The 896,320-nt window shown below is 38.3% G+C and overlaps 4 protein-coding genes and 7 pseudogenes across 21 annotated transcripts; 5 read left to right on the plus strand and 6 right to left on the minus strand.

The window, feature by feature from the left end:
• Nucleotides 1-11,537: 11,537 nt before the first annotated feature.
• Nucleotides 11,538-14,212, minus strand: LOC135964420 (bifunctional phosphoribosylaminoimidazole carboxylase/phosphoribosylaminoimidazole succinocarboxamide synthetase pseudogene; annotated as a pseudogene).
• LOC141410242 (bifunctional phosphoribosylaminoimidazole carboxylase/phosphoribosylaminoimidazole succinocarboxamide synthetase pseudogene) lies at nt 11,538-15,621 on the minus strand (annotated as a pseudogene).
• Nucleotides 15,622-24,215: 8,594 nt separating this feature from the next.
• KHDC1 (KH domain containing 1) lies at nt 24,216-90,997 on the plus strand. 8 transcript variants are annotated; one of them, XM_074037667.1, is made up of 7 exons: nt 24,216-24,487; nt 25,087-25,263; nt 31,432-31,519; nt 43,430-43,472; nt 89,781-89,905; nt 90,074-90,256; nt 90,581-90,997. In XM_074037667.1, exons 5-7 carry the CDS (start codon nt 89,794-89,796, stop codon nt 90,778-90,780), a joined length of 495 nt encoding a protein of 164 aa, XP_073893768.1. In that variant the 5' UTR covers nt 24,216-24,487; nt 25,087-25,263; nt 31,432-31,519; nt 43,430-43,472; nt 89,781-89,793; the 3' UTR covers nt 90,781-90,997. The 8 variants fall into 8 exon arrangements, with proteins under 8 accessions (XP_073893768.1, XP_073893770.1, XP_015304674.1 ...); XM_074037669.1 differs by lacking the exon at nt 31,432-31,519 and adding an exon at nt 72,192-72,213; XM_015449188.3 differs by lacking the exon at nt 31,432-31,519.
• On the minus strand, nt 42,237-69,534 carry LOC135970592 (eukaryotic translation initiation factor 3 subunit E pseudogene; annotated as a pseudogene).
• An 18,818-nt stretch (nt 90,998-109,815) lies between the features above and the next one.
• On the plus strand, nt 109,816-111,759 carry KHDC1L (KH domain containing 1 like). The gene is made up of 3 exons (XM_005552562.4): nt 109,816-110,016; nt 110,955-111,137; nt 111,464-111,759. Exons 1-3 carry the CDS (start codon nt 109,905-109,907, stop codon nt 111,553-111,555), a joined length of 387 nt encoding a protein of 128 aa, XP_005552619.1. The 5' UTR covers nt 109,816-109,904; the 3' UTR covers nt 111,556-111,759.
• Nucleotides 111,760-120,502: 8,743 nt separating this feature from the next.
• Nucleotides 120,503-128,552, plus strand: LOC102123923 (KH homology domain-containing protein 1-like). Its single transcript, XM_015448923.3, has 4 exons — nt 120,503-120,624; nt 127,335-127,459; nt 127,628-127,810; nt 128,135-128,552. Exons 2-4 carry the CDS (start codon nt 127,354-127,356, stop codon nt 128,332-128,334), a joined length of 489 nt encoding a protein of 162 aa, XP_015304409.3. The 5' UTR covers nt 120,503-120,624; nt 127,335-127,353; the 3' UTR covers nt 128,335-128,552.
• An 8,800-nt stretch (nt 128,553-137,352) lies between these two features.
• Nucleotides 137,353-705,053, minus strand: KCNQ5 (potassium voltage-gated channel subfamily Q member 5). Of its 11 annotated transcripts, XM_065543829.1 has the most exons (15): nt 704,530-704,658; nt 401,803-401,920; nt 343,833-343,923; nt 300,846-300,972; nt 265,651-265,826; nt 265,262-265,387; nt 236,057-236,167; nt 229,912-230,007; nt 220,558-220,652; nt 210,772-210,828; nt 207,004-207,224; nt 166,554-166,662; nt 145,721-145,852; nt 143,736-143,862; nt 137,353-141,724 (listed from the first exon to the last, which is right to left on the minus strand). In XM_065543829.1, the coding sequence occupies exons 4-15, from the start codon at nt 300,961-300,963 to the stop codon at nt 140,762-140,764; spliced, it is 2,331 nt and encodes a 776-aa protein (XP_065399901.1). In that variant the 5' UTR covers nt 300,964-300,972; nt 343,833-343,923; nt 401,803-401,920; nt 704,530-704,658; the 3' UTR covers nt 137,353-140,761. The 11 variants fall into 11 exon arrangements, with proteins under 11 accessions (XP_065399901.1, XP_065399899.1, XP_015304676.3 ...); XM_065543827.1 differs by lacking the exon at nt 401,803-401,920 and having other exon boundaries at nt 704,530-705,053; XM_015449190.3 differs by lacking the exons at nt 210,772-210,828; nt 401,803-401,920 and adding an exon at nt 216,267-216,293 and having other exon boundaries at nt 704,530-705,053.
• On the plus strand, nt 171,853-179,004 carry LOC123572857 (RNA-binding protein with multiple splicing 2 pseudogene; annotated as a pseudogene).
• On the minus strand, nt 286,739-287,778 carry LOC141410098 (phosphoglycerate mutase 1-like; annotated as a pseudogene).
• On the minus strand, nt 353,519-355,180 carry LOC102137475 (lysine-rich nucleolar protein 1 pseudogene; annotated as a pseudogene).
• Nucleotides 705,054-724,608: 19,555 nt separating the features above from the next.
• On the plus strand, nt 724,609-725,332 carry LOC102124321 (HORMA domain-containing protein 1-like; annotated as a pseudogene).
• Nucleotides 725,333-896,320: the final 170,988 nt, after the last annotated feature.

The raw sequence follows: 896,320 nt of genomic DNA on the forward strand, positions 1-896,320 counted from the left end.
GTAGCTGAGACAACAGGCACACACCACTACACCCAACTAATTTTTGTATTTTTAGTAGAGACAGAGTTTCACCATGCTGGGCAGGCTGGTCTCAAATTCCTGACTTCAAGTGATCTGCCCATGTTGGCCCCCCAAAGTGTTGGGATTACAGGTGTGAGTCACCACGCCCATTCTCAGTAAGTATATCGTAACAGAACAATCAGCAAATGAAGAAATGCAAATAACCCACATGCTTCTGAGAGAAAGTATTCAGCCTCTAGCTTAGAAATGTACATCGACACAATTAAATGCATTTTTTCACCTGTGAGTTTGGCAGACATTTAAACCGATGCTATTTGGGAAAAGTTCCTGATATTCTGCATCTCAACACTACAATTCAAGATAACTTCTAGGAGACCAAGCACCGTGGTTCACGCCTGTAAACTCAGCACCTTGGGAGGCCAGGGAGAGTGGGTCACTTGAGGTCTCGAGTTCGAGACCAGCCTGGCCAATATGGTGAAACCCTGTCTCTACTAAAAATGCGAAAATTAGCCAGGTGTGGTGGCGTGTGCCTGTAGTCCCAGCTACTCAGGAGCCTGAGGCAGAAGAATCATTTAAACCCAGGAGATGGGGAGGTTGCAGTGAGCTGAGATAATGCAAAAAATAAACAACAACAAAACAAAACAAAACAAAACCTTCTAGGAATTGTTTTATAAAGAATGTCCTTTGCAGCCTTATTGGTAATGGCTATCATATTTTGGTTTGAACATTTGGAGGCCAAGGGCTAAAGCTAGGGCTGGTTCTCAGTCCACATGGTTCTGAAGGTCCCATTTCTAATCTCTGAAGTGGTTCCTTTTTGTTCAAATACTTGTTGCCTGGCCTAGGGGTGCTGGGTGTGAAAGAAAAAATGTGTAGTTCGCAGATCTCTGGGTTAGACAGAAGGGCTAGGAGTGTGGGGGAACTTTTTGAGGTAATTCTTGTTTAATTTTTACTCCAAGGAGAAACTTGTTAGTCTTTTGAATTCAGATACGGTTATCTACCAGCAAGTCATCATTTGGTAATGTAAATAGGATTGAGAGGTCATGTCCTTCATGCAAAACTTCAGTATTTCTTGAAGAAGGGAAATTAGTTGTTTTATTTAACTAAAAGCAAGCTTACTAATTTTGAATTATTTTCTTTAACAGTAAGCATAATTTTTAAAGATAATGTCGTAAGATGAATGAAGGAGGATTAGGGTGCAGTGAGAGAAGGCATCTATCTAACCTCTTGAAGTCTTTGTCATCAACAAAAGATGACTGTGAACTACTCTGTGATATTTTAGAAGCCAAAATAAGTTCTAGTGTTTGGAAGCTTGTGGAAGCAGATTCTGGCTCAATGTGGAGAGCTTTCTGACACAGCAGTTTAACAAATGTAATCTCGTGTGCAGGACGTAAAGGGAGATACCACGTTCTTGCATTTTTAAGGGGCTTTAGCTTAATGGTGCCAAACATAATGAGTATAAAAATCAGTGCAGAAATACAGTGAATAAAACATTCCTCATGATTACTCATAGCTAGATATTTCTCTAAAAGTTGAACATGATGTGAATTCATCTGCCTGCATTTAATGCCTAGGTTTTGGAATAATATATATCTCCGACAGTCAGCTGTAGTGCCTATTAACTTCAGTAGGGATGGCAGCAGGTTCAAGAAGTCAAAGAAGAGACCTGGAGCCAGTGGAGGAGACAGAGGGTTTTATTAGGGGGAGCTTACATACAGGGACAGCCCAGTGACAGTGGACTGGACAGGAGAACCACAACCATTTGCAAAAAGCATGCAGTTTATATAGCATCTTCACTTAGCACACTCCTGGCAGCAAGCGCCACGTGGCAACTTTCATTTCTTAAGTTACTGCTCTCAGGTTTATCTGCCATAGAACATACATCCCAGTTATTACTTTCAGGTGCATCTATCCTATATCAGGCCAGTGGGATATTCACACTTCGGGTAGCTGAAGGGAATTCTTGCTGATCTTTGGATCAGTTAAATTTATATACAGTGGGCTGGGCGCCGTGGCTCACACCTATAATCTCAGCACTTTGGGAGGCTAAGGCAGGCGGATCACCTGAGGTCAGGAGTTCGAGACCAGCCTGCCTAACATGGCGAAACCCCATCTCTACTAAAAATACAAAAAATTAGCCAGGCATGGTGGCGGGTGCCTGTAATCCCAGCTACTCAGGAGGCGGAGGTTGCAGTGAGCTGAGATCATGCCATTGCACTCCAGCCTGAGTGATAAGAGCAAAACTCCGTCTCAACAACAACAACAACAATTTGTATACAGTGAAACTCCAGTGTGTGTATGTATGTGTGGGAAACATTCTTATTCTTGGCAGGATACAGAAGAAAATTTATTGTATTGGCAGATTGGATGAGAAGTTAACACGTGAAGATGGTCTTCCCTTCATTCCATTTGATATTGAGTCCCTCGTCATGCCCACATATTTGAACATGGATTGCTATGGTAAGTTCTGAAAGATCAAACATCTACACTTACCATAGTGCAGCATTAGCATTCAATCTTGTCTTGTCTTGTCTTTCTTTCTTTCTTCTCTCTTCCTCTTTCTTTTTCTCTCTCTCTTTCTTTCTTTTTTTTTTGATGGAGTTTTGCCCTTTTGCCCAGGCTGGAGTCAAGTGGTAAGATCTTGTCTCACTGCAACCTCCGCCCCCTGGGTTCAAACAATTCTCCTGCCTCAGTCTCCTGAGTGACTGGGATTATAGGCACCCGCCACCACGCCTGACTAACTTTTGTATTTTTAGTAGAGATGGGGTTGTACCATGTTGGTCAGGCTGGTCTCAAACTCCTGACCTCAGGTGATACACCCACCTCAGCCTCCCAAAGTGCTAGGATTACAGGTGTGAGCCACCGCACTGGGCTTTTTTTTTTTTTTTTTTTTTTTTTTTTTGTGAGACGGAGTCTCACTCTGTCCCCAGGCTGGAGTGCAGTGGCAGGATCTCAGCTCACCACAACCTCTGCCTCCTGAGTTCAAGTGATTCTCCTGCTTTAGTCTCCTGAATAGCTGGGATTACAGACACCCGCCACCATGCCTGGCTAATATTTGTATTTTTAGTAGAGATGGGGTTTCACCATGTTTGTCAGGCTGGTCTGGAACTCCTGACCCCGAGTGATCCACCTGCCTCAGCCTCCCAAAGTGCAGGGATTATAGGCATGAGCCACCATGACCGGCCAAAAATGACAGCCTTTCTAATAGATATGTACGTGTGAATAACAGATATGTAAGTGTGAATAGTTGTTTATTTATTTTGTTTTGCTTTGGAGCATTTTCAACAGATTTACTGAGGTATAATTGATGAAATAAAGCACACATATTTAAAGTGTACAATTTGATGAATTTTGACTATCTATCTATATATATACCCATGAAACCATTACCACGATCAAGAGAATGTGCCCTGGGGCTGGGCGCCATGGCTCATGTCTGTAATCTCAGCACTTTGGGAGGCCGAGGCGGGTAGATCGCCTGAAGTCGGGAGTTTGAGACCAGCCTGACCAACATGGAGAAACCCTGTTTCTATTAAAAATACAAAAAATTAGCCAGGCGTGGTAGTGCATGCCGTAATCCCAGCTACACAGGAGGCTGAGGCAGGAGAATCACTTGAACCCAGGAGGTAGAGGTTGCAGTGAGCTGAGATTGTGCCACAGCACTCCAGCCTGGGCAAGAAGAGTGAAACTCCGTCTCAAAAAAAAAAAAAAAAAAAGCAAATTCAGTAGCTTTGGAGAAGCCTAGAGGAGACTTTATTAGTCTCCCTCAAGGACAAGCCAAAAACTCCTGCCACCATATTGACAAGGACGCCACCTATCTGGAGAATCACATTTTGGTTTAGGGATTGTTTTTTTTTTTTTGAGATGGAGTTTTTGTTCTTGTTGCCCAGGCTGTAGCGCAATGGCACAATCTTGGCTCACTGCAACATCCGCCTCCTGGGTTCAAGTGGTTCTCCTGCCTCAGCCTCCTTCCTGAGTAGTTGGGATTACAGGCGCCCACCACCACACCCATCTAACTTGTTTGTATTTTTAGTAGAGACGGGGTTTCACCATGTTGGCCGGGGTGGTCTGGAACTCCTTACCTTAGATGATTCGCCTGCCTCAGCCTCCCAAAGTGCTGGGATTACAGGCGTGAGCCACTGTGCCGGGCCTGGTCTAGGGGATATTGACTGGGAGGAAAGAGCCATATATGACACTTGTTTCTTGTTCAAAGCACCATTTTGATGCCTTCCTATCTTTTTTTGAAAATAAAACACACACAACACACATACACACACACGCACTCACACACCGCTAGTTATGAAGATCATCCCCATCATCAGAAATCAACAACTTTAAAAACCTGATGCACTTACATATTTGCTTTCCTGTTTAACGGGATGATCATTTAATTATTCTTGTAAAGTTGAGTTAATGCAGTATAGCACATTTCAAGCAGAACAGAAAAGTATGAAGATGAAAGTAGAGCCGGGCGTGGTGGCTCACCCCTGTAATCTCAGCACTTTGGGAGGCAGAGGCGGGCGGATCACGAGGTCAGGAGATTGAGAACATCCTGGATAACATGGTGAAACTCCGTCTCCACTAAAAGAAAAAAATACAAAAAATTAGCTGGGCATGGTGGTGGGTGCCTGTAGTCCCAGCTACTCGGGAGGCTGAGGCAGGAGAATGGTGTGAACCCAGGAGGCGGAGCTTGCAGTGAGCCGAGATGGTGCCACTGCATTCCAGCCTGGGCGACAGAGCGAGACTCCATCTCAAAAAAAAAAAAAAAAAAAGAAAGAAAGTAGAAACAGCACCCATCCCATTACTACTAGAAATTGTTATCACTAACATGTGAACATTATTGAAATTAATTTTGCTTGAATTTTATAGATGAAAGACAAACTGGGGTGAAATTGAAGAAAATATTGAAATTTAAATAAGCATTTTTCATCATAAATGGTATTATTTCTTTTTTTTTTTTTTTTTTTTTTTGATACGGAGTCTGGCTCTGTCGCCCAGGTTGGAGTGCAGTGACCGGATCTCAGCTCGCTGCAAGCTCCACCTCCCGGGTTCACGCCATTCTCCTGCCTCAGCCTCCCAAGTAGCTGGGACTACAGGCGCCCGCCACCACGCCCAGCTAGTTTTTTGTATTTTTTAGTAGAGATGGGGTTTCACTGTGTTAGCCAGGATGGTCTCGATCACCTGACCTCGTGATCCGCCCATCTTTGGCCTCCCAAAGTGCTGGGATTACAGGCTTGAGCCACCGCGCCCGGCCGGTATTATTTCTTTAAGGTTAAAAAAAGTTTGTAAGAAAGACTAAGCGACTGGTGAGGCAGCTCATGCCTGTAATCCCAGCATTTTGGGAGGCTGAGCTGGGAGGATCACTTGAGTTCCTCCTCATTATTTTTTTTTTGAGATGGAGGAGTCTCACTCTGTTGCCCAGGATGGAGTGCAGTGGCATGATCTCCTCTCACTGCAGCCTCTGCCTCCCGGGTTCAAGTGATTTCTCTGCCTCAGCCTGCCAAGTAGCTGGGATTACAGGCGCCTGCCACCATGCCCCGCTAATTTTTGTATTTTTAGTCGATACGGGGTTTCACCATCTTAGCTAGGCTGGTCTTGAACTTCTGACCTTGTGATCCACCTGACTTGGCCTCCCAAAGTGCTAGGATTACAGGTGTGAGCCACCACTCTCGGCGAGTTCCTCCTCATTTTGAACTCCTGGGCTCAAGCCATCCTCCCACCTTGGCCTCCCAAAGTGCTGGGATTATAGGCGTGAGCCACCATGCCTGGCCACATTCCATATTTTGATGAATTTCTTAGTTTGTTGTGTTTTGATGTCAAAACAATTCAACTTTTTATTTGGAAATAATTCCAAACGCACAGATAAAATAATACAAAATCTTCCATATACCCTTATAAACATTTCACGACATGTATTTTCTCACTCATATTTCTCTTCCTTTCTCTCATACACACACATATGTATATGTAACATATTATTATTTTTCAGAACCATCTGAGAGCAGGTTGACTATATTATGTCCATTTATCCCTCAATACTTAAGTATGTATTTCTTTTTTTTTTTTTTTTTTTTGAGATGGAGTCTCGCTGTGTTGCCCGGGCTGGAGTGCAGTGGCCAGATCTCAGCTCACTGCAAGCTCCGCCTCCTGGGTTTACGCCATTCTCCTGTCTCAGCCTCCCGAGTAGCTGGGACTACAGGCGCCCGCCACCTCGCCGGGCTAGTTTTTTGTATTTTTAGTAGAGACGGGGTTTCACCGTATTAGCCAGGATGGTTTCGATCTCCTGACCTTGTGATCCGCCCGTCTCGGCCTCCCAAAGTACTGGGATTACAGGCTTGAAGTATGTATTTCTTAAGAACAAGGATCTTCTCTTACATAAGTATAGCACAGTTACTAAATTCAGGACACTTATTTATTTTTTTATTTATTTTTTGCGACGGAGTCTCACTCTGTCACCCAGGCGGGAGTGCAGTGGCGTGACCTCGGCTCACTGCAACATCTGCCTCCCAGGTTCAAGCGATTCTCCTGCCTCAGCCTCCTGACTAGCTGGGACTACAGGCACGTGCAACCATGCCTAGCTAATTTTTGTAGTTTTAGTAGAGACGGGGTTTTGCCATGTTGACCAGGCTGGTCTTGAACTCCTGACCTCAGGTAATCCACCCGCCTCAGCCTCCCAAAGTGCTGGGATTACAGATGTGAGCCACCGTGCCCGACCAAGAATACAGTTTTTTGTTGCTTTTTTAAAAATAATGTTTGTCAATGTTTCATCCTTCTCAGGACATCACATCTAGAGGTACATGATGTCCTTTTGCCCCTCATTGGTGATGTGAAATTTGATGATCTAATTAAGGCCTTTTCTAGCTTCTTTTCTTTTCTTTTTTTTTTTTTTGAGACGAAATCTCACTCTGTCACCCAGGTTGGAGTGCAGTGGTGTGATCTTGGTTCACTGTAAGCTCTGCCTCCTGGGTTCACGCCATTCTCCTGCCTCAAATAGCTGGCACTACTGGCGCATGCTGCCAAGTCTGGCTAACTTTTTGTATTTTTTTTTAAGTAGTGACGGGGTTTCACTGTGTTAGCCAGGATGGTCTCGATCTCCTGACCTCGTGATCCGCCCGCCTCGGCCTCCCAAAGTGTTGGGATTACAGGCGTGAGCCATGGCACCCGGCTGGCCTTGTCTAGTTTCTTCACTGTCTAGTTATCTTTTTTTTTTTCTTTTTGATACAAGGTCTTGCTATGTCACCCAGGCTGGATGCAGTGGTGCGATCCATGGCTCACTGCAACGTTGACCTGCTGGGCTCAAGCAATCCCCTCCTATCTCAGCCTCCTGAGTAGCTGGGACTACAGGTGTGCACCACCACACCTGACTAAAAAAATTTTTTTTGCAGAGACACGGTCTCACTGTGTTGCCCCAGCTGGTCTCAAACTCCTGAGCTCAGGTGATCTGCCCACCTCAGCTCCCCAAAGTTCTGGGATTACAGGCGTGAGCCACTGTGCCTGGCCCTATTAAAATATTGTATGGCTCTGTGTATGTATATGATTAAAATTTACACAAATGTTACTGTGTTATATATTTAATTTTTTTTTTTTTTTTTTTTTTTTTGAGATGGATTCTCGCTCTGTTGCCCAGACTGGAGTGCAGTGGCACGATCTCAGCTCATTGCAGCCTCAATCTCCCAGGCTCAAGTGATTCTTCCATCTCAGCCTCCTGAGTGGCTGGGATTACAGGTGTGCGCCACCATACCCAGCACATTTTTGTTATTTTGTAGAGAGGAGATTTCACCATGTTGGCCAGGCTTATCTCAGATGCCTGGGCTCAAATGGTGCTCCAGATTTGGCCTCTCAAAGTGCTAGGATTACAGGGTGAGTCTCCATGCCTGGCTGATTTAATTATTTCTTACTTTTAAAATATAATACTTCCTCCTTAAGCCCTCTCTATATTTCTGTGCATATCTTTATTTCTTCTAATAGCTGCTTTGTGTTCCAAAGCACACATTACATTATTTCTTTCTTTCTTTCTTTCTTTTTTTTTTTTTTGAGACGAATCTTGCACTGTTGCCCAGGCTGGAGTGCAGTGGCACGATCTCGGCTCACTGCAAGCTCCGCCTCCCAGGTTCACGCCATTCTCCTGCCTCATCCTCCCAAGTTGCTAGGACTACAGGTGCCTGCCACCACGCCTGGCTAATTTTTTGTATTTTTAGTAGAGATGGGGTTTCACCATGTTAGCCAGGATGGTCTTGATCTCCTGACCTCGTGATCTGCCCGCCTTGGTCTCCCAAAGTGCTGGGATTACAGGTGTGAGCCACTGCGCCCAGCAATTTATTTCTTTATTCTATCTATCTATCTATCTATCTATCTATCTATCTATCTATCTGGAGACAGAGTCTCACTGTGTCGCCCAGGCTGGAGTGCAGTTGTGTGATCTCGGCTCAGTGCAACCTCTGCCTCCCTGGTTCAAGCGATTCTCCTGGCTCAGCTTCCTGAGTAGCTGGGACTACAGGCATGCGCCACCCCGCCCGGCTAATTTTTGTATTTTTTAGTAAAGATGGGGTTTCACCATATTGGCCAGGTTGGTCTCGAACTCCTGACCTTGTGATCCACCCGGCTTGGCCTCGCAAAGTGCTGGGATTACAGGCGTGAGCCACTGGGCCCGGACTATGTATTTTTTTGAGACAGTCTTGCTCTATTATCCAGGCTGGAGTGCAGTGGTGCGATCTTGGCTCACTGCAACATCCAACACCCAGGTTCAAGCGATTCTCTTGCCTCAGCCTCCCAGGTAGCTGGGACTATAGGCACACACCAGCAAGCCTGGCTAATTTTTGTATTTTTTACTAGAGACAGGGTTTCACCATGTGGACCAGGCAGGTCTTGAATGCCTAACCTCAAGTGATCTACCACTGTTGGCCTCCCAAAGTGCTGGGACTACAGGTGTGAGCCATCATGCCTGGCCAACGTTAGATATTTTACTGATCCTTCACCCTCATGTTAGATATTTAGATTGCTTTTAGTTCCCTACTTCTACAAACTGCTGTGATGAGTATCCTCTATGGGCATATGGGGAAATTTCTCAGATAATTTTCTCGGAGTGTGCTTTCTGTGATGTAGGGTATGTTTATGGTTTTCATACCCAATTTTATTAAATATGAGTACATTGAGTACCAGAATGTCTGTACCAGTCTTCATTTCTGCCAAAAGTGCATTGTGTCAGTTTCTTCCCATTCTCAAAATTTTCATATACCCAGTTTTTTTGGTCAGTCTGTATGAATAAAATACTATCTTATTTTGTCATTTTTCACTCTTTTCCTCACCCCCATTTCCTAAATCAAATCAGTTTTCAGGCATTGCCAGGGTTTTGGCTCTTGCACAGACTTTTCTTGAATTGCCTTTTCTTTTCCATACCTACTATCACTTTCTTAGGTCAGGCTCTTAACACTCATTTTGAATTTAGCAATTGATGTTTTGATCTAACTGTTTTCTCTGCCTCCATATTTAGCCCCATCATAGCTCTATTTCACATTGCCACCAACTCTGATTGTGAAATCCCCTTAAATCATTCAGTGGCACTGACATCCAAGCCTTACAGGATAAAATCTAACCTCTTCAGCATCATGCTATATTGAAATTATTTAAATACCCACTTACCTACCAATGGCTTGAAAGCACAGTGACAGGAACCCTGTCTAATCATTTTTGCAGCCTGCCATGTAACATGATTTCTCTCAAAAGCACTCTATCTCTTGAACTGAATCCTTGCTCTTTTTCTTCTTGGTTGCTTTGTGCTTCCACCACATCCACTCTGCGGGCCTGGGCCATCTTGCTGGTGTCCTTTTCAAGACGACAAAGGATGGCTCCAATCTGGTCCACAGGAAGCAGCTGTCTTTGCTCCTCTTTTCATGTACAAGCAACCTCTTCTCACTGAAGACAGTTCTTGCCTGTGGGGGCTAGGGTAGCTAGCCAGCCTCTTGCCTCAGGACTAGTTAGGCATGGGTCACATACCAGCCTCTCCATTCCCAAATTCTAGAGGACACAGGGCAAGCTCTCTGAGTGGTACTTCTGAAGCTCTCTACACTTGTCTTTATCAAATCTCTAGCAGTGATCAAACTTCCCTTTTATACCCACAAGGTGAGCAATGGGCTGAAGCTTGTCTTACCTACTATCATTTTTTAAAAAATAGATTTTTTTTTTATTATTTATTTTTATTGAGACTGAGTCTCGCTCCATCACCCAGGCTGGAGTGCAGTGGTGCGATCTTGGCTCACTGCAATCTCCGCCTCCTGGGTTCAAGTGATTCTCCTGCCTCAGCCTCTTGAGTAGCTGGGATTACAGGCACCTGCCACCATGCCTGGCTAATTTTTGTATTTTTAGTAGAGACACACCTGTCCAAGCTTTCATACTATGTCTTGAAGTGAGATATTGTCAGTCCTCTGACTTTGATTTTTCTGTGCCTTGTTGTTGTAACCTGCATTTCCTAGCAGTTAGGTATATTATCTGATATATTTGTAAGTCATTTATTTTCCCTTTCTGCGAATTGCCTAATCATATTCTTTGGCCATTTTTCTATGGGGATCCAGATCCTGTTTTTGTTTATTTGCAAGGATTCCTTACATGGTTTACATATCAATGTCTTTTAGTTTAGTTGTGTGTGTGTGTGTGTGTTACAAGTATCTTCTTCAAATCTGTCACCCATTTGTTAACTTTGTGATGTCAATTGTTGAAAAGAAATCCTTAAATATTAGGTATTCAGGAGATACTTATACAATTTAACTGAGCATATTATATTTTACCTGGCAACCTTAACCATGAGGTTTTCCTTCCATTCCAGATCCTTTTATTTTCATGGGCTAGCTATGAAGGATTGTTTCTGTTGATGTGCTTTTCTACATGTTGTAAATAGCCAATTTTCTTCATTTTTAGTTAGGGACTAAGTCCATGGTACAGAGATAATCAGCCAATTCTTTTTGGTCATCTTTTTTCTTTTCTTTCTTCTTTTTCTTTTTCAAGATGGGGTCTCACTCTGTCACCCAGGCTGGAGTGCAGTGGCACAGTCAGAGCTCACTGTAACTTTGAACTCCTGAGCAGAAGATATTCTCCTCCCTCTGCCTCCCAGTTAGCTGGAACTATAGGCACATGCCATCTCACTTGACTAATTTTTTATTTTATTTTTATTTTTTTGAGAAGGAGTTTCAGTCTCTCAACCAGGTTGGAGTGCAGTGGTGCAATCTCAGCTCACTGCAGACTCCACTTCCTGGGTTCAAATGATTCTCTGTCTCAGCCTCCTGAATAGCAGGGAGGCGTGTGCCACCTTGTCCAGCGAATTGTTTTTTTTTTTTTTTTTTTTTTGTATTTTTAGTAGAGATGAAGTTTTGCCATGTTAGTCAGGCTGGTCTTGAATTCCTGGCCTCAAGTGATCTGCCTGCCTCAGCCTGCCAAAGTGTTGGGATTACAGGTGTGAACCACCGCTCCCAGCCAAAGATTGAACATCTGACCATAGAGTTTTTTTTTTTTTTTAATTTTCTAAATCCTTTTAGTTGTTCTGACAAACCAGTATAAGATAGAAACTTAAGTAGTACACATGAGTTTTATAATTTATCCATCTCTGGCAGATAGCTAAACTTAGCACATCAGAGCATAACACAATGTGAGGGTAATACAGTGTACAATGACATTTTCTTCTATTCTGAAGCTTACAGTCCAACAGAGAAAGAATTACTTGTAGTCATTGTGGTCACAAAAGGTTTCATGGAGGCAGTGAAGATAAAGCTCTACTAATACATAGGTTTTAATGTTAAAAATGTAAGCCTTCAAAGAACTAAAGGTAGCAATGTGTGGTGGTCCAAAAATTATCAGGAAAATGAGTTCCCTTCATGGGTCATATCAGCAATTCTTTTTTTTTTTTTTTTCTGAGATGGAGTCTCACTCTGTTGCCCGGGCTGGAGTACAGTGGCATGACCTCGGCTCCCTGCAACCTCCGCCTCCCAGATTCAAGCGATTCTCCTACCTCGGCCTCCCAAGTAGCTGGGATTACAGGCACGTGCCACCACGCTTGGCTGATTTTTGTATTTTCTTTTCTTTTCTTTTCTTTTTTGAGATGGAGTCTCTCTGTTGCTCAGGCTGGAGTACAGTGGAGTGATCTCAGCTCACTGCAATCTCCGCCTCCCAGGTTCAAGTGATTCTCCTGCCTCAGCCTCCCGAGTAGCTGGGACTACAGGTGCCCACCATCACATCTGGCTAATTTTTTTTTTTTTTTGTATTTTTAATAGAGACAGGGTTTTACCATATTGGCCAGGATGGTCTTGATCTCTTGACCTTGTGATCTGCCCGGCTCGACCTCCCAAAGTGCTGGGATTATAGGCGTGAGCCACCATGCCCGGCCTCTTTTTGTATATTCAGTAGAGTTGGGGTTTCACCATGTTGGCCAGGCTGGTCTTGAACTCCTGACCTCAGATGATCCACCCAGCTCGGCCTCCCAAAGTGCTGAGATTACAGGTGTGAGCTACTATGCCCCGCCCACATCAGCAATTCTTAATTTACAAACCATGGATTGGCTTCAGGAGAACCTAAGAACCAATGCAATCTGTTGGTAAATTTTATGTGTGCAATTTTCTCCAGAGAGGGTCAACAGCATATATATTTTCAAAGATGTCTGTGGTGCAAAATAGGTAAGAGTGTATTATGTTAGAAGTCCTTGGGCGATCAACTTCACTGGATTGAGCACTGGATTGAGGCTGGATTGAGAATGGGGACTGGTATAGATCAGGATAATGTTGAATTTGAACCTCACTTGAGGCTTTTGTACAGAGGATGAGAAGACAGGGTAAATTCAAGGGATAATCAGAAATTAAAATCAGTATGATTTGGTGATGAGTGAGATGTGAAAGGTCAGAGAAAAACATCAAGGATGAAATCAAGCTTCTGACTTGCAACAGTGAGTATACCGAGAGTTACAGGCTAGATGGAAGATTAATAAAATTGGGAGCATTCTGGTTTTCATGAAGAATGGCCATGCGATGTTCAGGGAGAAATGGACAGTTGAAAATGAGAGTCTAGCCAGGCACAGTGGCTCACTCCTGTAATCCCAGCACTTTGGGAGGCTAAGGTGGGAGAACTGCTTGAGCCCAGGAGCAGGAGGCAACAGTGAGCCAGAATTATGCCACTGCACTCCAGCCCGAGCGACAGTGAGATCCTGACTCCAAACAAACAAACAAACAAAGAAACACACACCACCAAAAATCAAAAAAGAAACCCAAGTCTAGAGGCACATAGCTGGGAGTCAGTTTTAGCTGAGAGAGTTAAGATTATCCAATCAGTATTAAGGAAGGAAGTCACTACTGGAGACCACCAATACTTAAGAAAAATGGGTAAAATCAGAGGAATTGATAAAGGCCGGCTGAAAAATGTTGGTGTCTAGCTCAAGAAAGGACGGGTTAGGTGGTATATATTTATTAATATGGATCTAGAGAAGCATTTGTTCACTAATACATTTTACTTGTGTTCTCTAATTTAAAATCACCTTTTCATCTTGATTTTCCTGCAGCTAAATTAGAAATTTATAGTTTTCCCCTTAAAAAATGCAGTGACGTTCTTTCTTATAAATTACATTATCTGATTTTCTTGTCAGCCAGCTTCAAGGAAATCCATGTGTTCAAAATGTCTGCTTGCAGTTTGCCCCATACCAAATGGTTGTTTAATCCAAATACTGAGCCGCAAACTGAGCTAATCCTTCTGGAGAAAGGATGGTTGAACAGCTGAGACCACTGGGTACTCAAAGAGAAGACCACACATCCTGAGCTCCCCAGTCTGGTTTGAGGGGAGGACAGCTGATAACTGGATATGCAGTATTCCCAGACATCACTGGTCCCAAACCATTGCTTCTGCCTGCCACTGCCACTGCCACAAGTACAATAGCAATGCCATCCCCTTGACACACAGCTTTAATCTTCAGGGTTTCATTTGGTCCTCTATGTGTGGATGTTACTCAAAGTTTACATGGAGTGCCAACATTTCCACAGGTCTTGGTGTTTTCACAGTGACCAAGAACAGAAGTAGAGCTCATCAATATTACAACCCTGCACTAACTTTCTGATTTCAAAAGCAACTTGACTCTCTCTGCAACCCACTCAAAACTTTTCTGTCTTTGTTTTTTTTTTTTTTTGAGATGGAGTCTCGCTCTGTCACCCAGGCTGGAGTGCAGTGGCATGATCTTGGCTCACTGCAAGCTCTGCCTCCCGGGTTCAAGCAATTCTCCTGCCTCAGCCTCCCAAGTGGCTGGGACTACAGGCATGTACCACCATGCCCGACTAATTTTTGTATTTTTAGTAGAGACAGGGTTTCACCATGTTGGCCAGGCTGCTCTCGAGCTCCTGACCTCGGGTGATCCGCCCGCCTCAGCCTGCCAAAGTGCTGGGATTATAGGCGTGAGCCACCATGCCCAGCCTCAAAGCTTTTCTTTACCGTTTGGAGCCCTTCAGGAGTTACTTCTTTGAGCTCCCAATAAGACTGTCTTTCTGTTGGCTTCAATCTCATAATGGCCAGAGTCTCCAGGAATCATCACCAAGAACAATTTCTTTGGTGGTTATATCAACACCAAATTCAATCTTCATATCAACTAATGTACTGTTCTGGGGTAACCAGGATTTCTCCAGTATTTCAATAACCTGTGTAGCATGACTCATGATATACCTTCAGTTTGGCCTATAACAAGTCCAACAAAACGAAATGTTGCAGCAGTCAACTGTTCCTCAATCACCGTGGGTCATTATTGGCATCATCCTTGGAAAACATCTCCACTTTAGATGGATAAAACTTATATCCTTCCTTGACACTGGGATTTATTTCTTTTGAGAAATAAACAAGTTGCTATTCTGCAAACCCATTCCATTGGAACCACATCACGCTGGGGTGCAATGAAAGCTGTCTCCCCACATTTTCTGGTGAAAGCAGTTTTAATACCTGCTTCCTGTAACAACTGAAAACTACCCCTCCAGGTGATTCTTTCTAGCTGCATTTCCCACTGTAATTGGATCCTTGGACTGCAGGAGGACTTTTCCTGGAACATCTAACAATCCGTAGACTTCTTTTGTTTTACCTTCATACAGTTTTTGTTTTGTTTTGAGACGGAGTATTGCTCTTGTCACCCAGGCTGGAGTGCAATGCCACAATCTCGGCTCACTGCAACTTCTGCCTCCCGGGTTCCAGTGATTCTCCTGTCTCAGCCTCCCGAGTAGCTGGGACTACAGGTGCCTGCCATCATGCCCAGCTAATTTTTATTTATTTATTTTTTTGAGACAGAGTTTTGCTCTTGTTGTGCAGGCTGGAGTGCAATGGCATGATCTTGGCTCACTGAAACCTCCGCCTTTCAGGTTCAAGTGATTCTCCTGCCTCAGCTTCCTGAGTAGCTGGAATTACAGGCGTCTGCCACCATGCCCGGCTAATTTTTGTATTTTTAGTAGAGACAGGGTTTCGCCATGTTGGCCAGGCTGGTCTTGAACTCCTGACCTCAGGTAATCCACCTGCCTCGGCCTCCCAAAGTGCTGGGATTACAGGTGTGAGGCACCACGCCCGACCTCATACAGTTTTTTTCAAGTTCAGTACCTCAGGTGTTGCCATTATCCTGAGTGGGCTGAGGGCTGCAACTGCGCTGGGAAGAGAGCAACCACACATATTTTAACCTAGTGCCTGTCCTTTTAACTTAACATTTAGGTCCCCCTCTACCTCCCTATTTTCTGTTAAGATTCCTCACATTTTTGCAAATTTGGTAAAATTCCTCATTTCAGGGGGGGTTAATCCCATTGTTGGCCACTAGGTAGAGCTAGAATCTTATTTATGGTGATTCTTACGCTTGCTATTTTTCAGTGTCCTATTTAGGAGGCAAAGAAGCCTTTGTCTTAGAATTTTAGGACAGTTTTTCAGAGCAGTCTTCATCATAAATTCCTCCAGAGATCATCAAATACATAAAAGGAAAAGAGGAAAAGGAAGAACTTCCAAGTTCATTTACCAATCATCTTTCAGCATAATAACCATCATCTACATGAGGACAAACCTCATTAACTGTGGGAGTCTGGGTACAGTCAACCTCCTTCTGTAGTTGGTCTAAGATCCTTTAAGGTACTTTGTAGCCAAAGTCGAGAACACTTCATTTTCTTTACCAGGGCTAAACTGATTGATTGCATCCTTATTTTGTTTTGTTTTGTTTTGTTTTGTTTTATTTTATTTTGAGATGGAGTCTCGCTGTGTCACCCAGGCTGGAGAGCAATGGCATGATCTCGGTTCATTACAACATCTGCTTCCCAGGTTCAAGTGATTCTCCCATCTCAGCCTCCTGAATAGCTGGGACTACACATCCAGCTAATTTTTGTATTTTTAGCAGAGACGGGATTTTACCATGTTGGCCAGGCTGGTCTCGAACTCCTGACCTCAAGTGATCCGCCCGCCTCGGCTTCCCAAAGTGCTGGGATTACAGGTGTGAGCTACCACACTTGGCTGATTGCATCTTTTAAAAATTGCAATGAGTGTAAGATTAGAAGTTTATAAACAGATATTTCCAATTGAGTTCTTTTGGTGAAGGTCCTTTTTTTGCTACTCAAGATGTTATTAAGTAATAATCAGATGTTACATTGGTTTCTCAGTCATCTGCCTTTTGCTAATGTGGCTTTAAAAATTAATTTGAATTGTTTGAGAACTTAAAAAGTTGAAGACCCTGTCCCTTCTTTGGAGAAGTAGCTCTGTAGAAAGAGAGGCTGGCTGATGATCAGGTTTTAAGGACACAGCCTGGTCGTAGGTCTTTTGAGGATGAGCAGATTGCTTCCCTTTTTCATACCCGAGCTAGTGATAACAAGTTATCTCTTGTTCAGGACATTAATATACTGCTTTTCTTCATGCTTCAATAAAACATAAAGTGGTCAGTAGTATAATGATATAGAACAAGATAAAGTTTGTTTGTGGTTTTTTTTTTTTTTTGGAGAGGGAGTCTTGCTCTGTCACCCAGGCTGGAGTGCAGAGGCATGAACTTGGCTCACTGCAACCTCTGCCTCCCGGGTTCAAGTGATTCTCCTGCCTCAGCCTCCTGAGTAGCTGGGATTACAGGTGTGCACCACTGTGCCCTGCTAATTTTTGTATTTTTAGTAGAGACGGGGTTTCACCATGTTGGTCAGGCTGGTCTTGAACTCCTGACCTCGTGATTAGCCCGCCTCAGCCTCCCAAAGTGCTGGGATTACAGGCGTAAGCCACTGCGCCTGGCCAGAAGATAAAGATTTTGAAGAACATTTAATTTCCTCATTTCTCCTCTCCTCTACCCTGTGGATTGTAAGCTATAAAAGTTCTTTTCTGGAAGGGAATGGCTCAATACTTGAGTGCCATGCTCTCCTAGTTGTCATTTATCAAATTATTATTCTCATATATAGGAAGAATTGTCACATTTTTCTCATGTATAGGAAGAACAGCCATGAGTCAGCTTGCTGAGTCTGATTGGTCCAAGGGCTTCCTGGCACACTGAACCCCAGTCATGTAGAACCCCAGCTCTGTAGAAGAGGAGCAGCTATCACAGCAGTTTGAGTAATTGCAGACAAAGGTGAAGCAAGAAGAGAACAATATCAACAACAACTAGCAATGATAAAAAACAACCTACATTTACCTGGCACTTTTTTTTTTTCTTTTTCTTTTTTTTTTTTTGATGGAGTTTCGCTCTTGTTGTCCAGGCTGGAGTGCAATGGCACTATCTTGGCTCATTGCAACCTCCGCCTCCCGGGTTCAAGCGATTCTCTTGCCTCAGCCTCCTGAGTAGCTGGGATTACAGCTGCCCACCACCACGCCCGACTAATTTTTGTATTTTTAGTAGAGATGGATTTTCGTCATGTTGGCCAGGCTGGTCTCGAACTCCTGACCTCAGGGGATCTGCCCACCTCAGCCTCCCAAAGTGCTGGGATTACAGGCATGAGTCACTGCGCCTAACCTATCTGGCACCTTTATGACCTGGGAAGTTTTGCAGTTTTATTCTCTGTTAAATGCGTATCTGTTGAGCTTTTTCTGTTAGTAAAATGTACTCCAAGATTTCTTTCTTTCTTTCTTTCTTTTTTTTTTTTGAGATGAAGTCTTACTCTGTCACCCAGGCTGGAGTGCAGTGGCGTGATCTCGGCTTACTGCAACCTCTGCCTCCCAGTTCAAGCAATTCTCCTGCCTCAACCTCCTGGGTAAGTGGGATTACAGGTTACCACCACCATGCCTGGCTAATTTTTTGTATTTTTAGTAGAGACGGGATTTCATCATGTCGGCCAGGCTGGCCTCAAACTCCTGATCTCAGGTAATCCACCCACCTCGGCCTCTCAAAGTGCTTGGATTATAGGCATGAGTCACGGTGCCCAGGCTTAATGCTGTATTTTTTAATACACACACGGTACAGAAAGATATAAGATGGCAAGTAAAATACCCCTTCTTAACCTACTTTCAAACTTTTTTCCTTTCCATATCTGGGCATAGAATTTGAACTCATTCTTTTTTTAAAAAAATTAATTTTTTTTTTTTACTTTCTATAACAAAATATTTCAAACAAAGATAGAGGGACCAGTGTAATGAACTTAATTTACCTATTATCTAGCTTCACCTATTATCAATAATCTTGTTTTTATCATATTTCCCATATCCAGATTGAAGCAAATTCTAGACATCACATCATTTTAAAAAAATTAAAATAATTATTATTGCTGTTTTTATAGAGATGGGGGTCTCACTATATTGCCCAGGCTGGTCCTGAACTCCTGGGCTCAAGTAATCCTCCTATCTTTGCCACCCAAAGTGCTGGGATTATAGGCATGAGCCACTGCATCTGGCCCACATAATTTCATTTGTAAGTATTTTATAATTATTCAGTTTTTATTAATAGATTTTAGGTTTTAGAAGTTCTTTTTAAGTTTGTTTACAATAAAATCTTTATTCAAAAGACTGTAAAAAGTTATAACTATTACAGTCTGGCAAAGAGCAAATAAAGGCAAATAAAAAGTTCTCAGAATGTAGTTTCCTTCTTTTAAAATATGTAACTGTTGGCCGGGCGTGGTGGCTCAAGCCTGTAATCCCAGCACTTTGGGAGGCCGAGGCGGGTGGATCACGAGGTCAGGAGATCGAGACCATCCTGGCTAACACGGTGAAACCCCGTCTCTACTAAAAATACAAAAAACTAGCAGGGCGTGGTGGCGGGCGCCTGTAGTCTCAGCTACGCGGGAGGCTGAGGCGGGAGAATGGCATGAAACCCGGGAGGCGGAGCTTGCAGTGAGCCGAGATCACGCCACTGCACTCCAGCCTGGGAGACACAGCGAGACTCCGTCTCAAAAAAAAAAAAAAAAAAAAAAAAAAAAAAAAAAAGTAACTGTTTTCTTGGTAGAGGCAAAATCTTAAAAGGGATTCAGTTGCACATTTAAGTGTTTAGCCAGCCTTCTTCCATGCCCAGCAGTTAAGCCAGCACAGAAGGTCAAGCGTGAGCATGGTGGTTCATGCCTGTAATCCCAGCACTGTGGGAGGCTGAGGTGGCAGGATTGCTCGAGTCCAGGAGTTTGAGACCAGCCTGGGCAACATAGTGGGACCCTGTTTCTACAAAAACTAAAACTACAAAAAAAAAAAAAAAAAAAAAAAAAGCACAGTGTTATAGCATGCACCTATAATCCCAGCTACTTGGGAGGACTGCTTGAGCCCTGAAATGAAAGGCTGCAGTGAGCTATGATCCTACCACTGCACTGAAGCTTGGGTGACAGAGCAAGACTGTCTCTAAAAAAAACAACAACAAAAAACTAAACCAGCATAGAGAATCAGTTGCCTGTGGGCCCTGCCCAAGCCTCAGCCCAGCTAGGAGTCTGAGGCTTTAAGGAGTCCTGTATGTACAAATGACAGACTCACACCATAGTCCACCCATCTGGAATATATACCCTCAACAAAGCCTTGTCCTGGGGCAGCAGGCAGGCTGCAACCTGACATTCAAGAGTGGCTGGCCTTTTCTGCAGGAGGGTGGGAGGGCCTGAGCTGCCCTCCTGTGGCTTCAGGCATCTGGGATGAAGTGGTCCATGATATGGTGAGGATGGGTGGGGGAAAACTTTTTGACTGTGTGCTCATAGTTCACAGTGGGGATGATGGTCAGGGTGACAGTGTTCCTGGCTGTGGCCAGAATCTCTGAGATCTCTTTCAGCCCAATGACATTCTGCATAGTGCTTGTTAAATGTTCTTGAACCTGGCACACATGGTGGTTGGTGAAGAGTCCATGAGGACCACAGAGCTCCCTTTGACCACAGGGAAGACCTTTTCCTTCTTGATGATGAAGCCACCATGGCCTGTGCTGTCCTTGTGCATGGTGACAATCCACTGGACTGTCCTGTCCTGAATGACCATAACAATCTTCTTGGCCAATTACCTCTCATCTCTGCCAGATGGGCTTTTCCCATGTTCCACTTGGCACAGTCACGCCCATCAATCTGTAGGATTTGGTTCCCAAAGCACAGCAGCATGAGGGATGCAGTGGTGTTGGCCTGCACCACCTGCACAAAAGAGCCCCTTGTTGGTGGTCTGCAGCTGCAGCCCAGTCTTGCCATGTTTGTCTTTGCACAGGTGGATGTTGTGCATCTGGGGCTTGATCTCTCACCATGTGCCCGGGCTGTTCCTTGACCCCCTGGGCTGGTTAGGAACCTGAGACAGCAGTCTGCAGACAACAAGGCTCAGGGGGTCAGTCTGGCCTATGGGACCTAGTGCTTCAGAGGTTATTGGGAAGCAGGGGTAAGGATGGGGAAAGGAGGACGGAGAGGTCCCTGGGCCCAATTTCATCCCCAGACCACACACTTCATTTAAAAGTTTTAAATTTATAGAAAAATTGAGCAGACAGTACCATTCCATACTACATAATTCCAGTTTCCTCTGTTAATAACATCCCATATTATTTATTTATTTTTTGTCACTCAGGCTGGAGTGCAGTGGTGTGATCTTCACTCACTACAACCTCCACCTCCTGGGTTCAAGCGATTCTCCCACCTCAGCCTCCTGAGTAGCTGGGACTACAGGTACATGCCACCACACCTGGCTAATTTTTGTATTTTTAGTAGAGATGGGGTTTCACTATGTTGGCCAGGCTGGTCTTGAATTCCTGACCTCGTGATCCGCCCACCTCAGCCTCCCAAAGTGCTGGGATTACAGGTGTGAGCCACCATGCCCGGCCTAATAACATCCTATATTATTAAGTGTATCATATACATAGTTAACAAATACATTTCTTACAATTAATAACCAATAGTGATAAAGTTCATACTTACTCAGATTTTCTTTTTTTCTTTTCTTTTTTTTTTTTTTTGAGATGGAGTTTTGCTCTTGTTGCCCAGGCCGGAGAGCAATGGTGCGATCTTGGCTCACTGCAAACTCTGGCTTCCAGGTTCAAGCGATTTTCCTGCCTCAGCCTCCCGAGTAGCTGGGATTACAGGCATGTGTCACCACGCCCGGCTAATTTTTGTATTTTTAGTAGAGACCAGCTTTCTCCATGTTGGTCAGGCTGGTCTTGAACTCCCGACCTCAGGTGATCTGCCTACCTCGGCCTCCCAGAGTGCTGGGATTACAAACGTGAGCCACCAAGCCCAGCCCATACTTACTTGGATTTTCTACATTTTTACCTAATGTCTTTTTTTCTGTCCTAAGATCCCATTCAGATTACCACTTTAAATTGTCATTTTTCTCCTTAAGGTTTTCTTGCCTATGACATTTTCTCATTCTTTGTCTTTAATGACCTTGGCAGTTTTGAAGACTACTGGTTAGGTACATTTTAGGATGCCTTTCTATTGGAATTTGTTTGATTTTTTTTCTTTTTCTTTTTTCTTTTCTTTTTCTTTTATTTATTTATTTATTTTTTGAGATGGAGTTTCGCTCTTGTTGATCACGCTGGTGCACAATGGCGCTATCTTAGCTCACTGCAACTTCTGCCTCCTGGGTTCAAGCGATTCTCCTGTCTCAGCCTCCTGAGTAGCTGGGATCATAGGCACCCGCCACTTCGCCTGGCTAATTTTTGGTATATTTAATAGAGATGGGGTTTCACCATGTTGGCCAGGCTGACCTCGAACTTCTGACCTCAGGTGATCCACCTGCCTCAGCCTCCCAAAGTGCTGGGATTGCAGGTGTGAGCCACCAGGCCCAGCCTGATTATTTTCTTATGATTAGGCTCGGATTTTAGATTTTTGGAGAGGAAGATCACAGAGATAAAGTACTGTTTTTCTTTTTTTGAGACAGTCTTGCTGTGTCATCCAAGCTGGAGTGCAGTGGCATGATCTTGCTCACTGTAACCTTCACCTCCTGGGTTCAAGAGATTCTTGTGCCTCAGCATCTGAGTAGCTGGGACTACAGGTGTGCACCACCATGCTGGGCTAATTTTTGTATTTTTGGTAGAGATGTGGTTTTACCATGTTGGCCAGGTTGGTCTCAAACTCCTGGCCTCAAGCAATCTGCCCGTCTCAGGTTTTACAAAGTGCCAAGATTACATGTGTGAGTCACTGCACCCGGCCTAAAGTACCGTTTTCATCACATCATATCAAGGGTACACACTATCAGCATGTTGCATGACTGTTCACATTGATCACCTGGCTAAAGTAGCGTTTGTCAGGATTCTCCACTGTAAAGTTACTCTTCCCCACCCCTTCTTCTTTCTGTACTCTTTTGAAGAAAATCAACAGGCACAGCCTACACTTCAGGAGTGAGGAGTTATGCTCTTCCTCTCTTAGGATGAAGTATCTACATGATTTATTTAAAATTTTTCTGCACAGGAGATTCATCTTTTCTTCATATATTAATTTATGGATTTATTTATACTGATATGAACTCGTGGATATTCTTTTTTTTTTTTTTTGAGACGGAGTCTCGCTCTGTCGCCCAGGCTGGAGTGCAGTGGCCAGATCTCAGCTCGCTGCAAGCTCCGCCTCCCGGGTTTAGGCCATTCTCCTGCCTCAGCCTCCCGAGTAGCTGGGACTATAGGCGCCGGCCACCATGCCCAGCTAGTTTTTTGTATTTTTTAGTAGAGACTAAAAAATTTCACCGTGTTAGCCAAGATGGTCTTAATCTCCTGACCTCGTGTTTCGCCCGTGTCGGCCTCCCAAAGTGCTGGGATTACAGGCTTGAGCCACCGCGCCCGACCGTGGATATTCTTTTTTAAAAATGCACCTTCATTCTCAGATCGTTGATATTCATTTTACATTGTCGGTATAATCCAATACTTTGTCTTTAAAATTATTCCCAGCACGGTGGCTCACGCCTATAATCCCAGCACTTTGGGAGGCTGAGGCAGGAGGATCCCAAAGTCAGCAGTTCGAAACCAGCCTGGCCAACATGGCAAAACTCCGTCTCTCCTAAAACTACAAAAATTAGCCGGGCATGCTGGCAGGCACCTGTAGTCCCAGCTACTCAAGAGGCTGAGGCAGGAGAATCGCTTGAACCTGGGAGGTGGAGGTTGCAGTAAGCCGAGATCACACCACTGCACTCCAGCCTGGGTGACAGAGTGAGGCTCTATCTCAAAAAAAAAAAAAAAAAAAAAAAAAAAAAAATTATTCCAGTTTTGGCTATTGAGAGCTTTTTCAGCCGCTTCTTTTGTTCCTTTGGCATACCCCCATCACTCTTTTTTTTTTTTTTTTTTTTTTTTTTGAGACAGAGTATTGCTCTGCTGCCCAGACTGGAGTGCAATGGCACAATCTTGGCTCACTGCAGCCTCCGCCTCCGGTCCAAGTGATTCTCCGCCTCAGCCTCCAGAGTAGCTAGAGTTACAGGCGTGGACCACCATGCCTGGCTAATTTTTGTATTTTTAGTAGAGATGAGATTTCATCATGATGGCCAGGCTGGTCTTGAACTCCTGGCCTCAAGCGACCCACCCGCCTTGGCCGCCCAAGGTGCTGGGATTACAGGCATGAGCCACCGTACCCAGCCATCCCATCACTTTTTTTTTTTTTTTTGAGCACTTTATTTTCTGGCACTATAATGTGCTCCAGGCTTATCTTGTATATTTCTTGCCCAGTCCTCAAGCCATTTCTGTTCGGGAGTCTCAGTTTTCTCGTAGGGGGTCACGAGCTAAGCCAACAGCCAGCTGAAGGCGCCCAGCCCACAAGGGTCTGAGTTCCGCCGCCCGGCCCAGTGCCTGTTCGCAGGTTCCCCAGAAGGGCGGGGGAGCGCGCCGGAGGCAGGGAGAGGCGGCGCGGGAGCACCGGGGCTTTGAGGATGGATCATGGCTTCCTCAGAGGAGGCGGGGGTTCCATTTTCCGTCGCCCACACCCCAGCCCCATTTTCGACGCCCTCTACTTGGCAGCCGGTGAGCCCCTAGCCCCGGCGTTTCTGGCTCCAGCTCCAGAAACCGTCTGCTAGACGCGCCGTCTGCTAGAGCCCCTGGAAAACGCCGGCCTGGCAGTCCTGGGTAGTGTTCCAGGCCCTTGAACTGCAGCGAGGGCAACCAAATGACAGGGGCGGTGACGGAGAGCATCCCTGAAAGGTAAAAAGTCGTCTAAAGGATCGAAGAAATGGAGGGCGAGCGAGTCCGTGGGCGGGACAGCACCTTCGGGTGCGGGTCGGAGGAGCGAGCCGCGGAAGAGGCGGGTAGGGCGGTGTAAATAGGCGGTGTAATTAGGTCGCAGAGCCGAGACCCTTCTGCTCCAGTGCCTCGGGCTTTCCTGGAGGCGGGCTGCGGGAGGCTGCTCCGTTCTCTGGGTCCTCTCCGCCGGTTCTTGTCGTTTGGTCACGTCCTCAGTTGCAGTCGGTTATTGGAGAATGATCAGGGCCCAAAGATGGTTTACGTCGAGTCGTGGATGTTATCGCCGTTGTTTGGTGACCGAGCCCGGAGCTTGAGCCCTGGGAGGTCTTGCCAGCCGCATGTGGTCCCGTGCCCACCTCTCGCGGTGGGCACCTAGACTGTGTTAATCCACCTAGACTGTGCATTGGTCCAGTCTGGGTTGACCCCGACCCGAAGTAGCCCTTTCCTTCGCGTCCTAAACCTCGCTTCTCCGGTGGCGTCTGGTCCCTTCCCGCGGGCGGGCCCTGAGGTGCCGGGAGATGCTGTACTACTCGTGCCTTAGCGCGCACTTCCTTTCCCAGGCGAGAATCGCGAAATGCTGTCGGCCTTCCAGAGGCTGTTCCGAGTTTTATTTGTGATTGGAACGGTCTCAGAATGCGGAGTCCTGATCTTCATTTATGGATGGCCCTTTCTCCAGACCCTTGCGATGCACCTGATCGGGACAGTGTCTTTCCAGCTTCGGATCCGCAGAAATCGAGGTGAGTGTCTTCAGGGGTCCTGGTAGGGAGAGCTTCCTTCACCCAGGTGCCAGGAAAGGTGAGTTTCGCTTCCGGGATCTTTCAGGATCACTCCAGCTCCTTAGTCTGAAGGCCTAGGACAGTTCTGCAAATCACCAAGTTAAAAAAAACCCTGGGTGTGCCTCCTGGTTTGTGAGTAGAAAGAGCAAGATGTGGTTGGAAAGGAAGATTGTGGCTAGAAGCAACCAAAGGCTGAAAATCTAGGACATTTGTGAACTGTAGGTTTAGAAGTCCCGGGAATCCCAGGGCAGCTCCTCTAGGGGACCATCTTCCACTAAATCTCTTTTGCGGGTCTGCCCCATGGCTTAGATATTCTAGGAGAGCTGATCTCAAAGCGGAGTCCCGCGATCAGCAAAATCAGCATCACCTGAGAACTCCTTAAAAACACAAACTGCCAGGCGCGTTGGCTCACGCCTGTAATCCCAGCACTTTCGGAGGCCGAGGCGGGCGGATCACTTGAGATCAGGAGTTTGAGACCAGCCTGGCCAACATGGTGAAACCCGTCTCTACTAAAAATACAAAAATTAGCCTGGTGCGCGCGCCTGTAATCCCAGCTACTAGGGAGGTGGAGGCAGGAGAATCGCTTGATCCTGGGAGGTGGAGGTTGCAGTGAGCTGAGATCCACCACTGCTCTCCAGCCTGGGTGACAGAGTCAAGACTCCGTCTCAAAAAAAAAAAAAAAATTAGCTGAGCTACTTGGGAGGCTGAGGCAGGAGAATCGCTTGAGCCCAGGAGGTGGAGGTTGCAGTGAGCAGAGATTGCTCCATTATTGCACTCCAGCCTGGGCGACAGAGCAAGACTCTGTCTCAAAAACAAACAAACAAACAACAAAAACTCTGTCACCCACCCCACATCCACAGAATCAGAAACTCTGGGGGTGAGGCACAGAAACTCGGGTTTTAAGAAGACCTCCAGGTGATGTGGATGCATGCTGTTGAAAATCCAGCTCTAGGGTCAGCTCCACAAGGCATGCACCTGATCAGCTGCTCTCTTTTTTAGCCAGAGCAGGAGCCAGGTGGTTGCACAGTTCTTCGTGGGCCTCTGGGCATTCCGTTTAAGGCTGGGGCCTGAGGGAATCTCAGGCAGGGATGGCATTGCTTGTGGAAAGCCTGCTGGCCTGGGGATCAAGAGGCCAAGACCCCAGTTCTGTTTGTGCTATGAAAGACGGGGACAGGGAAATGGATGTGTGTGGGCAAGTGTTCTTAAATCTGTAATGGTTTAAGTAACCGAAAACTCCAGCTTTTAAATAATGCTCTAATGGTTTTATTTATTTATTTATTTAATTTGAGGGAGTCTTGCTCTGTTGCCAGACTGGAGTGCAGTGACCCGATCTCGGCTCATTGCAGCCTCCGCCTACCAGGTTCAAGCAATTCTCTGCCTCATCCTCCCGAGTAGCTGGGATTACAGGCACCCGGCATCGCGCCCGGCATCGCTCTCTGCTAATTTTTGTATTTTTAATAGAGATGGGGTTTCACCATCTTGGCCAGGCTGGTCTTGAACTCCTGACCTCATGATCCACCCGCCTCGGCCTCCCAAAATGCTGGGATTACAGGCATGAGCCACCTTGCCCGGCCATTCTAATGGTTATATAATAAATAATTTACGTTAGTTTAGTGTTGTTCAGTGTTCTTTACAAGGCAAAAGGAAAAACATTTTCAAAAGGTAATTGTGTCTTCTCACAGTGTTCGGGGGTTCAAGTGAAAATTTTCTTTTCTTTCTTGCTTTTTTTTTTTTTTTTGAAATGAAGTCTCGCTCTGTCACCCAGGTTGGAGTGCAGTGGCGCAATCTCAACTCACTGCAACCTCTACCTCCTGGGTTCAAGCGATTCTCCTGCCTCAGCCTCCCAAGTAGCTGGGACTTACAGGCGTGCGCCACCACGCACCGCTAATTTTTTGTTTTTTTAGTAGAGACGGGGTTTTACCATGTTGGCCAGGATGGTCTCAATCTCTTGACCTCGTGATCCACCCGCTTCGGCTTCCCAGAGTGCTGGGATTACAGGCGTGAGCCACTGCGCCCGGCTAAGTGAAAATTTTCTAAAGGAGTCTTCAACTCACACCCCCACCACCCTGGGCACCAATCCTCACCCCAAGCTACAAGGAGGGTATTATCTATTATGGGGAATTCTGTCCAGCAGTCCAGACAGATGAGGGCAAAAAATAGTTCCTTGGTTTGTGAACCACAGGGCTCACTGCTAGCTTTAGCACAAGCAGTTCAGTTGCAGGAGTGAGATTCTTAGAAACCAGGTTGGAGTGAGTTGAGAAATTTAAATGGGATGCCTGTGGAATATGTTTAGTGGATGTTTTTAGAAAGCATAACTGATGCTCCTGGATGGGAAAACCTGGACAATTTTTGTTGAGATGGGGAACAAAGAAATAGCTGGAAACAGAGAGGCTGGGGGAAGAGGGAGCTTATTACTCAGGGTGTTGGGTGAGGGAGGACAGGGTTGATGCACGGGGAGGGAGAGTCTAGAAGTAGCAGCCTCCAAGCCCCAGTGAAAGCAGAGGGGGTTGTGATTTAGAGCTCTGGTGGAGGGGAGCAGCTTCTGGTAGAAGGAGGAGCATAAGTAGGAGCAGGAGGCAGGAAGGGTGAGGATTCAGGGAGCTGTATGGAAAGATTCATTCTGGTTGAAGAGAAAGAATACTCGTTTCTACCTTGTTTGATCCCTGATTACTTCATCTATCAATACTAATTAACATTTCTGCAATAAAAGCACTAAGTGCGTATGTACCTGCTTTCATAACTAATAACGCAAAACTTACAGACTTAAAAATATAATTTGCTCAATTTAAAAATAATCAGAGGCCGGGCACGGTGGCTCACACCTATAATCTCAGCGCTTTGGGAGGCTGAGGCAAGTGGATCACGAGGTCAGGAGTTCCAGACCAGCTTGGCCAACATGGTGAAACCCCATCTCTACTAAAAATACAAAAAATTTGCCGGGCGTGGTGGCAGGTGCATGCCTGTAATCTCAGCTATTTGGGAGGCTGAGGCAGGAGAATCTCTTGAACCCAGGAGGCGGAAGTTGCAGTGAGCTGAGACCGTGCCATAGCACTCCAGCCTGGGCAACAGAGCGAGACTCCATCTCAAAATAATAATAATAGTAGTAATAATAATAATAATAATAATAGGATATATTGAATGAAACATGTAAATTTTAATTAAATTGGCTGTGTGCGGTGGCTCATGCTTGTCATCCCAGCACTTTGGGAGGCTGAGGTGGGCGGATCACCTGACGTCAGGTGGAGTTTGAGACCAGCCTGGCCAACATGGTGAAACCCCGTCTCCGCTAAAAATACAAAAAAATTAACCAAGTGTGGTGGTGGGCGTCTGTAATCCCAGCTACTTAGGAGGCTGAGGCAGGAGAATTGCTTGAACCTGGGAGGCAGAGAGGTTGCAGTGAGCCAAGATTGTGCTATTGCACTCCAACCTGGGCAACAAGACTGAGACTCCGTCACACAGACACACACACACAGACACACACACATACACAAAAATTAAATTGGCTGGGTGTGGTGGCTCACGCCTGTAATTCCAGCACTTTGGGAGGCTAAGGCAGTCTGATCACTTGAGGTCAGGAGTCCAAGACCATCCTGGCCAACATGGTAAACCCCATCTCTACTAAAAATACAAAAATTAGCCGGGTGTGGTGGTGGGCTCCTGTAATCCCAGCTACTTGGAAGGCTGAGGCAGGAGAATCACTTGAACCTGGGAGGTGGAGGTTGCAGTGAGCCAAGATCATGCCACTGCACTCCAGCCTGGGTGACAGAGTGAGACTATGTCTGAAAAAATATAAATAATTAAATCAAAAATCCAATATATTATATTCTCTTAAATGCTAAAAACTTTTAAAAGTAGCTAGAATATCTTAAAAATGTATTTGTTAACCTTTGAGGGCTTGCTGAAGTGCCAGGTCCTTTCTGTTTTGGATGTGTGCTCTTCTTCAATATTCAAAGAAGCCCATGAGATTGGTTCTCTGATTACTGCCTTGCAATTCAGACACAGAGAAACTAAGAAACTTATCTACAGTCACTCAACCAGTGAATGTAAAAGTTGAGATTTGAATCTTGGCTCGTATGCTCTGTTGTCTCCTTGTTATTGTAATGAATACAAAATAGATAACGGTTTCATTGAAACCAGTTCAAGAAATGCGGATTCTATGACTTCAAATTTGTTTCTTTATTATCTCTATACTTATTTTATTTTATATTATATATATTTTTTTGAGATGGAGTCTTGCTCTGTCACTCAGGCAGACTGGAATGCAGTAGCACAATCTTGACTCACTGCAACCTCTGCTTCCCAGGTTCAAGTGATTTTCGTGCCTCAGCCTCCTGAGAAGCTGAGATTACAGGAGTCTGCCACCATGCCCAGCTAATTTTTGTATTTTTAGTAGAGATGAGGTTTCACCATATTGGCCAGGCTGGTCTTGAACTCCTTACCTCAGGTGATACGCCCACCTCGGCCTCCCAAAGTGCTTGGATTACAAGTGTGAGGCACTGCGTCCGGCCTCTATACTTATTTTAATACTGAAGTGGGATGCAATTTGTTATATATGTTCCCAGAATTGCAAAAATATTACCAGGAAATATCTTGATACCTTCTTTGGGTTTTAGTAGTTTTCTAAGACCCCCAAAGAAAAAGCATCCCAGACCAGCCATGTTGGTGACTGATAGATACAGAAAGGAAACTGGACCTTGTTTCACACTCCAGTTCTGTGAAACCTGAGCCAATTATTAGGCTAAGTCTAGCAATCCAGTCATTATGTTGCCAACCTTTTCTTTGATTTTACTTAAATTTTGTTCTAAAATACATAATATATGTCATTGAGCAAGTTCAGGGTATGTGATATAGATATAAAAGGGTGTGTGAACAAAAGTGGCTGGTGCAGTGGCTCACGCCTGTCATCCTAGTACTTTGTGAGACCAAGGTGGGAGAGATCCCTGGAGCCCAGAAGTTCAAGACCAGCCTGGGCAACATAGTGAGACCCTTTTATAAATATATTACATATATTTATAAAAATAAAACATGAAAATCCTCTCCCATTCATGGCTCTCAGTCTACCAGCTCTACCCAAATAAATTTTATGTGATATATGCATATTTTACATGTATATGTAGGTATTTTAATGTGTGACAGGATATTTTATACATTGTACCTTTACTTTTTTCATTTTTAATTTTGAGATAATTTTAGACTTTCAAAAGAATTTCAAAAATCATAGTGTTTCAATATACCCGTTACCCAGCTTCTACTTATGTTAGCATCTTACATAACCGTAGGACAATTGTTTTTCCTTTTTTTTTGAGACAGAGTGTTGCTCTATTGCCTAGGCTGGTGTGCAGTGGCATGATCTTGGCTCACTGCAACCTCCGCCTCCCGGGTTCAAGTGATTCTCATGTGTCAGGCTCCTGAGCAGCTGGGATTACAGGCGCCTGCCACCATGCCTGGCTAAGTTTCGTACTTTTAGTAGAGAAGGGGCCAGGCTGGTTTCTAGCTCTTGACCTCAGGTGATCCACCCACCTTGGCCTCCCAAAGTTTTGGGATTACAGGCGTGAGCCACCGTGCCAGGCCCATAGAATAATTTTCAAAACTAAGAAATTATTTGCATTCCACCATTTTTTTCATGAATTTAGTTTTTCTGCTCTAGGATACAATTCAGAATCTCACATCATGTAGAGTTGTCCTATCTCCTTGGTCTTGTCTCATCTTGCACAGTTTCTTAGTCTATCCTGTCTTTCATGACCTTGACACTTCTGAAGAATACCAGTTATTTTCTGGAATGCATCTTGGCCGGGCGCAGTGGTTCACGCCTGTAATCCCAGCACTTTGGGAGGCCGAGGTGGGCGGATCACGAGGTCAGGAGTTCAGGACTATCCTGGCTAACACGGTGAAACCCCATCTCTACTAAAAATACAAAAAATTAGCTGGGCATGGTGGCGGGCGCCCGTAGTCCCAGCTACTTGGGAGGCTGAGGCAGGAGAATGGCGTGAACCCGGAGGCGGAGCTTGCAGTGAGCGGAGATCCCGCCACTGCACTCCAGCCTGGGCAACAGAGCCAGACTCCGTCTCAAAAAAAAAAAAAAAAAAAAAAGAATGCATCTCAGTTTGGGTCTGTCTGATGTTTTCTCAGGATTAGACTGAAGCTACACATTATCGAGAAGGACGCTACAAAATGATGTGATCATGTGCCCGTCTCAGTGCATCGTATTTCAGGACAGGTGATGTTAATTTTGATCACTTGGCTAGGAAATCACTTGCTTGTGTTCTTTACTGAAAGCTCATGGTTCTTTCATTTGTATTACTAAATATTGTGGAGGAGATACTTCAGACTATGCAAATATCTTGTTTCTGCTTAAACCATCACCCACGAATTTTAGCATTGGGATAAATTTTGCCTGAGGCAATGATTACTGTGGTCAGGTGGTGATTTTCTCTCTCTCTCTCATTCCTTCTACATTTATCAATGGATAAATGGATAAATTTATCATGGAATAGCTGTTGTTTCTTCACTAACAGCTCCTGAAACCCCCCACCCCCAAACTCTTGTAACCACCATTTTATTCTCTATGAGTTCAACTTCTATACATTCCACATATAGGTGAGAGCATGAGATATTTTTCTTTCTGTGCCTGGTTTATTTCACTTAACCTAATATCTTCCAAGTTTATCCATGTCATTGAAAATGACAGGATTTCCATCTTTTTATTTTTATTTTTTTTGAGGCAGAGTCTCACTCTGTTGCCCAGGCTGGAGTGCAGTGGCATGATGTTGACTCACTGCAACTTCTGCCTCTTGGGTTCAAGCAATTCTTGTGCTTCAGGCTCCAGAGTAGCTGGGATTACAGGCGTGCGCCATCACACCCAGCTGATTTTTGTATTTTTAGTGGAGACCTGGTTTCACTACGTTGACCAGTCTGGTCTCAAACTCCTGACCTCATGTGATCGGCCCAACTCAGCCTCCCAAAGCGCTGGGATTACAGGTGTGAGCCACCGTGCCCGGCCAGATTTCCATCTTTTTAGGCTGAATAGTATCTCATATATATATATATGTGTGTGTTTATATATATATAAAAAACATAATGACATTTCAGTCAATGATGAGCCTCATACAATAGTGGTCCCATCAGACTATAATAGAACTGAAAAATTCCTATAACCTAGTGGTGTCGTAACCGTCAGAATGGTGACAGCACAACACATGAAGTGTTTGGCATGATGCTTGTGTAAACAAACCTATTGCACTGCCAGTCCTTTAAAAAGTACAGTACTACCCATTGTATTACAGTTGCCCACGGGATTCAGTAGAATAATATGCCATACAGGTTTGTAGCCTGGGGGTAATAAGCTTTTACCATATAGCTTGGGTGTATAGTAGGCTATACAATCTAGGTTTGTGTAAGTACACTCTACAATGTTTGCACTACTATGAAATCTCCTAACAGTGCATTTTTTGGAATGAATCCCTGTTAAATGATGCGTGACTGTATTTTGATTAATTCCAGAATTCTTTTCTTTCTTTCCTTTTCTTTTTTTTTTTTTTTTTTGAGACAGAGTCTTGCTTTGTTGTCCAGGCTGGAGTGCAATGGCACAATCTTGGCTCATTGCAACCTCTGCCTCCCAGCTTCAAGTGATTCTTCTGCCCCAGCATCCCAAGTAGCTGGGATTACAGGTGTGCACCACCACACTCGGCTAATTTTTGTATTTTTTAGTAGAGACGGGGTTTCACCACTACTTGGTCAAGATGGTCTCGAACTCCTGACCTTGTGATCCACCCACCTTGGCCTCCCAAAGTGCTGGGATTATAGACGTGAGCCACTGTGCCCAGCCCATTCCAGAATTTTTTTCTAAACATATACATAAATGAATCTATACAGAGTTCTTAAAATGTACATTATCTATACCAGCAGGCGGGGTACAGTGGCTCGTGCCTGTAGTGCCAGCACTTTGGGAGGCTGAGGCGGGATTGCTTGGAGCCCTGGAGTTCAAGACTAACCTGGGCAACATAGTGAGGTCCCTGTCTTTTAAAAAAAAAAGTTAGCTGGACATGGTGGCACATGCCTGTAGTCCCAGCTACTTGGGAGGTCAGGTGGGAGTATCACTTGAGCCCAGAAGGTTGAGGCTGCAGTGATCTGTGATTGTGCCACTGCACTCCAGACCAGGCAAGAGAGTGAGACACTGCTTCTAAGAAAAAAAAAATTTTTTTAATTCCAAGAAACCATTATACATGTAGCACAGAATTAAGTATCATATAGTTTTTATAACTTGCTCTAAATTTAACAGAATGTTGGTTCACTTTTACAATACCCAGGATGGTATATTATATGGTGTTTCCACACTGTAGACACAATTCCATCGCTAGGAATTCTGTTTACTTATGAAAGGTCCAGACACCTGTGTCGCGGAATGCTCTCAAAATCATTAGTGAAAAATTGGAGCATATGCAAGTGTCATTTAATGGATATAAAGACAGGCAATTTTTAACAGTGAAGTAGAGTTATGTATACTAACCAAGAAAATTGTAAAGAATATATTGTTGATTGTAAAATGCCTGTTCAAAACTCTGTGTAGAGTATGATAGAAATGGGGAATGAAGGGCAAGGTTTGTGTCATCTCAAGATTTTGTTTGAATTCATTGGATATGTGTGACCCATGCTGAGGAGCAGTGAGACACGCATGGTAAAGTGGCAAGTCTGGGGGCACTGGCTTGATTCTAAGGAAACCTGGGTTTCCATTGGCCTAAAGGTCCTAGACAACTGCAAACCAAAGAGGTGAATTTTTTTCCACTTCCAATATTTAGTCAACCCACTGACATTTTACCTGCATACAGGGCTTATGGATGCCACATGGGGGAGTGAATCCTAAGTTGTGCCTAGTCTTTCATTCAACAAATATTTATGGAACACGTATGTGCCCAGCAGGTTCTAGCTGAAGCGGGTACAACAGTGGTGGAAGGAAGGAGTCCTTAGGAGTTCATAATCTAGTGATGGTGATTGGGGAAACAGGCATTAATAATGTCTGCTAATTAATTAAGCAAGATTAATGAGAATAATACATAATTGGTTGGGTGAGGATATAATTTGGAGAAAAAAGCAGAGGAGGATGATATTGTAATTTTAAATTGGGAACCCAGGGAAGGTGTCAGTGGAAACCAGGTAATATTTAATTAACAGACCAGAAGGTGGTGTGGAAAGTGGAAGGGGGAATGAGCTACAAAGGCTACGAAGGAAAAGAGAACCGCAAGTGCAAAGGAGACAAAAGGATAAGGAAGGAGAGAGAAATCTGGAGGAGGACTCCAAGGTTAGAGCCTGAACATCCTGAAGGGTGACATTGCCTTGAACTGATGTGGAGAACACCTTCCATGTAGCAGGTGTGTGGGTCGGAAGTCAGGGCTCTGGTGGTGTCCTTCAAGGTTAGTTCATGGTAAGCATGAGGGGATGAGGAGGGGAGGCTGAGATTATGGATATGAATCCAGAGACTCCAGCAAAGGGATGCTATTTAACACCGGGAGACTGCAGAGTGTACCAGGAAGTAAGTGGTTCTGATCCTGAGAAGGTGGGGAACCAGCCTAGGACCTCACATGCTCACTCAGCTACCCCTGTGTTCTTTGTCCCTGCGTTCTGGTCAGCCCAGGAAAAGAATCCCCTCCTTACCCCGCCCCCACTTACCCCAGCAGAGTCCCCTCCTCTCATCCCTCCACCTAGACCACACCACGTTCTCATGCATTGAAAACCTGAACTGTGTCAAACTGGGCCATTCAGGCCAGGTTGGCAGGATCCTTGTCCCGTAGGACCCAGAGGGTCGGGAGGCTGGCGCATCCAACAGCGCGAGGGGTCCTGGCAGGGAGTCTGAGCTGGGCTTGCAAACCCAAGCGCCCTCTGCCCCTGCATCCTTCCTCGCTTTTAGGAGGCTCCGGCGGCCACACAGGGTCCGTGTGCAGGGCGTGGGGGAGGGTCGTGGCCCAGAGGGGCAACTCCTTGACCCACCCAGCGCAGCCTAGGAGCAGCCCGAGGTCCCAGCTGGTGAGGGATGGGGGACCTTGGATGACTGGGTTCTGTCACGTCCCCTCCTGTGGGGAAAAGAGAGATCAGATTGTTACTGTGTCTATATAGAAAGAAGTGGGCATAAGAGACTCCATTTTGTTCTGTATTTGAGATGCTGTTAATCTGTAACCCTACCCCCAACCCCGTCCTTGGGAGAGACCTGCTGTGTTGACTCAAGGTTTAATGGATTTGGGACTGTACAGGATGTGCTTTGTTAAACAAGTGCCTGAAGGCAGCATGCTTGTTAAAAGTCATCACCATTCTCTTAATCTCAGGTACCCAGGAACACATACACTGCGGAATGTCGCAGGGACCTCTGCCTAGGAAAGCTAGGTATTGTCCAAGGTTTCTCCCCATGTGATAGTCTGAAATATGGCCTCCTGGGAAGGGAAAGACTTGATCATCCCCCAGTCTGACACCCATCAAGGGTCTGTGCTGAGGAGGATTAGTGTAAGAGGATATAGAGGAAAGAAGGCCTCTGGGCAGTTGAGAGAAAGGCATCTGTCTCCTGCCCGTCCCTGGGCAGTGGACTAAAACCCGATTGTGTGTTCTATTTACTGAGATAGGAGAAAACCGCCTTAGGGCGGAAGGTGGGACTTGCTAGCGGCAATGCTGCTCTTTAGGCACTAAAAATGTTTAAGGAGATGTTTGCATATGCATATCAAGGCACAGAACTTTTCCTTAAACTTATTCATATAACAGAGATCTTTATTCATGTGTCTTTCTGCTGACCTTCTCCCTACTATGATCCTATTGTCCTGCCACTTCCCTTTTTCCAAGATGGTAAAGATAATGATCATAAATACTGAGGGAACTCAGAGACCAGTGCAGCAGGGGTCCTCTGTACGCTGAGCGCCGGTCCCCTGGGCCCACTGTTTCTTTCTCTGTACTTGGTCGCTGTGTCTCATGTCTTTTCTCAAGTCTCTCGTTCCACCTAACGAGAAACGTCCACAGGTGTGGAGGGGCAGGCCACCCCTTCACCCTCCCAGCTCCGCAGTCAGCGGCTCGGTTGGAAAAGAATGTGAACCACGCTCTCCCCAACACAGCTGCTCACAGAACAGCGCGTTTAACTGGGCTGCTGGTCTGAGGCGTCAGTCCCTTCAGCAGGGGCGGCTGCTGTGCCCACCACCCTAGGGGCTGTGCGCGAAAGAACCGGTCAGACTCCGCCAGGGATTCTTCTGAAAGAAAATCTCCAACTATCTCCCAAGCGGGCTCTGGACCCAGGAAGGCCCTCCCTCCTGCTGGTCCAGCTGCGTGCTGTCCGTGGCATCCGGTGGCTATAGTCTTGGAAGTTTCTGCGTGCTCCCATTTCTTGCCGTTTTTCTCACTAATGAAGAGGGACTCCCAATAGGTCTGAGACCAGCCTCCTGGACCCTGAAAGGTGAAGTTAGCCTCAAGTCGGCAATTCCTTGCCGGAATTTCCCCTTCATTCACTTACTCTCCACAAGTTGCATCCTCTCTCTTCAACATCCCACCCTCCCCCTCTTCCTCCTCCTAAGGAGTGTAATAGTATATGTTTACTTAGAAATTTACCAGGCTGTGGCTCCTCCATATAATCCTAGCCACTTGAGAGGCTGAGGCGGGAGGATGGCTTGAGCTCAGCAGTTGGAGGCTGCAGTGAGCTATGATTGTACCACTGCACTCCAGACTGGGTGACAGAGAGGAATCCTGTCTCTAATAACATCTTGAAAGTTTGCAGGCCGGGCGTGGTGGCTCACGCCTGTAATCCCAGCACTTTGCAAGGCCGAGGCAGGTGGATCACCTGAGGTCAGGTGATCCTGACCGACATGGTGAAACCCCGTCTGTACTAAAAATACAAAAATTAGCCGAGTGTAGTGGCGGGTGCCTGTAATCCCAGCTGCTTGGAAGGCTGAGGTGGAAGAATCGCTTGAACCCGGGAGGCGGAGGTTGCAGTGAGCCAAGATGGCACCACTGCACTCCAGCCTGGGTGACAGAGCGAGACTCTGTCTCAAAAAAAAAAAAAAAAAAAAAAAAAAAATTGCAAAGTACAGAGTTCTTCCAGGGCAACAGCTTAGTCTGTATTGGAAGATCCCAGTAACGGGATGAACTCTTTCCAAGGGCAATGGGATTGAGAAATGCTTCATGTGGGAAACTTGGGCCTGTCCTTGCATTTATTCCACATGATCATGGGTAAAACCCACTTTCCCTTCTCCACAGCATGTTGAATGTGTCATCTTCCTCTCCAGTTGGGTTCTATCTGGTCCCTAGGAATGCCTGCCTTGACTCTCTCTCTCTCTCTCTCTTTTTTTTTTTTTTTTTTAGACAAAGCCTCGTTCTGTTGCCTTCACTGCAACCTCTGCTTCCCAGGTTCAAGGATCCTTCTGCCTCAGCCTCCTGAGTAGCTGGGATTACAGACGTGCCCCGTCATGCCCGGCTAATTTTAGTATTTTTAGTAGAGACAGGATTTCACCATGTTGGCCAGGCTGGTCTCAAACTCCTGGAGTCATGTGATCCATGGTTTCGCCAATATACCTCAGCATCTTGCAAAGGGGGATTTTTGCTAGGATACTGTAGGCCAGAATTTCAGTGCAGGCTTGAGCGAACATTTGGAAAATTAAACCTTGAAGACTCAAGCTATTTCAACAAATCACTTGGAGAAAATCTTTATAAACAAATGTTAAAGTCATTTCTGCTGTAGGAATTCTGGCCATTGCATGGGCTCTGCTTGCCATGTATTCTTGCTTGCATTTTCCAATAATGATTTTTTAAAAAGAAATAACTCTTAAGAGCGTATCCATTGATTTTGTTCAAAAATCAATTTTAATGCTTCTCGTGTTATAATGTTAGCAACAAGGCTAGTAAGTATATAAATTGGTTCAACCTCAATGGGAAGACATTTGGCAATACCTTATCAACTGGAAAGGTGCATACCCCTTGACAGAGCAAATCTGTGTTTGGAATTTCATCCTGTATTTATACTCCTGCTTGTAAGAATTGACATGTAGGCCGGGCGCGGTGGCTCACGCCTGTAATCCCAGCACTTTGGGAGGCCGAGGCGGGCGGATCACAAGGTCAGGAGATCGAGACCACGGTGAAACCCCGTCTCTACTAAAAATACAAAAAATTAGCCGGGCGCGGTTGTGGGCGCCTGTAGTCCCAGCCACTTGGGAGGCTGAGGCAGGAGAATGGCATGAACCCGGGAGGCGGAGCTTGCAGTGAGCCGAGATCCACCACTGCACTCCAGCCTGGGAGACAGAGCGAGACTCCGTCTCAAAAAAAAAAAAAAAAAAAAAAAAATTGACATGTACAAGGATGTAGATTGCAATAGCATTACTGACAAAGGCAAAAGATAGCATATAAGCTAAATATTCATGAAAAAACAGAAAAACACATTTAAAAATAAAAAGCAGTGAAAAGATAAGTGCTCTGAAACTAGGTCTCATAAAACTTAGAAACTAGGCCTCATATAGAAAAAAAAATTAACACCAGGTGGCTCTGGATAGGGTCCCACCCTGCCTCGATAAGAACCCACCCTGATAGGGTCCCACCCTGCCAATTCTGGGAAACAACCTCATGGGGTCCCACCCTGCCAATTCCGGGGGTCCCACCCTGCCTCGAAGTTCCCGGAATCAACAACTCCAGGAAAAAACCTCATAAGGTCCTGCTCTAACCAATTAGCAGAAGACACCTTGCTCAGGCCATAGCTAGACTCAATCATTTTGCGCCTTAAGCTTTGTTTGAATTTCGCGCCATAAGCTGTGTTTGAACTTGTGTTTGCCTATATAAACAACCTGTAACAAGCAGTCGGGGTCCCAGGGCCAACTTAGAGCTTGGGACCCTAGCGCGCTAGTAATAAATAACTCTCTGCTGTGAATCTCGTGTCGGTGATCCTTTGCGGCGACCCCTGCCCAGGAGGGAATCGACAGTTCGGTTCCAACATGCTCATCACTATGAAATCTATATTTTAGTGGGAGAAAAAATAATGTGTACTTAGATGAAGTAAGTGCCCAAATGGAACGATCCTCAAGATACATTATTAAATGAAGAAAAAAGGGGCAAACTGTGTGTATTGTGTACAATGTTAAAAATATATATAGTAGGCTGGTAGTGATGGCCCATGACTGTAATCCTAGCACTTTGGGAGGCCGAGGTGGGCCTATCACCTGAGGTCAGGGGTTTGACACCAGTCTTGCCAATGTGGCAAAACCTCGTCTCTACTAAAAATACAAAATTTAGTCAGGCATGGTAGCACATGCCTGTAATCTCAGCTACTTGGGAGGTTGAGGCAGGAGAATTGCTTGAACTCAGGAGGCAGAGGTTGCAGTAAGCTGAGATCGCACCACCGCACTCTAGCCTAGGTGACAGAGTGAGACTCTGTCTCAAAACAAAAACAAAAACAAAAACATATATGTATGTCTTTGTGTTTGCATAGAATAGCTTTGAGAAGATATAATTAACTGAGATTATTTGAGGTTGAAAGAGACTTCACTGTATAGTGTTTTTTTTGTGTTTTTTTTTTTTTTTTTTTTTGAGACGGAGTCTCGCTCTGTCGCCCAGGCTGGAGTGCAGTGGCCGGATCTCAGCTCACTGCAAGCTCTGCCTCCCGGGTTTACGCCATTCTCCTGCCTCAGCCTCCCGAGTAGCTGGGACTACAGGCGCCTGCCACCTCGCCCGGCTAATTTTTTGTATTTTTTAGTAGAGACGGGGTTTCACCGTGTTAGCCAGGATGGTCTTGATCTCCTGACCTCGTGATCCGCCCGTCTCGGCCTCCCAAAGTGCTGGGATTACAGGCTTGAGCCACTGCGCCCGGCTAACTGTATAGTGTTTGTGTAATGCATTTTACCTATTCAAAATAATTTGTAAAGGCATATGGGATATGGATTTGCAAACTGGATAGTCTGAAATTAAGTCCTCCTCCCCAACTGTTGGGATCTGATGAGATTATCATAGTGCTAGAAAGAGAACTATTTGAATGTTACATACGCCAGGAGTGTATAACAAAAAAAGTTTGAATCCAAATGTAAATCAAAAAGTATACGTGCATAATAAAATCAGTTTTTGTAACCCACTTATGTATAACGTGATAACCATTCTAATTTGTGATATTTGTCTCATTTTCAGTGTTAGAAGCATTTAAGGATATCTGATACATTAGATTTGTGTATGTGTGTGTTTAATTTTTTTTTTTCTTTGACGGAGTCTCACTCTGTCACCCAGACCACAGTGCAGTGGCGTGATCTCGGCTCACTGCAACCTCTGCCTCCTAGGTTCAAGTGATTCTCCTGCCTCAGCCTCTTGAGTAGCTGGGACTACAGATATGTGCCATTATACCTGGCTAATTTTTATATTTTTAGAGGAGACAGGGTTTTGCCATATTGCCCAGGCTGGTCTCGAACTCTTGGCCTCAAGTTTTAGAACAGGGAAAGAGACAATAGATCCATAAATGTAGTATGTTAACGTAAAAGTGGGCAGAAGAGTGAGGGATTACTAATTTATACTGTGTTCTAAGAATGCATTATAAAGATGCTGATTTTTTGTTTTGTTTTGAGACAGTCTTGCTCTATTGCCCAGGCAACCTTGAACTTCTGGTTGGTCTCAAGCAATCCTGCCTTGACTTCCCAAATGGCTATTTTTTTGTTTGTTTTTGTTTTTTTGAGGTGGAGTCTCGCTCTGTTGCCCAGGCTGGAGTGCAATGGCATGATCTTGCCTCACTGAAACCTCTGCCTCCTGGGTTCATTCGATTCTCCTGCCTCAGCCTCTTGAGTAGCTGGGATTACAGGCATGCACCATCATGCCCGGCTAATTTTTGTGTTTTTGTAGAGACCAGGTTTCACCATGTTGGCCAGGCTGGTCTTGAACTCTTGACCTCAGATGATCCACCCACCTCGGCCTCCCAAAGTGCTGGTATTACAGGCGTGAGCCACTGCGCCCAGCCTATGGCTGGGATTACATTTATAATCCCAGGTCAAGTGATTCTCATGCCTCAGCCTCCCAAGTAGCTGTAACTACAGGTGTATGCCACCATGCTCTGCTAATTTGTAGAGATGGGGTTTTGCCATGTTGGCCAGGCTAGTCTCAAACTCCTGGCCTCAAGAGATCTGCCTGCCTCAGACTCCCAAAGTGCTGGGATCACAGGCGTCAGCCACTGCACCTAGCCTCTTTGTAACTTCTTACAACTGCATGTGAATCTACAATTAGCTCAAAAGGATTACAATTTTTTTGTGAATTAAATTGTTTTTGAATCATAGTCAATTTTATTCCAATTTTTCAAAATTTATACTCAATATATTGTTTCTAAAATGTAAGTCACCCTTTATATAACAGTTTTATCATTTCATCTTTCTTTTATAGTTTTTAAAAAATCTTTTCCTCATGTTTCTTCAGTAGAAGCCAGAATCTTGAGATTTGGGCAGGTACACGTATCCAAACTATACCAGTTACTTTAATGAAAAGTTTATAAAATTAGATACATTTATCACTGTTAATGGATGAGTGGCATGTTGCTAGGTTCCTAAATTTTATTTTATTTTATTTTATTTTTTGAGACAGAGTCTCGCTCTGTCGCCCAGGCTGGAGTGCAGTGGCCGGATCTCAGTTCACTGCAAGCTCTGCCTCCCGGGTTTACACCATTCTCCTGCCTCAGCCTCCCGAGTAGCTGGGACTACAGGCGTCGGCCACCACGCCTGGCTAGTTTTTTGTATTTTTTAGTAGAGACGGGGTTTCACTGTGTTAGCCAGGATGGTCTCGATCTCCTGACCTCGTGATCCACCCGTCTCGGCCTCCCAAAGTGCTGGGATTACAGGCTTGAGCCACTGTGCCCGGCTCCTAAATTCTATTTTAAGAGCTGTGGAAATAATTATTTAGTTTCAAAGGAATATTAAGAGTTATGATTAATATAAATACATTTGGCATATAACAAAGAATAAATAGATGTCCACTCCATTCACAAGTCTTGTTAATACGGGATGCTACACATCAAATTAGGAAGTATCTGCTAGTTATGGTAGAAATTATTCCACAAATATGTATCAAGTGCTTAACATGTGCAGAAGTGCTGTTCTTGTTAAGTCTTCATCTAGTAAGTCTAAAGCAGATGCTGTTCTAGGTGCTGTGAATATACTGGTGAATAGAAAACAACAATTTCTATCTTATGGCACTTCTTTATGCTGTTTACACTGGGGACATAGCAGGAAACAAGACAGCAAAATCTTCATTCTTGTGAAATTTAAAGTTTTAGAACAGGAAATTCTTAAGCCACCAAGAAAAAGTCATTCACAAGCACTGATTCACATTCTCTCAGCTTCTTCCCCATCAAAGTTAACATATAAGCATTCAACAGATTCTGTAATTGGGTCTTTATATGTGTAAGACTCCTGTTGAGTAACTTTAACTAGATCTTTTAGCACCTGCCAATGTTTTTGAACATCCTTGTTTGTTATGACTGCTGTAGTCAAATAGTGAAGAATGTGTGGACACATTATCTAAATTGCATTAAGATACTGTGATTGGTAAAGGAAGAGATCAATAATATCACACCTTTGGGGTGATTGAAGAAAAAACGAGACCAGTGAACGAGCCATGCTCTCTGCTGAAGAGACTGAAGTGGAGAACTCACAGAACTATTATCTATGGTCTCTTTTAACCATGTAAGGTCTTCCATGTCTGCATCACAATTCTGCTGTAAGATTTCAGAGGCCAGCTTTCCCCAGTGTGAACTTACAGCATTTCTATCTGTTGCTGGAACCAACACTCTGAAAAAATATAGTCTGCTGCTCCTGAGTAATTCCCACATTCATATTGGAATTTTGCGTATCTGTAGAGTGTATGTAAATATTCCTGCCTAAAACCATGCTTGTCCACCAGGCAGTCAAAGAGCATCCTACCATCCTTGGTTGACTGCATTTGCCTTGTTGTTTCTGGATCTTCATTTTCACAATTAGTTTTGTTTCTGCCTGAAGCTGTTTCAGTTGTGCAACAACTGTGGTTCTTTTCTCTCTCAAAGCATGAGGAATATCATCACAATAAAGGTCTTTGTATACATCCATAGCAAAACCTACCATGTTGGTATCACTAAGAAGGTCCAATTTACCTTGTAATAATTCCTTTTCATTATATATCTCTTTTACAGAGAGAAACTCAAGGAGCGGAAAGACTAGATGCTGATCCAAAAGGTGCGTGATTCAAGTAGTTAAGTCGTACCCGCCATCTTACCAAAAAAAGGGAGTCTGTACTCGAGAATTAAATTTTTAAAAATAGATTCAGGAGGTACATGTGCAGGCTTGTTACATGAATGTATTGTTTAATAGTGAGGTTTGGGCTTCCAGTGTGCCCATCACACAAATATTAAACATTGTACCCAACAGGTACTTCTTCAACCCTCACCCCGCTCCCAACCTTTCCCCAAAGATTAATTAAAAATAAAACAGGCCGGGTGTGGTGGCTCAAGCCTGTAATCCCAGCACTTTGGGAGGCCGAGACGGGTGGATCACAAGGTCAGGAGATCGAGACCATCCTGGCTAACATGGTGAAACCCCGTCTCTACTAAAAAATACAAAAAACTAGCCGGGCGAAGTGGCGGGCCCCTGTAGTCCCAGCTACTCGGGAGGCTGAGGCAGGAGAATGGCGTGAACCTGGGAGGTGGAGCTTGCAGTGAGCTGAGATCCGGCCACTGCACTCCAGCCTGGGCAACAGAGCGAGACTCCGTCTCAAAAAAATAAAATAAAATAAAATAAAATAAAACAAACTCAGAATTTTAAACATTTCAAAATCTACCTTAATGTAGGTCCTAATCTTGGGACTCTTCTTTAGCAACCATACACCACTGTGTTCTGTTGATAACAGAAACTGGGTACACCAGGCACGGTGGCACATGCCTGTAATCCCAGCACTCTGGGAGGCCAAGGCAGGAGGATTGCCTGAAGTTAGGAAGTCAAGAACAGCCTGGGCAACAAAGTGAAACCTCTATCTCTACAAAGAATTAAAAAAAAAAAAGTGGATAATTTAGACTTAAAGAGATATTTTGGTGCAAAAGGATTAACATTACATGTTCCAACTTAAAAGATCATAATTTCCTGCTTAATGACATCCATGTTAAAGTCTACTAGATATTATTTAAACATTGCCACTTCAGCTGTTCCTTTTTTTCTTGGAAACTGTTGTTTATTTCCATCAGCCTTATTTCCATCTTGTTTAAGAGCTTGTGGAAGAACAGCTTAAGGCCACTCATTGGTTATTCTTACCCATTCACTGGTCTGAGCAGTGGGAGTTGCGGACCAGTCATTCATGGTAGGCTGAGTGCTCCAATCTTCAGTAGGGAACTGCTGAATAGGCACAGAGGGCACCTGCATGCCTTTAAACCAGTCTGCAACCTCAGACTGAGTAGCAGTAAACTTCCACTGGAGCAGTCCATTCACTTTGAAATTCCTTTTTCAGCTGCAGCCTACTCTTCCTTTTCAATCTCTTCAGAATCTCTATAGAAGTAGAGATCAGGCATGATCATGGGAGATGGTGCAACACATGCACAGAGCTTCCTGGGCCAGCATCCACTACATTAGACTCAGTGATTGAGTTTCCTTGTTGTTCCATGGGATGACAATGTCCGCATGGCTCAGAGAGAATCTGTGATGTACAGCAGTGGTAGGTAGGTTACCATAAGAAGCCTCTGAGAGAGGCTGATAGCCCTAGAATCAGTAACCATCCAGAAGATGTGGGTAGCAGAAGATGACTGGATCTGGTTAGCAAAGGTTCCAGAAGTGAAGTGAGCAGCAATACATGTGGCTCCAATGGTAGCAGCAAACTTCAGCACAGCCCACTAGCCAGTATTCCTGCAGGATATGACACATCAGCAGGGTTTTCAATGGCAACAATGGCATGAGCTGCCAGCAGAAGCTTCTCCCAGGTCCTCTTCAGATTTATGATATTTGTGGACTTTGGATCCTGTTAGAAAAAAAAAAAAAAGATTTATGATATAGATGCCATCACTTTCATTTTTAGATGTACTATCATTCCATTTGGAAATCAAGGTTAGTGTCACCTAAGTGAGTTCCTGCTGTAAGAAATTTGAGGACATCAAGGGCTCTGGACATTGTGAAAGTTTCTCTTTAAGTTGCAACAGGAATCCAGAACAACATTGTATGGACCCCTCTCTAGGTAGCACAGAAGTCTAGATTTTTTTCTTTTTCTTTTCTTTTTTTTTTTTTGGATGAAGTCTTGCTCTGTCGCCAGGTTGGAGTGCAGTGGCATGATCTCGGCTCACTGCAACCTCTGCCTCCTGGATTCAAGTGATTTCACTGCCTCAGCCTCCTGAGTAGCTGGGACTACAGGCATGCACCACCATGCCTGGCTAATTTTTTGTATTTTAGTAGAGACGTGGTTTCACCATGTTGGCCAGGATGGTCTCCATCTCTTGACCTCGTGATCCGTCCCACTTGGCGTCCCAAAGTGCTGGAATTACAGCTGTGAGTCACAGTGCCTGGGCGCTTTTTTACTTTTTTTTTGTTTGTTATGAGACAGGGTCTTGCTCTGTCACCCAGGCTGGAGTGCAGTGCCATGATCATGGCTCAATGCAACCTCTGCCTCCTTTTTCAAGTGATTCTCATGTCTCAGCCTCTGGAGTAGCTGGGATTACAGGCATGAGCCACCATGGCCTGGCTAATTTTTTTATTTTCAATAGAGACAAGGTTTTGCCATGTTGGACAGGCTGGTCTTGAACTCCTGCCCTCTGGTGATCCTCTGCCTTGGCCTCCCAAAGTGCTGGGATTACAGGAGCCACTGTACCTGGCCCAGATTGTATTCTTTTTTTGTTTGTTTGAGATGGAGTCTCACTCTGTCGCCCAGGCTGGAGTTCAGTGGTACAATCTTCGCTTACTGCAACTACCGCCTCCTGGGTTCAAGTGATTCTCCCACCTCAGCCTCCTGAGTAGCTGGGACTACAGGCACATGTCACCATGCCTGGCTAAGTTTTGTATTTTTAGCAGAGGTGGGGTTTTGCCATGTTGGCCAGGCTAATCTAGAACTCCTGGTCTCAAGTGATATGCCCACCTCGCCTCCCAAAGCACTGATATTACAGGTATGAGCCACTGTGCCTGACTTAGATTTTATTCTTATGCCTAATCCATTTGTCTGTCTTTGGTTGAAAAAGGATTATGTCCTTTTCTACTGAGTATGTCTCTGATATGCAACAAATGATTGGATATTTTAATCTATTCAGGTTTAATTGGGGCTGAAAACTTTAAGACCATCTACTAGGCTGTGTTATTAGGCTAGGCTTTTCTATTATCTAAACACTTCCTACCCCTACCACCTGTCAGTAATTACCTTTTTTTTTTTTGAGATGGGGGTCTTAATATACTATGTTGTTCAGGCTGGTGTGCAGTGGCTAATTCACATATGCCATCATACCCTTCTACAACCTTAAACTCCTGGCTTCAAGTGATCCTCTGCCTCTGCCTCCTGAGTGGCTAGGAAAACAGGTGTGTGCCACTGCACCCAGCTAAAAGAAAACTTTTTTTTTTTAAGATGAAATCTCACTCTGTTGCCCAGGCTGGAGTGCAGTGGCATGATCTCAGCTCACTGCAACCTCCACCTCCCAGGTTCAAGTGATTCTCCTGCCTCAGCCTCCTGAGAAGCTGGGACTATGGGCATGCATCACTGTGCTCAGCTAATGTTTGTATTTTTAGTAGAGATGGGGTTTAACCATGTTGCCCAGGCTGGTCTTGAACTCCTGACCTCAAGTGATTCACCCACCTTTGCCTCCCAAAGTGCTGGGATTACAGGCATGAACCACCATGTCTGGCCCAAGAAAACTGTTTCTGATAGGGATGGAAGAGAATACTTACTTCTCCAGATCAGTGAATGCATATCTCATATCTAAGGTTGTGTTAATCAGTTTCTAATAAAAAATACCGCACCTGGCACAGCAACTGCAATTAGTGCCACCACTTGGTTGAGTCTGCAGCAGTTCACTGCCACCTTCTCGGATCCATCTGGTTTTTGCAGGCACCAGAGTGGTGAATTAAATGGAGATATGATGAAACTAACCCTATCCTTTAGGTCTTTAAGGGTGCCACTAGTTTCTGCCATTCCCCCAGGGATGTAATATTGGATTTGATTTGGTCTTGATCAGGAAGAAGGTGGTGGCAATTTCAGAGGGCTTCATCAGCCCTTCTCCACTCTATTTTCACCCCAGAGGAGTAGAATCGATATTAGGGTTGTGCCAGCTGCCAAGAATCTCCATTCCAAGTATACATTTGGAAGCTGAAAAAATGATCACTAGGTGGTTATGGACCCAGTGGGCCCACCGTGAGCTAGATCTTAGGACTCCATTTATTACTTGACCCCATATGTCCTCCCTGTAAGAGGAGTGGCAGATGATGCTGGTCTACATGTATCATTGTTAACCGGGATCTTGTGTTCAAGAGTCTATGATGTTTGGGTATTTCTGTTTTCCTAGTGTATATTACCTGAAGTAAATGACTGTAGTTTCCTTTCTGGAAAGGAATAGGGAACCATTACTATGTACTGCCATAGCATTGCCAGGTCCTTCCTCCTGGGGATCTGTCCTCTCCTTTAGTCATTGAGTTTCAGATCTGGAAACTGGCATATGTCTGGAAACTGAGCAAGGGAGCATGAGACTACTGCTTCCAGCCTAATCATCTAGCCTTGATTTCTTTGATGTACAGATTGAATAGCACCCTTGTTGGCTGCCCAGATATTTTTCCTCAATCATTTCATAACCCTCTAGTAGTCAGGTCCCTCTGTGAAACTGACTTGCCACTTGTTACGATGATTGTGTCTTTCTGACATCTGAGGGTCAAGTGGCCTTGACTGGCCTTTGGGGGATAGTGGCTATCATCGCAATTGCTATTAGAGACCAGTTTTATCATAGCATCTCCTACTGTAAGTCCTGGCTCTCAGAGAAGAGCCCCTACTGAACTTAGCGGTGTTGGTGACATTCTCACTAGAATATTTCTTATTGCTTTGATAAGTAATGTATTTTCTGGGTCCTCTTGTGGATTTTCCAACTATTTGCAGTATATAGTCTATAGCATACTCACATCTCCGAGCCTTTTCATTCATCTACCTTTTGCTACAATTTTGGCATTTCTACCTCACTTAGTGTGGGCCATTGGTTTTTCCATGCTTCTGGGAGCCATCCTGGTAGTAGGATTGCATCATCTTTCAGGATCCTTGTCAGGGCATTAAATCCTGAGACCAATATCTGGTTCTTTTTTTTGAGACAGAGTCTCACTCTGTTGCCCAGGCTGGAGTGCAGTGGCGTGAACTCGGCTTGCTGGAACCTCTGCCTCCCAGGTTCAAGTGATTCTCCTGCCTTGGCCTCCCGAGTAACTGAGATTACAGGTGCAAGCTACCATGCCCAGCTAATTTTCACTATTTTTAGTAGAGATAGGGTTTCACCATGTTTGTCAGGCTGGTCTCAAACTCCTGATCTCAAATGATCCTCCTGCCTCAGCCTCCCAAAGTGCTGGGATTATAGACGTGAGCCACCATGCCCTGCCCCATCTGGTTCTTTAAAAGTATATATTGCTCTCTGTCATAACACATTCTGCATGCTCATCTTTGTAATTATTTTTAGAGAATAGAAGAGGTGTGGCTCTCAGTGCTTAGTTGATCAATGAAAAGTTGATTTGTTAGTATCACCATCCATTATCTCAGGTATAAATGAGGGAATCAGTTCTCTTTATCATCAGGTCCCTCTTTTTCTTCATAGTTCTGAATTTTCATATAGTTCAAGAAAAGAAGTCCTCAAGAGCAGAGAATCTGAGAAATTAATGTGATTAGTATCTAATTACCACCAATATCATCTTACATAAACTATATAGAGACTTTTTTGGAGTTCTGAGTTTTTCCTTTACTGACTTAAAAAAAACCCCACACAAACGAGTGAATTCATTTAGGACCAAGCAACGAAAAGTAGCTGTTATTCCCTGACACACTGTGGTATGGTTTGGCAGCAGGATAAGGCTGGGAATGGGTGTAGCTCTCTCACTGGCTACACAGATGGGTTCTAAGTCTTGCCTTGTTGAGTGGACAGTTTTGCTGAATCATGTGGATAGATAAGCTTAATAGTTTTCCCCTTTGCCCTTTGCCTTTCTAAATGTGATTATTTATAGGAAATGTGCTTTGGAAACTAGCATAAAGGAGAAAAAAGGCCTTTCCAGTTTGTCTTTTAAAGAACAAGCTGGGGATGGAGTTAAGCTAAGATTGAGCTCCATCTGGTGGCTAACTTTGATCAGTTCTTGGAACTAGGAACTGACCAAAATCTGGAAAGCCATGATTCTTCTAAAAATAGAAAATGGGCCGGGTGCGGTGACCACGCCTGTAATCCCAGCACTTTGGGAGGCTAAGGCAGGCAGATCACTTGACGTCAGGAGTTTGAGACCAGCCTGGCCAACATGGCGAAACCCTGTCTCTACTAAAACATACAAAAATTAGTGGGGCATGGTGGCAGGTGCCTGTAATCTCAGCTACTCAGGAGGCTGAGGCAGGAGAATTGCTTGAACCCAGGAGACAGAGGTTGCAGTGAGCTGAGATTGTGCCACTGCACTCCAGGCTGGGCTACTGAGCTAGATTCCATCTCAAAAAAAAAAAAAAAAAAAAAAAGAATCATGATAAGCATGAATAAGGCATAGAGGCCAGATCAGCAGAGTCAATGTGTGGTCTCTGGTAGGACTGGTGGGATTTTTGCCAAGACTTTAACAAACTCTATGGAAATTTAAACAGTGGGATATTTATAATGCAAAGTAACAGACACGCCGAGCGCGGTGGCTCACACTTGTAATCCCAACACTATGGGAGGCCGAGGCGGGCGGATCACCTAAGGTCAGCAGTTTGAGACTAGTCTGGCCAACATGGTGAAACCCCATCTCTACTAAAAATACAAAAATTAGCCGAGTGTGGTGGCGCGTGCCTGTAATCCCAGCTACTCAGGAGGCTGAGGCAGGAAAATCACTTGAACCCAGGAGGCAGAGGTTGCAGTGAGCCGAGATTGCGCCACTGTATTTCAGCCTGGGTGACAAGAGCGAAACTCCGTCTAAAAAAAAAAAAAAGGCAAAGTAACAGACACAAAACTTCACAGGCAATCCTTGAATCTTTTCAAGATTCAAAGAAGGTCAGGAAGGGTGGATAAGCCTGATATCCCAAGAGAAAGGGCAGCTTTAAGAGCATACCTGGATTTTGAGCCTGGCAGATGAGGCTGCTATCAATCCAGCAATGTTGTAATCACCCAACAGGTTCGTCTTGCCTGCTGCACAGGGAAATCCAATTCACTGAGGGAAATCCAATTCACTGAGACAGTGTTGTGGTAGTAAAGAAATAGTCTTATTAATGCAAGGCCAGCCAAGCAGAGAGACAGGAGTTTAAGATTACTAAAATCTGCCTCCCTGAGAGCTCAGAGGCCAGAGTTTTTATAGATTATTTGGTGGGCAGGGAACTAGGGAATAGTTGAAGATGAAATCTTAGGGGTGTGGAAAATGGCCCTTGTGCACTAAGCGCACCTCTGGGTGGGGACCACAGGACTGGTTGAGTCAGGAGTCATGCGCCCTGGTAGGGTATGTCAGTTGCCAGAATGCAAAAATGTGAAAAACAATTCAATAGATCAATCTGAGGTTCTACACTAGTGATCTTATCTATAAGAGAAACTGGGGAAGTCACAAATCTTATAACCTAAGGCCACATAACTTCTGAGCAGTAAGGGATTACAAAAACTACACCTACATTTTGGCAGAAGTCAGGCACTCCATAATCCTAATATTGTGGGTTTTCATTAGTCTTACAAAAGCTATTTCAGTCCCTGAACAAGGAGGGGATCCATTTTAGAGAGGGACTATTATCATCCTTGCCTTAAAGTTAAACTAGAAATTAAATTCCTCCCAAGGTTAGTTTGGCCTATGCCCAGGAAGGAATGAGGACAGCCAGCCTGTGAGGCTAGAAGCAAGATGGAGTCAGTCATGCTAGACTTCTCCCATTGTCATAATCTTTGCATTATTAGGTGGTTTCAATGTGCTGGAGAGATGAAGGGTGGAGTGGGAAAGTACTGCAGGAATCAAAGAGGAAAGAATGGGGCCAGCATGGTGGCTCACGCCTGTAATCCCAGCATTGTGGGAGGCGGAGGCAGGAGGATCACCTGAGGGTCAGGAGTTCAAGACCAGCCTGGCCAACATGGTGAAACCCTTTCCCTACTAAAAATACAAAAATTTGAACCTGGGAGGCAGAGGTTGCAGTGAGCCAAGATCGCACCACTGTACTCCAGCCTGGGTGACAGAGCAAGACTCTGTCTCCAAAAAAAAAAAAAAGGGAAAACCAGTGAGGTAAAGATTCAACTCCAAAAATTACAGAAAACAGAATGATCCTAAAGAAACAAAAACTAAGGGCCAGGCGCTCACACCTGTAATCCCAGCACTTTGGGAGGCCTGGGAAGGAGGATCACTTGAGGTCAGGAGTTGAGACTTGCGTGGATCACTTGAGACCAGCCTGGGCAACAAAGTGAGACCCTGTCTCTATAAAACAAAACAGCTAAGGAAATAAAAGATTAAAGCAAAAGCCGATGGAATAAGAAACAAAATCGGATAAACAAAACCAAAAGCTGCTTCTTTAAAAAAAAAAAAAAAAGCTACACTTGAGTTCATACAGTTAAAAATGAATAATTAAATAAATGAGGTAGAACAGACAAATCTCCCATGCAGAATTTCAAATAATTTATGTAGGTACTCTGTCTTCATGGAGGTGGAGCATAACTCCCGGTACCTTCATTAAATGTGAGCTATTCGTAACGACTTCCTGCAAAAGATTAAGGAAAAGGAAGGGATGAGTAACTTTACAGTGGAGAGGACTGACAGACTACTTCAGCCTGATGATCAAGGTCAACATAAAAAGTGAAATCATGTTAATAGCACGTACCTCCGGTGTGTAACTGCCCGGTGGGTTCACCTTGCCCATTTCCTAGACAGAGCCAATTTATAAAGACAGGTGAATTGTAATAGAGAAAGAGTAATTCACGTAGAGCCGCCTGTGCACGAGACCAGAGTTTTATTATTACTCAAATCTGTCTCCTGAAGCATTCAGGGATCAGAGTTTTGTTTTGTTTTTTTTTGTTTGTTTGTTTGTTTTTTTTTTTGAGACGGAGTCTCGCTCTGCCGCCCAGGCTGGAGTGCAGTGGCCAGATCTCAGCTCACTGCAAGCTCCGCCTCCCGGGTTCACGCCATTCTCCTGCCTCAGCCTCCCCAGTAGTTGGGACTACAGGCGCCCGCCACCGCGCCCGGCTAGTTTTCTGTATTTTTTAGTAGAGACGGGGTTTCACCGTGTTAGCCAGGATGGTCTCGATCTCCTGACCTCGTGATCCGCCCGTCTCGGCCTCCCAAAGTGCTGGGATTACAGGCTTGAGCCACCGCGCCCGGCCTTTTTTTTTTTTTTTTGAGACGGAGTCTCACTGTGTCACCCAGGCTGGAGTGCAGTGGCGCGATCTCGGCTCACTGCAAGCTCCGCCTCCCGGGTTCACGCCATTCTCCCGCCTCAGCCTCCAAGTAGCTGGGACTACAGGCGCCCGCCACCACGCCCGGCTAGTTTTTTGTATTTTTAGTAGAGACGGGGTTTCACCGTGTTAGCCAGGATGGTCTCGATCTCCTGACCTCGTGATCCACCCGCCTCGGCCTCCCGAAGTGCTGGGATTACAGGCTTGAGCCACCCCGCCCGGCCAGGGATCAGAGTTTTTAAGGATAATACTGTGGGTGGGGGAAGGACAGTGTGTTGTGTTGATTGGTTAAGTCAGAGATGAAATAATAGGGAATTAAAGCCTCTTGCACTGAGTCAGTTCCTGGGTGAGGGCCACAAGATCAGATGAGCCAGTTTATTGATCTGGGTGGTGGTGCCAGCTGATCTATCAAGTGCAGGGTCTGTAAAGTATTTCAAGCACTGATCTTAAGAGCAGTCTAGGGAGGGTCAGAATCTTGTAGCCTCCAGCTGCATGACTCCTAAACCATAATATCTAACCTTGTGGCTCATTTGTTAGTCCTGCAAAGGGAGTCCCCAGGCAAGAAGAAGGTTTGTTTTGGGAAAGGGCTGTCGTCATCTTTGTTTTAACCTATAAACTAAGTTCCTCCCAAAGTTAGTTCAGCCTAAGCCCAGGACTGAACAAGGACAGTTTGGAGGGTGAAAGGGTGGCCTGCCCCTCCACACCTGTGGGCGTTTCTCGTCAGGTGGAACAAAAGATTTGAGAAAAGAAAGAGACACAGAGACAAAGTATAGAGAAATAAAAGTGGGCCCAGGGAACCGATGCTCAGCATTGATCATTATCTTTACCATCTCCGAGAGGGGGATGTGGCAGGACAATAGGGTAATAGTGGGGAGAGGGTCAGCAGGAAAACGTGAACAAAGATCTCTGTGTCATAAATAAGTTTAAGGAAAGGTGCTGTGCCTTGATGTGCATGTATACAAACATCTCCACAAACATTTCTGTGCATTACAGAGCAGCATTGCCGCTAGCACGTCTCACCTCTAGCCCTAAGGTGGTTTTCTCCTATCCCAGTAAATAGAACACACAATCGGGTTTTACACTGAGACATTCCATTGCCTAGGGATGAGCAGGAGACAGATGCCTTCCTCTATCTCAACTGCAAAGAGGCCTTCCTCTTTTACTAATCCTCCTCAGCACAGACGCTTTATGGGTGTTGGGCAGGGGGGCGCTGGGAGACGGCCAGGTCAGGTCTTTCCCTTTCCACGACTATCACATGGGGAGAAACCTTGGACAATACCTGGCTTTCCTAGGCAGAGGTCCCTGGGGCCTTCCGCAGTGTTTGTCTCTGGATACTTGAGATTAGAGAATGGTGAGGACTTTTAACAAGCATACTGCCTTCAGGCACTTGTTTAACAAAGCACATCCTGCCTAGCCCTAAATCCATTAAACCTTGAGTAAACACAGCACATGTCTCTGCAAGCACAGGGCTGGGGGCAGGGTTACAGATTAAGAGCATCTCTTCAAACAGAAGAATTTTTCTTAGTACAGAACAAAATGGAGTCATAATCTTATGTCTACTTCTCTCTACATAGACACAGTAACAGTCTGATCTCTTTTTTTTCCTCACAGAAGTTAGAAGCAAGATGGAGTTGGTTAGATCAGCTGTCTTTCACTGTCTTAGTTATAATTTTGCAATGGCAGGTATAATGTGATAAAATTGGCGCTTACCTCTATGGTCTTCCTTCTCAAAACCCCTAATCCCAGTCTAATCATGAGACTTCAAACTCCACTAGAGTGGAATTTTTTTTTTTTTTTTTTAAAGGCAGAGTCTCACTCTGTCACTCAGGCTGGAGTGCAGTGGTGTAATCTTGGCTCACTACAACCTCCACCTTCCACGTACAAGCAATTCTCATGCCTCAGCCTCCTGAGTAGCTGGGACTACAGGCGCGTGCCACCATGCCCGGCTAATTTTTGTATTTTTACTGGAGATGGGGTTTCACCATGTTGGCCAGGCTGGGCTAGAACTCCCAGCCTCAAGCGATCCACCCACCTTGGCCTCCCAAAGTGCAGGGATTACAGGCGTGAGCCACCGCACCCAGCCTAGAGTGGCATCTTAAAATATACTTGACCAGTATGCCTCAAAACAGTCAAGGTCATCAAAAACAAAAAAAGTCTGAGAATCTGTCACAGCCAAGAGGAGCCTAAGGACACATGATGACTAAATGTAATGTGGTATACTGTTTGGGCTCCTGGGGCAGAAAAAGGACCTTAGGAAATCAGAATAAAGTATGGGCTTTAATAAGATGTTAATAATAGGAAAAACTGGGTGTGGGGTAAATGGGCACTCTGTACTATCCTCACAATTCTTCTGTAAATCTAAAACCATTTTTTTTTTTGTTTTTTTGAGACGAAGTTTCACTCTTATTGTCCAGGCTGGAGTGCAATGGCGCAATCTCGGCTCGCTGGAATCTCTGCCTCCCGGGTTCAAGCGATTCTCCTGCCTCAGCCTCCCAAGTAGCTGGGATTACACGCGCCTGCCACCACGCCTGGCTGATTTTTCTATTTTTAGTAGAGACGGGGTTTACACCGTCCTCATCTGTAAAATTGGTGTACAGTAGTGCCCCCTTATCCTTGGGAGATACGGTCCAAGACCTCCAGTGGATGCCTGAAACCACGAATATAACTGAACTCCATATGTACTGTGATTTTTCCTATGCATACATACCTATGATAAGTAGAGACAAGGTTTCTCCATGTTAGGCTGGTCTTGAACTCCTGACCTCAGGTGATCCGCTTGCCTTGGCTCCCAAAGTGCTGGGATTACAGACAGGCACCACCACACCAGGCTAATTTTTTGTATTTTTAGTAGAAACAGGATTTCCCCATGTTGGCCAGGCTGATCTCAAACTCCTGACCTCAAGTGATCTGCCCTACTTGGCCTCCCAAAGTGTTGGGATTACAGGCATGAGTCACCATGCCCAGCCAAAACTTTTAAAGGATGTCCTTTAGGAAGAAGATACATGATCACAGAAGGGAGTTCTGGGGAAAATGCAGACAGACAAGATTTAAAAAGCTATTAAAAAAGAAATTAGGTTGGGCATGGTGGCTCACACCTGTAATCCCAGCACTTTGGGAGGCCAAAACTACTTGGGAGGCTAAGATGGGAGGATCACCTGATCCTGGGTAGGTAGAGGCTGTAGTGAGTTGTGATTGTGTCACTGCACTCCAGCCTGGGTGACAGTGAGACTGTCTCCTCAAAAATAAATAAAACAAAAAAAGGATATGTTTAACCTTTATTAATTTTAATTTGAAGGAGGGTAAGCATCTGGGTATTATTTCTTCTATTAAGCGTAGGACTGGCTATCATATTTCTCTAACTATAAAAGTAGAGAAGGGTGGATGTAGTAAACTGTGAATAGGCCAAAGGAACACAGAAAAAGTAGGAACTACACCAAAAACAGGAATGATGAGGAACAATGATGATCACATAGAAAATAACAAAATAGAAAGAGGGCCCAACGGTACCTCACAATAATGATCAATAATACCCCATCTTGGCTGGGCAAGGTGGCTCGCTTTGGGAGACCAAGGTGAGGGGATTGCATAAGCTCAGGAGTTGGAGATCAGCCTGGGCAACACGGCAAAACTCTGTCTCTATGAAGAATACAAACATTAGCCGGGTGTGGTGGTGTGTGCCTATAGCAATAGTTACTCGGGGGACTGAGGCAGGAGGATTGCTCGAGCCCAAGACGTCAAGGCTGCAGTGAGCCATGTTTGCCACTGCACTCCAGCCTAGGTGACAGCAACACCACATCTCTTAAAAAAAAAAAAAAAATTCCGTGGTCCCATGTTATCATTGAGGCAAATGGAGAAAAGAATTTCAATAAATTTTCCCAATTATTAATATGCAATTTTAGCAGAGACTTTTCTTGATACTGTAGAGCATATACAGAGATTTATATACAGTCAAATGGCCATATAGTTGACTTCGTTTTTTATTTTCATTTTTATTTTTTGAGACACAGTCTCACTCTGTCACCTAGGCTGGAGTGCAATCTCAGCTCACTGCAGCCTCCACCTCCCAGGTTCAAGCAATTCTCCTGCCTCAGCCTCCCGAGTAGCTGGATTACAGGCGTGCACCACTCTGCCTGGCTAAGTTTTTTGTATTTTTAGTAGAGACGGGGTTTCGCCATGTTGGCCAGGCTGGTCTCGAACTCCTGACTGCAAGTGATCTAAGAGCCTTGGCCTCCCAAAGTGCTGGGATTATAGGCATGAGCCACCGTGCCAGATTGACCTGGTTTTTATTCATTAATACCACATTGCATTAATGAAGGCTAACTGGTTGATAAATATGCAGTCACTGTAACAGTCAATCATCTAGTGTTTAACTGTGTACCTAGGGTCTCAGTAGTAGAATAGAGATTTATCATCCATGCCAAAAAGGAGTTTGTAGCCAAGTGTGAGAGAATGTATTCACATGAAAAGTGACAAAGAGGCAGGAAAAACGTTATTTGATGTTCTCACACCGTCCTCATCTGTAAAATTGGTGTACAGTAGTGCCCCCTTATCCTTGGGAGATATGGTCCAAGACCTCCAGTGGATGCCTGAAACCACGAATATAACTGAACTCCATATGTACTGTGATTTTTCCTGTGCATACATACCTATGATAAAGTTTAATTTGTGTTAGGCACAGTAAGAAATTAACAACAATAAAACTTACAATATACTGTAATAAAACAAAAATCATAATGCAAAAATTCATAATGAAAAAGTTGAATGGATTTAGTCACATAAAAACATCAACATTTGTGATACTGAAAAAGTACTATAAATAAAAGTAAAACCAAATGAAAACTGAAATTAAAAATAAAGAGCTAGGGCCAGCCTATGGTGGTTCATGCCTGTAATCCCAGTATTCTGGGAGGCCAAAGCAGGAGAATTGTTTGAGGCCAGGAGTTCAAGACCAGCCTGAGCAACATAGCGAGACCCTGTCTCTAAAAATAAAAAAATAAAAAGCTGTTGTAGACTAGTAAGAAAAATAAACACATCAATAGAAATATAGGCAAAGGACATGAGAAGGCATTCTGGCCAAGCGCAGTGGCTCACGCCTGTAATCCCAGCACTTTGGGAGGCCGAGGCAGGCGGATCACTTGAGGTCAGGAGTTTGAGACCAGCCTGGCCAATGTGGCAGTGAAGCCCCGTTTCTACTAAAAATACAAAAAAAAAAAAAAAAAAAAAAAAGCCAGGCGTGGTGGCTTGTGCCTGTAATCCTAGCTACTTGGGAGGCTGAGGCAGAATTGCTTGAACCCGGGAGGCAGAGGTTGCAGTGAGCCAAGATCGCACCAGATCGCACTTCACTCCAGCCTGGGTGACAGAGTAAGACCCCATCTCAAAAAAACAAAACAAAAAACCCAAGAGAGAGAGAAGGCATCCACAAAAGAAACACAAATGTTTCACAAAGGTATAAAAAGATACTTAACTTCACAAACAATAAAACCATAAAACCTGGCCTATACTAAAACCTAATTCAGTGATTTTTTATTTTATTATGTTTTTTGAGACATGGTCTCCATCATACAGACTATAGTACAGTGGCTGGTGTGACCACGGCTCACTGCAGCCTGAACCTTCCAGGCCCAAGCAATCCTCCTGCCTCTGTCCCACCTACTGCTACCTTGTAGCTGGGACTACAGTTACATGCCAACATGCCTGGCTAATTTTAAAGTTTTTTTATAGAGACAAGGTCTGACTATATTGCCCAGGCTGGTTTTGAACTCCTGGGCTCAATGAATCTTCCTGCCTCGGTCTCCCAAAGTGCTGGGGTTACAGATATAAGCCATTGCGCTTGGCCCAAGCGATATTTTAAAGTTTTATACTAACTGATAATGTGTTTTGGCATTTAAGCTACTGAAAATCATGATAAAGAAATATGACAGACTTGTTCTTTTTTTTTTTTTGAGACAGAGTCTTGCTCTATCGCCCAGGCTGGAGTGCAATGGCACAATCTTGGCTCACTGCAACCTTTGCCTCCTGGGTTCAGGCGAATCTCCTGCCTCAGCCTCCTGAGTAGCTGGGATTACAGGCGCATGCCAACATGCCTGGCTAATTTTTGTATTTTTAGTAGAGATGGGGTTTCACCATGTTGGGCAGGCTGGTCTGGAACTCCTGACCTCAGGTGTTCCACCCACCTCCGCCTCCCAGTCTTGAATTACAGGCGTGAGCCACCGCACCCGGCCAGACTTTTTCTTTTTTAACTAACAGTTAAGGAGAATAGAATCAGTTTGTCAATGTTTCAACACATAAAAATTTAATTTATAGAGCTTGTTTATTTTTTCAAAACTAGCATTAATAAAAGAATAAACAGGAATGTTCTTCCTTATTTACAAAAGTTCCTTGGGACATTATCCTAGCTACATCCACTTAATACAAAAAAATTGAAAAGCTGAACCAACCTTTTGTAATTCTTCACCTTTTTTCTTCATGTAGGAGCAAGCAAAGAAAGCTTTCTTGGCAATCGATACCAATCCCTAGATATATTTTACATTTACTATTATAACTCATTTGTAATCTTTAAACAAGTCTCTAAAAGTGACTTGTCTAAAAGTGAATACAGACTACAGAAAACACTTGCTGCCTTTTAGCTACAGGGGCAAAAAAGGATTCAGACAGGGCCTCGGAGGCCAAGGCTACTGGACAGCTTTATCCCACTGCACTGAGGTGTGGATCACAGTTTACAAAGTTGTTTTTTTTTGAGATAAGGTCGCCTTCTGACCCCAGGTTGGAGCGATGTGGTGCAACCACTGCTCAAGGCAGCCTCAACCTCCCAAGCTCAAGCCATCTTCCCACCTCAGCTTTCCAAGTAGCAGGGACTACAGGCACATGCCACCAAGCCTGGCTGGTTTTTTTTTTTTACTTTTCTTTTGTTTTGAGACGAAGTTTTGCTCTTTCGCCCAGGCTGGAGTGAAGTGGCATGATCTCGGTTCACTGCAACTTCCGCCCCCCAGGTTCAAGCGATTTTTTTTTTTTTTTGAGACGGAGTCTCGCTCTGTCGCCCAGGCTGGAGTGCAGTGGCGCGATCTCGGCTCACTGCAAGTTCCGCCTCCCAGGTTCACGCCATTCTCCGGCCTCAGCTTCCCGAGTAGCTGGGACTACAGGCGCCCGCCACTGCGCCCGGCTAATTTTTTTCTATTTTTAGTAGAGACGGGGTTTCACCATGGTCTCGATCTGCTGACCTTGTGATCCGCCCGCCTCGGCCTTCCAAAGTGCTGGGATTACAGGCGTGAGCCACCGCGCCCGGCCTCAAGCGATTATCCTGCCTCAGCCTCCCAAGTAGCTGGGATTACAGGCATGTGCCACCACGTCCGGCTAATTTTTGCAGTTTTAGTAGAGATGGAGTTTCACCATGTTGGACAGGCTGGTCCCGACCTCTTGACCTCAGCCTCCCAAAAGTGCTAGGATTACAGGCCTGAGCCACCACACCTGGCCTCTTTTTTTTTTTTAGATGGAATCTCACTCACTCTGCCACCCAGGCTGGAAAGCAGTGGCACAATCTCTGCTCACTGCAACTTCTACCTTCCAGGTTCAAGCAGTTCTCTTGCCTCATCATCCCGAGTAGCTGGGATTACAGGCGTGCACCACCACGCCCAGCTAATTTTTGTATTTTTTTTGTGGAGACGGGGTTTCACCATGTTGGCCAGGCTGGTCTTGAACTCCTGGACTCAAGTGATCTGCCCACCTCGGCCTCCCAAAGTGCTGGGATTACACGTGTGAGCCACTTTGCCTTGCCTAAGGCTAATTAAAAAAAATTTTTGTTTTTTGAGATGGAGTTTCGCTCTTGTTGTCCAGGCTGGAATGCAATGGTGTGATCTTGGCTCACTGCAACCTCTGCCTCCTGGGTTCAAGTGATTCTCCTGCCTCAGCCTCACGAGTAGCTGGGATTACAGGTGCCCACCACCATGCCTGGCTAATTTTTGTATTTTTAGTAGAGACGGGGTTTCTCCATGTTGGCCAGGCTGGTCTCGAACTCCTGGGCTCAAGTGATCCTCCTGCCTCGGTGTCCTAATATGCTGGGATTACAGGTGTCAGCCACGATTCCTGGCCCATAGTTTTGTTAACAGCTTCCTGGGCAGTCTCCCGACCTATTTCCAGTGACACCAGGCTTCATTCAGTCTGTTCATCACTGTGACTGAGAGGAAAGCACTGGAATGAGTATTCATTCTGTTTTAAGCAAATTCATGGTTTCCAGGCTGAGCATCACTATTCCTAGAAGTAAAGCATGGAAGTGAGTAGGCACACTGTACAGGAACACATACACGATATACAGAGAAAGTGACCCTACAGAAAACACTGCTGAGGCTACCCTACTGGTCACTCTAGAGCAGACCACCTGCAACAGAATCACCCAGAACATCCAAAAAATAAAGAAAAATAATGATAACTAATATTTATTAAGTACTTCCCATGTGTTCTAAGTGCTTTACCATATTCATTCATTCCTTTAATCCTTGGGGAAAAACCTGTAAGTAGGCTCCTGTCACTAGCCCCATTTTACAGGCGAGGAGACTGAAGAACAGGAAGGTGAAGTCATTTGCCAGTATGCTTGACTGCTGGAAGGGAGGGAGGCTGTGCAAGGAGAGCTGCATGTTTATAGTGCTCCTGGGTTCGTTCTAAGTCTGAGAATCACGGAGTACAAGACTTTCAGGGCTAGAGTTTTTATTTTTTACTTTTTTATGGGATGCACAAACTGCAGAGAAATGGAGTCTATGCACCGAGGCAGCAGTTTGTCACAGAAAGTGGAAGCCAGCTAGAATCCTTTTCAATCCCTTAAAAGAGAGGTTCGCAGGGGCAGACTGGAGGGAAGGGTCTGGGCTAGGAGATCTTCAAACCTCTTCTTTGGATTTCCCAGTGGCCTCCGACAGTACCTCATTCCAGGACTTCCATGATTACTCTGAAAAGCAAGGAATCCTAGCTTCCCAGGATGTGAGAGGGAGTCCCAGTCCTGTGGGAGGGAAGTTGTGCAAGTGAAAGAGGATGGATCCCATAGCACAGATGGCCTAGGTTTCTACCACCGAGGGCCTGGGCACATGAAGTTCCTTACCCGCAGCCTGTTTCTTTCAGGATCTCCCTGCCAAGATGTGAATCAGCCTTTTTTTTTTTTTTTGAGACGGAGTCTCGCTCTGTCACCAGGCTGGAGTGCAGTGGCACCATCTCGACTCACTGCAACCTCCTCCTCCCGGTTCAAGCAATTCTCCTGCCTCAGCCTCCTGAGTAGCTGGGACTACAGGCATGTGCCACCACGCCCGGCTAATTTTTTGTATTTTTAGTAGAGACGGGGTTTCACCGTGTTAGCCAGGATGGTCTCAATCTCCTGACCTCGTGATCTCTCACCTCGGCCTCCCAAAGTGCTGGGACTACAGGCGTGAGCCATTGCGCCCAGCCTGTGCCTGGCTTATTACTATTATTTTAAAATTAATTAATAAAATAATATTTACAAATGTCAATTTTAGACTCGGAGTGGTAGCTCATGCCTATAATTCCAGTACTTTGGGAGGCCGAGGTAGGGGGCTCACTTCAGGTCAGGAGTTCGAGACCAGCCTGGCCAACATGGTGAAACCCTATTTCTACTGAAAATACAAAAACTAGCTGGGTGTTGTGGCATGTGTCTGTAATCCCAGCTACTTGGGAGGCTGAGACAGGAGAATTGCTTGAACCCAGGAGGTGAAGGTTGCAGTGAGCCGAGATCACGCCACTGTACTCCAGCCTGGGCAAGAGAGAGAGACTCCGTCTCAAACAAACAAACAAACAAACAAAAAAAGCTGGGTGCGGGGACTCACATCTGTAATCCCAGCATTTTGGGAGGCCGAGGTGGGCGGATCACGGGGTCAGGAGTCCGAGACCAGCCTGGCCAAGATGGTGAAACCCTGTCTCTACTAAAAATATAAAAATTAGCTTGGCGTGGTGGCGGGCGCCTGTAATCCCAGCTACTTAGGAGGCTGAGGCAGAGAATACCTTGGACCTGGGAGGCGGAGGTTGCCGTGAGCCGAGATCGTGCCACTGCACTCCAGCCTGGGCATCAGAGTGAGATTCTGTCCCAAAAAAAACCACAAAAAACAAAAAACTTTTTACATCATGTCTATATATTTCAAAAAGAAATTAATAGACTCTGCTTCATTCTTTTTTATATTATAAAGGGTATTGATTGTGACCAACTAAGCTAATTTCACCATCCTCTAATGGGTGACAACCTGCAGTTTGAAAAACACTGCCATCATTTACTAATTAATGACTAAAATATTGACAGAATGTACAAAGAAAGAGAACAGGCTGGGAGCGGTGGCTCACACTTGTAATCCCAGCACTTTGAGAGGGTGACGTGGGTGGATCATGAGGTCAGGAGATCGAGACCAGCCTGGCCAAGATGGTGAAACCCCGTCTCTACTAAAAATACAAACAATTAGCCAGCAGTAGTGGCATGTGCCTATAGTCCCAGCTACTCGGGAGGCTGAGGCAGGAGAATCACTTGAACCTGGGAGGCGGAGGTTGCCGTGAGCCGAGATCGCGCCACAGCACTCCAGCCTGGGCAACGAGCAAAACTCCATCTCAGAAAAAAAAAAAAAAGAAAACAAAGAAAAAATAGAAACAAAAACTTTTGCACTATAGGATCATTTCCTTCAGGACACTAAGTGAAGAGGGTCTTGCTATATATTGTCAACTGGATGTAGTGGGTTAAATTGTATACCTCAAAAAGATATGTCCAAGTTCTAATTCCTGATACTTGTGAATGTGGACTTACCTGGAAATAAGGTCTTTGCAGATGTAATTATCATTTTTCTGTTTTTCTTTTTCTTTTTTTTTGGAATGTAGTCTCGCTCTGTTGCCGAGGTTGAAGTGTAGTGGCACAATCTCAGCTCACTGCAACCTCTGCCTCCCAGGTTAAGCCATATAAAAATTTTAAAATGATTCCTAAACTACAAGTTCTACAAAAAACAGGCATGAAAAAGGCTTAGTCCTATCCATGTACTAAATAGTACAATAGTACAATACTTCAATAAATAAAAGGCTGTAGTTGTATTAATGCATGAAAAGGCCAATCAATGTAATAGAACAGAAAACCAAAAATACACCCATATATATGCATAGAAATTTAATATTTAATAAAGGGGACAATTCAGATTACTGTGGAAAAGGCGGATTACTCAATCAAGGATTTAATTATCATTGGAATAAACAGGTTAACCTATTAAAAATCCATCTGAGGCCAGGTACAGTGGGTCACACCTGTAATCCCAGCACTTTGGGAGGCCAAGGAGGGTGGATCACTTGAGCCAAGGAGCTTGAGATCAGCCTGGGCAAGACAGTGAGACCTTGTCTCCACAAAAATAAAAACAATTTAAAAACTAGCCAGGCATAGTGGTCCATGCCTGTAGTCCCAGCTGCTCAGAAGGTTGAGCTAGGAAGGTAACTGGAGCCCAGGAATTTGAGGCTGCAGTGAGCTATGATCACACCCACCACTGCACTCCAGCCTGGGTAGCAGAGTGAGGCTCTGTCTCCAGCAGCAACAACAACAATAACAACAAGAACAACAAAAAACAGTAAAATTAGATTTAAATATATATGTAAAACAATAAAAATTCATTTGAATTATACCTAACAACCTAAATCAAATCACACCTCAGGAACATCAGACATTTAAATGTAAAAAAGAAAACTCAAACCATACCAGAGGAAGCCATTAGCAAATATTTTATAGTCATGGAATAAGGAGGGCATTCCTAAGAATGAAACAAAATCCACAGACAATAAACATAAAAAGATTCAGGCTGGGCACAGTGGCTCATGCCTGTAATCCCAGCACTTTGGGAGGCTGAGGCGGGGCAGATCATGTGAGGTCAGGAGTTTGAGACCAGCCTGACCAACAGGGAGAAATCCCGTCTCTACTAAAAATACAAAATTAGCCAGGCATGGTGGCGTGTGCCTGTAATCCCAGCTACTCAGGAGGTTGAGGCAGGAGAATCGCTTGAACCTGGGAGGTGGAGGTTGCGGTGAGCCGAGATCGTGCCATTGCACTCCAGCCTGGGCAACAAGAGTGAAACTCCGTCTCAAAATAAACAAAAACAAAAACAAAAAAAGGCTGAATATATTTTGTTGTATGTCTAAATCACATTTGGTTTATCCATTCATCTGCTCATGGATTCTTGGGTTGGTTCCACCTTTTGGCCACTGTGAATAATGCTATTATAAATACTGGCATCCGTACTTATTTCAGTCTCTGCTTTCAATTCTTTTGAATATAAACCTAAAAATTGAATTGCTGGGTCATAAGGTAATTCTCTATCTTTCTGAGGACACATCAAACTGTTTTTCACAGTGGCTACACCATTTTATATCACCAGTAATAACAAGGGTTCAAATTTCTCAATATCTTTGCCAACAATTTTGTCTTTTCCATCTTTTCTTTTCTCTCTCTTCTCTTTCTTTCTCTTTTTTTTTGATGGAGTCTTGCTCTGTTCAGTCTGGAGTGCAGTGGCATGATCTCGGCTTACTGCAACCTCCATCTCCCAGGTTCAAGCAATTCTCGTGCCTCAGCCTCCTGAGTGGCTGGGACTACAGGCACCCGCCACCACAACCAGCTAATTTTTGCATCTTTTAGTAGAGACAGGATTTTGCCATGTTGGCCAGGCTGGTCTTGAACTCCTGACGTTAGGTGATCCACCTGCCTTGGCCTCCTAGAATGCTGGGATTACAGGTGTGAGCCACCGTGCTTGGCCCCATTTTTTTGATAATAGCCATTCTAATGGGTATGAATTGGTATCTCATTGTGGTTTTGATCTGCATTTCCCTAATGACTAGTGATGTTGAACCTCTTTTCACGTTCTTATTGGCCATTTGTATATCATCTTTGGAGAAATGTCTATTTAAGTCCTTTGCTTATAATTTATTGTTTGAGATAGGGTCTTGCTATGTTGCCCAGGCTGGTCTCAAACTTCTGGGCTCAGTAATCCTCCTGCCTCAGCCTCCTGAATAGTAGGGAGTATAAGTGTGTGCCAATGCACTTGGCTACTTTATGTTTCAATTGGGTTGTTTGTTATCCTGTATATTAATCTCTTATCAGATATATAATTTGCAAATTTTTTTTCTCGTTCTGTGGGTTGTCTTTTCATTGTTCTTCATGTTCTTTGATGTACAAAAGTTTATAATTTTGATGAAATCCAATTCATCTTTTTTGTTGTTGTTGCCTGTGCTTTTGGAGTCATATCTGAGAAATAATTGCCAAATCTAACATCATGAAGCTTTTGCCCTGTGTTTTCTTCTAACAGTTTTACATTTAGGTATTTGATCCACTTTAAGTTCTGTATATGGTAGGTATAAGGTAAGGAGTCCAGCAACATTCTTTTGTATGTGGATATCCAGCTTTCTAAGTACTATTTTTTGAAAACACTGTCCCTCCTCCACTGAATGGTCTTGGCACCCTTGTTGAAACACAGGAGGACTTTAAAGTCAGCTCAGATTTCTCAGCTTATTGTCTGGGCTCTTGATAACTGCTCCCTCGGTAAATGACAACATATATCAATGCAATAGTGCCTATCATATGATAAGGCAAGGACTATTGAGCTAATGAAAGTAAAAAGCTTAGAAGAACACCTGTGGTATGTAGTAAAAGCTCAACAAATGTTGGCTATTTCATTATTAAGAGTGACACTAGAGTCCAACATCTCACTTGTTTTCATTAAAGGTTTTAACATTTTGCAGAGTCTGTTATGTAAGTCAGGCCAAAAAGTACTATACCCTGATCACAACTAATCTTTGGATTTTCCCCCAAGACATATCCTCATCCACTCCTTTGCTTCTAAGTTTATTTTGCTTCTTATAACAAGTGTTGCACTCAATACCCAAAGATAAATCTTGATCTTAACATATGGCATGCTTTTTGTCAATGCTTTTTCTATGGATACTACTAAGACCCTTAGGTTGGGTGAGTGTTAGAGTGCCACTGCACTGCACTTTAGCCTGGGTAACAAAGCCAGACCTTGTCTCCCCACAAAAAAAAGAAAAAGAAAAGGGGTCTTGCCATGTTGCCCAGACTGGTCTCAAATTCCTGGTCTCAAGCAATCCTCCCACCTTTGCCTCCCAAAATGTTAGGATTACAGGTATGAACCACTGCACCCAACCAACATTTCCACTTACACTTCACCAAAAGTTTCTTTCACTTCAGACTGATTTTCCAAGTGTACGCTAAGAGGCTTTTAGTTGTGTTGATGCCACAACTGCCAGTCTACTTATTAAGTCCAGGATTTAAATGCTAAAGACACAAGAACCTGAAAAAGGCTTACACAAACTCCTCTCAGCAAGAGCCCTTAGTCTCCATTCCCACCTTCCCCAGATCCAGCTCACAGTGACCAGTCACCAGGTACCTCTTTTTTTTTTTTTTTTTGAGACGGAGTCTCGCTCAGTTGCCCAGGCTAGAGTGCAATGGCACGATCTTGGCTCACTGCAACCTCCACCTCCCAAGTTCTAACAATTTTCCTGCCTCAGCCTGCCAAGTAGCTGGGATTACAGGAACCCACCATCATGCCCGGCTAACTTTTGTATTTTTGTAGAGATGGGGTTTCACCATGTTGGCCAGGCTGGTCTTGAACTCCTCACCTCATGCAGTCATCTCTTTTCTGTCCACCCAATTCCTTCTTCAGTACAGACAGAGTTCCTACTTTATTCTTCTCTCAACATTATAATTATTTTGGGGTTTCTGGGAAAAATTTATCTTACTTATTTCCATATATCAAAGGCCTATGCAGAAAAGCTAAATAGATACTGATGAGAAATATACTACTAGACAAACTCTAACACTCACTTAACCTAAAGGTCTTAGAAATTTGTTCTGTAACACATTTTATTCAAACTACACTCGAGTCCTGCCTCTAACCAAGAGTAAGGGCTGAATGACTCCTTTTACCCTAGAGTGCACTAGTCTCTGAGATATACAGGGACTCCTCAATCAGTTCTCAGATGATTCTGCCTCTAGGAGCAGCAGAAACTAGAGGAAATCATGTCTGGGCTTACTTGAAGTTGTGTGCTTATCCAAAATCTGCCTTGCTCACTCAAGAGTCCAGGTATCACTGGTCTTTGAGGTCACTAGGCAGCATCCAGTCTTTGAAGCAAACCATTCCAGGTTTTTGACTCTGCTTTCCTGTCAATGTCAGCTAGAGGAACTCTTCTCCCTGCCTTGGCCCTGGCTGGTCCTGGTTCCACTCTGGCTCATTTGCTTCTGCACCTGGCCTAGGATACCACATGATTAATTCCTTCCTGTGTGCCTCTGGCCCAGGTTTGCCAAGGGAATGCACTCAAAGCAGCTCTACCTATTCCTGTCCATCAGTTGCTGGTTGAGCACTGGCACTGCACATCCCTGCTCTACAGAATCTTAAACCTTCAGGAGTCTACCTGCTCACAGGTCCTGTGTTCCTACAGGCCTTCTTCATCAAGGGTGGGGTCACAGTTTTGCCCCAAGAAGGCAACCTGCCTCCTTGTTCCTGTACTGGCTTGAGACTCCTAGGCTGTGTGTGAACTAGCTGATAGGCCAGAAGCTTTAGGATGAAAAGAATACTGGAGAAGTCCTCAAAGTTAGAACTTTTATTGGTGTCTGTGTCCCCTCACTCCTGTTACCTATCTTGACCCTTCCCTACTTACCTTAGTGATTTTGTGATTTCAGTGAAAAAGACGCAACCTAGAGAAGACTGCGAGGTCCCATACCTTCCAGGTGGCAGAGTCGACCTTAGACAGGGTCTTGCTTTGTTGCCCGGGCTGGAATGCAGTGGTGCGATCTCAGCTCACAGCACCCTCGAACTTTCGGGCTCAAGCAATCCTCCCACCTCAGCTTCCCGTATAGCTGGGGCTACAGGCATGCACCACCATGCCCAGCTAATTTTTAAATTTTTTGTAGAGACAAGATCTCCCTCTGTTGCCCAAGCTGGTCTCGAACTCCTGGGCTCAAGCGATCCTTGCGATTTGGCCTCCCAAAGTGTTGGGATTACAGGTGTGAGCCACCGTTTCCGGCCTGACCTTTTGTAAATACTCCCAACTAATTGTTCAAATGGACTTGAACAAAAGAATCTTCTTCCCAATACTGCCAGAGAAGGCAAAATTCTTCAAATTCATGTTTGAGGCCATAAACCAACAGGATTAAAATGGAATCGGCAGCAAGCAATGACAAGAAACCCAAGACCACTCATTTCCCTCCAGCCCAAGTGGCAGATGGGATCTCAAATACACCACGGTGTGATGCGTGACAGGCTGTTCACTGGGGATGTGGAGCATTCAAAGTGCCCTGCAGAGGGTGGGCCTGGATCACCCCCCCCCCCCCCCCCCACTGCAGACACCCCGCCCTAGGCAACATTCCTGGGGAGTCTGGACCTCCCTTGGTGGACGGACTCCCGAGGGTCTCTAGGGTTTTTCACCCCACGTCGGGGTGAACTGAAGGCATGGGAAGAGGCGGCCCCACAGCCTGGGTCCCCCAAACCCCCTCCGGGCTGAGAGCAAGAGATGCCGCCTGGAGGCCACTCACCAAGCAGCTCCGCTGGCTCGGCACTGGGGGTCGTCCAGGTCTGGGTCCTTGCCACCGGCTCCTCCCTCCGCCCACCCTTGCTTCCCGGACTCAAGAGCTGCTGGGCTCTCGACGCGCCGGCAGTGGGCTCCGCAAGCTGTCTCCTGCACAGAGCAGGCGGGAGGAGGGCTCTCGGTTGCTTCCCCTGCCGCAGCCGCGCGCTTCCGGCGGGGTCGCCGCCACTTCCGCTCGAGCGCGCCTCGCGCGGCGCGAGCCGGGACCCCAGGAATGGTCGGGCGCGCGGCCCAGGAGGCACCGCTGTCTCCTCACAATCGACCGGGCCTGCAGCCGCCGCCGCCGCCACCGCCGCCCTACTCAGGGAGTGGCCCAGGCCGGCGGCGCGCCACCCTCACCTCCTTCATTCCTACCAAGCCCAGCCTTGGCTACCTGACCCCCGTGTGGTCTCGAACTCGGTTAGTCTGGTGAAGGGACAGAGAAGCCTGGGTTCCCGGCGGCATCACTGAGATGCTCAGTCCTGAATTCTGCCCTCCATTAGGATTATCTGCTTTGTGGGATAATTTCCTCATTGGTTGAGTCAGTGAGTTGCGTGTCTGCAAGAGAGCATCCTATCTGGTGGGTCTTCATCTAGTTCTTGCACATTTCTTACTAAGTTCATCCTAAGAATATCTTACAGATAAGGAAACTGAGCTGCAAAGAAGTGTAAAAACAGTGGAACAGGAGATAACAGTATAAAGAGAAAAAAACATAGCCTGACTTTCCTTTATCGTTAATTGATTTGGGGACATTTTAAACTTATAGAAAGAAAAGAAACACGGGTTTTGTTGACACTTCTCAAAACAAAATTGGTGTAACACCTTTAAAATGTAAATTGTTATGCTGGATATATTTGTATTATTTTGAAGTCATTTAAAGTAATGGCATGAGGTGTTGCCTGCTGTTGGACCAGTAGTTTCTTTTTAGTATTCCAGCAAAGGCATAGTGAGGAAATAGGAAAAAAGAAGGAAAGCTGTAACAGGAAAAAAGGAAAAGGAGGAGCAGATGAAAAGGGCAGGAAAGGTTTAACATTTACGTAGCACTTGCTATGCACCAGACACTTCTAAGCTCTTTAAATTTATTAACTCATCTAGTTCTCACCACAGCCCTATGAAATGGGTATACTGTTGTCACCTCTGGTTTACAAAAAAGGCGAGGGAGGTTCAGAGAGGTTAAGCAAGTGGCCCAAGGTCATATAGTAAGTGGCAAAACTTTTGCATGAGCGCATCAGTTTGGCCCCAGAGACTGTGCTTTTTTTTTTTATTTTTTTATTTTAAAAGGGCCTCTTTCCTGTTGCGCAGGCTGGAGTGCAGTGGCACCATCATGGCTCGCTGCAGCCCCAACCTGCCAGGCTCAATGAATTCTCTCACCTCAGCCTCCTGAGTAGCTGGGACCACAGGCACATACATACCACCTTCCCCAGCTAAGCTATTTTTTTTTTTTTTTTTTTTTTTGAGATGCAGTCTTACTCTGTCACCCAGGCTGGAGGGCAGTGGTGCCATCTTGGCTCACTGCAGTGTCCACTTCCTGGGTTCAAGCGATTCTCCTGCCTCATCCTCCCGAGTAGCTGGGATTACAGGTGCCTGCCACCACGCCCAGCTAATTTTTGTATTTTTAGTAGAGATGGGGTTTCACCAGTAGTTGGCCAGTCTGGTTTCAAACTCCTGACCTCGTGACCCACCTGCCTTGGCCTCCCAAAGTGCTGGGATTACAGGTGTGAGCCACTGCTCCCGGCCTATTCTTTTTTTTTTTTTTTTTTGTATTTATTTATTTATTTATTTGTAGTGACAGGGTTTCACCACATTGCCGAGGCTGGTCTCAAATTCTTGGGCTCAAGGGGTCCGCCCACCTCAACCTCCCAAAGTGTTGGGATTATAGGCATGAGCCACTGTGCCTGGTCCTAGAGTTTATGCTTATTTTTTATTGATTGATTGATTGATTGATTGAGACAGAGACTAGCTCTGTCGCCCAGGCAGTGGTGTGATCTTGGCTTACTGCAATCCCTGCCTTCTGGGTTCAAGCCATTCCCGTGCTTCAGCCTCTCAAGTAGCTGGGATTACAGGCATGCGCCACCATGCCCAGCTAAGTTTTGTATTTTTAGCAGAGACGGGGTTTCACCATGTTGGCCAGGCGGTGTCAAACTCCTTACCTCAGGTGATCCGCCCACCTCGGCCTCCCAAAGTGCTGGGATTACAGGTGTGAGCCACCATGCCCAGCCTGTGCTTCTAATCACCACACTATATTTCCTCTGAATAGAGGTTAAGACTTGAATCAACTGGATTTGATGCTACTGAGTAGGAGTAGACAAGAGAGGTTTGCAAGGAAATTACTCTTCCATGATGTGAGAGTATGGGCTAAAATGTTTCATAGAACAAAAATACCATGAATAAAGTTTAAAAAGAGGAAACATACAGTGCACAAAGAATTAATATCTGGAATAGATAGTGAAAACAAATGTATATAAGAAAAAGACAACCCTATAGAGAAATGGACAAATGTGTAAATAGACAATAGATGAAGAAGAATGAAATAAAACTGACCACATAAAGAAGATGCTTAACTGCGCTAGTGACGCTGGCATGCAAAGGAAAATAATAGAGAGATCCATTTTATCCCACACTGGCTAAAACTGAAATTTGAAAATATCAATTTTGTGGAAAAGTGAATATTCTTGGTAGAAGTATAAACCAGGATAGCCACTGCCAGGGGTGGGGGTAGATTTGGCAGTATTAATTGTAAAATATTAAAATTAAGTAATCTTTGAAGTAATATTGATTATAATGAAAAACACTGCTTCAGACATTCTAATTTAACTTTTTTATTCTACAGATAAACAGGAGTTCAAACAGAGGTATGCAAAATATTTAACTGGAAACATTTTTTGCATAATAGTTTAAAATTAGAAAAATGTAATTTCAGCAGGTAAATAAACTATGGTAATCATTTACTCATTCTCTAAACACATATTTGTTGATTTTTTACTAGGTATTAGGCATTATTCTGAACATTGAGGATAAATTGACAGTTATCTTTGTGAACTAGAGAAAGATGATAGGGTGGGTCAGGGGCTAATTAATATTCTCGAGCCCAGACCCTTCCCCTTAATTCTTTGTTACGTCTTGATAGAATGATTTCAGTTTGTTCTGTAAATCACACTGGACTCCCCTGTAATGACTACAGAAACAAAAAGGTTTTTTATATGGATATATGGGTATACCCCAATTTCAAGGTATAAAGGCACAATAGCAGACTCTAGGAATGAGGAAAGCTGGAAAGGAAGGGGCCATGCTGATACTGACCATCAAGAAAAGCTTGAAGAGATGTCTCAAATACCCTGATGACTTACTTTTCACTGAAATGCAAAGAAATTGGCATCTTAGATATGCTTCCAAAGATTGTGCCCTCCCCCCTGGACAGCTTTTAATGAAGGCAGGACTACAGCAAGAGAAACAGCCAGATAATTGGTTAAAAAGAAAGACTTGCAGGGGCTTGTTTCTTATTATGTTTATATGGTAAATGCCTAGTTAGGACAAAGACAAAGAGCTTGATCATGGTTTGCTCACACTATCCCTGGTGAATAGATTCAATTACAAAAGAGATTGATGCCTCAACCATAGCAAAAACCTTGTCAAGCTCTCAACTTAGACCACAACATGCTTGTTTAAAAGTGTGGAGAAGGGGCCAAGAGAGGAAACAACATGACAAGGAGTTTATAAATCTAAAGGATGACTTTCTCTCTGCATCTAACTAGTATGTGACTGCTTCTGCATTCCCTTTGATCTGTTCTTGGCTTTCTGAATGTAAATATTTTTGTCCTAAAAATTGGGGACCAGATCTGGTCCTCTCAAGGGGAAGTAAGAAGAACCCCAATGTCTTTTTTCTTCCAGCTAATTTAAAATAATTGGATTTAGCCAGTTGTGGTAGTGCATGGCTGTAGTCCTAGTTATTCAGGAAGCTAGGGCAGGAGGATGGCTTGAGCCCAGGAACTCCAGGCTAGTGCGCTATAACTGCCGCTATGAATAGCTACTGCACTCCAGCCTGGGTGACAGAGCGAGACTCCGTCTCAAAAAAAAAAAAAAAAAAAAAAAAAAAAAAGCATATTGGATTTGTCAGGAGAAAGCCTTCCAAAATGAGGAAAGATGGGACCTGGACTCAGTAAAAATCCCAGCCTCCCAGAGTGCTGGGAGTACAGGTGTGAGCTACCATGCCTGGCCTAGGTATTTCATATATATGAAATCATACTGTATTTGTCTGAGGGTCAAAGAGTTTTACTTGGCCATGAATATCAGACAGCACAAGTTGCTCTTAACTATTTAAAGATGAATTATAATCAAGAACCAGAAAGGGCCAGGCCTGGTGACTCACACCTGTAATCCCAGCACTTTTGGAGGCTGAGGCAAGTGGATCACGAGGTCAGGAGATCGAGACCGTCCTGGCCAACATGGTGAAACCCTATGTCTACTAAAAATGCAAAAATTAGCTGGGTGTGGTAGTGTGCGCCTGTAGTCCCAGCTACTTGGGAGGCTGAGGCAGAAGAATCTCTTGAACCTGGGAGGCAGAGGTTGCAGTGAGTCAAGATCATGCCACTGCACTCTAGTCTGGCGACAGAGTGAAACTTCGTCTCAAAAAAAAAAAAAAAAAAAAATTCCCAACAAGACCCCAGACATCCCCAGTTGGTTACTATTGTTAGAGAATCCCCAAACCAAATTCCTAGGGAAGGCTATGCCTTGCTCTTTGTTTTTGTTTATTCTTTTGAGACGAACTCTGTCACCCAGGCTGGATTGGAGTGGTACGATGAAAGCTCACTGAAGTCTTGACCTCCTGGGCTCAAGCAGTCTTCCTACCTCAGCCTCTCAAGTAGCTGGGACTATAGGTCCATGCCACCATGCCCAGCTAATTTTAGTATTTTTTGTAGAGATGGAGTTTCGCCATGTTGCCCAGGCTGGTCTCAAGCTCTTGGGCTCAAGCAAGCTGTCTGCCTGCCTCAGCCTCCTAAAGTATTAGGATTACAGGCTTGAGCCACTGTGCCCCACTGGCCATGCCTTTTAATATATATTAGTCAGAACCTTCTTTGAGAAATTTTTGGTAAGGATCTGCTGGTAATTTTAATTATGTTAACTCAGGTGCACCTCTAGATAATTTACTTAAAGCATTTTATTTTATAAACATTAAGCCCATGCCTTAGTAGAAAGAATATAAACCTTAACATAAGGAGAGTTGGGTTCCAGTTCGAACTCCACCATTTACTGGTTAGACACCTGTTGAAACTTATCTTAAAATCAGTTTCCTGATAGTAAAATGGGGATAACAGGAGTGTGGATTATATAAGATGAGACACGTGGAAATGTCTTACCAACTGACAGGCACCCTTCTCCTACCATGGTAAACTGTCTGTTAATAGTTTTAAGAACTTTCTATCCTGCTGCTTTTTGATGACTAAATATCATTTGTAACGCCAGACTCCCTGACTGGCTTATATCTAAAACGAGTCTATAAAGCAAATGTTGAAAGAGTTCAGATTGTTCACAGACTGCCAATAAAAATTGTCTACACATAATGGCCATTTTTTAATGAGAATAATATTTTCTATAAGTTTATAAATAATATACTCAACAGTTGTTCAATGAAGCTATTTTCTAGAAATGAATTGTTCAATGTTATAATGCTCCTGAGGCCTAGCAGAGCACCTGCCAAATAGTAGGCACTAAATAATTATTTGTTGAATAAATGAATGAAAGTCTTCTTAATGGCTAGGAATTTATTCTAATACTGAATAAAAAAGGACCTGTAAAGGAGTGAAGCACATTCTAAATTACTAAGCCTAAGGAGATAAATGTATATGCCTGACCTTTGGAAAGTAATCCACTTTGATTTTACTAAAACATTCCTAGGGAAGAATCTCATGATTGTCTAAGGTACCACAGTATTTCTAACTCCATTCAAACTTCAGGCTCGACAATCATGGCTCTGTGCTAGTTTTTATTACACAAATTTCTAGAAAATACTTCTTCTCATAAAGGTCTGTATAAACTTAGTACTTAGTGTAGTTTAAGGAGTTTGACCTATCACCTTTTTTTTTTTTTTTTTTTTGAAACAGGGTCTCACTCTGTTACCCAGGCTGGAGTGCAGTGGCGCGATCTTGGCTCACTGCAACCTCCACCTCCCAGGTTCAAGCGATTCTCCAGCCTCAGCCTCCTGAGTAGCTGGGATGAAAGGCACCTGCCACCGCACCCAGTTAATTTTTGTATTTTTAGTAGAGATGGAGTTTCACTATGTTGGCCAGGCTGGTCTTGAACTCCCGACCTCAGGTGATCTGCCTGCCTCGGCCTCCTAAAGTGCTGGGATTGCAGGCATGAGCCAACGTGCCTGGTGTGACCTGTCACTTTCTAATGACCGCAAGCAATAATCCCACTAAAGGATGCTTGCCTGAAGCATTTTCTTGAGGAAACTGGTAAAAAAAAAAAAAAAAAAAAAAAAAAAAATAGCCAGGAGTTGTGGCTAATGCCTGTAATCCCAGCACTTTGGGAGGCCAAGAAGTGGTGGTGGGGGGGTGGATCACTTGAAGTCAGGAGTTCAAGACCAGCCTGGCCAACATGATGAAACCTTGTCTCTATTAAAAACGCAAAAATTATCTGGACGTAATGGCATGCCCCTATAATCCCAGCTACTCAGGAGGCTGAGGTGGGAGAATTGCTTGAACCTAGGAGGCAGAGGCTGCAGTGAGCCAAGCATCTGACTACTGCACTCCAGCCTGGGTGACAGAGTGAGAGACCCTGTCTCCAAAAAAAAAAAAAAACCTTATTATTATTATTTTTTTTAGTAAACCAATAATTGAAAAAAATTCAGATAAGTCATTTTCATTTGAATTTAAAATTTTGTTTTTTGAATATATAATATCTTTATTGCGTTCAAAATTCAAAAAGTGCTTTTAATGAAAAAGATACTCGCCAAATCCTGTCTGTCAGTTATACAGTATCATTTCTTGTAAGAAACCTGTTTCTTTTTTTTTTTTTTGCTTTTTTCTTTTTGAGACGGACTCTCGCTCTTGTTCCTCAAGCTGGAGTGCAGTGGGGCAATCTCGGCTCACTGCAAACTCCGCCTCCCAGGTCATTCTCTTGCCTCAGCCTCCCTAGTAGCTGGGACTACAGGCACCTGACACCATGCCTGGCTAATTTTTTGTATTTTTAGTAGAGATGGGGTTTCACTGTGTTAGCCAGGATGGTCTCGATCTCCTGACCTTGTGATCCGCCTGCCTTGGCCTCCCAAAGTGCTGGGATTATAGGCTTGAGCCACCGCGCCCGGCTGTAAAAAACCTGTTTCTAATTTATTGTGTACCCTTAGTTCTCAGATAAATACACATACACAATTTCTTTTCTTCCTTTTTGTGTATAGATGGCATCATACAGTACACTCTTTAGCACCTGGCCATTTTTTAACTTAATATATCTTGTGGGTGGTTGCATTTTAGAGCAGAAACACTTTCTTGTAATTTCTTATAGCTATGTAGTCTTTCATTTATTTATTTATTTATTTTTAAATTTTAAGACAGAGTCTTATTCTGTTGCCCAGGCTGCAGTGCAGTGGCCCAATCTCAGCTCACTGCAACCTCTGCCCCCCTGGCTCAAGTGATTCTCCTGCCTCAGCCTCCCTAGGAGCTGGGATTACAGGCACGCACCACCACGCCTAGCTAATTTTTGTATTTTTAGTAGAGATGGGGTTTCTCCATGTTGGCCAGGCTGGTCTCAAACTCCTGACCTCAAGTGATCCACCCGCCTTGGCCTCCCAAAGTGCTGGGATTACAGGCATGAGTCACTGTGCCCAGCCTGAATCTTTTTATGTTTATTGTCTGTGGATTTTGTTTCATTCTTAGGAATGCCCTCCTTATTCCATGACTATAAAATATTTGCTAATGGTTTCCTCTGGTATGGTTTGAGTTTTCTTTTTTACATTTAAATGTTTGATGTTCCTGAGGTGTGATTCGATTTAGGTTGTTAGGTATAGTTCAAATGAATTTTTATTATTTTTATTATTTTACATATATATGTAAATCTAATTTTATTGTTTGTTGTTGTTGTTGTTGTTGTTGGAGACAGAGCCTCACTCTGTCACCCAGGCTGGAGTGCAGTGGTGTGATCATAGCTCACTGCAGCCTCAAATTCCTGGGCAGCCTCAAATTCCTGGGCTCCAGTTATCTTCCCACCTCAATCTCCTGAGCAGCTGGGACTACAGGCATGGACCACTATGCCTGGCCAATTTTTCAATTATTTTTATTTTTGTGGAGACAAGGTTTCACCGTCTTGCCCAGGCTCATCTCAAGCTCCTCCTTCAAGTGATCTCAAGTGATCCTCCCTCCTTTACCTTCCAGAGTGCTGAGATTACAGGTGTGCCCCACTGCACCTGGCCTCAAATGGATTTTTAATAGGTTAACCTGTTTATTCCTATGATAATTCAATCCTTGATTGAATAGTCTGCCTTTTCCACAGTAATTTGAATTGTCTCCTTTATTAAATTTCTATGCATATATATGGGTGTATTTTTGGTTTTCTGTTCTATTTCATTGATTGGTCTTTTCATGCATTAATAAAATTATAGCCTTTTATTTATTGAAGTATTGTACTATTTAGTACATGGATAGGACTAAGCCTTTTTCATGCCTGTTTTTTGTAGAACTTGTAGTTTAGGATTTACTTTAAAATTTTTACATGGTTTAAAAAATCAAAAGGATGATCTTTTATGACATAAAATTATATAAAATTCAGTTTGTGTTTATAAATAAAGGTTTTTTTTTTTTTAAACTTATTTTTTGAGACGGAGTCTCGCTGTGTCGCCCAGGCTGGAGTGCAGTGGCGCGATCTCGGCTCACTGCAAGCTCCGCCTTCCGGGTTCACGCCATTCTCCTGCCTCAGCCTCCCGAGTAGCTGGGACTACAGGCGCCCGCCACCACGCCCGGCTTTTTTGTATTTTTAGTAGAGACGGGGTTTCACCCTGTTAGCCAGGATGGTCTCGATCTGCTGACCTTGTGATCCGCCCGCCTCGGCTTCCCAGAGTGCTGGGATTACAGGCGTGAGCCACCGCGCCCGGCCTAAATAAAGTTTTATTGGGACAGAGCAGTACCCATCATTTATGTATTGCCTCTGACCCCTTTTGCACTGCATTCGATGAGTGGATAATTTATTTTTTTTTTTTTCGAGGTAGGATCTCAGTCTGTTGCCCAGGCTGCAGTGCAGTTGCATGATCTCAGCTCACTGCAATCTTCGCTTACCTGTCTCAAGCCGTTCTCCAGCCTCAGACTCCTGAGTAGCTGTGACTATAGTCATGAGCCACCATGGTTGGCTAATTTTTTTTTTTTTATTTTTAAAATTCTATTTATTTATTTATTTATTTATTTTTTGTCTTTTGAAGAAATGGGGTTTTGCTATGTTGCCCAGGCTGGTCTCCAGCTGCTGAGTTCAAAGTGAACCACCTGCCTTGGCCTCCCAAAGTGCTGGGATTACAGGTGTGAGCCATTGAACCCAGCCTGAGTGAGGCTGGTTTTGACACAGACTTCATGCCACAGAGTATAAAATATTTACTGTCTGGCCCTTTATAGAAAATGTTTGTCTGACAATTGCTCTAAATTACCAGAAGAGCTAATTTACTCTAAATACATTGTGATATCTGTAGAAAAATTTTCAACGAAATAATTATTAGGATATGATTTAGGGCCAGCGCAGTGGCTCACACCTGTAATCCCTCCAGTTTGGGAGGCTGAGGAAGGCAGATTGCTTGAGCCTACAAGTTAGAGATCAGCCTGGGCAACATAGGGAGACCCCCATCTCTACAAAAAATAGGAAAATTAGCTGGGCGTGGTGGCTCAGGCCTGTAGTGCCAGCTACTCAGGAGGCTGAGGCATAAGAATTGTTTGAGCCTGGGAGGTGGAGGTTGCAGTGAACCCGGATTCCACCACTGCAGTCCAGCCTGCGTGACAGGGTGAGACCGTGTTGGAAAAAAATAAAAAATTTTAAAAAAGGATGATTTAGGCCAAGGCCTGGGCCCTGTGGCTTATGCCTATAATCCCTCTACTTTGGGAGGCTGAAATGGGCCAATCTCTTGACCCCAGTAGTTCAAGATCAGCCTGGGCTACTCAGGAGGCTGAGATGGGAGGATTGAATGAGTCTGGAAGGCTAAGGGTGCAGTGAGCTGTGATCTTGCTACTGTACTCCAGCATGGAGGACAGAATGAGACCCTGTCTCAGAAAAAAAAAAAGAAAAGAAAAAGAAAAAGAACATTTTTTTAAAAAAGGATAAGATTTAATTTAAATTATTTTTGTCATCGAACTGTGTACTTCCTTGAGTGCGAAATAGCTGAATCTATGGTTTTAGTACAGTTGCAATTATGTGAGTTTTCTCATGTCCAAAATAGAAGACATTGAAACATTTCTTTTTATGTTTATATTTTCCGGTATACATTCAGTGATACTTAAAAATTAAGATGGGAGTGAAACTTTTTATGCATTAGATGTAAATATTTTTCTGGTACATGTTTAGGTTAGAGGGCCGATGATTGGCTTTCTATAGTATTTTTGTTTGCTATAGGTTCTTTGATTCAACATTAAGTCTAGTGTCCTTGAGAATAATTTTTTGACTTTTATTAAATTTATTGGAGCTATTCCCAGTGTATTTTCTCAGGTTTGATAGAAATATCACTGCAGACTTTCTCATACTAGTTGTATTAATAGGATTTCTCTCCAGCAAGCTACATAGTAAGAGAATTCCAACTGAATGACTTTGATTTTTAATGTATAAATAGGACTTTTTCTCTCATTTATTTATTTTTTGCTACACGATAAAGTGGTAAGGATTTTTCTATAATATTAGTTTTTTGGTACTCAATAAGGCCAGAACTACTGCATATACATTTTAATTATAAATTATTTGATGCTAGGGTGGGCACAGTGGCTCAGCCTGTAATCCCAGAACTTTGGGAGGCCGAGGTGGGTGGATCGCTTGAGGTGAGGAGTTTGATGACACCAGTCTGGCCGACATAGCAAAACCTGTTTCTACTAAAAATACAAAAAGTAGCACGCTTGTAATCCCAGCTACTCAGGAGGCTGAGACAGGAGAATTCCTTGAACCGGGGAGGTGGAGGTTGCAGTGAGCCAAGATTGTGCCACTGCACTGCAGCCTGGGCAACAGAGTGAGACTCCATATCAAAAAAAAAAATTATTTGATGCTTAATATTATATAACTTGGAAAGTGCTTATGAATGAAAATAATCAAGATATACTTTGTGCTTTTCACTCTTGAGGTTTTATGTGATAAAACATTGCTACCGGCCGGGCGCGGTGGCTCAAGCCTGTAATCCCAGCACTTTGGGAGGCCGAGACGGGCGGATCACGAGGTCAGGAGATCGAGACCATCCTGGCTAACACAATGAAACCCCGTCTCCACTAAAAATACAAAAAAATTAGCCGGGCGTGGTGGCGGCGCCTGTAGTCCCAGCTACTCGGGAGGCTGAGGCAGGAGAATGGCGGGAACCCGGGAGGCGGAGCTTGCAGTGAGCCGAGATCGCGCCACTGCACTCCAGCCTGGGCGACAGAGCGAGACTCCGTCTCAAAAAAAAAAAAAAAAAAAAAAAAAACATTGCTACCTACAGTTCATTCTCCCTCCTTGGAAAGTGGAACATTGCTGATCTCAATCAAAATGAGAGAAGTATGTAAAAGGGACCAGAATTATGTAGCATGCTTTGAACAGCAAGTAACAGGAAACACTGGTCCAGTTGGATGCTAATAAAGCACTGTATTATTGCCAATAGTAGGCATTCCAGGCATATTATGCCAAGGGCTCAAATTCAGTTTCTTGGTTTGCCTCCCTTTCCGCTTTGTGTTGGCTTCCTCTTCAGGTTGGTAGCAAAATACTTGTAGCTGATTCCAAAATCATATCCTGCTATAAACACTGTGAGAAGGAAAGAAGAGACAAGTTCTTTTTTGTGTCTCTCTTCAGAAATGAGACAACCTCTGCTGGAAGCCTCCTTTAGGTTTTACTTCATTTCAAAACTGGGACATGTGCCATTTCCTAAAGCAATCACTGGCAAGGGGAATTAGATTATCATGATTAGTCTAATCACCTGGAATTAAATTGATGTTAGGAGTTAGTGTCCATCAGCACTAAGCAGAGTTCTCTTTTTCTATGTTTTGACATCATGTGGGAGTTGAAAAACTGCAACTGTCAGCCAGAGATTGACAGAGTGATGGAGCCACTGAATAAGAAATGGATTTTATGACCTGGGAACATGAGAAGCTATGCTAAATGAAACTCATACATTTGAAGCTGCCAATTTCTCATAGATTATCTATTTGTTCAAGTGTAAGGAATCTTGAGAACTCATGTAGGATGCAATAGAAACTATATTTTATTTGAGTGCATATTTGTTAACATATTCCTGCTTTTTAAATACTCTACAATCAGGCTGGGTGCAGTGTCTCATGCCTATAATCCCAGTGCTTTGGGCGGCTGAGTCGGGAGGATCACTTGAGCCCAGGAGTTTGAGACTGCAATGAGCTATGATCATGACACTATTCTCTGGCCTGGGCAATAGGGCAAGACCCTGTCTCTGAAAACAAAACAAAATAATAAAAACAAAAATAGGCCGGGCGCGGTGGCTCATGCCTGTAATCCCACCACTTTGGGAGGTCGAGGTGGGCGGATCACGAGGTCAGGAGATCGAGACCATCCTGGCTAACACGGTGAAACCCCAACTCTACTAAAAATACAAAAAATTAGCTGGGCGCAGTGGCGAGCGCCAATAGTCCAGTTACTCAGGAGGCTGAGGCAGGAGAATGGCGTGAACCTGGGAGGTGGAGTTTGCAGTGAGCCGAGATTGTGCCACTGCACTCCAGCCTGGGCAATGTCTCAAATAAATAAATAAATAAATAAAATGAAAACAAAAATAAAAACCCCTTTACCATCAGAAAGTTATCGACACTTTTGGTTTCAGATGTGTCCGTCTTGCTGTGAGTCCACATCCAGCAGGGACAGGCAAAGCCAAGAGCACCAGGGCTCCTCTCCTTCCTGTGTGTATGCACCTTCCCATGAATATACAAAATAAAGATGATTACTTACTCCATGTGTTACACTTGCAAATCTTGCCTTTTTTTATTGCTCTAAAATGTGAGGTAACCAAGATTGTGCATAAGTAGCAATAGACAACTTACTGCACACTATCTCTGACTCTGTTTCTGGTCCTAGATGGTACTTTGGATAATATTATTTTGATAATTATGCATGAATAATTTTTCCAGTAGCACCAGCTGGCCCTAGCTGGCAGCCACCCCTTCCCAGTACATAAGTGCTTTGTTGTTTTTGAAAGATAATTTTTAAATGTTGAATATAATTTTTTTTTTCCAAGAGACTGGGTTTCACTCTCACCTCGGCTGGAGTGCAATGGCATGATCATAACACACCTTGAACTCCTGAGTTCAAGCAATCCTCCTGCCTCAGCTTCCTGGTAGCCACCACATTGGTGAGCTGGATTTTTTTATTTTTTAAGCTTTAACACAAAAGTGAAATGGTTTCTTTATTTCACCAAAGGGTTAATAATTGAGAAAGTGATTATCAACATGTACACAAAGCTAATTAGAAGATTAGCTTTCTCAATAGAAATCCAAGTGTCCTGTTAACACTGATGTCACTTATAAATAAATGTTTTAAACCTTTACCTTTTATTTTTTTATTTTTTTATTTTTGCCTCCCAACATAAAGGCCATACCAGAAAACCTCAGGAATGTAATAATTTATTTATAAGTTTTTTCTTCAAAAAAATCCCTTAAAGTTCAGACATTAACACTGATATGCAATACCAAATAGCGCCACAGGACAGATGGAAACAGGAAAAGTCAGATGGTTGGCACTTAAAAGGACCAGTAATTAAGCAATTAAAAGTGGATTGGATTGTTGGTTAATATTTGTTCATTTGAAAGAATCAAGTGGCAGAGGTAGCCTCTTGGAAGAGGGAGATTAAGTCACACCTAATGCTTCCCCTCACTGACCAAGGGGCTGGGATATCTTGTTAACTACCTCTTTTCTGTTTAATTGCATTCTGTACTCTAATTTTCTCAGATCGTATATTCTATCTTATTTTTCCCTCTGGACAGAAAGAAATCTTTGTTTACTTCATCCTACGTCTTTTCTCTGAGAAAAGGCAGTCTCCTCTCATAGGGGAAAGAAAACCAGGAGGAGGGAGAGAGGAAGGAAGGGGAAGAAGGGAAGATGAGAGAGAAAAGAGAGAGGAGACAGAGACGGAGAGAGAGAGGAGAGACAGAGCAGAGAGAGAGAAAGAGAAAAATGGAACATCAGATTAAAGTAGAAGACGTGGGAGAGAGGGGAAGGAAAGAGGGAGCAGGAAGGGGGATGCACCAAGCTCTCAATTTCAGGACTGTGCAAAATGATTTTCCAGGAGATGCACATGTGGTCTCGTATTTCTCACAATAGTCCACCCAGGCTCCCTCCTCAGGTCTGTCTCCCACTACCAAAACCCAATATAGCCAGTCTCGCTGCCTTACCTGGAGGGAGGACCAGGACCTGGTGCCAGGTCTGGGACTCCACTGCTGTCCCTGAACAGACTTGTTGGAGGCATTCACATTTCTCTCCACTCTTGGGGAAACAGCCTGCAACAGGAAAGGAGTGCGTGTTAGTGTTTTCTCAGGGCCACCTGGTGGTCGTAGCTTGCTGCACCCCGTTTTCTGACTGAGAGGAAGCAGCAAGTGTGACTTAATCTCCTTCTTGCAAGGGGCTACCTCTTCCACTTGATTTTTTTTTTTTTTGAGATGGATTCTTGCTCTGTTGCCCAAGCTGGAGTACAGTGGTGCAATCTCCACTCACTGCAACCTCCACCTCCCAGGTCAAGTGATTCTCCTACCGCAACCTCCCGAGTAGCTGAGATTACAGATGCACACCACTATGCCCAGCTAATTTTTGTATTTTTAGTAGAGATGGGGTTTCACCATGCTGGCCGGGCTGGTCTCGAACTTCTGACCTCAGGTGATCTGCCTGCCTCAGCCTCCCAAAGTACTGGGATTACAGGCGTGAGCCACTGCGCCCGGCCGTCCATTTGATTCTTTCAGATGGATGTCTGTGGGGCACAGAAAGGGGCTCAGCTGAGGGGGCTTATGGGTATTACCCAGGGTGCAGCCTCAGGTTAGGGTAACTGCTGTCGCTGCTGCCACAGCTGCAGGATGAAGAGGTGGAAAGACACTGGGGGAAATATGGAATCAAATTTTAAAAAATGTTTTATTTTGGAGCTACTTGCCCCAAATCTTGAAATCAGAAAGTCCTGAGGGCTCTATCTCAGAATTCATCCCAAATGCATACATTTCATACATGTGCTCTATTCTAAAACATGTTGGGCTGGGTGCTGTGGCTCATGCCTGTAATTCCAGCACTTTGGGAGGCTCAGGTGGGTGGATCATCTGAGGTCAGGAGTTCTAGACAAGCCTGGCCGACATGGTGAAACCCCGTCTCTATTAAAAATACAAAAATTAGCTGGGCGTGGTGGTGCATGCCTGTCATCCCAGCTACTCAGGAGGCTGAGGCAGAAGAATTGCTTGAACCCAGGAGGCAGAGGTTACAGTGAGCCGAGATCGTGCCATTGCACTCCAGCCTGGGCGAAAAGACCAAAAGTGTGTCTCAAACAAAAAGAAAAAAAAAGTTGACTTTTTTTTTTTTTCTGAAATTCAAACCCAATGTGCAAAATAACCAAACTATTAGGATGCCTTTTATTTTGGTTTCTTGGAATGACCACTGTTAATAAAAATGTTTGCTCTTAATTTATATATAAAAAGGAATATTCAGGTTTGCTTGATGTTCTGCAAATTTTGAATGACTCAAACATATTATGAGTGTTCTTTTGGTTACCAAGCTTAGAATAACATAAAAAACTGACAAGTCAAAAGAAAAAAATTTTTTTTAGGTTATTTGTAATAAAATGATGTGTACTTCTAAAATTAAAAAATCTTGTTTATTTTATAGACTGGCATATAACTGTTAAGACCTTGATTATAAAAAAGAAAATGTCTTTGTCATTTATCAGTTGGTGACATTCATAATATACTTTATGGGGTAAATTAAAGTTCCTGGGGATTTGTTAGTGCCCTCCTTAACTCTCATGACAATTCTCCTTCTCTTACTTGAGAAGGGAGTGTTTGTGATCATCTGACCTGTTCTAGGGAACTGTCCATGCGTTTTATAGATATTTTGGAAAATTCTTTTTAAAATATTGATGTTTCGGCTGGGCGCGGTGGCTCAAGCCTGTAATCCCAGCACTTTGGGAGGCCGAGATGGGCGGATCACGAGGTCAGGAGATCGAGACCATCCTGGCTAACATGGTGAAACCCTGTCTCTACTAAAAAATACAAAAAACTAGCCGGGTGAGCTGGCGGGCGCCTGTAGTCCCAGCTACTCAGGAGGCTGAGGCAGGAGAATGGCGTAAACCCGGGAGGCGGAGCTTGCAGTGAGCTGAGATCCGGCCACTGCACCCCAGCCTTGGCGACAGAGCGAGACTCCGTCTCAAAAGAAAAATATATATATATATATAGAGAGAGAGAGAGAGAGAGAGATAGATTTTCTTGTTAATAATTAATGTTTAGAAATGTAAACTAGAATTTTTCAAGTATTCTATGCTATCACGATTCTAAATTTACTGTTGGTGTATGACCTTCTCCCATAAGTTAAATTAGCTCAAGTGGCTGAATAGTTCTCCTTCATTCAGCGAAGGAGAGATTAAAAGAGGTAATATTTCTGAGTGGTGGAGGGACCTGCTTAAAAAAAAAAAAAAAGCAAATATTTATATAGGCAGTAGATATGTAATGAGTTGCTCCATATCAGAAAACTTTGGAAATTAAGAGGTTTTTCTGACCTCTTGTGGAAGTCTCATTAAAAATGGCAAGAAATTAAAGAACTTTTAGAAGCTTTGCTGTTACCTAAGGGGGTAGCCATATAATAAAATGGAGATTCATTCAAAGTCTGATAACCCGGAATCCTGAGGAAATAATTTACCACCATGCTAAACAAGTAGCACTAACCAAAGCAGTTGCCATACTGATGGTTTGTAAATACATTCTAGTCATTGTCTGCTTATCTCCAGAATGGATTGAGGATATTCCTGATAGACAGCCAAGGTTTTGCTGATAAAATTGCCTGACTGTTATTCTGGACTTAAGGAATTCCAACGTGTTCTTCAGTGATTGGGTGGTGGGGGTGTGTGTGGCACACGTTTCCCGTGACTGTTATAAAAAAAGCTCCAAAATGCCTTTTAACAATAATAAACACACTTGCTGTACCAAATGAATATTTAGAACAATTAGAAAGAAAAAAAAATGAATTCTAACACTAAATTTGAGAATGCTCTGCAAGACTTGAACTTCCATGGCTTGGGAATTGCTAATTAGCCTCAATGGCAATATCAACTCCTTCTGGGATCCATAGGCTACTCCATGCAGTTAGGAATTCACTTCTTGAACCTGTACTCTGCCATATCACAAGCTCACATTTCTAAATACTACAAAGGATTCATTTGATGCATCTAGCTTTTAATAGGTAACAACAATCTTCCCCAAATATCCATCTAATTAGTCTCTGTATGACTAGAAATCTGAAGATTTAGTCTTTTGGAAAAGACTTCTAAAAATCAGAGGAAAAACTACCCTTGTCCTCAATGGAAAGGAATTCACTGAGGAACCATAAACTGAGGATTCTTAAGTATCTTCCAGAAGAATGATCTTCGGAAGAAGACGACCAAACCAATATCTTCAGATCAAGCTGTTGATGATACCAAGTAGACACTTTCACCCAAGACAATAAAACAAGATACATGTTCTGGTATCTTTGCCTTCCTTTAAAAATTTTGCTCTGGTTATCAAAGTGCCTAGTTGTCCCCTAGAGGCCAACCAACAGTTTTTAAGATTCTTTCACAAATTATATTTTATCTTAATCTTCTGTAGTACAGAATTTCCATGCCACCTAAGGAAAGGCAAAACTTTCTTGTGCTTTTTTTGCAGACTATAGCTATTGTTTTTAAATTTTTATCATTATATTTTAAGAGACAGGGTCTTGCTCTGTCACCCAGGCTGTAGTGCTGTGATACTAACTCACTGCAGGCTCAAGCAATTTTCCCACCTCAGCCTCCCGAATAGCTGGGACTACAGTTGTACAGCACCTCACCTGGCTATTTTTTTTAGTTTTTAGTAAAGACGAAGTCTTGCTTTGTTGCCCGATCTGGTCTCAAAATCTTGGCTTATCCCCCACCCCCAACCCCCTGCCCTGGCCTCCCAAAGTGCTAGGATTACAGGCATGAGTCGCCACTCCCCGATTTATTGTTTTAAATCTAACTGACTAATGCAGTTTTTATCCTCTACCTGATTCTACTAACAAAAATTTAATAGGTATTCAACACTTCAAAAGGTAGATTTTCTTCTATACGTTTCTTCTGGAATTTGAATTTTCTTGACAGTATTAATTTTTACCTTCAGCTTTATCAGTATTGAACACTGACCTGAAACAACAAAGGATGTCTGCTGACATTATTGCAATAATGTATTGAGTCTCTCCTTGCAGTGCTAGTCCTTAATCTTCAGTGACTCCCCAGCCTCCACTCAAGCTATGTTCACATGTTGAAGAATTAATTGTCCTGCTCTCACTGTGATAAATGACACTTACACACCCCATACCCCTTTCAGTTTGTGCAGCACTAAGGCACTACTTTTTATGTGGATATCAGGTCACCTGATCATTATACAAACTTATCTAGTGTAATATGGAGTGAGCTTTAGACTATTATATTAATAATATTTTTCAATATTTTAAACATCTACTCCTATAGGAAATGATGTTTCTCTGAGAAAGGTACCCAGACCTAAAATGAGGCAAGTATGGACTATTCAGGAGACCTTCCAGGAGAGATGACCGACTCCCTCTTCATCTATACTCTGGGAGCTCCAATTCCAGTAATAGGAATAATATGACTAGAAAAGGTGATCCAAAATCTGTCTCTGGTCCCAGCAGAAATCAATAGATGACACTACTTCTTTTCTGGAGGTCCAGCAACCTAGCTTAAAGTTTCATGGTGGTTTTGAATGATTTCATAGTTTTTGGTTTCTTCTTGGCTAGCCAAGGACAGCTTTTGTTTGATAGCAAATGCTGTTTGCAGCACCCACCTAAAACATTACTGTTCAGGCAGAACAGTTTTATGGCAAAGTTAAAAGACTACCTGTCTCTCTAGAACAGATTCAGATGGAGTTGGGACATGATTTCGTGGTCTGGTTTTGAAATCTAGTTATTTGTTTTTGCAACCTATTGCTAGGATTAATAGCTATTTTGTTTCCATTACTTACCTGAACTTCACTAGTACATCTTGTTCAGCCTTAAATGCTACTGTGCAGTCATTATACATTCACTATGTATCTTTTGCAAAAAATGTACATGAGGGACCAACTGTATGCAGATGCAGAGAACGTTCTCCGGATAAACTTGTGACAAGTGGATTCTGACAGTGGTGTAGATCTGAACCCCCAGATGAAAGTCCTGATGGCTGACTTTGTCTTTGGTCAAAAGGGGAGGCTGAAGAGTGAAAAAGCACCTAGGAACTTGTAGTTGGGAGCTGAGAGGCATAGTTGAATCTTCCCTTCCAAACATAAACATCTCCTGCTAAATATTTTAACCAGTCAAGGTTGCTCAGTGATTGTCACGCAACAAGATGTAGAAAGTCCATCTGTAACTATATTTGGAACCAGAGAGAGAGAACATTCTGCAATGAAGACCACATTAATCTCTTTACTTCCCTTCCTAGATAAATTTACCAGGATCATCACCAAATTGCCCCATTTTAGAAAACTGGCCCCTACTCCCTAAACACTTCTTAGATTCACCTATTCAACTTCTACAATCAGCTCCCTACAACACTCTTCTGTTTGTGTAAAGTTTATTTTCCTATGTTGTTTGCTCTCCCTTGATGCAGCACACCAAACTCCGTCTTGTTGGAATACACCATGTGGTCATTGGGTGACTGCCAGCACCTGTGCAAATCTAGGGAGCCCATTTGGAGACTTCCTGCACCTCTATCTTTCAACCCCTGCCCTGGTTCATACCCAGTAGATCTGCTCCCAAATCCTTTGGATTTAGAGTGAAGAAATATTTTGATTCTGGGGCATTAGAAAGGCAAGCACTAATCAAATAAGATTAAGTTTGGCATGAAAGGATTAAGCTCAGAACAGATAATTACTTGGAATGAATTATCTTGGGAAGAGCTACCGGGATTGTACACTCACCCTAAGGTAGTTCAAGGGGCAGGTTGTTGGGTTCCTATGTTAAGGACAGAGCCTAGGCCCTCCCTCACTTTTCCAAGTCTTTTGCTAACCAATTTCTTGGACTTGTCCTTATTCTGTATCAGGTCGGAGCAGAGCATGGACATGGGAACTAGTGCTCTCAGCAAGAAGCCGTGGTGGACCCTGCCTGAAAACTTTCATGCTCCAATGGTGTTCCACATGGAAGAGGACCAGGAGGAGCTCATCTTTGGTGAGAGGCCCTTGCTAACGTCCCCGCCTTAATCCTTGTCTTCTCAGTTTTCAATCTTTTCCTCCTTTTCCACCTTCATCAGTCACACGTCCGTTCCCCCAAGGCCACCTCCCGACTCCCCAAGGGCTGGTGCTTGACAGACCCTCCTCTCACCTCTTATGCTCACAGGGCACGGTGACACATACCTTCGCTGCATTGAGGTGCACAGCCACACCCTTATTCAGCTGGAGAGTTGGTTCACAGCTACAGGCCAGACTCGTGTGACTGTAGTCGGACCACATAGGGCAAGGCAGTGGCTGCTGCACATGTTCTGTTGCGTGGGGAGCCAGGACTCCTACCATCATGCTCGAGGTAGGTATTCTTGGCTGAACTGTGGTTTTGGACTTGGTGGTGGAGTTCTGGCTAAGTTGTGTGTTATCTTGGATTCTTGAAGAATCCCTTTGTGGCTGGGCAATCCAGGTACTTCCCAGAGTCCATTGGGAAGAAAAGTGCTCATTTGTTTGTGGCATGAGATTGCTTAAGGTGGAGAAGGTAGCTGGGAGGTGTAAATGGGTTACCTTGGAAGACCTGGGCTGGGGTGACATCCTCCCTGCAGCCTCCCTGATGGAGTCCAGGCCCGCCAATGGGCCCTAGTTATGGGCCCTGGTTCATTAGCCCTGGGCACATCTTTTGCAGGCCTGGAGATGCTGGAACAAGTCCGAAGCCAGCCCCTGACCAATGATGACCTGGTCACTTCCATTAGCGTGCCACCGTACACTGGAGACCTGTCTTTGGCTCCCAGGATAAGTGGAACCATCTGTCTTAGCGTTCCTCAGCCTTCCCCTTACCAAGTGATTGGTTGTTCGGGATTCCATTTGAGTTCACTGTATCCGTAATTAAGGACTGATCTCCTCTGGGAAGCGGGGATGAGAGGAGAAGTCTTGGCTTCGCTTTTGGTGAGAAAGACATGAAAGACACTGAAGAAAGTTTGAATTTGTGGCTGGGACCTGTCCCTCTCAGGTCTTGTAGACATGTGTCTGAGGGAAGTCTCCCGAATGTAAGAAAGTGTTATTGGCAAAGCAATCCAATAAAATAAGCTACCTATGATGCAAAGCCTTCGATGTGCTGTCCTCTTTCCTTAGGATGAACTTATTCACCCCAGGATTTTCCTGGACCTTCAAGTGCACACAAATGGGGAGAACGGAAAGGTGGGAGGAAGGGTCCAGATAGAGATGGAAAGTGTTCCCACCCCAACTACCTGGTGAAGTGGGCAACCAGGGAATCTGGTGAACATGAGGTAGCCAGCATTGTCCCTGATTGCCCAAGTTTGTGGGTGGGGGTGGAGGGGGTGGTTTTCAGGGAGCAATGGGTTTTGAAGTCCCTCATGCCATGAATTAAATACGAAGGATTCCTGAAACTCCATTGAAGAACGTTTTCTGATTGCCAAGTCTATATATGGATCTCTCTAGGCAAGATTATGGCAAGATAAACCTGTCCTCAGTAGAACTCTTCCTCTTCAAATTTGCCCCTTCTCCAGCAGCCTGTATCTTAATAATGAGGCAATTGCAGTACCCTAGGAGAGTGACGATGGTGACTTGGACCAGAGTGGAGTGGCTGAAGTGTTAGGAAGTGGTTGAATTTGGAACATAATTTGAAGCCAGCAAGATTTACTAATTACATGGTTTTCACAAGGCCAATTGCCAAATAAAAGTTAAAATATCATATTCACAGTAGAAAAACACTTAGAGAAAATGTTGAAAGAATTCAGGTTATAGTAGTCGAACACTATGGCTCATGCTTGTAATCCTAGCACTTTGGGAGGCCAAGAAGGGCTCAGGTGTTGGAGGCCAGCCTGGGTAACATGGTGAAACCCTGTCTCACCCAAGAACACAAAAAATTAACCTGGTGTGGTGGCACACACCTGTCATCCCAGCTGCTTAAAGTGGGCACTGGGGTTGTAGCATTGCTTGAGCCTGGGAGGCGGAGGTTGCAGTAAGCCAAGATCATGCCACCACACTCCAGCATAGGCGACAGAGTGAGACTCTGTCTCAAAAAAAAAAAAAAAAAAAATTCAGGTTTATAGACTGTCATACAGACTGCCAAAATAAATTGTCTACACATAATGGCCACTTTTTTCTTTCTAGAAGTGAATTGTTCAGTTAGTCCTGAGGCCTAGCCCAGTGCCTTAATAATTATTTGTTGAAAAATGAATGAAAGTCTTTTTAATGGCTAGGAATGTGTTCTAATATTGAAATAAAAAGAACCTGTAAAGGAGTGAAGCACATTCTAACTTGCTAGGCATAAAAAGATAAATGTATATCTCTGACCTTTGGACAATAATCAACATTGCTTTTACTAAAAATTTCCTAGGGAAAAATCTCATGATTGTCAAGGGTACCATAGTATTTCTAACTCCAATCAAACTTCTGGCAAAAGATCTGTGTATACTTTAGTACAGTTTTTAAGGAGTCTGAGCCGACGTTTTCTTTCTTTCTCTTTCTTTCTTTCTCCTTCCTTCCTTCCTTCCTTCCTTCCTTCCTTCCTTCCTTCCTTCCTTCCTTCCTCTTTCTCTCTTTCTCTCTTTCTCCTTCCTTCCTTCCTTCCTTCCTTCCTTCCTTCCTTCCTTCCTTCCTTCCTTCCTTCCTTCCTTCCTTCCTTCCTTCCTTCCTTCCTTCTTTCCTTCTTTCTTTCTTCTTTCTCTCTCTCTCTCTTTCTCTCTCTCTCTCTCTCTTTCTTCTTTAGATGGAATCTTGCTCTGTCGCCCAGGCTGGAGTGCAGTGGCATGATCTCAGCTCACTGCAACCCCTGTCTCCCAGGTTCAAGCGAGTCTCATGCCTCAGTCTCCCAGGGATTACAGTGGGATTACAAGCATGCCATCACGCCCAGCTAATATGTTGTAGTTTTAGTACAGATGAGGTTTTGCCATGTTGGCCAGGCTGGTCTCGGGCTATTGGCCTCAAGTGATCCACCTGCCTCAACCTCCCAAAGTGCTGGGATTACAGGTGTGAGCCACTGCGCCCAGCCGAGCTGTCATTTTCTAATGACCTATAAGCAATGATCCCACTGAAGGATCCCTGTCTGAAGCATTTTCTTGGGGAAACTGGAGAAAAAAAAAAAGAGCGAAAACAACCACAACAGGCTGGGTGCGATGGCTCACACCTGTAATCCTAGCACTTTGGGAGGCCGACGCAGGCAGATCACTTGAGGTCAGGAGTTCGAGACCACCTGGCCAACATGACAAAAACCTGTCTCTATGAAAAATACAAAAATTAGCTGGGTGTGGCAGTGGATGCCTGTAATTTCAGCTACTCAGGAGGCTGAGGCATGAGAAACACTTAAACCTGGGAGGCAGAGGTTGCCGTGAGCCAAGATCATGCTACTGCACTTCAGCCTGGGAGACAGTGAGACTCCATCTCAAAAACAAACAAAACAAAGCAAAAAACACCAAAAAACCAAGAATGATGCTAAATGGATTTGTGTGTGTGTGTACGTGTGTGTTTTGCTACCATATTTTCTGTTCAATAGGGTCAATATTTATTTTCTCATAGAGAATGTCCTCTGAAGCCTTAAGATATGTTCTCTATGTGGAACTACTTTTTATTATACTGAACCAATAATTGAATATCAGCTGTGTCATTTTCATTTAAATGTAAAATTTTGTTTTTTGAATATATAATTTCTTTATTGGGTTAAAAATTTGAAAAATGCTTTTAGTGAGAAAGATACCCTCCAAATCCTGTCCTTCAGCTATACAGTATCATTTCTTGTAGGAAATCTGTTTCGAATTCCTTATATACCCTTGGTTCTCAGATAAATACACATATACAATTTTTCTTTTTTATATACAGATTGCATCATACAATATACTCTTTAGCACCTTGCCTTTTTAAAAACTTAACAATAGGTCTTGCAGATGGTTGCATTTTAGAGCAGAAACACTTTCTCATAATTTCTTATAGCTATATAGTCTTCCATTGTATGGATATAGCATTCAACCCATTCCATATGGATTGGCTTTTAGGTCATTTCCAACCTTATGTTGTAACAAACTATACTGCAGCACTGCAGTGTGTATATGTCATTTTGCACATGTGTGAATATATCTGTGGGATAAATTATTAAAAGTACATTAAGGGATATAGCCAAGTTTCCTTCCTAATTGTTGACAATTTATACTTCTACCACATGTGTATGAGCATCTTATTTCCTTACACTCTCACCAATAATATCAAATATTTTTAATTTTTTCAGTCTTATCAATAGATGAAAAATGGTTTCTTAGTGCTGTTTTAACTTGCATTTATCTTATTACGAGTGGCACTGAATATCTTCTTATTGGATTCCCATATGTGCTTCCCAATGCCTTTTCATTCATATGTATAGACAATTTATATTGTACTTTCTGTGACCTATTTAGGCTGTTGTCCATCAAGTTGTTATTGATTTGTAGTACCTCTTGATATATTATAAACATTAGTGCTTTGTTTGTAAAATAAGCCACAAATACTTCTTTCCAGTATGTCCTTTGTTTTTTACATTGTTTGGGTGGTACTTGCTATGTAGATTTTTAATGTCTATGAGGTGAATTCATGAATCTTTTTAAGTTTATTGCCTCTGGATTTTGTTTAGTTCTTAGGAATGTCCTCCTTATCCCAAATATAAAATATTTGGTAATAGTTTCCTCTGGCATGGTTTGGGTTTTCTTTTTTACATTTAAATAGTATTATTTAAATGTATTCTTGAGATGTGATTTGATTTAGGTCATTAAGTATGGATCAAATGGATTTCTGTTATTTTTATTTTTTATATATATATATATATATTTTTATTATACTTTAAGTTCTAGGGTACATGTGCACAACACGCAGGTTTGTTACATATGTATACATGTGTCATGTTGGTGTGCTGCACCCATCAACTCGTCAGCACCCTTCAACTCGTCATTTACATCAGGTGTAACTCTCAGGGTATATATGTATTTTTAATGTAATTTTATTATTTTCTGGAGACAGAGCCTCTGTCACCCAGGCTGGAGTGCGGTAGTATGATCATAGTTCACAGCAGCCTCAAACTCTTGGGCTGCAGTTATGTTCCCACCTCAGCCTCCTGAGTAGCTGGGATTACAGTTGCACACCACCAAGGCTGCATAATTGTTATAGTTTTTGTAGACAAGGGATTTCACCAGTTAGCCAGGCTGGTCTTGGACTCCTGAGCTCAAGTGATCTGCCCACCTTGGCCTCCCAAAATGCTGGGATTACATTTGTGAACCTCTGTGCCTGGCCTGCAGTGATATTTCTGTCAAACCTGAGAAATACACTGGGGATAAATCCAATAAATATAATAAAATAAAAAATTATGATCAAGGACACTTAGACTTAATGTTGAATCAGAGAACCTATAGTAGAGAAAAATACTATAGGTAATATATAAGGCCAATCATTGGCCCACTAGATGGAAAACGTTTATAGCTAACCCATGGGAAGTTTCAGTCCTGTCTTAATTTATTAAGTATTACTGAATGTACACTGGAAAATATAAACATAATTAATCAGAAATATTTTAATGTCTTTTCATTCTGTTTTGGACATGAGGAAATCACGTTTTAATGAGTTGCAACTATGGTAAAGTCATAGATTCAGCTATTTTGCACTGAAGGATGTACACAGTTCTACGACAAAAAAAATTTAAATTAAATCATATCCTCCAAGCATGGTGGCTCATGCCTGTAATCCCAGCACTTTGGGAGGCCAAGGTGGGTGGATCACCTGAGGTCTGGAGTTTGAGACCAGCCTGGCCAACATGGTGAAACCTCGTCTGTACTAAAAATACAAAAGTTAGCTGGGCGTGGTGTAATCCCAGCTACTTGAGAGGCTGAGGCAGGAGAATTGCTTGATCCCAGGAGGTGGAGGTTGCAGTGAGCCGAGATGGCGCCATTGCACTCCAGCCTGTGCAACAGAGCAAAACTATTCTTTCTCCAAAAAAAAAAAAAAAAAATTGTATCCTTAAGTAATGATTTTGTTGGAAATTTTTTTTTATAGATATCAGAGTATTCAAAGTAAATTAGCTCTTCCTGGTGATTCAGAGCAATAGTCAGGCAAGCTTTTTCTATAAACGGCCAGATAGTAAATATTTTATGTTCTGTGTCATGCAGTCTCTGTCAAAACTACTCACACAATGATTACAGTGCAAAATTAGTCAGAGGTAATACATAAATGATGGATACTGCTCTGTCCCAATAAAACTTTATAAACACAAAATGAATTTTACATAATTTTATGTGTAAGAAAATATAATTTTTTTTTGATATTTTAGAGCCATGTAAAAATGATTCCTGGCTGGGCGAAGTAGCTCACACCTATAATACCAGCATTGTGGGAGGTGGAGGTGGTTAGGTCATCTGAGGTGAGGAGTTTGAGACCAGCCTGGCCAACATGGTGAAACCCCATTTCTACTAAAAATGCAAAAATTAGCTGGGCGTGGTGATGCATGCCTGTAATCCCAGCTACTGGGGAGGCTGAGGCAAGAGAATTGCTTGAACCCGGGAGGCAGAGGTTGCCGTGAGCCGAGATCACGACAGTGTACTCCAGCCTGGTCAACAAGAGCAAAAATCCGTCTCAAAAAAAAAAAAAAAAAAGATTTCTAAACCACGACCTATACAAAAAACAGGCATGAGAAATTGTGGAAGACAGGGTGGCAATTCCTCAAGGATCTAGAACCAGAAATACCATTTGACCCAGTAATCCCATTACTGGGTATATACCCAAAGGATTATAAATCATTCTATTATAAAGACACATGTACACATATATTTATTGCAGCACTATTTACAATAGCAAAGACTTGGAACTAACCCAAATGCCCATCAGTGAGAGACTGGATAAAGAAAATGTGGTACATAGACACCATGGAATACTATGCAGCCATAAAAAAGAAGGAATTCATGTCCTTTGCAGGGACATGGATGCAGCTGGGAGCCATCATTCTCAGCAAACTAACATGGGAACAGAACCAAACACTGCATGTTCTCACTGATAAGTGGGAGTTGAACAGTGAGAACACATGGACACACATCTGGGCCTGTCGGGGTGATGAGCAAGGGGAGGGAGAGCATCAGCACAAATACTGAATGTATGCAGGGCTTAAAACCTAGATAAGGGGTTTATGGGTGCAGCAAAACACCAGGGCACAGGTATACCTATGTAACAAACCTGCACATTCTGCACGTGTATCCCAGAACTTAAAGTAAAATTAAAAAAAAGAAAAAGAGTTAGTCCTATCCATGTTCTAAATAGTACAAAACTTTAGCAAATAAAAGACTGTGTTTTATTAGTGCATGGATGGAAAGACAAATCAATGGAATAGAATAGAAAACCAAATATTCACCCACATATATGCATAAAAATTTAATATTTGATAAAGAAGATGATTCAGATTAATGTGGAAAAGGCAGATTACTCAATCAGTGAATGAGCAATCATTGTGATAAACAAGCAAACCGTTTAAAAATCCATTTGAGGTCAGGCAAAGTGGCTCACACGTGTAATCCCAGCACTTTGGGAGGCACAGGAAGGAAGATTGCTTGAGCCTAGGAGTTTGAGATCAGCCTGACAAGATGGTGAGACCTTGTCTCTACAAAAACAAAAAATAAGAAATTAGCTGAATGTGGTGGTGTGCACCTATAGTCCTGGCTACTCGGGAGGCTGAGGTGGGAGAATAACTTGAGCCCAGGAGTTTGAGGCTGCTGTGAGCTATGATCACACCATTGCACTCCAGCCTGAGAGCAAGATACACAGCAAGAGAGTTCCAACTGAAGGGCTTTGATCTTTAACTTATAAAAGGAATTTTTCTCAATTAATTAATTATTGGCTGCCAGATAGAGTGGTAAGGATTATTCTATAGTATTAGTTTTTTGGTACTCAATAGGGCCAGAATTACTGCATATACATTTTGATTATAAATTATTTGATGCTTAATATTATATGACTTGGGAAGTGCTATAAATGAAAATAATCAAGATATACTTTGTGCTTTTCACTCTTGAGATTTTATGTGATAAAACATTGGTTACCTACAGTTCATTCTCCCTCCTTTGAAAGTGGAACATTGCTGATCTCAATCAAAATGAGAGAAGTATGTAAAAGGGACCAGAATCATGTAGCATGCTTTGAACAGCAAATAACAGGAAACACTGGTCCAGTTGGATGTTAGGAAAGCACTGTATTATTGCCAATAGCAGGCATTTCAGGCATATTATGCCAAGGGCTCCCTTTCCACCTTGTGTTGGCTTCCTCTTCAGGTTGGTAGCAAAATACTTGTAGCCATTTCCAAAATCATATCCCATCATAAACACCAGGAGAAGGAAAGAAGATATGAGTCCTTTTGTGTGTCTCTCTTCAGAAATGAGACAACCTATGCTGGAAGCCTCCTTTAGGTTTTACTTCATTTCAAAACTGGGACATGTGCAATTTCCTAAAGCAATCACTGGCAAGGGGAATGGGATTATCACGATTAGTCTAAACTAATCACCTGGAGTTAAATTGATGTTAGAAGTTAGTGTCCATCAACACTAAACAGGATTCTATTTTCCTATGTTTTGACGTCACGTGGGAGTTGAAAAAGTGCAACTGACAGCCAGAGATTGACAGAGTGATGGAGCCACTGAATAAGAAATGGATTTATGACCTGGGAACATGAGAAGGCATGCTAAATGAAACCCATACATTTGAAGCTGTCAATTTCTCATAGATTATCTATTTGTTCACATATAAGGAATCTTGAGAAACTCATGTAGGATGCAATAGAAACTATATTTCATTCGAGTGCATATTCGTTAACATTTTTGTATTTTTCTGCTTTTTAAAAACTCTACAGTCAGGCCGGGCGCAGTGCCTCATGCCTACAGTCCCAGTGCTTTGGAGGCTGAGCCAGGAGGATCTCTTGAGCCCAGGAGTTTGAGACCTACCTGGGCAACATAGCGAACCCTGTCTCGACAAAAAAATAAAATTAAAAATAAAAATAAAATAAATAAAAAATTAGTTGGTTGGGTTGTGCAGTTCTGTAGTCCTAGCTACCTGGGAGGCTGTGGCAGGAGGGTCGTTTGAGTTCAGCAGTTTGAGACAGAAGTGATGAGACAGATGGCATTATCATGCCACCACTCTCTGGCCTGGGCAATAGGGCAAGACTCTGTCTCTAAAAACAAACCAAATAAGAAAAACAAAACCAAAAAATCCTCTATCATCAGAAAATTATCAACACTTTTGGTTTCAGATGGGTCCATCTTGCTGTGAGTCCACATCCAGCAGGCACAAAGCCAAGAGCACCATGGCTCCTCTCCTTGCTGTGTGTGTGCACCTTTCCATGAATATACGAAATAAAGATGATTACTTACTCCATGTGTTACACTTGCAAACCTTGCCCTTTTTATTGCTCTAAAATATGAGGTAACCAAGATTGTGCACAAGTAGCATTAGACAACTCGCTGCACACTATTTCTCACTGTGTTTGTTGTCCTATGTGGTACTTTGGATAATGTTATTTTCATAATTATGCATGAATAATTTTTCCAGGGCCACCAGCTGGTCCTAGCTGGCTGCCTTCTCCTCCACCCCTGCTGACTACATAAGTGATTTGTTATTTTCCAAAGATAGTTTTTTAAAACGTTTATATTCGGGGGTAAGCGTGAAAGTTGGTTACATAGGTAAACTAGTGTCACGGGAATTTGTAGTACAGATTATTTCATCACCCAGGTATTAAGCCTATTATTCACTATTTGTCTTTTCTGCTCCTCTCCCTTTTCTTACCCTCCACCCTCAAGTAGACCGCAGTGTCTATTGTTTCCTTCTTTGCATTAATAAATTCTCATCATTTAGCTCCCACTTGTAAGTGAGAACAAGTGATATTTGGTTTTCTCTTCCTGCATTAGTTTGCTAATGGCCTCCAACTCCATTCATGTTCCCACGAAATACATGATCTCATTCTTTTTGTTATGACTGCATAGTATTCCATGATGTATATGTACCACATTTTCTTCATCCAGTCTGTCATTGATGGATATTTAGGTTGATCCTGTGTGCTTGCTATTGAGAGTCGTGCTGCAATGAACATTCATGTGCATGTGTCATTATGGTAGAATGATTTATATTCTTCTGGGTATACACCCAGCAAGGGGATTCCTGGGTCAAATGGTACTTCTGCTTTTAGCAGCTTGAGGAATCACCATACTGCTTTCCACAATGGCTGAACTAATTTACACTCCCACCAACAGTGTATGTGTTCCCTTTTTTCTGCAACCTTGCCAGCATCTGTTATTTTTTGACTTTTTTAAACATAGCCATTCTAACTTGTGTGAGTTCGCATCTCATTGTGGTTTTGATTTGCATTTCTCTAATGATCAGTGAAATTGAGCTTTTATTCATATGCTTGTTGGCGCATGTATGTCTTTTGAAATTGTTTGCTCATACCGTTTGCCCACATTTTAAGGAGTTGTTGTTCTCTTGTAAATTTGTTTAAGTTCATTATAGATACTGGATATTAGACCTTTGTCAGATGTATAGTTTGCAAATATTTTCTTTAGGCTGTCTGTTTATTCCGTTGATAGTTTCTTTTGCTGTGCAGAAGCTCTTAAGTTTAATTAGATCCCATGTGTCAATTTTTGGTTTTGTTGCCATTGCCTTGATGTCTTTGTCAAGAAATCTTTGCCCTTTCCTTTTTTTTTTTTTTTTTGAGACAGAGTCTCGCTCTGTCGCCCAGGCTGGAGTGCAGTGGCGCAATCTCGGCTCACTGCAAGCTCCGCCTCCCGGGTTCACGCCATTCTCCTGCCTCAGCCTCCTGAGTAGCTGGGACTACAGGCGCCCGCCACCGCGCCCGGCTAATTTTTTGTATTTTTAGTAGAAACGGGGTTTCACCGTGGTCTCGATCTCCTGACCTTGTGATCCGCCCGCCTCGGCCTCCCAAAGTGCTGGGATTACAGGCGTGAGCCACCGCGCCCGGCTTCTTTGCCCTTTCCTATGTCCAGGATGGTATTTGCTTAGATTGTCTTCCAGGGTTTTTATAATTTTGGGTTTTACATTTAAGTCTTTGACCCATCAAAGATAATTTTCAATGTTGAATCTGATTTTTCTCTTTAAGAGACTGGGTGTCCCTCTGTTGCCCAGGCTGGAGTCCAGTGGCATGATCATAGCCCACTGCAACCTTGAACTCCTGCGTTCGAGCAATCCTCCTTAACCATCCTCCTTATCTGGAATTACAGAGCCACTAAGTCGGTGAATCTGATTTTTTTAAAGCTTTAACATAAAAGTTAAATGGTTGCTTAATTTTACCAAAGAGGTAGCATTTGAGAAAGTGACTATCAACATGTACACAAAGCTATGTAAAAAATGAGCTTTGTCAGTAGAAATCCAAGCATCTCGATCACACTGGTGTTACTTATAAATAAATGTTTTGAAACTTAACATTTTTTGTTGGACCTGGTGGCTCACGCTTGTAATCCCAGCACTTTGGGAGGCCGAAGGAGCCGTATCACCAGAGGTCAGGAGTTTGAGACCAGCCTGACCAACATGGTGAAACCCCATCTCTCCTAAACACACAAAAATTAGCCAGGCATGGTGATGCATGCCTGTAGTCCCAGCTACGAGGGAGGCTGGGGTGGGAGGATAGCTTGAACCTGGATGGCGGAGGTTGCAGTGAGCTGAGATTGCGCCACTGTACTCCAGCCTGGGCAACAGAGTGAGACTATATCTCAAAAAGAAAAAAAAAAAAAAGAAACAACTTTTTTTTTTTTTTCCTCCCAACATAAAGCCAATACAAGGAAATCTCCTGAAATTAATTATTTATTTATAATTTTTTTTCCTCAACAAAACCCCTCAAAGTTCAGACATTAACACAGACATGTAATACCAAACAGCTACAAAGGAGAGATGGAAACAGGAAAAGTCAGATGAATGGCGCTCAAAAGCAACAGTAACTAAGCACTTGAAAGTGGATTGGATTGTTGGTTAATATTTTTCCATTTGAAAGAATCACATGGGATTCTAGCTTCTTGCAAGAAGGAGTTTAAGTTACACCTGATGCTTCCCCTCATTGACCAAGGGGCTGGGATGTCTTGTTAACTCTCTCCTTTCGGTTTAATTGCATTCCATACTCTAATTTTCTCAGATCATATATTCTATCTTATTTTTCCCCCTGAGCAGAAAGAATTCTTTCTGTTTACTTCACCCCACTTCTTTCCTCTGAGAAAAGGCACTCTTCTCCAACAGGAGAAAGAAAACCAGGAGGAGAGGAGAGAAGAAGAGAGAATATGAGAGAGAGAGAGGGAGAGGTGTGATGGAGTGTTGGACTGGATGATAGAGGGGAGCCAGAAGGGGGATGCTCCAGGCTCTCAATCTCAGGACTGTGCAAAATGATTTTCCAGGAGATGCACATGTGGTCTCATATTTCTCACAATAGTCCACCCAGGCTCCCTCCTCAGGTCTGTCTCCCACTACCAAAACCCAATATAGGCAGTCTCGCTGCCTTACCTGGAGGGAGGACCAGGACCTGGGTCTCTACTCCTGTCCCTGCACAGATTCATTTGAGGCATTTACATTTGTGACCACTCTTGGGGGAACAGCCTGCAACAGGAAAGGAGTGAGTGGATGTTGGTGTCTTTCCAGGGCCACCAGTTGGTCCTAGCTGACTGCACCCCCCTCCCCAACTACATACACTTCTTTGGGGGCAGAAAGTTCCTCTCTCAGCTGAGGGGCCTATGGGTATTACTCAGGGAGCAGCCTCAGGTTGGGGTAACTGCTCTTGTTGCTGCAGGAGGAAGAGGTGGAAAGACACTAGGGGGAAAGACACTAGAGGTGGAAAGACAATCAGTCTGGAATCTGATTTTTAAAAACATTTTTTGGGAGCCACTTACCCAAAGTCTTGAAATCAGAAAATCCTGATGGCGCTGTCTTCAAAATACATCCCAAATGCATACATTTCAACCACTAATACTCTATTCTAAAACATGTTGACTTATTTTTTTCTCTAAAATTCAAGCCCAGTGCCCAAAATAATCAAACGATTAGGATGCCTTTTATTTTGGTTTCTTGAAATGACCACTGTTAATAAAAATATTTGTCTTTGGGAGGCAGAGTCTGGCGGATCACCTGAGGTCAGGAGTTCGAGACCAGCCTGACCGACTTGGAGAAACACCACCTCTACTAAAAATACAAAATTAGCTGGGCATGGTGGCGCATGCCTGTAATCCCAGCTACTTGGGAGGCTGAGGCAGGAGTATTGCTTGAACCCGGGAGGCAGAGGTTGCAGTGTGCTAAGATTATGTCATTGCGCTCCAGCCTGGGCAACAAGAGTGAAACTTGTTCTCAAAAAAAAAAAAAAAAAAAAAAGAGAAAAATTTGCACTTTTAATTAATACATAAAAAGGAATATTCAGGTTTGCTTGATCTGCAAATTTTGAGTGACTCAAACAGAATATGAGTGTTCTTTTGGTTACCAAACTTAGAATAACATAAAAAACCATAGGAAGAAAAGTTGTTTTTTTAAAGGTTATTTCTAATAAAATGATGTGTACTTCTAAAGTTAAAAAGCTTTGTTTATTATATAGACTGACATATAACTGTTAAAACTTGATTATAAAGATGAAATTGTCTTTGTCAATTATGAATTAGTGATATTCATAATATACTTTTTGGGGTAAATTTCGGCGAAGGAGAGAGTAAAAGAGGAAAAATTTCTGAGTGATGGAGAGTCCTGCTAAAAATAAATAAATAAATAAATAAATGAAAGCAAAATATTTATATAGACAGTAGATATGTGATTGAGTTGGTCCATATCAGAAAACTTTAGAAATTGAGAGGTTTTCTGATCTCTTGTGGAAGTCTCATAAAAAATGGCAAGCAATTGGCTGAGCACAGCGGCTCATGCCTGTAATCCTTGCACTTTGGGAGGCTGAGGCAGGTGGATCACTTGAGGTCAGGAGTTGGAGACCAGCATGGCGACATGGTGAAACCCCATCTCTGCCAAAAATACAAAAATAAACTGGGCACGGTGGTGTGCGCATGTAATTCCAGTTACTTGAGAGGCTGAGGCAGGAGAATGGCTTGCACCCAATGGAGGTTGTAGCAAGCCGAGATCGCACCATGCATTCCAGCGAGGGTGACAGAGCGAGACTCTGTCTTAAATAAACAAAACAAAACAAACAATACCCCAAAGGCAAGAAATTAGAGAACTTTTAAAAGCTTTGCTATTACCTAAGGGGGTAGTCATGTAATAAAATGGAGACTAATTTAAAGGGCAATAACCCAGAATCCTGAGGAAATAATTCGCCACTATGCTAAACAAGTAGCATTAACCAAAGCAGTTGCCGTACTGATGGTTTGTAAATACGTTCTAGCCATTGTCTGCTTGTCTCCAGAACGGATTGAGGATATTCCTGATAGACAGCCAAGGTTCTGTTGATAAAATTGCGTGAATGTTATTCTGGACTTAAGGAGTTCCACTGTATTCTTCAGTGATTGGGGGGAGGGGTTGTGGTACACAAAAGAACTTTTTTTTTTTTTTAATATGAATAAACAATCTTGCTGTACCAAATGAATATTGAGAACAATTAGAAAGAAGTCCAGGCTCGGTGGCTCACACCTGTAATCTCAGCACTTTGAGGGGCCGAGGCGGGTGGATCACCTGAGGTCAGGAGTTTGAGACCAGCCTGGTCAACATGGTGAAACCCCATCTCTACTAAAAATACAAAAAAATTAGCCAGGTGTAGTGGCTTCTGCCTGTAATCCCAGCTACTCAGGAGGCTGAGGCTGGAGAATTGCTTGAACCTGGGGGGTGGAGGTTGCAGCGAGCTGAGACCACCTCACCATGGCAATCCTGCCTGGGTAACAAGAACTAAACTTAGCCTCAGGAAAAAAAAAAAAAAAAAAAAAAAAAAAAGAACAATTAGAGAGAAAGAAAATGAATTCTATAAAACTAAATTTGAGAATGCTGTCTAAGACTTAAACTTCCATGGCTGGGTGGCTTGGGAATTGCTGTTAGCCTTGAAGACAATGACATCAACTCCTCCGGGAATCCATAGGCTACTCCATACATTAAGGAATTCACTTCTGTTTTTTTTGTTTGTTTGTTTTTCGTTTTTTTTTGAGATGCAGTTTTGCCCTTGTTGCCCAGGCTGGAGTGCAATGGCGCGATCTCAGCTCAACGCAACCTCTGCCTCCTGGGTTCAAGCAATTCTCCTGCCTCAGCCTCCCAAGTAGCTGGGATTACAGGCATGCGGTTCCATGCCCAGCTAATTTTGTATTTTTAGTAGAGATAGTGTTTCCCCATGTTAGTCGGGCTGGTCTTGAACTCCTGATCTCAGGTGATCTGCCCGCCTCGGCCTCCAAAAGTGCTGGGATTACAGGCGTGAGCCACCGCACCCGGCCAGGAATTCACTTCTGAACCTGTATTCTGCCATATTGCAAGCTCACATGTCTAAATACTACAAAGGATTCATTTGATGTGTCTAGCTTTTAATAGATAACAATAATCTTCCCCAAATATCCACCTAATAGTTTTGCATGACTAGAAATCTGAAGATTGCGTCTTTTGGAAAAGACTAAACATCTCAAAATCAGAGGAAAAACTACTGTTGGCCTTAATAAAAAGGAGATCATCAAGAAACTGTAAACTGAGAATTCTTAAGTATCTTCCAGAACAACGATTTTTGGAAGAAGATGACCAAACCAATGTCTTCAGATCAAGCTTTGATGACTCCAAGTAGATACGTCCATCCAAGACAGTAAAATAGGATACAGGTTCTGATATCTTTGCCCTCTTTTTAAACTTTTGCTGTACTTAGCATTGTGCTTAAGCATTGCCTAGAGGGCAACCAAAAGTTTTTAAGATTCTTTCACAAACTTGGCCTGGTGAGATGGCTCATGCCTGTAATCCTAGCACTTTGGGAGGACCAGGCAGGCAGAATACTTGAAGCCTTGAGTCTGAGACCAGCCTGGTCATCATGGTGAAACTCTGTCTCTACTAAAAATACAAAAATGCAGAAATTAGCTGGGCGTGGTGTCACCCACCTGTAATCTCAACTACTTAGCAGGCTGAGGCAGTGAGATGAGATCGGACGAATGCACTCCAGCCTGGGCAACAGAGTGAGACTCTGTCTCAAAGAAAAGGATTCTTTCACAAATGACGAATGACAGTTTATCTTGATCTTCTTTTTTTGTTTTTTGAGGCAAAGTTTTTTTGCTCTTGTCACCCAAACTGGAGTGCAGTGGCGCAACCTCAGCTCACTGCAATCTCTGTGTCTCCCTGGTTCAAGTGATTCTCCTGCCTCAGTCCCTCAAGTAGCTGGGATTACAGGCTTATGTCACCATGCCTGGCTAATTTTTGTATTTTTAGTGGAGACAGGGTGTCACCATGTTGGCCAGGCTGGTCTCAAACTCCTGACCTCAAGTCATCCACCTGCCTTGGCATCCAAAGTGCTGGGATTACAGGCATGAGCCATCATGTCTGGCCTCAATTTTCTATAGTAGAGCATTTTCCCTGCCACCTAAGGAAAGGGAAAACTTTCTTATTTTTTTCTCAACTATAGCTATTGTTTTTTTCAATTTTTATTTAGCTTAAAATTTTTCTTTTAAGAGACAGAATCTTGCTATGTCACCCAGCCTGGAGTGTGGTGGTGTGATTCTAGCTCAAACTCCTGGGCTCAGGTGGTCCACCCACCTTAGTCTCTGGATAAGCTAGGACTACAGGTGCGCATCACCTCACCCAGTTATTGCTTTCAGGTTTTAGTAAAGATGAAGTCTCACTTTGTTGCCTGGGCTGGTAGCAAAATCCTGGCTCACAGGATGACCTCAAACAACAAAATATGTCTGCTGACATTATTGCAATAATGTACTGAGTCTCTCCTTGCAGTGTTAGTCCTTAATCTTCAGTGACTCCTCAGCCTCCACTCAAGCAATGTTCACATGTTGAAGAATTAGTTGTCCTGCTCTCACTGTGATAAATGACACTTATACACCCCATACCCCTTTCAGTTTGTGCAGCACTAAATCACTACTTTTTATGTGAATATCAGGTCCCCGATCATTATACAAACTTATCTAGTGTAATGTGGAGTGAGTTTTAGACTATTACATTAATAATATTTTTCAATATTTTAAACATCTACTCCTATAGGAAATGATGTTTCTCTGAGAAAGGTACCCAAACCTAAAATGAGGCAAGTATGGACTATTCAGGAGACCTTCCAGGAGAGATGACCGACTCCCTCTTCATCTATACTCTGGGAGCTCCAATTCTAGTAATAGGAATAATATGACTAGAAAAAAGTGATCCAAAATGTGTCTCTGGTCCCAGCAGAAATCAATAGATGACACTACTTCTTTTCTGGAGGTCCAGTAACCTAGTTTAAATTAAAGTTTCATGGTGGTTTTGAATGATTTCATAGTTTTTGGTTTCTTCCTGGCCAGCCAAGGACAGCTTTTGTTTGATAGCAAATGCTGTTTGCAGCACCGTCCTAAAACATTACTGTTCAGGCAGAACAGTTTTGTGGCAAGGTTAAAAGACTATCTGTCTCTCTAGAACAGATTCAGATGGAGTTGGGACATGATTTCATGGTCTGGTTTTGAAATCGTCCTTTGTCTTTGCAACGTATTACTAGGATTAATAATCATTTTGTTTCAGTAAATACCTGTATTTGACTAGTACATTCTGTTCAGTCTTTTTTTTTTGAGACGGAATTTTGCTCTTGCCCTCTAGGCTGGAGTGCTATGGTGTGATCTCAGCTCACTGCAACCTGTGCCTCCTGGGTTCAAGCGATTCTCTTGCCTCAGCCTCCTGAGTAGCTAGGATTACAGGTGCCCGCCACCATGCCAAGGTAATTTTTGTATTTTTAGTAGAGATGGGGTTTCACCATGTTGACTATCAGGCTGGCCTTGAACTCCTGACCTCAGGTGATCCACCCGCCTTGGCCTCCCAAAGTGTGGGATTACAGGCGTGAGCCTCCTCTTCAGTCTTTTTTTTTTTTGAGGCAGAGTCTTCACTCTGTCGCCCAGGCTGGAGTGCAGTGGCACCATCTCCGCTCACTGCAAGCTCCGCCTCCCGGGTTCGCGCCATTCTCCTGCCTCAGCCTCCGGAGTAGCTGGGACTACAGGCGCCCGCCACCGCGCCCGGCTAACTTTTTGTATTTTAGTAGAGACGGGGTTTCACCGTGTTAGCCAGGATGGTCTCGATCTACTGACCTCGTGATCCGCCCGCCTCGGCCTCCCAAAGTGCAGGGATTACAGGCGTGAGCCACCGCGCCCGGCCTCCTCTTCAGTCTTAAATGCTACTTAAATGCTACTGTGCAGTCATTATATTTTCACTATGTATATTTTGTAACAAAATGTATATGAAAGACCAAATGTTTGCGGATGCAGAGAACATTCTCCCGAAAACCTTGTGATCTGTGGATTCTGATAGTGGTATAGATCTGAATCTCATAGATGAAACTCCTAATGGCTGACTTTGTCTTTGGTAAAAGGGGAGGCTGAAAACTGAAAAATCACCCAAAAACTTGCAGTGGGAAGCTGACAGGCCAAGCTGAATCTTCCCTACCAAACATGAACATCTCCTGCAATTTTATTTTTTTTATTTTTTAAATTTATTTTATTTTTATTTTTTTATTTTATTTTTTTTTTGAGACAGAGTCATGCTCTGTCGCCCGGGCTGGAGTGCAGTGGCGTGATCTCAGCTCACTGCAACCTCCCCCGCTGGGTTCAAGTGATTCTCCTGCCTCAGCCTCCGGAGTACCTGGGGTTACAGGCGTGTGCCACCATGCCCCGGCTAATTTTTTGTATTTTTAGTAGAGACAGGGTTTCAGCATGTTGGTCAGGCTGGTCTGGAACTCCTGCCCTCCTGATCTGCCCACCTCAATCTCCCAAACTCCTGGGATTACAGGCATGAGCCACCGCACCCGGCCGCAAAATATGTTAAATACTCAAGATTGCTCAGTGATTGTCACTCAACGAGATGTAGAAAGTCTATTCTGGCATTCTACGACAGCTCGGCCGGGCATGGTGACTCATGCCTGTAATCCCAGCACTTAGGGAGGCCGAGGCGGGGAGATCACGAAGTCAGGAGATCGACACCATCCTGGCTGACATGGTGAAACCCAGTCTCTACCAAAAAAGTTACAAAAGATTAGCCGGGCGTGGTGGTGGGCGCCTGTAGTCCCAGCTACTTGGGAGGCTGAGGCAGGAGAATGTCATGAACCCGGGAGGCGGAGCTTGCAGGGAGCCGAGATTGCGCCACTGCACTCCTGCCTGGGCGACAGAGTGAGACTCCCTTTAAAAAAGAAAGAAAGAAAGAAAAAAAAGTACATTCTGTAACTATATTTGAAACCAGAGATAACATTCAGCAATGAAGACCACATTAGTCTCTCAACTTCCTAGATAAATTTACCAGCATAATTACCAAATTGCCCCATTTTAGAGAACTAGCTCCTACTCCTTAAACGCGCCTTAGACTGCCCTAGTCAACTCCTACAATGGGCTCCTATGACACCATCCTATCAAGTTTATTTTCCTGTGTTGTTTGCTCTCCCTTGATGCAACACACCAAATAAACCCAGTCGTATTGGAATACACTGTGTGGTCATTGGGTGGCTGCCGACACCTGTGCAAATCTACGGAGCCCATTTGGAGGCTTCCTGCACCTCCATACCCTCAGCCCCTGCCCTGGTTCATGCCAGTAGGCATGCTCCAAAATCGTTAGAATTTAGAGTGAAGAAAAACTCCTGATTCCAGGGCATCAGAAAGCCAAGCACTTATCAGATGATTAAGTCTGACTTGAAAGGATTAAGCTCAGAGCAGATAATTACTTGGAATGAATTATCTTGGGAAGACCTGCGGGGATTGGACAGCCACCCTAAGGTGGATCAAGGGGCGGGTTGTTTGAATTCCTTATTAAGCATAGAGCCTAGGCCCTTCCTCGCTTTTCCAAGTCTTTTGCCAACCAGTTTCTTAGACTTTCTCCTATTCTGAATCAGGTGGGAGCAGAGCATGGACATGGGAACAGGTGCTCTCAGCAAGGAGCCGTGGTGGACCCTACCCGAAAACTTTCATGCTCCAATTGTGTTCCACATGGAAGAGGACCAGGAGGAGCTCATCTTCGGTGAGTGGCCTTTGCCGACGTCCCCTCCTTCATCTGTTTGTTTTTATTTTTTTGAGACAGATTCTCGCTCGTGATCTTGGCTCACTGCAACGTCTGCCTTTTGGGTTGAAGTGATTCTCATGCTTCAGCCTGCAGAGTACCTGGGACTACAGGCTCCTGCCACCATGCCTAACTAGTTTTTGTATTTTTTGTTTGTTTTGAGACAGTCTCGCTCTGTCGCCCAGGCTGTAGTGCAGTGGCGCCATGACGGCTCACTGCAAGCTCCGCCTCCCGGGTTCTCGCCATTCTCCCGCCTCAGCCTTCCGAGTAGTTGGGACTACAGGCGCCACCACCTCACCTGGCTAATTTTTTGTATTTTTAGTAGAGATGGGGTTTCACCATGTTAGCCAGGATGGTCTCGGTCTCCTGACCTCGTGATCTGCCCGCCTTGGCCTCCCAAAGTGCTGGGATTACAAGCGTGAGCCACGGCTCCCGGCCTAGTATTTTTTTTTTTTTTTTTTTTTTTTTGAGATGAGATGGAGTCTCGCTCTGTCGCCCAGGCTGGAATGCAATGGCGCCCTCTCGGCTCACTGCAAGCTCCGCCTCCCGGGTTCACGCCATTCTCCTGCCTCAGCCTCCCGAGTAGCTGGGACTACAGGCGCCCGACAGCACGCCTGGCTAATTTTTTGTATTTTTAGTAGAGACGGGTTTCGCCGTGTCAGCCAGGCGTGTGTGGAACTCCTGACCTCAAGTGATCTACCTGCCTCCACCTCCCAAAGTGCTGGGATTACAGGCATGAGTCACTGCGCCAGGCCGGCCTCCTTCATCCCCTTCTCGGTTTTCTATCTTCCCCTCTCCTCCCACCTTCATGAGTCACACATCCCTACCCTCAAGGCCACTTCCCCATTCCCCAAGGACTGGTGGCTGACAGTTCCTCTTCTCACCTCTTGTGCTTCCAGGACTTGATGACACATACCTTCGCTGCATTGAGCTGCACAGCCACACCCTTATTCAGCTGGAGAGTTGTTTTACAGCTACAGGCCAGACTCGTGTGACCGTAGTCGGACCACCAATGGCAAAGCAGTGGCTGCTGCTCATGTTCCGTTCCGTGGGGAGCCACTACTCCAAGTGTCACGCTCAAGGTAGGTATCCTTGGCTGAACTGTGGAGGGGAGGGCTTGATGGTGGAGTTCTGGCTGTGTTGTGTGGCATCTTGGATTCGTGAAGAATCCCTTGTGTGGCCGGGGAATCCAGGTGCTCTTCCCAGAATCCATTGGGAAGGGAAGGGCTCATTTTTGTGGCATGCGATTGCTCAGAGAGGAAAGGGTAGCAGGAAATAGTAAATGGATTACCTTGGAAGACCTGGGCTGGGGTGACATCCTCCCTGGAACCTTCCTGGTGGAGTCCGGGCCTACCAAGAGCCCCAGTAATGGACTGTGGTTCATCAGCCCCAGGCAATTCTTTTGCAGGTCTGAAGATGCTCGAGCGTGTCCGAAGCCAGCCCCTGACCAACGACGACCTGGTCGCCTCCATTAGCCTGCCACCCTACACCGGAGACTGATCTCCCCTGGGAAGCGGGGATGAGAGGAGAAGTCTTGGCTTCACTTTTGCTGAGAAAGACATGAAAAACAATGAAGAAAGTTTGAATCTGTGGCCAGACCTGCCCCTCTCAGGCCTTCTAGGCATGTGTCTGAGGCAAATCTCCTGAATGCAAGAAGTGTTATTGGTAAAGCAATCCAATAAAATAAGCTACCTATGATGCAAAGCCTTCTATGTGCTGTCCTCTTTCCTTAGGATGAACTATTCAGTCCTGAAGGGGATTCTCTGGACAAGTGCTGAGGTCTGGGCAGGCCCAGCCCAGGGAAGGAGCCGGGTACGAAAGTCAGGGCTTTCAGGAACTGCTCCTCTCAGGCCTGGAGCCTGGTTAGGCTTCTCTGAGTTGAGTGAAAACGGAGGCTGCTGAAAAGGGACCCTCCTAGGATCCCCAGGGTTTTCCTGGACCTTGAAGTGCAGACAAATGGGGAGAACGGAAAGGTGGGAGGAAGGGTCCAGATAGAGATGGAAAGTGTTCCCACCCCAACTACCTGGTGAAGTAGACAACCAGGGAAGCTGGTGAATATGAGGTAGCCAGCATTGTCCCTGATTGCCCAAGTTTGTGGGTGGGGTGAGAGTGGACGGGGTGATTTTCAGGGAGCTAAGGATTCCGAAGTCCCTCAAGCCATGAATTAAATTGACTAGGAAGGCTTCCTGAATTTCCATTGAAGAACTTTATCCGATTGCGGAATCTACATCTTTCTGTAGCCAGAATTATGGCATGCTAAAACTGTCCTCAGTAGAACTCTTCCTCTTCAAATTTGCCGTTTCTCCAGCAGTCTGTATCTTATAATGAGGCAATTGCAGTACTCTAGGAGAGTGACGATGGTGACTTGGACCCCAGAGTGGAGTGGTAGAGTTAGGAAATGGTTGAATTTGGAATCTATTTTGAAGCCCACAAGATTTGCTAATTACATGGTTTTTAGAAGGCCAGTTACCAAATACAAGTTAGAAAGGTTGGCCGGGCGGGGTGGCTCAGGCCTGTAATCCCAGCACTTTGGGAGGCCGAGGCGGGTGGATCACGAGGTCAGGAGATCGAGACCATCCTGGCTGACACGGTGAAACCCCGTCTCTAGTAAAAATTCAAAAAATTAGCCAGGCCTGGTGGCGGGTGCCCGTAGTCCCAGCTACTTGGGAGGCTGAGGCAGGAGAATGGCATGAACCCTGGAGGCAGAGCTTGCAGTGAGCCAAGATGTGCCACTGCACTCCAGCCTGGGCAACAGAGCCAGACTCCGTCTCAAAAAAAAAAATAGAATGGCTGGGCGCTGTGGCTCATGCCAGTAATTCTGGCACTTTGGGAGGCCAAGGTGGGTGGATTACCTAGGTTAAGTGTTTGACACCAACCTGGCCAACATAGTCAAACCCCGTCTCTACTAAAAATACAAAAATTAGGCAGGTGTGGTGGCACATGACTGTAATCCCAGCTACTCGGGAGGCTGAGGCAGTAGAATGGTTGGAACCCGGGAGGCGGAGATTGCAGTGAGCTGAGTTCCCATAGCGCACTCCAGGCTGGGTGACAGAGTGAGACTCCATCTCAAAAAGAAAAAAAAGACGATAAACATATGTGCCTGACCTTTGAACAATAATCAACATCAATTTTACCAAAACATTCCTAGGGAAGAATCTCATGATTGTTAAAAGTACCACAGTATTTCTAACTCCATTTAAACTTCAGGCTTGACAATCACGGCTCTGTGCTAGTTGTTTTTATTACACAAATTTCTAGAAAATATTTTTTCTCATAAAGATCTGTATATACTTCAGTTTAATTTAAGGAATCTGAGCTGTCGCTTTCTAATGACTGAAAGCAGTGAATGATCTTAATGAAGGATGTGGGCCTGAAGCATTTTCTTGAGCAAACTGTTAAAAAAAAAACACACAAAAGGCTGGGCGCGGTGGCTCACGCCTGCAATCACAGCACTTTGGGAGGCCAAGGCGGGCGGATCACGAGGTCAGGAGATCAAGACCATCCTGGCTAACACAGTGAAACCCTGTCTCTACTAAAAATACAAAAAATTAGCCGGACGTGGTGGCGGGTGCCTATAGTCCCAGCTACTTGGGAGGCTGAGGCAGGAGAATGGCGTGAACCTGGGAGGCGGAGCTTGTAGTGAGCCGAGATCGTGCCACTGCACTCCAGCCTGGGGACAGAGCGAGACTCTGTCTCAAAAACAAAACAAACAAGCAAAAACAAACAAACAAAAAAGCTTTTTTTTTTTTTTTAGTAAACCAATAATTGAAAATCAGCTAGGTCATTTTCATTTGAATTTAAAATTGTGTTTTTTGAGTATATAATATTTTTATTGGGTTCAAAATTCAAAAAGTGCTTTTAGTGAGAAAGATACCCTCCAAATCCTGTCCTTCAGCTATACAGTATCATTTCTTGTAGGAAATCTGTTTCTAATTTCTTCTGTACCCTTAATTCTCAGATAAATAAATATACACAATTTATTTTCTTTTTTTCTATAAAGATGGCATCATACAATATACTCTTAGCACCTTGAGTTTTTTTTAACTTAATAATATATCTTGGTTTGGGGCAGTGGTGTGATCCCAGCACTTTGGGAGCCCGAGGAGGGTGGATCACTTGAGGTCAGGGGTTTGAAATCAGCCTGGCCAACATAGTGAAACCCCTTCTCTACTAAAAATAAAAAAATTAAATGGGCATGGTGGTGGGCACCTGTAATCCCAATTACTTGGGAGGCTGAAGCAAGAGAATCGCTTGAACCCGGGAGACAGAGGTTGCAGTAAGCTGAGATTGCAGCCAGGATGGTCTCGATCTCCTGACCTCGTGATCCACCCGCCTCGGCCTCCCAAAGTGCTGGGATTACAGGCCTGAGCTACCGCGCCTGGCCGCGCCCAGCCATTCTTATGCCTAGTATTGTAGAATTTGCTTCACTCCTCTATAGGTTTTTGTTTGTTTTATTTTGTTTTTTGAGACAGGGTCTCCCTCTGTCACCTAGGCTGGAGTGCAGCGGTGCGAGCTCCACTCACTGCAACCTGCGCCTCCCCTGCTCAAGCGATCCTCCCACCCCAACCCCGTCTCCCAGCACCTGCGATGACAGTTGCCCGCCACGAAACCTGACTGATTTTTTTGTATTTTTGGGAGAAACGGGGTTTCGCCAAGTTGTCCGTGCTGGTTTTAAACTCCTGAGCCCCCCTTGGCCTCCCAAAGTGCTGGAATTACAATCAGGCTGCACTCCAGCCTGACTGACAAGAGCAAATCTGTCTCAAAACAAGAACAAAATCCAGATATTTTAAATTTTTGTCAGTCTGATAGATGAAAAATGTTTCTTAGTGATGTTTAAAATTGCATTTATCTTATTCCAAGTGGTACTGAATATTTCCTTGTTGGATTCTCATATGTCTTTCCCAATGCCTTTTCATTCATATGTATAAAGACAATTGATATTGTACTTTCCGTGACCTGTCTATTTAGGCTGTTGTCCATTAGGTTGTTATTGATTTGTAGCACCTCTTGATATATTATGAAAATTAGTGCTTTGTTTGTCAAATGAGCCACAAATACTTCTTTCCAGTGTGTCCTTTGTTTTTTACATTGTTTTGGTGGAATTTGCCATGTAGAGTTTTTAATATCTATGAGATGAATTCATGAATCTTTTTATATTTATTGTTTCTGGATTTTGTTTCATTCTTAGAAATGCCCTCCTCATTCTATGACTATAAAGTATTTGGTAATGGTTTCCTCTGGTATGGTTTGGGCTTGTTTTTTAACATTTAAATATTTGATATTCTTGAGATGTCTTTTGATTTTGGTTGTTAGGTCTGGTTCACATGGATTTTTAATATTTTATACATATATATTTTTACATCTATTCTTACTGTTTTATTTTTTGGAGACAGGGTCTCACTCTGTCACCCAGGTTGGAGTGCAGTGGTGTGATCATAGCTCACAGCAGCCTCAAACTTCTGGGCTCAAGTTATTTTCCCACCTCAGCCTCCCAAGTAGCTGGGACTACAGGTGCACGTAACTTCTCCTGTCTAGTTTTTTAATTTATTTCATTTTTGTAGAGAAAAGATCTCACCATCTTTCCCAGACTGATCTCAATCTCCTAGGCTCAAGTGATCCTTGTTCCTCAGCCTCCCAAAGTGTTGGGATTACATGTGTGAACCACTGAGCCTGGTCTCAAATGCATTTTTAATAGGTGAACCTGTTTATCCCAATGATTACTCAATCATTGAATGAGTAATCCACCTTTTCCACACTAATCTGAATTGTCTCCTTTATCAAATATTAAATTTCTATGCATGTATGTGGGTGTTTTTTCGTTTTCTATTCTATTTCATTAATTCGCCTTTCTGTTCATGCATCAGTAAAACACAGCCTTGTATTTACTGAAGTTTTATACTATTTAGTACCTGGTAGAACTAATCCATTTTTGTGTCTGCTTTTTGTATAGCTTGTGGTTTAGGAATCATGGTTCACATGACTTACATGATTTAAAAAATTAAAAGAAGGTTAATATTTGATTGTGCATAAAATTACATAAAATTCAATGTGTGCTTTTAGAGTTTTTTGAGATAGATTGGTACCTATCATTTATTTATGTATTGCTTCTGACCACTTTTGCACTGCAATTGCTGAGTGACTAGTTTTGACAGAGACTGCATGACACAAAACACAAAATATTTACTCTCCGGCCCTTTATAGAAAAAGTTTGCCTGACAATTGCTCTAAATCACTAGGAAGAGCTAATTTACTTTGAATACATTGTACTACTTGTAAAAAACTTTCCAACAAAATCATTACTTAGGGATATGATTTAGGTGGGGCTGGGTGGCTCATGCATGTAAGCCCAGAACTTTGGGAGGCTCAGTTGGGATGATTGCTTGACCTCAGGAGATCAACACCAGCCAGGACTACATGAAGAAACTCCATCTCTGCAAAAACTACAAAAAAGCTAGCTGAGCCTGGTGGAGCATGCCTGTAGTAGTCCCAGCTACTCAGGAGGCTGAGATGGAAGGATCGAATGAGCCTGAGAGGTTAAGGGTACGGTAAGCTGTGTTGGTACCACTGCCCTCCAGCCTGGATGAGTGAAGGAGACTCTGTCTAAAAAAAAAAAAAAAAAAAAAAAGGATATGACTTACTTTACATTATTTTTGTTATTGAATTGTGTACTTCCTTGAGGGCAAAATAGCTGAATCTATGGCATTAGTATAGTTACAATTCATTAAAATGTGAGTTTTCCTATGTCCAAAATAAGATGAAAAGACATTGAAACATTTCTCATTGATTATGTTATTTTCCAGTGTACATTCAGTGATACTTAAAAATTAAGATGGGACTGAAACTTTCTATGGGTTAGATGTAAATTTTTTTCTGGTACATGTTTAGGTTAGCAGGCCAATGATTGGCTTTCTATATTATCGATAATATTTTTCTCCACCTAAAGGTTCTCTGATTCAACATTAAGTCTGGTATCTTTGAGAATAACTTTTGACTTTTACATTTATTGGACTTGTCCCAGTGTATTTCTTCAGGTTTGATAGAAATATCACCGCAGACTTTCTCATACTAGTTGTATCAATGGGATTTCCCTCCAGCAAGATACACAGTAAGAGAATTCCAAATGACAGGCTTTGACATTTAATGTACAAATAGGATTTTTCTTTTTTATCTATTTATTTATATATTTTTGGCTACAAGATGAAGTGGTAAGGATTTTTCTATAGTATTAGTTTTTTGGTACTCAATAGGGCCAGAATTACTGCATATACATTTTGATTATAAATTATTTGATGCTTAATATTATATGACTTGGGAAGTGCTTATTAATGAAAATAATGAAGACATACTTTGCACTTTTCACACTTGAAGTTTTATGTGATAAAACATTGGTTACCTACAGTTCATTCTCCCTCCTTGGAAAGTGGAACATTGCTGATCTCAATCAAAATGAGAGAAGTATGTAAAAGGGACCAGAATCATGTAGCATGCTTTGAACAGCAAATAACAGGAAACACTGGTCCAGTTGGATGTTAGGAAAGCACTGTATTATTGCCAATAGCAGGCATTCCAGGCATATTAAGCCAAGGGCTCCCTTTCCACCTTGTGTTGGCTTCCTCTTCAGGTTGGTAGCAAAATACTTGTAGCCATTTCCAAAATCATATCCCGTCATAAACACCAGGAGAAGGAAAGAAGATATGAGTCATTTTTTGTGTCTCTTTTCAGAAATAAGACAACCCTTCTGCTGGAAGCCTCCTTTAGGTTTCACTCCATTTCAAAACTGAGACATGTGCCATTTCCTAAAGCAATCACTGGCAAGGGGAATGGGATTATCATGATTAGTCTAATCACCTGGAGTTAAACTGATGTTAGGAGTTAGTGTCCCTCAGCACTAAACAGGATTCTATTTTTCTATGTTTTGACATCATCTGGCAGTTGAAAAACTGCAACTGTCAGCCAGAGATTGACAGAGTGATAGAGCTACTGAATAAGAAATGGATTTATGACCTGGGAACATGGGCAGCCATGCTAAATGAAACCCATGAAATCAAAACTGCCAAATTCTCATAGATATCAATTTGAAGTTGAAGTATAAGGAATCCTGAGAAACTCATGTAGGATGCAATAGAAACTATATTTCATTTGAGTGCATATTTGTTAGCGTAGTCCTGTTTTTTAAATGCTCTATTGCCAGGCATGGTGTCTCACGCCTGTAATCTCAGCACTTTGAGAGGCTGTGGATCACTTGAGGCCAAGAGTTCGAGACCCCAGAGTAGACAACATGGTGGATCTAGTATCTACTAAAAATGCAAGAGTTAGTTGGGCATGATGGTGCGTGCCTGTAGTCCCAGCTACTCGGGAGGCTGAGGCAGGAGAATCACTTGAACCTGGGAGGTGCAGAATGCAGTGAGCTGAGATCGCGCCACTGCACTCCAACCTGGGCGACAGAGTAAGACCCTGTTTCAAATAAATAAATAAATAAATAAATACTGTACAATGAGGCTGGGTGCAGTGCCTCATGCTGTAATCCTGGTGATTTGGGAGGCTGAGGCAGGAGGGTCACTTGAGTACAGGAGTTTGAGACGTCAGTGAGCTATGATTGCGCCACTACTCTCTGGCCTGGGCAATAGGACAAGACCCTGTCTCTAACCTCAGAACAAAACAAGAAAAACAAAACCAAAAACCTCTCTACCATCAGAAAATTATTGACACTTTTGGTTTCAGATGTGCGTGTCTTGCTGTGAGTCCACATCCAGCAGGGACAGGTAAAGCTAAGAGAACCAGGGCTCCTCTCCTTCCTGTGTGTATGCACCTTCCCATGAATACACGAAATAAAGATGATTACTTACTCTATGTGTTACACTTGCAAATCTTGCCTTTTTTATTGCTCTACAATATGAGGTAACCAAGATTGTACATAAGTAGTATTAGACAACTCGCTGCACACTATCTCTGACTCTGTGTTGTCCTATGTGGTACTTAGGATAATATTATTTTCATAATTATGCATGAATAATTTTTCTAGGGCCACCAGCTGGTCCTAGCTGGCTGCCTTCTCCTCCACCCCTGCTGCCTACATAAGTGGTTTGTTATTTTTCAAAGATAAGTTTTGTAAAACTTGTATTTTAGATTTTGGGGCACATGTGAAGGTTTGCTACATAGCTAAGCTTGTATCACGGAGTTTGTTGTACAGATTATTTCATCACCCAGGTATTAAGCCCATTACCCACTATTTATCTTTTCTGCTTCTTTCCCTTTTCTTACCCTTCACCCTCAAGTAGAACTCAGTGTCTGTTGTTTACTTCTTTGCATTTATGAGTTCTCATCATTTGGCTCCCACTTGTGAGAACACACAATATTTGGTTTTCTCTTCCTGTGTTAGTTTGCTAAGGATAATGGCCTTCAGCCCCATCCATGTTCCTGCAAAATATATTATCCTGTTCTTTCTTATGGCTGCATAGTATTCCATGGTGTATATGTACCAAATTTTCTTTATCCAGTCTGTCACTGATGGGCATTTAGGTTGATTCTATGTCTTTGCTATCATGAATAGAGCTGTAATGAACATTCATGTGCATATATTTTTATGGTAGAATGATTTATATTCTTCTGGATATATACCCATTAATGGGATTGCTGGGTCAAATGGTACTTCTGCTTTTAGCGGTTTGAGGAATCACCATACTGCTTTCCCAATGGTTGAACTAATTTACACTCCCACCAACAGTGTATAAGTGTTCCCTTTTTTTCTGCAATCTCGCTGGCATTGTTTTTTTTTTTTTTTTTTTTGAGTTTTTTTTTTTTTTTGAGATGGAGTCTCGCTCTGTTGCCCAGACTGGAGTACAAAGGTGCGAACTCAGCTCCCCGCTACCTCTGCCTCCTGGGTTCAAGCAATTCTCTGCCTCAGCCTACCAAGTAGCTGGGATTATAGGTGCCCGCCACTATGCCCAGTTTATTTTTGCATTTTTGTTAGAGACAGACTTTCACCATGTTGGCCGGCCCTGTCTCAAACTCCTGACCTCAGGTGATCTGCCCGCCTTGGCCTCCCTAAGTGTTGCCATTATAGGTGTGAACTACCATGCCAGGCCACATGTATGTCTTTTGAAAAGTGTCTACTTACGTCCTTTGTTCACGTTTTAATGGAGTTGTTTTTCTCTTGTAAATTCGTTTAAGTTCCTTATCCGTGCTGAATATTAGACCTTTGTCAGGTACTGTGATAGTTAATATTAAGTGTCAACTTGATTGGATTTAAGGACGCAAAGTATTGTTTCTAGGTGTGTTTGTGAGGGTGTTGCCGAAGGAGATAACATTTGAGTCAGTGTACTGGGAAAGGCAGACCCACCCTCAATCTGGGTGGACACCATCTAATCAGCTGCCAGTGCGGCCAGAATAAAAGCAGGCAGGAGAATGTCGAAAGAGTAGATTAGTCTTCTGGCCTACAATTTTCTCCCGTGCTGGATGCTTCCTGCCCGCGAACATCAGACTCCAAGTTCTTCAGCTTAGGGACTCGGACTGGCTTCCTTGCTCCTCAGTTTGCAGACAGCCTATTGTGGGACCTCACTTTGTGATCGTGTGAGTCACTACTCCTTAATAAACTCTTTATATATTCATCTATCCTATAGTTCTGTCCCTCCAGAGAACCCTGATGAATATGGATGCATAGTTTGCAAATATTTTCTGTAGGTTGTCTTGACAGTTTCTTTTCTTTTTTTGTTTTTTTTTGAGACGGAGTCTCGCTCAGTCGCCCAGGCTGGAGTGCAGTGGCACTATCTTGGCTCACTGCAAGCTCCGCCTCCCAGGTTCATGCCACTCTCCTGCCTCAGTCTCCCGAGTAGCTGGGACTACAGGCGCCACCACACCCGACTAATATTTTGTATTTTCAGTAGAGACGCGGTTTCACCGTGTTAGCCAGGATGGTCTCCATCTCCTGACCTTGTGATCCACCCGCCTTGACCTCCCAAAGTGCTGGGATTACAGGTGTGAGCCACCGTACCCATCCTCTGTTGACAGTTTCTTTTGCTGTGCAGAAGCTCTTAAGTTTAATTAGATCCCACTTGTTAATTTTTGCTTTTGTTGCCATTACTTTGGTGTCTTGGTCAAGAATTCTTTGCTCTTTCCTATGTCCAGGATGGTATTGCTTAGGTTGTCTTCCAGGGTTTATATAGTTTTGAGTTTTATGTTTAAGTCTTTGACCCATCAAAGATAATTTTCTTTTTCTTTTTTCTTTCTTTTTTGAGATGGAGTTTCGCCCTTGTTGCCCAGGCTGGAGTGCAATGGCACGATCTTGGCTCACCGAAACCTCTGCCTCCTGGGTTCAAGCAATTCTCCCATCTCAGCCTCCTAAGTAGCTGGGATTATAGGCATGTGCCATCACGCCAGGCTAATTTTGTATTTTTTTTAGTAGGGACGGAATTTCTCCTTGCTAGTCAGGCTAGTCTCCAACTCCCAACCTCAGGTGATCCATCTGCCTTGGCCTCCCAAAGTGCTGGGATTACAGGTGTGAGCCACCGTGCCCAGCCAAAGGTAATTTTTGATGTTGAATCTGATTTTTCTCTTTAAGAAACTGGGTCTCCCTCTGTCACCCAGGCAGAAGTGCAGTGGCATGATTATAGCCTACTGTAACCTTGAACTTCTAGGTTCAAGCAATCCTCCTGCCCTAGCTCCTGAGTAGCTGGAATTACAGGTGAGAGCCACCAAGTTGGTGAATATGATTTTTCCTTAGTGCAAGTCGACGAATCTGATTTTTCCTTAACGTTTTAGCACAGAAGTTAAATGGTTGCTTAATTTTACCAAAAAGGTAATATTTGAGAATATTTTTATCAACATGTACACAAAGCTACCTAGATAATTAGCTTTCTCAGTAGAAATCCAAGCACCCTGATAATACTGGTGTCACTTAGGAATAAATGTTTTGAAACTTAGCTTTTTTTTTTTTTTTTGGCCTCCCAACATAAAGCCATACAAGGAAACTTCAGGAAATTAATAATTTATTTATAATTTTTTTTCTTCAAAAAACCTTTCAAAGTTCAGACACTAACACTGATGTGAAATATCAAATAGCTCTACAGGACAGATGGAAACAGGAAAAGTCAGATGATTGGCACCCAAAAGCAACAGCAATTAAGCAGTTGAAAGAGGATTGGATTGTTGGTTAATATTTGTCTATTTGAAAGAATCAAGTTGGAGATGTAACTTCTTGCGAGAAGGAGATTAAGTCACACTTGATGTTTCCCCTCACTGACCAACGGACTGGGCTATCTTGTTAACTCTCTTTTCTGTTTAATTGCATTCTGTACTCTAATTTTCTCAGAGTGTGAACACACACACACATATATATAATATATACATATATAGATATACAAACATTATATATATATATATAATTTTTTTTTTTTTTTTTGGTTTTGAGACAAAGTCTCACTTTGTTGCCCAGGCTGGAGTGCAGTGGCATGATCTTAGGTCACTGCAACCTCCGCCTCCTGGGTCCCAGCAATTCTCCTGCCTCAGCCTCCAGAGTAGCTGAGATTATAGGCATGTGCCACCACTCCTGGCTACTTTTTCGTATTTTTTTTTTTTTTTTTTTTTTTTTTGAGACGGAGTCTCGCGCTGTCACCCAGGCTGGAGTGCAGTGGCCGGATCTCAGCTCACTGCAAGCTCCGCCTCCCGGGTTCACGCCATTCTCCTGCCTCAGCCTCCCGAGTAGCTGGGACTACAGGCGCCCGCCACCTCACCCGGCTAATTTTTTGTATTTTTTAGTAGAGACGGGGTTTCACCGTGTTAACCAGCATGGTCTCGATCTCCTGACCTCGTGATCCGCCCGTCTCAGCCTCCCAAAGTGCTGGGATTACAGGCTTGAGCCACCGCGCCTGGCCACTTTTTTGTATTTTTAGTAGAGACAGGGTTTCACCATGTTGGCCAGGCTGGTCTCGAACTCCTGACCTCAGGTGATCCGCCCAGCTCGGCCTCTCAAAGTGCTGGGATTACACGCGTGAGCCACCATGCTCGGTCTCAGAGTGTATATTCTGTCTTATTTTCACCCCTGGACAGAAGAAAATCTGTTTATTTCACCCCACTTCTTTAAGAAAAGGCAGTTCTCTCTAGGAGGAAAAAGAAAACCAGGAAGAAGGAGAGAGGAAGGAGGGGGAATAAGGGATGATGAGAGAGAGAGAGAGAGAGAGCGAGAGAGAGAAAAGTAGAACATCAGATTAAAGTAGAAGACAGGAAAGAGGGGAAGGAAAGAGGGAGCAGGAAGGGGGATGCTCTAAGCTCTCAATTTCAGGACTGTGCAAAATGATTTTCCAGGAGATGCACATGTGGTCTCGTATTTCTCACAATAGTCTACCTGGGGTTCCCTCCTCAGGTCTGTCTCCCACTACCAAAACCCAGTATAGCCAGTCTCGCTGCCTTACCTGGAGGGAGGACCAGGACCTGGTGCCAGGTCTGGGACTCCACTGCTGTCCCTGAACAGACTCATTTGAGGCATTCACATTTCCCTCCACTCTTGGGGGAACAGCCTGCAACAGGAAAGGAGTGTGTGGTGTGAGTGTTTTTCCAGGGTCACCAGCTGGTCCTGGCTGACTGCACCCCCCTCCCCGACTACAAACACTTCTTTGAGGCACAGATCTCCTCTGTCGGTTGAGGGGCCTATGGGTGTTACTCGGGGAGCAGGCTCGGGGGTGGGTAACTGCTGTTGCTGCTGCCGCAGCTGCAGGAAGAAGGTGGAAAGACGCTGTGGGGCGTACTCAGTCTGGAATCTGATTTTTTTGTTTGTTTTTTGCTTTTTGTTTTTTTGGACAGGGTCTTACTCCATTACCCAGGCTGGCCCACAGTAGTGCAATCTCAGCTCACTGCAACGTCTGCTTCCTTGGTTCAAGCGATTCTCACCTCAGCCTCCAGAGTAGGTGGGACGACAGGCCACCACACCGGGCTACTTTTTGTAGTTTTGGTAGAGATGAGGATTTGTCATGCTGCCCAGGGTGGTCTCAAACTCCTCAGCTCAAGGAGGTCAGCTGCCATGGCCTTCCTAAGTGCTGGGATTACAGGTGTGAACCACCTTGCCTGGTTAGAATTTGATTTTTAAAAACTTTTTTTTGAGGCTGGGCACCATGGCTCACACCTATATTCCCAGAAATTTGGGAGGCCGAGGTGGGCGGATCACCTGAGGTCGGGAATTTGAGACCAGCCGGTCCAACATGATGAAACCCTGTCTCTACTAAAAATAGAAAATTAGCCGGGCTTGGTGGTACACACCTGTAATCTCAGCTGCTGGGGAGGCTGAGGCAGAATTGCTTGAACCTGGGAGGCAGAAGTTGTGGTGAGCCGAGATCGTGCCATTGCACTCCAGCCTGGGTAACAAGAGCAAAACTCCATCTCAAAAAAAACAAAAAAACAAACAAAAAAAAACCCCACAACCCACCAAAAAAACCTTTTTTTTTTTGGAGCCACTTGCCCAAAATCTTAAAATAAAAAATCCTGATGACTCTGTCTTCAAAACAAATCCCAAATTCATACATTTCAATTGCTAGTACTCTAGTCTAAAACCTATTTTCTTAATTCTTTTTTCAAAAATTCAGGCCCAGTCTAGGTGTGTTGGCTGGTGTATGTAATCCCAATGCTTTGGGAGTCCGAGGTGGGTGTACCACGTGATGTCAGGAGTTCGAGACCAGCCTGGCCATCATGGTAAAACCCCATCTTTACTAAAAATACAAAAATTGGCCGGGCACAGTGGCTCATACCTGTAATCCCAGCACTTTGGGAGGCCGAAGTGGGTGGATAACCTGGAGTTCAAGACCAGCCTGACCAACATGGCGAGACCCTGTCTCTACTGAAAATACAAAAATTAGCTGGGCATGGTGGCCTGTGCCAGCTACTTGGAGGCTGAGGCAGGAGAATCGCTTGACCCTGGGAGGTGGAGGTTGCAGTGAGCCGAGATCACGACATTGCACACCAGCCTGGGCGACAGGAGTGAAACTCCATCTCAAAAAAAAAAAAAGAAGAAAAAAGAAAAAATACAAAAAGTAGCCAAGTGTATGCACCTGTAGTTCCAGCTACTTGGAAGGCTGAGGTGCAAGAACTGCTTGAGCCCAGGCAGTTGAGGGTACTGTGAGCCAAGATCTTGCACTCCAGCTTGGGCAACAGAATGACTCTGTCTCCAAAAAAATAAATAAATAAATAAAATAAATAAATAAAATAAGTAAATAATTAAATGAAATTCAGGCCCAAAGTCCAAAATGTTCAAACTATTAAGATGTCTTTTACTGAATTTCTTGCAATGACCACTGTTAATAAAAATATTTGCACTTTTAATTTTACTAAAGGAAAAATTAAAGGAATATTCAATTTTGCTTGACATTCTCTAAATTTTGAGTACTCAAATATACTATGAGTTTCTTTTTTTTTTTTTTTTTTTTTTTTTGAGATGGAGTCTTGCTCTGTCCCCTAGGCTGGAGTGTAGTGGCGTGATCTCGGCTCACTGCAAGCTCCGCCTGCCGGCTTCAGGCCATTCTCCTGCCTCAGCCTCCTGAGTAGCTGGGACTACAGGTGCCTGCCACCGCGCCAGGCTAATTTTTTGTATTTTTAGTAGAGACGGGGTTTCACCGTGGTCTCCATCTCCTGACCTTGTGATCTGCCGGCCTCGGCCTCCCAAAGTGCTGGGATTACAGGTGTGAGCCACCGCGCCCGGCCGAGTTTTCTTTTGGTTACCAAACTAAGAATAACATAAAAAAACTGATAAGTCAAAATCAAAGTTAGGTTTTCCTAGGTTAATTATAATAAAATGTGTACTTTTTTTTCGATGAAGTCTCACTCTGTCACCCAGGCTGGAGTACAGTGGCACGATCCCTGCTCACTGCAACCTCTGCCTCCTGGGTTCAAGCGATTCTCCTGCCTCAGTTCAAGTGATTCTCTTGCCTCAGTCTCCGGAGTGGCTGGGATTACAGGCATGCGCCACGTGCCTGCCTAATTTTTGTATTTTTGTATTTTTAGTGGAGACGGGGTTTCACCACGTTGGCCAGGATGGTCTTGAACTCCTGACCTCAAGTGATCCACCCACCTTGGTCTCTCAAAGTGTTGGGATTATAGGCATGAGACACCACACCTGGCAAATGACATATACTTCTAAAGTTAAAATATCCTCTTGTTTATTATACAGTAACATATAACTGTTAACGTGTTGATTTTAAAAAACAAAATTAACCAGCTGGCTCACTGCAACCTCCACCTCCCAGGTTTAACCAGCCGGGTCATTATATTTTCACTATTATATTTTGCAACACAATGTACATGAGAGACCACCTGTACGCAGATGCAAACAATGTTGTCCCGATAAACTTGTGATCAGTGGATTCTGGCAGTGGTGTAGATCTGAACCCCACAGTTAAAAGTCCTGATGGCTGAGTTTGACTTTGGTCAAAAGGGGAGGATGATAAGTGAAAAAGCACCTAGGAACTTGCAGTTGGGAACTGACAGGCAAGTTCAAGTCTTCCCTACCAAACATAAACATCTCTTGTAAAATATTTTAACCAGTAAAGGTTGCTCAGTGATTGTCATGCAACAAGATGTAGAGAGTTCACTCTGTGTTTGAAACCAGAGAGATTCGACACTCTGCAATCAAGACCACATTAATCCCCCTACCTCCCAGATAAAGTTACCAGGATAATCACCCAATTGCCCCATTTTCAAAAACTGGTCCCTACTCCCTAAGCACTCTCCTCTAGTCAACTCCTATAATCGACTCCCTATGACATGCTTATTTTCCTGTGTTGTCTACTCTCCCTTGATGCAGCACACCAAACAAACCTAGTCTTGTTGGAATATACTATGTGGTCACTGGGTGGCTGCCAGCACCTGTGCAAATCTAGGGAGCCCATTTGGAGCCTTCCTGCACCTCCATCCCTCAACCCTTGCCCTGCCTCCTTCTCATTTGTCTCAGCATCCCTTGATGATCCCTGCGTGAATCAGTTCTTACACTGCTGATTGCAAAATAGTGACTTCACTCCAAAATTCTTTGAATTTAGAGTGAAGAAAATTTTTGATTCTGGGGCATCAGAAAAGCAAGCACTAGTCAGATGATTAAGTTTGGCATGAAAGGATTTACCTCAGAGCAGATAATTACTTGGAATGAATTATCTTGGGAAGAGCTATGGGGATTGGACACCCACCCTAAGGTGGTTCAAGGGGCGGGTTGTTTTGTGTACCTATAAGGATAGAGCCTAGACCCTTCCCTCACTTTTTCTAAGTCCTTTGCCAACCAGTTGCTTGGACGTGACCCTCTTCTGAATCAGGTCAAAGCAGAGCATAGGCATGGGAACAAGTGCTCTCAGCAAGAAGCCGTGGTGGACCCTGCCTGAGAACTTTCATGCTCCAATGGTGTTCCACATGGAAGAGGACCAGGAGGAGCTCATCTTTGGTGAGTGGTCTTTGCCCACGTCCCCTCCTTCATCCTTGTCTTCTCAGTTTTCAATCTTTTACTCCTTTTCCACCTTCATCAGTCACACGTCCGTTCCCCCAAGGCCACCTCCCGACTCCCCAAGGGCTTGTGCTTGACAGACCCTCCTCTCACCTCTTATGCTCACAGGGCACGGTGACACATACCTTCGCTGCATTGAGGTGCACAGCCACACCCTTATTCAGCTGGAGAGTTGGTTCACAGCTACAGGCCAGACTCGTGTGACTGTAGTCGGACCACATAGGGCAAGGCAGTGGCTGCTGCACATGTTCTGTTGCGTGGGGAGTCAGGACTCCTGTCGTCATGATCAAGGTAGGTATCCTTGGCTGAACTGTGGTAGTGGAGGGCTTGATGGTGGAGTTCTGGCTGAGTTGTGTGGCACCTTGGATTATTGAAGGATCCCTTGTGTGGCCCGGGAATCCAGGTGGTTCCTAGAGTTCACTGGGAAGGGAAGGGCTCACTCTTGTGGCATCCAAATGCTCAGGGAGTAGAGGGTAGTGGGGAGATATAAATGGGTTACCTTGGAAAGCCTGAATGGGGTGACATCCTCCCTGCAATGTCCCTGGTGGAGTCCAGGCCTGCCAAGGGCCCCAGTAATGGGCTCTGCTTCACCAGCCCCGGGCACTTCTTTTGCAGGCCTCGAGATGCTGGAGCGTGTCCGGAGCCAGCCCCTGACCAACCATGACCTGGTCGCCTCCATTAGTGTGCCACCATACACTGGAGATCTGTCTTTCGCCTCCAGGATAAGTGGAAACATCTGTCTTAGCGTTCCTCAGCCTTCCCCTTATCAAGTGATTGGTTGTTCGGGATTCCATTTGAGTTCACTCTATTTGTAATTAAGGACTGATCTCCCCTGGAAAAGTGGGGATGAAGGGAGAAGTCTTGGCTTTGCTTTTGGTGAGAAAGACATGAAAGACACTGAAGAAAGTTTGAATTTGTGGCTGGGACCTGTCCCTCTCGGATCTTGTAGACATGTGTCTGAGGGAAGTCTCCTGAACGTAAGAAAGTGTTATTGCAAAGCAATCCAATAATAAGCTACCTATGATGCAAAGCCTTCGATGTGCTGTTCTCTTTCCTTAGGATGAACTTATTCAGCCCTGAAGGGGATTCTCTGGACAAGTGCTGAGGTCTGGGGAGGCCCAGCCCAGGGAAGGAGCCGGGTACGAAAGTTGGCACTTTCAGGAACTGCTCTTTTCAGGTCTGGAGCCTGGTTAGGCTGCTCTGAGTTGAGTGAAAACGGGGGCTTCTGAAAAGGGACCCTCCTAGGATCCCCAGGGTTTTCCGGGACCTTGAAGTGCAGACAAATGGGGAGAATGGAAAGGTGGGAGGAAGGGTCCAGATGGAGATTCTGAAGTCCCTCAAGCTGTGAATTAATCCATTCCAGAACACTCTCCGAATGCCAAATCTACATTTGGATCTCTCTAGCCAAGATTACGGCAAGCTAAACCTGTCCTCAGTTGAACTCTTCCCACTCAAATTTCTTCTTTCTCCAGCAGTCTGTATATCTCATAATGAGGCAATTGCAGTCATCTAGCATAGAGCGACGATGGTGACTTGGACTAGAGTAGAATGGTAGAAGTGTTAGGAAATGGTTGAATTTGCAATCTATTTTGAAGCCAACACGATTTGTTAATTACATGGTTTTTACATGGCCAGTTACCAAATAAGTCAGAAAGATCATATTCAAAGTATAAAAACACTTATGAATTTGCTTGAGGAAGAATATAACTAAGCTACACTATTCTCAAGGAGAATATCATGTTTACTTTTAAATCTATAATTTAATAAGTGATGGCTCATAAACTAGAGGAAAAACTTATTTTGTAAAAGACATGTGCAAAAAGAGTATTTTCTCTCTCAAGTTTCATACCACAAATGATGAAATCAATATTTTGTATTTTAAGGCCATAATTCTCATCTCTAAATCCCAGTCACCAGAGGTTTCTATGTGGGTACAGCCTAGGTATCATAATGGAGGAGTGAATATCTCAAACACTGGCGTGAGATTACGAGCACTTAAATAGTAGCTCTACCAATAGATAGCTTTATGATCTTCAGCAAGTCACTGATTTCTTAGTGCGCTGGTTTTCCCATATAAAATTGAGATAATACTGACTACCTCAGGTGAGAAACTTTCTTTTGCCTGGATTCTTTCACCGTTTTTCTTCTAACAGAACTATTGTTTCGTAAAGGCGTACGCTACCTCCCTAGCTCCAAAAGGGGAATGGTGATTGACATAAGCCAATCAGGCCATACACATTGTAATTCACTGGTCCAGGAATGAGCATGTGACCTGTATTAACCTAACCAGGTTAGGATTTATATTCTGCACTTGGGTGGAGGGTTTCCTGCCTCCTCCTGTCTCTGGTTAGATGTGATTTTTTTTTTTTTTTTTTTTTTTTTTTTGAGACGGAGTCTCGCTCTGTCACCCAGGCTGGAGTGCAGTGGCCGGATCTCAGCTCACTGCAAGCTCCGCCTCCGGGGTTCACGCCATTCTCCTGCCTCAGCCTCCCGAGTAGCTGGGACTACAGGCGCCTGCCACCTCGCCCGGCTAAGTTTTTGTATTTTTAGTAGAGACGGGGTTTCACTGTGTTAGCCAGGATGGTCTCGATCTCCTGACCTCATGATCCGCCCGTCTCGGCCTCCCAAAGTGCTGGGATTACAGGCTTGAGCCACCGCGCCCGGCCTTAGATGTGATTAAGGAGGTGTGTGGCATTAGTTGCCATTGTTGTTATCTTGCAGACAATAAGAGGAGCACCAATAATATACAGCTGAAAAGGAGGGCAGCAGAGACAGAAATAAACTGGAACTTTGATGATGTCAAATTGTGTTCTGCCTGGAGTTAGTCCTACCTCTGTTCTTCCAGTTAGATAAAAATGTCCTTCTATTGAAGGTTGTTTCTTGTGGTAATGTGGTAAGGATTATATTTTATGGTAACTAGGAAGCATTTTTTGACACAATCTTGGGCAGTCACTAAGCCTGGGTTGTTATTCTAAGGCTTGGGATCCAAAGACTCTGTAGGCTGGGCTCTGGGTGTGACATTGGTAGGAAAAAGTAAAGAGAAGTGGGGAGCAGAAGTATGGTGTTACAGGGCACAAGGATGGGGAACAGTAGATAGTCCCCCTTTTTTCTTTGGGGTCTACAGTGAAGTTTGACAGAAGGCAGTCTTTCTGATGAGTGGTCAAAGTCTAGGCATGGGTGTCATCTATGGGGTCTGAGTCAGTTGTTTTGGGGCATGGGGAGGAGTAGAGACCAACAATGTGAGGTCTAAGTGGGATGGGAGTGGGGCTCTTTAGGTCCTAGTCTTGTAGAAACATGATTACTGGTTATGTGGCATTAATTTCTTCCCAGGCCCCTTTGGAAAAGTAACAGATTACTTTATACAGTAAAGACCTTTGGGAAAAGTAACAGATTAAATTTGTGACACAGTGCGAATGAGGCTTAATGATTGCACTTTCCTCTTGACTGCAGAGCCTCTGAAATTAGGGGTTGGAAGTTGTTGAAAGCCAAATAAAAGTCCTGGGGTGAACAAAACACCTGTTCATTAACATATTGAGTCTCTACTACATAGTATTGTGTGAGAAGCTAGAGGTATAATGTGAGTGAGATATCCCTGCCCTTAAGTTGTTTTAATCTGGGACATTTGTGGTGACTTTGGGCCCTAGGGAAGAATCTAGAGGTGATGTTCAGGAGGGACATCTGGGCTGGTGATTGGGCGGGATCATTCTGCATTAGTAGTTGAAATCATAAGCGAGACCACCTGGGGAGAGCATGGAGTCCGAGGGAGAAAAGGGAAGAGGCTGATGGAATCCATGGGAACACCTACAGTTAAGAAATGTGAAACAGTCCAGGCATGGTGGCTCACACCCGTAATCCTAGCACTTTGGGAGGCCAAGGCTGACAGATCATAAGGTCAGGAGTTTAAGACCAGCCTGGCCAACATGATGAAACCCCGTCTCTACTAAAAATACAAAAATTACCTGGGCATGGTGGCATATGCCTGTAATCCTAGCTACTCAGGAGGCTGAGGCAAGAATTGCTTGAACCTGGGAGGCGGAGGTTGCAGTTAGCCGAGATCATGCCACTGCACTCCAGCCTGGGTGACAGAGTGAGACTCTGTCTCAAAAAAAAAAAAAAAAAAGTTAAATCAGCTCAAGTCACTGAATTGATTGTTCTCCTTCACTCAGCAAATAGAAGATTAAAAAATGAAATATTGGGCCGGGCGCGGTGGCTCAAGCCTGTAATCCCAGCACTTTGGGAGGCCGAGGCGGGTGGATCACGAGGTCAGGAGATAGAGACTATCCTGGCTAACATGGTGAAACCCCGTCTCTACTAAAAATACAAAAAACTAGCCGGGCGTGGTGGCGGGCGCCTGTAGTCTCAGCTACTTGGGAGGCTGAGGCGGGAGAATGGCGTGAACCCGGGAGGCGGAGCTTGCAGTGAGCCGAGATCACGCCACTGCACTCCAGCCTGGGAGACACAGCGAGACTCCGTCTCAAAAAAAAAAAAAAAAAAAAAAAAAAAAATGAAATATTTCCGTGTGATGGAGGGGCCTGGCAAAAATAAAAAACAAATTAAAAAAAAAATAAATGAGAAACAATAGGAGCTTGGAGAAGTCTATAAAGATGACCAAGCCAGAGAGGTAGGACTGTGGCAGTGTGAAATATGTACAGTATTTGGTCTTAGTCCTGTTTCCTGACATACAGCTCCTAAAACCTTTGGAATCTGCAAATTGATGAGTGTCTTTAGTATGCTAATGAGATGACTGGTGGCTGAGAACCCTTGGGTAGCTTCAGGATGGGGACTGGTCACAGGGAAGGTCAAGATGTGATTAGAGGGTTGGAACTTTTCAGCCCCACCTCTAAATCTGGGAAGGGGAGAGGGGCTGAAAGTTGAGCTAATCACCAATGGCCAGTGATTTAATCCATCCTGTCTATGTAATGAAGCTCCATGAAACCATAAAAGGACTGGGTTTGTGGAGATCCTGGATACTTTAACACTCGGAGCTTCCTGGAGGGTGGCATGCCTGGGGAGGGGGTAGAAGCTCTGCACTCTTTCCCTCATAACCTTGCCCTATGCATGTCTTCATCCATATCCTTTGAAACATTCTTTATAATAAACCAGTAAATGTGTTTCCCTAAGTTCTGTGAGCTGCTCTAGCAAATGAGTCCAATCCCAGGAGTAGGAATCCTGATTTATCCCTAGTTGGCCAGAAGCCGAGGTAAAACAACCTGGGGCTTGTGATTGGCATCTGAAGTGGAGGGCAGTCTGGTGGGACTGAGCCATCAGTCTGTGGGATCTAATGGTACTTCCAGGTAGATAATTCAAAATTAATTTTTTTTTCTTTTTTCTTTTTTTTTGAGATGGGGCCCAGCTCTGTAGCCCAGGCTGGAGTGCAGTGGCATGATCTCAGCTCACTGCAACCTCTGCCTCCTGGGCTCAGGTGATTCTCCTGCCTCAGTCTCCCGAGAAGCTGGGACTACAGGCGCCTGCCACCACGCCCAGCTAATTTTTGTATTTTTAGTAGAGGTGGGGTTTCATCATGTCGTCCAGGCTGGTTTCGAATGCCTGAGCTCAAGGGATCTGCCCACGTCCACCTCCCAAAGTGCTGGGATTATAGGATTACAGGTGTTAGCCACCAAGCCCAGCCCAGAATTGAATTTAATTAGAAGACACCCAGCTGTGTCCACTGCAAAACTGATTGATTGGCTGTTGGTGGTGTTAAAGGAAATTTAAAGGAGCCCATTGATTTGGATTGAACTACTACTGCCAGGCCCAACAGACAAAACCACAACGGAATCACTCATGCTAAACTTAGACATCGCCAAGCCAAAACTAAGTTGTTTGACCTTTCGAGAAATCAAGAGAGATAGAGACAATAACTAAATTTCCAAACAGGCCAGTTTTAGCCAACATGCTAAAGAAGTTCCCTTTGCTTTTAGGAGGAAATTAACTGAAACTAATCTGCATTTTGTTTACTGTTTCTGCTCTTCTCAGCTCTTTTCAGTTTATAAAACCAGCCTCCTCTGCTTGACTCACTGTAACATTCATTCAATTGTATAGAAGGAGGTGTTGTCCAATTTTAGAACTGCAAACAAAAACCAATTAAGATCTTCAGACTGAATGTGTTGTAATCTTGTCTTTTGACAGTGGGGAGAAATCCCCATACACGTCTTGGCGACCAGAGGTCACAGAAGTCTTCTGTGTTGATTGTTGAGTGAGAGTTCAGGAAAAATCCTTTTTTATTTTTTCTCCATAACTTACAGAGACAAACTGGAAAGGGGTGGCGTTCTGAAAGATGAGACATTTTAAGAGAAAGAAAGAGTGATTGCAGTGTCCACTATTACACAAAAGCCAAAAGGCATGCCGGTTGAAGGTGTCCCTTGAATTAGCCTTTAAGAGGTCATGGATGCATTTCTAGTGCAGCTTTTCTGTGGTGTTGGGTGGGCGTGATTCTGACTGTCATGTGCTGGTTAGTGGGTGGATGCTGTGGAAATGGAAGTACTTTATATAATTTATTTTATAAGATGCAGTTTGTTTCTAAAGTCAAGATGATGTATAGAGTAAAATAAAGAGGAAGGGAGGGTACTGGAAAGTTGTTGGTAACATGGGAGAGAGGCTTAAGCATATTTATGAGGGGAAAGGGTGAGATGCTGCAGATATGGGGAAGCAGAGGGCAGCAGGTGACAACCCAAGGGCTTGGGAACCCAGAGTGGAAGAATTAGTTTACCCTAAAGGCAAGGAGTGGCCAGGTGTGGTGGCTCACGCCTGTAATCCCAGCACTTTGGGAGGCTGAGATGGGTGGATCACCTGAGGTCAGGAGTTCAAGACCAGTCTTACCAACATGGTAAAACCCATCTCTATTGAAAATACAAAAATTAGGCTGGGTGTGGTGGCTTACACCTGTAATCTCAACACTTTGGGAGGCCGGGAGGGTGGATGACCTGAGATCAGGAGTTTGAGACCAACCTGGCCAACATGGTGAAACCCTGTCTCTACTAAAAATGCAAAAATTAGATGGGCATGGTGTTGCATGCCTGTAATACCAGCTACTCAGGAGGTTGAGGCAGGACAATCGCTTGAACCCAAGAGGTGGAAGTTGCAGTGAGCTGAGATCGCATCATTGTACTCCAGCCTGGGCAACAAGAGCAAAACTCTATCTCGGAAAAATAAAACAACAAAAACGACAAAAAATAAAACCCCAAAATTAGCCAGGCATGGTGGCACACACCTGTCATCCCAGCTACTAGGGAGGCTGAGGCAGGATAATTGCTTGAACCCAAAAGGTTGAGGTTGCAGTGAGCCGGGATCGCGCCACTGCACCCCAGCCTGTCTCAAAAAAAAAAAAAAAAAAAAAAAAAAAAAGAGCAAGGAGTTCCCATCCTGGAGTGGGGTTTGCCTCCTCTCCCACCAAGCAAGCAGAGGGATTTCTGGTAAGGGGGGGTGGAACGGGGCATTGCAGCATTGGCCAAGGACTCAGATGAGGAGCGCCAGCACTTCTGAAAAGCATCTGTGTATTGGGGGTGTGCATGGTGTGATGTCATCATGGCTTATGTGAGGGTGAGTGGCACCCTGAGCTGCAGCAAGGGTAGGGTGTGAGTACCTAGTTGCTTGGGGGGCACAGGAATGGATAGGGATTGGTGATACAGGAAGTAAGTCACAGTGATGCAGGCAAAGGAACAGAGAAGGAAGAAGCAGCAAGTAATGGAAACGGATGAGTGTCACCAAAGATAAAAAAAAGCAGCTGGGTACGGTGGCTCATGCCTGTAAATCTTAGCACTTTTAGAGGCCAAGGCGGGTGGATCCTCTGAACTCAGGAGTTTGAGACCAGCCTGGGCAACATGGTGAAACCTCATCTCTGCTAAAACACAAAAATTTAGCCCGGCATGGTGGTGTACATCTGTAATCCCAGTTACTCAGGAAGCCGAGGCATGAGAATTGCTTGAACCTGGGAGGTAGAGGTTGCAGTGAACTGAGATTGCACCACCACACTCCAGCCTGGGTGACAGAGAGAGACTGTCTCCAAAAACAATCAAACAAAACAAACAAACAAAACAAAAACAAACCTAAAAAAGCATACAGGTGAAAAGTTCTAAAAGTAGGTGCAGGTGTTGTGACACTGTATGGAAACCCTAGAACCCTGATATCTATCCTAGAGCATACTGGACTTAAAATAGTCGCCAACATGGTAACAGAAATGAAGTAAATCATGTGACTAGGCAAAGCGTAATATATCATTTCAATGTACCTTTGACCTTCCTATTTATTTGAACAGGAAAGTTTTGCCATTCACCAGTTTTGTGGTGCTGTGGTTCCAGGGCAGTGCCTAAATCGATAGTTTGCATGTAATGTATCTGCTACATTTCAAAACAGAAATGCCTGTAGTCAGTATTATCTCAATTTTACATGGGAAAACCAGTGCACTAAGAAATCAGTGACTTGCTGAAGATCATAAAGCTATCTACTGGTAGAGCTACTATTTAAGTGCTCGTAATCTCACGCCAGTGTTTGAGATATTCACTCCTCCATTATGATACCTAGGCTGTACCTACACAGAAATATAGCAGATTTCTGCTACATTTCAAAAACAAATCACGCAGTGGCATGATCTCTGCAGTCTTGGCTCACTGCAACCTCTGCCTCTTGGGTTCAAGCAATTCTCATGTCCAGCCTCTTGAGTAGTTGGGACTATAGGCACACACCACCATGCCTGGCTAATTTTTGTGTTTTTAGTAGAGGCAAGGTTTCACCATATTGGTCAGGCTAGTCTCGAACTCCTGACCTCACGGGATCCAACTACCTTGTCCTCCCAAAGTGCTGGGATTACAGGCATGAGCCACTGTGCTCGGCCTATTTTTGCTTTAAAAACATTTTTAGATTTCTATTTTGTTTTCAAATCTCAAAGCTGTGTAAGATAAAATTTAAATTTTTTCAAAGAAACACTTTTTACTTGTACCAGATTCTCGAAGCAGTTGAATCTAGACTGATAAAAGTTGTTACTTCAAGATCTGGCAGCCCATTTTCATGAATGGTTAGGACAGAATGACTGTTGTAAGTATATTTTGTTTTAAATGGTGGGAGTGGGAAGTACTGCTAAAGTATTTCCAAAAATGTTTGGAAGCGGTTTAACATTTTTAAGTTGGTCAAGCAAGCATATACTATACACAATTTTCTTTTCCCTCATCTAGAAGTTGATAGAACAGGCACATACCTATTTGATCTCTTTACAGCCATAGTGGGAAGCCTCTTCCTCCCTCCAGGATAACGCTCCCTAATTCTTCCTCCTGTCTAAAACATCTCTGTTGGGCTTTGTTGCTTTGTATTCCAGAGTTTTATCTCTTGAAAATTTATCTCCTTGAAAGTAATTCCACTGGGATTAACCCTTGGAACTTAGTGCAAAATTGGTAATGAAATTGAAAAAATGGGATTTTTTTTTTAGGGAAGAAGAAAAAAAGGTCCTTTGGGAGCAGAAGCCCTTCCCTGGTGAGGCAGAGCTGGGTAGGTGCTTAAAATGGTAGTTCTGAGTAGCCAGAGGCTGCAGCATTTGGGCATCCACCTGGTCCCCATTTCTTAACGTTGTTTAGCAAATCCCTTTATTATAGTTAAAACGAAACTCACGTGAATATGTGGTATGTGAGTTACAATCAATTTCGAATTAATATTTCTCACAAAAACCCCAGGAGCATATGCAAATCTCCCCCCTTCCCAAAATACCAAAGACTTCTTCAGTAACACTGCAAAAAGATAATTTTTGTATTTCAGTCCAAAATCTGTATACAGTCAGTTTGGTAGACTTGGTCCAGTCAGTTCAGAACCATCTAGTTAGTTCCAGATAAAAATAGTCACACTAGCTGTTTATAGACATCTTTTTAATGTTTTACTTTAAAACAAATAATCCCAGTAGAAGAGAGCAAAGGAAATTACACTTTAATGGTAGCTTGAAATGGATATGGTGTTCCTGATTTATTTGTTTTCAGGAAACAGACAATTGCATTGTCATACATGACTTAGAACTGCTCACTTAAATGCACATAATTATATTAGATTAAGTTTCTTTTACAAAAACACAACCATGTCATTTAAGGCGAAAAATATCAGCTTCTAGGGAGACAAGTTAATATTGATGATATTTCCTCAATCTGATTTAGTGAAATGATCCATTAATTTAGTTACCCAGGTTTCATCATCCTTATAGTTTTGCTTTGCAAATGGGCATGAGAATTGGTCACTTTGTGCCTGATTTCCTCCTCTCTAGTAGACTTATTTTACTTGCAAATTAAGAACTTCAGAATCACTGAATCAATGGGAGGTGAGAAAGGCACCTTAGAACAGATCAGGACTTAAAAACTCAATAAAGTTATTTTAAACAAAACTTGCAATCTACAAATATTTAGTTGAACAAAATGCAAACATTTAGATCAGACATAGCAAAATTTTTTTAGTTAATCTCATACAAGGGATATTTGCAATTAAGTAATAGCTTGATCAACCCTACATGTTGAAGGCAGACACACTTGTACTGAGAAAGCATATGGCTACTCAGTGCTCAGCTAAATTGTGCTTCAAGACATCATTAAAACTGACCAATGGAACTTTGCTTAGTGTAAATGGGAGACCCCTCTCATTTCCACAGAGAGTAACGCGACAGACAGAACCTTACAGTTTCCACACAACTATCTTTTAACATCCCCCAATTTTTGTGCTAGAGTAAGATAGACACAAAATGGTCATGGCTTCAATGTATAAAAGTTTTTCACAACATGGTTTATCACATTTTGCTAGGATTAAGACCTCAGTGTTGTGTGTAGGTTTTCTTTCTGAATCTTCGGTCTTCAGCAATGCTGGGTGAGCTGTACTGTGTTTGAGGCTTAACGAAGCCTAAGGAGGGGTCCCCAATACATTCAGAATTCCTGCTGCCAGTGGGGTTCGACCCAGGACAGAGTATGTCCAAGAATCAGTGCTACCTGAAAGTTGCTGCCTCCCTCCTCTTCCTCTGTTAATACTGGGAGACAGCCTGCCCAGTCATGGCAGGTGTGTGGCTTTAGGTCAGTGGAGCGGTGTGTGTGTGTATGTGTGTGTATGCAATGTTCTTGGGAAGGGGGAATCTTGGGAGGGGGAATCATCACTTCAGGTTGAATGAAGATGAAAAATTGATTTTCATAATTTACTAACATTCTGTATTTTGAAAATGAAAACAATTGCTTAAAAGGATTGACAAAGTCTTAACTGAAGTGTAAAATTTAGCCTTTATCTTCTATGTGTTTCCAGCAGCCAAAAAGATTCTAAATGATTCCAACTGTCTCAGAATCCAAGTGGGATGAGAAGAGGAAGCTTTAAAAATTTCCATGTTTATCAAAAGGGACAAGGTTCTAAAAGGTTGAGAAGCACATTTTAGGTAAAGCGGAGAGCTGGTTGACTTGGGGATGGAGGCTGGTTAAGGCCTGGTGAAGTTCAGAAGCAACATTCTGGCAGGGAATGAATAAGGAGTTAATGAAGAAAAGCAGGGGAGAGTCAATGATGGAGAAAACCTGTTGGGGAGGGCTGGGGAGGACTGGGGAGGATTGGTGGAGTTCAGGGCCTCCTTCTTCCTTTGAACATCCACTTGATAACCCTGATCATCTGCTTGGCTGCTGGAGAAGTACTTCTGGGGGCAGCATTAATGTCTGCCAAGGAAACAACTTCCTTTCTTGAATCCTCCTGTGGCTAGGGTTTAATTGAATTGATGCTATCTCTTATGTTCTTTTCTTTTGAATGTCATTATGTTGGCTGAAGTTCTGACGACCTAAGATAGCTAGACGGGTTTCTAACAAGCAGTCAGCATTGCTTGCTTTCTGATAAATACATTTGTCGTTTTGTTTCCCTTGGTCTTTTTGCTGCTGTGATATATTTAAGTTCTGATGTGCAGACCCTGCCAGTACTATCTAGCTTCTAATTGTAAATGTTTATATCAGGAAATTGAACCAGTAATTTCAGATTTGGGACAATATTCTTGGGAAGAATAGAAAATTTTCACTACAGTATAAAAAGTAAAGGAAGTTTCGTCTTAGACTTTCATATGCAAAATGTACACATAATAGCAAAAGACATTCAGGGCATATTAAAAAATAAATACCTTGCAAAAATTCTCTGCTTATATATAAGAATAAGGGAAGATTAGGTAGTTGAATTCCCTAGCAATACTCATTTTCTAAAAAGTCTAGTTCTTCTATTTTGGTTTGTTTCTCTCCCTCTCATGCCCTTTGAGGGGGAAGTCATTTTCTTTTACTTTGCCAACTTCCTGGTGGTGTTTCTGGATTCTTTTCAAGCCTTTCCTATCTCAGTCCCACTCAAATGTCCTGTCCCCCAGGGTCCTACCTGTATGTCAGCAAAATGAGAATAGCTTCTCACACTTGCCCTTTACATGGGCAGTACTGGCAAGCCTGGGGTTGGCGCCACTGCAGAGAAACCAGTCCAATCACAATGGCTGTTCTACTGACCAGTATTTCATACGCTTGTGTAGAAGTTGACCACTTATAAAGTTGATTCTGCCATTAGGGAATACGTTTTCATAAAGTCAAATATGTCGGATAGTCTATTTGCCCCACTGGCCCTGAATTTCGTTATTTGCACATTTTCTAATTGAAGAACATTCTTGTCATAAAGAACAACATGAAAATGATGTGCAAAATTGCTTGCCACAGCGCTAAATCACCAAAAGCACACAAATTGACATTCAAATTACATTAATAATAAAATGACTGAATAGGAACGGGTTGGCAAATATATCTTGAAATAAGCAGCCATTTCTATTGTTCCCCAATTCTGCTTTAGTTGATACCTTATTAGCAGCTGTTGATAGCCATTGTGTTTAAATATACATTATGGCCTAATCTTGAAAATGTAGTTTGTATTTAGTCACAAAGCAGAAATGCCTGAAATTTGAAGGTGTTTACTCCCATAATTTCAAAATACAGTGTCAAATCTTCTAAATGACCTAAACTTGACATATTCATACACCCTATAGCATTAGCTGTGTTTGGTTTCTCAGGCTTTTTAACTCAAGGTACATTACTAAATGAGTGGGTTAATGTTGATGCACCTTGGAATTTTAGCCATCCCTAAACATGCATTTTCATGCAATTAAAAGATAACGGGCTTATAAACTGCCTTTCATGTTCTTCCTGATTCTTGCAATTTCAACTTTTTAGAAGGGCTTTCGAAATAGTTCATGCAATGATATGTATGGCTAAAGGAACTGCTATGCCTGGAAAGAAAATGAAGAACTTATTTCAGTTTGACATGAGGCAAGCTGAGGGCATCTGTACTTTCTCCTGCCTTACAAATGCTCTGAGATGATCGTGACCTTCCAGTCCTTAGAGAGTCTGATGCGAAGGCAGCTTCCCTGGCAGGCTGCGGTGCGGCATCAAAAGTGTCTGTCTCTGTCTCTTCAGGACCCACCTCTTCATCAGTTATAAACAATTTGGATTCCCTCCATTTGGGGTAAAAATCTTGGCTGCCTCTGGAGCCACTTGACTCACTCCCTGAAAGTTGTATATTCAGTTCCTCGGTCGACCTGATCAGGTTTTGCACAGACAAAGATTTGCCCAAGTCCTTTGGCACCATGGGACAGACAGACAACAGAGTTTCTCCTCCCATGTCAAAGCTTTTCCTCATAGAACGGTCCTTGGCGAGATTTGACTGTGCAACCTGAACATTTTCCTTGGAGGCAACAAGGCAGGTGGTGACGTCAGAAATGCTTTCCTGTAAGCCTGCAGGGTTTGGGTGCAGAGTTTCTGGCCTGGGCAGATGCTTGATGGCTGGGAGAGGAGGTGGGATCTGTAAAGTTGTTGGGGCTGCTGGCTTGGGTGCCGTGTTTATTTGGTTTGCAACGGTATTGGTGGCTGCCACTGCTGAGCCATCGCTTTGACTCATTGGCACCTGTGTTGCTTGACTGTGCATAGTAGGGCTAAGCGCGTAGAAAGTCTGGGCACTGAACTCATTTGGCGTCAGAATGAACTGCAGGCCTCTTGAGATGTTGGCACTAGTTGATCTGGATAAGCAGCCACTATTTTGTGTAGAACCCGAAAGATCTTTGCTATCCACGGGGCTTTGATAGTCAGATGTCTGTTCACATTCAAAAGGTGGGATCTGGAATGAAGCCAAAGCGAGGGCTGAGGCAGAGCCTTTCCGAAGGACCTGTTGATAGATGTCTAGTAGGCAGTCCAGCTTGGACTCTATGGACTGTACCTAGAAGTGAGGAAAATGGTTACACATGAGTATAATCTGTTATTAGGAATGGACTTCATTTTTAAATTCTAAATGTGCCAACACATTTAAAGAAATATTGAACATAAAGTACGATGCAGTCTTGACCTTTAGTGAATGTAGCATTTAGCAATGATGGGGTCAGAGGAGGACTTAGGAAGATAGGGACACTTTGGCTTCTATATAGTCTTTATTAGCATCTCTCCCTCCGCCACTTCTTTAAATAGTGCCTCTCAAAAGTCATTATAAGCACTATAAAAATACAACTTTAAGACCTTCCATTCCAGGCTGGGTGCAGTGGCTCACGCCTGTAATGCCAGCACTTTGGGAGACTGAGGCAGGAGAATCACTTGAGCCCAGGAGTTTGAGACCAGCCTGGGCAACATGGCGAGACCTCGTCTCTACCAAAAATAATACAAAAATCAGCCAGGTGTGGTGGTGCTTGCCCGTAGTCCCAGCTACTAGGAAGACTGAATTGGGAGGATTGACTGAGCCCAGGAGGTAGAGGCTGCAGTAAGCCATGATTGTGCCACTGCACTCCAGCCTGGGTGACAGAGAAGTCCCTGTCTGGAAAAAGAAAAAAAAAAGACTTCCCATTCACGCCAGATTGTCTTTCCTAAGTCTCCTCTATGAAGACATTCTGAAACTACAGAAGTCTAGTAAGGAACTTATTCTATAATGAAATCAAGACGTTAAGTATCACTCTAGGTGATTCTGAATTTAAAGGTATATATAAAAAAAGGTACAAAATGCTCCAGAATTAATACATGAAGTATTTTCGATTAAATTGGGGGAGCCATTTGATTTCTGGAAAATTGTCTTTTTATATGAAGATACAACAGACTTCATTCAATGTGTCATCAGAGTTATAATAAGGTTTTATTTATTTTATTTTATTTTTAGTAGAGATGGGGTTTCACCATGTTGGTCAGGTTGGTCTTGAACTCCTGACCTTGTGATCTGCCTGCCTCGGCCTCCAAAAGTGCTGGGATTACAGGCGTGAGCCACCACACCTGGCCTTGTTTTATTGTTAAAAGGAGTGACCTGATGAGTGCTGTGGCCCTTGCCTGTAATCCCAGCACTTTGGGAGGCCGAGGCAAGTGGATCACCTGAGGTCAGGAGTTTGAGACAAGCCTGGCCAACATGGTGAAATCTGTCTCTACTAAAAATACAAAAATTAGCCGGGTGTGGTGGCACATGCCTGTAATCCCATCTACTTGGGAGGCTGAGGCACAAGAATCACTTGAACCTGGGAGGCAAAGGTTGCAGTGAGCCGGGAACATGCCACTACACTCCAGCCTGGGCAATAGAGTGAGACTCTCTCAAAAAAAAAAAAAAAAAAAAAAAAAGAGAAAAGTAGTGACCCAAAAAAAGAAACAATAAAAACAACCAAAACACAAATGAAGAATAGATCTTTGTTATTTTTAAACAATTTTCAACTATTGGAAATCTACAGTTGGTTCCAATTAACTATTAATTGATGAGATGAAATTTTCTATTCCTTAAATGGAAATCCAAAGTATTTCAGAGAGCACTATCTACACACAAAGAACATTTAATTTTATTCACTATTTTGTGATTTTATTTATTTTAAAATAATCACTGTAATACATACAATTGCCTATAATAAAATTTATTTATTTTTATTTTTTTTTGAGACAGAGTCTCGCTTTGTCGCCCAGGCTGGAATGCAGTGGCACCATCTCGGCTCACTGCAAGCTCCGCCTCTCGGGTTCACGCCATTCTCCTGCTTCAGCCTCCCAGTAGTTGGGAATACAGGCATGCACCACCACGCCCAGCTAATTTTTTGTATTTTTAGTAGAGATGGGGTTTCACTGTGTTAGCCAGGATGGTCTTGATCTCCTGACCTCGTGATCTGCCCGCCTCGGCCTCCCAAAGTGCTGGGATTACAGGCGTGAGCCACTGCGCCCGGCAATACATTTTGATTTAAAAAATTCTGGCTAAAAAGTTACCCAGTGTAGTTGAGTTGTACCTGTTTTTCAACCTTGACCACCCGACCGAGCATACTGAGATCATCTGTGGTCTCATGTTCTGCTGTTATTTTCTCTCGGCTCTTCTTATCTGATGTGATTTGCCCTTTTCCAAGAATTTGATCAACACTATCAGAGAAAGAGGAGATCTGATTATGAGGGCTGAAGGTGGAGATTGCCCTAGGCCAGAATGAAGAGTTTTGGAAAAAAAAATTAAAAACAGTTATCTTCAATTTATGTAAGATGAAATAAGAAAGAACTTCTTCCAGTTGATATGCTTGTTTTAACATGAGATTACACATGAGATTAATTTTCTCATTATTCTGGTCCAAGATAAAATCACTTACGGGTGATCTTCTGAAGTAAAAGTGTCCTAAACTACAAAGTAATATGTTTCTATCTCTGATCAGGCAGTTCCTGAATTTAACCATTTCAAAATATGACAAAAATCATAATTATAGTTATCTTACATTAATAGAACAGATTAGTCTCTGAGCATTTATTATACTTATGTGAAAGATAAGCAGATAAGAAAGCTATGGTCTTTTTCTTTTGGAATTCAAGTTGGAGAAAATACATGAGCTAGAAACCCAAGATTGGTTCTATAAATTCTGTAGCAGTTCAACTTTATAAAACCTTGGGAGTCATAGACAGTTTTATTAAAGAACTTAGAAGGCCATGGCCATCTAGGCAGAGATTGTAATATGACCACAATCTCTGGTCATGTTACAGATGTTACAGAATGAATTAAAGCAGTTTCCAAGAAAACTTGATCAGCCTAAATGAGAATCACTTTCTTCTTTTTTTGTTTGTGTTTAGAATTGAATTATCAAGAGTATTGACAATTTTCCAGTTTACTTTGTCTGCAGAGAAACATAGGCAGTACTCACTTCCTGCCATGACATCTAATCTACTAAACTGCAAACTACAAAGTCTGGGTCATTATTTTATCAGTCTCTGGATGTCCACAGGTCCTGGCACACACGATGGGCTCAATAATTACCTGCTGAATGAATTAACAAATTGTTATTTCTATAGCAATTGATGAACAGGTATTTTACTAAGGGCCCATTCTATGCCTCACACTGGGCTAAGTGTGCTGTGGGGACATAAAAAAAGTTCAAGACTCAGTCCTTGCATTTTGGGCACTATACAATCACAAATGCTGGTGATTTGTGCTGATAATAAAGCAAGGCTCTTCAAAAACTGAACTTACTAAATATTTTGGCTTTGAGATAATCACAATCAACTATATGTGGTTGGAATTAATATATGGAATTCATTTCTTTTAATCACTCAATAAGATGCTACTAGAAGGATACTATATATCTAGAGCCATACAGGACATGAATGAAGGAAAGAGCTCAATCTTAGCCCACAGCAAGGTGAACACACTTGTGACCGGGAAACAACACAAGGGCCAAGTCTCAACTTTGGCCCAGCACACCAAGATTCTGAGTGCTCTTGTGCTCTGCAGTAGACTCTACTACTGTATAAAGGTCAGAGAAAGGCCTATCTTCACAGGTTGGATGGTTGGATGAAACTTAATGAAGGACACATACTACGTTATTCCCAAAGGACGATTAGAATTTAGATAATAAATGGAATTTAGATAATTTAGGAGCAGCAGTAATAATTCAAACATCAGTAACAACCATTGATGTTTATTAGACACAGTGCCAGGTCTGTTACATGTTATGAATTACATGCATTAACTCATTCAATCCTCATGACAACCCTATGAGGCAAGAACTAACTTTCTTTCCATTTTTACAGATGAGGAAAATGAGACAGTTGGATGCTTTGAATGCCTGAGTTATATCTATGTTAAAAGCAAAATAAAATCAATGTTAAAAGCAAATTCCATTTGCCCACTAAAAATGAACTAAAAATATGGAGTTCAGAGGTTTACTCTACTAAAGAGAAGTTCTTCCTAGATAGTTTCTATGCCCATTCCTTTACAAGGAATGACATTTTCTTTGCTTACCGTGTTTGAAGGCTTTTGATTCTACACAACATGTCCAGATGACCAGCAGAATATTGTTCAATGACATCTTTTACATCATATGGACGTAATGTTTCCTTAAACTTCCGTTTTGCAACATGAAATTTCATAATTCTGTATGAGAACATATTACATATTAATCTTTATAACTATTAATATAAGTTACCAAAATAATTTACCAGTAAATATAATAAGAAACTCTGGGGGGAAAAGTCATGCGTCAAATTATTTTTGGCTTCTGCAGATGTGTAATATAAAAGACTGAGATTACAGTGGACAATTTAAGAACATCTCATGTGAGACACACCTTAAGAATAGAAAAATGCACTAAAAAAGAGGCTGAACACTAAGTGTTTTTCCTTTTTAATGTCCATTGAAACCCTGAATGAAAGTTAAAGTCACAATGCAATTCTAACTTTTCCATGTGATCTCCAGAAGTCCAAGATATAATACCTAGTAATAACATCCCTTACAAAATATAAAGGCTGTTAAAATGGTCTTTTATGGAACTACATGCATTTTTGAGATACAAATGTGTTTGCGAAACACTCTATTCTCTCTAGGGAAATGTACATTAATATGGAAATTTGCGTTTTTTTCCCTCATAAATTATTCCTGCAGAATACTGCTGGATTAACTAGCCAAGTTCTTTTTGTTTTCAACATAATACACTTTTTTTTTGTTTTTGTTTTCATTTTGAGATGAGGTCTCACTATGCTGCCCAGGCTCTAACTCTTGGGCTCAAGCAGTCCTCCTGCGTCAGCGTTCCCAAGTACTGGGGCTACAGGCATGAGCCACCAGTCCCCGCCATAACATATTTCTTAACTAAACTAGGGAGCCTAAGCTTTTCAGAACCAGAGACCTCTTATTACAATACCTCCCGCAACATGGGCCCCATCTTTTAAAACGATATTTCATCAACAAATTCCATGATGCCATCAATAGCTAATCTGCCTAAGATAACTAGTTCCTGCAATAACTTGATGCAATTTCTCATGAAAGCAGAAAAACATAACATTTGAATTAGTTTGTGTAGCCTTATTGCAGGTAAATTTAAACCTGTTGGTGTTTTTCAACTATTAAATGGCCTACAGACTTCCATTACCACATTTGTAGATCCCAGGCTGGGAATCAGTCACTGAGACAAAATTTGTTGTCACTTGGTGGAAAGTGGGAAGATTAGGAACAAACGCAAAGTTTAAAAAGAAAACGTCCATTGCCTATCTTAGGTGACAGCTGATTTCAGGAATCCAAATTGTTTTATAGGTTAAAAAGCCCAAACCCTACCTTGCAATTGTATTATTAACTTTCAATTAATTATATCCTAATTATTCCTGAATCACTTATCTGTAATATTCTTACTCCCTTTCTCTAACCACATATTTTTCACCAATCTCTTCTTTATTCAGTATAGGTTTTGTATTTTGCCCCCAAAAACATTTAAGCAAAATTATTCAGCAGAAAGTAAAGAATAATTTTAATTTAACTTCTTAGTATTGAGCTTTGGTTCCAAATTGGTTTACCAGCATTTAGGTTTCGTACAGCCTTAGTGTCCTGTATCAAAAAAACTGAGAAAAATATGTTACATGCGAAATTTCTGGTCTTGAGCGATTATGTAAATATGTTTCCCTATACCAGACTGTCAATTAGGTAAAGGCAGACATGGATGGCTTTTTTTTTTTTTTTTTTTTTTGAGTTGGAGTCTCACCCTGTCATCCAGGCGGGAGTGCATGGCGTGATCTCGGCTCACTGCAATTTCCACCTCCCAGGTTCAAGCAATTCTCCTGCCTCAGCCTCCTGAGTAGCTGGGATTACAGGTACATGCCACCACACCTGGCTAATTTTTTGTATCTTTAGTGGAGACAGGGTTTCACCACATTGGCCTGGCTGGTCTCGAACTTATGACCTCATGATCTGCCCGCGTTGGCCTCCCAAAATGCTGGGATTACAGGCGTGAACCACTGCGCCTGGCCTAGATGTCTTTTATTCAATAGTTAGTGCTTGATAAAAGTTAGCTATTGTTGTTACCACTTCTACTATGCCTGTTACTATTCTTCCTGAACATTGTGTGCTTAGAGCTTAGCACAGTTTCTGACATAGTAAAAAATATTTGTTGAATAAGAGGAGGAAGGAAAGAAAGAGATAAAGAGAAGATTCTCTAACCTGAGTCATATTAAGAATAAAACCAGAAGAGCTAATCTAACAGCCTAGAAACCTTCTTTGCTATCTTCAAAGCAGCTAATGATGCCTGGGTGGGCAGGAAAAAAGGAAAACCATCTTCATACATCCCAAGGTGGTTTTATTGTTGTTGTGTGATTGTGTTTTCATAACATCTGTCTACCACTTGTTATGTGAAGTACTTTGTATGTCTTCAATAGCACTTGATAAGATATTCCCTTCTCCTATTTATATTTTGGGAAACTGAGGTTCAAAGAACTTAAGTGACTTGCCCCCCAAAACAAGCAACTGGTATGAGGCAAAACCAGGATTCCACCCAGCTCTGTCTGGTTCCCACTCCCACATTACCTCCTGGTTTTCCCATGGCATCAATTCTGGAGAACTGAGAAGTCTGAGTGGGATCTTTGGCAGTTTTTTTTTTCCTATGGTGGTAGAAGAGGGACAAGCTACAGCATATGTCAGTGTGTTCTCTCTGGCTGTAGCTCAGACATTTGTGGTTTGGGACGCATCTGCTCAGATGTGAACCCACATACTTCCAACTGCCTTTTTTGCCCTAATGGGGATCTGCCGTTGTTTCTTGGTGGGCTGTTATGTGCACTCTTTCAGATAATTCATCAAAAGTTGCTTGTTGCTTTTCTGTTTTCCTTTCAGAGATGTTTTAACAGAAAGTACATTTTGAAGGCATTTGATAGATAATATTGCACTCTAGCACTCACACAGTCATAGTTTATGCAGGTCTTAAATAATTTCATTTTTTACTTACATAATTTGCTATTTATGAGCTAGCTAGCTAAAGTTAAAATTAAAATCATGGCTTATAATTTTGATCAATACTAAAAATGAAACTGATTATCTTTTACGTTATTTCAATATACTCACATAATGATAAGTATGCAAAACAGAGTAGATTTTAAAACCCTTAATGGGTTTGTCATTTATTTTTATACATCATACCACTCCTCAGGTGGTATTACCTTTTCTCCAGTGCTTTGCCTACAGATTTTTCTACTTTATGTATGAGAATTAAATAGTGAAAATTGGATTAATAAATATCATTTCAATTATTTAGAAAAGAGGAGTATGTGCAGTGATGCCTTGAGCAAGCTTGCATTGACTCCCAAGCACTGACTACTTTTAAGAATTTTGGTGGTTATTAAACACCACATGTTCTCACTCATAGGTGGGAATTGAACAATGAGAACACTTGGACACAGGGCGGGGAACATCGCACCCCGGAGCCTGTGGTAGGGTGGCCGGGAGGGGGAGGGATAACATTAGGAGAAATACCTAATGTAAATGATGAGTTAATGGGTGCAGCAAACCAACATGGCACATGTATACCTATGTAACAAACCTGTATGTTGTGTACATGTACCCTAGAACTAGTATTTTAAAAAAAAGAATTTTGGTGGTTATTAAATACAGCTATTACTAAAAATTAGATTATATAGACTTACAGTCAAGTACATTATATTAAAAACAAAGGTAATATGTACTCAAACCTCACCATTTCCTAATTATTTTACTGTATATATTACTGTCTATGCTCTTGAGTTGTTCACCTCTATTGTGTCTGTAACATGGGAATTCTATCTAATAATGTAATATTGCTCGTCTTCTCAACTCCTGCTCAGTGATGTCACACTAGTAGCTTGAAAACAGTTATGACAGGAGTATTTACACTACAGAAACTGGAAAACAATACCAATCAGGGTTTCCTCCTCCAGAAGAGCTGGTTGTTCAGCATTTGCCAGTGTATTACTGAGGCTAAAAAAATCTTACTTATTAGAATTAAGTTTTTGAAGATGGAGATCAAATAGATCTTCTCAACTGGCTGTGTTGTGGGTTGAAAACAAAAACATTAAAGAGATTCGAAGTGAGATATGAAAGTTCTAAATCAGGTTCTATGGTTTATAAGTGTGGAGGGAATGTTTAAAAGCATAGACTTTCTTTTTTTCTTCTTCTATTTTTTTGAGACAAGGTCTTATTCTGTCATGCCGGGTGGAGTGCAGTGGCACAATCATGGCTCACTTCAGCCTTGACCTCCCAGATCTGCCAATCCTCCCATCTCAGCCTCCTGAGTAGCTGGGCCTACAAGGATATACCCCTACACCGGTTAATTTTTATATTTTTTGTAGAGATGGGGGTCTCCCTATGTTGCCCAAGCTGGTCTCAAACTCCTAAGCTCAAGTGATCCGTCTGCCTTGGCCTCCCAAAGGACTGGGATTACAAGCATGAGCCACTGCACCTGGCCTGTAGAAATTTTTGAAATCAATGATTTATATAAAGAATGATGACCCTGTCATTTTACTTTTGTTAAAAGAAGACCAGGCATGTCCTGATAGCTCTCAAAGCTGTCCCCTTATTTGTATCTCCGCTGCTATAGCCTTAGAAAGAACAAACCTTTCAAAATGCAAGTAAGGGCATATTACCTCCCTTCTAAAGTCCTTCATTAGTTTTTCATGGCCTATAGGATAAATATCAAACTCCCTAGAAGCACATCCTATATGGCTGTTTATAAACTGGCCTCTGTCTATCTCTCTTGCCTTATCACCTTCCACTTCCTCCTTGGAACTTTAGGTTCCAGCAACAATAAAGTATGTATAGGTCCACAAAAACACTAGCCAATCAATTATAAACTTCAATTACTTCCATTTGCTATTTATTTTTCCTGAAATCCTGCTGTGTTTTCAAGACTCTGCTTTAAAGTCACTTCTTTTGGCCAGGTGCAGTGGCTTACACGTGTAATCACAGCACTTTGGGAGGCTGAGGAGGGAGGATTGCTTGAGCCTAGGAGTTTGAGACCAGCCTGGGCAACATAGTGAGACCCCTGTCTCTACAAAAAATAAAAAATTAACCATGCATGATGGCACATGCCTATGCTCCCAGCTACTTGGGAGGCTGAGGCGGGAGGATCACTTGAGTCCAGGAGGTCGAGGCTGCAGTGAGCCTCCACAGTCTTGCCACTGCACTCCAGCCTGGGTAACAGAGTGAGACCTTGTTTCAAAAAAAGCTCACTTCTTTCATGGAAATTTTTATGATTCCAACAAAACAGTTGATCTCTTCTCTATTAACCTCTAGCTTAGTATGTAACACACCACACTATAATTATTTGCTCATATACTAGCTTCCTCCACCAGACTGTGTAAGACCCTTGAATGCAGGGATTATGTCTTCTACTCTTGATATTCCAACACTTGGCCCCGAGTTTAATGAACGTGGGAGGCTTATTTGTTTAGAAGCCCTACTGGAGACTTCGGGCAGCTCTAGAGGGAAGAGAGTAGTGAATGGTGAGAGCTCCCTGCTTCTCTCTCCAAATGCTCATCTCTAGTTATTCCTCTGCATGCTGCCCGCTCTCCAGCCCATCTGGATTTTTCTGTCACCAATGTGCCCATTCATCAGGATTCTATCTCTCTGCACTCTACCTAAAATGCTAATTGTTCCAGATTCAGCTCAAGCACCAAGTGCTCTAGGAAATCTTTCCTAACCACCCCCCACTGGGGTAGATGGTCCTTCTCTGTGCTTTCAAATGCACTGTGATGTAGCTAAATCTGTGGCAGTGTGTCTCACCCACTGGAATTTATTCATGCCAGGAACTGTGCTTTTTACTTTAGCATCTGCATAATCCCTGGCAAGTATTAGGGGGTTTATTAAATGCTAGTTGAAGAAATAAATGACGATTTGCTATTCCATAGTTCAAAGATGTTTGTGTTTCTGTTACAAGGCGGACTCTTGTATGGATCTTCTAAAAAAGAAAGCCTTAGAATAGATTTAAGTTCTTCAGGTACATTTCAGAAAGAGCATAAGCCTCTGAGTTTCCTCCATGAATAAAAAAACTTTCTAAAGTAAAAGAAATGTTCATTCATTCAATAGTTAGGACGATGTGTGGTTCAGAAAAGTCATTTAAATAGAACTGCTACTGAAAATCATGAAAACATAATATTCTTTTCCCTTAGATTGCTAATGTAATTAGGATCACACAAAGAAACTGCATTGCAAGCAACAAGATACCATTATGAGGAAATAAGAAGAAAGGCGAGAACAGTGGAAGTCAAGGAATACATAATACTGCAACGTGATAAGCAGCAAATGTAAAGAAAGACCTAATAGCAAAACAAAACTGTCCAGGGAAAAGAGAGGGAAGAGCTTGTTGGGATGTAATCATATTGGTTGAATGAAATTTATAGTATTAAAAGACCATCAAGAAAACAATAGAAAACATGTGGCTGGAGTCTAAAAAGAATACAATCTCAGTTTTTCATTCCTAGGAGATTGCTATCAGTGCTTCCAAAAATCATGTGTGCCCGGCTTGCTCTAAGCAGGACCAGGTGTGAGGGATGCTCTCTGGGGCTCCTAACTGTTTTAGCCATCATACTGTGTGAATGAAGATGCCTGGTCAGCGGGGTCACGTAACTTGACATGTTTACATTATTCAATTATCTCAGCCTCCCTCTTTCTACCCAATCCCCTCTCACTTCTTCCAGGACAGTACATGATTTTCATGATCAAAATAGAAGGTAGAGAGGGGAAAATTTGTGTCTAAGCTAAGTTTGAGAGAAAGCATCTCTGAGTATTTAGTATTGTCCTCCTTGACCCCTGCAGCATTTTCTTATTTCTCTGGTCATCATTGGAATGCCTGGAACTGCCTCTGTCTTTATGATGCAATGAACGTAACCTGGGCACCCACTATCCATCTGCTGGACACAGAGCTGGATGGCGGGGACACAAAGTTGAGCAAGACATAGATCTTGCTCTCTTCAACTTAATGTTGAGTGGGTCTTCAGGAGTTGTGCCTGGCTGGATGGCTGGTGCTGTGCTAAGCACTTTACCTGCATTCTGTCAACTTAAAACTCTAAGAATTTTCCACTTTTGACATCTGGGTCAAGTAAAGATCAGGAGGTTGAGTTACCTGTTCAAGGTCACAGAACTAGTAAGAACAAGGTTACTGCAGATGCCGAGGTCCACATTTTTACCATTCCACTCATGGTGCTGCATCACAGAGTGAATCCCAGGCAGGCAATCTCGTAAACATTAAGGAGAATGTTTAGGCTGTCTATGGGTCTGACCTCCTACCGTGCCTTGTATGCTCTGACAGTCTCACGCAAATGAATCCAAAGCCACGTTAGTCATTTATTCATCTCTGTCCTTGTCTTTCCCGAGGGGATCCCATGCTTGGAATACATCTGCCTTTCAACCCAGCCATCTGCATTCTTTCATAGGGTCCCTTCTGGGAATCAGTCCATGGCTAAAATGGGTTACCCACCTCTAATAATTGTAATGTTTTACCTTTTATCACAAATTTTAAGGGCTGTCTGCTTACTTTACCTCATTTTGTAGGATATATACATCAGTCTCATTGGAGTCTGTTAGTTTTGCTTTACAAGGCATATTTTCCAGCTATATATATATATATATAATATATTCCCAAGGTATATCATGAGCAAAAAGCTACCCAATTAGCCTTTGAGAAGAGGAGAGAGTAAGCCATTATCTAGTTATTTACAGGGAGCAAGGAAGCTCAGAGTTCAATAATTCTAGACACCAGGAAAATGTGGGTGCTGAAAACTGAGGAAAATGTCTCAAAGTAGCTATCGAACTATGAATTCCAAAGGTCTTTCAATTCTTCAATTTTTTTTCCATAAGACTTGCATTTCATATACTAAGGGCTTTAACTACAGGATGATGGGGTGGTGGGGAGACCAGGGGAGTAGGGGAGTCCTTGTTGGCAGGTAGAATAGTGAAATCTGGTTTCATGCTTAGTTCTCACATAGGCTAGCCCAAATCTTCGGTGTCTTAATCTCTAAACACAGCTGGGAGCAAGTCCAGAGCAACTCAGAGTCTAGACAAGGGCCCGAAAGCTTCTGCTATAAAGGGTCAGGTGTAAATATTTTATGCTTTGTGGGTTGTATGGTCTCCGCTGAAACTACTCAAGTCAGCCACTGTAGCATGCGAGCAGCCATAGGACAATAAATAAATGAATGAGTGTAACTACATTTCAATAAAACTTTATTTATAAAAACAAGCCCCTTGGGTTAGATTTTGATCCCCTGGCTATAGTTTGCTGACCCCTGGTTTAGATAAGAAGAGCCAAGAGAAAATGCCCTGAAGCCAGGAATAAATGAAAGTCCATGAACTGGCCTGGAGAAGCAGCAGAAGACCTTGGTGGCTTCTTACATGCTTACAAGAAAAGTTTGGTATGACTTGTGTATTTCCTACTAGAAAGAATGTCTGGGCAAATCATTCTAGAGTTAAATTAGGAACTTTAAGATATATTTAATGATTAAAATGATAATCATATTAGACAGCACTTTATAGTATAATTCTATGATAAGGGTACTATTGCCATCTCCATTTTGCAGATCAAGAAACTGAGGCACAGAGGGGTTAAGTAACTTCCCTGATGTTAAACATCCAGTAATTGTGGAATTAGCATGTGAACCAGTTTGGCTCCAGCTTTGAGCTCTTAATCATAAGGTTCCTCTATTATCTTAACATTAAGATCTTAATACTGTAACACGAAATAACAACAATGAAAAGACACTTTGATACCGTATGGTTCTTTTTACTCACATGTGCCTGGCACATAGTAAGTGTTCAATAAACTTTTGCTAAGTGAATGTCCTGTTTTTACTATGTCTCACCTTCCTTGAGAGAGGTCTGAAGTTTCATGCAAGAAGTAGTTAAGAAGTTCCACTAATTTTTCAAAGGATTACCTTAGAAGGGAAAGGGAGTGCTGAAGTGACTGATTCATCCATTCTTTCACTGAATATTCATTAAGCACCTATGACCAGCCTTTTGGAGGACCAGCAAAAGGCTGAGGAATAAGTCACATACTCACCTGCTTCTTTTCTTCATGAGGGTAAACTGCATCACTGGGACTAATACAGCAGCAAAGAGCAAAAGACCCCTAAGGTTTGTCTCCCTTGATGCTGTTGGTTATGAACAGACTAGGAGCCCAATAAACCTATCGCACAAAACTGACATGTCCCAGCAGTACCACTAGAGGGTGCAAAAGATTCATCACAAACCTAAACTGGTACATCCTCTTGAAACTGAACTCCGCTCATACAATTTTCTGAGCATGAAGAAATAACTAAAGCAAAGTGAAACTCTGGGTAGACGACATCTATATATACACACGAACACATGTGCACTTATAAGGAAATGTAGGTGCATTTGTTGTGCTGCCATGAGTTCTAAAATCTTACAAAAGTCTTATTCCAATCCTCTAAATTTGGGTAAAAATATTGCATATGAATATGCAGCGATAAGAACGATGAGAAAACAGAAGCAGCAGTGACTGCTGCCACCACCAAACAGATGGATGGACCCAGCCAGCAGCCAAACCATGTGCAGGGCGGAGAGGGCTCAGCCAACTGTGAACTGAAGAGGCAGTTTGATTGACTGTCAAGACAGCAGTACTTCCCAAGCTTGGCTGCTCTTTGGAATCACCTAGGGAGCTTTAAAAAATGCTTGGGTCCTGCCTCCAGAAATTCTGTCTTAATTGTTCCAGGGCGTGGTCCAAAGATTTTACAAAACTTTTCAGGTAATGCTAATGTGCGGCCAAGGTTGAAAGCCACTGGAGTAGAGACAGGATTGGGGTGGCGGTGGCGTGTGGTGGTGGAGTGTGTTGGGGGTGGAACAATCCCTGCTGTCATGCAAAGAAGTGATCATGATTCATGCCGGCTTGCAAAATCTTCTAAGTCGCACATGTCAGACCCATAGGCATGGCGTCAGGGTGCCTTGGTGTCAGATCTCTAATCAGAACCCAAATGCCTCTCCTTCCTTGAGTGAGGTCTGAAGTTTCATGAAAGAAGTAGTTAAGAAGTTCCATTAATTTTTCAAAGGATAACCTTGGAAGGGAAAGGAAGTGCTAAAGTGACTGATTCATTCATTCTTTCAATGAATATTCATTGAGTATCTATGACGTTGTGCTGAGTATTGTGTTAGGCTCCAAACTTTTAACTGCTGGGAGCTGGCAGAGTTAAAGAAGCCTCCTACGTGATGACAACGATCATTTGGTCCCCAGTCTCTTCCTCTTTACAATCATGGTGCAAGACAATGGTTGCTGCAACTGTGAGCTCTGATAGGATTTGAGAGTCTCATTTGTCCAGAGCTTGGAGCTCTCTAGATAAGCTTCATGTGACTGCCTCCCCCAGTGAGGCCTGATGAGTGGGACTCGAGAATTTGTCCATTCATTCATTCATCAAACATATATTGAGTGCCTACTATATGCCAGCTTCTGTGCTAGATGCCAGGGATACAGCGATGAAGAAACAAATCCTATTGCTGGGGCACTTGCAGTCTAGTAAGGCACACAGACAAGTAGGCAGACAGTTAAAATTCACTTTGTGATGTGCAAGGTGCTGGGAAGCCCAGGGTGATATGGGAATGCAGAAGAGGGGTGTTTAACCCAGACTGGTAGAGGTGATCAGAAATGATTTCTGGAGGAGATGACAGTCCTTTACCTACTTCGCACCCTCATCTCTGGGGATATTATTAAGTTTCTGAAGGTTGCTGAATGGCCCCCGTGTGATTGCAGATCTTATGTTTATGGGGTGGATGTGGGTTTCTCTCCTTTAATCCCTCACTTTATAGTGGTTATTTGGGTTAACTTACACTACTGACATGCATTTCACATCCCTCTGTTATGGTTTGAATGTCCCCTCCAAAATTCATGTTGAAATTTTATGCTCAAAGTGGCAGTATTGAGGGGTGGAACTTACAAGAGGTGATTGGATCGTGAGGGCTCTGTCTGTATGAATGAATTATGGATTAATGGATTAATGAGCTATCATGAGAGGGGAACTGGTGGCTTTATAAGAAGTGGAAGAGAGACCTAAGCTAGCACATAGCATGCTCAGTCCCCTTGCTATGTGATGCCCTGTGCTGACTCAGGATGCCACAGAGAGTCCCCACAAACAAGAAGGCCCTCACCAGGTGCACCTCCCACCTTAAGATCTCCCAACCTCCATAACTGTAAGAAATAAATTCATTTTCCTTATACTACTCAGTTTCAGATACTGTTATAAACATCAGAAAACAGACTGAAATACTCCCTCTTCCAGTTTGGAAAATTCTATCTTCTGATTTCTGACCCTCCATGAGAAATACAGCATCTATCTGTCTTAAAAGCACGGACCCCAGGGCTCATCCTTCAGGTGACCCAGAGCCTTTTGATCACAGAATTTCCCCTGAGGCAGTCCTCACTCGAAATTGATCATGGAACAAATCCAGCAGACAACTAGGGCTGCAGGGCTTGATAATTTGGGTCACTATTGAAAGCATATGTGTTAGTTATTTAGAATAGTTTTTAATGCTGTTTTCCTATTAATACGTAAACATAATTCAACAATATAGATTTGTATTTGTGTTTACAGTATTTAAACTCTGACAGTTTCATAACCTGCAAAGCAAGTTATAAAATTATATACCTAGGATTCCTCCACTCTTCTTTCATCTTAGATTGGGTTACTAGACAAGACCAAGGAACCCCAGGAGTCCCTGGATGCACTGATTTGTCTCATTTTCTTGGTTTTAACTCTTAATAGAGAAATGTAAATTAGTTCCACGTGTGTACAGTCTGTCTGATGTTCTCACTGTAGGGGCAAGCAGATATTCCATCTGGCTCACTTAGGACATTCAGACATTCTCTGGCCACACTGTTTCCACCACTGAAAGTAGACTTGTTCTCCTAATGCTTGCCATTATTGTCCTTTATATGCAGGATCTAGTAGGCTCTCCTGCAGAGCTTTTTTTTAAAAAAATGTTTGTAGAGATGGGTCTCGCTATGTTTCCCAGGCTGGTTTCAAACTCCTGGGCTCAAGCCATCCTCCCAGCTCAGCCTCCCCAAGTATTGAAATTTTATAGGCCTGAGCCACTGCACCTGACCCCTCCTGCAGATTTTGTTGGATTTTCTTTTAAGAGTGTAAGAGTAGTAAAACCCAAGCACGAACTTCCAGATCCGAGGAAGTCCTTCCTGCCAGGAATTTGTAAGCATTGATATGGCGACTAAATTTAGGGATTTTGTTTTCTTAGGAGTGTAAAATCTTGCATACATTTTAAAGTGTGAAATGAATAAGTAAATAAATAAATTGACTATACATGTTGACTACTTTGAAATATTTTTAGCATGGAATAGGAGATTCTATATTTTTAGCAAATAATAGAAAACTCAGTTTAAATTATAGTCAAATAAAAGGTTGAATATCTCACATGCTACAAAGTAAGTGCATCTTCAGTGAAAACACTACTTTAACAGAGCCTCAGAGCAAATGTAGCCACAAGTAATTACCTTCAAAACAAAAACAAGCAAAAAGAACATTCCAGGGAGTATATTAGCTGATTTTAAAGATATGTGCTAAATGATCCATAAAATGTTCTTTTAGCAGCATCCTTTACTGTAACATGTCATAGATTGACTGTCAAGAATGTCTTAATAGTGACTTGCAAACAAAGACTCATCACCTCTGCTAAAATAGCAGAGATGCCATCAGCAAAATTAAGAACTGGTGATGATTAAACAGCCTGTAGATTTAACAAAACCCACAATGGCAAACATGTGCCTCTTCTTTACTTACGGAGTATTCTTGCCTGAAATATGAAGTGAGATGTAAGAAGGATTCACAGCTGAGACTGCATTTTAGGGATGGTGAAGATAATGGTCCCATACATGCCTTTCAGAACAGGAAGAACACAGGGGCAAGAAAACTGAAAAACTTTATCGCCCAACCCAGGGTAACAGCGAGGCCTGATTTGCATACCCACTTCAGGAACTCTGAAATGTCATTAGTGGTTCTTCAGTTCGCTGATCAGATCTGAGCTATTTTAGAAGAGTTGATGAGCCTTTGCTAGTTACAAAGAAATTCTTGACACTTCATCTATGTTCATATTAGAGTGAAAGATTCTGGTAATTTAAGAAAGTGTTCTATTTACCATCTGGCTTCAAACCCTTTTCCTTCTACTGAATTTTTCTCCGAAGTCACGGATGACCTCCTTGTTGTCACTTTCAAAGGACCTTCTCATTTTTTATCTTCTTTGACCTCTTAGCGGCATTTAACAGCGTTAACATCTGCCTCCTGCTTGAAACACTTTCCTCCTCTGGCTCCTCTTCTGTCACACTCTCCTGGTTTTCCATCTGTCTGACTGCTTTGAATCTGTCTCCTTCAGAGCATTCTTACTTTTGCAGCTCCTGTTTGTGAACCTTAGACTTCTGTGTTGACCATCTTCTCTTTTTACTCCCTGGGGTGAGACTTCTGCAAACCATTTATCTCTGTGCTGACAGCTACCAAATTTGTCCATATTCCAGATTGCTCTCCTGGATGTCAGATCCAGAGATCCACCTACCTGTTGGGCCCTGCTGTGACTGCTTGAACTCAACACTCGCAATAATGCACCATCTCCCCTCAAGCCAGCCTGTCTCACCATCCTTCAGATGTGCCATCCTTGATTCCTCCTGTTCTTTCCCTCCATCCTCTCCAATCAGTAAATATTCAAATCCTGTCTGAAATCCATCCTTCACTCTTCTCCATCATGACTGCCCAGCTCAGGCCCCAGCAGATCCAGGTATTGTAATAATAGTTCTCTCTTTCCAATACATTCCTTACATTGCAATCAGAGTCATCTTTCCAAGTTTTCAAATGAAACACTGTATTAGTCTGTTCTTGCACTGCTATAAAGAAATACCTGAGACTGAAAAATTTATAAATAAAAGAGGTTTCTTTGGCTCATGGTTCTGCAGGCTCTGCAGGAAGCATGACTGGGGAGGCCTCAGGAAACCTACAACCATGGCGGAAGGCAAAAGGGAAGCAGGCTTCTTATGTGGCCGGAGCAGCAGGAAGAGAGAGAGAAGCGGGAGGGAGGTGCTACCCACTTTTAAACCACCAATCTCATGAAAACTCACTTACTATTATGAGAAGAGCAAGGGGGAAATCCGCCCCCATGATCCAATCACCTCCCACCAGGCTCCTCCTTCGACACTGGGGATTACAGTTTGACACGAGATTTGGGCAAGGACACAGATCCAAACCATATCATGCACGGATCTGATAAATTCATTTCTGTACTTAGAATCCTCCACATTCCTGTTCATTCTTAGGGTTCCTCCTCCTCCCTTCAGCCATACTCTCCTCATCCTTGTCCTCCACCTTCAACTGTCACCCATACTTTCTAATGCCACCTTCACTTCTGCTTCTTTGCAATTGCAGTGTTCTCTGCCCATCCTCTATCACCCTCCTTAGTAACCTGGCTAGTTCCTACATATCTACCAGATTTCTTCTTTTCCTTCTTTTAGAGTCTTCCCAAATGCTACCTTCCCCAAAAGTGCCCATATAGGTTGGCCTAAACCGTCCTGGACTTCTGTCATTGTAGTAATATACTGCTCTGCATTGTAATCGACTCTACTTTTCTGGTAGCTCCTCACAACTCTCAGCAGGGATCCATCTTTCTTGTTAACGTTTATCTCTGTGCCTGGTGCACAGTTGAAACTCAAGAGCTATTTTTCAGATGCATGCACTGAACCCCTGGGAAGAGCTTTAAGAGTCTCTAATCAGGCTTCGACAAGGGTCAGGGAGGGAGAGGGAAGAGCTAACTTCTTCCTTTCATTGTCCTGTTGCTTCTTCAGAGGGTGCCTGGGAAGGCTGCAAGCTCACCTTGAGGAGAAAAGAGGTGAGATTTACTTGGAACATTGATTCATGGTTGTTCTTCATGGGTGAAAAAATTGCTCTTCCAGGCCAGGCACAGTGATTCATGCCTGTAATTCCAGCACTTTGGGAAGCCGAAGTGGCGGGTCACCTGAGGTCGAGAGTTCGAGACCAGCCTGACCAACATGGAGAAACCCTGTTTACAGCCTGACCAACATGGAGAAACCCTGTCTACTAAAAATACAAAATTAGCTGGGCATGGTGGCGCATGTCTGCAATCCCAGCTACTCGAGAGGCTAAGGCAGGAGAATTGCTTGAACCTGGAAGGTGGAGGTTGTGGTGAGCCAAGATCGTGCCACAGCCTGGGCAACAAGAGCGAAACTCTGTCTAAAAAAAAAAAATTGCTCTTCCAGCTCTGAGTAATTTCTCAGCCCAGGTGGTGGGAAGGTAACTTCAAAGGGAAAATGGCAAGTGCTTCCAGGTGAAGGAGATGCAAGCAGGTGAGGCTGTATATGTTTTGGAAGATGGGAGTATCCTTCAGAAGAGGCAACAAAGTGCTCCTCTCATGTGACTCATCATGGAAGCGGGTGGAGCTCAGAAAGGAAAAGGCTGACCCAGAGCAGAGGATGGGCAGTGGAGGCAGCATGCTGGAAGGCATAAGGAGTCCAGACAACTCAAGGGTAATAATATTAGCATCTACATAGTGCTGACCGTGTATACTGTTCTAAGTGCTTTGCAAATGTTTATTCATTTATTAATTCCTTACTACAACCCTATGAAGTCAATACCATTACCATCCCCAGTTTGCCAATGAGGAAACAGAAGCTTGAAGAGGGAGTGTGAGTTGCTCAAGGGTGTAGAGAGGCTGTCCTGTTTCTTGGACTACTTCTCCCTAGCAGCTTCAGGGAGGGTGGGAGGAGGGTATAGAATTAGCCAATGGTACCAGTATAAAGTCGGGCTTCAGCTTCAACTAAAGACTTCTTTGAGTTTTCACCCTGGACCTTATTCATGTATTTATTTGATTCTCTAAAAGGCTAGTCTGGCCTGGGAAAGAAAAGGATGCATAAAGTGAAACATAGCAGGCATGACCATTATTGCATGGAGATAGTAAGAGACGGAAAGAGCAAGACACAATCGATAGTTTCTTGGTCATTTCTCTTCAAAATAATGAGTAATCTGCATCAGTGGTTTTGTTGATATTCACAAAAAGAACAGGTTGTACGGTATTTTGATTCAGTTCTTGACAACTGACAGAAAACATGGTTGTATAAAACAAACTGACAGGAAAACAACTGTCACTGAGGTTCTTATTAAGAGTGGCCTTAAAAGTGTGGTCTGAGGACCAGAGCAGCTTCACCAACCATTGGGTACCAATCCGTGAAGAGATTAGTGCTTAGAAACTTTTATTTTTTTTTGTATTTTTTTTTTTTTTTGAGACGGAGTCTCGCTGTGTCTCCCAGGCTGGAGTGCAGTGGCGTGATCTCGGCTCACTGCAAGCTCCGCCTCCCGGGTTCACGCCATTCTCCCGCCTCAGCCTCCCAAGTAGCTGAGACTACAGGCGCCCGCCACCACGCCCGGCTAGTTTTTTGTATTTTTAGTAGAGACGGGGTTTCACCATGTTAGCCAGGATAGTCTCGATCTCCTGACCTCGTGATCCACCCGCCTCGGCCTCCCAAAGTGCTGGGATTACAGGCTTGAGCCACCGCGCCCGGCCAGAAACTTTTAATAGCAATTTGACAGGGTAATTTTATATCTGTTGAAATAGTTTTAAAAATTGAAAAAAAAAGAGTAACTTTGATTCTAGATGTAGTAATTCTATGAAAACAATACTGGTAAGAAGCAGGTAAGCTTTGCACTGCACTGTTTTAACAAAGCTCTTTCCCCCAAATGGTGAATCCTTTACACAGTACTTATATGTTGCGTTGGTGTGCATATCTGATAAATTACCTGCCAGTTCAGTACATAAATACAATTTCTGTTATATTTCAAAAAGTTATTATTCTGGGGCTCTTCCATAAATATGCAGGTGTATATGACTTTCAAATATTTGTTATTTTAGTATCATTCATTTTTTTTTTTTTTTTTTTTCCTTTAGAGACAGGTTTTTACCGTGTTGCCCAGACTGGTCTTGAATTCCTGAGCTAAAGTGATCTGCCCAACTCAGCCTCCCAAATTGCTGGGTTTATAGGTATGAGTCACCATGCCTGGCCTGTTATTTAAAATTTAAAAAGATATATTAATTTTTGTGTAAAATTTTGCCCAAGATTCATATATTTGTATGTAATGACTACAAAGCCAAGTACTAGCATGAAAGGGAATAGTCCGTTACCTTCAGATAGTCCCAGTTAGCCAGATGCTTGACACTGTGAAGGAACATATCTAGGTAATTTATGGGCTATAGTTTTAAGACAGTGATAGAAAAACAGGTGATCTACTATGAAATAGGTATAAGTGAGTGTGTAGAATCCTCTAGAGCCTATCCATTTGTTTGTTTACTTTCCTGCTAATTTTATCTTTCCATTTAGGAACTAATTTCTATGAGTGGATAAAAAGAAACTTAACATTGAACTGAATCACTACAATATGGGGCTTTTGTTAAAAATAAGTACAATCTTCACTCCTAGAGGTGAGTTTCAAAACACATTTCCAGCAAATTTTTGCATTTCCCTGAAATGATATTTTGAGAAAAATCTATGATAATTCTGGAAGAAATATACAAAACTAAGTTTTCTTCTGAGTAAAAGACATAGTTTGGAAATAGTCTAAGAATAGTCATTCTTTACTATGTACCATAAACAGTGACATTATTTATTTTTTAAAAAGTGTCAGAGTGCATTTGGATAATAGAATTCAGACAAGTTCAAAGAGTGTCCTTAATCATCTCTAAAAAATGGCAGATGTTTAATAAATACTGATAACTGAAAATAAGAACTCTTACTTTGCTCTTTGTGAAGATAGTAATATTATTTTCCATATTGTCATCCTTGCAGTGGAATACAGAGTTTTTGTTACACATTTTAATTTGGCTGTTAGGAAAAACTACTATTGCAAGAGTTACTGAAATACAAAAGGCATATTTAAATATTCATATTAAACATTCTAACAATTAAAAAATGACAAGAAAAATGCCCAAAGTTCCTATTTTAGGGGTGAATAATAGATGTTTCGCACTCGCAGTCAGTCATATACGTATACATACTGCTTCAGGGGAGCTGCAAGAGGCGGGCAGGTTCCGGCAAAAAACCCTCCGGCAACTGCTGTTGAACTTATTAACATAATTAAACTCCTTAGGAAAAGGACCCCTGTGCATAAGATTTAGGACTTACACCTGCAAACTTCTTTTTAGAACTGCTCATTGTATTGGTTGGTTTTTAAATTAAGTATCTTTAGAAATTAAGTACACCATGAATAAAAAATTTTCAATTAGGTTATTGAGCTATTGAGCGTAGCTATTAGGTTTTTACAGAATCTGTTAATTTAATTGTATTTTCTTTATTTTATTTTTATTTTTCAGACAGAGTCTTGTTCTGTCTTCTAGGGTGAAGTGCAGTGGCGCGATCTCGGCTCACTGCAGCCTCCGCCTCCTGGGTTCAAGCGACATAATCTGTTAATTTGAAATGGAATTTAGAAGTGATGAAAAACCACTAAGCAGAATCAGGATATGGAGGAGAAAAACATCTCCCTCAGGTATCACAACGCAGCAAGCAGAAAACATCAGGAATCCACAAAAAGATAGACATGTAAATAGTAAAGTTCCATTAAAAATAAGAACCAAGAAAGAATTCTGAAAAGCAAAGGAATTCTGCAAAGGACGTCACAAAAATCAGTCGAGTTTCAAGAAGAATAACAAAGTAAATCTTAAGCCATTGCTAAAGTGCTTAGCTAGCAGAATAAACCTATTTCATTTTCTTTCTTGCAGCTCACAATCCATTTTATAGGTTGTAAAGCAAAAGCAGAAAGCTTCAGAAGGTCTTGGGAAATGACATAAACTGGGTTAAGTATGACTTTTAGGAAGCCTAATCTGCTCTCACTAGATAAGATTTTCCATACTTGCTGCAAGTCAGATTAATTCCTGGACTGAATTGCCCCACCTTCACTTTAGGGTCTTTTATGGATATACTCAACACATGAAAAATTTCAAGGTGACTTCTAGACCAGTAATGTTCAATAGAATTTTCTGTGACAAGGGAAATGTTTTGTTTCTTTGTCTAATGAAGTAGCCACTGGCCACCTGTGGCTATTGACCAGTTGAAATATGAATGGTGCGACTGATCAACTGAATTTTAAAATGTATTTCATTTTAATTAATTCAAATTTAAATAGCCTCAGTAGCCTCAAGTAGCCAGTGGCTATCATATTGGACAGTGCAGTTCTAAATCCTCTCTATCCCTTTAACTGAAGGCTTCAGACAACATTTCACTACATATTCTCAGTTATCCGGGCGTATACATCACCCGAGGCTTCTAGGTTCACCAGAGATAGGGGGACTGTATAATTGGTTGTCCAAACAGGGATACTTTGAGAAAGATGGGAGCATTATTAACACTAATGATGAGACTAGAGGCACAATCTGGGACTGTCCAGGCCAAATAGGAAGGTGTAATCTCTTCACCCATAGGGTTTGTGACTTGAGGGTTCCATTGAGAAGTAATTGGACTTCACTTTTTTTTTTAGTCTCCTGCTACAGATAGTGTTTAAACATGTTCTGGAGTTTCATCACACCATGATTTTCTTTGCCCCCACAAACATTTATGAAAATCTTTAGAACTCATTTCTGCTTTCCCAGTGACTCTCAACTATAGAGTAAATAAATGTCTAACATGATGCCAAATGACCAACTAAAAACAGAAATAAGTAATCAATCATACTAATATTCAAGATTAGACCAAACATGTGAATAGCTAAATTGGTTTGGATATTTTATTTTATTTTTTGGAGACAGAATCCTGTTCTGTTGCCCAGGCTGGAGTGCACTGGCATGATTTCAGCTCACTGCAACCTCCACCTCCCGGGTTCAAGCAATTCTCCTGCCTCAGCCTCCCAAGTATGTGGGATTACAGGTGCCCGCCACCACACCCAGCTAATTTTTGTATTTTTAGTAGAGATGGGGTTTCGCCATGTTGGCTAGGCTTATCTCAAACTCCTGACCTCAAGTGATCTGCCCCCCTCAGCCTCCCATAGTGCTGGGATTACAGGCATGAGGCACCGCACCTGGCCTGGTTTGGATATTTTGAACTTTCTTCTAGTTTTTCACCAACAGGCAGAGGTATTTCTTTTTTTTGCAATATAGTTACTCAGCATTCCCTGACATATACAAATTCTCCCAAAAGGATTAAACTGGGCCAGCTGAGCATGCAGCAGTTAATATAGTCCAGATCTTGATTGCGTGTGTGTGTGCGCACATGCACGCGCCTGTCTGTGTGTGTGTGTGGTGGGAAAGGTCATGGAAAATGTAAATTTAAGTTGCTAGGTATACTCTCTTAGCTCTCTACCACCAGTAGAGGAAGCAAATTAAGATCAGCCTTTAACAATTACATTTCGGGTAATAAGACTAAGTCACTGCAAAATACTTTTGGGTTTCCCATTTTCAGAACTCAACCCATTTTGAAATAACCTACAAGGCCTTTTCTTTGATATACAATTCTGTACAGAATATAGATTGGAGCAAGTCATAAAAATAATTTAAAAATCCAATTGCATCAACAAACTATATGTCCTTAAAGCAGTAAATACACATGACAAGCCAAGACTCGTGTAATCTCTCAAACATGACCTGGCTTTTCAAATCCCACCCATGTTTTATAACTCTGTGTTGAACACAGCAGAGTTTTCTATTAAGAAACAAATATTTCACAATTCAATAGGCATATGGATGAATAGGAAAAGGGAAAGTGTTTATTCCAGGACATTTACCTGCAGAAAAAGAATTTAGCAACATCGTAATTCAATTAATCATAAGTATGTCTCTGAATCACTTTGTTCAGGATTTCACCAACCTGATAGCTCGAATGACAGTTTTAAGTGGTGGGGTGAGGTCTTCCACTGATACATCACACTGGCATCCTTTTTCATCATATACATCATCAGTGCCAAGGGCTGTGTCAGCTGCAAGAGAATATTGCCAGTTAAATACCACCACCATCCGCAATTTGAAACGTGTTGCTGAATTTTTCTCACGTGGAAATGGCAGGATAGTCACACACTAAGCTGATAAGCCAAGATATGTATAAGGTCAGCCAATTGTCTTGCCAATATTATTCTTTCTTGTTTTTCCACAGCCTCCCCAGTTTTAAATATGAATACTTTTCTGAACTGTTTTCTATGGGCAAGATGAAGCTATTGACACATTATCTTTCCAGTACTGGTGATGGATTTGTGTGGATCTACCTATGCTCTTTTGCCCAGTTCCTTGGAAACTAACAGCCAGTTTTTAAATGACAGCTGTCTGGAGTTACAGAAATAGTCTTTGGACTTGTAACTAACTGGCCTGTATATAGCAAGCTCACATCCCATGACATTGACCCCATTAGCCTTATGACCTGAACAAGTAAGCTAAGTAGCCAGAGCCAAGAATGCTGACTACTTATTAGTTACTGGATACAGGCGGCCAGGAAAGAGCTTGCTTCAGATCATACAGCCAAAGCGGAGAGCAGATTTTCAGACTGGATAAAAAATCAGTTTTTCATAAACGAAGGAAATTTACTTTTGGGTTAATTGCAAGTGTTTGGGGAAGGGAGCAGGGTTATATTAAATGCCAAATTATTATGAATTTGTGAAACAAATAAGGAATAAACTCATTTCATTGCATTTCTGTTTACAGTAACAAAACATTGGAATGAAGTTAAAATTCCTCTGATGGGGGATAGGTTAAGTGAATATTGGTAGGTTTATATAATGGAATATTAGACAACTTTAAAAAATGATGTTGAAGTCTAATGATTGGGAAAGTGTCACAATATATTGTTAAAGAAAAAAACTCTACATATCTGAAATTAAGAATGATTTTATTGTTTTTGCTTGCCTGTATTTTCTAACATTTCTCCAGTGAACATGTGTTATTGTGGTAATACAAAGTAAATAAAGTAATAAAAATGCTCTCATGAAAGAGGAGTTATGTGGCCTCCAAATACCCCCCTTTTTTTTTTTTTTTGAGACAAAGTCTTGTTTTGTCGCCCAGGCTGGAGTGCAGTGGTACGATCTTGGCTCATTGTACCCTCCACCTATTGGGTTGAAGCAATTCTCATGCCTCAGCCCCCAAGCAACTGGGATTACAGGCCCACACCACCACACTCAGCCAATTTTTGTGTTTTTAGTAGAGACAGGGTTTCACCATGTTGACCAGGCTAGTCTCAAACTACTGGCCTCAAGTGATCCATCTGCCTTAGCCTCCCTAATTGCTGGGATTACAGGGGTGAGCCATCGTGCCTGGCCTACAAATACCATTTTTATATGGTCCAATCCTCTCTAAATGTTGACATACACTAGAGGATGAATACTACTTTGTGTTGCCTTTGCTCTGTGCAGTGTTCATTTGCTAAGTCATGAAAGGGAAAGACTTTGCCATGGGCTGTCCTGGTTGGGCTCCAAATTTTGAAAGGCTATTGGAGGTTCATTCATTGAGGCAGTGCTTATATTTGTAATGCCGTTTGTGTGTCATTTACATCAATGAATATTTACAGTGTGTTTATGCAGTTTACTTTTGTGCTGTAATGCCGGTGGTGGTGGGGGAAGAGATGATGAGATACATGTAGACACATGGATCTTCACAGCTCTTCTTCAAGGTCCCTTTGGCTTTCTTGCCCTCAAGCCTAGTAGGGGAGAGATGAAATTACTACCTCACAATAATGATACTAATAGTGTTATTTTTCTAAATTTGTCTTCCTGTATTCATATGTTGAAACTTAATCACCAGTGTGATAGTATTAAGATGTGGGAACTTTAGGAGGTGATTCATTTATGAGGGTGGAGCCCTCATGAATGGGATTAGTGACCTTATAGAAGGGCTGGAGTGAACTAGGTAGGCCCTCCTGCCCTCTGGTCTTCCTACCATGTGAGGACATAACGTTTGTCCCTTATGGGAGACTCAGTAGAAAGGTGCCATTTTGAACTTCCAACCTCCAGAACTGTGAGAAATAAATTTCTAGTCTTTGTAAGTTAACCAGTCTTAGGCATTTTGTTATAGCAGTGCAAATAGACTAAGACAAAAGCAATCACTCATTGAAATTTACACCAGGTACTTAGGTGCAGCTTCTGCATATATTAGTTTTCATACGTAGAGCAACTTTACAAGTTGTTAGTGGTATTATGACCAATTTTCAGATGCAGAAATTAAGGCTTGGAGAGGGTAAGTACCTCATCTGAGGCCATGAAGGTGGCAAGTGGAGCTAGTAAGTTGCAAAGGATGACATTAGAATTCAGTTCCCTGAGGCTCCAAAGCCCATGCCCTTTGCATTGCATTACTCAGTGTCAGAATGAGTTTGGGGTTAAATGGTGACTACAACATGTCAGGAGAGACAGGGCAAAGAGCTCACTACACGTGCGTGTTACCTGATGTGCATAGCTTGCTCCCATCAGATACGTGTTTTCTCCAGAGAAGTTTGCCCCAGTTGGAATGAGAGTACATTGATTAACTCTGTGTTTGACAGTTGGTTCGGACTCAGTGATGACCTTCAGGGTAGTCCAGTTTGCTGGATTGACCACCCACACAACACAGTCTTGTTAGCCCATAAACATCATGACCATGGTTTGACGACATTCTTTCCAGGAATTGTTCGTGGTTTCTTCTGATTTTATTTAACCTGCTCTTAGTTGCTGTAGTAGGATGAATAGAGTTACCCCAAGATTTATGTCCACGTGGAACATTGGAATATGACCTTAGTTGGAATAAAGGTCTTGCACATGTAATTAATGTAAGGTTCAAAATGAGATGACACTGGATTGGGGGTACTCTAAATGCAGCAAAAATGTCTTTATGAAACAGAAAAGGAAAAGACACAGGGACACAGAGAAGATGGAAGCAGAGACTGGAGTGATGCATCTACAAGCCAAGGAATACCAGGGATTGTTGGCCACCACCAGTCATTAGGAGAGAGGCAGGGGATGGTTTCTCCTGCAGAGCTTCCAGAAGGAAGCAACCATAATGATCCCATGATTTCATAGACTTCTGGACTCCTGTACTGTGAGATAATACATTTCTGTGCTTTCAAGTCACCTGATTTGTGGTAATTGGGGATGGCAGCCCAAGGAAATGAATACAGCTGGGGAAACTTTCCTTCATGGCCTCCAATTCTTTACTCCAGGACAATAATGATGATGATAGTAATAAGAGTTTTTTTTTTTTTTTTTTTTAGAGAAATCTAATTATGTGCCAAGAACTTTAATTAATTGTATCAAAACCCCATGAAGTGTGTTTTACTATTACCTCTTGTTTTATAGATTATGAAAGTGAAGAACAGAAGGCTAAGGAACTTGCTGAAGGACACTTGGAGAATAAATGACAGAATGAGAACTTAAACCCCAGCAGTTGGGTTCTGGAGCTGTCTGACCCTGAACCTCACCTCTGACTGCTTCCAGATTTGCCCTTCTTGTATCTCTGTCTCTTTTTTTTTTTTTGAGATGGCGTCTTGCTCTGTCGCCCAGACTGGAGTGTAGTGGCACAATCTCGGCTCCGTGCAACCTCTGCCTACTGGGTTCAAGCAATTATCCTGCCTCCTGAGTAGCTGGGATTACAGGTGCCCACCACCATACCTGGCTTATTTTTAAATATTTAGTAGAAACGGGGTTTTACCATGTTGGCTAGTCTGGTCTCAAACTCCTGACCTCAGGTGATCTGCCGGCCTTGGCCTCCTAAAGTGCTGGGATTACAGGTGTGAACCACCACACCCAGCTGCCCTTCTTGTATCTCTTATTGGTATCTGGGTTCCCATCTCCCCTCGCATCACATTTTCTTTCACATGGCTGGTGCACTTGGCATGGTGTGGACCCCATAACATCCAGAGATTTGATTTTGAGCAATGTGGTCACCATGGCCATGTGCTGGGCCAGGCCACACCCAAAGGAGCCTTGGAAATATACAGACTCTGGAACTTCAAGGGGTGTGTGTAAGGGATGAGGAGAGGTCAGGTGGAATAGAGGACTCATATACAGACTGGGTGGCTGACAAAACTGAAGCCACCAGCCATCATTACGGAGCCCTGGGAGATGCCCAGATGTTAGCTCCCCAAAAGAAATATTGAATAACAAACTTTATCAAGAGTCCCAGTACATCTGAGCATGGTGGCTCATTCCTTTAATCCCAGCACTTTGGGAGGCTGGGGCAGGAGGATTGCTTAAGGCCAGGAGTTTGATACCAGCCTGGGCAACCCCGTCTCTACAGATAATAATATTAATAAAAATAAAAAAAGCTAGGCATGGTGGTGTGTGTGCCTGTAGTCATTCAAGCTACTCAGGAGGCTGAAGAGGGAGAATAGCTTCAGACCAGGAGTTCAAGGGTGCAGTTAGCTATGATTGTACTACTTCACTCCAGCCTGGGCAACAGAGTGAGACCCAGTCTCTTTAAAAAAAAAAAAAAAAAGATTGTCAGTACAGAATTCACAAGAGTATTTTATGCTGTCCTTCAAAATAGAGGCATATGACTGCTTTCCCTCATCTGAATCTGAATGAGAGGTACTTCTATCTTAGTCTCTTCCCATATCTCAGGAAGCTGGGGAACACTGGAGTGGTTACAAGACAGATCCTGCAAGCCTATATTATAACTTCCGTATTTGAAAACACAATATAACCAGCCATAACATGATAATGCAGGTCCAAATAATGAAATAGCATAAAATACAGAGTCCTTTAATTTTGAAGTTAATGGAAAACTTTCTTTCAGCAGATGTGTACAGTCACAATAAGCACAAAAGTAAAGATAGTGAAACTATATTGTTCACACATAAATGAACCTAAGAACATCCCAAATGATTACAAGACATTACCTCCCAGCCTAATGTTGCACTCCCCATCAACATCCTGTACCCCAGTAAGAGACTCATCCTGTTTAGGAACAGGGCTGGACAGAGGATGAAAGTCAGTCATCAATTACATTATAGTCAAATGCATCTGATTGTGCAGTTTTATATAGCACTTTATAATTTGATTGCTTAAGCCGTAAATTAAACACTCAATCCTGCTTTTTTTTTGGGTAGGTGTAGTCAGAGCAAATGAATAGGAAATATATCTTTGCTGGCATGTGTTGAGGCAGGAGTGAATTAGGGAATTTTTTTTTCTTGCTTCAAAGCTACAAAGATGAGCAAGATGCCGTCTTTCTGCTTCATAAGTACACCAAGTCCTCACTTAATGCCTTCGGTAGGTTCTTGGAAATTGTGACTTTAAGTGAAATCATGTATAATGAAAACGATTTTACCATAGCTATGTGATCTAAACAAGAGTTAAAGTCCTATGGCATATTTCTGGTCACAAAAACATCACCAATTTCTACATAAAGACACAAAACACAATATTAAACACTGAAACAAATGTGAGCTACATATACATTTAAGAAATATTAATAAAAACAAGTAAGATAATTATTTACCTAATTTTTGGTGAATCTGAGTGACAGTGGTCATGGTGGGGGAGGTTAAATCAAAGAATAAATGATTGCCAAGCGAAAATTAGAAGGGGCACCTCCTACCACTATACAGTTAAAAAACAAGAGCGAATATTGGTGGGCTTGCTGGGTGCTTTCCTACTGCATCAGTTGTTGTGTATTTGTAGGATTATTGTATGCTATTTATTTACTTATTTATTTATTTTATTTTTGAGACAGATTCTTGCTCTTTAGCCCAGGCTGGAGTGAAGTGGTGCGATCTTGGCTCACTGCAACCTTTGCCCCTCCGGGTTCAAGCGATTCTCCTGCCTCAGCTTCCCGAGTAGCTGGGATTACGGGTGCCTGCAACCATGCCCAGCTAATTTTTTGTATTTTTAGTACAGATGGGGTTTCATCATGTTGGCCAGGCTGGTCTTGAACTCCTGACCTCATGTGATCCACCCGGCCTCCCAAAGTGTTAGGATTACAGGTGCGAGCCACCATGCCTGGCCTATTTAGTTATTTTTAACCAAACTCATTTTACTGCCAGAAGTATGGTTATTTATTATTATTATTATTATTTTTGAGGCAGCATCTCCCTCTGTTGCCTAGGCTGGAGTGCAGTGGTGTGATCATAGGTAACTGTAACTTCAACCACCTGGGCTCAAGTTATCCTCCCTCCTTAGCCTCCCTTTAGCTAGGACTACAGGCACATGTCACTATGTCTGGCTAGTTTTTATTTTCATTTTTTAATTCTTTGCAGAGATGGAGAGGTCTTGTTATGTTGCCAAGGCTGGTCTTGAACTCCTGACCTCAAATGATCCTCCCGCTTTGACCTCCCAAAGTGTGGAATTCCAGGTGTGAGCCACTGAGTCTGCTCTGACAAATTTTGATTTTACAATAATTTGTATTCATTCATTCATTTATTTTCCAACCCACTTATTCCAGTTCAGGGTTGAGGGTGGCTGGAGCCCATCCTGGCAGTGGAGGGCACAAGGCAGCTAACAGCCATGGACAGGAAGCACCACATAGCAGAGCATGCTCACACACCCCCCCGCACTCACTCAGATGAGGATGATTTAGACACGCCAATGAACTTCAGTGCACAGCTTTGGGATATGGGAGGAAACCAGAGAACCTGCAGAAAACCCATACAGGCCTGAGGAGGATGTGCCAACTCCACACAGACAGTGGTCCAGCCAAGAATCATTTTTTTTTTTTTTTCTCATCCATCTAACAAAACGATGTTGAAGGAAACAATTTTATTTGTGGACCTGCTGTATCTTGAGTTGTCAATTTTCTTTCCAGTGACGTTAATAACACATTAAATGTCTTTCTTATTACTCCTAGGGGCTTAAACCCCTCTGAATGCTAAAGTGCTTAGGAGGGGCTAAATTTCCAGCTGAGGTTGGCCCTCTGTTCTCCAACTACACGTTTGCCTCTCTGTTCTGGTATTTTGGGAGATGTAGGTTATGGGACCGTGAACTCATGTGACCACTTAATCAAAACCTACTCAGAAAAGGGCAAAATGCCCATGGAACAAGGTCCTCCCCAAAGTCTTGCTCTCTGTGAGGGATCCCCTTGGGATCCTCTCTGGCAGAGTTAGCCCCATGAATGGTCCATGCTTGGCATTAGGGAGAAAAATAAATATAAAATGCAACTATTTGTCTTCCCCAAGCCTTTCCTGTTTCCTATTAATTAGCAGTGTTCAGGATTTGCTTTCAAGTACTCTGTTCCTCAACATTTAAAAAGATCTAAGCTGGCTGGGCGCGGTGGCTCATGCCTGTAATCCCAGCACTTTGAGAGGCCGAGGCAGGTGGATCACCTGAGGTCAGAAGTTCAAGACCAGCCTGACCAACATGATGAAACCCCATCTCTACTAAAAATACAACCACAAAAAAATTAGCTGAGCATGGTGGTAGGCACCTGTAATCCCAGCTATTTGGGAGGCTGAGGCAGGAGAATTGCTTGAACCTGAGAAGAGGAGGTTGCAGTGAGCCAAGGTCGCACCATTGCACTCCAGTGTAGGCAACAAGAGTGAAACTCCATCTCTAAATAAAATAAATAAATAAATAAATAAAAATAAAATAAAAAGATCTAAGCCAAATTTTGAATTTTGAAAAACTACTAATTGCTACTTTCCATACTGTCTGGAAAGGACCACTTGGACATTAGATGATGAAGAGAGAGGATGGTAAAGAAGAACATTTTGGAAACTTCTGCTATGTCCAAAGACCATATTTCTATTTCCACTATGAAATTTTACCAGTAAGATGAAGGTATTTATGGAAGAAGGACAGGCAGTTTCTAGTTCTTTTTCTTAGTTACCTCCTTTTACAGATTAGATTCTTTCTGCATTTCTTTTTAAAAATAATTCTATTTTTCATTGATACATAGATGTACATATTTTTGGAGTACATGTGATAATTTATTACATTCATAAAACTTGTAAAGATCAAATCAGTATACTTGGGCTATCCATCATCTTAAATATCTGTCTTTTCTTTATGCTAGAAATATTTGAATTATTCTTTTCTAGCTATTTCAAATATACAACAGCTTGTTGTAACCTATAGTCACCCTACTGACCTATCAAACACTAGGACTTACTTCTTCTAGCAAACTGTAGCCATTAATTAACCTCTCTTCATTCTCATTCTTCCAATTCCCAACTTCTCTTCCCAGCCTCTTGTAATCACCAGTCTAAGCTCTGTCTTCATGAGATCCACTTTTTTTTTTTTTTTTTTTTTTTTTTTGAGACAGAGTCTTGCTCTGTCGCCCAGGCTGGAGTGCAGTGGCCTGATCTCAGCTCACTGCAAGCTCCGCCTCCCGGGTTCACGCCATTCTCCTGCCTCAGCCTCCCGAGTAGCTGGGACTACAGGCGCCCGCCACCTCGCCTGGCTAGTTTTTTGTAGTTTTAGTAGAGACGGGGTTTCACTGTGTTCACCAGGATGGTCTCGATCTCCTGACCTCGTGATCCACCCGTCTCGGCCTCCCAAAGTGCTGGGATTACAGGCTTGAGCCACCGCGCCCGGCCGAGATCCACTTTTTTAGGTCCCACATATGAATGAGCACATATGATCTATTTCTTTCTGTGCCTGGCCTATTTCACTTAACATAATGGCCTCCAGTCCTATCCATGTTGCTGCTAATGACAGGATTTCATTCTTTTTAATGGATGAATAATATTTCATTGTGTATCTATGCCACATTTTCCTTATCTATTCATTCACTGACGGGCACTTAGGTTAAGTCCATATTTCAGATATTGTGAATAGTGCTGCAATAAACATGGGAGTACAGCTATCTCTTCGATACATTGATTTCTTTTATTTTGGATATCTTTTTTGCATTTCTTGATGAAATGATTACAGTGGGTTTCAAATTCGGCTGCACATTAAAATCATTTGGGGAGTGTTAAAAAAATCCCAAAACCCAGGATGCTCTCAAGACCAACAACATTAGAAACCAAAGGCTAGGACCCAGGCATTGGAGTTCCCAGCTCTCTGAAGGAATCCAATGTATAGCCAAGGGCAAAGACCACCGGCTGTAGGTAGAAAAATGACGTCTCCTGGTTTCTCTCAGCCAGAGCTGAGCAGTGTGTTTGGCTAACCCGCCATCCTGTGTTCCTTGGTGCTGCTGATATATTTTGCAGAGCAGCCATTTGAGACAACATACATGCCTCACAAGACGGCAGTAAATGACTACGTCATAAAAAACAGAAAAGCAATTTAAAAATCCTTTGATAAATTGGTGATATAGGAACAAGGTTTTGTCCTATCACAACATTCTAGTCATCTTTAATTGAGCTTGAAGGCCTCAGCCTTCTGAATTCCAGTCATTGTCTTCCACCCGCAGCCATCAAAACACCTCCTCTTCTCAGGCTTTGGCCCTCTTTCTCTTTTAAAGAAATCGCTACTGCTTTTACACACAAGTAGCTTACACAGTCACCGACAAAAATAAAACCCAATTGTCAAAGACATAGCAGAAACACTTGTTTTGCCTGTGAGGAATAATAACGTCCTCACATTTGGGGCAATAGGAGAAATTATAAAGGAGAGAGCTGGCAGCTTTGATAATGAAGACAGAACATGTTACTTCCCACAATAACTAAATTACGATGCCAAAAATTCTTGATTATGGAAGAATTCCAAAATATAAAAAAGGCTTAATATCTATAATGTATAAGGAACTTATTTGAATGAATCACAATCCAAAATATATATGTACAAATAAGTCAGTCAGGAAAGACTAGTAAAAAATGACTGAAAATTATTCAGTCTTACTAGAAATTTAAATATTGTAAATTAAAAGCATGAACTTATACCTATTTAATTTTCATAAGAATAATAACTAATACAAAATTGAGATAAATTTGGCACACTTTGACATTGCTGGTGACAATATAAATTAGATTAAATTTTTATGGCAATAAAAGACAATGTATAATCAGCAATCTTTTTATTTTTATTTTTGATTTTTAAACTTTTAAGTTCAGGGGGACATGAGAAGGTTTATTACATCGGTAAAATCATGTTTGTTGTACAGATTATTTAATCACCCAGGAACTATCCAACAGTTATTTTTTCTGATCCTCTCTCTCCTCCCACCATCCACCCTCAAGTAGGCCTCAGTGTGTGTTGTTCCCCTCTTTGTATCCATGTGCTCTCCTCATTTAGCTCCCACTTATAAGTGAGAACATGTGGTATTTGGTTTTTTGTTCCTGTGTTAGTTTGGTGAGGATAATGGCCTCCAGCTCCATTCGTGTTCCTGCAAAGGACATGATCTCATTCTGTTTTATGGCTGCATAGTATCCATGGTGTGTATATACTACAATTTCTTTATCAAATCTGTCACTGATGGGCACTTAGATTGATTCCATGCCTTTGCTATATAATCAGCAATCTTACAATTTTATACCAGAGAAGTTTCCTTCGGAAAGTAAGTTCAAAAAGAATAGAAATGTAGCTTAATGCAATAATGTTTATCACCTACCATTGAAAAATAGTTATATAAGTTTCAATGCCCTAAAATAGAAAACTGTAAATTATAGTAAATTATAGCATTTGATCATGCAGGTGTACTACACAGTTATGAAAAATACAATTATGAATAGTATGTAATAACATGAAAATATTTTAAAATGTGCAATGAAATTAAAATATGAAACTACTTATGTTGATTATAACTATGTACAATAGTATGTGAAAAGAAAAGTAGCTAGAAGAGAATATGTAAAAATAAAATTAGCTGTACTAGTGCATGAGATTATAAATTATTTATATTTTATTTAAAGTTTCCTAAGGAATTTAAGAATTTTTTCATCACAAAAATAATGTATACTTTTTGATATGAAGTATTTGAAAAATAGGAAAACAGAATGAAGAAAAAAAACATCTTCCGGGCCGGGTGTGGCGGCTCATGCCTGTAATCCTAGCATTTTGGGAGGCTGAGGCGCGCGGATCACCTGAGGTCAGGTTCGAGACCAGCCTGACCAAGATGGTGAAACCCCCGTCTCTACTAAAAACACAAAAATTAGCCGGGCGTGGTGGCGGGCGCCTGTAGTCTCAGCTACTCGGGAGGTTGAGGCAGGAGAATCGCTTGAACTCGGGAGGTGGAGGTTGCAGTGAGCCGAGATCGCGCCATTGCACCCCAGCCTGGCGACAGAGGAAGACTCCGTTTCCCTGCACCCCCTCCCCCCCAAAAAAAATCTTCCAAAGTTCCAAGTCTTTTTTTTTTTTTTTTTTTTTTTTGAGACGGAGTCTCGCTCTGTCGCCCAGGCTGGAGTGCAGTGGCGCGATCTCGGCTCACTGCAAGCTCCGCCTCCCGGGTTCACGCCATTCTCCTGCCTCAGCCTCCCGAGTAGCTGGGACTACAGGCGCCCACAACCGCGCCCGGCTAATTTTTTGTATTTTTAGTAGAGACGGGGTTTCACCGTGGTCTCGATCTCCTGACCTTGTGATCCGCCCGCCTCGGCCTCCCAAAGTGCTGGGATTACAGGCGTGAGCCACCGCGCCCGGCCCAAAGTTCCAAGTCTTAAAGGTAACCATGCCCACTCCCTGCTGGGGCCGGCGCCGCGCTTGCCTTGACGTTCACTTCCCACCGCCCCGCCCCGTCCCCCGCACCAGGAGCAACCAGAGGGCGAGCGAGGTGGCGGCACCTGCACTGGCTCCAGCGCGAGCTCCTGCGGCGTCCTGGAGGAGGAGGCCCGGACACTATCAGCGGCCTCCCCATGGACATTAAACCCAGAGAACTCTACTTGTTCTTCTGGCCTTTCAAGGGGGTATGAAGAGTCCGTGATCAAGCTCACCGCGAGACAGCTTGTTTGTTTTGTGATCTTTGAGAGCTGGGCAGGAGCAGAAGCGGCCAATAATGCGCTGAACCGTATTCGCTTAGATCCCGAGAACCCACAGGCCCTGAGACTAGAGTTTGCCAAAGCCAACACCAAGATGGCCAAGAGCAAGCTAACGGCAACTCCAAATCCCACCAAAGTGCACCCCGCCCTAGGAGCACACTTACTTCATCTCTCGGGACCCCTATGAGCTGAAGGGGGCTGCTCTGATCCCTGCATCCCCAGAGGCCTGGGCTCCTACCCTTTGTACACTACAGAGCTGACCCCACCCATCACCCATGCTTCATTCACCTACCCAGCTGCCACTGCAGCTGCCGCCCCCCTCCATGCCAGGTGCGCTGGTACCCATCCTCTGACACCACTCAGCAAGGATGGAAGTATCATCATTTCTGTTAGTTCTTCCGTCTGGTCGCCGGGGAGTTGGTTCTGGGAATCTGTGGTGGTGCTGGGATCACCAGCAGTGGTGGCCCCTGAGCTCCCACCGCCCCCGGGCGGCCAGTATACTCCTTCCTGTTCCCCTTCCTCCTTCCCCTTCCTACTCTTCTTCAGCCCTTTTCTGCACCCTCAAGCCTTTCTCCAACGCCTCTCAGGAGGATTTGGGGACCTTCTCGCTGGGGTGCCCAGATTCAGCTTCGAGGGTCACTGGGACCCTGCAAGGCCTGACCTCCCACCCAAACTTGCTTCTGTAGCTCCCCTCGAGGAAACGAGGCGTTTAATTTTGCATGTTTTGTCGCACGAATGAAGACGCTTACACTTGTGTATATGTCAGCGTACAGTTTGTCTTCACGCTGTCACCATAGCAACAGGTCCTGGCCCCCGGCGGTTCATCCTGCCTGGCCCCTCTCTGCTCGCCTCGCTCCTGCACCCACCACGCTCCCGCGGCCCCACACGCTTCCAGACTCAGCGTCCGCCTCCACCCAACAGATAGATGGGGTTTGCCTTTTCCTTTCAAATTGGGCTTCTCTGCTCCCATCTTCTCGGATGGGCCAGCAGTCATAGGAACGCCCTCTATGCCGTTCTGTTCACCTCTCCACAGTCACCCTGCCTGCCGCTGCTCCTCATTCTTTCCAAACCTTGAAATCAACCAAAAAGTGAAAAGTATTTTTGTACCCTGTAACAAAATATTTATGCATCATCATAAAAAAGCAACCATTATTGTGATATGTTACTTGCAGTGAAAGTGTGAGGGCTAGAAGTTCACAATTCATTTTTGTTTTTGTTTTGGTTTTTTTTTTTTTTTTTTTTTTTTTTTTTTTTTTTTTGAGATGGAGTCTCATTCCGCTGCCCAGCTGGAGTGCAATGTGCCTCTCGGCTCACTCCAATCTCTGCCTCCCGGGTTCAAGCTATTCTCTTGCCTCAGCTTCCAGAGTAGCTGGGACTACAGGTGCACACCACGCCTGGCTATTTTTAGTAGAGATGGGGTTTCACCATGTTGGCCAGACTGGTCTCCATCTCCTGACCTCAGGTGATCTGTGCACCTCAGCCTCCCACAATGCTGGGATTACAGGCATGAGCCACTGTGCCCAGCCTCACAATTCATTTTTATTTTAGGAATTTAAATAAAGTATGTGATGATTCTATTTCATTATGCTATGGGGAACACACATTAAAATGGCTACTATTAATGGTGGTGATAACTAATTTATTATATCTTGTAAAGAATTATAATTTATTTTCCAAGGGTTCCTTCCTTCTGTTGCTGGTTGTATTTCAATTACTCACCCCCTGCCACCCTCTGCTATCATTTCTCAAAACCTGAAATATCATCCTAAATTTAGAGTTACAATTTTAGACATGTGCTAGTCCAAAGACAATTCCTTTAATCCAACTAGAGTTTAGAGTAACTGCTTGGGCCCTGATGCAGTAGCACAATTTCGTTTCACTAAGTCCTTGGCTAGGGACTTTTCTTTCTGTTCTACACTGGATGCTGCTAAGTAACCAAGAGCCAAACTAGGTCCTCAAGGCATGAATAAAGAACCCAGAAAAATACTCCTGATAATGTATTCTTTACTCTAGCTGTTTTTCCTTTCAAATAGTTTTTATTTCCACCTTGTTTTTCTCTCATTATAATAGTAACACATGTGCATTATAGAAACCTTGAAAATTTGAATTTTAAATTAAATCACAGACAAAGAAAAAAAAATCACCTGTGGTTTTAACACTCTAAGACAAATCATATCAAATTTTGATATATTCCCTTCCAGTCTCTTCCTGTACATCAATTGACGTTTAATGTCAAAGTCAATTTCTCAACATAGATGGAAAGTTAAACATTTCTGGTTGCCTTGGGAAGGAAGTTGGTTCTGATGTCCCAGAAGTTCCCATTCAGCCTCATCTTATGATGGCCTTCCAATCCCACGCTCCAGCCACACCAAATTCCAACTGCTTCTCTAGGTGCTGTTCAAGCGCCATCACCATTGGACACTCTCCCAAGGGGTATCGTCTACACACTCTCATCCATCCTCTTTGCTTTTCTTATTTGTTTGACTGGTAATTTCTAGGTGCTGAATTTGTGGTGGACAGATTATAATATGCACGGGGCACCAACAATAGCAAGGGACACTCACAATGTGGAGAACATCAGAATAATTAGAATACACCATTTTAATTTCAGCCTACATGTAACTTTTGTGGCACTTTGAAAACCATAATTTTATTTTGCAGTCTAGCAACTTCTTTTATTTTGAGAGGTCCTAAGCACAGAGGATGAAGTGTGGAGGGTGGCATGATGGAGTTTAGAGCCTCAGGCTTAGCTCTGCAGTGACAAGACTTTCAAGATTCTACCACCTCTTTGAAGGAAGACTGATGCGGCCCTTCCTTTACTGCGTATGCCTGTGTCTTCTCAGTTATTACACTGTATTATATTTCATTGTTTACAAGCCCCTTTCCTTGTTAGACAGTGAGCTCCATGAGGGCAGGACTGTGCCTTGTCATTCATGTAGCTAACCTCTGGATTTTGGCCTTATTGTTTTCTGTTGTACTATGGATAAATTTTCGTTTTGTTTTTGTGATCATTCATGACTAGGTATACTTCAAAATGCTACTGTGAAAAAACCCCAAATTTCCACATAATGTTTACTTTTTATAAACATTTTAAATAGAATCTTCCCCTATTAGCTCATGAAAATATTTAAGAGGCAGAAGAAGTTTAAAGTAAAAGAACAAATACCTTTTAGAGTAGAACTCAGGAAATATTTGTTGAATAAATATGGTATGCTGCATGTTTATTTTTAGGTGGAAACGCAACCTGTAAGCCCACTTTAAACTCTTGGATCTATACATTTATAATTAGTAAATAATAGAAGAGTGTTCACATTGGTACAAAAGGAAGAGGGATTTCTCTCTCTCTCTCACTAGTTATCGGTATCATCCACATTAATACAAAAAAGAAGGCAATCCAGACTTATTTTTTCTCTTCAGGAACAATGTAACACTAATGGAAATCTGAATACTTTACAGCAAGATAGCATTACTTCACATGTCACTTTTGGATATTTCACACCTATCACCTTTTCCAAACTGACATTTATCTCAATACCTTATATTGCTGGTACTGTAGCAACAAATTGTAAAATCTTAATCATGTGACCATTGTTTACTCAATTCTGAATCTTAGGAGATTTGAAGTAATAGCTTACAAGTGAGTTTTTTAAAATTAAGAGTTAGAAAATCACCTCACTGAGTTCCCATAGAAATAAAAGATAATGCTCTAATAAAAATTCTGATACATCTGTGAACATACTCTCATTACATTTTTTTCTAGGCTGTAGAAATGATACAATATTTGAAAAAAATTCTGAAAATTTGTTTTTATTGAAAAAAAAAGCCTCTAGGTATCCATATCTGCAGCACGTATTGGCTTAAAAGCTAAATATCCTTTTGAGCTTTTAAAGCAATATTCTAGTTAAAGAGCTAATTTTAATATTTTGAACAGGTAATTGCATTTTCCATGCATTTTTGCCAAAGTAGATGCAACCTGGAGAGCAAGCGTTTTTTTTCTTTCTTTTTTCTTTTTTTAGCAGAATTAGAGATTACAGATTGATACAGATTGTATAACTTAGTGCTGGGATTACTTGTTATTTTTATTGTTTTTTATTTTACTTATTTAGTATTATGACTTTCTTGACGTGAAAATTTGGGACCCAGAATAAATAATCCTAGTACTCAAAACAGAAATGGAGGACACATTTAAATGCACTATTAGAGGAAGTGTAGCTTACCTTTTTGTTTTTTTTCTAAAGAGATAGACTTAGAGCTTCCTATGAATACCACATTCTGAAAAAATGTCTTCAAAACTCTCTCAGCTCTATGGGAGGCTTTCATAGCAAAGAGAAAATATGACTAGCCTTTGACTGAACTTGATGACTTTTTGTTGGCCTGGACTAACTGACTTCTTTGACTTTCATCCAAAATAAGGATTATAGTTTATGCTGTGATTCAGCACACACACATACAAAGATGCACACATACATATATAAATAAGACAGAAGTTTCTTTCTGGGTTAAGATGGTAGATTGAACATATACATCTAATCTTGTTCCTTTTGAAAAACCCACTAAAACTATAGTGATGAAATACTTTAAAAAAAGACATAAACCCATAAAAGAAGAGAAAAGGAAAGGAGATGACAACAACATAATTTTGGAAGTGGGAAAGCAGATGGACAAGTTAGGTAACTGACTAGCTGATACCAGAAAGAAAACCCTATGCCAACACTGAGAAAAGCTAGGAACAACAAGATTTACACTTTAGAAAACTCAAAAGGCTCAGGAATTGGCAACATTAGGTACTTCTTGATCCAAGCATAAAGGGGGGATAACTAAGATATGGAAGGTTGCGTGCAATCTCCCCCAGACTCCTGGGCATATGGTCCTCTTCTATTCCAGCAGAAGATGGAAATCTTTAGATGAGAGGTCACCCCCTCATCCAAAGATACATCCAACACAGTCAAAGGACAGGTATTCAACCAAAAGCTGGGGTATTAAGTGATCATAAACAGATTGAATGTTGAGGACCCAGTGCAACCTGCTCACTATCATAATAATGGTAGTAAGACTTTTTCCCTCCAGGAGTAACTACTCTCTGGGGAATCTGATCAGTGCAAGAAAAAAGAGCTAAAGATACTGTTGCCAGGAATTCCCCCAAAATTGGTATGGTGAAGATCAAAGTTAATCAGCTGTAATACACTCAGAAACTCCAGTCACCCTTCTAGTCTTCAACATTTTATTATGAGAAAACATTCCAGTTTACTAAGTATCTAAGGAAATCTTCCAATACAAAAATGGAGATCAAAAGCAACTAGAAGGTAACAGAAACTAAGGAAATGAAAATTTCAAAACATTGTCAATATCTTCACAGATATAAGGCAAAATACTCTATCCATGCAACAAAAATAGGATACTAAAATAAAAGAACCCTTAGGCAACAACAACAAAAACAAAGAACCTTAGAAATGATAGCAGAAATGAAAATCTTAGTAAGAGATTTGGAAGATAAAATTGGCCAAAACTCCTAGAAAGTAGAACAAAAAGACAAAGAGGTAGAAAATGAAAGAGGAAGGATAAGAAAATCAGGGCCAGTATGCAAGTCCAACTTTCAAATAACAGATTTTCATAAAGCAATAACAGAGAAAATGAAGGGAGAAAAAAAAAAAACCCAATAAGATATTCTAGAATGGATACTAACTATTTCCAGACATACAAGCTCTTAAAAATTTTGCCTTCCAGACACTCTTCTCAGGAATGTATGATAGGATGTACTTCATCAAAATGGCAAAGTAAACAAAGAGAGAGGGAGACACAGCCACAGAGCAGGGTGACACAGAGAGACACAACAAGAGTCAGCAGGGTGACAGTGAAGGAAAATTCCCGTGTGAAGGCAGTGTGCCAGGTGGAGAGGGAAATTGGTCCAGACAGGACTAGTGTGAATTGAGGGACAGACACACTGACAGCTGTCATCATCATGCCTTCTGTCATCATATCATCTTTTTTACCTAAAAAAACCTGGATTTTTACTCTCTGAAATAATGGAGTGAATCAAGAAAGACAAAAACACGAGATCCTGAAAACTGAGAATCCAATCTAGAAGAAAATAAAAAGGAATTCAAAAGATAATGGCTGTGCAGCAGGCTTAGAGAGCGGCCAGCTCAGGTAAAAGAAGAATGGAGGTCTCCAGAATGTGTTCTCAAAGAAAAGTCACAATGGGACCGATTGGTCACCTGACGCAATTTACCTTGTGGAAAATATTACTGAGAGATTATTGGAAGATGTGGGAAGAATTATGAAAACAGCAACAATCAACAAGCTATTTAATTTACTACAGGAAAAGCAAAAGGTAAGAAACAACCATAGTGTAATGTAATATGTATACATAATGTAGACACTGAATTTTGACTTCTCAAAAAACTATAGTGACTTATGTTGAAAGGTTGGGAGGGTCTGCAGAAGGAAGAGTGAAATCTTCATTTACCAGAATAGAAAGTAAACGGTATTCAAAATGAATTAGTCAGAAGTCAGCAGTACACTCATATTATTGGAAAAATATGGAGATACGTAAATATCAAGAGAAATAGCTAAAATAAATAGAAAATGGCTGCTCCTGGAAAGGGGCCTAGGGATAGAGTGGGAGAGTTGAGGAAGAAAATCATTATAATCTGTAACAAAGGGCTTATATCATTTGCCTTTTATTATTTTAAGTTGAACTTTCAATTTTGAGACAATTGTAGATTCACATGCAATTTGTAAGACACAACACAGAGATTCTGTGTACCCTCTCTTCAGTTTCCTACAATGGGAGCATCTTGCAAAACTATAGTGAAATATCACAGCCAGAATATTAACATTGATCCAGTCAAGATATAGACATTTCCATCACCACAAGGAGTCCTCATGTTGTGTCCTTTTAGAGCCATACCCCCTTCCTCCCAGGTCCCACCATGATTACTGGCAACCACTCATGATATGCATTTCTATAATTTCAAGAATGTTACATAAATGGAGATACACACACACACACACACATATATATATATATACACACTTCCCACACTACACTAATGTATGATACATCAGTAATACTTAATAATTAATGATATGTGATCTTTTGGGATTGGTATATTTTCACTCAGCATAATTCTCTCAAGATTCAACCACATTGTTGTGTGTATCAATACTTCATTCACCTTTACTGCTGAGTAGTTTTCCATAGCATGTATGTGCCACAATTTCTTTAACCTTTTGTCTATTGAAAAGTTTGACCAATAGGCAAAAGGTTAAACAAATTGTGGCACATACATGCTATGGAAAACTACTCAGTTGTATTTTAAATATTTATAGTACATACATAATATCATCATATGCAATATATTAATATATCATATGTAATATACTAATATATGTAATATATTATATAATAAATATTAATATTACTCTGGATTGTTTCCAGTTTTGGGTCATTACAAAGAAAGCTACTATGACCATGCATATATAGGATTTATGGGAACATAACAATTTCTCTGGGTTAAATGCCCAAGAATAAAATTACTTGGTCGGATAGTAACTAACTAAATAGTTTTAAGAAACTACTAAACTGTTTTCCCACCAGCAATGTGTAAGTGATCCGGCTTCTCTACATCTCCCCCAGCATTTTGTGTCATTCCTATTTTTTGTTTTAGCCATTCTGGCAGGTGTGTAGTGATATCTCCTGTAGTTTTAACTGGCCTTTCCCCATGGGGCTGATGATATTAAACATCTTTTCTTGCACTTATTTGCCATGTTTATATGCTCTTCGGTGAAATGTCCTTCATGTTTTCTGCCTATTGTCTAATTCAACTGGTGTTTTTTTTTTACCCCCCTCGTGGAATTTTGAGAGTTCTTTATATATTCTAGTCAGATACGTCATTTGCACATATTTTCTCTCAGTTTGCAGCTTTTTTTTTCATCCCCTTAGTGTCACTTGCAGAGCAAAAGTTTTTAATTCAGTGAGGTCCACTTTATCTCCTTCCTTCCTCTCTCCCTCCCTCCCTCCATCCTTCCCTCCCTCCCTCCTTCCTTCCCTCCCTCCTTCCTTCCCTCCCTCCCTCCTTCCTTCCCTCCCTCCTTCCCTTCCTTCCCTCCCTCCTTCCCTTCCTTCCTTCCTTTTTATTTGTTTATTTATTTATTTATTTCAGACGGAGTCTCGCTCTGTTGCCCAGGCTGGAGTGTAGTAGCGCGATCTTGGCTCACTGCAAGCTCCACCTCCCGAGTTCATGCCATTCTCCTGCCTCAGCCTCCCGAGTTGCTGGGATTACAGGCACCCGCCAGCACGCCCGGCTAATTTTTTGTATTTTTAGTAGAAGCGGGGTTTCACCATGTTAGCCAGGATGGTCTTGATCTCCTGACCCTGTGATTTGCCCGCCTCAGCCTCCCAAAGTGCTGGGATTACAGGCAGGAGCCACTGCACCCGGCCTCTTTCTTTCTTTTTTGATGGAGTCTGGCACTGTGGCCTGGGCTGGAGTGCGTGGTGCAATCTTGGCTCACTGCAACCTCCACCTGCCAGGTTTAAACGATTCTTCTGCCTCAGCCTCCTGAGTAGCAGGGATTACAGGCACCCGCCACAATGCCCAGCTAATTTTTTGTATTTTTAGTAGAGACAGGGTTTCACCATGTTGGCCAGGCTGGTCTTGAACTCCTGACCTCGTGATTCGCCTGCCTCGGCCTCCCAAAGTGCTGGATTATAGGCGTGAGCCACCACACCCAGCCTATCTGTTTTCTTTTTAAGCATAGTGCTTTTGTTGTCAAGCCTAAGAACTTTCTGCTGAGTTCTAGATCCCAAAGATCTTCTCTTACTTTTTTTCTAAAAGTTTTATGCTCTATATTTAAGTCTGTGATTCATTTTGTGTTACTCTTTATTACTTGACCTTTAAAACCAGGTATACGGCCGGGCGCGGTGGCTCAAGCCTGTAATCCCAGCACTTTGGGAGGCCGAGACGGGCGGAACATGAGGTCAGGAGATCGAGACCATCCTGGCTGACACGGTGAAACCCTGTCTCTACTAAAAAATACAAAAAACTAGCCGGGTGAGGTGGCGGGCGCCTGTAGTCCCAGATACTCGGGAGGCTGAGGCAGGAGAATGGCGTGAACCCGGGATGTGGAGCTTGCAGTGAGCCGAGATCTGGCCACTGCACTCCAGCCTGGGCGGCAGAGCGAGACTCCGTCTCAAAAAAAACAAAAACAAAAACAAAAACAAAACAAAAAACCAGGTATACATATACTACTTTGGTAAAACCAAAAATCTTTGAATAAAACCTAAAAGGCTCAAGAAATGACACTGGCTCTTATTACTTGTGATACATTCTATAATATGTATTTCCTATTCTGTCCTATCCTATCCTATCTTACAACAGACCCTCCCATCTCATTCTATAACTTCTCTTCCCATCTTGTTTCATTTCACTAAAAGAATGCTGTTCATAACCCACTCATTTGATTTCACGACACTCTACCATAGCTTGAAAAGCACGGTAGATACAGTGTTTTCTACCTGCTTCGCATCCCTCAGTTTTACTTTTCAGTATGTCTTCTTTTCTAACTTTTCTTTATCGCCAATTCTATCTCAGATGTTGAAAAAAATCACCCACTGCTCTTTGACCCAAAAGAAAAAACTACTTTTTCCTGAGGTTTATTACTTGCTCCCTTCTCAGTGCTTCCCTAGGAGGTGACCAGAACTGCACACAGTCTGCATTTCTACTTAACTTGAGTCCTAAGAGAGCAAGGGCAGGCTCAACAGCCAGTTGAAATAAATTCTGGGAAAATGAGAGACACTGTTGTTATTTTCTCTCTTAAGTTCTATGCCTTTTTACGGTCACATCAGAAATAGAACATCATCTCCTTATTCCTCACAAAACTATATTCTCAGTGACTTTCTGAAACACTTTTTTATTTCAACAGTCATTACAAACTTTTGGTATATGATTGATTATTCCTATGGCAGGTAAAACATACTGTGCACAGGGCCTGCTACCACAGTAAACTAGGTTGCTGGGAGATTCAATCAAAATAGTTATCGACCCATGTTTACCAAATATGCTAACCAGTACTTTTTTGTGATTTGGTGAACTTGATTTTTTATTGTGTTTGTTCCCAGGCTTGCTAATTAACAACATTCAGAAATACTAATTCACACTAATGAGGGAATCTATTATGTAAGATACCACTGCACTTGAGTATTTCTCTTCACAATCAAAGACCCCATTTACACTGAGTAGATAATTCATGCATCCTCAGCATCTTAAATTACATTAATTATGATATGAATGTCTCTAAGATTCTCTGTTAAAGATTGTCAATTAACCTTACTTACTGGCTAGCAGAAATGCTGGCAAAATTTCACGAAATAGTTCCTGACACTTAATTAAAACAAATTTCTCTGTTTTGAGTGATGGTGCGAAGCACTAGAGAATTTTCAAAAACAATTAATATGGTCTCTACTGCTAAAACTGCTGATCATACATCTAGTAACTGCCCATAAGGTGAAAAGAAAAACACAATAAAATTTGTTATCTTTCTTCTTTTTAATTGCATATGTTATATATACTATCTTTATTCAAATGGAAACACTAGGATATGTTTTTATATATTCCTTAAAAATTATTGCAACTGTAAAATACTGGAGGAGTTTCATTATCTTCTTAGAGTCACTCAAATACTCACTGATTTGAGTACCTCAAACACTTACTTACTGCTGAACTGTGATTCAGCAATAACAGTTTTAATAATATCATACTCTTTGCCTCTGTGATGCATCTCATTTGTGTGTGGGCTTTTTAAAACCCCAAAACAATTTTTATTAATAAAGTTTAATTGATTCCTGAATAATTAAATAGTAAACAATTTATTTGTTCACAATGTGTTCATTATTAATTCATTTAAAATAAATATTTTCCAAACTTCTATTATGTGCCATGCACTGTGCTGTCATATAGTAAACCAATGTCTCCCTCTCAGAGTAACTGAAGTATTTCTGGCAAAGGCGGTATTTTCACTGCCTTTATCTTTAATAAAGGAAGTGGTCCCTGATACATAGTATTATTTCTGTGATTACATGAATTATTCAACATGAGGACTCTTAAAACTCACTCCAAGGAATAAAGGACTAAAGTTTGTATGAGAATATAACTTTTAACCTTCCATTTACCACAGGTAGAAATTGTCATCAAGTACTGGAAGAAAGGAAGACAAATACATGCAAATTAATCAAGTCCAGGATTTCAATTCGTCAAAATTAATGCAGAAATCAGCATTAATTAATAAATAATAATATATTTAATATATTGAGCAGCTATTCTGTGCTGGGCATTGTACAAGAATTTTACACACATTATATCTTATTACTCACATAACCCTATAAGGTAGATATCATTTCTACCACCCTAAAAAGAGAGAGAACAAATTAAAGTGGCAGTGAGGTTAAGTCATTTGTCTCATCTCACCCAACCTAGTGGGGGAACTAGGATTTGAAACAAGTTCTGTTTTACTCCAACACTAAGCACTCTGTCTGATTAATTCAATTTTCATAAAAATTTCCTTGAGAATATACTATAGTCATAGCACTATCAGTTTCCCAACAGCAAATAAAGACAGAAAACTCACAGCCTGGTGAAAACATTTTTTTTTTAAACTCACATACAAAAACCAATTTTTATAGATTTTTATAGTTTCAATAGTATATCATTGAAGTGTGCGTAGCAAAAGCAAGGTAAATTCATAGACTAGAATGACTGCCTTTATTAGAACCAAACAGTGAGATAATCCTGGTAAAGCCAAGTGGTCAATCACATTCAGATCACTGGGATAGTCACTGCTCCATACCTGACATCATCTCAGATAGCCTTCTCAATGTATAACTGAACTAGTCAAATTAGATGAGATCAATGAATTGCTTTTTTTTTTTGTTGTTGAGACAGGGTTTTTTTGCGTTGCCCAGGCTGGAGTGCAGTGATGTGATCATGGCTCACTGCAGCCTCAACCTCCTGGGCTCAAAAGATCCCCTCACTTCTTAGCCCTGCAACTGGCTGGGGCTACAGGCATGTGCCACCATGCCCAATTAATTTTTATATCTTTTGTAGAGATGGGGTTTCGTCATGCTGCCCAGGCTAGTCTCTAACTCCTGGGCTCAAGTGATCCACCGGCCTGGGCCTCCCAAAGTGTGGGGATCACAGGTGTCAGCCACTGTGCCTGGTGATGAATTGCTCTTACCATTCTAAGCTAAAACACTACTTCATCTTAGGGGGAAACATTCTGAATCAATGGCAAAATGAGTGAAAGGGAGTTATGTAATCCTATCTCCACAAGGACGAGATCTGTTTCCTTCGAACCATATTCAGAGATATCTGATTGCAATCAAAGCAGCCATGTTTTATAATGACACTACAAATTACAGAATCACAAATCTATATTATTAATCAAATCTGCTGGAGAATTCTAAATAGATCTTGATATGGTTTGGCTCTGTATCCCCACCCAAATCTCATGTTGAGTTGTTATTCCCAATGTTGGGAGAGGGACCGGGTGGGAGGTGAATGGATCATGGGGGTAGATTATGGTTTAAAAGTGTGGCACTTCACCCTTTACTCTCACTCTCTCACTCTCTCTGTCTCTCTTTCTCTTCTGACACCATGTAAAGACACGCTTCCTTCCCCTTCGCCCTTCTGACATGACTGTAAGTTTCCTGAGGCCACTCAGGCATGCTTCCTATACAGGGTGTGGAACTGTGAGTCAATTAAACTTTTCTTCATAAATCACCCAGTCTCAGGCAGTTCTTTATAGCAGTGTGCGAACAAACTAATACAGATCTGGTAAATTTTCCCCCAACTTTCCACTCTTATTCAGCTAGCAGTAATAGTGCTAGGAAATGTCAACATGTTAACCCCAAAATCATCTGGACTAACTTGTCTAGAGATGGTAACATAAGCATTGTTAAAAAAAATGGAAATTACTCACTCAAAACCATTCAACCACATGGAAATTGAACAACCTGCTCCTGAAAGACTACTGGGGTACATAACGAAATGAAGGCAGAAATAAAGATGTTCTTTGAAAACAATCAGAACAAAGACACAATACACCAGAATCTCTGGGGCACATTTAAATCAGTGTATAGAGGGAAATTTATAACACTAAATGCCCACAAGAGAAAGCAGGAAAGATCTAAAATTGACACCCAACATCACAATTAAAAGAACTAGAGAAGCAAGAGCAAACACATTCAAAAGCTAGCAGAAGGCAAGAAACAACTAAGATCAGAGCAGAACTGAAGGGGATAGAGACACAAAAAACCCTTCAAAAAATCAATGAATCCAGGAGTTGGTTTTTTGAAAAGATTAACAAAATTCATAGACCACTAGCAAGACTAATAAAGAAGAAAAGAGAGAAGAATCAAATAGACACAATAAAAAATGATAAAGGGGATATCACCACTGATCCCACAGAAATACAAACTACCATCAGAGAATACTATAAACATCTCTACACAAATAAACTAGAAAATCTAGAAGAAATGGAGAAATTCCTGGACACATACACCCACCCAAGACTAAACCAGGAAGAAGTTTAATCCCTGAATAGACCGATAACAGGCTCTGAAATTGAGGCAATAATGAATAGCCTACCAACCAGAAAAAGTCCAGGACCAGATGGATTCACAGCCAAATTCTACCAGAGGTACAAAGAGGAGCTGGTACCATTCCTTCTGAAACTATTCCTATCAATAGAAAAAGAGGGAATCCTCCCTAACTCATTTTATGAGGCCAGCATCATTCTGATACCAAAGCTTGGCAGAGACACAACAAAAAAAGAGAATTTTAGACCAATATCCCTGATAAACGTCGATGCAAAAAACCTCAATAAGATACTGGCAAACCGAATCCAGCAGCACATCAAAAAGCTTATCCACCATAATTAAGTGGAGTTCAACCCTGGAATGCAAGGCTGGTTCAACATACACAAATCAACAAACATAATCCATCACATAAACAGAACCAAAGACAAAAACCACATGATTATCTCAATAGACACAGAAAATACCTTTGACAAAATTCAACAGCCCTTCATGCTAAAAACTCTCAATAAATTAGGTATTGATGGGACATATCTCAAAATAATAAGAGCTATTTATGACAAACCCACAGCCAACATCATACTGAATGGGCAAAAACTGAAAGCTTTCCCTTTGAAAACTGGCACAAAATAGGGATGCCCTCTCTCACTACTCCTATTCAACATAGTATTGGAACTTCTGGCCAGGGCAATCAGGCAGGAGAAAGAAATAAAGCGTATTCAATTAGGAAAAGAGGAAGTCAAATTGTCCTTGTTTGCAGATGACATGATTGCAGATGACATATTTAGAAGACCCCATCATCTCAGCCCAAAATCTCCTTAAGCTGATAAGCAACTTCAGCAAACTCTCAGGATACAAAATCAATGTGCAAAAATCACAAGCATTCTTATACACCAAAAACAGACAGAGAGCCAAATCATGAGTGAACTCCCATTCACAATTGCTTCAAAGAGAATAAAATACCTAGGAATCCAACTTATAAGGGACGTGAAGGACCTCTTCAAGGAGAACTACAAACCACACTGCTCAATGAAATAAAAGAGGACACAAGCAAATGGAAGAACATTCCATGCTCATGGATAGGAAGAATCAATATTGTGAAAATGGCCATACTGCCCAAGGTAATTTATAGATTCAATGCCATCCCCATCAAGCTACCAATGAGTTTCTTCACAGAATTGGAAAAAAGTACTTTAAAGCTCATATGAAACCCAAAAAGAGCCCTCATTGCCAAGACAATCCTAAGCCAAAAGAACAAAGCTGGAGGCATCATGCTACCTGACTTCAAACTATACTACAAGGCTACAGTAACCAAAACAGCTTGGTACTGGTACCAAAACAGAGATATAGACCAATGGAACAGAACAAAGGCTTCAGAAATAATACCACACATCTACAACTATCTGATCTTTGACAAACCTGACAAAAACAAGAAATGGGGAAAGGATTCCCTATTTAATAAATGGTGCTGGGAAAACTGGCTAGCCATATGCAGAAAACTGAAACTGGATCCCTTTCTTACGCCTTATACAAAAATTAATTCAATATGGATTAAAGACTTAAATGTTAGACCTAAAACCATAAAAACCCTAGAAGAAAACCTAGGCAATACCATTTAGGACATAGGCATGGGCAAGGACTTCATGTCTAAAACACCAAAAGCAATGGCAACAAAAGCTAAAATAGACAAATGGGATCTAATTAAACTAAAGAGCTTCTGCACAGCAAAATAAACTATCAGAGTGAATAGGCAATCTACAGAATGGGAGAAAATTTTTGCAATCTACTCATTTGACAAAGGGCTAATATCCAGAATCTACAAAGAACTCAAACAAATTTACAAGAAAAAAACGAACAACCCCATCAAAAAGTGGGCAAAGATATGAACAGACACTTGTCAAAAGAAGACATTTATGCAGCCAACAGACACATGAAAAAGTGCTCATCATCACTTGGCCATCAAAGAAATGCAAGTCAAAACCACAATGAGATACCATCTCACATCAGTTAGAATGGTGATCATTAAAAAGTCAGGAACCACCAGGTGCTGGAGAGAATGTTCAGAAATAGAAACACTTTTACACTGTTGGTGGGACTGTAAACTAGTTCAACCATTGTGGAAGACAGTGTAGCGATTCCTCAAGGATCTAGAACTAGAAATACCATTTGACCCAGCAATCCCATTAGTGGGTATATACCCAAGGGATTATAAATCATGCTACTAAAAAGACACATGCACACGTATGTTTATTGCGGCACTATTCACAATAGCAAAGACTTGGAACCAACCCAAATGTCCATCAATGATAGACTGGATTAAGAAAATGTGGCACATACATACCATGGAATACTATGCAGCCATGAAAAATGATGAGTTCATGTCCTTGGTAGGGACATGGATGAAGCTGGAAACCATCATTCTCAGCAAACTATTGCAAGAACAGAAAATCAAACACCTCATGTTCTCATTCATAGGTGAGAACTGAACAATGAGAACAGTTGGACACAGGAAGGGGAACATCACACACCAGGGCCTGTTGTGGGGTTGGAGGAGGGGGGAGGGATAGCATTAGGAGATATACCTAATGTAAATGACGAGTTAATGGGTATAGCACACCAACATGGCACATGTATACATATGTAACAAACCTGCAAGTTGTGCACATGTACCCTAGAACTTAAAGTAAAATTAAAAAAAAAAAAAAACAAGGAAATTACTGTTGTATACCTTAATTGACAGGTGAAGGTATAGCAAGAGAATATTTGTAGTGTATGCAATGATAAAGGGAATAAATTGAGCAGACTTGCCATATTTACTGAAAAAGAAGACAAATCATTTCACATTTCACTAACAGTAAACATACAGCTGGCTTACACTGTTTCATTAGCAGCATGAATTATACAAAAGAAAACATGCTAAGCAGCAAGCATGGTATAACACAGAAAGCTTTGAACTTAGACCTAAGTGCAACTTCAAATCCCAACTTTGGCATTCAGACTGAATTATGTGGGCAAGTGATTTACATTTTCTGAGTCTCAGTTTCCTTATCTGCAAAATGGCTATGTGTGTATTAAATGAACCAATTCATAGAAAAGGTCTAGCCAATGCCTCAATACATTAGGTGCTAACAATGCTATTTTCCTTTTCTTTCTTAGGCTCTATGAGTGAAGGATACTACAGGGAGAAATAGAAAAGTCCATCAGACACTGACACTGTCTTCACAGAACCCACAGGATGTTGAAAATAAGCTTTAAATGTCTGGGATGGTAGATTGCAACACTAGCCACAATGCTTCTCACATGAAGAGGTGGAATCTCTTTCTCCATCTCTTGCATTTGGGCTGTCCCTGTCATTTGCTTTGACCAACAGGACATAGTGAACATTAAGCTGTGATAGGTTGAGCCTGAACTTCAAGAGGCCTTTCAGATATCAATGTACTGCTCTTGGGAGCCCACCACTACCATGTGAACCAGCCCAGCCTGCTGGAGGATGAAAGACCATATGAGTAGAGAGGAGTAATCCTAACTGAGGCCCCCTTAGTCTGGTCAGCACCAGTTAATACAGCAGCTGAACACAGAGTATGAGTCGGTTCATTTAAGACCAGAAGAACTGCCTAACAGAATTGTGGGCTAAACAAATGGTTGCTGTTTTAAGCCACTAAATCTGAGGGAGAGGGATTAGCTATGCAACAGATAACATACAAATGTAAGAAGATATGGGGTCATGACATTTTTCAATCAAAAGACAAAATTATGGGAACAATAGTTTCAAAACAATAGTTTCAAAAGAGTTTTGGGAATGATTAGTCATCAATTCCAATAGAATGATGTGGTATAAGAATTGCTATTGCATTAGATTAATGAAAGTTGCAAATCTCAGGGTTTCACGTGCAAATGATTCTTGGTAGCTGGAGGTACAGAGATTAATTTTTCCCAGGCAATATTATTCTGAGGTTTCTATGTTTTTGGAGTTCAGAAACTGTTGTTATGCATTATACATGGCAAAAGAAGAAAAAGATGGCAAGGGAAGAAAAGCTGAACAAAACTAGATGTTGAAAATAAAATACCTGTAAAAGGAATTTGGGACAATGTCAGGGAGTTTTATACTGCAGGTAGCAAAAAACAAAGCCTGGGTAACTCATCTGTTTCCCACGTCAGTCATGCATTGCAGAAAAAGGATCCTGGCCTTTACTTAACCTTTTTTTCCCCCCTTCTTTACCAAGTAGAGCACACCACGAAAGCGATTAAATATAATTTTAAAATTGTGTCATATTGGTTTATCTTTGTGCAGCAGACAACTAAGTGTGCCTTTGAAGGACATAATTGGAGATATATGAAGGAAAAATCACCATGCAGCTGAAAAGTGCTTCTCTTAAATATGGGCTAAATTCTGTGATTTGTGTAATGGGTAACTTTGTGCTTATTTTGTGCGAATTTCGGATGTCACCCACAGATTTTTTCTGAAAACTGTGAAGTCTGAAGAACGAGGAAGATGCCTTTTGTTCCCCTCAGTGTCAATCAATACTGTAACTGGGGTGGGCTGGGGTGGTAAAACTTACAGACAAACAGCAAGTTCTTTGAGGTGACAGTTGTCACGCCTCCTCCCTGCCTTCTAAATGCCCAGAAACATGCTAGCTCTGAGTAGCAGCCCTCAAATACTTTCTGATTTGAATTGAAATCCACTGGAGGGCTTATCCAAGTTTTAAGAATGAGCCACTATGGAGCACACACATAAACTTCACAATGGTGGGTGGCATACACCTGATGCACTTCTTAGGACAGAAAGGACTATGGCTGGCAGTGAAAAGGGAAGAGAAAGAGTGGGAAGAATGAGAGGCAAGAAGCAGCGGGTAGCACTTTTCTCTGTATCAAAGAGTCGTGAAACGAGGGTAAGGACAGAAAATTCACTCCAGACATTCCTCAGCCAATCCTTGCTTTCCTCTTCCATTTCTTAGTTTGGAATTGCTAGTGAGGATACGAGTTAATGGCTAAGGAAGTTACTTTGCATTGGTCCAGAAGAGCAGGTTATAGAAACTCAAGTTTAGAAGAAAATTTCTTAGAGGTTGTCTGGTTTGATCTCTTTAAGCTTCCAGAAATTCCTGACTGTTGATCATCCAACTTTGATTTGAATGTTTCCAATTATGGAATCCACTCGATTGCTGTGGAGTCTCTAATTGCTAAGCTGTCATTATTATTGAACTAAATATTGGTATCACACACCTTTTAGTTCTGTTTCTGTCCTTTGAAGCAACCAAGAACATATCTTCAACCTCTTGAAAAGCTGAAGAGGGGCCATACTTTGTACAAGAAAGAGAGCTGGGTTAGAAGTTAGGACACTTTGGTTTTGCAACTGACTAGTTGGTGTCCTGCTCCCTCAATTTATTTATTTATCTGTTTATTTTTGAGATGGAGTCTTGCTCTTGTCACCCAGGCTGGAGTGCGAGGGCATGATCTCAGCTCACTGCAACCTTCTGTTCCTGGCTTCAAGCGATTCTCCTGCCTCAGCCTCCTGAGTAGCTGGGATTACAGGTACCCACCACCACGCCTGGCTAATTTTTGTATTTTTAGTAGAGATGGGGTTTCACTATGTTGATCAGGCTGGTCTCGAACTACTGACCTCAGGTGATCCATCCCCCTCGGCCTCCCAAAGTGCTAGGATTACAGGCGTAAACCACCGCACCCGGCCTCCTCATTTTATGTAACTTGTTACTGCAGTAATCACATACTCAATATTTTGTTAATATTACTTTTGAAAGTCTGCACTAACAGTGGAATATAATTGCATAGCTATAGGTTGAGGCCAGGAATTTTTTTTTTTTTTTGAGATATAATACAAAGGATACTGGGCATGAAATGGTTAGACTAGAAGTTATAAACCCATGTCGTTCAAGGCAGGTAGGTAACGGAGAGGTTGAAAGGAATGGGGGATTGGTGGTTTGGGTTCCTGGAAAGACAATAGGGACTGGTTGAAATCTGCAATTTAAAAGACATAATCTATTTAAAGGCATTTGTGGTAGCCAGCCTCTAACATGGTCCCCAGTGGTCCTCATCCCCTGGTATTACCCCCCTGTATAGTTCCCACCTACACTGTACAGGGTTGGTCTGTGTGACCACTTGCACATGAAAGAAGCGATGGCATAATACTTCTGAGCTTAGATCATAAAAGACTGCAGCTTCTGTCTGCGTACTCTCTCTGTTCTCTCTGGGGGAGGTCAGCTGCATGTCATGCGGTCATTCAGGCAACCTAGGGTGTGAATGATGTGGCAAGGAAATAAGGCCTGCTAGCAAATGCTCGGTTGAGCTTGGAAATGGGTCCTCTTCCAGCATCTCCAGCCAAGAGCTTGACTGCAACCTCATAAGAGACTTTGAGTCATAACCATTCAGCTAAACTGCCTCTGGATACCTGACCATAGAAACTGTGAGATTATATGTTATTTCAAACCACTAAATTGAGGGTAATTTGCTATATAACAATAGATAACTAATATAGCATTTGGATTCATTTTAAAGTATCAATGTGCACGTGCACACACACTTTGTTGATGAAACAACATATATAGCTCCAGTTTATAACCCTGGGTTTCTCAATGAAACCTGGATCTACGGAAGCCAAAAGGTATGGTTAACGCGGCACTTGAAGGTCATTTGGCAGCTCAGTTTCTGCTGGAAGGGAGGAGATGAAATCCACTCAGAGCTCAAGCAGGGAGCTATTTTATCCACCAATGGAAACAGAATATAATTTTTCTTAACACTGTAGAGTAACAACAAACATTGGGACAGAACCTAGAGAAATCTGACAGAAATCCTGTTTTATAATACAAAGAGCACTTGGGTTAGAGTAGAAAGCCAGGCGGAACTTCAGTCAAATCAAAATAGAAAAGTATTTCCCCGTCACTAAAAACTAAGAACAAGCATTTCACAAAAAGTAATGGAAGAAGCAACCTGCTATGGTCTGAATGTTTGTGTCCCCCCAGAATTGATATGTTAAATCCCTAACCCTCAAAGTGATGGTATTAAGAGGTGGGGTCTCGGGAGACGGTTAGGCTATGAGGGCAGGGCCCTATGAATGGGATTAGTGCTCTCATAAAAGAGACCCAAGAGGTTCCTCGCCCTTTCCTTCATGTGGAAGTGGGCCCTCTCCAGACACGGAATCTGCCAGCACCATCATCTTGGACTTCCAGCCTCCAGAACTGTGTGAAGTAAATTTATAGGCCACCTAGTTTATGGTATGTTTTTTATAGAAGCCCAAACAAACTAAGACACAACTATTCTCAGAAATCCTAGAAATAACGTAGTCACTTGGGGTCTGAAACCAGAGATTGAGAGGTCACTCTCCACCCAATAGGAGAAGCAGATCTTAGGGGGACAAGAGTACATATGACGTTGCATAGCTATAGGTTGAGGCCAGGATTTTTTTTTTTTTTTTTTTTTTTTTGAGATACAATACAAAGGTTACTGGGCATGAAATGGTTAGACTAGAAGTTATAAACCCATGCCGTTAAAGGCAGGTAGGTAACAGAGAGGTTGAAAGGAATGGGGGATTGGTGGTTTGGGTTTCTGGAAAGACAATAGGGACTGGTTGAAATCTGCAATTTAAAAGACATAATCTATTTAAAGGCATTTGTGGTAGCCAGCCTCTAACATGGTCCCCAGTGGTCCTAGCAGAGGACTAGGATATGTCTTTGAATGAAGATGCCTGAGGGACTGAATAAAGAACCCGGACAACTAAAGAAAAAAGCCACCTATGGATCAGAATTGAGACAATTTCTTCAGGTAATGGTTTTTACTAATAAGTTAAGGAAGAACTGAAAGTGCGTTTTAGAATTCTACTGAATACCCTTTGTAGGCTTTTGCATAGAATTACTCCAGCAACTACGCTGAATATAGAGTTAAATACGGAGAATAAATTTCTAGAGTTTAGATCCAATCATTTTCAATAAATCCTTTTGTTCTTAACATTAAAGAAAACCCTCAGGTTTTGTTACAAATAGAGGCTGACAGGAATGGGTGCCCTACTCAGTCAGAATCCCAGGCCAGAAATCTGCACAAACAGGTTAAGTGGAAGCCTTAATAGGATACTGCTTTAACAAGAATTATTTCTGTCAACACAATGCAGAGTCATTATCAGGCAATTTCAGAAAGTGCCAGGAAGCATCATGTGGAAAATTATAATCAAGGCCTGGCTGAAGTTGGGCCATCATTATGGAAAGTCAGGAAAAATGCTAAGTGCGGCGTGGTGCTTGGCATTTTGTGGAAACACCAAAAATGTCAACTGGGGAGACTGAGAAAAACATGAGGGAGGAAGATGCCATTGGAAAATAAGCATAAAAGAGGATTAGTGTAAGATGAAAGCCCGTGTGCATAAATTAGTCAAATATAAAATACTGATAGTCTGTGATTTATACTGCTTGGAAGAAAATAGGCCATTATAGATACAAGAGACTGTTAGTTCAGGATAGTTGTCAAAACCATTGCATTAAAATGCTGCCTTTTTCTCACTGTTTTCACTGATCTTGACATTCTCAAACAAGGGTTGTGGTAGACTGGTGGGCCTAGAACCTAGGTAGAGGTTAAAAGAAGACAGGATGAGCTAACTATCTTTAAGAAGACTTGAGGGTTCTGGCACCCCACATGGTGTATTTCTACTTTTTTGCTATTTTTAGGTGAGACTGGGTTAGTTATTAACTTCAGAAGGAAGAAGGAGTCACCAAGAGAAACAGCTTGAGGAGCGAGGTGTCAGGAAGCTGCTGAGGAGGTGGAGAGGAAGAGAACTGTACCGGTTTTCCCTCAGTGGTGGTGGTGATAGAACATTTATGGGCTGACTGTATGTGAGGAAGGATTATATGATTGAAATACGAATTTATTTATTTTTGCTAGTTGTTCCTTTACCCACTTTGCCTTTCATTTGAAATTCAAGGGGACACTCTAGGCTATGCTTGCTGTCTCATGGAAATGATGTGATGAGAGAAAAGTGAAAAAAAAAAAGTATAAATCTGGCTTTTATGTTTTTAAAAGCCCAGACATTTAGAGGAACAGAAATGACATATAGACAGAATATTTGAAAGAAAGCACCATGGTTAAGGACATGCTGCCTCCTTACCCTCAACCCAAAGTGTAAGAGGTTTCTTGGCTATATCAAATATTACACTATGGGAAGCTGCTTTCCCCAAATCCAGTCTCCAAAACTAAATCCTTAAATTTATCCAGTTACTTCCCCCTACACTTGATCATGTGCTTTAGGAGAGTCTGGCCGAGATCCAGCTGCTGGGTCCTGACAGGTGACAGCCAATGATGGTGGCCCCATCCTCCATGCTAGTGATTGTTTTAGGCATGAGGATTCTGCAAAATATATGTGAATGGACAGTTTTCCTCAATTTTAAGAAGAGATGCAAACATAAGATGGCCTCTTTCTGCCTCTGAAAGTGTTGCATCTAGAGAAGATGTTGCAACTGCTGTAGCCATTTTGCTTCCAGCCTGAGGAGGAGGCAGGCAGACAGATGGAAAAAGTCAAAAGAAGACTCAGAGAATCAGAGAAATGAAGCCAGAGCCCTGAGGCTTGTGGAGAGCTGTCTTATCTCCGAGCCTCTTTCTATGTATTATAAATTGCATTATAGTTTAAGGTAGTTGAATCTGCTTCTTTCGTGCCCTGCTGCTAAATGCATCCTAATTGGTACAGTGGCTGAGAGGAGAAAGGAACATGAAGGGTAGTGAAGAGAGAGGAATTACCATCAGTGCCTGGAACAAAGGGACTAGCCTTGAGGGACCCCCACAACCGGAAGATATTCCACATCTTCATCTCACCCAGATCCCCCCGGTGAACCCTAAACATCTCCCGGACCCAGGCTGTGCCAGTCTTTCCCATAAACACCTGATGAGGATGTACCTTCCATGGCAGCTAATGTGAGCACTGAAGATTGCTCAGCAGGAATGGCAATTTCTCCTTAAGCAGAAACAATGTTAAATTTGTTAAAACATGCACGGTTATACAAGTATGTGAGACAGATTTTTAAATCTATTACAACTTCTGGAAGGAACATGCTAATTACTACTGGATGTTGTGTTTAGCTAATATCAAGCACTGTAAGGTGGAGCTCCCTAAAGCTACATCCTTCTCCTTCACTGTCCAGGTTATTGTACTCTTTGATTGCAATTCTGCAAGGCACTCCCAAATGCAGTGGGGTTCAGTAAGTGTAGGACTCCCTCGTAGCAAACTAGTCACCAGAAATCCGAAGATTTTCTCCTAGCTCTACCTTTGTATCATTCTTGTGGATTTTGGCTGCTTGCTACATTTCTTACTTGCAATCTGCCACCTTCCACTTGCTTGTCTCTTGGCAACACCTGTGCATCTTCTGACACTATCTTTTGCATCTTGAAACAGGCCTCAGATGACCCTACCATTGGCCTCCCTCCCATGGAAAATAGACACAGATCAGTATGGCTGTCATCCTGAGTCTCTTCCCAGATACCTGATCAAAACAGAGAACAGTCATTGAAAGGCCATTTCCCCAATTTGCCTAATCTTCTAGCTCTGGCTGCCTTGAGATGATGTAGTTGAGAGGTTTGGCAGCTGAGGCTGGGAGGAAGATGGGATAGTGGCATGGTCAAGTGGCTGATATGGGAAGGGGAATCTGACTGATTGAAGTTGGAAGAGCAAAGGCAAGAAGTGGGTAGTGGGGATTGGGGGAGGAGAAGAAATGAAAGATGCTTAAAGGGAAATTGGTATAACATCTAGGAGAACATCTTAGAATACGTTTGTAGGAGGACGGTGAAATTCAATTGCCTGCATGTGCATTGTGGCTCCTTTACTCATACCTGCTAGACCTTGGGCAAGTTACATAGCTTCAACTCTTAGTTTCCTCATCCATAAAATGGGGATAACACCACAACTACTCCACAGGGATATTGACAGAATTAAATAAGATAATAGAGGTAAAGAATTTAGAATAACACATGCCACTGGGAAGAATTCAATACATGTTAGTTTTATCATTATTATTACTCATATACTTGACAAAAATATTTCTATATTACCTAATTTCTAAAATTGTATGAAGAGGGTTACATACTATCGATGAATAGAGTATTTCTATCTTTTATTATAGAATTTTTCAGCTAAAAATATGATTCATATCATAGAGGTCAAAATAAATTTGGTATGACAACACCACATCAGTTCTTTAGAGTTTACTTTCTTTGTCATTTGTGGCTTCAGCATCTGCCTGCTACTTTCTACTTTTCTGGTACACACAAGTATGGGATAGTGAGAGACAACTGTGCCCTTTTTAAGTGTAACATGTTAATCTTATTAAAAATAATAGCAAGAGAAAAATGCCATGGATATTTAATAACCTTTTTAAAGAGTCATTAAATTATGAAAACACTACCATCTGCAGAAAAGGGTATCAGATTTGTCAGGAATTATTAAAATTTACAGATTAATCCTAAATATTTTTTGTTTCTCTATTATACTGTCTTTCAATTGCAGGCCTATTATTTTCCAAATGTAACTTTTAGTTATTAATTTAAAGGTTGATCTGAGTTTTCATTATTCTTTCTTTTATTTATCTATTCTCCCGAGCATGTTAATGGGCAATGGAATGCCTAAAACATGTGAGGAGAGCAGAGGAGAAAGAAACAGTCCCAGAAGTGAATGGGCAAATAGACATGGAATAATTGAAAGCTGGCTGCAAGTGTTATATATTATTTTCTATGGTAGTAAGTAGATTTCAGAAATACTTAAAACTAAAGATTTGTTAGGCACTATAAAGAGGCACTATAAGTAAAGATGTATAACTGAAGCCTACATTTATTTGACAGCTACTTAATTTTTTTTCCTGTAAAAAAGAACTTCCAGTTTCCCAAGACCCAACATTGAATTCCATCAGAGGTAAAGGTTCTGGACTATTGGATTAAATGAGGAGGCAGGAGCTCCTATCTCTTGCAGGTGGGCAGCCAACAAAGCAACTTCAACAGAACAGCAATGGGTCCTCTGGTCACTTGGGAAACTCAGAATTAATTGAGATGGGCATCAACAAGGGAGAAGCAATTCTTTTGTAAACAAACAAAACTGTAATCGTATGAAATAACCTAGAAAATAGATGACAGGAGACCTTTCCAATTTGTGATTTGGTAGAGAATAGTACTTCTGTTTCTGTCTGACCTCTGAAACATCTTTGCAGATACTGAAAATATTGTGATAGATAGTGGTGACTCTAGAGTCTTTAAAAAATTCTTTTCCTCTGGCCAAACAGTACAAGGAGATTTTGTTTTCCAAATTAAAAATCCAGATTCTATGAATTTTATATTTAAATATACTCAAACAGTAAGGACCTTACATTACAAAGCTGAATGCTTTTTGAAGCCCATGTTAGAAGAATATGGATCTGTTGCAATATGTAATGTGTGATTTCTAATACAGTGTGAAAACAGGGCCAGTGATGAAGATAGGGACACATCTCAGTTTGCCAGGGATGCTGTGATGTGGGTGAGCATGAGAATTGTCTATGGACTGAATTGTGTCCCTCCAAAATTCATATGTTACGGTCCTAACCCCTAGTACCTCTGAATGTGACTGTTTGGAGAGAGGGTCTTTAGAGATGTGATTAAACTAAAATGAGGTTATTAGAGTGGTTCCTAATCTAATATGACTGGTATCCTTATAAGTAGAGAAAATGTGCACATGGCTGGGTACAGAGAAAAGTCTATGTAAAGACTCAGGGAGAAGACCATCTACAAGCCCAGAAGAAAGCCTTCAGAAGGAACCAACCCTGCTGACACCTTAAACTTGGGCTTCTAGCCTCCAGACTGTGAGAAAATAAATTTTTGTTGTATAAGGCATGGCATCTAGTACTTTGTTATAGCAGCTTGAGCAAACTAATACAAGTTCCATTTGTAGTAGAATATGTTAAGCATTATTACATAGTCCATGCCTGCACTCAACGAAGACTGGTTCCCACCATTAAGACAAGTTGCTCCTTCTACCACTTGGACAGAAATCAGCTTAAGGAGAGATGTTAGGTGAGTAACAGTGCAAGGGCCCCTACAGTAGGGGCAGGGGAGAGGGCAGTGTGTGAAAGGAAGGGCTAATTTTTTTTTTTTTAAGGGCTAGTTTTTTTTCTTTTCTTTTCCCCTATCATTTTGTTTTTATAAACTCAGGGCTTTATTTTTTTTTTTAAAGAAAATTCTCTATTGCTTTCTTATTACAAGAGCTTTACTTGTTCATTGTAGAAAAATTAGGAAATACAGATTAAAAAAATGAAGAAACAAAATATAACTGTGATCTCACCACTCAAAGGTAACTAACTGTTCATACATTCTTGTAAATCTTTCCATACTTTTTTCTATAGATATATGAATTTATATAATATATATAAATGGAATGATTTATTTTTTGTTATCTTTCTGTGTCAATAATTTCTAATTTAGGGCATCATTTCTAATGTCTGATATTGTTTCATTGTATCTATTATATCCTAGAAATAGAATTGGTAGGTGGGATGTGTCTAGACTTAGACATATGTAAAGACTTTTAAGATATTTTGCCAAATTGCCCTCCAGAAAGGATGTAGCCATTTATATTCAGCAAGTCTATTTTGAGTGCAACATAAAGCCCTGTCACTGGTAACTCTTGACTCAGCTGCTCAAGGGCTTTCAGCCAAAATCCTAGGAGGGGAGTGAGGAAACTAGAGGACACTGAAAAGCTGTGCCACAAGTGACTCAGATCCTGCAAGTGGCTCGATGGAGGAGTGTCCCGTGTTGGTGGCCGAGGTTTTTCCTGCCTTAGCACAGGACAGGCTGCGAGGAAGCACGGCAGGATCAGCGGTCCTGCGCCCACGTGGGACCTGCAAGCTCTGCCAGGAGGAGCCACGTCAGTGCAGCCACTAGGGGTCGCCCTGAAGAGCATGGGACCCACAAGGGTGTGGAGTGAAGCGTGAAGTGGGGGCTTGTGTTGCTCACTTGAGCGTGGAAGAGATATCCCTGAGGACCTCTGAGTAAGCTGAGAGGGACCCGTGGAATGAGGTTCCAGGGATTTCACTGCAGGGAGCCTGAGATCATTGTGATTATGACCCCTGGTTGTTAATTTTATTCCTCGAGCTTTCAGGGCCTGGGAAAATACACGTTATTTTAGGGAAAGAGAACAGAAGGACTGATAGCCTTTGCAGTTTTTATGCATTAATGGGAGATGGTATTTGATTTTGGTTCCTTGCCCAGTATAAGAGATCCCAGGGGGCCTAGTTAAAAGGAAAGCCAAGCTTATCTTAAATGAAAAATAAAATATTTTATTTTATAAACATGAAAATTATGTGGCACTCAATAAAATGTGTTGGCAAGTGAATGTCTGCTACATAATATGATAAATAAAATAGGTTAACTCCTCTTGGGAGAAGAACTTGAATTTTACTTATCATTGGAAGACTTTGAAATAACTTTCAGCAGGAGCCTCTCTAAGGAAGATAAGCAGTGGTCTGATTTGCTGGTAGATGGAGTGTGTGAGAGAGGGAAAGAGCACCTTCATTGTTGACCAGAAGTGATCACCCTTCTCATTGTGTTTCAATGTATTCACAGAGCACCTGGTGGTTCCTGGGTCTTGGACCTTTGCTGGCCAGACGTCACATATACATCAGAATGACAGTCCCATTGATCTTAATGTGGCCCTTGTCTGATAAATACATTTGTAGATACAAGTGAAGAATTAACAACATTTTGTCGGCTTCTTTGAAATGTAAATTTAGCTGCCAAAGTGGTTTCCAAAAGTAAACTTATGTTCTGTACATTTGCCCAAGGCAACGAATAAATTTCCAATAAAACAAACAAACAATTCTTTCCCTGGGGTTGTTTTCTTCTATCTTCAAGTGGCACTATGGAGAATTAATTACTTCATAATCTCACTCACTATCGAATTAAAAATGGTTACAGAAAAACAGGGCTTACCATCTATCACTGGTTTTGGCTGAGAACTTTTGAGGCGCAGCGAGGGCCGGAAGCGAGTGCGGTCGTTGAAGCTCCAGCTCTTCTGCACTTTGGTGGGGCTGCCCTCAGCTGTGATGTCGGTGCTTGGGGACCTCCTGTCACCTACTGAGGCTTGTCGGCTCTTAATGCTCTGGCCCCTGGGGCTAGCCATGCGCACTCGCTCCTTAAAACTCAGCTTCTGACTGTGGAGAACAGAGGCATGATTATTCCATTTTAAGCAATTTCTACCACTTTGCTTGGGTAAATAATTTGATGAAGCTCATGTGGTCATATATTTCAATAGACGATGTTTTCAGCATGTAGGAGCATAGCAATTATATTTCCCTTATTTAAGATTTGAGCTTTATCTAATCTCTATATTTGCATTCATTTGAGATCAATCTCATTCTACAGGTACATACATCCTTTTTGGATTCATTGTAGAAAGGACTGAGGTCATACAGCAGTTTGTACACAATTACACTGTAGATAACCAAGAACTGTTTTGGAATTCACTTGAAAAACAGTTGGGTAATTTTAGCTTTAACCTCAACTTCTGAGATTAAAAAAATTATATTTTATTTGGGAGCATATCTCTTTGTAATTTCTAGACATTTCTACAGGTAAACAGGGATGACAGTTACATATATACTTACATTTGGCATGCATTTTATATTCCAGGCAAGATTATGATATCCATAAATTCATGCAATCTCATAGCAGTTGGTAGCACCACATACATAATATTAAACATACAACACTTAACATTAGATTTCTTTTTTACATTCATTCTTGTGAGATGAAAACCACACAAGATAGAACAGCCCCAACATATAATGAATGTGATGACTGATGAACAGAATGAGATGTTATGTTCACTAACACAATTTCCTGCTAGTTAACAGGTTATTGATTTGCTGTGGCAGCTACTGGTAAATTATATTTGTTCAGGCATTCAGTTCTCTGATGCTGGCTAAGATTGAATTGTTGTGGGCTGATAAAAGAAGCATTAACAACAATCATAAAATCCAAAGTGCATCTTCACACATTCCTAATCAAGAGATATGCTGTGATGTGCTAGGAAGGGCAGGTTGGGATTAGAGACATGGGGGCTAGGGTCCTCATCTCTAACATGGAGATAAACATAGCAACACAGCTGAGGGATTCTTATGGAAATCAAATGAACTGTAAGAAGCTTTGTGTACCCATTCTCGTTTTTTTTTTTTTCTTGTTTCCTTTGTAGTGTAATTATGCCATTCATTAGAAGGTGATACTGTCATCAATGTGAGAGGCCCAGGACTCTGCAGGGCCTGAAGAAATCATGGGCAACGGGTCTGAGGGAAGTCTCTCAGAGCAGCTACTCTGAGTCATGCCGCGGCCTTTGTGGGGTATGAAAGCAGCGTTCTCATGGATAAGGCTTATTTGAGACGAAGTGGAGGCCTTGTTTTTTCCACTTACCGCAATGTCCACTGTCCCCAACTGCAGCATGCCAACAGCAAATGTGTTTAGTGGATATGTGTTTTGTAGCTAACAAGAAACAGTAACATTTATTTTTCCATGCCTAGTTGCTTAACAAACGATATTCTAAAAGGGCACCACGTTTTATGTGTGTTTACATGAAAACAAATCAAATCATGATCTGGTGGTCAGGGAGTTCTGGAAACAATAAACAAGTTGACCATGCAACTGACAGCTCCCCTCTGAAATGCAGACACAGCTAAGTCCAGCATGACTTGCTGAAGGCACATGCAAAGAACAGGCGGGGCAGTCTGGTGATGAGGTTAGGTGGGTTCAAGAGTTCTTTACGACAATCCCAACAGTGGAAGGGTTTATCTGTACTTGACACATGTGTGATTAAATGATAGATTACATTAAACAAGAGCAACAATAACATCATAAAACCGCATCTTTTCATTCTCAGGCTAGGTTTTCCATGTCATCCCAAAGCCTTCAATTATTTCAACAAATCTGTCAAAGGGATAGTGCCCAAAAATGTCTACTTTTCTCAAGCTTTTTTTTTTTTTAAATTGTAAAAGTTTCAAATCTCTTTTTAGTTTCAACACATCTGTTCCATAATTTAAATTTACAATGATCTAGTTCAGGAAGCATATGCTCACTTCTGCACCTTAATTTAGATTAATGAATAGCTCAAGTTGACATAGGTATCATTACAACTGGTCCTCACTGTATTCGATTTTATCTATTACCTTTTCTGGAACTAACAGATGCTAATTACCATAAAAGGTTGGCTTTTGAGAAAAATTATTTTCTCAGACTTTCAAGATATATCTCTTTTCTATGCCAACTAAATAAAGAAATGGATAAGACATCATAAAAACATTTAATATGAAAAATTAAAAAAATTCAATTATTAAAAAAGTAAAAACATCCAAAACGAAAGTATTAGCGTTAAATCCACCATGGTTTATTTATAATAAACATATTTTAAAAATCATTCTTATAAAAATATTTTAAAAAATTGCCTCTATGAAACATTTTGACATTACCTTATGAATAAATTGGAAAGTGGGAATAATATTCTCTAAATCTTAGTACCATTTAAAACATTTAAAGTTGATAAAAATAAACTCTAAGTAACATTTCCCTTTCGTTCTTCTCAACTACATGGATATTTGCTAATGTCTATTATTTTAAAGATTTCCGAGGATTATTTAAAAATAAACTCGGCATATTACATGCTAAATTAGAAAAAATGTAATGTTTTCACTTTCTCTTTTGACATAATTATGTGAAAGTTAAGAATAAGATTCTAATCAAGAACTTTTTAACCAGGCAAAATTTTCTTTTCCAAGGCAAAGATCGGTTCTTGTGTCCTCCTACAAAAAGCTCACTTTATTATTTTTCTACTTTGTTTCCCTTTGAAAATCAACAGAGCATCTTGATTACATGAGTATTAAGCTGATTAGGTGACTGTTACTGAAAACACACATTGAATTGATTAAAAATATAGACTCTTCACTAGTACACTGAAGTTTTCATTATTTTCCTGTTTTTTTGGGTGACATCTATGAATATGATTTTGAAGAAGATTTATGTAACAGTACTTTTAGGAAGAATGCCAAGGATTATCTCCAGGAGACTAACAAGGAGATCTTGTTTTGCAGAAAGTAACAAAAAATTGCTGTGGTCACTGATTGGAGCATCTCTCTTAGTGTACAGTCCCACATTTACAGTTGAGGACCATGCTCAGCAGAGCCTGCACTGTCACCCTGCAATAGAGAATTCTCCCGTCTCTGGGAATCAGATGTACAGGTTATTCAAATGGCCTAGCATGCAGTCTACTACCGGCTGTTCCCTGCCAGGGAACTGTGTGGCATCATCATAACCCCACAGTAATCTTCTGGGACTTAGAAGGCTGTAGTTATTGTTATACTTAATTAGGGTTTTAGCCCTTCATGGGATAAGCATTCTACAAATTCTCGCCTCAGGCACAATATGGCAACTGAGCCATAACAATTCAGTGCGTGCAGCAGCTCAGCAGTTGTCCAACCACAAGGAGGCGCCAAAGGGCTGACTGCCAGTTCTACGCGGGACGCCGACTATTTGTCCCAGCGGTGGAGAGTATCAAAGCAGGCAACAGGCAAGCGGGTTGAAAACCTCATTCAAGAAGTCCCTAGAACGAGTGAGTCTCTGAACAGGGCTCAGGTGGGGTGGCGGTGTAACCTGGTCATGCACCTGAGGTTAGTTGGCATTCTCAAATCTCATGTCAATAGCCCGGATGCTGGGTACCTCTGCTTCCGTGAGGTGTACATTCTGAAGAGCTTCTGCTTATTACTACAGAACTTACTAGGAGTGAGGGAAATAGAGCAGCACATTACTAAGCATTTCACGAATAGGAAAGTGCTTAGGGATTCTTTCTTTTATAAAAACAAAGCCATTTGGCTTTATTGTTTTTAATATAAAAGTACACAGACTAAGCAGAGAGTACTATATGGTTTAATTGTGCTGCTTGAAAGATATCCAGTGATCTTAACAGCTAGGTTGATAAATTGGATTTGAACTAGGCATTACATACAAATGATGATAGTCTCTGTGTTAGCATGTAAGAATACATTCTTTAGGATATAGCTACCCCTGTAATAAATATCAATAAAACATAGTATACATGATTGAGTAATAACATATTTTAGAACTTCAAAGAATAAATATTTACAGAAATCAATAAATTCATAACATTAATTGTTGAAATTTAAAAATGTAAGTTCTTGGTTTGTGTGAAACATCTGCATTTATAGTTGATATAGGTAACCAATTGTCAGATAGAATATATGTTCAACAAAACAGAAGAAAAGATTCTAGATTGCTGGTTTGTAAGAAAGAAAGAAAAGTACGTTTCTTATTTTAAGTCCTATGATGTGTTGTTAGAAGACTAAATCCATTTCCTCTATCAATAAATGTGAACAGAAGGAGAGACCATTTTGGAAAGATTGTTTTTGAAACAATGGAACATTTTGCCAATAATGATACAAGTTGACTATGTTGGAAAAAAAACAAAGTCTAGTCTTACTGAGTTTAGTTTAACAACACATGCAGATCATTCATTGCACACAGAAGAAAGAAAATTGAAATAATGGAAAATAAACGCAGAAGAAATATAAGAGCACACAGTCTTCCACCAGGGTTCTAGAGTTCTCTCCAAGAGCCACATACAGCCTCAGAACCCGCCCCCAAAAGCCAACCACACAAGAGTGGTTCAGGAAAAGCGCTCAGTGGCTCACAGCACAAGAGTGTAATGTAATACAAAAATATCATTTGTGCCTTAATGTTTAAGACACGCATCTTTACAACAGTCTCACAGGTACCTGGTAAAGCAACTTTTGTTTACTGTCTAAGAAATCTGAAAGGGTTCTAGTAATGCTTTTAAAATTGCCATTAAGGAAGCTTAAGTATCAAGCAGGCATATAGCCAACCATTGTTGATTAAGAAGACAGAGTAAATAGAGGCAGCAAGATGTATAGATAATCTCGAAACCTCAGATAGTATAATCTGTTTTTGTAGCAATAAAACTTAGATAGATAGAAGGAAAAGCCTTCTTGTATCAATGTGATGACTAAGCAACTACTATTTGATAATCTGGTCAAGGAGGAAGGGAGAACAACAGAAAACCTCAAGGTGAGAATATTGGCTTATTCTGGCCAGATGGGTTCACAGGTAAATTCAGTTCTCTGAAAAATGACAATTTATGTCAAAACAGAAAAAAAACCTATCCCATTAAAAAAAATAACTCTTCCAACTAATTTTTTAATAGAATGAAATCAATAAACACATTTACCACCACATATATGAGATTAGTACTGTTTTAGTGGGAATTCAGAGGAAAAGAAATGAGTGATTAAATGATGCTAAAGAAGTATTTTATGATTGGAGTAGAGGAAAAAACAGCAGGCTCAGTTGAGACTAACAGTAATTTGTACCTGACTGTACCAAAGAGAACTGATGAAACAGTATTTTCACTATTGCTCAGTTGAGCTATATTTAAAAAGCTCTTCTTCAGAATGATGGCTTGTATTTTTTATTTTTTTATTTTTTATTTTTTGAGATGGAGTCTTGCTCTGTCGTCCAGGCTGGAGTGCAGTGGTGTGATCTCAGCTCACTGAAACCTCTGCCTCCCAGGTTCAATTGATTCTCCTGCCTCAGCTTCCCAAGTAGCTGGGACTATAGACATGTGGTACCACACCCAACTAATTTTTGCATTTAAAAAATAGAGACAGGGTTTCACAACATGTTGGCCAGGCTGGTCTCAACTCCTGACCTCAGGTGATCCACTCTCCTTGGCCTTCCAAAGTGCTGGGATTATAGGTGTGAGCCACTGTGCCTGGCCATTGTGTTTCTGAAGAAAATTTTTGGATCTGTCACAAACAATGTGATATTTTTCCTTAGCCCAAGACATCGTAGGCAAATTTTGTTTAAACATACCCTAACCTCAGTGTAGAAAGACAAAATCCCTTTTTAACAAGAACATTCCAAAGCCGGGAATATAGTTAACTAAGGGTTCTATAAATGTGTTTGACATCTTAATCAATTTTGCAGAAAGAAAAGCCTCTCCGTGTATGGCCCAGTCTACAGTCAAGGTGAGAGTGTCAGGCACCCAGAGGCGGATGTTGGCTGCTGTGTTGAACTCATCTACACCTGGGTTACTCTCAGTTTGTAACACAAAGAAAAGCCCCATGAGGAAGGACTTAGGAGATTCTAAGCTCTGAGCTAAAAGATGAAAACGTTAGCTCCTGCTTGAGCCAAAGCTTGTCTACTCTGCCTATCTGAACCACCATCAATAACTCCGTGGTCCCAAAGGCAGTAAATGACTCTGCAGTTGGATGGTGTCAATTAGTTCCTTTGAAATGGGGTCAATGCATATAAAATGCATTATATATGCATTTTACTTTGTGCATATTTTGCTTGGGTAAAGACAACTTTGTTACTTTCTAAGACAGTACTGTTGCTATTGTTATTACAATAGCCTTTCTGCATTCATTATGCAGGATTATAAATTCTGTGTATGGAGCACAACAAGGTGAAAGTTTACATAATATTAAATGGGACTTTAACTTACTTTCCTCAGATTATTGCAATGTTTTAAATTTTTTATTTTTCTTTTTATATTTCTCCTCTCTTCCCATTTTTTTTTTTTTTTGAGACGGAGTCTCGCTGTGTCGCCCAGGCTGGAGTGCAGTGGCTGGATCTCAGCTCACTGCAAGCTCCGCCTCCCAGGTTCACGCCATTCTCCTGCCTCAGCCTCCGGAGTAGCTGGCACTACAGGCGCCGCCACCTTGCCTGGCTAGTTTTTCGTATTTTTTTTTTCAGTAGAGACGGGGTTTCACTGTGTTAGCCAGGATGGTCTCGATCTCCTGACCTCGGGATCCGCCCGTCTTGGCCTCCCAAAGTGCTGGGATTACAGGCTTGAGCCACCGCGCCCGGCCCTCTTCCCATTTTTTGTTGGTGTTTTATCTCTTCCCACAAACTACTTGAAGTCAGGGCCATTTTATCACTCTATCCAAGAATTATTTCTTGAGCACATTCTGTCATAGCTTTACACAGGGTGGTATGACAGCTAGTTGGAAGATAAGAGACCTAAGTGTATCAAATATAAGACATTAAGTAAGGAATCTAGCTTAAGTAATAGTACAGGACTTATTTCAAGGTTGTTTTTGCCAAATGTTCAATGACCACAGAGAAGCAAGAAATTTCCATGTGTGATTCTCTAAGTCATCAACCGACTTCAGTGGTTTTGTACATATTTAAACCTATGGGTGAGTTTTCTTTGACAATCTCAGTCTGCTGTATGCAGACAGTAAATGTTGTAGGTATATGCGAACATCATAAATGTGGAAAATTTGGTTGGTAGTTTTTTTGAATTGTGACAACTGAGTAGGAAGCTCGTTTTTGGACTGGTGAGCAGAAGCTCAAAAGTGACACTTTAATTTTGTCTTTGTTTTCTGCTATGCTAACATTGAAAAACAGTACAATATCATTGTACCCTCACTGAGAATTGCCATAGAGTTTACACTTGTTCAAGCACCTCCATGTCATTTACAAACTTCTCTTTTAGTTGTTAACAGCTCCGTTTTGGAGGATGAAACTAAGATGGGTGATTGCACCCCCAGGAAGCTCTGGAATTTGTGTCAAAGATGGTCTCTGTCCTTTGGATTTGGGACAGATGACCCTTTGAGATAATTAGTAAATGGATAGCTCCTGAGACAATGAAAGCTTTAAAAATATCACCAAAGCAGCTATAAACTAGCTTAAAAGGCTATGATTTATTTTGTGTAACTTTTTTCAAGTAAAATTGTCACAACAGAAGGATGGTGAGCTCTGTATGGAATCTAGAAGATGGACTAAAGGTCTAGAATTGGTCAGCTTGTCTCTTCCAGTGTCTAGGCAAAGACTATTCTGAATCTAGTGACTAGAACCTCTCTTTGGTCAAAAACATTTCTTAGGTGGGGAAGAACTACTTTTTTTTCCTGGAAATATCACCAAGGAATATCCAATGCCCTTGGCTCTAACTCTATGCTACCAAATAAGACAAGGGACTTGAATGCCATCCCTTGGGTAGGTTACCTACCCAGAACATGTGCCTGATGTTGTATATCCTATTGTACCTATCTCTCATCATAGACGAATGCATTTATGTTTTGATTTGTGTATCTTTACATATAAATATAATGCAAAAATGGATAGTCCAGAGCCTTAACACACCAAGTGAACTTTCAAAACTGGCTTTGGTATTGCATAGATATATTATGATTAATGTAATTATTTATAATAGTACAAAGCTAAAAGAACAATCCCTGGGCCCACACTGGCTTCCACTTAGGGACTAACTCTGGGTAGGTGGATGCCTTCATTTCTTTACGGAAACAAAGTGACAATGATAGGAAAAAAAAATGTATCTCTTCTTGCTTTCCAGGCACCTGGGATTCTCATTGCTGGTTCTGCCTCTGACACTCTTCACATCATTAATGCTGGGTTCCACCTGGCTCTGTTTTTCAGGGCTTTGCTCTCAAATCTAGTTACTTCCTGGTACTCATTAACACGGACCAAGAAATTTTTCTTTCACCTCCTATTCCCTCTAGGTTTAGTTCTCTGCTGCAATCTGATGAAGCATTCCACCTATGTCATGGGAAACTGATCGTAAATTATTTGGGGAATTTTTGGGAGGGCTGTCTTCTTCCTAAAAGATGGGGGTGGGGCTCTTTTTGAGTCACTTGAGTAGACCGCAGCACTCAATGGGCTGGAGATCTTGAGCTGTCACAGCAAGATGGTTTCATCTTACCAAAAAAATGATTATATGTATATATATATATCTCACTCCAAAAGAAGCACCCTAGTGAAGGGGAGTGTATCCTAGACTGCTGCCTGGACTTACAACATTCAGAAAAAAATTCATTTCCTTCATTCTCTAGATTACCATATTTGAATACTATGATAATACTTCTGTCTGGGAAAATGACAGCAAGGTCTAATCCAAGATCAATTTCCCTCCTCCCCCACTCCAAATGTTCTATGCCCTACAGATTTTGAAAAAGCAGGGAGTGAGTTAGGGAAAGACACTTTGATACTAAGGGGGGAAAATCAATAAAATAGCAACCTTTGCAGGCAGTCTTGTGAAAGGTCACTTTTAATCATCTTGTATTTGTTGATCGATTTTACTCACATGAGACACATTTAAAACATCTGGTAGGTATCAGATTTATAAACAAACATGTAGCAAAAGAGAAATCACAAACCTGCTTGATGCTTCCCCTTGTTCTTTCCTTCAGGTGCGTGCAGGCAGAAGAGAAATGATGATAAACCAGTGAATATATTTATAGCACTTGATAATGGCCAAATTGGAGATTGGGGAATCAAGTACCTTAAGTAACTCTTTTCATGCAAGATCCACAAAAGCAATGTTCTTTATAATAAATGTACTCAACTTGCTAACATATGTTCTTTATGATACAGACCTGAGCTAGCACAACATTTACTTGGCGAAGTCAAGACTGCCCACATAGAACCAAAAACAATAGACTTTTCATTAGCTAAAGCTATCCATGGCTAAGAAACAGTGGTTCTGATCTAACCAGCATTAGCAAGGGCTCTTAGAATGTTGCTAGTTACAACATAACTGTTCTCTGTGCTTCTGGCAGACTTAGGTTTCTAAATCTGCATTCATTAACGAATTGTATCTCAGTCACTTGCTGAGGCAGATTTTTTTTTTGTATTGTATAAAATCTAAATTTCCTTGGATTAAATAAGGTACATAGAATATTTATCAAAACTCTTTTAGCCTATACTGTTGGGTGGCATTTGTAATAACTCATTTTAGCAAATTTAGGTCTAAGCACCATGGTGTAGGGTCTGTACTCTTTGCAAATGAGCTGTGTGCCTTTGGGCAGGCACTTTGCTTGCCGGTTTTGGTTTTCTTATGAGTAAATCAAAGGCACTGGGTTAGCTAACCTACAAATCCCCACTTCTTAAGGTACTACAAGGTGTTCTTGGAGCTTGATAATTCCCCATAGCCTCATAAAATATCTGACTCATTCCCTAAACAGCGTATTTACTTGTGTTTTGCCCTTTGCATAGGCTTCACTCTCTTTGAGGAGAAAATCAAGAAAAGTACTTGCTTCTATACACCCTTCTGTTATTAAAACAAAACTTTGAAATAGAACTGCTAAGACCTCTAGAGTGTATGTAAGAGACAAACCAGACCTGAAAAGAGAGAGTAAGGAACTGCTGGTTGTATCCCTGGCAGGTTTGAGTGTCCCTCCTCCTATTTATCTCTGCCCTGCACAGCTATTTCTAAGACCTCTCTCTCATCCTGTTTAGTGGAATCAAAGCATCCCACCACATCTCTAAAATTATGGGGAACAAGAGCATGGGGCTGGTGTTTTTTTTTTTTTTTTTTTTTTTGAGACGGAGTCTCGCTCTGTCGCCCAGGCTGGAGTGCAGTGGCCGGATCTCAGCTCACTGCAAGCTCTGCCTCCCGGGTTTACGCCATTCTCCTGCCTCAGCCTCCCGAGTAGCTGGGACTACAGGCGCCCACCACATCGCCTGGCTAGTTTTTTGTATTTTTTAGTAGAGACGGGGTTTCACTGTGTTAGCCAGGATGGTCTCGATCTCCTGACCTCGTGATCCGCCCGTCTCGGCCTCCCAAAGTGCTGGGATTACAGGCTTGAGCCACCGCGCCCGGCGGGGCTGGTGGTTTTAATGATAACAATAACATTGTTGAGGGTGATGATATTGTTGATAAATTGATCTTCTCCCTGGCCACCTGTTTGAAATTATAGCCTCTGGTGCTCCCTAAATTCCTTCTTTTACTTTTCTCCTTAGCACTTAATGCCATCTAACATATCCTTTATTTATTTATTTATTTATTTATTTATTTATTTATTTATATTGTCTATCCCAGCATCCCTTGAATACATACTTCCCAAGGCCAGAGATTCTAACTTTTTTTTTTTTTTTACTCCAACTGCTGTATTCTCAGTGCCTAGAACTGTGCCTTGCACATCATAGGTGCTCAATGAGTAATTGTTGAACGCATACATGACTGAATAAATGATCTTTCCCATCAGAAGTTCTTAGGCTGAATGCTAAAGGAAAATACACAATGTAAATAAAATAGCAATCGTAGTCTGTTTCTTACTACAACACTCTCCATTTGGTAAGCCACTTAAATGTAAAAAGATCCCTCTAAGTCACTGAAATTTATTGTCACTTGATTAAAGCAAGTTTGCTTTGTAAAGCAAAAGTTTGAACTTGGCTTCAGGGACTCTGTTAATACATTAAAATTGTAGGCAAAGTATTGATTTTCTTGTGCATTGAATATCTTTCTTGGGAAAGACCCCATAATTTCCATCATATTCTCACTGGTTTAACAAAACAACAAAAACGATTAAGAACCTCTGCAATTTGAAGCAATGAAGCATTACTGGAGGGAGAGATGTTAGGACATCCAGTTTCCCATGAACTTTACCAGTGACTGCTGTGTCATTCTGGACAAATAACTGTTCTTCATTCAATGGAGCTGAGCCCCATGGTTCATGAGGTTGCAGGAAAAGGAAAGTGAGGGGAAGATTGACAGGCACAGTGGGATATAATGAACACAGGTGTTTGCATAAATCCTCCTCCACCTCCACCCCCACTTAAGACAGGGAAAATATCAGAGGAATAGAAAGAACTTATGTGAATAAAATAATAGTTGATTTACTGGGGGAATTTGACTCATTATTAAACAGTTTTTCCAGGCTTCAGAATGGCTTTTAATCCAAAAACTGCAGTAAGTGGGAAGCCAAATAATCACATATGATAATAGACCACTCTCCTCTGTCACTTGAGAATTCTCTATCGGTTTTGCTACTCAGATTCCCTTTTTACATTTACCTAGCAAACTGCATGAAGACAAGAAATACAATTTCCATATAATTCTTGTTTTTGGTTCATACTCCCAAGGAATAAGTGGCACAGGAGTTATGTTCTATTTTTGGTTTTTTAATATCAAAATGTTGAAAGGGTCTTAAACTCAATAAAAAGTTCAATGAAACTTCAAGATCTAAATGAAAGGAGGATTTTAATCCACACATGCATTCAACAGCATCCATGCTTCTATCCATGCTAAGGTTCCATCCTCTCTAAAATCCCTGGATTACTATGACTATCTCTGTCCCAGGTGCTGACAAGAATTTTAGACACCACCCACCAGGAGGCATGTACCATTAGAGCTTACAAATCATCTTGCCCAACTCTTGTCCTTCTCTTTGTGGGTGGAAAAACTGAGGCCAAGGGCAGAACAGGGAAGTAATGTAGTTAATGATGGATCTGGTGCCTCCCAATGGTACACATTCTGCTGCATCGCAAACCTCCACGAAGACGGCACTGCCAGGGAATGTCATGGAGGTTTCCTCAGCTGATATCCCCCCAGATCAGTAAGAACAGGTGGTTTTTTTTCTGAGTCACAGTAGTTAGGTGTCCTGAATCCCATGAAGCCACTAGGATTAAGGTTTTGTTGGGCTATGAAGAAAAACAGCCAGTGCTCTCAAATGCTAAGTCGGATGAGGAATTTAATAACTTTTGAACAACCTGAGGAACAGACTATGCTAATCAAGCTGAGTGACTCACAGAAAGCCTTTCTCATGACTTACGACTTTGGTATTTCAATGAGGGCTTCTTTAATTAGGTGGTGAATACGATTTAACATTTTCTGTGATAGTTGAACTGGAGTCCAGGGTTCCAAGACTCCAAGACTAAGGCCTTTTTTCTTTTCTTTTCTTTTCTTTTTTCTTTAAATTACAGGTCTCTGTGGTAATCATTAGGACTGTTCATAATGTCCTTGGTTCTTGCCTCCTTCTTAGGCACATGGTAAAATTGTACTTCCCCATTTTCTTTGAGTTTAGGCATGGCTGGGTGATTTACTTTGGCCAGTGAAATGTGAAGAAAAGTAATCTTACTTTAAAATTGTGAATGCTAATTCCAAATTTTAATCTGCTGGATCCCATTGCCTCATTGTAAACTATAATCCTATCAGGACTCCTATTTTTCTTTTCTTTCGTCACTGACATGAGTTTGATCTGCAAGTGAAAGCTTGAGGACCATCCAGAGGGGATCCAGATAAGAAATGGCTTTGAGAGATTTAAACATACAAAGATGATTACTCTCTAAGCACTCATCTCTTGGGGTCAGACGATGGGTGCAAAATAAATAATCCTTGTTTTTCAAGAACTGTGGTGCTTACCTTTAGGATGCTGGTGGGTTTTATGAAATGAGACATTAGAAAATAAGCATGAAATAGTAGAAATAAATCTCTATAAAAGTTTACATTCTTTTAATCTTTAACCCCAATCTGTGGATTGTGAGGAATGATACTGATTCCATTTAGTTTTGTGCCAGAATTGCTACTAAATAGGTTTGAATCTCTCTAGGAGCAACAGAGAATAAGACAAGCCAAACATTAACACTTTTTTTGTGCGTGTGGGTATGGTTTGTTTAACACACTTGAAAAGACTCAACTACAGCGGCAGCTGTCACACTGATACCTACTTGGTAGGGCTGCAGGTGTGCAAGGCCTTCAAGTGTGGCTTCCAGGTTGCAATGGAAACAGATTTCTCATCAGCTGCGTAACTACGCCAAACACACTGCATGTGGCATAGATGGGGACATGAAAAAGAAAAAAGAGAGCAGGAGATAGAATAAAATAAAAAGAGAAATTATTAAGTTACTACACGTTAAGATCTTTTGCCTCTCATACTTAGCCCTGATAAATGCCCAAAGGAGAAAGAAGGCTACTTTGGCATTTTCAGCTGACTGTTAAACATATTGCACTACATCAGAACTGCTTTTATTTTATTTTATATTTTATTTTATTATTTATTTATTTTGAGACAGACTCTCACTCTGTTGCCCAGGCTGGAGTGCAGTGGTGCAATCTCAGTTCATTGCAATCTCTGGTTCAAGCGATTCTTGTGCCTCAGCCTCTAGAGTAGCTGGGACTACAGGTGCCCACCACCATGCCTGGCTAATTTCTTTTTTTTTTCTTTTTTGTATTTTTAGTAGAGATGGAGTTTCACCATGCTGGCCAGGCTGGTCTCAAATTCCTGACCTCAAGTGATCCGCCCGCCTTGGCCTCCCAAAGTGCTGGGATTACAGGTATGAACCACTGCGCCTGGACAGAACGGCTTTTCAAAACAACAAACCAAGAAGCAAAAGGCCCCAAAAGTGTAATATAATGTAATTTTTGAATTGGTAAGGGAAAGATACTATATTATCCAAAACAAAAAGTGACGATTGACTGGCTAAATGCTAAAATCCAAGATAGTAGTTAGGTAAGCGACTTGAGCATGAGCATACATTCCAGAGATTGATCTTTAATCAATATTTGATAAGGGAGAAACAAAGGACTAATGAAAATCCACTATGCAACTAGTAAGCTAACTAGTTAACTAATGAATGCCAGGGTATGCTAATGATTTAGTTAATGAAATCCTTGAACTATGCAATACTTCTAATGCTAAAAATGAAGATAGTGATAACAAGAAGCAGAACTAAAATGAGATGGGGAAAATGTACTCTAGGTGTATAGCTGGAAAACACCTAAGGATTTATGCCATGACCTAAGAACATGTTTATAGCTCTTTGACGTAAAACATAAACTCTCTCCATTTCATGTAATTATACCTGGCACACATAAGACAAAGTATTTTTATGGGATCCTCACAATCAAAGTGTGAATTAAGATTCCTGTTTTGTAGGTGAGAAAAAAAGGGCTCAGATAAATGAGGAGGTTTATACAAGGTTGGTGGAGTCGAGACAGTATCTCAAATTGCCTGGCTCTTGGTCATAGAATCCCTCCACGGAGACTTGCTGACTGCTTGAAGACTGTTTTTGGAAAAGCTTCCATCTGAACTGCTCATTTGAGAGACTGCCTGACCTTACTTTCCCACATAGATTTTGGTAAATTTCTTTCTTTGTAATGAGCCTGCAAACATCTCTGATGGCCAGGTATTTACTCCAGTCTCCTCAGAGAAAACTTTTTTATTACAGTAGATTAATCAAAACATTCTATTTTATGTGACAAACGTATTTATTTATTATTTATTTATTTGAGATAGGGTCTCCCTGTGTCCCCCAGGCTGGAGTGCAGTGGCATAATCTTGGCTCTCTACCATCTCTGCCTTCTGGATTCAAGCGATGCTCGTGCCTTAGCCTCCTGAGTAGCTGGGACTACAGGCACGCACCACCACACCCAGCTAATTTTTGTATTTTTAGTAGAGACAGGGTTTCACCATGTTGGCCAGGCTGATCTTGAACTCCTGACCTCAAGTGATCTGCCGTCTCGGCCTCCCAAAGTACTGGGATTACAGGCGTGAACCACCATGCCTGGCGGACCAATTCATTTAAATGGGCCATATCCCTACTATATAACCATCAGTCATGATTGTGAAATCTACAATGAATAAAATGTGATCTAACAATATTCCTCTTCCTGAGAATATCATTGAATAAAAGTTAATGTATAAATGTATGCTGAATAAAAGTTAAAAATGGACACAACTACTTGGGAAAACTGGAAGTTTCTATGAAAGCTGAACATTTATGTATACTATTATACAACTACACACTCCTAGGTATATTTTCAACATATATGCTTATATATGTTCATTAAAAGATATGCACTATATGTTGGTTTCTAATAAACTAAAGCTGGAAATGCCCAAATACCCAGCAACAGTAGAATAAACAGAATATTTGTGATATATTTACATAGTACAATATTACATGGCAATAGTACATATAACTACGCTCAACAATATGGATGAACTTCATGTGAATAATGTTGAGTGAGAAAAAGAAGACACCAAGGAGTACATTTCCATAACGTACAAAAACCAGGTAAAACTATTCTATGCTGTTAGAAGGTAGCACAGTGTTTATCCTCATGGGATAGTGATTGTGAAGGGGTACACAGGAAGTCATGCTCTGTTTATTTGAGTGCTGGTTATGCAGGTGTGCTCAGTTCTCCTAGGATATGTGCTTTTTTCCGCATGCACATTGTACTTCAATGAAATTTCAGAAAGTGATATAAAAAAATAGAAAAATGCAGTAGTAGAACTTGAGGGACTTTTTCATATTTTTAAGGAAGGTTTAAATGAGATTTTTTACATGGCTCATGCTGATTTAATCTACAAATCTGTGGAAATTTGTGCTAAGTGTCCTGACATCGTATATAAAGCAACTATTGTTGTATCATCTTGAAATGTTAATTTTAGCAAATATTATACACACACAATTTATAGAGTGATCCAGAATAATTAAGGAAAACACATGGATTTATCATTGCAGCTTCTTCTGTAGTAGTGATGCCCAGAGATCCTCTAATGCTGTGATGATACAGAAGGCTGCTTTAATTAAACAATTTCCATAGAAGACATCACATATATATATATGAGTTCTGATACATTGAAAGCAAGACTCCTGTAGAACTAGAAGCATACAGCAGGTCTGTACATTATTGGATACCAGTGAAAAAATCCAAAACAACAGAACAACAAAAGAATGGGACCGAGGCATTGCCTGTGAATGTTATAAAGAACTGGGGGCAAAAGAGGCCGCTCTGAGAAAATTAAAGATTTTTTTTTTTTACAATGAAACCTGATGTCTTGCTATTTTTCTATCAAATTGATCCCAACAGCTAAGCTCTTGTTCCTTTCATTACTCATTTCCCAAAAATGCCTTTTAAATGAGAGGTACGGAAGGTGCAGGTGGCGTCTGTCACATGTCTGATATTAGTTAACAGTCAAAATGAAGGTGGAAAGTGGAACTCTATGCCCCTTACACTATAATAACATTGTTTTCTCCTTGGCTCTCTCTCAGCAAATTGCTTCTAGTAGCTGAACTTTGAACCCACATCCCTGTGATCCAGTGGCTCATGTTCCTATATTTAAAGCCAAAATCACACAGTAGTTGGCAAGAGAAAAATAACATTTAGAGGGATTTCCTATGGTTAATTTACATGGTGTATACAATTCAAAGGACAAATCAACAAGAAGCAAAATGAGAGCCAAATTTACCATTTACCAGGTGATGCTGGTGCTCTAGGCAGCCAAACAGATTTGAACTTTGCTCATTAAGTACAAGGCCAGCATAATTCAGTTTTTTGGGAGTATTTTATTTGTCTTGCAAGTATTATCGTTATGACATGTTTGATACTTACTGGAAATGGTCTAGAACGTTTCAGCTGACCATCCAAAGGAATAATGAACACGCAGCTTATTTATTCAAGGTACAGAGTTTAAAATGTAAAAGTTCTGAAAGTTTTAGGCTATTAACCAGCAATCCTTTTCCACATCTCTCTTGACACTACTTTCTGTTCCTCAGAGGCAACTCCTTCAGTTATTATAGTTGTTGCTTCTATTTTTAAGAATCCTTATTTATTATTATTGTTATTTTTGAGACAGAGTCATACTCTGTCACCCAGGCTGGAGTGCAGTGGTACAATCATAGCTCACAGCAGCCTCAAACTCCCAGGCTCAACCAATCCTCTGGCTTTGGCCTCCTGAGTACCTAGGACTACAGGTGTGTGCCATTGCACTTGACTTATTTTAGTTTTTTGCAGAGGTGTGGTCTCGCTATGTTGCACAGGTTGGTCTTCAACTCCTGGCCTCAAGTAATCCTCCCACCTTAGCCTCTCAAAGTACAGAGATTACAGGCATGAGCCACTTGCACCCAGCCAAGAATGCTTATTTTCAAGGATTATGCTTATAGTTATATTTCTTGGTTTTTCAATTTTAGACATTATCAATTAAATTCCTATCCTGAAAGATAATGATATTGCCCACTTACATGCCCTCTTCCCCTCCTTTCATCTTACCAACATTTTAATATCACAATTCTTAGCTAAGTTACTATTTAATATTATTATGACAATGTAACTGTTGTTCCCAGTTCAGCAGTGTGATGTACTATGGCTACTCTTTCTTTCCTATAGAAGTTTTTGTTTTTTTGGGAGTTATAATTGCCCTATTTTAATTTCTTGATTTGCGTAGATGTACCTATTATGAATACAGTCCAGAGCTTTCCTACAGAACTATAAAATTCCTCTGGTCAAATGCATCATGAAATCTGAGAATTCCATTCTTTCGCCTCCTTGAAGATCTTTCTCCTGGAGCTCTCAGCCTCCTTCTCATTCTGTTCTCAAGGCCTGCATGGCTGTTGTCTTGGGACTTCCCTTCCCTATCATCATAGAAATCCCCTTTGCTCTTTCCTGTGTGGAATCTCTTGTTTCTTGATTCCATGTCTCTTTCTCTCTTGGCTTATCCCCTTGTTTTGGAAGAGAAATTCTATTTACAAAGTTTCTTGGGTAAAGGTAAATGGTACATTAATTTTTGAGATCTTGCATGCCTAAAAGTGCCTTGGTGCTGCTCTTACACTTGATGGTGGTTTGGCTAGACATAGAGTTCTAGGTTGAAAATAATTTCGATAATTTTGAAAGTATTGTTTCATTGTCTTCTAATTTTTGGGTTACTAATGAGAAATCCAATGTCATCCTTATTTTTGATCCTTTGGCTCTGTCCTGCTCAGAAAGCATTTAGGATCCCCTTTTTGTAAGTTTTCTGATATTTCACTATGATAATCTTGGTGTGAAGTTTTTGGTTCACAGTGCTGGGTACTTGGTGAGTTCTTCTACTGTGGCCACTCCCGTCCTCCTGTTCTGGAGAATCATAATGTCGTATTTCATTGATAAAATCCTCCTCTTAGTTTCCATGCACTTGAGCTGAGATATCTTTATTAGCGGGATATTGGAACGCCTGGATGGGCCCTTCATGTTTCTTATCGTTTTTGCTTTATTTTCAATCATTTTTTATTCTTTCAGGGAAAATTTCACAACTTTATCTTACCTTCTGTTTTTTTTTTTTCCTGCCTTCATGTTTTTCACATCTAAGATTTTTTTTTTTCTGATTCTGTTCTTATTTATTTATTAAACAAATGTGGTCTCACTATATTGTCCAGGCTGATCTTGAACTCAAGTGATCCTCCCACCTTGGCCTCTCAAAATGCTGGGATTATAGGTATGAGTCACCACACCTTGCACTGTTTTTATTTATGACTGGAGCACTAAAAAGATGTAAAATCTCTATATAAGTGGCCTGAGCTTAATGACTAGTGGCTTCGTTTTAGGGTAATTGGGTGGAGACTAAGTCATTTTACTGGGGGAAGCCAAAGTTTCAATGCAAATTATGTATTTTTCTTTTGGATCAGTTGGCATCAAAGCAACATTTTCTAATCTATCCCTACCAGCCTTTATTTCACAAACTTTTACTTAATTCCCTGTTTCTGTTTCTAATAAAGCATCTTGGTTCCACAAAAAACTAGTCCAATCTCTCCAGAAGTAAACCTCTAACATGAAACTGTTGAAGAATTTTTAAGTGTTAAATCCCAAGGCATCCCATACATCCTCATACATTTATGAGGATGTAAATGCTGCTTTTTGAAAGGGGCAATGGATTCAGATTCAGACAGCAGAGATTTGAGTCCTAGCTCTTCCTAGGCTTGTCTTGAGGATCAAGTGACATAATGTATTAGAAGCACCCTGCAAACTAAAAAGCACTTCATGAGTCTTAAGCATTATTAATAAAAGTTGTGACATTTGGGCAGGTATTCAAAACATTACTGAGAGCTAATTTCTTTTTCCAGACTGCTCCAGCTTGAAATGAAAAGTAAATTTAAATGAATCATGGAAAGATATTGACACAGCTAAATTTGCTGTAAGCTTCTGGGGTTTTAAATTTTTTCCTAAAACGCTGAAATGTTGGTTAATTTAGTTCTCTCACCAACCAAATGATGAAGTAATTTGGGCATCTCAGTTGTACTTTTTAGAAGATAGTGACTCTGGCCTAAAATAAATGAGATGCTTTTGGGCTTGATGGTTTATGTGTTCAGTAAACCAAGTCAGGTTTATTGGGTAAGAAAGTGAATGGATGGGTAAATGAAGTTTGCTTTTCAATCTACTGTATCCTGAAATATAAATTTCTACAATATATAATCAAGGCTTAAAGCCTTGAATTCTGTCTAAAGACTATAACAAGGAAGAACAATGAACAAATTTAATAATTATATTATTATTTCTATGTCTAATAAATAAATTAATTGCATTTAAATGAAGGAGCAATTGCTTTTAAAATTAGTAGATTCTACTTTGATTAATGAAACTATGATTAGATTTTAAAAGTACTCTTGAATGCTTCAAGCCTTCCATTTTGCATTATTTTTGTTAAGAACAACATATAAGTTGGAGTTTTAAGTAAAATAAAAACTCATGATTTTACTTCATTGTTACCTGCACTTGTACAAGTTCAATTACTGATTACAATATGTATTACATAACCCAGTTCCATAAAATAAAATTCTAGGCCTCTAAGTAAAACTGTTCAATTAGCCTCTCCCCCACAGGGTTACCTGTGAGGGAGGCCTTGCCTCATTTTGACTGTAGACATATAAATGCCTCTGCTCCAATGATTTGCTGTAGAAATAGCAATTTATTTTCAAGTTCAATTGGAAATTGTTCTTGCACAGTCTAGTAGTCAATAATGATAAGTTAGATCAGGAGATTTCCTACAGTTATTCTCTATATTTCTCTTGTACAGTATGGTAGTCGATAGCCACTTGTAGCTATTGAACACTTGAGAAGTGGCTAGTACCATTGGCAAACTTGGTTTTTAATTTTAATTAATTTAAATGTAAAAAGCTACATGTAGCTAGTGGTGACTGTATCGAGCAGCACAGCTTTGTATCATCACAACTGATATGTGCATGAGAAATTCCTCAAAGAAAAACAAAACAGCTGATAGTCCAAGAGGTTTTATTGTGTCGAATGTATTATTGGTTCCATATGTAGACAGAGCTTGGTGCTCAGATGGATGGAAGGAACCTATGCAATAACTTCTGCACTCACAGGTTGGAAAACATTGTTCTAGAGTGAAGGGAAATTAAAGGATAAGAACAGTAAAGAGAAAAACTTATTAGAAGTATCGGAACATGTGTAACCAGTTAAGGAGTGCTAAGGGATGAAAGGCTATGAATTCTGGACCTTGGGGTATCTTGCGTGTGTCCTAAAGTGTGTGACTCCTCTTTTCATTCTGCTGATTATTGTTTGGCATCAGATCTTAAACTCCAACTTCATATGGGTCTTTTTGTTTAAGAAAATAGAGTTCACTTTCTCTTTAGTGCCCTTTTAAAACCTGTAAAGAATATGTAAAAAAAATTGTAAAAAATAATGTAAAAAAATAGAGATTCTCAGTGATTTGCATTGGAAGTCATGCCCGATGGTCTACTTTCTTGTCAACAGTTGCAGAATAGCTTGATTTAAAAATTAATATCCTCATTTAATGATGAGATATGAACAGATCTCCTTCATGATATAACTGAGCCATACTGCCCCCTCCTTTCCCCAGCTCCATTTCTGTGGGAGGCCCTGCATGTATCACAGCCACAGATAAACACTAAAGGTATGGGGTGCAGTGGTTATCTCCCACTAGCCCACCCACCCAAAGGTACAATCTAAATTAAAACAGTGTGCTTGTGGCTGGGTGCGGTGGCTCACGTCTGTAATCCCAGCACTTTGGGAGGCCTATCTCCCACTAACCCACCCACCCAAAGGTACAATCTAAATTAAAACAGTGTGCTTGTGGCTGGGTGCGGTGGCTCACGTCTGTAATCCCAGCACTTTGGGAGGCCGAGGCAGGCAGATCACGAGGTTAAGAGATCGAGGCCATCCTGACTAACACGGTGAAACTCTGTCTCTACTAAAAATACAAAAAAATTAGCCAAGCATGGTGGCGGGCGCCTGTAGTTCCAGCTACTTGGGAGGCTGAGGCAGGAGAATGGCGTGAATCCAGGAGCTTGCAGTGAGCTGAGATCGCGCCACTGCACTCCAGCCTGGGCGACAGAGCGAGACTCTTCTCAAAAAACAAAGCAAAACAAACAAAAAAACAAAACAAAACAAAACAAAAAACAGTGTGCCTGTTACTGCAGCGTTAAGGCAAGTTTCCTAGGGCCTTGGAGCACCACTTCAAGCCCCTCCAGTTTAGAAATTCTGTAGCTTCCAGTTCCCTAGCAGGAAGGGAGAAACTTTAGATGGTAGAATTATTTTGTCCATGACTAAATGTCAACTCTACATTATGAATCTAACAAAAAATATATTCTGTAATTCTTAACCTGCATCTAGGATGGAAAATATATGGATGGTGAAAGGAGAAGCATTCCTTTTAGTGCTGAAGCTAATCCTGAGTTACTGAAAAGAAAATGAAATGCTGAATAACAGCCTATGTATTAGGAGCTAGCTTCAAATTATATACTTATTGTTTAATATTCTCAAACACCGATGTATTCCATAGTTCCATCAGCTCTCAAAATAGGATAACTGTTTCCACTAACTGCCCTAGATGGCACTAAAAGCAATTTCAAAGGTATTAAACCTTGACATTCTAAACAAATATGTTGTTCTTTAAAACAGCAACATACATCTGGCTGGAGAAAGTAATTGTAATGCCCTGTTCTGCTCCATCACTTAATGATCAATTATGTTTCATCAAGTAATTCATAAGACATATTAGATAATTCCAGGAGCAACACAACTGCTAACCTTTGCATGGCCTTGCTGACATGGTTACTTAGTCTAAACAATACATGGATCGTTTGCTAAAAATACATGTGTTTCAGTTTGGGAGAGGAGAAACACCTGTCCAAATCCAAGACTGTACATTAAGTTCTGACTTCATTTTTTTTTTAAAAGGAACAAAGTAGTAGTTCTATCAAGCAATGAAGCACAGAGATCGGAAAATGACCCATCAAGCACTATGGACATAGATGTTGCCATCTACCTATTACATTGACATTTACCTGAATGAGGTTGGCAGCTGGGTTCCTTCTTTTCTCAAAGTGTTTCTGGCGGTGTTGTTCTTGTACTTTTAATGCAAAACCTGAGCCAAGAATGCCCTGGAACAAAATACAAAAATGGCACTCAAAAATTTCAAAAGCACTGTTAAATAATACAAATATTAAAAAGTCACTAAAATGAGTCTGAGAGAAGACAAATGGTATGTAGCCTGTCCATAAACATAAAATAAGCAGTATTTCTCTCCATTATAATACCATCAGCCAACAGCAAATTGTTGGGCAATATTGCCAGGAGATACAACTTCTGTTCTTTAGTAAATCAATTAGGCATTGTCATTTATTATCTTTTGTGGTATAGCATAGGCACCATGATTATAAATAAAATCACAATATTTTTGTGTGTGTGTGTGTGTGTGTGTGTGTGTGTGTGTGGCCTTCTCTGTGACATTTCTTTTTGCCTAAGTTAGAGCGAATGGTCTCATCCAGTGATGGAATGTAGAGAACACGAATTTCAGCTTGGGACAGAGCTGGATTTTAAATCTGGGGGAGTTCAAGTCTCACTGCTGTGAACATGGGAATACTTCTAGCACTTTGATGAGACTCTGAAAGTTAGATTCTCTATCCATGAAATGGAGGAGAGAGGACTGTATAAAATCTATCCCAGCTGTAGTTCTTTACAATGGTGTAACTCTAAACTTACTAAAAGAAAAGTAAAATGGAGGGTGGGGATACTCAGTTTTGAAGATATACAGTAGAAGGTCTTCTATTTTGCCCATTTGTACAGTAAAGACTAGAACGTAGATCACTGCAAAGCACATTCCCATTTTAATTCACACTTTTACCATTCCTTGCCTTTTTTATTTTGGTTCACCTATTCCGTTTTTGGGATTAGTAAGATTAGTATTCCTTTCTAGGTTTACATTAGTTTTTGGCCACTTTGCTTTCCTTCTGCTTATCATCTTCATCTGCCAAAATTCTGGTTCTTTGATGTCCCCCACTCTTTCCAGTTTGCTCTGGTCTACTAACATTTGTGAAAACAAGATGCTTTGTCTCAGCCTTGGGTTGGCTTTTGGAGCTTGCTAAATTCAGTCTCTGGGCTTTGTCTTTAACTCTTGAGTTTATTGGCATGGGACTGGGAACTCTGCTGCCTTCAAGTTTGTGGATTTTACTTGCTAGCTATAAATTATTAGCTTTTTATTAAACTTCAAGCAGTCTAACCCTTAGGTTAGAGATGGACATTTTATAAGCACTAAGTCAGTATTTGCCACAGGTAAGGAATGGTTGTTTTTCTTTTCTTTTTATTTTTAGAGTAGTTCAAAGATGGTTCAAAGATGCTATAGGCTGCCTAGAGAGGTGGTGGGTTTTTCATCTCTAGAAGGTGTTAAGTCTCAGCTGAATAACAACTTGGCTGAGATATATTTGGGCTCTAGATAGCCTTTAACCTTCCTTCTTATCTTGAGATTCCACAATTCTGAGTACATCTGTGACAATAAACAGACAATAAGTAATGCAATCATGTTTAAAATACGCATTGGTCTAATAATACTATTTGCTATTCATGAGCAATGATCTACTCCATTATTAATTAGTACAAATGACTGTACTATGAAATTAGAAATTACATCATAGGTTCTGTTTTCCATCTCTCTTTTTCAGCGACTGTCTTACACTAAGATCTCTATCTCTTACAGGTTGTGATTGTACAAACTAAACTTTATAGAAACCTGGTCTCTGTGATCTGGTTTATAGATTTAAACAATGTTTCCCTCCTTTTGGGGGTTATAAAAATGCCCCTCCATTTCTAAATCCAGAACAACTTAAGTCATTAGTAACTTCCAGTTTTTTTCTGCTGTTTAAGATCATTTAGGAAAGATTCCTTTACTTTCCCTTTAATACTACTTTTCATAAAGTGTAGACATGTTAGGAATATGAAATACCAAACTTTCTAGCATCTATTTATAACATGTATTATATATACATGCATTTATGTGCATATATGTGTATAATTCGCTTGTATGGAGCATAATTCAGATTTTGCAGATGCTGAATTAACAGCACTAGCTACCATTTTGAGCACTTATGATGTGGATATGAGGTTTGGAGTTTAATCCCCTTTGGAAAATAAAGACAGGCACTACATAGCACAAATTTATCATCTGCCAAACAATTAAAAATGCACTGAAAATCACATTGGCATTGCTCGGAAATATATATTGGTGAATGGCAAATGTTTGCTACATATCTCTTGTGCCAGATTGTACATTATAGCATTTATTAAACCAGGTCTGCTTATTGTCTCATCATGGCTCCTTTCCAATTTTTTTCCACATCTCTCTTAGTACACAGCGTGGTGCACCTAAATAGAAGTCTGTGAAAATAAAGTCTATTGTATATGTATATACACACATAAAACATGGCTTAAGCTTTGAACATGTGTCATCCCTTCAAATATTGACACCAATAGATGTAAATTCTTAGAAATTGAATTTTAATTCATTTTCTAAGGCAACAAGACTCAATTTTTAGGTTTTAAGATTTAACACTTTGCTGAGAACTGCTACATAAACAACAACTAGAGAGGAAATATGTTTTGGTAAACATTTAAAATATTCAACCTTCATTATCTTCCAGATTAAATGAACCTAATTTGTAACCCACAATCAGCAAATAGGCTATGCTGAAAGATACCCAATGTGCTTTTGTTTTGTTTTGTTTTTGAGACGGAGTCTCGCTCTGTCGCCCAGGCTGGAGTGCAGTGGCGTGATCTCTGTTCACTGCAAGCTCCGCCTCCCGGGTTTACACCATTCTCCTGCCTCAGCCTCCCAAGTAGCTGTGACTACAGGCACTCGCCACCACGCCCGGCTAATTTTTTGTATTTTTTAATAGAGACGGAGTTTAACCGTGTTAGCCAGGATGGTCTCGATCTCCTGACCTTGTGATCCACCCACCTCGGCCTCCCGAAGTACTGGGAGCCACTGTGCCTGGCAAGATATCCTATTTTTTTAAACTGTTGTTAACATTTTATTAAATGCAATAATTACATTTAATTAATATTGTTAATGATTACAGTGGCCAATATTTTTAATTGAATGGTTAATATCTTGAGTCAAACAGAGTTCTTGCACTGAATTTACTAGCTGGATGTCTCAAGGAATTCAGTCTCTATAAAACTCAATTTCTTCATCAATGAAAATACTCTTAGCAGGAATATCTAGCAGAAAACAAGGAAGAACCCTAAAGAGGAGAAAGACCTGCCTATCAGGGTAACACAAGGGAGCTGGGGCTTCTTCTGTGAGCTCATTAGCCCAGAGATGGAGTGGGCACCGAGAGAAGTGACCCTACAGTGGAGATTTGGAAGGGTGGCTTGTATGACTCTGTGATGTGCCGGACAGCCCTTCTGCATTGAGGGTAAGATGGAGAAAGGCTCATTTCTTTCTTGGTTCTCAGGCGTCCTGGGTGGGAGGAACCCTACATAGGGGCAGCCTCTAGCTTTCTCAGCAAAATGTCAATGTATCTTCCTAAATTTCAGTCAGACAACACTATTGGTTGGCAGGTACACAGGATATAATCAAATCTCTGGCCACTTTGTTTTTTTCTAAAGGTATATATGGACCATTTAGTCTTTCATTTAATAAATAAGGACTCAGAAAATATTGTGAGGTTTCAGTAAAAGATCCATAGTAGAGGTTACTTTTCTTGGCATTGTTAAGAAATGTTCTTTTCAGTGAAAGCAAAATTTTCAGATTTCCAACATGTATTAATTTAATTTGCATATAAAAATTTCATACTTACTTTATTGGAAACATTTCCAAGAATGACTACTTAGTCTCTGTCCTTTAACTTAACCTAGCGACATATTTAACCTCCCTGTGATAGTTCAGAGTTTCATTATGGGAACTGCCTTTTTGCTGTGCTGAGTGCAGCCCACTTCCAGCGGTGTGTTGACTGCAACACTAATTGGTCCTAGATCTTTACACATTTTGTTTTACCTTTTTATTTTATTTTATTTTTACTGACCACCTTAAGGACAGGATACACATTTTGAACATTGATGTCTGCTTGCTATTCACAGATTTCCTTTTCCCTCCTTTGCTGTTAGTCTTTCACCATTTCTTTCTGTTGCAGTGTCTGTTCTATCAGCTTCCTCTATATTTGTTGTTTATAATCTTCAAAGAATTATGAAAACATAAGGTGAGTTTATCAGAATTTTCTCTGAATGAAGACTAGGTTATGAATTAGATCTCAAGTGGCTCTCCTATGAAGGAAGACAGAACATAGACTGCTGTCTATTTCAACAGCCCAGAGGTTGCCTACCTCCTTGTTCATAGTTTTTCACTGAATCATAGAGGTTGCTATACATGTGGCCTCAGGATAAATATAAACACAAAAGCTGCAATTATTTTGTGCCGTTATAATGGGAAAAAACCCAAGACTGTTGTATTGTTTTTAAAGGTATTTTCCTGTAGGGAATCTGATTATTGAGTGAATCTCTTCTCTGTTCTGAATTGTTGAGATTGCCAGATGAAGTTGCCTTGGATATGTAAGAGTTTTTTTTTGATTCTCCTTGATTTCATCATTTTGTTCCAGGAAACATGTATTTCTAGATTCATACAGGCAAAGGGAAGTAACATTTATTGAGAGTTCTCTTCATGACAAGAACTTGACTTACATTATTACATCGATCTGCACAAAATTTCTCTGGGCTCAATAATTCTTCCTCTATTCTATTAAAAAATAAACTTATTCAGGGTCACTGTTCAGGCTGAATTGTGTCCTTCCAAAATTCGTATGTTGAAGTCCTAATCCCCATGACCTCAGAATGTGACCTTGTTTGAAAATAGGTCCTTACAGAAGTAATCAAGTTAAAACGAGGTCATTAGGATGGACCCTAATCCAATATGACTGGTGGTGTTCTAGGAAGTAGAAATTTGGACACAGATGACATGAAGACACAGGAAGAAGAGCCATCTATAAGCCAAGAAAAGAGGCCTGGAACAGATCTTTCTCTCATGGCTCTCGTGGCTTCTCAATGCTTTGATTTTGGATGTTCAGCCTTGGGAACTGTGAGACAATACATTTCTATCGTTTAAGCTACCTAGTCTGTGGTACTTGTTAAGGCAGCCCTAGTAAACTAAAGCAGTCACATAGTTAGTACATGACAAAGATGTATTCAAACTGAGTTCTAGTACCCAAGCATATGCATGGCCTTTTCAGTCTCTTTTCTGTGCTTTTGAGTGTTCTGGGGCAGAACCATCTGGTGAATCTCGAGTTGGGCACTGGTGGGACAAGGGTGTCCTCTGCCCTCATCAATAGGCAGAAGAGAAGCTCTATGAGCTAAAAGAGTTTTGGAGAGGTGCTCTGGGGTCTCTGGTTGGCACAGCTTGAGCTGTGTCTGGAGCAAGACTGGAGCTATTTTCCTTAAGCACTCTTGCTGCCACTGCCTTAACCCTCCTTTTTGTTGGCTCCCCCTTCCCGACCCCAGGTGGAGTGAACGAAAGCAAGAACTTGGAAATGGGGACAAACTGTAATATTTTGAACAGCTGCCTTTAAAGACACAAGAGAATAAAATGATCAGAAAGGCAGGCTTCATTCACTAAGGAGAAAATAATCAGAAGCTCGGGGGCAGATAAATGTGCCCTTTATTCTGATAAGATACAGAAACTGCTCATTTAAAAAATCAATGATGATGACACAGTGAATAAATCATCTGACATGTTTAACACCCTTTAAGGTCGTATGCGTTTCACTCAAATGGATCTGAAGAGAAAAATACTCCACTGTGCACATCCATAAGTAGCACACACTATAAACCAAATTGGAAGGATCAGTTTTAAAAGAAGATAGCTTTAAATCTTTGCAAATATTTTAAATGTCTTAGTAGCATGTTGCCTAAAAAGTGAACCATCAGAGTTATTATTTGGTCACAAAGTATGAGCCTATATTAAATAAAGTCTCAGGTTAAGTGTCTCCAAGGAAGGACTATATTTTATAAATTGTCCAGATAATTTAGAAAAGTCAACATTATATCAGAAAAATTATATTTGTAAATGATATAGATGTGTTCCCAAGCATACCAATTTGTGAGAGCTCACTCTAATAAGTCTCTAAGACCTAATTTAAACTGCTTTATTGGTGCAAAGATACTCACGGCAGGAAGTGCAAAGAAAGAAATGCCAAGGAGTGCAAAGCCTGCAGAAAGCAATCTTCCCAGCCAAGTTAGGGGAGTTTTGTCTCCATAGCCAATAGTTGTCAATGTAATCTAGAAACAAAATAAATAGAACGTGCAGCTTAAGTACTTGAGAGGAAAGTTAGGACCTATGAACAGGAGGCAAGCAACGTTTCCACTAAATCATTATTCAACAAATCTTGTTGGTGCTTTTTATTACTGTGCTTTAATTTTCCATGACGCATGACAGAACTTCTCTTTGTTTAAGGAAAAGAATAACCTACATACTTGTTCCTCCCTTATAACACAGTTTTCTGTCTTTTCTAAGTGTATTCAAAGAAAGGTTATTTAAGTAAGTGGATAACCATCAGTGATTCAGAAATGATAGCACCATGGATTTAGTACCGGATCAGTACATAGAATAATAATTTATGTTAATTTAGGCAGTCCCTTCATTACCTTGGCAGGCATTTCCTGAAGGTCTGGTGTGTGCAAGGTATGTGTTAAGATTTGTAGTGGAACAAAAATGAGGGCATAGTTCTTGTCCTAAGATATTTATGGCCTAATAAGAGAAACATGCCACACATGAATAATTAAAATACACATAGAATGAGAGAGGTATTATAATGGAGGTACAAATAACCTGCTATGGGAATTCAAGGAAGAGATTAGTTATTATAAGCTTGAGGTGTTGAGGGAACTTTACTAGGGAGATGTCATCACACCTGGGCTTTGAAAGAGGGGTAACATTTTGAGAAGCAGAAATGGTAAAGAAGGTGATCTAGGGAGGGTGAAAGAGGTGGCTAGCTGCAGAGCAGTGAGAACACATAGAGTAGATTCTGAAAAGTACAAGTTGTTCAGCTGGACTGGGGCATGGTGGATTTAAAAAGGATTAGTGACTTCTTTAATTTATTTTATTAATATTTTATAGACAACAGTGTACAGGTCTTTCAGCTCTTTGGTTAAATCTATTCCTAAGTATTTTAATCTTTGTAGCTACTGTAAGTGGGATTGTTCTCTTGATTTCTTTTTTGGAAAGTTTGTTGTTAGTGTATAGAAATGCTAGTGATTTTTGTGGTGTTGATTTTGTATCCTGCAACCGTACAGAATTTATTAGTTCTAGCAGCTTTTTTTCTGGAATCTTTAGGGTTTTCTATATATAAGATTATGTTGTCAGCAAACAGCAACAATTTCCTTTCTTCCTTTCTTATTTGGATGTCTTTTCTTTCTTTCTCTTGTCTAACTGCTCTGGGAAGGACTTCCACTACTATATCGCATAGACGTGGCAAAAGTGGGCATCCCTGTTTTTTTAAAATCAAACAAATAATTCATTAATAATTTTTAATTTTTGTGGGCACATAGTAGGTATATGTATTTACGAGTTATATGGGATATTTTGATACAGGCATGCTATATGTAATAATGATATCAGGGTGAATGAGGTATCCATCACCTCAAGCCTTTATCCTTTGTGTTACAAATAATCCGGTTATACTCTTAATTATTTTAAAATGTAAAACTAAATTATTATTGACTATAGTCACACTGTTGTACTTTCAAATACTAGATGTTATTCCCTCTTTCAGTTTTTTTTTTTTTTTTGTATCCATTAGCCATCTCCGCTTCCCTCCCTGCTCACTCTCTCCACTACCCTTCTCATACTCTGGTAACCATCATTCTACTCTCTATCTCTGTGAGTTCAACTGTTAATTTTTAGCTTCCACAAATAAATGAGACCGTGTGAAGTTTGTCTTTCTGTGCCTGGCTTATTTCACTTAACAAAATGAGCTCCACTTGCATACACTTGCTACAAATGACAGGTTCTCGTTCTTTTTAATGGCTGAATAGTACTCCATTGTGTATATATGCCACATTTTCTTTATCTGTCTGTCGATGGATGCTTGGGTTACTTCCAAATCTTGGCCATTGTGAATAGTGCTGCAATAAACATGAGAGTGCAGATGTCTCCTTGATATACTGATTTCCTTTCTTTTGGCTATGTACCTAGCAGTGGGATTGCTGGATCATATGGTAGCTCTATTTTTAGCTTTATGAGAAACCTCCAAGCTCTTCTCCATAGTGGCTAATTTATACTAATTTACATTCCCGCCAACAGTGTACAATGGTTCCTTTTTCTCCACATCCTTGCCAGCATTTGATATTGCCTGTCTTTTGGATAAAAGCCATTTTTACTGGAGTTAGATGATATATCATTGCAGTTTGATTTGCATATCTCTGATGAGTAATTATATTGAGCACCTTTTGATATACCTGTTTGTAGTTTGTAATGTCGTCTTTTGAGAAATATCTATTTAGATTTTTTTTGCTCATTTTAAAATTGTATTATTTTATTTTTTCCTATACAGTCGTTAGAGCTCCTTATATATTCTGGTTATTAATCCTTTGTCAGATGGATACTTTGCAAATATTTCACCCCATTCTGTAGGTTGTCTCTTCATTTTTTTGATTGTTTCCTTTGCTGTGCAGAAGCTTTTTCATGTGATGTGATCCCATTTGTTCATTTTTGCCTTGGTTGCCTGTGCTTGTGGGATATTACTCAAGAAATCCTTGCCCTGAAGAATTTCCCTCATGTTTTCTTTTAGTAGTTTCATAGTTTGAGGTCTTAGATTTAAGTCTTTAATCCCATTTTGATTTGATTTTTTTCCATATGGCAAGGGATAGGGGTCTAATTACATTCTTCTGCATATGGATATCCAGTTTTTCCAGCACCTTTTATTGGAGACACTGTCCTTTCCTCATTGCATGTTCTTGGTACTTTTGTAAAAAATGAGTTCACTGTGGATGTATGGATTTATTTCTGGTTTCTCTCTTCTGTTCCATTGGTCTATATGTGTTTTTATGCCAGTACCGTTTTGTTTCGGTTACTATATCTCTGTAGTATAATTTGAAGTCAGGTAATGTAGTTTCTCCAGTTTTTCTCTTTTTGCTTAGGATAGCTTTGGCTATTCTGGGTATTTTCTGATTCCATATACACTTTAGAACTGTTTTTTCTATTTATGTGTTGAATGTCATTGGTATTTTTGATAGGAATTGCTCTGAATTTGTAGATTGCTTTGAGAAATATGGACATTTTAACAATAATGATTATTCTAATCAATGAACATGAAATATCTTTCCATGTTTTTGTATGCTCTTTAATATCTTTCATCAGTGTTTCATAGTTTTCATTGTAGAGATCTTTCACGTCTTTGGTTAATTCCTAGGTATTTAATTTTATATGTAGCTATTGTAAATGGGATTATTTTCTCAATTTCTTTTTCAGATTATTTGCAGTTGGCATATAGAAATGCTACTGATTTTTGTATTTGATTTTGTATTCTGCAACTTGACTGAATTTGTTTATCAGTTCTAATAGTTTTTTGATGGGAACTTTAGGTTTTTCCAAATATAAGATCATATCATCTGCAAACAAGGATAACTTGACTTCTTCCTTCCCAATTTGGATGCTCTTTATTTCTCTCTTCTCTAATTGCTCTAGCTAGGACTTTCAGTACTATGTTGAACAGCAGTGGTGAAAATGAGCATCTTTGTTTTGTTCTAAATATAGGAGGAAACATCCTTGCATCCCTTGGATAAATCTCACTTGGTCATGATGGATGATCTTTTTAATGTGTTGTTGATTTTGGTTTGCTAGTATTTTGTCGAGGATTTTTGCATCAATGTTCATGAGGGATGGTGACCTGTAGTTTTCTTTTTTAAATGCATTTTTGTCTGGTTTTGGTATTAGGGTAACACTGGCCTCGTAGAATAAGTTTAGAAGTATTGGTTCCTCCTCTGCTTTTTGGAATAGTTTGAGCAGGATTGGTATTAGTTCTTCTTTCGTTGTTTGGTAGAATTCAACAGTAAAGCCATCAGGTCCCAGGTTTTTCTTTGCTGGGAGAATTTTTATTATGGCTTCAATCTCATTACTTGTTATTGGTCTGTTCAGGTTTTGGATTTCTTCATGGTTCAATGTTGGTAGGTTGTATGTATATAGGAATTTATCAATTTCTTCTAAGTTTTCTCATTTATTGGTATATAGTTTGTCACAGTAGCCTCTAATGATCCTTTGAATTTCTGTAGTATCAGTTTTAATGTCTCCTTTTTCATCTCTGATTTTATTTATTTGGGTCTTCTCTTTTTTTTCTTAGTCTGGCTAAGTTTGCCATTTTTGTTTATCTTTTCAAAAAACAACTTTTTGTTTTGTTTATCTTTTTTTTTTTCTTTTTAAACGGAGTCTCACTCTGTCGTCCAGGCTGGAGTGCAATAGCACAATCTCAGCTCACTGCAAGCTCCGCCTCCCAGGTTCACGCCATTCTCCTGCTTCAGCTTCCTGAGTAGCTGAGACTACAGGTGCCCGCCACCACACCCAGCTATTTTTTTGTATTTTTTTTTTTAGCAGAGACAAGGTTTCACCATGTTAGCCAGGATGGTCTCAATCTTCTGACCTCGTGATCTGCCCGTCTCGGCCTCCCAAAATGCTGGGATTACAGGTGTGAGCCACCGTGCCTGGCCTTGTTTATCTTTCATATTTTCTTTGTTTCAATTTCATTTATTTCTGCTCTGATCTTTATTTCCTTTCTCCTATTAACTTTGGGTTTGATTTGCTTTTGTAGGTTGCATAATAGGTTGTTTATCTGAAGGTTTTCTTCTTTTTTGGTGTAAGCACTTATAGTTATAAACTTCCCTTTTAGTACTTCTTTTGCTGTATCCCATTGGTCTTGATAGGTTGTGTTTCCACTATCATTTGTTTCAAGAAATTTTTCAGTTTGCTTCTTAATCTCTTCATTAACCCATTGGTCACTCAGGAGCATATTGTTTAATTTACATGGGTTTGTATAGTTTCCAAATTTTCTCTTGGTACTGATTTTTAGTTTCATTCAATTGTGATCAGAGAAGATACTTGATATTATTTCAATTTTCTGAATGTCTTAAGACTTGTTTTGTGGCCTAACATATGGCCTATCCTGATCTATACTTGAGAATAATCCATGTGCTTAGGAGAAGTGTGTGGAGTATTCTGCAGCTGTTGGATGAAATGTTCTATAAATATTTATTACGTCCATTTGGTCTATCGGGCAGATTAAGTTTGATGTTTCTTTGTTGATTTTCTGTCTGGATGATCTGTCCAATGCTGAAAGTTGGGTGTTGATGTTTCCCGCTATTATTGTCTTGGGATATGTCTCTCTCAAGCTCTAATAATATTTTCTTTGTATATCTGGGTGCTCCAGTGTTGGGTGCATATATATTTATAGTTGTTATATCCTCTTGCTGAATTGATTCCTTTATCATTATATAATGACTTTCCTTGCCTCTTTTGATAGCTTTTGTCTTGAAACCTAGTCTGTCTGATATAAGTGTAGCTACTCCTGCTCTTTTTTGGTTTCCATTTGCATGGGATATCTTTTTTTATCCTTTTATTTTCAGTCTTTGTGTGTCTTTATAGACGAAGTATGTTTCTGGTTGTCAACAGATCATTGGGTCTTGCTTTTTAAAATTTAATTTTAATCCATTGAATCCATTCAATTCTGCGTCTTTTGATTGGAGAGTTTAATCCATTTATATTCAGTGTTATTATGGATAAGTAAAGACTTACTCCTGCCATTTTGTTATTTGTTTTCTAGTTGTTTTGTGGTCTTCTCTTCCTTCTTTCTTTCCTTCTTGTCTTCCTTTCAGTGAAAGTGATTTTCTCTGGTTGTATGATTTAGTTTCTTGCTTTTTATTTTTTTTGCGTATCCATTGTATGCTTTTTAATTTTAGGTTACTATGAGGCTTGCAAATAATACCTTATAATCCATTATTTTAAACTGATGACAACTTAACTCTGATTGCATAAACAAATAAGCAAAAAGAAAATTAATGCAAATGCTACATTTTAACTTTGTCATCCCACTTTTAAACTTTTTGTTGTTTCTACTTTATCTTATTATACTGTGTATATCTTGAAAAGTTGTTGTAGTTATTATTTTTGATAAGTTCATCTTTTTGTCTTTCTACTTAAAATATAAGTAATTAGCACAATTATAGTGCTATAATTTTCTGTTTTTCTGTGTACTTACTATTACCAGTGAGTTTTCTACCTTCAGATGGTTTCTTATTGCTCCTTAATGCCTTTTTTCTTTCAAACAAAAGAAATCCCTTTAGCATTTCTTGTAGGACAGTTCTGGTGTTGATGAAAGGCCTCAGTTTTTGTTTGTCTGGGAAAGTCTTTATTTCTCCTTTATGAAGGCTATTTTTGCCAGATACGCTATTCTAGGATAAAATATATTTTCCCTTCAGCACTTTAAATATGCCATGCCACTCTTTCCTGGCCTGTAAGGTTTCCACTGAAAAGTCTGCTGCCAGATGTATTGGAACTCCATTGTATGTTATTTATTTCTCTTCTTTTGCTGATTTTAAAATCTTTTCTTTATCCTTGATCTTTGCAAGTTTATTAGTAAATGCTTTGAGGTTAAATCTGTTTGGTATTCTATAGCCTTCTTTTACTTGAATATTGCTATCTTTCTCTAGATTTGGGAAGTTCTGTTATTATCCCTTTGAACACACTTTCTCTCTCTCTCTCTCTCCCCCTACCTACTCTTTAAGGTCAATAACTTAGATTTGCCCCTTTGAAGCTATTTTATAGATATTTTGGGCATTTCCTTCTTTTTTATTCTTTTTTCCTTTGTCTCTGCTGACCATGTATTTTCAAATAGCCTGTCTTCATGCTCACTAGTTCTTTCTTCTGCTTGATCAATTCTGCTATTAAGGGACTCTGATGATTCTTCAGTATGTCAGTTGCATTTTTGACCTCCAGATTTTCTGCTTGATTCTTTTTAATTATTTCAATTTATTTGTTAAATGTATTTGATAAAATTCTGAATTCTTTCTTTGTGTTATGTTGAGTGTCTTTGAACGTTCTCAGCACAGCTATATTGGATTCTCTGTCTGAAAGGTCACACATCTCTGTCTCTATAGGATTGGTCCCTGGTGCCTTATTTAGTTTGTTTAATGAGGTCATGTTTTCCTGGATGATCTTGAAGTTGTGGTGTTTGTCAGTGTCTGGGCATTGAAGAGTTAGGTATTTATTGTAGTCTTTGTAATCTGGGCTTGTTTTTGCCATCCTCCTTGGGAAGGCTTTCCTGGCATTTGAAGGGATTTCAGTATTATGATCTAAGTTTTTGGTAACTGCAGCCTTTTCTGCATTAAGGGGTACCCCAAGCCCAGTAATGCTATGGTTCTTATAGACTTGTAGAGGCATCACCTTGGTGCTCTTGAATGAGATCTGAAAGAATTCTCTGGATTACTGGGCAGAGACTCTTGTTCTCTTCCTTTACATTCTCCCAAACAAATGGAGCCTCTCTTTCTCTGTGCTGAGGTGCCTGGAGATTGGTGAGGGTTGACACAAGCAGCCTTGTGGCCACCATCACTATTAGACCTGAGGCCAGCACAGCACTGGATCTTGCTCAAGTGGGCATCCTTATTTTGTTCTGGATCTTAGAGGAAAGAATTTCCATTTTTCACTGTGGAGTATAATGTTAGCTATTGGCTTATAATATATGGTTTTTATTGTGTTGAGGTACATTCCTTCTGTACCTAATTTGTTGAGGATTTTTTTTTTTTTTTTTTTTTTTTTTGAGACGGAGTCTCACACTGTTGCCCAGGCTGGAGTGCAGTGGCGCGATCTCGGCTCACTGCAAGCTCCGCCTCCTGGGTTCCCGCCATTCTCCTGCCTCAGCCTCCTGAGTAGCTAGGACTACAGGCGCCCGCCACCGCGCCCGGCTAATTTTTTTTTTTGTATTTTTAGTAGAGACGGGGTTTCACTGTGGTCTCGATCTCCTGACCTTGTGATCCGCCCGCCTCGGCCTGTTGAGGATTTTTATTATGAAATAAAATTTGGTCAAATGATGTTTCTGTGTCTAATGAGATGATCTGCAATAAGCCAGGCACAGAAAGGTAAATACTGCATGTTTTCACTTACATGTGGAATCTGAAACAATGAAACCCATGGTAGAAGAGGGTAGTATGCTGGTTACCAGAGGCTGGGGGTTGGGGGAATGGGGAGATGATGGTCAAAGGACACAAAGCCTCAGTTAGACAGGAACAATATGTGTATGTGTATGTGTGTATATATATGTATATATATGTAATATATATATGAGATCTATTGTACAGTGTGGTGAATACAGTTAGTAATAAGTGTATTGTGCATTTCGAAATTACTAAGACTAAATTTCAAATGTTCTTACCACAATTTTTTTTTTTGAGACTGACTCACTCTGTCACCCAGACTGGAGTGCAGTAGCACGATCTCAGCTTACCGCAACCTCCGCCTCGCAGGTTCAAGTGATTCTCCTGTTTCAGCTTCTTGAGTAGCTAGGATTACAGGCATGCACCATCACACCCAGCTAATTTTTTGTATTTTTAGTAGAGACGGGGTTTCACCATGTTGGCCAGGCTGATCTAAAACTCTTGACCTCAAATGATCCCCCTGCCTTGGCCTCCCAAAATGCTGGGATTATAGGAGTGAGTCACTGCACCCAGCCACACCACAAAAATTGATATGTATTTGAGGTGGTGGATATGTTAATTAGCATGATGTAATGATTCCACATTGTATTCATAAATCATAGCATCACTTTCTACCCCATAAACATATAACTATAATTTCTCAATTTACAATGAAAGAAAAGTAAAGGATTAGTAAAGAGAAGATTAACTAGATATGCTAAAGCTAGGCCAGGGAATGTCTTTGAATATCATGTCTCTCCTATGATCAAACTGCTTCAGGGGTCCCCCAAATCTCTTAGAACAAAGTCTCAGCTTCTCTCCATGACCTGCAGGGTTCTTCATGATTGACCTCAGCTAACTTCTCAGACATGGTCTTCTACCATGCTCTCTCTCATTCTGCTTCTTCCTCTTCTGCCTTGCTATTCATCAATTCATCAGCACACCAAGCTCTTTTTTTTTTTTTTTTTTTTTTTTTGCCTCAGGATCTTTGCCCTTGCTTCTCTCTTTCTGAATTTCTCTTACTTCCAGGTCTGAATTCAGGTACCTGCTGAAATGTCAGCTCCACAGAAAACCATCCCAGATCACCAAATTTAAGCCACTTCCTGAGACTGGCTTAGTCTCCCAGCCTACATCTTTCTGCCATCCTGGAAGCCTCCTGTCCTTGCACATTGGACTCCAAGTTCTTCAGTTTTGGGACTCTTGGATCTTTGACCACAGACTGAAGGCTGCACTGTTGGCTTCCCTACTTTTAGGGTTTTGGGACTCAGATTGGCTTCCTTGCTCCTCAGCTTGCAGACGACCTATTATGGGACCTCACCTTGTGATTATATGAGGAAACTTGGATTCAAATAATTTAAACAATTTCCTTATCAGTATACAACTATAACTTGCCCACTAGTGTGTCCTATTACAAAGTCTGCCTTTAAAACGAAAATAGAGAGGACCCACAGACCCCCTGATGGAGGCAGATTGCTCCTGAGGGAGCTGGGAGACACCCTAAATACTGTGCTAGTATCCATGGCTGAGAGACCCACAGACAGTTCACATCACAGGACTCTGTGCAGACAACCCCCGGTACCAACCCGGAGTCTGGAAGACTAGATCCACAAGATAGATAACAATCACTACAGCTCAGCTCTCAGAAAGCCACATCCATAGGAATAGGGGGAGAGAACTACATCAAGAGAACACACTGTGGGACAAAAGAATCTGAACAACAGCCTTCAGTCCTAGACCTTCCCTCTGACAGAGCCTACCCAAATGACAAGGAACTGGAAACCAAAACTGGTAATATGACAAAACAAAGTTCTTTATAAGTCCCAAAAAAATCACACTAACTCACCAGCAATGGACCCAAACCAAGAAGAAATTCCTGATTTGCCTGAAAAAGAATTCAAGAAGTTAATTATTAAGCTAATCAGGGAGACACCAGAGACATGGGAAGCCCAATTTAAGGAAATCCAAAAAATGATACAAGAAGTGAAGGGAGAAATATTCAAGGAAATAGATAGCATAAATAAAAAACAATAAAAACTTCAGGAAACAATGGGCACACTTATAGAAATGCAAAATGCTCTGGAAAGTCTCAGCAATAGCATTGAACAAGTAGAAGAAAGAAATTCAGAGGTCTAAGACAAGGTCTTTTAGTTAACTCACTCCACAAAGACAAAGAAAAAAGAATAAGAAAATACGAACACAGCCTCCAAGAAGTCTGGGATTAGGATAGATGACCAAAGCTAAGAATAATCGGTGTTCTTGAGGAAGAAGAGAAATCTAAAAGTTTGGAAAACTTATTTCAGGGAATAACAGAGGAAAACTTCCCCAGCATTGCTAGAGAGCTAGACATCCAAATACAAGAAGCACAAAGAACACCTGGGAAATTCATGGCAAAAAGATCGTCACCTAGGCACATTGTCATCAGCTAATCTAAAGTTAAGACGAAGGAAAGAATTTTAAGAGCAGTGAGACAAAAGTACCAGGTAACCTACAAATAAAAACCTATTAGATTAACAGCAGATTTCTCAGCAGAAACCCTAGAAGCTAGAAGGGATTGGGGCCCTATCTTCAACCTCATCAAACAAAACAATTACCAGTCAAGAATTTTGTATTCAGCAAAACTATGCTTCATATATGAAGGAAAGACACAGTCTTTTTCAGACAAACAAATTCTGAGAGAATTCACCACTACCAAGCCACCACTGCAAGAACTGCTAAAAGGAGCTCTAAATCTTGAAACAAATCCTGGAAACACATCAAAACAAAACCTCTTTAAAGCATAAATCTCACAGGACCTATAAAACAAAAATACAATTTAAAAAACAAAAACAAAAACAAAAAAACCAAGGTATACAGGCAACAAATAGCATAATGAATGGAATGGTACCTCACATCTCAATACTCATGTTGAATGTAAATGGCTTAAATATTCCACTTAAAAGATATAGAATTGTAGAATGGATAAGAATTCACCAACCAAATACCTGCTGCCTTCAAGAGACTCACCTAACACATAAGGAGTCGCACAAACTTAAGGTAAATGGGTGGAAAAAGACATTTTTGGAATATGGACACCAAAAGCAAGTGGGAGTAGCTATTCTCATAACAGACAAAACAAACTTTAAAGCAACAGCAGTTAAAAAAGACAAAGAGAGCATTATATAATGATAAAAGGCTTAGTCCAACAGGAAAATATCACAATCCTAAACATATATGCACCTAACACTGGAGCTATCAAATTTATAAAACAATTACTAATAGACCTCAGAAATGAGACAGGCAGCAACACAATAATAGTGGGAGACTTCAGTACTCCACTGACAGCACTAGACAGGTAATCAAGACTGCAGGTCAACAAAGAAACAATGGATTTAAACTATACCTTGGAACAAATAGATATATACAGAACATTCCATCCAACAACCACAGAATATACATTCTCTTCAACAGTGCATGGAACTTTCTCGAAGACAGACCATATGATAGGCCACAAAATGAGCCTCAATAAATTTAAGAAAATTCAAATTATATCAAGCACTCTGTCAGACCACAGTGGAATAAAACTGAAAATCAACTCCAGAATGAACCTTCAAAACCACGCAAATACACGGAAATTAAATAACCTGCTCTTGAATGATCATTGGGTCAAAAATCAAATCAAGATGGAAATTAAAAAATTCTTTGAACTGAATGGCAACAGTGACACAACATATCAAAATCTCTGGGACACAGCAAAGGCGATGCTAAAAGGAAAGTTTACAGCCATAAATGCCTACATCAAAAAGTCTGAAAGAGCACAAACAGACAATCTAAGGTCACACTTCAAGGAACTAGAGAAACAAGAACAAACCAAACCCAAACCCAGCAGAAGAAAGGAAATAACCATGATCAGAGCAGAACTAAATGAATTTGAAACAAACAAACAAAATACAAAAGATAAGTGAAACAAAAAGCTGGTTATTTGAAAAGATGAATAAAATTGATAGAACGCTAGCAAGATTAACCATGAAAAGAAGAGAGAAAATCCAAATTAGCTCAAGAAGAAATGAAATAGGAGATATTACAACTGACACCACATAAATACACAAGATAATTCAAGGCTACTATGAATACCATTACACACATAAACTGGAAAATCTAGAAGAGATGGATAAATTTCTGGAAAAATACAACCCTCCTAGTTTAAATCAGGGAGAATTAGATACCTTGAACAGACCAATAACAAGCAAAGAGATTGAAATGGTAGTTAAAAAATTACCAAAAAAAAAAAAAAAAAAAAAAAAAAAAAAGTCTAGGACCAGACGGATTCACAGCAGAATTCTACTAGACATTCAAAGAAGAATTGGTACCAGTCCTATTGACACTATTCCACAAGATAAAGAGGGAACCCTCCCTAATTCATTCTATGAAGCCAGTATCACCCTCATACCAAAACCAGGAAAGGACATAATCAAAAAAGAAAACTGCAGACCAATATTCCTGATGAACATAGATACCAAAATCATTAACAAACTAGTAGCTAACTGAATCTAACAATGTATCAAAAAGATAATCCACCATGATCAAATGGGTTTCATACCAGGGATGCAGGGATAGTTTAACATATGCAAGTCAATAAATGTGATACAGCACATAAACAGAATTAAGAACCAAAATCACATGATCATCTCAATAGATGCAGAAAAAGCATTCAACAAAATCTAGCATCCCTTTATCATTAAAACTCTCAACAAAACTGGTACGCAAAGGACATCTATGACAATAAAATGTCATAATGTAACAATGTAATAAAAGTAATAAAAGTCATCTATGACAAACCTACAGCCAACATAATATGGAATGGGGAAAAGTTGAAAGTATTCCCTCTGAGAACTGGAACAAGATAAGGATGCCCGCTCTCATCACTCCTCTTCAGCATAATACTGGAAGTCCTTGCCAGAGCAATCAGACAAGAGGAAGAAATAAAGGGCATCCAAATCATGAAAGAGGAAGTCAAACGGTTGCTGTTTGCTGATGATACGAACGTTTACCTAGAAAACCCTAAAGACTCCTCCAGAAAGCTCTTAGAACTCATAAAAGAATTCAGCAAACTTTCTGGATACAAAATTCATGTGCACAAATCAGTACTTCTTCTATACACCGACAGTGACCAAACTGAGAATCAAATCAAGAACTCAATCCCTTTGACAATAGCTGCAAAAACAACAAAACAAAACAAAACAAACAAAAAATATCCACAAAACTCAGGAATATACCTAACCAAGGAAGTGACATACCTCTAAAAGGAAAACTACAAAACACTGCTGAAAGAAACCATAGATGACACAAACAAATGGAAACACATCCAATGCTCATGGATGGGTAGAATCAATATTGTAAAAATGACCATACTTCCAAAAGCAATCTACAAATTCAATGCAATTTCCATCAAAATACTACCATCATTCTTCACAGAATTAGGAAAAACAATGATAAAATTCATATGGAACCAGAAAAGAGCCCACATAGCCAAAGCAGGACTAAGCCAAAACAAACAAACAAAAATAAACAAAACAACCAACCAACCAAACAACAACAACAACAAAAACAAAAAAACCTAACAAATCAGGAGGCATCACATTACCTGATTTCAAACTACAAGGCCATAGTCACCAAGACAGCATGGTACTGGTATAAAAATAGGCACAGAGACCAATGGAACAGAATAGAGAATCCGGAAATAAACCCAAGTACTTACAGCCAACTGATCTTCGACAAGCAAACAAAAACATAAAATGGGGAAAGGACACCCTTTTCTTTTTCTTTTTTTTGAAACTGAATTTTATTTTTTTAAACTATATTTTAAGTTCCGGGGTACATGTGCACAAAGTGCAGGTTTGTTACATAGGTATACATTTGCCATGTTGGTTTGCTGCACCCATCAACTTGTCATTTACATTAGGTATTTCTCCTAATGCTATCCCTCCCCCAGCCCCCTACCCCCCAACAGGCCCTGGTGTGTGATGTTTCCCTCCCGTGTCCATGTGTTCTCATTGTTCAACTCCCACTTACGAGTGAGAAAATGTGGTGTTTGATTTTTGTCTTCTTGTGTTACTTTGCTGAGAATGATGTTTTCCAGTTTCATCCATGTCCCTGCAAAGGACATGAACTCATCCTTTTTTATGGCTGCATAGTATTCCTTGGTGCATATGTGCCACATTTTCTTTATCCAGTCTATCATTGATGGGCATTTGGGTTGGTTCCAAGACTTTACTATTGTGAACAGTGCTGCAATAACACATACATGTGCATGTGTCTTTATAGTAGAATGATTTATAATCCTTTGGGTATATACCCAGTAATGGGATTGCTGGGTCAAATGGTATTTCTAGTTCTAGATCCTTGAGGAGTTGCCACACCATCTTCCACAATGGTTGAACTAATTTACACTCCAACCAACTGTGTAAAAGTGTTCCTATTTCTCCACATCTTCTCCAGCATCTGTTGTTTCCTGACTCTTTAATGATCGACATTCTAACTGGCTTTAGATGGTATCTCATTGTGGTTTTGATTTGCATTTCTCTGATGACCAGTGACGATGAGCATTTTTTCATAATTTTGTTGGCTGTATAAATGTCTTCTTTTGAGAAGTGAAGGACACCCTTTTCAACAAATGGTGCTGGGATAATTGGTTAGCCACATGTAGGAGAATGAAACTAGATCCTCATCTCTCACCATATACAAGAATCAATTGCAGGTGGATTAAGGACTTAAATATAAAGCCTGAAACTATAACAACTCTAGAAGATAACATTGGAGAAACCCTTCTATACATTGAGTAAGGCAAGGATTTCAACACTAAGAACCCAAAAGCAAATGCAATAAAAACAAAGATAAATTGCTGGTACTTAATTAAGCTAAAGAGCTTTTGCATGGCACAAGAAACAGTCAGCAGAGTAAACAGACAACTTACAGAGTGGGAGAAAATCTTCACAATCTATACATTTGACAAAGGATGAATATCCAGAATCTACAATGAACTCAAACAAATCAACAAGAACAAACAATTCCATCAAAAAGTGGGCTAAGGACATGAATAGCCAATTCTCAAAAAATGATATACGAATGACCAAGACACATGAAAAAATGCTCAACATCACTAATGATCAGGGAAATGCAAATCAAAACCACTATGTGATACCACCTTAGTCCTGCAAAAATGGCCATAATAAAAAAGTGGAAAAACAGTAGATGTTGGTGGAGATGCGGTGAACAGGGAACACATCTACACTGCTGGTGGGAATGTAAACTAGCACAACCACTATAGAAAACAGTGTGGAGATTCCTTAAAGAACTAAAAGTAGAACTACCATTTGATCCAGCAATCTCACTATTGAGTATCTACCCAGAGGAAAAGAAGTCATTATATGAAAAAGACACTTGCACATTCATGTTTATAGCAGCACAATTCACAACTGCAAAAACATGTAACCAACCCAAATGCCCATCAATCAATGAGTGGATAAAAAAACTGTATAAATATATATATTTATACACACATGATGGAATACTACTCAGTCATAAAGAGGAATGAATTAATGGCATTTGCAGCCACCTGGATGAGATTGGAGACTATTATTCTAAGCAAAGTAACTCAGGAATGGAAAACCAAACATCCTATGTTCTCACTCATAGGTGGAAACTAAGCTATGAGGATGCAAAGGCATAAGAATGTCACAATGAACTTTGGAGACTCAGGGTGAAAGGATGAGAAGGAGGCGAGGGATAAAAGACTACCAATAGGGTGCAGTGTATACTGCTTGGGTGATGGGTGCACCAAAATCTCACAAATCACCACAAAAGAACTTACTCATGTAACCAAAAACCACCTGTTCCCCAATAACTTACAGAAAAATAATCACTGGGGAACACTGTATAATAATAACAGTCATTTTCTCATAAAGACAAAACAAAACCCCACGGAAATCAACAACAACAAAAAAGGCTACTTCCCAACCAACTGTTTCCTAAATCCTTATTCTGTTCATCTTTATTCACAGAATGTATCAATACCTGAAATGATATTGTATATTGATTAAATTGTTTATTGTTTGCCTTCCCAACTAGAAAGTAAATTACACGTGGGTTGGGACTTTATCTTACTGCTGAATCCAAGCACCTTGTACGGTGATTGGCATACAGTAGTCACTCAATATACATTTACCGAATAAAGGAATGAAAGCCCTATGGGTGGGATAAGGATTCTGCTCTCTTGTTTTGCAGCCCAGAAATACTGATGGAAGGTTTTTGTAAGCAAAGTACATAATGTGGTCAGAGTGGTGCTTTTAGAAACTGAAATTATGGCAGCAAATGTACAGGAGAGATTGAAATAGGAAGAAATGAGAGGTGCAGAGACCAGTTAAGACACTGTGAGAGTGGAGAGTAAAGAGAAATGTTTAGGAAGTTCAATAGGAATAAATTTATTGATTGAGGTAAAAGGAGAGACTAAGTCAACAGTGACTTGAAAATTTCAAGTGGGAAGATGGTTGCATCATAAATAAAAGTATTATAATGAAAAAGAGAAGGTTTTGGAGCAAAGGTGAAGAGTTTAGTTTTGCAAATAATGGTTTTTCAAATATCAGTATGACTAATGCAGAAATGTCTAGCAGGAAACTGAGAATGAGAGCTTGAGTACTGAGAGAGAAATTTGGTTTGGCATGAAATTTGGGTTTTAGAATCAGTAACAGGGTGATTGTTAAAGCTATGTGCATAACTGAGATTACAAAAGGTACACAGAAGGGGTCCAGGGACACCTCAAGAAACACAGACATTTAAGGAATGGAAGGAAAAGGAAAGTCAGAGAAGAATTTCTTTGGATATCATGGTTTTCAAGTTTTTCAAAAGTAGAACAATTGGGAAAGGGTTATATAAATGGAAACTCAACAGAGAATGGGGAGTTTCACAAAAGAACAGGTAATCCCTGATGTCACAGCCTAATAGAAAACAAGGACAATGAGGCTGGGCACGGTGGCTCATGCCCGTAGTCTCAGCACTTTGGGAGGCTGAGGCAGGTGGATCACCTGAGGCCAGGAGTTTGAGACCAGCCTGGCCAACATGGTGAAACTCCATCTCCACTAAAAATATAAAACTAGCCGGGTGTGGTGGTGCATGCCTGTAATCCCAGCTACTCAGGAGGGTGAGGCAGGAGAACTGATTGAACCTAGGAGGTGGAGGTTGCAGTGAGCCAAGATCACACCACTGCACTCCAGCCTGGACAACAAGAGCAAAACTCCATCTGGAAAAAAAAAAAAAGAAAAAAAAAAAAAAAAAAAAAAAAAAAAAAAGAAAAAGAAAACAAGGACAATGAGCATTGGGAAAAGAGACTGAATATGGTGGAGACAGGTGGTCACTGGCAATCACTGAGAAAGTGTTTGCTCTGGTCATGCCACCTTACCTGAGCTTTGAAAGAGGGGGAAGAATTCGGAAGCAGAAATAATAAAGAAGGAGACAAACTCTATGATGCCAGACCTCTCAGAAGCATTCAGCTCAGCTGGCCACCCCTTTCTGGAAGCACTCTTCTCTTCACTTTCAGGGTTTTCTCTTTATATCCTTGGTGGCTCTTTTTCTGTGGCTCCTCTTACCCTTTTCAACCTTTGGACACTGGATTTTTAAGGTTTTGTTCTAGGTCTTTTTCTTCTTTTAAAGATTGTATTCTTCTTAGACTTTCCTTTCTTTTCTATCCCCTCTTTTTTCTCTCTTTCCAGGTGATCTTAAATGTTCTCATAGATTTAAATGCCACTTTTATGCTAAATATGCCAAATTTATACCTCTAGGCCAGGACACTTTTCTGAGTTCCCAATTCACATATCTGCAGTTGACAGTTCCATTTAGATGTCACATAGTCATTTAAACTTAATGTATCTAAAACAGAACTCTTATTTCTACCACATATATTCCTTCCTGTCTTAACCAAGAGCTCCACAAATTTATCCACTTGCTCATGTCAGAAGCCTCAGAATCATCCTAATTATTCATTTTCCCTCACTCCCCCAACAGAATCTATCAGCAAGTCCTGTTGATTCCATCTCCTTAAGTTTTTGCAAATTCACCCCCCTTACTCTGTCTTTGCTGCCACCATGGTAGACCAGGCTGCTACAGTAGCCTCTTAATTGCTCTGTCTGCTTTCGCTTTTGCTTTCCTCTAGTTCCTTCTTCATATACCTGCAAGGGGTATCATTTTCTTATTTCCATCTAAAAATCCTTCAATGGCTAGCTGTTGAATTCCAAATAAATTCTAAGCTACTAATTAAGCTGTCTCCGCCTACCTAAGATCATCTTGATTTTACCCTTGCTCACTGCACTTTAATGACAGTGGCCTTTCGGCTCCTCAAACAAGCCAGGATCTTTCTACCTCAGGGCCTTTGCGCAAGCTGTTCCCTCAGCTGGAATTGCCATTTTCCTCACTCTTCCAAGGGCTCCTTTTCATCCTTCAGGTCTTATCCAAAATAGTTCCTCACTGAAGAGGCCTTCTCTACCTATCTTCAGTAGGGTCTCTGATTACTCTTTATTTCAGCTCCTTGTTTCTTAATAACATTAACATGAGTGATAGTGTGTTGTATTTTTCTTTGGGTAGGGATTCTTATTTCCTTAACTAGAAAGTGGAACCTCAGCTTACTTTTTATTTCCCTAACATCTAGCATAATGCTTGCCACAAAGTGAGAGAAACTCACTAAATATTTAGTAAATAAATGAATAATACTTTCAAAACATTGGCAACAACTGGAGTGAGATGCAGAGGGCAAGAACTCCCAGGAATCTCTGACTTGAGAGGAGGCTTTCCAGGATGTACTTGTGCATGTTTGCAGAGAGGGTGAGACCGAAGAGGGAAGGGGGGGCGGCTTCCTGATGAGGTAAAGTACCCAAAAAGGAATCGGGTTAAGGGCACAGTTGGAGGGGTTAGCCCAGGCAGTGTGAAAGGACAGTGCTTCCACGGTGGGGGTATGATGTGGCCTCAGTATGAGTGGAGGGAAGGATTAGGAATGCTTACGTCCGTCCTTTCAATTATAGACAAGGAGAAGGTGCGATCATGTGTGGGGAGTCAGAGGCTTGGAATAGGCAAAAAGACATGGGCTGTGAAGGTCTGAGAAGGGGTCAAGGACAGGTTAATAAGAGGTCTGCTGGTTAGAAGAGCTCATCCAATGTCAGAGAGAGGGAATTTGTAGTAGGACTTTACAGGAGCCAAATTAATCTAATGTTACCAGCAGTATTAATATGGGATTCTCAAAAGAATTCCTTGAGAATGCAGAAAAAAATTCCCAGGTCAATTTTATTCTTAATCTTTATATATGTGGGACAGATATTAATCTACTATACTTTTTCCAAAAAATAGCTTAATCTTTTTACATTGGTTTATTAATAACAATAGACTGAAGAACTTTCATGGTTTGGTTACAGCAAAAATGTTACATTTCATGGTTTGCTTTGCTTTTCATTCCAATAATACATTTGCTTGGCCCAGTGCTCTCAGAGTGGGTTTTAAACCACTGACTCTGACTCTAAAGAATGGGACACGGCCAAGTGACAATGTGCTCAGTGTTTCATCCTGAGTAGAAAAGAGTGCCTACTTTCTTTCATTCTGAATTTAGGGTTGCCCCTTTCTCCTACAGGGGTGGTTTGTGGGGGTGAATAGAAGGTTGTGAAATCTGAGAACAGCACTCTGGAGTTCCTCTGGGGGTGAGCGAAGACTCTGCCCACTTTCTCCCTACACTCTGGTTCAGGCTTCCAGGATGATCACATTTCACTGAGTGCAAGGGATCTCAATAGCCAGCAACTGAACCCCCAGCCTCAATAACTTTCTCCACTCTGATTTCAAAGGAGCTAGGGATGTTTCCTGGTTGAAAGCCTAGGGGCCTTTTGTTGCCAGCTTAGGTTTGGGAAGGATCTGGCAACAGGGTGGCAGTTTTGTCCCCCTCTATGCCAGAGAGGGAGTTGGTGTGGGTTTTCTTTGTTTCTTGCCTGGAGAGTGCATGCATCATTTCCCTTCTGTGGAGGCAAAGAGGATACCTGGGCTTCATGATGTGAACAGAAAGGTAGCACCAGACATAAAATTATGAATCCTTTAAGGTGTGCTTACAATAAAACGATGTGAATCTTCTCCAGGTATTTACCCTGACCCATCTGCTTACTCTGGCTTTGACATTCTAAGTCAAGGACCAGCTACATTTGATAAAACCATCTTTAGATGAGCACTGCATAGACACTCATTGATTTTTTTTGACTTTCAGGTCAAGCTGCCCTTGAAGTACCGGTGAGTCTCCTTGGAACTGTACAACTACATTATGTTTCTTTTCTTTTCCTAGCACTTGGGAGGCCCTGCTAATGTTTATCAGCTGATCCTTTGTACATGAACTGAGTAGCAGAAGCCCTCTTGGTGCTTATTCTCCCATGCATGTGCTAAATAACAAACCTCTTTCTGCCTTCCAAAATGTTGTGACTCTTTTCACTGGTAGAACCCAGTAACGATTAGTTTCAGTTAGGTTCAGGGTCAGAGAAAGGTAGGCCCACACAAGAACCCAAAAGCACCAGTTCTTCAGAATAACTGGGGAGATTCTGGAATAGCAGCATATTTCAGAGAACCTGGAGAGGCTGCCTATGTGATCTTTAGGGGCTTGGCGGAAATCACACCTAGACTTCACAATTGAATTGGGTGATGAGGCAGTCAGTCCGTGTTCTAGAAACACTCCTCACAGATCTTCAAGAACCCAGCAGCATCCTGATGGCATGGCATGGAAAGATGACTTATTTGATTGTATCTCATCATCTCTGTATTGCAGATGCTTACAAACTGCGTACCTCAGTGACTCCCAGGCAGAAGGGCAGGTGGCTGTTATTACTTACGGTATACAGTTAACACAGTAATGTGGGCCAAATGAACTTAAGGAGCCAGAGCTGATTTTGGAAAAAACGGATTACTGCTATAATGGAAAACAAATAAGTAAGACACTCTTTTTATACTGTCTTTAGACTGGGAATCCAACATTAAATAAATAATTTAGTTGCTCCTTTGAAGATACTTCCATCACACTCCACTCCCTTTGTTGTGTAATTCTCTGCCAGTTCTACATGTGCATATGGCATTAGGGTGCAAGGGTTGAGCCCCATAGGTGATGGTGCTGGAATCAAACCCAGTGACTCTGTTCATCTTGGGTGAACCATGAGGATGCTTCACGACTACATATGGGCTGGGTGGGTGGGGATGACAGGGATTGGGTGGGTTTGGGATGACAGAAAGAACTAAAGTGTGGTCGGTTAATGGGTTCTTTTTGTACTAATATATTTTTGATACTTCCTGAGTCAAAGCATTTAATTCTCTTCTAATATATACAGTGTTAAAAGTGAATCACAATACATCAGACTTTTACTCTGCATAGCAAATGTGTTGCAAGGGAATTAGTAGAACCATAAAGCAGTTGAATCAATGTAAAATAAATGTTCTTATGAGAGAGTCTTGTTATTCTCTGTGGGTGAGATAATTTTTTGATATTATATATTAATGCATGAGAATACACAGAAGTCTTCTTAATTGGAACGTCTATGATGGCTACTTGGTTGCTTAGTCAGAAATTTGACTAATGCAGATAATCACAAAGAGACTTACGTGTTGCATATTTTATTTTAGCCTAAAGCACATAAATGTAATATTCTTGATGAAGAATGTGTTCTGCAATTGGGGTTCTGCCTTATCTTTTTTTGCATAAATCTCACTCATAATGCATCATTTACTTTCCTTAATTTTAGTATTTTTTAAAATTACATTTTTTTTTTTTTAGTGGTGCATAAACTCAACTTTTGTGGGAGCTATCTGAGGACAGAGTCCTAGATATTTAAGATTTTTTCCCCCACATAGTTGTGTGTTCACCCCTGATTTTAAAGTATTTTTAGTATTTTAGTATATTTATATTTTGCATTTATCAAGCTTTTCTAAAGCATTCTATTTTCATAAACCATCCATCTTTCTTTCTGTACCATATGTCATCAGTTTATGCAATAATATAAAATTAAACCATGCCATTATAATTACAAATACAACTGGCATAAAAAGGTTTGGGAATGGAATGGGTGCAGTGGCTCATGCTTGTAATCCCAGCACTTTGGAAGGCCAAGGCAGACAGACTGCTTGAACCCAGGAGTTTGAGACCAGCCTGGGCAACATGGTGAGACCCCCTTTCTTCAAAAAATTAGTAAAAAATTAGCTGGGCATGGTGGTACGTGCCTGGGGTCCCAGATACTCAGGAGGCTGAGGCGGGAGGGCTGCTTGAACCTGGGAGGTTGAGGCTTCAGTGAGCCATAATTGCACCACTGCACTGCAACCTATGTGACAGAGTGAGACCCTGTCTCAAAAAAAAAAAAAAAAAAAAAAAAAAAAAAAAAAAAGTTTGGTAATGAACATGCTGACTCTTTGCAAGCATTCAAACAATGTTAAGAACAGAATTCTGTGGATACTAAAGATCATTTCGTGCTCTGCAAGCCTCAGTATGTTTTGTGGGAGTTAGGAGTGTTGGTTAATCTGGCCAGTCAGTGAAGAGGAAATAAGTTCTGAGAGCTTCTACTCTATTCTAAAACAAATACAATATTTACATAAGTGGGCAAGTAAACTAAATAGTGTTTTGTGAGCTTTGATTTCCCACACACGTAAGCGTGACATTTTGCTTACATATACGTGTGTGTAAGAGATAAGAAGCAGGAGAATAGGAGAGATGGACCTTTACGTCGCCGTATTGGACATAATTCCATTTTTTGCCTCATTCCAGAGCTTGTAAGAGATGTGCTGGTGAACATGCACTGGATAGATTACATTTTTATTACAAAAATCTGTGACTCATACTCATGACTTTTGAGTATAATCTTTATAATATCATAGGTAAGGTCATGAAGTTTTGAATTTACTTTTTAAAATTAAAAAATAAATTATAAGTGACAAAAATGCCCACCGTCTCTTTCAGTAAAGTTCTAGGCAGAGTAGTCTTCTTCTTAAGTGATAAGCTGCCATTTCTTGCCACAATTCTTGACCTGAGGTAGAAGCTGGCAGCTGCCTTTTCAGGCTGCAGGGTAACAAGATGGATGAGGCTCTGGGCAGGGATGGCCTGCTTTGCCCTGCTACCTCCCCGCAGCTGGCCTCAGGAATCCCTGGTATTTTGTGCCATCTCTTCAGTTGGACCATTTACTTGAACGTGTCTTGCAGATAGAAACAGCTTAGATATATTTTGGCCCTTATGTTTCCTATGCTCAAATACAGTCACACAGGTGAAAGAAAATACGTTCTGAAAATCTGTGGGTTGGAAATGTTGGCATAAAGTTGTAATTATGTTAGCAAAATCTGAGGTGGAGTGGGGGCACCTTTCTGTGTTTAGCATTCAAGAATTCTTCCTCAGAAATAATACTGAAAAACAAATGAAAACTCTGGTCCAGACTTTCTTGATTTTTTTTTTTTTTAATGAGATGGCTGAGGCTATGGTCAAATTATAATTTAAGACACTGGTTAGGCTAAAGTGTTTTTTCTTTTCAATAGCACAATGAATTCCAAATCAGGAGATTTAAATCCTTCTTTCTTTCAGGCAACAAATCAACAAATGTTTATTGACCTGATTTTGAAGATACAATTATGTTTCTAGTATACCTATGTACATTAGTTTATAGCTAATGTGTTCATGTGAACAATATACTGTTGGTAGATTTCCATGGCACGGTATAATTCTCTATAAGGGAATTTTTTTTTTTTTTGAGGCAAGGTCTCACTCTATCACCCAGGCTGGAGTGCAGTGGCATGATCTTGGCTCACTGCAACCTCCGCCTCCCCGATTCAAGCAATTCTCCTGCCTCAGCCTCCCAAGTAGCTGGAACTACTTACTTGAAACTTCTGTGATGGCTACTTGGTTGCTTTGCCATAATGCATTGGCAGTAAGAATTAATTATTAACTTTAATATGCCAGCATTAATTCAGGAAACATCAGCTTAGATGATGTTGTAGAAACATTTTGTAATGGTAAACCCAATGTAAGGCATGTATACTATATACGTGCCACCATGCCCAACTAATTTTTGTATTTTTAGTAGAGATGGGGTTTCACCACCCTGGCCAGGTTGGCCTCCAACTCTTGACCTCAAGTGATCCACTCGCCTCAGCCTCCCAAAGTGCTGGGATTACTGGCGTGAGCCACAGTGCCCAGCCCATAAAGGAGTCTTTTAAGGAAAGGTGATTCACCTAGTATCAGATAGTAGGTGGTCATAGAAATTGTGCAGTCAATTTTGAAATTTAGTTGCCTTGAACTAGTAGGTCAGAACTAGTAGGTACATCTTCAAACAGAATCTCCTGCGGTGATGGCATCATAAAATTTGGGTTCTGCTGTGGCAGGTAGCTCGGCACTAGCATTCCATCTTGCTTTTTTGGACAGTGGTGTAACAACAGTAATGACTACCATTTACCTAGTGCTTGATAAAGCACATCTACATGTCCTAGTCTCATTTTATACAGATTGCAACTTTGTGTTTGGGGGATATCTCAATTTTACAGAGCTGTTAATGACTGCTTAATAACACACCTCCATGAAATCATAATGTTAGGGCCAGAACCCAGGTCTCTTGACTCCAATTTTTCTATTCTTTACAAAACAGCATGTGCTCAATGCTGATAGAATAATAATAACTGATAAAAAGTGCCCAGAGGCATGTGTGAGATAACATCATTGAAGAAATACTCTGTCATCAATGCTACTTTAGATTCTCATTAAGAAAGAGTTCCCCCAAAGAGGCGTATGATAATCTACTTCACAAATCCATGCCAATAGGTTGGCATGGAACTTGTAGATGCTCATATTAGTTTGAATGTTTTGGTGGGTAGAGGCTGGGGTATGTGTGTCTCCATTTTTGCTTGGTAACTGACAATAATCTTGAATAGTTAGGAGCTAGTGTGTTGTTCCTTTCACCGCCAAGTAAAGTTTTGATACCATCAGATAATGCATTGGTAGCAAGAAGTAATTTTAACTTTAACATACCAGCATTCATTCAGGAAACATCAGCTTAGATGATGTTGTAGAAACGTTTGGTAATGGTAAGCCCAATGTAAGAAGAGTTGATTCTCTGAAGGGTCCTGGTACTATCAGGACAAGAGTATCCGTGTTTATTCCAAAAATTTACACAATTTCTTACTCTTAGATTTTACAGGAGGATGAAACTCAAGGCATATATTTGGGATGTACATGTTGAGTGCACAGTATACTATATACATAGAACCATCCATATGGTTTGCTTCTAGAAAGACTGTAAGATTTTTCTGCATGAATTCTCAGACTAACTCTGGCTGACATAAAATTCTTCTACATCCCTGAAATACTCACTTCAAGCACAGGGTCTTAGGTGAAGTCTGTATTCAGATGCTTACTCAAGAGTAGATTTATACTATCTGCTGCTGTATGCATCTTTTAAAAATAAAACCCCACAACACTATCTTCATCACAGTAACAGCAGTAAATAGAAGGAGGACAAACTGGCCTTCAAGAAGAGGTTATTATCAGGAAAAATTACTTCAGGAAAACCTGATCTGAAGTTATTTCAGGATAAATCTAAAGCAGATCAAAAGGAGAAACATAATAACAGGAAGGATTTAATAACAGAAAATAACTCCGGGGAAACCCACTCTTAAATTATTTCAGAAGAAATCTGGAACAACCAAAAATGAGAACAATAACAATAGAAAATGAAAATAAATGGAGCTCCACCAGCAATCAGAAGATCCCCTTTTCCAGTAGCTCCCAGTGCCTCAGCTACTGGAGCTACTTCCCTTTTCCATTTTCTGCCATCAATGCAACTTTAGTTGCCACATCAGAACCCAGGATATCTTTTCATCACAACCTCCAATTCCCAAGCCTGTTCTATGTTCAAACTGTGGGTCTGCATCAAAACACATAGGTCTTTTTTTCTTCCTTTTGTATTAAAGGTGCTTTCATTTAACTTCCACAGCAACGATGTCTACACAAACAGCAGCTATCATATTTGATTGGGCACTTGCTATGTTCTTGGTACCAGGTCTTTTATATCTATTTCACTTACTCAATGAGCTAGTTTCACTAATATGAAACTGCTTTCAGGGATCACAGTTCTTTGAATTGTTACTGGCTTGGAGCACCACTGATCCCACCATGATAGCCCTCCAAAAGTTGATCTAGGGGACAGATCTCACTATCTTAACCGAAGCAGTTCCATAGTGAGTATTGAAAATTCACTGGCGCAGCGTATCTGTAGAACAAAACCTATATTTTGATACTTAATGTTGATACTGTGGGTTCTTTTAATATAGGGGATTTCCTTTTTTCATCACAGTGTAACATTTAGAAATACTCTCACTTAGGATGCTGTCATTTCCTTATTTATTCTGGATACTTCCATAGTTATTAAGGTTTCCATTAAGTGCAACATGGGCAATTTTAACTCAGAAATACCCAACCATAATTTTCAAACCAAATTAATCAAAACTAAGGTCTTGATTAATGTATAAATAAAAGGTATAATAGTCTAAATTTATTTTATTTCCCACTAGGAATCTAGAATATGTTCTTCTTAAAATGAATAGAAACAATGAGCTCTCTTGTTTGCTTTTTCTGTCTTTTTAGGTTTCAGACAATTTCATTAATGAGTCCGTTAATATCAACAAACCTGCTATGGACCAATAAGGCCTTAAAAAAATTCTTCGAAGTTTGACATCTTATAAGATTTTTACTCTCATATTCAAGACTAGATTTTTTTAAAAAATAGAAACATAATTAGGTCATTCAGAAACCTGTTAAGTACGGGTTAAATGTCAGTCAAATTAGCACAACTGAAAGGGAAATCAATGAAAATGTTTCTTCCCCCGAAAGTCACAGAAATGACCTTTGAAAACCTGCTGTGTGGGTTATTCTGGCAAAAGAAACAAACTGGTGACTAACTGAGAGGTATATTAAGAGTTTCCCACACACTGTTTAACACACAATACAGCAATTCTTTTTCGTCATAAGGAGAAAAGGAAGACTAATAAAAAGAAGGATAATAAGCTGCCAGGCTAAACTCACCAACAACTGCATCTCAATGGGAAAAGGGGCACCTGGGTGCCTCAGTAAGTTAAATATATTAGAATTATCCAAGAGAAGCAAAATTAAACTTGAATTCAAACCATTGCTTTGAAGGCTGGGATGATAAACTGTCTTCCCCTTACTGGCAAGAAAAGCCTCCTGTTTTCTCAGTTTACAGTTTATCCCATCATGAGTCACAGATTTTCATTTGCTCTCTACATATAAAAAGTATTTTAAGAATGTCAGATGACTGCTCTCTTTCAAGTTTCCACTCTTCTTTCAAAATGCCCATTATTGCTTGTGAATAGCGAAGAGCAGCCGGAAACCACATTATTAAACCAACAGAATCCTTTGAAACCAATGGCATAATCTTGTAGACATTTACTCAGATAACCTAAGAAAAAAATTCAAATCTTTAGGTGAATGTATTTCTGATTTTTATTCATTTTGTTGCTGCTGTGCAATCAACAAATACAACAAGTTCTGCTTAATACAGCCCTAACAAATTTTCCTCATCTCTGACAAGTGTTCTGGGTCTTGCTGATGAGCTTTTGATGAGTAGTGGAACAATGCAAGAATTGGTAACTTAAATCTGTGCTTCACTAAACAAACAAAAAGCTTATCATTGTTTAAATCACAGCTTAAGAAAATGATATATTTTTATTCTGGCAACAATCCAGAACTCAAGAAATACTAAAGGTGGTTTAAAAGAGAACTTAAGGGTTTTTTTGGACCAAAATGTTACGGACATTCTTTAGATAAGCATTTATAATCTACCTCCCAGGTTCAAATGATCCTTTCACCTCAGCCTCCCAAGCAGCTGGGACTACAGGAGCGTGCCACCACACCTGGCTAATTTTTGTATTTTATGTAGAGATGGGGTCTTGGCATGTTGCCCAGGCTGGTCTCAAACGCCTGAGCTCAAGCAATTGGCCTGCCTTGGCCTCCCAAAGTGCTTGGATTACAGGCATGAGCCACCATGCTTGGCTATAATTATTTTCATATAACTCCCCTTTGGAATACATTAAAGGAATAAAATAAAAATAAATGTATAATTTACACATTTCTTTTTATGTCACTCCTATATCCCATGACATTCTTATTAGGGCACAAGTTCCAATGACTGTTTTATAAATTCTTTACAATGCAGGGAAAATTTTTGCTTCAGTGGAAAACTATGCGTTGTTCAGAGTACACCCTTCCAGGTTTTTGGATTCTGACTTTACGGGGCTCTGCTCTTTTCATAGTCTTTGAGCTATTTTATAACTCTGTAAGTTGTTGATAACTGGTAGCAATGCGAAATAATTCTTGCCTGTGGACATGTAAATAAATTCTGCCTAGTGGAGGTTGAACTGACTTCCCTCCCACACTGCGGAAGGAGCCAGTTTTGCCTCTATTTGCACATTGATTTCATATTCCTGATCTTTAAATGTTTCTGTTCTTTGGATAGTGCTTTGAACTGGTTTTAACATCTTACTGGTTTCTTCATTAATAATGACTTAAATTTCAAAAATGAGTTAAATGAATGTTTAGCATGTGTTCATTTTCTATCTTTGTGAGAATCATGATTTTACTTTATTTATTTGGAAAATTATCCTTTAATAACAATTTAAAGAAAAAGTAGGTTTTAAGAGGAAAGTTTTGAAATTAGGTGACTATAATCTCTGATCTCACAGATGGTTACCAGTCTTCTTTTTCATTTCTTTGTGCTGTAATTTTATTCACAGCTTTCATTCATTTTTTAACCCCGGATAAACTTTTAAAGAGTGGAAAATCAATGCAACAATTGATAATTTAAATTTGTGCTCCACAAAGTTAAAACAGATAAACTATCAATGTTTTTAATCACCATTTAAAAATGGTATATATTTATATATTTTATGTATTTTTAATTTTGGCAACAATCTAGCACTCAAGAAATATTAATGATGGTTTACAAGACAACTTAGTTGGCCCAGAAAGATGTGGAAAGCCTTTAGACAATAATAAGTAGTATGTATTTTCCATATAACTCTTTTGCAAGTGGATATTTTTATTGAGACCATCCATAGGAACCATTACATTGTATTAAAAAAAAATTTCACAACATGCAATAAATAAAAACATATTTGTATACTTACTGTGCCCCACCAGAGAGCATCTGCATATGTAGAAAACTCTTTATTGGCATCCTTTTCCACCAGATAGACAAGGAAAGATGAAAAAATAAGAACCAAAAATCCTATGTACCAAGCTGTGATTAATTCCTAGGTATAAAAGGAATGAAAGATTTTTAGAGGTGGGAAATCTTTGAAAAAGGAAAAAATAATTCTATGATGATTCTATTCACTTTACTACTTCTTGGATGTTTATGATGGCTCTTAAATAATCCATTGCACATCATGTCCCAAAATTGTTTTAACCAATTTCTGCAATGACTAAGTTTGCTTGTGATAGGTTTATTAAATATTACATCAATCAATGAAAAAGTTTCAAAAATTGTTTTTTAAACGCAGAGAGCAAATCTTACCTTGCTGTGAGCATAAACCACCGAACCCAGTAATTTCCAAGTGCCTCCCCTTCGGTCCATGCGCACCATGCGGAGGATCTGTAGGAAACGGAGACTTCTGAGTGCAGACGTGGCAAAAATATTACCCTGAGTTTTTGCAGAAACAACTGCTATTGAAGCGATAAGAACAATGGTATCTGAAAGAAACAGGTCAAAACAGCCATAATTAGCACGACCAGGAATTTTTATTTACCGAAACAATGTTTTCAAAAAGTTCACTTTGACCTATTTAAGGCACAAATAAACAGATCTTGATCCCCAGCTGCAGAGTGAAAAGGCAGAGAATGGGACCTACCTGTTGCTGTAGTTCTGACCCTTTGGCCATTCTGTGCTTTACCTATGCAATTTTGAACAACATATTATTTAACTTTCAACAGATTGGACAATGGGTTCAAAAAACCTAAGGTTTCAGGGAACCTTAAGACTTTGGGGCAACCTTTCACAATGTCTCTGGTTTCATCCTTTTTCCTGTGGCAAAAGGAGCTCCTGCCTCAGCCCCCAACACCATGGCTTCTGGGTGGTGTGACAGAGGCATCTAAATGTGTCCAGCCATAAAAGTGCCATAAGATATAATCATTTCTCTTGTTTTCCTGCCAAATAAGTTTGCATTTCCTTTTCCCCAAAATTCCCTAATGTGGCACCTGCAACTTTGCATATTAACAAAGGCCTCAACTAAGCTGAATACTCTATGCTTCCTGTATAGAATATTCTTTAGACCTGGTTCACCAATTATGTGTAAGTTTGCTGCATAATTAAATAATATTACATTTGTTATAATAGGGTATGTAAGTATAAACACTGTGCATTGCAAGGGAATGAATACTTGGTGTTTGACATACTGACATTTGACTGAAAAAATCTACCTTTTTGTAAGCAAAAAAGAGAAAAAGAGCATCTAATGAAAGCATAGAAAAGACAAAAGAGAACTTAATCATTCCACAAGTAAATATCTGAGTGTCGGGAAGTAGGCTTTGAAGTGGGATAAGTGAAGTGGCGATGAATGGCCTCCTGAGGCAATTTTAATAAAATTTAGCTTGACTTTAACATCCTCAAATACTATTTCCTTCCTGCTCCAAGTGGGTTGTGTATGACTGGGCTTCCACACTCCAAAGAGGGGTTCCATTTCAAGGGTGTCACATTTGTAATGTTTCTGTCACCCTCTGGATTAACTGCCTTATGAGTGAGTATTCCTCATTCAGCTCATCCTTCTCCCTGCACTGAGAAAGGTCTTGTCTCCTGGTGTGGACTGAGAAGATCTTCTGAGCCTCTCTGCTGGTGCCCCTTTTTGGGTCAGTGCTTTGAGAAAGAATTGGCAGTGCAACTTTCAGCTGAAGGGCTTTTTCTTTTCTTTTCTTTTTTCTTTTTTCTTTCTTTCCCTCCCTCCCTCCCTCCCTCCCTCCCTCCCTCCCTCCCTCCCTCCCTCCCTTCCTTCCTTCCTTCCTTCCTTCCTTCCTTCCTTCCTTCCTTCCTTCCTTCCTTCCTTCCTTCCTTCTTTCCTTCCTTCCTTCCTTCCCTCTTTGCTTCCTTCCTTCTTCCTATCCTTTGACAGGGTCTCACTCTGTCACCCAGGCTGGAGTGCAGTGGAATGAGCTCCGCTCACTGCAACCTCTGTGTCCCACCTCAGTCTCCCAAGGAGCTAGGACTACAGGCATGCACCAACACACCTGGCTAATTTTTGTATTTTTTGTAGAGATGGGGTTTTGCCATGTTGCCCAGGCTGGTCTCAAACTCCTGAGCTCACATCATCTGCCAGCCTTGGCCTCCCAAAGAGTTGAGATTACAGGTGTAAGCCACCGGTGCCTGCTCTGAAGGACTTCTCCCATCAGATCTAAATGCATGTGCTTTTGTGGGTAAGTACCCAGAGAGCCAAAGAGAGTAACCACTCTTGGCAGCTGTTGGAAACAAGAAGAAACTAAATGTGTTGACACTGACACCAAAGACATATTTTAAGTGAATAAAAGTCAGTTGCAAAGCGGTATGTGCAATGTGATTTTATTTTAATAGAAACATATATTAGTATGACTAGGAAAAAAATTTGAGACTAGGCTGGGCGCAGTCGCTCACACCTGTAATCCCAGCACTTTGGGAGGCCAAGGTGGGCGGATCATGAAGTCAGGAGATCGAGACCATCCTGGCCATCATGATGAAACTCTGTCTCTACTAAAAATACAAAAATTAGCTGGGTGTGGTGGCACGTGCCTGTAATCCCAGCTACTCGGAAGGCTGAGGCATGAGAATCCCTTGAACCCAGGAGGCGGAGGTTGTAGTGAGTCAAGATCATGCCACTGCACTCCAGCCTAGCGATAGAGCAAGACTGCGTCTCAAAGAAAAAAAAAAGTGAGACTATACACTGATTATTACTATTAATTATCTCTAAAGGTAGTGAGTTGGAATGAATATATGCATAAAGGGGCTTTTCACTTTCTAAATTATTAATTTCCATACATTGGAAGTTTATAAGGACTATGTCTTTGCAATTAAAAAAACTTTATATAAAGAGTTATGTGCAAACACATCTCTTGGTTTTCATCATGTGGAGGGATTTACTCCTGAGACTAGTGGTTTACAAAGAGACATTACTTATATGGCCCTATTGGATATACATTTTGCTTTTATTTCATTGTAATTCTGCTTTCTCCCAATTGTAGAAAGAAAAGAAAAAGATATACTGCCTCATTTACTGTGTTAAAATATTGGAAATACTAGAAATAAGTACACGGCTAGTAGAAGTGCAGAAAATACTACACTTAAAACTTACTATGTGCTTGGCATTTTCTTTAGTTCTAAGGTTTTTTTTTTTTTAAATCAACATTACCTTATTTAATCCTTATAATGACTTGATGTGTTAAGTATCCCACAGATCCCATTTTACATATGAAAAAAGTGAGGCAGAAAAAGCATATATTGTATTCATTTTTTTAAAAACTCAGCTATCAGTTTATTAGACTACAGCACAAAAAGTATGCCATAAAGTTAGTTCATTAGAGAAAACCTAGAAAAGTAAGAGAAAGATTGTTGATTTGAGACAATTTAAAAAATTATGCACACGGTGAATCACAATCTAAATGTTTGAAGTTCCAAAATATGCAAAGGTAACCACAGATTTGATTTAATACCCTCATTGTAATTCAGATCAGATGAGAAAGTTAGAATTCAGCAAACTGAAATCATAGATAAGCAACCAAATGGCAAACAGTGAGTGCAGTCACAAAAATGTTTCTGGTTGGGTTACAGTCATCCACTGGAATTTTGCTGTCAGTACCACTTAGAATATTTCCTAGGCTAGTATTTTACAAGTTATAAGTAATCTTTATTTTTATTTCTATTTGCGTATTTATTATTTTTGTGATCCACTATTTCATAGAATGGAGGTTCCACAGCGTTGGATCATTTTTTTGTTCATGAATGTATCCTAAGTACCTAGAACAGTGCCTGAAATATAGTAGGCACTCAATAAATATTTATATAAGATAAATGAGATTGAAAAACACTTAAAAGTTGCCTGAGCTTTGTTCTCTTACCACATCAATGGCTTATTCACTGGGATATCAGCCTAAAATACTCAAGTTAATCGAAGGATCACTTCAATTTTTAGCACAGAATTCTACTGCAACATAATTGTTATAGCTATCATCCATTAGAGTTTATTTTAAAATCTCCCTATTATTTAAAGTATAGGCATATATATTAAATTGGGGGAGTAGCTTAAGTTGTGCAGTTAGTTAATTGTCTAAAATATTTTTTGAAACATAGGAAGCTTGTTTTTGTGACGATAACACATTTTAGAATAAGGTAGAAACTATGGACAGCCCTTGAAGCTCACTGGCTTCAGGTTCATTTGTTTATCCATTTATGCATTAAGTAGTTAATTGACTGTCAAGAATTATATTAGACGCTTGTATTAAAAATGAATATTCAATCATTCTTCTGACCATCCATCCCTCACAATTATTGATCAAGTGCCTACTGCGTACCAGGCACTGTGCTAAATGTTTTGTATCTTGCAATGATTCCAAATGGGGAAAATTTTGCCTTCCTGGGACATTTAGCAATGTCTAGAGACATTTTACATTGTCATAGCTGGGAAGGGGGTTGCGATAAGCATCTAGTGGTAGAGACCAGGGTTGCTACTAACCATCCTATAATGCCCTGGACAGCCTCCAGAACAAAGAATGACTCAGCCCCATATGTCAATGGTGCCAAGGCTGAGAAACCCTGATGCATATTATTTTATTTAATTCTTCAAGCCACCCTATGTAGTAGATGGTATTATAACCTTCTCTTTCTTATAAATGAAGAAATTGAGGCTCATAGTGGTCAAGTCCCTAAGGCCCAACATGTGTAAGTGATTGAGCTGGCCCTTACTTGACTCCAAAGCTATGTCCTTAAGAATTATGGTATACCACTCCATCCAGTGTGGGATACGGGTGGAGGAGGAACAGAAAGGGGAGGCTATGAAAGCAGGTGGATAATAAATCAGGAATAAATTGTTATCGCATAAAGCATTCAGAGAAGAGAAAAGTGCAGGGAGGAGAAAGCAGAAATAAAATGATGCTGAAAAACAGATGGTACTTTTATGGCTGCTTCAAGAGAAAATGGGGCTAGAGAAAGAAATAGAACTGCTAATAAACAAGGAGGAGCTCTAAGTCGCATGAAAAAAAAAAAACAAACATGTAATCCGGAACTCTTAAAATCTACCTCTCCCAAAGGAAACAAATTAGAACAAGTTGGGAAGTAGTGAAGAAAGAGCTATTGATTATAAGCAGCCTAGTAGATATGTGAAATATAGGTTCACAAGGTATTAGGAAGTAGGTTCACAAATTTACTGAATCACTTAGAATGATTTACACATGAATTCTTGAAATTTGAGGTGACTGCAAAGATTTGAACAAAATAAATACTACAATGATATTTAAGACACATAAGGACTATGAAAGAGCTTATTTTTAGATGCCACTGGAACTTCGCTCAAGTATTATTTAGTCAGCAAAATCAATATGAATTGATCACCATGGACCCTGTCTAAAAGGTGTTAGTCACTGAAATACCAAAAAAGTCTTCATTATTCACATTCAAAGCTTCCATATTGTGAACTCAAGGATTGGGTTAAAGCAAGGCCAATTGTACATCTGAACATGATGGACTGTGTTTTGTTGCTACAATTACACTATATAATGTATGTATTAGAAAGTATAACATGGCTCGATGTAAAAACACAAAGGAAAGAACTAAATCATCTGGGTCAAACAAAGCATAGTTGAACACTTTCAAACTAGTAGTTACAGGGACACATAAATTCTCTTGAGGTAAGTAAGCCACAAAGAGGGTAGATCTTGACTTCTAGAAACTGTCTGGAGACTTCAGGCTTTTAAAATTTTTGTAAATTAAGTTATTCTAGAGTCTCAGAAAGTTTTATAACTAACTAACATAACTAACTAACTAACATAAAGGTAAATAACTAACATAAATTTACCTCTTTCCTTTAAAGTCACTTCATCTTGTTCTCTCTCATATAATCAGAAGTGCAATAAATACAATGTTCTTAATGTTCATATCCCCCTCTCCCACATTTTTTTTGTTCCAGTTCTTTGAATTATTTTAGTGGCCTCACTATAAGCTAGATTTTGAATAAGTTTAATAAAATATACGTTTTAAAGTTATAAAGTAAAATATCAAAACAATACAAATATGTATAAGGTAGGACACTAATTTATTTAATTAACCAATTACCTATGCTATAGTGTGGATATTTGACCCTCCAAATGTCATGTTGAAATGTGATCCCCAGTGTTAGAGGTGAGGCCTAATGGGAAGTGTTTGGGTCATGGGGCAGGATTGCTCATGAATGGCTTGGTATTGTCCTTGAAGTAATGACTGAGTTCTGGCTCTACTAGTTCTCTTAAGAATTGGTTGTTAAAAAGAAAATGGCACTTATGTGTTGTTAAAAAGAAAATGGCACTTCATCTCTCGACATGTGATCTCAGCACATACTGGCCCCACTTCACCTTCTGCCATGAGTGGAGGAGACAGCCTGAGATTCTCACCAGAAGCAGATGCAGGCACCATGCTTTTTGTACAGCCTGCAGAACTGTGAGCCACATAAACCTACATTCTTTATGAATACCCAGCTTCATGTATTCCTTTATTATAACACAAATAGACTAAGACACTTATTAATGAATTTTTAGGTTGCTTTTTGTTTTGCTATTAAAATGATGCTGAAATGTATAGTCCTGTACATTTATTTTTAGGATAAGGAATTTAAGGCTAAATTTCTTGAGACTGAATTGTTGGGATATTTTGATTTGTGATTGACATCAAGATGCCTTCAAAATGATGGTACCAATTCTCACTAACAATGTATGGAAACACTTATTTCTCTCTCTCCTTGCTAATAAAGAGGAATGCTAATAATGATAAAAATAGTACTAGTAAAAGCTAATGTTTACTGTTCACTATGTGACAGACATGGCTCTAAGCATGTTCATGTATTACCTTGGATATAATAAGTCTTCAATCTTTGCAAATACAGTAAGCAAAACAAAACCATCCCCCTCCTGTTTTAGACTCCTGGATTTCATGTCATTTTTAAGTCACGGAAGTTAAGTTATCTAGAATGATTTTGTCCAACCAAGATTATAAAAATATTCTTCTATATTTTATTTTGGCACACATATGCTTAGTTAATGAATTTATGTTTACTATTCAGGATAGTCTTTGTGGCAAAGGTAGCTAGCTGTCTACCACAGATATGTGCTTCCCTTCTAAGGTACAGCATTATCTCTGAGAAGTGGCTGCCTATTCAGAGGTCTCATTTCCCGGGACCCCCTTGCTTCTGGGTGAGGTGAGGTGACTAATTCTAGTTAGTGAGGATGAATGGAAATGATGTATGCCACTTTCTGGTCGAGGGCAAGCACATATGGCGTATCACTTTCTCTTTTTCTATGTCAGTTGCAGTTTGGTACTAAGAATGCCCTTAGAAGCTATACGCTGAAGATGGCAGTGCCTTTGTCAGCCTGGGTTCCTGAATGACTGCATGGAACAGAGCCTTTACCATATACGACAACCCCAAACAAAGAATACCTTTATTGAACTATTACACAGATAAGAAGTAAACTTCTATTTTATTTAGTTACTAGAATTTGGAGATTTGTATAATAACTAAGCATTACTCTAACTTATTCAATCATTAGCTTTAATGGAATTTTTGTTTGTCTCTGTGGTGAAGTAGAGAACAAATCTTACTTTTTATCCCATATGAAAGTCAATTTTCCCAATACCATCTAAGTAAAAACTCTGTCATTCTCCAAATGTTTCCACGTACTTATTGAGAAGCCTATTTTGGGATTCTATTACGTTTTATTGCCTATTCCTATATTAGTGTGACACTAATGTTATTCCTTTTCAAAGTAGTATCAATTATTGTAAACATATTAATTTTTCCCACGTGAATTTCAGAATAAATGAATCAAGTTAAACAACAAAATTCTGATACAGACCACATATTAAATTTACAGATTAACATCTCCTTCTTTATTGTCTTCCTCATCTCATATCTACTGAGTGGTTTACTTTTATTGATTCTGTGTCCATAATATGTTTCATATCTAATTTTCCCTTTCCATGTATCCTGTCTCTTCCTTAGTTCAGGCCTATGATACTTCTCTCTAGGTCATCCCTACAATGTATGGCCTGGTTTTCACTCTCCTGTTTTTCCTTTCTCTAAACCACTTTGTATTCTAATACCACGTGAAAATGTTAAGATGATTAGATTGCCTCTGTGATTTTAAAAAGGTCTTCCAATATGTAGAACAAAGATCAAATTCTGCTACCTGGCATTCAAAGTGCTCTATAAAATGCTGCTGCTCTGCCTGGAAGGCCCTTCTCCCTTCTTTGCCTGGCTAACTTCTGCTTGCTTCTGGAATTCAGCACAGATATCAACAAGTCAAGGTCACTTGTGCCCAGAGGTCTGAGGTATGCTGCTGTCATAACATTTATTACCCATGATTATACTAGTAGTCTGTTTACTTGCTGGTTTTTTCAATTCCATACATTAAAAAAAAAAAAAACTCTACACAGATTGAAATGCAAAAAACAAACCCGGAAAAAAATGGAAACATATATGATGATGAACAAAAGATTAATATCTTTAATATATAAACTTAAAACACTAAGAAAACATGCTAGTAGAAAACTGGACAGAAGGCACATACACAAATTTACCCTAGGAAGAAATAACAATGACTAATTAATGTATGGAAAGAAGTTCTTTACAATTTCTAGTTTTGAAATTTAAAACAGTAGAAAGGTACCATTTTATCCTATCAAACTGACAAAGTTTAAAAAAATGAACTGTCAATGTTGTCAAGGCAGAGAAAAAAAAGCTATTTGATGAAGATTTTCTGTAAGAATAAATTGGTATGATATTTTTTGGGGGAGCAATTTGACATTGTTTGCCAAAACCGTTAACAATGTGAATGGATATTATTTCAGGAATTTAAACTCTAGAGATGTATGATAAAATTGTAGATGTTAACAAAAGTTTGCATCAGCATACTTATTAAACTATTATTGTTTTCTCCTCCCAGCTCATACCTAACACTATTAGTAATAGTATAAAAAATGAGAACGAATCCAGATTTCTAATGAGGATGGATTAATAAAAAACAACATGGTATATCCCTTCCAGAGCATGGGCTGTGGTGCTCAGGTGCCTGAGTTCCAATCCTGGCTCTGCCGCTTAATAGATAGGTTACCTGGTTAAGTGACTGAATCTTAATAGCTGGGTTACCTGGTTAAGGGACTGCCTCAGTTTCTTTATCTGTAAAATGTAGATAATAAAGGCACCTATGTCATAGGGTTGTAAGAATTGAATAAGTTAACTGTGAAACATCTCAGTGCAATACTAACACACAATACATTTGAGCTAATTTATTGTTATTATTATTATTACCACAAATGTGATACAACCACAAAACATCATGTCTTAGAAGAATATTGTGAGATAAAATGTTTCCAAACAACATTATTTAAATAATTGATTACATAGCAGGATAGCAGGATTTCAGTTTTGCTCTCCAAAAAGATCATGTATTTTTTTTTTTTTTTTTTTGAGACGGAGTTTCCCTCTTTTTGCCCAGGCTGGAATGCAATGGCACAATCTCAGCTCACTGCAACCTCCACCTCCTGGATTCAAGCGATTCTCCTGCCTCAGTCTCCCCAGTAGGTGGGATTACAGGCACCCGCCATCATGCCCAGCTAATTTTTGTATTTTCAGTATAGACGGTGTTTCACCAAGTTGGTCAGGCTGGTCTTGAACTCCTGATCTCAAGTGATCCACCGGCCTTGGCCTCCTAAAGTGCTGGGATTACAGGTGTGAGTCACTGCACCTGGCCAGATTATATATTCTTATCGTATATAGAAAAATACATAGTATAAATACATATATTTGCGTATTAATGGTGATTATCTGTAGGTGGTAAGATATATATATAGTCCAAATGATCTTTAATATACATGCATTGCTTTTGTAATGAGAAAAAAGAGAACCATAATTTATTTAAAAAGAAGCTATGGCCTAGAAAGGTTAGTACATTGGCCAAGGTAATTTACTTAGTCAGTGGTGGGAAAACAGAAGAGAAATGGGCAACATTTATTGAGTACCTCTGATGTATGAGGCTGTGCGGGATGCTCAGTACACAGACTCTATTTCATTGTTTCTCCATAATAGCCCTTCAAGGAGGCACAGAGGTTATGAGTGTAAACTTCATGTGTAACAGCCTTGGTATTTCTAGTTCTGTCCTGTCTTAGTTGTGTGACCTTGGGCCTATTAATCTTGCTGAGTCTTGGAATCCTCACCTACAAATAGGGAATAGATCCCTTTTTTTCACAGGGCTATTGGGATGATTAAATGAGATAATACATACAAAGTCTTTAGTCTGCCTTAGTGTGCCTAGTATCATGTTAACTCTCAATCTAAAAAAAAAAATGTTTTATCGATATACCTTTCCCTTCACTTTTCTAGATCAGTAATTTGATACTAAAAAAGTTCAAGAATCTTATCCAAAGTCATTTAGTTGGTAAATGAGCCAAAAATCAAACTAATTTCTGTTTCCAGAGCACTTATATATTTTTTCCCCATGTTTCTCTTTTGGTAGCTTTTATTTTGTAGAAAGCCTAGTAAACAGGGATGTAGAAAGTCAAACAAAGGCTTACATGTGAAATTCCAAGAAGCAAAGTATTATCAAGACTATGGAATACAACTACATGCAAATGGTTGATATTCAGGTAAAATTTAGTGAAAATATTATAATTAACATGTTTTTTATATTTTAGGTTGTCCCAATGGGACAGCAGATTGAGAGAGAGAGGTCAGCCTGCCTTATCAATGTGAGCCCTTTTCTGCAGAAATTTATAATTTTCTTAGTGTCCCATGTATATCATGTGCCAGATGTTTTATTGCCAATGGAGCAGCAAGATAAATCTGAAGGAATGGAAATTTTCTGGTTCCATTATATTTGCTTATGTATACAGAAGGAACTTTCAAAAGAAACAGAGATGTAAAGTATGGAAGCATAAAGAACATTGAACTATGCCTAGTTTAATTATCTGTTCACCATTAACTAGCTTTGTCACCACTTATCTCTTAGGGCTGGTTTCCATACCTTTAAAATAGTTGGACTGAACTGGCAAGTGTCAAGGATCCTTTCTAACTTTGAATTTCTCAAATTCTAAGTGGTACATTTTTCGTTTTGGATACCGATTGAACGAGGAAGCATCAGAAGGAGTGTTTTGGATATGACTTTTCTCAAATTAAGTGTTAAGGCAATTTATTCATTCATTCATTAGTTCATTCAACAAATATTTTTTGTGGCATGTCTACTATAAGCCAAGCATGAGGCATAGAGTAGTGAATAAAACAGAAAAGTTTTCTGCCCTCATGGAGCTTATGTTCTCCTGCGGTAGGCTGATGTTAAAGCAATAAACAAATACAGAACATAATGTTACATGGTGATAAAAACCTTGGGGAAATACAGAGCAGGATGAGGGTGGAGTCACAGAGGAGCAGGTGTTCTATTTTAAAGTGAAATTCCAAGAAGTAAAATATTATTAAGAATAGGGAATATAACTAATTGCAAATGGTTGATATTCAGGTAAAATTTAGCAAACATCTTATAATTAACATGTTTTTAATATTTTAGTTTTTATTTTATTTTTGAGACGGAGTCTCTGTCACCCAGGCTGGAGTGCAATGGCATGATTTCAGCTCACTACCACCTCCACCTCTTGGGTTCAAGCAATTTTCCTGCCTCAGCTTCCCGAGTAACTGGGATTACAGGTGTGCACCACCACTCCTGGCTAATTTTGTATTTTTGGTAGAGATGGGGTTTCACCATGTTGGCCAGGCTGATCTTGAACTCCTGACCTCAAGTGATCCACCCACCTTGGCCTCCCAAAGTGCTGGGATTATAGACATGAGCCACTGTGCTGGGCTGTTTTTAGTATTTTAGGTTGTCTCAATGGGAAAGCATCTCAGAGGAGCCAAGACCCAATGAAGTGAAGGGGTGACTGTGATCATTATCTAAGGAAAAAGTGTTCCAGGCAAACAAATATAAAGACCTTGAGGTGGAAGTGTGTTCAGCGTGTTCAAGGGAAGGCAAGGAGATCAAGTTAGCTTGAGCGGAGTGAGGGAGGGCTCCATTCAGATCATGAGAGCTTTGGGAATAGCTTTAGGATGTCCTTCTAAGTATTATATGATAGCAGCAGGGGAAGGGTTTTTGGCAGAGTGCAGGATCAGATGTATATTTTACAAGATCATTTTGGTTATCTTTGGGAAACCAATCAGGAGGGGGCTGGATGCCAGAAAGGAAGCCAGATGTCAGAGAGAAAACGGGAAGGCCAGTTAAGAAGCCACTGCTGTGGTCTGGACAAAGGGTGAAAGCAGCTTTACAAGAGTTAGGTTAAAGTCAGGAGGACCTGTAAAGGAGCTGGATTTGGTGCATATTGTGAAGGTGCAGGGGCCAAGACTTGCTGAAGGACTGATTGTGGGATGTGAGACAAATGAGGGAGTCTAAGGCTGACTTCAGGGTTTTTGGTCTAAGCAATCAGGTGAATAAAGTGCCATTTACTAAGCTGGGGAAATACCACTAGGGATAGGTGAGAAAGGAGCACTATTTGAAGGACAGAACTACCTGTTCTGTTATGGCCTTGTTAATTTTGAGATGCCTAGTAGGCGTTTGGTAGATGGTGAATGGGGCTGGAGTCTGGGGGAGAGGTCAGGGATGCAGAGTCAGGCAGTAGATTTTTTTTTTTTTTCATGCTACAGGACGAATCCATTACAATATCAGTAATCTACTGAAACAAATTGCTTCAAAGTGTGATCACAAACATTTAATTTCAGATGTGGGTTACAGACTGAAGGAGGTAAGGAAGCTGTGTTTCTGTATTTATAGAACAGGAAAGAAGCATTTGTCCCCTGAGACTAATCATGAATGAGTAGGAGGTACATCCTATTTAAGGCATACTCTAGTATCTTGAGTAAATTACCTAGGTGTAATTCCATCGGTTCTCAATAAATCGAAGAGATGAAAAGTTGTGTGTATTTTCTGATGTTTTAGAACATGGTTTAGGGCAATGATACAGTCTTGCTTTATATTACGCTCTTTTATATAGAAAGTTTGAGACAAACTTTTAGAAGCAGTAATTTTGCACATTGATATCCTCAGATGTTTAAAATTTTCCTCGGTATCTATTTTCACACATACCAAATGACAAAGCTGTAGTCAGTTTTGATTATTAAACAGAACCCCATACCAATATTTGACTGCAAATTAAAAAAAAAAGATTTGGATTCCACCAATGAATAAACAAAGTTGAAACATCTGCTGGAAATCCCAACATCCTATGATGAAATTCCATGCTTGGATATCTTATTCAAGGTCATAGCTTGAATATTTAAACATCAACAGCCAAACAATGGCATTATGGGTTTAAATTTACAGAGCAAAACCACAATACCTAATTTATAATACTCCCTTTTTGCACTTACTCTAAGCAGTTAAATGATATGGACTCTCTGAAATTTTAGTAGTGTTGGGATATGTAATGTTTCTTTGAGAAACTTGATACTTATTTTCAGATGACATACAGATTATGATTAATCATCACCTACTGCTAAAAGTTTTTCAAAGGATATCTTCAGGAAGTTCTTTGAATAGACTGTGTTACTTGGATGTTACAATGGAGATGCCACTTGAGCTGAAATGTCACTCAGCAAAGGACATTTATGAATGGGAATTCATTCTAAGTATTATCTGGGAAATTTAGAATTACCTGGTTCGCCTGGCTCTCTTAATCTTTTTCAATGCACAATTTCTTATTTTTGGAAATATGAAATGGATACAGTTTAGGCACTTGGCTAATCCTTAGGGATAAACACTGGGGTGTGAAAATAGACTTTTCCTCCTGTGAAGAATAAAAAGATAGCACTTTAAAGGAGTGAATTTGAGTAAATATAAGCCAAGAGTAAATACCTGACATTCATTATAATTTTGAAAATCTTGCTTGTTGCCATGTGTAGATCTATTCTGTCTGTCTATCTATCTATCTATCTATCTATCTATCTATCTATCTATCTATCTATCTATCTATCTATCATCTATCTATATCTACCTATCAATAATCTATCTGTATTTCAGTGGGATTATTAACCAAACTGGTCACATCATCTAACTCCCATCTTTATTTATAAAATCCTTGCCAAAATTTTCCTTCTCTGGAACTAGATTAGAGCAGTTTTTGGAACTTTCTAATTTCATATTTGCTTTTATGTATTGCTGTTTATGAACGCTGCAAAGTGTATTGCTGCTCTTATCTGTGCTTAAAAGAAAAGAAGGAGTGTCCCAGAGAGGCTTGTATAAGATAATGCGATAAATTAGTTCCAGAAACAGGATCAGAATTCATGGCAACCAACTCCTGAAGCTGCAGGTCAGCTGGTGAAACACATTGTCTTATAACAAATCACAAAGCTATGAAGAAAAATCCTGCTTTGGACTCACTTTCTTTTCATTATCAATTCCTTTCCTACTGTCATGAGCTTTTTGAATAAGACACGCTCTGTTTAAAGGAGAACAAAAACAAGGTTTATTGAAAACATGTGATACTACAACTTAAGAATCCTTTATAAGGAGACTGGAGATGGCCTAATCAAGTTCAATACCATTCAGGAGCTGGATATTTTCCCATTAACTAAAAATGGAAGAGTATAAAGAAGGCATAATTCAAAAATAGTTTCAGATGTGCCCATTTTTTGACATTGTGACCAGTAAATACTCCAGAAAACCACAGAAACTTGATAAGAGATGGATTCTTAAGTCACACGATGGCAAATGTCCTAAGGATTAGCTACAGTACTTTGATCTCCAAATTCGAAGCACAGATTTGGAGTCTGTGGTAGGGGCTAAAATCAAATATTTAAAACATTTTGCAAAAGGCAGAAGTAAAATAACTGAGAACAAGTATGGGTGTAGAGAAGCCTCCTGTAAAAGAACCTACAATTCGAAGCATGTGCGCAAATTAAGCACTTTGTTAAAAATATAATCATGTTCCCATGACCAAATTAAATAATTGAAGCAATTAGATTAAAAATGCAGGCAAAAAATACCCTTTTGAGAAAACTTCTGATAACTGAGGCAAAGGAGCTATTTTTCACCTTGCATTGCCTGAATAATTGCCATTTTTTCCCCCTCTATTTGCTCATGTTGACAGCGTTGTTTTTACTTTGTGTGTGTAGGGGTTGTGATGGGGGGCCGAGGGATGACACTTCTCATGTGATTGTTTACTAGCTTGCAGTTTTCTGAATTTTTTATTCATTCAATACACATTCATTGTGGCCAGAAACTTCTAGGACCTGGGTATATAATATTAATGGGCATGGATGGGGCATGGCTGGTGTGGACCAGATAGATGCCTTCTGTCTGCACAAGGCTGAAAGGATGGTTTGCATAGAAGATGCTGAATCGAGTAACCACAATCATGAGTGATGAATGTTATGATAGAAGAAATCCAAGGAGCACATTGCAGGGAGAATTAACCTAGTTAAGAGGCCAGGGAAGCCTTCCAGGAGAAACAAGTGAAGCCATAATTAACAACCAGTCTACAAGAAAGCTTCAAAAGCCCTTCTAATTAAACCACATCCTTTAAGTACCATACATACCATTCCTGAAATTATTTATTATATCTAAGGACTCCAGACTCAAAAAGTACCTGTCTTGGTTCCTGCTCCTTCCATTTACCTTTTAAAATAAAATGTATTCTTATTTAAGATACACAGACTCTCAAATTCTAGGAATGCAGTATTGAAGATATTTTGAGGAAAAATAATAAACAAAAACATACAAAGATGGTCTGAGTTGATAATTTTTTCTGATTGTAGGTATCGATTCTAGGATTGATTAGAGGTTTCACTGAACATATCACTTTTATGATTCGGTTTGCTACCACTAAGAGTTATGGAGTATTGATTAAACACCAGGCATTAAGCTAAGCACTTTACATGTATCAGCTCATTGCATCTTCTTGGGCAATCCTTTGAAAAGGTACAACCAAAATTCTAAGTTTAAAATTAAGGAAATATATGAAGAGCAAATTAAGGCAAATAACAAAGCACCTTTTAGAATAGAGCTTTTTGTGAGTTAAAATTGCCGTTCTATGTTACTTCAGCCTAGAACTGAGGAGGTGCACATGGAAATCCTATGGCAAATTGTCTTTGGCATTGTCCCTCTTTGCAATGACAAAAGTGCCTGGAGTGTGAGGAGATTCGGAACAACTGTACATCATATGAACCCATCAACCCTCCCAATATTGCTATACAAAAATAATACCAGTCAACATCTAAACTGTACTTCATCTGTGCCACGCAATAATTCTTTTAATTTAGTTTTTGAATAGTTAACATATTTATATTTTAAACATCAAAATGACATAAAGAGGTAAATGCTGAGAAATCTTGCTCCTACCCCTGTTTCCATTCACACTGTCCCCATTCACTATCTTCAGTTAAACATTTTTATTCTCTTCTTTTTGTAAAAGTTATTTCAATGTTTCTTTATACAAACACAAGCAATATAAATGTAAACTTTTATTTTTCTCCTTTCTTACACAAAAGTAGCACACTATATATGCAGTATTACATTTTATTTCATTTTTCTTTTATTTCATAATTTGGGATTCTTCTATAGCTGTGCAGAAAGATCTTCACTATATTTTATTGTTTGGATGTATCATATTTTATTCAGCTCTAGTGAACATTTACTATAAATTGATGAAATTATTAGAAAGCAGACTTCCTGGGTCAAAGAGTAAATGCTTAAGTAATTTTGGTAGATATTGACACTCTTCCATAAGGGTGATACCCCTTTGCACTCCTGTGGCATGTGAGTGCCTATTTCCTTGCAGTCTCATCAATAAAGTGTGTGGTCAAACTGCAGATTTTTGCCAATCTGATAGGTGAGAGAATGCTTTCATTTGTGTTTCTTTTTTATGAGTGAGACTGGGTATGTTTAAGAGGTGTATATGTATTTCTTATTCTGTGACCAGTCTGTTCATATCCATTTTATTTTCTGTTAGGTTGTTGGGTTTTTCTTGATTTCTAGAGCTCCTTATAATTTAAAGTGATTAGCTTCTATTTTTTGGTAAGAGTTGTAAATATTTTTCCACATTGTCTTTTGACTTTGCTGTTTAGTTTATCATACAGTATTCTTTGATTTTATGTATTCTATCAATATTTTCTTCTATGACTTTTGTATTTTTAGTTACAATTAGAAAATCTTTCCAGATTCCAAGGTTCCAAGAGAATTTATCAATTTCTGCTGCCCAGTATTTTATGGTCTTATTTAATTTAAATCTTTGATTTATTTGGAGTTTATCTTGGAATCTGGTATGATAGATATGGATACAGCTTTATTTTTTTTTCCAAATGAGTAATTAATTATTTCAGCATTTCTTACAACCAGAATGAGAATGAAGAATTGAGATTCATATATTTGGCCACACAAGGTTGTTTCTAACTTTGAGAAAAAAATTGTTTTTGTTGGTTATGATGGAAGATCCAAGGGGAGACATTAGGCAGAGTTTTGGAGGTAGTTTTAGAGAATAGTTTTAAGAATAGGGCAATTTCCAAGAGGTGTTGAATTAAGTAAGGAGAATAAATGACTTATTTTTAGATCACATTAGAACCATGAATATCGGACCCAACTCTATAAAGCACCATTGGGTCTTGGTGGCAATTTTGAATATTTTATTCCAATAGAGTAGTACTTTAAGGCTCTAACTAATGTCATTATATGTATCTTTTAGCAGGAAAGTATAATTAGTATTGGTCTCAGTAAAGTTTGCTTGAATAAGGACTTTCTAAAAATTAAAGTTAGATTTAAATAATGGTCCTTCAGGAATTTGTACAGTATTGGCTTTTTACATTAATTGGTCTCTTTACACTTCATCTATGTAAACATAATACTTATATTCATTTATCACAGTATGAGGAACTGCTCCTTAATGGGCAATACTTTCATTTGTTTCTTGACCCAAGTGGTAAAATATAAATTTCAGCAACTTCTGCTTATCAAAATAATTTCCATAGAAAAACAGAAAAAGCAGAAACATGAGTTCTACAAAAATAAAATGTCATTTAAGACAGCATGGTGTAATTTAATGCCATGAAACATTCTAGGCATTTCAACATTTTATTTTATGATTTATTTTTAAACTTTTATTTCAGGTTCTGTGGTACCTGTGCAGGTTTGTTATATAGGTGAATTGTATAACATGGGGGTTTGATGTACAGATTATTTCATCACCCAGGTAAAAAGCATAGTACCTGACAGGTAGTTTTTTTATGCTCTCCCTCCTCCCACTTTCCATCCTCAAGCAGGCTCCTATGTCTGTTGTTCTCTTTTTTGTGACCATATAACTCAATGTTTAGCTCCCACTTATAAGTGAGAACATGTGTATTTGGTTTTCTGGTCCTGTGTTGGTTCGCTTAGGAGAATGGCCTCCAGCCTCATCCATGTTGTTGCAAAAGACATGATCTTGTTCTTTTTTATGGCTGTGTAGTATTTATGTTGTATGTGTACCATATTTTCTTTATCCAGTCCACCATCAATGGGCATGTAAGTTGATTTCATGTCTTTGCTATTGTGAATAGTGCTGTGATGAATATATGAGTGCATATGTCTTTATGGTAGAATGAGTTATATTCCTTTGAGAATAAACCCAATAGTGAGATTACTGGGTCAAATGGTAATTCTGTTTTGAGTTCTTTGAGAAATTGACAAATGGCTTTCTACAATGGCTGAACTAATTTACATTCCCACCAGCAGTATATAAGCATTCCTTTTTCTCTGTAACCTTGCCAGCATCTGTTATTTTTTGACTTTTTAGTAATAGCCATTCTGACTTTTGTGAGATGGTATCTTATTGTGGTTTTGATTTGCATTTCTCTAATGATTAGTAATGTGGAGCATTTTTTCATATGCTTATTGACCACGTGTATGTCTTCTTTTAAAAGTGTCCATTCAAGGCCTTTGCCCACTTTTTAATGGGGTTGTTTGTTTTTTTTGCTTGTAAATTTGTTTAAATTCCTTACAGATTCTGGCTAATAGACCTTGTCAGATGCATCGTTTGCAAATATTTTTTCCTATTCTGTAGGTTGTCTGTTCACTCTGTTGATAGTTTCTTTTGCTGTGCAGAAGTTGTTTAGTTTAATTAGATCCCTTGAGTTTAATTGACAAAATTAGTCAATTTTTGTTGTTGTTGCAATTGCTTTTGTCTTTGTCATAAAATCTTTGCCAGGTCCTATGTCCAGGGTGGTACTTCCCAGGTCATCTTCCAGGGTTTTTATAGTTTTGGGTTTTATATTTAAGCCTTTAACCCATCTTGAGTTGATTTTTGTATATGGTGTAAGCAAGGGGTCCAATTTCAATCTTCTGCATATGGCTAGCCAGTTATCCCAGCACCATTTGTGGAATAGGAATTCCTTTTCCCAGTGCTTGTTTTTGTTAGGTTTGTTGAAGATCAGATGGTTTGTGTGTGGCATTATTTCTGGGCTATCTCTTCTGTTCCATTGGTCTAAGTGTTTTGTACCAGTACCATGCCGTTGTGGTTACTGTAGTCTTGTAATATAGATTGAAGTCACATAATGTGACAGTTCTGGCTTTGTTGTTTTTGCTTAGAATTGCCTTGGCTATTCAGCCTCTTTTTTGGTTCCATATGAATTTTTAAGTAGTTTTTTCCTAATTCTGTGAAGAATTGGTAGTTTGATACGAAGAGCACTGAATCTAAATTGCTTTGGGCAATATGGCCATTTTAACAATATTGCTTCTTCCTATCCATGAGCATGGAATGTTTTTCCGTCTGTTTATATCATCTCTGATTATCTTGAGCAGTGTTTTGTAATGCTTGTTGTAGAGATTTTTCACCTACCTGGTTAGCTGTATTTCTTTGTATTTTATTCTTTTTATTTATTTTTAATTAATTAATTAATTAATTATTATACTTTAAGTTCTAGGGTACATGTGCACAACGTGCAGGTTTGTTGCATATGTATACATGTGCCATGTTGGTGTGCTGCACTCGTTAACTCATCATTTACATTAGGTATATCTCCTAATGCTATCCCTCCTCCCTCCCCGCCGGTGTATGATGTTCCCCACCCTGTGTCCAGGTGATCTCATTGTTCAATTCCCACCTGTGAGTGAGAACATGCGGTGTTTGGTTTTCTGTCCTTGCAATAGTTTGCTGAGAATGATGGTCTCCAGCTTCATCCATGTCCCTACCAAGGACATAAACTCATCCTTTTTTATGGCCACATAGTATTCCATGGTGTATATGTGCCACATTTTCTTAATCCAGTCTATCATTGATGGACATTTGGGTTGGTTCCAAGTCTTTGCTATTGTGAATAGTGCCGCAATAAACATACGTGTGCATGTGACTTTATAGCAGCATGATTTATAATCCTTTGGATATATATCCAGTAATGAGATGGCTGGGTCAAATGGTATTTCTAGTTCTAGATCTTTGAGGAATTGGCACACTGTCTTCCACAATGGTTGAACTAGTTTACAGTCCCACCAACTGTGTAAAAATGTTCCTATTTCTCCATATCCTCTCCAGCACCTGTTGTTTCCTGATTTTTTAATGGTCGCCATTCTAACTGGTGTGTATTTTATTCTTTTTGTGGCTACTGTGTATGGGATGGCATTCTTTTTTTATTGCACATCACCCTTTTATTATACTGATCTGGAAATAGGATTTAGTACAGTTATGCTCAAATGAACACTAGACCCATGTGGCAGGACCAAGCAACTAGAGCATGATTCAGAAATCAGTGAAAGACACACGTGGATAGGACCAAGAGGCATTCACTGCCACAAAACAAGGCAGGGAGGGATTCTAAAACACACAGCAGGAAGCACCCTTGCCCCTCAGAGGTCAAGGAGCTTATCCCATATTGGTATGAGGAATGGCTTATTTTCTGAAGACCACATGTGGGACTATTTCAACCGCCACGAGAAACCCTTAGACGGGTTATTGTTTTGTATTACTTATATACACTAAATTTTTTTTTTTTTTAATAAAAGTAAATGTAACACATTAAATTCAGGATTGATCCCAACCTTCTAGAGCCAGTTCCTCTGGGGTCAGGGAGGAAACAGTTGTCACATCACCATGCAGGTTACATTTATCTTCCGCTGGGATGACTAGAGTCCCCAGGCAGTGGCCTGACTACAGAAGAGCACAGGACTAGCTCCTGGGGGCAGACAGGCTCTCTTGCTTCTCCTCATTGGTCATGGCTTAGCGTGGTGCCTCCTCACAAGTTCTTAGTAAACAAAGCACTCGCAAAAACCCAAGTCACTACCTTTGAACTCTCTTGGATAAGGGGGGCTTTTCCACAGCTTAGACTGAGAACCTGTGCCCTAGAAGTGCTATTCTGACTAGAATGTACGAAGGGAGTGGGTACAGAAGACAAAATGGCTAAAATGAAAATGGGAGCCATCTGCAGCTGCAGCTCAAGATGTCTACAGATGTGGTCAGTGTGATGTGCAGGAGGGAGCAGCAGATGGATGCAATGGGCAGGGAGGGTGCTCCTGGGGACAGCAGCCTGTTTGCTGGCCTTCACTTCTTGGCTTTGCCCTGGGCAGCGACAGCTTCCATGGCTTTGTGCATAGCCTCTTCATCCCCCAGGAACTGCATGGGCTTGATGGGCTTCAAGTTCTTGTCTAATTCGTAGACAATGGGAATGCCAGTCGGCAGGTTCAACTCCATAATAATCTCTTCAGAGAGACCCTCCAGATGCTTGACAATGCCCCAGAGGCTGTTGCCATGGGCTGCAATCAGTACCCATTTCCCCTCCTTGATCTGAGGAACTATTTCTTCATTGTAGAAGGGCAGAGCTCTGGCAATAGTGTCCTTCAGACTCTCATAGGAGGGTAGGTGATTTTCTGTGAGGTCTACATACCCGTGATCCTTACTGATGTTGCTGTAGAAAGGATGGTAGGGCTCTGTCGGAGGTGTGGGACATCATAGGAGCGGCTGCAGATCTTCACCTGGGCCTCACCATGCTTTGCAGCAGTTTCTGCTTTAGTGAGACTGGTTAGAGCCCCATAGTGCCACTCATTGAGGCGCCAAGTCCTCACTACTGGCAGCCACATCTGATCCATGGCATCTAGCACTGTCCAGAGGATCCGGATGGCGCTTTTCTGCACTGAGGTGAAGCAAATGTCAAACTCATAGCCATCATCTGGCAGTGCCTGCTTTGCCTCTTCGTGGCCCGTCGGGCTCAGGTCGGCGCCACGCCGGCCGCTGAAGTGGTTCTTCAGGTTCCAAGCACACTCACTGGGCCGGATCTGCACCAGTTTGTAGGTGGCCATGGCGGCAGGCTTGGGGGACAGCATTCTTGATTTGGCTGTCAGCTTGGATGTTGTTGGTGCATAGGGATTCTACTGATTTTTGTCCATTGACTTTGTATCCTGAAGCTTTGCTGAAGTTGTATATCAAACCAAGGAGTTTTGGGGCAGAGATCATGGGGTTTTCTAGGCATAGAATCATACTGACTGGAATCAGGGATAGTTTGACTTCCTCTCTATTCAGATGGCTTTTATATCTTTCTCTTGCCTGATTGCTCTGGCTAGGACTTCCAGTACTATGTTGAAAAGGACTGGTGACAGAGGACATCCTTGTTTTGTTCTGGTGTTTAATAAGAATGCTTCCAGTTTTTGCCCATTCAGTATGATGTTGGCTGTGGGTTTCTCATAGATGGCTCTTATTATTTTGAAGTATGTTCCTTCAGTGCCTAGTTTGTTGAGGGTTTTTAACATTAAGGGATGTTGAACTTTATCAAAAGCCTTTTCTGCATCTATTGAGATGATCATGTGGTTTTTGCTTTTAATTCTGATTATGGGATGGATCACATTTATTCATTTGTGTATGTTGAACCAACCTTGTGTCCCAGGGACGAAGCCTCCTTGATAGTGGTGGATTAGCTTTTTGATGTGCTGCTGGATTCATTTCGGGAGTATTTTATTGAGAATTTTTGCATCTATGTTCATCAAGGATTTGGCCTGAAGTTTTGTTTTTTTGTTGTTGCTGTGTCCCTGCCAGGTTTTGGTATCAGGATGATGCTGGTTTCATAGAATGAGTTAGGGAGGAGTCCCTCCTCCTCTGTTTTTTGGAATAGTTTCAGTAGGAATGGTACCAACTCTTCTTTATACTTCTTGTAATATTCAACTGTGAATCCCTCTGGTCCTGGGCTTTTTCGGGTTGGTAGGCTTTTTATTACTGATTCAATTTTGGAACTCATTATTGGTCTCTGTCCAGGATTCAATTTCTTCCTGGTTCAATCTTGGAAGGTTGTATGTTTCAAGGAATTTATCCATTTCTTCTAGGTTTTCTAGCTTGTGTGCATTAGAGGTGTTTTTAGTAGTCTCTGAGGGTTTTTAAAATTTCTGTGGGGTAGGTGGTAACATCCCTTTGTCATTTCTGATTGTGTTTATTTTGATCTTTTCTCTTTTTTTACTTATTAGTCTAGCTAGCATTTTATCTATCTTATTTATTCTTTCAAAGAACCAAGTCCTGGATTCATTGATCTTCTGTATGTTTTTTTTTTTTTTTTTTTTTTTTAAATCTCAATTTCCTTCAGTTTAGCTCTGATTTTGATTTCTTGTGTTTTACTAGCTTTGGGGTTGATTCGCTCTTGTTTCTCTATTTCCTCTAGGTGTGATGTTCAGTTGTTAACTTAAGAGCTTTCTAACTTTTTGATGTAGGCATTCAGCACTATAAACTTCCCTCTTAATATTGCTTTAGCTGTGTCCCAGAGATTCTGGTATGTAGTATCTTTGTTCTAATTAGTTTCAAATAATTTCTGGATTTCTGCCTTAATTTCATTGTTTACCCAAAAGTCATTCAGGAGCAGGTTAATTTCCATTAATTTCTATTTTTATTGCAGTGTAGCACTGTAGTGTGGGAGTGTGGTTGGTATGATTTTTTTTATTTGCTAAGGATTGTTTTATGGCTGACAGGTCAGTTTTAGATTATGGGCCATGTGCAGATGAGAAGAATATATATGCTCTTGTTTTTGGGTGGAGATTTCTGTAGATGTCTATTTGGTCCAAGTGTCAAATTCAGGTCCTGAATTTCTTTGTTAGTTTTCTGCCTCAATGACCTGTCTAATATTGTCAGTGGGGTGTTAAAGTCTCCCACTATTATTGTGTGGTTTTCTAAATCTCTTTGTGGGTCTCTAAAAACTTGCTCTATGAATTTGGGTGCTCCTGTTTTGGATGCATATCTATTTAGGATAGTTAAGTCTGACCTTCTGAGGTGAACCCTTTACCATTATGTAATGCCTTTCTTTATCTTTTTTGATTTTTATTGGTTTAAAGTCTGTTTTGTTTGAACTTAAAATAGCAACTCCTGCTTTTTTCTGTTTTCCATTTGCTTGGTAGATTTTTCTCCATCCCTTTAGTTTGATCCTGTGTGTGTCATAGAATGCGAAATGGGTCTTTTCAAGACAGCATACAGTTGGGTCTTGCTTCTTTGTCCAACATGCCACTCTGTGCCTTTTAATTGAGCATTTAGCCCATTTCCATTTAAGGTTAATATTGATATGTGTGGATTTGAAGGATCAAATCCTGTTTTGTGTTGTTAGTTGGTTATTATGCAGATTTGTTTGTGTGGCTGCTTTTTGGCATCAATGGTGTATGTACTTAAAAGCATGTTTTGTAGTGGTCAGTAGTAATCTTTCCTTTCCATATTTAACACTCCCTTTAAGACCTCTTATAAGGCAGGTCTGATGGTAATGAATTCCCTTAGCATTTGCTTGCCTGAAAAGAATCTTATTTCTCCTTCACTTATGAAGCTTAGTTTGGCTGGATATGAAATTCTTGTTTGGAATTTCTTTTCTTTAATAATGCTGAATATAGGCTCTCAATCTCTGCTGGCTTATAGAGTTTCTGCTGAAAGGTGTGCTGTTAGCCTGATGGGGTTTCCTTGGGAGGTGGCCTGCCCCTTCTCTTTAGCTGCTGTTAACATTTTTTGTTTCATTTTGACCTTAGAGAATCTGACAAGTATCTGTCTTGGGGATGGTTGTCTGTGTAGTATCTCACAAAGGTTCTCTGCATTTTCTGAATTTGAACGTTGGCCTCTCTAGTGAAGTTGGGGGAATTTTCATGGATGATATCCTGAAATATGTTTTCCAAGTTGCTTGCTTTCTCTCCCTCTCTTTCAGGGACATCTGTGAGTCATAGATTTGGTGTCTTTACATAATCCCATACTTTGGAGATTTTGTTCATTCTTCTTTAATCTTTTTTTCTTATTTTTGTCTGACTGAGTTATTTCAGAGAAGTGATATTCAAGCTCTGAGATTCTTTCCTCAGCTTGATCGATTCTGCTGTTATATTTGTGATTGTATTCTGGAATTCTTGAAGTGAATTTTTCAGCTGTATCAGATCAGTTCCTTTCTTTCTTAAAGTGGCCATTTCGTCTTTCATCTCCTGTATCACTTTGTTGTATTCCTTAGAATCCCTGGATTAGGTTTTCACTGTCTCCTGAATCTCAATGATCTCTGTTCCTATCCATATTCTGATTTCTGTTTTTGTCATTTCAGCCTGGTTAAGAACCATTGCTGTGGAACTACTGCAGTTATTTGGAGGTAAGAAAGCACTCTGATTTTTGAGTTGCCAGAGCTCTTGCACTGGTTCTTTATCATCTGTGTGGGCTGATTTTCCTTCAGTCTTTGAAATTGCTGTCCTTTGGATGGATTTTTCTGCTTTGATCTTCTTTAATGCCCTAGAAGGTTTGAATCACATATAAGGTGGTTCAGTTGACTGGCTTCATTTCTGGAAGAATTTAGGGGGCAAGGCTCAGCTCAGAACTTTTGGGCTGCATGCTGTAACTTTGGGAGGCTGTTACTGGATCCCTGACTTTGTTCTCTGGCCCCTTGAAGTTAGGAACCTGCTACATTGGAGGGGCTGAGGCATTCCTGGACCTCTGGCCACAACACTCTGATGGGTGGTGCCAGCCAAAGCACTTCGTTGGGGTGGTGGCAACAGGATCTGTGCTCATTTGTAAGTGTCAAGAGCAGTGCCAAGAGCAAGTGGCAGTGTGGTGGGGTGAATGCTCATCAACTGGGGCAGAGTGCTGGTGGTCATGGGGCTGCCGGCCTCCATGTGCACACTCGTGCTGGTAGCAGTGTCAGCATGGGGGCAGGCTACTGGTGAGCTTGGGGCTGCCAGCCTCCATGCATATGTTCACACTGGCAGCAGTGGCAGCGTGGGGCAGGGGGTGGGGCTGCTGACCTCCATGCATGTGCTCACACTGGCATTTCTATATTTTAAAAGGAAACAGTTTGGCAGTTTCTGATAAAGATAAATCATTACCATATGACCCTAGAGAAATAAAAACTTACGTTCATACACAAACCTACACATGAATGTACATAGCTGCCTTATTTGTAATAGCAGAAGCTAGAAGCAGCCCAAATGACCTGTATTAGGTAAATGAATAAACAAATTGTGTTACATCTAGATCATGGAATTCTATTAAGCAATAAACAGGAATGCACTATTGATGCACTTGGATGGATCTCAAGAGCATCATACTGTATAAGAAAAAGCCAATTTCAAAAGATTACTACTTTACAATTTCATTTATATAACATTATAAAAATGACAAAATTGTAGTGAAACAGAACAGATATAGTGGTTCCCAGGGGTTAGGATTGAAGAGAGGGAGTACTCGTATAGGAGTAATACAAAGTATATCATTCCAAGTTTATTTAGGGTGATGGAAAAGTTCTGTATTTTGATTGTGGCAGTGGTTAAATGCATATATACATGTGAGAAAATTTAATAGGAGTGTATATAAAAGTTGAGTGCATGTAAAAACTGGTGAAATTCAAATAAGGACTATAGTTAATAGTATGTATTCATATTCTGGTTTTGATAATTGCATTATACGTAGGTAAAATATTTTGGGGAAAGTTAGGTAAAGAGTGAATTTGAACATGGAAATTCTGTACTATTTTTGCAACTTCTAAGTAAGTCTAAAGTTATTCCAAAATAAAAAATTGAACATCTTTTATAATAGTTACATCTATTTTCTTTCCTTTCCTTTCCCTCCCTCCCTCCCTTTCTTCTTTCCTTCCTCCCTCCCTCCCTCCTTTCCTTCCTTCCTTCCTTCCTTCCTTCCTTCCTTCCTTCCTTCCTTCCTTTTTTCCTTCCTTCCTTCTTCCTTCCTTCCTTCCTTCCGTCTTTCCTTCCTTCCTTCTTCCTTCCTTCGTTCCTCTCTCTCTTTCTCTCTCTTTCTCTCCCCCGCCCCCCCCCCCCCCGTCTGTCTTACTCTGTTGCCCAGGCTGTAGTACAGTTGTGCAATCAGAGCTCACTGCAGCCTTGAACTCCTGGGCTGAAGTGACCAAGTTATCTTCCCCTATCAGCCTCCTGAGCAGCTGAGACTGTCAGCGTGTTCCACCACACCCAGCTATTACTTTTTTTTTTGTAGAGATAGAGTCTCATTATGTTGCCCAGATTGATGATTTTGAACTCCTGGGCTCAAGTGATCCTCCTACCTTGGTCTCCCTTTAAAGTGCTGGGATTACAGGCATGAGCCACTGTGCCTGGTCTGTTTTCTTTTAGACTTTAGACAATGGTCCCTAGAAGGAGGCAGATTTGGAGACAGGAATCTAATCATATCACATGGCTTATTAATTTTCAAGTGGAACCCCTTTACTTATGTTTCAAAGTGAGGCAAATAAGAAGTTCTTTGCCAGTCTGGCCAGTGGAATTAGAATAATTGCTTTCATGGCATCAGACACCACCTAGTACATGCTGAAAATATGGATCTTGAAAAGACAATTGCTAATCTATGTAATATGGTTTTCCACTGATCTGTTAATAAATTCATTTTTCCTGCTCCTTCATTATTTTTCTACAAGTAGATTAAACGGATTATACTATAATTAAATTTGACTCAACAAGAGGCAGTGCTTTAGAGCAATGAACTATTGGGAGGCCAGCATGCTACTCCTAGCTTTGCTGCTGATTTATGGGCTAAGGACAAAGCACCCCCATTTCACAGTGCCTCGACTTTTCCATCTATAGAGTGAGGTAAACAATGTCTCAGAGGGACATGGTGCTGCTTTATAAGCTCTATATTCTAATTGAGCTCCAAATTCCTTTATAGAAAGGTGCTCTTTGAAGAATTAAAGATGTATTTATATTGTTGTTGTGACTCAATAGAAATGAAGCTTTAAAATCTAATTTTAAATGTCTCCTCCTGCACAGTACATTATCCACGTTCTTAAATACTGCAATCAACTATGCACCGAGTTGCTCTGTGATATTTATTAAAAATAAAAAAGGCACCACAAAGACAAACCGTAGAACATTTTCAAAGCCATGTGCAGGGGTTTAACTGCAGGACTTCCACTGAAGTTAATGGGACTCATACTGGCAAATTGCAGGCACCACTTTGAAAATTTACCCCATAGTGACAGTTTAATGCTTCTTATTGATCATACAGTTTCAGATAACATCTCAAGCCAAAAAGGGACAATTTCTCAAAAGAAATAAACAATCTTTAATGAAATAATTCTGCACTGCAATCATCATAACTAAGAGTATGGAATAGAGTCCTTTGGCAAGGAGACTCTTAGGAAATGCTTACTGGTGATACCACTGGGCTGTAAAACAGTTTCCATCACATTCTAATTCCAGTTCCTCAGAAAAATAACACTTTAAAAAAATGTAAAATTTTATGTTTTAAGGGCAGAAATATAGAAACAGAAAATTCAGAGGATTATTTCCTTATAAACTTACATTTATATTTTTCAGAATGGGTAATAATTTGTATATTGCTGATATGAGGTTCCAACAGTCATAGATGACTAAAAAACCCAGGGCATTAAACGGCCATACTTTTTGTTGCCTGATTAACGTTGCTGTTCATAACCGGAATAGTATTCATATTAGGCCTGCCAGCAACCCGTTGGACCTTTGCCTGGTGGCCTGTCTTTAGAAGGAAACTTGATTCAGGGTAGCAGAGCCTACATGGCCTTCAGCTGTGACCTCTGCCTGTCTCCTCTATCACCTTCTGCTATTCTCCCCACTGCTCATTGAGCTCCAACCACAAGACCTATGTCTCCACCTTGAACAATCCAAGCTCATCAAGTGTTAATAATCCTTGCAATTACTATTCCCTGGCCTGGAAAGATCTGTGTCTAAACCTTCTCATGGCTGTCTTCTTCGTAATATTCAGGTCAACTCAAGTGTCAACTACTTAGAAAGACTTTCTCAGACCACCCAAGCTAAGGTAGCCTCTACTCTTTCTGTTTTATTTTCTTCATTGTGCTTATCGGTAGCTGACATTATCTTGTTTTTCAAAAACATATTTGTGTATTGTTTTTATTTGTCCACACATATTATCTCTATAAGAAGGAAGACCTTGTCCATTTGGTGCCATACAGCCTCTCCAGCATCCATGAGCATGCTTGGACACGGCAGAAATTGTATAAACGTTCGGCAGATGACTCAAACATAATTTGAAAACCTGGGGGCAATCCTTTGCTTCTTTGTTTTATACAATCACTCATGATATTTCATAGCCTTCTTTCTAGGACTACTTCAATTTCCATCACCTTTGCTTTGTAACACCATAATTATAGTATACTTCCTTTCAGTTTTGCCATTCTCTAAGGGCACAGGAGAGTCTATTCTTACAGTCAGGAACCATGTTTTAGTTGCTTTTGTATCTTTTATAACTAAGATTGTGTTGGGCACATAATAAATACTTTGTCTGTGAATGAATTTTCTTATGTAACATGTGATAGTACAGAATGTTAATACAGTATATCATAGTGCTCTACTAAAGTTTATAGAAAGAATGGGAAATAATCCTTAGTTATTCATTCTCCTCTTCGGAAATAAATTTTCTTCATGTGGTCCAACCATATCAGCTAATCAAGCTACCTGGTAAGTTCAACTTTCAAGTTTGTGTACCAGGTCAACAATTACCTAAATTACCAATAGGTTATTAATGTTAAAAAACATTTGAAGGTATTCCTGCGAGTGATGCTACTTACTCTCGAGATGTCTCCAATTTGGAAATACCCAGGGAGCCTCATGATAACATCAACTCAAGAGCATATGCAAGTTTGATACAGGTCAAGTAAGTCTATTTTAGGTCCTAATTTCCCCTTCAGGTTAGAGAGCAGCAATAGGTAACATAATTTAGTTAATCTAATTAAGGCTGAGACTGCAATTAATGTTCTATAAAGTCTGGCTTTTCTTTAAAGATTTTGAATTACTAATGATAAGCATAATAGTATCATGTTCTTTTGTTTACAAGTTGATGACAATAGATAAGGTTCAATTAAATTTAATTTTAAAATGCTAATAAACAGTAAAGACACTTTTCCAGTTGGGTATGTATACTTTTCTAGAGTGAAATCATGAGAAATAAATCCAGGTTCTTTCACCTACCATTTTTTTTTTTTAACTTTGGGCATGTTTCTTAAGTCTTGTCTTACTTCCTCATCTATAAAATGGGACATTATAAAGGACAGGCATGATGTCTCACACCTGTAATACCAGCACTTTGGGAGGCTGAGGCAGGTGGATCACTTGAGGCCAGGAGTTCAAGACCAGCCTGGCCAACACAGTGAAATCCTATCTCTACTGAAAATGCAAAAATTAGCTGGGTGTGGTGGTGTGTGCCTGTAGTCCCAGCTACTCGGGAGGCTAGGGCATGAGAATGGCTTGAACCCAGGAGGTGGAGGTTGCAGTGAGCTGAGACTGTGCCACTGGACTCCAGCTTGGGTGAGAGAGGGAAACTCTGTCTCAAAAAATAAATAAAATAAAATAAAATAAAATAGAATAAAATAAAATAAAATAAATAGGGACATTACAGTACTTGCGTAGAATTAAATAAGACCATATTTATAAAGCGCTTAGAGTAGTACTTAATATAAAGTAGTTCTCAGTAAATATCAGCTATTATTAACTAGAGGGATTAAAATTGTTTTAATGTTTTTGTGATAAGTCAATCCAACAGGTTTTAATTGTCCTCAGATGGTCCAGTTAATCACATGGAAGGAATCTATGTGCACTGAGGGAGTTTGAACACTTAGAAGTAAAAAGTCACAGAAGAGTGTATGACTAACAGAAAATAAGTGAAATAATATAATTTCTACTAAAGGGGAAAAAGGAGTAGAAGGTATAGAAAATAATGTCACTCAAGAGTAAGTCTCTTGGAACAAAAGATAAAGAAGATAGAAACAGAAAAATGATGTCTCAAATCAATTTAGAACACAGTTGCAGTTTTGGGAGTCTGTGATCTAACTTTTGAACACATTAGCAACTTAAGTTGCCTTTTTTTTTTTTTTTTTTTTGAGACGGAGTCTCGCTCTGTAGCCCAGGCTGGAGTGCAGTGGCCGGATCTCAGCTCACTGCAAGCTCCGCCTCCCGGGTTCACGCCATTCTCCGGCCTCAGCCTCCCGAGTAGCTGGGACTACAGGCGCCCGCCAACGAGGTCAGGAGATCGAGACCATCCTGGCTAAGTTGCCTTTTAATAAGATGAAATCGTAGGTATTAGAGTAGCCTCAGCCATCTGGTTGATTTTAATAAAGGCTTCAATTTTATTTTATCCATGTAGGATAAAATAAAATTTTATTTTATGCCTCTTTTGTCCTCTTGTGGAAATAATTACACTGAAAATAAACTGTTAAAATAACAATAAGAAATCAACTTACACTTAGCATCAAATACAGATCCAAGACTAATAACAGGCTGGTATTTTCTCACTGAGACTCTCTGCAAGACTGAAAAATATGGCCCTGTTATATCTGCCTTTGGAAAGCGTCACCAAGGAATCTAAAAAAAGCCACTGTGAGAAGCAATTTGTTGGCTTCCTGACACATCAGGCTCATTATTGGTGATCCGAGTTTCAGCCTTTGGTCTATCTGCAATTTTTGGGTAGGTCAGTAATGAAAGCTAGAAAAAAGAATGACTATGAAATCAGTCTTAGAAGTTATTCACAAATTCTTTATGCCAATGTTATTGGGTGAGTGTTTTGTGTTTTCACATAGAGAAATCATAAAGCAGCCTGTCCAGGTAAATGAAGGGCAGCTTGGGTGGTCATCCCAAAACACAATTGACTATCCAAATCAGCAATGCAGCAATTAGTGCTCATAGCTCTAGACAAGTTATTATGACAGAAGAGTCTTAGAGGAGACATAAAAATTGAACAGATAGATATGAGGAAGAATTTTATATTCAAGATAAGATTTTACCAATTTTCAAAGCAAATGCTTAAAACCAAGCAGAGATAAATCAATGTACAGTAGTAATGAAAGAAAGTACCTAATTAAAAAGAGTTAAATAGATTAGTTTCTTCCCTTATGTTACAATTGTTTAAAATATGTTTTCCAAACACAAATATGTAATGATTTTATGATTTGTGAAATCAATGAGCTTTTGAAATGCTCTTGGCTTTGGCCAGAGTGCAGGGGTAAGGAAGGTGGGCAGTTCAGAAGGGCATATGCTAAAATCTTTAGGAATTAGTCCATAAAACCTCTATCAATTGGGCCTTTGTCAAAAGGGTGCAATACTACATGAGACTTGTTAGCTGACCACTGTAGCAGCTTCAGTCTGTTTCCAATTGGAAAGAAAAACATTGGTGTGCTTACAGAAAGCATTTCCCAGGTTGAAGGCACAGTCAGTCTACCACAATCTTTTCTATGTTCTTTTCTCGAATGCTCAAGACTTCTAAAAACATTTGGGTGTATACTTGCCATATTCAGAGTAATCAAATCTTACAAATATATGAAGTTTTGAGAGGTTTTAGCTACATTTCCAAACATCCATTCAGAACAGTTATCATGGACAGATGACAGATGCTATTCCTTTTTTCATTTTGTCACAGTAAATTAGGTTGAACAAGCGGACTACAGTGTTCACTTTAGTATTTTACCAGTTACATCAAGCATTTTTATGAACCTGTTGGACAGGCCTAGAAATAGTCTCAATAGTCATCTGGTACAGCTCGCTGCCTTTAGGAAGGTGATGTTTGATTCTTTAGTGTAGGTTAAATTTTACTGACCTCATACTGATAAGCCACATTTGGACATGCTTCACTATAACATCCATTCAGCTGGGCCATGGGTCAAACATGTACATTTAATAAAAGATTAAAAAAATTCATAGTTATCCTAACTGTAAGTACAAATGTAGACTTTGTTCTAATGGGGATTCATTATATATTTATCTGTGAAATTTTCTTCCAAAGCAATTAATTTACTAGAGGTAAAATATCTAAATAAAGAAAAGGTCTAAAGGGTTAACAAAACTGCAATTATGCCTAAACCATGTCATACTAGTACTTTTTTGAGACAGGATCTTACTCTTTTTACTCAGGCTGGAGTGTAGTGGCAAGAACGTGGCTCACTGCAGCCTCAAACTCCTGGGCTCAAGTGATCCTCCAGTCTCAGCCTTCTGAGTAACTGGGACTACAGGTTCGTGTCACCATGCCCGGCTAATTTTTAAATTTTTGTAGAGACAGGGTCTTTCCATCCCAGGCTGGTCTTAAACTCCTGGGCTCAAGTGATCTGTCTTCCTCAGCCTTCCAAAGGGCTGGAATTACAGGCAGGAGTGACTGCGCCAGGCATCATACTACATTTTTAAGGTCACTATTGATAGGTCCAAAGGCAAGTAAGATTACAGATAACATAACACCATTTTTAGAACTACATGTTATATCAAGACCTTCAAGGACCTGAGACAGGAAGACAAAGACCAAAGGACTAAGATGTGTTGATGTATCCATAGCTGAAAACAGCTATCAAAAGGCAGCAGACATCTGGGAAAAAGCTTTCTTTTTCGCATGGTGGCCAGAGATACATTGGCATTGCTTCTGGAATTGGAACAAAGCCAACTTTTAATTGGTTTTAAAATCTGGAATGAAACATTTTTCCAGTCATCCATGAACTGACCTTATCCTGTAGAAGTTGAGTGAATCTTGGCTAACCATCTGCCTTGTGAATTGTTTTGTTTGGGCCCCTTATGGGACAGAAAGTACTTGTTGTGCAGTAGTTTCACATCAAGTTACAGTCCTTTGTAATGCTGCCTGAGTAGCGAATTGAGAGAGAAAAAACCATGTCCAGGGAGAAATATCTAATGCTTTCACTAATATGCCTTGGGGCTTTATGAACCTGCAAGGCTTGGAGTTACCACCTACTTTGCTCCATACCTTAGCATGATGGCTTCCAAAAAGAAGTAAAGCTTATTATTGGAGAAGATAGACAGCTGGACAAACAGACTGCATTCATGAGGGCCAAACCAGGTATTTTAAGATAGATTTAACTTAGAATTCCACTAGATTCACTATTGTAACACCAATGCCTCACACACAGCCACATTTCCATAAATTCTGGTTTAGTAAGTGGAGACTTTTGAGATGTGCATACTATGAAAGAAGTATGGAATAAAGGATTCTTCTTAACAGTGTCCATGGATGGTGATACACTTTCTTCCTAAATCCACTCTGCCCCCACCATAGGGAACAGGAGTAAGGGAGGAAATTAAGAAGATCATTCAATAATTCCTGACTCCTAAAACAAAACAGAAAACCTATGCTAGCTGAAGAAGATAGCCTAAACTATTTTGTAAATTAAAAACCTACTTTTTCAGGTTGAAAATAGTTGAAATAAACAAGCCTCATCAAGAATTTGCAGTATTTGGGTTTGAATGGCTGCCTAAGAAGCGAGACAGACAAAAAAGCAAGAAAGCCAAATTTAGCTGCTAAATAATAATAATAATAGCTTTTATATATAGACTTTTCAATTTTATAATACTTTTAAATATTACTGAGAAATGCCAGATCTTAATTCCAGAATGCTCTATGGCATCTTCATTAGGAAGTACAATTTCAAGCTGGAACCCGGGTGAATGATGTCTCTCAGAAACCATAGCAGTTAGGGAGGTGCAGAGATGTGCTATGTATTTGGGTATTTTGGGTTGGAGGGTGGAGGACTCATATTTTAGGGTGTAGAGCACTTTGTCCAGTCTACAGTTACCAATGCATTAAGTAAACTGTACTTATAATCATTCTTGAAGAATGTTAATTGATATGCATTACCAGTATCAATGTATTGCCATCTATTCCAGCTGATCCAGAGCATAACCTGGTGTCATATTGTAGAGCAAAAAGGGTTTTTTATACTCACTGAAATCAATGTTCCCCTAAATCAGGGCAACACTGGAGCACCATGTATTTCCATATAAGTTAATTGATATAAGTGGGTATTCTAGAGCCAGATTGCCTGGCTAAAATTCCAGCTCTACCATTTAGTAGCTGTATGAATTCAGCAACTAACTTAGCCTCTCTTCACCTCAAATTCTTCAACTGTAAAATGGGGATAATAAAAATATCTACCTCATAATGCTGTGGAGTCAACATCAAATGAGTCAACATTTTCAAAACACGAGTGCCTGGTCCATGATAAATACTCCATGGATGTTAGCTTTTAATATTAATCAAATATTGCAAAACAGGAGATAGAAGAAAAGAATGTTGGTGTCATCAGTCCAGGTATCTGAGACTCTGATATTCACCTATAACACAGAAGGGCTTTCGAGCAAACCTCAGTCTTCCTTGCCATCCTCTATACCGACAACAGCAACCCGCAGACCAGATTCGAATGATGAACTCCAAACCAAAGACGACAATCATCACGAACTCCTAAAATGTCAGATAAGACATATCAGAGAGAAGCATTATGAAGCAAACCACAGTAAGAAGCTCTATGGATATTTTTGGACATTTAGGCACTTTGTCTAAAGGATCTAGTTGTTAATATCTAAAGTTAAGAACATTTCCTTTCTCCAAATCAAACTAAATCTGGAGAGCATTTGAACCTCATACTGTCTGCATTTCCTATCATGGAATGCTCTTCCTTTTCAAGTCACTAATACTTTGCAAATTTGGGAGTCAGTTTCAATACTAAATGTGCAGGTTGAATAATGGATCTCTCTCGTCTGGAATTTATAGTGTAGCTGACTTTAGCTACCCAGTAACATGTGAAATATCCGAAATAAAATAGCGAATCCTGAAATATAATGGCAAGTTTTACAGAAAATAGAGCTTCATTTTGCTGCAAGGAGTGACATAATCTCTAAATCTTCGAGAGTTGTTCTCAGAGAAAAAGAAGCAAATATTTAGAAGTATACTGAATTCTTTCGTTACAGTGTCAAAATCCCCTTAAAAAACAGTAAGTTTCAAAAGTATTACAGTGTGAGACACACATCCTTTGCCAGAAATGAGACCCTGAATCCTTCCGATCTGAAGCTTGTTAATTATTATGCTGCCCTTTGGCAAGAGCTGCCTAGAAAACAACACCTGCTCCAGGAAAATGACTGAGATTATTTAGGAAGAGTTGTGAGTTAACCCTGGGGAAAGGCCAGCTAAAGTGGCTCATTAAACAGTCAGTGATAGAATGAAAAACCAAATGGAATTTGTAAAACGAAAGCATTTCTGGAGCAAGCTTAGCACGGTCATCTTGTTGTCCCTATAGGAACAAGCACTTAATTTATCAAAATTGTTTTTCCTTTAAAAATAATTCCCTTTCTTGTTTTAAAGCAAGGGTTGATTCAACATTTATAATGTAGAACAATATTTATAGATTTTTATCATAATATCTTAATTGTAAAAGTAATATATTGTCTTTATTAAAACTTCCAAACATCACAGAAATAGAAAGCAGAGAAAGTAAACATTCTAACCTACTCCCCACTCTCCCATTCTACTCGCAGGATAAAAACTGTTACCAAATTTATAAAAGTGGCATTTTTGTTGCAAATTTCAGGCAAATGTCTGTTTCTTTAGTTAGAGCATGGGATGATATGCTGCACTTTTGAAAGGACTAGTAGAGCTATCATTCTATCCTTCTTTTATTTTGCACTAAGTAATCCACAAATATTTCTCATGATGGGAAATAAATATCCAATATCATCACTGCTTACTCACCGTTATTCAAAACTACTTATAGGATAAACCTTCAAAGATGACTTTATGCAGATAACCAAAACGAGGGTCAACATACACTCATTAATAATCCGAAGGTTTTGTCTGGTTTTGGCTTTGTTTTGGTTTTGAATGTATATCTGGCTAGTTGAGTCTGTTCCTTTATTAAGGTATATAAAGTGCCAGATCATTTGTTGTTAATCCAGCACATCTTTCCAAATACAGAAAACATACTCAAGCCCAAAATGCCCATGTAGTTGTGCCTGTGCCCAACTTAGGTTAAATGGCAGATCCACTTTTTAATCCCTGCCCCTAATTCCTACTTATGCCAGGACATTTGGAACACCAGTTGTGAGTACTCATATTATAAGGGATCCCAAGAAAATCCCAAATGTGGCCTGTGTCCCTGAACACTACTGTGTAGTAATTTTTGTTTTTCATGGAAACAGATGACATCAGTATGCCCACTGTTCTTAACAAATGACAGATGCCCATTGTTCTTAGGTATGTCAAGGTCACTGCACTATTCCTATGTTGCAGTAAGGCAGGATAAATTACATTTACAAGTTCTTTATTCAAGCCCTATTGTTCAGAAATATTGTTTGCTGCTTTTTTTTTTTTTAAGGAGGGAGGGAAAAATGACAGGAGAGTCTCAAAATTCATAAAGCGAAACTAATAGGGTTGAAAGGAAAAATAGACAAATGTTAAGTCGTATTTGGGGACTTCATTAACACACCTTATCCTTGCTCAGAACTATGGGCATAGAACTACTAGAAAGAAATTTAACAAGTATGTGAACTATCTGAACAACACATTCAACCTACAGGATCTGACGGATATGAGACATTTCACCTAACATCAGCAGAATACACATTTTTAAAAAGCATCTATGCACATTTATTAAGATAGATTATGTTCTGGGTCATAAACAAATTTCAACAAGTTTAAAAGAATAAAATCAGACAGAATGTGTTCTCAAGCCACAATGGAATAAAACTAGAAATCAATAACAGAAAGACAAGCAAATCTCTAAACATGTGGAAATTAAACAATATCCTTCTCAGTAATCCATTGGTCAAAGAGAAAGTCTCAAAAAATTAAAAAAATACATTGAACTGAGTGAAAATAAAAAATGACATAACAAAATATGTAGGATGCAGTAAAAGCAGTGCTGAGAAGAAACTTTATAGCACTAAATGCTTACATTATAGATGAAGAAAGGTCTCATATTAATAATCTTAGTTCCTACCTCAATAAATTGGAAAAAGAAGGGTAAAATAAACCCAAAGGAAGAAGACAGAAGGAAATAATATAGAAAAGAGCATAAATTAATGAAACTGAAAACAGGAAAACAATATGGAAAATCCATGTAACAAAAAAGTAGTTCCTTGAGAAAATCAACAAAGTTGATAAATCTCTTTCTTGAAAGCTGACAAAAAATCCCCAATGTCAGGAATGTAATAGGGGATATCACTACAGATTCTACAGCCACTGAAAAAATGAAGGAGTACTATGAGTAACTTTATGCACATACACTTGATAACTTAGGAGAAATGGACCAAATACTGTAAAACTACAAGCTACCAAAACTCAACAAAGAAGAAATAGACAATCTGGGTAGCCCTATAACCTCTAAAGCAATTGAATTGATAGTTAAAATCTCCCCAAACAGAAATGTCCAGGCCAAATGGTTTCACTGGAAAAATCAACCAGACATTTAAATAAGAATATATCATTTTCACACAATTTCTCCCGGAAAATAGAGGAGAAAAAACTTTCTCAATCTTTTTATGAAGTCAATATTACCCTGACACCAAAACCAGACAAAGACAATAAAACGAAGCAAAACAAAAACTACATACCAATATATATCATAAACTTAGACACAAAAATCCTCAACAAAATATTAGCAAATATTTTTGCTAGTCAATCAGTCAATATATAGGCAAGTAGGATTTATTCCAGGTATGCAAGGCTAGCTCAATGGTTAAACTCAATCAATATAATGCATTATACAATAAAGCTAAAGAAAAAAATATAACCATATAAATTGATGAAGAAATAGCATTTGACAAAATCCAACACCCATTTATGATTTAAAAAACTCTCAGCAACTTAGCAAAAGAGGTTTAACAGTTTAATTAGATAAATAGCATTTACAACAAACCTAACATCGTACTTAATAGTGAAAGACTGAATGCTTTTCCCTAATATTAAGAACAACCAAGATGTATATTTTCATCACTCTTATTCAACATAGTATTGTAAGTTATATTAATAGTTGCTGCAATAAACCAAATAAAAGAAAAAAAAAAAGGCATGCAGTTTGGAAAGGTAAACATAAAATGGTCTCTATTTACAAATGACATGACTGTCTACAGAAAAATCCAAAGGAATCTACGAAGACACCCTTGAAACGAGTGAGTTCACTAAGGCTGCACAATATATGATCAATGTAAAAAATGAATCATTTCTTTATACTAACAATGATCATATGGAAATGAAAATTAGAAACAATATTATTTATAATAATTCCAAATAAAAATAAAACTTAAATATCCACTTAGAAAAACACACACAGTTTATGTGCATTGAGATTACAAAATGCAGATAAAAGAAATCAGAGAAGACCTAAATAAGTGAGGAGAAATACCGTGTTTATGAATTGGAAGACTCAACATAGTAAAGATGTCAATTCTTCCCAAATTGATCTACAGGTCTAATAAAATTCCTGTCAAAATCTCAGCAATTTTTTTGGGGGGGTAGATACAAACTTATTTTAAAATTTATATGGAAATGCACAGGACCTGGAATAACTAAAGCAATGCTGTCAAAGAAGAATAAAACAAGATCAATCACTTTACCTGATATTAACGCCTACTATTATAGCTCCAGTAATCAAGACTGTGGATTGGTGGAGGGATAGACATATAGAACATATAGACATATAGAACAGTGAACAGAATGGAGAATTCAGAACTAGACCCACACAAATATGCTCAATTGATTTGTTTTAAAGGTGAAAAAGCATTTCAATGGAGGAAGAAGAGCCCTCAACAAGTGATGCTGGAAAAATTGAACATCTATAGGCAAAAAAGTGGAACTTAATCTATACTTCCTATCTTATGAAAATCACTTAAAAATGGACCATGGGTTTAAAAATTAAACATAAAATAATAAAACTTGTAGTAAAAAAAAATGGAGACGGCTGGGGGCGGTGGCTCACGCCTGTAATCCCAGCACTTTGGGAGGCCGAGGCGGGCGGATCACGAGGTCAGGAGATCGAGACCATCCTGGCCAACACGGTGAAACTCCGTCTCTACTAAAAATACAAAAAATTAGCCAGGTGCGGTGGTGGGCGCCTGTAGTCCCAGCTATTCGGGAGGCTGAGGCAAGAGAATGGCGTGAACCCGGGAGGCGGAGCTTGTAGTGAGATTGCACCACTGCACTCCAGTCTGGGCGACAGAGTGAGACTCCGCCTCAAAAAATAAATAAATAAATAAATAAATAAATTGGAGACATTTTTGGGATTTGGACTAAGCAAAGAGTTCTTAGTCTTGACATCAAAAGCAGAAGTTATAAAAGGAAAAAATGAGAAATCGGATTCCATCAAAAGTAAAAACTTACTCCATGAGAGCCCAGGTACTAAGGATGAAAAGACAAGCCATAGACTGGGAGAAAACGTTTGTAAACCACATATCTGACAAAGGACTAATATCTAAAATATATAAAGAAACCTTAAAACTCAACAGTAAAAAACCAAAACCTCAATTAGAAAATTGGCAAAGATATAAATAGGATATTCATAAAAGAGGACATACATAAAAGAGGTTACATATATGGCAAAGAAGCACATGAAAAGATATTTGACATAATTAGCCATGAGAAAAATGCAAATTAGATTACAATATATCACTACACAGCAAGCAGAATGTATAAAATAAAAAATAGTGGCAAAAAATAGTGACAATATAAAATGCTAGGGAGGATGCAGAGAAGCTGGCCCATTCAAACACTGCTGATGGGAATGTGAAACAGTATAGTCCCTCTGAGCATGGTAGTTTCTTATAAAATTGGACATATTGTTACCATATGACTCAGCAATTGTACTCTTGGGCATTCATGTCAGAGACGTGAAAACTTATGTTTGTACAAAAACCTGTACATGAATGTTCACAGCAGAATTATTCATAATGACCAGACCCCCAAAACAGCACAGATATTCTTCACTATGAGAATGGTTTAACAAGTTCTATTGCCTCCATACCATGGAATGCTACTCAATAATAAAAATGAATCAACTATTTTTTTTTTTTTTTTTTTTTTTTTTGAGACGGAGTCTCCCTCTGTCGCCCAGGCTGGAGTGCAGTGGCCGGATCTCAGCTCACTGCAAGCTCCGCCTCCGGGTTCGGGCCATTCTCCTGTCTCAGCCTCCTGAGTAGCTGGGACTACAGGCGCCCGCCACCTCGCCCGGCTAGTTTTTTTTGTATTTTTTAGTAGAGACGGGGTTTCACCGTGTTAGCCAGGATGGTCTCGATCTCCTGACCTAGTGATCCGCCCGTCTCGGCCTCCCAAAGTGCTGGGATTACAGGCTTGAGCCACCGCGCCCGGCCATGAATCAACTATTGATACACAGAGTAACATAAATGAATTGCCAGGGAATTATGTTGAGCACACAAAAAAAGCCATTCTTGAAAAGTTATACACTGTATTATTCCATTTATATAACATTTTTGAAATAAAAACATTTCAGATATGGAGAACAGATTAGTGGTTGCTGGCATCAGGCTGGGAAAGGGAAGAGGTGTGCAAGTGTGAAGGTGAAGGTGGATGTGATTAGAAAGGGGCAACTTGAGAGATCCTCATTACAATGGAATTGTCCAATATCTTGACTGTTGTGTTAGATATACTAATCTCTGCATGTGATAAAACTGTACAGAGCTAATACTGCCCCCTGACCACAAATGTATTCAAGTAAAACTGGAGAAATCTGAATGAGATTTGTGAGCTGTATCAATATTATTATCCTGGTTGTGATATTATACTATAGTTTTACAAAATGTTACCTTTTTGGGAAATTGGGTAAAGTATACACAGGACATGTCTACTATATCTTACAACGGCATGTGAATCTACAATTATCTCAATAACAATTTACATTAAAAAAAGCCATTACCAGCAATCTAGACAATGGGATAGATTCATAAGAGGAAATGTGTTCTTCTTCAAATCCAGATGCTGGGTCTGATCTCACTGTGTTTTGTTTAGAGGTACTCTTTAAATCGCCCTTTGGATGGGGTCTCACTGTTTTATTTTCATATCAGTTGAAAATATAAAAATTTGTTACATTCAGTTGAGATTATTTAAATTAGGGCTGGTTCTTCTGACCCTTGCTGGGTAAGCCATGAGACAAGTTCTGGTGCCTTTGCCACTGTACCTAAGGATAAAGCAGTTCATTTTCTCTTGCTTGGTTTTAGTTGAAATAAAATACTCGCTGTTTACTGAAATGGTAGCTAAAGAGATTAGTGAATAATATTCAGAATATTTGACTTATCTGGAGGAAAGCTGTAGTGGAAATTTGATGTTATTAACAATGGTCCTGTCCTTCCTTATTGAAGCCCCTAGAAGCTTGGCTTTGATAGCTCTTTACAAAAGCAAAGGCAATCAATGTTTATTATTTTTATCACTTACCTTGCAGGAGTTACAGTGTTTCCTCATTTGTCCTCATATAATTTTGGTAAAATGTAGAAGACCTTTCTTATTTTTCTTAAATGATAGGGAAATTAAGAAGCCTAAGAGGCAGTGGTGGCTGGGCGTGGTGGCTCACGCTTGTAATCCCAGCACTTTGGGAGGCCAAGCTGGGAGGATCATGAGGTTAGGAGATCGAGACCATCCTGGCTAACACAGTGAAACCCCATCTCTACTAAAAATACAAAAAATTAGCCGGGCATGGTGGCGGGCCCCTGTAGTCCCAGGTACTCGGGAGGCTGAGGCAGGAGAATGACGTGAACCCAGGAGGTGGAGCTTGCAGTGAGTCGAGATCTCACTGCTGCACTCCAGCCTGGGCAACAGAGCGAGACTCTGTTTAAAAAAAAAAAAAAAAAAAGGCAGTGGTAGAGCTAGTCCTGAATTTTATCTACAATGTGTTTTGAGACTACCAATCCATATTAACCCTCTTTTCCAGACATTAAAGAAGCCTCTTCATATGTCATACCTGAGAACTGTGATTCAATTTAATTGATATATAGAACTCTGCTGTACCATTTGAGGTTTAAATTATGTTCTTGCAGTTATTTTGTTTTTAGCTACTTAAAATTGTTTTAGGCAGATTGATTTTTTGGGTACAAATTCACAATGCTTAAAAACTCATGTTCCAGTTGTTTTCTCATTAATTAACAGCACTGTTCATTAAAACACAGTGACCTTTGTCTAATCTACAAGCTGTCTTCTGTGACCATTAGTTTTTTTCTGGTTTTATGCCATCAAATAGCATTTTCGTGAAGATGAAATGCCGACATTATAAACCCTGTGACATTTGCACCAATTCTTGAAGAGCTGTGGCTAATTAGACATACATAATTAGAACTATTGCTTTTATTCAGAATATCAACATAATCAATTCCCAGCTATTTTTGTTCCTTTTTGTGTGTGTGCATATACTTAAAGTAACATAGGGCTAGCAGATCAGCAGGCCTCTTTACATAATCCCTGCAGGGAAAGAATTTGTGACGTAAACTGCATCGTAAAACGCAAAAAAAGAAGGCATCAGTCAGAAGGGTTGCAGTTATAATTCTATGTAATGTGGAAAATTCTACTAGTATAACACATATTAGGGGAATGAAATTAAGATCCAGCGATGGCTCCAAACTTAAATCAAAATGTGGAAATATACAAAAGTAAATTATCTTCAGGAATTTTTTCTCTTTGGAGAGCAGAAAAATATCCTAAAAACATGCTTACTAGCCATAACTTACAGAATATCACATACCATCATCAATCTAGCTAGCTTTCAAACTTCTCCTTACTTTTTGGGAAGGTATATTAGTGTATTGGAAGAGAATTTGAGGGAATGAATGTTTTTACCAAAGGGACTAATTTGACCTGGAGTTGAGGACACATGGATATTTACAGAATCATTGCTGCACAGAGGTGGTTGTGAGAGCATGACAGAACTTCACTAAGTTGGCTAGTAGACACTTCGTGGGGTGGGTATGGGGAGAAGAGGGTCATAGAGGTAGGAGTGGGGTGGAGATGGGGGAAATTAGATTAAGGTGTGAAGGGGTATGGATGCTTCCTGCCTTGGAGAAAAATGACTGACGTTGTTTTGACAGACTGTCACTGCAGCTAGCCTCATTGATTGGAAGTCTTAGGAAGATATAGATTAATTTGAGTAGCTCCAGCAAAATCTAGTGTCTTAGTAGGTCTTCCCCCTTGGGATTAGTTGATTCCTGAATTTTCTTTATAAATGATTTATCCATTCAAGTTTTTCACACCTGTTAATATATAAATCTGCTCCTGAAAAGTAATTCATTTAACCATACCTAAATAACAACGTTCATTTATCCCAGAGGTTCTTCAGAAGATCATAGGGAGGGCAATAGTTTGAAAATGCTCATTTCAAATGACTGATTGACACTTTGTTACTAAGGAAGGATCAAGGCTGGTTTTCATCAGGTATTGAGGCCATGAGTTGAGACCATATGGGCTGGAGGCAGCAAGTGGATGCCCCCTTCTTGGGGAAAAGAGTTGGGAACAGCAGGACATTCCTGGTTTACCCCTAGCTGCCTACCTGGAGTGGCCCTATGCATCCCAGTTACTAGTTGGGATGCCATGATGAGAGGACTTTTGTCCTCTCTTGTAGTGATTTTAGATTCTTAGGGATGGGTTGGCTCTTAGCAGCTATAATGCCTGCCTAGCATGAGCAGCCACCCAGATGATCCCTTCTGTGTTTACGTTTTATGTTCTGTAAGTCACATCTGCATCAGGGCAGAGGATGTCTTAGGCTTTCCCCTTTACCTGCCACAGGTGAAGTCTGCCCAAGGGGCCAAGCTGAAGTGGTGCCCTTTGTGGAGGAGCCTCGCTGAGGTTTTTTTGGTTGTCCATCCTCCCCCATCCGAAACCTATTTATACCTTAATTGGTTTGAGGTTTCTATTTGGGCGTGTCTGTATGCCCAAATGATTCATGTCTGAATCATAAACACCAAGCTGGAAACATTGAAAATGGCTTGCTGCACCTTGAACTGGACCCAGATACCTATTCTGTTATGATTTTGTAAAATAATCACAAATTAACCAATTCAACTTAGAATCAAAGCTGAGTGTCCTGAATCAGATCAAAATGGAAACATCAAAAGAGTCTCCAAAATGAATGAAATCAAACCAAGTTTTCATTTGATTCAAATTGCTAATTTGTCTACTTCTCACTAATCTAGAGGCTTTTCTTCCTCTTAAGAACTACATGAGGCCGGGAGCAGTGGTTCACGCCCGTAATCTCAGCAGTTTGGGAGACCGAGGTGAGCGGATCACCTGAGGTCAGGAGTTCGAGATCAGTCTGGTTAACATGGTGAAATCTGGTCTCTACTAAAAATACAAAAATTAACCAGGCATGGTGACAGGCGCCTGTAATCCCAGCTACTCAGGAGGCTGAGGCAGAAGAATCACTTGAACCGGGGAGGTGGAGGTTGCAGTGAGCCGAGATCAAAATTAAAATTTAAGATACACAAATTTAAATAAAATTCCTTAAAACAAACAAGTATTTCTATTTAGAGAGCTATCCTGACCTTGAGAAATAACTACATGTCAGCCAAGTTGACTATAAAGCAAATCTTATCTTCTCATATTGGTGATATTTGTCCTGTGAATTGAAGTGGACCCTTGTGTCAAGACAAGAGATAGTACGGCTTCCGTGCTACTGAGAGTGAGAGGCAGGTCAGGGCTGGGCATGTTCTTAGAGAACTCTCAGAATTTTTACCTTTTCTTACTGAGGAGTTATGTCTCCGTTCTTACAGCTGCCCTTCTTTGGACCAAAGGAATTGCTCTTACACTGGGAGATCCCTTGATTTCCAGAAAATCTGCTTCTTCCTTCTTCCTTGAGGGTATTTACAGAGTTTAGCATAACTAACTGCTCTACAATGTTGACTTTATTCCTAGATATTCTGCTTTTCATGAATTCATTTTATAAATGTCTACTGAATACCATAAACATGCAGGATATAAAGATCAGCAATGTGTTCTGTCACCCTCGAGGAGTTTATAATCTATTGGGGAAGATAAGCCACACGACTAGACAACTCACAAAACCATGTGCCAGAAGTTCTGCTGAGTGGTGGTTTCTAGAGAACTGCTTTACCCATTATCATAGCTCCTCTTCCGAGAGCAGGCCCTAGCCAAATGTTTGTCGAAGTTTCCTTCAGTTCAAGGCTTCAGGCTCAGCAAAACCCAATTAGCATACTGTTTCATTAATCTATTAAAATCAAAATTCTCAAAAAGAACTAGCTGGAGGTGGAAAAATGAGAATAAGTTAATTGGCCTATGATTTTCATTTCTGACCTGTCTATTCAGCTTTATGACACTAATTACAATGAGAGGGCGAATGGCTTCTTACTGCAAGACGTCTTAGTGACAGTGTGGGCTTATTTTGATTAATGTAAGCTGGAGGACAGTAACTACCTAATTTCACTCCTATGGTTTATACCACTGAATGATTATATTTTCATTTGTGGTTACCCGATATCTCTTCTCTTTTTACATTTTACTAGCCTGAAAGGATTTTTCACTAATGGTTACACCATGGTTCTTAAGACAAGCTGCTGGGGGAAAGAAAGTGAGAGACAGGTTATCCCTTTTATTTGAGCATATGTTAGGCAGAATCTCCAAATGTCTTAGTTCTTGGAGAATACGGAACTTCAGGGTGGAGCCAGGTGGCTCCTGAAGGCTCAGCAGAAGTGGTCAGTGTGTTTTATTTACTCAGTAACTAAGAAAGCAAAGGCTGTGTTGATGAAGGGGTAGAACTCAGAGAAGCTCAATGGTTGAGCTGTCAGTGGGGAAGACATTCTGCTTGTTGGTAGAATGTGAAAAACCTGGAAGAAATGGAAACCTTTGGGATCATGGCTTTCAGAGGAGAAAAGGCTATCGGCAGGGTAGTGTTGGAGTCCTGTAGAAATCAGATACAATCTTGCTTTCTTTCCATGCCCCTAGGTTTCTTGTGGACCGACATGTGCCACTGGGAGAAATCTCCCTGCCTCCTCAGGTCATTTGGCCAATTTCCTTCTAGACTTCCTAGCAAAACAGAAAACATTTTGAATCAAAACCTAGTCTTGCCTTCCTCCTCTTCTATATATGATGATTATTTTCCTTTATAAGCACCAAAGTGCATTTTATTACCTAAGATTATTTATTTTTCCAATGACCAAAGTATATATTATTGGTGTAAATGTACTTGGTGGCAATATGAATAATATCCTTTGGTGAGCTTTGAGAGGTAGGAAAACACACCTTTCTGTGCATATTACATGCACACTAATATGCTCACTTGATTTCAGAACTTGATATTGAAACTCAGTCAGTTAGGCTCATGCAAAAGGACAGGAAAGGCAAAAATCTCAGAATAAAAACTGACAGGAGGCCCTATTAACAGAACATATCACCGCAAATAGAAACCGCATATTAGCTCTCAGTGCAATTTCTAATAAACATAAAGAAGTTAACTATCCTCAAAGTATATAAATCAATGGTATTGTAACAATATTCCATTAATCACACTTTCAAAATTAAGGAAAATTTAAAGTTTTCTGCCGCTTTGAACAACTAGATCACAAAGAAAAATCAAATATATGCAGGATCTTTTATTTTAATAATTTCAATTTTATTAACCATGTGAATCTTCACAGTGTATTCTTCATGAAATCTGTCATCATTCTGGGCTATTTATTTATATCTCTAATTGTTTCCAGTCATCCATCAAAATCATTCAAGACCATTCATGCCATAAATCAAGTATACTCTTAAATTGAGTAAGATGAAGGGCCTGATCAGAGATAATCTGGAACTAATTTAATGAGCTCTTCTGCTTGTTGTTCATTTGAACCATTCAACAATAGATTAAGAATCAATGTTTCTATACTGGCTTAAAAAAAAACTGAGTTGAGGATAAAAACAAGAGAACTACCTGGGCAATTTCCAAGTGTTTTAGAATGCATTTTTTTAATGCTCCCTAAGCATAACACATAGCACATGGCAAATATTTAGCAGTTAGATTTAATGGTGAATTATCCTGACAGCTGAATCCAGGAATTCATGGGAGCATCCTTTGTTTCTATCATAATCTGTTTCTCTGTTGTGTTATTTACCAAGCTACATTCTGATTCCCATTTGTTTTTCAAAAGTTTCCCTGCTGGAGAGAAAATGCCGTGCATGCTAAGTGTAGCCTTTATCTCTGATAGAGATGACTCCTACTGTACATAAGCCATCACTCTTATTTGCTCACAGTAGTGTTTGGAATATTATTGCTGTCATACACCTCTGCTCACATCATCAATATATCTTAATACATCACTGCCTGCTTGCCACCCATTATGCACACACACTTGCCAAACAACCTCTAATGGGTGATGGCCTCCATCCACAGCAGGATGAATTGCCATTGCTTGAATTGATTTGGAAAATCACTTAGTATAGGATGAAACTGATCTGCCACAGTAACTTGAAACCCTCCTCTACTCTTCTGCTCCTTTATTTGGTTGTAGACTTATTCCTACCTGGCAACATGACACTTGATTTGGAGACCATGGTAGTAGTTTAATGATATATGAGAGGACTGATTCACAATTTTAACTAATAAAGCATCCTGTACACAGCTAGTGACCAAAGCCATGGAAATATAGACCCATATATTGAATTTACAGGACATTAACAAGAAATAAGCTCTGGGCAAAAATAAGTGTCTGTTCAGAACTAAGAGTCTGCCCAGAAAAGAATGCATTGGAGAGAGAAAGTGCACTTCTTACTATTTCCTAAGCAGCATGGGATGCCTGAATAGATGTAAAGTGATACAGCAGTGTCAAGTTGACCTTTTGTAAAATCTAGACAAAAGAAGTCCTGGAGCAAGGTGCACAGGAAGCAAATTTACAGCCTGGCTCAGAGTGAGTGGGGTGGCTGGGCTGAAGGAAAAAGGAACAAGGAACCCACAGCAGTGGATTCTCCTCTTGAAAAAAGGAGAACTCTGAAAAATTTCCTAAGCTGAAAGGGAAACAACTCTTGCCTCTCTCTTGTTTGCATCCCGTTTTTCGTCCTTGCTTACATTCCAGGCCAGCCATGAAGCCTTGAGGGAGGAAATGCTCTCACGCCTCCCTACAGGACTGTCTTGTCATGGTGGAAGCCCCAAGCATCTCTCTGCAGTGTGGGAGCTGGGGAGACTCTGCTGCTCCATATTTTGGCAAGCAGGGAATAGAACTGTATTAAAGCAAGCATTTTTCCCCCATAATAAAGAGTTTCTAAAGTCACCGAAAGTACAGTGTCCCCCAGCCCCATATCTTGGCAGGCAGGGAATAGAATTGTATTAAGGCAAGAATTTTTTTCCCCCATAATAAAGAGTATCTAGAGTCACTGAAAGTACAGTATTCAAAGACTGGTTTATATATCCAAGATTGGTATCTCATCAGAGACTATAAATTGTTTACACTGTTGAAAATTCCCATTTTTACAACTTCTTCTGTTTTATTACGCTACTTGTTTGCATAGTAAATACGGATTCAATGGAATCTTATCTTCTTCCATAACACTAATACACTTCATCACTTCCATTCAGACTCCATTAATTCAGAATTTGTGATTATACCACTAGAGTTTGGGTGATGATTATTTTTGTATCATTTATTTAAAGAGGATTTACTAGGCAAATTCAGAACAGAAATGAGAGGACAAGGGGGAAGATTTAGCATATTTAAGAGGAAACACTTTTCAAGACCCTTAATAGCACTTATTTGCATTTAAACAATTAATGGAATAATTACAATCAAGCCATCTCATTAATTTAAGAAAACCCAACAGGATCTTTATTTGGCAACAGTTTGTTAGCAGAGATTCCCTAAGTATTGACTCAAAGGAAAATTGATAGGAGATATGCCTCCTCCCAAATGCTAATTACCCCCTTTCAATCATCTTAAATGTTTCCCAAACATTGAAGTAATCATTCCAATAAGCTACAGCTAATTGTACAAATTAGTATGCAAATATGTGTCAGTCTGTCCCACAGGTAAGCTCCAGTTTCCTGCAATCTGTGGAGGCAGCCCTTAGCCTAGCAAAGCATGGCAAGCTGGAACAGAAGGAAGGGTCTACCGCTGATCCAAGGGGTTTGAGATTCATTTCCACAGCCCAATCTTCACTAGTTCCTTGATCTGTATTTGCATATTCTGTTTTGATCCTTTTCATACTTCCATTAAAAGGTAGACCTATCCCAGTAGATAAGGCCTACTTGTCTCTTTCTCCTTGATACTGGCTTCTAAATAACTAATAAGCTACAAGTTTTGGGGAAGCAAACGGCCAGCACAGTGACTTCACTGGGTCAATGTCAAACACTGGGATCATTAATTTGATCAGAGTGGGACGCTCAGGACCAAGTGCTGAAAAACTGGTTTCCACTATATCTCATTCATTCATTTAGCAGAGCCCAGGGGATAGAAGCATGGAGGGGCTCTGCCACTTCTGGAATGTGTACAATTTAACTTAACCTCTCTGTGCCTCAGTTTTTTTCCTATAAAATTAGAATGAAAAATCCATTCTTAACAGGGTTGTTACCAGACTTTAAATGAATAAGTATTTTTACAGTGCTTAGAACAGTACCCGATACATAGAAATCACTTTAACTCTGTTAAACAAAATAAGTCCACTCATTAAATATTTGCTGAGTGCTTACTATGAGCCAGGTGCTCTTCTAAATGCTGGGATACAGAAGTGGACAGAGTAAACATATCTGTGTCCACTTGATGTTTCTAGTGGAGGCAAGCAGATAACATAATGAATAAGTACACTGGAATACAGAAAGATAGAGCATTGGAAGATAACTGCTATAGAGAGTGATAAAAGAGGATGAAGGTGCTTGGAAGAGCTGGAAGTTTTCCAGCTTTAAATAGGAGCAGGGTAGGCCTTTTGGAGCAAATTCAAAGTTAATAAGGGAGCCAAGCAGATATCTGATGAAAGAAGTTTCAAGACAGAAGGATCAGTTGGTGCAAAAACTCTGAGTGTGAATGAGGAACAAGAAGACTGGGGTGGCTGAAGTAGACTGGGTAAAAGGAGAGGGACAGGAGGTGAGGCTATCTGGGAATGGCTGACTAGACTGTGTCCCTACAGAGTTTTTAGGTCACTGTAAGAACTTTGGCTTTTACTCTGCAAGAAAAGGGGAGTACACTGCAGGACAAAGGCCTTGGGCAGAAGTTTGGATTTGTGCTCTGACCACAGCTGCTCTCATCCCTCACCAGGTTTTGGTAAACACAGAAGATCCCTCTGAAAGGAATGGGCACCTGGAGATGATCCGAGGATCAGGGCATGGAAACTGGGACAAGATTCATAAGTATGTCTATTCTAGGCAAGGGAATAGGAATGAGAATCTAAGCTAAGAACAAGGCATTCCCTGATGCGTGCTAAAAGCAGAAGCTTGAAAATATAAATATCATATCCTCATTAGATGATTTTTCATAATTATGAGAACCTTCAAGTGAATACTATTCTGCTCACTGCCAAGTGCCAACCCACAGCTACTCAGCCCTGGTCCTCAACGTGGCCATGAACGGACAAGTTTCCAAGAATGTCTTTGAGGAGATGAGAAACAATGTGATATTTAGTATTGTTTACTGGCAATAAAGGAAAGAAAAACAGCAGATATGGGAAGAACTATCTTATACTTGATTTTTATATACTTTCCAAAATACATTTAAATGGGAATTCAGAACACTTGATTTTTTTTTTTTTTTTTTTTTTGAGACGGAGTTTTGCTCTTGTCGCCCAGGCTGGAGTGCAGTGGGGTAATCTCGGCTCACTGCAACCTCTGCCTCCTGGCTCAAGTGATCCTCCTGCCTCAGCTTCCCGAGTAGCTAGGATTACAGGTGCGTGCCACCATGCCCAGCTAAGTTTTTTTTTTTTTTTTTTTTTAATTAATTATTATTATACTTTAAGTTGTAGGGTACATGTGCATAACGTGCAGGTTTGTTACATATGTATACTTGTGCCATGTTGCTGTGCTGCACCCATCAACTCGTCATTTACATCAGGTATAACTCCCAATGCAATCCCTCCCCCCTCCCCCCTCCCCATGATAGGCCCCGGTGTGTGATGTTCCCCTTCCTGAGTCCAAGTGGTCTCATTGTTCAGTTCCCACCTATGAGTGAGAACATGCGGTGTTTGGTTTTCTGTTCTTGTGATAGTTTGCTGAGAATGATGGTTTCCAGCTGCATCCATGTCCCTACAAAGGACACAAACTCATCCTTTTTGATGGCTGCATAGTATTCCATGGTTATATGTGCCACATTTTCTTAATCCAATCTGTCACTGATGGACATTTGGGTTGATTCCAAGTCTTTGCTATTGTGAATAGTGCTGCAATAAACATACGTGTGCATGTGTCTTTATAGCAGCATAATTTATAATCCTTTGGGTATATACCCAGTAATGGGATGGCTGGGTCATATGGTACATCTAGTTCTAGATCCTTGAGGAATCGCCATACTGTTTTCCATAATGGTTGAACTAGTTTACAATCCCACCAACAGTGTAAAAGCGTTCCTATTTCTCCACATCCTCTCCAGCACCTGTTGTTTCCTGACTTTTTAATGATCGCCATTCTAACTGGTGTGAGATGGTATCTCATTGTGGTTTTGATTTGCATTTCTCTGATGGCCAGTGATGATGAGCATTTTTTCATGTGTCTGTTGGCTGTATGCATGTCTTCTTTTGAGAAATGTCTGTTCATATCCTTTGCCCACTTTTTGATGGGGTTGTTTGTTTTTTTCTTGTAAATTTGTTTGAGTTCTTTGTAGGTTCTGGATATTAGCCCTTTGTCAGATGAGTAGATTGCAAAAATTTTCTCCCATTCTGTAGGTTGCCTGTTCACTCTGATGGTAGTTTCTTTTGCTGTGCAGAAGCTCTTTAGTTTAATTAGATCCCATTTGTCAATTTTGGCTTTTGCTGCTGTTGCTTTTGGTGTTTTAGACATGAAGTCTTTGCCCATGCCTATGTCCTGAATGGTACTACCTAGGTTTTCCTCTAGGATTTTTATGGTATTAGGTCTAACATTTAAGTCTCTAATCTATCTTGAATTAATTTTCGTATAAGGAGTAAGGAAAGGATCCAGTTTCAGCTTTCTACTTATGGCTAGCCAATTTTCCCAGCACCATTTATTAAATAGGGAATCCTTTCCCCATTTCTTGTTTCTCTCAGGTTTGTCAAAGATCAGATGGCTGTAGATGTGTGGTATTATTTCTGAGGCCTCTGTTCTGTTCCATTGGTCTATATCTCTGTTTTGGTACCAGTACCATGCTGTTTTGGTTACTGTAGCCTTGTAGTATAGTTTGAAGTCAGGTAGCGTGATGCCTCCAGCTTTGTTCTTTTGACTTAGGATTGTCTTGGAGATGCGGGCTCTTTTTTGGTTCCATATGAACTTTAAAGCAGTTTTTTCCAATTCTGTGAAGAAACTCCTTGGTAGCTTGATGGGGATGGTATTGAATCTATAAATTACCTTGGGCAGTATGGCCATTTTCACGATATTGATTCTTCCTATCCATGAGCATGGTATGTTCTTCCATTTGTTTGTGTCCTCTTTGATTTCACTGAGCAGTGGTTTGTAGTTCTCCTTGAAGAGGTCCTTTACATCCCTTGGAAGTTGGATTCCTAGGTATTTTATTCTCTTTGAAGCAATTGTGAATGGAAGTTCATTCCTGATTTGGCTCTCTGTTTGTCTGTTACTGGTGTATAAGAATGCTTGTGATTTTTGCACATTAATTTTGTATCCTGAGACTTTGCTGAAGTTGCTTATCAGCTTAAGGAGATTTTGGGCTGAGACAATGGGGTTTTCTAAATATACAATCATGTCGTCTGCAAAGAGGGACAATTTGACTTCTTCTTTTCCTAACTGAATACCCTTGATTTCTTTCTCTTGCCTAATTGCCCTAGCCAGAACTTCCAACACTATGTTGAATAGGAGTGGTGAGAGAGGGCATCCCTGTCTTGTGCCAGTTTTCAAAGGGAATGTTTCCAGTTTTTGCCCATTCAGTATGATATTGGCTGTGGGTTTGTCATAAATAGCTCTTATTATTTTGAGGTACGTTCCATCAATACCGAATTTATTGAGCGTTTTTAGCATGAAGGGCTGTTGAATTTTGTCAAAGGCCTTTTCTGCATCTATTGAGATAATCATGTGGTTCTTGTCTTTGGTTCTGTTTATATGCTGGATTATGTTTATTGATTTGCGAATGTTGAACCAGCCTTGCATCCCAGGGATGAAGCCCACTTGATCATGGTGGATAAGCTTTTTGATGTGTTGCTGAATCCGGTTTGCCAGTATTTTATTGAGGATTTTTGCATCGATGTTCATCAGGGATATTGGTCTAAAATTCTCTTTTTTAGTTGTGTCTCTGCCAGGCTTTGGTATCAGGATGATGTTGGCCTCATAAAATGAGTTAGGGAGGATTCCCTCTTTTTCTATTGATTGGAATAGTTTCAGAAGGAATGGTACCAACTCCTCCTTGTACCTCTGGTAGAATTCAGCTGTGAATCCATCTGGTCCTGGACTTTTTTTGGTTGGTAGGCTATTAATTATTGCCTCAATTTCAGAGCCTGCTATTGGTCTATTCAGGGATTCAACTTCTTCCTGGTTTAGTCTTGGAAGAGTGTAAGTGTCCAGGAAATTATCCATTTCTTCTAGATTTTCCAGTTTATTTGTGTAGAGGTGTTTATAGTATTCTCTGATGGTAGTTTGTATTTCTGTGGGGTCGGTGGTGATATCCAGTTTATCATTTTTAATTGCATCGATTTGATTCTCTCTTTTCTTCTTTATTAGTCTTGATAGTGGTCTGTCAATTTTGTTGATCTTTTCAAAAAACCAACTCCTGGATTCATTGATTTTTTGGAGGGTTTTTTGTGTCTCTATCTCCTTCAGTTCTGCTCTGATCTTAGTTATTTCTTGCCTTCTGCTAGCTTTCGAATGTGTTTGCTCTTGCTTCTCTAGTTCTTTTAATTGCGATGTTAGAGTGTCAATTTTAAATCTTTCCTGCTTTCTCTTGTGGGCATTTAGTGCTATAAATTTCCCTCTACACACTGCTTTAAATGTGTCCCAGAGATTCTGGTATGTTGTATCTTTGTTCTCATTGGTTTCAAAGAACATCTTTATTTCTGCCTTCATTTCGTTATGTACCCAGTAGTCATTCAGGAGCAGGTTGTTCAGTTTCCATGTAGTTGAGCGGTTTTGATTGAGTTTCTTAGTCCTGAGTTCTAGTTTGATTGCACTGTGGTCTGAGAGACAGTTTGTTATAATTTCTGTTCTTGTACATTTGCTGAGGAGTACATTTACTTCCAATTACGTGGTCAATTTTGGAGTAAGTACGATGTGGTGCTGAGAAGAATGTATATTCTGTTGATTTGGGGTGGAGAGTTCTATAGATGTCTATTAGGTCTGCTTGCTGCAGAGATGAGTTCAATTCCTGGATATCCTTGTTAACTTTCTGTCTCGTTGATCTGTCTAATGTTGACAGTGGAGTGTTGAAGTCTCCCATTATTATTGTATGGGAGTCTAAGTCTCTTTGTAAGTCTCTAAGGACTTGCTTTATGAATCTGGGTGCTCCTGTATTGGGTGCATATATATTTAGGATAGTTAGCTCTTCCTGTTTAATTGATCCCTTTACCATTATGTAATGGCCTTCTTTGTCTCTTTTGATCTTTGATGGTTTAAAGTCTGTTTTATCAGAGACTAGGATTGCGACCCCCGCTTTTTTTTGTTCTCCATTTGCTTGGTAAATCTTCCTCCATCCCTTTATTTTGAGCCTATGTATGTCTCTGCGTGTGAGATGGGTCTCCTGAATACAGCAGACTGATGGGTCTTGACTCTTTATCCAGTTTGCCAGTCTGTGTCTTTTAATTGGAGCATTTAGTCCATTTACATTTAAGGTTAAGATTGTTATGTGTGAACTTGATCCTGCCATTATGATATTAACTGGTTATTTTGCTCGTTAGTTGATGCAGTTTCTTCCTAGCCTCAATGGTCTTTACATTTTGGCATGTTTTTGCAATGGCTGGTACTGGTTGTTCCTTTCCATGTTTAGTGCTTCCTTCAGGGTCTCTTGTAAGGCAGGCCTAGTGGTGACAAAATCTCTAAGCATTTGCTTATCTGTAAAGGATTTTATTTCTCCTTCACTTATGAAACTTAGTTTGGCTGGATATGAAATTCTGGGTTTAAAATTCTTTTCTTTAAGAATGTTGAATATTGGCCCCCACTCTCTTCTGGCTTGTAGAGTTTCAGCTGAGAGATCTGCTGTTAGTCTGATGGGCTTCCCTTTGTGGGTAACCCGACCTTTCTCTCTGGCTGCCCTTAAGATTTTTTCCTTCATTTCAACTTTGGTGAATCTGGCAATTATGTGTCTTGGAGTTGCTCTTCTCGAGGAGTATCTTTGTGGCGTTCTCTGTATTTCCTGGATTTGAATGTTGGCCTGCCCTACTAGGTTGGGGAAGTTCTCCTGGATGATATCCTGAAGAGTGTTTTCCAACTTGGTTCCATTTTCCCCCTCACTTTCAGGCACCCCAATCAGACGTAGATTTCGTCTTTTTACATAATCCCATACTTCTTGCAGGCTTTGTTCATTTCTTTTTCTTCTTTTTTCTTTTGGTTTCTCTTCTTGCTTCATTTCATTCATTTGATCCTCAATCGCTGATACTCTTTCTTCCAGTTGATCGAGTCGGTTACTGAAGCTTGTGCATTTGTCACGTATTTCTCGTGTCATGGTTTTCATCTTTTTCATTTCGTTTATGACCTTCTCTGCATTAATTACTCTAGCCATCAATTCTTCCACTTTTTTTTCAAGATTTTTAGTTTCTTTGCGCTGGGTACGTAATTCCTCCTTTAGCTCTGAGAAATTTGATGGACTGAAGCCTTCTTCTCTCATCTCGTCAAAGTCATTCTCCGTCCAGCTTTGATCCGTTGCTGGCGATGAGCTGCGCTCCTTTGCCGGGGAAGATGCGCTCTTATTTTTTGAATTTCCAGCTTTTCTGCCCTGCTTTTTCCCCATCTTTGTGGTTTTATCTGCCTCTGGTCTTTGATGATGGTGATGTACTGATGGGGTTTTGGTGTAGGTGTCCTTCCTGTTTGATAGTTTTCCTTCTAACAGTCAGGACCCTCAGCTGTGGGTCTGTTGGAGATTGCTTGAGGTCCACTCCAGACCCTGTTTGCCTGGGTATCAGCAGCAGAGGCTGCAGAAGATAGAATATTTCTGAACAGCGAGTGTACCTGTCTGATTCTTGCTTTGGAAGCTTCCTCTCAGGGGTGTACTCCTCCCTGTGAGGTGTGGGGTGTCAGACTGCCCCTAGTGGGGGATGTCTCCCAGTTAGGCTACTCAGGGGTCAGGGACCCACTTGAGCAGGGAGTCTGTCCCTTCTCAGATCTCAACCTCCGTGTTGGGAGATCCACTGCTCTCTTCAAAGCTGTCAGACAGAGTCGTTTGCGTCTGCAGAGGTGTCTGCTTCGTTTGTTTAGTTTACTGTGCCCTGTCCCCAGAGGTGGAGTCTACAGAGACAGGCAGGTTTCCTTGAGCTGCTGTGAGCTCCACCCAGTTCGAGCTTCCCAGCAGCTTTGTTTACCTACTTAAGCCTCAGCAATGGCGGGCGCCCCTCCCCCAGCCTCGCTGCTGCCTTGCCGGTAGATCACAGACTGCTGTGCTAGCAATGAGGGAGGCTCCGTGGGTGTGGGACCCTCCCGGCCAGGTGTGGGATATGATCTCCTGGTGTGCCTGTTTGCTTAAAGCACAGTATTGGGGTGGGAGTTACCCGATTTTCCAGGTGTTGTGTGTCTCAGTTCCCCTGGCTAGGAAAAGGGACTCCCTTCCCCCTTGCGCTTCCCAGGTGAGGCAATGCCTCGCCCTGCTTCAGCTCTTGCTGGTCGGGCTGCAGCAGCTGACCAGCACTGATCGTCTGGCACTCCCCAGTGAGAAGAACCCAGTACCTCAGTTGAAAATGCAGAAATCACTGGTCTTCTGTGTCGCTCGCGCTGGGAGTTGGAGACTGGAGCTGCTCCTATTCGGCCATCTTGCTCTGCCCCGCCAGCTAAGTTTTTTGTATTTTTAGTAGAGATGGGTTTTCGTCATGTTGGGCACGCTGTTCTCGAACTCCTGACTTCAGGTGGTCCGCCCACCTCAGTCTCCCAAAGTTCTGGGATTACAGGCATGAGCCACCGTGCCCGGCTGAAATGTTTTTATTTTTAAGTTTGTAGAATGCTTGCTTATCTTGTTCAACTGCTCAATTTCTTCTGCTGGAAAATCTACAGTATAAATTATGTTGCCACAGTTTTGGTAAAATTGCCATCCTTTCCTCCAATTTTGACAAATGTCTGGCTCAGATGTCTTTGGAATATGACAATAGACAGAATTAGATCACTTTTCACTTTTTCTGGCATGTAAGCCAAAGCTGGGGAGAAGAGACTTTGAATTTATCTTATCTTCTGACTTTAGCACTGCGTGTAAAGGAGTGGCCATAAATTGAGAATATTACTAAGGAAGTTAGGGACATAATAGTTCTATCTTTCCCTGGCTCTCAATCAAATGTTGAGTGTTCAAAATATTAAGAAAAGCATATGGCTTATAATTGATACTATTACTTAACTGAAATCTTTGAGTATTGAGGAGAGACACTGTGCTGGCAGGAAGGTGGGCAGTGGGATGACTATTGTCATGCAGAATGCACTAAACATTTATAGGCTAGGCCTTGATTCATACCAGTCGAATGTCGTTATTTGCTTTGGTCACATTTTGTCTGTTGGAAAGAGAATCTCCTTGAATAATGTTTTTGTTCATCTGAAATGTCAGTCTTATAAAAAGCTGCTAGTCACTATAGTGGTTAGAAATTTCCATCTTATAATTAAAAAAAAAGTTGTTGGCAGTTGAAAGAAACATAAAACTGAATTATGACTCTGGCTAGAGTCAAATTATGTTAAGATTTTATTTCATTACTCTATATTTCTGAATATTACTGAGTCAAGAGAAAGAGTAATCCCTAATTTCAGATGAATTTTTTTTTCTTGGAGATTTTCCCAAGTAATTAATTTTTCTCTTTTGCTTTCCTGCCCTCATCTGCTGCAAACCCCAAACTTTGAGATCTACCTGTCTATCTATCTATTTCCTATCTATCTATCTATCTATCTATCTATCTATCTATCTATCTATCATCTCTGTTGATGGCATATCAAGGGAGGTTCAGATATGTGGGTAAGCTAAGGTTTTTTTTTTTTTTCATTTAATTACCTTGTCCTTTGAAATCATTCTGTCCTAATGATGCAGGTGCTTGTGCCAGTGGTTGAACTCCTATATTGATATTTGCTGCTCAGGTATTTGGCCAGGATTATTTAAGCCAGAGGCTGAAGGGTAAAGACTGACTGCTTACATAAGCTATTACATAATAGCTATTACATAAGCTATTACATAATAGCTTAGGTGAGTGGTTGTCAAGAGCAAGCCATTCCCTTTGATGCGTTAGGAAGCAATTTTGATTGATCCAGTAACTATTGGAAAGAGAATTGACATTTGGGGATGATGCTAGTTTCCTGCAAACAATGATATTTATGTAGATAAAAAAAAACTAAACCTTCCCAGGTGCTCCATTTCTTGGAGAATTCCATCCCTTTGTCCTTCAGGAAAATTGTCAGTAGCAGGTGATTGCAATTACCCTAAAGATTTCTGGTTTTTTTTCCTAGATAAAAAATGGTTTAAGAATGGTTCCCAGTGAGCTCTTTAAAAAAATTGATTTCAATGAGTCCTCAATGCAATGTTAATCCATAGCTCTTTCAAAGGAAGAAGACTCCATCCCCAATTTTGCTTCTGTCATCCAGGACTGCCAGGACTTTGGATGAAGACTGCTGTAAGCTAATACTCTAACCAGTTAAATGCTAGCATTGAAAACGATGCAGTTGTTAAGCCATGTCTTGGGAAGGCACCTGATGAAATGCCTCAAGTCTAAATTTTAACAGAAGCACTGCTTTAAATGAAGGTTCCTAGGGGCTTAATACCAAAATGAAGAGTGTTAATATTGGGTCTGTTTTCAGAGTGTTTTCCTCATCATAATGGTGGCTACTCTTTCCTTATCCATTTTTTTTTCACTCTCCACCTCACAAGGTCCCTTCATTTTCCCTATGTAGCCATGATCTCCAAATCCAGACTCCCTCATCTCCTGGACTATAGGTAAGTATTTCCAACACCTTCTGATGGTCCCCAAATGAATCAAATGTAATATATTTAAAACCAGCCTATCTCTCCTCTGAAATTGTTGAGCACCGTGTGTTCTTAGTCTCAGCTGATGTCATCACTATCTGACCATGCCCCCAAATCAGAAAGTGCAGAAATCCTCACCTCCAGTCTCTCACCTCAAACACCACCCCTTGATGGCTTAGCCTCAGAAATGTTCTATGAATTCAGTTTTTCTTCTCCATCTTTTCTGCCTCTATTTTGGTCCTGATGCTCATTATGTAGCTTTTGGGCAATGTAGCAGCCTCCATTCCTTCCTGCCCTCCACTATTCCTTCTCCATTCCAATTATTCCTCAAGACATAGTCAGAATTATCTTTCTCAAAACCAAATTTGATCAGGTTATTGTGCTACTTAAGGACCTCCTTTCAGTTTCCAATCACTTACAGCATAAAATTCAAATGACTGTACTCAGAAGAGTAGGTTCTTCTCGGTTTCTATCTTTCTTTGAGCTTCTGTTCATCTACCTGACCCCCATAAAATCTAGCCAGACTGACCAAGACCTTTGTGATGCTAGAACCACCTCAAATGTCTCCATCTATGGAAGCTTCCTTCAATTGCCAGTGGAAATGAGTCCCTTCCTCTCTTGTAACCAGTTAGGCTCCCATTCTACTTACTTTAGGTCCTCTTATTTAAGCGTGAATGAGGTCAGGAATGAGCTAGGACATTGAACTTAGAACCAGTGGGCACTCAAGAAATGCTTGGTTAATGCATTTTTTTTTTTTTCAGAGACAGATACTCATTCTATCACCCAGGGTGGCGTGCCGTGGCATGATCACAGCTCACTGCAGCCTTGAACTCCTGGGCTCAAGCAGTCCTCCCACTTTAGCCTTCTGAGTAGCTAGGACTATAGGCATGTGCTAGATGAGGTCTTACTGTGTTGCTCAGGCTGGTCTCGGGGTTTTGGCCTTAAGTGATCCCCTTTCCTCAGCATTCCAAGTTGCTGGGATTATAGGCATGAGCCACTTCAAAAGCAAAATATGTGTCAAAAGTGAAAAACAAAAGTATCATGTGAGGTCTGAGGAGGGACTGATAACTATGTTTTAGTTTGACTAGGCTCGGTTGATCTAAAATGTTATAGGAAGCTGTTTGAAGACACTAGTCCTTTTTTTTTTTATTTTTTATTTTTTGCCTCTAGAGATCACTAGTGAATCATTTGGTTATTACTAAATTAGTTTTTAATTAAAATATGTTAGTGTTGAATAATTGGCTAGGTCTTTGCAGTAATTCTTGTTATATGATCTTATGCATTTTTAATGTTGGCTACAGACTCATGTTATACTATTATTCTTTAATGTTAATGATTATACTGCTTTGATATTAGATTAGCATATTTGCTTTAATAACATAAATGATTGATTATCCCAGACTCAGAAGGGTAAGTGAGTCTCAGAAAAAAATGAGGAAGAGTGAAAAAAAAAGAAGCACAAAATGAGCGAATAATCACTTTATTTTAGACTTTGAAACTTGTGTTCCACATTACTTAATTACAGTTGCCTTTATAGATCTTCCAGATGAGTGAAAAATTGTTTTTGGAATTTAATATTGCGAAAATTACAAGATCAATTGAAACCAGAGTATTTTAATGTCTCCATGGAGGCACTGAACCTATATACTTATTTATTAAAAAGCTTGCTATTAGTACAGGAGAGAAAAACCTGAATCTACTCATTCAGTTCCAGCAGTTGATAGTTTTATCTTGCATCTCTTTTGCTCCAGGCACTGAATACCTATTTTGTTCTAGGTACTGTGGCTAAAGTGATGAACAAAACAATAAGCGTCCACTCTTAGGGAGCTTATGCTCTGATGTATAATAAAACCAATAATGAAAGACAATAACAAATACGCCAGCGAACATCAAATAGTGATAAATTCTATAAAGACAAAAAAACAGGAATACATGTGGAGAATCACTGCTGGCTTCCTTAGATTGAATGGTCAGGTTATTCACATAGGTATTGAGCATCTCCTGTATGCTAAGTACTGTGATACATACTAGGAAATACATAGACTACTAACAAATAGTTCGTATTCTTATGTAGTTCTCAATCTAACAGAAATAAAAGTATGTATGGAAACCAACAACTGTAGCAGAGTATGATAAACACTGTTACAGACCATCCACTGCTACAGACCATTCCCTTTGTGCTGTGTTGAACCCCAGAACACAAGGGAAGCGAATGTAACAACTCCTGGAGAGTCAGGGAAAACTTTCAAGAAGAGAGCGAGCTGAGAATTAATAAATGGATAGGAATTACTAACATGGTGAAGGGAAGTGGTAGAACTGGGTTTTTCAAATAGAAGGAACATTATTTTTAAAGGCACAGAGACAGTGTACCTGAAAAATATGAATGGTTTAGTATTGCTGGAGTGTAGCATATGACTGTGTGTGTGAGCATGTGTGCGTGTGCACACGCACTGGTGCATATGTGGGTACCTTCAAGGGAAATTGGTGCAGAAATTAGCCTAGAGATGTAGGAAAGATCAGTATGTGAGAAGCCTATGTGTAGCAAGGTGTGATACTGTGAAATACACAGTATATTTGGTCTTCCTCCTTATTTCCTGGCATATAACTCTTAAAATCCTTAGAATCTTCAAAGTGATAAGTGTCTTTTTGTATGAATTGACTGGTGGCTGGAAACCCCTAGGCAGCTTCAGGATGGAGGCTGGTCACCAGAAAGACCAAGACAGGGTTAGAGGGTTGGAACTTTTAATCCCACCATCCAACCTCCAAGGAGGGGAAAGGGGCTGAAGGTTAAGTTGATCATCAGTGGCCAATGATTTAATCAATCATGTCTATGTAATGAAGCACCCTCCATAAAAATAAAAGAGGACAAGGTTTGAAGAACTTCTGTACAGATGAACATCTGGAGATTCCTGGAGGATGGCGTGCCCAGGAAGGGCATAGAATCTTGGCACCCCTTCCTACATAACCTTGCCCTACGCATCTCTTCATCTGTATCCTTTGTAACATCCTTTATAATAAGCTGGTGAATGAAATAAGTGTTTCCCTGAGTTCTGTGAGCCATTCCAGCAAATTAATTGAGCCCAAGAGACGGTCACGAGAACTCTGATCTATAGCTGATTGGTTGGAAGCACAGGTAAGAAAACAAATCTAAAGCTTGCAATTGGCATCTGAAAGTTGGGGCAGTCTCGTGGGACTGAGCCACAAGATCTGTGGGATGTGACGCTATCTCCAGGTAGATAGTATCAGAACTGAATTGAATCAGAGAACATCCAGCTGGCAGTGTAGAACTGATCACATGCTTTGCATGTAGGGAAAACTCCCCACACATCTGGTGTAAGAAGTGTTCTGTGTTGTGAGTGGACAGATAAAAGGCTTTGTTTTTTCCTCTTTGATAAGGTAAGAATTAAACCTTTTAATTCTAAAAAATACTTGGAATTTTACTGTGGGTTAAAAATAGGAAAAGACAGAATGATCCCAATGTTATAGGTGTTATGCACTAAGAAAATGTCAACATACGTAAATAAGTGAAAAAGAAAGTTTATAATTATTAAATCAGATTGTCTTATATTTTTAATAAAATATTGTTTGTGCTATAGTAATAGCTGTAAAATGTTTCTAACTTTAACATCCTATAACATTGTTTTTCAATCTAAACTGCCTGATAGTTTCCTTTATTCAAATTTATGCCAATTTTAAAAATTTGAACTTTTGATAAATAGGTTTGTAAAGCTTAAAGATTTCTTTAATATAGCTGGATAAAGGAGAGTAGAAAAGTTTGATTGGATGAAGAATACTCCAAACCATGTACTGATGCAGGTTTTATCCTTTTGATTTATGGGACCTAAGGATGACACCCCCCAAACTTAGCTTGTGGTGTTGATGTCTTTCACTTGAAAGCCTGCATTATCCATCAGAATACAGTGTGCTTTTGAATAGGCAGAATGGGTGAACTCTATCCACTTAAATATGGGCTTTCCTGCCACAATTGCCATATATACATTGCTGGAAAACCCAGTTTGGGGCAATATTTCACACTAAAAAGAACAGGGCTTATGATAAAAATAGAATTCGACCAAACCACTCTAAACCTAGGAAACTTTGTAAACAGAGACCTAACAAAAACAATTCTAATAAGATAAAAGTACAGTTAAAAAGGCATGTCAAATTCTAATAAGGAAATGCTGGAGTAATCTTGGCCTTCACTAACACATAGGTAAAGAGAGCTTGATGGACTGGGATGTCGGTAAATATTCAGGCTGCTGCATTATGGAGATAAGGTCACCCTGTCATATGTCACAGGTAGAGAGAGGTGTTGGCTTTGCATACAATGTGGTGATGCTAATGATGGATTACTTCTGTTCATCGTCTATGTTTGTGTCTTCTGCACAAGACTGGGAAGATCTGCCTAAGTAACTTCCAAGGAAGAGCAAGTATCCAAAATAAAGAAGGCAGACATGGCAGTACTGCATTCCTTCAAGCTTGGTGCATTCAGGTAGGCCAATGTGTTGTATGCTGAGTTGCTGTTATATGAGAAAAATAATCTCTGACTTCTGTGTTACATTGACATCATTACTGTAGGCACAATTTCATAAATTGTGGATGAGGTAACTTGCATTAGGGAAACTTAAGGTAGCAGATTGACTGTATTTGCATAATACACCACATTCTCCACCTGATTTAACTAGGAAAATAATTTTAAAGAATCATCACAGACAGGGATGGGGACTATATGAGTATCTCAGTGTACAGCTGTTATATAATGTATGCCATGCCTCTGGCTCACAGCATACCTGGTAGGTCCTTAGTGAATATTTGATTAGTGAATAAATGAATTAATAAATCAATGAACAGCTCAAGATAAAAAAAAAAAAACCCTGCAAAAGTGACTCAAGGAAACGTTTGTCCTCACAGTGTTGGGGTTTCGAAGGACACAGCTCGACCTCTATCCTAGAGCTCTCCAAAGCTCTTTCTTGGACTCTACAAACTGACAAGCTTCCCAGCCTCATCACACAGTCCATTTGCCTCAGCCAGTTGTATGCACATCCCTGCCTGGCTACAGTGACCCTGGGCATCCAATTCTCCATGGCTGTAGGCTATAGGTCAAGACCAGAAAGTGACTCAGAAAGGAGCCTATGGGAGAGAAGCAGATGGGTTAACTGACAGGCAGAGAAACCTCCAGACTCACAGAGGTGTAATTAACTCACAAATTCTCCAGTCATTATTATCATTAAGTCAAAGAATGCCCCCCAGCCCTTCTTCACTTCTACATAACACTCCTCCAGCATAATATGTTGGGATTTCTCTTTCTTTTAAGGTTGCATTTGATGTTATTCGTACTTGATGTTCCCTGATTTAAAAAATAACTTTCAGGAGAATAAGGGGTGGGGAGTGAGAACCAGAGTGAGTCCTCCCTCCTGCCCTGCACTCCTAGGGGTGGTCCTCTTTTACTTTCTACCCTCCTGGTCTCCCCTGAGAGCTGTTTTGGTCTGGAGCTTCCATTTCTTTGTTAAGACTCTTCTGCAGTGTTCTTTCGTGAGGAGGGCTTTCCAGGTTTTCCCAGGATGCTGAGACCTTGCGGCACTGAATCTCCCTCAATTAGTCTTCAGTGAGCCAAGGCTGGAGGGCCTGTAACACTTGCACAGTCTCTTTTCTGTTCTCCATTTTCCAGTAATGTTCTGTGTATTCATTGTGATTTATAGCCCTGGAGGGAGCCAGGTCTGCAGCGTTTTCATTGAATCCAGCCTGTAATGTTGTTTGTCAAGCTGCCATTTACAGCTTGGAAAATTTTTCTCTAATCTACTTTGCAGAGGCATGATGTGTCTTCTCACTTTAGTTGTAACCCCTGGTGTGTATGCCTGCGTGGGGAACAGTGGGACCTACCCTATTGCTTCCAGCTTTTGGCTTTGTACAGTACCAAAACAATATTCAATATATAGGCATGATCAGTAGTAATCTATATTGAAAATAGTTTTTGATCATCTCATTTGTGATCTCCAAGATTAAAAAAATGACTTAGAGATATATCTATTTTCTTATGTGGATAGGTCTTAAAGTGGGAACTTAAAAAAATGACGAATTAACCTATTTCTCTCTCATCTTCTAATTAAGCAATTTCACCATGATTTCAAGGTTATTTTCTTCTGGAGTCAGTCAGAGGTTGTAGAAAATACTGTACTTGAATTCTTCCAGGGCAGGGCAATGCCTTATTCATTTTTGGGACTCCAGACCCCAGCACAGGGGCTAAAATGTAGGAAGCATTTAATATATATTTGAGTTAAATTGTGTGAGTTAAGGAACTGGACCTGGAGAAATTAGAAGAGGAAGTAAGTAGAACCCAGGGAAATATATGAAAATCTATAGAAATCCACCGGATCAGCGATCAAGTGGGAAATCCAGAGTTGGGATACGTAGGCCGGAGCAAGATGGCAGGTCTCAATCAGAAAGGCAGTGAGCAAATGGGAACCATAGACAAAGCAAACCACATCTGGCAGGAGGCAGGTAACCTGCAGCTATGTAGTAACCAAAGGGGGGGGAATACTTCTAATCTGCTGAGGAAAGCCCTCCCAGAAATTTCTGTGAGGCACAAACCAATTATACAGGACTTACGATTTTGGTTTAACCTGCAAGTTCTCTATACTGTTCTAGTCCATGCCCTTTCCCTATTCATGCTGCCTCTGTTTGGTTTAGGGCTCCATTGTGTTTTACTTGAATAACTTCACCTGCTTCCTAAATGTCCCCCATCCTATTACTCTCTACTCTAGTCCATCCTACAGTCAGGTCCTGCCTCTTGTCTGAATTTTGGTGCCATATCCATGATTCCAAGAACATGTCAATATTAGTGTTATATAATTAAATGGGCCATCTCCTTTCATTTACTGATGATTTGCCACCAACTATTACTGTATTAAGTGGTATCACTGTATCAGCTTTGGATTCTATTCTCAGGAAATTTACAGTTCAACTGGTGCCTAATTTTTCTCAACTTCTCCCACCCCTGGCTCACCCTCCTTCAGTTGCTCATCTTCTTGCCCTTCCTTGTCTCACCAGGTATGCTCCTGTCTAAAGCTTTTGTCCTTGAAGCTCCATCTGCCTGGCATGTTCTTTTCCCTAATCTTTACATGCCTCGTCGCCTCATTCCATTCAAGTCTCTGCCACCCATTTCAGTGGACTTCTCTAAACATACTATCTAAACACTTCTTCATTACCTATTCTTTTTCTTGCTTTCCTTTTATTTGTGATATCTAATATATTGATTTTCCTGTTTGTTTATTCTAGGTCTTCCACAAAAACATGAGCTCCATGAGAACAGAGATTTTGACTGTTTTGATCATTGTTATATCCTCAGCTCCTAAAAAGGAATGCCTCATCCATATTGGATACTGCATACATCTTCTTGAATAAATGAATAATGGAGAAGATACAATGTCAAGTAGACAGGACTGAGGAAAGTTAGAGGAAAGGAAGTTTATTTCAGGAAGGAGGAGGTATTTGGTCCAGGTTTCAAATGATGGAAATGATCAAAGCATGGAAAGGTAGTAAGGGAAGGGTATTTTTCCTTCTACTGACAAACATTTTGGCTTCTTTCATTTTCCAGTAACCCTGTAAAATTTTCTTACTACCTTGTTTCTCTTTCTCTCTCAGTTGGATATACTTTTGTGAAGCTCAAAAGGGCATAAAAGCTAAACATCAGTGTGGACCTGGTTGAGTATGGCTCATCTATAGCTGTAAGGGTGTCTGCTGGGTAGCCTGTCAAGTCTTGAAACAAAGTTGTATAGAGTTCAGTGGTATAGCCTGGACCACTTGGTTAGACATCAATGTTTGCATAGAAATATGGAAAATTCTTTCCTTCCTTAATTGTAGATAGAGGCATGGTCTTTTTCAGGCACAATCATTATCTTTAACTTCAAAAATTCTTTCCTCTAATATCTGAAATACTTTTTATGGGGCAACTTACTATGTTATTATCCCTCTGTTAAGATTCAGTGTAGGTGTTTAACTATTCCTGCTTTTTTCTTTTCAGTCATCGGCAGATTGATGAGGGTCGTTAGTCTCTGTGAATCATTTTAGAGTTTATTTGCATTTTCCTTGATGAAAGAAAAGCAAAGGAAAATAATTGCAGTTTTCAATGTTCATTGGGATATTCTGAGAGCTTTCTGCAGTAAATTATAGGGATGTGATAAATCTAAAGAAGCATCACTCATTCCTCACATCTGATTGCTTCATATCTCATATTGCGTTACTGCCTTTACAAACATAAGATTTAATATCCTCAAATGGATTCTTATCCTTACACTCTGTTATCCTCTTACAATGTTTAATACCAGAAGTTTTAAATGTAAAGACTGCTGTCATCTCATTCTATATCAAATCCATACAATTTCATGTGCAAACCTTTCTACTTTGCAAGGACTGGTAAACGTGCTTGTGGCTGATTTTTCCCTCCCTTGTTAATACTGGTATATAGGAAGTGACAACAATGTCTCTAACTCTTCAATACCATGTTATATATATAGTGAATAGTTATATAGCAATTAAAATGCATGTACCCACATTAAAAAAGAAAACATGTAACAAATTAATTATGTAGCTGTTATTACCTTTTCAAGGCGATACTTCACTTTACAAAAGAATTCCCTATGGATTTTCCTTAAATAGTAAGCTCCACTAGTGCATTTAAGATATAATTAGACCTGCCTACATTGAGTTTGTACACAATTCAGGAGCAGAGTCACTGTGCAAGGAAACAATAAACCCATGTTTACTTTGCTACCTGAAGCATAAGGAGAAAACATGCATATGTAGAAGCTGTCAAACATCTGGATGTTTGGGAAAGCCTGGATAGAGTACTCATCCAGATGCTGAGCACGATCGATTTGTAGTTTGGCGTCTTTCTAACACAGCCGGAGGGTACAGGAGCAAATATACTGAGACAGGCTCTATCTTGCTAAAATTGATAGTGGCATTCCTTTTACTGCAATTTTAGAAATGATAACCTGCAATAAGAATTTTGCAAATAATATGCATCACTTTCATCAAATGGAGTTTTCTGTTCTCAACATGATGGACAATTTTCATCTAAAAACTTAAAACAAATACTTTAAAATTAATCTGGATGGCAAGAAGTTCTTCAACAGAGAGGAAATGCACTCCTGACAGTATTGTTCTCAAAAAGGTGGGAAATACAATGCTAAAACCTACAACCTTTGGCTAATGAAATCAAAACAAACCAAACAAAACTTACCATAATAGTCTAACCTGGAAATAGGAGAACTCATTTCAACAGCATGTAACTCACCTGAGCAAAGTGAACTGGGACTAGAAGATCAACCGTTACACTTGACTATTTACCCCATGAATCCAGCTCTTCAATATTTGCAAAACAGAATTTAGAATTCTCAGTACAAAGAACTTCTAGTGGTCTGAATTAATATGCCCATTTGTGATAATTTGGTAAGTGGAACTCTTTATGAAAGCATAACATCCTAAGTAAAAGTGTTGTAAACCTCATTTGGTATATATAGAACAAAAAGGAGCCTTAGACATGAGCACTTCATTGAGTGCTGGCAAATACTTTTTGGTAGACTTGTCAGCCTTGAAAGAAGCAAGAGAATGAGAGGCAGCGGGATGCTCTGAAGACAGCCCAGTCTTTTCCTCAGCCAGGCCTAGGCTGGAATCTTGGCTGTTTTACACTTGGTGTGTTATCTTGCACAACTTATTTAGCTATTTGTGAAAATGGGAGGGGATACTTACATTGCCAGTTTTATTTTTCTAATAAGAAACCAATGAGCCTAATAAATGAAGGGTACTTAAAAAATGCTGGCTCCCTTTCATTTTTGATGGAGTCACCAAATATAGGAAATTAACACCAGCTTTTAACCGTCCTTGGAATGTGGACACAAAGTTCTTGAGTTCTTGAGTTCACAAATTTTATGTTCTTGAGTTCACAAATTTTATGTTCTTGAGTTCACAAATTTTATCACCAGGGTGATGGCACAGCAAGCAAGTCCATCAGATCTGGAGTTATTCCTGCCCAGTGTTACACTCAGTAGATGCAGGCATGGAGAGAAGAGATATAAAGCCACAAGCACTGTCATCAGACGTATTTACTAAAATGCTGCAACAATTGAAATCAGTTTCATTAGTCACCAGAAATAAGTGGCTATTGTGAACACATGCTGCATGCCGAATGTATACCACTGAGTCACTTTTAGAGAACATGTTCACGTAGCAAGCTTACATAATTAAGTGTTTGATTGTGGTGAGAAAACTCTTACACAGATACTTGTTTTCTATTATAAAATATAATATTTTCTCAAGTGTAGCATTTTCAACTATTCCACAGTTCACCTGTACTTGTGTCCCTATGAGGTCTCCATTATACATGGAGGATCCTGTGATGATCATATTTGCTAGCTTTCAAAGAGTTTTCCTTCTCTCGGTCCCAGTCCTAAGCATGTACTTGAATTTATCTAATTTTCACATCAGCCTTATGAAGTAGGCTATATCATTAACCACCTTTTTTTGAGTTTTAAATTTCATTTAATTTTTTTTTAATTTTTAGTTTTATTTTAAGTTCCAGGGTACATGTGCAGGATGTGCAGATTTGTTACATAGGTAAACGTGTGTCATGGTGGTTTGCTGCATCTATCAACCCATCACTTAGGTATTAAGCCTAGAGTGTATTAGCTATTTTTCCTAATGCTCATTTAATTTTTAAAAATATTTTTCTCAATTTTTTGTATTGTGGTAAAATATATGTACTATAAAATTTACAGCTTAACCATTTTAAAGTATGGTTCAGTGGTATTAAATACATTCATAATGTTACAGAACCATCACCACCACCCATCTCCATAACTCTTTTCTTCCTGTAATGCTGCAACTCTATCTGTTAAACAATAACTCACTATTCCCTGATCCCTATAGCCCCTGGCAACAACCATTCCACTTTGTCTCTATAATTTTTTCACTATTCTAGGTATCTCACTCATATAAGTGGAATCATACATTATTTTTTTTTTTGTGGCTGGCTTATTTCACTTGGCATAATGTCGCCAACATTAATCCATGTTGAAGCATATGTCAAAATTTCCTTCCTTTTTAAGGGTGAATAATTTTTTTTTGTATGTATATACCATATTTTGCTTATCCATTCACTTGTCAGTATACACTTGGGTCTTTTCCACATTCTGGCTATCGTGAATAATGCTGCTATGAACATGGGTGTACACATCTCTTTGAGACCTTGCCATCAATTTTTTTTTGGCGCACATCCAGAAGTGGAATTGCTGCATCGTATAATTCTATTTTTTATTTTTTTGAGGAAAAAAAGCTGTATTGTTTTCCATAGTGGCTATAGCATTTCACAGTCCCACCAATTGTGAACAAGGGTTCCATTTTCTCACATCCTCACCAACATTTGTTATTTCCTGTTTCTGTGATAGTAGCCATCCTAATGGGTGTGAGGTGGTACTCGGTGTAGTTTTGATTTGCACTTCCCTAATGATTAATAACGTTGAGCATTTTTTCAGGTGCTTATTGGCCATTTGTACCTCTTTTTCTTGAGAAATGTTTATTCAAGTCCTTTGCTCATTTTTGAATCAGGTTGTTTTTGTTGTTGAGTTTCAGAAATTCTCTACATAGTCCAGATATTAACCCCTTAACAGGTATGTTATTTGCAGATATTTTCTCTCAGTCTGTGTGTTGCCTTTTTTCTCTGTTGATACTGTCTTCTGATGCACAAAAGTTTTAAATTTTTATGAAGTTCAGTTTCTCTATTTTTTTCTTTTGTTGCCTACTCCTTTGGTGTTATGTGCAAGAATTCACTGACAAATCCAATGTCATGAAGCTTTTGCCTTATGTTTTCTTCTAACACAAATCCAATGACTTGAAGCTTTTGCCTTATGTTTTCTTCTAACAATGTTATAGTTTTAGGTCTTTAATGCATTTCAATATAATTTTTGTGATTTGTCTTAGGTAAGGGTCCAACTTCATTCTTTCACATGTGGATATCTAATATTTCCATCACCATTTGTTGAAAAGACTGCCCTTTCCCCACTGAATGGTCAAAAATCATTTGACCATATGTGTGTGGATTTATTTCTGGACTTTCTATTCTATTCCATGGGTCTAAATGTTGGTCTGTATGCCTATATATAACATAAAATTTATAGCTTAACCATTGTAAAGTATAGTTCAGTGGTATTAAATACATTCATAATGTTACAGGAGACTACCTCATGATTGATTACTGTAGCTTAAATACATTCATAATGTTATAGGAAACTACCTCATGATTAATTACTATAGCTTTGCAGTAGTAAGTTTTAAAATAAAAAATTATGAGTCCTTCAGCTTTGTTCTTTACTTTCAAAATAGTTTTGGCAATTTGGGGTCCCTTAAAATTCTGTATGAATTCTAGGATGGGTTTTTCTATTTCTGCAAAAAACATCATTGGGATTTTGATAGGAATTGCATTGAATCTGTAGATGACTTTGGACATGTTAACAATATTAAGTTCTCAAAACTATGGACATGGAATGTATTTCCATTTATTTGTGTCTTATTAATTTATTTCAGTAATGTTATTGTAGTTTTCATTGTATAAGTTCTTCATCTCTTTGGTTAAGTTAATTCCTAAGTATATTTTGATATTATTATAAATGGAATTGTTTTCATAGTTTCCTTTCTAAATTCTTCATTGTTGGTAAAATGCAACTTATTTTTGTATATTGATTTTGCATCCTGTTACTTTGTTGAATTTATTTATTATTTCTTACAGTTTTTATTTTTTTATTTTTTTAATCTTTAGGGGTTCCTACATATAAGATCACATCATCTGTATACAGGGATAATTTTACTTACTTTTTCAATTGGGATGCCTTTTGTTTCTTTTATTTAATAGTTGCCTAATTGCTGTAGCTAGCAATTAGTACAGTCGTCTAGTACTTTGTTGAATAGGGATGGCAAAAGCAGACATCTCTGCCTTCGTCCTGATCTTACAGGAAAAGTTTTAGTCTTTCACCTTATGGTATGATGTTGGCTGTGGGTTTTTCATATGTGGCTTTTATCATGTTGAGGTAGTTTTCCTCTATTCCTAGTGTGTGGAGTTTTTTTTTTTTTTTTTTTAATCATAGAAGGACATTGAATTTTTTTCAAACGTTTTCTTCTGGCATAATTGAGATAATTATGGGGCTTTTCCCTTCATTCTGTTAATGTGGCCTATATCATTGATCAATTTTTGTGTGTTGATCATTCTTTCATTGAAGGACTAAATCTCCTTTGGCCAAGGTGTATAATCCTCTTGATACGCCGTTAAATACACTAGCATTTTGTTGATGATTTTTACACTAATGTTTATAAGAAATAATGGTCTATAGTTTTCTTTTTCTTGTGTCTTTGGCATCAAAGTAATGCCTCATAGAATTAGTTAGGAAGTGTTGCTTCTTCTTTATTTTTTTGGAACAGTTTCAGAAGGATTGCTGTTAGTTCTTTAAATGTTTGTTAGAATTCACTAGTGAAGCCATCAGCTCCTGGGCTTCTTTGTTGTTGTTGAAAGATTTTTGATTACTGATTCAATCTCCTTACTAGTTATAGCTCTATTGGGTTTCTATTTCTTTGTGATTTAGTCTTGGTAGGTTTTGTGTTTCCACAAATTTGTCCATTTCATCTAGATTTCCAATGTGTTGTCATACAATTGTTCATAGTACTCTCTTATGGTCCTTTTCATTTCTGTGGAATCGGTAGCAATGTTCCCATTTTCATTTCTGATTCTATTAATTCGAGTATCCTTTTTTCTTAGTTCATCTATCTAAAGGCTTGTCTGTTTTGTCAGCCTTTACTAACAGCCAACTTTTGGTTTCATTGATTTTCTTCATGGTTTTTCTAGTCTTTTTTTCATTTATCCATGTTTATTGTTTCCTTTGTTCTGGCTAGCTTGGGTCTAGTGTATTCATTTTTTAGCTCCTTAAGTTGTAAAATGAAGTTGCTGATTTGAGATATTTGTTTTTTTTTTTTTTTTTTTTTGAGACGGAGTCTCGCTCTGTCCCCCAGGCTGGAGTGCAGTGGCCGGATCTCAGCTCACTGCAAGTTCCGCCTCCCAGGTTCACGTCATTCTCCTGCCTCAGCCTCCCGAGTAGCTGGGGCTATAGGCACCCACCACCTCGCCCGGCTAGTTTTTTGTATTTTTTAGTAGAGACGGGGTTTCACCGTGTTAGCCAGGATAGTCTCGATCTCCTGACCCAGTGATCCGCCCGTCTCGGCCTACCAAAGTGCTGGGATTACAGGCTTGAGCCACCACGCCCGGCCTTGTTTTTTTTTTAATGTAAGCATTTATAGCTATACATTTTAATCTTAGCACAACTTTCACTGTGTCCCATAAGTTTTGGCAGGTTGTGTTTTGTTTTCATTAATTTCTAAGACTTATTTTTTGACCCACTGGTTGTTTAAAAGTATGCTGTTTAGGCTGGGTCTGGTGGCTCACGACTGTAATCCCAGTACTTTGGGAGGCTGAGGCGGGTGGATCACTTGAGGTCAGGAGTTCAAGACCAGCCTGGCTAATATGGTGAAACCCTGCCTCTACTAAAAATGAAAAAAATTAGCAGGGAGTGGTGGTGTATGCCAATAGTCCCAGCTACTCAGGAGGCTGAGAGGCAGGAGAATCTCTTGAACCTAGGAGGTAGAGGTTGCAATGAGCCAAGATCCCACCACTGTACTCCAGCTTGAGTGACAAAGTGAGACTCTGCCTCAAGAAAAAAAATAAAAGGCATGCTGTTTAATTTTTGAATATTCCAGTTTTATTTCCGTTATTGACAATTAACTTCATCCCATTGTGGTTGGAAAAAAATACTTTGTGTGGTATCCATCTTTTAAAGTCATTGAGACTTAACATGGGGCTAACATAATGGCCTGTGCTGGAAAATGTCCCTGTGTGCTTGAGAAGAATGTTTATGGTATTGATATTGGGTAGAGTGTTCTGTGTAGTCTGTTAGACCTAGTTGGTTTATTGTGTTAAGTCTTCTGTTTTCTTACTTATCTTCTGTTTGGTTGTTCTATCCATTATCGAGAGTGGGGTATTGAAGCCTTCTACTATTATTGTAGAACTATCTAGTTCTCCCTTTAATTTTGTCAGTTTTTGCTTCATGTATTTTATGACCTGTTATTAGGTACATAAATGTTTATAATTATTACATCTTCTTGGTGTATTAAATCTTTTATTAATATATAATGCCCTTCTTTATCTCATAACTTTTTTGATTTAAAGTCTATTTTGTATGATATTAGTATAGCCACTTCTGCTCTCTTTTGTTTACTGTTTGCATAAAATATCTTTTCCACCCTTTTACTGTCAATGCATTTGTGTCTTTGAATCTAAAGTAAGTCTCTTGTACTAAGCATATACGTAGTTGAATCATGTATTTTTATCCATTCTGCTAATCACTGGTTTTTATTAGAAACGTTTATCCACTTACATTTAAATTAGTTACTGATAAGGAGAGGCTTTCATCATTTGGCTCTTTGTTTTGTATATACTTTATAGCTTTTTTTTGTTTCTCATTTCCTGCATTGCTACCCTCTTTTGTATTTAGTTCATTTTTTTTCATAGTGAAATGTTTGAATTGCTTTCTCATTTCTCCTTGTGTGTATTCTACAGCTATTTTCTTTGTGGTTGCCATGGGAATTAAATTAACATCCTAAAGTTATAACACTCTAATTTGAATTTATACCAGTTTAACTTTAATGGCATAGAAAAACTCTGTTCCTTTACATCTCTAGCCCTACTCCTTTCAGTTATTAATGTCAAATAATTACATCTTTACATACTGTATTCCAAAAAAGGAAAAAAGAAAAATGAAGCATGTGGGGAGGACCCTTTTAATCTCCTGGAAGTCACTTCCGTTGGCGGGGGAGGGGCTGACAGCAATGGGTGAAGGTGCAGCAACAATGGCTGCCACATTTTTTGTCTGCTCCTCCGTGATCAGAAGCAGCAATTAGTGATCCAGGGTCAGATTTCTGATATTTGGAGCAGGGTTCTTTTTGCCCATCCTGGCTCATATAAGCTGTGTTCAGGTCCCTCCTGGAACATGTGCACAGCTGCCTGCAATGGGCCTGGGTGTAGGGGATGGGTAGCTATCACTGTGCTAAGAGCTGAAATGGACCGAAATTAACTGCAATTTTACCATCTAAGCCTTCCTCTGGAAGCTGCAAACATTCCATAGATTCCAGAGTTCCATCCATTGAATTACATCAAATTCTGCCAGTGCAGAAAGATAGTAGGATTAACAAACCCTCTCCCTACAGAAAGCCTTGTTGCAATAGGTTTCTGCGAATATCTATCTGTAACACTAACCACTTGCTCAAAACAAAGGCCTCATCTGCATAGAGGAACTCATTTTTACCTTGCTAAATCTGAAAGCATTCAAGACTGACAGCCACATTTTTATTTTCTACTAAATGCACTCTACTTACTAAACTCTGATCTATTCACCCTATTCAACAGGTTTTAAAAGTCAAGATACTAATCAGTTTTAGACTTTGAAATTACATGGGTTTCTTTGGACTATTTAGAAATTCATTAGCAATGACAGAATTTACATTTCAGAGGTTTGGAGGATATAAATCTAACATGTTAGATTTTTGACCTGGCTCTGAAAGAAATCTTTTCATGAGATTCCTAATGATTGATTTATTCCTAATATTGGTCATGCAGTAGATCGTTTTTTGTTTCCAAGTTTAAAAATCAGATTTATATTTTCAGTCTAAAATTCCTGGTTGAGGTTCTATATGTGGACCTAAAAGCCAGCTATACCTTAGCCCCTGGGCTCAGATCATTTGTTGTTATCAAAAGGGTGGACAAGGTTAAAAGCCTACTTTCTACCCAAAGGGAAAGCTTGCAAATGGAACAGATCTCTGATGTGCTCTTTGGTCTATCTGTTCTCTACGCTGGGCTTTGAAACGGTAACCTTAACGTGAGCAATATGCTGCTGGAGCACAATTTGTATGCAAATGAATTGAGAGAGATTTATTACAGATTCAAAATGAGTTCTCCCTGATATTGCACTGAAAGACTTGATGATGTCTTAGCAACCTTAAGTACAAACTAGCCATCTGAAAGCAAAGGTAGGAAAAGCATCTGCCCTTCTCTCAGGTTATATGAGTTGAAATCTTTCAGTTTCTGCCTTCGTGGTAGTAACAATTTTTTCATATTCAATATTTATTGCTGTAACATAACCAATCTCTGCTTATTAGGGCACGTAAACTATCTTACCGTTTTCCTCCCCCTGCTTCTGTATACCCCTAGGCTCTACAGAAACAGTGAGCTGTTCCAGTTTGTAGTTCATTCAAATAGCTCTAAGACTGTCAAATCTGATAATTTTGGACAAAGTGAGTGGGTTAAAATAGTTGAAAATGAACCAAACTTTCAATCAGATGTGATTTGAGTGTACAGTGCTATAGTTTAGTTGTAATAGAAAGTATGAGAGCTTAAAAGGCTCAGAATAATTCAGATAAAATTATCTTGGGGTCTTTTTCCATTTTAAAGTGAATCGAGCAATTCTGTGTGCTTGAGGATTGACAGCATAATGGCAACAGAGCAAACTGCAGAATTTATCACCAGGTAACTGCATTAGCAGCAAAACTCCTAATGCAGTGTGTTGGTAGAAAAGAGCATGAAGGAGACTTCTATTTTCTTATGAGGTGCCATATGTTCATAGTTCTTAGCCAATTATATTTAGCTACTGCCGAATTACAGTTATTGGAAAATGCTCTCTACTCTATAGTCTTTCACAATGTAATGAGAGGCCTCATAGATAGTGACTCTTCTTATATAATTTGTTTATTAGCATAGATAAACATACTCAAAACTGCTTTCTAACATTGCCTTCTATTTATGATATATCTATAACACCAGATATTGCTGTGTAATAGCAATCCTGAACATTTCTATGTATTTCTAAGGATTGACTACATGTTAAATTGGTGGGCAAATGTTTCAGTAATCTTTGAAACTTTTATATTTCACAGTAACTCTTTTTTAGATAGAATTTTTTTGTAGGATAAGATGCATAGTACAAATGTTATAGGCAGTTCTTATATAACATTCAGGTACGTTCTTGTTCATGTTTCACTTACCAGGATCAAGAGGCAACTTGAGGCCAGTTTTGTGTGCTCAGGGATGGTAGAAAACACTGACAAAATCAAGCAACCAAAGACAAGGAGAAAACTGTAAAACAACAAAAAAGAGAAATCTGATAAGAACCTTGCTTTATTATCACAGACTTAATTTCTTGCTTCAAATGAATAAAGCACCAGGCCCATTAAATTAGCACACATTAAGTCATAAAAACTCTGGAAGGGACTAGCCATTTTGGATATTAAAATACAGTATGATATACAGTGCAAATGGGGCTCCTCTGCAACTTTATTGATGAAAAAAAGGTTGTGTTTGTGAGTTTGTGTGTGGCATGCTGCATTAAAATGTTAACATCTAAGAGTTTGTGAATTTCCCATACAACTTCCTTCCCAAACAATGATCCTGAGAGAGGCCCAGAAAGTATGTTTTTGCTCTCCTATCTGGGGAGCACACGCCACAGTCACTCTTCTTTTAAAGGAGCAGAGTCTGTCTCCTGTTTGGCAACTTTGCTAAACTATCAAGTGTCCTCATTGGTTGATACTGAGCCACCAGCTTATTTTCAGGGTCTGATATTGCTCATGGATTCTCATTTGCTATTCCTTTATGTTATTAATAATAAGATCATATATTAATAAAAAGAATAGAAAAGGAAGTGAATGATTTCCTCTGCTATCCATGCACTTTCCATTTCCTTTTAGTCAAACTGCTGGATAAATGACTTCTTAGCTCTGTCTATTCATATATAAGGATAAGGAACAGAAGTCAGGATCAGGTATTGTCTACCAATTAATCTACAGACATTTTTATTCCTATAAATGTGTAACTTCTAGGATCAAGGCGGGAGCTGAGTTTCCAAGGAAAATGTCTACTAAAAGGGAAGGTTCTGTTTCAAAGTTGAAGTTACTTATTTGAAAGGCAGGATTAAAAAACAAAAAACCTGAGCTACTTGCTCTAGGCTATATTTTTTACTTTTGTTCATCTCTGGGAAATTCATACAGTAAGCTGTTTTAAAATACCAAGTTTCTATGCTCCTCTGGATGATGGTAAAGTTAGTCCCTGACTCCTCCTTGCTTCCCCTGAAAAGTCTTACAAGACTTACTACCATACTTGATTGGAAGTTCCCAAAGGTCAGGGTTTGGGCAGTATAGCCAGAGTTTGGTTAATTATGCCTACAGGATAAATCTGGCTCCTAATGCCTGTTTGTGTAAATAAAGTTTTATCAGCACACAGTCACACTCATTCATTTATGTATTGTCTATGACTGCTTTCATGCTATGATTGCAGAACTGAGTAGTTACAACAGGGACAGTAAGGCCCACAGAAATGTTTGTCGACCCCACCTCATCTATTCCTTGTTTCCTTATATTTATCTCAACATGTTTTCTATGCTGATGATAATGACTAACATTCATAGAGTGGTTCCTATAAGCTGGACAATGTGCTAAGCCCCTTTTAAATGCATTCTCCTCATTCTCCTTATATTATCCATTATCTCTACGTTATCCCCAGAAATCTATGGGATACAAAATATTATAATCCCCATTTTCCAGATATGAAAACTGAGAATTAACATTTGTAGCTCATCCAAGGATGTGTAGCAGAAAGAGAATCTAAGCACTGTGTAGTCTAAGCCTCTACACAGTGCTGCTGAATAAGCATCAGAGATAATGGTGGTAACATTCTCAGCTCAGGCAGACACTTCTCTATCTCCTCAAACTGAGGGGGAAGGGGTTGCCATTCTAAATGGAAGAAGTCTCCAAGAGGAAGGAGTCGGCTAGTGGAAAAAACCTAATACGTGATGTTGGTGATTCATCATGCTTTTTTATTTCTCATTTTTATTTTTTTAGAAATAGGGTCTTTCTTTGTTGACCAGGCTAGAGTGCAGTGGTGCATTCATAGCTCATTGTAACTTTAACCTTGAACTCCTAGAGTTCAAGCCATCCTCCCACCTCAGCCTTCTGAGTAGCTGGGACTATAGGCACAGGCCAGCAGGCCTGGCTAATTTTTAAAAAAATTTTTTGTAGGGACAGGGTCTCACCATGTTACTCAGGCTGGTCTTGAACTCCTGGTCTCAAGGGATCCTCCCAACTCAGCATCCCAAAGTGTGTCTGGCATCATCCTACTTTTGATTCATGCATCTAATGATTCAGGATACTGTGGATTATATTTTAAGTTGGTCCTAATGGACTAAAATTTGTAAACTAGTGGTCAAAATCCAGTGCACCTACCTGACCCCCAAGCTACAAATGAGAAAGTGAAATACAAGGATTGCTAAGGTAGTTGGGAGGATGATGTGGCATCAGATGACAGTGATAGATGTTCTCCTCTGGCAAGTAGCCATTATCTGGATACTCTCTCCGCTTCCCCACCAAGTCCAGGTTTACCAGAAAACACTTGGAAAATGAGCAGGAGATTATTTAATCATTAAGATATTTTCCTCCTTTGAGAGCATCTCAGTGACAGTTTTATAATCTCTATGTCTGTGTTCAAAATACACCTTATTGCTAGTTTCTTCTTCGTCAATATTTGAATCCTACAAGGAGGGTACAAAATGTGAAAGGCAGCAAGTCAGAAAACGAATGAGGCAAGTTATTTGCTCTCTGTTTCATGGAACAAGAATTATCAAAGTTTGCAGAACAGGGTGAAACAGGTGGCTGAACTGGGAGTCTGGAGCCAAGTGGAGGAGAGGCTTATAGGGCAGAGTCTGCATTTAGTTCAGTAGAAAATGGGGAGCCATTGAAGATTTCTGGACAGGATAAAAGGGTCATCAGAGTTGCCTTCTGGGAAAATTAAGTTGGCAGCAGTGTGTAAAGAATGGATCTGAGTCGTGAGAGGCAGGAACAAGGGTAACAGTGAATCCAGGTTAGGCTGTAAATGAACATGGTAGAAATGAGAATGGAATAAAGAGGGAGACTAAAGGGATGCTGTAAATTGAGGAGCAGAGTCTGGAAAGTGGGTGTGGTGGCTGGAAAGTCTGAGATGACCATACAAGTTAGGAGAAGAAAAGTCAAAGTCAGAAGGAGAAACTGGTTTTGGGGAGAAGAGGATAAATCTAGTTTTAGACATCCAAGTGGAAATGTGGATTTAAATCTCAGGTACAAATTCTAGCTGGAGATATGGAAGTATTTTCCACCCCCCCAGAAGAAGTAAATGTATGGAATATGTTATCCTGACAGCGCAGACAAAGCATATAAAGTTTTGGTAAATAAGCATGGAGGATATTCTAGAACCACTTCTTTCATTTGGCAAATGACATCGTGGAGAACAATGAACACATTCTGCTCTGAATTAGCTCTTGGTACCATTGCCAGAGGCAGACTTTCTGGCTGGAGAAAACACTGAACTGACACAGAGTGACCCCTCTAAGGTGACAGTGTTCAGATGTTGGGCTCATTGGCAGTGACATAGTGGGGTTTGTGTGTAGTTCTGCTGACACCATTGCTTCTGAGGATCCCGTGCATGCTGATGACTGACCATGACCCCAGTGCACCCCTCTAGTGGTTGAATACAAGTAGAAGCAGAGGCAAGAGTCACTGGGATCAGACTATCCTAATGTGGAGTCCATGGTTCTCTAGGGGATCTGTGTGTAAAATTTAGGGGGTTGTGAACATAGGGGGGAAGAATTATGTGTTTATCTTTCACTAACCACGACAATAGATCATGATGGTATTAGCAGTACTTGTGACTTTGTTCCTCACAAAAATTACAGATTTTAAAATCCCATTTTACAGTTGTAGATGAAACCCTAATTGTTTCATCTTGCATATTGATTTTGCTCATCATTTCAAGATTATGTAGCAATTAGCCCCACTGCTAGGGGTTGTTTATAATGAAGAAGCATATGCATCGCCATATTGCAAATTTGTGTAATGTTTTAATAATAGATTTCAACATATTTTTTCCTTTTGTAGTCACATATATTTGAGGAATGGTTCATCGTTTCCACAAGATTGCCAAAGTGCCCATGACACACATAAAAATTAAGACATCTGTAATTGAGAATTGGTAAGATGGGGCTGGAAGAGGGACCATTTTTGCACCTGTCAGCTTTATGATCAGTTTAAAAAATATGAATGTTTTTCCATGTATATATTAATCCTGACGTATCAAAAGATGGATGTTCCTTCAAAATTAGTCTGGAACAGCTATTGGCCTTTATTTTGCCTGAAACCATCATTTATATTTTGTTTCTGAGGAAATTCATTTTGATCTAGATCTTTTATCCAAAACTTTTTATTTGGAAGGCACTGATTATTGTAAGACAAAAAGAAGGAAATTTATGAAAAATTTAAATATTACCAGCTCAAAGGACTCTATGTTTACTCAAGAAAACTATCATCAGCATTTCTTGTGGGTTAATTAAGAATCAATTTGTCAGATTTAATTTGACAAAAAGCTTGACTTGGGAATCTCATGGGTGCTTGTATAACAGATGATGTCCAGCTTCCAGAACTAGTGCATCGAGCACAGATTCATTTAGAAAGAATGAAAATGATGTGAAAATAAAACATTCAGAAAAGCTCTGCTGAATGAACCATAGCAAGTTACCCCATTGTCATGCACACAAATGCACAATCCCCAGGCACTCACAAACAATTGTGAATGATGCAATGAAGAAAGGAGAAATGGAACTGAGGTTTCAAGTAGACATCTCCCTGAACTTAGCGTGATACAACAGGCAAATCAACAGAGTAGGCTTTGCTGATTGAAGCAACCACACGTTTCCACCTAGAAGGTGCTCTCTGCAAGCATTTTGGCAGACTATAAGCATTCCATGGCATAATGGCCCATGTAAGTTAGTTATACTTATTAAGAAAGTTTTGAGGGAGGGGAGATCTTAAATTTTTTTTTTTTTTTGGTTTTTGAGATGGAGTCTCACTCTGTCGCCCAGACTGGAGTGCAGTGGCATGATCTCGGCTCACTGCAAGCTCCGCCTCCCGGGTTCATGCCATTCTCCTGCCTCAGCCTCCCGAGTAGCTGGGACTACAGGCGCCCGCCACCACACCTGGCTAATTTTTTGTATTTTTAGTAAAGATGGGGTTTCACCGTGTTAGCCAGGATGGTCTCGATTACCTGACCTTGTGATCTGCCTGCCTCGGCCTCCCAAAGTGCTGGGATTACAGGCGTGAGCCACTGCGCTTGGCCCTTAAATGTTTTAAATGGAATGGAACCATGGGATTAAAATAAAAGATGCTAACAGGAAGAAGATATAGAATATTTTAAGAAAACAATTCTTCAGAAATAACTTCCAAAGGAAATTCAACCCTGCTTCTGACTTTTCATAAATTTTAAAGTACTGCTTTGATGAAGTATGCTCTTCAGTGCATTTGACAGGGGACCTTGAGAGCGTTTCATGAATTATGATGACTGCAGTGTACATGCTGACATTAGAGACTATAGCTGACCCAGCACAGCACTTTGCCTGGAAGACAGGCCACCTAATGAAATCAAAACTTCATCAACAGAGAGAAGTACTAGAGTCATTTATTTCTTCCGGCATCCTAAATTTACCTTTCTTTCTAAACTTGGTACTTTGCAAAATATCCTTTATGCATAATGTTTCCACAAGAGAAGTGCATTTGGCACCTGAGATCTACTCAGAGCACACCCCAGCTTCCATTGCAAAGCAATAAAAATTAAATATGACATTTTTGGTATCTTTAGTGGTGACTTGGAATACTTGATTAGAACACTGCACGATTCTGCTTTTAAAGTGCAATGAACCTTAAATATTAACAAAGACCCTAATCAATAAATACTATCACTGAAATCTGTGAAGTTTTTTTTTTTTTTGAGACAGAGTCTTGCTCTGTCACCCAGGCTGGAGTGCAGTGGTGCCATCTCCGCTCACTGCAAGCTCCGCCCCTGGGTTCACGCCATTCTCCTGCCTCAGCCTCCCCAGTAGCTGGGACTACAGGCGCCCCCCAATACGCCTGGCTAATTTTTTTTATTTTGTTTTGTTTTGTTTTATATTTTTAGTAGAGACAGGGTTTCTCCACGTTAGCCAGGATGGTCTCGATCTCCTGACCTTGTGATCCGCCTGCCTCCTCCTCCCAAAGTGCTGGGATTACAGGCGTGAGCCCCCTTGCCCAGCCTGTGAAGTTTTAAAAATAGTGTCATCAGCAAACAGTTTTTAAAGAATGAAATGTTGCATTTTACATGTGGGTTGTTAAAAGGAAATTGGAGGATATGGTAAAGCATGGTTTCTGCTTGCTTAGTGTTTCTTTAGAGGACTATGGCTAATGTAAGCAAGCTAGGAGATGGCAACAGAACCCATAAACAGTTCAAGAGATTTCCCTCAGAGCAGTCAGTGGATTCTGCGTAGACAGAGATGGAGCATGCCTTCTCACCCCAGGATCAGAGAATTCGTGTGGCCAGAAGGATTTCTGATTCAGTCTCCCTTTGAGGACAGGGATTATTTTTGAAACATCACTGATAGACACTTGTGCAGTCTCTCTCTAAACCCCTCCAGCAATCGGGCCCCTCCCATCATTTTACGGCGGCATAGCCCTGTTGCAGACAGCTCTACTGTTGGAAAATGATTTTCTCCTGAGTTCGTTCTCCTTGTCTGGGACCTTTACTTGTCGGTCAGATTCTGGACCACAGAGGACGTGTGCGCCTTCCTCCCTAAGAGAGTTCTCCAGATGTTTGAGGCTGGTTTTATCATGACTTCCCTGTTGGTCTTCAGATTCAATATACCAAGCCCAGTTTGCTGTCTACTTTACATACGAAATTATGTCCTGATGTGTCATTCTCCTTGTCACTGTTCTTTACCTTTGCCCAGTTTGTTACTGTATCCCTCAAAGTGGGACTCAGACTCATTCTCATTCTTCAGTGTAAGCAAAAGAATTGGCATTTAATCACCAACAGTAAATATCTGCATTTTCCATTCTTGCGGGGGAATACAGATTTAAACTTGATACTGCTCAGCTACAGCAGAAGTTTTGTTTCAAAAAAGACTGTCTCAAGGATATGCAATCACTTATTTTCTTGTACTTTTCTTACCACACCACGGGGCCTGGAGCAAAGCTGACCACTGGCAATCTGTGTACTTGGACCCTACTACTTTGGTCCCTAAAGGAATTACTTTCACTAAACTGTATTGGATTTTCTGCTATTTCCTTAAGAAGGAGTAAAAAACATTTAAGCAGCTTACTGTACTTTAAGAATTTCTCCGTATTTCACATTGTATTTGCTCAGTGAGGCATCCTGTGAGAAATTTCTCTCAGGATTTTACTGCAAGAAAAATCTATTAACATGTTGCTTCTGGCAAAGAGGATGAAGTTTTAGGTTTTGGAGACTGTGATCTTTTAGCATATTTGTTTCCTTGCCAGGAGGCTCAAAGGTGAATTTGGGACCCACATTACAAATAGTAATAGTGTCTCAGATCATTCTGGCATACATTTTTACAGGTTAACTTCATTCCCAATTTCTTTGCACTGTTCTATCATTATCTTACTTTCGCTGTATTATATCAATCACAAATATTTACATTGTACCAGGAACTGGGAACTCAGGCATAGTCCGCATCCTAACCAGGACTTTCAGTTAAATGGGAAGACAAACCTTTGCTTATTTTCATCCACTTACACTACATATATTATGTAAGCAGCCACAGATGTTTTCTGCACGTTACAAGGTATTCAGGATATATTTGACCAAATAACAAAAGCCATAAAGATGCGTTTTTGTGTATTACTACTCTTTCTTTGAAATGGGAGTATTCAATCTAAAGCTGCATTCTTTTTACAGAACTAAATGACACCATTGATTCAGATTGAACTTAAATGAAAATGAGTAGATTTTGCTCACTTGGATTTCTGGAAAGCCTTTATATTTGTTACATTTACATATTACTATGGTAATCTTGATTCTTTTATTCCTAGCATGAACTACCCACTCCCTAAACAAGGACCTCCTAATGTCCTACCCTTATCTTTCAGATTTCTTTACAAACACCATGTCTTGACTTTGGAGCCCCCCCCATCAGGAACCTCTTCTCCCAAGACTATTATCATCCTACCTGAATTTCTCTTTCTTTCCCTCAAAGATATTATAAAGCACTTATCAGTACTTTGCTGAAATCAAGACATTATCTACTCTATTCTCCTGATGTAGCAATCTGGTTAACCTATCAAAATAAGAAATAAGCATTATGTAATGTAATTTTTTTGCTCTTAATGAATTTATGTTATTTTCTAGTAATGATGGTTGTTCTTTCCTTTTTTTTTGAGAGAGAGTTTCGCTCTTGTTGTCTAGGCTGGAGTGCAATAGTGCGATCTCAGCTCACTGCAACCTCCGCCTCCCAGGTTCAAGCGATTCTCCTGCCTCAGCTTCCCAAGTAGTTGGGACTCCAGGCGTGTACCACCATGACTGGCTAATTTTGTATTTTTAGTAGAGATGGGGCTTCACCGTGTTGGTCAGGCTGGTCTTGAACTCCTGACCTGAAGTGATCCACCCGCCTCGGCCTCCCAAAGTGCTGGGATTACAAGCATGAGTCACTGTGCCTGGCCCTCAAGTTTATTATAAATCATTTGCTTAATATTCTGTCTAGAATATTTCTAGGAATTCTTATTGAGCTTATCAATATACAAAGCCCAGGGCCTCCTATTTTACTCCTTTTTGACACTCAGGATATTTTTTCTCTCTCTGGTCATTTGTCATTCATTACATTTTTTCAAGATTTATTAAAATTTATCATACCCCTGAACCTAAAGTAAAAGCTAAAATATGATGAGAAATTATTAATGAAAGTTCTTCAGTTTCATCTTCGAATACTTTGATGCCTTATGATACAAATCTAGATGCAAAAATATGAACTCATTAATAGTCAACAATTTTCCAATCTCATATTTTCATTGTTTCTCTTAATCATATTTTAAAAAATCCCTTTTAGTGTAAAAAAAGAAAATCATGCTTTTTTTCCCCCAAGTTTTTAGATAGAGGGGGTACATGTACAGATTTATTACATGGGTATATTACACTCTGGTAGTCATCACAGTACCCAGTAGGTAGTTTTTTGAACCATGCCCCTCTCCTTCCCCTTCCCTTTAGTAGTCAGCAGTGTCTGTTATTCTCATGTTTATGACCATGGGTACTCAACATTTAGCATCCACGTATAAGTGAGAACATCCGGTATTTGTTTTTTTTGTTCCTATACTAATTTGCTTAGGACTTTGGCCTCCTGTTCCATCCATGCTGGGACAAAGGACATGATTTCATTCTTTTGTTTGTTTGTTTGTTTTTAGTGGTTGGGTGATCCCAGGGAATTTTATTACTTTATCCCAGAATCTCAGTTGCCTCATCTATAAGTTGGGGATAATAATGGCACCCATTTCATAATTATGAAGATTAAATACATTAAGGAAAACACTAGTATGTGCCTAGCACCTGCTAAACACTCAACAAAGGTCATCTGTACACACTGATGTCTCAAACAGGGACGGAATGTTTAACACAGAAAACAGGAGGTTTTAGCCACTCACTTGTTCTCCTGGCTCCCGAAACATAAGCTGCCTCTCCCCAATTCATCCAAGCCCATCAAGATAGTTGTCCTTGTCCTTAGTCTCCACAGGTGTTCAGTGTGAGCCAACTGCCAGATGGCTTTCATCAGCACAACTGAATAACCCATTTATGCCTAGTGTTCCATTATTGGAACGCTACGTTTATGGGAGTTATTTATATCCTACTGCTCAAGGTCATTACCAAGATCTGATTTTTCATACAAAAAATTTGTAACCTCCAGCATAAATGGGATAATCAAAGCAATTGTGGCAGTTTTGAGGGGACAAAACTCTAGAGTTTAATCTTCCAGCTTGACTAACTTGGAAGCGTTCCTGTGAATATAAAAGATCTTGTTGGGGGCGGTGGAGAAGTCGAGATTGGCTCCGCGGCTGTACTTCCAGCTCAAGGCCGGGTCATAGTCCTGCTGCAGGTTCTGCTGCAGGTTCTGCTGCAGGCTGTCGGCCGCCTTCTTGCTGAGGGCCATGTTGGGCCTTGCAATCGTGCTGGGGAGTGTGGAGAGGGGTGGCGGCTGAACGAAGGGGACAGGTTTTTGAAGCCACCCGTAAGTTTGAGAAACTTCAGTTTCTGTTCCTCGTTCTCAAAATCAGCAGTATCCCACTGGCCAAACTGGGTTCCCCTCCACTTCCTGGTTTCAGAAGCTTCCATTTTGCCTGACTCGCGATGGATCTCTCCTTGCAAGGCCTTTCGCCTCACCTGGTCTATGTGCGCCTCGTCCATGTTGCCTTTCTTTTCCAACACCACCTCTAAGTCCGTGTCTGTTTCCTCCTTCCAAGGATCTCTTGCTACTCCACTCTCTTTCCTCTTCTTCTTTTTCTTCCTTTTCAGAGCTGGCTCCTCAATGATTGGCTGCTCTACCTTCTTGGACTTCATCGTTTTCTTTGCGGGGGCCTTAGGGCCATTTCCTATGGGGGTGGATGTATTCCGGATCCTCAACTTTGGCTTCTTTTTACTTCCTTTCCTAGGGCTGCTCTCCATGGACCTGGAAGGCTTGGAGTGGCCTGGGAGGGCGTCTCCCTCCTGGTGGATTTTTTTTCTTCTTCTTCACCTTCCCACTGTGTTCCCTGGGGCTCTTCTGCTTCCCTTATCTGCCCCAAGGTTGCCTGTTCCTCACCCTTCTTCCCCACTGAGCAGGTGTTGGCAGCATCACCAGCCTTGCAGAATCAAGGATCCTGGACTGAGGGGTCCTGGGCCCCCTTTGTTTCCTTCTTGTGGTTTCCTCTTCACCCTGTCTGAGGTCTGGGGAGGTTTTCACGCCAGAGGCATGGAACATGGCTGGAGGTGACTTCTTTTTCTTTTCCCCACAGAGGAACTCCAAGCGACCAAGCACCTGCTTCCTGGGGCTGGGTGACTTCTCTGGCCGTCTGGCACGCAGCGTGTCAGGTTCTACGTGCTCCTCGCAAAGGGTGCTGACACCCTTCTTTTTCTTCTTTTCTTCACTAGAGACATCTCAGGTACCTTCCCATGGACCACACTTTTAGAGGGCGATGTGGCTTTTATAGGAGAAACATTGGCAAAGTAATCATCATTGTTTAAAATTGAGTATTGAGTCTCTGGTTCTTTGACCACTTTCTTCTTTCTCTCTCTGGGAGCCCAGGGCCCAGGTCTACTTTGTGTGTCTTGGTGATCATTCCGATGGGCCAAACTTCCCCACCTCCACGTGAGAGCCTGCTCCACTGTGACCCCAATTTCATTGTTTTTTATGGCTGTGTAGTATTCCATGGTATATGTGTTCCACATTTTCTTTCTTTCTTTCTTTTTTCTTTTGAGATGGAGTCTCACACTGTCACCTGGGCTGGAGTGCAATGGTGCGATCTTGGCTCACTGCAACCTCTGCCTGCCAGATTCAACTGATTATCCTGCCTCAGCCTCCTGCTAGGATTACAGGTGCCCATCATCAGGCCCAGCTAATATTTTGTATTTTTAGTAGAGATGGGGTTTCACCACATTGGCCAGGCTGGTCTCGAACTCCTGATCTCATGATTCAACTGCCTTGGCCTCCCAGAGTGCTGGGACTACAGGCATGAGCCACTGTACCTGGCCTCCACATTTTCTTTATCCGATCCACCATTGATGGGCAGCTAGTTGACTCCATATTTTTGCTGTTGTGAATAGTGTAGCAATGAACATAGGAGTACATGTGTCTTTTTGGTGTAATGATCAATTTTCCTTTGGGTATATACCCAGTAATGGTATTGCTGGGTCAAATGGTAGCTCTCTGTTTTAAGTTCTTTAAGAAATCTCTAAACTGCTTTCTGTAGTAGCTAAACTAATTTAGCTTCCCACTGATAGTATATAAGTGGTCCCTTTTCTCCACAGCCTCACCAGCATCTGTTGTTTTCTGACTTTTTAATACTAGCTGTTCTGACTAGTGTGAGATGAAATATCATTGTGGTTTTCATTTGCATTTTGTGGTGGAAAATCAGGCTTTTTGATGGAAAATTAAGAATAGGTTAGGATTTTAATAGCTCTGATCTCTTGGTGTTAATGTAACAATACTGACCACCAACAAGTAGGATTATTTCTTCTCTATTCCTGTAATTTTAAAAAGTCCTTTTTGGGGACAGGGGAATGTTGTGGTTTATCTGGCTTTCAGCTCATTTGAAATTACTCTTGATGACTGTGGTTTTTTAAATTGTTAAAAATATGCTGTTAGTTACATGTCTTCCATTTTCTCAATATTTAAAAACACAGAGTAAAAAATCTGAGTTCTTTGGAGAATTGCTGTGTGAACAAGATTGGTTTATTCCTATGTTCTTTCTGGCTTCTGTTTTTTTTGGTGCATGTGTCACAACATATTGCTCTGTTGCCCACACTGGTGTACAGTGGCCAGATCATATAGCTCACTGCAGCCTTGAACATCTGGGCTCATGCAATCCTCCTGCTTCAGCCTCCCAAGTATCTAGGACCACAGGCACATGCCACCATGCCCGGTTATTTAGACAAACATTTTTGTAGCAACAGAGTCTCACTGTGTTGCCCAGGCTGGTCTAACTATTGATCTAATGTGATCTTCCTGCATTGGCCTCCCAAAGTGCTGGTATTACGGGTGTGAGCCACTGTGCTTGACTTCTTGCTCTTCTTACAGGCCTTCTCTGGGGCTTCACATTTCTTGTTTTTACTGTTATTAAAAAAAATTGTTGGGATTGGTTCCAAGATGGACAGATAGCAACAGCTCTGGTCTGCAGCTCCCAGCGTGATCAACACAGAAGATGGGTGATTTCTGCATTTCCAACTGAGGTACCTGGTTCATCTCATTGGGACCGGTTGGACAGTGGGTGCAACCCATGGAGGGCGAGCTGAAGCAGGACAGGGCATCGCTTCACCCAGGAAGCACAAGGGGTTGGGAGATTTCCATTTACTAGCCAAGGGAAGCCATGACAGACTGTACCTGGAAAATCAGGACACTGCCTCCCAAATACTGGGCTTTTCCAATGGTCTTAGCAAATGGCACACCAGGAGAGTATATCCCGTGCCTGGCTTGGTGGGTCCCACACCCATGGAGCCTTGCTCACTGCTAGCGCAGCAGTCCGAGATCAAACCGTGAGGCGGCAGCCTGGCTCGGGGAGGGGCATCCACCATTGCTGAGGCTTGAGTAGGTAAACAAAGTGGCCAGGAAGCTCAAACTGGGTGAAGCCCACCGCAGCTCAACAAGGCCTGCCTGCCTCTGTAGACTCAACCTCTGGGAGCAGGACATTGCTGAACAAAGGCAACAGAAACCTCTGCAGACTTAAACGTCCCTGTCTGATGACTCTGAAGAGAGCAGTGGTTCTCCCAGCATGGTGTCTGAGATCTGAGAATGGACACACTTGCCTCCTCAAGTGGGTCCCTCACCCCCATGTAGCCTAACTGGGAAACACTTCCCAGTAGGGGCCGACTGACACCTCATACAGCCAGATGTCCCTCTGGGATGAAGCTTCCAGAGGAAGGATCAGGCAGCAATATTTACTATTCTGCAATATTGCTGTTCTGCAGCCTCTGCTGGTGATACCCAGGAAAACAGGGTCTGAAGTGGACCTCTAGCAAAATCCAATAGACCTGCAGCTGAGGGACCTGACTGTTAGAAGGAAAACTAAAAAACAGAAAGGAATAGCATCAACATCAACAAAAAGGACATCCATACCAAAACCCCATCTGTAGATCACCATCATCAAAGACCAAAAGTAGATAAAACCACAAAGGTGGAGAGAAACCAGAGCAGAAAAGCTGAAAATTCTAAAAAGCAGAGCACCTCTTCTCCTCCAAAGGATTGCAGCTCCTCACCAGCAATGGAACAAAGCTGGATGGAGATGACTTTGACGAGTTGGCAGAAGTAGGCTTCAGAAGGTCAGTAATAACAGACTTCTCTGAGCTAAAGGAAGATGTTCAAACCCATGGCAAGGAAGCTAAAAACCTTGAAAAAAGATTAGACAAATGGCTAACTAGAATAAACAGTGTAGAGAAGACCTTAAATGACCTGATGAAGCTGAAAACCTTGGCATGAGAACTACGTGAGGTATGCACAAGCTTCAACAGCCTGTTTGATCAAGTGGAAGAAAGGGTATCAGTGATTGAAGATCAAATTTAATGAAATGAAGTGAGAAGAGAAGTTTAGAGAAAAAAGAGTAAAAAGAAATGAACAAAGCCTCCAAGAAATGTGGGACTATGTGAAAAGACAAATCCACATTTGATTGGTGTACCTGAAAGTGACAGGGAGAATGGAACCAAGTTGGAAAACACTCTTCAGGATATTATCCAGGAGAACTTCCCCAACCTAGCAAGACAGGCCAACATTCAAATTCAGGAAATACAGAGAATACCACAAAGATATTCCTTGAGAAGAACAACCCCAAGACACATAATGTCAGATTCACCAAGGTTAAAATGAAGGAAAAAATATTAAGGGAAGTCAGAGAGAAAGGTCGGGTTACCCACAAAGGGAAGCCCATCAGACTAACAGCGGATCTCTCGGCAGAAACTCTACAAGCCAGGAGAGAGTGGGGCAGATATTCAACATTCTTAAAGAAAATAATTTTCAACCCAGAATTTCATATCCAGCCAAACTAAGCTTCATAAGTGAAGGAGAAATAAAATCCTTTACAGATAAGCAAATACTGAGAGATTTTGTCACCATCAGGCCTGCCTTACAAGAGACCCTGAAGGAAGCACTAAACATGGAAAGGAACAACCAACCGGTAACAGCCACTGAAAAAACATGTCAAATTGTAAAGACCATTGATGCTAGGAAGAAACTGCAGCAACTAATGGGCAAAATAACCAACTAACATCATAATGACAGGATCAAATTCACACATAACAATATTAACCTTAAATGTAAATGGGCTAAATGCCCCAGTTAAAACACACAGACTGGCAAATTGGATAAAGAGTCAAGACCCATCAGTGTGTTGTATTCAGGAGACCCATCTCAGGTGCAGAGACACACATAGGCTCAAAATAAAGGGATGGAGGAAGATCTACCAAGCAAATGGAAAGCAGAAAAAATAAAGCCAGGGTTGCATTCCTAGTCTCTGATAAAACAGACTTTAAACCATCAAAGATCAAAAGAGACAAAGAAGGCCATTACATAACGGTAAAGGGATCAATTCAACAAGAAGAGCTAATTATCCTAAATATATATGCACCCAATACAGGAACACCCAGATTCATAAAGCAAGTCCTTAGAGACCTACAAAGAGACTTAGACTCCCACACAATAATAATGGGAGACTTTAACACCCCACTGTCAATATTAGACAGATCGATGAGACAGAAGGTTAACAAGAATATCCAGGACTTGAACTCAGCTCTGCACCAAGCAGACCTAATGGACATCTACAGAACTCTCCACCCCAAATCAACAGAATATACATTTTTCTCAGCACCACATCACGCTTATTACAAAATTGACCACATAGTTGGAAGTAAAGCACTCCTCAGCAAATGTAAAAGAACAGAAATTATAACAAACTGTCTCTCAGACCACAGTGTGATCAAATTAGAACTCAGGATTAAGAAACTCACTCAAAACCACACAAGTATGTGGAAACTGAACAACCTGCTCCTGAATGACTACTGGGTAAATAATGAAATGAAGGCAGAAATAAAGATGTTCTTTGAAACCAGTCAGAACAAAGACACAATAAGAATCTCTGGGACACATTTAAAGCAGTGTGTAGAGGGAAATTTATAGCACTAAGTGCCCACAAGAGAAAGCAGGAAAGATCTAAAATCGACACCTTAACATCACAATTAAAAGAACTAGAGAAGCAAGAGCTAACAAATTCAAAATCTAGCAGAAGGCAAGAAATAACTAAGATCAGAGCAGAACTGAAAGAGATAGAGACACAAAAAACCCTTCAAAAAATCAATGAATCCAGGAACTGGTTTTTTGAAAAGATCAACAAAATTGATAGACCACTAGCAAGATTAATAAAGAAGGGAGAAGAATCAAATAGATGCAATAAAAAATGATAAGGGGGACGTCACCACTGATCTCACAGAAATACAAACTACAATCAGAGAATGCTATAAACACCTCTCCACAAATAAACTAGAAAATCTAGAAGAAATGGATAAATTCCTGGACATATATACCCACCCAAGACTAAACCAGGAAGAAGTTGAATCCCTGAATAGACCGATAACAGGCTGTGAAATTGAGGCAATAATTAATAGCCTACCAACCAAAAAAAGTCCAGGACCAGATGGATTCACAGCCGAATTCTACCAGAGGTACAAAGAGGAGCAGGTACCATTCCTTTTGAAACTATTCCAATCAATAGAAAAAGAAAAAACACCACATGTTCTCACTCATAGGTGGGAATAGAACAATGAGAACACTTGGACACAGGAAGGGGAACATCACACAGTGGGGTCTGTTGTGGGGTCGGGGGATGGGGGAGGGATAGCATTAGGAGAAATGCCTAATGTAAATGACAGTTAATGGATGCAGCAAACCAACATGGCACATGTATACATATGTAACAAACCTGCACGTTGTACACATGTACCCTAGAACTTAAAGTATAATAATAAAAATAATTGTATTCCTAACTTTTGTGTTTCTTTATCTATGTACTTATTCTGTACACTTACTTCAGTCTGGGTTTTTTAAAAGGATCACAACTGCCTTGAGAAGAGGCCTTGGAATGGGAAAGTCCAGACTCTTCTTAATTGTTGCCTCATCCCTGAGTCCCTATCAGAAGTCTGAGTTTCTTGAAGACACTCACTCAGTGTGGAAAGAACCAAATAGATATTGGCCTGTCAAAACAAATAAAAAGTCTCTACTTTTTGATGGCAGTTGAAAAGGATGTTTTTCATCCTGGTAGATGGGACATGCAGTTCATGGCTGAATGGAATTGCTGGGAATGATCTTGCTGAATGGAATATCTACAGTTTAGAAATCTATCACAGTCAGGTTCTTGCTTTTGCAAACTGTTTCTGTTTCTTTTCCAGGAAAAATAACTGTGATAAAAAACCAGTGTATATCGTTCAGGAATAATGAATTCAAAACTGGAAACAAAAACAGCCTTTTTGACTGTTAGATATTCAATGTGTGCAACAGGAGAGCATTTATTTGATATTTTATATTCTTGTTAACTCTGTTATATTTTCCTCTGAGCAAACAGCACCATTTGGAATTACAGCTCGGTTTATTTTGGTATCCTCTACTAAGATGTACCCTCCATGAGAGCAGAAAACTTTTGTCTCTTATTTACTACTTTATTTCCAGTATCAAGAATAGGTACTGGTACTAATCAATTCATTCACGCATTCAACATGTAGTATTCAGGGGCTACTATGTGCCAGGCAGTGTTCTAGGTGCTGAAGGTATAATAGTGAATAAATAGACAAAAATCCCTGCCCTTACAGAACTTACATTATAGCAGGAAAGATGGGCCATAAACAACGTTTTATTAAATAAAATGCATACTGTATTTGAAAGTGATAACTGCTAAGGAGACAAAAACAGCAGAGAAAGAGAATAGGATGCAGAAGTGGGGAGAGTTGAACTTATGGACAGAGTGGTCATGGAAGGTCTCTCTCACTGAAGAGGTGACATTTATTGAATTTGTAAGTGAAATTCCCAAATCCCTAAAGTCATCAAGCCAAAGCAATGGTGCATTTGGACTTCAGCCTGCATAGGCCTTCCGGCCCCTGCTTTCTATGGAACTGCTTTTATTATGCCAATTCCTTGTTTTAAAACTTATGGTTCCTTTACCTTGCTATCACACCCAAACTCATTCATCTGGCTTTTAAGATCCTCACTAGAACATTAATTCTTCCATTTCTCCAGAGTAGACCTTCTAGGCAGGTCCACCTGGTTTCTGTTTCCTGCACAATATCATCCTGTAACATAATAACGTGATATAATAATGAAACTTGATGCTTCTGCGTGCTACTTCCCCTGCCACAGTCTGCAAGTCAGATGTCAGCTGATCCCCAAGCTCATACTCTTTGTGTCCCAGGTACATGGCCTCCTTTCCACATCCTCACTACCTCTCCTCTAGCATTGTTTTAAGAATAAAATGAGATAGCCTCAAAATGAGAATCTATATTTTAACATAATAAATAAATAAATAAATACCAAATAGAGTTAAAAATCCCAATTGACAAATAATTGCTACATAATTTTTACAAGTTTTCACTAACATGGATAACAATTATGATAATGAATTATGTTGGTTTTTTATATAAAATCCCTGCTTAAAATGCAAAACACTTATAAATGTAAAACATGAAACAATACCCAGCAAAATTTAAGGTGTTCAAGTAATCAGGCTTGGTCTAAGCAAACCCATTTGAAGAACGAACGTAAGAGTTGGGTTTGAATGTGTACAGAGAAGTGCTCAAGGTTCACTAGTCATGGAAACTTCTTGACATACAGACGTCTGCATTCAGCCTCTTGTTACTCCAGTTCCTGGGAAACTATTTGAAGCTGCCTAAATAAATGGGTAATATTGTGAAGCTTCTTGGCTGCAGTCAGTACATGGGAATGAGTCTCAGTTAAATTGACCAGGCAGGGATTCCAAGTCATCATTAAAATGACCACTAATGACTCTGCTGACCTGGCTACCATGCTAATGAATTCACAGTGTGCCCATCCACAACCGAGAAAAGGGCTGCCTTAGAGGAAGTGCTAATTATAGCCGTGAATGAAATAAAAGTTATTTGTAAGGGTGAGGAAGAGACATTTGTAAAATCTATGTGAGTGTTCCTTTTAAAGTTATCTTCTCAAGAGATTAATGTCAATGCTGACACTGGGGAAAATAATCCAATGTAATAGTTGTGATAATATGAATCTATGTGGATTAAATTTTCCATGCTTTGTTTGGAAGGCTCTGTTTATGCAAGAAAGTGAGCTATGACAAAGGTTGAAAACACATTAAAAGATGTTTGACAACAGTTGTCTGGCCGGAATCATTTTTCCATAAAAAGGCTGTAAATTTATTAGGCAAATAATAACTTAATCACTGCAATTTTCTATGACTATATGATAATAACCATTATATTATCTGAAAATGAAAAATAGAAACTCTGGAGTACATTTATTTAAATATGATTATTGGGAACTACAGTAAGAAAGGATAAAAATAAGCTTAAACTTATTTTTCCCTGGAAACAAAAAGCTATTTTTTTTGTTAACCATGGGTAATGCAGCATAAAAATCTATTTCAAAGTACTATATTTACTAATAAAAATCAATTATGAATTTTGGTTACTTTCAACTGATTAGACCTACGTAATTCACTTGTTTTAAAAAACCTGGAAAGGCTTTCTGAGCGCATTTACATTTCATGGAAAATCTCAGTGCAGCTCTTTGTTACACATATATACAAGAGGACCCATCACTTCTTGTGTGAGAGAATGTTTTAAAGCAATCACAAAATAAGAATTTGCAACCAAACTGAGCCAGGTTATGCTATAGGGCCTATGGAGTGAGGAATTGCTACTGATTTTCTCCACTCGATTTGGCCTACAGAAATAAAGTAGTGAAGTGACTAAAACAGCAGAAAACAAAATCTTCTTGAGTAAAGTACTCTTGGCAGTAGACTTTATGATGTGGTACAACATCAGGAAAAAATAAACCCAGCAGACAGATGGTCTCCAGAGAGTAATAACCATAAACTCTGAAACTACTACACATGAAAGTACCTGCCCAAGGAATAGAGAAGATAGATGTTTCGCTAGGGATTGACCTACAATGGCACTTGTTGCTCTTGGTGACCAGAGCTAAAAGAAAGCTGAAAGCCAGCATCAGTGTGTGAAGTCACTGGAGTATTTTATAGATCAGAAAAGTTGGCAAGCGATGGACACTAGACAACACAAACTTCCTCTCTCCAAAAATATATTCACAGTTAGCTTTAAAGCTGTAGTCACTCCTCTGGGGTCTGGTAAGTAAAGAAAAAAGGTATGTTTTTTCTTGCTGCTGCTATATATAGATAAGCATCAAGCTTTTTTTTTTTTTGTGACCAAAACAATTGAAGTTGATGATTTTATGTAGATAGAAACATATTAGGATGATAAAAAGAAAGACAAAAATGTGGCTTTACCTAACATAATATTTTATTCTTCACTGAAAGTTCTAGAGATGTTTACTTAAATTTTGTTATTACTGTTTTAGGTGCATAGTTGAAACTAAAACATATTAAATGGCATTGGGAGATGTAAAGTAGAAAGTGTTAGGGTTGGGAGTGGTGGTTCACGCCTATAATCCCAGCACTTTGGGAAGCTGAGGCGAGTGGATTGCCTGAGCTCAGGAGTTTGAGAACAGCCTGGGCAACGCAGTGAAACCCTGTCTCTACTAAAATACAAAAAATTAGCTGGGTGTGCCATGCACCTGTAGTCCCAGCTACTCAGGAGGCTGAGGCAGGAGAATTGCTTGAACCCAGGAGGCCGAGGTTTCAGTGAGCCTAGATTGCACTCCAGCCTGGATGACAGAGAAAGACTCCATCTTAAAAAAAAAAAAAAAAGTAGAAAGTGTTATTAGCATAGATAGTTTGCCCTAAATTTTCAGTTTTCATGGGCACCTGTCCTATTTTTTAAAAGAGAAACATAACTCAGTTTTCTAATTAGTAAGCTGACAGGGATGCACTAAATAAACATGTCCCATATTCAGTTGTTTTAGGATACTCTGATGTCAATGCTTCTATTTAGAGGGTAGTGGGAGGAGGGCTATGCTGTCAAAGAGTCAGAAATGGCTTCCGATTCCTGGGCCCTTGAAAATGCACGAGGCTGGCAGGGTTCCAGAAGTATCACCTGCACAATCCAGAAAAAAATGCGTTATTTTCCACTTCTTGCCATAAGAGAGTCTAGACTTTCTTTCTTTCTTTCTTTTCTTTTTTTTTTTTTTGTGCCACTAGTTATTGCCATCTGTAGGAGAGGAAGGGAAGAGAGAAAGATTTATAGCAGGGGTGGACAAACTTTTTCTGTAAAGGACCAGATAGTAAATATTTTAGATTTTGTGAGCCATGTGGTCTCTCTAGCAGCTACTCAGCACTGCAGTTGTAGTGCAAAAGCAGCTATAAACTGTAAATGAATAGGTGTAATTATGTTCTAATAAAACTTCATTTACAAAAACAAGTGGAAAGCTGGATTTGGTCCACAGGTTGCTAACCCTTGGTTTAGAGTATTACGAAGGGCTAGAATGTGATTTCTCCTCTCATCTGGCAAGATAATGTTAATTCTCCCTCAGCAAGGTTTTCAGCGTATGTCTCCTCCTACTCAAGTCCTCATGATAAAGGGCCCATCATAAATGTACTTTTATGTCAGAACTTATTGTGAATTTAAAGGTTATCATTCAAAAATAAATTTAAAACGTGGGAAAAATTTTTGTACACTATTGAATGTTTTTGTCTCTTTAAATACAAAAATAACCAAAGGAAAAATAGAGGCAGATAGAGATGTTACATATTTCATAATTTCTTTGGCAGAACCAAGTTCCCAATACCAATCTGCAAGTGACAGAAAAACTGTTTCTGTTCTTCACTATTCCATTTTTGTCATTTATATTAGATAAAATGAGCATCAGTCGATCAGAAGAGTATTTGATCTTTGTCTTCCCCGTTTAATGTTGCTTGGTGGAAAACCGTAATTCAAAGAAAAGCAACAGAAAATTAACCAGGTACTATTACCCATAATGGGTGTCAGACAACTTTTACATCACTGTAAAATTCTAAGTGCTTGAAAAGTTTTCCAGAGCATTTCTTTTTTTTGCCACGAAGCTTTGGGAAACAAAGCAATTTAATGTTCTTGAAGTTCAAAATTATTTTCCATAATAATTCAGCCTTTCAAAGGATTTCTACAAAATCTTTTCCCTCCAGTAAAAGAAAAATTCAAAATGCTTGACAAAAAAATCCATGGCATCTTTAAAAAACTATTGTTGGCCCATATTTTTCTTTTGAGTGACTTAGGTTTTTTTAGAGAAGTTTTAGGTTCACAGTAAATTCAGAGGAAGATGCAAAGATTTCCCATGACTCCCAAATCTTGAAATTTTCTTTTTACTAATGGTAAAACATTTATAGGCGTATCAATGTGATATGACTATGACAACCCTATAAACTATAACCAATAAATTATTAATTGAGGGCCATTCATTACAGAAAGTGGGACTCATTTTTCAACCCATTTGGGACATCAGTGAATGTGGTTATGGTTTTCCTCTGTTAGCCAAAGTGTTTCCTTTTCAGTTTGATTTAGTGAACCAGGGAGATTTGGTAGAACTATCATTGAATTACACATTAGAAGGCCTAGAGTTTAGTTTAGTTTCACTGCTTCCTAGGTTGGAACTGTTGGACAAATCTCTGATCTACTGTTAGCTTCAATTTCTTCACTGGTAAAATGAAGTCTAGTAAATGCTGTGTGTAGATAGGATTCGATTATGTAGGTGATGAAATAAAAATGTTATATTATGAGAGGATTATAGTGCCCTTGAGATTAGGCCTTTATTTTACTTCTTTTAATTTAATGGAAGAAAAATTTATTGAACACCTACTAGACACTTGTGTTAACCTCCAGGCACTTATACAAAGAAGCAGCTCTTAAAAAGCAAACTAACACAGGAGCTGAAAATCAAACACCACATGTTCTCACTCATAAGTGGGAGTTGAACACTGAGAACACATGAACACAGAGAGGGGAACGGCACCTATCAAGGCTTGTTGAGGGGTGGGGGGTGAGGGGAGCAAACTTAGGGGATGGGTCAATAGATGCAGCAAACCACCATGGCACACGGATACCTATGTAACAAAACAGCGTGTTCTGCACATGTATTCTCTTTGTTTTTCAGAAGAAATAAAGAAAAAAAAAAAGCAGCTCAATGATTGTTGACTTGTATTGGTTAATTGCTATATTTAAGGCAAGTAAATATTCATCTATTCACCAGTAAATAGATAATGCAAGTCTTTACAAGACTATTTCCATATTAGATTTCTGAAGGATGATTCTGAAAACTGGCTTTCTGGCATGGCAGATTGCCTTCAGATTGACAGCAGTTTGCAGAGGTAGGAGCCGTGGCACTTGTTGGTTGGGGTTAGAGAATTTCTTTACCAGTAGCTAGAAAGGCAATACAGTCTTTGACACCATCAAGAAGCCATAACAAGAGATTGTCCCTGTTTCTACTTGAAAATGTCTGCCACAGAATTCACTAGATCATATTTAGTACCTCTTATAAAGTCAAATTCTTCTCAACTGGTAATTAGCTTTGGTACTACTGAAACTGCATATAGAAAATTATTGCAATTTTCTATTTATAGATTATTGTATCAGTATTGAATACTTGTGCATATGTAATACACACATGGAAGTAATGAAACTATTGGTCAGCCATATCAAGGTTTAGATACTTAATCCACTGAAGCTGGTAGTTATTTTGATCTGTAATCATAGTGAGGGGCAAGGAAGAATAAACTATAGGAATCAAAATAGTAATAAACATGTTTGAATTATGTGGGAGTAGTTTCTTTTTTGTCTTTTACTGTATTTTTAGAGATGGAGTCTTTCTCTGTCATCCAAGCTAGAGTGCGGTGGTGTGATTACAGCTCACTGCAGCCTTGAACTCCTGGGCTCAAGAGATCCTCTCACCTCAGCCTTTGGCATAACTGGAACTTCTAGTGCACACCACCATGCCCTGCTAATTTATTTTATTTTTTTAGAGATAGGGTCTTTCTATGTTGCCCAAGCTGGTCTCAAACTCCTGGCCCCAAGGAATCCTCCCACCTCAGCCTCCTGAGTGATTTGGATTAAAGGGATGAGCCACCTGCACCCAATGGGAATATTTTCTTGATAGCATTTGTGCTGGAGCCAGTCTTCTATGCAGGCCTTAGGACTCCTGCCAACAGGTTCAGAAGTTAACATCAGATAATCAGACATTATTATCCAGACAGTCCTCTTAAGTACCTGAATTGCTGGGAGTGTTTAGATACTCCCAGACAACATCAACAGTAACAGAAATAGGGATAGGTAATAGGGAAAGAGCAGCAATAGTTGACTAATTCTATATACATGATACTGAACTCAACACAGGGATTTTCTTTGACCTTTAAGGAATGATGTTTGAGAATTTGTTGACCAAGAAATGGATTAGCATATAGGGACTGCTATAAGTAAACAATCTGTCCAGTCATATCTAGGTGAAAAATGACAGAATAGAATAATATAAAAGTAGAGGAGGCAAGATGAAGGGAATTCTGATATAAGCTGGGAATGTTACAAGAGTGAAAATACCATCCCAACACAATTGGCAAACTCTACCTAAGGGAGGAGGTGTCACTAACTAATGACTGAGGCAAATCATTAGGTTCAACCATATGAAATTGCCATTATTGTAGGTCAGATACAACTGAATTTCAGCAAGTTTACCTGGCCCAACCTTACATGTTACACCTGTATTGTGCTTAGACGTTGCTATGTATATATGTGTATACATTTATATATACCCAACACAAAGTTCATGCATATCTTCTTTCAAGATTCAACAAATCTTAAGACGAGGGAAAGCTGACAATAATATTTATTATAAGACAGCTCCTTTGTCTACAGGGTTATCAGTTCAATTACTTTCAAATTTGGTTGTAAACATATCTTGTGTTTGGGCATAAGTAACTTCTTAATTATTAAGTAATACCTGAATTTACCACTTTTAAAATAAATATACTTAAAAAAATAAATACACTGAAATTGAGGAGCAACCAAACAGTTCTTACAGAAGCCAAACTGTACTTAGGAAACTCAAGTTGGCTATTTTCAGCTTATTCCTCAACTCCTTAGTTTCAGGTATAAAGTCATCACATACCAATTGGATGACTAGTCCAAAGGGAAGCTTAGTAAGAGATCACATTGTTTATTCTCATCCCTGAAGTCAGCCACACTTGAGAGACGAATAAACAACAGGTGCTGCCCAAGATTACAATGTAGGTTGACTTCGATGCTTCAATTATTTTTGGCCAAGATATTATATTTGTACATCTCTATGTTTGTAAATATTGCATATATGTATATATGGATAATTGTGGAAGTAAGGGCTATATACATCACTGGTTAATCTGATAAATAAACTTAGTTATTTTTAGGAAACTGTCTCCAGATTATAAGAATAAGCCACATTTATTGTAAAAACAAGTACATAAACAATATAGAAATGTATAACTTAGAAAGTCAAAATCCCCAGTAATCATTGTCTACACCTTTGCCTTCCTCTTTCAAATAACCAATATCATCAATTTGGGGGATATAATCTGAGCTCCCCCTCCTCATCACAATGTTCTGTTTTTTTTCCCCACTTATTTCTTTAAAAGTCTAACCTCCTTTGAGATTCTGTTCTTCACCTACCTAGATCATAATGATATTTCTCTTCTCTACACTTTCAGCACTTTGAGTTTGCATTTTAATAATAAAATGTCTCATATGGTTCTCTAATTCAGTATTTCCCAGATTGTTTTCCATAGAACATCACTATCCCAAGAGATTTTTATAGATCTGTCTCAAGAAAAAGTTGCTCTGTCAAACACATTTAGGGAGTTCTGGGTTCAATGACAATAACTGGATTTCTTTGTTGCAGAACTTCTGAGACACTGTGTGTGTGTGTGTGTTTGTGTGTGTGTAAGTTTCTATTCACATTTCATATAAATGAAAACATATCTTTTTCACATATATCAGATGTCCAATTTTGAGACTTGGTTGTGTTGGGGTCCCTAAGGAGAAGTGGCCCTGCAAAAGAGGAAGAGACAGTGAGGGTCAAGAAGGAAGGTCAGGGCAAGGCGGGGAGAATCCAAAGAACATGGTATCCTGAAATCCAAAAGAGTTTTCAGAAGGAGAAAATGGGTCAGGTGCAGTGGCTTATGCCTGTAACGTCACCACATTGGGAGGCCAAGGTGGGAGGATCTCTTGAGGCCAGAAGTGAGACCTGCCTGGATAACATAGTGAGACCCTACTGAGACACCTTTAACTTCTTAGGTGTGAATGGTGAAGTTCCAGGGGAAGATTTTAGTATGCCACATTTCTAAAATTTGCATCCAGGAACATCATCCTATTCACCTTATTGATATCTTAAGTGACTTTAATGGTTTTTAGAACCTTGTGTGAAAAACTCTACATTCTTGAGAGTAGCGACTTTGTTCTTCATTCCTTTTTGAGACCCTTGTAATGCATAGCATAGATCTGAAAACATCAAAACACTCAACAAATATCTGTTGATTGTATCATATGGTTGAAGGAAATAAAAAGAAAACAATGAAAAATATATTGAAAGATAACTAATATATGCCCAAACTTTTCACCATACATTTTCCTCATTGATTTATTTATCTTGAATTAAATAAAGGGATTTTTTTGTCTTTAAGAGGTACATCTTAAAATTACATAATGCCATTATATTTCACTATACTGATCAAAAGTCATTGCATAAGAGGGGTGTGCAGACTGATTATCAAATCACTGTAAGAACATGAAAAATTTACTGACTAAAATTTTTATAGTGCAAGAAATGTGTTTCTATCCTAAAGAGGGTCATAAAATGGGAGAATAAAACCCTAAGAGTCTTATCATTAAATTTATGGAAGTTCATTTCCTATGTATGAGGAGAGTCTAATGGAAAACTTTATAACCATGGACCTTCTCCTTTGTCACGACTGAAGGGATCCAATGCTAAAATTCTGTTCCATGTAACAAAAAGTACAGTAGAAGAATATATTGTATCTTGAGTATACCCTTGTCCTTCTATATCTTCCTCTGACTTCTATAAGATATATTTTAAAAACTCAGTCCACATTCCTTAATTCCTCCAACTCCCTCCAGAAACAACAGGTCTTCAAGGTGTAATTGGGTAACTTTTATTGAAATCAGCTGTTGGTAGTCCCTGTCCACCACCTGTGCCAGTTATTGAGTCACAGAGGAAGTGCTGGGTTTCCAAACACAGTCTGTATGGAGTAAATTCTCGAAGCATTTGGCCCTATCTCACAATGCCTCTCACTGCCCCGCTCATGATCCAGCCATAGATTTTAAGTTGAACCAGTGTTTCTGTTTCCATAATGGAAGTTAAGTTTTAGCATACATATTTGAGGGTCACCACAAATTTAAGAGGATACCTTTTAAAATGTCGCTTTTCTTTTCTTTTTTCCTTCCTTCCTTCCTTCCTTCCTTCCTTCCTTCCTTCCTTCCTTCCTTCCTTGCTTCCTTCTCTCTCTCTCTCTCTCTCTCTCTTTCTCTCTCTTTCTCTCTCTCTCTTTCTCTCTCTCTTTCTTCCTTTCTTCCTTTTTGAGATGGAGTTTCACTCTTGTCACCAAGGCTGGAGTGCAGTGATGTGATGTCACCTCACTGCAACCTCTGCCTCCCGGGTTCAAGAGATTCTCCTTCCTCAGCCTCCTGAATAGCTGGGATTATAGGCGCCTGCCACCATGCCCAACTATTTTTTTTTTTTTGTATTTTTAATAGAGACAGCGTATCACTATATTGGCCAGGGTGGTCTCGAACTCCTGACCTGAGATGATCCACCTGCCTCAGCCTCCCAAAGTTCTGGGATTACAGGCATGAGCCACCACGCGTAGCTTGCTTTTCTTTTTATAATACAAAAACAAAATAAAATTTTTGATTCGAACCTTATTGGGAATATTTGACTGCTAGTCATAAAGTGCCTAAACTAATGAATAAGAAAAGTAATGTATTTTTGAGACAGCAACAAGAAATTCTTCTTGAGCTCAGGATGATATCTCAAAGTAATAAAAATATATGCTCTCTTCTGTATTTGGCTTCAGGACCTCGTGGTGGTTGATGGTGGGAAGTGCTCTAACTTGACTGGAGGGCAGCACCTCACCCTCTACCCCAGCACATGGCCTTGGGCAGGCACTTTAACCTTCCTGGGACTGGCATCTCTCTTCTGTAAAACCAAGAGGTTGATCTGCAAAAACACAAATGGCACTTCCAGATATGTCTGAATCCATGACAATATTATTCCACGTAAAAATGTGCAGCAGATCCTGTTACATATAGACAAAGTGGGCCACTCTGTTTCACAAATAGCACTTTTCAAGCAATATGACTTTTTTGTGCTTAACCCAGTAATAAGCATTTCCTAAAAATGTAAATGCTAATAGGATAAACCTTAATAGCAGCTTGATTGTGGAAGTTTGGATTTAAAAATAAAACGGATAATAACTCTGGAGACGACAGGGCCACTTTTCGCCTGCAAATTGTTTGATGCTGTGGGTCAGTGGATGGGAAAACAATAAGAACATCTGCTCAGATGACACATTTCACATTCCCGATGAGGCCATAATGGTTCATGATGAAATGTTGAGAAAATGGCTTCTAGGAAAGGAAAAAACAGAAGGAGATACAGCCAATTCTCATTATTTGCAGTGGCAGTTATGTTCTGTAAAGTCACTACAAACACTGAATTAGTAAATACTAAGCCATTGCTCATAGGGATATACAGGAATAAGTCCCCGGGAGCCTCTGGTCTCAACAGTTTCATCAGCTGATTGATACATATTATTGCTTTATGTGTGCTTCCATTTAATGATACTATATTTAATATTGTTGATTCATTAATGTTGAACTCACAGCCAAGAGGACTATAACTCATACCGGAAAGAAGCTTATCTAACCAAGTGTGTTTTCTCCAAGAGGCTCATCACAGCCTTCATGTGCTTCGGAACAATAGACAGCACTTCAGCACTACTCTTGGGGCTAATTTTAAGTGGTGAAAGTGTCAACAAAAAGCACAAAATGCTGAGCATGCCTGTAACCCCAGCATTTTGCGAGGCCAAGGTGGGAGGATCACTTGAGGCCAGGAGTTTGAGACCAGCCTGGGAAACATAGTGAGACCCCATTTCTACAAAATAAACAAACAAACAAATAAATAAAACATAAATCAAAGAAGAATTTCTTTTTTTAAATAAAAGCACAAAAATGTGAAAAACAGCAGAAAATAGGTCTTGCAAGGGACATATGTTTACAGTGTGAGAGCTGAAACAAGAAGACAGAGTGTCAGTTTGTTCAAACTCAATTGAGAACCTGAATGTTGGGAGACTAAAATTTTTTTGTTGCTTTGTAAATGGCCACAGAGGTGCCTTGGGTGTTGATTTTCACCTCATAAATACATTTTTAGTGAGTTAGCAAATTTGTAAATATGGAATACACTAATAATATTGAGGATCAACTGTATAAATTGCATACAAATTTCAAAATAGGTAAAATTCTAAGTATCATAACTTTTTAATTTAAAAAGCAAAGAATGGTATTGCTGTTATTAAATTATATAAAAGATGATCTTAAATGAGTATTTTCTTATAATCACCGAGGATGGGAAATCAATAAGATATTTATAGTTCGTACACAAATAATGTGTTTCTGTACCTAAGGCGTATTTTCACTATGAATAAAGGTGGTTTGTTTTAGAATCAACAAATAAACAGAATTACAACATGAAAACCTGTGGAGGCTGCAAATAAAGGAATCTTGAAACTTGAGAGTAATGAGGATTGTTCCTACTATTGATTAATACAAATCATTTGACCAGATCCCTATAATAATCCACATGTAATTGCAAGGGTTATCCAGAGGAGTAAAGTGAGCAACTTAAATTATGCCATCATTTTTAATGTTTGATAACTTACATTTAAAAGTCTATCAGGGCACAATTATGTTTACTGAGTACACTGATTGAATAAATACAAAGCTGCCAAGACACTCACTGACTTGAGAACTAATGTTGTAAGTGGCCAAGACAACATTGCTATGATTCATTTAAGTAAACATTCATTTAAAAATTTTTTTCTCAAAGAAAAGAAAATTGTGAGGCCTCAAATAAGGCACTGAAACTTATCATGACTGACTTCACAAGCAATATACGAAGCTCACCATCTTAAAAATAAAATCTGTGGGCTGAGTGAGTTGGCTCATGCCTGTAATCACAGCATTTTGGGAGGCCAAGGCAGGTAGGTCACTTGAGGCCAGGAGTTCAAGACCAACCTGGTCAACATGGTGAAACCCTTCTCTACTAAAAAAAAATACTAAAAATTAGCCAGGTGTGGTGTGTGCGCCTGTGGTCCCAGCTACTCAGGAGGCTGAGGCACGAGAATTGCTTGCACCTGGGAGGCGGAGGTTGCAGTGAGCTGAAGTCGCACCACTGCACTCCAGTGTGGGCAACAGAGTGAGGTTCCATCTCAATAAATAAATAAATACATAAATAAATAAAATAAAAGATGTGATTAATAGCTGTAGCAATCTAAGTGAAGGCTTCCAATTCAGTCTTTAACATGAATGTTTTCTATTATACTATCATTTAAGCAACATATATTTATTTGCTAAACAATATGCCTTTCCAGATTTTAGGTATTTTCATGTATTAGAAATGCAGATATCAATTGATTTTCTATGGCATTTAGTAAGATAGTCATAAATTAAAATAAATAATACATTTATTTCCAGTGAGACTAAGGTTTGTTCAGTGAAAAACAGGTGCTAAAATATATTAGTCAAATCATATTTTGACTCAAGCTTTAAATAGACGATTTGCAAGTATGAATTCCATATATGTAGCCTATATATATATATATTATATATATATATATTTATGTAGAGAAACAAGGTCTCACTCTGTCACCTAGGCTAGAGTGCAGTGGCATGATCTTGGCTCACTGAAATCTCTGTCTCCCAGGCTCAAGCGATCCTCCTGCCTCAGTCTCCCAAGTAGCTGGGACTACAGGTGCACACCACTATGCCCAGTTAATTTTTTGTACTTTTTGTTGACATGGGGTTTCACCATGTTGCCCAGGCTGATCTCAAACTCCTGAACTCAAGGGATCTGCCTGTCTTGGCCTCCCAAAGTTCTGGGATTACAAGTGTGAGTCACCCCACCTGACCTTGGCTCCCACTTATAAGTGAGAACACGTGGTTTTAGGTTTTCCATTCCTGAGTTACTTCACTTACAGATATAATCTTTCTGTTCTCTTCTGTCAACCTCTTTTCTCCACATGCACAATTACCTGAATGGATTTCATCATTTTCATGCTCATTTGTTCATCCTTTCTCAAGTCCACATCTGAAATACTTTATCTTCTCATCTCAGCCCATCCAAACCCCCACCAACCCTGCCTTCCCCAGTCCACTCCACTTTAACCTGAAATCATTTCCAAAAAATGCCTGTGGACTTGCATAGTTTGACATGTGATTATAAAAGTGTATTTTGTGCCAGTATCTAATTTTTCTTTTATATCACTCTTGTTCACAGTATATAATGAGGGCCCGCATCATATTTTCTATTTACTTTTCAGTTTATTCAATTTCATCAGCTTCAGAAGTGAATAAATTATTAACCATTTAGAATAGTAACATTGGAGACAGGGTCTCACTATGTTGCCCAGGCTGGTCTCAAACTCCTGGGCTCAAGCTATCCTTCTACCTCAGGCTCACTAGTGGAAACTACAGGCACAAGCCCGCCAAGCCTGGCTCTAACTGCATTTTTTTTTTTTTTTTTTTTTAAAGAGGTGAGCTGTTGTTGCTCAGGGTGGAGTGTATTGATGTGATCACAGCTCACTGCAGCCTCGAATTCCTGGGCTTAAATGATCCTCCCACCTCAGAAGTATGGTGGCCTATACCTGTAGTTCCAGCTACTCAGAAGACAAGAGGATCCTGAGTGGTGGGAACTACAGGCACAGGCCACCATGCCTGGATAGAAGACTCTTTTATTTTTATTTCATTAGATAACAGTTCTGTATAAAAATAACTTGCCTGGGCTGGGCACAGTGGCTCACGCCTGTAATCCCAGCACTTTGGGAGACCAAGGAGGATGGATCACGAGGTCAGGAGTTCGAGACCAGCCTGGCCAACATAGTGAAACTCCATCTCTACTAAAAATACAAAAAATTAGCCAGGCATGGTGGTGGGCGCCTGTAATTCCAGCTACTCAGGAAGCTGAGGCAGGAGAATCGCTTGAACCCAGGAGGCGGAGGTTGCAGTGAGCCGAGATTGCCCCATTGCACTCCAGCCTGGGTGACAGTGTGAGACTCCATCTCAAAAAATAAAAGCAAAATGAAACAACAACCACCAAATAAAAATGTATTTGGGGGCACTGAAATAGAAATAGAATATTGAGGGAAACACTTAAATATTTATTAAAAAGTTAAGAAAATAAGGGACTGGAGACGTTTATTTCACAAATAAATATTTTTATAAATTGACATCATGGGTAGTGTAAACTTTGTCTTAATTAGTTGCCTATTGAGAGATCTTGATCATTTGTGCTAGTGATACTGTGATGGAATGGCCATGGGGTCATTTGGTCACTTTCTCCCCCTTACTTAGTTTTATGTTAGTAATTCCCATTATTTGAGGGGTTCTGATGTCATAATAATGTCAATAAGGGTGTGCTGTCAGGCTTCTTTCATTATGATCCTACTCTGTTGGAGATAAAAACTCAGCACACACAAAATAGAGTGTATCAAAGCATTCCTTTCCCTTCTGGCCTGCAACTTGGCATGTTTTCAAAAATCTTTAGCAGCATAAAATCACTCTATATTTGTTTTCAAGTCTTAGATGAAAAGAGCTATTGTTGAAAGCTTAGTTAAGAAATTAAACACACTCAAGACACTTTTCACACTTTTGTGCTTTGGGATGTAATTCCTGTAATTAGGTTTGAATTGTATTGTGAATCTTCTGGATTCTCAAGTTTATAAAATTTCATTCACCAACAATTTCAGTTTGAGTTTTCCCCAAAGCAACTTAAAAAATGATAAAAACTATCATTTTATACTGTAAACTCTAAAATGAGAAAGTGTGATTTATTTATGGGGAAGAATTCTTGTTTTCCTTAACATTTCTGAATCTCAGGGCAGCCCAGCATATTATATAACCAAAAGAATATTGCTTGCTATTCTTTCAACTCAGACATGCGGCAGTAAACTATGCCTCCTAAAATATTTTCATGGTATCCACAATTGGGAGCATTATTTCTAGAATTAAGGATGTGTGTTGAATGTCTTTGTAGATAATCAATATATACATGTTTTCTAAAAATATGGCAATCTGAAACCTTTATTAGGAGCTATGTTCCTTAGAGAGTTCCTTGGAGTTCTTTAATTCTAGCAACCTTTCTCTCTTCCTTTTCTTGCTCAAATATGAAAGTTGGTATTAGTTTGATGCATATAAACGAAATAGCAAATACAAAACAGCATAAATGAGAGCCAAAAAGGCCCTGGGCAAGATTCCCAGGCACAGCATTTAGAATTCTACCTCTGATTTGCAGGATCGTTATTGTCCAGGCCTAGCCTGAAAGCTGAAATGCATTTTATTCCGCTTATTGATGCATATTCTGCCTCATAACAAGACCCCAGATTACTAAACTTATTTTCTCCTGCAAAAGTATCTGATTTAAAGTTCATATTTTCGAGAGGGAAAGCAAAGAGTTCTGGCTGGCTGCTAACATTCTAAGTATTGAGATATAATTCAGAAGTATTCGGCAGAAAAGAGAAAGATAAACACCTCTTCTCTTCACTTTTACTGCCATAAACAGGTAGCATATATATAGGCTTCCGTAAAGTTTTGCATTCATTGGTGTTGTTAGTAAAATAGATCCTGGCTGTGGTAAAGGAACATTAACATCTCTCCCTAATGTGTTACTATGGATGGTTACCACATTTTTTCCTGTTTTCAGATAATGTATTGCACTTTGAAAATGCAAGAAATTATGTTTTCATTGTATTTACTAGGGCAATTCTTCCATTTATGCCACTGGAATTGTTACCTGATTCTTGACCTTAGTGTAAGGCCTGCTGACATTAATTGAACACATATTTATTGTGTACCTCATGTGTTAGGCCTCATATGGTTTTAATATTTTGTTTTACTTTAATATACCTGCATAAAATAATCTAAATCCCCTTACCATATCAATATAGCAGAAATGTTTGACTTTAACAGCTTACAGATAGACAAAGTGAGAGCCTTCTAGAAAGTGAGCATGTGTTTGACAGAAGGGAGTGGCTGTGATTGTGCCCACGGATATGATGGAGGGGAGTGTAGAATGGGGTGTCTGGGGCTAGACAGGCAGGATACTAAACCTTACATGAAAAACAATTGTGAAAGAGTGTTTATAAATTGAACACAACAGTAAGTTGTGCTTTTACTAACTATATGTTATGAAGAGGTTATGTGAGACAATCCCTATCAAATCAACCACTCATCTTCCCAACTGGTAACCTTGGGATGGAGGTGGGGAGGCTATTGCATTGACTGCCTCTCTACTGCCCATTTGTTTTATATCATGTTCAAACTGTTCTCTTGTAATGCGGAGTTTGAGCTTCAAAAGGGGACCCTTTCCATATAACATGAGTCGGAATTTTGAAACCGTGGATGCCTTTCATTCATTAAAAAAAAAAAAAAAAAAAAAAAGATGGCGCACCTATTATGTGCCAGGCACTCACTATATTAGGCGCTGGGGACACATCAGTTCATAAGGCACAGCACTTGCTCTAAAGAATCTAGAAAATAATGTAGTCATTCTGAAAGAGGGGTCAGAATTTTTCTTTTTTATAATTTGTAAAACTTAACATTTAAGAGTGATTTATAGAAAACATTGAAAAGACCTGGAAAAAAAGATGAGAACAAGAATGAAATCTTTCCCTGGGGAACCCCTTAAGCTATCCATCTTTTTCTCAGGTTTTCTATGAAAAAGGCCCATCATGTGATTAAATCCAGTCCATGAATAATATGGACACTAGGAGAGTGACATAAGAATGAACTTTCCTTAAGCTCCCGATGCTATGGAACAAGAGGCAGAGGCATTTAAAAACATCCTTATTAGCATGGCGATGAAAACAATCAGTGTAGACACGGAAGGAAACAGGGAGATCACCCTGACCCGTGGCTCTCCACTCTGGCTGCATATTAGCATCATCAGGGGAGTATTTTAAAAATGATCATGTTCAGGCTTCCTCAAAAGATGAAAGTAAATTGGATTCCCGGGGAATGAGACCTTGGTATTGGCATTTTTAAAAGCTTCCTACGGCTGGGCGCAGGGGCTCACACCTGTACTCCCAGCACTTTGGGAGGTCAAGGCGGATCACCTGAGGTGTCAGGAGTTTGAGACCAGCCTGGCCAACATAGTGAAACCCCGGCTCTACTAAAAACACAAAAAATTAGCTGAGTGTGGTGGTGTGTGCCTGTAATCCCAGCTACTAGGGAGGCCAAGGCAGGATAATTGCCTAAACCTGGGAGGTGGAGATTTCAGTGAGCTGAGATTACGCCACTGCACTCTAGCCTGGGCAACAGAGCAAGACCCTGTCTCAAAAAAAAAAAAAAAAAAAAAAAAAACTTCCTACAGCCAGGGTTGAGATCTACTGCTCTAGGTCCACCCTTACTCACTGTGAAGCTGAGAAAACCCAGACCCACAAGGTGAAGTGAAGCACTCAACGCCATGCTCTAAAGCAGAGGCAGAGCCCAGCTTGGCTGCTAGTGTCTGGGCACTGTAATGCAGTGGGCCTGAACTCCTGGTGCTCCAAACATCTGCTTTTATCCATGCTTACTTTTTAGGAACCTTTAAATAGTCTCTCAACAGTAACTCTATTATACATTCAGATTGCCTAACATAACTGAAATCAGGGGTCCTTCTGAGATGTCAGAAGCCCATCTTGGTGGGAGAGGGGGAAAGCCAGAGTTTCAGGAGTTCAGCTTACCTTGCTCCTTTTCTCCTCCAACAAGAGTATCTCAGTTTTAATCTGTTGAATATATAAGTTTTGCATGTAGGATTTCATGTCAAGAAAAAAGCAAAGGCTGGGTGCAGCAGCTCATGTCTGTAATCTCAACATTTTGGGAGGTGGAGGTGGGAGGATAGCTTCAGGCCAGGAGTTTGAGACCAGCCTGGGCAACATAGCAAGACCCTGTTTCTACCAAAATAAATAAATAAATAAATAAATAAATAAATAAATAAAAAGAAAGAAAGAAAGAAAAAGAAAGATCTAAAAAGAAGCTTCAAAAAAAAAAAAAAAAGAAGGAAAAGAAAAAAGAAAGAAAACAAATAACAACAAAACCAATTTAAATCTTCCCCCCAGTCCTCAGGGATATAATGGCTTGTGTTTTCGTTTAGCTATTGTTTTAATTACATCTCCTACCCTGGAAAGAGTATTTAAACACGAGAGAAGGTTAGACATTGAAGTCAATTTTTTTGAGGCTGCTAAATAATGTTGGCTCTGGTTTGGATCTTTTTTTCTTCTGATAACTGACTTCTTGTGTGGCTTTGAGCAACCTCTCTGAGTCGGTTTCTTTCATATGTAAAATAAAGATGCTGTCACTGGGTCGTTGCAGGTATTGCATGAAATGATAAACTTAGTAAAGGATTTAGCACAAAAAGCAAATGTAAAGCACTAAATGTATCCAACATGAAGCATGTGCTCAGAATTTATTAGTTTCATTCCCTTTCTTCCCTTTTAGTTGACAGCAATGGAAAAGTTTCTGTTAAATAGTGATATCAGATTACAGGCTAAATGATTTAGCACCTGGGATATTTTAAGGTTGGCCTTATTTTGAGAATTACTGGGTGTGTTTGTTTTGTTTTGTTTTGAGATGGAGTCTCACTCTATGTCACCCAGCCTGGAGTGCAGTGGTGCTATCTCAGTTCACTGCAACTTCCTCCTCCTGGGCTCAAGTGATCCTCCCACGTCTGCCTCCCGAATAGCTGGGACTACAAGCAAGAATTACTGTTTTTGAATAGTACCTTCAAAAAACATAATCTTAGAAGACCCATTTTTATGCTACTACGGGCAAGAAATATTGTTTTTGAATAGTACCTTCAAAAAACATAATCATAGAAGACCCATTTTTATGCTACTACAGGCGAGAAATATTGTTTTTGCATAGTACTTTCAAAAAACATAACCTTAGAAGACCCGTTTTTATGCTACTACAGGTGAGAATTATTGTTTCTGCATACTACCTTCAAAAACATAACCTTAGAAGACCCATTTTTATGCTACTACAGGCGAGAAACATTGTTTTTGCATAGTACCTTTAAAAAACATAACCTTAGAAGACCCATTTTTATGCTACTATAGGCGAGAATTATTGTTTTTGCATAGTACCTTTAAAAAACATAACCTTAGAAGACCCGTTTTTATGTTACTTTGGTGCATCACAATGTTTTCAAAGTACAAAATGCAAAATAATTCAGTTTCAAGATCTTTAATATCTGAGACACTATTCAAGGACCAAGTCCTAATTCCTTCCATATTAATCTGCAACACTTCCCAAGTAACTCAACCAATATAAAGTGGATTAAGTCACCTAGAATATACATCTTCTTTTTTAATTACAGACACAAAGTTCCTACTTATAGTTATAATAGATTAGGCTGAGCATGCATTTTGGCAACACTCAAAGTAATTAAAAATGATTTAAAAGGCAAAAGAACAAAATTACCAGAGATGAAATACATCAAAGTAATCTAGTTGTTCAATTTTTTATTTAATCAAAGGCCTCAATTTGACTTTTTGCATTAACTTTAAGCAGGTGAAAACTGAACAATTCAGAAGGCCTTGAATGATTTATTCATGTTTTGCCATGTTTATGTATCCAATTTAAATTTAAATTTCACGGTTATTCAGACTACACAATGATAAGAATGGACAAGCAGGTTCACTTTAGGAATGGTTGTGAGTGATTATGCTAACTGCTAAAATAAAGGGATGAAAAATTGTGGAACAATTGCTTGTGAAAATAACCTAAACTAACGTTTAGATCTGCTCTGGTACTCAACTTGCTGCCAAATTTCCATGATGCTACTGACTTAACTGCCTTTGAAGAACTCTGCCAAGAGACTTCTCCTATCTGGAGGAAGAAAACACAGGGAGACCTTTTCCATAAGCTAAGAACAAATCTCAAGTTAACAGGATCCAGATAAAAAGGTAGTAACAGCTGACAAGACTGGCGAACCGTGTGAGCTGTGAGCTTGTACATACACACGAGGGCCACGGCCCCCAGATTCCATCACGTTCAACAGTGAGGCTTGCCCTTCTTTTTCAAGCATCATGTGCTCATTTTAAACAGATGTCAGACGCAATTTTACCACACAGATGGAACCAACCATTTAAACTAACTTATTCTGCCAAGTCTGTTTGGGGAAGGGCTGCATATCTAGAAATGCACATTTTGTAGTCATATCATGCTTTCAACTTAAATTCCTGCCACCCCTGACTACAGATCAACAGTTTTCCAATAACCAATGAGATAGATTAGCAAGACATAGCCTATTATTCTAAGTTTACTAGAAGTGAGAGTTTTTATCAACACACACACACACACACACACACACACACACACACACACACACAGAAGAGTCTTGAAAGATCTTCCAAGAATGCAATTATACAGTAAGTTAATTTCTTATCCACAAAAGTATAGCTGTATTAACAACCCTTCCTTAAGTGGATACACTGGAATGCTGCCTTAGTTATCTCAAACCACTTTCCTGCAGCATTATTTTGCACTTACTTTTAGTCATTCTTCTCCATCTACCTTCACCCCTACCAAGCATCTGGCTCCTCCTCCTGCCTTCCTCCCACAGCACTCACACTTTCCTCTTGAACAGCACTGAAGGCATACAGGTCTGCATCTGACATGCTTGATTTTTCAGGTGTGGCTCTGTAACACAGACCTATCGTTGGAACCAGAAGCTTGATATGGTTTTAGTGAAACTTGTTCTGTGTCATAGATAAGAAAGCTGGATAAAGAACATGAAGATGAACTCAAAGACATAGACATATTCTTACGTGGCTGTGCTGAGGTCTGCCAAAGAAAAACTTTGAAAGATTGCCAGGAATCTGAACTTAAGTATCAAGGGCCTTTTGTTGACTCAGTTTTGCTACTGTTCTTTGTTGGTGGTTGGTTAGTTGAAATTTCATAAATCACCCCAGGGAAAATCTGGGGTCCAGAAAGATGAGATAAAGACTAATGATTGTGGGTGAAATATTGGCTGTGCTGTCTCCTCCGGTCACTTCATTTTCTCACCATACTGCCTCTCTCTATTTTCTTTACATTTTTTCTTTTAAGTTTTTGTACATTCTCAACCTTTAAAAGTCAAAATTCTGTAACGTGCATATCTTGAGGAAGTCTGATTCCACTCCTGACTCCTTTAGTTGCCTCCAAAGGCAACTAAAAATGTGAGTCCTCTTTGTGTTTCCTGAACTTGGTGCAAATAGTCCAAGATTTCTTAGTTACAGAAGGGATGGGCATGAAGGCATTTTAAAGGGGGCAGCAGGGATTGGTGGGGGCTGCCCTGAGAGAGGAGCTCTTATTCTGTGGGGAGAGAGAGGGACAGAGGTGACGGGTTAGTATGATTCATTGGATTGGAAAAGGAATTTAAGTGTAATTGTTGTTTCAGTCATTAAACATTTTACAATTTGTTGATGTCGTTTCCTACATTATGAGAAAGCAACTAAAACACACCTGGGTTCAACATAAATGGCTTTATCACATTTAGTGAAGGCTGGAAAGATCTTGTGATTCACAATTTGCCAATTTAAATTGTTATTCACAAGAAAGAAATCTTGGTTTGGAGCTAGTTGGCTGCAAGTCAGGCTGAAGTTCACCTGAAAACATATTAATTAATCACATTTTAAAAACATCTTCACTGGATAAAATGTGTGTCCAGAGAAGTTTCTTGTTATGTGGGCTTCATCACGGGGTTGTAAGGTCCTCGAGGGCAGGGACCAAGTCTGTTTCACTACATGGTGTGTATCTAGAGCCACACAGTGTGCTCAAAACACACTAGGTACTTAACAAATAATCACGGAACGGATGAATGACAGAATCAGATGGAAACAGCCTACCAGAGAGGGTGAGTAAGCATTTATTGCATTCAAGGGTACATTACTGGATCCTCAGGAAAAACAGGAAATTCAGGAAAGAGTTCAATCTCTATTTCTGGAATTTGTAATCTAGATGTAGCATATGAGTTTATTACTTTTGAGTTAAAACAACAAAATTGAGCTAATTATAGCAAAAAGTCCCAGTGAAGAAATGATTTTGGCAGGATGATAAAGAAGGGATGAATGGTAGGGAAGATTCCTGAGAAAGGTCTTCAAGAGCTTTGCTAGTTAGAAAATTACTGAGGAAAGAAGCAGTTACTATCCAACAAAGGGCACTTCAAAGAAGGTAGAATTTGATCATTTGGCTTTGAGTGTCCCGAGGTCTAAACTTTTCAGCTTAAGTTAGAAAACAATTTACAACATGAAATTAGGTTTAGAATTTAGCATTGGTGTAAAAGGCTAAAATATTTTATAGAGTTTCTGATTTTATTAAAGTAATTTTACACCGCTATAAAAATATTTTCTAAAATTTTGGGGTGCTTCCTAACAGTGGCAAGACAGATTCTAGACTATTGTGGCCTAGAAGGAGAATTTATGAGCTATCTATATTAGGAAGCGTACAAAACAAGGTCTAAACTGAATCCAGTATCGTATCTAATGAGATTTATTTTCAAGGATGCAAAACTTCAAGCATATCAAAAAGGAAAAGAAAATCCTAGACCAAGTAGAATGGAAAAGTTGTTAGCACAAAGGAAAGGGAGAAACTACCAAGTGTTTGTGTTTGCTTTGTGTGTGTGTGTGTGTGTGTGTGTGTGTGTGTACATGCACAAGTGTGTTTTCCTGGAGAGTTTTCTTTGAAGTCAGACTTTGAAGTTGGCTCTGCTGTGTGACACATCAACTATCCTTATCCAACAATACTAATCTTACTGTATCCTTCTTTGCTTCCATTTCACCATCCATCCTTCTTACCTTCAACTTTGCAAACTTACAATGGCCATTTTTTCCCCCCAAATGCACAATTGCTCTTAAGTAATGACTTTAGTGTGTCAGGGATAAACATTTCTATCTAGCCAGAGTTGTATAAGCCAAACTAATTTCAGAGAGATGACTTTCATTTTATTTAGTGAAATGTTGATGACTTTTCCACTCAGTTCCCTCAATCTTTTTTAATTTAATGGATTTGGATAGAAGATGAAGTTCTAGAAGTACATCACACTCTTCAGGAATGAGATCAGCTTTGCCATGTACTAAGAATTAAGCTTTGCCCTTGTTCTAAGTACATAATACATAATTCTAATCTCTAAGAAAGTAATTGTTCTATAGGATGTTTTGTGGAAAATAGCTGTGGATTAAAATAAAATAAAAACAGCATCACTGAATAAAAATTGAGCATAGGTATATACTTTTATAATTATTGAAAGGTTATGTATCTTAGGGGAGGACATATGTTTTTGTATTATCAATAAAAGGCTAAGGGGTTAGGCCAGGCACAGTGGCTCACACCTGTAATCCCAGCACTTTGGGAGGCTAAGGGGGTGGATCACCTGAGGTCAGGAGTTCAAGACTAACCTGGCCAACAAAGTGAAACCCCTTATCTACTAAAAAATAAAAAATTAGCTGAGTGTGGTGGTGGGTGCCTGTAATCCCAGCTACTCAGGAGGCTGAGGCAGGGAGAACTGGTTGAACCTGGGAGGCAGAGGTTGCAGTGAGCTGAGAGTGCGCCACTGCACTCCAGCCTGGTCAACAGAGCAAGACTCCATCTCAAACAAACAAACAAAAACCAAAAAACAAACAAACAAAGAAAAAATCAAACAACAACAACAAAAAGAAGGCTAAGGGGTTAATTTAATTTAACAGAATAATTTTGGCAGGGGGCAAGAGAGGATCTGAGAACAAGAAAGTCAAAAATCCTGATCATCGGGAGAATATCCACACTTGTTCCATGTTCAAATACTTCCTTTGCATGTGAAAATCCTCAAGTTGATTTAACATTGATTTTTTGGGATTTGGGAAGAGGAAGGAGGAAGTAGAAATCAGGCTTAAAGTTTTCAGAAAACAACAATCAACATTCTCAGCTCTAAGCAGCAGTAACAACAAAGGCCAGAGAAGATTACTGTGAGGGCTTGGGATCAGATATCTAATCTAATTATTAATAGAAATTTGATTTCACACGACCTTTTGTAGAGCCCAGAAAGTTATATTTGGATGATTAATTCTTATGACATCATGATAGGCAAAAAGCATCAATATTTGGGTTTCCCCCTTCCATGATATGGCCGTCCTCCGAGTTATGAAAACATATTCTTAGAATTCAAGACAGATCACACTAGATTGGAATGGTTCTACTGCTCCAGCCCTTGGAATTCACTTCCCCTCCAATGCCCTCTGACACACACACAATTGTGGAAGGACTGCTCACGCCTGTGTGCCCATCACTGCAGCAGGTGTAAGCGTCTTTGTCATCACTGTCACCAGGTGAATACAAGGTACAGCAGCAGACTCATGCCACTGGAGGAAGTGAGACAGCTGGGGGGCTCTGCTGCAACTGATGGTTCCTGTGATTCACGCATGGAGACCATACGGTTAGAATTCTACCAACAAGTTGGCATTAATCAGTGAGGATTTTCTCCTTGGTTTTCAGACGATTTTCATTTTCTATTTGTGAAGCATTAGCTTCATCAACTCCATTCAGTGACTTCAGACTGTGCCTTGATTCCAAACAAGTGAATCACTGTAGAGGATGATGAAACCCTGGGTGACAGATAATCTTTTAATCAGTTTGTTTACCAAGATTGGCTGCTAGTGGCATGTCATGAAGAAATAATACTGAATACGCTACCAGTTATTATTACAAACTGCTATCAAGACAGATTTTTTAAAAAAGCAGTAAGGGATCAAATTTCTAGCAGGCACAATTCTTAGTTTTTCTTAGCTATGCTTGATTTTTAGTGATGTGGCTTTCCAGGATCCTTGTTGAAAAATAATTCAAGAGAAATTTCTGTGATATTCTTGCACTAATTCTTCTCCTGAAGGAACAAAAGCAATTTTTTTCATCTCTTTTGAAAATTTGAAAAGGGTAGAGAGTTTTGAATGAAAAGATTGTACAAGAGAGTTTTAAATAAAAAACTATTTGAGAGGGTATAGCATTTGGAAAAAAAGGGAAGAACTTTTGTTCTTCTTACATGATTAAATATAGCATTAAATTGATAACCAAATTATTCAATTGATAATTGGGAGAGGGAAAGGGCAAGGGAAATGTTCTTCTTGCTTCCCAGTGTAGTTTTGGTGGGAGCAGCAGCTAGTTTTATTCCCATAATGATTTATGAAAAAGAACGGAAAGAGTGATTTGTTAACCATTGAAGAAATATTCATTCATATGTTCATTCAGGGCAAAATTTTGGCACTTTTGAGCAAAAATGTCAAAATTGAATATGACCAAATATTGACTTGAGGTATATGTGAAAATGAGTGTAATATGAAAATGTTTAAAGCTATACTCACGTAGTTAAAAATTTTCTCTACAGTTTATAATATTGGCACTACAATACGCATATGGAGTATAAGCTCAGAAAAATGTTGCATTTATTGATGTTGATGTTTCATAATCTACTTTAAAGAAATGGGAGAGACACAGAAGTATTACAGGGATATTTACAGCTGTCCTTGTTCACCACTTTGCATGGGAGGCTCTGTTTCAACATGGTGGATCCAAGGGTCTTGCTCCACCTAACATGGTTGGAAATGCTATTTGCCACATGTAATTCTATTTTGCACCCTTTGGCTCTAGACCATGAGAGCCAAAAGCCACAATACCTCCAAAAGAGGAAATAATTTTTCCACTATTTATATTTTCTGTGAGACAGCACAGGCAGATGATTTATATAATGCTGTAGAAAATTAATATTAGTTAATTAGCAGCCAGACTCAACTTTCCAGCCTTCAGCATCCATTTGAGAAAGTCAAAGATGTTGTGTCTGAGTTTTAATTTTAATGAGTTAAAAATAAGTGTTCTTTTCTGCTGTTTCCTGAATGAATATAAAAAAGTATGAACATTGCCAATCAAGGAACACTACTTTGATTTTGATCCAATAGCAATACTAACAAAAAAGAGTGAAAAAGTTAAAAAAAGTGTTTTTCAGAGAGAATGGGGCTCCAACAAGACAGTATATGTGCATTTGTTTGCTGTTTAAAACTTCCTTTGATCCACAAATCTGCTTCCATCCTATCCTAAGAAATTTCAAGAAGATAATATTACCATCAGTTAAAGTCATCATATGTAAAATCTTCATCTTCTCTTTATTTTATTTTATTTTATTTTATTTTTTGAGACGGAGTCTGGCTCTGCCGCCCAGGCTGGAGTGCAGTGGCCGGATCTCAGCTCACTGCAAGCTCCGCCTCCCGGGTTCACGCCATTCTCCTGCCTCAGCCTCCCGAGTAGCTGGGACTACAGGCGCCGCCACCTCGCCCGGCTAGTTTTTTGTATTTTTAAAGTAGAGACGGGGTTTCACCGTGTTAGCCAGGATGGTCTCGATCTCCTGACCTCGTGATCCGCCCGTCTCGGCCTCCCAAAGTGCTGGGATTACAGGCTTGAGCCACTGCGCCCGGCCATCTTCTCTTTATAAAATTCAAGCTCTTTCAGGCTTTCCTTTATGAATCTATTTAAAGAAAATGATAATGAACTCTTGGCATATGTTAATCCATTAGTACAACAAATAACCTAACTACTGAAATATAGATAATAACTTAAGGAAATTGTTTTTGAAAATATAAAAACATACATTACTTGGGTATAGATTTAAGTATAGAAAAATACTATAAAATCAATGTCCACTTTCTTTTTTCTTGCAATACATACCTTGAGAGGAAAAATTTACACTGACCGTAAATTCATTAAAAAGAAAAAATATTTTTTTTCCCTTTTCCTTTCTTTCTGTTCCACGAGAGAAAGGAAGCCAAAACTCAATAAAACAGTTTATATGTTAATCACAGAAGATACTCAATGCTCACTCTGCTTGGGGAGTCAGCCAGAAGATTCGGAACAAGTTGTTCTCATGATTCTTAACTGTGAAGTATGGTAACGACAGGTCAGTTGGATTTGTAAGCTAGCTGGTTTTAAAAAGATCTTGGCCATTTGTGAAGCCAATATATTTTCCTTTTCTTAGTCTTATAAGAATGACCTCAAGGAACCTTAACACATTTCCTTCAAATTTGTGCTATTGTTAATCAAAGTTCACTCCAGCAATTATTTTAAAATTAAATTTTTGACACAATGAAATTTGACCCTGAGTTGGTAGGAAAAGTTGATAAATTGCTTTTTAAACTGATGTGGTGCTACATTAATTGGTTTTCTTGTTTTTCTGGAAAACTTCAGCATGTTAGTAGCTCTCCATAACATTTTATAATTGGATCCTTAAGAGTTTCATGAAACTGTTTTTTAAAAATGTTTTCAAAAAACATTTTTACTGTATCTAAACTGTACAGAAGCCAAAGTTCTAGTTAAAGTATTCTGTAATTGTTTCTAGTAAAACAAAAATGAACTATAAACTCTCTATCTTCATGTCACTTATCTGTATGACTTTCCAAATAGATATGTCCTCTTTGGCTGCAATGATAAATCTCATTATTTAATATCTGACAGAATAAACATGGCCACTCTTGATAGACATGTTGACTGATGGACTGAGACATATAGATACATGCCATGAGATCTCTTTATAAGGTAAATCAACTTTTTTTTTCTGCCTTTTGAAATGCAGAAAGATAAACAGATAATGTTTCTGGATATGGAGCAGTTGATTATATCTATCAGAATTGAATTTCATACTAAGAGTAAGAAACCCTTCAACACTTCCATTGGTGTTTCATTAGAGATACTCTGCTGAGCTTTAGACATTTCAAACCAGCGGCTAAGAACAGACAGAACACCTCTAAAGTAGTTAAAATGGAAAATGACCTATTAAGTAAGCAATAAGTCTTGCCTGTATCTCTGTTATGTTTATCAGTCCAAACTCTGCCCTTCTTCTATAAAGTATAGTCTGAATAAATATTTTTTGACGATGATAATAACTTTAGATACTCCAAATTTAGCATGAAAAGAGTAAATTAAAAACTGCCTGACCTCAAATTTGTAGTGTGAAACAATGCCTATTTTATATTCAAAGCTCAGGAGAAATAGCATGTTAAGTGAAGCATATATATTAGTTTCAATGTTAGAAAAATTCTTTACCTTTTCCCCCTGTACATCATCATTATTAAATATTATCCATGAGAGCCTACATAGAAGGCCTTGTGAGCTCAATAATACACCTGTGGTTAATACTGAGGTTCAAAGGCTGTTATGGATGTCAGTCATCTAGGGATATGGTTAAAATAATCACTGGTGGAAAACTAAAAGTGCAAAGGCTAGGAATATGAAGAGTTGTGAGATTGCCAGACTGGAAGACCATCAGACTCAAAAGTCTGGGGACTGGTCATGATTAAACAACTCATTGTGAAACTCTCTGTATATCCCCTTGCTGGTCTTTATTATCATAGGGGGAAAATGAGAGAAAGGAATCTTCCTCTCCCATATATTGTAAATGAGATAAATATTTGAGATACTTTAAGATTTCTGAATGCAAGTTGTTCAATAACTAAGTTATAATTAACAGCAATATCAAGCACTTTACCGTTAAACAAATCCATATTTATTTCCTTGTCTCCTAGCTTTTTCAATTAGACTGAATGTTAAGGCAGAGAAGAAATAAAGGTGTCTTTGGCTTCTTAGAGGAAATAGTTAAATTGAAAGTTGTACAAAATTTTTTGTAGGCTTTCGATTTTTCTCTATTTTTTTCTACAAATTAATGCAAAGGTTTTCCTAATCATTACATAAAAATGTAACACTTCTATAGCAGTCTATGATGTATTAAATAAGTAATAAGTCTTGCTTATAACTCAGTTTTGTTTTTCAGTCCAAATCCTGCTCTCTAGGAATTACAGTGTGTAATATGATTTGATGATGATGATGTCTTTAAAAGGTATATCATAAAATGAATGGGGAAGGGTGCTAATCTCATCTATGTCAATTACATTATTTTTATTCCTTTTAATGGAATCATCAAGTAATTTGTTTAAAATGTAACACTTCATCTGAGAGGCATAATTGCTTTAACATTGTTGTGATAGTTTTTTGATGAACTATAGGAACACATATAGATGGTTTTTCATGTTAATATGAATGTGATGTATGTAGCAATTGGCTCTATAAAAGGCTGTTCGGAACTGTTTTCTCTTAAACAGCAGTGGTCTTATGGATATCTGCATGACCTCTGCCGAAGTAAAATACTGTGGTTTGTGAGAAGACATGACCTTTGGACACAGCTGGTCTAGTCCTGGCTCTGATGTGTCAGTGAAAGTGGAACAGTTACATGGCTCTCCCGAATCTCTGTTTTCACTTGGTTAAATGAGGGTTACATGTACTTACTTACAGAGTCATTATGAGAATTAAATGACATTAAATGTTAAAATTTGTGAGTGGTCAATATATGTACTTCTTTTCTCCTCCTCAGTCTCTTAAGAATATTCTACACCAGTATTGCAGAATAAAGAAACAGGGATATGTTAATTTGTTTGATATAATAATTTCACAATGTATACATATATCAGGTGGGGTGCGGTGGCTCATGCCTGTAATCCCAGAACTTTGGGAGGCCGAGGCAGGCAGATCACTTGAGGCCAGATGTTCGAGACCAGCCTGTCAACATGGCAAAACCCTGTCTCTACTGAAAAATTTAAAAATTAGCCAGGCATGGTGGCGTGTGCTTGTAGTCACAGCTGCTCAGGAGGCTGAGGCAGGAGAATCACCTGAACCCAGGAGATGGAGGTTGCAGTGAGCCGAGATTGTGCCACTGCACTCCAGCATAGGTGACAAAGCAAGATTCTATCTCAGAAAAAAAAAAAAAAAAAAGGAAAAGGAAGAAAGAAGCACATGCTTTTCCTTTAAATTTGTAGGAAATTATATTTTTTTACAAACTCATTTTGCCTTCAAATAATACAATGACTAAAAAAAGCATCTTGAATGATCATATTGTTATAATAATGAGCTTTTCCCTTGTATGTTCAAAGGATATAATCTGATATGAAAAGCCTTCACTAATATGATTATTTCACATGAGATATCGATAGTAGCAGAATATGAAATCTTTTTTGAAAGGATGAGAGCAAGAGAAAAATAACTTAAGGGAATAAGAATCAAATTCTGTCCTCAGGAATTTGAAACCCTCAGCATCTATTTTGGAACTTGTAGCTTTCACCACGCAGCAATGAGGAGAATGGGTGACTTGTGAAACATCCACTCATGTTCCAGTGGAGAAAAACATGATCAGTGCATCCTTTTTGAATGGGCTTTATTTATGGATACAGTTCTCAGAGATCCTGGAATGTCTTTGCTCTGTCCTTCAGCTGCCGGTTTGAGGTAGGCTCCTATAGATTGGTGGTAGGTTTTTCAGAGGTTTTCTCTGAAGCAGTTTTCTTAAGCCCATGAAGAAAGGCCAGTGACACAGAGGGCTGTGGGCTGTGTAAACATCTTCCTGCTAATGTCCCAAGTGTTTTAACAGTGGAAGATTTCAATTTTAGTTATAGCACTATTTCCCAGGATTAAAGGCTCAAGTTTGAATTCAGTTAATGACAAAATGATTCACTAGGAGGTAACTTCTGTGAGAGACAGGCCTTTGTCTTGTTCTCTGCTGAATGCCTTAGAATAGGTCCTGAAATAATATCGGGCATGTAGTAGGTGCTCAATAAGTATTTGTAGAAAAAATGAATGAATACTTTTTAAAAAATTGACCTTGATTTGTACAACACTCTGGTGCATGAAATTATTAGAAACAAAACATGTGTGATGCCTTTTATTATGTATTGACCCCAAGATAATCTTACCAAATCTCACAAAATGTGGCAAAAGAGGATATAAAAAAAAATCTTAGTGGAAAGTTAAGTCTTTAATGCAATAAAGAAGACAATACATAAACTAATAATAGTAACAAATGCTCATTGAATATTTACTGGAACCATGCAATGATCTAAGTGGTTTATCTATATCATCTCATTAAATAACAACCATATATTGATGTGTGAATCAGGCATTGTAGAGTAGTGGCTGAAGACAGACTTTGGAGCTCAACATTCTGGGTCTAAATTCAGGCTCTGATACTTTCTCTGATAAATTCAGGCAAGTTGCTTATCTTCTTGGTTTCCAAGTGTCTTTATCTGTAAAAGGGGGGAAATAATACTTTCTGCCTTATACAGCTGTTGTGAAGTTTAAATGAACAATTGATCCTAGAAGAGTACTAGGCATGTAATATCTATCTGTCATTTTCTCTCTTGCTCATGTAGAACAGTGCCTTGTGCAAAGTAGGAGCTAAATCTTAGCAGTCATTGTGTGTTACCAATATCATTCCCATTTTGCAGATGAGAAAACTGATGCCCAGAGAAGTAACTTGTTCAAGATCACACAGCTAGTAGCTATTGAAACTAAGGTTGGGATCTAGGTAGTCTAACTGGGTACCTTTTGCTCTTAACCACTATGCCATTGTATCTCCTCAAATGAATGTGCTGAAAAGGTATTTAACTCACTCTTAGTAATAAACTACTCCTAGAATTTATTCAATAATTTTCAAATGATAATTTCACACTTCTTGACTAGAATATCATTTCGAAGATTTCTAATGAATAAGTACAGGTGTTTCTGTAGGTTATTAATAAAAATATGCTATTATCCACCCAGTTGCCTGATTAATTTTAAGAGCCAATGCACTAGAAAATGATTGCTATTTTCTGTAATTTAGGCTTCAAGAATTGTTAGTAACTAAAAATAAGCCTCATCACAGAGAGACCAGCTTTGCATTCATTTGACATTAGCAAATTCTTTATGTTCAATTCCCCATCTGAAGTGGTAGATCCTCAACAATAGCTTGTAGTTTAGGATATATTTATGCAGATTCTCTATGGCACAAGGAAGAGCACAATCATCTGTCAGTGACAGTATAAGAGGCTGACGCTTTTGAAAAATGGTTGAACCATACATTTAATTTAAAAAAGGGTGAGAAAATAACATGTATCACTAACAGTGCAGGCTACATTTAAGTAGCAAATAAACAGAAATTGTGTTTGTTTTAATGGTGAATTGCCTTTAGTTGCATCAATGGAATGATCATGAAAAGGATAAAAAAATCAATTATTTAATTTCCAAATCTCCCCTCAGAGCAGTTCAGCTTTGTAAGTTTAAACAGTTTGTGAAATCTAGCCAAGTATGCCAAATACAGTATAAAGTGAAAGACAAACTTCAAAAAGGTGATTTTTCATTAAAAACTACAGCCATTTTTCTTCCTGAAATCAGCCAGATACGCTTATCCAGACAGATGCAGGCCAAGGTCAAAGTGATAAATTTGTGGCAAATTAAACCGGACATGTTAGGTTTAGACACTGCCCCTACTGCAGTCATTCCATATCACCTTAGAGTCCCCATAGCATCACAGTGAACACGGGAGGAAAAACTATTAAATAAACTTGTATTTCTCCTCAGAAGGCTCAGATATTTTTGAAGCTTCACTTCTGTATTCAAATTTTCCCAAAATAATCTGAAAAGTTAAAAGGCAATTAGTATACTGAAAGCAGAATTTCTCTGCCACTGAGGTTATGCTTTCTTTAATTCTTTTATCTGTCAGTCTCTTTAATTTTTTATCTGTAGCATATATTTTTGAGCCTCTTTTGGATGTCTAGTTGGCAGGTACGGAGCCAAGGTGTCAAGAATGATTCCACTTCTCAATTTTTACACAGAGTAATCATACCATTCTCGACGCATGTTTGGCTATGTATGGGGCAACTACTGATAATAATATTATCATTAATTTATGCAGAATAAGAGAAATAGGTTTAATTTGGATACTCCAGGTCAGTGAATAACAGTTACATATTTAAAATGCGCTATTCTATAAATGAAAAAGAAACTTTTATTTAGAAATAAATCATAAAATACTGTTTGGTTATATATAAGGCAAAGCAACTTTTTGCTAGATATTGTTCTATTTCTCTGAAATCTCTTCAGTAGAGAGCCTTAGCACCTCTGTTACCTGCCTCCCTGAGCTTCAGTCATATTCTTTTTTTTTTTGTTTGTTTTTTTGTTTTTTTTGAGACAGAGTCTCGCTCTGTCGCCCGGGCTGGAGTGCAGTGGCCGGATCTCAGCTCACTGCAAGCTCCGCCTCCCGGGTTCACGCCATTCTCCTGCCTCAGCCTCCCGAGTAGCTGGGACTACAGGCGCCCACCACCGCGCCCGGCTAATTTTTTGTATTTTTTAGTAGAGACGGGGTTTCACCGTGTTAACCAGGATGGTCTCGATCTCCTGACCTCGTGATCCGCCCGTCTCGGCCTCCCAAAGTGCTGGGATTACAGGCTTGAGCCACCGCGCCCGGCCTCAGTCATATTCTTAAAGCGGCAGCTCTGGTCACAGGTTCTCTGTAGGAGTTACTGCTTTAGCAGAAAATGCTCTTCTCCTCCTATGGGCTGGGTAAGCTCTCTCACAGCTTCTCATAGGCATGGTGTTTCAGACATATGCCCTTACAAAACAACATTGTGTTTGCTCAGAACACTTATCTAAAGTTGTATTTACACATTCATGAGTGAGGTAATCTAATGACTAACTTTTCCCTGCATTAGACTGTAAGAGGGTCAGAACAATGTTGGTTTGTTTCCCAGCTTTATCTCAAGGATCCACAGAGTGCCTGGCATGGAGAAGGAAACTAGCATTCAGTAGTTGAGAGAGAAAAGAAAGAAAGAAAGAAAGAGATGGGGAGGGAGGTGGGGGTGGGGAAGAGAGGAAGGAGGGGAGGAAGAAAGGAAGGAAAGGAAGGAAGGAAGGGAGGGAGGGAAAGAGGGAAGGAGGAAGGAAGGAAGGGAGGCAGGAAGGGAGGGAGGGAAGGAGGAAGAAATGAATGAAGGAAGGAAGGAAGGGAGGGAGGAAAGGTGGAAGGAAGGGAGGAAAGAAGGAAGGAAGGAAGGACAGAAGGAAGGAAGGGAGGAAAGAAGGAAGGAAGAAAATAAGGAAGGAAGGAAAGAAGGAAGGAAGGGAGGAAAGAACGAAGGAAGGAAGGAAAGAAGATGAGCAGGGCTGGGGAGTCTCTCCAGACAGATAAGATTCAGGCCAGGTTAGGCAACACCCATCCTATGCATGAAGATAGAAGGAAGCAAGGTTAAAAAATAAACAGAAAAATAAATGCAAAAAGAAGGCAAAAGAAATAAAATTGAGGATATTAGACAGGGAAAGGGAATTAATACTCACTGAGATCTATCTTAGTCTAGTTACTTTATAAACATTTCAGTTCGATGACCGTCTTATGGAACAGGGATTTCTGAATCTTTGTTCAATAAGACCCCACTAGACACTAATGTCCTTCATATTATGCTGTATTTTTTTCCACTCATCTAAATTTTTTTTTCCTTTCTGACTTTATTTTAATTTAAATTTTTTTTCCCACAGGGAGTCATAGCATACAGATAATTAACACAGATTATCTGTGCCAGCTATTTCTCTAAATACTTTGCATGTATTACCTTATTTAATCCTTAAAACAACTTTACTGTTATTCCCCCTTTACCAATAGGGAACACTAAGGCTAAGAGTTACAGAGCTAGTATGTGCGGAAGCCATGACTCAAATACAGGTAGACTCAAATTCAGAATCCTTGTGCTTAATTGCTACCTGATACTGCTTCTTTGTAGAGCAAGCAGATTATTAAGCAATTGAAGTGATTTGTCTGAGCGGTCTTTATTATTCTGACTAAAACGGTTTACTAGGACATACACATTAAAGCCATCTCTGCCCCCATCTGGTAGTGTTGACTGACAGCTGGTAGCATCCCAGAATCCTAGTCACACCTGGCCTGTCTTCCTATTGTCCCAGTGATCGCATCACCAGTGACTGGACATGACTGGCTGGGGAGACTCTCCAGTCAGATAAGATTCAGGCCAGGTTAGGCAACACCCATCCTGTGCGTGAAAACAAATATCAGAGCCAGGCAAAAAAGTTTCCTGCTGAAATGTTAATAATTTGGCTGAAATAATAACCATCTCAATAATAATGCATAATGATAATAATGCATAATGACTCAGTTTCCTTTGGTAGACATTGTCAAATTATTAAATCTTCTTTTTGGGAATAGGCAGGCCCTTTCTGATTCTGCTTCAAGTCTCTACCTCTCACTGGGAAATAAAGGGCTGAATTTTAGGTATGATTCAGAACATCAAAGAATGTTCAAGCTTAAAGTGCTTTGAGGTCATGAATACAACAACCTCATTTTATAAGAGAGAAAACTAAGGCCCAGAGAGGCATTTTAAGAAGAATGAATATTTCTTTCCGACCTTAAAATGACTCAGAGAGAAAGACACCATGGAAAATAAACATTTTTTATGTGCTGCCTTCACATTTAGTTACAAAACAGAGAAAACCAATGGGTAAATGATTGTTGCTATCAATATTTCTTCTCATTTTTACATTTCACTCATTTTCTATAGACGTGAAAAGAAAGAAATGCCTACTCTATGCTAAGGGAACACGTGCTCGTGGGGCACCCAGGGGCCAAATACCAGCCTAGTTGGGAGATGTGCAGGTAGGTTTATGTGGTCTGTACTGGAGATACTCTCTGGCTTGCATCAAGTTTGAGTAAATAATAAGGCCTGAAAAGTATTTGTTGAGTGAATGAAAGACTGCTTAAATTAATCAGTGGGGAAGCGTACATGAAGCATTTCTCCTCTGAGGTGTATGGAATAGACTGGAAGAAAACAATATACGATACATGTTCAGGGAGGCAGGTGCTTAGTGGAAAGATCTCTCTCCAAGGAGGACCTGTTTGTAAGTTGAAGAAAAAGTTTGGAACCTTAGGATTTAAACTAGGACAACTTCTGGCAAAAAAAGATGCTTGACAGAGTTGGAAATCCAATTTCAAACCCAGAGTAAGGGTGTCCTTTACATTTCCCTAAAGCAGAAAAGTGTCTCTGGAGAAAGAACGCATGGGCTGGAATTGCAGACTCACTCTGAGTGGAAGCAGAGCCCCCAGCTGTGGTGGGTTGGCAGTCTCCGCTCTGAACTACCCCTTCTGTCTTGCTTGCTTTGTGATGATCCGGGAGCCCTGCCAGCTAGTGTCCCTGAGGGACTGGGTTCAAGCAATCAAGTGTGCCAAGGCCCAGCCGCTCCTCCTCAACCCAGCTTCCACCCGCTCGCCAAAAGCACTGAGGGTTCTGTAATGCTCAACGAACATCAAATTGACAATATTGGCAACATTTCCAGACATGTCAAGGCCTTGTTTCTTAAAATACAGTCTCATATATGACAAGTGTGGTACAGGGTTAATGAGTTTTTGCAAGTTTTAGATGTTGTATGTCTTACAATAGAGCACAAAATCTGTTCTGGGTCTGAAACAGTATTACTAATGTTAGAAGTATTTAACGTTTCTTTTAAAATACTTAAATCACTTGAAGTTTCAATTATGTATAACTTGAGGCCAACAACAACATCCGTATTTCTGTAGCATACTGTAGCCTTCTTTTGTTTATATGTCAGTTTTCCCTATTTGACTATAACCTTCTTGATGGTAGGAACCATGCTTTATGTTTTTAAAAAAGCTTTCTTGAGGTATAATATACAAACCATAAAATTCATTGGTTTTAATTGTACAATTTGCCAGGTGTGGTGGCTCATGCCTATAACCCCAGCACTTTGGGAGGCCAAGGCAGGTAGATTGCTTGAGGTCAGGAGTTCGAGACCAGCCTAACCAACATTGTGAAACTCCATCTCCACTAAAAAAAAATACAAGAATTAGCCGGGTGTGGTGGTGCATGCCTGTAGTCCCAGCTACTCGGGAGGCTGAGGCAGGAAAATTGCTTGAACCTGGGAGTTGCAGGTTGCAGTGAGCCGAGATCATGCCACTGCAATCCAGCCTGGGTGACAAAGCGAGACTCCATCTCCAGAAAATAAATAAATAAATACATAAATAAATGCACAATTTTTTGATATTAGTACATTTACAGAATTGTGCAACTAGTACCACATCTTATGAAATCATTTCTATCACTCCAAATATAAGTCCCCTGATCATTTGCCTCCACTCTCATCCCTACTCCCCGGCTTAGGCAACCATGAATCTATGCTTTTGTCCTACTTATTCTTGAAGCCCCAGTGCCTCAGGAAATGCTTTAGTTTATTAAATTAATGTCTTAAGTAATGAATTAATTAGTTCCTAGGGACATAGCGCTCTCTACTCATGATTTCCAACTTTTCATTTGTACGCCAAGTATTTTAATCTGGCATCATCTCATTTCATGAGAAAAACCTTGTAAGGTGGTTAGGGCAGGGTGATACTTTTTGAAAATGATAAAACAGACTTAGAAAGAGTGAGTGATATGCTCAAATTTCCCAATTGTAAGTGATAAAGCTATGCCTTTTGACTACATAGCCAGTATTAACTCCATCATGGTCAAATTAGGGTGATAGACTATTGAGAAAACTTGGGGTCTACATAAATATATTTGGACTTTTATGTAGAAGTTAAATAAAAACTCCCATTATCTTTAACCCTGAATTGATTTGATGAAGTAAAATAAAAAAAATTTTATTTTAAAACGAGGTTGGCACATGCATAATAACAGAGAACTGAAAAGAGTAACACATTTTTTCTCTTGTTAATTGGCAAATTTGAGAGCACGCAGCTTTCTGAGGACTTCTTTGTGTGGCTGGTTGTTCAATTTTGTTCTTCATTTTGGGAGAGGATGCACAATTCACCTGCTTTTACATAGCCAAATTGATATGGGAAAGAATTATTAAAAAGCTTACAGAAGAAAAGGAAATTACTTTTTATTGAAACATACTTTAACGATCAAAATTATATTTATTTTGGTAATGTGTGCTATATTTTACAGACGTATGCTTCCGTGGTAGAGGCAAGCATAACTTTCCTTTAAATGTGGTTCTGGTGGGTGCATGCCTGTGAAGGTTTGTTATCTGTCCCTCAGGGCAGATTCTTGCTGGTTCAAGCAAAGGAAGACATAGTTCCTTGCCTGAAGTAAAATGGACTTCAGTTGGCAGCTGAATTTGTCCAGGACTTACAGAATATCATACAGGAGTAAGTCCCGCTTTCCCTGGATATCCAAAAAAATTGAGGAGAGAGTGACTATTGAAGAATTTTAAAGCATCTCTGGGTTCGTAAAGCACTAATTCCTTTTTATAGAGCATTATTTGTAAATTACTACAATAAAATTTTACTTTACTCTTTTAAATCCTCAGCTCGTATGTGTAATTTATCAATATGAATAGTTGTTTTTATAAGTTAGCTATTTTGTTTGTACTCTCAGCTCTCTGGAGACGCGTATAGCTCCAGTTACAGTTACAGCCGCAGTTCTATCTCAATTATGCAAAATACACAAATGAAAATGTGAGCAAATTACAGAGACAAGCAAATCCATGAACAAGAACACATCTGTATGATGATAATGTTAAGACAGAGTCAGAGAATTTGAAAACTGGAAGTCATCAAGCCCAAAGATGAGAAAACCAAGGCTCAGAGAAATTGAATTACGTGTGGAAATTTAAGTTGAGGAAGAGGGAGGCAAGAAAAAGATTTTGACAAAAGCCAAGAATTTGTTACAGAATTTATATTTTAATGAGTTAAGTAGATAAATTAATTTTAAAAATCAGGTAACTAAATTATAGAATACAAAATATAATATTTTCTGTGGTTATAATTTCAGTTGTAAGAGATTGGAAAAATGATAAATTTATATATTTAAAGCTTTGCATGTGATGCATTTTCATACAACATCTAATTCTATGCTACCTTCCCTTATTTTAGGAAAACCCCTCACTTAGATCTTTGAATTAAATTTAATGTTAAAGTTGAAGGGTTTAATTTTTCTTTCATTCATTTTCTAATTAATTTTATAATAAATATTTGCTGGGTGTTTGCTATGAATCAGGCATCATATTTGTGCTCTGAGACTAAAGCCAGAATAAGTCAGATGAGCTCCTTACCCCCACAGAACTTCCATTCTGGTGGGAAAGTAGAACAGGCACAAGAAAATAAAAAAGTGAGTAAAACTTTCTGATAGTGACATGAAGAAAACAAAAATGAAAATGGGGATAGAGAATAGGTGGGTAGGTTATTTCAGATGAGATGATTAGGGAAATTCTCTGATTTTTTTGGTGACATCAAGACTCTGGTTGACTCTGTTTTGGCTGTGCCAAGGTTGAGAAGACTCTCAGACAAGTAAGTGGAAATGTCAAAGAGGCTTCTAGTTGTGAGTCTGGAGATCAGAGAAGCAAATAAAAAAGGGCATTATCAGAAGAGATGGGATTTGAAGACACAGCGCTGACTGAGACAATTTAAGGGAGATTATTAAGAAGGCTGAGAAGGGTTCTCCTAGGAGAGAAGAGAAAACCTGGAGAGTGTAGAGTCTTAAAATGCAAGAGAAGAAAATTTCAAGGAGGCTGATCTGGAATGCTGGATCCAAAGCATAGAATACTGCTTTGAGGTAGAGTGAGAGGAGGGCAGATGAGATGCCATTGAATTTGGTACAGTGAGGATTTTGAATTTGGCAAAAACAGTTTCATTGAGAAGACGAGAGTGGAAACTCAGTAGGAATGAATTAGGGTGAATGGGAGATGAAGGAAGTGGAGACCATCCCTTTGAGAAGTTTGCTATGAAGCAGAACAGAGAAATAGGCATAAGCTGGAAGGGGATAAGAGAGCCAAGGTGTTTGTTTTGTCTTTAAAGGGATATATTAGATCATGTCAAAAAGCTGGTGAGAATGATGCAAGAGAAAGGAAACGCCTAATCATGCAAAGAAGAGAAGATTTGATGCAGCTGCTTCTGAGTGCTGTAAGTACACTTAGCAGGGGAATGAGGACCCATTTGAGACACATGGTCACAAATTTAAAGGGATACCAGTCAGCATGATTAGGTGATTTTCCCTATGTTTAGTTTCTCAGGCACAAGACAAAGATAGGACAAGGCTGGCCGGTGTGGTGGCTCATGCCTGTAATGCCAGCACTTTGGGAGGCTGAGGCGGGTGGATCACCTGAGGTCAGGAGTTTGATACTAGCCTGGAAAACGTGGTGAAACCCCATTTCTACTAAAAATACAAAAATTACCTGGGTGTGGTAGAGAGTGCCTGTAATCCCAGCTACTCGGGAGGCTGAGGCAAGAGAATCACTTGAACCTGGGAGGCGGAGGTTGCCGTGAGCCGAGATCACGCCATTGCACTCCAGCCTAGGTGACAAGAGCGAAACTCCGTCTCAGAAAAAAAAAAAACAAAAACCAAAAAACAACCATAGGACAAGGCCAATATATGGATTTAGTTAAAGCTGGAAGTTTTGTTGAGAAAGGGGATTCATTGCAAGGGAGTGTCATAGTGAAGGTACATGGAATTTATACTAGTTAAAAGAAGAAAGTGAGTACCTGAGTGAGGTGATGAGTATTGTCAGTGTCACTGTATTCGAGGTTTCAATGGGCCAAAGATTCAGTGGGATTGGGGACACTAAAGTGAGTGTTGCAAGAATAAGAAGTGAGATGCTTAAAACCAAGCTTTTGGAGTTGACTGACATTGTTGATCAGTGGAATGAAAAAACATAGCTGAGCTATACAGGCCATGAGAGCCCAGACAAAAGAGAAAGAGCCTCCTGTTACCAAAATGGAGTACTAGGATCCTTTAGCACAGGATTAGTCCCTACAATTTGGGAAACACTTAAAGATGAGTTTTGAAATTAGGGGATTCCTGCAAAGATATGGCAATTATCTAAAGCACTTCTGATATAACAGCCAAAGGCCAAAGTTCAGATCACCTTAGAAATCTCACTGTCACTAAGTAATTTTGTTTGGAGATCTATATAATTTACTAATTGTGTGACCATGGGCATTTTGTTTAGTTTTATTGAGCTACACTTACAAATGTAGGATATCACCACCACCACCACCACTGTTATCACACTATCACCACTGTCATCACCACCATCGTCACCATTATCATCATTACCACCACCACCATCATCAACATTATCTTCCTTCTTACCATTATCATTGTTGTCATCATCAATCATCACCATCATCATTGAGATATATAGGTTGCCATAATTAATTTAGGGCCTTTCTGTTGGCTCTGCATGGAACACTCTGTCCCTACACATATGTTCAGCAGATTATCTGCCTTCATTTCAAATGTTACCTCCTCAGAGAAACCCCGTAACTCAAACTAAAGTAGGATCTTCATGCCTCTGACATGCCTTTATTCCTTAAACACCCAGTTTTTATCGCTTATTATTATTATTATTATTTACAGATAGCATCTCCCTTTGTTGCCCAGGCTGGAGTGTAGTAGTGTGATCATAGCTCACTGCAGCCTTTAACTCCTGGGCTCAGAGATGGTATACATTTATTTGTTTACTTGTTTAATTACATTTATTTGCTTGTTTATTGTTTGTATAGCCTCTTTCAAGAAAGAGATTCTATGAGATCAGGGACCTTGCCTAAAACTAGAATAATGACTGGCTTATAGTAATGATAAGTCAGTATTTGTGAATGCAAAGGTCAACTGTAAAATCCTCTATCAAACAGCTACTATTATTATTAGGAGACACACGACCTCAATGTAATCAAATTAAAGAAAGTAGCAATTTATAATTCAAAGAAATGCAATTGATTTATACATCATATTTTTGCAGCATGATTTTTACTTACTTTTTAAAGATCTCAAGATTAAGATTTATGGAGTGGAAGATAAGTAATGGTCAACTCACTAGAGCTAATGGAAACAATCAAGTAGAATTAATTACCTGTGACAGATGACAGATCATTAATCAGTACTCACAGTGGAGACTGAGCTAACATGATGTGGTTAGAAGCAAGGTACAAATCTCCAGAAGAAAAAGGGTCCTGACTCCTAACCTCCCTCATCCCCTCCACTGCTAACAGACTGGGAAGTTCATCCTGTAAGAATTATGGATGGTATCCTGCCAGAAGCAAAGGCATAATCCTTCAACAGATGATAGAAACTAATCAGATGCAAAGAGATAAAACATTCCGGCCAGGAAAGGCTAATCTCATGGGGCTCCTTTTGCCTCTTACCTATAGTTATCATAAAATCTCTTAAGGTAAATCCTAATGTAATTAAAACTTTTAAATCCTTAACATGTTAAGTTCTGTCCAGATTTTTTTTAATCTGAGCATCTGAAGGTGATTTTAATTTATCATACTACAAAATATATTGGCTTTTAAAAAATTCAGATTTTTCTCCTGTCTTGTTTTCTTGAGGGTTATTACTCAAGAACGACATTGAATTTGTTTTTCATGTTCAAACCTGTTTTAAAGCAACATAATTAATGTTTTATAAAAGTCATAGTCAATTGGCAGATATATTCTTAGTTGAGAAAGACAATGCTAAAAGAATTTTCAAGAAACATTTTTCAGGCATTTTGAGAAACAGTTTTAGTATAAAATACAGCGCAGAAAAGCTGACAATGCTAACAAATAAGTCATAAAGTAGATGAGTTTCTTGAAGTGATAATAGTTCAAAAAGCAACATTACAAAAACTGCCTTTAATTTTATACCACATATAATTTATGCAGGATATAGATGCATTTTAAGCTACGTATATGAGATGATGTAGGATCAGGGCGTCCAAAAATGCTAATTCCTAGGCTATGTAGGTCTTAAAATAGCAGATAATCAGGACGATCTACATGAAAATAAGTCATAACATAACAAGTATGGGAAATTGATTTAAAAAAGAATAACAGCTTTCTCTTACTCTCTTTAAAGTTTGTTTTTAAAACGAAAACTATGTAAGCATCTATTATAATTTTAAATTAAGTGTTTATTTTTGTCAAAGTGATACATGCATATCATTGAGAGAGGCACATAGTTTCCTGCTCCCAAGTCAACTGCTTTCAGGTCTAACTGATTTAAAAAAGAAAATCTAAATAAGACGCATATTTGCTGCTTCTCAGTTATTCAGGGTTAGGCTTCATCTATTGTCTTCCTATTAGGAAGATGAGGATGTAGCTCCCTTTCTCCTTATTTCCCTGCCACGCTCATCACACAAATGCATACACGCGCGCACACACACACACACACATATTTTCCATGTCCCAGCTCTCACTCACCCGACAGATTTATAATTCATATTCAATGTTTCTATTATTAAGACCTTACAAACTCCATCCTCAGATAAGCCAACTAGTGAGAAGAGTAGAAGCTAATTGGAAGCTCTGTTAGCTAGATGGGCTTTAGGGCAATCTGGCTGGGTCTTTTCATGAGGAACTCCCCACATCCCCTCTGCCCCTATTTCTATGCAGTCAGGTGTTTATTCTTGGGCTGCAGATTCCTGAGAGAAGGCTCTTCCAGTGCCTGGTGGGTGTTTTTGGAGTCAAGTGAGGGAGAGCTTTACCTGTAATGTATTAACTTTCATTTTATCTGCCTGTTTTCAGTTCAGTATTCCTCCCTCAACTCTAGCCCTTGGGGACTACAATCTGGAAGCTCTCTCTGGCAGGCCTTCCAGAGAATCCTCCTCCAATTGTTGCCAAAGTGTGAGGCAAAGTGTGAGGCAATTACCTCGCATGCAGAGTTGGGAAGGGGCCCTGGGTGTCTAAATGCCTCTTAAGGAAATTTACAGGAAGGTTTTTGTTTTAGCCTCACTTCACTTCCACTTCCAGAGGTGCCTGAAGCCACTAGTTCCTCGCCTTTTGGTCTGCAATATAAATCAGGTTGTTTCTTGGCTTTCCCACCTGCTGACTTAGTATTTAACTTTCTAGGTTCTGCTAAGTCAGTTACCACTTGTCCATATGCTTTCCAGGGTTGTTTGTGTTCTCTTTTATTTCTTGTGTCCTAGTGATTTAGGATCTTTTAAAAACCTCTTTATATTCATCTTGATGTGGTTTCAGAAGGGGCTCAGAGGCTAATGTATGTGTTCAACCCACCATCTTTAACCAGATGTCTTGAAATTTGATTCTTAAAAAAGTGATTCAAATAATAGTCAAGAAAAATATAAGTTTTCATATGAGGTATTCTAGTAGTAATTTATTATCACACTATATTGGCCAACATGCTACAGATTCAGAGAGACAAATGGTGTAATAAAAAAGTAAACTTTAGTTTCAATAAAATATAGATTCTATTATTTTTTAGATGAAGTTCTTTGTCTATATAAATCATCTCTTTAAACACAAACTTTAGTATCCAGTTAAAGTGGGCAATAAAAGACATCAGGCATGACAGAGTCTGTATGCTTTTATACAAGGACCAGACAAATATCTAATTATATGAAAGTATAGCTCAATTCTGCTATAATAAAAGTAAACCATAGTCAATTATGGCCCAGTTACCTCTAGAAAGCAGAGGTTAGCCAACAAATGTAAAAGTTCAATGTCCCTATTACTTTAAGTATGACTAACAGTGATTAAAATAGGAATTACATGACCATTGATTCCCAAATGTCTTTTCTAATGTATCAAGACACGGGACAGCTTGAGATAGCAGATTTAATTTAAACAAGTAAACCGATGGTTTACTCATTCATTTATTGCCTTCAATCACTTCCACAGCTGGCGCGAACATTTTAAGTTTTAAAAGAACAGAAGCCAAAGTGCGTTGCAGTAATTAACTTATGAAAGCAATTAATGTAAGCAACATATGCATGCACATTATCACACAGTAGTGCATATGGTTAATTAAAGTTTAACATAAATTAGATCTATTTAACCTTATTTCAAGGACCATTTGCACGGGTTTTTTTTTTTTTTTTTTTTTTAAATGTCCATATGTCTTAACTAAGGTGATTAACTGCATCGTGTTAATGACCTCAAAAAATTAGCTAAAGCCTCTTGGTTTATTACTTAGTTAACAACAAACATGGCACAAATGCTCTGTTTTCAGCATGATTTAGAAAGCCAAGACTGGCTAAAATGCACAAAAGCCAAATGAAGGATCAGTCTTTCTGGAATTAAGAGGTATGTTTTACATTTAAAGAAAAACTTCCTTTGTAAGTTTTAAGATAACAAGACGTAGTTGCTCCTCTCAGATGAACTTGCTTTTAAAAAATATGTAATATGTTAGTGGATATCTTTTTTTCTAGGTTTATTTATGAAATCCTTCACCAATGAATTAATACTTAATGTGGCAAATATGTGTTAAGCTCCTACCCCACCCAAGGAACTCTGTTCAGCTCTATGATGAGACAAAGGCACACATTTTTTTTTTTTAATAAAATATGACCTCTGCAAAGATGACTTAAGAAAGCTTAAAAAATGGTCATTCATAAAGTGGGACAAATACTAAACAATAACATTAAATGTAAGAAAAGGAGGAGAGCACAAATAGTTACCAGTTACTAGGAATGAGCATCAAATCTTACATTAAACTTCCTGACAGTTATGGAATGAAGAAAAGTTAAATTACATAAGTTTCATCTAAATAAAAAATGAATAAAATGCAGTTCTTGTTCTTGATATTTCCTGTCACAAGACTATGTTTAATATTAACAAATATCTACCTAATGGGCTTTTTGATATTCTTTATTAATTTCATCAACAATTATATCTAACTGATTGTATACATTTTAAATTATCCTGGGTAAATGAGCATTTCTCATGTTCTAGATTTTGCATGTTCTTATCTTGGGCCATTTTCATCTATCCTATTAAACTTCTAGTACAAACTAGACTACTTTATATATTCCACTTGGCACGACTGCAGGCTTATAAACTGACAACTTTGCAGTTTAAAGCCACATGAAACACATGAAGTTGGTATTGCAATTCCAAAGACAAGGTTCTTAATTAATATATTTAGGATTTTAATGGATAAGAGACTGTGCCAGATATTTCCATGTGCCCAGACAACTGAGAGTGCACTTTTTGGCAGTCACTTTATGTGCCTGTGGGAGGTTTAGGGAGTGGGCAGTTCATTGTCCATTTGGTCTTATTCCACCAAACTTTAATTTTTTTCTGTTGGTTAACCGACAAGCTTTCAACTCCTCTCTTCATCCACATCAACATGGCATTCAATCAATACTCACTCTCAGCCCAATCCTACAAATAGAAAAGGGATTTTAGTTTCAGTACCACGTTTTACAAATCAAACTTCTTAATGCATTGAGAAATTAAAGGACTTGTTTATGGTTTTACAGCTAGTTATGAGGAACCTCTGTTATGGGTCAGCATTTATGAGGTTAGGATTTTAAAATATGGTTTATAGGACTGATTAATTATATAATCATAATGATTTCTCTATACTTCTATACACATGACTTAAGGAATGGGAGCTAGCCTTAGGATGTTTGTGAGTCTTTAAATACAGGGACCAAGTCTTACTTATCTTTATATCTCTAACACCCAGCAGAGTGCCTGGCACAGAATGTTTAATAAATCCTGGGTGGTTAAGTGAAGAATTAATGAATAAAAAATCAAGAGCTTATGGGCACCTGCAGAGTAGAGAACCGTGCTAGGTATATTAGCATTTATTCTAATGTCTAATTTCCATAGGAATTAGACTAAGAATTACTTTTCCTCATAGATATACAAAGAGACATATTAGAGTCTACTCCATATCTATATCTATATCTCTGTCTACTTCTATCTGTCTATGTAGCTAGCTAGCTAGAGATTTGTTTTTCTAAAATAAGGCTTATTAAAAAAAAAAAGAAAATTTCCCATGCTACCACAGATCCAAAATCTACGGGGCCTTCTGCTTACAATCTCACATACTAAAATTAATTTAAATGAATTTTCTTAAAACTTATAGAGAGGAGGTAGTTAAAAGGCTAATAGAAAATTATTTAACTCTAAGATTATTCCTATGAAGAAAGTATTTTAGTACGAATGTAACCCAGGTAGCAAATACCAAACACATTGTAAGGAATCTACAAGATTCCTCAGAGTTTTTTGCAAAGGGTCCTTCCAACTGCATATAGTTCCTACATCACTGGGCATATTTTAGAACCTTTGTTTTTCTAAATTCAAAGAGTACTCAATAAAATATCTGTCTAGTATAACTGGCTAAAAGCAAAGTCGTATTACTGATTTAGCCAGTTAAATTAAGAGTAACAGAAACCAAGAAGTCCACATCTGTTTTGTACCTAAGGACCTACCCCATATTAAAGAGATTAACATCAAGGCATGGGTTTCTTCTCAGGTAACCTCACCTGTCTGCTTTTAACAGCGATAACACTTTTGTTGCTTAAGGAGTTCTCAAGCAGTACACATTTCTCAGCATGTAATTTTTCTATTTTCCCTCCTTTTCATGTATTTATTCTCTAGACTAAGTTCTTCAAAGATCACATGTTTTTCTTCCTGTAATGTGTAGAAGGTGTTAGGTACAGAAATGGGAACCAATGTTTCTTGAATACCTGTTATGACCAGGAACAGTGCCTAGAGATCTTTGAGTCCAGAATTATCTATCTTTTGCCAAAATAAGTGAAAAAAAAATTTGTATTGGTCACCTATAAATGACTGCAAATTAATACCAATATGCTTAATTAAAACAATATAGATTGGTAAATTCAATGGAATCTTAGAACATTCAATTAATGGAAGCAATAAAGTATGTAATGTTAAAGAAAAAATACAGAGTATGGTTGAGTTGGTATTCATATTACTTATATCATGATCTTCAAATAGTTTATTTTCCAACAGTAGGAAGTTAGATTTTCTTATCTACTTACCCCATTTTCTCATTTCTCTAGATTGATAGGATTCTGTCGTGAGACACTGACTTTATTTAAAATTCTTATTGTGTTCATCTCATTGTCACTAGATTAGGCTAAAAGTCATTGTTTGTAGAAATCTCTAGGATCTCCAAAGTCACAGGAAAACACATGACAAAAACAATTCATCACAAAATAAGAGATGACTTGCTTCTCTGATTTGTAGTATAAACAAATCAAACAGTTTTCCAACGTGAGATATGAACAAGTCACATTTTCTGAAAAAAATTTGAAGCTTGTCATAGTTGAAATATTTGAGAAGCTCAGTGGGACTTAGTCCAAGGATATTTGCCACAAATTAAAACTACAGAATTCTGGTTGTAAAACTTTTAGCATTTCCATATGGCTAATAAAGAATCACTAAGTACTACTGAAATACCTATAAATCCTCCCCCTCATCCCCAGTGGGCCCAAAGCTAGCCAGTTTTGTAAAATTTAATTCCTTGTGTCAATGTTTTGTGAGGCTTTGATTTTTATTTTTTAGATGCAGACTCTAAGTGTTGACTCCGTCTAAACATCTATCAAGTATTAAGAATGATTTGTTGAACTTAAAAGAAGAGAAGTCACCATGGTAATGAGAAACTTGTTGGAGCACATCATTTGTTCTTACAGGATTTTCAGGAAAACACAATTCTTATCTTTCCCTTAGAAATATTATATAAAGAGGATTTCAAACTTTCATAATTACAAGTTTTTTTCCTTCAAAGAATTAAATGAAAAATTCTAAGGAGTATTAGTGTTGTTGGTACCCCTTAGATATTGCTCACTGTTTTTCAATATAATTTGAAGCCTAGGGAGTCATTAGGTACCACTGTTTGCATCACCAACTATATGATCAGAAATTGTGATTATAGCTAAAAAGTACACCAACTTCTAGAAATTATAATTAAGTGCCAGATAGAGAGAAGGGAAATGGGAAGAAATGAAGCTTTAGCAGACATTGTGGACAGCTGTTTTCCATAAATAATGTAAGCCTGCTAGTTTTTAATGCAGTATAGCTTTTCATGAACTGATTCCTTGTAGCAGTAATACTAATTAACCTTTTAAAGTCAGTTTTGTGTCCCAAACCAATAAAATTCGGTGGGGCAGAGCAGTTTATCATCATCTCTGGTAGTTCATGGGATGAATGAGGGTGGAGCCCTGAAGGCAAAGGGGTAAGCAAAGCAGATACTCAGATTGAGAGCCTCAGCTCTCAATCCCCTCCCTCCTGACAGCTGAGGAGAACAATTTTGGATCCACCTGATGCTGAGATGCAGCCTCTTCTGGCTCCCCGGTATTTTTCTCACATTCCTGTGTCGTTTTAACAAAGGTAGATAGAGTAATCTTTATCCAACATTAAATGGACTGCATATCTAAGTTTCTAAGTGTAAAACTCTTCGATAGCTTCTCATTACATTTCATATAAAATGCAAAACCTTCGTCTTGGCTTGCAAAATTATTGCGATTAATGACTGTCACCTTCAGCAGCAGCTGCCCTTTGCCCACAAGGCTCCCATTGCAGCACATCCCTCAGATTACTAGAACTACTAAGCAAGCTCCTCCCTCACACAAGTTGCTTTTTCTACCCAGAATCATCCTCCACTCCTGCCTGCATGGTGCCAACCTTTAGATTTCAACAAGCCCACTTTGTTTTTTACCTCTGCTGTTGAACATATTTATTTTCTCTCAAAGCTTTTATGAGTTCTGGTTACGTATTTATTGGCTTATTGTTTTCTGTTTTGTATCCCCAGTGTATTATATACTCCTTAAGCCCAGGAACTGAGGCCGTATTGCTTAGAACATGTCTAGAAGAGCAAGTGGCACATACTGGATGCTCAATTAAGAAACAGTTGAATGTATAAATGAATATTTGTGGATCTATTCTGATGATGTTGGCCTCTTAGGGACATTATTACAAGATGCAAAAGCAACTAGTTGAGATATAAAGCATTTAATTAGGTGATTCAGATGCTAGGCAGCTGTTTTGACTGATTTTAAAAACATTTTTACTGAGTTGACAGATTTGGATTGAAGAGATCCATCTGGAAACTCATCTAGATTTCCAAGGCTCCATATATATTATCTTGCCTCTGTTCACTTCTCACTCATATACAGGATGCTACATGAGAACATTCTTATCCAGAATGTTGGGTATACTTATTTCGACACATTTCTGAGAAAAAAATCACTGAAGTATTCTCTTTATTAAGAGGTGCTAATTTTCAATAGTAGGTCTATCTATTTCTGCTACATACTATCAAATAAACATAAACATTTTTATGGTTTATAAATCTTAGGACGTTTTTCAGAAAATGGTTAATAGATTAAGAAAATCATGCCCTAAAATGACATATTTTTTGAGAAGAACTAATTGAACAGTAAAAGGATCCTCTCTTCCTTGTTTATGTGAATAATTTTTTAGGAAACAAAAGAAAAAAAAGGAATAAGATGAGGTACAGCCAGAGGTCCCTCACTATCTCGTCCCTTGTCACTCCTCACCTGTGTGACCCAATGTCCTGAGTTTAGTACCAAAAATTCCATATCCCAAGATATCCTTTAGTTGTAGGCAAACCAAGACAGCAATTGCTCACCCTATAAGGGAGGTTGAAGCGATGGTGTGTGTGTGGTATGTGAGTGGAAGGAGGGTGAGAGAGGAGAAAAATGCTGCATAATTCTGGGAAGGGAAGGCGAGGGTCTTCCACCTGCTTGAGAGCTCTGAGCATGAAGAGCAGATTTAAAAATAGCACATTGAGCTAATCACAGTGCCAGAGATGTGCTGTTGCTGACAATAGGCTGTAGGGTCTGGAAGGAGAGGATGATGCCCACAACTAGGATGGGGATGGGGACCCACTTGAGAAGGCGCTTCTATCTTAGTCTTCAGTGTGAGGTGATGACCTCTAAGTGGGATTTTGGTGACCCAAGTTTTTACTTTTAAATAAAATTACTGACTTGATCATTCCAATATTAATTTCTGTTCAGAAAAATTGCTATTTCTGCTTCCCAGTTTCCTGTGATTAGTTCAATGTGTCATTTTGAAATCTGTTCTTCAATCGCAAAAAACTGAAAAAAATCTGTCATGAGTTCACATCTCAGCTGCATTGGAAGTTGTTGTAAAAATAATTGGTAGATCTCAAGTGAGCGTGTTATGGTGTATAATGATTAGAAGATGAACTATAAGAAAACTTGTTTTGACATTAATATTCTTTAGAAAAAGAAATCAAAATGAAAAATACTATAAAAATCTCCCAAGTTGAATGTTATTCATGTAACCCATAAAGTATTAGCAAAATGTTCTCATTTAGTAAACTATGATTGAATTATTTCAATACCTTTTTTTCCGAGCTCATCTTGACATGAAAAGGAAACCATTGTGTTAAAAAATTATCCCCCAAGACAAAAACTGTTTATGGTTCTCTCTCACTTAAAAATTGTATAACTCAAATGACCCACCAGCAAAAAAACAAATAAAAGTGGGCAAAAGAATAATCCTAAGTGAACTAATGCAGGAACAAAAAACCAAATACTGTGTGTTCTCACTTATAAGTGGGAGCTAAACATTGAGCACACATGAACATAAACTTGGGAACAATAGACACTACAGACTACTAGGGTGGGGAGAAAGGCAGCTTTGGATTGAGAAACTACCTATTAGGTACTATACTCATTACCTGGGCATAACATACCCATGTAACAATGTACCCTCTGTATCTAAAATTAAAGTTGAAATTTTAAAAACTGCAAGAAATGGGCAAAAGATTTAAAAAATTTCTCAAAAGAAGACACACAAATGACCAGCAGGTATATAAAGAAAGGCTCAGCATCACTAATCCTCAGGGGAATGAAAATTAAAACCGTAAGGAGACATCACCTGACACCTGTTAAGATAGCTATTACCAAAAAGATAAAAGATAATTAGTACTGGTGAGGATGTGGAGAAAAGGGAGCCCATGTACACTGTTGGTGGGAATGTTATTCCAGCCATTATGGAAAACAGAATGTTCTGTGGTTCCTCAAAAAAATAAACCTAGAACTATCACATGATCCAGCAATTCTATTTCTAAATGAAATGAAATCAGTATGTGGAAGAGATATCTGCACTCTCAAGTTTACTGAAGCATTATTCACAATCACCAAGATACAGAATCAACCTAAGTGTCCATCAACAGATAAATGGATAAAGAAATATGTCCTGGCTGGGTGCAGTGGCTCACATCTGTAATCTCAGCACTTTGGGAGGCGGAGGCAGGTGGATCACTTGAGGTCAGGAGTTTGAGACTAGCCTCGCCAACATGGTGGAACCCTGTCTCTACTAAAAATACAAAAATTAGCCAGGAGTGGTGGTGGGTGCCTGTAATCCCAGCTACTCATGGGGCTGAGGCAAGAGAATCACTTACACCCAGGAGGCAGAGGTTGCAGTTAGCCAAGATTGAGATACTGCACTCCAGCCTGGGTGACAGAGTGAGACTCCATCTCGAACAAACAAACAAACAAAAAAGAAAAAAAAAAAGAAGAAAAAGAAAGAAAGAAATGTGTCTTATATACCCAATGAAATATTATTCAGCCTTAAAAAAGAAGGAAATCTAGTCATTTGCCATAACATGGATGAAACTGGAGGACACTATGTTAAGTGAAATAAACCAGGCATAGAAAGACAAATACCGCATGATCTCACTTTTACATGGAATTTGAAAAAGTTAAAAACATAGAAGCAGAGAGTAGAATTGTGGTTACTAGGGACTGGTGAGAGGGATATGGGGAGATGTTGGTCAGAGTATACAACATTTCAGTTAGACAGGAGGAATAAGCTGAGGAGATCTATTGTGGATAACGGTAACTATGATTAACAATGTACTGCATACTTGAAAATTACTGAGAGCAGACTTTAAATATTCTTATATTTAATAAATGAGGTAAAAAAATGAGGTAAAGGATATGTTAATTATCTTGATTTAGTCATGCCACAGTGTATACATATATCAAAAATCATGTTGTAAACTGTAAGTATATACAATATTATTTCTCAATTGAAAAATAAAATTAAATAATAAAGATTGTATAAAAAGTAGAGTATTATATAACAGAGAGCTAAAGCACAGACAATAAAATTATATTCTCCTCTATCCATGAGGATTAACTGTTTGCTATATGTTTAGATTCCTTAGGACATTTATACATAAAATATGTCCACAAATATGAAGTTGGTCTTAATACAGAACTAGGGATAGTACCTCTGATATCATTGCTGATATGAATTGCTGGTTACATACCACCAAAAGCTGTAAGTAAATGTAAGTAAATGGATTTTCTTGGCCCTTTTCTCCCCCACCCACAACCTTTTTCGGAAGAACATTCATTAACTGTATCAAGAATTTCAAGTTGAGGGAGCCACACGTCTTAAATTTTCCTTTACATCCTTAACTGAAAAAGTTAATATATTCAGATCATAAAGCCAAATTGGGTTTAGGTTCAGTGATTCAATGAGTTATGAAATACTGACACCCAGCTTTGTTTTGGTCCACTGGGAAATTTTCTGTCAAAAATGTCCACTTCAAGACTCTAGAACAAAGATTAGTCAACAAATTTGGAGTACTTATTATGAGTACTTATTAATAAATACTTATTGAGTGCCTACAAAGAACTTAAAATGGTTTAGCTGAGGCAACTATTGCAATAACCTGGCAAAGTAGATTCTCTTATTTTCCCTTCCCCATTTTACTGAGGAGGAAACTGAAGCTCAGAGAGAATCTCTCATGCAAGCAAGGTCATACAACTAGTAAGTAGCAGTGCCAGGATTCAAACCCTGATACTCCTGTCTACTCCCCGAAACTCCCCAGTACACCACTATCTTGCTCTTTGCCACTCACTACATACTTGGGCTTTCCAGAAATGCACCGCTCAACTAATTCTTGCTCATCTTCTACTCACACCAAACATGCTGTTGAGCCCAATCAACCTTCACATTATTTTCTAAACTTGCCATATGTATTCTTATTTCTGTGTCTTTCTTCATATATTTGACATCTAGTTCTCCTAACTATACTTCCTGCACAGTGTCCTCTAATGAATCATTTCCTATTCATTTCTAATTGAATCTTACTGCTGTTTCCTTTCAACTCAAGCAGCATGGCTATACTGATTTTATAACACGTATATTATTCCCCATGTTATGAGGTCAATCTTAATATGGAACTTGGGGCTGCTTACTCTAACTCTTGTTTTAGTCTGTCTCCTCCTCTATCCCTTCAGCCCACTAGACAATAAGCCCCTTTCTGGCAGGGCTTTGTTTTACTTTTCTTTGAGTTCACTAGGGCAATATCACAGTGTTTTTTCATGTTTCAGGTGGTCCAATAAATGTCTGTTGGATTGAGTTTAACTAAATACATAAGGAAGAACATTTAAGGTAATTTTTGCTCCCAACTGAATGCAACTCAAATGTACAGCCTAAGATTATATCTATTGAAGCCAGGTAAGTGCTGTGGTAGCAAGCAGAACCCCTTGACTCCCTAGTTAAAGAAGATGGTTGATCCATCCACATTTTAGCGTGTGGCAAAACCACTATACTTAGAAAATGAGACAAAATACACACATAAAAAGGATTGGCTGAGATTTAGTAAAAAAAAAATTTCTAAAAGACAGACCATTAACATTATTCTGAGCAAAAATGTAGAACATAGAAAAATAAGAGCGTCAGGCTTTTTCTTCACTCAAATAAATGTCAGGAAAATGTTAAAGGTTAGAGTTTCCTGATTCTGAAATAACACCTGAGTGGCAGAAGTCTTCAGAAAAAGGCTTTAATGGCCACCTATTAATAATAGAGCAAGCTATGGGGAGTATATGTGATCTGTGTAGGGTCACGGATCATCTTAGATGTGTATTCCAACACTCTGGCTCAGAATACTCTACTATATTTAAAGGGATCAAATCATTCTTTTGGTTTACCAATAAAGCAGAGAGCTACACCTTATAACACAGATGGACAGACTGACTGGAAATGAGGAGACAGGCAGAATCCCCCTCCCCCTTTTTTTGATACAGTGTCCCGCTCTGTTGTCCAGGCTGGAGTGCAGTGGTGATCTTGGCTCACTGCAACCTCTGCCTCCCGGGTTCAAGCGATTCCCCTGCCTCAGCCTCCCGAATAGCTGGAATCAGAGGCGCCCGCTTGGCTAATTTTTGTGTTTTTAGTAGAGACGGGGTTTCACCATGCTGGCCAGGCTGGTCTCAAACTCCTGACCTCAGGTCCGCCCACCTTGGCCTCTTAAAGTGCTGGAATTTCAGGTGTGAACCACTGTGCCCGGCCCCACTCTCTTATAAAATGGAGGTAGAGGCAGTGCTGCTGCAAGACACTTTTGGTGAGCAGCCAGGCCACAGCTCTGGATTGTAGTGTACAGTTGCTGGGCTTAGGCTCTTGGCTCCAAGCAATGACAAACTCTAAGTGGAGTAAATTTCTAGTGAGCTCTCGAAGAACACATCCATCTTGGGCATGGAAAGTCAGAGACAAATGACATGATTGGTCTATAACCAAAGGCAGGCTTCCCTCAATATTGGCTGATACTTTTCCTGAAATGCAAGCCTACCCAGAACAGTTTGCCAAAATCCAGGCATCTAATTTCCTGAAGTTATATTTTTTACTTTCTGATTATTATTATTAATTTTTTTTTTTTTTCAGAAAGGGAGTTTAGCAGATTAACTAAGAGCATAGACTGTGAGCCAGATGCCTAGGTTTGAATCCTGGCTACACCATCTATCAGCTGCTTGATTTTGGGAACTGAACTTTAGTCCTCTGTTTCCTCATCTGAAAAATAGAACATATAACTATATCTAACCCACAGATTTGTTTTGAGAATAAGATGAGTGTATTACCAAAAAACATTTAGAAAAGTACCTGACATATTTGTTGTTAGCACTCAGCCACTCAATAATGCTATTATTACTGTTGTTGTTTATGTGACTACTACTGCTTAAACTATACACAGCATAGGTGGCAATAGCTATGTTTTGATGTTTCTGTCTCTCCCATGACTTCAAGAGCTGCCTTTGTCCTTACAGCCTGCTGAATGAGTAGTCGAGGTGACCCTCTAATTTATTTTGTGCCTGCCCCATCTTTCCTTGGCTTCAAATGACTGGACCAGAGGCAAACACCTGATCCAAGGCCACCTAGTCCATTGGTTGGCCATGAACGATCAAGTCATTTTGGGAAAAAGCCAGCTAGAATCAGGGCCAAAGTCAGCCCTAGAGCACAACAAAGTCACAAAGTCATGTGCTAACTGAAATTATGAGAACTGAAACCATTAGGAAGTTGGCGGGGAAGGGAAGGGGAGGGAATAGGAAGTAGGGGGGGAGGGAGAGAAAGGAGAACAAAAGGAGAGAAAAGGAAAGAAGAGGAGAGAAGACAAGGCAAGAGGGGAGAAGAGAAGGCAGCACTTCAGCTCCTGAAATTTTCTCTTTCTAGCTCTAGTCTTTATAAATGTGGACTTCATGCAACTTTCTTTTTCAATACTTGCTGCTTGTTTACTTCAGCTTGTTTGCATGACTTTCGTTCTTTCACCCTAACATATTATAGTATCATAGAAACATATACAGCTTAGGGGCCCCCAACAAGTAGATAGGACCCAAAAATTTTATTTGGTGGCTCTCTAGGCCAGGAATTGCCATTTATCTCCCTCTCATTGTATTGATTGGTTTGGCTTGATTTTCTGGAGGGGAAAGGAAGGTAAGGTCAGCCAGCCCTCAATTTCCTTTGAAGTTCTAATTAGGAACTTTTCTGTCATGTCCTTTTCTCTATCACTCTGACTTTCCCCCAAATGTTCAAGGTCCTGGAGAAATAAAATGTGCCTTTCCTCATATAAAGACCTCTCTCTCATGATCTTGAGACAGGTTCACAAAAATGATAACTTTCATGTTTGGAGACTTTTGAGCACATGAACAATAGTATAAACCGAATTGTCCATTATACTAGGCTCTCTCAGTCCAAGGCAATGTAGAGTGTTTCAAGGACAAAGAGTTCCACAAAGTACTGATTGACAGTACTGAAAAACAGGGATCCCATACTTAAATAAATTTGGTATGAGTTTAAACAAAGACAAGCTGGACTTTGAGAGATTCTAATATGCTACTGTGCAGCAGGAATCTTTAAGAGAGAGGAAAGCATGCACCAGTTCCCAAGAGGCCACATTTTTATGGGGCATAGTGACACAGGGAACTCAGTTTGGAAAGTTTCATCTAGATCAATGGTTCTCAGCTGGATACAGTTTGTTCCGCCTGGCCCTCACATCCTTCCCAGGAATATTTGGCAATATCTGGAGACATTTTTGGTTGTTACAACTAAGGGGTGCAGGGTGCTATTGCATCTAGTGGGCAGACTGTAAGGATGCTAAACATCCTACAAGGCACAGCACAGCCCCCCCAGAAAAGAATCACCTGGCCCAAATGTCAATAGTGCTGATGTTGAGAAATCTTGATCCAGGGCATAGTAACTTGAAGGGTGGAGTGGGAGGAGTGGGCAGCAGGCTTCTTGGGCATGTCCTTCCTTCCCAGGGCAAAACACGTTATGAAAAGGGAGCTCCTGGCCACGCGTGGTGACTTACGCCTGTAATCTCACCACTATGGGAAGCCGAGGCAGGCGGATCACGAGGCCAAGAGATCGAGACCATCCTGGCCAACATGGTGAAACCCTGTCTCTACTAAAAATACAAAAATTTGCTGGGCATGGTGGCATGCTCCTGTAGTCTCAGCTACTCAGGAGGTTGAGGCAGGAGAATCGTTTGAACCCGGGAGGTGGAGGTTGCAGTGAGCCAAGATCATGCCACTGCACTCCAGCCTGAGACAGAGCAAGACTCCATCTCAAAAAAAAAAAAAAAAAAAAAAAAGAAAAGAAAATGGGGGGGCTCCTAAATCCCCCAGAATCTGTTCCAGATTAAGTTCTCTGTAGGTTCTTGATGGTCTCAGTTTAACAAAAAGCTTTTTCATATCTTACAGTGTTATTACATTCATACTTTTAAAAATATTTCAAATTTGCAACAGAAAAGGAAAAGTAAGGGTGAAATAAGAATTGGTATTTTTTTCTGGTTTAATGCTTTCTCAAGATTTACTCAATCTAATTTATTTCTACCACACGCCATAGAAGATAAGCAGCAGCAGATGAAATTTTGAGGACTGTCTGCTCCCTAACTCTTCCCTGCATTAGATCTCCCTTCAGCACCCTGAGCTCCTCTCCAGTTGCCTGGCTTCTCTTCTGGGACAGAGAACTCATTCTTGTGGATGTATAAGAACACTGATGCCTTATTCCTCCATGGCCAGGGAATATGTTTATGACACAGGAAGAGGACAAGAAAATGAGCATTCATGTGGAAGTATTAGACATCTCTCTAGGCGGGTATTTCAGTACAGGGTCTACCCCAGCCACCCTCAAATCTGCCCTGCAAGTGATTGCAGAAGTTGAAACTTCCAATACTTGAGGCTACATCGTAGAGGCATCATTCCACATTTGGAAACATCATCGCCAGAGGCAGAAATGGCCCAGCAAGTAAACTTTTTTTTTTTTTTGGTAAATAAAATCAATTATTAAATAAAATATTGCAGAAGACTGCAGTTATATTGGAAAACTTTTTGAATTTACTTAACGATGAGATATGAAAGGGAAGAATTCAATTCTATCCCCATGGAACTGACAATAGGAAAAATGTTCTCTCTTTCAGACTTGAGAAGGTTTTACTGCTAAGATCCATGGATGGAATAATCAGGCTGAATACAAACATGCTTTTCTTTTCTAATAGTGCTTAGGAAGCAGAGGTACTTGCACAACTGTTTGTAAGGGGGAGTGAAGTGAGTTGGCATCTCACAGTAATCTGCTTCTCTCTATCATCATCACCGTTCCTATTTTTTATTCCCCTCTGGCTTGCTTAGATTTTCTTTTGGTCTATTCTCCTGAAAAGTCTTAGAGAGCATGAGCTAATATCAGTTAAATCTTAAATATTTCAAAGCAGGCACAGTATCTGGTAGTTACTGGGTTATGACCATGTAATGCTTGGTGTGAAACCGGAATTGTTTTTACTTTGTATGAGGAATCAATACCTATTGCTAAACCTGTGTAAATAATAAAGTGGCTGGGAAAAATACATAAAATGAGAAGTTGCTGCCATAGAAAGTACCAATGTTTCCACGCTGTCACTGTCACATAAAAGAGCTCCGTTTTTAATAATTTACCATTAAAAATGAATTTTCTCCAAAAGACCACTTCTACAGTAATGTCTCAATTCCCCGAGATTATCTATCTGAGATAAAAACCAAAGCTGCCTGATATCCACAGTCTAGGAAAGAATTCAACTAGCAATTTCATGTGTGAGGCTCTGCCTGCACTAGAAATTCTAGTTTAGGTGAGAATTTTGGTACTGATTATGATTTTTAGTAGCATCTATGTCCTTCATGAATCTTAACATTTCAAGCTGGATTCTTTTTTTTTTTTTTTTTTGAGACAGAGTCTCGCTTAGTCGCCCAGGCTGGAGTGCAATGGCGCGATCTCGGCTCACTGCAAGCTCCGCCTCCCGGGTTCACGCCATTCTCCTGCCTCAGCCTCCCGAGTAGCTGGGACTACAGGCGCCCGCCGCCTCGCCCGGCTAATTTTTTGCATTTTTAGTAGAGACGGGGTTTCACCGTGTTAGCCAGGATGGTCTCGATCTCCTGACCTCGTGATCCGCCCGCCTCGGCCTCCCAAAGTGCTGGGATTACAGGCGTGAGCCACCGCGCCCGGCCTGCTGGATTCATTTTTATGTGTTAATATTCAAGTACAAGATCTTACATAAATAACTATACAAGATTGGATGTGAAAACAGACATACAAGAAATGCACTTGTCATTTTCTATTGGATGGAGATTTTTTTTTGACAGTACTTAAAGTTTAGTCAGTGTGCCTGTGTGTGTGTGTGTGTGTGATTGTGTGTCATTATGTGTGTGTGTATAGGTGAGGCACACGTCACACAGGAAAAAGTCTGCTATGCTTTAAATCTTTAAGTTCTTAGCATAGACAAATACATTTCTCATTAAAAATAACATTTTCTAAAATTTAAATATTTAAGATGGAATCTGCTATTTTCGGGGAGATTTAAGGAATATTTATTTGGGAAAAATTCAGGAAAATTACTCACTATGGAAGCCATTTGATCAATTTTTTTGGATTCTTTGTTGTGATTTTTTTTTTTAAAAGAACAAAAAGCATGAACCTTTTTATTTGGGAGAAAAGAATCAATAGTTATTTAAGCTTTTAAAAATAAGAGGCAAAATATCCTTGCAGCCAGACTGTATAAGCAGTCAAGCTATATACCCTTTATAATTAGAATAGACATCCCTTATAACTGAGAAGTCTTTCCTCATGTCTAATCTAAATATATCTTGTTGCCAACTCTGGCTACTTCTTATTTTGCCTCAGTGGAAAAAAATAGATCTGCATTTTCACTGCAGCATTTTTTATTTTTATTTTTTACTTTTTGCTAAAAAGCCATTATTAAGATGTTCCTTTTGGCATCTCTTCTCTTGACTAAATAACCTCAATCTGTTTATCTTTTTTTAAATTAACAGGTTCTATATTCTGGTTCTTGTATTATTCTTGTAACTTTCCCTCTATATCTTTTTTGAAAGTGCAGGGCCATAGAAAAGCAACCTTCTCTACTGAGAGGTGAAGAGAGCCACAGACAGCCAGAAGTGTTTTTTTTGGTCTGGGTTTTGCATATTTCCTTTGACTAGGACACTTACTGGGCTTGCTTTCTTCTAAAGGCTCCCCCTCCACCCCAGGTATAATACATTACTGCCCGAGCCCCCCTGGCTTGAAGACCTGAATGTAAGGATCCAGCCAATGGCTCTTCCATGGCCACCAGTGGCTAGAAAGCCCCCCATCAACTTAGCCTCATAAGACAAGCTCCTCAGCAAAGAAACCAAGATCTACATTTCAGCTCTTTGAGGCCTTGAAGATTCTTTTGTCATAGCAATGGGAGTTTTCCTGTTTAATTTATTCCTTGTTTTAAATTTAAATTTATATTTTCACATCTAAAATGGGCAACAGAGAACCCTATGGCATGGTAGATGTGTCAGGGGAAGCTGGAACCTTGAAGCATGAGACCAGTCCTCCTTACTGGCACTGAAGAGGTTGAGTTCACAGGGCGGCCTGCTTGTGAAAGATAGCCCTTTGTTGAGCTTTGCTACCTAAAGTACTCCCTTCTGGTAGTTTCATAAATTAAAACATTGGCAGGCTAAAAATCATCTTTCTTCCCTTTCCCTCACCAAGAAAATAAGCCCATGTATCCTTCATAGCTTTTATCTAGTACTGTTATTATTCTCTTTTATCAAGTTCCTCATTACTTTCTTCCCCAGCTTAAACTGAGTAAGCGCTCCAGATTCTATCTGCATATGCCATGGTTTCTTTATTCAAAGTTGTTATGCCCATATGAATAAATCCAAACCTCTGACATTCAAATACAAGGACACCATTGGTGGGGGTTCAGGACATTCTACCCCAAAGCATGTCACCTTGGTATTTGACAAAACAGCCTAAGAAGCAAGGTCAGTCTTACCTTTCCCTCCCTTATATCCCCTGAAGCAGGTCATAAGATCCTCATTCCAGAGGTGCCCTCACCATACCTGGAGGAAAGGAACATCCTTATCTTTGATGACACACAGACCCAGAGAAGAATCTGAACAAATATGCCTTGCTAAGTTACCCCAGTTCGTTACCATTAGGTCATTCCCTTTTGTCCTCCAATCATATTTCTCAGGACTGTCCACTCTTTATCAAACCTAAGCATAAATACACAACTTTACCTGTTTCATTTCTTTATGAAGGCTCCCATGTCATGAAAACTTACATTAAACGGATCTGTAAGCTTTCCTTGTTAATCTATATTTTCTTACAGGGGCCTTAGCCATGACTTTAAGATGGGAAGACAAGATGTTTCCTTCCCCTACACTGTTTAAAATGTCTAAAGGTTTCACATGAGAACAGATAGACTTTACACAACTGTTGGTTAAGAAAACAAATAACAAAACACTACCGAAATGCAGTAATGCATTGGAATGAATTTGTATTTTTCTAATCACAATAGTGTCTGTATACTTTTGAGAAGCAGCTACATACACATATAGGATACATAATACTGATTTTCTTCAGTTAACAGTGGACCCACGGACTCACACACGCCTTGCCACAACTCAAAGTCTCCCATTGGTCCTCAGAATACAAACGGGAACCACTGCTCTAGGGAATAGTTACGTTGCCATGGTGCCACTTACTACCTTAAACTCTCATGACGATCTAGGGGCCTTGAAGATGTATTTTAGGTTTGAATTTCCAGAATTTTTTTCATAAGGGCTAACTTGAGAGTTCCCCAGTCTTGTTTAGCATCAACACTGCCATTGATTAAAATCTTACTGAAATCTACTTGTGGTGAAAAAATAGAAATTGGAAAGACACACCTAAAATTTCAAGCTATTATCTCAAATACTTTGAGTTTTTATTTTTATCTAAACTAAATTAGGCTTAATGTATATATCATAAGTGAGAATGCAGAAGTATGCACCATTAAAAGAACCTTTCATTTTAAGTTCAGGGGTACATACGCAGGTTTGTTACATAGGTAAACTTGTGTCATGGGGGTTTGTTGTACAGATTATTTCATAACCCAAGTATTAAGCCTAGTACCGATTAGTTATTTCTCCTGATTCTCTCCCACCTCCCACCTTCCACCCTCTGAAAGGTCCTCATGTCCTTTTAAAGGAAGTTAATGAAGTCTTCCACATAATAATATAGAATTCAAATAACACCAGCGTGATTATCTCTGAGCTTCTATTTAAAAATATTTCTAGCCTATCTAATGTTTTTAAATACAACAAAGATAGCATTGGAGAACACTTTTATTTGATACAACAGTCATGAAGATTCATTCCTTTTATGTGTCTAGCATTGTGCTAGACTTAACAGAACATAAATAATCAAATTAAACTCATCAAGCACTTCTTCGGGATTGTGATTATTATACTAGGAGAATGCCAGACTCAGAAAAATTTGACAACTTGCCCATGGTCACCAAGCTAAAATATTCCATGACTTGAATTTAAACCCAAATTAGTATGGTAACAAAGCCTGAGCATTTTGCATTACACAAGGCTAGAAACCTCTCTGATAAATCAACCGAAAAGGAAAACAGTAGTTGCCAGTGCCGGTAAATCACAAACAGCTCTGAAACTAAGCAAGGAGGACCCTGGATTAACAAGGAGGTAAAAAACTTTATTCTCTAGTGGAAGTATCTATAAATTTAGTAAACAGATCTAATCCATTGATGCTTACTATGAAAAAGTTATGAATTAATATGCCCATTAAGTTTCTTTTTGACTTGCCCATATGTCCATAGCCCCATACTGCCACCACATGTAATGCCCTCCAAGTAATTAACTATTTTCAGTGAAAGTGAGTATACTGGATCCTATCCAAGCTTGACCTGTCAACATTTGGGATGACAATGACATTGATTAAGGGAAACACTCTAAGAACTCATCAGGTATGCATCTGCTTACTCTTGTACTTGTATCCCCCAATCTCTTCATCTCTTGGTTGTTAGTAACTAGAATGCTTATATATTTGAACCTTGCAGTGAAGAATGAGAGCAGAAATGTGCACTGCCAAAGGGGAAGTCAGAAAATAAATGGGCAAGCCTCCAGACCACAGAAGCCATCAGCAAAACTGCCAGTTCAGAGGTAATGCAACTTTAGTGGTGAAAGAGTACAACATCTTTAAAGAAGAAAAACTGCTAAAAGTAAAATGCTATCTTGGCAAACAAAATAAAAAACGTTGTCTTTACTCTGCATTTGGACACACCACAAAAACATAGGATGTCCTTAGTTCTGCACACTTGCATTAGACACTTAATCCTGATGCACACTCCGTGACAGCTACCATGCTGGCCCCAGTGATGCCTTTTCCTGTCTGGATTTCTCAAGAGCATCATAATTGGTTTTTCTGCTGTCATACATACTCAGCAGTTATTCATCTGTCATCTCCTATTTGCCAGGCACTATTCTAGGCATTGGTCTTACTACTCAGTCCCTTCCCACTTGTCTTAGTCAGTTTGGGCTGCTGTAACAAAGTACCATAAACTGGTGACTTATAAATGATGGAAATTTACTTCTCTCAGTTCTAGAGGATGAAAGTCCAAGATTAGGGTGTCAGAATGGTGGGGTTCTGGTGAGGCCCCCTTCCAAGTTGCAGACTACCAACTTCTTATTGTATTCTCACATGGTGGAAAGAGAGGCTAGCTAGTTCTCTGGCTTCTTTTTGTAAGGATATTAATAACATTCATCAGGGCTTTACCTTAATGGCTTAATTACCTTCCAAAGGCCCAACCTCTCAATACCATCACATTGGGAGTTAGAATTTCAACACAAATTTGGGGGTGGGTGTCATAAACATTCTGTCCTTTGCACCACTCTTTCTCCATTCCTTACATTTAAGCCAGGAGGATTCTTCCAAAACATAAATCTCGTCTTGTCATTTTCTTGCTTTAAAGCCTTCATCGGCTTTCCATTGACCTTGGGATAAAGTTAAAAACTTTTTGGTTAGTATAGCTAACAGAGCTGTTCACAGCCTGACCTTGGCTTCATCTGGAGTCATGGGCACAGGCTCTGTGTGTGAGCTTCTTTGCTCAGGCCTCTCTCTCACTTGTCCTCCCTTGCAAGTGTCTAAGACAACATGTGTCTTCCATTTATGGCTTCTTGTGGTGGTCAGCTGACATGAAGCTGATAAATCCCTGTACCTACTTCAGTGCTGCTCATAGAGTGAGTAGGAAGTCACATTCATGCTTCCCACTTTATATATAAATTGATATTTATGTTCACTTTTATCCTCTTTCAGCTTCTTCTTTATGAAGTTATCCAGAGACACAGCAACAAAATTTAGAGTGCAAGGTATTTGAGTTCGAAGAGAAGGAGGTCCAGGTAAGAGGTGATAAAGTATGAGTAAAGAATAGTACACATAAGTCAATAATTTATCAGATACACACACACACACACACACACCCCTCTACCTTTCCATTCTGTAAGAGTTATTATATTTGAAAGGGTTTAGGTTTATGAATGTCTACACACTAATAGCTAATCAGGTAAAGAATGATAGATAAGAGAACGGTCCATAGGAAGCAGTAGTAAAAATGCAATTCTTATAATATTCAATATAAGCATATGCACTGGCAGGTGTTTCCTTTTCTACCCCTCACTGTGTTAACACTGAACAAATGTAAACGGTATCATTTTATTTCCTCAACTATAAGATAGGAAGGTTAAAAGAATTCAACTTAAAGGTCCCATCCAACTCTAAACTTAATAATTTGGCATTTTCTTGGAAATGTGTGGAAATAAAATCATAATGAATCCTAGAACTTAGTATTATAAATAATAATCAGATTATTATTATGGTTAAATAGTATTCCTGTGATTTAGGTGTATTCACAAACTGGTGGCAGTAATGTGTTTGTAGCCATGCAATACAAGTAAAAAAATATAACTGAGTTGCATTTGATAAAGGGATGCCTATATTTTGATAAAGGGATGACTTCATTTTATTAATGGCTATATAACTCCACATTAAAGAAAGTCCATCACATTCAAGAGTAAGGAACAACCTGGAACTGTTCTCACTGATTATCACATTTTGTTTTATCCAGTAAATGTGGGTTGATGTTTAAAGTTTGGCTGAGAGGATGTCCTAAATCTTTAATATCACTTAGTGTAAAATTGCCTGTGATTATCAGTTTGAAACATTTTATTTTCTGCCTTAGATACAGTCAGTCCATTAATTTAGAAATCTCCCAGATATTCCTTTAGGTATATGCTTTGAATCCTGTCTCCTATATTAGGAGGCTACGAAACCTCCCAATAGGCACACGATGAGTGAGGGTCTTATCTTTGAACATTGTTGCTTCCAGTCTTTGGCTTTCCATTAGCGTTCAAGAGTTCTGGAAAACATCCTCTTGAAATACTTAGATCTCATCATGGTTCTTAAGGTCCCAGCTCTGGACCAGAGCCTCAGTGCAGACTGTCTCCCCACCTAAACCACTACAAACATTACCTTATCCTAACCTCTATCCATGGAAACAAGCTAATGTTGGTCAAAGATCATTATTCTCACTTTGGAAGAATTTACTCTAATGCTTAATTTCTCATCATATTGATCAAGAAAATAGTTTGGGGACTCTTCACATGTTATCCTCTGATTAAATTTTCTCTTTAATTTTTGTTCTTTCTCTGCTATTACTGCTTTGTTTTCTTTATTTTTAAAACTTCACTCAGTATCACACCTCATTTCTCTTCTGTCTGCCCCAGAGCTATTTTCTCTAGAGAGCACTATCAGTTTTTGTCTATTTCTCACAGCCATTAAATCTTATTACCTATAACTTTTCCCCTTACACCTACATTTTTCTTTCAAGTGAAACAAGATCTTTTATTTGAAAACTTCCCCATTGTTTCAATTTTAAAACATCTGAGGATTTAGAATATCACAAAGATGATCATAAAGTAAGGTTTGCGTTAGGATTTTTCTATTTTAGATATTTGATTTCATAAGAATATTAAATTATATGCATATATTTTTAATTGTAGAGAATGAGGAATATTTGTAAAATTAGATGCATTTTTTGCAATTTATAAAAAGAAATTTGAACATTGGAGTAAAGCACAGGTGGCATATTCAAATTAGCAGATATCTTTAATTTTAAAAAAGAAGATAGAAATATTTATAAGAATTTTTTCAATTCATTTGATTCTCTTCCAGGCTACCAAATTAAACTATCCTGAATATCATCATATATCAATTTACAGAGCTTTGCTTCTACAGCACGAAATTACTTCCTCCATTTCTTTGATATCCTGGTTTTGAATAATTCACTATGGCTTGTTGCTTCTAGCCCTATTCAAAAGTCTTTTCAAGTTCCAAAAAGGTTTTCTTAATTTTAGAAGGTCCATATGTTTAGCTTCTGTTAATAAGTGCTCTCTGGAGGCATAGTTAGATGGATATGAAAAATCTGCCAGTGGATGAGGTATATTCTTTGACATATTTTTAAATGTCTCAGGGAAATTAAAGATCAAAATTACAAATTACAAATTTTATTGTTTATATTTGAGTTTTACAAAATGATGTTATGGGATATATATAGATAGCAAAAGGGTTACTATAGTGAAGAAGATTAACATATCTATCATCTCACATAATTACTTTTTTTGTGACAAGAGCAGCAAAATCTACTTGTTTAACCAAAATTCCAAGCATAACACAATTTTATTAACTTTAGTTCTCATGTTGTACATTGGATCTCTAGACTTGTTCATCCTACATATCTGCTATTTTCTATCCTTTGGTGTACATCTCCTTGTGTTCTCCCTCTCTCCACCTGTGGTAACCACTCTTTCATTTTCTATTTCTGTGTATTTGAGCTCTTTTGAAATGTTCCACATTTTCAAGGTATATGTCATAGAAAGACTATTAGAAAGCAATTTAGGAGATCTGTCTAAAAATAACACTGTGGCAATGTTCCTATATATTAAAATTTCAAGGGTTATGATAATTACTTGTCATGGTTCATTGTATGTGCTAATTTCTTAGGAAAGGAAAAAGCCTATATCTTCACTGGTGTCACAGCATGATAGGTGGTTAGAAATAATTAACAGAAAAAGGCACCACTAAGTTTTTATTCTCTTAACGATGTGGATTTGGAACATTACATCTTTTAAGTGACCTCCTTCTCATTAAAAAAAGTACCCAAACTCATTTTTATAAAAAGTCTTTACTAGACTGCTTAGAAACCTCAGCTAACCTATTTTGCAGATGAAGATTGGTGAGAATCTCTTCTCCAAGTAAAGTAAAATCATTTATATTGACTTGTCATAAACTGTGTTGAAAGTTTATTTTTAATAAAAATATAAGGTATAATAGTTAAGATGGTCTGTCATGTCATATGATTGATAGGAATGTCAAGGAAGAAAAGGAGATGGCCTAGGAGGAAATAAACACCAAGCTCGTTTTACTTATAGTAAAAGAAATAGCCACAATTATCATAGTAGAGAAAGGAAAGATTAATAAATTGTAGGACAAGTGGCTATTTATAAAGAGAAAATAATGTGAAGTCTTTGTATCACAGCATTAACCAAAAATAAATTCCATATATATTGGGGCTAGATGTAAATAATAAAGCTCCAAACAGTCTAAATAAAAATATAAATGATTAGTTATAGGAAATCAATTTGAAGATGGACTTTTATTATTTATTTACTTAAATTTTTACCTTAGGTTCAGGGGTGCATGTGCAGGTTTGTTATACAGGTAAACTTGTGTCATGGGGGTTTGTTGTACTGACTATTTCATCACCCAGGTACTAAGCCTAGTATCCAACAGTAATTTTTCTGATCCCCTCCCTCCTCTCAGGAGGTGGACTTTTATAAGCACGTACAAAATAACACAGTAAAAGTAATAAACATTTGAAATTCTTATATGATTCAAAGGAATACACTAAAATCTAAAAGGCACCCTATAATCTAGGTGGGAAAAAAAAGCATGGTCAAAAATATGACAGTCATTGACTACAAGATTTCTTATAATCTTTAAGAAAAACATGACCCCAACTAGTAAATAGATAATAACATAACCAGAAAACTTCAGAAAGAAAAGAATCCATCATGGCAGATGAGAGGCAGGACTAGACTGCAGCCCCAACTCTGATGGATAGAGCAGTGTGTGGAGGCTTATATCTTGAATTTTTGCCCCAGAGCAACTGCAGGAATAAATCAGGAAACTCAAACAGACCTACAGACCCTCTGAAGGAAGTGGGTTGTTCCTGCAGGACCTGGAAGACACCCCAAATAGCGTGTGTGCCCAAATGTGGAAGTGGGAAAGGGAGATCCTCCACCCCTGAACACACATCCCCACTGGGAAAACTAAAGGTCTAGTTTACAGGTGAAGATTCTGACCTTACCTGAAGCTGAGTCAATTTAGAGAGCCAAGTGAAATACAGGCTTAGAGGAAGCAGTGGGAAAGGCCCTGGGAGCTCACTGGGTCTCCAAGCAGGCCATCACTGCCTGGCACCACAGGGACCCTTCAGGAAGGTGGCTAGGGGCACGGGGAAAACACCACAGGGAAAAGGAAATCTCCAACTGAAGTTTGTAACAATTTGAACTGGTCAAGAAGCCTCCTGGCCAGAACTGAGAGGAGGGTGCAAATCCAACGTGCAGACTCCACAGGTAGGGGAAGAACTAATGTCCTACTTTCTTTTGCAGCTGAGAGGCAGGTAGCCTGGGGCAATTTCTCAGCCCTGCTTGCCCACTGCCTGGAAACAGACTCGCTGCTGCTAGCAGGGGCATGGTGGGAGTAAGACTGGCCCTTCAGATTGCACGGAAGCTGGGTGAGGCCTGTGACTGCAGGCTTTCCCCCACTTTCCTGACAACCTGCATGACTCAGCAGAGGCAGCCATAATCCTCCTACCTACATAACTGTATTAACCTGGAAACCTCACCCCCATCCCCCACAGCAGTAGCAGTAAGGCCTGCCCAAGGAGAGTCTGAACTCAGACATGCCTAGCCCTGCCCCCACCTGATGGTCCTTCCCTTTGAATTAACCCAGTCCAACAAAGACAAAGAAAAAAGAATGAGAAAATATAAACAAAGCCTCCAAGAAGTCTGAGATTATGTTAAATGACCAAACCTAAAAATAATTGACATTACTGAGGGACAAGAGAAACCTAAATGTTTGGAAAACATATTTGGGGGAATAATTGAGGAAAACTTCCCCAGCCTTGCTAGAGAACTAGACATAGAAAAAAAGAAGCACAAAGAACACCTTGGAAATTCATTGCAAAAAGATCATTGCCTAGGCACATTGTCATCAGGTTATCTAAAGTTAATTAAGATGAAGGAAAGTATCTCAAAAGCTGTGAGACAAAAGCACCAGGTAACCTATAAAGGAACATCTATTAGATTAACAGCAGATTTCTCAGCAGAAATCCTACAAACTAGAAGGGACTGGAGTGCAATCTTCAGCCTCTTCAAACAAAACAATTATCAGCCAAGAATTTTGTATCCAGTGAAACTAAGCTTCATATATGAAGGAAAGATAGTCTTTTTCAGACAAACAAATGCTGAGAGAATTCACCACTAGTAGCCACCACTACAAGAACTGCTAAAAGGAGCTCTAAATCTTGAAACAAATCCTTGAAACACATCAAAACAGAACCTCTTTAAAGCATAAATCTCGCAGGACCTATAAAACAAAAATACAATTAAAAAAACAAAACAAAAAACCAAGGTACACAGGCAACAAATAGCAGGATGAATGGAATGGCACCTCACATCTCAATACTAACATTGAATGTAAATGGCCTAAATGCTCCACTTAAAAGATACAAAACTGCAGCATGGATAAGAATTCACCAACCAACTATCTGCTGCCTTCAAGACACTCGTCTACGTAAGGACCATTAAACTTAGACTAAAGGGGTGGAAAAAAACATTTCATGAAATGGACACCAAAAGCGAGCTATTCTTACATCAGACAAAACACATTTAAAGCTATTCTTGTATTAGACAAAACAAACTTTAAAGCAACAGCAGTTAAAAAAGACAAAGAGGGACATTATATAATGGTGAAAGGCCTTGTCCAACAGGAAAATATCATAGTCCTAAACATATAAGGACTTAACACCAGAGCTTGCAAATTTATAAAACAATTACTAATAGACATAAGAAATGAGATAGACAGCAACAAAATAATAGTGAGGGATTTCAATACTCCACTGATAGCACTAGACAGGTCATCAAGAAAGAAAGTCAACAAAGAAATAATGGATTTAAAGTATACCTTGGAAGAAATGGATTTAACAGATACATACAGAACATTCCATCCAACAACCACAGAATACATATTCTATTCAACAGTGCATGGAACTGTCTCCAAGGTAGACCATATGATAGGCCACAAAACAAGCCTCAATAAATTTAAGAAAATTGAAATTATATCAAGCACTCAGCTTGATATCAAGCACTCAGTTCATGGTGGAGTAAAACTGGAAATCAACTCCAAAAGGAATCTTCAAAACCATGCAAATACATGGAAATTGAATAACCTGATCCTGAATGATCACTGGGTCAAAAATGAAAGCAAGATGGAAATTAAAAAATTCTTTGAATTGAACGACAATAGTGACACAACCTATCAAAATCTCTGGGATACAGTGAAGGCAGTGGTAATAGGAAAGTTCATAGCCCTAAACGCCTTCATCAAAAAGACTGTAAGAGCACAAACTGACAATCTAAGGTCACACCTCAAGGAACTAGAGAAACAAGAGCAAACCAAACCCAAACTTAGCAGAAGAAAGGAAATAACCAAAATCGTAGCAGAACTAAATGAATTTGAAACAAAAAAATTACAAAAGATAAATGAAACAAAAAGCTGGTTCTTTGAAAAGATAACTCAAATTATAGACCATTAGCAAGATTAACCAAGAAAAGAAGAGAGAGAATCCAAATAAGCTCAATAAGAAATGAAACGGGAGGTATTACAACTGACACCAAGGAAATACAAAAGATCATTCAAGGTTACTATAAACACCTTTATGCACATAAAATGGAAAACCTAGAAGAGAAGGAAAGATACAACCCCCCCTAGTTTAAAGCAGGAAGAATTAGCTAGCCTGAACACACCAATAACAAGCAGTGATATTGAAATAATAATTTAAAAATTACCAACATAAAAGTCCTGGACCAGACCATTATATTCACAGCAGAATTATACCCAATATTCAAAGAAGAATTGGTACCAATCCTGTTGACACTATTTCATAACATAGAGAAAGAGAAAACCCTCCCTACATCATTCTACGAAGCCAATATCACCCTAATACCCAAACCAGGAAAGGACATAACCAAAAAAGAAAACTACAGACCTAAATCCCTGATGCACATAGATGCTAAAATCCTTAACAAAATACTAGCTACTCAAATCCAACAACATATCAAAAAGATAGTCCACTATGATCAAGTGGGTTTCATACTGGGGGTGCAAGGATGGTTTAACATACAGAAGTCAATAAATGTGATTCACCACATAAACAGAATTAAAAACCAAAATCACATGATCGTCTGTTTGCTGATGGTGTGCTTGTTTACCTTGAAAACCCTAAAGACTTCTCCAGAAAGCTACTAGAACTGATAAAAGAATTCAGCAAAGTTTCCTGATACAAAATTAATGTACACAAATCAGTAGCTCTTCTGTATAGCAACAGCGACCAAGCTGAAAATCAAATCAAGAACTCAACCCCTTTTACAACAGCTGCAAAAAAAACTACTTATGAATATACCTAACCAAGGAGGTGAAAGACCTCTACAAGGAAAATTATGAAATACTGCTGAAAGAAACCATAGATGAAACACACACAAATGAAAACACATTCCGTGCTCATGGATGGGTAGAATCAATATTGTGAAAACGACCATACTGCCAAAAGCAATCCACAAATTCAATGCAATTTCCATCAAAATATCACCATCATTCTTCACAGAATTAGAAAAAACAATGATAAAATTCATATGGAACCAGATAAGAGCCCACATAGCCAAAGCAAGACTAAGCAAAAAGAACAAATCTGGAGGCATCACATTACCTCATTTCAAACTATACTATAAGGCCATAGTCACCAAGACAGCATGGTACTGGTATAAAAATAGGCACATAGACCAACGGAACAGAATAGAGAACATAGAAATAAACCCAGATACTTACAACTAACTGATCTTTGACAAAGCAAACAAAAACATGAAGTGGGGAAAGGACACCCTATTCAACAAATGGTGCTGGAGTAATTGGCTAGCCACATGTAGGAGAATGAAATTGGATCCTCGTCTCTCACCTTATACAAAAATCAATTCAAGATGGATTAAGGACTTAAATCTAGGACCTGAAACTCTAAAAATTCTAGAACATAACATTGGAAAAACTCTTCTAGACATTGGCTTAGGCAAGGATTTCATTACCAAGAAGCCAAAAGCAAATGCAATAAAAACAGAGATAAATAGCTGGGACTTAATTAAACTAAAGAGCTTTTGCACAGCAAAAGGAACAGTAAGCGGAATAAACAGATAACCCACAGAACGGAAGAAAATCTTCACAATCTATACATTGACAAAGGACTAATATCCAGAATCTGCAACAAACTCAAAGAAATCAGCAAGAAAAACAAATCCCATCAAAAAATGGGCTAAGGACATGAATAGATAATTCTCAAAAGAACATATGCAAATGGCCAACAAACATATGAACAAATGCTCAAAATCACTAATAATCAGGGGATGCAAATTAAAACTACAATGTGATACCACCTTACTCCTACAAGAATGGCCACAATAAAAAAAAATAAAAAAAACCAGTAGGTGTTGGTGTGGTTGCAGTGATGAGGGAACACTTCTATACTGCTGGTGAGAATATAAACTAGTACAACACTATGGAAAGCAGTGTGGAGATTTCTTAAAGAGCTAAAAGCAGAACCACTATTTGATTCAGCAATTCCACTACTGGGTATCTACCCAGAGGAAAAGAAGCCATTATACGAAAAGGATGCTTGCACATGCATGTTTATAGTAGCACAATTTGCAACTGCAAAATTGTGGAACCAACCCAAATGCCCATCAATCAACAGTGAATAAAGAAACTGTGAGAATATATATATGATGGAATATATATGTGATGGAATATATATGTATGATGGAATGTATGTGTATATATGATGGAATATATATATGATGGAATGTATATAATATGATGGAATATATATATACACACTCAGACATAAGAAGGAATGAATTCATGGCATTCACAGTGATCTGGATGAGATTGGAGACTATTATTCCAAGTGAAGTAACTCAGGAATGGAAAACCAGTCATCATATGTTCTCACCGATATGTGGGAGCTAAGCTATGAGGACACAAATGCATAAGAATGATACAATAGGCCGGGCACAGTGGCTCATGCCTGTAATCCCAGCAGTTTGGGAGGCTGAGGTGGGTGGATCACGAAGTCAGGAGTTTGAGACCAGCCTGACCAACATGGTGAAACCCCATCTCTACTAAAAATACAAAAGGGAGCCAGATGTGGTGGTCCATGCCTGTAATCCCAGCTACTCAGGAGGTTGAGGCAGGAGAATCACTTGAACCCGGGAGGTGGAGGTTGCAGTGAGCCGAGATCACGCCACTGTACTCCAGCCTGGGCGACAGAGTGAGACTCTGTCTCAAAAAAAAAAAGAAAAAAAAAAAAAAAGAAAAAAAAATGATACAGTGGACTTTGGGGACTTGGTGGGAAGGGTGGGAGGGGGGTGAGGGATAAAAGACTGCAAATAGGGTGAAGTGTATACTGTTCTGGTGATGGGTACACCAAAATCTCACAAATCAGCACTAAAGAACTCACTCATGTAATCAAGCACCACCTGTACCCCTATAATCTATGGAAAAATAAAAACAAAAAAAGAAAACTTCAAAGAAAACTTCAAAGAAAGAGAAAATATGGGTAAATATGTTTGACCTAATAAGTAAACCAAAGTAAATTAAGAAAAATAAATATATTTTATTATCAAAATAATTAAATTTGAGATAAAAATTTTACATAGTGCAGAATATGTGTATAAATCTATTTTCAAGTAGTTTGGAAATATGTACCATGCACCTCAAAACTACTCATATTGCTTGACTCAGTAATCATACTCTCATGATTCTATCATTAGTAAATGATCTGAGAGAAGGGAAATCCTATGCACAGCGATATTTGAGAGAAAAAGAATCTTAAACGTATCAAGAAAGGATGATGGTTGCTGGGAAATATTGGTACATGTAGAAGTTGGAACAGTATATGGTTATTAGAAATGACTTTTGAGAAAAACAGAATATCAGGAGAAAATCTTTTTGTTAAAATGTAAATGAAATATCAGACCATGAAATTATCTGTTCAATAATGTCTCAGTCTTCTGCAGAGCAGAAGGAACTATCATCAGAAGTGAATAGGCAACCTACATAATGGGAGAAAATTTTTGCAATCTACCCATCTGACAAAGGTCTAATATCCAGAATTTACAAGGAACTTCAACTAATTTACAAGAAAATAACAAAAAGCCCCATCAAAAAGTGGGCAAAGGACATGAACAGATACTTCTCAAAAAAAGGCATTTATGCAGCCAACAAACATGAAAAAAAGCTCAACATCACTGACCATTAGAGAAATGCAGATCAAAACCACATGAGATGCCATCTCACGCCAGTCAGAATAGTGATTATTAAAAAAATCAAGAAACAACAGGTGCTGGAGAGGCTGTGGAGAAACAGGAATGCTTTTACACTGTTGGTGGGAGTGTAAATTAGTTCAACCATTATGGAATACAGTGTGGCAATTCCTCAAGGATCTAGAACCAGAAATAACATTTGACCCAGCAATCCCATTACTGGGTATATACCCAAAGGATTATAAATCATTCTTTTATAAAGATACATGCATACTTATGTTTATTGCAGCACTATTCACAATAGGAAAGACACGGAACCAACCCAAATGCTCATCAATGATAGCCTGGATAAAGAAATGCGGTACTTATATACCATGGAATACTGTGCAGCCATAAAAAGGAATGAGATAATGTCCTTTGCAGGGACATGGATGAAGCTGGAAGCCATCATTCTCAGCAAACTAACACAGGAACAGAAAACCAAACACCACATGTTCTCACTCATAAGTGGGAGTTGAACAATGAGAACACAGGGACACAGAGAGGGGAATAACACACACTGGGGCCTATTGCGAGGGGGTGGGGGTGGCGAGGGGAGGAAGAACATCAGGACAAAAAGCTAATGCATGCAGGGCTTAAAACCTCATGGACAGGTTGATAGATGCAGCCAATCACCGTGGCACACATATACCTATGTAACAAACCTGATGTTCTGCACATATATCTTGGAACTTAAAAGTAAAATTAAAAAAAAAAATCTCATTACACAAACATTTCTCCCTCATGTATACAGACATTTTCCCCTCATGTGCCATTGTTCATTAACAAATAGAAAATATATTTTGCCTGAATATTAATTAAATAGCAAACTTTTAGTACCTGAACTTCTACATCTGTCATGGAAGATGAACAAAATATTCAAGAAAACCATTCCTGCCTTGGTCAGTTTTGGTAGTATGAACAGGACTGACAGGATTTGGGAAGTGTAGAGAGAATAGATACCACCTCCTTTTTTTTAGAAGAAGCACAGTGTCAATTGTAAGACAAAAATATTTTCTAGAGAGTTCACTTACTCTTAAAATTAGTTTTAGAAATATTTCCCTTCCACTGGCCCCCATTCCCAACAAAGCCATGATTTTAGGCTGTGGTCCTCCCCTTCCTCACTTCCAGGCCTGTCCTAATGGAGCCACAGCTTGCATACTTCCTATCCTCCTTTTTGCCCTTTCTTTCGCTATTTCTTCTCTTGGTTCCATTTTTTTCTTTCAGACATCCTTGACCCTGAAAATGGTTCATAAGTATTTATTGTTTACCAAGTATTTTCATATGTGTTCTCTCAGTTAACCATATGAAAATTGGTTAACTCTCAGTTAACTTTTTCTTAAGAAAAAGTTAAGAAAAGTTTCATCTCTGAGTAACCCTCATTTTTGTTTGTCTTCTTGAGACAGAGTCTCATTCTGTTGCCCATGCTGGAATGTGGGGGTACAATCTCAGCTCCCCACAACAGCTGCCTCCCAGGTTCAAGTGATCCTCCTGCTTCAGCTTCCCAAGAAGCTGGCATTACAAGTGTGTGCCACCATGCCTGGCTAATTTTTTTTTTTTTTTAGTAGAGATGGGGTTTCGCCATGTTGGCCAGGCTGGTCTCAAACTCCTGACCTCAAGTGATCTACCCGCCTCGGCCTCCCAAAGTGCTGGGATTACAGATGTAAGCCACCTTGCCCTGCTGGACCCTCATTTTTAAATAATTTTTTTCCCAATAATTTCCATCACAGGAGCCACGTAATAACAATTCCCCCCCCCCCCCCATTATCCTGTGCCCCAAAGTGGTCCAATCTGCACTTTTGCCTTCTTTCTCCTTCTATGCCTGGAGTACTCTGCTCTTCCCACCGTTACCCAAATATGTTTTGTTTTCTATGTTGGGGCTCTTATTCTTGCTTTTCATGTTTCTCAGAATGACCTCCTAAGATGACTGTAATATGAGAACATGGTAGATAAGAACTTACTAGAAGAAACAAACAAAAAACCAACCAACCAACCAACAAACAAAAAACCAGGACTCAGGATTCTCTAGTAAGAAAACACCAAAGGAGACCTCTTTTAGAGTAGTTTCAACAATACTTGCATTTTCTATGAGTTTTTGAGAGATGGCTCTGTGACCACCACACAGCAAAGTACCAGTGACTTTAGGGTGACAGGGAGTCCTAACAATTCTAGGAGCGGCGCTTTTTACAACTTGGAAGACTTTAGAGAATTCTACATACTCTAAACCTCCGTTGACCATAATTTATCATCCAAATAAGTACACTGAGACTGGGAGTGGGTGTTATTAAAAATTATACTGGGATAAGCAAAAAGCAGTACAGTTATGGAAAAATTTTTAGTGCTTCTTACTGTGTATTTGTTAGAAATATAAAATTTCCAATATCTGACCTTCTGAGTCTGAATCTCTGCAATTACAGCATGGAATCTGCATTTTACATAAACTCTTCAGTTTCTTGGTAATTGAAATTTGAGACCCACTACTTTAATTTTTTTTTTTTTTTACAAGTTGGGGTTTCTTTTTGTTTTTCTTCAATAATCTTCTTCTAAACATTTAATGGAGATCATGATTAACACAATTTACTAAGTAAATAATCCACATAGGGTACCTTTAGGGTACAGTCAACATGCAAAGTTAAAACTTGCTTTTTGTCTGCCATTTCCAACAGTGCTTTTATACCTACTATGGCTACTCAATTAAATACTTGGTTTAAATACTGTTAAATAAGTATAGAAGTATTATTTTCAAGCATTTTTCAAGGAAACTATATGACATTTCAACTACATTGTGACCTCCTTTACAAACTCTCATTGGGTACTTTATTATAATTTGTACATAACTTTGTTATAATTTAATAGACTTGCTAAGAAATAAACTTTTGGAACTCAATCCATTGTCTATTCTGAGACTATTAAGTTTTGTGACTTAGGCACATTGTTTTAAAATAAAAAAAAATCCTTCTACAATGTCCAACTCTCTTAGAACTTGTCTAATCCATCTAGTAAAGATCTCACTGAAATTTCTAGTAAGTAACTTCATTTTCTGGAATAGACACAAAGACTTTCTGACCTGTAATACTTTATAAATCCCTTGAGAATTAATATATATTACTTTGGATGTAAGAGAAAAGCCTCTAAAGTCCTTTTTCCATTCTTTAAAAAGACTAATAGTTTTAATATACATAAACATTAAATAAATGCATTAGGCCTATTATGGGTAAGTTATATATATGTTGAATATATATAGTATATATTATATATAATATATATGTTGACTCTAAATAATATACATGTTGAATATACATTATACATATTCCTCAGTGGTTAAACAACTCAGAAATTGAGTTCATTATACTGTACACGGTAATGCCTAATTCAAAGTGTTACTTAATGTTCCTGCTAACCCTGGTTCTCCTTGTTTTTTTTTTTTCTTAAAGAATCCATACGACTGCACCCTTTCTTCTTTTCCTTCAAAAGGTCCTATTTTAAAAAATCATGTTATCAATGGCATATTTTTAAATTGTTAATCAGATGTTTTGGGGAGCGTTCTTGTCATTTCACAGCCCTTCTAAAGTTGAAGTAGCATATTGGGTAGTGGTTCTTAACTGGGATGAGCACACAAATCACCTATGGAGCGTTTTTTTTTTGAGACAGAGTCTCGCTCTGTCGCCCAGGCTGGAGTGCAGTGGCACGATCTCCGCTCCGCCTCCCGAGTTCACACCATTCTCCTGCTTCAGCCTCCCAAGTAGCTGGGACTACAGGCGCCTGCCACCATGCCCGGCTAATTTTATTTTATTTTTTTATTTTTTAAATTTTTTTTAGTAGAGACAGGATTTCACTGTGTTAGCCAGGATGGTCTCTCCATCTCCTGACCTCGTGATCCACCTGTCTCGGCCTCTCAAAGTGCTGGGATTACTGGGGCTCCACCCTAAACCTACTGAATCAGAACGTGTGGAATTGAGGCTTGTGTGTGTGTTTGTGTGTGTGTGTGCACACGTGCTCATGGACACTCCCAGTTAATAATTACTGCACTCAAATCCTTGTCTGACCACATAATAGTTGTGTGGCCATGTTATTTACTCCCTCTGAGATCAATTGCTACTCTAAAATGTGGGAGTTATCATACAGGATTCAAAAAGTAATTTTTGGTAATCAAAGTAAGACAACCAACATAGAGTGCCAAATTTCCCTCTATGTAAGGCAAATTTTCTTATTTAGCCTCTAAAAGGAATAATTTTATATGAATAATGTTCATTATACAATCTTTTTATGCTAGTTTTCAGTTAATCAGGCAGAGCTGACAGTCTCCATGAGGAATCATAAAAATAATCAACCTTATCCCAGAAGAATTGTCAACCAAGACAAAAGCCAGAGGGAAATTAATTTTCTTCACCTCTTAATATTTGATCTACAAAGAAATTTGTTTTGTGACTTTTCTTGCCTTTAGAATAGAAACTTGAGACATAACCTCTTGGAAAAATTTGCATATTATTTCTAACAAAGATGTTATGACCTTCTATCAGAGCTCGATGCCACTCAAGTTGCCATACAAGAACTAAGTTCCTATAGAGGTACAGTGACAGCTGTTGGGTTGAATGCCGGCAGAGAAATGAGAAAACATCAAGGTACTGGGTAATTCTGTTATTCATGGCTGTTTTCCAGATTGCTTCCTCTTTAAATGAACCCACAAGAAGTGTAGAGGTGAGTATAAGCTATGTTTCCTAGGAAACGTTAAAGGTAAAATTTCAAGTGTCAGAATAATTACTTTGACTCATTTGAGTCAATAGAGATGACAAATGTTAAAAGGGCCCAGAAAAGTTGCTCTTGCAGAATGCTTGTTTAGATTTCAGTATTTGAGAATGTTTTAAGTTATCCTGAAGTCTACTATAAAGTTCTACACCAAATTATTTTCAATTTAATGTATAGGGCAAACAAACTCTAATCATTCTTTTAGGAGTGAAGGTTGTTCACAGTACCTAATTATATACCTAATTATATAGTATTAGAACATCAGAAAGGATGAGCATCCCTGCTAGGAGCTGTGGGTTTAGGGCCCCAGGATGACCTGGGAAAGCTAGGCCTCCCTGGTATAGTTTCAATAAGCAGGAGCTTGGAGTAGAAGCAATATTTCTATTGTGATTGTACCAAGCACTGTGCCTGGCATAGAGTAGATGCTTAATTAAAATTTATTAAATAAATGAATGTTCGTGGATTACTCACTTAAGCTTAGTGAGCTGGCTTGATAATATCTGCCTGGGCAGCAAAAATAGCTCCAAATTCATTATTATTACCGGGAGAACAAATTCATATACAAAGGATATCATTTTTTCTTACCAAGTCAGTGTTTACCAAGAGAAGAAAACAGTAACAGTACAATATTTAGTTTAGCCAGATTTTAACATGGTGCCCAGCTCTCCTAAAGCACTGTATTGCAGATTAGGTTGGGGAAGATGTGTGTCAAAATTTTCTCTCAAGCTCCCTGCAAAAGCATCTCTTCCAATCTCCTGGTGGTTCCCACTCCCTTTCTGTTGAAGCCCGCCAGGTTTCCTGCCCATTACCACACACTCACAAACTGGCGGAAACATTCTTTGCTCCTCTTTTTGATAACCTTATTTTACAAAGAAAAAAAATGTCTAGAATTGGTATTTAAAAAAAAAAGCACAATAGCCTGATGCATACATCTCAATGCAGCCTAGGACAGAGAAGTCTCCAGTCTCCAGTGTATCTATGGCCGCTCCTCAGCTTCCCGTGTGCTCTGCTGGCCCACACTGCTTGCCAGCAGTCCTTACATCAAAAAGGTTGATAATGCATCCAGCCCTACCCTACTCTTCTGCTGGCACCATGCTCACAAAGCTGTTTTATAATTCTTATTCTCATTTTTGGAGATGCGCATGCATGGAAAAATTTTACACAATATGGAATGTTCTGGGGTAGGCAAATGGAAAATGAACATGGCCGCCTCTTCCCCCAGGATGTCCATATGTCTATTTTTTCTCACTATAACTTTACAGGGACTGTATTCATATGGTTCTGCTTTATGGGCTTATATGACTGATAAACAAACCTAACTCAGGTATTTTAATTCAGAGCAGAAGAGCTTCCGAAAACTGATACTTTCTGCTATGAATGTTCTGTTTCAAAATCTGGAACATCCAGGATATAAGATACATTGTCTTTTTTTTTTTTTTTTTAAGGTAGGTTCCATTCAAAGTACAAACTCATGATAAAAATTGCTGTAGCAGGAGTGTCAGTCTGCAAATTGCTTTTCAGCTGAAGGAGCTTTGTTTCCTATTGAATAATAGCTCCCAGGCATTTCTACTTATGATTGGTGGAGGAAATCCTCCTGTCATAGCACATTAGGGTTTGATGCATTTGCTTGAAATCTCCAAATCTGCCAGAGAGGTACCTCTGTAGTAAAGCCACCGGCATAGTTTGCTACAGGGATCTGGGTGAACTTTCATCACAAATGTGAGTTAGCAATGTTCCTCCTCAAAACTAGGGAAGACCTACGTATGTCAAGGGTTCTGACCAATTGAAGCGCTACAAATTATCTGATCAAACCTGACCTATTTTAGATCTACTAGACCAGTCTAAGATAACCCAGAGCAGTAAGAACCTAAGAACAGGAACTTTCTGTTGTGCATAAAGTGTTGCTCCTGGTGGAGATGAGTTCTGACCTTCCTGAAGGAAGGTTCTATGTTTTAATTAAAGTACTTAGAGATCCTAAAATGATGCTCTTCTAGCAAGCACCCAGTAAATGCTAATGGTTTTCCTTTTTGAGGGGAGAGAGAAATCTTTGTCCATCATTCTGTGATAGTGTATATATAGCTAATGCAAATGCGAGTAGCCTCTTACATGGGGATTAGGCTCTAAATCTAATGAAAAAGACATATCATTACACACAGTAAAAATGACCCTAAGTTTCCTTTAAATTGACCGTAAAGTGTAGTATTCACGGTGTTGTTAACATAGCAATAATTACTATAACCCCAGATCTGAGAGCCTCTGAAAGCCTATATCCAAATGTGTGGACATTCAAGCCTTCCTTCCTTCTAGATTACTATCAGATTTTTGAAGTAAATGGAGAATGGATGATAAGGGATTGTAGAATAGTCTTGCCTGATCATAGCGATTATATTTTTGTTTTAAAATTAAGCATCTAAAATCAGTATATGTTTATATATTTCTTTATTTTAGAAAGGATTAAACAAGATGGTAAAGTTGCACCTTAGGTGGCACTGAATTCTAACATTGCGTAAATGATGCAACTCCATTATTTTTGAGGCATTAATTACATGACTGTAGATTATGTAACCATTTTGGGGGGCATATGGAGCAGGCAATTTTAGTTACTTAGTGTTTTCTTTAAATCACTTTAATTAGTCACCTTTTTTCTAGGCTTTTTAGCCACGGTTAATAGTGATAGTAATCAGGTAAGAGTATTAAAATCATAGATTATCTGGGTATGAAGGATCCTTTATCCACATATCTTCATTCATGTATTGATAATTCTCTAGAATATCTGAATTGACACTTTTTGAGTATGGTCATCCAACCATTTACACATACTCAATGTGTAGAATTGAATAAATGAACATTTTCTGAAGACTTTCAGGTTAGATTTTGTCAACTACTGAAATCTGGATTTCACTGTGCAATACTAGTGTTATGGACATAGTAAATCTGTCAAACAAGGAATTAAAGTAAGAGTAACGTGATTTGTTATTGGTGAGCATATACAGGATCCCAAGGACACTTGCTTTTCAAAGTACTCATATACCCACCTATTAAATCCATTCTAGAATATTGCTTTTGATCAATGTGAAGCTTGTTAGCTCTTGAAATTCCCCAACATAGTAGATTCAGCAATAAAATTTATCTGTCTCTAGTCTTCCAGCACCTTTCCCATTTCCCAAAATCCTTCCACAACAGTGGACAATGATTTGTTAATCTCATTTAGGAGTTTTGCAGATACTTGGATAGAGTTCATTCCATTCCAATTACTAGAATTCCCTTGGGAGGGCTACATGTTCTCTTTTCAAGGGCCAGATGTTTGGTGTCAATCTTGATGTTCACAATTCTTTCTACTGTCTTCTGATATGATGTGCTTATGTGATGTGGGGGTTTTGCAAAGCTTGTCACTGGGACCCCCACTTTACTTTTAGTTAAGACACAAAGGTTTTTATCTGGTAATTTATGAAATACAAATCTATTTCCATCAAGAATAAGAACCTCGGCAAGATGTTTTTGATCCTGGTGTGTCCTAGCATTCCATCATTCTCAAATGGTGCCAGTGGTGGCACAATTCATGACCACCAGGCACACAACCTCCCATAGCAGCAGCCACTGCCACACACCACAACCCCACTGCTATTCTCAATGACTTGTTTTAATGCAGTCTAATAACTTCCTCCACAAAGAGCTCTTTCATATAGAGAGTTGCCACAGAAATGAAAAACCCTATATAGGGTTTTTCATATAATGAATATAATGACACATTCATATAATGAATACATATATACATACATATAATACATTCATATAATGATCCAAGCAGAGTAATTCAGAAATCCACCAACTTAAACATTTATCTTTTCTTTATGCAGGGGGTACTTATTAAAAAATTATAGCTTACCATTTGGTAATTGACTAAAATATTTCTGTGTTCTCTTTGTGCCACTGAAACCTGATAGACTGATTTTGCTGCTGAATTGAGATAAAAGTATAGTTTCTAGCATGGCGCTTAGCACATAGTAGATACTGAGTCAAAGTGAGTTTGTTTCTCTTACCATGGCCTTGGTGGTACTGCTTCATTTTATACCTTCAATAATCAGAAATGGCAAGAAAGGAGGGTGGAAGGTGAAGGGGGAATATAAGTATTTACTTGAATACATCTCAGGCTATTCCTAACACACACTATAAATGCATCAGTTATACGCTGTTGACCAACTCCCTGATCAAAGCTTCCCAGTGGCTTCCAAGGCTCCAAGGTCCTATCTAATCTGTTTCCCCTCTGCCTCATTCTGTTCCAGCCACAGTGACCTCCTTGATGTTCTTCAACACACCAGGCACAATCACACTCCAGGGTCTTTAACTTTATTGTTGCTGCTGCCTGGAATACTGTTCATTCAATATTTGCATGGTTTATTCCTCACTACATTCAAGTCCTAGTTCAGATATTTCCTTAGCAAGGTTCCCTCATGACACCTAAAAATCATAATCTTTTCTTTGCTTAGGCACTCTCCATCTCCCTTACTCTCTTTTATTTTTCCATAGTATTTATTACTCTCTAATGTCCTATATAATTTACTTATGTGGAATGTTTATTGTCTGTATCTTCCTATACATGTACAAATACACAGAGACACAGACACACAGATGTACACACAGAATGTGGGCTCCATGAAGGAAGGGAATTTTTTCTTCTGCCCACTGCTGTATTCCCAGTGCCTACAAAAGTATGCTTGGAAGTAGTAGTTTGCACAATAAATATTAATTAACTTAAAAAATGTAAATGGGCCGGGCGCGGTGGCTCAAGCCTGTAATCCTAGCACTTTGGGAGGCCGAGACGGGCGGATCACGAGGTCAGGAGATCGAGACCATCCTGGCTAACACGGTGAAACTCCGTCTCTACTGAAAAATACAAAAAACTAGCCGGGCGCGGTGGCGGGCGCCTGTAGTCCCAACTACTCGGGAAGCTGAGGCAGGAGAATGGCGTGAACCCGGGAGGCGGAGCTTGCAGTGAGCTGAGATCCGGCCACTGCACTCCAGCCTGGGCGGCAGAGCGAGACTCCGTCTCAAAAAAAAAAAAAAAAAAAAAAAAAAGTAAATGAAGGACTATTCAGGAATGCAACCTGGCAGAAAAGTAAGACACCCCTATATTTGGCCAAGTGATCGGTATTCACTAACACTTAGTGGAACTGGAAACTTATTTTCTGGGCATTACAAAGAGCAGTAAGGCCCAGATCATGTGGACTGATGTTTGATTTTATAGTCGTTGTTGCTACTTTATGGTTCTCCAGCACTGAGACCAGAAACATGTATGGTTCATCACAAATGCAGTCTGGATCCCTTCTAAGCCATTATGCTCAGCACCACCAGAATTATTGGTCTCAAAGTAAAATTTGACTATGACTCTTGTCTGCTTAAGGTTCTTCAGTGATTTTCCACATTTTTCAAGATAAAGTCTAAGTGCATAAAACTAGTATGCTAGTTCTTCATTTACTCATTATTACCAGCCCTCTGTGCACAGAGTAATATTAAAGCACTTGCAGTTTCTCAGAAATGCTATGTTCTCTGCTTTTGTAAACTTGTTTCCTGATATTTATCAATTCTACCCTATTTATTTTGCCAACTTCCGCACCTTTGAGTTCCAATACAGGTCTCATCTTTTCTGAAAAACCTTCCTTGTACTGCCTAGGATGCATTAACTTACCTTCTACGTCTTAGCAGACGAGATCTGCCAGTTTCTTCTTGTAGTTCTGCCAACTTTTAACGTTTTACTTTATGGATTAACCCTCTTTATCTATGACAATGTTTTTCATGATCTTAAACTTTATTTCATCTGATTTTAAAGCTGTATCAACTCCCTTTGGTTTGTTTTCTTGGTAGTTATTTTCTCACAATTTTATTTTTAATATTAATGTGTTATATTTTTAAGTGGGTTGCTTATAAGCATAATATTGTTAGTTAAAATGTATTACCTGTCATTCTTTGTCTTTTAATTCAAGTATGTAGCCAATTTTCACTCACTTGGTTAACAGTATATTTGTGCTTTTAAAAAATTTCTCCTTTTCGTCTTTTTGAGCTAATTAGGTTTTTTCCCCCTCTTCTTAGTTTTTCTGTCTGCTAGTTTTGGAATTGCAGTCTTGAACTCTATAATTTTAGTGCTTACTCTAATTTCTAATATGCATACACAACTCAATACAGTTTAATCAGTATATTTACCCACTTTTGGAATAATACAAGGACCTTTGAACACAACTTCAATCACCACCACTATCAACAACTGATACGCTGTTGTCTTGCTTTTTAATTGTATTAATTATATGCAAATTAAATATTATTTTCAATTATTTGTAGTCAACATTTGTTTAGATTTATGTATTCATCATACTTTCTTGTATCTCAGATCTTCTGATATGGTTTGGCTGTGTCCTCACCCAAATCTCATCCTGAATTGTAACTCCCACAATTCCCATGTGTCATGGTAGGAGGTGACTGCATTATGGGGGTGGGTCTTTCCTGTGCTGTTCTTGTGATGGTGAATAAGTCTCATGAAATCTGATGGTTTAAAAAAAAGAGAGTTTCCCTGCACAAGTTCTCTCTTTGCCTGCTGCCATCCAAGTAAGATGTGACTTGCTCCTCCTTGCCATTCAGCATGATTGTGAGGCCTCCCCAGCCATGTGGAACTGTGAGTCCACTAAACATCTTTTTCTTCTAGTCTCAGGGATGTCTTTATCAGCAGCATAAAAATGGACTAATACATCTTCCTTTAAGAAAATTTTCCTTCTTTCTTAGAACATTTTTATTCTGATAATCCTCTTAAAATTTATTTGCAATTGTTTTCCAGTAGTTTTTAACACTATAACAATTAGCTTTTTCAATCTATTTGCTTATAATTACATAATAATGCTCATCATTCTTTTTTGTCTTTAGATAAGACAACCTTTCTGGGGCAATTTGCCCTTTCATTTAAGTAGATCTTTTAGGAAAATACATGTGTGAGCGTTTCTGGGTAATAAATTATTTAGTTTCAGTTTTTAATATTTATTTTTTGGAATGACCAAAAACAAAGTTGTTTTGCTTTTGTGCTTGAAAGACATACCATTACACTTGTCAGTAATTTATCTCTCAGAACTTTAAAATAATTATTTCAGCCTTCTATATTCCATTATTGCTAAGAATTGTCAGTCTAATTGTCATTCTATGTTATCTGTTTATTTTCTCTGGCTTCTTATGAGACTATTCTGTGTTCTACAGTTTGTCTATACTGTGTATGGATTTCGTTTTATTACTCCACTTTGGAACGAATTTGGCTGCTTGAATTGGATAACTGCTGTTTCTCTTCAATTCTGAAAATTTCTTAACAATTATGTTCTAAAATATTTCCTCTTCTCTACAATTCTGTATTCTTTCTGGAATTCTGATTAAATGTACCTTTTAACTTCTCTTTCATATTTTTCATCCTTTTCCTCTTTATACTGCATTCTGGGTAATTTCTTCATGTCTATATTTTACTTTACTAGTTCTCTCTTCAGTTGTGTCTAAGATGCTAATGTTTACTACACATGCGCACACACACATATACATAATAATTTCTATAAGTTATATTCATTCTTCTTTCAGGCATGATGCCTCTGTATCTCTAAGTTCCCTTGCTCCCCACCCATATTTATGGAATGCTCTTTTATTTATTGAAGATTTTACTTGTGTATTTTACATTCCAAAACTGCCTGACACACCATCTGTAATCTTTGATAGTCTGAGTCTGTCATTTGTTTCTTTTGCTGACCCTCACTCATGTTAGCTCATGCTCGTTGGGTATTCATTTGTTAGAATTCTTGGAGTCTTGGGGTAAGGGTTATTCTCCCAGAGAGGATTTTCTTCTGCTTATGTGAAGTGTGAACTTAGGTTTGGGGGAACACACAGATAATGTGAATTCAAATTGACACTGATGTAAGAGCTAGGAGATGTTTTTCCTTCCTTCAATGAGATCCAAGGTTGAAATAGATTAATTTTTTTAGCCTCTCACTTTCTGAGGTGGTTACCTCACCTGATTTTATTATTTATTTGCAGCAATTGTCCTTAAGCAGTTTTTGCTTTACTCGGGACCCTCTTACCAGCTAGAAGGCTCTGCTTCCTTTCCCTTGAGCATGTGTGATCTAAGCTCTCAGCCACTAGGCAATGGAAGAAGCACATGGCAGATGTCAACTATTTTCTCTCTGAATTCAAAATCCCTCCTTAATTTAGGCCTTTAAAGGGCTCCCTTATTTTTTTTGTCAGCTCAACTATGTATTTTTGTAAGTGATGTTATAAAAAGGATTTTCAGAGTACATATTCCATCATATTGTTAGAAAGGTAAGTCCTTCTCATAGTGCTTCAAATTTCTCATTTTATAATATTTAGTATATTCTTTTAAAAAATTTAAAAAGTTTTTTAGAGAGAGGGTCTCATTACGTTGCCCAAGCTGGACTTGGAATCCTGGGCTCAAGTGATCCTCCTGCTTCAGCCTACCAAAGTACATTCTTTTGTAAATGTCAAATTTTTTATCTTTTTCAGTTGATTGTGTTCACCCTGAGGTCATGAACCATTTCTTACCATGTAATAATTTATTTAGTCAAGAAATAATAAGTTTCTGTTATTTACTAATGCACTGATGTACCAACCTGGTTGTATATATAAAGGTAGTCAAAATTGAAGTGTTTCCTGCACTTACGAAGCTGACAAATTAAAAATAATACAAGCTAATTTTTGTTGAATCATTTCTTATTTAGAAAATTGCTTAGTTGTTCTGATACTCTATGTTTATTGTCTCATATTAATCTTCATAACTATCCTATGAATTTGCCATTATTAATATTTCATTTTAAAGATGGGGTAACTGAGGCTGAGAGACGTGACTTGTGTGTAGCAAGAGAGGAGTATAATAATTATTATTATTAGCTAGCCATGACCTACACTTAAACATTTTTAATTATCTTGCTGGGCAAGGTGGCTCACATCCGTAATCCCAGCAATTTGGGAGGCCGAGGTGGATGAATCACTTGAGCTCAGGAGTTCAAGACCAGCCTGGGAAACATGGTGAAACCCTGTCTCTACCTAAAATACAAAAATTAGGTGAGCATGGTAGTGTGCATCTGTGGTCCCAGCTACTCAGGAGGCTGAGGTAAGAGGATCGCATAAGCCCAGGAGGCAGAAGTTGCAGTGAGCCAAGATTGCACCACTGCTCCCCAGCCTGAGTGACAAAGCAAGACTCTGTCTCAGAAAAAGAAAAAAAAAAGTATCTCATTCTATTGAATTTTTATAATGATTTTCTATTGCTATAGACTCAACACTATACATGGTTTCAGAGATTCACTTGGACACATCAAAAGGAAAGTGAGGATGTATCTCTGAGGATGGACTCTCTATGCATACACAACGCTCTTTTTCTGATACTCTTTCTCACTGTTGCTTGCAAATGCTCTATTCTGATGACTTTTTTTTTTCCAAGTGTATTTGTTTCATATTGGACTTTTCCTTCTTTTTTCTTTATACTTCTTTCCCTAAATCCTTTAAAAGGTTTTGGCTCTGAATTTTCAAAAGGAGTCTATAAAATCCAACAATCAAGGATTTTTAATATAGCATGAGTTGTGAAAAGTAGTTTTTACCAGGATTTGTAGGCTCTGGGTTATATCTTGATTGAGGAGGGAGTATCTTCAGGCAAGAACATCATTCTAATCATGATGTAAAACTTTCAAATAATTCAAACCTCAGTTGTTTTATATGTATCAGGTTTTTAAATTGAGTTATATCTTTGAAGATCTACTTGATGTGACAGAGATTAATCTCATCATATAAATTCTGAGAAACTAAAGAAGTCTTATTGTATATGCCCTTAAGAATATTGATTCTTATAAGCAATAACCATAATGATCACTATGTCATATATAGTTGCATTTAATTAATATGCATGACATATTAATTAATGAAATATTAATGACATCCTTTCAGCAGCAACTTGTACTTATTCAGTGGTACTTGTACTTCTTTGGCATTTGAAGTACCACCTTACACTTCTTAATCTGCCTTATTTTAGGTGCCTACTTTTTGCATTCTTTGTTCTATCCATTTCCTTATATTTTGTGGCAGCCCAGGTGGCCACCTGGTCTCCTCTTATTCTCACTCCTTGGCTGCTGTGTAATGAGCTTCAGCATAAGATTTTCCTGCAGGTAGCAATGGGAACTTTTCTGTTCAGTTCTTCTGCACCCCTGGCTCCTGTGCATATACAATGCTCTCTTTCTGATGTTATCTCTTACTGTTCCTTGCAAATGCTCTATTTTTTTTACTTCTTTCTTCCTGAGTCAGCTCTATCCCAAGTGTATTTGCTTCATATTGGACTTACTCTTCTTTTTATTCCTTTTCTTAAACCTTTTAAAAGTTTTTGGCTCTGAATTTTCAAGAGGAATCTATAAAAATCCAACAATGGACGTTTCAGTGATTTTTTTTAATAGAGCATGAACTCAGCAGAAAAAGTAGTCTTATCAGGATTTTTCATGTTATAATTTCTCACTTTGTTTTACAAAGACAGCACACACACACACAAAAAAACAAAAACAAAAAAACAAAACAAAACAAAAAAACAACAAAAAAAACCTGTTCGTTTGAGAACAGGAGGCATCAACTCCTCTACAAAGTAATGGTAGTATAAATAAATAGATAGAAACAGTGTATAAGGAAAAATCACGTTGTTAAACATTTTGAGACCTGCAGAGCATGGGTGCTGTTCTTATTTTCAGTTGCTCTCATCAGACAATGATTACTTGACACTCCTTAAGAGTAAAGCAGGAAGATTGGTGAACATAAGGTTCACAACTGCTGGAAATCTCACAGAAGAGTGGGTTTCTGATGGATCTTAGGCCTGTGATTAATTACAGACCAACAAATGCATGAGTCATAACTTGTTAGTCACATTAAAATTATCTAAATCAAGTTGAAGACAAAATGGGATATAGATCTATTTTTCCCACATGAAAAAAAGTTGCTTCCAAAATTAAAGACCATAAAGCTCTTATGATGATGCAAGTATATACTGTTGTCAAACCTCCATGTATTCTTTGGAAAGTCACCTTATAATCAGCACCAACCCAGCAGAATGCAGAGACATGAGTTAAACCATTCCTAGAATGTATATGATGTGTGCTGATCAAAGGGAAGAAAATAAAAGCAATATGTCCATACATGTGCATAATTACTCCCAAACCCTCAAAAGTGAATTTTAAAATGTTGATTTTTAGAAAAATGAATACCCAAAAGTTAAAGAAAAGCCAAGTAAAAGGACCAAAATTTTGAGCATTTAAATCTGATTCTCTTAACTTTATACAATATGATGTCTTGGACTTTCCCTGAACACATCACCTGCTGATGGATTCTCTCACTCATTCCACTGCATTTAGGCGCATTTTTAGTTTTAGTTTTATGGTATCTTATGTACTCAGAGGAAGGTCCCCCAAGATTTGCTTGTGCAAGTTCAGGCCTTTTATAAAGAGTATTCCCTAGTTGATGCCTATACCCTGCTCTGCATTACTAACAATTATGCAAATAAATCTTAGAACCACCCACATCTGCTTTTAACATGATGCTCTCTTTGTATAGCAGGACTAAAATTCAGAGATTAAATATATCTGTGATAGCACAGGTCTTTTAAAATTTAAATTGGGGTATTTTGGCCTTTGAAGTGGCATCATATATTTTACAAAATTATTACTTAATGGGAAAGTATACTGTCTTTTTGTTTTCCTTATTCTATTCATTTAAAAAATTAAGTGCATGGGCAAGTGTCCAGATAAATTTACTCATTTCCATCCTTTTATTTTTTTAATCAGTGAATAGACAATCAAAAATCCTAAAAATAATGACTTAATTACAGAATCACCACGGAAAACAGTCTCAAAAGGTAATCTATGTACAGCCGGGTGTGGTGGCTCACGCTTGTAATCTCAGCACTTTGGGAGGTTGAGGCGGGCAGATCACCTGACGTCAGGAGTTTGAGACAAGCTGGCCAACATGGCGAAACCCCATCTCTACTAAAAATACAAAAATCAGTTGAGCATGGTAGTATGTGCCTGCAATCCCAGCCACCTGGGAGGCTGAGGCAGGAAAATCACTTGAACCCAGGAGGTAGAGACCATAGCGAGCCGACATTGTGCCACTGCACTCCAGCCTGGGCAACAGAGTGAGACTGTCCCAAAAATAAAATAAAATAAAAAAGGAGTATAATCTATTCCCTGGCTTTTATCCAAGGTAGCAGTTTGCTTGTACTTTTACTTGTAACACTTTTAAAATTCTGCTTGAAATTAGTTGGTCACATCCTCATTCGTCTGCTTTAGTACACTGAAATCTCTTCAAAGAAATGTTGACAGATAATATCTTTGACTATCTTATCATGCTTGTCACATGATTGGTGTGCAATAATCGTTTATTAAGTGAAATCTAAAAAACATGGGTTTCTATCTGTTTTAAAAATCTCCAGAGAAAATAATCAGAGACATACTTGAAGAAGTGAAAATGGGCTTAAAACCATTTACGTCCAAATTGAAGTCCATTAGCTCTAATTCCGTTCTTCGTAGAGCTAAAGAACTAGTTGATGGTTTACCGTTGAGGATTCTAAGGGATTGAACCTGCAGCCTGGATTAGGGCCCTGTGTCCATCCACTGATAGCTGTGTGGCCATGAGCAAGCCACTAAACTTTGCTAGGACTGATTTTCTCATCCCTAAGATGGTGATAATAAGAGTTTCCTTCCTCTGTGGCTTTCTTAAGGTTTAAGTACAATACAGATATAAAATATTTAGCCCTGTTTCTGAAATGTAGTGACAATCACTCATTAAAAGTTGGCTATGATCATCATTACCATCATCATATCAGCACTGTCCAGTTGGATACAGAATCTTGTCGACATCTTTAATCCTCTCTGCTCCATCAATCTTGGATCAATCCAACTGTTTATGCCTTTGCTCTTGGTATCGGGCCTTTAAGGGCTATGAATCCTACCATTTAACACTGTACTGGACATTCTAGTGAAAGCAATAATACAAAGAAACTGAGTTTTAGCAGGGTAGAGAAAAAAGTTGACATAATTTATATATAATATCCAAGATAATAGAAAACCTAGTAAAGCTAATTAGGTAATTCAGCAAGGTTGCCAGGATATAAGACCAAAACACAAAAATCAGTAGTGCCACTCTGCAACCACAACAGCAAAGTAGAAAATGAAATAGCATAAAAAGGCACTATTCACAGAGGCAACAAAAGCTTTAAGATTCTCAGGCATAAATATAACAGATACATGCATATGTCTGTAACCTTCATTGTGACTCGCAGAATACCAGAATTTGGCCACACAAGTGCTTGGATAGCAAGTGCTATCGTCTGAATAATTGTGTCCCCTTCAAATTCATATGTCAAAACCCTAAGTCCCAAGGTAATGATATTAGGAGGCTGAGCCTTTAGGAGGTAATTAGGTCATGGAGGTCAAGCCTCATGAATGGGACTAGTGCCATTATAAAAGAGACACAAGAGAGACCCCTCGCCCCTTCCACCATGTGAGGACACAGCTAGGTAGTTTCGTCTATGAACCAGAAAGCAGGCGTTCGCCAGACACTGAATCGGCTGGCATCTTGATCTTGGACTTCCCAGAGTTTAAAACTGTGAGAAATAAATTTCTGTTGTTTATAAGCCACTAGTTATATTATTTTGTCATAGCACCTTGAAAAGATAAAGACAATATTTTTTGGATATAAGTTCTTTCGAATTTTTCTATAAATTCTGTCATTTTCCAAACAAACCATAAACAGTTTTCCCTGGGGAAAGGGCAGACTGAAAAAGTGATTTGATCTTGAGTAAAGATCCAAGATTAGACATAACAATTAAGAAAAAGAAATCAGGAAGCAGAGAGTTGTTCTACCAGATGTTATAAATATGTAGTAATCAAGAATATTGGTGGCTACAGGGATAGAAGAAAAGCAGATCTGTGCAAAAGAATATTAAGCTCAGGAGCCTACTTGAGCATATATTGATCTTGGTATTAAAAACCAGCAAAGAAAATAGGAAAATGGACTGAACATGATATTGGAACAGTTGCCACTGGAAAGGAATACAAAATAAATTAGACTTAAAAAAAATCATACACAAAAAACCCTCCAAATGATTTAAAGACCTGAATGTGAAAAAAGAACTTGAGACATCTCAGAAATTTAGGAGACTCTCCTCATTACATTAGGGCAAGAAACTATTTTTAATATCATAAGACACAAAACACAAGATGATTAAATAAACTGTTAAATTGTCTATGTAGACACCATACATCTCTACAATAAAAGGTACCACAATGTTAGAAGTAAAGAGCCTAAGAGAAGATGTATATTAACATATATGGTAAATATTTAGAATATGAAACATCATTTAGGAAAAGAAAAAGATACAAAGACAGAAATGGGCAAGAATATGGACAAGAAATTCATTAAACAGAAATCCTACACAGGAAATAAAAATACGAAAAGATACTCAATCTCATTTGTAATGAAGGCAGTGAAAAGTAAAACAATGAAGAGGAGTAATTTCTTACAATAAGTGGCCAAAAATTAAAACATTTGGCAGTATCAAGTATTGGTAAGAATAAGGAGAAATTGGAAATCCCATATCTCCCACCACTCTTGGAGGGAGTGCAAATTGTCAGCCCAGTTTGAAAGGTGATTTGTCAATATCTAGTAAAATTAAAAGTGAGCAGAACCTATAACCTAAAAATTACACTTCTAGATTTAGACCCCAGAGAAACTGGCAGATAGTGATAGAGACATAACTAAGGATATTTGTTTACAGCATTGTCTCTTATAGTCAAAAATCATATGTAACATAGAAAGAAACATAATGTTTCATGAAAACATAATGCTTATCTAAAATATGACTATAACATTATGATTTATATAAAGAAAAAGACTCAGCGGCAGCTGAGAGGGATACACAATCTTAGCAAATCACATCTAATTATACAAAGGTTAGACATTCTCATAATTTAATCACATAATTTAATATGGCAACTAATAAAATGGCATATTCAGAATGGTGAAAGAACAATAGTCTGAAAGGGAAATAAATGAGATAAGACATTTTACATTAGAACAAAATAGTTTTTAACAAGCCTTAATAAAATTTAATTTAAAGGTAAAATGAACTTCATGAAGTTCACATGAACTTCAAAAAATATCTCTCCTAGCTCAGTCATTAAATATGCTGGGAAAATGTCACCATTTCTTTCTCATGAGTAACAATTTGACCTGCACCCCTAATGCCCAGAGTTTGGTCTCTATATTCCATAAAAGTAGCCAGCCAGGATTCCTTGAAGAGTAATTGATTCCTTGTCATGGGGTAGAGAAAATAAAGTTGTATTCCAACTATGTAATTGTTACAGGGAAGCGAGAATGCTTTCAAAGATGTCTGGGAATGGTTCTGTAAGGGGGGAAAAAAAAGCCTCCTGGGGTTATGACAATCAGAGTACCAAAAAAGAAAATGATAATCCTATCAAAGGTCATGAGCTCATAATGTTACACAAGCTAGGACAATGGTGGAAGATATATGAAAGCAAAGGCATTTATGGATTTTTCTTTCTCCTTTTCTTTCTTTTCTTTTCTTTTCTTTTTTTTTTCTGAGACGGAGTTTCACTCTTGTTGCCCAGGCTGGAGTGCAATGGCGCAATCTCGGCTCACTGCAACCTCTGCCTCCCGGATTCAAGCGATTCTCCTGCCTCAGCCTCCCAAGTAGCTGGGATTACAGGTGTATGCCACCATGCCTAGCTAACTTTTGGTATTCAGTAGAGATGGGGTTTCACCATGTTGGTCAGGCTGGTCTCGAACTCCCGACCTCAGGTCATCCGCCCACCTAGGCCTCCCAAAGTGCTGGGATCACAGGCATGTGCCACCGTACCCGGCCTATGGATTTTTAACAACATCTGTAGAAGATACTTAACTGAAACTTAAGTGTATTGTATTTTATTTGCCTCAGTTTCATTAGAAAAAGTCAGAAGGTAAACATTCAAGGAGTCTGTGGTAAAAAGTTCCGTATGAGATCTGCAGCCAATGAACGTACGAAAAAAAGCTCATCATCACTGGTCATTAGAGAAATGCAAATCAAAACCACAATGAGATACCATCTCACACCAGTTAGAATGGCAATCATTAAAAAGTCAGGAAACAACAGATGCTGGAGAGGATATGGAGAAATAGGAACACTTTTACACTGTTGGTGAGAGTGTAAATTAGTTCAACCATTGTGGAAGACAGTGTGGCAATTCCTCAAGGATCTAGAACCAGAAATGCCATTTGACCCAGCAATCCCATTACTGGGTATATACCCAAAGGATTATAAAACATTCTACTATAAAGACACATGCACATGTATGTTTATTGCAGCACTGTTCATAGTAGTAAAGTCTTGAAACCAACCCAAATGCCCATCAATGATAGACTGCATAAAGAAAATGTGGCACATATACACCAAAGAATACTACGCAGCCATAAAATGGAATGAGATCTTGTCCTTTGCAGGGACATGGATGAAGCTGGAAGCCATTATTCTCAGCAAACTAACACAGGAACAGAAAACCAAACAGTACATGTTTTCACTCATAAGTGGGAGTTGAACAATGAGAACACGTGGACACAGGGAAGGGAACAACACACACCAGGGCCTGTCAGGTGGTCAGGGCAAGGAGAGGGATAGAATTAGGACAAATGCCTAATGCATGCGGGGCTTGAAACCTAGATGACAGGTTGATAGGTGCAGCAAACCACCATGGCACATGTTTATCTATGTAACAAACCTGCACATTCTGTACATGTATCCGGGAAATTAAAGTAAAACAAAATTAAAAAAAATGGGTGAGAGTGACAATTAAGGGATGCATATGGGATAGACCATGAGAAACCATTTCTCTGCAAAAGACTACTTGACACCGCAGCAGATGGTACTGTGAGGAAGATCCCATCCCAATGATCACTGGCTCTGCCATGTAAGAAATAACACTCAGGATCATGTGTTTTAGTCTCAAATCTCTCACCATAATCCAAATCTGCAAACATACCTAGGTCCTAATTCTGTGCTCTGTAAACTTGATCTTAATTAAACAGCCAGTTTGAGATGGTTATTTTGCTTCTGTGACAAACAATTTTAACTCTTGATAGTATGACACATGATGGAGATGGAAAAAGACAGGAAACAAATGCTTAGTATAGTACTTTTGTATTAAATGCAAGTGTAGTAATGATTTATATCTTTTTTGTTAATTTTAACTTGTGCTATCTGCTTTTTAAAGAGAGGCATTTAAAGGAATCTGACATAAAAGACCCGAGATTTTAATTGAAATACAAATATTTACCTTAATTTTTAATCAATATTTAGATGCTCAAGGCAATCTGATTTATTAGAACTATCCACTTAGGCATATTGTTTACAAGCAGTGTTTGAGTGCTTAGGAATATTTTATTGTTTTTATGAGTATTTGAAAGTCTGCTTTCTGGGTGTTTGAAGTGCTAGAAACAGATATATCCAATTTGTGGTTTTCATCATTCTTTTGCAAGGACAGAAAACCAAACACCGCATATTCTCACTCATAGGTGGGAATTGAACAATGAGAACACTTGGACACAGGAAGGGGAACATCACACACCGGGGCCTATTGTGGGGTGGGGAGAGGGGGAGGGATAATATTAGGAGATATACCTAATGTAAATGATGAGTTAATGGGTGCAGCACACCAACATGGCACATGTATACATATGTAACAAACCTGCACATTGTGCACATGTACCCTAGAACTTAAAGTATAATAAAAAAAAAAAGAAAAAAAATGTTTAAGAGAGCTTGCTTAATTTTTCTTTAAATATTTTCAAATATATAGGGAATTTTAACCTATTAAATGCATAAACCAATGGAATATTAATTCAAGAACAATTAAAGCTGATATGTTAATATATTCACAAAATTACTAGTTTTAAATTTGTAAGTTTACTCTAAAATCTTATGAAAAACTAGGCTTTGTAATTAAAACTCTTTTAAACAGGATAATAATTTAGAGATAAATAACTAACTATAAATGTTGTTTTCTGTATAAAAAAGACACCTTCCCTAAGATATCAAAAAGCCAATTGATGAGGTCAAGTGAAAAAGCAATTACAGAAAATATTATATCATGTGACATAATTTCTATTAAAAAGTAACACAATCTATACATTTATATATGGGTTACCATGTAAATAATAATAAAATATAGAAATGTAAACTGAGGAAGGGAAGATAGCACATGAAATTTTATCTGAAATATTTTTCAAAACACTAAAATAATCATAACAAAAAGTTAATATTTGTTTATTGATAGCAGGTACATTGGTGGTGATAATATTATTTTATGTTAAATTTATTTCAATTAATATTTCTGATATAAAAATTCAAATAAAAATACATGAAGAACCCAAGGGACCAATAGAAATAGTGAATTGGACATAGATTTGGGCTACTAAAAGATAGATTTACTGGGAAGATGATGATTGAGTAATTAAAATTACGTAACAAAACGTTTTCATTTAAAACAAAGCAAGAATGAAAGAAGTTTCTGCCAAGATGTTTCACACATTATGACTGATTAACAAACAGTGACAACTTGACATTTGTTGTGCTCTTTTAACAAAATAATGTGCATCTGAGAAAAATGGTAACTGGTGATGAAATATGTCCAATAAAACCTGGAAATAAACAATTAAAGTCTGCCCTGGAAACTCCAACATGGAGAAAAGTTTACTTGTGAAAATCTAAGTGAAGTGAATGTTGATTTATTCCTGTGATACAAATGACATTATTGGAGAATTCATATTATTGGATAAAATGCTCAATTAAATTGATTGCTGTAGAGGAATAACGATACATCTGAGAGATTCTGCATAAAACAAAACCAAGGGATTGTGTGGCTGTGTTCTAAATGCCTTCAGGCTGCTTTTAAAAATGAAATTAATCTCCCCAGACAAATATCTTCCACCAGTTTAGACAATCGAAGGGAATATGCTGTAGGATTTTCAGGCAATTTCAGAACCACATCCCCAAAGTATTTTCATTAATGGTAACAGTATTGGAAAAAATGTGTACAATGTTATTTAAAGAAAATAATAATTGGCTACGATATAAACCCTGCTATATGTTTTTGAGAAATGTTTTTCCATTTTGTACAGATGTAATCATTTTACGCTTTTGTGCGTACTTTTAAATACAAGTATTTCAGAGAAGTGTGTAACTCAATGAAGCACGTGGGCTAGGGACTGAAATCTTGTTCTGCCCTTCAACTAGAGTGTGACGCTAAATTTCTTGTGTGCTGTGAGGAATGAGGACAACGTAAGGTACCTAGCACAGTGCCAGGTTTGTGGCAGGCACTCAGTAAAAGGTAGCTGTTATTATTATTATTTATGGTATCATTATTTATTTGACAAAAGGCCTTTTGGCTGTTTTTCTTCTCATTAATTCTTCCCATTGGATTTGAGGAAGAACAGGTTTTCCTGTTTTGGTCTTAGTTATTTCAGTGATTAAAGTGAAAATAAATCTTTCTGCAAAATCTCATTGTCTGATTGTTAAATAATTTGCAATAAATATTTACGTAGATAAACCATCCAGGTCCCAGACTCTATTTATTCCCATTTCTACAACTTTATTACCTTATCTGATCTAAGAAATTTAGTGCATATTTATCTCTTCTAGGTAGATGAATGAATTCACTTTGTAAAAGTTTTCTAAAAAATTATACATAACCATGTCTAGCATATCTAATTAGGTAAAATTATTCATAATGTATTTTCCAGAAAACTAAAACCATGGTATTCCTTTATTTTCCTACTCTGAATATAGCCAAGGACAAAACTATTTGTCCTTTCAGGTTTGAGAGAGGCATTCTCATTTAGCTTAAAAACTATGATTTTTAATGCTTAAAGGATATCATAATTAAAACATTAAATATAATATCAGCTGGATTTAGAAATATAAATATAAACAAAATATAAGTGAAGATATAACTCTTTACTTATATCTAAGTAAACTGAGAAGCTTTAATCTAAAAATACATTCCAGACTTTATATATTACTGAATATAATGATTTATATAGCCTTTTCTCAACTCATAATTATCAACGTACTTGCTGTCATTAAAGTTTTGTAAAAGATATATGTATATATGCACATAAGAGAATAATTTTAAATATAAGCATATGTATTAAATTATTATCTTAGAATGTTTCTGGTCTGAGAGACTAGCTCATCTCATTGTCTAGGAAACAAGAAAACAGTTTTTCTAGATTATTTTTAATGTACGAAAAACACTACTCCTATTGAGATGCTCTGGAAATGTAATTAAATACTAAGATTGCTACTAACATGATTAAGGAGAAAGTACAGTTAGGCTCTTCTAAGCCAGTTAAAACCATTGTGCCAGTTGCCTTACTCAGTAATAAATCACATCTGATATCTGGAAGCAGAAATATCATGTAAGCACTTCTGTTCTTTTCCTGTCCATGAAAGGTTGGATGATTGTATTAGAGTAAGATTTTTTATGGGGTCAAATAAAATCTCATGCAGATTGTACAAGTACCTGCAGAACTGCTTTACTTACTGGGATTTGAGGTTGTTTTGCAAAATTGATGGTATACTTCAGGAAGGGCACACCATATTGGTGACAGATGTAACACAGAACCTTAAACTACAATAATGGTTTTTAAATTACCCAAGGTGCATGTCTCATTCCAATAAGTAAATACAAATAAAAACATTTAACTCGGCCGGGCGCGGTGGCTCAAGCCTGTAATCCCAGCACTTTGGGAGGCCGAGACGGGCGGATCACGAGGTCAGGAGATCGAGACCATCCTGGCTAACACAGTGAAACCCCGTCTCTACTAAAAAATACAAAAAAACTAGCCGGGCGAGGTGGCGGGCGCCTGTAGTCCCAGCTACTCGGGAGGCTGAGGCAGGAGAATGGCCTGAACCCGGGAGGCGGAGCTTGCAGTGAGCTGAGATCCGGCCACTGCACTCCAGCAAGGGGGACAGAGTGAGACTCCGTCTCAAAAAAACAAAAACAAAAACAAAAACAAAAAACATTTAACTCAAATATCATGTTCAATCGGTACATTTTATTTTAGCTTCAGCAATATTAATAACAGAGAGAAAAGGTGATTAGAAAAATTATCTGAATATAAAGTATTTATAGAGAATGAAAACAAAATCTCGTTGATTGAAAAGATAGTGAAAGATATATCAATTCTAGGAAGGATTAGATTTAAAAGAAGGGAGATTCTCTAAATGTATAAAACACTTTAGTGGGCTGCTACAAAAAGGTGAGCACTCTCATTTCTGGACACTTTTAGAGCAGAAAAATCATACATATCTTTCTGATTTTTAGTAGAAGAGCTATCTGGACAGTTCACAGGGATTATATTTAGGTTCTCCAATACCTGTATGAATGAATTCTCTGTAAATTAATGTAAAATTAATGTAAATTCTCTATAATTTAATGTAAAATAGGGACATCAATTTCAAGGTTTTTTGGTTGAGAGTATTCATAATTTGAATACTCTCCAGAGATGGGAGAATATTGAATAATACTCTTCATTGAATAATGAAGTTGCTTTGAATGTAGATCCCCCTATTTTTGTACAAATTGGGAAATGAAAACTTTTCCTCACTGTAAATCTGCAAAGTGTAGGCCTGTACTGGATGGTCTGGGTTCAAATCCCGGCTCTATGAATTACCAGTTGTGTGACATTGGCTGAGTTACTTAAGCACATTAGGCTATAAAATAGGAGTAACGATACCTGCCTAAGAGAGCTTTTGAGAGGTTTAAATGAAATAATCCATGTAAAGATCTTGAAACAATTTCTGGCATATAGAAATTATTCAGAAAGTAGCAGCTCTGATTGCTATTTCAGAGCAGTAGGTCCTAACATTTTGTTTTTTGCTGCGACTCACAAGACAGACCATGTCCACACACGCAACACACTCTTGGTCCATTTTCTACAGAGTAGACCTCCTTACTCTCTTACGACAAATATACTGGAAGGCAGATTAGCAAAAGTGACATTATAACAGAGATCACTGTGATTGTTTTAACTTAAAATCAGAATTTAAAAATTTCAGCCCTTAATTTTAATAGCAGGTTAATAACAACACATATTATATTAGGTCATGACTCAGACTCACGCTGAAAGCCCTTCTTTAGGAAGTAAAGGGAAGGGAGAGAGGTACGTGTGAACATGTTTGGATAAAGCTATTAAATAAAATCATTTCCTCTTCCATCTATTCATCCATCTGTCCATTTCAAAGACTGAAGAAACTCTGTCAAGAAGCATGCATAATTTCCTGGACACTTAGGTTTGTTTATTTGTTTTGCTGTTCTTTCTTTCTTTCTTTTTGTTTCCTGTTCTTTAAGGAAGCCTCCTATCCTAGAAGAGGTAGGAAAGAGCAAAATTTTCTCCAGTTCTCCCAGTTAGAACATTCATCTTTTCAATGATCTGTCTGGGGAAAAAATATGAGGTTACAGATGAATGCCTGCTTAATCCTAGATTTTGATAGATGCAGAGATGTATCCTTGGACTAATACTCAGAGGGGTGGGAGAAAGTGGGAGAGTAACTTTATGTACAGTCAGAGTACATTACAAGGAACCTGGGGCAGTTTCTTTGATTTTAGTTTGGCTTTTATTATTCTGTATTTAGTGGATCAACATGGTGGCTTTTAGTTTACATTTAGGTTAAATATTGTTCTTTTTGGATTAACATGGCAAGAATAATTCAGAATATTTTTGTTTAAGTTTGCTTGTTACAACTACAAGGGAGTTATTATACTCAAAGTAAAATGAATATTTAACTTTAGTGAGTAGCTATTTCTTTAGTGATTGATTCCAACACACGTTTGTTTATTCAACAGATTATATGATGGAGTTGGCAGCCATATCATCACAGCATTTACTACATGAATATGTAAATGCATTACAAAGAGTAGAAAATAACAAGAGAAGGGAAAAGCTAGCAATCTACTTCATTTGTTTCCCAGAATTTCCTACTAGGTTTTGCAGAATCAAAATCAGAATATGTCACATGGTCAACCAAAAAATTAAAAGTCAAACCATAACAGTGATATATATTTAAATGATCTCTTCTTCCAAATTAAAAAAAATAATTTAATGAAGAAGACCTCTTTTGCTTCAGTCTTCTATAAAATGAGGATGCTTGTTCTTTTCTCAAAAGCTTGTGGTGATAATAACAATGCAGTGAGCAGAGTACGCAGGACTGGGGCATAGAGGATGTTCAACGGGGACTATTACAGTATGTAAAGCACCAGTCACTCCAATCCTGGACTTATGTGTGTGGATTCTCAGGGTATCTACCTGGAAGCTAAAAAACCTATTCTTTTCAAGATTTTACTCCCAAATGGTTAAAACATGAAAGGAAAAAATTAACACAAGAAAACTGAAGCAGCAGAGAAATAACCTTCATCCTCTTCTAGTGAATATTTGACTTTTTAAAAAAATTTTATTTATTTATTATTACTATACTTTAAGTTCTAGGGTACATGTGCATAACGTGCAAGTTTGTTACATATGTATACTTGTGCCATGTTGGTGTGCTGCACCCATCAACTCGTCAGCACCCAATATTTGACTTTTAAAAGCCTAGGTACCACATATAGTGTAGTATAAATTATAGTTACCATGATGATATACACAAGAAATCTGCACTACTGGATTATTAGTACACTGTATAATTAAAATTTCTACCTGGTTAGATGTTAGGTAAAGGGGCATTCAAATAAATAATATACACATTCAAAAAAGTAATTTTTCAGAACAATCAAATTATAATAAAACAGTTTAAAAAATGAGTGGCTTTAAGTATTTGGATGCTATTTAATAAAGATGACAAATTTATTGTAGTTTTTTTTAGCTAAGATTATAGGGCACATCAGTATGGAAGAGACATAAAATATGTCACCTGGCTGGGCACAGTGGCTCACACCTGTAATTCCAGCACGTTCAGAGGCAGAGGCAGGCCGATCACTTGAGCCCAGGAGTTCAAGAGCAGCCTGGACAGCATGGCAAAACCCCATGTCTACAAAAAATACAAAAATTAGCCTCAGTGACTCAGGAGGCTGAGGTGGGAGGATCATCTGAGCCTGGGAGGTTGAGGCTGCAGTGAGCTGCAGATCATGCTACGCACTCCAGCCTAGGTGACAGAGAGAGAGCTTGTCTCAAAAAACAAAAACAAAAACAAAAACAAAAAACAAAAAAACCCAAAAGCCAAAAGACAAACATATCGCCCAAGGAGCCAAGGAGCAGGGTTATTTATCCTGATGTCATTGCAGTCATGACAAAAATCCAGGTATCTGATTATACAATGTAATAATTATACCATGATTCTAAATTTTAACATTTTTAAACAGTAGTCAAACAGAATAATAATCAAAACACCAGCACTTCAGAAATAGCTGTACTTTCCAGCATGAGCATGTGCAGGTGAAATTTTGACAGGACCATTTTAATGGTGTGGACTTGATACACCTTAAAGAGCAAACCATTATATTTTTAACTTCTTTAAATACCAAGTTCTTTGCACAGAAATTATCCGAATTCTCTCTGACCCTCATTGCACCCTGGCTTTGTGGGCTGCCCTGAAGTTGTGCTGCATTCCATGTCCAGGCTTGACCTGACACTGGGCCTCGCTCCCCCTGTGGGGAATATCCTGAAGGAAGCCACAGGAGTGAAAATATCCCTTAGGCGCATTACTAGAAAACACCACCCCCATTTTTTTTTTTGGTCATTAAAAAGTACTTCTTTAACAAAGCAAAAGTTTCATCCTTTTCAGTGTAAAAACATTTTTACATCTTGACGTGACTGAATTATCAAAAAGGCTGTGTCAAAATGTTCTGTCTTTACAAAGGCTATGCTTGTGAAAGATGAGCTAGGAAGCCTACAGAGGAAAAGACACTCATGTATTTACCCAAAGAAAATGGGAAAATGGAAAAATTGAAGTGCAAAAAAGTCCATCTACTACTACAGAATCAGAATATGTAAGGGTTAGAGCATACCTAAAAGACCATTTTATCTAAATGCTAACCTAATATTTTCATTTTCCACATTGCCCGGTTCCTTGCTCTCAGGTAAGTCAATGACCCTCTCCTGCAGGGTCAGTCTGTCCCAAGCTCAGACCCCCACATGTCCAGGATAGAAGGAATTTCAGTTTGATGCTTGGGGAAACAGCCTCATCACAAATCCTGCACTATAGGTAAGCACTAATTCTTCTTGAGTGTTTTTCTCTTATCAGAGACTAAGTCTTGACCAGAAAGTGGCTCTTGATATTGTTTCTTTCTTTTCAATTTTTAAAAATTCTTATGGGTACATATAATAGGTGTATATATTTGTGAGGTACTTGTGATGTTTTGATACGGGTATACAATGTGTGATAATCAAATCAGGGTAATTGGGTATCCATTATCTCAAGCATGTATCATTTCTTTGTGTTAGGAACATTACAATTCCACTCTTTTAAAATAGTTATTTTTTAAGTTTACAGTAAATTATTGTTCTGTTGTGCTGTGAAATACTAGACCTTATTTGTTCTATCTCTATATTTTTGTACCCATTAACCATCCCCACTTTATCCCCAGTCCCTCAACCTTGTTTCTTGTACTTGAATCCCTATTTTCATTACCTTCCTTAGGAAGTGGGGGCTGCCTCACTTTCCGCAGATCTCCTCAGAACACCATCTTGTTATGGGAGCTCGGCTACCATGTAGACTGCCATCTATTTGGCTCTGTCCATAGAGCTACTGGTTCCTCTCTTTCCCATGATTGTGTTCCATCTGACTTTTACCTTTGCCTGGTTCTTGATGCCAGCTGCAACCGCAGAGTTACCAGTTGCCAATCATAACACTCACTGAATGCAATATAGCAGCTGCCTGAATCCATTTCCTTCCATTGCAGCTAGGTCCACTCTTTCAACAACCGCTGCCAGTGCCAGAATTGAGGCTCAGGTCTGGGCCACTCCCAGACTCCCTCTGGTTAATAGGCCTGTGTGTATCATGATTAGAATGAAATTTCTATTAAGTGGTCATCCAATTTATTGGGGCTTAGAGATCCAAGAGGCCACTAGTTTTTGAGGAAGCTGATTTTATCTCATGAAAAGAAATGACTAATTAGAAATGTTTTAATTCTGTGAACATGAAATCAGAGTCTACATAACACACACAGTGCTTTACAAAAAGGCATCTCTTCTAGACAGACCAATTTTTTTTTGAAAGAAACTCTACATACCACAGCCTAACCCGGGCCACAGTTCTTGGCCATAGGAGCGTGGCAAAATTTCAGCCCACATTTACCTCCTTGTCTGGAAGTCCTTGTGGAGGACTCCCATGAAGTTACATGCAGTCCATGTAACTCTATGTGACTGATGGATTGGCCCTGGTTCTGTTCCTTGGAATCTCAAATAACAGTTCTAAATTGCTTTTCCACAAAAGACTCTCCAAGTATTATTATTATTATTATTATTATTATTAGAGACAGTCTCACTCTTGCCCAGCTTGGAGTGCAGTGGCTGATCAGACCTCTCTGAAGTCTTGTGTGTTGGGGCTCAAGCAATCCTCCTGCCTCAACCTTCCGAGTAGCTAGGACCACAGGCATGTCCTACTGCACTTGGTTAGTTTTTTTTTTTTCTTTTTTTTCTTTTTCTTTTTTTTTAGAGAAGGGGTTTTGCCATGTTGCCCAGGCTGGTCTTTAACTCCTGGCCTCAAGTGATCCTCCCACCTCAGCCTCCCAAAGTGTTGGGATTACAGGCACGAGCCACCATACTCAGCCAGAATCTCCCATTATTTGGTAACAGCTGCTCTATTTCCTCTGCAAATTTCTTTTCTTTGGGTTAAACATCTTGAGTTCCTTCAACTGTTCCTCTTGGTGAAGTTTTAAAAATCCCTTCTCCTTCTTGTTGGCTCTGTTTGGAACATGCTTCTATTTATCTGTATTTTTCTTCAAGTATGCCCTAAACAAACACAGCACTAATGCAGGTTGGTTTCACCAATGTGGATTTATAATTCTCCCTGTTCCACAACATTCTGTGTTTCTTTTAAAGCACCTTAAGACCAAAGAAAGTTGTTAACTGGCTGGCAAGAGAGACTCTGGGCTTCAGGTATCAAGTATTCTAACTTAAATAATTCTCAAATGAAACAAAACCAAAGTATTTTCTTACGATTACTTTTTAAAAAAGGGGTATACAGAAAACTGTGAGAAACTCTGAGAAAGCAAATGCTAAGCCAATTTTTTGTGATATATTTAGTTAGATTACAATTTAGTAACTTATTTCCTTCCATAGAGCACATGCTGATTCCCATACATAATTTCAAACTATCTTCCTTCAATTCTATGTATACACATATATTTATCATTGAACTATTAAACTAATAGGTGAGCCTCTCAAATATCCAATCTCTGCCTGTATCAGTTGTGGCAGTGACAGAGTTTAATCAATTAAATTCATAAGGGCTTGACAGAAAAAAAAATTAAATACATTTTGTCAGCAAATAATTTGAGCTCATGCAGATAGAGAGGACATGGTTAAAATTAGGAGGTTCATGTAGCTTTCCAGATTAAGGAAGGATATTCTAATTACATCTTTAATGGTGCTGAGAATGTTGATGATAGAGATTATGAGGTTCAAGGTCCTTAGGCAATACGGTTAGGTTAGGTCACAGTCTAAATTCTGAAACTGTTTTCATGCTTTTAAATTAAGTGATTGTTGATGTGGATGTATGGCAGGGACTGAAATGAACTAAAGGGTTTGACTAAAGTGTGGTTTGGAGACAGACCTATGCATCTAACTATTAACACACAACTGTATCATCTCTTTTAGCTTGTTTGGATAAGCTATAAGATCCTTAAAAAGGAGGATAAAGATGGAGATGGCTGGGCCAGATGCAGTGGCTCATGTCCATAATCACAGCACTTTGGGAGGTTGAGGTGAGTGGATTGCTTGAGTCTAGGAGTTTCAGACCAGCCTGGGCAACATGGTGAAACCCCCATCTCTACTAAAAATACAAAAAATTAGCCAGGCATGGTGGTGTGCATCTGTAGTCCCAACTACTCAGAAGGCTGAGGTCAGAGGATCACCTGAGCCCGCGAGGTCGAGGCTGCAGTGGGCTGAGATCACACCGCTGCACTTCAGCCTAGGCAGCCAGAGTGAAACCATTTCAAAAAAAAAGAGGGGGGAGATGGCAGAGGAAAACTAGAATAAGCATGATGGGGAAATTCTGAGGGGGCATAATAAAGTTGTAAATATGAAGACTCCAGAATCAGACAAACATAATTTCAACTCTGCCTCTGTTATTTTATACTATGTGACATCAGGGCAAGTTATCTATTTTACTTGAGTCTTAGTATTCCTGTTTGTAAAATGGGTTTAATAATAGCTATTTTGAAAGTACTGTGGGATTAACTGAAATTACATAGTGTAAAGCTCTGAGGATATAGTATATGTTCAATGCAATGTTTGTCTGTCTACCAGGCAAGTTGACACAGGCAGTATGGTTCCAGGAAGTCCTCACAAGGTTTAGATCTTTAATGGAGAACCCTTCTCTATAGAAAAGCACTGCTCCACAATAAAGATTCCGAGGACTTAAAAGCACTCCATAATCAGAGAGTAAACGGCTGCTACACACTGATACAATGACTTGGAATCCTCCTGGATGAGCAGTACACGAGTAGAAGACATTATTAGTAATCTCCAGTTGTCAGTTGTAAAGTATGCAGTCAGGAACTAAGCAAATGATATGCCCTAATTTTAACACACTGTTGGCTTTGCAATTAGGGCCAAGTTTTCATGACATGTCTCCAGCTGGCATCTCAGTGGTGCTGGTTTTCTGGATGGCAAAACATCCTGTTCAGGATTTCTTATGATCAAAAGAACTCATCCTAGGGATTAGCCTGTCAAGGAGATAATGCACTGAATCTTACAGAGAGAAGAGTGGTGACAGGACCATTATATGACCTGAGATAGGTTCAATATTCAGTAGTGAATCCACTAATTCTGCTTAGTTCCTTTAATTACACTGGATAAAGGAGATTATATCTATGAGGTACTTGGCTTATGAATTTTCTGTACCTTGGCCCAGACTGTCTTTCAATATATATTTTCATGAGGACTTTTAGATATATCTACACTTGAATGAGATAGAGTCTATACGTAGAACATCAACAAGGAGAGTGATAATGCAAGAGTGTGGAAAGAACTTGAGATGCAGACGTGGAGGATTTTGGACTGAGGTCCAGAATTCCACATACAATTTCTAAGTATGATGGTAAAGTCACTTCACTCCTTTTGACTTCAAGTTCCTCATCTTCCAAGTGAGGATTATGATATCTAACTCCAAAGGTGCAGTAAGGATTAAAGGAAGAAATGTAACTGATATAATGTAGGTCTTAAAGGTAGAAAGTTCTCAGCAAGTGTTTCCTGGATGAAAGACATGAACTATATTTAAAGCAATGTTCCAATATTGACTCAGATGTGAAAAGCTGTGTAATTCTTAGGATGCTAGTTTTTCCATGTCCTTGAGATACATATCAGTTTTTCTGACTGAAAGTAGCAAATGTTTCAAACAAAAACAATCAAACCTAAAATTTAATTATTCAAAATTCACAAAAGCAAACAAATGAGAAAGAAGTCTAATTAAACTTTCAAATTATGTGGAGTTTTTTTTTTTAAATAAGTTTGTAGCACTTATATTTCTAAATTAGTTAAGCCTAAAATTGTGCTAAGACTTTTAGGACCCTGTGTGTATGTGTATGAAATTAAATTATGTAGTGATGTTATTATTGAGAGAAACTAGCGTCTCCAAATAATTCTGCATGGCTTCATAAAATCAAATTCACCCAAGCTTTGGCTACTGCTAACATTTTAATATTTAATAAAAATATCAGAGTGTTTTGCCAATAACCGGGCTAATTCCACAGTGGGGGAAATGAGATAAAGAAAAAACAAGTGGCTTAACTAAGGCCATGTACTGACCTAGATTTTCTCAGTGAACAAACATTGCTTCTGGGCAAAGAGTTTGCCATTTTGGAACTGGCATTAAGTTAGGAAGGCTAGGAGGATAGCACTTAGTAATTTATTATTTGTAAACTCCTTGGCTTTGTGTCTTGAGTAGTAATAATGGCCCATTATTACTTTAATGATAATAAAAAGAAAAATGGAAGGGTAGAGAGCCAGGCAGCGTTGGAGGTAGCATTCATGGGATATAGACATGGCCGGCATGCCTGCTGCAGTTCAGGTAGGTGTAGAGTACAAGGGAAAGGGCATAGGAATAAAAAGCATAAATAAAAGTAAAGCATATAAAAGAATGATACATTAAGATATAAGAATTTATGACATGGCCAGCAGGGTACAGACTCAGTTTTGATATTTGTTCATTGAGCTACTTGCAGTGGGGAGGCTGCAATCCCTCTGCAATGCCAATAAGAAGGGGATGGATATGGACTGAGACACAAACTGCATCTGCCACGGAGTCATTATTCCCCTGGTAGGGGAAAGGGGTGGTCAAAAGAAAGTTCATACTTTTATTGTTTACTTCCAGTACACAAGACTTACAATTATTTGTGTAACATAAATTTAAATAATTGATGTTTTCAGCAGTAACTTTTTGGTTACATTTCAAACAGTTCAAAATACATTTATTTTTTCTGATAAATAAAACACCCTACACATCTTTTAAAAAATTCTAAAAAATATCTGTTACAGAAATACCTACATCTGAAGGAAACTAATGCCTTACTTTATTGTCCAGGTAGAAACTGACCAGTCTTGTTTGAGTGTACCTACTCCCCTTACCTATCATGAGCTATTTTTAAAAACTAGTTTTTTTTTTTTTTTTTTTTTTTGAGACGGAGTCTCGCTCTGTCGCCCAGGCTGGAGTGCAGTGGCCAGATCTCAGCTTACTGCAAGCTCCACCTCCCGGGTTCACGCCATTCTCCTGCCTCAGCCTCCCGAGTAGCTGGGACTACAGGCGCCCACCACCGCGCCCGGCTAATTTTTTGTATTTTTTAGTAGAGACGGGGTTTCACCGTGTTAGCCAGGATGGTCTCGATCTCCTGACCTTGTGATCCGCCCGTCTCGGCCTCCCAAAGTGCTGGGATTACAGGCTTGAGCCACCGCGCCCGGCCAAAAACTAGTTTTTATTATGTTCAGAATGATTGGTTAGCTGACTTTCTTCGCAGCTTAGGGAAATTTTCCTTTTCCTAAGCCCTTTAGAGTCTTTTCAATAAAATGCACTGTGTGTAATGGCAAAAAATATTTCACGCAGTCGTATGCAAAAACAGGAATCTGAAAATGTAAATTTTAGGAATGAGTTATTAAGAAAAGACATTTGGATCAAAGAAAAACGTATTTCTAAAGTGAGTATGATTTATGGTGCTAGGATGGGACAGCTTGCCTTCTGAGAAACAGACTTGCTTGACCCAGTTTGTGTTCAGCTATCTGGTAACTTGTTCAAAAGGATTAACATGTAAGGGTCTGGAAAAACTCTAGTCTGTAAGTGGCTATTTAGTACGGGCAGGAAAAGGCAGTTTTTTCCCTAGAAGCCTGGGGCCATACTTTTCCTACGTTCCCATTAACGCATTTAAGGCACACCTGTTGCTGAGAAATGCATCCTCTACACTTTACAGGGTATGTTTATACACACAGTAGCGACTGAGTCATTTAGTCTGTCATAAGCTGCTTCCAGTTTTTAGCCTATTTTCTCTGGAAAATAATACAATTTCTCTTTTTTGGCAATGTTCCTATGAATAACAGTGCAAAGAGAAAAACAAATAAAGAATTATTGTATTTTTAGATATTTAAAAGACATTGGTGGCCCGGTGCAGTAGTTCATGCCTATAATCCCTGCACTTTGGGATGGTGAGGTGGAAGGATTGCTTGAGTCCAGGAGTTCAAGATGAATCTGGGCAACCTAGTGAGACCTCGTCTCTACAAAAAATTAAAAACTTAGCCAGGCATAGTGCTGAGTGCCTGTAGTCCCCGTTATTCGGGAGGCTGAGGTGGGAGGATTGCTTGAGCTCAGGAGGTTGAGGCTGCAATGAGCCAATATTGCACCACTGGACTCCAGCCTAGGTGACAGAGCGAGACCCTGTCTCATAAATAAATAAATAAATAAAATAAAAATAAAACTAGGAGGACAGTGGCTAGGTTTTTCCCCCTAGCCTAATGAACTCACTGGACAAAACTCTGGATTATAAGGGTGGTAGAATACTAGAATGAGCTTATGACATATTCTGTTAAGTAGAAAAAAATCTTTTGAAAGCAACTTACTGAGAGATTTGAAAATATACTAAAAAAAGAGACAGCAGGAAAGCAGTGGCTTCAGAACACTACGTGAATCATAATGAGAAAGCAAGTCATTTGCTACTGCCCCTCCCTGTTCAGCTATTAGTGTATCTTTGGCAGATTGAAAACACTTAGTCAACTTCCTTTTTAAATACAGTAGACATGAAATTTATGGCCTCCTCACTTACTCCTCCTTAGAGAATTTCCCCTCTCACTTTCCAAGAAGCAGTTCTGTGGGCCCATGACAGGACCCTCCCCAGTTAGCCCAGCGACAGTTGACTGGATCCAGGTGACAACTGGCTTGTGCTAGACAGACAGGTCCCTCTCCAAGGAATTTAGAATTGGGACAGAAGGACAGGAGTCAGTTAACTTGCCTGTGGGGGTTTGGTTTGAAAGTTCACATAGAGTCTGAGCCAGACTCAGAACCAGTGCCAGCCAGAACCACATGTACTAAAGATTTAGTAGGGCCGGGAAGTCACGAGTAGGCTGAGAGAACAGGCAGAGGGCAGGAAAAAGGAGCAGCCACAGTGAGAAGGGTAGAAAGAAAAAGCTGGAGACCTCAGGAGAGATGACTTAACTCTAGCTGTCTTAAAGGAGTTTTTATACTTGACAGCTGGGGGTGGATCCAGGTTTTGTGGGCCCTGAAACATATATCATTTTGTGCCTTCTCCAGAAGAAGAATTCAAAATTACAATAGACCATTTGGTACAGGGTCGCATGAAGCTCAAGTGAGGGGCCCTAAAACTCAAGCTCCATTAATTTCCTTTTCCCTCTGTTTACAATCAAGTCATTTCTGAGGAAGATATCCAGACACACACTAAGGAGGATCTTTTGCAGAAGGTCAAGAGGAATCTGGACTGAATTTCCAAGGAAACTTGTTTCTAGAGACCTTTAATTAGGGACATTCTGGTGAATTCTTTCTTTGGCCATTTCATCTCTGGAAGCCTGTGTGCTTCAGGGATTCTGAGGGCCACGCTCACAACTCATTCTCTAATTCCCTACACATCCCACTGGTCTTTCTTCTATATATTACAATTTTGTTACGGTTCCCCTAGGAATTTATTTGTGTGTTTAAATCATCCTTTAAAGGAATCTCTGAGGTTTATTTTCTGTATTTGAAATGTTGCTGGTTGGTCTGCATAGTTACAACCACCTGTTTTCTTCTTGAGTCATTATTAACAAAAAAGAAAATCCATGAGGCACATGCTGTTTCCCTGTTTGGCTGGACTTCTTCATTCTCATCACGTCCTTGAAGGGTTTCAGATTGCCTGGTGGCCACTCTTCTAATCCTATCAGCCTGGGAATATTTTAGAGGACTGGATAGAAATACTTATATTACTATCTTAAAAAATGTCAGCTCTCAACCCTAATATCCACAGAACACTTCAGATAAAGCTTCTAATACTGTATATATAATTACTAATGTCTATGAAGTGGACAAAAAATAACAATCAAAGAGAAAACTACTCAGAGTAGAGTCTGATCTCTTTTCCTTTCTCTCCCTCTATTTCCCTAACACACACACACACACACACACACACACCCCTTAAAAGGACAGTGATGAGCCAGGAATACATTAACACCAAGAATAAACAGAAATAAAGATCACAGGAGTTAAATTCATACCTCAAAGTGTATGAAATACAGTAATGTTTTAGAAGGGGGAATTATCTCTGGAACAAACAGATTTTTACAAGGAAAATAAATACTGCTTAATTAAAGTTCTTGCAGTAGAAAATGAATACATTGATTCTCTAAAAGTCAATGACCTTGATAATTAAAAGAAGAAGAAAAATAATATACACCATGCTGACTAATTTTTTGGTATTGTACTAAGTGTTTTCCATGAATTGTCTCATAGAATCCTCAGAACAGTTCTATATTATTACTCCCATTATTTTATAGATGAGGAAACTGAAGCCTAGGAAAAAGTAAGTAAGCCAAAGTCACACACTTAATAAAGGGTTAAGTCATGACCCCAATTCCTGTATTCTAGGGCTTTAAAAACTTTCCCCCACCAAGAAAGACCGAGCATGTTGAAAAGATTCTGTTGAAATAATCAAATTGGAATAGAGTTTAAGTAGCTCAGAGGGTCAGGTATTTTTACAGTCTGCTACTTTGCAGGTAAGACTTCAAAAGAAGACAAAATTAATTTAGAGTAAAAATGGAAATAGAACTGGAGAAGTGTCATCATGCTTGTGACACTTAGCATCAGGAGCCGCACATCAATTGTATTTTTATTCATTACCATTTGTATTTGTTTCATTGTACCTGTCTCTCATATCTTCAGTGGGCCTTGGCTTTTCAGGAAAGGGCATTATATTTCCTTTGGGGTCCTGCCTAGTATCTTACATAAAGACGATCAATAATCGCTTTTTGAGGATGGAGACAACAAAAGGGGAAAAAGCTTTTTTTTTTTTTTTTTTTTTTTTTGGTTAATAGGATTACATAATAATAAAGAAATAACAAAAGAAGAGGACAATCAGGTATTTAAAAATCAGGAACAGGTTAGGCATAGTGGCTCACACCTGTAATCCTAGCATTTTGGAAGGCCAAGGCAGACAGACCACTTAAACCCAGGAGTTAGAGACCAGTTGAAAGGCAGTCATGCACAGATTGTTGGCCCCTGCTTGGCCACATGAGTGCTATGGGCCTGGAGTATTTCCTTACTGGTAGTTAAGAGCCTTCACAGCCTGTGCTGGGAAACATGGCAAAACCCTGTCTCTACTGAAAATACACACACGAAAAAATTATCCGGGAGTGGTGGTGCATGCCTGTAGTCCCAGCTATCTGGGAGGCTGAAATGGAAGGATCACCTGAGCCTGGGGAGGTCGAGGCTGCCATGAGCTGTCATTGCTCCACTGCACTTCAGCCTGGGCGACAGACAGAGTGAAACCCTGGCTCCAAAAGAAAAGAAAAATCAGGAATAAGTGAGGGAGGCAGGCACAAGATACAAGAAAAAATGAATACAGAGTGAGATTTGAGAAAAATAGAGAAATGGCATTTTAGGAGAAGCAAAGATAAAATCATATACTGGGAAAAGTGATGTATGATGTAGTCAAATTGAAAAAAATATGAAAAATATGGGGAAAATGAGGGTACATTATTTGTCAACCATTTCTGCACATTGGAAGACGCTTCATTAAATAACTTTTGCCACCCATGCTTAAAAAAATATAATTTCTATGAACAGATGTGTTAAATGCCATTGATTGGAATTTTTTCCCAAGGCATTATGGAATAGGCATATATTGTTAAAAGGAAAAGTTTATTATTATAGAACCGTATTATAATAAAACTTCAAATATTACAATACAACTCTATTATAATAAAACTCTGTCATATCAGAGAGCCTTGGAGTTTTTTTAAAGAGGAAGTTATATGCTCTTTGAGTATATAAACCTTTTATATTTATATGGCATAAATAGGTCTAATCTGAATAAGGATTAAATCTAGAGAAAATATTTTTATTTTGAAATATGCACAGACTCATAAAAATTGCAAACCTAGCATCGAAAGGTTCTGTGTAGATTTCATACAGCTTCTTCCATGGCAACATCTTACATAACTATAACACTTCATCAAAACCAAGAAACTGGCATGGACACAATGAAATTAACTAAACTATAGATATTAATCAAATTTCACCAGTTTTTATGCTGTTTTGAATGTGTGTGTATAATTTTATGACATTTTATTACATGCATAGATTTATAAGTACCACCACAATCAAGATACAGAACTTGAGAATATCTTGGAATGGAAGGGTCAGACAACAGAGAGATGCTATATATAAGAAAGTTATTCTTAGAAAGACAAATAAATGGATATGAAACCAGAATGTTTAAAATAAAAAAATGGAAAAATTAAATATAAAGAAAAAATGTACTAAACTGAAAATATAAATATGAGGGTTGGAGAGCAACAATGTAAAAAAAATTCACATTTTGAAGGTTACTATTTGCAGAAAAATGTTTTCCAATATTTATATTGGAAAAATATAAATATATATAAATACATATACATGTTCCACAATAAGAAAATGGTCTAACTCTCCCAAAATTTATATGTGTCAGCAAAACAGTCTTTTTTCTTGGAAAAAAGAATATGAAGTGACAGAAACATAGGAACATCTGATCTCAGCGTGCAAATGCAAACGAACTTTTGAAATAAATTTCTATGGATGTAGAGACATGCCACACATATATTTTCTAGAAATATAGAAACAATTTTAAAGCATAGCTCAGCATCTGTGAAATTTTTCTCTATATTTATAAATGAATTTTTTCAAAGCAAAAATGTATTTTAAAGTTAAATGCCATAGGAAAAATTTAGAATAAGTTTATTCTAAGGTGTACTCCATATATAGTTCTACTAGTTATGATTCAGCTCAAATTCTGCTTTCTCCAATGACTTCTCGCAACCTCTTCAGCCCTATTTGTTCTCCTTTTTGATCTACACCATTTTTCACTCAAATATATTTTTCTTACTCACTATTGAGGAATGCAAGTTCTATGAGGCAGAGTTTTTTGTGCATTTTGTTTTCTCATGAATACCGAGTTTGCCCAATGCCTGGCACATAGTAGGCATTCAAGAAATGTTTACTGAGTAAATCAGTGAACATACTTTTATTCTTCAATTAAACTGTGAACTCTTTGAGAGTAGGGTCCATGCCATGCACTTGTGTCTCCTCTCTTGGATACGTATTGAGCTATCAGTAAATAACTGTTAATAATCAGTATGTTATGTAACATGTACTGAGATAATTTCCAGTATTTCAGGTCAAAAATCAACATGCTGGGTCAACAAAGCTGCCATTGTTTTGTCTTCTCTGACTTGTAAATATGCAAAAAACAGAAATTATTTCACTGGATAGATGCTCATTTACATTCTAAGGTCTTTTAGTTTTATGCCTAATCACAAAGACAGAATATCAAGGTCATTACTGAGGCAATTGAAAAGGCTTCATTCTGTAAACTTGTTTTGTATATAAACTGCCCTTCCTGTAGAATACACCAACATTAGAAGCATATAGTCAGTCTTTGTACAGTAGTATGAGACCATGAAAATGCCTGAAAATTGAAACTGTGCAAAGTGATCTTAATAATCAATGGAAAAAATTATGATTGATCCATGGCCTTTAAAATTTTTTAACATAAACATTAAAAATTCTCTCACTGCCAGTTATAAATGCCTAGGGAAATGAAAAAATAATAAAATGAATATTTGTTTAGTATACTGTAACTTAAAACATTAGAAACCTGGAGAATAAGTGTTTTGTTTCTTTGAAAAAAGTTTACTAAGAATAGTTTGAATAGTCCTTTTTTTCTTCTAGTCATATGTCTTTCTGTTGGGAAAGGCAGTCATGCAGACTGTTGGCTCCTGCATGGCCACATGAGTGTTATGGACCTGGGATATTTCCTTACTGGGAGTTAAGAGCCTTCACAGCCTGTGCTGGGATTGCTACTTTGTGAGGGAGTATCTTCCCCTCTTCTGGGCCTGATATATACTCCTTTGTTCTGCTTAAGCATGTGTGTCCATAACCCTCAGGCATGTCCTCAGCATTCTGCACCTCCAGCTCCACGGGGGAGGGGCAGGGTCTGGGGTTCTTCTACTGTAGCACAACCTGGGGGTATGTGCAGCTACATCATCAGAATTGGCCATGGAGAATAGATCTGCTGGCCATGGGGACCGCCACAGTGCAACGGTCTAGATCCTGGGCACTTTCATCAATCAATTTTAATTAATGCATAAATATTTCTTTGTCATTAGATTTTTTTTAAAAGAATTATTGGCTGTATTCAGTACCATGTATTCAAATTTAATGTATTTTCTTATTTTGTAACTGCTGACAAATTTCTATCACTAGTCTAATATTTTTATAAGGATTCAATGGGGCAGGGGAGTCATAAAGAAAAGAGCTCATACCATATTTCCTTTGCCTAACTTGTCTACCCTGCTGGAAAGCATCTTTATTTAAATACACACATAAGTGTGTATGTGTATATATATGTGTGTGTGTGTGTGTATACATACATATATATTGTTATCAAGGATTTGGTAAAATTATTGGCCTACTTTTATTATTAAATTCTTATTAAATTATACATTTTCCAATTATGAAAAAACCCTTATCTAAGAAACTAAAATTCATGTAGGGAATCTTTGAACCTTTTAAGGTAAGAGGCTTATGTCATTGCCAACTTCAAGATTACTGCAATGAAAAAATTGAGCAAAGAAATACATGCCAGGTAGTCTGTAATCTAAATCAGTCTTAAGTGTGTTGATTTCTTAGAAGGACTCTTTTCAGAATGCTTGAAGAAAGAGGGAAAAAGTCAATGATAGAAACAACAGAATTGCTAACAGAACAGAGCCAAAATAGAAATACCATTTGTATGCAGCTGTACCTAATAAAGATATTTTAAAATGTTCATTCAAAATTTACACAGTAAGAGTGTATACTTTCTTCAATTCATAGGAAACAAAACTTCTCATTTTTGCTACTTTTGAGAGGTATGGATGTGAATTACAATGGTTTTATACAGGATCCTATATTCAATTTCTTGGTTAATTAAGTCTTAAGATAAATTCAGATATACTGACAAATTTCAGGCAACAATTTTAGTTAAGATTTTCAGAAAACAGGCCTTTAGCTAAAATCTAATTTAAAATCTCATCTATACCAGAGGGTGAAATCTGCATGGTGAATTTTATATCTCAGCTGGTAGCACTCATTATCTCTACAGCATAATGTTTCTGACTCATAGACCATTTACTTCCAAGCCCTTGGTTTCCATAATAGTGCTTTTTCCCCCCAGTCTAATATTAGCCAAAATTTCACCAGAGTGTCTTTCCAAACTACATTAAGCCATATGAACATCATTTCCTTCGTGTCGTGTCAGTATAAATAAAAACACTTGACCAAACAATAAAATTTTTGTATTCTAGCTTTGTCTACAAATATAATGGACTGTGGTGTATAAAATTAAGATCTACTTACTTTTGCTTAAGTTATTTTTTGTGTATGTATGTATGCATACTGATATAGACAAAAACACAGATTACCTTTCTTTATTTGTATTGCCATTTATTTTAATAATTCATTCTTTTAACCTAGCCTTTTAGTAAAATAATGTATTTAGTGTAACTAGATGATGAACTTTTTTTTTTAAAGTACCTAGTTAATTTTAGTCAGGGCTTTCATGTTCCTTAAAAATAAACATTTAAATTTCAAATAATTTTAATTTATCTTGTTTAAAATGCTAGAACTGGTTTAAAAAAATTTGGTCCACTGTGGCATAATTTCTTATCTTCCCATCCAAAGCCTGAACTAAATTTGAATGTTTAATACTGGTGAGGCTTGGTGAGAACATAATAATTTATACTGGGTGAGGCTTGGTGCTGTTTCTTTTCTAATGTGTGATAATTGATGATAAAACAATGGCCATTGATGAGTGAGTGCTTGTATAGCACTTCTTGTTCCACTAAACGAAGGGAAAGTATCATTATCCATGGTACAAAATGTCAATATCAAGAGCCATTTGCTCAGTGAGGCCAGGGACACTAGAAATGATAATTATGTCTTTCCTTCCACAAGGCTATGTAATTACAATTGGAAAATTGTGAACTCATAAATGACACTTCTTAACCAGCGTTATAAAGTTAATCTGCTTGCTCTAATCTACGCACGTACACACACACACACACACACACACAAACCATGGTGTGTGTGTATAAAGAAAGAGAGAGTTTGTTACTAACTCCTTAACAAGTCATTTAGATATGATTTTTTCGTGTTTTGACATTATAAAAAAGATGAATAGGAAACACAATGCCTCAAAGGACTGAAGTATATAATAAAAGAATCCTTTAACATGTATTCACTCTTATTCTCTCTTTTAAGACTTAATGATAGACATCGTAAACTTTTTTGGATTATTTTTAAAAACTTTAGCAGGATTTTATAGTAATATTGAATTTTTTATGTAAATGAACACATATTAATAGTAAAAAGAAACATTTTTTCTAATAAAGCTGCATAATCTGTTAACAGTTTTGCCATCACAGATAATACTCTGATCATCCCATATTTAATGTTGTCTAAGTAAAGTGTGATTATAATTATTTCATATTGTACCAATAGTTGGCTAATTTGAAAGTTCAATACAACCAAATAGTAAAAAAAAATTATTTATATTCATACATCTATTTTCCCCCTTTTCTAATGTTACTACTTTTCTACTAAGCATACTAAAAGCATGCTTTTCTACTAAGTTGAAAAGATTTGTATTATATTTTCAGAGAACTCATTTAAATCTCAAAGGTAATGCTGCATGCAGATTCTTAAGCATTCTCATGGTATATCCATTTATTAGGTCATTGTAACCTCATTGCACAGATACCTCACTACAAAGTAGGGCACTGGCATGATTTGGTCTGTCATGGTCCCTGTTGGAAGTGGTTTACAAAAAATGGCATATTTATTCCATGTAGGAGGCGTACAGAAAGTCATAAATACAGCTTTAAGTTTCAGTGTGCATATTAATAATCCAACTATACATTTCTCTTAATGTTTATAAGAAACATGATAATTTGCTACAAAATAAAAATGAATGGAAATGGCACTGTAAAGACTTGGGCCATTGTTAGAAAGAGCACTACTGGTGAATTACTTTGGTGTGTTACATTTATTCTGAATCCTCCCCTTCCCCGGGGTTGCTTCACTTCCCTTCAGTGCCTGTTAAGCTTCATTCCTGCTGTTGGATGAGAACAAGCATTCAACCTGGCTGCACATCAGCTAGGGCTGCCCCACAGAAGGGTGCAAAACCAAAATTATTTGCTAGCCTACATTCAAAAAGAGGTGGGCAGATCACTTGAGGCCAGGAGTTCGAGACCGGTTTGGCCAACATGGAAAAATCCTGTCTCTTATAACAATACAAAAATTAGCCGGGCGTAGTGGCACGCGCCGGTAGTCCCATCTGCTTGGATGGTTGAGACAGGAGAATTGCTTGAACCTGGGAAGCGACAGTTTCAGTGAGCTGAGATGGTGCCACCGCCATCCAGTCTGGGCAACAGAGGGAGACACTGTCTCCCCACCAGCCTCCCAAAAGGAAAGAAATGTTCAGTATTGTCTAGGATACCACCTGAAGTTCAAATTTAGAAAGAGGGCTTAGAATCACAAAATCTCAAAGCATTTTTTACAGAATTTAAGAGAAATACATATTTCTTATCCAACTGTCTATTGGATAACTGTCTACTGGAAGATGGGAACATAAGATGTACTTTCTTCACTTTGACTAAAGTGTATCAGGAGGGAGGGATAAATTGTTACAAAGGATCAACATAATTATTTACCTAAGAATTTTGTTAGGATAAATTGGTGGTGTGCTACTCATTGTTTAATAAGCAACTCTCCAGGAAAAATAAATTCTAATGCACAGCATTTACCGTTTTCTGTGGTATAAATACTTCCACTATTGTAAGCTTTAAAAAGAGATGTCACTGACTGTGAAGTTGGGAAGAAGTCTGTACTGGTAGCTCTCTATGATATAATATTTCATCATGTAGAGATAATATATAATTCCAAGAACATAGGCAATAAATAATTAGAGAGTGATGAATTTGGAATATTTATTGTTTTTAATGTAATTTATTTACTTATGGTTATATAATTGTTTAACGTGTGTGTTTAAAAATGGGCTCATAAAATTCCTAAAAAATTATTTTATCTTGTTTTTTATTGAGGTAAAGTATACATATAAAATTTAACATCTTTACCATTAAGTGCCATTTATATATATATATATTTTCCCCTTCCTCTCCTTCTCTCCACTGCCCTCCCTGGTCTCTGGTAACCACCAATCTACTCTCTGTCTTCATACGATCCACTTTTTAGCTCTGATATATGAGTGAGAGCATGTGATATTTGTCTTTCTGTGCCTGGCTTATTTCACTTAACATAATAGCCTCCAGTTTCATCCATGTTGTTGCAAATGACAGGATTTCATTATTTTTATGGTTGAATAATATTCCATTGTGTATATATACCAAATTTAAAAAAATCCATTCCTCCATTGATGGGCGCATAGGTTGATTCTATATTTTGGCTACTGTGAATAATGCTGCAATAAACATGGGAGTGTAGAAATACCTTTGATGTATTGATTTCCTTTCTAAAATCCAGAAAATTTAACATCCAGCTCTCACAAGCTTGTATGAGCCACTTCCAGCACACCACTGGGGCAGGTAGACATTCATGTTTATATAAATATCATGAAATATGTTCCATTCACTCATACGTAAATTATTGTTTGTATTCTCTTTAATATTGCTAAAGAGTTCATTTTAAACACTATTAGGAAGGCCACAGAGAACCTTGCCATTTATTAATTAGTTTTACGGAAGAAAAATGAGAAACAGAAGGGATAATAACTACTAATAGGATGTGTATGTGTATTTATATATTCAGTGAACTACCTCCATCTCTAGCTACCTATTTTTACATTATACCTATCTAGATTAATAAGGCAAAGTTTATTGATATCAATCTACATATAATAAATTTATTGATATCATCTACGTATAAAAATCTTGTTCTGGAAAAAGTATCTCAATTATTTTCAAGAAAAACAATTCTGTAAAATATAATTTGACCAAACAAATCATAACTATTCTTAGCTTTATTAATAAGTATAGGTAATTTTTAAAAGTATTAATTTGCCCCTTCAATGTTTACAGAATAACTTAGATTTTATGTAAATGAATGTAGAGGGTGGAGAGAAGTTGATGGGACTCAAATCAGTTGAATATATATCACAGACTGAAAAAGTCTAAAATCTACTTTGGGTAAAATTTGTGTTTTGCCTTCTACATGCCTTCTTCAGAAAATGATCTTTTCAGTAAATTGCAAGCCATGACAATAATAGTTCAGGCATTTAAAAAAAAAAACAAGTGGGAATAAAGCTTTACCCAGAAAACATGACATTTAGATTGAAGGACCAATAGCTGGGCTTGCTTAGGTAATGGGAGTCTTTGTTGAGCTGGTTCCAGATTAACAGCTGGAAATGAACTCAGTTCCTGACTGATGAGTGCTAATTAATATGGATAACTGTCTACACACATTACAAGAGACACAAAATTGTATTTTGTAGAAAGTGTCATTGAACTAATTATTTCCGATGTATGTTGACAAGTTAAACTAGTAGAGATTTTCAGCAACTTACAAAATAAATTTGCAAGATGTTTGCTGAGTCCATTAAAAAACCTTCATATGAAAAGCTTTCTAACGTTTGAACTACTTGAAAAGGTTATAACGATACCATCCTTAATCTGATAATACATTGTTTTAATGTGATGATTTCTTAAATTATTTTGAAATTTGATAGAACTTGAGAAATTTCTCCCTTTTATTATATATGAACCAGCTTCTAAGCAGACAATTATTTTGAGGGTTTTAATATCTTTGCAAGAATCTTCCTGAATACAAGGAGGATCTGTTAGCCAAGAAGCAAGTTTTCTTTCTCTCTTGCTCTTTTTTTAAATGTATAATGAATCACCAAGATTTGAGTCACTCCATTCAAAAGAAATGAGAGATTAGGAGACATTTAGCCCATGTAAAATATAATTTGGTCATCATATCTTTGTCTTCCACTGGGCCAAGAGTCAAGGATACATATTAATAAAGGACACACCAGCTATCTCAAAATAACAGAGTCTCAGGCAACTAGCATCCAACCAGGAAAATCTGGTTGTTTAGAGAAGCTCCAGCTATGCCTGTGACCTAGAAAGGCAGCATCCTTCCATGTTTACATAGCAGGTTCATCTGAGGATTTCAAGTACTTCGCAAACATTTACTTGTCAATTATCACAGCATCTCCAGGAATTAAGTAAGTGTGAAAGATTATTATTCCCACAGGAGATCCGGGGACAAGAGTCATACCAGAGATGTATTTTCCAGGAGTTACAATGAAATTGACACAGTGCTGCGGCTGTGCGTGTAGTAGGCGCTCAATAAAAATCATTTAATGGATCTGAATCAGAGCAAGAGCTAAAAAGCCATAGCTCAGCCTCTCTTTTACATAGAAAACAGACTTTGAGTAATTCTGAAATGAATGCCATTGTAGATCGTGCCAGCTGTGTAAGCCATCTCAGATAAGTAAACTACTTTAGATCCAAACTCAAGTCCAGACTTTGACTCATATTTCATTTGCACTGGACAGCAACTCTGTTCTCCATGAAATTGGCTGATCTAAGACAGAGCCATCCTTATTTCTATTACCTGACAATGTACCTTCCTAGAACTCATGCAAACTTGTTCTTCTAAACAAGCATTTTTTTTTAATCGTGGGTAAAAAAAGACCCTAATGTTACAAAATTTCTTGTCTTAACAATTCATAAATTGATTAAGTGTACAAGAAGGAAACCAGCATAAGTTGACATCTTCAAAAAACATTCTCTGTAGACTCAATATATTTAGATAAGGACTATGTTAGATGCAGAAAAATGTTGTTAAATAATAGAATGTTTAAGATTTATTTTGGGGTGTGTATTATAAATTCCAAGAAGTTGGTGACTCTGGGAGCCATTTGTGAATTACCAGAAATAAATCTACCACTGAGTGGAGAGAGAAAAGGTTCATGAGTAGAGAGTCAAGACCTGATAGGACCAAGACCCGATAGGATCAATGTTTCAAAGACTTTTCCACTGTCGATGAATCCTCTTGAAGAAGACCTCTCGCCCCACAAACATAGTGGGCTATGTGGAAAGAAACACTGATACATTGTTCACGTTTTAAATTGCTGGAATTTGTTAGTTCTGTCTCCTTGCTCCCTTTTCCCTGAATCTGTCTGGTGGACATGTAATTCTTGCTGATCATCAAATTTTCACATGACAACATGAAACCACACGGCACCAGTTTATGACTCAACTGGACTTCTCAGACCTACTTAAAAACAGTGCCTTTTGAGGAATCAGAAATATCTTTCTATCATTAAAAATATAAAAAAATAACAGATGTTGGCAAGGATGCAGAGAAAAGGGAATGCTTATATACTGTTGGCAGGAATGTAAATTAGTATAACTTCTGTGGAAAACACTATGGAGATTTCTTAAAGAACTAAAAATAGAGCTACCATTCAATCCAGCAATCCCACTACATGGTATCTACCCAAAGGAAAAGAAATTGTGATATCAAAAAGATACCTGCACTTGTATGTTTATTGCAACATTATTCACAATAAAATATTTAAATTATTCACAATAAAACAATCAATTTAAATGTCCATCAAAGGATGACTGCATAAGGAAAATTTGGTGTGCGTGTGTGTGTGTACATATACTACTCAGCCATTAAAAAGAATGAAATCATTTGCCACAACACAGATGGAACTGGACGCTATAAGTGAAACAACTCGGAAACAGAAAGTCAAATATGGCATAGTATTAGTCTGTTCGCATACTGTTAATAAGACATACCTGAGAGTGGGTCATTTATAAAGGGAGCAGGCTTATTTGACTCACAGTTTAGCATGACTGGGGGGACCTTAGGAAACTTACAATTATGGCAGAAGGGGAAGCAAACATGTCCTTCTTCACATGGCAGCAGCAAGGAGAAGTGCTGAGCAAAGAGGGAGAAGCCTCTTATAAAACCATCAGATCTCGTGAGAACTCACTCACTATCACAGAACAGCATGGGGGTAATCGCCCCCATGATTCAATAACCTCCCACCACATGGCTTCATAGTGGAGTGGAGTCATGTGGATATGTTTAACCTTGTCAATCAGATGTCTGAAGGCTGAAGTGATGTTTCCATAAGTTGTCTGTCATTTTTCTTTTGGGTGAGATAGACTTTTAGGGATGGGTAATGTCATTTGAGTTACAAAACTAGGTCAGGATCCCCCTCTCTTCATTCCAAATTGCACAAGAAAACTTTAATTTTAATCTTGTTAACTAAATAGATTTGTTATTAATGAACCAGCATTAGTCAGTGTTAATGTTGATCAATGTTACATTCTTGTCAAGGGTAAACTTTATCACTATTAAGGGGAATAACACACACCTGGGCCTGTCGGGGGTGGGGAGGCGAGGGGAGGGAGAGCATCAGGACAAATAGCTAATGCATGCGGGTCTTAAAACCCAAATGATGGGTTGATAGATACAGCAAACCATCTATGTATACCTATGTATACCTATGTAACAAACCTATGTATACCTATGTAACAAACCTGCACATACTGCACGTGTATCCTGGAACTTAAAGTAAGAAAAAAAAAAGGCTGTCCTGAGAGTTTATCATAAAGATATTTACATGATGAGGCCACTGCTGGCTTTTCAAGTGCTTAGGAAATACCACAGCTCTGGTATCCTTGCCTCCTGGGGACATGAACTAGACTAGTTTCAGGTATTTCCTTTAAAATTGAATGCTTTTCATTGGGAGTTTTCTGTTCGTTTGTTTGTTTTTAGCTTTTCTGTATGGAGATACAATGCCAGAAATTCAAGGGTCTCTTCAGATATTCATGGCTTGTGATATATGATTTTGATTATACCAGTAAATTTAGTGTAATCTTCTAAGCTATTTGGTTTTCCCCATCTAAGGAAGGTGCTACACCACTCTAAGTGTCAGAGGTGGTTTGGTTTGCAAGTCTCCACGAAGAGGAGTGGGTACAGAGGATAGTGGCTTTCCTCTGTGGCTTAGTCTGCTTTTTCCTTCTCTGAAAGTTTTATTGTCTAATGCACATACAAGTGTTTGGCCATATACATAATGGCAAGCTACCATTAGCTAGTACTTTTCTGACAGCAAGCATTGAAATACAGGGGATGGGAGGATGATTGGAGGAGGAGTGAAGCTCACTGGGAGAGGAAATAGAGGCTCTGGAGATACCTAATGGGGTTTTGAAAGACAAAGTTTTGCCTTTTAAGCTTTGCCTAAGGCCAACTCTCAGTTAAAATCCTTTACTCTTCCACTTCTGGTAAATCGCTCTTGTCCACCTCCAATCACCACCACAACCATTTAAAGACTCTATTGGATGCGGTGGCTCACGCCTGTAATCCCAGCACTTTGGGAGACCAAGGTGGATGGATCACCTGATGTCGGGAGTTCAAGACCAGCCTGACCAACATGGAGAAACCCTGTCTTTACTAAAAATACAAAATTAGCTGTGCGTGGTTGTGCAAGCTACTCGGGAGGCTGAGGCTGGAGAATTGCTTGAACCCAGGAGGTGGAGGTTGCATGAGCTGAAACCGTGCCATTACACTCCAGCCTGGGCAACAAGAGTGAAACTCCATCTCAAAGAAAAAAAGAAACAATAACAACTATATTAGAGGTCAAGGAATTTGTTATTTATTTATTTATTTATTAAGAGACAACATCAACCTTACAACTTTGTAGGGTAAAAAAAGAATCAGTAACTCTCCACCTTACTTTCTATTTCATCCCACATATCCCCTAGCACAGAATGTGGAGCAAGACAGAAGTTGCACATATGACCTTTAAAGGAATGAGGCCTGTTTTGGGGGGTCTTTTTAAATAACTTATTTATCCATCAGATCTTCCAATTTAATGGACTACACATTTATAATAATGCCTTCATTACTCAAAACGTTTTTGGAATTGATTAAAATAAATTGCAATAGAACTTTTTAACTACTTTGACAATTGGCACATTTTCACCCTTTGAGGATGAATTTGACACTTTTAACAGTCAAATGTCATTCGGAGCCAAGTTTGGGGAAGGTACATAAGCAGCCAGGGCAGTCCTCCTCCTTGTTTTCTTTTTTTGTTGTTGTTTTTCTTTTTTTTTTTTTTTTTGAGAAAGAGCCTTGCTCTGTTACCCAGGCTGAAGTGCAGTGGCACAATGGTGACTCACTGCAGCCTTGACCTCCTGGGCTCAAGTGACCCTTCTGCCTCAGCCTCTCAAGTAGCTGGGACTACAGGGCATGTACTACCGTGCTTGACTAATTTTTATTTTTATTTTTCCTGTAGAGATGAGGTCTCACTATGCTTCCTAGGCTGGTCTCAAACTCCTGAGATCAAGTGATCCTCCCACCTCAATGTTGGGATTACAGGTGTGAGCCACTGTGCCAGGCCCCACCTCAGTTTTAGAAAAAGAGTGGTGAGACTATGAAGCCATTAGGCTACATTGTGTAAGACAGTGGCTTAATTAATTGATTCTAAAGTCAGTTCCCAAGGATAGTTCCACAACTCTTTGAGAAATGGTGGTGCCATTAGTATAGGATGAGAGTGTTCCAGGGGACCTATTTGAAACTATATATATATGAAACAAATGTGCTTGTTTAAAACTAAGCCTCATTTTTTGACACTATATTCTGTTGTTTGATGATTTCCTCTAAGCTGAAGTAGTTTGCATTCATTCTTGGGACTCTTAACAAGGGTTCACCCATTAACATACTACCAATGTTAATAGTCAGCCAGAGTGGCTGAGTACAAACCCAATTTATGATACTTTGTATTGTGTCACCCTGAACAGGCTTCCTAACCTCTCTGACCCTCAGTCTCCTCATCTGAGTAGAATGGCTATAACATTAGCGCTGGGGATTCAGTGAGTAAATGCATGCATTACCTGGTGCCCATGACAAGTATTCCACAAATGCAGCTGTCAAAAAAGTTTTACTGATAGCCCACTTTGTGCCTCTTACTCTGCTACCAGCATTTCTAATTTGGGATTAAACCGAATCAAAACAATAACATAAAGCAATTCAAATAAAAATACTAGTGAATTAAACACCACTTTAATATGCTTACTTATTTAAAATTACATGAATATAAAGTCCTCTAAACATCTTCACAGATTTATCAAGGTAACTGTACCAGTGACCATAACATGACTTTGTTATGACAACAGGAGCTAGATTACTGTTATTTTAAATTCATATATGCTCTGACTCTGAACATTCCCATGAACGCAACTGATGTTTTCATCTGAAAGCATTTAAAATATAATAATCATTACCTTCATATAACAATATCTGATATCTGAGCTGTATAGAAATAGTCTGCATACAACTCTGCTACTGTTCCTTTGGAAATGTATTTAACATCTATGGAGGTTAAAAGCTTTTGGATTAAGGTATATGTGAGATGGTATTCTAAAAAGACATCTTCTACTATTTCTGATAGCCGAATCTGTGGTGAGAATCCACATCTGACCCATGGGTTGGTGATGCTCTGTCTTACTGTTCACTACAACAAGACTCTGGAAGTTTATTTTCTAGTGACAAATGACCAATGCTTACAGTCATCCTTTTTGCTAGTATTTGTTTACACACTCATTGTATATATACTCTGCAAATAAACAGTGCACCTGAATTTCTCAGAATGTGGGCAATATTAGAAGTGCCCTTCTGTTAAAGAGGATGTTAAAGAATAATAAAGTCTTTTCATAAGATTTTCCAAACAATAGTTTTAGTTTAAGATTGATCCCACCCAAGGTATGATTTCCCAGTTATTTTGGCAGTTGCAATTATAGTTTCTTGGACTTAACTGCTTAATTAGGAGCCTTTGGAAAGTTTCACGTCAAGCTAAAAATATTTCTAATGTACACTTTCTGCTTACTCAAAGCTGCATGGAGCTATAATTTACGAAGGAAACTTGTTTCCTTAATTGTTGTGTCAGTCAGCAAAAGCACAGGGAGCAGGCACAGAATAATCTGTTTATATTTAGCTGTGCCAGTGGCCACGAAATGTCACAACCTTCATGTAATTTAGGGAAAGGTTAGGGATGTCATTTCTATAGGACTGATTACTTTACAATTTGTTTTACTTTTTAAAATTATGTACTTTGCAGGATTTTTACAGAGGCCTTTTGTTTTCATCGGTATAATTTTGCTTTTATGCAATACTGGAAGGTGAAGACTTGAGTCAGATTTATTAGTTGATCTTTACGTTTGGGTATACATTACAAAAAGTTAGACTGATAGAAAATAAAGGGTGATACGTACAGTTTGAATTATAGAGGTTAAGGGTTTATCTTATAGTAATTCTACTATTTTATACTGTCTTAGGTTACCGAAGAATATGTTTCATTTTAGAATGGATCTAGAGAATAGATCTAGAGAAGAGAATTGCACATTTTTAAGATGATTCTTCTATTTACCAAAGGTGACGACAGAAAAGGGGAAAAACAAAGAAAAGTAAATAAACAGGAACAATGCCTTGCATCTCTGTAGCACTCTCTGGCTTTCAAAGCTTTTTCACATCTATAACTTGAATCTTTCCAGAGAGAGCTTACTAGGTATGTCATTATTTGATGAGCTCATTCCCTCCAAAAAGCACTGTGTCATGCAGTGGTTACTAGCTTAATTTTTTTATTATTATTATACTTTAAGTTCTGGGATACATGTGCAGAACATGCAAGTTTGTTATATAGGTATACATGTGCCATGGTGGTTTGCTGCACCCATCAAAACATCATCTACATTAGGTGTTTCTCCTAATGCTATCCATCCCCTAGTCCCCCACCCCCGACAGGTCCTGGTGTGCGATGTTCCCCTCCCTGTGTCCATGTGTTCTCATTGTTCAACCCCCACTTATGAGTGAGAACATGTGGTGTTTGGTTTTCTGTTCCTGTGTTAGTTTGCTGAGAATTATGGTTTCCAGTTTCATCCATGTCCCTGAAAGGACATGAACTCATTCTTTTTTATGCTGTATAGTATTCCATGGTGTGTATGTGCCACATTTTCTTTTTCCAGTCTATCATTGATGGGCATTTGGGTTGGTTCCAAGTCTTCGCTATTATGAAGAGTGCTGCATATGTGTGGATGTGTCTTTATAGTAGATTGATTTATAATCCTTTGGGTATATATCCAGTAATGGGATTGCTGGGTCAAACGGTATTTCTGGTTCTAGATCCTTGAGGAATTGCCACACTGTCTTCCACCATTCTCATGGATAGGAAGAATCAATATTGTGAAAATGGCCATACTGCCCAAAGTAATTTATAGATTCAATGCTATCCCCGTCAAACTACCACTGACTTTCTTCACAGGATTGGAAAAAACTACATTAAATTTCACATGGAACCAAAAAAGAGCCCATATAGCCAACACAATCCTAAGCAAAAAGAACAAAGCTGGAGGCATCATACTACCTGACTTCAAACTACACTACAAGCCTACAGTAACCAAAACAGCATGGTATTGATACTAAAACAGATATATAGACCAACAGAACAGAACAGAGGCCTCAGAAATAATTCCACACATCTACAACCATCTGATCTTTGACAATCCTGACAAAAACAAGTAATGGGGAAAGGATTCCCTATTTAATAAACAGTTTTGGGAATACTGGCTAGCCATATGCAGAAAACTAAAACTGGACCCCTTCCTTACACCTTACACAAAAATTAACTCAAGATGGATTAAAGACTTAAATGTAAGACCTAATACCATAAAAACCCTAGAGGAAAACCTAGGCAATACCATTCAGAACATAGGCATGAACAAAGACTTCATGACTAAAATACCAAAAGCAATGACAACAAAAGCCAAAATTGACAAATGGGATCTAATTAAACTAAAGAGCTTCTGCACAGCAAAGAAACTGTCATCAGAGTGGACAGGCAACCTACAGAATGGGAGAAAAGTTTTGCAATCTATCCATCTGACAAAGTGCTAATATCCAGAATCTGCAAATAACTTAAACAAATTTACAAGAAAAACACAAAGAGCCCCATCAAAAAGTGGGCAAAAGATATAAACAGACACTTCTCAGAAGAAGACATTTATACTGCCAACAAACATATGAAAAAAAGCTCAGTATCACTAGTCATTAGAGAAATGCAAATCAAAACCACAATGAGATACCATCTCATGACAGTTGGAATGGCAATCATTAAAAAGTCAGGAAACAACAGATGCTGGAGAGGATGTGGAGAAATAGAAACACTTTTATTACACTGTTGGTGGGAGTGTAAATTAGTTCAGCCACTAGCTTAAATTTAAGAGTCAGATGGGTGTGAATTATAATCCCAGTTATGCCACTTCCATCAGTGTGATCTTAGATAAACTACGTTGTGACCTGAGCATCAGGTTCCTCTTCTGAAAAATGAGGATTATTATAACTGCTTTATAAATTGTCTGGCCAATACAAATGAGCACCATGTATGCACACAGTATACATTTAATGAATCATAGTTGTCAACTCTTCTTTTTATCATTCCTATTGCTGTCTAGCCCTACAGGCACAGTGAATATTTTCCAGCTATTGTAAAAAGGTAGGGGCCAAAGTGCAATGGACAGTGGAGATGTAATGATTTATTAAGAGAGAAAGATGTTTATCTCTTGTTGTGGAAGTCATTTCAATAGATGATGTTTCCACATCCCATCACCTTCCAATGTTTTCCTTAGAGTTGACCCTCCTCCACCAGAAACCTCTTTGGCCTGATCTCTCCTTAACTCTTGCTTCGTGATGTGAGTGAATATCCAGTTAATAGAACTTATTAATCCTATTATATTTCTGACTCGTTCTATTCTTGAGTTAGTTTTGATTAAAGATACTTTTATACTTTATGTGCATTAATCAAGAGACAATGTGATAGCAATTAAGTACCCCTTGACAACCAAGTTTCATAGTCTTCTAAAAGTTATTTAACATCATCATCTTTTTGGTACATGTTTTATGCTATAGTTGATTTGAATGTCAACATTCCTCAAATGTTTCTTAATAATTGCAGTAATGTGTAGAATTAAATCTGATATTGGTACAAGTAGACAGATGAGCTCCATATCTTTTAAGAAAATACCGGGACTCTGTTTAATTAGGATTATATATCCAAATGAGAGAAGGAACATTTTCATGCTTATATGATTTTAAAGGAATAATCAGGAATAACATTGGCAGAGAAAGGGATAAGAGATTATGGGGAATAAAAAGAGCATGTAAGAAATATGGTACTATACTCTTTAACAATTAGTTTTAGGAGGAATATGCAAGAGAAAGATTGTAGAAATTTAGAGGTATTTCTTTCAATATCCTAAGCATTTTTTTAAATTTATTTTTTAAATTATCCACTCCAGTTGTCATCAATATCTTAAGCATTTTGCAACAAAGGTCTGCATGGAGAGTGATATGCTATACCTATGACATAATAAGGAACGGGACAAGTCCATACTTACAGCAGTAAAACAAGTTGGAAGAATGGGATGGATGCAGTTCAAGAAGGTCTTATCAAGCTACATAGAAGTTTTCGATTCAGTATGTTAACAGGAGGCACGTGGCTTGTCTTCACCATCAAGGGTTCATAGTCAAAATAGTGTTGATACAAAACTAATAGAAATTATGATAGTTTTACAGGTAGTGAGCAATATGCAATGTGATTAGAAAGGGAGACTATGAAGAGGTGTAGGATTTAGCTTACAGTTGTGGCAGTGACTGAGGCAGTAGGTGAGATTTAAGTAGGACTTCCTTGGCAATTGTATATTGAGTATTGTAATGAATTACTCAGAACATGATGGGAAAGCTCTCTCTGTAGTTACTTGAGAGCAGAATTGATTCTTAATAGTCTGGGTGCTTTGGTGCTTTAGGTGAGCGTCTCAGTGAAGGTGAGGACTGGGGCAAAGGTAAAACATAACTGTAGATTTTATGTAAAGCAACCATCCAGAAGCTTAATAGTATCAAAATAACTGTGTGTGCTGCTGCCATAATATGCATACACTATCAGAGCTGCTGCTCACAGAAGACGGTCTGTCCACCGCCTAGCCCGTGAATCAGACTTCATACATTTCTGTATTATTGCAAGGTGTTTCTGGCAAATGGTAGTAAAATGTTTTGCTCTATAAAATCAGTTTAGGAGTTTCCATTTGTAGTCTGGAAGAGTAAGCTCCTAATTGAACCTCTTGCAAATAACAACTGTTCAAAATACAGAAAAACAACTAGCCGAGGGCCTTGGAGAGTGAACAACAGTAGGAAGATTTTGAAGGGGAGTCAATACTTGGAGTAAGTGACTGGTACGGGTTGAGTTTTAGATCTTCACAGTTTTATCCTGAGGGTAGCTGGAGCAACACAAGGAAAGAGCCACTGGAGAGTGATCTGGGGAACTTCATAAAACAGAGAGCCTGAGAAAGAGGACCCCAAGTTTTGTGTATAAATTCCACTCAAGTCTCTTGCTATTCTTATAAGTATGCAAGTGCAGGGCACAATAGAAGCACTATGAAAAACCATTATGGAGGTTCTTTAAAATACTAACAATAAAATTACCACATGAGCCAGGTATCCTAATTCTGGGTACATATCCAAAGGATTTGAAATCAGTATGTCAAAGAGAGACCTGCACTCTCATGCTCACTGCAGCATTATTCACAACTGTCAAGATATGGAATCAACCTAAGCATCCAGCAGTGAATGAATGGATAAAGAAAATGTGGTATATATACACAACAGAATACTATTCAGCCCTAAAAAAAAAAGATAATTCTGTTATTTAGATGAGTTAAACAGTCAAACTCATAAAAACAGAAAGTAGATTGGTAGTTACCAGAGGTTGGGAGGGAAGGGAAATAGAGAGATATTGGTCGAAGGGAACAAAGTTTCAGTTAGACAAGAGAAATAAATTTTTTGGCAGGTGAGAATTCTACCACTGAACCACCCATGCACTGACATGAGAAATAAGTTTTTGAGATCTATGGTACAACATAGTGACTAGAGTTAATAATGTGTTGTATTATATATTTTGAGATTACTAAAAGTGAATTTCAAGTGTTCTCACCATAAAAAATTATAAGTATGCAAGGTAATAGATATATTAATTAGCTTGACTTAATCATTCCATATATCAAAACATCACATTGTACCCCATAAATGGATACATTTGTAATTTGTCAATCAAAAACTTAAATAAAAAACAAAATAAAAGTACTCTGAATGGTGAACTGAGCTACCAATAACTGTAGGGGAGATGGTTCACAGTTGAGTCTAACCAAGATAATTGCCTTCTAAAGCAAAAATATCAACAACCTTGAGAGTAATGTAACAGAATCCAGAGTCCCCACAACATAATCCCTGCAGTGTCCAGGATAGAATTTAAAATTATTTGACAAACAGCCAGGAAAACACGACCTACTTTAAATAACCAACAGATGCCAATCCCAGGATGGCACGAATTTTGGAATTATAAGGCAAATATTTTAAAGCAGCTATTAGAATATGCTCAATATGATAAAACAAAAATGCTTGTAATGTATAAAATGATATGAAATCTCTGCAGAGAAAATAAAAATAGTATCACCAGTATACTAAGACAATTTCCAAACAAATGGAAGTAGTATCTGGAAGAAAGTGTATTTCTAAATAATTTTCACACAAGAACTGTATGTGTTGTTAGTCAAATACATAGTCCAGAAAAATACCTAAAACCTACTGCTCTTGAAAGGCCATAAAATAGTTAAAATTAACCCAGAAAAAAATCCTTTTAAATACTTGGAGTCAGTACTATAAAAAAGTGAACTAAAACATCATTTGGCAATCCTAAGTGAGAACAGAAATATGCAAATTTCACACTCAGCTCCATATTCTAACAGACTTCTAGAGAATACAATATATAATAACATTTATAAGGAGAATACCAAGTATATAAAATGGTGTGAAGTTAAATTTCTCACAAATTTGTTGTCTGTAACTATTTTTTAAGTGTTGGTGTTTCTTTAGATTATATATTACAAAATATATAAACATAATTCATGAAAATCAAAGTGATATAATTTGAGAGCAGTGTTGTTAAGCTATGTTGTTATGTTTTATATATATTAGACACAGCAAAGATGGTAGGGAATATTTGTGAGTGATTACTGAATCTCATTTACTGATTTCCTTTTACAAAATATAATTTTTTTCAGGGAGTATGGAGATCTATTTTATTCTACTTTAGGGACAACTTTCTAGCACACTGCACAAGCAGCAAAGGAAGTATTCAATCAATAGTGGTGTCCATAGGAAAAGAGCTACTGAAGTCTTGGACATTGATATCCTATTTAGAGAGTTGGTGACAGAGGGTGGTGTTTGAAGAAACCATGACAGAGCTATCAAATAACTTGGTGGCCATAACATATACTATCAGGTTTCTATTTAGCCAGATTAATTCAATGTATAGTATACTTTCCAAATATTTAAGGTAAAAAACATATAACATGTTTAAACATATATAACATGCTTCAACATATACATAACATGTTTAAACATATATATGTTAAACATATTACATCTTTAAAAAACATATAACATGACTTCTCTGATCTATTTCGCCATGATTTGTGAATGTCTTATGCTGGCAAAAGGAAGCAGCATAGCAAAGGAAACCCAGTATTACTGAGAAGAAAGTCCTTCATTTATGCCTTTTACATTTGATGATTTTTGTAGCTAAATGAATACATACTCACCTTTTCAATGTAATCATTACCATGTATATTTTCTCCAATGAGACTGAAAGCTCAATATTCATAACAGTATTACATGTTTCTCTGACATTCCACATAATACCTAGTACAGGTGTTAAATACAAAAGCAAGGTACTAGACAATGAAGAGCTCAGAACTAAGAAACAATTATCTGGATTCAGATCTGGACAAGTAACTTCAACTTTCCAAATAATAGTTTCTTCATCTTTTAAATAAGAGTAAGATTAACAGATACTTCATGATGTTGTTGTGTGTTTTGTATAGGATACAGCAAGTAAAGTATGTATATTAGAACCTGGAGCATATGAAGTGCTCAATAAATAGTAGTTGTTATGCTTATAGTATTATTTTACTTCATCAAAAATTTGTTGAATGAATGAACAAATGAATAATGATGTAATTTTATTAATTTGAAAACTTGATCTCATATTGGTCTCCAGGAGGTGCTAAGTGGTTCATTTGAAGGTTTATAAAAAAGGTGAACTAGAACATTATTTAGCAATTCTATGTGAGAATAGAAATATGCAAATTTTCCACCCAGTTCCATATTCTATCAGACTTGCAGGAAATATAATATATTACGTTAAAAAGAGAACACCAGCTACGAATCTTATCACGAGATGAATTCCAGTTATTTATAAGTATTTACAAATTGCAATGCATTATCAAAAGACAGAGGGTGGGATAGAGAATGGAAATAAAAGGATAAAAAAGGCCCAGCTCTGCTCTCAAAATCTCACCACTTTCCCTTAGAAATTGGAACAATAAATTACCTTGTGTAGACAGTGATCCCAGACATTGCAGATAGCTGGAGACTATAAAATACATCAAAGTGTTTACATAAAAAATGAATATATGTTTGAGACAAGAGGATTGCTGAAGCACAGGAGTTCAAGACCAGCCTGGGCAAAACAGTGAGACTCTGTCTCTACAGAAACAAACAAACAAACAAACGAAATTAGCAGAGTGTGGTGGCACACATGTATACTGCCAGCTACTTGGGAGGCTGAGGTGGGAGAATCGCTTGAGCTCAGAAATTTGAGCCTGCAGTGAGCTATGATCATGCCATTGTACTCCAGCCTGGGTGACTGAGTGACCCTGATATATATACACACACACACACACACACACACACACACACACACGTATGTATGTATACATGTATATATGTATGTATATGTGTGTATATGTACACACATACATACATATACATACATATACACATACACACACACACACATACACACAGAGCACCAAATATGTAAATTCTTCTCCAGTTTTGCTCTAATAAATACAATAAAAAATTTCAGATACTTATCTGAGGCTCAAATAATCATCAGTTTATTCTCAGAAACCCCATTTTCTACTTTTCTATTTGCCATCTAATAAATATTTCTGTTCTTAAAATTCAGGTTTTTTTAAATAAGTAATTTGCAGCTTGACCAGATAATCTAATAAGGCTCATCATTCTTATCACTCTCTGATTAGGTTCATCCACCAAAATCTTAACTTGTACTCAAAATTATATTATTAGTGAGGAACCCAATGAGGGCAAAACCAACTGCAAAAATAACAAACAAAAATAACAAGAACAACACCAATGTGGTCAGTGGCATTCTGGTAAATGTTTAACAACTGGGTCTCAATAAAACAAAATGAAACCCTAATTTGTAGCATTTGCCAACTTCTGTGGCATAAATTCTCTGTCTATGGCTCATTTCAAGCTACCAATGTGATGCCACTGAACGTGGAGTTGAGAAGCACAGTAATATACCATTATATAGTCATTCCATTATGAAGACACAATAGATGTAAATAAACCAAAGAGATATAATAGTAAAACGGAGTAAATCATTAGAAAGTGAGTACTGAGAGTAGGGTAATAGTTAAAGGGCATGGGAAGTATATGGATTTGAAACAGAACTGTGCCACTTTCAGGTTTTACTGGACAAATTCCTTAATCTCTCTACACCTCAGTGTTCTTATCTGTATAATTATAAAACAAACTCCATAAAGTTGTTGCAAAGATAAAATGAGGAAATACATGTATGACACTTGGCACAATTTCTGAAACATAATAATAATTCACTCCATGTATTATAATAAATAACATTGTTGATGAAATTACTCATGACAAAAATAGTGAGTGAAATTTCATTGATGAAAAAATGTATTTCTTATTTTGTGATCTAAGAATCACAAAATTTTAGTCAATTTTGCTTCCTAGACAGCTGATGGTACTCTACTATTAGAAACTGAAAGGGAAAAATGGTCTCAACCAATATAATTGATGTAATATTTAATTAGCTGGATTATGAAGCAGAAAGGAATTCCATACATTCTTGAATACATCTGCAGCAAGAGTAAATAGGTTTCTTCTTGGGTATTAATTCAGATTAATTGAGCGTGTCATATTGACAAAAATCCTGAGGTTGCTTCTAAGATTGGCAGGAAAGAACACTTTAATATATGAGCAATAGCCACTATGGTTAGTGATGGGGAGGAAAGAAACCATTATATGCATTGACCATCCTTGAGCTGGGTCTATGCTGACAGTGTCTGGAGAAAATTCATGTTGTACTCTGCTTGTAAAGAAAAAAAAGTTACCACTTGAACATATTCCTGAATTTGGGGGTTTCACATACTTGAAATGGAGGTTGACTAAGTAAAAAAATTTATATACATAATTTATGATCAAAGTTAGAGCCAGAAAACAAAACTGGCTCAATTTCAGTTTTATGGAGGAGGGGCAGCTGGAAAATGAAATAAAGTGCATGGGACCTGGAACCAAAAGAAAATAATTCCTGGCTGTTTTTCTACATTCCATCTGAGAGCCATACAACAAAAATAGCAGTGCTGGAATATTATCTGGGATATCTGTTAATGGAAGTTACACATGCATGTTAAGAAAGATTATAGGCCTTGCTTTGGTTTTCTAAGGAGTATAGGAATTCTATTTCCACATAAAAGAAGGAAGGCCAGCAGAGTCTTGCAGCAAAGGGCCAATCCAAAAGTTTCCTTGAGCAAAAAGGATAGAATTTAATTGTGCTTCAGTCTTATCAAAGCGTACCTTACATTCAATAGAACCATTTTGGGTAAAGCCTGACAGGTGTCAGACTACCTGTAATCAGGTCTTGCAAATTATAAAAATCAATTCCTATATTTTGCAAGCATCTTTCAGTGTATTCTCTTTAGAGTCTCTACTCAAAAAATAAAATCATTTATTCTATATAGGCAAGTATTTCAAAGTCAAATGAATATCCGTAATATCCAACACTGAACCTCTTACTGGAATGGGAATGAGAATTACTTTTGAACAGTACAGGTCTTGGCAAATTATCCTAATTTTAGAGTTGTTACTTTGCAGTCAATTCAATTCTTTTTTTCTATATTCAAGCCCAATTTAATGAAAGTCTTTTCTCATCTTTTTTAAGGCTTAAAAATGCAGAAAAGTACAGAGAATAATATAACAAACACTAATGTATTCAGCCCCAAAATTCACAAATGTTCACATTTGGTCATTTTGCTTCTTATGTATTCATTTGGATTTATAAAAGAAAGAAATTTTTCATAAAGTTGAGGTCTCCCTTTTCTTCCCCAGCCTATTTGTCTACTTCCTTTACCAGACACAATTGCTATCAATAGTCCATTTATAATATTGCATAATGTTTCTTATTAAATTTACACAAGTAGTATAACTTTACATATTCTTTTGTATATTGCTTCTTTCATCCAACCTTATATTTTTGAGATCTATAGATATCAACAAATATAAAAATGTCATTCCTTTTCATTGTTGTATCGTTATTCCATCATATAAATATGTCATAATTTTTCTACTTTCCTATGGATGAACTTTCAGATTTTTCTAAAGGCAAAACTGAAAAAAAACCCATGAAACTGTTATCTTTAAATATTTGTTGTTTTCTCATATTTATTTAAACATTAACTTAATTCCAATGAAAATATTTTAGAAATCAACCAAGCTAAGGAGCAGCAAAATTTCTTTGATCTCACTATTTATGAAGTTAATTAATGTTAAAACTCTATCAATATTTTTGGTATGGGGGCATTCTAAAGATACCCACACATATTTACAAAATGTCATCCCAGTAAAAATGCTACATTTTTCAGGCTAAGAAATATTTCCTGATTATTTTTGTGTCATTGACAAGGGAAGAAATCAGTATATCCATGTGGGGTAATGCACATCAGTTCAAAGTATACAATATGATAAAATATGAAGAGTTTGGTTTGGTGAAACGCTAAGCAAGCAATGCTGAATAATGTCATTGTGATAGTTCCAGACCTTTGGGGATATGGCTAATAATTTAGCTTACCCCACCTCCTGAATAACGCTATAAGATGGGCATGTTACCATCCTCACTTTATGGATGAGGAAAATGAGAAAGAGATGTTCTGGACAGAATGGCGCAGAATTTCCTCCTTTAAGCACTGTGCTAAAATGCTGTCACACAGAGAAGTTAAGTGGCCTGTTGAAGAGTTCATGAATATTTAGATTCTTTCACATCTACTTATTGTTCCAATTTTATCACAATGAATCAAGTAGACATCCCTTAAGGAATGTTGCAAAAATAAAACATTATTTCCAAGTGCAGAAACGCTTGGAAACTGCAATGAAGTACAAGCACAACATAACCCATGTAGATCAATGCTGCCCATGGCAAGCAGGAAAGAAGGTTCAAAGGCAGACCCGGGCTGCTCAAGTACATGGGCATGCTGTTTACTTAACATGTGTATCTGTGAACATCCAGAACAGATATGAGCATGTGGGAGCCCTTTTCTGGTTTTCCTCCCAGTAGTTTTTACCATATATGTGTTCAGTTGGAATTACTTGAAAAATAAGACGAGTGTTTGCTTGCTTTTATAAAAATAATCTGTTCCCAAATTGTCATTCTTGAATATTTAGTCTTTCTTCTATGGAGAAGTGTGCAGGAAGAATTAGAGACCCTTGTGGGAGAGCGTATTTCGTTCTGAAAGGATTTCTGCTTTTCATTTCTTGTAGGAGATGACCAAATTTAGGAGACAGCTTGTTTGATAAACAAGACACCGAAGGGATTTTCTTTTGGCAAACACAGAGCAGTGTTTGTAACCTTGGCACTATTGACATTTTGGGCCGGAGAATCCTTTGTTGTGGGGCTGTCCCAGGCATGACACGATGCTTAGTGGCTTCCCTGGCCTCTACCCAAGGATGCCAGTGGTATCACACCCTCTCCTTTTCATACTTTAAAAAAAATCGCCCTCAGTTGAGAATTGCTGAGGGTATAGAGAGTCATCTAAAACAGGGAGGACAGTAAAAGCTAGGGCTGGTCATTAAAATTTAGGTAAAAACAAGAAAGATGCTGCTCTCATTAATTCTCTTTCCTCTCATTCTTCCAAACATCTCATCCGTTGCCACATCTCATCAATTCTCATCTCTCCATGAGCAACTCTCAAATATGTACCTTTAGTCCAGACTCTCTCCAAAATCCCAAGTCAGTCTGCCTTTCCTGCTACCTGCTGGATATTTTCTGTGGACAACTTTTATCACCTGTAGGAAATTGATACTGCCTTCATCCTGATGTTCTGATTCCATTAAAGGCTATACTATCCTACCAGACATCTGGGATTGACACCTTGGTTACCTTTGATCCCTCCCTCTCTGTTAGCCCCCAACATCTCTGCCTTACAATTCAGGTTTCCCAGCCTTTACATACTCCCTGAAATCAGGCCCACACACCTCACTAAAGCCCCACTCCCATCTTCTCTGTACTCCAGTTTAACCCTAGTAAAGGAGCTCTGTCTCTTAGAGACATTCTTAATGGCTCTCTTTACCTATCAATACACAGCCCACATTTGGAATTACCCACAACTTGTTCACTACAAGTCTTCTTAGTCCCACTTTCTCACTACTGTCTTAGAAAAGCCTTCTCTTTTGTGTAAACTTGAGAATTTACTTTGTCTCAAACAACTATTCATTCCACCTTTTGTATGCTTGCCACCTCTTCCCTGAATGTTATTCTGATCCTTGGTCCAGAAACATTCTTTCTCCTGGAACCCCTATGATGTCTACTGAATTGTCCAAATAATGCATGTGGCAAATTAACACTGTAGCATTTTGGGCATGTGTCTTATGAGTGTAAAACATCTTCGAGAGTTCTTCACACTGTGCCTTGCACATACAACATATTAAGTATATATTAATAAATGAATGGAAGAATTGAGAGAGAGAGAGAGAGAGAGGGACCTTTAATACCATGGTAAGGTCGTTTTTAAGCAGGAGAGAGAGAGAAGAGGAGAGAGACAGAGACACTTTCAATAATATGGTAGAGTCACTTGTAAGCAGAACCCAAAATGCTCTTTTATAAGGTGTGAACAAAAATACTTTGGGCCAAAAATATTTCTCATCTGTCTAATTGCTGCATTAAATTCCACTTTAAAAATAAATTCATTTTCTGTCTTGAGGTTTTCCAGATTTCAAGAACATACAGAAATGAGCACTACCTAGTTGATAAAGAGCCTCTCCTTAAGCGATCCTGCTGCAGAACAGGACACATGTTGGGGCTCTTGGAGCAGGGTATATATGAGAGCCTCTCTGGAGAGCCACAGTACTGTGGGAGGAGAAACAGGCAAGCAAAGGTGTACGGGCCACACCACAGTCAAATTAGGTTACCATGAACATGTCATATATCTCCGCAGAGGTATTTAGGTATATATGTGTGTATATATACGCACACACACACACGTTTAATGTGTGTATATATATCTAGATATGTACATAAATTTATTTTATTTTGTAGGTTGTGTTTAAACAAAGACCACCACAGCTAACCTCTTACTGAATGGGGAAAAGCTTTCAGAATTTCCTTGAAGAACTGGAATAGGAAGGCTGCCCACTCTCACCACTTTTATTCAACACAGAACTGTAAGTACTAGCCAGAGCAATTAGACCAGACAAAATAAATAGGCATCCACATTGTAAAGGAGACAAAGTCATTTTGACAAATAGAGGTAGGTAGTAAAAAAAAATTTTTAAAGAGGAAAAGAGGAAGTCAGATTGTCTGTGTAGGTGACATGACCTTATGTAGAGAAAAATTAAAGGCTCTACCAAAAAACTCTCAGCACTGATAAACGATTCAGTAAAGTTGCAGGATACATAATGAATATACAAAAATCAGTAGCATTTCTGTACATGAATGAACTAGCAAAAAGAAATCAAGAAGGCAATCTCATTTACAATAACTACAAAAAAGTAAAATACCTGGGAATAAATTTAACCAAGAAGGTGAAAGACCTCTCTAAGGAACACTACAAAACACTAATGAAAGAACGTGAAGAGGATACAAACAAATGGAAAGACCCTATGGTCATGTTTTAGAAGAATTAATATTGTTGAAATGACAATACTACCCAGTGCAATCTACAGGTTCAATGCCATTCCTGTCAAAATACCAATAACATTATTCACAGAAATAGAAAAAAACACTTACAATTTGAATAGAACCACAAAAGACTCTGAGTAGCCAAAGCAATCCTGAGCAAAAAGAACAAAGATGGTGGTACCACACTACCAGTCCTCAATATATACTACAAACCTGCAGGAACTACAACAGCATAGTACTAACATAAAAACAGACACAGAAGAATGGAACAGAATAAAGAACCCAGCAATTAATTCACATATCTACAGCCAACTGATTTTTAATAAAGGTGCCTAGAACACTCACTGGAGAAAAGACAGTCTTGTCAATAAATGCTGCTAGGAAAACTGGATATCCACATGCAGAAGAATAAAACTAGACTTCCACCTCTTACCCTATACAAAAATCAACTCAAAATGGATCAAAGACCTAAATGTAGGACCTGAAATGATAAAATTACTAGGAGAAAACATATGAGAAACAGTTCAGGACATTGGTCTGGGAAAATATTTTATGAACAAGACCTCAAAAGCACAGGCAACAAAAGCAAAAATAAACAACTGGGATTATATAAAACTAAAAAGCTTCTGCACAGCAACGGAAACATCAACAGAGTGAAAAGACAACTTATAGAATGGAAGAAAATGTCTGTAAGTTACTCATTCAATAGGGGATTAATATCTAGAATAAACAAGGAACTGAAACATATCAACAACAAAATCCCAATCTAAGTAAAAAATGGTCAAATTATCTGAACAGACATTTATAAAAGGAAGACATACAAATGGCCAACAAATATATTTAAAAATGTTTGACATCACTAATCATCAGGAAAATGCAAATCAAAACCACAGTGTGGTATCTTCTTACCCCAGTTAGGATGGCTATTATAAAAAAAAGACAAAAAATAACAAACAGTGGTGAGGGTGTGGAGAAAAGGGAACTGTATATTATACCTGTTGCTGGGAACATAAACTAGTACAGCCACTATAGAGAAGAGTATAGAGGTTTCTCATAAAACTACAAATAGAGTGACTATATAATCCAGCAATGCCACTACTGGGAACTTATCCAAAGGAAAGAAAGTCATTGTATCAAAAAGACATCTGAACCCCCATGTTTATTGCCCCACTATTCACAATAGCCAAGATATAGCATCAACTGAGGTGTACCATAACAGACGAATAGATCAAGAAAATGTGGTATACATACACAATGGAATACTATTCAGCCATAAAAAGAATGAATTCCTATCATTCATAGCAACATGGATGGAACTGAAGGACATTATGTTATATGAAATAAGCCAGGAACAGAAAGTTCAACATCACATGCCCTCACCCATGTCAGAAGCTAAAAAAAGTTGATCTCTTGGAAGTATAAAGTAGAACAGAGGAAACTGGAGGCTGGGGAGGGTAGGGGGAAGGGAGGGATAGGGAGAGATTTGTTAAAGGATACAAAATTATGGCTAAATAGGAGGAATCAGTTATAAAGTTTTATACCACTGTAGGAGGACTACAGTTAACAATAATGTATTACATTGCTTCAAATAGCTAGAAGAAATATACTGAATGTTTCCAACACAAGGAAATTATAAATATTAGAAATGATAGATATGCAAATTACCCTGTTCTGATCGCTATACATTATATGGATTGAAACATCACTATCCCATGAAAATGTATAATTATTATTTATCAAACAAACATCTTTTTTAAAACCCAAAAACAATTTTAAAAAAAGATCGTAGCTGGAACCTATAGTAGACATTAAACATAAGAATGATTACATTTAAGCAGGTAGCCATACAAGGGAGCTGAAATAAAAGCCATTTTCCAATTAGAAATAGTACATATTTCTTTCTATTCATTATTTCTTATAATTTTCCTGTAGTTTTTGATATGAAAAGACTGAGAGAAAGACATTGACTTTCACTATTTCTAATCCACAAAAAATGACTGTTGTTTCTAAATTTAACTCATTATAATTATCTGTTTTTTCCCTAAGGCATTAACAAGGCCAATCATGGGATCTAATGACTAATCTCACAGGAAGGGTAACTGGTGACTAAAGTATCCCTCATGTCATATATGTGTATATGTATCTTTTGATGGTTAGAGTCGAATGAACTGGTATCTTTACCTTGCAAGTGTGTAGTTTCGCTTTTATACCCTGAATTGCTTTATGCAAATTACCGTCTACAGAGCTGAAGCTCCTTGCTGTGGATCTATGAAGGCAAATGTTGGAAAAAGGGCCCCAGAGTCAGAATGGCTTTTCCACCAGAGAAGTGCGACTGTTTGCAGGCATAATGCTTAAGGTTGACCCTCATGAAGGCAACTGTGATTGAACAACTGAGTTGGCTTCCTAGATCCCAAATATCCTTCCTATATTTAATCTGATTAAAGTTTTCTCTCTTCATTTAAACATAAAACATTCCATGACATTGATTTACTTCCATATACAAATGACTGGTTTCATTCACTCATCATTCATTCATTTGACAAATACAATGCCTCCCATGTGCCAGTGTGGGTAGACAAACAGGACTGACTGACAACTATTGTCAGGTGGCGGAAGAATGGGCTGGGCGACTTCCCTTCTCCAGGCAAGTGAGCCTGCTCCCAAACTCAGCTTCTCTAAGGGTCCTCCAAGTTCCACATGTTGCATAATGTAGGTCCCATTAGCTTCTAAGAAGAGGCAAACACCTAAAGCCAAACTGTTACTCTAAGTCAAGCTCTCTTCCTCTTGCAAATAAGACTTCTCACTCTCACCATGGAAAAGGAGAGAACTTTCCCTGTGGACCACCAGCTAACTGTTCCTGGTTCCAGTTCCAGCCTGCACTCAGTGACTCATTCTGGCATTTTCTTATGCTACCAGTGGCACTGTTCTCGTTGCTGGGGAGATATGTACAAAACAAACAAAAATCCTTACTTTCAAGGATCTTACATTCTAGTGGGGGAGCCAGACAACAAGTACAGTAAGTAAATAAATGAAATACAGTGCAGCACAACCAAAAGTAGTAAGTGCTGTGGAAAAAATAGAAATCAGGGAGGGGGAACAGGAAGTGTTAGGATGGTGAGTACATGTTGCTCTTTGCAAAGTAGATTTTAAGGGGTGAAGGGGGAAAAGATAGCCCAGCCTCCCACCCTGAAGGCTCGTTTTTTGTTTATTTGTTTGTTTGTTTTTCTCCCTAGCCTGCTTCTAGAGCAAAAGTCATCTGGCAGTTTCAGATGACATCATTGCCCAGAGGTCCTCAAAGACAGTGAAGCTTGAAGAGGTTTATTCATGTGTCAAAATGGGAAGATTACTGTCTCTCCTGCCCACTTCTCAGGGTTGTTGTAAAGATCAAAGGAGAGAATGGCTATAAAGGTGCTTTGAAAACAATGAAAGCTCTGCACACTGAAAAGGCATTATTATTGCAGAATTGTGTTAGAAATAAGTGGAATGACTGTTTACGTATCCAAACATTATTAACTATAGTATAAAGATGAGAGAGAGAGAGAGAGAGAGAGAGAGAGAGAGAGAGAGAGAGAGACACTAAATGTAGGGCTTGGCTTGTAGTCATATATAACAAACTGTCAGCTGGCTATATCCAGCTGGTATGACACCTTCCTTTCCTACCAAATCTCCATTGCTGGCCAGCACAGCTTCACTCTTCTGAGGTTATTTTTCTCCTTATCATTAGACTGCAAAGTACATGATCAATCCTAGGGTGAAAATATTGATTCTACCATAAGTAAATGTGCAAATTGAAAGGAAGGTTAATTTTGTAGGCTCTTAAATTACTCAGGCAATAGAAAATGTCAATAAATTCCAAGTGAAAAACAGAAAAACTGATGAGAAAAAGAAAAAAAAAAGATGAGAAAACTGATGAACATTTTGTGTTCTTTTAAGAACACATAATGAATGTTAAAATTATCAGATATTTTGATACAAGAAATAAAACCAATGATTTTCTAATTTAGGTATCATTTTTCTCTCTTTTTTTTTTTTTTTTTTTTTTTGAGACGGAGTCTCGCTCTGTCACCCAGGCTGGAGTGCAGTGGCCGGATCTCAGCTCACTGCAAGCTCCGCCTCCCGGGTTTACGCCATTCTCCTGCCTCAGCCTCCCGAGTAGCTGGGACTACAGGCGCCTGCCACCTCGCCCGGCTAAGTTTTTGTATTTTTAGTAGAGACGGGGTTTCACTGTGTTACCCAGGATGGTCTCGATCTCCTGACCTCGTGATCCGCCCGTTTCGGCCTCCCAAAGTGCTGGGATTACAGGCTTGAGCCACCGCGCCCGGCCTATCTCTCTTTTTTAAAAAAAATGTTTTTCTTAATTATTTCACAGACCCCTCCACCCTCCGAATTTAATACAGATCAAGAACTGGTAAAATTGAAGACCATTTATATTACTCAATTCTAAAATAATAGGTATGACACTTGCTATTAATTTATGACTCATAATCTTCAAATATTAGTAATTATTTAAAAAGGAGACTAATTTTCTTAAACAATATGGAAGACACACCTCTAATGTTTAATTTTCTTCTTACTGGAATCTAGAGTCCTGGATGAAAACAAGAAGTATAGGAGAAAACATACAAAATGGTACTTATTAATAGAAACAGTTTGGAAACATTAAAATGAATCTAATAAACACACATTAAAATATTTTACTTATGTGTTTACTATGAAGGAAGGGTAATCGTACACAAACGTAGTAGATGAAGTAGATCAGACTAATAGATTTGAAGTTGGCTAGACTTCACCATATGAAATGTATTTGAATGTGTTGTCTGCACAATTCCCACTATCTGTATATATTTGGTTTACAAGCATAATTCACATTTTTTTTTCACTCAATGTTCTTTATTTCTGAGCTCCTGAGCTAGCATACAGCTTGGACCATAAGTGCAACTTCGGGGGTGTCACAGAAGTAGGATGCGCAGGGAACTGTGAAGCATGTGGAAGACTCAGAAAGGCCTGGGTCAGGAACCCAAGTGAGCCCCAGAGCCTGACAACAACATGCAGGGGTCCCTTCTGCAGCTGCTATTGGCTTATAGGCTTTTATAGGGAAAAGTGTTTATGTTCAAACACTAACGCTGAAAAAACACATAGGCATAGAAAGAAATGGTGTCACTGAGTAGAATTTTTTTCGGAAATGTGACAGGTTCTTACATGTGAAAATTCTAAGAGTTTCCTAAAAATACTTGTAGTTTTGTATTGGATGGACTCTGGCATTTTTAGGTCTCATCCATTTTTAATGATACATACAATCAATGTAAAGAAGTCAGCAACCACAATTTGATATCTAACCACCAAGATGTATTAAGACTATGTGGTAAATATTCTTTCATGAAAATTCCAAGTAACTGCTTGTTGTGATCTTAAAAAACAACTTTCCTGTCTTAATAAAAATATTAACATATTTATTTTCAATGCAATATGTGAAAAGTATTACATGTAGGTTCAAATTTACAATTAAGTGGGGGTTGGGGAGGCCCCCCAAATAGAATCACATTCTAAACCCTGGAACCCATAAATATATTGCCTTATATGGCAAAGGGACTTTGGAGAAGTGATTAAGACTCTTGGGGAGGGTTGATTATCCTACATGATCAGGGTGGGCCCACTGTGATCACAATGGTCCTTGTAAAAAGGAAGCAGGAGGGTCCAAGTCAGAGGAGACAATGGAAGCAGGGGTCTAAGTGACATGGGGTCATGAGTCAAGGAATGCAGGTGGTTTGTGGAATGTGGAAAAAGAGGAAATGCATTCTCTCCTATAACCTCCAGGAGGAATATAGCTCTGCCTTCACCTTGATTTTATTCCCTATGACCCATTTTGGATTTCTGGCCTCCAGAACTGTAAGATAATACATTTGTGTTGTTTTAAGCCACTAAGTTTGTAGTAATTTGTTTCAGCAGTAGTAGGAAAACTAAAAGAGCTTATAGACTGATTTGCTGTCCTATTCTCCATAAATGCTAGACCCTCAATAATAATGGGCAAAAGATAAAACTCATTATTTAAGAAAAAAACAAAGAAACAGAAGCATCTGAAAGTTCTGAAAAGCACTAGGAAAGCATGCTTTATGGAAGCATCTTGTGGATGTCTCTACCTCTATACTGTGCGGTTTTTAATTGCTGCTGACCATGTGTAGACCAATCTTATGAACAAAGCTCAGCAGATAACACATAAGGAATAGGGAACAGAAAAAAGTTCCAAAAAATCATGCACATCATTCTGTGATTTTATCAGTTAGTAAATCCCTAAGTGTCTATTCTAAACATCTCTTGTGTCTAGAGGTAAGTTTGCAGAACTGCAGTCACCCAAATGACCATATACAGTGGCAGATGCTCACCAAGAAATAATAATATTTCCTCTGAGGAAAATTTAAATTGATGTTGCAGGATGGGGTGGCTTGGGAGTTGCATTCTTAGGCAGTCATTTCAGGGATTCGATAGCCTCTGCAGCTGGTCACAGAAGATACTAGAGATCCAGGCCCCTCCTGTTGTATGCCAGAGATATTTTCAAAGATCCCTTGAGAGAAAACAAAGGGCAGTATGGAGCATGCTATGAACCCCAGGTTATTAGGGAAAAGACTGACCAGGAAACTGACAGCCTTTCTGAGAGTCACAGAGAGGATGCATGAAGGATGAGACAGGGCCATTCAGGGGCTGTGATTAGAAGCTGATGCAGAGATTGAACTCCTTGCTCCTGATTCATTAGGCAATAAGAAGCATGGCCAGGGACCTGGAGAGAAAAACTAGAAATCACTACACAGAGTTCTATGAGGGCAGCTTTGGCAATGACACTAAGACACTGCAGTGAGAGGGTACTACAGACTCAGGCCCCAAGAAATACAACAGAAGAGGAATAAAATAGTCCAGGCAAGAAATAATTGTTTTTCAATAAAAGCAGAAGCAAAAGACATAGAGGTATGATTTGAGAGACTTGTAATATCAGAAATTACCAGATGTAGAGAAAACTCTAATACATTAAAAACAAACAAACAAACAAACAAAAAACCTTGAAACTTCATCAGCAGTTGGCCATTCTGTCACAAATACTATTCAAAAGAAGAGATAAGCGACTGTGGCATTTCAATTGTGATAGAATATTTAGCTCAAAATGTCTTCCATAGTAACAAGACCTAATACGTGAAATTCAACGAAAGACTATTTGGGAGGTAGACAAGTAAATTTGTTTCTCATTTATATGCATGCTGCAGTTGAGCTTAAGGAAAAAGATAATAACTATAAGTGTCCACATATTAGAGAAAAGAGAATTGGAACTCAGGATGGATCTCTTGTATTCCTTCTTTAGAATAACTCCTCTGGGGACAGGTTGGAGTGTGTGGAATAGGAATTGCAGTAGAAAGCTGCTTTTGTGGGGGAGAATTCAGGTTGCTTAGAACATTAATGTTGGGTGACTAGGCTGAATATTCTACCACCGTTTATAAAATACAGCTGCAACCCCCGACACACCTCTAGCATCTGTCCCTTGTGGTTTACTGCTTTTATGTCTCTTGGTCTCAACATCCCCACATCATCTTCCTCATTCCACCAGCTCTTGAAGCTACACAGTCATTGGTGAGACCTATGTCTTTTCTTTCTCTGCCCTTGCTTCCATGTCACAACATGCATTGCCATTATCCATGTATCAGCTTCTTTTCTCCAGAAGCCCGGCCAAACTCCAGTGACACAGTTTATACATGTATTCACAAAATGTTCCAGCAAGCACACGATGAACATACAAAGCACTATTTGGAAAATGACAACTCTTATAATACTTCCGTAAAATCCTGAATTCATAAACACCATATGTGTTTTTATGGCTTTGAGGCTTTACTGGTGATCAGAGGCAGGTCCTCACTACAGAGGGAAATGATACATTTCATTAATATCTTGAGGGTTGCCTGTCTTTTTCTGCGAGTCTGTCTTTGACTTGATGCCAAGAAGAGAGAGAGAGAGAGAAAAAACAAACAAACAAACAAAAACTGCTGCCATATTCTCCGAGCCTTTCACCTAGGCTTCCTCTGTCTTCCTGCTTTTACATATTTTATTCACCTCACTATAGGAAAACAAGATACTCAAATATACTGCTCATTAAAGAACATACCTACTTTTTGGAATTCATAGATAAACTCACAACCTATTAAGTCAACTTACAAAATAAAAGAAAGAAAGAAAGAAAGAAAGAAAGAAAGAAAGAAAGAAAGAAAGAAAAAGAAAGAAAGAAAGAAAGAAAGAAAGAAAAAGAATGACCCAGGTAAAGGGTGACTAGATTTGTTAGTGTCCTCAATATTTCACCCTGCCTGCTTACTGTCATATTAAGGTAAGTGTTTAAGAACACACACTTCGTCATTCTGACTCTCTGAGCTTGAATCCCAGTTCATATTCTCACCGGTTGGATGACTCATCCAAGTGACTTAACCTCTTTGTCCCTCAGTTTCCCCAAATTTACAGCTGATGATGGTAGTATTTTGGACCTCAAATTGGAACCATGAGGTCCTCTACTTGTTCAACCTACATGAACACACACTATGACAAGAGAAGTTGACATATGTCTACAGAGAAAAATATAAACTGAGACACAATTCTTATTGCAGAGTGGAAGCATCTGTCCCTAATGCACCTACACTGGTCCAACGGACTCTAATGCCCCAAATGTGAAGAGTGAGAAAATGTGAAGAGTGAGAAAAATGGAGGAGTAGAAGATGGAAGAGCCTTTAAAAGGGGATCTGTAAAGCAAAAGGTAGAGGAAGGAATGGGAGCAAAGAAGACCAGAGAGGAAGCTCAGAAAGTGTCAGGAGCAGAAACCAAATGTAGGGTTCTATTTCCAAGTCAACAGGCTGCCAAGGAAGTGGCAATAGGTGCTATTGCAATAGGCAGACAAACAGGAAGCTTAGGTTACCTTCAGAGAAGCTCAAGAGGCACTGGGACAAAGCTGAGATGGCAAAACATGATAGGTGAGAAATTACTCCAGTGAAACATACCAAGAGGCATGATGGCTCATGCTAGCCTGTCAGCCAGAGCGCCCGGGACACTGGACTGGAAGCTGGGGGACAGGAGACAGCAGTTTTTCCTGGAGCAAGGGCACATATACAGGACTCCAACAGTTATACCAACTATTCACATTGGACATTCCTGACTTGGATTGCTTTTCGAATATCAGATAATTCTTACTTTTGAATACTCTTTTGAGTATTCAAATCTTTTGAGTATTTGAATACTCTTGGAAGAAACACTAAATAGTACTGGCTTTAATAGTGATTTGTATAAAAAGAGCTTTAAACTATGAAATAATATGAATCAAGTTATATAATATGATTTCATTTTAAATTCCTGGTATTTTCATTCATCGATATGTTGATTTTTTAGTAGCTTTATTGCTGGGTGACTACAGTCAATAATAACTTAATTGTTTATTTTACAGTAAAGAATGTAGTTGGATTGTTTGTAACTCAAAGCATAAATATTTGAGGGGATGGATACCCCATTCTCCATGATATGCTTATTTCACATTGCATTCCTGTATCAAAACATCTCACATACACCATAAATCTATACATCTACTATGTACCCATACAAATTAAAAAAATTTTAAAAATTAAAATAAATAAAAATAAAATAATTGAACTGTTAAAAAAAACCCCAAATATTAATTCCCTACATCTATTATACATTTTACTTTTAAGATTTTCAAATCATGAAATAACAAGATCAATAGTAGTAAGAATTTTCTGCTTCATAATGAATGCATGCACAGTCATTAACTTTTTTCAGAGCATGTATCATGTCTAACAAAGCACATATATGTATCTAACTGAAGTATTACTGTGAAATAGAAAATAATGCAAATTTAATCTTGTTATTAAAACAACTAATTCTTTGTTAAAGAATTAAATAATTAAAGATTATTTAAACAAATACTAAAAATTATTTAAAATATGAAAATATTTTAAAAATTTAAAAATTTAAATTAAATATTTATTATTTTAAAATAATACATAATTTATAATTATTTATTAAATAATTATTAAGTAATTTTGTTATTAAAAGTTCCAAAATATCTCAAAAATAATTGTTAACACAAGCGTTAATAAAATAACTCATATAGTGTGGTATTTATACTTCTGTAAAAGATAAATCAAATATAACATCTCCATTTAGTTAATATATATATTTTAGCTAAATATTAATGGCAATGTTTATTTAAATTTCAAATTACCTGATCTTAGCTTTTATAAAACCAATAATTAAAATTGTCACATAGGTACTACAAACACAACTGAAATGTATAACACTCAGAAAAATACCCTTCCTTGCTGATTTCTCCTTGCAATATGCTTACTTTCTGTGAAAAATAGTTTTTAAAAATTCTAACAATTTCTTAACAATACACACAACTGTATTAATACAGACCCACAAAATTTATTAAATCAGAGATGTATGGTTATAATTAAGAGAGAAAACAAGTTAACCTTTTAAAACCATGATGATATTAACATATGATTTCTCAATGAAATTTCCTTTTAATTAATCAGACTTTCTTCACATTTAATACAGGTTTAAATAAGTATGTGTGAATGCTTATTCACAATTTTTTCAAATTCTTATGATGTAAAAGGGCTAATTTTATTGCTTATAAGTTAAGCATCATTCAAACTGAGCTTCGGTTTTTTAAAAAATTAACTGATCAACATAAAAATATAAAATCTATCATAGTGTTAGGTATCCTACTGATTTATGGAAGAGATTTTGCTTGATTTCTCTGTAAGCATTCATTTGATGGGGCTCTTGGACATCTTGGGCCTCAGTTTCTTTTTTTCTTTTTGTGTGTGGGCCTCAGTTTCTTTTTTTCTTTTTTTGAGTCAGAGTCTTGCTCTCTCCCCCATGCTGGAGTGCAATGGTGCGATCATGGCTCACTGCAACCTCTGCTTCCTGGGCTCAAGTGATCCTCGCACCTCAGCCTCCTGAGTAGCTGGGATTATGGGTGCGTGCTACCACACCCACCTAATTTTTGTACTTTTAGTAAAGACAGGGTTTCACCATATTGGTTAAGCTGGTCTCAACATCTTGGCCTCAAGTGACCCACCCACCTCAGCCTCCCAGAGTGCTGGGATTACAGGTGTGAGCCACTGCACTTGGCCCCCAGTTTCTACAATTAAAAAACAAGGCTATCAGGAGAACCTTCCATGTCTTGCCGAGCTTTAATTGTGGTTCCATGATTGCACTGAGTGGTACTTTCTCAAGCTCGTGTTCAATTTTAATACATTTTTCTGAATATTATTCCTACTTTGTAGTGCATTTTTGCTGCCTTTGTACTAGTGCTGTAGCATCATGTTTGTTTTATATTCTTAGAATCCAATTGTGAGTAATGTACATTAAAATATTTGGTTTAAGGCATTCAAAACAAACCAACCATGTTCAGTTTTCTCATATGAATTGAATCATTGTTGAACTAGGATAAATTTAGCCTTATCTCTACCATTTTTTAAATTCAATATATAGTAGCAAGTGTGAAGGTATGTTTTTGCCATTTCTATTAGTGTTGATAATAATATTAATAATAACTACATTAATTTGTAGCATTTTAATGTGATTTTATTTTCAAGATGAACTCTTCTATATATTCCTTCTTCGTTGCGGAAGTAGGCAAATGTTCATTTTGTCTTCCTCAATATTTTACTCTTAGACAGTTCTTACTCACGTTGACAATGAATGTAACCTAGCAGTCCCTGGACAACACCCCAAACATTGTATTTCTCAGGTCAGTGAAATAGTTGTACCTGACTCCTATCTTTCATATGCAAGGCAGGTTTTAGGAGGACTGTTTCTCCCTACTCTTTGCTGAATGTACTACTGAGAGTCTAGTTTCCTTTTCCACCGTGAGGAGTGCTCTTGTGAAAAGATTACTCAGTCTACTTCTCTGATATTATTAAGACAATGGGAATGGAAAGACAATGAATAAAGAGATAAGGTAATTAATCCATCCTTGGGAAGACAGGCCACATCCATAGGTGACCACATGACTGGATTACAAAATGGCTCATATACTGTTGGGATTCTCCTCATGGCCATCTCTGAGCTGTTTGGGAGACCATGTTAATTGTTACATTAATCTAGATATACAATGTGGATTTCATAAAATTGGAACATGTCAATTATATCCTCGATCCTGTACTTTCCCACTTGCTTTGTGGTCTTGACCACCCACTGGTTATTTTTCAATTTTATTCCCTTATGGGGCATTGGAACCTTTCTTTCAGTTTATAGCCTATTGTAGTCTCCCTGTTCTTACAAAATTACTTCAGTTTTACTATTCCCTTAAGTTGTCAAGTGAAGTTGGTGACTTTTAAGCAAATAATAAAATTTAGATAATTCTAGGATATCTTTGCTTTTACTACCAAGCACCCTGAGAAAATATTCTATGCTCATTGATTCTACTTGCTCACCACCTATTCCCTCCTTAATCTTTCACAGCATGCCTTTGACCCTTACTACTCTTCTACTCTCCTGAAAGGTCACCAGTTTTCTCTTAGTCATCAAATTCAGCATCTCTTCTCAGGTTCCATATTTATTTGTGACAATAAAATTCTTGCCCAGACTTTCCTTTCTGACACCTTCTCCCCCTATGACTTCTGCAACTCTCCAAAGTGTTCACCTCATTTCTTGCCATTCACTCTTGGTGTGCTCTTGCTCTGCAAGTGGGGGTGTTCCTTAAGGAAATGGCCTTAAGCCTCTGTTCTCAGGCACTTTCTCCTTTGGTAATCCCAAGGCTTCAATTATTTTCTGTACATGAATGATCTCTCCACTGAAAATCTCTCTCATGAGTTTTGGTGTTGAATGTCCTGCCAGCACCAACAGCCTAATGTGTCCCAAGTTAAACTTGTCATCTTTCCATCAAGCCAGATCTTCTTTGGGGGCTTTCTGGCTCTGCTGATGGCACCATCATCTGTCACTTAGAGGTGCAAAATGAGTCATATCAATTTTATCTTCTAAATAAATCCCTCTTGCACCAGTCTCATTTCTAAACTAACTGCCCAGTGGTTAAGCTGTTGATCTATTTTAATGATGTGACTTCCTGACACTTAAATCTGATCATGCTACTACTCTGATATAAAGTTTTCCTTGGATCCTCATTGCCTGTAGAATCATGTTCAAATATCTAAGCTTAGCTTTGAAAGTCCTGATTGGTTTGGAACCAATCTACGTTTCAACTTCATTTCTCACCACTTCCCTTTCATCAAACTAAACTGCTCACAATGTTTCCTGAATCTTCTCACCTTGTGCCTTTGCTCATGTCTTCTCCACCCACAGAGCCACGTATTCTGCACATCTTGGAAGACCAAGTCAAGTGCTTGGTCTTCCACATCTTTCCTTCATCTCTCCTCGTTTATACCACATAGAACTTTACACCTCTCTTATGATACTTATAAAAATCTGATTTTAACCTTTTATTACATCTTCTCATTTGCTGTGTTCTAAGGATAAAAAGTGAGTGATTTGCAGTTTCTATGTGCCAGGCGTGTGTTAGGTTCTGAGGCTGTAAAGTCCCCATCTACATGTTATGTATCACCCACCTGACTCTATAGGCTCTTGAGAGTAAAAGTTGATTCTCCTTTGCATCTTCTAAAACTCCAAGCACTAGAACTCCATACATTCATATAGGACTTCAAATAAATTATCCCAAACTGAATCCCATATTTCCTGCCATGGTCCACTTCTCCACTCCCTTCCCATGCCTCCCCTTGCCTGATATTTGCTCATTGTTTTCTGAATTCAGCTGATAAGATTCTATGTACAAATTCATATAAAATTATGAATATTACGCCAAACTGTTTCCTACTTAAAACTCCAAATAAGCATTATCTTCTGACAAATTGTCTCCTACTTAAAACTCTATGTGAGGGTATTCTGCTTTAAAGGAAATGCATACAAAAATAACCAAGAGACTAATTAATTCTTCTTATGTCACTGTGGCCTGGATCGGTAGTGTCCTCATCAGCTTTGACAATTAACAGGAAGATAAAGGGAAAGACTGAGACTATGCCTCTATTCATAGGTGCTTGACATAAGTAAACCACCGGATTTGAATTAAAAATTAATTTACTGCCAAGGATTTGACACAGAAACAAAGACCAAAGACCATAGCAAATACTAGTGGTAGAAGTAAGCCATACAGAATTTAAAGAGTTTGATGGTGTGCAGTTGGAGTTGTAAAAGACATATGATGCAAAAATGCTTAATTTCCTGTGTCAGGCATTGCTCTTTACAGGAGTGAGCTAGAGTATTTTATATTTTCTAAGTAATCTTCACAGGAATCTATGAGGTTGATAATGATTTTATAACCCTCATTTTACAGATGAAGAAACAAGTGCTTGTAGAGCTCGAGTAATTTCCCTAAGGTTACACAATTAGTAAGTACCAGAGTGAGGACTTGAAGCCAGGCAGCCTGGCTGCAGGTTGGACAGTGAGCCGTTACATTGCACTGCAGTGGAAGAGCACCACTGAGCATGGCTAATTCATCCTATTCTCAGAGGCAGACACTCATTTTCCAGGGTGGACAGGACCACAACCTTGTCTTCTGCCTTCTATCCTTCCCTTTCCTTCTGTTCCTAGATCCAAAATGTTGTGCATCAGTGGCTTTGGGCCTGGCTTTGGGCCTGGCTCTGTGCTGGGCCATCTTCTTGCTTTGGTAGCAGTCCTGCCTGCCCTCTTTTCTCCTCTGATCCTGCCTGGCTCCATAGGCTCTGGGTGACAGTGACATGAATCAAATCTTTATGCAGTCAGCAAGCCCAGAATAACCCACTCATAGCCCAGCCACTGCTCCTAAACGCCTGATCCAAGGAGTACAACAGGTACAGTCGACTCTCCATATCCACAGACTCAACCAACAACAGAACAAGAATATTTGAAAAAATAAACAATAACATTACAACAAAAAAGTAATACAAATAAAAAATATAGTAAAACAACTATTTACATAGCAATTACATTATATTAGGTATTATAAGTAATCTACAGATGACTTAAAGTATATGAGAGAATGTGCTTGGGCCATATGCAATACTACATTATATCGAGGACTTGAGCACCTGCAGATTTTGGTATCCACAGGGGTCCTGAAACCAATCCCTGGGGGTCCTGGAATCAATACCTCTTGGATACCTAGGGACAACTGTTTTAAAACTTTCACTTTAAAAGGTGGTACAGGAGGTGGGTGTGAGAGACAGTAATGTCTATTAATTGTGGATAGCAAAGGAAGAGGCCCATTTGGATTAAAAACAGTTAAGTTTCTATTCCCAGATATATGCAACACGCTAACAAACAGATGAAAAGCTCTGTAAACTCAAATTACTCTTACCAAGCAATAAACTATACCTGAGTAGGCTTCAAAAATAAATGTTTCCATTTAACAAAGAATACAGACTTTACGGAAAAAAATAAAAAAAATGTTTCCCCCGGTGGCCTAACATATTCTTAGGGTGCGACTTTCACTCTGGGAGAATTCTGGAAATAAGCCTCTGAAAAAAAGCTATTTTAAAAGTTTTGTTTGGTTTAAATACATATTTCTCATTGTTCACTTTAGTCATAGGTAAATGATAATACCAGACAAAATGAACACAAAATCAAATAGATTAAACATCATAGTTCCTTATGAGTGAATAAACAGCATTTCTAGGTGGGGTATAACAAAGAAAAATCAAAACCAATGCACGTTCACCAGGAAAGCAATCTCGCTTGGAATGTTTTCAAGGCAGTGTATACCACATTGTAATAGTATCTTATAAATTAATTATCAATAGATTATAAATCACTCAGGGAAATATGCATTTTTAATCCACTTAAATTAGAAAAATAGTGTTTCCATTTTAAAATGCCCCTCACTTGACCCAGTAATTGTTATGACAGTAGGTTCTAGGGTAAATCCTGGCTTGCTGCTTGTTTTGTAATTTGCTCTCGCTTGTTCCTAAAGCTTTTGCAATGTTCCTTTACAGTTAGAAATTTAGCCTGGGTGCACTTAATGTGCCACTTACTATGGCTTCTAAGTGGAGCTAGCCTTTGGAGCCAGTCTAATCAACCTAGCTCCATTCTACACAAAGTTAATAAGCCTCTCTGACTCCATTTCTGGCCAGGAGTGACGTTCCTCATACAAAAGTGGGTCTTAGCTCTTTTTCACTGATTTTTTATCATGTCAGTTCCAAGATCCCCTGTGTACACAATTTTAGCAGTAATTCCCATGTCAGTACACAGAGGTTTTGCCATTAAATCCATCCTAAAATTAAATGCTTTTTAGCAGAGTATAAATGATATTCCCTATGGGCTCCCTGTACAATATGATTTCATTCAATAAACATGATTGGAGCACCTACTACGGGTAGAGTGCTGGCCCATGCATTGTAGTGTCAGAGGCATTCAAACCAGAGAGACTCCCTCTTGAATACGGGCTGCATAAAATGAGGATAAGATTTGCTGGGCTGCATTCCAAGGAGGTCAGGCATTCTTAGTCACATGATGAGACAGGAGGTCAGCAGGACTGGTATCATAAGATACAGGTCAGAAAGACCCTGTGGATAAAACAGGATGCAATAAAGAAGCCGGCCAAAACCCACCAAAACAAAGATGGCAATGAAAGTGACCTTTGGTCCTCTTACTGCTCATTATAAGCTAATTGTAATGCATTGGCATGCTAAAAGACAATCCAGCCCCACGACCGTTTACAAATGCCATGGCAACGTCAGGAAGTCACCCTATATGGTCTAAAAAGGGGAGGAACCCTCAGTTCTGGGAATTGCCCACCTCTTTCCCCCAGAAATCTCATGACTACTCCACCCCTCGTTTAGCAGATAATCAAGAAATAACCCTATAAATAGCCAAACAGCAGCCCTTGGGACTGCTCTGCCTATGGAGTAGTCATTCTTTTGTTTCTTTATTTCTCAAAGAAACTTGCTTTCCTTTTACTCTATGGACTCGTCCCGAATTCTTTCTTGTGTGAGATCCAAGAACGCTCTTTAGGGGTCTGAACTGGGACCCCTTTCCGGTAACAGTAGGAGTCCAAGGATGAGAGACACCTGGAACTCGGCCTCCACAGGCTCCTAATCTACTGGGACAGAAAGAATCATCCTTAAATAATTCAATACATGCCAGTTGTGACACATGCTGTTGCTGTGACAGAACTATAGGAGTATAGAGGATTCATTCTGAGAGGAGTCTCTTTTACTCTTTTACGAAAACTACTGGTAGAATATAGCATTCTTTTTCAGTAGGAAAGAGATGCTTGTGTATATCATTTATGGTATACTTATCCACAAACATAGAAAAATAATTATAATCAATTATGATTCTTTCCTAAGAGGGGATGTGTAGAACTTGGGTAGCAGATGACATTCAGATGAACCTTTATCATTTACTCTCTAGAATTCATAATTTATTAGACTTCCTTAGATTCAGGAAGTCTGAGCAGAGTAGTCTGGGAGGAGGAAGAAAGAATAAAAACTCTCTCTACTATTTTTCTTTTCTATCAGAAATATGCTTTCAGAACTGACCATCAACAAAATTTTCCTTCACTGCAAACCCAGCACAGGGAGTTATGGAAGTTCAATGCCAATTAGTGGCAGCTTATTTTGCACGAAGGCTCTGACCCTGGCAACTCTCCACTCTCCTTCCATTTTGGAGCCACCAGGTGAGATCCGTGCTTCGGCAATGCCATGTGCAATGATGCCATGCATAAGTTTTAGGCAAGAAGACATTTTCCTGTCTTTTTACAAACACATGGAAATGAACCTCATCAGTTTATACAGCGAATATGCTGTACCAAGGAGAACCAGACATAGGGTATTCTTTGCACCTCCAGGTTAACCGAAATAAAATGTTACCATGTTGTTTTAGAAAACAGATTAAAAGATACTAACCCTCCATAGTTGTAGCTGTGGAAAATTGTTAATTCTTTACGTCAGAATGAAAACCACATGTCTATGTTTCAGAGAGTTTTTTTTTCTGACTTCAACTTTAACCCCAAAGTAATGACTAAGCATGCCCAAAGAGGCACTTTATTTTTATAGCCATGCTCATGGAAAGCCAAAATGGCACCTGAATGACTTTTCCCCTCCTCTTACTCACAGTCATAATTTCTAGTATTAGCATTATAGTAGCTGGAAGTGTTTTTAAAAGCAAGCATTTCCTTTTTCATTTCCAATCACAGTAGAAAAAATAGAAAGTTTCCCTGCTAATGCCGGAGGGTGAGAAATTCTTATACTCTCATTACGCTGACAATGAGAAAGGAAAATAGATTTCTACTCTGGTCAGATAGCAGAAATCCTGGTTCTCCAATCCTCACAGGAAAGCTAGTCCCAGCAACATACCACATGCAGTCTGTGCAATAAAGTGTCCTATTAGCTCTGATGTTTAGATCTATATTTGTGTCCTTTGCTTCGCACTTCTTCTCTCAATAGAATTCCTTTACTCAACAGGTAAGAGAAAATTATTGGAAACAGGTATAGTCTCCTAGAGTGAGTAATAAAGTTTACCAAATAATTCATAAAATTAACCAACATATTTTCCTGAGGAAGCATGCATAAATAACATGACATCATTGTCAAGGAGCATTTAAGGAAATGACAAACATGTTCAAGGGAGTAAAAGCTATTCTCTGGGCGCTGATGTAACTGGAACACGGTTTAATAACACGTTAGCTTGAGCCCACTGTGTAGTAAACATTTACTACCCATAGTATATAATGAAGCAGTCGGGCGATGCCTTTTATCAGAGGCTGTTTCTTAATCATTCGGGGCCCATTAAAAGTCACAACAGAAGCAAACAGAAACTGTGACATGTGCCTCTAAAAATACTGCTTATTGGCAACTGCTCTCTGGAAGAGGTATTTTGTGTTCATTGGATCCACTGGTGTGTGAGTGAAATTTTCCAGCAGTTCACAAAAATACACAGACCACATCGAGCGAGGGCACATCTGTGAACTTAGAAAAATGTGGAAGTAAGGGGAAGCATTAGAAAGCAGTGCATCTTTGTTATCCAGGATGATTGTCACTAAATGCTCCTCTGTCTTGACATTTTTAGGACTGAATTGTAGAGAAATGCACTGTGTGCAAATTTCCATCCAACATGGTCAGCATTCAGCCCCATGGATTATAGTTTTTACATGTGTTCTTCTGTGTGCAAGGTTTTACCTAGTCAACATCGACATGACTCAAAAAATGTGCTGTCACTTTTTTTTTTTTTTTTTGAGATGGAGCCTCACTCAGTCACCCAGGCTAGAGTGCAGTGGCGCGATCTCAGCTCACTGCAACCTCCACCTCCCTGATTCAAACAATTCCCCTGTCTCACTCTCCTGAGTAGCTGGGATTACAGGCATACGCCACCTGGCTATTTTTTTGTGTGTGTATTTTTAATAGAGACGGGGTTTCACCATGTTGGCCAGACTGGTCTCGAACTCCTGGCCTCAGGCAATCCACCCACCTCGGCCTCCCAAGTGCTAGGATTACAGGCATGAGCCATCGCGCCCGGTGGTGGTATCACTTTTATAGTTATTCTTCATTCACCACCTGACTTGGGAAAGGCTCCTTGAAAGTGCCGGAGCACTAGACCCACAAATAAAAAGTAAAAAGGGCCTTTCCATTTATTTTAAATAGATGCAGTGGATTATCAGGATGAGTAACATAAGAAATAGGAGAAAATTAATGGCTAATAAAAACATGATGGGTTTTGATAATGGGTACCCTCATACAGTGCTCTGTGCACCCTCTTGCACAGAACAACTCCTTGTATTTTGGTTTGGTTGATGTAGACACTTTAACTAAATATTCCAGACCACACAAAAATAAATCAACTTAGTCTCTGTTTTTTTTATATTGCATCGCTCCATTTTTGCCATTCCCAAAGTGAATACTCCTTTTGTGTAACCTCTCTTAAGTGTGTGTTTGATTGTTTGCAAAATATTCAAAATTCTAACAACTTTTTATTTTTTAGATATTACTAAGTATCACTCAAATCAGTCCACTTCTCTCCATTTCCTTTGCCACTAGCCCAGAGAAGGCCACCATTGACTCTCTCTTTCAATTTCTGTCCCCATCCTGCCCCTAGTGAACTCCTCATGCTGCTGCCAATAAAACACATTTGATCACATCTGTCTCCTCCTAACTCTTCTTTGGCAAGTTAATACTGTCAGGATGAAGTCCAAGTTATCTAACACTACCTACTTTCTTCTCATTTCCCTTTCTGTAAAATAGCCATAATGGACTTCCAGTTACCCCAAAGACCATGTATTTTGCTCTGTAGGGATTTGCGCTTGCAGCTTCCTCTGCTTGGAACACTTTTCCACATCGTGTGTCAACCTCTTGCACAGAGCAACTCCTTATTATTTATTCTTTAAGTCTAGGCCAGGTGTGGAGGCTCACACTTCAGGAGGCTTAGGTGGGAGGATCGCTTGAGGTCAGGAGTTTAAGATCAGCCTCAGCAACATATTGAGACCCTGTCTCTACAAAATATTAAAAAAAAAAAAAAATCAGCCAGGTATAGTAGTGCATGCCTTTGGTCCTAGCTACTTAGGACGCTGAGGCAAAAGGATCCCTCCAGGGGTTTGAGCTGCAGTGAGCTATGATTGGATCACTGCACTCCAGTCTGGGTGATGGAGCAAAACTCCGTAGGTAAAAAAAATAATAATGATAATAATCTTCAGGACATGAGAGATCCTGATATTAAATAGAGAAATAATTTCTAAATACTAAAAGATGCTGTTGATTATAGATAATAATTAAATTTATCATTTATAATTTAATAGATTTTAACCCTCTTGACAGTAAAGATAATTATTGTGTAAATTAATCAATTACTTTTGAAATAACTATTATATTGTTCTTTTCATAATAAATACTAAGTAAACATGGTGAGGTTAAAAATAAAAATTTGTTGAGTATTTACAATTAACTAAGCCCTATGGTATGAGTATTATACAGATTAGCAAGATGTAGTTAATAATTGAACCCAGACATGCTGCTATCAAAATTCACTGTTTCAATACTATTCTCTTAAATGATTAAATAAGTCAACTAAATTGTAGGACTCCCTGACATCAAAATAAACAAATGCATAAATAAATAAAGAAATAAAGGGAAGAAATCACCTTACCACAGAGATTAAAAATTCTCATTGACAAATGTCCGTGAGAAATGCAACATATATATAATAAATAGGAACAGAGACAAAGGCTGCTTATCAAACTGAATGTTTATTGCTTCTAGAAAGAAGTTTTTCAACCTGTAAAACTGTTGCTCTTGTTCTCATATAGGAGAAAAATGAAACTGAAAATTAATAAATAAAATTTAAAAGGAAGGCTTAATGAGCTTCAGGCCAGTGGTTAACCATGCAGGGAGCAAAAATGGGCTTGGCTTGAGGAAGTAGGAATGTGAACTCTGTACTGCAGTTCTAAGCCAAATTAAAATATGGGAAATGCAGAAGACACATTTAATTCCTTAATAATAGGAACATTGGGCCAATGTCTTGGAGTCTTGCAATTTTCAGATAATATTTTATTTCTCAGCAGGTCATATTAAGAGAACCTCTTGAGGTTGTGTAAGCATTATGATTCTCTGCTTATTGCCTTACTTCGTCTGTTGCTATTTTTTGTCTCTTCAGGTTTGGTCCTTAAGGATTTTGTTGAACTGACCCTAAGCACTTTATGTTATCTTTTTGAAGAAATATATCTTCTAGATTTCTCATATTTTGATTTGGCTTATAACTTCAGTACTGGGTTCCCATTCCTACTTTCTCAAGCCAATCCCATTTTTGCATTACTTAGATGGGGACTGACCCCTCATTGGGTAGAGCTTTTGCCACTTTTTGCATTTTTGCTTGTCTTATTTCTTGTGCCAACTGGCTTTAAAAATATTGTCTGGAATGATGCCTCTATTGTCTTCTATGATTATAAATGTAGTTAAGAAATTAATGCTGTATAGTGAGGATCCCAATTCACCCCAAGTAAAAGAGAAAACATTCTCACAGGCTTCAATTTCTATCTAAGCACACAGGACTTGTTTAGCATCATGAAAGACCATCAAAGAAAGAGATAAAGTCAAAATCCAAGACATTTCTGGGCTCCACTTTCTTCAGGTCTCTGTCACCAGTTGCCTCTCAGCAGATTTCAGGCACCAGAAAGTAAAGTATACTATGAAGCATTTCTATATGCCAACAGTGAACAATCTGAAAAAGAAATCAAGGAAGTGATCCCATTTCCAATAGCTACAAATAAAATGAAATACCTAGAAATTAACCAGAGAATTGAAAGAGTTCTATGATGAAAATTATAAAACACTGATAAAGGAAATTAAAGAGGAAACAGTAAAACAGAAAGATATTCCATGTTCATGGGTGGGGAATCAATATTGTTAAAATATTCATACCACTTAAAGCAGTCTACAGATTCAGTGCAATCCCCATCAAAATACCAAATACATTCTTCATGGAAATAGAAAGAACATCTGTAAAGTGTATATGGAATCACAAAAGACCTAGAATAGCCAAAGTTATCCTGGGCAAAAAGAACAAAACTGGAGGAATCACATTACCTGGCTTCATATTGTACCACAGAGGTATAGTAACCAAAACAGCATTGTAATGGCATAAAAACAGACACATAGATCAATGGAACAGAATAGAGAACCCAGAAACAAATCCATATATCTATATATCTACAGTGAACTCATTTTTCAATAGAAGTGCCAAGAAGATATGTTAGGGAAAGGATAGCCTCTTCAACAAATGGTGCTGGGAAACTTCCATATGCAGAAGAATGAAAATAGATCCCTATCTCCTGCTATATATGAAAATCAAAACAGAATCAATTAAAGGCTTAAGTCTAAGAACCCAAACTATGAAACTACTACAAGAAAACATTGGAGAGAATCTCCAGGACATTGGAGTGGGTAAAGATTTCTTCAGTAATACCTTACAAGTACAGGCAACCAAGGCAAAAATGGACAAATGGGATCACATCAAGTTAAAAAGCTTCTGCACAGCAAGGGAAACAATCAACAAAGTGAAGAGACAACCTACAGAATGGGAGAAAATATTTTCAAACTATCCATCTGACAAAGGATTAATAATCAGAATATGTAAGAAGCTCAGACAACTCTATAGAAAAAATCCAATAATTTGATTTTAAAATGGGCAAAAATCTGAATAGACATTTCTCAAAAGAAGACATACAAATTGCAAACAGGTATATGAAAAGGATTCAACATCACTGGTTATCAGAGAAATGCAAATCAAAATTCTAATGAGATATTAACTCACTCCAGTTAAAATGGCTTTTATCCAAAAGACAGGCAATAGCAAATGCTGCTGAGAATGTGGAATAAAGGGAAAAACCCTTGTATACTATTAGTGGGAATATAAATCGGTACAATCACTATGGAGAACAGTTGGAGGTTCCTCAAAAAACTACAAATAGAGCTACTATATGATTCAGCAATCCCACTGCTGATATGTACCCAAAAGAAAGGAAATCAGTATCTTGAAGAGATATCTGCGCTCCCATGTTTATTGTAGCACTATTCATAACAGCCAAGATTTGGAAGCAACCTGTGTCCATTGACAGATGAGTGGATACATAAAACATGGTACACTATAGAGTACTACTGGGCTATAAAGAAGAATGAGATTCTGTCATTTGCAACAACAGAGATGGAAGTAGAGTCATTATGTTAAATGAAACGAGCCAGGCACATAAAGACAAACATCACATGTTCTCACTTATTTGTGGGATCTAAAAATCAAAACAATTGAACTCATGGAGATAGAGAGTGGAATGATGGTTACTAGAGGCTGGGGAAGGGCAGTGGAGGGGTGGGGGTAGAGGGGATGATTAATGGGTAGAAACATATAGTGAGATAGAATAAATAAAACCTATTATCTGATAGCACAACAGGGTGACTACAGTCAATAATAATTTATTGCATACTTAAAAATAATGAAAGGAATATAAATGGATTATTTTAACACAATGAATACATGCCTGAGGTGATGTGATTATTATGCCTTATATGCCCTATAAACATAGGCACCTACTATGCACCCACAAAAATTTAACATTAAAAAGTATACTCTAAAGCATTTCTCAAAAAAGTCAGAACAGTGACATGTAAGTTTATACAAATGCACAAGTTTATATTAATCTATATTTATATATTCAAGCTTATATTAAAGAGTCTATGTTTTATAATTTGCTATGCTTTATTTTATCTCCTGAAATGCATCTATTTATAGCTACTAAAGTCATTCAAGGGAAGATTATTGGGCTTATATTACTCACAAACAAAAGCATTATTTATAAGAGTTTAGAAGAACCTATCTTAGGGGAACCTATCTTATCTCTGAAAAGCCACTTCAGGAAAATTAAAAAGATGAGGAAGATCATGATATTAAGTGTTTAGTCAAAGAACCAACAAACTAAAAAGTATCTGATAGCAACAAGTAGGTCTAATACTTCCTAAGGTGATGATTTGTGAACATATTAGGAGCATTTTTTTCTTTTTCTCAAAACTACATAAAACAGTTAAAGTATTTATACAATGTCACCAAAACTCCAGAGTTCTGAGAAGAAATCTTATAAAGACTAATTTATAGGACAGATCCAGTGCCTGTAGGGAATATTCTGGTGTGGACACATTGTGCAGAACTAGCTGGTATAAGCCCTACTTTTGGAAATGAAAACCATTAAGCATAAACTTTCAGAAAAGCCCATGAGAGCTAAGGTCCTTGGAGAAATTTATACATTTGGCAATTCTCATACAAGACTTTGAGAGGCAGGGCTCTTAGTAGTTAGCAATGAGGCAGTGGGGTGACTTTTCTCCCATTAACTGTCTGTTCGCAGCCCAGATTTTTCTTGAGTCTATTATATAGATTTTTATATGCAAAAATTAAAATGTTGAGAATGAACGTGTATCTGGCATTGCATGCCCCTCTTCACTTCTAAAATTGCTTCTTTTAAAACAAGGAGAATCAGTGGGAATAAAGGACAAAGATTGTGTGTAAGACAATTATTGATTTTGGTTGGTCTGAGACTGAACTCCATGGTTGCCTCAAGAAACAAGTAAGGTTCTGCTATTAGAGGCCTGAACAAATGTCTTGGTGCAATTTCTTAGAAATTCTTCCTGATTATCTCAGGAAACTTTAACAGTGGTGCAGCCTAGGGATTGATAGGGCTGTGGAAGAATCATAAGGAAACGGGCATTCACTGCAATACAAGGATCGTATTACAATTCCTTAAGTACAATGCAGACATGCATGTTTGTATGAGCACAGAGTTTACAAGAACAAGTTTTATGAGACTGAGCTCTAGTAAGGTCAGAATGCAGTGTAATTGACTGGGCTGCAATCGGGGTCAGGGCTGGGGTTTCTGAATTCAGGCTTCTGCTCTATTTTCAACTGGTGGTGAGACATGAGTTCTTGGGCCTTAAGAGGAGTACTCTATGCAGACTACAGGGCTCTCTCTAAACCAACTACTTTGATTCAGAAGTGTGCAAAAAGTTCATCTTCAGAATTATGTCTTATGATCTATGTTACTGAAATGAGACTGTAACTAACACAAACAGAATTCTTTCTAAATTAAAGTAATGATATGAGGTTGGGGGTTGCTTTGCCCACATGAGGGACAAAGCTGAGTCAATGGTTAATTTTATCTGCAGATTAAGTAAAAAGAGTATTGTTTATTTTGTTGTAAAAATATTTGAGTGACCTAAAATTGCTACCATTGTTTTGCTGCATAAAGAATGAGAGGTCAAATAAGACTTCATTAAAAAGTGTGTGGCATTACCCTTGAAATTCAAATTGCAACTCAGAGATTCTGATATAGGGGTGGGGATAAAGGTAGGCTTTCTCTTATGATTCTTAGTCTGGTTATCAAGAGTCAGATTTAAAGTACACAATAAGGTACTAGTAATCAAAGTAAATTTTTTTCCTCTGTTTTAATCTGAATTATTCTAAATGGCCTTAAAATGTAGTAAATAGGACATATGATATAATAAATAAAATTTAAAATATTTTTTTTTTCAAAGTAGCTTGATGCTTCTTCAGTATCATCTGGAGGGCTACACATTTAATTCTGTTACACTATTTGGGAGAGTTTTATGAGGTTGCTGTGAGAAGTAAATAAAGTACATAAAAAGCTCTTGGCCCAAGGTCCGGCATGTAGAATGTGCTAAAGGAAGGCTGGTTGTCATTCTCATTCAAGAATAGGACTGCAGGTGGTCACACAGTTAAGCACTATGATGCCAAGAACCAGTTTCAGTGCCTCCAGCATATTCAGAGCCTCTACTGTATTCATTTCACATTCCAACTCTGGAACCTCCATGTTTGATCTCAAAGAAATGTTACCAGACTGGACTGTAGAAAATACAGATTCTTTTTCTTGAGTTGAAATGGGGATATACAACCTAAGTCCACAAGTGTATTCTGTTGTTGAAGCTAGGCATATAGTTTTAAATTAAAATAAAGTTACTTGATGAAGTAGGGGGAAATCTTACGCAGAATAGGAAACCAGGAGCCACGTATGAGGACAAGTTTTACATGTCAGTTTGGCTAAATGATAGTACCCAGTAATCAAATAATACTAGAGTTGCAGTGAAGGCATTTTGTAGACGTGGTTAACATCTACAATCAGTTGACTTTAAGTAAAGGAGATTACCTTGACAGTGTGGATGGGCCTCATTCAATTGGCCAAAAGGACTAAACAGCAAAACTAAGAGTTTCTTTAGAAATCGGTAGCAGGACTATAGCATCAGCTCCTGCCTGAGTTTCCGGTCTGCTGGCCTGCCTTATAGATTTCAGACTTCCCAGTCCCCATAGTTGTGTAAGCAAGCAAATTCCTTGAAAGCAGTCTGTCTCTCTGTCTCTCTTCTCTATCTCTCTTTGTCTCTCTCTATAAATAAAATATCCTACTGGTTATTTCTCTGGAGAACCCTGGCTGATATACCATTCTTTGCCATTTATATAACTAAATGTTTATAAATTTAAAAACATAATTATATGTTTTTTATATATGTGTATATATACATATATATGGATTCATAAAAACTTAAAAATGAAGTGAACAGTCCTACATTAAATATACACAATAGGGAAAGTGGGATTGAAAATAGGAGATAGGGTAGACAAATACAATTTTTTAAATGAAGTATTATATAAAAAGGAAGCCAATCTCTGGACTATTAACGTCTGTGTGCCATGAACTGGGGGCTTGATCAATCCCCTTCTGTGCACCTATCTGAGAATATTCATATTTATAAATTATATTATATATTACAATGGGCCTAAGTGAAACCTAATGCTTGAAATGGAAATAACAGCTTAGTCTATTTTGTGCTTCTGTAACAAAATACCAGAGACTGGGTGGTTTATAAAAAATGGAGATGTATTTCTTACAGTTCTGGAAGCTGGGAAGTCCAAGGGGCCTGCATCTTGTGAGTGCTTTCTTGCTGCATTGTCCCATGGCAGAAGGCGGAAGAGCAGGAGAGCACATGCAAGTGAGAGAACCAAACTCGCTTGAATAACAAACCCACTCTTCTGATGACTAAGTCACTTCTGTCATAGCAACTTTAAACCATTGAAGGGCAGAGCCTTCATGACCGAATCACCTCATATTAGGCCCTCCCTCCCAACACCGTTGCATTGGGAATTAACTTTCCACCACATAAACTTTGCGGGATACGTTTAAACCATAACACCAGCTTAAAAGATATTTCAAGGAAGTAGAGTAATTACATCCAAGGAAATATTGAGATAAGAAGTATCTGGACATACTCATGAACTTTCAAGCACATGCTACTAATATGAAGTATACTCATCTCTGAAGACCTAGCTAAAATCTCATAGTGACTGTGTTCTGTTTTTTAACTATTAGAGGATTTACACCGCAATTCACTCATGGGTATCACAGAGTGCTTTATATTGCTTCTTGTTTAGTATTTTATATCTTGCATACATTCTAGGCCATAAATTCCTTAAAAAGGTCAACAATTTTCACATTTATTTGTTTTTCCTCAGTGACTGGTTTAGCATCTTACACATGGTGATATTCATAGTTGAGGCACTTGAGAATTAATTCATAACTAATAATGAATATAGAAGGTATAATTCTAATAAAGAATTAATGAGTATTTATAATTATAAATAATATCCTAATGATTTAAGATGTTGATCTTTTTCCTGCTCAAAATACTGGCCAAAATTTGATCCTTATTTTGTTGCTTATTCACACCATAAATCTATGTTATAACTCATGCACTAAGCCACTATTCTATAGAAATCTAATAAAGTTTCTTAATTTGTAATGTATCCTACTTACACAATTAAAACCTCAATTGGCTAAACAGTATCACTATAATAACCTATTAAATATAACATTAACTTAATGTCTGAGCTCTGATAGCATGTTAGGGGTACTTGTCAATGTAGCTATAACAAGCAGTATTTACACTGAACACTTGTTTTTTTGTTTTATTTGGCAGGGTCTCATTCCGTTGCCCAGCCTGGGTTGCAGTGGAGTGATCACTGCTCACTGCAACCTTGACCTCCTGGGCTCAGGCCACCTCAGCCTCCTGAGTAGCTGGGATGATAGGTGCATGCCAACATTCCCAGCTAATTTTTTCATATGTTTTGTAGAGATGGGTTTTTGCCATGTTGTCCAGGCTGGGCTCAAGCAGTCTGCCTACCTCGGCCTCCCAAAGTGCTGGGATTACAGGCGTGAGCCATCACACCTGGCCTATACTTAATATTTTGATAAATCAAAGAATTGTATAGTTCATGGGCATTATGAGTTTTTATTGGATATGCTGTTTTAACTGGAATAGTGAATAAATTAGCTAGTTCAGATAAATTTAGGATTAAATAAAAATTTATTTACGTTCATGCCATTTGCTGATACTTGTAATAGTAATTCTGTTTTTCTAAAAGAAATCAGAATTAACGCATATTGACAAAACATAAAGGCAGTGAGTTCATAGAAGTTGCAATATTATATCTCTGCTCTGCATAGCTCATTTTCTTGTTTAAGCTAGGGATTCATCTGCTTGAGAATAATCTCATTATATTCATTGAACAGATTCACCATTAGATGTTCTTGCCCTTTAATTCCATTACAGTATCTATTTGTATTTCAATTTTGACCTTTGGAATTTTTAAAATCAGTATTTCTTGCAAAACTTAATATTACTGTCTTAATATCACAAAGACAGCTAATTATGTTGAAACCTTAAGTCAGTTTTCATGGGTCAGCAAAGATTCCCATCATTTTATAATTCCCACTTATGATGTGAATGACTCAGGAATGAAGAGTCTGGCCACTAGCACTGGACAGCATGCTATGTAGATGGCTTTATAATGTTGGAGAGTGTTTTGCATTACTATGGCCATATCCTTCAAATCTTATTCTCCTTAAGGACAGAGACAGTGCTATGGTCTGTGGCCTCATATCCAGGGAGCTTAGGACATTCCCAGAGGTCATAGCCCAGGCCTTGGCCTCATTATCAGCTCTAGTGAATTGAGGTAACCAGTTGCAGGCAAAAAAGAGCTCCTTTAGCTCTCTGTGGTCCTGGCTAGTTTTGAAACACAACACCCACATCATTGTCCGGGCTCGGGAGTGGGATTACAGGCAGTCACAACATTTTCAAATGTAAACTCAAACTGACAATGACAAAATCTCAAATAATGGGAGATTATTAGTTTGGGTCAAATTTCTCTTCCTTTGTACAAAGGACTTGGCAATTACTTCAAAATATATTTAATATTTTGTAACTTCTTCCATAAATTATATTTAATAATGACTTGCCTATAATAGGCAAATATGAATATTCATATACTCATTGGTTATTAGAAGCACAAATACATTTCTATTATAAATACTTCTCTATTTAGTGTGAGCTATTGGAATTTGGATTTAAGTGTCTGACTGTAAATTTGGGTTCACTTTGGATTTCTTTTAAAGTTGGACATTTTCTGAAAGGTGTATATTTATGAAATAATTGTTTTTTGCTAGTAAACAGGGCATACCAATTGTTGTTGTCTGTAATAGGAGAAATAGTGAGCAGAGGAACTAATATATATATATATATATACAAAAAGAAGTTAGAATTACTTTTCAATGAACATTTTAAACTGCGTAAAAAGTCATTATAATAATAGAGACTTTAGAAATGATAACATACCTGGGATGGGGAAAACCTCAGATTAAAATAATTTTTGTGTAAACTTTTGGTAATAGTCCCTGTAGTTCACATCAATAAGTGAATCCTAAAATATCTTTGGGATATACAACAAATGCTTTTAATATAATTCTGATTCATATGTTATATTCCTCCAATCTAGTATTTTGCACTGCTATACAATAACCAGTTTTTGCAATTAGCAAGACTCAATTTAAAGATGACTGAATTCTCAAAAGATATTTAAATTGATGATGTTCAATTATATAACTTACAAGATCTTTCTCAGTTTTGAAATTCAGTTATTCTCTATGCCTTCTGGCATCTCAAGAGGGATATGTATAAAATTAAAATTTATGTTACTATAATATATGCAATACAAATTTTTGCAATATCTGACTGCTCCCTCTTGGGTTGGGCCACTAGCAATTGGAGGGTATAGAATCTCATTTCCTGTGGTATCAGTGCATTTGGTTCAGGTTCTGGTGGGGCTGACATCTCCCTGCTCCTATCTTGGAGACACATAATCTTGGCCTGGCAATCAGCATAATTCATTCCCCAGCCTACAGTATTTGCTTCATGGGCATGTGACCCAAGTTGGTTCAATAAGACACCCTCTTTCTTTAACTTTTGGAAAAAGAAAGTTTTGTTTTGCTTGGATTAGAATGATTTAGATATTATGCTTCTGTCCACCAACGTGTTGGAAGTGTCTACCTAGAGAGAAGTCAATTCAGATGAGGCAGAGCAGAGTCAAGAGATGACAAGAGAGAGAGACAACTTAACAAAATTCAATTCCTTGTATCTAGCTATGCCTGAAGCAAGTAATACCCTAGACCTACTTAGTCAGGTGACCTAACATTTTGTTTTTTGCTTAAATCAGTTTTACTTGGGTTTCTGCAACTTGCAACCAAATGAAACGTAAGAAAAAGGTTTTCGAAATTCTAGTCATTTTCACTTCATTGCAGTGGTTGCAAAACGCCATCTTTTCAGCACAGTACACTCTCCTCTGAACTTGGTCTCTTTTGCCTTGTTTTATTTCTTCTTACAGCAATATTTGGGTCAATAGAAAAAGAGATGAACAGACACACACCCCTCATTAAGTACTAACATTTAGCTTTACCTGGGCATTTTTAAAAGAAAGCAATCTGTCCCTTATCTGAAATTATAATGTTTACATTTACAGCCCTGAAATGTTATATACAGCAAAATTATCCTCAAGGCTTAAAAATGCCATGGTGATGTCTATGTAACAGAAAGGTCCTCTTTTATCAGTCTTTAAAAATGACAATTAGCCAACAAAGAAGTATTAGTAACCAATTCTGATACATTTCATTTTTCATATAGTACTTTAAAAAGTAATTTGGTGCCAGGTTTATGATTGCCATATCTCTCAGTTTTAGTTTTTTTTTTTTTTTTCTCTCCTCTTTGGTTCACTTTAAAGTTTTAAATTTTTTGTACTTTCTAAATGCCTGGGATTTGGCTCAGTGGAGATACCACATTTTGAGACAACCCCATAGCTAAAAGTGGATATAAACATATGTGTAGCATTTCAATGTTCATTTATCACTTTCGGATGTGTCCCGAAAGCTATAAATAGGAAGCACGAATGCACCAACGTGCACTGACATTCATATGCATGTGAATTTGTGTGCTCAGCTACTATGATTTTTTTCGAATTTTATGATAATACTTATTTGTGAAAATTTCATTAACTACCATAAATCAGACTCTGAGACTGTCACTTGTTTAATAGAACTTTTAAATAATTCTAACACTCCAACAATATCAAGAATATTCATCTACTCATTTCCTCTCATTCTCTGATCTCCAAATGTCAAGCAGTCAGCTCCCAATGTGGCACTCTGGGGCTACAGGATTCAAAGCACACATGGCATTTCTCGGCATTGTGCACAAAAAATGAGATCATGCATTTGAAAGGCTGGGCACGGGGCCTGACACTCAATAGGAGCTGAAATCAAGGCCAATTCTCCCATCTCCGTTTCCTGCTTCGTTCTTTGCACTGAAGGGCACATGTGTGCACGTGCACCACATCCCCCTTTTCCTTGGAGGAGTGATATATTTCAGAATTGTTCTTGATCTTATCTCACCTAACTCTCCTTTGATAATGTAATTAAATGTCCTTGTAATATTCTGAAAAGAAATTAATAAATAAAATAATTTGCCTAAACACATAATGCCAACTCCCCCATAATATAAGGGGAAAAATAAGAAAAGTAATTCATGACAAAAATGTATTTCTATAGGTAAATGTTTGGGCACGATATACTTGATTAGAAAATATAATTAAATTGTTAGATGGTGGCACCTAAACGCAGAATTCTCGCAATTGCAACTGCTGCAAATGTATAATAATATGGGCATGTTTCACTGGCAACTCAAATGCCACAAGCTGTGCTGCCATCAATGGTGTGATTTTTTTTTTTTTTGAAATGGTGACCAATTCTTGGTAAAGTTCCGAACAAAACTAACCACAATATTCTCTTCATGTATACGGTAGCTGCATTCCTGCAAAATTCAGAGTATTACGATTGTGCAAAATACTTTGTGTTTATTTGCAAAATGGAGAGAAGCTTAAGTTCAGATGATTATAAATAGACTTTTTACCTACATAACTGTCCAGCAGGATACTCAAGGTGCAAATGTCCCATGCACTGTAGACAGATATTTATCTCCTATGTGCTCTCTTGCCATATAATGCCTGTTCAGACGTTGTAACGATCTGAAAATGTCTCACCCATAAAAAACTCTCCTAGGAGGTGGGTAATTCTATTATATTCTATTTCCATGGAGACTTTTTAGAACAACATGTTTAATTTCAAACTACAACTTTCATTATAACAAAATATTTGCAACCCATGATAAAGTATTCCATATTCTTCCAAAAATTCCTCTGGTATTACTGTCTGCTGCAATGAAGATATCACAAGTGTTCCCATGCATCCCTAAATATGTATGGATAGATTCTGGGTTTTGAATTTGCTGAAATAGCCTTGAAATAGAGACATTAATTACATGCTTAGTTGGAGACAATGTAATAAGGTTCCTTTGCCAAAGTAATTGGAACCCTACAGCTATGCTCTCCCGGTTATTATACAGGAGCAACAAGTTTTAAGGCATATAAAACACCAGAGGCAGGTTGAATTGTAACAGCAACTCAAAGTTAGTTGAAAAAAATTCTAAATTAAGACTGAAAAAACATGACCCATCATCACTGAAATGCTCTGTTTTATGACTTTGTGATTACCAGAATATAGTTACTTTAAGTGCCAGACTTTCTTAAAGCTCCACTTCATCCAATAGCTGATTTACCTGTAAAACACCTATGAAAATATTGATTTCAAAATGCCGATACAAGAGGATGTCTCTACTATTGGCTTTATTGTGCTTTGAAGGGCAAAAGAATGGTATGGAAAGATCTCACCAAAGCAGAAAAAACAAGAAGCTTGAATTTAAAACCATGTTGGGAAGGTTCATGAATGGTGATGTCAAGAAATAAATGGGCATGGTAAAAGAGACAGACTGTGAGACACTGAAAAAAGAAGAAAACAAACAAATATTTAAATATTTTTGGAATATATTATGAGACAATGACTTTCTCCATAATTACAGACTCACAAATACATTTAACAATTTGATTTGCACCATGGCTATGAAATGAAGATCAAATCAAGATTTTTATACTCATGGCATCCAAAGAAGTTTACTTTGTGGGAGTCTCAATACATTTTCTTTCCATGAAAATATAGTGGCCGGCTGCTATGGTTTGACTGTGTCCCCCAAAGTTCATGTGTTAAAAACATAATCTCCAATGCAATAGTGCTGACAGCAGCACCTTAGGAGTTGATTAGGTCATAGAGGCTCTGCCCTAACATGGATTAATGCTGTTATCAGAGAAGTGGCACCCTCATGAAGGATGAGTTTGGCCCCTTCCATCTCTCCTGTGGGCTCTCTTGGTATGTGATGCCTTCCAACATATTATGACAGAGAATGAAAGCCCTCACTAGACATGGTCCTTCAATCTTGGGCTTCACAGTTTTGAAAACTGTGAAACAATAAATTTCTGTTCTTTATACATCACCCAGTCTCAAGTATTCTGTGACAGCAGCACGAAACAGGCTTAGACATTTTCTTTTGCTGTACATTAGTCCTTTGAAAACTAGTGTTTTCCAAATAGTTGAATTTATAAAAGTTATCCACCAACCAAGCATAGGCAGGAGTCATTTGATGACATCCTGAACTAGAGATAAAGATGTAATGTACCTTTCTGGAAGTCAATATTTTTAATGTTTTTCCAAGTTCCATGTGTGTGCTTGGGGTGAGGGGAGGGCATTTGGTAAGAGAAAAGGGAGTTAGAACACTTCAAAATTTGATGTCAAGGGAATTTACCTATCCTGATTTCTGGATACCAGTCTAGCTGATGTTCACATTTTGTCATTCAGTGTGTGTATGTGTGTGCGCATATGCACACACATGTGTGGATATGCATGTGTGAGTACATAGACATACATTACAGCACACTTTGGCCTCCTTTCTATTGCTCTCATATGCAAAGCTGCTATCTCAGGCATTTAGCTCATTCTGTGGCTGGCTCTTTCTCAGCCTTCAGATCTCACCTCAAATGCTGTCTCTCCTGAGAGGCCCTCGCTGCTTCTCTATGGAAGAAGCCATTCTCATCCACTTTCCAAGACCACATCCTGTTTATTTTCTTCAGAGCACTTACAAGGCTGCAACGATCTTGTTTATTGACTTGACTGTTTATTGATGATTTCCCCCCATGTTTGCCATTCTTACCTCCAGACCCAGGACAATTTCTGGCACATAGAGGATGCCAAAAACAAAACAAAACAAAACAAAACAACAAACAAACAAACAAAAACCCTTTGTTGAATAAACAAACACTGAATATAATTCTTTGGACCTAAAAACTCTGCTTTTTATCTTCAAGTTTAATACTGTGTACTTTATTCTTTTAATATTCTTAATGTTCTAAATGACTTTATTTTTCCCTAATAGAAACATTTATCCAAGTTTTTTTCTATATTTATTTATTTAGGGGATATCCATCCCCTTAAGCATTTATCCTCTGTGTTACAAACAATCTGATCATGTTCTTTTAGTTATTTTTAAATGTACAATTAAATTATTTTTTACTAGTCACCCTGTTGCGCTAACAAACACTAAGTGTTATTCATTATTTCTAATGATTTTTTGTATCCGTTAAGCGTTCCCACTTCTTTGTGAAAAACTGCACCCCTCACTACCCTTTCCAGCCTCTGGTAACTATCCTTTTATGTTCTATCTCCATGAGTACAATTGTTTTAATTTTTAGTCCCTACAAATAAGTGAGAACATGTGAAGTTTGTCTTTCTGTGCCTGGCTATTTTTCTATGTTTAATCTGTAGCTCAACTTGATGCCAAATTGAATTAGCTACTAAATTCATCTTCATTGCATTATAGCTCATGTGATGTTGGATATGGCTTCTCCGGGCTTTACTGACTTTATCATTTATATTGAGAAACTTTCACTACTTTGGGAGATTATTTTGTGATTACAGTCATTCTGTAGAGCACAAAAGAACTAGACCAAGGAAGAATAAAGAAAAACTTGTTAGTATGATGTGTTAAACATCAACAGCATTGCTTTAAGAAATTGTTAATATTTCAAACAACATTTTAATGAATTCTGGAGAGACATGCCGGTTTTGTCAAACATTTATCTTGACAAGTTGAGTCTAGTTCTAATTCTATTTGGACACTGCAGGATCCCCTCATCTCAATACTATTCTTCTGTTCTCTCGCACTGGGCCCCATCCAAGTTAATTATAAAATGGTCCTTTGTGAAACGTAAGTGCATTTTGTTCACCACTACTATCCAGGAGGTCCTTTCCATTCGGCCTCCAAATGGAAAACAAAACAAAAATTATATTGTACAAATATAGGGTTCTATTTTTAGGAAGGGAAAAGAAAGATGGGACTAAGTGTCCTATGTTTTGAGTTCCTTTCCTGACTTTGCCACTCACCAGCCGTGTGACCTAATGCAAGTCTATTGATCTCCTTGTGTATCAGTTTCCTCATTTAAAATATATGAAATTTATGAATGATAATGTCTACCTCACAAAACAGACCTAATAATGAATAAGTCACCACATCTAATACATGAAGTATACTTAATTGAACTTAAAAATGAATTTAGCATACACTTTAATTCTTCTATCACTGATAACTCTCTCTATAATGTTGTATTTCCTTTCTCTATATAATAAGTTATACTTAAATTAACTTAAAAAATATTCCTTACAGTGACATTTTTGTATGCATCAAGAAAACTGTATGTCCTAAAATTTTTGGTTTAGGATTAACCTGAAACACTGGTCTGTGGTAGAACACCTGAGTTTCAGTTTCAGTTAAGCTGAAGGGCTTTGGGCCAATTGTTTCACCTCTGGACATCATTTCTCCTCATATGTTAAATATAGAGGGTGGATTAGCCAGGTGTGGTGGTGGGCACCTGTGATCCCAGCTACTGAGGAGGCTGAGACACAAGAATCCCTTGAACCTAGAGGCGGAGGTTGCAGTGAGCCAAGATTGCATCACTGCACTCCAGCCTAGGCGACAGAGCAAGACTGTCTCAACACACACACACACACACACACACACACACACACACACACCACAGAGGGTGGGTTTAGATTCATAGCTCCCAACTGTGGCTGCACATTGGTATCATCTGGAAGACTGAAAACAGATAATGCCCTGGCTCCACCATCAGAAAGGATGGTTTGGACTGGGGCTTGGCATTGGTATTTAAAGATTAAAAGTATCTCCTCTGGGATTTCTAATGTGAAGCTAGGGTCGAAAACTTTCAATCCTTCAATATCTATAGCTATTCAGAAACCAGAAAATAAGAAAGGACAAGTTTTTTCGGATGGCCCGTATTTTTCCTAAGGGTATAAAATATAAGACGTGGGTTCAAATGAAGTCATAGCCTACTCTAAAACTTAAAAAGTCTTTGAAGAAAAAATAAAATTTCATCTCATACAAAAAAAGATATGGACTACAAATGAATAGGTATATGGTGCTATTATTGTAAAAATTCCATTATTAGAACCATGGCATCAAACTATAAGGTTAATATAGAATTATATAATCTAGAATTATTTGAAAATTTGTTATAAATTATTTGTTCAAACGATAAAATATTTTTTACCAAGTTCTCTTTAATAATACTGCTATCCGCTGTATAGTTTAATAAATAAGGCAGCAAACTATTTTTAACTATAAACAATTCAGGTCCTTTTAAGTGCAAAAGGATGCCTTAGCTAAATAGAAGGAAGAAGAAGGAGACTATTTAGAAGCTATTATGAGTCAGGCATCACAGTAGGTGCTACTGTATTTGATAAGTCATCCCCATACTATTCTGTGAAGTGTGTGTTACTCTTCCCACCTTACAGATATCCACAGTCTTATTAATAAAGGCAAAGGGATCTTCCCATGGGGCTTTCCAGAGAAAATAGCAGAGTCAGGATTTGAATCTGGACATTCTGATTTGTTAGCACGTTTTATAATAAATCATTATTTATAGTCTGTAAGCTCTAGAGCATTAAAATTCACTGTACTCACAATACATAGTCTACAAAATTCCTCCTGTATTTTTTTTTCCAACTTTTCTTCCCCACTCATTCATCCGTTCACTTATTCAGCTACCAATGAGCCCATCCACCAAACACTTAACTGACTAGTTGATGTCAGGCTGGAGATGCAAAGATACCCAAGAAAAGCAGCAATTGGAATGTAAGCTGTCTAAGGCACGGGCACTGAGGCAACTAGGAAACATTTTGGAAAACAACAAAACAGAAAAATCAGATTGGTCTTAAGAAACCTATTAAAGCAGCACATAGTGACTCAGAACAGACATAAACAAAATCATGTTAGAGAGACAGAATGGGCCTCAGGCTGATAAGGCAGGATTAACTGGTGAATGCACAGGAAGAATGTGCCAATCAACAGAGTAGCTGGTTAAGTTTGGAAACGTAGGAACATCAAGGTCACAGAGGTGAATAGGAACAGGGATGAGCGCTGACTCAGAAGAATGTGCCTTGGCATGCTGACTCAAGTGGCCTGTATGCTGACAGGCATGGACTGGGAGGACGGGTACTCAAGTTACTTTCTTGATTCTCTTTGTTCTGCATCCATGATTTCCTCACAACCTTCTGGTTACTTTGGCTTCCTACATAGATTGGCTGCAGCATTAGAATTTTTTTTTTTTTTAAATACTGATATTTAGGCCTCACCAGAGACTAATTAAGTCTGAATTACTTAAGGGTAGTGTTGAATATTTGTACATCTCTAAAGCTCAAGTGATTCACATACACAACATGGGTTTGGCAAACATTTTCTGTAACGGGCAAGATAGTAAATATTTTAGGCTTTGTGGGCCATCTGGTCTCCGTTGTAACTATTCAACTTTGCTATCGTAGCACAAAAGCAGTTATAGATAATATTTAAATGAATGAGTATGGCTGTGTTCCAGTAAAACTTTATTTATAGACAATGACAATTAAATTTTGTACAATTTTCATCTATCAAAAAATTGTATTTTTCTTTTGTCTTCTTTCATTTTAAATGTAAAAATGCAAAAACCACTGTGAGTTTGTGGCTGTACAAGAACAGGTGGGGGGCTGCATTTGTTTCACAGGTCAGGGTAGCCAAATCCTGGTCTGTGGAGATGATACAAATGCACAGACATGTTTCATCACAAATGAACCAGGATTCTCATTTCTAATACACCGGTCTCTCAGAATTCTCTTGTGAGAAACCAGCATTCTGAAGTAAGTAAACTTTAGGACTTTGATAAATCAAGTTTTTCTAAACCCATGTGGCTGAGATCTAGACTCTGGGTAATGGAGACATCACTGAGACAAATGACTTCATTTGGAGAACTGACTAGAGAAGCCACTGCCTTTCCTCAAGTAAGACTGATTCCCCATTACTACATGATGTGAGCTGTATAAATTAGACATCTATTAGGCCTAGTTAGCACGTTTATTTATTTATTTATTTTATTTTAAGTTCTGGGGTACATGTGCAGAACGTGCAGTTTTGTTACACATTTTTGCAATCGATCCACCTGACAAAGGGCTAATACCCAGAATCTACAAAGAATTTAAGCATGTTTTATAATAAATTATTATTTATAGTCTGTAAGCTCTAGAGCAACGTCATCTGACATAACAGTCACTCACCCATGTGGCTACTGACCACTTGAAATGTGGTTGGTTCAAATTGAGGTGTGCTGTGTTAAAATACACACTGGATTTTGGAGGCAGTATGAAAAAAGAGTATAACATCTCACTAATAATTTTTATATGTCATAACAATTGTGTCAAAATAATAATATTTTGCATATACTGGTTTACATCAAATATATTATTAAAATTAATTTTACCTGTTTCTTCTTAAATGTAAATAACAGAAAACTTTAAATTACCTATGGGGCTCCTATTATATGTCTCTTGGGTAGTGCTATTCTAGAGAGCAGAGGTTGAACTGTCCTAAACTCAGGGTTTATGGCAGAATTTGGAACATGGTGGGTTCTAAGTAATCGTTTGTTGCGAGAATGGATGTAACTCTGTGATGTGTGCACCCAGGAGGTACAACAGATTCCAAGCAAGAGGTGATGATTCAGCTTCAACTTGAAGGCTAAACGTTAATCAGGTGCCAGAGAGGAATGACAAATGAGAAAAATACACAAATTCTGCCCTGCTACTGTCCTTTTTTTGTTTTGTTTTGTGTTTGTTTGTTTGTTTGTTTTTGATTTTTTTGAGGCGGAGTTTTGCTCTTGTTGCCCAGGCTGGAGTGCAATGGTGCGATCTTGGTTCACTGTAACCTCCACCTTCCAGGTTCAAGCAATTCTCCTGACTCAGCCTCCCGAGTATCTGGGATTACAGGTGCCCACCACTACGCCCAGCTAATTTTTTTGTATTTTCAGTAGAGACAGGGTATCACTATGTTAGCCAGGTTCTCCTGACCTCAGGTGATCCACCCGTCTCGGCCTCCCAAAGTGCTGGGATTACAGGTATGAGCCACCATGCCTGACCCCTGTTCCTGTTCTTGACTAACTCCCTATCCTTGTCATGTTTTCTAGTCACAATCCCAGGTCCATGATGTCCCCAACCTTTGCTATTAGAAGCTTTGCCCAAGACCAAAGGAGCATAGTCACAGTGCCAGGGAGACTCAGGCGGGCATGTGTTCCTCTAACATCCCAGGAGAAAAAAATGCTCTGTGTTAATTCTAAACTATTCCTTTTCTATTTGTCTTCAATGATATAAGAGAAGAAATACTTCATGAGATGTTAAATGAAAGCCAAGCAAGTCTAAAGCACTTTAGCGTTCGTCAATTGTTTTTGGTTGGTGTTATCTTTATTGGCTGATGTTGTTGCCTCTGGCTGCCTAATCTTTTCTCATTTTTTAACTGCTGTTTAGCTTTTCGTAATTTGGTGCTTAGATGTATTCTTTTCCTTTGATTATGCGATAATTTGGGCTTGACGCATAATGGTTAATTCAGAATCCACTACCATCACTTTCTCTCTTCTGGGATAATCTCTACCATGGAGGCTAGAATAGTGAATTCCCAAGCTCTGAGTCTCTCCTGCACATAAGGGTTCCCACACGACTCAGTTTTGGCCAAAGGGACATGGGTAGGAATTCCTCGAAGAAGATCTCTTCCCATAAAAAGGAAAAGCCTTGCTAGTAGCCTCTTGGTCACTTTGCCACTTAACTGGAATGCAGGTTGGAGGTGGAGCAACCATCTTGTGACCATGAGAGGATGAACATGAGGATGGTACGTTGATGGCACATTGAGGAGAGTAGGCCAGACAGAGCTCCAGTCCTGCATGACACTGTGGAGGCCTGACTTCCTTTAGATTTTATATTGTGTGGGGAAAATAAATCCTGAACTCATTAAGCTACTGTTAGTCCAATTTTCTATTACCTGCCACGAATACATTACCTCATAGAGTAACTATAATTTATAATATTATTATAATAAAAGTCTTCTCCCCTCCACAGCAGAAATCTCCCAATGACTGTGTCTCTCTTACATCTTTCATCCACTTATCTTGTTCTCTCTGCTGTCTCCCTTCTCTTCTCTCTATCAGGTCTTGACTCATCAAGTTTGGAATCTAGGGAAGGTTGTATATAGGAGAAATGCAATGCCCTGAACAGCAGTGGTAGTTTGGAAGCACAGTCAGTAACACGTGCAGTCCCTTCACATCTTGATTGTGTTCTCTCCAAAGGAAAGAGTGTCCATCAGACGACTTGGCTGAATGTGTGCCCAGACCCTTGGCCAGAAGAGTTGAGGATTCGAGGAAGGGTGAAAATGCCACCAGAGGCTTAGAGCCAGGAGAGATGGTGTGGCAGCTCCTCATGTTGGAATGTGAATGTTACCTCCACATTTGGTAAGCCCTTGGGTATTAGAGAACATATTTCAGTTCTTTTTGGGCTACACGGCCTTTTGTGTTCTGTGGTAAACCCACACAAGCCTTGTCATCTCAGCAAAATCATCAGGCTCTAGTTAGAAAAGCATTCCTCCCCACAGATAAGAAAAAGAAGCCTCCAATCCAAAAACAGCCAAGTCAACAAAGGAAAATTGAAAAGATGCCCAGACTACAGCACAGAGACATATTAACTCAGAAAGGAAAATGTCTTTTTCCCCTCGAGCTGTTTATTCAGAACTTTTTAATGTAACCAGGTGACATTGGGTAATGTTGATATAACTACAGTTCCTTACTTTTCTTTCAACACAACGATATGCTCTGCCTTCTTTCTATAATTTCTTTATCTGGTAATACCGAGGATAAAAAACATACCTAGGATATTTTGGGTGAAATAAGCCTCTCTTGTTTCCTATATAAAGCCATGTGGAATCACAGGTAGAGAGAACAGGCAAAGACACATCCCACTGACAGGTAACTTTATCCGAATATTTGCTTGAATCTGTCTTGCATATTGTGATTTAGTTACTTTATTTCAAAGTCTACACTATTTTTTTTTCTGGCATGTTACTGCATTGCACATCACTACTATATTATAAGGCCATTTTCCATGGAGTGTGTATATACACGCAAACGTAGGATTTCAGAATGAATACTCTTACTGTGAAGCCTCTGAAAATGCTGCTTAGGAATTGGGCAATTTCCTTTACTGAGAGTCCAATTTACCTTGTATATTTTCTTTGTATATAGGTTACCTTTGAGAATGTTCAGCTTACATAACCCCCTCCACCATCTCTCTCTACAGCTGCCTGAAGGACATACCTCTAGGAAATGCCCTTTCATCCTCTCCCACTCATAGCTGTTTTGTGTCCATCCTCTGAATGCCTCCTTCCTTTGTCTCTGAAGACTTGAAGCTAACCCCTTCCCAACATTACCAAAGATTTTTGCTCTAGGTCCCCTACCAGAGTCCCTGCTTCTACTGCTCTGCTAAAAAAACCTGTCTTCAGTTACCTACAGCTTCCACTACTCCTTCTTTCTCTGAATTCTTACTCCTTATAGTTCCTGGGATATCTAGCTGCAGTTATTGATTCATCCATTGAAAAAACATTTGATTAGCAACAGGAACCATTCTAGGCTCTGTAGATAATGCAGTGATAAGGCAGGTAAGAGTCTATGAGTCTAGACAGACAAGAGTCCAATGAACACATTAATAAATAAGAAAACCAGGTATTATGATAAAACCTGGTGTTATGATACAATAAAATGGGGGTTAGGAGACACAGAGGAACAAGGGGGCTTTCTAGCAGGAAACATTTCCATTGAAACTTGAATGTTACGAGTTTCTTCATCACTGACCTTATGATCTGCGTTCTGTGTCCTAATATGATTAATTCATCAAAACAACAACCACTAACACTTTTCAGGAAGGAATTTTAAAAGGAAAATGGTACATGCTTTGTGATACTGCATTTGTGTTTTTGGAGAATGGGATAATCATTTATTTCTTCATGCACATACAACTTACAATACTCTCATTCATGGGGAAGCATGAAATGAACTGCGCTGTGTGGGACCATGGTATAGGATGTGGAGAAGATGCTCTGCATAGAACTGCTCAAGTTATCATGTCTCTGTCTTTATCATCAGGATGTACCTGAAAGCTCTTGTGGGGGAGGGAGAGAGAAAGAGAGAAAGAGAGAGAGAGAGAGAGAAAGCATAAGATTATCTCTGTGACTGAAGAGTCTGAATAGGTAACCCTGGAAAACCTCAAATGCGTTTATGTCCAGCTTTCCTCTATGAAAAATGAATTGGAAGGAGAACCAATCCCAGGAGCATTTGTGAAGTAGGTAACAAATGTAAGTGACATGTAACAAGAAAATGGTTGGCAGCAAAACAGACAAATGATGTAGGGTTAGAGTTAAGTCAATACCATTGTTTTGGTCAAAATTAAAATGATTTTAACTCCTATTCATTGCATGTCAATTTTATTTGGCTAGCTTTAAAATTTTACCGTCCTATGGTATCAAAACTCAGGGTTTCAAATAAGATGTAAAAAACTCTCTTTGTGTTCAACTGCTTTACTAGCTTATCATGTACTTTGCAAACATCTCCTGATATTTCCAGTCTTGAATAAAAGCGGACTTTGTCAACCCCTAGGTCAGTGCAAAAGTCCAGTTGAAAGCAGGCTTGAGTACTTTTATATAACACATTTTTTCAAACATAGAAATTGTTTTGGTTGTAAAGTAGGTCTTCATGTTACTGCCAGGCTAGGGTTAAAAGACAATTCCGCTTTTGTAACCCAAAATACTTAAGAGTAGGGGCAGCAATATCAACATGAAGATAAAACAAGATTTGCCCCAGGGAATCCAAATGAGATTAATCTATCAGGCAAATGACAGTGAAATGCAATAAAGACAAAGATGGCAGGCACATGAGATCATCAACTGTGAGTGATTTTTCCCTCAAAACTCATGCAGTTATAAATATATGAGAATATCTCCCTAGCTGGAAATATAATAAGAAAGGTGTATTAGTTTCCTAGGGCTGCCATAACCACCACAAAGTTGGTGGCTTAAGACAACAACAAATCTATTATCTCAAAATTGTGGAGGCTAAAAGCCCCAAATTATGGTGTCACCAAAGCCATGCTCCCTCTGAAGACTCTAGGGACAAATTCTTCCTTGCCCCTTCCTAGCCTCTGGTGGGTCCTGGCAATCCTTGGCATTCCCTGGCTTGTGGCTGCATCATCCCAATCTCTGCCTTGGCCTTCACATTCCCTTCCGTGTGTCCCTTCTTCTCACAAGGATACCAGTCATGGGATTTAGGGCCCACTCTCTTAGCAACCTCACATTAACAGCTAATTACATCCACAAAGACTCATTTCCAAATAAGATCACGTTCTGAGATTCTGCATAGACATGAATTTGGGTAGGGACAGTATTCGAACGATTATTAGTGTCAGAAGATTCATGTTCAGATATAAACAAGAAACGTATGAAAAATAAGAAAACAGTGGAAAGAACACTGGCCTCAGAGCTAGAAACCTGGGGCTGGTTCTGTTTTTTCTATGATTAAATTGCTGAATCTGCGAAAATCACTTACGTAGTGCCTGATCCAGAGTAAGTGACAGCTTATAATTATTATAATTATTGATCTCCCTGTTCTATAATCCACCCTGCCTGTTAGCAACACAATCATGTTTGCAAAACTCAAATCTAATATCATTCTTATTTAAAACCTTACATGTTATCCAGTTGATTACCAGATAAAGTTCTCAGTAGATACAATACCCCTTATTATCTGATCTCATATCTCCCCCTAAGTCTTCCACTCCTCACCCAACAGTCGCTCTATGTCCCAGATGCATTGAGCAAAACTGGGATACATTCTCACACCTCCTTGTCCTTGCTCATACAGTCCCCAAGTCTGGGATGCTCCAGACTCCTTGTCCACCTGGTGAATATAAACTCAGACCTAGTCAGTGCTCAGGTGCCAGCCCCCTGAGGCTTCCCTGAAGCTTTCATCAGAATGATGGGCTCCTGTTCTCTGCTCTTTGAGCATAGCAATCCCTCACATTTGCTTGTGATTATTTATTAGCATATCTTCTCTTGTGCATTAGGAGTTTCCCCGGGCTAGGCAAAATGCCTTATCAATTCTTAAAGCTCCAACTCCCTGGGAGGAAGTATAACATACGGAAAATAACATATGGTTTGGAGTCAAACAGGCCTCTGCTCTGCTTTTTCACTAGTTGTACAAACTTGGAGAAGTTACTTAACCTGTAAATTGGGGTAATAAATGTACCTACCTACTGTGGTTTGTGGTAATGTTTGCAATGCATAATGCCAAGAACATAGTAAAGAATACTTAATAAATTCCTTTAACTTAATAGTGGTAGTTGAGTACAACTGAAAACTTAGGCAAGCCTATAGATTATTGCTGCTCCCAATTAAGAATCTCCTGATTTTGGCTCAGCATGGTGGCTCATGCCTGTAATCCCAGCAGTTTGGGATGCCCAGCTGGGAGGACAGCTTGAACCTAGGAGTTTGAGACCAGTCTGGGCAATAGAGGGAGACCTCGTCTCTACACACAGACACACACACATACACACACACACAATTAAATTAGCTGGGCATGGTGGCACATGCCTTTGGTCCCAGCTACTAGGGAAGAGGTGGCAGTATCCCTTGAGCCTGGGAGGTCCAAGCTGTAGTGAGCCATTCTTGTGTCACTGCACTCCAGCCTGGGTAACAGAATCACACCCCATCTCAAAACAAAAAACAAAATACCAGAAAATCCTTCCACTTAATCTTATTTGTTTTCCTCAGTAATTCCTTTGCCTACTCTCCTCAGTCTTCATCCAAATACTCACTGCTCTCCTAGAACTCCACCTAACCTTATTCTCAGCAGATTATCTTACCTCTTACTAGGAAAAAAAATGAGTAAGTAAATAAATAACAGTCAAGTATGATCTCTTTCAACTCCCTTCTGTCCCACCACTCTCTCTGAGAGACACACACACATTCTCACAAACTTGTCTACGTATTCATTTTTGATGGCTTGCTTTCTTCCCTTCTGGGTCTGAAAAAGAAATATTCCTATCATCCTTTGACTGTTGAATGCCAGCCCCCATTCTGTGTGCCTATGACTCTGGCCTGGGCCTCCCCTTCTTCCTCTAGGACACCGCCTCATAATGTCCTCTTTTGTCAGCACCAGCTTTCTAGGGGGCATCCTTCCCTGTAGCCTACAAATATACTGAGCATTTCATCCCAGATCAAACAGACAAGATCAAGAGTCTCCCATTGCTCTGCTCCTAGATGTTTTCTTGCCTTTCTCCTTCCAATTTCATCCACACTTTCAAAGAACAGTCTGGAAAAGCAGTCTCAATTTCTTCACTCACGTACTCATCAATCTACCTCACTGCAACTAAAAAGAAGCACTACAGTGAAATCACTTCATTACCAAATTTAATGAATACATTTACAAAAGCTATTTATAGTGGCACTTCTTCTATATTCAATACAATTGATCACTTTGTTTTGAAAACTATTTGAACTTCTGTGCTCTGGGATACAACTCTCTTCTAGTTTCTCTGATACAGAGAAACTGTATCAACTGACTGTGCTGTTGATTTTTTTTAAATTTTTTTTGTCCAGTTTTATTGAGGTTGAATTGACAAATATAAATTGTATTTATTTACACTGTGCAACGTGATGTTTTCATATGTATACACATTGTGAAATTATTACCACACTCAAGCTAATTAACAGACCTATGACCTCACATCGTTATCTTTCTTGGGGGGCGGTGAAGATATTTAAAATCTATTCTTTTAGCAGTTTTCAAGTATACATATTTTTTTCTGTGACAGGGTCTTGCTCTGTCGCCTAGGCTGGAGTGCATTGGCGTGATCTCTGCTCACTGCAGTTTTCTCTTCTGGGGGTCAGGTAACCCTCCCACCTCAGCTTCCTGAGTAGCTGGAACTACAGGTAAGTGACACCACGCCCAGCTAATTTTTGTATTTTTTGGTAGAGATGGGGTTTTATCATGTTACTCAGACTGGTCTCAAACTCCTGCACTCAAGTGATCTGCCTGTCTCCACTTCCCAAAGTACTGGGATTAGAGGCGTGAGCCACTGTGCCTGGCCTGTATACAATATATGCTTATGTTACTGTAGTCATCATATTACGCAGTAGATTTCTAAAACCTATTAATTCTTCATTGAATTTTCTACTGGAGAGCTGTACTTCAAGTGCCGGTGACCCTGTGACCTTCATCTTTGGCCTGCCGTTCTTTCCACTTTTCCACTTATGCTAGAGACTCTCCTTGAAAAATGGCATCTCCTTTCATGTTTTTCTCTTACCATGACCTTTGACTTTCAAATTGTATGCCTTCCTTTAGTTTCAGAGTTGATTATCCTACTGCCAATTGATTTTCTCTAACTGAATATTCTACAGGCATTTGAAGTTTAGCTTTTTCAAAGTTGAACTCATTATATTTTCTCTTGATCCTCTTCATACATTCTCTTTTATAGGCAGCACAGTCACCCACAGTCAAAGCCTAATGGAGGGTGTGTTGGGGCAGAGATTCAAGGTGATGCCCTCTATGGGGTATACCTGAAATTTAGGGCAGGCTCTGTAGCCTAGGAGTAAAGACAAAAGCCTTGGAAGCAAATTCTCTTGGCTTTTCAAAGAATCACCTCTGTGGTTTCTCTTGATTATATGTGTGTAGGGCAAGAAGGTACCTTTCATCCTAGGATGAGATCAAAAGGATATGAGTTTTGTTGTTGTTGTTTAAATGCTTATCAAAAACTGTTTCACTTGTTGATATTCAGAGCTGCTTCCTAGGGTGGAGGTGGAAAAATGTGTAAATGTAGCTCGGGGCTAATGTGGGCTTCTTGTGATTTGAAGTTCCAAAGATCTGTGGTATAGACTAGGAGTCTAGCTCAAGAGTCCTCGGCCAATACCTTCATCCACCCACCCCACTTACCCCACCCTCATCCAACTAATCACAAATCATTTTTCTTAAATATTTATTGACTCCACTTCCCCTGCTCCATATTTGCCACCACTTTTCTAAACTGTTTACCATCTGTCCTTTGAATGCTATAGTAACCTCTTTGATAGGGTTCCCAGTAATGTCTTGTCCTTCTTGAATCTAACTTCCACTAAGCCATCTGAGTGGCCAAACTAAAATTCAAAACCTTGCAGTAACTTTCTATTTCTTACAGGATAAAGACTCAGCTCGTTAAATGGTACAAAATCCTCTCCAGGATCTAGCATTTTCAGTCCCATCCATCCCAGCTCCCTGCTTACACTATTCTGCAGTTCGTGGAAGCTGGTTGGAGCTCTTCACAACACATTATTTCCCTTCCACTCTTTTACTTCTGGCTCATGTAATCTGCTTTGCTTGGAATGTCTGTTCCCAGCCTCCTCACCGGTGTAAATCTCACCCATCTTCCAAAGGCTCACGTGATGCCTGAGTTGTATCAAATGAACCTGTTGCTTCATTTCATGGCACCCTGTCCTCATGTCTGCTGGCTTGTTTCCACATTGTACTGCATTCATCTATTTATTTTTCTGCCTGTCCCTGTCCCTGCCTCCTCCACCTGAAGGATAAATTCTCACTAATTTTTATATCTCTTGCACCTATCACAGTGCTTGAAACATAATAAATACTCTGCAATGCTCACTCAACTGAATAAGTGAATTCCAGCTCTCCCACAAATTTATTATGACCTTGGGCAAGTTTCAAATTCTCTGGCATTCAGTTATTTCATGTGAAGTTAAGGAGCTGAACTAATCTTTTAAATGTCCCTTTCAGTTCCAACATTCTATGATGCTTCTATTATATTTGTTGAAAGAGTGTAATGGAGTGAAAGTTAATTTTTAATAGTCCATAATTACTAACAAAAACATTCCCTATTTCATCATTCATCTCTTCTGCATGAAGTTTGATATGTAAAGAGTTTAACTTAAAATATCTCTAAGTAATTGTTCAAAAAGCTCCTACCTTAATGTGTTGGAGTAAACAGAAGTAATTCACATTCATAAAGTGTAATGACTAGCAATCTATTTAAACTTGCAGAAAAAAACGAAGAATAATTACTACATTATAAATGGCTATTGGGTTATGAAACTATTCCTTGTTTTCTACTTATATATTCTCTTATTGTTAATAACTCAATGTTGGAGAGCACGCTTCCCAGTTGCAGTGTAACACAGTGCCTATGTGAATTGTTTATTATTTTAAATACATTTTTAATTTTGGAATAATTTTAGATTTGGAGAAAACCTGCAAAAATAGTACAGGAAGTTCTAGTATATCCTGTACCGAGTTTCCCCTATTGTTAACATATTACATTAGTAGGGTACCTGTGTCATAATTAATGAATCAATAGTGATACATTATTAAAGTCCATACTTTATTCCGATTTCCTTAGTTTTTACCTCATATCATTTTTTCTGTTCTAGGATCCCCTCCAGCATACTGCACTACATTTAGATCTCATATTCTTGGCTCTGACAAGTTCTCAGGCTTTCCTTGTTTTGGATGACCTTGACAGTTTTGAGGAGCACAGACGAGCTGTTTTGTGGAATGTCCCTCAATGTGGGCATGTTTGATGTTATCATGATGAGACTGGGGTTATGGGTTTTGGGGGGGAAGACAACAGATGTAAAGTGCCATTTTCATCACATCATGCCAAGGCTGCATATTGTCAACATGACTTATGAGTGATGATGTCGACCACAATCACCTGGCTGAGGTAACGTTTGCCAGCCTTCTTCACTATAAAGTTAATTTTCTCCCTTCCTGTCCATATTGTGGAAGTCACTATGTGCAGCCTGCCCTTAAAAGGCAGAGGTATGTTCCAGCTTCATGGGGGTTATCTACATAAATTATTTGGAGTTCTTCTGCATGGCAAATGTGTCTCTTCTCCCTCATTGATTAATTTATTCAATCACTTCTTTGTATCAGTGTAGGCTTATGAATTGTGGGTTAATTTTGAAACACCAAATTTACATTAAATAGAAGTAAAAAGAGAACAAAATAAACATAAAGCAGGGACAGGGACAAAGTGTGTTCATTTGCTTCTGGCTTCTTTCACTCAATACTTTTTGAGGGAGGTGGAGGTGAGGTGACATTCATCCATGTTGGTGCATTTAGTTTTAGATTATTCTTATTGCTGTGTAATATGAATGCATATTATGTAAATATATCACAGTGTTTTTCCATATGTATAGCTGTAGATCATTCCCACTGCTGTACGCTATTCCTAGTGTGAATATAACACATGTATTTACATTTCTTTCTGTTGCTATGTGTTGGACAGTTTCCAGGTTGTGACAATATGGATAGTGCCACTATGGACATTCAGGTATATGTCTTTTTGTGAACATATGGACACATTTGTGTTGCTACCAAAGAATGAAGTTGTTAGATCATAGGACACACCTATGATCACCTCAAGTAGATAACACAGTCACAAGCAGGGTACAAGTCCCATTTGTTCTGCATCCTTGACAACATTTGGAATTGCCAATCTTTTTCATCTGTGGATACATAGAAGTATGTCATCGACATTTTATTTTTATTTTACTGATAACTAATGAAGCCAGGAACCTTTTCATGTTTATTGGCCATTTAATATTATTTTTTGTGAAACTTTCATAATTTCCTGTTCTTTTTTGCTATTGGATTGTCTTTGTTCTTATTAATCTGTAGGGTGTGTGTGTGTGTGTTTATACACTGGATATAAATTCTTTGTTGAATATATTTATTTTGAATATCTTCTTCCACTGTGTGGATTGCCTTTTCATAATCTTAACAGTGTCTTTTGATAAACACATTTTTAAATGTTAATGTAATCTAACATAGCACATTTGATTTTTTGGTTACTACCCTTTGTTTTAGTTTAAGAAATCTTTGCTTACTTGAGATTCAGAAAGATGTTCTAGAAAAGGGATTGGAAAACTATAGCTTGTAATCCAAATCCAGCCTGTCACTTGTTTTTATAAATAAAGTTTTACTGGAGCTCAGACAGGCTCATCTGCTTATATATTGTTTACGACTTATTTTGTGCTACCATGGCAGAGAGTTGAACAAGTGCAACAGAGACTGTAGGATCTGCAAAGCCTGAAACATTCAGTATTGGGCACTTCAAGAAAAGTTTGCCAACCCCTGTTTTAGAAGGTTTTGTTTTTAACCTTTACACCTAGATTTGCAATTCATCTAGAATTGATTTTCGTGTATGTTGTGATGAAAGAGTCAAGATTCATTTTTTTTCCCATAGGGCTATCCAATTGACCTTGCAGTTCTTGCTGGGGAAAAAAAAATCCTTTTCTCACTGCACCACAGTGTCATCTTTGTCATAAATAAGGTGACCAGTAAGCATGGGTCTGCTTCGGGGCTCTCTATTCTGTTCCATTGATTTATTGCTATCTAACCTCTCACCAATACTATACTGTCTTAAATGCTACAGTTCTATAATAGATCTTACATTTTGTAATATAAATCCATCTGAAGACATTAGGTGTCTTTTACGTTTCCACACATTTTAGAAAGCTTGACATTGATTTTGCCAAATATTTCAATTGTTCGGGAAGTAAAAAAAAGGTTTCCATTTTAAAAAATAATTTTTTCAGGTATGAAAAGAATGCTTCAAACTAAATATAAATTTAACTTTTAAAAACATTTAGACCAGTGAATAGCATCTATATAATATTACCTTTGTTTATTTATTTATTTTTTATTGTACTTTAAGTTCTGGGATACATGTGCAGAATGTGCAGGTTTGTTACATAGGTATACGCATGCCATGGTGGTTTGCTGCATCCATCAACTCGTCATCTACATTAAGTATTTCTCCTAATATTATCCCTCCCCTAGATTCCCACCCCCTCACAGGCCCTGGTGTGTGATGTTCCTCTTCCTGCGTCCATGTGTTCTCATTGTTCAACTCCCACTTATGAGTGAGAACATGTGGTGTTTGATTTTTCTGTTCCTGTGTTAGTTTGCTGACAATGATGGTTTCCAGCTTCATCCATGTCCCTGCAAAGGAAATGAACTCATCCTTTTTTTATGGCTGCATAGTGTTCCATGGTGTATATGTGCCACATTTTCTTTATCCAGTCTATCACTGATGTTCATTTGGGTTGGTTCCATGTCTTTGCTATTGTAAATAGTGCTGCAATAAACATATGTGTGCATATGTCTTTATAGTACAATGATTTATAATCCTTTGGGTATATACCCAGTAATGGGATTCCTGGGTCAAATGGCATTTCTAGTTCTAGATCCTTTTGTTTATTGATATATTCAATATAGTGTTTTATAAAGGGCAACACTGATAAGCTAAAATCTAGATTATCCATGACATGGAAACAAAAGATGTCCTTAGCAATTTAGTTTAAATTTAAATTTCCTGTTAGAGATCTATAAAGAACTATTGTGATTCAGGTGTGGTAGGTGTGCAGACATTTCAATTAAAGCTCTTTGGTAGCTTCAGAGTTCTTAGGAAAAAGCTGTACTTGAACATTTCTCAATGTTTGCAAGTGAGAAAGGGTGGTGCTGTTATTTTCTCTGAACATTGCAGTTCAGTGATATGTTTTAAAAGTAGTGTTTTCTTATCCAACAAGCAACAATTGACAGGTTGAACAAGTAGGAATGCTGCACAACCCTTCAATATGTCTTGTGGGATTTAGTGGATTTTGAGTTAGCTTTGGCTAACATGTTAGATGCATAGCACTTTCCCTACATTATCTCATTAAAACAACCCCAGATGGAGGCTGGTAAAGGATGGCCATTTCACGAGGTTAACATGTGTTAATGTTGTCAAAATACCCATTTTTATTTTTACTTCTCTGAAGCTATTTATTTTACCAGAATAAAAAATAAATTTCTCTTCTTAGTGTATAAAGCCACTTGACAATTTATAATGAGTTATATATAAATATTATAACCTGCTGTCCACTCTCTAAAACTTGTTCATTATCATTCTTTTCAACAATTACCTTTAAGAGTTTCCTCATTGCACTTTGTCATAAAATAGGCTATTAGAGGCTATTGCAATGGTTGATTATAAGTTCAGGTCTACATTGAATTTTTGTATGTGATCTTTTGCATCGACGTATTCTCTGTGTAAGTATTTTAAAAGATATATAATATCCTTAAAATTGTGAGTGCACTAGAGAAAATGTAAGTCAAAATAGAGAATTTGCTAATTTAGGGCTAAATTTCATAGTGCAATATTTTTCACAAACTCAAAATAATAAAGATACTCAGTGAAAAGTCTGTATCATAAAATATATAAAGTAAGTTCTTAAGGCAAAAAGTCAACTTTTTTAGGGTTATGAATCATGTTAGAATTTGCTGAAAACTATAGACTATCTCCCCAGAGAAATAAATAAAAGTATGCTTTTTGCATATAATAGTCTAAGGCTTCGCGAGGAGGTCCTTGTTCCCCACACATAAATACCCCAACCATAGATCCCATCTCTAGTTCCTTGTGTCTATCTCCCTAGGTTTTCAACTCACAAGAGCTACTACATAAATCTGTTATCAAAATTACAAAAGTCCTGTTTTAATGAGGCCTGAAAAAAAGTTCCTACTTACAAATTACATTACCATCAAAAGTCATTTTTATTGCATATATTTAAGGTATAGAACATGATGTTTTGATACACACACACACACACACACACACACACACATAGTGGAATGGTTACTATATTCAAATGTTTTAACATATCCATCATCTCACGTAGTTACCCTTTATTGTGTGTGTGGGAAGAGCACCTAAATATGAAAAGGTGCTCGACATCACTAATCAGCAGGGAAATGCAAATCAAAACCACAATGAACTATAACTTCACACCTGCTGGGATGGCTATTATCAAAAAGACAAGAAATAACAAGTGTTGGTGTGGAGAAAAGGGAATCCTTGTACACTATTGGCTTTTAATTGCTTAAAAATACTTTGGTTGCCTAATAGGTTGAACATCCTCCCATTCTTTGAGTCCTTTATTCAAAACATTAAGTTTAATTTAAGTCAAAATACATTTATTGTTATTTTTATAAGTTGGAATAAATGGATACCCTTCCATCTTGTCTGAGCCTTAAATGCCTACTCACTTTTTGAGATCCGCTGTTGTCACTGTCTGCCCCACACCCACCCATTCCCCTCTGCCTGGCCACAGTTAAATCTGCATGCACACAGAAAACCTGTTTCTCACAGTTTCATCCCCACTCGCCCTCCAGAAGGCTGCCCACTCCTTTATCTGCTCCTTCACTGTATGTGCAACAACTTTTTTCAGTGCACCAAATTTCCTGGCATTCTTTGGTTATAATTCCCCGCCCCCTTCCCCCTTCTAGATTGAGGGTCCCTTGAGGGCTGAGAGAATTTCATATTTATCTCTAAATAGGAAAGCTGACAGAGAGTTTGACACATTAGTGAGCAGTAAAAGTTTGTGGATGAATAAATAAATGAAGGAATCTTTTCTGTAGTGGTATATTTACTTTGATAAAGCTTTTAGGGGCTAATATTACTAATTTATGATTGTATACACAATGGAGTCCTTAAGTACTTAGTTTCAGCTTTTTGGCTAAACTGAAAATGATAAAACTAAAATGATATTTGCATGCAACTACTAAATTGGTCTTAATAACAGACTTAAAGTCCACATGCAATACAGCACTCAAAGTATGGAAAATAAAATCAGTACACATATGTGAACAATGTCTCCTTTCTCCTTGAAATAATTATTGATTTCATACTAAATATTTTTGATTTATAAATGTATGATTCAGGTCATCTTACAGACTCTGTTTTTAAAAACAAAACTGATTGTTCTGCAGATTATAATATTTACTGTCATTGTATTTTGTATCTTTCAAAGATTATAATATTTTGTTCCATTATATTTTATTCTTGTCAAACCCCTGAAATAAATTTACTTGTCAAGCCATCACTGAAACATCTCACAATCATCTACCAATGCTTTATCATCTTTAACACAAAAGCAGAATATGTGAGATGTTTCCCAATGCTTACTGAGGTACCACGTCCATCATCTCAAGAGTTAGACCTACTTGTCCTTTGTCTCTTTCCTCTCTTCCCATTGCTTTCATTTTTGGATTATTGACAACAAAATAATTTCACTGATATAACTGCCAACATGTTCTAGAATTCATTTCTCCTTAAAATAAATTTCAGTCAAATGAGCCATTAAAATCCACTTTAAAACCGTATCTCCCATTTAAGCTTTCTCAACCTGTTGCTTGAGATGGTGTGGAGAGGGCTTACACGCTGTGGATTCTGTTTTTACAGGCTTCTGTTTCTTTTATTGAAAGTTTTAAATCTCCGATCTACTCTAGGCAAGCCCTGTCCAGGAGGGTGTGAGACAAGGTAAAACACCTGTCAACACACTGCCTAAAAATAGTTCTTAGTCTGGCTGACTTCCCACTTCAACCAAATTAACAGCTGTTGAGTTATTTGCATCTCCAAAGCCTGATGAACTTTTTATACTGTTTCCCCATCTTGGAACAAACCAAGAGAAAAGCCCAACATTTTAACTTCTTATCCTTTATACAAAGCTTTGTTTTCAGATAAAGCTATGAAATAAGAAGTTTCAGAAGGTCTCCACTAAAATTATTGCATTTTAGTGTTTTTTTTTTCCCCTTCCGCATGTCAGTACCAGGCAGTCTGCAATGTCCAGAACTCAAGCTTATGAGGCAGTTCTGTGCATTTCTACAGGAAATTGTCAATAATCAGCCCAAAGCTTCTCAACTCCGGCTGCACATGGAATCAGCTACAGAGCTTTTAAAAAAAGAATCTCTGCTCAGGTACCCCTCCAGAGATTCTGATTTAATTGATCTGGAGTGGAGCTTAGACATTGACATTTTATTTTAAAAATTCCACCAGATGATTCTAAGGATTGAAAAATACAGATAGCCCTTGTATTTTATGATGTATCTATGATTTTGTATTTGATCATACTTAAGATTTGTTTTGATTCTTTATTCTATCAAACAATCCAAAACATAGCTGTTACCTTAAAAGTATGTATTTTTATTATGTATTGAACATTGAACATTATATCACTGATTTTATTCCCACGTTACTTTCAAAAATTCAAAATTCCTTTTGAAAAGATGAACAAAACAATATATATGCATTTGTTCTCTATTCATGTATTGGCATGGCATGATATTTCTGTTTTACTTCAAAATTATTTAACTGTTCTCTTCTGGAGGCTTATCCTTTTCTGATCATTGCATATGTGGAAATAGGAAAAACAAAGTATTTGAGGAAAGGAGAGTATTTGGGGACTTCCAGGCTAGGTCAAAGATTGGGAGACTCACTATTTGCAGAGTGACTATTTTCCACATGATGAAATGCTTCCCTCTCCTCCATTGCAAGAATTGTTGGCTAAAGCCTTACAGATAGCTCCAGTTGTGAAGTGGGCAGTGAAATATTTATAAAGGTACACCATGTTGGATGATCCCAGATTGGGACATGATGAAATGGAAACAGAAACTGGGTTCTACAATGAAAATAAATTTAATACATTAATGCGCGCGCGCACACACACACACACACACACACACACACACAATGGTTTTAAAAATAAGGTAACTATAAAGAAGCTCATTAATTCTTATGAAGTAAACTGTGATATGGTAACTGGGGCCACTTATTTGTACCCACTCAATCTGCCACTCAATCCTTTCCTCCAATTATGTTGAATGAAGGGCCCCATCTCTATCTAAGGTTCCTCCCTTTTCCATGTGGACTTCAGTAATTATCGTCTATCGCCCATTTGTACCATCAGTTTCTCTTTCTGTGCTACAACAGTCACATCAAAAAGCAAAGCTGCTCTAAAACAAAGAAAACAAATAACAAAAGGCAACTCTAACCCATCTCCTGTTCCATCTTCTGTTTGCCTTCAAAGCAAAATTTCTTGAAGAAGCTATCCGAAGTTATCTTCCCTTCATCACCTTTTCTCTCCTCCACCCATTCCAGTTGGACTTCCCTCCTCAACTCCACCAAGAAGGCTCTCCACCAATTGTTTTCAGCCACCAAACTCAAAAGTCAATCATCTGGTCTCCTTGTATTCAACCTCTTTTTAGGTTTCAGCTGACGATTCCCTCTAAAAGAAATCCTGTACCTTTTAGTAGTTACTGCCCAATTCCTCTTAACTATCTCCGACACATCCCCGCCTCTCACACCACATTTTATTTATGCATTCATTAGTTGATGGACATTTGGGGGCATTTCCACTTTTAGGCCATTATGAATAATGCTTCTATGAACATTAATGTTCAAGTTTTTGTGCGGACATATGTTTTCATTTCTCTTGGATATATATACCTATGAGTGGAATCGCTGGGTCATATGGTAACATTAAATTTAAGCCTCTGAGAAGCTGCCAGACTGTTTGACTGTTTTCCAGAATTACTGCACCATTTTACATTCCTAGCAGCATGTATGAGGGTTCCAGTATTTCCATATTCTCCTCCACATGTCATTATCTGCCTTTTTTATTATAGCCATCCTAGTTGGGGTGAAGTGGTATCTCATTGTGCTTTTGTCTTGCATTTCACTAATGGCTAACAGTATAAACATCTTTTCAGAAGTATTACTTCCCATTTGCGTATCTTTTTTGGAGAAATGTCTGCTTAGATCCTTTACTCATTTGTTAAAATGAAATGTCTTTATACTATTGAGTTGTAAGATTTTTTAATATATTCTGGTTATTACATTCTTATCGGATATGCAATTTGCAAATATTTTCTCCCATTCTGTGGGTTCTCTTTTCACTTTCTTTATGGTGTCTTTTGAAGCACAAAAGTGTTTTAACTTTGATGAAATCAAATTTATCTAAATTTTTCTTCTATTGTTGGGCTTTTGATGTCATATTTAATAATTCTTTTTCAAAACCAAGATTATAATGATTTACCCCTGTGTTTTCTTCTAAGAGTTTTAAAGTTTCAGCTCTTACATTTAGGTCTTGATCCATTTTGACTTAATTTTTACATATAATGTGAGGTAAGGTTCCAATTTCGTTCTTTTTCATGTGGCTATCCAGTTACCCTAACACCATTAACTGATTTCACTCTTGATTTTAAATGTCTATTATGGATTAGCAAGTTCATTTGCATTTCTAACAGGTACATGAAATTTAACATACCAAAAGGCAACTCTTCATTCCTTTCCCACAAACTTATTGTTTCTCCTTCTCCAGTCTCTCCCAACTCAGTGAATTGTACCTATCCACTCAGCTGTTAAAAACAAATTTATCTATGATTGTTCCTTAAGCTGACCCATCAGCAAGTTCTCTTATTTCTATCTTCAAAGCACATTTTAAAATTCATTCTCTTCGTCTCCTCTTTTCTACCTACCTTCATTTTCTAGGTGATTTCATTTAGTTACATAGCTTAAATACTGTCTTTATGCTGTGATGACAGACATACATATCTCTAAGTTCATCTTCTACTCTAAACTCTAGCCTTATATATACAACTTTCTACTAGCAAACTCCACAATATGCCCAAATGCAAACATTTGATCTCCAACTTTCTCTTACTCCCCCCTCATACCATATTTTTCCCCTCTCATCTCCAGCAAATGGTGCCACCATTTGCTCAATTGTTAAGGACAAAAGCCTTAGAAATTTTTTGGCTCCTTACTTTCACACCCAACATAGAAAATGTTAGAAAATCCTGCAGACTATACCTTCAAATTGTATCTCGAAAATGACCACTTCTTACTACTTCCACTGCTACCAACCTAGGCCAGTTCACCATCATCTTTTGCCTGGTTTAGTCCAACAGTCTCCAAATAGGTTCTTCTGCTTCCTTTCTAGTACCCCCACAACCATTATCTATTTTTTCCCAGAGCAGCCAGAGTGATTATTTTAAATATAGATCAGATCAAGTCACTTCCCTGTTCAAAGCCTTTTGATGACCTTCAATGAATTTAGAACAAAATTCAAAGGCCTTGCTATGGTCTAGCCAGCCTTGCATGATCTAGTTTTTAGCCAGTCTCCAGATCTCAACTCTTGCCATTTGCCTCCTACCCAACTGTGCTCCAGTCATAGTGCTGTTATTCTAACTCCTCAAGCACATTCCCCTCCTAGAGTCTTCTTGCTGTCTCTCTGTCTGAGTTCCTTTTGTCCCAGACAACTGCAATGCTTGCTCCCTCTCTTCGTTTAGGTATGAGCAGAAGTATTCCCTGACCATATTATCTAAAAGTAGACCCATCACTCTTCATTCCCCTTGATTGTCTATGTCCTCTACTGAATATAAACCACATGAGGGAAGTTTCTTTGCTTTTGATCCTTGGTGCATACCTAATGTCTAGAGAGGACTTGGCACACAGTAGATCATTAGTGAACATTTGTTGAAAGCATAAATAGATGAATGAATTAATGTCTTTGTTACTACCATCCTAGTTGAAGCCACTAGGTCTCTTTTCTAATAATCTCCCAGCAGGTCTCCCAGTTTCCACTCTTATTTCCTACATACAGTCTAATCTCCATACAGCATTATGTTTTGTATACATAGAAATCAGATCAAGTCATTCTCCTGCCTAAACCACCACAGTGGTAACTCATCATGCATATAATACAATCTAAACGGTTTACCTGTGATATAGGAAGGTTGATATGAGCTGCCTCCTGCCTATTTCTCAGTACATGAGTCACACTTCTGCCTTATTGGTATGCTCCAGCCATATTGATCCTCAAGAACCTCTACATCACTTCTGTCTTAGGATTTTTATTGATAATATCTGATCCCTCTTCACAGAACTCTCTTATTTCAGTCTTCAAAGTGTTGGCTTGTTTTTGATCATTAAGATTTCTGCTTAAATATCACCATGGACTTTCCTGAGCACCCAGTGTAAAGTAGACATTGGTCATTTTGGCTCATTGCTGTGTTTTAGCTTTCTGCATAGCCCTTATCTTGATCTGAGATTCTTATTTATTGATTATTGATTGTATTTCTTCTCCTTCCACCCTGCCCACTGTTCCCCCACAACCAGAATATAAACTCAACAGATCACGCTGGCAAGAATGTGCAGAAAAGGGAACCCTTGCACACTGTTGGTGGGAATGTAAATTAGTAGAATCACTAATGGAGAACAGTTCGAAGGATTCTCAAAAAACTAAAAATTGAGCTACCATATGATCCAGCACTGGGTGTATGCCCAAGAGAAATGAAATCAGTATATTGAGGAGATATCGGCATTCCTATGTTGTTGCAGCACTGTTTACAACAGCTAAGATGTGTAAGCAACCTAACTGTCCAACAACAGAAAAATGAATAAAGAAAAAGTTGTACATATACACAATAGAGTATTACTCAGCCATAAAAATGAATGAGATCCAGTCATTTGCAACAATATGGACAGAATTGGAGATCCTTAGGTGAAGTGATATAAGCCAGGCACAGAAAGACAAACATTGCATGTTCTCACTCACTTGTTTGGGATCTAAAAATCAAAATAATTGAACTCATGGACATGGAGACTAGAAGGATGGTTAGTAGATGCTTACAAGGGTAGTGGGGCACTGGGGTGGGGGTAAGTAGGAATGGTTAATGGGTACAAAAAATAGAGAGAATGAATAAGCCTACTATTTGATAGCACAAAAGGGTGACTATAGTCAATAATAACTGTACATTTTAAAATAACTTTTTAAAGAGTATAACTGGATTGTTTGCAACTCAATGTATAAATACTCGAGGTGATGGATGTCCCATTCTTCATGATGTGCTTATTTAATATTGCATGCTTGTATCAAACATCTCATGTACCCCCTAAATATATACACATACTACTTACCCACAAAAATTAAAAAGAGAAAAAAAAATAAAAAAGGGATCAGAGATTGTGCTTTCCTTGTTCAAAACAGTATCCCTAGCACTTCCCATAGCAGTCAGCACATAGTAGATGCTTAATATTTATTTGTCACACCAAATAGTTTATATTCTTTTGTCTTATCACCAGTTTCTACGTACTGGGTTAAGGGAATATATTTTGATAACGTCTCATACAGTTTGTTCGTTGGCTGGTTGGTTTTTATTTTTGTTTTTGCTGTTCCAAATAAGTACAATTTAGAATTGAGCCTAATTTCACAATTAAACTAGCAGAGTGTTTTTTTTTTTCATTATTAGATGTCACATATGAACATTTCCCAGTGTTCTAAGAATGACCTTGGCAAATGCAGCCTTTCTAGTGACTTGCCTACTTAAGATTTTCTTTCTTCATTCTTGGTAGCTATTATCAAAATAACAATTATAAAACCTTATACTTGCACAGTAACTTAGAGTTACGGAGTCATTTTACAAAAGAGAACACTGGATCTGCTCAGAAAAAGTTGTTTTCATTAGTGTTCTATATTGAAATGGAGACAAAAGTGAAAAGGGATTACATACTTTCTCAAGGATACAGGACAACAAAATGGTGGAGTCAGAATTCAACCCAGGGTTTTTTCTCCCCAAAAAGTCCTCTTTCTTTCCACAACAGCTCATGTTTACCCCTCAAGGGACTACTTGGAAAACATGAAGCATTAACTTTGTTCTTTCATGTATCTTCCTCTTTAGGCTTTCCCACTCCTTACTTGCCAAACCCTTAACTAGAATATTATGGAATTCAGAGAAAGCACTGGCTGGAGGCTTCCTTTAGGACAGAAATTACAATAGAAGCTTCAGTCTTCAAATGAACACCTTTGTACTCATAATGTTTTCAAATACTAAGGTATTAGAATTATAAGAATTTACATTCTACGCATTCAGATATTAAGAATCTTAAGACAATAAAGGGCACTGAGCATGACTTGTAATTGACATTTTATACACTTATTTAAAAGAAGGATTTATGGAGAAACACTGGAAATTTGCAAACTTTTGGGAAAGAATATGATGGGAGATGAGTATATGTGTGGGAGAAAGACGAAAAATAGGTTCTTGAACCTGTAATTTTAACTCCCACACTGTTTCTTTCAAATGTCTACACAGATAGTGTTTATAATAACTCAGCCCTTTAAGGCCAACACATCCTGCCTGTGGGGCTATTATGTCTGTTTAAAAAATAATTAACGTGAGGCTTGTTAATAGCGTTCAGTGTGCTATGGAAGTGACATACCCAGGGCCCAGAGTGCTAGCCCTTTTTCAGAAAAATAAATATAAAGATATATCTTTATATGAAAGTGAATTTTTATGTTTGTAATAAATTAGTGATGCATTACATGATTCACAGTTTACCCCCAGGTAAACTAAAATCTACCATTTATGCAACAAATTTTTATTTGTGAAAACAGATCTGATTCTGGATAACAGTTTATCAATATAATTGTATAGGTTTCAGTGTGCATGTGTGTGCTTACTACAAGCATTACTAAAATGGCTCAGTGCTGCCCAATTACTATTGTATCTTGGGAAGATGAGACTAAATATTTAAATAAGATTTAAGTGACAATGATAGGCCAAATTTGTAAATAAAGAGAAAATCTAACTAAAATTGATGAAGGTAATATACTTAAGTAATTCATGAGACACAGCAGTAAATGTTAGTTATTCAAACAGTAGCAAACAATGTATAAGTATTACTTATTTAATCACAACACAGTGTCATCCTCTTCTCATCTGGACAATAGGTTGTATTTATTCTGGTACCTAGGAAACACTGCCCAAGCTAAATCAGCTTTCTGGCAGATTACAACAGTATCAAATTTTTGGCCATACTACACCACCTTTTTGTCTCGATGTTTTCAAAATCCTTCAGTGTCAAGCATTGTTTAACCATTATGAAAGCTGATGCCTGGTTAAAATGATACATGATCCATCTCATATAATAAACTCTGCTGTCTTCCATCAAAAAGTGTGTAAGATCTAAACTTAAAAGTATTTTTTTTTTAAGTATTCTAAAGTCATTGGCTAGTTGGGTGGCAAAGCTCTGTTTGAAACCCAGGCCTGAGTAATTCTAAAACCTATGCTTTTTACACTGGGACCTCCCTTCTCCCTTTTTAACTCCCTTTAGTCTAACAAAACTAAAACCAACAATTTAAAATCTGTAAAGTTAACTACAAAAACGTTATTTCCTGATTGTGATACCCTTTCCTTTCCCTCCCCCCAGACACTTGACGTGATGTTTTGAAGTTTTGCTATATGGAATGGCAGTACGTATTTCAGATTTACCTGGCACTTCTACTGGAGTTCCCTCTGGGTACAGTGAATGTCTCTTGCAGGTGGGGCTGAGAAGAAGGAAAATGCCTCCTGGATATGTCCCTAACCCAGCTCTAGTGATAAGACCACTGTCTGTGAGACCCACAAGTTTTTCTATACAGGCCTCTTAGCCACTACGACAGAAGAAAACCAGATCCTTTCAGCACCAGGCCCTGGATGCTTCCAGATACTATCTAGGAACCTGGGGGACTTCTACTTATCAAAGGTTTGTTTCTAGCCAGTACTACTGCTATTTGGGACTAAGAATATCCTAAAATATAACTCCATGATATGTTTGGTGAGCTACAACAGTTTAGGGTATTACATTTCCTCCTCAATCTTTACTTAAAGATGTCAAATACTAAGCAAAAACAATGCATATTGTAGCTACTGCAAAAACATTTTCTAGAACTATAGGTTAAATGACATTAACCACATGAGGAAATAAAATGAAATGACATGTAAAGAATATTTATATTATTTCATAATTATGGAATAATTATAAAAATGGTGACTTTATAAACCTTTATGTTTATATTTATTATGATTAAATATGATTTACATGGAAGTGTTTAGTAGGTTATTAAGAACCATGTACATATGTTAATTATTACTTATAATACGGTTTAGAAAATGCATTATTAGAAAGAAAAAGAATAAAATGAAAGAATAAAGCTATCAAAGTTTTTAAAATAACTGTCAATTAATCATTTAGTCATAATCTGAATCTACTGAAACATATGGAAAATACTTTTATAATTCTATTGTATTATTGTTTTTTGTAATCTTTAAAAACATTTAAGTTCTTCTTATCTCTGTATTTGTAAACTGACAGTGATAACAGCTAATTATTTTGTTAAAATACTTTCCCCAAAGATGTTATAATTCAAAAGAAAAGAAATAAATTGATTATTCTTAGCTCTTAATATTTTTCAAAATTTTAATCTTCCATCTGAAAGTGAAGAAAATGAAAATTCATAAGGGTTAACTTCACGATGTCAAAGTCTAGGCTGATCATACATCCTTTAATTCTTGATTCCTCGGAATTGACACGTACATCCAAATAAGGCACCACCCAAAATAAGAAAATGTAAAAAAAGATGACTGTTATCACAGATAAATATATGGGTAAAAGTATTATGAAATCTGGCTGTGACCATGGACTCAAAGCAGGAATTAAAAAACTAGCTACAGAAAATATAAGCACAGAATGTGAAAGAAGGTGGCACTTTTTTTTTCTTAACTAAAGCACTCCTTGTGAAAATTTTTTATTAAGTACAGACACTGCTGTACTTTCTCCCCTTCAGATAAATAGAACAGATAAGCAGGTGCCTTTAAGATTTGGTTCATCAGTTTTGACAGTAAACATACTCCTACATTATAGAAAATGGGTAGGAGTCTTTTAACCAATAACCAGTGAAAAAATAATACCCGCCCCTTCTAGCCCAGAGGGTTTCCATGGGAATCCTGTCTATATTAGCTTTGGCAGAGACTTGTGGCTATTTTTAGAGGATTTGAAAGCAACTAAAAATGCCTTTCACTTTTATTCCAAAGCTGAACTGTATCTATGTTTATGAACCCCCTCACCCCACCCACAAGCTACACACAAACAAGTGCACACGTGCACACACACACACACAAACATACACACACACACACACACTCCTGAAAAAAACAATTGTATTAGCTTTAACTTGGGTGCAGTTCAAAATCAAAAGCCAAGCCACTGGCTCTCCTTTTCCACATTGTTCAGGTGTTGACAAGCCTGTCTTTTTATTAGCTGTAATTGCTCTTAAAACTTTACTCAGGAGACCTTGTACACTGTCTGTTAGACCAAAATCTAAAATGCTAATGCCACTCTTCCAACTAGAGCCTTTCTTGGTACAGCATGAATTACCAGACTTGGTTTATTTATAAAAGTTACCAAGTATAGACAAAGTCCAGTAGTTGCACACCCTCGTTTTGAAGAGAAAGCCTGTCATCTGGAAAGGGGACCCTTCTCCTTCGTATGAAATTATTCCTTCAGAGGAGCGTGCCATCCTGGGAAGAAATGCTGAGTGTTTCAGTACATTCTGCTCAGGATTGGCTGTACTTCTGCTTGTCCCTTCACTCTTTTAGTAAGGGTTGTCTCATTTGCACATCTTATCTATTTTCTTCCTTTTTCTTCTTACCATACTTTTAAGCCTCACAGGCACTTCCATTTGAAAAATAGGCCAGAGTGTGTGTGTGAATGTGTGTGTGTGCACGCATGTGTATGTGAAGCATTATCCCTTTACTGATATTTGCACTTCTTTTACTTTAGTTATTTTAATGTGACTAGAAAATATTTAAAGTTTACTTTTCATTAATATTTAATACCCTCTGAGGGTACATTTAGTTAGGTAGCTTTCCTTCTGGGAGGGAGCCATCTCTAAAACAGTGGCGCATTAACAGGGTGGCCATTTATATTTTCATCCAAATCATGGTATTTTGAGAAGAAAGGGGCACAACCTAGGACAGTGCCAGGTAAATTGGGAGGCATGGTTATCTACTCACAAGGAAACAGTCCTCCATTTACATACAGGTAAAACCTGAGTGATGCCTCTGCCAGAAATAATTATTCCAAAATATTCCACAGCATGATCATTATTCTATTGGGAAGCTAAATAAAAAATGGAAAGAGGCAGACTATTATTGTATGGCCCTCCTTTAACCTTAGCCAAGATCGGCTTGCACTGACCATTTTTTCTTCTACTGTAATAATTTTTTTCCCTTATAACTGGACAGGGAAAGAGACAGGAAGCCCTGGAGAAAAGGAAATTTGTTTCCTAAGATTCATGTCTTTTGACCTCAGACTTACAGCTCCAAAAATTTATGGATCAGAGTCTTTGAGTTTAGATCCCATCTCTTCACATTCCCAGAGAGGAATCTTAATGAAGTCATTCATCTCCAAAGCTTTTGGATTTAATGCCAGCTCTGGATGCTGTGCAGTGGTGGTTCTGTGATAGACAGCCAGCTGTATCTGAAACAAGAAGTATCGCGTGGCACCTTTGACCAGCTTTTGGCTTTAAGGTTTTTTGTCCAGTAGTAAGTTCTCAAAAGCCAAAGATCTTGTTTCCCTTGACTAAATGTGTAGTTTCAATGGACTCTCTCTCTCATAAATACTTCTGCTGAAATTTCTGGCCATTCTGGGTGATGTTAATGGCCACTTCTTTCTAACATGGCTTTATTGCTTTAATCATATCTTTAGGTCAGCCAAGTTAGTAAGACCTCCGGACAGGGCCTAGCGGGACATGTCTCCTTCTTACAGACACATAACTTACTATTTTTGTTTCTACAATGGTAAACTAATGAAAATGTTAACGAATACGCAACACAGAATGCACACTCTAAATAAGGGAGTACATTCAAAGATGATTATAGGCACTGAATAAATGTATTACAATTGCTGTAAATCTCATTTCTACCCCTTTGCTCATTTGTGTGCCTGTTCTCACCCATTTCCTAGTTAGCAGCTGAGAATATCAAAGGCTTCTTGCTATATTCTGGCTCTTAGCACAGGCTTTACCTCTCTACTCTCTTGGATTCTAGTTTGACCTAAGCTCTTAATTAGGAGAACATTTACTCCTGGTCCCCCAGTTCTAGCATGAACTCTCCCTTGGATTATCTGCTGCTACAGACTGGTAAATTTATGCTTTTTCACATGAATTACTAAAATTGTCTAATAAAAATTTCTTAAAAGCATGAAAATAAACAGAATAGAAATAATAGTTCTAACATAGCATAGTGTTAAAGCACCTTAGATGAATAGCAAAATAGAAAGGTATTTAGTGAAGGGAGAACAGAGGGCTGGGAAGATTTAAATTAATTGCATGTGAAAATCCATATTCTTAAGGAAAATAAGAAGAGCTATGATTTTGAGGCCATATAATCTCATGATATGTGTCATGTGGATGAGAAGAAGGGATTCTTTCTTATCTTCTGCTTGCAATGCCATCCTCCTCCAATGATCCCCTTCCCTGGCTGCCTGGGGGACCTCTGGGCATTCTGAATCCTATCCATGCCTCCTGCAGCACTTAGACTGAGGCTCTGTATATCCCTTTACCAGACTGGAAACCACTTGGGAGCAGATACTATGCTACTGCAGCCACTGAAGTATCTGCTCGATGCTTGGCAAATAAATATCTCTCACATCACTCTGACTCAAATACTAAACTCAAATTCCAAAAAGAGCTCATTGATAAGTTTTGTGACTTCATAATTAATATCTTTAATTTTCTTTTGTTCTTAGAAATGAATTTAAATCCAGTATTATTTTCCTAACTACATTAATTTCATCACAGTGAGAAACTCTGAAAAGTAAAATAATAAAATCTTGTATATGAAGGACATACAGATGGTCCCTGACTTAACCAGGGTTAGGCTATGATTTTTTGACTTTATGACACCATGAAAATAATAAGCACACAGTAAAAACCATGCCTCAAGTACCCATACGGCCATTCTGCTTTTACTTTCAGCACAGCATTCAATAAATTCCATGAGATATTTAACATTTTATTGTAAAATAGGCTTTGTGTTAGATAATTTTTCCCAACTGTAGGCTAATGTTAAGTGTCTGAGCACTTTTAAGGTAGGCTAGGCTAAGCTATGATGTTTGGGAAGTTAAGTGTTTTAAATTTATTTTTGACTAATATTATTTTCAACTTACAATGAGTTTATCTGGACATAACCCCATCATAAATGCAGGAGCATCTGTATACATTTTCCTTTAAAGATACCGTAGATATACACTGATTAGGCAATGTTATATGAATAGCATTTTCCTAGGGTGCCTTGCCTTAGCTGGCAAACTGCATTATCACTCACTGCTGCTATGATTAGATCTGATTCACATTTTTTAAAGGTCTAACATATGAGCACACTGTATGAAAAACTTAATTTGAATGCTCAATTACAGCCCATCCCGTTTCTCTTTATATTAATCCATAGATAATGTTAAATTTTCTTTACAATATTTGATCCTAGATAAGTGAAGGTGAAATTATTTCATGGGCATCAACATTTCCTTTTATATTTGAAATGTTACATTACATTTCATTCATTTGGAAGGTAGCTTTCAGTATGTAGATGATCATCTTAATTCTGATTTAATTATACTTAAGAATTTGTAGAGAATCCTAAAAATATGTCTTTTGTATGCAGTCCAGATTCAAAGGAATTAAAGATAATGATTATTTTTAATGCATTTACTTTGATTAAGTATGTTTATTTCATTTGCATATATATAAACAGGGAATGACAAATATGTTCCAGTGACAAATGTTCCATAAGTTGACTGTTAATCTTATATATAATATTTATAGGAATAAAAACAAGTAAAAATGTAATAAATAGGAATTTAGGCTGATCACAAGGTTAATATTACCAGATACCATCACTCCTAAATACCTCCCAAGTTTTAGCCATGAAATTTATAGCAGCTTTTGCTATTGCTGCTTTTTGAAAAATGATTTCAATACTTATGTAGAAGTAGACCCTTTGGGGTTATGACAAATAATCTCTAAAAACAAAAACCCTACAAGTTACTAATAGATGACACATATCCTTCTAAGTAATTAACAATTAAGATCATATAAGATACCACATCTTTATAGAAACTTCATTTTAAAATATATGTAAAATAGAGTTCCCAAATGCTTTGAGCCATTTCGAATCCAAAATTTGTTTAAGATGCCGAAAGAGGAGTTCCACTTTGATAAATGTTGTAGAGAGACACAAGAGAAGGTTGCTCCTGCTAACAATGAACAAAAGCCAGAAGATGTACAAAATTACTACTTTCCTTGAGCCCATTAGAGAGTTGAGGTGCAAGGCAACCAAGTAAACGGAAGGCCAAAGAGTGATATGCCCCTCAAGAGGGACATACAAAGTATTTCATCTTTGGCAAAGCGTGGGAAAAATAGGGGGCCTCCCTACAAATGTGAATAGAAAAAAATTAGCTAAAATTTTCACAGATTTCTAAAAGACAAGTATGAACTATTATTAGTTTGAAATACCTAGGAACTCCATAGACAGGGGAGCCCACACTTATTTATAAACTTTTGCACAGGCCTCTGTCAGGTGCTTATGAGAAAGACTGGGAGCAGGAAATGAGAGAGAGGTCCCTGCTGTGGCAGAGGCATGCGGGAGGTAACTGCCTGCTGCTGGAGGACAGGCATGAAGCCAGCTGACCTATGCTGTAAGAAAAGTTAAAGGAAGTTGTTAAGACAGAATGCATATGATACCAGATGGAAATTGTGGGCTATGTAAAGAAATAAATAGCACTGAAAATGCTAGAAATAAAGGTACATATAAAGGATGTTTTTTGAATTATTAATCACTTTTAAAGATAATTGACTATCTAAATCAAGCATAGTAACAATGTATTGTGAGGCTTATAAGTAGAAGTAAAATGTATGATAATACAAAGAATGGGAAGGAGTAAATGGAATATGTGCTGGGAGGTCCTTATACTACAAGTGAAATTATATAAATTACTTGAAGATAGACTGTGATAGTTTAAAGATATTTACTGTAAATTTCAGAACAACTACTAAAATACTACTAAAAATATTTGAAAAGAGGAACAACTTATAGGTCAGTAATGTAGATAAAAATGGAATCATAAAAATATTTAGGTAATCCACAGGGAGAAAAAAGGGAAAAGGAACAAATAACATATTAAATCAATAGTAAACAACTAAGTTTGCCATATTAATAATCACATTAAATGCAAATGCTCTAAAATATCAATAGACAGAAACTGTCAAATTAAATTAAAGAAAGTCCCAACTCTGTAAATAAATGCACTTTATGTGTTATATGTGTTATAAATAAGCACACTTTAAATATAAAGGCATAGGTTAAAAATTAAATGATGAAAAAATATACCACACAAACGCTAATAAAAAGAAAGCTGGAGTGACTATATTACTATCAAAAAAAGTAGACTTCAGAACAAGAAATATTACTAGGAATAGAGAGACATTACATAATAATAAAGAAGTCAATTCTTTAATACTATATAAAAACCTGAATATATTTAATAACATAACTTCATAATACATGAAGCAAAAACTAATAGACATGAATAAAATAAAATGTAAAAAAACAGTAAAAAGCTGATAGAACTAAAAAAAAGTGATAAACTCACAATTATAGTTGGAAATTTCAACACTTTTCTTCCAGTAATCTATAGAATAAGTAGATATAAAATTCAGTAAGGATATAAAAAATTTGAACAACACTGTCAACCAACTTGACCTAATTGACATTTATACAACATTCTTCCTTATATTAAAAGGATAAACATTGTTTTCAAGTGTACATTGAACATTCACCAAGATAGTCATATTCTGGGTCATAAAATAATAAATCTGAACAAATTTAAAATATTTGAGATCCCATACAGTAACATTTCTTGAACTTGCACTATCAACACTGGGGCCAGATAATTCTTTGTTGTGTGGTGCTTTCCTATGCAATTTAGGATATTTGGCAGCATCCTTGGTCCCTATCTGCTAGATGCCAGTAGAAAATCCTCTCCCTTCCCTCAAATGTGGCAACTAAATATGCCTCCAGACACTTCTCAATGTCGTTTGGGGAGCAAAACTGTCCCTAGTTGAGAAGCACTGACATAAATTATGCTCTCAAACAACAACAAAATTTAAGTAAATCAAATCTAATGATACGGATAAAAGATAACACATCATGACCAAGTGAGCTTATCCCAGAAATGCAAGTTTGGGTCAATATTCAGCACATTAACAACAATTATTACACAAATAAAAATCAACATCTCAATAGATATAAAAATAGCATTTGACAAAATTTAGCATCCATTAATGATAAAAACCGTCATCAAACTTGGAATAGAAAGGAACTTCCTCAACCTGAAAAAGGGCACCTAAAGTTAACCTATAAGTAACATCACACTTAATGGTGAAAGAATGAGTGTTTTTACCTAAGACCAGGAATACGGCAAGAATGCTCTCATTATTCCTATTTAACATCATAATGAAGGTTCTAGCCAATGTAATATAGTACAAAAAAGAAATCAAAATTATACATATTAGAAAGGAATAAATGAAACTGTCTTTTATTTGCAGACCACGTGATTGTCTATGTAGAAAATGTCAAAGAATCTACACAAGTTTAAAAGGTACTACATACTAACAAAATTAAAAGGCAAGTCATAGACTTAGAGAAAATATATGTAAAACACCTATCTCATCAAAAATAACTTCCATCGTGAATTCATAAAGAGCTCTTACAATTCAACAATGAAAAACAACCCATTTTTCTTTTAGAATTGGTCAAAATATTTTAAAAGGTACATCACTTGAGATACGAGCGGCAAACATCATGTGAAAAGATGTTCACCATCACTAAGTATTAGAAAAATGCAAATTAGATTAAAACTATAAGATACTATTAGATGCCAAACAGAATGGCTAAAATTTATAAACAATCACTACCAAGTATTGGTTTAGATGTTGAACTGAAACTCACATATTACTGAAGAGAATGTAAAATGGTACAGCAACTTTGGAAAACATTTGGCATTTTCTTACAAAGTTAAATATGGATCTACTATACAATCAAGGACTCCCTCTCTTATATATTTATCCAAGTAAAGTCCCCACACAAAGACCTATCTGAGACAGTTTTTCATAATCACCAAACCAAATATCCAACAATTAATGAAAGAATAAACAAATTATCCTTTTATGGGATACCTGTAAAATGGTATCCAACTCAAAAATATAAGAAATAAGGGAATCATACACATAACAAAATGGATTCATCTTAAAAGCATTATGCCAAGTGAAAAAAGCCGATCATAAAAAGCTACATACTGTATGATTCCTGTTTTGTGACATTCTGGAAAAGGCCAAACTGTAGAGCCAGAAATCAGATCAGTGACTGTCAGAAACTAGTACCAAGGGAAGAGAAATGGAGAAATTTTGGGGGTTATGGAAGCATTCTATAGCGTCATCAAGGTGTTTGTTACATGACTGCACAGGCCTTCTTGGCAAGTAAAAATTTGCATTAAAATTTAATTATTAATTCATTAATAATATTCAAACATTGACAATGGGTATACAATATTTCCTGTCTCTTGGAAGTACTCTTTTAGAGTCTATGTAGAAGAACCTCTATCAATTCATTGTTCAATTCCTGTCCTTTGTCACTGTACATATCCACTACGCCCTGTTTCTAATAAAACCAAATATTTAATTTTATAGTATTAATACTTGTAGAAAATCAGAAACACAACATGATAGGTTATTTGGACAGAAATACAGTTTCAGAATAACTTAGTCTAGTCCGCTATTTTACATGGACTGGCTGTTCTCGTTTGTCAGCCTAAACTGGACACACTTTAGAATTTAGGCAATTCAGGAGAATGTGAGGATCCAAATTGTTTAATGGACTGTGGTTGTGAACATGTATGAATACAACCTGGAGACTCACAGAAATAACTGAAGATGATTGATTGTACATATCAATGGGTGGGGCAGAGCCAGAGTGAAATTATATTCTTTAGGACCCTGCTTTTTATTACAAGCTTGTTTACCTTGAGATATAGTTGATACCTAAAGAAAGCAGAAATCTGTACCTAGTCTATTTTCTTTACCTAAAGTTCTCTCATTTCCATTAACTCATTAACTTCTACTTACCTTCAGGTATTAGCTTACATGTCTGAGGTCATTTTTCCTGCTTTAGGGATTAACGTCCTCCTCTTATACAACCTCAACTCATCTGTACTTTATCTCCTTGCACATAGCACGCCTTTAGTGGGGAAATTAGTTTGTAACTAATGTTTTGTATCTGTCTCCCAACTCAAATATAAACTCCATAAGAAAAAGGACAATGTCTTTCATGCTGACTGCCCTTACACCCAGCACCTGATTTGGGATCTCCTTCAAGACAGGTGCTCAACAAATGTTTGACTTTTCACTGGGGGATTGCTGGTCATGATATGGAGATAACTTACCCCCAACGTGAAGCAATGTATGGTATATAGCAAAAACCAAATCCAAACCCCAAACAAACAAAAAGCAAAAGATGTACATTTGAATCCCATCACCACCGTTTACTTGCTAACTACTTGGTGAAATTTATATAAATTCATGTAAATATCCTGAGCATCTCTTTCCTATCTTTAAAAATCATTTACTTGCAGATGATTTGGGAAAATCGATATAAATATTTTCTGACCATCATTTATCATTAAAATGATTCGAGTAATAATGAATGAATATATTTTGTTGGGTTTGTATGTTAGCTTGTTTTTTTAAAAATCTTTCTTTGGTGGTGAAGACCATGGCAGGTTAATGTTGCGCAGGTGTGGACTTACTTAATGTGAATGTGCTATGTTCGATGAACGATGTAATGTGCTATGTACTGTAAAGGATTTAAAGTACTGGTAGATATCCCTGGGGAAGGAAGTTGACTTTTGGGAGTTTAAGTTACAATTCTATAGTTGATTGAGTAATTAGGATACTTGCTTGTAAGCATGTTTTTGAGCATGGGTTGTTCATGGTAGGTAATGCACCTTATAGTATGCTCAGAACACAGTAGGTGGTCAAAAATTGTAGAATTGATCCATTGCTTTTTGTACTAAATAAGAGTAATGCCTATATTCATTCTAATTATGCTGCTTTTTAAGAATTTATTTTCATAAAACAAGTCATGGTGAAATGCACATTTCTAATTCCAGAATCAATTATTAAGGTGAGCTATATTAAAGTGATGATATTTGACTGCTGCTGACTTTTGAAAATGGCAGTTTCAAGTGGTTCAAAGTATTTGATGATTTTTGTATTCTAAATATGTATATTTACTTTACATTTCTCCTTTTTAATAATCAACATGAATTTTGCCTAATGACGAAAAAAATACTTTTTTTTCTTGGTTCCTCATGATCTAAAAGACTCATCTCAATGCCATAGCACATCGTTTAAGCTTTCTCAAATCTGACTTCGACTTATGTTGTCATCTTTTATTTTCTAATACTTTTTTTTTTTCATTTTGAGTCCAAATCACAAAGATGATTCATTACCTAAATTCACCCTGTACTTTCTTGAGTCCATGCCTTGGCTCACACTGCACCCTTTTCCTGAAATTGCCTTTCAATATTTCAACCAAAAAACATTGCCTATCCCCTAAAACCCAATTCAAATGCTACTTCTTACTCTCCTATGTTTCTCCCTCCTTACCAGCACTCTGGATAACCATTCTTGCATTAAACCTAGTTTTGGATAGATTTTCCTCTTCAGCCAAATCATAGGCTACTTAATGGTAGGAACCATATCTTAGCCAATTTTTTTTCATCCCAGTACCAGCTCTGTCTGAGCAAACATCCAAAATAATAGATTTGGTCAACTGGCATACACAGAAGATGTATCTTTTTGAACGACATAAATTGATGAAACTCACTAAGTAAGTCAAAGGAATGGAAGTGGAAGGCTTGAGCAATAAAAATCCTTTTTAAGGCTACTATCATCTGGTATAAAAATTTATTTTGAACAAATTACACCCTGTTAGTACCACTGTAGCTTTGCTTATAAGGTACAAAGATCAGTATGCATGACACATAAATTCAACATTTTTATTATATATCTATTTAATTCGAAGCATTTTAAACTTCAAATTAAGATATTTTAATGTATCAAATAGAACCATATTTGATCATATAGAATAACTTAAATTTTGAAATGTTCGTATTGTTACCTTTTTAATCAAGTGAACTTAAAAAGTATCATACTGCGGCCATGTGAAAAATCAACTATCTTTTTAAAAGATCATTAATTTTCTACAGCTCAGTCTGTAACCGAAATCTAGCAACATCTAGTTTTATTGTTTATAAAATTAATAAACCCCAAAGTACATTGATAGTTTATTAAGGGTTATCTTATCCGAGTAAACTTTAAGTAGTCCTGCATTTCCAAACCTATTAAAACAGGGTATTTTCCTTTCTGAAAACCAAATCTCAAAATGACACTGAAATTGGTTGCTAGTAAATATTACTCCCAAATAATGAACACTTAATCCTATCAGATTGTGCAGAATATTCATTCCTAGGCATTCTTTCACTCTGGATAGAGTTAGTACATTTGAACACACAAAGTAGTCTTTTAGGAAATGCACTTGGGAGTTCCCTTCCAAGCTTTGCCAAAGACTCACATTGTGGCCAGATTCTTTGCTTCATTGTCTCATAAGTTCCCCCATTTATATAAAAAAATTACATTTTGCCATGTGCTATTTGGATAGTATTTTGATAACAAGATATACAGACCATAGTTTTATGAAATTTGAATTCTCTGTTACTTGTATTCCAATTAAAAATTATAAACAATGAAGTAATTACAGGTTTTTAAAAAGGTTTTTGCTTTTTCTTTTTGACATTGTTGTCATTGTAATTATAGTTTAACTCATGACTGGTTTATACTTCCTTGACAGGCCATGTTAATTTAAATGTTTGTTTTTAATTAGATAATGCTCCTGAAGAAATAAATGAAAAAGATCCTATGAAAAGAAAACCAAATGCCTCAGTGGTAGGTCAAAACAACTCTAAGTTGATTACATAAATGGAAATAAAAATATATTTTTTTAAATGTTGTCAGTGACTGTTTAAGGTATGATTATTCTCTATGTGGGCTATTTGTGCCTTGTATTTTTCCATCCACCTACCTATGATTGGGCTATTTCCCTGTCCCTTTTCTGTGGAGTGGAAGGCAGAGCATGGCCGGAGAGAGAAAATGTAATGAAGTTCAAATCCTTCCTTTTGGCTACTCATGAGCAGCTGGAGGAAGTAGTTCACAGTAACATTTAACAGCAGGTATTGCCTGAACTAAAGTTTGAGAGAGATTATTTTTTTTAATTTCTCCACAATATTCCAATAAACAGAGGTAGCTGAAAATTAAGTGACTAACCAATGGCATCAAAAGCATATTTCTGACTGGTAATAATTCCTATCCTCAACCAACAAAATAGGCAGTAAATAAAGATACCTCATAACCAGGTGGCTTTAAAATATAAACAAAAAATCACTCTAACTGGCTGGATAAATTGGTATTCTATTTGAACTTTTAACAGAATCTCAATCTAAATATCAGAACAAGGATTCACCTTTAGCAAGGATTCAACTTTAAATGAAAATGTTTTGGAGTGTTGAGAATTCAAATTTCTCTGAATTGTAAAGTTCTGTCATGGCAATGAGTGGTGAAAAGAAGTATGAGGAGGAAGAAAATAAATATGTAATTTAGAGTTTGTTCAGGATCCAACAGTTAACTCCCCTTATTCAAGAAAGTTGAGTCATGGGCAAACCACAGGTGGTCAGGGAGTGGGTGAACCATGACACATCTGTTTCTCATAAAACCAGACTGTGCCATTCTAGAGCCTTTACTTTTTCTGAATGAAATACATTCATGTGTGAACGTGTCAGAGCCAGTGCAGGAAAAACATTTGTTTTCTCTGGCACGCTATGCACTTATGATTTGCTTAAATGCAATACTTGGGCCTTCTTGTTCTCCCTAAACATTTGCCACTTACATTCACCGAGTTCGCCTGGTACAGCACCAACACGGGCAGGTTTCTCTCATGATGCTCTCTCACCATGCTCTCTATGATGAAAATCTGTTTAAAGCCTCTTTAGGAACAACTGCCTGATTTAGTGAGATTTTTCACTCAAAGTAGTTATTAAATGCATTTTTCTTATTATGGGCCTCATATCTCTTAATGAAGGTAGAAATGACAACAAGAAACTCCTTAAATTATGGAAGAACAAGGTGTAGGAATTTACAGTCTTTTCTTAGTTATTATGGGTGAATTAAAAGTCATCTGTGGTTCTCAAACTTTAGTGTGTATTGAAGTCACTTGAGAATTTTGTTAACATGCAGATTCTGATTCATTAAATCTGGGGTGGGACTCAAGATTCTCATTTATAACAGGCTGTGAAGTAATGCACCAATAGGCGGGTTGTTTGACAGAATACTTTTTGAGTAAAAAGAACCTGGGGCACAGTTCTTTGACAGAAAGGCTACATACAACCAACCAGTTGATACTGAAGTCACTTTGAGTTTAATCTTAGCTTGATTTCGTCTCTTTCTCTAGTTTTTGTGTTTGCATTTAAGAACAGGTTGGAATAAAAACAAAACAAAAAAACAAACAAACAAAAACAACTATCGCACATCAACTGTATAAAAGATCACAGACAGCAACTACTCTCCCAATCTCAACATCATTCCTCTTCTCTTTCCCCTTTCTGGTTGGTCGCACACAACCAAACCACACTTTATTCTTAACAAGCCATCTTACACTTTTAGGAAATATATAGATTATACAAAGAAGAAGACTGGAGATTTTCTGATGTAGGATTTTTCTAAGGAAATGATGTGAAATGAAAGTCCCACTGAACTACAATTTGGAAGAGCTGAGTGTTTTCTTGCTTCATCTCTCACTACTTAAGGGAAAGCCTTTTCTTTATTTATAAACATAGCAGGATCTTACTTTACCAATTTAACAACCCTGTTGATGGTGTTCAATGAGTTCTTATGGAGGACAGCCTTTTGAGTACATTTTTTAAAGCATTATAAAAATACAATATAAGAATTATTTTAAGGTACGATATAGACAATGGCAATTCATATGCTATGTAACTAACTAGACTAAATATCATTGAGGACAGGAATGTATGCTATACTTCTATTTTTACAACCCTGTTTTTTTTTCAGTCATTTAGCCCCATGTTAGGTAGAGTATTATAAAAAATATCAGATGATTAATTAATTGTCTGACTGAAAAAGAAATAAAATTGTAGTATATAATGCTGACATTTGAACCTCTCTTTTAATCTGCCATAATGAAACAGAAGGTACTAAAACTAGCATAGAAATTTTTATCCGATTTTGTGGCATGGGCCACTTTGGCAGTCCCATGAAACCCGAGGAACCCTTTTTAACAAAATTGTTTTAAAATGCATAAGATAAAAATATTACAAGTAAAAATGATTATATAGAAAGAGTTATCAAAATATTAAAAGAATTCGTTATTAATGCATTAAATAAGGTATCACAGCAGGTCTAAGTAGCTAACATAATTTTGAAGAAGTGCTAAGGATAAATTATATTTGAGATATATTCAATACCTGTGATGTAATTTAAAATTAATCTAGGATTTCTATTGATGCCAAAACCACTGGGGTTTGTGGCTTACATTAATAATTGAGGGAGATATCAAATATCAATTAGAGTTAGGAAAAGTAAATACATTTTTTTCTATCCAAATTCTGGATCTTAGGTTATCAACCCCTGAACTAGAACATAAATATAAGGATTATAGTATAATCCTTAAAATAACTCAAAATCCCTATCTTTGTATCATTCTAGGCAAGACTTAGAGTGTAACATATAATCTTTTGTTCTCATAATTAAGAGTTTGCAGTTCTGCTAGGTAGAATCAAAGAGCTTCATGATTTTCCACAGCTACTACATTAGTATCCATAATGTATGGTACACATTAATTTAACACAATAATGTACCATAACATAAAAGGATGTTGTTAATGTTAATGTTCTTGATTTATTATCTGGTAGTGCTTGGTCTCAATTTATTATCCTTAATGAAATTTTCTAACTTTTTTCCTTATTCTTGTACTCAAAATTACATTAATGGTACTTTGAAAGAAAAGATGTTGCTATGAGATTTTGCTTAGAGTCGAAATAAAGCATTCAGCTAAATATATCCAACGTAGTTGTAGAAGCAAGAGGAAGAAAAGAGTTCTAAGTATCTTCTTTAGGAGTGATGCAAACCTTGTTTTGTTTCACCATTGCTTCAGGTTTAGTTCAATGACTGCTCCCATTAGTACCTGTCAGCAAATCCCTGACTCGCCCTTGATCACTAGCGTGTCTACCCTGGTACATCTGAACTGCCTCCCAGTGCTTTCTGAAAGAAAGTAAAAGTTTAACAAGTCACACGGAGAAAATCACGAGCAAGAGAAGACTGGATATTAAGAAACCAGGTCTTGGGCAGGTGAACAATAATGCAGACTTTTAAATAAGGTGGCAATTGGTAGCAAGGGGAATAATCTTGATGAAATTAGTAACTGGCATATATTTCTGGGCTGGGAGGGGAAGTATCCCACAGAATCCTGCCAATAGAATGCTGGAAAATTACAAAAAAAGGTTTCAATATTGCCGTTGTTGTGAGTTGATGTGTGTCTCTTATAAAGATATGTTGAAGTCCTAACCTCTGGTATTTATGAATGTAACCCTTTTTTTTGCAAATAGAGTCTTTGCAGATGTAATTAAGATGTGATCACACTGGATTACAGTGGACCTTAATTTCAACCACTGGTGTCCTTATAGGGAGAGAGAAATTTGGAGTTAGAGATACAGGAGAGACAGAGGGAAAACAGCCGTGTGATGCAGAGGCAGAGACCAGAATGAGGCGGCTAACGCCAACACATGTCAAGGATTGCTAGGGACCACGAGATGCCAGGAAGAGGCAAGGAAGGCTTCCTCCCTAGAGCCTTCAGAAAGAATACCACCTTTGGGCACACCTTGACTTCAAGCTTCTGGCATCACGTACTGTGAGAGAATACATTTCTGTTATTTTAAACCACTTAGTTTGTGGTAATTTGATACAGCAGCCCAAGGAAACAAATACAACTATCTCCTTTAAGAAGGGTTAGAAGGGTTAGAAATTCACTTCGACTAGCATCAGGGCAACAATCTTAATTCCTGTCTCAAAAATCTGCTTTCATTTCAAACATAAACTGAGTTTGAGGAAAGCATGACTGCATTATTAATCCCATAAATGTAGGCTGAAGTTTAGGAAAAAGAATGAAAAGTTGCAAGTACTCTGATTCTAGCCTTGATTGCTGCCGTTACTGACTGACAACCCTGAATGACTGGAGGTGGCTCCTAGAAATTGCAAGGAGTGTGAAAGTTACATGTGCTCACTTAATTTAACCATTTAATCTTTTAATGATCTGATATTAAAGAGCTAAACCTGGAGAAGCCAATTCGATCAATTAATAAATAGAGGTGGTAAAAGAAGTATGAAGGAGTCAATAATTTCCTAATTGATCTTTTCAGTTTTAAGGAGTAATTACATACATGGAAAAGAACACAATTTCCAAAATTTCCTTCATGGCTGAATTTTTAAACGGCAAAGCAATAAGGCAAAGTGCAAGAAAAACAGAGACACAAAGAGCTGAGTCATTAGATTAAAAGGTCTTGATATTTTAGCAAAAATAGCATAAATGTAGTCATTAATAGCCTGGAAATACTGTAGTCCAGTAATAGCCTGAAAATCAGAATTTCTGTGTTGAATTATACTTCTCTGTATTATAGATCATCCTTTCCTTTCCATAAATTTATATCCCTTCCAAGCTTCAATATCCAGTCCTCAACTCATGTTTCCCAAAAAACCTTCCCCATTCTAACTATAGGATTTCTCAGCAAGTCTGTTGTATCTCTGCTGCCTGCCTTTCTTACCATTTCTTCTTTTTCTGTCTTTTTTTTTTTTTTTTTTTGAGACAGTCTTGCTCTGTCACTAGGCTGGAGTACAGTGGCGTGATCTTGGCTCACTGCAACCTCCGTCTTCTGGGTTCAAGTGATTCTCCTGCCTCAGCCTCCCAAGTAGCTGGGACTACAGGCTCCCGCCACCACACCCAGTTAATTTTTGTATTTATAGTAGAGACAGGGTTTCACCATGTTGGCCAGGCTGGTCTCGAACTCCTGACCTCAGGTGATCTGCCCACCTCGGCCTTCCAAAGTACTGGGATTACAGGCATGAGCCACTGTTCCCGGCCCTCTTACCATTTTTTTCTATTTCACTTTTGTATAGCTGTCTGTTCCTACTGATAGAAACATAATAGTGCATATATTGTGAAAAAAGTATTCTGATGTTTATTTATTTCATATCAGAACATCTCCCCTTCTCAAGTCTTGGCAGTACACATCTATAATTCATAGTAGAAAGTTACATAACAGTCTTCCTTACTATTGCAAGGCAGAAATAATTTCTCCACTAAATTCACCAGGATAAATAGATTACGGTTTTACATTTAAATACCTGTGATAATCATTAGATTTCATTGTAGATATGTCTGTTCCCCTCTCCCTCTAGGCTCATGATAGAAATGCACTTCCCCACCTACTCTGAGCTTACCTGTGTGTCCATATGGCTTACATTGGCCAACACAGTGTGAGCAGAGGTGTCATTTCTGGAAGAACGTTTTAAGTGCCAGTGCATGATTTACCAGTATCTTTTCCCTGACCTGGTGATTATGAAAACACATGCTAACATGGGGTTTCTGTGAGGCCGGGTCTCAAAGGGATTATAAGCTGAGCTCCTGCAGACATGAAGCATGAGGGAGAAATGAACTTCTGCCTATGGGCTAAGATTATATTCACTGAGACTTGGGGCTTTGTTTTTCTTATGTTACTGTGGCAAAACCTAGTCAGTCTACCATGAAAGATACAATAAAAAAATTCATGTCACATCTAATACTTTATTTTCACCTCAGTTAATACTACAAAAAATAGGCAAGGTTCAGGTTAGAGTCCCCAGTTCATCAAAGAGAAAGCTAAGGCTCAGAGTCAACAGACCTGATAAGAATACAAACCAGAGGTTGAATCCAGTTCCAGCATTCTTTCCTTGTAAGTTGTTTGTAATAGATAGAAAGTGAATATAAGCATGGACCTAATAGTAGGGAGAGGATTTAGGTTTTAAAAGGGTTTACTGCAGCGTAATCTTGTTATGGTCACTCCTAGGGACACTAATAAACTGGATTTGAAAAATTGCCATTGCATTCTGTTGTCATCTGTTATATTGTATAATATAAAATAAAAATAAAATGGATTTGTATTTACTACAAATTCATTTTAAAATTTAATTTATGAAGCTGCTTGGTAATGTTAGCTTAAATCTATTAAAATTCTATTAAAATCATTAAATTGTTTTGATGACTAAAATGAAAAATATTTAAAACACATAATGTATATTATAAAAGATTTCATTAATTATATTTAATAATATTTTGACTCATTACCAGTGAAGGAAAACTAAAGCCTATTTATTAATGCTGTTATTTATATAGTTAAAACTTCTACTTCTGTTCTATAGTTTGACCTTTAAATCTTCTAAGTATTTAATGGCTGCTGTTACATTATCGGAAGTCAAGAGTGCACTTTAGCTCAAAATACACCTAAAATGGTTAAAATGATCAAAGGTTTTTGAAGAATTTTTTGCAGAAGCTAGACTGACTAGCCTTTCACATGAACAATTTTAAACTAAAAACAATATTCACCCCTAAAAAGAGAGTTTTGTATTCCAGTTTTTATTATCTGTAATATTTTCAAAGAAGCAAGAATATTTCTGGTTTCTTTTAGTTACAGTATAAGGAACATGAAAATAAGCAGAAGCCCCACTCCTTCGGTCTGAAAGATATTGAACAGGCTTGGGGCAAATCAGCTGCATTCCACTGGGTACATTATGTTCATTTCTGCATTTGGAGTTGAGTCTCAGGGAAAATTTCAACTCAAGGGCATGGCCTAAAGGAATATCAATTCTGCTTGTTTCTGAATGACCCTGCAGTATCCAAACTCATCTTACCTGTCCATTAAAAATAGCAGAGTTTTTAATAAAAGTATAATTGAGATCAGGTGCAACTGTTATTGCATTTTTATATAAAGAGTATTAATAGATATTAATAACAAATGCATATCACTGCCACATCATGAATACAGTTAACCAGATATCAGTGCATGAACTACCTGGAAATTTTGAGCAGACCATGCTTAGAGAACTGTGGTTATTTATATCAGATACTGAGAAGAAAACTGATCTCCTGGAGGACAGCAGATATAAATAGCAGTAGAAAGAGGAGCAGGGAAAGGAACAATTGTATATGTGAACAGATCAAGTAGAATGTTTGCAACCCTTATGAACTTTGAAAACTATTTCCAAGATTGCATTACAAAAGCATCTATTACACAGGAAAGTTTCACTGCATTAAGTTTAAGAGAAATACAAATTATTTGGCAATCCTTGAATTGCATGACAATAAAAATTCAAATGACCTATTTACAATAAAGAATACTGAAGCTATCTTCTAACCAGGGCTCCACTGTGACTCCACTCCTAGAGAGATTCTCTACCCCTCCCCCCACCACAAGTCACTCTAGAATACTTGATAACCAAGTCTAGAATTCATCCCCAAGCCAATAAACCTTCAGTTGCTTCCAGTATTACTGTATGAAGACAGTTGAGAGCCAGTGGGAGATACAGGCTCATCGGCAGGACATGAAGTGGGTAGGTTGTAGGTAGTAGCATGAACAAGTTACTTAACCATCTGATATTAAGTGACCCCTAAAACTTAAAACAGAAGATTATGTCCTTCAGACTTAGGGGACAATTCAGTTAGATTTATCTGCTTTTCCAGCAACCACCAGATTTCCTGTTCTTTCATAACATATTCTTAAGAAAAGACAGAAACTACCACCAGGAAGTGTATTTGTTTGCTTGGGTTTTGTTTTTTTCTCGTAGATCTGTAAGTGATCCTGAATCATTCCTTTATTAGTTCATACATCAGCTAATGGGGTAAGCTATGTTTCCTCTCATTTTGTGGCTTTACAGTACATCAAGACCACAATAACATAATCTAAGGTATGTCTTTCCTATTCTAATGCTCCAAAATTTTATTACTTAAAATGAAGATTATAGACCAGAAGCACTTGCGTAACTTGGAAGCTTGTTTGAAATGCAAATTTTTATTTTCACCTCCTCCACCTCTGTAACCTACTACATCAGACCCTGCATCTTAATAAGAATCCCAGGTGATTCATAAGCTCACGTAAATTTGAGAAACACTGCCCTAAGAGACACTAGGACCCTTACTTTCCCAGGTGAGAGAGAATCTCTTCATCTTTGGGACTCTTTCTTACAGGCTGGCTCCCAAAGGTGATAGAAAGTCATGGGGTGCCATCTCTGCAAGTAAACCACAAAATCTTCCTGGCTATTCATTATTATTAGAAAAGCCACAGAAAAGGAAATATTGTGTTCTCTGATGTGACACTTTGACACCTTAACCATGGAGCTTCTTTTCAGAACACTTTCACTGGGCAATCTGACATTCAAGCTCATGCCAATCAAAGTTCAACTCATTGCCTATTCAGCTTTTCTAAACATCCCAACTCCTGTATTTCACCCCCAGGAAAAGGGCAAGACATCATTGACTTCACCTAAATTCTCATCTGCACTCTCTTCCCTAATTTCTAGGTGACCAATGTTATCCTGACACTTTTAAGTTTTTCCCCAGGAAAAAGCCCTCTAATGGTGTTACTTTGGCACCAAGGGTCATTACACTGCAAACACACTGAACAACTCAGAACAATTCCCAGGTCTCCCTCCCAAAAGATGCTCAATCAGCATCAATAAAGTTATAATTAGAGGGCAGGTAAAGGAGACTGGAGAAGGAGACAAACGCTAACAGGACTTAAGGGCTTAGCAGCTGAAATCCTTAGGGATCTACCTATAGGGTTCAGGGTATAAAATGGCACCAGCAGCTCGCTGACATTTTCAGCACACAATCCAACTTTCTAGAATCTTTTCATTCATCTGCATAACTCTGCTTGGAGAAGTCTTCATTCACCCTATGATACTCTTGTCAGAATTTCATCTCCCTTATGGGCTGGGTGAATATAACTCTATCACTCAACTATATCCATTGCCTGCGATCTCTCCCCAGATCCTCCACAAATCCTGCCATAAAATTGCTATTTGGACTTAATCTTTCTTTGAGAATCTCATTTTAGCTTTCAATTCAGATAACCTACGCAGACTTCTTCAGTCTCCAAATGTAACAGGTACTCAAGGCAAATGTAACATCTGCAGAGAATTTCAGTTACTCACTAGTAGGGAAGTTTCTCTCAAGACAAATTGAACCTGACAGCCACTCTGAATTCCCATCTTCTTCTCAGAATGACTCAAACTTGGTCTGCCTTCACGTCGTTCCCCCAATTGCTTTGCTAGTAGATCATATGTTCCCTGAGAACAGGTCCTCTGATTTGTCTCTTACTTCCAGTGCTTTAAACTGGCAAATAAGAAGTACTTAGCAAATATTTTTGAAGTGAAGATAGTTGGAAAAATGACAGTAGCTCTCCGCAATGTCACTATCCAGGGAAGACACTGAAATTTATTGAGAAGGCTATGGGATTACTGTAATAAACACTTGGAAAAACAATTTCTCTGGCACCTCAGTTTGTTAGTAGCCAACACCTTGATTTCAACCAAGTGAGACCCTGAGCACATAATCCAAATAAGTCTTGCCTACACTCCAGACCCCAAGAATCTGGGAAATAATAAATTTACATGGTTCTGAGGCACCAAGTTTATAGTATCTTGTTACCCAGAGCTAGATAATTAATATAATAGCCTACACTTACAGTGCTATAAATATTCTGAAAATACAATAATTAACTTTATTTTCTCATTTTATAGATTTACAGTGCATGAAGTAGACTCTGAAAGACTTCAGGTCCTGGGACTATCGAATAGTCAGTAGAGCTGCTGTGGGAATTAACAGTTCCTCAGTCCTAAATCCTCAGCTGACTGAACAGACCGTCTGCAGCCCCACTGCCTTCTCTGATACAGAAACAAATTATTTAGGTGACTGTGATTTTCTTTAAGTGTTGTATTTGTAAAAGTGGTTTCTGTATTATCATTTCTAAGAAAGAATAGGTTTTAAAATGAAATTTAGTGAAGCGGCAAAGGCTCAGACTTTCTATTATGAAATGAAGGAAGTTCAGAAGCAATAGAGATGAAGCACAGTAAAAGTAAAATAAGCAGTGAGTGGAAAGGTCATTGAGAGAACACGATGTGGTAAAATTTAAGATTTTTTTTCCTTGTCTTTTGTGTTGGCCCCATAACACACCACAGATGGTTGCTTCAGTCCTTTGGACATAGCACTATTGTTAGACTTTCAGCAGAGCTACTCCAAGGAATTATGTAGCTGATTTCTATAATTCCCCCACAATTATATCCTTTTTGCAATTCTCACATTAATTCATAATTCCTTTTTTTTGATTTAAAATAAGCTTTATTTCCAAGAGCACTTTTAGGTCCACAGCAAAATTGAGCGGAAGTACAGCGCTCCCATATACCCCCTGGCTCCACACAAGGTAGAGCTTTCTCCACTGTTGAGATCCCCCACCAAACTGGAACATCGGTTACAATCAACGAACCTACCCTGACCCATCATTATCACCCAAAGTCCACGGTTTACAGTAGGGTTCAATCTTGGTGTTGTACATTATATGGGTTTTGACAAATGTATAACATATTTACATAATAGTATCACATGGAGTAGTTTCATTGCCTTAAAAATCCTCTGGGTTCTGCCTCATCATCCCTCCTTCTCCCTAACCCCTGGCAACCACTAATCTTTTAACTGTCCCTATAGTTTTGCCGTTTCCAGAATGTCATATAGTTGGAATCATACAGCACACAGCCTTTTCAGATTGGCTTCTTTCACTTAGTAATATGCATTGAACATTCCTTCATGTCTTTTGATGACGCAATACCTTATTTTTTTGCCCTGAATAATATCCCATTGCCTGAATGTGCCACAGTTTATTAACCCATTCACCTACTGAAGGACATCTTGGTTGCCCTAATTTCTTAATTTTTTTTTCTATGTTACCATGCAAATTATTGTAATTGACCATGGAAAATAATGTCATAAATCAACACAACAGCAGAAAGAAATAAAGAAACATAAGATATTATAAAGAATATGTGAACTTACATATGTAACAAACCTGCACGTTGTGCACATGTACCCTAGAACATAAAGTATAATAATAATAAAAAAAAAGCAAACAAAAAAGATTATGTGAACTGAAAGTCTTACCAGTTTATTAACATACTGTTTCAGATATACTAAAAAATAGTAAATGGACAAAGTTGAGAACCTAAAGTGTAATATAATATTTCAATATATTTATAGTAATTTAGAGAATAATTTTTTTTTACACACCAGAATATCTGGATTCTATAATGAAGTCTCTGGGAATTGAAAGCAGCCCAAGAAATTCTCCTGGTGAATGATGTCACAAGGGCCTGAGGCTGTTTTGAATCTGAGAAACCTGGAAAGTCAACATTTTGAGTCCTCTCTTGTCAACAGATTATTTTTGCCCTGTAAGGTAGTATTTTTCAAACTTTTTTCACCCAATCCATAAGTAACAAATTTTGTATTCTTGCTCTCCTTTCCTCTCCTCTGCCCCTCTACCTCTCTACCTTGCACCTTCCCTGCAGAGAAAACTGAGACAAGTTTCACGAAACAATACTTACCCATAAGTATTATGAAAAGCACAAATATAAGAAAGTCAATAGGGAATGTGATTTCATTAGCATTTAAATGTAAAAGGAAATGTTTCCAAAATAAATGATACAAAAGTAAACAAACAAAAACCAATATATAGTTCTCTATCCATTAAATTGATATCAAACCCTACTAATGAGCCAAAATTCACAGGTAGAACACCACCCTCCAATGTCCACCCAAGCCTTCTCTCAGACACTCTCAGGAAATGCTTCTAACTGCACCAGGCTGGTGGCTTTCCAAGAGAAAAAAAAATCCCCTGTGTTTTCTGGATAGGAGTCACATACCTTTATCCTTGGTATGCTGTTGTCCCATCAGAGGCAGTGCTAGCTTTGTTTGATTGCTGATTAGACATATCATAACAATTACATATTTTTTCTCCTTTTATTATAAATATTCTACTAACATTAAATAATATATATGATGAAAGTTATGATCAAATGTTACTACTAAAAATGAAACCTGACTGAGCTTGGTGGCTAATACCTATAATCCTAGAAATTTGGGAGGCCAAGGCAGGCAGATTACTTGAAACCAGGAGTTCAAGACCAGCTTGGTCAACATGGTGAAATCCCGCCTCTACTAAAAATATAAAAATTAGCTGGACGTGATGGCGGATGCCTGTAATCCCAGCTACTCGGGAGGCAGAGGCAGGAGAATCGCTTGAACCCGGGAGGAGGAGGTTGCAGTGAGCTGAGATGGTGCCACTGTTCTCCAGCCTGGGCAACACAGTGAGTGAGACTCCATCTCAAAAAAAAAGAAACCATGGTGGGAGGGATGGCATTGGGAGTTATACCTGATGTAAATGATGAGTTGATGGGTACTGACGAGTTGATGGGTGCAGCACACCAACATGGCACAAGTATACATATGTAACAAACCTGCATGTTGTGCACATGTACCCTAGAACTTAAAGTATAATAAAAAAAAAAAAAAAAGAAAAAAGAAAAAAAAAAAAGAAACTTTGTTTATTCATCATACAGTTGACATTCTTTAAAAGCTCTGTATTACAAATATCACAAATAGTGTCACATCAAATTGAAAGTATTTTTTAAAAGAAAATGATAATACTTTCACGTTTATACATTGCCTATGTAAATTTTTTCCTTTGAAATCTTTTTTACATGTAAGCATAATTTATATTGTTAATTCTACACTTTCTCATTTTACATTACTTCATAAGCAGATGATCATATCTTTTCTTAGCAATTTATATTCATCATTTTTTTGTCAATGTAAAGCACACTACTATTGAACCATAATTTACTTAATTATGCCCCCTATTATTGGACACTGAGATTGCTGCCACTTTTTAATATCATACATAACACTGCTAACATTCTTTGTACAGAAACATTTTTCTTGTTTTCTTGGGTTATACTCCTGGGAATAGAATTCAAGGGTCAAAGGGATGATATATTTTGGAGCTTTTGATATATTCTGACAAAAATTGTCAGTGTCACAAATCTTATGTTAAAAATTTGAATTGGGGAAATCCGTGTGTGTGTGTGTGTGTATGCACATATGTGTGTGAATCTTAAATTGTGAGTTTCATGTTTCTTAAAAAAGACTATTAACAAAAGAAGAAAGAAAAATAAAAGAAATATCCATTTTTGAAGTTGCTATGCTAGTTATACACATTCTGCCATAAAAATTTGTTTTTAAATTATTTAGCTTAAAAAAATAAATATTGTCTAAGTAGTTTTTCAAATTTATTTAAAAATGCCAGAAAAATGTTAAATTTCTACTTGTTATATAAACAAAGCTTTTATACAAATTACAAGAGAAATGAAAGCTTCTTCATTTTTCAAAGCATCTAAAAAACTACATTTATAAAATTCTTAAAAATAAAAACAATCCAATTTGCTTAATAGAAGACTCTTCTAATAGTCACCAATAACAATCTGAATTCTAAATCTAGAGGAATGACAAGTTGTATTGTGCTTGAAACTCACTAATTCAAAACTTTAAGTTTTAAAAATAAATGAAAAATAGTTCCTAAAAATTAAGATTTTTCTTTGATTATTGAAAGATATATAGTCATTTTTATGAAGATAGTTTAAAGACACTGTATTTAGTGCATTATTAAGACATTAAAAATATCAGTAGTTCTCTATTTTATATAAAAAGAATAACTCTTTTAAGAGAAACATTGGAAGTTGTTTATTATAATAATGGCTTCAACCTAATCTTCAAAATATGCCATTTGAAAACACCTAAAATGCAAATAATGTCTTCAACACTCTTCTTGAAAGAAACGGTAATTCTCATATTGGATTCTGCTGAAATAAAATAATTATGAAGGTGCAGCTTTGTCCATACATGTCCTGAATTATATAATTCTTTCGGGAGATCCATCCTACAAATACCGCTGATTTTAAGTTTAAATATAGGTTATAATAATCAATTATCATTAGCTGTTTAGTCTAAGAAAAGAGTTTTTTGATCACCAAGTTATCCAACAGCAAATCTTGCATCTTGAATTTTTTTCCATTATGTTAGATATTTGTTAAACTATCCACAAGTAGTCATTTGACTTCTTTTCTGACCAATGGCCTTCCTCTTGTGCCAATGTAGAAGGCTTAGGGGCTGAGTTACAGAATTTGTAACTGTGCACAGTTAATTAATTGATACTAGAATTATCATGAGGTTGAAGTGAAATTGAAAATAAGATTAAAATAAAGAATCATAGAATTAGAGTCCCTTGATTTTACAGCTAAGAATACTGATCTGGGAAGAAGTTATTCTGTTACTACAGAGCCTAAACTGGCAATCTTAAATTTTAAATTAAATTACTAAAATTATATGACAGAACCTAAAATTATTGCAGTTTGTGATGTATAAATTGCAATATCATCCACCAGTTTTTCTGGGCTTTACTGCAATAAAAGGTTATATGCCTATGAAGTAGAATAATAGCTTGTGAGTAAAAAATATCAATCTTAACTGGGTATCAAAAGGGGGATTTGAAACCACAGCACAACTAAAAGTCTCAAACATCAAATGAAATCAGCTATAACTTCAATGCTACATTAAAAAAATACTAGTTATTGAACATGATTTAAAAAATTTGTGTTAAGCACTTGATACCATATTTTAAATATGAATATATTATGATAATATTTGATTATTCATGAGACTACCTCATTTTAGATCAAGCAATAACAATTTAACATTCAATTAAATAACATATTTCAGTCTTGAACTTAAGAGGGAAATCACAGTATTACGAAGCTCCTCTGAAATCAAACTTACAGCTCACTTCTCACTTTGACTTTAATTAATTTTTAAATATCAAGATCTAATCTCAAGCCCATCCCACAGAATTACCCAGGTTGGTCTTTTGTCTTCATTCTCTTTCCAATGTAGCCACTTTATTGCCCAAACCAACAAGTCTCTTGTCCTTCCTTGTCCCCTTGTCCTCCCTTCACACCCATTTGGGAGAACTTCAACCCTGTGTAAATTAAACTGTCCTCCTCAGCTACCTTATACCTGAAGTGATGAGCAGAGCACTAATGGAGAAAATGACATAGCCATGTGGATTGGAGGAAGTACAAATTGGAAATCTTCAACCTCATGGGGCTGCAGGGCTGATGCAGGATCTGTTCCTAGGCAACTCATTCCTCAATTACCCATTAGAAACCATTAAGACGTACAGTTGCTGTCCTTGTTGTCCTCCTCAGCACTTAGGAGCCTCTTAGCCACACTTACCCAGGTTTTCTTTCTTCCTCTTACACTGGAGATTCAAGGTTAATACTTTCACATATTCTCCAAATTCCTCTTGCTGCTGACTTCTCAGAAGCTTGCTTCAGCATCTCCTCTCTTTCTTATACTGTCTGTCTCTTACCTTTGTATGGCTTTAAACTTGCTCATGACTCTTCCATTTTTAAAAAGATAGACATAAAGTCTAACTTCTCCCTAACTCAATGAGCATCACTGCTTGAAAGTATTTTACGTTTATCTTCCTTGGTGCTCATACACTCCTCATCCTTATCTTTCCACTAAAGCTACCTCGTGTTATTCCTCAATGACCTTTATATGGCTAAATCCAGTAAGTATGGCGGCTCTTACTTTACTTGACATCTATAGCCTTTGAAGTGTTTTTCTTTACTTCTACAGTGCTGCTATCGCCTAGTTTCACTTCTCCTTGTTTTTGGTTCCTTCTCTTGTCTCCTTTATTCACTCATCCTCCTGTTCCTAAATGTTGTATTATTCATAGTTCTGTCCTCTTTTCACCCTACACAACTCACCGTGGCTTAGTCACAGCATGGCTTAAGGCTACCCTTAAACTTATTTCTCCAGCTCAGTTCTTTTCCTAAGTTCAAACCCTCTCTAGTCTCATGTGAATGTCCAACTAGCATCTTAACCCCATTTCACAGAAAACTGAACACACCTTATTTTTGCTACAAAATCTACTTTCCTTCCTGTTTTCACATCTTAGTGAAGGGTAATACTTTTCCCATAGTTGTCCAGGACAGAAACTAGAGCATCCTCCTCCTTTCTTTCCCCCATTTTCCCTACCTCCTGATTCAGTCCATGCCAAATACTGTAGTTTCTTCCCCCTTCTCCCACCTCAAGGACTTGCAAGTCACTTGCCACGCTTTACTTTGTTTAAGCCCTCATCATTTCTTGTCTAATGTGCCTCTTTAGTACTCTTTTCTTTGAATCTTGCTGACCTCCAATCCATTCTCACTGTGACTCTATAATCATTTTTCTGAAATGCAAGTCTGAGCACATCACATCCCTGCTTCAAGTCCTCCAGTGATTTCTGCACTCAAGCATAATGGAAAAACCAATTAGTTTGACCCAAAGGCCCTTTATGATCTAGTCACAGTGGTTTCCTCTCCACTTTCATCTCTTCAGTCATTCCCAACTGAAGATAGACATAAGAGCAGGCAAAGTCCTTAAATAAACAGTGCTCTCTTTCACTTGCTAGACTTCACATACTCTGTTCTTGTTGGGCAAGTTCTCTGCCTATTGGCACTTCTCTTGAGCTAACTAATTCTATCCTCCCACCACCTCCTCCCCTCCCCACATATACAACCACACCCTCCCCTGCAACTGATCCTTTGGGACTAAGCCCAATTTCCACTTCCCCTCCCCTTCCTAATGCTACTCCCCCACTCAGGCTTCCTCAGGTTCCTGTAGTATGTGGTCCCTCTTACCCTGAGCCCACCTCTGTCAGATCACTCTTCACTCTGCACTAGAAGTATCTCTGTATCTATTTGCCTTCCACACTAGATTTCATATTACTTAAGGCAGGGACTATGTCTTAATCATCTTTGTGACCCCTATACCAACTGTAGTTGTTGGGGATTGTATTTTAACCCCTTACTGAGGTTCCAATTCCAAAGAAAAAAAGGGAACATGTGATTCAATTACTCTTGAAAACATCTTCAAGTTCAAAAACTACAAAATCAAAGCAGCAATATCTAGCTTAGCTTTTTCTGAGCCCTAGTTTGTTTTAAATTATTCTAAAACATGATAACTAATTGAACTGTACTCATTTACTCACTTTCCTATTTTCTTCTTAGTATTTTCCTTCTCACTTCTCAACACGTTTGGAGGATATAGTTTTTTAAAAGTTTGTTCCTTGTGGAAGGACTGGAAGTTGTCTCCCCAAAATCCATTCTCTCCTTGTTCCTTAGTAACAGAATTTCTATATTGTTGGGAGCAACCTCTTGTACACTTAAGGAGGAGACGAGTGACAGAGTGGGGCTTCTTGAAAAGTACTAGAAGAGAACCGGCTTCACTTGAAGGCACACACATTTTTCCTTACTCCTCTTTTCTTTGTCCTCATGCCTGAAATGTGCATGTTGGTGAGAGCTTAAGCAGCCATCATGACCCATGAGGCAAACTTGAGGATGGAAATCACACACTAAAGATAGTAAAGAGGGGGAAAAAAGCAGCCTGAATCACAGATGTGTAAGTTATTCCCATAACAGTGTTGGAATACCTATACCCATAACTCATTTACATGAGAGAAAAATAAACCTTTATTGTATTGAAAGACACTGTTATTTGGGATAGCTTTCATATGGAGCCAAGTCTAATAAAAATTCTTGGATCCACTGCTTTTCTGCTTCTAAATGACAACTGCTCTGCCTTCTGAGACCTTTCCATCTCCATTGTGCTTTGCCCGTGTTGTGTGTGCCAGACAAATCTTGTGGCTTTCCTTGAATAGGATGAGAAAAACTAGTTAGCACCCAATATGCTATCTCTACCCACCTGAACCCTCATTTTCACTAAAACTTTTATCTGCTTACTTATAACATCTATCTGTTTCTTCTAATCTGTGGGAATTTGGAGGTAGAGCCATGGTTAAAACAGCTGGAGTCCCTCCTTTTCAGTATCACATATGTTAAGCCATAAATAGAATCAGAAAGAGAAAAACACTTAATGAGAAATATGCAAGAACGATATGAAGAAAGCTTTTAAGATGCTTCTAAGGGACATAAAATACATAAATAAAAATGCATACTATGTTCTTGGATAAGAAAATGTACCATAAAAACATTCGTCCTTTCAGCTAATTTGTAAATGTAATAGCACACTGAAAGTTAATACCTTTTTTTTTTCTCAGAACAAAATAAACTCATTCTAAAGTTTATATGGAAAAAGAAACAAACAAGAGAAGCCAAGAATATTCTGAAAAAAAGTGTAATGAGGAATGAGTAACTCTACCACATAAAAACACTATAAAGCCTCAGTAATTAAAATGAGATGAAGCTACCGCATGAATAGAGATGTAAATTTAAGAAGCAAAATATAAAGTTACAGACACAAAAAATACATGAAATTTTGGTGTATGATAAAAGTGGCATTTCATATCTGTACAGAAAAGATGAGCTATACAATAAATGATGCTAAGAAAACTGGGTGACCATACAGAAAAAAGTTGAATCCCTGTCTTACATCACACCAGAGCAAATTCTAAAAGGATCAGATAGTAATGTAACAAAACAAAAAAACAAAAGTACTAGAATAAATGTACAGGAAAATTCTTTTTATAACCTCAAAGTGGTGGAAGGCCTTTCTATTACCTAAAATTTAAGTGCCATAATAGAAAAACTAATAAATTAATCCATATTAAAGAAAAACAAAAAAATTCTAAATAGTTGTTTAAAATATAAGTAAAGTCAATAATATGAAAAATATTTACAATTCAATTAACCTAAAAAGGACTAATTTCCTTGGCATATATGCAGCTCCCACAAAATATTCACTTATCTTTTATTTATTTATTATTTCTTTCTTTATATAGTGACAGGGTCTTGCTCTGTCACCCAGGCTACAGTGCAGTGGTGTGTTCATAGCTCACTGCAGCCTTGAACTACTGGGCTCAAGTGATCGTTCCACTCAGCCTCCTGAGTAGCTAGGAGTACAGGTTCACATCACCATGCATGGCTAACTCTTTAATTGTAGAGATGGGATTTTACTATGTTGCCCAGGCTGGTCTCAAACTCCTGGTCTCAAATGTTTCTCCCACCTCAGCCTCCCAAAATGCTGGGATTACAAGTGTGAGCCACTGTGCCTGGCCCTAATATCTACTGAAGGCAGTAAAAGCCAACAACCCAATAAAATATAGGTCCAGTATAAGAAAGTAAATTTGTTTAGAAAAATACAAAAACTTCTTTAATACCTGAAATAAGTTCTCTCTCATGCATAAAAAGGAAAAGCAACTTCATTTTCACTTCATTGAGCAAATTCCAAAATTTATTAACACAGAGTTGACAAGATTGTAGATGAAGAAACCCTCTTTATATTATTGGTGGAAGTAAGTACTGCTAGAAATTCTATTGAAGGCAATTCAGTAGTTTCTTTTAAAATTAAAAACTCATAAACCAGGCCAGGCATGGTGGCTTACGCCTGTAATCCCAGCACTTTGGGAGGCCAAGGCAGGAGGATCACCTGAGGTCAGGAGTTTGAGACCAGTCTGGCCAACATGGAGAAACCCTATTTCCACTAAAAATGCAAAAATTAGCTGGGTGTGGTGGTATGCCCCTGTAGTCCCACCTACTCGGGAGGCTGAGGTAGGAGAATCACTTGAACCCAGGAGGCAGAGGTTGCCATGAGCCGAGATCATGCTACTGCACTCCACCTTGGTGACAGAAAACAAAACAAAACAAAACAAAACAAAACTCCTAAATGCTTTGACTTTACATTTCCACTTTTATAATTTTTTCTTACAAATATATTAACCCATGTATAAAAAGACACACCTACAAAATTAGTCATTGCAACAATTATCTATAATAGAAAAACACTGGAAATACCTTAATTGCCCTTTAACAAATAATGGATATTCATTAAATGGAATAATATATAGCTCTAAAAAATGAGGGAGCTCTTAATGCACTGATATGGAAAAATCTATGATATATATTAAGTGAAAAAAAGAACATTGCACAGTACTTATACTACTATTGTGTGTATAAAAAAAGATAAGAAAAATAAAAATATATTGGGAAGTACATGTTCACTTTATACATTTGCGTACTTTTTGATGCTTGGATCCTTAAAATATGCTACCTACGCAAAAACCTAAATAAGTATTTATTAGTAAGATAAAGAAAGAAAATATATCACTGAGAACTTTAGAAATCTCAAGACCTGTGTAATTATGTACCAGGAGATGTCATATTAATGAAGTACAGAAAATGTCAAAAATAAAAGGAAATGTCTTTCTTTGCTTATCTTGAAGGCCCTGATGACTTCTGAATACATTCACCAAGGCAAGTGTTGATACAATCTTTTTTTCTCTCTAGCTAATTTCCAGGGAACAGAAGTAATACCTAATCAAAGAACATTACATAACTTCCTCCAGAGTAGGAAGACCTGGCAATTTTCAGAATTGCTATGGACCAATGACTTCTGTGTACCTCTCATTGTCCCCCTTTTTGAATGGAGTGTTCACAGGATAATCACAATGAACATTCTATTCAAAAGGTGGACAATGAGAGGCACACAGACCAAAGTACTCCACTATTACATGTTGGCAGTGTGTGTTGGGGGGCATTAGATAACTTGTCTTTTAAACTAACAAGCCTCCAGATCAAGAAGAACTGCATCTGGAACAGGTATAAATAACAAGATCCTGGAGTTTGAACTTGATTTCATACTTATTATTAAAAGTATGAGAATTTCCCAAAATTATATTTATATATAAAATGAGACGGAAGTAAGCTATTTTGTGTGTGGGTGGCATGTGAATAATTGTGATCTAGAAGGTGGAACATGGTATATTGCATTATTGTTTCTAATACTCTTTCCCATAACTATACCATATGCTATATGACTTTGCATAACCTAGCACTAGAATCAAAGGATATTTTCCTTCCTAACTGATATTAGGCTTGGCCATGTGACTTTTGCTGACAAGTAGTATGTTAGCAGAAGTATACTAGCAGAGGATTAAAATGTTATTGCCAGGTTGGGCTTTGGTGTAGTTACTCTGCCTTTTGCCATGAGAAGACCCTGCCTCATATAGCTCCTGGTCCAAGAAGAATGAAAGAAAGGTGCAGTGGACATAGACCCAACCTGCAACTTAAGGCCATGAGAAGACTCTGCCTTATAGAGCTCTTGGTCCGAGAAGAACGAAATCAAGTTGCAGCAGATCTACACCCAACCTGCAACTTATGGCCATGCCCAGCTGAAGGCAGCCTAGATAAGCCAAACCTCAGCTGACACCAGCCAAACTAAGAGGAAGAAATAAATACTTCCTGAATACCTCTCAGGTTTAGGTAATATATTATGCAGTATTATTGTGGCAACAGCTAACTAACATACCAATCCAGAAACCTGAGGCATTATTGAAGGAATACCAGTTGCTAGCTATTGATTCTAAATTATTTTAGAAGCAATCATGGTAAATCACTGCTATATGTCTACAAAGTAAAAAAGAAATCCAGAAAAATTGTGAAATCAAAGTAGCTGCCCTCAGAAAACAACAGGGATATTCTCTGAGAGAGATGGACACTGAGTACATAAATGCCATCACTGAATTTTCATGTGAAAACATTTTTAACTTAATATGAAGAATAATGTTTAGATATTATGAGATGACAATCTTACACAAACTGGTAATCATACTTCAGAGATGGGCTTGACATTTTCTGCATTTTTAATTTCCCCATAAATCTTGATCAAGATGTAAAGTAGGAATCTCCAGCCCAGGAGCTAAAAGTGACGATGCGAGAAGTTACTGCTCAGAACACCTCTCACTTTTTGTCCCTCTTGCCCCAGTGGCAGGTCATATTGAGACCCTGCTGTGCTACATGGGGTATATGGTTCATCACAGTTTAAAATTAATGGTTACATTTACTCAGTTTCAAGAAAGTGTTTTCATATTTAAGGACTGAAGTATTATAGTAGTAAACCAACTGACTTGTATTCCAACAACAAAAAAAATCACTTCTCTGCATGTCACAACTGAGAGTGATGTGAATGGTTTATCTTTAATAAGTAAGCCTCAAGATTGCTTGAGCCCAGGAGGTTAAGGCTGCAGTGAGATTTGATCACACCACTGTGCTCCAACCTGGGTGACACAGTGAGACCCCATCTGTAAAACAATTTGAAAATATTTAAAAAGCATTAGAACTAAGGGTTTCATCTTTTTTTGCTCCTGCTTTTTGTATCCTCTCTATTTTATTCCTCACTGTTCTTTCTTTCCTTTAACTATGAAAGAGAATTAAAGATAATATTAAATTTTCTTTGCATTTATTCAGCAACATTCATAATCTGTTCTCCATTCTTTTTTAATCATCTGATCATCTCCCCTATTTGCCGTGCCTGCACCGGCAGTCACCTTTTACAAGATTTTTTAAAGGTGCCCTGTTTACCTTGAACTTTAAAATTTATGAAAAGAAGCTGTTTGTTGTGAGAATATGGCAATATTAAAAAACAGATTTTTATCTATACTTTGTAAATACCTAGGTTTTTCTGGTAAGTGTAAGGGCTCGTGTTATTATTGTGAATTAATTTTTTTTTAACCAAACATCAATTTTTTTCTTAGACAATGTGAGATGAGGATTTTTATACATAAGAAATCCATTTATTCTGCCTGTAAATTACTTTGTGATTAAGTCATTTTAGAAAACTGTGCTAAGAAAGCTATGACTGTGATGTGTCCATTTTTGTCATAAACTATCTGATAAATGTATAACTGATTTTGTAGATGATTTTCACTATAAAATTCAAATATTCTAATCCAAAATGGAGGTTGTTACTAAGAATAAAAGACACATACTATCTTTGGTGATTAAACACAATCATTTTAAAAATGTTTAATTGACAAATAATAACTGTGTATATTTATGGGAGATGATGTGATGTTTTGATATATGTTTACACTGTGGAATGATTATATCAAGCTAATGAACAAAACGGCTACCTTACATACTGGCCACTTTTTTGCGGTAAAAACATTTAAAATCTCATCTTTTAGCAAGTTTGAAACATACAATGCATTATTATTATAGTCACCATTCTGCACAACTGCCCACTAAAGCTTATTCCTCTTGCCTAATTGAAATTGTGTACTCTTTGATCAACATCTCCTCCTTCCCTTTCCATCTCCCTCCCTCAGCCTCTGGTAACCACCATTCTACTCTCTACTTCTGTGAGTTCAACTTTAAAAATAATTCTTATACAAATTCTCTTTTTCTACTATGCTTCTTCAAAACAAGCCATGTCCTCCACATATACTACTTTTAAATTAATCTGTGGAATTCCCCCCAAAACAACAACTAATATGATTAATCAGTTTTGAGGAAACTTGTACACGCATAGGAAAAATAATTAAATGATTACTACTTGATCTTCATTAAAGATATTAATAGTTTACAGATTTGGGGAACAGATGTATTAATAATTAATATAACTCAATGTAATGTTGCCATCAACTAGATTATAATATAATTTCATACTGCATTAAAAAGTCTATTTGAAAGGATACCAAATTCTCTATTAAGTTTTTTTCTTAATAGAAACCACATTTTGGGGAAAAACAGAGAAAAAATTCTAAGTAATAAATACATCCTCACTTTAGTACATAAGAAATAAATTTTTAACGTAGTGTATTCTTTAATATAGGTGGTTAATTTTATCATGGGTGAACCAATACATTACTAGAATTATGTTGAATTGTTTATATGGTTTCCCTTCTCTAATGCAACCATGTTATGAATATATAACTTGTATTTCTGCACTGAAGCCTATGGTAAGTTAAACAATATATTTTCTATTTGATTTAAAATACCTCTTTTTAACTGAGAGAGACCCAGACAGACAGGCATTTTGTACAAGCATGAGCTGTTGCTTATTCATAAGTAAAACCACAGGTCCTCAAGTCTATAAAGTAATGTGGGCTTCATTCAGCTTTGACTTTTACTTCTCAGCCATGGCACTCGTGTATGGTGGCCAAGGAGGGACACAAGGGGCATAAATCTCTCAACAGAGCACATGTTTTATAGCTTTTCAAAGGAATCCTCTATTTCTCATATTAAATTCACACGTGGTGTGTGTGTGTAAGTCCATGGACAATTTCCAAGCACTGGGCTACTAGAAAAAGTTTCCAGGGGGCACTTACAACTGCTGCAATTACCCCTTTTGTATTCTAGGAAGAATACACAAAGAACTGACTATCCTACAGGTCAGAGGGGAAACTCCCCATTGCCTTTCAAGTAAGTTTAATCCTGCAAGTTATTTATAAAATTATGTCTTTCTTTGAATAAAAGAAGCAAAAGAAAAAAGAAGAGGAAATTTTTCTTTGCTTTAAAAATATTAGAATGACAAGAAGCATCTATTTAGTATATTCAAGTATACTTTTTTCTTCTTACAGGAATTGGCTTGATTTTCCTTTCCTTGCCTTTAACCACAAAAGTAGTATTACTACCAAGTTTTCCTAGCATTTTTGTATCACATTTCCTTGGTCATATGGAGCTATTTTATATGTCTTACATAAAAATGAGTAATTCCAAGTCTCTCTAAAATAATTAGGGAGAAAACCACAGAGAAAACATCTATATAAAATACATAAACATCTATAGAGATAACCGACTTGCAAATAAACCTGAGTTTCTAAATAAGAAAGCATGTCAAAAGAAAGTTAATTACTTAAAAATCACATTACAACATTAGCAGACAATGGAAGTGCAGAAGATGTAATAGACCTTAATTTTAGCATAGTAGCTCATGAATTCTCATTTGAAAAACGAATTCAAATTAGCTACGATGGAAGAGTTCTCATCTGCACTAAAATAGCCAGAAAGGTTGTAAAGGGAAGGTAATGATGAATGGCAATGTATTGAATCATAGACTTTTTTTGAAAAATTGCTCCAAAATCCAATGGATTTTAAAGTACTTAAGATACCAAACTATTTATATGATCACCTGTGATGAAAAAAAGAAAGGAAGGAAAAAAGAAAAGAAAGAAGTAAAAAAAAGTGAAGGGAGAAGAGAGGTTCCTAGGCAGGATTTATGTGTTCCTTGCATGCATTCATAGCATGAGCATTGCTCCAACAGCAAACCCTAACTATCTGTGAGATTTATACCCTATATTACATATCATAGCAAAGCATAACATTAAATATTAGATGTTTATCCAGTATTCTTCCTCCTCTTTCTCATATTATTGCCATATATAAAGTAAAAGGTATATCAAGATTCATGGTATAGAATAGAAACAAAAAAGAAAATTAAATACCAATTACTGTTAATAAGTTAACACATACTCAATTTTTACTATGTGTTAGGTGCTCTAAGACTTTAATCCTGAAATCTTACTTCATCCTAAAATAATTTTTAAGGGTAAGTACCATTATTATTTCCATTTTAAATATAAATAAAACATGTTCTTTTATTTTCACATTCCAGTAAATTGCAAAGCTAGAACAGAAACAAAAGTCTACCAAAATCGGGCTGGGTGTGGTGGCTCATGCCTGTAATCCCAGCACTTTGGGAGGTTGAAGTGTGAAGAATCCTTGAGCCCAGGGAGGATTGCTTGAGTTCAGTCTGGGCAGCAGGGTGAAACCCCATCTCTACAAAAGATACAGAAATTAGCCGGCTGTAGTAGCACACAACTGTAGTCCCAGCTACTTGGAAAGCTGGGGCGAGAGGATCACCTGAATCCAGGAGGTCAAGGATGCAGTGAGCTGTGATCACGCCACTACACTCCAGCCTGGGTGACAGAAAGAGACCCTGTCTCAAAAAAAAAAAAAAAAAAAGTCTACCAAAACCTAATACTCCTTTCACTGTACTACTTTGCTATTATTATTATTGTTATTATAATTATTATCATGCTTAATTTCATGGGATTAACAGGGAAACAAACATGAACATATTAATAAAATGTCAACAACATGGTCTGAATAGTCATGTTTACGACAATAATCTGAGCTACGCCGAAGGAACAATGCCTCCTATGATTGCCACAGGTGTGAAGTCCTGACTCTGATTCAGCCACCATATCAGTTCACTTCTAGGTGGAGCATCTCCAAACTTCACCATCTGATGAGATTGATACAAATGAAGACAATGAGATTTAGAGAGTCTAAGAAACTTCTCCAAGGTAGTTGTGGCAGAATCAGGATTTAAACCTAGGTGTTCTGATTTGAAAGCTCTTGCACACAACCACTCCTAGACAGAGCTTTTCATAACTGGATGCACAATAAATTGCAGATTATGATTGGCTTAGAACTTCAGAGAAGGGGAAATAACTCTTGGCTGGAAGGGTCAAGGATGGCTTTTAGACAGGAGAAAGGTTTTATTCAGAACTTTGAAAAATTCATAGAACTAGTGGACAGAGGTGGAGCAAAGGGATAGTATGCCTTGCATTATCTTATAGTTCTGGAGATCAGAAGTCCAAAATCAGTCTCCCTGGGCTAAAGTCAAGATACCAGCAGGGCTGGTTCCTTCTGAAGATTCTGAAAGGACAATCGGTTTCCTTTCCTTTTTCAGCTTTCTTGGCTCAGGACCCCTTCCTTGTATCACTCCAGTCTCTTGCTTCTGTCATCATGTATTAACTCTGATTCTCCTTCCTTCTCTTTTGAAGTCCCTTGTGATGACGCTTGGCCCACCTGGATAATCCAGAATAATCTTCGCATCTCAAGATCTTTAATTTAGACACATCTGCAAAGTTCCTTTGCCAAATAAAGTACCCTATTCCCAGACGCTGAGGACAAACGTACAGCCATCTTTGGGGGCATATTTTCAGCCTACCATAAGGTAGGACAGCCATAAGGTTCACAGAGCCTGATAGCCCTCCTTGCCCAATTGAAGACAAGTGAGAAAACAGGGAATTAGCATGATTGAAGTAATATTTTTGGTCAAGTAATCTGGGGTTTAACTGGCGATTCATCTACAGCAGTGATTCTCAAAAATTAGTGTATAAAAATACATTTTGTGTTTGTTATAACACAGAGGTTCCTGGGCCTCTTCATCACTGAATCTGTGATGAAGATACAGTATTTATGGGTCTGTGGTGGAGTCCAGGAATCTTCTTCTTGAAACAATCCCTACAGATGATTCTGATGCAGGTGGTCAAAGATCATTGTTTGGAAAATGCTGGACTATGACATGTAAATGTCTTCATAAACCTACATTCACTCTTTCCCCAGTCCATGAGGGGAATGAGATCAGGACTTAAAAAAACAAAAAGTGAAAATCAGATGTGTATTTTAAGCTTATTTACACATTAGTTTGTCTGTAAGATTTATCACCAATCTAAAATAACAATGCAACAAAATTCACTCTTTTAGGCATAAAGGGAAAAAAAAGTTACCTGTTTCTAGAAGATAAAGGGGAAGAAGACATCCGAGAATTACATGTCTCACTGACTGAATATTTACTATGTGCTGGGTACTGTTCCAAGCACTATATAATATTAATTTTTTAAATCCTCACAGTAACCCTACATGTTGATGTTACAATCGCTGTTTTTATGGATCAGAAAGCTGAGGTGTAGAGGGATTAAATAGCTTTTCCATTATCACATAGGTAGAAAATGATAGAACTTCTTTTGGTTATTGTCTGTCTGGCTTCTAAATTCTTACACTTTTGACTTCGCTGCTTTGTCTTCCAAAGAATGCTCATCTACAGGAGACTAACTACTCAAAAACTTAAATATAAAATCTACAATCATTTAATAGATATTCCTGATTCTTTTAAGAAGCAGCAGCAATGGGTATTGAGAGAGGGAAAAGCAATGGACTTAGAACTAGAAGTTGGGATTTTCTTCTGATTTGGAGCCCACTATCCCTGGGACCTTGAACAAATCCCTTAATCTCCATGATCTGCATTTTCTCAGTCTGAACATAAGAAGACGAGACAAACTAATCCTTAAAATATCTTATCATTCTACATTTCTAGGAGTTTTATGAGTATAGTAATTATGACTCACATATCACTCCGCACTGATGATAGCATGGATTCCTCATAGAAGGAATTCTACATGTTAGCAGAAACCTCTTTGGCTGAAAAATGGCTAAGTAGGAAAGAAACTGCAGAAAATCTAGGTCAAACCCCCTCTAGAATCTGTGGGAACAAGGGAAAAGAAAATAGCCTTTGCAATCACTTTTTCCAAGGACTCAGCAACACAAATAACATGATATAGGTGAGAACCACGGAGGAATCAAAAATGCCCTTAGAACCGGCAACAATTAATTTGGTAGATTCAAAACTGAAACAAATGCACTAATTCATAGAGAAGTCCTTTTCTGGGAGTTTTGTCATCTGTCTTTTTATATATAATGTAAAAAAAAGCTTTGTAATACTTGAGTATCCATCCATTCCATGGCAGGTTAAAAGCAGCTAACTTGCCAGAAGGTTAAGTGGACTGTGCACTTAGAGCAATAAAAAGCAATGGAGATGATACTACAACTACAAAAAGTTGAGACACTGTGCACAGTGTCTGCAGTTTCTCAGTATGGGACAAAGGACACTGCCAGAGGCCACATGGTGGCGTGATGATGAGCACTGCCTTGTGCATGCCTAACAGATATGGCGGCGGGTCACGTCTCTAACATTGACTCAAATGTTTGCTGAGTCCCCACCAAAGTTTAGTGTACATATTAGGCATAGAAAGGATGGGGATGAAGTGAAATATGAGATTTTGCCAAATTATTCGATGACCTGAGACACTGGTGATAGACTCCAGCTCTGTGGTCTCAAGACAGAGGGCCCCAAGTCTGGGGTGTCAGTCCCTGAGTAAGTGCCTCGGGAGCGGTCTAGAGAACTGCCTGCACTAGAGGGTTCTGGAGCTGGTGCTGAGAGAGCGAAACTGCACTGTCCAATCCCTGAGGAGTTGTTTGAGGAAGCAAAGGAGTTATCAGAGAGTCAAGAGAGGAACATATGGGAGCTACCCACAAGGGGCTCATTGGGCCACCACTGCCAAGAATAGGTGCCACCTTCACAGAGAAAGAACCCTAAGCAAGAGGCTCCAAAATTAGGACTTTAAAAGTGCAAGGCTATGGAGTCACATAGACCTGGCTTTGAATCCTGGCTTGGCTTGGCCATTTAGTATCCAAGTTTTTCATTAGCCAAATATCTGTATCATCTCATTGTTAAGAGAATTAAATGGAATATTGCTGGTATGCAGCTGAACTTTGGTTATTAAATTTTTTTTCCTGTTACTTCATCATTATTTAAGAATATTGGGATGTACTCAGAGAAACCCATGAGAGAAGGGTTTCTGAGTGTAGTTATCTTTGGAAACAGCAGGTAGAATGGAAACAGCAAGGAATGCCTAATGCAGAGAGATCTCTGCCTCAGTCTTCCACCTCAATGAGCATTGTCAGTCTTTCAAAATAAGCTTCACAGTGAAGACAGAACACTTTTCCATCAGAAAAGTTGGTCTAAATATCCGAACGGGCATTCAGATTCTTGCTGGTTCAGGGCAAGATTAGAATTTTCCAATTTAGACTGCAGGTTCTAAGGAAATAGAATTATATCTTATCTATTTATGCCCCACAGATCCCAACAAATAGGAGATTCTCAGTAAACAGTTATTGAATGAATAAATAAATAAATGCTAAATATAAATACCTCTACCTCTCTCCGTTTTTTCCATTGACAGCATTTTACATCCATGTTTCAACAATTTCTTAGGAGTTATTTTTATAAAACAAATTTAAACTATCTTTACATTTCAATACAAAAAGAGCAATTGATATACAATAGCAGGCTTAAAATGGAACCTATAATGGAAACTGAGGAGAAACTATCATTTGTTTAGTCTCTCCTTGTCTAGGTACCCCAAATGCGTGAAAATATTTCAAATAAGACCGTAAGATGGAGCAGAGGCTGGGTGCGGTGGCTCACGCCTGTAATCCCAGCACTTTGGGAGGCTGAGGTGGGCAGATCATGACGTCAAGAGATCGAGACCACCCTGGCCAACATGGTGAAACCCCATCTCTACTAAAAATACAAAAATTAGCCAGGCATGGTGGCATATACCTGTAGTCCCAGCTACTTGGGAGGCCGAGGCAGGAGAATCGCTTGAACCTGGGAGGCAGAGGTTGCAGTGAGCAGAGATCACACCACTGCACTCCAGCATGGCAACAGAGTTAGACTCTGTCAAAAAAAGAAAACAAACAAACAAAAAAGAGCAGAAAGGAAGAATCTCAAGACCTGGCTTAGTTCCTGAATCTCCAATTGAAAACCAAGATAAAAGGAATGCAGCTGCTGCTTAATGCCACCAACTGCAGATGGAAAACTGGCAAGCAGAACATGCAGACCAGCAAAGGGAGAGGCATACATTGTAACATAATTAACTATTCATACCTTCTTAGGATCAGCTTGGAGGAACTTTCTTAGAAGATCATGGATTTCTAAAGGAATTTAGAATCAGTAAATACTGACTGCCAGGGGAACCTCAGTTTCTCAGGAAAGTCATTCAAGGCAAATGTTTAGCAATACAGGGTAAAGAAGAGAAGGCTTTTCAAAACTCTTCACCCAAAGTCAATTTGTAAGAATGTAAATGAACTTCATGCATGAGGTATGTATGCTTTGGGGTGGCCATAGAGGGTGGGGATCCTTGCCCTCTTAGACATATGCAGGTAATGACTGGCATATGATGTTTGGAAGAAAGAGCTGTGTGAGGTCATACTGTGCAAGACTCTAAGGCAGAAATCTAGCTACTCTTGGTACTACTGTACTGTAAAAGCTGAGTGAACATTCCACTAAACAAATGATCCTTAATAAATAAATTTTTCAAACACCTCCTTAGCGCTAGGAATATTTTTCATGCTTTTGGGAAATGGATTCATAAAGAAAAGTATTCACTCAATTTTTATTTCTGTGGTTTAGATGGATGAGAAAAAAAAATCTACAGGCAGCCTCATGGAGAGCGATTCTAAACTAATGACTTAATTTATGTTGTGCCTATCACCCCTTATTTATGTGGTTAATGCTAAGATTGAGAGCCCCAAAGCCCCAAATAAGTGAATAAAGGCTTTATTAAAGACTGTACTAAAAATAAGTGTTTTGACAATACATGTGTTATTTTCTAAAATAACATCCAAGAATGTTCTGTCATGATATGTTATTTGGTAATTAATTCCTGTGAAATCTAGAGTGGTCAACCATTTCCCTCTCATTTTAAAACATTTAAAAAATTTTTGACACATAATAATTGTACATATTTATGAAATACAGTATGTTTCAATGCATGTATATGTTGTATAATAATCAAATCAGGGTAATTAGCATATCTATCACCTTAAACATTTATCATTTCTTTATGGTGGGAACATAAAAAGTCCCTTCTTCTAGCAGTTTTGAGATATACAATACCTTACTGATGATTGGCTCAACCATTCCTCTTAAGCAGGCCATTTACAACCTGGGTGAAAGAAGACTAGGTGTTAGATATTCAAATTGTCTAGATCTGCTCAAACTAAATAATTGGCACTTTCTGCTGTGACACAGTTTATGAAGTTCATCAGATTATGCCAGTGAGATTCCACCACATGGGGACTCATATTTTGTCGAGAATCAGAAACATGCTCACAAATGAATTTCAACATCTTTGGGAATTATTATCACTCCCTCCATTAGAATGCAAACTCCATAGGAGCTGTTTTTCCCATCCCTGGAAGACTCTGGCGTGCAATAGGTGTTTAATAAACATTGTGTTGATCAAACGCATGATTGAATTTAAGTTGCTGCTTTGAGATAGCATTGAGGAAAGTGGTTAAAGCTGAGCAAAAAGTTCATACGTCATTTTATGAATACACATCCCTGCAATCTGTTCTCTAAAGGATGCTTTTGCGAAAACACAATCTTCTCTCTTGTCTCACCAAAGTTGAATGCTTCTCTCAAATGTCAGAAAACCTAAATATGACAGTTCATGTCTGACATCCAACATCCACTTAATAGATAGTAATTAAACACCTACTATACACGGCCATAAGTCACTAATCCAGTCTTTCCTATGTAAAAAAAAAAAAAAAAAAAAAAAAATTCAATCTTCTATACAAAATATGGTACCCAGGATTAATTGATAAATAGTAAAGCTTCTCCTGAAACAATTAAAGGCCATGAAGAAGCCCCTAGAGCCACATTTCACCCACTGCTTTTGGTACTATAAAAGCCAAATGAATATTCAACTAAGCAAATGCACTTAAAACCAGGAATTAAAACAAAAGCCTCCTTGATGCTAAGGATAGCTTTTCATGCTAATATGGTAATTCACTCACAAGTAAATAGATAAAAAATATGACCACACATACTATGCCTTACACATCCAAATAATTGCTTTCCTGTATGAAATAGTCACTTTGTGAAGTTATGCATTTATTCTTGTGAACAGTCATTTAAATATTTCAGAATCAATTTTTACTTTTTTCAGAAGTACGTACTATTCTTTTAAATAAACTTAAAAGATAAATTTTATTTTGAGGGGCTGTGAAAAATCAGTTGGAATTCCTTATGATAAACAACATAAATAATCAAGATGAGCAATGACATTTGAGTTAAGAACAAGATGCAACTATAACATATTAGGAATTTTTATGTGGCTCATAACCTGATTACAAAGGCAAATCTAGAAGAGGAACTCTGTAATATAGTCACTGACTTAAGTAGAAAGCTTATTAGATTATTGTTAAGATCAACAGTAAAAAGTATAACATAAATATCACAAATATTTGAATTTTGATATATATAACAAAGGAAAATTATTATATTTAGATATAATATTTCTTAAAAATGAAAAATGGAGATTATATTAATATATTCAGATTTTATAAAATAATTATCCTAGTTAATATTGGAATATCATTAGAATTTCATAGCACTGAATTTCTCTACCATTAAAATACCATAGTATAAAACCAAATATTATTTTAAGATACTTTATAAATGTCATGTTTTAAATGATTTTCCTTTTTAAAATTTAGAGGCATCCATATTTCTAGGTAAATTACATGTCCATCTTTTTTGTTTGAGTGACAGACTAAGGAGGCTCACTGTTATATGAAGGCATGAGCTGACTTCAGAAAACTTTAGAATTGGCTCCTTCTACTCATTCCTGTATTTTCACCCTATGCTTCCGGATCTTGTCTGAATTTCTGTACCAAGAAAGCCTTTGTAATACTCCAGGGCAAACATTTTTATTGAGAGCCTACAGCATAACAAGGCTCTGTAACTGTGCCTAGCAGCCAAAGTTTGCAAGGTAAAACCCAGATTCCCTTAGAGATTTGGCTGAGGATTTGGGCTTGGTTATACTGTGAATGCACTCAGGTATGTAAACGTGGCCACTCTGTGTGCTACAAACACTGAGTTCTTCAGTGATCTCACCGCAGATACAGGGACTGGAGTTACTCCTCATCCTGCAATTACTTGCCTAAAATTGGCCATGCTAAGGATAAATAACACTCTCACTTACTTCTGTCCAATTAAATAAATATTCACTAGTAAATAATTTGCATGTACTTCTTTATAATACAACATTTAAACACCAATTTTGGTCCCAATTGAAAGTCAATTAATGACAGGAGCAAATACTATGTTATTTAGCTTAACTGTATAATTTTAGAATTCTTGCCCACTTTAAAAAAATCTCATCCAGTTTACAGAAAACAATTGGCTCACAGAGACTGTATTTATTTTTGTTTGCCCATTTCCTTTATTATCTCCTGTTAGAAACAATTTCTAGCATTGATTTGTTTATTCTAAATATGATGACAAAAATCCATTAGATTTATTGTCCAGACTCCCGGTGCCCATGAATATGATCCTCAGGATATTAAGGGGAAATCAAGTTTTTGCTATTTTTGAACCGCCTTGACATTAGCAGTCATCATTTATAAACTGGCGGAAATTAGCCAGTATATGAAGGAGTTCTAACATGTATCAGCTGACAATTAAACTGAGTTGGATGGTCATCAGAGAAAGCACTTTAGCTATCAAACAATACCCAAGGTAACTATCTATACTCATGATAAAAAGATATTTTCATGTCCTTTTGTAACCCACACAATATTAAGCATCAATTATACAAGCAACTGTTCCTGAGCCATATCAGAGAGCGAAGGAAAAACAAAATATTTAACAATATTGCATGGGATGTGTTATAAAGGCTTTTACTTTTTTTTTTTTTCAGTTTAGTAGAGGATCCATTTCCATCTTTAACTCCAAAGACGGCATGAGCCTTTCTACCAAAGGGGTTCTGAAAAGCTCCTCCATTGCTACAGATCAGAGACAAGAACTTTACACATAAAGAACACAGCAGCTATTGCAGCATTGCACAATGATGAGTAATGCTTTAGAGAGCATAAACTATGGAACCTAGGAAATTCTTACAAACATAGTAGTTGATATGAACTTAATACTGAAAATAGTGAATTAGGTAGAGATTAAGACTTAGTAATAAGAGGCCTTCAACAATAAATGGACTCACTAGGAACATATGTTTCTGTGTTGCTCAGAATCTGCTCCACAGCGGTTGTCTTTGTTCTTACAGAGAAATAAATGAAGTCTGTGTAATGGGTAAGGACACATAGGTGAGCTAACGTTTGAGCTGAGATTCGAAGAATGAATGGCATTTTATCTTGTGTGTAGGGGAAAGGGAAACTCATTCCAGTTAGGGAAATGAGATGAAAAGGCATAACTCAGGATGGAAGTGCATAACTCTCTCGACACAATACAGGATCCAGGTAGACTGTGTTTAGGGTTTTGGAAATGATATGGGATGAAGCTAGAAAGGCAAGAGAGTCTGCACTTAAAGGTCTGGGAATATCATCTTAAGCGGTTAAGTTTTACTCTACTGTGAAGGAGAAGTCTGAGAAGGGCAGGGACATAAGCCTATCTAGTCTCTATGCCCCTCTATAAGACAAAGAACCCTCTGTGGGCTTCAAGCACGTATTCCTTAAGCCTAGAATAGAGGCAGAAAAGGAACTTCGCTCATGTTCTCTTGTTGGTTAATGAGGATTTGTATCAATTGCTTCTTTTAGCAAATCTTGGCTGACAATATGGAATACTGAATGAAGAAGAGAGAGGCTAGAGGCACCAGAATTCCTAGGAGGTCACTGCAACTGCTGGGAAAATGCAAGTCATTCTATGAACGAAGATGATTTGGAAGGTGGATATGAAAGAAATTGTAGAAGTCGAATTAATAGAATTTGGTGATTGGCTGGACTTCTGATGAAGGTAGAAAATTTTTATAACTCAGATGAACAGGTTGAGGATGATGCTTCTCTCAAAGATAAGAAAAGCCTTGAAGAGGCGAAGGGGTTTTCTTCGGCTGGGGAAGGGTGGTGCAGGAAGAAAAGGAATCATGCTTGGGACACCTAGAGTTCAAAAAGCCTGTTTGACTTTAACATGGAAACATCCGAAATGGGGCTGGGGCTTAAAAGGCAGCTAGAGATGTTAGCAAGTCAAGATGTTTGCCTGGATTTCAAATGCGTAACTTGATATTAGGAACTGCATCTCTGACTAAACTGCAAACCCAACCAACATTTTTATATCTACCTCCTGCCATGCGACTTTAAGCATGTATTCATTTATTTATTATGTACATATTACTGAGCACCTACAATATGTCAAGCACAGTTTTGGGTTTGGGAATGCAGCAAATAGGAGATTAACTTCCCTATTGTTCCCAGGTAGATTATCTTCCAAGGGAATACTGACCAAAACTAAGTAACTAATAAACATCTATTTTTAGAAGGTATATACAGGTGGTAGTATAAAATTGTTTTATTGCTCCTCTGAATCTTAATTATGATTCATTATGTGGTTATGCATGAAATTAATAAAGTTTTTCTTATGCAGAAGTATATGGGAGTACAGAGTGAAGTAACAGGAAGAAGTAGTAAAGCAAAAAATTATTGAGCTTTCATCCAGAGAAGATTCTCCAAGTGAGCTTTTCAAGAAAACCTATTGGTGTTCTATTAGCTGCTTACATTTTTTCCCAATTGTCATTATGGTCATAATTTAATACAAAGAATGATGATGTCGTATATCCACCCATGCTGAGAATGTGTCAGATGTGCTTTCAAAGGTAGTTCCAAGCGGCTATTACCTGAAGTAAATATTACACAAAATAAATTAAATCTTATTAGATTCAAAGATTGACAACAGTGACAAACAGATTAGAGTATTTTAAAGCTGGTCTTGCTTTTAGGATTCAGAAGTGTTCATTCGTATGCTAGGCTTGCTGCTCTATGCTACTCACTTCAGAGGATATATTCTCTTTCTTTCTTGAAGCGCCTTCTTCACTGGCTTCTTAAACCTGGGACTCTATGAATTTCTCTGTGACTATTCCTTTGCTATTTCTTTGTAAGCTCATTCCCTTCTTCCAAGTCTATAAATGTAGGTGTTCCCCAGGGTTTTATTGTAGATCTGTTTCTCTTTTTATGTCAAACTCTTTCCTAGGTAATCTATCCATCATTCATTCATTTCTAAAACAAACATGTATTCAGTACCTCCTGTATACCAGCACTGTTCCATGCATTTGAGATACACCAGTGAACAAAACAGATAAAATCCCTGTCTACAGAGAACTGAAACTGTAGCATATTTTGATCACTATACATATGCTTTTGACCCCCAAGTTTATATTTCCAGTCCATCTGTTCTCTGAGCTCCAGATTCATTCACTGACTGATTCTTCACTTGGATGTTTCAGAAGCATCTCAAATTCAGCATGGCCAGAATGGAACTGTCAAGTTGGGGATAAAATTATGAGTCCAATGTTTTCCACTTCTAAAATGGAACCAACTTCCTTCCATCTGAAAAACCCAGAAATGTAGAAGTAATCCTTGTCCTATCAACTTCATTCTTAAAGATCAATCTGCTTCTCTCCAACTCCACTGTCACCATCCCAAATTTAGCATACTTTATCATCTGGGACCTTTGGATAGGTCTCCCTGCACCTATACTTTCCCTACTCCAATTCTCCACAGTCAGATGATGTTTAAAAACGCAGATGAAATCATGTCAGCCCTTTAGAATAAAAGCAAAAATCCTTCACAGAGTACGCCAGACCTTGTATGATTTGGCTTCCCTCTACCTCTCTCATCTCTCCAGGCACCACTCTCATGTGTCATCTCTAGCTTCGGCTTTCTTTCAGATTCTCAAATGCACCAAGTGCTTTGCACATGTTTTTCCTTTATGCTTCTTTTCAAGGGGTTAACTCTTTTTTTTTTTTTTTTTTTTTTTTTTTTGAGACGGAGTCTTGCTCTGTCACCCAGGCTGGAGTGCAGTGGCCGGATCTCAGCTCACTGCAAGCTCCGCCTCCCGGGTTTACGCCATTCTCCTGCCTCAGCCTCCCGAGTAGCTGGGACTACAGGCGCCCGCCACCTCGCCCGGCTATTTTTTTTGTATTTTTTAGTAGAGACGGGGTTTCACCGTGTTAGCCGGGATCGTCTCTCGATCTCCTGACCTCGTGATCCGCCCGTCTCGGCCTCCCAAAGTGCTGGGATTACAGGCTTGAGCCACCGCGCCCGGCCAACTCTTTTTTTTTTTTTCATCAGTCTGTTATTGCTGCCATAACAAAATGCCACAGACTAGGTAGCTTAAACAACAGAAATTTATTTTCTCACAGTTCTGGAGGCTGGAAGTCCAAGATCATGGTGTTGGCAGGGTTGGTTTCTCCTGAGGCCTCTCTGTTTGGTTTGTAAATGCCTACTTCTTGCTGTGTCCTCACATGGTCTTTTCTCTGTGTACATTTATTCTTAATGTCTCTTCTTCTGACAAAGAGGACACCAGTCCTATTGGATTAAGGCCCCACTCTTATAACCTAAGTTTACCTTAGTTACTTCTTGAAAGTCCCTATTTCCAAATACAGTCACATGGGGAATTAATTTCCACATATTTGCTAATTGTCCATGATTCTTCCTGTTATTGATTTCTAGTTTTCTATTACTATGGTCAGAAAATATATTCAATATGATTTGGATCTTAATTTTGATCTTGTTTTGTGGCCTAACCTACTATCTATTCTGCAGAATTTTCTGTGTATACTTCAGAAGAATGTATATTCTGTTGCTATTGGGTAGAACGTTCTGTATATATCTGTTAGGTCCATTTGGCCCAAAGTGTAATTCAAGTCCAATGTTTCTTTATTGATTTTATGTCTGAATGATATGTCCAATGCTAAAAGTGGGGTATTGATGTCCCCCACTATTATTTTGTTGCAGTCTACGTTTCTCTTCAAATCTCTTCATGTCTGCTTTATACATTTAGATGCTCCAATGTTGCATGCATATGTATTTACAATTGCTATATTCTCTTAATCAACTGATCCTTTTATCACCACATAATAACCTCCTTTGTACCTTTTTGCAGTTTTTGACCAAAAGTCCATTTTGTCTGAAATAAGTATAACTACCCCTCTTCTCTTTTTATTTCCACGGCAATATAGTAATTTATCCCATTCCTGCACTTTCAGTCTGAGTGTATTTTAAGGTGAAATTAGTCTCTTGCAGGCAGCATACAGTTGGGTCTTGTTTTGTTTTGCTTTTTAAATTTTTTTAATCCATTCATCCATTCTATGCCTTTTGATTGGATAATTTAATCCATTTACATTCAAAGTAATTACTGAAGGTTAAGAACTTACCAGTGCCAGCTTAATTGATTTCTGATTGTTACATTGAGAGTTAAATAAATTTTGAATTTTGGGGGGGACACAATTCAGTTCTTAATAGAAACTTTCCCTGATTCCCTTGGGTGGTAGGCTCCCAGTTATCCATTCTCTTAACATCTTGTATTTGTTACAATGCACTTTTGCCATTTGTAATAACAAGCACTGCTTGCCATGTAGAAGACCAGGCCTTTTCCTATCTCATTGACCTTATCTGTTACTATTCTTTCCCTCACTCACTCCATTCCTCTCTAAACATGTTATCCCAACCCCTCAAAATTTCTATGCCCTTATACAGCTTTATTTTTCTTCATAGCACCACCCGCCATATAGTATTTACTTATTTGTTTATTTGCTTACTGTTTAATTTGTGCACCAGAATGTAAGATTCATGGGTTCAGGTACTATATTCCACAAATCTAGTATAGATTCACAACATGGGGAGCACTCAATACATATTTTTTGAATAATGGGTGTATTTACTTGTATAGTTATTTGATTCTTACTGTTTTCTCCACCAGAGGGTAATCTCTGTAGTACAGGAAGAATGTCTGTTATGCTCACCAGTGACTTGGCACTTAAGATCTAGTGGCTAGCACATGGTATGTTCTGAGTGAATATTTTTTAAACGAAAGAAAAAAAAAAGCAAAAGTAGTGAAAGTTTATAGAAAACATCTTGAAACAATTTGCAGAACATGACGAGAAGTTGTAGCCATTTCTAGTGATTTCACAATTCATTTTGACTTAGCTGGGTATACCCTCAGTTTAAGCATGTCTTTTCTGGGCCAAATCTCTGTTGGGGCCATAAAACCGCCATCAGAGTGTTATGTATGTTATAGGAGAAAAGAGAATGACAGAACTTATATTTCTAGAATCATTTACTCTCCAAGGATCAAGTGTAACCCCAGATTGTTATTTTTTTGGATGGTCCTTTAGTTTACTAATGAATGGGATTCCAAGACCAAATTATTTGGATGTTTTGTATGGATTGAAATAAATGTCCTAAAAACAAGGCAATAAAAGCATACTTTGAGACTAATTTCTACTTCAAACCAAGTGTTATTAAGAAAGTGGCTCTATTTTCTATGCATGTTTCATTTTTTAGAGATTCTTAAAAGGAAGGAAAACTGATCACTGGGCATGGTGGCTCATGCTTGTAATCTCAGGACCTTTGCAAGGCCAAGGTGGGTGGATCACTTGAGGATAGGAGTTCAACAAAACTGGTCAACATTATAGTTAGATTATTTTGGAATTTGTCAAAAAGTAGAAGGAACTTAATAAAAACTATATATATCATATTTGCAAATTCTTAGAGAATTGTGATCTTTCTCTTCCAAAATATCATGGTAGGAACCTGAATGCTTCCTGAGGAGTACTTGTGCCAAAAGAGTACTTATACCTATTGTCATTTTGATTTGTTTTTCAACCTAGGGAAAAGTTTGAAAAAAAAATATTTGTGGGCTGGGTGCAGTGGCTCACTTTTATAATTCCAGCACTTCAGAAGGCCAGGGGAAGTGGATCACTTGAGCTCAGGAGACCAAGCGGGGCAACATGGCCAGACCCTGTCTCTACAAAAAATACAAAAATTAGCTGGGCAGGGTGGTGTGGGCTTATAGTCCCAGCTAGTCAGGAGGCTGATGTGGGAGGGTTGCTTGAGCCCATGAGGCAGAGGTTGCAGTGAGGCGTGGACTGCAGCAGTGCACTCTAGCCTGGGCAATAGAGTGAGACCCTGTCCCCCCCCAGCGACAAAAATTATATGTTTAATAAGCTCAAATGTAGCTTTTTCTTCTCTTTGCAATAGGGTAAATTTTGAAGTCATTTCATGTCTTTAAGAACATCTAAAAGAAGTTTCCCTTTTATACTTCAAAATTTTTTTCCAAAATTTTCTCCACCCTCTTTTCCATTTCACATCCTAATACATATAATCACATTTTTCCAAATATTTCTCCACCCTCTTTTCATTTCATGTCTTAATACATATAAAATATGTCTTCATGTGAAAAATTATTTGAAATAATAAAACTCATGAAGTTTTGCCATTTTGTTGTAATTAAAATTTAAATATCAACAAATACATTGGCAAAAACCCAAATAAAACAAAAACCTTATTGTAGGAGGTCGTATGATTAAGAAAGTAAAGACTATTGAGAAGCACAGATCAAAGAGTAAATCTAGGAAGAGTAAAGAGAGCTACTAACAAGGATTACTGTATTCCTCCTCTGTTTTGCCCTGGATAGCTGGTGGAAACAAAATCTTTTTAATTCAGATTTCATCAAGACATTCTGGCTTGAGGCAGTGGCTCATGCCTGTAATCCCAACACTTTGAAAGCCAAGGTGGGAGGACTGCTTGAAGCCAGGAGTTTGAGACCAGCCTGCAAAATAAAAAAATTAGCCGGTTGTGGTGGCACATGTGGTCCCAGCTACTCAGAAGGCTGATGTTGGAGGGTCTTTTGAACCTAAGATTTCGAGGTTGCAGGGAGCTACGATTGTACCACTGCACTCCAGCCTGGGTGGCAGAGTAAGACTGTCTCAAAAAAAAAAAAAAAAAAAAAAAAGTTCTGTGTCTGATGAATGGTTAAACATGTACACATAAAATTTATAATTTATAATTGGGATCTAGTTCACATTCTGTCCTAAGTTAACTATTATCAGGTTAATGTATAATTTAAGTTCCAGGAGATTCAAGGATCATGAAATAAATTGAACACTTAAGCATTTTATCTTGGCTATAATTTTTCTCAAGGCATTTTTTGGATAGTTTTCAATATTATGCATTTCAATTAACAAATATAAACTTTGTTTCATTCCCTACTGAATCCAGATATAAAGTATAACAACGTTATTTTTAAATTTCTGAAACAAACATATACGTACACACATATAAGGATAATGCCTGTAGGTGAGGACACAGGACACAATGATCACATACAGAACAGTCCTATTATCAATACAAATTAATACTGATTTATGTTAATTATACTATTATTAATTTGGGCTTTCTGCCTTGATATTTAGAAGAGTATTAGTCAACACTGGTCTCCAGTAGGATAGGCAACATTCGTAAAATCCAGATTTGCAATTTAGTAATGAAAATGTTCAATACTTTTAAAAAGCGGGTGACTTTGTGAATATGCATGCATAGCCAAAAGCATTTATGAAGTAGCTAATTGTAATTTCCAGTTGAAAACCTTGATTGGTGCACATGCCTAAATGGGTGTACACACATACATGCACACTCGTAGTTTGTATGATCATGTTAGCTAAACATCTTTGTCCCTGATATAAAAACCAAGAAACAATTAAGTTAATAAATTTTCCGTAAAAGTAAATACTGGTAGAATGATTATGTTAGTATACATGTCTTCATGTTTATGAATATGAATGAGCATGAAAAATTATTACATGTGGTTCTAAGTATTGTTCTTTTGACAAGAGGGAATAGATAAAGATGACATTTTATAATTACAGATGGTGTAGATTACTATAGAAAACTATTCTGTTCTTTTTATGAACGTTTGCAGTAGTCACAGTCTCCTTTTTGGTTAAATTAGGCTTTTGTTTTCATTCAGGTATGTAAAAGGCACCTTGATGCTTTCAAGGCCTCTATGATATCAATTTAGGTTGCCATATTAGGAACTGACTAAGGTAAAGAACCTATCGCTTAAGGTAGTTAATATTTTGTCATTCACTTAAGCCAATACCGAGAAGTGATTTGAGCATGGGAATAATAAGAAACAAATAGTTACAGATTGATACTCTTAAGCTGATTAAAAATATGTAAATATATACATTCTCATATGGACTCAGATTCTTCAGTTATAAAATTATGCATATATATGAACATATTATTCACATAATAAATACTTTAGTACCCACCACAGGGCCATGAGCAAAGTAAGCCATCTTTTAAATTTTAATTGTAACAAGATATTTTATAAAATATTAAATTTATTAGAATCCCTCATCTTACAGAAAACATCCTTTCCACTTCAGAATTTGTACTCAAAACATGTTAATGCTCCTGCTTTAATAAAATAAGAAATAATAATGGCTAAATTTACAGTGGTAGATAAGATGCTTCTGTTTTGATCCATTCAATAATTCATGATAAAAAGAAAAAACACAACTGTACTTTAAGTGACATTTTAATCAAATTTGATTTTTATAGTGCTTAATATTTCTGATTTTTGCTGCCTCATTTAATCAAAATTCCGAAATAAATTAACCAGCTCTTCGTGCAGCAAAGATTTGTCCAATGTTTAGTGCAAAATCAATGTATGCAAACATAATACTTCATTTTAATAGTTTGTTATTTTTTCTTTTGTTTAAATGTTCACACACACACACATACACATACACACACAAAAACCTCATTTCTTTTTGGTAAGAAGCAATACCAAAAAGAATAGATTTTTCTATCTTATACTACATTTCTTATTTTGATAATTTATTTCAGGGAATTTGAGCCTGTCAACATTATAACAATGTAACAAATTACCTCCCAGATTAAAGTAATAAGGGTATAAAATCTGACAGCTCTTTTGTGTTAAAAATTAGGTCTGATAATTGCTTTGAAATTTTCTTCTCTATCTTATTTTTTAAAGGGACCACAAAATCCTACAGGGGAAGAGATTACATTTTATGAATTTTGATTTGTCTTATTAGCTGTGTTTTAGCAAAAAAAAAACCCAAAAACAAAAACAAAAGCAAAAAAACTTGGACAGTAAAAGCTCTAGGCATTTTTAAGAATAGTTACACCAAAATGCTTCAACATGTCAATCTGCACCTACTTAAAGTTTCCTATTTTAAGAAAGCACAAAGCTTCCACAAAGAAGCAACTTGCATTTCTTTTAGTCTATAGAGACAATTCTAACATCTATATCTTGGCAAAGGATATCTGTATTATTTATACATGTCAAACATTGAGAAAAGAGTAAATGGATTCAATACAAAGACATATTCTAGCTTTATTTTCTGCGGTTTAGCCTATTGATAACTGACAGACACGCAGTGAATTCTAATGATCCAGGATATCAGTTCTCACAACTTGACAATATAGACTGAAGTGAATAAGCAGTTATTTAGTACGCCCCATGGTGGAAGTAGCGAGAATGTCACCACCTCCCTATATGGTTAAGGGGAATGATGTGTTTGGGATTTGGACTGAACACCAAGGAAAGAATACCAGGTGGAAAAATAGATTGAGCAAAGTCAGAGAGGCAGAAAAGAATAAAAATTACTGGAGAAACACTGACTAGTTCAGTTTTTTTGGAGCAAAGACACCATGAAAGAGTCATATTAGAAATAACTTGAAAAGTGGGCCTAAGCTATTGTGTAGTCAGTGATGTGCCTCCACATTTCTGAACTGAGGAGGGCATAATAAAATTTACAAAGGTAACATTTTCTCTGTAAACAACTTATACATTTAATGCAATAGCATTATAATTATCTTTTAAATGTAATAAACTTAGTGGGGTAGGGAAAGACATAGCATGTTCTTTGCTGTATCATCAAATCAAAAGATTTGCAATAGGATTAAGATACACAAAGATCAGATAGTAACACTCCATATTTTAAAAGGTAATTCTAAGCAAAGAGGAAATTTTATATTTTACATGAATGGAAGTAAATTTTTTATCATTTATAATAATTAATATCCCCTTTTCCTTAGGAAGGAACCCATCAAATTATAGAATTTCTATAGGCATATGTCATTCTACATGTAATTTTATTTTTTGCAAAATATTTAATATATCGTGCTAAGCAAAGAAAGCCATTACTGCAGTTGCCTAAATTAACTTACTGAGTACCTCTGCATGCAGTCCTGCAGAATTCTCACTGGATAATTTCTGAGAAATTGGGAAAAAAAACAGAGTAATTTATAAAGACAAAAAGAGCATGCATATTGTGAATGTATTATTTAAAGATTTAAATAATAAACCTGCAAATATTTCAGCTTGCTTTTAGAGGTTTTAGAAAACAATTTTAAAGAATGAATTTAACATGATTTTACTGTTACTCCATAAACATAGGGAGTAATATTTCTCTAAAGATTTATAATTACATACATAAAGGAGAGGAAAATAGGAAATGACCTTCCCCAAAGCCTGATTTTTGATCATAAAATCATATCTGAAAATGTGAAGTTCAACCCTAGAATAGAAACTGTTGTTAAAAATTCCAAAACAAAATTAACACCTATGTTAGGTGCAATTATCAGTATTAAGAAAGAACTAAGCTAGGACTCATTTTTATTTTCATAGAAAAGTATGGTTTGCCAAATTTGTAAGGCACACAAATTATCACACAAAATGTTAGTATTTAAAAGCAGCCACAAGTAAACTATTTAATGAATTTTCCCTTTCTAAAAATCTTATTTTAAGAGAAAATCTCTTAGAATGAGTAGTTTTAAAATTTCACAGGAACAGCAAATATATCAACTGTATTCATCCTAGGTAATTACTTTCTTTGCAGGGCCATATACATTCTTGCAATCTAGCTGAAAATTGAAGCACACATCACAAACAGAATTGGATTAACAGAAAATGTTTTTTAAAAACCAGACCATATGAAGGAATACTTAAAAATACTGACATACATCTAAACCACCTAAACTTGCTGCTTTATGGACTGAACTGGGTTCTTTGCAAGTGCTTCTTTACAGGAATTTATGTCTGTGTACCTTGGTTCTGGCCAAATAAAATATTTTTTAAGAAATGGTTTAACTAACTATTTTCAGCCCTTCTGGTTTTGTTGGATTAATATGACATTGTTCCAATCCTTCAGAAATTAACACTTTACTGGAGGAGGTAGACGCTTAACTATTAAAAAAAAAAACAAAAACAAAAACCACACACACAAAAAAAACATAGAAGTGCAGTAATTCAGATATGCCCAGGATGTGGGCTCATTGACAAAGGTCATTCAACCAATGTCTGGAGGAGGTGATATGGGAGCTGAGTCTAAAAGAAGAAGTTAGAGTAAGAGCAAAGAGGATGAACGTTAAGGAGCAGCATAAGATGCTGGGAAGGGCAGGACACTGCAAGAAGTTCAGAGTTGCTGGAGTGGAGTTGAGAGTCTCAAGGGCAGAGTAAATGACAAACAACCACCACTTTTGCCCACAAGGAATATAGTCTGCTCTAATAAAAGCTTGTCTGCTATAGACTAGTTGTGAGGAGCCACTGCAGGGGTCTAGCAGCAGGGTGACAGAAACAGATATGCATCCTTAATAGACTGCCTTGTGGCTGTGCAGAGGACAGAAAGCAGGGGAACAATCCACATAGGAGACTGAATAAGAGAGAGTTGAACAGGGATTGAGGCAGGTCAGTGATGGCAGGATGGAGAGGAAGATAAAGATTAGTAAAGTCCCCTTAAAAGTAATCAAGACTGATTCTAAGGAAGGAAAAAGGCTGAACACGCAGAATGATAATAAATATGAATGATTTCTTTTTACCTGAATCTGCCAAAAGTGTACCTTCATGAAGTGAAATCATACTGTAAAGTTGCCATTTTTCTTTTAATCAACTGCAACGAAGTCTAGGGAAATGTATACTACTTGGCAATTAGAACCCATATTTGTATCTGAATATTCTGTGTGAATGGGTCACATGCTGAGGACGTGGGAGAACATCACAACTTATCTGATGCTTCACAGTCCTCAGGGCTAAGTCTTAAAGCATTTCCACAGAAAGTGGAACAAAACAAAGGGAGCTTTTGTTCCTTAAAAACACATCTTTCTCTACTTCGATCATAGCGATTTATTCCAACATTCCAGGCATTTAATAGTTTTTTTATCACTTGCAAAAAATTACCTGTTTCCTAAACCTTTTCATACTCCTTAAGGAAAAAAAAAAAAAAAAAACTTGTATTTCCTTGATCTTGGCCAATAACTCAAGAATGCTCATATTTATTTCCCTCGAGCCACATGAATTCGTGATTGTGTATTTGTTTCCTACCGTTATCTAAGCAGCCCTTCACATTGCTACATAAATGTTAGTATTTTATCTTTGCTCAGCCTCACACTCATAATGTATCCTTATTGAAAACTCATTTGTTTGTAAATGTTAATTTATTCTGAAAGGGTATTCTGGGACAACATTACAAATTAAGAAGATGGGCTAAGAAAATAATTTGTATTTGCTTTGAATTATTCTGTAATTTTATTGTGCTGTGGAAAGAATATAACAATTTAGTTGAGCATTCTCTCTAATAATGATGTATGAAGATGTAACATGGAGTTTATTTAAATACATCAAAAACCATCCCACAAAAATTAAAAAATATTAGCTGGGCATGGTGACTCACACCTGTAATGCCAGCACTTTGGGAGGCGAGGCTGGCGGATCGCTTGATCCCAGGAGCTGGAGACCAGCCTGGGCAACATGGCAAAACTTTGTCTCTTCAAAAAATACAAAAATTAGCCAGGCGTCATGGTGCACACCAAGCTACTTGGGAGGATCACTTGAGTCCCAGAGGTGGGGGTTGCAGTGAGCCGAGATCGCAGCATTGCACTGCAGCCTTGGTGACAGAGTGAGACTCTGTCTCAAAAAATTAAAAATAAAAATAAATTAGCCAGGCCCGGTGGAGGTGGGAGAATTGCTTGAGATCAGGAGTTTGAGGCAGTGAGTCATGATAGTGCCACTGCACTCCAGCCTGGGCAACAGAATGAGACCCCCAACTCTAAACAAAACAAAACAAAAGTCAAAAAAAGAACCGGCCCCACAAATCTCTATTTCTTTTCTTCATATGCATGGAGTACAAAATAATTCTTAGCTATAGAATTTGTAATACTATCTATTTACAAAATTAACAAATTTTTTATTCATTCTTTATTTTATTTGCAAAACTGATACCATAAAATTTGCTTCTTGCTCTTCAGAAGTTAAAAAAATTGTCTAAAGCAGTGTTTTTGAGGTTAAACCAGCAGAGTTTATTTCAGAGGGTCTGAAGTTGGGGTAAAAAGCCTTAAACATTATGTGAGTTTCAGTTAACTGTGGCACAACTACAGTAAAACAATTTGGCTGATTTTGTTAAATTTTCATGAATATGAAGCTTTAATTAAACATCTTTTTACTGTGAGCTGGTATTTAACAAATAGCCTTCTATACAAAGTACACCAAAATACAATTTGTTAATCGCTCAGAGAGTCATTTTAGTAATTCAAGCTACTAGAAATTTCCCCTCCTATCTCTGGTACTAAAGTCCCATCTAGAAATTGTGTTGCTGTTGTTGTTGCTGTTGCATGTCTATAATGAACTTAGTAAACAGCAATGTAGTCGCATGACAGAAGAGTGAAAACTATATGATTTGCTCTTAAAATTACAGGGTATCTGATGATTCTAGATAATATTAATACTTCTTTTTCACCTGGTCAATTAAGGTAGAAAGAAAACCTCCACAGAGGCTTAGCCAAAGGATGGGTTTGCTCAGCCATTCTGGGCCTTTCACCTGGCCTCCATGATGGAATGAAAGAGCCTGTACTGGGAATGTGCCAGTGCTTGGTCTCTGCCTTGTGTAAGGTTGCTGGAGGACTGGCTGCAGCGCCACCGTTGCTTTCCCCCTCAAGAAAGTGTATAGGATCATGGTGGAGTGAATGGGTCGCTATTTTAGGAATAATTTTGTATCTGCTAGAATTTAGGTTTAAAAAGTAATTTCTAAACTTTAGATTTTTATTGCACTATGTTACTGGTTTGAAAAAAGTTACTTGTGACACATCAAGCAATTTTCACTGTGGTTCAGAACCACAGAACTGGATATTGTGTTTTAAGAGTAGACACTCCACCAAAACCTAATCAATCTTAAAAAAATAAAAAAGAATGGAAAAAAGTTGAATGGTCCTGAGCCAGAACAGTGATGGTAGGGATGGAATTATTCATGGCAGAAATTGTTTGAAGAATTCAGAATACCTTAAACTAGGATAGATAGATAGATAGATAGATAGATAGATAGATAGATAGACAGACAGACAGATAGATAGACAGATAGATGTAGATGTAGATATACAGATTGGCCATTTATCTCTTTGAATGCAGATAAAAGACTGGACCCTAAAACCAAACAGAACCGAATTTGTATCCCAGCTTTGTTAATTATTAGTTATGTGAGCTTCCTGCCCATTTAAGAGTTGGGATAACAATAATGCCTAAACATAATAATAACGTGACAAAACATACGACTGTTTTGATGGCCAAAGCAGCTGATTTTAATATTTTACATTTATTGAGTGCTTACTCTATAATGTTTTAAGTGCTTTCTATAAATTTCATTTAATCCTCAAACAAGCCTTTGAAATGGGTCTAGTTCTTATCCTTATTTTACAGATGAAGAAGGAACAACAAGGAACAATTAATTATGCATGAAAAGTAAGGTGTGTTGCATGGAAAGCTTGATACCCGAAACATAGACTCAATAAATGTTAACTGCTTTGCTCACAGAAGCTTAATTTAATGTCTAAGTAATGAACAGTACTCCAAAATAAGAGTACTTAAGTCTAAACTGTATTATGCTACATTTTCAAATTAATCAAAATCCAAATTGGCCATTTCATCCCAACATGAACTAAACTAAGTGGCTAAGAACAAAAATTTATGCTGTTAAAGTATTCTTATATTAAATAAACCTTCAGATCATCAAATTATAAATTCTTGAGATTAACAGAGCCATCATTTGTCCTTTAGTTGTGATATTTATATAACTTCTAATAGAGTGGGGAAATTGGCAATCTTCTAATTAACTTGATATAAGCAGCCAAGTAGGATAGCGTAACTCTCACGGTAAGAAAAAACATTAAACTTAAATTATTCATTCTAGAGGTCAAGAGAAGAGCCAAGAAAGGTCTTACTCAGCTGATAAAAATAAAAAAAATATTTAAATTCCTTTTTGGTCATTGGAGCAATTTGTGAATCTCTAAATGCATTTAACCACTGATCTCATCTTTAGTTACTGTTAATTTGAACCTGAGCAGTTATCTGATCAACGGTATTTCATACCACAAAGCAGACTAGAGAAAAATATTTTCACTTCCCTTTCCATAAAAGCTATTCCTTAAAAGAGAATCTGAATCTAAAATTTAGAAAGTCCCACCTGATTTCAGCTCTAATAGCTGATTCAGATTTTTAACCATTCATGTACCATCTTACCCTTAGTTTTTCCGAAGTGCCATCCTTATCTATAAGATTCAGCCAAAACAGTGTTAGAATGGGTACCTTCTGGGACTTCCAACAAGAAATCAATATAATCTCTAATTATGAGACTGTGTTACTGTTAACTCTATTCTGCCTTTTAAAGTATAATAAATCCTTAAGAAAACTTAAGTCAGCTGGGCATGGTGACTTACACCTGTAACCCCAGCACTGTCGGAGGCCAAGGCAGGATGACGGTTTGAGGCAATAAGTTTGAAACCAGCCTGGGCAACATGGCAAGACCCCATCTCTACAACAATAAAAATTTAAAAAAAAATTAGCCAGGCATGGAAGTGCATGCCTGCAGTCCTAGCTACTCAGGATGCTGAGACAGGAGGATTGCCTGAGCCCAGGTTGCAGTGAGTTATGATCATGCCACTGCACTCCGGCACTACTGCCTGGGCAACAGAGTGATATCTTATCTCTAAAAGAAGAAGAAGAAGAAGAAGAAAACATAGATCTATTTCCAAATTATCACGGAACATTTATTCTCTTTTCTCTTTTCCCTACTTAAACACCTTCAACATGTTCATATAATGCCCAGAAAATCCCCCCATAATTGCAACATTAAAAAAACAAACAAAACAAGCCAGATGCGGTGGCTCATGCCTACAATCCCAGCATTTTGGGAGGCTGAAGCGGGTGGATCATCTGAGGTCAGGAGTTTGACACCAGCCTGAACAATATGGAGAAACCCTATCTTTACTCAAAACACAAAATTATCCAGGCGTGGTGGCACATGCCCGTAATCCCACCTACTCAGGAGGCTGAGGCAGGAGAATCGCTTGAAACCGGGAGGCGGAGGTTGTGGGGTGAGCCGAGATCACCTCATTGCACTCCAACCTAGGCAACAAGAGTGAAACTCTGCCTCAAAAAGAAAAAAAGTCTAAATACATTCATTTTTACTGTTGCTTTACATATTTGGGTTTTAAAATAAAGAATAACTTTATTCTGAAACTCTGACTTGATTACTTGAGTGGAAATCAATTACAAACATCAATGAACACACTTTTATTATTTATTTGTTTATTTTTGTAGAGACGGAGTCTCACTATGCTGCCCAGGCTCGTATTGAACTCCTGGCCTCAAGTAATCCTCCCACCTCAGCCTCCCAAAGTACTGGGATTACAGGCATGTGCAACCGTCCCCAGCTGATACACTTTGAAAATGTATTTTGTTTTACCAAGAACTTCTTTAGTAAAAATTGTATATGTTTAAGGTATACAACTTGATATTTAGATCTATGTATACATTGTGAAATAATTGCCATAATCAAGCTAATTAATATATCCATTTACCAATTACACCTCAGTAAAGCTGAAAAAAGGAACCCTTTCAATAAAACAACATAACAGGTAAAATAGTTAAAAATGTAAACATCAACATAAAACTGCAGTAACTAAACTCATGTCCTAAGTAATTTATTTTATTGTAATTCTCTTGACTTTCATTATCAAATATTTGTTCATCACTCCTGCCTTGCTTATTTTTCACAGAAGCCTAAGGAATTGTATCCTAATTTCTTCTAAGTTTTCTCATTCTGAAATTCATCTTAGATTACAGTTTGTCTTACCACCGTCAGCTGCTTTCACCATATATAGTTTAAGGTTTAAATCTAGGAATAAATCTAGAATTTGTATACCATATTTCAGAGAAGAAGCTGCTGAAATAAATAAAGTTGTGACCCACCATGAGTTATTGTGTCCTTTAACTTCTATATGGCCCTTTCCTCTTCCCTGGCATCCCATTTGCTCCTTCCACAGTTCAGATGGTACCCAGAAGTGCATAACTGGTAAAATCTAGGATAAATGAACATGGTGAATGGCCAGTAAAAATAACCATCCTATTTGAGCTGCAAAATCAATCCTCATTGAAGTACTTGTTTCACAGGGAAAAGATTACTCAATGATTCTTGAGGAGAATGAAATCATAAGACTGAACTCTACTTGACTTTAACGAACATCTGATTTATAGCTTAACAGTTTTACAGAATGAGTTAAAAGAATTTTACCTCAACTTCACAGTGATGAACATGACAAGATATGAAATTAAAGAATGATACCACGATTAACCTCAAATAAATATCAGACTTTGGAAGCGGGAGCAGTAAACTGATTGATTATCTTCATCTTTGATAGAGTTTTATCACTAGAGCTACTAATATGTGGCATTGAAGTGTCAATCATTATTTAGTGCTAAAATTACTACTATGAATATATTTTTCTTCTTTATGAAACAGATGTATTCTTGAAGCTTTGAAAAAATAAATTTCATATAGTAAGCCATATTTAAGATGCTGGGAGTGTTCCTATGCAAAGGTGTTTCCAATTATAAATCCAAGTATACCTCTATTTTTAAAAATCCCCAGCTTACTATATATTTTTAAGTCTATGTTTTAATATGCCAGATTTTCTTAAAGCAGATAACCCATAAATAACACTAATTTATGCAGTTCTTTGATTGTGGCCCACTAAGAGATAATATAAAGAGTTGCCACTCAGCATCACACAAACATGTTGGAGAAAAATTGCAAAATAGATCTTGCCCATTTATTAACCTGCATATTTTTTGAAAATGTCTTATTATTCTTCTGTAATTATCTCATGCGAGCCCAACATATTAATTTAAAAAGGAAATAGATTATGTAAAAATTATGATGAATAGGGTATAAGAGAAAACATCTTGCTCATAAAATGCCTAATATTAAAAATATTTTTTGCACCCATATTTTATCAAGTATTGTTTGTAGATTTATATGTGGTTAATAGTTTGACAATTTTTCTCATTACTATAATTCATTTTATTAAAATGTTATTTTCACTGCTGTATAATATTCCACTGTTTGCCCATGTTACTAATGAGGGCCACTTAAATTACTTCCAGGTTTTCACTATTAAAGCCATTGCTGCGAACAACCTTGTAGATATTTTTGTGCACATGTGTAAGAGTTTCTCATGCAGAGAAGTGAAATTGCTGGGCCATAGGATATACATTCTCCCAAATTTATTTGTTTCTTCCAAATTGGTCTACTAGATATTTGTACCTTCTTACCAGCAATTTAATAGCCACATTCTCTTCTCAAGTTAAAATAAACTAAAACTGCAAGCATCAATATGGTTGAATCTCTCAAAACATTACTTTTGGCTCACTTTTTAAAAAATTGTTAACCTTTCTTTATTTTTTAGTTTTTTAGAGACAGAAACTTGCTATGTTGCCCAGGCTGGCCTTGAACTTCTGGGCTCAAGCTATCCTCCCACCTTAGCTTCGTGAATAGCTGGGATCAGATGCATGAGGCACCTCACCCAGCTCTTGAAAACCTTATTTTTGAATGAAACAATTTAAGTACAAGTTTAAATCTTCCCAAAACAAGTGTATATGTGTATATGTGTATGTGTACACATATATATTTATATAAAATCATACATAATACTGATAATCCAATATAAGTAATAGTATACATTATAAACACAGTCATGCTCAGCTAACTGGCATGTATATGTTCTGAGAAGTGTTGTTAGATGATTTTTGTCATTGTGTGAACATTTTAAGATAGAAACATTCAGAGAGGAAAAGAGGTGAATGGGATGGACAGGTGGGGTTTCAGCAACCTCTGTAAGCTTTGTTCTGTTGTAAGAAAATCTGAAGGAAATGTGACAGGATGGTGGCACCATTTTATATAAGAGGGAAGTACGAGAATATTTATTGTTTTCTGTACTTTTCAGTAAGCTTAAAAAATCATAAAGCAAAAATAGAAATAAAAATGTTTTGAGTTTAGGTAAAAACTAAGGTCCTTTTGAAATAGCATTTAAGTCATGAAATACAGACACATGATGCTATGTTTTACAACAATGGTCATTTATGTGTACAAATATCTTGACGGCAAGTTGTCCTAGAATATAGAAGTATATGTACAATGCAGCACTAATCACAATAGCAAAGACATAGAATCGACCTAGGTGCCCACCATCAGTGGATTGGATAAAAAGAAATGTGGTACATATATGTCATGGAATACTACACAGCCATAAAAATGAATGAAACCATATCCTTTGCAGCAATACAGATGCAGCTGGAGGCTATTTTCCTAAGTGAATTAACTCAGAAATAAAAAAACCAGTACCACAAGTTCTCAGTGAGATTTATAAGTGGGAGCTAAACATTGGGTACTGATGGTCATAAAGATGGCATCAACAGACATGGGGAACTAATAGAGCAGGGAAAGGTTTTAAAACTGTTGGGTACTATGCTCAGTACCTGGGTGGTGGAATTATTTGCATCCCAAACTTCAGCATCATGCAATATACTCATGTAACAAACCCACATATGTATGCCCTGCATCTAAAATAAAAGTTGAAATTATTTTTAAAAAGGTGTAGTTCCAGTATCATGACAATATCACATTTCTTGAGGTAGTCTGTCCAGGTATTCTTGCCTTGGTCCTCACTGCCATTCTATGAAGTAGTCAGGGTGGCACAACCACCTTTATCTTATATATGAGGAAATTCAGCCTCAGTGAGCTTCATCGACTTGCCCACTATCAGCTGTAGAGTTAATTTGGGCCCAGGTCAACACTAGAGCCCAGAACTCCTCCCCAGGCCAATGCTTTTTCTCCTAACTCTGCCACACAACCCCTCTGCATCTCTCAATCCATGAGAAGAAAGGACAGGCACAAAGTAAGGATGCATCTGTTACATATCAAGCCTTCAGACCAAAATAACAGAAACCATCCATTATGCAGCTAGTTTATCTGCAGACCAAGTCTTCCTGCCCAGCCAGAGGGGAGCACAACCCTAGGCAAGGCCTCTCTGAGGGCCCCTTCTAAGGGACACAGATGTTGCATATTTCTTGTGCTACTATTCCTCATAGAAATGATAAATTGTGAAATATGGAAGAGAGTAATTACTAGGAAAAAAGGATGCATTTACTTGATCAAAAAATGTATAATTTCTTACTACATCCTCAGTGACCCTGTAGCTTAAAACAGGGTAGGCTGGAATGGGACTGTCCTAGTTTTTACTCGGCAGAAGACAGCTGGCATTCATGTGTAATGACCCATAAGAAAAATTAAATCTAAAACTTCAAGTTAATCAGTGTTCTCCAAAATTCAGCGAAAAATAAATAAAAGAGAAACATGGGATTCTGACACCTTCAGAAACTAAACATCTGAAGCTGTAAATTTCTCTCTTTACTCTAGCAGTTCTACTTTCAAAACTGTGAACCAACTGTGAAATAACTGATTTTGGGAAGAATTAAAAGATAAGTCTTAGAAACAGCTAATATAAATGTCCCTCTCCAAATTAAATCAGTGGGGTGCTAGTTTTAATGTCTCTTCTTATTAGCTCATAATTAGGATTCTGTATAAGCAATTACAATATTCACGTCTCTGGAATAGTTTAGGTGGAGTTTTGACCTATGGTGGTACAATTTAAACAACCAGTAATAGCCAGTCCTACAATTCTATGATTAGGGCTTCCTTTACTGGGCCCTAACATTTATTTCATTTTCCTGCAATCTTCCCCCCTTTTTTTTCCTCCAGAGAAAAACTTTTACTCCCTTGCTCTGCTAAAGAATCCTGTATCCTATTACTAACAGCTTTGTTATGTTTTGTTTTCTAACAAAGGAGACCTTATGAAGTGAACCTACCAGCACTAAGGTTCAAATGGCCTAATTGCCAAATCCACTTTTTCAAGTCTCATCCTACAGCCCTAGCAGGATTTGGCAGTCCTTATCAACTCTTCTATCTTAAAATCTCTCCACATTTTCCTCCCAAACACACTCCCCTGATTCTCTTCTAACTCTCTAAACACTCCTTCCAAGTCTCGTGTGCATATTTCTCCTCTTTTTCATATTCATGTATGCTTTTAATAATTCCTTCCTTCTTCTTGCTTGTTTTCTTATTCCACATGCTTCCTTTGGGTTCTCCTACCCATTTCCTATGGCTTTAATTATTATCTATAAGTTAGTACCACATAAATCTATACTTCACAGTTAGTCTCTTTTTTGAAAACTTAAGCCCAATCCATTCTCTGTATTGCTATTAGAAATATTCTTTTTTAAAAATAATCCCTTTCCAGTCAATTTATCTACAGAAAATAAATTATAAAAATAATTCCACCTCCTCATTCTTTTTTGAAAAATGTGATGGCTCCTTTGCCTGAAGGACAAAGTCCAAATTTCTTAGTGTTGCATACAAAACATTCTACAGTATGTCTTTGCATACTTTTCCAGTCTCATAATTCCTGCACCATATTACAGCCAGGCCTCACCAGCCCTCCTTCATTCCTTTGTGTCTTTGCTACATTGACCAAATTTCTACGATCAAGAGCATCAGGACATAAGGTCTGATAAGCAAACTTCTACGAGGGTAAAAGGACTCACTTGGAGTCTAGACTGTCCTGAGAAACCTGGAACATTAAGTTGACATTTTCCTGCAGAGGCCATTCCTAGCTGTGCCTACAGAGTTTCATTTTGTTCTTCATCATCGTAGAAAATTTCAAAATGTTCACACTTACATGTAATGTATTTGCAGAATCTCATATTAAAAAAAAACCCACGGTAAGAAGAAAAATACTCCTCTAGCTGAGTTAACCAACAAATTAATTCTAGAAGTGTAGAGGAAGGAAAGAGACATTCAAATACGTGCAATGAAACAGATCAGTTGCATGAACATTGATAATCAAGGAAGGAATGCTGCTGCAGGCAGATGTTTCTCGCACAACCTGCAAACTCCAAACCATCCTGCAAGCTAAATGTGACTTACTCAGTGAATATGTTTCTCACTCTGTGCTCCTATAACATCAAATTTATGCCTTGATTATAGCCCACAGTATACTTATCTGTAATGACTTGATTTTATGTCCATCTTCCCAGTCTGTGAGCTCCTTGTAGATAGGCAAAACACCTGGCATCGAGCAGATGCTCATAAAGGAGTAATGAACTCACCCTTTAGAAACAGCATTGCCTCGGACACTATAAAGTTTTTAAAAACCTTTCTGAAATCATAGCAATGAATACATTAAGTGCAATTTGGTCAAAGAAATTATGAACACTGTTATAACACATTCTATATGAAGACTCTCTCATTAAACCAACATGTTCATAAAACAATCTGTACTGACATGGAGTTAGAGATAACTGACCCAGGACACTACAAGTTCTCCAAATAGCATAAAGTAATTCTACTGACACAAAATATTTATGCTTGAAAATCCAAGCTTAAAAAGCTGACAAATATTTCTATCACAGTCTCACTTCCATTTTGTCAAAATCCACTAAGAACTAATTACATGAATTCATATTACAAAAGAAAGTCTTGCCCCAGTGAACAGTGTTAATTTTCTAGCTATGAAAGGTGGAAATGCAGAGTGCCCAGGAGATAAGGACATCTGTCCAAAATGCCAGGCAGTTACCAAAAAAGTTATTATAGTAATTCTTTTTCTTATTTTCCCATCTCTAATATTCCTGTTTCTGTTCCTTTCTTGATATTTCACATTTGTACAACTTCCTTCTCTACAATTTAGCTCTTTATTTAGCTCACAAAGTAGGCATTATACTAAGGAGGTAGAGTATTCGTCTTTGGTGTCAGTACCAGTTGCCCTTAGCAACCACTACTTGAAGGGAAACCTTATTTTCATCTGCTAACTCCAAATAGGACTAAAGGGTCAACTGCAGAGCAATTGTAAAGGGCAGGTATTAAACTGGAAAATTGCTCAATGTAGGACCCTCTTTCATTTGAATTATTCCAGTGGCATTGGGTGTTTTGTTCACAAATATTTCATAAGTCACAGGATTTATAAATCGGTTTTTAAATGATACTTATGAAAAGTAGAACTACACATTCCAACTTGAGATCTCTTTATTATTGGAGCTATGGAGAGGAATCACATAATTAACACAAGTCTAATGCAAACAAAGATAAGTGAAGGGAATATTCTTTTCAAATATATTATGCCAAATACTCTGAAACTATAACTCCTTTTGAATTTACTGATTTCTGAGTTCAAGTTTCCAAAAACCTATGCTAAGAAGCAAAGCCAGTTTGCTCTCTATTATTAGTTTAAGCTAATAAACACAGTGGTTAAGAGGCTAATAATTCTGAATATTTTGAATCATTTTCTGATACATAACAATTCTTTAGGAAATATTAAGGAAAACATAAGAGATAAAGGATGCATATAATTTTCATTATTTTTATAATTCTTAAAGGACATCTATATATAATTTATATACGGTATTCTAAATGAAATTATACTTTAGCATCTTTCCTATGAAGAATGGAAAAAAAACTGCAAAAGAACACATACAGTTTCACTATTGCTGTGGCTTAAGAAATAAAAAGTATTGCACTATTAGGCTTTTTTTTTTTTTTTTTCTTAATAACAGATTTCAGGAGGCATGGGCTGTCCCATATGAGAGTTCTGCATGTGGTTGGGGGAACAGATGTTGACAGCAGCAGCAGCAACCTTTATGTTGACACTTCACAGGCTTTGCCTCTTCTGTAAATCTTTTGTAGATTTACAAGTAACTGGGAACATCAATGTTTTACATTAAGTAAACTTGATTCAATAGTAGGTGACAAGAAATTTTACTAGTCCTCTGTCCACAACTGTAAATAGGGAACAAACTTTCCTTTCATGAAACACACAATTCAGTGAGGGAGATGAGGTAAAGAGAAGAGCGGGAACCAAAGAACAGAGATTCAAAAGAAGGTAAAAAAAAATTTAGGAAGAGTAACTTGAAAATATGATGATGATGATGATGAAATTGTATTAATAAACATAGGACAGAAACTATGTTTGACTGTAACAAATTAATTCTGTGGAAACAGCATGTTTTCTTTTTCTTTTCTTTTCTTTTTTGTTTTTTTGAAAATGGGATCTCGGCTCGCTGCAACCTCTGCCTCCTGGGTTCAGGTGATTCTCTTGCCTCAGCCTCCTGAGTAGCTGAGACTACAGCACCCGCCACCATACCCAGCTAATTTTGATATTTTTAGTAGAGACGGGGTTTCACCATGTTAGCCAGGCTGGTGTCAAACTCCTGGTCTCAAGTGATCCGCTCACCTCAGCCTCCCAAAGTGCTGGGATTATAGATGTGAGCAACCGTGCCTGGCCATTTTCATGCTTTTGTAAGCCACTCCAGCTAAATCTGGAAATTCAAGTTACAAGTTTAATCTTGTACTCTTTAAGTAACTCTGAAATAACTAAATAACCCTTGAAACAGAAGAAAAATCAGTTACCCAATCAGATTACCATCAACTTACTATGGGTTTTTGTTTTGTTTTTCACTTTCCTGTTGCACTGAGGTTGAAAACACACACACACACACACACACTTGTTTTTGACTAGAAAAACTAAATATAGCTAAGTTATTTTTAAACTGCATGCAATGTCACTGAATTATAACGTATTTCAAGTATGTAAATTTTACTACAGTACCAATAATTTTAAAACTTTTACCATTTGCCTAATACTTTGTGAGTATAAGTATATATAATACTCCAATTTTTAGTTAAACACAAATTCTCAGCTACTACAAAGTCTGCCACCTCTGAAACTTTCTAAAGGGACTGAAATGCTCCAGTGTGGGTCTCTCACAAATGTGTTTTACTCTGTTAGCCAGGCTGCTGCTTGGGATTCCCCATCTGCCAGATGCTCCTTAACTTTTCTGGGTCGATGCTCCCTCATCCAGTCCTCCTTGGACAAATGACCACTTTGGATGAGTTAGGGCTGTTGCTTGAGATCAAAGAATGCTTCTTTTTGGTGGAGATTTTGTTTTGTTTTTTCTGTGTGAAGGCCAGCTATGTACCAGAAGAATTAGACTCATGACTTAAGGTCCCTTAGTCACTGTCCCCTCGTCTCTGCTCTTACTCATTCTGTTCCACCATTGACGCTTGAAAGCACCACAGGTTTGTAGAGCTATGGGAGTAGCTGCACGGTTTTTGTTTTCTAACCAGGACTCCAGACAGTTATATCTGTTAAGTTCATTTACTTTAAACCTCAAAATTAACTGCAAATAGGCCATCAATAAATTCCCAACTGCAAGAACTTTGAGTGAGTAATGAACACTTAATGACTTAAGGTTACATTTTTAATAGTCAAAACTCTTTAATTATTGTATAGCTATAATGTCCGTCTCACTCTAAAGAATTGTTTTTACTCTAACATGTGCTCTGTTTTGCTATGAAATATTTCTTGAGGTAATAAGTTTTCACCAAGCTTATATTTTTGGGCAACTCAGATACAATGAGAAAAAAACACACCAAAAGACCAAAAATTTTTAAAACTCACTTTTCTTGCAATCATAGACATTTTTATTATTATAGAACATTCAAACAAGTTAGGTGGACAAATATTGTCTATAGATAAATGAGATGCAATTTTAATAAAGAATTTGAAGAATGACATTAAATGCTGTCTGAAACCTTTTATATTTTTTAACGTATGACCATACTCCATATATACTTAGATAACTTATCCAGAAATCTCAACTGTATTGAACATTGCTGAGAGAAATAAACAATAATTTTAACAGATATGATGACAGTAAAAATTGATTGCATATGTTTTGGCACTAAAACTCATATATTTATTTACAAGCGGGAACTCCATGCTGCCACAGAGACCTGTAAATTCTCCTTTTAGGTATACTGTAATTTGGATCAGTTTCTTCATCTGGTTTCCCAAAGCATAAACAATAAGAAGCTGCAAATGAAGAAGAATAAAGATATAGAAATGCTGGAAGTAAACTTGGATCCTAGTCTGGACTTAGATAATGGGAAAGAAAGAAACTCTCTTAAAAGAGTGAACTTTAAGAACCTAGTAATCTGGGAGATCTTGAAGAGCCCCTGAAGGTGCTGTGTTGCACAAAAGAAGATGTTCTGAATGCTATTTCTGAAACCTCAAATCAAGTGTGAACTCTGCTCAGTGTAGTTAGATTAAGAAAGTAATGTAACATGCATTTAGAACACTTTAAAAAGTGATCAGTATTGGGAGGCCGAGGCAGGTAGATCACGAGGTCAAGAAATTGAGACCATCATGGCCAATATGGTGAAACCCGTCTCTATTAAAAATTACAAAAATTAGCTGGGCGTGGTGATGTGCACGGGTAGTCCCAGCTACTTGGGAGGCTGAGGCAGGAGAATCGCTTGAACCTGGGAGGCGGAGGTTGCAATGAGCTGAGATCACACCACTGCATTTCAGCCTGGGGGACAGAGAGAGATTCCATCTCAAAAAAAAAAAAAAAAAAAGTGATCAATAAAATGGCTAGCATTTTGCAAATCAGAGCTCTTATGGGTTGTTTTCACTTCTTAGGAAAAATATTTCATTTGTTTTTCCTAGAAAAAGCCAAATAAATGAAACATCATTCTACAGTTTGAGACACAATGCTTATAATATAAACAGAAGTAAAATGTTACTCAGGACTTTCCTAAACTTACTTTGTATCTGTCATTTGCCTAGCACTTCAAGTTTGCTTTCACTTTTTATCTCCTTAAATCCCCATAATGTTCTTCCCGGTCCAAATCAGATGGCTTTTTTTCTGAACTTCTTGGAGCACTGTAAATATGGTCACATGTATTGTCATTGTCGACTCACTGTCTGTCTCAACTAGCCATGTGCTCCTTGAAGGCAGGGCCTATGGTTCCTTTTGTCTCTGTTGTCCTCAGGATAGTGTTTGGAGCATGGTAGACACTCAATATGTTTGCTGAACAGATTAAATAGAAGTATAGGTCATGACCTCTCTGCTAAGGAGTTCATAGCTTTTCTGGGGAAGGTAGATAAGACATAAATAATAGAAATAACATAATGAGGAAGATGATTTTCCGCTCAAATATGTGGTCCAGACAATCAACGTCAGTGGAAACAGAGCAGAGAGCAATATTGGCTTAAATGTTCAGTAAAGCTTCATACACAGCCTTGAAGAATCTTGGTGTTGATGCTACTTCTGGCTGCTCAAGGTAACTCATCTTCACTATCTAAATGTAATTTATAGATTCTATAAATTAAATACAAGAGTTATACAATTAACTGATAAATTAAGAACTGTCCTAAAATATATTTAATTACACACACACATTCTAAATCTGAATTATTCAGATTATATTTACAGTGACAAAAATCAGTAGATAATTATATAGGATCATATCATTTAGCCCTTTTATGACTTTCTGAGATATGTTCCCTTATTTGATAGACTAACCTAATTTTTTCTGAAGAAATAAACAGATACAGAACACCTGAGTAACATTAAAAGAAGGAACAAAACAATAAAATCAAACAAAGATATTAGATTCTTATCTCATAACATGTACCACAATAGTCCCAGATGTATTAAAGACTTAAAAGTAAAAAAAAAAAAAAAAAAAAAAAAAAAAACCAAACCCATAAAGATTCGCAAAGTAAAGATGGGCAGTGAAGTAATTTATAATTTCATCTTAGAGATGCAATACAGGACACATTTTTAAAAGTTATTATGAAAAATAAAAATACCCTTAACAAAAATCAAGATACAAGACAAACTGGCAAAAGTATTTACAGCTTACATCAAAGAAAAATGACAATTTTCACATACACATATGAAACAATAAAAGGATCATCAATCCAACAGAAAAGTGGGTATACTGTGAATAGCTACCTCTTAGAAAAATAAAGTGCTAATAGTTACTAAACATATGAAATGTTCATTAACCTCATATATTAACAAGAGAAATGTAAATTAAAACTATATTGAGCTATCATTTTGACCTATCAGCTCAAGGAAACATCACAAAATTTGATAATATACTTTGTTGGCAAGGTTCAAAGTCTTACTCTTTCTTATATTGGAAACGGGTAGGACCCCATGTGAAGCAATAGCAAATCTGCCAAAATTTTACACAGTTTGACCCAGTCATGTTATGAACTGAATTTTCAACATATTAAAGTCCATATGTTGAAGCATGAGCCCCCAATGTGATATTATTAGGAGGTGGGACATTTGGGAGGTAAATCAGGTTTCGATGAGGTCATGAAGATGAAGCCCCATAATGGGGTCAACATCCTTGAAAAAGAAGAGACACCACAGCTCTCTCTCTCTAAGCATGCACAAAGAAGAGGTCACATGATCACGCAGCTAGGTGGCAACTAACTGCAAGCTAGGAAGAGGACCCTTACTAAGAATCGAATCTGTTGGCATTTTGATCTAGGACTTTCCTGCCTCTAGAACTGTGAGAAATAAATGTCTATTGTTTAAGCCACTCAGCAATGGTATTTTCTTAGAGGAGCCCAAGATACATTTATAGGAAGTTATCCTCTTGATAACTAACACACAAGTAAAATGACATTCATATAAGCATTTTCATTGAAATACGATAGATGATATTAGAAATAATTGAAGGCAGTTAAATAACTTAGTTCATATCAATTTGATGGAATTCTGTGTACTATGAAAATGAGTAAGGCAGTACTGTATAAATTGGTAAGGCATAATACAGTGTGTATTATATAACATTTATGAAAAGAAGTAAACCTTACATCGATAGTGATAATGTATACAACATCTCTGAAGGATATAAAAAATGCAAGGATAGTAGTTGTCTCTGTAGTAGGAAATTGGTTGTCAGGGGGCCAGGAATGGGGTGGAAGAATTCTCACTGTTAACCATCAAACATCTTTTGATTTAGTATTATATGCATATATATCCAGTTCAAAAGAAAAGGAACAAAACCAGTATATGTTGGAATGCATATAATTTTGTTAACTAAAAACTGAGCTTCTATTCAGAACAGTATGTTTCTCTTGACTGAGGGATTTCTTCTAAGCAAACTACTTAGTGAGTAGCCAGAAACTTTTTGTATCCAGACAGAAATCATTGAATTAGGACCTCAGCTCTTTGGGTCCAGGCTTTCAATACAGGTTACTAAAATAGATAAAATAGAACTTACGAACCAAATCAGAGTTTGCCTGGATTCATTCAATCATTCCGCACAACACATAGCCCTACACTCTCTCTCTTCATCTTTTTAATGACCTTTGCTCTTTTTTGCTCAGTGTGCTTATTTGTGCTTGTTTCGTTTTTGGCCTGAAGTACAAACAAACAATATAGAGGGAGGGACAATGGTGTAGGCCAAGAGATGTAGCCCAATGGAAATGTTTCTTAAGAATTACAAAGCGGAGAAATGGAACAATGCCTAGGGGCCTCAGAAATACACAGACACACACGCATACACACAGAAATACACGCATACACACACACAGACACATATGCATACACACACATTCTTTATCATATGCCAGCATTATTAATTCACATTAACAAATGTAACTTTTTGTTATTTCATAAATTAATATGTCAATATTTGGAAGATTTTCATAACTAGTGAACTAAAACTTTCCAAATGACAATGCATAGAATTACATAGATAACATGGGTAAAGGCCCATTCAAAGTGCATGAAAACAACACTCTTTTTCTTGCATTATCATTTTTGATTGACAGACAATTGTACCTATTTTGGAGATACAGTGTGATATTTTGATAGACGTATACAATGGGTAATGATCAATATCAGGGTCTGATACTAATGCCCAGGTGGCAGAGGCAAGTCTATCTCAAAGACACTGATGAAAGATTTTTGGAAACTTTCACTGTCTGCCTCTGTGGATGGAGTTTTCCAGGCAAAATAGTTAAGAAATAGTTTCTTGGAAAGAAACCACAATACTTTGTCGGTGCAGGCTCTCACTCCACTACATGGATGTGCCTTAAAATTGGCAAGCAACTAGGATCTTTTCTGTAGATAACCTCCAGTGTCAGGGAAGTGTAGGATGCCATTGCTGCCAGTGTACACAAAAGCCTCAGGATCTGACTGAGGAAGGATCTTGAATGAATAAGGACCTTGGTGACTATGGATGGTGGAACCACACTCATTCAGAATAGAAAGGCTGAGAGAACAATGTCGGGCTTTTTGTTTTTGCTTTATAGAGACCACATGATCATGCCATGTGCATAATAGGTAATGATTATACATACATGAACAGAGTTTTCTTGTAGGGTTTGGAATCAAAGGCCTGTGTGTTGACATTGACCATGTGGGTTGGTAAACTAAGTCTCAGTTTCATTATTACTAAAATAAAGATACCAATGGCTTTCTCACAGGTTAAGACTTTCCACGAGGACAGAAATGACGTGAAAACATAAAAGAAAAACTAGCTGTTAACAACAATTATAAAATTATAAGCTCCAGACAATGTAAACCTAAAAATTTTGACGTAGTTACTTTATTCATCATAACTTGGTAAGTTGGTAAGCAGTTACACAAATGGAATTCTTTTTTTTTTTTTTTTAACCACACCAAACACTTGAACCCAGGCATTCCTAAGAGACATCTAAACCATGTACAGTTAAGATCAGCTGGGCAAGAGTAAAAGTATATGTGGGCTGGGCGCAGTGGCTCACGCCTGCAATCCCAGCACTTCGGGAGGCTGAGGCGGGCGGATCACGACGTCAAGAGATGGAGACCATCCTGGCTAACACGGTGAAACCCCATCTCTACTAAAAATACAAAAAATTTACCGAGCGTGGTGGCGGGCACCTGTATTCCCAGCTACTCCGGAGGCTGAGACAGGAGAATGGCATGAACCCAGGAGGCAGAGCTTGCAGTGAACCGAGATTGCACCACTGCACTCCAGCCTGGGCGACAGAGCAAGACTCTGTCTCAAAAAAAAAAAAAAAAAAAAAAAAAAAAAAAAAAAAAAAAAAAGTAAATGTGGCTAACAAACACTTGCTTCGAGCTCCCACCAAAGACCAGAGTCCAAGAGTGCGTGAGAATGTGTGTGCTGATTTATCCCTCCTCTGACCACAGAAATACCTGAAAATGTGGGATTCTGAGAGCCTCAGAGAGTCTGACAGCAAAGGCTTGGCTTTGGAGTTCAGACACATTTTAGTTCGAGAACTAGTTTTAACACTTAGTATTTGTATGAACTTGAGTTAATTACCCATAATTTCTCCACTTACAAAATTGTGGTAAAACACGTGAAGCAGTAAGGACTCCATCTTCCATCCTCTGCATCCAGGCCAAGGAAGACACTCTGAGTTAACAAATCACATATGACTGAGGGCAGAGCCATCCTTAAAGAAGGTGTCTTCTCCAGAGAAGGTAGTGAGACATCTCTAGGTGGGGTAGCCATCAGCTCCTCTTTTCAACATAAAAACGTAAAGAGGCTCCTGGAGGAGCCTTTCTCCTCTCTCTTTGGTTAAGTGTTAAAAAATCAGCAGATTAGGTCTTTCCCTTCCACAACCCTTTCATCCTCACCACCCTGGCCTTGACCAATTAAAGACTCACTGGAGCTCCTAAAATAGAAGATACCAGGAATAATCTATTTTCATTATGAATTAATTTAAAGAGCTTACTTTCATGATTCTTTAAAGAGATAGAAAATTTATTAAGAGCAAAATAGGGGTATAAGAGGAGTCCTTTGAGGGCTGGATTCCTGTGAGAGGGAAAGAGGCCACGGCAGAGAACTTGGACGGCCAAGATTGGGTTGAAGCACTTGATGTCTGAGCACTGAAGGGAAGGTCAGAAAAGCAGAATGGAAGGAAGCAACGAAGACACAAGTGTGGGGGCCAAAGGAAAAGAAAAAGGGACAAATCCTGTTTTGTAAACTGAAAATAAGGAGAGAATCTGAGGATAGTAGAGCTGGAAGAAATTTAGAAGATTATCACTTCCAGGACCTTCAGAAGCAAACACCTTTAGGGGTCAGGCAGGGAGTGTTAATCAGGGAAGTTGGCTGGTTGTGATGCAATAGATATTGGAGGAGACTATGGAGAACTAGAGCAAGCATTTTGTTCCTAAAAACAATATAGAGGATTTTTTGTTTTGTTTTGTTTTGTTTTTTTTTAATACTGTGCTGGCCAAAGAACATAACCACGCGAGGAATTTGTCCAATCCCTGTAATGTTACAGATGGGACTGCTGAGCATTAAAATATATAAGGAAATGTTTTACGATGCGGCCTTGGACAGAGATAACTCTACTGGGGCTCTTTTCTCCACATACTGCAAAGCTGGGACCATGGATCTGAAGGATCTCACAAGAAGGAGGTCACTCCAGGAAATCCTCAAGTCCTGGGGAACTCCAGGATTTTTTCAGTTCCCCCTTAGGGAAGAACTCATTTTATTCTCCAAGACAACCCAGGAGCAAGTCTAGGATAGGTCTAGAGAAACCTCAAGGGAAAATTTAAATATTTTAGACTGACTCCATATTCTATAAGTTAGAAAGGGGCACTGAAGGTATTGAAAGGGAATGGTTCACAGGTTTATCCCATGAAAACTCTATCACATCTTCTGAATGTCCTATCACACTATGATGGTGATAAGCTGTGGGGATAAGCTTAAAGGGGCAACTGTGAAGGCACAAGATCCAGAACAAAAGCTGGTAAAACAGGTTTACTTAGGGCATGCATGCAGAGGCTGCATCTTTTGGGCCACATAAGTCATACTGTCATCAATATTATGGATTTGAAGCATCTATGGTTTTAATGTCAAACATTAATTATCCATCCTTGACTAGTTCAAAGAGAGAAATTTTGAATCTGGGTTTGAATTTCAGTTCTGCTACTTATTAGCTAGCTGACACAAGGAAAAAATTACTTCACTCTTCAGTGGCATACTTTTCCTGCCTGTAAAATAGAGATAATAAAACTTATCCAGGAGGGTTGTGATGCTAAGAGGTAACATGTAGTTGCAAAGAGCCCAACAGAGAATAATTACTCAATGAATAAAAGCTGTTATTATCTCTTATCATTATTGTTATTGTTATCATAATAGTAGTTACAGACTAGCATCATCACACAGCAAGCCCCCATTGCTTTCTTCTCACATACACAGAAAGCCCCATTGCTTTCTTCTCACGTCCTCAACGTAACTTCCCAAACATGCAGGATCTGCGTGCTCTCTGAGAGCTCTAATAAATGCACAGCTCACTCAACTTGCATCCTGGTTTACAGAAGCAAGTAACAGGAGAAGCAGGACTTTCATAGCCCTTCCACACTTTTTTACTCAAGCGCTTTGGTATACAATTACTAAGCAGTGTTTCCAGCAGCTTGTGATTTGCAGTAAGTAATTGCAGTCTAGTGCTCTTTCTTCTGTTGCCACTTGCTAAACACCCACTTAAAAGTATCAGATCACAAAATTCACTACAAATTGAAATTTATGTTTCCTTTTGGGTTATTTGGGACTAATCCAACAAAGCCAACAAGGAAACACAATGTAATGTATACTTTTAGTTTCATAACACTACCTTGGTTATTTTTATACTTAATTGAAACGGGATATTTCCTCTTATATTTTTGTTAATGTGGATTTGGAGGGGGGGGTTCTAGACAATGAATTTACACTACCAAATGTTAGGCAAAGTAACGAGAAGCAAAATTAACTTACTGAAGCATTTTAATGAGTAAAAAATGGTTATCTATTGCCTAAATAAGTCAAGGTTTTTCTTTCTAAAGGTATCTTCATTTCATTGGCTGTGATTTTGTTTAATTTGAGAGAGAAGGCAAGAGTGTTATCCTCCAATTGGAAACTAGCATGGATGGTATTCCTGCTCCTACTCTTCAGAATTTTAGTATGAACAAAATAAGCTGATCCAAACACACATTAACTGACTGGTGGATAAACACACTGTGGTATATCCACACAACTGAATATTATTTAGCAGCAAAAAGAAATGAAACATTCATACATGCTACACCATGAATGTACCTTGAAAACATCAAGTGAAAGAAAAGGCACAAAGGGCCACATATTACATGATTCTATTTATACCAAATGTCCAGAATAGGCAAACACATAGAGATAAAAAATGGATAGAAGGTTACCTAGGAAAGGGGTGGTGGTAGGGGATGCAGAGTACTGCTTATGGACAAGGAGGCTTCTTTTTCAGAAAAATAAAAATATTTTGGAATTCCATAGTGATAACGGTTGTTTAGCTCTGTGGATATCCTAAAACCCACTGAATTTTATACTTTTTAAAAAATTTTTTATTTTTGAGACAGAGCCTTGCTCTGTCACCCAGCCCAGGCTGGAGTGCAGTGGCACGATCTCGGCTCACTGCAACCTCTGCCTCCTATGTTCAAGCTATCCTCCTGCCTCAGCCTTCTGAGTAGCTGGGATTACAGGCATACGTCACCACATCCGGCTAATTTTTGTAATTTTAGTAGAGACAGGGTTTCATCATGTTGCCCAGGCTGGTCTCGAACTCCTGACCTCAGGTGATCTGCCCTCCTCAGCCTCCCAAAGTGGGGATTACAGATGTGAGCCACCATGCCGGGCCAACTTTCATACTTTAAAAGAGTGAATTGTATGGTATCTGAATTAAAATTCAATTTTCTACCTAGAAAATTCTTGCCTGTCATATCATCATTTCCCAAAACAAACATTCTCTGCAAGTTTACCTTGTGAGGTTCAGTGAATTCTTGAGTGACACTGCATCAGCAAAACAAGTTTTGAAGTCCTTGTTTATAAATCTCAACTTGGTTTCTATAGTTTTATAAACAAAATACTCTGCCAATTTTATATTTTGAAAAAAATGCTCTGAGGATTCTTTCATTTTATTGGCTTTTCTAATAAGATAAAAGAAGTGCTTCATGCTTTTTATTTTAATTTTTGGAACGAAGTTGAGTCAAAATGGGATTAAGAATTCTATTGTATGGCTTCTTTAAAGCAGCAGAAAATCAAATATGGAACATACCCAAAGTGGGAAAGAAATAATTACTTAATTCAGCACATTAATACAAAAGATCTTACAAATTAAATGTTGTTGCAAAGACATCTTAAACACTTACTAGAGCATCATACACATTTACTGAGAAAATGCCAAGTTTTATATTATGGTATTCTAGCAACTCAATGCAATAAAAATTTCCAGAAAAACAAATGGAATAATGTAATTTTTATAAAAAATGCACACATACATATGACCAGTGTTACTTTTTTCTTTACTTTTTTTCTTATGCATTTGGAAATGCCACTAATGCAAGATTTTATTTAATAATTGAATAATAATGTGGAGTAATGTGGTGTTGAAGAGAACAAACCCTGGGGTCTATCTGATTTGAATCCTGATTCCTCTATTTACGGCCTGGAGAAAGTTTCTTGATCTTTCTAGGCTTCAATTTTCTCCATCTGTAAAATGAGGATATGGTATAGGGTTGTGAGAATTCAATGCAATAATGCACTTAAAGTGTTTAATATGATGTTTGGCACATGGTGAGCTGAAAGCATTATTATTACCATCATCTTTTTCTTAGCATTGCTTAATGTCCTTTTATAGGATTATTTCTTCTTCTAGCAACACTTCTGAGAGAGTCAATAGATTTCAGCTAGAGAAGCAAGGTCACAAACCAATTCAGCCCTACAATGAGACACTTTTCATTTGTTTCTCTCAAAATATTCAAGTTGTAATTCCAAGAAACCATTCATCCTTTATGCTAACAGGCCACTAACCACAATTTAATAAAATGTCTTTTTTTCCATAAACAAAGCCAAACATAATATCTTGTTCATCTGATCATAAGCAGAATAGCTGCTATCTGAACACTGCTGTATCACAGGCAATAATAGCAGTAATTACTAGCCACCACACCCCCAATCACCTAAGACACGTGGTATCCATCAGTATAACAAAAAATGAAATGAGGCAAACAAGTCTGCTCATTCAACTTTGTGTGTTGATATTTGATTTACAGTTCAATAGAGTTACATCTATTCTATAAGTAATTCCTAGGTACTTAGTATGTTTTGAACATGTTGGATGCCTAGAATAAATTTCTCATTTAATTGAATTCCTTAGTATTGTGTTAGGTGTCACAGATACAAACTAAAGTTAAACTTTACCTTACCTAAACCTTAAAACCTTATTCTGAGGCACATTGTATTCAGAATTAAAAATAGTCAAGTTCTTCAATTACAAGGTAAGATTTAGTAAAGGCAAGGCAAGCATCAGTAAAATGTTAATTCCAGATACATTTATTCTCTGTAACAGCAGACATGGATAACATTTCAAGGTAAATTTAAATAGCTTAGAAAAGTTCATGGTATGGCCAACTGTGATGATAATCTTTACTGCAAGATCCCCGGGGTAAAAAGAGTTATTTTATGTCATCCTAATATAAACACTGCCATTCCTGAGGTTCCCAAATTGTTTAGGAACTATCCCATCTGTACCATTCCCTAAAGATAATCAATCTCGCCAGGTGAACTTAAACCCAAAGGCTGGTGCTGGTGTTTCTGGAGGACAGCATCTGAAAGGCCCAGAGTTTCTTACCCCAATAACTGATGTATCTGATGTGAGCAAGTCCTGGTTTGCCTGACCACACGTCAACACGGAGGAGCAGGGTAGTAGAGGCTGAGAGTAGTATGCCATGTGGTGCATTTGATCCTGCAAACCAGGTTTTGATTGACCCACTGAGAGGGAAACAAGGTAAACTGAGACTATAATTACTGAACTAATTTGGTTTGGTGGCCTAAGAAGATAAGTCTTCAAAAAAATTCAAAACTTGTTATGGAAACAGACGTACATACATATACTCCAAATCAAACCAAAAACAAAGCTGAAAAGAAAAGTACTAACTAAAAATATCAATTCTACCTGGGAATTAAAGACTCCCTGTTATCCAAAAACACTGCTTTGGAGTTAGGCCAGCAAACACCCTTAACATTTGGTCCTATGTTACAGTAGCCTTTTTTGAAGGAAAATAAAATGAAGAATCTTGACAAATGATTTCATCTCCATATAAAATTATTTTTAATCAGCATTTTATAAGGAACCAGAATAAAATGTGTATAACAAAGATTATGCCCAGATTTTAAAGAAAATGTCGAATGTATGGAAAAAAGCAAAAATAGATATAAACAAGGAGAAGTGACGGCATTTTTAAAAAGTAGTGTTGGTCAATTAATGCAACCATGGCAATCTAAAGGGATGAATAGTAAAATTTCATACTAATTACCAAAATCTTGTTTTCTAACATTTCCATACCGAAATATTTATGTTCTTTTTAAATTTAGGAATGTTTGAGATTCTTACTCCAGACAATCACTTCAAAAACTGGGAACAGAGGTACCAACCTGCTTCTTCTCAGACTTGCCATACAACGGAAACAACTTCTCCCTCCTGTGTCAGCCCTGAGCATATTCTGACTCAGTAAAATTGAGTTTATAATAGAGTAAAATACTTTATGATGGAAATTTTATTCTGCTACTTTGTGACATAAAAAATATTTAAACAATCCAAGAAAAAGGGAGAGAAAGACAAAATTTTCCATTCTTTCAGATACATTACATTCCCACACACTTCTCCCATTCCTAGTTCACATGCTGATGTGCATGCTGATGTGTCTTTGTGTTCAAGATAAGAGTAGAGAATAGCCAGCCTTTTTCATGAAGTACTAAATAGGATTTGCAGTAGATCAAGGCAGGTTAGTCACCTCCCATTATCCAAAAACACTGCTTTTGTAACCTCAAAAGTTCAAAGGTCTTTGCAAAAATTAATGAAATTAGATCCTACAATAATAGTACCTCCAAAGATACAATGCTCTGAATTTACTTAAACAGTTACATAGGAGCAATAACCAGTTTCAAAATCAATAAAAGATTCAGAATGGATATACTTAAAAACTAAAGAAAGAGACTGTCTAGTATACTAGATTAAAATGATTTACTCCCTCCATTCTAAAATGGATCAATTTTTCTAAGCCAATGCTCCCATCTCATAAATCACTGGAAAATCTTTCTAAATATTAATAGTATAAGGCTACAGGAACATAAAACCCTAAGGCTTAGTTTAAAAGAACCTAGAGAGAAATAAGGGACATGAATTCCACAAAAACAAAGTTTCACTGGGGGTCATTCTGGAAAACTGTCACACATACCTTCAGAAAGCTGGTATGAGAAGCATGCCAAGAAAGTTCAGTTATTATCTCACTGGCAGTTATCGCTATTGTCCAGTCACTCAATCTTAACCACCGATGGTTAATCTCAGATTGTTTGTCTGGTAAGATGCAAGACTGCAAGGCAAAGTAGGGGCAGACACCAGGGACAGAACTGAAAATCGAAATCAGTGGGCCCTAGGCAAAGACTGGTTTTCCACAATAGAATTCAGAAGCACAATGTTTTAATTTAAATATTACTTCAATTCCAAGATAAATTAATACAATTTAAACCTCATTCTCTAATTTTCCCTGGGAACTAAAATTTCCTTTACAATAGATGACAATTTTGTAGTTTCTTAGAAGTCCCTTGGATAGAAAGTATAATTAACTTGGTAACTTAACAAATATGTTCATGACTACTAAGCCTTATGTGTCCCCAAGACTGCTTTGGATACTCAGTTTTGAAAACTGAGTGGTCCCCAGGTACCAATATATAAGTCTTCTGGGAAATACAACCAGAGAAAATTGTTTTGTTTGTTTTTTGGTTGGTTGGTTTTGTTTGCCTTAAAAAGACCTGAGCAAAGCAAAAAATAACTACTGAATTTTTTAAAGACTGAACTACCATGCCTTACGTAATGAAAAATCTAAAGTGCAATGTAGCAAAGAACTTTCTACAAAGCAGTCTTTATGTAATAATTACATTACTTAAAGTAAGAGATCTATAGCATCCATGCAGTTATGCCCACACACATATTTATTCACTGAATCATAAAATAGAGCTATTCTCTGAAGTGGAAGCTCAAAATTAGTTGATAGCAAAGCCTTAGTTAGATCATCAAGATAATTTGCCATAACTACTTCCACTTTCTTTTTTAAAAAAACTTTATTTATTTATTTATTTATTTAGAGACAAGATCTCACCCTGTCACCCAGGCTGAAATGCAGTGATGCGATCTCAGCTCACTGCAACCTCTGCCTCCCAGGTTCAAGCAATTATGGTGCCTTAGCCTCTTGAGTAGCTGGGGCTACAGGCACATGCCACAGCACCTGGCTAATTTTTGTATTTTTGGTAGAGATGGGGTTTCACCATGTTGGCCAGGCTGGTCACGAGCCCTGAGCTCAAGTGATCTGCCCGCCTTGGCCTCCCAAAGTGCTGGGATTACAGGTGTGAGCCACCATACCCAGTCTCTTTTTTTTTAACTTAAAGTTTTTTTTATTTTAAATTTTTATTTCAACAGTTTTGGGGGTACAGTTGGTTCTTGGGGGTACGGTAAGTTTTTTAGTGGTGATTTCTGAGGTTTTGTTGTACCTGTTACCTGAGCAATGTGCACTGTACGCAATATATAGCCCACTTTCTTAAGGATCTCCATTTAGCATCTCTTGAATCCGTTCTGCAATTAATCTAGTTAAGAAATTTAACTCTTAACTTTGGAAAAATTATTAACAAGGCTTTGGAAAAATGGGAAATAATTTCTCCGAAAAAAAAAAATCAAAACATTGGATGATGGACAGATAGATAGACAGATAGGCAGACATACAGATAGATATTTCCTTCTCCTGTTTCCAAAAAGGATCCATAGTGACACTTACTATTCACGGCACAGTTTCAATCTTTAAGTCTTTAAGGCTAGAAATGTAGTTTATAAGATAATATTTTATAATAATAAAATAAATAATGAAGCAATGCTTTCAGAGTAACATATTATTCTAATACTGGTTGAAATTCTAGAAATAAAAAAGTTGATTCACGTTATCCTCTCCATACAGTTGAAGTGGAGAACTTCTAGCTTGAGAACATTTGGTTCAATTTAATCTGAATAAAACTGCTTTGTCACTGCTACCAAAGTATAGAAAATAACTTCCAGTGTCCAATCTGGTGACCTTCTCAAGTAATGGACCAAAGTAAAGGTAACAGATAGTTGAAGATCTGAACATAGTGATTAACCAGCTAACTAAGTCTTTGAAAGCAGAGGATAAAGGATAACAATGCCAATCTCCACAGTTCAAAGGAAGAGTGGGGTGTGCCCTTCACTAAACCTAAAATATTCCCACTCCACATCCTCCTTCCTTGCCTTCTCTCTCTATCTCCTCCACTCCTCCCCATGAGTCACTGCCTTTGCCTGTCTGAATCCCTCCACTCCAGACTCCTTTCCTTTGCCCCCTCTCTTCCTAGTCTACCTCTTTTTTCTTGTCTTCTTTCACATCTCAATCACTTTAAATGAAAATAACCTTGGAAAGAAGTATGTTCTGCTGTTTACCATACTCAGTAAAACAATATTGTTTCCAACATTTTAAAATAAAAATTGGACACTTTACTTTTCAAGGAAAAGTAAAGTGTATTTTCAAGGAAAAGTAAAGTGTATTTCAAGAAAGAAAATACACTTGATACATTGTATATTTAGGGTGTGTCTTTCAACAGATTGCTTCTTCTTCTGTAAGTAAACAATTATGACCAGGAAAATAAGAAGTTTCCTTGCACACTAACCCAACACCCTAGATCCATACGGAGGCACAGAGCACAAAGCTGAAGGGGTGGAAGCCCTGAGTATCTGGAGTTACAGTCCTTGACTCCAGGCAAGACTGGAGGTTAGCTATCCCTAGGCAATGGGACAGCTGTCACAAATGGAATTTCACAACCTCCCCAGAGGCCAATTCTGCTTTGTAGTAACCTCACTACTGGGAAGTTATTTGGTTTAGTTAGCTTAAATAACTCATGCTGAACTTTCCCAGTCTGGTCATCAGTATTAACTCGCTGGAGTAGTTTTTAAGTGCTTGAAGACAATTATTGGATTACCTACTAGCCTTCTCTTTCTCGTGCATAATCACTACAAATCATTTAATCTTTTCACAACTGTTTTTCATCATTCCTATAATTTTTTTTACTCTAACTCTGATACTTCTAGATTTTCCTATCATCTTTAGTTATGAAATGAAAGTGATAAATGTTAGAAAATAACCACTATTATAGTAATGAAATAATGAGTGAAATCAATACTTTACAAAGCCCTTTCTTGGGCATGATGTCTTTTGATTCTGACAATTTTGTAAGGTAGCTATGGCAGGGGATAAAGCTTCCATTTTCCTCAGATGAGGAAATTGAAGCCCCAGGAGGTTGTCACTTTCCAAAGCATATATAGCCAGAAAGTGCCAAAGACTATATCAGAAACTGGGACTTCTGACACCAAAACTTATATACTTTTATTTTTAAAAACCCTAGGCTATCTACTTATGTCTATGAAATAATCTTAGTGGATCTTAGTGTGTCTTTTTAACTTTCTTCTATTAAAAAATGCTTACTCTATGTTTATATACATATAAAATTTTCTGGTGAAGGCTGGGCGCAGTGGCTCACCCCTGTAATCCCAGCACTTGGGAGGCAGAGGTGGGTGGATCACTCAAGGTCAGGAGTTCGAGACAAGTCTGCCCAACGTGGCGAAACTCCAGCTCTACAAAAAATACAAAAATCCAGGCATGGTGGCACATGTCTGTGGTCCTAGCTACTTGGGAGGCTGAGGCATGAGAATACCTTGAACTTGGGAGGCAGAAGTGGCAATGAGCCGAGATCACGTCACTGCACTCCAGTCAGGGTGACAGAATAGACTCTGTCTCAAAAAAAAAAAAAAAAATTAGGCCAGACGCAGTGGCTCATACCTCTAATTCCACCACTTTGGGAGGCCAAGGCGGGCGAATCATGAGGTCAGAAGATCGAGACCATCCTGGCTAATATGGTGAAACCCCATCTCTACTAAAAATGCAAAAATTTAGCCAGGCATGGTGGCAGGTGCCTGTACTCCCAGTTACTCGGGAGGCTGAGGCAGGAGAATGGGGTGAACCTGGGAGGAGGAGGTTGCAGTGAGCCGAGATCGTGCCACTGTACTCCAGCCTAGGCGACAAAGCAAGACTCTATCTCAAAACAACAAACAAACAAACAAAAAATTCTGGTGATATATATGTGTATATTTATGTGTATCTATGTGTCTACATATACCACCAAAAAATATTTCCTGCCAAGAATCTGAGTGCCCATGTACTCTGCTATCATGAACTAGGTTGCAAGGAAGCCTGTTGTCATGGTTACATTTTTGATAATCCTAATACTTTGTCATGTATAAAGGTGAAAGTATTACATTCTGTATAAAATTGGTGCTTTTTCTTAAATAAATAATATTGGAAAATTTAAGCTCAAGAGGCAGCACAAGTTTAAAGTGATGAATAAAAATGTGTTCATTGTCTTTATCTTGTCTCTTTAGAAAACAAGACTCAAGTGCAAACCACAAAGGTATGTGGTTTGAAATAAAGTTTATGAAAACCTCAGTAGTTGCAATTACTGAGACTTTATCAAAATGCTGGTAGCATAACTATGAGAAATCCTTCTTGCTATTCTGACAATAAACACATCTATGCCTTCCACACAGCCCTACGAGCCCTCACTATAGACTCCCTATGAAACTCATCAGTATCCCTATTCTTTCTCCTGAGCAAGTGAGTCATTCAGTTTTCCTAAAGTAAAGGCTGTCTACTCTTCTTAACTTAATGTTGTATCCCCTCAAAATCCCTCAAATCTGAGAGCTCGGAAAGAAAAGGGAGAATTCCTGGGAGAAAGCTTTCATCTTCTTAGTGAATACTAAACAATCGTGAACTAAATGTTGGTAGAAATACGGGCGTTCAAGGTCATTCGGGTGAGGACCCAGACGGAAATGAGCAGCGGGTTTTAAAAACTTGGGAGAAAAGGTGATCCTTGTTATAAGCTGGCAAAGAACTTGCCTGAATTGTGCTCTAGTGTTTCGAATGTTGAATATCCAACCCCCAATATGACTATTTAGAGATAGGGCCTTTGGAGGCCCTACGGGGCCTACAGCATCTGACCTATAGGATCACAGCCCCACTCTTATGTCCTTACCTATGGAGGTAAGTAAGGTTAAACAAGAACGTAAGAGTGCGGCTCTGATCCTATAAGATTTGTGTCCTTATAAGAAGAGACATGAGAGATCTCACACTGCCTCTCCCACCACGGGAGCACACAGCAAGAAGGTGGCTGTCTACACCAGGAAGAAAGCCAAGAACCGAACTGGCTGGCACCTCACTCTGGGACTTCTAGCATCCAGAACTGTGAGAAAATAAATTCATGTTGTTTAAGTCACTTATTCTGTTGTTTAATACCACTATGGCATTTTATTATGGCAACCTGAACTGATTATGACAGATTTTGGGATTAAGAAGCAGGGTAAAACTGTAAAAAGTACCTAAAAGCAAACAAACAAAAAAAACCCTAGAAGTTCTAAAGTGGCTTTGGAACTCCGTGATGGGTAGAGGCTGCAAGAGTTGGAGGTGCATGCCAGAAAAAGCTAAGATTGTCATAAGGGAGCTGTAGGTAGAAATACGAACATTAAAGGCAACACTGGTGAGAGCTCACAAAGAAAAGAGGAGAGCTGGAGAGAAGGCTTTCATCTTCTTAGTGAATACATACATAATTATGAACTGAATGTTAGTAAAAATATGGACGTTAAAGGTCATTCTGATGAGGACTCAGATGGAAATGAGGAACAGGTGATTAAAACTTGAAGGAAAATTGATCCTTGTTATAAAGTGGCAAAGACCTTGCCTGAATTGTGCTTTAGTGTTTTGTGGAAAGTAGAAACTGCGAGCCATAAAACTGGACACTCAGCACAGTGTTAAGCGTGTAGCTTTGGTTCTCACTGCTTATAGTCAAATTCGAGAGGAAAGAGATGAATGGAAGAAGGAACTGTTAAGTATAAAGAAACCAGAACTCAGAGATTTGGAAATTTCTCAGCCCATCCACATTCCAAAAAAAAAAAAAAAAAAAGGAAAGAAGTTTGTTTTGAAGAGAACACTAAACACTAAGGGTATGGCTGAACAACTGTTTGATAGAGATCACAGGTGCAATTCATGAATGTAATCAGCCATCTCAGCAGAGCTAGGAATAGGATTACCCCAGCAGAGACTCTGCCCATTTGAAGAATAGGGGAGACAGAAAATGGAATGGAATAACAGAAGGTTGTCAAATTTCTTGGGTTCTACAGGACCAGACCATAGAGCTCTTTGTCTATGAACATGAACTAGTCTTCAAAGAAAGGGAAGAATGACTCTGAAAGCAATTCAGAGATGATCAGGACTGCCACTCCCACCACAGGCCCATGGGGAGGGAAAGACAGGTGGGTAAGGCTCCTTCCTGCTTGGTTTCAGAGAGTGGAGCTGCCTCAGAGACCCACAAGGTGGGGCCACCCTACAGAACTGTGGCAGTGATGCTGCCACCTCAGTAGGCCTGGAAAGTCAACAAGGATTATTTAAGGCAACGAGGATTATTCAAGCCAAAGACAATTATTCTCCAACCTTAAAATCAAATGGAAATTTGCCTTGCTAGGTTTGACTTGTTTGGGATCCATCAGCCCTTCATTTCTTCCGATTTTTCCCTTTTGTGATGGGAATGTCTATCCTATAACTGTCTCATCATTGTATTTTGGAAGCCCATTAGCTTGTCTGGTTTCACAGGTTCACAGCTGGAGAGGAATTTTGCCTCAGGATGAATCATACCTTGAGTCTCATCCATCTGACTTAAATAATATTTAGATGAGATTTTAGAATTTAGACTTTAGAGTTGATGCTTGATGCATTAAGACTTTTGGGGCTGATAGGATGGAATGAATGCATTTTAAATGAAAGGACATAAATTTTGGGGGGCCAGGGGTGGAATGTCACAGACTAAATGCTTGTGTCCCTCCATAATTCATACACTGAAGTCCCTATCCCCAATGAGTGTATTTCAAAACAGGGCCTGTATGAAGGTAATTCAGGTTAAAGAAGGTCTTTAGGGCCTGGCCATAATCCAATAGGACTAATATCCTTCTAAGAAGGCTGGAAGTTTCAGATCTTGGTGTTGGCTGATGTGGCTACTGGGGAGGCCCTCTTTCTGGTTTGTAGGTGGCTGCCTTCTTGCCATGTTCTTACACGGTGGAGAGAAAGCACATGAGCTCCCAGAAAGAGGGCCTCCCCAGTAGCCACCTCAGCCAGCACCAAGACCTGAAACTTCCAGCCTCCAGAACTGTGAGGTTTCCACTGTTTAAGCCATCCATTCTACGGAATTTTGTTATGGCAGCCTGACCTGACCAAGGCATCCACTAATGAATCACCTGGAGTAACCAAGTTCTGGTTACACCTGGAGTAATTAAGTTCTATTTCACGTTATGCTCACAAAAAACTTTTCTAAACCTACCGCCTCACCCAAAACACACACACATACACACACACACAAACACAGAGTCCCAACAGCAGGTCATTTATGTCCTCTTTGTGCCAACTCTCATATAGCTACCTTAATTTATTTCATTGCTCTCACCAAACTGTAAATTGTTTGAAGGCAGAAATTCTGTTTTAACATCATCGTATCCTCTGCAATGCTTACCACAGAGTTGATGCTCAGTAATTGTGTTGAGTCAACGCAGTTGAATTATCTTGATTTGGACTGTCAACTTTCCTTTTTTAAGAAATAACTTCTTAAATTTTGAACTCATTCTAGAATCATAGAAAAAGAAGCAAAAATTGTACACCCTATACTATAGTGTATAGGAGAGTTTCTATACACTTTCCCCAGCCTTCCCAATATCAACTTCTTATATAATCATAGTACATTTATCAAAACCAAGGAATTAATATTATTATAGTATTAACTAACTACAAATTTTCTTTGAATTTCAAAGTTTTTTCAATAATGTTCTTATTCTGTTCCAGGATCAAAACCAAGATCCTATATTGTAATTGCTCATCATATCTCCTTAATCTCCTCCAATGTGTGATAGCCTCTTGGTCTTTCCTTGCCTTTCATGATCTTGAAATTTTTGAAGATTACTAGTCAGTTATTTTGTAAAATGTTTCTCAGCTTGCACTTATCTGATATTTTCTCATTAGATTAAGATTATGCATTATTAACATGAATACCATCATATAGGGATACATGATTTCAACATGTCCTATTACTATTACATTAGGAAACATAATAGGGATATATTTTATTACTGTTGATATTAACCTCAATCATTTGATATACATGTATCCTGTTACTGCTGACATTAACCGAATCATCAACTGGTGCCTGCTTGGTTTTTCCACTGTAAAGTGACTATATTTTTCTTCATAATTAATAAATATCTTGGGTGAAATACTTTGAGACAATATAAACATTCTATTTCTCCTTCATCTCTTATCCACTTATTTTAACACCCACTGGCAGATCTTGCTATCAATAACTATTTCTATAGCATTTATCTAGTGGTGATTTTCAATTTTCTTATTCCTGAACTGTCAACTTTCAAAACAAACTTCAGTTTAATAAAGGAACAAAAGGCAAAGGCCTGAATTCCCCTGAATAGGGCAGTGCAGGGTGAAGTTGGAATACAAGTCTGAGTGATCCACACAAGTACAACAGGAGGCTTAATGGTGCCTAACTCTAGAGCAGAGAGAGGTGAGGCTTAAGTCATCTTTGGTGGCTGCCTTAATTTGATAGATCAAGCCCATTCTACTCCCCTTGCTTGATGAGATCCAATTTTTGAGCTGAGCTAGCCTAAAGATTTGTTGTAAAGGCAAATGTAAACAGATATGCGGGCAGAGTGGCAGGAGAGTAGCAGCAGACACCAGACATTTCTTATCAGAAGCTGTTTCTCACATCTTCTTTGAAAAAAAATATTTCATTTATTTCCTAATGAATATTTGCTAAAGTTATAGTAGCACACATCTTTTAAAAATTGTTCAATTGATTTGTTTGCTAATTCATCATGACCAGTATTTTAGGAATGTTTATTGTAGTACATCTATAAACAATGGAACATGTAATTGTAAAAGATGGAAACCATAACCTACTAATTGTACATTTAGTTGGAACCCTAGGAGTTAGTTCACCATTATGTCATGAATATACTTAATAAGTTTCTTACTGGACTTTACACTACGCTTTATTGTGAATTTTATAATAATGCACTCTCAAAGTTTTTAAGTGTAAACGTTCATCATAAAATACTAGGATTTTACTTTGGTACTTTATTAACATATTTCTCAAAACTTCATGTTAACATTGAATAAATAAATCTGTATTTCAGATCACTTTATAGTAAACTTTGTAAGTATTTTGAATAATTTCATTACAAATTAGCCATTAGGTATAATTTCAATACATTAAGTTCTTTAAAAAGAAATTAAATAATTTTTTAAAAGCACAAATGAGATTCAAACTTATGAATCTAAATTTATTCAAAACAGAGGTAAACCACTTGTCAGCCTATTAAATTTGGTGGAAAATATTAAATGCTCTTTCATTTTTAAATCATTCAGTTTTATGATAGCGGTATTAATTGATAATATCATGATTTTGGGATAAGATGTGACTTCTCCACAAATCAATATGTAAATTTATTCCAGTTGTTATTTTCCTTTTATACACCACTAAAATGAACACAAGTTTAGAGATTTTTTAAATTATAACATTAAAGTCCTTTTTAACATCGTGATGTATATCTCTATTTCTTTATTTATCGTTATTTACCTCTGAAAAATGAATGATACTTAACTTTACCTTTTAATGTGTGGAAATAACCTCCTCAAATCTTTTAAGATTGAAGTCTTCTACTCTTACCGATACAGTGCAATTATACGGAGAAGCTATGAAATTACTCCTATTTTACTCTCACAGCTGAACCCATTTATAGAACTCCTGGTTTAGAATTGTTCCCTATTTTTCTGATTATGGAAACAAATATGAGGTCATGAGAAGCCAAGAGTAGTGAGAAAGGTGGGTAACAGGTTTTGAGTAATTTTATTCATGACTAGAAGACAAACAATGACTAAAATTCCTATGTAGTTCATTAAGAGATTCTGAGTCAATTCCAAAGAGGTTAAGAACTAGCCACCCTGTAATATAATATAGCAGTGGTGGGGCCTCCTGGGGCTATTACCTCAAAGACAACAGAGTGTGCGTTATATAACTTCTGGCACCCTATAATCACCCCAACGTGGCAACTCTTGATGATCTATGCCAATGAGGGTAAACAAGTGGAAATTTGAAAACAGGGACTATCCATGAAAAATATAGTTACATGGAAAGAAAGGAAGTAGTTTGGTTGCTTTGGGCAGAGACCATGCTTCTAATGCCCCCATGTGACTCCTGATTTGGAAAGTTGTTTCTTATGTAATGGCCAATCTACAATGAGAAAAATCCACACAGAACTACTTAGAGGTTATACCAGAAGGCTACTGATTTTCTTTTCAGAAGTTCTTGGCAATTCTTGGGTGGATTTAAATTATGACAATGGATTTAGACTCTGGTACTTACTTTTAAAACACCATACTACACAAATGGGTTTTATTCTCAACTCACAGTCTTACAACTGAGATTTTTTTTTTTTTTTTTGACAGAGTATCACTCTGTCTTCCAGGCTGGAGTGCAGTGGCACGATCTTGGCTCACTACAACCTCTGTCTCCCAGGTTCAAGTGATTTTCTTGCCTCAGCCTCCTGAGTAGCTGGGAGTACAGGCATCCGCCACCACGCCTAGCTAATTTTTGTATTTTTAGTAGAGACAAGGTTCTACCATGTTGGCGAGGCTAGTCTCAAACTCCTGACCTCAAGTGACCTGTCTGCCTCAGCTGGGATTACAGGGATGAGCCACTGCACCCAGCCCAATTTCCAAATAATATTTACTAAAATTATATTTCATTAATACAAACTGTATTTTTAGAATACATTTTGTTATTTGTCAAAGAACAGAAGGACCTGAAGTTTTAAGATATTTCAGGAATAAATTTAACTGTATGAACTTTTCCTCTCTTGTATTAACTTTAAACCCCAACTCTGTACTTCTCTCTTGCACTTCCCCATCACATAGGATTCATTATCTGCATCCCCTCCTAACACTTTCTGGTCACTCCTGTATTCCATGTCCACCGGCACTTTAGAATAACGTTTAAAGTCCTCTTGAAGTCAGCAGCTTTTACAGGAAAACGTGCAAAGTATTTAGGAAATTGTAACAGGTTGAAGGGGGAGGAAGGAAACAAGGTCATGAGTTAGAATTAGAAACTCTGGGGAGTAGGGTGATAGTCCAGAGAAACATCTCCATACAAAATCCAAAACTGGATGGTCTGCAAATAGATAGCCAAAGTGAGCACAGATAATATACTTGAAGATTTAAAGCATAGGACACACTGTCAACATACATATAAAGAATGGTTGAGAACACTAGAAGTACTTATTTTTTTAAAAAAAGAATATATTTTGTGTTTCACACCATAAAATTTGAAAAAGAAGTGCCTTTGAAAGAAAGTCTTATTTTGGAATTGAAGAATGCATTTTAAAAGCACCACACTTTAATGGGAAAGCACTATACTTAGGTCATGTTCCTAAACTTTAATTTCCTTATTTGGGAACTTGTATTTGGGATCTTTTGGATACAGCATAAATTATGCCAATTTCAGATTTATTCTCGACTTACAGCTTTACACGTATAACCAAAATCTGAATTACTTTTTTAAAAATTTCATTTAATTTTAGAGAAGTGTGACTTCCTAAGAACTAATGTTAAGCAGCAATTAAGGTAACTGGGGTGTTACCTAAATTTTCGGTGTATTCACTCTTAGGAAGACTAGTTTAGTCCAAATCAACCTTAAAGGAGGCAAAATACCAAATATGATTAACAAATATGATTATAATTACAATATGTAATGCTTTACATCCTTGACAGACCTTAATAAAATGAAACTTTAGGCCTCCTTGGAAAGATGATTTTTTTTATTATACTTTAAGTTCTGGGATATATGTGCAGAACGTGCAGTTTTGTTACACAGGTATACACGTGCCATGGTGGTTTGCTGCACCCATCAACCCATTGCCTACATTAGGTATTTCTACTACACCCATCAACCTGTCACCTATATTAGGCATTTCTATTAGTGCTATCCCTTCCCTAGCTCCCCATCCCCTGACAGTCCCTGGTGTGTGATGTTCCCCTCCCTATGTCCATGTGTTCTCGTTGTTCAACTCCTACTTATGAGAGAGAATATGCAGTGTTTGGTTTTCTGTTTTTGAGAAACATGATTATTTTAATTATCAAGCAACTACTATTGTACCAGGAATGAGTTTTCTGGAAGACCTTTAAAATATTTTATCTTGGAAGGTTTGTAAAAGAGCAACATATACTCACTGATATGCATAGAAAGTAGTATCAGTGAGTATAAGCAATAAATGTGGTATATTCATTAATCAGCAATTATTCTAGATCATTACATTTGTATGATGCATATTTGTAGCTCTCAAAATAGCCTTCTTTGTTTTTCTCTTACTAATAATTAGGGCAGCTTAAACAAAACAAAACAGTAACACAACAAGCCATCTCCTAAAAAGATGAACAGTGATTCAGTTCTTAAGTTGGCCACAATATTGTATTTGCGAAACAATGTCACAAGCCTTTCTAAAGGTAAAAGAAAAATATTGCTTTAGTTACTGTTACAAAAAATGGTTATTTTCTAGGAGTTAACCTGGGTTTTTGATGCCTTACTTGCTTCAGTTTAACTATTTGTGAGTATTATTTAATCTTGATTTCTTTTCTGTCTCTCATGGGCATGGCGTAATGATATCTGTCTAGTAGCTGATTCACATCTGCTTTTCAATAAAAACATTCCAGACAAAAGTTATTTATGTTATCATATCACCACCACATTTCTGAGTGGCTAGAGAGAATTAAGAAGAAACAAGCCACAGATATTTTACTATACAAGGGAAGTACAAAATTTTATTTATTTTTCCTCTTATTCCTAGGACATAAAATACCTATTTTTCATGGCTAGTACTTTTGATCATTAAAAATATTAAGGATAAATTGTGACTGAAATAAATGTGCTTACATAGCAATAGAATTTATTCTCCTCAGCTGCACCAAAAAATAAGGTTTAAGATATAAATGTGCTGAGAGGAAAAGAAGTAATAATAAAGATTGCTTTCTAAATAGGGAAACGGTTATGCATCAGATGAGGAAAGAAATAAGAAGAAAGATTATGCCAAATAGAGATTTAGGAGAAGGAAGCAAATATGAACCAAACACTGCATGAAAAAAGATGGGTTGTGTGGGAAAGCATGAGCACTGTGCCACCTCTGTCACATAAGTTCCTTTTGAATGTGACACTCTCTATTGGGTGCTGTGATGGCTAAACATAAATAAATAACTTGGAAACAGTCCAGTTTTTCATCTCAAGAAGCTTATTCTAGCCCACTGATGAGATGCTATAAATGCAGAAAAATGGTTAATTATGCACCATTGTATGCTAAATGCTTTACATGTATGAACCCATGAAGAACAAGCACAGGGAGATTAAATAAACTGACCAAATAACAAGCCAATGAAACTAGTTAAGTCACAGGCCAGCCTTGAAAGCCCAATCTTCATGTCTCTAAATCTCATCTAATTACTACACTCTAGTGATACTTGTTGGGTGTGTGTCATGGAAAACGCAGGGCAATAGTAAAAACATTTCCAAGCCTACATCAATACTGAAAAAGTCAGGCTGAATAAATGGAAAACATATGGTAAGAAACTGACTCCTATGGGAAAAAAATCATCTATGTATTCTCAATTATGTTACAGTAATTTGAGAATATTATGGATGGTGGGTTAACTTATATTTTTCCAGAGTAACTCTTGTACCTCAAGGAAGGCATTCACTTGAAACAGTCATCACGCTAAGTAAACTGATAAGCCTGAATGATAGGACTAAAGAAAAACTGTGGAGATAGTGTTAAATAACACATTAGTGGTTTCATTCTTGACAAAAGGGTTGAATATCTATCTATCTATATAAAACAAGTTTCCTTTGGACAATTATTTAGACATGAATATCTGAAATATTGGAAAATAATAAATATTTTAAAACTGGGTAGTGGGTGAAATTTATACTTGTTTGAACTTTATGAAAAACAGTATGATTTTAAAAGTTTTATCACCCACACACACGAGACCTCTATAAATTTTAAAGAGTACTTTTTATTATATGCCAATATTTAGATTATAATAACTTTGGTTCTGGCCATAATTATTAGTCTGATAAAATGCAGTACCACTTCACAACTGAATAAATTCTTCTTTATCTACAATTACATTCATTTTAGTACCTGTTAGTTCTCAAGAACAGAATTTATTAATGCAATTTTCTGAAAACAGCATGTATTACTTATACTCACTTATTGCCTTAATGAGCAATGATTTTAAAAGGACAAATTATGATTGAAAGTTAAAATAGGGGCCGGGAGCAGTGGCTCAAGCCTGTAATCCCAGCACTTTGGGAGGCCGAGACGGGTGGATCATGAGGTCAGGAGATCGAGACCATCCTGGCTAACACGGTGAAACCCCGTCTCTACTAAAAAATACAAAAAAAAACTAGCCGGGTGAGGTGGCGGGCGCCTATAGTCCCAGCTACTCGGGAGGCTGAGGCAGGAGAATGGTGTGGACCCGGGAGGCGGAGCTTGCTGTGAGCTGAGATCCGGCCACTGCACTCCAGCCTGGGAGACAGATCCAGACTCCGTCTCAAAAAAAAAAAAAAAAAAAAAAAAAAAAGAAAGTTAAAATAGGACATCAATAGTAGAATTTTAACAAGGAGTGAAGTGCAAGATAAACATTAAAACTTAGTAGGAGTTGCTCCAGGGGACTAAAACACTGCTCGGACCATCAACGTCAAGAGAAATATTTGGTATTTACTCAGTGTGCTGCTAACTACTTCTTAAAAAACAGGATGCTAAGAAACGTCATTACAAAGCTGTCCTTCAGAATATGGTACATGTTATTGTTGGCCTTTTCATTGATAAAAATGGATTATCAGATAGACCTTGAGTATACCATGTTAAGAGGTTAAATAGTAACAAAGAAAGGAGAGAACGTTTAGCTTAGTTTTTTCATGTCCGTGCTCTAGAATCTGACTGCTTAAGCTCAAAGATAGTTCTGCCACCTCATAATTTGAGTGATCTTGAGAAATTGTTCAATCTTTCTATAGCTCAGTTTCTCATGCATAAAATAGGAATAATAAGAGGTTGTGGTAGGGATAAATTGAGAATCAGCTTGTACTATTTTAGCACAGGCTCCGCTACACAGCCAGTGATCAACACACATTAGCTTATACTATTATTAATAATATTCATAACACTTCAGTAATACTGCATAAAGGTCCTCAACAGAGGAAATATATGACCTGGCTTAGGTGTTAAGAGGTTTGCTCTAGCTTCAGTGTTGAAAACAGCCCGCAAGGGACAAGAACGGAAGTAGGAAACTCTGTAGGCAGCCACTGCACAAACTACCAAGATGAAACTGGAGAAGGTGGTTAGAAGTGGAAAGGCTATAGAGATTTCATGAAGGATTATTTTATCAACTGGACATGGCGTTTTCAAAAGAAAAAATGGACAAGATAATTCAAAATTGTTTCTTTCTGGGGGAATTGAGGGGATTTTATGGTCTAAATGTATCCCTCCAAATTTATATATTGACAATCCGTCTCCAAAGTGATAATATCAAGTGGCAAGGCCCTTTGGAGGTAATTAAGTCATGAAGGCAAAGCCCTCAAGAAAAGGTTCAGTGACCTTATGAAAGAGGTTGAAAGGAGCACCCTAATCCCTTTTTTGCCCTTCCATTCCTTCTTCCACGTGAGGACACAACATTAGTTCCCTTCAGAGGACACAGTAACAAGGCACCATCTTGGAAGCAAAGAGTAGCCCTCACCAGACACTAAATGTGCTTGCTGGTGTTTTGATCTTGGAGTTCCCAGCTTCCAGAAATCTGAGAAATAAATTTATATTATTTATAAATTATCCAGTCTATGGTATTTTGTTATGGCAGCACAAATGAACTAAGATAGATGGTTGTTTATTTGCCTTTTTGTTGGGTTGTTTTTGTCTGAGTGGCTAGAAAAATGGAGTCAGGTGTGGCAAGATACCTAGATGAAGATGATTATACAGGTGCAAGTTTGGAATGAGGGGATGAGGACAACCAGGAAGTCAGCTTTGCACATATTCAGGCAGAAATGTCTATAGACATCCTTGGAAATATTAATAAGACAGTTGGATAAACAAGAGGAGAGAGATGGGTGGAAATTTAAAAGTAGATTACTGTTGATTAAATTATATTGTGCAGAATAAGGCTGAAATGAGAGATGGAAAGTTGCAAGAAGGCAATCTTAAATGTAGGTAAACTAATTTTTCCCCTTAATGGAGACATTTAAAAAATCCTTACAATATCTGCCTAATTGCTAAGCTGTATGTATAGCACACTTTGGGATCGTCTGGATTCTAAATATGTTTAGAAATCTCATATTAATTTTTAAAGCCATGAATCACTGTAAAAAAATTCATGATTCTAAGAAATGTGTATCATGAAATATATTTGGGTAGGCTGGGCGTGGTGGCTCACACCTGTAATCCCAGCACTTTGGGAGGCTGAGGCGGGTGGATTACCTGCGGTCAGGAGTTCAAGACCAGCCTGGCTAACATGGTGAAACCCCGTCTCTACTAAAAACACAAAAATCAGCCAGGCATGGTGGCACATGCCTGTAATCCCAGCTACTTGGGAGGCTGAGGCAGAATTGCTAAAGCCCAAGAGACGTAGGTTGCAGTGAGGCAAGATCGTGCCACTGCACTTCAGCCTGGCTGACAGAGTGAGACTCTGTCTCAAAAAAAAAAAAAAAAAAAAAAAAAAAAAAAAAAAAAAAAGAGACAGAGAGAGAGAGAGAAAGAAATATATTTGGGCGATAATACAAAAAGTGGTCAGTTCTTCTCAGGAAGGAGAGAAGTTCAGTGCACAGATCTCAACTGTTGACCCAAGGATCACTAATCATTGCTTAAGAATCAAACATGAATAACACTCCCACAATTCAAACTAGCAAATGCCTATAGCCATGAATAACTTGGTGGTAATTATTCATTCAGCCAGCCAGACACTTGGCACTGGGAATAAAGATGAAAAGACAAAGCCTGAGCTGAGAAAAGCCTGGTAGGGGAGACATCATGTTTGAGGGAGAATATCCCGTGTGTTCTACTAAACACTCTCTCAAGGTACTGGGGAAACACAGAGTCAGTAACTAAATATGTAAAGTACCAGATGGACTTCAGAGAAGATTAGACTTTAGATGAATCTAAAGGAATGTAGGAACTTGAAAGATTGAGAATATGGAATGGAAGAAACATGCTAGTAGAGAGAATGTACAATGAAAGACACTTCTCCATGGGCTTCATTTTGCCCCTATACCTGTTCTATCTACTCTAGTATTTTAAATTAAATTGTGGCCGGGCGTGGTAGCTAACTCCTGTAATCCCAGCAATTTGGGAGGCCGAGGCGGCTGGATCACTTGAGGTCAGGAGTTTGGGACCAGCCTGGCCAACATGGTGAAACCCCATCTCTACTAAAAATATAGAAATTAGCTGGGCGTGGTGGCGGGTGCCTGTAATCCCAGCTACTTGGGGGGCTGAGGCAGGAGAATCACTTGAACCTGGGAGGTGGAGGTTGCAGTAAGCCAAGACCGTGCCACTGCACTCCAGACTGGGTGACAGAGCAAGACTCCATCTCAAAAAAATAAATAAATAAATAAAATTAAATTGTTTACACATCACTAAAAATGAAGTTATTAACTATTTATCTTGACAAACATAAATATCTAATTTATAGAACAAACTCACTTTATTTTCAAAGGGTCTTCCTGGGCATTTATTCTTTCAGAACAGACATTTTGGAATTCAGACTGAATCTTTATCAATGTTCTAAGCCCAAAAGGGAAGGATTTCAAGAGTTTCAGGAGAACTTCTTGGGCTGCCCATCATACTTCCTGGCCTACAGATGCCCAGAATACAAAACATAGCTATGACTCACTTGAATCTAAGTTGTGGACTAAAATGCAAATATTTCAGAAATCTGGTAATCATTTACATCTTAATGTGGCCTCAGTGCATCAGACTCTGTGGACCTTCCCAGGAAAAGTGAGGTTGGGGAAGTCACAAAGTACGAATAACAAGTGAGAATAGGTAGATTTGGGAATATCAAAGATAAACTAATGCTGCTTTATAGGCTGCATTAAATTCTCTTATAAAACTGTAACAATTATACAAGTTTGATAAATATAAAAGTAAGTTGTAACTATAACATAGCTTCGCATCGTTTGCAAATAAGCTATAGATTTCTATCTACAAAGGCTTTAGTTTGAGGAAAAACTTTTTATAGTCTTGGCACATTATGCAACTCTGAGTAAACTTCTGAGCATCTCCCAGGAACCACTGCAGGTGCACAAGACCCTGTTTCTTCCCTTAGGCATTTATAGTCTATGAGGCAAACTTCAAAACCTTCAGAAGTAAAATAAATAACCTCTTGTGGTCTGAAAAAGTGCACTATAATACTTAAACATATTTCATTGAAAAAGTATCTATTTGTCAACTGGGTGAATTAATCAGGGGATAAATTTTATAGAGGATGAGAAAAAATTTTAAGTGATTCTCTTAAATATGGAAAATCATATCTACATTTCTAAGACTTCTTACAATTTAAAAAATATGATTTAATTACTAGTATTTGTGTAGAGGCTAAAACAAATTTGTGAAATGTGAGTGGTTTCCCATGCCATCATTTTAATTTTATTTTCTATCTTATTTTATTTCCATTTATTTTAGTTTTAGAGGAAGGGTCTTGCTGTGTCATTCAGGCTGGAGTGCAGTGGTGCAATAATACTACACCATAACCTCAAACTCCTGGGCTCAAGCTATCCTCTTGCCTCAACCTCTTGAGTAGCTATGACTACAGACATTCACCACCACACCCAGCTAATGTTTTCTATTTTTTATTTTTGTAGAGATGGAGTCGCACTGTGCTGCTGAGATTGGTCTCAAACTCCTGGTCTCAAGTGATCCTCCCACCTTGGCCTCCCAAACCATCATTTCATTAGGCTTTAAAATGTACCTTGATTCACAGGATTTGGGTTATTAATAAAATAATGTGTTATATGGTGTTGTACAATAAAATCTTGAAGCACCTAGTGACAGAGTCTAATGCATCCCAGATGCAATGGTCAATGGCAGTGATTAGGTCCAGGCCAAAAGTGTCAGAGCCAGAGATAAGAGGCTCTCAGTGGACATAAATTTGTGTGGTGGAGAAATCCTCATAGAGTATAAATATCAGGAAGTTGAGTCTATGATGTTTATTGGATTCATAAATGAAGAAAACTAAATTTGCCTTTATTAGGTAAAAGGGAGATAAAAGCAAGACTAAGAATGATCAGTTGACAAAGATTTTTGTTTTCTAGTTACTTGTGTTAATGTTTTATTATAATTAAATGCATTTTAATATTGCCAAGATATAATAGATAAATAAACAATGTGATAAGAATAACTGAAATTATCTTTGCTCAGAGATTATTGTCTTTACTATGTGGGAAACTGAGGTTCATGAAAATTAAATAAAGCAATACATTTTCAAATATATCAGTTGCTCCTGATGGAATACTAGGTAGAGATGCATTTGAGGACTGATCCTAGAGGGCAAACATGCAATGTTCAAGTTACAGTGGGTGAGGAGAGCTGCTGCCTTTCTAAAGTAATTAAGAAGACTTTCTAAAACTCCTGGGGCCACCAGTTCATAACACCATACTGTTTTGTGTGGTCCTGGGTTCCCAATGAAATTTGGCCGCATGAGTGTCCAGGACAAGTAGAGTAGAAACAGCAACAAATTTTAATTATGCATCCACTTTGGTGGCTTTGTAAAGAAGAGAAGACACCATTAATACAGACAAAAGTGGTGCTCTGCAGCTGAGAATCACCTGTGCCAATAAGGCTATTCTCAGATCTGTGCCAAATATCTGAGGGCAAATGGAAATTTAAAATACTATACAGATGTGAACTTTGGATGTATGGAATGTTTCTGAATATCTGCATCTTGGAAGACCCATATATACGTTCTTTCATTTTCATTCCATCCTGGTTCAGACTTTCATTAATTGCTAAACTATAACAATAGGTTCCCAGCCAGTTTCTCCAATTGCCATTTGTCTTCATTCCAGAATATGCTATGCATTGCTGTCATATCAGTCTTTTAAATTGCTGCTCCAGTAATATCATTCCCCTACTGAAAATCCATTAATGGCTCTTTATTGCCTGTTGAATCAATCAGAATTTCCTCATGATACCACTCATAGTATATCCCCACATATTCCTCTCTATCCAAATCTCCTATCAGTCCTCCACTTTTATGTCCCTTTTTCTTCAGTCAACAGGACAGTAATTCCCTAGGAACATCACACACCAAGCTTGTCTCCATGTCTTTGCCCATGCTGTTCCCCAACTGCAGCCTGGCATTATTCTCATTTCTTACTCCCCATTCCTCTCTAATTCCACCTTCTCTAGGAATTTCTTCTTGGTCTTTCTCAATCAGATGCTCTGTCTCTCCTTGGAATCTTCATAGCCATTTGGATGTCTCACGGTGATGGACAGATTCTCCTTTATGTCATTTATATAACTGTCTCCTTAATTTGAAGATGGTGAGCTTGTGGTCTGTATCACCTAACATAGTGCTAAAAAATGGGAAGTCAATAAATATTTGCTGATTTGAACTGATCTAGCAGCATTTCAAGTCTCTTTTGGTGACTAAGTTTTGCGTTATACAGATTACATGTCCATTACAATTTATTGTGGAGGACTTTTGTCCGTTTTTTTCCATTTTGTTTGCACATAGCTACTGAAACAAGAATCCAATGCTTGTTTTTTCTTTTCTGAAATGAAAGAAAGAAAGAAAGAAAAAAAGAAAGAAAGAAAGAAAGAAAGACCGACCTTGGCTATTAAACATAAAAACAAAAAGAAGGTAAGCAGTGTTTATTGGAAATATATCTGGTTTACTACAAATTGTGCAGAAAATTACAGAACTACACATTTAAAAATGTTCAAGCATACTTAATTACAATTTAGTCAAAAGTACAGTTTTCTTTGTTCATTGAACAATTGCTTCAATACCTTTATTTTAATGAAAATAATATCATACTAGAATAAGTAGATGTGTATAATCATTTTCACGAGTAAATATGGTAGATAAAAGCCAAGAATAATCTATCTTTATCTCCATTTTCTGTTACTGAAACATATAAGAATGATCTTAAGCTCTAGAAAGCATTCAATTTATGTAAAAGTGATTCTTCTGAAAATCACAATGTCTTAAAGTTGTCTTCTCCCCTCGTGCAGCACTCTCTTGATACGCCTTCAGCCTCTAGTCTTGTGTCATTGGGGACTTCCTTCTTTTCTCCTCTCCTATTTGTGATCGCTAACCAACACTTCATGCCTAGTACATTGTTTCTCATTTCTAGCTTTCACTCAGAAAACTGACTCACAAATGTATGTATTTTCATCCTTGGTTTACCGTACCTTGGTTACTGCGCCAATGCACAGTCTCTAGCATACAGTATTAACCCACAGTAAATATCTCTTGGAAAACGAAATGAACAACATTAAAGTTCTGGTCCAATCCATGAGATGACTACAGTCCATCTTCACTACAATTACCTTCTATCACTTTAATCCAATATATTCCCAAACACAACTTAGTATCACCTCTTCATTCCCAACCCCCAACATTCTTCCAGTTCCCTCCCTCAACTCCAGTTTCCTTCTATTCCAATTCTAATACCATATGGTCTCAAACACAATAATGTCATTTCTCTGTATTTCCCTTCGGTTTTCCCCTATCTAAAATGTTGATCATTCCTATTATTATGTTCCTATTGTCTTATTCTGGGTTATATTTATAGCATGTACTCAGTTACAGCATCAAGTATTCATTATGTGCTTACCACATGATAGACACTAGGTTAAGTCCTTTATGTGTGTATTATTTTTATTGATTTTCAAAGTAACTCAATGAGAAGATGCTATTATTTCTATTTTACGGATGAGAAAACAGTTTTCCTAATATTTATTGAGTACAAAGATATGTAATTAGATATGAAACTATCTGATATCCAAATATGTATGTGTCTGTAACAGAGTAAAATACATAATACCTTATCTTAATTTTTCTCCTAGAACAGTTTCTCTAATAAATATTTAAATATAATTGTCTTGAAAAATATTAAAATGTTACTTTGCTTTGATAAATGAGTATCCTTAGCAGGAGAATTAACTATTTTTGTATCCACATTTAACAGCATGAATTAGTATTTAGGACACATTTACACTGACAAAATAACATGCTATATTTGCAAAAATGTGATTCAGAGATTGACATTCATGCAGTAATTTCAAATAAATATTTTTAATAAACACTATAATGACCACAACCATAAAATAATGTCATTGGTAAAAATTGCCAAAATACAGTAAGAATTTTAAAAGGCATTTTTAGCTTCCTCTTTTGGGTATCAACCATTATCTTCTCTCTGAATAATACTGAAAGAAAATTTACATCTATGCAACAAATTTCACAATTAGAAATGGAGATAAAATTACATAAGCAGACACTAATGGAAAATCTATTCAAACAAAGGAGGATCTTTAAAGCCAAAACTTGAAGCACTTGGGAAGGAAAGAATCATTGAGTGTATCTAAGACATACAGTAAATGGCATGCTCCACTGATTCTGACAGCCTGCAGGTTGGTTATGAAACACCAACACAAAGGCTTCAAGACATGGAAAAATTCAGAAAATGTGGCAGGTGAAAAATCCAAGCGAGAAGTCTCTCTTTTAAAAATAAATGAAAGCTACTCTTATGGAATAAACAAACTATAGTAAGCAATTGCTACCATCATTCTTACAATCTCTGAATACCTCTGATTGTCTGTGAATAAATGGTACCAACTGAAATAGGGAATTCATCACAGAATGCTGTAAACAGCATTTGGGTGCATGGCTAGATAGATAGATAGATAGCTTGATCAATCGATAGATAGATAAATTCACATAATCCTCAGTGCGATATAGTTCTAACCATTCTCATTTTCTAGATGGGAAAACTGGGGCCTGAAGCTTCCTTGTCTAAGATCATACTTAGAGCCTCTTGTGAGGCTGAACTGAACTCAGTCCTTTGACTAGGATTAGGTGTTCTTTCCTCACTAGCACAGTGCTCTCTTCAGGGCTAAAACAGAATACAGGAATACAGCTCTTTTCACATTCACAAGCGTGCCTTCTACCTCTCCAAAGGCCCACGAGAAATCCCACTGGCCAGGGTGAGGAGAGAAAAAGGCTGTGATATGGATCAGAAAAAGTCTTACGGATCCAAGGATATTCAGGTTAGATAAGAAAGGGAACAGCACAAAGCCAAAGTGACCCCCAGTTCAATCCTGCTCAATTCTAGGAAATCACCACCAAGCAATTCTGACTTTTTGTGGGAGAAGGAGAGGGGAGGGAGGCAAAGGAGGGAGGAGAAAAGGTAAAGAGGGAGGGGGAAAACTGGGAGAAAAGAAAAGGGAGAGAAAAATGAGAGTGGGACTCAAAGTTGGAGAGAATGATTCAGAGGAATTAATATCCCACTCTAAGGAAGCACATAATTAAAGCTTCTTCATCTTCTGAAACATCTAACTAAAAAAGACACAGGCTAGAAAGCCTCTTTCTCCCTCTCTTTTTTTTTTTTTTGCTTCTGCCTCAAACACTTTTAAAGTTGCCTACACATTACAGAATGTTTTGTTTGATTTCCTTTCAATGTCCCAGAGAATATTTGGAATGTTTCTTAATTTACATATGATGTGGTGTTATTTAGATATAGATCCCATGAAAGATAAAAAAAATTTTAAAGTGAGTGTAAGTGTGAGCATTGAGACAGGAGAAGGAGGTAATTAAGAGATAAATGAAGCTTATAAAAGCCTGCTTCTTATCCTAACCACTGTCATCAAAAAAGAAATCTGTAATTCATGAATAAAATATAATCTGAGTTTTACAACAGCATTATAAAGATTCTTATTGAGTATAAGTTTTAAAAGTGTTATTGTGTTACAAAATTTAATGGGAAATTTTTCTTTCCCTTAAAAATAAACCCAAATACCACAGACATTTCCCAAAAATTCCAGCTGTCTGCCTGCTCTCCTTGAGTTATTTTATTTTTCCTCCATTAGTAGTTTAAAGGTGTACTCTTTGATATGTAATATCATTTTAAGGAGTCGAACGGAATTAAGATTGTTCCAGTGTACTCAGCTGTTTATTTTCACATAATTGAGGTACACATTGCAAAATTAGAGTGTTTTCATTGGAAAACTTTCATTACTAGTTAAAAACTGTCATCTCAACAAAATAATAGACTTCTAAATCAAAGGAGATTTTCGTCCAACAATTTAACAAGTATACTAGTGTATGCATGAATGTGAAATTTTGGAAGGGCCAGGCATAGAAGGAAATAATTTCTAATTTGTCATAAAGTCCAAGAGTATTTCTAGTAAAAATATTTTTACAATTCTACCACACCCCATGTATTGCATTTTTTCTGCTATGTTGTTTTTTCCACTGAAGGAGTCATAGCCCAAGTACATTTCTTTGTAATTACAGAGTTTCTATCTATCCATCCATCTGTCCATCCTTTCATTTACTCAGTTCAGCTAAAAGAGTCTTCATTTTGTATCCACCAGCTGCCTGGACCTGTTAGGTTCTAGGGAAAACAGATGGATAAAGTTCTACTCCTACTCTTAAGGACTTCACAGAGCAGGTTAAAAGGTAATCAGGTAATTATAATATGATAAGGGGGTAACTATGTTAAATACATGAACGAATATACAAGAACAAGACAGGAAGAAGGCAGCAATCTCCCCTCATACTTTGCCTCCACAAGGTACAATTTATCATTCACAAAACAGTTTACAAAATATTATCTCCTGCGTTTGGCCTTTGTTCCTATTCCTTCCCACCTGTCCTCTTAAAATAGGCTGACCCTTTGCAACCTTAATTGACCCAATTTAAACATGACCTCCTCTGACCAGCCTCTCCTCTGCCCATGGGAGTAGTTACTGCACATTTCATTCTCATAGCATCTCTAAGTTGATGCACACTGTTTCTCCTGAGTGCTTTCCCCTTAGACTGAAACCACGTGAAGGCTAGGAATATTTCTTTCTTCTTTGTATCACCAGTGCTAACCATGTAAATGTGTGAGGAATGACAAAAAGGAAGAAAATAATTACAAGGAAACAAGACCCTATACTAATACATTTCATTGTGCCCTTTCATACACATATATCCTACCTACCCCGCCACTACTAAGAACTATTCCCTTTCTTTCTTGTAAAAAGATATGCATTAAAAATATTTTCGCTTTTAAACGGATTTTTCCCCAGAGGGCAAACCACTCATTTACTCTCCTGGCAGGAAAAAACAGTAAAGTGTCAAGATGTCTAAGCCAGTTTGAAAATATTTTGGAATTTCTGTGTTTTTCCCCCTCTTTTTTACACAGCTATATAAATGTGGACCTGTTCTGAAAGTCAGCTTGAAGCGCACATTTCAAGGTATTTGAAATACTTTTCTTTCTTTTTTTCTTTTTACATTTCATTTGACTAAGCAGTTGTTTAAAATGTGGTATAACCAGAATGTACCTATTTATATTGGTTACTTCAAAATGCATGTCTATGAGTCACTGTTTTTATACACTTTATCTAGCCAGCCCGTTCAAAGAAAAGAAAATAGGGGAAATTATTAGAATAACAATTACCAGTTGAATGACCTAATACAGATTAAATTATAAGAAACAAGACAGGAAAAGGAAACTTAGTTTATATCTCACACAGGTGCATGTTAATTATTCCATCAAACCAATAACTATATAAACATAATTTCAGAAAAATGGAAGGTGGAGTTTAACATTATAAAAGAGTCATTAGCTGTATAAACAATGAGTAAAAATATGTAACGGTCAGAAAAAAGCATAGCACTTGCAATGAGAGACTGTTTGTATTAAATATATTTAGATGTGCCAGTCACTGCAATATTTATTCAAGGAACCAAACTTTTGGGATTTCATTTCTATTTGCCACCAGGTGAATAAAAATGTGTTAAGTTCATGTTGTCTGTGACCTTCTACTAAAAATGTTATTCCTTAGTCATATTCTGCATTGGTGGTCAGGGTTGGATGCCAAGAATTTGCTTGTCATCTGACTGAGTTTCCTTTTCACATGAAATGCTTCATCTGAATTACACCATCCTAAATGATTGTACAAGCTGAAGAATTTTCTATGTCCAGTAGTTTTATTCGTTAAAGAAGCATTCAAGAACCATTACAAAACAATTAAAGCAAAGATAGATTCTGTATATTCTGGTCATTTGTGCACACCAAGATTGATGGTGGTTAGCAGAGTATGTAAATCAATGAATTTAGGAAGTCTCACTGAGTTGTACAAACTCTTTACTGGGTCTGTAGCTCCATTTCCAGAGTCCTGTGTGTTTTCACAGAAACTGCACCATTAGTTGTCTTCACTGGAGGATTTGACCAAATTTATCTAAGGTAATGTGCCTATACATGAGCTTCTTAACTAAGGTTCTTAAACCCCTTGGTTTAGGAACTTCTGGAAATTTATGTAACCATGTGCATATGTCACCTGCCTACATGGCAAGGACACATGATAGAAAGCATAGTTTTCTGGCCTAGGCCAGATAGTAAACATTTTCAGCTTTTTGAGCTGTAGATCACTGTTGTTACTACTCAACTCTATTGTTGTCATGTAAGAATAGTCACGGACAGTAAATAAATCAATGTGGATAATGGTGTTTCAATAAAACTTTATTTATTATTTATAATGGACCCCAGATTTACAAGACGTGATTGGAGTCTGTTCTGTGCCTGTGTTTACCAAGTACCTCTCAATAATGGGTTAGTTTTGCATATGGCTCTGCCTACAGGAAATGGATAGGATAGTTATGTGAATTTGAGGATTCTAATTCATTTGAGAGTTTTATAGGGTTAGTAAGCAAGAAGAACTCCTTCAAATGTGACTAAAGTGTATAAATAATGATGATTCATATCTCAGTGCTCATAGACATGGCCGGATGGTGATTTATAAATGAGATGATGTACCTAAGCTGTGTACTTGCCTTTGGGCAGCACCCTGCAATGTATGCTTATGGGGCAAATGACATTAAACCAATCACAGAGAAATTGATCCAGGCTAGAAGGCACCCTTAAACTCAAGCAAGACTGGATTGGCAGGACATATATCAGCCATACACAGGGTCTGATCAGAAAAGGTCCCTTTAATTTTACTGAAGGCTTCTGTCTACCCATGCAACAGTAAACTATGTAGACCAATAGATAACCATATGCTTTTTTTTTGTTTTCCAAATCCATGTAGTTTTTTAGACATAAGATCAGCAATAACTACAATCTGTTCCACTTGTGGATAACTGTCATATTTGGTAAGGAAAATAAACATATAAGAAATTTTAGTATTTTTATTTTTAGAGGTCCATACATTTACAAAATTTATTTTTAAAATAAACTCATCATTTGTTGCTAAAGTTATTCTTTATAAGCCTGTTGACTTTTTTTTAATCAAATGAAGATGTATTTTTCACAGTTACATTATATATTATATATGTGTATATGTATACAAACATATTTAAAAGACAATATTCTCAGTATTTGAGAAGCTGTAGTATGATGGATGGGATCCTGCTGTCAGAAACCCAATTACATAGAAATCTGAATTATTTCAGATTACAGATTAACAGTGGACATGGGGTGATAGTCCATGGGAGACCATTAATATGAATGTATCCCATCTATAATTGGGCATGCCTTATACATCATTTTCTTGATCTACTGTCAGTCAGCTTGGCTTCAGCTTGCTTTTAACTAGGAGCACAGTACATCACATGAAGTACCTGGGAGGAAGTGGAAATCTCTACATTAAGTAAGAAAAAAATGCCTTTCAGGGAGGTAAGTAGTTACATTCTCTTCAGGCTTTCCTTTCTTAAAGGACTCACCATGAGATATGTAAAGAAAGAAACAAACAAAAATTAAAACCTTTTCCAATCTTCTGAAGTTACAAGTTAAAAATAGCAAGATTTCAAACTCATTCCAGAAGCCAAGCATGATAAGGACAAACCACAACGGAATGCTCTTGAGTCTGGACATCCTGAGGAAGGTGAGACCCAAGGACTCTGAGGGGGCCCTGCGCAAAGCCAGTGAGGACCACACCCAGAGACTCACTGCCGCTTCCCTTCCTCTCATTTCTCTGAGGGAGATGCAGGTAGACCAAAAACGGGAATTCAACCTGAAGAGTACTTCCATACCATATGTCATATACTGACTTAATACTTATTGTTGTATTATTAATATTATTCATTTCCTACTTATTAAACTTCCATTCTGGCAACCTGTATAAGAATGTAAGTAAGAGTATTTGGTGGGGATTTTTCTTGGTTTGTTTTGTGTGCATGTGTGTGTGTATGTGTGTGTGTGTGTGTGTTTTCTTGAGACAGGGTCTTGCTCTATCACCCAGGCTGGAGTGCAGTGGCATCATCACTGTACACTGAAGCTGCAAATTCCTGAGCTCAGGTGATCCTCCCGCCACAGCCTCCCAAGTAGCTAGGACTACAGGCATGCACCACCATACCCAGCTACTATGTTTAATATTTTTTTTTTTTTTTGGTTATTGTTGTTGTTGTTGACAAGGTCTCGCTACGTAGTTCAGATTGATCTTGAACTCCAGGCTCCAACACAATCCACTCACCTCAGCCTCTCACAGTGCTGAGATTACAGGCACGAACCACTCTGCATGACCCCTAAACAAGAGTATTTGACAGATAAAAACTACCCAAAGTCCAGGTCATCTCAGCATGCTGGGATATGGGGTAATATTGTGTGACACAAATTATCCTGAGAACTCATGTTCTAAGTATCATACTTAGAATCTGTAAAATACTCGCAATTTGCAAAATCATGTAGACCAACTTTTCCAGGAGACTGATTCAGAGAATATTCACTAGGAGCAATTTGGCTCAAATAAAACCTTGTCCCTACAGTTCTTCAGAAAATGCACGGGCTTGCTGAGAGAATGGTGATGATAGTGATGGTGGGAGAAAAGGAGGAGACACAGAATAAGAAGGACTATGGGATGCACACAGTAAAAAAGTCAAGTAGGGCAAAGAGGGTTACGATAAAAGGTGCACCTTGTCTCATTCCTGCCCCACAGGCCTGTTCGTCAAAGATAACTTTCATCGCGTAGTTTAATCCTTCCAGAAACTTTCCATTTATATACATGCATACATGCTGTCTATGTATTGCTGATCCTCATTATTTGTGGATTTCATATTTGAGAATTTGTCTACTCAAAATTGATTTGTAACCTCTAAGTTAATACCGTACTTTTGAGGTCATTTGCAGACATGTGCTGACCAGCCAAAAATTTGAGTCTCCTCTCACATATGTTCCCAGCTAACACTGAACCAGGCTGAAAGGCGATCTAGCGTTCCTAAGCACAGGAAGGCTGTGATGTGCCTTATGGAGAGAATACATGTAAGATAAACGACATTCAGGTATGCATTACAGACTGTGAGTTCAGTGTTAATGAATCAACAATATATATTAACTAATGTATCTTCAAACAGAAACACACATAAAACAAGGTTATGTATTGATCCATTGATGAAAATGTTATAACCAAAGGCTCACAGGACCTAACCCTGTATTTCCACTAGGAGCAATGAGTCAGTATTTGCTAATTCAGTATTTACAGTGACTTTATGGAACAGAATGAGAACAACCTAGTATGTGTGTATTTTTTAATTTACAAAGTGGATACCTGTATGTGTTGTACATACTGGTTTACACCTTGGTTTTTTTTTGTTTTTTGTTTTTTCATTTTAGAAATCATGCTATACCATGTCATGCATATCCACCTCATTCTTTTCAAAGGATGCAGTTTTCCCTTGGACAGTTTTGCCATCATTGATTTAACTAGATGCTAGTAATATAGTTTTATGTTTTTTCTAGACTTTTAAAATGACAAAACAATGTTTCAGGGAACATTCTTATGCTTACATCTTTGCAAACTATCTAAATTAAAGAAATCTCTACATTAAAGAAAATTCTGGTTTCTGTGACAAATACATAACAGCTGTGGCTGTGTTTAGGAGGCATCAAAAAGTTTAACAAATTGATAGGTTCGAGTATCCCTTATCTGAAATGCTTATGACCAGAAGTGATTTGGCCTCCAGGTTTTTTTTGAAAATTTGAAATATTTGCATATACTTACTGGTTGAGCATCCCTAATCCAAAATCCAAAATCCTTTGAGAATCACGCAAGCACCCAAAAAGTTATATATTTTGGAATATTTTGGATTTTGGACTTTTGGATTAAGGATGCTCAATCTGTACTACATAGGGTGCAGACTTGTCCTGTGAGTTTAATGTGGCTGAACAGCAGCACCACACTGAGGATATTTAGCACACACCGAATAATTAGACTTCCTTTGGTATGTGAAGTCAGGGTTAAACAACTGCGGGGTCCCTTTATCTGAGGACCAATGGAAAATGGCCTGTGTTTGTATACAAATCTCCAAGACCAAAGGAGGCCTTTTTAAAAATAACTTTTAAGTTCAGGGGTACATGTGCAGGTTTGTTATATAGGTGAACTCATGTTACAGGGGTTTGTTGTACAGGTTTATTTTGTTACCCAGGTACTAAGCCTAGGACCCAACAGTTATTTTTTTCTGTTCCTCTCCCTCCTTCTAACCTCCACCCTCAAGTAGGCCCCGGTGTCTGTTGTTCCTTTCTTTGCATCCATGTGTTTTCATCATTTAGCTCCCACTTACAAGTGAGAACATGCAATATTTGGTTTTCTGTTATTGTGTTAGTTTGCTAAGGATGATGGCCTCCAGCTCCATCCATGTTCCTGCAAAGGATATAAGCTCATTCTTTTTTATGCCTGTGTAGTAGTCCATAGAATACATGTACCACATTTTCTTTATCCAGTCTACCACTGATGGGCATTTAGTTTGACTCCATGTCTTTGCTATTGTGAATAGTGTTACAATGAACATACGTGTACATGTGTCTTAATGGTAGAACCATTTATATTCTTTTGGGTACATATCCAGTAATGGGATTTCTGGGTTGAATGGCAACTCTATGTATAGCTCTTTGAGGAATCATCACTGCTTTCCACAGTGATTGCACTAATTTACGCTCCCACCAACAGGGTATATGAGTTCCCTTTTCTCCACAATCTTGCCAGCATCTGTTATTTTTAGATGTTTTAATTATAGCCATTCTGACTGGTGTGAGATGGTATCTCATTGTGGTTTTGATTTGCATTTCTCCAATGATCAGTGACATTGAGCATTTTTTTTCATATGCTTGTTGGCCACACATATATTTTCTTTTGAAAAGTGTTTGTTTGCTGGACTTAATGCCTGGGTGATAGGGTTGATCTGTGCAGCAAGCCACCATGGCACACGTTTACCTATGTAACAAATCTGCACATCCTACACATGTATCCCAGAACTTAAAATAAAAGCTGATAAAAATAAATAAATGAATAAAGAATTAAGAAAAGAAAAGTATCTGTTCATATCCCTTGCTCATTTTTAAAAAATGTTTAATGGGCAAAAGATATGTTTGCTTGTTTTTTACTCACAAAATGTTTGTTTTTTACTTGTAAATTTGGGAGGCCTTCTTAACATGCTCTTTATCTAGTAGGGCCAAACTAACCCTCTTCCCTAGGGTAAACAGCAATAGCCATGTATAATAACAAGGGGAATTGAGCCTCTACTGCCTTACATCCCCCTTCCCTTCCCCAAACTGTGTTTGGGTAGCAAATGAAGTAGCTCTGAATCAGGACCATCAGCGTGGAGGTTAAGACAACTGAGAGAGAAGATTGTAGATATTCAAAAATTGTGGGAGTAATGAGTCATAGAGAATTGTTCATAAAAATAAATGAGAACCCTTCATTTTCTCCAGTCACCTCTCTGTCTCAAAAGTGTCTCAGATAAATAGGAAATGCCTGAAGAAGCACATACAGTACACTTCAACCTCTCAGTGCACATACATGACTCAGGCAGAAAATGGTCAATTACAGGCCAATAATTTTAAATATCAAAATTCTTTTCTCCCTCATAATTCATTCATGAAACCATCACCTTTCTAATGATAATATTAACAATTAAAAAGCATATTAATATAGACAAAGAAATACGAGGAGGGGGAAACCAAATTCACGTTAATTTTAACCATTTTCTCTCTCTCCCTCACTCACACACACACACACAATAGTGTGCTTGCAAAGCTGAAGATATGCCTCATCTCTGAAGCAGGGCAGGATTTTCAAGAGTTAGGGTCAAATCCGGCTGCTCCTACTTACATCTGTCTTGGTTCAGGCTCTTTGGGGCATATAAACAGAGTGCTAGGCCTGTTTAACATGGCAGATTTAAAGACTGCACAGATGTTTGTGCTTATTTGAATGTCTGGATGAATACATTTGCCCTGCCCTAATGAATTTACCAAGCGTAATGAAATTGTGTGTGAAATAATAAATGTATTTGTGTGTGGTGTGATGATGATGATGATGATGATGATGATGATGATGATGATTTTGGATTCCTCATGTAACACTTATACGTACTCTTCCCCACTCCCACTTGCTTGATTTCAGGAAATATTTCTCACATTTTCAGATCTGAAAGAAACCACAGTGATGCAACTGAATGGGCTAAATACTAATTTGTTTCTTACTTGATCTATTCATTTATTAGATCCTTTAAAGATCAAGTCAATATATGGTTTAACTCCAACAGAAACACTTTCTTCAGAATTTAACTTCCTTGGAAGAAAGAAAAGTCATGGAAATTACTATCTTTTGCCAGCTATTAAGAATTTCTAAAAGGGAAAAATATTTTCCCTGTTAGTACTACAATGCTTATTTAAAGAATATTCTTCATGGAATAGTTGAACAAACAATAGTATTTAAAATGAATGTCAAAATTCATTTATTAAGAAGTATAAAGTACCTTCGGTAGAGGAAGGTAAGTAAGGCAGGTCACAGATCTACAACCGAAGTCATTTCTATACGGGATTAACCACCAATGCTGGCTCCAATAGTACTTGATCCTGAGGAAGCTACTTAACATTTTTGCAGGCTGTTTTCACATCTAAAAAAGATAGCACTAGAGTCGGTCACCAAAGGTCCTTTCAGCTCTCTAATCCTATTACTTAAATGTGTCAAAGCAGTAGTTCCTGCTTTAAGAGTGTGCTTTTATCTATACACTCAAAAATAAAGAGATTATAAAATATGGCTTGATTTCCGAAGAAAAATCTTTTTGTTCAAGCTCAGAGAACTTGTACACACAACAGGAAATATCTGGCTCTATAATCTTGGCACCAAATAAAATGCTGTTGTTAAATAAGTGTTATGCTAATTCAGTTATTCACTCATTTATTCACTGAACACATGTTTTTTCACATGTGTCTATTATTGCAGCATTTCCTCCTCTGAAGAGGCCATAGACTATATTTGGTTAGAAAGTATAAAAATTACTTTTTTTTTTTTTGCGCCAGCAATTACATAAGGAGCTTTAACACTTTGTCTCCTTATTTCCACATTTATCAGATGGTTGGTGCTTAGAGGGGTTTATGATTTGCCCAAGGTCAAGGTCATACATATTCAGTGTGTGTGACTTCCAGAAAATTTCTTATTCCCTTTACTTTGGCTACAAAGTTGTGAGCCTTGGGTTAGGGCTCCATCTGCTTTTTAAAATTTACCCTGCACACTACTGTTACAGAAATTCTCACAGTCTCACACACCAGGCAGCCTTCTACATGATCATGCCTGAACTCTATCAGGGCCTTTGCAGTTGTTAAGACATTGTGTTATTTATCTCCCAATGTTGCCTTATCATAGCTCCAAATGTTGCCATTCCAAACTTTTTTTTTTTAAACCAACCTAAACTTTTATTTATCATAACTCCAGGATTTCGTTATTCTTAACTACTTTCATCTTTCCCCTTCTCAGGGAAGGGGGTTCCTGAGGCTTTTTTATTTGTACAGATTTCCAGCTGCTTGGAGAAATAAAAATTTAGCTTTACTCTGTTGATTCCTAATCTACCACTCTCCCTCTCTCTTTGCCCATTTATTTATCAATTATGCAGCCTAATCTGTCTTCCCCTTCTCCCCTGCAAGCACTGTTTGGTGCCTTATCTCAAACTCTTTAGAACTGCTTTGCACTTACCAGCGTCTCTCTTAGAGACTGCAAGATTGCTTTCCAACCAGATATCCCTGGTTTCATTCGAGGCTCTCTAAATATCACCCTCTCTTCTGGAGTCCCCATCCCAGTTATACAGTGATACTTTCAGGGGCACCCCTCACCCTGCATGGTCCCTTTCAAAAAACTGATTGCTATGTCAGCACACCACCTAGTTGCTGGGTTGTTCTGGCCTTTTCTTCCAGGACATCATGTTTCCTATGAAATTGGATGTCCGCCTAACACATGGCACTGCAGATGCCATCAGCTCCTAGATGGCAAAGTTTTCTTCTAGGTTCTGGCCCCTCGCCTTTTATCCTGGCTTTCCACATTATGATACATTTTCACTTATTTTCTTTGTAATACTTTTATGCTATTGCAATCCTTTGAGAGTCAGTCTTCCTGTGGATGTTGTATTTTCCTAGTTTTTTTCTTCTTTGTCTCTTTTGCAAATCTTTCTCTTCTCATCTCCCAAAATGCCAGTATTCCCTAAATCTTTGTCTGTACACTCTTCTCCAAGCACCTTATTTCTTCATTCATCACTCTACATTAGTAACTGATGATCCCCTGTCTTTCCCAAAGCCCAAACAGGCCACATGTCTACTTGTGCTTGTTCTTTACCTAAAACAGAATTAAGCAACTTCTGATTGGTCACAGTCACACTTGCTTGGAACCATGAACATTTTGATTCTTTCATCTCTTTTGCCAACCAGAAGCCAATGGAGAGCTAAGAACGCCAGTTCTCCCTTTGAATTTTCTCCTATTCTCCTTTTCTGCACATTCCCAGGGCTGACACTCCAGTCCAGGTCCTTGTCATGCTGCACTGCCGCTCCACTGCCAGATGCTTACTGTAGAGCAACCACTAACTTTATATGTCACCCTTGAAACACTATAAAAACATAACAGATTTATTGTGAATAGGTCTTTTAAATATATTATCACATGCTTTAGAAATCTATATTAAGATTGCAGTGTGGAAAGCGAATTTGAATCAACAAGAAACAACAACAACAAAAAAATAGGTATTTGCCTTTAACCTTTTGTGGAGAAAAAAAGTACAATCCTTCATTGATGACAACTGTAAATTATGACAGCTACCCTTCAATTAGAGGAATATTCTGTCTTCTCCAGTACAACGTGATAGTTTGATTATTCTTATTTATGGTTGTCTAGGCTACCTCACTTAGCGCCATCTATAAATGTATTTTTATTATCCACTTCCTGCCCTGAAGCCTGGAATAAAACTCCATACCCACTAGCTCTGGAAAACAGCTCTCAGCAGCATGACCCAACTAGTTTAGGAAATGTAATTTGTAAAGTAGCTCATCAAGTCCAATACTGGATGTAAAAGATCTGGAACCATGTAAGGGAATCTTTCCTGCTAGAGATACTGTGAAACTCTAACTTCCAATTTTAGGGGAATGACTGGGGCCATTCTATCGAGTGAAAGGAATAATGGGCTACTGAAGCATTGGTAGCCTGAACTGCTGTCTAGGAGTCCACACGATTTGTACAAATATGACGACTACATAGTTTTCTTTCCTACTATGCTTCCTGTCCTAACTTTGGAAGAATTGCAGGACGATCTCAGTGCACAAGTAAAGTAGGACCTATGTAACTAGGGTAGCTGGTTCATTTGGGAAGATCCTAACCCATCTCATTTTGTTTACTCCTTGATGGATCTGAAGCTAAGGGAACTTAACTGGGTTTCTTCTAGAGAAAAATACTTGAATGCAAATTTGAACGTTCGAGCTTGTTAAAACTGTTTCCCCAAAACAAACTGTAATTTATTCTACGTCAAGGACTAGATGAGTAAGAGTAGGTGCTCCTTGGGTTCAGGATCCTATCTTGAAGGTTGTAAGTGAGTTCCCAAATGTCATTTGGATTGCCAATCAATTTCTCTGCCTTTTCCATTTGACATACCAAAACAGAACTATAGGATTTTATCATCAGGCATGATAAATTTAAAATTAGTTTAATCTCACTTTGAAATTATTTAACCTGACTGCTGATCTAGGTCTGAAATCCATCTGAAGTACGTAGTCTTTGAAAAATGGATAAAAAGCACCTTAGAGATTGCAATGAACACACATTTTTAACACTTTCTGACCTTAGCTGCACTGGGAAGTACCACTCTTAGTTGAAGAAAAAAGCCATTTTCCACATGACTGGAGAAAGTTGAACAAATGGAATAAGTGTTTCCAAAGTGTTCCAATAACACAATATGCAGTGGGTACTCACTCATTCAATATTTGAGTATCCACTGCATATTGTGTTCTTGGAAGGCTAGGTATAATATTTTCCTTTCATGTACTAGAATTAAGTGAACAATATTAGAAGCTGAAAGTGTATACTGAAAATAAACAGACACTTCATTTTGCTAAAAAACAACAACTTTTTGGTTTATACTATTGTTCTTAACCCATTTAGGGAGAAAGAAAATAACATCTCCAAACAAAGTATTACGAAACAGCATTGGTTTCTTTCTTATTTTTAAAAATACTTTGGAGCAAATTAAACATACTCAGAATGTTTTATTAACTAGAACATTCAGTTTAACTAGTTTAATTACCACTGTTTAGAAATTATTATGATCAGTGGGAACTCCTGTGTTTGGTCTCAGTGTGGGAATGCCCTGAGCAGAACGCCTGCTTGCACAGGCAGCTGAATGCCAAGCTCCAAAGTTTCCCAAGGGGTCAAGAGAACTGGCAATCAGCAGTTCTGTACATGGTGATCCTGCAGTTTACCTTGTAAATCCCTTCAAAAGGAGCAATAGCTAAATGCCACGGGAGAAAGGCCAACCTTTGCTTTTATCCTAAGTCAATTCAGAGAGATGGTTTTTGAGGCTCAGTAAATAGTAAACGAATATCCTTCTAGATAAAAATTTCTTGAGGGAATATGCTATGTCTTATTTATGTTAAGCCCTATAGTTCCTACTCTAGGGCCTTACACTTAGCAAGAGGTCAGGTTATTAAACAAACACTGAAGAATTATATCCTAATTTTACAAACCAGAAAGTTGAGAAATGTAGCCAATGACTCAAAACATGGGGAAAAGAATCTAAATTCTCAACTCCCTCCAATCCTCCTAGATTCATTCAGGTGTGAGAGAAAACAGGTTTAGAGAAACAGAAGCCTTAAACTTGTTTTCCATTCTAGAAAAGGTTATGAGAATCGCTTTAACAAGGCCTATGCTTTGGAAAAATTTTCAACCAGAAAAAAACGCAGGTAGTTTTCTATCTCCTATGTACTCCTATGATACATTTGCATTTTGAGGCCGTGCTTTAACCTCTCAATAAAACAGAAAAAATACAGCTCTGTGATGCCAGATTATAGATCTATTCTTGGCTCACTGACTAAAGAAACTCCTAATGATTATAACAGCCACTGGGGTAAATATTTTTAACTGATATTTAACTATGTTACCAATATATTTGGACTTATTTATTGTACATTTTTCTATAATAATTCCACATGGCATAAAAACTAATTTCTAACCTAACTTATTTCTTAGCTATATATTTCCAAAGTATATAGTCAACTTCCAAAGTAGTCAACTTCCAAAATGGAAGGTATAATCTTTTAAAAATTATTCTGAATATCTGACTATTGCCAAATTTCAGAAATAATATGTAGATATTAGAAAACTTCAGCAATTTTAAGACTTCACTCCTTATTTTCTAAGAAATTTGAGCATAACTAAAACCCCAAGAAAAATAGGGTTCTCCCTTTATACTTTTAAAATCCACATTTTCTACAAGTCTCTATTAATTACCATAGAGCAATATGTAAATTAGGTACCCAGTCTACTTAGGCAGTACACTCTTAGAGCATGTAATTAGAAATTGAATGCGTCTCTTAAGAACAGACAGCTTTCGGAGGAAGAAAAAGCAACATTTTGTACAAAGAAATGGGGAGAAACACCATTCCAGAAAGGCAGAAGCACAGAGAGAAAGGAAAAACAAATTCCTTGATACTAGGTTATAAGGAATTTAAACTATAATTCATTTATTCAACAAACATTTATTGTGCATACACTATATTGCTAAGAGCTATACAACACCCCAAAGTAGTTTTTGTAATTACTCTACCTATCTGATATGAGGAGCCCTGGGCCCACACATACCATCCACAATCAAGATTATAGCGGCCTAAGCTCTTTAGTTTAATTAGGTCCCACTTGTCAATTCTTGGTTTTGCTTCAGTTGCTTTTGGGGACTTAGTCAAAAATTCTTTGCCAAGGCTGATGTTGAGAAAACTATTTCTTAGGTTTTCTTCTAGGATTTTTCTAGTTTGCAGTCTTATATTTAAGTCTTTAATCTATCTTGAGATAATTTTGTATATGGTGAAAGGTAGGGGTCCAGTTTCATTCTTCTGCATATGGCTAGCCAGTTATTCTAGCACCATTTATTGAACAGGTAGACCTCTCCCCATTACTTGCTTTTGTTGGCCTTGTTGAAGATCAGATGGTAAGTGTGCCACTTTATTCCTGAGTTTTCTATTCTGTTCCATTGGTGTATGTGTCTGTTTTTGTACGAGTACCACACTGTTTTGGTTGGTATAGCCTTTTATAGTTTCAAGTCAGATAGTGATGACTCCAGCTTTTTGTTTGTTTGTTTGCTTGTTTTTGTTCTTGTTTTTTGTTTTTGTTTTGTTTTTCTTTTTTTTTTTTTTTTTTTGCTTAGCATTGCTTTGGCTATTTGGGTTCTTTTCTGGTTCCATATGAATGTTAGAATAGTTTTATCTAATTCTGTGAAGAATGAGGTTGTAGTTTGATAGGAATAACATTGAATCTGTAAATTGCTTTAGGCAGTGTGGCCATGTTAACAATATTGACTCTTCCAATCCATGAGCATGGAATGTTCTTCCATTTATTTGTGTCATCTCTGATTTGTAAACAGACAACTTACGAAATGGGAGAAAATATTCACAGTCTATGCATCTGACAAAGGTCTAATATCCAAAGTCTATGAACTTAAACACATCAACAAGCAAAACACAACCCCACTAAAAAGTGGGCAAAGGACATGAACAGGCACTTCTCAAAAGACATACAAGTGGCCCCCAAGCATATGAAAAAATGCTCAAATCAAAACCACAATGAGATACCATCTCATACCATCAGAATGATTATTATTAAAAAGTCAAAAAACAACAGATGCTGGTGAGACTGCAGAGAAGAGGGACCACTTATACACTGTTAGTGGGAATGTAAATTAGTTGAGCCACTGTGGAAAGCAGTTTGGAGATTTCTCAAATAACTTAAAACAGAACTACCATTTCACTCAGCAATCTCATTACTGGGTATATACCCAAAGGAAACAGACCATTATACCAAAAAGACACACACACTCATATGTTCATTGCCATGCTGCTCACAATAGCAAAGACATGGAATCAACCTAGGTGCCCATCAATGGTGGATTGGATTTTTTAAAAAAAGGTACATATACACCATAGAATTCTATGCAGCCATAAAAAAGAATGAAACCATGTCCTTTGCAGCAACATGGATGTAGCTGGAAGCCATAGTCCTAAGCGAATTAATGCAAGAAAAGAAAACCAAGTACCGCATATTCTCACTTATAAGTGTGAGATAAATACTGAGTACATATAGACATAAACATGGGGACAATGGACACTTGGGACTACTAGAAGCGCGAGGAACGGAAGAGCCACAGGTTGAAAAACTACCTATTGGGTACTACGCTCACTACCTGGATGCAGTATACCCATGTAACAAACCTGCACAAGGGCGCCCTTTATCTAAAATAAAAGTCGATTTTTTAAAAAAAGAAAAAAACCTGGCCAGGCGCGGTGGCTCACACCTGTAATCCCAGCACTTTGGGACGCCAAGGAGGGCGGATAACGAGGTCAGGAGATCGAGACCATCTTGGCTAACACGATGAAACCCCGTCTCTACTAAAAATACAAAAACAAAATTAGCCGGGCGTGGTGGTGGGCGTCTGTAGTCCCAGCTACTGGAGAGGCTGAGGCAGAAGAATGGCGTGAACCCGGGAGGCGGAGCTTGCAGTGAGCGGAGATCGCGCCACTGCACTCCAGCCTGGGCGATAGAGCGAGACTCGGGACTCGTCTCAAAAAAAAAAAAAAAAAAAAAAAAAAAAGAAGAAGAAAAGAAAGAAAAAATCTAACAGGCAAAGTAAAGGAAAGAAAATATAGTGGCTAAGCATGTGTGGCTCTCAGCCAACCTGCCTTGGTTCAAAGCCCTGTTCTGCCATTAACTCAGTAGCTGACTTTGGACAAGTTACTAAACCGCCCCCTACTTTGGTATTCTGGTTTGCTAAAAGGGAGATTATAACACTAACATTACTTATTGGGGTTATTCTGAGGGATAAAAGAATTAATGTGCATAAAGCATTTAGAACAATGTCCAGCACATAATCAATAATTAAAATGACTATTATTTGTGATAAAAAAAAAAACTTCTTCTCTATGACTTTATTCTCTCTTGATTTTCCTTTTAGCCTTGTATTTCCTTGTAGCTAGTGTCCAATCTCCCTTTTATTCTTGCCAAACTAACTGAACATATGGCCTAAATATGCTGTTTCCTCTCCTCACTTCTGATTCATTTCTCAGCTAACAGCAATCTGCCTCTGCCCTCACTGCTTCACTGAAGGTTAACACTGATGAGGTTATAAAATCACTGAAGAATTCCACATTGCTAGATTCAATGGTAATTTCTGATGGGTCTTTATCTTACTGAACCACTCTCTACATTTCAGACCCTTAGTTTCCACAACCCTGAACACCTTTTCGTCTAGTGTTTCCTTACAGTCTGCTGGCTACTCCATGTCATTCCTTGTTTCCTTTGCTCATCAATTAAATGTTGGTATTCTCCAGATTTCCATCCTTGACCTCCTGCCCTTAATCTTTATTTGCTTTCCTCGTGATTTTAACTCTTGTCTGTATTTTTATGTCTTTTAAATCATCATCCAAGAGCTACTGTACATTTATAGTTGGAATTCCCACAGGCACCGAAAGCTCAGCATTTCCAAAGCTAAACTCATTTTATCACCCCTGCAATTCACCAACCTGTTGTTCCACCTGTATTGAGTTCAGTTAATAGCACCACTATTTATCCAACCACCTAATCCAATAATCTGGAAATAACAAATCTATATCTTTTAATCTTCCACATTCAATCATTCACTAACACATTTCAACTCTATTGTCATACTTTTCCCCCGTCTTCACTACTACTGCCCCAGTCTAAGTCCTAATTATCTCTTGCTTAAGTTGGAACAAGTTTTAAAATTTAACCTCTACCTCAAGTTTTGTCTCCCTCAAGCCATCACTGATAGAACTAGTAGAGTGACCAATCTAAAATGGAAATCCAATGACATTACCTGCCTAAATCCTATCTTCCTCAAAGATTGCCCATCACATAGAGGATAAAATCCTAGACCTTTATCATATAAATACAGCCTTCTACCACATTGTGTCTGTTTTTCCCTCTAGTTTCAATGACAGCTACCATGCTAAGTGTGAATATGTATATATTAAACATTATGTATACATATACAATCCATATAATATCATAACACCTTGAAGTAATATTTTATTCCTATTTTATAGATTAAGAAACTGTTACTGATATTTTCTAGATTAAGAAACTGGTACCTGTATAGTAAAAGTAATGTTGATCATTAAATCTAAATCTCTCATATTCTCCAATGGATTTCTTTGAGGTCAGGTCCACATTGTTCCTTTCTTTGAACCACCAGCATCTAGCACATTGCCTGGCATACACAATGGCTGTTAATCAAATGTTAAACTAAATTGACTGTTTAAAAAGAGAAGTGATGGATTATAACATTATCATTAGATTATGCAGCCACTGACTGAAGAAGGAATAGGGATGCTAGAATTACCTCACAGGTACAATAAATGACAACAATGACCACTATGACTGAGTTCGTAAAAAGTGTATATCTCTTCATCATGTAAAAATTTAATAATCTTTCAAATTATGAGATAAGCTCTATATTATCAAGAGTAAATTTAACATTCTTTTCATTTCTAAATTGCATTTTATTCCAGTGTCTTTTACTTTTAGAGGATCAAAACAAAGGGAAATAGACATATTTGCACTAACACATATTCTCTGTTAAAAGATACAGTATGTATGTGCTCATGTTGCACTTGTATTTGTATGAGTATGAGATATATGTGCACAATACACAAATGTATATGATGAAAAACTTCAAGCTATTTTTAAGTTTAGAAATTGATGACTTTAGTAACATTTAGGAAGCTCATTCTTCAGACACACTGATTTCAAAGGATTAAAAGATCACCTGAAACCCTGAGACCATTAAAGAATTTCATTAATTATGAAAAAAAATGCAGATGTGTGGCCAATCTTTCTTTCAGGTTGCAACCAAATAAAACTTCAAATAACGCACTCATAAATGGCTGAAGGAAAAGGAAATTAAAATGAAAACACATACATATTAAACATAACTATGAGCTGTGGCTGTTCAACAATTGGGCTTCAAGTAGTTTCACACCATTGGGCCAGGATAAAACATGCTCTGCTGGCATTTTCGTCTGCCAAAATAGCCATTTGCAATTAAAAATTAAAACTGGCACTACTTCTTTGCAAGCAGTTTTCAGAAGGCTGCTGGCTATCTTTCTTGTTTATAGTTTTTTTTGTATCAGTCCTTCATTTCATTTTGAAATACCCTTTTCATTTTTTTCCTTTTAGGCTATCGTATTCCAAGTACTAATATTTTAACATTTTTCAACATTTCTATTTGTAATATGGTCCTCAAGTACAATAGCATCGTTTAGATTTCTAAAGACTGATTAGAAGAGTATGGAAGATTTTATATATCAGCACAGTATAAAGTAGTATAACTTCTGCGAGGCCTCTGTAGACTTAAGAGAAATCAGTGATTTTTTTAAAGGAATGCAGGAGCAAAAAGAATATGTAAACATCAGTCTCTACAGACATAAACTTAATTCAGAATAGAATATATATTAAATAGTAAAGTAATTCATTAGGTCTAATTGAGTCTGACACATAGAACGACCAACAGAGTAAAATTCCATCTTCCACAAGGGAACTAATAGTATATTTTGGAGATCTGGGGTGTCAGTAAATGAATCAGCATGTATGCATGGAGCATCTTTTATGTGACAGGCAGTGTTCTGGGTGCTGGTGATATAATAGTGAATAAGACAGAAACCCCTGGCTTTAAAGAATTGGGGGTCAGGGAGGAGACAAGCAATAAACAGATCCTCCTCCAAGCAGAGGAGGAGTGATGTATTCTGTTAAGTCTTTAGAAAGATCACTGTGGGCCAGGTGCTGTGGCTCATGCCTGTAATCCCAACATTTTGGGAGGCTGGGGCGGGCAGATCACTTGAGGTCAGGAGTATGAGACCAGCCTGGCCAACATAGCGAAACCCCATCTCTACTAAAATGCAAAAACAATTAGCCAGGTATGGTGGCACAAGTCTGTAATCCCAGCTACTCAGGAGGCTGAGGCAGCAAAATCGCTTGAACTCGGGAAGCTGAGGTTGCAGTGAGCTGAGATGGTACCACTGCACTCCAGCCTGGGCAACAGACTGACGCTCCATCTCAAACAAACAAAAAGAAAGAAAGAAAGATAACTTTGGCTACTATGTAGCATAGAGACCTTGGGGATTTAGGAATTAAGTTAAAGCAACTAGGTAAGAGGCAACCCTCAAGCTCACAGAAGAGGAAGGGAAATAATAAAAAGATCAGGTTACTTCTTATTCCAAATACTCCTTCCCTTTTATGATAGTATTTTAGACTCTCTACAGTATCCTCCACCATCTCGGATCACAGACATGATTGTGCTAATGTCACAGATGAAGATTTGGAGACCCAGAAGTGTGAGATGACTTACAGAATTAATTAGTGGCAAAACTGCAAGCAAAGCACTAATCTCCTACTTCTAGTCCCATATCTTTTTTCTTTTAAATGAATCGTCAGTGTCTTACTTCTAAAAAATCTGAAAAGACTTGGTAGTTCTTTCAGCTTCGGCTCACCCCGAAGCTCCTCTATGGAAGGCTTATAAGGAAAATTATTTACTTACTCAATTAAGCAAGCATTTATGGAGGGTCTACTAGACATGAGGCACCTTGTTAGGCACTTAATATTTAGAAATAAGTAGAAATTTCACTGTATGGAAGCTCGCTCTCATGTGGGAGAGACAGACCAAGCAGCCCATGATGACAGTACAATGGGGGAAGCACCCTTATAATGACATTGGTAGAGTGCCATGGAACCTGAAACAAGGGGCACCTAACTCATCCTGGCAGAGGGAAGGGAACTGTTTGGAAATATGCTGAAGAGGAAGTGATCTTTGAACTGTACTTTGAAGAAACATTAGGAGTTTAATACCAAGGGTGCAAGATGTGGGGAGAATCCAAGAAAACAGCATGAGCAAACACACAGTCGTGAGACACAGGGTGGAGCAGTACAGTAAGGGTGGGGCTTAGAGTGCATATTAGAGGGGAGTAGTTATATAGGAGTCTATGCTCTGAGGGTCTTGTGTGAACTCTTCCAAGGAATCTGGAGTCTAACCTACACTACTGTGTCCATTTTCCCAAGTCTTAACCACTCCTCAGTCCACTTGAATAATATTTATGACCCTTAGCACCCCACTGAAGCTGCAGCAGCAAAGGCCATCAGTGGCTTCCTTCATAAGAAATCCAATGAAATCTTACCTAACTTTTCTAGTTCTTTCTGCAGCACTGGAAACTGCAGGCCATAACCTTTTTTCCATATGCATCTTCCTTTACTTTCATGAAAAGAAGATCCCCTGGATTTTCCCTTGGCCTTTGGGTTGCTGTCAAGCTTCTCCCAGGTTCTTCCATTGGTTCTTATTTTTTCATCCACTGCTTGGTGTTGGTGTTCCTCAGTCTCTTGCCTCCACTGTGCCCTCACTCACTCTATATATTCTTTGGACTATCTCATTTTTTTCTACTCATTGCTTTAATTACCACAAAACTGACAGAGGCTTTCAAAGCTAAATATCTGGTTAGATATTTAGATTAAACTCCAGATTTATAAATGAATCCATTCCTTCAAAAATATTTTATTGAGTGTTCTCTATGTGCCAGAAATAGTTCTGGTTGCTGATCCAACATGGTTGGAAATAGACTGTGCCTCGTTCACTGCTATGTTCCCACCACTTACAATCTCCACCTGAATGACTCACAAACATCTAAAACCCAACATATTCAAATCTGAACCCATTATATCCACCAGAATATGTGCCCTTCACTCTTTGTCCCATATATTAGTGAACGGCACTTCCATTCCTCAAATCAACCAAGTCAGAATCATCTTCCTCATACCACATGTCAGACTGGTGAAAACAATCTGCAAATTTTATCTCCTTAACATTTCTTTGGTTAAACTCTTCCTTCTCATCTCCATAGTTACTGCCTTAGTTCCTTAGGAAGTCATCTCTCATCTTTCTAGTATGATCCACAGCATATAGTAGATAGTCAACAGACATTCACAGAATAAGTTTATGAATAAATGAACACAACAATGAATGGAAAACTCACACAATTGCTATCATCTCTTTATAGGCCATATTTATTTACTGAACTCCAATTTATTTACTGAACTAATGAAAGGCAAATCTTTCCAAAATTTATATCTGATTATGTCATTCCCCTGATTATCACCATTCAATGACCACTACTGCCTACAGGATAAATACCAGATACTATGGTCAGCATCTGAAGCTATCCAAGAGATTGATTACTTGCCTTTTGCTCTATCTTCTTTTCTTGAAGCTTTCTACACCCTGAAAATACTTAACAGCACCTAGAATTACTGTGCTGATTCACAACCCCATAACTTTACTCAAGCTGTTTTCTCTGTCAAGATTGTTCATTCCCTCCTGCTGTGCCCACCTGAAAATTAACTACTCATTTGTGGAAACTCAGCTTACACCTCACTTCCCCTTTGAAGCCTGTGCTGACATTTCTGCCCAGGCTTCACTTCGTAACTTCTCTTTCTAAGCACACCAATAACATTGTTTCACACTTGTTCACAGGCTTATAGTAGTCCTTTGCTGGAGTCTTTTCTTTCCTCCAGAGTGGAGGCCTTTGCCTTGTTAATTTGGGAATTAGCACATATTACACACTCCAATACTTGTAGATGGATAAATAGATGAAGGAGTAGGTGATGAGAGTCATGGAAATATTTTAGGCAAGGGGATGATATGATAGGGTTTGCATTTTACGAACAATACTATGATGTTAGAGCAGAGAGAAAGCTAAGAACAGAAGCCAGACGATCAGGCAGGAGAATATTACAAACCATCCAATGGAGAGGTAAGAAACAGAATGGAATAGAAGTAGTAAAGAAGAAAAGGGAATGTATTTGAAAAATACCTATAAAGTAAACAAACAGTATTTAATGACCATTTGCCTGACCAGAGGGAGTAACTATGAGAAAAAGGATGACTTCAGAGCTCCTAGCTTGGGTGACTTCTTCTTGTCTCCTTGTTTAATATCTATAAATTTGCACCCATAGCATTAAGTCAGACAAAGATACATTAGGCAAAGTGATCAATTACATGTATCTACAACACCGTTTCCCATGTAATTTCTCAGAACCACATTTGCTGCATCAGTGCAAATTTATATACGAAGCCCCATCCTGTGTTCCTCTACTATCCTCATTATTCTTCAAAATTTTCCCTAAACAAGGAGGAATTAAAAAGGGACAAACAACATTCAAGGCAACGAGTCACCTCATGTTTGAACAGCACACTAGTAAAATGAAGAAAAGTTGAAGACAGGAAATATGGCTGTCAGGTAAATCCTAAAGAACGGTAAGGGCAAGGATCTCCTAATCCCCACTAATTTAAAAACTTTAAGGGAAAGTATTTGAAGTAGGTCATCCCTTGCTCTGTCCAGCCATCCTATCAATAGGCTAGGATATGTACTCTTGAAAAGACATTTTATACCCCTAAAATACCATTATAATAATTATTTTTGCATAAATAATAGAAATTTATATTTACCTCAAGCATAACTTTAAACATGCTTTTCTTGTTTCTTGGCAGTGAAAACACTGGTCGACCAAGTAAATTCATCCCTGAAGTACCTCATTAATCACAGTGCACTTGTTCTTGGCAAGAACCTTAATATGCTACAAAAACTGTTATTAAAGTAAGATTTGGGGATTCCCAGACTGGCAAGGAATTAGTTAATTACACCTCTCTCGAAATTATTTTCTTGGGGTCTAGTTAAACTTACAGCATAAAGCAACTTCGATAAATGAATGTAATGCGTAAAGTCTGGCTATTCTAAAGCTCATTTAAAATCACAAGCAGCAACTGCCAAAGATGGCCTCTTTCCCCAGGGTCTGCTTAGTTGTGCACAATCCTCCCAGAAGATGATACTATCCATTCCCTCTTTGTGCTAATGTGGATCTAGCACCCCTATCTAATTGCTGAGGCATTACAGTTTCAGACTCTAAAATATATAATGCAAAACTTCACATAAGCTACATCTATTAAGTACGTAATTTATTTCCTATCTACCACTAAAGATACTGCTAGACTGATAAAGCTTGGTGGATAGAGAAGTATACAACCTTGAACCTTTGGAAAAATAATTTATCAATGTTTTAAAATTCTGTAAGCCCATACAAACCTGTTAACACCAACACATGGAAAAGAAAATGTTGCGTTGCAAGTTCTCATTGATGTTCAAGAACAAGTTAGGAGATGCAAAGTATGTGCACCAACCAAGGCTTTCTTTAACTCTGTCTGAATATACAATGCATAATATACCAAAAATGAAAGGCTAGAAATGGTATCATACTTAAAATTCAAAACCATACATATTTTGAGCATACAGTTGTAAAGAAAAAATCATAATCTATACAGTACATATTTGCTACCAAATTGAGTATCATAATTGCTAAATTATTTCAGTATATTCTGACAGGTCAAAATAATTTACCAGGCTTATTAAGTAATATGTTTAATTATATATCAGTTCAGAGGAGATTAATATGAAAAGTGTCAGTAGCATTTCTCTATCATTATCCTAACCACATTTAAATAAATGTGAATCTTACATAAAAGTTATACTTTTTGATGTAATACTGATGCAACACAACCGTTCTCCTTGTGTGCACTGTAAAACGGAAAGTTGGCTGGAATATTCCGCCTAATGCTACATGTTCACATCAATCAGAAACTGTAAAATTTTCCAGATACCAGAGACCCACAGATTGTAGACTCCACCAATTTCCTGACTCCTATGTGGTCGAATTCCAGGTTCACCTAGTTACAAAACCAGCCCTTCTTCCACGTTATTTCAAAACACGTTTCTGGTGTTGATGCTAATTCTACACCCCCGGAGAGAGTTATGTACGGATGACACAACTTATCTCTAAAAGAAACCTAGTCCGTGTGCTCAAGACTTATTTTACTAGGAAACAAGGAATGTATCAGCAAGTATCTGCAACTTTCTCTACTGGTCTTCTAAGGTTGATGTCTTTATATTTCATCTTAACAAAAAAGAAGCAGAAATAATGATACTAAAAAGAGAGGAAGCAAAAGGAGAAAAGGAAGAAAAAAAGAATTAGACATGAGGTAACATTATAAAAACAACCTTAAAATGCCCAGATAAACGTGACTCTAATAGGAGACTGAATGAATGGACTTTGTGGGAAAAACAGTAGTAAACTTTAAAGCCACTGAAAGGTTTTAAATGCCTAAGGGAAAAATAAACATTTGCTTCCAATCATTTTCTCATTAAGCATTCTCTGCTAGATGGAGAAGGCTTACTGAAAACACACACACACACGCACACACACACACACACACACACACACACACACACTTTGACTCCGCCCCACAAATGGGGACTTAATCCACTGCCTGATCTCTGTCCGAGGCGACCCATTTGCGCTTCTGCTATCGCACCTCTGCCCGCGTTCCTGCGCCCCAGGTTCCCCGCTGCCTCCCAACCCGCTGCAGCGCGGGAGCCTTGCTTCGCCTGGCCTGCTGGCCTCCTCTAGACCTTGGCCACCTTCTCCGTGGCAGGAAGGGCTACATGCACTGACAGATTTTCCGTTGGTGGTGGCTGGGTGGTGGCGAGGCGTGTTTCCGGGCGCACTTAAAACCTAGCAGCTCTCTCTACCAAGTAGCAGCTTCCCCTATTCCGCCCCTAGGACTGAGGACCTAGCCCTCGGTACCACCTCACTCCTCCCGGTCCTACCCAGCCATCACCTCCTAACCTCCCCAATGTACTCTCAAGCCTCACACAGGCGCCTGTCCTCCCTTTGCATTCCCTAGCTCCCGGGCGCCCCGTTCGGTTGAAGTTTACGTATCTTGGGACCTAATTGCTCCCAATTATCCGCGCAGCCTAAGTCCCGCGTCTGCCTGGCTCCCGCCCCGGGAGCCTGAAGCTGCCGGGCAGTTCATTGGGTGTCCTCGGGGAAATGGTTCAAGCTGTAGAGATGGGAGAAGTGGGGCTGGGGGAAGGGAGAGGCTCCAGAAGGAAGACCACGAACACGTGCGAAGAAATAAAAGCCACCACGTGTGCACGCGCGCGGGGCCCAAGGGCGCGAGCGCGGAGCACGCCCCAGGGGGCCAGGGACAGTGGTCCCCTGGAGCGGGCATAGCAGGGGGCGCGGGTACTCACACGAAAGCGTGGTAGATGAACGCCCAGCCGCGGGGTCTCTCCAGCACGTTGTACAGGTAGTTCTGCACCCGCCGGTACTTGACGTTGCGCCGGCAGCTCTGGCTACTCGTGTAAGAGAGCGGCTTCCCCAGCAGGCTCATCCGGGCCCCCTGCTTGCCCCGGCGGCTCTCCCTCAGGCCACCGCCGCCGCCACCGAGCGTGGCCGCGCGGGTGCCCAGCAGCAGCAGGCCGTCGCCCCTGGCGGCTGCCGAGTTCAGCAGCACCCTGCCCCGGCCCGACTCCACATCCTTCATGCCGCTGCCCAAGCGCCCCCCGCCCTCCGCCGCCGCCGCTGCGCCGCTCTTCACCCAGAGCCCGGCGGCGCCGCCCTCCTCTCCTCCCGCGTGGTGGCGGGGCATGGCATCACCACGGGCACAGCGAGGGGGCCGCCAGCGCCTGCGGCGGGGGCAGCGGCCTCATGTGCGCCGGCGGGTTTCAAGGAGGAAGCCGGCGGCCGACGGGGCGCCCGCCAGCCAGAGACCTCTGAGCCGGGGGCGGGGAAGCAGGCAGCCAGCAAACCGCCCGGGCTTCGGGGCGGGAAAGGAGGGGCTGCAGAGGAGGCCGAGGAGTCCCGATTTCTAACAGCCTTTAGCTTCGAATTCTAAATCCGGACCTGTTTGGGGCGTCAGTTTGAGAGGGTTTCTCTTTCTCCCTCATTCCCGCGACTACCACTCCCTCCTTCCCAAAGTGCCCCCGGGGACGGAGTGGGGGAGTGCGGGGCGCTCCGAGGCGCGCTCCCACGCGCGCACACCCAGCCCCAGGCTTCCCCTTTCTTCCCTCTCTCCACTCCCCACGCCTTGCAGTGAACCGACTCCAGAAGCCCCTCTCCGAGGCGCTAGTTTGGTTTGGTTGTGGCAGGGGCTTTGCAGCTGTCCGGAAGGTGAAGTCAGCCTTGTGTCCTGAGGAGAAACTGGAGACGCAGGTCGCTGTGCTCTCCCGCTGCTACGTCGCTGCGCCGGATCCTGCCATCCTTCCGCAAGGGGTGAGAGCGGGAACAGCCCTGCCCTGCCCTCCAGGTATTAGCTAGCCTGGAGGCTGGAGCGCAAGGTAACGCTCCAGGCAGTGGCACTCGGGTCCCCGCACACGGGCGAGCCCTCCGCAATTCAGTGGACAGACTCGAAGGACGCGGCTGCCGAGTCCGCGAGGCAAGGACCAGGCATCTTCCCGCGTCTCACTCCAGCCTGCGGACTGTGACTTTCCATCCCAGTATCAGACAACAAGCCCGCGAGTAACTGAACATCCTTTCCAGTCCATGGGTGGGGTGTGGAAAGGGCGTAAAACTCCAAAGTTGCTCCTCCGCTGTGAGCGAGCTGCCCCGGGGCTCTGCTTGACTGCGGCGCGAAGCCTGGGAGAACAAACCCGGTTCCCTCCGTCAAGAAATTTCCATTTAAGTCCAATAAAGTAATATGATTGAGAAGTTCGGCAGCGGCAGCGAGGACCCCAGTGTCTGGTAAAGAAAACCTGAGGGTGGGGTGTCCCGGACGCCAGCTTTTTGGGGTTCCGACCCCACCCACCTTATGTTGTAACTTACAAGCTTAGAGACCTGTTGCAAGGAACAACTGACTGGGTCTTCCACCACCTCTGGCACCCGGGTGGTCCAAAGCCCAGGCACCCTTGGCGGAGAGAGAGGCCACGGTGCCACTGGCCGCGGCCTCTGGCCTTCAGAAACAGTATATTACAAAGAAAAAGAAGTTTAAACCTCACATTCAGCATAGGGAAAACTGAAGGATGCCAGGCTCGGGGACTTCTTCCAACAGAGTGACTCTTCCCCGAATATGAACGAAAACAATCATCAAATTAAACTGAAGGGAAAACTAAGCTTCCACCACAAAGACACAGCAGATAGTTGCAAGGTGGATTCCTTCGGGCCTCTTCCTTTCCTAAGGCTAAAACAATGCTAAGGCAAAAGTCTTCTTGCAGCCGTCTCCTCCCCTCCGAGATAAATACTTTCCCAATTCCCCTCCACCCTGTACACACACCCACGCCCGCAGCAGCTGATTTTTGTCTCCTGCAATAACTCGATTTAAATGCTTTGCTTTTACTCTTTATTATCACTATTATTTGTGTGAAGCCCTCTTGCCTGCTCTTGGTCACCAGCAGGAGCAAGCCCTCCCTCCTTTCCCCCAAGCCTCTGGGCAGCAGAAGCTAGCTGGGAGCTCTCTGCAGCTGGCGGCGACGCCACGTGACTGTGAGCCGATCACCAGCACCCAGAGTCACTCTAGCTTTCCCCTAATACACTTCACACCCACGCACTGTGGAGGTGCGAGAGAGGTTGCTCCGTGCGGTGCTATTCGAGGCAGATGCAGAGAGCGCCCTGGAGTAAGCTCTCCAATCCTAGAGCTGCGCGGGACCCTGACTGAAGGCGGAGGGGGCGGGAGGGGGGTGCTATTGCTATATTTAGACTCCCTATGGAGTTTCTGTGCAGGGACTTTCAGGGTGAAAGATCTAGAGACTTAAAATGACTCGTGTGCCCGCTTTAAACGTCAAAATCTTGGCCTTTCTGCAAGCAGTAAAATGAAAACCACTTCCTCTTAACTTAGCTGTTTTCCTTGTTACAGACTTCTACTTTCGCTGGGTAGGTAAAGTCACTTCCATTTCTCTGGCGCCGCTGGGCCCCGCATGCAGGCAAGAGGTCTCAGGAAGGCAGGACACAGGGACACGTTTCCCTGGAAGACAGCCAGCTGCTTAATTTCTGAATGATGCTTTTCTGGGGTGCAGCAATAATTCTAGTGAAACTGTGTTATTGATTAAGCAAATGCCATTTAAGCTTAATTAAGAAGAAGAAGAAGAAGGAGAAGAAGAAGAAGAAGAAGAAGAAGAAGAAGAAGAAGAAGAAGAAGAAGAAGAAGAAGAAGAAGAAGAAGAAGAGAAGAAGAAGAAGAAGAAGAAGAAGAAGAAGAAGAAGAAGAAGAAGAAGAAGAAGAAGAAGAAGAAGAAGAAGAAGAAGAAGAAGAAGAGGAGTAGGAGGAGGAGGAGGAGGAGGAGGAGGAGGAGGAGGAAAAAGAAGAAGGAGAAGAAGAAAAGAAAGAAATAAACCGGTTTCTGGTAGCGGTTTTGAGCTGCTGGGAAGGACCTTTCACTTTTGTCTTCTAGAGTAACCGCCGTTTGGATACACAGCCCAGGAAAAGAGGACCCGCTCAAGTTTTCGCGGGTAGTGTATGAGAGTTACTAGGAATCCAACAACCTGGCTTCCTAGTTCACTGTTCCTTCCACCCATCAATCTGCATCTCCAGCAAAGGATGGATAAAAGAGCACACGGTTCTGGGATTTTGTATAAATCTCTCTGACTGCAACCACTGGAAAAGACTGGCTTAGCTCTAACCATCCTACCCTTGAATGCCTAGGAAGAAAAAGCCAAGTGAGGCTGTGCCAGCCTCTCCTACAAGAGTCTCTGTTTGCACCTTGCTTTATTTGCTACCTGCTAACTTCCCTCAAAAGACAGGAATTAACTTTGGAGAAAATAAAGTGTTTGTGATTAAGCTTTGTTGTTGTTCCTTTGAATACACATGTTGCTAGGAAACTGCCTTTTATTAGTTCATTTTGCTGAAATATTAAAATTCAAATATAAGAAAAGAAGATAGGTATACTGAGCAGTGAGTAAAACAACAGTGTATATTCTATGCATTATAATTACATTAGAGCATTATGAAGAGGTAGAGGTAAAGGCAAATGTTAACTGCTAGTGTAAAGTATGTGAGTTGATTGGCCCTCCCCATCTTTTGAGATGTGTTTGCTTTTACTCATTCATTCTCTTAAGATGCTTGCCTGAAATTTATGACCTTGGAAACATTTTCTGAAGTCTACATGGATATGGTTTCAATTGAACAGAGTTTCTAGAGATATTTTGTTTCAATGTGTTTCTTTTTCTTTTTTGGAGATGGGGTGTTGCTGTGTTGCTCAGGCTGGTCTCAAACTCCTGAACTCAAGCAATTCTTCCACCTCAGCCTCTCAAAGTGCTAGGATTACAGGCGTGAGCTCCTGGCCTCAGTGTATTTTCTATTCCATTGTATTATCCTTCTGAAAGGTACTCTGAAATAATAATATTTAAAATTCTATACATGAGCTAGAGATGCACAAAAAAAGGCTTTCAATGCCCATAAGAGGCCCAGAATAACTGGATCTGGACCAGTTTCACAAAGCGTCAATGACCCATTACTCTCCCACTTTCCTTCTTCTTCATGCTTACCCATTTTCTCATTTGCCCCAATCTCCTACTACAAGATATGCCCCTACCAAGTCATGTTCATGAGTCTGATCAACTAGTGAGTGATAGAAGTGCCACTCTTTGGTGATATGGATGCATTTTGATCCAGTGTGAAATTCCTGGGCTAATCAGACAGGGAATGATAAATAGAATTCTTAAACCCTATAATAAAAAGGAAATGCATGTGACATGAGTCTGCTTGGGAAAATAATGAAGGGGCAAATATAAAACTAAAAAAGTAGAAAATAACAAACAAAAAGAAAATGCACTAATGGAGAAATGGAAATTCATGATTGGCTGCTGTTTAATGATGTGCACAGGGCTCAGCAATTTGCCTTGTAAGCGTAGAGGTAGAACTGAAGTCTCCAGACTCCTGAATATAAGTCCCTTTCAGCTACACCACCCTTCTCCTTAGCTTTTATTTCCTTCCAATCAGGCCGTAACCAAACCAATAGGCATAGCAACTATATTGCATTTCATAGATATCATAATCATTGGTTCAGTAAACATATTTATCTCCTACTATTATTTTAAATGTATCAGCATAATATACCATTTGTTTTGATCAGTCATCAACAATTCTTATCTCTAAGAGATATCATACAAGCTTTTCACGCTGTTTCTTCAACAAGCAGAAATTAATCAGAGAATCCAGGACAATATCAGAGATCCTATGAGCCTCACCAGACTGCATGAGAGTGACAACACAGTAAGAGTCCCAGGCCTACCTCACACAGCAAATGGGACATTGTTCCTCAGAACAGCCTTTGCCTCAGGGATGCAGAAAGGAAGCAGATGTGAATGAGTGTGGCTGTAAGGAAAGGCTGGTAGAGAAATAGTGCAGAAAGGGCTCAACAAGTTCTCACCATTTTTATTCCAGCAGCTAACAAAATTAACGTTTCTAGGAATTACTGAAATATTGTGCTGACCACAATTATTGAGGCAAAATAATAGCAAATACTTATCATGTGTTTTGTATGTGTTAGGCACTGTGGTTTACAGTAATTATTTCAGGCCAGGTGTGGTAGCTCATGCCTGTAATCCCAGCACTTTGGGAGGCCAAAGTGGGAGGATCACTTGAGATCAGAAGTTCAAGACCAGCCTGGCCAACAGAGTGAAACACCATCTCTACTAAAAATTACAAAAATTAGCTGGGCGTGGTGGCAGGTGCCTATAATCCCAGCTACTCAGGAGGCTGAGGCATGAGAATTGCTTGAACCTGGGAGGTAGAAGTTGTAGTGAGCCAAGATGGTGCCACTGTACTCTAGCCTGGGTAACAGAGTATGAGACTCTGTCTCAAAAAAAAAAAAAAAAAAAAAAATCAATTGTGACAATAGTTTCATAAGTAAGCACTACAATCATATCCAATTTACAGGCGGAGAAACTGAGGTGTAGACAAGTTAATTTTTTTAAAACTAAAAAGTAGCTGAGGCAGGGCAAAAACACAACCAAAACTAGATTTTTAACTACTAATCTATATCAGCTTTTGAATAAAAAATACTTAGCCTATTATTGTGTATTAATAATCTTAATGGTTTTTTGTTAGAAATGAAAAGCACTGGAAAGTTTCTATCGGTTACCTTGGAGGAGGATTTGAGGTTTTATTCCAAACACAAAAGTAACTTCAATATTTCTGTTCACTTTTCCTGTGGAAGTAGGAGTTCCCCTGCATAGGTACTCTTCTGTGTTGAAATTTAAAAAATAGTCCCAAGTCTCATAGTATCAATTTCTTGAAACTGTATTTACATTTTGATCTTTTTCTTAATGCTATTCTCAGCTTTAATTATAAAACCCTGTTAATTCTATTTGGCCATACCTGATTTCGTTTTTTTTCCGACCTGTTAATATGTCAGCACTACTCTCTATCTTTTAGCCAACTATTTAAACATGTCTTTCTGGGAATAATCTGAATAGAGTCATTTGAACCTTTTAAGATCCATATATTTAGAAACTATGTGAAGAGGTTGCCACAGAAAGCAAACATCTCCTTTAAGCTAGTGTACCGGAAAATTCTGTTACTAGTCTGTGCCCCCTAGTGGTACTGACATTTTACCATTGTTTTTAAAAAGGAAATTAAGAAAGCTTCTTTTATGAAGTTCTCAAAACTTACTAATCTCTTCAACAAGTGATCTTCAACTATCAGGTGCCAACTACCTGGAGTGGTGCAAAGATGAAAGACAGTCCTGATTCTTGTTATGTTCATAGACTAGTGGGGGAGATGGATAAATGAGCAAGTAATTGTAACATGGTGATGAGTTCACAGAGGTTTGCACAGAATGTTACAGAAGCTACAGAGGTTCCTAAAGAATGTAATAGCTGAGCTAAATCTTGAGGAATAACTAGACTTTGGTGAAGACATGAGGGATAACTCAAAGAGAAAACATTTGAGAAGATGTGATGGAGTCTTGCTCTGTCGCGCCGGCTGGAGTGCAGGCACAATCTCAGCTCACTGCAACCTCCACCTCCCAGGTTCAAGTGATTCTCTTGCCTCAGCTCCCCCCGAGTAGCTGGGACTACAGGCACATGCCACCATGCCCAGCTCATTTTTGTATTTTTATTGGAAACAGGGTTTCACTATGTTGACCAGGCTGGTGTTGAACTCCTCACCTCAAATGATCCACCCACCTTGGCCTCCCAAAGCGATGGAATTACTGGTGTGAGCCACCACGCCCAGCCAGAGAGATGTGCATTTTGAGAGCTGATCATACTTTGAGAATAACAAGTAGTTGGACTCTACTGAAGCTTAGTTGCTTTTGGAGGTGTAGCTATAAGCAGGAGGCAATAGAAGTAAGACAAGGGTTGTATGACAAAGTCTTGGCAAGAACTTTGGATTTTATCCTGACATGAGTGGGGAGATCCACTGAAGAACGTTAAGCCAGAAATACTACATGTCACTACTTCTACTTTCAGAAAAGGCTTGATATAGATTGTACACCTACAAGTGGCACACACTGTTCCAAGTGGAGACTCAAAGATGAAAACGATACGGTGTCTATGCTATAGGTTAGTGAAGCTACCAATCCATGGCAGATGTTAAGCCTAACTTCCAATTTCAGGCACAAATATCTGAGTGAATGATGGTATCATTTACTCAATCAGTAAAGATTAAGGAGAAGGCAGTCTGAAGAAGGGAAATATGTTCAATTTTCTATTGAGTTTGACATACCTGTTGATACAGCTCAGTGGAGATATCTAGTTGACGCTTGGATATATGGATCTACAGGTCAGGGGGAGCTTGAAATTGAAATTCAAGAATCATCAACCTATATTTATAATGGATGAAATCAACAAGTCGGAATCAAGTTACTTGGGGAAGCATGTAGATTTGCTTAAAAAGGAAGAGGCCTGAGAACCCAACCCTAGTAAGTGTGACCATTTGGGATAAGAGAGAAGGAGCAAGTAGGGAAAGAGACTGAAATAAAGAAAGCTAAGTAACCACTGAGGACCACTGCTACAATAGAGAAAAAAAAAAGGAGCTTCAATAGGGAAATGCCTGAAAGAAATCAAATAAGGTAAGGATTTTTGATTTAGCAACAAAGAGGTCATTTGAAGAAGTTGTTTTTATTTTTATTTTCTTGCAGAATTGTAGAAATAGAAATCAGATCAAAGTGAGCAGAGAAACAATTTGAAGATAACAGAATGGAGATAATTAGTTTAAAGTGGGAGAAGCAAGCAGAAGATTTAGGTTTTAAGAAGGCACTAGACAAAATCATGTTGATTCACTTGAGACTTGAGTGGCTGTTGCAGCCACTGTCACAGGTCCCAAGGCTGAGCCTGCACTGGTGTTTGGACAACTAAGCTGCAATTTTGACAGACGCTATTTCATTGTCAATTGTGAAGCCTGCAACAACTTGGACATCTTTTATTGATTTTATTGAGTAATAACATTTTCATAAAATCCATTATATTTTATTTCTAACATTTCAAAAAATTCTATTTAATAAGTATTTAATAAGCATTTTTCTAACATTTCAAAAAATTCTATTTAATAAGCATTTTTCATGTTTAGTTTTACCAAGAAGGAAAATGCATGCTAGATAAACTACATTTTTGTTTGATTTTATTTGTAATTAAGGATGAGGAACTGACCAGATCAGAAAAAGGAAGTCAATACCTGCTAAGTATTCAACACAGTTTTCAACAGTGCTACTGAAAGCTGCAGGAGATACTGTGAGTCCCTCAGACAAGTCAGGGATTCGCAAGAGTGGGGTCATCAAGTTTCTGGAGTTTCAATAAGATATTTGCTTTTTTCTTATATATACATATTAGCTTTCTGCATAAAATTATATTAACAGAAATGCTATTAAAGTTTTTTTGCAAAACCACCAAGCTACAGAATGGTCCTGTTTGTTGGAGTATTTAGAATACTTCCCACCTTTTTTTTGAGTCATGGCTCAGCTACAAAATGACAAGGCTCATGGCACACTAAGACAAAAGGAGGAGGCCAGTGATAGCCAGAGGTGGTGGGCCTGAGTTTTTGGCTATCCTGGGTCTGCAGCAGTGACTGGATTCTCTGGATTATAAAAAAGCATTAGGATTTAAACACTACAACGTGTGGGCCTTGTATAGGAATCATGAAAGTAAAAACAGTTAATTGGAGCAAGAGGTAAGTGTCCTGAAAAAGAAAGGGAATGTGAGATTGCAATCAACTTGAGTTTTACCACTCTGGTGTAAAATTTTGTTGATATACAATAGAGGGACTGTGACATAAAGGGAGTATTACTTGGCATGTTTTCAAGTTTCTGGTTTCCTTTTTGCATGTTATTTTGTATCTAAGACTGAAGATTTTTTTTTTTTAAAGAGAGAGACACAAAGTTGAAAATTGTTTTAAGGAAGAAGATATATTCTGTTGTGAATAGGAAGATTAAAAATGAGAAAGAAGCAGGGGTCCACAGACCCAATATTAGTTTTGATGACAAAAATCAGAAGTGGAGCAATAAATACTAATACATATTTAAACATATTTTTAAATATGCTAAGGATTTGGGATCAGAAACAAACTTATAAATTGTGGGATCCTGATTCCTGACTGATTACTGAATCTTGCTAAGTCTTTGTTTCTTTCATGTTTAACGTGAGGATAGTAATATCCTTATCACAGGACTTTTGGGATGGTTAAACAAAATAGTTTATGTAAATGTCTTATCTTAGTACTGACACATAATAAGTACTCAGTAAATGTTAACTACTACTAATATTTATGTTAAACAAGATTTAGCTTGGATTCCATTTGTGATTTAGCCTGCAATTTGAAATAATAGCTGATTAATTCTCTGAAACATTAGCTTCCGTAATTGTTAACATTTAGCTGAAATTTAGCAGATACAAAAAAAATAGAAATATAATCTTGTTAAAAAACCAGATTATATGAGTAAACCTTGAGATAACCCAGAAAAGAAACTTTAAAGTTTTGCAGATGATCTCATTCAGGTGACTATTTGTGAAGTTTAAAAGCAGATGAAAGCAACTATGTCTGATAGTGTATCAGGCTATGCAGTCATTGATGTATATTTTATTAAGGGCTACTAGATACAACTAAACAAAGTAAACCTTAATGTATAGAGTTTTGCATATCTTTCTACTTTTAACAGCAATATTCAAATAGTAATAGTTATTTCATCCTTTCATTCTAAAATATCTGTGATATTTCAGATGTCTGGTGAGAGCTGTTGAATTCATTATTCTAGAATATCTGTGAATTTATGATTCTAAAGTTTTTCTGGATAGCAGAGGTATGAGAATTTGATGAAAGCCTTCAGAAAAGTTTTTTTAAAACTTACAATTTTGCATACAATTACCACTTTTGAGGCTCACAGACTCTTGGAAATAATTTATAAAACCTAGCTTAATCAAACCCAGATTATGGGCCCTTGGGCTGTAATTCTTAGATTAATTAGGTTTTTTTCTTTTTTAATTTTTTGAGATGGAGTCTCACTCTGTTACCCAGGCCAGAGTGCAGTGGTGCAATGTTGGCCCACTGCAACCTCCACCTCCCAGGTTCAAGCGATTCTCCTGCCTCAGCCTCCTAAGTAGCTGGGACTACAGGCACGCACCACCACACCCGGCTAATTTTTGTATTTTTAGTAGAGACAGGGTTTCACTGTATTGGCTGGGCTGGTCTCGAACTCCTGACCTTGTGATCTGCCCACCTGAGCCTCCCAAAGTGCTGGGATTACAGGTGTGAGCCACCATGCCCAGACAAAGGAATGAATTTTACAAAGATTCTCTTGAGGATATCTTCAGGATGACTTATATGGGATATATGGGAAAATTTGAAATAGCTAGAACTTCCTTGACATCCCTGGTAATCTACACTATTTCTCATGATTTGGTTGGGAGTACCTTGGTGACACTTCTATCAGGGAGGGTCTAGGACAGCAAGGTTTGTGGTCACTATAAAGTCCTTGAACTGAGATTTTGGATCTTTGTTATAGCTCTTTCTGTTGGAGCTAAAACAACCGTGAATTCTCATTACGTTTTTCATATGGTTATACTATAGGATCACATTTACTCAGAATAATGGTGTTTCTATTCTAAATTAATCTTCCAGAGTTTGGATACTTTTTATTTTTTATTTTTATTTTAGAGACAGGGTCTCATTCTGTTGAATAGTTTGGAGTGCAATGCTGTGATCATAGCTCACTGCAGCCTTGAACTCCTGATCTTAAGCAATCTTCCCACCTCAGCCTCCTGAGTAGCTGGGACTACTGTTTCATGTCACCACACCTAGCTTTTTTTTCTTCTGTCATTTTTTGTAGAATCAGGGTCTCACTATGTTGCCCAGGCTTGTCTTGAACTCCTAGACTCAAACAATCCTCCTCTCTTGGCCTCCCAAAGTTCCGGGATTACAGGTGTGAGCCATGGCACCTGGCAGAGTTTGAGTATTTTAAAGCCAAGAGCATGTATGTATGTGTAGTTCAGTGAGCGCATATATAAACACATATATAAGTATTAACATAATTGCAACCTAAGCTTTAAAATATTGCCCACCAAAGCATACAAACTACCATGAATCTACTCATGCAGTACAAGGGAAGACTATGAGTACAGCCAGAACCTCAATTCTGGTAAATACATCAAAGTCATTTCTCTGCTGAAGTCTTTATCTCTGTTGCCTAACCAGTACACTATCATGGGACACACTCATTTTTGTTTCAGTCATCTCTCAGGAATTGAAGTCTTGACCCATATCTTAAAATGGTGACTGGAGTCCTGTTACGGGTTTACCTACTTCCACAGTGTTCACTGCCTGCCTGCCCACCTATGGAACCTCTGGATGTCATCTTGGCTCCAGCCTCCTTTTTGTGTTATACACATTGAATAACCTGCTAGTGCATAGTTCTTCAAAAAAGAATACATTCTTCTGCTTAGCAGACTATTTCCTGCCCACACCTGATGTTGAGGCCATTCTCCTGAGCCCTTGCCTGGGCCCCTTGCCTGGGCCCCTTGCCTGGGCTGTCAGTGTTCAATTCTACAGTGGCTAGCTGGGTCATGACTAATCATGCTTAAGTTTAGACCAAGCCCCTATATTCCTTTAATGAGAATTTTAAAAATTTATCCATTCCTCAATCCACTCTACAATTGTTGAGTTCCTACAATATGTTAAAACTGTAGAACAAACATTATCTCTACCTAATTCATGCCACAGTTTACTGTATTTTTTTAAAAGCTTTAAAATACTTTTAGAGCAAACTTAAATACATAACAGGGAATGATAGAAATATCATCTAAAACTTGATAACCCCAAACCAACTAATATGTTTTATAAACATTTATTCATCTAGAGCTAATTCTTTACACCAGTGGTAATTTTGCCCCGCAGAGTATATTTGCAATGTCCGGTGATGTTTTTGGTTGGCAAAGTACATAGTATGGGGGAGGGTGTGGGAAATTGTTGCTACTGGCATCCAGGTTGTAGAGGCCAGGGATGCTGCTAAACATTCTACAATTTACAGGATAGTTCCAAACAAAAAAGGAATTATCCTGCCCAAAATGTCAATAGTGCCGAAGTTGAGAAACCCTGTTTTAAACAAACTTTTTAGGTCAGCCTTTGAAGGTATTGAGGTGGAAAGTTTTGCTTGCTGCCATTTGGTGATATTTGTTGGTCTACGTACCATTTATTTCCATATTTAGAATTTCAGTTTTTGTAATACACCTGGGGAAATGATGCTAGATGTTTATGAAAAACATTTTTCCACTTAAAGTAAAATCTTTCAATGTATACAACACCAGGGAAAGTCAACAGGTAAGTAAGCATGTCAGACTTTGTAATATTCTAGGTTAAAATAACAACAGTATTTTTGTATACCTAAAAAGGAACATACCTTCCTGCTTCTACTATAAGATAGAAATGAAAGAGGCAGCAAAAAATCCAGAGAACAAATAAATGACTAATTGGTTCAGGGTTTTGAGGGCTCTTTTGAGACTTTTTTTCTTGATTGCATTGGACTATAGATGCTTCAAATGACACTATAGGCTTATTATAATTTTATCTAATTTCATATAAATTTATACAAGGGCTCTTTAAGGTGGTAATAAAATATCAATTTGCAAATTAAAATAACTAGAGTTCATAGATGCCTATTCAGCACTTCACTAGAGGCATTTTATGAGAGATTCAAGCATGCACATTTGGTCCGAGTGTCATTTTAATGCAAGTGTTTCCATTGTGGGTTGCTGCATCATATTTGAGAAATGTAATAAAAACAGACATTCATAACCTTAGAAGAGCTGTATCAAACTGACATTTTTTTTACTTCAGTTAGTAGTATATGAATGTACTATAGCAGCTAACAATTTTCTTGTATAACAATGGTCTCTGGTTAGAAGGAAATCTGTTAGAATTTGAAGATATTAAAAGGACAGAAGTGGCTTAATGTATTTTCTTTTTGAATAAATTTACCTCTCTTTTGGAAAAGCTTGTTTTTAATCTGCTAAATCAAACATATGTTTTCCAAAGGTAGTATTTATTTTTTATGTATATATGTATTCATATTCAATTTGGTTGTAAGCTCATGGGTACATAAATCCTCCAAATATTGCATTTATTTCCATCTTCACTGATCTACTGGAGCCCTTAAGATTCTTTGTTCTGGAAAAGAAAGTCATTCCTTTAAGAAAAATATGAAAGTACTCCTATTTCCTTAATACTCCTGGAAGTATGTTCTAATTTTTTGTCTTAAAAAATGATTAAACTTGTGCAAAATTGTTTTCTGTTTTGAATTATATTGACAAAATCAGAGATTTTACATGGATTAACCTAAATCCCAATAACCCTATTTAACATACAAGTAAATCTGGATGCAGCGTTTGGTCTCTTGGTTCCCCAGTTTTCTCATTTTCAAAATGAGAGAAAATAACGTGTTATGGTATAATAGATGCCAGTGCCTTGCACTTATTAGGTGCTCTGTAAATGTTAAATAACACTTATGGATGGCTTCCAGTTTTGTTATGGGGAAAACAAGAAAAGTATTAGGAGAAAAAATTAAGAATCACATGTTGGAATGTTTACTTATTTTAAGATATCTTCTTGTAAAGGAACATAACTAACTGGCAAATCCAACATCACTCAGACTATGAGTTATCATGTTTTTAGTAGTTCTAAAGCTAAGTAATACTAAAGTAAATATATGGAAATATTCATATACATGAATCTAAATAAACTCAGCCTCCTTCTCCCATTCTATTTTTTTTTAACTTTTTGTTCTGATTTTCTCCATCACACAACCCTCATATATTTAACAGAGCTATTGAATTTTAGAGTTGGAATGGAGTTTAAATTTATTTCAACCAATGCAGAAATTCTAAAATAGTTCCAAGTTTTAAATTGTAACGCTTGATGGAAAAAAAAGTCAATATATACTCTCCTACATGCTTTCCTGAAGAGCTTCATTTAATCCTTCCACAACTATATGACATGGGCATTACTACTCTCCTCATTTTTTGAGACATGGAAATAAGCTCAGAAACATTAAGAGATTGCTCAGTATCACATAAGCAGTAACCAAAAAGTGGGGATATGAACAGGATATGAACAATCGCTAACTGACTCCAGAAACTGTGTTCTTAACCACAAAACCTTATGTCTCTCCAAATTAGAAAATGCTTTTAGTGATAGAGGGTTGTTTATTTAGAAATTTTATTAACAGCCACATATAAGAGAAGAAGAAAGATATATCTGCAAAGGCCCATAAACACTGATCATTCTGGCTTCAAACACAGGAGAGAAGAACAGAGTCACTTCCCTAACTGAACCTGGTTTTTCTAGGTACAGTAAAGTACAGATACCCCTTTCCTGGAGATTCTGAATCCTAACATTACAATTGTATCTTAAGAATGTGTTCAGCTACTAATAGAAATCCCCCTCCCCAAAATACTGGTTTAAGTAAGGCCTATTTGTTTCAAGCAGAGAAGCCTTGAGTCAAGAGTCAGGCAGGCAAGCATCCACAAAGACATAAAGGCCTAACTTTTTCCATTTGCCACTTTCACCTGCTTAGCATGTGTCATTCATCCTTATGGTCGCAACAGTGGCAGCTATGTTTCCAGACATTATGTCTGAAATTCCAGGTGAGAATAAGGGAAAGGCTCAAGTTCAAAATGGACTTTGCTTTTTATTCAGAAAGGGTGTCCTCCTGATGAATTTCTACCTGTAGCTCATTGTCTAGAACCATCTCATGACAAACCACAACTACAAGTAAGGTTGTGAATTATTTTCACAACCTTAGGAAAGTGAATTATTTTAGTTGGACATACTGGAAATAATTGAGAACCATGTAAACAAATGGGGAACAGACAGACGACCAGCAACATCTACCATAGGCCACCCCCTTGATTACCCAAGTGACATACCTTAAATTCACAGATACAGAAGGTTGAATGTAAAAGGACAGAAAAAGACGTGGCTATGCCAGTATCTAACAAAATAGATTTTAAGGCCAAAAGCTTTACTAGAGATTAAAGAGGCCTTTCATAATGATAGACGTTTCAACTCACCAGGATAATACAGCAATTCTAAATTTGTATGGACGAAATAATATGGGTTCAAAATATATAAAGCAAACATCGAATTACAAGAAGGATTTGACAAATTAACAATTATAGTGGAATATTTAATATATCTTTCTCAGAAATAGAACAGTTGCTAATCATTAAGGTTTTCATCTCTTTCTTGTAGAAATTTGCCGAAAACAGAAAGTTAAGTCTCCTATACACAAATATTCCGAAAATTTGGTAGCATTTTCTTTAACATTCCAGCCTCAGCTGGCACATTGTCTATTCCCCAGATTTAGCATGCAACTACCTGCCTGTTGCGTGTATCAAGAGTCACTGGCTTCCTAGGCTGTAAATGGCTGGGCCCTTTGTTCCTTGTAGTGCTCCTGGCATTGACTTTCGTTTTGGTTCTGGTTCTCAAATGAGAACAACAGTAACTGGCTCTGATTAATTAAATTAAAAGGAGTTTATTTGGAGAATATTGAGTTGCACACATTATTGAGGCAAGGGTTAGAGAACCAGGCCCAAGTATAAGCATTAAGGAGCAATGTACCAAACCATGCAAAATTGGTCTGATAATATTGATGCCACAGTTAACATCCTATTAGCTGGAACTTTTCTTTATTGTACCACAATTTCCAACAGCATGATATCTCCTTTAGCTAGTAGTTGGTCTTAAAACCAACACTGCTCCATAAAGCCAACCAAGTGGAAGCTGAGTTTGTTCTACCTGTAAGGTACTCATTTCCAATTCAAAGTCTTAAACGGGACCATTCTATTTTTCCTGCCTTTATCTTGGTGCTCTGGCACTGTTAGAGCCTGGAATTACTCAAACAAAGCAAGAACACTCAAAAGCGACTGACAAGTCAGAAAACATGGCCAATGTCCACTACACATAGAAATATTCCTTATACTTGTCCCTTTGAAAGAGTTAAGTCCCACAAATTGTGCTTCCGAGGTGCAAGGACAGAATCATATTCAATGTCATCAGTCTGTTGGAATTGTGAACATGAAGTTAGTATTTATTTAAAAATTAATACACAGATTTAAAAATTACACCTTTTATTTCTGGGGCAATTATTTGTGGGTAATGCCAGAATATGATTTGTTGCAAGCAACAGATAAGCAAGCAATCAACCACACAAACCTCAAACAAATAAAAAGATTTAACAGGAAATTTGATGACATTACGTAGTCTCTATCTTTGGGGAAGGGTTACAAGAATCTGAACTTTATTTAATTTCCTTTCCAGGACAAGCAGAAATCATCATGTGGTATTAGCGATAGGGTTCACAGCCAATGTGGATGATTTTTTTGAGGGCTCTCATGGATTCAGATGCAACAAAAACTGAAACAACCCAAACATATACATATGCATATATATGTGTTTTTGCATGTGCATATACACATGCTAATTGACATAATAAGGACTATTTCTGGAATTGTGGAAGAAAATGCACTCTGATTCAGCCTCCCTCAGAGGTCAAAAACGAACATAAAATGACAATTCTGACAGGCAAGTGGAACTATCCCCCTGAAGATAATTGCCAACATTCAGATGAACTTAAACCTTAATTTTTGTAGGGCAGTGGCAGATAGTAGCAAGAGACAAAATTACTCAAGGTAGGGTCTCATAGGTGATTCTCTTGGGTCTCATAGGTGATTCTTCTGGCATGGAACTCCAAGGGGCTGAATAAAGGGGGCCAATAGAAAACAGATTACAAAAATAACTAGTTGTATTGAAACTTAGCATTAGATTTATGGGAGAGAAGGTTTTCTTAATAATTTAATAGGTCAGTACATAAGCATTGCAGATTGAATTCATATCATCTGGGTAGTTCAAAGAAGCTATTAATACTATTTTAGTTTAGAAGTGTACCAGGTTGGTAGCATCCTCAGGAACTTATAAGAAGGAAATGAAAACAAGCTACCCAATAGCAAGCCAGGCCTCAAGGAATACTTGCAGAGAAAGTTCTAGTAAATGGAAGTTAATTGCCAAAATCACAAGCACCCAAGCAAACACAGCAATATGAATGAGCAGCAGCTGAGTAAACAAATAAATAAATCAAACTAGCAAAACATTTAGATATTAGATTTATCAGTCACACTATAAAATGGCAACACTTAGCATTTTAAAATAATATATGCTTCAAAAGAGAGGATTAAAACACACCAAGGTGCTATAAAATTAACAAGCAACAAGCAGACTTAAAAAAGAATAAAATAAAAATTTTAGAAAGGAAAAACTATTGAAATACAAATAATGGTTAGGTATGATGGATGATTAAATATGTCATGAGAAGATTAGTGAACTAGATGATGAATCTGAAGAATTTATTCAGAAAGTAACACAATGAGAAAAAAAGAGGAAATATGACAGAAAAGAGGTAGAACAGAGTAAAAAATTCTAATCTAATTTTAAAAGTTGGAGTTCCAGAAATAGAGGAATATGAATGAGGTAGAGGCAATATTCGAAAAATAATTGAGAAATTTGATGATGTGATGAAAAACATCAATCTATAAAGTTGTGAACCTAAAACAGAGTAAATAAAAATAAATGAACATCTCACTTATGTAATTTAAACCACAGAATGCTATAGATTAGCTGAAAAATCTTTAACAACTACATCAATAAAAATAGATTAAAGACTTAAATCTAAGACCCCAAACAATGAAAATACTAGAAAAAAACATTGAGGAATGCTTCAGGATATTGGTTTGAACAAAGATTTCATTGGTAACATTTGAAAAGCACAGACAACCAAAGCAGAAATGGCATCACATCCTCTGCACAGTAAAGGAAACAATCAACAAAGTGAAGAGATAGCACAGTCAATGAGAGAAAATATTTGCCAACTATCCAATTGACAAGGGATTAATAAACAGAATATGTAAGGAACACAACTCAACAGCAAAATCAAATGACCCAATTAAACAATGGGCAAAATATCTGAATAGCCATTTCTTAAAAGAAGACATACAAATGGCCAACAGGTATATAAAAAATGCTCAACATCACTAATCGTCAGGGAAATGCAAATCAAAACCATGATGAGATAATATTTCATTCCAGTTAAAATTGACTTTATCAGAAAGATAAAAAATAACAAGCGCTGGCAACGATAAGGAGAAAGAAGAACACTCATACCCCATTCTTAGTGGGAAGGTAAATTAGTACAGCCACTATGCCAAAATAGTATGGAGGTTCCTCAAAAACCTCAAAATGAAACTACCATATGATCCAGCAATCCCACTGCTGGTTATACCTCCAAAAGAAAGGAAATCAGTATAGAGAAGAGATATCTGCACTCCTATGTTTATTGCAACACAATTAACAATAGTCAAAGATATGGAATCAGGAGGTAGAGCAAGATGGCAGAATGGAAAGCTCTGCCAATTGTACTTTCTGCAAGGACACCAATTTAACAACTATCTACAGAAAAAAAGTATCTTAATAAGAACCAAAGATCAGGTGAGCACTCACAGTACCTGCTTTTAACTTCATATCACTGAAAGAGGCACTGAAGAGGTAGGAAAAACAGTCTTGAGTTGTGGACCCCACCTCTCCCCGTCCCCTGGTAGCAGAGGCGTGGTGCAGAGAGCATTTCTGTGCACTGGCAAGAGGGAGAGTGTGGTAATTGTGAGGCATTGAACTCAGCACTACCTGTTACAGCAGAAAGCAAAACTGAACCAAACTCAGCTGACACCGACCCACAGAGAGAGCATTAAACCAGCCCTAGCCAAAGGGGAATTGCCAATCGCAGTGGTCCAAACCTGAGTTCCCACTAACCTCGCTACTGTGGCTGAAGGTATTCTGGGGCCCTAAATAAACTTGAAAGGCAATCTAGGCCACAAAAACTGCAACTTCTAGGCCAGTCCTAGTGCTGAACTGACCCCAGAGCCAGTGGACTGGGGGGACTTACTGAGTTACCAGCAGGGGTGGCAATTGGAGTGCTGGCATCACTCCTCTCCTAACCCCAGGCTGCACAGCTCGCAGCTCCAAAAGAGCCCCCTTCCTTCTGCTTGAGGAGAGGAAAGGTAAAAGTGGGAAGGACTTTGTGGAATGGAGGTCATCATGTTAAGTCAAACAAGCCAGGCATTGAGAGACAAACTTTACACATTCTCACTTATTTGTGGGATCTACAAATCAGAACAATTGAACTCATGGGGATAGACAGTAAAATAATACTTACTGGAGACCGGGAAGGGTAGTTGGGGGTGTTGGGGAGGTGAACATGGTTAGTGGATACGAAAAATAGTTGGAAAGAATGAATAAGACCTATTATTTGCTAGCACAACAGAGTGACTATAGTTAATAATAATTTAATTGTACATTTTCAGACAACTAAAAGAGTATAATTGGATTTTTTTTGTAACACGAAGGAATCCTTTAGAGGACAGATATCCCATTTTCCATGATGTGATTATTATGCATTGCATTCCTGTGTCAAAACATCTTATGTACCCAATAAATATATACACCTAGTATGTACCCACAAAAATTAAAAATAAATAATTGAAATATTGGAATTAATCTAAGTGTCCATCAATGGATGAAGGGATACAGAAAATGTGGTACAAAGAAAAGATAAATGTTTGAGGTGATGGATATCCCAGTTACCCTGATTTGATCATTACACCTTGTATACCAAATATTACATGTACCCTCAAAATACATTGAAGCGGCTTCATTGTCTGGAGTAACACCCGAGGTTTGTTGTCTCATGACCACGGAGATCAAAGATGTGGACACACACACACAAAGAGTGAGATTAAGAGTGGGAATTTTCCGGGGCCTGCCCCTCAGACATAATTCTGAATTAAAGAAAATATTTTATCAAAAGAAGATGGCCACTACCCAGTTGCAGAGGACTTCCATGACTGCACTGGTATTTCCCAATAAGATATCACCTGAACACCAGTGTTTGGTGTTAGTGAAGAGGCTCCTAGCAGTTTCAGTATCCTGTATCACATATTTGAGAGGAATATTTCCAGAATGTTCTTATAGAACCAGATATCTAGATGATCTTTTGGTCAAAATACTGAGAGAAGATAAAAATTGCCCAGGATCTACACAGTTAGTGAAATAGATGCTAGGACATTATGATGCTTTACAGAAAAAATACCTAAGGATGGCTGTTCTAGCTATATACACAAACCCAGAAGATCCTCAGACAATTTCAGAATGTTACCATTTCAAATTCAAATATGCCAACAATGGACCACTCATGGACTTACTTCGTAAGTAAAAACCAAAGCAACAAATCTAGCATGTCATGTACTGATACCAAGAAAGCAAGCATTCTCCTTATTCGCAAGATTGATATCCTAATGCAAAATCTGGGGCCTTTACCTAATGATGTTTGTTTGACCATGAAACCTTTTTATTATGATGAACTTACACCCCTAGATTACCAGCCTCTCGGTTTTAAGGATGGTGATTGTGAAGGAGTTATATTTGAAGGGAAGCCTAGGTATTTAAATGTGTGTGAAGTCTCAACACCTTTTCACACCTTCAAAGTAAAAGTGACCACTGGAAAAACTCCGTCTCTACTAAAAATACAAAATTAGCTGGGCCTGGGGGATTGCGCGCCAATCTCCAGCCTGGGCAACAAGAGCGAAACTCTGTCTCAAAAAAAAAAAAAAAAAAAAAAAAAAAAAAGGAAAGAAAAAAAAATAGTGATTTATTGAGCTGCTTTTTGTTAGAAGGGAAGTTCTGCTGAGGACTCTTTTACCCTCACTATCTGCCTAAATAATTTCTTTCTATCTCCTGTATCAATATCAATTAAAAATTTAATGACAAAGAAAATGTGGTACATGTAAATAGTGGAATATTATTCAGCCTCAAAAATCGTGAAATCTTGTCATTGCAGCAACATAAATGGTAGAGGTCATTACATTACATGAAATAAGCAGGCACAGAAAGACATATACTGCGTGTTATCAGTTACGTGAAAGCTAAAAAAGTGGATCTTGTGGAGGTAAAGTTGATCGGTAGTTAGCAGAGGCTGAGAAGGATAGGAGGGAGGCAGGGGAGAAGAAGAAACACTGCTAAATGGGTATCAAAATGCAGTTAAAGATAGAATAAATATGATCTAGCATTCAAAAGTACAGTAGGATGATTACAGTTAACAATAATTTTTCATATAGTGGAAAACTACTGACAGAGAGGAAATGGAATGTTCCCAACATAAAGAAAGGGAGAATTTGGGGGGTTATGGATGTCCCAGTTGCCTCAGTGATTACACATTTTATACATGTATCGAAATATCACAGGTACCCTAAAATTATATACTTCTATTATGTATTGGGAAAAAAATTACCAGGGAAAAAGGAACTATATTTTGATTGACAATTGATTTCTCAGCAACAATAATGGAAGCCAGGAAACAGTAGAGTATTTTCGATATAATGACAGAAAATGCCTGTCAGTATAGGATTATATACTTAGCAAAGATAATTTTGAAGAATGAAAAATAATGGTATTGTCAGGTAAGGAAAAGTTGAGAAATTTCACAACCAAAAGACACTCTCTTAAAAAATTCAAAAGATATATTCAAGGAAAATGAAACCAATTCCACATGGAAAATACAAAAAGGATTAAAGAACAAAGAAAGTGGTAAATACATGGGTAAATATAAACAACATTGAATTCCTAAAACAATACTTTTTGGGGGGTTTAAAACAAGGTAAGCTATGGTATTCAATAATTACATATAAGTTAGGAAGGAGTGATCAGACTTAAACATTTAATAGAATCATTATTTAAAGGAGTACGTTCAGATTTTTATAATTTAAGTATACATGCTGAAAATGTTAAGGTAACCGAGAAAACATAGAAATGGAATATTTAACTTTCAAATCTGTGGAGGAAAACATGAGTAAGAAAAATATCTATTCAATATTTAATTAGACAACTCAAAACAACAAATTAGAAAAACAGATAAAGAGGGACAAACAACACAATAATAGGATAGTAGAAATAAATCCAAATAAGTGCCTCTCTCTTCTCAACTCTCAATATTTAAATATTTGCCATAGTGACTTGCAAATATTTTATTAAAAATTTACTATTAGGTTGATGCAAAAGTAATTTCAGTTTCTGCCATTACTTTCAGTAGCAAAAACTACAATTACTTTTGTAGTGATCTAATATCTGAAACGAAAACTACGATATATAACATTAATGCATCAGCAAAAATGTCAAGTTGTGTATATGTTCAGGAAGGAGGTTTTATAGTTCTTGCTGAATATCTCAGCTCTTATCCGGATAATGTCTTGTTTCTAACTAATGTGATTTTCCTCGGGTTTAGCTTCTTTCTATCTGTCCATTATCTGAAGGTGCTAACACCTAGATTCAATTTAAATAGTATCCCTACTATATTAAACATATGATTTCTTTGTTTGGTTACATATCAATACACATTTATTATTGAGCATAGAAAGTCAAAAAAATTTGCATCCATTACAAAATATGCTAGACACAACAGAGCCAATATACAGCCCATTGAGCAAAGCCATTAAATCATTTCAAAAGTTGTGATATAATTGCTTTACATAATGCAGAAGTCTTTGGTTGCTTGTTATATGAATGTAAGAATGTTTTATTGATATTTGGGGAAATTAATCTGCATTTTTGTATTATTACTATTACATATGCTAATTTTACCTGCAGGAATATAAAAATATAATTAACGATCCAGTTAAAATGATCCACTAAAAGACAAGAATTTTTGGTCTTGATTAAAAAATGAAAGACCTACCTAAACCTTCAGGAAGCAATTTGAACATGGACAACTGGAGCAAAGCTGGGAAAATGTGAGTCAAAAAATAAATGGCTTCTTTTGAGAAGTGTCTGTTTCATGTCCTTTGCCTATTTTTTTTTAACATTTTTCTTGGTTGTTGATTTGTTTAAGTTCATTACAGATTCTGGATATTAGACCTTTGTTGAATGCATAGTTTGCAAATATATTTAGTGTACTCTGTTGATAGTTTCTTTTGCTGTGCAGAAGCTCTTTAGTTTAATTAAGTTCTACTTGTCAATTTTTGCTTTTGCTGTAATTGCTTTTGGAGACTTAGCCAAAAATTATTTGCCAAGGTCAATGTCAACTTGTGTGCCCATCAATAATGAATTGGATTTTTAAAATGTGATACTTACACACTATAGAGTACTATGCAGCCATGAAAAGGAATAAAATCATGTCCTTTGTAGCAACATGGAATAGCTGGAGGCCATAATCCTAAGTGAATTAACTAAGGAGCAGAAAACCACATGCCACATATTCTCACTTATAAGTGGGAGCTGAACACTGAGAGCACATGGTCATAAACTTGGGAACAACAGACACCTGGGTCTACTAGAGGGAAGAGGATGGAAAGGGGCATGGCTTTAAAAACTACCTATTAGGTGTCATGCTCACTACCTGGGTGATGGGATCCATACCCCAAACCTTACCATCATGCAATATACCCATGTAACAAACCTGCACATATACCTTGTATATCTAAAATATAAGTTGAGGCCAGGAGTGGTGGCTCACACCTGTAATCCCAACGCAGGCAGATTACTTGAAGCTAAAAGTTCAAGGCCAACCTGGTTAACATGGCAAAACCCTCTCTCTACTAAAAATAACAAAAATTAGCCAGGCATGATGGTGCGTGTCTGTAATTCACTTATACAGGAGTCTGAGGCACGAGAATTGCTTGAACCAAGGAGGTAGAGGTTGCAGTGAGCCAAGATCGCACCACTGCACCACAGCCTGGGCAACAGAGTGAGACCCTGTCTCAAAAAAAAAAAAAATTAAGTAAGAAAAAGAATGGTATAACTATACAATTATGCAAATACAGACAAAATATATTTTACGGTCAAAAATATTTATAGAGATAAAAGAGTAATTGCAAAGTGGAGAAAAGTTTCAATTTACTGGTGAGACTAAAGATTTCTGATTTGTATACATCTACTTAAAAACACAGTCTTTTATGTATGTTTGCATGTATGAAACGAAAAGGATGAAAAGACAAATACATGATAAGACTGGGAGATTGTAACACATTCGTCTAGTAATTGCGAGATTAGCCATGTAAAGTCAATGAGAGCACAGAATATTTGATTAACACAATTAACAAGTTTAACCTAATGAAGTAACTGCAAAATACCCCTTCCATTCAAGGACACCTAGAACTTTTACAAAATTAACCACATATTGTGCCATAAAACAGGATTCGTCAAATTTCAAATGACTGGAGTCAGGCAGAAAAAATTCCATGACCACAGTATAATTAAGTCAGAAGTAATAAACAAAAAGATTAGGGAAAATTCACACTTTTAGAAGTTAAATATTTCTAAAAAACACACAGGTCAAAGAAGAAATTATAGCAGAACTTAGGAAGCACTGGAAACTGAATGATAATACAAATGCTGCACATCAAACTTATGTGATAACGCTAAAGTGGTTATTAGAAAAAAGCAGAAAGTTTCAAATTATTACATTAGAAAATTTTAAAAGCCTCATAATGAATGAGTTTAAGAAATTACTAACAGAAAAAAACCCTGAGTTCATCCCCCAAAATAGAAAATCCCCCAAAATAGAAAATGAAAGGAAAATAGACATATAAAATAGAAAAATCAAATGAAAGAAAATAGAAAAATGGAAGATAGAAAATCAAATGAAAAGAAACAGAGAGAAGAAACAACGCCAAAAATTATTGGAAATGAATGTCAAAATTCACAAACAGACTGTGCAAAGGGGAAAAGAGTGAAAAATAATATTAGCAGTGAAGGGGGTGGGGAACATAACTAGGCAGTCTGTGTAATTTAAGTTATTGTTTAAATATTATACCAATACATTTAAAGTATTAGGTACAATGGGCAAACTTCTATAATAATGTAAATCAAACTAACAAGCAGAAATGGGTACCGGGGTAAGCCCAAATTGAGTTGTCACTATTAAAAAAATAAAATCAGTAGTTGAAAGTCTTCTTTCTCATATATTCTTCCAAAAAAACTTCTACTATTTTATTCATAAAGACCAGCAAACATGAATTAATTCCAATCCTACACAAACTATAAAAACAGAGGATCCTAAACTATCCTAAACTATAAAAACTATAAAAACAGAGGATATATCAGCAAACTAACATGGCAACAGGAAACCAAACACCTTGTGTTTTCACTCATAAGTGGGAGGTGAAAACTGAGAACACATGGACACAGAGAGGGGAACAACCCACAATGTTGTAGTGTGTGGGGTGGGGTGGGGGGAACTTAGAGGACAGGCCAATAGATGCAGCTAACCACCATGGCACATGTACAACTATGTAACAAATCTCCACGTTCTGCACATATATCCCATATTTTTTTAGAAGAAATAAAGAAAAAAAGAAATTTCAAGAAACTTGGTTTTGAAGACCATTTAATATTGTGATGGTTAAAAAAAATAGAGGAAATAATAATGAGCTATTCCTAGCTCATCTTAGGAGGCTTTTATTACCTTGGTTCTGAAACTTACGAGGACAATATATAAAAAAAAGTTACTGTCCAAACTAACTTGTGAACACAGATGTTAACATCTTAAAGAAAAGATCAGCATTGCTTAAAAGTAATAAACGTTCTGGCAAATATGTGTTCATTTGAGAATATAAGATCGTTTAACAGAAAATAAGTTTTGGTAATACACCACTTTAACAAATTTAGGAGAAATTTATAATTATCTAAATGGATACAGATAAAGAATTTGATAAAATTAAACCTTTGTATGTGTTAAAGCTCTTACCAAACTAAGATTTGAAAGTAAAAAACTTCCCTATTTAAAGGTGTTCAAAACCCCAGAGACTACCTAATGATAAAACTTGGAAAACATTCCTTTTAAGATAAGACAAAAACAGCAGTTCCTGCTGTCACCACTTCTAGTTCGGCATTTGTCAGGGCAGCAAGGAAAGATAAAAGACCTATGAAGTTTAGGGGGGAAGAATAAAACTCATGTTTTTCATAGATGGTATGATTTTTTAAAATCTAGAAACCTCTAAAGAATCATTGAGTACATTTATCAAGACTGCTGGACACATGAATTAATAAAAAGCTTTAGCCATACTTCTATATATTAGCAACAAAGACAAAATGGAATCAAACAAATATAACCTTTCACATAATATTAAAAAATTAAGAATCAATTACCAAAAATATGCAGACATTGATGGGAAAAAATATCAAACTTAACAGAAAAGTATTAAGTAAGACCAAGACCTAAATAAGCAGAGAGACACACCATGCTTATGACTGAAAGACACAATATTACAAAGATATCAGTTGTCTTTTCCATTTATCTATGAGTTCAGTGCAATTCTAGTAAAAGTTCTGACAAATTTTGTTTTTTGTTTGCTTATTTTTTATTTTATGATGAACTTAACAAACGGAATTTATACTGTATACTAAAATTTATACTGAAGAGATAAGAGCCCTAAATAGCCCAGAAATCCCTGAAAAGAATAAAGGTGTCTTATTCAGATAAATTGTAAAGGATAATCATAACACTATAGTAATTAAGCCAGTCAACAAAATAGAAGAGTTCCCTGAAACAGAATAAAACATACATAAACTCCCTTGATGATGAGTTGACATTTTATGTTGATGATGATTAAGGGACCAAAACAGAAAAGGTATTGGAACAATTATGGAGAAAAATAAAATTGGACCTAAACCCAAACATAAAAATAATTTTCAACTGCTGTAATGATGGAGAATATCGTTATGCCCACAGCACAGAGAAGGCTTTTAAAGGAAGATCCCCCCAAAATATATCAATGAGCACATTAAAATAAATAACTTCTGCTCAAAATATTCATAAAGTAAATAAAAAGTCAAACTAAATTTAGAAGAAGATGTTTGTAATGCATATAACCGACAAAGCATTAGAGTCTAGAATATATAAAGAAACCATAAAATTACAAGTAAAAGACAAACAATCCAATAGAATGGACCAAAAAGAATAAAAGGAAAACAAAATCTGAAGAGTCATTTCATTTGAAACAGAAACTATACAAAATATTCAATATCGTTAAGATTAAGGGGAATGGAAATTAAGACTATAAAGAGAAGCTAATTCCTATTTGCCAGACTGGCAAAAATACTAAAATCTGAGAACATCATATTCTGCCTGGTATGCAGAACCACCTGCCCACTATGTGTTCTCGGTGGAAATGTAAATTTGAACCATCACTTCAAAAACATTTGATGTTTTCCAATTGAGCAGAAGATGCATCAATCCTATGATTTAGCAATTCTACTCTTGTCTATATATTCCTCAAATCACATGCATACGGATACCAAAAAATATGTGTAAGAATGTCTTTAGAAGCACTGTCTGTTAACAGCAAAAAAACTGGAAACAACCCAATAGTAGACTGAATAAATAAAATTTGGGTATTCCTACAATGAAACAGTAAATAGCAGTAAAATGAATGAATTATAACCACCTACAACATGAATGCATCTTATAATAGGAGCAATGAAGCCAAATTCAAGAAGATTTTGCTATATTTGATAATTCCGTTTAAATACAGTACTAAACCATGCAAAAGTAAATAATATATTGTTCGCATATACAAACATATTTGGTAGCTATTTATAAAACATATTTAGTAACAAAGGAATGATATAGAAATTGTAGTTACTTGGAAAGGTAGGGAGGGCCAGGAAATGGGATAGGATTGGTGAACAGCATTTATGAGATTTGCAAAGTGATAGTAATACTGTGTTTCTTAAACTGGGTTGTAGGTAAACATGTGTTTGTTTAAGTGTTGTATTGCTATTTTTGTACTTTACATATATTTTATAAGTATTTTTGTATCTACTCAATATTTAATGAAAATAAGTGAAAGAAACTATCTTCAGTAAGTTCTGGAGGAAAAACTCATATTCAAAATGTGATAACCAAGAGAAACTTTTATTAGTTCATTTCCTATAAGATATCCCATAGGCTATCAGAGTAGATCTGATTCTGAGTAAGTCAACCCATCTGTAATTTCTTATATGTCTTTTTGGTACAGGAGAAGCCATTTTTTGGTAAGGGGAGAAGAGACAAACAGCATCATAATGACAGCTCACCAATCTTTACTATTCTTGACTTTCTGAGATTGCTGTACCTACAGGGTTAAGGTATCTTAAAGTACAGCTTGATGTGAGAGAATTTGCTGTCTATTCAGAGACAATCTTTTACTTACAGACAGTGTTTGATGTGACTTATAGATATCCTGAATCATCTTTTGTCTTCATTAAACTACAATTCTATTGATACGAAAATATCTTACTGTTTTGCAGTCAGCACTACTAACCACCTAAATTGATGTTTTATTTACAGGGTATTAAATAAGAACATCTTTGTCAAATATATGCTCTTGTTTTTTTCCCCTCAGCTTTGTGTGGGTCTCTTTATCTTTCCTTATTAGTGCTATCTTAATTGCTCCATCTTCAAGCAGCTTATAATTTATAACTCATTGCTTAAGGCATAATTGCTGACCAAGGGGCCTCATTTCAGATCCACTAATCTATTGCTTTTTGAAGTTGCTACTGCCTTATAGAAGGTTGCCTTCAATTGATTATAGATCCATGCATGAGCTCTCTGCTTGCACTATCTTACCTTCACAGACTCCATTTAGTGAGTTTTCCAGAGCTCAGCACGCTAGTTAAGACACACTGAATGTAACGCTACCCATTATCATCTTTCCTTTTAGCTAATTTGAAAGCACAGTTTTAAAACTAAAGAAAAAAATAACTGATAGAGTATTTTAAATTCAACTGCCTTAGAAACATTCAGTAGTAAACGAACTTAAGTGATTAATATGGAAAATAAATCTGTTCTCCTTCACCCCAAGCTGCATTCTGTGTTTTAGTTGTATTTGTGCCAAGAAGTTTCGGCAATCTGTGCATCTTTTTTTTTAGCCTCAAAAGTAAATAACAAAACACAGACTCCATGGTTGTGTGGCTGATTTTACAGAGTATTATGGCATGGATAGCTTTGATAAAATTCTCCCAAATTTTCCTACTCTCACTTGTGAGAGTAGGAAAATCTTCAGAGTCCTTCCTCAACCTGTGCGTGGTGTGGGGGTGTGTGTTCATGTGTAATTTCTAAACTCATATTAATGATTCAAACTTTAAAATAATACAAAATAATATATGGTGGACCCACAACATCCTGAAATAACAACTTAAAAAGCTAGATAAAATGTTTCAAACATTTCTGAAAAGCATAAGTAAGGTAACAAGATAAAAAATTACCTGGCCAAAATCTAGGATAAACTAAAAATTCAGAGAGTTGTGTCCCAAACTAAAACTTGCTTTTGCCCAGAGGGTGTTTATCTATTGAAAGAAACAACTGTGAAACTGAACTGTGGTTTTGGCAGCCTCCTGATACAAGGGAACATACTTCAAAAATCAGTTTCTACCTAACTGCAGAGTCTGAAAAGAGCTATAGCCTCAGAATAAGCATGAGCCAGTAGTAAAGAAGCCCTTGCTTGAAAATGGACAATAGAGATCCATAAAACTTCAGATACTGAAATTAAGACATATTATAAAACAACTTATGCTTCCAAGTTAAAAATATATATCAACAAAACAAGCTTAAGAAACAGAAAGTTACACCGGGTGCGGTGGCTCACGCCTGCAATTCCAGCACTTTGGAAGGCCGAGGCAGGCAGATTGCTTGAGGTCAGGAGTTCAAGACTAGGGTGGGCAACCTGGTAAAACCCCATCTCTACTAAAAATACAAAAATTAGCCAGTGGTTGTGGTGCATGCCTGTAGCCCCAACTACACATGAGGCTGAGGCACAACAATCGCTTGTATCCTGGAAAGGAGGTTGCAGTGAGCTGAGATCGCACCACTGCACTCCAGCCTTGGGCAACAGAGGGAGATCCTGTTAATAATAATAATAATAATAATAATAAAAAGGAAAAGAAACAGAAAGTTATTTTAAAAAGTGTTACTGATTTTAAGACAATTAAACCAATCTTCTCATCCTAAAACTATAATGAAAATTAAGAACTGAAAATTAAGAAATGAAATTTAACAATAGACTAGATTAAAAAGAAAATTAGTGAGCTGGAAGATAGGTTAGAATAAACTTTTCAGATTGCAGCATGAAGGGACAAAAAGAAGCGCAAAAGACGTGCTAAAAGACACAGAACATGTCTTACAGACATGTTCTAAAGATCTAAACTAATATGGGAAGATCTAAAATAATATGAGTAGAAATTGGTCTTTATAGTCTGTCCCCTTAGAGCCAGGAGACTGTAGGAGGGAGATGCATGTGGTTACAAAAGGGCATAATGGAGGATACTGTGGTATTGGAAGTATTTTTTATCTTGATTTAGGTAATGGACACACAAACTTACACATGTAATAAAATTGTATATAACTAAACACACACATGCATGCACACAAGTACAAGTAAAACTGGAGAAATCTGAATAAGATTAGTAGATTGTATAAATGCTGGTTATGGCATTATATGGTAGTTTTACAAGATTTTAACATTGAGAAAAATAGGAAAGTGTACATAAAATATCTCTTCTTTCTTTCTTTCTTTCTTTCTTTCTTTCTTTCTTTCTTTCTTTCTTTCTTTCTTTCTTTCTTTCTTATTATTTTTTAAGACAGATTCTCCCTCTGTGGCCCAGGCTGGAGGGCATTGGTACAATTATGGCTTACTGCTGCCTCAAGCTGTCCCCCTCCCTCAGATTCCTGAGTAGCTAGAATTATAGGCATGTGCCACCACACCTGGCTAATAGTTATTATTATTATTATTATTATTATTATTTGTAGAGAAGGTCACACTATATTGCCAAGACTGGTCTTGAACTCCTGAGATCAAGAGAACCTCCCACCTCAGCCTCCCAAAGTGTTGGGGTTACAAGCATGAGCCACTGCCCCCAGCCTCTGTATTCTTTTTTTCTTTCTTTCTCTCTCTCTTTCTCTTTCTTTCTTTCTTTCTTTCCTTCCTTCTTTCTTTCTTTCTTTCTTTCTTTCTTTCTTTCTTTCTTTCTTTCTTTCTTTCTTTCTTTCTTTCTTTCTTTCTTTCTTTCTCTCTTTCTCTCTTTCTCTCTTTCTCTCTTTCTCTCTTTCTCTCTTTCTCTCTTTCTTTCTTTTTCTTTTTTTGAGATGGAGTCTCGCTCTGTTGCCAGGTTGGAGTGCAGTGGTATGATCTCAGTTCACTGCAACCTCCATCTCCTGGGTTCAAGTGATTCTCCTGCCTCAGCCTCCCGAGTAGCTGGGACTACAGGCACCCACCACCACCCCCAGCTAATTTTTGTGTTTTTAGTACAGATGGGGTTTCACCATGTTGGCCAGGATGGTCTCGATTTCTTGACCTCGTAATCCGCCTGCCTCAGCCTCCCAAAGTGCTGGGATTACAGGCATGAGCCACCACGCTCGGCCTGTATTATTTCTTATAACTACATTTGAATCAATAATTAACTCAATAAAATTTGAATTAAAAAATATACAAACATGTAGATGCACAATAGCAAAAATGCAAAATGCCTAAGCAAAGAGAACATGCTAAATACAACAGAAAAATAAAGATGGACTGCCTCCAAAAGAACAGCAGTTTGACTGACAACTTCATAATGCCAACTAAGGATGCTAGGAGTCAATAGAATACTAGCTTCAAAGTTTTAAGATAGGTAGCAAGTGAAGCTATTACCCAAAGTGAAGGTAAAATAAAGGCATCTTCAGATAGACAGAAAAATAAGAGTGTTCACCACCTTCAAAACTGCACTAAAATATAACTCTAAAGGATTTACCTAATAAGAATAAAATGACCCTACATAGAAGATGTGAGATGCATGAAGGAATAAAAAGCAAAATTATACACATATTACATATTAGTTTGTAAAATATGAAAGTTAACATATATCTTTACCAGATATCAAGACTTAGTAACATTAACACAATATAGAATAACTAAGGCTGCCCAATGGGACAAAAGAGGGCACCTAGAAACAGTTATGCATTTATGAGCATTGAATTAAGCAGTGTAGAGCAGTGGAAAATGACTTTTTTTTTTTTTTTTTTTTTTAATGAGACAGAGTCTCAATCTGTCACCCAGGCTGGAGTGCAGTAGCGCAATCTTGGCTCACTGCAACCTCTGCCTCCTGGGTTCAAGAGATTCTCCTGCCTTAGCCTCCCGAGTAGCTGGGACTACAGGCATTTGCCACCACACCCAGCTAATTTTTGTATTTTTAGTAGAGACGGGGTTTCACCATGTTGGCTGGGATGATCTCAATATCTTGACTTCGTGATCCACCCGCCTTGGCCTCCCAAAGTGCTGGGATAACAGGCATAAGCCACCGTGCACTGCCGCAAACCTCATTGGAAAATATATTCATGATATTTGGGAATAAAAATATTTCTGAAATAAAACATAAAAAGTACTAACTACAAAGGAAAAAATCAATAAACATGCTTATGTTAGAAGTAAGAATTTTGGGCCAGGTGTGTTGGCTCACACTGTAATCTCAGCACTTCAGGAGGCTGAGGCAGGAGAATCCTTTAAACCAGGAGTTTGAGACCAGGCTGGATAACATAGCGAGATCCTGACTCTACAAAAAAAGCTTTTTTAAAAAAGTAAGTAAGAATTTTGTTCATCAAAAGGTGCTATAAAATTACTAAAAGAGAAGCCAGAGTGGGAGAAGGTATTTGCTAACAAAGACTCATATCCGTAACATACAATGAACTCCTACAAATCAATAAAAAGAGAAAACTTCACAGAAAAAAATGGGCAAAATAATATGAATAGGCATTTGCCCAAAAAGGTGTCAGAAAGGCCAATAAACCTTTAAAATGTTTTTAACTTCATTTATAACTAAGGAAATATTACTTCCAGTCTTAATGAGATAACAGTACTACCGCCCACTGCCTACCACCAGATTAGCAGAATTTAAATTAACAATACACAATACTAAGAAAAACAACTCAATTCTGAAATAGCATATTTTTATACATACATCAACAAATATAGTTAAATGGCAAATAAAGATATGAAAGGTGTTCAGCATCACTGCATTAGCACAATATAAAGTAAGATTATAACAAAATAGAACTACACATCTATTTGAATGAATCAAATTGAAAACATTGACCATACCAAATGTTGGTAAGGTTATGGAAGAACTAGACCTCTCATATGCTGCCAGTAGTAATGTGATTTTTTTTTTTTTAGACTCCCTTAAATGTAATTTGAGTCTGGGAATATATTTGTCTCCTAGTTTCACTAAAAATGTAGATTTCAGGTTTTTATTTTAATTCTTGTTGCTTTTCTATATTTTCCAGTAGGAAAAGAGGAAAATGCTGACTTTCATGGCCATGTTCACACTGGAAGCATTCTTTATATTTTTAGGCACATTAATTCATTATTTTGAAAGGCTGATTAGAGGTGCCTTTTTAATACTAAACTTTACGAGATGATATTGGGTTGCGTAGTGCTTTATAACATAACAAAAAAGAAAATATTCTCCTACACTGTACCACTTCTTTTGCCATGAAAATTAATCTGATCTAGTTTAGTCAACAAAATAGAGTGAACATTACAATCAGAAAATTGAACTGAAAAAGAAATCAAGACAATTATGCTGTCCTAAAGTTACAATCACTATAATCAACAGATGAAAAAATATGCATACAGTCTCACCCATGGAAGTTTAAATTTTAGGCATCAAAGCACGAATCCAAGAAGGTCTAGGGAATGCCTCACCACTTTTCTGCAGATAGATATTAGACAGATTATGCTTCATAAAGCACTAAAAAAGGCTCTCTGAGAAAGAATTGTTCTGCATACCTTGCCCTTTGTTGGTGTCAAAGCTTTTGATCAACTGTAATCAGTTGGCTTTTAGAAACAATGACTGATATTTTCTTTAAAGAGTTCTGTCAATCTAAGTATTTTTGTAATTCATTTGTTATTAGCTTGCAGTGCTTTTGATTACGTTTTTCCTTGCAGTTTTTTACTATAGTGCCTCTAATTTCCTTATCATTTTGCAACTATGATCTGTTTTATACATAATTAAACACCTTTTGCATTACCACACAGTCTGCTTCATTTCCAATATTGAACAAATGGCTTGTGTAGTTTTTAGGAAGTGATGATTTTAAAATACTACAGGGAATAAGATTCTTTAATATATTAATTATCTGCCAGATCAGAATGGCCTGCAGACAGGGTAAAAGAAAGGCATAATTCTCTGGAATGCAAAGAAAAACTAGCTCAAGGGATTGTTACAGAGTAACTGTTGCTAGTAGACAGTTTAAGAGATAAAGACTGGGGCAGTCCTCTTTGGGCATTATACTTACACATTTTAGGTAATAAATCAGACTATTAAGGATTAAACTATATAATTATTGCCACAAAGCATACCAACATGCTTATTACAGCAAGTAAGAAAATCTTGTCGAAATTACCAAGCCTCTTGCAGGTGAAGCCCCTTGCAAGTGATCCAAAGAACCGTACACCAGGTGAAGTGAGAACTGGAACAGCATCTACTGAAAAATGGAGTAGCCACATTCTTCCTTGAATCTTAAGTATTAGAGTAAGGGGACAGATTAGAACCAGAATAGACACAAGAGCTTGGCCATAACTGACAGCCATCCTAAAACACACCAGGTCTTAGAATGATGAATGTTATATCAGGAAAAGAAAAACTAACTAAGGAAGTAATCAAAGGGATATAGTTCTATCATCAGTATCAGTCTATGGAAGAGTTATAGTCCATGTCTCCAAATGGTTTTTGTTGGTTAAGGAGTCATGGAGTTGCATACTTGGATACCAGTTTCCTTATTCTTCAAAATAAGGTAATCACAAGCAGTCTTTTATCTCCATTTAAATAGTAGTTAGCCATCACATAAAAACTCTTATCCACAATGATCAAGTTGGCTTCATCCCTGGAATGCAAAGCTGGTTCAACATATGCAAATCAATAAATGTAATCCACATGAACAGAATCAACGACAAAACCACATGATTATCTCAATAGATGCAGAAAAGGTCTTCAATAAAATTCAACACCCCTTCATGCTAAAAACTCTCAATAAACTAGGTATTGATGGAACATATCTCAAAATAATAAGAGCTATTTATGACAAACCCACAGCCAATATCATACTGAATGGGCAAAAGCTAGAAGCATTCCCTTTGAAATCCCAAGACAGGGATGCCTTCTCTCACCACTCCTATTCAACACAGTATTGTAAGTTCTAACCAGTGAAATTAGGCAAGAGAAAAGAAATAAAGGGTATTCAGATAGGAAAAGAGGAAGTCAAATTGTCTCTGTCTGCAGATGACATGATTGTATATTTAGAAAACCCCATCGTCTCAGCAGAAAACTCCTTAAGCCAATAAGCAACTTCAGCAAAGTCTCAGGATACAAAATCAATGTGCAAAAATCACAAGCATTCTTATACACCAATAACAGACAAACAGAGAGTCAAATCATGAGTGAACTCCCATTCACAATTGCTTCAAAGAGAATAAAATACCTAGGGATTCAACTTACAAGGGATGTGAAGGACCTCTTCAAGGAGAACTACAAACCATTGCTCAAGGAAATAAGAGAGGACACAAACAAATGAAAAACATTCCATGCTCATGGATAGGAAGAATCAATATCGTGAAAATGGCTATACTGCTCAAGGTAATTTATAGATTCAATGCTATTCCCATCCAGCTAGCGCTGACTTTCTTCACAGAATTAGAAAAAAACTACTTTAAATTTCATATGGAATCAAAAGAGAGCCCGTATAGCCAAGACAATCCTAAGCGAAAAGAACAAATCTGGAGGCATCATGCTACCTGACTTCAAATTATACTACAAGCCTACAGTAACCAAAACAGCATGATACTGGTACCAAAACAGATATATAGACCAATGGACCAGAACAGAGTCCTCAGATATAACACCACACATCTACAACCATCTGATCTTTGACAAACCTGACAAAAACAAGAAATGGGGAAAGCATTCCCTATTTAATAAATGGTATTGGAAAAACTGGCTAGCCATATGCAGAAAACTGAAACTGGACCCCTTCCTTATGTCTTACACAAAAATTAACTCAAGATAGACTAAAGACTTAAATGTGAAACCTAAAACCATAAAAACCCTGGAAGAAAACCTAGGCAATACCATTCAGGACATAGGCATCGGCAAAGACTTCATGACTAAAACACTAAAAACAATGGCAACAAAAGCCAAAATTGACAAATGGGATCCAATTAAACTAGAGAGCTCCTGCACAGCAAAAGAAATTATCAGCAGAGTGAACTGTCAACCTACAGAATGGGAGAAAATGTTTGCAATCTATCCATTTGACAAAGGACTAATATCCAGAATCTACAAAGAACTTAAACAAGTTTACAAGGAAAAAACAAACCCATCAAAAAGTGGGCAAAGGATATAAACAGACATTTCTCAAAAGAAGACATTTATGCAGTCAACAAACATATGAAGAAAAGCTCATCATCACTGGTCACTAGAGAAATGCAAATCCAAGCCACAATGAGATAACACCTCACGCCAGTTAGAATGGCTATCATTAAAAAGTCAGGAAACAACAGATGCTGAAGAGGATGTAGAGAAATAGGAATACTTATACACCGTTGATGGGGGTGTAAATTAGTTCAACCATAGTGAAAGACAGTGTGGCAATTCCTCAAGGATCTAAAACCAGAAATACCATTTGACCCAGCAATCCCATTACTGGGTGTATACCCAAAGGATTATAAATCATTCTACTATAAAGACACATGCACACGTATGTTTATTGCGTCACTGTTCACAATAGCAGAGACTTAGATCCAATCCAGATGGCCATCAATGATAGACTGGGTAAAGAAAATGTGGCACTTATACACCATGGAATACTATGCAGCCATAAAAAGGAATGAGTTCACGTCCTTTGCAGGGACGTGGATGAAGTTGGAAACCATCATTATCAGCAAATGAACACAAGAACAGAAAGCCAAACACTGCATGTTCTCACTCATAAGTGGGAGTTGAACAATGAGAACACATGGACACAGGGAGGGGAAAATCACACACCATGGCCTGTTGGGGAGTGGGGGGCTAGGGGAGGGATAGCACTAGGAGAAATACTTGACGTAGATGATGGGTTGATCGGTGCAGCAAACCACCACTGCACGTGTATACCTGTGTAACAAACCTGCACATTCTGCACATGTACCCCAGAACTTAAAGTATAATTAGAAAGAGAGGAAAGAAAGAAAGAGAGAGAGAGAGAGGGAGGGAGGGAGGGAGGGAGGGAAGGAAGGAAGGAAGGAAGGAAGGAAGGAAGGAAGGAAGGAAGGAAGGAAGGAAGGAAGGAAGGAAGGAAGGAAGGAAAGAAATAGTAGTTAGCTCTCAAAATGTATCTTTGGAAATACTCTTCAGGATAATGGCTCATCTGGTTTTTAGTTGTTTCTATATCTGTCCTATTTATTTACCAGCTCTTTTAAATAAAAAAGAAGCCCTTTAATTAAAAAAGCAATATGAGTGTCTCCCGATAGACTTCATTAGTGCCATTATATTATTTTTGCTGCTTCCAAATACAATAGATTCATAGTTTGTTTAAGGAGCAAGCTGAAAGATAATAATAGTTTCACTGTAGAAGAGCTGTAGCTAATGCTACATCACTTATGAGATGAAATTATTACACATATACATTTTATACAGGAAATGGAATACATTGAAGATATAATTTTAGTATAAGAATTACGAAACTAATCGTTATTATTAACTATTTCTAAGATAGTTTCTAAAGTGTTTTTTTATGTCAGAATGCTTTAATAGTGTGTTTTCTTTTCACACATGGACTACCATTTGAAAAATATGATGACAGCTCTTTCTATTTCATAAACTCCTATTAACCAGAGTAGTTCCCTCTACAGTAGCCGGAAGCATGCAGCAGATGGCACTAAGAACATTTAGCAAAGCAGCCAAGAAGAGGTCTTCCTTAATTGCTCCACAAGGTCAGAAAATTGTCTGAAAAATGAGATACACTAAGGGAATCCAGCCTTCCCAAGATAAGTTACACAATGGAATTTGCAAGATCCACACCCTGTACTTTCCACTCGGGAGAATAATTTACAATATTCAAAATAAACATATAGATAATATCATGTTGAGCTTCTTTCAGGAATTAGGACTGTAATACTTGCCAAATTGTGAGCTATCACAACTATTGCTTTTTATTTTTAATTGAGAGCAATCCATTATTTTAACTTTGGAAGTACAAGATACAACGTGCTTAAATTTGTATTTTGAGAAAAGGAATGATTCATACAAAAGATAGCAAAGCAAATATCTGATTGTCTTCGCAGTGAGTCGCATATGCTTTCACCCTGTTATGTCCTTCTTTGTATTTCTACCGAAGTGGTGCAATAGCTAGTTTGTCACAGTTAATGCTCTCACTTTCTATCTTGTGATTTTCTTTAGCAAACTGGTATTTGCTGCAGGATTGGATTGTTTAATTATTATATCTTTAGATACCCAATAACATATGACTAAACCACAGAACAAGACTGAACTAACCTAATGTCTGCAATGGAAAAGAAAAACCAAGCACATTTATAAGTCAGTGTTCTGCCTTTAAAAATAATTTCTATGAAAGATTAATTTCATTTACATCCACAATGCAAATTTACATCATTTTTTTGTCTACAGGTAACTTTTACACAAACTTTTGTTTGCATCAACAGCACACATTTCTATCAAAACCATAAGGTGCAATGAGTATTGAAGTGTATTTCTTATACAATGGGAAAATACCTTTTATAGTTCTTCTCTTTCAGTAACTGAAACTTTACTTAAAGAAAATCAATTCATTAGAAGATAGGAATCAACAAAACCTGAGAAATTTTGCTAAACCTGCATCATGCAATAATCTTCTGTCCTGTGAATGATCCGTGGTCACAGCACTCTTTGTTGTTCCACATGGCATCCCCATACTGTCATCCATACATTCTAAAACTAGCAGTTATAGAATCTTGTGGGTTTTGCTGTCATTATTTGAACATTTTAATCAAATAAATTCTATATACAACACAAAAGAAAATAAATATGACCCCTGCTTTAAAGTAGAGATATTAAAGAGTTCTTGTCCAACTTTTGAAAGTGAGAAATATTCCTTCCAGGATGATTGTATAGAGACAGGAAGGAAATCATTGGTTGATCAGGTTAGAGATCCTGAGAGATCCACCTGTCAAACTATAACAAAAATGAATTACTGAGTTGTGAATTTAATATACTTTATTTCTTGAAGAATCCCCATATTCAAGGATAGATTTTAATAATTTCTGCTAATTCTAACATACTCTACATGCATGAATACATCAGGAGACCACCAGCTTTTCAAAAAATATGCTATGTACTATTTCCAGCACTGTTTCTTAGAAGAGAAGAAATAACACTGTGGCCTAGAAAACTTCACTGTTACATTACTGTTAATATTTACCAGGATGAAAGAAGATGCTGTTGGTTAACTTAGGGTTTGTCAATAGAATATCCTTTTATATTTTGAAAGAGCTTAATCATCTAGTGAAGAGTTTTTCAAATCCTATTCTATAGAACACTGGTGTTTCTCACGATGTTAATAGGTGTCCCATTAGCAATACCTTAGTGACACCTTTCTTTTTAAATGCATTTTCTAAAAATGCACTAACAATGTAAAAATGAAGAGTTTAAAATATTTTCATATGCGTTTTGTTATTGTGCTAGAATCTAACTATAAGAAAAATCCCCAAGAGTTTTCTTAGAAAGGAAAATTCCTAAGGAAGTAAAAAGAGAAAGCACTAATCCGTGCCATTTAATCAGTGTGCTAAGGCATAAGTAGCATTTATTAATACCTGGGTGCTAGATGAGAGACATTGACCATCCTCTCATGTTGCATCTCCTGGTTTTATATCTTTGGCACACAATAGTGACATTTTTAATGTTTAAGATACATCAAACATTCACAGATTAGTGAATTTCTGTTAGAACTCTGTCAATACATCATAATTTTAAAGTTGTTTTGGCATCGAATAAGTTTTAGATGTGCAAATCTGGAAAGCAGATTTAAATAATAAAGTCTGCAAACTAGAAGTAGAGAAACATGAATTAAATTTTTTCATATCTTATAAGTAGTAGGTTTGCATATGTATACTAAAGCCACTATTTTCTTTTCTTTTCTTTTTCTTTTTTTTTTTGAGACGGAGTCTTCCTCTGTTGCCCAGCTGGAGTGCAGTGGCGTGATCTGCAACCTCCACCTCCCAGGTTCAAGCCATTCTTCTGCCTCAGCCTCCCGAGTAGCTGGGATTACAGGTGCCCGCCCGCCGGCTAATTTTTATATTTTTAGTAGAGACGGGGTTTGACCTTAAGTGATCTGCCCACCTCGGCCCCTAAAGTGCTGGGATTACAGGCATGAGCCACCAGGCCCGGTCCATTAAAGCCATTATTTTCAATTTTGCCACAGTTTATTTGCTAACATGTCCAATTCTTAAGTATTAGTCTACAAAGAAAAACAGGCATTACTTAAAGATTTTCTAAAGTTCATATTATTTTTTTTGTAGAGCAGTTTTAGGTTAACAGAAAAATAAGTGGAAAGTACAGAAAATTCCTTTATAATTTTGTCACCACAACATGCACAGCCTCTTTCGCTTCAACATTGCACATTACAATGATACATCTGGTACAGTTGATTAGCCTACACTGACACACCATTATCACCCAGAGTCCATAGTATATATTAACATTTGCTCTTAATATATACTATGTTGTACATTATATAGGTTTGGACAAATATATAATGTGTCCACTGTTTTAGTGTTATATAGAGTAGTTTTGATGCAGGGCAGGCAAGCCCCAAGGTGGACTTAGTCTGTGAGGATTCTTGGCTTCACCAAGGAAGTAATTCAAGGGCAGCCAATGGTAGGATAGAAGAAAACAGCTTTATTGAAGCAGCAATGTTACAGCTTCGGCAACGTTGCAGCTCTTTGAGGGCTCCTATGGAGCAGAACTACCTCATAGGCAGTGTGCTGAGTATGGTGGCTCAGGGCAGCTTTGCAGTCATATTTATACCACTTTTAATTACATGTAGATTAAGGGATGGTTTATGCAGAAACTTCTAGGAAAGAGGTAACTTTTGGGTCACTGGGTCATTGTCATGGAAAGGAATGGTAACTCCTGGGTGTTGCCATGGCACACTGCTGAGTGTGCCTTATGGAAAACTGCTTCCACCCCATCCCTGCTTTAGCTAGTCCTCAATTTTGTCTGGTGTCTGAGCCCAACCTCCAGAGTTGAATGTCACCTCTTACCTCAGCTTCACTGCCCTAAAAATCCTCTTGTGCTCTGCCTATTCATTCCTCCCTCCTGCCTAATCTTTTCACTAATCTTTTCATTGTCCCCATAATTTTACCTTTTTCAGGATGTCATATAGTTGGAATCTTCATTATGTAGCCCTTTTAGCTTCTTTCACTTAGTAATATGTATTTCATGGTTTGGTAACTCATTTATTTTTAGCACTGAATAATATTTCATTGTTTGGATATAGCAGTTTATTTATTATTCACTGACTGAAGTAAATCTTGATTGCTTTCAAGTTTTGTCAATTATGACTACAGCTGCTATAAATATCCACATGCATGTTTTTGTGTGGACATAAGTTTTTAGTTCATTTCTGTAAAGATGAAGTATATTATGGTAAGAGTATGTTTAGTTTTATAAGATGCTGCCAAACTATCTTCCAAAGTACCATTTTGCATTTCTGTCAGCAATAAGTGAGAATTCCTATTGCTCCACATACTCACCAGCATTTGGTATTATTAATGTTTTGGATTTTGGTCATTCTAAGTAGTGTTAACTACCTCACTGCTGTTTCAATTTGCAGTTCCCTAATTACATATTATGTTGAACATTTATGCATACACTTATTTGTCATCTGTGTAGCTGATGAAATGTCTGTTCATATTTTTTGCTCATTTTAAAAATCAGGTTGTTCATTCTCTTATTGTTGACTTTTAAGAGTTCTTTGTATATTTTGAATAACAGTCCTTTATCAGATATATTCTTTGCAAACATTTTCTGTTAGTCTGTGGTTTGTCTTCTCATTCTTTTGGAATTGTTATCCATGGAGCAGAAGTTCATAATTTTAATTCAGTCCAATTTCTGAATTATTTCTTCCATGAATTGTGCCTTTGGTGTTGTATCTCAAAAGACTCATTGCTATTCTCAAGATCACTAGAGGTTCTCTTATGTTATTTTCTTTTTTTTTTTTTTTTTTAATTTATTTATTATTATTATACTTTAAGTTGTAGGGTACATGTGCATAACGTGCAGGTTTGTTACATATGTATACTTGTGCCATGTTGCTGTGCTGCACCCATCAACTCGTTATTTACATCAGGTATAACTCCCAATGCAATCCCTCCTCCCTCCCCCCTCCCCATGATAGGCCCCGGTGTGTGATGTTCCCCTTCCTGAGTCCAAGTGATCTCATTGTTCAGTTCCCACCTATGAGTGAGAACATGCGGTGTTTGGTTTTCTGTTCTTGTGATAGTTTGCTAAGAATGATGGATTCCAGCTGCATCCAAGTCCCTACAAAGGACTCAAACTCATCCTTTTTTATGGCTGCATAGTATTCCATGGTGTATATGTGCCACATTTTCTTAATCCAGTCTGTCACTGATGGACATTTGGGTTGATTCCAAGTCTTTGCTATTGTGAATAGTGCTGCAATAAACATACGTGTGCATGTGTCTTTATAGCAGCATAATTTATAATCCTTTGGGTATATACCCAGTAATGGGATGGCTGGGTCATATGGTACATCTAGTTCTAGATCCTTGAGGAATCGCCATACTGTTTTCCATAATGGTTGAACTAGTTTACAATCCCACCAACAGTGTAAAAGTGTTCCTATTTCTCCACATCCTCTCCAGCACCTGTTGTTTCCTGACTTTTTAATGATTGCCATTCTAACTGGTGTGAGATGGTATCTCATTGTGGTTTTGATTTGCATTTCTCTGATGGCCAGTGATGATGAGCATTTTTTCATGTGTCTGTTGGCTGTATGAATGTCTTCTTTTGAGAAATGTCTGTTCATATCCTTTGCCCACTTTTTGATGGGGTGGTTTGTTTTTTTCTTGTAAATTTGTTTGAGTTCTTTGTAGGTTCTGGATATTAGCCCTTTGTCAGATGAGTAGATTGCAAAAATTTTCTCCCATTCTGTAGGTTGCCTGTTCACTCTGATGGTAGTTTCTTTTGCTGTGCAGAAGCTCTTTAGTTTAATGAGATCCCATTTGTCAATTTTGGCTTTTGCTGCCGTTGCTTTTGGTGTTTTAGACATGAAGTCTTTGCCCATGCCTATGTCCTGAATGGTACTACCTAGGTTTTCCTCTAGGATTTTTATGGTATTAGGTCTAACATTTAAGTCTCTAATCCATCTTGAATTAATTTTCGTATAAGGAGTAAGGAAAGGATCCAGTTTCGGCTTTCTACTTATGGCTAGCCAATTTTCCCAGCACCATTTATTAAATAGGGAATCCTTTCCCCATTTCTTGTTTCTCTCAGGTTTGTCAAAGATCAAATGGCTGTAGATGTGTGGTATTATTTCTGAGGACTCTGTTCTGTTCCATTGGTCTATATCTCTGTTTTGGTACCAGTACCATGCTGTTTTGGTTACTGTAGCCTTGTAGTATAGTTTGAAGTCAGGTAGCGTGATGCCTCCAGCTTTGTTCTTTTGACTTAGGATTGTCTTGGAGATGCGGGCTCTTTTTTGGTTCCATATGAACTTTAAAGCAGTTTTTTCTAATTCTGTGAAGAAACTCATTGGTAGCTTGATGGGGATGGCATTGAATCTATAAATTACCTTGGGCAGTATGGCCATTTTCACGATATTGATTCTTCCTATCCATGAGCATGGTATGTTCTTCCATTTGTTTGTGTCCTCTTTGATTTCACTGAGCAGTGGTTTGTAGTTCTCCTTGAAGAGGTCCTTTACATCCCTTGGAAGTTGGATTCCTAGGTATTTGATTCTCTTTGAAGCAATTGTGAATGGAAGTTCATTCCTGATTTGGCTCTCTGTTTGTCTGTTACTGGTGTATAAGAATGCTTGTGATTTTTGCACATTAATTTTGTATCCTGAGACTTTGCTGAAGTTGCTTATCAGCTTAAGGAGATTTTGGGCTGAGACAATGGGGTTTTCTAAATATACAATCATGTCATCTGCAAACAGGGACAATTTGACTTCTTCTTTTCCTAACTGAATACCCTTGATTTCTTTCTCTTGCCTGATTGCCCTAGCCAGAACTTCCAACACTATGTTGAATAGGAGTGGTGAGAGAGGGCATCCCTGTCTTGTGCCAGTTTTCAAAGGGAATTTTTCCAGTTTTTGCCCATTCAGTATGATATTGGCTGTGGGTTTGTCATAAATAGCTCTTATTATTTTGAAGTACGTTCCATCAATACCGAATTTATTGAGCGTTTTTAGCATGAAGGGCTGTTGAATTTTGTCAAAGGCCTTTTCTGCATCAATTGAGATAATCATGTGGTTCTTGTCTTTGGTTCTGTTTATATGCTGGATTATGCTTATTGATTTGCGAATGTTGAACCAGCCTTGCATCCCAGGGATGAAGCCCACTTGATCATGGTGGATAAGCTTTTTGATGTGTTGCTGAATCCGGTTTGCCAGTATTTTATTGAGGATTTTTGCATCGATGTTCATCAGGGATATTGGTCTAAAATTCTCTTTTTTTGTTGTGTCTCTGCCGGGCTTTGGTATCAAGATGATGTTGGCCTCATAAAATGAGTTAGGGAGGATTCCCTCTTTTTCTATTGATTGGAATAATTTCAGAAGGAATGGTACCAACTCCTCCTTGTACCTCTGGTAGAATTCAGCTGTGAATCCATCTGGTCCTGGACTTTTTTTGGTTGGTAGGCTATTAATTGTTGCCTCAATTTCAGAGCCTGCTATTGGTCTATTCAAGGATTCAACTTCTTCCTGGTTTAGTCTTGGAAGAGTGTAAGTGTCCAGGAAATTATCCATTTCTTCTAGATTTTCCAGTTTATTTGCGTAGAGGTGTTTATAGTATTCTCTGATGGTAGTTTGTATTTCTGTGGGGTCGGTGGTGATATCCCCTTTATCATTTTTTATTGCGTCGATTTGATTCTTCTCTCTTTTCTTCTTTATTAGTCTGGCTAGTGGTCTGTCAATTTTGTTGATCTTTTCAAAAAACCAACTCCTGGATTCATTGATTTTTTGGAGGGTTTTTTGTGTCTCTATCTCCTTCAGTTCTGCTCTGATCTTAGTTATTTCTTGCCTTCTGCTAGCTTTCGAACGTGTTTGCTCTTGCTTCTCTAGTTCTTTTAATTGCGATGCTAGAGTGTCAATTTTAGATCCTTCCTGCTTTCTCTTGTGGGCATTTAGTGCTATAAATTTCCCTCTACACACTGCTTTAAATGTGTCCCAGAGATTCTGGTATGTTGTATCTTTGTTCTCATTGGTTTCAAAGAACATCTTTATTTCTGCCTTCATTTCATTATGTACCCAGTAGTCATTCAGGAGCAGGTTGTTCAGTTTCCATGTAGTTGAGCAGTTTTGATTGAGTTTCTTAGTCCTGAGTTCTAGTTTGATTGCACTGTGGTCTGAGAGACAGTTTGTTATAATTTCTGTTCTTGTACATTTGCTGAGGAGTGCTTTACTTCCAATTACATGGTCAATTTTGGAGTAAGTACGATGTGGTGCTGAGAAGAATGTATATTCTGTTGATTTGGGGTGGAGAGTTCTATAGATGTCTATTAGGTCTGCTTGCTGCAGAGATGAGTTCAATTCCTGGATATCCTTGTTAACTTTCTGTCTCGTTGATCTGTCTAATGTTGACAGTGGAGTGTTGAAGTCTCCCATTATTATTGTATGGGAGTCTAAGTCTCTTTGTAAGTCTTTAAGGACTTGCTTTATGAATCTGGGTGCTCCTGTATTGGGTGCATATATATTTAGGATAGTTAGCTCTTCCTGTTGAATTGATCCCTTTACCATTATGTAATGGCCTTCTTTGTCTCTTTTGATCTTTGATGGTTTAAAGTCTGTTTCATCAGAGACTAGTATTGCAACCCCTGCTTTTTTTTGTTCTCCATTTGCTTGGTAAATCTTCCTCCATCCCTTTATTTTGAGCCTATGTATGTCTCTGCGTGTGAGATGGGTCTCCTGAATACAGCAGACTGATGGGTCTTAACTCTTTATCCAGTTTGCCAGTCTGTGTCTTTTAATTGGAGCATTTAGTCCATTTACATTTAAGGTTAAGATTGTTATGTGTGAACTTGATTCTGCCATTATGATATTAACTGGTTATTTTGCTCGTTAGTTCATGCAGTTTCTTCCTAGCCTCGATGGTCTTTACATTTTGGCATGTTTTTGCAATGGCTGGTACCGGTTGTTCCTTTCCATGTTTAGTGCTTCCTTCAGGGTCTCTTGTAAGGCAGGCCTAGTGGTGACAAATTCTCTAAGCATTTGCTTATCTGTAAAGGATTTTATTTCTCCTTCACTTATGAAACTTAGTTTGGCTGGATATGAAATTCTGGGTTGAAAATTCTTTTCTTTAAGAATGTTGAATATTGGCCCCCACTCTCTTCTGGCTTGGAGAGTTTCTGCTGAGAGATCTGCTGTTAGTCTGATGGGCTTCCCTTTGTGGGTAACCCGACCTTTCTCTCTGGCTGCCCTTAAGATTTTTTCCTTCATTTCAACTTTGGTGAATCTGGCAATTATGTGTCTTGGAGTTGCTCTTCTCGAGGAGTAACTTTGTGGCGTTCTCTGTATTTCCTGGATTTGAATGTTGGCCTGGCCTTCTAGGTTGGGGAAGTTCTCCTGGATGATATCCTAAGGAGTGTTTTCCAACTTGGTTCCATCTTCCCCCTCACTTTCAGGCACCCCAATCAGACGTAGATTTGGTCTTTTTACATAATCCCATACTTCTTGCAGGCTTTGTTCATTTCTTTTTCTTCTTTTTTCTTTTGGTTTCTCTTCTCGCTTCATTTCATTCATTTGATCCTCAATCGCTGATACTCTTTCTTCCAGTTGATCGAGTCGGTTACTGAATCTTGTGCATTTGTCACGTATTTCTCGTGTCATGGTTTTCATCTCTTTCATTTCGTTTAGGACCTTCTCTGCATTAATTACTCTAGCCATCAATTCTTCCACTTTTTTTTCAAGATTTTTAGTTTCTTTGCGCTGGGTACGTAATTCCTCCTTTAGCTCTGAGAAATTTGATGGACTGAAGCCTTCTTCTCTCATCTCATCAAAGTCATTCTCCGTCCAGCTTTGATCCGTTGTTGGCGATGAGCTGCGCTCCTTTGCCGGGGGAGATGCGCTCTTATTTTTTGAATTTCCAGCTTTTCTGCCCTGCTTTTTCCCCATCTTTGTGGTTTTATCTGCCTCTGGTCTTTGATGATGGTGATGTACTGATGGGGTTTTGGTGTAGGTGTCCTTCCTGTTTGATAGTTTTCCTTCTAACAGTCAGGACCCTCAGCTGTAGGTCTGTTGGAGATTGCTTGAGGTCCACTCCAGACCCTGTTTGCCTGGGTATCAGCAGCAGAGGCTGCAGAAGATAGAATATTTCTGAACAGCGAGTGTACCTGTCTGATTCTTGCTTTGGAAGCTTCCTCTCAGGGGTGTACTCCTCTCTGTGAGGTGTGGGGTGTCAGACTGCCCCTAGTGGGGGATGTCTCCCAGTTAGGCTACTCAGGGGTCAGGGACCCACTTGAGCAGGGAGTCTGTCCCTTCTCAGATCTCAACCTCCGTGTTGGGAGATCCACTGCTCTCTTCAAAGCTGTCAGACAGAGTCGTTTGCATCTGCAGAAGTGTCTGCTGCGTTTGTTTAGTTTACTGTGCCCTGTCCCCAGAGGTGGAGTCTACAGAGACAGGCAGGTTTCCTTGAGCTGCTGTGAGCTCCACCCAGTTCGAGCTTCCCAGCAGCTTTGTTTACCTACTTAAGCCTCAGCAATGGCGGGCGCCCCTCCCCCAGCCTCGCTGCTGCCTTGCCGGTAGATCACAGACTGCTGTGCTAGCAATGAGGGAGGCTCCTTGGGTGTGGGACCCTCCCGGCCAGGTGTGGGATATGATCTCCTGGTGTGCCTGTTTGCTTAAAGCGCAGTATTGGGGTGGGAGTTACCCGATTTTCCAGGTGTTGTGTGTCTCAGTTCCCCAGGCTAGGAAAAGGGACTCCCTTCCCCCTCGCGCTTCCCAGGTGAGGCAATGCCTCGCCCTGCTTCAGCTCTCGCTGGTCGGGCTGCAGCAGCTGACCAGCACCGATCGTCCGGCACTCCCCAGTGAGATGAACCCAGTACCTCAGTTGAAAATGCAGAAATCACCGGTCTTCTGTGTCGCTGGTGCTGGGAGTTGGAGACTGGAGCTGCTCGTATTCGGCCATCTTGCTCCGAATTCCTCTTATGTTATTTTCTAGCAGTTTTGTGTTTTACATTTAGGCCTATGATACATTTTGAGCTAATTTTTTTAAAGAGCATAAGATCTGTTTCTAGGTTCTTTTTGTTGTTGTTGTTGTTGTTGTTTTGCATGTGGATGTCCAGTTGTTCCAGCACAATTTGTCTTTTCTGTTTTGTATTGCTTTGGCTTTTGGTCAAAGATCAGTTGACTGTATATGTGTGGATGTATTTTGGGGCTATTTTGTTCTGTTAATCTGCATGTCTTTTATCAATAACACACAATCTTGATTACTATAGGTTTATAGTAACTCTTGAAGTCAGGTAGTATCAGTTCTCTGACTAGATTTATAACCATTTCATTTTCTGGGATGATAATGTAAATGGTAACCTACTTTTAATTTCAGATACCACTTGTTCATTGCTCTTATTTTGGAAAATAATTGACTTTCGTCTATCAAGCTTGTATCTTGCAACATTGCTATAACCGCTTATTAGTTCCAGGAGTTTTTGTTGTTGTTGTTGTTGTTATTGACATTTTCTGATTTTCTACACCAATAATAAGATGATCTGTGAACAAAGATGGTTTTATTTCTTCTTTCCTAATCTGTATATTTTTAATTTCCTTTTCTTATTGCATTAACTAGGACTTCCAGTCCAATGTTGAGAGCAGTGGTAAGATGGGACATCCTTGCCTTGTTTCTGATTTTAGTGGGAAAGTTCTGAGTTTCTAACCATTAAGTATGATTTTTGCTATAGGGTTTTTGTAGATGTTCTTTACCAAGCTAAGGAAGTTCCTTCTAGTCCTAGTTGACTGAGATTTTTTTTTATCATAAATGGGTGTTGGATTTTGTCAAATACTTTTTTGGCATCTATTGATACGATCATGTGATTTTTCTTCTTTATTGATATGATGGATTTTATTGTCAAGTATTGAATCAATCTTGAATACTTGGGTTAAATTTCACTTGGTTGGGGTATATAATTCATTGTATACTTTGTTAGATTCAATTTGATATTTTCTTGAGGCTTTTTGCATCTATGTTCATGAAAGATACTGAGCTATAGTTTTCTTTCCTTATAATGCCCTTGTCTGCTTTTTGGTATTAGGGTAATGCTGGCCTGATGGAGTGAATTAGGATATATTACCTCTACTTTTATCTTCTAGAAGAGGTTGTTGAAAATTGGTATAATCTCTTCTTTAGATGTTTGGTAGAGTTAACCAGTGAATCCATTTGGGCCTGGTGCTTTCTGTTTTGGAGAGTTGTTAACTATTGATTCAGTTTCTTTACTGGATAGAACCCTATTGAGGTTGTCTATTTTTTCTTATGTGAGTTTTGCTATAATCTATGTTTCAAGGAATTGGTTCATTTCATCTAGATTATTTAATTTGTGGGCATGGAGGAATTATAATATTCCTTTATTATCCTTTTAACATCCATGGGACATGTCATTTCATCATATGTTTGATTAATTTTGATCATATGTGGTACTATTTTTTATTTTTTACCTTGGTCTTTGTTCTTCTTAAAGATTTTTTAAGTTGCCAAATAAGAACACTTTCTATGATACTATACTTTTAAAATGTTGTTGGAAAGCATTGTGTCATAAGTTTTTTAGAATATTTCTGCATGGTGAAATTTCAGATGCCACAGAAAATTTAGATTTAATATGCAGTCTATTTACATTTCCCCAAATCGGAATTTATAATAATAATTTTGAAAAAATTATAATTCCTGGAATTTCAGGTAAGGATGTTTTATTTGAAATAGGTATCAATTTTTTCTCCAGATATCTCAACAAGTAATATATTTTGGAATTCTTTGAAAAGCAAATGATGTTACCTTTCAAGCTCCCTGTTTGAGCAGCTCCCCCTAATGAACAGAATTAAATGAAAATAAATTAATTTTTATCTGTTTTTAACATGAGACTTAATTAGGTCTTTTAATGTAGAGTAAAATTTATGATAATTTAGCTTCAGGAATTTTATTTCCATTAGATTTTATCAGAAATCATTATCTACTTGAAGTCATTAGTCTTCAGAATGATGGATGATACATTTTGTTCCACCTTTCATGTGCTGGTTGTTAGAGTTTACTTTTAGAAATTCAAAACCAGTTTTTATTTTAATTTGGAAGGGGTTTTGTAGGTTCATTTAAATTTTAGTAATTAGAAAAGGTGGAGAAGCAAGTAGCTTCCCTAACTTCTTCTATTTGTTTAAGTATTAACCTGTTCTAGTAGTCTGATTGCATTATTTCTGAATTTACATGAAGCTCTATTTGTTAACTGAGTGACCTTTTCTCTCTAAATCAGAAGTGCTAAGATGTATCTTTTTTGAAATGGTTATTTTATTTGCTTTGACTTTCTTTTCTTAGCATTCCTCCAAAAAGCGTTATGTATGTAAACAAAGATTTATTAGCATAAGTGGCAAAATGCCCAACAATTTTTACAAAATAAGTTTTACAAAAGATAATTAAGGATTTTAGTATTTTTCCATTAGCCCCAAGTGAGAATAATCAAATTGCTGCCACTAATGGCATTGGCCTCACATGACTTTAATTATCATGAATTACTCAGTTTTCACCTTTCATATATTTTAGAACTATAAGATGAATTTTGAATTAACGTATTTTTGTGTCTTGAGAATATTAGAAGTGGAACAAAAACCACAGTATCATTATTGTCGTAGTGTTGAGTAGTTAATGATGTTTTAAAGACTAAAGATATCTTTTGGCCGGGAATGGCGGCTCACACCTGTAATCCCAGCAGTTTTGGAGGCCGAGGCTGGCAGATCACTGGAGGTCAGAAGTTCGACACCAGCATGACCAACATGGTGCAACTCCGTCTCTACTAACAATACAAAAACTAGCCCAATGTGGTGGCCAACGCCTGTAATCCCAGCTACTTGGGGGGCTGAGGCAGGAGAATCACTTGAACCTGGGAGGCAGAAGTTCCAGTGAGCCGAGATAGCGTCATTGCACTCCAGCCTGGGAGACAAAAGCAAAAACTCCATTAAAAAAAAAAAAAAAAAAAAAAAAAGGCCAGGTGTGGTGGCTCATGCCTGTAATCCCAGCACTTTGGGAGGCCGAGGCGGGCAGAATACGAGGTCAGGAGATCAACACCATCCTGACTAACATGGTGAAACCATGTCTCTACTAAAAATACAAAAAAAAAAAAAGAAGAAGAATTAGCCTGGCACGGTGGTGGACGCCTGTAGTCCCAGCTACTCAGGAGGCTGAGGCAGGAGAACGGCGTGAACCCGGGAGGCAGAGCTTGCAGTCAGCCGAGATCGCGCCACTGCACTCCAACCTGGGCGACAGAGCGAGACTCCGCCTCAAAAAAAAAAAAAAAAAAAAAAAAAAAAAAAAATCTTCTACTGATTTTCTAGATGAAAAAAAGAAAAATGCAATGATTCTTGAATTCAATGAATTAAAAGACAATTTACTGATATTTTGTAATCTGCTGTGCATGGTCTTTGAACAACAAGATATCAAGAGCAAATATGGGTTCTAAAACAGCATTCAAAATGTGATGCTCCGGGAGGGTTCTTAAACGCCCTATCACTTTCACTGTGGCATTTCTACAGAAAATCAAACAGAATGTCTGACCATGCTTTTCCATCCCGAGTGGCTCTCCAAACGGCAACTGACCTTGCTGACCAGTAAGGTTCTCAGTATTTGTTTTCCAAAACCATTGTGTCTTCAAGCTGGTTTTACATTTTTCAGTTTGATAAGGATCAGCAAGCTATGGTTTCTACCCCCAAGAAGCTTACATGCTATCAAGGGAAAGAGATACATATGGAACTAACCAAAGATAATAAAGTAAATACTTTGCTCTTTGTGGAAACGCCAGAGAGAAGCTAGTAATTCTTCTGAAAGGATTAGAAAAACTTTACAGAGAGATGTGATTAAAGTTTGTCCTGAACCATTCCATATATTCCACAGAAAAGATACCAGAGAAAGGTGTGGGGAAATTAAAGGGACAATCTCACATAAACAAACAAAAAAAAAAGAACTTTGAACTTACAAAATCATGTACTTGGAGTGAGAAGGACCCTTTAGTATGGTTATTAGAAAATCAAGAAAGATACACATCATTGGCAGAAAGGAAGCTATAACTTAAGACCCTAAGGTAGAAGGGCTCATTCTTTTCTCTTTCTATTCCATTACCTTCTAAAGAGTTTAGAAATAATCAAAGAATATAAAGATGCTTGTAATCTAGTTACTATTTCAATACTCACTATATGCAAGGCATAATGCTAATTTATTTGCACATGATTTCTCAATTGATTCTGTCAACAACTCTTCCCATTAGGCATTATCATTTCCATTTGAGAACCAGGTAAAACCTAATATTACTGAAAGTTAAGTAAACTTCCTGGTATCACATAGCTAATAGGTGGTGTAACAGAGAATCAAATTAACGTTTTTTGACTCCAAAGTTTATTTGTGTTCTTAATCACTACATCACACTATCTCCATTGTACAAGAAATGCGCTGTAAAAAACATTAAGAAACCTAGACGGATCTGGTCCCTAACTTCCAGGAGGATGTCCCTAGAATGGGGACTTAGCCTGAAGGATGAATATCTGCAGAGACTGAGTTCAGAGCACTCACACTGTTGGTATTTTTTAAATTGATGGAGGTCTCCAAATACCTCTGTTTCCTCAGAGAACACTATGAATTTATCAATCTCAGTGTTCGGTTTCACAAACTGGGGGCATATCACTCCTCGTATCTTTTAATTAGAGCCATAGGATAATCTTCTGATAATCCATTTCCTTGGCATGTGACTGCAAAATCCTAACCTATATACATGGCAACTGATACTCCTATTGGTTTTACCCTTAAAATTCCACTGATTTAATTATTTTTATTGTTTTTAATGTTTGAACTCTATAACAAACTAGAAATTCTCCACTGTTGATAACTGCAGATAGCGCTGATGAAAAAATGTGAGACAAAGGGTGGAGACTGGAGACTTAATTTCATGTGATTATTCCTGCTGGATAACCAAAAAGAGAAGTTGTGATGGCAGTTCAGGGTATTTCTGTCTGCACTGGCATTTCTGTGGTCCCACAAGCTATAGGGAAAAAACTGTCTGGCAGACTCCTTGGTAGTGAATGAAAATGTCTGTGGGTCATAGAAGGCCATGTGGGCACTGGTCAAATACCCGACTGCTAGGATTGACCAGGGATAGTGTATAGGTAATTCTGGTTTCTTCCTAAAACTATTACTCAGGAATACAACTGGAGCACATCAGTCAGTCACATTGATCACAAGGCTTTTATTTTAGAGTTTGCTTCCATTTTGAAAGAACAGGTAAAATTCATTTCTTGATTTTGTATAAATGTACTTATTACATACCTAAGTGAATACCCTATTGAATATTCTTAGCAGTAAATTACCCATGAAACTAAAGTGTTTTTCCCTATTAATTATCTATAAAATGATTAGTATTGAAAAAGGCAATAAATAGATTTCAACTCTTGACTCAAATTTTTCTATCACAAATTAGACTACGAACCATCTTATTGAAAGTTCCCAGTTTAGAGCTTTGTTTGAAGTAGGAAATGAAAAATTAAAGTATCTTAGAGAATCTCTGTGTTCATAGACAAGTTTCAGCAAGTCTTACATGGAGCACAGTGAAAATGATATTTTATGTTAAACTCATAAAGCAAAAAGGAATAATCTACTGACTATTATTATGTCAAGTATGCACAGTATACATATAAATTTGTAAGCAAAAGGAAATTGTAACTGAAATTGATCTAATAATTTAGCACTGAGGAAATGATTTTGATATAATAAAGTTAATATATTCAGTAATAGAATGACTAAATTTGCAAATCTCCTAATTGGATTTTTGTATTAATATAAATTGCAAAGCATTTGTACTTTATTATAAATGAAATGGTGCACTCATCCATATAATTATCCATGTAATCCATATAATTATTACTTAATATTGAGCATGCACCTCCTGGGTTTGTAACTCATAAATTTGGACTTTAATTATTGAGCCAGATACTTAATTTTTATAACTTTAAGTTATTACTCATTCATAACTCTAGTAAAAATAAACAATGGGATGCTATAATATTTTTGTGTTCTGATGTATTAGAGAAAAAATTTTAAGATGAACGTTTTAGTAATAGACAATATAAACTATAAAAAAAGTTTCATTAAAGAAAATAGCTTACCTGTTATTATCACTATCATCACAAACACTGTAACTATTAAGAATGCTGTAACATTTTAAATAACTAATAATATAGTGATTTCTTTCAGTGTATTTTCACCTTACATAGTAAAATTAATGAACATTAATTTATCTTAAAATTGGAACATATAACTGACAATTTGTCTCTATTGAAGTCAGCATATTTTTAAAAATGTGATCTCAGAAATGAGAAAAAGTGGAAAAATACATCAGCTATATATAATTAAATAATTGGGAAAAATTATATTTCTTAAATATTTGAAATGAAAAAAATTGTGAATATTGTATTCCAGTTACAGTTAGCAGTGCAAAGAGACAGAATAAGGAAATAGCAAACCAACCACGATTGTGAGCAATTTCTCCTTTGCTTTTGGTCCCAATAGAATAATTGTGTATAGAAGAACCTGGAAACAGGCAAAGGACCTAGCAGGATACACTTTTCCTAATTTCTATTTCTTTAACATTCTATTAAAATAATACTCTTAGTAAACTTTTGTTTTGACATCATCAGGACAAATGCCTTGAGGCTTAAAAAGTGTGCCTAGAAGACATGGTGGGTTTATTTCACTCTCAGGAGCTGATGAGTAAGTGATCACCGTGCCCCCTACACATGCATAAAAGAACAGGTCCTGAATAAAATGGAAGACCCACGGCTCCTGGGTTGTAACTCCCAAGGTCCAGGCACCCTTGGTTCACAATGAATCAAGTGGAGATATTTGGGATAGGCATCTGGATATGTAGAACTAAGGCCCAAGGCAGAGTCTTGGCTGGGGATAGGAATGTGGAGTTTGTTCTTCTTAGCAGGTAGTTGATAATGTGCAGTGGGTGAGATAACTCTGCAGGAAGGCAATTGTGTTGAATGAGAAAGGTAGCAGGTGAATATGGAATCCTGGGGAAAACCTGAGAAATGCTTAAATTACTGAGATGGGCCAAGGAAGAAAATCCAGTGAGAAGCACAGGATGGTTCCATAGATAAGTTATTTTACAAAATGAGAGTTATAGTTTGAAGAATGATGCTCTAATCAGTTTCAAATAATGTGGGAAGATATCACATTAAAAGGACTGTGGATTTGTCAGGTAGGAGCTAATTGGCAGTCTTAGCTGCATGTTGTAATCTAAGTGGATGTGATACTGATAGGCTGTGGGATGTCCTCAAATGCCAGTGGGGCCTCGATTCCAGCCAATGTCCAGTCTCTTGACATCATTGCAAGAAAGAATTCAAGGATGAGTCAGAAAATAGTGTAAGTATGGAGATTTATTGCAAAGCTAAAGTACACACTCAGGAGAGGGGAGTATGGGCATACTCAAGAGACAGTCATGCAATAGAATTTGGGGTTTCTAGATTTATGGATTTCTATAACCAAGGGGTGGACTATTCATGAAATTCCTGGAAAAAGATGGAGATTTCTCGGAACTGTGGTGCCACTCCTTTTTACCCCATGTGGCAGTTCTTGGAACTGTCATGGCACTGGTTGGTGTGTGATTTAGTATGTCAATGAGTAGATAATGCGGTCTTAGGAGAAACCTAGCTCAAATCCAAAGCTGTGTTGGGTCCAGTCAGTCTTAGCCAGCTCAGTCCACACCCTGCTTTTCAGGGTCTTATCAGTCTCTAGCTTCTGTAGCTATTCCAACAGTTTGCTTTCACTTAGTCACGTGAAATTGCTGCCTGGAATTTTCTATTCTGCGACCACCCTGTGTTATTCCTGTCTCAGATGGTGAGTGTGGAAGCCAGACTGTTATTTTCTAAAGTGAATTAGAGGTAAGGAAGCAGTGAAAAGCCAGTTTGGTCTCTGCTGGTATTGATTTATGCTATTATTTCTGCCACAAATGGTGGGAGGAGAAACAAAATCGCCTGGTGCAATAGTTTACAACATTGGCTGTATATTACAGTCACCTCGAGAAGGGTCAATTCTATTTTTTGCATTTTCATACTAATGCCTGCTTCCCCTCTCTCCCCTAACCCACCAAACCAATGAAATCTTAATCTCCAGGAAAAGAACTCAGATATTGATATTTTAAATAGATCTTCAGGTGATTTTAATATTTAGCAGGACTTGAGGACCACTGGATTAATTATATAAGACTAAGGGTTTTGTAATCAACTTTAGATTAAATGTCAACTCACCTTCTGCTGATTGTGTGACTTCTCTGATGCTCAATTTCTTTACCAAGTAAGGATAATAACAGTATCTTCTCCACTTGATTTCAGGAAGAATTAGATGATGTAAAGTATGTGAAACACTTGGCATGACCCTGTCTATTATTGGTTGTTGTTGTTGTTACTGTTTATGTCATTAAAGCAGACAGTTGATCATCCTAGTTCTCCAACTCTTTGGAACATATCTCTGTATATACATGTATATAAAATACATGTCATATGTATCATATACTTATATATATGATCTCTATTGTGACCACATAGATCATATATATATATATATATATATATATATATATATATATATATATGTATATGTATATAATCTCTATGGTGACCACAGAGTAATAAAGAGATGTGGAGAGTCAAGCTCTGCCATTCTTTCCACCTCTTGTACTTCATGTCATCTGCTCAACAACTCTGCTACTACTTATGCCTGGTAATTGACTCTTGCCCCTGTATTAGCTATATCAAAAGTTTCTTGCTTCATTCTTGTTTGCTGCAGTTTTACATACATTTCTTGGGCCTTTGGTTTCTAACATTAACTATAGAACTTTATTATTCTTTCATAGAACTTAATAAGATCTCTCAAGCTCCTGCTCATTTTCAACTGAATTAAAGTCATTTGTGGCAATGCCTTATTATGCTACTAGACTATACATGCTATATTTCTTGCTATCGCAGACTGCCAATGGGCCCTAAGAAATGTGTGTTGATGGTGGTACGTGCATTGACTTTGGTTTCTTGCCTGGCATTCTACCCTTGGACCTTAACTTGGCTACCATTGTCAAAGCAAAAATTGCACTGGAGAAAGTTAAACAGGCGAGGAAGATGTTATTCAGGACAATTGCAATATTGGAAGAGAGACCCCAGTTTGAAGTAAATTCTGCTAAAACTAAAAGCAGGAGAGTTTTTATACACTGGAGTGAACTAGTGGAAAAATGCCGGAGGACGTTTAGAGGAGGATGATCAATGGGATGTGTTGAGCACATTGAGTTATTTATTTCTGAATTTGCAAATGTTCTCTGTGATTATACCATCTGTGTTTGCTAATTGGTGCCCAAAAAAGTTAGGCTCCTTCCCCACCTCTAAGACTGGGAGATAGCAGCACTATCTTTCTTGATAATTACCTTTCACAGGGATAGCTCCCAGGTCCTTGAGAAATACATTAGTGGGTTGTTAAACTGGTAAGAGGCTGGGAGAAAATATACATCCCAAAGACATAGAGAAAGAATGTACAATTGAAAGTTTTCTAAAGTAAATGCTCTAAGAAAAGGGAAGTCAGGGTCTAGAATCAGGAAGAAGCCTGTCTAAAGGTTACTTAAGCTGATGAGAACATTAAGGCTATCTTGGTCACCATATTTGATTTTTGTTTGTTTTAATATTTTTCTCAACTTCAGTATCTCTAGACTCTCTTGCTTCTTGTTTTTGCTCTGCCTTTATGTTCTGGTTTAAATCAAAAGTTTATTGAGCTAATAATTTTTTTAAATCTTAAAAAAGTATTAATTGGAAACAGTACATAAATTGAAACACACACACAGACATCTTTAGATGTGGAAGAAATTCTAAAATTAATCTAACATACATCTATGTCAAATATTTGAGTATCCTTTATAGCATTTTGCCTCCGTTTAATTATCTCCAAGAAAGAATAACTATTAGGTAATTCTTCCTTCTTTCTTTGGCCATATCCTCACCATCACAAACAACAATGAGCAAACTGAATCATTTCCTCACTCACATGAGGGATCCTAAAGTGTTTGTATATACTATTGAGATGTCATCTTCCCCTCCTTGCCATGTCTTCTCTTCCTTGGTTTAGATTCCCATTATTTCATATAGTATGTTGATTCAAGAAAACTTCTTAACCCGGATTGTTTTCTTCAACATCTTCTATAAGATATGGCACTCAAAAGTGAATACAAAATGTCCTGAGTACCAGTAGACCAGTTCACAGTATGGAACAATCACTTCACTCCTTCTAAACACTCTATTTCTATTAATGCAGAGACCAAATTCCCTTTCAGTAACTGGTTTTTGTTTGTTTGTTTTCACATATACTTTTTTACTACAATTTACTCCTATTAAATATATTTTGTTTGCCTTGGTCTACCATTGCAGCTTGTCAACACCATTTGGGATATTGGCTGTATTCTACATTGTATTGACTAGTTTTTCCATTTTTCTCTAATCTGCTACATTGATAAAGATTACTTTAACTTCATCACCTGAATCTGACAAGAGCCCCGAATCCCACCCATGCACCAATGAATCAGCATCTTCAGGACATGGTCTTTTAAGAAGTTGTAAATTTACCTCATTGTGGCTCAATATTCATTTATCTTTTATATCCATATCCTAAGATAATTTCAAATGTGCAGATAAAGCATCAATTCAACAAATCTTTATTATTTCTGATTGTTTTTATAAACCTAATAGAAATACATAGTATCCTAGTATTTACAAAAAACATTCCGTTTTGAAATGTATCCAAGCCTATTTGTTAAACTTATAATTCCTCTGGGAAAATTGGTTATGAATTATTTTTGAGAAAAGACAAAATTTTCATTCTTACATTCATGAACAGCCAAGAAACAGAAGGGCCAGGTGTCCTTTGCTTGACTTCTTTGGCAGAGTGTTGACGCCTTCTCTGCTTTCAAATCAATTAGAAAAATATTTAAGGCATAAGCCTTTTCTGATTTCCTATATAATTGTGTTCAAACATGAATTTTTCACAACTTAAACTTTTTTCTAAATTGTCATTCTATGGATTTGGTAGAACAACAAATGTATGTATGATTTGTTTGAAATTTTTACTATGTAATATTTTCTGCATATAAAGCTATGCAAGATATAAGTTATGATGGCTAGTAATAAAATGCACATCCATGACTGAATTTAAAAACTGGAATATAATCAATACCATAGTGCTTTTCCTTATTGCAATCCACTGCCTTCCTTCTGGGGGATAACTTCTATCCTAAATTTTGTGTTCAGCATTTCCTTCCTTTAATAAAAAGAATATTGTAACATATGTGAGTATCCCCAAGCAATTATTTCGTGTGTTTGTTGGTATAATTCATTTTCAAATACCAGGTAGACATCAGAATCGCTTACCTGGTGCTCAAATGATAGTAGAACCCCATGAGAGCCAAAATGGAGATTTACGTGCTTGGTTCCTCTTGAAAGACCAACTGCCTGCACACTTGACAATCTGCTTCTGTTTGGATCAAACACTGGATTCAGATATGCTTTTGAAAAGTATATTAAGGTCCATTTTTCCTATGCTACCCACTTGCCAAAGTACTTCTTTACTTTTTCTTTATGAAAAGTTATATGCAGTCTATGTACTAATTAAGCTGATATTAATAGCATATTAGAAAATTAAAGCATATTTAAGTTAAATTTTGATATAACCATGATTTTGACCATTCTACCTGATGGTATAGACATGTACACTCAGAATTGAAGAATAATTACACTATTTATTTATAAGTGATTAAGTTAACTGCAAAGTCTAAGTGCTAAATTTCAGTGACCCAGACCATGACTAGTTGAGGTCCTTTTGTTTAGATCTTGCAGAGTCCTGTCTCCCTTTCTATAAGATCTTTATTCTCCCTGATTGTCTAGCTTTCTGCTCAGATATTTATTGATTCATTTCTCTCCTACTTTCTTGACATCTGGCTTTCCTTAAGCCACTATTGTTTGGCATCTGCCTTCACGTTATGTCTGTCTTTGCAAGTCTCTCATTCCTACTTTGTCCAGGATGCAAAATGAATTTAAATTCTGGGTGTTAGGAGTCCAGATTGAAGGCTTATGAAGAAACTCTGGCCAGATCTAAAATAAGTTGTGTGATCACAAGGAGAGAGATGCAAAAACTTCAAGGATAGGGTGACAGATACAGAGATAGACAAGGAGGAAGTGAGATGTGGAAACAGGTGGGGGTAAATCTTTATTACAAGATTAAGAAATGGGAAGAAAATTAATTTGAAAGATAAAGCAAATCTATACTAACCATTTTCACGAAACAAATTTCAACCATTTGATTTGCTTGCAATCTGCACTGAGGCCCTCTGGTTCTGGATGATTGAAACTAAAGTTCAGTTTGCTTTTTTTAAAAAAAATCGTAGATTGTTTGTTGTGGCTTGCTCATGCATAAGATTGCCAGGTTCTATTTATATAGAGTTTCATCCAGCTTATAATGTAAATAATTGGTGATTTTGTTTGCAACTTCTTATTTTGCTTATATTACTTTTGTATAATTTATGCACTCATGGCAGCCCTTCAAGTAGACTATAAAACTCTTGTTTGGCAGGATAGGACTCTGGCACTAAGCAGTTCATCAAAATTAATCTCTTAAATATTAAATAAACATTCAGGAAAAGGTGATTGCCGAGGCTGCCAGGAATAAAGTGCAGGAGTGGTGTTTATCACAAATTTATCACTTAACTTTCACTTTCAGCTGCCATGATTTCCATCATCTTAAATTGAACAGAATTCTATGTAGACGTTATTTTTTTTTTGGTCTCAGCTTCTAGCCCTTTTATGCAGTTAAGTATACCAAAGACAAGGAGTAACCAGGAGCATCTCAGGGGGAAGCTTTTAGTGTCATTGATTTCTTTGGGAATATGAGGAGAACTAGGGCTCCATAAAAACATACAATTTGCAATTCTATGAAACAAAAATTTAAGAAGAATTTTCACGTGTGGCTACATTCAACATCTACTATCTCTAGTCAGGGAATCTCTAGTCAGCTGAGATTGGGAGTAGCTGCCCTGGGCTCCCCGGGGAATTGATCATAGGTCCTGAAAGACTCCCCATATACAGACTATGAATCTTCTAAAGATGAGGAAAAGTGACAGTCATAGGGAGTCCCCTAAGTTGATGCCTCTCAAACTTTAATGTGTTTGCAACTTGCTTTAGGATTTTGAGAAAATGCAGATTTCTAGGCCCCCCACTCCAAAGATACTGATATTGTACGTCTGGAATGGGGCCTGAGAAGCTGCCTTTCTAGCAAGCTCTCAGGTGTTGCTACTTTGCTGTTTTCAGGACCATACATTGGAGAGAACTGCACTGAGTGGTCAATCGCACTATGATTAATTCAATCAGGAAACTTGAATGCCTTCTATGAATATCCATGACCAAAGAATGGGCCTCTGGAGGGCTGCTCGCAGACTGGAGAGAGGGAGAAAGGACACACCTGCCTGGCCAGGAAAACCAACGAATCAACATCGGAAATCAGTGTAGTGGCAGATGACCCACTAAAATCACCTTCTGGTCATGAACCAGCACCATGAGTTAAGAGGTAGGCAGTGTTTATAACCCAGAATGGGAAAGTTCTCTTAAAGGTCCCTGGTGCTACCAAAGCCAATTAGAGAGGTCCAAGGGGACTGTTGTCTTGGGTAGCGAGTTACCAAATATTTCAGTTCAGGCATGCAGAAAACCTTACAATGTAGAGTTGTGATCCAGACCTAGACTTTGGGGTGAGGCAGCCTGCAGTAGAATCCCTGCACTGCCACTTCTCAGCTGTGTTCCTTAGCAAGTTACTTAACCTTTCCAGGCTTCAGTTTTTTCCACATAAAAATAGAGATATTAATAATACCTTCTTCCCAGGGTTGTTGTGAAACTACTATCAAAGCACTTACCACCATGCTTGACACTTAGAAAGTGCTCAGTAAAGGTTGTTATTATGCCTCCAGCAATATAAATTTTTCCTTTGATGATATCTAGTGACTTCATCAGAATAAAGACTTTCTTATATATTTTAATGTGACATATGCAGAAAGAATCACACAGGAGCTGGAGATTTTTTTTAAAGTTATTTTGATCACAGTGTATAAATTCTCCTCTTAAGAGTAGTTCAGCTACCATTTTCGTGATAATAACAAAGCAGCAGCTAAAGCTAAAGCTATCTTGGGCTATTTCCTCTAAATTTGCCTTCTAACATGTGAAGAATTTTATCTCACAAATTAGCAAATTCTAGCAAAGCTAGAATGTTGGTCATTTCTGATACCATGACTCTTGTGTGTCTTTTCTGGCACATCCCAAAACCATCAGACTGATTCTGAGTTCTCAGAATACATATTGTGTTTATGCATTCATTATTCATTCATTCCTTTCATTCTTTGGTGTTCACAGTCTATTCCTATTGCCATGGGGATAACTATTCAATGACAATTACCTCTTTACTTCATTTTAGTCATTTCCACAGTTACTGTTGTGTCAGGTTTATTCTGGCTTTGATGATGAATGGAAAGGGAAAAAGAAACTTATTAAATAAAGTGATTTTTTTTCCGCTCAATTTGCTTTTGCATCTCTTTATCTATGTCTCAAATTTAGCAAGTGAAACATTTGTCCCAATGGATTATCTGAAATGCATCGTTGGCTGTCAGACACATGATTGATTTTAAATATATGCCTGAGTTCTTTCTATTAGACTAAACCCCTAGGACAGCAAAACACTCTTGCTGTAAAAATGCTTTCCTGTCATTGTCAGGTACACCTCTCATCTTTGACTTAACCCTTGTATTGTAAACAAGTAGTTGCTGGCAAGACATCATAAACAAAATCAATTTCTGTGTGTCTATTTTCCAGAAGTCTTGCCAGGGAAGGTATCTCTCTAAGACATCATTCCATTTCATCCTTTCTTGGTTCTTGGCTCCTTTTATCCCTCTTTCTGCATGCCATATTCACTTTTCCTGTATCCACTTTGAATCAGTCTCTGTGCCTCTCTGGTTACTGTGGCTCAGCAATGAGTCATGGAAACTACTCAAGACTTGTCTCCTTCTATTTATCCTACCAGCCGTATCCTGTTATTTGTCTGCCTTTCAGCTGCCCTTGTGTAACAAGATGCCTTTTTACTTGCCTTCTTCAGTGTTATTCATCTTGTTTAAATTTTCCATCTCTGAGCTGCCAGCCCCCAACACCATTTTAAATTTTAAATATTTTCATTAATTTTTTTAAAAAAGTTATAATTTGGCTAAATAACAGTGTCTCTTTGTATTATGAACTATGCAATAGTACAATGTGCAAAATTTAATTAGTTCCAATTACTGTTTCAAACCCAAATGAGCCTATGTTCATTCTCATCTTACAGTGGCAGAGGGATACAGCAGAGTATTTGTGCAAAAGCTTTATTTCATTTCTCTTCACGACCTTCCTATTTTTATAATTTTGAGGAGTCCAGTTATATTCAATATGTCAGACTGATTTTCCAATAAGTTAAATGTAATGACACTGGAATGTCATCTATGTGCCAGTTCAATTGTGACACGGGTTCGAGATCAGCCTGGGCAACATAGGGAAACCCTGTTTCTACTAAAAATACAAAAAATTAGCCAGGCATGGTGGCACACGCCTGTAGTCCCAGCTACTGGGGAGGCTGAAGCATGAGAATCTCTTGAACCTGGGAGGCAGAGGCTGCAGTGAGCTGAGAACATGCCTCTTTACTCCAGTCTGGGCAACAGAGCAAGACTCAGCCTCAAAAAGGAGAAAAAAAAGTCCAGGCACGGTGTCTCATGCCTGTAATCCCAGCACTTTGGGAGGCCGAGGCAGGCAGATCACCTGAGGTTGGGAGTTCAAGACCAGCCTGACCAACATGGAGAAGCCCTGTCTCTAAAAAAAAAAAGAAAAAAAAAATTAGCCAGGCGTGGTGGCACATGCCTATAACCCCATATAACCCCAGCTACTCGGGAGGCTGAGGCAGGAGAATCGCTTGAACCCAGGAGGCGGAGGTTGCTGTGAGCCGAGATTGCGCCATTGCACTCCAGCCTGGGCAACACGAGCAAAACACCGTCTCAGAAAAACAAAAAACAAACAAACAAACAAAAAGCACAAAACACAGAATGCCCAGTTATAATTAAAATTCGGATAAATGACAAATAATTTTCTAGTATAACTGTGTCCCTCATATTACATGGAACACACTTATACTAAAAAATTCTTTGTTATTTATCTGAAATTCAGATTTAATGGGCATCTTGCTCTTTTATTTGCCGAATCCAGCAACTTTGCATAAAAAGGAATGAAAAGAAGAAAACCTGAAGAGAAATTGAAGCAACATCTACAGGGCACGGTGTGAAGTTTTTAGTTTATTAGCACCTTCGAGAATATTATCTGATAATATTCCAGAATTCTGCCATTGATATTCATGTTTTGAATCAATAATAGGAGGCTTCAGTCTTTATACCCAGGTGTTTTGTGTACACAGATGGTCTGCTTTCCAACCTAGGAATGCATGCTGCTTACTAACAGCTTGAATTTGCCAATCGTACATCAGGTTGCAGGGGGAAGAGGATTTTTCAATACAAGATAAAGGGGGATCACACAGTAGAACTTTATAGGTTTGAGTTAGTCACAGGATGAAGGCAAAAATAGAAAGTTTACAAAAATGAGTGATTGGGAATTGGCAAGAGTCCACTTGTTCTGATACTGCTCTATCTGTAAGGACAGTGTTAGGAATTTAATTGTAATTAGGAAGCATTGAGTGATGCCAAATATTAACTAAGAGAAAGCAAGGTTTTTTAAACCAAAAAATAAAATACAAAACAATTCTATATTAGAGGCAAATTTTTTCTTAGGGGATATTCTGAAAGATTTAACAAACTGTTGTGATGGCTATCCTTCTCACATCCATTTACTCTTCTAATTTTATTATGTAAGAAAACATTTTCCGCCTGGTGCGATGGCTCAAACGCCTGCAATCCCAGCACTTTGGGAGGCCGAGGCAGGCGGAACACGGTGAAATCCAGTCTCTACTAAAAATACCAAAAATTAGCTGGGCATGGTGGCGGGTGCCTGTAGTCCAAGCTACTCGGGAGGCTGAGGCAGGAGAATGACGTGAACCCAGGAGGCGGAGCTTACAGTGAGCCAAGATTGCGCCACTGCACTCCAGTCTGGGCGACCGAGAGAGACTCCGTCTCCAAAAAAAAAAAAAGAAAAAGAAAAAGAAAGAAAAGAAAACGCTTTTACACTGCATGTGTTGATCAGTACATTTGTCCCAGCTAAACTCATTACTACTTTGCTGAGTGACTTAAAGTCAGTATCTGTATCTTTTGGTTCTCAATATCTCATCTGCAGAAGCTACATTAGAAGATTTCCAAGACTTTTTCTAGATCTAACACTCTACTTCTATTTCATGCACATTAAATTAGACTGTGATATCAAAGAATAATGACAATGGAATATATCATAGGAAGAAATAAAACTAGTAAATTATGTTAGTTGCATTTTCTGTTCTTTTTCATATTGAAACGTTATTTACAATATGTCCAAAATATCAAAATAGTCCAACTGTGAAAGTGGATACTAGCCCCAAATTTGCTAAACATGACAGCATCAGAAGCTGGTTGCAATAGATGAGATTGACTGCCATCAAATTATTACAGATTTGTTTAAATTAGATGAAGCACTGATTTAATATCCTAGGTTTGTCTATTTCTAGCATATGTTAATGAAATACTTGTATGTCTGGAATTCTGCTAGTCTCTTCCTGTAAATATTTTAGTTTCCTGGTAGTTTGTAAAAATCCAGAAATCATTTTAATTGATAGTAAATGTTCCATTACATGTGCCTGGTTTGATAATAGCTGCAATAGAAAGAAAATCTGTCTTTGGTAAGGTTTGTGATATAATAATATATAAATTAGATAGAAAAAATACTTGTAAGATTATGGTAAAAATTGAGGAGGAAAGAATTGATCCTTACTATGCATAATCAAAAAAAGTAATCACGCTGAGTACAGTGGCTCATGCTTGTAATCCCAGCACTTTGGGAGGCTGAGGCGGGTGGATCGCTTGAGGTCAGGAGTTCGAGACCAGCCTGGCCAACATGGTGAAACTGTGTCTCTACTAAAACTATAAAAGTTAGCTGGATATGGTGGCGGGCACCGGTAATCCCAGCTAATCAAGAGACTGAGGTAGGAGAATCACTTGACCCTGGGAGGTAGAGGTTGCAGTGAGCCGAGATCGCACCACTGCACTTCAGCCTGAGTGACAGAGCAACTTCTCAAAAAAAAAAAAAAAAAAATCATATTAGGTCTTGAAATAATACAACTAGAATTGAAGAAATGATAATATTGTGTTGTTTGTCTTAAGTATTTAAAAAATATAAACCTGAGAAAGAAAAAAAGGGTGTACAGATATACTAACAGTAACTTACACCTATTCAAATACTATTTTTTAAACTAATTTTTATTTATACAGCTAGTATATGAAGGTATTCTCCTTGTACAAAATCAAATATTATAAATAAGACTAATATTGCCTTTGCCCACCACTCTAATTCTTCTTTCTTCACCTCCTCCTTGGAAGTTAGTACTGTTACTAACTTTGCATGTATTCAGATAATTTTTAATGCATTTTTGCACAGAGATTTCACTTATTGCTGTATTTCATATTTGATAACAAGTTCAGCCTGCTGTTTGTGAAAACAATGCTACTTATGAAAGACCTTTCACATTTGTGACTTAATCATCAAAGGGAAGAAAGCTACACAGTGAGCATTTGATGAGTCATTTCAGGGGCAAGGTGTATGTGTATGTGTGTGTGTACACATGTGTGTGCATATGTTTGTTGTGTGTGTATATATATACACATATATAATACATATATATACATATATATTTTATATATATATTTGTTTAAAAATGTTCACAAGCCACTTTGCACCTCAATTTCCTCATCTGCAACCAGGAGTGTAATAATTTGAAACATTACCTGCAATGTTTCATTCTTTTGCTTTTTGAGACAGAGTCTCACTCTGTCACCTAGGCTGGAGTGCAGTGGCTCGAACTCGGATCACTGCAAACTCTGCCTCCTGGGTTCATGCCATTCTCCTGCCTCAGCCTCCCAAGTAGTGCTGGGACTACAGGCGCCCACCACCACGCCTGGCTTATTTTTTGTATATATCTATTTTTTAGTAGAGACAAGATTTCACCGTGTTAGCCAGGATGATCTCGATCTCCTGACCTTGTGATCTGACTGCCTCAGCCTCCCAAAGTGCTGGGATTACAGGCGTGACCCACCGCGCCCAGCCTAATGTTTCATTTTTACACTGCTATGAAGATATAACTGAGACTGGGTAATTTATGAAGAAAAGAGGTTTAATTGACCCACAGTTCCAAACACTGTATGGGAAACATGGCTGGGGAGGCCTTAGGAAACTTACAATTATGGTGGAAGGTGAAGGGGAAGCAGGCATGGTCTTCTCATGGCCAGCAGGAGAAAGTGAAGGGGGAGGTGCTACACACTTTCAAACAACCAGATCTCTTGAGAACTCAATCAGAAGAACAAGGGGGCAAGGGGGAAGTCTGTCCCCACGATTCAATCACCTCCCACCAGGCCCTTCCTCCAACACCGAGAATTACAATTCGACATGAAATTTGGGTGGGGACATACAGCCAAACCATATCAATTACTAAGCTTTGGTCCAGTTCTCAATTTCTGTTATTTTCATTGCTAATAAAATTGTTATTAGCAATTAAAAGAAATAATCTCTGTTATTTTCATTGCTAATAAGATTGAAAAGATGAATATATTGAAGGATTTCTGCCACCACCGCCACATGACCCTGCAGTTTTTCATTATAGCTTTTGTTTATGCAACCCAATATATTGTTTGCAAAAGCTGGATACATACTCCTTTGATCAAAGTAGATTCAACTCATTCCTGGTTCCCACACAGCAAGAGGGAAGATCCAGTAATGTTAGCCTTTCACAGCATCTCAAGATTATTCCTTAAGAGTTTTGTCCAATTCACTTGGAGGTAATCTTAATAGATTCATACTCCTACAATTGTTCTGAGTATCATTGTAATCCTCTAATCACAGGAAATTTGGTGAACAATGCCGATAACTTGTATATGACATTCCGCAACCTCTTATTTCAGAGCCACAAATTAAGATTAGCTTCTATACATCTTCCCCTGATATCTCAAGTTCTCTCTTTTTTTTTCTCAAATTCACTGCCACCCTTACTAAAACATCAGTAACTAGGATTTTAAGTTTGTGTTTTCTATATTATTGTGAAGGTGATTTTTAATCAGTTACTTTTCCTACTCTATCAAATAGACAATTATGTTATTATCTGGGCACTAGTGTGTATTTATAAGCTCTGTATCCTGAACCTACATCTATAGCATTAGAATTTAGTTGTTCTTGTTATTTTCTTAAATCCTTTAAGTGTCCCTCCTTAGCCAGATTTGCTATTACTTTTTACATCAAAGGAAGCCTGATGAAGAGAGAAGTCAGGCAGACTGAAGCAAAGGATTCATGAAGAGAGCGGAACACAGGAGAACGATGCACAAGAGTGCTATTGTCTTCAAAGGCGTAGGACCAATGCAAAAGTAAACAAAAATAACCTTCCTGAAGACATATGTGTTTATGACTTCAGAGTCCAGTGTAGTGTAAGTTATCTTTGGAGCATTTGTAACGCCTTTATAATTAGTCATTATTAGCAATCCTGAGCAGTGAGTGGAATTGCCAATTAATCTGAGGTTTCCAAAGTAGGTCTGAATAATATTCTGTAATACAAATAACATTCATATGTAGTTGCTACATTCACTGTCAGTTGCTGGTTGGATAAGATATCTTGTTCCTAGTTTTACAGGTGTGCATATCTCATTTGCTTCAGCCAGCTTCTCTGCCAGTCTTATCACCAGTGATTTCCAGTTAAAATTTCATCACACTTAAATGATTGGAAAGTGGTATAGATATGTGAGGAAAAGCTTCAACTTCAGAGGCACAAACATTCTTTAATAATTACCAGAAACATCTCCAGAGGGAATACACTCAAAAACATCTATGAAATGAAATGTTTTAAATTACAGAGAATTTAATGTGTCCATCTTGGATTTAATTTGATACTAATTGATGATCTTTGGGTTTGTCAAAAGACAAAGTTAGCATGACATCCTTAGAGGCTGAGGTTGTGAAATACATTGCTATATGAGTCTTACTCTAAAACTAGTGTTGTTTTAATTAAATCAGCAATCCCTTTAGGGTTAAAACAGACAATGTAAAGTGTATTAGTATATGACTTTTTAAGAGCCAGTAATACTCCTAGAGGTTTGTGGTACTACATAGCTCAGATATTTTTATGGTAATTTCTTTCAGATTTCAGGCAAGGAAGTTCAAGTACTTTCTAGATAATTAGTGCTGGTCTTAGTTCTCTAGGGTGCTAAGAAATGATGTTTATCTCTAATCTCTGTGCCCAGAAGGTGAAAAATACTGTGATTAAGGTGTGTTGAGGAGAGTTGCAGAAAAAATATTTTTATAGCGCAAAGTTTCTCAGTTTCTTAGGTGCAAATAAGTACTTTTGCATCAGTACCACTCTAGTATTGATATTTTCCTTTTGATAAGCAAAACTATGTGTGTACTCCCTGTAGTACATTGTGTTAGTGACAAACAAGCATGAAATTCTTTGTTTTCCTGAGGTCGAGTAAGATCCTAACCAGTTTTCTTGTCTCTCTAGGTGGGCTTAAGAGTGAGTCTATTGGTCAATGTCTATTCTGCTTTCAAGTGGCTATGCTTCTAAAATAATATTTGTGAAACTGCAAAACACCATTCTTTAATACGTATACATTCTCTTCACTTTAGATTAAGACTATCGTATAAATTTGGAATACATCTTCTCTGATACTGCATAATTTTAGAGCCATGCCATTGCCTAATATCAAGTTATAATTTTCCGTACAAAATTGTATGGAAAGTTTAATAATACAGTGATATGCAAATTATATTAAAAATCTCACACCCATACACAAAGGTTGAGTTGTGGAAAAAGCCAATTGGACAGTAGATTTGCCAACATTTCTCTTAGGGCAGTCTCTTTTATATTAAGAAATTTTATTCATCAAATAAATATTCTTTAATAATTTATTCTTCCCTTTCTATGTATTTAAAATGCAATGTAAACATAATTTGTATACATTCTTGCATGGATTAGGAGCTCTGTTCTTTATTTTCCCTTAAAATTCAGTATCAACACCTTAGTTCCAGATGCTAAAAACATAAAGGGCCAAATGTAAACATTTTCAGCTTTGTTAGAACTACAGGCATACTTTGGAGATGTTGTGGATTTGATTCCAGACCACCTTAACAAAGCAAATATCTTTATAAAGTAAGTCATACAAATGTTTGGGTTTCCCAGAGCATATACAATTATGTTTACACTATACTGTAGTCTATTTGGTATGCAATAGCATTATGTTAGAAATGTACATACTATAATTTAAAAATACTTTATTGCTAAAAAACGTTAACGACTGCTTGAGCCTTCAACAAGTCATAATCTTTTTTGCTAGTGGAGGGTTTTGCCTCAATGATGATGGCTACTGACTGATCAAGGGGGTGGCTGCTGAAGGTTGGGGTGGCTATGACAATTTCTTAAAATAAGACAATGAAGCTTGCCTCATCAATTGACTCTTTCTTTTACAAAGAAGTTACCTGTAGTATGTGATGCTATTTGATAGCATTTTGCCCATAGTAGAACTTCTTTCAAAATTGAAGTCAGTCCTCTCAAACCCTGCCACTGCTTTATCAAGTAAATTTACATACTTTTCTAAATCTTGTGTTGCCATTTAACAAGCTGACAGTATCTTTATCAGTAGTAGATTCCATCTCAAGAAACTACTTTCTTTGCTCATCCATGAGAAGCAACTCCTCATCTGTCCAAGTTTTATCAGGGGATTGCAGCAATTTATTCACATCTTTAGGCTCCATTTCTAATTCTTATTCTTTTGCTATTTCCACCACATCTGTAGTTACTTTCTCTAGTGAAGTCTTCAGCTCCCCAAAGTTATCCATGAGAGTTGGGTTAACTTCTTCCAAACTCCTATTATTGATGGTATTTTGATCTCCTCTCATGAATCACTAATATTCTAAAGAATTTATAATGATGAATTCTTTCCAGAAGGTTTTAAATTTATTTTGCCCAGATCCATCAGAAAAATAACTACCTATGGTAACTATAGCCTTACAAAATATATTTCTGAAGTAATAAGACTTAGATGTAGAAATTGCTACTTGATCCATGGGCTGCAGAATGAATATTTTGTTCGAAGGCATTAAAATAACATTTATCTCCTTGTGTATCTGTATCAGAGCTCTTCAGTAACCAGGTGCATTGTCAATGAGCAGTAATATGTTGAAAGAAATCTTTTCTTCTGAGAAGTAGATCTCAACAATGGGTTTAAAATATACAGGAAACCATGCTGTAAACAGAAGTGCCATCATCCAGGCTGTGTTCCATTTATAGAGCACCAGAAGAATAGATTTAGCATAATTTTTAAAGGCCCTAGGATTTTCTGAATGGTAAATGAACATTGACTTTGATTCAGGGTCACTAACTGCATGAGCCCTAACAAGAGAATCAGCCTTTCCCTTGAAGCTTTGAAACAAGGCATTGACTTTCCTTGACTTTCCTCTCCAGCTATGGAAATCCTAGATGGCACTTTCTTCCAACAAAAGACTATTTTTTTCTACCTTGAAAATAAATTGTTTAGTGTAGCCACTTTCATTAATTATCTTAGCTGGATCTTCTGGATAACTTGCTGCAGCTTCTATGTGAGCACTTACTGCTTTGCTTTGCAATTTTAGGTTATGCAGATGCCTTCTTCTTCAACCTCATGAACCAGTCTCTGCCAGCTTCCAACTTTTCTTCTCTAGTTTTCTCATCTTTCTTGGCCTTCATAGAATAGAAGAGAGTTAGGGCCTTGTTACACCATCAAGAAAATAGAAGGCTTGGACAACATTAAAAACCAACCAGATGTAACGGACAGATACAGAACATTACACTCAAAAACAGCATTTTTCTGAAGTGCACATGGAACATTCTGTAAGTTTCATTATAAGTTCGGCTATGACTTCTGATAAATTTAAAAGAATGAAAATCATGTAAAGTACATTCTCTGACTACCATAGAAATAAAATTAGAAATCATTAACAGAAGAAAATTTTAGAAGTGAAAAAATACGTAGAAAGCAAACAACACATTCCTAAATAACCAATGGGTCAAATAAGAAATCAGAAGGGAAATTGGAAAATAGTTTGAGATGAATGAAAATGAAAACGCATCATACCAAAACTTATGACATGTGGCAAAAGCAATGTGAATAGTAAATTTATAGTTGTTACTGTCAATATTAAAAGGAAAAAAGAAATCAGTAATTTAACTTTCTCTGTAAAACTGAAAAAAGAAGACCAAATTAAACCAAAGCAAGTCGAAGGAAAGACATAATAAAAATTGTAATGAAAATAAATAAAATTTAAAACAGAAAAACAATAGAAAATTCAATAAAATCAAGAGAAGAGGGACATCACAAGATGGTTGACTAGAAGTCCCTAGCACTTGTTCCCCTCACAAAAATAGCCAGAAAAACAAATAAACAACTACATTTTAACAAAAATAATGAAGGCGGAGTGTCAGAGTTGATCAGACAAGTGACAGAAACCCTAGTGAGCACAGCTATTCAGAATGGCTATATAGAGAATGGAAGGAAATGCCAAAGGTACACTACTTCATCCCACAACTGGGATCCAGGAGAAACCTGTCCCTCAGGTAAGGAGGTAAGCAAGAAGATCTCAGCATCTCCCATCAATACCCTGGACACATACAGACCTCACCGCTGGGGTCCCCCGTAGTTCTCATTTGAGGGAGCTCCCTGGAGTCCACACAGTTTTGCTCTGCTCAGAGAAGGAATTAACCTCCTGCCCTATCCTCTGTGCCACATATTGCTACTGTATTACATCATCTTGGAACCAGAACTATGCTTGGCATGTGTCTTGCTCTATGAGCAAGTAGCCACAGATACCCTTCACCCCTGAGGCTAAGCCATCACTGAACCACCACCAACTGTGACCCAACATCCCCAAGAAGAGCTGTGAGCAGCTGTTACAACCTTACCTATAGGGCCAAATGGAGGTAGAGCTGCTCCACCTACCTCTTTCCCTCCCACCTCAAACCAGAGCTGAAGCAATACCCTGCACCTTGAAAAACAGTACTTTGGCCACTAAGAACAGTCATGCCTCCCTAATGCCCAAGTTGAAGTAGCACCCTGCATTTCAAAAAATGATGCCTTGGTGTGTGATGTTCCTCTTCCTGTGTCCAAGTGTCCTCTTTGTTCAACTCCCATCTATGAGTGAATACGTGCAGTGTTTTGTTTTTTGTCCTTGTGATAGTTTGCTGAGAATGATGGTTTCCAGCTTCATCCATGTCCCTACAAAGCACATGAATTCATCCTTTTTTATGGATGCATAGTATTCCATGGTGTATATGTGCCACATTTTCTTAATTCAGTCTATCACTGATGGACATCTGGGTTGGTTCCAAGTCTTTGCTATTGTGAATAGTGCCATGGAGTGGGGGAGGGGGGAGAGATAGCATTAGGAGATATGCCTAATGTAAATGACGAGTTAATGGGTGCAGCACACCAACATGGCACATATATACATATGTAACAAACCTGCACTTTGTGCACATGTATCCTAGAACTTAAAGTATAATTTAAAAAATAATGATGCCTTGTCTACCTAGAGCAGTAACACATTCCAGTATCTACATTGAAGCAGTGTCCTGCAACTCAGATAAATGGTACCTGGGTTACTCAGAAAAAATCATGCTTCCAGCTATGAGCTAAAGTAGCACATTGCCCCTCTGGGGAATTGGTGCCCTGGCCCACCTGGGCTGCTCCTCATTCCATGGCTGAGCTGACACAGTACACTGCATTCCAGGAGAACAGAGCACTGCTTGAGTTGAGAGACCCCACCCTACAGGCCAAACTACTAAACTCTAGTATTCTGCTTCCCTTGAGCTTGACTAGCCCTCTAGAGCTTTTGCTGCTGAAGTATCACTCTTCTTGGGGAGTGGGGTTATTGCTATACTGTTTTCTGTCCTTCTTCACCAGGGTCCAAACAACAGCTGTGGTCTGCCAGTCTGGAGACTTGCTACCACTGAGTCTGACTTCACAGAGTCGGAGATACTGCCAAGCCCCACCATCACAGGGTCAAGGGTCACTACTGCACAATGTCTCATCTCTTGGGACCTGAATTGCCATTAAGATGTATTGGCTCAAGTTTCTGAATTGCAACTTTACCCTACTCTCTAGGTCCAAGCCTCCAGAGCACTTCTTTTCCCCTAGAGTTGGGTCAATGCTGTGCCCTGACTTTCAGGGGTAGAATCATAGCTACAGCCTGGTCCCTTGGCCCAAGCTGCTAGGAAATAGCTCAGATTGGCAGATCCAACTCTGTAGGCAACCTACATTCAAGCACGCATGGAACATAAACTCGTACCCTAAGACCAAGGTGTCATAATAGGTTTGTGAAACTCTGAGCCTAGGACCTTGACCCCACAGGTGCTTCAAATGCCTGAACTCTACATCCTAGACCACTGAGACATTTACTTTATTGCTGATGTTGAACACAGCTGAAGAAGCTACATGGAGACTGTAACACTGCACTTATCTGGAAATACACTCTCTATATCCTTCTCAACTGGCACACTAAAACCCAACTGGAGGTAAAATTCTTTCTCTATGAAAGCCACTCTAGAAACTATGAAACAGGTAATTGCCCCACCAGATACACAGACATCAATGCAGGCACACAAAAACTACAAAAACCAAATAAAATGTGACACCATCAAGGAAACATAATTCTCTTATAGTAAGAGATCCCAATGAAATAGAAATCAATAAATTACCAGAAAAGGACTTAAAATAATTGACTTTAAGAAAACTCAATGAGATACAACAGAGCAGACAGACAATTTAGCAAAACCAGGAAATAATTGACAATATGAATGAAAAATAAAACACAGATAGAAATCATGAACAAAGAATCAAACAGAAATCCTGCAGCTTAAACTGAAGAATTTCTGCACAGCAAAAGAAACTATCAACAGAGTAAACAGACAACCTACAAAATGGGAGAAAATATTTACAAACTATCAATCCAATAAAGGTCTAATATCCAGAATCTATAAGGAACTTAAACAAATCAACAAGCAAAAAACAAATAACTCATGTAAAAAGTGAGCAAAAGACATGAACAGACACTTCTCAAGATAACACATATAGGCAGCTAGCGAATATGAAAATCATCATTAATCATCATCACTAATCATCATTGAAATACAAATCAGAACCACAGTGAGATACCACTTCACAGTAGTCAGGATAACTATCAAAAGTCAAAAACAACATATGTGATCAAGGCTGCAGAGAAAATGAGACACATACACTCTTAGTGGAAATGTAATTGCACTAACTGTAAAAAGCAGTTTGAAGGTTTTTCAAAGAACTTCAAACAGAGCTACTACCATTTGACCCAGCAATCCCATTACAGTGTATATATCCAAAAGAAGATAAATTGTTCTACCAAAAAAAAAAAAAGCACTTATACATTTAGCAGCACTATTCATAATAGCAAAGACATGAATCAACATGAGTGCCCATCAGTTGTTAAAGGTAAAGAAAATGTGATACCTATACACATGGAATACTACAGAGCAATAAAAAATGGAATCATATCTTTTGCAGCAACATGGATGCAGCTGGAGGCCATTATCCTAAGTGAATTAGTGTAGGAACAGAAAACCAAATACCGCTTGTTCTCACTTATAGGTGGGAGCTAAACATTGGGTACTCATGTACATAAAGGCGGCAACAATGACAGTTGGAACTAACAGAGGCAGGGTGAAAGGGGGCAAGGGTTGAAAAACTAACTGTTGGGTACTATGCCCACTTCCTGGGTTACATGTCCAACCATATACCAAACCTCAGCATCATGTAATATTCCCATGTAACAAGCCTGCATATGTCTCCTCTGAATCTAAAATAAAAGTTGAAATTATTTAAAAAAAAGAATTCAGTGAATGAAAGAGAAAATACAATAGAAAGCAGCAACAGCAGACTTTATCAAACAGAACAAAGAATCATTTGAATTGCTGATAGATTGTTTGAAATTACTGATGCAGAAGAAAAAAGAAATAAAAATGGAAAAGAGTAAAGAAGCCTACAAGACTTATGAGACATTTTTAAGGTAATAAATATTCATATTATAGGAGTTCCAGAAGGGAAAAAGTAGAGAGGAAGTGTAGAAAACCTATTTAATAAAATGATAGCTGAAAACTTTTCAAGTCTGGCGGCGGGGGACAGGAGGGATGGGGTGGGTAGGTGGAATGTGGACATCCAGATCCAGGAAGATCAAAGGTCCCCAAATAAATTCAATCTAAAAAACCCCTCCTCCAAAGTACATTATAGTCAATTGTCAAAAGTCAAAGACAAAGACAGAATACAGAATTCTGAATACAGCAAAAGTATCAAGTCACTACAAGGTAATCCCAATTAGACTAAAAGCAGATTTCTCCACAGTAATCTTTTAGATTAATGGAGAGTAGAAAGAAACATTCAAAGCACTGAAAGAAAAATAATTGCTGACAAAGAATACCATAACAAGCAAATCTATCTTCCAGAAATGAGGGAGAATTGGAGTCTTTCACAGTCAAGCAAAAACTGAGGAAATTTAGCAACACTACACAGTTCCTATAAGAAATGCTCAAGGAAGCCCTACATCTGGAAGCAAAGAGATAATAATCACTATCATGAAAACACACAAATGTATAACACTCATTGTCAGAGCTGATACACAAAGAAGAAAAATAAAAAGATCAAACTTTATAAGGAGAAAACCACACATAAGTGAGATTGTCTTTCTGTGCTTCAGGACATTGGTCTGGACAATGACTTCATGAAAAAGACCTCAAAAACACTGAAAACAAAAGCTAAGATTGACAAATGAGACTATAGCCAACTGAAAAGCTACTGTACAATATGGGAAATAATCAACAGAGTGAAGAGACAACATGAAAAATGGAAGAAAATGTTTTCAACTATTTATCTGAAAAAGAATTAATATCCAGAACATACAAAGTACTCAAACAGCTCAACAGCAAAAATACAAATAATCCAATTTAAAAATGGGCAAATGAGTTTAATAGATACCTCTTTAAAAAAGAGATATAGATGGCCAAGAGGTATATGAAAAAAATGTTCAACATCAGTAAGCATGAGGGATACAAATCAAAACCAAAATGAGATATCATCTCATCTCAGGATGGCTACTACCAAAAAGACAAAAAATAACAAATGCTGGCAAAGATGCAGAGAAAGAGGAACACATACATTTTTGGTGGGAATGTAAATTAGTATAGCCATTAGGGAAAACAATATGGAATGTTTGTACAAAATTGAAAACAGAAGTAACATATGACCCATCAATTCCACTACTGGATACATATTCAAAGGAAAGGAAATCTGTATGTGAAGAGATATCTCCAATCCACATTTATTGCAGCACTATTCAAAACAGCCAAGATATGTGCTGGGTGTGGTGACTCATGCCTGTAATCCCAGCACTTTGGGAGGCCAAGGTGGGTGGCTCACCTGAGGTCGGGAGTTTGGGACCAGCCTGGCCTACATGGAGAAACACTGTCTGTACTAAAAATACAAAAATTAGCTGGGTGTGATGGCACACAGCTGTAATCCCAGCGACTTGGGAGGCTGAGGCACAAGAATTGCTTGAACCCGGGAGGCAGAGGTTGCGGTGAGTCAAGATCACACCACTGCACTCCAGCCTGAGGAATAGAGTAAGACTGTCTCAAAGAAAACAAAAACAAAAACAAAATAGCCAAGATATGGAATTGACCCAAGTGTCCATCAATAGATAATGGATAAAGAAAATGTATTATATATAACAAATAGAATACTCTTTAGCCATAAAGAAACCTGGAATTTTGTCATCAAAGCATCATGAGTTTGGAGGACATTATTTAACTGAAATAAACCAGGCTCAGAAAGATAAATACTTCATCTTGTCACTCATATGTGGAAATTAAAATAGTTGTTCTCCTAGATGTAGAAAGTATTAGATTGGGGCAAAAGTAATTGCTAATGGCAAAAACCTCAATTACTTTTATACCAACCTAATAGAATAGTGGTTGCCAAAGGCATGGACAGCTATGGGGGTATAGGGGGAATAACGAAATATTAATTAATGGACACAAAATTATAGCTAGATCGGAGGAAATCTTTCTAGGGTTCTATAGCACTATAAGGTGAATATAGTCAACAATATTTTATTTTCAAATAGAAGAGCAGATTTGGAATACTGTCAACACAAAGGAATGATAAACGTTTTAGGTGATGAATAAGCTAATTACTCTGATTTGATCATTATACACTGTATGCATGTACTGAAATATCACACTGTACTTTATAGATATTTGCAATTCTTATGTGTCATTTAAAAATAATAATGAAAGCGAAAAACAGAAGAAGATATAAAGACACTTCACCAAAGAAGATATGTATGTGGCCAATAAGCACGTGAAAAGATACTCAGCATCACTAATTACTAGGCAAATGTAAATTAAAGCTACAATGAGATATCAATAACCACTAAAATAACTAAAGTTAAAAAGACTGACATTTCCAGTTAGTGGTGATGATATGGAGGAGCTCAAATTCTCATTCACTGCTGTTGGGCATGCAAAATGGTATAGCTACTTTGTAAAACAGTATGGTAGTATCTTACAAAGTTAAACATACATGCTACGGTTTGAAAGTGTGTCCTCTCCAAAATTCATGTTTAAACTACAATCTCCATTGTGGTTGTACAAAGAGGTGGGGTCTTTTGAGAAGAGATTAAGTCATGTAGGATCTACCATCATGAATGAATCAGTGCCTTATAAAGGAGCTGGAGGAAACTAGCATAGGCCCTTGTTTGTCCTTCTGTTTCTTCCACCATGTGAGCACACAGCATGTGGCCTCTTCAGAGGATGCAGCAAGAAGGCACCATCTTGGAAGGATAGTCTGGGCTTCTCGCTGGATATCAAACTTGCTGATACATTGATCTTGGACTTCCTAGCCTCCAGAACTATGAGAAATAAATTTCTGTTCCTTATTTTTTTTAAAATCAATGAAACCAAAACTTGTTTATTTGAAAAGATAAACAAAAGTAACACACGTTTAGCTAGGATGACAAAAAAAGGGAGAAGAATAAATTATAAGATAAAAAATAAAATAAGGGACATTACTAACAATCTTCCAGAAATAAAAGGGAAAAGTGAATATTATACTATGAACAATTATATGCCAGCAAATTAGGTATACTCAATGAAATGAGCAAATTTCCACAAAATTCCACAAATTTCCAAAAAAGAAATAGGAAATCTGAATAAACCTGTAACAAGTGAAAAATATTGAATTAGTAATAAACAAGCTTCTCACAAAGAAAACCCCAGGTCCAGCTGACTTTGTTGGCGTGCCTCCAGTCTTGGATGATTTTGTCCCTTGGCAGGTTCCATTTCCACCTCTGCCTACCTTAAGAGGCCCTACCATCTAAGCTCTTCATGCCCATTTGCATTGCCAGTGCCTACAAGCCAGCATTCCCCACCCCTGAGAGGGCCTCCAACCACTCTGAACTGCCTTTCTGGGCTGTCAAAGTTGTCTGTTAAGGCACCAATTACTGTTCTTCTTAGTGTTATGATACATACTTCTGTAATACATAGGTTTTTACTGTCCTGACTCTATTTTTGCAACAAACCTTATGATTTTCAGTGTGCAATTCTGCAAAGCATTAGTTTTTTTCCTGAATATATATTGTATTATAGCAACATTCCTCTATCTATTTCTTAGGGGTTGTGTAAGGGTTAAGTTGATAAATGTACAATGCCAAAAACATCTCTAGTACATAATAAATAATCATTTAAACAATTGGTGCTATTGAGGGTAATTTTTTTCTAATGTGTGTGTGTGTGTGTGTGTTTTGGCTTTGTGTTTTCGGCAATTAAATATGTGTTACTCCAAAATTATAGACACATATAATTTAGTAGCATTTGCTTTTTTGAAATCAATGAATGTTCAAAATTTGATTTAAGGTAAGTTTATTACAAATAAGACACAAGTGGAAGCCTAGACAGATTTGTGATTAAATGAGAGACTTATGTGAAAAAGATAGGATGCAAAGTCGGAAGTGATAATTATCCCAGAATAAACTCTGACATCTAGGCCTGAAATTGGCAAGTTGAACACAGCATAAATTTTAGACACCATCACAAAGAGAAAATGTTTTCCTTGTCGAAGAGGAGATGCAGTTTTAAAAATATAAAAATAATATAAACAATTGGTGTCCCATTAACAAACATGCCAAGGTTTTCATGACAAGCTATGGTGGTCATACAGAAACTTTCTGCAGCCTTTGGAAAACCTAGTAACATTTTCAGGAGTAGAGAAAATGTACTCTATAGACATCTGCATATTTGGCATTAGATGAGATGAAGAGGTGTCAAAAGACTTCACATCTGTCATACTGAAGAACAATGCTTGGTCCTAGTGACTGATGTTCAAATGTGTTAGTCTCAAAGGAGAAATGATAAACTCAGAAGTACTCTGTGATCATCACAAACCCTCCAGGCATAAAGATTTGTAAAAAAGATTAGGCACACAGCAATACACACAACGTACAATCAAAGTATAGATAATTCTACCACCATGCAGATTCCAGTCAGGGCAGAAATATAACAGAAGGATGCCTAAGATCAGGCACAGTCTGCACTTTACCATCAACCCAAGCAGTTCAAATCCAGCGCTGGATTCGGAGTATCTACAGTTATCTTAATGTTGAAAACCACGTGAAAAAAAGTCTATATAACCACAGTGAGACAAACGTGATGGTTACTAAAGACAGTATGCAAGCTCATACTCATAGAGAACTGTGATGGGTCCCAGTAGTTCTTTGTCAAGGGCTGACACCAAGTATTCAGAGACCTTCTTGCTTACACTCCCAGGTGGAAACTGGAGAGTTATGGGCCATACTTTGATCACTTAGTAGCATTATTGGCTCAGTTACACTAGTGTGCCTCAGTTTACACCTCTCTTCTACCACTTTTTCCCACTCTACACCACCTAATTTGAAGACGCTGAAGGCAGAGATATTGGTGCTCTTGTTAGGAAAAAATTCTGAATTCAGCTTTGTTTTTTCAATTTACTTACACAAGGGTTTTTGGTTTTGCCCAGCAGTTATTCTTTTTCCTCCACTCTCTGAGAAAGAATCTGAAGATGCCCAACTCTCTTTCTGGAATCATGGGCTTTAAAAACAAAACAAAGAGAACAGAGAGAGAAAGATAGAGCTGGAGAGATAAGAAGAAAAGTAGATGGTCGCTAAGATCAAGAGGCAAGCCAGGACTAGGAAAAGAGAGGTGCAGGAAAAGACGTCAAGGAATTTGGAGAGAGACATTGGAGTAGTGCAGCAAGGTGTGAGGGAAGGGGCAGGAGAGATGTGGGATCTAAATAAGCTACTTAAACTCTACATATTGGCCTTCTCTTCATGGTTTTAGAGAAACTTGAGTAAAAACCTTGCCTAAAAATGAAAATTAAATAAATTTTCCTTACTGTTTTGAGTTTTCTTTGATCAAAACATTGTTCGAGATTGAGCCATATGGATCCTGGGGTTTATAAGCTGGCAGACAGGAATCAGAAGATCTGAATTTGGTTAGTAGTCAGTGAAAGCAATTTAGTCTCATATCCAAATGTCTTTTCAGCAATGGCTCTCCATTTTCATAACCTCTACTTTTCTTTATGTCTTTATCTTTATTTCAGGTAGATTATTACAAAAATTCTTCCTCTATCTTTTTGTGAAATTCATCTTTGGTCTTATTGGAGGTTTTGCAATTTAATGTTCAGATTTTCTCACTTAGCATCTCAGTGGAACTAAAGATAAGATGACAACACTATTTCAGCAGATCCCCTGAGATGCCTTTGTGTCTGCCCTGATAGTTCTCTTGGAAGAAACTTTAGACTATGATTTGGCTGAACTTTGAGCAGCAGAGTATTTAGGGCTTTTAACATGGAATACAGCCTTTTCCCAAGGATAGTCTTTAGGTTATAGAAAAAAAGTTGGAGTTAAAAAATCCATTCCTATTGAACTATTGCTTTGATAATTTCACTAAGCAGTAAGAAGTTGCTTCTGCCAGAACATATAGAGCTAAAAGCTGCAAAGAAATACCCAGAGTATAGGAGTCATGCTATCTAGGTCTTGTCCCTGGTGATGCTTTTTGAGAAATAGTGCAGGTTGTCATTAAAGGAGGAGGTTCTCTCTTTTATCTTTCACTTGACAGAACCTTACATCTCATGGAGCAGAAGCTGAGATGTTAAGCCTAAGAAACAAGCTACAGTCTAGGAAGCACAAGTTCAATTCCTCTGCTCAGACAAGTTCTCTTTCCTGCCTCCTCGTTTGTTTCCATACACAAAAACAGCTTCTTAGCCTCCTTCTCAAGGTTTTAGAGGTAATACAGAGATTTCCAAGCTATTAGAAAAAGAGCTTCTTTCTTAAATTTGTATTTGGATTTGATTATGATGAATCACTCTTAATATAAAATAAAAAGGGCAAGAAAATAAAATGAAGAAAAACCCTGAAAGGCTTTGAGTTCACCTATCATTTGTTTTATCACTCGGCAAACATTAACTTAGAGTCTATTAGGTGTTAGGTAATTAAGTGTTTCGCTGGGTACTACAGATATAGCTATGAATAGGATATAGCCTCTGTTCTCAAGAAGTATACAACTAGTGAAGGATTCAAGTAAATAAGCTATGTACCATGTACTGTAAACCTTAAGAACAGGGTACTGAGGGATCACAAATAAGAGACATCTAACTGAGTCAGGATGGGGGAGTGTGACAATATTCACGAAAATACTAAATTTCAGGAATGAAGTGAAGCTTAGGAATGTATTGGTGCTGGGGATAGTATGATAATCTGAGGTATCTGGTGTGTATATTACCGACTAGTCAGATCTTAGCATAGTTTATTATTGCAGTTAATTTTATATTCCATTTCTGTATCTCTCTCTTCACACTCTCCTATATTTATTTAAATAAAATTTTTATCCATTCAATATTTATTGAATATATCTTATATGCAGGCACTATCCTAGCATATGAGTGGCTCAGCAGTGAAAAGGCCAATTATGATTTTTTTGGGACACACATTGTCTAGAAGGACCTAAAACCAGATCATGCAAATAAGTGAAGCCAGCAAAGTGTACTACAATAGGTAGTAGTGAAGACTTATTAAACCTGACACTACCTCCTCTGTCTAAAGGTATTAAAGCTCAGATTATTACGCAACACTGTGGGTGCAAATTAAACATATTTACAGACCGGGAGTAATTCAAAGGATGCCAGTTGGAGACTTCTGAAAGATTAAGAGATGTTGTTACTTCACACTTAAAATACAGAAGGAAATGTTCTACCACACAGCTGCTAGAGGAAATTTGAGTCACACAGGAGAACACTGGGGTAGACGGGAGATGTGGCTTCTGAGGCCCATACAGACATAACATAAGCCAGCACTTCTATGCTGGCTGTGGAGCTTCATTGTTAATTGTAAAGAAGGTGTAACTGTGCTGCTGCCTCTTTCTTTCTCTCTCTCTTTCTCTTTCTTTCTTTCTTTTCTTTCTTTCTTTCTTTTTCTTTCTTTCTTTCTTTCTTTTTCTTTCTTTCTTTCGTTTTCTTTCTTTCTCTTTCTTCTTTCCTTTCTCCTTCCTTCTTTCCTTCCTTCTCTCTCTTTCTTTCTTTTTCTTTCTTTCCTCCTCCTCCTCCTCCTTCTTCCTTCCCTCCCTCCCTCCTTTCTCTTTCTCTTTCTTTCTGTCTCTCTTTCTTTCTGTCTCTCTTTCTTTCCTTCCTTCCTTCCTTCCTTCCTTCCTTCTTTCTTTCTTTCTCTTTCTTTCTTTCTTTCTTTCTTTCTTTTCTTTCTTTCTTTCTTTCTTTCTTTCTTTCTTTCTTTCTTTCTTTCTTTCTTTCTTTCTTTCTTTCTTTCTTTCTTTCTTTTGAGATGGAGTCTTGCTCTGTCATCCAGGCTGGAGCACAATGGCGTGATCTTGGTTCACTGCTACCTCCACCTCCAGGGTTCAAGCGATTCTCCTACCTCAGCCCCTGAGTAGCTGGGACTACAAGCGTCTGCACCACTCCTGGCTAATTTTCGTAATTTTAGTAGAGATGAGGATTCATCATGTTGGCCAGGCTGGTCTTGAACTCCTGACCTCAAGTGATCAACCATCTTGGCCTTGCAAATTGCTGGGAATACAGGTGAGAGTCACTGTGCCCAGCCCTATTTCTCACATCTTTCCACTTACTTGGTAATATTATATCCCTGGGTGGCTGAATCAACTTCACTTTTTTTCATTCCCCTAATTTAAGTTTCTAATGAAAGAAATGAATTAAAAAGACATGGAAAACAATTATGATTATGATGTTGATGAACTGCATAGAGTAATGAAAAATAATCTCTAGATAGAAGCATGAGGAGAACCACCATTTCAAAATTTTAGGTCAATTTCGAAGAAGAGTTATTCTTAGCTCCTTTCGATAGAGAGGAGGCACAACCCCTAAAATGTGAAGACAGGAATGATGGATGAATCTCTGAGCGGTCCAAATTCACCCCAAAGCAATGCCAAGAAGAAGCAGCTCCTTGATGAGGCAGCCTCAGGGCAAAGTCAAGTCCTCCCCAAGATCAGTGGCCCAGACAGTGAGACAAGAACAAGCTGACCATAACTTGTGGAAGATAGCCTCACATTCATGTGGCCATGGGTGAGCAGTGTAGCATATAGACATGAGGGAGCCACAGGGAGTGGCAGAGCCCTGTTTTAGGGACTCGAAATGGGTCTTTCTGCATTGCCCACCTTGGCCACTGTTAGAGGCAGAAACAGCACTGACAGAGGAGAAAGAAGCCACAAGGCTAGAAGCAAAGGTGGGGACCTTCCCTACGTTATGGTTGTGGCGAAAGAGGTTAGCAGGGTCAACAGCAAGATGGGGTACCATTGTGAGCCACCATGTGTGAGTCACTCTACAAGCAAGGGAGGAATGACGTGACACTGATCTATGCCATTGATGTGGCATTACTTCCACCCCTTGCTTAGGGATGGCAATCTGTGGAACATTGCTTGCATATTCTGTCCTCTATAAAATTCATATCAAAAAGAAAAACGGAGTAATAATTGGAGAGTGAGTACTCTCCTTCACTTTTAGAGAGTCTTCTGGAAACTCTTCTATCCCTTGATGTCAGAGAAGCATTACCCAGCCTGGGCATATATTCCCTGTTCCATCTGGTAGTGATAGACTTCCAAATGCCTCCCACTTGTGAAGAGGAAAGAGCCAATAAAAGTTTTAATGAGTAATTGATTTAATAGAGCATCTTGAAAAGTAGCCACATGTTCTATTAGAAAAATCATAATAATACATTTGCACAAGAGTAACATTACGGGTGAATATAAAGCTTAAAATCAACTAAAGACTCATCCCATACAGTGCTACCAAAGAATAAAGTTTCTCTAAAAATACCTAGACAAAAGGTCAAATTTTATACAATAATGCTTTTGGGAGGTAGAGTTATTGGTGTATGCTCATGTTTAGATTTTTAAAAGCAAACGTTTGGGCAGCTTATAGTCAGAATGCAGGCTTTCAAGGAAGGAACATTCCTCATGCCGGTTACAATATCAGCATTCTGTTAAATAAAAGTAATATTAAATAAGCACACGTTTACTTTCCCTGTCCTAACAAAAGCACCAATGGTTATTTAACATTTGCTTCCATATCTTGTTCATTCTACTCTGAATGCACTCTCGTGAATTTTTCTGTTTCTTTGCAAAACTGATCGCAATGTATGGAATATTTGAAGACTAGCATCAAAATTTATCAGGAAGACTTGTCAGAACAAGTGATAACATTATCTAGCCTTCATGCCCTGTTGAAAATTCTTAAGTGTTGACTACAACAATGTATATCTATGATTTCTTCTGTGGTTGAAAAGGATAACTATAAACTGCCTTGAGAACATCTTTTTCCATATATGTTAATAGTCTGTATTATTGGATACTAACTCAACTCTGACTTACTGTGCTTCTTCTCTTAGCAGATCCCTCAGATTTGACGCTTACAAGTTGAGTAATTACCCGGTACGTGTATTGACAGATCAACAGTCTCAAACAAGCAATGAACAAACTTGCTACATATGTTCATCTCGCCACAGATGCTTTCCCCCTCCTTGTGGTTTTTTAGTGCACCAAATATTAATAAAAGCACTTGTGAAGGTTCTTACATATGTCTCTAAGAAAATCTGATTTTGTACAAAAATTTATCTTTACTAGGTTTACAGAATATTTACATAGGCAAATCTTTTGTAATCAAGAATTCCCGAGGATGGCATAGTACTAGAAACACAGATTGCTAAAGGTGGCAAAGCAAAATGATTGATTGGCATGGTTTAGATTCAACCAACTATATTGAAAGGTATATAGCCAAATAATGGCTATTTAGGAAATTTATAATCCAGGCCAAGACTGCAGTTCTGTGGAATGCTGACTAAGATAATGTCGGGCCTGCATATCTGGCAAATTATCAGCCAAATCCATTGTGATCAAGAGTAAGGCCAATTTTATTAGAGTCAATTTAGACCTGCTAAAAACTGACGGGTAGCATAAAAATCAAAAGCCTTTCCTTCATTTGAAATAGGGAAATGATTTTCAACCAATAATCTTCTAGATAGATGCTGACTTCCTCTGAGAAACCTAATGAACTCATTTCACTGAACGGTATCAAACCACTAAATGCAGAACATTGTGGATGCAATAAATGTAACATCAGTCTTGAGGAAAATTATTTATGGTGAGAAATGACAATAGTTGTTGGTTGTAAAAGTTCTAAGCTTTGAAGCTGGAGATCTAAGTTTGGAGACTTGAACTAGAGACCCTAGCTCAAGTCTCATATTTATCAGTTCAGTGATCTGGGCAAACATTTAACTTCCCTGAACCTATGTTGGGGGCTATTGTTACCAGCCCTGTCTGATGCACAAGTTTTTGTGAAGGTCAGACAGAAAATCACGTTATTGGAGATGTTAGTTTGTCTTCCCATGTGGTTGACTGAATGATGAATTGGCAGCATTGCCCTAGAATCATTTAGCTAGACCATGCTGGCTCTTGTTCAGTGGTGCTTTTACTTACTGGCTTAAGGTTTCCTCGGTGATGCTTGACTTATATTTTATTTTCTGTTCTTTCCTTATGTAGTTCAAGATTATACGTCATGGAGGCAGTACGGTATGAGGAAAGGCCTGGGGTTTAGAGTCAGAGGGTCTAGCTTTAACTAAGTGATGAAGATAATGAGAATGAGGATGATGAAGAATAAACTAACCTTTCTGAAGTGCTTACACACATTCAGGACTATCTGTGTCTCATACATCTTGTTAATTCTTCACATCAACATTATTAACAACCCCATTTTATGAATGAGAAAACTGAAATTTAAAATATTTACATGACTTACCAAATTAACCAGTACTATAAATAGTAAATAATTTGAAGCCATACAATCTTATTCTAGAATCTTTGCTATTAACTGTTGCCTTCCGGCAAAATTTGGAGAATAATCAACTTGGAGTGACTGTGAATGTGAGAATCTGCAGTGTTACTGTCAAACACATCTAATGGTTAATTTGAGACTCACTGAGACTCCAAAAGCAAACCTAACTTAGCCTCCACAAACAACGTTTTAGGGTAATAAAAGTTGTGAAAATCTTTTCCCAACTTCTCTTTGGAATCCCTACTAAATTTGAATTTGAAGAAAAGATAGTACATGATAACCTAAGAAGAACTTCCAAGTATATCACACACTAGGATAGAAGGGAAGCTGTGCTCTCTCTCTACCAATACTAGAACAACCAGAAAGAAGAGTTTTAGAAGATAAGGGTTGTCACATTCCTGATCAGTGGTTAGGTTTTTTTCTTAAAACAAAAACAAAAACAGGGATAATGGCATACCATGGAAGCTCTTGGTCATGAAATCTTTTCTGCAAATACTCATACGAAAGAATGGCTACACATCTCTGAGTTTAGCTTTGGCTTAAGCCTATGAAGTTAAAAGTTTAGGATGACTTTCCAAGTCCACCCCCCGCCCTTTTTTTTTTTTTTTTTTTTTTTTTGAGGTAGAATCTCACTCTGTGACCCAAGCTGGAGTGCAGTTGTGCAATCTTGGCTCATTGCAAACTCTGTCTCCCAGATTCAAGTTATCCTCCCACCTCAGCCTCTTAAGTGTCAGAGATTATAGGCATGCGCCATGATGCCCAGCTAATTTTTGTATTTTTAGTAGAGATGAGGTTTCACCATGTTGGTCAGGTTGGTTTGGAACTCCTGACCTCAAGTGATTTGCCCACTTTGGCCTCCCAAAGTGTTGGGATTACAGGGGTGAGCCACCGTGCCTGGCCTCAAATCCTTACTACACTGTGATAGTATACATTTTTAATAATAATTTTTCTTTAACAAACTACTTGATGCCAGCCCTCGAAAACAAGACTTTTTATTGTTAAACTTGCTAGGACTGCCATAAAAGTTTTGGAGACTAATTAAGTTTTTCCTGAAATTTCTTATGAGCAATAAAAAAAGTGCATATATGTTTACATATATATGAACTACTTTAACTTGAATTAAATTTAGCAAATTGTTATTTGGGAACAGATGTTGTTATAACAGTTTTTAAAAGTTGATTACATTTCAATGTGAGGCTGGGATGCATTTCAGTTGCAGTGCCTGAGAGGTTCTATAATGAAAGTTGACATTCAGGACTGTTTGTTACAATGTCTTTGTTATATTGATGCTATCACTATTGTTTTGTGGATAATTACTAATTACTTTTTGAGTATTGCTTTTGAATGTCTTATGACATTTTGTTCTCAATAAGATGTTTAAATGTATACGAAAACTAAACTTTGGGATAAAAGCTCTTCATTAACCAGGCAGAGAACAGAGCTGGTCACACATATATAATCTATTAAGTAGATAAAATTCATTCTAACGAGGCAAGGTAAACATGGCTGATCACTCATACATAAAAATAAAAACAAAGATAGTAATCATTTCTACTTTGGACAAGTCACCTACACATCGGTCAGCTTTTCCAGCTTTACAGAGGTGGTTATGGTTTCACAGCTGGCTTTGCATGTCAGTGGAGAAATATGGCTGTTTGCTTAACATGATGTAAAGGATTCAATACCTACCTCATTGGTTTAGGTCATTGACAGCCTTTGTTAAAATGTGAATATTATTTGGTGTGTCGATATATTAATTACAATGTTGGCTTAGTAAAATACTTATCTTTTAAAAGGATGTTAAACATGGTCTGTGTGTTCTTAGTTTGGATGTGTGTGGGACAAAGAAAGGCCTGGAGTATGAGATAGTGCCTGGTGTTGAAGGACTTGGGCTGAACACCATGGTAGAAAGATGATGGTTGAGATGAGGATACCCATTCACTTTCTTGCACATGGGGTAGATGTTAGTAGAGATACAATACAGAGATGAAATGTCTTGAGACTACACTTTATCTCCTTTGCCTGGAATAAGTCAGTGCCTTTAAGTATAAACACATTATATGAATGCTGTCTCCACTCAGGGTGCTGCTTCCATGCTATTTATAGCCAGTCCTCATAACGAATCAACATCATTCTCCCTAAATCTTGGACCATCAATTCTAACTTTTTACACTTTTAGGCCGCACAAAATTTGCGTTGGGGTTGAACACTCCTAGCATTTTTCTTTTACAGAGTATGGGGTAGGGTAGCTGAGATGATATATGTGCAGGATATACTATGGAAAGGGCCTTGGAACAAACAAGAATCCGTAAATGTATCCATCTATAACTCATAAATAGTAACTATCTTAATTGTATCCACCATTGTGTAGGCCAGTATGTCCTCAAATACATGGTGGAAATGGTGTTTCTGTGAAAAGTTGGTAAATTGCTGATGGATGTTTCCATTTCTTCCCAAGTTACAGAAAATAGCAGAAAGGGATAGTTATTCATGAAAGTCAGCCTAGAATAGATGGGCCAGAGTGGCCCTTCCCAGAAGAGAATGGGAAATATCACTGGATTTATGGCAATTGGAGTGGATTTTTGTAGAGACATATCAAAAGACCTGTCTTTCATTCTGTTCTATTCAATAGTATAAATAAGTGGGTTTAGAAAAATATATCAATGACATATCAGTCAAATTCAGAGATTAATAATTAAGGAAGAATAATTAATATTATGGATAAAGAAACAGAAATTGAGAATGACAGTAAAGAGCATTCAATGCTGAGATAACTGTAACATAAAGACTTGTAAGAGATCTAAATGTAAAGTTATATGTTTGGGTTCAGAAGTTAAATTGTACAATTTCAGGGTACAGAATATTTGGCTTAGCTGATTGTGAGCTCAATGAATAAAAAGCAGATGTGTCTGCCAAGAAAGCTCCTGTGGTTTAGGCTGGGTTTATAGAAAGTGTCTAAGTGGTCTTGCTGGATTTTGTGTTGATTAGACATTACCAGGAAGCATCTGTTCAATGATAGTTGAGATTCCTAAAGGATGTCCAGAGGGAGCTGTTTGGAATAGCTAGCTGTCTAGAAACCATATCACATGGTTGGAGAAATGGGATGTTTAATTTATAGAATGAAGATTTGAAGGGGGGTACATGATGGGTGGTCTTTTAGTATGTGGGTTTTACACAGAAGATGGATTCAATTTCTTCGGTGTGACTTAGGGAAGCAAAGCTAGAACCAATGGGTCCAACGTTAAGGAGGAAGATATTGGCTTATTCTGAGGAATGATTGCAGATAATGTGGGGGCAGCATCCTGGTCAGGGCAATAGTTCCTTGTGGTCGTATTTAAAGGCACTGAGTTATTACAGGAAAACCAGACATCCAAGGCAAAAGGCAGTCTGGAAATAGTGTTTTCCATTGCTAGAGGTGCTGAGGAATTGGCTGGAAGATCAGTTTTCAGGAGTGTGGTTATATCTAGGGGCTGTTTAAGCCCTCCCACCCTGAATTTATGTGAAGTTCATCAAGGGGAAAGTCTGAAAAACAGGTAATCTCTAGATTTCTTTTAAATGGAAAGAATAAATATTCTTTTCGTGTAATGTGTTCATATGATCATTTTTTTCCCAATTTTGATCTACTTAGTAACAATAATCCCTTGTGTAAACATGCTTTTCTTTGACGTTTGCAATGCACAATTATACTTCTCTAACTACACAGAGCCACTTTAGCATTTGGAAAAACTCCTGCAGTTTTCTGTACCAGAATATTGGGCTCTTCCCATACCATCTAAAAGTTATTTGACTTTTTGTAGCTATCCTCAACCTGGAACAGAGTTTTGAAAGGTGCATCATAAGAATAAAGTTAACTTTACAAATGAGAAAAAGAATCTGCATAGTATACATTTTGTGACAATGGCTTAATTTCTATGAACAGAATTTCATTAGAGGTTGAAAGGCCTCACCATCTGGCATGATGAAACAATTTTAGAACTTTCTATCCTTGGAGAAAAGAAGGAAAAACTGTGGGAGTGATATTTCTTTCTGACAAGGGAATAAAAGCTAAAAGATGAACACAAAAAAATGCTTCTTGGAAATTAAGAGAACTGAATAAGTGAGAAATACTCAGTGAGGCACAAAGTGAAATAAGAGGAAATAATTCCAGAGCCTGAAAGACACTTAAGCCAGGAGATAGTACTTTCTCATCATAGTTTTCAACATTCTCTTCCAAGAGGGATATATTTTGAGTCCAAAGATTGTCTGGTTCTTATGAAGTATGATTGCCTAGTTGAGCAAAGTGATCATAAGATTTCCTCTATGTAAAGTGGAAGAAAAGCTTTGGTTTTAGGAGTCTTATCTGAAATGTACTAAATGTCACTCTAACTTAAAGGCTATTAGTAATCAATTCATCTAAGAAGTCATATTTCACAATATTCTTCTCTCAAATATCCTGGTTTCCTGGTTGCTAACAGCTTCCTCTTCATAATTGTCAGTATAACTTTCTCAAGAAGCTAAAGAAAGTGCAAAGAAAAACACTGTATATGGGAAGTCTAGATTCTCTTTTATAAATGTTTTCTAGTGGCTGTTAATACAGTCATATCCTTCTAATCACACAGCACCTAGTTCAGTTCTCAGCATACATGGACACTCTCAACATGTCTTTGGTGACCAAGTCTTAGGAAGACAAAAGCCAGGACAACTTGTTCACATTCAGAGTTTTGCCTCAAAATAAAGTCTTTGATTGAGTTCATTGGGAAAAACGTGTGTAGTAGGCAATGCAGCCAAAGATAAAAGTAACTTACTACCTGGGAAGATCGAACATGGGTGGGTTTTTTTTTTCCCCACTGCTTTAACATGAATCACTGTGCTCGACTTTGAACTGGTAAGTCCCTTAAGACTAGTGACTTTCTTAGAACTATCACTTAGGTATCAATTGTCTTCCTTTGTTAACTCAAGTAGGGTGACTGTGTGTCCTCGGAGACACTAAAGTTCAATGATGAGAAGAATGCATCTTCTGGGCTTTAGGGATTTGACATTGGCTGTGCCAGCAGGAGCGGGTGGGTGGCAGCCACCTAAAAGCTCCCTGGGCTCTTTATCCTCTTAGGCAATGTGATGATTAATATCAGGTGTCAACTTGACTGAATTGAGGGATGCCTAGACGGTTGGTGAAGCATTGTTTCTGGGTATGTCTGTGAGGGTGTTTCCAGAGGAGACTGACATTTGAGTCAGCAGACTGGAAGAGGAAGATTCAGCCTCAGTGTGGGTGGGCGCCATCCAATAGCTACCAGGGCCACTAGAACAAAGCAGTCAAAAGAAGAGAGGATAAGCAACTTGCTGAGACTTCTTGCTCTGTCTCTGTCTTTATGAGTGGGACTCTTGCTTCCTCTCTTCCTGCCCTTGGACATCAGACTCCAGGTTCTTTGGTCTTTGGACTCTGGGACTTCACCAGTGGCCTCCTGTGGGCTCTCGGGCTTTGGTCTCAGACTGGAGGCTGCACTGTCAGCTTTCCTAGTTTTGAGGCTTTTGGACTTGGACTGACTTGCGCTATAGGCTTCTCTCTTTCCCCAGCTTGCAGATGGCCTATTGTGGGACTTTGTCATGTGACTGTGTAAACCAGTTCTCCCTAGTAAACTCTCTTTTACATATACATGTATCTTATTGGTACTGTCCCTCTGAAGAACCCAAATGCAGGTGAGAATTAGAAATGGTCATTGGACAGATTTATTTTTGGGTCTGCATGAGACCTGGGTTTTGGACATTTCAGGGAGTAGAGGCCATTAGCTTAGATTGGAAAGATACTGGGCTTCCTGCCGAATTCAGCAAGGAGGCAATTGAGTTGGTGTACATTTGCTTTGGAACTATCAAAGAGGTGTGAAGATACTGGCTTCTTAATACTGCATACATTTCTTGTTCAAGAAGAAGGAGGATCGATTTAAAAATGCTAACTGATGACAGCGGCCCTCTTTACTCTCCTCCACCAGATGGGATATGGAGGGAAGGAGTAACTATTTTTTTTTAAAAAAGGGCCTGAAGTTTATTAATTCTTCTCCCACCCCTCCCCATGCCCTTGCTGGGATGCTGGCAGGAGTCACTAGGCCTCTGAGCATCTCAGAAACTCCCCTGTGCTCCAGAAGGTCTTCATCTTCTTGCTCATGGAAAAGATACAGCAGTCATGGCTGGCGTCGTTTACCTTCTAGTGTGTGCAGCCTCCCCTGGCAGTGCTGGCATCAGGCCCAGAAGTGTGAGAAACACTCCTTCCGGGCATTCAGGTGGGACACCTGCCTCTGATACAGCTCCAACTTCTGGAGCAAGCAGAACATGCACCCGGCTCTCTGGTGGCTGATCACCGCAGCCCTTGCCTCATTTGTGCTGGTTGGTGATGCTGGAGCTAGAGGTCGCCACCTTGCTTGTCAGAACCAAATTGTAGCATGTGCATTCCCTATCAGGACAGCCCTCCCTCACCCAGGATGGGCTTCCAGATGTGCAGGACTGGCTTGGCAGCTATGGCCCCAAGAAGCACAAAGTGCAGATCCTCATACTTCCTGCAGGCAGCCAGGCTTTTGGCAGAAATGTTGATGATCACCTAGGGGACTTGGTGGCTCAGGGTTGGTGCACCCGCACAACACTGTTTTCTCATCTTCTCAGTCAGTTCCACTCAGGCCTGTTAGCTGTTGGTAGTTGGTAGTAGTGTTTGTTTTGTTTTTTTAAATTCATTATGAGATTTATTTATAACCTGTCAAAAGCCAAAATGTAACAAATCTCACTTTCCGGAAAGTCATCTTACTAGAAATACATGAAGTGCATTCAATACAAGAAAATAAATCAAGTTTCTCTGAACACCGGTGAGATGGACAAGCTGTAATCGGTACCTGCAAATCAAAGTTTTCTCAGATTTCTTTCCAAACGGCCAGAGATGGTCTCAACCCAGGAAGGTTTGCGGTAACTTTTTCCAGAAACTACCATGAAAAAGACAACCTCAACGTTTGGGTTAGAAAAAGGTAATGTCCCAAACAGGCCCAGTCTTCTGTAAGGAGAGGACAACAGCAGCAGTGTGCAGGATGCAGGCCGCAGGCCCAAATCACTTTTGCCATTTGCAACCTCAGCTACTGACTGGAAGAATATTCATATTCAGATTAAAGATGTTTCTAATTAAAAACAGAGTCTAATTCCATATTTCTTTTATCCATATTCCTTTAGGGAGTTGTAGATTGTGTTCTGTCTCAGTTCTTTCAGATTTCAGGCTCTCTTTTTATCTGTATTTTATGCCCAAATATCCTTGGGAATAGATTATAGAGAGAATCTGTTATGATCTGAAATAGATTATAGAGAGAACATATTATAACCCATAATAGATTATAGAGAGAAAAGAGAATGTTCCTGATTACTTAATTCTGACCCCAGCACCACTGTCTGTATTATTGTGCAATAATAACCTACCTTCAGGAGCCCTTGGATGACTAAAGGCACCCCCTACCTCTCTTTGTTGCTGTTACCTCCACTGATAAAAACAGGAGATTCTGGGTTGAGTTTTATGGGTGGTCTAAAGGCATACATCTTCACAAGCATTGGGGTGAGTAGTGGTTTTATATTCAGAAACACTGACAAATTCCAGAGGAAGCCAAAAATTCAAAACCCAAGTAGTGAAATCATGGGTAACTTGAGGATGTTAGGAAGGGGAATCAGAGAATGGGAATCATATCTGCGGGGCAGTGTTAGCTGAGTTACTCTCCAACAGTTTGGGCATACATATGCGTGTGTGTGTGTGTGTGTGTGTGTGTGTGTTCACATGTGTGTGTCTTTATCAACCGAAGAAGTATCTGGTAATACTGAGATGTCTGATTGTATATAAGAGAGCTAATTACAAGGTTTTTGTGTATGGATGGGATCATAGACCAATAAACATTATTACGGGGATTCTGAAATGTTTGGATTTGTTGGTCTTTTCTCTAGGGTGGTTTAGCTTCTCTTGAGGATTGCTCACTCTCCTGACTAAAGGATGTAATATTGGCATACATCCTCTGGGGATCTGAGAAGCACGCAGGGGAAGAGGACTGGGCATGCCATTTCATTTAAGGAACTTGAGCATCCTCAGATTTTGGTATCTATGGATGTCCTGAACTGAATCCCCAACAGATACTGATGGATGATTCTACTTATCCTGCCAATTATAAGATCATATTGCTGGATACTTTTCATTTATTTTATTGTTCTCTAAAATATGATGTTATTTTAAAATAAGCAAATTAATTATAAATAGCCAAGTATTTTTAAGAAATTTAAAATTCATAATTTGGCAGTCATATCCCTTTACAATTGCCCTAATCTGATGATCATTTTTAAATGACTGATACTTAAGCATGATAGTTACCTGCCTGGACCCTCCTTTTCTGTGGACCTTGTGATGGAAAACAACCCGACATGAATAGGAAGCCCAGCAAGCAATGGCAGTACAAATTCTCAGACGCATTGCTGTGATTGATATTTCTTGATCAAAGTCTTTATTGTGGGTAAATTAAGTTAAAATAAAATATATAACATATACAACACTTCCATCAAAATAAATCTGTTTTAATCTGATAGCACACATTAGCTTTTTATCCTAATTTAATTTTTGAAGTACAATTAGAGATGTTTTCTGCCATGCGCCATGGCTCACGCCTGTGTCTCAAGACTTTGGGAGGCCAAGGAGGGTGGATCACCTGAGATCAGGAGTCAGAGACCAGCCTGACCAACATGGTAAAACCCCGTCTTTAATAAAAATACAAAAAAATTAGCCTGGCATGGCGGCGCACATCTGTAATTCCAGCTAAGAGGAGGCTGAGACACAAAAATTGCTTGAACCCAGGAGGCAGAGGTTGCAGTTAGCCAAGATTGCGCCACTGCACTCCAGCCTGGCTAACAGAGCAGGACTCTGTCTCAAAAAAAGAAAAAAAAAAAAATGTATAGTGACTCCCATGTGCTACTTTGATCTTGGATTGGTAAGGCAAATTTACTTCTCGAGAATTCTGCATACAGTTTTTGTTGTTCACGTTTGGCATATAGAGAGATGCTGGATTCACCAGCAAGTCAACAGAACAAAAGAGTTCTAGGATGATGACAGCATGAGTGTTGGTGTTGAGAAATCCCTTCTTTGAGTTATCATGAAAAGCAATAAATAGTGAAAAATACGTTTCTGCTAGAAACTAAAGATAAAAATCAATTATATTCTCAAATCTGTCAGTGCCTTCTTTCTCCACGCATTGGGAGCATTATGATGCAAAAAAGTAAAGCAATTGCTAGGGTGGATATCACAGTTATCCCCAACAATTTCTTTCTTTACTTCAGGATGGAAAATGGAACCCTGAAATCCAGGTAATGGACAAATCACAATTATTCACATGGATTTATTTCCCTTTCATCTGAGCTTAACTCCATTTTAATGCAAAATGTCATTACATATAAAAAAGAACAAGTACCGATTCATACATCGTGCAATATGAAATAAAATTTCCTCCACAGTGACTGGTAGAACCCAAAAAAATAGTATATACTGGACTGGAATGGTAGCAGCTGACCCAGAGATAAATTTTTTGTATACAAGCAGTTGTTTGCTAAATGGCCTGGCATGAAACATTCTACTCAAATGGGGTCAAATGAGACCAATTTTATTATCTTTCTTGGGAACATAAAATGGGTAAGTAAAACATATGTTAAAAATTATGTTTTCCTGTTTCTTTTTACTTTTTAAATGGATTACTAGAAAATTCACAATTATACATATCAACCCTCAAGCGAAATCCTATTATTTGTTAGTAGATGGTATTTATTATTTACTTATTATTTCAGTAGAGAAAAGAAAGCTCATTCAATGATTGATTATTAAATAGTTTAATAATTATTCAGTAATTACTCTCTAATAGATTTTTCAGTAAATAATGCCAGTGTAGTCCCACTCTCACTATCTTGAACACAAAATAATTAAATGTTTATATGAACAACTATTTCAAGGGAGGATGTTCAATGGAGCACAGAGAAAGATTTATGACATCACAAAAATGGAGGTACCTGGCTGAACCTCAAGCTGGTGCTAACAGTCCTCCAAAATGTTATAGCATCCTAGAGCAGCAACTGCAAGAAGAAAAAGAGGGAAGCTACACCAAAAGAATCCAGGCAGATTAGAAGCAGAAAAGCAGAAGGCAGACTGTCAAGGTAGTCATAATTGCTGTGTAATGTAGTCAATCCTTTGCATAGAGCCAAATGCACATGCAAAGATTAAAACTGTAATGTGAACCTAGAAATGAACAGCCTACCACACACAAAATAGAGAATATAGTCAGGACAAGCAGAGAGATTATCCTCTTAGCCACACTAAGTGTCATCACTAGTTTCTCAGTGAGGAAGATTTAGAGACAGAGAGCTAAAACCAATATATATTCAAAAAAAGATTATTACATGTACATATATAGAACACATTGCATATAGTAATCCTTACAGTAGAGAGTTCAAATAGTCTGAAGGCATTAATTGGCTTCAAGTATTTTTAGGTTAATCAGTACTTCTGGATATACTGCATGTAGATACCTGAAATGGTGCATCTTTTCTCATTATTATAGTCAAGATCCTAGTGCACAGAATGGAGACAACAAGTAATCATCTTCCTCTTAGGGAATTCTGTCTTATGGAGGGAGGCTTATTTCATAGGGCAGTGTTACATTTTCACTAGAACAAATGATCAGCTTTTTGAGACAGGTCTTATTTATTAGAAAACCTAAAGAATATAAAATCCGTAAAATCAAATTTAATGAAAATACAAGGAACATGTATTATAAAAAGTAAATGATTTACTAAAAAATGTAAAAGAAAACTTGAATCAATGGAGTGGCATACCCAATTCTGAGGGTAGATTGGAATAACTTTAAAGTGAAAAAGTACTGAATTAATTTAAATTTTAAAAACATTTACATTCCAAATTTCAATCAGCTGTGTTTTTGACTCTGAAAAATAATTTTAGTGTTCTCTGGAAAAATTAATACATGTTTTAAAATTCTAACATAATAACGATACAGTTGTTACAATTATCATTCCTTTTTCAGAGATGAAAAATTGAGATCCAAATAAGTTAAGTAATTTGTTAAGGCCACACAGCTAGTAAGTAATAGATGTCTCAGAAAACCTATCTCAGAGCCCATGCTCTCTTTTAGGGGAATGGTCACTTAACGATTATTTTATGATCCAGAACCTTCTCAGGGCATTATAAACATCTCTAACAATTCTTTCTGCCATGCGTTCAATTAAGGCACTTTTGTAGGAGAACTTTTTAATAGTCTGAGTGTTCAAAGCTGTTAAGAAATTACCTTCATCAAAATTTAAAACTTTTTCTCTTGAGGCTCTATTAAGAGAATGAAAAGTCAAGCCACAGACTAAGAGCAAATATTTGCAAACCATATACCTGACAAAAGACTTGTGTCCAGAAAATACAAAGGACCATCTGAACTCAACAGTAAAAGAAAAAGAAAACAACTAAATAAACTAATTAGAAAATCAGGGTGGGTGGAACGGCTCCTGCTTGTGACCCCAGCACTTTGTGATGCTGAGGTAGGAAGATCACCTGAGGCTGTGAGTTCCAGATCAGCCTGCACCACCCTGCAATACCCTGTGTACAAAAAATAAAAAAATTAGCCAGGCATGGTGGCATGTGCCTGTGGTCCCAGCTACTTGGGAGACTGAGGGGAGAGAATTGCTTGAGCCCAGGAGTTCAAAGCAGCAGCCAGCTATGATCATGCTACTGCATTCCAGCCTGGATGAAGAACAAGACCCTAACTCAAAAAAAAAAAAAAAAAAAAAAAAAAAAAAAAGTGAAAACTGTCAACCAACCTGATGAGGCGTTTCACCAAAGAGGATATATAGATGGCAAATAAGTACATAAAAAGATGTGTTACATCATTAGCAATTAGGAAAATGCAATTTAAAACCATAACAGGAGAAATTCACTCTATCCAGGGAATGAGATGGAGTAGATGCAATTCTTTCTATTGCCTCTGCTAAGGAAGCTTAATACCTCAGGCATTATGTATTGAACAAACATTGGAAGAATTTGAAAAGTGGAGGAAAGAAGGCAAACTATTAGGCACCTTGGGACCAGAGGAATGACACGGTGGTGATGTCCCTGGATTTTCTTTTTGCTTCATATCCCTCAATGTGTGGTGGAGAATCAGGGACCTGGAAACTCCAACGGGTCTGGACCAAATAAATAAATAAGTAAAAAGCCCTAAGAAAGGCCTTATCTCTCAAGTGAAATAACAAGAAAAGGGACAGCTTAGTAAGAGAAAAAAATCTTTTAGATGATAACATTTCTCCCTATACTAGCAAAACACTGGACAAAATTGTGACTATCTCTACACTCCTGATAGCAAAGAAAGACTGGGGAGACAAAATTTCCATGCTTGTGAAGCTGCAACATATTGCCCCCTCCATCACTGTAGTTGAATCAGTGAAGATGGAGTGGGAAGTGAGAAATTTTACTCCCTCCCTAAGACCCAACCTCATCCTGACAGTGTCAGTGGAGGTTATGTCTAAAGCAAAACTGAGACATTATCCCCACTCCAAGTCAGAATGGTGTCAGTAGAGGAAGAGAGTGGAGCCCGAACTCCCACATTCGCTTAGGAAAAGACATCAACTGCAGCTAAGTGCACGACTTGTACTTTCACTGCCACCTGGTGGTAATAAGGTAGTGTCCTCTTTTCCTACTGGCACAATGTCAGAGGAGGCCTGCTAAGACAAATAATTTAAATAAGATCCAGAGTCTCATAATATAATAGCCAAAATGTCCAGATATAATGTTAAATGACTTATCATACAAAGACAGAAAAATTTTGCCTTGAATGAGAAAAGACAATCACAGATAATGCCAAGATTAAATAGATGTGGGAATTATATGACAAAGATTTTAAAGCAGCCATTATGAAAATGTTTCAATAGGTTTGAAGCAATTGAAAAAAATGGAAAGTACCAGCAAATCAATAGAAAGACTCTGCAAATAGGAAGAATTAATGAAAAGAAAAAATATATGTATAAAGAAATGAACTAGAAATTTTAGAACTGAAAAACATAACAACTGAAACTTAGAAGGTCAATGGATAGGCTTATCAGTATAAAGAAGATGACAGAGGGAAGAATTTGAACTTAAACATAGGACAATGGTAATAAAACAATGGAGATTACTCAACATGAAAAACAGAGAAAATAGACTGAAAAAAACAAAGTCTTAAGGATTTGTGGAAACTCTAATGCAAGATTTATGCTAACAGAGTCCCAGAAGGAGAGAAGAAAGAGAGGTGTGGTTGAAAAAGTATTCAAATAATGGGTAAAATTTCCCCAAATTTGGCAAAGGACATGAACCTATAGGCTCAAGAAGCTGAGAAAATGTCAAACAGGAAAAATCAAAGGACTGTTTGGCAAGATACATCATAATGACATTTCTGGAAACTAAAGACAAAGAGAAAAATCTTAGAAAACACCAGGAGAGAGAGAGAAAAAAAAATCTTATCAATAAGGGGAAAACAATTGGAATGACAGTGAAATTCTCATCAGAAACCATGAGGCTGGAAAAACATGGAACAATATTTTTCCATTGCCAAAGGAAAGTTTTTTAGCTTAGATTTCTATAGTCAGTGAAAAAAACCTTTCAGAATGAAGGGGAAATCAAGACATTTTATGATGAATAAAAACTAAGAGAATTTATTACCAGCAGACCTAATTTAAAAGGATGATTAAATGATTCCTTTTCCTAAACAGGAAGAGAAATTATTTATTTTTCCTAAACAGGAAGAGATGATTGAAAAAAAAAAGAATTTTAGAACAAAGAAAAATAGAAAGCGCAAAATCAAATAGACTTTCCTTTCCCTCTTAATTTTTGGAAATTGTATTTGACGGTTGAAGAAAAACTATAATGTTGTACGTTTATAAAGTACATAGAGAAAATCCTTAAGACAAATATATTATAAATGGGTTACAATAAGGGGAGATGAAGTTTCTGTTCTTTACTTGAACTGGTAAAATGATAATAGACCAATAGACTGTGAGGCATTATATACACATAATCTACTACCTACAAGAACCACTAAAAAAAACCTATACAAATAAACACACTAAAAAAAGCACAAGATGAATCAAAATAGAATTCTAAAGAATATTCAAAGTAACCCTCAAGAAGTCAAGAAAAAAGAGAAACAGAAAAATAACAAAAGAATACAAAAACCAAAACGCCAGGCTTAAGCACTGAAACTTTGATCATCACATTAAATGTAAATGATATAAGTATAGCAGTTAAAAGATTGAGATTGGCAGAGTGGATTAAAAACCATAACTATGTGTTGTCTACAAGCAAATAACTTCAAATATAGCAATATAGATAAACTGAAAGTAAAAGGACAGAAAGATATATCATGCAAACATCAATTAAAATAAAGCAGAAATGGCTATATTAAAATGAGATAAAGTATACTTCATAACAAAGAGTTTGCCAGGGACAGAGACAATCATTAGTGATAAAGGAATCAATCTACCAAAAAGACATAGCAATTTTAAATTTGGACACACCATAAAACAGAGCTGTAAAATATGTGAAGCAAAAAATGATAGAACTGAAAGGAAAAATAGACAAATTCACAATTACGATTAGAGACTTCAGCTCTTTTTTCAACAGTTGATAGAACAAATACAGAGAAAATTAGTAATCATATAAAGTCAATAACACCATCAAACAATAGAATCTAATTGGCATTGATAGAACACTTCATTCAACAACAGCAGAGTTCACGTCTCTTCCAGAATTCATAAAACATTCATCACAAAACATCATATATTTGGCATCTATAAAACAAATTTCACCTCATTTAAAAGAATTGAAATCATACAGAATGTGTTCTCTGGTGGTAATGGAATCAAAACAGCAATGCATAACATAAATATTACAGAAAAAAATCTAAACTCTTCGAAACTAAGCAATGCATTTCTAAATAATTCGCTGGTCAAAAAGGAAGACCTGGCCGGGCGCAATGGCTCATGCCTGTTATCCCAGCACGTTGGGAGGCCGGGACAGGTGGATCACCTGAGGTCAGGAGTTCAAGACCAGCCTGGCCAACATGGCAAAACTCTGTCTCTACTAAAAATGCAAAAATTCGCCGGGTGAGGTGGCACGCCCCTGTAATCCCAGCTACTCGGGAGGCTGAGGCAGGAGAGTCGCTTGAACCCAGGAGGCGGAGTTTGCAGTGAGCTGAGATGGGGCTGCTGCACTCCAGTCTGGGAGACAAAGTGAAACTCCATCTCAAAAAAATGGAAGTCCCAAAGAAAACAAAATACATTAAATTGAATGAAAATGAAAAAAGCAACATATCAAAATTTGTGGAATGTAACTAAAGCAACACTGAGAAGAAAATTTCTACAACTAAATGCTTATATCAGAAAAAAGAAAAGTCTCAAATCAATCATCTCATATTTAGAAACTAGAAAAAGGACAAAATAAACTAAGAGCAAGCATAAGGAGGAAATAATAAAACTAGAGCAAAATTCCAAGAAATTAAAAGCAGAAAACAATTGAATAAATCAACAAAACAGCAAGTCAATTCTTTGAAAAGAATTAATACAATTATCAAGCCTCTAGCAACACAGACAAATAAAAATAGAATCAAGACACAAGTTACCAATATCATGAGTAAAACAGGGAATATCACCTCAGACCCTGAAGACACTGAAGTGTATAAAACCACAATGAGATCTCACTGCACACCTATCAGAATGGCTAAAATGAAATATAGAGATAATACCAAATCTTGCCAAGGATGCAGAGAAACTGATTGCTCATATATTGCTGGTAGGAAAGGAAAATAGTCCAGCTACTTCGGAAAACAGTTTGGCAGCTCTTTACAAAACTAAACATGATTATGTGTTATGATGTAATAATTGCACTATTGAACATTTATATCAGAGAAACAAAAAATATGACTGGGCGCGATGGCTCACGCCTGTAATCCCAGCACTTTGGGAGGCCGAGGCGGGTGGATCACAAGGTCAGGAGATAGAGACCATCTTGACTAACACAGTGAAACCCCGTCTCTACTAAAAATACAAGAAAATTAGCTGGGCGTGGTGGTGGGCGCCTGTAGTCCCAGCTACTCGGGAGGCTGAGACAGGAGAATGGCGTGAACCCGGGAGGTGGTGCTTGCAGTGAGTGGAGATCGCTGCACTCCAGACTGAGCGACAGAGCAAGACTGTCTCAAAAAATAAAAATTAAAAAAAAGTTATGTTGACACAAGACCTGTAAACTAATGTTCATAGCAGTTTCATTTGTTTGTAATAACTGAAAACTTGAGACAACTCAACTGTCTTAACAAATGGTTAAAATAATGGTGTCACCTCCATGTTACATACACAAGTTGGATGTATCTCAAGGGAAACATACTTTATATAAAAACCCAATCTGAGTGATTTTCTTTTCTTTTTCTTTTCTTTTTTTTTGTTTTTGTTTTTTGAGTCTTGCTCTGTCGCCAGGCTGGAGTGCAGTGGCGCAATCTCAGCTCACTGCAACCTCTGCCTCCTGGGTTCAAGCGATTCTCCTGCCTCAGCCTCCTAAGTAGCTGGGAGGACAGGCGCGCGCCACCTCGCCTAGCCAGTTTTTCTGTTTTTAGTGGAGACGGGGTTTCACCATGATAGCCAGGATGGTCCCCATCTCCTGACCTTGTAATCCGCCCGCCTCTGTCTCCCAAAGTGCTGGGATTACAGGCATGAGCCACCGCGCCCGGCCTGAGTGGTTTTATTGATATAACATCACTGAATAGAGATGGAGTATAAACTCATACTTGTGTGTGTTGAGGGGGTAGTCACGGAGGGGTGAAGAAGGTGGATATGGCTAGAGAGAGGCTGCATGAGGGAGCGTCAGAGTGAAACAGTCTGTGTCCTGACTGTCATGATTATTACACAAATCTACGCATGTGATAAACATTCTATAGAACTATACACACGTGCACATATACATACACATATGCATGCAAACCTGGCAAAAACTAAATATACTTTATAGATTACACCAATGTCAGTTTTCTTGATTTGATATTGTACTAGAGTTTTGCAAGATGTAACCACTGGGGCAATTTGCATGAAGAGTACACAGGACAACCCTACATAATTTTTTGTGACATCCTGTGTATCTATTATTTGAAAATAATTTTTTAAAAAAGACTTTGGTAGATAGAATGTGGAAGCTCTGCTTGCTAGACATCATCTGTTTGGGGGATATATAATGTCAATAGCTAACAGTTATCAAGCACTAACTATATGTCAGGCACTCTGTTATGGGATATACATGTAGTTTCTTACATAATAACAAAATTTTGAAAGTAGATAGGATTTTAATACATTTTCAGATGATAAAGTAGAAGCTCAAAGGAGGTTCAAGTACTTTCCTATGTTTTCACAAATAATTCCGTGCTGTATTTTACAAGGTAAGATGGAAATTGAAATGCTTTCTGGGATAGTGGGAAGGCCTGCCTGCTTCTATAAATATATCTTTCTCTTATCATTGATGCTGATGTTTCCTATATCTGAAGTAAGATCTTTCAATTTCTTATTAGAAATGCATCTGATTCCATGATGGAAGGAAAAGGGACACCCTACAGAAGGAAAAGGGAGAAGATAAGGATACAAGGCTATCTACGACATATTAGATCCACTTTGTGACCTAAACAATAAATGTTCTAGTCTCACCTGAAGGGTAGGACTTTTCTGAAGACAAACCTTGCATACTTAAAATTTCTCTCAGCATTGGCCTTAATCTTGATATGTAAAACTGTAGTGTAGGAAATTTGATCAAAATCAGTCAAGGCATTCGAAAGTTAGTAGGAAACAAACACATGTAAAACACTAAAAGGTCCAATCGATTTCACTGTGTTCAATCAATGTTTTTTAATGCCCATTTCAGCGGGCAGTCTTCTTTTAAACATCCATATAAACCAAGAATGACTAAAAAAGCATTCGATTTTACCACATACTGTTAGCTGAAAATTAACCACAGAGAGGCAGAAGACTGAATATTCAATAGCAAATTATTTCTCTTTTCCATATAAAATAGGTCTCCTCATATGGATCATGTAAAAAAAAAAAAAAAAAAAGCTGTCTGTAATTTAGATATTAAGAGCTTAAGTACATTTTTTGTTTAATTTTTAATGAGTCCAATTTTCCAACTAATGATTCTTTTCTTGGATTAGAGTGATTTTGTGATTGAGCTTCAAAAGCAATTTATATAGCTGGAATCATTAATTTAATATACTTCACTGACTTAAATGCTAACAGTTTCATTTCTGATCTTAAAATACTAATTTTTAAATCTTATAATAATGAAGCCTTTATTTTTTATTCCTAAATTTGGTGGATAAATCTCAAACCCAGGTGTCAAGAGTAACTCCTCTCCTAATCCTGCCTTTTTTGGTAAATTCTATTTGTTCTTTCAACAACACATTATCCAACATTTATTAAGTGCCACGTATTATGTTAAGTGCTGGAACACATCAAGTTGAATTATATGAAATTGTTATTATATGACCTGACCATTTTTAAGCCTAAAAAGAATAATGCTGTACTATTCAATCTAACAGAAATAAAAATGTAGGTTCTTCCATGAAAACTTCACACTCTGATGGAAGGAACTTACAAATAAACAAAATTATAACTTGGAGAGATTCTGAAAGATGTCCTGAAGAAGTGCTCATGCTGATTCTGGAAGAGATGTAAGAAGAACCAAGTGGAGAAGGCGTATAGGAAAGAAGGTCTTTTCTATTAGAAGCAAAGTGTTCACAGAGAAATTCAGACTCTAGATGACAAAAATTATGAGTCTTGACTGAAGAGAAAGATCAAACCACAAAGCCTTTTATGCGATGAGATTTTTTTATGGCAATTGAGAAACATTAGGGAATATTTGCATTTTACGAAGGTCACTCTAGCAACCTTATGAGTGTTGGGGTGTTAGGGGAAGGTATACAGGAGTTAGGACTGGAGCCAGGGGAGTGCAGAATAACTTCTACACTCAGAAGTTACTGCATCACTGTAAGCAAGAGTACAGAAAAGCAATAGCATTATAAATGGTTAGAAGGAGCCAATGCAAGGGAAATAAGGGTGACATTATTATACTGGCCTCATGTAGAAGGAATCAGTGGGAGAAATTCAGATGGAAAGTTTTTGTTTGGGAAACGGTATGAAAAACTGAGACAGAAAATATAGAAGAGTCAGGTCAGGGTGGAGGCAAGGAAGAATGCAATAAATCCAGTTTCACACATTCAAGTGGACATATATGGTTGGGATTTGACATTGGGCTTTGAGACCACACATCTGAACTGGAAATACAGATGACAGAGTCAACAGAACACACATGGTAGTTCAGCAGATAGGAATGTATGGAGTAACTCAGGAAAAGAGTGAAGTGAATAGCCAAAGGTCAAGGGCAGAGTGCTGGCAACACTAACAACTAAAAGGTGGGACAAAGGAGGGAAGCCCAGAAAAGAGGAAGGATACAGAGTGGTGGGAAGAAAGCTAGAGTGTTTGGGGTGAAGGAAGCCAAAAGAAGAGAGAATTTGGGAAGAGGAGAATAATTAAGAATATTAAATAGCATGGGAAGGTTGAATAATAAAGAGAGAAGGGTATCCAATGGTTTTTGCTACTAGGAAACCATTTGTGACCTCAGTGGAGAGTAATTTTTGTGAAGACTTGGGGATATAAATAGATTGCAGAGGGTTTAGGAGTAAATTTTAAAAAGTGAGCAAGTGGAGGCAGCATGTGTAGGCTACTTAAAAGCAAACAAAAACACCATCACCAAATATGTCTTTTGTATCTTTATCATAAAAATAGTATGTGTTCTTGGGGAGGGGGAATTCAGGTGCTAAAAAAGTACTTGTAATTCCAGAGAAAAATATGAATAATATTTAAGTTGTAGTATATAATCCTCTAGAATTTTTCTATGCATTAAAAGGTGTATATATATATAGAGAGATATATAGTATACATGCACACACATACACATACACACACACTCAGTATACTTACTGGCAAATTATTATCTTGTAAACTGTTTTTATTACTTAAGATATTATGGGTGTGTCAACAAATAGTCTTGTAAGACATTTATCAGGCTTTGTGGATGGGCCTTGATTTATTTAACCATTACATATGACTGGACATATTAATTACTTCATACAGAGCTACATGCTCATCCTCTATCCTTCTGTTCTTATCTGCCTTGTTCTTCTTAAAACCTGAGGCACAGCTGCTATCTGGAGATTTTCCTTCACCTACCAGTTTGGGAAGATTGTTTTCCTGATTCGTTGTTTGTCTGGTTTTCTTTTAATCCTATTGACTCATTTGGTAGAACTTTTGCATACAGAGCTGTAAGCCAGAAATAATGCTCTCTCACAACTCCCATGACATTCATTATCTTCCAGTATCCACTGTTGCAGATAAAACAAATAGGAAAACCTCATGCCTAGAATTCTCTCTTTTGTACATATCATGACTTTTACTTTTCAGAAGATTTAAAACCCTTATCTATGTATTTGTGCTCCAAAATTTCAGAATTAAGGAATCCAGATGTGACCTATTTTAATTAATTGTTGTTGATGTTCAGTAACCTCTTTCGATTTAAAGAGTCAAATCTTTTAACCCTGGAGATTTACCTTCAATTAGTTATTTGATAATTTCTCTCATCCATTTTTACATAGTTGATCTTTAGAAATTCTATTCTGTTAGTTAGACATTTGAACTTCTTGAGTTGTTTCTCTATTCTTCTAATATTTTCTATTACATCTTCAGTTCCTTTGTGGGTTTTTTTTTCTGTACATTTTGGTAGCAATACATTTCATATGCAAGAGCTCCTTTGAATTCTCTGGTTGTTCCTTTTGTAGCTTCCTATTTTTGTTTTGTGGATACATTTTCTTCATGGGTCTCTGAAGATAACAATTAGATATATTTTGTTGTTTTCTTTTTTTGAGATATAGTCTCCCTCTTTCGCCTAGGCTACAGTGCAGTGGCACGATCTTGGCTTACGGCAACCTCCTCCTCCCAAGTTCAAGGCATTCTCATGCCTCAGTCACCTAAGTAGCTGGGATTACAGGCATGCGCCACCACACCCAGTGATTTTTTGGGTTTTTTTTTTTTTTTTTTTTTTTTTTGGTATTTTTGGTAGAGACAGGGTTTTATCATTTTGGCCAGGTTGGTCTCGAACTCCTGACCTCAAATGATCCACTCGCCTGGGCCTCCCAAAGTGCTGAGATTTCAGGCGTGAGCAACCACGCCCAGCAATTTTCTTTTTAAAAATAGTTTCCATGTTAGTTTACTTTGATCACTCTGTCATATTGAAGGATTTCTGAAGGTTTTTAGTGCACCTTGATTACTTTTTTACAAAAAAAGCTGGCAAAAAAAAAAAAATCTTGGTATTTCTATATATGTAGACTGTGCTAATTGATAGGCAAGATTAATGCATGGGAAGAGACCAAGGGAACTCTACATTCAAGTTTCTTACTCTGGGGAAACTTTGAATAAGTTATTTTCTATAGGGTTCTTAAACTTCTTTAGAGAAGTCCCCTCCTGCTTGGTGGACAGAAGCCTGCTTTCCAGTGTGCTTTTCTTGCAGGTTGGAAAGATCTATGTGTGGGGGGTCGTCGACTGTTCCAAATACAGACATTCTATTATCCCTCCTGTTTTTAGTCCCATGTCTGACTTTGCCCTCAATTTAATCTAGCATATTTCAGTCCCAAGTATTGCCTACAATTGTCATTACAGGTGAATTTAAACTATAAGGCTTTCTATACACTTGGCTGGAGGTTTCCTCTGACCTTATTCACAATTTATCACTTTCAACCTCTTTTATATATTCCATACATTTGCTAAAATCTCTAATCTGTTGATGACCCATCTCCTTTTATTTTTCTAAACAGTGGGTGATATGGTTTGGCTCTATGTCCCCACCAAGTGTAATCTCAAATTGTAATCCCCATAATACCCATGTATTAAGGGTGGGACCTGGTGGAAGGTGATTGGATCATGGGGACAGTTTCCTTCATGCTGTTCTCATGACAGTGAGTGAGTTCTCACAAGATCTGATGGTTTTATAAGCGTCTGGCATTTTCCCAGCTTGCACTTCTCTCTCCCGCCACCATGTGAAGAAGGATGTGTTTGCTTCCCCTTCACCTTCTGCCATGATTGTAAGTTTCCTGAGGCTTCCCCAACAATGTGGAACTTTGAGTCAACAAACATCTTTCTGGCTGGGCACAGTGGTTCACACCTGTAATCCCAGCACTTTGGGAGGCTGAGGCTGGTGGATCATCTGAGGTCAGGAGTTCAAGACCAGCCTGGCAAATATGATGAAATCCTGTCTCTGCTAAAAATACCAAAAGAAAAAAAAATTATCTGGGTGTGGTGGCACACACTTGTAGTCTCAGCTACTCGGGAGACTGAAGCAGAAGAATTGCTTGAACCCAGGAGGCGGAGGTTGCAGTGAGCCGAGATTGTCCCACTGTACTCCACCCTGGGTGACAGAGCGAGATGCCATCTGTAAATAAATAAATAAATAAATACATTAACCACTTTCCTTTATAAATTACCCAGTCTCGGGTATTTCTTTATATCAATGTAAGAATGGACTAATAGAGTGGGTTCATAAAATGTTAATGGGGATCTTTGATTGAAGATGTAGTATAATGTATTTTTAATCAAATGTTTCCTTAAGTACAGGTTAATTCTGTCCCTCTAGTTTATGAGCTCCATAAAGGTAGGGATGTGAACGTTTTCACTGCTGTATCCCTAATGCCTATTGTAATGTCTAGTAAAGTCTAGTAATGTCATTGCTGAAAGAGCAATTAGGACTTGTGAGAACATCACAAGGGAATAAAACAAAAACAAAAATAAAACCATTAAATTTTAATCCAGGTGGATTAAATTTTAAAATATTAAGAAGAGATACAATCTTACATAAAGCTAACATAATTTATTTTTGTTTATTGAGAATCTACCTTAGCTACCTGTTTTTGAAAAATGAAAACAGTGATATTAGAGCAAGAAAAAGTGGTAAATAATATGGCTTCTTCTATGATGGACTGCCCTTTAAAATGTATATTTACTGTGTGTATGTGGGTGCACACATACACATATACATATACACATGCATGCATGCATGATATCACTTCTATTACTTTTCTCTGAATCTCCTATATTTGTTAGTCTTTGGACTTGTTAATTACAATTTTGCCAACTGAAGCACTTAAGTAAGGCAATGCTTATGGTAGATGAGGAGTAACTATACATCACACAGATATCACAGTTACCATCTGCCTGGATCTCAAGTGTTTACACAAGGTGAGGGAAATTAGCAGTTAAGTTAATTAAATTGCGGTTTCTGGAGTGTTGGATACCTAGTTCCTACTGCTCATTCTCATTAGTTCACTCATCCATTCATCAAATAACTATGAAATGCCTACCATTTAAAAAGCAAATGAGGTAGGATTTGTGTGTATTCAACCAGGTAAACAGCTATATAAAAACAGTGAAGGCAAAGCAACACATAATTTCATAGTCCAGAATACAACCTCCTCAGACACCTAGTAGCTGGTATAATAGCAATAGGCACGAGGAAAGAAAAATTGAGAAGTATTATGGTTTGGGACACATGCTCGCTGAGGCATCAGTCCTGGGGAACAGAGGTTCAGATGTAGGGTAGACAAATAGACTACCAGAAAATGTGGCTCAGCACGTCTGGACAAGAGCAAATTAATTTCATGGAACAACATGGAGTTGCCACAAGGATCCAAATAACACTTCTTAACTAAGCCAGAATTGATTTTAAACTTGTCTTTCCTGGAGGTGATGGTATTGGTAGACCAAGCTGCAAGGAACTGGAGAAGGCAGAGCAAAGAAAATAGTACAGTGGCTAGCATAGAGGGTTGCAAAATGTATTGAATAACAGAAATCACATCTTTGGACTATGTTCTTAATTTAAAATGGGGTTTCACCTATTTATTATTATTTCTGATGCTTGGAACTCTTCTTAGCAATTTTGATCTTGGATAGCTGGATAAATAAGTGAGGATAAATTCAAGCATGGCTCAAAGATTGCTAGAAATATTAACTATAGATTTTCACCAGCAATTAGAAAGGTGGTAACATGATACCTCAAGTTAAGGTTGAAGGAATAAACTCTGACAAGGACAGCTTCTATAAGTTAAACACTCCTCCACATTATGGAATATGGACTAGCATGAGAACAGCGAGAAGCATTTGGTACAGAATTTAAGGTGGCACTCAGTCTCAGAGTCTGCAAATGGCACCCTATTCTCCTGCAAGACCCAGAGAGTGACTGACTCCTTAAATTTTCTGTATTTGGCCTCTTGCTAGCCTTAACCTAGCTCTGGTCCTACCACATTAAAATCTTTTTTAACATTCTGCCCATTTCAAGCCTCATTCCCTTACCACCTCAACCCATCCCTCAAAATAAGTAGTAAAAAAGTTACCAAGGTAAATGAGGGACACATGCCTGAACATGAGACCTTCACTGTCAATCTAAAGAAGTTTGTCCTTAGATGTCTAGTTTGGTGATTTTATCTTCTTTTTAGCTCTTGGAATCCTGTAACAAAACTGCACATGCCTATTAGCCATTTTTGGTGGCTTACGCAAGGATAGAGAACGTACTTAAGCAAGTTGCATTTGACATGAAGTTGGCAGGGATAGTGAATAGATTTCATGCCAGAATCAAGATTTTAAAAGATCTCGACAGGCTGCAATGATGGGCCAAATATAATAAGATGAAACTTAACAGGGATAAATGTCTGTACTTTGGTCAAAGTTCCAACTAAATAAACACAGAATGAGAGAGATGCAGTTGAAAGGTAACTCTTGTGAAAGACTTGAAAGTTTCGGCTTGAACTGTTTCAATGAGTCAATCATGCTGTGTGTTTAACCTAAAACTAAATGTAATTTTAGGCATTATTGACAGAAGTCATTCATTTAAAATGAGGAAGATGATAACTCTGCTCTATTCAAATAGAGTTACCCCTCTATCAAGGGGAGTGAATATTTCTTTTGTTTAGAAAAATTTATTAGTGGTTTCCTTGCAAGTGAGAAATGTAGACTTATTTAGGAGGGAGAATGTTATACAAGGGAAATTTCAGAATAAGAAGAAGTAGGAATTTTCTGGGAGAAATATCTCTGTAGGTGGAGGTAGGGGTCTAGCACCACAGTGGTAGGCTGGAGACTGAGGAGAGGAAGGGCTATGAGAGCTTTCTTGCTGGGGAAAGTCTGTGAGTTTTCAGAACTGCTATTGAATAGTAGATAGTTTTCTGTTCTGAAATACAATTTACCTCAAGTCCCCAAATTTTCACTATAAGTCAGTTACATACAACAGGTTTCTGTTTGGTAGAATAGCCACAGTAAGTAAGGCTACATAGAGATATCAAAAATGGAGCGTGAGTCAGGGATTTGGAGCAAGAGTAAAAAACAAGCAGAAGAACATGAGAAGACTAGACTGCCTTAGCCTCCCAGCCTACATCTTTCTCCCATGCTGGATGCTTCCTGCCCTTGAACATTGGACTCCAGTCTCTTCAACTTTGGGACTTGGATTGACCTTGCTTCTCAGCTTGCAGAGAGTCTATTGTGGGACGTTGTGATCGTGTGAGTTAATACTCCTTAATAAACTCCCATAGATACATATTTCTATCCTATTAGTTCTGTCCCTCTAGAGAACCCTGACTAATATGATCATCATGAAGAAAAATGGCAGAGGAGCAAAACTTCTGTCCAGGGCCCCACTTATGAGGCTGTAATTCAGAGAAGAAATAACTGTGGTCTGAACTGTGGTCCCACTAATGCAGTGGGAGAGGGAGAGAAATACATATATATATGGATTTGATAAATAATAAGAAAGTTTAAAAAGATCTTGTTTGCTGCTTTGCCTCTAGATTGATGGTGATGCACTTCACTGAGAGAGGAATAAGAGAGAGCACCAAGCCTGGTGGAGGGAACTTGAGAGAGGATGGGATTTGGTGATGAATTTGGTTTTGTATTTATTCTGATATACCCAAGGGATACAAGTATGTATGTGTTTTCTTATGCAGCAGACTGTTCAGGTCTGTGCTTGGGAGTGATAACTGGATCCAACAAAGATTTAAGACCATTAGGACATGGGTGATGATCAAGACTTTGGAAAGGTGATTCAGGAAGATTGTGTAATGGAGGATGAGATGGGACATGAGAACAGAACGCAGAGGAGCATCAATATTTTAGGGATGATCAAAGGGAAAAGCATTTATGAATACTACTAAGAAGGGATTCCTAAAGAGGTAAAAGGAAGATAACAAAATCTTATCACAGAGTCAAGTGAAATAAGAGTTTCCAGGAGACAAAGGCTAAGAATATCTAATGAAAGAGCAAGAAAGAACTAATAAGTGTCCTCACAGTGAAATACCAAAAAAAGAGATGAGTGATAGTAATGCTTAAAGCAGTTTTATTGAAGTGTTAAGGGAGTGTTTATCACATAGGGAAAGTTTCTGAAAAGAGAGAGTTATCCAAGAAGGAAATACAGGAATGATCTCCCTAGGACTAGGTCTATTCAAGTACTGCTACTGTGATAAGGTTTTTACATAATAAAAATTCAAACCTGAGATTTTTTTTCTTAATTAAAAAATATAATAGAAATTTATAATATGAAGTGTATAGTTATTGCTGTCACTTCACCCTAAAGTAAACAGACATAAAAGTTAAGGAAATGTTGTGAAAGAGTTGTATTCTAAAGGAAACAAGGGATATTCCTGATTGCTAATGTAATAAAATGTTTATATAAATAGATTTATGAAACAATATCAAGCATGGAGAAAAGTTGCAGAAAGAGAATGAAGAACTTTTTCCTCTGAGTTTGAGTAAGAGGATAATGTGATGCCGCATCAACCCCGAATACTTTAATGAGTTTTCTTTTCTTTTCTTTTCTTTTCTTTTCTTTTCTTTTCTTTTTGAGATGGAGTTTCACTCTGTCACCCCAGCTGGAGTGCAGTAGCACGCATGATCTTGGCTCACTGCAACCTCTGCCTGCCGAGTTCAAGCGATTCTTGTGTCTCAGGCCTCCGGAGTAGCTGGGACTACAGGCATGCAGCACGCACGGCTAATTTGTATTTTTAGCAGAGACGGGGTTTCACCATGTTGGCCAGGCTGGTCTCAAACTCCTGACCTCAAGTGATCTGCCCACCTCAGCCTCCCAAAGTGCTGGGATTACAGGTGTGAGCCACCACGCCCGGCCTAATGAGTATTTCCTATAACTGAAGACTTTATCTTACGTTACTGTAAACCATCAATATCAGTAAATTAATATAACTATATTACTCTCATGTAACCTCAGACTCCATTTACATTTTATCAATTATTCAAATAACATTCTTTATAGCAAAAGGATCCAATTCAGAATCAAATGTTGCATTTAGTTGCCATGTATATTTATTCTTCAATTTGGAACAGATCCTCTATCTTTCCTTAACTTCATGATCTTGACAGTTTTGAAGATTAAAAGATCAGCTATTTTGTAGAATGTAGTTCAATTTCAGTTTTTTTGTGTGTTTCCTCATAATTAAATTCCATATATGCATTTTATTTCTTGCAGGAGTACCATACAAGTTATATTGCATTTTCCTCATTGCATTTATCACCCAGCACCTGATTAGAATTGTCTTATTACTGGTAATATTGATGTTGATTACTTGTTTAAAGTAGTGCCTGCCAGGATTCTCCACTGGAAAGCTACTACTTTTCCCTTTGGAATGAATGAATAGTGGGGATGTATTATGGGATTATGTAAATTTCCCATCTCTCATCGAACTTTCAATTAATTAGTTTATATTAGCTTATATAATATACTAACTTATATTAATTAACAGCTAACATATAACTTTAATTAATTAACATATTAATTAATAAACTTATAACTCATACTCAGCCCATGAGTACGGATTCATGGATTCTTTATTTTATTTGATGTTATAATTTATTGATGTTGTTGTTATAATTTATTTTGATGTTCAAGTTGTCCTGGATTTGGCCGGTGGGAGCTTCTTTAAGCTGGTTCCTATGCTTTTAGACTGTCCTCATTATTTTTTCAGCACTTTTTATGGCATAACAAAATGTTCCAGACTTATCTTGGACTTTCCCTGCCCAGTCTTGGATTCAGCTATTTCAACAAGGAGCCCTAATTTTTTTCAAGAGAGAATAGCATTTAGTGACCAAGATCTGGGTGCTAGGTATTTTAAACATAGACACACAAGCACACACTGTGATAGTTCGTTTTTGGTGTCAACTTGACTAGGACAGGGTAACCAGATATTTGGTCAGACATTATTCTGGGCATGTCCATGAGGCTGTTTCTGGATGACAGTAAAATTTGTATCTATAGACCAAGTAAAGCAGACTGTCCCCTGCCCCCACTGTGGGTGGGCCTCATCTAATCAGTTGAAGGCATGAATAGAACCAAAAGGCTGATCCTCCCACGAGTAAAAGGAAAGTTTTCCTGCCTGATGGCTAACAAGTTGGGGTTTTTCCTGCCTTCAATCTCTAAGTGAAACATCAGCTCTTCTTGGATTTCAAGCCCTCTGGCCTTTGGACTGGAATGGCACCATTGGTTTTCCTGAGTGTCCGGCTTTCTGATTGCAGATCTTGGGACTTGTTATCCTCCATAATCACATGAGCCGATTCTTACTGATAAATCTTATTGCTTCTGTTTCTCTGGAGAACGCTAACTACTACACATACACACATATTATACTCTAGAGTTATTTCTATATCTATCTAAATATGTTGAAAAACATGAGTTCACACTTAACATTTCCAATTTCAATGCAGTACCACAGATTCATCCTAGCTTTTTTTTTGTTCCATTCCCTGTTTGTACCTCCCTTCTCTGACCTTGAAAAACCTGACTCCTATTTTTCCTATTTTCTTTCTTTCTTTCTTTCTTTTTTCTTTCTTTCTTTCTTTCTTTCTTTCTTTCTTTCTTTCTTTCTTTCTTTCTTTCTTTCTTTCTTTCTTTCTTTCTTTTTTCTTTCTTTCTTTTTCTTTCTTTTTCTTTCTTCTTTCTTTCTTTCTTTTCTTTCTTTCTTTCTTTTTTTCTTTCTCTTTCTTTTTCTTTCTTTCTTTTCTCTCTTTCTTCTTTCTTCTTTCTCTTTCTTTCTTTCTTTCTTTCTTTCTTTCTTTCTTTCTTTCTTTCTCTCTCTCTCTCTCTCTCTTTCTTTCTTTCTTTCTTAGATGGAGTCTCACTCTGTCACTTAGACTGGATTGCAGTGACGCGATCTCGGCTCACAGCAAACTTTGCCTCGCGGGTTCAAGCGATTCTCCAGCCTTAGCCTCCTGAGAAGCTGGGAATATAGGCGCGTGCCACCAGATCCAGCTAATTTTTGTATTTTTTAACAGAGACAAGGTTTCACCATGTCGGCCAGGCTGGTCTTGAACTCCTGACCTCAGGTAATCTGCCCTCCTGGGCCTCCCAGAGTGCTGAGATTACAGGCGTGAGACACTGTGCCCCACCCCTATTTTCTTGTTATCTATTTTCTTACTTGATCAGACCCCCTGTATGTAACTGAGCATTGATCCCTGCTGCTACCCTTTGTCTCATTGCACCGACATCCTTCTTGCTCTACTGGGGTCTGACACCACTTGCCAGGCCATCATGACCACTGTCCCCGGAGCAGTCCCCTATGTCCCCCACTGTAGCTACCACCTTGCGCATCACCCTCACTTTAAGCACTGACATCCTGCATTGGACTGATGCCACTGCAGTACTCCACACCCCTCGCAGCCCTGACCCTGTGGACACTCTACTCACCTGGCTTGTTTTCCCCATCGTGTGCGGGGCTGTCCTTCTATGTAAAGCCTACTCATCTGTTTGTTTGTTTTTTACTCCATCAAACAGTATGGAAAATTTACAACAAATACTTTGGACATTTCCTTGTTTAAACAATTCTCTAATTCATCAAATACATTTAGAAAAGTACCTATATAAATAAGGATATTTCACAGCCTCCCTCTTCTATGTACTATTCCCAAGCTTTCAGTTTTAGTGTCACCACTAAATGTAGGAAGGAAACTCATGGCCTTGAAACACATCAAGAGGACCCCATATTCTACTTGAGAAATGGCATTCTATGTCCCACTTATACAAGTTGTGTATTCAAATTTAGGATTCATGACAGCTGTGCTACTATACTTAGAAGGAGGGCAGGGATAGAAATTTAATTTTGACAAATTTCTCATCACAGCTTAAGTCTTGTTTTGAGAAATGAATTATTTAAAAACAAAACACTTATTTATATAAGTGTGCTTTTCAAAATCTCAATTTAAAATATTCACAACTTTAGTTGTGAAGGCATATATCATGATAAATATCCTTATTTCTGGTATAGTTCTGTAACCAATTTTTTTTTAAGAGATAAATGTTTTTATAGCAAAACATTGGTAAAATCTCTTTATCCTTCTGAATTTTTGCTCTTTTATTTAGAGAAACAATGAACAGTTTCTTCCTTATTGGGCACTGAAATGCTAACAAATGACATGTAATATTTGTTACTTTCAATGAGGCAACATAAAAGTCGGCAGATATGTGTTCCTTAAAATTAAGGAAGAAACATGGCAAGTTTCCTTTCCAAACACCATGGTTATAGGAGAGTTACATGTGGTTTACTCAGTGATAGAGTTGTCCAGAAATAGGAAAAATAAATAAATAATATTCTGGAATGATTCTTTATATATCTATTGAATTTATTCCTATTGCTAGCTTTATTTCCAAAAAAAACCCCATAATCATATTTTACACTATTTTATTTAAAAAGAAATAAATAAAGCACACCTGATAGAAATAGGGCACCATTGGAGAGTTTTAACTCTTTCACAGTAGGAAATATGGATTCAATGTCTAGATTGGACATAAAAGACTGCAAATGGGAATTGGCTAATTCAGTGTTTGCAAATCTTGCTTCAGGGTCACTCAGCCTGCTTCCATTGATTTCAATGTATGTGAAATATGTCAAAGATGGTCATAAGAAATTTTTATCATTATTAAGAAAATAACAGTGGAGTTAGCAGTGATAATAGCATATTTAGGAAATTGATGAGTTTTGAGTAGCCCTAAAAATTAGCAAAATTGCTTATTTAATTTTCATGTACAGGTTTAATTATTTACAGAAATTGTGTGAATGAAAAATATGGTAGAGATACTAAAGCAGTATTTCCCAAAATGAGTTATAAAATAATTTTTGTGGTTTCAACCAACATCTAAAAAATAAAATAGTTGTAGAAAAATATCAGAAGGCTTCATGTGCAGGAAGGGTGAGGACTGTTTTTGTAAAATCTTTATTTATTTCCATTATTATACAAGATTGGATGGTGGAGAATTATGGCATAAAATGTATTTTTACTATTTTGATTGTGTAAAAATATATTTGAAAATAATTCCGTTTGAGGAGTCCCATAAAGAGTTTTTTTTTGCATTGACCTATTAACGTTCTAAACTCAAGCTTTAATTTGGTCTTCTTAGTGTGTGAGTGTGTTTGTGGTTGCGTATTTCTCCTACACTTGATAAAACAGCACATACTAAATATCAATCATTTTAAGTATTATAATTATGTTTGTGGAATACTTATTATATATCATGTTCTGCGGTAGATTCGGGGGATAAAAAGATAATCTGTGCTCCAGAAGGCTTACTTGAGTGGGAGAATGAGAAATTAACAAATGATTGCAGGAAGCTGATCTGAGTGTCCCTAGGCATAGATCAACAAAGAGTAATGGCAGGAATACACGTGGGCTTGACACTTGAAATCCTATGCAGAGAAATAACATTAGAGCTGAATCTTGAAGGAGGAGAGTCACAGTAGAGGGAGGCAGAAAGAAGAGCAAATGCATAGGCGTGAACACTTTATGTAACTGTAGACAAGAGGTCACTGGCAACTAGAGTCCGAGGGTGGAGGGTTGGGTGTGGTATGGTATAGCTGAAGGGTTAAAAAGCATATTCCTAAGAGTTCTGTTTGCTATACTGAGGTGCTATGCTTTTATCCTGAAAGCAATGAAGAATCATTCTTCTTGAGATTTTCAGGTACAGAAGCATCATGATTTGGTCAGTCTTCCTGATAAGATGGCTTGGATTGGAAGGATGGATTGGCAAGTGGCTCCCAATTAGAGGAAGGGAAACCCAGTGTAAACTTAGAGATGACAAGGGTGTGAATTAAAACCCTAACAGTGAAGGCAGGGAAAATACAAAAAAACCCTAGAAGTGAAGGCAGAAAAAGGATAAATGTGCAAGTGTCGTAAGAGGAAGAAGAGTAGGACTTCTGATGGGGTTGTAAGGGTGGGAAGACATCAACATAGGCGTAGAGTAAAACAATGGGTTGTCCAGCTAAATAAGTACATTTTCAAGGTTAACCTTGACCAAAATAGTGAATAGAAGTAAGAAATAGATATGGGGAAGTCAGATTGCTAACTTATTTTCAGATACATAGATTTGTGTCATTGGAGGACCCTCCATGGAGATATTTCATAGGGGCTCAGATAGAATTAGACTGTCAAAAATATTTGTTAATGAATATATGAACAGTTGGATGGGACTGTCAAAGGCTCAGAAGTGGCATCAGTGATTTGGGCATCACTGATTTGGAATAAGGGAAAATCACCTACAACGGGAGTAGAGAACACCAGTACCGAAGGAAGCAGGGAATAAAAGTAGAGGCAGAAAGAAAAATTTTCAAAGCACGTAATCAGTCCAACATTATTTTAGTCTACATTTAAATTTTTAATTCAGGACACAGCATTTTCTTCAGAAAAAATATCCACATAGCATGTTATGTCAGATCAGCTAACTTTACTGACTTGTAAACTACTCCAAATCATGTCAATGTGAGGATTTTATAAGTGGATATCTATAAACTATGATATGATTTAGAAAAATTCCAAACACAGAGGGACCCTAAATTGTTGCATCTTTTTGCATTTTGAAAGTATCTATGAGTTCAGTCAAGAACAAAGAAACTTGAATTTACAGGATTGAAAATTTAGGTTAACAGCCAAAAGATATTTGCAATAACCAGAAAGCTACAGGGTGTGAGTGCTATTGTTCCTTAGGTATTTATATATCATTATAAATAAAGGAATGTGGCTGTCAAAGAATGGCAGTACTTACTGAGTCTCAGTAGGAAGACTGAAGCAGATTAAGGGGCCTCTCAGAAAGTACACTAGGAAAAGAAACAACTTGCTGGCATTGATGACTCTCAAAACTTGGTGAGAACTACTATGTATTTTAAATTTTAATCTGTCAGGTCTGTCAAGTATTTCCTCTCCAATAGTGCCACTCTAGAGCAAGCCATCATCATATCATCCTCTCTCACCTCGATCAACTATTAGCTTCCTAACTGTCCTCATATCATTTTTACACTAGTCTCCATGTTTGTTCAGGTCGACCAGTGATTTTTTAAAATGCAAACCTGATTATGTCACCTTTTGCTAAAGGATATTTTAATTTATATTTTAAGATAGGCTTTAGGATGAAGACTGAAATTCTTACAGTATACAAGGCTGCATGACCTGGCCCCCTCATAATTCCCTTATTTTGCTCTCTGTTCAAGGTGGGAGACTATCAAACCCTTCAGTGTATGCGTGTAGCCCAGACTTTCATCCTTCTCTTATGCTCAGCTCAAAGTCAACTTCCCTAAGCCTTCAATTGAGCCAGACAGGCTCTGAGGCAATGGAACAGGGACACTGAAAATTTCCTTTATAAAACAAATAGTATTTGATACTAATGAATGTATTTGCGTAACAACATGATTAATGTATGTTGGCCTCACTGGACTGAAAAAAGCATGTGGTCATCCCTGTATCCCAGCAGCTAGCACAGTGCTAGGAATAAGGGGGTGAGTGGTCAGTGACACTTGGAATGAATGAAGGACTTGTGAAGGAATCAGTGAAGTTGAGATGCAGTTGTGTCTGCTTGAACAAGCAGAGAATTCTTTACAGAATGAGGCCTAAATTAATCTATTTCACAGAGATACAGTAATGTGAATATGTCTTTCTGGCTGTCTTGTTTTATGGAGGAAATGGTGATGAACAGCATACCAAGAAAATATCTTTATTAGACAGTTTTAGGATGATATAATCTCAGTCCTTTTCAGCCATAAAATTAGTACTTAATATATTAAATACGAATGTATTGTTATATACTACTTGAAGTGTTTCTATCTAGTAATATGCTTTTCCTCCTGTATCCTCTACTCTTTGTAGAGCATTTTTTTAACTTTTATTTTAGATACAGGAGATACATATGCAGGTTTGTTACTTGGGTGTGATGCTGAGAATTTTGGGTATGGATCCTATCACCCAAGTATTGAGCATAGTACTCAACAGGTAGTTTTCAATCCATTTCCCTCTTTCTCCTTCCCCACTTCTAGTAGTCCCAAGTGTCTATTATTTCCATGTATACTTCCATGTGTGCTCAGGGTTTAGCTTCCACTTACAATTCAGAACATATGATATTTGGTTTTCTGTCCTGTGTTAATTCACTTAGGATTATGGCATCCAGCTGCATCCATGTTGCTGCAAATGACATGATTTTATTTCTTTTTTATGGCTATATAGTATTCCATGGCGTATATGTATCACATTTTTTTTTTATCCAGTCCACCATGATGGGCATCTGGGTTGATTTCATGGTGAATAGAGTGACAATGAACATATGAACGCATATGTCTTTTTGGTATAATGATTTATTTTCCTTTGGGTATATACCTAGTAGTAGGATTGCTGGGTTGAATGGTAGCTCTGTTTTGTGTTCTTTGAGAAATCTCCAAACTGCTTTCCACAGTGGCTGAACTACTTTACATTCCAACCTACAGTGTACAAGAGTTCCCTTTTCTCCACACCTTGTATGCGTTCTTTTGGGAGGTGTCTGCTCATGTCCTTTGCCCATTTTTTAATGGGGCTATTTGTTTTTGCTTGTTGATTTATTTAAGTTTCTTATAGATTCTGGATCTTAGACCTTTCTCAGATGCACAGTTTGTTAATATTTTATTCCATTCTGTAGGTTGTCTGTTTACTCTGTTGATAATTTCTTTTGCTGTGCAGAAGCTCTCTAGTTTAATTAAACCCTGTTTGTCAATTTGTTTTTGCTGCAATTGCTTTTGGAGACTTAGCCAAAAATTCTTTGCCAAGACCAATGTGGAGAAGGGTATTTCCTAGGTTTTCTTCTGGGATTTTTCTAGTTTGAGGACTTACATTGAAATCCTTAATCTTTCTTGAGTTAAGTTTTGTACGTGGTGAAAGGTGAGAGTCTAGTTTCATTCTTCTGCGTATGGCTAACCAGTTATCCTAGCATCATTTATTGAATAGGGTGGTCTTACCCCATTGCTTGTTTTGTTGGCCTCATCAAAGATCAGATGGCTCTAGGTGTGTGGCTTTATTTCTGAGTTTTCAATTCCATTCCATTTGTCTGTCTGTTTCTGAATAACATGAATACCACCATACTATTTTGGTTACTGTAATGTTATAATACAGTTTAAAGTCAGATAGTGTGATGCCTTTGGGCTTGTTCTTTTTGCTTAAGACTATTTTGGCTATTTGGGTCCTCTTTGGTTCCATATAAATTTTAGAATAGTTTTTTTGTTCTAATTCTGTGAAGAATGACATTAGTAGTTTGATAGGAATGACATTGAATCTGTACATTGCTTTGGGCAGTATGGCCATTTTAATGATGCTGATTCTTCCAATCCACAAGCATGAATGTTTTTCCATTTATTTGTATTGTCTCTGATTTCTTTCAGCAGTGTTTTGTAGTTCTTGTTACAGAGAAATCTTTTACCTTCTTGGTTAAATGTATTCCTAGATATTTCATTTTCTTTGTGGCTATTGTTTATAGCCTTGTGTTCTTGATTTGACTTTCAGCCTGGATGTTACTGGTGTATAGAAATGCTACTAATTTTTGTACATTGATTTTGTGTCCTGAAACTTAACTAAAGTTGTTTATCAATTCTAGGGGGTTTTTGGAAGAATCTTTAGAGTCTTCTAGATATAGAATCATATTGTCAGTGAAGAGAGATAATTTCACTTACTCTTTATTTTGGATGCTTCTTATTTATTTCTCTAAGCATATTGTTTTTAATTGATCCTTGCTCTTTTTATTTTTTGTATCTTTAATAGAAGAAATTAGATGCAGTACCATATAATGCCCTCATGGTAGGGAGGAAAGAGTTTAATGACTTTGCTTGCATAAATGAACTTATAAATTATACTAATATTTTTGATTCAAGTTGAATAAAATAAATTTTGAATTCTGAATTTAAAGTTGCAAGTGATTGTGCATTGCAATATGAAGAACCCACTTAAGGAGTGGCTAATACTGAATTAAATACAGTCAATCATTTTATTAACAATTTATTATATGTGTTGCTTATTAGATTTATAAAGGTGTATCTCTATCTATAACTTTTTAAACATCCTTGACATATAAGGCATAATACTGCATGAAGCCATGTCTGATGAGCTGGTGGTAATGTGTTCCAGGAGGGTAAAGTAGTGAACGTTGTGGTTTCTGTCCTCAGAAATTGGAAAAAGGCTTCAGTTTTAGTTTATGGTTCCATTCTTCCCCATTCTTTTTCCCTTTAGTCTCGGTGGGCCTGCATCCCCAGCATTAAGGGTGAAATACACAACTAAGGCCCACGTCTAACAGTGCATTGTAGTCTTGTAGTCACCTGGCCACAGTAATTGATGCTGACAATGACACAGTGAAAGCCAATCAGACATAATGAAAGTTTCTGATGGGAATATTGAGACAGAGGTAGGACCTCTTTCTATTAGACTTGAGATTGGAGGGATATGAGGTTGCAGGTGCTACAGACATATTGCTTCATGAAAGAAAACTCACATAAGGCACCAACTCAGAGGAAGAGTCTTAACAATGTCTACTGCCCTCTGCACCAATCTACGTCTGTAATTATATCCACACCTTCAACTTTCTCAGCCATATGAACCATATTTCTTTTAATTATTTTGGTTTTTGAGGGATTCTATTTGAATTGATTCTTTATTACACACACCTCACAGTGCTAATGTAGGTGCATTTGAGAGTTTCTAGATGGAACTAAATTTATACCATGAAGACATGAAAATATTACTCAAGTCAGTAGACCTTTAATGCTTGTAAGGTGCTCCTTACACCTTCTTCATTCTCAGTTTGGAAGATTTCTTTAATTTTCAGAATGACTTCTTTGGAAATCATTTTTGCAAGAAACAATGGGTTTTTTTCACCTCATGAGAGTTATAGCTATGTACAATATGAGTCAATTTTAATTAGAGAATTGTCCACTTCAATGCATTCAACTGGACCAAATAACTTATTCTCACATATTAGCCTTGAAGAATCCACAATTCAACATTGTATTTAAGCAAATTATGAATTACTATGACTCTACATGGTTGCTTTAAGGCATCAGAACTGCAACCTAAACACCTCAAATACCAAGGAGAATTAGGAATGGTTTGATGTATGCTTGTTTATGCACATTCAGAATATAGATGTAAAGCATTGCCAGTCTTGGTATACATTATGCCTAATCAAATTTACAGTGAGTAAGTCGATGATATATTTTTAAAGTATATGCAAAATTTAAATATGGAAGAAGACGCACCCTCTTGCTTTGGGTGGGGGAAGAATGAATTTAATCTAGAAGATGAAGGACTACAATTGAATTCAATCTAGCTCGATATCTGGAGCTAAGGGGATCTGGTTGCAATGTGGAAGCAATATGGAAGTGTGAGGAGGGAAAGATGGATTTCAATTGCCTTTTTAAAATGAGAAATGATTACTAACTGGGAACTGTCTGCTCTGAAGGAAATTATCTTTCTGAACAGATGAACTCCTCTGGGGTAATTACTACTAAGATTAAGGTCCAGCTTTCTACAAGGAGTCTGACCTTGAAAATGTCCCCTGTCTATTAGCAGATAGGGTTTGTAGGGACTTTTAACCCTTCCAGTGAGGACACCCTCAGTCTCCAAACAGCAAGAGGCAAACACTAACTCTCATTAGTCTGTCTTGCATTGCAGTATTTAACTTCCATAAGGGAAGAGAAAAGTTTCCACTGAAGGGTAAAAACAGAAAAATCGTGTTCAAGAGTAACAAAGGTAAATGTTCTCAAACAGTTGTTCATCTGTCTATATACTATATAACCTCTATTTTCACACCAATAAACAGATACAAAGGATAAACTGTCCTGCACAGAATTTCTTGAGCATCAACTCACACCAAAGAGCTGTTCAGTTCAGTGAGGGAGCCAGGACCTATTCCAGGAGTTATTTCTAATCTTACCTTTCCCTGGTGCCAAGACACTATATACATGAAACAGGGGTGGAGGGGAGGGGGCAAGTAGGGAACTCACGGATCACGTAATTAAGAAATTTTATTAAATATATTATTCTCCTTGGTATATTTACTTCACTTTTTTCCCTAATTTAACTTTCTCCCTTAAGCGTCACTAGGGGAGGAGATGAAACCCTACATAGAACATTAGGTGTTAATTGTTTCATAACTAAAGAAATGGATTTCAGTGATTAGTACATTTTATTTTTTGTCCCCTACTTTAAAAAATTCAGTCAAGCTCTCATTTCATGTTTTTCCAGAGCATAAATATTTAGACACCAATATTTTCATTAGTAACAATAATGAAAACACTGTCATTTATATTTTGTTTTATATATGACAACCTTGTCAGAAGCCAGTTATTTTCCATAACAATTATCTGAGGTGGGTTAGCAAGAGAAATTCTTACGCTGAATTTTAGCCATATGAGGAATCATTCTGGTTATTTTTATTTTCATTTGAAGTATTCAATTATAAAATTGAGTTGTATGGAGAAGGTGTCATCTTGATGCTATTTATGAAAGATCAGTCTCTTCCACTCAAGGAAATTTTACTCAAGTGAAGAGAAAATAAATGCACTTGCATGTATATTCAGGGCTGCTAATAATTACTTTCTAGTCTGGAAGAAATTGTGTGTACGAATAACAAAACTAAATTGGAAAAGTTTTTTTAACTGTAATTTTTCAAAACCTGGACAATAAATAAGAAGAGATACTTGTTAGTATTACATTTTTGCTTTATTTTATTTTCTGATTCATATTTACTCAAATAAGCTTTCTGATCTTCTCCCTATTAAGAATGTAGTGATTTACAATGTTTACAAAGATGTAACTAAAAGGGACCCTATGTTCTTTTGGTAATCTGAGAAATCCTGTTGAATAATGGTGTGTTCTAATTTATTTGTTTACAAATAAGATGTTAAAGTACAAATGTTAAGTATTCTGTTTAATAATTTAAAATGTTCTTTCAGATATAGCTGGAAGGTGCATCTCTACAGAAAATTTTTTTCCTAATACTTCACATCCTTCTGCTGGTGTGGATATTTATGAAGAGTGTGTGTATGTGTGTGTGTGTGTGTGTATGTATGTGTATATACACACATGTATATACACATATCTATATACAAATATATATCTATACATATATAACATTTGGTTTTTTTTGTTGTTGTTTTTTGTTTTGTTTTGTTTTTGAGACGGAGTCTTTCCCTGTCACCCAGGCTGGAGTGTAGTGGTGCCATCTCGACTCACTGCAAGTTCTGCCTCCTGGGTTCACTCCATTCTCCTGCCTCAGCCTCCCGAGTAGCTGGGATTACAGGTGCCTGCCACCACGCCCAGCTAATTTTTTGTATTTTTAATAGAGAAGGGGTTTCACCATGTTAGCCAGGATGGTCTCGATCTCCTGACCTCGTGATCCGCCCGCCTCGGCCTCCCAGAGTGCTGGGATTACAGGAGTGAGCCACTGCACCCGGCCTTATACATATATAACATTATATACATATAAATAGTTTGAGGTACAGATGTATGTTATTCAGTAGTTGCTCCCAAACTTTTAAGTTCCAACCCTGTTAATATCAAAATTTCCTCTCCCCTACCACCTTGGTAGTAACGGAAATCTATATATTCATTGATTAAGAAGTTAGAAAAGCCACATAGTATTGACCTATATGTCAAATACATCTCTCCTTTACTCTTCACAATATAATCTAAATACATCTAAATAGCTATTGTCTGTTAGCTGTGTGAAATGCACTGTGTATTTACTTAGCTCACTGAAAATGTTATTTGCACACATGGAGTCACTGTCTAATTGAGATAGTTGTTAGTGCCCACTGAGGTTCATGGCTTTCAGGTTGGAAACAACTATCGAGCAGGGGTATTCAAACAATTTTTTGAGGGCCATTTATAATGACTCCTAAGAGATTTCATAATGCAAAAAAGTATAAACTCATAAAACAAATGAGGACTCTGCATTGTCTTTTATATTTCTAAGAAAATTTTCCTCAGAATGTCAATTACTGTAAAAAATTGAGATGTTTTTTCTTCTGCACCATGACTCCCATGCTGTTTCATCAAAAGCATGAGTAGGGAGTTATTCTTAGAGTTCATAATGGCTGAATTGGAACAGATAGAAATGGTGGGGTGAAATGGGGAGAAGTAAGGTTGAGACATGGGGAGAAGGATAGGGGAGGCGAAGTCAATATAGATTCTTTGGTGTTCCTGGTTTGTAAACTTGCATGCATTGATACAGAGTTCACAGGGGGGTTGGTCATCTTCTAGGGGTTGAAGTAACATAAATATCTAGTTATTAACAGAAAAAATAAGACCTCATCTCAATTATTTTTCTAGGAACAGAGTGGCCTCCTATTTCTACCTTCTGCTTTCTTTATGTATCCATCCCTATGCTGATTTTCCTATAGTTCTTATGAACTAACCATTTCTCCTTAATTCAGTCATACAACACAGCCTAATGCTCTGCTCTTCCAGTGGGCTTTACAGATATCTTGATACCAAGTCATTTAATACAAACTGAGCACAGCATTCTTTATTATGCTTAATTTATAGTCTGGAATCCAGGTTTCACAATGCAATAGGATTATGCATTCTTTCATGCTCTATTTTTAATAGATTAGTTACAATTTTGAAAATCTATTGATAAACCAATCTGGCTTAGTAGAGTTGACAAGTGTCTATGCTAACTAAGATCCAGCAATCCCTCTCCTACGTATAAATGCTAGAGAAATTGTTGCATGTATGTAACCAGGGAGAGGCAAATGAATGTTCATAATTTGTAACACACAAAAAAACCAGAAATAATCTGCAAGTGCATTAACATTAGAATGGATAAATAAATTATGGTATATTGATACCATGGCATACTATTAATCAGTGATACAATACCAACAGTTATACACTCTATATGGATAAATCTTAAAGGAATAACAGAAAATAAAAAACAGGAAATCATAGAAGAATTCATACAGTATGATTATTGCATTTATATACAGCTTGAAGATAGGCAAAACTAAACACTACATTGTTGGTATGTACATGAATGGCAAAACTCTACAGAAAAGTGACAGAATAATTAATACAAAAGTTATATTATAGGTCAACCCAGGAGGATGGTAGGGGGATATGATCTGAGAAAGGCACACAAGGGAATTCAAAGATGCTGCTAATATTCTACATCTTAAGATGAATGATGTGTACACATTGTTCATATACATACAATACTCCTGTTCATATAATTCATAATTTTCAAAAAGAAATTGTAAGAAGCCACACAACAGTACAGTTTGTGATACCTGCCACCAACCAATAGCATTGAAAATAGATAGGGACTCTTCCACTTCCTATCCAAATTTTTATATATGGGGAAGGATTTTGTGGGTTTAATATAGGTTATGCTGTGTTGAGTCTGCTTTTTAGACATTTTAAAAGTTCCCATTCCCAGAAAGCATTATGCTGTCTCATACTAATTCCTAAATGTGCACAGGAGGTCAACTTGTAGAGTGAGGCTGGAACTCTAAATGTTTGTCTCACAAACTGTGTGAAACCAATGGTACTTCCCAAATCAAAACTCAACATGAGGCTCAAGTTCAGAGATTTCTAACCATGTCTTATTTTTTTAAAGAAAAATAAAGTCAGGGTGGAAGAAGTCTGAGAGTTTGATTCTCTCACATTTGAGAATTACCTCAGGCCATGAAAACTCAGTACGTTTAAAAAAGAAAGAAATTTGTAAAGTGCTCTAGTTCCACCTCCTAATTTTACAGAGGAGAAAATTGAGGCTAAGAGAAGTTAAATCAGCTATAAAAGTAACTTCAGCGAGTCAGTGGAAGTCCAGCATCAGACTCAGCTCTCCTTTTAATCTAGTGCCTGGCATTGTAGTGGAGTGGTTAAGCTTGAGTGGTTGAGTCAGAGAGACCTGAGTTCAGATTCCAGCTTTCCCACTTACTAAGTATGCACGTTGGGCAAATTAAATTACTTAACCTCCAAGTCTTAAAATGAAGACAGTAATAATCCTTATTACATAAGGATTATATAAGAATTCAATTAGATCACATATAATGTAATAATTTACACAATGCTTGGCTCTCAGTAAGTACTAGATAAATGGTATCTGCTATTACTTGTAATCAATTCTGAAACTGGTATTTGTTCTTAAATGTTCTGTAAAGTGTATTAAAAAAACTGTTTACCTTTCCCAATTATAAGGAAATAACATTTTAACATTTCCTTCTAGAATCTTATTATATGTTACCTACAATTAAATCGGACAAACCTGGAGTTCTTATCTTGCTCTACATTTATTAGCCTGTTAACTTCCCTGAGCTTCAGTATAGAGGAATTGTGTGAAAATTAAATAAATGATTGATAGGAAGAAACTGCATCAACTAACGAGCAAAATAACCAGTTAATATCATAATGGCAGGATCAAGTTCACACATAACAATCTTAACCTTAAATGTAAATGGACTAAATGCTCCAATTAAAAGACACAGACTGGCAAACTGGATAAAGAGTCAAGACCCATCAGTCTGCTGTATTCAGGAGACCCATCTCACACGCAGAGACATACATAGGCTCAAAATAAAGGGATGGAGGAAGATTTACCAAGCAAATGGAGAACAAAAAAAAGCGGGGGTCGCAATCCTAGTCTCTGATAAAACAGACTTTAAACCATCAAAGATCAAAAGAGACAAAGAAGGCCATTACATAATGGTAAAGGGATCAATTCAACAGGAAGAGCTAACTATCCTAAATATATATGCACCCAATACAGGAGCACCCAGATTCATCAAGCAAGTCCTTAGAGACTTACAAAGAGACTTAGACTCCCATACAATAATAATGGGAGACTTCAACACTCCACTGTCAACATTGGACAGATCAACGAGACAGAAAGTTAACAAGGATATCCAGGAATTGAACCCATCTCTGCAGCAAGCAGACCTAATAGACATCTATAGAACTCTCCACCCCAAATCAACAGAATATACATTCTTCTCAGCACCACATCGTACTTACTCCAAAATTGACCACATAATTGGAAGTAAAGCACTCCTCAGCAAATGTACAAGAACAGAAATTATAACAAACTGTCTCTCAGACCACAGTGCAATCAAACTAGAACTCAGGACTAAGAAACTCAATCAAAACCGCTCAACTACATGGAAACTGAACAACCTGCTCCTGAATGACTACTGGGTACATAACGAAATGAAGGCAGAAATAAAGATGTTCTTTGAAACCAATGAGAACAAAGATACAACATACCAGAATCTCTGGGACACATTTAAAGCAGTGTGTAGAGGGAAATTTATAGCACTAAATGCCCACAAGAGAAAGCAGGAAAGATCTAAAATTGACACTCTAACATCGCAATTAAAAGAACTAGAGAAACAAGAGCAAACACATTCGAAAGCTAGCAGAAGGCAAGAAATAACTAAGATCAGAGCAGAACTGAAGGAGATAGAGACACAAAAAACCCTCCAAAAAATCAATGAATCCAGGAGTTGGTTTTTTGAAAAGATCAACAAAATTGACAGACCACTAGCAAGACTAATAAAGAAGAAAAGAGAGAAGAATCAAATCGACGCAATTAAAAATGATAAACTGGATATCACCACCGACCCCACAGAAATACAAACTACCATCAGAGAATACTATAAACACCTCTACGCAAATAAACTGGAAAATCTAGAAGAAATGGATAATTTCCTGGACACTTACACTCTTCCAAGACTAAACCAGGAAGAAGTTGAATCCCTGAATAGACCAATAGCAGGCTCTGAAATTGAGGCAATAATTAATAGCCTACCAACCAAAAAAAGTCCAGGACCAGATGGATTCACAGCTGAATTCTACCAGAGGTACAAGGAGGAGTTGGTACCATTCCTTCTGAAACTATTCCAATCAATAGAAAAAGAGGGAATCCTCCCTAACTCATTTTATGAGGCCAACATCATCCTGATACCAAAGCCTGGCAGAGACACAACAAAAAAAGAGAATTTTAGACCAATATCCCTGATGAACATCGATGCAAAAATCCTCAATAAAATACTGGCAAACCGGATTCAGCAACACATCAAAAAGCTTATCCACCATGATCAAGTGGGCTTCATCCCTGGGATGCAAGGCTGGTTCAACATTCGCAAATCAATAAACATAATCCACCATATAAACAGAACCAAAGACAAGAACCACATGATTATCTCAATAGATGCAGAAAAGGCCTTTGACAAAATTCAACAGCCCTTCATGCTAAAAACACTCAATAAATTCGGTATTGATGGAACGTACCTCAAAATAATAAGAGCTATTTATGACAAACCCACAGCCAATATCATACTGAATGGGCAAAAACTGGAAAAATTCCCTTTGAAAACTGGCACAAGACAGGGATGCCCTCTCTCACCACTCCTATTCAACATAGTGTTGGAAGTTCTGGCTAGGGCAATCAGGCAAGAGAAAGAAATCAAGGGTATTCAGTTAGGAAAAGAAGAAGTCAAATTGTCCCTGTTTGCAGATGACATGATTGTATATTTAGAAAACCCCATTGTCTCAGCCCAAAATCTCCTTAAGCTGATAAGCAACTTCAGCAAAGTCTCAGGATACAAAATTAATGTGCAAAAATCACAAGCATTCTTATACACCAGTAACAGACAAATAGAGAGCCAAATCAGGAATGAACTTCCATTCACAATTGCTTCAAAGAGAATCAAATACCTAGGAATCCAACTTCCAAGGGATGTAAAGGACCTCTTCAAGGAGAACTACAAACCACTGCTCAGTGAAATCAAAGAGGACACAAACAAATGGAAGAACATACCATGCTCATGGATAGGAAGAATCAATATCGTGAAAATGGCCATACTGCCCAAGGTAATTTATAGATTCAATGCCATCCCCATCAAGCTACCAATGAGTTTCTTCACAGAATTGGAAAAAACTGCTTTAAAGTTCATATGGAACCAAAAAAGAGCCCGCATCTCCAAGACAATCCTAAGTCAAAAGAACAAAGCTGGAGGCATCACGCTACCTGACTTCAAACTATACTACAAGGCTACAGTAACCAAAACAGCATGGTACTGGTACCAAAACAGAGATATAGACCAATGGAACAGAACAGAGTCCTCAGAAATAATACCACACATCTACAGCCATCTGATCTTTGACAAACCTGAGAGAAACAAGAAATGGGGAAAGGATTCCCTATTTAATAAATGGTGCTGGGAAAATTGGCTAGCCATAAGCAGAAAGCTGAAACTGGATCCTTTCCTTACTCCTTATACGAAAATTAATTCAAGATAGATTAGAGACTTAAATGTTAGACCTAATACCATAAAAATCCTAGAGGAAAACCTAGGTAGTACCATTCAGGACATAGGCATGTGCAAAGACTTCATGTCTAAAACACCAAAAGCAACAGCAGCAAAAGCCAAAATTGACAAATGGGATCTCATTAAACTAAAGAGCTTCTGCACAGCAAAAGAAACTACCATCAGAGTGAACAGGCAACCTACAGAATGGGAGAAAATTTTTGCAATCTACTCATCTGACAAAGGGCTAATATCCAGAACCTACAAAGAACTCAAACAAATTTACAAGTAAAAAACAAACCACCGCATCAAAAAGTGGGCAAAGGATATGAACAGACATTTCTCAAAAGAAGACATTCATACAGCCAACAGACACATGAAAAAATGCTCATCATCACTGGCCATCAGAGAAATGCAAATCAAAACCACAATGAGATACCATCTCACACCAGTTAGAATGGCGATCATTAAAAAGTCAGGAAACAACAGGTGCTGGAGAGGATGTGGAGAAATAGGAACGCTTTTACACTGTTGGTGGGATTGTAAACTAGTTCAACCATTATGGAAAACAGTATGGCGATTCCTCAAGGATCTAGAACTAGATGTACCATATGACCCAGCCATCCCATTACTGGGTATATACCCAAAGGATTATAAATTATGCTGCTATAAAGACACATGCACACGTATGTTTATTGCAGCACTATTCACAATAGCAAAGACTTGGAATCAACCCAAATGTCCATCAGTGACAGATTGGATTAAGAAAATGTGGCACATATAACCATGGAATACTATGCAGCCATAAAAAAGGATGAGTTTGTGTCCTTTGTAGGGACATGGATGCAGCTGGAAACCATCATTCTTAGCAAACTATCACAAGAACAGAAAACCAAACACCGCATGTTCTCACTCATAGGTGGGAACTGAACAATGAGACCACTTGGACTCAGGAAGGGGAACATCACACACCGGGGCCTATCATGGGGAGGGGGGAGGGGGGAGGGGGGAGGGTTTGCACTGGGAGTTATACCTGATGTAAATGACGAGTTGATGGGTGCAGCACACCAACATGGCACAAGTATACATATGTAACAAACCTGCACGTTATGCACATGTACCCTACAACTTAAAGTATAATAATAATAAATAAATTAAAAAAAAATAAATGATTGATAAGACAATGCTTGGGACATTACAAATGCACAAGTATTTTCTTGTTTGTATATCTATATTCATAAATCACTCTTTCAATTACAATCAAAAGAAGGGGGAAATTGTTCTGGTCCTAGAAATGAAAGAAATTCTCAAGGCACAATTGTACTATTAACAGTGGAGAGAGGAACTTGAAATCTACAGAGCACAATGAAAATATTAATATTATGATTTCTAGTCTGATGTGTGCCTGTATCATTTTAACCCCTTATTTGCAAGAAAAAAATTCTTGTCAATTTATTGAGTGATATTTTCCTCGGAGGAAAAAGGAGATTTCTAGTCAACATTCATTTACTACAGTGTACAAAATAAATACTCTTAGCCATTTGAGCAATATTTTAAATTCAATCATGAAAATGAAAGGTAGCTCACAACGGAAGTGTTTGACCTACACATAGATATGTATTTTATATCAGTTAAATGTATTTTAGTTTAAGATATACTAACGGTCATCCTCCTTTAGAGGTATATGTTAACAGAGCATGTACTAGATATTTTAAAATTAAACATCAATATTGAGTCATATTTGAAAACATAAGGAATACTGTGGTCCTATAATTGTCATACAATGAAATTCAATTTGATGAAACACCTTCGAATGCAAAGACTCCCAAAATCATAACATGCCAGAGATGGAAGAAATCTTATAAATCATCTGACCAAAACCTTAATTCTTCAAGTGAATAAGCTGAAAACTCCCAAAAGCAAAATGAACTGCGCAAGTCACACAGTAAGTTGGTAGAAGAGTCAGGATTATACTTGGGACTAACATTCTGTCTATATGGCTTCCAATAGCATCCAAGGCCCATGGTGGTAATTATGCCATGGATAGTCTTTCCAAAGATTGCTCTTTATATCTCAACACTTCTTTTCAAGTTGGGGATTGTGCAAGGAATGGGTAAAAAGAAGAAGATTGATATCAGACATGAGATAGGTTGCAAATATTAAAGTGGCTCTAGTCACATAATTTTCCCCCACTTTTATCCCTATAAAATTTTTATAATAGTGAACTTATTAGGAGAACCACCATCTTTAGCTACACTTCCAGGGGTGACTCCAAATACTTGTGGTTTGGGGATATAAGGAAAATGAATGAAATGGATCAATTGTTGGGTGCTGGAGGTTTGAGATTGGAAAGACATATGTAACTACCACATAGAAGCTATAAGATTAACAACAACTGCTGTATTAACATACACCTATTGAACCTATTAACCATCCTGACATTCTCCCCAATCCCCTGTACCCTTCCCAGCATGTAATAACCATCCTTTATTCTCTATCTCCATGAGTTCAATCGTTTTGATTTTTAGATCCCACAAATAAGTGAGAATATGCGATGTTTGTCTTTCTGTGCCTGGCTTATTTCACTTAGCATAATGACCTCCAGTTTCATCCATGCTGTTGCAAGTGAGAGGATCTCAATCTTTTGGGGCTGAATAGTATTCCACTGTGTATAAATACCACATCTTCTTTATCCATTCATCTGTTGATGTACCTAGAAAAATTAAAATTAAAATAATTACACCTATTATTTTACCCATATATCTATTGAGTATCTGTTACGTGTAAGCCAGGCACTATAAGTACTTGTAACGGAAAGATGAATAAGAAAATAGTGTATTTAACTAGCATGGTAGTGTATTCAACTCAAGGAACTTAAAGGCTCCTGTGATGTGAAAAAAGAGGGGGAGCTGGCTTTAGACATTTCCCTCTCTGGAACTTAGGTAATACTTTCAGAATTATTTCTTTTTTCTCTCCATCTCTAATTTTTGCTTCTCTTTGTAACCTTGCCTCATTATTTCAGACTTTTCTACAAACAGGGACCATTAAGTCACATCCTTGTAATATGTGACCTAACAGGTAAGAAATTCTTTTTTTTTTTTTTTTTTACCAGAATCATATATAAAAATTCCAGCAATTTGTTATGATTGGCTCTGATTGGATCACATGGCCAAAGTTTACACAAATAACAGAAGTCAGGAGAGCAGGATATTAATAACAGAAGTCAGAATTATAGGATATTATGATTTTTGCATCTGTAGCATAAGTGTAGCATAGATGACCAGGTCTGTGAGAGGCAAATAATTTGAGTGGTAGAGACAGTTTTCCAAAGGAGTTGAAAGATCTTATTCTTAAATGTGGGAGTGGACACTGAGAACACAAAAACACAAAATTTAACAAATTATCCCCACATTTTAAATCTGTATCAAGGAACTCACCATTGAATAAGTGCCAACAGATGGTGACAACATAATGTTACAGATGTCATAGGGGATATGCATAAAATGTGTCAGGCACGCAAGGATAGAGCAGCCACCAATCTTTCCCAGGAGAGGGACGATATTGATGCAATCTAATATGAATCGTTAGGGATGAATATGATTTTGTCCCAAAGAGAAGGTATAAGAGAAGGGGTAACATATTCCATGGGAAAGCCAGGAGACAATGATAAATTTATATTGCCTTAGGGATAACTGCTTAATGGGCAACTCATAGAGACAGAAAGTAGACTTAGTGGTTGCCAAGGCCTGGGAGTGAAGGGGGAATAGGGAGTGACTACTAATGGATAAATCATTTATTTGGGCGTTCTGAAAATGTTCTGGAATTATATAGTAGTGATGGTTGCATAATTTTGTCATTATACTAAAAGCACAGTTAATACTTTATTGTTCACTACTTTTTCTTTTTTTAGTTTTTATGAATACAAATTATATATATTTATGTGGTGTGTGTGATATTTTGATCCAATAACACAACGTGTAATGATGAAATTTTGATAACTGGGATATCACCTCAAGCATTTATCCTTTCTTTATGTTGCGAACACTTTCAAATATCATCTGGGTGTTTTAAAGTGTAAAATAAATTATTGTTGGTTCTAGTTGCCCTATAGTGCCATCAAACACTAGAAATTATTTCTTCTATCTAACTATATTTTTGTAGCCACTAACTAATTTCTCTTCATACCTCCCTCCCAACTACTCTCCCCAGCCTCTCATAACTAGCCATCAATCTACTCACTATCTCCTTGAAATCAACATTTTTAGCTCCCACATGTGAGTAAGAACATGTAGTATTTATCTTTCTGTGCCTGATTTATTTCACTTAACAAATGTCTCCCAGTTTAATTACTGTTGCTGCAAATAACAGTATTTTATTCTTTTTGATGGCTGAATAATATTCTATTTGGTATATACACTGCATTTTCTTTACCCATTCATCCATTGATGTACACTTAGGTTGGTTTCATGTTTGGCTGTTGTGAGTAGCACTGCAATAAAGATGAGAGTGCAGACATCCCTTCTATATAATGATTTAATTTCTTTTGAATATATAGCTAGCAATGGGATTGCTGGATTATGTGGTAGTTCCATTTTTATTTTTTAAAGCAATCTCATACTGTTCTCCATAGTGGTTGTACTAATTTGCATTCCCACCAACAGTGTCCAAGCATTCTCTTTTCTCAGATCCCTGCATCTCTGCCACTTTGTCTTTTTGATAATAACTATTTTAACTAGGGTACCATAATATCTCACTGTGGTTTTGATTTTCATTTCCCTGATTATTAGTGATATGCATTTTTTCATATACTTGCTGGCCATTCGTATGCCTTCTTTTGAGAAATGTCCATTTAAAGATTTTGCTCATTTTAAAAATTGAATTATTTGGTTTTTTGAGTTCCTTAGATATTCTGGTTATTAATCCCTTGTTGGATAAATGCTTTGCAAATATTTTCTCCCATTGTGCAGATTGTCTCTTGACTTTGTTGATTGTTTGCTTTGCTGTGCAGAGCTTTTTAGCCTGATGTAATCCCATTTGTCAATTTTTGTTAGTGTTGCCTATGCTTTAAGGCCTTCCTCAATAAATCTTTGCCTAGATCATTGTCCTGAAGCATTTCCCACATGTTTTCTTCTAGCAGTTTATAGTTTTGGGTATTCACTCAAGTCTTTAGTCTATTTTTAGTTGATTTTTTTCTTTTTCTTTTTTAGTTTAGACTGAGTCTCACTCTGTCACCCAGGCTGGAGTGCAGTGGCATGATCTCGCCCTCCTCCCGGGTTCAAGCGATTCTTTGCTTCAGCCTCCTGAGGAGCTAGGATTATAGGCGTGTGCCACCACGCCCAGCTAATTTTTGTATTTTTAAGTAGAGATTGGGGTTTGCCATGTTGGCCTGGCTGATCTTGAACTCCAGACCTCAAGTGATCTATCCACCTCAGCCTCCCAAAGTGCTGGCCTTACAGGTGTGAGCCACCCCAACCAGCCTATTTTTAGTTGATATTTGTATATGGTGAAAGGTAGGGGTCTAGTTTTATTCTTCTGCATATCCAATTTTCCCAGCTGTTTCCTGAAGACACTGTCCCTTCTCCAATTTTATTCTTAGCATCTTAATGAGTTTGCTGCAAATGCATGGATTTATTTCTGGATTCTCTATTCTGTATAACTGGTCTGTGCATCTGTTTTTATGCCTGTACATGTTTTGTTGGTTGCCACAACGTTGTAGTGTGTGTATGTATACACACACGCACACATATATATGTTTGTGTGTGTGTATATATATTAAGAGACTAAGAGATTATATATATATAATATATACATATATATATATATATATATATGTTTTTAAGAGACTGAGTCTCACTCAGTTGCCCAAGTTGGAGTGCAATGGAGCTATCACAGTTCACTGTAACCTCAAACTCCTGGCCTCAAGGCAATATATAATATCAATATAGACATCTGTCTACCAACACAATTATAAAATATAATTTTTAACTTTTTAAGGGGAGAAAGGGGCACACAAAGGCGAAAGAAGCTAAGATCTATGAATGCCATCGTGGGCGTTGCTTACTGAAACGGTGGCTTGACAACAGTTGTGGCAATATTTAGCCTTCACAGAACTGTGCCTGAGAAATTTCCTTGTAGTTTATCTTCGTGAGAAAATAACAGCATTTTCCCATTCACAAAATTACTTTTTCCACACTTCTCATTGTGTCTCTTTGAAGACTGACAATTTATTATTCTTCATAAAAAGAGAGGGTTCTAATCTCAAACACAATATGCTTCTGCTTCACTCTGGAACAAAATCAGCACATGCGAGCAAAGCAGGGCCTCGAGCTGTGGCCTCAGCCCTGCTTCCGCGCCTCATTCCTGCTTCCGCGCCTCATTCCTGCTTCCGCGCCTCATTCCTGCTTCCACACCACAGCAGGAGGGAAATCTCACTACTGGTTTGTTTGAGGCACTATATCCCTCCGCTGTCATTCATCAATATGTCTCTTTCCCCGAGAAAATGATAAAATTATGTCTGCCAAGCATCCAGCGAAGCCCTGTATTCTAAATCAGGTACCAAATACAAAAGGGAAGAGATAAATTTCTAAAAGGACAATGTTTTCCTCTTAGTAAGCAAGCATCATTAACATCTTTCAGCTCCAGGGCTGCGGTTTTAATTTCATATTTAATTCCTTTCTCTTAAAGCAGTTCTTTTCTGTCAAATCTGTAAAATCAGATTTTTCTCTTTCTTCTTCCCTCTCCAAGTCCTTATGTATCTTACCTTGTTTATTTGTTCTATTATCTGAACTCTCGCAGAATATAAGAAATGTCACTAAAGAAGCCAAGAAAATGAGTCCTAGGCCCAGCCTGGGGTTGTGGGAAAGTCCCAGTCTAGGGATTACACGTGACATTCAAGCCAGTTTTTGAAGAATCAATAGAAGATACTCTAGGACTTAGGCCTTCATCTGCAACCCAGTGGGTCAAGAAGCTGTGTGTGTTTAACAAATAGAAGCTGAGTGTTCTGTAGACAGAGTAGTAATAACAATGTCTAACTTTTAAGGGTTGTCATAAAGATTAGAGAAAATGTACTACAAGCCCTTAGCAGAGGGCCTGGTATATAGCAGGTGCTGAAGAAAAAAGAATTATCACTAACATCAGTAGCATTGGCATCAGGCACAAAGAGCCTGTCTAACCAAAATCACTTGCATGTGTAATTTGTAAGATTTCATAAGTTGCCTCCCAATTTACAAACTGATCGCATTTAAATATCTTGCATATAATTATCTCATTTCCTTAAACTCTGTGGGGATCAGTATTTCAATCCCCGCTTTTAAAACTAAGAAAACCAAGATTTGAAGCATTTAAGTGACTTGTCCAAAACCACATACTCCCCTTTATTTCAAATCCTGTGTGATGTTGCTTGCAACTTAGCTGATAGTTTTGAAATACCTGCTTAGCATGCATTATACATTGCATAACAGTTGTCTAAACAGTTACCCATTTGCACCATCTGCCACTTTTCTTTTCTTTTCTTTTCTTTTGAGACGGAGTCTCTCTCCGTCGCCCAGGCTAGAGTGCATTGGCGCGATCTCGTCTCACTGCAAGCTCCGCCTCCCGAGTTCATGCCATTCTCCTGCTTCAGCCTCCCGAGTAACTGGGACTACAGACACCCGCCACCACGTCCAGCTAATTTTTTGTATTTTTAGTAGAGACGGGGTTTCACTGTGTTAGCCAGGATGGTCTTGATCTCCTGACCTCCTGATCCGCCCACCTCGGCCTCCCAAAGTGCTGGGATTACAGGCGTGAGCCACCACGCCTGGCCCATCTGCTACTTTTCAATTGATTAGTTGAAGAGACTTTTTTATAACTCTCTTCCAATATTTTGTATTTCCTCTTTCCAGAGAGATACTTTAAGTCTTGGCCTTCAACACAGTATTGAGCATTTTGCTAACATGGTAGATTCTAGCTAAGGTGTTATTTTAGAGTTTACAATGCAATAGAATGAGGGTTAACTTTTTAAAATCTCTACTTCATGTTAAGTTTCTAAAATTAAATTGATATACCTTCTAATACTCTGTACTTTTACATTTCTCATAATGCCCCAAATAGATAAAGAATCTTCTTCAATAGTCACTGAACTTGCTGTTAACACTTTACTTTTGTGTTAGACATAAATGATGAACTCAGTACTTTTCATCGATTGCCAACTTCTAGCACTTACTTCATCTCCTATTATTGCTTTCTTTCTCATCTTCATTACATTTTAGGTGGTGATTGTCAATTTTCTAACATTGCTAAAATGGTTAGTCGTTCACACAATGAAACAACAGCTTTCAGTGAAAGATCTAACTGAGCATGTGAGTGGAAAATTAAGACTTTGAGGTGTTACACTTGAAGAAAAGTTAATCAACAACTAGAAATGAATTGCTAAATTGTAGTATGTTGGTTGTTCAATTACTGGAAGCTACTGTGAAAACTAGAGTAAGCCCTCACAATAATGTTAGATTCAACACTGGGGAAGCCTAAATGTGAAAATCACGTTGATCAGATTAAACCTATCCAGTTCGTTAAAAACAATGTACTTGTTTTATCAAAAGGAAAATACTTTTTTTTTTCAATACTCAGGAAATAAGAAGCTGTATGCAAAGAAGGAAGATAGCTAGAAAAGTCTGAGTGAGTCTTGGTGCAGCTGCTCCAATTCAATGAACTGAAGGAATAAATTAGGTGATCCAATCAAAACAGATAGAGTCACAAAGCTGAGGTAGTGAAACAGTCAAGGGCTATGCCAAGGAAACCAAGCAATAATATGACGCTGGCCCCAAAACCACAGTTGTCCCCAAAAGCTGTGTGTTCTGATTCTGTAATGCCAGCTGTATTGCACAGAGACATTGTACAGACATCTGGGGGGCTGAGTCCTGATGTAAAGAACCCGTCCTTTGACTTAAAAGGGAAAATATGAATCCTAGTGATGTATATTAAAATATGCTCAGATTGGTAGGTCTGCACGGCTCTGGGAGCCCAAGTGAGGCTCTGCGTCATGTCGGAGACTGCAGATGACTCCCTGGGAGCTCTGCGTCTCCTTTCACAGCGGTGGCAGTTTTATTTGCTCGTTCGATTTGTACTGTGATGCCAGTAAATATCTCAAGCTGCCATGGAAGCCTAAAACCATTTAGATTGGTTCTGTTTTCTTGGTCTGTAGGGAATTGCAAATAAAATCAGATACTTCTTCCTCCTCTTCTGTTTATTACCACAGGGGGGCTGTATATTGAGCTATGATTGTCAATTAGTTGTCGTCTGAATGGAAATATCATAGTTTTGTCAGAGGAATGCCTTGAAAGGGTCACTGGAAACACTAGTCATGCATGTTGGAATGGATGTAAGGTACCAGAGTGGAGGACTAACACAGTAAACATACTGTGGCTGTGCCCCTTGTTCTCTGGGAGGGACATTAAAGTCATCTGTCACGGTTAAAGCAAGACATTTTCAGGCTGAGGCATTAACCATACTCTCCCATGTGTCATATATGTATTATATTCTTTTTCTCTGATATTTTTCCTATTCTGGTTCATTTAAGGTAGCCTTTTCTCTGCCCCTTTCTCCTGCAAAGAACAGTTCCCCTTATTTTCTAAGGTAGTTCTTTAGCTAACATGCATTTATCCATTGCCTGACTCGCTATAAATAGTTCAGTTTTACACGCTTGCCAGAATGAAACGCAAACAGGCACACATTCTGTAACTCAGTATATTTTCTCAAGCCTTGCAGGGATTTCAGGCCCACACTGTGTTCTTTCATGTATTATTTTACTTACTCACCCATATTTTTCTGCATAATTCAAAATCACATACTTTCAGGTACCCGTGTGAGAATTCTGGCATTACTGTCACAAACCAAAACCTTGTTAAAGGAAACTTTTGCTCTCTATTAGATAAATATAATTTTAAAAAATTGTTTGGCTTTAAAAAAGTGACTCTTGGTTTCATGTTCCAGGAATGCTGTAAATCAGGGTTCACCAAACTTTTTCTGTAAAGGGCCAGATAGAGAATATGTTCACCTTTGTGGATCACAGGTCTCTGTTTCAGTTACTCAACTCTGGTGTTGTACTGAAAGGCAGCTACGTAAATGAATGAGCATGACTATTTCCAATAAGACTTTATTTATGGAAATCAAAATTTGGATTTCATATTGTTTTTACTTATCACAACATATTATTCTTCTTTTGCTATTTTCCCAACCATTTAAAGATGTAAAAATTATTCATAGCATGTAGACCTCACACAAATAGAGAGCAGACCAAGTTTGGCCCATGGGCTATAGTTTGTTGACCCTTGCTATACATTTAAGTTTTTTTAATTAGACAAAGGCTATGCTACACAATGACACTAGCGATGCAACACTGTAGCTACATGGATGAAATGTTCATTTGCTATGAAAAAGCTGGAAGATCACCAATAAATCTCTGAGGATTAACAGCAGAATATCAAGGAACTACTTTTAATACTTTCAACCTCTTGCGCTATATAAATGTTGTGTGCAATTGCTTGAATTAATCATCAGGGAACTTTTATGGATTATAACCAGTGACTTTACTATGGTGCAGAGGTTTTGGAATTAAACTTCTGAAGTTATGTAAAATCCTAATAATTCATTAAGAAGGGAAAACTTTGTCAATAAATCAACTACTTCCACTTTCCTGCATCCCCACTTCCAAAACTTTGATTTTAAGGGAAGGGATTCTTTATTTTAATGATGGCATCTCTCTTCTGACTTAGCTATATCGTGGAGCCATAAGGGAGACTGAGCAGCTCAATACAAGATTGATAGCTTGATTACAGCATGATTAGCCTAATTGTTCCTGTGACTAATAATATGCATTTCATTTGCAATTTTTCAGCTGGTATCACAGTTCATGGCCAACAGGCATATTTCTAGATTATAAGGGATAACAGTTTTGAAAACTGCCACAATATCCACAAGATAATACCTAAAAAATAAGGCCATACAGAATCCTACAAGCACAATTCGTGATTGTTATATAAACAATAAAACCATTTGGAGAAAATGGACTCCATAAACCAAGACAGTTTGTTTCTAGACAGGGTTTATTTAACATTATATAATTCATACAACACAACCTTCATCTTTGCTCTATTCCAAAAAAGCAAAGAAATTGGAGCTAAGCAGGCATATACATTTCCTGAGTATTCATGGCCCATTTGTAGTCATTATCACTGGGTGACGTGACAATTGCAGACAAACTGTGTGTCTATCTGCACTTGCTTTCAACATTGGAATAAATGATGATCAATTTCTTCACTCCCATTTCTCTACTTTAAGGCTATCAATTATTTCTTAAGCTTATAGCTTTTATATTTTCCTTAAAACTCAGGTCTGATGATGTTATTTATTTGCTCCAAAAATTCAACATCCAATCACTTAAATAAAGTTCAAACATCTTAGCCACTTGTTCAAGTGTCTCAATAATTTGACTTCCCCAATTAACCACCTTTAATTTTTGCAGTAGTTTTTTCTTACCATTCTTTCACAATTATTAAGTGACTCTTCCACAAACTAACCTTCTGCCCCATTTCCTCCATGTCTTTGATCCACTTGGTTACGTTAGGGCAGCTTGCAATACCCTTCCCTTTCATAGCTGCCTGTCCACATGCTATTCATCTTTCAAGGTCCAAGTCAAAGCTCAACTTTTCCAATAATTCTTCCCCAAAACTCAAAGTTTTCTTTATGCTTTTCTTCCTTCAGAAAACCATGGGTATTTACAGATTGCCTTGGAATTGAAGGCATCATTTATATATGTCTCCATTTTCTTCTAGACTCTAAGACAATGGAAAATCACATGTGAACAAGGGGTCATGATTTCTAGAATGTGGAAGGAACCATCATTCCAGAATCCATTGTCATCATTGAAGAAGTCAGGCCCTCATTCAAGATCATGTGTTATCAGAGACCGCTGAAGAGAAGTACATGGTACCTTGAAGTGGTTTTAATTAGATCAAGAAACTTTATGAGGCAGTGGTGTAGAAACTTGGCAGAAAACTCCTGTAATTACAAAACTTCCAGCTATTTTCTATGTACAAGAGCTAAAGACTGAACACCTCTTTGCTTCAAAGGTTTTTTTTAATTTTATTTTTGGTAAAAGATTGCAATCTTTCATGTGTGCAGGGGGTGGGGGAGGTTGAGTCACTTTATTTTGGTTAGGCATAGGTGAGGGCAAGCCCTCTGCTGAAATGGAGATTGCAGTGACTTTCTGGCTCTGAGGAGAAAAACATTTTCATTGGAGAAAAATGAATCACATTAGGGAGAAACTATTTTCAAGGGAGCTAAATCTGAGCTGATGGGAAAGATAAACAGTGTGGGAGAGCACATCATTCTTCACACTTCTTCAGATAACCCAGATTACTCTAACAATACAAAGACTGGCAGCTTTGGAAACTCTGAGACACACTATTTTGATGTTTACAATGGTGTTCTCACAATGGTCAGTCAACAATATCTGTGGATCTGCAAGCAGATTTATAGCCAAAGAGAATGGACAATAGGAGCTGAAGATAAAAAGCAAGATGGAAGGCACTGAATATGGATGGCAAGCTGCCAAACTAGTTTTGGTTTTATGCCCAGTTTCCTTTTGGAGACTCTAACCTTTAGCTATTAGATGCTCTGAAGAGGCTGACATTGTGCTATCAGGAAAAATGACACTTGGGTCTTAAAAACTGATGTGCAATTATTTTGTAGATGTATGCCACAACATACAGTTATTTAATAAGTTTTAGTTAATGAAATTTTGCCAAACCTAATTTGAATTTTGAAGGACCAGAATTCTTATTTCAGTGTAATTGGCTTATATAAGAAACTTTCCATCTACCATAGTCAGACAGACTATTGACACATCTGTTAGTTTTAAGCTTAAAAACAAATATACCAACTCATCCAAGAATACAAACTTTGGCAATTTTGACATTTAAGAAGCAAACATTACACTCTACTTAATCTTAAAGTTTGCACAAAGTGTTCTTAGTACTAGGAAGAGGAGTGTCGTAATGACTACTTGTGGTATGTGTATTTACTGATATGTGTATTTATACTCTACCTTCATACCTAAAGGTTTGTAAATGAGTCTCATCTGCGACCTCAAGTTTAGACCTGTACTTTTGAAGAACAAGCATCTGTTTAGTTCCCAACATAGGTGAGATAGTGTGGGCTGCACAGTATATACTTCCACCACAGATGATGCCAAGAGCCTAGTTCCCCACCAGAAACACCATATTTGTTTTTTGAAATTCTGGTCCCATCAGATGCATTAGAATTTCTTTTTTTTTAATTTTAATTTTTTTATTTTTTATTATTATTATACTTTAAGTTCTAGGGTACATGTGCATAACGTGCAGGTTTGTTACATATGTATACTTGTGCCATGTTGCTGTGCTGCACCCATCAACTCGTCAGCACCCATCAACTCGTCATTTACATCAGGTATAACTCCCAATGCAATCCCTCTCCCCTCCCCCTTCAATTCAATTTTAATTATTTAAAAATTCTGACCCTCTACTCACTTTCCCTACACATATACACATATGCACACAAACCAGGACAAACTTACTGTCATGCAGTGTTTTGTTTTATATCAGAAGAGACAATTACCTAAAATATCACTATTTTTCAAGGCTCCTACATGCATTTTTATTTCCATTTTTTTCTGCCACTAGGCACCTAATAATAAGATAAAGAAATCTATCAGCCAGACCTCTTCATCTCTTCCACTATGCCTTTAATTTTAGTTTTAATTAGAATCAGTTTAGACTGTGTGTGTGTGTCTTCCCTCTAATCTTCTTTCCTTATTTTTATGTCAACCATGCATCTTAGAGAAACCATATATGTTTCTTTTTGACAGGATATTTACACACTATGAATATTCTCTTCACTTTTTTTTTTTTAAATAGAAAATCTCTTGTTCTGTCACCCAGGCTGGAGTGCAGGGGCAGGATCATTTTGAGAACAAATTTTTTATCCAGTTACCTCTATTGTAGTCTCATTGCTTATTTTTAAAAGGGGTGGTTCTGGGGGATGGGAGAAGAGAAGCATAAGAACAATGCTGATTTTTATGATTTTTCAATCTCTTGTTTTCTGTTTGTTGAAAATACCAGTTTTGCTTTAAGGGATAGGTAAGAAGACAAGAAAGTCTATGTTTTCCCAAATGGGCTGCTCAATAAGTATTTTCTAGCAAAGGAAAAAGCAGCTTTAGGGCTTTACTGGTGTGTAAGGGTGTCTAAATTGCCTTCTGCAGTAAGGAGGCTGTGCAGCGTTTGGCTGCTCTGGTGGGTGGCCTTCCTCTATAGTAGGTGGCATATTGCTGGAGTTAGAGCAGCCCCATTCCTTCTCCTCCTCTCCTTGGCCAGTTATTTCTTGATGAGGTCATTAAGTAAGCAGAGTCACTGATAGAGTTTTAGGTCCAACCACTTTCCAAATGCTAATTTGGATGACAGGTTATGACCTACACAGTGGCATTTTCAATGTGGGTCACTTTTGTCCCCTAAGACTCAAGCTGCCGTTAGAAATGTTGTGCATGGGGGATGGAGAGAAATGTCAGCAAATCCTTTGGCTTGTTCCCTCAGGTGCATGAGTCATGGTGGCTCAACGGAGGAGAGCCTGCATTCTTGTGGTGCTCCTGTGGCACTCCAGCAGTGCCCTTGGCCTTGACTAGCAGCTTCTGGAGTCTTGGGGCTAAAGAACTCCTCAGTGCTCCCTGACTTGGCTCCCATAAGTCAGTTTGAAGGCATAGTGAAGACTATGCTAGTGCTACTATAAGAGAATGAATTAAGATGGAGAAAATATGCAGTTTTCCCCCAATGTCTTGTATGTCTCAGTACCATGTACTTGTAAGTAGAGCCATTCCTGTAAAGCAGAGGTATTCCCAGAAGATTTGACCTAAGATTGTAATTTGGATTTAGAAATGGGAGTAAGACCAGAAAAACTTGTTAGAGAGGTTTGTTTATTGTATCAAAGAATGGGGAAAGACATACTGATTTCAAAGTCATAAATGGGAGAGTGAAAATTGTGGAAGTGGAGAAAAATCATCTTGTTGATTACGGCAAAATAGGAGAAATCACTTGATTGGGACGATAGAGAAAAGCTCTTAGGAGATGCTGGAACGTATGAATTAAACTCTCAAAATAAAAATTGATAGAGAAAGAGGAGATTTTGTTTATAATTAACAAAATATTTCATTCAGAGTGACTGAAACAAATAATTAAATATTACTTATGAATGACATTAGGGACATATGTTAACCACTGCTTTGCCACCTCTGCCCAGACAGACGTGGTTTGGTTTAGAGGCCTTAGTGGTTGTTTTGGAGATTTGAGTTTCATGTTTATTTATAAAACCACAGCAGTAGTGCTGTGCTGTGAATGTCCAATACGCTAGCAGCCAGTTTCCCAAGTGAGTTCCATGCTTCTGACAGAATCCAGATGTTTTCATTTCTTCATGTTACCAGAGATTCAGGTTTGATCAAGAAAGAAGTTACCAATAAGCCTATTGAGAACCCAATGTCTGAACAGCATTATTATTTTCATGGTAAAACTTCTGAGGCTTGATGGACTATTCTAGGATAAAAGGGAGAGGAAAAATAGTAAGTGTAATTTGGATACACTCAACTCCAAGCAGAAGCATAATTATTTTATCTTATTTGTGATGAGGAGCATGTGATGGGAATTGATTTCATGGTTTTCCATGGGGTTCAAAATAGAAAAATAAACATATGCACATTCATTAGAATAATTATCTGGTGGTACTGTTAATGATCTTTATTTAGCAGATGGAAATAGAATTTTAGACCTGCAAATATAAGAGTCAGAATTCTAGAACATAAAAGCTCAAAGCGAACTTTGAGATAATTTAACCACACTGAAGTCCAGGGAAGTCAACTGACACTTAGATTCACATAGCTAGCAGAGAAATAGCCCAGACTTGTTGAAGGATATGTTTAGAGCCCATTGTACACAGATTATGAATTAGCAAGTCTTTTTATCCTCTTCATTTTCGTTGAATTGTATCTGACGTGAAGGGAATGATCATGAAGCATTAAGACAAAATGAGTAAAGTGAAGAGCTGTGCATTTTACTTAGTCTATTTGTGGCACCTATGTACGGTTTGGTGTGAAAAGAGGTTGAAACTGGTATCTAAATTGAAATCTTTCACTATCCATTGCAAATAATAAGTAGTTGATTATGTAACCACTGTGGAAAATTGTATTTTCCTAAGTTGGCAGTAACAATATCTCTCATCCCATGGTTTACAATGTGACCTTACCACTCCCCTCATCCTCATACCTCCTCTACTCCTCACCCTCGACCTCTGTCCCTGCCCTGCCTACGCTTGGGTGGTCCTTTGTGACTCCTGGGTGAAAATGATGTATAACTTTGGAGGCTAGGGTCACACAGGGAGATACTGATCTCACCTCTATTTTGGGATGCTTGCTTTTGGGATCCAGTCACTATGCTGCAAGGGAAGATCAGAACACCTAAAGATGCCACTGATAGGTGTTCTAGCTGGAAACTCCTGCTGAGGTGCCATCAAACAGCTGTGTGTGTGTAAAAAATCATGTAAAATAACTCTAGCAGCCACTATCATCTGAGTGCAGCTGCTCACGTGACCCTGTACAAGAATTGCCTAGACAAGCCCCATTTCCCTGCCAAACAATGAGAAATAATAAGACATGACTGAAGTTATTTTAATTATTAAGGTTTTGAGTTGGTTTGTAGAAAGCAATAGATAAGGAGAATACTACTCCTAAAAACAGAAAGGAAGAAAGGTAGGTAAAAGCAAGTTATTAATATTCTTTAAAAGACAAAAAATAATTTGGAATCAATCAGACTCACATTCTACAGTACAAAACAAATTGATTTCAAAGAAAATGTGAACTATTACCAAAGCTCATAAGGCTCCAGCAAAACCCATAGATAAGATAACATATAATGGGGTGGGGGTCAACAAGATTTTCTAAGCTTGAAATGGGAAATTATGTAAACTCAACATTATTGCATATACATCTCTCTATTTGGCTTAAAAAAATAGGCAAGATGACCTTATGCATCTTTTCCACCTCTAACTTCCACCATTCTATCTTCATCGTGTGGGTGTTCAGTTTGCTGAAAAAGCCAGATTTCAGAACAGCTTTCTTTCAGAAATGATGTCTTTAAAGTTAAGGAAAAAAAGCTTGCCACACTGTAGAAGTGGCAGCTATAAAAATAGACATAAAAATAAATTGAAAATTCATAACAATTGTGCTGAAAAAGACGCACTGGGAATTGAATTACAAAGTAAAATGAACAAAGTGGGCTTTTGATTAAATGAGTGCACCAAAGTATTTACAGTATGATAATATGTTGGAAATGGCTAGAGATATTGCAGAATAAATGAAGAAAACACTACGAGTATAGTGCTAGGAAAGCACCATCTCAAAGCATAAGGCAAGGGTCAGAGAGCTGGGTTAATTCTGTGCTTTAACAGAAAGAACACTCAAAATTGTGCTTAGAAAATGCAGAAAAAATGGGAACACAATATGTCAAAAAAGCTTTGTACTAATAGGAGGATACTAAGGTAGAAAACCAAGGGATTTGGACCAGGTTGTGTAAGATAAAAGTACATTCCTTTCCTTGGCGTGTATCCCACCCCCGCTGTCCTCAGACACATATCAACACCATACGTTCTTAAAGAGCAAAAGTGACTCCATGTTCCTCACTTACATCTGCACAGATGGCAACAATTATTCATCAGTTTCCTAACAGTTTATCTTCTCTTTCTAAGCAAAGGTTGGAGACCTTAGTTGGACTGCAGTTCTAATAATATTTAGGATTTCATTGATGTTCCTCTACTAGTAACTATTTTTGGCTACCTTAACATCTACTCAGTGCTGCAAAGTATACAGAGGTCTAAAGCCTATAAGCAACTTCTGCCTCGTTAAGGAGACAGAATTAAATTAATATAGAATAATGAGTGCTGGAAAAGCCTACACCATGTTAATAGAAAGAATGCACTGGATAGGAAGTTTGAAATATGGGTGAGAAATGACAGACTGAGAGAGCAAGACATTCTTGACAAGTGCCATGCTTTATACCTGGTACATAGTAGGTGCTCTAGAAATATTTATTGAAAAATTAAGCAAGTAAGGCAAAACATCTGAAAAGGGGACTTAAAACTGTGATAGGGAGTAGTCCAGCCTGGCTAGAGAAGTGAAGGCAATGTTTGATGTCAAGGAAAATCCAGATAAAGGAGGCCTGGAAGGAAGGTGATACGTTCATTTTCTATGGTAGAAAAACGGAAATCAATAAAACTGCCTGATACTCAAGAGAGATTACTCTGACAGCAGAATGTGATATGGAACAGAAAGAGAAACTAAGTGAGGTAGCATCAATTTCAGTTCTTTCCTGCCTTGGCAGGCTCGTTGTGAATGTTTGCACTTTGTGCTTAGCAGAGAAAACAACCTCAAAGCAAGATGTGTGTTGTGGAGGAGAGAGTGAGGCTGCTGCAAGAATGTTAGGAAGCACAGCTGGAACTGGCTTTGTGGTTATTCTATGTGGCTGGAAAATGTTGATGTGTAGGCAATTCATTTTGAACCAAGACTTCCAGAAAAATCTCATGAGAAGGCATATGAAATATAGCCTTAGAACTCAAAGGATGAACTGCACTGGAGCTATTGCAGCACAATTGTAAGGAGTATACCCTCTTTATATCATGATGAGTACCAAGAACCAGGTTTTCTTGTCAGAAGAGAGAGGCAACCATATACCTATATTTACCTTAGACATGAGGAACACACCTTACTTGAAAAAATAAACAAGAAAAACCTTTGGTAGGATAATTCCTACATTAAATTTTTTGCATCTTGGTTGATTCATTAAATGTCTGTTATTGGGAATAAGAATCTATATCTGTCATTTCACTGGAAATACAGCAATGTATTTTTGTAAGGATTTGAGATAGACTGCTTGGGTTTGAGTCTACCACTTACCCTGTGACTTTAGGCAAGCTATTTAACTTCTTTGTTCCTCCATTTCCTTATCTGAAAATGAGATAATTCTAGAAGCTTCCATACAGGGTTATTAGGCAGATTAAACGTTATTAATTACATATGAAGTGCTTAGATTAGCATATAACTCCTAGGTGGTGATAAATTTCGGCTATTACTATTACTATATTAACTTTGTATTTTCTGTGTCTTTCTGCCTAAGGAAGAAACTATTACTATCAATTTTTCTATGGTAGAAAACATAAATGGCTGGTACTAAGTAACATAGTGAATTATTTGATGGCATTCAGAAAGTTCTCCCTTCTCAAACCCTTCTGGTAAAGAGAGTCATATTTTTACTTTTCTGGAACAATGCTTAAAAAATACACTTACTGAGTTGAACAAAACAGAATCATAAATATATTAGTTGCATTTTGCTTTTCCCGTCTGAGAAAGCCCGAAAAATCATTTTCCTTTCCATCTGAAAGGACATCTAAAAGGAACCAGACCATACAATGACACCAAGATGTCTGTACCTGAAGTAAAATGAATCACAGTAGAAAAGGATAATGTCTGAGAGGAGGCTTTAGATATTGTTTTGATTATCCAGTTATTTTCTATGTAAAAGCCACTTGTGTCTTGGAGTGGACCCTGTCATATGAAAAGCACTTCATCTTGTTGTATGTTCAAAGATTTAAATGGAAGTTGTTGCTTTTGGGAAGCAGCCATAAGGAGAGACTTGGCTGTGTTTAAAAGCCTCAATCCATTTGTCTCCTATTATCAGTGAGTCCCTCCCTTGTGTTACAGGTTTGGCTTCCTCCAGAAGCTAATCCTAACCTGATAATCATAGAATATAAAGTCTTCAAGCATTGTATGCACACAATGTGCCAAGCATATTGTACAGTCACATGTAAGAATATTGACATATAACTCTCAACAGCAACCTTGCAATGTTGTTACGATTTTTCCAGTCTCACAGAAGAAGAAACAGAACTACAGGGGTTAAGTCCATTGTTCAAAGTCACACAGCTGTAAAGGGAAGGAATAAGAATATTATCTCAATTATTATCACCAACTTCACTGGATATCTTTCTAGCCCTTTCATTTAAACTAATACAACATTTAATAAAAAATGGAAACATAGATTTCAGGGAGTCCAACCTAAACTTGGTCAACATGAAACAAGATTCAAAGACTTGTTACATCACTACCTTTTGTGCCGCCTGCGTATCGATGAGTGTTGTGTGAACTGGTCTTATGCATTTTTAATTATATAGTAAATTCACTGAAAATTCATTCTTGAGGGCGGGGGTCCCATTTTCCCAAATTATCCTGTGAAAGATTCTTAGTTAGGCTGTAAGGTGAAAAGTGAACCCTGCTCTATTTGCAATAGTGTTAAACTATAAATGAATGCCAAAGTTAAACAAAATGGTGATCTTATATATTACCCTTCGATGCTTTTTACTGACATTTGAAATTCTAAAAATATGTTGTCTCTTGGTTCATGGGGAAAAAAAATGGACATACCACATAGCTGTGAATCTCTCAACTGAGAGGCTCAGTTGACCAAGGTGAAAAAATTCTGTGCAGACACAATTGGCTCCTTCTTTTCCACATCACCAACAACTGCTTTAAAGACTCTAGGAGTATATACAGCATAGGAAGAATGAGGGAGCATTCCAATTATTTAGGTAACTCAGTTTTTTTGCTTTGATAGTATTATATGGCATCAGGATATATTTGTTATTGAAGTCTTTTTTACTTATATAACTAACTGCAGAATTCACTCTTTTCATGTACATACTGATATTCATAAAAATTGCTCATATACTGGCCATAAAGCATGGCTCAATATATTTAAAGAATTAAAGTATTACAGGCTCTGTTTTCTGACCACAAAGCAATTACGTTAGGAATGGAAAACAACCATAAAACCAGGAAATAGCAATATATTTGAAAATTAAGAAATAATCATCTAAATATCATGTGGCTCAAAGAGAAAATCATAATGGATTACACAATATTTCAAATTGAATGGTAATGAAAATAATACATTTCATAACTTATAATATGCTGCTAAATCATCTAGAGGGTATTAAAACATTTTGTTATATATTTTTTATCATGTATAACATGATGTTTTGAAATATATAAATATTATGGAATGACCAAATCAAGTTAATTAAAATATGCATTATCTCACACATTTAGCATATTTTGTGGTGAAAAAATTGGACTTACTACTTTGTATTATTCCTAAAAATAAATTGTAAATATGTCATAAATCTATGTGTAAAAATTGAAACTATAAAGATTTTACAAAATAATATAAGATGGTATCTTCATGACCTAAGAGTAGGGAATGATTTTTTAAATAGGACACAAACCCCACTAACCTTAAATAAAAGATTAATAAATTTAACCTCATTAAACTTAAGAATATCTTATCACCAAGACACAAGTGAAAGGCAACCTAGAGAGATAAAATATACATATACAACACATATAATTGGCTATTAGTATACCTAGAATACATTGACTCAGAATCAGTTAAAAACAAAGAAAAAAACTGGACAGAAGTCACAAAAGAGGAAATTCAAATGACCAAAAAATGTCTTAATCTGATTAGCCATCAGATAAGTGTAAAAAAATTCCATAATGAGGTACTACTATGCACCTAGTATATTGACAAACTTTAAGAAGTCTCATAATCCTAGGGGTTGGTGCGATGTAATGGGAGTATATGTCCATTGTTGGGGGAAGTGTGAATTGGTAAAACCATTCTGAACAAATGTTTAAGAGCTAATTATATTACTAGAAATTCATGATCAGCAATTTTAGTCTCAGACATAAATTCTAGAGAAAGGCATGCTTATGTATAACATACCTATTCAAGAATATTCATAACAGCACTATTGGTAACAAACCCTGGAAATAATATCAATAACCATCAACAGTAGAACAGTAGAAAAACAGTATATTTTTCATTGTATAAATAACAGAATGAATTGCACATTCACACAACAGCATTAATGAATTTTAGTGGTATAATGTTGAGGAAAGGAGATAACAGAATGCATGATTCCATTTATAAAAATTTAAAAATAGGTAACATCAAACAACATTGGTTAGGAATTATAACGTGATAGTAATACTTCAGAGAAAAATCAATAAAGTGATTATAATAAAATTCAGAATGGTGAATCCCACTGGGGATCGGAAGGACAGGGAAGAAACAGGAATTTCTGAGATACTGGTAATATATTTTTTGATCTGAGAGAAGTTTACAGAGATTTTTTTTTTGGCTTTGTCATTAAATAAGCTGATAATTAATGTTTTAGATATTATTTAGGCATATTTATTCATTACACTATAAAATTGTTTTATTCGTGATGAATGAAATGGAATAAAATTAAACTTTATCTCAAATAAATATAAATTAAGGAAAGAATGTTCATTATACCTGTTAAAATGAGAATCACAAACTAAAACCTTTTGCACAGCAAAGGAAATGATCAACACAGTGAAGAAACAATATACGGAATGGGAGAAAATATTTGCAAACTATGCATCTGACAAATGGTTAACATCCAGAGTGTAAAAGTAACTCAAACAACTTACTAGCAAAAAAACAAATAAGCCCATTGAAAATGGGCAAAATACTTAAATAGACAATAGATGTATGAAAATATGTTCAACATCACTAATCAGGGAAATGCAGTTCAAAACCACATTGAGCTATCATCTCACACCTATCAGAGTGGCTATTACTACAAAAACAAAAAATAAATGCTGGCATGGATGTGAGAAAATGGGAACGCATACATTGTTGTTGGGAATGTAAATTAGTACAGCCATTATAAAAAACACTATGTGAGTTCCTCAAAATATTAAAAATATAATTACTGTATGATCCAGCAATCCTACCACTGAGTATATATTCAAAGGAAATGAAATCAGTATGTCAAAGAGATAAATTGACTCCTATATTTATTGCAGCACTCTTCATTAATAGCCAAGATATGGAACCAGCCTAAATCAACAGACGAATGGATAAAATAATACTTAGCCATAAAAAAGAATTAAATCTTGTCATTTGTGGCAGCATGAATGAACCTAGAGGGCATTATGTTAAGTGAAATAAGCCAGGCACAGGAAGACAAACACAGCATGATCTCACTCATTTGCAAAATTTAGAAAAGCTGATCTTATAGAAGCATGGAGTAGAATATTGATTACCAAAGGCTGGGGAGAAAAATGGCCAACAGAGACAAAATTACAGATAGAAGGAATAAGTTCTGGTTTTCGATTGCACAGTAAGGTGATTATAGTCAAAAATATTGTAATTGCATATTTCAAAATAACTAGAAGAGAGAATTTTTAATGTTCCCCAAACAAAGAAATGATAAATGTTTGAAGTGGTGGAGAAGTAAATTATTCTGATCTGGTCATTTACTATGTATACACGTATTGAAACATCATACTGTACTCTATAGTACAATTATTAGGTGTAAATTAAAAATAAAATTAAATTTTAAAAGTTTGAAGTTAAAAAAATAAGAACCAGTGATTCTATTTTGCCTTTTTTTTTTTTTTTTTTGAGATAGAATCTCGCTCTGTCACCCAACTTGAAGGGCAGTTGCATGATCTCGGCTCACTGAAACCTCCGCCTCCCGGGTTCAAGTGATTTTCCTGCGTCAGCCTCCCAAGTAGCTGGGCTTACCGGTGCCCACCATCATGCCTAGCTAATTTTTGTATTTTTAGTAGAGATGGGGTTTCACTATGTTGGCTGGGCTGATCTCGAACTCCTGTCCTCGTGATCTGCCCACCTCAGCCTCCCAAAGTGCTGGGATTACAGGGGTGAGCCACCGCACCTGGCCTTACTTTGCTAATTTTTAATAGAACTTTGCAATTTATAAAAATACTATTTAGTGTCCTATGGGGGAAAAAAATTCATTTAACACAGTATAGCTTTGCTGAATGTCTCTGGTTTGGTTAGATAAGTGAAATAAAATATTTTATTCAGATGATATCAGATAAATTTTGATATTAAGAATTTAGATTTTTCAGTTAGTGCCTAGACAAATGATTAGAAAAAAAAAAAACAACAAAAAGAGATGCACTATCAAATACTTAAGAAAGCAGGATATTTTAAATAATAAAAAGTACTTCTAAGTGTTCGTTGGCATTCACTTAATAACTCATAGTGCCATAAAAAATGAATCACTTCAGCTAGCATTCTTATTCTTCCTAGATGTATAATAAAGTAGAATGAAGAACACATCACTAGTGGAATTTGCCAATGTTTATTTGTTTATCAACATATATAATCAAAAAGTATTTATTGAGTGAATTATATGTATTCTGTACTGTTCTAAGTGCTGTGGTTAGAGCTATGGATAAAACAGTCAAAAACCCAGTCACCCCTGAAGTTTGCATTCTTGTTTGGAAAAGAGGTAATCAACAAATAACTAAAATCATGTCAGGCAATGATAAGTACTACGAGGACAAAGCAGTATGGAGGGGCAAACTCAGAGTAAGGATGCAAATTCAGGTAAGATGGACTGCTGAATGCTGGTCTTCGTGCAGTCAGTTTGTTGGTTTGCTGGGTGGGTGGAGGAAATTCCTGAGAAAGCAAATGAATTTCCCAATGTTGAGGAAGTCTTTTGGAGTCTGGAAGATTGGGCACTATTCAGGTTTGGGGCAGTACAAAATCTGCTTATGGGGAACATTTCTATTAGAGCCTCAAATAAACCTGAAGATATAATGAAATAATTCACGGTCCCATTTTAAATTTAGACTTTCCATAAACTAGTTTCAAATCAGAGGTTGTGGGTCTCATTTATATACTCACATAAAGCCATGAGCTTTTTATTTGCTAAGGAAAGTAGCTTAGAAGTAGCATATAACTCAGGAGTGAACTACAAACTTTTTTGTCCTAACTCTTACTGTTGAGATTATTTCTAAATAATATTTTTTTTCTTATTCCTGACTGAAAAAGAACAGGAAACTGAGAAAATTAAATGTTTTGTAGGGATGTGAGATCCTCATATGATGTAACATGATTTTTCATTTTATTGTTTTAGCTTTAGAATTTGGGAATACATGTGCTTGTTTGTTACATGGATATTACATGCAAAAGAGAGGGGGTTGGGGTTCTAGAGTACCCGTCACCTGAATATTGAACATTGTACCCAGCAGATAGTTTTTCAGCTCTCATCCTTATCTCACTAGACCTCGTCCCTTTTGGAGCCCCCATAGTCTGTTATCTCCATTTCCCCCCAATCCCCATGTTGATCAAATATTCTCTCCATTTTTATGTCCAACTGTACATGTTGTTTAGCTCCCACTTGTAAGTAAAAGTATATAATATTTGATTTTCTGCTTCAGAGTTAACTCACTTAGGATAATGTCCTCCAGCTCCTTCCATGTTGCTGCAAAGAACATAATATCATTCTTTTATTGGTTGCATAATATTCCATAGCATACACATCTATATATACACACACATACACACATATCTATACACACAAATACATGTTTGTGTGTGTATATATATCTCTCTCTCACATTTTCTTTTTTCAGTCAACTGTTGGTGGATACTTAGGTTGGTTCCATGACTTTGCTATTGTGAATATTGCTCCAATAAGCATGTGAGTGCAGGTGTCTTTTTGATAAAACTATTTATTTTCCTCTGGGGAGATACCCAGTAATGCGATTGCTGGGTCAAATGGTAGCTGTGTTTTAAGTTGTTTGAGAAATATCCAAACTGCTTTCTACCATGGCTGAAATAATTTACATCCCCACCAACAGAGTATAGTTTTCCTTGTAGAGATCTTTCTCCTCCTTGGTTAAAGGTATTCCTAGGTATCTTACTGTAGCTATTGTAAATGTGATTGAGTTATTAATTTTGTTCTCAGCTTGAACATGATTCGCATATAGAAATACTACTGATTTTTGTACATTGTTTTTGTATCCCGAGACTACTAAAGTTGCTTATCAATTCTGGGAGTCTTCTAGAAGAGTCTTTAGGGTTTTCTAGGTATATGGTCATGTTGTCAGTGAACAGAGATAGTCTGACTTCTTCTTTTCCAATTTGGATGCCTTTTATTTCTTTCTCCTGTCTGGCTACTCTGGATATAGGACTTCCAGTACTATGCTGAATTAGAATGGTGAGAGTGGACATCCTTTTCTTGTTCCAGTTCTTAGCGGAAATGATTTCAACTTTTTCCCATTCAGTATAATGTTGGATGTGTGTTTGTCATAGATGACTTTTCTTATTTTCAGGTATGTTCCTTTGATACCTAGTTTGTTGAGGATTTTTTTATAAAGGGATGTTGAATTTCATAGAGTCATTTTTCTACATCAATTGAGACGATCATATAGTTTTTGTTCTTAACTCTGTTTATGTGGTGAATCAAATTTATTGATTTGTATATGTTGAACAATCCTTGCATCTCTGGATTAAAGCCCACTTGCTTATGGTGAATTACCTTTTTGACACACTGTTGGAGTCAGTTTGCTAGTATTTTTTTTTTTTGAGAATTTTTTCATCTATATTAACCAGGGATATTGTCCTGCAGTTTTTTTGTTTTGTTTTGTTCTTGCCTGATTTTGGTATTAAGGTGATACTGGATTCATAGAATGAAAGTATAATTGACCTATTTCCTTAGTTTCCTCTCAAAAATTGCCATCACATTTTTAAAATTATTATTATTATTATTATACTTTAAGTTCTAGGGTACATGTGCATAATGTGCAAGTTTGTTACATATGTATACTTGTGCCATGTTGGTGTGCTGCACCCATCAACTCGTCATTTACATCAAGTATAACTCCCAATGCATTCCCTCCCCCCTCCCCCCTCCCCATGATAGGCCCCGGTGTGTGATGTTCCCCTTCCCGAGTCCAAGTGATCTCATTGTTCAGTTCCTACCTAGGAGTGAGAACATGCGGTGTTTGGTTTTCTGTTCTTGTGATAGTTTGCTGAGAATGATGGTTTCCAGCTGCATCCATGTCCCTACAAAGGACTCAAACTCATCCCTTTTTATGGCTGCATAGTATTCCATGGTGTATATGTGCCACATTTTCTTAATCCAATCTGTCACTGATGGACATTTGGGTTGATTCCAAGTCTTTGCTATTGTGAATAGTGCCACAATAAACATACATGTGCATGTGTCTTTATAGCAGCATGATTTATAATCCTTTGGGTATATACCCAGTAATGGGATGGCTGGGTCATATGGTACTTCTAGTTCTAGTTCCTTGAGGAATCGCCATACTGTTTTCCATAATGGTTGAACTAGTTTACAATCCCACCAACAGTGTAAAAGTGTTCCTATTCCTCCACATCCTCTCCAGCACCTGTTGCTTCCTGACTTTTTAATGATTGCCATTCTAACTGGTGTGAGATGGTATCTCATTGTGGTTTTGATTTGCATTTCTCTGGCCATCACATTTTGTTTTGTCCTCCATAGCTACTGAGTTCATCTGGATATAGGAGAGTGATAATGTAAAAGAAAGTAGTTATAATTCATAGTGAATATTATCTGTTGTGTGACTTTGAAAGACATCAGGAGTTTCTTTAGTTAAACAAAATTTTCTAAATACTTGAGACTGAGTAAGGCTGGGCTGATCAAAGCTACAAATGGAAACCAAAAAGGCTCTTCTGAACTAGATTATGGGAAGTGTTCTATTGGGAAGCTGAGAGTTGTACAGATCGTGCACTGTACATCAATGACTCAAGTAGCTACCCAGTTTCTCTCCTCTCTGCTCTCCGTGGGTCCCATTGCTTCCCTGGTGAATCCCAGCATGATTTCTTAAATAATCCAATTAATGTTAGTACTTACTTGGTGCTTTATTTCCTCTATGTGAGAGAAGTGCACACTGTCTGCTTCTAGTCAGCCATCTTGAGCTGGAACCACACCATTGTTTTAAATAGCATTCAATAAATCTTTTGATGTGATAGTGCAGTAAGCTGAATATGTAACAGGTTCAGAATTTCCTCTGAAATGTGTCAAGATGATCTTTTTTTTAATGTGCCTCTCTCTCCTAAAACTGGAATACAGCAAATGAAACTAGACAAATAAATGAATATAAGTATTTTCAAAATCTGATTGAGTAAAGAGTAAAAAGTTGAGGCTAACTTGTGGGGCCTAGAGGCAATGCACATACATGTTTAAAAACTTTTTAGATTTCATTTCCTTTTTAAGAAATATTCAGATTAATATCTTGACATCTTCATTGGAGGCTTTTATAACTTAACTGGAAGTCTAAGTTAAACTAAATTCCTTTAGATGAAATTAAATCCTGTTTGTACTTTTTTAGTACTTAATGAAGACTTACAGAACCAGAAAGAAATAATTTCAGTAATTGAATACATTCTTGAATTTATTAAATCGACTAATCTCTATTTTTTCAGTTGCCTCTCAAAAATTGCCATCACATTTTGTTTTGTTCTCCTTAGCAACTGAGTTCATACTGGATATAGGAGAGTGATAGTGCAAAAGAGAAGTGGTTACAATTCTGCTTACATATGTTGGGCACTATTAACCTTGTACGTAGCTGCTTTGACTTGATGAGAAAATATCATAATCATTGGGCCAAGAAAGAAAGAAAGGAACCGAATAGCTACAGCTCTCAGTATAAGAACATGTTTCTCAGCATTGAGGATGTCCCCTGGGATACAAGAATAATGGAGACTCTGCAGGCCTGGGGAACTTAAAGGATCTGCTTATGCAAAGCAGTTCCATTTGAGCACACATGAGCAAGTGGTTTTTGCATAAACTGCTACCGTTTCTGGATGGTTTTTCCACTTTGGCTCCCTATGGATGGGTTCTATGAGACCATCTTCTCATACTCCAATACCTCAGAACAGCTCCTTAGTCTTTGGAAAGAGATGCATATGGAGAGAATAAATCTTAACTCATGGCTTCTGTTAATGTACTGGGAGGTGAACAATTGCAAGTTATTCAATTAATATGTAACCAAGAACCTGGAAATGTATCAGCATGGAATTCAAGATTGTACTGTTAATTGAAGTCTTGCATTTTGCTCATACCTACAAATTAAAACTCTTCAGTTAAGGCATTTGAAGATAATAGAGAACCAAATCCAACTGAAAGGAAAGAGATGTTTTCCTTGGCCACAGCAGTAGGCATATTACAACATTTGGACAATGGATTTGGCTTTAAGCTTTCGTATAGCTGAGAGTGACTGTGGGGTTCTAGAGTTTTTGGTTTCTGACAACAGAAAACAAACAAATTTATTTGTAGCAAAAAATAATTCCTAAATTGAAATGGCAGCAAGAATCTATCATATGTATAGTGGCATCATAGGTCCTAACTTGGTCTAAAAAAATCTTTTTATCTATGTGAAAACTGGTGCTTTGAGAAACTAATTAACAATGAATGAAAATATTTGTACCTATTCTTGGTTATTTCTCTGTGAGGGATTTCTAAAGATGTATGTAACAAGGAGAAAACACTGATTTGCTAATAAGGTAATGCGAATTTTGGAGTTAGATGTGACTTTATGAACTAGATAGTCAAATATCCTTGATTCCCCAGATGAAGAAACTAAGACCCAAAGAAGTTGAAACAACAAGAAAAGACCAGAAGTTAATAGAAGAGGTCAGAAGAGTAACAGGATTGTGAAAAGGGCTTTTCTATTTAGCACAATTCTGGGAGAGTGAACTCCAAACACAAATCTCTCTTGACATACCCCTAAAATCCTCTAAATGTACCCAATCAAAATGGTCAGTGCTGGGCATGTTGGCTCATGCCTGTAATCCCAGCACTGTGCGAGGCTGAGGTGGGAGGATTGCTTGAAACCAGGAGTTTGATACCAGCCTGGGCAACAAAGTGAGGAACAATCTCTACAAAAACATAAAAATAAAATACCCAGGCATAGTGACAAAGCACCTGTAGTCCCTGCTTCTTGGGAGGCTGAGACAAGAAGATTGCTTAAGCACAGACATTAGAGGCTGCAGTAAGCTATGATCATACCACTGTACTTCAGCTTGGGTGACAGAGTGAGAATGTATCTAAAAAATAGTGTGTTGGGTTTTTAAAAATATATGTATATAAAATAGAAAGCAATTAATTATTAAGCACATTACCACCACATTTAAGTTGTCAATAAGACATTTGCTATCAAAATGTGAAATTCTTTTTTTTTTATTATTATACTTTAAGTTCTAGGGTACATGTGCATAACGTGCAGGTTTGTTACATATGTATACTTGTGCCATGTTGGTGTGCTGCACCCATCAATTCGTCAGCACCCATCAACTCATCATTTACATGAGGTATAACTCCCAATGCAATCCCTCCCCCCTCCCTCCCTCCCCATGCAAAATGTGAAATTCTTAAAACAGGCCATTACACAGAGCAATAACGTAAAAGGACTAGAGATCTGAGAAGACCACCTTTGTTGGAGGAGAAAGTTAGAAGTAGAGAATCAGTATCACTTAGAATGAGATTGAGAGCAAATGACAGTCTCCAAGTAAAGCCTTTGTTAGAATAATCGAATTTGATATTCACATAATTATCACCATGTGGCTGCAGGTCTGCAAGTATAATAGAGAGGGAGTGTCAGAAGGGACTGAGTAAGGATAATTGCGCTAATTGTTTTCAATTGAATCCACATGATTTAATTACCTCCCACTGGGTCCCTCCCATGACTCGTGGGGATTATTACAATTCAAGGTGAGATTTGGGTAGGGACACAGAGTCAGACCATATCAGGGAGTTTGTCTATATTATAAAGTCATGAGACCGGTGTTCTTTATGATCACCGGATATATCTTTAGAATGAGTATACATGTATTCTAATAAATCCACTTAGAAGAAAAATATTCATCTAGTGAGGCAAGTAGGTTAAATTAAAATATTCTCAGCACTTTAGTATGAAAGAATTGATTCTTGACAATGGCTAATTAAAGTTATTAATCTTCAAACAATTTTATTTCCTTATAAATGTGGGCCTAAGAAAGAAACATGTTTAGTGTTACAACTGCAGGGTCAAAATCAGCAATTTGAGTTTGGTTGTCATTCAGACAAAAACTTGGAGGACTTTTTGTTGTGAATCTACAATCAGGGAAGAACCACAGGGTGAAGAATTTAGTGCAGGTTAGGTAAGTTCACACATTTTAGAGTCCAGTATATCTTGTACAAAGTTGGGGTGCAAGTACAAACTGAGACTACGAGTGCTACATGAGGTGAAAACATAAGAAAGCAGAAAAAATATTTTTAAAAGCGAAATTGCCAACTATTCCATGCCTCATATCTATTCTTGCAAGAGATAAATCTGCATGAGCAAAAGATGGGAGCAGACCCTCTCTGCATTAATTGCTCAAAAAGTAGACTTAGAGGCCCTAATAAAGAAGTTGTAGACATCTGAATTCTATAGGCCTAATGAAGATTTTCCTTCACCACCTGATTTGTATGAGCAAGAAATTTGGAAGGAATGAATGATAAACAGTTGTTACCACCTGATTTGTATGAGCAAGAAATTTGGAAGGAATGAATGATAAACAGTTGTCCTACGGCTATTTGTGAATAACAGAAACATATTCAAATGAATTTATTAAACAAAAAATGAAGAGGTAATTAGTCATCAGGATATAAGGAACACAAGGAGAACCTGGTGAACTAGAACCAAGAACAGAAAAGCCTTCTGGAGGAAGATCCCACTTTATCAGTAAACACTGCTTCTGGGCCGCATGGTTGCTCATTTCCACTTCCCTTTGTGGGTCACCTTTATTATCTTCTCTTTACTGATTGACCTTTATTCACCACGTGCACATGGCCAAAGTGGCCACCTTCGCCACCCCTAACTGGTTTTTCTCTCCCTAATCAGCCCAGATATTTAGGGGCAATGGACAAAAGTTTGGGTTATGGAATTTAAAAAAATTTTCAGGGTTGATTAGCTAGGGTGGGTGAGCTATTTGCAGTAGGCTGAGGAGACCAACAAGAATATGTGGACCCCAGAGTAGATTAGGTTACTGCATCACATTATGTCGTCAGCTAGTTACCATGTTGCCTTGTTTTCTCAAGTTAAATATACTCTAGAAAATGTTATATTGATTGTCATTCATAGCTTGTTAAGGAAGGTATTTCACCCATATATAGACTCGGGAAGGGGAACATCACACATCGGGGCCTATTATGGGGAGGGCGGAGAGGGGAGGGATTGCATTGGGAGTTATACCTGAGGTAAATGACGAGTCGATGGGTGCTGACGAGTTGATGGGTGCAGCACACCAACATGGCACAAGTATACATATGTAACAAACCTGCATATTATGCACATGTACCCTAGAACTTAAAGTATAAAAAAAAATTGAGAACAATTTCAATTAAAAAAAATGTTTATTTAAAGTTAATTGTCAGAATTATAACACCTATTATATAAAAATGCTTATTTGGGAATAGTGCATCTGATTTCTATGGTTTTGCATTTCAGTACTGGAACAGATAATTATACTTGAAGTTCTAGGGTACACGTGCATAACGTGCAGGTTTGTTACATATGCATACATGTGCCATAATACACCAACATGGCACATGTATACATATGTAACAAACCTGCACGTTGTGCACGTGTACCCTAGAACTTAAAGTATAATAAAAAAGAAAAAAGGAAAAAAAAAAAAGAAAAGACTGCTGTGATAGAGCTAGCCAAAGGATGATTTCCCTTCCACAGTGTGAAATTGTTTCTAGGAAGGAGCTGTCCAGCAAGGGACTGACTATCCCAGGAGCCTGGCATCTAGGTGAGACTGTATCCTAGTTCTTGCCACTGTTGAAACACAGTGCTATTCTTAAAGCCACCGTTGAAACACAGTGCTACTTGTTAAAGATGACAGAGCCGCTGTCAGCCTGGTCCCGTGAGTGCGTACATGAACCAGGGACATTAAGAAAATAATTCTGCTGAAGAAAATAACTTTACCATATTTTTGAAATTTATTTTCCTCCAAAGCAACGAGTGAGTCTTAACATGCAAGTAAACTTGGGAAAGTGAGAATTTGTTCTAAAATCATACTAAAGTATAAAATCACCGTTATTTAAAGTGTGGTCTGAAAATCACATGAGGACTGTTTGATGCTAGCCAGTGAGGGATAAGGAGGTTGCCCTGGAATGTAGATCAACTATATCACCAAGCACACTGTTTAGTTCAGCTGACTTTTTTTTTTTTTTTTTTTTTTTTTAAATAGGGAGACTGTTTGCTGAAGGAAACAATGTGTTGATTTATATTCTGACATACACACCTGAGTTTGTCATGGACCAGTACTTTGAGTAGCCTTGCTATAAATGACCCATATTAGAACTGCTATTGAAAGCAAGTTTATTTTATTCTTTAAACCAACGTAACATATGGACATACTAAAAAAAATGAATAGCATATAAAGGAGGCATAGACTGAAAAGAAAAAGTTTCTTTTCTCAGAACACTCATACACTGTTGGTGGGAATGTAAATTAGTTCTGCCACTGTGGAAAGTAGTTTGGAGATTTCTCAAAGAACTAAGAATAGAACTACCATTTGACCCAGGAATTTCATTACTGGGTATATATCCAAGGAAAGTAAATCATTCTACTAAAAAGACACATGCACCTGTATGTTCATTGTAGCACTATTCACAATAGCAAAGACATGGAATCAACCTAGGTGCCCATTGATGGTGAACTAGATAAAGAAAATGTGGTACATATATATCATGGAATGCTACATAACCATAAAAAGAATGAACTTATGTCATTTGCAGCAACATGAATGCAGCTGGAGGCCATTATCCTAAGTGAACTAATGCAGAAACAGAACACCAAATACTGCATGTTCTCACTTATAAGGGGGAGTTAAACACTGGGTACATGCAGACCTAAAGATGGGAACAATAGACACTGGGGACCATACGAGGGTGATGAGAGGAAAGGGAAGGCAAGCGTTGAGAAACTACTATTGGGTACTGTGCTCACTACCCGGATGATGGGTACAATACACCCCAAACCTCAGCATACACAATACAGCCTTGCCTATGTACCCACTGAATCTGAAAGAAAAGTTGAGAAGAAAAAAGAAAAAACTTCTTCTCTCCTTCATCTCACAGGTCACTCAAGTTCTTCTCCCCAAATTAATCACTATAACCAATTTGTTGTGTATCCAGAAAATATCATGGGTATAACTGCATATATAAGTATACACTTATAAAATGTACACAAACAGAATTACAGTATGCACACTCTTTGGTGCCTTGCTTTTTCATTCAATAATACATCTTAGAAATATTTATATATTAGCAAATATAGACATATTTCATTCTATTTGAGGACTGTGTAGTATAGGTATTCCATTGTGTATGTGTATTATCATGTAAGTAACTAGCTAGTCTCTGTGGATGTATAACATGTTTCTAGTTTTTTAATATTACAAAAAATATTTCAATGAATAGAATTATACATTGAGAAAATTGTTTACTTTTGAGAGTATATAACATGGAATCTCTATGTCAAAAGGAATGTACATATGAAATGTTTACAGATGTTGTCAATTTTCCCTTCAAAAAATGGTGCCTCTATATTATATATTATTTTCCAAATGAATATGAGAATACTTTTTCTCTACCTCCACATGGAAGCTATTATTTAATGGTAACACTTTAGCCAAGCTGATAAGTGAATAAAGTTACTTAAATTTGAAGTGCTTAATTTATGAGTGTGGGTGAACTTTCTTCCCTAAAGAATTATATCACAGAAGTCCAGCTCAGGTAAACAAATTACAGGCAGAACACCCAAGGAAATGGACCGAGAACTGAAAAGTCAATGGGAAAAAAAGAGTTCTCCCTCATGGACGTAAAGGTTCTCATTTCTGTTTCTCTCTGCATATTTGCATGCTTTCTGTCTCTCTCTCTCGATCATTTTTTTTCTTCTGCTGAACAGGCACATGTCAAAGACAATAATGCTCCACAGCACCAGAGTTCAAGCGAAACAGAATGTTTGATATTTTTATGTCAGATTCCTAAAATGAGAAACTGATTGGTCCAATTGGTCTACGGTAACACACAGTATCATGAACATGGACATAGGGTCTGTTACCTGCCCACTGTGGCTTCAGGAGTAAGAGAAAGAGCGTGAGTGGTGGATTACAAATATACTTGAAAGGCCGTCTATTGCAGGGATTTCCTGCAATAGTTGTACACAATGTTGACTCATCACCTAGGATTGTTCTGCCTCTTATATATTTTTTAAATTTTTAAAATTATTTAACTTTTTTGTGGGTAAGTAGTAGTTATATGTATTTATGGGGTATATGGGATGTTTTGATACAGGCATGCCATGTGAAATAAGCACATCATGAAGAATGGGGTATCCATTCCCTCAAGCATTTATCCTTTGAGTTACAAACAATCCAGTTACATTCTTTAGGTTATTTTAAAATATACAATTACATTATTATTTACTATGACCACTCTATTGTGCTATCAAATAGTCTTATTCATTATTTCTATTTTTTGTGCCCATTAACCATCCCCACCTTCTCCCAACCCCTCACTGGTGCTTATATGTTAATCTTCAGTATCACATCCTATCGCAGCCCATCTCCCTAGCTTTTTTTCACTTCCTAACTACCATTACAAATACGCTCTTCAAATGTAATATATGCTCTTCATATGCTATTTGACACTTCTCCTTCCTCCCTCCTCATTATTTTCTTCGCCCACACCTCTTGTTCAAATGTACAAATTGTCACTTCCAAGGTCTAAAAATTATACATGACAACGGTGAGTGTATTCAATCATCATCTTTCTTTGCTGTGCAACAGACTCTGAGCACTGCCAGAAAATGTTCTTAAAGCAAATGGATTGTACAGAGGATGAAGGTTTTAAAACTTTTATGTTTCATGTTGGGCAAGACAACCCCGTGCCTCATCCTTATTCACAATATTTTCTCAAGCCAAACTTTCAGCCTCTTCTTGAGTCTCTGACTCTAGGAAACCACCACTTTGTTACAGGGTGGTCTCTCTTAAACATGCACCCACTCATATCCTTTCTTTTGCTTAAAATAACTAAGAACTCATTTCTACACTAATTCACCAAGTCAAAAGTCCTCAGCATTTTGTACAAGACCCTTCATGGAGTGTCTCCTACTTACCTCCTGCCATGATACATTTCCATATGCACCTCCTATTTCAGCCAAACAAGTCATGGAGAGATCTCACGAAGCCCCAGTCTCTCTCACAGTACTCTGTCTTTGCACTTCGCATTTCATCGTTTTTGAATGTCATCTCTTCCTTCCTGTGTGTGATGGGCTTCTCCACGAGTAACCTACTCAGAGAAGCCCTCCTGCCTTCCCTCCACTCCCAGGCCACACTTACCCTATTAGAGTTAGGTTATTTCTCTTCTCTTCCACCCAGAGTGTCCTTTATTTATTTCTCTACTCCCTGTCTAGTCCCCATCCTACAACTATGCACCCTAGAATGCAAAGTTTACATCTCAAAACCTGAAAAATAACAACTATCCCAATAATACTCAGTAAATGTTTATGGAATGGATGGACAGATGGGCTTCTAATATGAAGAACAGGACATTCAGTTTAGTTAATTGGGGGAGTTGGAGACAAGTCGGGGTGCCTATTACTCAGTATGTAATATTCTGCTCGCCGGTTTGGTAATTTCACTAAAATCAGTAACCTAAAACCAACAACAAAAAGTCATAGCCTGCTTAAAAGAGAGGAACAACCTTTCCTCAAGTTTGCTATTTCAACAATAATTTAAGAAAATCATCTTTTTACTACCTGTAGGTGTCACATGGGACTGACATTGTGGTGTCTCTACCTTCTGCCTTCCTTCATTCCCAGTAAGGAAATAAGGGAGATATGCTGACATTTTGATAGAGTGGAAATCAATACCAATATTTCCAGCATTACCTACAGAGACAGAGAGTTTTCCAGGCTGGCAGGCTTTACTGCAACTTCTGAAGGTGTTAACATGTCAAGAGAAAGACTGTGTTAACCAGAGCCAGCAGAACCTTACAGAAGCAAAGGGAAAAAGGCAGATACAAAGGAGACCGCAGGTCTGTGTTTCACAAGCACCTGGGATGTTTGTTAGAAATGTTGATGACCGGCCCCACCCCCATCCTAGTAAATCAGAATATCTGGGAATGGAGCCCACAAATTTGAATTTAGCAAGCTTCTTGGATGTTTTTTCAGCCCATTAACTTGTGGAAATACTAATTCAGATATGACTTTCTCCAGAGCTGAAGGGGGAAGTGCCTCACTATGGAGAAATGAGTATACCAGGCTGAGTAAATCAGTCTGATGCCCTTTAAACTATCAGATCACAAGTCCTACTTTCCCTATTTTGATTTCATATTTACAGCATAATCTCTGACAATTTAGCTTCCATGCAACTTAACCTACTGGAGGAAATTGCGCAGGTAAAGCTCATATGGATTTTGATCCTTTTTACGATCCTTTTTATGATGTCTTCATTGCAAATTTACAAATTATCAATGGTTGTTCCATTTAATAATGTCTCATGAGTTTTTTTCCTGTGAATTGAAACTCCGAGTCTGATCAATTAGCTGGTAATTATTGAGCTATATTGAGCTTGTGAACATACAGAGCTGGAGATAGACCCTCGATTACCACTGTGTGTGTCTTTCTTGTGGAGCATTCCTGGCCTCCTCCTAACATCTTTTCTACCCTACCTCCAACTGTCTCATCTTTCTCAAACACATAATGAATTTATGGTGGCTTTATCTGAAGAAATCAATACTCACAAAACATCTGCCCATGTTGTACTATTTTATAGAGTAGGGTTAAAAATCATGCTCCTTAATAAATTCAAAGACAGAATCTACCTTCTATCTTTCCTGTAGGGGTAAGGCCCAACTCTGAAAGAATAATGTTTAACTAGGGGTGATTTTGCCTGGTGATTTTAACCAGGAGACATTTGACAAGGTCTGTTGATATTTTTGGTCCTCACAACTGCAAGATGCTATTGGCATCTAGTGGAAGATGCCAGGGATGCTGCTAAATGCCTTAAAACACACAAGACATCTCCCTACAAAATATTATTGGAATTATTGGGTACAGTGGTAGATGGGACTCCTCTGTACCTTCTGCTCGAATTTTATACTGCTCTAAAAAGTGAAATCTATTAAAAATTATCTAGCCCCAAATGTCAATAGTACCAAGGTTGAGAAACCCTGTCCTGAAGGAAGCCATGTGAGTTCTTTCCTACTTCTGAACCTACTTTCAATTTTTATGACAATGTTAGCTATTGTAAAGGAGAGCAATTCTGTGTACATATGCTTCCAAAGTGAGTTCAAATGTACATTTCTTTTTTTTCAAATCAGAAGATGATGCTATACTTTAGTAACATATGCTGCACAACATCACCCTCAAGATGAAGCCATTTAGCTATACCACAAATATGAGCCATGCTGAGGTGAGAATGAAATTCACTTTTAAATGAACACACTTATGCCAACAGAGGTAAACTAAATTAGAAGTATGCGATGAGAAATTTGGTCTCAGAATTTGGCTATGAGGGATGACCTACTTTGTAGGGGGCGGGGGGGGGGTTCGTTTTTGATTTCTAGAATCTGTGTGTTTCCCTCATCACATGAGTCTTCCATACCCACACATCTTGTAGACCATATGGTGCTCTTTTGGAATGACTTTCATTTGATTTTCTCCTTTTTAGAGAATTTTTTTTTTTAAATTTTCACTCTGTCAGAAAGTGCAGAGGTCCTCGAGGAAGGGTCTTTTGTCAAAATGCTCTTCTTAGTAGTAGCGACCTCTGATGATTCCACTAGGATTCTTAGCAGAATAATATATCTTCTGAAACAAACAAACAAACAAAACAGAAGTATACCGTACTGGTGAAGCTTAGAAAAGCATTTTATATAACTTGTTTGGAGGAAGGAAAGAACCCACTCTTCATTTGGGGTTAGGACTTCGTTAGCTTTCTCATGGAGAAAATTCACAGATTTCTTTTAGGCAGGGGTTGTGTGGTGGGGAAAATGGACAAGCACGGAGGTGAGTTAGGGGTTAAGGATGGGAGAATACAAACGTCACTTACTGAGGAGTTACTGAGTGCAGACCTCAGGGCCATGGAAGAAAGACACTTGACAAAGTCACTTGTGACCTGAGATGTTCAGCATTGAGAAAGATGAGAGAAAAATGGCTCACTACTTCCTACAAGGACCAACCCAAATATGAGGGAACTTCAAAAAATTCATGGAAAAAATGGAATTAAAAGACAAAAATTGCAAACTTTATTTTTCAACATAAGCCCCATCAAGTTCAAGACACTTTTGAAAGTGTCTTGATATTAGCCATGATATCAAGAATGACTAACCGATATCAGCCATTTAGTCCATCCCTAAAGAAATGAGAGTTAGGAATGTAGCCAAGTCAATGCCAACTTTTTTTTTACATTAGAAACTGAAGAAAAATGATGCCTTTTAAAGATGTGTTAAATATTAGGAAACAAAAATAAGTCAGAAGAATTTAAATCAAGACTGTAAGGTGAAAGCCTAATGATTTTCCATCAAAACTTTCACAAAATCGCCCTTGTTTGATGAAAGGAATGAGCAAGAGCATTGTCATGGAGGAGGCAGACTCTCCGGTGAAGCTTTCCCAGGAGTTTTTCTTCTAAAGCTTGGCAAACTTCCTTAAAACACACTCATAACAAGCAGATGTTATTGTTTTTGCACCACCCCCCTGCCCCAGCTCCGGGAAAGTCAACACACAAAATGCCTTCAGCATCCACCAAAACTGCCATGACCTTTGTTCTTGGTTAATCTACTTTTGCTTTGACTGGACCTCTTCCACCTCTTCGTAGCCATTGCTTTGATTGTGCTTGTCTTCAGGATCATACTAGTAAAGCTATGTTTGTCTCCTGTTACAATTCTTCAAAGAAATGCTTCAGGGTATTGATGCTACTTGTTTTAAATTTCCATTGAAAACTCTGCTTTTTTCTGTAGCTCAAGTGGGCACAACGTTTTTGGCACTTTGCAAATGGAAAGTTTGCTCTGCTTTAATTTTTAGGTAGGAATTGTGTAAGCTGAAAAAATTAAGATGCCTGTGGTGTTGGGCTATTGTTTCTGCTGTTAATTGTTGGTCCTTTTCAATTAGGACACAAACAAGATCGATTTTTTCCTTGCAAGTATATGTGGATGGTATGCCACTGTGAGCTTCATCTTCAACATTATCTCATTCCCTCTTGAAATGAGTTTTTCATTTGTAAACTGCTGATTTATTTGGGACGTTTTCCCCATAAACTTTCATAGAGCGTTATTTGTTTCATCATTTTTCCACCCAAGTTTTACCATAAATTGATGTTCATGCTTGCTTTAATTTTAGCAGAGTTCATGTTGCTCTGATTGAGGCTCTTTTGAAACTCATATCTTATCCTTCTTAGTGGCTCAAACTAGATGCTGTTGAGGCAAGTTATAAAAAGCACAAGTATATTTTGGTGCAAAAAATTTTAAAATCCATGCACTTTTTCAGAATATTTGTTTTCCATGAACTTTTAAACTATCTGTTAGTATTGAAAATGCGAACAGGACAGCAGGAGAGACTCACGATTAATTAAATACAATTAAGGAGTGGAACTTACTGTACCAAAACAGAACCTGCTCACTTCCCAGAAAGCCTGCCCAGACTTTTAGTTTTCCACTCATTGGTCTTCTTCTTTAATTGTAATCTTCAGCTTCAGTGTAACACTCAATTGCAGATGAAGCTGGGCTGAAGCACCATTTTCTTCTGGCAGGATAAGACCTCTGTGTTGTCTGTTACATTTGTTGTCTGCTTAAGACCTTTCCACCATTGTATCTGCCTACAAAATCCACAATTGGTGAAACTCCTGTTTGGTAAGTTGCTTCTCAGTAGAAATGCAATCATAGCCATTATCTGTAGGATGGCACCTTCTCTACTGTTTAGAATTTTGGATTAGTGGAAGAGTTTTCCCAGTTGATAGTTTGCTATCACCCACCCAAAGACAGACAGCCTTTTAGCCAATTTCAACATGCTGTTGCAGGCAGAGACACAAATCTGAAATCCAGGAAAACTAAAAAGCAATTTAAATCTCTTCTGCAATGGCTCACACCAGTGTCAAAAAGGGTTTATATTCATATCACAGAGGAAGTAACTTTAAAGCCTCTTTCCCCCTATCTCTCTGATTCTTTATTCAGGCATACAAGCTGCTGGGAAATTTCTCTTCTCTCTCCTCCAAAACTCTATAAACCAAGTCCATGTTAGGTTGAGTACCTCCTACCATCTTTCTTGATCTTTTAAGCTGTCTATCAAATGCTGTTCTTCTGTTCTAATCTAGATTGGTCTAGGCTTTCAAAACATTTTTCAGTTTTCCTTTATATCCATTACATGGACAAACAAAATTGGCACCTGCCAGGCAATGAGAATTTGCTACTTTTGAAAGTTATTTTAAAGATAAAAGCATAGCAAATCCATACTTTCCTCCACAAAATCACATGTACGTGCTTACAGTGACAAGGTATTCTGCACTGTGTTCTTTTTGAAGAGAAAAAGACAATTAATTCTCATGTCAAATTGTTAAAAGTATGTCTACACAGGATTAATATTTTGGTGGCCCAGGGCAGAAAAATGCATTTTAGCAAATTGCTTAGAAAGAGTGATTCCATTCTATGAATAGGTTCTTGAGGTTCTCATTGGTACTGACTGCCAAAGCTGTAGAGTTTCTTTCTTTCTTGATGTCTTAATGTAACTAATTTCTAGACAGAAAGGAAGGCATGTCCAGGCTTCTCTCAAAAAAGATCGTCTTGTTAATTCTTTCATGAGTTAATCCTGTGGGTGATTAGCAATTCAGGAGCAGGTGTTCAATTGAGCCTTTGGAGGACCTAGGCCCTTTTCAACTCAGAGGGAGTCCTAGACTGGCTAGGATTTTAGAGATAATAGCAGAACCAAGGGCTGAAAGCCTATGATGGGAGGCATTCTTTCTCACCAACTGGTGAGAAGAACAGAGTGCCTTGCTATTACGTGTGTGTGTGTGTGTGCGTTTGTGTGCACATGTTGTATGTATGTATTTTGTAGAGTACAGATTCACTTACCCTTTTTTTTGGATGGAGTTTTGCTTTTGTGGCCCAGGCTAGAGTGCAAATGTGCGATCTAGGCTCACTGTAACCTCTGCCTCCCGGGCTTGAGTGATTCTCCTGCCTCAGTCTCCCCAGTAGCTAGAATTACAGGTGTGCATCACCACACTCGGCTATTTTTTGTATTTTTAGTAGAGATGGGGTTTCACCATGTTGGCCAGGCTGATCTCAAACTCCTGACCTCAGGTGATTTGCCTGCCTCAGTCTCCCAAAGTGTTGGGATTACAGCCACTGCGGCTGGCCTGCTTACCCTTATTACTGAAATCACAAAACTTGAAAGTGCTAAATTAAATGATACATTTAGTACTGTAGGAGTTCAGGGATCTGGGAGATAAAAGCAAGTTGTGTTAGTTCTGGGGACAAATCAGGCCTTGAATGAGACAGGGAGAACTAAAGACTGTATTATAATCTCTTTTTTACATACTTTCAATTTTTAAAATTTGAATAAAAGTATGCAAATATTAGAAATGGGCCGGGTGCAGTGGCTCACACTTGTGATCCCGGCACTTTGGGAAGCTGAGGTGGGCAGATCACGAGGTCAGGAGTTCGAGACCAGCCTGGCCAACACAGTGAAATCCCATCTCTACTAAAAATACAAAAATTAGCTGGGCAAGGTGGCAGACGCCTGCAATCCCAGCTACTTGGGAGGCTGAAGCAGGAGAATCACTTGAACCTGGCAGGCAGAGGTTGTAGCAAGCCGAGGTCGTGCCACTGCACTCTAGCCTGGGCGACAGAGCTAGACTCTGTCTCAAAATTAAAAAATTCTCTTTTCTGCATTTTTATGAATCTTCCATAACTGGTACATAATTTATCTTACAATGGGAGAATAAAATCTAAATTATACTTAAAACAACATAGTGATTGAGAGCTGAAGCTGGGCTGTGCAGCCAGGTTACCTGTATTCAAATCCTGGTCCACTATTCAGGCTGTTACACCTCAGGCAAGTTGCCAGTCTTCTTTTTGGCTCAGTTTTTCTATCAACTGTGGGTACTAACAGTACTTACCTCCTGGATTTATTGTGGGTGATAAATAAATTAACACATCTAAAATACTTGGAGAAGTGTTTGACCTAAAGATCATCCTCGGTACACATTAGGCAGGATGAAGATAAGAGGAGGAAGAAGAGGAGGAAGATTCTATTCATCTAAAATCCTAGCACTAACAGCCCAATGAATGAAGCTTTTTTCCTCTTAATGCCTATTTTGGCAGCTAACTGATAAATTGTATTGAAAGAAATCAAGACTGCAATTTCTAGATCCATTTACTAGATTTATCAAGATAATTTACAATTACTAGGTCATGCAACTTTTATGTTTATTAGTGTTTATAGAGATTTTAATAAGGATTGAAAAATTAAAGCTTAAATAAAACTTAGAGTCCCATATATTTACAATAAAGTCATATCATTTCATAGATATTTTTGTTGAACTGTGTTTTTCTTTCGCATAAATGTATTATGGACACTTTGAGATTAGGGTAGACCCTGGCTGCTATTTCAGAATCAACCTATCAATTAAACTGACCCAAGAACAATTTTTTTTTTACAATTATAATTCATCTTTTATTTTTATATTTATTTTAGAAGTATTTATTTCTGTATTCCAATTATAAAGGGAATATTGAACATTTAGCATCACAAGTTGTTAATAATCAAAAGAAATAAAGGAATGGCCTCCAGAAACTATTTATAGATGTTCATTATAGAGAATTTGGAAGCTATTGAAAAGAGCACCTGTAATCCCATCATGGAGAGATATTCTTTTAGTATGTTGGCGTGTTGTTTTCCACTATTTTTTTTCCTGAAAAGTGACTCTAATATTTTGATAATTTATCAATAGATTCTTTAATATTTTGAACATTTTGTTATAAAGTATAATCATCTGTAAATATAAACAGTAGTTAACCTTTTCTGACTGCAAACGTGCCAGCAAAGTGTTTTTTTGTTTTTCTGTTTGTTTGTTTGTTTGTTTTGCTGTGGGCATTTAATCATTGTGACCCCTAATAGGCTAGTGTCCCTTTTAACAGTTAAAAGGGACAAATAACTGAAATAGTGACTTGGTGGATGTAAAATCCACCTGCTCTTATTAATAGTTTCTAGAGGTTATCCTTTCCTTTCCTTTCCTTTCCTTTCCTTTCCTTTCCTTTCCTTTTCTTTCCTTTCCTTTCTTCCGTGCTTCCTTCTTTTTCTTTCATTCATTCTTTCTCCTTCACTTCTTACCCCAGGTCATTTGAAAATGTACAATATTCTTAGGTGACAACTTTTCTGGGGTTTTAAGTATTTTTTTTATCATGAACATAAAATATTAGCACTAAATTAGCAGATACTTTTTCTGTTGACAAATAAGATGACTCCCTGTTCTAACACCAAATAGGTCTGTTCCTCACAAAATGGTAGGCCTTCCGTTAGCCTTATATTTACATTTAGAAATTTATTTTATTTATTTATTGTGCTATTATCCACATATTGAACATAACTTTAACAATGAAACATATGAGTTATAAAAACGAGTGTATAATATTTATTAATAGGGCACTTAAATTAAACAGTATTCTTCTAACCCCACTCCTAAATAATCAAAAGCATTCTGAAAGACATTCATATTATTCTCAATTGCCATTTGGGATTGTTGGTTTCCCACATTTCTTTAAAAATCAAATAATTATTTCTGGAATTATATCATACAGCTCTACCACCTGCTGGTCATAAACAGGGTAATCATGCACAATTCTTCCTGTCACTGATGCACACTCTGACAATTTTAACAACTGGCTGTTATCCTCTCTCTTCCAACTCCTGCCGTAACCTTGGAGAAATTTAATTTCCAAACGAAATAAACCATCCCATCTGTAGATGAAACTCAGTTTCATGATCATTTTAAACCAAAGTATCTTTATCTTGTTTTCAATCAATATTTCTGTTAAGTTAGAAATGATAACTTTGTTTTTCTCCTCTACAACCACACCCTTCTCTTCCTCTACTCGGTCAGTTACTTCCATTACATTTTCTCTTTAATTAGCTGAGAACTCTAGGTCTTTGATTGCTCTCTTTAATTCCAATTGATAAATTTTCTACTGGCTTTTCTTCTTCCCTTTACGGCTTAAATACTATGGTCAAACCATTTCTACTATTCTTTTAGTAGAAATGACTAAAAGTCTTAATGACTCAAAGTCTTGTCTACTTGTGTTTCTGTCCTGTCTGATATGTGGAGCCACACTTCTGCATTAATCATCTACCTTTTCTCTTCCTGCATGAAGAGTTGGGAAGCCTGCTAAAGATTAAATAGAAGTCTCAAAACTTTTCAGATTGGAATTTGTACAAATGTATGCTTTCCAACGTCAGCTGAGCCTTTCAATTCCTTGTTCTTGGAAAGATTACTTTCCCACATCCCACCACTCTTTTCAACTCAACACCTACTTCAACTCAAGTCCCTTACCCCATCCTTCTTGGCAGATGGCCTTGTCTCCTACTTCCCAGTGAAGAGAAACTAACAAGCTCCCTCATCTTCCTTCTTCCTTATTTACCCCTTCACAAGAACAGGTGTTTTCTTTCTAAAACTATTCCTTTTAAAACACTCCTCGTTTCTCTAAAGATTTGTCATCAATTCTTTCATCTTTTCAATTCTTAAATAAATGTGCATTCCCCCACTAGTAAATATAATCATGTCAATTTCTTCTATGCTGTTATTAAAGTATATAATTTATGCTTTTTATGATTTTCTATTTTTTCCAGACTTACTATCTATTGCTTTTGTTACCAGATACAAAACAAAACAATGCAATATAACGTACTCTCTCTCTCTGGACAAACTTCTTCAAAGAATAATGCTATTCTGTACTCACTATTTCTATTTTCTCACCTCTGGTTTGTTCAGTCCCATCCTACTATCTCTCTCTCACACGATGCCAGCCCATTGCTCACATAGTCACCAATAATTTTCTAAATAACAGATATAATAACACCTCCTTCTCCTTTTTCTTACTTGTCCTCCTCATGTCATGAGTCACTGCTTACAGTTCCAGGGTTTTCTTCTTCTCTTACTCTACATGGTCTCCCTGGGTGATAGCATCCACATCCATGGCTTTCAGGGATGCAGTCACACTAATGACATCCAGGGATGGTGTGTCTCTTGAACTCCCAAATGAGATCTCAAGTCTCCATTGAGTATCTCCTCCTGGGTATGTTGTGCAGGCATCAGGCATCTCAAATACAAAAGGTCTGGAACAGAACTAATCTCTCCCCACTCCAAACCTTCTCTTCCTTCTTTGTTTTCTATCTTGATGACTCGTATTGGCATTACCCTATTCTCCAAGCTACGAGAGTTGTTCTAGTTTATTTCATTTGCTTCCCATGTCCAATTATTTACCATATTATGTTGCTTCTGATTAACAAATATATGTAACATATTTTCTATGCCGTTTCCCCTAAATCTTGACTGTTCCATATTGGCACAGAACAATTGCTTTCTAACGCTCTTTGGTAAGTGACTGCTTGATTAACAGAAGTAATTAACAATTCCAATAGGCAGAACTCTTAATGGCCATGTCTTGGTTAGCTAACCTATCACCTGAACATGAATGATTGATCCAAGCTGGGAAAAGCAGATTCTTTTTCCCGGAGATGGGAGTTATTAATTCTTGGAATAGAGGGACAAGAGTTGGTAGAACTGAGATACATTAATGACATCTTTTTAGGTAGACTGTCCATGACTTCTGCAACTCCCACAGTTCTGTCTGTAGTCTTAGTTACTTAATAATTTCTTCAGCTAAATGAGATAACCCTTTGCAACAAATTCCTTTTCTTTGTTAAATTTTGTCCGTTTGTTCCTGCTGCTTGAAACCAAAACATCCTGAACTACACCCGAAGTTTTCTAACACTGCCATTGGAGTTATCGTTCTGAAATAACAGGTGGGTTTTATTTCCCTTCTTAAATTATTTAAGAGAGACTCAGTCGCCTCGTGTATAAACCCAGTTTCCATAGCTAAGCACAAAAGGGCCTTCACAATCTGGGTTCTTCCTTCGTAGTGTTATCTTCCAATGCTTCCTTGTGTGTAGCAGGAATTCCAGTCCCATTGCTTGTGATTATGGGATCTTTGGTGTGCTTCAAGCGGTTGAGCCTTGCCCACCCGTGCCTCCCTCTCGGCTTAGTTTCATGTGCCTCCTTTCCTTTGTGATGCATCCTCTCACTCAACTCTCCTGACGCCCTTAGGCACAGTCAGCACTCTCTTCTACTCTGCTCCTACAGTACCTCCTATTTACTTCTGCAAGTGTTTACAATGCTGCAGTGTAAATATTGGTTTGTAAGTCTATTATCCTATTAAACCGGAAGCTCCTTGATGATGAAGACTCTCGGGTCATGTCTGGCCAAGGAGACCAGGTGCTTCTGGAGGCACCATCATGGGAGGGAGAATGATAGGATGTAGGGGACCATTAGAAAATTTAGGAAGCATGGTGCTTTTTTAAGCCTCTCAGACAGCTTCTATAATGAGGTACACCCTTAGAGAAGAGCATATCATGACCTCATGAATGGAAATAAAACAGAAGGACGGAGATGTTTGAATTGAAACTGAAAGTGGGACCTTCCTCATTTAGAGGTACAAGATTGACAAAACAGATAGAAGAAAACCTCTGTCCACGTCAGCATGGAGACAACAACAATGCAAGAGCCTGTGGCATTAGCATAGGGGATGTGAGGAGTACTGGGATGGCAGCTTAGGGACACATGGGAGACCTAACAGCGATGTCTGAATCACAATGGCCAAGTCTCGCTGATTTAGTGACTAGACACCAGAAGATCTTCACTGTCACTGGGTCTTATTCATAACCATTGCTGAATTGGCTAAGGATAAGATCCAAATATCCCACAGATGATTTGAAAACAATGATAATAGTTGTTTGGACTTGACTTCTGTTGTGTAAATGTTGCAAGAGGACGGTCAAGGATATTGAACAGATGAGTTTGGTGAGTTGGTCTGAGTGCATGTGAGTGTGAGCATGTGGCTAAGGAGTCAAGGAACAGAACTCGCTCAACAGAGGTGAATGAAAATGTAAACCTGGCAATTGTCAAAATGTTGTACAGCCTTAAAACTTTTAAAATGTTGTCACTTTAATATGCCCTTATGTTTCTACCTTTTTCTTTCTTTCTTTCTTTCTTTCTTTCTTTCTTTCTTTCTTTCTTTCTTTCTTTCTTTCTTTCTTTCTTTCTTTCTTTCTTTCTTTCTTTTCTTCTCTTTCTTCTCTTTCTTCTCCCTCCCTCCCTTCCTTCCTCCCTCCCTTCCTTCCTTCCTTCCTTCCTTCCTTCCTTCCTTCCTTCCTTCCTTCCTTCCTTCCTTCCTTCCTTTCACCAGGGTCTCACTATCTCCCAGGCTGGAGTGCAGTGGCACAATCATAGCTCACTGCAGCCTCGACCTCCTGGGCTCACCTGGTCTTCCCACCTCAGCTACTCGAGTAGCTGGGACTACAGTGTGTGCCACCATGCCCAGCTAATTTTTATTATTTTTTCTTTTTTAGTTTTTCTAAAGATGGAGTCTCACTGTGTTGCTCAGGCTGGTCTCAAACTCTTGGGCACAAGCAGTCTTCCTGTCTTGGTCTCCCAAAGTGTTGGGATTATAGGCATGAGCCACCATGCCCAACCAGCCTTTGCTTTTTTTTTTTTTTTTTTTGAATGACTATCTGTTAAGTAAATAGTGATAATGAAGTAAAATAAAGTTTTCCCAAAGCTTTTGGTATTAAATCTGTTTTAAAAACTCACTTAACTGTGAAATTTTACTTTGTTTTTATTTAATTTTTTAATTTCTTGGGTATTTTTCTGTCCTGGCCAACTATCTTTGCTTTTGTTTGTTTGTTTGTTTGTTGGTTGGTTGGTTGTTTTTTTTTGTTTTTTTTTTTGGTTTGTTTTTTTTTTTGCTTAGGCCGATGTTTTCTGCTTTATCAGAGTTATTATAACCACCATTTTAATGTTCCTGCTGCAAATGAAAACCCCAAGTCATGGTTATCTTGTGAAAATCATGTGCTAGATTTGTTGATGAAAGGAAAAGTGTTTTTATGAGTCCAGTATAGATGTACTCCCGTTATTTAGCATCTTAATACTTACTAACTGTGAATTTGGTTTTGGCAGAACACACTGTCACCTTTAAGAACATTTCAGTAGGGGCTGGTGGTTATGCGACTGGCATTATTTTCTCCATGATTACATTTATCAAAACTGAATACATTAAAATTAAACAATTATAATGTTCACCGTTACTCTATTACATAAAAGGTAAAATGAGATTTTTGATCACTTATCTTCCCACAATCTGGGTAGTAAATAGAAAAATATTGGTGCATTTTAATATAGCAAGTTCACTAGAGCAGATTTCTAGCTCATTCGTTGTCTATTGGAAACCTGTACCTAGTAGAAGTTAAAACAATTTAAATGCATTATAACCAGATTGTAGTAAGTGCATAGAAGTCATAAGAAAAGCCAACACTTTAGGATTTCAATAGTAACAGAGATTAGGTAGCTACAGAGGAAATGAAACATGAACTCCACAAAGACATGGACTATTCTGCAGAATATGCTCACCCTAATCGGGACTAGATTTAGATCCAGTAACTCGTGCTTAGTGCCTTGCAGGAGCCCTGCTGGCCTTCCCATCGGCAGGCACTTTCACCTCCGTCCCAATTCCTAAGTTCTCCATTTCCCTGGAATTTCGAAAATACTAGCCTTTCCCCACAGTCCAATTCAGTCCTGTCTCAACTGTGATGGATTAGCATCTTGATGATTTCCCTCCCATCTGGATTACTTCACTAATTGGTGAATTGTGTGTAACTAGCTCTTAAGGATATACAACGCAACATTGCTTAGTACTATGGCACGTTGTCTACATCTTTATTCTTTATGTAGGTTGTGAACTTTGGGGAGCAGCAACATGTTTCAGACTTTTGTAGTGTCCACTCCAAGAAAATTCTGAGCATGTGTTCAGCACATTCTTGTTACTTAAGTCACAGTTTCCCACAGGCTTGCTAAAAAGGAGGGAAGAACATACTGAGGAGATGACCTGGACTTACTAATTGAAATTTCCCTGCAGAATGGGCTGTTTATCGCTCATGCAATTCATTTGTCAACACTTGAATTCATATGAATTTTCAGGGAATTAAAAAGAAACGGTAAGTGGACATAGTGGTGGAGAATCAGCAGAAAAGAATTCTGTGTGGACTTCCATTAATTCTGGTTACTTTTCCTTATGAAAGTTCTGCCTGTCCCTAAATATGATTTGTAAGCTGCTAGGTACTCAGTGGTATATGAAAGCATAGCTTCTTTTGACAGCTGACTACCAGTGCATTAAATTTGCAATATGTTTCTATTTTTCCTTCTTTTTGGCCAAAGCAAATAGTTGTTATTGTCTCTATTTCCTGTAACTGTTATTGCTGCCATTAATCTCTCCAATGAATTTAACAGGGAGGCATAAATCTATCCCTAATTCCAGATAAGAAAGGCACTCAAAGAAATATACAGATACTTAAACAAAAAAATAATGCAGTGTTAAGCTGAGCTATATTCTTTAGTAAAATCTTTTTTTTGTATTGATTTTTTAAATCTCTGAGATAAGTGAACATCGTAAGGGCTAAAGTAGTTATATTATTCAGACACATTTAAAAATTCAAATATATAAATGAATGTCACAATGAGCACATTCAGAGATGATATGGTCAATATATATAAAGCAGTAGGCCTGGAAGAAATGGCTGATGAATATTATTTGGGAATATGTCATAGCATGCCCACAATCTGCAAGCTGTCACATGTGGATACACTGACTTTTGTCTGCCATCCTCAAGCTAGTTTTTTCTCCTCCAGCTTGTTTGAGAATGGACTTTTGTTTGAGAAGAAATAAATGTGTATTATTTCACCTGAGAGTAACTAGTTACATTTTCAAAACCAGATCCTGACTTATACCGTTTTGAGAGACTGGTATATATGTGGAAAATTTTAAGAAAGTAAATAAATTAACACTGATGGTAATTCTAGGCTACCAAAATTCATTTTATGTTATTTAACATGTATTAAGCACTTGGTTTATGCCAGACATTGACAAAATGCTTTTACAAGCATTTTACATAACAAATCTTTAATGGGTGCCCACCATATGCCAGGAATTGTTTTATTTCTTTCTCATGATAACTCCACAAAATAAGAGCTATTCTTATGCATATTTTCTGATAAGAAAACTGAGATTTTCAAGCTTGATGAAATTACTCATGGTAAAATAATTAGAAAGTGGCAGAGCCAGAATTCTGAATCCAGAGCCCAAGCTCTTAAATCAGATGCCATATTGCCTCATATAATGCATCAAACCTGGAATTAGGAAGATAAATTGCAGTGCATAAATTTGTTCTTACATATGGGAAGAACAAGGAGATAAGCGAGAGCTAGGCAAAGAGAAATGAGAATCCAGTCATTCCTCTTCACAAATTATACCTTTTTGCTATATTTAGATAAAATTTTCAGAGTTTCATTTGTTTTGTTTACTTATCTTTTTCTCATTCTACCTTAACTCATGAAGTGCTGGTAAGTTTTTAACAACTATTTTTTGGAATAAAAATCCCTGGCCTGTAACATTTGCCAGTTTCTGCAGTGTAGGTAATCACACCATGGGTGATTTCACGCTATCTGTGTGAGTTGGGAGGGATATGGATATTCGGATTAATGAAGCCTAAAAGATCAACACAAGATTAATGAAAGATTAATGAGGCCCAAGCAAGATCAATACAAAGAAGGAATACTCCAAGGCCCATTGTAGTCAATTTGTCAAAAGTCAAAGACAAAGAGAGACTCTTGAAAACAGCAATAGACAAGAGACTTGTCACATGTAAGGAAACCCCTATAAGCCTATAAGAAATTTTTCAACAGAAACCTTGCTAGCCAGGAGGGAGTAGGGATGATATGTTCAAAGTGCCAGAAGAAAAATAACGCCAATAAACAATACTATGCCTGGCAAAGCTGTAGTCAGAAATGAAGAGCTAAAGACATGCCCAGGCAAACAAATGTTGAGGAGGTCATTACCACTGGACATACCTTACAAGAAATGATAAAGGTTGTTCTTCATGTTGAAATTAAAGCATGCTAATTAACAACATGAAGACATATGAAATTTTAAAACCCAATGGTAAAGGTAAATATATGGTCAAAATCAGAATACTCTAATACTGTAACGGTAGTGTGTAAATCACTTATATTTCTAACATAAAGGTCAAAAGACAAAATTATTAAAAGTAATCATAGCCACAATAATTTTAGGGGAACAATATAAAAAGATGTGAATTATGACATACAAACATAAAATATGCAGGGGGAGCAAAAACGTAAAGGTTTTATATGTGATTATTGTTGTTATTAGCTTAAAATAACGTTTTATAATCATAAAAATAATCTGATATAACGCCAAATGTTCTGTGTAAGCCTCACAGGAAGACTTATCCACCAACAGCTCTTGTAAGCTGGCTTCAGAATGTCACACTGTTTATAACCTGCCACAATGGAGCATTCACTTAGTAGTTGAAAAAGTGATAAATTCCAGAAGAAAACTGTTTTGAGGGTTGAGAGATTTGGAATCAATGCTGTTTTTTTTTTGGTTCATTGAGCTCATTCCTGAAAAAAGTCTAGAGAAATGAAGCAATTCTCCCTGGTAGATTTTATGGTATTCCATTAAAAACCTTGGAGGGTCCGAATAGTTTATCAGGTTATGAGCTGATCCCAAAGTTTTCAAGTTGAAAGCAATGAGTTTATCCAACTGAATATCCAGAAGGGAGAGATAGACCTTTGACACTGGTGCTGGATAATTTGCTGAATTAATTCTCCAATTAGAGCCTTTAGCATCTATTGTTAGGGAGGAACAAGTCATGAAAATAGGGAATAAAATTTTCCTAGAAAATCATCTATGAAAAACTATAATTTATAATGTATATTCAGTGTTCCCGGGGAGAACTGATCCTGGGAAAAGTGCCATGCCACTGCTGGCCTCGGTGTTCTGGCACAGCACTGTTCCGCTGGAAGAAACTGCTCTCTGCAGAAGCTTTCATCTCTCTGCGCTTACACTGCTGGAACACTCAGCCAGCCAAGAAAGGGTGTAGGCACAAGAAGCATAGATACCCTGAGGTGATGCCTATGGGTAGGGGAGGTAATCCCTGAGCTACTGAAATTCACCCAGGCCCCATCCCCTAACTGTAATAAAAACCCAAAGTACTTGCTCCGCTTTTGACTCAAGCCATTCCAGAAGAGCTTGAATAACCGCCATGTTCTCCCTAGAGTTTCATTATGTGAGTAATATTCATACCCTCTGGGTGCATGTATAACACCATCAGTCCTGATACCCAAACTAATATTGAATGGGGAATTGATCCTTCCCTAACAGGGCACCCACAGAACACTAAAAACAAGACTGTTTGTATCATCTAAAAGAGACCAGAAAACCTATAGAATTCATACAATCACATGAGGGAGAATCCTAGACTTTCTTACTGGCTTCTGGGTGAGGTACAAGGGGAAGGAAGAAGAGTGGGGCCTGAAAGCTGCCAGTGATTAAAATCAAAATGAAGTCATCACGTTTAGGTATTAAAATAGTCAAGTACACTTGTGCTCCAACTTTTTAATATGTAGAATATTGGGGTAGTGTACAAATAGATGATAACCATTCGTGCTGGGTGATAAGGACCATGGATGTTCATTATACTATTCTATTTTCATATGTTCAAAAATTTCTATAAGCTTTTAAAAAGTCAAGTCCAGTCTTGCTATGATTTGGTTTGTCTCTGCCAAAGATCATGCTGAAATTTGATCTCCAATGTGGAAGCTAGTGGGAGGTGTTTGGGTTATTGGGCAGATCTTACGAGTAGATTAATGGTCTCCTGTGGGGGCAAATGAGTTCTTCCTCTTGCAGGAATGGATTATTTCCTGAGAGCAAGTTGTTAAAAAGAGTCTGGCTTCCTCAGTTCCAATCTTTTCCTTCCTCCCACCATGTCATCTTTTTGCACATGCCAGCTCCCCTTCCACTTTCTGCCATGAGTTTAAGCAGCATGAGGCCCTCACCAGATGCAGCTGCCTGATCTTGAACTTTCCAGTTGCCAGAATCACGTGCTAAAGAAATCTCTTTTCTTGTAAACTCCCAAGTCTCAGGAATTCTGTTATAGCAACATAAAAAGGATGAAGATAAATCTAATATAAAAACTTCAATTTCTCATGCAAGTGAAGCTTCTCTCTTTTTGCCAATATGAGCATAATTCAAGCTCAAAACCTGTAGTAGAGATTGGGCCACATGATCAGATGATTGGTTTCTTTTCCATTTTCACAAATTTCTCAATTCCTCTTGTCTCTGTGTTGCATCTGAATGCTCAGGGTTGTGTTGAGAGCTGGGGAAAGAAGGAAGGAAATGAGAAAGTTGTTATCTAGCAGTGGTTGCCCTCATGGTTGTGAGAGGTGCTGAAATACTGAGTTTGGGGGCATTTACTTTTGTGGTTTCACACTGACTTTCTGAATCCTTCCACTCAAGACTTGCTGCAGCCCTAATTCTTATGTGAAGTAATTCAATCCCTGATCGGCCATGTACAACCACCCCCTGCCCACCTCCATTTCCTCTAACTGGATACCTCTATTATCTTTCCACCAAAGATGTCTCACTTATGGAAGAAAACCCTCTAGAGCAGAGCTGTATCGATGTAATTCAAGACCAGTGATTTGGAATGCATCCATCAGCTCAAGGGATACCCATAATGGGAGTGATGCTTCCTCATAGTGAGGGAGCACTCTTCATTTTCTCTGCCTTGAGGTAAACTGTGGTCTACCTGCATCCTTCCCACTTGACCAGAGGAGGGTCAGATTCTAGACCTTATGTGCCCACACCCAGCAGTGACGTGATCAGTAAGAACTGGGAGGCCGTGGGGCCTTCAGGTTGCTGCAGCTTGCAAAAATCCCTAGGGAACAGGTAGTCAGTCTCCTCAGTCTTGGCAAGTGCTGCTCACCTCAGAAGGGGCTCTTGAGGTGCTTTTCTCACTAAGCTTGTTGCGGGGGGTGGGGGCAATGGGGGGCAGCCCTCTTTTGTTACCTCAAAGGGTGATACTCTGTACTCTGGAAATCTCCCCAGAGAAAAATCTCAACTCTCGATCTTCCCGCAGCCAATTTCCTTTGTTTGTAGATACCCTAGATGAAGAGTGTTGGTTTAAAGGTGACCAAACTGTGTTTTGGCTTACCCCTCAGCAAGGTTTGCCTAGCTGCTCTGGCATCTCCTTTTAGACTGTGCAGATAATTAACACCCTTCCTTATCAGCTTTGGAGCCTCCGCCAAAATTCTAAAACAACAGGGAATTCACACTTAGCTCTTCTTGCATTTGGAATCATTTTAAGGCAATGTTACTCGTGACATTTCAGGAAAAAATGCAAATATATTACAAAGTGTTGTTGGTTGTTATGTAAAACCTCTTAGGAGGCAATAAAAATACATTTTGAGTGATAAACAACAAACATGATAGGTACCCAGCAATGATTGGCATGGAATATTATGGGAAAAGGCTCATAATTTGCATCTAAAAATTATTAGACTCAAATGATTTTAAATACCAAGGGCCAAAGAAATCAATGGGAGTTGGGGAAAAGGTGACCTGTTACTACTCCACCTAAACGACCTAGAAAAATCTGTGTTTTATTGAATCGTGATACAGAGCACACTGTTTTTTATACTAGATACAGAAATTGAGGCCAGAGATAAAACGATTAGAGGGGAAGATGCCAGTGCCTAGCACTTAACAATGTCCAAACAGAAAATGCAGAACCTAGGAAAGGCCTGGGGTTGCTTAGTGACAAGAGATGAAACTGAGACATGGACCCACTCGCTGTCATTCTTATTTTAAAAGGCTTTTACATCAGTTTACATATAGCTCCTGTCTTGTATTGATTAAGATAAATAGCATTTTATAAAATGGTTGTTTAAAAATTTCATTTTATGGGGGTGTGTGTGTATATATGTGTGTGTGTATATATGCATATAATCCTTCTTAAGTTCTGCTTTTCAGCCATGATCCCACAACCACTTAGTTGTGGGGTTGGCAGAGGTTCTTTTCAGTGCCATCTGGACGGGGATGTTCAGTTGAATCTGGAGATCACAGGATGAGGTGAAGCATCTGCATTCCCTTCACCCTCCTGGTGATGCGTTAGAAGGTACTTGGCACAAAGGATCGATTTACATGGAAGCGAAAATTTAAGGTGAGAAATGAGAGGCCTTTAAAGACCAGCTCTTTGCTTTCAGACTGTGCTCAATAGAGCATGCAGGGGCTGCTCCAGGGACCCAGGCAGGGCAGGGCCTGCAGTGGGAGTGTTTTCACCGACTCAATCACCAGTCAGTCCATGGATTTAAAAAATCTCTTTTTCATGTTCATCTTCTTATTTGCAAATAATAATAATAATAATAGTAGCAGTAATATTAGTAATTATGATGCTTAATACCCCGATATGGTTCAACTCTCCCACGTCCTAGGTGAGGAGAGCTGTTCTGAATGGGTAAATGACTCGGCCAAGTTTGTGGCAGGGCCCAGGTAGGGATCCAGGCCTCCTGACCACCCTCAGCCCAGTCATGTGCAATTCTGCAGACTGGGCTCCTCCCCAGGGATTCTGCTGCCCTGAACACCCGCCTTCCATTCCTCTTGCAATGCAGAGACCTACAGGAGCTGCACCTTCTGAGGCGAGCAGGCGGCTGTGTTAGTCATTCTTCCTTCTTGCTGTCTTAATCCCTCTGAATGTCCGCAAAAGCCAGGAATAAGCAACAGAGTCACTTCCAAACTAATCTCTCCCATGTGCTGTCTTTTTTTGTCTTGCTTCCTTTGTGGATCTGTCACTGAATAATTCTCCTGAGCCTGCTCAGATTACACTGAATCCCTGTGCCTGTATCGAGGAAAAACAAGAGAGCAAAGCTACCTCTGTGCACATGGATATGTGACTTCGGCCTTTTGACATTACACAAATGGATTCAAATTGAGATCTTTCCCGTTGAGGAGTGAACTCCAGAGGCAGAGAAGAGGGAATTGTGAAACAGTTCAGGATTCTTCTGTTTCACTTACTAGGTCCTTATATAGAAATCAATACAACATGTGTGCCAATCAAATGAGATAATGTCTGTGAACAGTTTGAACCATTTATTAACTCTAAGGGGCAAACAAAAAAGAGTCTCTAAAACTCTAGTGGGGGTGGTACTGGGCTTCCTGATGAATGGGTTCTAGTGCTGGCTCTGTCACCAACGAGGAGCTTAAAAGGTTATTTTACCTGTCTAGACCTAGTTGCTTCCTCTATAAAATGAGTAGTTCCTTCCGGCTTTAGCATTTTAGGATTCACTCACATTTTGGGAGTTAAACTGAATTTCTGGCACTACTATTTTGGAAGGTTGATTTTGACCTAAGCATATGCAATGCTAAATATAATGCTTTAACTGCATTTCTGTCTGT

Source organism: Macaca fascicularis, chromosome 4 (assembly GCF_037993035.2).
Source record: "Macaca fascicularis isolate 582-1 chromosome 4, T2T-MFA8v1.1".
In the NCBI taxonomy this organism is placed as follows: Eukaryota; Metazoa; Chordata; class Mammalia; order Primates; family Cercopithecidae; genus Macaca; species Macaca fascicularis.

Excerpts from the sequence above, each read along its gene's own strand:
- KHDC1 (XM_065543824.1), top strand. The coding sequence starts at position 24,453 with ATGACAGGGGCGGTGACGGAGAGCATCCCTGAAAG. Across the intron at positions 25,264-89,780 it reads TCGGATCCGCAGAAATCGAG|GTCGGAGCAGAGCATGGACA; the intron begins GTGAGTGTCTTC and ends ATTCTGTATCAG. Across the intron at positions 89,906-90,073 it reads CCAGGAGGAGCTCATCTTTG|GGCACGGTGACACATACCTT; the intron begins GTGAGAGGCCCT and ends TTATGCTCACAG.
- KHDC1L (XM_005552562.4), top strand. The coding sequence starts at position 109,905 with ATGGACATGGGAACAGGTGCTCTCAGCAAGGAGCCGTGGTGGACCCTA. Across the intron at positions 110,017-110,954 it reads CCAGGAGGAGCTCATCTTCG|GACTTGATGACACATACCTT; the intron begins GTGAGTGGCCTT and ends TTGTGCTTCCAG. Across the intron at positions 111,138-111,463 it reads CTCCAAGTGTCACGCTCAAG|GTCTGAAGATGCTCGAGCGT; the intron begins GTAGGTATCCTT and ends ATTCTTTTGCAG.
- LOC102123923 (XM_015448923.3), top strand. The coding sequence starts at position 127,354 with ATGGGAACAAGTGCTCTCAGCAAGAAGCCGTGGTGGACCCTGCCTGAG. Across the intron at positions 127,460-127,627 it reads CCAGGAGGAGCTCATCTTTG|GGCACGGTGACACATACCTT; the intron begins GTGAGTGGTCTT and ends TTATGCTCACAG. Across the intron at positions 127,811-128,134 it reads CTCCTGTCGTCATGATCAAG|GCCTCGAGATGCTGGAGCGT; the intron begins GTAGGTATCCTT and ends CTTCTTTTGCAG.
- KCNQ5 (XM_065543827.1), bottom strand. The coding sequence starts at position 704,927 with ATGCCCCGCCACCACGCGGGAGGAGAGGAGGGCGGCGCCGCCGGGCTC. Across the intron at positions 265,827-300,845 it reads AAAGCCCTTCTGTGTTATAG|ATACCATTGTTCTTATCGCT; the intron begins GTGAATATCAGA and ends TGTTTCTTTCAG. Across the intron at positions 141,725-143,735 it reads TGGTCAAGGTTGAAAAACAG|GTACAGTCCATAGAGTCCAA; the intron begins GTACAACTCAAC and ends CCTCACTTCTAG.